Source organism: Neovison vison, chromosome 9 (genome assembly GCF_020171115.1).
Source record: "Neovison vison isolate M4711 chromosome 9, ASM_NN_V1, whole genome shotgun sequence".
NCBI classification, from domain to species: Eukaryota; Metazoa; Chordata; class Mammalia; order Carnivora; family Mustelidae; genus Neogale; species Neogale vison.
Window position 1 is genome coordinate 7,725,413 of NC_058099.1, and position 1,147,117 is coordinate 8,872,529.

Consider the following 1,147,117-nt stretch of genomic DNA (forward strand, 5'->3'; position numbering starts at 1 on the left):
TACGGACAGGTTGTTTGGTTCTAACTACTTACTAAACAAAGCCGATAGGTATTTCTTTTGGTCTGAGACGCTAGAGAAAAAATGACAGACACAGAGGCTGCCATGCTTGGCACCTCTGGCATAAGCCAAGTGTGGTGGTGGTCACCAATGCAGCAATATTTACTGAGCACCTACTACACACCAGACAGCATCCCAGACACTGGAGAGGCAGCAGTGAATAGGAAAAAGTATTCTCATTGGTTATGAAGCTGACATCCTAGAGGGAAAACCACAAGTTAAAAAATTACATAGTGCGTTAGAAGGTGGTAAGTGCTGTGACAAAAATGGTAGGGTCATCAGGAGTAGGCCTGGGGAAGGGCAGGATAGTTTGCACTTTATTTATTTTATTTTCTTATTATTTTCTAAGTGGGCTCCATGCCCAGAGTGGATCCCAAAACGGGGTCAAACTCACAACTGGGAGTGAGATCAAGGCCTGAGCCAGTGGACAGTTAACTAATTTAGCCTCCCAGGGGCGCCTCGTTTTGCATTTTAAAGGGGAGAGACAAGCAGGCTGGGCTCCAATGAGAAGCCCTTGGAGATGAGCTCAAAAGTCAGAAGCCAGGGATGACTGGGTGGCTCAGTTGGTTAAGCCTTTGCTTTTGGCTCAGGTCATTTAATGTCTAAAATTAAAAAAAAAAAAAAAAAAAAGCCAGATCCGGTGTCCTTGTCAGCACATATAGGCTACAGATGACACCAGCAATAGTGACTGCGATGACCCAGGTGCTTAGGATTGGTTGTGTGAAGGACATGGGGAAACACTCAATTTAAGGCTGAGCAAAAGGAGGGGACACCAGAAGGAGGCAGGAAGGAAATGACCAGAAAAGTACAGGGGAGCCAGGGGGTGCACGGAGATGGACTAGCAGGACAGCTAGGTGAACCGCAGGACAGCTAGGTGAACCGCAGATCAGAATCAAAGCACTTTTTTGGATAGGGGAGAACCTCTCTTTTTTAAAAACAAAACCTAAAAAAAAAATTAAAAAGTAAAAGAAATAAAAATAAAAACATTTTAAAAGCACATCAAATCAATAAAGCCAATTCCCATGTGCCCCCTCCCCCCCAAAAAAGATCAGTTAGTTTTGCTTCAGAATTGTGTTTGTTGATAGAAAAATAGATCTGGTTATATAACATGGAATCCTTCTCCACCTGAAACCCGGCTAAAGTAATAGCAGGGGGAATCATAAAAAGTTTAAATCTACAAGGACACGAAGAACAGGCCATCTGAATGGCTCAGTCAGTAGAACATGGGATTCTTGATCTCAAGGACATGAGTTTGAACCTTACGTTGGGCATGGAGCCTACTTAAAAAAAAAATAGCAAAAAAAATTAAATAAATAAAAAGGACACAACAGAGAAAAGAGGGAATGGGAGATGAGAGATGATGACAGGACTCTGGAAGATGAACAGCACGTGGCTGAAGGTTAATGATTGCATAGAGAAGAGGAGGTGGAAACATGATTCTTCACAAAAAGAGACCGGACGCAGCCACAGAACCTTGGAGGAAGCACAGGAGTCATTGGGATCAGGTACTTCGAAGGTGGGAGGGAAGGGTAGGGCAGAGTAAACAAAGGACTAGTAAGGAAAAGGAACAGTCCTGCTGCCAGGTCCCTGCCCTCTGTCTGCAGAGCCTGGTGACTGCCCCTCCCCCAGCAGAACAGCAATGAGAAGGAGCAGGAGAAGGAAGAAAACCTCAAGGTCAACAGAAGCATGTGTGGGACATGCTATGTGTCAATCACTATTCCAAGCTCTTTACATGTACTGATCCATTTAACCGTAATGGCCACCTATGAGTTATTTCCTATCATTCTCCCCATTTTATAGATGAGGAAGCCAAGCCGGTTGCCCAAGTGCTTACAGCCAACAAGAGAAAGGGCCAGGATCCGCACCTTGCCATGTGGGAGGCGAGGGTGGATATGGGAACGCAGTGCTCTGTGGTTTTCAAGTATGGAAGTGACATTTATTTATTTATCCATTTAACATTTAATACATATTCATCAGGTGTCTGCGGTGCGCTGGGCCCTCTGCCAGGGGCTGAGGACTCCAGGGTGAGTTTGTAGACAAACACCTCAGGGGTGAGGCAGGCCAGGAACAGGGGGCCAGCAAGGCCTGATGAGGGGCACCCAGTCCAGCCAGGGATCTGGAAGGAATTTTGGGCAAGGCAAAGTTGACATTGAGGCTCAGGAGTTTGCATGGGAAAAGGGGGTGAGGGTGTTGGGGCGTATCCTAAACAGAGCCAGCAGCATGGATGAAGAAGGCCCAGTAACCCATCTGTGGCCACATTGGCACAGCCCATTTAGCAGCCCAGAGGAGGGTGGAGCAGAGGGGAAGGCACCAAGGGAGGCTAGGGTCATAGTTCAGGTCAGAACTGAGGAGTCTTCTGGGGTGGGCGTGGGAGGGAATGGACATAATTGAGGTGAATCAAAATAGCACCTGCCCCTTCCTGGGTGCCCTTGTTTACCAAATGCTTCAAGCACAATATCTCATCTAATCCTTCTCAAGATACGGCCAAGTAGGTATGATGATTTACATGCTTTACAGATGCAGACTCTGGGGCTCAGCACATCCTGGGGCGCACAGCCAGTTCTTGGCTGAAGCAGGCACATCTGAGCCTGAAGCCCGAACTCTTATTCACACAGTTCTCTTGCACCTCCAGATTTTGGAGCTTCTTTGAGCCAGACACAGAAGGAGAACTGGTTCCATGCATGTAAAGCTTCAAGAACCATCCACTCCGTGATGATAGAGCTCAGGGTAATGACTATTGTATGGGGGTGGAGGGCAAGGACATTGACTGGGAAGAGAACAGAGAGGGCCCCTGGGGCTCTGGGAATGTTCTGGGTCTTATGTCTTGATCTGGGTGGTGGTCACGAGGGTGCATATTTGTGTAAGATTTCACCAGGCTATTCGCTTAATTGTGTATTTTGTTGGATGTATGTTATACTTCAGTTTTTATTTTTTTTAAGGATTTTTAAAGATTTACTTATTTGACAGAGAGAGAGATTGCAGGTAGGCAGAGAGAGAGGAGAGAAGCAGACTCCCCACTGAGCAGAGAGCCCGATGCGGGGCTCTATCCCAGGACCTTGAGATCATGACCTGAGCTGAAGGCAGAGGCTTAACCCACTGTGCCACCCCAGGCACCCCTATTTTTTTAAAGGATTTTTAGAAAAGTTTTATTTATTTATTTGAGAGAGAGCACGTACAAGCTAGGGGGAGGGAGAGGGACAAGCAGACTCCACATTGAGCATGGAGCCCAATGCAGTGTTCGAACCCACGACCCTGAGATCATGACCTGAGCAGAAATCAAAGAGTCGGACTCCAACCTGACTGAACCATCCAGGCGCCCCACTTCAATTTGTAAAGATTTTTTTTTTTAAAGTAACCTCCACTCTGTGTGGGACTTGAACTCACAACCCGAGATCAAGAGTCACACGCTCTTCCAACTGGAAGGCACCCCATGTTCTACTTCAATTTTTTTTAAAAAACAGGGCTTCCTGGAGCAAGTGCCATTTGAAGTGAAATGGAAGCATTTTGGTTGATTATTATAATCCAATATAAACCAATAAAAACCAATAAACAAATATAATCCAATGTAAACCAATTTCTTATGGCATTTCAGGCCTACTATTTACCGAGTGCTTGTCATATGTCAGGTGCTGTGCTAACTGCTCTGCAGGTTATTATTTTGTTTAATCCTTACAGTGCTCCTGAGGAGAGAAATATTATCTTGCCCATTTTACAGATGAGAAAATGGAGACTTTACGAATGAAGTGACTTGGGACGCCTGGGTGGCTCAGTTGGTTAAGCAGCTGCCTTCGGCTCAGGTCATGATCCCAGAGTCCTGGGATCAAGTCCCACATCGGGCTCCTTGCTCGGCAGGGAGCCTGCTTCTGCCTCTGCCTCTGCCTGCCTCTCTGTCTGCCTGTGCTTGCTCGCTCTCTCTCCGTCTCTGACAAATAAATAAATAAAATCTTTAAAAAAAAAAAAAAAAAAGAATGAAGTGACTTGGGGTGCCTGGGTGGCTCAGTCAGTTGAGCAGCTGCCTTTGGCTCACGATCCCAGGGTCTTGGGGATCTTGGGGTCTTAGAGCCTGCTCCTCCCTCTCCTTCTGCCATTCCCCCTGCTTGTACTCTCTCTCCCTCTGTCAAATAAATAAATAAAATCTTAAAAAAAAAAAAAAAAGAAAAGGAATGAAGTGACTTGTGTGGGTCACACAGGAAGTGACTTAGCTGAAATGGCAGCCCAGGTTTGTCTGACCTCCCCAAGTCCATGCTCTTGGCAACACCTGCTCCCACCTCCCCCGTGGGAAGGGGTGGGCCTTAGGTTACACAGGAGGAAGCAGGAGAAACCAGAGAAGGTTCTGAGCACACGGGAGGTTCTGTGAAGCTGGGCCCCTTTCAAGGCTCCATACCTCTTTTCGTTTTTGTAATTGTGTTTTGTCTTTCTTAAACAGAGCCCCCTCCCCCCATATTGTCGAAGCTTCAGGATTCTACCTGCAGATGGTAGAAGAGGTAGAGGGAGGATGGCTGCTCTACCCGGAAAAGCTAGAGTGTTACCTAGCAATACCTTAACCCCAGCTCCAGCTCACAACAGGGCACCCTGGGGCTCTCATCACATACCACCCCCCACACCAGTGTCTTGGAAAGCAGACCCTGAAAATCTCTCATAGCCTAAAAAAAGCAGGGATGCCCGCCCCTCCCCAACTCAGATTAAACACAGGCTGTCTTTCTGGCCCCTCCAGCTTCCTGCCTCCTCTCCACGCCCCTCCTCCCTCCCTCTCCCCTCTTTGTCTACTGTCTTTCCACCTCCGCTTCTCCCCACTCACCCCTCTCCCTGACAGCAGCCGCCTTCCCACCTTACCCCACAGAGAGTCAGGGCCCAGAGCCCTCCCCACTCTGCTTCCGACCCAGCACGACTCTCGACTCTGCCTTGTTGGATGGCCCAGGCCCTGAACTTTTTCCCTCTGGGTATCCGTTTCCTTCCCTCCCATTGATGCATAACCTGGGCCCTGGGCTCCTTGTCTGGAGTCACACTGGGTGCCGCCTGCTCTCTTGTGAGTCAGGAAGCAGGTAGCCAAGGGGGTCCCTCTGTGGGACCTGGCTCCCCTCCTTACTAGCTAGACACCCGGGAGGGGTTTTGGGGACCTGTCACTGGGCAAGCAGGTGAGGCAGGTTTTGGGGTCCTGGGTCTGATTGTCCACAAGCTCAGGGCTTACTGCCCAGATCTTTGGGGCATCCCCATGTGGGGTTCCTGGTAGGGTCTTCTTGACCCCCTACTCCCTCCCTCTCTTCCTTCCAGGCAGCGACCCTTCCCCTAGCTGTTGATAAGCCCCTCAAACACATCACAGCCACACCCTGTATACAGGAGGAGCTGTTTGAGCAGATGTTTAATATACAAAACAAAAATAGTCATTATTTTGTCGAATGGATTGCCAACAACCGAAGCCATCTGTTTTCTTCAACATCCCACCCTAACGCCTAAAAATGCCTGCCGCCTTCCATGCCAAAAACACGACCACCCAAGAGCTGTCTGAGCATATCTATAAGTAGTTCTCTGCCCGGATCCACTGCAAGGCTACAAATAGTCCCTGACACCCCCAACCTTCCCTCTGATGGGGCCTCATGAAGGAAGAGACAGAGCTTTACATTCTGCATTATGGGTTATGGCTTGCTTTCTCCCCCGCCCCCACCCTTGGTGTTTTCTTTGACTGCTTAAACAAACAAACAAACAAACCTATTTTACTCTGAAGATGAATCTCTTGCCACCTACAGATTTACTACCAGACCCATATCTAGCTTCCCACCCTCCTACTGCTGACCCAACTTCTGAAGCGCATGCTGAAAGAGCGCCCATCTCCACATCCTCTGCTACCCCTGTGCCCATCACCATTCCTGATCCCTGCGTTTTCCCCTCTGACTGCAGCAGAGAAATCCTGGAAAGATGTCGTTGGACTACGTGTATTTTTTTCCCTTCACTTTTTATTACACAAGTAAAAAATATCTATTTTTTATTATTAAAAATTATTATTAAAATTCTATTATTATTAAAATATCTATTTTAATAATAATATTATTAAAATATCTATTTATTTAAAATATCTATTATTAAAAATATCTCAAAAAGGAATTAAAAAGAATTCTTGGGGCACCTGGGTGGCTCAGTGGGTTAAAGCCTCTGCCTTCAACTCAGGTCATGATCCCAGGGTCCTGGGATTGAGACCCGTATCAGGCTCTCTGCTCAGTGGGGAGCCTGCTTCCTCCTCTCTCTCTCTCTCTCTCTCTCTCTCTGCCTGCCTCCCTGCCTACTTGTGATCTCTCTCTCTCTCTGTCAAATAAATAAATAAAATCTTTAAAAAAGAAAAAAAAAAGAAAGAAAAACAAGAATTCTTTATGCTAAACCCTGTGGGACACACTTAAAGTTGTACTCAGATGCACATTAGCAGTTTGAAAAGCTTTTATTGGGGCACCTGAGTGACTCAGTTGTTAAACATCTGCCTTCTGCCCAGGTCATGATCCCAGGGTCCTGGGATCAAGCCCCTGAATCAGGCTCTCACCCTCTCCCACCCTGCTTGTGTTCCCTCTCTCACTGTGTCTCTCTCTGTCAAATAAATAAATAAAATCTTAAATGCTCTTACTTATAAAAGACTCAAAGTAAAAGAATCAAGGACTCAACCTGAGAAATTAGAAAAAATGAGTAAAAGGAGAGAGAAAAATAAGATGAAAGTGAACATTAATGAGATGGGAAAAACATACTAAGAGAATAAATAAAATTTGTTTGAAAAGAAAAAAGATCGGTTGGAAGAGACAAATAAAATGAGAGAAATCTTAACTAAAGGTAAGTCTGAAGAAAGAAAGCGCAGCGGGGAGCCTCCTTCTCCCTCTCCCTCTACCTGCTGCTCCCCTGCTTGTGCTCTCTCTCTCTGTCTCTCTAGCAAATAAATAAAATCTTTTTAAAAAAATCAATGTCAGGCAAGAGAGGGAAAACTGTTCTAGATTCAAAAATTAAGGGGCACCTGGGTGGCTCAGTGGGTTAAGCCTCTGCCTTTGGCTCAGGTCATGATCTCAGGATCCTGGGATCAAGCCCCGCATCGGGCTCTCTGCTCAGCAGGGAGCCTGCTTCCTCCTCTCTCTCTGCCTGCCTCTCTGCCTACTTGTGATCGCTGTCTGTCAAGTAAATGAATAAAATCTTTAAAAAAAATAAAGAAATATTGGGGCACTGGGTGGCTTGGGTCATGATCTCAGGGGTGTGAGATCAAGCCCCAAAGTTGGGCTCCATGCTCAGCATGGAGTCTGCTTCAGATTCTCTCCTTCTCCCTATGCCCCTCCCCCTCTCTAAAATAAATGAATAAATCTTTTTAAAAATTTAAAGAAATATGACAACCAAATGCATTGGAAGCTTCTTGATTAGATTTTGGAGTTAAAAACAAAAAAAAAAGCAGCTATAAAGACGTTATCGGACCAAGAAATCTGAATACAGACCATGTGCAATTATTGTATCCAGTTCCTGCTGGATAGATAGTGGAATTTTCTTGCTGGGATAATGGGATTTTGTTTACCTAGAAGAAGAGTCTTAACTCTTAGGAGATACATTTTTTAAAAACATGCTAAGGCATAGTGTTTCATGTTCACAGTTGAGCAAAAATATTTAAATGTAGGGTGAGTGTGTGTGTGTGTGTAGGAGAGCAGGGCCACTCTGAGTGATGTGGAATAATGGATTTCGCACAGTGTGGGTGCTGGGGGGACAGACTGTGCAAGGCCTCTATACCTGTTGGTGGCTGGAGAGATGGCAGTGACGTGCGTGAGGGCAAGGACACAGTAGACCCCACATCTGTCTCTCACCCTCTTCAGCCTCAATGACGCAGGTGACCTGCAGGCGAGCTGGTGTCCTTTGCCATGCTGCACGCCTACCTGACCCCAGTACTCAGACTAGTCAAAGGAGAAGGCCTGGCAGGGACCAGGGAGGCTACAAGCCCAGGATACCCAGAATGGACAAGGTACATTAGCAGAGCAGCGACAGCCACGTGCCAGCTCCAGCAAGAGCCTGAGGCCTTCCGGCAAACCTCAGAGCATAAAAAATGGCGGCTCCTTCCAAATCTTGAGCAAATGGATTCTGTGGCCAACCCGACTTGGAACCACCCAGGGGAGAGAATTCTAGGAAACCTGGTCCAGCTAAGTTGACACAGAACAAAGTAGAGCACAAGTGTGTGTGTGTGTGTGTGTGTGTGTGTGTGTGAGAGAGAGAGAGAGAGAGCGCACAAATGTGACAAAATGTTAACAATTGGTGAATCTAGGTGAAGAGTGCCCAACTTCCATAGATTAAAAATTTTTTTAAAAAGATTTTTTTTTTAAGATTTTATTTATTTATTAGTCAGAGAGAGAGAGAGAGAGAGAGCACAGGCAGAGAGGCAGGCAGAGGCAGAGGGTGAAGCAGGCTCCCTGCTGAGCAAGGAGCCCAATGTGGGACTCGATTCCAGGACCCTGGGATCATGACCTGAGCTGAAGGCAGAGGCTTAACCCACTGAGCCACCCAGGCGTCCCTAAAAAAGATTTTATTTATTTGACAGAGCACAAGCAGGGGGACCTGCAGGCAGAGGGAGAAGTCGGCTCCCCGATAAGCAGGGAGCCCAGTGTGGGGCCAATCCCAGGATGATGGGATCATGACCTGAGCCAAAGGCAGATGGCTTCTTTTTTTTTTTTTTTTTTTTGCCCAAAGGTAGGTGCTTAACCAACTGAGCAACCCAGGAGTCCTGAGAGTTGAAATTTTTAATAAAAATTAGAGGTAGGAAAAGGCACCAGGCCCTGATGGTTTTGCAACAGTTTTATCTAGCCTTTAAAGATTAGATTATTCTTGGGTTCTGGGTGGCTCAGTTGGTTAGGCAACTGCTTTTGGCTCAGATCATGATCCTGGAGTCCCCGGATCAAGTCCCACATCAGGCTCCCAGCTCCATGGGGAGTGGGCTTCTCCCTCTGATCTTCTCCCCTCTCATGCTCTCTCTCACTATCTCTATATCAAATAAATAAGTAAAATATTTAAAGATCAGATTAGGGTGCCTGGGTGGCTCAGTGGGTTAAGCCGCTGCCTTCGGCTCGGGTCATGATCTCGGGGTCCTGGGATCGAGTCCTGCATCAGGCTCTCTGCTCAGCAGGGAGCCTGCTTCCTCCTCTCTCTCTCTGCCTGCCTCTCTGCCTACTTGTGATCTCTCTCTGTCAAATGAATAAAAATAAAATCTTTTAAAAAATAAATAAATAAAGATCAGATTATTCTTAGGTTATATAAACTATTCTAGACCTCAGGGAAAATATGGAGAGTTCATAACCCATTTTACTAACATTACCTTAGTACTAAAACACCATTAAAAAAAAAAAAAAGAGGAGTATCTGGGTGGCTCAGTCAGTTAAGCATCTGCCTTTGGCTCCGGTCTTGGTCTCAGGGTCCTGGGATTGAACCCTGTAACTGGCTCCCTGCTCAGCAGGGAGTCTCCTTCTCCCTCTCCGTCTTCCTCTGCCCCTCTCTCCTGCTCCTGCTCTCTCTCTCTCTTACTTTAAATAAATAAAATCTTAAGAAAAAAAAAAACAAAAAAAGAAGCAGAAGAAATGAAAATTGTAGATCATTTCCACTTTGGAGTCCCAACCCCCACTCTTGAGAATAAGAGGTCTCATCACCTGGAACATAGTCCATTTATTACATAAATAAAGAGGAGAAAACACAAATAACTTTCTAAGCAGAAAAACATGTTATTTAAACATTGCCTGAGCTCCTGTACTATGCTGTACACACTGGAAAGGCTATAATGGTCTGTACAGTGAAGCTTCCGCCCTTTGGGAAAATTGTGGGATTCCTGTAGTTGAGAGTTCAATCAACCAGAGAAAGATAAGAGAGAGACCACAACTGGGTTCTAAATTGAAAACAATGACATTCCAAATGGCAAGAAGAGTGAGGGTGAAGGAGAACCCAGGGCTGAGACGTAGGAGCTAGAAATTAAATTTGAGCGCCTAGCCCTTTACAGATAGGAAAACGAAGGTCCCCAGAAGTAAGTTCACAGAATGCGCATCCAACCAGGTCAGCATGGACTTCAAGCACTGGTTCCACAGATCCAGAAAGCAAAAGCCAAGCAAAGAGTATTTTTCCTTTTTTTAAAAAAAATATTTTATTTATTTATTTGACAGAGAGAAAGAGATCACAAGTAGACAGAGGCAGGCAGAGAGAGGGGGAGAAGCAGGCTCCCCACTGAGCAGAGAGCCCGATGTGGGGCTTGATCTGAGGATCCTGAGATCATGACCCCAGCTGAAGGCAGAGGCTTAACCCACTGAGCCACCCAGGCGCCCCAAAGAGTATTTTTCTAAAACTATGCTGACCCTACCACCTGCAGGTGGATGGGAGGAACAGCAGGGCCCAGAGGGCCAGGAGTAGGGTAGTGGAATTGGTACTTTTCCTCTTGCCTCAGGACCGGGTTTTATTTAAATGTTTGATATTTTGCTCATCATGGAATTTGGGGTATTAATTTTTAATTTAAAATACTTCATTAGGGACGCCTGGGTGGCTCAGTTGGTTAAGCGTCTGGCTCTTCGTTTTGGTTTAGGTCATGATCTCAAGGTCGTGAACTCAAGCCCCACATCAGGCCTCTGTGCTCAGCAGGGAGTCTGCTAGAGGACTCTCTCCCTCTCCCTCTCCCCTCCCCCCACTTACTTCTCTCTCTAAAATAAATAAATCTTTCTTTTTTAAAAAAAAGGTTTTATTTATTTATTTGACAGAGAGAGATCACAAGCAGGCAGAGAGAGAGGGGGAAGCAGGCTCCCCGCTGAGCAAGGAGCCCAATGTGGGGCTCAATCCCAGGACCCTGGGATCATGACCTGAGCCGAAGGCAGAGGCTTAACCCATTGAGCCACCCAGGTGCCCCCAAATCTTTCTTTTTTAAAAGACTTTATTTATTTGACAGAGAGAGAGACAGTGAGAGAGGGAACATAAGCAGTGGGAGAAGGAGAAGTAGGCTTCCTGCCAAGCAGAGAGCCCGACGTGGGGCTCAATCCCAGGACCCTGGGATCATGACCTGAACTGAAGGCAGCCACTTAATGACTGAGCCACCCAGGCACTCTAAAATAAATAAATCTTAAAATAATGAAATCTTAGGGAAACCTGGGTGGCTCATTGAATTGACTGCCTTCAGTTTACGTCATGACCCTGGGGTCCTGGGATCCTCCAGCTCCCTGCTCACCAGGGAGCCTGCTTCTCCCACTGCCTGCTCTGCCTGTCACTCCCCTGCTTGGGCTCGCTCTCTCTCTGTCTCTCTGACAAATAAATAAAATATTTTTAAAAAAATAAATAAATAGAAATAAAATCTTTAAAAAATACTTCATTAAACTATTATTTATGTTGATTACTGAGATTTTTGGCATCTCCCCCCACCCTTAAATTTTGCACCCTAGAATAATACCTCACTTGTTTCCCATTCCCATTACCTTATACTCTTAAAACCTGGAATCTTTATTCCTATTCTCATTCCTGCCCCCAACCCAGCACTGGCATCTCATCAGAGATTCTCATTTCTTTTGTAAGAACACAGGTAAAACCCCTCCCACTCTCCCTCTCTTCCTCCCTTTCTTCCTTTTTCTATCCTAGCTTCTCTAAGCCAAATGCTGTGTTAAGTAGACAGAGGGTCTCTGCCCTTAGGCAGTTATCAAGTAAAGAGGCATCCAGAAGGGGCACCTGGGTGGCTCAGTAGGTTAAGCCTCTGCCTTCGGCTCAGGTCATGATCCCAGGGTCCTGGATTCGAGCCCCGCATCAGGCTCTCTGCTCGGCGAGGAGCCTGCTTCCCCCTGCCTCTCTGCCTACTTGTGATATCTGTCTGTCAAATGGATAAATAAAATCTTTAAAAAAAAAAAAAAAGAGGCATCCAGAAAATGCAGTGAAGTGTTACAAGAGATTTAAATGGCCAAGAGAAGGATTGCATCTAGGATCACGGGAAGAAGAGTCTAGATGGGTTCCGTCCTATTTCTCATCCAAACCAGCTGCTTCACCTATGTCTGAAGCACAAATAACAAGTTATTAAGCACTTCTATGTGCCCAGCAATAGTCTACAAGCATTAGCTCATCAGATCAAGGGTACCTTATGATGAGAGGTACCACTTTTATCTTCATGTTCAAGTGAGGAAACGGAGGCTCAGAGATGAATAGTCTACTTGAGGTTCCACAACTGGTAAGTTGGCAGAACACTGATTCAGTCTGAGGTCTGCCTGACTTAGAGCTAATTCTTGTAATCATTATTTGTCATCCTTGTAATTCAGCAAAATTTGTGCATGCCTGCTATGTGATAGAACCTGTTTTAGGGGCGGGAGATCCAGTATTGAAGAAAACGGTTAAAAATTCCTGCCCCCGTGTGGTGTTCACTCTGATGAGGAGGACCGGCAATAACAGTGTAATAAATAGGATAATTTCAGATAATAAAAAGTGTCATGAAAAACCAAAGCAGGGTGGAGGGATAAAGAATCTGTGTTGCCAGGCAGCCTCTCTGAAGTTGGAGCATTTGAGATGAGACTTGAATCTAAGGAATCTACCATGTGGATATTGGGAGATGGAAACAGGAAGTGCAAAGGTCCTGGGGTCGGGTTAACTTAGGCACATTAATGAAACAGACCAATTGGTGTGGCTGGAACATAGCAAACAAGGAAGAGCAAGGGGGGGCTCTAAGGTGCGGGACCATGTCACACACTTGGCTGTGATAAAGAGCTTGGATTTTAGTTCCAAGAGCAATGGAAAGCCGTTGGAGGGATTTCAGCAGGAACGTGATGAGATGTAATTCATGTTTTTGTTTTCTTTCTTGTTTATTTGAGAGAGAGAGAGAGTATGAGAGGGGGGAGGGTCAGAGGGAAAAGCAGACTCCCTGCTGAGCAGGGAGCCCCATGCAGGACTCAATCCTGGGACTCCAGGATCATAACCTGAGCCAAAGGCAGTCGATTAACCAACTGAGCCACCTAGGTACCCCGTAATTCATGGTTTTTAAAGGATCAGTCGCCTGGGGGGCTCAATCATTAAGCATCTGCCTTTGGCTCAGATCATGATCCCAGGGTTCTGGGATCAAGGCCTGCACTGGGCCTCCCGCTCGGCAGGAAACCTGCTTCTCTGTCTCCCACTCCCCCTGCTCATGTTCCCTCTCTCTCTGTCAAATAAATAAAATTGTTAAAATTAATTAATTAATGTGTGTGTATGTATTGAATCAACATTAATTCCATGAAAGTTGCTAACTGTATTGTTATGTAGGAGAATATCCCTGAGCTTAGGAAATACACACTGGGGTGTTTAGGTATAAAGAACCGTGATGGGTAGAGTTTATGTTTAAATAATTCAGGACAAGTTATATACATACACATGCATGTGTGAATGTTATCACAAATAACACACATACATGTGTAATCCCCTGTTATGTGTTTATATCTATACGTTCTTACAATATGCATGCAAATGAGTGTGTATATATGGGTGTATATGAAACTATAGTTTTATCTGAGCAAAGGGTGTACAAGTGTGCCATTTCTACTCTTTTCATTCTTGCAAATTTTCTGAAAGCTTGAAATTATTTCCAAAAAAAAGTTAAAAAAAAAACCCTGCTCTAGTCTCCTATATGACGAGTGGACTGGGCATTGGGGTGAGGGGTGGTGGTGACTGAGACGGAAGGTCTGGGGGAGGAGTGGGACCCCTGAACCCCTCCCTGTCCTCCCTTTCCCCAGGCCCTGGAGAAGTGGGATTTCCCTCCACAACCGCGCCCCAGCTACCGCCAGGGGGCAGTAGCGTCCTTCCTGACCGACGAGGCCGCCTGAAACCTAGGCCGGAGCCTGTGTTTCTGGGGACCGCTGTGGAGCTGTTGTTGCCTGGGTGGCCTCCAAGTCACCGGGACACTGTGCTCCTTGCAGAACAATCTTGTAGGATGGGGATGGAAGGAAATTAAAACTAAAGCCCTGGAATTCGAAAGTCATGACCCAGCCCTTAACACTCAAGATGGGGGCCAGGCTCCTTAAGGTGGCCTCAAGGTCTCTCTGCTGGCATTCTCCACCTCACCTCAGGGAAGACAGGGGCTCCCTGGAGGTTACCCTCTGCACATGGGGTGTTTCTGCAGCCTGACCCTCTTGCCTGTGGGCATCTGACACACCCCTCAGGAGTCACTCCAGGACCCTTTTTTTTTTTTTTAATAATTTTTTTTTTCTTTTAAGATTTTATTTATTTACTTGACAGACAGAGATCACAAGTAGGCAGAGAGGCAGGCAGAGAGAGAGGGGGTTGCAGGCTCTCCGCTGAGCAGGGAGCCTGATGCAGGGCTCCATCCCAGGACCCTGAGATCATGACCTGAGCTGAAGGCAGAGGCTTAACCCACTGAGCCACCCCGGCGCCCCTCCAGGACCCTTTCTTGACCCAAAATGTAGGTCAGACCAGCCACCTCTACATCTCCCATCATACTCCTTTCTCCATAAATTACATTAGCCAATATGCCTGATTCTTCAGCTCATCTGTGACTCTGAGAGGCAAGGGAGTGCCGGGCATAAGCTCTAAGAATACTTGTTGGATGAATAAAAAGTCAAATGAGTGAGTGAATCTAATTTGGGAAAAGATAGTATCTCTGTTCATCCACCTGGGGTTTTGAAGTCAGAGACCTGGGTTCAAGTATAGACAATGCCACTTATGAGCTGTGTGACCTTGGCAACTGTCTTAACCTCTCTGAGCCTCCATCTCCTCTTCTTCTAATTATCATGGTTGCTATACAGTTTCAGTGATAGGATGCATGTCAGACCCTTAGCCTACAATCTGCACATAGTATATGTTCAATAAAAGGAGGTTTTGTGTGTGTGTGTGTGTGTGTGGTTTAAAAATGTAAGGGTGTGTGTATACAACTGTATCTGTTTGTGTAGGCTGTATAATACTGTTTGCTAATGACAGGGAGTGAAATTGGGAGAATAAGGTAAAATTTCTGTTTTGTGCCTTATACACTTCTGTAGTTGAATGTCTTACATTAAGTGTGTTTCATAATCACACAGCCTGTAAATGAAAAACGAAATCCAATATCACAGAAAAGAATGCCCAACATCATTAGTCATAAGGGAAATGCAAAAACCCAAAACCACCATGAGATACCACCACTCACCAGTTGAGAGGCTAAAATCAAAAGGCTTGGGGCACCTGGTGGCTCAGTCAGTTAAGTGTCTGCCTTCAGCTCAGGTCATGATCCCAGAGTCCGGGGAAGCAGCCCTGAGTCGGGGGTCCCTGCTCAGTGAAGAGTCTGCTTCTCCCTCTGCCCTCTGCCTCTCCCCCAACTCGTGTTCACTCATGCACATGCTTTTTCTCTCTCAATATATATAAAATCTTTAAAAAAATCAAATCAAAAGCTTTAACAATACCAAATGTTGGCAGGAAGTTCGAGCGACCGGAACTCTCTTACAGTGCTGGTGGGGGTATGAAATGGGACAACTATTCTGAAAAAAATGTTTGGCAGTTTCTAGTAATAAGCATACTTCCCCTATAACCAGAAATTCCACTCTTAGCTATGACTCAGGCACCAGGAAGAAAGAGAATGTGAGTCTGCGGAAAGACTATACATAAACGTTTCTAACATCTTTATTTATGATAGCCAAAACCTGGGTGTAGCCCAAATGTCCATCAACAGGAGCATGTGATAAACACTTTACGGCGTGTCCACACAGCGGAATACTACACAGCAGAAAACGGGGATGAACTATAGGGGACAATACGGGTTAATCTCAGAAACGTGATGTTAAGCCAAAGAAACCAGGCACAAAAGAAAATGTACTGCATTGCTGTTTAATTCCATTTCTATGAAACTCTAGGACAAACAAAATGGATTTATGGTGGAAGTCAGAACAGCGATCACCTTTGGGGGAGTATGGCCCGACATTAAGAGAGCTTCTGGGGTGCTGGAAATGTTTCATATCTTGATGTGGGTGATAGTTACACACACGCCTATGTAGATAAAACTCATCAAGCAAGGGCACTGGGATGGCTCAGTCGGTTAAACACCTGCCTCTTGATTTCGGCACTGGCCGGGACCTTGGGGTCCTGGGATCTAGCCCCGCTGTGGGCCCCACGCTCAGTGGGGAGCTTGCTTGAGAGTCTCTCCTTCTCCCTCTGCCCCTCCCCTCTGCTCACACACATTCTCTCTTTCTCTCTCTCCTTTCTCTCAAATAAATAAATGAATCTTAAAAAAAAAAAAAAAAACAACCAGCAAGCCATGCACACTTGCGCACAGCAGCTTTGCTTAAAGCTAAAACATCTCAGATGGTCACGATTAGCTTTTGCTTAAAGCTAAAACAACTCAGATGGTCACGAAGACAGATGTGACGAACGCGAATGGATGGAGACAATGTGGTACAATTGCACGGCATAGACTAAGGCAGCAATAAAAAGGAGGAAACTACTAATACAATCTCAAATTCATGATTCTGAGTTTTAAGGGGTGCTGGTGGAGCATGTGACTCTTGATCTCAAGGTTATGAGTTCGGGCCCCACGTTGGATGTGGAGATTCCTTAAAAAGAAAATCTTTTAGGGGTGCCTGGGTGGCTCAGTTTTTAAGCATCTGCCTTCCGCTCAGGTCATGATTCCAGGGTCCTGGGACCCAGCCCCACATCGGCCTCCCTGCTTGGCAGGAAGCCTGCTTCTCCCTCTCCCACTCCCCCTGCTTGTGTTTCCTCTCTCGCTGTGTCTCTCTCTGTCAAATAAATAAATAAGATCTTTAAAAAAATTTTTTAATAAAATCTTTAAAATTATGATATGGGTTAAAAAAAAGTCAGACAAAGGGTGCCTGGGTGGCTCAGTGGGTTAAAGCCTCCGCCTTCAGCTCAGGTCATGATCCCAGATCGAGCCCCGCATCAGGCTCTCTGCTCAGCAGGGAGCCTGCTTCCTCCTCTCTCTCTCTCTCTCTCTCTGCCTGCCTCTCTGCCTAATTGTGATCTCTGTCAAATAAATAAATAAAATCTTTTAAAAAAAAGTGAGACAGACAAAAAAGAATAGTGTATGATTCCATTTATATAAAATTCTAGAAAATGTAAACTCCTCTATAGCGATGGGAATCAAATCAGTGGCTGCCTCCAAATGAGGTGGGTGGGAGAAAGGAAGGAGAATTACAAAGGGCCAGGAGGAAACACTGGGAGATTATGGGTATGCTTCTTACCTTTATTGTGGTGCTGGTTCTACAGACTTACTCATATGCCCCAAATCATCAAATCTACACTGTATTTATTTTTATTTTTTATACCATTTTTTTAAAAAGATTTTATTCATTTGAGAGAGAGAGAACATGAGCAGAGGCAGAGGTAGAGGGGAGAAGCAGGCTCCTCTGCAGAGCAGGGAACCCAATGCAGGGCTTGATCCCAGGACCCTGAGATCATGATCTGATCCGAAGGCAGACGCTTAACCCACTGAGCCACCCAGGTGCCCCAAATCTACACTTTATTTATTTTTAAAAAGATTTTATTTATTTATTTGACAGAAATCACAAGTAGGCAGAAAGGCAGGCAGAGAGAGGGGGAGGGAGGCCCCCCCCCTACTGAGCAGAGAGCCCTATGCGGGGTTCGATCCCAGGACCCTGGGATCATGACCTGAGCCAAAGGCAGAGGCTTTAACCCACTGAGCTACCCAGGCACCTCCCAAATCTACACTTTAAATTTGTGCAGTTTACTATATGTCAATTATACTTCAATAAAGCAGCAAAAGCATTGTTTTGCAAAAGCATTTTTAAAAAAACTCATTGTGCATTTGATATATGTAAATTAGGCTTCAACAAATAAAAGAAAGAAACTGTTTTCTTGACCCTGTTACCCCGCTCAGTACTTCCAGCCTCTTCCCCTGTGCCCCACAGGGTCCTTTCTTCTCACCTGGGGCATCCCTAAGAGAATGTCTACCAATCAGCGCTCTGCAGCTCAGCAGGCACACCTGCGACCCATGGCTTCTTTACAACAACCCTATTCCAGCTCTCACAGCCCAGCTCAAGCACCTTTCCTCCTAGGAAGCCACCTTGCTTCCTGCCACACCTTCCCAGCTCTGGGCTCCCAGGATCCTTGGCTCAAACCTCTATTCCAGCATCTTCCACTGTCCATATAGACCCACCTGTCTTCCACACTCCATGCTGACAGTCGTCATGAGAACAGCTATTGTTTAATGGCCCGGGGCCAAGAGCTGTGCATGGTCAATTTCATTGCCTCTCTACGTCACCTAGGAGGATGGGGATTATTAGCTCCCTTTTGCAAAAGCCCAGACCCAGGATGGGGACTGCCAGTGGGACCTAGTCCCCAGGGCCATAGGAAGATTAAGGAACATTCAAATGCCACTCCTGCTCGCCTTGAGGGCAGCTGGGTCCTTTTCTGGTGGGCAGAGAGGTAGGATTTAGCAGCTTTGGAGCTCTTCAGAGTTGCAGGAAGATATCTTACAGGTAGAAAGGTAAAAGGAATTTTAGGTAAAAGGAATTGCCTTCAAGTTTCCAGGGCAGGAAGACGTGGAGAAAGCAGACAGCGTGGGTAGAGGACAGGCTGGAGAAAGGTCTCTGCTCCGGGTTTTTTATTCTTTTTAAACAGTTCCACATCTGCAGACGGGGCCCTTGGCACAGAGCTGGAGAGGGAAGATTCCTGATTAGGAGGTTCAGAGACCTTGGTTCTGGGTTTGCCAGCGACTAGTTGGGAAGCCATGAAAATGTCAGTGTGTCCATTTCCTGTCTGTCCTGTATGGGACAGCCCTAACCCTAAACCCTTAGGGCTTTGCAGTGAGGAAAACCCAGGGTTGAAAAACTGGCTTCCTGACTTCCCACACGTGTGACTGACCTCACCTCTCTGAGCTTGCGTTTCTTTATCTGCAAAATGGAATAATAATAGTGCGACCCTCTTGGGACCATCAGGAAGATAACACATCCAAGGGCCTGGCTGTGTGCCCAGCACGTGCCATGCCCATGTCCTTACCATCTTATTCCTAGATGATGGATAAGAACATTAGCTGCGTCCCTGCCCGGGCAAGGAGCAAGCCCAGGGACACAACGTATCTCAGAACCACTTCGAACATTAGAGGGACATCTGCAGTAGGCACAATCCTCTCCACAAGGGAACGGGGCAGCAGAGGGGTCTCAGCCCTGGGTTTCGGGGTGCAGGGAGGGTTCTGCTGGGTAGAACTGGCCAGCTTAGCAGAATGCATAGGATCCCTGACCTTCGGGCACCAGATGCCAGCAGCATCCACCCCCCACCCCACAGACAGCCGCATGGTGATAATTAAGAACAGCCCCCTATGCCCATTTCCAAATTCCCCCCTGGAAGGAGGTACCAGCCCTGCAACTGCCTCCTTGCTTGGGGCTCCCGGCCCACATGTGCAGGTCAAACCTTCTCTGAGGGCGTCTAGTGGGCTGGGTGACAGGAGTCGATCCAGACCCTGCTGCCCTTGCCAAGCCAGATGGGGCCCTGGGGTGAGACTGTCCCAGACTGTTGCCACTGACTTGGCCACTTTTCATGGAGGCACCATATAGGGGGTACTGTCCTTGCAAGTTCCCTGCTCCTGGGACCCTACCTGGTCCTCATGGTCCTCACACAGTGGCTTGTGCCCACCCTAATGCCCAGCTGTGGACTCTCCCCACGGCATCGAGCTCCTTCTCCACGCCCCCCCTTCCTCTTGGGGCTCTTCTTTGTTCCTTCCCATGCCATGGCTTCTGTCCTCCCGGCGGGATGCACCCCCAAGGGTGTGGGAACCAGGTCTCTGTCACCCTGGGACATGCAGGCACTCCGAATCCAGAATTGTTCTCATTCTGTTCAGAAGGACCGGAGGACAGAAAGCAGTAAGACTTAAGGGAGAGAGGAAGGAGGGCCGGCTGCGGTGGACGTGGCTCCTCCTCCAGAGGCCCGGGCCAGCCTTACCGCAGGCTTAGTCACACGGAGAGCTGGGTAGAGCCAGCCAGCGCTGCCCTCCCGGCCAGGGTCTGAGTCACCAGCTGGTGAGGGGCAGCTGCAGCCCAGCGGGAAACCACGCCTGGCATGGAAGTGGCACACGCGGGTTGGTGAGGCCCGAAACCCCTCCTGGCGGGCCCTGGAGGAACTAGGAGTGACTAGCAACACTGGCTGGGTGAAAACATCTCTTCGGGACTTGCCAGGAAGGCAGGAACCCAGGGAGGCTTGAGGTTTCTGCTTTTGCAGGGGGGCGGGGGCGGGGGTGGGGGTGGGCTCGCACTCTGGAGGGTGGGGTGAGGTGAGAGGGAAGGCTTGTGTGTAAATCACCACGATGCGCAGGGTTCTTGACAAGGGACCTACGTAGGACAGGCCCAAGGCCAGGCCCAGGGGAACGAGGGCCTGCTATAATCATTTCAACCGGGCGACTTGTCACCATGTGTCAAAACCTCCAAAGACGCTTTATACCAGCCATTCTACTTCTAGAAACGGATCCTTGTAAAATAATTGAGAATATAAGCGTCCGGTCCCAGGCAAAGAGTTTAACGGATCAATCACACAATGGACTATAATACAGCCGTGAAAAAAAAATCAGTAAAAGTAAAAGTTCATGGAAAGATGTTCATAGCCTATTGCTAAGTGAGAACTGAAAATGGGTGAGCAGACAGTGGGCATAGCGGAGAATTCCCTCTCGTGTTTGAAAACTAGATGAACACACGAGTTTGGGTCTGGGAGAATGGGGTGTGTGGCAGTAGGTTGCGAGGCTCTGTGGACGGCCCTTACCTTCACCTCTTCCTTGCCGTGTGACCTTGGATGGGTCACTGACCTCATTGAGCCTCAGTTTTCTCTCCTGTACTATGAATGTCCCTGAAAAGGGCCTCTTTCACAGGGCTCTGGTGAAGATGGATTAAGGCAGAGGATGTAAAGCCCATAGCTGAGAACAGCAACATCGTTTCTATTTTTTTCTCCCTGCCTGTTTGCTGGTACCCTGACACTCCCTCATCTGACTTTGGTGCTGTCGGACCAATGTGGACTCACGACCTGGGGGAGGTGGTGAGCACTCCTTTCCTGGAGGTATGCAAGCAGAGCCTCTGAAAGGCAGGGACCCTGTAGAATAGACTTTGCTGTCAGATGGGGAGTGAGGTAGGTGTGGCCACTACAGGCATGAGCATTGGCAGGTCTAGGAACAAGGCGGCCGAGTCCTGTCCCAGGGATCAGGTGGGTGTCCCGAGCACATTCCTCTCCGGTGCCCCGGGGGGAGCATTCTGCACATCACTCAAGCTCCCGAGATGTCGACGCTAGGGATGTCCTATTGAATGAAGACAATCCTGTCATCAGAGAGGAAGATCTATTTCAACAGATAACTGCAGGCAAAATACAGTAATAATGCACGTGCGGGTTGCGATGAAGGAGGGGTATAGGGCACTGGGAGAAGGGGCGGGCAGAAAAGGCCTCTGTGACAAAAGGTGACTTTAGCCGAGTTCTGGAGGATGGATGGTGCTGGGTGGGTCAAAATCGGGAAAGGGAACCAGCATGTGTAAGCTCGCACGTAGAGGGAGCGCGGCTAGTTTGAGGGTAGGAAAGGTCAGCGTGGCTAAAGGGGCCGGGGAAGAGGGACAGAGGGACAGAGAGGAGGCTGGCAGGAGCCTTCAATGCCATGTTTGGGATCTGGGTCTGACGTCGTCCTGAGGACAGTGAGAGCCACAGAAGGCTTGAAGCCGGAGAATGACACGGTTGTATTTGTGTTTTATTTTATTTTATTTTATTTTTAAAGATTTTATTTATTTATTTGACAGAGAGATATCACAAGCAGATGGAGAGGCAGCGGAGAGAGAGAGAGGAGGAAGCAGGCTCCCTGCTGAGCAGAGAGCCCGATGCGGGACTCGATCCCAGGACCCTGAGATCATGACCTGAGCCGAAGGCAGCGGCTTAACCCACTGAGCCACCCAGGCGCCCCCGTATTTGTGTTTTAGAACGACCCAGCTGGCTGTTCAGTGGAGAATAAATGGGAGGTAGGAGGTGGGGATGCCACTGAAGAACCCTTCCCCAAGGCCACCAAGGCGGGGGGGCGGTGCATGGGAAGGCAGTAAGGGGCCTGGAGTTGAGTGTGGTGGTGGAGCTGGAAGCAAGAGGAGCAACAGGGCGGCTGGGCAGCCCGAGCCCAGGTGACAGGTGAATGGCAGTGAGCGGTGTCTCCTTCCGCTACCCTACGGTTAATAAAGAGGGGAGGTCTAGGCTGGGTGCCAGGGTCCTTCCGCACCAGAGGCCAAGCCAACCAGGTAAACAGCTGGGGACACATGATGTTCCTTAAAAACAAAATCCTGATTCATTCACATTCCCCGTTGTTTACCCAAGGTGTTTGTTTTTTTTTTTTTCCCTCCTGGGCTATTTCAGGTCTGACAGGTTTGTGGGGAGAGCAGAGCGGGGGACCCAGAGCCAGCTGGGAGGGAGAAGGACCAGTGGGGCAAGGAAGGGCCCCTCCTCCTTCTCACAAAGCCAGGAAGGGTCCTGGCCTGGGCCTTTACTGGTTGTTCTGGGGCAAATTCCTTCCCTTCTTCTGGGCTACTGTCCAACCTCTGGACCCTTCTGGGTCCCCCTTTTCAAAGTAAAGTATTATTAGTCTTTACTTTTGGGTCTTAGTTTCTAAATGTGCTTTAGGGTGGGGTGGGGCAGGGCGGGGCACCCCTGCAGGGAGACAGTCTGGCAGAAGCCACTTCCTGACAAAGGATGGTGAATCAGGGGCCGTAGGTGGCATTCTCCGCCTGGGAGGGGGCAGGCCCAGCAAGTGGGCATGGGGAGACTTCCCTCTCTGCTCCAGATCTGGGCCATTCCTCTTCTTTGTCCACATGCCTGGTATCTTCCACTGGGCTGTAGGGCCTGGGCCAAGGGAAGGGTGTGGGGGAGCTGGTGAATAGATCCATATCTAGAGCCCTAGAAAAAGAGCAGAGACAACCTCCACCGCACCCCCCCTCCGGCCGCACACACGAACATTGCAGCGTTGAGTTCCTTTTTTATTTTTTTAAGATTTTATTTATTTCTTAGAGAAAGAGAGAAATTACGAGCAGGGCGGTGGCAGGGGGTGTGGGTGGGGTGTGGAGGGGCAAAGGGGCAGGAGAAGCAGACTCCCCACTGAGCAGGGTACCTGAATAGGGCTTGATTCCTGTTCTCATGACCTGAGCAGAAGGTAGACCCTTAACCAACTAAGCCACCCAGGCGCCCTGAGAAATTCTTCCTTATAGAAAGAGCTCTTAAAAACCAACAAGAAAAAAAAAATATTCTCACACAAAAGCAGGCAGAAGATATGAATAGTAAAAACCCACAAAGAGCCAAGAAATGTACGCAAACATGCTTTAATTTATTCAAAACTAAAAACTGAACAGTAAAACAGCCTCAAGTGTAGGGGTAGGGGTTCCCAGCTTTTCAGAGTTGAGAAATTCTCCTGATGTCTAATTTCCTGAAATTCTTTCCTCTTCCTCATGTAGTACTGATGACTATATTCATTTTTCTTTCCTTAAAAAAAATAAGTCATTCCTCCTCCACCCAAAGATCACAACTGGTCTGATTATTAACATAAAGTAGTGAAGAGCTGAGAACTTTTTTTTTTTAAGATTTACTTTTTTATGGGGCGCCTGGGTGGCTCAGTTCGTTGGGCCACTTTCTTCGGCTTGGGTCATGATCCCAGAGTCCTGGGATTGAGTCTTGCATCAGGCTCCTGGCTCCGAGGGGAGCCTGTTTCTCCCTCTGACCTTCTCCTCTCTCATGCTCTCTCTCACTCTCTCTCTCTCCAATAAATAAAAGCTCTAAAAAAAAAAAAAAAGAGATTTACTTTTTTATTTGAGAGAGAGCAAGAGTGCGGAGGGAAGAGCAGAGGGAGAGAGAGAATCTCAGGCATGTGGAGCTGGACATGGGGCTTGAACCCACGACCCTGAGATCATGATCTGAGCTGAAAGCAAGAGTCAAACGTTTAATGGACTGAGCCACTCAGGCGCCCCAAGAGCTGAGAACTTTTTTTTTTTTTTTTAAAGGATTTATTTATTGGAGAGTGTGTGAGTGCACAAGCAGGAGGAGGAGGGGAGGGGGGCGGGGAGCAGACTTCCCGCTGAGCAGGGAGCCCAACTTGGGGCTCCATCTAAGGACCCTGAGATCATGACCCAAGCTGAAACCTAGAGTTAGTTGCTTAACCGACTGAGCCACTCAGGCTCCCAGAGAGCTAAGAACTTATAAAGGAGTTTACAGTTGTCTCAGAATAAAGTAAAAACCCTGTGTTCCGGACACTCAAGGAGCCTCCCAACCCATCCCACCAGTCCATGGCAAGGACCCTTCTCTCCTCTTCCCTTGGAATAGCCTCCGGGCTGGTAAGGACCCACCTCCCTTGCTTTTGCTCATACTGACACCTTTACCTGGGGTGCCCTCTCTAGCCCTAACTATCCAGCATTTGCGCATCTGATGGAACATTATCTTTTGAAAATCCTTACAGTTAGGGGCGCCTGGGTGGCTCAGTGGGTTAAGCCGCTGCCTTCGGCTCAGGTCATGATCTCAGGGTCCTGGGATCGAGTCCCGCATCGGGCTCTCTGCTCGGCAGGGAGCCTGCTTCCTCCTCTCTCTCTCTGCCTGCCTCTCTGCCTACTTGTGATCTCTATCTGTCAAATAAATAAATAAAATCTTTAAAAAAAAAAAATCCTTACAGTTAGTAATTCTTCCAATAAAGAAGTCGTGAGGGCTGTCGGATGAGGTAGGAAATGCCACTGGCGTGATACCTGGCGGGGGGCACGAGATCTGTGAATGGTGGCTATCGGTGGATCGTCATTGAATAGGCTTCCTCTCACCCATCGGGTCTCCAACTGTCATCTCCCAGACTGTCTTCCTAGGTGGCACCCCTACTCCTGTCACTTTAATCCTTCATCCCATTTTATCTTTTTTTTTTTTTTTTAAGATTTTTATTTATTTATTTGACAGAGAGATCACAAGTAGGCAGAGAGGCAGGCAGAGAGAGAGGGGGAAGCATGCTGCTTTCTGAGCAGAAAGCCCGATTCAGGGCTTGATCCCAGGACCACGAGATTATGACCTGAGCCTAAGGCAGAGGCTTTAACCCACTGAGCCACCCAGGCGCCCTCATCCTGTTTTATCTTAATGCTTATCCTTTCTGAATCATTTTGTTTACGTACTGCCTTTCTCCCTCCAGCATGAGAACATAGCTCCTGCAAGGGCAGGAATCTTGACCACCAGGGACACTGATGTAGCCCCAACACCTACAATAGCACCTGACACACAGCCGGAGCTCCATGCATTCATTTATCGTTTTAAAATCAACTTTACTGGGGCGCCTGGGTGGCTCATTAGGTCCAGCGTCTGCCTTCAGCTTGGGTCATGATCCTGAGTCAGACTCCCTGCAGGGAGTCTGATTCTCCCTCTCCCTCTGCCCACCCCCTACTAAATAAATAAAATCTTAAAAAAAAAAAATCAACTTTACTGAAGTATAATTTACATGTAACAAAATGCATCCATTTAAAGTTTTATAGTTCAGTGAGTTTTTTGTTTTTGTTTTGTTCTGTGTTTAAGTTTATTGAATCCAGCTGATCTTTTAAAATAAGCTCTATGCCCATCGTGGGGCTTGAACTCCGGACCCCAAGATTAAAAGAGTTACACACGCTACCAACTGAGTCAGCCAGGCACCCCTAGTTTGGCGAGTTTTTACAAACAGGTACTCTTACATTGAAGGCATAGACCATTTCCAACCTCCCTCAAAGTTCCTGTCTGGCTTTTTTTTTTTGCCGCCAATTCCCCTCCACTCCACCCCTAGGTAAAATGTGTGTGTGTGTGTGTGTGAACTGAATGAATTTTTTTTTAAGATTTTATTTATTTATTTATTTAAAGATTTTATTTATTTATTTGACAGAGAAAGACACACAGAGAGAGGAAACACAAGCAGGGGGAGTGGGAGAGGGAGAAGCAGGCTTCCTGCTGAGCAGGGAGGCTGATGTGGGGCTCCATCCCAGGATCCCGGGATCATGACCTGAGCCAAAGGCAGACACTTTGCGACTGAGCCCCCCAGGTGCCCCTGAAGTGAATGAATTTTGAATTGCAACTGGCCCCAAGGTTTGGGGGAAGCTATTCACGTATGCACACAGCATTTTGTAGTTTAAATGCCTTTCTACTTTCATGGTCTCATTTGCTTTTCACATATGAGGCCGTGGATGCTCAGAGGCACTAGGTGACATATGATGGGGGGTCTCCAAAGCCAAGAAGTGGGGGAGGGGGCGGCTGCTGGGCTAGGGGCCTGGCATTCTGGGCAGTTTGTGGGTACTCCAGGCTGACAGGCCTGGGTGTGCCATAAAGGCTGGCAAAAGGCTGCTTGGGCCCCACCTCTGGCCCAGGCGTCCAGTCTGACTGGGGAGGTGTCCTGGGGTGTCCAGATGCCAGCTGGCTCCTGTTATCTCCCAGGGCAAGCAAGCCTTCCCCTATAGTTCGGGCTGTGGGGAGAATGAAGCAAGGCTAGTACCCTCTCTTGCTTCTGATTACTTCTGTCTGGTTGCTCAGAGAGAAGAGACAGACACTGGGTATCAGGAGACTTGGCTTCTGGCTGGGTTCTGCCTCTGCCTTGCTATGTGACATTGGCTAGTCACTTTCCTTCTCTGGGCTTCAGCCTTCAGCTTGACTTCAACTGCATCTGATGACTAGTGCCTGAATCCGTTCTGCCCTTCAAAGACGGGCCTCTGCCCGTGCTCTCTCCACTCCCTGGAATGCTGTTCTCCAATGTTTGTTGTCAAAATTCTGGTTTTTCTACTTGTAGTTCAGGTGCTAGTCCCTCTGTGATTGTCCTCAAAATGGAATGTTCTGCTCCTTCCTCAAGTTTCTATAAGCTCTCAAGGGCAGGGACTGTGATGAACAATAAGAGAATGGTGGGTTCTATTTACTGAGATGACCAATCCTGTGCCAGTCACTTTGTTATGTGCTTTAATCCTCACAACAAAGTGTCATTATTTTCACTTGACAGATAAGGAAACTGAGGTTCAGAATAATGCCACTTGTCCTGGGTCACAGAGCGGGTAGGACAGCTTGGGCAACTTCTCTTCCCCCAACCCTAGCATTTTTTTTTTTTTTTAAGTGCTGTACACCCCAGGTGGGGCTCAAACTCATAACCCAGAGATTCAGAGTCCTCTGCTCCTGGGACTGAGCCAGCCAGCAAGCCATCCCCCCTCCTCCCCTCCACGCCCGCCCCCCCCATCCCAACCCTGCATCTTGCAGAGGGCCTAACAAACAGGTATTTTTCACTTGTATGATGAATGACCGGTAAGCCACTGGCTGCATGAATGAGTGCCAATGTCACATTAATCAACTTCAGGCCTACATTTGGTGGTGTGGACTGGACTGAAGTATCTGTGCTCAGTAATGTCAACTTTTTTTTTTTTAATTATTTTAAGGATTTTATTTATTTATTTGACAGAGATCACAAGTACGCAGAGAGGCAGGCAGAGAGAGAGGAAGGGAAGCAGGCTCCCCGCTGAGCAGAGAGCCCGATGCGGGGATGCGGGGCTCGATCCCAGGACCCTGATCCCGAGCTGAAGGCAGAGGCTTTAACCCACTGAGCCACCCAGGCACCCCGTAATGTCAACTTTGATTACCACCATTCTTTGCCTTTGTCACACCTATAGTAAGAACTGCCCAATCACAGTGTGGGATAAATGGGTGGCGAGTACTCAGTCCCCAGGGTAAGCAAGCAGAAACTGCATGACCTTTGGGATGCAGGAAGGGGAAGTCTGAGCATCGGTGGCCAAGGAAGGCCTCTGCCACCCCAATTCACGATTTTGGGGATCCCTGATGTGAACCTGTTTCCCCTCCTGGCTTGGGTGGTGTCCAGGGTAGGAATGGAACACATTCCTGTGGTACCGTGGACCCACCCATGCCCAGCCCCGCAGGCCCGACTGATATCCATGCATGCAGGTCCGTGGGATTTGAATCTTTTACAAACTGGAAAGTTCTATTGTTTTTTCCATTCCTGACCTGCCCTGTCCCACAAGCCACCTCCCCAAGTAAAATACCCATATGCTGAGCCTGAGGAATGTCCGCCTGGCACTGGCACCGGGGGTGACTCCTGGGCCCCTCGCCCTCCCTGCCACCTCCCCTTTCCCTGCACTATTGCGCAAGACAGGCGGGCACACCTTCTGGGGCAGGTCGGATCAAGGCCAGGAACTTCCTGAGAGCCGGAGGCGGCGGGCGGGGGCGGGAGGAGTGGGGTGCGAACGCCAAGTTCCCGCACCTTGGCCTTGGAGTCCCCTACCCGTTCCCCACGACCTGCTCCGCGTGATTCTCTTCCCGCGCGGCTAGGGGTGGAGGTGACCCCAGGCTGGAGCCCCCCAGGGCGCTCCCCGTTCTCTGGATGCCCCCATCAGCCCCATCTCTTTCTTCGGCTCGGTCTGGGTCCGGCGCGCGCCTCAGGGCGTCCCTCCTCGCTCTCCCTCTCTCCGACTGGTCTTTGTCCGGGTCTGGCCCGCAGTCCCGGCCTCCCCCGGTCCCCCGCCCGCAGCCCTCCTGTCTGCGGCGGCGGCGGGGGCGGGGCTCAGCTCGGGGGGCGGGGCCGGGCGGGGCGGGGCGCGGCGCGGCGGGCTTGCTGCGCGGCGGGCTGGACGCTGGGCGGAGGCGGCGGTCCGGACCGACGCGGCGGGGCTGGAGCGCGGGCAGAGCAGAGGCCGCAGCGAGGGACAGCGGGAGCGGGCCGGGCCGGGCTGCATGGCGCCAGCGACGTCTTCCTGAGCGGCGCGGGCAGCGACGGGAGGCGGGCGGATCGGGCCGCGGCTCTTCCTCGCCATGGGGGACGTGCTGTCCACGCACCTGGACGACGCCCGGCGCCAGCACATCGCAGGTGAGTCCCGCGCGGTGTAGGGCGCTGGGGGGTCCCGCGGGGAGCCCCCGTGCCACGCCCCCAACCCGGTCGGCGGGCGGCGCAGGGGCCGGGACAATCAGGCCCCGGGCAAGGCGGGAGTGGCTGGGGACCAAGTCCTGCCTCCGAGCTCGTTCCCTCCACGTTTGGGCGCTCCTTCCTGCCCCCTTTGAACTCGCCCTTCCCCCTCCTGAGGGAAGTCGAACCTCCCCGTCCTCTACTGGAACCCCCTCCGAGCCCGTCCCTTCGAATCCCCAGCACACGACCCTGAGGGAGCTATGGCCCACTCGGTCAGTGGTCAGCGTGTCCTGATCTTCCCCACTGTCCGGGTCCCCACCTCGTCCTGGCCCCAGCCCTAGTACACGTGGCTGAGGCTTCTAGGGACAGGCCCATCCATGCCTGGCCTGAGCCTGTGGGGTGCACAGGAGGGGTCGGTCAGAACCCCTGCCCTTTGACTCAAGCAGGGTTCTCCTGCCCGGCAGGCGTGTCCAGGGCCAGAGCCCAGCCTCCTCAGCCCCCTCCTTCAGCCACCCCTGCTCCCAGCCTGTCACCGCACTGTGGCTACTTCTCAGAAGGGCAAGGGACCCCAGGCTTCCTGGGGAAGCCCCAGGGTAGCAGCAGGGTCTGGGGTTCCTCCTCCCCCTACCCTGGAGAATGGAGAGGTGGGGTGAGAATCTCAGACTGCCTGGGAAACTTCGGTTTTGTGGTTCACCTCTCCCGCCCTGGGTGAGGCTGCCTGGGTGGAATCCCAGCATCTGTTTCCCAGCCGTTAGGTCGTAGGGAAGTCTCTTAATGGCCTGGCACCTCAGTTTTCTCCTCTCTGAAATGGGGTGAATAATTTCTTATTAATACGTTGTTGAGAGACTATTTCATGTAGCTTGCTTAGCGCAGGGCCCTGCACGGAGGAGGCACCCATGCCCGGGGTGCTGGTCTGCGTGGGGTGTGGGGTGGGTGCAGCTGATGGAAGGAGTTATCTGTTCCCCGCGTTGAATTCACCACTCCCTGTCCAGTGAAGCCGGAGCACTATGTCTACCTCCATGTGTCTTGATGTGTCCTGCGGTCCTGTAGCGTTTCAGCAGCTGTGTTCTCCCTACTTGTACTCCTTGAGAAGAGGGACCAGGTGTCCCTTAACTCTGTGTCTCCAGGACCCCATGGTTGAGGACAAAGAGGGTTCTGGGAAAGGGTTGTCCAGTGACTGTGGCACTGGGCCTGGAGTTCCCCCTTTGGGCCAGGCCTAGGCCCCGGGCACAGGGGTGAGCATGAGGTAGAAATGAGTCAGACCCTCTCCAGCCCCAGAGCAGCAGGGGGTTAAGTCCCGGAATAGCCTCCTTATAGGACCGGCCTGGACTCTGGGAGGAGGAAAGCCAGGCGGAGTCTTCCTGTCCCCTCCCTGGCGGTGGCAGCCTCCTGGGGCTCTGTAACAGTCCATCCATTCACGACCTCCTGTTGGGGCCCCTCACTCGGCCTGGGTGGGGTGTGCTGCTCCTTCTTTGGTGGGGTTTTTCCTTCCCCCACACCCAGCTCCTGCTCTCCCCCTTCTTCCTACCTCCTGGGCTGCGAACTGCCAGCATCCCCCCCCCCCCATTTTACAGGGGTGGAGACTGAAGCCACAAAAGGTGAAGTGTCCTCTCCTGGACAGGGTTGGGTTTGTTCTGTGGATACTAGGCTGGGTGGACGAGGGCTGTGCCCACTCAGCCTGCTGGCCCCTCTTCTCAACACTTCAGGGCTATTAATAACCCTCTTCAGATGCCTCAAATTCCTGGTCCAGGCTCACCTGGGGGAGCGTCTCAAGTCGGGGTTGGGAGGTTGGAAGCCCGGCAAAGACTCTATCTAGCCCCCTCCCAGGGAAGCAGGCCACCTTAGAAATTTCTTCTGGAGGGAATGAAGGCTAGCCTTTGGCACCCCTGGCGATCTGTGCACCCTTCTCACCCCACCCAAGGAGCCGTGAGCCCTTTTGTGCCAGACAATTAAAATTCCAGAGCCCTCCCTACCTGGGGCCACCCCTTTGGAGACGTCAGCATTTGGGATGGCCCTTCCCACAGTGCTCTGGGCTCCGAGGCCTGTTGGGGTTCCGTGGCTTGATGGGCGGGCGGCTTCTGCAGCTTCGTGCCCACCCTGCGCAGGTGAGCAGGTGAATGCCAGCCGGCAAGTCCTGGCAGAGGTCAGGCTCACTCCTGCCCACGGTGGCATTTTGCTGCCACGGTGCCTTTCATCCTGGGATTTCAAAGCCCCTGGCAAGCAGGGGCTTGTTCTCAGAGTAGCAGCCTCGTGGGGCTGGTGGCAGGATTAGTCCCTCCTACTTTTCGGGAGGGAGTTTGATGGAGGAAAGAGCCCTGACCTGGGAGCCAGGAGGCCTGGGTAGCCTCAGGCAATCACTTACTCTCTCTGGGTCTCTGTTTCCCTAGCTGTGAACTGAAGGCTGTAGGCGACCTGATGGCTGAATGAAGTCCTTTCTGGTTCTAAGAGTCTCAGGGTCCCAAATTTTCACCTTGAATCTCCTCCAGATTTGGGCCAGCTCGGGCTTCTGATACTGACTCCACATTCTGTTAGCTGATGTGAACTTGGGCCAGCATCTTAATCTCAGTTTCTTAATCTGTAGAATGGCATTAATAGTAGTTTCCTGCTGGGCTCTGTTGCAAGGATTTAACGAGGTAATGCTGGTAAGACTAGTGCCCAGTGCTTTGGGGTACAGCAAGTGTTTAGCGAACAGTTGCCGTTTTTATTCAGAATGCTCATTTATTTTATTTTATTATTTTTAAAGATTTTATTTATTTATTTGAGAGAGAGAGAACAAGCAGGGGGAGTGGCAGGCAGAGGGAGAGGGAGAAGCAGGCTCCCCACTGAGCAGGGCTCCATCCCAGGACCCTGAGATCATGACCTGACCCGAAGGCAGACGCTTAACCTAGTGAGCCACCCAGCCCCTGACAATGGTCATTTACTGTGTCATTGATTCTCCAGTGGGTGAGGAGAGTGGCCAGGTGTTTGGAGTGTGAAGGGGGCAATTGTCGCTGTGGTGTAGGCCCTGTTTCTCTGAGATTGTCTGGTCCCTGCTGGTTCCTTGGATGCAAGAATCGGCCAGGGTTTTCAGAAACCTTGAAATCCACGTTCCTTGTGCGCTGAGAGATGTGTGACATGGATGTAGCCTATCTTGAGCGGGTGTGCGGGGCTATGATGGGGCCCGACTATGACTAGGAAGGAGCTAGGACGTGGGGAGGTGGGGGATTAGGTCCACCCCCACCTCCATCTGGCCCAGAGGACTGGGCTGGGATGAGAGAGCGGCAGTGTCTGGGTGGCCCCCGTTGGTGTTACAGGAGGGATTCTCTGCCCCCAAAGCTAAGATAGAATAAGTAAGGGAAGATCTATGGCCATACCACCCTGAATGTGCCCCATCTCGTCTGATCTCAGAAGCTAAGCAGGGTTGGGCCTGGTTAGTACTTGGATGAGAGACCACGTGAGGGAGCAAGCTCACTGTTGCTCCATAGGATCTGGGTGATGTGCCCTTGGCAGGAATCCTAGGATTGCCTGGGGTTGGGGGGGGCCTTCTACCTCTAGGATAGCCTTGAAGGACTCAGCCCTTCTGGAAATTCTGTTAGCCAGGATGAAACTGTGGGAGCCAAGGGAACCCCCCCCCACTCCCCACATACATAAACTGTCCATAAGATTTATTATCTGAAAGGACTGGTAAGGTAGTTTGCCAGAACCTGTGCTCTACCCTTCAGCCAGGCTCACCTTTCCCTTGCTAATTCTTTTTTAAATAGCAGCTTTATTGAAACATAATTTACCTGCCAGGCAATTCACCCACTTAAGTATACAGTTCATTGGGTCTTGTGTGTGTGTGTGTGTGTGTGTGTGCGCGCGCGTGTGCACGCGCGTGTGAATTTTAGAATGCTTTCATCGCCCCAGAGAGCAATGCTGTGCCCATTAGTGGTCACTCCCCTTCCCCCAGTCGCCCCCCACCGTGGGCGGCCACGGCTCGTGTTGGCTGGTCACCCAGGTAATGTGTGCACCCACCACGTAGGAATGTAAGGTGAGAAAGTGTCCTCCGCTTCGCTCCCACCCTTTGGGAGAAACCACTGGAGTCTGGTGCATCCCCGCGTCCAGACCCACGTCTCTGTGGACACACGTGTTTAGCTCTGGGTGTGTGGGCTCCGGTGGTATGTGTCTGTGGCCGGACTTTTCTTTCACTCTGTCTGTTGCAAACATCTTTCTGCGTCGCAGCCCGTGAGTTGGCCCTGTTCTTCTGCAGGTTTCCTTCTGTGCGTGGTGCCGTTTATGTGCCCTATTCCCCCCATTAACGGACACTGGGGTGGCTTCCAGTGTTCTGCGGGAATTCGTGGCACTGCCCAGACCTCGCATGCGTCTCAGGCCAGGTTCTGGGATCAGAGAGGCCTCAAAATGGAACCCCCGGGTCCCATCGTCATGTAGTGACACGGAGCCTCTGAAAAGGCTGTAAACGGTTGGAACTCCCTCCCCCTGGTACAGTGTAGCTCAGTACTAAGTGCGATCACCCTTTCTGACAGCTGGATACGAGAAAAAGGGAATCTCGTTTATTTATTGAGCAAAACGAATAACGCCTTTTTCCGAATTGATTTTGCAAACCTACCTCTCCACATTTGGGAAAGGGCTGTGGGTCCCCAGCGTAAAGGGAAGAAGGAAGGTGTCCCCTTTCGGCCACCCTGTCCCGCAGGTGCATGGCTTCCTAGTCCCCGCCCTGGGGCTTTGCAGGGAGACCAGACTGGCCGGAAACAGTGCCCAGCCCCAGCCCTGCCTGGGCCTCTGCCCCTAGCCAAGGTCTGGGTCAGCCCCTGGGGGCGAAGTGTCTGGGGATTCTGTTCTCTTGTTTCGATCTAATAGAACGCGCCTTTTGTTGGCGTTGACCCTGTCCTGCCCCTCCATCCAGCCTCCACTCTGTTCCTTTCCCGTCGCTGGGCCTGAGTTCTGGCCTCACCCCACCATCCGTCCCCCACACACAGCCAAAAAGACCTTTCGAAGCCCAAACTGGGTCATGGTCCCCGCTGCCTGAGAAATGAAGTTTAGAGACGGGGATGGGACTCACTTACCACTGCCCTGTGAGCACTGCTCCATTTTTTAGCAGTATTTCTTTCTTTCTTTCTTTTGTTAAGATTTTATTTATTTATTTTGACAGAGAGAGATTGCAAATAGAGAGGGAGGTGGGGGCGGGGGTGGGTGGAGAAGCAGGCCCCCTGCTGAGCAGAGAGCCCCGATGCAGGCTCAATCCCAGGACCCTGAGATCATGACCTGAGCCAAAGGCAGAGGCTTAACCCACTGAGCCACCCCGGCGCCCCCATTTTTAGCAGTATTTCTCCTCCGTGTTTATTGTTCCACATTGCTGAGACCATGACTCAATTTTTGCTTGCTCCTTTTCACCAAACGACTTATAATAAACATCTTTCCTGCAGGCATTCCCAAAGGCATTCCCCAAGGCCACATCCGAACAGACATTTTTGTAGCCTTACCCCTAATGCTGGTTTCTGCCATGTCTCACGGTGACTGGACATTTGGTTTTTCGAGGCAAACTGAGTCACTGTATTTGTTTCCTTTCCTGCTCAGGTCAGATGCCCTGCTGAGGACAGACTCATGCCCTTGACCTGCTCTCCCCCAGCCTTGCTTCCATCAATCTGGGCATTTTGAGGGAGGCTCCTTTCTGGGAACCTGCAACACCTCTGAGTGTCTTTCCGGCGGGAACAGGTTGCAAGGGGCTATCTGTGAGCAGGGGACAGGGGCTGATGACATTGGCCTTTGGGTGTGTATGACCACGTAAGTCTAGCTGCTTCTCCCGCCTGTGGCCTGCAGGGACTCCATGGATGGGTCTTCTGCGAGAGGGTGGTGGCCGCTAGAGCAGGGAGGGGCTGTATCAGGCTCTGAGCAGTACCTGTAAGATTAGCAATCCTTTAACTGAGCATTTACTCTGTGCCAGGACTTCCTTTGCCTGTATTATCTCTCTGAATCCCTACCCTCAGTGCCCTATCCCAACATTTAAAGGTAGGGCAGGGCAGTGGCAGGTCCAGACATGGGAGTCCAAGGCCTTAGCTGTTAGAACCATCCTCTGCTGTGATGAGATGGTTCCTGGTGTCTGGCTTGGGCCTGAGGACAATGTGGAAAAGGCCCCAAAGAGAGGCCAGCGGTGGGGGCAGAGGGCCTGGGAGGGGAGGGGAACAGGGTGGCGTGTGTCAGAGGCTCCCGTGGGCTGCACAAATAGATCCCTCCCGACATTACTCAGTCTGAGACTCAAGTCACTCTGGACCAGTCCCGTTGTGCGCGGCCCCCTCCTCCGCCGCAGGCTCAGCTCGTGACTCACAGCGGGTCTCCCTGCAGGCATCAGGCATCAGCTTGTGGTTGCAGACATTCCTGAGCCGCTTTTTCCTTTCCCCCTGCCCTGCCCCCATCCACTTCCCTGCCTGAGGACCAGAGGGTTTTTCTCTAGATAGTGCTGGGCAGAGTTTTAAAGAAAGAGGAAGGCAGATCCCTAGCTTTAAAACCCTGCCGGGTGGAACAGAACCACGCCCCTCTCTGGGTAGAAGCTTAGGGCCTGAGTCACAGAAGGGCTGTAATCTTCTGATCGCACAGATTTAAAACTGGAAGAGCAGGAAGTGCCCACCTTGGCAGGGCACCCGGATCCACCCGCTGGGAACTGTCCAGGTTTAGGGATGCACTCCCTGTGGCCTACAGAAGTGAAGGGACCTGCCTGGTGACAGAGTGGATGGTGAGTTCTAAGCGGGGAGTCGAGAGGTTTGAGGCAAGGCTCTGCAGTCAGACTGCTTGGGTTTGAGTGCCAGCTTTGCCCCTGGAGGGGCTGGTCATTGGGGCAAGTCAGTTACCATCTCTGACCCTCTGTGTCCTCCATACTAGAGAATGAGAGCACTGCCTGCTTAGGGCACAAGGTCAGGAGTGGCGAGCTCTGGACGGTACAGCATATAGGGCCAGTGGGGGGCGAGGACATGGTGCTCTTAGGAGTGTGGCCCTTGGGACCCGTGTCAGGTGGGTCCTGTGACCATAGATACCTTTACCCTGTGCCATGGACCCCAGGAAGGAAAGATAAAAGAGAAAGACACCCACCCCTTGCCCGGCCATGTGTGTCTAGAGCTAGGCCTGTGGGTCTCAAGCCTGGTCCCACTAACCATTTGCTGTGTGACTCTGGACCAATGGAGGGACCTCTCTGCCTTTTCTCCCCATCTGTGACCCAGTATTGACTCATGAGAATGCTCCACCGCTGAAAATCTAATCTTTTCTTTTCTTTTCTTTCTTTCTTTCTTTAAAGATTTATTTGTTTGGGACAGAGAGATACAGAGATAGAGAGCATGAGCAGGGGGTAAGGGGCAGAGGGAGAGGGAGAAGCAGGCTCCTCGCCGAGCAGGGAGCCCGAGGTGTGGCTCAGGACCCCAGGATCACGACCTGAGCCAAAGGCAGCTGCTTAACTGACAGAGCCACCCAGGCGCCCCTGAAAATCTTTTCTTAGGGGTCTCAAGGTGACTTCCAAAGGCAGGGCTAGGAGGGTTTTGATGTTAGGAGTCAAAGTGGAAGATCCCTATGGTGCCCGGGAAACCCCACAAAGGTGTGATGAGCTCTGCCCCTGGACGCACTTGGGCTTTCTTTCTTTTCTTCTTTCAGTCCGTAGCTACTGAGCTCCTCCTACTGTGTGCCAGGCACTGTACTGGGCACCGGGGACACGCTCATGCATGCTCTTCCGTGGCTCTTGCCCACGTGGAACTTTCTGGCTGGGTGAGCAAGGAGTGTTCTCAGAAGGGTAGATCTTCTGTGGGAAGGTGTGAGACGGGGTGGCTTAGTGGGGAGGGGAGGGTTGAGGTGACATGGGAGGAGCCAAGGGGCTGGCCTTGGAGGAGAGGGGACTGTGCCCCGAGGATCCTAGGGAGGCTTAGGAGGGAAGGTGAGAGGAAGAGAGCCCAGTGGTGAGGGATGGTCTTGACCAGCGTGATGGGTGTGGAGCACGTCAGGGGACAGTGTATATGGGGGACACAGAGCAAGCAGGCCTCTGTGACGGTGATGTGCGAGGCTGGGGAGATCTGGTGTCCCCCCTTGTCAGCCTTGTGTGGTTGGTAGATCCCGTAGATGGTTTCATTAAGGCAGCCAGTGGTCCTGCAGCCTCTGCTCCCATTCCTCCGATGACGGGAGACTCACGTCCTTCCTGCGGCTCTAAGTATGAGAACCTTCTTCCTTTCCAAGGACAGAGTGGGAAGAGGGCTGGGTCTGGATGCCAAGGACCTGGTTTTGAGACCCTCCCTCAACTACCCTGGCATTTGGCAGGTGTCTTCCCTTCTCTGGGTCTCAGGTTTCTTATCTGTGAAGTGAGCATAACGGTAGCCCAGACCTGCTAGGTTGTGAGGGATCGATGAGAGATGTGGGTAGAGCTCTTTGCGTTAAGAAAACCCGGCTTCTGTTGCCATTCGCCCTTGCTGTGTGTATGGTCCATGATAGGACATTCGCCCGGGCGTCCCTCCTCTCCGTGCGATCCAAAGTGCAGGGCGTGGGCTCCAGCGGGTAACTGGGCGCCCAGCTGGGGCAGAGGAAGAATGAATTGTGGTCTGCAAAGTGTGAAGCCCGCTCTCCCACCCACATATCTGTGGCCAAGCCAGTTGTAGCAGCTGTCCAGCCTCCTCACGCCTCATGCCGAACAGAGCTGTTTGTGTCCAGCCAAGTTTGTTAAGCCAGAATCTTCTGGAAGAAGTGTCCTTTGGGCAGAGGACTACATACTCTTGTGCTCCACCCACATTTAATCACCCTACCGGCCGGCAGCCGTTTGTGGCTGGTGCCAGGTGACCTTTGTCAGGTCCTTCTCCCTCTCTGGCCTTGCTTTGCCTATCTGTGTAATGGGTCACTAGGACAACTTTGTGCCCTTTTAGCTCTGACCGCTTGGAGCCTGTGGGCCGTGGGCTGTGTTGAAGGGGAGGGTGTGATATTTACTGCATGATGCCATCTTGCTGTGGAAGGAAGCGCTCTCTCTCTGAAAGCTGTCTTATGCCGGGCCTGGCTGTGGTGGTGGGCATGAGGCACGGGCATGAGGCGCTGACATGAGCCTTGATCTCACGGGACTCACGCCAGCCACAAAGTTTCCATCAAGCTGGATGTGATGTGGTTTCTGTTGCAAAGACAGAGGATCTTTATGTTTTCCAAAGTGCATATTGGTTTAAACCACTTGGTCAGCCCAGCTCAAGAGGCAGCATATCTGGCCTTGACTGAGAGCCCGCTGGCTTCTGACACCAAGAGCCCTGTGGCCCGGGGCAAGTTGCTCTCCCCTTAGAGCCCGAGCTGTCAGTAAAATGGGAAGGTGAGCCCTGCCTCTGGGGTGTGAAGCTTCTGGGAGGCAGTTGTCCCTGGCTCGTGGAAGGCGCTAGGCGAATGGCAGTTCCATTTTAGCGGAGTTTGCCGGTGGGGTGGGGAGCTGTCATTTGCCCTGGCCTACGGGGATTTCGGGGGTGACGTGGACATCCAGAGGGGGAGGGAGCTGACAATTGTCCTTCTGTTTCACTTTTTGTTTTTGCGTTTTTGTTTATTTTTTGGAAGGGTTCCCTGGTGGGAGGTGGGGCGGGGAGAAGAGAGAACAAGGCTTCGACTTTGGGAGGCTGGGCCGCACTGGGCTGGGAAGATTTGCCTGAGGTTTGCCGGTGGTCCCCTTGGGCCACCGCTCCCCCTTGCCCTGAACTTCGAGCTTGCTGATGGGCAGGGTCTGCTTTTCTTTTTCTGGCCCAGACCCTTCTTCCTCTTCGCTGGAAAGGGCCCTTTGCTCTCACCTACTTTTATTATGACTGAGTAAAACCGAAGTCCAGAAAGAGCAGAGGACATATCTAGCGTGTCCGAGGCTGCAGGCTGGGTGGGAACCCAGGCCCCTGTAGGCCCCAGCCTCCTGCGGAGTATTCTCCATCCCTGTCCCTATGGACGGCCCCAGACTGGTCAGGGAAGGAGTGGTTGGCCTGGGTGGGGCTGGAAAGGTTATAATTTGGAAAACCGAGTAAACAAACAAGCCCTCGGTGAGAGAGGCTGCCCTCTGCTAGCCTTACAGATAGGCCTGTGTCTGAGGAGACAGCCCGGGCCTGTCCCCATACAGACAGTGAGGTGTTGTGGTGGATTAAAAATGGCAAAGCTACCCTCCCCTCATGGCCCCACTCCCATATTTAAGGCTGCCGGGAAGCGGGGAGGGGGGGCCGCTGCCCAGCCTGGCCACAGGACAGCCCTCCCGGCTCAGCCCAGCAGTCACGGCTCCTGGGTGACTTTGGGCAAGGGGCTCCCTCCGGGGTCTTGAAAGTGCAGCGGTCCCTTCTCTTCAGGAGGCTGGCGAGGGTGGGGGAGGATTTGAGCTGGTGGTTGAGCCCCGGAGCCCGCTGTACACTTCATTTCTCTGTGGCTGGAGGCGGGGCCCGCGCTGGGAGCAGAAGGGTGACTTTCTCAGTGACCCGAGAGTCAGCCTGCTCCTGGGAGACAAACTGACAATCCGAGGCAGGCCACAGCGGGCCGCGCAGCTCAGCTCTCCTGTTTTCTCGTTGAGATAGGGGCAGAAGCCAAGAGGAGCTACTTCTGGGCCTTGCCCTGCCGTCTGGGGGCTGGGCTGCCTGTCCGGCCAGCAGCCCCCCAGGGTGGGGCCCAGCACACTTCCTGTGAGATTAGGGGCAGAGCCTCTTTGCTCTCCTTCCCTTTTCCTACGTCCCCGCTGTGGCCTCTAGACTCCCTAGCTCTGTGCCCGGGAGCTCAGGGTAGCCTCCATTCTGAGCCTCTGTTCTCCCCATGGTGCAAGGAAGGGGTTGGGTGAGGACCTCTGGGAGGCTCTCTGGGTCAAGTTCCAGACTCTGAAAGGCCTTGCAGGACCCGTAGACGACCCCCAACATCCCCCTCCCCACCCCTCAGCCAGGAACACCCTTCCCTGGGTCCCGCCCATGGCCAGGTGGCTTGGGGTCCCTCCTGCAAGCCTCTCCTCAAGCAGTTGTGGTAGATTCTTGTCTATGGTATGAGGACCGTGAGGGCTCAGTCACTGTGGGCTCCCTTGAGGTAGACGGTGTGGCCTCACAGGTCAGAGCGTGTCCCGCCAGCGGCTAGCCAAATATGCCCTTAGGACGGTTGTTGGCGTTCTTTGTGCCTTCGAATCATTAGCTGTAAATTGGGAGTAATAATAATAATACTTCTCCAGTTAAATTACATTACGTGTGTTTATAAATTGCATTTATGCACCCTTTAACACAGTGCTGGGCACAGTAAATGCTCCATAATCAATAGGTATAATGTACGTGTATTAATTTGTTTTCATTCCCAAGCAGTGACTGAATGGTAAATGTCATTATGAGGTTTACGGTCTTACAGCCGAGGGGCCCCGAAGCTGTTTGGGTGAAGGTTCCGGTGGGTGGAGAGGGTGCCTTGGGTTGGGGGGTCGAGGAGGTGGGGCAGATGCGGGCGGGTTCAGAGCCCCGGCTGGTGGTGACTTCCCCTCTGCCCATCTGGAAGGAGTGGTCCGGGTCCCACCGCCGCTGTGACCACAGGCCTGGAGTGCGTGCGGCGGTGCACGGGCTTCCTTCCTCCAGGCGTGTATCCCTCTCTGTCTGACTCATGCCTCCGTGTCTGCCTTTTGTTCTTGTCCTTGAGCCCCCGGGGGTGAGGCCAGGAGAAGCAAGGGCCCAGGGATTCCCTGGTGGACAGGCGGACCCTCTCTGCAACAACCCCTCCCCATTTCATGCAGTGGAGGGGACACTGGGTCCTGATCCTCGTGGTGCCCCTGCCGACTCACGGGGTGTCAGGCGCCAAGCGTGCGTTGCCCAGTGGCTTCCTCTGTGCTTGGCCCCCGAATCGAGTTTACCCAGGCCCTGCCTGTGTGGAGCTCAAGGCTCCGCAGGAGAGACGCATTCAACCAATGGTTACCAGTCACTCATTAATTAATTATCAGAGGGCAAATCGTGACCAAATGCCCATCCTCCTCGCCAGCTCGCTGGCGTGCCAGCCCCGTCGGCTCTGCGGTGCCTCCCATGTGCCCTCCGGCCACAGATGAGGAAGCAGGTTTGTGGTGATTGAGGGATCCTCCCAGTTCCCTTTCCTTCTTGGTGCCTCAGTTTCTTGTCAGGATAATGGGCCTGAATGGGAGAGGTGCTGCTGCTGGGTGCACACGGGGCCTGGGCTGTGCCCTCGGTTTGAGGATGATCAACACCAGCCTCAGGGATTGCAGAGCTGCTGTGCTGACCTGGCTTTGTGGCCCCTGGAATCCTTCCTCTGAGCATCCCGAGACAGAAATGGGGGTACGGAGGCCACCGTGATGGAGGGATTGTGTCCTCTAAAGGCTGTGTGGGCAAGGGCTGCCCCGGGGAGGGTGATCCTCCTCAGTTCCCACCACCAGTAGGAGCAATGGTATAAAGATGGCCCCAAGCCCCTGGTGAGCCCTGGCCGGCCATTCTGCACCAAGAATTTACCCGAGAGTAGCCAGAAGGTTAGATTACGTTACAGATTACGTAGATTACGTTAGATTACGTTGTAACCTTCGTTACAACGGGGTGGGGGGGGAAAGGGGGGGAGAATCAGTGTCTATCCACAGGTGATGTTCAGTGGACCAGTAAGAAGCCACTCACTGGCTGGACTTCAGAAAGAGGCTCCCCCTCTGCTCCCCCAGGTAGCAATAGCAGCACATGTTCGCTGGGCGCTGCTCTCTGCCTCCCTGGGGACCACCTGTGGCCGTGGATGGCGGAGCAGGTCGGGGTTCAAGCCAGAGGTGGTGGGTTGACGACACAAACGGGGTCCCTCTCTGTGCCAGGCAGGGAAGGTTGGTGTGGGTGGAGCCCGTGAAGTGGTGGGGAGTCAGTGGGTGCCTGTCCAACGGGGGCAGTCTGCCACCCACCCGGCCTCCAGCCCGCAGGTGTCCTCACTCAGCGTTTCACCAGAACGCTGCTCTAGGCCCACCAGGTGACGTGCGGGGCATGCCGGCTGCCCTGGCTGTGGGCTGCCGGGGGATGTGTGGGGCACGCGGGACCACTTTTGGCTACGTTTGGGGCTTTCCTCGGGCTGTCTTTCTCAAGACCTTAGCGCGCCGTGCCTCAGTTTCCCTAACTGTAAAGGCCATACGCAGCTACCATCCTGTGATGCCTATGCCCGGTGCCTGGCACATAGTACCCTCAGAAGAGATTTCTGCCCTCAGGGCCCAGTGCCCCCACCAAGGGAGTCTTCACTTTTCAACTCTGAGCTTTCTCAGATCTCCGGCTCTTGTTATATAAGCAATATCTATGATCAAAGAAAAATTAGAGGGGCGCCTGGGTGGCTCAGTGGGTTAAAGCCTCTGCCTTCGGCTCAGGTCATGATCTCAGGGTCTTGGGATCGAGCCCCGCATCGGGCTCTCTGCTCCGCAGGGAGCCTGCTTCCTCCTCTCCCTCTGCCTGCCTCTCTGCCTGCTTGTAATCTCTGCCTGTCAAATAAATAAATAAAAATCTTTTAAAAAAAAAAAAAAGAAAGAAAAATTAGAAAATAAATAGGAAGGAAGTGAAAATTGCCAATAACCCGAACCACCCAGAACTAATGATTTTCAGGTGTTTCCTGATGCACAATCAACAGTGGGTCCTGGGCATCTGCATACGTGCTGGCCCCCAGCAGTGAGTGGGATGCTCTCAGAATATTCCATTATGCCCCAACATAATATGCGATTAAAAAATTTTTTTATTAATTTTTTAGTTTTTTTATAATCATATAATGTATTTTTATTTCCAGGGGTACAGGTCTGTGAATCGCCAGGTTTACACACTTCACAGCACTCACCATAGCACATCCCCTCCCCAACGTCCATAACCCACCATCCTCCCTAACCCCCCTTCCCCCAGCAATCCTCAGCCTGTTTTGTGAGATTGAGTCTTTTATGGTTTGTCTTAAAATATATTTTTTAAAAGATTTTATTTATTTGTTTCACAGACAGATGCCACAAGTAGGCAGAGACGCAGGCAGAGAGAGAGGAGGAAGCAGGCTCTCTGCTCCAGAGAGCCCCATGCGGGGCTTGATCCCAGGACCCTGGGATCACAACCTGAGCCGAAGGCAGAGGCTTCAACCCACTGAGCCCCCCAGGCACCCCTAAAATATTTTTTAAAAATTAAAAATTTTAATTTTTTTTTATAACAGAGAAAGAGAGAGAGAGTGTGTGCACACACGAGTCGGGGGAGGAGCAGAGGGAGGGGGAGAGGGACAAGCAGACTCTGCGCTGAGCACAGAGCCCAACACTGAGCTCGATCTCAGGACCCTGGGATCATGACCTGACCTCAAACCGAGAGTCAGAGGCTCAACCGACTGAGCCCCCCAGCCGCCCCCCAGATAGTCTATGTTTTTATTTGCTCAGCCAAACTCCCATTCCTGGGCATTCCGGTCACTTCTGTTTTTCATTGGTGTAGACAGGGCCATGTTGGGGAGCCGTAATCACTTCTGTGGGATTAATCTGTCGATTGCACATTGTTTGAGGACCTGGTCCGAGCCAGGCCACGTGTGGGCTGTGGGTGCTGGATGGGGAGGCAGCCGTGGTCCTCACCCCCTCACCGGCCCCCTTCTGGGAGGACAGACCCGACGTGGGTTGGGTTCCTTAGCTGAGGTGGGGGCCAGGGTGTCTTTGGGAGCTGGGGAAGCAGCAGTAATCCAGACTTGGAGAGGCAGGGCAGGCTTGTTGGAGAAGGGGGAGTCTGCTTGGGGCTAGAAGGGTGCTGGAGGAGGAGAGGGTTTTAGGCAAAGCAGCAGGACGGCTAAGTCCCAAAGCGGAGAGGGAGATAGGTCTTTGAGGGAACCAGAATTTCCCAGAAATTGGCAGTTTTGCTCTGGTTCTTGCTCCCTTAGGAGCCACTGCACCAGGCACCCTACCTCGGTATTGTTATGCAAAGTGCTGCCAGGTCTGTATCTCCCTGGGGCTGGGATCTTCTAATGAGGGACACAGAGGCAGGGTCATGTGCCTGCCTCAGGTGAGACCCAGGCCTCCTATCTCTCTGCGTGGTGTCCCCACCAGCCTGGACCCGGCCCAGGCGGCTCAAGTGAGGGACCTCCTCAGCTCCGGTTTCCCAGGCCCTTCGCAGGTGCTGTATCATTTGACAGAATCTGCTGGAAGAGGAAACGGAGGATCCCAGCTTAGGTGACTGGGCTCGGTTTGTGTGACGGGGGTGGTGACCTGGTCTGCAGCTGATATGTGACCTTGAGCTGGCCTGGCCGGCTCCTGACCCAGCCCTGGCTGTATTGAAAGTTTCCCATGACGGTTGGAGGGCCCCTGGCTAACACTTCCCCTGGGGCCAGGAAGGATCTGTTCCTAGGCCTGAGCTGACCCTTCCAGAAAACCCTGTTCTCTGCCTGTGTCTTAAAACGTCTGGGAGACCCAAGTTAAGGTCCTCTGGTGTCATCTCACAGGCAGGGACAAATATTTATGTGCTGGGTGCTCTGTGTGGGGGTACATTGCGAATGGGACAAACAGGGTCCCTGCCCTGGTGGGGCGAAATGGACACTTGGCGGTTATTTATTAAGTGAAGTTGTGCTGATGGCTAACGGGGCTTCTGACCCGAATTGGGGAGTGACTGTGGGGGACAGTCCTTTCCAGTATTCCCGCTTGACAGGTGGAACTTGGATCAGTTTGATCAAGACCCCGCCTGTGCGGTCCTGTGTGGGGTGGGAACACTTTCTCAGGCCACAGCTGGAGGGTCTTGTGGGTCTAGTGCAGAGGAGTTCCGCCTCTTCACTGGACAGACAGGACAGCCAGGAAGGGTGAGGGACTTGCCTAAGGTCAGGTGGCAAGCAGGTGCCAGCCTCTGGGCCTGCCATGCTTATCCCTGCATCACTGGCTGGAGCCTGTGCCTGGAGCCTGTTCGTCACCACCTCCAGGAAAGACAGCAAGATTGTCCGCAGCTGACTTAAGGGATCCCAGGAAAAGCAGACATAGAACTTGGACCTGCTGGCTGAGAGCAGAGTTTCCCATGCAGCACGGATGGGGTCAGGCAGGCACCTGGAATGAGGAATGCGAGGCTGGCAGGGCATTTGTCCTCATACCTTCCCCTCTGGAGCCTGAGGAGACTTCCATCTGGTGACCCAAGGGTGCGGCAGGTCCTCCCTCCTGCTGGCTCAGAGGCAGGCCCACAGGAGTCTTGTGATTTGAATAAGCTTTTCATCTTCTATCTGCATAAAGCCTGTCCATGCTGAGGGACCCTGGCATTCCAGCCCAGGATTGGGTTTCCTTCTGACCCAGCAGCAAGCCCATCAGTGAATTTTCATATTGGCTCATCTTCCTCCTTCCCTTCTTCCACCCTTGTCTCCCTCCCTGGCTTTGAGAAGGCCAGTGCTGGTGCTCTCCCCTGGCCCCCACCTCCCTTGCTGTCGGGGACCTGGCTGGTGTGTGTGGGGGAGCCCGCAGTGTGTGCGTGTGCACTCATGTGTGGGGGACAGATGGCCGGGCAGGGGGTGTTCTGGGTCCCCAGGCAACTTGGGAAGAGCCTGACTTATATTTGGGGAGAAGCATGTTGGCATCCGATGGGCCCTGGGCTAATGCAGTGGGCGGGATTCGTGTCTCTGAGTTTTTTTAGTGCTTTTCCAGAAGGGCTGGGCCCCAGTCACTGGCATTAATGAGTGATTGATTCTCATTGGAACAGCTGCTGGGACTTATCGGACTCTTACCAACAGTCAGGCAGAGTGCCAGACACTTCTCATGCATCGTCTCATTTTGTTCCCACAGCTCCTCTTCGAGGTGTGTTATTTTTCTCCCCGTTATTGATAAAGAAACTGAGGCTTGGGAAGTGATAGGAACAGAGCCGGTCTGTCTGGTCCCAAAGTTTGTGTTTTTATGGCTCACCTTTCCCCTGTTGACAGTCTTCTCTACAGCCTCCTTATGGCCGTCCAGCCTCTGCTTGCATACCTCCATTGACAGGAAGCTCTCTAGCTCTTGGGATGACCTCTCCCACACGGGGCATCTGAGATAGAAAGCCCTCTCTGGAGTTCTGTCTTTGCTTGGTCGCTTGAGAACAGGTTCCAGTTGGGCTAGGTTGTGGCTATGGCTCAGTTTCCCCAGCATCTGTTTTCCCAGGGAATTTTCCAGCTTTTTTGGGGGGGAGAAGAGCTAAGTCCTCCCTCCATTCTCTTAGCAGCCCCTACCTGGTACTCGGCCCTTTACATGCCCTTCATCACATACTGAGCAAGCCCGAGCGAACTGGATGTTGAAACTCTAGAGGTATTTTCATTGCATTGATCAGGACCTCTCAGTCAATGCAATGACAAGAAAAAAAGAGAGAGAGAGAGAGAGAGGAGAGAGGTATAACTACAAGATATCAAGAGAAAACACACATGGTCTTGCCTTTGGGGAGGTCAAAGCACTTTTCCACCTAGCTTCTCCCTTAGCTTAAAAAAAAATTTTTTTTTTAATTTAAGTAATCTCTGCACCCAGTGTGAGCCTCAAACTCACGACCCTGTGATCAAGAGTCACATGATCTTCTGACTGAGCCTGCCAGACCCTTAGCTTTGTCCCCCCATGAGGCTTCCTATGGGAAGCGGAGGCTCAGACAAGGAATTCACCCACCTGCAGTGCCACGGAGTGGAGGGGCCGGGGTTGCCTGAGGTTTAGCGGTGTGTGGTTTGTCGGTATTTGCTTTCAGAATCTTCATTGATGTTAATGTCGCTGCTTCCCCTTTCTGATTAGTTAACCTCTGAGGGATGAGGGCCCAGAAGGATGGGACCCCAAGCATGTCGCCTTCCCATCCCCTGAGTGGCCCCCTGAGGGACCGAGTAGCTGTTGTTTTGCCTTTGCTGGTCCCCATTTCATGGCGTGGCACACATTACGGAACACTGCCATTTGTACAGGTGGACACACCATGGGACCCCTGAGCTTGTGAAAGGCCCTATCCACCTGAACACATTTCCTGGCCGTCCACACTCGGGCAGAGGGAACTTCTTTCCATTTGCTGTTATTGTTATTGATAATACAGGACCCTCTCTGTCAGGATCTATAGAGTACCTCATTTCTTTGAATCCGTAGGATAATCTGGCCAGGTGGGTACTGCTGGTCCTCCCATTTTACACCCGAGTAGAGTATTAGTCACCTGCCCGAGGTCCTACAGCTGGTGAGCAGTGGAGTCAGTATTTGAATCAAGATCTGATTCTGGGAGCTTGACGCCACAGAGTTCTGTGAAAGTACTCTTCTTGACACGGAAGGTATTCCTTAATATTTGTGGAATGGATTAATGCTTTCTCGAATACCCGAATTTATGCATTTCTTGAGTCTTCTGATTGGCACACCCTCACTGCCCAGCCCTCTCCCTTCACCTGGTTTCCCTGTCTTCATGGCTTCCGTGCACCATTCCTTCTGGAAGTCTTCCCTGACCCCACCGGCTGCATTAGCTGTCCTTCCTCTGGGTTCCTGTAACTTCCCATGCTGCTCCCAGTTGAGGTTTACTGTGCTCATTTTAGGTTTTGTGACTATCTGTCTCCCTCGTTAGATGGCAGGGGGTTTGTCCAGTTCCCTCTGCCCCATGGTTGATAAATGAGGGTGACAGGAAACGTTTCTTGGCTACCACAGTAGAGCCCCTGAGACCCTCACCTGACTTTGGCTCTGCCCCATTTCGGATGGCCCTGAGCCATCCAGCCATCAGGCTGAGTCCTGTCCTCAGCTCCTGCCCCTCGGAAGCCGATGGGGACGGGCCGGCTGGTGATGCTGACTCCTGGGGGGTCCTGGAGGAAGGACCCCATCAGGAAGGCCTGCCTGGCCATCTCAAGATGGTCCAGCTCCAGTCTGGGCACTGAGGGCAGAGTCGGTGGCGGGTTCTCAAACAGGTCAAGGACAGCGCGTGCCGTGGCGAGAGCGCCCGAGTCCTCAGTCCGGCCTCGGTGCTCCGCACGTTGGGCTACGAGCAGGTGTGCGGTGAGGAACATCTGGGCGGGGATGGTGTGTTGCCACCGCTGCCCTGCAGCCTGGGGGCAGTTTGGACAGGTGGCCAGGCCCCAGGTTCAAGGGCTCCAGTGGGTGTGGCGGGGATGAAAAGAAGGGAGTGGAGGCGGCGGAGGATGTTGCTGAGAAGGCCACAGGAATGGGTGAGTGGGGGTGAGGGGCCGGAGGTTAGAGCCCAGCCTGACGACGACAACTGTCAGAGAGAGAAGCCAAGTGTTCCAGCGCACAGAGAGGCGAGGCGGCTGGAGCACGGAGCTCTGCATCTGTCTGGTTCCCAAGCCAGGGCTGTCCTGGGGCAGGAGGCTGGGGGGGTGGGTTTGAACAGGGCTGGCACAGTGGGAGGCGCTGGCCTTCCTGGCCTTCTTGGAGCTCTGGGGGTCCTCCAGGCTGCCTCTGACCCTCCCTTTGATCCTTGTGTCCTGGTTCCCTTGACCTGGGGTGCGGCCTCAGCCGTGGGCAGTGCAGGAGCCTGAGGCTTGCTCCCCTGCGTGGAGGTGGTGGCCTCCGTGGCAGGCACAGCGCTGGGCCCCTGCCGTGGGCCCAGGGTAGCTGTGGGTAGGCCCCGTCCTGGCCTGACTGGGGCGGGGGCGAGGGCTTGGCCCCCTTCTCCAACCTCTGCAGCTTGGCGCGGTGTTCTTGGGTTTTGGGCTCCCAGAACAAGCCGCCAATGGCAGGCTGTGGGCACGGGCAGCGCTGGGCAGGGAGGGAGGGCCTGGAGGGGATCAGAGGGCTTTTGTTTCCCTGTTTGTGTCAAGATGGGAATCGACTTCCTCCCACGAGCTGCCCAAGGGATAAAGGAAAGGGCAGCCCCGGGTGGGCGGGCCTTCAGTCGGCCTTTTTTCCTTTCTGGCATTTCCCTGGGGCTCCCTCCAGCCACCTGCCTCCTCCTCGGGCCCTCCTGCTTCCCAGCACGCTATTCCTCCAGAACCGGGTCACCGAGCCTTGGTTAAATATTTGCCAACTTAGAAGAGCTATAAAGGCAGCTTGGCGAGAAATCCCACCGCCTTGCCCCAAAGTTGCCTTCACGATGGAGGGGGAGGCTCCCCAGCCAGTCTCTGCCCTCCTCAGCCTCTTTCCCGGGCCCACCACCTGACCCTGGATGGCCTTCCCTCGGGGGGCGCCTTGCCCACTCAGCACTTGTCGGTCAGGCGCGAGCGGGGGGCCGGGAGACGGCGGGGAGCGAGGTCTCCGTGTGGGGAGTGGGGCGGAAGGAGACTTTCACAGCAGTTGTGAGAGGTGGGGGGTGTGCGTGGTGGAGGCTGAGGGCCCCGGGCCTGTCTGGGGTTCTGAGGAGGTGACGTTCCAGTGTGGGGAGGAGGAGCAGGAGACGGCCAGGCCGAGGGGGAGCTCTAAGAGAGCTCTGAGGCCGGAGACCCCAAGACCTGAGCTCGTTTTCTCATCTAGGCCTTAAACTCCCCTGACTTCCTCCTCTTCACACTGCTCTCACGAGGAGCCGGGCAACAGACAGGACTGTGGGACCTCTCGTTGCTCCTTCCTCATGGCCCCAGCCTCAGTTTCCCCATTCGTCCGATGGAGAGCTTACATTTTATCTCAGCAGGCCCTCCCCAGGTGCCGTGGCCTGTTGTAAGCATACGTCACTGGCCATTAATAAGGGGACACTCTAGGGCAGAGGTTCTGTTGGTGCCAAAGGTTAAGATAAGAGCGGTTTACCTTTATACTGCTTACCCAGCCCTTTAACTATTAGCAACCAAAGCCAGCATCTCCCGAGGACCCCTTGTCACCAGTTGAGGGGTGTGTGTGTGAGGAAACATTATGCCCATTTTCCAGATGAAGAAACTGAGTCCCAGAGAGACTGTTCTGAGCTCAGGGTTTGCTTCTTGCTTCAGGCTTGGCCCTGAAACACATCTGCCTCCGTGAGAAACCCACACTTCTCTCCCAAAGCCAGTGCCACACAGAGCGCTGGGGACAAAGGAACAAGGTGCCACGTCTGGGCGTGGCAGCTGCCAGGTGGGTGGGGAACGTCCTGGCAGACAGACTCCACAGGTTTCTAAGCTCTTTCTCTGTTTCCGCACACTTCCAGCTGTCGGGACAGAGGAGCGGACATACTCTTTCTTACCTGTGTGACGTTGGACAAGTCATTTCCCCTCTCTGGGCTCATCTAGAAAATGGGTTTAAGACTAAATCTGAGTGGGCGCCTGGATGGCTCAGTGGGTTAAACGTCTGTGTTCGGCTCAGTTCATGATCCTAGGGTCCTGGGTTCAAGCCCTGCGGTGGGCTCCCCGCTCTGTGGGGAGTCTGGAGAATAAACCTGGGCCAGGGTTAAATGCAATAATGCGGACGGTGATCGTTAACATACATGGCAGCTGCCTCTGTGCCTGGCGGCGGGCTGGGGGCTACAGGCATTAGCTCAGGCCCCAGTTATTGTTATAATTATGCACAAATGGGCTGCACAGGAGACGCTTGAGTGGGGCCTGGAAGGCTGGCTAAGACTGGACTGTGGCAGCGAGGGGGAAGGGGCTCCCGTGGGGGCAGGTGCAGGTGAAAGCATGGAGGTGGGGGCCCGAGGTAGGTAGGAAATGGCCTGGGTGGGTCCTGGGGAAGGAAGTGGGGCTCAGAACCTCGTGGGTCCTGGATCTGATGCAGTGTAGCGTCTGCAGGCCGTGGTGTGCCGGGCCGCGTAGCAGGTGCCGAGAATGTGGTGATGGGTGAGCCGCCCCCCCCCCCGCCCCAGTCTCCCGGGGTGTCAGCAGCCAGTGCTGTGCCTTACCGTAGGCTGTGGGATGCTGGGTAGGCAGCTTCACTGCCCTGTGCTTTCTCCTCTCCTCCTCTATCCACTGGGGTAATGATAACACACCCCCTTCCCCCAGCCACCGGGCTGTTTCCATCTCCCACATGGAGTCCCTCACACAGAGCAGGCACGCCATCGGGTGATTGTCACGATTGGGCCTTGGCATGCTGTGGGCTGCTGTGTTTATAGGGACACGTTTTTCCTTCCTAATGACTGGCCCCAGGGAAAGGGTGGCCAGCAGAGGGTCCCTTTGGGGCACCTGAGGCTGGCGGGGAGGGAACCTTGTAGGTGGCACTCACCTTCCCAAGCAAGTAGGACAGCGTTGTGCATATCCTTATCCTCCCCTTCCTGGGACCTGCAGCCTCCCTTTCTGTGGTGAGGGCTCTCTGGGGTGTGTGGGGGTAGTTTTATTGCTCAACGAGGGTGGCTCTGGGCTGGGGGGGGCAGCGTGGCTCTGGATCGCTGCCTCTGGCTTTTCTCTCTGAGCTTCCTGCTGTGTGCCGGCCCCTGTCCCAGATGTGGTGGCTACTGTCCAGGGGAGTCTGATGGGGAACGGGCCTTTACCCACTTTGGGGTCAGTGGGGGGCTGTGGGAGTAAGTGGGGGCACCCACTGAGCAGGGGGCCTCTTAGGGGAAGGAGCGGTGCAGTGGAGGGGCTGAGAAGTGGGCTTAGAGGAGGAGCTGGGAGTGTTCCTGGCCTGGAGCACAGCCCACGCAGGACCCCGTGGCAAGGGAGAGCATGCAAGAGCCTCAGGGCCTTCCGAGGAGCTCAGTCTTTGTCCGGAAGGCAGTGGGAGCTGTGGAAGGTTGTTGGGCAGAGCGGGTTCAGGGAGAGAGTTGTAATGAAAAGACCCTGTGACTCCTGTACGCGAAGGGGCCGAAGGAGCCAGGCGTGGAAGTGGGTAGAAGTTTGGAGGCGGGGCCAGGCACAGGGTGGGCGCGGCTTGGCTGGGGGCCAGTGACTAGTGACAGGGTCAGGGCTCAGCTGTACCAGCCTCTTGACTGGCCCCAGGTCAGTTAGGAAGTCCACCTCCCCCTGATGGCCTTGCCCTGGGGAGTAGGGCATGGCCGGGCTGGGAATCCTCTCGGGCCCAGAGTGGGGTCCTTGGGACCTGCCGCTGCTGCATAGATGCCCTGAGCAAACTCTTTCTCTGACAGTTATCTGTGGGATGACCCTGGGTGGGTCCCTTGCCCTCTCTGGCTGCTGTCTCCCTTCTGAACAAGGACTGGCTGGTGGGGTGGGGAAGGGTTAGCTGACTTAACCCCCTCTTGGCTCTGGCTCTGCGGGGTTCCGGCTGCTAATTCAGGCTCTTCTCATGGGCGGTCTGCCAGTCCCCCTCCTCTGCCAGTCAGTGGAGCCTGTCATTACCCCCTCCTCCTGACTTCCCCCCTGATTACAGGTCCTGAGCGGGAGCCATGTCAGCCTTTCCGACTGCGGCCACCCACAGGGCCCGTGTGGCCTGGAACCCCTGCTCCCAGAGGCTGGCAGGTTGAGGGGAAGGTGGATTTGTGCATTTGTTTCTGTGGTGGAATCGGGCTGTTCTGGGTCCCTGTCATTGACAAGCTGTGTGTCTCCAGAGAAGTCACATAACCTCTCTGAGGCTCAGCATCTTCCTCTGTGAAGTGGGGACAACACATGAAATGACACTTGCAAACACGGAGCACCCTGCTGGGTGCAGAGATGTCGAATGTTCGGCTGCTGCGAGGATGTGTTTGTAGTGATAGCAGGGGGGCTGAGTAGAAGAGCCCTGGGCTAGGCCCGGGGACCCGGCGCCCTGACCCAGCTCTGTGGGGACATGCTGTGTGACTGTAGGAGAGTGTCGCCACCTCTCTGGACTGCAGACTGCCCCTGCTCTCCTAGGTGAATGATGGAGATGGTGGTACTTTGGATGACTGTGTGACCAAGGGAAACTTGAGTTCCTGGCTGGCTCCTCCTCCACCCCCACTGGGGCCTTCTCCCCAGAGCACTGGGAACCAGGTAGGCAGGTTCTGGGCCGGCCCCACCCTGTAGGGTGCTGCCTGCCTGGTTTCAGTCGGCAGATCTCTTTCAGCTCTGAAACCGGGCCGGGCCTCTGGGGGAGGTGTGTCCCCGGGGGCCCTGCTGGAGGGACCGGATAAGCCAGGAACAGGTCGGGCACGTTGCCCTCAGCTGGGGCCAATCCAGGGCCGGGCCCAGTCTGAAGCCCCCATGGTTGGCACGAGGCTGACATGTTCTCAGTTGGAGATCACCCTCTTTGTCCCGGGGCTCCATGGTTGGTGTGGAGGGGGTTCTGGGCCTGGGTTCAGATCCCGCATCTGCTGCTCCCTGGGCTGGAGGACTTGGCAGGGATCCTGGCTCTTCTTATCTGAAATGTTCCACCCGTCCAGACACCACCTGCCCCAGGGCCGAGTCATGGATGAAGGGGATGAAGGGGATGATCTTGGTGTGAAAGGTGCTGGGCTTTGGCAGGGCCTCCAGAAGGCATTTGAGGCTCTGGGGCAGCCCTGTGCGCCTTTCTGTCATCTTTAGCTCCATGAGCCCCCTTTCCTGTGTGAGCCTTAGTTTTGCCATCTGCACAGTGGGCCACATCTCCCAGACACCCCAGGATCTGCAGGAGACTGAAGGCTACCCTGGGGCCTCCCACAGTCTCGCCCAGCCCCCGCTTTCTGAGTGCAGGAAGCAGTGTGACCCTTAATGTTGTCGCTTTGCAAAATCAGAGATTAACGTCCTTCCGGTTGCCATGGCTACTCTTGGTGCCGGTCCTGAGGCCAGGCCGGGCCAGGGGTCGCTCAGCTGGGCCAGGGGGGTTCAAGGGCCCCTCCTTGAATTACAGGAACTCGGACAAGAGGTACTCTGTAGGAGCCCCTATTAGCAACGTGCTTCCTCTTCGCCAGGGTCAAGTGCTGTACGCCCGTTAGCTCATGGATCTTGATCTTCTTATAACCTGGTCAGGCCGATACTGTTGTGCCATTTTGCAGAGTGGGAAGCAGAGGCTCAGAGAGAGGAAGTGCCTTGGCCAAAGCCACACAACTAGTAGGTGGCAGAGCCAGCATTGGGACCCAGAGCCCACGTGCCCAGTAGAGATGGTGCCTTGTACCTAGGTAGCATTGATGCTGAGTCCTGCCCCTGCTCCCCGACTTCTCTCCCAGTCCCTCTGTCCAGCCTGAGAGGCCTGTGGTCAGCTCCCACTCAAAGCTGACTCACCAGCAGCTCAGAGGAGATGCTGAGGCCAGCATCCTGGTCAGCTCCTGGGGCCAGGGCAACACTGATTAGATCATCATTGAGATTTTGAATCAGCTGAGCCAACAGGGACCCACCCACCCATTTTACAGTACAATTAAGGCCCAGAGGAGATGGGACAGGTAAGGATCCAGTAGGTGTGAAGGCTCCCCACCAGCACTCACCAGATGGGGGCTGGAGACCCCTGGCTTCAGTCCTGGCTTTGGCAGTTGTCAACTGTGTGATCTTGGGAAAGTCACTTTGCCTCTCTGAATCTCAGTTTCTTCATCTGTAAAATGGGGATAGTAAAGTGTGCTTCGCCTGCCTCTTGGGAATAGGCAAAGACCCCAGAAGAAAGTTCAAGGCAGGGCTTTGGAAATTGTATTGTGGTGCTATGTGGGAGGCTGTTGGATGAGGAAGCTTTATGGGGTGGGGGCTTTGTACAGGCTTTGAAACCTACCTCTTTCCCGTTCTGGGCTGTGCATCTCTGAATAGGTCAACAGGTCTCTCTGAGCCTCAGTTTCCTTATCTGTAAAGTGGGGTAGCAGTATCTGTTAGGGTTCAGTGGGCTGTTGAATGTATGTAAGGTTTTAGTGATAGGCATACCCTGGTAGACTGGGGGCAGAGTTAGGAGGCCTCGATGGTAAGGGGTACCTACTGGGTCACTCTTGATGGTCCCAAAAGAGCAGCCCTTGGAGACAGGGTTCCAGTTATCTGGGGGCAGAGTCATGCTAAGATCCACAGAGATACAGATGCAAGATCCTATATTCCATTAGCTGGCTGCAAGGCTTCATCCCAAAACAAGCCCCATGAGAGTGTATGTGCATGCATGGCCCCCGAATCCTGAGCCAGGTGGAACCTGCTACCCTCATACCGCTGTCTTGATGGGGAGGTGGGGGCACCGGCCCCCTGAGGTCCCAGAGCCCAGCATTGTCTGGGTGCAGATTGGGACACTCAGGTCCACTCCCAGAATTCACGGGCGGCCTTCTTGGGCTAAAGAGGGAATCAGGACCCCACAGGTGGGTGCTTCCCATGGCGACCCCATGGCAATGCTCAGGTTTTTATTGACCCACAAGTGGAGTGACTTTTCTCGAGCTGTTCATTGTTCCAAGCACTGGCTTACACACCTGAGGAGGGTTTTATTCAGCTCTGGGGCCCATTTGAAGAATCCAAGCGTGTGCGCAGGGCCCTGAGTCTGAGTAGGGTGAGCTTACCGCCGAATTCTGCAGGATATGCTAGCAGAGGGGTGCGGGGAGAGGGGCAGTGATGCACCCTGGGCGGAAGCTGAGGCCGAGGGTTCTGCCAGGGGAGCCTGTCCAAGGTTGGGTGGGAAGCGGGGTTCCTGTGTGCATCTCGCACACGCCTGGCCTGGCTCTCCCACCCCCGTACCTTCACCTGAGCCCCTGCTTCCTCCTGGTGGGCTCTCCATTTGTCTGGCCTGTCAGCTGAAGATCTACCTATCATCGTCATTATTTTGTGATTCTTGTCCTGGTTCTTTAAAAAAAAAAAAAAAAAAAAGTCCTGGAGTTTTTTTCAAGTTATAAAAATTATATCTGCTAATAAAAATTTCAGTCTCTTTACCATTGTTGTGATAAGCCAAGCACTATTGTGGTTAATAGTAACATCCTAGTGACGTCTAGGGACGTCCTGAGCCCAGCTATCCCGTCACATTGCCCATCTCACAGCACCTGCTTGTGCCAGGCCCACCCTCCTGGGGTTTGTAGTTGATCCTCAGACGAAGCTTCCCTTCCCCACTTGAGGCTCTGAGAGGGCCAGGTGGCTCTGGGGCTGGGGGCCGACAGAGTGGGAACTCGTGTCCCATGCCAGCATCTCTGTAGCTCCCAGCCATCCCTGGGCCCTGGACCCCTGGGGTCGGCCCTGCCTCTGGGGATGGAGCCACAGCCAGCTTCCTGCCGGACCTCTGTGGGGCCCTGGGGACCGTGGTCAGAACCGGGAGAGGGCGGGAGTCAGCAGGCTGTGGATCGAACCCTGACCGCCTCAGTCTGGATGTGTGACCTCCAGTGAGCCCCTCCCACTCTGTGGCTCAGCGTGCCTTTTGGGGTGGTGAGCTTTGGTCTCAGTGGCCCTAAATCCATGGCACGTGGTGTCTTTAGAAGCCATGAAATGAGGCGGAAGAGGTGGTATGGGCAGGTGTGGAGGAGAGAGGGGCCCCCGGGGTCTGAGGGACCATCCATAGACACCCAGGCAGGGACACTGCAGTGGGGATTTGAACTGTAAAAATCCCTGGGCAGCTCCAGGGAGACAGCCGCCGTGGGGTGGCAAGAGGAAGAACTGGGGTGCTGAGCGATGCTGACGGGCAGGGGTCTTCCCGGGCCTCATCCCAGAACTCTGCAGGCGGGAGAAGCCAGGGCTGTGGTTCCCATCCAGGTTCTCCTCCAGCAGCGTGGGCCACACAGGCCGCTGGGGACGCGGTTCAGGGCTTCTCCCCGATGAGCCCTTTATTCCTGCACCCCCTCCCTCAGCGTGCCTCTCTGAGGTCTTTCCAGCCCCCAGTCCTAGGCCCCCTACGGGGCTGCAGGCCTCATTCTCTGTCTTCCTGTGGCACTTCCTTTGTACCAAGCACAAGGCAGTTCCTTCCAAGCTGTCTTAGGACATCCCTCAAGAATGTGCCCAGCACGACCCTTGCCAAGAAGCCATCCTGCAGCCCTGCTCCCTTCCGGCCACCACCCCCTGCCGCCACCCCCCAGTCTTCCCTCTCTAGCCCTCCTTCGGCCGAATTTGGGCCAAGTGTACCCAGTTTCCTGGCACTGCTTGGGACCCTCCTTGAGTCCTTACTCCCTTGAGGAATGATGTCCCCAACCCCTGGCCTGACGGCCTCCCCAGCCCTGTAGGGCCTGGCGCAGAGGGGACATTTAGTAACGGGCAAGTAGACATCCCCCTTGCTCAGCACCTGCCTGTGACAGGCCACAAGAGGGGGGCAGAGGGCATCTAGCGGTGAGCAGAAGGGTGCTGGGGCCACCTTCTGTGGTGTGCAGTCAGTCCTTAGACAGATACGAGCCTCCCGATCTGTTAGGCTCCCGAGTTGGGAGAGCAAGTTTGGGTAGAGACCCCGCTCTATGATCCATTTGGTTCTGTAATTTCAGGTAGCAAAGGGTTCATCAGAAAACAGATCCTGATCTATATCGTGCTCAAGTTTGGATAGTGAGGCATGCCTGTCATTGCAGTCGGGTGAAGCGGGGGTCAGGGCTGCTGTCGTCTCTTTGGGGGTACAGGGTGCCTTTTTTCCTGTTTTCTGTCCGTTTCAACCCGTGCCCTCTCACTTCTCCCCACTCTACCTGGGGACCCCCACCCCCACACCCCGCCCCCCCCAGTCCTTGTGCCCTCCATTCCTGGACCCTGGTTCCATAGTCTCACTTGGATAACTTACCTACACCCCATTGGGAGGGCTACAGGGGACTTTCTCCTTCCCCCCGACCCCACCTGGCCCTTCTCAGCCCAGACACTTGAAGCCTGTCAGCTCTATCTTTGCCTCCTCCCCAGCTTCCTCTCCAACCTAGCGCCCACTCCCTGCCCCGGGGGTCTTGGTGCACCTGATGCGATAATGGGATGTTACCTTGCCCTTCCCCTCCCTAGTCTAGCCCTGTGGCCACCTAGCCTAAACCTAGCCACCCCCTGCTGGGATCCAGTATCTGGGTTTTGCTGAGCTATGGCTTAGGCAGACCTGGGTTCGAGTTCTGACCCAGGACAGCAGCTTCCTCCTGGGCCTGGCTTCTCAAGGGTCAGGGCAGATTCTGGCGCTTCTGGAAATTGTGCTCTGAGGCTGGGCATACTAGGGGCTGGTCAGGCCTCCCAGAGCTGTGGCTGAAGGACCCTTGAGATCCTTCATGGCAGAAGAGTCTCCCGTTGGGTGTCTGGCTGCTTGTGGCAGAATCGGGACAGAGCCCTGGGCTGAGGCTGCCTGGCCTGGTGGCTGAGACCCTGGCTGTCCCGTCCTGGGTCTGCAAGCCGCGTCGGCACTAAAATGAGAAAATGATAATATGCCTTCTTTGGGATTTCATGAATATTCTTTGGGATCCTGCCTGCAGGACTTACCCCCTAACCCCACACCCGCTCAGGTTAACGCCCAGGAGGTGGTAGCCACAATGATGCGAATGATGACGGGGTTTATCAGTATTATTGTCCCCCGCCATCCCATCTTCTCTCTTGGGCTCCCCTCCGATTTCTTACCCCTTCTTGCCGGCTCCCCCCGCCCCTCCCAGTCCTGCCTCATCATTTTTCAAAACAATTCCCGTGGTCATTATGAGAGTTCTGCTTGTTTATGGTTTTTAAGAAATAGGCATTCAAAGCAAATTCCTCATTTGTTCCCCCCCTCCTCTCCGCATATTGGAATCTGGACAGCCATGACCTCATTCCGGGAAAGGGGACCGCAGGCAGGGTCTGTGGAGTGTGTGTGGGGGGTCCTTGGTGGGCTGAGCTCTTCCAGAGGGAGTAGAGGGATTGAGCCTGCCTGAGACCTTGGGTGGGGATGTGGCCGCAGGCTTTCAGCCCTCTTCCCTGGCCACCACCTCCTAGCGGGGCCCCTGGGCTACACCCCAGCTCCTCCACCCACTGTCTATGTGACCTTGAGCCTGTGACTTCTTAACCTCTCTGGGTCTCAGCGCTTCTTCTGGGTCTTCCCAAAAATGGGAATCACACCAGCCCCACCGCACAGGGAGGGCTCTTGAGAAGATCAGACGAGATGCTGTCTGCGCTGGGTCTCTTGGAAAGCAGAGACCAGCCGTAGGAGGGACGGTGTCCCATCAGCCCGTTCTTTGAGAAAGGACCAGGTCTTCCAACCTGGAATCCCAAGACTGGGGGTAGGGGGTTGTCCACCACAGAGTCTAGTCTTCTTCGTGTGCAGGGAACTGAGGGGAGGGGAGCCTTGGGGTGAGCCGGCACGACCCTGAAGCTGGGACTTGAGCAGCAGCTTCTCGGGACGAGGAAATCTCTCCAAGGAGAGGGTCTTCTTGTCATGGGTCATCGCTCTCCCTGGGCCTCAGTTTCTTCATCTGTAAATAGTGTTGCCCAGACAGTGCCAGCCCTGAGCGTCTGGTGTGTGCTGGGCAAGCCCTGGAGGCCACAGGAGTCGCCTTCTTTGTTCAGAAACTGCTTTGGCAGCAGAGAAGCAAATGGCCCGTGGAAGCCAAAAGGTGGTTAACTTGGGGGATGAGTTAATTTTAGAACGTTTATTTATTTTTTGAATCGTGGAAGGAACCACGGTTGTAAAATAATTCAAATGCTGTAAAAGTGAAGGAAGAAGAAAACACAATCCACTCGGCCCTCCCATTCCCACAGCCAGGGGTCCCACACAGAAGAGTTGGGGCGTGCTGCCTTCTGGGACCTTTTCCTCCATGTCCTGGCATAAATAACTTTGAGGCACAAACAGGAGTGATTTTAAAGGAGGTAACAGTCAGCACGTGGTTCCGTAACTTGCTTTTCTTGACGTGGCCAGGTGTGGGCACCTTCGCCCTGGTGTACCCATCGGTCCCCCCACCCGCTTCCTGTCCCAGGTGCACAGGTAATGGTGGGAACCGGTGTCCGTGCACGCGCACCTGGCTCGCATCTGCTGATGGCCTGGGTGAGTATATACACCTGCTCCCCGGCGAGGTGTTCGCGGGAAATTCCTCGAGGAGCACGTGTGGCATCTGGGGCCCCACGTGAGCCCTTAGAATTTGCACGTGCAGCCGCCGGTCGCCCTCCAGAAAGGGCTTCCCGATTTCCAGCATCCCGGCTCCACCCCGGCTCCGAGTTAAGGTGTCTGTTCCCCCACACCCTGACTGATCTCTGCCTGCGTCCGCCTGGTGGCTGAGAGCCTCAGGCTGACAGGCTCACTCTTCTGTTGGTTTCTCGTGTTTTCTCTGTCACTGTCATCGGCCGGTTTCCCGTGGGAAGGGCCACCCCCTGAGCGCAGGGGACGCAGCAGCGCTCTGGCCTGGAAGGCGAGGCAGGTGAAAGGAGAGAGCTTGGGCCAAGGGTTTCAGCAGCCGGCGGTACCGAGCTTGGCCGGTGCGCCTCCTTGGGGCCTGGCTGCCGCTCGCGGTGACTGTGCCGACCTCACGGGCCTCTTTGTTCTTCCCTTTCAGAGAGAACCGGGAAGATCCTGACGGAGTTCCTCCGCTTTTATGAGGACCAGTATGGCGTGGCCCTGTTCAACAGCATGCGCCACGAGATCGAGGGCACAGGGCTGCCACAGGCCCAGCTGCTCTGGCGCAAGGTGAGCGGTGCTGAGCTGGGGATGGGGCGGGCCCCCACAAGGCCTGGGCGGGTGGCTTCCTGATCCCCGGCCTCAGTTTACCATTGTTGCCTCCGTGGTCTCTAGGGGCCCCACCTAGCGTCTGTTTTGGTTCGTTTTTTTTTTTTTAAAGATTTTATTTATTTATTTGACAGAGAAAGATTACAAGTAGGCAGAGAGGCAGGCAGAGAGAGAGAGGAGGAAGCAGGCTCCCTGCTGAGCAGAGAGCCCGATGCGGGACTCTATCCCAGGACCCTGAGATCATGACCTGAGCCGAAGGCAGCGGCTTAACCCACTGAGCCACCCAGGCACCCTTGGTTCGTTTTTAAGATTTTATTTATTTATTTGAGTACCAGAGCGAGTATGAGCAGGGGCAGGAGGAGGGCAGAGCTAGAGGGCGAAGCAGACTCCCGGCTGGGCAGGGAGCCCCATGTGGGGCTCCATCCCAGGACCATGGAATCAGGACCTGAGCTGAAGGCAGATGCTTCACCAACTGAGCTGCCTCGGTGCCCCCCACCCAGCTTCTGAAGGGTCAGATAACCCAGTGGTCTCGCCAAGACCCCTTCATTTGGCATGGGGACTCCCTGCCAGCTCTGCCCCTCCATTGGTGGAGCTGGGGCTCTGGAATCCTCTTGACAGGCCTGGGTTCAAGCCCACTCCCCGCCCCCCACTTTTCTTTTTCTTTTAATATATTTTTAAATTTTATTTATTTATTTGATAGAGATCACAAGTAGGCAGAGAGGCAGGCAGAGAGAGGAAGGGAGGCAGGCTCCTGGCTGAGCAGAGAGCCTGAGGCGGGGCTCGATCCCAGGACCCCAGGATCATGACCTGAGCTGAAGGCAGAGGCTTTAATCCACTGAGCCACCCAGCCACCCCCCACTTTTTTTTTCAAAGATTTGTTCAAGAGAGAGATCGTGCACATGTGCCCATGAGAGCGGGAGGAGGGACAGAGGGAGAGAGAGAATCCTCAAGCAGACAGCAGAGCCTGCTGCGAGGCTCGATACAGGGACCCTAAGATCACGACCTGAGCCAAACTCAAGAGTTGGACGCTTAACCGTCTGAGCCACCCAGGCGCCACTGGCTGCTCCTCTTTAAGGCCTAATGCCCGTGAGCAAATGACCTGCCCTCGTGGACCTTAGTTTACTCATCTGTGAAATGGGGTGAGAACACCTGCGCAGGGAGTTGTAAGGGTGACAGAATCAGTCGGCGCCGGGAGCAGGGAAGGCGCTCGGCGAGCGCTGGCTCATCGTGTCAGCGTCACCGGCCGTGTCATTAGCCTGTCATTAGCAGGATTGTGTTTGCCCAGTAAATACTTGTTGTGGGACTGGAAGCTGTGTGACTGCGGCCCACGGGTCAGCACAGACTGAAGGAGGCACCCAACGCCTCCTGGGAAGGGGCCCGGCAGAGACTGGCCTCCGAGCGGGGTCCGGGGCGGGACTGGTGGAGAGGAGGTGCCCGGCTGGAAGCCAGCAGCCCCTGGCCTGAGCCTGTGGGGTGAGCCTCTGGGCCGTGGGACCTGGGGTCGGTGCTCCCCCAAACCCTTGCTCCTCTGGGGTGGTACGGGGGGCTCTGAGTCAGCCCAGGGACGATCCAGGGCATACCTGTTCAGTGACCTTCACCTTCTACCCCCCCAACCCCTGCCCGTACAGCCCAGGGGTGGCAGAGGGAAGGGTGACAAGGAGGAAGGGTGCCCGTCCCACCTCTTTTGCAGGTAGCCTGCCCTGGAGTGGCCCAGCAGCAGCCTGGAGGCTACTTGCTGGTGGCCCCGGGACAGAGTATCCGCCCACCAGCTTCCCTCTGGGGGATTGGACCGGCTGAGCCTGTCCCTTACCAGGGCTCCAAACTAGGTCAGCTAGGCCAGGCCAGTGCGGCCGCTCTGGTCCTTTGTGGCCGAATTCCGTGCTTGGTGGGCTCCAAAGCTGCCCTGGGCCACCTCATCGCACCTCCCCACCCTCCTGTGGGCTTCCTCCCAGCGGCCCGGGTCAGCCTGTTTTCGGGCTTCTGGGGCAGGGGAAGGACTGTGGGGGAAGGAAGGAGGCCCGAACGCTGTGGTCTGGGGGAGGAAAACTCAGGGGTCCGGGCCCAGAGCTTCTTGGTAGCTGCTGGCTTGGGCAGTTGAGTCAACCCTCAGGGCTCGTCCTCCTGACCTGACAGGTGGGCACCTCCTGCGGGGGGCTGTGGAGACGACTCCCGAGAGAATGAGGGGAGCAGGTGGGGTTAGTAAGACGCAAGTCCCGACTTGCCGGGTAAGCTCCAGCCCGCCACCTCGCCTTCCCGAGCCTCAGTTTCTCTGCATGTGAATGGACACCCAGAACCGCCTTCATGGGCCAGAGGTGGGAGAGCAGCTTAGGGACGGGATGGGGATGCCCTGGGGCCTCCGGGTGGGGTTCAGATTATGCGGAAAGGGACCAGTCTGGGGGTCGCGGAGGTGTTGCAGCAGAAGAGCCTCCAAAGGCCCCAGACTTGGGAGGGTTGGGGCTCTTTCCTTCTTGTCGCCACCCTCCCCCAAACCCAAGTGGTAGAAAATGTGTCCTGTTATCCTGAGACCAAAGGGGCTGGAGCTGGCTCTTGGCACGTGTTACCCTTTGGTGTCTTCTCAGTGGGAGGGACAGCTGGAGGCATCCCCCGAGGAGAGACAGGTGGGCCCATAGTCAGGACCACACACACGGAGCCAGGCAGGCGCAGAGGCCGCGCTGGTCCCACAGACACTCAGGGGATGGTAAACCGTCACTTACATCAACTGGTGCCTCAAAGGCGAGGACAGAGGGAACTCAGCCTGGGGCGGGGTGGCGGTCCCGCCAGGGCCTCTTGGGAGGTGGTCGTCTCGGCTCACCTGCCAGGAAGAGAGACCATCAGACTGCGAGAGCGGCGGGTAGAGCTGGGCCTTTCAGTGGGTCGCCCAGGGTGGTGGAGGCAAGATGCGAGCCAGGTTCGATTCCTGCGGCGGGTGGAGGGCAGGCTGGGGCTGCGCACCTGAGCCTCGGAGCATCACTGGACCCTTTATGTCTGGTCCCTTGGTGTCGTGGCCCCCTCCCCATCCTGTGGCCACAGCTGAAGTGGTGCCCAGAGGTGTGGCCCGCACTGGCTGTCTGGCACATGCCCTCTTGTGTGGTGTCCCAGACAGCCAGGGTCCCAGTGACCCGAGTGACTGGTGAGGTCTGATGGCGCGAGGCTGGAGAGTCACCATGGGAGGGACGTCTGTAGTAACGCTTTAGTGCCCATTGTAGGAAAGCCACAGGGACATGTCAGTAAGAGGAGTAAAAGGAAATCACCCCCAGTCCCCCAAAAGCAGGGATTTTTGGTCCTGTTTTGCCCCTTAGGAAAATGGCCATTGTGATAAATCAGGATAATATCATAATAGAAATAAGAATGTTAATTGTCATCATAATGTCAATTATTTGTATTAGAAATGATAATAGAGTAGCAATAGTAATAGTAAAAAACCAGAAATCCTGTTAAAAATAGCAGTGGGGCTGTGTGGGTACCGCTCATCTAGCAGGCGGGGCATCGCCCTGAGGGGTTCTACTTCGGTCCACACCCGCGATGTGAACGCGCGGAGGCTCAGAGAGGTGGAGCCGCTTGTCCAGACTCCCGCGGCGTGGGCGGTGGGGCTGGGGCTGGAATCCGGGCCGTGGGAACCGGGGTCGCCATTCGCCTCCCCCCGCCGCCCCGAAGATCCCCAGCGCGGCGCTGGAGAACTTGGCAGCGTCCAAGATATTTTGCCTGGACTGGCAGGTTCCGTTTCATTTCCTGCAGGCCTTCCAATGGAAACATGACTCCGCCATTTGAAGGTCTGAAAAATAAAACCTGAACCCGCCAGCAACCGCCCATTACGGGCTGCCCCTGGATCTGGGGGTGAACTGTGGTGGGGTGGGGGGGCTGGGCTGCCCCTGAGGCGGGGATCCTGCCCTGAACTGGGAGGAGGACCAAAGGGAGTGGTGGGGGGCCCCTGGGGGGGGTAGCGCGGGGTCTCACCAGGAAGTCAGGAGAGCTGTCTGCTCTTTCTTTCCAGAAAAGGTTGGGATTTGAGAGCTGGGTTTGAGAGGAGGCCCCTGTCTAAATATAGCCCACTGAGGAGAGCTTGGTGGCTGGGCAGAGCCCACTTGTATGCGGTGGGGTGGCGGTGTGGGGAGGGGTGGTGGGGGGACCATTTTCTTTTCCTGTAAATATTTTTATCCCTGGGGTAGGAAGCAGTCGCGGGGTACTATTGTTTGAGTACAATGGGCCCTCGTTTTTCCAAGAGTGTTTTGGCATTTCCCCTTGAAGAGTAGTGGGGAGGTTGCTGGGGAGAGGGGGGGCCCCTGTGAAGACACAGGCCTTGGGGGCGGGAGGCTTGGGACCAAGGCTCCCACCTGACTCCAGCTACAGGGGCAGAAGCAGAGCGGGGAAGCTGGGGAGGGTCAGGCACTGTTAATATTAGTACTTTCTGCCGTTATTAATAGGATGCATGTTTATTTTTGCAAGAGGCTCCGTATTTATTGGAGAACTGCTAGAACCTATTGAGACTCCGTCCATCCAGGAGTAAGCCTGCCCCCTGTGGCCTCTGTATCTCCCTTTCCTGAAACTTCCCGGTGAGGGTTTTCTCAGGAAACACGTTCTCAGCTCTCAGGCATGGCCACCCCTCCTCCTCCCCAAGGCAGCTTGTGGAGTCGGCAGACTGACACAGTCTCAGGGGTCCCAGCGCGGTCACGGGGGCTGGGACTGTCGTGAGCCGAGCACACGGCGTGTCCAGTGTGTGCGATCGTGCACACGGCATCTCACGGACTCCTCGAGACCCTGGGCTGAAGTCACTGCTGTCCCCGTCCTCATGATGAGGACACCGGGGCTCAGACAGCTGATGTGACAGGCCCGAAATCACACTGAGTCAGAGGGGGAGTCCAAGCTAGGGCTTTGCAAGGAAGGTCTGGGCATTTCTGCCGCCCACATTGGTCATCCGGTCTGCCAGGATGCTGGTCTGACATTGAACCCTCCAAACTCCGGTCCCCTCCACCCCCACCTGAATTCACGGACCTCATCTTAATAGCTGTCCGAGCCAGGGAGGCTCTCCACAGCCACCTTGGTCAAGTTTTTGTTACTGTGAGGGGAAACTGAGGCTGAGAGCAGGAAGGAGACTTTAGCAGGCACCAGCGCCTTCACTGTACTGGCCTGTGGGCATTTCCCATCGGGCTGGTGCCGCTGCACTGCTGCTGTGGTGGGTGGATGAGGAAGCAGCCTGCCATGGGCTCCAGAGACCCGTCCCAAGGTTCTAGGGCCAGGATAGAGTGGGAGACCTTGGTCCTGGCTGGGCCCTGAATGCTGGTGCCTGGCCCGGGTTCGTGTCCTGGCATCACTGTGGCTCTGGCTGGACCTTGGGGAAGGCCCTTTGCCCTGAGCCTCCCTCTGCTCGTCGGCCACGTGGCTAAGATGCAGCCCTGCCTCAGAGGAGGACTCGGGGAGATCGGGATGAGGGATGTGCTCAGCAGCGCCCCCCCTTCTTGGGGGAGCCCCACTGGACAACTGGGCTGTGGGGGAGCCGGGCCTCACTCCGCACCCCACCCCACCTGCAGGTGCCGTTGGATGAGCGCATCATCTTCTCGGGGAACCTCTTCCAGTACCAGGAGGACAACAAGAAGTGGAGGAACCGCTTCAGTCTCGTGCCTCACAACTACGGGCTGGTGCTGTACGAGAACAAAGTGGTGAGCCCTCCCCCTCCCCCACCAACCGCACCCCTGCTCTGCTCCTTCTCCACAGCCCACATGCCCAGCCTGCTTGTTCTGCTGGCTTCTTCTAGACAGCCCAGCGCTGGGGCTCCCCTTTCACTTTGCCTCCCCCTGGAAGCAACTCGCCACTAGTCCCTACCCACCTCAGATTCTTGTCCAGTCCCTCCAGTGCCAGGGCCGGAGCTTCTCCCCTCCACCCCCCACCCCTCCCAGCCTCCTTCCTGGCTGGGCTTCCTGCAGCTCTCCAGCCGCTCCCATCCTTGCTCCTCCATGGTCACAACCGACTGCTGACACAGGAGTCTGGCCATTCCCTTCCCCCTCTTCCCCTAGGGTGGTGATCCCATCTTTTTCCTTCCTGATTCCTCCGCCCTCCCCCCTGCCCCCCATGGCCCTCTGCTGCCTGATGGGGAAGTATCCTGCCCATTATTCCTTATCTTTGCCCTGAGCCTTTGGGGAAGCTCCTCTGGCTGAGCCACAGACCCAATTTCTTCTCCCAGACATTTCTCCAGAGTAGCAAAGGACAGGCCTAAGTGCCCTCTGTTCAAGGAAAATCAGGGTTAAAGAAACAGAAACAGGGTCGGGAGCAGACTGATGGCCCCTGGCAGGGGTCCTCAAGCTGGTGCCACCTGGAGGGTGTATGGTACACAGTTTGATGGAGGTCTGAGCAGGGCTGCTAGTTTGTATTTCTAACGAATTCTCAGGTGATTGCTGATGTTGCTTGGGATCTAGGTCCACACTTTGCAAATCAGTGCCCTGGAGGGCCTGAGCCGTTCTGAAAAAATGTGTTGGGTAGTGACACCTAGTGGCCAGAGGCAGCATGGCAGCCCTGCTGTACAAGCCACTATGACAGAGACCCTTTTTTGGCCACTTGGGTGTAAGAAAGCAATGTCCAGACCTAATTCTCATCCAAAGCAGATTTGTGGGGGGCTCAGAACCTAGGAATCTGCTGGACAATGCAGGGTAATAGTCAAAGACTCTGGAGCCAGCAGGCGCACAGACCAGGTCACGTCCTCAGTTGGTTGAGCACGGGCTGTTGTGAGCTTGTGGCTGACGATGTTACCCCACCACTGGATGGTGAGGATTTTGTGGAAGGAAGCAGTGCAGTGCCCTGAGCACGGTGCCTGGTGTGTAGTAAACACTCCGACTCTGCTGGTGGGGGCTGCTGCTAACAGGGGCGGGAGTGCTGGGAATGCTCACCGCCGCTGGCTGCGAGGCGGGGAGCCAGTCACGTTAACACTGATCATCTCACGCTGCCCTCCCTCGGCCCGTGGGGTGGGAGCTGTCATCGCCCTGGCTTAGTAGATGAGGAGACAAAAGCATAGGAGGCCAAGGAGCCTAGTGTCCATGTCACACAGGCGGTGTTCAGTGGAGCTGGGACGCAGGTCATTCATTACACCAGGTGGTCTCAGATCACCGGGTGGGTAGGCTTCTCCTCTTTCCTCTCTCCCCCTCCCCTGTCCCTTCCCCTCCTCCCCCCTGCATCAGGCAGATCACACTGAGAGGGCCCTGGAGCCTGAGTGGAACATGGGGGTTAGGTTTGGCCACTCTGTAAGTCCCAGCGGCCACCTCTCTTGTCCATTCCTCAGGCCTACGAGCGGCAGGTTCCACCCCGGGCTATCATCAACAGTGCCGGCTACAAAATCCTCACCTCCGTGGACCAGTACCTGGAGCTCGTTGGCAACTCCTTACCAGGTAAAGGAGTCCCCGCACCCTGTCTCAGGCTGAGATGCCCTGCTTGAGCCCAGGAGGTGGCCGGGGGAGAGGGCAGCCCTGATCACAGAGCTCCAGGCTCCACGTTTGCAGAGAGAGTGGCCAGGCCTTGAGGGATGGCATGTGCCCTCAGAGGGGAGGCCGAGAGGGGGTTTGCCTGAGGCCACCCAGTTCACGGGGCCTGGGCCGGTTTTGGCTCCCTGCTGTGTGCCTGTGCGGGCTTCCTGAGCCTTACAGTCACAGCTATGCCGTGGGGGTCTGCTCTCTGCCCTTCCCACCTCCCTGAGGCCTTGTGAGGTCCCTGGAGCAGATGACCCTGGTGACTCTCTACACTGTGGAGTCAGTACTGCATTGGTGAGGAGTTCTAGGTATTCTGTTTCCATTCCACCCTGTCGGGGCCTCCCAGAAGCCTTCCGGGAGCACATCTGCCTCCCAGGTGACCTCAGGGAAACCTGGGGGTGGGGGAGCCGCCGATCTGGGGGGCAGCCTGTGTCCCACCCTCCCGACAGGGCTTAGGGGTCCAGAGCCCTGTGCTGTCCAGGGCTCTGAGAAAGCCCAGCATTCCTGAATTCCAGCCCCAAGGCTGGCTTTGTTTTTGTTATGTCTTCTTGGGCAACTTGGCAGTGGGAGGACTGACCTTGGGGTGTTGTGTAGACCCTGCGAGGTGTTGTGTGCCCCCAGGCCCCACACAGGGATGCAGAGCCAGGCCTAGAAGAAGAGCTGCCATTGTGTTATCAACAGGGGCGAGGTCCTAGCCCCAGGACCGCTTATCTCTCTGGATCTCAAATATCCAGGAGGAAGAAATAGAGAAAAATCTCCTTTTATTTATTTTCTGTCCCCCGCCCCCCAACCCTCCCTCCCCCTGGGACATTTAAGCTACCCTTTGGCCTCCACAGCTGAAATTTGAAGGGGAAACCCAAGAAGGTAGTGCTCCGCCTCTGAGCCTGAGGCCTCTCTGACCCGGGCTACCTGTGCTGTAGGCAGGAGCTGGCGAGCCTTTCCCCAGGTGCAGTGCCAGCTCAGAGAAACGGGTCTGAACATGCCTGGGGACTCTGAGGTCCCTTTAGCTGGGCTGCAGTGGCAGAGAAGCATGCTGTTTCCCTACTGACTTGCTGCTCAGCCCAGAACAGGCCAGCCCTCTCCAGGCTTCAGCCAGCTCCTGGGAGCTGGGCCTGGGGATCCGTTGCCCTGTCGCCTGTCATCGCCCCCCTCCCCGCCCCATGCACCACCCCAGAAACTGCAGGGGCAGCGGCTCAGCAGCGGCTCAGCCGGCACTGTCTCGGCAGGGACCTCGTCAAAATCGGGCACGGCCCCCATCCTCAAGTGCCCCACGCAGTTCCCGCTCATCCTCTGGCACCCTTCTGCCCGGCACTACTACTTCTGCATGATGACGGAAGCAGAGCAGGACAAGTGGCAGGCGGTCCTGCAGGACTGCATCCGGCACTGCAACAATGGTGAGCACACCCCCCCCCCCCAGGCTCGGTGGCGGTGGTGGTGGCCTGGGGTATGCGCCGAGTGGCGACACCTAGTGACTGAGTACGGTGTGGCAACCCTGCTCTAGGAGCTGTTCTCCATTTCCTGCTGGTCATTAGGAAGCCTCTGCGATGTTGCCTTTTAACTCTCTTCCTTGAAGAAAACAGTTCTGTGCGGCTCGGAGATAATTTGAGAAATTGTTCTTAGAGGGGGTCTGGTTGTTGAGCCCTTGGGCCCTGGGGCCCAGAATCACAGTCCCGATGCTGCCGCTTCCTGGCAACATGACTTTAGGAGGAGACCAGCTTACCTCGGTGAGCCTGTATGGGATGGGATAAGAATCCCTTCCAGGTCTTAACGTGTTTGTACGGATTCATGGTGAGAGTCCAGTCCACTCGATGCTTGGTGTAATGACTTTTATTTATTCACTTGTTTAGTTTCTTTTTTTAAAAAAAGATTTTATTTATTTATTTGACAGACAGCAAGAGGGGGAACACAAGCAGGGGGAGTGGGAGAGGGAGAATCAGGCTTCCCGAAGATCAGGGAGCCTGATGTGGGGCTCGATCCCAGGACCCCAGGATCTTGACCTGTGCCAAAGGCAGATACTTAACCAACTGAGCCACCCAGCACCCTGTTTAATTTTTTTAAAAAATATTTTAGGCAATATCTACCCCCCAGTGTGGGTCTCAAACCCACAATGCCAAGATCAAGAGTTGCATGCCGCACTGACTGAGCCAGCCAGGCACCCTAAGACTTTTTTGATTGTATCATTTGTTGCCTCACCCTGACCTATAGGGTAGCCTGGGAGTTCATGGCCTTTCTTAGCGTTCTCTTCTGTAAAGTTATGGGGTCTCTTTCCGCTTGCTCATTCATTCAGTGGACATCTTTAGTGTCAGGCGGAGGCTGCACCCAGGGAGCCAGACCCGGGTCCTGCCAGACGTTAAGCAGGAGGAGCAGCTGTGCCCGGTGCTGGGTGGGCACCACCCCGGGAGCCTATAGGGTGTGTGTTGGGGGGTGGGTGTTGACCCTGTGTGTGCAGATAGTGGGCCAGCTGAGGAGCTGAGGGTTCCGCTGAGACCCGAAGGATGAATGGTCCTTGAGTCGGGGGAGGAGCTTTCTAGCCTTGAGTGTGGAGGGCAGCCTGGAGGGCAGCTGGGAGGCGGGGACAGTTTAGAGGAGGAGTTGCATGAAGCCCTGTTGAGGGTGACCCAACACTCTGGGGGGCTCTGGGGTCTGGTCCAGAGGGCCCTGTAGGGCCGTAAGGAGTTTGATCAAAAATGGGGACAGTGGGGCACTGAGGGTCTTTGTGCCCTCGGGGAAGGAATAGCCTATGCTGAAACCTGAACCTCCTTCCTGGTGACCCGGCCTGGGGCAGGCAGGAGAAGGAGGCCACCACCCCCACCCTCCCTGCGCAGCATGTCTCCCGTGCTGGGGGGGGACGCATGGGCACCCACACCTGGAGGCCGGGCTGCCGCGGGGACTCGGCTCGCCCGCCCATCCTCCCTGTTCTGCAGAGCTGCCTTCGGTCTGGAATCATGTGGGAGGAACCGGGTCTTCAGCTGGGCCAGCCCCTGTCACCTGGACCAAGCCCTGCCACCCACAAAAGGCCTCCTGTTCCCAGATCCCCTGGGGCTTTGGGGCCAGGGCTGGGCGGAGGCCATCTGGGTTCTGGCTGCCTGGTCTGGGCACCCGCCCCGCTCTTCCCTTCTTCCTCCCTCCCCGCCCCAGCCCTGTCCCAGGTTTCCCGGGCTCCTGGCTGAGCTGGCGGGCCTACCCCAGGTCGGGGGTGGGTTCCCCTTGCGCACAATGCAAGGATGACAGGCTTGAGCTCGGTGGGACTGAATGAGCTGGTTTGGGGAGAGCTCTTGGCCCCGTGCCTGGCACAGCCCGGAGCTCACCTGGGAGGCTGAGGGGAGCCCCGGGGGTGGGTGCGGGGGTGGGTGCGGGTGCTATGGCCAGGAGGGGCGGGGAAAGAAGGGGCGGCCTGCGGCTGGGTTTAGAGGAGTTTCCTTCTACCCTGAGGACTGTGGGAAAGTTCTCTGCTTCCTCTAGCTTGGAGGCTGGGCCTGGAATTGCTCACTCCGGGGGGGCTGCCAGGAAGTGGGAGGAGGTGTGGGGGGAGGAGGCCAAGCTGGGGGCACGCCAGCTCGTCCCAGGGCCCCCCTTACATCCTGCATTCCTGGAGCAGCTGGGGGTGGCAGGAGGCAGCTGGGGCACGGAGCTGAGCCCGCAGGGTGGGCCGGGGCCGCAGAGGTCGAGGCCTCTTCCTGTCTGACTGCCATCCCCCTTATTCTGCTGCTTGGGACTGAGGAATGCAGTTTCCTTGCTCAGTCTGACCCTGATCACCCCACGGGCAGGAAGTCCCCGGGTTTGGCTGGAGTCCGCCAGTCCTGTGTTGGAGCCCTCCCGCTGCCATTCCCTAGCCGCGTGTCCTCCGACCAGTAACGCGGCGTCTCTGAGCCAGTCTCCTCCGTCGGGAGAAGCGGGACGGAGAACAGCCGGCGAACAGGGCTGTTTGCGGCTGAGATGAGGGAATGTGTGTGAGGCCTCGGGCTGGGCCTGGCGCCTGGGTCTGCTTGGGCCGCCACAGCCCGGATGGCTTACACAACTGTGGAGGATAGAAGTCCAAGATCAAGGTGTCAGTAGGTTAGTTTGCTTCTGAGGCCCGTCTCCTTGACTTGCAGGTGGCTGTCTTCTCACGCAGCACCCTCCCCTTGTGCCCATTTTGCATCCAGATCCCCTTCTTCAAGGACATAGTCCTCTTGGATGGGGACCCATCCTAATGACCTCATTTTACCTCAATTACTTCGTTAAAGGCCCAACGTCCAAATATAGTCTCCTTCTGAAATACTAGGGCTTAGGTCTCTAACCTAGGAATCTGGGGGGACACCATGCAGGCCCTGACTACCAGGGGAAGAGCTCAGGAAGGGGACCTTCTCTCCTATGAGACTCGGCAGCCCAGCTGCGGAGTAGAGATGTCCTGAGGGTCTGAGAGCCCAGGCCTGGGATGTTGTAGCCTCCTTCCTAGTGCCCCCGCCCCCCAGCCCAACTCTGCTTGTTGTCTGTACACCGTAAATGCCCTGGGGTGAGCGAGGGCACATGTACAGCACAGCCCACATTTTCTAGGCAAAACCTGGCCTCTGGGAGGCCGTGCTCCTCCTTCCTCCCTGGCCCGATGGACAGCCCCGCTGGAGCACCCCTGCCCTGCTCCAGTCACTCTGCCTGATCTCAGTCCCTGAAAGGCAGGGGGAGACCCCTCCGCCCCCACCCCATCCAGGGAGCCCCGTTTCCCACCGCTGAGCCCCCTTCCAGCACTGACAGGCAGTGACTCCTGCGCTCAGCTGGAGGTGAGGGGGTTGTCCCCACGCCCAGAGGGGCTTTTTCTCTGCAGGGGTGACTCAGCCTGTAGTCAGTGCCATGATGGAGCTGGGGTTTTGGAGGCCCAGACTGCCGTTTCCCCTTCCTGGGCTCCAGGGACACAGCGGTTGGGGGCAGGGGGCCAGCGTGGCCGCCCCGCTGCCTGGCTCCGCGTGTTAACCATATTCTTCCCCAAGTCCGATTTTGCAACTTCCTGCTGCTTGCCTTCTCCAGCAGCTGTTTTGGGGGGCCCGTGCCTTGTTCCTTGACCCACCTCGCTGGCACGCGGAAGGAGGGCGAGCTCCTACGGGCCGCTGCCAATGCCACCAGTAGCACGAGTCTGGGACTGGTGTGTTGTAGTGGGACCGGGATGCCGTGGTGAATGAGGGTGACCCAGCCCGCCCACGGACAGCGACAGCACCCCGTCCCTACTAGGCGTAGTAAAGGGTGACACGGTGTGGAGGGGGGTTCCGCTCTGGGTCCCCCGCGTGACCGGTTCCCAGCCCGTCCCCATGGCTGGAGCCTCACTGTGGATGTGGGAGACCAGGCCGGGTCGTTGTTCCCACTGCTAGGAAGAGAAAACTGAGGCCCTTAGGGTTCAGGGATCTGGAGGAAGACTTAGCAAGCTACGCAGCGCACGGCCCAGAATTTGGCCCATTGCCTACTTTTGCAAATCAAGTTTTACCGGCTCGTTGGTTTCCAGATTGTCTGTGGCTGCTTTGATGCCGCCGTGGCAGAGTGGTTGCCACAGAGATCATCTGGTCTGCAAAGCTGAAAATATTTACTGGCTGGCCCTTTGCAGGGAAAGTTTGCAGGCCCCGATGTGGACAGTAAGGGGAGGGAGCGGGACTGGAATGAGGACCTCGGGGTTCCTCTGGCCCCCTCTCTGCTGTGCTGGCTGCATCTCCTGGCAGGGGTGGGGTGACCTTGGGACCCAGCTCTGCCACTCACTGCCCCGGGACCTCCAGCCAGCAGCCTGACCTTGCAGCCTGCATTGATCTGTCAAGTAAGGTTGAGGACAGTTTGGGGTAGCTGGGAAGATCTGAGAAGGGAAGTTGTGTACGGAGGAGAGTGCTGCTGTTGGGGGAAGGGCTGTTATCGCTGTCGCTGTCGCTGTCACTGCAGCCATGACCGCCACGGTCGCTGTGAAGGCAGTGGGGCTGCAGGAGGGATGTACCTGTGTCTGCACACTTGGGGGAGGGAGTGGGCGTTCAGGCCGTCGGCCAGTCGGTCTCGGTGAAGGCCACTGGGCCATCCCACCGACCTCCCCTCTCCCTCCCTGTCTGGAGCAGGGATCCCGGAGGACTCTAAGGTAGAGGGCCCCGCATTCACGGATGCCATCCGCATGTACCGCCAGTCGAAGGAGCTGTACGGCACCTGGGAGATGCTGTGTGGGAATGAGGTGCAGGTAAGACCGAGGGGGCTGCTGAGGGGACCGTGGGGGTCACCCCGGGCCGAAGCGTGGTGCCAGGCACAGAGACTTTGGACTCGGGTGCTCCTGGTTTGTAAGGAGACAATAAGATCATTTTGGACCAGTGGAGATTCTTTATTCAGTCATTTACTGTTATCTCTCCTGACCCAGGGGCTGGGGTGCTTCTGTGAATAAGAGGGACATGGCCTGCACCCTTATTCTCTCTCTAGCAGGAGAAACAGACATTTGACAAATAAACATACGTACTACTATGTGCAAGTGAAGGGGGGAGGAGGGGTCATGTTCCAGACAGGGAGGCAGCAGGTGCAAAGGCCCTGGGGTGGGATCCTGCAGAATCCTGCAGGTCCCTTGAGCAGATGAACTGGGATCTGGGGTAAATGATGCTCAGGAGAGAGGGCAGTGGAGACATGGAGCCAAGGCCAGGCCCAGGGGAGGTGGGGCTTGAGGAGAATGTGGAGAGGAACCTGCCAGCTGGACATGCTCTAAGCTCTGGCCTGGCCTGTGCCTCCTGGTCCTAGATCCTGAGCAACCTGGTGATGGAGGAGCTGGGCCCTGAGCTGAAGGCAGAGCTCGCCCCACGGCTGAAGGGGAAACCACAGGAGCGACAGCGCCAGTGGATCCAGGTGGGTGCGTGTGGGCTTGGAGGCGGGGGGCTGTGCCCGCCCAGCACCCTGGCTCTGGCTCTGACGCAGTGGCTCCGCCTACAGATCTCCGACGCTGTGTACCGCATGGTATACGAGCAGGCCAAGGCACGTTTCGAGGCGGTGCTGGCCAAGCTGCAGCTGGCCCGGCCAGCCATGGAGGCCACCATCCGCACGGACATGGACCAGATCATCACCTCCAAGGAGCACCTGGCCAGCAAGATCAGAGGTAGGGCAGGCTACCTGCTGCGCTCTGGGGCCCAGGGCGGCCCTCCCGTCTGTGCCGTGGACCCATGTACAAGTGACTTGATTCGTTTGGTCATTTTAAAAAATGAAAACCAACCCAAGGTTTTGTTCTTCCAACCTCTGGGTGTTGTTTTGTGGCTATTTTTGCAAATCCAGACTCTGAAGATATCTGTCTGTCTTGTTAAGGAAGTTCCAGTTTGTCGCTCAGCTTTAGTTGGTCACGGACTTGACCGTGGCTTCGTAGGCATCCGTTTAGCTGTGATGATGCACTCAGATCCGGGCTCGCTTTTCGGGGTCCGCACACATTCCCTTCTGTTCCCGGCCCCCTGTCCCCTGCCCCGCACGCTAACCGCGTGCAGTTTCCGGACATGTCAGTTGCCTGAGCCCCTTCTGTCCTCACTGTGCTGCGTAGACCTCGGAGAGCTCACGTCTTTCTGGTGCAACAAACATTAGCTGGGCAGAGGAGGGGGACGGACCTTACAGCACCCTGGGTGGGTCCAAGTGCCCTGGAGCTGGTCGTGCCCAGGGGCCCGCGGCCTTGTACGTGGCTGCACAGAGCAGGGGCTGGCTCAGCGTGTGCAAAACCCAGAGGCTCACGGAGTCTACCAGGGTGTGTTTTGTTGCGTTAAACAAAGCAACAACACCCCTAGAGATGCGCTGCTTTCCACTTCAAGTGAAGCGGAACAATGCTGACACCTTTGGGCGAGGCCACTTTCGTGGTTCCTTGCCCTCAGACTTTGAGAAATATCGGGGGCCGATCTCAGAACTCCTCGTTCTCTTTGACACGTGGATCTGTGAGTCATTCAGTTTGCTGGTGTCACAAGTGGCTTGCTTTCTTCTCTTTTTTTTTAAGATCTTATTTATTTGACACAGAGAGAACGCAAGCAAGGGGAGTGGGAGAGGGAGAAATGGGCTTCTCGCCAAGCAGGGACCCTGACACGGGGCTCGATCCCAGGACCCCGAGATCATGACCCGAGCGAAAGGCAGACGCTTAATGACTGAGCCAGCCGGGCGCCCCACAAGTGGTTTTCTTTAAAAGCTAATCCGATCGCGAGTCTCTGGGCTCCCGGAGCCGTCCGCTCACCTGGCTCCCTCTGGGCGCAGCCTTCATCCTCCCCAAGGCAGAGGTGTGCGTCCGGAACCACGTCCAGCCCTACATCCCGTCCATCCTGGAGGCCCTGATGGTGCCCACCAGCCAGGGCTTCACCGAAGTGCGGGACGTCTTCTTCAAGGAGGTCACCGACATGAACCTGAACGTCATCAACGAGGGCGGCGCCGACAAGCTGGGTGAGGTGAGGCCAGGCCCCCTGCCCCAGGACACGGCATGTGGGGCCTGGGTCTGCTCTGCCCCTGCCAGGCTGTGACTCGGGGTGTAACCCGTCACCAGAGGGTCTGCTGGAGACCAAGCAGCTGAGGGCGTGAGGCACTGGGGCGCAGCGGTCAGAGGAAAGGGGGATCGCGGACCCCCTCTACCCGGCTGGTTACTTTAGTCTCAAAGGACTTAGAAGAGGGAGGGAGAGAAGGAGGGGAGGAGGAATTGAGGGGAGGCCGAGGGGGAAGGGGAGAGGGTGGGAGGGAAGGAGAGGCAAGCCTCTGACAGGAAGCGGAATTACTTAGGTACCATTTCGCGTACCCCACCCGGGAGACGGCACCTCTCTCTCTTACCTCTCCGTTAGCCAGTTCTCAGGGTTCCACAGACCCCATTTTGGGTTACGTGGCTGCCTGACACCCCTTGTGGCTGTCCGGTGGGGACAGAACAGATCCCAGAATCTTTGGCCTCCTCTTCCATACCCCACACTGAGGAGTCCACAGACACTATCGGAATTGGAGAACCAGAAAGGACCTTAGAAATCATGAGAAACTGTCCCCTGAGTTTGAGGCTGCGGAGTCGGAGGCTCCGAGAGGGTGAGCGACTTGCCGAGGTCCCACAGTGCCCCAGAAGGCGCGAGAGCCTCTCGCCTGGCGCCGTGGCTGCCGGACCGTGCTCCGGCCTTCGCGCCCTCATCCCTCCCGGCCTGGGCCCCCACAGCTTGCCCGGCGGGCCCCGGGCAGGCTGTGGTCTGCCTGCACTCCGGAGGCCCCGGCTCAGGTCCCCGCTCCCCTGCAGTACATGGAGAAGCTGTCGCAGCTGGCGTACCACCCCCTCAAGATGCAGAGCTGCTACGAGAAGATGGAGCCGCTGCGGCTGGACGGGCTGCAGCAGCGCTTCGACGTGTCCAGCACAGCCGTGTTCAAGCAGCGGGCCCAGATCCACATGCGAGAGGTGGGCCCCAGCCCCCGCTGCCGTCCCCCTGCCACGGGCCCCGTCTCCTGGGCGGAGGCCCTTCCCTCCGTGGCCTTACGCCCTGGCCCTGCCTCCTCCTGGGCCCCCCAGCAGCCGTGCTCAGTCCTGCTCTGGCCTCTCGGGCGCTCGCAGCTGCTGGAACACCCGCCCCTCCATTTACCTGGATAGTCTGGACTCCTTTTTCCAGTCTCACTTTAGAGACCCCTTCCTCCAGGAAGCCCTCCTTGCTCCCCAAGCCCCTCCCTGCAGGCCCAGGACCTCTGTTCCCTCAAGGCAGGGACCTGCCAGTGCCCAGCACTGTGCCAGCACACAGTAGACACTGAGTGAAGATGGGGGTGAACACGTAGGTTCACCCACAGGCTGCCTGCGCACCTCCCTAGCGGACCTAGGGGCACGGAATGAGGAGCCCCTCCAAGGCGTGCAGGGAGGGGCTGGGGACACTCCAGGGCCCTCACGTGCCCCGCGGTGTGCCCTGCAGCAAATGGACAATGCCGTGTACACCTTTGAGACCCTCCTGCACCAGGAGCTGGGGAAGGGGCCCACCAAGGAGGAGCTGTGCAAGTCGATCCAGCGGATCCTGGAGCGGGTGCTGAAGGTAAGCGGCCTGGCCCTGAGCCCAAGCCCCGGGCTGGCACCAGGCTTGCTGCCCCTGCGGGAGGCACCACAGACCCCCCGACCTGGGCCAGGATTCCGAGGCTCAGGGTCCATCCCCCTGACCCCTCTTTCCTGGCAGAAATACGACTATGACAGCAGCTCGGTGCGGAAGCGGTTCTTTCGGGAGGCGCTACTGCAGATCACCATCCCGTTCCTGCTCAAGAAGCTGGCGCCCACGTGCAAGTCGGTGAGCGTGCCCCTCACCCCCCACCCCGCCACAGCCCCCTCCCGCCACCCAGCTGGCCTAACCGCCCGCCCCACCCCTGCAGGAGCTGCCCCGGTTCCAGGAGCTGATCTTCGAGGACTTCGCCAGGTTCATCCTGGTGGAGAACACGTACGAGGAGGTGGTGCTGCAGACGGTCATGAAGGACATCCTGCAGGGTAGGGTGGTGGGGGGTGGGGGCGGCTGCGGAACTGCTGTGGGGAGCCTCTTGCCACGGGAGGGGGCCGTGATCCGGATGGCTGCTGAGAGGTCGTCCTGGACCCAGCCCAAACCACGGGACTTAGGCCTGGGGGCTGGTTTAGGTCCGTGGCGCGGCCCGGGGCGGGTAGCATCATTTCTCTGTGCTGTCCCGCGTGTCAGCTCAGGGCTCTGGCATTACAGACCGTGTCAGAGAAGGGACAGGAGGACACAGTGGTGGCTTGGGCTGCTCGTTCCCAGCACCGAGGCCTGGGCTAATCGTGAGGCCAGAGGCGGCGATGGGGATCCTACTTGGCCACCGTGGTGGGGGTGGGTGGCGGCCGCGGCCCCCACACCAAACGTCCTGATGCCCCTTTTGGCTCCGCAGCCGTGAAGGAGGCCGCCGTGCAGAGGAAGCACAACCTCTACCGGGACAGCATGGTCATGCACAACAGCGACCCCAACTTGCACCTGCTGGCCGAGGGCGCGCCCATCGACTGGGGTGAGGAGTACGGTGGCAGCGTGGGGGACAGTGGCAGCCCCAGCGTCCCAGAAGCAGCCACTCATTCGGAAAAGCGACGGCGTGCCAAGCAGGTGGTGTCTGTGGTCCAGGACGAGGAGGCAGAGCTGCCGTTCGAGGCTGGCTCTGAGCCACTATCACCTGCGTCCCCGGACAGTGTCACCGAGCTCCGGGGCCTGCTGGCCCAGGATCTGCGGGCTGAGAGCCCCCCGCCGGCCGGCCCTCTGCTCAATGGGGCCCCATCTCAGGAGAGCCCCCAACCCACGGCAGCCCCTGAGGCCTCGTCGCCGCCTGCCTCACCCCTCCGGCAACCCCCTCCTGGAAAGGCTGTGGACCTTGAGCTTCCCAAACCCAGTGACCAGGAGACCGGGGAGCAGGTATCCAGCCCTGGTGGCCGCCCCCCCATCCACACCACCACCGAGGACAGCGCAGGGGTGCAGACGGAGTTCTAGGCTCCTCCCCTGAGCTCCTGCTGGACATGGGACATGGGCCACCCCCTCTGAGACACTGGCAGGCTTGGCTCCAGGTGGGGAGCCCCGGATCTAGGCCTCGGGGTGGAGGGAGGGAAGGGCTGTTGCCCTTGTGGGGCGGGGGTGGCCCACCTGAGTCACTTTACTGGGTTCAGTCACACTTTGCTCCCTGTTTTCTCTTCTGTGGGATGATCTCGGGCTTCCTGCTTGTGCTGGGAGGTGGGCACAGCTGAGGGGGCTGAGGTGGCCGCTGAGTCCCTGGGTCCTCCCTTCCTGCCTTCTGGGGCCACCACGGGTCTCACCCTCCTCCTCAGAAAGACGGATATCGAGTTCTTGTTCGCCGTGTTACTTGCCCACTGAATTCTCTCCCTTCTCGCCAGTGGAGGGCGGCTCATTGGAACCAGGAATAGGCAGCTTTGAGGCCCAGCTCTGGGTCCAGACCACCGTCATTCTCCATCCTGGCTGGGCCTCCAGAGGCCAGTTTTTGGAGTGACACTGGCCTCGCTTTCCCTGCCCTGGGTGAGGGGAGGTGCACGGAGGGGGCTTCAGGCTGGGGATGCTGGGTTGGGGGGATGCCTCGTGGAGAAGGGGCGAGGGGCCGGGATTGGAATGAGAAAGGCCCAGGATGTGCTGGTCTGTGGAGAGGAAGTGTTCCAGAGAGGAGAGGTGGGCTGCTGGGGAGGTGTTGCCGGGAGTGGCCCCAGCGCAGGCGGAGGCGGCCGCGGGAAGGGCTCTGGAAGCTGGAGCAGGCTTTGCCTCCCCCTGCCCCTCCAGTGGAGACACACTCCAGGCTGGGACGGAGGGGTGACAGGCCACTCAGAGGTGGGGTTTGGGGGGTGTGGGTTCTGTCTCCTGAGGGCCACCCCCAAGGTACGCACTGTCCACCAGGGGAGCTGGGTACGGCTCCCCAAGGCACCACTGGTGGCCCCTGAGGATGTGGGGTCAGGCTGTGGCTCGGCCTCTGCTGCCTTCGAGTCACCGAGTCATCTCACCCTGAAAGATTACCTTCTCAGATGGCCTCCTCCCTCAGCGCCTTATCTGGGGGCTAGTGGGTGAAGGTCGAGTGAGACAGCCCCAACCTGGCAGCCCCAACCCCAAGGCCCGGGACCCCCTGGCTTCCCCAGTCCCCTCCGACCCCTTGGTCTGCTTCCCGGGGCAGGGGCCTCAGGCCCCCAGGACGTGCGGCGGTGGCTGGTGCTCAGGGACCCCCCGGTCCCCCAGCCTTCATCTCAGATGCCTCACTAACCTTCTACCACCACAGTCCGTATTCTGAGCTCTCCTCTAGTGCCTTCTCTTGGGGGTTTTTTCACTCATCCTTCCCAGATATCATACTGAAAATATTATGCAAACTGTTTAAGCTTTACTAATCAATAAACGATTTAAAGCCAGTGGCCTGTGTGTGGCGCCGGCAGGGGGAGACCCGCGCCAGAGCCGGTCTAGGACCGCCGTGCACCAACTTTTTGGGCTTATCGTTTGACCCCCTCTCCATGCCTGGTCCGAGGGTACCGCCCCGGAGATGGGGTGCAGGGCGCACAGGGACAGGCCTGATGGCAGCTTGGCCTCAGCTGGGTCAGTGCAGGCTGTTCTCGGGAGCCCGGGAGGCCAGGAGCGGGTGGAGCAGCTTTAAGGACAAGTCGCCCTGGGGCGTCCGCAGCAGGGAGTGGCCTCGAGGCCCCAAGCCAGATCGGAACCCCGGTGTGGGGATTCTGGGGACTCCTGGTCACACAGCACTCACTGAGCCCTGGCCACGCGCTGAGCACTCCTGGAGGAGGGCACCCTCGTGACCGCCATCTCACCACGGTGTAAACTGAGGCCCAAGAAGGTGTGCATCCCTGGCTGGGGTTACAGGTCACACACACCCCACCACCACACACACAGCTGGTGCGGACGTGTTGTCCCATGCAGGGCTGAAAATAGGCCTACTGGGTGCGACGGCAGCCGGTCACCTTGGGGGATGTTGGCTTCCCTGGCGCCAGCCTGTCCGCAGTGGCCAGTGGCTGAGGGCTGGTCAACAAGGGCCAGGGTAAAGGATGGCGGGGGCCTTGGGGCTGGAGACCAGAACATTCAGCTGCAGTCGTGCTGTGGTCCTTGGCAAGTCCCTGCACCCAGCCTCGGGCTCCATCTATAAAAGTGGGGGTGGGGGGGTAGCCTCAAGTCTTTCTCCCTGGGCCTAGTGAGGAGCCTGCCCCGGTGATTTGCAAAACGCTGTGTCTGTGTGGCCCTGCCCGCCCCGGTCTCAGTCTCCCTTCAGCTGAGCCCAGATTTGGGGCAGAAGGAGGGAGCCACGAGAGCTCCCGGGGAGTGAGGGGTAGGGGGTGAGACTGTGGGAAGAGGCCCCAGCTCTTGCCTGGAAAGTAGGACTTACAAGAGGCCTTCATCCCATCCCATTTCAGCCTACAGGGCAGTCCCAATCAAGTAGGGAAACAGGCACAGGGGAGACGGGGCTCTCTGCCACTCCCGGGCCAGGCCCCTGCGTCCAGCTTCCCTGCATCCAGCTTCGCCTCTAGCACGAGCACTTAGTGCCCCCTGGTGGCCACCAGCCTGCATTGGGCCCCATCAGGTCCCTCACTGAATGCATGGGGAAAAGGAGTCTGGAAGGCGGGCCAGGGTCAGAGCTGGCTGAAGGCAAAGCCCAGGTGCCCCTAGAGACCCACCTCTAGCCCAAAGCAAGCTGCCCTTGGTTGTGCCCGAACTTACACAATAAATGTGCAGCTCTAAGCAAGTGAGGGGGCACGGCTCCTAGAATTGTGCAATGAACAACCCGCACAACTGCCCCCCTCTAGGAGCCGAGATAGGAGTCCCGGGCTCAGCGCCGCTGTGTCCGGCTCCCAGGCACTGGGCCCTCGACTCTTCTCTGGGATCGCGGTGAGGGAGTGCACCACCCATTCCGAACACACACACACACCCCCAACCTGCTCCGCAGACTCTCCACGCCCTGCTCGAAGCCCGGCCGGTCTGTCCCCCTGTAATGAGGGCAGATCTGGATAACTTGGCATTGGGGAAGGCCTCTCCCACCTCTCCCCACTCCCTCTGATTGAGCTAAAGCCCTCCCCCGCTCCCCCAGCCCTCACCCCCTCTTCTGCCCCTGCTCCTCCAGCCCTCACCCCCTCCTCTGCCCCGGCCTCACCAGGCCCCAGCGAGGACTCAGAAGGATCAGGCTGGAGGTGGGTTTATTGACATTCCTGCCTCGGGTCAGGAGAGGCAGATCTGGAGAGCAGAGTCAGGAGGGGCTGGCGTGGCCCATGGCACAAGGCCTGCACTCAGCATGCACGGGCAAGTCCATCTGAGGCCAGCCCATGGCAGTCTGGGGGGGACGCCCCACACCCGCTCCGCACTCGGCCAGGGCCCTCCCACACTTCCACCACCCGACAGAGGGGGACGGCACTGTCCTTGTTACCCTGATGAGGACACTTAGGCTCCAGGAGGGCTGCTGAGGGCTGTAACCTGCCACGGTGGAACTGCTGTGAAGTGCCCGAGGCCAGGACCATCCCCCTCCCCAGCCCAGGTGTGCTTGGACAGGAAGGGGGGCTGCTCCCAGGTCGTGAGGAAGGGCCCTGGGGCAGAGGGGGGTGGTCTCAAGCAGAGCAGGAGTCAGGGTTGGGTGGGCTGGAGCATGGGGCCCCGGGGGGTGGCTGGGACTCAGCTGTGGTAGAGCCGCAGGCACTGAGCGATCTCCTGGCGGCACAGCGGGCACGTGCGCAGGGGCTGGCAGCACTGGTGGCAGCAGCAGACGTGGCCGCAGTTGAGGAAGATCATCTGGGCCTGAGGAGAGACCGTGGGTGCGTCTGGGTCCCGCCCCTGCCTGTCCTCAGTGATGGAGGCCCCGGACCGCCTGCTGTCCTTTACCCTCAGAACCTGCTACCACGGTCCTCACGCCCCATCCCAGCGGCACACGAGTCTCTCGGCCACCTCTCTTGCACGCTCCGCGCCTAACAGCTGCCCAGGAGACCACGCTGGGTCTAACCCGCCCTGCTGCTGGACCTGGAGGCTGTCCTGGAGCACTTCCTCTTGGCAGGACTTCCCCTGAGCATTAATAACCGAGGATGCGCTCCCAGCCCGTTCAAGGCTGCTCGGTACAGCACCGCTCGGTAGAGCGAACGGGGCGGGGGTGGGGAGGGCCACTGCCCCAGACTTACCTCCCGCTCCAGGCACACGACGCATTCTGAGGTCGGCATCTCCAGCTCCGCGGGGGGAGCAGACGGGGTTGCAGGCTCGGGAAGCTCCTCAGGGGCAGTGGGCACCTCCAGGGCCTCAAGGGCCTCACCCTTGGGTGGGTTCGGCAGCTCTGTGGGGACCAGAGGAACAGGCTGAGCCAGGGTCATGTCCCCATGATCCCAACCCCCCAGGGGGTCCCCTGGCTCTGCCTGCTGAGTACAGTGCGCCAAGGTGGGATACTCAGATCCCACAGGAGGGCTAAGGGCCTCCTTATTGCTTCTGAGCCTCATTCTCCATCTGTAGGACAGGAGTGCGGACTGGCGGGCAGGGCAGGCCACAGTGTTGGTGACCTGGGGCCTCTAACCCCGGACCATTGCCCGGATCCTTCACAGCGACCCTGCAGGGAGGCCTTGTCGCTTTCACAGAAGAGCAGCCGTTTGCCGGAGACTACAGGACCCCCCACCCGCCAACCCCCTGCCACCAGAGCCATGGGGCAGGAGCCCTTGGTTAGGGGCTCTGTGGGGGGACAGGGGCTGTGCTCACAGCTTCTCCACCAGGTCTCCCAGGAGACCACCCGGGAGCCGGGAGAGGAATGAGAAGGCCCCAAGGCTGCCCCTCACCGCCCTAGAGCAGGCATCCCCTGCGCGGGGCCCAAGAGCAGCGCATCAGAATCGGCCCTTACAAACCGTCTCTCATGATCACACAATGTACACCACAGCCCTGAGTCCTCTCCATCCCCGACGCCAACCTGATCTCGGTTCAGCCTTTTCCATGAACCCTGTGGTTTGAATTATGAGTTTTCATAACTGGAAAAGCCTGAAGATTTTCTTTTTTAAAGGCTGTGACAACACTAGGCTCTCTGAAGGTACCATGGTGCCCCCAAGCCATCACTGTAAAGGGTTCTTCCATGTTTAACGTGACACCAAGCGAGTTCTGGGAGCAGGAAGAGGATGCCAGGAAAAGGACCGGAGGTCCCCTGCCCCTTCCGCAGCCGAGGAGGAGCTGGTCCACTCAGCCCTCCCTGCAGCTGGGCGGCACCAGGAAGAAGCTGTAAGCAGCCTCGATGGGGAAGGACCTGCTGGTCGCTTCTGGCTCCTGCTAGCCCTGGGGATTTTGGGGAGATGGTGGGAGGCAGCCATCATCTGAGAGGCTCAGAGTGAAGGACGTTTGTCTGCCAGGAGGGGGCCCCCAGCTCCTGATGCCAAACTCACCCGGACCTGCAGTGTGACAGGAGGAAGGTGGCAGTGCAGGGAAAACCGGCAGGGGAGGAAGGAGCCATTTCATGCATTACTTGCTATTACAGAACTATTAGTTAAATGCATTTTTTAGGTTGGGCCAATGTCCCTGGAATAAAATTTTCTGGAAAGCTGGAGCCTGTGGACCGGACGCAGGCACCGGCCCAGACACCTAGAGACCTCCTCCTCCCCAGCGGCAACCAGCTCTTGCCTCATCCCTGCAATCTGCTCTCTGTCCTGAGCAGCCCCAGCCTGAGATGGCGGTGTCGTGGGCTCGCCGGCCCCGCAGCCCAGGCATGCCCTCTCCTGTCCCTGTCCCAGACTCCCTCCCTTCTCAAGCCCCCTCGGCCTCTTCTCGGGGGAGGCATGAAGCTCAGCGGCCCAGCCATCGGCCAGCTGTGTGCCATTATGGGAAACACATGAACATCTCGGTTTCCTCCTCCGTCAAATGAGAACAGCAGCAGCCGCCTCTCGGGGCTGACACGGCGCCACGCCATGGGGCAGGTGCGGTGGTCGGCAAACGCCCAGCGCCTGGGGGGTGCTCGGCCCACGGGAGCCCCTGCCTCCCACATCCACTCCGATGTCAGGACAGCACCGAGGTTTCCCCAGGCATCCAGACACAGGTAGGAGTGCCTTTACGAGCCACCTTTACCCCTTCGCACGTCATCACAAACATCCTTCCACGTCCACATGGCAGGCCTGTTCCAGGCACAGTGTCAGGCACTGGTATGGCTGCTTTTTCCCTCTGTGCCAGGGCCCGGGGTATGTGGCTCCCAGTGTCCGTACGGTAGGTTTAGGGAAGGTTATAGGACAGGGCACCAGAAGGAACCTTCTCCCTCTTCCCCCCTCACCCCCAGAACACCCATTTTTATGGCCTGTTTTCTTCCCATTTGGAAAGCTATTCCTTTAGGAGGAAGCCTTAAGGACTGGTAGGGGCTAGAACCGGCCCTTACGTCTCGTTCCGAGACCCAGCCCCCAGCCCCTTGAGCACAGTCCACAGTGAGCCTGGGGCCTCTGCTCAGGAGATGCCCCGTACGGGTACCTGGCCGGATCCTGGCTGCGGCCAGCAGCTCCCGCACCCTCCGCAGGATCTCGTGCTGCAGGCCAGCTTCCGAGACGCCCACCTGCCGCAGTTCAAGGAAGAGCAAGTTAGGGCCTGGGAGGCGGGCTGGGAGCTCACTAGCCAGGGCAGAGCCACCAGGATCACCTCCTTCCTGGCTTCTGGCACCTTCACCTGGAAATGCGGAGGCCTGGGCCCCCGGGTCAGCATGTGGCAGTGCCGCACCCTAGCTGTGAAGGTGACCAGGGGGCAGGGAGGGACACTGAGGCCCCAAAGGGAACACCAGTAAGAGCCATGGTTTAGCATGGGCTTGCCCTGCGCTGGGGCAGGGACCCCGCTGATGGCTTCACTTGTGAGACCACACGTCCCCCCACGACAACAGGTGAGTCAGGACCCACAGTCAGAGTTCACAGGAAGGGGCAGGGAGTTCCCATTGAGACTGAGCTGCTAAGAAGCGGCAGTGTCACAGACCCTCGGGTGACACAGCCCCTGTATGTGACCCATTAGTTTCTGGGTCAAGGACAGGCCACATGGCACAGTGACTGACAGCATGGCCTCTGGGACCAGACCACCCATGCTCGAGGCCTGACTGCTGGGTGACATCGGGCAAGCTACCACCTGGCCGTGTCACCACTTCCTCCTCTGAGAAACGACAAAGAGGACACCCGCCTGACGGGCCTGTTGGGGGGTTAGCGTGGGAAAAGCTACGGGGCTGTGGGCTGTCCTCGTCATCCGGCTCTTTTGAAGAGTAAAAGAACTAACACAAGCCGGAGCTCAGCCTCCACCCAGGAGGACCCCAGGCTCAGGCAGCGCTGTCCTTACGAGGGCTGCGAAGCTGGGGGTGGGCCAGGGCCGGACCCGACAACCTCCAAAGACTCGTCCTGGGCCTACAACGTGAAGGTCCAGTGTGAGTGGGGGGAGTAGTCTGGGGTCAGGCAGCGGGTGTGCAGGTTACCCCCAGGGGGCCAGGGACCCACACGGTGGGTGTTCTGGCTTGTGAGGAAGCATGGGGGCCCCGGAACACTGGTTCATGGAAGGCGGCACCAAGAGCAGCAGGAGGGCAAGCGGACCCCCAGCGGCCCGGACAGCGGGCTCACTCAGCCCTCCACCTGCCCCGAGGGGCTGCCACCTCACCTTGGCCAGGTCGGCAGGGCTCATGCGGCTCAGCGTGTCCAGCGAGATGCGGTGGTGGGCGAACAGGGGCAGATAGTGTTCCGCCGAGAGATCCACCAGGAGGGCGGCCAGCTGGCGCTCCAGGCCCTCCTCCTGCAGGACAGACCCAGGGGAGAAGCTGACCACGCTACCAACATGGCCTCGTTATTTACAACAACAAATCGAGGCTCTGAACACATTTAATAGAATATACAAAACGCTTCCTTGCAACTTTTCCTACAAAAATGATGTGAGCACAGAGATAAAGATGCAAGGAAGTGCACTGCCCATCTGCCTGTTTAAATCAACAAGGGCAAATTCAGATACTAAATACTACGCACTTGTTTGGAAATGATAGGATGACCTACTACGTGTATGGCTGGAGAACTGCCCGTCGTTATCGTTAGGAGAAAAAAAAACAGTTTGCCACAATAGTGTGTACCAAAAAGGACTTCATTTGTATTAAAACCCAAAAACCCAGTGTGTGTTGGGGGGTGGAAGGACCCCATCCGTTCTGCCCACGGCGGGGCGGGGCGGGTTTGCAAGAGGCTCCTGTGCCTCCCCCCGCCACTGCGCACACAGGCTCTGCCCCACACCAGAAGGAAGGCACTGCTCTCTCTTTTCCGTCCCCGCCAGGGCCTAGCACAGGACCTGGCACGCTCGTCAGCGGAAACGTGAACAGAACGGAACCAGAAAGCTCGAGCAGCCGGGCACCCCGAGGCGTGGGAGGCTCTCCGAGACGGTGGAGGCCAGCATCCCTACCTGCAGCTTCAAGGACAAGGGTTTCTGGTTCAAAAGCCGTTGATACTGAATCAGCCAGTAGTTTTCCTGCTTGGTTTCGCTTTTGGCTTCTAACTCTGTCTGCCAAGGACAAAGTCGGCATCATTAGTTACGAGCCAGTAAGTAAAAACTGTAATGATCGGGACCGAGCCTCAGGCTGGCGGAGCGCACTTGCTCTTCGACAGAGAACTGTCGCAGCCACCGCGGTCTCCCCACTTAAACTGCTGATCTGGGAAAGGCAGGAAGTGCCTTGACCCCAGCTTCCTGCCGCGAACAATCTCAGCCGGGCACACCTGGGCTTGAGGCCCGACTCTGGGCTCCGGGCGCCTGCCACCAGGCTCTGCGGGCCGCTGCTCGGGCTCATGCTCCAGTGACAAGCAGGGAGAGACACAAGATTCTAAGGACAATATGAGCGTCTGGAGTGGGCTTCACCCTTCTGACAGAGCTGGAGAACAACGGACCTGCTACTGAAACGGATCCCTTCATTCCGCCGCACACAAGGAGTCAGCGACGGCTGCTCTGGCCTCACATGGCTCCAGGTGCTGAGGCCAGTGCCCCGAACAAATGACACAAACAGCATCAGCAGCCGCTACCATTTTCAGGACGCTACGGGCCAGAGCCCGCTCTGCACCCAGTTTCCTGAATTCACCAGCTCCGTGTGGGGGTCTGACTTCCAGGGTGAGCAAAGGGAGGTTCAGAGTGATTAGGAACCTGCCCAGGGTCAGGCCAGGACTTGGACCCAGGCCTGTGTTGCTTGGGAACTGTGCTCTGAGCAAGCCAGGACTGCGGCCACACCCTGGGGGCCAGAGGAGATGTGGGCAGTGAGATTTCTGCACAGGCCTTGGGGACCGACGGTCCTCTGGTCATCCCTCCCAGACCTTGCTGAGCTGTGGCCCTCCGCAAGTTGCGGACACAGCTCTCTTCTGGTGCCCATGACCCTGTCAAGACCTGCTGAGGTGGGGCTTCCTCCCCTGGGTGGTGAGTGCCCTGAGGGCCCTGGAGGGCGGGAGCACAGGGCCAGAGCACCGGCCACTGATGCGCCATGCTAACGCGTGTTGGCGTGTTAATACGGTTTGCAGGCGAACCACGAGCAGTGGGCAGCTGATCGGTCCACACACACCACAGGGGCTAGTGTGGGGCTCTGGAAGCTGGTATCACTCTTCCCTGCTCTCTGCACAGGGCTCCACCCACAACGGAGCTCAGAGACGACCTGGAGCACTAAAGACACCATAGGATCGACAAACCTCTGAGCTCTGGAATCTGTCCCCAGTGCTCCGATGCACACGGGGTCTGGAGGAATGATCCCCATCTGCTCCCTTTAAATGGGGCTCTGCCACCCTGACAATGTGCCAGAGTCAAACCCACTTGGGTACAGGGGACAGCTGGGCAACGCCTGTCAAACGCTTATGAAACAGGGGCACCTGGGTGGCTCAGTGGGTTAAAGCCTCTGCCTTCGGCTCAGGTCATGGTCCCAGGGTCCTGGGATCGAGTCCCACATTGGGCTCTCTGCTCGGTAGGGAGCCTGCTTCCCCTCCTTCTCTCTCTGGCTGCCTCTCTGCCTGCTTGTGATCTCTGTCAAATAAATAAGTAAAAATCTTAAAAAAAAAAAAAAGCTTATGAAACAGCCTGCCCTTGACACAAAGTTCTCTCCTGGGCATTGGTTTTGAATAAATACTCACGACTGCTCTCAATACTTAGCTACAAAAACAGAGAGCATTCCTTAGAAAAGTAAAGAGCTGGAAGTAGTCTGAATGTTTGGCAACGGGCTAGGATGGCCCACCCGAATGCAGCCAGGAAGCACGTGGAGGACATGTGAGGGACACAACGAGAACCGATGCAAGTGAGCGGGCTCGAAGCGTGTGCCATCTTACGTTTCCAGGGCACACGTGTGCGCAGCTGTAAATATGCATCGTGGTGCTCAGAAAACAATCAGAACGTCAGCATCAGAGAACTCCCAGAAGAGTCGTTCCTTCGTGTGTCCCATCTTTTCTTTGATGAGCAACTGTTACTCGAATAACAAAAGCACCTCTAAGAATGGCGAGAAGGTGTGGGGGGAAAGCGAACCCATGTGTGACATGGAACCCAGAAGCCAGGCGCACCAGAATTTCCCGGAGCTCTTCCTCTCGCCGCGTCTTCTCCTTGAGCAGCTGCTGGAGCAGGGAGCTCAGGGCCCAGCGCTGCTCGGCGATCACCTCCTGCAACATAAGAGCACGCCCAGTGCCGCTGGAAGCTCACCGCTCTGGAGCCAGTAGCCCCCCCCAGGGGGTGGCGGAATCCCCCCCTTCATTTCCCAGAAGGCAGCTGGGATCCCACAGTGGGTCCAACTCAACTAGGCAGAGGGTTGGGGGACAGAGCCGAGGGTCCCCATTGCCCGGGCATCCCCTCCTCATCTTCATCCCGTGGGGGTCAGGCCAGGTGTGGGATCTAGTGACCGATGACAATGGAATGGTAAGAAACAGCAAACAAAGGAAATGACAAGCCATAGGTGCATGACTGCAATCTCACGGACTACAGAGCACGTGGGCGGAAGCACAGGCAAGGAGGGTTGGCGTGTAACCCCACGTGGGTCTGGAAGATTCTACCCAGATGGAGGCACATGCAAACTGGAGTGTGGTCCTCACTTGTTTCTTACTCTTAGAAACCCATGGCGGCCCCCACATGGGAGCCCCACAAGCTCTGACAGGCAGGGGACATGGGCACCCGCCAAGCACGGGGCTGCATCTTCTCTGAGAGCTCCCCCTCCCCTCATCTCTAAGACCATGGCAAGGCTCACAAAGCGCTTTGCATTGGCTAGCTCGCCCCAGTGTGATGGCCCTAGGACACAGGCTGGGCCTGGAAGAGGAGTTCCTTTTGTGGAAGGGAAAAATGGAGGCCTCGGAGGGGAAGTGACCTGCCTTGGGTCACACAGCACATCTGTGGCAGACCTGAGACTAGGATCGTAGACCTCGGCACACTTTCACTGAGTTGAGAAGCCATGGGACAATCCAAGACTTCTCTGCTGAGGATAGACAGACACAGGGACAGACAGAAGGCTCTGCTCAGAAGCCTGATATGGGGCCCAGGTCCTCCCACACCATTGATCCATCTGCTTTCGAACATTTGGGTGGAGATCAAAGCAGGGCAAGGTCCAGCCCTCTTTCCCCACCTGCCCAGGACACACAGCTTGACTACAAAGAACAAAGCCCAGGTCCCAGACATGCAGTCCAGAATGCCGCCTGCTACGCCCTGCCACCCCCACGCTCTATAAACAGGACCCCCAGGCAGAGCTCCCAGAGAAGCCACCTGCAGGGAGTGACACAGTAACAGCTGGGCCCTCTCCTCCAGACATCCTTGGGACACCAAGAAAGCTCCTTCCCCAGAGAAGGTCAGCCCGTGAGTTGAACCTGCACCCCAGAAGCATGGCTTAAAGACACGGGGAGTTCAGCAGTGACCCTGCTTCAAAACAAAGAAAAGGCAGAGATGGAGATGGGCCTGGGTGAGCCTTGGCAATGAAACCCTCCTTCCTCTGACCCTCCTGCTGAGCAACAGGCTGCCCCGACCCTAACCTTGGCCTGCGCTGGGCTCGCCCCCCAGGCTGTGCTCCTGTCATAGCCACAGAGGAGCCTGCCTGCCTGCTGGGGAGCAGTGCAGGGAGGGAGGCAGGGAGGAGGGGCAGGCTGGGAGCCCTACATACCTGAAGTGCCTCTGTGTCCAGGGACTTCCTCTTTACCTCCAGCTGTGTCAGCTGCAATAACTCAGTTTCTATTAACTTAATCTAAACAGAAGACGAAACAGGGTTTTTATATTCATATTAAGCAAGGTTCAAATCTGTGCTGCTCTCTGAAGGCTAAGTGGAGTCTCAGAGACCTTTTGGGGGTGGGGGTTGGGAATGAAGGGGACTGGGGTGCCTTGGGAACCCCCTCAGCGGGGCTTTAAAAGAATTAGTTGTTTCAGGGCCCAAGTGCTTGGGCAGGGCATGGACAGGCCTGGCCTTGGAGGGCCCATTCCAGGGAGGCTCACGGCTTATGGAATGGAGATGGTCCTGCCTTTAAGGTTCAGACCAGAGTGCAGAAAGAACATGGGTCCTCACAGAGCCTGGCATTTGCTGGAGCCTCTCGCTTCCTCTAACTGCCATCACAGAGGAGAGCAGAGGGTAATGGACTGAGAATAGCGATGGCAGCAGCTGATGCTTCCAGAACATTCTGTGTGCAAGGCTTGTGCTGTGTACTTCATCTGTGTCATGTCATCAAGTCTCCCCTAGTTATTAGCAGGTATTATTGCCTCCATTTTGCAGATGAGGAAACGGAGGCTCAGAGTGGTTAAGTAACTTCAAGGACACAGAGCAGGTTGGTGAGGGAGCCCTTTCCCAGGCCTCTCCCAGCTCGGGGGCTGAAGGGGAACGGCTGGCCAGCTGCGTCAGAACCACCCACAGGGAGGATGTCTGGGGTCAGACCCCACAGCCAGTGACTTCTCCACCCTGAGCCTGTGACCCTCTGGCCCTTGCCCCTAAGTTCCTATGGCCCCACCAACCCCTGGTCAGAGGAATGAGCTTCATGTCCGGCAAGGTGGGATTGAAATTAAAGAGGGGAAGAAAAAGGTTAAGTTGGTTTGGGCCAAAAAAAAGAGAAAAGAATACAAAGAAAAAAAAAAAACATGCGAAAACGTAAAATTCAAAGTGTGCTGAAGAGGACGCGATGAGCATTCCCGCAGCCCGAAAGCTCCTCCGTTTCCAGCCCCCAGGAAAGCCCAGGGGGCCCAACACAGCCCAGACCAGAGCACAGCTCCCTCCGGGCAAGGCGGCCTCCCCTGCCCGCCAGGTGAGACGCCCCGGCTCCCCGGGTTCAGAGCTGATGGAGGCCGCCAGGGTGGAGCTGACTGCTTGCCCCGGCGAGGGGCTCCCGCCTGGGGCCCGGTGGACGCAGGGCTGCCCAAGCAGTGGCCGAGGGGCATCCTGAGAAAGAGCGGAACCGTACACTGCAGGGGTGGTGCGGGGTTGGGGGAGGGGGATGGCTGAGCTGGCGCGTGAGAAGGCCAGCTCTGCAGTCTGGGAAAGCTCGCAGGAGGGGGCCAGTGGCGTCCGCCCCCCAGCCCTCACCTGGTTCCTGATCTGCCGGTGCATCAGGTCTCTCTTCACCTGGAGGGCCTCAAACGCGGCCTTCTGCATGGCGCTCTGCAACGGAAACCCCGGTCGGCGGGTGCCCGGGGCCTCGCGTTCCCAGGGGCCCGGGCCGGGGACAAACACACAATGTGCTCAGAATCCTTCAGGGAAGACCTCTCTGTCTCAGAGGGAACGTAACTGCTCGGCTCACTTGTTCACATTCTAGAAATAACCCCTGTGCAAGGCTTACTAGCGCTGGACACTAGGTTCTCTGGCACAGAATTTCCGCACGGGGGGGTGTCGGTGCCTTCATTGCCCCGTTTCACGAGGAAGGGGAGGGGGCCCAGAGGGGCGCCATCTGGAAGCGAGAGAAGTCGAAAGGCCCCAGACGCTCTCCTGCGGGCTCCGTCTCCACGGAGTGATCACCAAGTCCTGCCCCGAAGTCCTCACAAGGGAGGCTTGTCTAAATCTCAGAGGCCAGAAAACCACCCTGCTCGCTCCCTCCTCTCCTGAGAGTCTACCAGTTCTAAACATACTAAGCCTCTTGGGTCTTCCAAGCTGAGGACAGACTCCATGCAGACTTTCCATGCTCTGCCTCTGGCTGCCTGTGCCCGTCTCGAGCCCCTGCCCTCAAGCCCTGGGCAAGGGCTCACCTCCTGCAGGATCTGGCTGATGGCTTTGTTCTGATCCATCTGCTGCCATGACAGAATCTGCTGGAACCGCTCATCCATTTCGGCCATGCTGCCGGAAAGACAGCAAATTAATTCACGCTCTGAACGTTTTCTGAGCATCTACCATGTGCCAGGAACCTTGGAGATCAAGATAAACCAGGTACTCACTCAATAATAATACTCAAGAAGCACCTGCTGGGGGCTACCTCCTGGGCCAGGCACAGACATAGAGTCTGTCTGAGAAGGAAGGAGACAGACTCGGTGCGTCTAGCTGCTCTCATCCACCACCCCCCCCCCCCCCGTCAGAATCCCCTCTACGGTGCCCTTTGAAGTGGCGGCCTGCCTTCGGCCCTCCCACCTCCACCAACAAGGAGCTCATGACCTCCCAGGTGGGCCACTTGGACTGTGAGAAAGCGCTCCCTCTGGGACAGCGCCATCCATGCCCCACCCGACACCCCCAGCATTTTCCACCTCAGCCACGGATCTGCTCTTAGATCCTGGAACAAGTCTAGTGATTTTGGCACAAAAATCCAAATCTTGAAGCCCCACGTAGGTCCATACTTTGGCATATTCTTGGTTTTGAGTTTGTTTCATAGTAATAGTTGTTATTTATTGGCCCCCTTTGTGGCAAACACCATGCTCGTTAAACCCTCTAACCACTCCGGGGGTAGGTACTGTGACTTATCCCCATTTTTCTGTAAGGAAATTGAGGCGCAGAAGGGAAATGGACTGACCCAACACTTCAGTTACAGCAGAAGGGGAAACCTGAGACCAGGTCTATCTGCCGCCAGGGCCCGCACTAAGCTTCATATTCTACCACCAGGAAAGAAGAAAGTCCCCACACGTGTGAGGACGCGGGGAGGCTGATGGCTGTGCCTATCACCTAGACAGGGGGAGAAACACCAGGGCTCCTGGCCTGTCTCTTAAGCACCAAGAGTTCTTCTCCTCTTCACCTGGCTGTGCCAACACGCGCGGCTTCTTCAACAGACTGACCCACAGTGATGCAGTGAACTTGGCCAGCCAGACCCAGCGCTGTCACCAGCGTGAAAGCAACCTCTCCCCATCCCCTCCAGGGCACGCCGCCCCCGACCTCTGCGGACCCTTGGAGGTCAAGGTGTGCACCACGGTCAAGAGCACACTTCCACTCTGCCTGGCTTTGAACCCCGGCTCAGCCACCTGCTGGCTGGGCTTCCGTGCGTGTGTCAGAGAGTCTCTCTGAGGCTGAGCTGTGGTGGCAAAACCAGGCTAATGACATGGTCCCTCAGAGTCAGCGGGCCAACACACAGCCCTTGGCCGAGTGCCTGGCTCACAGGAAGTGCAGAAAGTGGGAGTGACTGCTGTCCTGTTACCAGCTGCCTGACCCAATCGTGGGGTCCAGGTCCATGAGGAGACACGAAGAGCAGTCACCACTTGCCCGACGCACGACCAAGGTTGGGGGGTGGATCGCAATGCCCAGCGCTCACCCCACGGTCCTGGGCCCCGAGCTGGTGCCCCCAACCCAGGAAGCCTGTCCTTACCTTACCTGGAACAGGCCTGCTGGACCAAGCTCTGCCTCTGAGACTCGTAGGCCATCTGGACGAGCCGGCTCTTACAGCTCTCGGTCAGCATCCGCTGCATGGCGGCTGAGGAGACACCGGGGTGGGGTTGAGGGCCACGGCTCCTGGGGGCATCGGGGGGTTCACCTCATCACCCACCTCACAGTCACCCTTAAAAAACACTTTTTTAAAAACAGATTTGAGAGAGGGAGAGGGAGAGCGTGCACGCATGTGAGCAGGAGAGGGGCAGAGGGGGTGGCAGAGAGGACCCCCCAGCAGACTTTCTGCTGAGCACGGAGCCCAATGCGGGACTTGATCTCACAACCCAGAGATCATAACCTGAGCTAAAACCAAGAGTCAGATGCTTAACTGACTGAGCCACCCAGGCGTTGTCCCTCCGCCCCGCCGAAATTTTTAAACTGTGGAAGTAACTTAAGCTTAAAAAGGCTAATTGTAAAACACCAAGCAGCACACACACAAAATCTTCTATAATCTTATCACCCAGAGGTACTGTGATATATGTTCTCCTAGTCAATTTCTAACGCATATTTATGCATTTTTAAAAAATTGGGATGAAAAACTGAAAGCAGACAACTCAGCAGGTTTCTGTACACCCACGGTCAGAGCAGTGGGAGTCACAAACACCAGAAGGTGGAAACAACCCAAGTGTTCATGAACAGACGGATGAACAAGTTGGGGGGGAGGGAGGAGGCACACAGACGGAATATTACTCAGCCTTCAAAAAGGAAAATTCTGGCCCCTGCTCCAGCAGGGATGAAACCTGAGGACATTCTGCTGAGTCAAAGAAACCCGTCGTGAAATGACAGATACTGTAGTGTCCCGCTTACGAGGGTTACCTAGTGTTATCAGATTCGGCGAGACAGAAAGTAGAATGGGGGTCCTATGTAGGCTGGGGGAGGGGATGGAGCATCTGTTTATTGGGGACAGAACTGCAGTCGGGCAGAGGAGGCTCTGGGCCTGGACGGTGGCAGCCGCTCAGCAATGTGGGTGTGCTTTGGGCCTCAGAATCGCACGACTGCAAGTGGTTAAGGCAGCAGAGTTTAGGTCATGTATTTAACTATGACAAAAAAAAATCACGATGTGACCACACTGACCACACCACTTCTCACTTTTCAAGACTGCCTCCCCACGTGCACGTGGCCGTGTGAGGCGCTGGCTGCAGGTTCCTATCACCTAGATGTGTGAGGCGCTGGCTGCAGGTTCCTGCAGGTTCCTGCAGGACACGGATCACCAAGATTTAGAGAATGCTCTATTTGGGGCATTTGGTCTCTTGCAATTATTAAACAATAAACGTCCTTGCTCAAACATCCTTATGCAATTAGAATATTTCCAAAGATTAATTTTTGAAAGGGCACAGTTTTAAGGCCGTGAATGACAGGAGTTACCCTTTCTGCCCTCCAGAAAGATCCTGCTGATTCATATTCCCTTTGGCAGGGCCCAGGACAGCCCGATACCATATGTCCTCAACAAGGGTTATTACCTTCTCTTGACTTTATGTCGTTTTTATGGAAATTTATTTTAGTCATAAAAATAGTACATGATCACTTTTGAAAAGCTACACAATAAGGAAGCTTGAAAAGGTGAAAACAAAAGTTCTCGGTACTGACACTATTCCTAATCACTCGATTGATTAGTAAACATCTTTTGGAGATGCAGACACAGTTTTTCTTTCTAAATGGTGGATAACAGGAACCTTAAAATAAGGACATTGACAACACCTCATCAGGAGAGAGCGAGAGGAAGTGGCGTACGCACGGGGTTTGGCACAGGGCCTGGCGCACAGTATCCCGCCGCGCCCGGCTCCGGTATCCAGGCCCGGGAGGACAGGGGCCAGCCAAGAAGAATTATTCCTTATTTTAAAACAGGAGGAACAGACTCCTGGATTTCCTTGGCACGTGGCTTGATGCTCGCAGCGCTGAGGATCAGACAGGGAGCCCCTCCTGCCACCATCAACTGCGAACACAGTGTGCTGCCCCAGGACCACTTCTTGGGAATGGCAGGATAGGGAGCTCCCGGCAACACAGGAGGGGCCGACCACCTCTTTTTTTTTTTTAAGATTTTATTTATTTATCAGAGAGAGAGAGAGCGAGAGCGAGCACAGGCAGACAGAGAGGCAGGCAGAGGCAGAGGGAGAAGCAGGCTCCCTGCCGAGCAAGGAGCCCGATGCGGGACTCGATCCCAGGACGCTGGGATCATGACCTGAGCTGAAGGCAGCTGCTCAACCAACTGAGCCACCCAGGCATCCCAGACCACACCTCTTGATAACAGAAATCCTACAGCCTCTCCGAAGTGCCCACTCAGTGCCAGGCAGCACAGCATCTGACCCTCAAAATGACCCCAAATGAGAATTACTGTTCTCCCCATTTCACAGATAAAAACACAGAGGCTCGGAGGAGTTAGGGACCAATAATGGCCCTGAGGTCATATGGCTTGCTCTGGGTTGAGCCTGACCTCAGGGCCCTCCTGGACTTCACTGCCCCCTCTTGAGCCCATAGTACCTGACCTACAGGGAGAAGGCGGCCTCCCCCCGCCGCCCCCCAAGTCAGATAAGCTCTGTTCCCAGGACCCTACACCCCTCCCCACTCACAGGCAATCTCACGTCTCCGCAGGTTCTCTGTCTCCTCCTGGGTTATGGACATCAACTGTTCCATCCTTATTCTAGGAACAAAAAAATTAATAAAATCTATCCATTTACTCAGCAGATGTAACACTTCTGACAGGGAATCCCATCAGAGCAGCGCCGCCTTCCCGGGGAAGTCCTCCTGGCTGCGCCCACCCAGACAAGCTCCCGCCGCACCCCGCCGCACCCCGGCTCGCGGCAGCCCTGCATCAACACCTGAGCATTCCCTTCGGAAAACGGGCAAAGGACAGAAACGGCCACTTCACGGATGCTTAAATACAAGTGACCCGTAACCACCCAGAAAGAGGCGTCCATCACGGATACCGGGAGGACAATCTCGCCCGCAGGCTGGGGGGCGGGGAGCACTGAGCACCGGGCAGCCTGAGAGGAGCAAGAACCGGCAAAGTGTCTTCTGGAAGGCAGTGCGGAAAGACCCGTCAGAAGGTCGTCTGAACATTTCCTCCACAAATATTCATGTCAACACCTCCGGGTATGTTTAGGAGATAGTCACTAGAATAGTGCTGGTCGCTATGAAGCTCCGGGAACTCCCATGTCACAGACGACTGATTCAGGTACAATCACACAATAAATAGCCTACAGCTATTGGGAACAAGGCTGCTGGCGGGGAGATACATCCGTGATACAGAAAATGAATGTTAAGAAGCTACTGCGTGGCGGCTGTGTCCCCCCGGTAAGCTAGTCTTCGTGGCCCAGACGGAACGGCTCTCCAAAGGGGTATGTTTGGTTGAAAGCAGCATCTGAGCACCTCTGCCTCCAGCCCAGGCCCACGGGCTGCTCAAGGGAAGGTCACAATGACACGCCCCGCGGCCCCACTCCGCGCACCCAAACAAGGAGAGGGCACTTGGTCCGCGTGTGCCAGATAAACGGGCCACAGCCGGGCTGGGCCCTGACTGCTCTCGGCTCCCGCAGCACCATGGCTGAAGGGGCCAGGTCAGGGGACCATCCTGCCGTTCTTCCCAAACGGCCAGGGGCCTGGAAGACCGGCACAGGGACTGCAGCAGGGCCCACGCTGCTCTTCTGGGATTCCTGGGAACCAGGAGATTTCGGATTCTGGATAATCCCACAGGGGAGAGGGGAAAGCAGAAAGGGAGCTCTTCCTTCTCAGCTAGCCTCTTTCCTAAAGCGGTGTGTCTCGATAAACCTGGAAACACGGAAAACACAACTGAAAAAACCCAAAGATCACCGCCTCTAACTTCTGCCTCTGGGCAATGTTTGGTTTGCCACTCAGGGTGGCTCTTTGCGCTCTGAGCACAGATCCAGGCCGTGTCTTGAAGAAATCAGATGCTGCTTCAGTTTAATTCCGGCCTCTTTTATACTTTGCAACAGACTGTTTCCCTTAATGAGAAATGGATTTTTCTCTGATTTTTTTTAACACTAGCCATCCAGTGGACATTACACGTGTTTTTATTTACGTCTCAGTTTTTCTCAGTGTTAAACTTGCAGGTAGTGATTCTATTTAATTCAATATTCCCTAAGGAGGTGAATCCCCTTACAGCTTTAGGAAGACTTTGTGGCATAATCCTTGAGAATCCCAAGATCTTCTCTCCCGGAAACCTCTTCCCTGGCCCCAAGGCAGCACAGACATAGCGCTAGAGAGAAACACTAACCTTTCATTTTCCAGCGACTTCAAGATCTCAGAACTTTTCTTCTGCCTGTGGAGCAAACCCGAAGCGTGAAGGGCCACTACAGCTGTCACTGGTAGGCCTGTTCCCGACAGAAGGGCCCTCCCAGCGCTGCACTGGCTGCACAGAGGGGGCTTAGGAACCGGCTGGGGTTCTCAGTGCAGAACCTTGGGGCTCTGTGTCCTTGGGCAGGGACTCAGCCACACCAAGCCCCAACTCATCTGCAAAATGGGATCCTCACAGAAAAAGCCTCCCGGAGTACTTGTAAGGAGTGAGTGAGCGAGGGTACACAAAGGGCCCGGCCCGTAAGCAGCAGCTGACACAGGGCAGCTTTCCGGGACGCCCCGGTGGGGAGAGCACGCCGCTGGCACACGGCAGGCCTGCCGGCTCACCTGGGCCCCGTGGAACTGCTGCGTGACGGAGCGAGTGAGAAGCCAGGGAGGCCTGGAAGCAACAAGGTCGCGGCAAAAGCCCGTTCCGGAGGCTTTCCACAAAGGCCCCCAACTAGAGGTTCTGGAGACCTCTATCTGGCTTCCTTTCCCCCAAGCCCACTGAGGCCGGCTCCTAGCAGCACCTACCCTGAACAGGATTTGATAAGGCAAATTTCAGTACAGCTGACCTTAGCCCAACGGGTCACTGGAACCTAAAATACTGGAGCAGAGTATGATCTCAACTCTCTTGCTAAACCCACTCATTTCACAGACCAGGCCCCTGGGAGGCACGGGTCCGAGGACAAGCGACAGACCAGGTCAGACCCGGCGCAGACACTTTTCCCTTCGGGCTGGTGCAAAAAGTGGCACCAAGGCCGGACCCTACCAACAAAAGCCTCAGGCAGGAGTGGAGACTGGAGACTGTAAGGGAGAGAGGGACCCCTGGCCTGGGCTCTTCAAAGGGTACCAAGGTCAGGGAAGGTCCTGGGTCTGGGGAGTGGGGGCCTGACCTCTGGTTCTCCTGCAGGAGTTTCTGGATCCGGCTGGAGATGTTCTGCTCCGTCTGCTTCAGCTGCTCCTGCAGCCGCTGGCGCTCGGCGTCCAGGTAGCGTTGCCGCGCGCTCAGGCCCTGCTCCAGCCGGGACTGCTCCTGCAGCGGGACAGGCGGCCTGAGCGGGCAGCAAGGGGCCCCGTCCTGCCAGGCCTTTCTGTGTCATCTTGGCCCTGGTCTTCCCCTTGCTAGGCCCCGGGGAGGCCATTACGCATGAGGAGGCTGGGCTAGGTGTTCTTCCAGGCCAACCCCCCAGGCCCTGGAAGACCAAGGGAGAGCGCTTACTCCCACTGCCTCCCCGCAGCAGCGGGCCCCCGGCAGGAAGCGTGCAGACAAGCCCACCCCACTTGGCCGTTCACAGACCTCCTTGACCGTCTGAAGGATCTCGTCCTTCTGATTGTTGCTCTGCTGGAGGAGCTGGGCATGCTCTCGCTGCCCGAGTTCCAGACGCCGCTCAAACTCCAATTTCTCCAGCATCTTCTGTTCCTGCAAGAACATAGATTCTGGTGATGCCCGGCAAGGCTCTGTGGTGTCAGGACCTGGGAGCAGGGTGAATCCGTGCCTCAGCTCCCAGGAGTGCGGGCTATAGGTCTGAACACTGAGCAAAACCCTCCAAGCCCAGCGCCTCCCGTTACCCCCCGCCCCTGCTGCAGGGCCCAACTGTAATAAAACATTGTTTACTGTCAGAGGCTAGGGCTTTGGAGTCTGGGGTCCTTGAGCCTCAGACTGCTCATCCGTGGTGGAGAAACCCTGCCACCACTGAGGCTGCATAAGGATGTGGCGAGGCACGGTATCAAGAGAGAAACTTCAGTTTGCCCTCTAATTTGGAGACAGGAAGAACTCTTTCCCTCAAATCTTTTATCCTAGATCTTTGATAAAAACAAAAGTGGCCAAGGAGGATAGACATTTTCTTACCTTCCTCTTCTCATAGTCTGAGAACCTATTCTGCGGGGGAAAAAAAGACAGTGGTCAGGAGAAGGGGGCAGCAGTGGGATTCCCAGTCCGTGGCCAGAATCTTGGGGCAGCCAGACACAGGCTTCAGCCCCAAAGCACTGCATCGGAGTGGGGGGGGGCGGGTGGGGATGAGGGGGAAGGGTAGTCTGATAGAGGATCCCAGAGGGTTCCAGCGGACAGCAGGGAGGAGAACCACCAGGCTTGGCACACAGTAGCAAGCTCTTCAGGAGGGTTCTATGGGTGAAGCCCCAAGAAGGTGTGGTGCTCCACAAGGGGGATCAAGAAGTGGGAGGTGTGGTTCCCTATCCGTACAGTATATCCACAGTGCCCCTGAACTCCAGCCGTCCAAAACAAACGCACAAAGGGACACGTACAGGCTACTGCAGAACTGCTGTAAAGAGTGACAACCCTGGCAACAGCTCATCGACTTTAGTAAGTCACGGCGACTCCATGCAGCGGGTCACACAGCTATGCAGTAACAGGGCAAAGTGGGGGATGCTACAGAGAAAGGGGCCTGCCACCTGCCACTCTGTGTGCAGCGGGATCCTGTTCTTGTAAGAACAGCAACAAAACTCAACTCGGAGTTTCAGTTGAGACTGGACTCAGGAAGGAGATGCATTAACAGTTTGTGACGATTACCTCTGGGGGTGGGACGGGGGAGGGAGAGGAGGGGACATGCGCTTAGTTTACATATTTCTGTATTGCTCAGACTGGTAAGGAGGAGCATGAGTTCCTCTTGTAGTTAAACATCAACAAACACACACAGGTATCTTTAAGTATTTTTAAATACTTAAATAAGTGTTTTTAAAAAGATTTTATTTATTTATTTGACAGACAGAGATCACAAGTAGGCAGAGAGGCAGGCAGAGAGAAACAGGCTCCCCGCTGAGCAGAGAGCCCAATGCAGGGCTCGATCCCAGGACCCTGGAATCATGACCTGAGCCGAAGGCAGAGGCTTTAACCCACTGAGCCACCCTCAAATAAGTATTTTAAGTATCTTGTTATCCAGCTCGGAGACCAGGATCAATCTGTCTGAGCTGGAAAAGCAGCATATTATAAGGAAATTGGGTTTGTCCTATGCAGAGGTAGGAGTAAAATTTTAAAAATTAATTTTAATTATACAGATAATGTCGGCGTATATTCTCCTTATGAAAAAATTTAAAAACAGCCTATATGGTATCCATAGACCATTCCCTCAGCCTGATCCTGGTTCCCTCCAGCCCCCCTGCCATGTAACTACCATTATTAGACCCAAGTACACACATTTACATAAAATTTGTGCTTCTGGAAAATAGAGAAGATTTGTCTGTGTATGCTCACATGCAAATGTGTTACAATGAAAGCAAAATTCACATTCTGTAAAATTCCTTCTTTTTAGTATGCAGTTCTAGTCATGTAGCGGTCACGACAATCAAGGCAGAGAACCACTCCTTCACCTCCAAAATTCCCTTGTGCCCCTCCGTCATCAAACTGTCCTCCTACCCATCCTCCTGCTCCTTTCTCCCCCCCCAGTTAGTGGCTATTGCTGATCTGTTTCCCTATATATTTGAACCTTCTTTCTGAACATAGAAGGGTACTATACTATCTCCACCGTGGTCTGCAGCCTGCCCTTTTCACCTACCCATCTGTCCTGTGATCCAAGTTTGGATAGATCTAGGGCATAGTAGGGACAGGACACAGCTGTCTCAGCCTTTGCCCACTGACAAACATTAAGGGGCCTTCCAATATTTCCCTACTGCAAATAAGGCAGCAAGGAACATTCTCGCCAATGTCTCCCTGGACAAGTGTCTCTCTCTGGGTATGTGCCGAGAATTTGGAATCCTGAATCATGGGGCAATGGCCATGGCCATTTAAATTTCTGACCCCTATTACCAGGTTATCTTCCGCAGGGGGAACACCAGTTTCTATTTCCCAAGAGCAACTGATGAGGCCACAGTTTCCCCACACTCTGGCCAAGAAATTATCAAAGTGACATTTGTGCCAATCTGAAGGAGGTAACGTATTTTGTTGTTTTAGTTTACTGGGTCTCTGATTACTAGGGGAATTGGGCATTTTTTTTTTTTTTTTTGCGTTTACCGATTATCTGTATTGTTTTTTGTTTAAGTTGTTACAGCCAATGTAGGGCTTGAGTGCACGACCTGGGGATCAAGAGTTAGGTGCTTTATTGACTGACCAGCCAGGTGCCCCTCATCTGTACTGGTTTACTCTGTAAAGTACCTGTTGACAGATCTTTGTCTTTTTTTTTTTTTTTTTTACCCCCTCTCGGGATGGTTTGCTGTGTTTTACTGCTTTGAAAGAGCTCTTTATATATTCAGCCTGCTAATCCTGCATCAGAAATGTCTGCTGCATTCTCCTCAAGGATTTTGATGGATTCCTTTCTCATACTGAGGTCCTTGAGGAGAACACAGGCAGCAACCTCTTTGACCTCAGCCTCAGCAACTTCTTCCTAGGAACATCGCCAAAGGCAAGGGAAGCAAGGGCAAAAATGAACTATTGGGACTTCATCAAGATCAAAAGCTTTTGCACAGCAAAGGAAACAGTTAACAAAACCAAAAGACAACTGACAGAATGGGAGAAGATATTTGCAAACGACATATCAGATAAAGGGCTAGTACCCCAAATCTATAAAGGGCTCAGCAAACTCAACACCCAAAGAACAAATAATCTAATCAAGAAATGGGCAGAAGACATGAACAGATATTTCTGCAAAGAAGACATCCGGATGGCCAACACACACCTGAAAAAGTGCTCCACATCACTCGGCATCAGGGAAATCCAAATTAAAACCACAATGAGATACAACCTCACACCAGTCAGAATGGCTAAAATTAACAAGTCAGGAAATGACAGATGCTGGCGAGGATGAGGAGAAAGGGGAACCCTCCTACACTGTTGGTGGGAATGCAAGCTGGTGCAACCACTCTGGAAAATAGCATGGAGGCTCCTCAAAAAGTTGAAAATAGAGCTACCCTACAACCCGGCAATCACACTACCGGGTATTTACCCCAAAGATACAAATGTAGTGATCTGAAGGGGCACTTGCACCTGCCTATTTATAGCAGCAATGTCCACAATAGCCAAACTATGGAAAAAGCCTAGATGTCCATCAACAGATGAATGGATAAAGAAGATGTGGTTCACATATAAAATGGAATACTATGCAGCCATCAAAAATGAAATCTTGCCATTTGCGATGACATGGATGGAACTAGAGGGTATTATATTTAGCAAAATAAGTCAATCAGAGAAAGACAATTATCATATGATCTCCCTGATATGAGGAAGTTGAGAGGCAAAGTTTGGGGGGTTTGGGAGGTAGGAAAAGAATAAGTGAAACAAGATGGGATCAGGAGGGAGACAAACCATAAGAGACTCTTTATCTCACAAAACAAACTGAGAGTTGCAAAGGGGAGAGGGGTATGGAGAGGGTGGTGGGGTTATGGACATTGGGAAAGGTATGTGCTATGGTGAGTGCTGTGAAGTGTGTAAACCTGGCGATTCACAGACCTGTACCCCTGGGCTAATAATACATTATATGTTAATAAAAAATAAAAATTAAAAAAATTAAGTACAATAATGAGATAAAAAACATAATTAAGTTTAAAAAAAAAAGAAACGTTTGCTGCAAATAATTCCTCAGAGTATAAATTGCCACAATTTCCCTGGATAGAGATCTTCCTCCTCTCTAGTTCTCACTGAGCTGCCAGAAGAAAGATAAAACTCCAAAGGAATGCATGGTGGTATGTCCAACAGGAAGGGGGGGCACCAGGGAACCAGAGATTAATAAAAAGTCCTTGGAAGATAAGAAGCCAAACTTGGCAGTTGGTCCCCCTCGCCGCCACCCCCCCCATCCCACCATCAGGGCCCTGTGGGAGTGCGGGGGGGGAAGAGGTGGCTTCTCATTGGCTCCCATGTCAGGGGCTCCTGGCTGACGTGGCAAACTCTGACCAAGATTCCTCCTCGGTGCCCGTCCTAGGCTAGCTCACCCCTGGGACCAGGGAGGGCCGGCCCCTCGCTGTGTTGACACGTGTGCCTTCCTCACTTCTCCACAGAGAGCACGACAGGCGTTCTGTACAGCAAGGGGCACCGAGGCAGGAAGTACTTGCTGAGAGACAACAATGAACGACACAGACACGATCCCCACGCTCACAAAGCTTTATCTAGCAGGAGAGATAGACATAAATCATCTCCTGTGTAATTCTTCATTTATGGCCGTGATAAGTGTTCCCCAGGAAACGTGGGGGCACCCCGAGAACATATAGCAGGGAACGTGACCCGGGTTAATGTGACAGGGAGAATTCTCAGAGGACATGGGATTTGGACACAACTGAAGGAGAAGGTGGAGTTAGCGAGAGGTGAGCCAGGAGAACTCCAGATTGGGAAGGGGGAGAGGGAAACTGCAAGTTCAAAGGTCCTGAAGGGTTCAGGGAGCAGAGAGGAGCCTGGCGCACCTGCTGTTTGGGGAGGTGGCGCAGGCTTGGAGAGCATCTCAGCACACTGGTCTGGACTGAGGTGAATTCTAGTTTGGTGGAGGAATTCAGGGCCTGCAGCTCTGAACACCCCTCCCAATGACCAGGTTCCCGGCACACACACCCCCACTCCTGTCAGGAGCCAGGTACGCCTTACCTGCCACTCCACCTCCTCCCGGCAGAGTCTGTCCGAGGGCCCGTCTGGGCTGTCCCGGGGGGTGTCGCCTCCATCCTGCTCCAGGACTGGCAGCAGGTACTGAGAAGGGGGGTAGTATTCCAGCCCTGACTCTGCAAGAGAAGACACAAGCTGATCAGGAAGGAGGGGACAGAACCGTCAGCTCCTGCAGCCTCTGACTTCCTTCCCAGTGTCCTGCCCTAGCTGCCTGGTCCCCTGCTTCCCTGCTCCCCTGCCCCGGACTGAATGGAGCCCTCCGTCTTGCTCACCAGTCCTGATGCCAGGCCCCGGAACTTGGAAAGTGCTCAAGAAGTATCAGCTGAGCGAACAGACAGGCTGGCCAGCCGCCTCTTTATCATCCACGTGAGAATGAGGTGATGAGAAAAGCCTGGGGGAGATTAGTGGAGAAGCCTGATCCACCATCTCCTTGCCTAAACCTTGGGCAAGATGCTTGCCTTCTCTGGCCCTGGATATTCTTCTCCTGTATAACTTGACAGGGTTTGTACTCTTTAGTCATTTTTGAGTGGGTTGCTTGCCTTATTGTTGCTGATTTATAGGTACTCTTTATATACTGTAGCTAATAATCTCGGGCCCATAATATATAACTATCTTCTAGATGGTAACATTTTTTAACTTTAGTGATGGGATCTTTCTAGGTAAAGAACTTTAGACTTTAATATGGTCAAAGTTGTCTTTTAAAAATATAAACGGTGGGGGCGCCTCAGTGGCTCAGTTCGTTAAGTGACTGCCTTCAGCTGAGTCATGATCCTGGAGTGTCGGGATGGAGTTCCACACTGGGCTCCCTGCTAGGTGAGGCATCTGCTTCTCCCTCTGATCTCCTCCTTCTAATGCTCTCTCTCTCTCAAATAAATAAATAAATTCTTTAAAAAAATGAACATCATAAAAATATAAAAGGTAAAAGAAATACTAAAAATGGCCAGTAGGCATGTGAAAAAATATCCAAATAACTGAGAACACGACATTATGATAGCAGCAGACTGCTTTGTTCATCTGTCAGAATAAATAAACTTAGAAGATCTTTAACGGTGACACCAAATGTTATTTGTGGGAAGGAGAAAAGGGTCCTCTCAGAAGCTTCCTGCAGGAACCGAACTGGTGCAGTTTCGGTGCAGCGCACAGCGTTCAGCTCCTCTCGCCCGCCGGCCCCACGGCAGCCTGCCCTCGAGGAACGCGCCCTTCCCCACCCCCTGCCAGAGGGGGTGGGTTAACATGCTTGTGACAGTGGAAGACTGGAAATAAGCTCGTGTTCACCATATGGGAGAGGCCACATCAGCTGTGGGCCACCACTACATGACCTACTAGATGGAACTTTAAAAAAGGCAGATGCATCCATTGTGAACTAGGAAAAGGCCCAAGACCTATTCTTTTTTTTTTTTTTAAGATTTTATTTATTTTATTTGACAGATAGAGATCACAAGTAGGCAGAGAGGCAGGCAGAGAGAGAGGGAGGAGGAAGCAGGCTCCTTGCTGAGCAGAGAGCCTGATGCGGGGCTCGATCCCAGGACCCTGGGATCACGACCTGAGCCGAAGGCAGAGGCTTTAACCCACTGAGCCACCCAGGTGCCCCCCCAAGACCTATTCTTGAGTGAAAAAAGCAGCGCTCAGAATCACAATAGTATGCTATCTCTTGTGGATTTTATTTTTTTTTAAAGATTTTATTTATTTATTTGACAGAGATCACAAATAGGCAGAGAGGCAGGCAGACAGGAGGAAGCAGGCTCCCTGCTGAGCAGGGAGCCCGATGTGGGGCTCAATCCCAGGACCCTGGGATCATGACCCGAGCCGAAGGCAGAGGCTTTAACCCACTGAGCCACCCAGGTGCCCCTCTCTTGTGGGTTTTAAAAAAATGTTTTTAAAAAACATTTAAAAAATGTTTTAAAACCCCAAAACTTTACATAAGTATGTTTACCTACTATACTGTGTAAATAAATTGAAGAATTATTTCTCAAGCTGCGTAGTATGTATACACACGTTCACTGCTTTATTCTTTGTCTTCTGTATACCTAGAAATTGCACAGCTGAAAACTTTTTAAGGAAGATAAAGGGTTTGGGTGGGGGGATGGGTGGGAAAGGTGAAGGGGATTTAGAAGCTCCGTTACAGTCATCAGGATGGAATCATGTACAGAATTAAGTCCTCATGGGCACCTGGGTGGCTCAATGAGTTAAAGCCTCTGCCTTCGGCTCAGGTCTTGATCCCAGGTCCTGGGATTGAGCCCCGCATCGGGCTCTCTGCTCCACGGGGAGCCTGCTTCCTCCTCTCTCTCTCTGCCTACTTGTGATCTCTGTTAAATAAATAAAAGAATTAAGTCCTCATGTTGTACACCTGAAGCTAACACTATGTTAATTACACTTGGAAGAATTTGCCTTGTTTGACCATTGGCCAGGGTACACATTAGAATCACCTGCTACTCAAAGACCACTTTGGTAGGTATGTGGCCCAAGTATCTGTCATGGGATGTGTAACTTTTTAAACTGAAGTATCACCTTCATACAGAAAAGAGCAAAAAGTCTTCATGAATAGCGAGATGAATGCTTAAGAGGGAAATCACCCTTATAAACAGGACTGGGTTTGGGGTGAGTGCTCACGTGCTGATAAAAGCGTCCAGCTTGGGGCGCCTGGGTGGCTCAGTGGGGTAAGGCCTCTGCCTTCTGCTCGGGTCACGATCTCAGGGTCCTGGGATCGAGCCCTGCAGCGGGCTCTCTGCTTAGAGGGGAGCCTGCTTCCTCCTTTCTCTCTGCCTGCTTCTCTGCCTACTTGTGATTTCTGTCTGTCAAATAAATAAAAATCTAAAAAAAAAAACCGTCCGGCTTCTCTCACGGCCCATCATGTCTGTGAGGTTCACCGTGGCCGTGGCAGTTAACACTGCTTTTGTTCTTTTTTAAAATTTATTTGACAGAGAGAGAGAGACAGTGAGGGAGGAACACAAGCAGGGGGAGTAGGAGAGGGAAAGCTGGGTTCCTGCTGGGCAGGGAGCCTGACTCAGGGCTCGATCCCAGGACCCTGGGACCATGACCTGAGCAGAAGGCAGACCCTTAACAACTGAGCCACCCAGGCATCCCTGGGCTGCTCTTGCTGTGTTTGAAGGCGGTGTCATATTCACGTGCAAGTCTGAAACAGTGTGTTTACCGATCCCACCACCAATGAGCACTTAGGGCATGTCAGGTTTGGGCTGTTATGAACTTTGCTACCATCAGTATTTCTGTACTTGGCTTTCTGGCATATACTCAGACACACTTTCCCTGGACACTCACGTAGGTGCAAAGTTGATGGGCCACAGGGTGTCTGAATGTTCAGCTTGAGATGGTAACAACAATTTTTGGAAGCAGTCTGACTCCCCCCCCCCATGGTGGATGGGAGCCACTGTTCCACATGTTTGCTAGTTGTTGTACTGACATTAATTGAGCCATTTTAGGGGGCGTGGTAGGACGTGGTAGTGTCTCTGTGTAGTTTTAAAGTGCTTTTTCCTATTGACCAAAAAGATGTTGAGCATTCTTTTCAGACACTCTAGGCCATCTGGAGAGTCTCTCAAATTCCTATTCAAGACTTCTGACAGCGCCTTTTGCTTATACATCTTTTTATCTGCTAGAAACAGGTGCTTTGCTGGACATGCATGCATTGCAAATATCCTTTCCGACTTCATGGCTTGCCCTCTCTTTTCCCAAACGGTGTCTTTTTTTAAATTTTTTTTTTTTTTTAAGATTTTATTTTATTTATTTGAGAGAGAGAGACAGTGAGAGAGAGCATGAGCGAGGAGAAGGTCAGAGGGAGAAGCAGACTCCCCATGGAGCTGGGAGCCCGATGTGGGACTCGATCCCGGGACTCCAGGATCACGCCCTGAGCCGGAGGCAGTCGTTTAACCAACTGCGCCACCCAGGCGTCCCCCAAACGGTGTCTTTTTAATGTTAGGGAAATATAATTCATTAACTTTTTATGGCTGGTGTTGCCTGTCTCCTACTGACAGAAGAAATCAAGACTTTTTCCCCACGTGGATATTCAACTGATCTGAAATCACGTATTGAAAAAACTTCGCTTTCCTTTCTTGTTGCTTTGCAATGGCACCTCTGTCGCCCACAGATCACACGGACGAGTCTTGGCCGTGTTCTACCAGTTCCCCAGGTGACAGGATCCCCGAATTAAGACAATCCGCCAGACAGGAGGTGGCCAGGTATTCTGCTCTCCCCTCTGGGCACTTGGACCAATGGTGGCCCTGGGTTTTAGCTGCACTGTCACTCCTCCAAGTCCAGTCCTGGGTGACACCAGTGACCTCCTAACTGGTCCCTGTCCTCCACGCTTGCTTTCTCCAGGCCCTTCTCCCCGCAGGTGGAGTGAGCCCTCTCCCGTGTGACACCGGGCCCCGATGGCCTCTCCAGCCTCCAACCCACCTCTCCTCCCTCTTTGTGGGTGCCCAGCGCCCCCGGCCTCCTCGGCCGCACGCTTCCCACCGCTCTACCCTTCCAGGCCCTTGAACACGCTTCTGCTCTCACCAGCCACAGCCTCCTCTCCTTCCCAAGTCCCAAATTCCCTCAGGTTTCAACGAAGACACTTTCTCAGACCTTCCCTGACGCCCCAACCTAACCAGTAACTCGATTTCCTGTGACCATCTGCTTTGCCTGTGTCTCTTGCCAGACCCGGAGAGTGCCAAGCAGGCGGGGGCTGTGGCCTCCTTGGTCTCTGCCATGCCCCGAGTCTGGGCTGGCACAGGGCTGCTGCTGCAACCACGCGCACTCGCTGAGCACAGCAGGCAAGGTGTCTGGCTTTACCTTTGCAGAGGAACTGCTGAATGGCCTGGGTGCCAGCACTGCACACCTCCTGGGGCGGGTAGACCATGGACGCGGCGTCGAGGCTCAGAGTCTGCAGACACAGGGGAAACTCTTTATACGTATTGTCAACGCAATCCCAAAGCACCTGGTTTAGTTACGAGGCTGTGTTTACTGTCTCCTCTGTCTTGGTCCTGCCACGTTCCCAGCACTTAAATAGTGTCTGGTGTGTAGCCAGCACATGATTCGTGTTTTTGGAGAAAAACATAAAAAAGTGGGAAATAAGGAAATTATAGGACAACATACAGAGTAAGATTCCATGTTTGTTAAAAGAAACACTCCTACTCTCTCACATTAGTACACTTACAAAAAATTTTGAAGAAATACACATCAAACTCAAAATGGTTTCCTCCAAAGGGTAGATTCTAGAGTACTTTCTATGTGAAATTGGAATTTTTTTTAACAATATGATTTTTTAAGTAAGAAAAAACCCCTAATGTTTATATGGGCACACATGCACCTGCTTACGGGTTTATGAGGCCCAGGAAACAGGGACCTGGACACCCACAAAGCCGTCCACTGCCATGCTGTAAGGCTGTCTGTTGTTTTTGTTTGTCTGTTTGTTGAATCAAGCCCTCCTGCCATCTGCTCACTTCTTTCCAGAGGCCTCCTGGGAAGCTACCTAAGCCCCTTTCAGGAGCCCAAATCCTCTCTGCCTGGGACAGGTAGGCCTGCTTCAGGAGAAGGCCTGAGGCACTAGGCCGGAAGTGGCTGAGTGGGAAAAGCAGCTCAGACACCCGCCAGCCCTGGCCAGCGCAGCCCTTCTCCCTGGGGAGCCTGCCCTGGAGCACAGGATCCGACTGCCTGGGTCTGGGGAGCCCGAGAGCAGAAAACCCCATCCTGGGAGGCCTTACGTAAAGAATATTCACCCACACGGATCATGCTGGTCACCAACAGTAAAGTGTGCTGGCTGCTGGGGCTGCACCACCCCGTTTGGTGGCCACGAGCCACGCAGGGCCATATTAAGTTCACATTTTAACCGACTAAAATGAAAGTGAATTTAAAGCTCAGTCTCTCAGTGGCACCAGCCACATTTCACGTGCACAACAGCCACGTGGCCGGCGGCTACTGCACGGGACACACAGATTGCACGTGTCCCCACTGTCGGCAGGAGCAGCAGCTGGACAGCGATGCATGCGGTCATTCGGCCCTGGTGTCAGACCCTAGTCTGACCTGTCCTGGCCGTGTGTCCTTGAACAGGACAGCTGACTTCCCGGAAGCTCAGCTGCATCAGTGTTCAACAGGCATGCTATCACCCAGCGGCAGGGCTGTTTGATGCGTGATAGGAGAACACACGAGAGAAAGACCTTGACCTTAACCAAGAAAGGCCATTTATGGTCTCCTCCTGAACAAAGGTGCCACCAAGAAGCAAAGAGTGGATGGAAAGCACATCACTCTCAGAGCTCCTGCCAGCTGACTTACGAGGGCTTCGGACTCAGCTGTGCGCTCAGGCACGGCGGCCACTGAGCACGTGGGGCTTCGTTTATTTCAATATAAACAGGGGTGCCGGGGTGGCTCAGTCGGTTCAGCGTCTCACTCTTGGTTTCAGCTCAGGTCATGATCTCAGGATGTGAGCTCGAGCCCTGCATGGGGCTCTGTGCTCAGTGCGGAGTCTGCCTCCCTCCCTCGCCCTTCGTCCCTCCCCCTGCTCACGTGCACATGTGCATCTCTCTCTCTAAAATAAATAAATCTTTAAAAAGACTGTACAAGTAAACACGTACTTCCTTGGTCACACTAGTCACACTTCCAGTGCTTGAGGGCCACATGTGGCTAGTGGCTACCGACTTGGGACAGCATAGTCACTGGACATTTCCATCCCTGCAGAAAGTTCTGTTGGGCAGCACTGTCTCTGCCGCCTGCTCAGGGAGAGGAGCTGACCATCCTGTCCCTTCTCAGGCTGGCTGCCACAGCAGCAGGGATCAGACCCTTGGGGTCAGCCCCCTTCCTTTGCTGTCTCCATGTTCACCCATCCACTTCTGATACAGAAGCTGGCGCTCAGCATGCCTGAGAGGTAATTCACTGATGGCTCCGCAGAGGATTCTGGGATGCTGGCCAGACTGTGTCATCGTGGGTAGAGAAGTCCCTGTTCCAGAAGGCTGAGCTGCACAGAGGTGAAGAGCATAGGCCCTCATTCAGACTGCCTAGTTTTCAACCCCACTCCGCTGTCACTAGCTGCGCGGCCCCTGGGCAAGCTCCTTAAACTGTCCATGGCTCAGCCTCTTCACCTGCAAACGGGCCCAGCAGTGTCTGGCTTGCAGGGTTTTCCTGAGGATTCAGGGAACTGATGCAGGTTAAGCACCTTGCCTTGTAGGCACCAGAAAAGGATGGGCCATCTCATCCTCAACTGTTAAGTGCCCCTGCCTTCCCTGAGCAAGCAGCCTGTATCCGTGTCTGTTAAGGCCTGTAGACCCCCCAAAACACATACGTGAAGTTCTAATCCCCTGCACCTCAGATGCCACTGTATTTGGATCTAAGATCTTTAGAGAAGTAAACAAGTTCAAAATGAAATCACCAGGCTGGGCCCTTATCCAGCATGACTGGTGTTCTTGTAAGAAGAGGAATCTGGACACAGGCCCAGACAGAAGGAAGATGATGTGAGGACACATGGACACGACCGCCATCTACAAGCCAAGGAGAGAGGCCTCGGAAGCAACCAACCCTTGATCTCGGACTTCCAGCCTCCAGAGCCGTGAGAAAATCAATCTCTTTTTTAAGCCACTCGGTCTGTGGTACTTTGTTACAGCCACCCTGGCAAACTGATACAGTGACCCAGGAAAAGCTCGTCCTCCCCCCTGCTCTGATGAAACTCAATTTCTATACTTCCCAGTGAGGATGCTCTCCCCGTCATGGAGCTCTGGGCTCTTCCCAATCTGGACCCTCCAGACACAGCAAGCGCCCACCACATCAGATGCCCCATTTTTCCCTTAACACACCTTGTGCTGTCCACTCTGTGCTCTCCGTACTCTCCCCTGCACCCAAATGCCCCGCTACCCAGGTCTGCTACTCTAAAGCGAGTTCTTCTCTCCAGGCCCAGCTCCAACACCACATTTTTCAGAGACTGTCGATACCACCAGAACTCAGTGTCCTGTCCTCACTCCAGGAGCGTGTATTTCTGCCATCATCATGGCAGCAAGAGCCACATAATGACAGCCGCACGACATCGCTCTCTGTGACAGCCCAGCACCCATGACCAGGGCAGGCATTCAGGAACACGGGGGGACTGTGGCCCAGAGAGAACCCCAGGCAGGAACGGCTCTGACTTACTTCCAGGGTTCGAACGTGCGCCAGCAGCTGCGGCAACTTCTGAATGTCGTTCTCACTGATGTCAAGAGTACGTAAGCTTCGAAGTTCCCCCACGGTGTCTGGAAGCTCCTTCAGCTTGTTATCTGGAGAGATCCCAATGGCACAGCTCAACCCCAAAAGCCTCTCCACCAACTTCCTGCCCGATGCTGCCAGGACTCGGGGCATGTGGGTGCCTCCCTCTGACCCCGGGATGTGCGCAGGGCCTGAGACCTGAGGTTCCGGGAGGAAAAGCACAGGGGTCTGGTTTTGGTGACATGGGTTCAAGTTCTTACTCTACCACTTATAAGCTGGGTGCCCTCATGCTCGGTGGTTCCCAGGAAGAGGGCTCTATGGATGCTGGCCGAGACAGCCCAGCGCCAACTGAAAGTCACATGGACAGTGTGTTCCAGCCCCTACCTTTCACATTGAGGGTCTGGAGCTGGATCAGGTTCCCAATGGAACGTGGGAGATACGTTAGTTGATTCTTTTCCACGTTCAAGACCTAAGACAGAGGGGGAAAAAATGACATGAGAACCCAGATGCAGAGAACAATGTCTACCCCTGCTTCAGGCCAGGCAGCATCTGGGCACCACACACATCTTTAACTCCCCTTGACAGCCCTGTGAGGAGGGCACTGATTTTTGTAATCCCAGGTGGGAGATGGGAACACAGGCTCAGAGTGAAGTCACGTGCCCAAGAGAGCAGAGCCTGACCTTGAACTGGTTCTTGGGGAGGACCCATCGTTTATGCAGACAACAGAATGCCCCATGATGGCCCCACAGTCCAGCAAGGAGGCAGCAGGGGACAAGCAGGTTCAGGGACGTGGGGGAGGCAGCATGCAACAGGGCTCTAGGAATCCCAGTTTCGGGGGGAAGGAAGCTGAGCTGCATAAAGGCAGTGGGATCTGCCCAAGGTCTCAAGGCTGGCAGTTGCTGGTGTCCAGACGGGAAGGCAGGCTCAGCGGATTCCGCAGGCTTCGCTCCCTCCCAGATGCTGCACTGTGAGGGAAGCAAGGCCAAGAGGCCAGCACGCTAAGTACTCATTAAACATTGACGCAATGGAAAGCTAAGCGGTCATTAAAAATTATGCGGCAGATGAATATTTAATGAACCAAAAGATAGTTAGGAGTTATTGTCAGGTATCCAGAAGTTACAAAATGATGAATGCAACAATTCTATAAAAATATACATGTCCCCAAAGATCCTACACCTGGGCATTCACTGTGGCTTCCTAAGGGGTGACAATTCCTACTGTTCTGCCTCATGTTCTGTGTGCCCTGGGGCTAGCGACAGGCATCCCTCTGGACCTCAACTTTCTCATCTGTAAAATGCAACGATGTCACCCACATAGTAGGGTTGCCTGTTCCCCTCATTTCTTGGTCTCCTCCACATTGGAGGCAGCGTGCAATGTGGGGGTGCTGCCCTCCAAGGACTACATCTCAGTCAAATCAGTAAACCTTCCCGAGGAACTACGCATTGCCATCAGTGCTCCCAAGGCAACCAGCCAGGCCTGAGACAGGGGCCCAGAAGGTGAATGTACTTTGACAAGGAAGGATTCCGAGGGACATCGGGGCTGAGAGAGGATGAGCGGCTCGGGCAGAGGCGGGGTCTGCATGGAGAGGCCCGCCGCGCTGCGGCAGGAAGGCCAGAAGGAGTTTAGGAACTGACCACCGGGAGAGGAGGCTGGGAAGCAGGCCGGCCCATCATCCGGGGTCTGAGGGGCACAGTGACGAGAAGGTATTTTAATCTAAGTGTGAAGGAAAGCTGCTTCTTCCTCTGTGAAATGGGGCTAATGCTAGTACCTGCCTGACAGGGAGGCTGCAGGAAACCAACAGATAATGGGAGGGAAAAGCTTAGCTCCGCTCAGGCATGTGGGGGGCCACGACTGATCAGAATGGCAGGATGAGTCACAGTGCTGAATTCATCATTTCCTGCTTCCTCCCTTGTAGAAGCTCACGATGAAATCCCAAAAGCACATGCCGAAAATATGGTACCGAGATTCCCGCAGTTCAGACTGCCATGGCCAGGGCATCACGGAGCTTCCTGATGGGAAAGGGGCAGCGGGAGCTGGCACCAAGGGCGGCCCTGGCCAGAGCCCAGCCAGCACTCTCCAGGGCACTTTCTCACTTGCAGTCAGAGGCAGGTGTCCTGTGGCCTGTGGCCGTACCTGGAGGGCGGTCAGCTGCCCGATGTCGTCAGGAAGCGCTGACAGCTGATTATCGTGAAGATCTAGAACCTGCAGGAGGAAGGCGAGCGTAGGGTCACAACAGTCACCAAGGGAGAAAGCCCACACAGCTCAGACTCCAGGGCCTCTTCCTGCCTCTGGTGTTGAAGCAACAGCAGCCCCTCCTCTCCAACAGCGAGATCTTTCCATCTCAGCTCCTTTTTGAAAATGGGATACCATTGCTTTCTTTTCTTTATCAAATATTTGTTTTTAGCTGTTGAGTGGAAACAGTATGCTATGAAACAGTATGCATAAATATTCATGTCAAACAGGAAAACCCTCACAGTATAAGTACATACTTACGTGGAAAAAGACTATCAAATATGCAATAATATACTGACTGTGGTTCTCTGGAGTGTGAGATGACGGACATTTTTCTTCCTTTGCTTAACTGTATTTGCTAATTTTTTTGTAACAACACAAATGAGCAAAAAGACACATCATGTATGCAACTACATAAACATGTTTCGTGTACATACAAATAAAATAGAAATATACACAAATAAAAAATATGTATTTAAAATGTATAAGAGGGGCGCCTGGGTGGCTCAGAGGGTTAAAGCCTCTACCTTCGGCTCAGGTTATGATCTCAGGGCCCTGGGATCGAGCCCCGCATCGGGCTCTCTGCTCAGCGGGAAGCCTGCTTCCTCCTCTCTCTTTCTCTGCCTGCCTCTCTGCCTACTTGTGATCTCTGTCTGTCAAATAAATAAATAAAATCCTTATAAATAAATAAATAAATAAAATGTATAAGATATTGTTTTACTATAAAAATAACGAGTGTTGGACTAGAATAATAAAGACAAGTAAAAACTACCCTAACTCCTACAAACCAGACTTAACTAAAAAAACACTACGATGCCTGATGCTACCATTCTTTGCCTCTCATTGTGTGTACCCACTGTCACAGCTCATGTTCAGGTGGAATAATCCTGAGGTCATAGGCCACATGTACTGTGAATATGTCCCAGTCCTGGAGAGGCTAACAGGAGGAAGTCAGCCCAGATCACAGGGCTTTCACACACTGACCGAGTGATGCCTGGCATCCCTCTGGGGCCTCCTTGTTTTGGCCCATTGGTCTCCTTGCTCTCTGTGAGCTCACCAGCTCTGAGTTTATGCTTTGCCCTTCTACCTGTCGGGCAAGTTCCCATGAAGGCAAGGCCTATGGCTGTAACCCCACCCCATGCACGGCACTCAGGTGCCCCATCAACTGTGCTAATACCAGCCTATGGAGTTAGGCCCGCCTGGCATAAGCTTTAACAAAGGCAGCTTAGCTTGTCACATGCTACACCAGGCAGAGTCCCTAACCCCCGAGAGAAGGGCCCCAGTACCTTGATGGTTATGAGACTCAGGAGGCTGCAGGATTTAGGGAGCAGGGAAGTGAGGTGATTCGTGTGGACAATCAACACCTGTGTGGGGAAGATTTGGGGCGCATTAGCCGGAAGAGGAGTGGCCAGCAGGCCACCAGCTTGCTTCAGGGTACACGGCAGACCCCGCCTGCCCACTGTCCTCTGCTCGCCCGGACACTGCAATGGGGGATGTGGCTCAGAACCGCAGGATCACCAAATGTGGAATCACGTAACCTGAAAGCCTGTAATTTCAAGGGTGAAAGGGATCTTCGAGGCCTGATGCTACCTTCCATCCTGAGAAGGACCCTGTGCAGCTGTCCTGATCTTAACCTCCCTCAGGGTCAGCACCTTCGCGTGGGGAACAGAGAATAATAAAGTACTGGCCTGCAAGGGCTGCTGTACAATGACCCAACAGACAACGAGCACTGAGCCCAGGGCTGGCCTGGGGCTGAAAGCTCCATCTGTACCATCTGTTGCTATTTTTATAGGACTGACCCCTGCATACAAACTTCCAGTGTCAAGGAGCTCACCAGGCTGTCAGTATGGAACACTTTTTACCTCTCTTCCTTAGAGAATTCAGTTAGAATGCTCTCAGCTCTCTCCATGCAATGCTGCAATGTCTTTCTGAAAAATCATTCATTCCATTCTTAATCTCCGCTGGGTGACCAGCTTTCATTATTATGAACAGCGAGGTCACCCCGTGTTTACTGCGGCAGGCCTTGTACCTGGCGCATTCCCGTCTCCATCTACCTACCTCCTGCCTGTCACTCTATTAATCCCCATGACAGCTCTGTCAGAGTAGGACTAGCACTAGGAATGTCTTCATCTCACAGATGAAGAAATGGATGTAAGAGTTGGCGGAAGTTGCCCAACTCACGAGGGGCAAAGCCAGGATGGGACCCGGGACCGTTTGACATCCGACTCAACTCTTCCAACTCTCAAAGTCCCACCTGATTTCCAATAAGCAAACATGCAATAAACAAGCCTGTGAAAATGAAGATCCACGTTACCTTCTTCTGCAGAACTTTGCACGTTGCAAAAGCCCCATATGGAATCTGAGGTAAGAAACAGAAGAGTCAGCACCTCCCTTCCTGCCGGTGGCACACAAGTGAGGGAGCGACAGGGCAGGAGGTGATCAAGTGCAAAATTCTCACGTGCAGAGCAGCGCTGAGCCGGGAGTGTGGTGCGGGGGAGGCTGGGGAGGAATGAGGCTGGGAAGTGGCCAGCCCTCCCCTGCAATCAGCTGACAGGAGACTGCCCTGCCCAGCCCCAGCCCACACACCAGCCCCATCATGAGCTCTATCAGGGCAAAAGAAAAAGGCCGGAGAAACCCTGGTTCTTCCAGTTCCCTAGAACTCTGTGGGTGCATTTTCTAGACTCCCCAATTCTCATAGACTATGTTGAGGCCACCAACCATCTCAATTCTTTTGAATAAGAACAAAATCCAAAAACACTTCACTCGACCAATGCTTCCAGTGTTTTAAAAGCCCCAGTCCACATCTGTCTTTCTTAGGGACATGTGATCCAAGAAAAAAGGACCAATCAAATTCACAGCCAGAACACCAGCCCTGATTTACCTCTGAGAGCTCACACTTAGAGATGTCAAGAATGTCATCGGCCCCAGCTTCTTTTGCCTGCGAACAAAAAGAATAATAATAAAAAACGCGTTCAAACAAAACGCCCTTGAAGAGTAGACAAACCAGCCAAAGACACACAGGATCAAGGAGCTGTAAGAGACCAGCCACTGTCTGGTTCTACTAGTCCCTTCTGCAGGTGCACCAATGACCCCTGCCTCAGTGGGGCTTGAGGTCCAGCACGGAACAGCAAATGAACAAGTCACAACAACTGTCATCAGTTCCCTCAGGAGAGAAGTGGAAGGCACTCCTGAGTACCAGACAGGAGGCCTCACTGGTCTGCTTTGAGTCAGAGATCTCCTCTGGGGGTCAGGGAGACAGATGGGAGGGAGGGAGCACGCAGCTGCTTTGGGGGCAGTGTGGAGCCCAGTTCATGAGGGCAGGGGCCGAGATGGACTCAGAGGAAGCCCGGTTTCCCTCACCAGACACATCTGATACTCTAGGCGTTTCCGAGCCTCTTCACTGGGTTTCCGCTTCCGGAAGAAGAGCGGCATTCTTTCTTTCTCGCCCTGGAGTAATCTTCGGGACTCTAGGGCATAGGAGAGAAATCAGGGCCTGGGGACTCTGTCACACCCGGGGCAGGCAGCATGCTAACGCAGAACACGGAGCCCATCTGCTGGACCGCGTCATCCCTGATGGCAGCATCTGCATCCGTCTCAACCATCCATCTGGGCCACGAGCCCTGCACAGCAGGTCTTTCTAAGGATGTCCTTTGAGAATGCATTAACAGACGGGACTGATCCATCACTTCTAGTTCCCAAAACATTGTCAGAGTGGCATCAACAAGCCAAACATGGTATCAGCTACATCGTAAGCAAAGAGATCTCTTAGTTGAATAAAAACTCCAAGGCAATCCTCAGGCAGCTCACCACCTGCACAGTTACTGTTGCATCTGATTCTCACCACAGCCCAGTTTAAAGTGATATTGAAATGGACGCATGAGCTCAGTGATCTGGTTATTTGGCCTGGACTGTCGCAAAAACAGTCTGGAGCTCTATTCTTTCGAGACCTGACACCATGGGGTTTGCCCAACTCCTTCATGCTTGGATATTTTAGCACTTGCTAATTACAGTGTCCTGAACTCAGGAGTCAGGTGCTTACTGCTTACCCAGTATCTGCAGCTAGCAGCACAGGTTAAGGGTTATCAATGGGCCCAGGAAGCAATCATCCAGGCCCAGGCTTTGGAATGAAATGTAACCGGGTTTATGGAGGTTCCTCAAAAAATTAAAAATAGAAATACCCTACGACCCAGCGACTGCACTACTAAGTGCACTACTAATCTTTACCCGAAAGATACAAAGGTAGTATCAGAAGGGGCACCTGCATCCCAATGTTTATAGCAGCATTATCAATAATAGCCAAATTATGGAAAAAGCCCAACTGTCCACTGATCGATGAATGGATAAAGAAAATATTCTGTATTCACACCCACACCCACACCCACACACATGAATATTACTCAGTCATAAAAAGAACGAAATCTTCCCATTTGCAACGATATAGCTAGAATATATAAAGCTAAATGAAGTAAGTCAGAAAGAGACTAATACTGTATGACTTCACTTATATGTGGAAATTAAGAAACAAAACAGATGAACATATTGGAAGGCAAAAAGAGAAAGAAGTAGACAAACCATAAGAGACTCTTAATGATAAAGAACAAACAGGGTTGATGGAGGTGGGTGCGGAAGGGGTTAAATGGGTGATGGGTATTAAGCCCTGGCTATGGTGAGCACTGGGGTTATATATAATTAACGAATCCCTAAATTCTGTTCCTGAAACTGGTATTACATTATAAGTTAACTAACTAGAATTTAAGTTAAAAAATTGAAAGAAAAAAATGTAACTAACCATGTCCACCAACCACGTCACCTCTGTTCAATCTCTCTGAGCCTCAGTTTTCTCATCTGTATAATAATCTTATCAATATCTGGTTCTGGGAGGATCCAATAATTTCATATATGTAAAACTCATAGCACATTACCTGGCACATAATCATTGCTCAGTCAACTATCAGCCACACAGCACTATACATCTAACAAATGACTTACTCAGGGCCCACTACAGCTAGGGAGAAGATGCAGTTGAGGAAGATACATACTCAGTCCTCAGGGGGAGGGACAGAGATCACAGGTCTCCGCCCACAGGGGTGTGGGCAGTCTGGAGAGCCTGCCAAACTGCAAGCTGGCTCAGGCCCCTCTTGTCACCCCACCTGCCAGCAGGGATGGGGACTAGTCTAAGCACAGCCCTCCCCCATCCAACCCTGGTGACAACTTCTTACCCTTCTGCTTTCCAAGGACTACCCCCGCATTCCCTCCCCAAAGTCCAGCCCTCCCACCACGTTCCCCACAATGACCATCCCTTCTCCATCCCTCCCATAAGATCAGCTCCTCCCAACCTGCTCTCTGAGGTCCACCCTTCATCCATTCCTTCCACCGACTCCAGCCCAATGGGAAGAACCACACCCATTCTCCCCAGGCTGGAGTGGGGAGAGCCCCGCCTGACTTTATGGGTGGACAGGTCACCAATGCTCCTTCCCTCGTGAGGACCGGAAAGCAGGCAGATCACTTGGAGGGCTTGGTCATGAACACCGGCTCGCAGAGCACCGGACATGAGCCCGGGCGGAGCCGGAGTCTGGTTTCCTCCAAACGCAAGAGCTGGGGACCGAAACTCAGAATCTCAGAAAGTCATGCAGACAGGGATGACGAAGTCTGAGACTCTGAGAACAGTATAATTTGGAAATAGGAGTTGTATCAAATTTAGACCTGAATAAAATTGTTTCCATAACCAAAATGCACATATCCCGAGGGAGCTAAAAGGGGACGCGGGGGGACCCATGGCCCTAGGGTCTCGGAAAGGGGGTGCGGACCCCTTAGGGGAGGGGCGGGGCTTTCCGTTTAGGCTACAGGGACCAAAGGGTGACCCTCATAATAAGAGAGAATAGAGAACAGCGGGGCCCTGGAGCAGCCCTCTTTTGCTTGCCCCACCACCAGGCGAACCTCCCCCAACCTTCCCCTACCCCCAACCTTCCCCTACCCCCAACCCTTCCCAACCCCTAGTTACAACTCACCCGGAGCGGGGTTCTCCAGCCGTCAGCCTCAGGACCTGCCCACAAGCAACATGGCGGCAAGGGCGTCGCTGGGACGCTGGGACGCTGGGCGGAGCTAACAGGTCTCGCGAGAGTCGTGCTTTCCAGCTTATATCCGGCGCCGTCAGAAAGTCTTCCGGTCTTTTGGTTTTCGGCTAGGAGGAGGCAAAGGTGCAACTCTCTTCGGTCGTCCCGAATCCGGGTTCATCCGACACCAGCCACCTCCGCCATGCCGCCCAAGTTCGACCCCAACGAGATCAAAGTCGGTGCGTGCTTTAGATGTGGCTGGGGCTGCAAGATGGAGCATCCCTCCTCCCCGCAGCCCATCGGGCCTCGGGCCCAGCCGCCGTAGCCTTTCCCACGCCGGGCTTTTAAGTTGCTGCCCGCTAGAGGCTTTTCCAGGGCTCCGATCAGGGCGCTGTGAGGTCCTGGCCGAGTCTCTTGACTCGTTCTGGGTCTCAGCTTCCCCACGTGTAAATGGGGAGGGAGGACCGGACGACCTGTGGTGGCTTTGCAGCTCGCACGCCATAGGGTAAGGTTTGTGCCCGGGCGCTCCTCCCCGCCACTGGGTTGGCCGGCCCGGTGCGGATCTCGGTAGCCGTAGCAGAGCCGGAGGCCGCTGTCCCACGTGGCGCTTAGAGCGATCCACGCCAGGGAGGACGCGACTCGCCCGCTGCGGGTTGGGTGGCCCTTCCGCTCCCTGCTGAGGCTCTCGGTGGGGTGCTGTTTCGAGAACTGACAAGCGGTGAGGCCAGCCCCAGAAAGATTCTCGGAGAGAAGGCTGTGGCGCGGGAGCTCCTCTTGCAGCGACACTGATGTTTTCTTTCTCCCAGTGTACCTGAGGTGCACCGGTGGTGAAGTCGGCGCCACGTCTGCCCTGGCCCCGAAGATCGGCCCGCTGGGTCTGGTAAGTCATCCTCGTGGAGGCCGGTTGCTTAGGTTCCACGCTGCGGAATTGGCAATCCCTCCTAGACCTCCTCTGAAGTGGAAGTGCCCTGGTAGCAAGCTCATACACGAGATTGGAACGTGCTGCTTTGAAGCTGTAACTTCCACTCTCCCAGGGTCAAGATCCTAACTGCGGCCTTGAGCGTACCTGAGAGGTGGGCCAGAGGTCTTGCCTGAGGGTTTAGAAGGTAGCTCAGCGCCACTAGGCAGCCTGCTTAGCTAAATGTGTTCTAGTCAGGGCACTGGGCCTATCACTGATGCGGTTAAATTTATCAGTAGAGAGTGTTAACTGGGGTACGAACTTAACGTAGTAGTTTGTGTAAACTCCTTAATATGACCAGCTTCACTGATGACCCTATTTATCCACTTCTCCAGTTCATGCTTTTACTGAGCTTGCATTTCGCTGAATATCATTAGGCTTTTATTCCTTGGATATTGGTTTCCTGAACCAAACATTGTTCCCACGTGGTCTTGCTTAACTGTGTGGTTAAACACGTTTCCTTGGCTCTCCGTGTAGCTGGCACCAGCCGAGCATCTTTCTTGTTGAGGCTGGTAGTGGTTCGGAAGTCTTAAGTAGCTGATGCCCAGATCTCATCCTTGCAGAAACCTGGTGTCTGTAAAACTATCCAGGTGATTTGATGGATATAACAATCATTGGAAATTGCTGCATTATCACATGGGTCCTTACGGGAGGGTAGGTAGGTAGGTAAGGGACGTGGCCATTTTAAGACGTTGTCTCCTACAGTGATAGCCATGCCTTGATTTGGTAGGTGCAGCTCTGTGCTTCAGACAGTGCCCTGTGCTGGCTTGGGGTGTTGGCCAAATGAGCGGGATGGGTTTTCAGACTATACTTCGAACTTAAGAGACCAGTGTGATATACCTTTTTTCTCTCTAGTCTCCAAAAAAGGTTGGTGATGACATTGCCAAGGCGACTGGTGATTGGAAGGGTCTAAGGATCACTGTGAAGCTGACCATTCAGAACAGACAGGCCCAGGTACTTGGTTTGAAGGGAAGGGCAGAGGTAGCAACCCTCTGGGATTTCTGGGGGGAAGGTTTTTGCCACCTGCCCCCAATGGTGAGCTCAGGGCAATTTTAAATGGGGGTGGGGAGGCTTTTTTGAGAGTATAGATCAAGAAAGAGCAAAGATGTGGGCCTGATACTAACTCTTGTCACTTATGTGACACTGGGCAAAGTGCTTTGTGTCTCTGGGGCTAGGACATGTTTCAGGCTGTGAAAATAACTCAAGAACGTACAGCAAACGCAGTCTGGCCCATGTATTTGGAGAGCCTGGTCACATGGCTGTATCGACGGTCTTCATTGGAGCTTGGAGTGGGGCTTATTCACGTGGACAATCTCTTTTGCAGATTGAAGTGGTACCTTCTGCCTCTGCCCTGATTATCAAAGCCCTCAAGGAACCACCAAGAGACAGAAAGAAGCAGAAAAACAGTTGAGTGGCTTTCTCCTTGGTAATTTGTGAGTGGTAGGATCTACCTACCGTGATAACTTAGTGGCATGTTTTCCCTTTAATGAACCTGGGTGGGGGCGTAGAGGGAGTTGATAAGAGAGTTGATAGAGAGCCAGGCACCACCAGGAAGTGTCAGCGTGGCTCCCCAGTGCCTGGCATCGGGCTGGCCCTACTCAGGGCATACAGGTGGGAAAGAGGGTGAAGTGATAACAGTAACCAGTAATCAGACCACTTCTGAGCTAACTTAAACCTGTCCTTTTTTTCCCCCCCTTCATGTTTTCAACTGTCTCCTTTGTAGATTAGCAGAGACTTGATTTTGCCCCAGCCACCCGCCACTGCACCTGATCAGTTTCTGTTGGCTGGTGCGGTCCAGTGGTGAGCTAAGAGTAAACCCCAGCTTAGGAAACAGGGTTGTTCTTCATGTGGATGACTCTGTGCCGAAAGCATGGGAACAGCCTGGAAATAAAGACGAGGGAGCACGTGATGTGGTCTGCTCTGACCTTGGGTTGTGACCAAGCTTACAGTTTTTCTTTTCTGCAGTTAAGCACAGTGGAAATATCACTTTCGATGAGATTGTCAATATTGCCCGACAGATGCGGCATCGATCTTTAGCCAGAGAACTCTCTGGTAAGTGGACAACATTGTTATATGGGGTGTATGCACCGAGTGGTAGCATTTCCCAGTTTGAAGGGACAGTCACTGTAAGACCCACAGTTGGGGTGCAGAATGGCTTGACATCAGTGAACATTTGGGGCTGGATGTGTTTAAATCTGGGTGTCAAGGGAGCTGTGGAGACTGCATTAAGGGCTTACAAAACTAAGTGGAGCTCTGGATGTTGGATTAGAGAAGTAGGGATGTCATTCCATAAAATGGGGTTAATCCCTCATTGCCTGCTGTGATTTCCCTATGGGTATCTAAGGACTGTGAGGGACTGAAGCTCCTCTGATGCTACTTTTCTTACTTCCAGGAACCATTAAAGAGATCCTGGGGACCGCCCAGTCTGTGGGCTGCAATGTTGATGGCCGCCACCCTCATGACATCATAGATGACATTAACAGTGGTGCCGTGGAATGCCCAGCTGTAAGTGACCTCCTTTTCACTTGAGTAAAGCAGGGTGAGAGCTGGAGGAAGGCTGGAACAGTTCTAGAAATGGTCAGTAGCGTTTGGACCATGAGATTTTTTTGTTCTATTGACGTATTTCTTTTTTCTTTCCCACAGAGTTAACTACAAAAGAAAATTATTTCAATAAAGGATCATTTGACATCTCGTGGACCTTTTGATGTGGCCTCTTTCTTGCGGGAGCTGGCTCCTTTGTGGTCAGAAGAGGGGCCAGTGGGGCACAACCTGTGGCAGAAGTAGCAGTTTGGGTAACAAGCTTCTGGGTGACAGACGGCTGCCGTATGGAACTAGCTCAGAGGAGACCCCGAGAAGGGAGGTCTCAGTGCTTTTCTTGTAGGCCACAGATATGCATAGAACTCTTCCTAAGAATAAAATTCTTGGCCAAAAAGACGACTTGCACTTCAGCATGAATACATGGCAAGGAGTCTATGCCAGACCAGTTTAAATCCTGAGGGGGCTAGGGGCCCACGGCCCTCCACGCAGGCAAGTATTCACTGTCTGTTCTGGTGTACAGCCAGGCTTCAGAAGCACTGATGGAAAACAAAGGAATCTGACCTTTGTCTTAAGTCCTTAAGGGTCATTTTCTAGTGGCATGTTTTTGCCTTTCCCAAGTCTCTCATTAGCCTCTCATGATTCTTTTTTACTTTGAAGTGAGGTGAATGTGAAAGGATGAACCAAGGTATCTGTATACTGGGGTGAGCTATATCTGAGTAGCTCAGAGGAGCTTCTGGATACCAGCCTAAAGGGGGGAGGGCTTGGGATAACCCAAGAACTTAGCTTCCTTGGCATTAGTCATATTCTTGCTTTACATAATTTTGTCAATAGGCCTTTAAAGTAGGTGGGTACCCCCCACCCTGAGCAGGGTTGGAGAACTCAGGTCAGTAAGCCGCTTAGGACCTGTGCCAAGTGACCAAGAAACCAAAGCTAGAGGCCTAGGGTGGTGAAAGCTGAATCTGAAGTCAAAGGGTCACCTAACCCCACACCACAAGGGTTCACTGTGGAGATGAGGTCGTGTTGGCTTGGAGGGTGGTAATGCCAAAGGGGAGACCCAGCGGGGGAGAAAGAAACTCCCCCACAGTGAAAATCTTGCTCTAAAATTAAACTTCTTCAGGAAGAGAAGCGAATGACCCACTGGCCTATGAGGGAAGGACGGTGGACATCCGGTTGTCCTTCTGGCCCCTTAGGGGTGTACTCTGCTGAGGGATTTCACTGGCTTCCTCTGGACATGCTCAGCCTGTTCTTCCCTTTCGGATGTTTTCTTTTTAACAGCAGCAAACACTTGAACATATAATAGAGATTGGGCCTAGCAGTGTCTAGATTTTCCTATATAGAGCTTTAAAGAGTAGCTATCCTGCCCCCACTGTCGATGAGACTGTAGCATGTCCAATTTTTCCTCACTTGAATTACTCCCCCCCCCCCCCCACCCAAACCGCTGGCCCCATTATGGAAACTTCATTTCTATCTAGTGTTGGTTCTTTTAACAGCCCTCCTTCAAGAACTAACCATCACCCAAACACCTGGCCTTTAAGAAGAAACCAAGTCAGGGCACCTGGGTGGCTCAGTTGGTTAAGTGTCTACCTTCAGCTTTGGGGGATTCTGGAGTCCTGGGATCGAGCCCCACATCTGGCTCCCTGCTCAGTGGGGAGTCTGATTCTCCCTCTGCTCCTGTACTCGCTGTCTCTCAAATGTCTTTAAAGAAAACGGAATCAAGTCCTTCACTCACTGACACCTTAATCTTTATAAATCAAGATTCCTGCAGTGCTTGCTACACAAAAAGCAGCTTGGCTCACTGAATAAAGGTAAGTCTCCAGCATAATCTGATGGGTTGTTGATGCTTATGAAGAGTTGAGAAAGAAGAGTGCTCCAGAGACCTTCCACCTGCGACATGTAAAATTGGGGCTATTTATTAAAGGTGCTTTTGCATGTGGCTCTGAGCTACAGACTAAGGTCCCGGGTCTCCACAGGTTTTCAGACTACCTGCATTTCCTGCCAGGTCCCAACCCACTTTGGTCCTCTCTGTGGTTACTCCCCAGTGTGGAGTCTCTGGTGTCTAAGGAAGGCGGAGCTACACCGGAAGGCCTTGCCACACTCCCTACATTCATAGGGCTTCACACCAGTGTGAATCCTCTGATGCTGACTAAGGGACGAGCTCTGGTTAAACGCCTTCCCGCACTCATTGCACTCGTAGGGTTTTTCTCCCGTGTGAATTATATGATGTCGGATAAGGGCTGAGCTCTCACTGAAAAACTTCCCACACTCATTACATTTATATGGCTTCTCCCCAGTGTGGGTCTTCTGGTGGATGATGAGATTTGTGCTTTGGCTGAAAGCCTTCCCACACTCGCCGCACTTGTAGGGCTTCTCGCCTGTGTGAGTCCTTTGATGGTTTGTGAGGTTTGCGCTCTGGCTGAAGGCCTTCCCACATGCCCCACATTTATATGGTTTCTCCCCAGTGTGGATTCTCTGATGCTGAATAAAGGCGGCACAGTAACTGAAGGCCTTCCCACACTCCCGGCACTTGTACGGCTTCTCCCCCGTGTGGGTCCTCTGGTGGTTTGTGAGATTCGCACTGTGACGGAAGGCCTTCCCGCAGTCGCTGCACTCATAGGGCTTCTCCCCGGTGTGAATTCTCTGATGCTGAACAAGGGCTGAACAGTCACTAAAGGCTTTTTCACACTCACTACATTTGTAGGGCTTTTCTCCGGTATGAGTTCGCTGATGCTTCGTGAGGTTTGCGTTCTGGCTGAAGGCTCTCCCGCATTCGCTGCATTTGTAGGGTTTCTCTCCGGTGTGAATCCTCTGGTGCTGAATAAGAGATGAGCTCTGGCTGAAAGCCTTCCCACACTCGTTGCATTCATAGGGTTTCTCCCCAGTGTGGCTCTTCTGGTGCTGAGAAAGGGAGGAACAGTAACTGAAGGATTTGCCACATTCGCTACAAGTATACGGTTTTGCTCGGTGGGGCTTAATTACAGGGGAATTCTTCCTGAAGCTCTTTGGATGTGCTTCCCATTTCCGGGGTCTCACTTCTGTGGGAACTCTCTGTTGTGAAGAAAGGACTGGTCTCAGGTTGAAGCTCTTCCCCAGGTCACTGTTCCTGTGATCTGACTCCCCAGGAGGCAGCTCTATACTTGGGTCTTGGAATGAATCTTCAGAAATGTCACGCTTGGGTGGTGATTCAGACATAATCTTCCAGTCTGAAAAATAGAAAAGCATTTTGCCCCCCTTCGGTGGAAGGAAAGGTAATACCGAAAGACAAAAGGCTGATGGGGTTTAGTCGAACTTCTGTGCGCACAGGCCTGATGCTGCCTCCCTCTCACCCGCAATACTGACCACGATGGCTCTTCAGGTACGTCAGCGTGCCTGACTCCCTTTCCTGACCTGCCAGGGATGCAGAAGTTTACCCCAATCTCCCTCAGATGCAATGTTCCCTTCCACATTTCTGACCCTTTCCTCCACCTGGGCAACCACTGGACAGTCTCTACTTGTCTTCTTAGTCTCACATTCTTGGTCTGGACTTGGGCAATCTGCTTACCAGGTTTAAATAATTCACTTGAAAAAGCTGATGGCCAATGCCAGCAAGATGAATTCTTTCACCTATCAAGTCGGCTACATTCCAAAATTCTAGTGTCGGTAGGAATGCAGCATCATGAGATCTTACACACTGGTGTGACCACCTTTCTGCAGAGCCATCTGGTGGCATGTGTCAAAGAGTCTTTAAAAGGCTGACACAAGAACCGCACCTGTAAGAATCTGTCCTAAGGAAGCACTGAAAACTTAAACAAAGCTATGTTGACAGAAGTGCTCACAGCATTATTTGCCAAAGAAAAGCAAACACCCAAATAAATGTTTAATAAAGGAATGACCATAGTAGAGCCAATACAGGGACCCTATTTAGCAATCAGACAGAGGCCATGTTTGAAACAGGCACACTCTAGTTCCTTCTGCAGAAAGGTATTTACTGAGAAAACACTGCAAAGATACAGAGTATGAGAGTAAGCTCTGTTGTCTTTGGGTTTTGGCACCAGGGGCAATTTTTATTTTCTTCAATGCTTATCTGTATTTTCTAATGTTTTCCAATGTCAATATTATAATAAAAGTTATAAAAAAACCTTTCAGAGAACATTAAGTGATAAAAAAAAAAAAGAAAACTACCGTTACATGAAAAAAAGAAGCATGTAAACTTAGACACTGTTATTTCTACTTTAGAAGAATGTACAAGCTGTGGTCTGAGCCTCCCCATTAGGGGGCACCTGGCTGGCTCAGTCGCTAGAGCTTGTGACACTTCATCTCAGGGTCATGAGTTCGAGCCTCACATGGAGGGCAGGTAGAAATTACTTAAAAAAGAAAACTTTAGGGACGCCTGGGGGGCTTAGTGGGTTAAGCCGCTGCCTTCGGCTCAGGTCATGATCTCAGGGTCCTAGGATCGAGTCCCACATCGGGCTCTCTGCTCAGCAGGGAGCCTGCTTCCCTCTCTCTCTCTGCCTGCCTCTCTGTCTGCCTGTGCTCGCTCTCTCTCCCTCTCTCTCTGACAAATAAATAAAATCTTAAAAAAAAAAAATTTTAGAAAACAAAGAAAAAATTGTCACTGCAATTTGTTATATGAGGAAGATGGAAGGGATGACAGGGACCCTGATTTTTTTATCCTGTTCCAAATCTCAAAATAACCTATTTTACTAAAAAAAAAAAGTCATTTTAAATAGAATAAATAATATTGCTTTTATAATCAGATAATAGGTATTTTTTAAAGAAAGAGTTAATGATTTTTTTTTTAAAAGTCTAGTTTCTTTTTTTTTTTTTTTTAAAGATTTTATTTATTTATTTCAGAGAGAGACAGTGAGAGAGAGCATGAGCAAGGAGAAGGTCAGAGGGAGAAGCAGACTCCCCATGGAGCTGGGAGCCTGATGTGGGACTCGATCCCAGGACTCCAGGATCATGCCCTGAGCCGAAGGCAGTCGTTTAACCAACTGCGCCACCCAGGCGCCCCATGAAGAGTTAATGATTCTTAACCCTTTCTGGGATCTCCCTCATTTTAAGAGAAAACTTTAAAATGTGAGTGTAATGTAGGGTATTTGGAAACAGAAGCGTACGGCCCCCTGCACTGCTGTCTCTGGCCCTGGTACTTGCTCATAAGACGGTGGAGTTTCAGGGAGGGCTACGGAGTTTCTTTTCTCAAGGGTTAATTTTCCTGAAGATTCTTTCAGTTTCTACCTTATTTCTCAGAGGAAAGAATAACAAGGTTAGTTCTGGGTGACCTTTACTTGAATTTTATATGGAATCTTGACCCAGATAGCTTGGGTTTAAATCCTGACGCCACCTCTTACTAGCTATGTGATTGTGGGCAAATTATTAACCCATTTCTTGGAGGTATTATCTGTAAACGTAGCTCTCACAAAATTACTGTGAGAATTAAATGAATTAAAACACATAAGGGACCTGAGGGATAGTTAAATGTCATATGAGTGCCTGTTATTATCTTAGGCTTTCTCCTTGTAAGCCTTCTGAAACGGTTTCCCTCCAGAGTGCACGTGTGTACTAACGCCCAATCCACCATGAGCACAGCAGTCCCCATTTTGGGGTCAGGGCGTCTCCATGTAATTCAGTATCTGGATCATATATGGCTTTGACAGCTCTGAAAACTTGACATCTGAGAAAAGATGGAAGGAAGAAGAAAAGTGCCAAGAAAAGCAGCGGTGGGGGCAATTCAGGAAACTGCGTTTTGCTCACAAACTGTCCTACCTCAGCCCGCCTCACCTCTCCATCTGGCTCCTGCAGGAGACTAACAACGTCCACACCAAACGTGCCCAAAACAGAACCACTGGCTTTCCCTTCCCAGCCAGTGTCTCCTTTGGGTCTTCTTGCTCATGGTTTTGCTCAGGCCAGGGTTATCCTTAATGCCCCTACCCCACACTTCCAATTTACTGGCAAGTCCTGTTGGCTTCAACACCTACAATGTTCTGCACCACCCACCACCCTCTCTCCGTGGTGTGTCTGCCGAGACTCCTAGCTGATCTCCCTGCTCCTACTCTTGGACCCTGGAAGTCTTATTCTCCATATGCTATTTCTTTCTTTAAAGATTTTATTTATTTATTTGACAGACAGAAATCACAAGCAGACAGAGAGGCAAGCAGAGAGAGAGAGGGGGGAAGCAGTCTCGCCGCTGAGCAGAGAGCCCGATGCGGGTCTCGATCCCAGGACCCTGAGATCGCGACCTGAGCTGAAGGCAGCGGCTTTAATCCACTGAGCCACCCAGGCGCCCTCCATATGCTATTTTTAAACACAAATCAAGTATGGTTCCCTCCCTGCTCAAAACCCTCAAGGACTTTTATCTTACTATGTGAATAAAATCTGAACAAATTACACAGCCTCCAAAGCCCAGAATGATCTGTTCCCTGCCTACCACTCTCCCCAGCTTACGGAGTCCTTGGGTCTTCCGATCCTAATACAAGTCAAGCTCATTCCCAACGCAGCGCCTCAGCACCTGCCGTATCCCGGAATGTCCCTCTCCCAGACACTCACATGGCTCTTCCTTTAGACCTCAGGCCCAATGTCCCCTCCTCCAAGTGGTCTTTCCTAGCCACCGACAACTGCCCCCACCTCCATCTGTAGTCCCATTCGCGCCTTCGTACTCCCCATCCCTATGCCCTTATCCTGCTTTCTCCTTCAGAGCACACCTCACTGTCTGACGCTGTATCAGTAATTTTGTTTATTCATTTTGTTTACGTTCCGCACATCACAGGAGGTAGGCAGGGACTATGTCTTGTTCTCTGCTGTACCTCCAGTAGTTAAACCAATTCCAGGATTTACCAAATGCTTACTGCGGTATTTGTTGACCGAACGAGTAATAAATTCAATGTGAAAAAGGCAAACTGACCAGCTGGGCCTGGGCAAGTGTTAAGAGCCACAACAGAAGTTCCTAAAGCAACCAGTGAGGTGAAAAGTACTTTAAAGACCAGGGTCTGCCATCGGGGCGCGGGTGGGATGCGGCACCGGAGGGCTCTGAAAGCAGCCCACGGTGGCCGAGCGATGCCCAGGCGGCTCTGTGAATCTCAGAGCAGAGGTGCGACCCCACCGAAGCAGGGTATTAGTTACTCCAACAGCCAGACCGAAACTTTTCTCAAATCACTTCACGATCATACAGCTAATACGACTCTCCATAGCTGATAACTTTTTTTTCATGTATATTAGTTTGTAAAATAAGATTTTGTTACCTACATTTTTAAGACAGAGACAGAAGCGACCACATAACTTAGTGGTTTACTCTGAGTCTGTGCAATATAAGTAGCAAGCCAGGACCCGAAAGCCTCTTCCACAGGCCTCCATCCAAACCTGCGTCCACACCAACACTCGAATACCGCAGAGCAGGGACTGTTGGTGCTCACACCCCTTCCCAAGTTGTTCCTAATCATGTGCTGATCTGACCTTTTTAGGATCCTGAAACTCTCTGAGGCTGTGATGAAACCTTTTTCCGGAAAAATGCAGCCACTTTCTAGCCACATAACACCACGAGTTCTCCACAGCGCGTTCCGCCCAAGGTAAAAGGCCCCACACAGCAGAAATAGTGCTGGGCACCAGAGGGCCTTGAGGGGGAAGCAGTGGGACCACTGAGGCTCCTGCAAGAGGATTTCAGCAAGTCCAAGTGGTTCCTGGGTAACAAAAGGGCTGAGGTAACGTGTGACAGGCTGGTTAGAAAGTAGATAGTAAGATGGGAAGGAGAGAGTTCTGACCAACTGTGCAGAAAATCTGCCAGAGGCATTTTTCATGGCCTTGTAGTAATAATAATCAGAAATGAAGATATAAAGCATTAGGCTGTATTTTTCAACAAATTTAAAGCTTTGTCACCATAAGGTTTTTAAGTTCATTCATACCTCTGATGCTTTAAGTTTAAAAGTATCAGAGGCGGCTAGAGCCCCAGCGAGAAGCTCCTGAGGCCTGGCCAGAGGTCACACGTCCAGAGGGGCTGAAGCACGAGGGCGGGGGTGGGGTGAGCAGCCTGGGATGAGCAGCAGGAGAGAAACGCAGCAGCTACGGCTTCCCTGTTGTTTTTTCTGAGGTGCTCGCTATTAGCCCTTTAGGAAATTCTAGGAGGGTCTCACGTAGAGGACGAGAGGGCATCCAATTAAGGGCTAGGGAGGGGAGTAGCAGTAGGTGTCACGGCTGGATGGATGGGCAAAGGTGGGCACCCGAGAGCCTCAGTGAGGTGAACCCCAAGCAGAGAATGTGCTAGGCCAGCAAAGACGACTCTCATTCCCCCAGAGGCCAGCAACACCACCTCTGGTCCCAAACATCTCCCAGCCCAGGGGAGCTTTGCCAGGAAGAGGTATGGACTAGTATGCTTTGGAATCAGACAGAACTTGCTTCGAAGCCCAGCCATGCCACTCTCTAGCTGTGAGGCTCTGAACCAGCAAGTCAGCCTCTTTCAGCTTTAACTTCCTCATCTGTAAAGTGCGGGTACCAGTATCTACCTCACAGCACTGTTAAAATCATCAAATGCTCTAATGTGTACTTCAAGGGCTTCTGCTCTCGACACTCCCGGGCTCCAGTGGTGGCTCACTTACCGGGGCAGGGGCTCCTCAGGCCTCCTCCCTGCAGCGCCCATGGACTGTCTTCCCTCTGGTCCAACTGGGAGCTCACACTGGGCTGGGAAACTGGAAGTCCTGCTCCAGGGGAAAAACAGGCGTTAGAGATTTAGATTACATATAAATAGCGCCCCCCCCACCCTGGAACTCAGGGACGTGGAAACACACCAGTTAGGTCATTTATTTCATTCATTCAGCAAATATTTACCGAGCATTCCGCTTGGTTCTGGGCGCTGGGGGACACAACAGAAATTAAGACAGATGAGATGCCAAGAAGGGGTCCAAGTCAGGGAGTTAAGCCCCAAAAGCAAGTTACTTAGAAAAAACAGGGACTTACTGAATATGGAGGAACTGGCCTGAAGGTCACCCTACTCCTCCTGAGAAATAAGAAAACAGGGAGCTGCAGTCTCAGGGGTTTCTCAAGCCTGAACGCAGAGACCTTTCACTAGGGAGCCAGGAGGATAAACACAATCCCCACAATGTGTCCGAGCGACTCGGGATCTCAACACTGGCAAGTGCCACAGATATTCAGAACTGAGTAGGCTCTACATTTCAAATGGCTTCCTTACCCAGCAGGACCAGATTCCTGGCGTTTTCTGGTAACCCCTCCTTGAACCTTGGAGTCCCCCTCGGAGCAGGGACCAAGTGCCTCCACCCATCGTGGGTAAAAGCTACCCTCACGCTGCTGACGGCTGTGGAGCCCTGAAACGACACACACAGTCCTTCTCGCCCACTGGCTTCAGGATGGGAGAGAAAAGCATTTATTGATCACTTTGTATGAGCCTAACACTGTACTGAATACCGACACACAAAAATAAATCGAATACAGTCTCTTTCCGTGTTTATAACTGAAAGACTTTATATTAAAATGGATAGAGTACATACACAGCTGTATCTATAGAAAAGAAGGAAGGGGCGCCTGGGTGGCTCAGTGGGTTAAAGCCTCTGCCTTCAGCTCGGGTCATGATCTCAGGGTCCTGGGATCGAGACCCGCATTGGGCTCTCTGCTTGGCAGAGAGCCTGCTTCCCCCTCTCTGTCTCTGCCTGCCTCTCTGCCTACTTGTGATCTCTCTCTGTGTCACATAAATAAATAAAAAATCTTTGAAAAAAAAAAAAAAAAGGAAGGAACTAGGCAGAAACTAACGGATGCTCGGGAACGAAACAAGCTAGTGTAGACAAAACAAAATTAGTTTTGTTAAGTTTATGCAATGAGAAAGCAGGAAGAAATGTGAAAGCTCAACTTTTCAGAGTGTTTAATATATGTTCCCATGAACTTGGATATCGTACAAGAGAGCCCGACATGTTACCTGTAGTAACATGGCAGAAAGACAGGTAGACCAGATGCCAGGATAACAGAGAAGGACTCCTGCATGGAGGACAGAGGAAGACCATAGAGAGGAGGTGGTCTTGAAGGAGAAATGTTTTCAGGGGCACCTGGGTGGCTCAGTGGGTTAAGCCTCTGCCTTTGGCTCAGGTCATGATCTCAGGGTCCTGGGATCGAGCCCCACATCGGCTCTCTGCTCAGCAGGGAGCCTGCTTCCCCCCTCTCTCTGCCTGCCTCTCTGCCTACTTGTGATAGCTCTCTCTCTCTCTCTGTCTGTCAAATAAATAAATAAAATATTAAAAAAAAAAAAAAAAAGAAAGAGAAATGTTTTCAGACGAAGAAAGAGAAGGTTACCCAAGGCAGGGGAGATGCCACGAGCAAAGGCATGGAGGGGGAAAAGGCCTCATGTCTGTTTTCAGAGCAAGTGATGGTACCTCCACTTATCTCGTGGGCCACACCAAAAACCTGGGTGTGATGTTCCCCTTTCCTGCAGCTCCCCACAAATCACTGTGTCTTTGCCTTCCTCCACAGTGTCACTAGAGTTCACACATTTCTCTCCACGGCCCCCATCACTGCCTTATTTGAAGCCAGCATCAATTTCTAAATTATGACCTGTAATTTACCTGGTCTTACAGTCCAACCTTCATACCAAGAAATGCCATACAATAGGACAAAGAGCGTATTCTTTGAAAACCATCAAATATTTAAAACATTTGGGTCACTTTATAATAGTCAAGAAAGTAAAATCCATCCTAAGATTTAAGTGTCATGGACTATGTAACAACAGTATGTAACTAATAAAGAAAACACTGTAGGAAGTACAAAAAGAAATTTAAAATACTACAGCTACGAGATGTTAAAATAACTCAGTAGCAGGGTTAACACAAAATAAACAACAAAATAAAGGTATAGAAGAACTCAGCAATATAATTAGTAAGGTTGAGCTAACAGAGCCAGCAAACCCTGCATTCTGCAATTACCCTATACCTGGCTGTTCTGAGTTGACAAAAGACAATATCCCCATGGAGCACAAACCAGCTGAATGGGCAGACAGAGGAACCAAAGTGACGATTTGGAAATATATAAGAAAAAAAGATCCACAGCCAGACATTTTCAACATAAACAAGAAAGGAAGAATATATTAGAAATTCAACTCAAGAGGTTAAAGCATCAAACTTTGAAATGAATTTGACAAAGATGAAAGCAAAAAACGAAGAAAAAAATTTGTTACTAAGAGAATCGATGAGAAAAATCCAAGAGCAGACTTTCTATAAAGGAAAAGAAACAGACCAATACCTAGACTAGTCAGGAAAAAAAGGAGAGAAGCATTTCCTACCCTGGCAAAAGGACTACGAAAGGAATATACTAGAAATGGTTCCGTAGAATACTTTAAATGAGAGGAAGAAGGATTAATCACATTCTTCAAAGTGGAGATAAAAAGAAGGTTAAAAGCAGGACAAACCTGTTTTGGGAAAGCAAAAAAGGAAGAATATGGGGGCACCTGGCTGGCTCAGCCGGTGAAGCACGAGCCTCTTGATCTCAGGGCTGGGAGTTCAAGCCCTGCACTGGGTGTAGAGATGACTTAAAAATAAACTCTTAAAAAACAAAACAAAACAAACAAACAAACAAAAAAAAACAAAAAAGAAAAGAAAAGGTAGAAGGGGACTGAAAAGACAAATGAAAATATTAAGTGTTTCATCTCTGTGGGTTAATAAGGGCGAGTTTTTGGGTTATGCTTTCTATGTTCTTTCAAGTTTTCTACAATAAACATGAAGTCCTCTTATAATTAAAAAACAGGAACAAAAAACCCTTCAATTTAAAAAATAAGTAAATTTAAAAAAGAGGCTGCCTCTTCAGAGTCAATTTCCAACTTACCTGGGCCCCACCTGCGAGGAGAGCTGCGGCCATTCCTTTATCTCCTGTGCTGTGGTCTCCGGGAAGGGCAGAGTCTGGAGAAGGCAGCTCTGCAGGAAGGGAGAGAAATCAATGAGGCTTAAAAGTTACAGCCCAGCAAGCCAGAGTCTCACATTTCCACTCTGAAGAAGGGGACACTGCAGGCTGTAGGGGACTCGGGCTGCATCTGCAGACCGATTTCTCCATCACCCTTCCTACCACTGAATCCCATCAATGCACTCAGACACAGGGAGTCATTAAAGCAACAGACTCTCAAGTAGCGCAGGCCCCCCACTAACCAATGTGCAAATCATACAACCTTTCTAGGTCTCATTTTTCTCATCTGTAAATGGGAATGATAATCCCTTATAAAGTTGCTGGAAGATGAAAGAAAAATGCAGACAAGGCAGCTGGCACAATGCCTAGCACGTCAGTACACAGTAAGGACGCACAAATGCTACCACCTGCCGAGTTCGCGGGGAGACAGTGGCTCTGGAGATTTAAGATATTTGCCAAATCAACAGAGGTAATGACCAAGTGGGATTCATCGAAGGGACACAAGATCAGTTCATCAGATGAAAATCAATCTGCATAATATACCAAGATAATGAAAAGGAGAAGACTCCACATGGACCATTTCAATAAACACCAACAAGGCCATTCTGTAAAATTTGTTACCCTTTCCTGATAAGATACATTCAATAAACTAGGAAGAGAACACCCTCGACCTGATAAAAGACCACTACGGAAAAGCCAGATTTACATCATACTTAATAGTGGAAAACCGATACTTTCCCCTAAGATCAGGAACAAGACAAGGTTATCTCTCTCACCACTTCTATTCAGTATGATACTGAAGGTTCTAGCCAGGGAAATTAGGAAGTAGGGAAAAAGTCATCCAGATTGGAAAGGAGGAAGTACAATTATCAATATTTGTAAATATGATTTTGTATGTGGAAATTTTATTTTTGTATATGGAAAAATACAATTTTTTTTTTTTTGTATATGGAAAATCCTAATGAGGGGCACCTGGCTGGCTCAGTTGGCAGAGCATGTGACTCTTGATCTCAGGGTCATGAGTTCAGGCTTCACACTGGGTGTGGAACCTACTTAAAAAGTAAAATAGCCCTTCTATAAAAATATATATATATAGGGCGCCTGGGTGGCTCAGTGGGTTAAGCCGCTGCCTTCGGCTCAGGTCATGATCTCAGGGTCCTGGGATCGAGTCCCGCATAGGGCTCTCTGCTCGGCAGGGAGCCTGCTTCCTCCTCTCTCTCTCTCTCTCTGCCTGCCTCTGCCTACTTGTGATCGTTCTCTGTCAAATAAATAAATAAAATCTTAAAAAAAAAATATATATATAGTAGAAAAAAACCCTAAGGAATCCACACACAAAAAACAAAGCCGTATCACAGCTAAGTTCAGCAAAAATGTAAGATATAGGACAGATATATAATAAAAAGACAACCCAGTTAAAATTAGGCAAAGGATGTGAATAGACATTTTCTCCAACCAATTTCTATACACTAGGAATGAGCAATCCAAAAGTAGGATTTTAAAAAAATTCCATTTGCAAGAGCATTAAAAGAATAAAACACTTAGGAATAAATTTAACAAAGGAAATGCTAGACATGTACACTGAAAGCTACCAAACACTAGAAATTACAGAAGACATAAATAAACGGAAAGACATAGCATGGATTCATGGATTGGAGGATAATAATGTTGGGATGGCAAAACTCACCGAAGTAATCTACAATGTCAATGTAGTCAATGTGAGCCCTATCAAAATCTGTTTGAATTTTTAATGGAAATTAAGGAGATCCTAAAATTCATCTAGAAATGCAAGTGACCCAGAAGAGCCAAACAAACTGGGAAAAGAAAAAGAAGTTGGAGAATTCATTCACACTATCAAAACCTTGCACATGGGGCGCCTGGGTAACTCAGTTGGTTAACTGTCTTGGCTCAGGTAGTGAACTCAGGGTCCTGTGATGGAGCCTGGCACTGGGCTCCCTGCTCAGTGGGGGGCCTGCTTCTCCCTCTCCCTCTGCTCCTCACCCTGCTTGTGCTCTCTCTCTCCAATAAATAAATTTAAAAAAAATCTTAAAAAAAAAAAAAGATGGAAAACAACAAATGTTGATGAGGATGTGGAGACATGAGAACCCTCATCCATTGCTACTGGGACTGTGAAACGGTGCAGTCACCGGGGAAAACTGTGGCAGGTCCTCAGAAAGTTAAACAGAGGTACCTTGGGACCCAGCAGTTCTTCTCCTAGGAACATGAACAAGAGAAATGAAAACACATCCACACAAAAACTTGTGCATGACATGGCTGGGTGGCTCAGTCATTAAGCGACTGCCTTCAGCTCAGGTCTTGATCCCAGGGTCCTGGGATTGAGTCCTGCATCGGGCTCCCTGCTTGGTGGGAAGCCTGCTTCTCCCTCTCCCACTCCCACTCCCTGTGTTCCCTTTCTCACTGTCTCTCACTCTGTCAATTTAATAAATAAAATCTTAAAAAAAAAAACCACCCCAAACAATTGGGCACCCATGTTCACAGCAGCATTATTCACAATAGACAATACTGGAAGCCACGCAAATGTCCACAACTGAAGAACAAAATGTGGTATATCCATGTATCGAAATATTATCCAGCCACAAAAAAGAATGAAGTACATTCATTCATGTTACAACATGGATGAACTTTGAAACATTATTCTAAGTGAAATGAGCCAGACACATACGTTCTATAATTCTATTTTTTTTTTAAGATTTTATTTATTTATTTGTCAGAGAGAGAGGAGCGAGAGCGAGCACAGGCAGACAGAGAGGCAGGTAGAGGTAGAGGGAGAAGCAGGGTCCCTGCCAAGCAAGGAGCCCGATGTGGGATTCGATCTCAGGATGCTGGGATCATGACCTGAGCTGAAGGCAGCTGCTTCACCAACTGAGCCACCCAGGCGTCCCTATAATTCTATTTTTATGAAATGTCCAGAATAGGCAAATCCAGAAGAACAGAAAGTAGAAATCCATAGAATAGGGGAAGAGGAAATGATGAGTGATGGTTAATAGGTATGGGCTCTTTCTTTTTCTTTTTGGGAATGAGCAGGCAAGTGGGCAGGCAGGGCTGGGGTGGAGGGAGTGCGAGGGAGAGATTCCTAAGCAGGCTCCACACTCAGCACGGAGCCTCATTCCCAGTTTGATCTGAGGAAGTGGATACAGGCTTCATTTCAGGGTAATGAAAATGTTCTGGAATTAAATAGTAGGGATGGCCGCACAACTCTGTGTCTATACTAAAAGTCACTTTATTGCAGACTTTAAAAATGAAAGTTATAGCGTATGAATTATATCTCAGTACAGCCTTGAGAAAAAGATCTACAAGGGTCTGGATACTGGTCTTAGTACAGACCTGATGTTACCGAGTTGTACCTAACTCCACTGTACCTTCTTGTCATCTTTGGTGGTTAGTACCAGTAGGATGACAACCATCCTGCTTGCTGTCCCCACGTCTCTGGGGGAAGACAACACAAAATGCTGGATGCGAAATGGAAGAGTTATAGACCAATAAAGGGACCCCTTGATGTAAGGGAGGGCGGCACAGATCTTGGTGGTTAAGAGTACATATATATTTGTTCTGTTCTAAGGATTGTTCAAGATGCTTTCAAAGACATTATTTTATTTGATGCTTATGGTTCCTAGAGGCAAATGAGGTAGTTAACGCAATTTTACCCTTTCCTCCATGAAGAAACTGGTTAAAAGACCTAACTGGTATCCCATAGCTTAAACAGGAATCCTCGCCTTCTGATTCCAACCCCCCAATATCCTCTTCCACTTCACAGTCCAACTGCGTTGAACTGGCTCTCAATTTAATGTGGAGCCAAAAGGCTCCCTGTTCTGAGACTCACTGGCTGCTTCCAGAAAGGCTGGAACATCAGAAACAATAGGACACCCTGGGTCGTCCCATTTTTCCTTCCCAGGGCCCATTTCTCTAGACTCACAAAATGGCACGGGTCCATCAAGCAAGTCGGGGTAAGAGGCAGGATACTCAGATTATTCAGGCCTAAGCGCCTCGAACTTTCTTGACCCTAGAACTCTTTACTCAAAAAAGAGTAATAGGGGCACCTGGGTGGCTCAGTGGGGTAAGCCTCTGCCTCAGGTCGTGATCTCAGGGTCTTGGGATCGAGCCCTTCCTCAGCTCTCTGCTCAGCAGGAAGCCTAATTCCCACCCCCACCCCACCCCCGCCTACCTCTCTGCCTACCAAATAAATAAAATCTTAAAAAAAAAAAAAAAAGGATAATCCCCCACTACTTGTGGAAAGGATAACCGAGGAGTTCTGGTCCCGGTCACGCAGCTGTACTAGTGGGCAGGCTGGAACAAGGCGGATCTCCTGCAAACCGCTCTCTCACCTCCTTCCTCCAGCATTTGGGTCACACCTCGTGCCACCGCCTCTCAGCAGTTCTCTGAGCCCCAGCCGCGCTCTGCAGTCCTGCTCTGACTGCTCCTGGGCTGGACTCTTCTCTCCGGCCTCTGCCCTCAGAGGCGAGGTCTGAGCCCGCGATGTTGGGCTCTGGAAGCTGGGGTTGGGCCCGTCCAGGCGGGTCTTTCAGTTTTTCCAGCGGCAGCCAGGCTTCGCGGCTCGGGAGCCCGTGGCGCAACCACCGACTCGGTTTCAAGCAGAACGCCGCGTGGGAAAACCCGCTGCCGGCTACTCCAGAACGCTACGGGATAGCCGGGTGGCTCGGAAACCCCCGTCGCAGCCACTACCAAAACCCAGGCCCAGCTCCCGTGCCAAAGAGGACGCGCTCAAATAGCGCCACTTCCGGTCATGCGTACGGACCTCCCCGCCCCGCCGGACTTCATTTCCCAGAAGTCTCTGACATGCGCACCTGTCCAAAACCTGGTTCACTTTCTTTGCCGGATTTGTGGTCTATACACTCTATAGACCGTACTTCCCAGAGAGGCTCCGCCTGTACTTGTTCTCGAATCTTTCTTTTTTTTAATTTTTTATTTTTCGAATCTCTTATTTATCAAGCTTGTCCACATCCCATTCAGGTCTACCGGAATCCCACGGTGGGGGGGGGGGCTCTGAAGTGGGAAGCAACTTGGCCTCTAAGGATCACTTTTAGCGCAGGCGGAGCTGGAGGTTTAACTTCTTGTTTTTCCTCCGTAGTTGGAAATTCCCTGAACAGTGGGTTGCGGGGGTTCTCTCCTTCTATTGATTTTTTTTTTTTTTTTTTTTGACACAGAAAGCGAGCACAAGCAGGGGTAGCAGCAGGCAGAGGGAGGAGCTGGCTTTCCGCAGAGCAGGGAGTCCCATGTGGGGCTCCATCCGGGGATCTTGGGATCCTGGGATCATGATCTGAGCTGAAGGCATACCTAACGGACTGAGCCACCCAGGCAACCCCTGCGGGTCCTCTCTTAAACGCAACCTTCAGCTCAGGGTGTAATCCTAACCACCTTCAAGGGTCCTCCACCCTTTGGAAAGTTTGGGAAGAGTAGAGGAAAGGAGGGAGGGCCCCTCTGTGTGAACAGGCAGCCACAGGCTGGTGCCCTGGAACTCTCAGAATATAAAAATCTTATCAGCAGGAGGGAGCGTCTTCAGTAATTTCAGGGGCAGAAGCCCCGAATCGTGTTAATAGTGTTCCATCAGCACTGCTCCACAGGCGATTCCTAAGTATTCTGTCCCTTGGAGGCCTCTGTGCTGTGCCAGAGGATATTTCAATTTCAATGGGCTTCCTCAGAGCACCGATGACGTGTTCCCCCCCCTTGCCTGTTGAAAATTGCCCACTACTCCAGCAGTTTTCTGATCACTAATTCAGTTTTGAGGCATTTTGACATTAAAAGATGGGAATGTTTTACCTGGGAAACAGAAAAGAGTTTGGGGGTTCTAAGGCCTCTTTTCATTTTGTACTGCGGGGCCTTTTCAGCCACAGCTGGTAGTGTTTTTTTGCCAGTAGAATTATCTCGTGGGCCTTAAATGAATGTTGTTGGGATTCACTGCATTAGACAAGCCACACCCACAGATCTCTGAGATAAGCTTTTCTCTACCTTGGACTGCTGCAGTTTTGGGGTTACTACTTGGGAGGCCAGAAGTCCGAGATGGATCTCCTTGGGCTAAAATCAAGGTGCGGGGAAGGCTATGTTTCTTCTGGAGACTCTAGGGGAGGATTTTGTTTCTTACCTTTTACAGCTTCCAGAGACTGCCTGCCTTTCTTGGCTCCGAGCCCCCTACAGTTGGTGCTGTTCTGCTCATGGCCACAAGGCCTAACAGACACGAACGCTTTAATGGCCAGTAGGCAGTAGTGGTTTTCCTTGGTGTTTGGAATCCCACCCAGGGCCACTGGGGGGTAGCCGAGTGCTTCACTCTCCAATGGGTGCAATTCTGCCTAGGGCCACTGGGTGGCGTACTTCATTGCCTCAAGAATGCAGAAGCTAGGATTCTCCTGGAAGTTCTGGGGGCAGAGGGATGGGACATGGGGTGTTGCGGGGCGCGGTGCAGATTTCCACCTTGGGAGGGGTAAAGCACAGCTTCTGCAGCTGCACCTGTCCTTTGGGGATGTTCCATCTGCCTTCCGTGGTCCTGTGCCAGGCTTCTGGGGCAGATTGAAGATTGTTAGCTAGTACTGGCTCTGGTCCCTGTGGCATCTTCTGGTCTGATGAGGAGGCCCCCTCCCCCCACCCCCAGGAAGTCCTGAAGACTGTGTGTCCACACAGTTTTCTGTGTGGAATCTCTGTGTATCCACAGTCATCAGTACCTATAAGTGGATGCTGGTAGCAATCGGAGATGGTTGAGTAGGAGTTGCCGAGGACTCAGGATTGGAAATAGAATAGGAAGAGAAAAATGTGTAAAGATCTCCCATGTCCCTTTGAGGCACTCTGTGCCATCCTTAGTTCTGGGTGCTTTACAGCTCTCCGTTCATCTTCACAACAACCTCATGAGAGAGATAGTGTCATTATGCCCACTTGACAGGTGAATAAACTGAGGTTTTGAGAAGTTAAGTGACTTGTCCAGGTCATTCAGGCAGTGAGTAGTATAACCAGAATTTGAACTGCTCTTAACCACTATGCTGCACTGGCTCCTGGACCCTGGGGTATGGAGGAAAGAGCCCAAGGTAGAACTGAAGCCACAATGACGTCTTCCTTGCCCACAAGTTTAACCGTCTCTACTTCCATCATCAGCATCATCTCCATCTCTACCAGCTCACGTCTGTCTCTTCCACATCACCTCCGTCTCTATTTTCTGTCTCCGTCTCTGTCAGCATCATTCCGTCTCTATCATCTCATTCTCTCATCTGTCACCTCTATCTCTCATCTCTCCTCTGTTCCATCTCTCATCGCCCTCTCTAACTCTACTACTCTGTAGTAGCAGAATTATCAATAAGCAGAAAACCAGAAACAGTCTGAATATGGAACAATGTGAGGTTAAGTTCTGACATATTTATACAACAGAATCCTCTCTGTTGAATTTCACCAATATTTAACCACCCGCTCTTTGCCACACACTAGGACTCCTGTGGCAAACAAATTGTTAAAAGAATGCTCAGAGCTTCCATTTCAAGCTGGTGGACCGAACGTACACATTTCCCCTTTCTCTTCCTCTAGTTCCCACTGAAATGACAGTGAAGATGTGTAAAGGGAACAAAAACCGTAACAGAATTGAGAACAGGTTCAGAGGTAGGGGGCATATACCAGCCACTGTATATGAACTAGGGGGGATAATTAAAACCCCCTAGTTCTTCATTCCTAAATATGGACAACCAGAGTTCCCCAGATACGTGAGATAAACCAGCTGCATAGAAGGACCATAACCCGATTAATTGGTTCCAGAGGAAATCAGAGACTAGGAAACAACTTTCAAAAAATGAAAATGTACAAATGGTTTCATTCCTCACAGTGGCTACCAAGTGTTTTTCAGAATGTGGAGCCCCCAGAACTCTTGTGCACTGGCGATGGGAAAGCAGAATGGTTACAGCCATTTCAAAAACCATTTGGCAGGCTCTTACAGTGTAGTTAAGGGTAAACATACTACAGGACCTGGTAGTTCCACTCCACATATAGACTTGTAGCAGGTGTTTACAGCAGCTTTAGGGATGATAGCCCCGAACTGGAACTCACCCAAATGTCTAATGGAACGCTACTCAGCAATTAAAAGAAATGAACCACTGGGGCACGCAGCACAGATGCATCTTAAAAGCACTCCGCTAAGACACAAAATACTACAAATTATGTGATTCCATTTTGTCAAAGTCTAGAATATGCAAAGCTACAGAGACAAGACTGCCAACGGACATGAAGGAGCATTTTGGCGGGAGGAAAATGTCCTCTATCTTGACTGTGGTGCTGGATACAGAGCTGTGTACATTCAACCTAAGTTATCAAGTTTTTATGCCTGCCAGTGTTGAATTTTATGGCATGTAAATAATGCCCATAAGAAAGCTCATTTTTAAAAAAGCTCATTTTCACTTTTAAAAGTGAAAGTGTGTATCCTCAGGGAAAGCCCAAAGCCATTTCCATCACAAAGAAAAGTAGAGGATGCTTTGAAAAAAGGAATATATAGTAAGATATAATCAAAAATCATTGTCAAAGCACCAATCAAAAGAAGGCTGGGGTGGTGATACTGATATCAAAGGAGACCTCAGAACAAGACCTACTCCCCGGGACAAAGTAGGTCACTTCATAATGCTGAAGGACAAAAGCAATCAATATTAACAATCCCCCAAATGTGCACCCACCTGAGCGATGAGCTCCAAGGTGCAGGAAGCCAAACCCAGCAGAAGTGCAGGGAGAAACAATCCACATTCACAGGTGAAGACTTCCGCACTTCTCTCTTGATCATTGATGAAACAAGTGGACAGAAAGTCGGCAAGGATGTGGGAGACCTGAGCCACTCCATTTGTGGCACACCGTGAATTCTCAACCCCGTCAGGGGGCGTCTGGGCAGACGCTAAGAACGAGATTGTAGATACAGTTATTACCATGGAAGACGTGGCTGCATGTGGACATGACCTTGCTTCTGGAAGGCCCGAAGGAATTCGGACTTCGCTAAGGCTGAACGCTGTCCTGTATATTATGTAGCACATTTTATTGAAATCAGAGCAGCTGTTGCAGAATCTTCCAGAAACTCTCCCCACTGCGTTGCCCTGGACTCCACTGTACTTCCACTCCACTACTCCCCAGTCTCATTACAAGGCTTAACAGAAAAAGCCGAGGTGGGCACGTGGTGGCAGTGCACAACCCGGAAGTGAATAAAGCAGATCACAGAGCGGGAAGTGTGATGTCCTACTTGTGTGTAGTGATGCTAGAAAGGGTATGTGTCGGGAGGAAGCTCTTTCGGGATAGACCCGAATTCTCTTTTTTTTAAAATACTTTATTCATTTGACAGACAGAGATCACAAGTAGGCAGAGAGGCAGACAGGGAGAGAGAGGAAGAAGCAGGCTCCCTGCTGAGCAGAGAGCCAGATGCGGGGCTCGATCCCAGGACTCTGGGATCATGACCCTAGCCAAAAGCAGAGGCTTTAACCCACTGAGCCACCCAGGTGTCCCTAGACCCAAATTCTTAAAAGAAGTTAACTCTGGAAAGGTACACCTGTGAATAATTATTGTATCATTTATCCAAGTGAGTTAGTATTTGTAAAGCGCTTAGGGCAACACCTACCAGACAGTTAACTGCTATAAAAATAATTACACTAAATAAATCTAGGTTTTTCAATTTTCCTACCATAAACATGTATTACTTATTTAGTGGATAATAAAAGTAATCTGTAAAAGACTTCTGGCTCCATTAAAGTCAATAGAAAAAGAGATGCTTTTTTGTTGTTAATAAGATTTGGTGACTAATGATCCAGGGCACTGAGCCCAAGGAAGGAGTCAAAAATGACCTTCAAGTGCCAAAGGGAAGCCTGGCAGGCCATGAGAAAAAGGAAATCAATAGATGTTCTTGGCAAGGCCCAGTCTGTGGGAGGCCTACTTTAGGGAAGGGATAGGAAAATGCCCTTCTCAAACACACAAAGAGGTCATGCCCTGATTTTCTGAGTCAAATCTTTATTTGGCAAACAAAGCTCCTTCCTGACCATGAAGCCACATGAGGGGAGAAGTCAGGGACCGCCCCTCAGAAGCATATCCTTCAGAAAATGAGGAGTCAAGAGTCCCCCCTCCTCTGCTGTTGCTTTCGTGACAAGATGGATGCGGTCTATGGACAATGGACTGCAGGGCAACAAGGCCCTTCCAAGATGCTCCCTTCCCTGGAGACGCAGAGGGGTGGCGGGAATTGGACCCAGGGGCCGGGAAACCTCATGCCCATGGTCTGCTGGGCTGTGGAGAGCTGGGTAGGAAGGAAGCGCCCTGGAGGACAAGGCTCCAAGGGACTGCAGTCCTGGATTCCAGCTCCCTGGGGACAGACAGGGGCTCCAGGCTCTGGCTGAGGCCCAGCTTGGAGTCACAGGCAGGCTCCATCCCCCGCTGACGCCCAAAGCTGGCCCTGAGAGGAGAGGCAGCCACGCACAAGAAGGGGTTGTCATCGCCCCTCAAAATGGGCTGTGATTTCCTCCAAAGTCTTTCCTTTGGTTTCCGGGACACAGGACAAAGTGAAAAGGACACTGAGGATGCAGAAGGCGGAAGCAAGCCAGAAGGCACCGTAGGGCCTGAGCACCTCCTGGAAAGAGAGGGGAAGGCCTTGTGTGGACACGGCAGAAGGTTAGGGGCCCTCGTGTGATCCCAAGCTGAGGCCCCGGCCTGCCTTGCTCAGGCTCCGGGGAGTGAAGGAGGGTCTGGCCCAGCCATCTGGAAGCTGGGCCAAGCACCATATGGGGTGTGGATGTCGTCTGTCTGGGGAAGCTGATGCTCACTATCACACCCGCTACCAAGTGACAGTGGGGCTGCCCCCGCACTGGGGTCGGCTTCCAGGGCCCCCAGACCTGTGCCCCATGCTCTGCTTTGGCCCTGTGTTGAGTTCCCTGCTTCCAGAGGAGTGTCTTCTTGGTGCCAGCAGGAACGGGTGGGCTCTCAGCAGCTTGAGATGAGGCATGTGAGCTCACAGGGCACTTGGGGCTCCCCAGCAATGGGAGGAGAGCAGTTCCCTCCGGTCAGAGCCTGGCCACCCTCCCAGCGCAGGCGACCTCCCTTGTCAGCTCCTCCTCCTCTGGGACCTGCCACCCCCACGCCCCCCTTGGAAGTTCTTCCCTCGGCCTTTTGGACACTCTGCACTCCTGAGTCACTGTCAGGTCCTTTGCCATCTCCTCCCTCCTTTGTTGTTCGTCTCCCCACAGCTCCCAGCAAGCCATTTCCACCTCTACTTCTCTGCCCTGGTCTTCCCAACGTGTTCCCCAGGGCAGCCCATCTGAGCGGGCCCAGGCCAGCCCCAGGCATGCACGCCTCTCATGGCCTGCCCCTCCTCGCTCTAGCCCAGCCTCCTGGTGGTTCGTTCTCTCTCCGCCGTCCACTGCCATCCCAGTCCGGTGGGGAAGGCCACCCTGTCTACCTCACTGCTGCCCCTGGCTCCTTGAACAGGCCTGGACCTAGTATGTCCCAGGAGGCGTGAGGGGAATGAATGCCTGACCGGATGGCCTGTCTGCTCCAGAACCATCCTCCCCTATCAGCTGGGGAGCCCTTGGGGCAGGATCCGGGTCTGTGTCAGTTCACGTGTGTGGAAGTAGCAGGATGTTAAAATGAACAGATGCTCCCACAAGCTTAAGGGGAAGGTGCTGTCATCCTCTTCCTCCATTTTCCGCCAAGGAAGCTGGTTCAGAGAGGGTGGGCGGCACACCCAAGATTGCACAGTGGGAAGTGATCAAGGCGGGCTTAGAGCCCAGGCCTGACAACTCCAAAGCTAGGGTTCTTCCCACACAGCCCTATACCCTGGCCCACGTTCCAGCGTCCAGTGGCGGAGGCCAGTCCTGCTGGCCAGGAGAGCCTGAAGTCTCCCAGATGGTCATAGCCTGGGTTCCTCACCTTACCTGGCCTGTCAGGCTTCCCCTCAGCCCTGACCAGGATGGCTGGTGTCCCAGGAGGGTGGCTTCAGCCTTCATGCGAGGCCACTGACCCTGAGTCTTCCGCAGTTAAGAATAATTCTGAATAGTGCTCCCTACCAGCTGTGAGGGGGAGGCCCTCTAGGCCCGCACTCACCATCACACTGCTGAACTCTTTCGTCACCAGGAAGGCCATGAACCAGTTCGTGAGGACGCACACACCAGTGGCCACGCCTTTGACGTGCAGAGGAAAGATCTCCGACATGAGGAGCCAGGGGATGGGCCCCCAGCCCACAGCGAAGCCTATGGGAGCAAGAGAAGCATCAGAGCCCATGCGGACGGACCCTCGGGCTTGCCACAGCACGCTCGTGCCAAAGCCTCGTGGTTTCCAGTCCAGCCCCTCAGCTCTGCGCCTTCCTTCAGCAAGGTCTTGGGCCAGTCCCGCCACTGCTTACGCATCGGGCTTTTCTCTCTAGAATGGGGTCATGCTGGGGCCTGCTTGGAGGGCTGTTTTGGGGGGGCAGTAAGTGAAAGGGATGGAGAAGGGCTTCGTTCAGGGCCTGGGACAGGATCAGGGCCATAAATGCAAAGGTGGGGACCCATGTGCTAGAGAGGCAAGCTTGGCAGGCCTGGCTTGCTGGGAGCTTCAGGAAGCTGGCGGTGATGGGAGGTCCCCGTAGCACCCCCAACCTCCCCACGGACCCCCTTCTCACCGGCGATGAAGAGGCACACGCTGCCCACCGCCAGCCAGGCCAGGCCCACGCTGGCGCTGGCGGGCTCCACGGAGAGAGGCGAGAGGAGCTGCACGTGTGAGGAGTTGCCGGGGCCGCCCTGCATCAGTCTGAAGTAGGCACCGAAGGCGCTGGCGCTGAACACCAGGACCACACCTGCGAGCGGAGGGCGGCGGTGTGCGGGGCCCGGGGACACGGGCTGCAGCCTGGGCGTACGGCCGGCACCCGGGGCCGGGGGCTCGGCGTGCTGTGGCCACAGCAATGAGGTCTGGGTTTCTCTGGGAGGGTTGTGGGCACTGGTGCCCAGACTGGCGGCCCCCAGCCCCACCCCACCAGCCCTGGCTCAGACCTTGAACCACAGCAGACTCGGAGAACCTCCGAGGCAGAGCCTCCCTGGCCTGAGCAGCAGCAGGGATTTAACCCCCACGCGGTGGATGGTCTCTGGGTCCTCACCATGGCCCCCCTTGGCCCCCATTTCAAACCGGGGAAACTGAGGTTCAGAAAGGTGAAGTCACTTGCCCTAAAAGACCCCAAGCTTCCGAGTCACTTCTCCTCCCAGGTCCTCAGTTTCCGCGTCGTAAACGGGGCCCTGATGGCACCTGCCTGGAGGCTCAACGCGAGGGGTGAGGGAAGCTTCAGTGGCCCTGGAAGCGCGGGCCTGGTGTGGGGGGGGGGGGCGCCCACGTGAATCTCCGCCTTGTTCTCACGGGTGCTCGGCGGGCCTTTTCCTGCTGCCCTGCGGTGGCCTCAGAAAAGACCCTCTGGCCTGTGGTGGGGAACCCGGCCTATGCCACTCTGCTTTCACAGGGCCAAGTCCTGGACCTTGGGCCTCACCTGACAAGGTCAGGAGCAGTCTCCGCCCAGCTCTGTCCATGATGAGGGCTGCCAAGGCCGTGAACAGCACCTGGATGATGCCCACGATGACTGAGGCCAGGCTGCTGTCCTGGGGAGATGGGCCGAGGTGGGTCAGCCAGAGACCCCGGGACTCGGCATCCAGATGAGGCAGGCTGGGGCAGAGGCCTCTTTACCTTGAACTTGGCCTTCTCGAAGATGGTCTCTGCATAGAACATGACAGCATTGATCCCTGACAGCTGCTGGAAGGCCATCAGCGAAACGCCAATGATGAAGGGCTTGTAGATGCCAGGATGCCTCAACTGGGCCAGACGGAAGCCCTGCTCAGACAGAGGCCGGTGTCAGTGCTCCTCCCTCCCCGCTCCTGAGGGACTGCTGTCCTAAACCCTGAGCATCAGCTCCTTGTCACCCGGGCCTCGCATCAGGGACAGGTCCCCGCATCACTTTAGCCTTACCATTTGTAAGGTGACAAGATCCTCACGTCCCCATGCCCCTTTCTGATTCGTTGGGGGGTACCACAAAGAGATTACACGGACTCAAAGTCAGGGGTTCCAGAATCCCACCAGCCCCAGGCTAGGCCTGGGCTGAGTGCCTCTCTTGCAGCTGCTGAATCCCTGCCACCAGCAGGCACGTGCTGGGAGTCCCATCTTACAGATGCAGAAAGGCAGGTTTAGGGATGTGAGGGTCACACAGGAGGCAAGTGGCAGAGACAGAGTCTCCCGCCCTACAGCACCCCACCTAAAACTCCAATTCCTCAAGTTTGCACGCCTGTGTTTCCCCTTGACCCAGCCAGCCTTTTCTCTTCCTGGAGCGGTAAGGTCAAGGCTAGGGCCCAGGTAGTTAGTGGGGCTCCAGCAGGCCCCTGCTTGCTCACACAGAGGACAACGGCCCCACTTGTGCCTCCATTCCCCACGTGTGTGTGCGAAACCTTGGGGATGGGCTGTACGGGCCTCCCCTGGCTGCAGAAGGGCCGTACCTCCCCGTTTCCTACCCACCCCCCACCCTCTGTCCCATCCCACCCTGGCTCTGGCTCCGGTCTCTCACCTGGTGCTCAGCCCCAGCAGGGGCCTCCTCCTGGACCTGCTCAGAGCCCCACAGGAAGTGCATGGCGGCCATGGCTTCCTGGTGCCTCTGCCGGGTCAGCAGGAAGCGGGGGGTTTCGGGCATGTAGCACATGAGCAGCAGCATGAAGGACGCGGGCGCACAGCCCAGGACAGCCAGCCAGCGCCACTCTAGGACCCAGCCTGGTGGGGGGGCAGGGGGGCAGATGTCAGAGTGCGAGTGGGCCAGGCTGGATTTTATCAGGCCAAGGGCTCAGCTTCAAGGGTGGAGGGCCTCACTACCTCCGCATGGCTATGCTCGTGTTTGTCACCAATATTGTCACCAACTGGGGCTGATAAGTATTGTAGAAATGCTGGTGGGTACGTCATGATGCTACATCGGCTCAGTAAATATTTATGCGGCAATTAAAAACAGAATGAGGCATCTGCTCTTTGTCTAAAAGGTAGGGGAGGGAGAATGAATATGCACAGACTCTGGAAGGCCACCAAGCAGCAGGCGAGGCCGGTCCTCTGGACGGGAAGGGGGACAGCGTGGGAGAGATGCTTTATGGAACACCAGTGGATCAACCGTCACAGAAGCTGATCAAGGAACATGCTGGTTAGGATGAGCTGGAGGGAATTCTGCATTTGGCAGGGGGTTTGGTACCCCGAGGGGCCCCCCAAAGCAGCCAGACTGCTGGATGTAAGTGGGCAAAAATCAAAGAGCCCAACCAGGATGTCGCCCACTCCGAAGAACCAAATGGCACATACTCTGGTCCCTCTGGGTCTCAGGACATCCTTTGATAATTCTCATTGACAGCCTTGGACTAGGTGGGGTTCTCATCACTTAAAGACAGAGGAAGTAAGGCTCACTGGGGCAGTGTGACTGGCCCAAGGTCACACAGTCAGTAAGTGTCCCCTGACATTGTACTGTCTGATGTGAAGCCTCTCTCCACCCCAGTTCTGGTGAAAACATGTCTGCCTCTAGAAGCTTCCTCACGCTGACCCCAGCTCTGACCCTTGGGTCAAATTGCAAATTCAGTACTGGTATTTCTGAGAGACATGCTTGGGCCCTCCAAGCCCCTGGGCTGAAGAGTTTTAGGGGTGTCCCAGCCACCCCCTTGAGTCCTCAAGTTTGTCACTGCACAGTGAGGTACTGACCGAACCGGTCAGCCCCTACCCCCGTTGCAATGGGCTTCTGCCCTGGGAAGATGAGGACACCCCCTTCTCCAGCTCTCCCTGGAACATAGTCACAAGACCCACATGTCCCAGGGGCTCAGGGAGCTGGTCTGTATGACAGGCTGTGTGACCTTGGGCAAGTCTCTTGACCTCTCTGAACTTCAGTGTCTACATTTGTGAAAAGGCCACGCAGCCATGAATTGGGATCAAAAGAGAGGCTGTGAAATACCTGCCAGGTAGGCCAGGAGAATGCCTGTGACGACCATCAGTTGTACACAGGAGCCCAGCAGCCCCCTCACTGCAGGGTAGGAGATTTCAGAGATATACACCTGTGGGCAGTGAAGAAGAAACTTTACTCGGGCTGACAGTTCTTAAAACTGAAAAGCCTCAGCCCTTCAGAGTTGAGGAGAGCCTTGGCAGGGGGCTGCTGCAAGCCAGGTAAGCAAGCAGGTCCCAAGTCAGCAAAGCCTTCCCCATACCTCCCCAAGGATCAGCAGCAGATGTTTTAAAGGGGAGTAAGGATATAGATACATGGCTTGCTGTGTGTGTGTGTGTGTGTGTGAGAGAGAGAGAGAGAGAGAAAGAGAGAGAGAGAGAGAGAAGGCCACAAAGCCTTTCAAACTTCGATCACATTGTATGACTACCCTTGATAAAACACAGGTTCTGATGCAGTAGGTCTAGGGTGGGGCCCAAAATTCTGCCTTTCTTTTCTTATTTAATTCACTTATTTGAGAAAGAGCAGGGAGCAAGGGAGTGGAGGAAGGGGCATAGAGAGAGGGAGAAGCAGACTCCTTGCTGAGCAGGGAGCCCGAAGTGCGGCTCCATCCCAGGATCCTGAGATCACGACCTGAGCTGAAGGCAGATGCTTAACCACCTGAACCACCTGGAGCCCCCACAAGATTCTGCCTTTCTGACTACCTCCAGGTGACACCCGGGCTGCTGGTCCCAGAATCACACTCTCAGTGAGAGTGAGCGAAAGCCAACTCTTTGCCTCAGTTGCTACCAGTGACTGCCACTGCTTCCTCTGGGATCCGGGGCCAGAAAGGTCTTACCCATACTCCTAGGTGATTCTGTACCTTATGCCCACGAGTAAGATGGGCATGTTTTTGTCCAGTAACAAAACCCAAAACACAAAATCTGACTCAGCTGCTACCTGCTGCCCAGCAAATGCGGGTAAAATGAGTGGTGGGAGCAAAGGATGACCAGGGAGGACTCTGAACCACTACTTTTAATCTTGACCGGGTTGGCGTGTGGCTGGTGGACCATCCAAGCCTCGTGGCCAGCAGAACGGTTTACTGGTCACCCCGCAATTTCCGCTGCTAGGGTCCAAGCCCTCCACAAGCCACACCAGGGCTCTATATGCAGCTTTGCTTAATCCCTACAACCACTGCATGAGATAAGGCCTTTATTCCCATTTTACAGGGGAGGAAAGTGAGGCACAGAGAGGTATACTCTGCCCCAGCAAGTGAAGATCCCTGGATTTCACCTGGGTAGACCGCTCCCAAGTCAACCTGGACAGTGGTGCATTGGAAGATGGGAAGCAGCTGGAGGACTAGCTCCTGAGTAGTGAAGGGGAACAGCAGAGCCCAGAGGCCTTTGATGCCAGGTCAAACAAGAACAGGATTTTCCTGCTACACGTAGTCAGTGGCCCCAATGACAGCGGGAGAGCTAAGCCTTACTCTAGGCTTCTGTGACCATCCACAGGTGGTATCTTATTTGTAGAGCAAAAGAGAGGCCTGGTTAAGTGGCACAGTCCTGGGTTCGAGTAATAGCTTCGCCACTGCCTAGTTGTGACTCGACAAAGGGCTTCAGTTTCTGAAGCTCACTTCATCTGTCAACGAGGATAACGGCGGCTCCTTCCAAGGCCGGCTGCGGGGTGGGGTGTGGGGTGGGGAAGATAAAGCCGGCGAGGGGCGCGGTGCTAGGCACCCAGGACTCCACAGCCAGGGAGAACCACGCCCCCAGTCCTTCCCTGTCCCAGGGCGCGAGGCTGGGGGGCACTCACCGGGGCTACGAGCGAGGCAATACCGCAGGCCAGGCCGGTTAGGAGGCGGCCCCCGAGCAGCATCCACACGTTCTGGGCCGCGGTGATGACGGCAAAGCCGACCACGAAGGGCGCGGTGCAGAGCAGCAGGCTCAGCTTGCGCCCGGCGCGGTCCACGAGCCAGCCTCCCAGCACGCCCCCCGCCGCGGCTCCCAGGGTCACGATGGCCTGGGGGCGGGGCGACCGGACGATGAAGAGGGGGCGCCACCGCGCCGCAGCCCAACCTCGCCCTCAACTCCAGCCCCAGCAGCCTCCAGGAAGAGGGGATGGGGATCCCAGGCTGGCGGTCGGGGGTAGGAAGCGGGTGACCCCCGGCAGGAGAGCCGGGACGCACCGGGCAGAAGGTCTCAGTGCCCGCCCGAAGCCAGGGAAGCGCGGGAGACCCTCGCGCGTGGGGTGGAGGACGAGGGGCCCAGGCGGGCTGGAGGGTGAGCCCGAGGCCTCACCCCGAACCAGGAGGCGGCGGCGTCATCGAGGCGCAGGGCTGGGGACGCGGCGCGGCGCAGGCTCGGGATGGCCGGGGAGCTGTAGCCGAGCACGAAGCCGAAGCTGAGCGGGCCCAGGGCGGCGGCGAAGGCGGCAAGGAAGACCCGGCGGCTGAGGGGAGCGCTGCGGGGACAGGGCGGCCGGTGAACGGCGCCGGCTTGGGCGCAGCAGGAGGGGCGAGGCTGCGTCCCGGGCCCGGGTCCCCCCCACCCGCTCACCTGCCGTCGGGCGGCCGCAGGAGCGGCTGCGTCTCCTCCCGGTCCTCCGGCGTCATGTCCGCAGTCAACGCCTGCTTGGTCAGCTCTGTTGCCTGAACCGCCACGGGTCCCGCGAGTGCACGCGGCACCCGCCTCTCTGGGCAGAGCCGGCCAATAGGCGGGGAGGGGAGTCTTTGGGGTGGGATGGGGACGGCCAATGGGAACGCCAGGCGGTGGTAGCCTCGCCGCTAGGCACCACCCTCCAAATCAAAGCCGACCAATAGGAGAAAAGAGCCGGTTGGCGACGCCCACTGGAAACGCCCCTAGGACCCGCCTAGCCAGCGCTTAGGTGGGGCGGAGTTTGTATGTGGGCCTGGAGTGGAACCGTCCAATAAGAATGTGGTGCGAACCCAGAGGCGGGATCAGAAAGCGAAGCGGAGCCAGCCAATGAAGGTGTAAAGCGGGGATTGCATCTGCTCCTGGATCCGCCTCTCTGTCTAGCTTCAACCAATGAGGCTAGCAGCAGGGCGAAGGTGGAGCCGCTACACAGCGCACGGGACTTCCCGCACTGACTCAGGGCAGCGGCGGATGTGCTACCTGGTCGGCTGTGCGGTTCCTGCTCTGCGTTAACTGGTACCCTGGGGCCGGGGTTCAACGCGCCTGGCCAAGCTCAGCCCACTGACACCCGCAGGGAGGAATGTCCTGGGCCGCTCTCTTTCCTCTCGCAACCTGGGCTGCTGGGGGCAGAGGCATGGCCCTGCGCGCTGCAGCTGACCTGGGTGCGGGTCATGACTCGGAGTCCGCAGATTGTTGACGGCTACGAGCCGACAACCACCAGGACCTCGAGGTGCTGCGGAGCTGTGTTGGGCAGGGCCCTCATATGTGTGACTGATCGGGGCTTAAATGATGAACCCCGGGTTCCCTGTTAAGTTCCACTCACTTCATAGGCCATCCTGACTCTGGAATCTTCATCTTAACACCTGCCGTCTTGGAGTCTCCTGCGGCTATTAATAGCCAACTTCTTCACTTGAGCACCCAAGTGACTGCTGGAGGTAGGATGATGTTAGAGCTCTGATGTTAGGCCTCGGCCATTTGTACCCAACCCTTCTCTGGGTGAGGCAGCTGAGTTGGAGTACTGAGTAATTCTTGAAAGAACCAGAGCTATGAGAGTAAGAGGTTTGGCTTCTAATCCCTCTCTGGGCCTCTATTTCCTCATCTCTAAGTGGGGATGACAATATCTGCCTTCCGGGATGGTTTTAAGCAGAGCAATATCCACGAAAGACCAAGCACGTGAGGCCCTCAAATGCTAGCCCATTTGATTATGAAAGTCGTTTGACCTGGTGCAACCTCCTGATTGTACTATCTTTAAAGACAGGCAACTGCCCATCTATGCTTCCACAGAGCTTGTACTCGAGTTATAAATTTTTATCTCAGCACTTATCACTGCTGTGTGATGACTTGTTTACTTCCCACCCTCCATTAATGGATGTGACCTCTTCCTCCACACAGTGGGCCCCTGGTGTTTGCAGAGTGGACAAATGCCTCCAACTCCACGGGCATATTGTTGCCAGGGGTAGGCAGAAGGGCTTATGTGGACGGGATGTTCCAGTGAGCCCAGCTAGCACCAGCCCTCCGAGCCACAGGCCCTTACAAATCTGCTTCAGCCCTCTGGATGGTGGTCTCCCTTCCCAAGGATGCAGCATTCACCTCTTGGACCTTGTAAGCAGATCTTGCTGCCAGACCACCTCCGATCCCCCCTTTTATAACCTAATCACCATCGATCTGATTAGTAGTGCCCATTTCTTGCCCTTTCTACATTCACTCCTCAGATTTGTGACTCTTGTCAAATCATGGGGCCGTTCTGATGCTTCCAATCTCTTTGGAAGAATGTTCTAAATCACCCTTGGTTTTCTTCTATTCCAGGCTGAGAAGCAAGAAACTCCGGGGGTGGGGGGAGGACAGAAAGAACACACAGACAAACTCATAAAGCTTACAAATTAGTTTAACATGAAAAACACCAGTCAGATCCAACTGACACAAGGCACTCAGCCTGACTCTGTATGGTGGACAAGGGAGAGAGCAGAGCTCTGGGGTCAGAGAACTCACAGTTTCAAATCACTGTCCCTTTCTGAGCCCCAGTTTACTTATTTGAAAAGCAATAATAATAAAATCTAACTCCCAAAACTTTTCATGAGGTTGAGATACAGCATGCAATGGGTCTTGTGTTTTCCCCAGATATGAAAAGGGTAGAAGGAAACACAGGAGGAATGGCAATGCTGAGCACAGCGAGGGTCTACCCAGCTATACTTAGAAAGCGCTGTCTTCAGAGACAAAGAAGCTCTCCCCACAGTGTGCAAGGCCCACAAGGAGGTAGGACCCAAACTTCTGTAATATCTGCCAGATCAAGGTCATGTCAAACACAGCTCTCTGCATTCCCAGAGAAGGCTTACAGAAGAACCCTCAGGGATGCTTTCATGGGGGAATGGTTTAAAGTTTCTTTTGGTGGGTAATTTGGGCAAGAAGAGAGCTAATAAAATGGAATCCGTTAGAGTAAAGCTAAAGGTAAATTACCTTCTTCACACAGATTAACATTTTTACAGTGTCAGTGAAACTAGGTTTCTCCCTTTGATCTCCCGTGGCTAGAGGCTGATATTTCACGGTTTCATTTGCACTTGGTCAAGCCCACATTTTCTTCTCACTTTGACGGGGAGCAACAGAAGGCAGGTGATGAGAGGAGAAGCACAATCACTTGGTTCACATGAGAGAGCAAAGCAGACCTGAACATGGGAAGGGAGCTTGAGGATGGTGGTTTTGGTGGCAAGGAGCGACTATTGCTGGCCGTATGACTGCAGAGTAACAATGAAACCAAACAAAATAATCTTAAGACTCTTAACAGGCTCCTACCCCTTTCTTATTCTTTGTGAGACACAAGGAGGGAGCAGGAGCTTCTAAGAACGAACCATTCAGCTTTTCTCAAAAGTCAATAGGCAGGGACACAGCTGGTTTCAAACTCAGTGAACTGAAACAGCAACAGGGGCCAAAGGTGCAGAAAGCAAACTTATTTATAATAAATTTAAAAAGCAGTGGCTTTTCTTTATAAAAGAAACACATTATGTGACATAAATCAAAACCGGAATGAAAAAATAATTTTTCCATCTAAGTATATAAAATATAAGAGAAGGTTGCAGTAAATAAGAATGAACATTTTTGATTTATTCAAAGTTTCAATCTAAAACTGCAATGAAATCTACCACCTTTATTACAAGGGGACGGATGGTTCCTGAACAGAAAGAAACTAAGGTCAAGGAAGATGGCACCGGACTTTGGAGAGACCCAAACCGTCCAAGTGTGCAGAAGGTTTGGTCCAGTAGATCGCGGGTGGGCTAAAAGCCACATTTTGTTGAGAAATGCTGTCAGAATTGGTTAAAGAGTATAAACCTCCATAAGAAAAATTAAAGATGGCAAACTCAATCCGGACCCTGTTTATTTCAGGTCAATAATGTCTTCATCCGAGGAGGCTGTGAGCTGAAAGGGGCTGCTGCCCCACACAGGGCTGCCTTCTCTGTCCGCCACAGGGTCCTGCTCAGAGCCCGTTGAGTGGTAGCGCCCCTCGGGATTGGCTTCTGGAGCAGAAGGACTTTCCAAGGAGCCCATGGTGATCCTAGAAGAGAAAAGTCACGTAACTGATCCCTGGAGAGCACTAGCGACCTGGGCCCCTTCCGTCAGGCAGTTTCCTGCTCATTTGAGCTCATAAAGCCCGTCTCCCCCGCACAACCCACCCATCAGAGGAGAAAGGTAGGGACATGCAGGAGTCATCCCCGCAGGGTGTGGGGTCTGCAGTCAGCCAGCCCTACCTCATGGGCTACTGGGAGTTTTAAAGGCCAGAAGTGACACATAGGAGATGTCTGGGGTGTTTTTTGCCTTTCTAAAGGGCAAGTCGGGATAATGTCACTCTCTGCCTAAAACCCTCCTGGGCTGGGGCTCCCTGCGGCCTGAGGATAAGGCTGACACTCCAACCGGCAGGGCCACAGACCACAGATCTGCCCCTGCGGACCCTTCTGCCTCCTCCCAGCCTACCTCACCCCCTTGATTTTCTCTTGTACTCAGGACACTCTCTTGATAGCTGCAAAACCAATTTGACCAAGTTCAGGAGGTTCATTCATTCAACGAGTACTCATTTGGCCTGTGAAAGCCCCCCAGGCCCAGCCTTTGGCCGCTCAACAGGCCATGCCTTTCAGAGCCCCTGCTGTTCCCCTCATGCCTTCTAATTCAGTCAAAGCTTGGCTCAATGCCACTTCCTCCGAGAAGCCCTTTTGACATCCCTCTCCCAAAGTAGAATTCTACCCACTCCCCCATCGCTTTTTAAAAATTTCCTTACAGCACTTGTCACTATTGGAAATGACTTAATTTGCTTACTTGTTTATAGGTTTATGGTCTGTGTCTCTATACTAGAATGTAAAGTCCAGGAGGGCAGGACTTGCCACGAAATAGGGCTCAGTTTATGGGATTACAGCATCTGTGAATGCCAACTCCCTCTGGGCCAGATTAATGCTAACTGGATCTATGAGACCTGGCTCTGTCTCATAGAGACTGTCTCATGAGACCGTCCCTGCTCTAGGTGGGGGGTGGCCCGCACTCCTCATTCCTTGTGTCACCTGCCGTCCAGGAATGCTGAAATTCCTAGAGTGTTTTTGTTGGCCTTCCCCCTGGCCTGTGGACCCCCAAGAGTGATCTGCGTATCCCCAACACCCAGCTCAGGGCCTGGTGCTCTGAGAATGGGTGTTGAGTGAATTACTAGAGTCTGGACATGTTGCCCCCTTATTCTCCATTCAGGAGCTTGAGGGACGCGGAGGCTCTTAGAGGACAAATCAGTGGGATTTAACAAACGTTCATGGACATGGGATATTGACATGCCGTTCATTGACGTGAACATCCAAAAAGGCTATCCCTGTTTCTATTCCCACCAGAAGCATTAGAGAGGGCCTATTATCTGTCCTATTGAGCATTGTCACTTAAAAATATCTCTGTCGGGGAGCCTGGGTGGTATCGTCAGGTAAGCATCTGACTCTTGGTTTTGGCTCAGGTTATGAGATCGAGTCCCACACTGGGTTCCATTCTTAGCGTGGAGTCTGCTTGAGAGTCAATTTCCATCTCCCTCTGCCCCTCCCGCTCATGCTTGCTCTTTCTCTCTCTCTCAAATTAATAAATAAATCTTTTTTTTAAAAAGTGTCAATCTGGTGAGGGGAAAAAAAAGGAAAGAAGGAAAAAAAAATCTCTTAATGTATTTTTATGAGCTTCACTGAGTTGTAATTGAGGTTGCCCCCTTGCCTGGCGCGTCCCTTCCCCCCGGGGCCAGCCTTGGGGTCCTCAGAGAGGGGCTGGATGCTGACTTTCTGGCCATGGCATTATCAGTCAGCGAAAGGGCCTCATGGCAGTTCTGTGACCCAAAGGGCCACACCCTGAGCAGGGACAGCTGGGGATGGCCTGCTGTACCTGTCACTGCTAGTTGATCTCGCTGTCCCTGGCTTTGGGCCTCCTTGGCTTTCTTCTAATTGCTTCCGGGCTTTTGATTTGGGCTTTGGTGCTCCTTCTGACCTGGGTCCAGCTTCATCAGAGAGGCCTGGATTAGAGGGGAGAAGCGCAGGTCAGGGGGTTATTACCTAACACTGGGCTGCCTTGGAGATAGAAAACGTCCTTTTATTTTTTTCTTGGTTGGCTACTGGTGCATTATTGGGTTAGAGTCAGGAAGCGTTGATAAAGTACATATTTTAAATGTACTTTATTACATTTATAAATTATATTATATTAATTGGTTTTCTTGTAGGCAGAAGGGTTTTTTTTTTATCCCTGTTTTTTTTTTTTATCCCTATAAAGAATATATTCATAGGAAGGAATGGAGGGAGGAAGGAAACTCAGAACGGTCTAGAGGAGAAGAGAAAATCTATGATCCTACCACTGGAGACAATAATTCTCCAACTCCGAGGCTCAATTTCAGAAAAGCACAGTGGTTTGTGAAACAGCAGGCTGCAGATCATGCTTTCATAGGGAATAGTGGGTTAAAATAGCAACATGCATACTTTGAAAGCACAATGGAAGGCACTGACTTCTAAGACTGACCCACTTTGGTGGAGTCAAAGCCTGCCCATCAGGTGGCCGGCCTCCCTTCCCCAGGAGTCAGGAAACGTGACTGCAGGCCAGGGGTGCCCTAAGGTGATCTGTCCTTGCAGTTTAGGCCGTGCAGGTCCCAATTAGGTTTCAAACCAGTTCTTACTGGTTTAGCGCATCACTTCCTTTTTCTTCAGTTTATTTTCACCATTGGGAACAATAGTCTTTCTAGCGGTCTCGCCTCCGCACGACTATCCCGTGCTTCGTGCTTTTCTGGTCTGATCTCCCATCAGTGTTACGGAGAGAGAGAGTTCTACCAAATATCTCACGTCCGCACCGTGCCTACAGACCTGCCCCCACGTCTCTGGGCTCTGAGAAGTCGTAACTGAACTGCACCATGGATACCAAAAACATGGTGAATTTAAACTTTCAAATATCACACGTTATCTGAGAACTGCATGTTGTAAACCCTTCTAGACACTTTCGAGGAAATCCTACATATACAGATACTTACATTTTAAGAAATTGCATCAGACTAGATCTACTGTGTTGTAAACTGCCGTTTCCACTCTTAATCTGATATGGGCAGCCTTCCACACCAATAAATACAGACTGACACATCGTTGTTGGGGGTTGACTGTATACTATTCCTAGGTATAGCTGCACTATAACAGGTTTATAAATCCCTTGTTAAAGGGGAAGTTTCTTTTTTAACACATTGTTTTCGAGGATGATTAACGTCCAAAGATGAAACCAGCTGGCCTATTTATAAGCAATAAAAACACAAAAACGGCCCGCCATTACCCAGCAATTCCCTGCGTGTCCTGCTGGCTATTTCCTTAATCTCCATGCGGGATAGGGACAGGGAGTGAGTGACGGGAATGGCGGCGATGCCTAGGCCGATGGCCGTGGGAGGGGTGACGGCCTTGGAGACCAGAGGCGACTTCAGAGGTCGTTCGATGCTTCTGCCCACAAGGTTTCTGAGCGGAATCTTGTACAGATTTTTGGATGGAGTTTCACCTGAAATATGATCGAGAGAAGAACATGAGAACTCTAAGCCAGGTCTGTACTATTTACGAGGGTGACTTCTGGTTCCTCAACCCAGGGAGCAGGAAAGAATTATGCTGCATGCTGACCTCTCAGACCCCATTAGGGGCAACAGAGGGATGATGCCTGATGGCTTTGGTTTTAAGGGCACCACTTTCACAGGTACATAGTGAAAAATGCCCCTGCTACTGTCTCCATGTGCCCAGCTTCTAGGAGGACAGACAGCGGCAGCATGCTCAGAAGCACCCTTCCTGCTTGGGATTCCCGGTGCTTCCAGGGACAGGAGGAGAAATGGCTGATGTGAAGAGCGGCCAGGAAAAGCGCTCAGAGCTCAGCGGTAACCACAGCAAAGGTCTTTGGGATTTGTGAGCAGAGGCAGATGGAATGAAAGCTGAGTGCACTCCATAGGATTTAGGACTCTATCCTTTTGGCTATAAAAACCTACCAGATCATTGACATCCCTGAAGGAAAAACACCTTTGCTGGGGCAAGTTGGAATTTCTAGCCCTCAACTCCCTTCTCCCCATGGAAACAATTCTTTTCATAATGGGATTTTTGTTGTTGTTGTTATCATGAATTTCTTAAGAATGCAACCAATGCATTCAGAATGCAAGGCTTTATATATCTTTAAATAGTGACTTCGTTAGGCAGTAATCACATGTTGGTATTTGAGAATGAACTAGAGAAATCAGAATGGAGGGACTCCTGGGTGGCTCAGTCCATTCAGCATCTGCCTTTGGCCCAGGTCATGATTCCAGGGTCCTGGGATGGAGTCCCGCGGTGGGCTTCCTGCTGAGCAGTAAGTCTTTCTCCCTCTTCCTCTGACCTTCTGCCTGCTTGTGCATGTGCGCACACACTTTCTCTCTCTCAAATAAATAAAAATCTTAAAAAAAAAAAAGAAACCAGAATAGATTGGAAATATCTATTAATAAGACAGTAAAAATTGACTTCACCTTCCCCCAAGGAAGAAGGAAATACTGGAGTATCTCGGCCTGGGGGTGTCTGCGGAGAATTATGGGCACTGGCCCCCTTGGAGCTACCTCCGGATGAGACCTCATTCACAGCAGTGGTTGCTGTGAAGTAAATATCCGACTAGAATGAAAGAGAAAGCATTAGGGAGCTGCATGGCTTAGAGGCCCGCACCCATGGCCCTCCCGTCATCACCGCAAAGCCTGCAACCTTTCTTGGCTCAGCTGCTCTGTCCTTGGGGTATGCAGTGTGGTAACGCACCTGGGCACGGGGCTTCCAGAGCAAAAGTCCTGCACTGTCACCCCAGACCTTGCCTAGGTATCCAGTCCCCCACACTTTCCCTTATTTGCTTGTTGATTCACAACAGGAAAGAGTCCATTTCCCAAGCCAGTGCACACCGGCCTAACAGGAACGTCAGGCCCGCCGCAGTGTCAGACCTGGAAACTATCTGGGGTTCAGTCCGGTCCACTTACAGATGGGGGCACGGACCTTTCATTCACTGGTTTAGCAAACACTCATGCACACGGGCCCTGTGCTGGCTCTGGCCGAAACAGCAGGGGGCGGGGCTGGAGCCACCTTGTAGCTGACAAAAGTTACTGGAGCTGCCTTGTAACTGTAGAAGTCCATGAGTGCCAATTTTCAGGGATTTTGCAGGTGAAACACAGCCATTATTAAACTTAAATAAATAACAGTAAAAATAAAGGTACTAAATGTCAGAATTCGACCATTCCTCATTCTTTGACTATATTTACCATGATCCAGGCTCTTGATTTACATCACACTGGGAGCTGGATGTCCTAATGGAGAAACTATTTACACCATGGACATTGGCAGATGCTACAGCTATTTACACCATGGACATTGGCAGATGCTACAGACCAGAGCTTGGTTTGTTATTTTATTGAGCGTCTGAGCTTAATGGGATGGAGACAATTTCTAATAGTGAAGACTGAAAGCAGAAGTGTATTGAGGCTAGTGTCGAAATTGAAAGACATTTTGGTTTAATGATCGGTTGGTAGGAGAGTGAGAAATAGTTTAACAGTAGATCATGTATCAGATTTCATGAGAGCGAGCTTATTGGAAAGAGAATTAAGGTACTGAGCAATTCCCAGCTGTAAAATCTGGGTAGACCCTTATCCACAGTTAGCAAAAAAAAATTAATGAAAAGTATTTTGTGAGAACCAACTGGCCTAACGGATTTCGAGGTTAAAAAACACTGTATATTTTATTATTTGTAAATCATAAGCTATTTTAATTTTTCTATTAGCAAAATTTATAACCAACTGAGGTATACATATGTGTGTCTACACACACACACACACACACACACACACTCTGACTTCCAGGCCCCAGAGGCTGGTGGTTCAATCTCCACCAGCACACCACTGGCGCTGTGTTAGTCCTCAAGTCCCGGAACTGTCAGCATAGTAGGGGAGGCAGACAGATAGGCAGTCGCCCACCCCCGAAGAGGACGCATGTGAGGATGGAAGGAGAAGACACCACAGGGGCTGAGCAGGGGGGCCACCCGGGTCTGTCAGGGACAGGGCAGACTGTGTAGGGCTGACGTGGGAGGGGCTAGGACAAGACCTCCTGGCTTGTGTGCCAGTGACAAGGGCACTTTGGGAAGTCATCTCCGTTCCTATGTCCCTTGGTTTTGCTCAAACTCTTTTTCTAGACATGGATTCGTTGGTTAGCCCTATTTCACAGGCCACAAAACTCAAGCTGATCATGGAAAGTGGCAAAGGAAGAACTGTCCCTTTTCTGGACTCGGGCTGTCCCTCGGGGCAGTGAGGACCCCTGATCTAACCCAGGCTGCTGGCACATTCCTCTCTTCAGCCCAGAGCTTCGCAACTACTACCAGCACCGAGTGACACTCTAACGAAACCATTTGGAAGCCCGAGGGGGCCACACACGAAATCCCAGCAGGGGTCTGCTGTGGACATTCTCACTCCGGCACACAAGGGGACTGACCTGATGAGACCGTATCCGTGCCCTCCCGGAGCTTAGGGGCTCCAGGCTCCCAGAGGCCCTCGGATGTGCCACTCACCCTGGAGGCCACGAGCTGCAGCCGCGGCACGACGGCCGTGTGCACCAGGTTCCCGTTGACCACCAGGCGGATCTCCATGGACTCGCTGGTGAAGGCCAGGAGGTACGGGAAAGCACATACTGTAAGGTAACGGGGCGCGTCAGCTGCCGGCCCACTGGCTTGAGACCCTGGATGTGGCGCATAGTCGCCCTCACTGCTCTGGAAACTTCCATCTCCCCTCTTCCTCTGGCTGCTTCTCTCCTTCCTCCCCTGGCAGGTCCCCCGGATTCTAAGAAAGCCTCACTCCTGAGACTGCCTCTTCTTGGTTGCCAAGCTTCTGCTTCAAGTTGGTGAGTGCTGCCTCTGTTTCTCCTTGTCCCCTTTCCACTGGGGTCTCAAAACCTGGTCTCCTGGAGGCTCACCCGCCCAAGTCCCCAGAGACACTCCCCCTTCTTGTCCAGACTGTGGCTTGCCACACACGCTCCCCTCTGGCAGATGCCACCATGGCCCGACCCCCTGCCTTTCCTAGGCCTTCATGCCCTGTCTCTTGCTCCCTTCTCCCCTGTGCTCCTCCTGCCATGTATGCCTGGGCCGGGGCTGTGTCTCCTTCCTCGCTGTCCCCCACAGGAGGGCCTGGCGTCAATGGGTTTGTTATTTGTTAAAGGTCAGCCCCTCTTCTTGAAACTGTTTTTATGAGACTGACTTTCAGGCCTTACAACCGCCCTGGTTGCTCTGGGACGTCACCTGTGGCCTCTCCCCGGGCTACTCCATGCTCCTTCACACGAGCTTAATCTCTGCTTGCTCTCTCCTTGGGGAACTCTCCACTCCCTTGGCTTTACCCATGCTTCCAGCCTTGCTCTCTCAAGGGACCTCCAGCTCAAAACCTGAAGGCAATTTTCACCCCTTCCCTCTGTTTTTGTTTTTTTTTTTGGGGGGGGCACATCTTATCTGTCACTGAAGCCTGACTGACCTGGTCCCTCCATTATCTGGATTGGATCATCTGTTCTCATCTCAAGACTCTCGAAGGTTCACCTATCAGGACATACTTGTTCTTGGGGGAAAAGAGTACTAACTCGAACATTCCTGGTTCTGAGCTGACTCTCACCAGGCAGATGCCCAGCTGTGGATCCCGAACCCCAGAAGGGAAGCACCACCGCTCACTCCCTAATATTTCAGTGACAGGCAAAGTTCCTGTCTTTCTGTGATTCTAGAATTTCAAGCTTTAAAACACGTAAGAAGAGTGCAGAATGCATTGTACTTCTCCACTGAGTCAGCTGGTATTTTAGGGCTGGAGGTCTTGCTCTCGGATTGTAAAAAAAAGGGAAGCAAAGCCCAGGAATGAAATGATAATTGGAAGACCCCAAGTCCTAAAAACTGGGATTTCATGGCTCTCAAATGCTCACATGCTCACAACCGGGAGGCACAGGGGACAGCAACAGTCCCCACAAAGGGGAACAAATGGGCAAGGAATTAAAAAGGAAAAAGAACACTCTGAGCTTTCATCAGACTCGAGTTACTCATGGCAATCTAGCAGTAAGTCAGGGAATTCGCTTATACGGGACGAACAGGTCAGACGGGTCTAGGCAGGGGAAGCGCAAAACGATCAAGGTTTTTCTTACCAATCGCGTAAGGAGCCTGGTTCCAACAGAACTGGAAATCTGACGCAGAGGGTTGAACCAAAAAAGAGCCCCCATTAAATGGGCAAACCTTTTTATAGATGCAACTGTCTGCAACAAAACAATAGCGACTCATTTTTTGTGAGAGACAATGCAGAGCGCTGGTCATTAGCTAAACGAAGACACGGGCAACCCGTAGAGGGTCCCGTCTGCTAGGTCTGCACACGGAGCTGGTCCCAGCACTGCCTCGCGGCACGGCCAAGTTCACAGCCAGGTCCAGCACTGCCTCGCGGCACGACCAAGTTCACAGCCAGTGGGTGGGGCCCACGGCTGCCACCCTGGGAGGGTTTACCACGTGCCAGGCACTGAGCTTTCAACATGTCAGCCTCTTTCATCTGAACAACCTTCAGAAGGAGATGCCGTTAGGACGCTCAATTGACAGATGAGAAAACAGAGGCCGGGATAGGTGACACAGCCAGCGTGTGCCAAGTACCATAAGTACCACATGAGGGAGCAGGGTTTGGACACAGGTGTGCTTGATTGCAGAGAAGGGACCGTTGATAGAGCCCCCGCCGGATGGAGGAGGCCCTCCTGCGAGGCAGATCATGTTCTGAGCCTCACTCGACAGGATGAGTGTGGTGGGCAACTTTACTCCCTGCCACCTCCCCCCAGCCACATTTTTTTTTAGGAAAACTCCAAGCCATATGCCTGTGTCACGTTGGGCAACACAAGCCAGAATGAGATTAGGGCCAGGTTGAACAGCTGCTCTGTTCCTGGCCTGCTCTGAGCTCTCATCCTAAGCCCAGGTGGTTCAGATCCTCTCCGAGTGAGAAGGTCCGTCTAGAAGCAAAGTGTCCTGTTATTCCAGAAGCCCATCGTGTTTTAGCCATACGATTTTATTTTTAATTATTTTAAAAAACAGTTCTATGGAGCTATAACTCACATATAAAATTCACCCCCTTTAAGTGTACAATTCAATGTAGCTGAGTAAATTTGCAGAGTTGCACAATGTCACAATCTAATTTTATCATCTTTTCATGACCCTAAAAAGAAACCTCAGGCCAGTTAAGCACTCACTCCCTTCCCTGCTCAGAACAGAATGCTGCGCGGCGCGCTGCGGGAGGGCAGGGGCTGGAGCAGCCCGGCTGCAGGTCAGGGTCTGCCTGGGGCCAAGCAGGAGGCCCTCCCAGCAGCTGCCACGGCCCAGCTGAGGCGCCCGCCCTGTCCAATCTGTACGGAGAGTCCTGCCCCATCCGGCCTTAGGGACTCCTTTCAAGTGACCACTAGGCTTACAAAGCAATAGCCTTACATAGTTTAACGAAGAGAGTGAGTCCTTAAGAGAGGAGAAATGAGCCAAAGTCAGTGCTGTCTTGTTTTTGCTACAATGGCTCACTAGGGGAGAGAAAGGTACCTCCAGATTCAGCCGAAGCCCTTGCTCCCAGAGCGGACAGGGCGCAGGAAGGGCGGCCCCTCACGGCTGCGCCGAGGCTCTGGCCGCTCCGAGGTGCAGGTGTGGCTGGTCCCCCCCTTTCCCCTCCGGCCCATCTGCTCTTGCTCTCAGGGCTCCACCCTCGTTTGCCCTTCTCTGTTGGGTCTCTCCCCAAGGCCGCAAGCACGTTGCCTTCTTCCACCTTCTAGAAAGCAACTGTTCTTCCTCCTCTGTGACCTCTCTTCCTTCTTTCCTGTACCCTCCCTTCTCTTCCCCGCTAAGGGAAATTCTCTGGAAGGCTCTTCTGGACTCCTGTCTCTGCTTGCTTGTACAGTCCCTCTCATCCTATGCGGTGGGCTTTGCTCCATTGCTTCCCAGGCACACCTACTCCCTCATCAAGGTTTTCCAAGGACCTCCACCTCCCTCCCACCCCCATTCCCTACTTAACACTGCTGTCTTTCGGGAGATTTCCTTCCCTCAGACGGCTCCTCAGTCTGCTGGCTCCTCCCATCCCTCTCCGGACTTCCCAGCTTCCAGTGACTCTGTGTCACTCACGCTAATGGCTCCGGAATGCGGATCTCCCACGGGCACTCTCCCCTGGGCCCCCAGTCTCCATGGGGAGGCACTGACCTGTCCAGACCCAACTCTTGATCTTCCCTCCCCCAAACTTGCTTGTCCTGGTTTCCCACATCTCAGCAAGTGGTATTCCCCATGCGTCCCGTTGCTCAAGTCCCAAACCGCAGCCTCCCTTCTCTCCTCCTGGCATGTCATGCTGGATTCATGAACCGATGACCTTGGTCCTCAAATCTCACATACGTCTAGGTCTGACCCCGTCTCTGCACCTCCACTGCCGGTGCTGGTGCAAGTCACTGTCCTCTCTCATCACACGGGTGCAGTCCCCTGGTAAGTGAACGGCCTTACCCACTTCCGTGAAGTTCTCCACACCACCGCCCGACTGGCCCGTGGCCCCTCTCAAACGTAGGTCCCATCCTGTCGACCCTCTGCTCAAAAGCCTCCAGCAGCTCACCGGCTAAACGGTCCTTCACCTCCCAGGCCTGCCCTAAAATCCCACCCTCCTAAGAGACCATTTCCATCCACTCGCCCACACTTATGCTGCTGTGGCCACACAGGTCATCTTGGGGTCACCTTGAAATACTAGAATGTTCTCTCCTCAAGGTCTTTACATACCCCTTCTTGACTCCCTCGGTCTTCTCTCTGAGTGCCCCATCCAAGGAGGCCTTCCTTCTCCGCCTTCCCTAAATGGAGACCCGCACTCCCTACTCCTGCCTGCCTCTGCCCCCTCTCCCTGCTTTATGTCCACAGCACGTAGTGCCATTCAACATACTAGAAACTTTTCTTATTTATCCTGTTAACTGGCTATCTGCCCCCTTAAAAAATGTACACTCTGAGACGGAGGGATGTGTGTTATCTTCTAGTCACTGCGGAAACATGAGGTGCTCAGTAAATACTTGTAGAATGAGTGAACTACTCTTCCCTCTCTGTCCCCGCTCAGGAAGGACACAGCAGGGTTATGTTTCTCAAGGCCTGGGTTCCTTACACACATCTCCTCTCTATCCCCTTTTGGCACCCCAGCTCCTGCCAGGGGACAGCAGACTGCTGGTAGATTTGAGGGGGTCTGGGCAGGAGGAGACCTGAGCTCGTGGAGAACAGAGCACACTGGATAGCAGGGGACGCTGCGTACGTACCTTGGGAGCTCAGCCTGTCCCAGAAATGGAGCTGCCAATGAGAAACAGTCACCTGGGCATGGATGAGGTGACCCAGACCATACTTCAGAGGCCCCTCTGTTCCCCTTTCCAAGTGAATCAGCCCCAGGGACTCCGATAAGATCCCAGAGAAGTAGAGGGCTCTCCCTCCCAATAACTAATATTGGTGGTTTCTGCACCCAAGGACGGGGGCTCTATATCAGACTGAACTGGTTTAGAAAAGTAAGCAAAGCATGTTTCTCGGGCCTCAGAGCTGTAAAGCACATTCACCCCCAGAAGTGCTGGCGTCCATGCCTGGCCATCCCCTAAGCCGTGAGCTCATTGCAGTCCCTGGCAGTGCCTTGCACGGTTGTGTCTCCAGAATCTAGCATGTGCCGGACACAGAGAAGGTCGTCTGTTGGGGTTTGAAAAGGGCAGCCTGAATGGGGGACCTGGGGTGAGGGGCGGAGTCTAAAACGTTGGGGCATAGGAGGGAGCTAGGAGGCCATGACCTTGAGTCCTTGGACCTTCCCGATCCAGCAGGGTGACAGATACTACTTCTAATTTTAAAACAAAATTTAAAACAAATTTTACAAGAAAAGTCCCCTTTCTGCATGTAGAAACCTCTACGGAGGTTACGAATCAAACTGGCTGCTGCCTGATGCTCTGATGAATCTGGGATTAAAGGAGGAAATAACAGTCTCGCTGTGCCGGACAATGTGTCATGGGCTTTACATGTAGAATCCTGTCTAACCTTCACAGCAGAGGTGAGAGGTAGGTTCTGTTTTCTTCATATTATCCATCTGGAAGTTAAGACTTAGGTTAAATGTAGTCACACGGAGAATCAATGGTACTTAAAAATAAATACTTATACAATAAGTACCATTGATTCTCATGTGAGCATTTCTAGTTTCCTTGTGTAACTAACTTTAAAACCCCATCAGAAAACAGAGTTCACCTTAGTAATGAAGAACTATTTGCATTAAAGGTGAATCATTATTGCATGCTAAAATCACGGCCAAATTTTCTTTCTTTTTTTAAGTAAAGACTGACTCCGATATTCAAGATAGAGATGAATTACAAGGAAATAAAATTCTTGCTATATTGAACTACTAAGACTTTTCCCGCCTGAAATTGATCTTGCAAATACACTTTTCTCTAAGAACATATAACTGGAAGTTATAATTCCTATTATAAAATATTTTCATCTTTAACATGTCTGAGAGAAAAGTCTCTTTATATGAAACTCTGAGTGTATAAAAGTTGCATTTTTACTTTGTTTTTTAAATGAAAATGGAAAAGAAACTGATGAAAATCAGCTGCAAACCTTGGGGGGGAAGCGAGATCATTCTGTAGCACCTTCCTGACAATGGCCTTCAGAGCACAGGCGTGTGGACAGAAATGGGCAAGCCCAGCATGCACTGTGTCAGGGGGGATGGCTTACAGAAGTGGCCTGGGCGACTGGGGAAAACCAGCTGGTTCTCTGGCTTGTTCACCAGGGACCTGCCCACCTGCTGGGGGAAGGAGGGAGATGGAAAAGGAAAACCAGATTCCTGACCCAGAGAAACAGAAGCAAGCGGCACAGTTTGGGGAAGATGGAGGCAGGATTGGGAATCTCTGGGATTCCCAAGGTTTTGACCCAAGTAGCATCTAAACACACAGAGCTGGGACGCCTGGGTGGCTCAGCTGTTAAGTGTCTGCCTTCAGCTCAGGTCATGATCCCACGGTCCTGGGACCGAGCCCGTATCTCCTGCTTCTCCCTCTCCCACTCCCCCTGCTTGTGCTCCCTCTCTCACTGTCTCTCTCTGACAAATAAATAAAACTTAAAAAACAAAACACAGAGCTTACTACCTTCTGATGCATTGGTGAGTCTAGGAAAATAGACACACAGACACACAGACACACCCCAATCCCATCTGAGATGAAACCAGAGCCTGAAGCAGGAGACCGGCAAAGTCTGGGGAAGGGGAAGTCCCTGGGCAACTCGAGGCAGAAAGGTCTCTTGAACAACATCTGCCATGGCGCTGGGCCCCTGCCGCCCACGGGATCGCTGCCTGCTTGGGTCCGTGAGCTTCCAGTTTGGTACCGAGAGGATATCGTCCATGTTTGCTTCCGTGTTCCTTCCCTTTCTGGTTTCAGACTAATCATCCCATTGTGATGACCTGCTCTATCTTTCTGTTCTGATCTTCTCTTCCACCTAAAATCCCTCCCATCCTTTCAAGTGGTTAAAAGGAAAAAAATATCGACATCAATTTGTAGAGCATCCCACCCCAAGCTTTTCCTTCCGGAGTTTTCAATAAAATGGAAAGACAACATGTGAAAGAGATGAAAGAAAGAAATAATGAGATCTTACAGAAGTGACCTCCCTGCTTCACTGGACACTGTAACCTGGGAGCCGGGACAGCAGGAGCCATGGGGCCCGGGAACCCCACTGGAGTGTGGGCAGTGAGCTCTGTTCCTGGCGCTTTGCCCGTCGGCCTCCTCACCACTGGGCTATCAAATCTCAAATCTCAAAAGATGATTTTTAGGGGCGCCTAGGTGGCTCAGTGGGTTAAGCCTCTGCCTTTGGCTCAGGTCATGATCTCAGGGTCCTGGGATCGAGTCCCGCATCGGGCTCTCTGCTCGGCAGGGAGCCTGCTTCCCTTCCTCTCTCTCTGCCTGCCTCTCTGCCTACTTGTGATCTCTGTCTGTCAAATAAATAAATAAAATCTTTAAAAAAAAAATTGGGGTGCTGGGACCAAGATGGCCTCAAACATGAACCCTGGCTCTGCTGCTTTGTAGCCGCACAATCCCGAGAAAGGCAGTTCACCTCTCCAGGCCTCAGGGATCTTATCTCCGAAGCTCAGGTAGTAACAGGATGAGAATTCAGTGAAACGGTCAGCGCCTGGCACGGGGTAAGGGCTCCCATCGTGGAAGTGGCCGCCAGCACCCTGTAACCTGGGGATGGTACCACAGGCACGCCCATCTCACCAGGAGGGCCGGGCGATCCAGGCCATTTTTAGACGCTCCCTGGAGTGCAGTTAAGGTCACGGGAACAAGACTCCAGGTAAATCTAGGTCTGGCTTCCTTTAAATTACCCGGGGAAAGAGCAGATTTAGCAACTTACAGTTGTAGCACAAGAGCAGCCCGGCTTCTCCATCTTCGTACACATCAATAGCTGCCACGAAATTAACCTGAAATGATTAAGGCAGTGGTGGTGGGCGGGCTGGAGGACACTGTTGAAAGTCTTTCTCAAGTTCAAGGCTTTGGCAAGACAGGCCTTGGCTCTCAGATGCTGTGGGGTCACCCACCTCAGGTGGCCATGATTATAATGCACAAAACCATCTCCCCCGCTCTTCCCCACTGGGACTTTTTCACCATCTTTTCTACTCATTTAGGAGCTCTCGGGAGACGGGCTTCTCCACTTTCTCTGTTACAGGGACTCCCATTTGGGTAATGCGCTCCGGTTCCCAAAGCTTCCTTGCAGGGGGAGTTCGACCCTGGGGAGTGTGGGGCATTCCTCCCGCTTCACAGAGGAGGGAAGTGAGACTTGTGAGTCCGTGCCCCTGCTCAGACTCCAGTCAGGCCTCCGCCTCTTCACTGCCTGATCCGCTCTCACACCTCAGTGAGCGGGCAGGCGGTCGCACAACCTGAGTGCCGGAGCCACGTCTCCGCTTCTATTCTCCCGCTCTCCTGCACCTGGCTGGAGGCAGCAGGACATCCTAGAAAGGGCACCAGAAGACCTGTTCCATCTTCTGTTCCTAGTTCTGGGCAAACTTGCCTCCCTGGGCTGCGGTGAATGGTTTGAGAAGACAGTGCTCAGCCTGGGGGTGCTTAGGTCTCTGGAGTTTCAAACCCCCGGGTCTCTACACAGCCCCTGCTCCTTTCACTCCCTCGTGGGCCTCCACCCGTAGTCTGCCCCGCCCCCCATGACTGGGGGTCTGCCCTGCTTGGGCTCGAAGATTTCCTTCTGCCCCAAACTGGAGACCTCTGGCCAAGGCTCACCTCTGCCCAGCTCTCCGCGAGCCCTGACATGCGGCATCTCCTCCCTCCTGCCCGTCGCCCACTTCGGGTTATGCTTCCGCATCTTGGCTCGTCCCTCGTTCAGGAAAACACTCATCTTTCCAGCTCCACACTTGACTCTGAGCTCAAAATCCCTCCCTCTCCCTGCTCAGGCACACGCTCTCCTCAGAACTACTGCTCTCGTTTCCAGGTTCTCAACCCAACAGATTCTACACCCCAGTTCCTGAGAGGCAGGAGGCGGAACAGGGCAGCGGGCAGGAGCATGGACTCAGGGCAGGCAGACGTGCGTGAACAGCCTGTCTACACCACTGTCTGCCTCTGTAGCTCAAATGAGTACAACCTCTGGGCTCGGGTCTTTGCCTGTAAAACCGGTGTGAGGACAGTAACTTGGCCGGACTGTAATGGGAACTCCACAGATGAGGCCAAGGGTTTCGAGGAGGGCCTGACGCTGCCTGGTCAGCACTATGATCATCTTCCTCTCGCACGTGATTAATTTCCTCCTAATCCTCTTCCTTCTTGTGAGCAGGGCTAGTCCTGATGTCTGAGGGATCTTCAATCCACTCCCCCAAGTCCAGCAGTCTCCTCTTCAGGGGCTCTCGGGTGTCTTGTGGGGTCCTGCGGCCACCCCAGCCAAGGCCTGACCTCCCCAGGCAGGAGCATGGGCCTGTGCCCCTCAGCTCGCCTCTCTAGCCCTTTCCAGAGCCGATGCTGCCCAGGTCCGCCTGGGCCGGCCACCCTCCGCACGGGGCACTCCTCCCACTTCACTAGTACGGGGCCTCTGCCTTGGCTCCGGCTTCCCTCCGATGGAACCCCTGTCCCCTCCCTTCCCTCATCATCTGGCACTGTCCTAGGTGCCATTCAGCACACAGCAATGAATAAGGCAGGGTTCCGCCCCTCAAGAAAAAAACAGAAAAGCATATAAATACATAAAACAAGGTACATGCCACAAGCGAAAGCTGTGGGTGCTTTTGGGGGGTGCTGACAGACTGCGAGGCTCAGAGTTCAGTTGTCAACTCTGGGAACATAAACACTTGGGGATCAAATTCCAGATAACTCCTCCCCTGCTCTATATCGTACCCCTCTATTTTAATGACCTGCATAGTGTGTGTCGCTGTCTGATGTTCACTTACTTGTCTGTTTATCAGCGCCCCCTCCCCCCACCCCCCAGTAGAACACAAGCTTCGCGAATGGCGGCCTGGCCCATGCTGTTTGCCATCACCGGCCCAGCATCGGCCCTGGGCCTGGCACGTGGCGGGAGCAGAATGAGTCCTCAGTGAATGCATGACCGAATAGAGGAAATCCTAGCTTTGTCACTTTGGAGGTGTGTGCCCTTAGGCCACCTGTTCAGCCTCACAGAGCCTCCGTTTCTCCATTTGTAGGAGAGATAGGAAGGACATCCGCCCCTACGGCAGCTGAGGGTTCCATGAGGAACCCTCATGCTTTACGGAAGCGCCTAGCGCAGGGCCTGCTACTTGGAAAATGCTCAGTAAATGTCAGCTGACACCACGACCCGGCTGTGGGACCGGCAACAACGGAGTATGTGACATGTGGGAGCAGCCTTTGAACTCTCGGGTCCCAGAGGGAACCTTCCTGTCCCCACGCTTTGCCTTAGAATCAGTTCCTCCTCAGGTGTCCCAGTACTCGTCAGTTGGATGACACTTATTCCAGCCAGAGGGAGGACAGGAGGGGCTGAGAGCTCCCGGCTTTGTAGCCTGGCCCTTTGTGGCCTGTCCCCCATCATGCCTTGGGACATGGCTCTGGAGGCCACAGTATGCCTCCTGAGTTGGAGAGCCTGGGTTCAAGTCTTGCCTCTGCTCCTTATCAGCTGTGTGGTTTTGGGTAAATAAGCGACTGCTCCTTTCCGAGTCTCGGTTTCCTTTTCTGCAAAACCGGGAAGTGAACAGTGCGTGCCCCACAGTTGCTGGGCAGATGTCGTGAGATAGTGCTTATGAGGTGCCCTGGCATGGGGCCAGACATAGAAGTGATCTTTCAGCGGTGGCCATGTTTCTTCTCACTTTGGGAGGGTCACTGGAGTGGGAAAGCCGGAATGGGACGGCCTGTGCATTTAGAGGCAGAGCCTGTATAGGTGCTTGGGGTAGGGAAGGGAGAGACGCGTAGCCATCCCGAGAGTAGAGCAAGTTCAGGCAGAAGTGGACCAAAGTCTGCACACAGCGGCAGCAGACACCAGGGGAGTTGCTGGCATGCGGGGATCTATGAGGGGGTCCCAGGACCGTGCCGACTAGTGGACGAGCATGGCTGTGTGCAGAGATTCAGGCTGTGTTGCAGGCAATGGCAAAGCTCTGGTTTGTAACAAGCCAAGTCTGCACCCCACCTTCCCCAGCCCCTGCTGAGAGTGGGAGCCACTGCTAGGTCAGTGTCCGAGCTTGCCATGTGATTTTGGGGTGAGCTTCCCACTGAGACCCACTGGGTCCTGGGCAGATAGATGGTCAGAATGGGGACTTGGGCCCAGCGTCTACGCCGGAGATCTAGACCTCATCATCTGCAGTTCCTTCCAGAGGAGACCTTTGTTTTGGGAAGGAAGCCAATGCTGGCTGTTGGAGCTGGGGCAGCAGGTCACGATAGGCCTGTTGGCATAATGAACTTGATGTTAACTTTCAGTTTGCTGTTCTGACGCTTCTTAAGCAAGTCCACTCTTGACCTAGGGTTCTCTTAGACCCTCAAGTGGGGTTGAGGGCTGACACGGAAATTGAATGGGCTTGACTGAGAAGAGAGGAGGAATGGAGGTGAGAAACTAGGCCAGGAAATCCATACTGGTGCTGTGCATAGAGTAACTTGAACCATCCTGAAATGCCCAGTGACTTAGGGGGAGGTCGGCCTCTCTCTCTCCTGCCTCCATTGCACCGAGGCCTGGGCTGCAGGAACGCCTTGGTAAAAAGCTAGCCCTGGGGGGTGCCTGGGTGGCTCAGTCAGTTAAGAGTCTGCCTTCAGTTCGGGTCCTGATCCCGGAGTCCAGGTATCGAGCCTCCCATGGGGCTCCCTGCTCAGTGGGGAGTCTGCTTCTCCCTCTCCCTCTGCCCCTCTACTTGCTCCTTCTCTCTCTCTCACGGTCTTTCTCTTAAATAAATAAATAAAATCTTAGGAAAGAAAAAAAAACTAGTCCAGTTCCCGCAGGAACTGGCTATTAGAAAACACTTTGTTCATTACCTTTTTCATTTCTCTAGGGCTTATCTTTCCAGTTAGACAGTAAGTTCCTTGCAAAGATGAGCGGCTGTGTCCAAGCATCTATACCTGCCCAGCAAACACTCAGCGGATGCAGATGTACCAAGGTCAGAATACACACGCTCACCCGCTTAGATCTAGTGAAGGGCTTAAAACCACTTTTTTAAAGGTTTTCTTTTAGGGAAAGACTTAGTGACTTAATTTTAAAAAGCATATTGAAGAAAAGACAGAACATTTTCTAATTATTCCTGATCACCTTCAGAAAAACAAAACAAAGGAGTCACCCAAGAAAACCATCTTTCACCCGATTTTTCCTGGGCCTTCATGAAAAAAAAAACCTACGCTCTAGTAAATTATTAGGGTGTTAAATATAAGTATAAAATAACAATCAGCAGAAAAAGCATGTGAAGTCTTAGGAAACTAGTTGCCAGGGAAGGGACTGATGGAACAAAGAACTGCTTGCTGGGCCATGATTTTTCTACCTCTTTTGGCTGGTCACACGGTTTTGAAAAGTGAGAAGGGCAAGAACATTTTTTTTTAAAGATTCTTTTTTAAGTAATCTCTATACCCAACGTGGGGCTCGAACTTACAACCCCAAGATCAAGAGCAGTATGCTCTTCTGACTGAGCCAGCTAGGTGCCCCCGAGAAGGGCAAGAACTTTTAAAGCCAAATTGGGCCCTTACTCCTCAGAAGCTGGGAGCCTGGAAGAGGTTATAGGTTCCCTGTTGCTGGGATGGAGGGCTTTAAAACCTCCGGCTTTAAATTAGGAAGAGTTTCAGGGCAGACTCGTTCTACTAGGTCTGTATCTGCATCGCCTTGCAAGACACAAGCATATTGATTCCCACATACACCCAGAAATTCCAATGTAATTGACCTGGGGTGGGGCCAGTGCACTCATCTTTTTAAAGCCAGGGCTGAGAAGCAATGTACACAGGAGGTTCCCAGACTTGTCTGAACTTACGAATCACCTGAGGATCCTTTAAAAAATTCCAAAGCCCATATCCACTTATAAGACCAGCAAGATCTCTGGGGGTGGGACATGGGCAACGGTGGCTTTTAAAGCCACCCCAGTTGTAGGACCCCAGTTGCAGACAAGTTCGGACATCACCAAATATACATGCAATATATGAGAAGGAACTGATGATCTGTACTTGATAACTGTTGGAGGCAAAAAGGTCCCCTAATTATATCTAGATTTTTCTTTTTCTGATTTTTCTACTTCTTTTTTTTTTTTAAAGATTTTATTTATTTGACAGAGACAGATCAGAAGTAGGCAGAGAGGCAGGCAGAGAGAGAGAAGGTAGCAGGCTCCCCACTGAGCAGAGAGCCCGATGTGGGGCTCGATCCCAGGAGCCCGGGATCATGACCTGAGCCGAAGTCTGAGGCTTTAACCCACTGAGCCACTGAGGCACCCATGATTTTTCTACTTCTTAAAATCTTGTTCTCATTTGGTGTGAAGTCTTCTTAATACAGTAATGAGCAATTTTTTAATGACTATTTGGGTTGGCCGTGCCCTCATATAAGTTGTATTTTTTAGTATGTCTTGTAAAGCATAATCAGAAGGAATTCTGTAGTCTCTCGGACCTAGCTAGACAGGACTAGAGTACGTCTGTAGGTCTGGATGTCTTCACCAGGAACTATGTTCTCTGTGGAGGCAATGTCCCCATTCTGCGGTGTCCTCGGTACCCAAGCTCGGGGGCTGGGTCCGCACTAGGCAAACCTCAAGGGGCCCCAGTGTTACTGGGCTTTGCCCTACTCCCCAGTGATAAGGGGCCCGGGAACTCTTCCATCTGCTGTGTCAGCCGGAGCAGTTCCAGGGACAGACAGGTCAGCAGGTCTTAGGCTTGTGAGCGCTCCCTGTCTCCCCAGGGGCACGGACATTCAAACCCTACCTTGTCATCTTTGGCATCAAATACAGCTACAGGTGGGCCCCGGATCTCCTCCAAACCCCGGACAGCCTTGCGCTCTGTGTAGCCTAGGCTAGAAGGAGATACTCTTTCTCTCTCCCTTCCCTTCCTCCTTTCCTAGGGAGATTTTGGCCGTTGGACCCAGGGGCTGAGCCCGCCCCAACTACCCGAGCCCCAAGCTGAGAGTCTGCCTGGGCCTTGGAGAGGGGATAAGGCCCTTCCGGAGTGAATGACTGAACAAATGTTCTCATTTCTTTAGTTACTCAGGTTGAGCTTTTCGACCCTTCACTTCTCCTTTATGAGGAAGGACAGAAGGGCAGGGGGAGATCTAGAAAAGCTGAGCAGGGCAATGGGGTGATTCCATTAGACTGAACCGTTCTGAGCCACAAGAAGGTGATTTCCCAGGGTGCAGCCCGAACAGTGTATCACGGACTACCACTGTGTTCTGTTGTACGTGATTTTAAAGAAATCCTAATTACAGCCTCGGGAGGTTAGAAGACATGCTCCTAGTCTTCTCGGCTTCCCACTTGCCCTCCACCTGTCGACTCACCCTGTTGGCCTCCACGTGGTGCAGCCGGAAGGCCTCCCCCGTGCTCTCATTCACCACATCAAACTGGTGCCGGTAAGCCACACAGATGAGATTGTCACTCTCCTCAGTTGGCCCATCTACTAAGGTCATCACCGCGGGAGAGTCGGACAGACAGATCTCCTGTGTGGTTGATGATGATGTGGGGAGAAGGGGGTCAGGACATGGAGCAGCCATTTTCACAGCAGCCACCCTCCCCCCTACCTGCTACCCGCCCCCACCCCCCCATCTAGTAGTGGGCTCCCTCCCTAGGCTCCTGCTGAGCGCTTTACTGGCAGGGAAGGTGGGGACAGAGAAAGAGGGGCAGAGATTGTGCCAGAATCCCCTCTCCCACCACCTGTCCTCAAAATACCTGACAAAACCAAATCAACAGCATGACCCTCATTAGCCCCTAGAGAGTTCGGCCCTGTCCTGTGACTCAGTAATAATGGAATCATAATTGCTAACCTTGCTGAGCACTTAACACAGGGCCAGGTACGGTTCTCACTGGATCCTCAGAATGACCTTATGAAGTAGGCAAGGCTATTTATTATTCTATTTTACAGATAAGGAGACTGAGGCTCAGAGGTCACAAGGCTTGCCCACATTCGCATAGTTTACAGGAGTGCGGCAGCCAAGATTGGAGCTCAAGAAATCCGATTTCAGAGCTGATATGCCACAGAAATGCACGTGCTCTACAGAAATAGTCATTAAGATCGCTAATTATAATATTAAGAGGACTAACACCTAAATAGAGCAAAATTTTAACGTCACTGTGATGGCGGTTCTGTCTGCCTAAATTGACTATTAGCAGAAATGGATATGCATAATTCAGGAGGCTTTCACTCTGGCAAAAATAATTGCTCGGCTCACCTACAGGCAAAGTCAGCCCTGGGAGCAATATCTGACATGGTTCACACTTAATATACCCAAGTTTTTAAGAAAGTAAGAGATGGTAAGAGCAGGAAAGGGACCCTCAAGGAGGCTTCCCTCCAAGGTCCCACCCTTAGTGGATCTGCCAATCCTACCAGCTCAGGAAGGCAGAGCAGCTCCTTCCCCTTTTCTGGCCACCAAAGCCACCGTCATCTACTGCTAAGATCCTGCATTAACCTCTTAATGTCTCCTTCTTTCCGCTTGGCCCTCCCCCTCCATGCTCTTCTCTGTCGGGGCCAGAAAGGTATTTTTAAAACCTTCCACTGGCTGCCTTCTCTCACTCAGAGTCGAAGCCAAAATCTTAGCAATGGCCTTCAGGGCTCTCTGCCCTCCCTGCCTTGTTCCCTCAGCTCCAGCCACTGTGGCCTCCAGATCGTGCCTTGAACAGGGCCTTGGGTCCTTAATTGGTTGCTCCTTCTGCCCCAAAAGCGCCTTGGGTCCTTAAATGGCTGCTTCCTCCTTTCCCCAGATGTTCTCCTCATCTACCCCATATTTCCCTTGGATCTCTGCTCAAAGGCAACCTTTTCAGAGAGGGCTTCTGGAACACCCTTTCTAGAACAGATCCCCCCGTCCCCATTCCTTGTCTTCTCCCCCCTCAATCTGCTTTACAGTTATCCTTGGGACACAGAGAATTAGTTTCTCTTTTGTGTCATTCTACAACTAGAAAGTCATCTCCATGAGAAAGGAGACTGCTCACGGCTGTCCCCCTAGTGCCTAGAACAACACTGGTAGGTGGCCCCTGGCATGAATGAGCTGGATGGAGTAGGGAAAAGCCCAGAAGCCTCAGTCCTCTGGGGAAACCAAAGCAGCCGGCAGGGTTTCCTCCGCTGGGTACTGCCCGGAGAGACAACCCCCGTGGGTGACAGACCCTGGGCGGAACGAGAGGGTCGGCCTCCTAACACCTTGGCCAGGAGAGAAGGGATCTGAAGGGCGGACCTACCCGTATGTACTGGAATTCCTCCACAGGTGACTCCGACAGGGGCGACAGCAGGGAGATGCCGGGCAGCCCGCCCGGCTTGTTGTGTTTCCTTGTGATCAGGAGCAGTTTGTTCCGGATGGCGACGACTATCCTCAGCTCTCTGCTGTGGTGAGTGTTAATGGCGTAGAGGTGGCAGCCTGGGGAGAGAGAGAAAGGATGCTGAACACGTGACAGGACCCTGGCAGTGCCCAGGCCTTGATAATGTGGTGATGCCTAAGGACCCTGGACACTGAGCATGACCCAGGGGGTGCCTGACAACGCTCCGGCCACAGGCAAACAGAGACGGGAAATACAAGTTAGGCTGAGCTTCAGGAAAATGAAGGAAGTCATAGTCCCCGTATTCTAGAGTTTGTGGTCTTAGCGTCACACTCACGACACCCTATGACTTAAAGCGACAGGTGAGCAGAGCTCTGGGAACCGGAGGCTAAAAGTCTCTCTTCACAGATCTGTGAACAGAACTCAACTTACCTTCAAAGCTCGTCACGCCAGGCCTAGACTTTCCTCTGGCCCTCCACATGCTGGGCTACCTCTCGGGCTTCTCTTAAGGAAAGAGTCATGCTATCTTAGTGATGTTTCCGAGTAAAAACCAAACCAAGAAAACCAAATTCCAGTGAGATCTGATCAGTCTGAGGGAGAAAAAGAACTGACCGGAAACCACCAAGACAACGAAGACTGTGGTCACCTTTTGTCTTCTCCAGCTTGTTGTCCCTGCAGTCACACCTGCTCTTCACGGGCTGTTTGCCCTCGATGGCCTTGTGCACAGCGCTGAGCCTGAAGACAAAGAGGCGGGCGTCTTTCCCTGGGGAGATAAAGAAGGTGCAGGAGGAGATGGGCGGGAAGACCGGAAGAGCGGATTGCGCAGGAAAGCAACTGCTACAGAACCAGGAGCTGAGGTGTTCTAGAACTGAGAAGAAACCCCACACCGCCTCTACCCAACAGTGCATTGAACACTGTGCCCCCCCCACCCTTCTCCCGCCCTCCCTTCTGACTCTGCCACCCAAGAGAACAAAGACCCCTCCAGGGACCCTGAGCACCGGCCACCCACAAGGCAGTAGTTGGCGTGACCTAAGTGGTCCGACCACCGCGAGCCTCGTGGTGGCCACAGAAGGCTACCGGCTTCCCTGCTCCCAGAGGGCACCACGGGGCAGGGAAGTATCACCTTTGTCTGCTCTGAGGATCAGGAGGTCCAGAGTCTCGAGCACATGCATCTGCTTCACCGGCAGCGTTTTGTCAAACACGGGCACTGACGGGAGGTCATCTGGAAGAGGAGACATGGTTCCCAGAACTGGACCCAGCCCACACTTTCAGAACCTATAAGACGTGCCTGTCAGTGGTCCTGGACCCGAGTTCTTTCTAGGCAAGGAACATCAGCTTCTAGAACATTCGTAAGGTCAAACACTATTCTCTCAGCTCAGGGAGAAGGACTGACATTCCTTCCTCTCTACTGGAAACAGAGCAGCAGGGCCTAGAAACTATATTCTTCTCTTCAATATTCATCAAAGAAAACACATCATCTCTCCACCCCAGTTTTTACTTGGCATTGTACCAAACGACTGAACAGCAAATTACCAAAAAAAGGGAAAAAAAGCTCAGTCATTTCTCTTAAGTATTTTATTTTTATGTAATTTTGAAACCACATCACTTCTCAGGTTATTTTGTATATCTCTCCAGAAAGCAAAATAAAAATTTCCTGTTGAATTTAAAACAAATAGAAACCCACTCTATTTCATGTCTAGCTCTGTATCAACAAGAGTTTACCTACACATTTCCAGTATTTCTCTACAGAGAAATAGGAAATCTCCTTTTTAGACAGAAATAAGAGAGAAATGTTGACTAAGTTACCCAAGTAACAGGAAAAAAAACCCTAATTGTAATGGGAAAGATCAGGAAAAGTTCTGGTGAAGGGATGATCGAAGACACCGTAATGATATGTAGGATTTGTTGTTAAGTTTACTTACTGGGAACTTACATTGCTAGCAAACACCTTGTTCCTGGGGGTCCCCAGGACAGAGAGGGCCAAAAGAAATACTAAGGCTCTTTTGTAAGCAAAGGGTCTGTTCTGAGCAGGAGTTAGAACCAGTACAAGACAAAGAGGACATGGGATGGTGTAGACATTTCAGGCTGGGTAAATGGCTTTTTCTTTATCAGTGCTTTGTCTGACATTTAGGTCTTCAAGTACTCTGTTGTGAGTCTCGGTTTGGTTCTTTGGTTACCGTTTAGGTGCATGGGGCCCTGAGGGTCTTGGCTCTTCTAGAAATCAGCCTGGTTGGGAGTTTATTTCTCCCTGGATGGTTCCGGGGAGAGAGAAGAGCTTGTGTTGTTGGGACGGGGTTCCTAACTGCTTCCAAGGGGAAGATTCTCCCGCTCCTTGCCGGCCTGTGTGGGCTCTGGATTTGTCCAAGCACAGAGCCTGCCAAGCTTTTGTTAGACAGAGGGCCTTGCTCTGACTCCCCTACATTCTTTCTGCAAATGTAAATTCTATTCTATGCTCAGGCTTTGTGCTTCTGCTGGGGACAGACATGAATTTTCAAAACATGGGATGATCACTCCGATACCAATCATCATACCTGACTAAATAACTATGGTTATTTCATTTTAAAAAATATTTATTTATTTGAGAGAGAGAGAATGCAAGTGGGACGAGGGGCCCAGGAGAGGGAGGGGGATGCAGACTCCATCCTGAACAGGCAGCCCGATTCCAGGCTCGATCTCACCACCCTGAGATCATGACCTGAGCCGGAACCAAGAGTCAGATGCTTAACTGACTGAACCACCCAGGCACCTTGGTTATTTCATTTTGTGAGCAGCAGCTCACATACACAGAGGACATCCTGCGTGTCAGGTCTCAGGGCTGAGTGCTTTGCATGTTATTAACTGAAATGTCCCAAGAACCCGCTTAGGTAGGAACTACTAATACTCCCACCTAAAAGACAAGGACCTGAGGCTCAGACATGCTAATAACTCATCTAGAGTCACGTCTTGAACGTGTGGAGGGACCCAGGTCCAGGCGGGGACAAAGCCTATACTCTTAGCCTAAAGGCAGCACAGCCGCCCTGTGGATGGATGGGGCCACCGCAGGAGCAACAGTACTGGAAAGATTCATAAATGACAGAAGCGCTTCGTTTGACTTTGAAGACAGAGGGATACTGTGTAGCAGCACACCTGCGTACAGAATAAATCAGCACTTATTCTCCGTCAAATCTTTCTCAGGTGGCTGAACAAGTTTATACATAGCCAGGAAGGGAGAGGAAGCAAGGAGCTGAGAAAGTGACACGTGACTTTAATGACTCCTTCTGTAGCAACGTTTTCCTTCCTGTCATCTCTTTATGAAGCAGTGATCTTTTAGAGCCCATTTTTCTACTATTGTAAACCCCAAAACAAATGGTCATGGCATCTTCCATCGATGTGTAGTCTCCCTTCAAAGTAGCTTTTGCTACACTTAGACTACAAAGGACCTTGAATTTTAATGATGACCTTGACAGGAGTAGACTCTCAAGGGGGTAGGTCTAATGAAATTAGGCAGAGGCTAATGGGATAGAGTGGAACGTGGCCCAAAAGGAAATGGAGAGATTCACTCATGGAAAAAAGATTCATAATGTGATTAAGTATCGACAAGAAAAAGGTAAACAAAGAAGTAAGGAGAGCATTGGGGCTTCAAAGCGCAATGAGGAATACAAAGAAAGCCTGAAGGGCTGTTCTCTTCTTCCAAAAGCAAACGGGGTAGCAGAGCTGCACACCCAGAGAATGAAAACAATAATCTGAGAAATAAACCCAAGCTCGTAGGGGGTGTGTACGGCTACCACCTGTGTTCCACCACCTCCCCCAAGTGGGAAGAAAAGAGTTTCTTGGCACATCACGGGAATCCTTAAATTTAACACCTCCATTAAATTTTGGATTCAGAAAATGAAAATTTCAGAAGGGGATTTGGTAATCTTGGTTTGGATTTTACATTTAAAAACCAGGAGCTGGGGGCACCTGGATGGCTCAGTGGGTTAAAGCCTCTGCCTTCGGCTCAGGTCATGATCCCAGGGTCCTGGGATCGAGTCCCGCATCGGGTTCTCCGCTCGGCAGGGAGCCTGCTTCCTCCTCTCTCTCTGCCTGCCTCTCTGCCTACTTGTGAGCAATCTGTCAAATAAATAAATAAAATCTTTAAATAAATAAATAAATAAATAAATAAAAACCAGGAGCTGACTCAAAGAGAATTACGTTGTTTTTTAGACAAGCCTCATGAAGAGCCATTATAAAGCATATTTTCTCGATCCTAAAAACGACAAACAGTTAGACTATAACTCCCTTTCAATCAAAACATGTCTCATAATTATTTGCCCAGGACTGTATTTTTGGAAACCTGTGTTAAGGTAAAGACAGTAACATGGGTAGAGTTTAATTTGATTTTCATAAAATGTAGTTGGTTTAGTGGACACAGTGCTGGATAAAAATCACCTGTGGGTTCCAGTTCCAGATGTGCCACTAACCAGCCGTGTGATCTTGGGTAAGACACACGGTTTCTTTTGTTTCTTCATCCATAAAACGAAGAGATGAAGAAATGAGACTATACATCTAAAGTCTGGTTGTGTTTGTTTGTTTGTTTTTAAGATTTTATTTATTTTTTTGATAGAGAGATCACAAGTAGGCAGAGAGTCAGCCAGAGAGAGAGAGGGGGAAACAGGCTCCTTGCTGAGCAGAGAGCCCGATGCAGGGCTTGATCCCAGGACTCTGGGATCATGACCTGAGCCGAAGGCAGAAAGGCTTAACCCACTGAGCCACCCAGGCACCCCATGGTTGTTTTTTTTTTTAATAAATCATTTTATTTGGTTGCGCCTTTGGCAAATCTTTGGACTTTGTTCCCTTTTTAACACATCCACAGGGATATCATAAATACAGTAACTGTTGTTTACTAAGTTACTACTACGGCTGTGTGCTGGACACTGACCCAAGCACTTAGCAAAGGTATTCAGAATCTCCACAATCCCTTCTTGGAGTTACGATCATCAGTCCCAGTTTGTTTATTTTTTCTGTTTTCATTATCGTGAACCAGCTTGCGGCTGCTTAAAAAACCCTCCCCACCCTCAGAGGAACCTGAAGCTCACAGAGGCTCAGTTTTCTTTAAGATCACAAAGATGCTCTAATTGTTTTGTAATTTCTAAAATTAAATATTTAAATGCTCAGCTTATAAATTTTAGATTATCTGTCTTTCCGTAAATAAGTAATTATATATATAGTTATTTGTGTGTATATATGCATACACACATATATTTACATATATATGTATATACACATATATACATATACATGCATATATGTATACACACACACACACACACACACACACACATATATATAAAACAGATGAAGTAACAGAGGAAGTCAGAAATAAGTCCATTATAAAGCCTGGTCTGCTTGTCTTGTTTTCCCATAGAAGGCATCTACTTCCACTTCCCAAGGGCGCGGTGCATAGCAGGCACTCAGGAAACAGGCTGACAGGGTCAGAGGAGGGAGTAAAGGCGATGGCCAAGAATGGGAAGATGGAAGATGTTGCAGTTCTAGGCCATCATGTCCCTCTCAGTGGTGATTAGGAATCTCATAAAGCATCAGGATGGTAACCGAGACTGGGAAGCCTGCTGTGTACTGTGTAAGATATACCCTTGGAAGACACTGTCTCTAGGCCCAGGGCTCCCTCAGAAGCCCCAGGAGACGACTTGCTACTGTGTTTAGCCCCTTTAACCTTCATTGACAGTTTGGAAAGATCCAAAGGGGCCTCCTGCTGGAAGGGACCACACAGTCCTCAACTGAAATCCCCATCTGAAGTTGAACTCTTTCTCCAGCATCCTTGCCAAGGTCATGTCTTTTTTTTTTTTTTTTTAAAGATTTTATTTATTTATTTGACAGACAGAGATCACAAGTAGGCAGAGAGGCAGGCAGAGAGAGAGGAGGAAGCAGGCTCCCTGCTGAGCAAAGAGCCCAATGGCGGGGCTTGATCCCAGGACCCTAGGATCATGACCTGAGTGGAAGGCAGAGGCTTTAACCCACTGAGCCACCCAGGTGTCCTGGTCATGTCCTTTTGACGGCTGATCTGTGGTGACAGGGAAATGACCACCTCCCCAGGCACACTGATCCACTGATTGTCAAAAAGTTTGATTTTATATTAAGTTGGAATCTCTCTTCCTGTCAAATCTTTCTGTTTCTATATGCAACAAAACTGGGTTATCTAAGATTCTTCTTACTTGTTTTAGACACAAGATACTTTTTGAATCAGAAACATTAAAAAGAGAGAGAAAGAGAGAGAGAGAGAGGATGTCCCTGAGATAGGAGATGTTGATTTAAGGTAAAATGTTAGAATCATGATAGGTATTGGCCAAAAAGGAGATTCTTTCTGTGGGTCATTGGATGTCCACGGACTAATCAGATTCGGGGAAGGCATGAACCCGTCATGCACGACTCACCCTCTGGCTTGCTCGTTCAGAATATATCCCCTCTGCTTGTCCTGAAAAGAAGGGGTTAATTTTGTAAGGAAAGGGAAACTCCGCTAACCTCACTGCCAGTGACACACTTATCTACAGGGAGCTGACTGGCTGTTGCGCGTCTCAGAAGCCCTCCAAGTTACACAAATGAAGACATTTGAAGGAGCAGCTACTCACTAACCGTCCACTAGCAAGACACCAGCATCCGTGGAAACCAGCAGGGCCTGGCCCCAGGGATCCGCACACACGGCTTCATGAGGGAAATTACTGCAGAAACACTGGGGCTCCCAAGGCTGCAAGGCAACAAAAGCATCAGAAAGTAAGTGTACCAGAAAGGATATCCTGCGGTCCCTTGGAGAGAAACTTATGGTACGCTGCCTGAGACCACAGCTCGGGAAGCTAAGCAGGCCCTAACCTCAGTTACCTTTCTTTCTTTGCTTTCTTTTTTTTTTTTTCCTTATCTTTTTAAAAAGTATTTTATTTTCAAGTAATCTCTATACCCGAGATGGGGTTCAGACTCATGAATTGAAGATTGAGTCACACGCTCCACCGACTGAGACAGCGAGGTGCCCCTCGTGAACTTTCTTAAGAAGAAAAGTCTTTCAAATATATGTGCAGCAGGAAAAGAGGGAAGGCACAGGCTGTAGGCACGATGCCGTGTCTCCATACATGATAATCCTCCTAACGAGCCGCCAAACCATTGGTAACATCTTCCAAGCAAACATTTTTCCTTAATACCTGAAGTTGGACCAATTGCTGCCTATTTTTTTAAAACTTCAAAAAATAAAAAAAAAATAAAAAAATAAAACTTCACAGGAGCTCATCGCTAAAGGAACACTATGTAACTAAAAAAAAAAAAAATCAGATCTATGCTGCTGACTCAGTAAAATTACGAAGGCGTACACAAGACAGGAAGTTGATATTGCCTTAACACGAAAATGCTTACTGACCCACTTAAGGCTACAAAATCTTAAAGAAAAAAAAACTAACATGTTTGTTAGAATATGGGAGGGGCTTCCTGAAACGGGCTCATGCGCCCACGCGATGGAGTCCGATCGAGTGCGCTCTTGCCCTTCGTCTCATACCTGGTTCGGGCATCAGGGTTAGCCCTCCCTTAGGGCTGCCCCAGAGCTGCGTGGGGATGCCCGGAGCCAGGAGGCTTGGTCTCGAAGGACAGAGATGTTTTGGGAGCTTATCAGGGACAAGTCAAAGTTTCACATTTGCAGATTTACTCTCAGTCAGACATGCTCCCTGGGGGTGGTACAAGACCCTGTGTATGCACATGTGTGTATGCACATGGGTGTGTGTGTGTGTGCACATGCGGGTGTGTGCGTGCTCTGGGGGAGTCCATGTCTGCATACTGAAAGAAGAAGTGGTGGCAGTGAGATCACCTTCCCGGGTGTCATTTGGGATGAGGGTAAATACGTGTGCACTACCGCTGTCTTAGAAAAGTATGCTGTCGCTTTAAGAAACTCACAAGCCTCAAAAGAAATCTTCTAATTGCTAAGATAAGGCTCGGGCCATTCTGGAAAGATCACACAAAGAAAGTGGAGACATTTTGCAACCTGGAAAGGGCAACACAAGCGCAGGCCATTAATTGGAATGACATTTCCCTAAGAAGATGTCTGGAAATTCTGACTTTGTGACTTATAGCAGGTGGGCATGAAGAAGCAAAGCCACTGTAAAGGTAAAGGCCAATTGGGAGACAGACCCAGACGTCTGAGCATTAGGTAGCACCAAGACATAAAAACCAACTCTTAATAACAAAATGTTCTCTGAGCAGAGAACACAAATTTAGAACACTTTGGCAGACAGGGGTTCAAAGAGGGTCCTAGAGGATCTAGAAAGAGCTTGAGGAGGTGTGGGAAGCCCTGAAATTGTATTAAAAATGTTGTGTACATGCGTTATCCATACATTTTAATGGGCTAGTGTATGTGGTGTGGGGGGTGACCACTGCTTTCCTGGGTTCTCAAAGGGGCCAGGGACTCCAGGTTACCTGAGGACACCATGTATGAAGTATTAGTGACAGGAACCCAGAGCTGGTCTCACAGAGGCTCCACTCTGAGGACTGATGGCATTTGCCACTGCACCGGACTCCCTTCTGCCAAGTGAGGGGCTTGGTGTAGAGTCTGTAGGGCAAGGATGGGGCCTAAGTGCAGGGCTTTTTGCTGGACCCTCTAAGAACATTAATGCAGCACATGGACTGATGGGTGCCTAAGAGGTTGACAAAGCCTCTTCTTTGGAAATAAGACACTCTCGGGGGCAGCATGTGGGACTCTGGCCTGTTCGGAAGCAGCTGCACAGAAGTCCGTGAGGGCCTCTAGGTCAGTGTTTCTCCAAGGCAGGCCTGGGGCCCACTGGCAGGTTCTGAATGGATAGAAAAAATCAAAGTTCTTGCTTTGCTCTTTACCGGCGAACAAGTTACATTTCCACAGACTTTCATTTTTATGGATGTCTAAGAACTTCTTTTCAAGGTTACTAAATCCTGCTGGAATCTGGTATTTATAGAGCTCTTGGAAACACTGTGGTTTCTACCATTCACACAAAGAGCCGATAGTGGGAATTTATGCAACCTTTGGAAAAGATGCTTTGCCATCAGTCTGCTCTTAAATTGGTTGTGGTTTTCTAGCATCAGTTGTATTTTGGGCTCATGATTTCCCGGAAACCAGGCTTTAAAGAGAGTGTAAGTCAGATACAAAGCATTTCTACCTTTATCATTAAAGTAAAAGCAATCATAACTCTTTTGCTTTTATAACGGACACTTCTCTAGTCATGCACTGTCTGCGGGTTTGTTCCATGTCGCGAACTTTGACATACTTGGAATGCAGACATAACTAGGGACATAGAGATTTGTTTACAATACAAAATCATGTGCACGGTACGTTTCTGGGTGGCCAGTTTATTGTCTGCTCTTCTCCTCCTGATCACCACCTCGTTTTTTCCCCTAAGGAAAGTGAAGGTGAGAAGTAGATACACGGACCACATCACATCATTTCTGGGGTGACTGAATGAACGGTAGAGGAAGCAGTGGTTTCTCGGCTGTGGTCCTTTGACCAGTAACATCAGCATCGCCTGGGAGCTCGTTAGAAATGCAGAGTCTCAGGGCTCACCCCAGACCTACTGAATCAGACATTAAAAAGGGGATGATTGTAGTACCCACAAAACCTGGAGACACATGGCGCTAGAGCTTTGTGGAGTGTGTCCAGGCACCACAGGAGAGCTTGTGAGAAATGCACCATCTTGAGCCCTCTGCGGAGCTGCAGATTCAGAACACACATGTGGTCGAGATGTACGGGCGCTCTGTACCCACACAAGGCTTGAGCACCGCCCAGCCCTGTCCGCCTCACCAGGCCTGCTCCACAGCTCTGCTCCCGTTAAGCGAGCAAAGGCAACACATGCTATGGAAATGGGGGGGGGGCGGTTCTCCCTAAATGCTACTCGACTTTATCTGGGGCTTTCCCTGGGGACTCTGCAACAGACAAGCTCATCTCTCCCGCCCGTCCCACAAATCTCTAGAAGTGCAATAACTTCAGTCAGACAAAGGACCTTCACAGGTGAACTCGAGGGTACCATTGCCTCACCTCTTTTTTACAGATCCCCGAAGCCACCAGACTTGACGGAGCATCGCCTCTCACGATGGACTTCAGTTTCAGTGCCTTACAGAACAGAGATCTCTTTTAAAGTTTGTTACCGGGCAGTAAAAGAACCGCAGGCCCAACAAATGTGATTTGAAAAAAATTCTTTTAATAAAATAGGAGCCATTTTAGATTACCATTTCAGGCGCCCACACTGCCCTCTCACTGAAGCTAAGAAATGCAGCTTAATGACAATGTCCCAGCCCGAAGGACCCCATCCTGTCATTTCAACTCATGGGTATCTCAGGGCAGTGATTCCTACCCTGGGAGACTGAAAACACGCCCAGGTCCCTCCTAAACTTGATGACTCAGAATCTCAGAAAGCAGAGTCAGGGTGCCTTTAAACAAGGACCCGCGTCGGACGCCCCTGTCACAGTGCACCTGTTTGGGGCTAAGTTACTTTTGCCCCTAAGCTTTCCTGGGTCACCCTGCTTGGTTCTTCCCTTTGGGTCAGAACCCTAGCGCAGCTGGCAGTTCTCCTCCTCCATGCTGGGACAAGGGATTAAGACAGAAAGCTGGGTCACCTCCCAGAACGGAGACATCTGAACGTCATATGGGAGTGAGGCAAAGCGGGAGTGATTTCCTCCAGAATCTGGAATAAGATGCAACGTGGGAGCCACCTAACTCTGAGGATTGCTTCCAAGTAGCAGAGCGGGAGCTCGGGTGTGCCTACTCCCGCCAGGGGAGTTCAAGGTGCTTTCCCTACAAGGACTCCTCACTCTTCAGAAGTTCCTCAGGAGGGAGGCAAACAGTATACGCTCCCTTGACAAGAGGGAGCCCCATCTGGGCCTTCTGGCCTCCTGCCTGGAGGCAGCGGCACCCCCTCTTCAGCAGAAGGCTTTGCTCCCGCTCCCACCTGCAGAGAACCCCGCCTACGTGATTATAAAAAATCTCACTGTGGTTTCCACAGTTTTCCTGAGAGAGACTACAGAGCTCCCACGGGAGTACACAGATGGGAAACTCTTCACAGGCAGGCCATCTGGTGCGGGTGGGGCTCCCGGCTGCACATCTCGCCGAGGAGGCTCTGGAATAAAACCCACCTGCCCTATTCTGACAAACTCCGCCTGGCGGGCCTCCTCTTTCTTCCGTGCGGACTTGGGTGACTCCGGTAAGACATCACTAAAAGACCGTCTATTGAGCATGTTCTAGGAAAGAGAAACAAGTTACGAATTCCAGAAACGGTTGTCGAGTCTCATCCCCTGGCTTCCCTTAACGCACAGACCTGTCTGTCCAAATGCTGTTTCAACTCTCTGTGCCTGCACGGAGGGTCCCTCACGGGCCAGGGCTGGTGCTAGACGCCGGGGGTAGAAGGTGGAGAGCAAGGGTCGCACCTTGACGGAGAGCACTGGCTTTGGAGTCAAGCAGCTCTGGGGCTTGTTAGCTTCCGGGGTGTGAAGATGGAGTCACTGCCGGGCACAGCTCCAGGGACACTGTTCACATAGAGCCCACCCCCTGCCCTGGAACAAGGCGTCTGGAATTCAAGGTGAACGGTACCCCTGGGGCTGTGCAACGCTGTGGCCCTCGCAGTAACGTTGGGCAAGTGAGTTAATTTCGGAGTCGCAGCGTCTTTGCGCGGCCGATACCCGTCCCCCAGGCGTGTGATGAAGACCACGACGGCGGGTGCATGCAAGGGGCTGGGCACAGGGCTTGGGCACACACTCAGTAAACGACAGTTCTCTTCTGGGGTGTAGTCAGAGAATGGGCATGCTCCTTCATCAGCAAGCCCTGACTGGGTGCCTGCTCCTCTGGCACACGTTGGAGGTGGGGAACACAGGCCCTGTCCTTGTGCAGCACAGCGTAATGGCAGAGACAGAGCGAGGAGCTGATTACGTGGTTGGCACACGGGAGAACGTCTGTGAAGGGGACACACAGACGGTATCTGAGAGTATCTAACAGGGGGCTTGGATTCGACGGGGGGCTGGGGAAGGCCTGCGTCAGGCATCCATGCTTCAGCTCGGACCTCAGGGGCTCTGTGTTCTCATCTCAACACCCTCTCTGCACCCCTCCCTGACTTTAGGGGAAAAAAGGAATTGACAGGTGAGCGATTACGTCTGGCTCTTTAGCACCCTGGAGTTAGTCTGGCCTAATCCCTGAGAGCAGAAAGGGTGAACCAGCCATCCGGAGGTCAAGGGGTACCCTATAAAATGGTGATGCTCACGGTGCCCAAGGGAAAGGATCATATGAGCACCAGCTCATTAAAGATAATTTCATCTCCGCACCTAAGCACCTGAACCCCGCACGCTGTTTATTTACAAGCCTCACTGGCAGGGCCTTTTGCTGGAGGTTATGAATGCAAGGGGTCTAGGGAGTCTCCGTTTGTTCTGTGCTTCCCTGTGGCAGGTAGCAACCGCTTCCGAACAGCAATGCTATCACTCTGCATCAATGAGCCCAGGGAATCCAGTGATCTCTCACTGAGTCTGGAGGCCTCCAAGGAGCCCGGGTGCCCCTTCAGGTACTGAGGTGCGGAGATACCTCCAGCCTAGGCAGCGTCTGGCACAAAGCAAATCTGTAGTAAATGTAAAAGCTTGTTTCAGGTGCTTGAAAATGGGGCTAGCCAATAAAGCTCCAGAAACCCTCGAAAAGCTCCCAGTGTCTCTCCAAAATCCCCACTCGTGGTTATCCCTCAGCTCTATGGCATGGGTAGTGTTGAGTAGTGTCACCAAGGACAGCCACCCCAAAAAAGCACTTCCAGTGCTCTGGGGATGGTGGTTTGATACTCACGTCCCCCTGCACCTCCATTTCCACAGGCCTGTGATTTCTGGAAATCACTTTCCTGCATCTGGACATTCAGCCCTCTCTTGTGGCAACAATGAAAGAATGACCGTCGGTCCTGTGGCCACAGCCTCAGAGACCAAGGCGACTCTTCGGCTCTTCTAACCAGGATTCATCACTAGGACTTGTGTTCTCAGCTCCAACCCATGAGGAGGAAAGAAGACCACGGACCCAGGGTTACCTTGTGCAAATCTGGCATCAAATCCTGGTATAAAGATCGAATCAACATATCCAGAGTACGTCGACGTTTCTGGGCAAATGTTGGGGTTTCCAAAGTGGCTTTTTCACCATTAATTACTAAAATAAATCAAGTTATAAAGGGAGTTACAAAAATTGACTGGCTATCAAAGAATGTTCTTCTCGAGGAAACTCCTCATAGTGAACGCCACCCACTTCCCTAATACTGGTGTTACCATTGGCGCGATGGAAGAATCTTCATGGAAGAAGGCTTAAAAACTCTCTAAATTTCTCTGTACAAACCCATAGTCCATAGGTATGTCTGTCTTACTTTTCCTGTTGGACTGTAAGCTTCCTGAGCAGAGGGTATGTATCTAATTAGAAGATTGCATACACGTTGAACCCGCCCCCGGCCACCAATTCTTCCTCCCATCCATCCATCTACCCATTTACTCAACCATCTAAACACACTCCTCCAACACATGGGCGGAACCACCAGGATGCCATTCCACAGGACTGAATATATATTCGCTACATTTTGTTAAGAGAAGTAACAATTGCCTAACTGAGTACTGGGATTCTTACCCTAGTGGAAGTTTCTTCTGGGAAAGAAAGCTGGTGGTTAGTGGACTACAGACACTAAGAAGCAGTAAAGTGAAATGTCCAAGTCCACGTTCAAGGTTCAAGCACAGAACAGAAAGTGCACACGACGGGGTCTGGAGCTTGAAGTCAAGGCAGTTATGGGTTTGAATCCCAGCAGTGCTGCCACACTCTTAAGTAAATTGTTTGGCTTCTTGGGGTCTCATTTTTAACCCTGTAAAATGGATGTCACCTTGTTTCCTTATAAGGTCACTGTAAGAATTTAAGTGATATAATACATATAAGGAATTAGCACCAAACTGAATAAATATGAACTCTTATTTTTCTCATAGGAAGAGCCAAAGGAAGGACAGTGTTCACTGACTGATAAATGAACTTCTTGGGCTCAGACATTTCCTAGAAAGGATCTGAGAGGTGGGGGCAAGCTGGGCTTGTCTGTGGCAAGACATCTCTTCCGGAATGGAAACTGCATGCATGTAAGGCATGCCTACTCTTTTCTCTAATTCTCTGATTGTGAATTTTTTGTTTGAGGATATTTTCTCCTTAGTACCCTGGTGGGGGGAGGGGCATTTAAAATGACCCCTTGGGCCAAATAAAGGGGGGAAGTTCAAAAGTTTTGTTGAAAACCCATTTCCTGTTATATCTTGGAGTTTCCTGCCTGGCCCTCTTCCTCCCTCCTGCTGCCTCCACTTTGAATTCAAAGAGACCCGGCTTCTACCTTTTCTCTCAGTCCATCAAACCCTCCTGGTCCATCCTGGCCCCATGCTCCAACCCTTTAACACCCCTCTTCACAGCCCAGAGCCTGGGCTCTTCCACGTTATTGACCTGTGCAGGTTTTCGACTGTAGATCAAGCCTTCGCTTCACTCCACCCAAGTGTCCACGGAGCCCCGAGGGGGCTCGTCAAAGTCACTCTGTTGACTGACTCCGTTGAAATCAGCAGATAACACTCATAAGCTGGGTTCTTAGGTTGCTGAGTCATCTTTAACCAGGATTCAATGGCTCTAGGCCTGCAGCAGCCCCTTCCCTTGCTAGGGGCTCTCTGCAAAGACTGCTTATGTCCTGAGCCCACCCCCGCTTCCAAGACTCTCCCCATTTCTAGCTGCTAAAGCTCTCTGTTGTTGTTGCTGTTTCAGGTCTGTTCCTTGCTCTCCACCTGATCCATCCTTTGGACTTGGAACACATGGACCCCCATTTTAAGACACAGACAATTTCACATACAATTTTGGATCTCTGTCTTGTTTGGAAAACTTGGACTATCTGGCAGCACTGGGAACATGCCCCTGAATGGAGATTGCAAGCTGAACTTCCAGCTGTCATAACTAAGGGCTATTCTGGGGAGGGATGTAGCTGAGCTCTTGTGGTTCAAAGGATGGGGGGCATGGAGTCAGGTAGGGTATTATCGGTGGAGCTAAAATGTATGCTCACCAGCTAGTGAAGCCTGGATGGTCAGGTTCTGCACGATCCTATCCATATTCTCTCTGTCCGTCTGTCTTCTCCCTTCCCCATGCCCCCCCACCACTTGCTAACAACTCCCCTTTCCCTAAGTACACACCCACATAACCACCCTTTGCCCCACCTGCTTCCCGCTCTCCAACAAAACTCAGATACACAAGTAGCTAGGGATTCAGAAATGGCCATATCAGAAGCTTGGGCAGCAAAGCAAATTTGAGACCCCTGTATCGTGAGCAGGTGAGTGCAGATAAACTTCAAGGCGGTTGAGCAGCATGGTTGATACATGGTCAGACTAGGACACAGGAGAAGACCTACATAACACTACCAGAAAACCGAATGTTTCTCATGAAGAATTAACAGAACGTGGAAGGGGATCAACGTTTAAACAGTGAGATTTTTCTTAGACAGCATCCTTGGAGGATCTGAAGACATGTGTTCTGATATAGAACAAGTTGCAAAAAAATTTCAAAATAGAAACTTACGTTTCACTAGCAAAAAGTCCCTGAATTCCTGGTGGTCTGTAAACACCGGTGGGGATGGCAAGGGGGGGCCAAAGAGTGGTACACTTTCTTCCGAAAATATTTTCAGCCTATGTGGAGAACATTTCAGAATTATTTGGTTTTTCTTTAAAGATCAGCAATATTCAGACCTTATATTTGTCCAGTTGCCTATGTGATACGTCAAGAATATTCATTCCATAAGAGGAGTGCCGTCTCTGGGCTGTCAGAGGCTCAGCCACTGTCTGGCTCTCCGAGGAGGGAGGGGAGGGTAGAGGCCAAGTCTTCCTGCATCCTTCACAGTCCAACCTACCAAGCTGTGGGCAAGGTCAGGAACACAAGGGATAATAGCGAAGGCCACCATTGAGCACTCCTTGAACACCTGGCAGCATACTTGGTATTTTAATACATAGCATCAACCTGCCAAGGGAGTAGCATTACCTTTATCCTGTCCTATGGATGAGGCCTGTGACTCTGAGAAGATAAACACTTCTTTCAAAACCAGGAAGTTAATAAGTGACAGAGCCAGGATTCCAACCCAAATCTATTTGGCTCAAAGTTCACATTCTTTTCACATCATGATTCCCTTTTAACAGATTAATTTTTGAGAACAGAAGGATACATGGGCCAGGACGTGGCCTAGGAAAGGCGGTACTCTGGTCCAGATCAAACATGGCAAATTTGTGCCTGTTTTAGGGTACAATAAAATTCCAAACTGACCCTGACTCTTGGGTCTACTGCACAGGGCAATACTATATGGAGCAAGTTTTTCCCAAAGAGATGATGGCCTTGAAGAAAGTTCTGTTAGGTGAGGACACTCACATCAAATCAATCAACAAATACATTATATCAAGAGTCATTGAATGGATGCTAAATTAACAAGTAAACATGAGAATGAGACGAAGCAACCGAGAGAAAGTCATCACCTACCTGTAATTGTCATTTTGTTGATCATACCTCACTAAGGCAAAAATATCTGTAGTGATGGCTAAGGAAATTAATCAACAACGCCAAAACTCACTGTCGATGGCTTATGCCTTGAAATCCCTTGTGCAGAATCATCCTAGAACTGCACTTCTGTGCTCAAGGCATCTGTAGCTCTTTGGTGGAAATGGAGCCTTGACTTCTTTAAGAGACAGCTCAGGAAGACAGAAGTTCGACCTCTGTGTGCTCATCCTCTGGGGAAAGAGCTTAGTCTCCCAATCTGTCAGGAAAGCAATATATATACAGCTACTATTCGGCTAAGCAGGCAACCAGGCAAAAAGAGCAATTCCTTTGCTTGAAAATACAAAACATCCCACTATGAAATCAGACATAGATTTCCTCTTACCCATTTTAAAAATAAAAGCAATTTAAATATTTCCGCCGCACACCTTCCCTCTCCTTCTGGCTTTGACAGTGTAGCTGATGGCAGCCTCTCAGCTCAAACTACTTGTCTTGTGTCAGGTGCGTGGAGCCTAAAATACCTTGCCCAGCTTTCTTTCTCCTGTTCCTCCTCCTCCCGGGCCAGCTCCCACCCTCCGCTTTCCTTTGCCAGGGCTGAAAGGCCATCAGTCCCTCGAAATGTTTCCATTCCTGCACTCAGAGGAAAGAACCTGCAGGAACTCTCTGCCTGTCCCTTTCCAGAAACAAATGTGTCGAGCCCCAAATCTAAAAGTTACAACGCAAGGAAATTCTAAACATGATGACTGCCTCTCAGTCACTTAAAGGGCCACCTCCCTCACGCCCCCTGCATGGTACTTGGAGAAAACTTCTGTTTTACAAGAACTGCTGCAGGAAAGGGGAAACAGGGGCCCTAAATCCCAGGGAATGGAGGAAGATACCGCTCGATGAGCAGGGACAGGAGCAAAAACCATTATTATTGAAGTGTAGGTGCTTATACAGTTTTTTCCCCTGCTCTCCTGGAAGAAATTTGGCCATTCCCCACTTTTAAAGAACTTACGTGCTATATTGTTAGGGTACAATGAATAAGTCAAAGCAGGCAGAGCAATCCATTTCCAGACATGATGGGTCACAATGGTCCTGTCTCCCAACATTTTTACTGGAGCTTCCAGGGAACATGAATATCTAGACCAGAATTTATCCTTAAAATGCCTGATAGCTGTCTTTTATTCACTATGTATAACCTATGGGGACACCGGGATTGGGTCTCACTGTTGTGGCCTGTGACCCAAAGCAACAAGGCCATGATGGCCTCCATCAGGCTCACCAAGCTCATGTCCTGTGTCTGTCTGACTGAGCTGAGCCTGGACATTACAGAGAAGGTCAGCAGGACTCTGCCAGCGGGATGAGCCAGGCAGGGATTTAAGGAAGCAGAGGGAAAAGCGAGTGAAAATATGATTAATTCCATCATTCCTTAAACTTCAAGAGGTAATGCATTAGCTATCTCCAGGATTTAGAATCAACAAAGAAACGTTATTTTGGCTTTTTATTTTAACTTGCAAATTTTTACTTAACTAAATTGAGCTGAATTCTAATAACTTCAGTTCCATTCAAATTTTTATTTAAAGCAGATTTCTCCAGAGGGTTCACTACCTATGATTCTAGGTCATTTACTACTGATGGATGGTAGGTGGTTTCCCTTACTTCATAGACTACCTGAGGAAAGGAAAGAGCATCTAGAAGCCTAGAATTCTCTGAGAATGAATCCATCCATTATAGTGGACGGAGGAAGAGGTGGGCAGAATATAACCCCAAGGGAAAAATCCAGAATAGCGGCTCCAAAAATCTAGCGATGCAAAACAACCATGACAAGCAAGTCAACTGTCAGATTGGTTTTGAGGCCGACCAACCCCTCACTAAACTCATTCATACAGGTCCAGGATACGTGTAAAGTGGGAGCGGATCATGGAAGGCTTAAAGGCAGGAGAAGGCTCCTCTCCCTCCTGGAACACAATGGTGACGATGTCATTTCCAATGTGGCGCTTCCTCTCCACCTAGATGTAAGCATAAGTCACGTCATCAAGGAGGTCGCTCAAATGTGATAGATTCACAGGGTTAAAACACTAACGCACTATGGCAAACTGCAAAGATCACATAGCCCTACGCTTCCGCCATCTTTAACTTCTTGCCTCTCGTGTTTTACCAGCCCGGCATCCAGGGTCTCCTATCCATCTCCTCTGCTCCCTGCCCACTGCTGATCTGCATTTCCTCTTGTCTTCCCTTCTGTGGCAGCCTCCTGACTAGCTTCCTTGCCTCCGTTCTCTCCCATTTTGCTGCTCTGATTGTGTCCACCTTCGCTCCTGCTTCATCTCCTTAGCCTGATGTTCAAGGGCCCCAGACAAGAGGTACTGCATCGGAATTCCCTGGGGAGGGGGCTTTAACATGCATACGTTTATAAAGGCCTTAAGCTAGTTCTGAAACATGTGCTTGGTGAGGACAATGGGTTTACCTAATCTGACCTCAGTTGACCTTTCAAAAATGATCTCCTAGATTGTTGTCAGCCAATTTTTCTGTAAAGGGCCAGATAGTAAATATTTTCAGCTTTGCAGGTCATATCGTCAGTTTACAACCACGAGCTCTGCTATCGTAGTACAAAAGCAGCTGGGTAGGCGTGGCTGTGTTCCAGTAACTTTATTTAACAAAATAGGCAGTATGTGAGATTTAGCTCATGCTCTGTGGTTTGCCAACCCCTGTCCTAGACCTTTGCTTAATCGGCCAAGCGGAGTGATTCACTGTTCGTGGATTCCCAGCGTGTGCCCTATTAAACACAGGAAGCTCCTGGAGAATAGGATCCCCGTTGATTCGTATTCGACATTACTCTCTTTTTGCAAGTGAGAAATGAAGGTTTAGAGATGTTCTAATAATTTTGATTCAATTTAACTCAGAAAGTCATTATTTTGGGCACTGGCTTCTTGGCCTTGACACCACAAGCACACCCAACCAAAGGAAAAATGAGATAAACTGGACCACATCAAGACTGAAAGCTTTTGTGCATTTTCCACACCAACGGAGTGGAAAGGCAGCCCACAGAACAGGAGAAAATATTTACAAACCACGTATCTGATAAGGGGTTCTATCCAGAATACATAAAGAACTCCTGTAACTCAATAGCAAGTCAGATAACTTGATTAATAACTTGATTGATAACTTGATTTAAAAATGAGGAAAGGAGTTGAATAAATGTTTCTCGAAAGGTGACGTGATAAACCCAGGAAAAAATGTTCCATATTGCTGACCAAAACTGCAGCGACCCTCCATTTCACACCCATTAGGAGAGCTATTCCAAAATAAAACAAAACCAAAGAAAAAACAAAAAGCTTGGGAATAACAGGTGCTGTTGAGGATGTGGAAAAAGTTGAACTGTCACGCGCTGCTGGTGGGAATGCAGTATGGGGCGGCTGCTGGGGAGAATGGTATAGGCTGACTCCCAAACACAGGACTACCACATGACCCAGCAATTCCTCTGAGATAAGAAAGGCCACAGGAGAACAGAGTTCAGTATTGAACCCGTGAGGTTTAAGGCATCCAGCCCAGGGGGCCATTGAGAAGAAGGCTGTGCACCTGAGTCTGGACTTCTGGAGGGAGTTCTGGCTGGACATGTACATTTGGGTGTCATTAGCTAATAAAAGCTCTCTAAAGTCTGGAGACCAGGGGAGATCATGGGGCAGGGGTGAATGAGAGTTAGAAGGAGGAGACAAGAGGGCCAAGAACTGTGCCCTGAGCCAGGCAAGGCTCTCCATGCGCCCAAGTTCACAGAGCTAGCTCTGGCGGGCCTAGAACTGGGCCCAGATGGGCCCCTGAGCCCAGGCTTTCTTCTGGTACTAGATGCTGCCCGCAGGCCCTGGAGCTGGGAGACCAGGAGATGGGGGGGGGACATCAGGACACATTAGGAGGAAGGTGAGGTCCCAGAGAGGCACAAATCAACCTCTCCACTCCCCATTAAGGTTTGGTTCAGCACCAGAGAAGAGGGGTGGATGTCACAGGGATACCAGAGCTTACAAACTGTGAGAACTGGCTTCTTTATGTCAGATTTGGGATACGGCTCAGACTGTTCCACTTGTGTTCTAGATGTTAGGAGGTCAATAAGCACCAAGATTTTATGAACCAGGCTGCCCCTTGTCTTTTTGTCTATTGCATTGAGCCCCTGAGGTAGAGAGAGAGGCTCATGGTCAAGGGTTCTTTTCTGCTCTGTCCTGACGGGGCACGCTAGAGGTTCACTAGCATCCTGCACGTGTCTCTCTGCCCACCTGCACCATCTTCCCGGTGACAGAGACAAGTTTCAAAGTTTTCATTTTCCTCACGTCTACCGATGCTGGGAGGACCCAGACGCTACCCACGGAGACATGGTCCACATGGAGATGTTTCACGGCTGACCTTCACATACGGACAGCCCCTCAAAGAGATAAGGTTAAAGTCTTCAGAGTTGGGCAAAGGTTGAGCTGTCACATTCTTTCCTCCTGTCTCTCTGGCTAATGCCCCATCCGTCACGAGATGTGGGCAATTTTGGCGATTGCACAAGGCCGAAAAGGTCAGAATGGAAGGAGGAGGAAGAGGATTGTAAAACGCTTGTGTGGAAATTCTGGGATATCACTGTTGAACTGTAACAGGTCAATATAACTCATGATGATGGGGAAGGTCAGCTCAGCTCCTCTTAAGCACGTGATCCTAGGATCCTAAGAGATTCAGCTCCTGCAGGAACTTAGGTAGCCTCAACCACGCCAACGAGCCTTACAGGAAGTGACCTCAGCCGTGAAGCAGTCTTCCTGGGCTGGGGTACTTCCTGTTTCCACCTGACTTTTCCCAGAGGGAGCCCTCTAAAACCAGAACAAGCTTACAACCTCTAGTGGGTCTCCAGTGCCTGTGGGACAAATCCACCACAGGCCCCAGACCATCCAATAGGGCCAGCTCTCCCTACCCCTCCCTGCATGTCCCCAAAGCACCTTGATCTCTCATGACTGGAACACTGCATTTTAGTGCTCTGGTCTGTGCTGTGTCTTTCCCCCCTTGCTGAAGTCTTATTAAAATTAAGAATTACAGGTGCTCAGAAAAATAGGCCTTCTTGGCCCATCATAGCCCCTCTCTAGGTTCTTACTTCTCACAGGTCTTTGCTGGCCAGCTGTCCACTCATATTGGTGATATTTATTTGTACAGATGCCTTCAATGTTTAAAAAAGGAAGAAGAAGCTAATGAAAAGTTAAGTGGCATGGCAATCCACCCCCCACGATCCTTCAAAAACCAGTAGCATGTATCTTTGTTAGCTCTGAAGTCCCCCGCACATTGTAAAGTTTTCTCCTGGAAATGGCCCATCTCTGGAGTACATGAGGAGTGTCTCAGGTAGTTTTCCCCCCAACCTGGCCGAGCGCGTGTAGACACCTGGCGTTAAACTCCTGCGTCAACCTCCTGCGTTAACCTGAAATGTGCCTGCCAGCCATTGCTCGGGGTCCGCTTATTTTATGTCCTGGGGAGTCTCCGACGGAACACCAGGCACATGAGAAGTCACAGAGCGAAGGCAAAACTCTTTGAGTCTATAAAACCACACTCATGCAGGCAAATACACGCACACGTTCACACACGGACACGTGTGTGCAATTTTATCGCTGCTCCTTTAAGGGGACAATATCGGTGAGGACAGTTCTTCCTAAGGCTCACTGAGAGTCCAAATATACAGATTTTGTAAAGAATCTCCCTACATTGGTACCTGAGGTTCAGCTCATATACTAACACACACAGTTTTTAATGCTATGAAATCAGAGCGATGATGCTTTCTCCGCATTTTGGACGCTATTCGATGCTTTGCGTGTTCTCGAAGAGCCTGTGTTCACACGTACCTGCTGTTTGTTCTCTTTGGAATATGGCAACATGGTGGAGACGTGAAACATGATCTCGTGCCCGTGGTATACAGTATAAACTGAATGGGTCCCTGTGGTGTCATCTGTAAGACACAAACACGCGTTTAGTAGGCACAGAGAATTCTGAGACTCTGAGGAAATGGTCTTTATTAGGGAATACAGCATATAGTGAGGGCATTCGCTAAGATCATTCTGGATTATCCGCCTGAGCAGAAGCAACAGTATGGCTCACTCTCCAACTGATACAAGGATCCTGCCCACATGGAGAGCCCTCTTCCCTCCCGCTCTAAGCTCGGTTGCGATCTGATTCACGTACAAGGCTGGGCTAAAAAAGAACATGCTATAATTCCTCGCCGCCCAGTTATTCCCGGGGTACAGGGCCAGATTAACACAAGATGGTGTACAAATAATTATACTGTCCATAAAACAAAGCAAGTACGCTCACTAGCAGACAGTATGGTGGCTGAAAGCATGGGCTCTGGAGGGGGGCAGACCCGGGTTCAAGTTCTCAGCTATGTTCCTTTTGACACGTCACCTCACCTTCTTGCGGCCTCAGTTTCTTAATTTGAGAATGGGGATAAAATCAGTATCGAACGCTTAGGGATGTGTCCAAGATTCTACTTGTAAAGTGCTTGGCGTCATAGAGAGCGTCATAGATGGTAGTCGTGACCGTGACAGAGAGGTTGAGTACTGGCCCCAGAACTGGTGACCTCACGAGCCTTGCACGTGTTCACCACGTGCTCATGCACCTCGCTGGACCGTTGCCCACTCTTCGGCCAGCAAGTTCGGCTCCAAAGTACAACCTCATCCCACCACATGTCTACTTAAAATCTGTTCGTGCCATCCAATTCCATTTACCATAAAATCCAAAATTACACATGGGATCTCCAACACCTTGTGGGATTGCGCCCTCCTCTTCTCTAGTCATAAAGATGTCCTCTTAGTTTCTAGAACACATCAGTCTCTTTCCTGACTCAGGGACTTCACAAATGTTCTCTGGCTTAGAATTCCCTTCTCCCTTCAGGACTCAAATTACTCTTTCTCATCTTCTCTCCGGGAAGCCTTCTCTCATCCCCTAGATTAGACGAAATGATCCCGTGGCACTCTGTACTTTTTCTTCTCTGTTCCTCCAAGTACTCTGCTAAGGCATTGCATAATTATCTGTTCAATGTCTGTGCTATCCCCTGGACTATAAGATCTCAGAAAGGGAGGGACCATGGTGGTTTATCCATTGCTACGTCCCAGTGCCTTGCACAGCCCTGGCATGCAGAGGCACTCAACAGTAAGCATTCACAGGCAGACCATGGTCTGACACACCGAAGGAATGGGAGGGCTGACTTGGTTTTACAAAACTCAGTGGAGCCCCTAAATGTGTCCAGCAACCCTGTGTCAGACTGGGTGTGACGCTCTTCTTACCCTTCCCTGTCCATCCCTTCCCCCAGCTTGGGTATAAGTCCAAACACAGATCAGGCTGGCTGTTAGAAGTTACACAAATGACCACAGAAGAGGTCAGGAGATGAGCTTACTTTTGGTGTCCAGACCGCCGCGGTAGCCTGTCCAGCCCTTTAGGGTGATTTTGTCACCCAGAAGATTTAAAAATTTTTGAAAAGCATCACTTCCAATTTCTGTAGGGAGAGGTAAAGTGGGAAGAAAGTACAGAATCAGCACGTCTTCGTTTTCTAAACATGCACTGAAATCACTTGAACGCGGAGGCTCTAAAGATGTGGGCAGGAGACGAACAGAACAGAGAGGTCACACTTCCTTCCCAGAGACCACACAGGAGATGGCACAGTTCCCAGGATTCCATGGAAAGGACAACCACGAATCAGACTGACCCACCTTCCCCCACCACACGGGGATCACCAGGCGTTAGTACTGCAGAAGGAAAACACTAGAACTGCTTCTTTTAATAATGAATAAGTATCTAACATGAAAGGTTCTAAAGAAAAATGGAAAATGGCACCATTTTATCATTCTCCCAATCATAAAAATTGGAGACCTTCCTTTGCTACTGGAACTTTGACGTAGAACCAAATTCTTCACATTTTCCACTTAGACTCCCTCTCGGGTGCCAGTGCCCAGTACAAGTCTGGTGACCAAAAAATATTTGTCAAAGGAGTGAAACTGGGCAACACCTGCCTTATAAAGTTTACTTGGAAATTAGTCCTAAAATTTCACGAAACAACTGGCTTTTTCTTTGTATTAAGGACTCCAACTCAACAGATAAGTTCAGTCTGGATTGTCAAAATCACAACAAGGCAGAACAGGGGCTCAGACAAATTAGGGGACACTTACCATTGCTGAGCATCTCATCGTCCGTGAGCTGCCCGTCTTTGGCAAAGAGAACCCCAAACTTGAAATTCACAGAGCCCTTACAAGGAGACAACAAAAGGTGTTGGATGTAAGCTTTATCCTAAGAGCATACAGTTAGCTGACCGATATTAACAAGATCATTCCTTTATTTCTGTAGGTTTTGAGAGCTTACGGTTGAAACTCTCTGTTTTGATGTGAGTTAATTCATTGGTAACTTCATTTCTAATGGCTTCTGTAGGATGCTAGGCCCATTCTGGGGCAAACCACCACTCAGGGAGCCAGTAGGAGCTTCACAGGCCTGGTGCCATGTTCGGATCAGTTAACACAGGAGAGCTCGGTGTAATTCAAAACTGAACACAACGATCTTAGGCTGCCTGTGGGCTCTTGGGAATAGACATGGAAAATTTATTCTAAAAGCTTATTTTCCCTAGTTCTTAAAGAAGTCACAAAACAGATATGTGGGGGAGGGGGAAGGAAATCAAGAAACAGCTAGTACAAATGTCCAGTCTACTACCCTCGACTTTAAACACAAGATTAAAATCTGACCCCCTGGGGATAATAAATACCAAACGTAAGATGATAGGTTCTGTAGGAAGAGAGACAAAGGAGACAGGTAGCCCAACGGTACTTTTAGTATTTTTTTCCTTAAACTGAACTGGTTTACAGATCTTCATAATATTATTCTCTATTTCTTTTGTATATCTGAAGTATTTTATAATAAAATAATATCTGAGGTTGGAGAGAATCAACTTTTGCAAGGCCATTTGATGCAGCGCTAGATGGGGGAACTCCTGGTGGTCACTTAAGGGGTAGGCTAGGAACAAAGGTGTTTAAAGCGCTGGCCATTGCGTCATAGGTTGAGCAGGGGGAGTCAAGGCAGAATGCTGGGATTCAGGACAGCGGGGTCTGGGAGAATTAAGACTGAAAATCTTGGGGTCTAAGGCTGTGCTTCTCAGCATTTTTCTGTTCCCAACACAGCTGAGGGACAGACGCACACGCATCTAGAGTGCGGAAGAGGGAGGACAGGCCCAAGGGGAGTCCTCACCTGGACCCACTCCACAGCTGTTCTTTCCAATCACGCAGGCCTCAGCTCAAATGCCCATTTCCAGAGGGGTCTCCCCTGACTTCCCATAGAAAGTCCCCCTCCCCTACCCACTATCACTCTCTGCCACAGCACTTTTTAAATTTTCTTAGCACTATCCATACTCTGTAACTCTTTTTTTTTTTTTTAAAGATTTTATTTATTGATTCGAGAGTGTATGTGTGTGGGGGCTGGGGTGGTGGGAGGAAGGGCAGAGGGGGAGGGAAAGGGACAAGCAGATTCCTGCTGAGCCTGGAGCAGGTTGCTGGGCTTGATTCCAGGACCCTGAGTTCAAGACCTGAACTGAAGCCAAGAGTTAGATGCTTAACGGACTGTGCCACCCAGGTGCCCCCATACTCTGTAGTTCTTCTATTAAACGTGCAATGTGTCTGTCTTCTCTAGCACGAGAACATATATCTTGTGGGTGCCTGGGTAGCTCAGTGGGTTAAGCCGCTGCCTTCGGCTCAGGTCATGATCTCAGGGTCCTGGGATCGAGTCCCGCATCGGGCTCTCTGCTCAGCAGGGAGCCTGCTTCCTCCTCTCTCTCTCTCTGCCTGCCTCTCCGTCTGCTTGTGATTTCTCTCTGTCAAATAAATAAATAAAATCTTAAAAAAAAAAAAAAAAAAAAAAAAAAAAAAGAACATATATCTTGTGAAGGAGGGATCATATGCCTTTTACTTCCCACTGGATCTCCGGTGCCCACCACACAGTGCTGGGTGTACTGGACAGGATTCGTAAATATTCACGGAATGATTGTGTGCATGACACCCGAGAGAAGAAGCAGAACTGGTCAGATTCTACTTATTTTTCCCAAGCTGCCTCCAAATGACTACTTCCTTCCTCACAGACTTGTTTTTGGCAATTTCTTAGAATTTTGTCAGGGGTCTCTATCCACTTGAGGATCCTAAACTTGCCAGCTTTTCCTTCTCTGTTCTGGAAATGATGACAGCAATCACTTGCCTCCAAGTCTCCGGCGCATCTCTTAAATAGCACACAGTAGTGTGGGCTCTCATGGATGGTCCTCTTAGGATAGCAGTGCAGAGCCCAAGGTCGTGGGTCTCAAACTTGACCGGGTGTCAGAATCACCTGGTAGCCTTCTTAAAATAGATTGCTAAGCTCCACTTCCAGAGTTTCCAATTCAGCAGTTCCAGGGTAGGGTCCAAGAATTTCTATTTCTTTTTCTTTCTATTTATTTGGTTTTTTTTTTTTTAATTTTATTTATTTATTTGACAGAGAGAGATCACAAGCAGGCAGAGAGGCAGGCAGAGAGAGAGGAGGAAGCAGGCTCCCTGCTGAGCAGAGAGCTTGATGCGGGCCTCGATCCCAGGACCCTGAGATCATGACCTGAGCCGAAGGCAGCGGCTTAACCCACTGAGCCACCCAGGTGCCCTATTTATTTGGTTTTTTAAAAGTAGGCTCCACCCCCAGCATGGAGCCCATCAAGGGGGTTAGAGAGTAGGTCCTGGGATTAAGACCTGAGCCAAGATCAAGAGTTGGGACACTCAACCAACTGAGCCACCCAGGGAGCCCAAGAATTTGTACTTCTGACAAGTTCCCAGGTGAGGCTGATGCTGCTGGTCCAAGGAACCCGCGTGGAGAACCACTGGATTAGAGGAACCAACCAGCAGACTGTGAGGAGGCATGACATCGGGTCTAGCCAAGCTGAATGCTAGGAAACCAAGGGCATAAGGACTGGGTCAATAGCCACAGTCATGAGCCAGGGTCGAGCATCCTGTTTGAACCAGAAGGGGCCCCATGGCCCACTGAGTCCATAGTCATCTTACAGACAGGACACGTGAAAACCAGGAAGACTAGCCTGCCCGTGCCTGGCACTAAGTGGACGGTGCAGTGGGAGCCGTAAGTTAGGTCTCTGGACTTCTGACCCAGCACTCTTCCCAACCCCGCGGCCTGGTCTTCTCAGCATGGTATTGGTTTGAGGGAAGTGGAGAGCTATACCCAGAAATGGGGCCCATTGCCACCTGATCATGGGGGCCAAGCATTCGAGAATTTTTATGGCTCTGTCACTGGCACCCTGCGACCAGGACCCTGGCTGAGGACGCCTCCTGCTTCAGGTGGAGACTCCACAAACACCATCGCTGCAAGGCCTTGTTAGGGACCTGAAATCACCTACATGGTCTCCAGCTAATTTTGTTTCTAGGGCTTTCCAAGTTATGTCATTGGTGAACTTGGAGTGTTTGCCTATCTCCAGAAATCAAGGTGTTATGGAATGTAGTAGATTTTGTATTTTTGGCAGAGATAGTCTTTGGGAGGGAATAGTTTGGTTTGGGGCTACCCGACCACCACAGAGCTGATCTGAACAAACCGCTCAACTTAATTAGCTCCTCAAGAGGGGGGCTGCTCCTTCCAGCACTAGATCTTGGGGGTTGGGAGGGAGCTTTCAAGATCCCAAGCCCAGATCTGGGCCTGTGGAAGGAGGTGACTGGTAGGGGGGATCCATGCAAACTGGTTTTCTCAGGACTTAATATCCTGCCCAGACACTCACCATAGAGATAAGGTCATTTTGTAATTCCTGCTTGAGTGAGACTTTTGATTTTTAAGTTCTAAGTGGTCTGAGACAAAAAACAAACCAAAGTGCAGTCATATCTTTAGGAATTAATAGGAAACTAGGAATTACATTTCTTTGGAAGAAAGTGAAGTATGTGGGGACACTAAGTTCCAGTAATTCCAGAGGGACCGAGAAATGATGGCCTGATTCAAAAGTGGACACCCCAGGTTCCTTGTTACTCTTGTTCTGGCAATGCCTTGGTATTTTTCTTATTCGCATGTTCCTGCGCTTCTTTCACTAGTGCGACCTGGGGCACCATGATCTCTCCTGCGGGGCCTCTCTCTGCAGTGGGCACCCAAAACGTAGGTTTCAGGACACCGACGAAACTTGACCAAATCGCCGCCACTTCAGGGACATCCCTAGTGCTGCTTATTAATTTTTGTGTGTGTGCTCATCTTTGCAGTTTATTAGCATAATTGGATGGAATGAGGATGAATGCTCTGAGCTGAGAAGCCAGCAGAAGAGCCTCGGCCACATCCTCAGGCAAATGCCGAGAGATGACCACTGCTCTCACCTCCTTGAATGCACTATAACAAGGGCTCTTTAAAAAAAAAAATTTAAATTTAGAGAGAGAGAAAGTGAGCAGAGTTGGGGGTGGGCAGCAGAGGGAGAGAGAATCTCAAGCAGGTTCTGCATTCGGTGCGGAGTGCGACGCAGAGCTCGATCCCAGGACCCTGAGACCATGACCTGAGATGAAACCGAGTTGGACACTTAATCGACTGAGCCACCCACATGCCCCAGCGTGTTTCTGTATTTTTCAAATGTTTGCCAGAAATGTGTCTTACTTTCATTTTCTGCCTTCTATAAATCATACACGGAGTTCATGAATTCTGTCGTCACAAGTGTGATTCATATGTGGATAATATTTAGATAAAAGTGGGGACATCTTTTTGTTGGCGCTCGGCGGCAGCCCACACTACGCCCCCACTGCCTTGCACAAAGTAACCCCTGCCAACAACCTGGGGCACATTATTTTGGCTTCTTTGCACGTATACCGACACATTCAGGAATCAGCTGTGATATCACTGCCTCAGATAAACCTACTCTGTTCCACGTCAAAAACCTACTCCTTCCCCTGTATCGCCTACTTTGTTTTTTTTTTTTTTCTCCTCACAGCTCTTGGGGCCATCACGTTACTGTGTTCACATCTGCTCAGCTGTGTCATTGGTCTTACCTCACTGGACTGGAAGCTCCATGAAGGGACCTTGTTTCGCTCGTTAGTGTATTCCCAATGGCGCAAACAGCACATGGGACACACATGGTAGGAGCTCGGGAAATACTTGTTGAATCAATGAAGGAATGAGCAAATGACTGAATATACCTACATGTATGTTTATAAAAACAACTGGGAATATACTGTGGGTACGGCCCTGGGAATTGCTACCTGCCCACCGCCCCCGTAAGTATTGTGGGAAACTTTCTGTGCCAGTAAATAAAGGTTCACCTCATTCTTTACAATGGCATCATTATTTTTCACACTTTACTCAATCAATACATAATCCACTTATTCAACTACCGAATACTGACTGTGTCTTCTCTCTCCACTGCTCTAGGATCTAGGGATAACGCCAGGAGGAAACTTAATAAGCCCCCCCCCCTCTCATGCTACTCACATTCTTGGGGGCGGGCACCAGACACACAGCTAGTCAATGAAAACACGTGTCAAAAAGAAACACAAAACAGTGTGCAGGGCAGAGGGCAAGAGGCGGAGTGTGCTACCCTAGACAGAGTGGTCAAGGACAGCCTCTCCAAGCAGAGACCCTGATATCAAGGAAAAGGTACGACCTTGAGGAGGTCTGGGGAGGCACATCCTAAGGGGGTGGGAACAGGGGGCTCTTCCTGAGCAGGTGAAGGAATGAGCACGTCAACGTGGTTCGTGAGTAGAAGACAGGAGAGGCAGCACGGGGGTGTCATACAGGCCCCCGGGGGGGCCCCAGTCAGGACTTGGGGCTCTATTTGGAGTGCGTTGGGAAGCCATGACAGCCTGCAACATAGGGGTGACCTGACTTGACAGTTGAAAGGACCTTGGGCTGTTACATGAGGAACAGAACAGAGGGGAAGCAGAAAGCTGGAGATCATATGGTGTAGGCCAGAGACGATGGGGCAGTGTCAAGAGATGAGAGCAGTCGTCGTGGAAACCTCGAGAAACATTTGAATTAGGAATATATTTTGAAGAAGTCATCACAGGATGTGCCGAAGGATTAGGTGTGAGAGAAAGAGGTGTTAAGAATTTTTCCAAGTTTGGCCGGAGCAACTGGACGGATGGTATGACCATGTACCGAGGGGCATGATACGCAAAAACTGTAATTTGCTCAATTGCCTTTGATAGCATTTTTAAAAAATTATTTCCTTATGTTTGTTATGTCCTCAGAAAACCCAACAGTGGAGCAACAAGGGATGGAGACGTGTAAATAAATATGGTGTCCATAAATCGGACGCGCTAATAAAGCACAAATGCCCTCTCGATTTGACTTAATGAAAATGAAAACCCCATTACTTGCCCTGATCAGAGGCTAAACTCCGATTATTTCCAAGCAGATTTAAGTAGCTTGTTTTTATATCTTTATAGCTGGCTGCATAGGAGGTCCTGAAATATACCTTGAAAAAACATGTCGACAAAGACTTTGAGTGACAGTAAGCTCAGTGAGCAAATCCATGTAGAGATTTGACTGAAAGAAAAGATCACAGTCGGCGTGAAGGGAGAAGCACATTTACAAACACAAAGGCAGAAGGTAGCAGGAACGTAAAAATTGCTCATAAAATTTCTTACCTCTTGTTCTTCAAGGACCAGCAAGTCCTGTCAAACCAAATTTTAAAAGTTACATCCATGCTTAGCAGCGACGATTCTATTTTGACTTTCTGTGAAAGCCAAGCTCCCGTGGATACCGCTTCCCACCCCACCCCCCAGAGGTGCGTAAAATATTCCAGTTTAGTTGTACGTATTTTTGTCAACTATCTGGTCATCTGGGAGAGTCACATTAGAGCACAACTCTCGGAAAACAAGGATGAACTATAGCTACTGGAAGGAACCCACAGACACCCAGATATCCCAATCTATTTAAAGCTAGCTTCTCACAGGTTGCTTCTGGAAAGATTTTGGCCAGGAAAAATATAAGTATGGTATAGCAGCCAGAAGCAGACGAATAACATTTTTAAATAGCACCAGCCATCTTCCTGCTTGGTAGAAAGATGCCTTCTTTATAATGTGGTTTATTTTCTGTTTACTTTTTGGATCTGAGACCTTTTCCCTTCCTCTTCTCCCCAGCACCTGTGGCTCGGGGCTTCCTCGGGCACGGCGATAGAAAGCCAGCAGCAGCAGTGAAAACACTACTATGGCGGGGCACACACACGTGCACGCTCACACACCCGGGATGGTGGGAAAGCGTGTGGGCAGCCCCTCGTGAAGTGAAAGAGAGTCAAAACACAGATGTCGGGAAAGTGGAAGGTGTCTTTTGTTTGATGAAAAACAGGCAGAGTTATGATATAAAGAGGCAGAAGGTTGCCATATCCTGTTTCTTGTCCTCTTTGACTGCGTGCAAGAGGGAAAGCAGGGAGGCCCACACTCAGGAGGCAGAAAGAAGCATTCCACAGGGGCTCCGTAGGGTTTCGGGCCCATGTCTGGGGGACCCGCCAAGACTCCAAGAAGGGAAGGATTAAAAATACGAGAGCCTGTACAGATGAAGTAAAAAAGGCACATGGATAGAGGCATATTTATAATTCTAAGTCGTTTTAAAATTCAGTATCAAGAATTAGTTTTTAAGCATCGCACGGTTTCATGTTGCGTACAGTTGAACCGAACGCGCCTGTGTTGGTCTCCATTCCTTCCGGGGTTGAGTCAGGACACAAACACTATTTTAAACATTACATGAAAACAGAAGATACAGGGATTCACAACACTCTGTATTTGGGGGCAAGCCGAAAAGCGGTAACTGTATTTTAAAAGCTAACTAATTTAAAGGTATGCAAGCAAAGGCTGCTCACGCTCCCACCTATCTTCCTCGTACCCTCTGAGTTATTTCCTCGAAAAGCAGACTTAAGCACGATGCTCCTCCACTTCAAGACTCCAGAACTCCCTGCTGTCTCCTGGACGGAATTCCCACCTGCCTCTCCGGCCTCTTCCTGATCACCTGGCCTTGGCCTCCCCGAAGCTTAGCTCTGATACATGGCTGGCGCTAGGTGATGGCGGCGTGTGTAAGTTTCAAGGGGGGAATTTCAAAGCTATATCAATTGAAACAAGACAAATTTTGGCTGACGTTTTTCTGATGGCCCTTTACCTAGATTAAGACTCTAAATTTTTTCCTCCCAAGGCAGATTGCTTTTCCCTAGCAGTAGGGCTTGAGAAAACAGGATGGATTCTAGATACCTTCTATTCCTTATGGTATCCTGCACAGTGTTCTATGTGAGTCTGAACTCAATAAATAGTTTGTGCTTTAGTATTTAAAAAAAAAAAAACCCTCACCCTCCACACAATTCTACATCACTCCGTAAAAAAGACTGGTTTTTAAGCTAACAAGGTCTTTCTGAACATACACCGTTTCGGCTCCTGGATCAAGGACCACAGAGTTCTGTGGTTCTCAGATGCAGTTGTGCCTCAGAATCACTCATGAAACTCCTGAAAAATGCATATTCCCCCCCACCCCTCCGCTTGACAATTCAGAATCTCAACTGTAAGTTTCTTTATGATGATTGTTTTCAAAGCCCCACAGGTGGTTCTGATTAGGCTTAGATCCAAGGCTGAGAAATCACCAATGCTCTGTCCATTCCTATCTAACACTGTGATCCGATGTCTACCATTAGGAGACACAGAATTCTGTTACCTTTTGGATCTCGGGATGAAAAATTTCTCTGGGGCCTTTCTCAAATTTGTCCAGGTTCATGGCACTGAAATAGAAAGGGCAGAATGAGCCACAGGGTGGTGGAAACAACTCGGAGCGAGTCTCTGTGCTTCAGAGAAATGAAATAATATCTCCTAGAAAAATCACAGCTGGATTCCCTGCAGGGCTGGGCATTCAGGAGATCAGTGATCACCCAGGGTGCTCAATGAATGAATACATGAGAGTAACCAAACACCACACGTACTTTACTTATATAACTGGCCCTTGATGATGACATTCGTGTAATAGGAGAGGAAGGGACAATCAGGAGCAGGTTTCAGGCAGCCTGACTAGCCTCTAAGATTCTTACTTTTATTTACTGAGAAAGTGGTTCATTGATATTTACATAGCAATTAATGATCAAATGAAACGTAAATAACACTACCTGGCATTTCTTTCTTCCTTTGGCAATTCCTCTGCCACTTAGGACAAAAGGCCCTCCTTAACAAGATGGTCCTTTCACGTTAGAACGTCAACCTCCTTGAGCCCAAGTTCTTCTAGAGGTAAAATAGGGAGTTGAAACACACGCTCCCTGAGGCCCCTTTTATCTAGGAGTCCCGAATTTGTAAGGTAAACATAATAATAGCTAATACTTACAGAGTACTTATTATAATGTCAGGAAGCCTGCTCAATGCTTTCCATGGATGACCTCATTTAGTCGCCAGGAGGCAGTGCTCTTTTACCCCATTAAACTGTTTATTTAAAAAATTTTATTCCCATTCTAAAGGTGAGGACACTGAACTAGAATAACAAAGCTGGGAAGCAGTAGAGCCAAGATTTGAACCCAGACTTACCTGATTCCACAGTATCCATATTTTCATCTCTTTTTATGTTTTCAAGTTCAAGATTGTAACAAATAAAGATAAAATTTTTTCTATTGGCAGCAACTGCACAACTTTTGATCTTCTGCATCTTTAAAAATATGTTTTCAGGGGCACCCGGGTGGCTGTTGGTTGGGCAACTGCCTTCGGCTCAGGTCATGATTCTGGAGTCTCGGGATCCCGTCCCGCATCCAGCTCCCTGCTCAGCAGGGAGTCTGCTTCCCCCTCCGACCTCTCCCCTCTCATGTTCTCGCTCTCAAAGAAATAAATAAAATCTTAAAAAAAAAAGTTTTCTGGCTGAAACATGCTCTGCTCCATGAGTGGGGGACTGAGAAGCACAGGTCCTACTCACAAAACTAAACTGAAATCTTAACGAAATGAAATGTCTTCAAATATAAAGAAGAAAGGAACTGGAGAAACTTCTTTTTAGGAAAAAGAAAAACCACAGAAATCTTAAGCCAGTATAATTCTAAGTATTCCTCTCAAAGCCAGTTAGGATTTACAGCTCCTTAGAAGCAGCAAGATTTTTCTGTGCTCAATAAAGACGTTAACCTCTTCACTGATGCTTTCATAGCTCCAGTTTCGGACTGCCCAGGAGAAAAATCAGACGGCTGAGAGCAGAAAGGAGAAGGTCTGCAATTTGGAGACCACATCAAGCTTGAAGAGGAGATCTAAAAATTTTTCTTCCAAATTTCTGTGCCCCTTTCATCAGCCAGACGCGGCCCCTGGCAGATGGAGTCATGACTGTCACTTGAAGAGATGTTCCGGCAAGTGTGTATTGCAGCGGGGACACAGAAAACGCCATCCCTTCCCAACACCTACTTGCAGACGAATAGAGTAAGGCACCAGGGCCCTGGGATAAGCGTTCCTGCTCCCACGATGTGGGCCTTGGTGGCTAATGGCCCAAGCGCAGGGATGCTAGGGGCCTGGGTTCAAATCCCAGCTCTGTAGTATACCAGCTGTGAGATCTTTGTCAAATCCCTTCACTTCTTTGAGGCTCTGATTCCTCCTTGGTGGAGGGCACGTAATAATGGTTCTACTTTGCAGAGCTGGTTTAAGAATTTACTAAGAGAATGACCACAGGGCATTTAGCATGGTGCCCAACAAACAGAAGCTGCTGTCACTATGAAGCCACCTCTAGGCTGGACCGGACGCAGCAACAGGTGCCGCTTGAATGGCGGCATTCCCTGGGGAGGGGGGCGGGTCTGCCAGCCAGCACGGGAGAGCCAGGAGGGGGACGGAAAGGTGGGGGCAGGAGAGGCAGCTGAGCACAGAGCAGCTAGACTCTCCATTCATTTAACTCTCTTTGCAAAGAATAAGCACATTCTTCTCTAAGACACATTTGCTGACGTATACGTTTCTATTTCAAAACAGGAAAATGAGAGGAAAAATATTTCTTGATTTTCTTTAGGAAACCAAAGTATCTGCCGGCATGCAAGAAGAAAGGAGCGGGCTACGTCGGCAGCTGGGAGATGCGAGAGCAGAGGCGGCTGTGTGATCTTCCTCTCTCTGTGCTTCCCCCTCCGCCTCTCCATAGCAGGGTGACAGCACTGCCCGGTCCTGCAGAGCTGCTGGGAAGACGCAGGGGGCGGACTGCGTGTCCGAGGCTTAGCAAAATGCCTGGGATGCGGTCAGGGCTCCACAAAGTAGAAAAGTGACATCAGAATGATTGCAGGAGAAAAACACTAATAAGGCTCCTGGTGTTGGGTCCCTCTTCTTGAGTACTCACCTTAAGATGGACTTCACAGAGAGAGTTTTTGTGGGACTGTACGGAAGGCATATTTTCTGGGTACCCTGGAAAGTCAAAACACTGGATGAGTGAGAAGTTTGACAACTTCCATCTCTGAAAGAGCTTTCACTGGCCATGAATCTATATACGAAGACATACATTCTATGGTGGGAAAATCTTGCTCAGGCTCAACGGCATCTTTCCCTATCCCCTAAACCCAACATTATGGATTTAAGCATTACTCCTCAATATACAGACTTGTATGCGGGGGGCCCTTGGGGTCAGAGGCGCGGTGAGCAGATGAGCCATCTGGCTGAGATGAGAAGGGCTTTGGTCTCTGAGCCAAGAGTCAGATCAGCCTCAAAGACAACAAGAAGAAAGCAGTCTCTGCAAGTTCAACGGGACCTACATGTGGTATCTCCAAGTCGAAGGCTTTCTGAACTAGAACTCACTTGAATCTTTCAGAGAGGTTTTCATAACATGTACTTTTATATTTTTCTGTGTTTACTATATATATTTTTTCTTTTTATCTTTTTTTAAGTAGTCTCCATAACTAGCCAGGGGCTTGAAGTCATGACTCTGAGATCAAGGGCCACATGCTCTACAGAATGAGCCAGCCAGGTGCCCCTCTGTGTTTACTATTTAAACTCTGTTTCTTCCTCTTGAAATGAGCACTCACTGTGACTAACTCATGGAAAGCACTCAATGGATATTTGTTGTGTGAAAGGGAAAGAATGAAAGGTTGCCCAAACAGTTCAGGCCCACGCCCAAACACCCAGTGGAGATGAGTGCTACTTTCTTTATAATCTCTAAAAAAAATATAATACAGATCTGTTCTCCACAAAGAATTTACACTGCACGTTTAGCAAAAGGGATTACAATGTAGTACACATTTAAAACTTTCTAACTTTGACTAATAATAAAATTGACCGCACAAACAGCTAGAGAAAGACGCAGGGAATTTCTTACAGGAAATGGGCAAGGAAGGATATAGGACTTTCCTTGTATTTTCGGGATACACCTGCCAACTCATCTGTCCAAGCCCCGAACACTGGTGTCGGAGTAGAGTTCTTCAACCTTGTCAAGTCCGTGATCTGTGATCTCTTTTGGCAAATTAAACATTCACACCCATGCCCCTGGAGAACTGGTAACCTCACCCCCACTCCAGGCTGGGGAGCAGTACCAAGGTACCCAGCAAACCATCAGAAGTCCCTCTAGACAGAGACCTTCTCATGGGTTCTCTATTAGCCAATGTAGTTTACAGTGCACAGAGATTTCAGGAGATTTCTAATACAGAGGAATATTATGATGGGAATAGGCATTTTCAAGTTCCCCATAACCCACACATTGAAACCCGAGTTATTTCGGTGGCCTTGCTCTTTTTTTTTTTTTTTAATTATTTATTTGACAGGGAGAGATCACAAGTAGGCAGAGAGGCAGGCAGAGAGAGAGGGGGAAGCAGGCTCCCTGCTGAGCAGAGAGCCCGATGTGGGGCTTGATCCCAGAATCCTGAGATCAAGACCTGAGCTGAAGGCAAAGGCTTAACCCACTGAGCCACCCAGGCAACCCTGGCCTTGCTCATTTTATTGGTCCCTGGCCTACCTTCCACTGTGCTCAGCTGTATGGGATGCCAACCCTTCTAGAAGAAGGTCTTGAATCTGACCTTCCTGCTCAGCCCCTACCTTGGCTACTTTGTCTTCTCACCAAGCACAACAAATGCTGTTTCAAGAGAAGCCAAGGGCAGCCTGAGAGGGGAACGAATGGATCAGGAGAGGACCCAGCCCCTGCCTGGCTGATGGTGACATCTTTACGAGCTGCCTACACGGATGTGGGACCCCAGGCTCAGGGGACTATGATTTGTACTTTTCTTCCCAAGCTGGCAAAGCTCTTCCTCCCCATCTTCTCCCTTTCATAGCTTTGAAGAGTTGCTCTTCAACAAAAAACAACTTTCAGTTCTGTTTTCCAGTGGGATCAGCAGAGGCCTCGTCAGAGTCAAGCACGCATACCTATCAGGCAACACCAGGTGATCACTAGAGGGATATGGAAGTACATGTGGGACATCACCCCCTTAACATGGCGGGTGCGTGTGTCTGCGCACGCGCACATGTGAGCCGGTGTCTGTAAGGCTCCTGCAGTGATTATCCCTGAGCAGCTGGACTTTGAACCTCTTCTTTTTACTAGCTTCATTGTCTGGGTGGAATTTACAGAAGAATGGTTTTTTTTTTTTTAAGTCTTTTCTTTGTGTCTAGAAGAAACACTGCACAGAGAGACAAGACTGTTTAAATCAGGATTCGCACATTTAGCTATATGTCTGTTTTAGAACGAATTGTGAGCTCACGCTGGAGGCACATGGCTTCTTTGCATTTCCCGCAGCCTCCCGCACTAGTTTTGGACCCAAAGGGGCTTCACAATGGACCCCACCTGCCAAGCTCTGCTTTGATTTTTCAGTCCCTCCTACCCCTTCAGTACCACTACTTGTAGCTGGTGGCAGATGCTTGGCCTGCCCTGCTTTGAGATGTATGGTCTGGGTCCAAAGCTCTGGAGAAGGCCCCGCACTTCTTGGTAGAGAAGGACGGACTCATTAGGTCAGCCCCGCTGCCTTCACAGGGGACTGGCGGTCCAAGTCGCTCCTTATTGACTTCTCCAAGGGCCAGCAAGAGGAATTCCAGAGCTCCTCATTTGTCTTATCTTCCTTATTCCTTCTTTCTGGAATGTTACCTGCCTGCCCCCTGCCTTACATTTTTTTTTAAGATTTTGTTTATTATTGAAAGAGAGACAGTGAGCGAGAAAGCACAAACGGGGAGGGCAGAGGCAGAGGGAGAAGCAGGCTCCCCACTGAGCAGGGAGCCCAACATGGGGCTCGATCCCAGGACCCCACGATTACCACCTAAGCCGAAGGGAGACACTTAACCGACTGAGCCACCCAGGTGCCCTCCCTCAATCTTTATGTGGCTAGTTCCCTTTCCTCCTGCAGGTCTCTTTAAATGTCACCTCCTCAAAAACCTTTCCCTGTGCTATCTGATCTGAAGTCAGTCTCCCATATCATTCTGCCTCTGTTTCCTTCAGAGGGTTTATCACAATTTATCAGGTAACAGAGACAACATCTTCAGATAGTAAATAAGCAAAACTCCCCCCTGTATCTGCCCCAGCCCCCCTCCTCCAGTACCTAACAGCTTCCCCAGGTGAGGAGGTGGAGTGGCTGTTTCTGCCCGGAGAAGGCAGGGCATTGAGAAAATCCACTCTAGAAAGGTGGCAGAAGTATGAAACTGCCCTTTCTTGTTTTGGTGGAAGGAAGGAAGAAAGAAGGGAGGAAAGCTAAGGGGTTAGATGTCGGGGCCCTTGATTCTGCCGTTCAGAGGGCAGGCCTCAAAGAGGGTGAGGGACGCTGCCCATATACCAAGACAGGAGACATCTAAGAACATCTGGGCTAGGGGATCGCTTCCTAGGCATGGCCTTCTGCAGGAATCTTGAACTCCAGGTAGAACCTGTTTGAACCTGATGAGCGGTGGTTAACTCAGGAGCCTCAGGCATAGGCAGGCAGCAAGATTAGAAATGTGAGCCTAAAGCAAGGTTTCTGCTCCTCCCTACCTGCCTGGGGCCTTGCCGGGTAGGCGGGTGAGGACAGAGCTGAGAGGCTAAGTGACTAGTGGATGCCTGGAATTGGGTCACAGAGGTCACGGCGTGTGGCGATTTCACGGCAACGGTCAAGTGGCTGGGACCGTGGATTTCAGTGGCCGTAATTTTCAGTGAACCAAAAAGGCCAGAGGGAACTAGTTACCTCTCGATGGTTGCCAGTTCAGAGACCAGATCGACAACAGAACCCTGAAAGAACCCCAGGGGCCGCATGTGGACTCAAGGCTCTCTCTCCCTGCCACTATGAGATCCCATAAGCCCTCTCCCAGTGCACCCAAATAGCAACTTCGAGGGGAGCAAGCGAGGGGAAAGAAATCGGAAAGACTGTCCAAAAGGGGCAGGGTCATCCAAAGAGAGTATTTCAGCCAGACAGACTGGAATACCGTAATTAGCAAACATTAAATAAATTAAGTTAAAACAAAAACAGGCGGTGGGGGGTGGGCATGGGTGGCTCAGTCAGTTAAACGTCTGCCTTCAGCTCAGGTCATGATCCCAGGGTCCTGGGATCAAGTCCCATGTTGTCGGGCTCCCTGTTCAGTGTGGAGTCTGCTTCTCCCTCTGCCTCTGTTCATCTCCCCTCCCTGCTCTTTCTCTCTCTCAAATAAATAAATAAAATCTTTAAAAATCTAATCAGGCCAGAAAACAGTCTTCCTGGTGCAGAAGATAAGAGGCTTCAGACAAGGGCACAATCACTTCTCATTAGGTGAATAACGGGGAAAGCCTGTCATGGGGGAACTTGAGAACAACGGGCACGTAGCCCTGCAACACCAGTGTGTCACCTCTCCTCCAGGACAGCTCTGACAAGGGCAAGACTGACACCCCCCACTTCAGTGACCCGGGGAGAGAGCCAAGAACCAAAACCCCTCTCCAGGAAATCATTCACGAGTAAAAGCAAACTGGGGTTTACATTAGGTTTTTACCTTAAACCTGCTTAAAAAGAGAAATTTCTGCAATATAACATGGACATTTATATAAATAGAGGCAGCAGAGGACACGGGTCAGGCGGGACTTTGGTGTCATTCATTAATTCCTTCAGTAAATCCTTCCTGAGCTATTTCTACGTGCCACCAGGCACACGCAGAATTCATTATGTGCAGTGCCCACAGCTCGGCGTGCAGTCCAGAGTTCTGCCTGGCCTGCCAATTTCTGGCACGTGGCCTCAGCCACATCATTTAATCTCCCTAACTTGCAATAATACCTCTTGAGATAAGGCATTGGGAAAGCTCAGTATATAATATGTGGCATATAGTAACTGCTCAATAAATGTTCGATTTTACTGTTAGCGCAGTCACTAGTTTTAATCATCACAAAAAGTTTCTAACCACAGTCTACTCTGTAATGGTTCCTAGAAATTCTTTCTGGGCTTTCTGAAGTTGCTGTATCTGTTTGTGTGCATGCAAATGTGTTTATATACGTGTGTGTGTGTGTGTGTGTGTGTATATATAATATATATTGTATGTATAAAAATTACAATTTTTTCAAAGTGTGTATGTAAAAAAATTAGTTTTTTTGAGTGAGTGTATATACAAAAATTAGTTTCTTTAAGTTCCTGTATTCGTTCTTTCCCAAAAAGATAGACATAGCAATTTTTGAAATACTATGTTGCTGAGAGAAAAATTTGCATACAATGATTAGGTAATGGCTTTCTTTCTTTTTTTTTTTTTTTTTTAAGATTTTATTTATTTATTTGAGAGGGAGAGAGACCGTGCGCAACTGGGGGCTGGGGCAGAGAGACAAGCAGACTCCCCACGGAGCAGGGAGCCCCGAGATCATGACCTGAGCTGAAGTCAGATGCCCAACCAATGAAGCCACCCAGAACTCCTAGGTAATGACTTTCAACAAACACGTCCATAAAGCGAGACCACCACATAAGAGGACTAAGGTTTTCTGAGTGTGATTTATTTTATTGCTTCTTAATTATCCACTGTACTCACTGATTCACAAGTAAAATGTTCTGTCCTTCAGGTGTTTAAGCAGTTTAAGATTTGGGGATTTAGGACACCATGTAAATGTGGATTTTCAAATAAGACCTCACTTAATACAGTCCTCAGCACCCTGTGAGCCACAGCCAAGAGTTTTCGCCAGTTGACAAAGAAGAAAATGGAGAAGGTCAGCAATTTTTGCAAATTGACACGAATGAATTTGCTACTGATGTCATTTGACACTGGTTTGCTTAATTCCAAACCCTCTGTTCTTTCCAGTGTCCTTAATGCCTATTAATGCCTCTCAGAGAAGCGAAGGAAAAAAAAAAAAGCCCAAGGGAAGAAAATAATAAGAAAAGATATCAACTCGAAGAATTATTGAAGAAATCAGAAAAGAGAAGGGAAAGTCGTGAGAGTGAACATGAGAGAATTTTCCTGAGCTACCTAGAGGCCTGAATTGCTGAGTTGAAGGGCCTTGCCTTTATTCAGGTCACTGTCCCCAGAAGCCACCATGGACGGCGGTACTTGTCTTGTTAAGACTCAAGTCATTTTCCTACCTCAGGAAATTGATGAAGGGGGCTAAGCCTCAAAGAAATTCTAGAAGCACAGCATATTCAGGGCTGGACTGAAACGACCCAGGGAAACAGGAGCAGGCTATAGGATGTATCCCAGTAACAACATTATATTCCTCCAGTACATTTTGTTTCTTTTAGTTGAAGGTGAGCCGACTGGTCAGTTTCAGTGTTAGTAACAGCAAAGGTTAAGGTTAATACTCTGTACGATACACTTCTGTAGTCCACCCGCGAGACGGAGGGAATGGGCATGTCCAGGTAGTGGCTCGTATGGGGCAAGTTGTGGTTACACTCAGAGCTTGAAGACCCTACCTCTGAATCATATAATCCTGACTATCCAAACTCAAAGAACCATAGAAAAAGACTCCCCTGAACCACTGTGACAAAGACACTAATCAAATTCGGCGTGGTGGTTATGCTCAGGTGTAAGCCAGGTACTTACTGTTTTCCTCCAAAGAATTGCTCGGTATTGAGGGACACGCTGATTGTTTTGGTCAGAGAGGGTCACGGACAGGAAGAAGGGGCTCTTCTCGGCATCATTTCCAATATAATTCTGATGGACTGGAAAAGAGACAGGTTTAGAACAGTGAAGACCCTCTGGTTCTTCCAGGCCCTGATGGGAGTAGACAATTTTTCCTTCCCATGTAAGTATGGAACAAGAATCCCAAACCCAGCTCCGGAAAGAACCTGATCACATTGACATTCTCCTTGACAGTGACTGGTTCAGAAATGGACACGTGACCAATTCTGGCCAACAAGACAGGAGGAGAAATGGGTCAGGCAGTTTCTGGAAAGGTTTCCTTATTCTTGAAGATGGCCTGCTCCTTCCTCTGGACATGGGCGGTGTCTAGAAGTGATGCCTGGAAGTGCTGCAACCACCTTGTGACCCTGAGGAGGTCCAGCCTTGATGACAGCACTAAGCCCCTGAGTTCACCAATTCCAGAGCCTACCTTACCTCTGAGTTTCTCGGCATCTGAACTGATGGCACCAGTTTTCTCTAAAGTCACCGCTGCTCTGGACACTATGCTTTCAACCATTTGGGAGGATGACAACTTTCCCACTGATTTCTTTCTTTATAAAGAAATATGCCGGGCACCTGGGTGGCTCAGTGGGTTAAGCCACTGCCTTCGGCTCAGGTCATGATCTCAGGGTCCTGGGATCGAGGCCCGCATCGGGCTCTCTGCTCAGCAGGGAACCTGCTTCCTCCTTTCTCTCTCTGCCTGCCTCTCTGCCTGCTTGTGATCTCTCTCTGTCAAATAAATAAATAAAATCTAAAAAAAAAAAAAAAAAAAGAAATATGCCTTGTCCAGTAAGTGAACTTCTTAGAATAAAACAGTATCAGATTTTTAAAAAGACATCGTTTGGGTCTGATCACTCTCATGATACAGTCCCCGCATCACATCTTCTAGAAACACAGGCATTAGCCTGATAAGCAATTTATCTACCTCCTCTCGAATCCTAAAACAGTGATCATTCTTCCCTTCCCAGTCTCTCCTATTTAGCCACACTCCCATTTTCCGCCTTCCCACATGTGTTCACCCGAGCCCTTCACTTTAAATGTATACCGCTGTTAATGACTGAGCTGTCGCTTTGGGCCAGACATGGGGTTTGGCTCTTTCTCCAGCATGCCTCACTGAAACTCCTGTTCAAGCCTACTCAGTATGTAATAGAAACACCTCCATTTCACAGATAAGGAAATTGAGTCTCAGAGAAGTGGAGAGTGACCAGCATAAGAGTCTGTGGTTAAGCATGGCAGAACAGGATTCAGATCCATTTTAGAGTCTCCATGAAGGTTGGGAGAATGACTGCCTTTGTCAGTGGTATTGCCTGGCACATGGTAAGTGATAAATGCCCGTTACCAGAGCCCACGGGACAATGCCTCTCTAGTTCTATGGTGGTCCTGGAGCTCAGGGGTCCTTTTTATTTTCCCCCTCATTGTCTTGAACTAAGCGTTCAAAACTCACTATAGACAGGGCACTTGCCTTGTTAGGTCTGAAGATGTTTTTCACCCTGCAAATTCTTCTTAGGTCTCCAAAAACTATTTAGATGATCGGAGCTCCCTTTACTCCCAAGGGACAAAAATAACTGACCAAAAAACCCATATCTGTCTCTATCTCTATATCTACATGTAGCTTCTCTATATAACTATATATCTATAGTTTCATATATGAATATATATGAAAAATCCTAGGACTGACACTGAATTGAATCTTTCCATTGACAAAGCTATTAACCTGATATTAATGTCCCTAAACCGGGTAGTTTCAGACTTCTAGGGGCACCAGACACCAACATTTAATTTGCATTTTGAATATCCTTTCCTCCCAACCACCGTAATGGCATAGTTACCTTGTCCTAGAAAATACTTGAAATACCATCTGGTGTGGTATTCTGGGTTCTCTAAGTGCACGTCTGTTCTTCGCCACGTCCCGGGCAGAGCGGTTGCATTCTGTAATCAAACAAAGTCGTTCCATTAAGAGGCTTATTCAGAAAGTAAACAAGAAGCGGGCAGTGGGTGGCTCAGTGGGTTGAGCCGCTGCCTTCGGCTCGGGTCATGATCTCAGAGTCCTGGGATCGAGTCCCGCGTCGGGCTCTCTGCTCGGCGGGGAGCCTGCTTCCCTCTCTCTCTCTCTCTCTGCCTGCCTCTCTGCCTACTTGTGATTTCTCTCTGTCAAATAAATAAATAAAATCTTTAAAAAAAAAAAAAAAAGAAGCGGGCAGTGAACCTGGGGACTAAGAACCAGAGAAGTCATTGTCAAAAGCGTACGAACAGGGCTGTGAGCACATGTTCCCACGGCCACATCACAGCAGCATTTGGAAGGTCCTCTGGGTAGAGCAGAAAGAACCGAGGGAACTAGGAGACTCTGCTATTTCCAACTTGAGTGTAAAGTTGAACTTTCCTTTCTGGCCCAAATCTTCCAAATATTTGGGAGTTGGTGCCCCCTAGAGGCACGCCCTTCCGTTTGGTACCCCTGTGACAGGCCCATTTCACCTGGAATAAGATCTCTGCGGCCTCTCGAGTTCATATTATTGTAGAATTGTAAAAATGTGTCATGAGGTCACACAGTTAATGGGGGAAATTATGGGTAAACATAACGAATGATGTTAATCTTCTCTCCAAAGATATTCACCATAAATGATTTGATATGGCTTCCACTCCTTCTTTTCTTACATGGACAGACATTCTCATTTTTCTTACCAAATGCAATCATACTGAACCTCCATTGGCCTCTACTTTGCGCCATGTGTATACAGCAGACGACTGGAATGTACTTTTCTGATTCCAATATGCTTCTGGTGATTTCCTAGACTTTTGTGGTCACTTTATCATGTCAAAGGGGGTTTCCTTCCATTCCAAGCTTACAGAGAGGCCATTCTCAGGAATCAATACCAAATTGCACTGAAAGGTTTTTTTTGGCAACTCTTAAGAGAATAGGTTAAATGGCGGAAAAATCAGACTAATGTAATGAATTATACTACTGGCTCTTCCGATGCTGAATGTTTCTGAAATTTCTGGAATATATCCGACTAAGTCATGGTGTATGGTATACACTGCTGGAGTTTTAAAAAATATGAATTATGTAACATATTTGTTAGTGAGATGGAGCTTGTAGGTTTCTTTTCTGTACAAAGTGCTGTTATGCTTCCAGAATTATATAACTTAAAAAGTGAATTAGGATGCTTTCTGTCTTTTACATGCTCCGGAAATACTGACACTCATTGAGAGAGCTTTAAGGGTACTTTATATGCATTAGCTCCATAGCATCTCCACCAACTTTGTGACACAGATTTTATTTTATCCCCGACTTTCAGATGAAGAAAGTGTGGCTCGGACACTTCAGCGACGCTGCCTAAGGTTGCTGAGCTCCTATGCAGCGGAGCTCGAACTGAGTCAGGGCCAATCCTGGAGGGTTGTTTTTTTTCCTTTTTTAAAAATTTAATTTAAATAAAAATAAAATTTAAAAAACTCCACAAGGAGTAAAAAAGGTAGGTAACGTTTCTCAGTATTGTGCTTTTGTGGAATTTTCTTGAGTTTTAAAAAAATCAGCTACTGAGTCTATGTACATATATATATATTTTTTTAAATTTGGAAGTAATTTTGAACTTACATAAAAGTTGTGGGAATGGGACTGCACAGAGCATCTGTATACCCTTTAACAGATTTACCTACTGCGAACATTTTACCCCATTTATTCCTTTGCTCACACACACACAATTTTTTCTGAACCGTTTAAGACTACGATGCACAAATAACAACACTTTATCCCTAAGTGCCTCAGTGTGTATTTCCCAAGAATAGATCTTCTTCCATAACCACAATATAGCTTTACCAACTTTTACGACTTTAACATGGATATGGTACCTCTAATCTACCATCTGCATTCCAATCTTGTGAATTGACTTTAAAACGTCATTTAAAGTATTTTCCCTCTCGGGTGCAGGATGATGGGGTTGTCGGGTCTCTAAATTCCCTTCTTCTGCAAATTTCCACAGACTCTGCCTTTTACAACACTGATGTTTTTAAAGAATATGGCATGTTCCTCCCCTCTTCTTTTTTAAAATCGAGCATGACTTCTTCTAGGTTTGTCTGATGTTGCCCCACGATGAGGGGCAGGGCACGCGTGCCCGGTCAGAAGGCTACACAAGGTGGGGGCTTGTCCTTCTCAGCTTTCTGTACTTCAAGACCTCTATCTGCTCCTCACTGGGGATGTTAATGTTGATACCCTGTTCAAGATATTGCCTCTCGGTTTTGACCTTTTGGTGTGACTCAAGAAGAGCACATAACAATTGGATTTTGCTTCTGGTAGAATTTCTGGATGATTCATTGTCAACAGTATTCACTTTATAATCATAAACCACTGGCAACGTCCATCCACAGTCCCCTATGCCATGGGGCTGCGTGCAGCTGCGGCATGACCTTGGGGCCCACCAGCCAGCCTCAGGCATCAGCTGACCAGACACAGGGGGTGTCTGGCTCAGGCACCTGGCCTTCACCAGCCAGATGGCACTGCAGTTGGTGCCATTGTCCCAAGGCCTGAGACCCTAGACACCATCAGCAGAGCCTTGAGGAGACTCTGAAGGAACCAGGAACTTGGTCCTCTGGAGCTTCCCAGACTTGATGGCACAGCACCAGGTCTTGGCTCTGGGCTTCTAGATTTGTTAAAATATTACCCTGGGACCATTCCAGATTCCTCAGGATCTCTGTGGGCGTGGCCCAAGAATCTGTAGTTTCACAAGCATCCCTGGTGACTAGGAAGACTAAACTTTGAGAAGCAATGCTCTATGCCAGCCATTCTTTTTTTCTTTTTCTTTTCTTTTTTTTTTTTTAAAGATTTTATTTTTGGGGGCACCTGGGTGGCTTAGTGAGTTAAAGCCTCTGCCTTTGGCTCAGGTCATGATCCCAAGGTCCTGGGATTGAGTCCCGCATCGGGCTCTCTGCTCAGTGGGGAGCCTGCTTCCCCCTCTCTCTCTGCCTGCCTCTCTGCCTACTTGTGATCTCTGTCTGTCAAATAAATAGATAAAATCTTTTTATTTTTTCTTTATTGGTGGTGGTAGTGGTGGTGGTGGGTCGGGTGGTGGTGGTAAATAGATAAAATCTTAAAAAAAAAAGATTTTATTTATTTGACAGAGAGAGAGAGACACAGCAAGACAGAGACACAAGCAGGGGGAGTGGGAGAGGGAGAAGCAGGCTTCCCACTCAGCAGGGAGCCCGATGTGGGGCTCGATCCCAGGACCCTGTGATCAGGACCAGAGCCAAAGGCAGATGATTAATGACTGAGCCACCCAGGCACCTCTATGCCAGGGGTTCTAAAAGAAGGCAGGGAGGGCATGAATGTGGGTAAAGAAAAAAAAAAAACCAACTTGATTTCCCTAACTTCTAACAAAAATGTAGTGTTTCTTGGGTCACCTCTTGTCTCAGTCAGTAGAGCATGAGACTCCTGATCTCAGGTTTGTAAGTTTGAGCCCTATGCTGGTTGCAGAGAGGACTTAAAAATAAAATCTCGGGGGGCGCCTGGGTGGCTCAGTGGGTTACAGCCTCTGCCTTCAGCTTGGGTCATGATCTCAGGGTCCTGGGATCGAGCCCCACATCGGGTTCTCTGCTCAGTGGGAAGCCTGCTTCCTCCTCTCTCTCTGCCTGCCTCTCTGCCTACTTGGATCTCTGTCAAATAAATAAAATCTTTAAAAAAAAAATTCTCGGGCGCCTGGGTGGCTCAGTGGGTTAAGCCGCTGCCTTTGGCTCAGGTCATGATCTTAGGGTCCTGGGATAGAGTCCCACATTGGGCTCTCTGCTCAGCAGGGGGCTTGCTTCCCTTCCTTTCTCTCTGCCTGCCTCTCTGCCTACTTGTGATCTCTCTCTGTCAAATAAATAAATAAAATCTTTAAAAAAAAAAAAGTTCTCAGGGCGTCTGGTGACTCAGTCATTAAGCTCAGTCTGTCTTCGGCTCAGGTCATGATCCCAGGTTCCTGGGATTGAGCCCTGCACTGGGCTTCCTGTTCGTGGGGAGCCTGCTTCTCCCTCTCCCACTCCCCCTGCTTGTGGTCCCTCTCTCGCTGTGTCTCTGTCAAATAAATTAAAAAAATCTTAAAAAAAATAAAATCTTTTAAAAAATGTTTCTTTCAACCACAAATGTCGGTCAAAACAACAACAGCAACAAAAGAGAACTACAGTAGAACAAACAGCCCTGATAACAATGTCACACACACGTACACATGTGCACGCGCACGCGCACACACGCAGGCACACATGCACAAATCAGATATTTTCAGAACTCACTATAGTGGCTGCAGATATCTTGAACACCGTTTACAATCTTCTTGGTTCAAAACTGTAATAGTTCTAAGTCCTGCTGCTGGATTTGTTATTTAATGTACTGATAAAAAAGGATATATATTACTGTATCATAAATCAGGTTTTAAAAAATCCATCTGGGGCACCTGGGTGGCTCAATGGGTTAAGCCTCTGATAACTATTTCTTTTCTGTTTTTAGACAGAGTATGCAGGGGTCGGGGAGGGAGGGACATAATCTTAAGCAGGCTCTCAGCCAAGAGTGAGCCTGATGCAGGACTCGATCTCATGACCCTGAGATCATGACCTGAGCTGAAATCAAGAGTCGGATGCTTTAACTAGCTGAGCCACCCCTCTGATATATTTCAATTTACCATTTTCCTTTGTAATCCTGTGTATTGTTTTACGCATTCAAAAACATTCTGAGAAGGGGTCTACAGGCTTCAGAGATTGCCAAAGGGGTCAAAGGATGTAAAAACTGGCCCCCACACTCTAGATCTTCTGAAGCACTGGATCTGCTTTCTTCCCTCCCAGAGGTCTGGACACTAGCAACCGCAGGACGGAGTAACATAGGAGGAGCGTCTCAGAGTCACAGACGGGACTCTGGCCGGTGGCATGCCCCAAATCTCTATCAAGTACAAAGTGTCAATTATGAGGTGTTTGTGTTTTTTTTTAATGATCAAAAAGCTAACTACTTAATTTTTGTCTTCACTGAATCCTTAATTAAAATGGGGGGGGACCCCGACACCAAAAAAGTTGTTAGTCTCGCAGAGCGAGACACTTCATGTCCCTTGTTAAAATCACATACGATGAGGTGTAAAGACACAAACATACGCAGGAACTGACAAAGAAAGGAGACTAAAGCAAAGAAACAACAGAAGTACCCTCTGCCCAAGACTGCATGGGCCAGAGCGACTCCAAAGATGATCTCTGGTTTCTGATGGTAAGTACCAGAAGCGGACAGAAAAGGCCCCAAATCTTGAGTGAAGAGTAAATGATTTTTAAAATATGTAGACACCCGTGGAACCACTCCCTGGATCAAGACAAAAAATATCTTCAGTGCCCTGAAGGTACCCAGTCATACTGTGAAAAGTAACCATTGCCCTGACTTCTATCACCACAATTCATTTTACTTGCTCTTGAACTTCGAAGAAATGAAATCCTAGCGTGTGTATTTGTGGGGTCTGGTCTGCCCTTTGGCACCAGGTCTGTGACGTTCATCCATGTTGGGGATGTAACAAGCTCACTCTCTCCCACTGCCGTGTGGCTAGTCCCCAGTGTATGTATGCATCCTCTGGCTGCTGGACATATGGGCTGTCTCCAGTTTGGGGTCGTTAAGGATAAAGTCACATGAACAGTCTTGTAACTGTCTTTTGGTGGCCATAAGCACTCATTGCTACTGCCTGGGACCAGAGGAGGCAGACTTCAGTTCTAGTAGATACTGCTAAACTTCCAAAGAGGATGCACCAGCTTACACTATTAGCAAGATGTGCAGAGTTCTAGTGGTTTCCTGTCCTCTGACCAGCTCTTAGTGTTTCAGGCATTTTCCTTTTAGTGGTTCTGGAGTGGGCATAGTAGTGCCTAACTGTGGCATTAATTTTGGAATAAACCTTAAGTCTTTTTTTTTTTTTTTAAGATTTTATTTATTTATTTGACAGAGAGGGAGAGTACAAGCAGGGGAAGCAGAAGAGGGAGAGGGAGAAGCAGGCTCCCCTCTGAGCAGGGAGCCCGATGCAGGCCTCGATCCCAGGACCCTGGGATCATGACATGAGCCGAAGGCAGCGGCTTAACCCACTGAGCCACCCAGGCGCCCCCAACCTTAAGTCTTTTAAGTAAGATTTATTTTACAGAGGGTTTCAGGGATATAATAACTTTGTCTAGAACATTTAAGGTGACAATAACACCAGGAACACTTTATTTGACATCAACAAGCAAGTCTGGAGGAAATACCCTGATGGACACATCTGCCAAAGAACTAAACATTAAGGCTGCAAATGCTCATAGGTGTTTTATGCCCTTTTAGATAATCATTTGCTAAAAGATATTATGAAGAGTAATAAACTCAAATTTTTCCATGCTGCAGATATGCCTGAACATGCCACAGTGTTAAATGAGACCTGAGACCAAGAAATCCTGAATCATTCCGACATCAAATTCCAAAGCCCACAAAAGCTCCTTGTTGCCTTCATTGTATTTTTTTTTTTCTTTTTTAAGATTTTATTTATTTGAGGGGTGCCTGAGTGGTTTAGTCGGTTAAGCATCTGCCTTCAGGTCAGGTCAGGATCCCAGAGTCCTGGGATTGAGTCCCACATGGGGCTCCTTGCTCAGCAGGGAGCCTGCTTCTCCCACTGCCTGCTGCTCCCCCTGCTTGTGTACTTTCTTTCTCTCTGACAAATAAATGAATAAAATGTTATTTAAAAAAAGATTTATTTGAGAGGGAGAGTGAGCGTGGGGAGGAGCAGAGGGAGAAACAGACTTCCTGCTAAGCATGAAGCCTGAGATCATGACCTGAGCCCAAGCCAAGAGTGGGACGCTTAACTGACTGAGCCACTGTCTTTTTATTTTATTTTATCTTATTTTATTTTATTTTATCCTATCTTATCTGATCTTATTTTATCTCGTTACTCCATTTATACTCGTGGGATGTGAAGGGGAGGACTGAACGAATCTGGCCAGGATATTTTGAGGAGAATGTAATCAAAATCTACATATAACACCCTCATTTTATCTGAATGTTTGCTAGTGTTGGACTTGAAGCAGGGAATCTGCACCATGAACTTGAACTGCAGATGAGATCCCTAGTTTTATATAACACCTGGGAGTTCTCAGAGTCTGTTCCAGAGTGAGCCCAATTAATGAGAGAATGCATTTAAACAGACTTTACTTCAGTTTCTAGGTTTAAATTGCTGAGAGAATGCTGGCAATAAAGAAGATGGATTTAAAAACACACACACTAAAGACTTCTGAATTGCAAATGCAAATAAATATAAGCTGGTTGAAAAAGTGAAACCACAGACAAAGTAAAATCTGTCTCTTTCGGTCCTCCATGTCCCTGTCCACATCCTTTGCCTTTGATAACCATTCTACCAGGTTGGTGCGGTTAGTCTCAGACCTTTGTATGCATTTACAAAGGTGTGTTTGCTGTCTACATTTGTGCATACAACGTTAAGTTATCTGTAACTTAAACACACAGTTATCTGTGTGTTTGCTGTCTACATTTGTGCATACAACGTTAAATTTATCTGTATATGTGGACATGGTACAGATGTGGACATGGTACAGATGTCCACATATACAGATAAATTTGTAACAAACACATATGTGTATACACATAGAATTTATTTTCATAAATGGGAAGATAGTGGAGCTATTACACTGAAACCTGATTTTTTCCACTAAAGAAAATATCTTAGGGGGGCGCCTGGGTGGCTCAGTGGGTTAAGCCGCTGCCTTCGGCTCAGGTCATGATCTCAGGGTCCTGGGATCGAGGCCCGCATCGGGCTCTCTGCTCAGCAGGGAGCCTGCTTCCTCCTCTCTCTCTGCCTGCCTCTCTGCCTGCTTGTGATCTCTCTCTGTCAAATAAATAAATAAAACCTTTAAAAAAAAAAAAAAAGATTCTTAAAAAAAAAGAAAATATCTTAGGGGGTGCCTGGCTGGCTCATGCAGAAGAGCACACAACTCTTGATCTCAGGGTCGTGAGTTCGAACCCCATGGTGGATGTAGAGATTAAATAAATAAAATTTTTAAAAACAGAAATTATCTTGGAAATATTTCTATGTCCGTACATTTAGATTTACCTTGTTCTTTTTAGTGACTATGCAGGTTTTTAGAAAAATTAAATACTACAGTTGAGTAGAGATATGTAACATCTGTAAATGGCATAGAAGGACCTGCTGCGGCAAGTCAAAGTTCTCTGATGTCTTTCCTGACCTGCCATTTCCATTCTCTAGAAGCAATTACTGCTTAATTCTTATGTATTCTTTTGGAAACTTTCTTGCATACTGACAAACTTATTTACCTTTTTGTCTGTTAAGGAAGTGCATGATATATCCTAATCATTCTGGAACTTGCTTTTAGGTCTAACTGGACCCTAAACATTTCTCTGTGGTATTACATATACTACTGCCTCATTCTTTCTAAGAGCTACTAAGCATTTTATTGTATAAATGTATCATAATTTATGTAATTACTCCTTTACTGATAGAAATCGAAGTTGCTTCCAGGTGGGTTTTTTTTTTTCCTCCCTCTTTAAAATAACGTTACAATACACATTCTAGCAGTAGAACTACTGGCCAAATGGTGTGCGCATTTTTAATTATTGCTAATTGCCCTTCCAAAAGATTGTCCTCGTTTGCATATCCCCCAACAGTGTATAAGAGAATCCTCCCACACCAAGGAAGATTGATTTATAAAAAGCTGAAAGATTGTCCCTCTGCTCCACAATATACTAATTGGTACATACAAGTGAGCTGTAAGGGAGGTCTCCAGTGATCCACCCAGGGGTCACACTCATTTTAATTAATAATCTGAGTGAGCACACAGATGGCAGGGGAAGCACAGTGGAAGGTAATGTAAAGCTTCTCAGTGGGTTAGCTAATAGGACAGGTGACAGAATCAAGATGTCAAAAAAAAAAACAAACCTCTTGACAATTTGCAATCAGGGACACACTGATGAGATTAAATTTAGTATGGACAACAGAAAATCCTACATTTGGGGACGAATTCTAAGTGCATAAGTACAGGAAGGAGAAGGCCAGGTGCTACAAAGCAGGAATCCGCACCCATTTCACCTGTGTGGAGACTAAGGCTTCAAGAAGTTGAGTCATAAACTGGTAAGTGATAGAGTGAAGCCCGAACCCAAGTTTGCTTGACTCCAAAATTGTCTCCACTACATCGTGAAGAAGACTGGGGCAAGGGGCAGCGTTATCGAAGGTCCGTAATGAATCACTGGCTTTGTAAAAAGAGAGTGTGCCTGGCAAGGAAAGGGACGAGCCTACTCTCCCTTGTCCCTGTGTGGGATGTGCCTGGAGCCCCGACTTTAGTTCTGACCACTTCAGCTTAACATCAACAACCTCCCATGTGGCCCAGGAGCACAGTGAGGACGATGATGAGTGCAGCGGAGTCCGCATCTTAGGAGCAAAGCAGCACATGTCCTGGAACCCTGGAGGCCCACCATGGCGAGGAGGGCGAAGACTTACAGAAAATGCAAATAGCAACTCCGAGTGGAAAATAGAAACAGATGAATTCTGCCCAATAAAAAGAACCCTGGGGATGTCCTGAGTGATGAAGGTAACAGGAGTGCCTTTTCTTCTAACGAGGGGCCTTTGCTGGGTCTCTAAAGAGCTTCAGGAAGGAGCGGCTTGCTAGGAAGCCCAAGCCTTGATCAGAAGCTTGTACCTTTCAGCCCCGCGGTGAACCCTGTGGGAGAGGAGGGACTGCAGACCGATTCAGTCCCTAATGGCCAATGATTTGCTCCACTGGTGAACACAAGAAGGTGCCGGGTGGGTGGTCCTCCCAGCGGGGGCGTGGGAGCTCCATGCCTGCCCTCGCCCCCCAAAACCTTGCTCTGGGCATCTCTCCCGTCTGGCTGATCCTGAGTTGTATCCTTTGTAGTAAACGGGAGAGCAAGTGAAGGGCTTTCCTAAATTCTATGAGTCATTTTAGCCAATTATTAAACCTGGGGTGGGGGGTGCTGTGGGAACGCCTGACTTTACAACCAAGTGGAACAGAAGTGTGAGTGACCTGGCAACCTGATACTTGCAACTGGTGTCTGAAATAAGGGCCGTCTTACGGGGCTAACTCGGGCAGTTATGTCCTAACTGAATCGTAGGACACTTGGCCACTGTCTGGAAGAAAGCGACCTATCAAGGAGGGAGCAAGTTCCCCATTCCTGCAGAAACATTCGAGCTGACTGGGGCAAAGCTGGTGCAGGGGCACTTGCCTTGGGTGGGGGACTGGCCTAGATGACCTCCGAGGCAGTGAGAAGCGGACAGACGGGCGCTCATCTGCAGGCTTCTTCCCGCTCAGTGATGACGTGGACAACAACGGAGAAGCATTGAGGACGCTTTACAAGCATTTTGACATGACCGTGTGACCGAAGTCATGCTCAGGGGGTTCATTTCTTTAAACAGAGTCCAGACCTATCGGGGTGTTTCTCAGTTTGGGGGGGCGTTCCGTGAAGGGGATGCTGTGGGCAGGGGACGCACAGTAGGACCACACTGAGTTCTGCAACAGATCAGAAATTTAAAAGTGGGTCCTTTACCCCTGGTGGTCTGAGAAGCACAGCTGAGAGGCCTCGGGCTCACTGTGTCATTCCTGGGGAGGCCCTGTTTGACCATCTCAGCGAAGTGGGGCTCTCCCTCTCGCTTGGTGCCACACCCCAATCTGGTTTCCCCATAGTACTTGCCAACACTTGCTTTCTGCCTAGGGTATTGTGCACCTGTTCATTGACTCCTCCACCGGCCAGTCTGCGAGGGCACCGGGTGGGAAGCTCAGCAATCCTACCCACCCCCTACATCACCAGTGCACAGACTACTTGGCACTGAGGAAGGATCCGACCAATGAGAGCTGAATGAATGACATGACGCATTATGGGATAAGACACTCCTGATACAACTTTTGTGTTTGGTAATGGTGGGCTAGGTTATTCAACTAACCTTCCCGTGGCAAAAACTCAAACTGCTCAAAAAATATTCAAATCATCTCCTTAAAAGCCCTTGCTGTGCTCACAAGATAGTCCAGATATGGCAGCCCAAACAGAGCCAAGTGGGAACCCAGAGGGGTAAGGGGACCATGGCCACCTTTTTCAGCTTGAGGATATCTGTCAGTCTGGGTGAAACTAAACTTGAGTTTTGGTGGCTTCCTGGGGCCAGAGGGCAAAGCATCAAAGCCCCAGACCCGCTGAAGCAGGTCAGTGTAATAGGAGACGCCCCCCCCCCCCATTATGCCGGAGCTCCAAAAGGGCCCCACGTTCAAGGAAACACATTCAAGGAAAAGGGGAACCCGAAGAGACCCCCTGGACCTCAGAGGCTACAGGGAAGGTTGTCAGTGCCCAGGAGAGCTGAGCGGGAAGTGTCTCTGAGGTGGTGTGCCCGCAAGCCAGCCTTCACATAAACCCGCAGCTCTGTTCCGCAGCGCCAGGGCGGTTTGGAAAGTCTCACGCTGGGAATTTAGTTTACTGTGTCTGGCAAGAGAATGTGCAAGCCCTCCCTCCGATTCTGACATCAATTCCAATATGTGTTTTCTCCCCACATCAACAAGCACTTCTCTGACAGCAGCTGGGGGTTCTGAAATTCAAGTCCGTTCTGACACCATCTACCTGAAGACAGCCTCGAGTCCCACAGGTGAAGGGATCATCCCACCTGTGCTTCTGACCAACCAGCTATAGATCGGAGGATCCAATGACCCCCTTCTTGGGTTCAATTAATTCGCTAGAGTGTCTTATAGGACTCAAGAGGAACATTTTACTAACTAGATTACTGGATTAACTACTAACTAGATTCATTATAAAAGGATATAACTCAGGAAAGGAGGCACAAGGCAAAGCATGGGGAAGGGTGTGGAGCTCCCCAAATCTCCCCGTGTTCTCCAAACCAGAAGCTCTCTGATCCCCCATCCTGTGGGTTTTTATGGAGGTTTTAATTGATTAAATCATCGATGAAGTTGTGTTTTATTAACTCATTGGCCACTGACAACTGAACTCAATCTTCGGCCCTTCTCTTCTCCCCAGGGTTGGAGGTCAGGGGTGGAAAAGGAAGTTCAAACCCTATAACTGTATGGGAGGTTTCTCTGGTGACCAGCCGCCATCCTGAGGGGTTTCCCAAAAGCCACTTCATTAACATGACAAAAGACACACTGATCACTCTCTGCACTTGGGAAATTCACAGGTTTGGGCCGCTCTGTGTCAGGAACTGAGAAAAAGACCAAATAGGCATTTATTTTAACTCATGATCTAACACGCCCTACCAAAAGGAGACTCAACCTGGGCCTCCGAGTAATCCTAAAAATTCATTTTCAAGAACAATACCAGCAACTGTTCTGTGGCCATGCACAGAGGGACACAGAGTAGGTGAAATCACATGGCAGAGAGCCCCCGCAACGTCACAAAGGGAAATGATCTGCCACAGATGGTAACACCATTATCCTGACTGTATCGAAAGAAAGCAAGGCAAATCCGAAACTGTCTTCCATGGAACAGTAAGTGTAAGAAGTGACTGAGCCACCTTGAACTAGGCAATGCTTCTTAGAAATGACATGAAAAGCATGAGCAGAAAAAAGAAAAGCGAGGTAGATGAGACATCATTATATTTAAAAACGTCTGTGCTTCAAAGGACACAATCAAGGAAGTGAAAAAGCAATCTGCAGAATGGGGGAGAATTTTTGCAAATCATGGATCTGATGAGGGTCTAGGATCCGTACTGTATAAAGAACAGTTAAAATGCAATAACAAAAGGAGAAATAACCCAGTAATGAAATTACTTTGCAATCTGTCTCTTCATGCGCCTGAAAATTTTAAGCAGCTACAAATACGGTGCCTTCTAGTGCACGGATGGCTTTAACGGACTCCGAGCACGCTGGGTTGGTTTCCCTCTGAGTCTCACGCGCACTCGGGTCTTTTATCAGGGTGTACATTAACACTGGCCGCAGGCTTTTAGTGGAAGACCATTAATATAAAACACAGCCACCGTGCTCCAGCCAAGCATGCACGCTCGGTGGCTCTGGTAGAAACAAAATTGAAAACAGCGTTTGAGCCTTGGTATCATCTTTCGCAGAGAGGCAATCTGAGACAGGACTGGGTTTTGGACACAACAGACCACAGTGATTTGTGAAATCAATACCTCCACCGAATGGTTTCAGAGATGCTAAGTGAACTGCCCACGGTCACCGTGCTGGTGAGTTGTGGACTCACCATCTGAACCCAGGTGGTCTGACTCTAGAGCCACGCCTGCCCATGATCATCCAGAGGCGAGTTCTAATCCCTGACCGGGTCCAGAACACATCCTTTGGGATGGGGCAGGGCCAGGGGACACAGCTGGGTGAGGAGAGTTCGGGGATCCCAGGACCACATTTAGGTCTTTCTTAGGAAGGGTGGCTCTCCTCCTAACGCCGGTTCCAGCAGGGGGCAGAGCTTTGCTTACATGGCATTGGGGGAAGTCTAGCACACTTTGCTTGGTTCAGGCTGGGCTAAAGGTTTACAAAAATTGGGGGAGCACAAAGATGTCTGGAGGCAGGGCAACCTCTGGGGCCCCTGGCACTTAAGGTTCTCAAAGTAAAAACTCAGCACAGTGGCTACTAGCTTTCTGAGCACTGGAAAATGAGGCCTCAGTGTTTCTGCTCCTGGCTTAGCTCCTGGCACACAGCGGGCTGCCCGAGTCTGTGGTGCTAAGACCATCTCATTTCAGGAGCTGGGCCATTTGGGGAGGGCTGTTTCCAAGATTCAGAAGCAAATTCCCCAGGGACATCCTTCTTCTGTGTGGCTCAGTTGACATCACTGTGGATGAGAAGTACCCAGGCACCTCTTCAGGAGTCCAGCCTGAGATAGGACGGCCTCCTTGCACCTCACAGAGCAATGGCGAAGGTCCCGTGTCTCTGGTATGGGAAGTGAAGGCCAAAGCTGAAGATGAGAAATGACTTCCAAATGCTGTGGACTTTCAAGGTAAACCCATAGCCCTTCCAAGGGAATCTGAATAAGGAGGTGGTCGGGAAAGCAAGGCTGGCAATATGGCGGTGGTTAAGTTAACAAACCCACCATCGTCACTTCCTATTGTCACTTCCTGAGTGCTAACAATATGGCGGGCACAGTGCTGATCGCTTTACGAGCTTGGCTCACTGACTCCTTCTAATAATCCAGAGACACTGTCCGTCTTATAGATGAAGAAACCAAGGCTCAGAAAGGCTGGGCTACTTGCCCAGGATCATATAGCTAGGAGATGGGGGAGTGAAAACTTGAACCCAGGCCCATTTGATTCTCCAAAGCTGGGGCAGGGGTGCTAAAGAACTCTGACAGCCTATCTCTCAGGGAGGTAGGTAACAGAGATGGAAAACACCGGGGCTCACACCACACTCCGCAGTTTGGGGGGTAGACCTCAAGGGGCAGGATGGGCAGTGGAAGTCTGAAGAAGAAACACAAGCAAGTTGAGTCCCTGTGGCCGGCAGCAGGGAAGACCAGGAGACCCCTGAGAGAGGGCTTAGGCCCAAGGATGGTGGGCAGACACCTTTCCTGGTGTCTTCCCTGAATAAAGATGACATTTGGTAATTATAGTAACTTTTGCATCTCTCTCCTGGACCCTGTGTTGCTTGTAGGGCGATGCTGAGCCGAGCAGCTTGGCAGAGGGGGAGAGCTGGGCTTCTGGGACACCCCACAAAGGGTGCCCCAGCTGTGAATTCTTCTTTGGTCCCACGGCTGGCAGACCACCTTAATGTCCCGCGGTTTATTATAGATCTTTGAAAGGGTACGCCCCCTCGCCCTATTAATAGCACCTTCCACACAGAGAACAATGGCATTTTCCCTTCATGTCTGCTTCTGGTGAGGCTCTGAAGAGCTCCACTGAGCCCTTCCCAGGCTGCACTTAGGCAAGTCTTGTGCAGTTAGGAGCATCACCAACTGTTCAGTGCTGTAACCCAGGTGCTATAATCACATGCTTGGTGACAACAGACGGGGGTGGGGTAAAGGCTGGTGGGGGGCTCCCTTACCTCATCTGAAGAGCCATTTTCCACTCTGAATCTTCCAGCCCTTTGGATGGCACCATCAGCATCACTGGAAATAAGCTAGGGGAGAAGAGAGCAATCAGTTAGGGAGCTGGGCCTCCATGGGCAAAGCCTCTTCTGTCTGTCTGTATCTGTCCTACGTCAGCCAAAGCCAAGGAACGACAGCTGGAGGGCCCAGCCCAGAAGCTAATGGGTCTTTCTGAAGCTCGGTCTGCCAAGCCCTCACACGGTTGGTCTACACAGTCTTCAGGAAGCTGCAAAGTGACGGCCCCCTAACCCATGAGAGTAGGAAAACAAGAGCATCAAATCTGCATGTGAACGTTTTCAATAAAATCTAAATGTGAACCTATTCCGATCCCGAGAAATGACAAAGCGATGCTCCCTGGAAAAACAATACGTGTCACACGTGGACAAGGGCAGCTCACAGATGGCAAAACCAAAAGCCAAGTCTCAAGTTCGACCATCTTCACAGGAAAGCCTGCAAAACAATTAATGGCTGGCACGAGCTCAAGGCTCTGCTAACGTCACAGAAAGCTCTTGTGCTTCATTCAGTTTTAAATGGTCTCCAAAAGGCCAATTAGCCCCTTCCAAGGCAGGCAGGCTCTATCTGAGCTCTGGCAACACGATGCTTGCAAATAGACAGTCTTCAAGGAGCTCACTGGTAGCATGAGATGAGGGAGAGCGGGACTCGCGCATCAGTCCTAAAATTACTGACTCGAAATGTAACTTATTTTCTCCCAAATCTCCTAGATTTCTCAGTAGCAACTTGGGAAAATGACATGTCTTTTTTTAACCTTTAAATCTGCCCACAATTTGTAGCCAAGATCTGCCAAGCATTTCCATTTCCCAGACTCATTCGAATGCGCTTGCCCTGGGGGGAAGACCTTTCCTACCTTTCTAACTCAAGACTTACCTGGTAAAAAAGATAACACGATTTCTTAAGAAAGATGATTATCTCCTATTTTCACTCGTGATAAGAGATATGGAAGTGTGAAAATGGAAAAACCACGGGGCAACTCTACAAACCTTCCCAAGGAAAATTATTTGCAAAAGGCAGATAAATCTTTTTCACGATAAATATAGAAATAATAGTATGTAATATTTATTGAGTGCTTCTAGAAGCCTTGCACCATTCTGGTCTTCACAAACATTCTCTCATTTAACTCGCAAAATAGCAACACGGGTGGGTACCATCATTGTTCTCATCTACCAATAAGGAAACTGAGGCAGAGGACGGTAAAATAATCAGCCATGGTCATATCCTAGTTAGTACCTGGGAGGCCTGGGATGTGAACACAGGCAGCCAGACTTCAGAAACCCATCACCCTGACCTAACCACTGCCCCACCTAACGGTCCTCTGTGGAATGTCCATGAAAAGGCCCAGGTTTTCAACCTAAATTTTATCCTGCAAAATCGTTTCTAAAAACAAAGAAAAATATTGTTACACATATGTTTAGCTGTTTGTGGCATCAGATCATTACACAGTAAACCAAAGATGAGCAACAGAGGCTGTGTGGTAAAGAACTCAGCCCCGCCCCAGAGAGCTCTGGCCTTTGCCCTTGGCTCCTGAGAGGTCACCTCCAAGCCCTGGGAATGTCCTGCAGGAGTGTCTGTTTACCGGGGTCTTTGAGCCACACAGGAGAAACACCTGACCTGTGGGCGAGGGGTACTCTGGGTTACACGGTATCAGATCTGGATACGAAGACTCAGGTGAGCTGTCCCAGTCCATATACTGTCACACGTCACTGACAGGAGGGGTTAGTGCTGTCCCTGAGCCCACTGGGAGAGGACAACTGGGAGGCTCTGCATTTGGAACTCTCCTGGCCTCTGTTCTATGCATCCGTTCCCTTGGCTGATCTTAATCTGTATCCCTTTGCTGTAATAAAGCATAAGTGAGCCTAACAGCTTTCACTATAATCCGTGAGTCCCCTTCTAGCACATTATTGAACCTGAGAGCGGCCCTGGGGAACTCCGTACTCTACAGTCAATGTCAGAAGTGAGGTCTGGTGGACTGTTTCCTAGTTTAGAGAGACCAATTCTCAAGTACAAGAACAAGATGAATGAAGGTCTCCTGGGGTCAATGCCATTATCATGGGGGAAGCACAGAGGACTCAGTGTCAGTTTCCTCTTTGCTGGTGAGCTCCTACTCATTGTCTGTTAAAATATTAAAATACAGGTTATAGCAAATAGGTTTCAAGTCAAGTGTTCTTGGCGTAGGCTGCCTCCAGGGCTTTGGGAGAAGTGTTCTGAGATCCCATCTAGAGAGAAAAGAGACCTGCCATCAATTATACACCTGACACAGGTGTATAAAGAGACAGGGGGACACGTGCTTGCCTGAATTAGAGGTTGGTGGATTCATTCTAGCTCGTTTCAACCAGGACTCAAAGGCCTGGGAGGAGAGCTGACAGTCATCCACCGATTCACTCATTCATTCACCGAACAAAAAATAAAATCTCCACCACTACATTCCAGACAGCCAGGCAGAGACAATAAAGCCCTTTCCTGTGGTGAGATTAGATCAAGAAGTTAATTGCTTCTTTTGCTTCAAAGGTTCAAGAGCAGAAAGGAAGAACACGTTTAATGATCTGATGGCTGGAAGGAATTTGGCTCCCTCTGATCTTGGGCCCATAGGCACGGAACCTGGGCTTCAGGCTGACATGTTTGCCCCTCACACCTTTACCATCTCCGCCACCACCGTCTGCACCCATGTGACTGTCGTCTTTCACCCAGATGAACGCACCTGCCTCCTACACCAGGCTGAGCAAGCACCCATCCACCATCTCCGACCCAATCCGCACACTGCCGGGAAATTTCGGCAAACTACAAATCCGAGTGGCCCACAGTCCCACGTCTGTCCCAGCACCCTGCTCCTTCCCACCAGGGGCCCAGAGTGCAGGGGACTCCCTTGCTTGGAAGGCCCTCTCCCATCTTCCCCTAAAGAACTCCTCCTCCACGCTCACTGCCCTCTCTACTGCAGGGGACTTCGCGACCTCAGGGCTCCTGGGAGCTGTGATTTACGTTTCTTTGTGTGACTAAGGGACTCACGCCGCTTCTCCTTCTGTACTTTCCTGCGCCCCAATGATAAGCCCCACGGAGACCCTGATGGCTTGTTTTTCTCACCACCGCACCCCCAGAATGAAGGACCCTGTCCGACACGGTACAGATGTCCGTCCACTACATGCTTACCGAATAAGAAATCTGTGACTAAATCAAGGCCTAATTCCTACCGAAATGACCAAAGGAATATGAAACTGGGGGTAAGATCTACACAGCCCTGGAAACCAGAGGTTCATGACTCATGCAAGAAATTTCAAGGACATCCTGCCGGGTCTACCGCGCAGGAACGACCAGCGAATCACCACGTGCAAGGGCAAGTCGGGCTGCTGGTAACGAAATCAGACACAGCACATCCGGCTAATACCCTGGGCGACTGCCAACAGGGCCTGCCTGAGGTGAGCGTGGGGGTTGGGGCCGGAGCTGGGCAGGGGACTCGCCAGTCATGCTGGCAGAGTGACCTGGTGCCGGCTGGCTGAGTGGCAGTCCCGGGGCTCCCCTCACAGCCGGTTCGGGCAGCTGGCTACGTAAAGCACCAGGCACCATGCTGGCTGTGGCCTGCAGAGGACCAGCCACCAGCCAATGTGAGAGCAGACAGTGCTCCGGTGAACTTGGGGATGAGAAGAATAACAACACAGGAAAAAAATCCTTTTAATGCAGAAGAGAAGCTGTTTCTGTCGGTAATTTTCTATTATTCCTCATACCTGTGATCTGGCCAATTACAGCTACAGAAAAATCAAAACTCTCCCCTTTGTTGGAAGATTTGACTCAGGAATGAAATAATGTCCACTAGCACCTACCTGAATGTCCAATACCACATAATCTAGAAGCCCTGTACCCCAGCCCTGTCAGTGTGGTGTGGAGTTTCGGCTGCCATCTTCCATGGGGATGGAATGCCCTAGACACTTGGCCACACCCGTATCCCTTAAGGTGGCTGTTTGACTTAATTCTCTCCCCTTGAAGGTGGGTCCAAGTCCTGGGTGGCATGTGGCGAGTGAGGCCCTTTAGGTGGGGAAGGTGCCTCAACTTTTCCTCTGGGAGATACCAAAAATGCAGTGCACAACTCCCAAGGAAAGGAAGGACAAGGAATCAATAAAAGATCAGAGCAGAAATTATAGATTCAAAAAGACAGTACAATCAATAAACACTTCCAAGAAATCACCAGCAAGTCTGATTTTAAAAAGCAAAGGACAAACACAAACACAGAGTGATAATAAGGAAAACATACCTACGAAGAAGAAAGTGATTTTTTTAAAACATGACAATGCTTCTTGAGACGGCGCAAGTGTTATCAGAACCTTCCACAAAATGGACATTTTCCAGGAAAATACACATAATGAAAACTGGCTTCTGAAGAGAAAGAAACCTGAAGTACCAGTAACTGCTTCTAGAACTGGGGTGGTAATGAGAACGCGGCCACACAGAGGCGGCCCTGGCTGGGCTGGGGTGGGGGCGCTCCCGAGGAGGCAAGGGCCCCATCCCCACAGTCAGGCCGCTCACTCACAGGGAGGCAGCTGAGGAGCGATGCTTCCACGAAAAGAGCAGCAGAATCCTTTTGCATTTGTTTTGATACAGAGGTACACAGACAGAGTGTTCACATAAGCATCACATCAGTAATACTAAGAAAAGAGGGCAGGGTTTTTCTTTTCTTTTCCTTCCTCTTGTCTGACCTCTCTGATTCAGTCACACACCAAAGGAAGGGCGGTGCTGAGGAAGATGGTCGGAGAGAGAGAAAGAAGAGAGGACTCGAAACAAATGATCATTTGACTCGTGAGGGATTCCTTTAGGGTTCCCCCACTATTGGGGGCCGCGGCCATGAGGCCATTTAAATTTTACGTTACTGGGGCACCTGGGTGTCTCAGTGGGTTAAGGCTCAGGTCATGATCTCAGAGACCTGGGATCGAGCCCCGCATGGGGCTCTCTGCTCGGCAGGAAGGCTGCTCCCCAACCCCCCACGCCTGTCTCTCTGCCTGCTTGTGATCTCTATCTCTCTCTCTGTCAACAAATAAATAAATAAATAAATAAATTTGACGTTACTTACAATAAAATTTTAAAAACCCCACTCAGTTCCTCGGTAGCACTACTGACAAGCAGGTGCTCAACGCTCTCCTGTGGCTAGCCGGCAGGATGGTACAAATCCCAAATTTCCACAGTCACAGAAAGCGTAGTCGGGCGGGACTGAGAGAGGCTAGACGTGGAGGCGGTGCTGGGCGACCGCGATCAAACTGGTTTCTGCTGAGAGTTAGTTAAATACACTATAAACGGTGGAAATTCATGGTAATTTTGCATCTTGAGTAGAGGTGTTGGTCCAAACTCAGCCAAAGTGTAAATGGATTCATTTAACACTAAGCTGTGTTCAATGCATCAGATGTTTTATTTCTGGAAAAAGTACTATCCAAGCAATTATATCCAGTTGTATGATTTAACAAATTAATTTAACAGAAGAAACAGGAAGCATAAAATGTTATTCATTAACTACTGTAAATAAGAGTATTATTCATTTAATATTATCAGCAATTAAGTGAGAATATTTCCTAAGTTAATATGAATACACAATTTTTTTTAAAAAAAGGCTTTTTCTCTTTCTACTTAATTGCTTTGTTTCTTTGGGCTGGTGTCTGTTTCCTTTCTAAAGCAGTGCTAGGATTCCCTATGACCTCTGTTCCCAGGCACTCTACAGAGGTCACAGTCAGATACATAAATCACTGAAACAGTAGTTTAACCTGGATAAAAAAAATCTCAAAAAGTTAATATAAGGTACATATTAGAAAAATAATATTTCAAATTTCTACACCCTCCCTTCCCCATCTCCTTTCTTTACAATAAGTGGTTCTGAGTATGGATTTTGGCACCCAATTGTTTAGGTTCAAATTTCAGTTCTGTACTTAGTAGTCATGTAACCTTGGGCAAATCACTTAATTTTTCCTCCTAAATTTTGCCTTTTTTTGTCTCTAAAATAGGGACAATGATTGTAGCCACTTTCAGGCTCATGGAGAACATTCAATAATATAAAATATGTAATGAGCCTAGAACAGTGCCTGGACATAGGGAATACTCAATAAATGTCATGACAACATATACGAATACTACTAACAAAATGATGAATATAAAATGCTCTGATTATTAGACTTAGTATGATTGAACTTTTTTTAAAAAAGATTTTATTTATTTATTGATAGAGATTACAAGTAATCAAAGAGGCAGGCAGGGAGAGAGGAGGAAGTAAGCTCCCCGCTGAGCAGAGAGCCCAATGCAGGGCTCAATCCCAGGACCCTGAGACCATGACCTGAGTCGAAGGCAGAGGCTTTAACCCACTGAACCACCCAGGTGCCCTTGATTGAACCTTTTAATGCTGAATTTAAATGCTTGGAAGCTCTGCTTAAACACTGGTCTCTCTAGCAAACGTTCACGAGAACCTATTTTTCAGGGCCCATACTAACTGCTGGACTTAGAAAGACAAATGCAGCTTGATCGCTGCCCTGGAGGAGCCGGAGCCTGGTGGGAGAGAAACAAACATATAAACAGATAAATCACGCACAATCTGGTTAAACGTCGTAACAGTAGCAAAAACTGGGTGCTGGGGGAGGTCAGAGGCTGAAGAGACAAACTATGCCAGGGGCAGGGGGGGACGTGGAGAAGCTTCCATTGCTATAATGAAATTTATTCTGGAAGGTGTACAGGGCCTTTGAGAAATGATTTCCAACAGAAGATTTTTTTTTTTAAACCACAAATACAAGTCCAGAAGACCCATCTGAGACTGTCTATGCAAATCACGGACATGCATACACCCCCCCCCACACCTGACTTCAAAGGCACTGCTCAGATGGGATGAAAGAAAAGTATAAATGTTTCCATTCAAAACAATTGCTGAATTGGTATTCTGTACGCCTGAAATGAATATAACTCTGTGTGTTAACCATGTTTCAGTAAAGAGAAAGGAAAAAAAAATGGCGCAGAGCTGGGGTCGATCGGCCTAAAGCTGGGCAGAACAAGCCATCCTTTGACTGGAGATGTGGCACCTGGGCCAGTGTCCTGGTCCCTCTTGGCGCACTGCCGCTGCCTGCAGGAGAGGCAAGGAGCGGGGTGGGCGCTGGAGACGCTCTCTTCCTCCCTCTCTTCCCCTGATCCTGCTCTGCTTGTGCCAAGGGCCAGGGAAAAGCCTCGTGGGCTGGGGCACTGGAGCATCGGGGTTGGTCCAGCCGGGATGGCGGATGTTGACTGAAGGAAAACCACCGAGGCCTCAGATCCGGGCTCAGACGCTTTAGTGCCATCATCCTCCCTGGCGACCATCCTCGGTAAACACAGCGTCTGTCACAGTGATTCACCTGCTGTCTTGGGCTCACGCGCTCTGCTTTCTCAAATCCGATGACCTCACTTACTTCATGGCTTTGTTGCCCATGCGCCCCCCCCCCCCCCCGCACTGGCAGAGCTCGGATATCACAGAACTGGCTTGTGACCCACTTTGGCGTTTTAGGGCTTGGTTCGGGCTGGGGCCTGTGGTGGGTTACGTCAGTGCTGCATTCCCCAACACATGGGTCTCCTGTCCTGCCAACCTGTCCTCGTGCCCCCTGCCTCAAGCCCCAGCCTCAACCACCTGCTTGCTACCAAAGACACTCCCTCTCTTTTCCTTCTGTGTTCAAAGACGAGACTAGGCCGGCAGCAGACTCAGGCTACTTGACCCTGGCTAGACTGGGTCCTTTCTCCCGAATTCCTTTCTCACGTTCCATTAAGTCTCCCACCTTGGCCCTGGCTAGTCAGTCACACAGATACACCCTTTCTTCAGAGAGATGACAGCCTCCCCATTTGTTTTATCGAGAAGCGTGAGACCCGTCAGGATGAGTGCCGCCCTTTGACCCTCCACCTCAAAACCTATCTGTCTTGGTTTCCTCATTAAAATAATATCTCACTGTCAGTCCCTGATGCTCAGCTTCCCCATAAAATACCTGTGAGGATTCAGCACAAAAGAAGACAACTCATGAGTCCAAAGGAAGACTGTCCATCCTCTGGCCAAGATTTCAGGACATTTTCTACTTACTCTAGGGCCGATGGAGAAGAATGGAGAAACACATTGGGTCACTGACATTGTTGCCTGACACGGAACAATTCTGCGGTCAGCACAGGAAGCTGGAGGGCACTTTATCTGCCCCACCGTGGTCTCATCTTGGCTGAGAGACATTGGATCTATATGAAGAATGACAGTAAGACACCGGGAGTCATCCTTACACGGCACGGGTGCTGCATTTTGAGGTAGCTGCCGCCATATTGGCACTCCAGGAGGGAGAAAGACAAGAGGAGTCCTGGAACAGGACAGCACATACAGTTTTGCCATGATGCCCAAGGGCAACTGGGGCGGGGAAAAATTCAGTCTCATGATCATCTCCATTGTATTCTTTAATCCACACAGATACCATTTTCTCAAGCTTAGGTAAAGAGTTGAGCATACATTACTTCCATACTCCTCTTCCAACCAGACTGCTATCTGTCCCCCTCTCCCCACCCCAGCCCCTGCTGTACATATACATTCTGGAGCCACCACTGGTTCAGAGCAGCCAAAGCCAAGTGTGGAGAACATCCTATCTCCCTCCAGCAGAGCTTACAAGATAAACACCAGCCAGACACTCGACATTGATCAGGGAGCTCTGCACAACCGCTGGCCATTCAGCTCGTCAGCTCAGAGAAGCTACGGCACCCAAAAGGACAATGAGAGCTGATGGCCAGTCATATATTCTGTCTGTTGAAAAAATACAAGGTCCAAACAGCTCTTTGTTTTTATTTGAAGATTTTGTTAAAAACAAAACAAAGCAAAACAACTCAACATGGGAGCTATGAAAAAAAAAATTGCCACAGATGGTCTAGGAAACTAGAAAGGGAAGCACACCATGTTTTTACTCTGAAACCAAAATAAAATTTCAGAAAAGTAGTTGTTGTCCTCAGTAAGACAGAAGACATGAGCTTTGCATCAGGTGTATAAAGTTTTGGGAAAGGGTTAAAAAAGAGAGGACCAAAAAACGCAAATGCAGGATTAACGTCCCTGTTGATGGGAAGCAAAATGTTCATTGTAGAAAACAGCAATAGTAAATATACTCTTTATTTAAGAGGCTTCCCCACGATGAAAAGGAACTAAATGAAACGAAAACAATGAGAGAGAAAAGAGTTATAAAGGACAGAAAAAGACCTTTCTTACTGTTTGTGTGTGTAGGGGGAAATGAACAATAATCAAAGACACAGAAGAAGACAATATTCATCCCTGGCATAAGACAGAGACTAAGGGGTGCCTGGGTGGCTCAGTTGGTTAAGCAGCTGCCTTCAGCTCGGTCACGATCCCAGGATCCTGGGCTCCTTGCTTGGTGGAGAGCCTGCTTCTCCCTCTGTCTGCTTCTCCCCCTGCTTGTGCATGCTCTCTTACTCTCTCTCTCTGAAAAATAAATAAATAAAAATCTTTAAAAAAAAAAAAAAAAAAAAAAAGACCAGAGACTAAGAATCAAAGAAATGCAATGTTTTAGGCAAAATTAATGAAAAGAGAAACACACGGAGAAGTTACAGGAAACTTCAAAATAAAAGAGTGAAGAAGATCTGAGAGGGGGGCCTGGGTGGCTCAGTGGGTTAAAGCCTCTGCCTTCAGCTCAGGTCATGATCCCAGGGTCCTGGGATCAAGCCCTGCATCAGGCTCTCTGCTCAGCAGGCAGCCTGCTTCCCCCTCTCTCTCTGCCTGCCTCTCTGCCTACTTGTGATCTCTCTCTCTCTCTATGTCAAATAAATAAATAAAATTTAAAAAAGAAGAAGAAGAAGAAGATCATCTGAGAAAAATCCAGGCAGGAAAGGTCATCAAGAAAGAAAATAAACTCCCCAGGGCTTCAAACTAACCACACTGGGTTGAATGGCATCCCCACAAATTTACGTCCGTCTGGAATCTCAGAACGTGCCCTTATTTGCAAAGAGGGTAAGATACGATTTATGTCATATGATATGATTGAGTTGAGGTCATACTGGATTTGGGCGGGACTGAAATCCAATGGCTGGTGTCTTCACAAGAGACAAGAGGAGGTTGCAGACCCCAAGATGCAGGGAAGAAGGCCTTGGAATGAGCCCAGAATGAGCTGGCTACAAGCCTGAAGGATGGCCAAGATTGTAGGCAGCAGGAAGAAGCAAGGAATGATTTTTCCCTACAACCTTCTGAGAAGGAGCATGGCCTGCGGTCATGTTGATCTTGGACTTCCAGCCTCCAGAACTGAGAAAGAATCCATTTCTGTTGTTCTAAGCCATCCAGTTTGTGGCCATTTGTGACTGCAGGCCTATGAAATGAATATAGTATCGGATCAGAATTTGTACAGTTTTAAGAGAAAAAGGTGATCATTTGGAAGCTTTAAAACCAGCCAAGTTATTCTTGTGGAAGCCATTACTCTGGAGTCTCATATCTGTAATGATTGAGAACAGATACCTTCACTTGCTGCCTAAAAACTTCCCCGGAACTCCAGGACAAGGACCCTGGGGTATTGGTTCTGGAGGTCACAGCCAATGGCATCAGATACAAGGGAGAAAGGCATTTGGATGGGAGGAGGAAAAAGTTGTTTGTGGAAGAGCATCTACATCTTCAGAAAGATTAAACTTTGTTTTAAAGTAAAGACACCAATAAATTATACAAACCCACTTTGTATATAAATTTAATTTCTACAGGGACATAGAGTAAATCTTAAGTGATTACCTCTAGGTGGTAGGATTACAGATTAATTTAATTTTCCTGTGTTTTTCAGTTTATTTCAAATTTTCTATGATGAACATGCATTCCCTTTATAATCAGAGAAGTATATTTAGAAGTGTGCTGGCATGCACACTCAGGCGCACACACACACAAAGACTGGGAAGCAATATAAAAAAAATCTAAGAAGAAAAAAATTTATCAGACACTAGATTTTTAGCAAAATCCATCTTTAAGCTGGTACATGGACCTCTGGCCGTGAGCTAATGCCATTGGAGACACAACCACAATGAAAGAAGCATGAGCCCTGCTGTCTAGAAAAGGTGAAATGCCCACAACTAATCACAGTGTAAAATACAACAGGTACCACAGAGAAAGGCAAGGGAACTGGGGTTCTTTTTAAATTTTTTTTGAGAGAGCAAGTGAGAGACTGAGAGATGGAGATGGGGGGGGCAGGCGAAAGGCAGAGGCAGAGGGGAGATCGAGAGGGGAGAGGGAGAATCCTAGGCAGGCTTCACACAGGGCTCGATCTCATGACCCTGAGATCATGACCTGAGCCGAAATCAAGAGTCACTTAACTGACTGAACCACCCAGGTGCCCCAAGAAATGGAGAGCTCTAACAGGTAAAAGATGACTTTCCCATTGGGGGATCAGGTAAGGCTGCTTAGAAAAGAGACACCTATTTCAAGAAGGTATTTCAGAAGGAAAGAGAGCCATAAAGAGGCCCCAGGGGCCTGGGTAATGGTGGGTGAAGGCATGTTGGGATGGATCACGGACTATATAAGCAAAGGTTCCAAAGACAGGCTGGAGAGAGGCTGTGTGAAAGTCTTAAATGTCAGGCTAAACAGTTTCTTTCTTTATTCCATAAACAAGGGAGAGATGCTGAAGGTTGTTTGTTTGAAAGCATCAAGATGATGTTGACAGAGCTGAGTATTTGGGAAAGAACTCTTTATGGCCTTAAGGAAATCAAAGCCCCCAGACTCAGGTTAATTACAGCTGAGCATTCTGACAATCTGGATGTAATCTTATCAAAACTGGTGGAATGGAAGCTTCGAGATGTCAGGGAGACAAGACGAAGTGCCAGAAGCTCAGGGAAGGAGGAAATGACATAAATGTCACACTAAGAAGGGAGTACACAGAAGCAAACATTCCTGCTCTTTTCTTTTTCCTGTCTCCTTAACAGATCAAATGAAAACCATGTAAAGACCTTAAAGTCACTTCCATTATGGAAGCTTGTAAAAACTGTATACCATTCAGCCTACCCCAGACATAATGAATCAGGGCGTGGGGTTTAAACAAACTCCTCAAGTGACTTTTATGAACAATAAAGTTTGAAGGGCATTGGAAGAGGCCGTCACACAGGTAACAGAACTTCTTGGTAAACAGAACCTACTGGGATGAGCTTGGGGAACAAGTTACTGATCTCTTTGATCTTTGGTTATCTCTCTAGTAAAATGGGGGTACTAATACCTCATCAGGTGGGTGTGGAAATTGAGTTAGTATACACACATGTACACATATATATTACCATGCACATACATACACATATACACATATATATATACATGCGTACGTGGGTATCTATCTCCCCACCACTCAAAAGACTGTCTGGCATTGTCTGTGCCCATCCCTGTGAATAGAGAGCAATCTAGCCATGAAATCTGTCTAGGGCATAAATCCAACAGGGTTTGCTAGGAGACTGGATGTGGGGTACGGGAGATTTCCTGGTTTCTGGAATTCGCAACTGAAAAGAAGGTAGCGCCATTCCCTCAGTGGTTTGGGGTCAGGAAGAGGGACAAACTGAGTTCAATTTGGGGCACGCTTAGGTTCAGCCTCCCACAGGCTTTCCCAGGAGAGACATCCAGTGGGCACCCAGGCAGATGGTTCTAGAGATCTGGGAAGAATATAAGGACATGTGAGTCACTGTCTGAAGGCAGTAACTGAAGCCACAGGGTAGGAGAGATCACCAAGAAGGAGCATGTAGCATGAACAGAGTGCCTGAGACGGAACCCTGAGGAGCCTCAAAATGTGAGGACTGGGCGAAAGAGAGGGAATCCATGAAGAAGCTGAAGGGGCAGAGCAGGGAGCCGAGGCACAAATCCCAGAGAAGGCATTCACCGGGCCCATGCTGCACACTGGGCCTGGAAGGTGACAATTAGGAGCGGATTTGGTAGCGATGACGTCTTTGTGACCTTGGCAAGAGCAGACGCAGTGAAGAAGAAGAGGAAGGAAGCATCCAAAGGAGGAATTCAGAAGGGAAATTGTGGAACTATCCCAGGGATCAAACACAGACTTCAGACAGTGGCTGAAAGGTGCTCCCAGAGTAATTAAAAAGTCTTCACATCTCTCGAGCAAATGCGGTTTGGATTATATTTTGAAAGACTGTGCCACAGCGATAACTACAGTAGACTGATTAAAAAGCCGAGGCCAAAAAGCATACAATCCTTTTCTTACATATAAAGGAAACCAAAGGCACTGCTTTAATGAAATGGGTAAGATAGTTTCATATAAAAATGAGAATATTAGCCGGGGCTCACGCGTAACAGTGGGACGTGAAACCGGAAGGCCTCAGTGGTCAGTCAGCCATGGCGGCCATGCTGGACCTGGGGTGTGACTTGCCCTACCCTCACCTGGTGGGGAAAGCAGGGGAAGCCAGTTGTAGAACCCACCATGGATGCTCCAACCAGTGAGATGGGTATGTACCTGAAGAAAGCAGGGACTTGACCTGAGACAGGGGGGGCTGGAAGGCCAGGGCCTCAGCGGAGGGGCACTGGGAGGTGCCCTCGGTGACACCTCAAACACTCTCCCTCCTGCTGCCCTGGGGGAGGTCTCCCAACCCGCAGGGGGCAGTTAGTGAGTTAAAAGGGCTAGACTGGCTTCTGAGGGCCTAAAGAAGAGCTCTGAATGTTCAGAGCCCCTATGGTGAAATGCTGGAAAACAGACCAGATTCCTTTTCAGCATTAACAGCCCTGAGAGAAGTAAAAAGTGGTTTTCAATGAGAGAGAGAGAGAAAGAGAGTGTGTTTGTGGTTGTTACATCCCACAGTTCTGATGGTGGACCTGCCTAAATTCAGAAGTAAGCACAAGTTCTTAAAAAGCCTTTTCAAAACAATGAAAAGATTTTTCTCTTCAGGAGAACAGCATACAAAGGTATATAACGTGATATACCTTTTTTTTTTTTTAAGATTTTATTTATTTATTTGACAGACAGAGATCACAAGTAGGCAGAGAGTGAGAGGAAGAGAAGCAGGCTCCCCGCTGAGCAGAGAGCCCGATGCGGGGCTCCATCCCAGGGCCCTGAGATCATGACCTGAGCCAAAGGCAGAGGCTTTAACCCACGGAGCCACCCAGGCACCCCTAACGTGATATACTTTTGAGCAAGTTAAAGATGTACTTTTGCGACAATGGCTAGTACACAGTGCTGAGCCCAGTCTGACTGGAAGCTGAGGGGGTGGGTGCAGGGCAGGGGTCGCTCTGGCACAAGATGGGAGAGGCGAAGGACATTACCCAAGAGGCACCAAAAGAGTGTGTGTGTGAGACACATATGAGAAATGTCCCTCCTGGGCATATGAAAAGCCACAATCAAGGCAGAAAACTTGATTTCCTGTGAAGAATTTACCAAGTAAACAATCTGTTAACAATTTGTGTCTCTGGTTATATAAAAAATAAACAGTGACACACTGGCCAGAATTTGAAAGTATTTTTATAGTACACCAGAGGACTACTACACGCCACTACTTGAAGACCATTTGAGGCTGTGAGCAAAGACCCAAGAGACGGGTAGAAGGTGTAGGAGCCAGAGACGGGCAGCTGAGCTGGGGTCCCTGGGGCAGCAGGAGATCACGCATCCTGTGGGGAGGGACACGGCAGCACAGGGATGGGAGGCCACCAGGAAGAGCACGAGCAACCCTGGACCCGCAGAAGGTTGGGACTAGAGCCTCCAGGTCTAATTGTTACTGTTGTTGTTTTAAACTCCACACCCAATGCGGGGCTTGAACTCGTGACCCCAAGATCAAGAGTTGCACGCTCTACTGACTGAGCCAGCGGGGCGCCGCCTCTGTTCGAGTTTTGAAACTAGAGATCATGCTGGTGCTAAGGAAGTAGCTGTTCCCAAGACTCTTGTGTGGAAAAGTTTAGAGCATTTTTTGGTATTCTTATGACAGTTTATGTCTACCTTATTTTTAAGAAATGGTTAAAGCACCTTACCAAAATATCTTTTTTTTTTTTTTTTTGAGAGAGAGAGAGAGTGTGTATGTGTGTGTGTGCTCATGTGAGAGGGGGTGGGCAGAGGAGGAGGGAGAGAATCCCAAGCAGGCTCCAGAGTCCAGCATGGAGCCCGGGGGTTGGGGGTTGGGGGGGTGGGCTTGGTCCCATGACCCTGAGATCATGACTTGAGCAGAAATCAAGAGTTGGACACTTAACTGATTGAGCCACACAGGTGCCCCTTTCTGAAACAAATTTTATTCAAAGGAGAAAATTAGATATAGAGCAAGTTCAGAACAAGGGCAGATTAGGTGTGGGTAAATCAAGTGAAAATAAGAGAATCAGATAAGGATGTATGCTAGAAAGTCCCTTAAGGTAGTTAGAGGCAAGGCCAAAAAGAGGGCTTCGAGCTTCCTGGAGGACAACGCAAAGAGGAAAAAATCCAAGTCCTTTACAGGCTCCCTACTATCTGTAAGATTAACAACAAACCAGCTTCACAGGGGAAGCATCGTACTTTTTGGTCCTGAGCAAAACTTTCCTCATAGGTCCTCTTAAAAGTGAGTCTTTGTGGCACACTGAGAAAAGTCCTCAAGAGCATTCTGTAGGAGACACACCATCTCGCTCCGTATGGCCCTCTTCCACTCTGTCCATCAGGGCAAGTTGAAGGCATAAGATCAAGGCACAGACCAAGAGAAGCAAGTGTAAGAGAGGCCAAGGACTGCAGGCCAAGTGTTTGTAGCTATCTTATGGTTGAGATTAATCCAGGAATTAAATTTAGATCACTTATGGCATGGATGTCTCTTTGGATAATTTTTTATCAACATTTTTCTCAAAATCAAGCTTGTGAAGATGTGGCCAGAAGAGAGTTTGAAATTAGATGTTTGAGCTGAAACCCAAGGCAAAGCTTCTCTGTGCTGCTGATTAAGGGCAGAAGAGTTTTCTCTGACAATCAAGTTCATTTCTTTAGAAGCCCAGCCTTTCAGCAGCGGGGGCTGTAAGAGTTTGGGCTCAGAGACTGAGAGATGAGGCCCTGGGGCTCCTGGAGCCCACAGGAGACCTGGGTTGGAATGTCACTTTCACCCCTCCCTGGCTGTGGGACCTCTCTGAGATCATCAGTTAAATGGGGAGCCATTCAATCCCCACAAATGTCTCCTGAACCCCCACAACGTGCAGCATAATCAGATAATACCTGCTGCACAGGTGTTTGGGAAGGTTGGACAGGTAAATGCTCCTAAAACATTTAGCTCAGGGACCGGCACGTAGCCAACATTCGGTAAACATTAAAACTAGTGACAGCAGAAACAAAATAATGATCATGGTCAAAGATCGCTGGCTCCGTTATGATACATAAATAATTTCAGGAGGAAGGTCTCAGATTCTACATCATAGAAGATGGTGGCAAGAATTTTAGATTTTAGCCTGGGAAAGGTTCAAAGTCACCCACAAAGATACCAAAAATATCCACAAAAGCCCCCACACTTTTAAACTGCATTAACTTACTGGTAAATGCTCGGAGATAAACATGTCTGGAGGTACCTCGCTGAGTCAAGCTGCTATTTAAGACTTCGATACGAGCCAGGTCCATTTTGAAGAAACATCTGCCGAAATGATGATTTTAGCTGTAGAATGTCGCAGTCCTGATGTTCAGATGTTCCTGAGGGAAATCTGCTGGTACCTTCACTAATGTCTCAATTTGGAAATACTACATGGAATATAATTTTTCCCATAAAATGCCTATGAAAATAAAAAGCCTCCTCAACCCTGAATAGAGAACAAAGCTGCACTGTGTCAGGGACGTTGGACGGGCCCCTAAATCACTCATTAGCCAAGAATCATCTTTCTGTACAACAGTCTCACAGGCATCATTCAAATTCGTGCTGGAGCAAAAATACCAATCACTATGTATCAGGCGGCAGGAGTCCTCAACAGTCGAAACCTCACATGTGAAAATCTGCAGATGGCACCAAGTCCACCACAAACCGTTCTTTTGAGGGTAATTAGGCAGCACAGATAGCCTTTGAGGCCACCATGAGTTCATCACAGCAAAACCATGCCGTCCTTATAAGGAAGCATTTTTATGTTCCTTTCCTATACAGCAGGGGAGCATGCAAATCATCTAAATGCGGGCTTGAGGGATGAAGGTACAGGCTTAAAAAGGATTGGACAATGTTTATCTGGACTTGACACTGCCTTCCAGACTGTGGCAGCCCCCAGAAGTATCAAGATGGCAGGTTATAGGACAATCGGCAGCGGGGCTGGGAGGGAGAGAGCTGTGCCCACATTATTCATCATTCCTAACATACCAGTTTCGTATCCATTGAGTCAAAGGCCAAGAAAAGATCAATAAAAGCTACAAACAATCTTTGGTTTTCCTGACAGATTTCCATATGAAGTGATGAAGAATGGGCAATGGTGTAACGGCTATGTCTTGCTGAAAATCCTGCCGCGAGAGACCAGAATTCCATTTCTCAAGAAGAAACATGGCCTGTGTTTTGGATGGAATGCACTGCAAGCTAATGAGGCCAATTATACTGGGGGAGGGGGTCCAAGAGGCTCGTTATTCCTTTCTTGTATTTTTAGTCAATGGGTTAGGCTACTTTCTAATTTCAACCAAATCGAACCATTCATTCACTTGATCGATATTTACTAAGTAATGAACACTAAGCATTGTGCTTGGTGCTAGGGACACAGTGGTAACTAAAGAGCCATGACTCCTATTTTTAGGGGGTTTATAATCTGCACCCTTGTTTATGGGATTGAAAAAGTGTCCAGAACAATGGTCCATTGGCAGAAGAAATTTTCACCAGGCGCTTTTAGTTTGAGCTTTTAGTATCTACCATACAAGGCACTGTTAGAGAGGCATTTGGGGTGTCATATTATTTGAAAATGAATTTCGTCTATTACCTTTTGAGAGGAGCTGCCCCACCCCCAAACTGTGCTGAGGAGATGGGTCTAGGTTATACCACATGATCCCACTCCCTGAATACAACAGTGTGAATCAGGGATAAACACATGAACTAGAGGAAGCTATCCTTGACATTCTACTTGAAATTTGAAATTGGACCCAAGAGTGAACAGACTGTGGTGGGCAGTGGAGCTGTAAGACAAAGGGAACTGGGGGGGGAGGGAGACTGGAAATCATTTTAGTGATAAACAACATTTAATAAGAACTCAGAATGTGCCAGGCCCCATGCCAGGTCCTAGACATACAAATATGAACAAGACAGAAGTGGTTCCACCCTCATCTCTAATGGATGAGAGAATAGTTAGTAAACAAATACGTGAAATAAATAGAGCGTGCTAAATACTGTTAAGAAAAGAAATAGGAGGCTGAGTATAGAACAGCATGGAGAGAAGGACCTCTTCAGGTCGACGGGCTGGGGAGGCCTCTCTGAGAAGGCGACATTTAAGCTGAGACCAGCCATGAAAAGTGAGGGGAAGCCCGTTCCAGGCAGAAGAAGAGTAAGTAAGTGCAAAGGCTCTGGGACAGAACTCATGTTTTCGGGACCAAAACAAGGCCAAACGTGTGAAGCACAGTGAGAGAATGGCATGAGGGTGTGTGGAAAAGGCAGGCAGAACCGGGATCACTCGGGTTCTTATAGGGCTTTGTAAAGGGTCTGGACTTGGATGGGCAGCCAAAGAAGGGTTTTCAGAAAGAAGAGACATTATATTGCCAATATTTTGAAACATCACCCTGGTGTGAGGACATACATCTAGACAAATGGGACAGAAGAGAAAACCCAGAAACCAACCCTTGCATGTGTGATCAACTGATTTCAGACAAGGCCGCCAAGACCATTCAATGAGGAAAGGACAGTCTATTCAACAAATGGAACTGGGAAAACAGGATATTGACATGTAAAATAACGAAGCTGGACCCCTATGTCATTCCAAACACACACAAAATAGCTCCCAATAAATCATAAACCTATCGAATGAACTTGGACCCCTACCTTACGCCATAGACCACATACAACAACTCAATATGGATCAAGGAAAAACATAAAAGCTAAAAGTATCGAATTCTTAGGAGAAAACAAAGGGGCAGATCTTCCAGACACTGGCTTTGGTAATGACTCCCTGAATGTAACACCAGAAGCATAAATGGCAAAACAAACAAACAAAAGGATGAATCGCACTTCATGGAAACTACAGACTTTCAAGCGTCAAAGGATATTGTCAACAGAGTAAAAGGACAACCCACAAAACAAGAAAAAAGATTTGCATATCACATTTCTGATAAGGGAATTAATATTCAGAATATATTAGGAACTCTTGGAACAACAACAGTAACTCAGTAACAACAAAGTAAACAGCTTGATTAAAAAATGGGCAAAGGGGGCGCCTGGGTAGCTCAGTGGGTTAAGCCTCTGCCTTTGGCTCAGGTCATGATCTCAGGGTCCTGGGGTCGAGCCCCCACATGGGGCTCTCTGCTCAGCACGGACCCTGTTTCCCCCCTCTCTCTCTGCCTGCCTCTCTGCCTACTTGTGATCTCTCTCTGTCAAATAAATAAAATCTAAAAAAAAAAAAAATGGGCAAAGGGTGCCTGGGTGGCTCAGTGGGTTAAGCCGCTGCCTTGGGCTCAGGTCATGATCTCAGGGTCCTGGGATCGAGCCCCCGCATGGGGCTCTCTGCTCAGCAGGGAGCCTGTCCCCCCACCCGCCTGCCTCTCTGCCTACTTGTGATCTCTGTCAAATAAATATTTTTTTAAAAAATGGGCAAAGGGCGCCTGGGTGGCTCAGTGGGTTAAGCCTCTGCCTTTGGCTCAGGTCATGATCTCAGGGTCCTGGGATCGAGTCCCGCATCGGGCTTTCTGCTCAGCAGGGAGCCTGCTTCCCTCTCTCTCTCTGCCTGCCTCTCTGTCTACTGTGATCTCTGTCTGTCAAATAAACAAATAAAATCTTTAAAAAAAATAAAAAAGGGCAAAGAAGGCAAAAAACTTATATACCATTTTTCCAAAGGAGAAATACAAATGACTAATAAACACATGAAAAGATGCTCAATATCATTGGTTATGGGTGAAAGGTAAATCACAATGAGGCACCCCTTTACAATGCACTAGAATGGCTATTAAACAAAATGGAGGGGCGCCTGTGTGGCTCAGATCATGATCCCAGGGTCCTGGGATCGAGCCCTGCGTCGGGCTCCCTGTTCCGTGAGAAGCATGTTCTTCCTCTCCCACGCTCCCTCCCTGCTTGAGTTCCCTGTCTTGCTGTGTCTCTCTCTGTCAAAAAATAATAATGAAATCTTAAAAAATTTTTAAACAAAATGGAGCGAATATCGGTGAGATTGTGGAGAAACTAGAACCGTTGTGCATTGCTGGTGGAGACCTAAAACAGTGTGGCCACTATGGAAACATGCTTGGGAGTCCTTCGAAAGTGAAAATAATATGATCCAGTAATTCCACTCCCAGTTAACAGACCCAACAGAACTGAAGAAAGCAGGGACTCGAACCCAGACTGGCAGGCCAGCGCTTACAGCAACATTATTCACAATAGTGAAAAAGGACAAGCAAGCCAAGTGTCCACTGAGATAGATCAATGCATGAGCCAGATGTGGTGTGTCCAAAGACAGAATGCATCCACGAAAGGGAATGAAATTCTGATACGTGCTATAACGTGGATGAACATTCAAAATCTCACAGACCAGACAACGTTCAAAATCTCACAGACCAGACACGATGGACAAATATTGCAGAATTGTACTTACAGGAGGTCCCTACAGGAGACAAATTCATAGATTCAGAGGCAGAATAGAGGTTACCAGGGCCTGGGGCAGAAGGGCGAATGCAGACTTGTTGTCTAATGGGCATAGTCACTGTTTGGGCTGATGACAAACACTCTGATAGTGCACAATGGTGACGGTGGCATAACGTTGTGAATGTACTCCCTGCCCTCTGAAATGATCCTTTAAAAAATGGTAAGTTTGGGGCATCTGGGTGGCTCAGTTGTTAAGTGCCTGCCTTCAGCTGGGGTCATGATCCCGGGGTCCTGGGATCGAGCCCCACATCAGGCTGCCTGCTCAGCGGGGAGCCTGCTTTTCCCTCTCCCACTCCCCCTGCTTGTGTTCCCTCTCTCCCTGGGTATCTCTCTGTCAAATAAATAAATAAAATCTTTTTTTAAAAATGGCAAATTTCCTGATGTATATATTTGACCATAATGAAAAGAAGTGTTAAAACCCGCCGCCACCGCTGGGAGAGCAGCCGGGAGAGAGGCGACCATGCAGTCTGCAGGACTGGCCGGCGGAGGGGATGGCATCGGCGCTCAGAGACAGAGAGAACGGGCGAGATGAGTCAAAGTCTGATGGCTTCCGGGTCCCAGGAGGCCCAGGTGGGCTTTTCCCGCACTTCATCTCGGTGAGCCTCACCTACACACGCTCAGAGAACTGCTTTAGACTTGAGCTGGACTGAGTGGGTCTTTGTTCCTTGCAAGGAAACAATTCCTGATGGAGGCAGGGAACAGCCGGGATCGGGATGGTTCCTAATGCCGGACCACAGCTCCAGGAGGGCAGAGAACCTGATTTTCCCTCTGCTCAGTGCCTAGCACCGTGCCTGATGCAAGGGGTCAGGTGCTGCCTTCAATACATGGGTATTGGATGAGCGCTGAGAATCCCCCACCATGGGTCTATAAAGGTCTGAGCTTCCACATTCTCACTCACAAGTCATACCCAGTCCAAAAACAAGGCAACTGAGCCCCCAAATCTGTCCTCATTACTGATGTTAACAGCCAAGCTTGGTTCTTCACAAGGACTTCTACCTCATCTGTTCAAGGTCAAAAGAAGTCGATGCCAAAATTTCAAATTTTGCACCCTTCTACAAATGCGAGTTTCAGGATGCCCAAGATTTATTGGGTTTCTAACAATTTCATCAAACCAGGTATGTAAAAAAAGTTAAACTTATTTTCTCATGCACATAAAAAAACACAAAAACAAGCTGTTGTTGTTGTTTTTTAAAGATTTATTTATTTATTTGATAGAGACAGACAGTGAGAGAGAGAACACAAGCAGGGAGAGTGGGAGAAGGAGAAGCAGCCTCCAGGCCAAGCACTGGGCTCTATCCCAGAACCCTAGGATCATGACCCGAGCTGAAGACAGATGCTTAACAACTGAGCCACCCAGGCACCCCCATAGAAATGGTTTTTAATAATTTGCTGGTGGTCATAGAGGAGAGTAAATGTCTCCTTCCTTAAAACACAGGAGTCAGAATTTCAAGAGATCTTTAGATGGCAAAAATGGAACTTGGCTCATTTGATTTTTCTCAATCATTCCAATCACCAGGGCGTGCCATTACTAATAAGGGAAAAGTTGACACAGCCTAATTTTACAAAAGGAGGGGAACTGTTACCTAGAGAATTGTTTATAACGATGTTGGGCTATCACACAGTTAAAATGGTAACATGAGGACTAAATCATGAGAAGACATTCACAAAACACAGCTGAATGAAGAAAGAGGAAGACAAAATTATATGTGGAATTTGATTACAGCTAGGTGGAACCGAGGTTAGTCGTTATAAAGATTGGAAGGTACCAAAATGAGATGAAAAAAGTGGCAATGGGGCAGGGAACTTATACGTAGGGCTTTTAAATCTATTTTAAAAATTTAGTTTATACTATTTTAAAAGTCAGCTAGAAAGACACACAGACACACACACACACACACACACCGATGGCTCCAGAGCAAAAACCTGAACAAATGGAAGGAAGAATTCTGGTCACTGAGCTGCCTCATGGGGTTGAAGATGACCGAGGACAAGCCTGGGGTTCTTTCTCTAAGGCAGGGTTTCTTCAAGTGTGATCCTGGGACCAGTGACATCACCATCCCTGGGGAACTTGCCAGAAACGAAAATTCTGGGTCAACCCCAGACCTACCAGATTGGAAAGTCTGGGGATGGGAGCCCAGCAGTCTGTTCTGAGAAACGCTCGACCTGCTCAGATACGAGCTTAGGTTTGAGTACCATTGCTCTCAACTACCTCCCCTGTCTGACCCTCTGTGGTTTCCCCAAGTCTATAAAGGGTCCATCTTTCACACCTTTGAGCTCTCCCCAAACACCACTCTCACGGTTTACGAGAGCTTCATGGGACTTTCTGGATCAGGTCCAAAGTCCACCTGCAAGCCAGGTCCTCCCCTTTGGCCACCAAATTTCATCTTTACCACCACGGCTGGCTACCTACCGTGGCCTGTGTTTATGAGTGTCATCTCACTTAATCTCCTGACAACCCTATACAGTAGGTAATATTAATATCCCCGGTTATATAATATATAATAATGTATAATAATGTATTATCCCCACAGATGAGAGAAAGGAGGCCAAAAGAAGTCCAGGATCGGACAACTAGGAAATGATGGGAAAAAAATGACTTCATGGCACAACTTCTTCAGCACCACTGAGGTTCAGAGAAACGCACAGACGGTGGTGGGTGCTGGAGTTGGTAGGTGAAGCCAGGCCTGATTTCCAAGCCTGCTTGCTTTGTGGCCAGTCAGCTCTGCTGCCTCACACACTCTGCGAGGCAGGGCCATTTGCTCACTGGCCCTGGCATACATCACTGCCAAGAATCACATTGTTTGCAAATATCCACTGTCTGTCTTCTCTACCACCAACCCACGTCCGTCCGTCCTACCGCCTCTGCGAGGCCTTCCCGGCTGCTTCCCCAAGATCCCTGGCTAGGATGGGTCACTCCCTCCCCTCTCTTCACCCCCACCGGGCCCTATCTGTATCCCTCTCCGATATCTACCCATTCCCTGCCCTGAATTACGTAGTTCTACACTTGCTCCTTCGGGGGAGGTGGTGGTCTGAGCTGGCCCGGTGCCACCAGCGACACAGAACGTGCATTGGTGGAGTCAATCAATGTGTCTTTCATGTGATTCAACTCATTTTCTAGATATGTTATGTATCTTATCTGCCCAGCTCAAGATACTAAGCTCCTTAAGAACAAGGACCAAATCTTTTACTTATTTTATGTTTTCGAGAATACTCAGCCCTGGGCCAGATGCACAGCCAAGTCTCTAATACATGAGTGAATTCTAATCGAATGCTACTGTACACAACTCCCGTATAATTTTTCCTACTACTTAAACCCTGCAAGAATGCAGCATATATTAATGGAGGAAAATTGGGTACTACAGAAATGGATCCAAGCAACTCATTTTCTGTAAATAGATAGAAATAATAAATTCAATGTTTTTAATAGTGTTAAATAATAACAAGAGAATTCTATGAGCACATTTTCCTGAAAATTTGTTCAAATTTCCATGCAACTGGGGGGGGGGTATCACAGTTCTGTCCTTTAAAAGACTGAAGCTAAAATATGCCTTCATTATTCCTCTTTTAAAATGAAAGCATACTATTTTAAAAGATCATAACATAAACCCTAATGTCTCTCATAAGGAAAATGTGGACATTTTCATTCCAGGTATCAATCATCTATTACAGTATATTCTAGCCCAACAAATATACTTTTAACAGGAAGAAAAAAAAAATCTCATCAATATTCTTACTTCTACCACATACCCAGAAAGCAAAGGTACAGAAAATCAGAACATGTATTTCAATCATCTTTTAACCTCAAAAACTAGATTTATCAACTTTTAGGAATAAGATAATATAAAAACCAAATGCTGCCTCTCTTAATTCATAAATCATTTGATTATATACCCCAATGATATGCAACCAGAGAAAAATACCCAGCCACAACATATTTTTAACACACTGGAAGGCACAGATTAAGAGTACGTAACAATAAAAACAAATAAAGATGATCAAATTATTATGGCCTTTCAATAGGCATTTTTCTCCCATCCCAGCCTTACACGGTACCCACATGGTCTGACAGTAAATATACAACAAAAGATCTGATGAGTTTGGCGATGCTCTAATTCTAAATCAATGTACTACCACTGAACAGACAGTGTAAACTTACCAGCTCCACAGATCCATAATGTTTCCTACTGAAATCCCCACGTCTACAGCCTAGGTCTTCCGAGACAGAGCTGGAACAAAAATGCTTCATCAGTATTATACATAGCGATCTGGCCACAAACCTTCTGCAAAAATCGACTACCATTTGCAACAAGGGCTGCTATGGAACAGGCTTTGCCCCAGCTCCTCACTGCAGGGGAGCCTCCTTGCAACAGACACAGTCCCCAGCAGCCATTGCAGAGCCCGCGTTCACGGAGCCCTTGGTAAAAAGAAAAACACCCGAGTCATCCCTGGAAGTATAGGCAATGATTGAATTAAATATTTAGTCGTTTGCAATCGATTGAGATTTCCAAGGCTACTGGTGGTTTATAATTTCATTTCTGTATAACCAAAGGGGATGAGAAGCCTTGCAGTAAACTTGAGGCCAGGGACAAAGCTTGCAATTATCTTTCGTTTAAGAGAGCCTCTTTGTCCCAAATATTCTCCGTAAAAATAACCAGCATTATTTGATGCTATAGAGCAGAAATGAAACTTTAAATAGGAGGTAGAAACTTCCAAATCCTGGCAGGCCCCACCCCACCCCTTTTCATTTACGACAACATGACAATATGAAAGAAAAAAAAAAAAAGAGCAGTACTGACAGAAAACCTAAAGATCTAACTTCAAGGATCTTTAGTTTTTATGTAACAATAGCTAATACTTCCCCCAGCCCTGGGCCTCCCCCCACCCCCACCAAGGCTTAAGTCAGATAAGAAAAATCACACGCATTTTGAAGAGCAATTAAAACCAGGGCAAAACTCTCTTACTGCATTTACATCTTGAATGCAGAGTTCCATACTCAAAAGACACATCTTATCGAGGAGTTGGTCTGTGTAGGACCCGGAGAGGTGCCCCAAAGCCGGTGCTCCTGAAACCACCGGAGCTCCACAGAACAAGCAAGCAGCTTTAACAAGTTTTTTTTTTTTTTCTTGTAGATGTCATGCAAATAACTCTCCCCAACCCTAGGAAACCAAATTGCACCAGAGCTACATGTTCCATCGCTCCAAAATATTTGGGATCTAACATGCAAAGAAAGGCATTTTGTACCTTTTCATCCTCCCTTAAAAGGTAGCTACATTTTCTAAATTACAGCCTTCTTGGCAGGCTCAGAGAGAGACTGACTGCACTGGTTAGCAGCCACAGACCTGACTCTTTGCCAGGACACTCTTTGATAGGCTCCAAGCAAGACAGCACGAGAGAAACGAGGGTCTATTGGTATTCTGCTTCCACCATTTCACAGAGATGGCTGAATTAATCTTATACAAGAAATTTAACCTTTTGTAGTCCTCACTTCCCTAGCAGAAAATGTGCAACAAATTAACGAATGCAGCTTGGAAGGGTGCCCCAGATGCTTCCCAGGCTACCGGGCTTCCAGGGACTGGGTTTTTCTACCCCCCAGAAAAGTCTCTGAAAGAGATTTAAAACTTCTCTCCATGGCCTATTCCGGTCTGTATTAAATATGTCCTCTAGGCCCATTTTCTTAGCCTGTTCTGAAAACCCTCCTGGAGAATACCGCCAGTGCCCTACATAACAGTTTCCAGATCCTTTCCCGCGGCCCTGGGTTACCGTGGGGTCTAGTGATAGGAGCGTCTCTGCACCAGGTCAGAGATGGGGTGCAGAGTGAATGCCCAATGGCTGGTGACTGAAAGCTCTGTCTGCCCTGCTCAGCTCACTGCTTCAGTTTTTGGGGGGGGCACCGCCCCCCCACCAACAGCCGCAGCAGCTTCTAACACAAATGACCAACATCGTGAGAAGAGGAAAGGATGCCAGGCTCTGGGCCCCTCCCTGGACCGCCCTAAGCACCACCGAGGGTGTTCTCAGATACACTGCCAGCTCCCTAACTTTGCCAACAGCCAGAAACTAACACAAAAAGAGATGACAGCCCCGCATCCTGGGGCAACCACATCCTTCGAAGCTGCCTAGCGGGAAAGCAGTGTCCTATGAAAACAACCCAGAGAGACAGAAACAGAACATCTGCTATCAGTTGCCCTTTTCCCCCTCTAATTACATTTCCTGCACTTGGCTGCTGAGACAGTGCTTGCTAATGGTGAGAGCCAGGCTCAATGACACGGGGAGCCTTTCTGCGGCTGCAGGAGGCACTCGACCCCCATGTTACCAAACCCTCCAGCCTCCCCAGCTCCCTCCCCAGGTTCCCTGGCCCCTTGGCACCCAGCACAGAAGATACGATTAAAGGAGTTCCCCAGAGCTCCTAGAGAGTTTGGTTCTCCTGCAGGTTCCAGGGTCTGGCCTACTGCTCGGCACAGAGCGGACGCGCAGGAAATGTGTGTTGTATCGATGAAGGTATCCGCCGATCGTCTGGGTCTCACTCGCCAGTGTGAGGGCACCCCTGGTGAGCACCAAGGCAGGCTGCCTGTTGACAGTTTCCATCCTCAGCCAGTGGTCATTAGTCCGTCAGGCAGTCCTGGCCCAAGGAGCAGACACTGCGATGTGCCCGCCAAAAGCTAGTCTCTTTTCCTCTTGGGCTTGCCACTGGATGACATCTCCTAGCCCTTCTTGCGGGGTGACCCCATGACTGAGCTCTGGCCAAGAGAATTCGGGCGGAAGCGCTAACGCTGCATCCAGGAGCTTCCTTTCCTGCCCCTTGGCCGGCAGGGTGGAGGGGACCACAAGGACCTGCAGGAGGCCAGAGCTTCAAGAGGGAAAAGATCTGGGCTCCAGGAGACCAAGGCCACACCTCCGGGAACATCTGTACTAGAACACGCCGCGAGCAAGAAATCGACGCTGAGTTGTGTCAGTCCCGTAGCATTTCGGTTTACCTGTTAAAGCTGCCGTGTCACCCGAACTAATACGGAAGTGGGTACCCTGCAGTCGGGGTGCTACCATAGCAACGGCCTAAAATACATGGCACCAGCTTGGGAGGCAGGCAGCTGCCAGGGAGGAAATTGATCTCGGCGGCTGGGAGGATGGAGATCGAGGGGACACGGGCAGAATATGCGATAAAATGTAGCCCTACGGTTACGTGGGAGGGGGCCCCGTGCCTTCTGAGCCTGCAGCCCGAGGGAAAGTGGCCGGACACTGCAGTGGGGCTGCTGCTCCTCGGTGACCTCAGCAAAGTTGTTTTTTGGTTTTTTTTTTGTTTGTTTGATAGAGAGCCTTCGGCTCAGGTCATGATCTCAGGGTCCTGGGATCAAGCACTGCATCGGGCTCTCTGCTCAGTAGGGAGCCTGCTTCCCCCTCTCTCTCTGCCTGCCTCTCTCCCTACTTGTGATCTCTCTGTCAAACAAATAAATAAAATCTTAAAAAAAAAAAAAAAGAAGAAGAAGAAGAAGAAGAAGAGAGGAGCCCAGGAAAGAACCGGCTGGGTTTCACACAAAGGAAGAAGGTCTAGAGACTGAGGGCCCCACAGGCTTGAGAAATCACTGTTTCTGGACTGTTTCTGGACTCTAAACAGGAAGAGTTCTGTTGTGGGCAGAAATGAGGGGTACCTCTTCCAGACCCAGCCCGTGCAAATTTCCCATGCATAATCTTTGCTGTCTTTCCTCACCCACTGGCTGACTGGAGAGGGCTCTGAGGACCAACAGGGCAAGGCCCCAACAAGGAGCGGGTTTGGTTCCCGAGTGACCACAGAGAAGATCCCCAGGGACATGAGTGAAAAGTAACTTTTATTATTTTATGTCACTAAGATTCAGGGTTTATGACAATAGGTGATTTTATCTTAAAGGATACAGTTCTCTGTCGTTAACAGAGAGGAGAAGAGTAACTCCCACGGAAAGAGGTGGTCAGAGGGCTGATGGGCTGGAATGACTCTCGGGGGTCAGCAGATTGCGGGCCCCCCCAGATACCTGTTACAGCAAACAAAGTTTTATTGGCATACGGCCATATACTTTGGTTACAGGGAGTCTGTGAGGGCGTCTGTGAGGGTGTCTGTGAAGGCGTCTGCATCACGACGGGGCACAGCTCAGCAGCTGTGACAGAGACAGAGACGTTATGGCCCACAAAGCTGAAGCTATCAACTGTCTGGCCCTTTACAGAAAAAAAGTTTGCCTGACCGTTGTTGCATAACCTCACAAATCCCTATTGCTGGTTTCAGGCCTCCTGGTAGACTGGGGTTAATAAGGCAATGGAAATACTGGAGTCCCTCAGCATCCCTGGGGGAAGGTTTCTAAAAATGCAGATTCCCTGGCCCCATTCCCAGAGGCTATGACTCAGCATGGCTGTAACTTTAACAAACAGCCGGGACTCGGATGCAGGTGGTCCACAGACAGTGTTGTGAAAAATACTGCCCTTCCAGATGATTCTGGAATCCCTGGGAAAACCCATCAGCCGTGCTGCAGCACTTTCATCAGGAGGGGACAAGGCCGTGTTTGTTTTCAGGGGAGGACGTGTGATATGGCCCTAACGCGCGTGTGACTCAGTCACAGATGCATAAGTTCTTAACCTCTCTGGGCAGTGGTTCCCTCCTGTATGAAATGTGGCTCATAGTATCGCCTACTTAACAGGGTTAAAAAGGATAAATTAGAACAAATAAAAGTTTATTTTAAGCACAAGTTCTGTCCCATAAAAACTCCTCAATGCGTGTTAGCTGTTGTATTATGGCGCTTATTAGTGGGATGAGTTCTCAGGTTGTTAGAGCCCTGGGAAGGGACATTCGACATAAACAATTATCCGCTCTAGAGAGTTTTAAATAAGACATCACACCCCCACAGAAGAAGAGGAGGTTTGGGGCCAAGTGCAGCCTCACAGCTCAGCATCACTGTCTCCTCCCTCACAGGGCTGCCCTCGCACTGTGACCCCACGTAGAGAGTACTTGGGACCAAGAGCATGTCACCAGCACAAGGCAGGTGCAAAAAAGAACCGGAGAGTTCGAGTTCCTCACTCCCATGCAATGTGTTCTGGGCTTTAAATATAAACTGTGTTTTAGCAAATTAATGTGTGAGGACGCTGGGTCACACCTTGCAAGTAGGCACAGAGCTGAGGGCTTTCGTGTTACGTCTCCAAGCAAGGCCTGGGAGGAAAGCTAAGACTTTCAGCCCCGCAAAGAGGCTAGAAAAAAATTACCATTATATAAATCAGGTTCCCGGAAAGCAGGACAATCCCCTCCAGAGAGTCAAACTAAATAAGGAAAGAAAGGAAGCTGACACTCGGGGATACGGGTCCTTTACTCGACTGACCTGGAGATTAGTGATTCCTCCTGACGACCCGCCAGACCCCACTAATCCAGGCCCCTGTCACTTCCAGTCCTGCTGGAACAGTTAACGGCCACAGCGAGTGTGGGGACTCTTCCTGGGTCAGTTGATAGCATTTGTGAAAAGCAACAGGCAGATTTTCAGAAGCCCACTGACTAGCAGAGTTCAATGTCAAGAGGCCTCAGCCCTCTTGATCAGCAGAGTAAGAGACAGAAGGGAGAGATCTCCCGATCTGAGGAATAGAGAGGCTAAACAATGAACCAGACTACAGATTTCTGCCTAAACGGAGCCTGAGCCTCTGAACACCAGGAACCAGAACAGCTTGGACCAGTTGTCTCTTCCGAAGGTAAGGTGCACCTGAAAAGAAGAGATGTGATCATACAGTGATTTCCAAAGATGAAATGGAAGAATTCTGTCCTCTTCTGAAGAAAGTTCAGATACAAGGAAGGAAGAAGTCAGCAGGCAGATTTGTAGAGTGTAAGAAGCCCTGGAAATCAGAGCCCCTTGGTTCTTGCTTCGGACAGCTCTCTGTCCCCTATCCCGTTTCTGGGGCTGGGGTGTCACGTGTTCCTTGACCAGGATCTTTAGCATACCCTTAGCATGGCCCCCCCAGCCATCAGGCAGTCAGACAGGACTTGGAGCTCAGCTCTCTGGCACACCAGCTCTGTGACCTCAGGCAAGTTACTTCCCCTCTCTGAGCCTCCTTCCTCGCCTGTAACATGGGCTGAAATAATATCCATCTCCATGGGAAGATAGAAAGACACCATAACGTGCTTAGTACAGCACCAGACACATAGTAGCCACTAAATAAATGTTGGTTATTCCAACGTCCAGGGACCTTATCTGTCATGGTCATCACTATGCCTTGTGTGTCTTACAGAGTGGTTCATAGCCGACTGCTCAGTAAACGCTGGTTGGATAAATGAATCATTAAGTGACAACGTATGTTCACTTCTGCTCTGCTTATACTCAGGTGGGCTCCTGCCTCCTCCTCATTCCCCTTCCTCACCCCCCACATGCCATTAGATTTTCTGACAACCTCTGGATGCATCTGATGTTATTCACTAAGACACCCTTTTCACCTGAATCCTCTTTCTCCAACTTTCTGGAACATCTTCCTCCAACAGTATTTAGGTATATACTGAGTTTCCGACAAAGACGTGTCTTTGGAATTCACCTGTTTCTCTACTATAATTCAAGCCTTCTGGCAATTCCCTGCAAAGTTCCTATCGATAATGATTCCTACCAGCGCCTCTGAAATTCTCTCTCTACATAAAAAACAGCAACCCTACCAAACACTGGCAAGGATCAGAGTAGCCAGACCCTTCACACATCTCGGTGGGAATGGAAAATGAGAAGCTAAGCCTCTTTGGAAAACAGTTTGGCAGTGACTTAGAAAATTAAACATGCAGTTACCCATATGACCCAGTAATCACACTCTTGGGCATTTATCCCAGAGAAATGAAAATGGATAGTCACAAAATTCTGTACACAAATGCTTTGTAGCAGCTTTCTTCAGAATACCTCCAGGCTGGAAAAAAATCCTAGAAGTCCTTAAAAGGATAAATGGTTAGGGGGCACCCGAGTGGTTCAGTTGGTCAAGCATCTAATTCTTGATTTTGGTCATGATCTCAGAGTCACAAACTTAGGGTCGTATGGGATCGATCCCTGCATCAGGCTCTGCACTCAGGGGGAAATCTGCATCTCTCCTTTCCCTCTCCCTCTATCTCGGTTCACACTTTCTCTAAAATAAATAAAAAAATCTTTTTTAAAAGGGCAGGAGGCAAATGGTTAAACAAACCATGGCATATCTAGCTCATGGGGGTATTGCTCAGTAATTAAAAGAACAGCTGATAAACTAACGTTAATTTCCAGGGAATTACGGTGCGTGAAGAAGCCAATCCTAGAAGGTTACAGATTGTGCGACTCCATTTATCTCACATTCTTGAAATGACAGGACGGTAGGGAGGTGGGTGTGGCCATGAAGGGCTGCTCGGGGAGCCTGTGGTGAGGAAGTCATGCCCTGCCTGGCCTGTGGTGGTGGCTGAACAAACCCATAGGTGTGACGGGACTGAGTGTAAAACAGGAACCGAGGACCAGTAGGCTGTATCGACAACTTTCTGGCTGCAATACCACACACCACGGATGCAAGATGCTACTGTGGGGGAAGCTGGGTAGAGGGCACCGGGGATCTCTCTGTGTTCTTTCTTTCTGTAAAAGATTATTTATTTATTTATTTATTTGACAGACAGAGATCACAAGTAGGCAGAGAGGCAGGCAGAGAGAGACGGAGAAGCAGGCTCCCTGCTGAGCAGAGAGCCTGATGCAGGACTCGATCCCAGGACCCTGGGATCATGACCTGAGCTGAAGGCACAGGCTTTAATCCACTGAGCCACCCAGGCGCCCCTCTTTCTTTTTTTTAAAGTAAGCTCTACGTCCAACGTGGGGCTTGAACTCACGGCCCTGAGATTAAGAGTTGCATGTTCTTCTGACTGAGTCATCCAGGCGCCCCTCTCTCCATCTTCTTCCAACTTCATATGAATTTATGATTCTCTCAAAGTAAAAAGTTTCATTTAAAAAAATTCCATCTTTCCCTCATTGAATAAATCATTCCTGAGCACATGTGAGGTACCAGGTACTGGGCTCAGGTACTAAACCTGAGATGTGTGGTTCCTGCTCTCACGGTGTTTACAGTTTGGGGGAAAACATCAAGGACACAGGACTTCATGGGAACCAAAATATGGTGGAGCAAAGCACACCTGTGTAGGGCAAAGACGGTAAATCATAACAGCCTCTTTTATCCCCTCACGAGTAGCATATGCAATCTTCAGGTGTGGGTTCCCAGAGCAGAAGCCTGGGTGGGGGTGGGGGTCTGTCCTGCTTTTCACAGCTCAAGATCCATCATCCAGAAAGCGGAGAACCATGACCTATGAGAGGATTCCTGCCAATGTAAGGTCTATGCATCTGCTCTTCCCCTTCCCCTTCCCCCACTGTTCAATGACCTGAGCTTCCCTTTTCCTATGAGGTCAAGACTGGAGAACTTTTCAGCTCCGAGGATAATTTGCCCCCAGGAGGCCCTTACAGACATGATCATCAAGTGTTAACACAGAAAAATGTTCAAGGGGAAAAAAATCAACAGATAACACATGTTGCCGCATACCTCCCTTGATTACCTGCAGATTTTGCTGCTTTGGAGAAAGCCCTCCAAGGTCTGTCTCCCCAGGTCCTTAGAGTTTTTCCAGTCAGGTGTGCAAGATCTGCCTCTAGCTGTACCCAGGCCCTAAAGGGAGGCATGCTATCCAGAGCGGGCACTTTGGAACAGTCCCCTGCTGCCAAGAACCCTAGAGAACACCCAGGTCATTCTCATGCTTGTGACTCAGAATAGTGTCACGGTCCTTGGACCGGAGCCAGTGAGAAATGCAGACTCTCAGGCCCTACCCCAGACCTAATGCAACACATAGCATGAGCCCCTAAGGATTCACATGCACATTGAACTTGGGGAAGCACTGATTCTAGATCCTGGTTCTCAAACCTAGCTATAATCAGAATCATCTGGATTTTTTTCTCTAATCTATTTCATGATGAACTATCTCAAGACAGAGAGAAACAACAAGAGGAACATTATAGACAGACTTGAAACCCCTGGGTGCGTCGCTTTGATCCCACTGTCATTTCTCCCTCCCCTGAAATAATCACTAAAAAATTAGATTTATACTTCCTGCTCATATTTTTGTATTTGTGCTATGAGCTTATCCATAAACAATATGGGATATTATTTAGCATGTTTAAAGATTTTATACAAATATCATTACTACACATGTCTTCCGGCAGCTCATTTCTCTGGATGAACAATTTTTTGTTGGGATTTGCACACGTTGGTACCCGTTAGCTCTGACTCATTCACATATACTGCCGTTGAGTAGCCTTCTGGATTACTAAGCCACTGTTCTTCCAATCTCCTTCTGTTGGACATTTCGATTGTTTCCAGTTTTTATTATTTATTTATCTTAAAAGATTTTATTTATTTATTTATTTGTCAGAAAGAGAGAGAGAGAAAGCACACAAGCAGGCAGAGAGGCAAGCAGAGGCGGAGAGAGAGGCAGGCTCCCTGCCGAGCAAGGAGCCCGATGTGGGACTCGATCCCAGGACCCTGGAATCATGACCTGAGCTGAAGGCAGTGGCTTTAACCCACTAAGCCACCCAGGTGTCCCTGTTTCCAGTTTTTAAACAGCGCTGTAACCAACAGCCTTTTATATCTCTCCTCTGGTACAGTGGCAGTCATGTCCCTAGATGACACACCCAGGAGTGAAACTGCTGGGTCATAGGTGCATCTTTATTTTTTCTACGCACTGCAGATTTGTTTCCAAAGTGCGTGGAGCCATTCCCTCTCCCCGCTGCAACCCGGGAGTCATGGGGGCTCTGTTTCCTCGCTAACACTTGCTGTTGATGGAAGCTGGTTTTGGCCAGTCTGAAGGACAGGAAATAGTGTCTCACTGACATGTGGCTTCTGTCTGCACTCTCCTGATAACACAAGAGCTGGGACATCTCTCCTTTTGCTTATTGGACACAAGGGCTAGCTGTTCTGGGATTTACCTCTTCCTGCTTCTTCACCCACTCCCTTTCTGTAGGCTGCTGGTCTTTTCCTAATTGATTTATAAGAATTATTGGGATGTTCTGAATATCAACTCTTTCTGGTTAACAAATCACAGATGTCTTCTTCGAAAAAGTGGTTTTTCTTTTAAAAATCTGCTCCTGGTATCTTTGATCATGCGGGAATTTAAAAATTCGAATATAAACATTTTCAATCTTTTCCTTTCTGATCTTTGTTCTTCTGACTTAAGAAATCCTTCCCCAACACAACAGCTGTCTCCTGTTGTCCCCTGCAGAAGTTTGAGTTTGCTTAAAAAAATTGCATCTAAATATATGGATGCCCAGTCCCCACCCCAAACCTTCTCATCAGAATCTTCAGGAGTGGGATCTAAGCACCTGTAGTTCTTGTTGTTTCCTTTAAGATTATTTATTTATTTATTTATTTGACAGTGAGATAGAGCACAAGTAGGCAGAGCAGCAGGCAGAGGGAGAGGGAGAAGCAGGCTCAGGAGGGAGCCCGATGTGGGGCTCGATCCCAGGACCCTGAGATCATGACCTGAGCCGAAGGCAGAGGCTTAACCCACTGAGCCACCCAGGCGCCCCAGCACCTGTATTTTTAACCAAAATAAATTCCAAAGGTGACCTGAGAAATGCTGGCAGACCCATTTCCTATCCACTGGATGATGCCCAGGGAAGGCATCTCCTCTACAGAACCCCATAGAAACAGTCGCCTCTGCCTCTTTCATTGGCTCATTCTTTCTCTTTTTGTTCCCAAACGTGAAGCGCTCCCTGCAGTCCACCTTTTGAAGGACTTGTGCACCTTTATGGCATCAGTATTACTGACAAATCCCAAATTTACACTTTTGGGCTTGCCATATGCTCGGTTACCTTTCTTGCTCCTCCCAGAAGTGCCAGGAGGTGAGTGTGGTTTTTCCGAAACTGATCCAACAATGTGGTTTTCTAGCTTCTGCCAGCACTCAATTATTTTCAGTCTCCAGGCTATGGAATGAATCACCGTTGACTTCTCCCTCCCGAGCTCTATGGTCAGTCCCAGTCCATCGCCAGTGATCGGCCCCCATCCTCAGCCAGCCCGGTGTGTCCATCTGACAGGTCCTCATGGGCTGAATCCCAGACGCCAACAATGGCCTCATAAGTCTTCCTGTCTCCTTGTCATCCAGTCTCAGGGTGGAAGAGACTTCCAGCTCCACAGACTTCCAGACCACCTGGCGTCTAACCTGTTACCTGCGACTGTGTATTCTCTACCAGATACTTGAAAAAGAGCTACCCAGTCTGTCCTTACACACCATCAGAGATCACAGAGTAGGCCCCAAGGCCCTCCATTCAGGCTCCAGGAGTGAACTAAAGTCCATCACACCTGGATTTCCACCAGCTGGTCCTACATCTTTACCCTCTTCTTCTTCTTCAATTTCTTTAACATCCAATACCACCCCCAACCCCCATCACTGTGGGGTCGGGCATGCTCCCCTTCCCCGTGAGCACTTCAGCCACTCTGCCTTTCTTCCTTTGGCTCATGAGCAGCTTCTGGGCTTCTCATCTTAGGACCTGGATTGCGCTCTCCAAAGACTTTCTTCTTCCTGGCCCATCCCCTGCTCCAGACTAGAAATTCTAAAGAAGGCGTTGGATTAACACCTGCCTCTCCCACTAGAGTATAAACTTCACAGGGGCGGGCTCTCCCTTGGTCTTGCTCCATGCACCTAACATAATACCTGGCACAGAGTCAGCTCTTAGTGGGGTTGTGCAATAATAAATGAACGAATGAATGAAAACAAGCCAGCTCACTCTTTGGGGCCAAGTAAAACAAGTTACGTCCACTTCTATAGGAGAGCCCTTCAAAGATCTGACGAGAACCGTCATGTCCCCCAGGGATATTCTTCTTTACAAGGGGCTCAGTTACGCAGGAGGGTAGGGTGAGTGAGACCATGTAGGGGGAACACAGAGGCTGCTTCAGAACTTTCTCTAGGACCAGGCCCAAGAGCACCCCCGTGTGCTCTCAATTTCACTGTCAGCTGCTGTTGGAAGCGAGCTCCATGAGATGGCATATTCATGAAATTTATTTTGAGTCAGACATAAGAATATTGTAAATGTTTGCCTCAGGTTAATATCAGAAAACTCATTTCAGAGATTAATACGATGCCAGTAATAGGAGCAAACAAAGCAAATGCCCCACGAGCCAACACAATGGAAGAATTGTGACCTCATTCACTAGCCGCCAGTTCATCAAGTTCACATTTCCTGTGCCTGGCAGTTGGTGTCTTTCAATAAGCAGGTGATACGATTCAGTGCAAGTGACTGGCCCCATAACATTAAAAAGCGGATCAGGTGCAAAAAACAAGTGGATCAAGTGTAAGTGCCAAGTAAGATCCATAGAGTTCATTGCATGTAAATTACAGCACGACAAAATTCTTTAAAAATGTCATACAGAGAAAACACAGAACCCTGACCTTAAACTTACATAAATATCTGTATGAATAGAGAAATTACGCATGTGGAAGTGCTGCCTATATTTACTTAGCCCTGTGTAGCCCACCGTTAATTCACTGCTTGATAACTCCTTCGTGAATCCTCAGTTCTACAACTGTAAAATGGGGCTTGAATAAGGAATTAATTCAACAGATACTGATGACCATGGTACCTTCCTCATAGAGCTGTTGGGTTTAAGGAGGAAACACATATGAAGAAGCCCTTAGCACGATTTCTAGTTTGAACCCAGTAACTATTGGAATAAACGGAAGTTGGGCGCCTGGGTGGCTCAGTGGGTTAAGCCTCTGCCTTCAGCTCAGGGTCCTGGGATCAAGCCCCACATGGGGCTCTCTCCTCAGCAGGTGTCCTGCTTTCCCCCCCACTCTCTGCCTGCTTTTCTGCCTACTTGTGACTTCTGTCTGTCAAAAAAATAAATAAAGTCTTAAAAAAAAAAAAGGAATAAACTGAAGTTGTGTTCCACACCTCTCATTAAGAAGATGTGTATGTATGCTTGGTAAGAACATGGGAAGAACAACACAAAGTAAAAAAAGTCTCTTTGTGACAAGCTAGAACTTGTTGTAATCTAAAATTTCCATACTGGGTGCCTGGGTGGCTCAGTCGTTAAAAGTCTGCCTTTGGCTCAGGTGGTGACACCAGGGTCCTGGGATCGAGCCCCACAGTGGGGGGGGGGGTCCCTGCTGAGCAGGAGGCCTGCTTCTCCCTCTCCCTCTGCTGCTCCCCCTGCTTGTGCTCTCTCTCTCTCTCGCTGTGTCTCTCACTGTCGAATGAATGAATGAATAAATAAATAAATAAATAAATAAAATTTTCACACTTTAGGAGCATAGCTATCAGGGAGGAAAAATTTTTTCCCTCTGCTCTCTCAGGTTCTTCACCAGAGGCCTGTGAATTAACCAAACATCTAGCTTAACGAAGCTGATCAACAGAAGTCAAGGCATACAAGTTTAATTTTTAATTTTACATGCACAAGGGCACCACGGAGGAGAAAACCCCCCCCAAAAGCAATTAGACTCAGGGGTTTATATACCCTTTTAACAAAGGGCAACAAATTGGGAGAAGTGACTAAAGAAAAGAAGGATTTGAGGCTTCTAGGAGTGCAAATCGTGGTACGGTAATTACGTGAGCAAAACTAACGGTAGATACAAGTTCCTGAGTAAGGCTTATTTATGCAAACTCATCTTGGTTCCTCATCTGTCTCTGGGGATAAGGGTTGTTGTTCTCCACTAGGTACAGGAGAAGAGAGGGGGAACCTTTACAAAAGGAAATTTATGACCTGTTTTTAAGCAGATGGGGGCAGGCAGAGAGTCCTTCCTGTGTGTTTTTTCCGCATTGCCTTCAGCTCAAAATAATCTTTGTGCCAAAGTAGCATATTTTGGGGTGGCACATCTGGTCCCCTTCATAGTCCATGCCAATATGTGAAAAACTCTTAGTCTCAAGCATAGAAATAAATACTGGAACCAACTGAATTTTACCTTCAAATGAACTAGGAGAGGGAAGCAGGGAGGCCCAGGCTACATTTTAAATGATCTCTGTTTTCTCCTTCTAATTTTCTGGACGAATTTAGGTCTACTCCACGCTTATCTGTGTGCAGTTTTCCTGCAGGCACGTTCAGACCACATAGCGGAAGAAAAGCAGCTTACTTTGTGCTTTTAAGGTCAAACTATTTTTCTGAAAGGCTTTCGAAAATGTTGACTTCACTAAGCTGCTCTGATTCTGAGATAGTCTACGAAAATGAGACTGTGAAGCCAAGGGTAAGAAAGAGCTTTAAAGAAAGTGAAGAAACAGATAACCCAAACTTACAGAAATGTAGGAGGCAAAATATTTTAATAAGAACATTTATCACTATAGGAGATGACAAGAAAACGAGTCTGCTTCCAAGGCTAAAATGGGACTTTTAAAAATGAGTGTTAGCTAGGCGAATTTAGGGCAGGGCAGCCGAAACTATTTCTTTTGCTCCGTAAGAGCAACGATTAAAAAGAATAATACTATCGAGTCACTATTTATAGTGTGTCCTTATAGTGTTCTGTGCTGTACTTTGAGATGAGGTGAGCACCAAAAATGGGTTCCTGGCCCTTGAGGACTATAAAATTTGAAAGAATAGAAAACACGAATAGTCAGAGGAATACAATTTTTGGCAGTGGCATAACCTCCTTAGGAAACCTGATGGCTTTTAGCTGTTCTTCTCCGGGGGCTGTTGAGCCCCTGTGGCGACCAGCACACACCATGGGCAGGTTCAGCTCCTGGGAAAGGGCCAGGATGTCCTGGCAGAGTGAGACCATACTCCTCCTGGTTCTCAGATCACACGAAGCAGTGATACAATTTTCAACTTGATGCTTGATCTCCTTTTGATTCAGTCTACCACCCTCCCTAGGGACCGCCCTGCTCCTGTGGCTTCAAATACCACCTCTGAGCTAATAATACCCCCCCAAACCCAAGCTCCAATTTGGATCCTTCTCTCCAACTGCACACTTGGACTAAGGGTGGCCTCTAGTTCCACGGATAGCCACGTGGCCCCGGACCACACTCACACCGACTCCTGTGTGCGGCTCAGCCCACTGTCCTCTTTTCCTCGGTCAGTCCCTCCAGGCACAAGGTTCAAGGCGATCACCCAGGTCTGCCCTCATATCCAGCATCGGGAGGGTCGCCCGATGCCATTCCTGCTGCCTGTACAGTGTTGCTTCTCAAAGTTGTGGGTCTGTATCCGTGCACTCGCATTTTGTTCTTTGAAGAGAGAACACACTCCCTTGATTCAAAACCCACAGAGCCTAGAAAGTTGTACAGGGAAAGCCTCCCTTTTTTTTGCCCCCCTCAGTTCCCCGTTTCCTCTTATATTCTCTAAGAGACGCTGAGCCACTGACAAAGAAAAATGCAAGTTTCCTTTTCCCTTTTCCCCAAACAAACGGTAGCATGCAATACACAATTCTCCTCCTTGTTTTTGTTATTTTTTCATTTAGTGTATCTTGGAGATCTTTCCAGATCAGTACCCAAAAAGCTCCAGTATTCTTTCTTATGGCCACAAAGTACTCCGCTGAGTGGATGCATCATATTTTATTTAACTGACTCCCTTCAGGTAATGGTTTTCAATCTTCTGCTACTGCCAACACTGCCGCAGCACCCAGGCTCGTCGGCCAGTTTGCACCCGTGGGCGCGCGTACAATTCCAGGGCCAATCAGTCCCTCGAGGCTCCTCTCTTCTCCGCTTCCATGTTCTCTGAGTGCGTCGGACCCTCGTCACTGCAGACAGAAGCCTCCTAGCCGGCACCTCTGCTCTATCACCCTTCAACTTGACGCCCAACAAGTATTTCGTGAGCATTTTCTATGTGCCCGATGCTCTGTTAAGACCGGGAAGAATGAGCAAAGCAAACCAAACCAGACCCTCACTGATCCTTGCCTGTCTCACCATCGTGGGAGCTGTGGGAGCTTATCCGTAAACCAGAACGCTCTCTTCTCCGTGTTTGGAATCGGTTAAGACTTGCGGACAAGAGTCAGGCAAATGGAAATCAAGTATCAACTGCCTCCCTGTCAGAAGCTCCCTGGCAAATGTGGCTGAGCCTGACGGCCAAAGGGGCTTCGTGTCAGTCCCCCAGCCCTCCTGGTCAGAGCGTGGAAGAGGCCACTTAAGGGCTACTTGCCTGGATGGTTGTCAGGGGAGCTGCTGTCTCGGGACCATCGAGTTCCAACAGAGGAGACCAAAGCAGGCGGGCCTCTACGCCTACGTCTCCAGAGGACTCGGGTGTGTTCTTCCAGATGAAAACAAGAAGGGAGAAAACACCCAAGCTCTGTGTGCAACCACATCCCAAGGGTGAGAGGGGACAGGAGAGAGGGACAAGTCAGCGGTCCAACCCCTTTCCTCCATGCAAGCAGAGCAAGAGGACACGGGAACAGAATTTCCCCCCAGCTGGAGACCAAAAAGCTTACTTTCTAGCCCTGTGTTTTAAGTTTAAGTGGCCCTTCATTCAGGAACAAACTAGGTTTTTTCAAGGACTTTGGAAGCTGTTTTAAAAATGTCCAAGTACAAAACTGCCTGGTATTTGTATGATCCCTTGAAGACAAACTCTTCCAAATACATGCCAACTTTCCTCAAAAGATCAAAAAGTAAACCACTGCCAATTCAGCCTCGTGAGGGAAATGAAGTCTGAATTACCCATTGTAAGATATCCAACGTTTTGCTAATATATTGTCACGAATCAGAGTAAAAGAGAATTAGCAGATAATTCAGAGGGGATTAAAAACTTTTCAAACTTTCTTCCTTCCCCTTCCCCCTGAAGTCCATTTAAGGCAGAATGGCCCTGAAAACCATCTTCCTAAGAGTGTTTCTGAGTTTTCCCCTAATGTACTGAACACATCTCAGAAGAAATGTTACCACATTTCCGGTTGGTAATGGTCCCGAAACAAGGTTATGAGTCGGGAGAAGTGACTCTGGAAGAAGACTCTGCAGTCTTAAGCTCGGCCTCCCGCCTGCCCCCCGCCAAGGGAAATGGCCTTATTGTCACAGGTGCTCAACCCCTGTCTGATCCGCACATTCCGTTGTCGGACCGCAGCTCCCTCTGCAGAGCTCTGATGGCACCAGACCATGAGCCGCCTGCATCCCACCACAAGGGATTCCGAACAAATAGGTTCCATGAGCCCTATTTTTTTTAAAAAAAAAAACTTCCTAAGTTATTTTTGTGATCAGTTACAGAACACTCCACATCTTGAAATCTCTCCAGTGGCTTCCATGACCCACCTGAATCCTGTTCCCCTACCTCCCGACACCTTTTTTTCTCCAAGGCTGCTGTGCTCACCAGGGCAAACAAGAACCGGCACTTCTGCCCCTCGTAACATACTCGCCCACAAAACCAGGCGTGGACGCGTGGCCCAGACGTTGCCCATGGTTCTTCTAATGAATGGGAAAGATTTTTCCTCTCAAGTTTCGTGCTCCCTGAGATGTCACTTGTTACATGGTGACAACTCATGGACAGTAGGAGACAAGGAGGCCAGCAGAGAAGCAGGGCTAAGGATTCGGAGGACGTGGGAGTGAGAGAGAAATGGACTGGCCTAGCTGCCCTCGTGTCCTTGGATCCAGCCATCCCTGAGGCCAGATCGCTCCTTTCCTTAGTTTGGTTACGTGAACCCAGGCAGTCTCCTTTTTTTGGCCTGAACTACTTTGAGTTGGATTTATTTAACTTATAACCAAGAAGATGCAGCCTGGTCCATCTCTTATCTGGCTCCTAGCCTTGTTGCTGTATGCAGCTGTGAAGTTAACTTTGCCAAAGCACGGCTCAAACCAACACTTGGGCATCTCATACAACACTCAGAGGGTCCCCGTGGCCCAGGGATTAAGTACAACATCTTTTACAACATGCCCCTCAATCTGACTTCCAGACTTCCTGCTACTGCCCCACATGAGAGGCAAACCAAAATCTGGCCATCTAGAACATCCTCCTCCCCATCTCTGCCTGTTAAAAGGTAGTCCCGAAAATGAAAAGAAGAAAGGGAGGTACTCCTTTTTCAAGGTCCACTTCATGTTACCATCTCTGAAAAGAACTTTCTTAAGCATCTTTTGCCCCAGAATGTAACTGGACCCCTTTTTAGTACTGATGGCATTTATCTAATGATCTTTGTCTTATTCTATCTTGGACTTTGCACTGTCTCATCTCAGGACCTGCTCATTAATGGCAAGACCAACCACTCAGCTGCCCACGTCAAAACTCTGAGGGTCACTTACTCACCCCACCGCCCACACATGTTCCACTCTAATCTTCCTCGCTAATATCTCTTGAATCAATTCCCATGGTTCTTGCCACTCATTAGAATGCTTGTATGTCTTCGCTGGCCACCCTAATAGGGTCCCCTGCCACCAGCCTTATCCTGCGGCAACTCAGCTGCCCACTGATACCAGTTATTTTTCCAATTAGCAAATCTGATCATGCTATGGCCCAGCCTACAGACTCAAAAGCAAACTTCTTAGTGGGTGGTTAAGGCCTCCCACTCCCCAGTGGTTCAGTAGGCTCCTGTCCACCTTCCCAGGCTCACCACCCACCCCTCCTCAAGCGGCACCAGCCAAAGGAGACTGTTCACAGTTCTCTAAACAGAGTGCTTTGATGCTGCTGGCCTTTGCACATATGGTCACCTCTGTCTGGGAAGTCCTCTCCCACCGCTGCCTGCTAAAGCTCTATTCCTTGGGTAATCCCTCCACTGGGAAATCTCCTTGCACTGCCCTAGGGAACAGCACTTTCCTCAGCCCCCTTCATCTCGAAGGAGAGGCTTTCTCAGAGTCCCCAGTGCCTAGCAAGGGTTCAGCAGAGCACACAGATGCTCAGTGAATTGTCTGATATCAGAATCTGTCCAGACTGGTGTCCCGCAAGATACTGTTATTATATTCTTCACTTGAACATGTATGCATGCATATATATATATATATATATATATATATATATGCACACACACACACACACACACACACACACATACCAAGATGCCTTGTGGACGCCTACACTGCATAAACACTTTGCTCCTGATTGCATGGCTGAGCACCCTGAGGTTAGCAGATCTGCACTGGAGCTAGACAAATCTAGGTTCAAAATCCCTGCTCTGTCACTTACAGGCTGTCTTGGACGTGTCTCAACCCTTCTGGACTTCAGTTCCCTTATCTGTAAAATGGAGCTAACAGTAGCCACCTCATCGGGTTTTTCATGAAAACCAAATGAGAAAACGCATTTAGAATTTTTGCAAACATGCCTGGTACACGAGAGATCAATAAATATTGCTGAATGAATGAGTTAATGAATGAATGAGCGGCCTACAGAACGGCAGCGGTTCTTGCAGACACATCTTTCTAGCCCGTTTTCCAGAGGGAATCCAACATCAGACTCCTAGTAAAATCAGTTTCAAGTCTGGCCCCTGAGTCTGGCTGGGGTCCAGTCCTCCATCCGGACTCGGTTCACTAACCTTCTCCCTGCAGCCCAGCCAGCCGGGCGGCCGCCAATCACCACAGCCTGGGCCCACCCTTAACCAGACAATTTACCAATAGGGCCTTCCAGATGCCAATTTGGTTGCTTCCCCTGCATCTCATAGGCTCTCCCGCAGACTGCGCCATGCGCGCAGAGCACTGTGGGACTTGTAGTCTAGGAAAGAGGCGGCACCAGAAGTGCGGAGTGTGGACCAGCTCCCGTTGGAAGCTCGGGAGGACTGCAAAGGGTCATCCTCTCCCCTCGATGGATGGCGCCCCTGTCTTACTGCCCTTCTTGGCCAGCGACAGGATCATTCTGCCCAGATAACTCAGTATTTACTGAAATTTTAGGTTTCAGTTTCAGATTAAATCTCCTGTTCTCATTAAAGGGCCATTTATGGAAGGTGCGGTGGTCACTCCAAAAAGCCCTCTAAGAATCCACGACGGAACTGGCAATCATGAATTTTTCGAAACGATTTGAAACTTGTACATTTTTTTAAAAAGATTTTATTTATTTATTTGACACAGAGAGAGAGAGAGAGAGATCACAAGTAGACAGAGAGGCAGCCAGAGAGAGGGGGAAGCAGGCTCCCTGCTGATCAGAGAGCCCAATGCGGGGCTAGATCCCAGGACCCTGAGATCATGACCTGAGCTGAAGGCAGAGGCTTAACCCACTGAGCCACCCAGGTGCCCCTGAACCTTGTACTTTTTAAACTGCATCATCTCTTCATATCATAAAGGCTATCAAAGCCCTCCACTGCCTGAGTTGGAAAGTTTAGACCCCCTTGGCGAGGCGTAGGAGTTGCTTCTAACTTCTGTATTTATTTACCTCGGGTCGCCTTCGGGAAAGCAGCGTTTCTCAGCTTTGCGGCATGTGAGAATCACCTGGGGAGCTTTATAAGGGCCTGGTGTTTGTGTCTTACCCCAGAACCTGAAATCTTGGAGGAATGACGCAGCTCCCTTGTTCTTAAAGCTTCTGGGGTTGATTCTCACGTGCAGTCAGCGTTGAGAACCACTGGTTTACACATGTCGGCGCTGCTGAAACACACTTTTCATGGATCTTAGCCTTAGCTCTGCAGTTCCCTGTTTCAAGTGGTCTCTTCCCCTGCTCCTGTCCTGGCTACAGCTTATCCTACCAGGCTGATCTCAGCTGTTACCCCTTTCCTTCCCTGCGCTCCAGCAGAGAACTTACTGCTGAAGCACTTTATACTGGGTTCTTTTCAAGCAGGACTGGAGTTTTTTGGTGACCTGTCTGTCTCCCTGGATAGGCCATAAGTTCCGTGAAGGCAAATACACAAAAGAGTCCTTTTACCACCTTCAGAGCCACTGAATCGGAATGGGGGGGGCTGTCAGGTGATCCTGTCAGGTGATCATAGACTCCAGCTATGAACTAGTTTCACAGAAGCACTGGGTACAGCAATATTTGTCACACTGAATCGATGAGGCATCTCATTTGTTCATAAGTCCATCATATTTTTGCACCTACTTGCTTCCCTGGGGAACTAAGCTCCCTGTTTCATATTGTCTTCATTCATTTATTCATTCATCCAGCAGATATTTTTGTACATCATAACAAAGGCCCGAGCAGTCAGGAGTAAACAGGAAACGCGGTTACCACCTTATGGGACTTGAGTCCCTATTAATTATACTATCCTTATTATTATCACTTCCTCTAAATAATATTGGATTTTTTTTCCCCTTGTAGATAGGATTTGTTATTCGAGCGTAGGTACACTGCCTTGTTCTCTTATATCCCCAAGATGCTGCTGGCACACAGAAGGCATTCTCTCAATGTTTACTGAATCAAGGCAACACATTTCATAGCACTTGTCACGATTTGTTAGTATGCATTTGCGTGATTCTTTGATGAAGGGCTATCTGTCCCATGAGCTGCAAATGCCCTGAAGACAGGAAATGAATCTATTGTGCTCACCATGCCTGACACAGGGCCTGGCCAGAGTGGGCCTCCGTGACTACTGCCAAGCAAATAAAGAAATACACAAGGAAGGGATCATGGAGAACAGAAAGGAAATCTCTGAACCAAACATTCACTGCCCTCTCCCCTCCCCATTCTCCCCGAAAAGGTAAAAAGTATTTTCTTCCTGAGCATGAAGGGATTTCAGGATAGAGTGAACATGGGCCCCAAAAGATGATGTTTCTTCTACTTACTTACAGGTTGACCTGGGACTCTACTTCAGGGTCTTCTGTTGGCCATGACTGCAGAGGCTGGATGCCGAAGGACAGAGACGACTTGGCTTTCCACAGAAGGGTTTGTGCCATCTGACTCCGACAGGACCCCTTGCTCAGCGGCTCCATCGGTGGGCCTGGAGGCTGAGGCGCCGAGCTGCAGCAGAAGGAGGTGGGAGAGGCATTGAGAGCAGAGAAGACGGATGGCCGGCCAGTCACGGGCCGATGCTGGCACTCCTACTCGAGGCCAGCCCCATGAGGAAGTCGGGAGGAGCAAAGCCAAGGCCCTTCCAAGACCTGGATGCCCCCTCCCCCGAGACTGCGCAGAGCAGTACTTGTGCATGCTGTGGGGAAGGAAAGCGTGTGTCCCTGGGGCCCAAGCCATCCTGTCCCCTCCCTCAGTACTGAGCGACGTCATCCACAAAGTCAAGTGAGTGGGGTCCAAGGTAAAAAGAGGACCATTGAGCAATCAAGCCATCACAGACTCATTCAGGATGGCAACACTCATTCAGTAAGAGACAGTTCTCTCGGGAGTGCTTTTGGAGATGAGCTAGAGGGGGCACCTCCATTACTATGTGAGTCCAAGGGTACGTGCATTTCTCTCCTTATTTCCAATTAAAATATGCAAGAAAAGCCATCAAAAGGGCCTGCACTGGCAACAACACTGTAGACAGAAAGGACCAAACCGACCCTTCGAGACCAATGGCTCATACAGTGAGTGAGCAGCAAAGGCCTGGAGGATAAGTAAATGAGCTGCCTGTGAGAATAAACTGAGAAATGTGCTCCGGCAACCTGCCTGCTCCTTTCTCTGAGGACACAGTGAGGAAGGTGGCAGAGGTGGTTCTGGGATGGGGCTGCTTCGTTAGGAACATGCAGGCATCTCAGCTCTGGACTGGAATTATTTTCTGAGCCAATAAGCAGCCCCCCCTTCTTCCCTCACCGCCCCCCCACTCTGCCTCCAGTGCCAGACAAATGAACAAACTAAATCCAGTTCCTTGCAAATGCAAAAACAGAAATCAAAAGCCATCTTTGAAGGCACTTTGGTCAAAAGGGACTCCTTAGAATGCCTTCTTCGTTAGGACCAGCTCACGCGGTGTGATCCCCGAGGTGGAGGCACCTGCCGAGGGAACCACCATCCCGCCTCGGAGCTGGGTGCCAAGGGAAGGGAGTCTCCGCCCACTCCCCAGCTGCTCCTGTCTTCCCAGCTAGGCTGCGGGCATGTTCCAAATGAAAAAAGTTCTCTGTTGCCAGGCTCGTCTGCCCTTCCTCTTTGAGCCTGACCCAACTTCCCCCCCGGGGTCTGCGTGGGCCCGGGAAGCCCCGTGCTGCATACCTGAGCCAGACTTCCAGATCATTTCACCCTAGGATGGCTTGAGGCTACTGATCTCGGCAGCAACTGGATAGACAACAAAGGCTCAAGCTTTCCACACCTGACCCATGGCAAGAAGCCAGGTTCCTGGGGTGTTATCAGTTGTTCTGTACTTTGTGGGACACCCCGTCTGCCCCACCCCGCCAAGTGTTCTGAAATCCAGGCTCCCTAGAGTTTGCGGCTGCCCTGGCAATCAACAAACCAACCACAAAGCAGGGCTTCTGGGTTAGAGATAACTTTTTGTTTCCTTTTAACCTTCTAGATTTTTAAAAAATTACTACTACTCCTAACAACAACAACAACAATAATAATACATGCAAAAAAATTATTAAGAAAGTGCTCCTAAAAAAAAAAAAAGCCATAAGGGAGTGGAGGAATCACAGCGGGGATGTATGGTTTCTTTGCAGGCAGAGTCCCCTGGGGGGCAGCTCCGGTTTGGGTGAGCTGAGCTGTCCTGAGTGGCCACCTATGACAATAAGCAACGCATATGTGGGCAGAGAGAGGTGTGGAAACATGAAGATACACGCTGACTTCCAAGATTTAATACACGTGAAAAAATATTTAGAACATTTCATTCAGAATTTCTATATCGATTACATGTTGAAGATAAAAGTCTAAGGAAATTAGAATTAATTTTAATGTGGCTACTAGGAAATGTAAAATCACCTACATAGCTCGCTTTATATTTTGGACAGTGTCTCTCCAGACACACAGCCCGAGACAAGGCGTGGAGTACCATGGTGGGGTTGGGGGGTGAACCCCCAAGTACACATATACCCAGAGCAACTGCAGGGGAATGAGGGCTGACGTGGGTGCCTGAGCCAAAGCGCACCGAAGAGGGGAAGGGAGAGGCACCCAGAAACGGTGAGAGGACCTGGGGGGATCTGATGGTACCCACAGCATCCCTACCTCCGTTCCCTTCCCAGCTCCCGTTTACATAGCGGTGCACTCCCCAGCGCTCCGTTCCCTACCTATCGGTGACGCTCTGTGTGACCTACGTCTGGAGACAGCATGACGTTCCATGACCTGCTTTCCTACCTAAACATAGTCTTAGACCTCTCTGTACATCAGTCACTACAGGTACAACTTTTTTTTTTTTTTAAGTTTTATTTAAGTAATCTCTACACCCCACCTGGGCCTCGAGCCCGAGTCGCGTGCTCTTCTGACTGAGCCAGCTGGGCACCCCTACAGGTTCAACTCTAGAACGAGAGAACCTTGTGTATTGCTTATCTTTCACCTTTTCGCTTATTTTAATCTTTAAATACTTAGGTTATTTCATTGTCTAAGCACGTGATTCTCCAGTCCTTGAATCTTTAAAAGTTTGGTTAAACAGGGGCGCCTGGGTGGCTCAGTGTGTTAGGCTACTGCCTTAGGCTCAGGTCATGATCCCAGGGTCCTGGGATGGAGCCCTGCATCAGGCTCCTTGCTTGGTGGGGAGCCTGTTTCTCCTCCCGGCCCCCTCCTGCCTCTCTGCCTACTTGTGATCTCTCTCTCTCTGTGAAATAAATAAATAAAATCTTTAAAAAAAAAAAAAGTCTGTTTAAACATACCTAAATCTATCTTTTGCCATAACTTTACTCGTGAGTTTCATTCTTTTCCATCCTTTTGGCTAATTCTTGAACTTCGTTTTCTAGCTCTTCTGATTCTGTCCCATCACAGATTAAAACTCACAGATGAGTTTTAATCTTTTTATTCACTTGTTAGGTTTTCTTAGTCTTACCTTCCCAATTTTCAAAAATGTATGTGCCTCTTCATCTCCTGACATTTTAGCTTTGCGGTCTCACTGCTGGATATATCTAGCAGCTGAGAAACTTCTTGGAAGGATGGCAGAGCACGTGTTCATTGGCAAAACTCCTTGGAACCCGTGGAGATGAGCAAAAATGGCTTGGTACATAGAAGAAACTTGCTGAAAGAAGAGAATGGCTCAACTCCACGCTCTGAGGGTCTGCTGTGTACAATCCGTGTAGGACAAAATGAAAGTGACCTCCGAGTCCCAGGCACCCGGCACCCGGCGAGGGACATGGGCAGGAATGCTCGAACAGCCTGACAACACCTGATTTGGAGGAATGAAGGCTGGAAGCAGGAGCAAGACTAGGAAGAAGCTGTTTCTTCTTCTTCTCTCTCTCTCTTTTTTATTTCCGCTGCCCCAGTGTGCTAATAACAAGGGCTGGCCTAATCTGAGGAAAGGGTGAAGGCGAGAGGAAAAAGTGAACCCTAAGAATCATTTGACTCTCTTGAAAGATACTAGCCAAAGGGACATTTGAGTCCACCAGAAGAAGATGCTTGGGAAATCACTCTGACCCAGGCTGTTTTTGGAGGGGCCTGTTTGCTCTGAAGTGGAGGGTAGGAGCAGGGGTTGGAAATTCGATGTGAGTCCTGCCAAGGGCCCGCAAGCCCCATAGGCACAGGAGCCTGGCAGATGGGAGGGAAAGCCTGAGGAGAGAGGAAGAACAGATGGCACATTCCCACTTGTCTCTGGACCCTTCCTGCTTCCCGAGGAGCGTCCGGGCCAGACCTCTAGCTCCAGCTCCGAAAGAGAAGCTTCCCCATTGCTCAGATGACCAGGGATGGGGGGGTCAAGGTGAATCTGCCCATGTTGTTAATGGGGAAACCCAGACCTAGACAGAACTGCTTCAATTCCAGAAGGAACATGCGGGAATAAACTAGCACAGAACCTATGAAAAAAGGTTTGCAAAAGGCAGATGAAGAGGACAGACCAGAAGATTTTTGACACGTATCAGAGATGAAAGACTACAAGGTCTCAGGTCTGGCTCCTTCCAAGTGGCCAATAGGCCCCTGGTACAAGTGCCTTCTGCTGCAGAGCTTCTGCTGAAATTCCCTGAGGAACCCGGACACCTTCTGGGAGCCACATCCACTCCCCTGCATTCTTGACCTTGTGCGTTGGTCCGTGCTCTGACTGTTGGCTGAAAGCAACCTTAAACCAAGTGCAAATCATCATTCTCGCCTTTCTTCAAACCAGCTCCGCGGCCACGGGAACAGAGCTCGGGGCACCAGAAGGCAGATTCGCTCTGTCCCCAAATGTTATGCATTTGTTTGCGGATACCTTGTCTCCTCCCTCCACTAGAATGTTCACTCCAGGAGAGCAGGAACCCCACTTGTCCTAGTCACAGTGTATCCCCAGTGCCTGGCACACAGAAGTGCCCGATGGCTGCCGAATAAGTGACTGTGTGAGCGCCAAACCGGGAGGGAAATAGTCATTTGGAAAAGGGAGACGATGTCAGACTGTTTTGGCGGCTCTTGAATGAGGTCACTGGTGGCTTGAGTCAGACCGCGGCGGGACCTGCTCTATTTCTTTGCCCGTCACTGACAGGCAGCTACTTTGTAAGGACTGTGACAAGTGCGTGGAGCAAAGACAGTCCATCTGCAAAACATCAATCCAGGCTAAGCTACGGCCCTGACACTAGAAAATACTTACTGGCTAGCAGGCCTTCTAAAGACACTTTTCTTCCCCGTCATCAAAAATACGTATGTCCTAAGTCCCGTCTGTGCTCACTATAGACTCACTGATATGTACAGTGCGCTTCAAGCACCGAGCTGTGGCCTGATTTCTCGTTTTTACCTCTGTACGGGAACCTTCACCAGCATGCTACTGACTTTTGATCAATGTGTCTCATTTATTTTTCCCGTGATTGGGGAAAGATGCTGTCTGCGGCAGACACTGCGGAAGGCCTTTTCAGCCCCATTCCAGGGCACAAAATTTAGAAAGCTAAAACGTCAAGGCTCTACCCTTCTTTGCAGCTTAGGGTTCTGGAGATGAATTAAGATTCCGCACATCGGATGCGCCCACGAGAGCCTCTCACTCAGAACGAAGCCTGGCGGATTCACAAAGAGGATGCAGGGCGCCGTCTTTGTCCTGTAGGTCGTGACGGAGCTCTGGTGGTTCCGGAGTCAGTGACTTCTTGATTCCATGGCTTTCTGGAGCCCAGTGGCAGCTTTGGGATCAAGGCAGAGTTGGCAGCGTGGCTCTGCGGTCAACTCAGGGGCTGGCAGCTTCTTGCCCCATCAGCTTCTGGTAGAGAGGGCAGCCTTCTCGGTCCTGGCAGACCATGGTGGTTTCTGGGGCCTAGGAGTCATTCCTGGGGGGCTCAGACTAGAGTCTGCTTTATAAGCACTTAATTCCCTATGTCACTACTAAACTTCATTCCGCTTATACTAGGTAGAGTGGTTCTGTGGTAAGCAACCGATTCCTGACCGCTAGTCTTAGAGCGATATTTGCCAGACTGGATTTTCAGCTTAACAGCTCATGGGACCCTGTGCGGAGCACAGAGTGGGGCGGGATTTTGTTCTGGTGGGTATGCAACGGTGGGCACATCCTCCAGGGGCAAGAACCAGAGGCTACATACTTTTCTGGAATATGTGGAAATCTTGCCTTTTGAATACAAAAGCGAGCTTGCTTGTGGCACTAAGCATTTCTGCTCAAACAGCAAAGACGTGCCAAAGGACAACCCAAAGAACGGGCGCTAATTGGGGATGCTTCTCGGGTCACTGCAGGAGCGGGGGACCATTATGCTCCGGCCGGCACTGCCCAGCTTAGCGCGGCTTTGTACCTTTTCAAGTGTGCCGCCGAAAGCTCTTGTCTCCAGAAGTGTGCGCGAAACACAAAAGAGTGGAGAAGTACCAGTCTAACCTAGAGATGCTTTCACATCTCCGGTAATAGAAATGTTACTGCGTCTCGAAGGAAGCCATGCTGGCATGCGCTGCGCCGACTGCCGGAATGTACTTTCATGTGCGGAGCCCAATCTGTCTGATTATCCTTCATACCCACCGTGATTTCAGGTCGAGCCCAGGGCCATAGGCAGAGTGGAGTGGGCCGGGTTCCTTTTTCATCTGACACGCTTTCAAATATGGGCAGGCAGCTATTATAGCCTCTGTCATTTTTCTCTTTTTCAAGTATTACCTCTCCTTCCCCTGCTGAAATCTTTCCTCTTTACTCGATCATTCCCATTGGATATAAACATCTTTATAAAACAAAAGTGGAAAACCCCAAATCAAAACCAAATAAAACCAACAAGTTTTCGACTCACAGCCCCTCTGCTCCTAAGAAGAGCAGACTAGACGGTTTCCAGTCCCCTTTCCTTTATCTCCTGAAGTCCGGCCAGTGAGACTTTCCTCCTCACTGTTCCAATGAAACAGCTCTTGTCAAAAGGCCACCGAGGACCCCATGATGCTAAACCCAATGGTCAAGTTTAAGTTCTTCTTGTTTGACCTATCAGTAGAATTTGACACAGAAAACCAGGCCTCACTGTTTTTTTTTTTCCTTAAACTGTTCATTTATTTTGATTTCCCCAAAATAAAAAAAAAAATTAATTACATCATGTATCCATGACACAATGTTTTCACATTTAAGTCTCAAAGTCTAAATCTTTTTTTAAATTAATTAATTAATTAATTTTTTAAAGATTCTATTTATTTGACAGACAGAGATCACAAGTAGGCGGAGAGGCAGGCAGAGAGGGAGGGGGAAGCAGGCTCCCTGCTGAGCAGAGAGCCTGATGAGGAGCTTGATGCGGGCTCGATCCCCGGACCCCAGGGTCATGATCTGAGCCAAAGGCAGAGGCTTTAGCCCACTGAGCCACCCAGGCGCCCCTCAAAGTCTAAATCTTACTTGGGGTTTATGTGAACAGTTAATAAAAGTCCATCAAACCATCATCCTTCCCAATAAACCTAAGTGATTTCTTTTTCTTAAAGTCTCCTGGTATCTTTTCCTTCCCCACAATTTTTTCCTTTCCCTATTTCACTATGATCACAGTCACACTACGGGACAAACAAAAACTCTGACGCGCTCTTTCAAAAACTTCCTACCTGAAGTCCGCGTCTGCACTGTCCGCTGCGGGAGCCACAGCCACACATGGCTACTGAGGACGTAACACACGGCTAGTGTGAACTGAGGTGCTGCGAGTGCAAAATATGCGCCAGCCAGAATTCAAAGAAAGTACCGAAAGAAGAAGTAAATTATCTTCCTTATTTTTAATACTGATTACATGTTAAAATGGTCACATTTTAGATATACTGAGTTAAACAAAATAAACTATTAAAATTAATTTCACCGGTTTCTTTTTACTTTTTAAGTTACGGCTCATAGAGGGGGTACCTGGCTGGCTCAGTCAGTAGAACATGCGACTGGATCTCCAGGTCATGAGTTCAAGCCCCACATTGGGCGTGGAGCTCACTTAAAAAAAAAAAAAAAATGATACAGCTACTAGAAAAATTTAAAATTCTATTTGTAATTCTACACACTTGTTATCACCAGCAGCCACCTGGTCCTTCTCATTTAACACATAGGAGCATCCTAAATATCTTTTCAAGTCAGAGAACAGAGACTGCTATCTATCTTTTTAATCTTTTTGGTATCAAATTACTAGTATTGTATTGATATGCTCCCAATGGACTTTTTTTTTTTTTTTTTTAACTTTTACAAGCAATCCTACAGGAGCAGCCTTTAACCAAAACCTCCTTGGGCAGCGGCACCTGGTCGGGGCTCCCATTCGCTTCCTGTTCTCCAAGACTCTACTTCTAGAGACAAGCAGATGCGCGGCTCCTATTTTCCCACACCTCTATGCTTGCATGTGCTGCTTTAGAATTTTTTCCCCCCACAGGAAAACCAGCAGTGAGTCTCACTGTCCAGGCCAAATGTCTTATCATTTTCTAACAGCATTGCTTGTTGGCCTCCGTCTCTGTTCAGATCTTCAGCTCTGGAAACCCAGACAACCAGACATAATTTCTCATATTAACCTCCTAAAGCAAAACGAATTTGACTATTGTCTTCCTCTGAGAAGGGAAGCTGGTTTGTATTAACTTAAACTCTTGGTGAATAATAAAAGTTGTTTTTTCCCTTCTCTTAGGAGAACAGACATAATATGAAAATTAATTTTCTTCTGTTGGCCCTAAGAGCCCATTATGTCAGCCTAATACAAGACAGCTCTTAATAATCCTTCCCAGGAAGACTGCTGTTTTTCCAAAAGAAAACTGACAGCAGCAGATTTATTTGTGATTAAATACTTAAAGGCCCAGCACAGACAAGAAGAATAACTATGTAATATAAAGAAATGAAGAACATGAAAACAGCCCACATTAAAATAATTGTTTACAAAACTACCTGGGGGGGGGACAAGAGTCTCCTGGAGAAAAAGAAAAAAAAAAAAAATCCAAGAATCTGAAAGTCAGGACAAACATAAGGAAGAAGAAGGCAACGCAATGCATAATGGATAATTGTTCTTTTTGGATCCCATCTTGGCCTCAAAAGTCATGTTCAGGAACAAGCAAGCATTTGTCTTGGCACCAAATTTGTTCTCACAAGGTGTAGGTTATATGCATTACTAACAAGGAAGCCACTATGTAGGAAGCAGTATTTAAGAAAGCAGAAAATATGTTTTCTATTTGTGATTCAAAATCTCGTCTCTGTGGGGCTCTGCACCCACTGTGGCTAAACTTAGTAAGCATACTTTAAACGCTCAACTAAGGTAGCCTTTTACAATGAGAACTAAAAAAAAAAAAGAAAAAAAAAATATATATATACATACATACATTAAACCTAGTGTTGGAACTCTGGGGTGGCATCTGGTTATGTAGTTTGGAAAGCTTCCCAGATGTAATGGCACTTTTCTGGGGTGGGGGGTGCCTAGCCCAGTATCCACTCCACTTCTTCTGGTACTAGCACTGCGGTTTTTCCTTTGGGCTGTCACTGCCTCTTGGTGTGTACAGATGGAAGTGATCCAGTCTCCCCGTTCCCCATTGGGCACTTGACCCTACAGCTCAGCCAAGGGAGTATGTTTTACCCTCCTCTAGCCGAAAAGACTGGTTCAGGGATGAGCATACAACCCAAGAGAGCCAACGAACGTCAAGCGTGGGAAACGTGCTCTGGAAATATTGAGAGAGAGGCAGGGTCCTTCTGCTGGGATTGTACGCCGGAACAAAGGAAGCCTGAAACAGTTAACTTTCTTTGCCTCCAGGAGGAAAGACCTTGAAAACAAAGTCCACCCAGAAGATGAAGAAAGCCTCCGGATGATGTAATCGAACACCTGGATTTACCCCCTCCCAGAGCTCGCTTGGTCTACTCCACGATTTTGCAAATTCCATGAACCAATCCTTTTTCTCTGCTTGTCATTCACCGACCTTGATAATCTTAAAGGGTATTAACAACTGGTCAGGCACCAATCAGAAAAGATGTGAGGCTTACTCGTCCGGCTCACAGCTCAAGAACTGCTTGATGATCACAACTGGGTGCCAGGAATAAGAACCGCTTGACCACCGAGTCTGTGCCCCACGGTCTGAGCCCCCGCTTTTCACCTGGCATCACCACTCCAGGCACTGTTGCTGCAAGCAGCTGTCAAAGCAGAATCATGAATGATGGGTGGGCAGCATAACGAGGCAGACTTTGACTGGGCTGTTAGGGAAAGGCAACAGAGGTTGCCCAATAACAAAGAGGCTTACAGTATGGGCTCCTGGACCTTAGACGTAATAAGCGGAAGGTGACCAGCTGGGAAGGCTGTTATAGGAAAGATGCCTGCGTTGCCCTAGTGGGGTGGTTCTCAAAGTCTGTCCCTGGGCTGGCAGTACTGTAAGCTTGTTAGAAATGTAATTCATAGGGCGCCTGGGTGGCTCAGTTGGTTAAGCCGCTGCCTTCGGCTCAGGTCATGATCTCAGGGTCCTGGGATCGAGTCCCGCATCGGGCTCTCCGCTCAGCAGGGAGCCTGCTTCCTCCTCTCTCTCTGCCTGCTTGTGATCTCTCTCTGTCAAATAAGTAAATAAAATCTTTAAAAAAAAAAAAAAAAAAGAAATGTAATTCATAGACCCGCCGCCACCTAGTGAAGCAGAATCTGTGGGGGTGAGGTCCGAGGACCTTTTTCAAGAAGCCCTCCTGGTGATTCTCTATGTGAGGACTGAGGACCACCGTATGAGACGAGAGTGCCCTGGTTTCCAAACACAGTTTCTTGAGCCCTGTCCCCAGAGATTCTGATTCAGGACACTTGGGGCTGGGCTCGAGAATTTGCATCTCGAGCTAGTGGATGCTGCTGGTCCAGGGGCCACACCTGAAGCCCCGCGCTCTGGGAGGCAAACCTATGTGATGTCTATGGTTCCCTTCAACGTTGACCATCTTCGATCTTTAGAATTAGCCTTTCAAATTCAGTCCGACTGGGTAACCCTGCCAATACCGTAGCTCGTCTGTGGTTCGGCTCTATGAAAGGCTGCAGCCAAAATGACATAGCACAGCAATGGTGATTTAAAATAACTCAAGTTCATTAACTTTATTTCTTGATCACCACAGAGTCACAAAAGGTAACAGGTATATTTCTTAAAATATATCACTGAGCAACAAAAACAACAGGGATACCTGTTAGCCTCCCTCATCCAAAGTAGGTGTCTCTGTAAGCAGCCCCTTAAAATTTTTTATCGGCCAGTCCTAACCAGCGCCCCATGTACCTACTGTTCTCTTCAGTCTCTCTTTTCCTAAATCTGCAGCTCAAAAATGCAAAAAAGCAAGGCAGGACCTTGCTGGGAGGGGTAGTAGGGGAGGAGGAAAAATTGAATGGGTCAAGCTAGAATTTTAATGAGGTAAGACAAGGGAAAGGTTGAGAACTTGCGCATAAACGTGAATCACTTTTGCCTGGAGAAGTTGCCATTTGGTAAAGCTTTGTGCCAGAAGCTCTTTTTAGCACTTTGCATAAATTAGTTCCTTTAAAGCTGACATCAGTCCTGTGAGTTAGGTGTTATGTCATTCTACAAAGGAGTTTATCAAGGGTCAGAGGGTTAAGCAACTCGACCAAGGCCACACACACGTGACAAGTAAAAAGAAACCTGAACCTGGGTAGGGCTCCCTCCAAAGTCCTCTTTTGAACACTATCTGATATGGCTTCCTACAAAATGAGGACAAACACACCTAGGGCAAGTGATTTAACAACATCAGTGTCTTGCCCCCTGGCCCCCAGATTTCCCAGCTCGACTCTCACTGCCACCTGCCTGGAGGCCTAAAGCCTGGGCCACGCCCCACCTTGTTCCTTTGCACTCATCACGGGCTGTGTCCGCCTGCCAGCCGACCATAAAATGGACACAGGACATTTAGCAAAGACAGTTGCCATTCTGAAAGTCATGCCAGTTTTTCCTGCTGTCAACATGATTGAGTAAATATGGTTAAACCAGATTCTGAAAGGCCCCGCACACGAGGCAGTGGCATTTAAACTTGACACAACAGGAAATTTAAACTTGACACAAACACAAGTCAATAAACTTGACACAAAGTCACTGAGGACTTTGGAGTAGGGAGGCTGAGCTGGCAGCGTGCCCCCAGGTGAGGCGGAGGCTCTCGTCCCTGGTTAGAACCACCTGCAGAGCTTTCCTGAGCATCCACACATGCCCGATTCCCACCCTGAACCTTCTGGAACAAGAGATCAGCTGTGGGGACCCACACACTGTGTGGTTGAGATCGTTCACAGATGGTTTTTCTTCTCCTGGCCGTAATTGTCCATTATGCTGATCCAATACAAGAGAGCTGTTAATAGGTTCCCTTAAAAATGAGGTAATTCGGATTAATGGATTAAAGAGGAATTTTTTTTTGTTGTTGTTGTTGTTGTTTTTTTTTTAAAAGATTCTATTTATTTACTTGACAGAGATCACAAGTAGGCAGAGAGGCAGGCAGAGAGGGAGGAGGAAGCAGGCTCCCTGCCAAGCAGAGAGCCCGATGCAGGGCTTGATGCCAGGACCCCAGGATCACGACCTGAGCTGAAGGCAGAGGCTTTAACCCACTGAGCCACCCAGGTGCCCTGAAGAGAAATTGTTTTTAAAGCAACAAACATAAGAGAAATTGGAGATGAACACTGATCTGTTTCACATTAGGAAATTACTTTCTAATTAAGCATCAATAGCAGGAATAAATAGATTTAACTAACTTTTAAGAAATAACAATAAAAACTTTATCAAAAAACACCGTAAAGAAAGTTGAAAGGCAAAAAATGGACTGTAAGAAATACACTACAGATTTGGCCACAAAAAATTAATTTCCTTTTTTAAAACAATTTTATTTATTTACTTGACAGATAGAGATCACAAGTAGGCAGAGATGCAGGCAGAGGGAGAGAGAGGGGGAAGCAGGCTCCCTGCTGAGCAGAGAGCCCGACATCCCAGCACCTGGGATCATGACCTGAACTGAAGGCAGAGGCTTAACCCACTGAGGCACCCAGGCACCCCAAAATTAATTTCCTCAATAAATAAAAAGTGCTTCCATTCAATAAGGAAAAGATAAACATTCCAAAGGGAAAATGGATAAAGTGCATGCAAATAGATCTCATTTTCAAAGAAAAAGAAATTATAAATAAATATGCGAAAAAAGTTTCACCTCACTCCCAAAGAAATGGACCACTGTAGCACATATTGCATTGCACTGTGGCTGGGAAAAACAGGCACAAGTTACATGCTCTCAGGATGTTAACCGGTATGACCTTCTGGTGGGCAATTTGGCATTATGCTTCAGAAGTCTTTAAAATGTCCCTTTTCTTAGATCCAGTTATTTCCATCACTTCCATGAACTTATCTTAAGGAATTACCTCTTTATACACAGACTAATGCACACAGATTTGATGTGACTTAGTAAGAGTGAAAACTGGTCATACACAGCAGGTACGATAACAAAAAATGGGTTAATGGGGCACCTGCATGTCTCAGTCAGTTAAGTGTCTGCCTTCGGCTCAGGTCATGATCCCAGGGTCCTGGGGTCGAACCCCGTGTTGGGCTCCTTGCTCAGTGAGGAGCCTGCTTCTCCCTCTCCCTCTGCCTGCTGCTCCCCATGCTTGTGCACCCTCTGTCAAATAAATATATAAACTCTTTCTAAAAATGGGTTAAATAAATTATAAATTGTAAATAAAGAAGTTATTTTTATAACCAGAAAACTGGCAAGGATTATTTCTAAGGTTTATACGATATGTCCACGGACTTTTAAATAGAGAAGAAAACCTCTAGAAATCATTTTGTCTTTCAGGTGTGAGGTCATGGAGACCAAGGGTGGGGCGGTAAAAGTGAGAAGCTGGAGGAAGAGTAAAGTTTCCTAAACTGGCGCTATCCCAAATCATAAACATTGGTCACACGTGGCTATTTAACTTAAAGGCCAATAAAGTCTAGAATTCAATTCCTTAGTTGCACCAGCCACATTTCAACAGGGCTCGAGAGCCACAGGTGGCCGGTGGCTGCGGTATCCGACTGCACAAATAATAGAATGTTTCCGTCATTGTGGCAATTTCTGTTGGACAGCTCTGACCTAAATGTTCTACCTCAGGCCTGGATTCAGCTTTTGGCTCTATCTTTTCAGCCTCATCCCTTGGTACATTTTTTCCCATCCGCTGTGCGCCAGCAGCAAGCATAAGCAACAGAAGGACAGAGAACTTATTTGCCCTGTTCTCCCGGTCTAGTGGGGGAGACTATTATCCAGGTAGTTCCATGCAGTGGGACATGGAATAGCAGATACATACAGAGATTACTGACACAGCACAGAGTTCAGCCCAGGGTTCAGGGAAGACCTCCCAGAGGAAGAGGGGGCAGGTCTTAGCCAAAAACATTCGCCTAAGTAGAGCAAAGAGCATGACAGGAGTAAAGGCACAGGTGAGAAAAAGCACAGCACAGGGAAAGAATTACCAGCTGGTCAGGCATTTATTCATTCAATAGATAGTAAACGTCCCTGCTAGCCAGGCCTGAGGCAGGCTCTGGGGACAGAGTAGTGAACAGGACCGGATGGTCCCCGCGGGGATGAGGCTTACACTCTCATCAGTCCCGCTAGGAGCAGGTCACTAAGGGTGAGGGGAGCAGGGCAAGGGCCTGCCACCTCATACTAAGCATCCTGGTTTGTCAGCCTAGCTGTTGATTCCCTTTAAGCGGCCTCAGTGAGGGCCAGAGTCCCACCCCCTATCTTTCTCTTTGTCCCCACCCCAGTCCCCATCGCTGCCGTGGGACATGGAGAACTCCTGGAGAGGGGGGTCGTGCTAAGACCCCTCCAGCGGCCAGTGAGGTTGTGGTCTTGAGAGGTGGAAGAATAAAGACAGAAAGTCTGGTGGGGAGGCTCCTGGAGTCGTCTGGAAGGGGGGTGGAGGCTGGAAAAGGGCAGGGCCGGCTGGAGCCGGAGCAGGCACTCGGAGTTAAGAAAATGCCCGCTGAGAGAATGGGTCTGGCAGAGCGGGGCGGGTGGAAGGCGTGTCTGTGGAGCAAGGTTCCAGGGAGAAGGAACCCAACAGGACAGTTTCAGGAGAGTTCCCCAGGCCAAACGAGGGGGGCTGGGATAGGCAAGGGCTCCCCCCGGCAGAGGAAAGGCGTCGGCGGGTCGGAGGGGCCCCGGGGACCCGGCGTGTTGGGGGGCCACAAGGTGTCAGGATGGGCGGGGCTGCGAGGCAGCAGGTGTGCCCTTACCTGCGGAGCTAGGCTGGGGAGGCTGGCGCCGGCCTGGGTCCTGGGGGCAGCGCAGGGAGGCTCCCGCAGGAGGGAGACCTCCCTGGGACTTCAGGGGGCTATTTCCCGACCTTGTCCTTGAGCATTTATAAAAGGCGGCACGGCACATTCCCCAGAGTCCGAAACCCGCCTGGAGCCCGGCTCTGCTCCGGGCCTGCCTCAGCACCAACGCTTTGGGGGCGTCTCGTCGGGTCTGGGTTCCCGACACTCGCTGGTTCTTCTCTGGGGCGACCCCCTCCCGCACCTGACGCGCGGACGGCCCAGCCCTCCCTCGACCCCCGGCCGCTCGGCCCTGGCTCCTCGCCCGATCCCCTCAGACCCCGAAGAGACCCCTTACCGCGCCGCGGCCTCGCAGCCCTCGGTCCCCCCCTCAGAACGTCCCCCACCCACCACGTGGCCGGCTCCCCGCTTCCGCCCCTCCCGGCCGCACCCCTCCTCGGCCGCGGTACCTGGGGCTCTCGAAGCTGCACCCCCTGCGCCGCAGCGCCGCCCTCTTCTGCCGCAGAAGCGCAGCGGCCGCCCCGCCGGGCTCCGGCTCCATCGCCCCGGGCGGGGGCCGCTGGCTCGGGCGCACTCGGGTGGGCTCGGGCCTCGGCGGGGCTCGGCCGACCGCTCGGCTCGCACGCCGCAGCCCATGCCCCGCCCCGCGCGCCACCGCCGGCTCCAGGCCCCGCCCCCGCCCCACCCCGAACTTCAGTCCAGCCTGCTCTTTGCCCCGCAACTGGGTCCAGACCCCGCCCCTCCCCCGCCCCGAGCTTCAGCCCCGCCCACCCCGGGCTCCTCGGCCCGGCCTAGGCCCCGCCCTGCGCCCGCCCCGAACCTCAGCCCAGCCCTCCCCGCGCTCCTCAGCCGGGTCTAGGTCCCGCCCCAGCCCCTAGCTCCAGGTACGTCCTCCCCACGCCGGCCCCACTGGGTCCGGGGTGGGCTCTCCTCACCTCGGTTGGGCCCAGACACCCTAAACGCCCACCCTGTCCTCAGCGAGTCGGGCCTGAAGCCACGCCCCTCCCGCTCCTAGCCCCTCAGCACCAGCCCACGCCCCGCCCACCTACTCCTCCACTACTGAGCTTCCGCGCAGCCCCTGCCCTCACCCAAAGGGTCAGCTCCCGGGAGCGTCGTCCCTCCACACCTCAGTGCCTCCTGGCCGTTTCTCACGTCGCAGCGTCCCTCTGGGGGCCGCCCCTCCCCGTGTCCCGTCCGCGGGCACGGAGCCCCTTTTTCTCTAAAACCCCCGGTACAAGGGTTCGCTCACTCCTGCTGCCTTCAACCCAGCTTGGACAGGGCTCCGCCCACAGCCCGCTTTCCCCAAGCCCCGCCCACGACACGGCCCCGCCCACACCGTCTCACCTGCGCTGGCAGCAGGCCCCCGCGGGCGACGCGCGGGGTTAGGATACCTGCCCTCAAGGCTAAATAGTCGTGTTACGGCAGTCTGCGTTCGCTAGCGGATCTCTACACCCATTAAATGGAAGTACTGCTGTCTCCTGGTGGCCGTTCGTGGCGCCTGACGCAGTGAGAATAGAGGGGCTGGTGTTTTGCAGGTGACCAGTCGTGGGTTCGAGTCTCAACTGGATGCGATGTACTCTTTCCACCGGTGTGACAGCCACTGCACCTCACCGTCCTCACCTCCTCCCCAAGTCAGACGCATCCGTCTCAGAGCCCTTGAGCACTGCACTGGGGCTGAGGGCAGCGTCCCTACCTGGGTCAAGCCGAGTGGTCACTGTGCCATCCAAATCGTGAGGAGGAGGTCAGTTAGGGCGCCTCAGCAAGCAGGGCTTGTAGTGGCTTAGGCTGGGGAGCTGGAGGAGAGCCTGAGGAGTGTGTGTGGGAGCCTGTGCCGGAGAATCAGCCACTGTAGCTTTGGAAACTGAGGCAGGCAGGGCCAGAGCTCCCGTGATCAGTTTGGATCCGGTCACTGGCACACACCCCCTGATGACTTTCCCAACGCTTTCACTGTAACGCCTGGGCTCCTGGCTGCTGCACATTCCAGCAGAGAAGCCAATCTGGATAGAGAATGAAGGGGAGAGAGAAAGAGGTAGGAGGCTTCCCACTTCTCCTTCCAGCCCGGTGAGACTCCACCTTGGTCCTCCCAGACGTTTCTATGAGACAGCCTTGTAAGAAAGTCCCTTTTCTTAAGCAAACTAGAGTGGGTTTCTGGTTTTTGCCTTACATCTTGAACTCCCCCAACATATCTATTCAGACCTGGATCCCATTACTCCCCCAAATCCTCTATTCAGTGAGACTGGGTTGGCTGCTTTTCCTAACTTCATCCCGCTCCTTCTCTTTTCTGTCTTCCTGCCTCCCCCGTCCTCCATGTGTTCAGCAATCTCTGAAATGAATCTCCAAATGCCCCTGTCCCCTCCCCAGATCCTCCATCTCCCTCTCTGAGTGCCCAGAGCACTGACTCTGTCCCTTCCTGAGGGCACTGCTCCCATTTGTCATTTATGTTCTAGTAACATCTGAGCCGGGCTCTGAGTGCCCCAGACCTCCTTGATCTCTGTATCTGGCACAGTAATAGTTTACTAAGTAAATGCACGTGAATAATAAGTTGAGCAATGTTCATTGGAAAACACATTTAATTTCAAAGTAAACAAAGATGTTTGTACATTAAAGTATTTAATTAGTGAAACAATTATCAGTGTAACAAGCTGAAAAATACAGCAACTTGATACAAGACTGAGGTAACAAAATACTTCACCAAAAATCTAAAGAATCCCACAGAGGGCTGATGTTCAGTGGTTACTGCGGGTGAGACAATTCACAAGAATTAGAGAAAGTCCTTACACAACTGCATGCAGGGGGGTCTGCTGGAAAAAAAAAAAAAAAAAAGACAGCCCGGGAGAGTGCAACAGATTTAACAAGAAACGAATTAAAATGTAGAAACTGATTTTTCAACTTACTTTGAGGAATACATAAGAAATTGAAAACTACTCTCTATGCAACATTTTGAATGCTAAGTGAAAAACCATGCATTTTGGCACGAAATTTATTAAAGATTATACCATACTAATAAATTAATGACTAATATTTCATTACCGAATGGTCACAGTCGTTCAGAAATGGGTAAAGAGATGAACGATTATAGAACGGACAGATGATTCTTCACGCTGCTGCAAACAGGGATTTCGGGGCTGCCCCCAGTGTACCCACCCTTGTGCAGCTTGGGACTCCAAGGTGGTCCACAGTGCAAGTTCCCAACACCCAAGGAATTGCAGCTCTCGCTTACGCTGTATTTGCATTTAACACTGAAATTAAAACTGAAAAGCCTCTGGAGTAAATACTGTGAACGTTCTGACCCTGCTTTCTCCTTCCATCTCAGAGTCCTCCGCAGCGCGCCCGGCCATAGCTCTGTGCCTGGGTGTTCTGCAACAACCAGTCTCTAGGACAGTGACTCCATCTAGTTCTCCTTGCAGGTGAACTCACAGATCAAGAGGCCATTCAGTCTGATGAGTGTTTTGAACCCTTCCTGGAGGAATGTGCACAGGGTCTCTACCCAGTGTTAGGAGAGAGGCAGGGTCTTGCCGGAGGAGATGCCATGGTGAGGACTGTTTGCTTGTGGAGTGTGGTCAGCTCCACGAGGGCAAGGACCAGCTCTGCTTGTTCTCAGCCACTGATGGCATATCCCAGCCATAGCCTGGCACTCAGGAAGCACTCACTAGAGTCATGAATGAACGAATGAATGAATGCACAAACAGGTGGTTTTGTGCAGAGAATGTTATTTCCAAGAGACTCTTGTAATTTTTTTTTCTCTGTAAAAAATGACATCACACAACATGTCAGTATGATGTGAGGCTGGGTAAAGCCATTTATGAAGTCACGCAAAGTAAGTTAGGTTGTGTTTTTAGCAATGTTCACCTTGTTACAAGCATTAGCGATGGGGGTGCTGAGCTGTAGACCCCACCTGTGGAATGAAATCAGACCGCACTTGTGAAAGGTTTCCCATTTTCATGGATCGTTTTCCACTTGTAAAATGGCATCCTAAAAGATACACGTCTTGGGCTCAGGAGGTGGGAGAGGAAGATGATGAAAGGAAATCTTGGTAAGGAAAACCAAAAGCTTTATAAACTCAGTTGGCAAGAGAGTGGGTTCTTTCCTAAACAGAATGCCTTTGAGTATCTTCCTCTTTAGATTCCATGGCAAGACAGGGTGATGAATGGGCTTCTTCAGGAAGGAAAGAGAGGCCGCACTCTCTCACTGCGCACACTCAGAACACTATTTCTACTGCTCCCCACTGAATCAATCCTCCGTGAAGCATTTTAGTTGTCAGAATACACTTGGCTGACCTTGAGCTATAAAACATGTTCCAACTGAGAGGGCCAGAAATTATTCCCAGGGAGAGGTGCATGAGGTTCTTGGGGAATCATAATGATACCAACCACCTATTCTATGATTTCTAGATAGCATTCTATAGTTTTCACTTTGGGGCACCATGATCTGTTTGCTCAAAAACAAAACAAAACAAAGCAAAAAAACCAACAACCAGCATACGCATGCAAGACATTGATCACCTTTGATGGTTTCACAAACATTGATGCATTATGGACAGTCAAAGAACATAAACCAGAAATGCTTCCCTATGGGGTGAGAATAAAGCCATGGACTTTTCCCTTTTGGGATTTGTACCTGGCTTCCTCTGTGCCAGCCTGAGGGCCTCCTCACCCGCTGCCTGAGGGACAAACCAATGCTGGGAAGATAAATCAGCACTTACATGCTGGGCCCCATGTCCAGCCTGGGAGAACCCAGTATCTTTTGGCCTGTCTCTAGGACTCTTCCTGTACGTTTGAGATTCTTACCAGCTTTAAAGGCCTGTACCAACAAGGCCTAAGCAGAGTCTTCAAGAGTCCAAGCTAGAAATGTTTCTAGGAGGGGATGTAAGATCAGTCTCAATCAGTGAGAAGACTAAACATTTTGAAAAGAATTGCAATTGTGCTATTTCAAATTCAGCTCAGAAGAAAATTTTTGCAAAAGGTAAGAAAAATGTGTAAAGGGCAGAAAACGCACTGACTGAAGGGAGCCTGAAATTCTGAGGTTCTTGGTTTGGCATCTATAGAATTTCATATGAGAAGAGCCAGGAGAGTTGAGGAGTGGAGAAACCCAAGGAAAATAAGTGGCTGATTTTCCATTCTGGCGCTTTCCTCCGAACTTAAGACTTCAAAAGATATTAACAGGCAGAATCAGATCAGTGTAGGTTAAAGCGGCGTTAACACTGCATGGTTCTGGTGAGAGCTGCCAGAGTGTTTGGTGTTGTCTTTCGGCCTCCGGATGCCCATTTGAGTTAGTCACTGGCGTGAACTGGGGCGCGCGGCCGTCCCCCGGCTGTTTGCAGGTGCGCAGAGCACTCATGGCCAAGGTGGGATGGCACCAGCTTTACCAACTGGAGCTTCTCCTGGCACAAGAATATTCTAGACTTTGCTCCATAGGAGGGTTAGTTGCTGGGCACATAAGCCTCAACCATAAAATAAGATTCAATTCATTGGAATTTTCAGGAAAGTTGTCACCGTTTGATCAAAATACAGTGGTGGGTCCTTTGGTAGTTTTAAAATTCACCCATCACAGTTTACTGGTGAAGATGTTGTTTTGAAGCATCTTGCCCAGAAACTCTTAAGGGTGGTTGGATGTCTGATCGGTGTGAGCTCGGAAACCATGACAGCAACAAGGACCCAGGAATTCAGAAAACCATTTCAGGGTCTCCTTCTCAGAATTCGGGCACCCAGATTAGAGAGGGAGGGAGGGAGAGAAGCTATGGTGGTAAAGCTACCATAAATAAAGCTAAGTTTTCATTGTTTTGAATAAAGATGTATTTGTGCAAAATAAAAGTCACTTAAAAATAAGACAGACAGTGACAGATAAAGGACATTGTCCATGAGAAAAAGCGCTTAACTGAATGCAGAGCTGGGACCGTTCACTCCCCGGGGCTTTGCTCTCTTGTCACCTTGGTCATCAACAATTGTGCCCTTGGACGTGGATGTGGAGAACTTGCTGGTGACTGCGTTTGGGTGCAAGACTGGGGGAGCTTAAGGCCTCGGTGTCACTCAGCTCCCCAGTGGAACCAGGAATGCCGGGGGGCCCCGCCCTGGCAGTAGATGATGGGAGCAAACCTCAGCCTGTGGGACAGGCTGTGCCCAGCGCTTCTGTGCGTGAGCGCCGCAGCCTGCGCGGGCTTCCTAGGAAGCCGGGAGAAACTGTCACAACTTCCCACTCTGGCATGGTCTTGGGGAAGAAGACAAGGGCTTTCAGACCCTGCAGGAGAGGGGCGGGAGGGAGCAAGCAGACCAGCCCAGTCCACAGTGAAGCCGGGTCCTGTCTCAGAAGAGCCAACAGCAACAAGGCCTGGAAGGGACCCGGGGGGCCCAGAGAGCAGACCTTCCAGATGAATAGCACCCATTGGAACAGAAAACAAGACACAATTTAAGGCATTGTTTGTTTACAGTAAAAGAATGCAAGGAACCCTTAACACAGGAGGAATCCGGGCTCTCACTCTGACCTTCCTCGGTGGACAAGGCTGTCATGTCAGGTTAAAGCAGGGCCTCAAAGCGAATGGAGGGTGTGATGTCACAAGTCTTGTGCCAAAATGCATGTTTCTTGAAGAGTTCACACTCGCTCGCACGCACACGTATAGGGCACGCACACGCAGAGGACGCTTTGGGGGTTGTACAAAATCTGAGGCAGCCCTGTGGGCGAGCGACCCCGTGCACTTGGGGTATAAAAAGCCTGTTCCTCCATAGCCTGTTCCTTCTCTCTGGCCCCTCATGCAGGTTAACACTGTCCACTCTTGTGCAGGAGAAAGCATGGGGGACCCAACGTGGGCCGGATGCTCTCTAGTCGAAGCAGCAGCTGGTGGACGGACGAGGGCCCAGAGAGGGAGGGTGGGGTGCAGAGTCTGGGGCCCAACCGCGGCTTCGCGGGGTGGTGCTGAAGAATGAGTAGCGTGAGAGTCGCTGGGGATTGGCAGGTGGGCCCGGTGCTGACAGAGCCCTCAGGGCTGTGAGGCCGCCGGCCAAGGCCCCTCGAGTCCGGCCGTGAGTCACCCAGCACGCTGGCCAAGAGCCTGTGCCCAGGAGGTGCGCTTCGCCACCAGTCCCAAGCTGGGCTCCCAGGAGCCTCTGAAGTCACGCCAAGTCCTGCAGAGACTTATTCAAATGACATAAGGTTCGCAGGTACCTGGAAGAGAAAGCTCAGCCTCTGGTCAAAGTTCCAACCTTTGGGAATGGGACAAGGGGTGCCCCTAAGGGAAGGGATTGGGTCTTTCCCAGCGAGTCTCCGAATGAGCAGGGCGAGTGGGAAGACGGCCCGGCCAGAACCACGGCCGCTGTCTGTCAAGGGGCCACTGTGCCAGGCACCTGACATCATCGTTCCTCTAGTCTTCATGACACCCCAGGAGGCAGATTCTGGAGGAGTCCCCATGACAAAGATGAGGACCCTGAGGCTTAGAGAGGGGAGCCCACCTCAAGCAGATGGCAGGCCATGGCCCCAGAGCCCACGCTCTCGTTTACCAGCTGGTGGCAGAACAGAACTGCCCTTGGAGCGGAAAGGAGGCCTGTTCTGCAGGGATGGGCCCAAGCCTCTGGAAGGGAAACCAGCGGCAGGGGTAGGTGGTGAGAGGGTGGTGGGAACTGAAAGCAAGAGCACCAGGAGGAGAGATCGGGATACTGGGACCCCCAAGATCTTCCCATAGCTTTGTTCCCAGGACACAATCCCAGCTCCCTTTGCTGGAAGACCACCAGCCCAAGGTCAGTGTGCTTCCCTCTCCCTTCTAAGCTGCCCTCTGCCCCAGGCTCCCCTACCCGGCTCTGCTGTAGGGTTCTGGGAGATTTGATGAGAAGCAATTTCATCAAAAACAAATCCATCTTGGTTTCAATTTGGTCAAAGTGATGAATGGGGGAAAAAAAGTGCATCTCCTTGCACCAGGAGACAGCTATGAGAACGGCCACAGCAGCACTGTTCAAAATAGCGAAAAGCAGGAAATCATTCCTGGGAACACTGCCAGAAGAATTAATTAAAAAAAATCAGTACACATAAATGAATGACAGCTACACACATGGACACAGATGAATCTCAGGAACACGCTGTAGGAGAAAAGTAAGTCACAGAAGAAAATAACCCGTTATGGTTCTATTTTTAAAAAATGTTTTAAAAAATGTACTCCAGACAATACATGAAGGAATCAAATATGTGTGCTAACATTTTAAAAGAACAGTAAATCCATCAGGAGTGTGGTTAGGGGGTGCAGGCAGATGGGGGGGGCACACTGAGTTAGGAAGAGGTCTCTGGGGGAGGGAGGTCCTGCCCTTAGGCTGGGCGGGCAGCGAGCGGTGTGTGTTTTTCTAGCTGTGGTTTACACCTTACACAGGTTATAAATAAGGTTTAAGCATATTCAGTGTTAGTACAAACAATTTTAAGAAATGCAAGTCCACCAAAAAGAAAACTGGTCCCAGTCACTGAGATTTTCCATGGGTATAGACGAATTTCTGTGCTTTCTTTCCTCGCAGGCCTGCATGCCATCACAGGGTGGAAGCGTGAGCTGCTGCCAGCTTTTTATGATCACATGCAGCACAGGGCAGGAATATGGGGTGGGAAGTAAATTTGAAATAAAAAGGGGGAAAAGGTAGAAACAAATAAAAGGTCCCTCTTGGCTAGGTCAAAAATACTTAAAAGTTGCAGAACTTGGCCACAGCACACCACATTTGCCATGAAGAGGTTCAATCCATTTGTCTTTCTGACCAAACACCTGCTCTGCCAAGTGGTTTTTGACCCCGTTTCCTGCTCCCTGCTGCAGCCCCAGACACACCCAGTGTGACTAGTTTGGGAAAGGTCAGGGTACTCCTCCTCTCTTAATGTGACCTGGGGCCTTGTTTAGTTTGCATCACCTTGAGGTGACTGTCGGCCGAAACCCCTGGCCGACAGGTTCCTGTTGTGGAGACGAGTAGTTACATTTGTTAAATGTAAAAAAACATACATAAGCACTCTAGACACCACGAACGATAGCTTCCTGCACATCACTTTAGAAATCTTATATACAGAGACAACCGTATATATTATAAATAAGCTTATGTATTTTAATACAAATGAGATGGCCCTTACATATGTTTTACCTTTGCTTTTTAAATTTTTTTTTTAAGATTTTATTTATTATTTATTTGACAGACAGAGATCACAAATAGGCAGAGAGGCAGGCAGAGAGAGAGGAAGGGAAGCAGGCTCGCTGCCGAGCAGAGAGCTCGATGCCGGGCTCCATCCCGGGAGCCCGGGATCATGACCTGAGCCGAAGGCAGAGGCTTTAACCCACTGAGCCACCCAGGCGCCCCTGTTTAAGTTATTTTATTTTTTAAGTAATCAGACTCATGGCTCTACTGGCTGAGCCAGCCCGGTGCCCCTAGACTTTGCTTTTTACTTCTATCTTGGGGCCCCTTTCAGGATACCACACACAGATCTGCTTCTGTCTTTCTAATCGCTACCAGATGTCACACAATATGGATTTACTGACAGTCACAGAGGTTTCCAGTTTTTTTCTATCAAGGACAGTGCTGCAGTGAACATTTTTTTAAAGTAGCCTTCACGCCGAAGTGGGGCTTGAACTCATGACCCTGAGATCAAGACCTGAGCTGAAAGCAAGAGTTGGACGCCTCCATGACTGAACCAGCCAGGTGTCCCTGCAGTGAACATTCTTAGCCACAGACCTTTGTGGACGCGTGTGAGTCTACCACCGGGACAAATTCCGACAGACAGATAGGTGAGTAGGGGGACTCAAATGCAGTTTACCTCAAGCTGCTCTGTGCTGCCTTGCATTTTCCCTTTGTCAGTCTTTCCTACTGTTTTATTTTGTCAATAACTTTCTACTACTTCTGCTTTCTAGCTTCCCATCATCTGTAATCTGACCAGCTTTCACGTATGTTCTCATGTGACGTTACAGATGAAAATCCTGAGTAGGACCAAACTGAGACTTCCCTCTGATTTGCGAGAAGCACTCGGAGGGACCCAGAAGTCCGTGACTGTGCTGTCGCCAGCAGCCTCCCAGACCCAATGCCTGGCGTGAACCAGCCTTTGCTGAGGGCCCCCTAACATCTCAGAGCCGGTGCCTCCCAGCTGCCACCTGCCTGAAGCTGGCACAGCCTATTCTAAAGTTCTGGAGCTTGCCTTGTCCCCAGACTGAGAGGGACCCATTCCGCAGCGCCCTCTTCTGGCTGGTCCCTGGGGCACACGGACAGGGAAGGGGAGGGACAGGAACACCAGCGGCCAAACGCCCTGACTCCCAGGGGCAGAAACGTGCAGCCTGCCCCGCTGGGTGCTGAGGGCTGGAGCAGCCGAGCCTCTCAGAAGCCCGACAGCAACAGCGAGGCTGTGCTCCCGGGCCTTCAGCTCAACCTCGGGAGGCTGAGCTAGCTGGGGGCCCTCTGGGAAGTGCGAGGGTAGGGGGCTCGGGGCAGCAAGTCCAGACTTTGGTGGCCGGCAGACTGGGGTTAGATCTCATTCACCTTAGGACCTGGAACGAGTGTCTGCCACTCTCTGAACCTCAGTGTCCTCAGCACAGAATGGAGACGGGAAGAGAAACGTGCCTCACGGGGCGCTGGAAGGATTCCGCCGATTCCCGCAGGTAAAACGCTGCCCGCAGTGCCTGGGCCTGGGCGAGGCGCAGACCAGCGGTCCTGCTGCCGCAGAGACCCCGAGGAGCAGCCGTGGCTGGCTCCCAGCGTTAGCTGATAGTATTATTCCTAAGGGTTGTGGGCAGGGAGGCCCTTTTGTCACTGTGGAGTACGCCCACGAATCCGCTTTTGGGGGACATGGTCTAAATGGGTGCTGTATCCTCAGCCTTGGGGCCATATCGCATCTGTCACCCAACTGTGCCCGATGGATGTTTCGGTGCTGTTTCCCTTAGTGGGAAAGACACGGGACCAGGTTCACAGTTCTGGTCTGGAGCCGGACTTAGCTCTCAGCTGAGCAGAGGGTGCCCCGTCTCATGGGAAAAGGCTGCTCAAAAGACAGTGCCTAGGAACACAGCTGAGAGGCTCTGAGGGAAGGAAGGAGCCCTGTTTTCTACGGACCCTTAGTCCTAAGGGTGGGAGAGAGATTTCCAGAGACAAGCAGGGTTTCGGCGACTTTACCTGAGGCCTGTTGCTTTTACATGCATCGTCCAAATGCTTGTGCCACAGTATTGCATGAAACCGGGAACCAGTCTGGAACTTGTAAACATTGCCTGATGGGCAGAGGAAACATCGGTTAGGAAGAGGGAGGGTCTCATGGGAGGGTCTGCCTGCGACAGGAGCCTGAAGATAAATGTGAACTTAGGTTAACCAAACCAAGGGAGGTCAGGAGCAGCCCGGTGTAAGCTTGGGGCTTGCAGGGGCAGAACCTTGGGTGCCTCTGGCGTGTCTGTGGGGACCGGGGCTCTTAGCCACTGCTGGGCCACGGCGCATTGGACTCTGGTGAGGCCTTGGACCTTCCTCAGAATAACATTTCCAATGCATTAAAAAAAAAAAAAAAAAAAAAAAAGGAAAGAGATCAATACCACTGAAATGCAGTTATCAAACTACTAAAAAACACTTGAGTAATACAGTTCTAGATGTGCTCCTCTATTAATGCACAAGTACCGAGATCTAGGGGCAGGTCTGACACCGTTCTGTTAATTCCAGAGAGGTGAGCCACTCAGAAATCTACAGCTGCACGTGATAAGAAAATATCTGTGGTTTTTCTTGGACATAAAATCACGGGTGTTGTGAATATTCTAGTAGTTCTATACTCATAAATAAAGGCATGAGAGTCCATAGGAAAAGAAAGATGTAATTTTTTTTTCACCACTCGAGTTTACAAACCCCTTGAATTCTATCCACAGACCCTGGCCACCCTCTGTATTGCATTTTCCTCTGCTTGGGGACAGTGCTTTCCTGTGGGCCCAACAGTTACTTCCTCAAGAAAGATGACTTCTAACCCAAGCCTGGAAGCTTGAGGAAGAAATTCCAGGGGCGACCAGACTGGGACGCGCTATGACGTGTGTGTAGCTGCACGTGCATTCAACCATTCAGACGTGGAGCAGAGACCTTGGCTCCCCTCCTCTCCAGTCCCTGGGCCACTGGAGGTTTCCTGTTTTCTGACTTCCCAGCTCACAAGGCTGGAACCCTGCAGTCTCTCTCTGGCAGCATTACCAGCATTACCCGGGAGCTTGTTAGAAAAGCAGGACCTTGGGCCCAGATCCACTGAATCCAAACCTGAATTTTTACTAGCTCCGCAGGTGATTTGTATGTACGTGAACCTCGCACTAGAACATTCCTGAGAAGATGTAAAGATGGTTGGAGGCCTGACAGTCCCAGTGACTTTGCCTGGCTAAAACCCAAGACCCCGGTATTTTGGGGTTTTGTCATGTGACATGGGCTACCAAGAAGACAAGCGTGAGCTATTCTTTTTCTTTTTCTATTTTTTTTTTTTTTTTTAGTATAGTTGACACAAAATGTTACATTAGTTTCTGGTGTACGATGCAGTGACTCAATAAGTTTATACATTATGCTATGTTCACCACAAGTGCAGTTACTATGATCATCATACAAGTCTATTAAAATATCATTGACCATATTCCTATGACATACTCATTCCATAACTGGAAGCCTGTATCTCCTATTCCCCTTCACCCATTTTTCCATCTCCCCATCCCCTCCCCTCTAGAAATCATCAGTTTATCTTCTATATTTATATGTCTGATACTGCTTTTTGTTTATTCATTTGTTTTTTTGTTGTTGCTGTTTTTAGATACCACATGAAGGAAATCATATCATATTTGTCTTTCTCAGTCTGACTTAATTCACTTGGCATAACACCCTCTAGGTCCATCTGCATCATTACAAAGGGCATGATCTCATTCTTTTTTATGGCTATGTAATATTTTTATGGTGTGTGTGTGTGTGATGTGTATGTGTGTTATCACATCTTCCTTCTCCATTCAACTATCAAAGGACTCTTAGGTTGCTTCCATTATCAATAATACAATAAACATAAGGGTGCATATCTTTTTGGATTAGTGTTTTCATTTTCTTTAGGTAAGTACCCAGTAATGGAATTATTGGATCAGATGGTATTCCTATTTTTCATTTTCTGAAGGACCTCCGTATTCTTTTCCACAGGGGCTACACCAATTTAGATTCCCACAAACAATGCACAGGGTTCCTTTTTCTCTACATCCTCACCAACATTCGTTATTTCTTGTCTTTCTGATTTTAGCCATTCTGATAGGTGTGAGGTGATATCTCATTGTGGTTCTGACTGCCATTTCCTTGATAGCAAGGCCAATGCAAATAGGGCTTCCAGACAAGATGGCGCCGTGAACCTCTCCTTCCACGTAACATGGCCACGTGGGAGAGATGGAACCAGGAAGATATGGGAGATGACCAGACAAGTTGAAGTTGGGGCTTTTGTAAAAGGGCTCTTCTCTGATTTGGCCTTGGACCGGGGTACTGTGAGAGTCTCATGGCAGGGATGTGAGTCTAATGTCAGCGATGTCTCTTTAGTCTCCCAAGACCCAAGACCCTTCTAGCCACATGGTCCCTGCCTTATGCAGCATTATATTATTTATTCCAAGCCCCTAAGGCTATAGCTTCAAAGGTGATGAGCCCCAGTAGCCACAGGTGAGGCCACAAAAGGGTTCCTGCAGCCACGTGCCATGCCCACGGCTCAGTGGTTACACTGGTTTCACGGACTAGTGTGGCGCCCTCTGATCACAACCTAAAGCAAAGGGAAAGCAGCAGCCCCCAAAGTTCTTATGGTTTCAAAATGCACATTTAGCAGACGAGGGAAAGAGGGTGGAGGGAAGTCGTGTGCACCCAGCACCAGGGCTGCTGCCTACCTTTGTCGGGGTTATTCAGCTGGAAGATATCGGGGTGCTCGGGGTCGTCAGGCAGCTGCACCATCCAGCCCACCACGGAGACTTTTTTGCCGGGTGTGGATTTGTACTGGGGAAGAACAACAGCATAACTAGAAGGCCAATGCCCCTCACTCCCGGGGGAAGCCGAGCTGGGCCTGGAAAGGTTCCTTCCCGCCCCTCCCCCCTCCCCCCAGCTCATACCACCCGAAGTCCCAGTATGGAGAGTCCTCTTCTGGGACTTACGTGTTTTCTGTCTGTGCCCCGCAAGGACTTGGCTCCGTAGTACAGGAGGGTGGATCCCGAGAGTATGACCCAGTACCTGGTCCATGAGGACAGCTATGGAGCAAGGGAAGGCAGGATGGCAACGCTGCATGTTGGGGGGGGGGGGTGGAGCACCCCCTCCCTGCCGGATTCCCAGCCACAAAGGTGGAAGGGTGTCCCCTTCCTGCCAGTCAGTGCCAGCACGGGCCTCATCTCTTCCCCTGGCCCCACAGGCATCAGTGTCACCTCCGGCCAGGGCCTGGGGGAGGGAGAGCCTCTTCATTAGTGCCTCTGCGCTCTGAGCCCTGACTCCCCTCTCTGGCTCCTTTACTCCGAGAGCCTTGCATTTTTTTCACCTTGTTTAAGGCAGTGCCAAGGCTTAATTTCTGTGTGTTCAGGTGACTTGGGCCCAAGAAGGTCCTGGAGAAAAACATTTTCAAAACATGGACAAGCCAAACCATAGCCCAGTCGAACCATAGTATCTGCACTGGGGTGCTCGGGCTGGGACTGAATGGCAGCGCGTGGGAAGCTGCAGGATTCGAAGGGGGAAAAGCCAACAGGGCAGAGCTACAGGTATTCTTTCTGTTTCTCTAGGCAACAAGGCTGGGATTCCCTCTTCAGGGGGCTCTGCCCCTGGCTTTAGGGAAAATCACTCCAACAAGCCTTTTGATTTGCAAAGGTGAAGGAAGTATCAGCTCCTGCAAGGAACAAGGTTGAGCGGAGCGAGGCCGACCGTTCTGAACCACAGCCCACAAGAGCCCCTCCACGCTGGATGCAGCTCCGGGGCTGGCAACAGTGACAGCACAGGCTGTCAGACGTGTCTGACGACACCCACACGTGTGCATAACACACAAGCACATACGTGTCCAACTGAAAGAAGCTTCATGAAACGAACTTAGCTTTATTATACATATGGGATGCTGCTGTTTTCCATTCTACTCTATTCTGCTCACAAATACAGGCCATGACCCACTGGACTGGCTTCATCACTCACTAGTGGGCCAGCCAACATCTGGGAAAACTCTGCTAGCAGGACACTGTCTCGCCCTGACTCAGAATGACCGAGGCCTGAACTCTGTGGGAGAGAAGCAGGCAGGTCTGTACAACAGGCCAGATCTAGGGCCCCATGTCATAGAACGCTCTGTGAGAATCTGGGCCCAAGGACGAAGGGCAGCCTAGGGCCGGGGTTGAAGACTCCCCTTACCCATGAGCCACTGGCACCTGCAGACAGGGCAGCATCTGGAGGGGACGGCTGGGCTAGCACCCTGGCACCTTCACGGTGGGCACAGATAGGAGGGGGTGGTTTCAGGGGGTTCCACGGGCAAGGGCCAGAGCAGGAACAGGAAGGCAGAGCAGATGGTAGCGGATGCTGCCTGGAGACGCAACCCACGGTCTGTTGGTAGGAAACCCTTGCACGGATGCTCCGTGGTAACAGTTTGGGGGTCCCTGTATGTGGCTGAGGCCCTGCCGTGGGGGGAGGTAATGGAGCCAGTGACTTGGGGGTCTGGCACAGGTGACCCGGGAACAAATGGTAGAGCCTCAAAGGCCTCCTGATGCTGCTGCCATGGGGGAAGAGGGCACCTGCAGCTGGGGACCAGGCACAGGCTGTGCCAGCCCTCTCAGGGGTAGTTCCAACCCAAAGCCCGGGGGTCTGCGGGCTTCCACTCGCCCTCGTCACAGCTCTGGGTCACCACATGTTCGCTGTGTGCACAGCCGTATGTGACAGTCTTGCTGAGTCCTCAGAGACAGAGGCACTATTGTATCCCAGTTTACAGATGTGGGGAGTGAGGCCCTTGCCCACTCAGTGGCACAGCCAGAGCCAGAGCCCAGGGACCTCCCCAAGGGCCCTGCTGCCTCTGGACGGAGGTGGGTCTGCACTTACCGCGGGTCTCCGGCCTTCCTTGAGCAGAGTTTTCCTCCTCAGAGGACCCTCCATGGTGGGCACTGTGGCCGAGCTCCCCAGCGTACAGATGCATGGGCCCGTGGGGCTGGGGGGAGACCACTGGTCAGACATTGCCCTGGAGGAGCCGCGCTCAGGCACCTCTCCCCCCCAGCACTCCACTGCCAAGTCCATGATGCTGTGCCAGGCCAGAGGACTCAACATGATCAGGGCAGGTGGCCCTGCATTGGCCATAGCTGGACACTTTCACCTCCCTCGCCTTTCCAAGTGCCTCAGGCCCTAGGCTTGGTGCAGAGCTTCTTGTAACCCAGACCCCAGGAGCATGGCCTCCTGCTCCTGATCTCAGTGGTGGCTTCCTGCTGGCCCTCCCGAGCTTCTACCTTCCTCTCCACCTGGGGAGCCTGGGGCCCTGCAGCCCCTCCTTGTGTTGGCAGCAGCCTGGAGGAGCAGTGAGCAAGTGTGGGAAGTTGGCGCTGGAGTGAGAAGCAGGACCAGGGAGCGCCGCCAAGCCCAGTGCCTTTGCCTCAGGGCTTCGGGCGCCACCTACAGGCAAAAACAGCCAAGTGCAGCACCGGCCGGGACCTGCCCCGAGGCTCTGGATGGCTTCGGGTCACTGGGTAGGTTGTCTCCCACAGGCATCTCCCTCAACTGGGTGCCCTTCCTCAAGCTGCTCTTCCCATAGGTGGGTAAACGGTACCACCATCCACGTGGCTGCCTGAACCAGAGACCTGAGGGGTTTTTCCTCTCTCCTCTCCACCCCTGCAATCTACTCGATCCCAAGGATGTACCGACCCCAAGTCCGACGTATGCCTCACGCCCCGATCAGCCATCTCACTCCCCGCACCTTAGGCAGAACTTGCTCTCCCTTTGAGCAGCTGCCCAGTGCTCTTCCCTGGCCTCCCTCAGGCCAGCCTTGCCTTCTTCCTGCATGCTTTCCAGCTCTCCTTGCCACGGCCATGATGACCTGGTCATGCCACTGTTTGTCACCCCCCAACCCCTGCCCCCGGGCTGGGCCGCATCTCCGCAGCCTCATCTCCGCCCCTCCCCTCTCTCACTCCCCAAGCCACCCTGCTCTTCCTGCCTCCCTTTGACTTGGGGTGCACTCATCCCTGCACCTCCCCTCCCTGTACTTGGATCATTCCTATCACTCTTCCAGTCACTTCTCCACAGAGGCCTTCCCTGCTCTCCCCTTGCAGAACAGCCCACCTCCTCTCTGGGACATCAGGGATCTGGGATTATCGGTTCAGTCTCTGTCTCCCGTGGCAGCAGCCTCTTGGACTGTGGCTTATTCAGCAGCCGGGAGCACAGCGCTTGGCATCCACCGAGCAGCCTAGAGCTAGCTGTCAAGTAAACGAGCACACAACAAATGGATACCTGTAGACGCAGCTCCGGGTTCTGGGAGAATTCCGAACCGGAACCCGCCAGTTGGGCCCCAATGTGGCATACAGACGTCCCCTGCTTCAGAAGAAAAGGGGTGAGATTTAGCAACAGCTGCAAACAACCAGACACTCGGAGGAAGCAAGGGCATCTCGGACACTGTGAGCACTGGCTCAGGAGGGTCCGATCCCAGCTTTACCCACACCTCCTACATCAAGCTGCAGACACATCTGGGGCACATCTGGAGCTGCCAGGTCTGTGAACATGATGCCCCCGGAGCCTCCATCAGTGAGTGTCAGGGGGTGACTAAAATCAGGGCACATGCACTTACCCAAAGTGAAGCTGACATGTTTAACAAAAAATGCCGTCCAGCCCAAATAGTCCATGGTGAATCCAATTACAAGGGCACACAGAACTGTGGGCAGTCTTGCATGTTGGGCCTGGGGGGTGTTTGTGTGTGTGCGGGGGGCTTGTGCACCTTATTCACCAGGGCACAGCTGAATTCCTCTGTTTGCTGTGTCCTCTCCACCAGACAGCCTCCTCTGCTGCCCCCCGCCGGACCCCTGCATCTCCCTGTGGGCTGCTCCTCTGTCTTTTCTCCCACCTGGAGTCCCTTTGCAAAGGAGCCTTTGCAGGGGAAGGTACAGCTCCCAGAGAGAAGTTTAACCTATTTGGGGGGGAGGCTTCCATCTTTCTGTCTCTCCTTTTCACCCTTTCCTCTTTCAGCAGGATGATTTCCTGTGTCCACGTGGTCCTCAAACACCTGCTCACCCTCTGCAGCACGGCGTCTCTCTGGGTCATCACTTTCCTGGCCAGTTGGCCAAACAGGAATGTAACCCAGTTTATAAGGTCAGATAAGGTTCGGACTGCCTTTGCCGTTCCCTGCTGCCAGTCCTAGGTCGCTGCACACGGCCCCATGGCACCGGACACCTGGCGGGGGACAGGGACGCGCTCATTCACGGCAGCAGGTCCGTCCTAGCGTAAGCAAGCTCAGGTGCCTCCAAGGCAGGCTCTTGTGGCCCTGCCCCTCAGTCCTCCACTTGAGAAGGAACAGTTCTTGATGACCACCTTGTGTCTGTTGTACAGAGGCTCAAGTTCAGGGCAGGTGGGAGTCTGATGGCCGTCTACGCCAGCTGCCCGTCAGCCCCTCCTCTTAGGTGAAAAGCCACAGCATTTGCTTGGCCCCTCAAGTCCTCAGAGGTTACGGATCTCAGCCTTTCCCCAGCACACCTGGGTGACAGATGATGGTTCCAGGCTGACCCCAGCCCCACCATGAGCCGTGGCACAGATGAGGCCCCAGCTTGCCCAATTCCCAGCCCACGGGCCGGATCGCCTCCCCCCTCCCCCCACCAATTCAGAAAGAGGCTTGCAGTGCAGTGAGCGGGACATCACAGGTCATGACTAATCTGCTCTCATTTATGGAAAGCTCCAGGATTTTCACCGTTACCGGAACAGTGCCGAGTCCCTCACAACATGGCATAACCCCGTGCTGAATCAGGCTGCTCCGAGGTCTCTCGATGGGCTGCCTCCAGGTGCTTTCCTCCCCAGCCACTACCAGAGGTTTCCTAGGAGTCGGAGCAGGATCTGACAGCGAACCTTTCTGTGATGACATTCCTCATGCCCAGGGGACATCTCCCCCTTTGATCTGGATTCTTGCTCTGAGCTGGGACCTATCTGGAGTTGGAGATGGAGCCTCCCTTTTCCAGAGCTGGGTCCTCTGGCCTCTTCTCCACCTTTCTTCTTGTCTTCTTGCCCTGGTGCCCAAGGATAAGGTTCAGTGACAGTGGGCTGTCTACAATGTCCAGTGGTTCCCCATCAATGCGGGGACGTGGTTGGCGCTGCTACCTTCTCTCTGTCCTCTCCTTCCTGAGATAGTCCATGGCTGCACACTCAGCAGACGTCTGTCTGTCTGACACTTGTCATTGGGGAACCTTAACTCAGCATCTTCCAGCCTGTCTAGCCTTTTAAGCAGCCTTTCTCCATGTTCTTCCAAAAGGCGTAGGGTGCTCCCCAGCGCGCTGGGCTGGTGGGAGGAACGCAGGAGTGCAGAGCTCACCGGTGAGTGGGGGCTCGCATGTGCAAGGCCATGACACTCAACCATCTCACTGGAGCTTTATTTAAGCACACTGTCTTCCCCGGAATAGGGAAACTGAGGCTCAGTGATGGGAAGACACTTGACCGAGGCATGAGCCCAGTAAGCCAGGATCTGAACCCTGTTCGGACTCTACAGCCCAAGCTCCTCCCACGCCTTTCAGGGTTGCAGGGAGGCAGAGGTGTCACATGTGGTGGAGTCTATCACGGGGACTGGGTCCACCTGTGGGTGGCGTCGGGACATTTTCCTCCCAGAGGCACCACTCTTGTGGGTCTCTGCAGCAGCTCGCACTGATCGGGCTTTGTCCACGTCTGTGAGACTGGACGGGCCAGCAGCCGTGCGCCCCGGATCTCCGGCGGTGGGACCACAGCTCCCCCGGCCCTCCATCCCTGTGCTAGAATAATCTTCCAGGGGTTTTGGAGACTGGCGCTTAAGAGCCGCTGCCGTTTATCAACTGGGGACCACGAGACACGCCATTCCTCCAGCCTCCGCGAGGGGCACTGCTCCTGCCCTGTCCTAGATGAGGAGACAGAGGCTCAGGGAGGTGAAACCACTGAGCCCACTGCACCGGCCTGTCAGTAGGGTTGGAGACGCAAGTACTCACAAAGAGAGGCTGGCTTTCCTCTGTGAGCAGTGGGCCTGTGTCTGTCAAGCTGCTCCCAAGAAGGAAGTCAGAGCCTGCTTCCCTGGACCCTGGAGGATTGAGTGCCCCTGGCTGTGAAGGTCAGCATAATGGTGACTTTTCCCCAAGGCCCGCTTTCAGAACAGCAGGGTTGTGGTGGCAGCCTTCTCCCACAGGGGAGCCCTGCAGGCCTGGAGGAGGGCCGTGACAGTTGGGGTGACTCTGGCTGGGCCCAAGCAGGCTAGAATCAGCACAGAGGAGGCAGGATCTTCAGCCACTGGAAACAATCTGATCAGGGCCCTGCTTTGAGATTTGCTATTTGAATGTTCAGGGCCAGAAAAATGGAAAATGAATGGGCAGTCATATCTGGTAAACTCACAAGTCAGGGGATCTCTTGGACTGACATGGGGGTTCCCACTCCAGAATCATGGACACCTTTCCCAGCATGATGCCGGGGCAGAATGTGGCTGAACGTAATGTACCCCAGGGAGGCCATTCTACTGTTTCCTCTCAAGGATGAGCTTGGGCAGTGGTGGGCAACCCTACTCATGGGAAGTCTGGTCTGGAGAAGGTGGAGGCTGGCAACCAAGTAGAACACTTCAGTCCCAAATGATGTTTAAGATGATGATGGTGGTGGCAGTGACGATAATGATAAGGGTGGGCTGATGAGAATGACGGTGTGCTGATGATGAGGGGGTGATGGAGAGGATGGGGATGATCAGGACGGGATGATGGAGATGAGCGGGTGATGGGGACGTTGGGGATGGTAAGGACGGGATGACGGAGATGAGGGGGTGGTGGTGATGATGGTGATGATGAGGACGGGATGACGGAGATGAGGGGGTGAGAGGGATGGTGGGGATGATCAGGATGGGATGACGGAGATGATGGGGTTATGGGGCTGATGGGAATGAAGAAGCGACAGTGATGATGGGGATAGGAGGATGGAACGGTGGGGATGATGGGGTGGTGATGGGGATGACGGGTGCTAGGCAATGCGCTAAGCAGTACTTATTCTCTTGTCTAATCACACAGGGGTTTTCTATCCTGAAAATAAGGAATACTGTTAGGCAGGCACTATTTTTTTGTTTGTTTGTTTTAAGTAGGCTCCATGCCCAGCAGGGAACCCAAGGCGAGGCTTGAACTCACAACCCTGAGATCGAGAACTGAGCTGAGATCATGAGTTGGATGCTTAACTGGCTGAGACACCCAGGCGCCCCAGGCAGGCTCTACTCTGAACCCCAACTTATAGATATGGGATCTGAGGCTTGGAGAGGTGGAGTAACTTGCCCAAGGTCACAACCCTAGGAAGAGGAAGAGTAGATAGAGCTGTTGAGGCAGAAGCAGCCAGGGTTCTGCCTGGGCCAGCAGCATCAGGAGAAAGCAGACTAGCCAAGGCAGGTCTGGAAGGCATCTTCCCCTCAGCAGTTTTCTAGGTACACGCTAGGTAGCATCATGGAGATTAAATTGCAGAAAGCCCCACGTCCCTGTTGCTGGTTTAGGAAGCTACGCAATAGGGAGAAGTCTTGGGTAATAATTACACTGGGGTTTTAGTGATCTTGTCTTAGCAGAAGTAGGGTCCTCCACCCCATTCTTCTATGTCAAGTACATAGAGCCCCTTGAGGTAGGAGTGGGCCTATGGAAGGGCCCAGGAAATGCTGTTCATCAACCATGTGTCCACCTGTACCAGCAAACCTTAATGGGAAGCTGCTGTCCCATTAGGCCAGAGCTTGGTCCCAGCCACTTCGGAAGATTGACCTCATCTGTAGACAGGAAGCTGCCACCCTGAGTTCTGCTGGACCTTGGGACGTCCCTTCCAGCAGTACTTGCCACGGACTTTGACTGTTGTAAGTCACTCATTCGCTTCTCTCTGGGCAATGTCCCTGATCTGCTGAGTGGGTCTCTAGGAGCCACATTCGAACTGCATGTTTAGCTGAGTGGACAGAACAACACCTGATCCAAGCCAGGTCAATCAGATGTTCTCTCATGGCAATTAGGAACCAGATGTAAGAGAGAGAGAGAGAAGGAAAGTCAGGCTCTGTGGCTGGATGAAGCTGTAACATGTAAACGTGGGAGCTGCAAGGTCTTCCTCTTCCCCTCTGTGAGCTGAGAAGTCTAGAAATCTGGTCTGCAGAGAGCAAGAGGGGAGTGTGGCAGATATATGTGGAGAAGGACTGACTCAAGATGGAAAGAAATCCCGCCCGCTGTGCAGGACCCGACTCTGAGGGGATGTGGGTATTGGAGGAGAGGGCGGGCTGAGATTTCTCAGCTGCCTGTGAAGCCACAGAAGCCCAAGGACAAGGTCAAGCCAAAGGCCCAGGGACTGCTGCCCACTGTTTTCTCTCAGAGGAGACTGAGTTCCTTGGGTAGCCTCCTTGTCCAGACTTCAGTGTCTGTTGCTGAAAGCAAGGCAAGAGACAGCATCTTTGGGGCAAGCCCGCATCAGAAGCTTGGCACATCGTCCAACTAGGCTGATACAGGAGGCAGAGCAAGCCGGAGCTGAGGAGACCAGACCGATGGGTGGGTGGGGGCGGGACATGAACCTGGAGATTCCTGGGACTCGGCCACAGGGGTGGGAGGAAGGCAGCGAGACCCTCCGAGAAAGTCACCCTGAAAACAGCCACTCTCACATTGCACTTCGGTTAAAGGGACCCCTCACCACAGTACTGCCTCTAGACTGCCCCCCATCTCTTGAAATGCTGCATACGTTGGGGTTCAGAAGGTGGCTCTGTACCCTGGCAAACCTGGGCAATCTGCTGGAGTCCTCTGATTATCTCAAAGTAGGAAAAGGGTGCCTTTAAAGGCTCTGATTTGCAGGTAGCAGGCTGGGGAATCTGCCGCCAGGACTCTACTTCCCTGGGGTCTCCCTAAAGATGGAAGATTCCACTGGCTAAGAACAAGGAAACCCCACGCATGGAAACACTGCATCGCCCACCCTCCTTGGCACCCTGGGACGCTTGCGGGGCTGACTGTCTGCAGCAGCCTCTTAGACGGGTCCTTCCCACAGTTCCCTGTCACCCTGGAGGCCAGCCATGCCTGGCTCCTCTGTCCCATGATGACTGAACTGCCATTTGGGGACTTTCCTCTTCACCACCCACCCCCCAGACCCCTGCATCCCCTGCCTGCTGCCAAGAGTTACCACCGAGTGAAACTCTCAAAAAAGTCAAAGTTCCCAAGCACAAAGCTCCACCTGCGAGCTATGTGTATTCAGGGAGCCTCATCACATAGAGCTGCCGCTCCTGCGAGGCTGAGACACAGGCCCAAGGTCACAGAGCTGGCTGTCCTGACCCCAGGCCTCTCCCAGCGCTGCCGGCAGCATCGGGAAGCCAGACCGCAATTTTTCGATGGAGAGGCTCACTAAGAGCTTCGCAGACCGGGGCACATCACCAAGTCCGCCTCTCCTGCCGTGACTCGGAAGAGCCAGACCGAGCATCCCTGGGCCACCTCCCATCCCGGCACATGATTAGGGCCTCGCAGCCTCCTCAGACCCCGAGACCCCTCTTGAGGGCCCGAGGTGGTCCTCTTCACCAATGTCCCTGGGCTGCTGCTTAACCATAGCCTCTACCGGAAGCCACCGCTGACCCCGCAGTCTGACTCGGGGGCCGTGCTGGACACTCCCATGGAGAGCGGCACGGCTTCAGGACCCTCTGCGGACCCGGCATCATCGACTTGTCCCGTCTCCCAACCCGACCAGGGGCTGCGGCGGCTCCCCGGTGCCCCGCACCCCCGCTGGAAGGGGAAACGGCTCTGCTTTGGGGGGGGCCGTCGCTCGGGCCTCTCCCGTCCCCAAGGATCCCTCTGCCTCCTCCTCGCCTTTGCGCCGCCTGTGTTTCCAGCCTGTCCCCCCTCGTGTGAGAGCAGCGCTTCCTCACACACGGCTGACGTCGGGCTAGACAAGACGGAGGGCCGAGGGCTTCGGGATGAGCTCTGTGACATGCCTTCATATGTTACCTCTTAAAAACCAATTAGTAAATGTTTCTGATGAATTCTTTTTTTAAAAAGAAATGTTAATTTTTTTCTGGGTGTAAAAGACACAGGTACCTATTGTGGCAGATGTGGAGCATATAGAAAAATAATGAAGGAAGGACATTCATTCAGTGGCCCTGGAACTCCGAGAGAACCGGGATGAGCGACATGACGTACTTTTGTACATACATATGTGTTCACCTCTTATCATCCGTTTTCTTCCTATTTTTAAATATTTCATTTAAAATGAACTCTTAGGCTAATATTTTTGTTCTCATGTCAGTGCCAAATCAGGCATAAAAAGAAGCACCTGTTAGCTCTTGCTGATGGGCCTAAAATATTCTCTTCCCTCTTGAGTGTCTGGGAAGCCTGAGGTTTGCTCGAGGCTAGCCCGGGGCAGTGTCCACAGTCCCTACTTTCCAGCTCATCAAGCACAGCCTGAAAATGCCTTTTCATGGCCGCCTGCCTTCTCTCCTTGGGAAATCACGGTTCGATCCGGGGTCCTCCTTCCACTTTTGTCCTCAACCCAGGACACTGAGGCGAGAAAGGTGCAGGTTGAGACATGAGGTAGAGTCTTAAGAGAGGAGGGGGCCGGCCCCAGGGACTCTGGCCTCGGGTTGTTGAGGGCGCTGACCCGGGACCACCACTCTGTCCAAAGACAGGGGAGGGTCTTTACAGCGGCCAAACCAACCCCTCCCTGATCTGGCCGCCTCATGGCTGGTCTGTTCCCACAGGTCCTGTGGCCTTGCTGGGGCTGAGACAGATGACGCGACAGCAGGATGACAGCGGCAGCAGGAGGCCCCCTTCGCCCCATGAGCCCTCGAGCACGGTCCTAACAAGAATAGGATTGGGGGGCTGCCATCCCTCCCTAAGCCCACTCTGAGGGACAGCAGCGCAAAGTGTCCCCAGGGCCTTGTGGGCTCCATCACAGGAACTCCTTAAGGTCGCCACTCGAGGGAAGTACTGGGTACAGCCTGGGTTCTGGCTGTCACTCAAGCCTTCAGGCCCCAGGGTGACAAGGCCGTGGGTATGATCTCAGAGAAGGCAAACTTGCAAGACGAGACCAAATGACCCTGCACTCGGTCATACAACTGGAACCCTCCTACCCGCCCAGTCACAGTGGCATACAGGGCGACTGAGCTGGGCCTGCCGACCAGTGGAGGGTCATGTGCTGGTGGCACACGTCACCGGCCTGGGAGCTCCCTGTCCCTCAGGCTGGTATTTGGCTCCATTTCTCTTCCTGGTCAAGAGTATCAGCAGGGCCGGGGGCCTGGTGGACAAGTCAGTTGCGGGTTGTGACCCCTAAGCTTCGGGGCTGTGGGGCTGCCCCTGCCCTAGCTGGGCCTCTGGGAACTAGAGAAGCCAGGACCTCTTCATCACACCTCATTCCTCTGTGCCACTGGCTGTGGTCCTGAGGGCACTGTCTGCCCATGCACACGTAAAGGGGTAGAGAAGGCTGTGTTCCCACAGGCTCACTCGGGACCAGCTGATGGCGTCTCTGAGAAGGGAAGCTGTGCTTTGTTGAAGAGTGTTTTGGAGGCTCTGTCAGGGCAGACACTGGCCTGTGGGCTCAGGCACAGTGGCCCTGGCTTCCAAGAAGAGAGAATCTGCTCCCCTTTGTAGAGCAAGTGCAAAGTGGCCCAGGCGTGAAGGGAGGCCTAGGGGGGCTGAGCACTGTGTGGGTGAAGGTGAAGCAGAGAAGCCCTATGAACTGTGGTCCCTGAGTTGGGGGGAAAGAGAGGCATTTAACAAAGGTTTCCAAAGGCCAAGAGGCAAACCCTCCCCTCCAGCTCTCCCACGGGCTCTTCAGGAAAGTCTCAAACGCTCACATGCATTTGAGGGAGTGGATTCTTTCTGGTGGACATAGAAAGAGGCTAGTGCAAGATGGAAATGCAGCCTGGAGGCCTGGCCAAAGGAGTTAGAGGCCAAAGGGGGCAGCTTGGGTCTTGGACTAGAGGGCTCATCCTAGCCTCACGGGCATCTTCCAAAGCAGGTGGTCTGCTCCCCTCATCGGGCTAGGATCCCAGAGCCGGCTGCCGGAGACAAGGCTGGGCACCTGCATGGGCGAGCCAGCTGGGAGACCAGTTCCTGTGGGAGGTCCCACCCGAAAAGCACATACTAGAACATTTCAATGGATAGTAAATCGAATGCCAAATTCTAAGTGAAAGAGAGAAAAGAGAAACGCTGTATGTCACAGGGCTCGCTACTGGTTGAGCAGAGCACCCTCTGTGTGCCAGAAAGCCCCTCACTGTCTCCCTTCCTAGTGGCTCTGCTCTGGTCACGGGAGCGCGTCAGGAGCTACTTGCTGCCCTCAGCGACTAGCATGGTGTCTGGCAGGACGCAGTGGCTTCCTACATAGCCACGGACTGAAATGAATGAGGGAACGAACGAACCAGTGAGTAAGTTCTGGTCTGGATCCTGGCAGCATGCAGAAGTTTCCCACTCAGTGTCCCCTCACTGGCCTGGGGCCGGGGGACACTGGCTTGCCTATACGCCCCGTTTGTCACGGTCTCCCTAGGAGCCCCCTGACGGATGCTGACACAAGTCAGACTTTTACTCATCAGATCTGGAGTCCACCCTAGAGCCTGTCTGGGGTTCTCATTGCCACAGCTGGGCTGGCCCCAGGGTGCAGGCAGCGGGGCCCACTGGCCTGTGCAAGCTAGGCAAGAACAGAGCAAACATCCCTCCGGGAGTCCTGCAGCAGGGACAGGGAGCAGGTTCCAAGGGCTCACGTTGTTGTTCCTCCCCCTTTCCAGCCCTCCATCTAGGCTCTCACAGACAGACTGACCAACGGACATGGGACCAGTCCCTGTAGCTGCCACCATGGCCTCTGGATGGAGCCAGGAGCACAAAGAGGGGGGCTCAGTGGTCAGGAGGATGTGGATTTGGGTCAGCCCTGCCCTATCAGAGGAGAACGAAGCAGGACAAGTCACCTCACCTCTCAGAGCCCGCGGACACTGTGAGTAACCGCTGTATAGGGTTCTTGAGGATTTGGTGAGGCCAAGACAGGGTCTGGCGCACAGGGGATGCTCGACAAAGATCACTTATGACCTATCGTTTACGTCCCTCTGCCCTGGGAGGATGTCCTGGGTGGGTTCATCTCCTCTCTGGACATTTTTTGATTATGGGGACTGATGAGACAGGAGGCTTCAGCACTAGAGGAGAAGTGGGGAGTGTGGAGAGAAAGTATGCGTGCGGGTGAGTGTGAGCACGCACGCACGTGTGTGTGGGTGTGTATATGTGTGAACTGTGTGTGAATGTACGTGCGAGACTGTATACCCACATACGTGTGAGTACACGAGCGCACGTGTGTATGAATGTGTACACACACGGGGCATTTCTTAGGAAACGTGTGCACACTCACGTGGGAGACTGTGTGTGTAAGTCAGTGTGTGTGTGTGTAGAGTGTATGTAACTGTGGGAGTGTGCACAGATGCCCCTGCACGCCGCTGCAGGGGCTACTTCGAAGGACGGTGCAAATCCGCCTCTGAAGCTTTCCCAGTCAGTGGATTTCTCCCCGCGTCCCTCACACCCTGAGTCGTCACGACGCCCCTTCACCTTTGGGGGCGCCGTAGCTATGGGTGCTCCCCGTTCAGAGCCCATGAGCACGTGGGGGACGCGCAGTGGGTGGATTCCTGGGCAGGAGGCCCCACTCCGGGGGCAGAAGTGCTCACCACGGGAAGTCAAACCCTGGGCTGGGACCCACTTCACGGTCACGGTGCCCAAGGCCTGAGGCCACACGGGTGTAACACTCTCAGACCCCAGCAGGCGGAGCCACGTGCCCATCTCCACACCAGGCCCATCCCGGGCTTCTGGTTTTGAGAAGCCACATTTCAGACCAAATCTGCTCACAGGTCTCCTCGGCAGCTCGGCCTGAGGAAGAGGTGCCGGCCTCAGGCTCCTGGGCCAGCTCTGGGCCGGACGATGAGTGGGGCTGCTCAGAGCGTGGGGCTGGGACCCCCACCCCGCGCCCATCCTGCTCTTCCGCCCCCGACTCCGAGCGGGCCCTGCCCCTGGGCCGAGCTGACCTGAGGAGCCACAGAGCAGCCTCCCCAGGCTGGGCCAGTGAGGGGCAGTGGGGGTGGGGCTGGTCCCTGCCCGGAGCCCTGAGTGCCACCCTGGGAGAGAGGCTGAGCTGAGGCCACACTCACCTTTCCAGCCCTGAAGACATCTCTTCACTAAACTCTGAGCTCTCACTACTGCCTGGAAAAGGAACACAGATCAATGAGCGTGGCAGCAGCCTCACAGAAGAGGGGCCAACCCCACAGGAGTCCGTTCTCCTGGGTCAGCAGGCCCAGGGCCCTGAGCTCCTGAGACACGGGAGACACGGCTTTCTGACCCCGGGGACATCCGTGTGACTGGGGGTTTTGCTGCTGCCACTTCTCACTCGCTCTCCTGGGACAGTCAAAAGAAGTCTCCCCTACTGTTCCCGGAAGGTCCTCCACCCTTCCCACTGCCTCCTGCCCACCCCTGACCCCGCAAGGCCGCTCCTGGCTATGCCTCAGCCTCCATGTTGGCCTGGCCGGGCCCTACCACAGCCTCCCTGGACCAAGTGAAACCAGTGCTAGAACAAGCCTCACCGAGTGAGGACACGGGCCAAATGAGCACTTCTCTTCCCAAGGGCCAGGACTGTCACAGTAGCTGCCTGGCATGAGACAGAAGCCTTGGGGAAGTGGCCCCTTGCCTCCTGGCCGGCATACACAGGAGAGAGGGTCCATCTCCCCCAGCTGGCCCTCTGGGGTGGACTAGGACACCTGCTCGCCAAGGCCCAGCTCTGGCCACAAGGACACCTCCCACTGCACACTGCCGAGTCCTCTGTGCTCTCCCTCAGGCCTTGGCACTGCCTCGCTTTGGCCCGCTGTGGGCCACCTGCTGGCACCGACTCTGGGCAGGGGGAGAGGGGGAGGGAGGAGGTCTCAGGTCCCTCGGGAGTCACCGGGTGGCGGGGGCTCCAAATAGGGCACATGCACGCATGGTTTTCGGCCCCATACAGAAAAGCGTCTGAGTTTTCCACGAAGAGGAGTGGAGAACCAAAGCGTCTGCTGATTCCTGTCTGGATACTGGAGAGTGTTGTGTCTGACTCAGTTTTCTGAGTCACGGCCAGGGGCTCAGGCACAGCTCAGAAAGTTTCCTGGGATATAAAACAGCTGCCCTGCTGCCCCGCTGAAGGCTTTGGGGCTGGCGTTTCCCAGACTGGTTCCTCGGAACCTCCTCCCCATCCCTACCTCATTCCAGAACACCCCAAGGAAAAGGGTCCCATGACAGACTGGGAGAACCTGCAGACTCTACCGCCTTTTTGGTGACCCATGATGCCCATCGCACATTCAAGGCCCTGAGAAGAGACCTGCTTACTTGGTTCAACCCAGCCTTTCCCCACCACACTGACCCCGGAATTCTTCTCTCCAGCATACTGACACCGAGGAACTATGAGCTACACTGTCCTGAGCTGTCATAAACCCCTGACTTGGTCCAGTGAGGATGGTTTCCTCCCAGGCCAGAAGGGAGACATAGGCCTTGCTTATCCCAGTCTTTCTGGCAGTGGGAGAGAGCTGTCCCCTCCCCTCCAGTGATCGTGACTCAGAGACCTGCCTCATTTCACAGGTATGCAGGACCTGGGATCCCTGCCCTCCCCCCAACTTCCTCCCGGGGCTCATGGGCCCCCAACCAGACCTCACGGGATCAAACCCCTACCTTGGCGACTCCCTAAGCTGCCACCACCCATGGGAGGGCTCCCTGTGAAGGGAAGCAGACAGACACACAGACACACAGACTACGGAAACACAGGCAAACTGAAAGGGCATGGCCAGTGGACAGTTTACTTGTCTGATGGTTGTAATGACAGGTGACCTGGGCACTACAGGGAGACAGGCCTGTGACCAGAGCACAACAGTGTCCTAGCTCTGACTCAGCCTCTCTCCATCCTGGCCTCAGCGATTTAGTTTGTGATACTTCCATGGACACAAGTACCATTTCTGGTACTTCAAACACGCAATTTCATCCCTGAGGATCAATTTTTCATCCTCCAAAACTCTGGCTTCTCAGTGTGAAGACAACTATACAAGAAGAACCTGGTGGCCCGCCCCGCTGCTGTCTCCAGGCAGCTTCCCCTACTTGGCTTTGCACACAGGGGCTCATGGTGCCCCCAGGACAGAAGGACCCCTGGGGCACAGCCAGGCTTTAGCAGCTGCCAACCAGTGACAGCGGGTCTCAGGTGTGCCTCCGGCGGCTCCTTCCACCTGCCTGCCACGCTCGGAGCACTCAGTGGAACCCTAGAGACCAGGAAGCAGAGGCCTCCCTGGCTTGGGCGACTGCGTAGGGAGCCCTTTCTGCAGGGGGTGGGGGGCCACCGGGCGCTGCACAGTGACAGAGACAGACACGGAGCACACACCGGACTGTGGCCCGCCCGCTGTCGTGTGCAGGCCGGAGACGCTTACCTAGGGAGAGTCCATTGGTGACGGCAGAGGAGGAGGTGAGGGCGAGGGCCCTGCGGGGGCTGCGGGACTCTAGGACGCTGTCGTCCAGCAGGTGCCTCGCTTTCTCCGATGGGAATGTCGCACTTTTACTCTCAACTACACTCAACTGACACATCATACTGGAAAATGGAAAGGAAGAAAGAAGGCAAAGCTCCTTATCTGTGGCATAACAGCGAGCACACCTGCACCTGCGCGGGGGTCCTGAGCAGACGGCGCAGCTGGAGGAAAACGACTTCCGCCCAGAACCATGGTGCAAGTCCAGGCTCTGCCCTAGCTCATGGCGTGACCTTAGGCAAGTCGCCTCCTTTCTCTGAGCCTCAGTTTCTCCATCTGTCAAATAGGGACTAATGATACTTGCCCTGCATCTCTCGGGAGGACGACAAGGCTCGAGTGAGTGGACAGTGCTTGCGAACGATGCAGGGGCGGCGTGACCTGCAGCCAACACACCTGGCTATAGAGCCACACGTCTGGTCCAGATCCTTGTGTCAACCTTGCTCACAGCTGCAAAGTACTCCACTTGACTGAGCCTCAGAGGACGCCTTCTCACAAGGTATGAAGATGGCACCCACCTTGCATGCCTGCAGGGGCTCAAGGACGTAAGGCACGGCAGGCACGTGGCGGAGCATCTAACCAGGGCAAAGCCCGAAACACTGAGAGATGACCCTCCCCCACCAGCCTGTGAGGGACCCCAGGGCCAGCTTGAGCTGCCTGAGGCTTGTGTATTAGTGGAGGAAGAAAGGAAGGGAGAGAGGGAACGGAGGGAAGGAGAGGAGGGAAGAACAGAGGGAGGAGGAACCCAGCTGTTCCAGAGTCTGTGCCCAACACACTGGGGACACAGACCCGGCCATGATGAGGCCACAAGGGAGCTGGGTGCCCCCCTGGCTTGCAGTCCCACAGGGCCAGATGAACCAGTGGCAGGCTCACTGCCCTGCGGGCTTTCTGAAACAACAGATGAGCAGAGACCCTGAGCCCCGCCACTGGCAGGTGCCCGTGCCTCGAGACACTTGGTGATGTCCTGGATGACAATCATGATGTCCAGCGGACTCTGGAGTTTTCCATAAGGGAGGCACTAACTGAGCTTGTGTAAAACTTCTGGAATCCCACCATCGTTTCCCTGCACTTCCCCGAATGCTTCCTCCATCAACTCCCGAACCAGTGATGCTCGCCATCGGTACACAGGCTGTGCTGCCGCAGCCGCCCTCCCAACTCCTCTGAGCCCGTGTCAGCCTGGGGAGAGGGTATCTGCCAGGAATACCGAGAGCGCTCAGCAGACGGATAAGGGAGCCCCCCAGTGGGCAAGCCCATGTCCCACACTCAGCCCGGTCTGGAGCCCACGGCAGGTGTTGGGGGGCGTGGGGAGATGCTCAGTCACCCACTTGTTTCCCAGGCTGTGGCTCTTCCTGTGTCTTGGGACAGGGGGTGTGGGGAGGCTGCCAGCAACAGATGCATCAGGACAGGTGGGCCGCCGGCTGAACCTCGCAGAGCTGGAGCCGGCGGAGGGGCCTGTGAACAGAACAGAGAGAGAGAGAGTAATGGTTGGAGTAGGCTGGGGAGGCTCAGAGGTGGTGGCCCCAGTAGGATAAGGCTCTAGGCCGGGCTGACATAAGCAGGACAAGGTTCACAGAAGCCTCGAGGCTTTCTACTCATGAGACACGGACCCCTCGCTGGCAGGATAACTAGCTTCTGAACTGTCAAGACCGCTGGTGTCCTGCTGTGCACGGTGCCCCCCGACCGGGGGCCAGTGCCACTGGCTAATACAGTGAATGTGCGGATGGAGGTGGGGGCTGCAGGTGGGAGGCAGACGTGGGGACTGGCAGCCTAGCTTGGTCTCCCCATGGCAACATTTCTCCAGGGGACCCAGCTGGGTGGCAGAACTGAGAGCTCACAGTGTATCTTCTGACTCGAAGTCCAGCATCCATGCCCTGTGCCCCTGTGGCCACTTTCTGTTCTTGGCTGATTCAGCCAAAGGGGATGGGGGGCTTCTCGGGGAGGCAGTGGCTTTCCTGCGGTAGGCCATGGCTAGGGAGGCAGGGGCTGAGACGCCAGGCCTATCCGTTGCTGGCAGGTGACCTTGGACAGGTTATTTCACTTGATCCCTGAGCCTCGGGTTCCTCATCTGAAAAGCAGGAGTAACTCAGCTGACTGACCTTGCAGGTGGTTGGGAGGTCATGAGGTCACGTATGTGGAGTCTCACAGACAGTGCTCCTACTTGTTTGATTCTGGTAATTACTACCATGTCCTCCTCAGCCTTAGCCATGGAGTCAGTCAGTCATGAGAGCGGGGTGGGGGGTGCTGGGGCCACAAACTGCACTGGGTGCCGAGTGTGGAGACCGAGGCAGAACCCTTTATGTGGCCACGTCCTGGGCTATGCAGTTGGAGGGGCATGGTCCTGACCACTATTGTACCCTTTTATTTCTGCGGCTTGGGAAGGAAAGTCTTGAAGGGAGGGGACCCCAGATGCTAGTCTAGCCTTAGCTACCCAGGACAGATGCTGGAAGTTAAGAGCCCGCGCTTCCACAAAGGAGTTGGCCGCTCCCTGCACAGCACATCGACACACAGCGAGCCAACAGGCTGCTGCCCAGCCACGCGGGCGAGCTTCCCTGCAGGGCCTGTGAGGTCCACCAGACCCTCCACCACAAGACGCCGCAGATCCACACGGGGCCTAAGGGCCCCCTGTCCTCCAGCACGCCTGGCTCATCCTCATTTTCATGTCCTAAATACTGAGCCCTGTTCCCAGCCTGTCACTGAAGAAAGCCTAGCTCCCTCCTGGTACTCTGGAAGGTTCAGGAGGCAGGTGAACACCCCGTCCGGGGCGCGGACTTCCCGCTCCCCGCCGTTGGCTCACCTCTGCCTCCCGTCCACAACCCACAGTGCACACACACCTGATCCCCCAGACCCCCGCGCCCCACCACCAACCCCTCTGTCCTCGAGCCCCTTGCGCAGCTTGTGGACCTCTCCCTTGCAAGCAATGCTGCTCTCTACTTCCATGAGGAACCCGTGGCTGTCTGGTGCTGCTTGCGACTGTCACCGGTGGCCACACCCACACGCGGCTCCCTGCTGGGCCCGGGGCTTGTTCTCCCTGCTCCCTCGGAGAACTCACGCCATCACCTGCCATGCTGTCCCTGGCCCCTTCCCCCGCCCTCTAAACACACCCTTGTCTCTCCTTCTCTGGGAAATAAGGTCCCTTGGCCCCGTCTTCCTCCCAGCCAGTCGTGCCCCGTCAGGGGGCCGTGCTCCTCCAGCTCTGCTTCTGTCCTCCACACCCAGCCTTCAAGTCACTGAAATCTGGTTTCCACACCGGTGACATTGCCATTGACCTCCTTTTTGCGAAACTAATGAACACCGTTGTCCTTCTCACCAGCGCCTGTGGCATCTGGTGCCAGTGAGCGGTCCTTCTCGAAGCACCGTATGTCCTGGGTGTCCACGTGTCTCACTCTCCTGCCTCTCTCCGTCCATCTTCACCACTGTCGCTCTGGCTCCTCCGTGGGCTGCTTATCCTCCAACAAGCTCTCATGCTTGTGTTCTCTACACACGCTTCCCTCTTTGGCTCCTGATTTTGATTTAATCTATCTCACCAGATATGCTGATGAGTCTGAAATGGACACTTTTCTGAGCCTGAAACCAATAGACCCAGGACATTTCCATCTGAACTTCGGTAAGGTGTCCCAACTTCAGCTCAGTGAAGGCTGAACCTGGAGCCTCCTCCTCTATTTTCAACTCTGGACACTCCGCCACCTGGCCTAGAAGGTGGGGTCATTTCGGCTTCTCCTAGACTGTGACTTGCCTCTTCTCTTCTTATCTCCTCTTTGCTTGCCATACACAATCGCAAAGGCCCCCAGATTTTGCACATTTCCTCGCACCCATCACTCATGTCACTGCCTGGTCTGAGTCCCTACACTTTGTCTTCTGCCTCTGAAGTCCAACCCCCATATGGCTTCAGGAGTGTCTGAAAAAAGGAGAAGCCGGACACACCATCTTCTTGCTTGCAACTGCTGAGGGCATGGGGTGTTCACACACTGCCTGACCTGGCCATTTAAGCTAATCTTAAAATCTTGTTGGAAAAATAAAGACGAAGTAGCCAAAACAGTTCTTAAGAATAGTAAAGGCCTCGCCCTACCAGATAGCAGAACAAAACACAAACAGTAATTCACAGAGTTTGGTCTTGGGGCAGGGATAGAGAAACAGTTCAGTAAATCAGAAGGGAGAGCCCAGATTTGCTTCTTCATGGTGGGGGAATTACACATCAGTGGGGAAGGGAGGGTCTGTTCAGTATAAGGCACTACAACTGCTGGGCCCCATTTGGAGGAAGATGAAATTAGAGTCCGCCCACCTTATATTACACAAGCGGATTCATGTCATGAATGTGAAAAGCAAAAATGTGAGACTACTGGGAAAAAAATACAAGGCAATCTTTATGACCTTGGGGGAAGAAACGAAAAGCATAAACCCTAAAGGACAAAAAAAATTGAATACAGGGGCGCCTGGCTGGCTCAGTCAGTTAAGCATCAGCCTTCAGCTCAGGTCATGATCCCAGGGTCCTGGGATCAAGCCCCACATCGGGCTCCCTGCTGAGCAGAAAGCCTGCTTATCCCTCTCCCTCTGCCTGCTGCTCTGCCCACTGTGCTCTCTGTCTGTCAAATAAATAAATAAAATTTTGAAATGAGATGAAATGAAATGAAACATTTCTTCTCCAAAACAAACAAACAAATAAAAGACCGCAAAAACGATGTTAAAAGGCAAGTTGTAGTCTGGGAGAAGAGCTCGATCACCACATCACTAGCAAAGGATCCGTGTTGAGATACATGAAGAATTTCAAGTGTCAGTGAAGAGAGACAAACCATACAGAGAAAATGGGTAAAGGATACAAATGGGAAATTCACAAAAGAGGAACCCATGTGACCAATCACTACAAGGAGACGTGCTTAACCTCACTGGGGATAACAGGAATGCAAATTATATAGCAAAAGTGAGAAAAAAAACTCTCTTACCTTATTATATTGTAAAAATTAATTAGCCTAACGATGTCAAATGCTGGCTAGGATGTGAGAGGAGGGGGATGCTAGTTTGGGGCTCACAGGAGTGCCCAATACTTGGAAAGCGGCAATGCCGAGTGAAGGTGAAGGTGCCGTGGCTCTGCGTGCAGGTGGTTCCAACTTGAGGAATCCGCCCTCAGCAAATACCTGCAGATGTGCACAAGGAGATGCATGCACAAGGATGTGCTACGTAGCACTGTGTCTAATAGCAGAAGAGGGGCAACAGTCCACACGGCCCTCAGGGGGGAAATGGATGAATGAGCTGTGGTCTATTCATCCAGCAAATTCTACAGAGCAGGAAAACCGCGAAGAAACCGGGTTTATAGGTATTAAATCCTAGAAGCACCTAGAAGTGGAAAGTGTAAGGTGCAAAAGGGTGTTTACATTGAGGCGTGATGCCATCTGTGTAAACATTTTAGAACATGCAAACCATGTTCCAGTTCCAGGCTGCTTGAGGTATCTCAGAAGCGGGCTCTGACAGATGGATCCATGACAGGGACACCCGAGAGGCGGGGCCTGGACTTTACCAACCAGACACGGTCCGTGGAAGGCCTTGGAGGAGCATGTGCAGGTACTGAAACGTACTTCAGCTGAGTGCGGGCATCTTTTCCCACAAGGCGGTCCACGCCATCATCAGCCCAGTTCACCGGGGGATGGAGCAGAGGCATCTGGAGAGAAATGGGGTTTCTTGGGGCCCATCCCAAAGGTTCTGATTTCATTGGCTTCAAGGGTGTCTGGCCATTGCTCTCCAGGTGGCCCGCACGCGCACCCCAGTGAAGACATTCTGTGCAAAAGCTGGGACAAAAGCAAGCTCAGGCCTGGAGGAAACATCTCATGTGGCTGCCCCAGAGAGGAAAGGGAAGAATGGAGGCCGTCCTGGTTTGTTTTTGTTTTGCACTTATTGCTCAATAAGTGAATCCATGCGGAGGGCGGAATTCGCCTTGTTTATCAGTGGCATGGCCGCGGGATTACACTGACTGAGTCACCCTGGCTCCCACCATGGGTTTAGAAAGTGTTTTGTAAAGGTCAGCTTGCACTGCTCCAGCCCCTGTGGTTTGAACTAGAACTCGACTCCCTGTGCTGTCACAGTAATAATGACGGTGATAATCACGGTCAAGTGTTCCGTGCCCGGGGCCGGGGACCGAGGTGTGGGGTGTGCTGCCCTCCACGTCGGGGCTTCTCCCAGCAGCCCTGGCTCATAGGTGGGAAAGGTAGGGCGCATGCAGCAGCCTGTGACGGACTTGAGCCCAGGGGTACACGGCTCTCCCAGTGGGGGCGGGACAGGGAGGGAGGGCGCAGGTCTAGCAGTTCGAAGGTCGGGTGTTACTGAAAACCTGAGGCAGAAAAAACAGTGTCACATTTGAGGTGATCCAATAGAAGCAGGTGGCACTTCCTCCAGGAAGCGTGTGTTGCAAAAGGTCCAACTGCTACACTTGCAGGTTAAGGTGGAGAGGACAAACATCTATTATGCGCCAGCTGCATGGCAGGCTTGTCCCAGCACTTCAACATCCTACTTCATCAACTCATAGGCACCTGGCAATTTTACAGTCGCCATTTTAAAGAGACATCTGAGGCACATGAGGTCACGCGCTGGAGGGGTGCTGGCCTTGTTCCCTCAGCTGGCTGAGCGTGCTGGGCTGAGCCTAGAGAGCTGGACCCCCAAAGCTCTTCTGGTAACGTCGGTGGCTGTTCCACTCACTCCTGCTCACTCCTTTCTCCCCTGCCTCCAGGTGCTCCCCACATCCTGGCTCTGACTCGCGTGTGCTGCTCCCCAGGCCTGTGGATATGCCCTTGGTTTCTTCCGCTGGGCTTCTGATTCTCCCACCAGGACAAGGCCCAGATCCGCCTCCCTCTTCCTGCTGCTTTGCACGGCCTTGGGAGGCCTGACTGGCCTCAGATGGCCCTCAGCCCAGCCGAGGGGAAGGGTAGGAGGCCCAGGCAGAAGAGGCTGGATCTGCCCGGGTCCAGCGTCCAAGCTGATGCTGCTCTGGGTGCCCCGGGTCTCGGCCACTCCCACCCCCTGCATTGTTGACCAATAGCCTGGTCTGACGCTGAAGCAGAAGAATTTCCATTCAGTTGGGACTTCGGGACGGGGGTGGCTTCTCTGCCAGTAAGTGACGCTCTCGGCTACCGAAAGGCCTCACGTTCCGGCCCCACTAAGCCTGGGGTGGCCACCACGTGACAGCACCAGAGACACGTGTCTTCTGGGGCCGTTTCTGAGCTGGGCGGTTGGCAAGTTTGTTTCTCCATGTCCCCTGGGGCAAGGGCAGGGGTAAGGGCGGTGATAATGAGCTGGGGTTCTGGCCTTGCTTTGCGGAGTGTGGTCCCTGCTGCCCGGCCCGATATGGCACGAACAGCTGGAAAAATTGACCATGTGGCTTGACTATGTCAGAGGATTGCTCTCTTTTTCCTCAGCATAATTTTTCCATGAATAATCTTTAAAGCTCTTTAAGTGGCTGTTTCTTTAGCAGTTTTATTGGAACATATGAGAACTGACAGTCTCTGTGGGGAACGAGATATCGTGTTGAAAAAAAAAAATCTGGTTTTCATTACGTTTCTCTCAAGAAACCAACAGGCTGCCCAACAGACCACTCATTGATTGGAAGAGAAAAGAGCACAGGGCCTTCTAACAACGGCTTTGCAGTGGGCGGGAGTCGGGGTGATGAATGGTCCTAAGAACCCAGGATCCAGAGGCAGATGGACTTGGGCTCCGGTGTTATTGGCCACTTGCAGGCTGAGTGACCTTGGGCAAGTCACCTGGCACCTCTGAGCCTCATGCTACGTCTGCAAAACAGGAAGAGTGGCCCGACCTGGCAGGCTCCCTGTGAAGGGGAAATGATACAGCATCCCTCCCTCCTTGCTGCAGCAAGTGTTTTCTGACCCGGAGCCAGCCCTGAGCCACATGCTGATCAGCCACATTGGATTAGGGAACTCGTGTTCTGCTTTCATGGGGTTTACAGTCAAGTGGGCAAGAAAGACAAGTATGTAGGTCATTACACCCAGGAGGGACACAGGCTTTGACAGGAGGAAAGAAGAAAACAGATATGATAATAGCAGTGACTACACCAATAGGACACACGCCTGGATCGAAAGAAAGATAACAGGTCCGTTCACAGCAGTCACTACACCAGTGGCATGACGACCATGTCAGTGGCGATGGTGGTGATGGTAGCAGCTGACCTTTGCACATCTGTGGGGGCCAGAAACTGTGCTAAAGGCTTCACATGGGTGCAATAACACGGCCTCCCAGGCCTGGTTGTAATCTCGACGCCACCATGTGGGACCTGAGGTTAGAAGGATTAAGGAGCTTGCCTGGGCCAGCAGCTGGTGAGCAGCAGAGCTGTGAGCTGCGCATCTGAGAACACCGGAAGGTCGGAGAGGAGCTGGCGGGTCTGACATCCAGGCTGGCCCAAGCCGCCGCCGTGGCGTATGCAGACGCAGCAGCAAAAGAGCAAAGACCCCGAGATGACAGAAAACAGAAGCTACTAGAGAAACTGCAGGGAGCCAGCCTGGCAGAAGAGCTGAGGGCGGGGACTGTGCTTGGGGTGGGGGTGGGGGTGGGGGTGGGGGGCGGTGGCCAGAGTGGGAGGGCCACGGGAGGAGGCTGGAGTTTACTGGGAGGAGGCTGGAGTTTACTGAGCGGAAGGTGGAGAGATTTTTAGGAGGGGTGGTGATGTGCTCAGATTTGTACCCTACAAAGCACACTCTGGCTAAAAAAGCACATGGATGGGGCCAGAATGACAGTCCGGGAAGGAGAGATGAGGATGGCAGGTGGGTAGGAGGTGGACCAGCAGGGGTGAGGCGGGAGAGGGGCTCAGGACAGCCTCGGTGGAGGCTGCTGCTGTTCACTTAGGAAGCAGGCCTGTGGGGCTGATGGGAAGTTCAGACTGGGACTGATGTCTGGAGGCCGCTGGGTGTGGTGTTCAGGAGACAGATGGCACCGGGGACGGATGCAGGCAGATAGGGGTGTGTGGAGCCCCAGGAGTGGGCAAAATTAGCCAGAGTTGGAAACTCAGCTAGAACTGGGACAGAACAGTGTCTGTGGGATGAGAAGAAGGGACAGGCTAAAAAGGAACCTGTGTAGATCCAGGGTCAACAGAACAAATATCTGAGACAAATGTCATTTTAGATGCAAGAAGAGAATGACTTGGGCTTCACTTGTAAGTCTAATGGAAGGCGTTAGAAGCAATGCACTGATTTCCGGGGCAGCAGCCCCATCCTTGGCTGTCACCGCTTCTCCCCCAGAGGCACCTTGTGCAGGCAGCACCCATCTTCAGGGCTGCAACACGCTCTCCTTCCCTTGGGTCTGGGTCTCTAGGGGGAGCAAGCTGGAGGGGCCTAGCCTAAACCTGAGTCGGCTGGCCCGCACCAGGAGCCAGCGTCCTCCTCTGCCCACCCATGTGGACCACAGCAGGCAAGACTGAAACGCTCCAGAAACAACCTTCCACTCAACCAGACGGTTCTCTCAGGAGAAGGGAGAAACGGAGGCAAGAACTGTTGACCTGCCCCCTTTGCCAGTGGTTCGATTAGCGATGGAAGGGCTTCCGTTGAGAGGCAGGCCCCGTGCTGCTGGCGCACGTGTCCTGAGTTCTCCTGAGTTCTCCGAGAGCGCGGTGACCCTCATCCTCGGGGCCAGGCCCTCCAGTCCCTCACTCTCCGGCAGCCTGCACTTGCGCTCACGACACCCACGCACTTGTAAGTAAGGAACGAGATGCAGTTTCCTGTTGGCCAGAGTCTCCTACCAGCAGCACCAGCTCAGGGAGGTGGGGGCTGTCCCGGCCCGAGTGCGCCAGGCGCGGGGTTCTGGCTACAGAGGGGCGGGCTCTGCAGAGGAGGACAGGGAGCCTCGTTCCCACGGGTTTCCAGCAGCATCCGCGTCCCTGCCCTGGGTCGGCACTGCCCGATTGAAGCAGTCTGGCAGACGGCGGCCGCTCACAGGCTACTTTCCAAGTCTTGCACGCTGGACATTAACAGGAGGCAGCTGTGGCAGAGGGGACTCGGAGTCACAAGAGTCGAGCTCCAGTCCAGCCTCTGCCTGGGCTGCCGGGAGCTCGGTGCTCTCGGCGTCTCCTCTCTGCATTGGAGAAGGGGAGTGGCCATGGCCGGATCCGAGGCTCCCGATGGAGTCATGGTGAAGGGAGTTGTGGGACTCCTGGCTTCTTTACGGAGTGTGCTGCGCGCCCCGTGCCCAGAGCGGGGCCCTCCCTGGGGCTGCCCTCCAACGCTCGGGGACATGGGGCCCTGCGCACAGAAAGCTCTCTCAGGCCAGGCTTCATGGGCGAGCCTGGAAGCCGGTCACTGTTACATTCACACATATTCTTTGTTTCTCACACACGCAGCTCTCACGGGTCCTTGTCGTGAGCCAGGATCTGGCTCACACATCATTCAGAATGCCCCGCTTCATTTCTTCCTGAAAAACGGCATCCAACCCCCTTCAACCAGAGGCTTTCTCCCTGGAGCCAGAGCGAGCAGCCCCGGGAAGCCACTAGTGCCAAGTGTGGGGCTGGGCCACAGAGGGGCAGAGGAGTGGGACCAAAGTGGGCTGGTGTCTCTGTTCCTCTGCTTGACCCTGACATAGCAGGCTACTAAGACGAGAGACGAGGAACAGAGCAGATGTGAGCTCCCAGAGTGGAGAGGCAGACACGGGCTTCTCGGCTCTTGGGCGCCTCCCCCAAGCCCCTTTACCCATTCTGAGAATCGAAAAAAGCTATGGGGGGGGGCTATGCAAGGGGGAGTCCCCACCCCCGCCCATGCAGTGCTATCTTCTGCTCACTACTCTCCAGTGGAGGGGGAGGACTCCACTGGGGAGCTAGACATATGTCCCTGGCAGCCAGGAGAGCCAGGCGACTCCGAGTGCCTTCCTCAGGCATGGGAGCCCACACGGCCCCAGCCAGAGGACAGCGGTGGCCACACCAGGGTTAGCTGCACTTGCAGGTCTGTCAGGACAAGGCGAGGTGTGGCCTCCCACCGCCCTGTGAGAAGAGCTGGCCTGGAGGTAAGGGCTTGCAGGAAATCAAGCTGCAAGGAGCCGGCCGGGTGCACAGACTCTGTGAAGGGACTGCCGTGGTCCCAGAACAGACGGGCGCACGCCCCAGCCAAGGGCCCCGTGGGACCTCTGAAAAACCCGTGAAAGTGCTCATGTGAGGACATCCGTACAGCACCTGTCAACCGAAGGGTCCAAGACAGCAGTGCCCACTGCTAAGACTGTGTTCTTTGCCCCACGCCCCGAGGTTAGCAAGCCAACGGAGACAGAGACAGTCCCGGCGGGGAGAAGGGCCAAGCACCCCCAACCCTGACCACGAGAGATCAGGCCCCAGCCAGGGGCAGTGAAGAAGATTTAATGCCAAATCAGGTTTGGAGTTGTGGTTCTTACACAGAACCGGCCTTCTAAGAGCCACGCAGGGACAGTATGTGACTCAAAAGTCTCTCTAGGAAAGGCCTGGATATGCCAGGTTTGGCATCCAAGGCAGCAATGACGGCACAGACACTGCACCTTCTCTGACTGTACCACACAGGCACAAAGGGCAATGGGGGCAGAGCCCAAGGTGCTTGGGACCCTCAAGGGCATCCTGCTTGTTCCATGCAGGGGATACAGGTGACCAGTCCAGACCCCTAGGCTCCGCAGCTGGTTCTGCTCCCTCTTCCATCCGCGAGATGAGGGGGTGAGTGCCCCAGGACCTCCTCCTACAGAACAAGGCTCTCGGCCCTCACCGCACAGGGTAGGTGTGAGGATCCTGAGTCAACACACAGGGAATGCTTCCAACAGTGCCTGGCAGCGAGTACGAGCTCAAAGGGTCCCAGCCACGGCCACGGCCGCTGCCACCACCATCTCCATCACCTCTGAGCCTCTGTTTCCCTAGCATGAACCAGCATGAACCAGCTGGTGTGGTGGTTTAACACACGCCTGCAAATTCTCCACACTGCCCATGTTGAGTGGTCAGGTCTGCGTCCCCTCTCCTTGGACCTGGGTGAGCCTGTGTGACTGCCCTGACCAACAGAGCATGGCAAAAGCAAGGCCACGTGACTTCTCGGGTCGGGGGGGGCGTCACACAGATGCTGACGCAGCTTCGACCCTGCTCTTGGGACACTTGCTCTGGGGGAACACTGCCACGTAGGAGCTGGGGACTCAGGCTGTCACACGGTAAGGAAGCCCAGGCCATGTGGGAGCCACACGTATGTGCGATCTACTCCAGCTATGGTCCTGCCAACGGCCAGCACCACACGCATCCAGAGGATTCCAGCCCCTAGCCACTGAGACCCTCTCAATCTTCAAGTCCTTCTGACTGAGGCCCCAGATACTGTGAAGCAGAGACAAGCCATCCTGGCTGTGTCCTGTTCTATTTGCTGAGCCACAGAGCCTGTGCCTGTAATGAAAACTGGTTCTGGGCCACTAGGTTCTGAAGTGTCTGGCCATCAGCGGTGGTACTCAGCTCAGCTGGTGAGTGCTGAGTCGGACTTGAGGGCAGGGCCCTCCGGCACCCTGTCCCCTGCTCTGTTGGCTGTGTCATGCTGTCCCTCCATGAGGGTAGCACCAGAGTCTGCCCCATGCGGGCCATGAGCCAGCAGTCCCAGGAGGTAAGACCATGTGAAGTATTTAGTCCTACGGCCGTGTCACCGACAAGAAAACCGAGGCTCGGAGGGAGTAAGCTGATGGCCCCAGGCCCCACCTAAGAAGTGCCGGAGCCATGCCATGAAGTCAGGTCTGCCTGACTCCGAAGCAGGGCTTTCCCCCAAAAGGCAGTAAGACCAGAAACGCACAGAAGCATGTGGAGCGCAGGTCCGAAGGTAGGAGCGCAGAAACCCGAGGCCCGTGCTGAGATTTTCCATGGCCTTGCTCTGCTGCCAAGGACTTTTGAGAGAAAACCTGTCAGCTGGTTCAGCCACGCAGAGGCGGGCTAACAGAATCTGGAAATGTCTTCATTGGTTCCAAGGCACACACAAACATGACTTGCCCTCTCTGGGGGTCAACGTTCTTTATGATTTTTGCTCTCCAGGAAAATATTAGTTCATTTATATAAACGAAACATTACATATGGGGGGGGGTTGAAAACGTGGCATTCCTGGCCCTCTTGCCTCCATAGCCCAGAAACTGAGAAGGTCTCTCCATATCTGTTCTCACAGACTGTTTGCTGGTGCAGAGCTGCCGGCGCGGTCACTCCCTAGGGTGGAGGGTGGGCAGCTCTCTGTGGGGCACAGGGGCCCTCACAGACACGAAGGGCACAGACTCAGCCTGGGACCACACTGACATTAACCAAGGCCTCTGAGAGACTCAAGCCCCAGCTGCTCTCAGGGCTGGGTCAGCAGGTCTCAGCGCCTGAGGCAGGCGAGCTGGTGAGAGAAGTGGGCACAGCCGCATGGAAGGGTCAAGGAGCCCACCGACCATCTTGGTCATGCTCACACTGGCCTCCTCTGGCTCCTTCCTGTGCCATGCCTCCCGGCCCCCTCATGGCTTTTGCTGCCTGTCTCCCTGCTGAAGCCTAAGCTCCGTGTGGGCAGGTCTCTGCCTTGTTCCCTGGGTAGCTGGCTCATGGCAAGGGCCTGTCACAGCAGGCCCCGGATGTCCTGAGTGCATGAACCCATGAAGGCATCTCGGGTCCTCTCCTTGGCAGGTGTGGGGGCGGGTGTCTGACTGCTGGAAAGGAGCCTGGAGCTGTAGCTTAACCCCCCCCATCCTGAGGAGCAGAGGGAGGCTGCGTTCCTCCCATTCCTGGGACTGCAAGAGGCACATTCCTGTCCCTGGGCCCGGCCGGGCTCCTGCCACGCAGCCCGGTCTGATTGCCAGATGGGGGAAGGCCTCCCGGGAGCTGCCCCTCTGGTCCCGCCCTCCGCAGGACCCCTCGGCTGCCCCAGGCTGCAGCAGCGCCTGAGACGCTTCGAGGCTGCGGGTGGGAAGCCAGGACCACTGAGCACTTCGGAAGCCTTCCAGACACTCCCGGGCCCTCTGGTGATCAATGAAAACCTTAACATCCTGCTTCCAGGGCGGGAGCCAGGGCTTTGGAAAGCTGGTGGAAAACACTCCTGTGAGCTGGGCTCGCACCACGGTGTGAAAAGTGCCGCCTCAGCACTTCCGCGGGAGTGTGGAGTCAGCAGTCAGCGGTCCGCAGCCCCGGAGCTGCCTCCCAGAGCCCAGTGCCTGAAGGCTCGGGCCAGGGGCTCAGAGGCCGGGCCGGTGCGGCTACTTCCCCAGGGCCCCTATGTGCCAGGCCCTGGGGACGCCCGACAGGGTCCTTACGCTGGGGGAAAGGCAGATGGGGGACAAATGTGCACAGGTAACACTCTGATCCCCACGGGGAAGTGCTGCCGAGAAAGACCAGCTTCACAAGAGTATACAACGCTGGGTTGGCAGAGTTTCTGCAAAAAGCCAGATGGTGAATATTTTAGGCTTTGGAGGCCATAGGGTCTTTGTCCCAACCACTCAACTGTGCCACTGTCACGGAAAGCAGACACAGACAATATGTCAACGGATGGGTGTGGCGTGCTCCAACATGAAAACAGGGGTGGGCTGGGTGTGGGCCAGAGTTTGCCAACCCTGGTGTAGCGGGGGCCTGACCCGGGCGGGGACGAGGCAGGGGGGTCTGGCGGCAGGAAAAGCACCCGAGGTGGTGACGTTTCACGAACAGCTGAAGGCTGATTCAGTGACGGAGGCACAGTCAACACTGACGACAATGACAGCATCCTAGCAAAGACACACTCGGTGAGAGGCTGTGTGTGTCCGCACTTGGGCTGTCTCACACACGGGGTCTGAACAAATTCCCACAACAACCGTGGGAGGGAAGCATTATGAGGCGCACTTTACAGATGGAGAAACTGAGGCCTGGCGGGTACATCGACTGTTCTGTTTGCTCCCTCGATCGCTGAGTCCCCCTCAGCTCAGCAATCACAGAGTTGGTGACACTTTCTCTCTTCCAGGTCCCTCAGCTGAGGGGGCCGGCGCCTCACTGTGCTTTACCCATTTCAGCTTCATTAAAGTCTCTTCGTGTGAGCTGGGGCAAGTGTGGGGCAGGAATTCTCTTCGCTGCCTGGATTCTGACCGAAGCTGGCAGGACTTGCTGGGTTCTGACCTCCCACAGCTAATAAATGGCAGAGCCGATGGAGCGGACAGTGGCTAAAACAGGAAAGTCTGGCAGACCCTGAGGAGGCTGGGCCAGGGGCGGGGTCCTGGCTCCCAGGCCCCGTTTCCATCCTAGGCAGGGGTCAAAAGTCATACAGCTCCTCCTTTCCTGCCCAGGCCTCAGTGAGGGGGTCAGTTCCTGAGGCCCCCAACGAGCAGAGTTAGTATTCCGAGCCTGGCTGCTGGTCCACAGGCTCCGGCCTAGCAGGAGGAGCAGGTGGTGCTCAGTGCAGAGCTGGCCTGGGGGCAGCGGGGTCCCTGGTCCCTTCCTCAGGAAGGAGGGAATGAGGCAGGTGCTGGTCAAGTGAAGGGACCTTCGGGGTCAGACAGATGCCTAGAGGAAAGGGGAGGCCTCTGGTGCCATCTGGCCTGGTAACAAGCGGCCCACAGGCTTGCCAAATGGCTGAGACTCGGGAGGCAAGGCCGGCAGAGGAGCGGGCCCGGGCTGCAGGCGGTGTGCAGGGCAGCGGGGAGGAGGAGGCTCTCTGGGGTGCCACCATGAGGCTCCAGCAATCAGACCCCACTTGCGCTCCAGGCCAGTGCGCGCCAAAGGCTCACCCGGAGCCTCAGCCCGGTCCTTCCTTCCTTTCACCCATTCGCCCGTGAACCCTGGGAGGCCCAAGCGTCCATTGAGCACAAGCCTCCAGCACGGATGCTGGAGGCTCATCCGCTGGGATGGGTCTTTGGGAACTAAGTAAGGCCCAGTGACGAGAAAAAGAGAATAATTACAAATGGGGGTGTCATAATGAAACAAAGAGCTGAAATAAAGTCTCTCTGAGTTTAGAACGATGAGTAAGAGCCAACCATGGAAACAGGAAGGAAAGGCATTCAAGGCATGTGCAAGGGGCCTGGCTGAGGAACTTTCCAGAGGTCCTGCTTCTCTCAGGCAGAGAAGAGGCTCAAGTTTGGCCTGTGGATGGAGAGAGTCGCTAGAGAGAGGAGAGCTGGCCCCGTAAGCGAAGGCTAAGCCCTTCCCTCTGCCATCTCTCTTCTTGCGCTGTGCTGGCCCCTCAGGGCCTTGCTGCCTATCTCCCTGCTAAAGCCTAAGCTCCCCATGGGCAGGTCTCTGCCTTGTTTCCCTGGGTCCCTGGCTCACTGTAAGTGCCTGGCTCATAGCAGCCTCCCCCCCCCTACATCCCTCCCTGCTCAGCGGCTCCTGCGTGCGGGGAGAGGGAAGTGGGAACGGCCCGGCCATGGCAGGGGCAGAGGTAATAGAAGCCCACAGCAGGAAGGGGCACTAGGAGATGCATCCTCTGGCACCGTCCAGAAGGTAGAAAGAAAGTGTGACTGTGGGGACTTCTTGGCACGTGGGGAAGGCCAGAGACTTGGCTTATCCCACTAAGGCACATTAGCCAGGTAAGGCAGCAGAGGCCTCTTACTCAAACTAATTTGAAGGAGACTCAAGGGCAGAAAGCTTTTGATCGGAGCCTACTCTGCTCCAGAATTTTGGCATCATCTGCTGAAGAAAGTCCTGAATGGTTAGTGTTTGCTACCATTCCTTCTCTGACCCTCAGCAGCTACTTTAGAATCCTGCTGCTATTACCTACGTCCGTCTGATGGGTACCCTGTCCCCAGCCCCCTTAATCACTAGGGACACTCTGTGTGTCCCAAATGTGTGAGTAAAGCTGAAGCTCCAGGTGGGTGAGCCGCCCGTGTCCGGAGGCACCACGTCCCCAGGCATCCCGTGCCGCCGCTCCCCTCCAGGTCGCATCAACCCGAGCCCAGACAGCAGGACCAATGCTAAGGGCCCAAGGGACTCGGAGAAGTTTTCTCTGCTCTGTGCATGTTCCCAGCCTGGGGTTCTGACCTGGCCTCTCCTGGGGCTGTTGGGTCCCAGGCTCTTTGAGGGAACCCCAGCCCAGAGGTGACCTAGAGGGGCCCCGTGGATTAGGAGCCTGGAAGGTTGGTGCGCAAGGGCTGCTAGGTCCATGGAGTCTGGCAACTTGCCACTCCACTGTGCCCTTGATGCCACGGTCAGGGCCAGCCCCGGCCTGGGCCATGAGTGGGTGTGTCCCCACTCGACGTGGCTACAGTACCTGCGAGATCTTCCTTGGAAGAGACCAGTCTCGGAGAGCTGCTTCCAGGTTCAATTCGGAGTGACAGTCTGGAAACAAAGATATTCATGCAATCAGAGGGGCTCCGGTGTATCAGAGGGGACTGATCACATGTGTGTCTGGAGTCAGGAGACAGGACTGCTGCTAAGAGCTAGAGCCTCGGAGCCCAGGAGCGCTTTGGGGTCTGTTCTAGATCTCAAGACAAGCCTGGGGACTCGGTACATTTATTGTCCCCACCTACCAGATGAGGAAACAGTAGCAAGGTTAAGTAGCTCCCCAAATTCATGGGCTAGCAAGTAGCAGGGCACATAATCCAACCCAGGACTGTCTGACCTGAAATCAGGGTTTTCAATCATTACAGTGCCCCCCCCCTTCTCAGATGCCACAGAGAGACAAGACCATGGACTCGTTAGGAGGACTGGCACCTCAGTATTATTAATAATAATAATAATATTATTATTATTTTAAGCACTGATTAAGAACTTCTGGATGAAAATGGTGGAGTGAAGTCAGATGGCAGACTCCCCTTCTCCCAAGAAATTATAAAGCCTTAGGAGTAGAACTTACCAGCTGCAACTCAATAAGAAAAGGGGCTGAACTGAAGCCATGTACTTCAGAAACTTGCAGCCAAGGAGAGAAAAAGAGGATTGTGGAGTCTGACCAAGAGGTGCGACAGCAAGGCTCCAGTATCCTGCCCTCTGCGGTGTCTTGGTACGTCTGAGCAGGCGTCCCTACTTCTCCCTCTTCAGACTGGCACCAGATGTTGGCAAGAAACGTATGAAAGGAACGGACAACATGGTGGATACTCTGGCAGAAATGAAGGTTCCACTGAGGGGGTGATTTGAAACCCAAAGGTGCCCCTTTCTGGAATGGGATACAGCCTCCAACGAGGTCGGGGAGACCCTGATACAGGCCTTTTAATAGAGCCCCCATATCTAAAACACACCGCCTGCTCCCTGCCTCCTTGGAGCCTGAGCCCTGCGTTCCCCCAGGCTAGAGAAGAACGGAGAGACAAAGCACCCTAACCTCACAGCATGGCAGGAGGAAAAGCCAGCCCACCTCACACATATGGAAGCAGGGTCAGATGTCACCTCCCTGCATTGGAGCCATGGAATATCCAGATGGAGCTTCTCAAATGGGAGCAAGACAAAAAGAAATGGTACGGCAACTTAGCAAACATCCTCTCACACAAAGAAGGAAAGAGAAAGGAATTGAGCAGTGCCTAGGTTACTCAGCCCAGGAGGCAGCCCCAAGGGACACAAGGAAATCTCCCCAAGTGTGACCCCCCAAGGGTTGAAAAAGCAAGCCCTGAAAAATGAGATGATGACACAAAGGAGTAAGATGGAAAGGGAGACTGGGGTCCTAGGGGACCAATCAAGGATCAGATGAGTATCTAAGTAAAGACAGATGGTCCCAGTGTCTGTGAGGAAAAGACAGAGATTACAGCCACTAGGAAGAAGCTAGGGGACATGGAAGGTAGACAGCCCCCAACATATGGCTGCCTGGAATCTGTGAAAGAGGAAAGCCAAGAAATGGTACAGAGGAAGTCAAAGATCACCCAAAGAATTCCTCCAAAATGAACAAAAGGCATGCCAGGTTCCAGGGAAATCTGGTACAGAACACTCCACTCTGAACCATTCCTCTTGTTGTGCCTTTGAACTTCAAGGCATCCTTTACCCACCAGGCAGATAAAGCAAGTCACAGACAAGAGGAGAGGATCAGACTGGCTCAGACTTCCTTACACCGGCAGCCAGTGTCGGAAGGCGACGGGAGCCGGGCCTCCAAGTGCCAGTGCTGGGGGAGAGGCACAGAGGCGTGCGGGCCTGTGAGGCGAGGCCCCGTCACATGTGGATGTTTTCACGAGGGACATCAGAGCATGCAGGACTTGTGAAAACCTGCCTCACGGGGAAATCCAGCTAAGTAAGGGAGTCGTTAAAATAAAGACTCCAGGAATGGAAAAGCTGTGGAGGAACACAGGTGGTAAGAATTGAATCTGTTTAAAAACACTAAATCGGTAGGAATTATGGTTCCCGAACATAATGTGTATGTTATGACTTGGACTGTGCAGTAATGATAACATGACTGACAGAAGACTGGAAGATGGTGAAGGGGCGCTGAACGTGAGGGAGACGGCTGACGTTCTCATCTTCCACAACCGGCCAACTGACCCTGTGCATGGTGGGGACCCAGTTAAAACAGGACTCACCGGCTCAGACCTCTTCGTGTTTGTCCCGACCGCTCTTAGTAATCTTAGAAGACTCCTTTAGGAAACTATATCTCTTGTGCTGAAGAAATATTTATTTGAGGAGCAGCTAGTTCTTTATATTTTATTTCCCTTTCTTTTTCTGGTTAAATTAAAATACTTTCAATTAAAAATAGCAAGTGTTGCATGATCCAATTTTAATTAGTTCTATCATTCCATCCGACCATCTGTCCATCCTTCTCTATGTCTCTATGCACTTCCTATGCATTAAAAATGTCCCTTGGGACGCCTGGGTGGCTCAGTTGGTTAAGCAGCTGCCTTCGGCTCAGGTCATGATCCCAGCACCCTGGGATCGAGTCCCACATCGGGCTCCTTGCTCGGCAGGGAGCCTGCTTCTCCCTCTGCCTCTGCCTGCCTCTCTGTCTGCCTGTGCTCGCTCTCTCTCCCTCTCTCTCTGACAAATAAATAAATAAAATCTTTAAAAAAAAAAAAGTCCCAAATTATGTTCACTTAATGCTAAAGGTCATGCTTTCTAAGTGGTAGGAATTTGGGTAATTTTTCTTGACTAAGATAAAATGGACAAAGAGTAGAGAAAAAGAAGCACTGTTTGGGCCCCGCGTGGCACAGGGTCTCCCAAGCTGATGGGGGCAGGTGTCAGAAATGCTCCATCATCAGGGGATGACGAAGTCACCTCGTCCTTCTGGGAGGGGAACAAGGCTAAGGACATGAGCTGGGCCATGGAGCATGGGTTCCTCAAGCAGAATCACAAGCCCTGCATGTCCTGTGTCGCTCAGAGCTGGGCCTCCCTGGGGAGGGACCCCGTCCATGGTCCGGCCCCTGCCAGGGGAGAGTGTGGGCTTCTTCCCTTGGTTTGCCCACTTGGACCACAACAAAGGGCCCTTGTGAAATCCAGGCTGACTGGTTAGGAGTAAGCACAGGGGGTTTCAATGCCCTTCAGGATGGAGGGAGTAATTATTCACGACCTGCAGCTTGTCCAAGGATTATCTCATGGTCAGAAGTATTTATAGACTATTTTTCTCCTTAAAGGATATTAGTGTTAATGAAAAACCGCTGTCTCTTTAATTGTACTACAGGCATATGAATGGAAAATATGATCCCAGAACCTAAGAGGGAATAATTTCACACTCTGGGGCACTCTTTTCAGGAACAGCAAATGCTTTGTAAGTAAAATGAGCTTAATTTGTGGCAAACATGATTTCAGTGGTAATCTCTGGCCTTTGTCTGTTATTGTTATTGTTATGCAATAGATCACAATTTCATATGATACTCTGCTCTAACTAACTATTATACAATAACAACTAAAGACATTATGTCTATGCTCCCAGAGATAGCTAATTATTACCACCCAGGGAACTTTGAAAAAATACAAATGCCCAGGCTCCACCATGAAGATACAGATGGTTATAAAGCTTCGCAGGTGACTCTGATTCACCCCGAGGGCAGAGAACTACGGCCGCAGACATGGCCAGATGTGCAGCACATCAGGAGTGACTGGGGGCGTCACTAGTGGCCACAGTTCCCTACAATTTTCAGTGTTTTGATGAAGACCAAGTAATCAAACTGATCAAATTTTCGATACAAAGCTGGAAGAGATAAAAAATATATATATTGGATAATGGGACTCAAAGAAACATGGCCCCCAGAAGCAGCCAGTAAGACGAGATTTGAAAGAATATACATAAAGTTGACATTTAGGGGGAAATGCTCAGTTAAAAGATGGCTGAGATCCGCCTCGATAGCAGGTCGCACGAAAAGTACTGAGACTCTTAGCTGGCCTCAAGCTCAAAATGAGCCAAGAGGATGTCCGAGCAATGTGGCAGACAGAGTTGATCTGAAAAATCTTCCTTTTCCCTCTAAACACATGGAAATACTGGGTAAATTCCCGGCTGCCACAAATGAAGAACCAGCTGAAAGCCAGAGCGGGGTCAGGGGAAGATGAGGACAAAGGGCCCATAGGGGTCTTCGTGGGAACAGAGTCAACTCCAAAGGGCCGCGTGGGATGCAGACGAGGCCCCAGCCAGGGCCGGACGGCGACAGTCTTGCAGAACGCCGGGGCCACAGGGAGCGGCCTCGCCCCCAAAATAGGCTCCCGGAGAGCTGGCAGCCTGCAGCGTGGCTAGAGAGCTGCCCTTCCCTCCGCTCAGCGCTATGAGCAGTGGTGGAGGGGGAGTCAGGCCCCGGGCACAAAGCCTGCGTCACACGCAGCCGCGGAGTCTACGTTCGTGCGACCCACGCAAGTGGGAAAGCCAGGCCGAGAAGCAGACAGAGCAACTTCCTCAGATCTACGGGGCCTAGCGGCTGGGGCCGCAGTGCTCGTGCATGCTGGGTCACCTGCCCTGCAGGCAGCCGCTCACGGGTCCCAAGGGGCCACGCAAGGACGGCCACTCACTTGTAGTTGTCGTCTTCCACAAACTTCTGGAGCTCCTCGATGTAGCGCACGGACTTCAGGTACTTCTGCACGTGGGGCAGGGTGGTGAGGTGATCTGCAGGACATGACAGAACCCACACGTCAGTCTCTCCCCAGCCCGCAGGGCAAGTGTAGGAATCGCTAGTGCACGCTGCCCCCTCCCCGACCCCACATTCCCCGAAGTCACCACTGGTCCTTGGCTGGGAGAGAAAGGCCTCTAGCACAGACCGGAGCCGGGTGTCTGTCCCCTAACACAGGTGTGCCCTGGGGCAGCTGGGAAGCCTCCCAACCCCCTGCACGACAAGAACACGAGATGAACCGACAAATCCCAACAGCCCGGGGCAGAGGTCCGACCCCGGTCCCAGCACAGCTTGCGAGTCTGGCCCACGGGCTGGAGCTGCTCCCTCCTGGGGCCTAGACGCCTGGGCACCTGTTCTGTGCCAAGCTAGGTACCAGGTGGTTTCCAGAAGGCGTCTGCTTTAACTGTCACATCTGCCTCATTTGGGGGAAATCCTGTGCCCGTTGCACAGAGAAAGAAACTATGGCAACCGCGGCAACTGGCAAAGATCAGATCATCGAGATGTGGCCGAGCCAGGTTTTGACCCTATCACCTGACACCTCTGCCATGTCACAATCCCCCCTTTTCCCAGGTGCCCTCCACAGTCCATCACGGTCACCACACTCCAAGGGGTTCGAACATCCTCCAGGGTCCTCTCTACCATTCCTCCAGGGGTGGGACAGAACAGGTTGAGGGAAGAGGTGGAGGCAGTAAAGGAGGCTGTGAAGGAGGAGAAAGGGGGTGGGGAGGGCCCCCCACTCTTGGGGATGGGCGTCCAGCCGCTGTGAGGAGCCCCTGATGGCTCTGCCCGTTGGCTGCAAGGTTTGGAACAGGTCGTTCTGCTTCTCTAGAGCCTCAGTGCTCTTGTCCTGGGGCTGATGACACCTGCTTCACAAAGTTGATGACGTCTGAGAAGGTGCAGGTCAATGAGGGTGACAGTCGTACAAGGAGTCCCTGAGCTCTAGCGAAATGTGGGAATGTGCCGAGGGCTCTGCACGCCTTATGTCCCCGCTCTGCCGATGAGAAAACCTCACACTTAGAGAGAAGGGAGTGACTTTTCAGGAGGCAGAGCTGAGATTTGGGCCCGAGTCTGTGACCCCAAAGCTGTGTGTGTAACCGGCCTGCAGGCCGGCGGGACAGCCAGTGCTGATGCACTTGCGAATGGAGAGAGCCTGCGCAGGGGAGGACTGTACGGGGATCTGGACCCCTCGCTGCTCCTCCAGCCAGGACAGCTGATCTGGAAGTGCCTGTGGAGGGGTTTGGACGGGAGCTTTTCTTTAGCAAGCCCGCCCCGCAGAACCCCACCCTGGCTTCCCTGTGGCCTTCCCAAACCGAGGCTGTTAGTTTTCTCCTGCTAGGTGGGGTTGGTTTCCTTCCTGTCCCCCTTGGCTGCTTCCAAACTTTTATCCCTCCACCCGCTTACGAAAACCCTGCCCCGCTAAGGCACAATCCTGCAGCTCTACCACCCAATACCCCTCTTCACGGCTGACTCCTCCTGACTGGCACCCTGGTCATTCTTGCCCCTTCCTGGGGGACCTGGACACCTGACTCACAGGTGCATTCCACACCCCAGAGTCCACCGTCATCCTGGGTGTAATCGACATCCGCATGGATGGCCCATCTAGCGTCTGGCTTCTCTGTTCCTCTACTTCATCTCTGACAACTGGTCACACTTTGGATCCGGTCATGTGTAGCAGAGCCTGGCCACTTTGTACCAAGTCGTCTCCCTTTTCTGCTAGGCCCACAGCTGGATTATATTTCCTAGCCCTGCCCCGCCCCAGCAGAACTGATGAGCACCATGTACAAATCTGGTCCATAAACCCTACTCTTGTGTGATTCTTTCTCCTGCATCTGCCAGTCGGATGCAGAGTCCCCTGAGGACCCAGAGGCCACGGGACGTGGTGGAACCACAACACAGAGGGACCCAGGTCTCTGAATCCTCTCGGAGGAGAGATGCCCAGAGGCTACCCACAAAGCTCTTCATGGATGAATGACCTGGGAGCCAGAAAGACCTGGGCCCCACCACTACCCAGATGATCTCAGACAAGCAACTAAACTATTTTGAGCCTCAGTCTCTTTGTCTGTAACAGAGAGATGGGAACAACTAGTTTTTACAGTCTTTGAGGATTAAGCCTGTGGGAAAAAGGTCCAGCACATGTTAGATACTCAAGATACTAAGATGAAGAGCTTTGTAGAGTTTTCTAGAGCTTTCTCACTGATCAGGTGCTGAATCCAAATTTCAGTGACGTAAGATTTTACAATTCCAGCAAGCAGGGTACTAACCGTAGCTGCAGGAAACTTGTAAATCAGCGATTATTCGGAGAATATTGTTCATCTGATTGGATCTTTGTTCGTTTTCCATGATGCTGCCTGAGGCAGGATATGCAGAATCAATGTAGATTAAATCCAGAAGATAGATCCCTGAAATTAAAGAAGGTATTTAGTAATGGTGGGCATTCATCCTGAATCAGAACAAGATAGCACAAAACAGCACTACTGTACTAGAAGGTATAAAGTGTGACTTATGCAAAACTGAGATACTATTCTGACTTCACTTCCAATCCCGACTACTAATTTCTCATACAGACTACTCCACTGCAATCAGGCATCTGTGTGACAACCAAAATGCATGCTGACAAGACTTTAGCATTTCTAGTTCATACACTGTCCAGCTACAAGGGTTTTTACCTGTAATCCAACTGGAAAATAACAGGACATGAAAGGGACAGATACGTGTATTTTTCACCAACAGATGGCATTGGATAGATCTAAGATGTCATATTCAGGACAATGCCCCTTTGGACTGAATTCACTTTTCTACTTATTCACTTAACTATGTGTCTATTTTTCTATCTACACACACACACACACACACACACACCCCAAAATAATAAATTAACTAAGAGACAAAAAAATTTTTTAAAAAGCAACAGTCCTTGGTACAAAGAATTAAGGCTAGATAGAGAATTTTCTTGAGGGAGCTTAGAAAAGAAAGTGATGCATGATAGGAAAACATGGTTACGACCTGCCAGTGCTGAGCCTCAGCCCAGCCTCCTGGCATCAGCCCAACTGGGATTCAGCCAGCAATGGAAGAGGAGGACTGCGTGTGCAGCACGATCCACACCCCCGGCTCTCCACAGGTGTGCGTGGACAACGGATGGGATGCTGTCCCCGTAGCCCTCCATGAGGACTGCCATTACATCTACAATACTGGTGAGCTGAGCAGGAGGAACAATATTAAGCAGAACTCAAGGCAGAAAACACTGCACAAGGCAGAGAGGAGGACTGATACTAATGAAAAGCACAGCTGATTAAGAGGATCAAATTTCTACGTGCAAAGCAACACTGCATCAAAATACACAAAGCAAAAAACTGCCGGAAATGAAGTGAGTTCAATGAAACCACAATCATAGAAGGAGCCTTTGGCATGTCTCTTCCAGAATGTGTGTGTGCGCCCGCGCACGTACTTCTGCATGCTCACATGTATGCAGCTGTGTGCATGCGTGTCTACCTACAAAAAAATACACGCATATACAGATATATGTACATACCTGTGCATATATGAATACTGAGTAATGAAACTAACAAGCCTGGTGTTATATAAATGAAAGTATCTTTTCAAATATCCATTGAATACTTACAAAAATTGGTTATATATTAGACCATAAAGAAATGCTCAGTAAGCTCCAAAAAGTAAATGCTGGATTACCCACATTCTTTGACCTTACTATATTACACCTAGGATTTAGCAATAAATATAGAAAGAATTCTAACTGATTAGAAAACACACATACACAACCAGAGAAAGACAATTATCACATGATCTCCCTGATATAAGGAATTTGAGAGGCAAAATGGGGGGTTTGGGAGGTAGGGAATGAAAAAATAAAACAAGATCAGGAGGGAGACAAACCATAAGAGACTCTTAATCTCACAAAACAAACTGAGGGTTGCTGGGAGGAGAGGGGGTAGGGACGGGGTGGCTGGGTTATGGACACTGGGGAGGGTATGTGCTATGGTGAGTGCTGTGAAGTGTATAAGCCTGACGATTCACAAAGCCTGGTGATTTGTACCCCTGGTACAAATAATACATTATATGTTAATTTAGAAATTTAAAAAAAAAAGAAAAAAAAACAAAACACACATACACTCACAAGCATCTCTTAGGTCAAAGAAAAAGCAAAAAATGTAAAACAAAGAACTATTTGAAGATAACATCGGTGAGAACACTATGTATCAAAATGTATGAGATTTGGGGCGCCTGGGTGGCTCAGTGGGTTAAAGCCTCTGCCTTCGGCTCAGGTCATGATCCCAGGGTCCTGGGATGGAGCCCCGCATCGGGCTCTCTGCTCAGCAGGGAGCCTGCTTCCTCCTCTCTCTCTATCTGCCTCTCTGCCTACTTGTGATCTCTGTCTGTCAAATAAATAAATAAAATATTTAAAAAAAAAATGTATGAGATTTGACCAAAGTAGTACTCAGAGGAAAATTGATAGCCTTAAAAGTTTATTAAACTACTAAGAAGTATGACAAATACTGTTAAGCAGGTATTTAACATAAAAGTTGTGGGATTTTTTGCATGGATGGACTATCACTGCACTGACTCATACATGCATTATCTTATTAATCCTTACAACAATTCATTTTATACAGGAGGAAGAGGAAATGCAGAGGGGATGCATAATATGTTCCAGGCCACACAGCTGGTAAATGATGGAGGTGGGAGTCGAACTCAAGCCTGCCTCCCCAGAGCACAAACTTCCTGCCATCACAGGGGACCGCTGGTGCTGGATACCATGAGTCATTCGTCTGCTTTAAAAATAACTACACATTGTTACGGGAAACCATTAAATCACAGAAACATATGCTAGAACTTCTAATTGGAGCCATTTCTACTTCCTCTCTTTCTAGTGGCACCATGTTTCCAAACTTTTAATAATTAGAAATAATTTCCCTTGTGGAAGCTCCAAGTTTGGTGGGTTGAAATCCACAGATGGATTCTCTCCTTGGATCTTGTTTTTCCTCTCCCTTCTTAAAAATGTAATTCAGTTACCTCTCCAAGGATTTAGCAGAGGCAACCCTGAAAATCCCATTACTGCTTCAACCACAACAAAAAGGAGTCTCAGGGGCTGAGCATGAGGTGACCGGGACAGGGGACACGTGGCACCTCTGTTCCAGCTGCAAACCCCGTGCAGACTGGAACCGAGCCGACTGAGCAGCAGAACGAAGGCTCAGCCAGAAGCAGAGATGTGGGGAGCAGGATAAGGGAAGGGGGCTGGAGAATGGGGGCTACTGGAAGCTCCACAAGCTGGGAACTTCCCTCTTTACCCATGCGACCCTGCCATCAACCCCTGAGTGTGGAGGAGAAAACGAAAGCTCAGAGAGATGAAGAAACCTATGTAGGCCTCACAGTGGGTGCGTGGGAGTGGAGCCCAGGTCTGTCTGGCTCCAGCGCCTGTGTTCCGACCCACTCACTGGCTCTCAGAAACACATGGGGAGTTGGCTTTTCTCAAATAACACCCTCAGCCTGGAAGGCTTGCTCTGTGCTGCCCCAGGAGGACTGAAGCTGGCCCCTTTGCTCCTTCTCAGGTCCCTGGTTATGCAACGGGAGGCCAGGAAAGGCTCTCCTTCGAACGGGTGGCACACCATTTCCAGCCCCCCGGTGCCCTCTTGCACCCCAGGGAGCACAGGGAGCTCACTACTGCAGCAGAACTAATTCCACTGTCAGAGTGTTCTGACCCTCCACAAAATACGCAGACTCCAACACCTGTCTACTCCCCAGGGCCCAAGAGTACATTGTGACAGACTGAGTATGGGAAGGGGGCTCCCCAAAAAGGCCTGTTCCCAGCAACCTGGGCCTTGGTAATGCCTGGACAGAAACTCCATCTAAACATCCCTTCAGCCCCACAACAAAAACCGCCCCAAAGGGAGCAAATCTTTTACAGTTAATACTGTGCAAATCCAGGGAAATTTTTTCAGCACAGTTATTAGCCCATAACTGGAAATATTTAAAAGCCTAAACTGTAATGAAATCATAAGCAGAGTCACCTCCCGCTCGTCCCGTGCCGGCGCCGTTCTCAAGCCCCACGTACAGCTAGCGCTCACCACAAGGGCAACACGATACTTCTTTGTATCATTCCTGTATTTAACGTCTGATTCCCTCATCGGACTTAAGACTCATCCGAGCAGGAAGTGGGTCGTGCTCCAGAGCTCAGTGCCGGCAGCTGGAAGAGAGCACGCAGGAGCTGCCTGGTCAACATTAGCTGAATGAAGGACGCATGGAAAAGGCAGATTTTACGTGAGCCGCACAACTTCTTGTAAGTACTTCACAAGTGCATTACTACCCTCGTTTTGTAGCTGAAGACAGAGACACTGAGAGTCAAGTGATATTAACAGTAAAAGAACTAATATTTCCATAAAGGTATACAGAATTTAGTATTTATTTTTTTTAATCACTTTTTTAACGTGAAGTGTAGCGGACACACAACGTTACATTAGTTTCGGGGGTACAACACGGCGATTCCCAGGTTTCTACGTCCTGCCCTGCTCACCGCAAGTGTAGCCGCCATCGACACCAACGACGCTAGCACAGCCTCATCGACTAGATCCCTCGTGCTGGGCCTTTTATTCCCGTGACTTATTCATTCCATAACTGGGCGCTTGTATCTCCCACCCCCATCCCCCTAAAATTTAATTTGTAGTAAAATTAATTTAGTATTTAAGTAAATAATAACAGCAAAACCAAGCACTTACTATGTACCAGGTCCTAAACTAAGAGCTCTGCCCAGATTATGGGATCGTAACAGTAATAACAGGAACATAGCTGCCAGTGAGGTTTTACCTCTATTTTTACAGAAGAAGAAACTGAAGCCAAGAGAGTTGCTTCAACCTGACTGAGGCCACGCGGTGGGAGAAGTGGCTGAGGCAGGATTCGAACACAGGTCTGTCCTGCTGTGTTGTCAGGCCTTCGTCTACCCCAGTCAGATCTTCTGGGGCCCGGCAGCCAGTGCGGCAAGAAGGGGGCACCGCTGGACCCGGAGGTGCCCAGGCTGTGGCTCTCCCTGCGGGACCAGCACTCCCCGCAAAGGCTCACTACCACACCGTGGTCGCCCCTCCTGGCCACATCTTCCATCTCCTCCCCTCTGCCTCCCAGGCACTCGGTGTGGCCTGTCCATCCCTGGTCCCGGCGTCACAGGGCCCACCCAGGCCTGAAGGCCCTGCCAGCTCTGACACGTGACAGGCAGCGGCGGTGTCAGTGGGAGAGTGTGGGGCTTGGCGCTGGCAGACTTGGACCCCTGGCCTTGCCACTCACCAGCTGCGTGGCCTCAGGCAAGTCCTTTTCACCTCCCAGGGCCCCAGTCTCTTGACTGGGACTGGGGGTAATGAAGGAGGTCCTGAGCAGTCTCCTGGCCCGGGGCCTTGGACCCCTGAGGTGCCCAAGAAGCAGAGCCTGAAACTGCCTCCATGGCCAGGCCCCACTCGGAAGAACGTCGGGCCGCCCATGGGAGGGATGCACCCGTCTGGGTTTGCCATAACCGTGGATGGCGCCCAGATGCCGACCACGTGGTGGCCACCCACCTCAGGAGGCCAGTGCTGGGAGAGTCTGTCTGGACGGGGACAGCACAGCTGGGATGCCTTAGCTCCTGTCCTACTAATACAGTTCCTGCAGCAGACGAGGCTGTGTTAATGGCCTCGTTAAGATGGACAGTAATTGGACCAGCCACCGGCCCTGGCTGCCACAGGGCTGAGCCGTGCCAGAATCCAGGGCTAGGCTGAGAGGTGCAGATGCGTGGCGGGAAACAGCTGTACGGGTATCAGCCATGCTCTGTGGCAGGAAAGGCCGGCCTTGCCCGTACCACCGCACCCTCACGGCGACCGGCACTGAAGGTACTCACCTTCCCAGATGAGGAAATGAAAGCTCAGAAAGGAAAAGTGACTTGTCTAAGATCATACAGCTTGCAAGCAGGGGCATCAGGATTTAAATTCAGGCCTGTTTAACTCCAAAAACTGGGGGCAGAGACCCATGCTCAGGGCTGGGGACCGGGAGTCCTTGGCCAGCACAGGGATGAGGGTCCCAGCCGCTCACGCTGTGGCCTTCCCCCATTCCCAGAGGAGGCTTCTGGCAGCTGCTATCTGCCCCCGGGGCTTGCCCACCTGCAGACTGGACCTCCTCTGAGATGGACAGCTCCCCAGAACGTATTTCTGCTCTGCCCCCTCCTTCTGCACCCCACACAGGGCTTGGTGACGCCCTGTGGCTGTGACACAAGGGCCAACCAGACTGCCAAGGAGGGGCAGACAGCCCCGGGGCCGGGCGCGGCCAGTCCTCAGCTGGCGCTCGGCTCTGGATGCCCTCAGGGGCATATGGCCAAACCTTCTTCCTGCCGGTGAATGTGGGCCCCCACCAGGGGTGTCCACAAGGCGCCCCAGCCCCCAGGAGGGAGCGCCAGGCTGACGAAGGAGGTGCTCTCCTGAACAGACCCCTTCTCTTAAACTGAGGGACACCCATGGTCCATGGCGTGGAGCCCGCCCGAAGCTGGGCACCCTCCACCTCCGGGAGCCAGGGGCGCGGCCAGCACCCGGCTCCGCCGCAGCCCAGAAACTCACTGCTCTCTTGTTCCTCCCATCGCCGCCTGCCTCACTTCCATCCCGAGGCTGGTTTTGGGTTTTCTCACACAGCTATCTATTTAATAAGGAAAATTCTGCTGCGTTGAGGGGAAAAAACCCTCCACAGCATAAAAATATGCCACTGTTCCATCTGACACTTTCCTTTTTCTCTCTCCCTTGCCTTTAAAACTTGAGATGAAAGCTTTTTTTCCTTGTTCTCCTGCTCTGCCTTGAAACGATCACTTTCGAACTTCAGAAATGAGGAGTGCTGGCATCCAGAACTATACTTGTGCGGTTTGATCACATAAACTGTCTTGATAAATTCCAAATGAAACAACAAAGCAGCAGCTCATTAGGGTTTTGTTGGTTTTTTTTTTTTTTTTTTTTTTAAAGAGAGCACAAAGCACTTTCACGTCCTGCAGGAGGAGATGTCAGCAGCAGCTCAGGGTCCCCAGAGGCGGGAGACTGTGACTTTCACTGTGACTTAGTGCCCGCTGATTCGTATCAATCACACAAAGCGCAGCCTTCGTAGCAAACCCTCCCTTAAAGAAGAGTCCTTATGTGAGATGCGCTAGAAGCTCCCGGATGCTGAGAGCACGGTCTCCCGGGTCTGCAGAAAGGGGGCAGACCCAGGCAGTCACACGGCAGGTGGTCAGAGACCATGTTTCTTAGACGAGCACATGGCCTCATTTATTTCTTGGTGCTGAGGCTAATGAATCACAGGGGCACATGGGCAGGGCTCTGCAGCCTGCACAGAATCCTGGGGTCTGGGGGAGACAATTCTCCTCCTGGCTCCCTGAGGTGAAATGAGGACACAATCACAGATCCTCCCATGCCACGGGGATTACCTGGTAATCCACACAGATGCAGTGGGGTAACCTACTGTTTGCTCAAGCTCTCTAGGGAGCTATGGGACCGGAAAGCAAATGCCAGTGTTCTGATGAGCAGTTAAGAAGGGGTGTGAGGAGAAGGTATTAATCTGGTTAATATTATTATTGTTTTGTACTGGACACGGTGCAAAGTAAATCACACGTACTATCTCATGGAATCCTTCAACAATTCTATTGGCAGTGGAGAAGAAACTGGCATCTGTGGCTGCCTAATATCTATCCCAATTCTTTTGGAAACAGCCCTGACTTCTCCTTTGGGGGAAACTGTACCTCCCATACTCATAATCCATGTGGTTCTGGTAAGTTTGGAGCAATTCCATTCCTTCCTCTGCCCCGGGAGGTAAAAACAATTTTAAAAATGAATCATTGGGGTAAGAAAAAAAAAACCTACAAATAATTCAGAGATGAAAGAAGAGATCGAAGCTAAAATCACAAACTGTCTACACACAGGATACAAAGCTACAAAATTCTATTCAGAGAAAAATCCAGAGCTACAAATGCTTATATGAATAATGATGAAAGTTTAAAAAAAAAGAAATGAACTTAGTGTTTATTACAGAGAACTAGGAAAAGAACAAAACAAAGCAAAAGGAAGTGGGAGAAGACAAAAATACAAAAGCAAAAATAATGATTTAGAAAAGTAAGGCCTGTAGGGTGATAAATAAAGCTCAAAGTTGGTTCTCTGAAAAAGTCGAAGTTGACAATCCTTTGGTATGTATGATGGACAAAAAACAAAAGACAGAAAGAAAACACAGATGTATAATGTTAGGGATGAGAAAGAGAGAGAATATCATTCCAAATATAGAGGAGATGTTAAAATAGGAATATGTGTCATTTTTATTGCAACATATTTGAAAATCTAGATGAAATGGGTGCTTCCCAGGAAAATCTACCTTCCCAAAACTGTTTTGGGGAGAGGCAAACACTTTCAACTATCAATAAAGAAAAAATATTAATAATATTGAAAAAATACCCTAATTAAATATATTAAATATCCAAATACTTTGTGGAGCCCATCTATAAAAACTTAAAAGAACAACTGATGTTATTTAAACTGTTCCAGAGCATAAAGAAAATCGGAAATATTTGGAGTTCTTATGACTCTAGCATAACCATTATACCAGAGCCTGACAGAAATGGCATTAAAGAGACCAGGGGCACCTGGGTGGCACAGTTGGTTAAGCATCTGACTTTTGGTTTCAGCTCAGGTTATGAGCTCAGGGTCATGAAATCAAGCCCTGAGTTGGGCCCCATGCTGGGTGTGGAGTCTGCTTGAGATTCTCTCTTCCTCTCTTTCTGGCCCTCCCCCCACATACTCTACCTAAATAAATAAACCTTTAAAAAGATTTTAAAAAAGAGAGAGACCATGGGACGCCTGGGTGGCTCAGTTGGTTAAGCGGCTGCCTTTGGCTCAGGTCATGATCCCAGCGTCCTGGGATCAAGTCCCGCATCGGGCTCCTTGCTCCGGAGGAAGCCTGCTTCTCCCTCTGCCACTCTGCCTGTGCTCACTCTCTCTCTCTCTCTGACAAATAAGTAAAATCTTAAAAAAGAGAGAGAGAGAGAGACCAATCTCATTAATAAATAAAGATCCACAGATTCCAAACAAAGCTCTAGCAAATAAATAAAAAATAAAATAAAAATATTTTTATAAAATATTTTATAAAATAAAAAAACAATATTAGCAATTAGTAGTATATTAAAGAATAATACAGCAAATAGGTTTATTACAAGAGCGCAATGATACTTAACAGAGGATCTGGAGAGATGCTAAAAGCCATTGATAACTTTAATATCCATCCCTGGTAAAGCACTGAGCTAGGAACAGACTTCCTTAATGTGATAAAGAATGCATGTTAGAAAAACTAAAATAATGTTCTTATATGAAAATATTAAATATTAAATAATGTTCTTAATATGAAATGCTGTTAATAGGAATGAGTTGTCCTGTTATCATTTACCACTATTCTGGATATAAGAGTCAATGAGGTAAGACAAGACAAAGAAATGTATTATAAGTACATATTTTTAAAGATTTTATTTATTCATTTGAGAGAGAGAGGGACAGAGAGAGCACATGTGAGTTAGAGGAGGAGCAGAGGGACAAGCAGACACTGTGCCAAGCGTAGAGCCTAACAGGGGCTTAATCCCAGGACCCCAATACCACAACCTGAGCTGAAATCAAGAGTCGGATGCTCAACCAACTAAGGCACCCAGGAGCCCCAGAAATGTGTTATAAACATTAAAGACACCAATAATATTGCCATTATTTTCAGGTGATGTAGTTATATTAGTTACATAATTAAACAATCTAGGATATTCAACTGAAAAACTATTAGTACTAAATAATATAACTAAGTTCAAAGAAATTATACAGAAGTCAATGGCATTCTTATATACTAGAAATCATCAGTTCGGAGCACCTTGGTGGCTCAGTGGGTTAAGCATCTGCTTTCGACTCAGGTCATGATCTCAGCGTGCTGTGATGGAGCTCCCTGCTCACTAGGGAGTCTGCTTCTTCCTCTCCCTCTGCCCCTCCCTGTGGTGTTCATTTGCATATGCATGCTCTCTCCCTCTCTCTCAAATAAAGTCTTTTAAAAAACCCATCAGCTAGAAAACAGGAAAAAAAAAAAAAGAGAGAGCGAGCCTGAATAGTAAAAACAGAAGTATAAAACCCCTGGAAGTTAATGTAAACAGAAATGTGTAAGATCTATACAAAGAAAACTAATTTCGTAGAAAAATTACATAACATGAATTAAAATAAATACATTTCTCAGCACATTTAATTAATTAATTAAATTAATAAGCACATTTCTCAGGCTTATTAATCCTTTGAAAAATCTACTTCACTGAAATAAAAGCACAATTCATACCAATATGAACTTAGTCTCTATCCTCTGTATTGTACTTGTCACAATAAGAATGTAACACTTTGGTAACTAGCATAAAAACTAATGAAATAAAATCTCTTAAGGAAACGAAAGAAGATGCAAATAATGAGGACATATATAATATTCTTAGATGGGAAGAATCAATATCATAAGAATGTTGATTATTGCCTAATTAATACATTAACTTCATGTGATCCCAGAATTGATTCCAAAGTTTACCTGGAGGAGTAAATACATGAAAACAGAATATTTTTGAAAAGAAGAATGGGAAAAGAAGCTTGTTATAAAACGTGCTATGAACCTACAGTCACCGTGCAGTGTAGCACCGTCCCAGAATCAGACAAACGGAAGGTGGGGAGTAGGGAGACCAGCAATGGATGCACACAGACACAGAAAGCTAGTGAAGGATAAAGGTACAGTTTAAATCAATAGCGCCCGTCAATAAATGGTATTGGGACAAATGATTATCTATTTAAGAAAATAGAAAGCTGGATGTTCATTCCTTAACACAGAATAAATTCCAGGTGATTTAGGGATCAAGATATAAATAGGAAGAAGAGTAGAATAAAACACAAGAGAATCTTCTTATAACCTTGGGGCATACGAGGGCTCAGGTGTGACCCAAAACTCGAGCCACGACAGGAATGCCTGCTCTTCTGGACTCCATCTGAACAGAAACACTGACGCATGATCAGAGAAAGTGCCATGCTGGAAGCTGAAAGACAAATGTGCGATGGGAAAGATACTTGCATTTATAAGACAATCACTAGTTCTGATCCACAAAGACCTCCTACAATAAAAGCAAATAATATTACAGAAGATGGTCAATAAAGGTGCCAAAGATGCTGAGGTTCGGTACTGATCAAGGAAACAACAAATTAAAATGAGACTTTCTTTTTCTGGCTATTTATACCAGCAAAGGTCAAAAAGGTTGATGATATTTTGTGCTGACAAGAGTGCATGGAAATAGTCACTTGTACAAGGCTGACTGTGGTATAAAGTGATAGAAACTTCTAGAGGAATCTGGTAGCACCTATCAAAAATTTCAAAGATGTGTTTTCCAGGATCCAGCAGCTCCACTTCTAGTCATGTATCCTATAGCAATATTCCTCCAAATTACCAAAATAAGCAGGGATACTCATTACACCATTGTTTGTCATTTATAATTGTGAAAAAACTGCACGGTTTCCGGATTTTTTTTTTTAATCCATGCAGTGGAATACACTGCAGCTAATTAAAAGAATAAAATATATTTCTAAGAGCCGACAGGGAAAGATATCCATAATGTGTTTTTAAGTGAAAAAAATCAGGTATGATTTTGTAGACTGTACTGATTCACACATGCAGGTACAAGCAAACGGGGGTAGGGACAGGGAGAGAGAATTATTGCCCCGGCTATTAGTGGTAGCCATCTTTAGGGATGGAATTGTAGGGTTGTTTCCTGCTTTATGTTTTACATTTTTAAGATGTTGCCTATAAATATATTTTATATTTTGTAAATATATAAATTTTATAAATATATAAATATATTTTATATATAAATATATTTTATATTTTTTAAGACTAGCTATAAATATGCACTACTTTTGGAAATATGAAAGAGCAAGGTCTATCTTCTTTCTGTTCTTCCTTTCAATCCTCAGAAAAGCAAACACTTTGGGGGCAGGGAGGAGGGAGGTAATATCTTACACAATGATTTTCTGAGCATTTTTAGCTACTGGGGAAGACTTGGTCTTTAGGTTTTGATTTAAAGGCCACTGACCTTTACAGGCTGCCTCTCACCTTGTGTCTGGGCCACTGTTAACCCTCCGCCGTCTCCCGACTCCTCTCTCTGCTTTTGGTCTCCACCCCCAAGCTACCCTGCACCTGAGGATCTTTCTAAAACCTAATCAGACCAGGCCCTTCCCCAACTTTAAAATTACCCAGAGACTTTCCATCCCCGGGGGGAAGTCAAGTGTTTGTGGCCTTGTGGGTTCTGCGCACCCCTGCACCTCTGGTCTCTTTTCCCATCCCCTCCTCATGTGATGCTCCAGCTGCGTGGGCCTCTGTGGTTCCCCGGACAAGCTCTCTGCTCAAGCCTCTGAGTTTGGCAGAGCCAAGTTGTCCCCTTGACCGCGAGGCCTTCTCCTCTGGCGGTTAGGGGACTCTTCCTGGAGCGCGCTGCCCTTCCTCCCGTTACAGCATTTATCACACCCTCCTTGTCTTATCCAGCTCTGCAAGCTCAAGGGGCCAGCACTGAGCCCAGCACAGAGTAGGGGCTCAGAAGATGTCTGGGGGACAACTGGACCGGATATTGGGTCTTTATGTAAAACTACTTTACACTCTGGTCTGGCACTGAAATTCCACTGCTCAGTAGAGGTGGCCTCGGCCACCGGGCACCCCACTCCATAGCCACCCCGAGAGGGTCGGCCCTGTGTTCCAGTAGCTCCAGGCTAAATACCCGCGTTTCTCTGAGTGTTACAATGGGCTTCCAGAGCAGCTGATGTCACCAAAAGGAAACGCAAGATGATTCCCCCAATGAAAGCCTCCGAAACCTGCCTCATATTGGGTAGAATCGAGGCTGCCCATGTGCCAAGGAAAACACTCCCGAGCTTGTCTTTCCAGCCCTGGCTCAGAGATTCGCTACTGTGCACAGAAAGGCTTCCTGGACATCCGAGGCCACCAGGATCCCAGCCAGAGAGTGAGCTCACAGACTCACAGACGATGGCTGCCTCATCCCCAGAAGTATTTTCCATTTCCTCTAATGTGCTCAGGGATCTGTGACCACACTTCACCTAGTCTTTAAGTGTAACAAAAAATAACTGAGGCAAAGGTAAAACTGTCAGATTTAGTCTTTACTCAATGGAAACTGTGTAACAAAACACAACATTCTAAACCTCAGTTAGCAATCTCTGCATTCTCTGGAAAACAAGCAACAGATTTGCAGAGGGTCAGCTAGATCCAAACTGGTTTTCACTTTTGCAAAGCAAATTCTTTTCTGATTTTGCTGAAATCAGATACTGAGAGGCTCCTTGGCCTCTTTGGAAGAAGGAAGACATCTGACTACTAATTTATCTGTGGTTTTCAAGCCCAGCTGTTTTGATCGCTCTCTTTCTTGACAGAGATGAGAGGCTGTGGGTCTGCATAGGGCTGTCCTAGAAAACCCATTTTCAGGGAGCAGGGGCTTCTGCTCCACGATGGGGGCCATCGCTCTGCGTTCTGTCCTTTTCCATGTCACACTGTGTATCTGAGGCTCCCAGCCCAGTCATATTCCTTTGGCTTGGGGACAGCCTGGATTTCTCCAGCCCTGTGCAGGGTCCGAGTCTGCATTCTGGGCTACTCCCACCAAACCCAAGCTGGGGATGTCACCAGGGCACGAGACGGGCCCCACCAGCAGAGGGCACTGGTAGTACTCATGCCCCGGACTGGTCTGAGATGGTGTGCTCCTGGTGGGATGGGAGGGTAAGGCTGAGGTCCTGTGGCAGACTGGAAGGCCCACCCACACTCACTCTCCCTGTGCTGCCTTCTCCTGCCCACCAGATGCCATTCTCTCAGGAAATGATTCAAGAAACCTGATCCCCTTGACTCTGGGCTCCCGGTCACCTCCTTGAGACTCTGACTTCTACTCCGGTTGCTTCTACCCACCTCACTCAGTCCTGGCCCCTCCTCTTCTCCACAGCTCACTGCCATTCCTACAGGCTTTGGGCCAATGTCCCATTAGAACACTCTTGGCCCAGCCATCAGAGGATCTTTTGCAGGGAAAAGAGAGGCCAAGCAGCAGGGAGGCTGAAGCAGGAGGGGGCAGGAGGGAAGGTGGTGGGTGGCTCTGGGGACAGGAGGCTCCACGGGCACAGGGTGCTATATGCTTAGGGATAAGCCCACGCAGTGAGGTCCACCTCCTTGTGAAAGGGCATTAGTATTCCAAATATTTGCTCAGTGCCTCCCCCATTCTAGACACAGGTGAATAGGGGAGAGCCACACAGGTGTGGTCCCCAACCCTATGAAGTATACAGGCCAGCAGAGGCATTCAACCGAGGCATTCATTACACAAATAATTAAGGGTGGGAATAGCTAAATAATAATAATAATAATAATAATAATACTCTAGGATAGGCTTACTTTGGGGAATTAGCCTCAGATGTCAATGAGAGGCCTGGAAGGAACCAGTGGCATAAGAGAGAGAAATGGGTTGATTATGTCTTTAATACTCAAGGAGTTCATTCTGTTTTCCCTGGCCTTAGCCGTCCTCCTCAACTCCAGAGATACTAAGTAAACTGTCTGAGGTCACTCAGCACATACGTGGCAGAAGCGGGATCCGGGCCCAGGTCGGTGGGCTCTAGGACCCACACCCTTACCTACACATCACTGTAGCTCAATGCATACACTAGACAAATGTATTAAAAACTCAAAACATCTGGGGTGTTTGGGTGACACGGGTAAGTGTCTGACTCTTGGTTGCAGCTCAGGTCGTGATCTCAGGGTCGTGAGATCAAGCCCCACATCAGGTTCCAGGCTCAGCTCAGAGTCAGCTTGAGAGTCTCTCCCTCTCCCCCGGCCCTCCCCCCAGCCCATGAGAGCACACTCTCCCTCTCAAATAAATAGAATCTTAAAAAGAAACAACTCAGACATCAGCGTCCAAATCCTGACACTGCCTCTAATTTGTCCAGTGAGATCCTGGGTGGGTTCTTGGGCTTCCTTCTTCATCTGGGAAATGGAGACGGTATCTGTAACCTCCTCACAGGGCTATGGTAAAGTCTACAGGAGTTCACACACTTGAAAGGGGCCAGCACAGTAGCTCAAGTTACTTGTAAAAAAAACCCCAACAAATTTAAGGGTGGATGAGGGACCCTACCTGTTTCTGGAAACCTTCCAGATGAGATTAGACAGCTCCTCACAGAGCCTCCCCTGACTTAACACTAAAAGTTTTGAGGGGAAAAAAAAAAAAGAAAAAAGATGGGGGCACTTGTCTGGCTCAGTCAGTGGAGTGTGTGACTCTTGAACTCAGGGTCGTGAGTTCAAGCCCCATGTTGGGTGTAGAGATTACTTAAAATAAAAGCTTAAAAAAAGAAAAAGAGAAAAGGGGCCTCTGGGTGGCTCAGTCAGTTAAGCATCTGCCTTTGGCTCAGGTCATGATCTCGGGTGCCTGGGACTGAGCCCTGCATCGGGCTCCCCACTCAGTGGGGAGTTTGCTTCTCCCTCTCCCTCTGCCCTTCCCCCTGCTCATGCTCTCTCTCAAATTAATAAAAAATAAAATAAAACAAAATAAAGAAAGAAAAAAAAAAGATGAAAACCACCACCTCACCAAGCCTGGCAGAAAGCCTTATTGCTAGGACCCAGGAAGAAACTAAACATACTATAGGCAGATGAGGAGGACAGAAATTAAGCAAGTGTAGACCTTGTCAATTTATTCCTCTTAGGACCTACCCCCAGACTCATAGACCCATGGATCTAAAAACTAGAAAAGTCAGGTCGATGACCAGTATGCTGCCCAGCAGAAGCTGATTTGGGGGCTCCGCAATATGCCAGCTGGCTCTCTGCCCTTCCTCTACTCACCTCCACTTACAGATTGTGACCCCCAGAAAAGAGCTGGAGTGTATCCAGAGGGAACCCCAAATGCCTGTTGATAAACGCTGAAGATGAATAGATGTCACTTTATTCCAGGATGTGGTCAGAGGAAAGAAAATCCAACAAGAGAACACCTGGAAAAATACTGCCAAACCCTGGAGTCTGGAATGCACAAAGAACGGGCTGAACCATGAGAACATCCGTCTCAAATGGTCTACTCCAGGATCCAAAAGAAGGTTCAAGACACTACTTCTTTTCAACATAGTATAAGAAGACAAGGCTTTGGTGACAGGCGAGAACTGTCAGAGGTGAAACTACATGTGAATGAGCTAGACAGAGAGATGCCCGAGATAAGAAAAGTAGAAATGGAAACTAAGAAACACAACAAAAGAATAAAAAAAAATAAATGAACACCAGAGGCAGCAAGGAACGAAATGGACACTTGGGAAGCTTGCATCACTAATGTGGAGGGCCAATTTGGCAAGGTCAAATGCCAAGGGAAAGGACACGGGAAGAAAGGATATAAGGGCATGTGGGGGCCTGAGACCCCTGACCCAGGGCAGGGGTCTTCCCAAGGAGTGTGTGCCAGGACCTGGAAAGGAGACCCAACCCTAGACACATCCAGGATGAATGTTTGAATTAGAAAAGAAAAGAAAAGAAAAAAAAAAAAAAAAAAAAAAGCCTTGCAAAGATCCAGGGAAAAAGCAAAAGCAGCAATCCAGAAAAACCCCTTTCGCTCTGCTCTCCTGCAACCTGACGATCCCCCAAATGACTCCGATGACGGCAGCTTCCCTGCCCAGCTGCGTCCCTGTGGGAGGGGGAGCTTCTCAAAGGCAGAAGGACTGTTTATTTGAGAAATGTTAGTGGACATCTGGTGATTTGTCAATTGCTTTGATTTTTTTTTTTTTTAAGAAGAAAAATATTTCCCCCTAGTAATTATGGTACTTAAGTGTAAAGACCCAAAGAGACGACATATGATTTTGGATGCCATAAAAGTTGGTCAACGCACATTTTTTCCACAAATTTATGAGCACATTTCAGCATCGCAGACTGAGGGCAGCAGCAGACGTCAACTTCTGGGCGCACTGTGAGCAGAATCCACGTGCTCTAGCCACGCTCCCTTGTCAGCAGCATGCAAAGCCCAGAACCGTCCCCTGCAGATGCCGCCCCCGTGGACGGGTCAGCTCGGGGTGCTGCAGGTGAGCTCTGAGGAGGAATGCCTCTCTGGGGGCCCAGTGGAGAAGCCCTAAGTCATCAGCCACAAAGACAGGGGCATTTCTGTCACGTCCAATGAGGGGTGTGGGGAGGGTGCTTCCTGCCAGCTCCCTAAGCGCTGAGCACCAAACCCCCAGAAGTAGGAGCTTGCACTTGGCCGTGGACAGCAGGCTGCCCTGAGGGGAGCTGACAATGGTGTGGGTGGGCTGGAAGGTGAGGTATCTCCGGGGACACAGTAAAAAGGTCTGCTCGGAGGCTGAAAAACTTTGTCTCTGCTACAGAGGAAGAGCGTCCCCTCAGGGCAAAGGTGAAGGAAAATAACTTGCAAATGTTGGATTTCCTGGGCTGCAGTGGGCACCGCTCTGGGCGAAGGCCTGCTCTTCCCTCAGACTGGAGTACAGGTCCTTTGCACAGTGTAACAACCTCTATGGATAAGTTTATTCCTAGGTATTTTATCAACCTGACAGTGACCTGGCCTGGATCTTGCTCTAGGCAAGACTAGTGACCAGTCTGGTGACACAGAGTCCATCCACCAGGACGCCAGGGGAGAAGGGGCTCCGAGAGGCTCCCGGGACAAGACAGCTGCCTCAGAGCGGGGGTGGGGGATGGGGGTGGCGGGAGCCTCAGGCAGGCCAGTGCAGGCACAACGACCACGGTCATTGAGTTCCTACTGTGCGCCAGGCTCTGGGCTGAGAGCCGCATATGCATGATCACTTGGGGTCCTCAACTTACAGAAGAGGAAGTGAGGCTCAGAGAGGCTAAGCTGTGCGTCTGAAGTCAAACAGCAAGTGTGTGGCAGAGCTGAGATTGCACCTCAGGTCACCTGAGGTCTGGGCTCTGGCCTGCAACGTGGCCTGGCCTTGCCCCTCCTTCCACTGGCCCCACAGGACGTCGCAGGAATGCACGAGGCCTGCAGAGCAGGGGACAGGGGGTGCCACCACTTCATGCTGAGTCCGAGCCAGGCCTTGTGCTCTGGGCCTTAGACCCTCCCCTCAGCTCACCTACCCACTAGGCCCCAAGGAGAGCTTCGCTACCCCCGTCATCCAAATGGGGAGACTGAGACTCAGAATGGTCGGGTGACTTTCCAGAGGTCTCCTGGCCAGTGGCTGGAGAAGCCAACATTTGAATCCACGTCTGGCTGGCTCCAATCCATGCTCAGTTCAAAACGAGGACCATAGCGACTGCCTTTCAGTCGCTCCATTTTGTTTCAGGCCAGGAGCTGAGTCCTGTCTCCTTGCCTGGAAGTCTGAGTCATAGACCCTGACCTCGGAGGGGACAGATGTCCTTCTGGGGAGTGGAAACATGTCTGGGCCAGAACAGGACGTAGTTCCAAGTGGATTACCAAGAGCTCAGAGAGAAGATCTGATTTATGGCCCACCACACCTCACTCCAACTGGATCTTGGGCGCCAGCTCAGCCATGTCACTGGGCTGAGGCCCCCAAAACCAACTTCTTGAGTAAGAGGTGCCCACTCTGGTGTTGGCACCGCCCCTGCCAGGGGCCCCAGGACACAGCCCCTGAGATTTCTCGGCTTTGACACTTGAAGACGACAATAAGACACCAGTGTGAACCGGCAGTTGGGCTGGGCCTGGGAGGGAAGGAGCAGCTGCTGCAGGGATTAAGCAGCCCTCTGGAGGCCAGCCTGAGAAGCAGGTCCCATTGGTGCCAATGGGGGGGGAGCTCTGGAGCCAGCCAGTCTCCGGGGACGGCCAACTCTGCCACCAACCTGCTCCCAGTGGCCTCAGAACGTTCCTCTGTCATCTGATTCTCAGTCTCAGCCTCTGCAGCAGGGGCGAGTAGAGGTGTGCCTCCCTCATGCAGAGGGGAGATGGAAGGAGTGGAGGTGTGCACAGCCCTCCGCATCAGGTCACTCAGGAAAGGTCAGGGAGATGGTAATGGCATTAGTAGAGAAAACCGGGTCTTGGCAGGCCCAGTCCTGTGAGAAATGACGATCCAGCTGGCACCTTCCCCTCCACCCCATGGCCCCTCCCTCTTCCAGCCCCCCACATCCTCTTCCACCCACAGCAAGGGCTGAACATGCATAGGAACGCCTCTAGAGCAACTCATGTCCTGCTCCTGCCTGCTCCTCCTCTGGCCTCCGCCACAGCCGGAGCTAAGGGTAAGGGGGTTCCAGTGGCCACCAGAAGGCTCTCAACTCTTCAGAGCAGCATACAGGGCTGGGGGGCTTGGCGTGAACACCCACTCCACCAGGTGACCCTGGAGAAGCAGCCTCACCTCCTGGGGCCTCATTTCCGCATCTGTTCCCACCTCCTACGTCCATCCTGAGCAACTAAACGAGGTGTTACAAGTGAGCCAGCGCCACGCCTCGAGGACAACAGGTTTGTTCATTCAGTCCCTCAGTCACTCGCTCAGGCCCGCATGCACTTGTTCATTCAGCGAAGAGCGGCTGAGCCTGGCCTTGGCCAAGGTCTGTGCTGGGCTCTGAAATTAGAGCCATGAGAAAAACCGGATGCGCCCCCCCACCTGCCCTCACGGGCCTGACGATCAAGCCGGGGCCCCCTCTCTTCCATGTCCCCCCTCTCTCTACCCCTTTACTACTTGGGTGGGCCTGGACAGCCCCAGGTTGGCAGGTCACAGCTGGGGAGTCCCAGCTGCTGCTTATCTCTGGGGTAACCATAACTTCTCACACACCCAGCCTGTGAGTACGGTACCACGTCTCACAAAATGTGCTTTATTTCTACGACACTGGTGCTCAAAAAGATACAATATTTTATACCACGTTCCCTGTCCCCCACTGCATGAAGAGACTCGGGGTTTTATAGCTACTGATGAGGAATTAAGGGCAGTGGCAGGTTGTGAGCTTTGCTGTCAGCAATTCTATGAGCCTAGGGCAAATTATTTCATTTATCTCAGCCTCAGTTTCCATTTTTGTGAGGTGAGCGTAATTGCCACCTTGTGAGGCTGTTCTGAGAATCAGCGCTATAGCGTGAAAAGGCTGTAACACATGATCTGGAACGGTAACAACGATCACTGTCACACAAACAGCAGCAGCTCATGTCCCCTGGCATCTATCATGTGCCAGGCATTGTGCTAAGGGCTTTTCAGGAGCTAATCTACTCTTCCGGCCAACAATCTCGCATTTATCGAGATACCAGACGCCAGGGATACTGCAAGGAACAGGACCAATGCAGCCTCTGCTTCCGCGCAGCTTCTGCCTAGGGGAGGGGTCAGGCAGTGAGTGAGTGACCGCACAATTAGAGAATTGAAATTATAATGGTACCAACACTCCGGCTGAGTAAATGCCATTACATACGTGTTCTAAAGGAGGAAACGAAGAGTCAGAGAGGTTAGGCAAGTTGCCTGAGGTTGCAAACACGGTAAGAGGCAGAGCCGGGCCCCAGATCTCATTAAATGGGGCTCATTTTGACTATAATAGCACTGACAGTTCCAAATCATGCACAGAGGGCCCCAAATGCTCAGGGCTCCTCCTCTCGTCCAAGAGCAGCCGCTCCGAGCAAAGGCGAGACCAGAAATAGGCCTGACAGCAAAGCAGATTACTGACCCTCCAAGAACCACCGAGACCTGCAGCCCAGCCAGCCTGGCCCTGCCACCGACCAGTTCCATGGTAAAATGGTCACAATGACATACTCCCTGCAAGGCTGCCTTGAGATCCTGCAGGCACAGTAGCTGTCCTTATGTAGACACTGAAGGTCACGCTGGTCTGCCCTCCAGCAAAGCAGATTTCAGGAATGAGACGGGACCTCCCTGGAGCAAGCTCGCTTGCTCTCTCTCTCTACCTTCCCTCCTTTTTAAACTGAGATATAATTGACATATCCATAGTTCTATTTCTTAGCTTGCTTTACTTATAATGTTATTTTAACTTCACTCCTTTACATATTACCTTCATGATTTTAGCCAACATAGCACCTTTATCTTTTTTTTTACATAACATAAAGTTTACCGTTAGTGACCTTTGGAACATTCACGATTGTGTGCAACCATCACTGCTATCTTCTCACCAACCCAAAAGGCATCCTGCGTCCATATTCCCCATCTGCCCCTCCCTCCAGCCTAGGTGGCAACTAATCTAGTTTCCCTCTCTATGGATTTACTGACTTGGGACATTTTTTTCATACAGCCTGTGGCCTTCTGTGGCTGGTAAGCACAGTGTTTCCAAGGGTCTTCTGTGCTGTAGCATGTGTCATTACGCCAAATCCTTTTTATGGAGGAGTAACAGCCTATTGTATGCATGTACCACTTTTCGCTTTATCTGTCCGTCAGCCGGTAGACCTTTGGGTCGTTTCCATCCTTTGGCTGTGGCAATGGTGCTGCTGTGAACATTCACGGACATGCTCTTCCTTGTACACCATTTTCAATTCTTTGGGCATATCCCCAGGAGAAGAACTGCTGGCTCACTGTATTATTTTTTACTTAATTTTTTAAATGAAATCATGGATTTAATGTGCTAATAACATTAAGATAAATACTTAGCTATTACAGTAAGAGAGGTTCTCTGCGTGCCATTGAAAATCACGAGGACCACGAGTAGTGCACGTCCACACTCTAGGAAACTTGGGGTTTGTGTACTCTGGTGTTGGCTGTCTGTGAGGCTGCCAGCACCGGGCCGCTGTGGGGCAGGGTCCTAGGAGCTTAGGCCGGGTTAGATCCTAGGGCTGCTGCTGGGTTGAAAGCAGTGTTGGAGGGGGCCCGTTAAGGCTCAGAGTCAGAGAAGCAGTGTCTGTCGTCGGGGTAAGCTCTCAGCCCACGTCATCATGGGAACGTGGGCCAGAGGAGAGAGAGCCGGCATGGAAAGAATGAGGTTAAGGGATCGGGGCTTTGGCCACCAACAATAATGACTTAAGAATAGAGGCCCCTAGAGGGGTCTGGGTCTAGTCCCAGGCTGTCCTGCCCTTCTTCGCCCTCAAGGCCGACTCTCCAGGTACCAGGAGGGAGGGCAAGGCAAGAACAAAGGGGCTGGCCTTAAGGCTTCCCTCAGACATTCTCCAACTGCTCCTACTTGGAGACCTCTCTGCCTTGGTAATTATGGGACGCCTGGAAAGAAGGGGTTGTTTTTGATGGAGACTCTTTCATCTCTGACTTAAATTATACATCAGGCACTAACGTTGTAACTCTGATGTCTTCTAGAATCCAAATGAGACATAAACATACTCCCAGAAGCACAGAGTCTGCATTCATTACTGGGACCACCTTGACCAAGTAAGAGGTGTCACCACATCTATTTATAGTTTAAACATCTCTCCACTGTCTTTCCCTGAAAAGCTCCTGAGGCAGCTCCCACACAAACAAGGAAGAACCCGACCCCAACAATCATTCATTCATTCGGGTTAACGTCTGGGGATGGACCGCAGTCAGGTCACAGCCGGCACAGGGACACAGACAGAAAGGACACGGGCTCGGAGCACAGAAATGGAGCGGACAGACAGAGACACATAAATTCATTAAAAAAGCCGCCATTAGAACGAATTACATCAATAAGTTTAAAATGAGGCCAGTGCGGAAAGCCAGCAAGGCTGCTCGGAGACGGGAGGGTTCGCACGCGGCTGGCGGCAGGGAGTTGGTACCACGCTTTTGGAAAGCATTAGCGATTTCAAAGCCAGAAAAATACTGGTGTCCTTTGACTCAGTAATCCCACTCTTAGGAACTTATTCTGAGAAAATAATTGTAAAAGGAGAGAAACACTTTGTACACACAAAGGTATTCATGGGAAATCTAGTGGCTAAACACACACACAAAAAAACCAACAAAAACTGGAAACATTATAATGTCAAACGATAGAGACATAGCTAAGAAAGTGAAAATGACAAAAATATGGAAATGTTAAGTGCTGGAGTGGGGGGGGGTTTCAATGCTTTAAAAAAGCCTTACAGCACTGTTACACAGTTGGTCCTTAGGTGAGATGAAACTTTCTTCTAATCATTGGTATTTACCGTCAGATTTAAGTCTGAATCTCACCAAAGTAGCAACAAATAGAATTCAATCACATACATAAATATAAAGATTCAGCAAGCTCCCAAAGAGGAGTGGTTTCCTCTCCAAATACCAGGAAACCTCATGATCCCCCTCTTTCCCCGTTATTTAATCCGTTAATCATCGTGTGCAGCGCACGAAATGTCAGCGGCCCTGCCCTTGGAGAGGGTCCCACGTGCCCGCTGACCTTACCTGACCCACCAGGATGGTTCCCTGGTGCTCCTGGTACTGCCCAGCTCCTGCTTCCTTCTGGACAGGCCTACCCCTCCCACAGCCTCCGGGGTCCCCCCACCAACGGACTCCCTCCCCTCTACCGCCCCCGCACAGTCAGGGGCAACCACTCAGCCTGGCATTGCAGGCCCTCCGTGGCGTGGCACGTCTCATATGCCCCTCCAGTGTGGGGGGACACCGGTCGGTGAATGTGCCACTGATAAGACACTCCATTTATCCTCTGGGAGTCCGAGACCAGGGTTTCCCATAGTCTGCACATGAGCTGGGTGTGAGGACAGAGGACTCACTGGCCCCCAGGAGCCTCAGATGCAGCCCCTGCTCCCCGCGAGGTGACCAGGCAGGCCTCCAACACTCTGGGCGCTGTCCTGGGCATCTGTGGACACCAGCCTTTGCTAGCCTGAAACCTGGTCTGCTCCCCTGACTGACTTCCCAGCACCTGGGAAGAAAGAAGGCAGTTTGAGGAAAGGCAAGAGGCCTGTGTTTTCCCAGAATGTTCCAAGCAGAGCAGCTAGCATGTACAGTGTTGCTCCCATTTTCATCATCAGACCCACGGGAGGCTGGATTTTCACAAGCAAGTGTGGAAGACACTAAGTGTTGGAATGGGCTGTTGAACCCATACTCCAAAATGACAGATTCATACCAAAGATGCGTTTACATATAAGGCAAAAGCACACAATAAAATTTTATGTTGTCATTTTCTATATTCAAAACACTTAAAATACAGAATACTTTTTTTTTTTCAGAATACATATTTTAAAACAACAACAACAACAAAAACTGTTAGCAAAAGTCTGGTAATTGTCCTTACTTAGGAAAAAATATCCTTTATTCCGAGATTATACCCTGCTTACATTGTTGGTGTTAAAATGTCCCTTTCCCTAGGAAACAAAGATGGTAGTTTATATTTTCTTTACTTGCCATTAAAAAAGACAAAAGAAAAAAAAAGGGCAGCAGCCTTTTAAGAGTCTCCAAACTTTCTCTCTGAAGTTTCCCTTGATCCTGACATCCAGGGCCAGGCCCCACAAGCCTGAGGTCACATGCAGCTCTCTGGCAGCGGTCAGGCTGCAGGCCGGCCCCGTGCATGCCAGGGCTGGAACCCTCGAGGGTGGCTTCCGAGCAAGGCAAGTGACATGGCAGGACAGCGGCCCTGTGCGGCTACAGGCTGGAGGATCTTATCTAAAACTAAAAGAATAGCTGAAGGTTGAGTAAGCAGGAATTTCAGTTTGGCAGAAAACTCAAACTTGAGTTCATCTCTTTCCCCTTTCTTTCTGAGCTTACTGTAGGGTCACTCACCTGAACCCCCATCTCACTCAAACCCGAACCCCCGGGCACCTCTGCTTGGCTGGGTGCCGGCTGGTGAAGCCCCAACTCAGGAGGCCTCTGCCCAGGGCCGCTGGAGAAATCACCCAGCGCTGCAGGATGGCCATCCCTCCAAGGGCGCAGTTCCCAGCCTCAGCCGGGCCGTCGGCCCACGCCACAGGCTTGCCCCCCCGCCCCTTGGTCCTTCTCCCATTCTCTTCGGTGGCTGGTTTTCCCCAACAGCTGCCTTGCACTCCCGCCCCCAGCTGTCCATCCCTGCAGGAACCTTGCCTCCCAAGTGAATGACCTCAGCTTCCTGCTTTGCCTCTCATCTCTCTGCACCCATCTTCCAGCCTGCTCCCCTCCGGGGCACTGCCCTCACCCCCATCTCCTCCAGCAATGCAGCCCCTGGCTCACATGCTCAGCTGGCCATCTTCAAGGTCTCCCTATCTGCACTACCTTATTTTTTTTTTAAGATCTAAAAGGACATTTCTTTTCTGCTAAAAAGGATATTTATGTTCATCTTAGAAAACACAGAAAAGCCTGAGGGAAGTAACGGCCTGTGGGATTCCGAGTGTAGGTGTTTCCTTCACATAAACATACTCATCCACGTACGCCAACTGCGTGTTGCCGCGTGTTTCTGGGGGACTGCTCTGCTGGTGGAAGACCCCAGAGGGCTCATCCTTCGGTGGAAGTGGAAAGGTCCCAACCTGGATCGGCACTAAAGTCTCATCATAAGTCCTGGACACCCCAGATGCCTTCTGTGAAACCCCAGAGGTAGGCAGAGGCCGCCGCAAAAGCTGCTGCCCACGGGGACAGGTGGGTCCGGTCCGGGCCCTTCTCGATGGCACAGAATCGGTTACCACTTTATGCAGGTGCCAGATGGCTCGAGGATCTGGGACCAGAAAGCAGCCCACACACTTGACCCTGTCAGTCAGGCACCCCCATACCTCTCCACCTTCTGGGGTTCCCCAAAGACAACTCTCAAGGTGGAAGGAAAAGCAGAGAAAGAGAAGGATGGGCCTTGTGGAGTGGAGAAGAGGGGCTAGCAGTGATGAAGCCGCCGCAGCTCCCAGCTCCTCTTCTCCTACGGGCTGGCTGCCACAACAGCAGCTGTAAGAACAATACTAATCGTAACTGCATAAGAGCTCCCCGTGTGCCAAGCCGTGAGACAAATGATCAACAAATGTCATCGCTGTTCCCCTAAGTGGGGGCACACTCCACTGAGAGGATCATGGTGGTTAGGGATGGACACTGGTATCCATTTTACCATGTATTAGAAAAACCATTGCACAGGGGCGCCTGGGTGGCTCAGTCAGTCTCAAGTCTGACTCTTGGTTTCAGCTCAGATCGTGATCTCATGGTTGTGAGATCGAGCCTCATGTCAGGCTCTGTGGTCAGGAGGGAGAGTCTGCTTGAAGATTCTTTCTCCCTTCGTCCTTCCCCCAACTCACACATGTGCACTTTCTCTCTCATATAAATATTTTTTTAAAAAACCTTATTGCAGAGACAAACCCTTAATAGCACAGATACAAATAAAATAGATTTAAAGAGAAAAACTGAGTACAAAAGTTAAGGAATGGTGGCGATGGTCACAAATGCCCAAAGTCTGGGGAAGCACCACCTTACTGGACCCTGACCGCAGCTATTACACACCCAACATGGCACGGGGAGCTTATGTGGCACCCCGGGGAGTGGGGACTGGGGTTAGGACCTGTGCCCGTCTGACCCACAGGCCCTGGGCCCTGCTGAGGCAGGCTCTGCTTTTCCTCCCCTTGGCCTTCACTCCGCGGACCTGCCGGGTGCAGGGCGGGCTCTGTGCTCTGGCCTCCAGATGGACCAGGCCCCTGGCTATTTGGCGTCCGTCTCCCTCCAGGTCTCCACGACTGGCCCAGTCCACACGGGCACCTGTGGTGGCAGGGCCGGGCACACAGCAGGCTGGGTTCAGAAGCATTTGTGCAGCTGCTGATCGAGCTGCCTCTTTGCTGAGAAGAAGAGCGGGTGCTGTGGGCGGGGGTGGTCGGCTGCAGCCCTGGCAGTCACAGTTCCCTGGGGCCTCCCTAGTCAGAGTGACCCAAGAATGGCAGGGTCTAGAAACTTCTCCCAGCCAAAGCCCATGGCAGCCTCCTGGGAACATGGGCATGGGATGGCCTATGGACCCTCACGTTGCCAGACCTGTCACATGTCAGCACAGGACAGCGTGACCCACCTTCTGGCCAAACCTTCGTCTGAGGCAGGAAAAGCCTGGACAACATGCTGTTGGCAGAAGGTCTGGACACGTCTCTCCAAGAAGGATCATCTTCCATCCCTTGTAAGGACAGGCAGCTGAGGTTCAGGGGCGAAGCCAAGGGAGCAGATTCAAGGGAGAGACAGAGATCTTGTGGGGTCCTGGGGGAATTCTCATTTCTTAGGACCAGAACAGAATGTGAAGAACACAGAGTAGAATCAGGCTGAAACTTAGAGTCAGTGAAAGTGCCGCCTTCCCACCAGTGCCCACGACCCCAGCACGTCAGCAACAAATCCGAGGGAGTGCCGTCCGCGGCGCACCTAGCAGGCGTCGGGCCCTGGGCTTTAGCTGCACCAGTGAGCTCCGTGCTGCGCTCACGTAACCTCTGAGGCCACGGATGTCAGTAACACACACTTTACACACTGGCACCCCGAGGCGTTGATGTGCCTGAGTCATACAGTTAGGGAGGGGTGCGTGCTGATGTGGACCTCCGCGGGATGGCATGAAAGGCTCTTTCTGGGGGCTTCTTTGACAACACACTACAGGCAGCAATCTGTGAGTCTGTCGGACACCCACGCCCTGTGCCCGTGACAGCTCTGGTTTCTGCCCCTCGCTCTGGCATCGTGGTAACCAGCGCCCATCCATCCTCTCTCTTCTGGACTCCTCGCTCCCTGGGCAGTGCATGAGCGCTGAGTGGGACTCGGGCCCTGGGCTCTTGTTCCGGCTCTGCCCCTTACTAGCAGCACGACCATCGACAAATCCCTGCTCCTCTCTGTGGCTGTTTCCTCGCCGGTGAGGGGTTGGGTCGGTGGAACTTATGGCTCTAACGGTTCAAGAACGCGCTGACTCTTGGGATAAGTAGATAATCACGTGGACATCTGCGGATATAAGCACGCGCGGACTGTGCGTGAGTCCTGTCTCCACCGGCTGGGCGAGGTCTGCTCACCCAGCAGGCGGGGGCTTTCCCTCATGGCCCTGCCTGCTTGCCCCGGGCTCCTCCTCTGTGACTCCTCAGTCAAAGGAATCTAGTTTTAAGGATACAAGTGGCTGCCATTCTCTGAGCCCTCTGAGGGCTGTGTTCTAGCTCCACGTCCTCTCTCCCCAAGCACTTTGGGGGCCCCATTTACAGATGAGGGCTCTGGGCCCCGAGGAAGCAAACAACCTGTGCAAGGTCAACTGGCCAGCATGCCGGGGGATAGAGCTCCACGCCACGGGGATATCCGCCCCCACCCCCGCTCCGCAGGATCAGGGACCATTTCTGCTCTCCTTACAGCTGTCTCCTCAGTGGTAGGCACAGTATTTGCTACAACACAAGTCCGCCCATCATATTTCTTTTTTTTTTTCTAAAGATTTTATTTATTTATTTGACAGACAGAGATCACAAGTAGGCAGAGAGGCAGGCAGAAGGAGAGGAAGGGAAGCAGGCTCCCTGCTAAGCAGAGAGCCCGATGTGGGTCTTGATCCCAGGATCCTGAGATCATGACCTGAGCTGAAGGCAGAGGCTTTAACCTACTGAGCCACCCAGGCGCCCCCCCCATCATATTTCTTAAATAAAAGAAAGGGGAAAGAAAGTTTAAGTCAGAATCCTTTTGGCTCCCAGTGACAGAAACCAGCTTCCAATGGGTGAAAGACTCTAAGAATCCTAGAATGGCTCCCGAGACCAGAGGCTGCACCACAGGATCTGGAGAACGCCAGGACACCCCCAGGGACACAGGGGCTGGGGTGGGACCTGGAGCTGGCGGCCAGCTGCCTGCACAGCTCGCGCTCTCCACCCTTTTTTTACCCTTGGCCTCTCGGGGCTCCCTGCCATGCCTCATTCCCTCATGCTCTCTCCAGTGGCAGCTGTGGGCTCAGGATACGACAGCTCTGCGACCAAGGAAGAGAGATGCTCTCCTTCCCCGACCTCCGAAAAACAGAACAAAACAAAATAGGCAAAGGCTCCAACTGGCCTGGTGTGAGCCTCCAGCCTGGCTGGAGATGAGGTACTGAGAAGGGACCAGCGGGTCAGGTGACCCTCCGTGGTCAGGTGGCAGATGGGCGTCAGCGCTGGGCACAGAGGGAACGGCCTTATCAAACAGGAAGTTATCTCTGTTATCCAGCTCGCGCTTTACGCTTTTTGTCAAACTCAACTACCACTAATTACAGGACAGTGAAAAACACAACCCGGCTGTGAACTAAATGTTCGTGTCCCCCTAGAATTCACGAGTTGAAATCTCACCCCCCAGGCAATATTAGGAGCAGGGGGTGACCGTGAGGGTCATGACGTCAGGAGGATGGAGTCCTCACGAATGGGATTTGTGCTGCTGTGAGGGAGACCCCAGAGATCTCTCACCCCCGTCCCCGTGTTTGGACACAGCGAGGAGACGGTCAGCTGTGAACCAGAAAGTGGGCCCTCAGCAGACAGGGAATCTGCCCATGCCTTGATCTTGGACTTCCCAGCCTCCAGAGCTTTGAGAGAGAACTTGACTGTTTACAAGCCACCCACTTTATGGCATTTTATTACAGCAGCAGCCAGTTCTAAGACAAACTGCCTCCCCAGGCTGAGAGAGAAACCCCCAGGCCATGGGTCATTCCTGTGACCATCTGTTTCCTCCACACCGTGGGGTCCACGCACATCAGTTGCCAAAGTCCCTGCTGCTTGCCTTCCAGGAGGCAGGCAAGAGGGACAGAAGGTCCGTGAGCTGAAAGGCCAGTGGCAGTGTTGACGTCCACTGACTCTATCCGGCAAAGTATAGAGAAGAGCATGGGTGTGGAGTAAAGCAACCTGGTCCTCGCCCTTGACCACAAGGATGAAGGCGCCTCACCTCTGACCCTGGGGATGAGCACACCTTCCCACAAAGATGCCAAAGGTGGAAATGGGGACAGCTCACAGGCATGCACGCTTGTGGGGGTCACGGGTGAAAGCAGCATTTCATTTCATCTGCTTCCTCCCCACCATGTCTCGATGACCACCCTACCGTGGGAGCCCTGTTTGGTCCCCGTCCCACCGGGAGAGCAGTGAGGCTCAGAGAGGCACATATGTTGTATGCAGCCAGCTGGGACATGGACTCCAAATCCTTCTGGACACTTGGGTCAGGCGTCAACCCCACTGCCGTTTGCATCACATGGTGAGGAGGCCCACGGAGAGGGCGGGGCTCAGTGATGGTCCAGAGGATTTCCTCATCCTGCCCTCCTCTTTCTCCTTCTTCTGCTTCACTAAATCCCCTCTACCCACCACCAGGGCTTCCCTGGCTGCCAGTGCCAACAGGCCCTGTTTTTTTGGATGCCCCACTCTGGACCACGGCCAGTATGGCTAAGGGCGTGCCTCTGCCCCACCTGCCCCACCCGGGGAGTGGGGCCTTCGGGCATCTGCGGGAAGTGCAGGTGGCCAGACCAGGGACCTCCAAGCCAGGGCCTCTAGACGATTCAGATCACTACTACTGACTGAGCAATTTGAGTCCACTTGGGGCACAGACGTGAAATGCCGTATTTTCACCAACACGCACTCCCTAACGTACTGCACTGACTCCCCTTTTCCATTATGAGCATCAGGTCCCCTAATGAAATCTGGGCCAGATTCTATAACTTTGCAGTCATTTTCCATTTTTAGCATGGTTACATTAGAAGATTTCAGACTTGGTTCTGTTTATGTGAAGACTCTATCCAAACGGAATTCAAAGCTCATGGTGGTTCCCTTTTTCTCCCTCACCTCTCCCTGGGGCTTGGGGGAGATGGGAGTAAGAGTTCTGCTCTCTTCCAAGCCCCTTTCTTTATATGAAGTTCCTCCACTAACCCTTCCAGACTCTAGCAGTCTACACCGTCCGCTCTCTCCAGGAAAGCAAGATCTGCTTATGCTGGGGTCACCTGTAGGGGGTAGCAAACCTGGTCTGTTCTGGTTCCCTCTGACGCAGGTGGCCCTGGCCAGCTGGTAGTCTCCATGCAGGTGGAGATCTGGGTCCCCCAGGGGTGTGTTCAGCTTTGTCCCAGCCCCTCCATCACTGAAGAACAGCCCAGCCTCCTGTCCCTGCCACCAGGGACACATGCCCTGACCCCTTCTCTGGAAGGGTGTGTGTGTGTCCCACCATGTGGTGTGGTGGCCACCTGTGCAGCACAGCTCCTGCCCTGCCACCAGCCTCAGTCCCCTGCACGTGTAGACCCAGAAACATCTGGGGGAGTTTTTGACATTTCAGGAGGGCCACCGAGAACTGGAATGAAGGGCGAGACCTTCTCTGTACCAAGGCCTGATGACTCTTCAGATTAACCCCTTTACACATCTCTGCATGGAAACAGGCACCAATTTCAACGTTCAACGTGACCCAAACTTTGGGGGCTCCATGTCAATCGTCTTCTTCCTCTTCTTCAGCAGAGGTAGAGGAGACCGGAAAGGGGCGGCCCCTTGTGCTCCCAGCTCTGGGGGGCTCTCCCATGCTCTCAGTGTGTCTGAGCATCCTGCAGCTTGTCCCATGCCCAGCCCTCCTCCCCTAGAGGCAGAGGCACCCCAGTCTTTGCAAAGGATTCCCCCAGAGCCTCCTAACTTGGCTTTGCGGAGAAGCACCTGTCCCACCTCAAAACAACACCTGCTGTGTGTCTAGGACATCTCTCTTGCTCAAAGCACTCAAAGCATCAATCCAGGATTCACAGAAGTGCGTTAGGGGAAGAAGCCCAGGCGCTGGCACTGGGGGGGGGGGTAGGAAGCCATCACCTGGGTTTTGTTACAGCAATCATTATATAGTTACTCTCAGCTGTTCAGGAGCTCTGGGCAGCTAGACATTTGTTAACAATAAATATAAGTAGCATGTTTCATAGAGTTCATATTGCAATGGACAGAAACAAAGATCTGAGTCAATTCTGGGGGCAAGACTGCTCTGAGTGACCATGGACAGGACTCTCCACTCTCCCAGGACCCAGTCTCCTCTTCTACACAAAGGAGACTGGGATCATCTACTCTAGCACCCCCAGCAAGGATACAATACCCTGAGTAATAAAGACCTTGGACTGCCCCCGGCACACAGCAGCCATCAACTTCACGGTAGACATGGCAGCTATTATCACCGATAGGTGTTTTCAGACCCGGAGAACACAAGAGACACAAAAGAGGTCTCAGGCGGGGCAAGGATCACAAGCCACTAAGCCAGGGTGCCCAGGGTGTCCCCAGCATCAGCAGAGCAGCCTCACACCGCACCAGGCCCACCGAGGCCTCTAACACACTTTGTTGAACGGGTGGTGTTCTCTGAATTCCAGGAGACTATTAATCTGCTACTTATTAATGAGCTATGCTGAACACAGATTTAAACTGCATCTGGTCTAGCAACCAAAAGAGACTGTGGGTCTTAACAAAAAAAAAAAAAAAGAGAGACCCCCGAGACCCCCTGTGTGCGGGGAGGGTGCACGGCCCTCCCGGTGCAGCCGGGCAGGAACTGGCAGCTATCTCCCGGCGCCTGCCCGAGCTGGATGGCGGCCCTGAATACTTTCTTTCTTAAGTGAAGCTCCCCTCTGTGCGCTGAATCATAGCATTCACGGGGGGAGTGGGGACAAGAGCACGGACCAAGTGGATACCAGGCATCAGTGAGCGGAGCCAGGGGGCAGGGGGCGGGCCGTCTGGCAGGGCTGGACGGGGACACGAAACCGGCCTCCCCGGCCCTTCAACCCCCATGGTGGGTGCTGAGGGATGGTGGGGGCAGATGAGCCTGACCACAGACCTCGGCAGGGGAGAGACCAGGCCCAAAATAGGCTGAGCGTCTGGGACGTCAGCTGGGCTTCGCCCCTTCCAGCAAGTCAGGGCTCAAGCATTCTGTTTACCAAACGCTCCGCACACATAGAAACCAGGATCGTCTGGGTTCCACGTTAAAGGGGACGGGGAGGACCCCCCCTCCCCCGGGTGGATTTCGAGGTGTTGGAAGCTTCTCTGACAATGCCCGGGAGGAGGGCCAAGGCCCAGGAATGCCCAGAGTGAGCCTGGCAGAGGAAGAAAGGCAACGGCGGGCCTGCAGGCGGGCGGGCGGGGGCTCGCCCTGCCGGGGGGAGGGGGGCACCCCACCCCACGCAGCCCCAAACTGGCAGGTAGCAGAGAGGGGGTGACGTCTGCAGGCGAAGGCAGCTCTGCGGAGGGGGACGCCACCGCAGCACGCTCTCGAGCTCGCGAGAGTAATCAGAACCAGCTGAAGACGGAGCTGCCTGTCCCAGGGCTGCCAGGGAGAGGGACTTTCCAGCGCAGAAGCTGGGGATGGCTCTTCTCAGGGGAAGCTCCCCCATCATGCTGCTCCCCTCTCTCTCGGGGTGGCGGGGCTGGGGGTGGGCATCATGAGAAGGGCAGCTCCCCGGGCCTCCTCCTCCAGTGCCCCCACATGTGGCCAGGCTCTGCTCCTCTGCACGTGTGGAGAGGGATCAAGTCCGTGTGGGCTGCGGACGGGCCCGCAGCTGAGCCCAACCCACACATGTCTTTACTGGTCACCAAACGGTGCTGTGCTCACCTTTTAGCCCTGCCTCACTGATGAGGACGTTAAAGCAGACGGGGGACAGGAGTTGCTGTCCAAGGCCACACAGGGAGCAAGGGGTGGAGCTGGGAATTGAACTTGAAACTGTGCTTCCAGAGCCTACGCTCTCTACCCGCGCACCGGCCTGCCTGGCAGGGTGAGGACTGGGGGAAACTAAGCACTATGTGGCAGGCACCGTAGGTCCCATTAGGAAAGGAGCACAAACACAGGCACTGTAGGGACCATATGCTATCGAATTCTCATGCCAGCCCTGACGTGCAGGTATCACTTTTACCATCTCCTGTTCAGAAAGGGGGAAACAAAGGCCCACATAAGTTACTTGTCCAAGGCCATTCAACTAGGAAGGGTAGGCCTCAGGCTCAAACCAGGTTCTCTTACTCTAGTACCTGCCACTGTGCCACAAGGTTCTCCAACAACCTCAACAGAGTAGCCCTTGCTGTGTGCCACGTAATGTGCTGGGCTCTAGGGAGCCGGAGATGTTCCACCCAACCCTTACAGCTGCTGGGGAGGGGGGAGAACCAATCATACCACCATAGAGATAAACCTAAAATTCCAGTTTTGAAGGAAAGTGTGCCTGGCCTCATCAAAGGAAGCTTCAGAAGGTTTTGGGGGTTCAGACTGGGGGAGAAAGCTCAAGGAAGTAATTTCTGCAAGATGATTATTATCTTTTTCATGTGCCTTTTACCCCCTCTTCAGTACCAGGAGAGCAAGTGGGAATCATGTTAATGAGACTGGTCGAAGGAACCTTGTTTCAGAGTCCAGACCCCACAGGCTGCTGAAATGCTCTATATCCCAGGTCAGTGACGTGCAGGCACCTGGTGTAGGGGAGGGAAAGGGTGAGGCCAACATCGAGCCGGCTCCCAGGAAATGGTTGTGAAAGCCAAACCACACTTTCCATGCTCCATACATACCCAGCATCTGTTCACACGAAAACAGCCATCAAAAGTAGGGGATGGGCACTGCTGGGCCACTCCAGACTCACCTTCTTGGAAAACTCATCTACCATCTATCTTGAGCAACGGCTCCCACAATGTGATCTTCACAGTCACTTATTAGAAATGCAAATTCTCAGACCCCACTGCAGACCTACAGAATCGGAAAGTGTGAGATGGGGCCTGGCAAACTGATTCTGAGGCCCGTAAAGCTCGAGGACCACCAGTGTGAGCAGCGCTAAAATCACGAGTACAGGCACACAACCCTACTATGAGACAAGCACTCAACATTTGTCTCCATTAAGCTTCCTAATAATTCTGGGAATGAACAGCATTATCCCCATATGAAGGTGTGAGCCTCCCTGACCAGCCCAACCTCACAGTGCTGGGAAGCTGGAGAGCTCAGCGCCTAGGACTCTTAGAACTTTGGATTCAGAAAGGCCCAGATGCAGACCCTGGCTTTGCCCCTCACTGCTGTGTGGCTGTGGGTAGACTCCCTAGCCTCTCTGAGCCTGAACTACCTCATCACTTATAACGGAAGACAGCACCAATCTCTCTTGGAAGTTCTGTTTTTGAGGATTCAATGAAATGACCCATGTAAAAGGCCTCTCATCATGCCAGGCACACACTGAGTACGTACTGGACGGCAGTATTTTGGAAGAGCATAGCTCTCATCGGCCCCAAAGGTCTTTGAGCTCCGCAGTTGATGTGATCAAGTTCAGGCATTGAGTCTGTGGTACGTTACGCACAGGAAAGCCCTTTAGACAAGTGTAGTGCCTGGCTCCTTTTGTTTAGAAATAGTTCTATCGGATTCCTGGGACTTGGGGCCAGTGAGAAGCAATAAACCAGGAGAGGGCTGGGGAGGCCAGGAAGGGAGGGTGATTGCTGCCATGGAAGGAAGTGCTAGGAAAGGAACACAAACACAGCTGCCTGGGGCTCACGGGGCTTCCAGGGCACCGCCAACAGTGCCCTCCGCCCTGCAGCCTGCAGTCAGGCTCGTCTGTTAGAGACGACTGAGTCACCAAGGAGAGGCCAGTATCGGGATTCGCCAGGATTTACAGAAGTTAGCACACATGTGTGTGTCTGTGCGAGTCGGCATGAAAAACTTAATAAGAATGGATAAGAAATTTAAAACACTGGTTGACTAAGGAAACTGCCTCGTCGCTTTCCAGGCAACCGGATGATCTACAGTGACTTGGGCCCTGGGGCCCAGAGAGCTGTGGTTTCCCTGTGACAGAGGCAGGTAATCCAGGGGCTGAGAGGGCAGGGGCCTGGTGCCAGACTAGCTCAGGTGGGGCCAGGGGCAGGTCAGGCAACTTCCTAGGCCTTGGTTTCTGTGTCTGAAAATGGCAAAATAATTAAAGGACCTGCCTCCCAGGACTGTGGGGAAGATCAGGACATGCTCAATAAACATTCCGAGTTATTGCTGAGTGTGTACATGTGTGCGTCCCATAAGCCCGCTTGCCACCATGTCGAAGGCATGATTTTCTCTGGTCGAGCTGACTTCGTGTGCAGGCTGCGCGCAAAGGCAGGAGCAAGGAAGCATTTCTTTGGCTAAAAGATGGTCAGTGAGGTTCTGTGGGGGTGGTTCCAGGGACAATGACAGATATACAAACCAAAAAGGGAAACTAAAGGACACTCTCTGGAAAGATACAAAATAACTAAAAATCTTTAGAAGACCCAAATGTGTTGGAAATCCAAGATAATGGGGCTCCAGCCTACTAAAGAGGAGCGCCAGCATCTAACCAGCACCTACTGTATACCATGTATTGTGCTAAGGTATTTGCACTCGGGATGATTCACTAATTTCTCCCAGCTGACCTGGGAAGGTGGTACTGGTGTCCTGGCTTTTAGATAAGGGAACAGACGCTGAGAGGACAGGCAAGTTTCAGAAGTCACATGATTAGTAAGAGGTAAGGCGGAACTCAAACCCAGGCCTGGCAGACTCCCACTGCACCGAGACAGCCATGGTCTTGCACGGAGGGAGCTGGCAGTACACCTGTCCTTGCTTTCTTCCTACCCCTTCCTTTCCTGACGGCACCTGCCATGGGCCAAACCCAACTCAAAGCCAGAAGGCAAGAGAGCCCATTGGGGGAATCCATCCAGGTCAGCCTCTGGACACAAGGGGGTAACAAAGACCAGATGTAGGGCAGAAACCAGAAAATACCCAGTGGAGGGGAAACCTCACCCCTGCCCTCCAGGGTTTCAGCCTGGGAGCAGGAATCTATCTGTCCTAGGCCAGGGAGGATAAGAGGGAGGCCAGGGGATGATCTGGAGGCTGGAGGGACTAAAGGAAGCCTCCTGTACCAGTGCCTTTACTCCCTGCAGGGCCTGTGTGGGTGTCTCTGAGATGGCCTTCCCCGGACCTACTAGTTGGAGAATCAGGGCAGATTTGGGCATCTGAAACCAGAGAAGATGCAGGAATAGTCGCTTCCGATTTTCCAGGATCATAGTTATGAATTCCTTGCGTCTTCCTGTCAGTGCCCACTGCAAAGGTCCCCCTTCCAGGTTTGGGACAACACATCTATGGATCTCTGCTGAAAGCAATTCCTGCAAACCCAAGAGACCCTGGGCTCCCTGCATCCCTCTGGATACTGACATCTACCTCAAGAGCTACCTCAAGGATGAGAACAAACTAGTTCAAGGAGTAGGGTACGGAACTGGACTTTTCTAGTCCACTCCAGCCGGTGGGAACATTAACAGCAATTCAAGCATGTTCTATAGATCCTTCCAGCACAACTGCCTCACTTCAACCTCTTTCCCAACCTCCCCAGTTACTTCTGGCAGTGTCAGGGGTGGTGGCTCCTGGCTACAGCTGGGTAGGGTATGTACTGCCCAACACTACATGCAAATCCCAACTGTGGGTCACTACTTTGCTCCCAGAGTGTTATTTTTAGGGTTCTCAAGTGGCAAATCTTTAAAATACTAAACAGCATAGCTTCATACTCCCCATATTAAAGTCATGCTGGATTCCTGTCAACTCTTCTTCCAAAGTCCTGAATCCAGCCACTGGTCACTGTCTCCTTGACACTACCCTGGTGCCCATCCCCTAGTTTCTCATCTGGATAGCCCCTCAAGTTTCCTAACGGTCTTCCCAGTTCCATTCTTTCCCCCTTGGACCATTCTCCACCCAGTACCAAGAGGGACACTGAGAAAATGCAAATCGAAGCATAACATTTTCCAGCTTGCAACCCTCCAGAGGCCTGCGCTGCATTCTGAATAAAACCCCGTGGCCTCGCCTGGCATGGAGGGCCTTAGAGGACCTGCCCAGCCTGCCTCTCTCACCGCCCCTCACTCCCCTCTCCTGCTGGTCTCTGCTGCTTGGTCACAGTGGCTTTTCCATTCCTCAGCTAGGCCAATTGCACAGATTTCCCATGCCCTGTTCCCTTTGCATGGCTGCCTCCTTCCTGTCACCAGGGCCTCGGCTCACATGAGCCTCCCTCTCAGAAACTCTCCTGAGCGCCCTGTTGAAAGCAGCCTCCTTCCTGCCCCCGTCGGCCCCATCGTTACCTAGTTCAGGGCAACCCTGGTGGCACCAGGGGCGACCACAGCCTGAGGTCCGCATGCCTGGGGCTACACCTGCGCGCCATCCCTCCCTCACTGCGCACCCTTGCGCAGCCTCCTCTGGCTCTCTAACCTTGACTTCCTTGGCCCAAAAAGGAGGAGAGTGATGGTTCTTACCACACAGAGCTGTTGCGGGGGATACATAATCGATGCTAACAGCACAGAGCCTGCGACCCATGAGCCGTCAACCAGCATGATCTCTGTTATTCCTTCCCCTGAACTTGTCTCCTGTTCCTCCAAGGATCCCAGCACACGTCCCCCTCATATCTGCTCCCAGGGAGCAGCTCCAGAGACCGGCCAGGGACTGGCTCATCGTGATCACTCTCTCGTGTGGATTTGGGCCCAGCTATAAGTCTGTGAGCGGCAGCTCCAGGTGGGTTCTTTAAGAAAAGGGGAATGAGGGGCGCCTGGGTGGCTCAGTGGGTTAAGCCTCTGCCTTCTGCTCAGGTCATATTCCCAGGGTCCTGGGATCGAGCCCCACATCGGGCTCTCTGCTCAGCAGGGAGCCTGCTTCCTCCTCTCTCTCTCTGCCTCCCTCTCTGCCTATTGTGATCTCTGTCAAATACATAAAGAAAATCTTAAAAAAAAAAAAAAGAAAGAAAGAAAAGAAAAGGGGAATGATGGATTTATGGAGAAATGATTCCCATCCACACTCCCGAGATGAACGTGACATGCTCTCGTCCTCGAGAAGCTCACGACCCAGAAGAGGAGAACAGGGAGCAGGCAGAAGGGTCACCGGGTGGGGGACAGGAGGGCAGGTAGTGTCAGCATGGGCTGCAGCGCCCAGGCCGCATGTCCTCCAGCCCTCTCAAAGAGTCGGGGCAGCTCCCTAAACAGGGGGTGGGGACGTTAAGCAGTTCAAAGACTGTACTGAACCTCCTGCCAATTCAAGTCGGATTTTGCCACCAAATGAATTTGAAACAACCTTTTGAAAAAAGGCTTGCTATTTTTCTAGAGCTTTTGGATTCTGAATTTGTGGGTGAGGGCGTGTGGACTTGCAGTTGGGGCTAAGTCACCCATTAGGCACAGCGGGAACAGCACTTAGGACTCACGGTACTTTGGGGGGCTCACAAAAATGTTCTAACTTCTTTTAAAATGAGAATAAAAAGTGAAATTTTAGGTCAGGAAATGTCTTAATATTCAATATTCATGTATTTGTCTTCAGACCAATGCAGTCATAGAAGATGATTTTGAATATTTCTTAGGGGAGGAAAGAGCTCGCAAAGGCAGAGTGCCTCAGGCAGACAGAAGCCATCCTGGAGCCGTGCCTGGACACCTGCCCTCTGCAGATGCTGGAAGCTTCGGCCAAGATAAGGCAATGACACCAGCACGGCGCCTGGTACACAGTAAACATTTACCACATGATGACAGTAACAGTGACCATAATATCGTCACGGTCTCGTTCTCCTTATCCACAAAAGGGAATGATCGCTGCCCTCCCCGCACTCCCAGACCTGCTGTGAGGCCAAGGGAGGTGACAAATGCCAAAGTGCTCTGGGATGTGGCCCTGCCGTGTGGAGGAGGGGCTAATACTGTGACCATCACCCGCATCCACCCGCATGTGGACTACGAGCAAATGCCCCTCTGCTGTCCTGCCCTCACCTGGCAGGATGGCCCCGAGTGCCTGGCACAGGTGCCACCTTCCTTCCTGCAGCTGCCTGGCAGATGGGAAGGGGAGAAGGAAAGGCTGAGGCGGGGGCACCCGGGAGCCAGATCAGCAGAGGAGCAGTTAAGGGGACCCCCAGAATCAGCTTGGGGTGGGTCTAGGGTAGCCCTGAGAAGTCTGGGAGCAGCCTCGCGTTGTCAGGGAGGCCGTCTCTCTTAGTTTGGGTCTCCTCTCCCTTCTCCTTCCAGCCAGACTCCTAAAGTGCACTCTTGCTGCCCTCAGCGCCAAGACGCTGAGTCAGAAGCCCTGGACGTGAGGCTAGCGCTCCCACAGAGCCATTCAACAGACATTTGCCATGTGCTGCTTCGTGCTGGTCCTCCAGTAAGATCCTCCAGGGTCCAGGACAAGACCATCCCAGGCGTGCCCTCGTGGCTCTCTCACGACACTGCCCCCACTGCGGCACCAGCACCCCTGCCTCGTCCCCCCACCCTGGCCTCCGGTCTGGGAAGCTCACCCCCTCAGTCTCTTTCCAGAAGCCCTCAGTTATCTGCTCAGCTGCCTTCTCGGGCCCCAGGAGAGATAAGCAAGGTCAGCAATAGCTCGGCTGCTCCTAGGGAGGAGAATTCCAGCAGGTGTCTAGAAGGGGATTGTGGTCTTCCCCGCCTGGCCATAAAATTGCCCGCAGTCTGACACTGTCTGACACAGACAATGTTCCAAGAAGCAATTTTTAAAATGTTTTATAGAGGTGGGGTGTCTGGGTGGCTCAGCCAGTTAAGCAACTGCCTTCAGCTCAGGTCATGATCTCAGGGTCCTGCGATGGAGCCCCGCATCCCGCTCCCTGGCTCAACGGGGAGCCTGCTTCTCCCTCTGCTCCTCCCCCTGCTCGTGCTCTTGCTCTCTCACTCTCTCAAATAAATAAATCTTTTTAAAAATGTTTATATAGCATGAAATGATTTTAAACAGCTTTGGAAAATTTCTGTGAAGTTTTTGTTATGACAATACGAAGAAAACCAGCAAACAAAACCTCTCTTCCCTCTGCTTTTTCGTCTCCCCTCTTGGGGACAGGCCTCTGCCTCAGCTGCAGTAAGAAGAGGGCAGATGAGGCCAATCGAACATTCCTTAAAATGCTGTTAGAACGACAAAATGAAAACCAGTCAACTGAACATCCTAGCAAATTGGCTTTGGGCACATTGACCTGGAGCCCAAACTCTGGTGCTCAGATGGAGTTCAGTGAGTGTCTGTTGACTGAAGAGCAAATGTGTTTGCCTGCTAGGTGACTTGACATCCACACTCGAGGAGACGGGCTACCCTGACTCTGTTCCTGGCAGGTGGGTGGAGAAGGGGGAAGGAAAAGGGTCGTACATGAGCTAACAACAGGCTCTCAAAGTGACTTCGTAACTGAACATACAAACTTATTTGGCCAGCACATAACAGCATGATGTCCTCAAAGGGCTTTCCGTGCGCTGGGACATCCTCTGTGACACCAGGCGGTACAGGATAACCAGTAGCACTGCCTTAGAATCTCCCCATAAACGTGAGTCTCCAAACTTCTTACCAGGGCCAGGGAACACATGGTGTCCCTGACAGACATGGGGCGGCAAGTCATAGGACCTGACGACAGCACCTCCCGATAGGAGGGGCCAGCTGGCTGAGTCTTAGCTTAGAGGCAGCTGTTGCATTAAATCTGGAGGGAGGGCGGCTTCTGGCAGCCTCACAGGCTTCCTGATGCTGGACACTCCCCTGGACCTTTCCAAGACCGGCTGACCAGGAGAGGAGGGGAGTGCTTCCTTGTCCCTTAACCATGGGTTAACCTCACTGGATGGAGCCCCAGCACTAACACTGCCATAATTCCTTGACCTTGAATCTGAGAAGTCATAAACTATTAAATGTGTCACATTCTAGTAAAAAAAGAAAAAGTATGGCCAATTAGCCCTGACAGGCTGTTAACTTTAAGAAGCCTCCTGATTTCAGAGATCTTAAAATAAGAAAAAAATGTCTTAGAATTAAAGAGATGTTATTTGTTTTCAGGACAACTGTGTTTCTGATTGCTTTGATGTGGGTCTTAATCCCAGTCCCATTACTTCCCAGCTGTGTAGCCTGGTGCAAGGAACTTTACTTCGATAAGCCTCAGTCTTCTTGTTAGTAGAACAGAATGGTAATGCTTCCTTCATAGGTTATGAGAGGAGGAAACAATGATGCCTACAGAATGTTGAGCTTGATGCCTAGCATATCATAATTAGTTACATAAGATTCTCTAACAAGGCTTGTGGGGACAACACATTTCTTCCAGTGCCCAGGTGGGTATACTGAGCTGAATCAATCTTTGACTTCTTGGGGCTGGTATTTCCCAACAGACTATGACCAAGAGCAGGAAGGGCAGAGAACTGAATAAAGAACCTGCTATCTAGGTTTATCAAGGGCACTGAAAGCAGGGGGAATACAGAAGGTTTGAGGGAGAAGACAGATTCAGTTGTAATGCAGGGAGTTCCAGTTACCAAAATGGAAAAGTAGATTGTACTGAACTAACTCTCTGGCTGGTAACAATGCTAAGCTCCGGACAATACACACTGCTTGAAAGCACCTGAGAACAGCCCAAAGCAACAGAAGCTGGAGGAGACATGGTTTTTGAAACCATACCCTAGTGCACACTTCCCAGTAAGCCCAGGACTAAGAGTTATACCCTAGGACTATGGACAAAACCAAAATAAACCTACCTGAACAAAACCTAGATACCAAACCTCCACAAGACCAAGGGGGTAAGCCAGTAAATTAACCACCTGCCAGAGCAAAACACAACATTCTTTAGAGGAAGGCAATAAAATACAAAGTCACTCAATGTATCATACAAGAAGTCCAGTTATACAATTTTAAAATGATAGACAAGTGAAGCAGGAAAATGTGGCCCATGCTCAAGAAAAATAATAGCCCATAAAACCAGACCCACTGATGAGCTAGATGTTGGACTTAGTTAAAAAAAGAACTTTAAAATGGCTATTATATATATGTACAGGATTTTCAGGAAACGAAGGATAGAATGAACGAGCAGATAGAGAATCTCAGAAGATAAATTGGTCCTATAAAGATAAACCAGTGGAGGGACGCCTGGGTGGCTCAGTTGGTTGGATGACTGCCTTCCGCTTAGGTCATGATCCTGGAGTCCTGGGATCGAGTCCCGCATTGGGCTCTCGGCTCCACGGAGAGTCTGCTTCTCTCTCTGACCTTCTCCTCGCTCATGCTCTGTCTCGCTTTCTCTCTCTCAAATAAATAAATAAATATTTAAAAAAAAAAAACAGTGGAAATTTTAGACCCAATAAATACAGTACCTGACATAAAACATACTTTGGATAAAATTAACAAAGACTAGATTCTGTAGACAGAAAGGTCAGTAAACGTGGAGACAAGTAATAGAAATGATCCAACTGAAGCACAGGAAGGAAAAGGAAAAGGAAGAGGAAGGAAGGAAGGAAGGAAAGAAGGAAGAGAGGGAGGAAGGGCGAGAAAGAGGAGGGGAGCTTCAGTGACCTGTGGGACAACACCAAGTGTGTAAATGCAGTTTCAAAAGGGTAGGAAAGAGATCATTGTACTGAAGAAATATTAGAAGAAATAATGGCCCTGAATCGCCTTACACACATCCAAATTTAGTGAGACTTGTCAACTCAAAGATCCAAGAAGCTCAGTGAACTCCACACAGAATCAATGCAAAGAAACCCACACCTATGCACACCACAAACTGCTAAAAACCAAGATAAAGAGAACTCTTAAAAGACATGAGAGGGGAAGAGACTCACTATACCCAGGAGCAGTAATAAGGAAGAGATCTGACTGCTCATCAGAAACAATGTAGGCCAGAAGACAATGGATAGGCACTTAAAAACTACCGAAGGGAAGGGAAAAACCGGCAATTAGGGATCTGTGAGGCTTGAAATGCTGGTTAGACACTGCAACCCCTCGTAAGCACCCCCTTTTACAACACACACTGCCCACGCACTTCCGCCATATACAGTATCTCAGTAGAAGAACCCAACATTTCCAACAGAGAAAAAAACTGTAACTGTCAGAAAGGTGATAAGACATGAAGACACATGAAATTGTTTAAACAAATTGGGGGACATAATTAAGAGTCTTTGTGTTCTGCCACCGTGTAAACCTCACATAGGATGAAAAACATCCTGATCAAAAAAAGTGTAAAAAAAGAAAGGGAGATTCCCTTCTCCTCATGTGCTTTGGTCACATGATACTTTGGTCCAACAGTCAGCTGGAAATGTGGGAAGGGTGTTTCTCAAGGAGGTCATGGGGATTCTGAGCTGAAGTTAGGCGCCTGGCAAGCAAGAGCGGAGAGGTGTTTGGACGCAGGAAGAGCAACAGCCCCATTTCCTAGGCAACCACTGAATGCTTAATGCCACGCCTTGTGCTTTAGGTGCATCATATCACTCAGTCCTCTCACACCCTAAGGAATGAGTAGCATCATTTAAAAAAGTTTTTTTTTTCTTAATGATAAAACAAAGTTTGCGAGAGAAAGAGGACATTGCCCAGGTTAGTGACAGAGTGGGGATCTGAGCCCAGGTCTGTTAGATGCTGAGCCACAGCTCCTCATCCTCCCCAGCCAGGCACTCAATTATTCACTCCTCTGTACCAGGCTGCACAGAAGGAGAGCTCTGTGTGGCCCACACCCACACGTGCTCCGGTGCTCCAGGACTCATAGCCCAGGAAAGGAGGCGATGGGGATTACTGCAGCCAACAGTGAGTAAGTACCATGTACTAGCCGGTACACATCACACTTAGTGTGTTGCCATCTTGTTCATTTTTCTCAACAGCCCCATCAGGTAAGTCCTTGTAACATCTCGATTTTATATTTGAGGACAGTGAGGCTTATAGCTGAGTGGTAGAAGCTATAGTGGTAGAAGTGGTAGAATTTGCCTGCACAGCTCAAGCTCCCCAGCAGCATCCTCGACTACCCAAGGCCACCTCAAAGGTGAGGGATATGCAAACATGGATAGGGCAAGGCCATCCTGGCGCTCCTCTCCCACATGATGGGATCCTAGGAACTGTGAATTGTGAAAGCAAATTTGCTCTAGTAATCCAGGAACTGGGCTGCACCTGTTCCGCAGGGAGAGTGGGTCCTGGAAATTCCCTCTGACCCAGCGAGTCCCATTGCTTCCACTTGCCTCTCTCGCCAGGATGGCTGCAACCATCGCCCACCAGCTCCAGGTGACTTGTCTATGGTTCCTGCCAACTCAGTCTCTACTCAACAACTAATGGGGCCTTTCAGAAATAAAAGCAAGTTGCTGGAAAGTTTTCCGTGGCTTCCCACTGTCCTTGGATCAAGTCCCACCTCCACAAAGGCCTCATCTTCCGCCATGCTCCCTGTCTCTCCTCAGACAAATGCAGTGCTGGGAAGAACTCCCTATAATTGTTCCAGTTATTACTGCTGCCTAACAAATTACCATCAAAACTCAACAGCCTAAACCACCATTTTCCTAACCTATCCTCATGGATTCTGCGGGTCAAGGACTCAGCTGCAGAACGGTACAGTGGCTCATGCCTGAGGCCTCGGCAGGAAGATTCCAGCAGGAGCTGACTCATGGCTGGAGGCTTGAATCACTGAGAGGCATCTTTCTTGCTGGCTGTGAGCTGGGACCCATGTCACCCCGGGCCTCTGCACGGCAGCTTGCAGGTAGCTGGACTTCCCAGGGTCTAGCCTGGCTCGGGGCTCCAAAAGAGAGTTTCCCAGTGAACAAGGCAGAAGCTGCACCGCCTCGTCTCACCCAGGCTTGGATAGCAGGAAGTGTCATTTCCAGTGCATTCCACTGGTAGTAAGGAGGTCACAAACCCACCTGGATTCAAAGGGAGGGGACAGAGACCCTACGTCTCACTGGGACGAGTGTCAAGTTCTTGTGTTGGACTAGGAGATTATTGGGGCCATCTTCGAGAAAGCCATCTGCCACGTGGTTTTTCAGCTTCAGCTGAAAGACCACACGCTTGGGGAGCCTGCCCCGACTGCCCGGCTTGAGCCAGCCTCCTGCTGAGAGACCTGCTTAGCACCTAGCACTTCTCGTGGGTCTGTCTGTCTGTCTCCCCTCCTGACTGCAAGCTCTGTGAGGAGAGCAACTTTGACTTCCTGGTGTCAGCTCAGAGCAGGTTCCCCATAAACACATCCTGGAGAAGACACACGTGAGACAGAGGAGGAAGGAGAGGAGAAGGAAGCATGCCAGCCTCCGGGCTGATGAGGGGGACGCGCAGGAAGGATCGACTCCAGCCTATGTGCCTCTGCTGCGCCTTGAGTCCCCCGCCTCCCGCGGCTTCTGTGCAGCCCTCGCACAGGGACCCTCCCGAGTGGGCGGGTGCCTTCAGCCCCACGGTGGTCGTGGGCGGCACACTGTCCAACCCGACCGTCCGGCTAATGTCACCTGTAAGCTACTGCGGTCTTCTGGCGAAGACTCGCCTTCTAAAAAGGAACAGGACCGGCACATCACAAAGGGATCGCGTCGGAGCAGGCTGGGCGGGGCCGAGGCGAGAAGCCGAGTTTGCTCCCTGCCGACACAGGAGGGGCAGTCCTGGGAAGCAGAGGACCACAGTGGACGCGCTTGCCCGGGGCCCAGCAACACAGTGCGCTATGTCTGACGGTGAGGAGAATCCCACCGAAGCTTCTCTCCCGATCTGCACCTGAGCATCATCACCGCCATCATCACTAAACTTCTCTAAAGAGGAAGGAAAAGTCACCACCAGTATTTCACAGAGCGGCTGCCCGGGCAAAGACACAAACGTGCACCCCGTGCACCACAAACGGTACCCGCTGGCCTCCCCCGTCTGCCGGCAGTGCGGACACGTGTGTCCGCAGGATCGCTCACTTCATGGGGCTCCGGCGCGGTCTTCTCCCTTCTGCTCTGACTCTGCGAACGCTCGTGCGCTCCAGTGGTGCGCTCCAGCTCACTGACAGACCGTGCCGGGGCCTCTCATCATGGGTCCTCGAAGGTCTGGAGGTCACCGCAGAGGTTCTGGGAGTGCGGTCCCGGCCTGCCCGCCTCCCGAGGGCTGAGTCCAGCCCGCTGGGGCGCTCCTGTCCTGGGCCAAGCCCTCCCCCGCGTGATACCGTGGAATCCATGAAGCTAGATCACTGGTCCTCGCTTTTTTACTGATGCATGAAAGGGATGACAGAACCGTGAAGTGACGTAATCAAGGCCTCTAGGTATTAAGTGACAGGCGGTTCTCCCATGCACAGCCCCCACCCCCGCCAGCCTGCGGTGTTTCCCGTGTCTCAGGCCACTGCCTCCTGCTAGCTTCAGCACAGATCCTGCTGTCTTCTGTGCACAGTCTTGGGCTCCCTCCCCAGGGTTTAGAGGTGAGAGAGAGGCCTCTAGGAAGGGTGCCCACAGGGAGAAGCCATCTGTATGGAGCTGTCCCCCCTGCTCACCTGGGGCTCTGTGGGGCAGTGCAGGGATGAGGGAACCATCCAGTGGGGGGACCTGCTGCCTGTGCAGCTAGAGCAGATCTAGACCCATCACCTGAATCAGAGGGGAAGCCGTCTGCCTCGGCAGAGCGCGCTAGCGGCGGGCAGGCCAGGGAGGAGAGCCGGCCCAGCTGCTCGTGCCAGGGAAGGAGGGGGCCGGCGAGGAGGGCCGCCTAAGCGGGCTGGGGCGGGAGGGGCCGGGCCAGCTGGGGCCGGAGTTAGTGTGACATCACCGGGCGGCCCGCCTCTGTCTGGGGCTGAGGGGAGGCCCGGAGCCTTTCTGGGGCCTGGGGGATCCTCTTGCACTGGTGGGTGGAGAGAAGTGCCTGCAGCCAACCAGGGTCAGGCTGTGCTCACAGTTTCCTCCGGCGGCATGTAAAGGCTCCACAAAGGAGTGGGGAGTTCAAATGAGGCTGCTGCCGACGGCCTGAGGATGGACCCGGAGCCCTGAGCAGTGCTGCCTGAGTCCCCGACCTGCAGAGCATGGCACCGAGGCAGCCGCCGGCCCCTGCTGGGAGAGGAGGCAGGTTGTAAGCAGCCCCAGCAGGACCCCTGGCCAGCCCCCGCCCCACCCCCGGCGCAAGACCAGCTGTGGAGCACTGCGGAGCAAGCAGAGGCCAGTGAGGCAGGGCTGCTCGGCGGCCAGTCCAGCCTGCGACTCGGGGACCCCTCCTGGAGGCCATGGACAGGCTGCCCTGCTGACGGCTGGGGTAGAGCACGTGAGGAGCTGCCCCGGGGAGTCTAGCAGGAGTGACGAGGTAAGGGGCCAGATCCGTGGCACCAAGGGACAAGGGGGCAAGATGCAGCAGCTGGCTCCATGTCTGGGGGTCCAAGAACCATGACCCCTCCAGCTGGGGGCGTGTGCAGCTGCACCCCAGAGGGGGTCACTCTTGCTTTCCTCTGGAGCCAAAAAGTCACTGCTGGGGCAGACTGCAGACACCTGGGCCAAGGGTAGTGTTCTGGGGGCATGAGACCACGGGCTGGGGCTTTGAGAGGTTCCTCTGTAAGCCCTACTGTGCCACAGACAAAGAGCCTTTGGGGTGAAGGAAGGCGGCTCCAGGGCATGGCCCGGCAGCTGGGGTGTGTGCGTGAGCGCGTTCCTGCGTGTAGGTGTGTGCTTAGGGGGACAGGAGTAGCCCAAGGACATGGGAAGACGTTTTGAAGTTTTGGGTTCCTATGCACTCTGCCTAGACCCTATGCCGAGGCAAAAGCAAAAGCAAACACTGTCCGGCCAGAGCTGGGAGCCCTTGTTCAGAAAGTTCCCTGGAGCCCAGCAGCCTCTGCCCACCCCTCGGCTGGAGAGGAGAGGACCGAAGGGGTCCGGAGCTGGGAGGGACACACCGGCTAGAGAGTTCCGTCACCGTGGCTCAGGGCAAAGCGTTGCCCCAGCTTTCCCTGCATGTCCACAGACGCCTGATCCCGCCCAGCACCGGACGGGAGCCCCGGTCTCCAGCGGGCTGACTGTGGCACTGAAAGGGGAGGACCAGTCTTCCCTGGCACCCGGCAGGGGGTACAGCGCCGGCTCCACATTCCGAGTCCCTTGAAAGCACTCAGCATTAGATAACATTTCCAAACAGAAATTCTTCACTGATCCCTCCCTTCTCCTTCTGTGATATGTGTGTCACGGGTCAGCTCTTGCTTCTGCTGTGGGATTAGGAGAGCTCCCAGAGGCCAGTCTGATTACTCAGAAAAGGATCTCCTTTCACCAGGGCTCTGAGGAAAGCCGAGAATGCCACTTCCGAAGCTGGCCCAATGCTCCCCACATGCGTTCTCCCACGGTGAGGCAGAGTAAGGTAGGGCTTGTGAGCTAGCCTCAGATTCTAGCTCCTCTACTCAGCAGTCCCGGGACCTCGGCAGGGCACTCAGTCTCTTGAAACCTGTTTCCTTTTCTGCGAAATGGAAGAATGACACCAGCTGTCTCTTAGCAACGGCTAACACACTGCACTCACCCTGGGCCAGACGATTACCGGCTCGCGGGACCCTCACAGCCATCCTGCAACAGGGTACTGTTGTTCAACCCCTTGTCCCCACCTTTACGGGAGGAAACTGAGGTATGGAGGTTCGGGGATGTGCCCAAGGCCATAGGGTTAGTAAGTGCCAGCACCAGGACCTGAACCCAGCACTCTGAGCCACACTCCACTGCTTTCTAGGAGGAGCACATGGGATCATGCCCGGGAATGCCTTCGCACGGCATCTGCTGTGAGGCAAACCCTCAGAAAAAGTTAGGCACAGAGCATCAAACTCGTAACAATCAAAGTTGCAGGGACCCAGATTCTCTCTGTGCTGGACAACCTAGGAGGGCTGTCAGAAAATCCCACCAGGCAAGCCAGCTTGGTGGCCACTACTGGCGCCCATGTGGTGGGGGTGTGGGGGGGTCTTCCCAGGAACGGAGGGGGCCTTTATGTCTGGAGGGAACTGCAACACATCCAGGTCCTTGAAGTCCACACTAACAGAGGGTGCAGACACCCTCCACCCAAGGGGACCGTGGGTGTATCCTCAGCACCCACACGGGCACTCCTCGTCTGCCCGTCGGGCTCCTGCCAGAACCGCAGTAGTGAGGAAAGTGAACTAGCTCCATGCTGCAGGAAGACGAGCACCGGGCCTGTCCGAGGGCTGTAGAGGGGGACGCAAGGACTCCGCCCCCAAACCCACCTCCATCACCACTTCTGACCATATGGAGGCCAACGCTGGTGCGTCTTAGCTTAGGACAGTAGCTTCTCCCCTGTGGGCCCACAGGTCACAATGGATTCCCTGAACTCCGGAGAGCATTTCGTTAGATATGTGCGTCTCTGGCACAGGACTCTGGGGCCGCAGAAGCTGCAGGTTTCCCAGCTCCAGGCGGGAACTACAGTGGCTCACTGTGCTCTCCAGGTAGCCCTGTCTGACTGACGTCACAGGCCTGCCTAACAAAAATTAGATCAATTACTACTCAATAAAGGCATCCATGGTAAAACAGGCAAAATGTGTAAAACACATGGCCCAGGAGAGGACTGCACTGTATTGCTTTAAGTTCACGGGCAGAGCGACTAAGTCATTTCTCCATCCCACAGTGATTTACTAAGTACAAGCTGAGCTAAAGAAGCACATGCATTGTCTCATTTCATCCTCAACACAAGCCTAGGAGGCAGATGCCAGTTTTAGCATCCCAGTTTTCAGATGAGATAACTAAGGCTCAGAGAGGTTAAGTAACTTGCCCAAGGTCACACAGTTGGTGATGATGCGGTTCTATTTTTTTTTTTTAATTTTAAAGATTTTATTTATTTATTTGAGAGAGAGCATGAGCAAGGAGAAGTCAGAGGGAGAAGCAGACTCCCCATGGAGCTGGGAGCCCGATGTGGGACTCGATCCTGGGACTCCGGGATCATGACCTGAGCTGAAGGCAGTTGTCCAACCAACTGAGTCACCCAGGCGTCCCGATGATGCGGTTCTTGAACCCTGGTCAGCCTGGCTCCAAAGTCTATACTCTTCCCCTCCTCACTCCACTGCCCTGGTCAAGGTATCCTGACTTCTCTTTTCCTGACCCCGTCACTGGGTCCCCCAGCAGCCAAGTCCGTTCTGGCTGCTGTCCTACCGAATGCTCACACCACGCCATCTACAAACCACGTGTACCTGCCTTCGATGCATCACTTGCTTGTGAAAGAGGCCTCTCTCTGACACAGAACAGGCTTTATCCACCTCTTCTTACAGATGAGCCTCCGCACAGCTACATAGCACCATGGGACCCTGGCACCGGCTCAGCAGGGCGGAGCCTCGGGCAAATTTCACCCATGTGTCTGAGATACCATTCATATGTTTCCTACGTCCCTACTTGGAGAGTCTGCGGGCTGCAGGACCAGCGTGCAGGTCTTCACGGTCTGCACTGCCACACTTGAGCAATTCTGACCACATCAGGGAGGCAGCAACCACTGCCTTAGAATGAACAGCAGCAGCCCGCCCAAGGCAGGCAGGCAGGGACATTCAGCTTCAGGCCTCTCTGAATCATAGCCCATTTCACCCGAAGTGGTCTCAACAGAGCAGTCAAAGGTGGAGAGGCTCTGCTGGTGGGGCTCAGGGCCCACTGGAAGGAGGCAGAAGGTGGATCTAGCAATCACACAGACGTATAACAGTAAGAGACCTGCAACGAGGGGGCACAGGGCACCAAATGAGTGGTGCTGTCCCCATTTTACAGAGGAGGAAACTGAGGCTCGGAGGTTGTAGCACCTCTGCCAACGTTCCTCCACCAGTGGGCCAAAAAGCGAGGATTCAAACCCAGATCTGGACTCCTCCTACCCCAGCCCACTGCCATCCTGGATAGACACACTGGGGAAATCTTAAGAATGAATCAATTCATTGAATAGCATTCTTCTCTGTGAATTTATATAAAATACCCCAAATAGAAGGGTTATTCAGCCACTGGCAACTGGGAGTTTGTGGTGATAGATAGGTCACATCAGAAACTCATGCCAAGAGTAGTTTCTGTAAAAAACCGTATTCCCTAATATCGACTGTAAACCATATGACGGATTTAACGACAGCCTGGAGTGGGGGGGGGCAGCAGTTAAAACGTTACAATGTTCTGTTACACATGTCCATCAATTGTAAGACACATCCTGATCACAGAAATGTTCACATGTTGGGTGGGGGGAGTCAGGCCTCTCACAATCGAGCTATTGTGTTCGGTCTGTTCTCCGGCGAAACCAACCGGCCTGTCTTGGGGCCAGCAGCCCCAGAGTCTCAGCCTCCTTCTGCTGCTTAGTCCTCCAGAAAGGCAGGCACAAGATCCCTAAAAAGAGCCCAGAAAGGGAGAGCCTGGGTGGCTAAATTGGGCGTGCGACTCTTAGTTTCAGCTCAGGTCATGATCTCAGGGTCATGGGATCAAGCCCAGAGTAGGCTCTGCACTGGGCGTAGTAACTGCTTGGAATTCTATCTCCCTCTGCCTCTCTCTTTCTCTCTGTAAAGGGTGGGGGGATCCCAGAAGGAAGTATGTCCTTCTCTCTCAGAAGCACCTGAGGTACAGTTCAGTTCCAGGAAAGACCGAAATCCTGCCTGAGGCGGCCCCAGTCCAACCTCCACAAGGGAAAGCTGGTATCTCTTAGTCACTGCGGGACCTCCACGACTCGGGGCTGGGCAGAAAATGGATGTGCGGAATGAATGAATGAATGAATGAAGCAAGCAAGCCAGCCTCAGACCCTGACAAGCCTCTCGGTCCCATGGTGCCACACAGTTCCCCTCTGTGTTGTCGAGCCAAGGCCCCTTTGGGGTGCCTCTACTCCCACCTTGTGCCCACCCCAATCCTCACCCCAGCTGGAGCTGCCCTGCCAAGATACTGATCACCATCCCCTCTGCTCTCTGTCCCGCCAACCACCCTTGGCCCCTTGAGAGCAGGGACCTACTCTGTTCCTGCTCTGCCTCCAGCCCCAGAATGTGGTTGGGACGGGGGAAATGCTCAGGAAATATATGCAATGAATGGAATCCTTGAAGTCCTATCTGGGAATCTAAGTGCCATCCTGGCTGTTGGGTATTTGGAGGGGAAACAACCCTGATTCCACTTTAAGCAGCTCACATCTGAGGTGCACAACCAGGTGGGGTGCTGTGATGGGTGCGGGAAGCAGCCACGGCTGCTCCTGGGGGCAGAGGAGGAAGGGGGCCTCACTGTGGTCGGTGGCTTCACAAGGAAGTGGATCTGGGAGGTCAAGTGAGAGAGGGAGACAGACGTGTGCCTCAGGCAAGACACGGGGGAAGGTGCTGGGGCAAAAAGAAGAGCATATGCAGAGCGGCAGGGAGCCTGAGCGTGAGCACAGAGGCCCTGTTCCTAAAGCAGGACACCAACACAACCAGTTGGAGCCTTAGACGGACGGGCCTGGAGCCGCCTGCACCCTGGAGGGCAGGGGAGCGAGGGCCCAAAGGCAGAGGGGCCAGTTAGGACTGTGTGAATAAGAAACCTGGCTCTAGGGTAGACAAACTTGGTTCCAGGCCTGGCCTCACCACTTGGTGGCCCTGCGGCCCTGGGCAAGTGACTTCATCCTTTCCCTCTGTCTCCTCTTCTGTGAGATGAAAATAATCATAGGCCCAACCTCACAGAGTTACTGGGATCTGAGAGGTAGGCACAGAATGTGCTTGTCCCGGTGCTCAAGGGATGAGCCCATGCCAACAGGCTGAGGTGGCCTTAGGTGCCAACCGCTTGGCCTGGCCTAGAAAAGCAGTTCCAGGCCAGGCCCACAATCCCCAGGAAGCCACCGTGGGGCAGCACTGTCTGCCCCGTCCCCAGCTTCTCCCTCTCATCTGAGGCTCACCCAGTTCCCAGGCTCCAGAGCACACTAGGCATGGCCGGAAACGTAGCAGCCAACTCAGAAGCCAGGCTCTGACATGGCTTCTGCAGACTTTCCCCTCCTCGGCTCTGTTGGCTGGGGCTCCTGGCACAGAGGGCTCAGTGCGCAGGCTTTGGGGGAATCTCAAAATGGTTCCCAAATAGCACACCGTGAAAAAGTAACAGCAGCATCCTTGTCCCCCTGGCAAAGGCAACCAGCTCCCCACTGCCTAACCACATCCCGCCTTGCCCTATGATCTCACAGTATGACCACAATCCACCTCCACCAAGAACTCAGTCAGCCCTCCCTGGAGCCATCTGCTCCCCAGAGGCAGAAGCACGAGAGCCCAGGGCATCAGGCAGATTCAACCCCTACACTGCTACTCTCCCAGTCAAATGGGTCAGATCCGACACCGCCTGCCTATCTGGCTCCTGCCTCTGTTCCCACCACCCGTGACGGGGCCGGACGGGGGCTGTCGCAGCCCACGATCACTGGCTGGAGGGGAAGGCTAGGGGACGGGAGGCTGGGTAGACGAACAAATGGCTCATTTGAAGGTCTTATGAGAGCTGAGCTGGCAGGGTCTGGGAACTGGCTCCAGACTCCTTGGGTGCCCACACGGCCTTCTGGTGGGGAATGAATCACAGGATCCTAGGCTGGAAAGGGATGGCAGTTGGAGATGCGGCTGTTCCCTCCCTGGCCCCCAGGCTAGCGGTGAATCACCTAGGACAAGCAAGGCACAGTTCCTTCGGGTTTTCTAAGGTGAGGACGCCACTGCTCATCCTAGATGCCCATTTTGGGGTCTTGCCACTTGGATATTCAAGAAGCTGTTTCTAACATCCAACAAAACCCCCCCTTGTACTGACCTGAAAGCCATTTCTACTGATTCAGTCAACAGCAACTAAGAAGCAATCTGCATCCTTGCCGTGAAGCCCACAGACAAGCACCTTTTGTTTGTTCGTGCTGGCCGGAGAGACAATCTCAGAGGAAGTGAGGGCATGGGCATTGCAGTTGACAGCAGAATCCCGTCCTGATATTTATTTCAAGGGACCTCAGACAAGGGACCTGACCTCTCTGGACCTGGGTTTACTCTCCCGCAAAATGCAGATAACATTACTCTTCTCCTTGGTGTAAAGGGACCATACAATTTGGTACCCAGTTGGGAAGGACGAGGGGGTGCTACTCATAACTACATAAGATAACGGGCCTCAGCAGGGGGCAACCTTATGCATGGGGCTGGAAGTGCTGGTGAGAAAGGGCACACCAGGCACACGGTGAGTTGACCACAAACAAACGAGGACTGTTGTTATCTATGCTTTTGGTTATATGGTCAGCTGGGCTCTCTGGGGCCCCTTCTGGGATTTTCCTTGATCTGGATCCCTCCCACATCCTGGATCACCAGTTGGTTTGGGTACCACCCCACTGGTACACTATACATCCCCAACAGCCTTAGTAGGAAAAGCTGTCAACTTTGAAGTTTTGATTTTTTTCTTCTTGGTCCTGATGTTGCCTTAACAATCATGATTTGTGCTCAGGTCCAACAGACTTATTCAAGGAGAGGTCGAGTTGCTAGCTTCCCCAAAGCCAGACGCCAGGGGCCGGCCAGGCACACTCAGGGGCAGATGGCAGCTCCAGAGGCCTGCACTGCCTTGGTGGGGGCCCACTTCCCAGGCCTCCTGCACTGCCTCTGGTCTGGGCTCCTCCTCAGCCTTCTATGATAATAGGACGATGGGGAAGGGTTGGCAACAGAGGCAGGGGCGGGTTCTGAGAGCCCCTCACATGGGACTCTAGACTAGGTGACACTGTGAGAGCTGGCTTAAATCCAGAGGTTTTCCTGGGGTCAGCTCTCCTGAGGATCCCAGGAGCTCTTCTGTTCTCCCCTGGCCTGCGGGGGTCAGGGAGCAATCTCTTTTGAGTGTCCTGTCACTCCAGCACTTTTCTTTCCATATATTCAGCACGGTATATTTTAGGGTTCTGTTACTGGCTCCACTACTTAGTAATTTGGTGACTGTGGGCAAAATGACTCATGGTCTTAGAATCGCAATAGTTTCCTCACCTGCAAATGGGGGAGTTGTCAGCCCTGCTGTTAGTCTTAAAAGCATCTTTGTGGGTATTAGAAAAATGGCTGTAGTATAAATATTCCAAACTACAAAGATTGTTGAATGTTGAGTTGTGCTCCCTAGAGTTGCATACTGCACAACTTGGGCCACCATGCATGGCAGCCCTGAAATAACAGGGCTTCCCTCCTGAAGTTGTTGGAATAAGTAAGATCATGTTTATAAAGTGTTTGAGTCACAATGACAACTGACTGTAGTTATCCTCCTGAGTGTTTGAATTTCTGTCATTCCTAACCCCTGGCGGTACCAGCTTCTGCTGCGGGTCATGATACAAAGCTCCATCTTATAAAAACAATTCTTCCCACAAAGTGGCCCCATACCTGGGTTGTGGTGCCGTGAGTGGGACGTGGACACACGGTGTGTGGCCTCACTGCACCAGGCCAAGCAGGGACGCTCAAGGCTGCACACCAGAGGCTGCGTGGGACCCAAGCCCAGGGGAGGCCGCCTCCCCGTATGCAGGCGCCGTCACGTGGCTTGGTCACACCAGCTCCACTTGTGGGGAGGGAAACCCGCACATAACGGAAACTCCTCACAATACAATGTGGAAAAGCAATTTCAAGAATCGTTTTATTTTCATTTTGAAGCCAAGGAAAACAGTTGGAGTTGCTTTTCTTTGTTGGTCAGAGGAAGAAATTGAGGAGCACTGCTTTGATTGCCATGGAGTTCTTCTCCAGGCCTAAGATGGCTGGAATGCTGGGGAGGGTTATTTCTCTTGGGGTGTAATTAGTTGAATAAATATCGAAAAAGCAAAAGTAAACAAACTCATTACTGCCCATTAAGAACTGCCAAAGTAGCAGAAAACTGAAGAGGGGGGTTAGAATCTTTAAGGAAAACAAATGACTCTAAAGCCAAGGCCAGTGCAACGAGTACAGCCCTTGGCGGGAGGCTGACCGGAGCTCTCGGCTCTTATCTGCCCCACGCTCCTGGCAAGTCACTTAGCCTGTCTGGGATTCAGTGACCCCATTCACAAAGTAGAAGTGGGGGACAACCACCTGGCGAGACCACCTGTGACAGTATGTGTCAGGCACCCAGCACGGGATCCTGTTCCTTTCCTTCCTTCCGTAACCCACCTGGCCCCAAGTCACTCCTGCCAAGCCCAGACCCCGTGGAGAAGTAGCAGGAAGACCCAGAATCGCGCGCCTCACAACTGGTGGCACCACGAGCAGCGCCATCTTGAGCGAGACACCAGACACCCTCCGGAGAGGCAATTTCCTCACCCTCAAAACAGCCCAGCGCGGCTAACTAGCTCTGACTGTTGGGATGACTGAATGAGATGATGCGCATGCAGGGCCTTGGGAACCCGAAAACCTGTATGAGTGTTAATGATCAAGGTTGGTGCTCTTTTCAATCGAACAATCACGAGAAATGCTCTTTCAAGACCGCACAGCCCTGCGCTGCGTCTGCCTGCCTCCTGCTTCCCTGCTCTTGCCCGGCACCGTGTAAAATACAGGGAGAGCAGGACAGGGAGAGCAGGACAGCCAGACCCAGGCTGACCAGAGGGCAGCTTTAGGCCAGACACACCTCCTGCTCATGGCTCAGCTGCCGAGCTGCACAGGCCAAGTCCCGCCTCTGAGAAATGGGAGGAGCCTTGACTGTGGTCTCTCCCCCCCAGGGGGCGTGGTCAGTGCTCCTCCCTGAACCTGACTTTGTAGTCTGCCATCAGGCCGCTATCGTGTTATTACCAGCTCTAGTCTGGGAAGCATTTCTCTGTCCCTAAGTAGTGTGTGAGGTGGGTTGGGTCGCCCCGTTTCACAGAAGAGGCTCAGCCTTCAGGATCACAAGTCCAAGGGCAGAGGCTTTGCTGGGGAAGTGTGGGAGGGGACAGGACTCAATGATAAAGAGTGCTACCCTGCCAGGTCTTGAGGCCTGGGAAGCTCTGGAAGCCAACCGTTTTCTGGAGCCAGGTTGCCTCCCTGGGCCTCTGGCAGTTTCTCGGCCGAGGCAGAAGCCCGCACCAGCATCAGCACTGGCACCCAGCGCCCGGAGCACAGTGAGGTGTTTGTCACGACCACTCTCAGGTGAGCGGTGGCGGGGAAGGCACAGGCCTGCCCGCCCTAGCCTGCGGCGCTGCTCCTCCCCATTGTTCTGGGCCAGGCGTGGCCGGGGGCTGGCGCGGGAACAGCCAGAGCACTTTGGAAACCAGGCAAACACTCACAAACTCAAGCCTGGTTTCCACTAACGTCACTGCAGCCCTACCTCGGAGCCCAGCCCCCACCAAAGGCTGCCGAACACCTTTCTCTGCGCAGCCCCGAAGGCTGAGGGGCCACGGAACCTTCCAGCAGAAAACAATTGCGAGTGGCTCCGGGAGCCCCGGGGCTGTTGCAGGACCCCGGGCCAGCGAACCTGTAGGCTGCTCACCAGAGAAGCCCCACGGGTGCCTGGGTAAATTAACATATAGTCAGAAGGCGATCATGCTAATCCTTTTTTTGGACTGAGGACCAGATTAAGTACGTTTCTGTGTAGTCAGTAAGAGTTCAAAGGCTGGAATATGTGAGATCAGACAAGGGAATTCCTGACCCCTCCCATTATCCCTAGTTCTGCTACCTCCCAGCTGTGTGATCTCAGGCAATTCACTTAGCCTCTTTGGGTCTCAGTTCCCTCATCTGTAAAATGGAAATGACAAGCGAATCTTAACAGTATCTACCTTGTGAGGATAAATCAAAGTAGAAAATGCTTGCAAATGTTTTGGGAAGGGGCAGGTACACAGCAGGGACTTGGTAAATAGATTCTATGGATGTTACCGAAAAGCCTAAGGAATGGCCTCCGGGGCGCCTGGGTGGCTCAGTCGGTTAAGCGTCTGCCTTTGGCTCAGGTCATGATCTCAGGTCCTGGCATTGAGCCCTGTATCAGGCTCCCTGCCTGGAGGGGAGTCTCCTTCTCCCTCTGCCCTCCCCCTGCTCATGCTCTGTTTCTGTCTCTGCCTCTCAAATAAATAAATAAAATCTTTGAAAGAAAGAAAGGAAAGAAGGAAGGAAGGAAGGAAGGAAAGAAATGACCTCCTCCTGTACCTCTGGACCCCTCCGGCAATCACCTGCACAGGGGTCCCCTGGCCCTGACACTCCGCAGCCCTCTCATCTGCGCGGCAGCAGTGGGCAGGCGTGCCTTTTCACTCAGGCCAGAAACACTGACTGAGTGCCTGCCTGCCCAGTCCAGGCCACGTGCTTGGCACTGCAGATAGCGCGGACCACCCCCTGCCCTCGCAGGGGTTCCAGGTTCCATTCACGGGGTGGGGAAACGGTCTACATGCCGACCATGTGGGAAGGTCACAATTTTAGATAATCAGGGTGGGCCTCACTGGGTAGGTGGTATCTCAGGAGAGACCTTAAAGAGGTGAGGGAGTGGGCGGCGAGGCAGGGGGTAGGAGTGCTCCGGACAGCGGAGAGCGAACAAAGGCCCGGAGTCAGAAGCGTGTGCGGTGAGCAAAAGGACCGCCGGGGAGGCTGCGGTGGCTGCGGGCGCAGGAGCAGGGGGCCGAGGGGGATCAGAGAGGAGGCGGGGGGGGGGGGGGGGGGGGCGCAGATCCGGGAGAGCCAGAAATGCCTTCTAAGCTTCTTCTCCGCAATGAGGGGCTCCCAGGGGATTCCAGGTAGAGGATCAGACTTTTTTAAAAGGGTCACTCTGGCTGCTGGGCTGAGGACCGAGGGCAGGAACAGGTCCAACAGCAGACGGCCAGGTCCAGGTGAGAGGAGAACGTGGATTGTACCAGGGAGCAGCAGCAGGATTCTGAGAATATGCCCAGGATATTGCTATTACAATTTGGTGGTGAACTAGATGCAGGATATGAAAAAAAGAGGAATCAAGGAGGACTTCAAAGTTGCTGGCCTGAGCAACTGGAAGAGCCAAGTTGCCATTTACTAATGTAGGAGAAACCAGGCTGAGCATGTTTGGACGGAGGTGTGGGGACACCAGTTTGCTTCCAGACAGGTTAAGTAGGTTAAGTCTGAGATGCCTAGTGGATGGTCCAGTGGAAATGTCAAAGGGGCAGTTGGATGTATGCGTCTGGAGTCAAAGGGGGAGGTCTGGGCTGGAGAAATAGATGTGGGAGTTAGCAGAGCCTGAAAGTCACAAGACCGGATGAGATCACCGACATAAACAAGAGGTCTGAGGACTGAGCTCTGGGTCCCCCAGGACAGGAACAGGAGGAAGAACCAGCAAAGGAGACAGAAAGGGCAGCCAATGAGAAAGGAGGAAAGGGTGATCTTCAGGAAAGGAAGTCTAAGAAGGGAGTGATTGACCACATCACCCCGTGTGGAGAGGCAAGTACTAATGAAGACCAAGAACAAGCCATTTGGCCTGGCAAGTGAGGCCACCGGTGACCCTGTCCAGAGTACTTGGAGGAGGGGAGGGGCCCGGCCTGATGGGAGTACGCTCAAGAGAGAACAGGAAGAGAGGCGCTTTCTGGAAACTGAGTACAGACAACCCTTCCAGGGGGTTTTGCTAAAATGGGAAGCAGAAAAATGGAACAGTAGCTGGAGAGGGGGATGTGAGATCAAGAGAGGATTGATTTTCTTTGAAAGAAGTAACAGCATGATTATAGGAAAAATGTGATCATGCAGGAGAGATGGGGGAGAAATGCCCGAGCAGTGTCCTTGAGTAGGCGAGAGGAGGGATCTGTGCACGTCCGTCCCCTCCCTCTTGGCCCGGCCAACTCCTGCTCATCCCTCAAGGGGTCACTGTAAAGGTCACTTTCTCAGGGAAGCTTTCTCGAATCGTCCGATTAGGTCAGTTCTTTGCTCTACCCTTTCACACCACATGTTACTGCTGCTCTGTGGCTCTTCAGGGCTGTGGAGTGTGAGGCCCGTGAGGGCAGGGCTGGCTCTGGGCTGTTTGCAGCCGTTTGTCCAGCAGCCGGCATGCTGCCTGGCACACCACGGATGCTGGATGGCTATCTGGTGAAGGAACAAATGGTCCAAGAGCAGAACTGAAACAACTCCAGAGACACGTGTCTGTTTTCCGCTTCCGCCGGCTGTAATCACGCTGTGACGGCAGGGCCTTGCAGTCACTGGCTCCTGCAGATGTTTGGATTTACAAGAGCTCGGTTGTTTGTTCCTGTCTGGGCTCTTTAGCTTGTCTCTAACACACAGACCAAAGCCATGTAGCTGGACGCATCCTCCCACTGACACTGTCCGCTACCAACTGAACACATTCCATGCCGTACCCTGTGATTCGAGCATTTAACAAATATTTGTTAGTGCAGCATCCTGGGGACACAGGATGGAATCAGCCACAGCGCCTGCCCTCATAGAGTGCAGAGTCCAGTAGCGAAGATCACACAGAACCCCTATGCACAACTGTGACCGGTGCCACACCGGCAAAGCCCAGGGGGTTACGAACGTGTCGAACGGGGTGGGAGGGAGGGCAGAGAAAGGAGGCGGAGAAAGGAGACCAGACAAGCCTTCCTCTGCCTCCCTGCCCCAGCTTTGAGCTGCCCTCCCGTGGCTCTCAGGCTTGGGCCAGGAGATCGCGAGGGGGCTGGGCTTCGGGGCTGGCTCCGGGAGTGCCAGGGCTGTGGCCTCCTGCCTTCCGATGCCCCGGTCCCCTCCCGTTTCCTCTCTACCTCTGCTGAGGCCTGCCTGTCTCCTCCTGCAGCTTCCGGAAGGGCTCCCTCCTGAAGCTGCGTCTTTGGAGAGATCTGCCTGGCAAGAAGGCTGAGCTCATTCGTGGCACAGGCCACTGGCAGTGACAACAGTGTTACTGAATCTCCCTCCTGTTTACTTTCAGGCTTTCCTAGGCTCTGTTCGCCAAGAGGAACCACCATTTCGCAAGGACCATGAGGCCGCCGTGCGTGACGTACTGGTGGCTGGGGTGGCTGGGGTGGCTGGCTGCCGTGGGCGCTGCTGCGGGCCGGAAGGAAGGCTTCGAGGGCGCCGCTGCGGGCGGGAAGGAAGGCTTCGAGGGCGCCGAGGAGGGCTCGCCCGGCGAGTTCATTTACCTGAACAGGTACAAGCGGGCCGGCGAGTCTTCGGACAAGTGCACCTACACCTTCATCGTGCCCCAGCAGCGGGTCACGGGCGCCATCTGCGTCAACTCCAAGGAGCCCGAGGTGCTCCTGGAGAACCGGGTGCACAAGCAGGAGCTGGAGCTGCTCAACAGCGAGCTGCTCAAGCAGAAGCGGCAGATCGAGACGCTGCAGCAGCTGGTGGAGGTGGACGGCGGCATCGTCAGCGAGGTGAAGCTGCTGCGCAAGGAGAGCCGCAACATGAACTCGCGGGTCACGCAGCTCTACATGCAGCTGCTGCACGAGATCATCCGCAAGCGGGACAACGCGCTGGAGCTCTCCCAGCTGGAGAACCGGATCCTCAACCAGACGGCCGACATGCTGCAGCTGGCCAGCAAGTACAAGGACCTGGAGCACAAGTACCAGCACCTGGCCACGCTGGCCCACAACCAGTCCGAGATCATTGCGCAGCTGGAGGAGCACTGCCAGCGGGTGCCGGCGGCCAGGCCCGTGCCCCAGCCACCCCCGGCCACCCCGCCCCGGGTCTACCAGCCGCCCCCCTACAACCGCATCATCAATCAGATCTCCACCAACGAGATTCAGAGTGATCAGAACCTGAAGGTGCTGCCTCCCCCGCTGCCCACGATGCCCACCCTCACCAGCCTCCCGTCTTCCACAGACAAGCCATCCGGTAAGTCCCCCTGGGAGGGAGCCTGCTCCATCGGGGGCCTCAGAGCCAGGCGCCAGGCTTCCCTCGGCTGAGAACACAAGTGGGGGAAAAGCCACGGTGAGCTGAAGCCGGGCCAACAGACTTGCACAATCCCCGCAGCGATCCTTTGGGCCCAGGCCCGGTAGCCGCTAGGGTGAGGGGTGCCCATGTTCCTTAGATGGGTGCTCCAAAGTAGAACCAGGAAACGGGGAGAGTCTCAGAAGAGAACAAATGTTCTCTGGCTTCGGATGGGAACAAGCCCCAGGCCTGTAGTTTTCTGGGCTCTGCTGAGATGCCCTGTGCTGGCAAACAGGATGTCTCTCCTGCAAGGTGCGGCTCTCGTACCGCGCCTGGCACAGATCTGGCAATCGGTAAATACTCACCAAAGAAACAAGAAGCCAAAGGAAAGGAAAGTGTTATCATGGCACAAGTAGGATAAACACATTGTAGGCGCCGGGGGTGGGAAGGAGTACCTTCCGAAGCCCATGCATTTGCTAGAGTCTGCCGCTGTCTCGACTTTTCAGTGACAATTCCATAAACTCCTAAATACACGCTTCATCTTTAAATGTGGTAATTCTCACGTATCATTATGCGGGAGGAAAGGGGTTGCTGGCATGTTCTGAAGCTTGACCAGAGTACCAGCACTGGGCACTCCTTGTGGAAGGTTTACGGAAAAGAAGAGCAACTTGCTCACAGGCTCAGGATCCTCAGGCCTTCTAGGGCTGGATTTGAATTCAGGCCTTCTAGGGCTGACTCCTCTGTGCTCTGGGGCTCTGCGGGGAGCATGAGCCCAGCCTCTTGAAGCTCAGCCTCTCCTTCATCCAGGCCCCTGTGAGCCTTCCATATGGGCTGTCAGGCGAGAACTGGACTGATCTTTGCAAGAACTAACCACATATTTGCTCCAAGTCAGTGATTTGGGTACCACTTTGTTGTGTAAGTGGGGAGATATTTTTACTGAAAACACCCTGATTTACACTTATTTCACACTTCTGAAAATAACCACAGTACTGGGAAGAGCAGCTTCTTGCTAATTCCAGAAAGGGGGTGACCCATGCAAAGACGAGGGCAACACTGTTGGCAGGTCTGCGGCGGGGAGCACCCGCCTCCAGCACCTCACAGCCCATAGGAAGGCCCTCTGCTGCGTCGCGGGTTGAGAACACATGTTTTGAACGGACTGACCTGGATTCAAATTCTGATTCCCCTACCGATTAGCTCTGGGATATCAGGCAAGTCACCTTGCAGAGCCTCTGTTTCCTGTTTCAATCTGACAACTGGGGATAGATTAAAATAATGCCCACCCAAAGATGAGAGGAAATGCTGCAAAAAAGAAGAAAAAGAAAAAGAAAAGTGTCTGGAGTGGCGCTGGGCCCATGAAAAGTCTCAGTACATGGTAGCTCTCAGTTTCCTTCCGTTTTGGTTTATCTTAAGGCAAGGAGATTGAAGTAAATAAACAGTCCCTTTTTAGTGCTGGCATTCTACAGCAGATGACTGGCTCATGTGTGCATATGTCTGTTTTAAATCAGAAGCTCCAAAAGACAGGGCAGAGTACGCTAATATGTCTTGACAGAACGCCCAGAGGGTAAGACGTGCCCTTGGGGACCAAATGAAGACTCCACTGAAAGTCATACTCCTAGTGTCTGGCAGACCTCAGTGGCTACCCAACAGACCTCCTCTCGCTTTAGCATCTCTGGATTCTGAGTCAATGATTTCAGGACATCCCTGAGCTTGAACTGAGCTGAAAGGGTAATAATAGTGTAAGAAGACCTAGCTTGGGGCGCCTGGGTGATTCAGTCGGTTGAGCGTCTGCCTTCGGCTCAGGTCATGATCCCAGGGTCCTGGGATCAAGCCCCACATCAGGCTCCATGCTCAGTGGGAACCCTGCTTCTCCCTCTCCTTCTGCCTGCCGCTCCCCATGCTTGTTCTCTTTCTGTCATATAAATAAAATCTTCAAAAGAACGAAAGACCGAGGTTTGCACCCACCTCTTAGTAGTGGTTTGCTTGTGAGGAAGTTACTTTGCTCCCCTGAGCCACCATTTTTCCCTCTGTAAAATGGGGACAGGAGTTACAATACCGCAGGGTTGTTGTGGAAACGCAGTGCAGTCAGGCATGTGATATTACGTCATGTGGGGCAGCGCACCTGCTCTGTGCCCGTCATGGAGCCAGGCTGGGGGGAGCCTGTGAAAGCTCTGATCCTGACCTCAGGAACTCGGTCTGGGGGAGGTAGCAGATGCGTGAATGCACAAGGGCCTACACAGTGCCTATGGGTTCTATCCCCCCAAATCGGCACATCAGATGTAACGAAGGATTTCCTTGACGGAGCAGCCATCAAGGCCAGAATTTCCAGAATGTTGTAAGAACTGATGGGACCTGCATAACAGAGTACCTGAAAGCAGGACTGCAGTGGAAATCATGAGCTGTGCAGTCACTGTGGTGACATCCCAGTGTGCTGAGGACCCTGCAGAGCAGCGAATGATGGGCTGTGGGACACGGAGGTGGCACACATGACTGAGTCTGCCTGGAAGAGAAGGGAGAAGCTGGACAGAGATGGGACTCCTGTATTGCATCTTGAACGATTTGTAAGAGTTTACCGGGCAGACCAAGCAGTTGGGAAACAGGGTTACTAGCGCATCCCCGAAGGAGAAGAGTCTGTGCAAAGTCCCCAGGTCACGGCCCTAGTCCTGGCACCACCAATGGTTTGATGCCGCTTCCTCACGGTCATAGTCCAGTGTGGGCTGTGTGCATCCCAGGGGCCTGCATGCACCCAACCCACTTTCTGTCCCGCTTCAGGAAGCACCTGACATGGGAGGCAGTGGCAGTGACCTTCCTTCTATAGAAATGACAAATGCACTATAATTTATCCTTTTCTTTTTTTTAAGCAAAGTTCTTCCAAATGTTGGTAGTGATTGTTGATTTCCCATGACCCATGTCCCCACTGAGCCCCTACCCAAGGTGTTACCAGCCAGACCTGGCCTTGCAAGCTGAATGGGCAGGGAGGGCCCGGTCCTTTCCTGGGCTTGGGACTATACTGTGAGGAAAAGGCAAACAGCCCCTCTCAGCCAATAGGCAGGGAGCCTTATCAGGCCTGTACTGAGAGCTCGCAGGCAGGTTCTGGGCCTGGAAGACAAAACCTTCTTCTGTGCACTTACCCACAAGATCCTTTGTTCCCAAGGACATCACTCAGCCAGAAACACCTTTGTGTGCATGAGTTGGCAGTTTCTAAATCTTTCATCCCAGAACCTCTTTCCCTCTTCGTCTGGGCCACTCAGCCCACAGCACACCCTTCTCCACGGGACTGAGGGAGCCATGGCTGCTTATCTGGAGCTGCACTCACTAGCTTGTTCCCAGCCAGACAGTAACAGGCTGGCCCCAGGCCAAGCCGCCGAGAGCCTGAGGGAGGGAGGTCCAGGCAGCTCCTGGCTTCCCTGGTGTCTGACTTGGGTTCCGTCCCACCTCTCTTGGGTCTGGCCAGACCTGGGGCATTTCAGTTAGGATGATGCTTTGATGAGGCCAAGGCCAAAGGGTCCAGGCTGTGGCCCATTCTCCCAGAGATACAGCTGCTGCCACCTGCCCTTCCTCTTTTCCTCTCCACTTATTCACACATCCCTGACCTCCTTCTCCACACACACGCACGCACACGCACACGTACATGTGCATCAATCAGGTTTGCTAAAGAGAAAGGCTGAAGGAGTCACGAAAAGGCCCAGGAATGGACAGGGTGGGCCTCAGTGCTGGCCTTCCCCCAAGATGGTCTGGGAGGTCAGGGACACCGTCCCCCGGCTCTCAGCCATGCACAGGCCAGCCCTCCTCATGGCACCCACCCTCGAGAGTGATCAGAGGAGGAAAGGCAGTATTAGGACCAGCTGCCACAGCAAGGCCCTGCCTGAAACAAATCCTTAAAAACCAAAAAGAGTAGGCAATTCTAGCTGTTTTCTCTCCTGAGAACATAATCAGCTTAGTTTGTTTCTCAGTGGATAAAGAACGGACCATAAAATCATAAAAGAGCTTGTTAGGGGCCTTATCACCCCAGAGCCTGTCAGTAGCAGAGCCAGAATCAGTCCCTGAAATGTAACTTCCAGGATGTCGAGGTTCAGAGAGGTTAAGTAACTCAGCCAAGACTACACAGCTAGTGAGTGGCTCAGCCAGGGCTCAAACCCAAGTCTGTCTTAACCATTCCCAGACACTGCACGTTTCCAGGGAAAGGCTGGAGGGGAATTGGTGTGAAAATCACTCTATAAATGCCTGACTTGGCCTCAGGTGCCAGCTGTCTGGACGTGACCCTCCATCACTATTTCATGTACTAGGTTCCAAGCAGCTCCTTGTAAAAGAGCTCTGGGAACAGAGCTGGTAGATTTGTCGTTAGAACTCTCACAGTGCTAACAGTGCAAGACACTGTCACTGCAAACCCATCCCTATCATGCCTGGGAGGAGCCAACCGAACCAACCAGCTGCCCTGGCTCCCCAGTCACACAAATGGGCTGTTGTGGTGAATTACATAGTAGACTGCATCACAACCCTGAGATCTCACACACACACACACACACACACACACAAAGATGGGGCACCTAGGTGGCTCAGTTGTTAGACGTCGGCCTTTGGCTCAGGTCATGATCCCAGCGTCCTGGGATCGAGCCCCACATCAGGCTCCCTGCTCAGCAGGAAGCCTGCTTCTCCCTCTCCCACTCCCACTGCTTGTGTTTCCTCTCTCGCTATCTCTGTCTCATAAATAAATAAGATCTTTAAAAAGAGAGAGAGATACAGCAGAACGGAGTCAGCATCATACCCCAGAGTACCTAAAACAATTGAGCTCTCCCACAGAAAACACAATAAGCACCCAACTTCCAGTAAATGGACCCAACTAAGGCTGCAGATATATCTGATTTTTAATTTGTCTCAAATGTCAACAACTTCTCTGGGTGTGTTTGTATTCAGCATTTCAATGTCCAGCAATCTAAAGTTCTGTAAATAGACGCTAACTCTAAATGTATAAAATTCTGCAGATGCATTCCGTCCTTGGGGCCACACCAGGTGGCGACCACATTGTTTCACTGCGAACACAGAGACCTCCCTTACTCCCCGACGGATGCCCTATGGCCAAGGAGGTGCAGACACCTTGGACAAGAGTGTTTTCCTAGATGGTTTTTCCCTCCTATATTTTATCTCCCCCTGTGAGGTAAGAAATATGTATGTTAGACTGTGGTTTTAAAGCCGACCACAAGATATGTTACACTGTGGCTTCCACTCCTTCTGGAGGTCAAGCACTGATGATCCAGGTAGAAAACAGGTGGTCTGATGTGGGGACCAGCTCTGGCAACTGGGTTTCTGAACCTGAAGCTCTGGGAGGGGGCGGCTGGAGGAGCATCTGGGATTGGTGAGGATGTGAATTGAGGGCGGCTGGAGCCCCGTCGGGCTCTGCCTTTCAGTTCCCGGAAGCTGACAGAAAACCCAACCCAGCTCCCTTGCCTCCAGAGCCTGTGCTGTGTTCCACTGCACTGTGCTGTCCTGTGTCTGAAATGTTACTGTGGAACAAAATAAGATGCTCAAATTCATTACAAACTACGCAATCCAGTGACATTTCAAAGAGCATTCTTTGCTAGCATTCTTCATAAACAAAAGCCGCTGGAGTTCAAGGTGGGACATCTTCCCTCTAGCTTTGCTTTCTCTTTTCTCCTTGGATACCTCAGGCAATGGATCACGGAGAGCTTTTTCAGTGTGATGGCAAGCCTTACTCTATTCCTCGGGCATTTTCCAGGGAAGACATTCAGCTAAATGCTCAGGCTCTTCACAGTCCCAAGGGATAAACGATCAACTTGTTCCTATTTAAAGCGGCGATCTGGCAACTGTGGCCTGGAAATCCCAACAGTTTGGCACTTGGCAAACTGAAAGTAATCTGGAAAATCCTGGAGCTTAGGCCTCTGCAGCCGGCTCCCTAGCCGCACAGATGGATTGTTGTGGTGAATTTATGCAGACCGTATCAGAACCCTGAGGTGCTCCCCCAGAAAAGGACGATCGATAAAGCAGAATGACGGTAGCATCAGACACCCGGTATCTGAGACGAAGGTGGTTAAGTCTGTTGAGTGCAACGGGCAGTGCACTTGCTCCTTCCAGAAGTCACGTCTCGACGTTAGCGACCCCTGTGAGAACTGGGGAAGGGCACATTCAAAAGAAGCCTAACGATCCTGGCTTTGTGCCTCAGGAGGAGCCCGTGCAGCCGCAGGAGCTGGACTGGTCTCACAATCCTTTTTTCAAAAGAATAAGTGATTTTCCTTGAACAGATTTTTAATACAAGAATTTAAGTTAGAATTACTGTGTATACAGAGAAATTGTGTTAAGCAAAAGATTTTCATTTGAATGACAAATGCAATGCTTTTAAAAACAAAAAACACCCCCTGATTGTTGAAATGAAGGTATCTTTGGTGGTCTGTCTGGAGCAACGTTCAAAAAGAACAGAACCTTCAAAAGAAAACAACGTGCCGATTTTCTATGAGACCATCCAGACTCCCCCGGGTTTGGGTTTGGATCCCAATAATCCCCTGCTTCCAGATGGGCTCATCACTGTTCTCGAACTGGGAAGAACAGAATGAAGATGACGAAGGGCACACAGCTCCCGGCGGTGAGGAGACGGAGATGTGGGAAGGCACGTGGGACACAAAGTGACTCATTCTAGAGCAGAGACTGGCAGGACGGACACACGATCTCGCCCCTGAGGCTTCCTGCCCAGAAGGATCCCAGAGACCGACGAGACAGAACCTTGAGCAGTGCTGGCACGGTGAAACAGACTCAGACGGCGCCGCAGGGAACAGCAGGCCTGGAAGGCAGATGGGGGCTCGAAGCGCACAGTCTCCCCTGTCCAGCCGTGCAGTCTCTCTGGGACTTAGTCCGCTCAGTGCTGCGGGGCCTCGTGAGGATGGAATGAAAGCGCACGTAAGGCATCTGACAGGCCAAAGGCTCTAGATACGTGGCAGTCATCATTCTTACTACGCTCCAGTAGAGATAACTATATCGAGCAGTATGGGAACCCCGAGGAGAGTTAAGTAACTTTTCTGGGGTTGGGGAGGGCTTCCTGGAGGAGGAGATGAGCAGGCTGAGGGCATGGCAGAGAAGCTCTCAGAACCTCTACCCACAATCATCCAGAAGTCAATGAGACCAGGCTTGGTGCTGGGCAAATGCTCTCTTTTCAGAAAAAGGAAGGACGAGATCCTAGAAATTATGTATCAATTGGCTTAAGCCCCAGTAAAATTATAGGAAAGACTATGAAGAGGGCTTCGTGAGCATTTGAAAAATTAAAGGGTGATCAGTGAAGGCCAGCGTAGGATCTGTAAGCACAAGCCGGCTGCAGTTCTTAGAAAGGTTCATAGGCTGGCAGACCCCAGGCCGGCCACCTGGCCAGTACCTGCGGACGGAAATCGTGGGTCTGATGAGCTCTTCCATGATGTGCTTGCGGAACCATCAGTCTCTGGCCGAGAGAGCCTTGTCCATTCTCACTGCTACGCCCGCGCTGCCCACCGCCAGGTCCGGGGACCTCCCTCCCGCAGGCAGCCTCGGGCGCCACTGACCACTGAACCCAGGGAGCCCCGGGGCTTCCCCCCCACCAGTCCCGGGAGCCACAGGGAGCCGTCCCATCTCCGCGTACAGTGAGTCTACCACAGCCCCTGCAGAGCCAACCTATTTCTCTTTTAAATTGCTTTAAAGCCTGTATTTCCCTCCTCCCCAGAGTTACTGGTGGAAACCCAGGAGTGGGCACGGTGCTTTTGAAAGCGTCTGTGGGAAGCAGGGCTGCAGTATCTGCTTATCTTAAGGTCAAACCGGGAGAAACAGGGCCCTTGAAGCTCTCGAGGGCTCTGGGCCCTCTCACTCAGGAGTTCTCAGACTGTATCACAGTATCACGGCCACTGAAATACACACATCTAATCCAACTTTTACTGTAAAACATTTGAAAGGATTTCTTTAAATTTTGCTTTTGAAATTATGTGGCCAAGAGTAACACAATTAATTTACAGCTGGCTCTGATTTCTCAGCAAACATTAGGCATGTTCAGGAATTCTTGGGAAGTGAGAAAAATCTAACCTACAAATTGTTTTCAAAAGTAATAACATTTTTATGAAGACTTAATTTAACAATTAATGAAGTTGACAAGATGTTCCACTTTGTAGAAATTTCATTACATCCTTATAAATTTTGATTATGCAGTTTTCTTTTCATATTTTAGAGCCAATAAATTTTTTTAGGCCCCAAGCACTTTCATAAACTCCTGAAAAGCCCGCTGGCCCCAGGCACTGTGCCCATCATCTGCAGACTAAAACGGTCTCAACAGCAGGCATGAGTGTTTGGACCCTTTCCCCAGAAGGATCAGAAACGAGAACCATGACGTCAGCTCTCGGGCTCTGTGGGAACTGAGATGTCTTTGGGAACACATCAGCTGTTCCTGCGTTTAGGTTATTGTTTTGTAGTCTGCTTCACTGCAAAGTGGTGATTGACTTAGAATAAGTCTGTTCACAACCAAAGTATTATTTCCCCAAGCCTTCTGGATAAACGAGGCTCAAGCAGCACACGTAATCCTTCCTCGCCAAGCCCCCTCCCCAAGCATCTGCTCTCCTGCCCTCACACAGGACACCCAGCGAGTCCCGATGCTGGCCAGGACAGGGCTCACACCTAAGCAATCCACGTGCCCTGGCTCTTGGATGGATTAATTTGAATAGGAAATTCCAGATCCAGTTTCAACAACTAGTCATTTCTCCTGTTAGAAAAACGTTTAAGGGAGTGGCAAAAAGACTTTCTGGAGACAGATCATCAGCGAGAGTAATTGAAAACAGCACACCGTTCTCACGAAAAAGCCGTGTGTCTATCACAGAAGCCTCTCCCCAATGCCCACGTCCGAGCTAAAATATCCCTAGAACATTTCCCATGGGCCACAGGGCCGCTGCACAGCCTCAGGTGGTCAAGCTCCAAGACGTGGCCTTATGAGTCAAAGAGGCCAGTCAGACTACTGGCCTGCCACATGGTCTGGTCCCAGCTGATGGCCAGGAAGGATCCTGCTCCCTCTGCATGCCTTGGGAGCAGCCGGGGAGAAGAGCCATCACTGTCTAACTCACCCCTTAGCTCCCGGCCTCCAGGGTGCAGCTTGCCAGCTGGGTCAGATATTCACGGGGCCACGTTTCCCTGGCAGGGAGTGAGGGCTACACGGACAGCGGATGTAGTTGATAAACCCATTTCTCCACAGGACGTGAGTGGGCAGGTCAGGCTGAGCTGGTCTGTCCCCGACCCAGAGAGGAAACTGGGACGAGGCAGTTACACATTGGTCTGGCCTGGCTGCAGGCTCCGACCCAGAAAGGCACTTCACTGGGAATACTGAGCGCAGGATCAGTCATCTGGTTTCCTAGCAGTCTACATCCCTTGTGTGCAAGAGCCCCAGAGAGGAGGAAGGAAGCAGGGAAGGACTCAGGCACCCAAAGCCGATCACTCCAACACTCACCAGGTTTGACCTTGGGGTTTGGGGACCCAAGACCTGCATACTTTGTGTTTCCATTGCCCATACCCCTTCTTCTTGAGGCCTCATGACTTAGTCCTTTGTGCTCTCTGTACCCCGTGTTCTAAGGAACCACGCAGACTCAGCTCAGCCATAGCGATTGCATTTCCCCTCACGTGGAACGTTCTAGCTACAGCTCTGCCCAGAATGTAAATATGGTCTTTATAGCAATGAGGTCGGGTGCTGCTCCACTAGGAGCCTTGGTGCTGCTGAGTTAGTGTTGGCCTGGTGCTCCGGGCCACGCTGCCCTTTCAGAAGAGGAGCCAAGCGAAATACTGCCTGGGCACTTTGCACCGTTCCGAAGGGCGAGCCCTGCCCACTGAACACCGAAAATGCAGTTTCATTGACAAAAAAGATTTCCATTCTTCATTTCAGTTTATTTGGGGGGGGGTGTCTCTCTACTAGAGCAGTAACTTTTTAAATGTGCTTTGTGGAAAATATCTACCACTAAGTAAATCATCGTATATTTAGTCTTGCAAATTCAAAAGCAAATACGGTAACTTGCTTGTGTGTGCGTGGCTGCGGGTAGGTGGGGAGTGGACAATGTCAAAACCAGCAGCTTCCATGCGGCACAGGAAAGAACGAGAGAACCCGTGCTGGCAGCTGCTGCAGCTGACCTCACCCTGGGTGCTCTTGGGCTCCTGTGGTCCCCAGAACAGGCGGGCTCATCCCGCCTGGGTACAAGAGGAGAAAATGAGGTTCAAGGAGCTTCCCAGGGACACATGGTGAGGCAACGAGGCCACCAAGATTTGAGCCAAGGGCTCCTGACTCCTGTATTTACCTCGGTTGCAGGTTTCTCATCAAAGCAGGACATTCCGAGTCAGACCTGGGACAGTCTTGCTGCTTCACTTTCTGCTCCTTGGTCATTCTCCCACTGCCAGCTTTTCCAGGCTAAGGATTCTGTCTGAGGCATGTTCGTCCATCATTTAGTTTTCTGACCTTCGCCACTGCTGCCTTCAGTGTAAGAACAGGGCGTGCTTCAGCGCAGAGAGGCTTGCTAGCGTCCTGCTCTGCAAAGGTTTCCAAGGGAAAACTGTCTGGACTGTGGCTGCCGTGGATAAAAGCTGATGGGTCCTGAGTATCACACCAAGTGCAGAGCGCAAGGGACACAGAGCATTTTTTTTTTTTTGTAACGAGAGAAAATACTAAATACCTCCCTACTAGTTTATTCCTACTCCATGATTCTACAGAGGATGCTATCCCTAAAAGCCTTAAAGAACTGCCTGATTTGCCCTAAAGGTTAAAAAAAGCCCAAACAAACAAAAAAAATTCTACATTATAAAAGATAGAGAAATAGTTGAAAATGGGCAAAGGACACCAAAAGGTAAGCAAAGGAGAAAAACAAATCACCAATAAAGATTTTGGAAAGGTATTCGTACCTTGACAAAGAAGTATAAATTTTTATTTTTTAAACCTGGCTGACGGGCAAAGATTAAAGATGGTCCTAGGGACACAGATTAAGTCAGCCTGGTCCCCCACCTTGGAGTTCACTCTGGTTGAGGAAAAAGAACAGAGCTTTAGACTATGGGCTCTGGACCCCCCAAACCCAGACCACCTGGGTTCTGACACTGGATCTGTCCCCTATAAGCTAAATGACCTCAGGGCTGTCACCTAATGTCCCCATACTTTCTCTTTTTCATCTGTCAAATGGGTGATTACAAGCTACCTCACATTTTAAAACACTTGCTTTTTTTTTTTTTAAAAAGATTATTTATTAGCGAGAACGAGAGCGTGCGCGAGCAGGAAGAGGGCCAGAGGGGGAGGGAGAGGGAGGGGGACAGAATCTCTAGCAGATTCCACACTAAGTGTGGAGCATGACACAGGGCTCAGTCTCATGCCCTAAGATCCTGACCTGAGCCGAAACCAAGAGTTGGACACTTAAACCACTGAGCCGCCCAGGGGCCCCTAAAACACCTGCTTTTAAAAAGACCCCTTGGGACACCTAAATGGCTCAGCTGGTTAAGCGTCTGCCTTCGGCTCAGGTCATGATCGCAGGGACTGAGCCCTGATTAGGCTCTCAGCTCAGTGGGGAGCCTGCCTGTCCCTCGCCCTCTGCCCCTCCACCCCCAGCTCACGCTGTTTATCTCTGAAATAAATAAATATTATCTTTAAAAAAGCTCTTTGTAGACATGTCAACAGTAAAGCTGAAACAACTGATGGCATCCCCAAAAGCAGCTCAGGCTGGGCGTCTGAGATGGACCCCCCACTTTCCCAGTGGCCTCCAAAACCTGTCCCAACACGGCGCCTCCTTCCAAGCCACGCTGTCCCTCTGAGAGCCCCACCAGAGCCCCGCAGCAGCCCTGCAGTAGGAGGGCTCGCTGCTCATTTTGGGGGGCGGGGGATGTTTGACAGGCCTCTGCCGGACTTTCTGTCACCAGCATATTCCCATCAAACGGCCTTTCCTGCACTTTGGACTTGGGAAAGAGCCGGGTCCCTCCCGCGCCCGCTGCGTGCTCTGCTCCAGCTGTCGGGGACAGACTCCTATTCTCCATCTTGGTCCCTGGGGCTGGGGGCTGAACACAAGAACAAGTTTTTTCTCTTTCCTGAATGCTGTTTCTGGAGGTCCGGCTCCCCTTCCCCAGGACAGAAGAAGCACAAGGCAAAGAGGGATGCCGCCGCTTGCACCACCATTTCCCAGGCTAGTGCTGGGGGCCCTGCCTCATCCCTTGAGGGTGAAGAGGGCTAGTGAACAGGTAAATGGGTGAGAAGCTCTCCCTGGAGAAGGAAGGAGTACCTTGGGTCAACTGTCCGTGGCAAACACCTACGCAGACCTTTCCTCGGGGTGCTTCATTAGGTACTGGGAGCAGAGAGGAGTGATCAAGACCACTCCTGCCCTTCCACGAGGTTCCTGGCAGCGATGCTCACACACAGTGCAAGGGTCCAGGAGAAGCCCACCTGAGCTGTCTAGCAAAACCCCCAAATCCCAAACTTCTCATTTAACCATCATACATGGACTAAAACAAGCCCAACTACAACCAGGAAGGAATCTGAGAAGTTTGATCTACATGGGAAAAGCTGAGTACATCTGCCACTGAGGCCCCTCCCTAACACGCAGAAGAGAAAGGACAGGAATGCACAGGAATTCAAGTTGAAATAAGGCTGGCGAGAAGGTCGGTGCGCCCTTGCTGGACATCAGAGCAGCCCCCACCTGCCCTAGGCTTCCACCACGGAGCGCAGCACCTGCCAGGGCTGGCGCTCAGTAAATAGGAGATACATATATCTTCATAGAACAAGATGGAACTTTCTTAGCACTTTTGGTCTTAAACATGCTTGGTTTGAGGACTATTTTGGAGAGGCTGAGGCAAATTGTGGCAATTTTATTATTTTTTTTTTCAAAAAAATATGTAGTTCTGAAAAACTTCTGAAGGTTCCTGAGATCAACAAGGAAGAACCTAGCTTCTTTGGACCTTGGAGACTCCCGTTTCAACCTTCTTGCTGGTGAGACCGACATCCAGGAAAGCACTAAGGAGAAGGGGGGTGGGGGTGGGGAGAGGCTTACAGTGGCTCTCAGATTCCCAGCCGCACCCGTGCCTTCTGACCCGGCTGCCAAGCTCAGTGAAGTCCCACAAAATCACAGAACCCATCTGTTCTCAGTGTCAGAAGACAGCCAGGGACCAGGAGGCCGTGGACCTGCATATATGACAGTGACCTCAGAATGTATGAGCTCTGAGCCTGTGGCCCTAAATGAGCTTCCTTTGGAAAATATATGGATGGGCTGAATAGGGCTGGTCCCCTTCAGAAAAGCTGTTTGTGGAGGCCAGTGTCTCAATCTCAAAACATCCTGAAATCTCTGGCTACGTGGCCGGATTCTGGACCCTGCTTGGGCACTGTGACTCCGTGAGAGTTCATCAGTAGAGACCACAACGGTCCCTAGCACTGTCGCTGGAAAGGCAAGCGTGGAGTCAGAGCAGCGGTGGTGTGGGCCAGCCTCAGCCGTCGGGACCCAGGAGAGCAGTGACTCCTCGCCCGGCCTGGGGCGGAGCTGATCCACACTGGGATCCCTCTCCTGCATGCTGGAAGGCACACTCTTGGCACAAAAGGACCAGCTTCAAAGATAAACCACTCCAGGAATGCCACTCAACTGAACTCAGCCACCCCGATGGCCCAGAGCGAGGTAAATATGATGTGCCTTCTACAAGCCAGGAAAACGGAGGAAACGGAGAGTCTGGAGAGGTAAGAATGCTTGCCCAGATCACGCTCTGATGCAGTCAGAGCTAAAATCCAGGCACCCTGGGAATCCAGGCACCCTGACCGCTAGCCCTGGACTCTTGCCTCTCTATCACATTATTTCTCAAACTTACAAAACTAAAGTCGGCCCCCTCTCACGGCGGGCCTGCGGCTCGCAGCCGGAGCCCTGCTGGAGGCTGTGCCTGCCCAGGGGTACAGCCGGCGGGGAAGGGCAGGCAAGAGTGGGACTCCATGGCCAGGGGAGATCTGTGATGTGCTCCCATCTGTGTCCCCAGGCCCGTGGAGAGACTGCCTGCAGGCCCTGGAGGACGGCCATGACACCAGCTCCATCTACCTGGTGAAGCCGGAGAACACCAACCGCCTCATGCAGGTGTGGTGCGACCAGAGACACGACCCTGGGGGCTGGACCGTCATCCAGAGGCGCCTGGACGGCTCTGTCAACTTCTTCAGGAACTGGGAGACCTACAAGGTGAGGACCCCGGGCCTGTCTGTGCTGCCCACTCGGTGACCAGGCCACCCCCAGAGCCTGACACCCAGTGAGAGAGCCACGTGGAGGGCAGGGGCACGCTGACCGTCGGGGCCTTGGTGGCCCCACGCAAGAAACACCTGAGGTGAGAAAGACGCTGACAGGGTCATTTTTGCAAAGCCACCAGGGATGGTGGGGAGCTGCAGCCCCTTCCCTGCTTGCCGCTGGCCACTGCTACCAGATAGGACTAGGTGTGCAGACCCCACCAGGCCCGTGGACAAGGTGGGAAAATACTGGTGTGGGGCAGCCCCTCACCCCAGCCTGGGTACGAGGATCATCCGACTCCCAGCTGGGGCTTCCAAGGGAAGACCTGTTCTCACAGCCCAAAAGGCGCAGGTCCCAAGGGCCTGTTGTAGGGAACTGCAGGAATACTCGGGCCCTAATTCCCAGGACGTTGAGCGCTTGTCCTGGCGGTAGGAAAGGCTGCGGGGCTCAGCCATAATCTGCCCCCCTCCTCCACACCGAGGCGGTACTCAGGACGGCAAGAGCTTAGTTCACCAAATGCTACCATGCACAGTGACAAGTGCCCCATCCGTTACCTGCTTTAGTCTCACACCAAGCCCAGCACAGAGACACGAGTACGGACCCAGGTTATAGGTGAAAAGGGGAAATAACTCGCTCGGGGCCGCACAGCTACAAGGTGGCAGAGCCGTAAGCCAAGGCCTCTGACACGAAAGCTTACAAACTACCCTGGCCATGACGTCCACATGTGGCTTTGCGTGGCCCCTTCCTGTCCTGGCTGCTCCCAACCTACCTCCTTCCCCACATGTGTCTTCGCTTTCTTCTCTCTCTCCTCTGCTTCCTGAGAGGTTCCCGAAGACCCACTCCTTCAGCCCTTTCTCCTCCTGCCCGTATCGTTTTTCTCTGAGGCAGCAGAGCACAGTTGTTAAGACTAGGTTCCTGGTTCAAATCCTGGCTCAGCCACGGGCTCCCCATGACCCTGGGCCTCTGTGGACCCCAGTTCACCCCTTCTAGGGAGGATAGTAGTAGTACCCAGCTATGTCGCATGAGGACTAATAGAGTGACCTATGTAAACCTACGTAAGGTCCGAGAACAGGGCCAACACACTGTCCTTGCTCACTCCACACTGGCTACTATTAGCATTCATGCACCCATCTATTTTAAAGACTTTGAGAGCCACCACCTGGCCGATGACTCCTTAGCTACACGTAAAAACAGCAACAAAACCACCAATTTTCGACCTAGAAAGGGGCCTGGGTGGATGTAGCACACACTTGCACGGCCCGTTCCCGTCCGGGGCATGAGAGCTTCCACGAGACCCTCACACACCGCACACTCCCAGAGAGGGACGCTGTCGCTCAGAGAAGGTAAGGATGGTCCAGGGAACTCTTCTCGCTTGCCTACTGTGCGCTGGGCTCTCGGCTTAGCACGCTACGTGCGTTCCTGCAACAGCCCCGTAGGGACGGGGACACAGAGTCCCGCGTTCACACAACGGCTGGCACACAGGAGGCACTCTTCCAACAGTCTCGAACGATGCGTGTGTGAGGCTCAGACAGGCAAAGCGACTCATCAAGGCACAGCCAAGTACAGAAGCGGGGTTTGAACCCAGGCTCTGGTTCTTACGCTCTGCCCACCGCTGGCCCCCTCTGTCCCGCGCTGAGCACCCAGCAGCGGGGCTCTGCTGGCTGAGGGCACCACAGGCTCCCCACGAACGCTTTCCTCCGTCTTGCAGCAAGGGTTTGGCAACATTGACGGCGAGTACTGGCTGGGCCTGGAGAACATCTACTGGCTGACGAACCAAGGCAACTACAAACTGCTGGTGACCATGGAGGACTGGTCTGGCCGCAAAGTCTTTGCGGAATACGCCAGCTTCCGCCTGGAGCCCGAGAGCGAGTATTACAAGCTGCGGCTGGGGCGCTACCACGGCAACGCTGGCGACTCCTTCACTTGGCACAACGGCAAGCAGTTCACCACCCTGGACAGAGACCACGATGTCTACACAGGTAGGACCCAGCACAGGGCAGGGCAGAGAGGTCGGCCAAAGCCAGAGCTTCTGACTCGGGGCCTGAGAACAAGGAGGTCCCAGGGCCCAGCGGCCCGACCCCGTTCCTGCTCCCTAAAGGTGCACGCCTCTGCCCGCTGCCCACAGGCCCCCTTCAAGAAAAGTCGGGTCAAAGTGGCCTTCCCAGAAAGGAAAAGGGAAAAAGGTAGACATTTGCACAGATGACATGTCTGTGTACAGACGACACATCTGTGGGCCTCTCCGAGCCAAGCGCTCGCCTCACTTCTCTGCCTGAGGCACCCGGGGTCCCGACAACACACACCCGGGAGCTAACGCGGGCCCGGCCTCCTACCAGCCCCGCGTCCTCAGACAACGCTGCTCAGTCTCTCTGAGCCTCAGTTCTGCAGCTGGAAACCAGGGTGACACATACCGTGCAGGGTGGTGAGAAGGTCAGAGAGAAAGTACCCCGAGACCTTTGTCTGGGACTTGGCAAATAGGGCTCAACCCAAGTGGGCAGTAGGGAGCTTTTAAGAGAAAACCAGGTAGGAGACCCGAAGTAATTTATCCAAGGTCACAGGTCTCAGAGTCACATCTTTACTAAGAAGCTTTTATTAATTAAAAACCAAAAAATTGTGAGAGGCACAGAGAGAGTCCAACCCTGAGTCCAGATGTCAGCCGCCCCCACCGTGAAGCCTCTCGAGGCCCCACACCCAGTTTCCTGACGTGAGGGCCTCTGGGCTGCCTGGCAAAGCCAGCGAGGCGCTGCCCCTCTCCAAAGAGCCAACCCTACCTCTAGGCCAAGGCTGTCTGTTCTCACGGGCAAACCTACCCCCTCCATTGAGTCCTGGTCTGCAGGCCACTCCCTCCTCTTTAAGGACTGTCCTAGGAACTACCTGCTCTTGAGGCAAGCTCTGCTACCTACGTGTGGGGGAGAGCAAGGGCCTCACTCCAAGTGCCTCGGCAGCCATGTCCCAGCAGGCTGTTCTTGCCACACGGGGGACATCCAGACAGCTCTCTTCTGACTGGCACTGCAGGGGCCCCTGAGGAAGCAGTATGTCTTCTCTGGCCAGGGCTGCCAAGGCTCCCAGGAAGAGCAGGGCAGGAAGATGACCCTCAGAGCTGGCCAGATTCTGGGGGCACAAGGGCTGGTACAGCACTTCTTGAGGGCCATCATGGGTCACAGAGCAGGGAGAAGACTGCTCTGTGACCCCAACTGTCAGGCCTGTCCGGCGGCACTGTCAGCGGATGGTAAGGAAGTGAGCTCCTTGTCCCTGGGGTCATGCAGGGCGAGCTCAGGCTTCCACTCACACGGGAGGCTGGCCATGGTTCACCAAGGGCTCTCTCTGGTCTGCAAATCCAGCACCGCCATTTGGTCCTTGTGGCCTCCACTGATGGCCTAGAGGTGCCTGAGGAAAACTCTGGGAACACCTGGGCTGCAGAGGCTCTGGGTGCCCGAGGTGCATCTCTCCTGAGCTTCTGCCTCTGTCAGCCTGCTGCTGCCTCACGTCTCCCCAAGGCCTCAGCTGGAGTGGGGCCACCAGCTCCGTTAGGCCCCAACCCCCAAGCCTGCTTGGGGCAGCCTTTCCCTGAGTGGGGGATCCCCTTCCCAGGCCTGCTCAGGACACCGGGGAACTCCTCGTTTGACCAAGGGCGGCCCAAGCAGCCCGTGGCTCCTCTTCCTCTTCCTTCCGGAGAAGGCCGATGCCCCTGCACGCCCGCCTGTACCCTGCCCACACTTTTATTGTTGTTCCGAACTGCTTGTCCTTGGCAGCAAAATCCAGCTTGATGTGATAGTGCCAGAACTTTTATGAAAATACCTTTCTTTTGTGAAATCCTAAAAAAACATCTGGCCGGACTACAGGCTGGGAGGTTGAGGAGCGTTTCAGCTTAAACACTTCCTTTGTCGTTCTATAAAAACTCTTGATCCAACGGTTGCAACTCTTAAATTCCTAAGAACCCGGTGGCCTCTCCCCTGGCCCCCCCAGATCATTCTGCTTCCTATTCAACCCCCCACCCCAGGTGCTTCCCACACACAAGCCCTGGGCTAACCGAGTGACATCCCCATGCGGTCCTGTGCGGGAGGCACCATGCTTAGGACAGTTCAGTGGCTCTGTGAGTCACTGGTCACATGGCCGAGCCTCGGAGGTCAGAGCAAACCCGAAGCCCAGGCCACCTCTCAAGCATTCCTGTTCCAATCGCTCCCCCTACCAGAGCGGGCACCGCGAAAGTCCCCAAGCAAACGGTGGACTCGGGTAAAACTGCCTCCTCCCTGTGACCTCCTCCCTTGTCTCCTGCAGGAAACTGTGCCCACTACCAGAAGGGAGGCTGGTGGTATAACGCCTGTGCCCACTCCAACCTCAATGGGGTCTGGTACCGCGGGGGCCATTACCGGAGCCGCTACCAGGACGGAGTCTACTGGGCTGAGTTCCGAGGAGGCTCCTACTCGCTCAAGAAAGTGGTGATGATGATCCGGCCTAACCCCAACACCTTCCACTAAGCCAGCTCCCCTCCTGACCTCTCGTGGCCATCCAGGAGCCTGCCCCGGCCGTGCCGGCCCCAGCACCAGGAGCAACTCCCCACCAGTTCACCAGGGGGCCGGGAAAATGGGGCCCTGGATTCTGTTTCCCCAAGTCGCTGCGGCAGATGATGGAATGGAATCGACACAGTATTCTCTGTCCCTACTGCTTTTCTTCCTACCAGAGATCCACTCAGGTTTCCACACAGCACAGGACTACAGACGAATCCTTCTTTAAGGAAATCAAATCCCAGTAACAAAAGCACAACTGCACGATACCTTCATAACACACACGTGTGAGCCGACCTTAGGAACGTGTGTGTGCACCACATATACATGCACCTGGACATCTGCCACGTGTACTATGCCTAGACACACACACAGCTTTGGTTATGAACCTAAACACACATACGTTCAAGTCTCAGATGTTGAAGTTGTTACAACAGCTTTGCTCTTAGGAGGAAAGCGTTACATTCACATCGTGCTCTGTGAGTCTAAGAGCCAATCACAGATGGTGCAGCTCCAATTCAAAGAACAATCCTTGGTGTCCAAGTGCTGTGGTTCTTCCAGGAGTGTCCACCTGCTTATTTGCTCACCTGGGGGCTCCCTCCTTCCTCACTGAAGAACCCCTTTGGGCACCTGATCAAATTTCAAAACCCCCTTCCCTCTCCATTTCTAGACTTCCTCATGTTCTCAGGACTTTTCCACCATCCATCCATCCATCCATCCATCCATCCACCTTCTCCTTCATCCAACACCATTCAGGAAGTACCTTCCGTGTGTCAGTCCTTGGCCACTCAGTGCGGTTCCAGCCACCCTCTCTGCTCTTCTGTACCCCTTCCTACCCACTCCTTACCTTTTTTGTCATATCATCCTTTCTTTCCAGGCAAGATTCCTTAGCCTCTGAGTAATAAACAGTTTTGGGCTCCAGGTTTCTGGTCAGGAAAGGGAAGGTCAGGCCCAAAAGCTAACTCCCGGCCACGTAGATGATGTATTCACAGTTTTATATGTTCCATTCACACTTTAGCCTCCATGTCATTTTAACCGTCACAGAAATAATAACCTACCTTGCCCAGGAGATATTCAACTGAAGAGAAGTCATCACCCGATCGTTGGGGCCCCCGAATGGCTACAGACCAAAGGTCCCGTGCTCTCAGGCTGACTAGAGTCTGCATCTCGTCCCCAAACGACACTTCTCTGGAGAACAGGTGCCACAAAAATGACAACTGGCCACTTCTCACAAGCTCCTGAACCACCAGGAGCCCCCGGAGCCCGTGGCTGGTGCATTGCAGCATGGTGGCTCTCAGAGTCCTGTTGGCCACGAAGCGTCAGACTCAGTACTGCCGGGACTCTGGCCAAGCAGGGAGCAAGAGATGAGTCCAGAAGGTGAGACTGTCCCGGTGGGCGCGTGAATGGGGGTGTGCGAGATGTCGGAACATTTGGTACTGTCATGTCTGGGTGTGTGCCTATTACCTCAGCGCTCTCACGAAGTGTACCATGTAGCATGTTTTGTGTATATAAAAGGGAGGGTTTTTTTTTTTAATATATTCCCAGATTATCCTTGTAATGACACAAATCTGCAATAAAAGCCATCAGTGCTATTTGGACGTATTTACACTGTGTGTTACTGTCCTAGGACCCCCTATATCAGAGCTAGATTCAGCATCAGGGACATCTACCAAAATCATTTAAATCACACTCTCCCTACCTTTGGTTTCTACCTACACCGTCAGGGGTCCCAAAACAGCATCCTGAGGTTCTCTGGGGCTCCACCTCCTCACATGCAGCCATGCCCTAGATGTCGTCACTGAACATCCTCGAAGCACCTCCTTGACAGTGAACCAACCCCTGAAACATCTTCCCCAGGTCTGGTCTTCTTTTACCAAAAGCAATTTTGGTAAAAATTTTACCGTTTAGCAATTGCCCAGGTCAAAAACAAGGACTTCTCTCCCTGCCTTGCCAAGGCAACCACGGAAGCCCTCTTCTCTGCCTTTGTGCCTCTTCTCCCCTCAACTACTACAACAGGCTGCCCACTGGCCCAGGAGCCCTGTGCCTCTGTCTCCCTCATTCCAATCCGGCTTCCACACCAGCTACCAGAAAAACAAATCCGTGGGCTGGGAAGTCATCTCTAGGCATAGCAGGAAAACCCCACAACCAAAAAGGAAAAGACTAAGACATATGACTAAAGAAAACCCCAAATTTTCTGCCCTCTAAAAAATAAAACACGACTGAAACTGAAGGCAAATCCGAAGGGGCACGTGCACCCGAATGTTTATAGCAGCGATGTCCACAGTATCCAAACTATGGAACGAGCCTAGACGTCCATCAACAGATGAATGGAATATAATGGAATATGACGCAGCCATCAAAGACCCCAAAATCTTGCCATTTGCAACAATGTGGATGGAACTAGAGGGTATTATGGTAAGCAAAATAAGTCAATCAGAGAAAGACAATTATCGCATGATCTCACTGATAAGAGGAATTTGAGAAAGAAGACAGAGGATCATAGGGAAAGGGAGGGAAAAATGAAACACGATGAAACCAGAGAGGGAGACAAACCATAAAAGACTCTTAATCTCAGGAAATAAACTGAGGGTTGCTGGAGGGTGGGCCAGGGGCAGGGACAGGGTGGCTGGGTGATGGACATTGGGGAGGGCACGTGCTATGGTGAGCGCTGTGAATGTGTAAGACTGACGATTCACAGACCTGCACCCCTGAAGTAAATAATACATTACATGTTAAGAAAAAAAGAAAAATACAGGATTAATATTCATGCCATACCAAGTACTCTCTCAAATTAGGAAAAAAGATATAAACGCTGTGATAGAAAACTTTGTACAGTATACAAACACATTAGAGTATAAAAGGCCAGTAAACAAGACGCCAATCTCAGTAATAAAGAGAGAGGGACATTAAATCAAGCACAAACCATCATGCGGTGCCTATCAGATTGTAAAGATGAAAGAACCTCCGTGTTGACAAGCGAATGGAGAAATACGTTCTCTGCGTGCGCAAGTACAAGTTGATTCAGTCTATTTAAAGAGCAACTTGGCAATGTGGGCACCAAATATGGACATTTGTGTGCAGCAAAATTTAAAAAATCTTATACCTTTGGACCCAGAAATCCCTTTTTTCAGTGGTCAAGAAATACTGCCACACGAGAGCTGTTTTCAGGAGAGATGCAGCTGGGGAGAGATGGATGTTTACTACAGCCTACTATGTGCTTGGACTTGGACTTCGTGTTTTCTTATGTAACCCACAGGCAGCCCTGTGAAGAAGAGACTGTTCTCACTTCACAGGAGAGGACAAAAGGAGGCTCACAGTCAGACTGCTGGTAAGAACGCTCTAGTACTGGGGGGCCCGTGTGGCTCGGTTGTTAAGCATCTGCCTTCACCTTGGGTCATGATCCCAGGGTCCTGGGATCGAGCCCAGCCCTGTGTTGGGCTCCCTGCACGGTGGGAAGCCTGCTTCTTCCTCTCCCACTCCCCCTGCTTATGTTCTCTCTCTCACTTCCTCTCTGTCAAATAAATAAATAAAAATCTTTAAAAAATAATAAATCCGAATGCTCTAGCAGCAGTTAATCAGGAAGGTGCTAGGTATCAGCATTAAGAGTTTGTAAGTGCCTTCTCCCAAACCTCTAGCCAGTTGTTGTTGGGGTCATCTGCTGTTGTACGCTCTTTGGTGAGACTATCTTGACCTGGGCCCACATCACAGCCAGGCCTCCTCACACACCTCAGGTGCAATGTCCAGGACACAAGGATTGATGGTAAAGGAAAACAGGATATATCCAGCCTTACTGGTCACAGTCTTAGATCCAAAACCCAAAGCAGAGTTCTGGAAAGCCATGTTGGACAATGCAGAGCAACCCCTTTTCTAAACTAGTTGGGACCCAAACAAAAGCAGGCCATGCTACCAGCTGTTTCTCCCAATCCCCACCCCAAATCCCAACCCTGTTAAACCACACACCGGCTATATGGAAGGAGAGAAAAAAATAAACCCATCAGACACGCAAACTAGTTCTCCTTGGTGTGAAATGGGGGTATGACCAGCAGCATCAAAGAAAAGAATGGTGGGGGGCTCAAGTGCCAGGCGCCTTAGTGCCTGGTGTGTGGCTCCACCAGCCAACAAACACAGAAGTCTACCCAGCTCAGACCAACACGCCTCCCTTCTCTCCCATTCCAGCCAGTGGCCCTTTAAGGCCTGCAGTCGCAGGAGCCCTACTGTCGCTAAGGCCTCCATGGTGAATGTACCCACAGACCACAAGGAAGTCGGCAAAACCCAGACTTTCTCCTACCCCAGCCAAGCCCCCACATTCCAGTTTGGGCCAGTACCTGGGTCACTGGGGGCCACTGACCTGGGCTTATGAAGAGAACATACCCTTGTGGGGCAGGCAAGGGTATGGTCTCCTGGGAAGCGGAGGGCAGCAGGGAGGATGACAGGGTAGCGGCGGTGCGGGAGGCCCAGGCGCCCAGAAAGGAGCTGTAAGCGGTGTGTGGATGTGAAGTATCCCCCCATCACGGCAGCTGAGTCCGAGGTGCCCAGAAGGGAAACTGTCCCCCTGCCGCTGCCGCCACCGCCACCACTGCCACCAAGCATGGGTGCCTGAGCACCTGACACACCTACCATACCGGCCACGTGGGATGGGCCTTGACCCCTCCCTCTTCCTTCTCCCCTGGTCCAACCCCAAGACTCACAAACCTCGGCGGGCAAGCGGGAGGCAGGAGGGGTGCGGGATCTGGTGACAGCACTGAATGGAAGCCCGCCCCCACCCCAGGTCTCTGAGCCCGGTCGGGCCCTCCAAGCCCAGACCTCTGATGGCTACACTGGACTGTCTGCGGTGGCCGCGCGGTTAGAACAGACGTGGCTTTTTCATGCCTGACAGCAGAAAGATGAAGGGGCTTGCTAGGTTTTCAGCGCCGTCTGGGAAAAGAGCTAGTGCACAGGGTAGGCTGGAAAGGACACTGGGGAGAAAAGTAAGTTGGTTTCTTCTTCCACCTGACTGAGTCCAGCTCATTTAATAAGCTGGTTACATAAGGACACGGGGTATCTCCCAGAGTCCATGAGCAGGGACGCAGCTGGGCCTCACGAGGGCCAGAAACCAGAAACTGCCTGGAAAGCCTTCAGGAGGCAAGGCAGCAGCTTTCCCATCTTCTCCCCCTTCTTTTCCTTTCCCTTGCTTGCAGGTCTCTCTGTTTCTCATTGTGCATCCATCTGCTTTTCCCAGCAAGGAATTCCTGAGCTCACATGTCCTCCTGGTCTGAGTGCCAGCAAAGACTTACAAGCACCCTCCCTTCCAGTGCTCACTCCGGGCCAGAGGCCGGCTGCCCACCTCAACCCCATCCGCTCCGGCTCGATGAGTGCTGCTGGAGCTCAGGGCTGCGGGAGGCAGGCGCGGGTGGTTCCCAGGCTCCTGGAGAGGGCAGGGTCTCAGCCTAGATCTAAATCCAAGAAGGCATCTGCTTTAGCTGCTGTCCACCCCCTTCCTCTCTGGGGACTGCACTTTGCTGGCTGGGTGGAGTCTGTCCACTACCCATGAGACGGTGTCTGCTCTTCAGCACCTCCCCCTGATCCAACCCTGCCAGGCCCTGCTGGGTCACTCACTGGGACGCCCAGATGGGCTCTTCCTGTCCTTCCTGGATTCGCTAAGTTTCTCAATAGTCTCCGTGGATACAGGAGGCCACGAGGTCCCCACTGCTGGAGTACTCCCGGCAGTATTTTGCTCTAGATTAGACTCAAGCCATCTACCATCCACAGGGGGCTCTGTGTGCCAGGAACCATGCGTGTCTCTTTAAATCTCATAACGACCTATGAGGTGGGTGTCCTAATTATACTTCCTGTGACAGAACAGAAATCAAGGCTCGGAGATGTAAGTGACTTGCCCAAGAACACACAGCCTGAGCCGCTCGGGATTTGCACTCCTGCTTCTGCAGCATTAAATCACTGCTTGTGAGCAGTGGGCATAATGAAACAACTAAGGGCCCTCTCTCACCCTGTGACCACCCCCTACACATCTGAGAAGCGTGGTGGCGGCCTGCCCAGAGCAGCAGTTTGGTGAGCGAGTCCAGCACCCCGTGTGTGCAGAAGGAGCTGGAGGGACAGTAGGTCCCCAAATGTCAGAAAGCCAGTCCAGGGCTATCTACCAGGGTTTTGCCAGGGCTAAAGGCTGGGCCTGGCCCATCTTACTTCCACTTATCCTCCAACTGACTGACTCAGCCCCATACTTTGGCCATCCCAGTGCCCCCTTGTGTGCCAGTTCTGGCTGGCCCGAGCCCTGGGCCACATCATCCAGTAGCTGGCTCCCTGTCTGCCATCTCCATGCCTTCAGGCCTGGGGCTTCCTCACCTTGTCTCAGGTCCAGAGGCAAGCCTGACCCAGCCCGCATCTGGAATTCTGTCACTTGAGAACAAAATGCCGTGGTACCAGCCATCACCGAGACTTTTGAGTATCCCCATCCTGCCTGACATGGGGAAGCCTGGGGCAGCCCCGCCACACATGGCAACCCAGACACAGATAATCCCCGTCCTCTGTGCGGCCATTCCGAAGCACTTCCACATGTGGCAATTACTTTCCTCGTCCTCAGTGTTCCAGAAATTCTCTGCAGGCGAGGAAAGACACACCAGTGAAGATGTTCTCCACCGCACTTCCCGTCGCAGGGAGAGCACAGAAGGCACCCGCCCGCTCGTCCGTCGGCACACGGATGCACAAGCCAGCACGCACACAGGCCCAGCTCAGCCAACCACCCACGCGCCTGCCACAGGTGCCACGGAGCCACTGGACAGAAGGAAGAAGTTCTGTATGTGCAGCCACCAAACAACATTTGTGACTCTTTACATGGAACAAAATGTAAGGTGCAAAACAAAAATGATTAAAATGTCCCCATTTTGCTTAAAAAGTGAAATATTATTTGCGTCCTTCCCCTGCCCCGCACACACACACATGCACGTATGTTAGTGTATGGGGATTAAAATGTCTGGAAGGATACACTCCGATCATTAATTGTGGTTGCTTTGGGGAAGTAGGTGAGGAAGAAGGGGTTTCTGCTTCTTACTTCACAGACTTCTTTTTAGTGCGAGTTTCACAACAAACGTGTTACTTTTATCATCTCAGAAGTTTCTAAGGGGATGAGTGGCACTGAAGGCCCTCCCCAGCGCAGCTCTCTGGGTGGCCACACAGAATGGCCATCTTCCAGTTTCCTGAGCAGGCATTCCTGGACCTCTGAAGGTCTGCACACATTACCCTCTAAAGCCCAACATACACCTGAGTAGGGAACTAAAGCCTTTCGTGGGGTAACTTTCCAGGCCCTTCTCAGGCACCCTTCTTCCTTACAGAACTGCAAGAATTCATTACCTCTCAAGTGGCAACCACCCCCGGTCCTATAGAATTTCCTCCCCTCAACATTAGCTTCTGAGACAGACCTAGAACTTCCTGCTGCCCTAAAGATCACTCTTATGGTCTTTGGTGTGCTCAGTTTTACAGCTGGGGTAACAAAATAATAAATGTGGGGTAGTGATCAAGGTTGTGAGGTATATTAGTTACCCATTGCTACGTGACAGATTACCCCCAAACTTAGTAGCTTCCTCATGTCTTACTTTACAGGTTCCCTGGGTAGGGGAGTTGGGGACATCTCAGCTGGGCGCCTCGCTCAAGGAGTCTCAGTTCTCAGTGAAGCCATGGGCTGAGGCTGTGGTCTCATCCGAAGGCTCCACTGAGGGGGACTCTGTTGCCAGACTCACTCACGTGGTGGCTGGCAGGGCTCAAACCCTTGACGGGGGCACTGACAAGCACAAGGCAGCTGGATTCCCCCAGAATCCAAGGGATAGGAAGAGATCCAAGAGACAGACAGCAAGAGCAAGCCCCTCACACTGAAGGCATGGTCTTTTAGTCATCTGATCTCAGATATCCCTGAGGACATAATGGATGTCCCATTATTTCTGTCACATTCTGTTTGTTAGGAACAAGTCAGTATGTTCTGGCCATGTTCAAGGGGAAGGGATTACGCAAGGACAGGAATACCGGGGGTCAGGGAGAACTGGGGCCATCTTACAAGCTATCGACCACTCAGAATCTTTCAGGTCCTCCGTGTCAGTTGTCTTAATTCTCCCTTCAAACCAGCAAGGAGATGCACAAGGCACCAGGCTATTCCTGAGGACAGAGAACCTCACTAGCCCTTCCTCCACCACCAACATCTGTCTTGCTTAGGACTTGCTGACCTGGGGGAGGTGACCCTCAGTCCCCCATCTCAAGCCTCCACTCCACACAGGAAGGTCTCCAGAGCCGTTCCTTCTCAGTCCACTGTCTAGGTTTCCCCAGAGCTTGAAGGTTTTTTACAGGGATATGCGGCATATTCTTGAGGTTTCTGGATGGGCACTGGGTCAGAATGGGCTGGGCACTGGTCTCACCACTAGGAAGTGGCACCGCAAAGTGGTGAGACCTTTAACATGAGTCCCATTTGGCCTCTGCAGCTGTGAAATGAGTGCAAAACAGTGCCTCCCTCAGAGCATCGGGAGGATTACACGAGATTAACTCTCATAAAGTGCTCAGTGCAGTGCCAGTCACATGGGAGAGAATAACCAAGGAGTTGTCATAATTACTATCATGAGCTTCTGGTTGGAAATCCGGAGACGAAAGGTCAAAGCAAAGCAGTCATCCTGATGAGGACATGGATTCCTGCTGTGAAAACACTTTCTCTTGCACAAAGTGGGCTATGCTCTCACCTCCTTTTGGGGACCAGATACAACTTCTTGATGCAGAGAAATACAGATTACAATTCCCCCCTGTGCCCCAGAAGGGGCACAGGTGACAAGGTGACAAGGTGCTCTGGGCATCAGAGCAAACGTCTCCCCAATATGCTTTCCTCCTACACTATTTCTCTCCATGGAGACAGAGGCACTAGATGGACGATGTGTGAGTTAAGGCTGGGCGGAGCCCCAGCCAGAGCACGAGACGCTGAGTTGCACTTGCTATCCGCCTGGCATATGACACTGGCTAAGTCATAAGTCAAGTTGTGGCTTTTCTCACTCACAAAATAGGGGTTTTAATAAGATCCACTGGCTTTTTGTAAAACTGGAACTGACTGTGAAGTCCCAGGGAAATATGAATTTTAAGGTAACATTCAGACTGCAAAAGTAAAGGCAAAATTCTCTTCTAGAAAGGAGAGGTTTAAGACAACATGCAGCTGTCCAACTTTACAAAATAATGGAAAAGGTTTCCTTCATTTGGGATGCTAGCTGTCTTTGCGATTCTTCTATTGACTTGGAAGCGTGTCTGATACGAGTCAGAGGCCAGCTCTTCCCTGCCTGCTGGGCCTCAGAGGATGGATGTCTCAATACAAGGAAACGGAAGCTTGATCGAGGGCTCTCCTTGGCTAGAAAAGGGAGGGCAACAGGTTGGCACTGAAACGTGTGGCCACCAAGCAAAGAGGAGAAAGGGCATGGCCCAGGAGCTCTAGGAGCAGGCGTTCTAGAAAGCAAGCTTAAGCTTTTCTCTGTGGCACTGACAACCCCTGACCCATCCCAAACTGTGCTTTCGTTGCGGGGTGGGGGGGGGGATGCGGAGGAGCCTGGCTCCACATAGGTCCAGCTGCAAGGACAGGGTAGGAAAGGCAGAGATGCTGGAGGGAGGGATCAGAGGTTTGGATCCAGGCAGCCCGCTGAGGCACCATGCAACCACCAGGATGATCTGTGGAACAAATGAGTATTCCTTGGGGATCCTTAGAAACACTTGGAGGGGAGAACTGAAAACAAAAAAGTCTGGATTTCCTGCATGTGGAATGGAAAGTTTTCAGTTGGGCATTAAAGGAAAGGATTACCCTTAATGCTGGCAAACCTGGGGACAGCTGGATAATGATGTAGTCACCCCCAAACTGGGAGCCCGTGGCCTTGGTCCTGGGGTGCTGGTGGCCACACTGATCCATGTTGTGGGAAGCAGAGGTGTTGCTGGCATCAGCACCCCCCGCCCCAGCCCCGCCTGTCTTCTGTGGGTACCTGGAGAGAGCACCGTGCCGTGCTGTAAGGAGGCCACAGCTCAGTGGATTTTTTGAGCTCATGTGGATTCTCAAAGTCAACGCACAGGGAAATGCCATTTGCCTCCATCGGGTGTAAGGGATGTGCTCACTGACAACTGTTTCATGTCTTTCCAAGGCTCTGCTCTAAAATGAACTGTTTCTGGGGGCGCCTGGGCAGCTCAGTCAGTGAAGCGTCCAGTTTTTAATTCTGGCTCAAGTCACAGTCTCAGGGTCCTGGGATCGAGCCTCACGTCAGGCTCCATGCTCAGCAAAGAGTCTGCTTAAGATCCTCTCCCTCTGCCCCTCCTCCCCCTCCTCGCACACGTACACGCTCTCTCTCTCTCTCAAAAATAAAATAATAAAATGAAACGAAATGAAATAATCTGAACTGTGTTTCAAAGGCTTTCTTTCCCTCTCCCTCTAGCCATTCTGAAGTACAGTGATGAAGCATGGGCTCCTGCACGGTCCCCTACCGGGGCTTCCCTCCTCCAGCCTGACCTCCTCAAAGGTACTCACATGCTGCAGGCCAGGCGGCATGTGTTAAATGCAAGTCCTCTCTTGGCCATGCCCCTGCTTTGAGCCCTCCATGGCTTCCCACTGCTCTTAGGGGGATTCGGGGCCTAAACTCCCCACTCACAGTGTCTGGGCCCCAGGCGATCTCACCCCCTCCCTTCCACTCCCGCGGCTTCTCACAATACCCTCCCCCTTGTTCCCTACTCTCCAGCCAGTTTTTCCAACAAACATGTTTTTCCCCACTCGGGGCTCTTGCACAAGCTGTTGTCTCTGTCTGGCTGCTCACCTCCCACCTCCTCACCCGGCTTATTCATCCTTCAGGGCTTTGCTCCAGAAAACCCTCCCTGGTCCCCCAGACTGGGTCAGGGCCCCTTTATCTGCTCCTTTGCCTTTCCCTTCATAATGCTCAGCTTACTTTCAGTTTCTTGTTCACTGCCAGTGACCAGACCTGGGCTGTGAGCAACCCCAGAGCAGAAAGTGTGTCGGTCTGGTCCACTCCCTAATAAGAGTGCTCACCCGTCATTCGGCGGCGGGCTCCGAGAACACCCCATCTCGCTGCGGGCTGGCACATGCTGTCCTCAGACTCCGAGTGTGAACCCCTCACTCACCCTGCTGTTCTGGGGGCTTTGGGGCCTCAGCGCAAACACTTCTTTTTGAAAGTCCCTTTAGGCCCGTTTGTTCTCTACTCAGAAACAACTTACCTTTTCTTTAAACCGCATAGTTGAAAATAAAGGCTTCCTTTATCTATGGCAGTGTTTGCTTGTCTGAAGGAATGCCTTAGGTTCTAGAAATTTCCTTCATATATCAAAAGTCTGGGTACATTTACCAAGAATGTCTAAATGTTTTCTTATAATTCAGAACTGTCAGAATGCCTAATTTTTGTTCTTTGAGAGATCAGGATTTTCCACACTGCCTAGGGTTACTTTTAGAATCAGCTCTAAACCTTCTAAAAGCCATTACATTCTTCATTTTACATAGCTGTTTCCTGGAGGGGATTATAGGTAGTAAAAACCAAACACCCTCTCAGTCAACAAAGCTGTTTAGAAATAAACAGCGAGCCGCTCTCCACAGCTCTCGCCTGCTCGTATTATCCCCGCAGTCTCAACTGGGTACAAACAAGGAGTTACCATCGGATCAATTTAAGCTGCAAGTAAGTGACCTACTTCCCACCGCTATTTTTACGCTTTGAAGTAACTGGGAAGAAACCTTTTCAGACAGCCTTATTTTTAAAATGTAGTAAGTTTTTCCCTCACTGTTTTAAAAATTATGTTTCACAAGAAACAGTGCAAGCAAGTGTAGCCAACTGGCCCTAAAATGTGCATGCGAAGGGGCTGGACGACACACGCACACGGTTACTAACACTGGCCAGTGCTACGCGAGGGCACCTCTACCGGGAGTGAGGGGCACACGAGCGAACAGAACTGAACAGTCCCAGGAAACCAGACAGCATAGAACGCTCCACAGACGTTTAAGAGAACCGTTACAAAAATAAACCCCGCGTCTGCCATGAGAGGCAAGTCTCCGCCGGGGAGCGACCATCCGTCCGAGGTCTCTAGCAGCGGCGGCAGCAAAGCAGGAAATATCAGGAACCGACCTGAAGTCTCTCCCAGAGAGTAACTCCCTCTCCCCGAGGGAAAGACCTACAGGGAGGACTCTGCCAAGGGAAAAAGAAATGGTTTCAGACATTTTTTCCCATATTGTACTTTCCAGGAATTATGTAAGTATTCCTCCTTCGATAAACGAATCCAGCCCTGGGACAGGATGGGTTTCCAGGAGGAAGCAGTACTGCAACCACAGTGGACGTGGGCAGGGTCTGCCCACGGTGCTCAGACGGGCAGGCAGGGCCCCAACTGCTCCCAGGACGATGGGCCCACGAAGCCTCAGAATGGCATCTTGCCTCCTTCTTTTTAATGAAATTGTGGCACCCCCCCATGGAAAACCCTCACATACAATCCTGAGAACAGAAAGCATGTTGGCAACACCTCCTGTTCTCTCCCTCTTGCTGGTGTGTGTCAGGAACCGTTTTCTGTGTGAGCGTGAGAAACGCAGCCCGACTGTCTGCGGGGGAGGGAAATTGCCGTCAGGCTGGAAGCACAGAGCAGAGCAGCTAAGCTGGGCTCTCAGAGGTAGAGGCAGGAGCACTAAGCCACACCGAGGCCTACACAGCGCCTCTGCTACCTAATTCCAGGGAGAGGCCACCGAGATGAGGCCATCAAGGACAAGCCGTGGCTCCAGAAACTCCGGGCTGGCACAGGCCACATGCCCACTGCAAGTACAGACCTGTCCTGTGGCCTCACGAGAACCATCGGGTGATGCACGAGGGGCCTCTGGCCAGTGGCCTGAGGAGGTGACTAGGACACTTGGTCTGATTACAAGGGACAGAGCTCAGAAGGGGGAGGCAGTGTTAGTCCACTTTGCCCTCAGAAGCCCAACACACACCGCCCTACGGTCCAAGAACAGAGAGCGTCACAAGAAAAAGTTAAGACAATTCATCCCACTTCACATAGTGTCTGATGGAGGCCACCTGCAATTTATAAATGGCAGAGGGCAGACAGGTGGTAACTGCAAGGAAGGAATAGGAAAATAATGACCTGCACAGCGGAGGTGGGGCATCAGGAGAGGGCAGTGTCAAGAGCTTAGGGCTTATGGCCAGACCATGTGGGCCAAGTCCACTCTCTAGTTATGTGACCCTAGGCAACCTCTCAGCACCTGCGTATTCACGCGGCCATTGTCAGTATTCGTTGAGACAGTGCTTAAAAAGCCTAGCAGAGTAGCAGAGTGCCAGGCCCAGAGAAAGCAGAGAATAAATGGCAGCTCTCATGACCACTCTTAGGAACAGAGAAGAGGCCGTCCCTAACAACCTGGGAGCACCTCTGCTAGTTGAGCCACTGGGCCCCCAGTAGGCAACCCTCACCCTAACACTGCCTCATTGCATCCCTCAGCTGATCAGCCTCGCGCAAAGCGGGAATGTATGAGCTGAGAGCATCAACATGCCCTCCCTCCACGATGTGAGGCAGTGATTTGCATGTCACATAGAAAGACACTGTAATAAGCCTTAAGAGAAGAATAAGGAAAGAATAAGAAAGCACAAAAAAGAAAGCACAAAATGACATTCGATTCAAAATATGGCATAAGGCTAAAAGTATGTGGAAAGAACTCCTTTACTAAAAGGCAGGATCTCTCATATTGGACCCAACTAAGTGCAGTTTTCAAGAATCATGCTTAAAGCAACTAAAATATTCAAACCCAAAATATAGTCAACAGTTTATAAAAGGAATGCAAGTGAGAAATAAAACAGAGTTCACAGAACTAAAAACAAAGAGGTAAATGAAATTAACAAACAGAACCAAGATCATTTTGTATGGGACACTTCACCATAAACTTACAATTGTTACAAACGTCTATACACTGAGTAATTAAGGCAGAAGCTATCAGAACTGCAAGGGGAGTCTAACACATATTTCTGTCCTTGACAGACTAAGTTGTCACAAGTTGATCATTTAAACATTCCAATAACATTATAAGGGTAATTTGAGAGGTTTCACCTTCTTTTCCAACACGCATGAAACATTTGCAAAAAAATGATCTTATATTAAACCACAAGACAAATGTCAAACATTTTTTAAACATAGAAAGAATATATGCCACATGGCCTAAACCCATGTAAAAAGATTACAGAGAAGACTATGTTTTTAAAAACCAAATAGCACTGTGACACACGATAGCCAAAAAGTGAAACAATTCAAATGTCCATCCAATAAATAAATAAAATGCGGTGTTTCCACACAATGGAATGTTATCTGACAATGCAAAGGAATGAAGTAATAATTCTGCTCCAACATGTATAAACCTTGGACACAAGATAGTAAAGGGAAAAAGCCAGTCATAAAAGACCACATACTGTGCAATTAAATTTCTATCAAATGTCCAGAATAAGCAAATCTATGGAGACAGAAAGTAGACTGGTGGTTGCCAAGGGCTGGGGTGAGGGCAGAGAGAGCTGGCCAGAAGGACAATGGAGGGACTGCTAACGGGTGTGGGGTTTGTCTTAGGGATGATAAAAATGTTGCAAAATTGTGTTGATGGCTGCACAGCTCTGTGAATGGACTGAAAATCACTGAACTGGACAATCTAAATGGGTAGGACATAAATTCTATCCCCATAAAACCATTTGAAAACAAGAAGAAAATTCAAGACCTTAAAAATTAAAAAAAAAAACAAAACCCAACCCCCTACCTTAACTATTAAGTGGATAAAAGAAAAACTGAAACCATAAGCACAGAACATTTAAAGAATACCACTGAGAACACTGTATCACAAAACATGTAACAGCAATCAGAGCAAAATATATGCCCTTAACTGTTTTCCAAATTAAAGTGGAGAGAGAAATATTTATACACATGAGTCAATTAACAGAAATAACAAAACAATGTAAGGAAAACAGGAGAGATGAACTATAAAGGACAAAAGCAGAATTCCATATTTCATCAAATATAAGACATCATTATAAAACACACTGTTGTCTTATGTATAACTCAGAAAAAATGCTGCCAATTAAACAACGTCACAATGCTTTGTTTGCCATCAATTAAAAGATGCATCTCAACTTCAGAGGTGCTGACATGTGGAGACAAAAAGCAGATCTTAGGATGACAGAATATAGTAAACTAGAAGGTAGAAGGACACCATGACCGATAAATACAAAGTCTAATTCTCTGGAAAGACCAAAAGACACAGCTCTGACAAGCAAATGAAAAAAAGAAAGAGAAAACAAAAATGCAAACTATGAGCAATGCAAAGCAAATACAAGCATCCATACACCGGAGGCTAAAATATATAAGAGAATACTATGTAAAACTATGGTCAAAGAAAACTAAATGAGGAAAAGAACTCTGTGCAAATAATTTCATAAACTTGGGTTAAGAGGACAATTTTCTATGAAAACTAAATTTCCCAAACTGACTTTAGAAGAATTTGAAAATAGGGGCGGCTTAGTCAGTTAAGCAACCGACTCTTGATTTCGGCTCAGGTCATGATCTCAGGGTCGTGGGACTGAGCCCCATGTTGGGTTCCACGCACAGGGCATGGAACCTCCTTAAGATTCTCCCTCTCCCTCTGCCCTTCCCCCTGCTTTTGCTTTCTCTCTTTCTCTCAAAAACACCAAAAAAAAAAAAAAAAAGGGTATTAGAAAACAATGTTCAGGGGCACCTGGGTGGCTCATTGGGTTAAAGCCTCTGCCTTTGGCTCAGGTCATGATCCTGGGGTCCTGGGATCAAGCCCCACACTGGGCTCTCTGCTCAGCAGGGAGCCTGCTTCCCTCTCTCTCTCTGCCTGTCTCTCCGCCTACTTGTGATCTGTCTGTCAAATAAACAAAATCTTAAAAAAAAAAAGAAAACAATGTTCATGGAAGACATCTGTAAGCTATAAAAATATACCTCCAAAAAATTAACACTAGATCTCTGAATATATTAGGGAGCCACTTCTATTAAACCTTAATTTTCCTTATTATTAGTATTATTTTTAGGTCATAAAAAGACATAAATTTTTTTCATGAAATTAGCATTAGCATGAAACCCAAACTACAAGAAGTATTTTTCACCTCTCAAATTGGCAAAGAAAAAAAAAAATGAGAGAGAAAGGAAAAGAAAAAAAACCGCACACAGACAAAAATACACAGTATTTGTTTACCTAGGAAAAACAGATCATTTTATCCCCTTGCAATAAAAATGTAAGTTGCTACAGCCTCTACGGAGAGCATTTTGAAAACATACCAAAAAAGGCAAAATTCTGCATATGTTTTGACCCAATAATCACACTTCTAAGAATTTACTGTAAGGTAATAATCTTAACTATATGCAAGATGTTTTTGCAGTAAGGATGCTTGCTGCGACATTTTGATAACAAAAATGAAGAATCAACCTAAATGTTAATGTTAGCAAATGCAAGTTTGGCAAATCCATGCAATGGGATTGAGACATAGTACTGAAATACAAGTAATGACATTAAATGTTCACTATAAGTATGGATTTTTATATGCACCCAAACAAATGAGAGGATATGATGCAAAACACTGAAAATATCTACAGGGGGTGACAAATGATACTAATTTTCTTCCCCTAACCCCTTACAAGGAAAATGTATTATTTTCTAATCTGAAAAATCAATAATCATTATAATTTTGTTGGTACAAATCTTATAAAATATGTTAATAATGTCCGGAGAACCAGAACAGAGGAAATTTGTCCCTGAGTTCCACTAGCTTACAAGGATGTGGATGAACCAGTAAGTCTTATGACCCTTCTGAGCTGGGGAGGCTGGGGAGGCTGGTGACGACTCATTCACAAGTTACTTATATAAAAGCACCATATCCCTTGTTTCCAGATGCTCAGCAAGGTTCCCATCCTTGGAAAATATCAAAGGCCTGCTCTGATCCGAGGACCTCACCAATTACCTTTTTTATCCATGGTCCATGCTGCTTCTGGAAATTTCTCAACTAGAAACTGTAAAAACATCTAATTTGGCACTAAGCAGGTTTCTTAATAAATCATAAGCCAATTCAGACTCCTACCTAGATAGGGAATACTGGGAACCATCTTCAGGCTTCGGATATACTCCCGGGTCCGCTTGTAATTATCTTCTTTAGACATCAGGTAGTCCAATTTCTCAAAAGTGGTCTTGTCTTTTCGATTCAAAAGCTGAAGTGAGAAGAAAATATATAGAGTATGAGAGAGAAGAGAAATAAACCAGGGGGAAAAAAAAAAAGGCGAGTTGTGCCCAAAGACCGAGGGAAACATCCTAAATGACATGTCTGCGGTGTACCAAGTCCTGGATACAACTGAAGATTTTAAGGGGCTGTTACATGCACAGATGAAAAGTTTCATGGCCTCGATTTTGTCACTTGTCACGGAATCTCACATTTGGAAGATACCTTCCAAAGCCATCTAGTCCACAGTTCTAAATGACGCCACGACACCCTGAATGGTAGTTGCCTCCATGGATGCACAGATCCTACAATACCAAGGGGCTCAGAGAGTGACGCCCATTCCACACAAACGGCTCCCCAGAGTTTCTGCACCACTACATCAGGTCTCTCCCTGCACCCACAGCTTCTAGCTCTTTCTTCAAAAGCTTCACCACTGCCGAAGGCCCAGGAGATCTGACAGGGTCCCCTCGTGCGTGTTGTGCCCAGAGGCAGGCCGCCTCTCCCACCCAGGCTCTCCCACATGCCCTGCAGTTGATGGCTGTGTCATGTTTACACTGGTACAGTGTTTTACTCCAGACAAGACAAGCTTCTTCTGCACAGGCAGTCATCTGTGGGGGGACAATCCTTTATGACTGAGATAACCACCCAGGGAGGAATGGTCCTTGTAACTGAGGAGCCTTCTTAGAAGGAAGGAATAGAAATCTGAACTCCTGGTTTTCTAGACTGGATGCTAAGGACTCATGTTGTGGTTGTCCTGCAAGTCCCAGGTTAAGACCCAGTACCAGGAAATGGCAAGAAGGCCCCTTAAATAAAACAGCTTTGAGGAAAGGCGTCTAGGCTGGGAAATTTGGTTTCGCAAGAGGATTTGGGGGAGGGTCACTCGGAGAGGGCTGGCTTTGGCACAGCATGTGGCTGACGTTGGGAGCTCCCTTAGCTTTAGCTTCCAGAGCCCAGGGCCCCCGGATTTGAGATCAGCGGCTGACAGGCAGGATACCTGGGGCACTGCCGGTCAGGCCTGGTCTCGGGGCCCTGATGGTCCGTGCAAGGATGTGAGCCTGCAGCCCTGCCACAGCCGTCAGACTAAGCAGGCCGGCGTTCAACGGCCCGTCAGGCAGCAGGGAGAAGTGGCACAGTCACTGTCCAGCGCAGGGGAAGCAGGCCTTTTGCACCCAAGTAATGCATTTGGGTTTAGTACAAACACAGTGCAGTTCCTAGGAACTGGGTCTGCAAAGCCCAGACTCAGGCCACGTCTGGTGCATCCGAGAACCCAAACTGTTCCGGGCAGGCCCTGCCCACATCCTTGACCCTCAGCCTCCAGAGTCACAGAAGATGCACCCGTACGACGGCCCAGCTAAGCAGTGACAGCGTAAGGGCTTCAGGGAAGAGTGGCAAAAGATTTAGCTGAGAAAAAAAGTCCCAGTGCTGAAGAAGTTGGAGAGTGAACATAAAACTTTTCCCCCCACTGAGAAATTCAGGACATAGGAAAGCAGAAATGCTGCACAGATGCGAGGGGCAACAGCTGCTTAACCGGCTTGCGAATCTGAAGCCGCTACCCGGACTCACGTGAACAAATGCACAGGAAATAACAAGACCTCAATTACCAAATTTACCAAAAAAAAAAAAAAAAAAAAACCACAATTTGTTTTTGGTATGCCGTGACGTAAGCCTCATCCAGTCTCCACAAAGCCCAGCGACAAAGACGGAGCCAGAAGCAGCAGGTCCAACAGCACAGAGATGAAGGGACCTGTCTGAGAATCCTGGAGGAATGCGACTCAACAGAGACAAGGGACGTATATTATAGCAACACGGTAAGCAAATGGAGACCAAAAATCCAGACAAATTAGAAATAAATTATGGGCAAGGGAAGCATCAAGGAAAGCTGCATGGAGAGGAGCATTTGAAATTAACATTTAGGGATGAGAAATTCACTACAGAACAACACACACCCAGATCAGAGCCAGACACTCTGGCGGTGACCTGCCCCACCGTAAGGCTGAGCAGACTCCTCCCTCTGTTGGCCGGGAGGTCATTTCTTTACTAAATGCAACCTAGAACCCCACAGAATTCTTTGGCAATCAGCCATGTTCATGCAACAGTCAATCCCTGTTACCTTCACACCCTGCAGCTGAGCCCCCCAATGTCTCCACCACTGGTTCTCTGGACTCGGCTGGAGGACTGCCCATGTCCCCCACCAGGCCCAGCCTAACTGCCTAGCCCGTCGAGTGCCTCTAAATGTGGTACCGCGTTGGTGATCAGCCTGCCATCTGTGTCCTAGATATGGACAGATGGACAGGACCAGACCAGTATGAGGTTAGAGAGGCCTGTGGGATGTTCCTGAAAATCACCCTAGACATTGACTTCAAACCAACAATTGAGGTTCTTTAGCAGAGTGAGACAACCAAAGACAGCCCCATTTGAATGCTTCCTAAAATTAAAACCAGGCTCCTCCAGGTCACATCTCCCTCTGTTAACCTTGCCTCTGTAGGACAGAGGACATATGTCCTACCAATCCCCTTACCATGTCCCCCCACCCCCGCCAACTACACACATTCATACACACATCCAGAAGGGCTAGATCCGGTTAACGTCACTCGTCTGCTCCATTCTGTGCCCACAAATGAAATTCGGGATGGCATCAGATTTCTGAGTAGTAGTGCTCAGGATGCTGGAAGACTCAGAACATCTATTTCCCATGCATGTATTTGAAAACTACTTAAGAACTTCCTCTAGCAAAATAAGGGAATAAACCAAATACAGGAAGAGATGGGATACAGGAAACGGTGGATCCAATCAATCCAGGAGTAGTAAATGGAGGCTCTGGGATGACAACAACAGGCCTTCAGAGTGACTGGTTCACACACTGTCAGCCCTGGAAGAGAAGTCTCCAGAGAAGGAGAAGGCTCAGTAGAAAACCTGCTAGGACGACATGTTTGTTTGGGGAGGAAACAGATCTGGTTTTTTTTTTTAAGATTTTATTTATTTATTTGACAGACTGAGATCGCAAGTAGGCAGAGAGGCAGGCAGGGAGAGAGGAGGAAGCAGGCTCCCCCCCACAGAGCAGAGAGCCCAACGCGGGGCTTGATCCCAGGACCCCGGGATCATGACCTGAGCTGAAGGCAGAGACTTTAACCCACTGAACCACCCAGGTGCCCCAAGATCTATTTATTATACATAATAAAAAATTAAAATAAAATACTTTAAAGATTTTATATATTATGTAAAAGTCTCATACTATAAAATATGATTCTATATAATAAAATAATCTAAAAACTACATATTTATAATATATAATATATATGTCGTTGAACCTTGAACAACGCAGGGGTTAGGTAGCTGACCACCTACACAGTCAAAAATCCTCATGGAACTTTTGACTCCCCCAAACCTTAACTATGAACACTATTGTTGACCAGAAGCCTTACTGACAATATAGTCAATTAATACATATTTTGTGTGTTATATGTATCAGACACTGTTTTCCTCCGGTAAAGAAAGCTAGAGAAAAGAAAATATTAAGAAAATTGTGAGGAAGGGAAAATACATAAACAGCACCGGACCGTATTTATTGAAAAAATTCTGTATGTAAGTGGATACATGCAGTTCAAACCCATGATGTTCAAGGGTCAAATGTATTTTATAAAAATCTGATAAAATATACATAATAGTTTATATATGTATATATGTGCATATGAATCTACCAGATATACCACCCATTATACATCTATCATGTAACATTATATAGTCATTATTATATATTATATATACCATAACACTATAATAGATACACTATACTATAATATTCTAATTATGTAACACTGTAATACTGTATTATGTAACATTACATATTTTATCTGGTAGACAGACGGTAGTTAAAGTAAGAATTTTTTTTTAAGGGAATTAGAAATTCCAGGGAATCAAAATGGTGTTCCAGGAAGGACACATTACTCATAGTTTACTAGTTGACTCTATAGAAAAGCGTATTTACACACTCCTACTAACTAAAACACTGAATACTCCTTTAACAAGAGTGATTTAACTATAGTAACGTGTTTTGTTTTGTTGTTTTAATTAGGTTCCATGTTCAGTGTGGAGCCCAACCCAGGGCCTGAAATCACATCCTGAGATGGACCTGAACTGCCATCAAGAGTCAGAAGCTTGGAGCGCCTGGGTGGCTCAGTGGGTTAAGCCTCTGCCTTTGACTCAGGTCATGATCTCGGGGTCCTGGGATTGAGCCCCGCATTGGGCTCTCTGCTCAGGGGGGAGCCTGCTTCCCCCTCTCTCTCTGCCTGCCTGTCTGTCTGCTTGTGATCTCTGTCAAATAAATAAATAAAATCTTTAAAAAAAAAAAAAAAAAAAGTCAGATGCTTAACCGGTGGAGCCACACAAGTGCCCCAGTAACGTGAGTGTTTTTGAAGAAAGAAAGAAGGTAGTTCTAGAAAACTAAACCAACATCCATCATACAAAGAAGTCACCAATTATTACCTAAAGTGAATGGATCAGGAAATTGTAGCAAAAACACATCGGTGGAAATGTGACAGAAACTACCAGAAAAAAATCACTAAATAACTCTAAGTGGTTGCCTCTGGGGAATGGGATATGGGGGACGGATCAATGAGTCTTAGTTGTTTCACTAACACTTTCTGTACTTGTGATTTTTAAAATTAATATGCATGTAGTATGCTGAAAACATTCTTCTAAGACTTAATTTTTTAAAAGATTTTACTTATTTATTTGACACAGAGAGAGCGCAAGAGAACAGCAGCAGCAGCAGCAGAGGGAGAAAAAGAAGTAGGCTCCCCACTGATTAGGGAGCCCAACGTGGGATTCGATCCCAGGACCCTGGGAACATGACCTGAACCAAAGGCAGATGCTTAACCGACTGAACCACCCAGGCGTCCCAAGACTTAATTTTTCAAATGTAGAGTTTGTTTATTCAAAAAATAACCAGGATTTATTCCTGCATGTTTGAAACTTTTATTACAACTAGAGCCATAAACTGGAAACCTCATACTAATTGAGGGTCCTTGAGATTTCAGACCTTAAGGGAAGCCTCAAGAAGGAGGCACCAAAACATACAAGAAAATAAATTACTTGCCTGCCACAGTCAAACGGATACTGAAAGTACTCATGCATAGGAAAAGAGGTAACAAAATAAGATCAAGAGGTGCCTGGGTGGCTCAGGGGGTTAAGCGTCTGCCTTTGGCTCAGGTCATGATCCCAGGGTCCTGGGATGGAGTCCCACATCGGGCTGCCTGCTCAGCAGATAGCCTGTTTCTCCCTCTCCCTCTGCTGCGCCCCCTGCTTGTGCATGCTTGCTCTCTCTCACATCAATAACTAAAATCTTAATGAAGGGAAAAGAAGGGGCACCTGGGTGGCTCAGTGGGCTAAGCCTCTGCCTTCGGCTCAGGTCATGAGCTCAGGGTCCTGAGATCGAGTCCTGTATCGGGCTCTCTGCTCAGCAGGAAGCCTGCTTCCCCCTCTGCCTGCCTCTCTGCCTACTTGTGATCTCTCTCTGTGTCAAATAAATAAATTAAATATTTAAAAAAAAAAAAGGAAGCGAAAAGAAAAGAAGATAGGATCAAGAAAAAGTTTACTAAATACAATAGGCAACTTCACTTCTGGCAAAGCTGAAGCCATGAGGCACCCTGAATTTCTTCCACAATAATTCATAATGACTGGGGTTAACTGTGCAATTAACATGTGTCTCCCTCAGCAAACGACGAATCCCATGAAGCAAACAGCAGCCATGCTGGCTGTGTTCATACCACCACTTCCTGAATCTGGTACAGTTCCCAACACAGAGAGTACACTGCCTAAGTATTTGTTGAATAAAAGAATGGAAAAACTAACAATGATAACTTAAAAATCCAAATACTTGGAAAATTTTGAAAACTCCAATAACTCTTGGGTAAAAGAAAAAAATAAAAGCCAGAATTATGGACTATTTACAAACCACAAACAACGAGAAACCATATGTTAAGTTATACGATTGAGGCCAAAACTGTACTGAGAGGAAAATGCATGGTTTTAAACTCTTTTCAAGTTAAAACAAGTGAGATTATAAATAAACTAAACATTCAACTCAAGAAGGTAGGAAAATAGGTAGGGAATAAGTAAGGGAAATCGATTAGTAGATAAAATTATAAACTGGTATGTTCCCAAACTAAACTAAATGCCAAGCCTATAGAAATGATAATTAGACCCAAGAGCTACTTTTTATACCAACAAAACAGGTAAACCCTCTTTAAAATAGGGCAAAAAGCAAAAATATACAAAATTAGGATTGAGAAAGGGTCTGTGACCATAGAGGCAAAGCATACTAAAATTACAAAATAAAAATCAAGCCCCAGGATAGTGATATTACACAATTTTCATGATGTCAAGTGTCAGCTGCATGGGATAAATGGGAATCATAAACCTCAGGGTCAAACACCAGGAAGGTCACAAATCTTGGTCAAATAGGTTGCTTCCGGAAATTTCCCTTATCACACATGCTCTGAGAATCTGCATGTGGCACTTGCATCTGACTAATGACGAAAACTTCCCTCATCTGGGAAATAGCTCAAATCTGGAAAATGTTTCCGTGGAGGGAAAAAGAAAAAAGTCCCTCCAAATCCTCTTTATGAGGACATTGGTATCTTGTTCCCTCATCTTGAGAGAAGAAGAACTTTTCTTGATACGTGGAAATGCTTTCCAATAGAATAACAATACTTGATATGTGGAAATGCTTTTCAACAAAAAGTCTGTGGCTCCAAATACGTTAAAACTGGCTCAAAATTCTATTTCAATTCCAGTGTCTACTGTTGGTATGGAAAGAATTTTTAGTGCTGTGGGCACTCTATGGACCAATGGATCGAGCAGACTGAGTACGGAGTGAATAAGGAGTAAAAGGAGGGCACTTAGAAGTCATTTTTACTTTTTTGGATACAAACTATCAGTTTCTGAAAAATAACTAAGCTACAAAGTCCTGTATCTAATGTAAACTATTTGCAATGGAGCCTGTCATAAGTAAGATAAGGGAACCTTGTGACTTGGAAACTTCGGAGGTTTCTGGGCTGCCTATCCCCATTTGTCTGTGACGAAGGCCTTCTGAAACTCTTTATATACAGAAGTTAACTTGTGGAAAATGTAGTCATGTCCACAGAAAGGCAAATTATGTATCAAGAAATGCCACTGATTATCACCCTGGGAATGCTAGTTTTGTAGCCATTGAAAAAATTATTTTGGCATTCTGGGATGCCTGGGTGGCTCAGTGGGTTAAGCTTCTGCCTTCAGCTCAGGTCATGATCTCAGGGGCCTGGGATCGAATCCCACACTGGGCTCTCTGCTCACCGGGGAGCCTGCCTCTCCCTCTTCCTCTGCTTTCCGCTCTCCCTGCCTGTGCTCTCTCCCTCTCTCTCAAATAAATAAATAAAACCTTTTTAAAAACTATTTTGGCATTCCTTGTGTAACTATGTAAGTCTAGTACTCTGGATTCTCTTTTGATAATATCTCACTGGTTGTAATATTTTACTGGTTCTCTCACTAATTAACGACTTAAAATCTTTGCAAGTTTTCATTTTATATCTATAGGAGTCATGAGTTCACCTTTTTTTTTTTAAAGATTTTATTTATTTATTTGACAGAGAGACACAGTGAGAGAGGGAACACAAACAGGAGGAGTGGGAGAAGGAGAAGCAGGCTTCTCACTGAGCAGGGAAGCCCATGCAGGGCTCGATCCCAGGACCTGAGCTCATGGGATCATGACCTGAGCTGAAGGCAGACTGCCTCGGGGCAGACCTCAGTCTGCCTTCAGACTCACCCTTTAAAAACATAATCCTTGAACAGTTTACATGTACACACACATATATACATACATTCACATGCATACATACATAATGTATAATCTTAAAGGATAGCTTTTGCCATGTGTTTCCAATAATTTTACTAAATTTTTAAAAATTTTGCTCCTAGTAACCCAGGGAGACATTCTCACAAAGCCCCCAAAGTAGAGCAAGAAGGTTGAGACTCATCCCCAAATGGAAGCTTGCGAAGGGCCCATCCTGGCTCCAGACTTGGTCTGGGTAGGTAAGGAGTCGGGTATCCAATGTGTGTCTCCCTTTGTCCAACCTGCTTGAACAATGAAAAAGGCTAGCTGAGACAGGAAGGGTCAGAAACAATATAAGAGGGCTCTGGAGAGAACGAACTCTATTATGGGAAAGAGGACCTTCAGAGAGAGGTAGTCATAGAAACAAGTGTCTAAGGATTTCAACCAGCAGAGACAGAGCTGGGGAGGCCCTCAAGGCCAAAAGAAAAAAAAAAAAAGGCATGAGCAGTGGTCTGGAGGTAGGAATGCACAAGGATGCTCAAGGGAGCTCCAGTTTGGCAGAAATGTTGCTTTGGACAAGACTGGAAAGGTAGATGTCCTCCTATGTCTACTGTGCAGCATTATTCACAACAGCCAAGATATGGAGGCAACCTGAAAGTCCATCAGCAGACAAACAGGTAAGGACAATAAGGTATTAATATACAATGGACTATTACGCAGCAGTAAAAAGGACAGGGTCATGCCATATGCAACAACATGGGAGGGCCCCCAGTGTACTGTGCCAGGTGAAACAAGTCAGACTGAGAAAGACAACTGCCATATGATTTGACTCAGAAACCAAATGAAGAAACATTTAAGAAACAAAAAGCAGAATCGAACCTATCAATACAGAGAACAAATTAATGGTTGCCAGAGATGACGAGGATGGGGGGTAAGCAACATGGGTGAAGGGGAGTGGGAGATACAGGCTTCTGGTAATGGAATAAGAAAGTCACAGGAATAAAAGGCCCAGCATGAGGAAGACAGTTAATGACACTGGGATGGGGTTCTGTGGTGACAGATGGCAGCCACACAGTGATGAGCGCAGCATAATGTATAAACTCGTTGAATCGCTACAGTGTACTCCTGAAACTAATGTAACACTGTGTGTCTGCTACACTCAAATAAAAAAGAATTAATAATTTTAAAAATACTGGAAAGGGCATAGAGAGATAGAAACTTGCCACTTGGCAAAGTATGTTGTCAGTCTTGCCATCTGGCAATCACGGACATACCATGACCGTTTTGGCTACTTGTTCTACTCTTCTGACACTTCCACTCAACTCGCTACCAGGGCACCAGTCACAAGTAGCTAAGCCTGAACAGCAACTACTAATCAAAGGGGGACAGAATGAGCTGACTGTGGCTGTGGATGAACAGAAAATTCCTCCAGCCAACTCTTGCATCTCTTCCGCATGTGACTCAGGCCTATGTTGCTGGTGGAGGCAGAGAATCTACTGGCCACGGTGGAAAGGTTTATGATTTGTTTTTTGAGGTCAGGAAGTAGGTGTGAGGTAGGTATGAAACCTTTCGGTACTTGCTGCCATTGCCAAAATGTCTCTGCTGTGTCCTCTACACTCTGCTGTAGGCTCTCTACCTGTGCCCACTCTTTAAGCACCACACTCTCCAACACAAGTTTCCCCCCAAAACACCAAGACATACCAATCCTCTTATCCCAGCTCTGCGTCTCCCCTGACTCTCAGGGATCACTGGAGTCCAGGGTTAGGAATCCAAATGATGGCTAAAAACCGGCTGACGATATATGCACTATTATAAAACGGGGGGTGGTGAGTGAAATGTTCAAATGGCAGGTTAAAGAATAGTGTTCACAGGGTTAGATCCGAACTTCCCACTTTGGAGGAGCGGGGGGCACAGAGCCCCCAACCAAGCAAGAGGTGGCAGAGTCTGAAAAGCAGTCTTTGAGCAGGAAAGCGAAGACGCTGGAGCTCTTCTGGGTCGATCACTCCAGCGGTGGTGTGAGGGAGGGTCAGAGAGACCAGGAGCACTGAGAGCAGCCCAAAGATGGTGACGATCTCAGGTCAGAGATAACTGGGCCTGGCTCACTCGAGAACAGTCAAGAAGAGTCGAAAATCATGCTAACAGCAGCAGCCATGGCTAATACTCACCCAACACACTTTTGATGTGCCAGACACATTTCTCAACATTTTTTCATATATTTACTCATTTAATCCTTATCACAGAGGCGGGTCCGAGGCTGAGCCCAGGTATCTGATTCAAGAGCCTATGCTCTTACTCTCCATGGGACACTCCCCCTCACTGCTTGGCCCAGGGTCCCCACACAATCTCAGGTCTTGTGTCCTCAGACTCCACAGCTGCCTGAGTACAGGCTGGGTGAGTTTCCCATAGGTGACATTTTGTACTCGTGCTTTCAGGGGGCTCCCCCAAGCTGGACAGAGACATTCTGATGGGTGACACTTGAGGGGTTCCAGGTTCCTGGGTAGCTGAGTTCTAGCCCCCCGTGTGCATGGGGCCTGCAACCTAGACAGTCTTCCCACACATGAGAACCCTGGAGCCAGCCGCCAAGCCGAGACACAGCGGTTTCCTTTCAGCTGTGCTCACGGTGCTGCCTCTGAGAGCATGCTCTACTTGTAGCGCATGGTGACTCCCCTCTCTTGGCTGCTGGTTCAGCTTTGCGTCTTGGGTTTTTGATTTGGTTGTATCTTATCCGGCATTTATTTGTGTTTGTGTGATTGGAGCAGGCAGGGGCTTATTCCCCATCAGCTCCGTCTACCATATTGCCTCAGAGTCCAAAACACAATCTGCTAGGAGAGTCTTCTGGCACTCGTGATCACTTCCTGGAAACCAAAGCTTGATTTCAGACATGCCAAGCGTGAGCTGTCAAAGGAACATGCAAGCAGAGGGCTGTGCGGAGCAGGCGTGGGAACGTGGGTCCAGGGCTGCAGAAAGAGACTGAGCGTGAGCGGAGCAGGCTGCCTCCGCTGGGCACGGACGTGCTGGTGAAGCTCTCCATGCCGTGCCGACGGGGCCCCCAGGGATGAGAAGCGGATGAGGGCGGGATTTGGGGTCAGAGCCTCACAGAACACTTACATCCAGTGGGCGGGAGCAACGAAAGCAGTCAGGGAGGAGCCCGCTGTCCGAACAGCAAGAAGAGGACTAGGCCAAGGGCAGGAGAGCTTTTGAGAAGGGGGTGATGAAGTGTCCACTGTTGCGGCAATGAAAGCAAGAGGAGCGTGACAATGTCAGCAGAGTTCATGACTGGGACTTTCTGAGAAGCAATGCAGGCACAGCTATGAGGAACGACAGGGGAGCGATTCACACAAACGTTGGTTTCCTCTGCCCTCCATCTCCTCACCCCCCTCAGCCATCTTGCCTCCCACCTGAGCCAACGCTCAGGAAAGCCTGAAAGAGGCGGCCCATGCCTATCACCACCTTCTCAGCAGCATCAGAGGGGGTTCCCTGGGGCACGACATCAGACACGGGGAACAGAGGCACTTCCTGAATAAAAGACTCGACAGTCCGAAATAGGTGCATGCCACGTATCTGCCTTCTCAGGACTTTTGCAAAGTGGCTGTCCAAACTGCAGAGCTTGAGAACCCCGTTCCCCCAGGTGTCTGCCGTGAGAGCTCCCCTCCCAAGAGGCTCCTTTTCCAAGTCCCCACGCTGCAGACCAGGCCTCCTGACCCACTGGCCATGATTTCCCCTTGCTGCCGCAGATAAGGCAAACTGCCTGAATCGATTCAGTAGGAAAGAGCAAATCAGGACAGGAACGTGCAGAGCCAGCAGAGTGTGTGTGTGTGTGTGTGTGTGTGTGTGTGTGTAGCACATGACTATAATTACTGTAAAGAGTGACTCACCCAGACTCCAGGAATTCTATACCCCCAGGTGACTCGTGAGTAAGTCAGCCTCCTCCTGGGACCACTCTGACCAGAGAAAAGGTTTCACCATTGTCCTAGCTGCTCGGGCCCCAAACCTAGAAATCCTCTCCATTCCTTTCTTTTCCCCCTCTCCAACACCCCACCACACAAACCCACCAGGTCTGCCTTCAGAATGCCTCCCCCGTCCGTTTCCTCCTCTCCCGTGTCCTGCCCCTCGCCAGCCCATGCCACACAGGCTCGCTCCTGGATGCTGCCCGACCTCCTGACCAGGCCCCGTTTCCCATCTTGGCCCCTGCACTCCCCGCCCAGTTTGTTTTCCACACAGCAGCAACCGTAATTTAAAAGACAAAAAATGAAAAGCAGCTGTAAGCCAGATCATGTCTGGCTCTGGGCACTCAAAACAGAACCTAACTCCTGTCCTGAGCTGCAAGCCCTTTGCGATGGGCCAGAGCCCGCCCGCGGCATCTTGCATCAATCTCCCGGGCCACAGTGCCCCTGCCACACCAGCTCTGAGCTTCCTGATGGCACCCCGTGTCTTCCCGCCGTGGGTCTTCACACTGGCTGCAACCCCACCCTGGCATGGCCGGCTCCGTGTCATTCAGGCCCAACTTAGCACGGCCTTACTTCTCGGAAAGGCCTTCCCTGATGCCCCAGGCTCCAGCACACCCCAGTCGCTCTTTCTCACACCCGCCTGTCCTATTCCCATTGGACAGCTCTTTGCTCACTGCCTCACACACTCAACAAATGTTTATCCGTCACTTCTTACACCAGCAAGACGGGACACGTGTTTATCTTCCCTCAATAATGTGTCTGTCTCCTCTGAACAACTCAAAAGTCCATAAAGACGGGGCCCTTAACCATAGCCTTGAGGCCTGGCATGGAGGAAGCATTCGGTAAATATTTGATCTGCAAAATGAGTAAGAGCCGCACGGTAGCACGTACTCAGGAAACCAGAACTGACCGTTTCTGTCTTGCTCACGTTGCGTGGCCTTGAGGCAGGCAGTACTCCGGAGAGGCCCCAGTGCTGGGATGAATCAGACCCTAACTGTGTTTCTCTGGGCCAGCAGAAGGTGACTCCCTCCCTGTTTGCACACGAGCCAGCACTTACTAGGGCCTACCGTGTGGGAGCCTGTGCTCTGTGTCAGTCTCCGACCCATCCCCAGTCCCTCAGCTGCGGGCACCCTGCAGCCAGCCACGGACAGGTCAATGGGCTGCCCTGCCTACAGCTAAGGACCAACTGGCCCTCTCTCAGGTCGTCCATGGCGCAACCAGGGGGCGGGTGTCTGCCCACACCCGGAACTCCCTTCTGTCCAGGTTTTCCAGATTTCCAGGTCTTCAACCACCCCAGGGACAGCACTCGGGGCGTTAGTCACACGCTGCCCCCGAGGACTGGAATGCCAGCCCCATTTCCCAACGTGTGTGCCTCTTTCTCCCTGCTCTGGGCCCCGCCTGATTCCAAGATCAGGCTCTACCACCGACAAGCCATCCAGCGCACTGGCCAACAGCACGGACTCTGCACACCGGCAAGGCACGGTGCCATCACACCGGCTCTGGCACTCACCAGTCCTGGGACCTCTGTCAGGCCACCACATCTCCTAGAGCCTCAGCTTCCCTCTCTAAAAAATGAAGACTCGAGGGGTACCAGGATGGCACCATCAGTTAAAACGTCTGACTCTTGCGGTTTCGGGCTCAGGTTGATCTCAGGGTCACGAGACCACGCCCCACCTCAGGCTCTGCACTCAGCGCGGAGTCTGCTTGGGTTTCTCTCTCCTTCTCCCGCCACCCTGCCCACCTCCTCCTCTCTCTCTCTAAAACAAATAAATAAATTTTTTTAAATGAAGACTGTAAGAGCACTAACGCTCTGGGCTGCGATGGCCGTGTCTCCTGTGTTTCTGCTCCTCCCTGCTCTGTGGGCCCCTGAGGTCTCCCCAATACCAGGTGAAGGGAAAAGTGAGGAGAGGGGAAACAGCTCTTTTCTGGCAATACTTCAATGGCCGATCTCAAAACCAGAAATAATGGCAAATGAAGGAAAAGATTCAGCGCCCCAGACGTAGACAACGCAAACAACAAGCAAATACTCAGCTGGGCACCAGGGATACAAAGGAAGATCAGAACTCACCACGAAAGAAGGCATTCGCAGCAAGAGGAAGACAGGGGGACAGAAGCACAGAGTAGAAGTGCTGGGGGCTCGTAACAACAGGCACGGGGAGAGTGTCGGGAAGAGATGCAGCCGCCTCTGTCCCCTGAGCTGCAGTGATCAGGATGAAGGCAATAAAGGGTGAACGGGCCCCTCCATTTCCCACTGCTCTGTGCCAACCACTGTCCTCGGGCCAACAGGACAGGCTGGGCGAGAGGTGGCCTGCAAGACTCCCTTTCTGCCCTCACCAACTATACAGCTTCTGTGGGTCACGGAGGGTCACCACGTTGCTGACGGCGAGGTTTATGCACGCTGGGATTCATAATTCACCTGAGTCCACACACAGCTCCCAGCAGCTCAAGAAACAAGAAGAGCATCTAAATAATGGAAAATTCATTTGAAAAAGACTCTCTAGGCAACTTTTGAAAAAAAGCCTCACGGCTCAGATGGACGCAGGGACTCACAGGCCTGGCAACAAGAGGAGAGACCGGCGGCTTCCAAATTTGCTTTCAACCTCACAAGCCACTGATGAACTGAAATCCACCCGGGAGTCCAGCCCATCAAACCGAGGCACACAGAGCTGCTCTGGTGGAACCAGCCTCCTCTTCCCCAGCCCCTGGGGTTCCACAGAACCCTAGGGGCTCCACAAAGCACTGACGTAAAACCACTCCTCCAGGCCAACCTCTGAGTGTGCAGAGGGAAACAAGTCCCACAGAATTCACGCTCTGAACAGCAGCTGAGCGCACCCCCGTGTCTAACTCCAGGCTAAGACGTCTCACTCCACTTTGCTAGAGCTAAGTCTATGGAAAATAGCAATTTAAAAAAACAAGCTCATTTCTGATCACCTACAACATAATCCCTAAGTGTTTTAAAGGCCCCTGAATTAGCCAAGTATGAAACTGAGCCCAGCCCCGCAGACTGGCAGAAAGAAGTTCAGAAATGAGTTGCAGAAGCACAGCTGACAATTCCATATAGTTCCCTTCAGTTCTGTGGGACATAAACAGGTCTTGAAAGGCTTGGGCTGTGTGGCTGTGGGAGACCCTGGGCCAGGCAGGCCAGGAGGTGAATGCTAATGAGCTATGGAAACAGCAATTACTTCCCCCATGTCAGGCACTGTGCCAAGCTAAGGAGGATAAAGAGGGCTGAGATATTTTTAAAGTATTTTTACAGCAGAAAAACTTTCCTACAGACTCAATTATATAACTATCAGACTCCACCTCTAAGTTGAAATTATCCACGGCCTTCAGGAATAAAAACAAATCAAAACCCCACTTTTTTCTACAGGAGGGCCACAGGTTTCTCCAGAGAGCCTCGTAGCTCTATGGCCAGCAACCCAGGGCAGCTGCGAACCATCAGCCCAGAGACCTTCCCAAGGGCAGTTTGGGGCCTGTCAGAGAAGAATGCCAGCCAAGTGGAGGGCAGAAGTCATGTCATTGACCCAGCCACTACATGTGACGTTATATGTCCAGGAAGGTCCATTCGAGGGGGCTCTGGTCCCAGCCATGTTGGTACCCTCCTAACTTCCTCATCCCAAAATGGGGCTGAGGTCCCTGAAGGAGACAGGAGGCCCAGGGATCCCACGGTAATCCTCTGTGAGCAGCAAAGGGTAGACAGTCAGAGAAACCCTTCAGGGGCTTGAGGAATAAAGAATTTCACCAGAGAAATGAGAGTTAAAATCAAAGGCATTAACTTACAGCCCAGGTTTTTGTCAGCCTGAAGATGGGTGCACTTTGTAATGCTGATACCACAGACATGAGAGAATGAAGGTTGTTGAGTTCTAGAAGTTTCTGAAAAAAAAAAAAAAAAAAAAGATATGGAATAGATTATTTTGCTGCTATAAACAACAGAACAAAAACATGCTCAAGTGTTACCAAATGTTGTCATATTTATGAAATTCGATTATACTTAAAAATATCTCATGTAGAAAATATAGTTCTATGGAGTTCATAGAAACCATATGCTTTTTTTCTCAAGTTGTCAAAAGGTGAGTTTGTATCTAAAACACTTGCAAAATTTTATAAGCTGACTAGTCTGGCTGCTGGACAGAAACGTGGCTCGGGATAAGGTTTGATAATGTCCTTAATGTTCTTTTTTTAGATGAATCGGAACTGTCCCAAAAGGCTTTTATAAACTGAAGCCTCGGCTGTGCCAGCAATATCCACGTGGGTCTTCTATGACTACCTTACACCCAGAACAAGAGGGCCCGAGGAAAAATGTCACCAATCTGCATGGCCCCCACCCCCTCCATTAGGAAGACAGAGCTCTGGCTTCTTAGTCACTTGACTGTGCTCCTTTGAGCCAGACCCCACGCTGGTGAGAACATTTGGATTCAATTCAGTCTCACGTGAGCTCCTGACCAAGGAAGAGAAGAGCAGGGGACACGGCCGAGAGGAAGTACAGAAAGACATTCTAGTTTGGCACTGAGGGAAACCTGGTAACGGGACTGGGGTCCCCTTCTCATTCTTGGGAGCCAGTGAAGTTTGGGCCAGAGAGCAGGCTCCACGGAGCCAGGAGACCTGGTTCCAATCCCTGCTCCCAATCCCCGTGTGTCGCGGCGAGCTGCCGAGCCTTGGCATGCCGGCGCCTACAAGGAAGGTAACCAAGGCACGTATGCTACCTGGGATGGTGTGTGCCAAGTGCCAGAGCAGCACCTGGCTCCGGGGGAGTGCTCTGTGCCTGTGGGTAAGACTCCCCCTGCCTGCCCCCTCACTTGTCTTGGGTACTACCAAGCACAGATGCCTTTCCTCTAGTATGACTCTCCTGACCCTGTTCCCAAATCTAGGGAGCTTAGGGCCCCTGCCTACGTGTTCCCACAGCAGTCTGTGCATCTCCTTAGCACACTGGCCTGTAGTCACTTTGACCTTCTTCTCTCTCACCCTGGACCAGGTGTTCCCCGAGAGCAGGGGTGAAGCTGTACCTGCTGTCATATCTCTAGTGCCGCATATGGCGCACAGTAGGGCCGAGTGAACGAACGAATAATAAAAAGCCCTTGTGTCTAGTCCTTGCGGCTCTGTTCCTCCTCAGATCTCTCCTTTACCACACAAGTTAATATTTCCTTTCATACATCTTGTAACAATCTCTAATTGTTTCCTGTGTGTAATAACAGATTCTCTGAGAGGACTGAATTTCATCCTATGTATCTGAAAGGCTATGCCTGTCACACAATTTCTTTCTGAGCTGAAGGTCCTCTGGGAGCTGGAAGGTCCCTCTAATCCAGCCGTCTCATTTTGCAGAGGGGAAACCAAGGCCCCGAGGAAGGAGGGGTCTGCACAAGAACAGCCTCAGGGCACAGTGCCAGCGTGATGAGCCAGCACTGGAAGATGGCAGAGGTTAAGGTGGGACCCGCTTGGATTCCTTGGACAGGCACCGCAAACTCCATTCCAGAAAGCACCAGTGGCCCGGAACTTCACCCCGCTTTCTCTCCTGGCCCAGCATGAACGCACTGACAGTAACAAGCGTCATTGAGCCCAGTGCCAGCACGGTCCCAAGCGCTTCCGAATGCACACGGCATGAAAGTTATCTGCTGCCCCTGACATACTTCTGGATGGATGCCCTTAACCTTTCCCAGGAGGGCAGCACAGCAGCTCCCCTGAAGGCAAAGAGACATGCTGCAGCTCGCTTGTTACAAGGCCCTGGGCATGGCCGCTCACCTCTCTAAACCCCTCTTCCTCCTCGAGAAGTGGGAGAATAACAATGTGAACATGGAACACAATCAGTTCAGTAGAGCGGCTGCTGTGATGCCTGGCTCATGAGGACTTCAGTACAGGTCAGCAGGCCCAGGGTCTGGGTGGGAACACAGCACGTGCACACAGCACACGGGGAACCAGTGAGAAGGGCAGTGTGCCGCCCGGCTGCAGGCACGCCCTGTGGTCGGCAGCAGTGTAAGGGGAGGGGCTGGCAGAGTGATGAGAGTGGCCAGCATCAGGGAAGAGGAGGGAAAGGCAGGATACAGACCTAAGCCTGGGGCTCAACAGCTGGCAAGGACAGAACCTATCAGGGCAGGGGGTGGGAGTGGGGAGTGGGGGCCTAGGCCTTAAGCTCAGAATGGCAGTGGGGTGAGCTCTGCGGATCATGGACAAGACTGCAGGAGGTGATGGTACCACAGAGCCCGGCAGGGCCCAGGACCAGCTGAGTGTGAAACAGGAGAAGGCATGGACCCCAGAGGGAGCTCCCAGGGTCTCATAGAGAGTCTGAAGAGCCAGCTAAGGAGAACGGTTGACTGCCATCGTAACGGGTAGAGGGCCACACCACCATGCGTGCAGGGGGGAGGGGATGCCGAGCAGGCATGTAGGCGGGCCTTACAGCCTAGAGAAGTCAGGTCACAGCTTCTGTTTGAACCCAGTCCAGTACACCCAGAGCAAGGCAGCTCTCAAAGTACTGAGGAAACACATTCTGCAAGAAGGATGGAAGGAAGGGAGGGAGGGAGAGAGGAAAACATAATAACAAAAGAGCTTACCTTGGCTATTTTCACAAAATGGCTCAGGATTTCTGCCCTTATTTTTAAAGTCTGTGCTGTTAGAATTTCTCGAACAACCCAAAAACTGACCTGTAGAGTCAAATACACACACACACACACACACCAGAGAAATGGTTAAGCCCTGGACCACCCTCGTCGCCCTCGCCCACCGTGGGGGTCAGGAAGCTGGAGGAGCGCAGCCCGGGGTTGCCGGCGGCGGAGGGGTCCTTTACGACACCCAGCCCTGCAGGTGCGTCCCTCCTTCAGCACCCCCTCTCGAACACACACAGCGATGCCGAGAGACAAGTACTTCCTCATCACCCGGGGGAATTACTGGGCCTCCACAACATATGAATCTCTCTGAAGCTGTGGCAGGAAATTGTGAGATGCTTCGGACTGATCCCTGCTCAGAAGGCTGTCAGTCGTGGGGAAACCATGGCCGGGGTGTCGGATGGATGGATCGACAAATGGCCAGACAAACACATATGTTCACTGGCTGTACCACTGTGAGATCTATATCCCCAGCCAGACCTCAACTGAGTAGGATTCACCAAAATTTGCACAATCATAACAAATTTAATTTTCTAGGAGAGGTTCACCCAATAATTTAAATGATATGCAAGTGTCTTTCAAAGTCCCATAAAGCAAGGCAGGTGAAGGGACATGTTTTTCTGGAGACCACCGATGCCAAAAGGACATGACAGTACTTTGGGTTCAGAACATTATTCATGCTTCAAAAAAAGAAAAAAGAAAAGAACATTATTCATGCTTGACCTCTCACAGAAATCAACATCCCCAAGCCCCTGAATCCTTTTGGGAACAAGCAAGTTGTCTCCCAGGGTATAGCGGACTCACATGACACCTCAGTACAACACAGAAGGGGCTCCGTGCCAAGAAAGTCTGGGAAGTGGTTACTTTCTTGTTTATGTCTCGCTACTGTAACAACAGTGCTGGGTGACCCACGGATGCCCAAAGGCGGGATGACAGCACAGCCAAGAGAGAGAGAGAGAGCTAAGCTGAGTACAGGGAGGTGTGGAGTTGAAAGGAAGGCAAGAGCATCTAAAACCTCTGAATTTTACAAATCAAAATAAAGATAGTCCAGAGTTAACAAAGCACCTTTACTGTGGCAACTAGATTTTTTTCTCTTCCCTGAAATAGTCACTTTTCAACGAGAAAACAAGAATAGCCAAGAACCAAAAACTTGCTTTTTATGTTAAGCAGGAATATTATAGAAAAGTTTTTTCCGCGTAATTATCTGTGGTTGCCTCCAGGACATGCCTGGGTTTCCATAGAATCATTTTTTCCAAGGAATTGCCTAAAATTAAGTTCAGACTCAAACGTTTACTAGCCAGTTACGGAAGAAAAGATTTTTCTGGACATCAAATGATATGCCCATAAACGTTATATTTTAATACATGCACATTTTTATGCCACATAAACTCAAGTGTGATAGTTTATATGTATAATTTAATAGATTCCTGCACGCCAAAAAATCACACACATTTAAGGCATAATTATGGCACACGGCAGGGTCGACACTGATCTGCAGGACACGGGTGCGGAGGCAACTCCAGGTCAATTCAACAGACTTTTGTGAAGCCTGTTCTGTGTGCAGGCTCTAGGCACCATGAGCCGACACTTGGCCCTTGCCTGATACAGGGGTGACCAGAGGAAGCAAGATCCTCCCGAAATCCCATGGCAATCCTGGACGCAGAAGTTGTTCAACCGAAGCGGACTGGAACACAGGAGAGTTAATGGTAGAGGAAGGTCTGCTGGAAGAGGCAGGCCTTTAAAGATGGGTGGACTTCGAGCAGGTAAAGATAGGATTGGTGTACGGCTATATACACCACGACCAGGGAGGGCTGAGTGGACCAACTGGTCTGGTGTTGCAGGTGCTCTGGGGGGTCAGGGTAGAGGGCGAAATCAAAGCTAGGAAGGGCACTGAAGGCCAGATGATGTAACACCAAAAACTCAATCCATGAAAAAAAAACCTGATAAGTTGGGCTTCATTACAATTAGACATTTCTATAGGGCAAACGATACTGGTAAGGAAATTAAAAGATGAAGCACAGTCTGGGGAAATACTTGCAAAACACATATCTGATGTACATATTATATTCAAAATAGACACTTAAAACTCAACAGCAAGAAAACAACCCAACTGAAGAATGGGCCAAAGATCTGGACACCTGACCAAGGAAGTACAAATAGTGATAAAGATGAAAAGATGCTCAACATCATTTGTCACTGGGGAAATGCAGAACTCTGTGTATGTGTTAGAACGGCTAACATGAAACAGTCAGTGAAGGTGCCAGCTGCTGGCCAGTACCTGGAGCAACACACACTCTTGTTCCATTACCGGCAGGAGTACAAAATGGCACAGTCCAGCACTTGCACTCCCAGATATATACCCCGCTTCTTTGAAATCATATGTCTACACACACATGCGTGCACACACACATGCACGTGTTTCTAGCAACTTCGTTCATCATTGCCAAATACTGTCCTTCTCTCTTTGCACAGGCAAATACCAGTTAATTTTTAGGAAAGATCTATTGTCTATGTCTAGGTAAGTTCCAATTGTTCCAGTACCATTTTGTAAAATGTCCCCATTGGGACAAGTTCAAATATATATATATACATATATATATATGTATATATATAGTCAAATTCTCAAAAGAAGACATAATCCAAAAAAGGCTGAGCATTTCTGAGCTCTACGGTGAACTCTTTGGTGTTGAGCTACAAGCCTGGCCCATAACACATGCTCAGTGAACTTGTCTGGGTCCTTCCATCCCTCTATGAGCAAGATGAACAAATCCCAGGGGACTCAGATCCCACAGAGAGGCAGGCAAGCCCACAGAGTCTGACCAGGACCCTGGCTACTGGGTTTCTGGTTTGGCCACAAGAAGCCTCAAATCTGCGGGCAACCTCCTTCCAATCAGTTGATCTTCACGTTCCCTCTTATTTTCCCCCAAAACGTTGAATGTTTACTCCATGCCAGACACTGCACTAAGAGTTCTTCATATACCATTTCACTTAATCTCCACACCAACTCTGCAAGTTGAGTCCTATTATTATTCTCACTTACAGATAAGGAAACTGAGGCTCGCGAAAGGTAAGTGACCTGTTCTCCTTATCTACAGGCTGATGGGGAGCCTTGTTCTCACAGAGAAAAGTCTGCCAGGAAGGGATGCCGATCAGTTCACCTCCGAGAAAGCAGCCCCAGTGGCCGGCCCGTTCCCAAAGGAGCGCTACAAGGCTGTGTCCAGGAGCTGGTCACTCGGAGTGGCTGACAGGCTGGCAGCAAGACCACTTCTCAAAGCATTCTGTTTGGGAAAACACGACTGCACTTCTGGCTCACTTCACCCACTTGGTCTGATCTGGACACAAGGCAGTCATGCGCAGAACGAGCTGCCCCGCCCCTGCCAAGCTGACCTGGCCTCCGCGCGCAAGGCAGATTACATCAGAGCCCCCAGCAGCCCTCCTCCGGGAGCTCTGCGGCTGGTCAGAGGTGGGACTGAGCTGGCTCCCAGTCAAATAGTTTTGTGAAGGAAACTCTGAATCCTCTGATAGCGTGTGCACATCTGTTTTATTTTTTAAAGCCTAAGCTTGGTTGAAAAGGGAGATTTTGAACAGAAAGAAAAAAGAAACAAAAGGCTTCAAAACTTCTCTTTTCAAAACAAACAGGTACATACAGCCCCTACTCCCAATGCATCTAGACCCTTCCCAGCTCCTGTTACAGCAACAATAATGCTAACTCCAGTGTCAATCTTCAGATGAAAAGCTGTTGCCTCTTTGAGGCTCCCTTGTCCTTGGGTGGCAGCCGAGGCTGGGGAAGCCTGGAGAGGACTGGGCAGTGGTGATGCACAGGGCCCGGCATTTCTGAGCAGGGAGGCCCAGCTGCAGGGAGGGACCAAAGGGAACCTAGGCCCATCACCCCAAGGTCCAGTCACGCACACTACACAATCTTGAATCCACTGCCCTCATTTGAAACCAGAAAAAAACAAGAAAGATGAAAAGCTGTCAATAGCACCATTTGGGGGTTGGCCCACCCAAAAGGGGTCTTACAGGGTAGCTTACTAGCAAAGATCACATTCTGGCAGATTGGCTAAGAAGCCAGAAGTCCACTACCCTTAGTTGGTCCAAGCCCCCATCATCCTTCCCTTAAGAGGGGGTGTGGATCTTCATACCTAGAGCAAAGGCTCTGGTTGGAACAAGTCAGTTTGCAGCGGGATGTGTGAGGCCAGGGGCCTGGCTGTGAGGCACTCAAAGAAATTCAACTCAACAAGTGTTTTCTGAGCATCTCATTGATTCATTTCACAAGCATTTACTGAGGGTCTCTCTTACCCTGGACATTAGGCAAGGGGGCGGGAGGCACAGTGGTGAACAAGACAGAGCCCAGAGACTGGCATAGAAGGGGGAGAAGGAAGAGCTCCACAGAGTGAGCAGAGATGAGCAAAGGGCCACACGGAGACAGAAGCACAGGGTTCAGTGAGAGAACGTGTGACAGCGAAGACCTCACACAGGCTGGGGATTCACAGAAAGCTCCCTGCAGAAGTGACATTCAAGCTGATCAGACTGGGAGCTGAACGGGGAGGAAGAATTCTGAGCTGAGAAGACGGCACATCTGGGGGCCTGAGGGGACAGAGATACGGTGCATCAGGGAAGAGAAGGAAGGCCGGCCAGGATGGGATAGGGGGAAGGGACAAGGGATGCGGCGAGAGGGGTGGATGAAAACCTGACCCACTGTGCAGGACCCTGCAGGGCAGGTGCTGGAGCCTCAGCTTGGGTGGAACTGGAAGCCAATGAAGAGATTCAAACCCTCGAAAGATGGTTTCAGTTCCACCTGCTGTGAGAAAGGACTGTGTAGGCAAAAAGGACTGATGGGCAGAGTGGTTTGGGAAGAAGGGTTTGGACCTGTGCCAGGTGCCTGTGACTGAACCCTAGCAGGGTGCCTAGTTCACAGGGGACACCTGTGCTACCTGCTCAGGCACATGCAAGGGGTACTGCTCACCTGATTAAACCTCCGGGTAAAGGCCACGACGTTGGGGGCGAGACTATGTTTCTCCTTCTTACTCCATCCACAGCTGGCAAGTTCCTAGGAAGCACAGAGTCAATTTCAGCAGTGATTCTTTCTAATCGGGATGCAAAACACAGCAGGACATCTAATTGGAATGTGGACACGGACATGGTGAAGGGCCGAAGCTCTGGCCATCCTTTTCTTCACCGGGATGGGTGAGGTTCTCCTCTGGAGAGAAGGGCTGGATCTGGAGATGGAGGTACAGCCTGGGAACCCCGCTCCCCAGGTGAGGATGGGAAGTGGGATAGTCTTCTCCATAACCCCAGCCACATTTCTCAGGATTTCTGTGCCAAAATACCCTTAATGGCAAACTGCCTCTCTGCCAGCTCCCCTGGGACCAGAAGTCCCTTCTGAAAGCAAACTGTCTGAGAGAGGGCATAATGTGTTAGCTAGCAGGATCCTCCCGGTGAACTTAGAACTTAAAATTGAAATATGGCTAAAGGATCTCAGAGCTCATTGGCCATGTGACAGCCGCCATTCCTAGAATCAGAAAATGTCCTAGCCCAAGCCCACTGCAGTCAGAGAAGCTTCTGGAACTACCTCACACCCCTTCCCAAAGTCAGCCCCTCCCCTATCTTATACAACCAACATGGGACCAGAAGGAGAGGCTGCCTTTGACATCTTCTTCAGGGGCTTGTCTCTTCTTTCTAGCAGGTTTAACATTACAATCTGAATCACCAAATTACCTAAGTTTTACCTATCAGTGAGGCTGGTTCCTAGCCAAGGGAGCTAACGGGAGCACTTCACCAGGACGACTTGGGGTGCATAAGGGAACCAGGGAAAACCCATTACCCAATGCCCAGTATGTTCAGCTTGTGGCATGGGGGCCCTGGCAAAGAATGGAAAAAAGGAGGGGATTAAAGCTCTCCACCTCTGAGTTATAAGCCCTCCTTTTTAATTCATATCAGGCCTTGCTGTTATTAACAGCACTTTTTTGCCACACACCTGGAACTTTAATAAGGTCGTTAGTGAGAGCCAACTGCCCACCAGCTGGAACGGGGGTCTACTAGCAAGTCTGGGAGGGTAGTGGGAATGGCCAGAGACAAAACCTGCGGGCTAAGAAGCTGTGCCCAAAGCGCGGTGCCCTTCGAATGCTTCTCGGGACCCAACTATAAGCCTCAGACAGGCGGGTGCTGTGCGAAGGCTGGCTGGAGGCAGTGGGCAGCTCCCGACACAAGACCCCGTGGCTTGCACCTGGGAGCTCTTGGACCTGGGAGCTCTCGGCCAGGAGGCCAAGGCTGTGCCCGCAGCTTCTCCCGAGACCGCCCCCTTTCTGCAAATGCACCATCCTCCTCCGGGCCACCCACATGGAAGACACAGCCATCCCGGACCCTGCCAAGTCCTTCGCACCTTCAGTGTAGACCCTAAGTAACGGCAATGACAAGGACGCCCGCTAGGGCTGCCATTCAGCAAGAGCCCCGATGGGGCAGGCAGGCGCCGGCCTCATCTCACGCCCCTCTCACCGTCTCCGGTTAGCAAAGAGGAAGGGCTCGGGACTTTTGGGCTACAGTAAGATCGAAAAGAGAATTCATTAACCTGGCAATCAAGGACGGGGGCATGGTTATTGCCCAGTTACTGGCTGATAGTTGCTCCTTTTGTTTTTTCCCCCAAATTCTTTAATGCCCAGCAAAAGTTATACACGTATGTGTGTATACACATGCACACATTTTAATTACAAGTACACAGTTAATTAAGAGTCTGTAATCTTACGTAGAATTAGACAGACTCTGCCTCCACACACCAGCTGCGTGATCTTCTCAGGCACTGTCTTCTCAGAATCCCAATTTTCACATCTTAGAATAGGTATGACACTGTAATAACTAGGAAGCTCAACACGACGATTAAATGAGATTACGACATTCACAGCACACAGTAGAGAACAAGTCCTCAGTAAGGGTCACCTCCCACCCCTCCCGAGGGTCCCACTGCTGCCAGACTCCACGCAAGCTCCAAACAGCCCTTCCTTCCCTCACACAATGCTCTTGTTGGGATCATAAATTATTAATAAAATCTATTACTGTTTCTCTCTCACTTTGCTGATGTCATGCACACAGGAACCAAAGCAAGAACTTAATACATCTGCCCTACATTTATTTGATTAGAACATTTCCAAGACCCCGATTCATAAATTGCTTGTACACTTCTTGGGTTTTGACAATTCCCTAAAGAACCTTTTGCAGTGAGAGACACGTAACATTTAAAATTAAAGCCTCAACAGAGTAAAACATTATGTTTGAGGGGTTCTTTGATGAAATGGATGGAGCAAAGGCCTTAAGAGCCAGAAGACCCTGGTCTGAATCCCAGCCCGGCCACATAATTCCCAGGTGACTCCAGGCAAGTTAACCTCTGGGGCTGCTGGTTTCGTTGCTCATCAAACAGGGACACTGAAATCAACTCCACAGACTGGTGCCAGAGACTGGAAGAAGGAAAGCCTGGCAGAGGAGGTGACCCACAGGGCACAGGTCTGGCCCCCAGCGGACGGCAGGCAGCATTTGTTGAATGAATGGCGTAGGAGCGTTCCTCATACTCCCAAATTCAGGGCAGAAAGATTTATCAGGATGTCAAAAGAAATAAGACCATTCTATCTGCACTAAAACAAGTCCTGGGCCCAACCTCCTTGGCCCTGTTCCTCTTCTGTGTTTGGCCTTATAGGATTATAAGAGATTCCATCTGTGTGAAGTGGGTTTGGAAAATGTGAAGTAATAGAATAAAACTCTTCCAGTCACTAATGCCTAAAAAAAGTCTATGCTATGGAACTGATCTGAGTGTAATTAAGTTCAAATTGACCAGAGGAGACAGGGCTGGTTCTAGAAGGAGCCAAGGGGCTGGGCTGATGCTGGTGGCCCCACAGCCCTGGTGAGCCCCTCAGCGGCCCCTGGGCTGCCACACGCCCCCTCCCCCGGGCGCCAGGGCCCTGATCTCGCCCAGTGTGTCCTCAGCTCTGGGTTCTCTGCCGAGGTCAACGGGATGTGAAAGCAGAGGAGTATGAGCCTGTGTGTCCTTTGCCAGCTTCCTCTGGGGCCTCCCTTCTTTCATGCGGATGCTCCCTGGCTTCATCAGGGACAAAACAGAAGCTGTGAGAAGAAAACTCTCTGCTACCAAATGTGCAAATTCACCTGTGCCCTCTCCCTTCCTCAGCTTCAGCTGGAAGACAGACCCTTTCCTCTAGGGGACCTCCTCTCCTCCTGGGCACTGGATCCCATCCCATCCCCTGCTCAGAAGCCTGCCCTCCAGCCCTCTCTCCCCCCTTCACCCCCTTCCTCTCCATGAAGAACAGTAACAGGAGGATGATAACAGCAAGGACAGTTACGATGAAAGACGTCTTTTCCAGGCCTCCGGGCTCCTCTGGCTCCTACTCTTTCTTCTCCTTCCCAGTGAATTTCCTGAAAGGACAATCCATACCGCTTCCTTCTCCACCTCCTTCCCACCCCCTTCTCCACTGACACTGCTCGGTCCTCCACGGGTGACAGCCTCCTGGCTGGGCAGCCGCCCGCCCCTTCCCACTCCCTGGCCCTGCCCTTCAGCACCGTATTCTCTGGCCGCCTTCTCACTGTCTCACGATCGCCGTGCCCGGTCTCATTTTCTGGTTGCTTTCTTCTGTTTCGGCACTATCCCCCACTTCCACCTAAATCTGTCCACGGTCTTCTTCTGCCCTGTTCTATGTCCATACTCCTCCCCGGGAGCCCACCTTTACTGCCATGGCTCCCACCGCACGTCTGTGCCCAGCCTGGGGTTCTCTCCTGAGCCCCAGACCAGGATATTTAGCCGCCTCCCGGCCACACACTCGTTGGTACCCCACAGGAACCTCAGCGTCAGTAGGCCCAGAGTGCAAAGGAGTCTGACCAGCTGCCTTAAATTTAAAAATGTAACACGTGAGATTCATTTAGACACTCATTCTGAGAGTTGAAGAAGAATGTTTATTACAAAGAAACTGGAAACAATTTCTAACTGATACAAAAAGAACTTTTTCTTAATGCAAGCATTCCTAGGTGACAGCAGGAGTCACCACTGCTTTAGGCTCTCCCTGCAAGCTTCTTGGGGCCACGCTGCCAGGAACGCCCCCAAGAGCTGCCAGTTTTGTGTGTAGGAGTTTGGCGGTCAGATCGTGTCTGGGGTCCGTGAGGTAAAGCCCTGGAAGAGGAGACGGGGGAGTGGGCCAAGTCCTCCCTGAGGACACTACAGGACCCAGGCCACAGGAAATTGGTGCTTCCACACAGGTGCTTGATCCTGACTGCACTGTTTTCCAAATCACGTTCCTAAAACACGTCCCCGTGGAACATGTACCACTTCAAGAAGAGGTCCCTACATGTGACCTTACAGAGTATGACCGGGCTGCCGCCCGCCAAGGGCCCCACATCACCATTTTTAGTCCCTCTTCCACCCTCCATGTTTCTCCCCATTCCTCCTGTTCTGATATCTAGAACAATCTTCAGAAGAACTGGTGGGACAATCACACGTAGCCAAAGGAGCTCTAAAAACATCCCAGGGAGTAGATGACCCACTGAGGCAGTCAGCGGGGACAGTGCCAGTTCCGGGGTTGGGGGTGGGGTCTAAGGAGTAAGGCATCTTAGGGCCTAGACTCTGGTGACATGATTAAGAACAGGCAAATAACAGAGTGGCTGCCATGTCCTTCAGGGCCTGCCAGGCCTTGTCACCCTGAAGGAAGCCACAGTAGCCAAAGTGTGTGACATCCACAGGCTCCTGACACGGAAGTGGGGGTTCTGGGGCTGGAGGCAGGGATGACAGATCCTCCATGGGGGCTTCTGACCTGGAGCCCAGCAGTGGGGCTGGCGCTGGTCTTAGGAGTGAGCCGGCAGGGCACAGTTGTACAGAGAGAGACCGCGGAGCCCAGCAGTTGAGGAGGCAGACGGACCACGGCTGAACTACAGTCACTGGCTCTGGGACCCTGAGCAGGTCACTTCCACTCCCAGAGCCTGACCTTGCTCTTCTGAAAACTGGCAGGATATCACCTCTCCCAGAGTAATTTTAAGGGGTAAGTGAGAAGATATTTGTGAACTGCTTAGCATGATGTCTGATACACTGTAAGCACTTCCAATGTGCTTCTTAAATAAATAAAATAATGCTCAGGGGGAAAGGCAGCACAGAGCAGATGGGAGCAGGGACAGGTGATCCAGGCCAGGGGAGACCCTGCAGTCTGGTGGGGTAACACCCAGGAGAGCAGTCCCTGGGCAGCAGGACTCCCAACTAGGCCAGGGATGGGGGTCAAGGCCCAGCCAGATAAGCAAAAACAAGATTTACTGAATACCAACTTTGTGCCAGGAACCGTGTCACATTTGACATGCGCCATCTCACGTCATCCTCACAGGACCCTCAGAGCAGGTGCGGCTGCTACCACCTTCAGCTTCTAAACAAAAAGCAACATCGCAAGTAGGTGTATTAATGTGCCCAGGCCACACACACAGTTGGTGACAGTGGCAGCATGAGCCTGTCCTCGCCAAAGCCAGGCCAGAGCTATGGGCCTCACGGGGGACTCCAGCAGGCTCCCGGCCTCGAGCAGAAGTGCGCGGTGTGCAGGAGCAGACAAAGCAGAGGCTGGGCTGAGAACAGCAAGGCGGCCCGGGCGGCTGGAGCGAAGCAGCGGGAGGAGAGGTGGTAACAAAGGAAGCAGGGGGGGGGGTCCTCGCCCAGCCTGGAGGGCAAGAAACGACTGGAGTTTATCTTACCGAGTGGGGTGGGAAGGCAATGGAGGGACTGGGTATAGGCAGCTCCCAAAGCCTCACGCACATGTTAGGTTTTATTGCCCTGAGAACATGAAGGAGAGAGCGGCAGAGTGGACGTAAACTCGCTCTTCCGCTAGGCTAGAGTCTAGTCCGCACTATCATCTCATACGCGGGGGATGGTTTTCTCACAGGAGGGCAAGTCACTTCAGTAATTTGAAATAAACACCAGCAGGGGAAGATGTGTGTATGGAGAAGGGAGGGAGGTAGGGCCCCAGGAGAAATGAACATGGGGCCCTCCAGAAGGCCTCAGAATCCTGGCTGGCCAAACCACAAGAGCAGGAAGGAACCACTGGGGACGAACGGGCACCTTCTTTGGCATCAGAGTGAGTGTCTCATGGGCAGAGATCACTGAACAAGTACCAGCAGGTTCATCTTCCTCAGCTTGCAGTCCTACTAACGTCTACGGAATAACAACTCCCAACCACCGCTGTTTCATCAACTCCTCAAACTACTGTCTGTTCCGGACACATGTAGATTAAGGGTCATGAAGATGATGCAAATTTCCAAAAACATCCCCCCGCCAAGGCTAGTACTGGGCGGCCTCTGCACAATGAGAACCAGCTGTCAACGCAGGGCAGCAGCCAACTGCAACCCTGCGAACAGCTCCCCGTCCCGGTGACAGAGAAAGGGACCCAGGGAACAGAATGGGAAGCAGCCACCCGCAGCTCCGCTCATCCGGATTCCCAAGCCCGACAGAAGGCCCACGGGGCCAGCCGTTCCTTTTCCTCTCTTACGCTGGGGACTATGCTCAATTCCCTTTCTCCATATTCTCGGGAAATGCTTTTCCCAAGTAACAGCATTCAGATGTTCGCTTTTAAAAAAACAGTACACTTTGGCTTTTTTGATTAGGGACCGAGTAGATGTTCATGACAGAAAACCTAGACAACACAGAAAGCTTAGAAGAAAATGTAAACCATCCACTAGCCTAAAAAACCCAGAGAGCACCGGAATTTAGACTTGGACAATAAGAACAACAACTAATATTTACTGAGTGCTTTACTAAGCACCACATACGCCACACCGTCCATCTGCTTGTCCACTGTGAATCCTCACAAGCCCGGGAGGTAAGTACCCGGGAGGTAAGTACCATTACGGCCCCATTTTGCAGATGAAGAAAGGGAAGCCTAGTTGGAAGCGTTAGGCAATTTGCTCCAATCCTCACATACGGTCAGCGTGAGAGGCAAGACTCAAAGCCAGGTGTGTCAGTCTCCCAAGCCTGGCCTCTGAGCCACAGAAGGTCCCTGTCTAGAGGGCGGCAGCCATGACGCAGGGGCACACACACGTGCACACACGCCACTTGCTGTCCCGAAAATCGATCTTCTGCCACGTCTGTGACTCCAGAGCCTGCCGCTGTCCTCACTGCCCGTCCTCACATGTTCCCGTCCCTCCTTTTGCAGAGTTCCCGCGACACGCATGACACCTCCTAGAAACAAGTCATCCTCATTGTCCCCTGTAGGTTTCCCTCTGAGTTCTAGATGGAAATTTTAGCTTGTCCTTTCACTCTGCTTTGGTTTTCCATCTCCTCTGCTGCTCACCGTTCCCACAGCAGTCTGAGTTCGGGAATCACGTTTTTCGGGACAAACAGATCCTTCCTGATCTTGATCCTCAGGTGCCACGGGGTCACCCTGAACACTGCTGGGAAAGCGAAATGAAATTTCTGGAAGTACCTGCTTCACGGGAAGACAAAGGCTCGGACCTAGACTTCACACTGCCTTCCATCTACTGGCCAACTAAAACTTTTCTGTGTCTGGTGAGTATGTTAAATACCACGTCGGAAACTGGAAAAGTTAACTCAGACGGTCCAGGGCCACATGATTTTACCAGTGAGTCCTCTCAGACTTTAAAAGAACACCAAATTCTCATGCTAAATAATTTATTTAAGGGCACAAAAAGTAACAGGAAGCAGCCCCAAACCCTGACACCCAACAAATACAGAACAAGGGGGGATAGAATGAGCCCCACGTGACCTAGAAGGTGTGTCTAAGAAATACAAGAACAAGCTAATATTTTGAAGACTATTAACATAATAACAGCACATCAATAAATCAAAGAAAAAAATATGAAATAATCCTCTCAGATACTGAAAGGTAATTAGTAAAATGCAACATTCCATTTGAGATTTTATTTTTTTTTAAGATTTTATTTATTTATTTGACAGAGAGAGATCACAAGTAGGCAGAGAGACAGGCAGAGAGAGAGGAGGAAGCAAGGCTCCCTGCTGAGCAGAGAACCCAATGCGGGGCTGGATCCCAGGACCCTGGGATCATGACCCGAGCTGAAGGCAGAGGCTTTAACCCACCGAGCCACCCAGGCGCCCCTCATTTGAGATTTTAAAAAGAAAAAAACCAGTCAGCTGGTTAAGCCGCTGACTCTTGACTTCAGCTCAGGTCATGATCTCAGGGTTGTGAGATGGAGCTCTGTGTCAGGCTCCGTGCGGGGTGCAAAGTCTGCTTGAGATGTTCTGTCTCTCCCTCGGCCCCTCTCCTCCATTCACAGGAACTCCCTCTCTCTTTCTCTCTCAAATAAATAAATAAATCTTTAAAAAGAAAAAAAAGAGTCTTAGAAGCTCAGTAATGTGTATCTCAAGCCAACAGCCATCATTATAGCAAAGAGAAGAGAAAGCCTGCAGGAATTTGAATTACAATGAGAAAGAGGTGATGCGGGAGGTTCCTTGTCTGAACCACAGAACACAGAAGATGATCTGAGCAGCTTTCTTCTTTCTCAGCAGGTTGGTACCTTCATCACCTACAATGGACCTTCAGGCATTAAGCTTGACTTCCTCGTGATTTCTGGTTGAGGAAGGCCTACAAGCTACAGCCCAGCACTGGTCAACAGAAATGTCACACAAACCACGTATTTTAAACGTTCTAATGCCACATTAAAGAGGACAGTGTGGGGGGAGGTGGAGGAAAACAGGTGAAAATAACAATTTATTTTGTTTAACTCAGTATGTCCAAAATACTTTCTGACCTGTAATCAATATAAAATATGACAAATCATGATGAGATAGCTTGACCCTTTCTTTGAAATCTGGTCTGGTTTTTACACGTATGGCACACTTCAGTTCGGACTAGCCAGATTTCAAGTGCCCAGGAGATGCATGCAGCCACCATTTTGGACAAGAGAGTTCTCACCAATGTACAAAGGCACTAAATATATACAATACAATGTACAAAGACACTAAAATATAAGGTTTACTGGGATGCCTGGGTGACTCATTCCGTTAGGTACTTCAACTCAGCTCATAACCTCAGAGTTGTGACATCAAGATCCATGTCAGGCTCTACACTGAGCGTGCAGCCTGCTTGAAAGTCTCTCTCTCTCCCTCTGTCCTTCCGCCCCCCCACCATGTTTGCTTGTGCTCTCTCTCACTTTCTCTCTCAAAAAATAAAATATAAGGTATACTCATCGAGAAGGAGGAGTCAGGGCAGGAGAATGGAAGACAAGCCGAGAAGCCCCATCAGTGGGGCCAGGGTGAGATGGGGAGCCAAGACAGACAGCTGAGAACCACAGAACAAGGTCACCCCAGGACACGCAGGGAGACTGAAGGAGGTGACGACCCGCACATGACTGCCCCAGATTCTTTATGCCCCCCCTTACATAAGGTCTGTCCCCACCTACACTCTCCATCCCCCCAAAGGGAGCTGGGGCTTGTCACTAAGCAGCTAGATAGGTCTGGCCACAGCTGTTAGAAGGACTCGGGTTACAGACGGAACGATATAAATTCAAAAAAGGCAGAGAAAGACACATGCAGTTCGCGCAGGCCATGTCGTGCGTTCATGGGGACTCTCGAAGTCAGGAGTGCTGGGTTCTAATCTCAGCTGTGCTTGAAACCCCTTTGAGACTCCGGGCCAGTCCTATCCTCTGTGGAGGCTTGGTGTCCTGTCTGTAAAATGCAGTGGCACCGGATGGTCTGTAAGTTCCTCCCAGTTCTCCCATTCTGTGAGCAAAGAGAAGCAGAGGCCCCATGTCTGGCTTGATATAAAAACACTATTAAGTAAGACCTGCCTCTGGAGACTGCGTGACTACAGCGGTTTTCCTTCTCCAAGTGTTCAGAGGGGGTGTGAAGAGGCTGAGGCTGAGAGGCAGTTATGAAGGGGTAGGACGCTCTTGGCCCCACAGGAACGGAGTGGATATGACAATGTGGTGAGGCAGGAGACAGCTGTGGGGGAGGCGGGCCGGGGGCAGATGGGGGCTCACGCGCAGAAAAAACACAAATGACCAGTGCAAACGCAGGTTCCAGAAAGACAGAAGGGGAGGGAGCAAGAGAAAGGGGAGAGGGAAAAGGGAGGGGAGGAAGGAGAGGAAGAAGGAAAGAAAAGAGAGGGAAAAGACAGAAAAAGGCATTCCAAAGCAGAAGGGTTCAGCTGCAGGCCTTCTCTGGAAGTGGGGTGGGGCCGGCGAGAGGTGCGCACAGACGGAGCAGGGGAGGTAGAGCCGGCCAGCGAGCTGTGCAGGCAGGAGAGAACTCAGGAGAGGGAGAAACGAACGGGTAGCACACGTGAAGCATCCCACATGTTTTCCACGCCCCTGACAAAAAGCATTCTCGGGGCACCTGGGTGGCTCAGTGGGTTAAAGCCTCTGCCTTCGGCTCAGGTCATGATCCCGGGGTCCTGGGATCGAGCCCTGCATCGGGCTCTCTGCTCAGCGGGGAGCCTGCTTCCTCCTCTCTCTCTCTGCCTGCCTCTCTGCCTGCTTGTGATCTCTCTCTCTCTGTCAAATAAATAAAAAAATCTTAAAAAAAAAAAAGTCTCTGAGGCTACACATCAGGAGCACTCACGACTGGCTGGTCGGACACCGAGGGGCCAACCCTGGCCACCTAACACCTGGAACCCATCTGGGGAGGCTGGGACCTGCATCGTGTAGCCCCGGCTCTCACCAGACAGGAAGAAAACACGGCGGGAACAGACTGAGCTAAGCGACCAGGGGCCTCGCAGCTCCTCCTCACTTTACAAGGCAATCAGGGTCCTTCCAGACAAGCTCAGTAACATCCCCAGCCGGAGAATAATAGTAATAAAACAACAATAATAATAGTAGTGAACAGCCTGCTGACTGTGTGCCAGGCACTAGGCTAAAAATACTTTCCTTACAGCATGTCTGTACTCTTGAACGATGGCACCCATTAGGAAGGGCTATCATTTTTTATTTCAATGAGCCCCACCCAGTGTGGGGCTCAAATTCATGACCCCAAGATCAAGAGTCACGTGTTCCACCGACTCAGCCAGCCAGAGGCCCCGGAAAGGGCTTTTATTGTCCCCAGTTTACAGGTAAGCAAAACTGAGATTCAGAGAGGGTAATTAACTCATCCAAGGACACATAGTAAATAAATGACAAGACTGGGATTCAGATCGGATCTGCATGACTCCAAGACCCGGACTCTTAGCCACTGTGCTCTCAGCCTGGCCAAGCACTGTTACCACGATCTTCTGTCAACATTTTGAATAATCCTGACTGAGGATCTACAAAGTGGCCAGCACTACAGTGGTTGCGACATAAAAAAGACGGGAAGAGAACCCACTACCAGGTACTGCTGTTTCCTAACTGCTAGGTAGTGTACAATGTACTTTCACTTACTTTATTTTGTTTAAGCTTTAAAACCATTTTTTAGTGTTCTCCAGGCAGTGTTTAATCAGGTATACTCGAATGTAAGACAAATTTCTTCATAAAACAAAATTTTTTATTTATTTGACAGAGAGAGATACCACAAGTAGGCAGAGAGGCAGGCAGAGAGAGAGGAAAGCAGGCTCCCTGCTGAGCAAAGAGCCCAAGGCGGGGCTCGATCCCAGGACCCTGAGATCATGACCTGAGTGGAAGGCAGAGGCTTAACCCACTGAGCCACCCAGGTCCCCCCAAAACAAAACATTTTTATATGCTTAGAGGTTTCTAAGCCCCCTTGTTCCAGACAGCAACAGAAGCAGCTCCTTCTTAGCACTCTGTCAAGAAGATAATATTTTAAGCTCTGCAGAATTGTGATTTCTTTTGTCATTACTAAAATTAATTTCATGTCTGTTTTTATTTTCTTATCACTATAGTTGACATATAATGTCATACTAGTTTCAGGTGTCTAGCACAGGGATAGACAATTCGACACATTCTACCCATCACTCAAATATACATCACCACGGTGGGCTAGTCACCATACAATCTTGTTACAATGTTACTGACGATATCTCCTCTGCCAAACTTATAGTTTTCACTTCTCCATTTTATAGATAAACCCTCTGAGGTTCACAGAGATGAAATAATTTATGCACGTTCATCTAGATAGCAAACGACAGACACCAGAGCCTGAGCTTTTAACACAAAAAGGTCCCAGAGGGAAACTGAGGAATGAGCTAAGACAACCGGACAGGGACAGGGGCTGGACAGGCTTCATTCAAAAAAGGCTGATGGGGGTGGGAGCAGCTACTGTAGAAAATGATGAGTCTGGAGGTGGCACAGGAGCCCAAGGCTGTCCTGGGCCTCAAGACATCCCCCCCAGCTCCCTGCGGCGCCAGGCTGACTGCAAAAGGGGCCATGGGTAAGCGTTCACTCACTTGCGACTTTTTTTTTCCAAGCCATCACACTGAAACAGTCTTCTCCCCCACCCACAGTCACTTGCTTTTTGATCACAAGCAGCTTGAAGCTCCTGGACAGAGCAGGATTTGGGGAAACAAACCAAGACTTTGATAAATTCCAGCAAGGCGACACAGCGCGATGTATTACAGCGGTGCTGGGCTGTGCTGACATTCCAGCCGTCTGATGATGACCACAGACGGCTGCTGCACAAGGAGACCGGGAGGAACCAGGAGGAACGGCTCTTTCAGAAAGCTGTTTCCTCTCCTGAAAGGCTAAAGGGAAAAACCAACCTTTCAAATGTTTGATCTATACAGGGATACTTATTTAAATTAAGTGTGAGGAAACCTTTCAGACACTAAAGCCACAAGCAAGCCTCTGACGGCATGAAACCACCTTTTATAAGACTGGAGTGAGACCGTGGCTTTGGTCCCACCCTCAGGCCTGGCCAGCCTCTCGAAGCTGTCCCCAGCCCCCATCTAATCAGTAATACGCAGCCAGTCTCACCCAGTGCCTTCTCCGTGCCACGCACTGTGAAAGGCTTGGGGACCGGGTGTTGAACAGGCATGTGCCTTCCAGTAGAGAAGACAGACAGTGATTATGGACATGTTATGAGGCACCTAAGGACAGACCGGAGTGCGACAACCGTGTACTGGGAGCTGGCTTAGCTGAGGAGCAGGGACTCGCACTGAGTCAGTGACAGAGAGGACTGTCATGGAGGGCAGCATACCCAGCAGAGAAAAGCAGGCGCACAGGCCTGGGGGTAAATCCAAGGACCAGGGCAGAAGCCAAAGCTGGTGTGAAGCAGAGGAGTGAGTGGGGAGGGCTGGGAGAAGGGCCGGGAAGGGACGAACCGGGCCTCACTCGGCCTGTACTCCCATCTTACAGACGTGGCACTGAGCCTAAGAGGAGAGCAGTGGAAGTTCTGAAGAAGCTCAGTGACGTCTGAAGAGGTTTGAAGAGGGAGAGGTTTGAAACCTGCAGGGTGGCCAGTAGAGTAGGATGGGGCAGACGTGGGTACAGAGCTGTCCTCGGGGGCATGAGCACGTACAGGGAGGATGCGCGGCAAGAGGCAGCCCGAAGCTGGGAGGCAGCACTGGGGAGAGAGACGGGAGGCTGGGAGATGGGAGCAGAGAATGTGAGAGACAGAGGTTGCCCACGACAGACACCACGGTTTTGGCCCGACGGGTCAGGCCCCAGCAGGGTTTCAGGAAAAGAAACAAAGGTCTGGTTTGGGGTACGCCATGGCCAGACTTTGGCTGCTGCTTCTTCAGTTTCTTGAAGGAAGCACAGCTCTTCCGGCCTACTGACCAAGTCCCAAGACTGGGCATGGCATTCACGGCTTCCATACTTCGGCCCCCTACCGCCAGTCTAACTTTCCACACACCCTTCCCTCTCCTTCGTTCTAGCCAAACTAACCTGCTACTGGTCCATGCACGTGGCCACTTTCTTCCCAATGGCCTTACCTGTGTTCAAGCTGCTCCATCTCCCTTGAATGCCCTTTCTCCTGATCTTGTGTCCAAATCCTACCAATCCCTGCGGCCACAAACAAAGAGGACCCCCTCCAGGATGCTTTGCCCACTGCCCCAGCTAGAAGTACTGGCTCCCCTCCCACATACCACTTAGTCTATCCCCTTTAATGTGACCCTTAAAATTATTTATAGAAATTTCCCACCTTTCCCATTAGACTAGGGACTCCTCATTCATCTCGAAGTCCCTGAGAACACCAGGAAGGGAGCATCACGTGTGGTAAGCGCTGGACAAGTAAATAGCTAGCCCCAGCAGGCCCCAGGATGCCTCAGCCAGCACAGCAAGGCTGTTTGGAAGAACATCTCTTTTTTTTTTTTTTTTGGAAGAACATCTCTTTTGACCACATTCAAACCTACAGCTCCATTCAGAGACCTGAGCTATGTGGCTCCCTCCAGCCACCACACAGATTCAGCAAGGCAGCTGGGACCGCCCAGTCCCACTCTGGCCACCCCCACATCAGAGGGCAGCGGCTTGGCACCTCCCACAGCCTCACCGTCACCTTCAGGGGTCACCTGGGGTCTGAAATGGACTGTGGGGACGCTGCAGGCAAGGGCTGGCCAAGAGGAGGAAAGGGAGGCCGAGGAGCAGGGCTCTGCCCCACAAACTGGGGCAGGGCTGGGGAGAGACGGTGCGAATCCGCCACACAGGGAAGGGCCCGGGGAATAACATTTTGAGAGCTTGCTCTCTCCAAAAAGTTTATCCACAATGCAGAGGGGAGGAATAGGAAAAAAAGCAAGAGATCGCTTCTCATTTTATGAGTAGGTTTTATCCAAGAACCTCATATTTTCCACTGAAGGAAAAGCCGATCTACATCTAAACTTTCAAAACTTACACTCAAGAGCAAGAAACAATCTTCAGCCATAAATTAAAAGCTTGCTTTAAACTCTCATTTCTCAAGAGAGTCAGGGCTTCACAGCCCTCCATGCCCCAGAAGTTGGGCCCTGCCTGTCCGCCCGTCTAGTCAGAAAGCAAACAACATAGGCTATTTGTAATGACAGACAAACACTAATGAATTTCGGAGCATGTCTGGTGCTTGCATTTATGGATCATAAAATCATCTGGCTTCTTCTCCCCCCATGCTGACATGCCAATGAGGCAACCCTGAGTATTTACAGGCAGGAAGGGGACTGCCAGGACCACTCTGTGAGAGGGAGGCTGGGGGTTGAGGGGGATGGCATGTTAACCTTCCCATTCCATACAAACCCATTTTTATGCTCTTACAGTCACAGCCTAAACCTTGGCATGCAAAATCCCATTAAATGCTATTTATTTTTTTTAAACATCTTGAGGTGGGAAAGATAGTCAACCTAACTGTCTCAATTGCCTAAGGTATAAACCCAGTCAGAAGTTACCAAAATGGCTTTTTAAATACCAGCTAGATATAAAGAAAGGATCTGAAATGCAGTTAGATTTTTCCAGTTAAACATATAATTTGTCTAATACACCCTACTAAATTCTAAGTGTCTAGAAAAAAGGTACTTCCATAAAACACAGGCTTTCAGTCTAGGAACACCACACACAGGCTCAGCCACCAGGGTAGAGCCCCTCATTGCCCAGCCAAGGCGGAGTCCCGTTCCGGCCACATTGCCATGACCACCTGGGAGGAAGGGACCGTGGTGGCTTGGGACTCTTTCCATTGACAGGAGGTCTGGGGGAGCCTCTACGGAACCCAGGTAGCCCAGACAGGCCACAGTTTATCTGGGGCCCTCCAGAGGCTGACGCTCATTTCTCGAGGAGGCGCACATCAGAGACCACAGGAGGAGTTCTAAAATGCAGAATGAGCCCCTGTATAAGGGGAATCTTTCTTGACTCCAAAGGGTTGTGTGAAGTTCACTTCCTAACGGCCAAGTGTCCCCACATCTGACTTAAGCTGTGACCAAGCAAAGACTGTCCAAACATGGACAATTCAGAGCCACTAACGGGCAGGAGCCATCACTCACTCAACCAACTCCCCTTCCCCCGGCCCCACCCCCCTTCTCGGGTTCAGAAAGCAGCACAATATGAATGTGAGAGGCACCTACCAGAGCACATAGGTCAGAACCAGAAGGTCCCCAAGAAACAAATGACATACTAGGACAAGGGGACACTGAAAGACACTGGCTCCCCATGACTCGCATTTTGGGGGTGTCTGCCCAGCTCTTGACCATTCGGGGAACTGCAACTTGTCCTCAACCCCATCACAGGCATATCACTTCCAGTGACAGAAACCCGACCCCCCACTGGGCCATTAGTAATTCCTTGTATATGGATCCGGAATCTAGAAGGAGGGAAAGAGAAAAACGTCAGCATCTAGGGCTCTGGAGTCCTGGGCAGCCACGTTGTGCCCTCCTTGCTGGTAGGGAAGGGTCAGAGAAAGCCAGAGGAAGCCCGAGAAAAAGAGAGGAGAAAGGGGAAGGGATGAAAGACTAGAGCCTGCCCAGGCTTCCAGGCCCAGAGTCCAGCTTCTCTTTACTTCCAGGTTCCATCAGATACCCCCGGAGGCTTACAGCAAATTCCCCTTTTGTCAAGCTGGCTTGAGTTGTTTTCTGCTATTTAAAACTAAAAACATCCTGAATGATGTTGTCTCCCACCTCTTTGTTCTCAGCCCATCAGCCCGGATGGTCTCAGTGAAGAAAAAGGCAAGGAAGGGATGGGAAGGCCTGATGGAGGCCCCTCTCTCAGAGACACCAATCAAACAGGAGTCCAGGGACCTCCTTCCCAGAGGCAGGAGTCAGGAACCATAGACCAGGGACATGGCTTCTGAGGGATTCTAGAATCTGCTGACACTCCGGATGTACAGTTGCTTTCCTGCCTCCCTCCAGAGGGGTTAGCAGTTAAATTTCAACAAAATCAGGGCTGTGGGCAAATCCTTTAGAGAAATGGGAAGGGTGGAGGTTAAGTGAGTATCTTGTCCTACAGGCGCCCTGGAGGACTTTTGCTCTAGGGTATGAACGTTCCAAGAAGGGAAATCTGGACTGAACCCTGAGGCTCAGGGACTCAGAGAAGAGAAGTGAACTGCACGAGGCTGCCCAGCAGCACCTGGAAAGGCCGAGATTACAACCTGAGTAGGCCACACACCAAAGTCCATGCTCCCAACCCAACTCCTTTAGAAAATTTCACCTGCCAACTCTTCTTTGCCTGGGGCCTTGGGCAAAGAATTTAAGACCACCAAGAAAATAAGAACAATGAAGTTAGACCTCTTCCCCCAACCTCCCACCAGAGAGGCTATATTGGTCAATGAATATCGACACAGTCATCAATGAAGGGTGGTCCTGCTGAGCACCTTGGTGGATTTGAGAATGACACTGGGCTACAGGTGCTGGGGCATCTGAACTGCTCTGCACAGGGAAGGGAAATGGATGGTCCAGAGAGAGGAACGCAGAGCTGGGAAAGCCAGGAGAGGCTGGGATCAGCAAAGGGGCCCACAATGATGGCATAACCAGTGGGTGCTTTAGAAATAATGGTGCCTACAAGGCTTGCCAAAGCCTTGGGAGCCAAGGTTCCCTTCCCATGGGTCTCCATGGCTCCCTAGCACTTGGGCAGCAGATCAGTCGGGAGGGCTTGCGGGAGTGGCTGCATCACTGTGGTCCAGCGTAGAAATGGTGTATGTGACAGAAGTAAGCCTCTGGGAACTTGTATGGAAAGAAAAGCTCTGGCCTTCCTAAATCCGTAGAACTGGGATTCAAGATTGAAGACCAGTTTATGTCCCTGTCAGAGAGACATCTGTGTGATGATGATGGCAATAACAACTGAGGGGAGAAGAAAAAGAGGAAGAGAAGGAACCCCAGCAGCAACCCTATACTGAGCATTGACTACATCTGTCCCAGCCAGAGTGCTAAGTAAGGATTTAAATGCATTATCAAACAAACCCTCCCAGTAACCCTATGGAGTAGCTACTGTTGTCCTCGCTATTTCACAGATGAGATCATGAAGGCTTAGAGATGTTAAGGAACCTGCCCAAATTCACACAGCTGGTTTGCGGTGGAGGCGGGATCTCGAACTCAGCTGTCCGAACCGCAACTCATGCTGCTAACCAATATGCCACGGAGTCTCCCCTGAGGTACTCTGCTTGAGCCCTGACCCCTCCCTTTCCCTTCTGGAGGGTTCCTATCCAAGGGATCCTATCCAAAATGCTCCTCTCCACACAGCGTCTCCCCATCCAGCTGCTCTGGTGATCACGAGAGCCATTTCTCTCAAGACATCCTCTTCAGCGGCTTTGCTTTCCCAACTTCAGGAACACTTTGGCCTCTAATGAGTCTCCAGTGGCATGACAGCCCCTCAGACCCATCTATGAGCTTACGGGTCCTCCTATAGAGCTGGGTCAGCAGCCCCTAGGAACCTAGAATTCTGCCGGAGGGCCTGCAGATTAGGTCCACAGAACAGCCCCAACCTGTACCTTCGGGCACTGGGCACCTCAAATTCTCAAATTCAATACGCACAAAACCACATCCTCTGAGTGCCCCCCAACATCTGCTTGACTCCTGGCTATTCAGTTGCTCGGGGGTCTCTGCACGTGACCCAGCCAGCACGGCGCTCCTGTCAGGCCTCTGTCCTCCCTGCCCCACTCTCTCACCTAAGGCCTTGGTACCTGCTGCACCCTCCGCTGGAAAGATTCCTTCTCCTCCCCCTCACTTGACCAACTCACGTCATTCCTCAGGTCTTGGCTCCTAGATCATTTGTCCCGACGCGCTTTCCTAAAGCCCCTCCGCCACCCTGAACCAAGTCAGATGCTCCCATAGCACACGTGTCTCCCCGACAGTAGCCCTCGCTGTTCCTCCTGACGTGCATCTTTTTTTTTTTCTTTTTTAAAATTTGACAGACAGAGATCACAAGTAGGCAGAGAGGCAGGCAGAGAGAGAGGAAGGGAAGCAGGCTCCCTGCCGAGCAGAAAGCCCGATGCGGGGCTCGATCCCAGAACCCTGGGATCATGACCAGAGCCGAAAGCAGGGGCTTTAACCCACTGAGCCACCCAGGCGCCCCTGACATGCATCTTGAATAGGCTGTCTTCCCTTCCTAGACTACACGCAATGTGCAGGGGAATCACCTCAAGATCGAACATGCTCACCTCTGTGTGTCCGGCTCCCAAGTCAGGACCTGGCCACAGCAGGCACTGAGGAACTAACTGCTGACTGAACAAGAGTACCCTCTATCAACCTCCAGGAAGTCAAGTGATTTGAAAAACTGAGTTTTCCAGACAGCGGAGGTTGAACTCTTCCAGCACAGCATAAATATTCAGTGAGTACGTGAAAACTGACCAGATGAACACTGTGTCCAGCACTGGGCCCACCATCCGAGAGACAAAGACACCAGACGTGGTCCTGCCCTTGAGCTGCAGAGTCTTTGGAACCTAAGGAAAGCTATGGGCTCCCTCCCCAGTAAAATGGGAATAACACAACTGTGAAACTTTGTACATAATTTATCTTAACATTAAATCTAAATGGAAAAATCTTTTCATAGATTATTTCTCTCTGATTTTTTTAAGATTTTATTTATTTATTTGAGAGAGAGAGAGGGAAAGCACAGAAGGAGAGTAAGAGGGAAAAGCAGAATCCCTACCGAGCAGAGAGCCCAATGCGGGGCTCCATCCCAGGACCCTGAGATCATGACCTGAGCCGAAGGCAGAGGCTGAACCTACCGATTCACTCAGGTACCCCTCTCTCTGATTTTTTCGAAGATAAAATAAAAATAAATAAAAAAGTAATACCAATATCCTGAAAATAATCAAAAGAAATTCAAACTGTGCTAAAAGGGCAAACATGAGCCACAATGTGGTTCTCGCCCGCAGCCTGGCACGAGAAAGGCAGGTTCCGGGGGCTGACATGTGGACCCTTGAACCCACCACTGGCTCTACCCCTGACCAGCCCTCTGATGCTGGGCACATCGATTAATCTCTCTGGCCTCAGTCTTCCCATTTGAAAATGCAGATAATAAAGGTGCCTACCTTATAAAACCATTGTGAATACTCAATGGTTCAGTTTATGTTAAATTATTAGAATAGTGACTGACACATAGTAAGCATCCAAAAAATATGGGTATACTATTACTGAACATAAAATTATATTGTGAAGCATTCTTTCACATCCAACACACATGATCTCCTTGACACAAAACACACTGACATCTGGTCAAGTTGACTTTTTTGTTTACCAACAGCTGCTAAGAACCCTGACTCCCAAAGGAAAGCAGCGGCCCACTGACCATCACTCCCAAAGCCCGCTGATGAGAGTCTGCGATGTCAGGACTAGCACGATTCTCCACGAGTGTTTCAGCTGAACCAATGCCCCAGCATCTTCTCTTCTCTCGAGCCGCTGGGGACAGCAGTGTTATAAAGGTCTCCTTCACTGATGGGCTGTCCCCAAGGAAGGGCTATGAATCCATACTCCCTCTGCATGTTTGGCTGAGCAGCTGAAGCCTTCCAAAGAGAAGGGAAAGGCTTCCAGGTTTCTCCAGATTTCTGCTGCTGAGGGCTTAGCATGCTTCTGCCACGCCTAGGCTGCACAGACATTTCTTCCAGCAAGAGAAAGTTTACAGACTTGCCCAGCCCGGTCTCCTCTTCTAGAGGGCAGCATGGTCAAAACCACCCATTTTTCAGAAACAACTATAGTGGTGAATTGATTTACCTCATACACAGGGCCAAAAATATCTAGTAAGGAAGCCAAGTCATAAATGAATTCCTCTTTCTCTGTTTTGTGTGTTTTCCTTTACTTTCAAAGAAAAAAAAAATAGAACTTCAGTTTGAAGTTCAGTCCAGTACTTCAAGACCTGTCCTTTGCAGAGCCAGCGAACTCCTGCATGGCGGGAGCAGCTTTCTGTTCTGCTCCATTTCACAGCAAAACGTCCCGAGAAGGCTGGAGCTCAAGGCCCCAGCACCAACAGAACTGCAGGCTTTCAAAGCAGGCTTTCAGGACCACTGCAGTCTTTGACATCGATGCTGGCACGGGAGGTCGCGGTAGCGGTGGCAGGTGGGCCTCTGCGCATCATCAAAGCTGCAATGCTGGACGTGAGGCCAGACGAAGCAGATGCTTCATTCAGGCAAGATAGCCTTGACATTCCTTTCAGTCAAAACTGAGCTTGGCAAAGAAACGAACTGCCATTTCGAAGACTTGGAAGTTTCCCAAAGGAGCTCACAATCTAAGAATTATTTCTGGATGTTGGCAACATACAGGTCACAGAAACCAACAGGAGCTGGAGGCACCAAGATTGCCATGAACAGTCTGTGCACCGAATTTCAAAAGAAATGGCACAGCTGCTCATTCTTTCCATGACCTACTTCAAAATATTGGAAGACAGGTCAGCTCTTCTAGAAATCATATCAGTTGACACAAGAACTGCTTTAATCTCCTTCCTCTGCTCTGAGTCATAGCTCAGCTCAGTCAGATACAGGTTACGTGGCTTCACCAAGTTCTCTCCTGTCGGGAGTGACTTCTTTGGCAATTTTGAAGGCTGTTTCAAAACAAGGCTTTTAGACAAGGATCCCATCAAAAGAGAGAGCTATAGACCAATATCCTGTGTTCAATATGCTGAACACAGATGTGAAAATTCTCACCAAAATACTAGCCAATAGGATTCAACAGTACATTAAAAGGATTATTCACCACGACCAAGTGGGATTTATTCCAGGGCTGCAAGGTTGGTTCAACATCTGCAAATCAATCAGTGTGATACAACACATCAATAAAAGAAAGAACAAGAACTATATGATACTCTCAATAGATGCTGAAAAAGCATTTGACAAAGTACAGCATCCCTTCCTGATCAAAACTCTTCAAAGTGTAGGGATAGAGGGCACATACCTCAATATTATCAAAGCCATCTATGAAAAACCCAACGCAAATATCATTCTCAATGGAGAAAAACTGAAAGCTTTTCCGCTAAGGTCAGGAACACGGTAGGATGTCCATTATCACCACTGCTATTCAACATAGTACTAGAAGTCCTAGCCTCAGCAATCAGACAACAAAAGGAAATTAAAGGCCTCCAAATCGGCAAAGAAGTCAAACGATCACTCTTTGCAGATGATATGATACTATATGTGGAAAACCCAAAAGACTCCACTCCAAAACTGCTAGAACTTGTACAGGAATTCAGTAAAGTGTCAAAATATAAAATCAATGCACAGAAATCAGTTGCATTTCTCTGCACCAACAACAAGACAGAAGAAAGAGAAATTAAGGAGTCAATCCCATTTACAATTGCACCCAGAACCATAAGATACCTAGGAATAAACCTAACTAAAGAGGCAAAGAATCTATACTCAGAAAACTATAAAGTACTCATGAAAGAAATCGAGGAAGACACAAAGAAATGGAAAAATGTTCCATGCTCCTGGATTGGAAGAATAAATATTGTGAAAATGTCTATGCTACCTAAAGCAATCTACACATTTAATGCAACTCCTATCAAAGTACCATCCATCTTCTGGGATGCCTGGGTGGCTCAGTTGGTTAAGCAGCTGCCTTCGGCTCGGGTCATAATCCCAGGGTCCTGGGATCGAGTCCCACATCGGGCTCCTTGCTCGGCGGGGAGCCTGCTTCTCCCTCTGCCTCTGCCTGCCTCTCTGTCTGCCTGTGCTCGCTCTCTCTCCCTCTCTCTCTGACAAATAAATAAATAAAATCTTTAAAAAAAAAAAAAGTACCATCCATCTTTTTCAAAGAAATGGAACAAATAATCCAAAAATTTATATGGAACCAGAAAATACCTCGAATAGCCAAAGGAATATTGAAAAAGAAAGCCAAAGTTGGTGGCATCACAATTCCGGACTTCAAGCTCTATTACAAAGCTGTCATCATCAAGACAGCATGATACTGTCGATCAATGGAACATAATAGAAAGCCCAGAAATAGACCCTCAACTCTATGGTCAACTAATCTTCGACAAAGCAGGAAAGAATGTCCGATAGAAAAAAGACAGCCTCTTTAAAAAATGGTGTTGGGAATATTGGACAGCCACATGCAGAAAAATGAAATTGGACCATTTCCTTACACCACACACAAAAATAGACTCAAAATGGATGAAGGACCTCAATGTGAGAAAGGAATCCATCAAAATCCTTGAGGAGAACACAGGCAGCAACCTCTTCGACCTCAGCCGCAGCAACATCTTCCTAGGAACATCGCCAAAGGCAAGGGAAGCAAGGGCAAAAATGAACTATTGGGATTTTATCAAGATCAAAAGCTTTTGCACAGCAAAGGAAACAGTTAACAAAACCAAAAGACAACTGACAGAATGGGAGAAGATATTTGCAAACGACATATCAGATAAAGGACTAGTGTCCAAAATCTATAAAGAACTTAGCAAACTCAACACCCAAAGAACAAATAATCCAATCAAGAAATAGGCAGAGGACATGAACAGACACTTCTGCAAAGAAGACATCCAGATGGCCAACAGACACATGAAAAAGTGCTCCATATCACTTGGCATCAGGGAAATACAAATCAAAACCACAATGGGATATCACCTCACACCAGTCAGAAAGGCTAAAATTAACAAATCAGGAAATGACAGATGCTGGCGAGGATGCGGAGAAAGGGGAACCCTCCTACACTGTTGGTGGGAATGTAAGCTGGTGCAACCACTCTGGAAAACAGCATGGAGGTTCCTCAAAATGTTGAAAATAGAACTACCCTATGACCCAGCAACTGCACTACTGGGTATTTACCCTAAGATACAAACATAGTGATCCGAAGGGGCACATGCACCCGAATGTTTATAGCAGCAATGTCCACATTAGCCAAACTATGGAAAGAACCTAGATGTCCATCAACAGAAGAATGGATAAAGAAGATGTGGTATATATATACAATGGAATACTATGCAGCCATCAAAAGAAATGAAATCTTGCCATTTGCGACGACATGGATAGAACTAGAGGGGATCATGCTTAGCAAAATAAGTCAAGCAGAGAAAGACGACTATCATATGATCTCCCTGATATGAGGAAGTGGAGATGCAACATGGGGGGTTAAGGGGGTAGGAGAAGAATAAATGAAACAAGATGGGATTGGGAGGGAGACAAACCATAAGTGACTCTTAATTTCACAAAACAAACTGAGGGTTTGCTGGGGGGAGGGGGGTTGGGAGAAGGGGGGTGGGGTTATGGACTTTGGGGAGGGTATGTGCTATGGTGAGTGCTGTGAAGTGTGTAAACCTGGCGATTCACAGACCTGTACCCCTGGGGATTAAAAATATATTATATGTTTATAAAAAATAAAAAAATTAATTAAGAAAAAGAAAGAAAAAAAAAAAAACAAGGCTTTTGTGTTTGGGTAAGTCCAACTTTTGGATAATGGCAGGCCTTTCCAAGTCAAGCCTCCTTCTCCCCAGTAAGATTTCTTCCCCTGTCTCCCCGCCCCACCATGCATCTTTGGGAAGTGGGTGCTCCATCCCCCTTCCAGGAGTCACATGATCACTGCAAAGCATCCTATCCCTACGGACTGAATTTCTGGTTATGAAAGTAAGACCAAAGATTATGTAAGCTTCACTGTACTCTTTCATTTGACATTTTCCAACTTAAGCTAGGATTGATGTAAATGCAAACAGATGCACATAGTCATAAAGGTAAGGTACAATTTTATAAATTCTTTTCCCAGGGAAAATGTTATACAGCAGATCACAGTGACAGTAAAAACTGTCATTGTCCAGATGTATGTGGTGCAATTTTATGCCATCCTACACGCTTTCAGAGTAGAATGACACCTTAATATAATTTAAGAAAAATAACTCTTTTCTCCCACAGAAGATGGTTTTCAAAATAAAAAAAGTTTTCAAAATAAAGAAGGAGGCTTTTGCTTCTATTTATGACAAAATAACTAGTATCAGATTAACTATAAAAATTGCATAAACTGGGGCACCTGGGTGGCTCCATTGGTAAAGTGTCTGATTCTTGTTACAGATCCCATAGATATTAAAAGGATAAGGGAATATTATGAAAACTCCATGTGAATAAATTTAATTTAGGTAAAATGGACAAACTCATTCAAGTAACACAACCAAAGCTTACTAAAAACAGAAGCAGCTTACCTGAGTAACTCCATATCTATTAGAGAAATTGAATTCATTTTTTTTTTAAGAGGGGGAGAGAGAAAGACAGACAGTTGAGGGGAGGGGCAGAGGGAGAGGGAGAGAGAGAATCTTGAGCAGGCTCCACACCCAGCTCAGAGCCCAATGTAACAAATGTACCACTCTGATGGGATGCTGATAGGGAGACTGTGCATATGGGGGCAGGGAATATGTGGGAACTTTGTGCATTTTCTGCTCAGTTTTCTGTGAACCTAAAACTGCTCTATAAAATAGTCTATTTAAGAGGAAAAAAACAAAACTCTTTCCACAAAGAAAACCCCAGGTCTTCACAGCTCTGCTGGCCAAATCTACCAAATATTTAAGAAAAATCATACCAATTCTACATAAACTCTTCTGGAAAACTGAAAAGAGAGTGCTTCCCAACTTAGTTTAAGAGGTCAGCATGGGGCACCTGGGTGGCTCAGTTGGCTGAATTTCCAACTCTTGATTTTAGCTTAAACTGGATCTCAGGGTCATGAGATCGAGACCTGAGTCAGGCCCCACACTCAGCATGGAGTCCGCTGGTGCCTCTCCCTCCCTCTCTCCCCTACCCACCACTGCATGGGCATGTATCTGTGCACACACGCTATCTTAGTTAGACAGATAGAAAGACAGACAGGTAGGTGGGTCGGTCAGTCGAGCAGCGTTACACTGATACTAAAACCAGAAAAAGATACTTTACATGAAAAGAAAAATATAAACCAATATTCCTCATGAACACTGATACAAAAATTCTTAACCGAATTTTAGCAAATCGAATCCAACAATATACAAAAAGGATTCTATGTCATGACCAAATGGGGTTTATAACAGGAACGCAAGGTTGGTTTAACATTCAAAAATCAATCATGAGTCGCACAGAGGGAAGCCTGCTTCTCTCTCTCACTCTCCCTGCTTGTGCTCCTTCTCTTGCTGTTTCTCTGTCAAATAAATAAAATCTTTTTTTTTTAAAGATTTGACAGAGAGAGACATAGCAAGAGAGGAAACATAAGCAGTGGGAGAGGGAGAAGCAGGCCTCTTGCTGAGCAGGGAGCCTGATACTGGGCTCCATTCCAGGACCCTGGGATCATGACCTGAGCCAAAGGCAGATGCCCAACGACTGAGCCACCCAGCTGCCCCTAAATAAATGAAAATTAAAAAAAAAAAAAAATCAATCATGCAATTCTCCACAGTAACAGACCAAAAAAGAAAAATCATGGTTATCTCAACAGACGCAGGAAAAACATTTGATAAAACCCTATATCCACTCAGAAAATTCTTAGCAAATTAGGGTCAGAGGGGAATAACCTCAACCTGATAAAGCAAATGAAAAGGCAAGGCAAATGAAAGACATATAAGGCAAATGAAAAACATACAGCTGATAGCTAACATCATCCTTAACCACGAAAGACTTTTCCTTCAAGACCAGAAACAAGCCAAAGATACCTGCTCCCACCACTTCTAACCAACACTATGGCCAGCAAATGAGGCAAGTCAGTGAAATAAAAATCACCTAGTTTAGAAACAAAGAAATAAGACTGTGTGGTTCACAGAAAAATCATCTGTGTAGAAAATTCTACAGAACCTACAAAAGAGCTAGTAGAATAAGTGAGTTTAGCAAATTTGTAAGATATAAGGCCAATTAAAACATTTCTCTATTTCCATAAACTAGGAATGAGCAGTTGGAATTTAATTTAAATAAAATAACATTAACAGCAGCATAGAAAATGCAGCACTTAGGAATCAATCTGACAAAAGATGTGTAAGATCTGCACACTGAAAACTACAAGATTACTAAAACAAATTAAAGAAGATCTAAATGTGTGGATACACACACTGTGTTCATGGTTCAGGGGACTCAGTATTGTTAAGATGTCAACTGTCCCCAGACTGATCTACAGATTCAATGTGATCATATTCAACAGCAGGCTTTTTTTTTTTTTTTTTTAAGATTTCATTTACTTATTTGTCAGAGAGAGAGAGAAAAAGAGAACGTACAGGCAGGGGGAGCCCCAGGTAGAGAGAGAAGCTCCCTGTTGAGCAAGGAGCCTGATTCGGGACTCGATCCCAGGACCCTGAGATCATGACCTCAGCTGAGGGCAGAGGCTTAACTGACTGAGCCACCCAGGCGCCCGAACACCAAGCATTTTTGTAAAGCTAACAAGCTGATTTTTAAATTCATATGGAAATGGGAAGAACTAGAATAACCAAGACAATTTTGAAATAGAAGAATACATTTTAAGAACTGATTCTACTTGATTCCAAGAAGACCGTGGAGGGAGTGGGAAGGGAGAGAGGGATTGCCAGGCGTGTGAGAAAACTTTCTGGGGGACAGGTATGTTTACTGTTTCCGTTTGGTTGGTTTCACAGATATATACATACAAACTCAACGAATTCTTGGCTTTATTCATATATATCAATTACACCTCAGTGAAGCTGGAAAAAAATCTCATTCAGTTCTCATGTCCAATTTTTGAGGTAGTTACAGTATCATCTCCATTTTAGAGAAATGAAACTGAGACTAAGAGACAGTAGGTGACAAGTGTGGCCACACAGAAACACACCTAATCCTTCTCACTCCAGACCCCAAGCTCTTAAGCTTTGGGCCATACAGGAGTACTTTTCTATCTTCCTCTCACTCATTCAACAAGTATTGACAATATTGATCCTATAATGTGGCACCATGCCGGAGCACCTACGTGGCTCAGTGAGTTAAGCATCTGCCTTTGCCTCCGTTCATGATCTTGGGGTTCTGGGATCGAAACCCGTGTTCGTTCCATGCTAAGCGGGAAGTCTGCTTCTCCCTCTCCCTGTGCTTACTCCCTGCCACCGCAACTCATGCTCTCTCTTGCTCTCTCCCAAACAAATAAATAAAATTTTAAAAAAAAATGTGCCTGGAGTAAAGGACCACAGCAGTGACACAGAGCATCCTTCCCTCGGAGAGCCTGACACATTGCTGGCCCATGGTCCCTCTAAGCTTGACTTATTAGCACTGTTGTTCCTTTTCTCCTTGCCACGTCCCTGACTTCTCTCAAAAGAGAAGAAATACCTTGTGAGTTTCTGCCACGTGCTGGGCCGTCTGCCTGGGACAGGCATCATTTCTACTTTACTGATACGGAAACGTGCAGGAACCTGGAACCGTCGCACAGCTAGAGTGTAGCAGAGCGGGGCTGCAAATGCAGACCTTCCTGCCCCTGAAGCTCAGGGACCTCCAGTCACATCAAACTGCCTGGAACTAGACAGCTGCTCTTAACACACAGTCCACATGAACCTTGTTCTCCTTGCAGACAAAATCACAACCAGGCGCCAAGTCCCCAAGGATAAAAACAGCTGTTCACCAAAGGTTCTGTTTTATGTTATTAATTCATTTAAAAGGAAATTTGGTTTCTAACCAGCACTATTGTCCTATCCACACCCAAGAAGAGGGGAAAAATGAGTCTGAAGGTACAAAGTGTGCGTTTCATTGGATCAAATATGCTGCTGGCCTATGTCTGCAGCCAGACCTGAGTCCTGTCCCGGTGGCTCTCCCCACCCTTCAGACAAGTGTTTTTCTGGGGCTCAGGGAGGGACTCCAACCCTTCCCTCCATCATGAGTGGAGGTGGGGAGAAGCCTTTTCTACTTGTTTCCACTGTGACAAGAAGTCACTACAATGGGGAGAGCAGCTATCAGGAAATGAAAAGCAAGTAACAAATGCCAACTCGGAGCGGTCACTGAGAGAGGCAGCTGCTCAGGCTTCCGGTGCGAACTTCAGCGCCATTAAGCCTCGTGGGAGCCTCATGAGCACATCTTGGCCCCAACAGGAAGCACCTGGACCACCCCCTAGGCAGCAGGTAGGTCCTACCTACTACCTAATTCAGTGCCAAGGGAGGCACTGGAGCACAGAAGTGATGAGGATTCGATGAGATCTTATCATTATTATCACTGCCACATCCCAAATGTATTTATTAAGTAACAACAGCATCAGGCACCGTGCTGGGTCACAGGATATGCAGGGAACAGTACTGGCAAGGTCCCCGTATCCATGGAGTTTATAACTGAGGAGGCAGCCAGACTGGAAATAACTAATTATTCCAACTTTTGAAAGTCATGGCATTGCAGTACAACAGTGAAAAGTGCTACGCACGGCAAGCAGGAGACACTACGGCGAGCGTGAGGGGAACGCGTGCAGCCCCCAGTCTAGTGCTCCCGGCTGCTCCCTCCACCTCTGCGGATGGATGGCAAGACGGTGGGGGGCACAGGCGGGACCGGGGAGGCTGGGCCAGGGAGGCTGTGGGCGGCACGGAGCAGCAGGCTTGGGCTGGCTGAGGCTGGGAGGTCTGCTGCGGGCCCCTCACGCCGCCTGGCCGGCAGAGTAAAGGAGCTGTTGTCCGAGGAGCAGTGCGGAGCCTCCGAGGGGTCTAGGCAGGACAGGGTCAGACTGCGGCTTTAGAGAGATGTCCCTGGTTGCGGAAAGGAGGTAGGGAAGCAAGATGAAGTGCGGGGACATGTGATCGGAGGAGTGGTGGCAGAGACCCAGGCCAGGCTGGGGTAGTGGAGGGAGATAAATGGTCTGAGAAAACTGCCCAGCATGTGACCTGAGAGAGGGGTTTTCATGATGTCATCGAAACCGATCTCCTCTTTACAAATAACTGCCTGCTGGCAATGAACTTCCCTGCTCCTAGGGCCAAACACTGTGATTCCAAGGAGCAGCAAAGACACAGGGTTTGTCTGACAGCCAACACTGACCTCGGCTTTCTGGAATGCCCGCTTCTTCAGAGCAGGCGACCCAGCATCCAGACAAAAGGCCAGAGGGTCAGGTTCCTGAACCCACAGGCAGTGTTTTCCCGCACTGCGACGTGTCATGCGGCCCGGAGGAAATGGCGAACTTCAGCAGGGAGCCTGCCATTCCTACAGGCCAGCCCCTCCGCAAAGCAGCACAGGCTGGTGGCGTCTCGCTCAGAGGCCTCAAGCCCTGAGGCAGAAAGGTTCACTGAAGCCAAACCTCTCTAGAGTAAGTGCCCTTCAGGGAGGCAAGCTCTCTCCGGAGAAAGCCTCTTCGTCCCCAGACATTCGTTAATGCTACTCCCTTCCTCATTCGAAGCCACTGGCCTTTCTCAGCCTCAGCTTCCCCGCCGGGGCCACAGTGAGGACAGCAGAGGACTGCAAGCCCACCCCTGCCAGCCCTCCCCTAACTATGAGCTCCCGGTCCGTACCCTGAAACCTGGGGGCAGGTGCTGGTGACACGCTGGTCCCCTACCTCATGTGGCTAGTCTAGGCCCTCAGCTGTCTTCTGGAGGAGCCCAGGCTACCTCCTGGCACCTCCATCTCCCCGCCTCGTTGCTGTCAGCACCCGTGCCTTTGGCTCAGGCCCACAGTCATCAGAGCCAGGGGCATCCCTCAACTGGGTGGTGTGCCTTTTCACCCCTGGGTCACACCATACCCCCGCCTCCCCCAGGAGAGACCTTCATCGTGCTCGCACTGCAGCTCCCCAAAGGCAGAGCCTCCTCCCGTCAAGTCTCCGGAGCCTCCCCACCTCCCAGACCCTACACTCTGCCATCATTCTCCCTCGATCACCTCCTGGCCTCCGGCTCGTTCTCTGACTCCAAACCAAATCTGTTGCTTTGCCTCCTGCTTGACCTCTGGTCCCTCACTCCTTCTTGAGTCTTCCAGGCCATCAGCCCTCTCCAGCCCTTCCGGCCTCCCTCCCCCAGGGTAAACATTCCTGACGCCCCTGCTCTGCTTCCAGGCTCCCTGTGCCTCCTCCTGCCTCTGAAGCCACTTCCTCCGTCTCCCTCTCTCCCCACTGCCCTTCCTTCTATGCCCTGAACGCACAGTCCACTCCCTTTTCTCCTGTTTCTTCTTGTCTCGGGCCTCACAGCTGCCTTCATAACCAGCCTAAAGCCAGGCTCTCTCTTCTCCGGGGCTGCCCCCCCAGCCCCCCACACACTATTACAAAGCACCTAATCGGTCTCGAGTCCAGTTGGTTCTGTCTCCAGCACTGAGAATGAACTTCCTAAAATACAACCTGCCCATGTTACTCCCTTTTTTAAATCCTTCAGTGGATCCCGGAATCCAACAACGTAGAGCTCTGCTTCCTGCCCATCCCTACCACCCACTCTTCTTGACATCTCTACGTCCCCAGATACCTCCCGTCTACTGTTTGTTCACATCGCTGTTCCTCCCTCGCTGGATTGTGTCCCTGTGTCCCCCTCATCTGTGTCTCCCAGCACGCAGCCCAGCAGACTGATGAGTGAACGAGAGTGAGCGAGTGAAGGTCAGTCACTACAGGGGCCTCGGCAGTGGGGAAGGCAGCAAAAACTGGGAAAAACACAGGCACACAGAGAAGCTTTATTTGGTACCACTAAGGCTCATTTCCTTCATACTCAGGCCCACTGGACACCCATCCACGTGCCTCTGTGACCCTGCATGCCCCCGGCTGCCAGTGGGCAAGAGAATGACACAGTGACTTCTGGTAAGCCCTTACTATGCCAACAGCCCTGGCAATGGGACCCCTGAGGAGCACAGAACTGAGAGAGCAGCAGGCTCGCCTTTCTTCTCTCCAGCCACCCGGCACCTAAAGTAGTATTAAATCTCACTAAATATATTATCCGCCTTTTCAATGAGTTACTCACTCTGCCTGAAATGCTCTTCCTAATTCCCATCCCCTTCCCCAAACCACCCATAAAATACAGTCCATTTCAGCCTTCAAGGCTCAGTGCCAATGTGCCAACTCCAAGGCAGAGAGACTCCAGCAATGTCCGCAGGGTCCTGGGGCACCGTGGTGTGAGTCTTCACCTAGACCACAGCTTCCCGAAGGCCCTCCAGGGACCAGGATGGGAGCTCAGACCTCAGGGATTCCAGGAAGAGGGCTCTTACCCACTCCGCTATTGAAAGCCCCACCTCCTCGGGGCCAGCTGCCCCACACGGGCACTACTGCGTGTTCTGCTGAGCACGACCGCCCGGCCGTAACAGTCACAGCCTCTTCGAACTGGGCACCAGTGAGGGCAAACAGCCACAAGCCATCAGGAACTGACTGCCTGCTACTGAGCTTTCTCACACCCACTGTAAGGTAAAAACTGTGATTTCCCCCACTTTACACAAGAAAATGGAAGCATAAAGAGAATGAACAACTTGTCCGAAGTCCGAGCTCTTCAGGGTGGGGCCAGGCCCCACCCCTGGCTTTGTCAGACGAGCCCCTGCTCCTGAGCACCGATCTGGTGAGCAGACCCGCTGGCCCAGTGTGGACAGAGCCCTAGGTGGAGGGACGCGCAGCCCATGCTCATTTTCAGCACCTTCTAAGAACGGTAGGTCCCCCTTGACACTGCTCCCGGTTGACATCGAAACCAATGACAAAACCAGTTCTGAGACTTCCAATGCCTCTGAGAAACAGCTGGGCCTTTAGTTCCATGGGCTGAGAGTTTGGGCATAACGACAGATGTGGGAGGGAATACTGGTGGGGACAACAATGCCACCCCACAAATGTACCACATAAGGTTGCCACCACCTCAGGTGGGGACCCCTCAGGAAGACCTCCTTCAGCCCGAGACCCGGCAGCCAGGAATCTACTACGGTGGTGATGGTTCTGGGCCACCGCATAGAAGCTAAACCCAGCTGTGAGCCATTATGCTGTGAGGCTGTATCTGCATTAACTTGCCAGTGCTTGATAAAACTGGTCACTTGTCAGAGTCACCGGGGAACGGGGCAGTTATGGTTCTCTACTTGCTAACTTCCATTTTCCTTGTTCTCTGCCAATCCTTAACTCACCGTCTGCCAAGCTTCCTCTAAGCCCTGCGACGACGCTCTTGCGGTCTCCCTCGCAGAAATAAGCAGAAGCCACAGTTCTACCCTCAGTTATCAACAGCATTTGGAAACTGGAATCTTCAAAGGCTGAGCTCACCAGGCAAAACCCCTGTTTTGGGGGAAGCGGTTCCACCACAAAACCGGCACCCTGGTAATAATGTTCCCTCAACTGGCCCACCCACCCCCACCCTTGGCAATGAGCCTAAACACAGCCAGATAACATTCTGCTCCTGTGCGTCTCCCATTCATTCCTTCTCCACTCATTCAACAAATATTGAGTATCCACTGCGTTCCAGGCACTGGGATCCAACAGGGTCTCTCGGGAGGCAGACTCCAGAGCCGAGGGAGCATAGCCCTCCTTTTCTCTCCTGGTGCTTCCAAAAGCCTTTTAAGGAAGTCAAGAAGGGGGGCCCATGTGGGTGTGAAAGTGGTACGGGGGAGGTAGATGAGAAGAAAAGGTACTGAAGACAAACAGAACTGCAAAGAAATGCTAAACTGCAATCTGTAGTCTGCTGGCTAATATTAATACCAATATTATCATTTTTAAACTACTGTGTGTGTGTATGTGTCTATACATACACACACATACACACACACATATATATGATGAGATAGTACAAAAATGCAATTATTTAATGTTGTTAGAAACCAAAACTGTCACTGTAAAAGAAATCATACAAAAATCAAAGGAGTTAAGCTCCCAACACTGTAATGTTAGATTTGAGTTGGAAAGATCAACATTGTGTCAGTCACATGCCAACAAGATAATGTGATATAACAAACAACCCTCAAATCTCAGAGGCTTACAACAGCAATATTTATTTCACACTCAGGGGTCGGTAGAAGGGCTGCAGTTCAGTCAATCTCTGCTGGGCTCACCGGGGCGGGGACAGGTTAGGCTGGAATTCAGGCTCTGGGTTCGGTTCAGGTCATCTATGACATCCGCATTTGCGGACTCAGGCTAAACAAGCAACAGCGACCCACATATCACGGAGAGTGGGAGTCCCAGGAGGGCCGGTCATGTCTCTCACTCACCACGTGCCACGCGGTCACTTATGCCCAAGGCACAGGGCCAAGCCCAGAGTCAACAGGATGAGAAACAAACACCACCCACAGGGAAGTCATGACTAGGATGAAGAGGGAAGGAAGAATGCGGAGAAAGAACACCATCTACCCTCATTATGAACTCCTGATTTTTCCTTTTATTTTTTATTACTTTTTGAGAGAGAGAGAGAGAACACAAGCAGGCAGAGGGAGAGGGAAAGAGAGAATCCCAAGCAGGCTCCACGCTGAGCACACAGCCCAACACGGGGCTCAATCCCATGACCCCAAGATCATGACCTGAGCAGAAACTACATCAGACACTCAACCAACTGAGCCACCCAGGTACGCCAGGACTTCTCCTTTGAAAAAACAGGCATTTCTTCACCCTGGCCACCAAAAGGGCCTAAAAGCAACTGCAACCTCCTCTCCGGAGCGTCCTTTCACCCAGACTATGGTTTCTGAATATTCATCTCCAGCAAAAGAAACCAGGACCCTGAAGGCACACCCGATTCCAGGTCTACAGCAGGAGTCGTATGACGTAATGTTGATACAGCTCGTGGTGCCAAAGAGCAAGGAAGCCATCCATACCAGGAGACCTCGCTAAGAGGATACAGGTGGTGACATGACAGGGCTCCCACTGGCTAAATACAGGACAATTTACATATCAAAAAGAAAAGTGGCTACAACTCACTGAAACAGAGATGCCCGGTCCCTCTCTAACCCTATGGGATCCACATCTCCAAGGATGGAGCCAGGCATCTGCATTTCTTTACAGAGCTCCCCAGCTGAGTCTGATGCACAGGTGGCACTGAAAGGCACAGTCCACAGACTTCCTGATCTTCTGGGAGCACAGGTGACACATGGTGTCTACCTTGCTCTCAGATGCTGGCTTCTTCTTCCTAGGTAATCTTGTTGAACTTGTAACTGTCCTTTATTCATATCCCTCCAACTCTGGGGTGGTCCAGCCACAACATGGCAGGCATCATCAAGAAGAAAAACTCCAAGTCTCAGTCTGCTACCAACAATAACAACAGCAAAAAAGCTGAGGCAGCTCCCAGGATCCTCCTTTTAACCACAGTTTTGACAATGACAATGAGGAGCAAACTCTTCTATTTTTAGCTAATATAGATCCAAGACATTCAAGTTTGGGGATTCTCCAGATACCTCAAAGGAATCAGTTTTTAATCCTCATTCTCTATCAGAATCACCTGGTAACTTTCTACAAAACTTTCTACAAATGGTAACTTTGTCTGGGCTCCAGGCCCTGACCCAGAGATCCAGATTCAACGGTTGAGGGTGGAACCTGGGCACCCCGCGTTTCAAAGGCTGCCAGGTGATTCTGATATGCAGCCACAACTGACAACCACAGATCCAAGCAAAAATCGTGAAAGCAAAACATTTCCACCTTAATGTCTTATCATAATTTGAAACAAGATATGTCTTGGTTGAGACACCTTCCAAACCTCAGTGTCCTGGGGGAAAGCCTTGGTCTGCCCCTAGCTGTGCCTCTAAAGAGCTCCCCACCATCTTCCCTCCTACAATGAGCCTGAGCAGCCAGGCCAGAGTCCCTGGGCACACGCAGGTTCAGGATTCAGGGCTCATGGCGAGCAGGGCTCCTCTCTCAGATGCTCAGGACAAAGAATAAAGATCCACATGTCTAAAGAGCTCCAGAGCAAAGTTCAGCATAGAACATGATCACAAATAAGTTCAAGCGGAAAACTAAAGCAACCATCACACAATTACACCCCTAAATGTCTCCAAGAGGTAGAGTTGTTTTATTTATTTATTTATTTTTAATTAGAAAGACTGGGTAATCTCACGTTAGAAGATAATAGCAAAAGATTAGAAGTCAGCCAATTCAAAACAGCAAACATAGCTCTGCTCCCCAAACCCGATGAGCACAGCACACGTGCGCGCGCGCACACAGTCCTGCAAATCACTGCCACGTCTTCGCATAAATGCTGAGCGCAGCTAGAAGTACTAGCTTCCTCTTAATTTGCAGTAGGTTAGATGCCAGCTCTCAGAAGGCCTGGGTCCTTTGTCTGGCTTTGTATTAAAATATGCTGCTTTTCTCAAAGCCTTAACAGCTACCATACTATGAGAGGAAGGGCTGCATGTCAGAGAGCTCTGGAATTCCCACCATGGTTACAGCAGACACTTTCTGGCTTATCACCCCACGAACACCCCTCTTCTCTAACACGTGCACCCCATCCGCCAGACTGGATCCCCTCGGCTGTGCTTGCTCGTCTTGACCACATACTCCTGGCCGGGGTCGTGAGCCAGCACGAGTCACGTGGCTCCACCAGGCTGGATTGAAAGCTGCTGGTCTCAAGTCTGGAAGGGGGCCTAGAGAAGGATCAGGTAAATGCAAGCCCCTCGGAGCACCAGGTTGGACCACGTGAACAGACAGGAAAGAAGGCAGGAAAGCAAAGAGAAGACAAAGCAGAGACCAGAGGCCGAGACAGCTTACGTCTCAGTGGCTCTCCAGCTGCCTGAACTCCATGCTCAGGGATTCCATAAAGTGTCCCTTTATCCCCACAATAAACTCCTCTTCCGCCTATTCAGCTACTTTGAAATGGATTTCTATTACTTGCCAACAACAACAAAAAGAACCCTAACTAAAACAACTCTAAAGCCTTGTTATCAACTACTAAACATTTCCAGGATATTTTTAAAGACCAAAACCAACTTTTTTCTCTCTATTGAACATGCTGTTTCTAAAAATGTACATATGCTCTTAATGTAAATATGTGTATGTTTTGCTGTGGCAACTGGTTTCAAAATCAGAAACAAGGCAACCACCAGAATTTGGGATCAACAAAAAGAAAGCTCTCCAGAAAAACATTCCCTCACATCCCGTTCTCAACAGCGACCATTCTCGATGGGAGGAGCCTGGGAAACGGAATCAGTGCGGGAAAGCCTGGCCCAGGCTTGGAGGCCTTGGGCACCACCTGCCTCCAGCCCTGCCAGAATGGACCAGACCCACTGACATTCTCTGCAGAACCCAAACACCGGGCTCAAAGAATGAGCACCTTCAAGAATGAGAAGCTCCTGGATGCACTCTTTAATACGGGCTTAAATCAACAATGTGTTTATAGAGACTTCAAGAGAGAAACCAAGAGTCGTTCAAACTTGGCTGACTAAATTTCCCCTTCCCAGCCACAGTGTTTAGAACAATTTGAAGGACAAAGTACAGACCTCCGGCTGGATGGCTTTAAACACAGGTATGTCCATTAACGTGATCTGGCTCTGCAACAAAAGAGAATCAGCGTTAGAATATGCTGGAAATCAAAGATAAATTTGAATCCACACGGAGTAATAACACATTCTCCCTTGAAATAAAAATCAAGAAAGAATAGAATAAAAAGTTTCTAAAATGCCTCTCCCATCCCTCCCCCCTCATAAACCCTCACCCCACACCCCTCTTTCTTTAATGTGAGACAAACTCCCAATTTGAAAATTGATGACAGTCATTTGGAGAGTGGGACGGAGATCAAGGGGAACGTTTTTAGTTTGGATATTTTTGTCCTATTTGAGTTTCTGTTTCAAGCATGAATTACTTTTGTGATTTAAAAAAATTGTAGACGCAATATTAAATAGAATGCTAAACAGAGACACTATCTATTACTCTAAATTTAAATTTTAAAGAAACTGTGGCTTATAGAAATTGTACATTTCTTCTGAAGTCTAAGCCTCCTCTAAATTATACAGTAGAGTGCTACTCGAGATGCACCCTGGGACCAGTGCTCGACCGCAAACTATTTATTCCGCCAGCCAGCCCACAATGAGATAACTACAGAATTTGAGAACAAGCATTTGGGAACTTTAATAACAAATTGCCACAACGTTTTTATTTTTTTTTTTTAATTTAACTTTTTTTTTTTAAATATCAGTCCTCAACAGATGGGAAATGAAAAAAAACTGGCCCTTTACCGCAGCTAGCTTGCGAAGCACTAATGTTGTAAATACAGAAAATACACATCTAGTTAAAGGCTGTTCCCACTGTTAGCTGCTCATCATGCAATAGTAAGAGAAAGCACCATTGCTGACAATCTTTTCCGGGCAAGGCGTGCACCGAGCTGACGGCTCATGATCTGCCCATCTCCATATGTCACCTGGAATGCCCGGTGTCAGTTAATAGACATGTCTGTGATAGGCCAGGCAAAGGAGAACCAAGGGCATTTGGATGCCTCCTAACTCAATCAGACACCCTGCTCATGGCCCACAGGTCAAAGGAGTTGCTGTGATGCAGTGGAACGAACAGGGGCTCTGAAATCACCAGGGCTTGAGTGCGTGTCTGGATATCACTGCTTAACATGAGTAGTATGTTCTTTGACACGCGGTTTAACCTCTCCTAGACTCAGGTGCCACATCTAGGAAATGATGACCGTAATCCCTGTCTTATAGGATCCCTGGGAAAATTCAAGAGCAGAAGTGCAGAATGCCTGGCATCTGAGAGGTGCTCTCTAGATATGCATGTGTGTGTATATACACACATATATACACGCATAAGAGCATGTGCATCTGTGCACATACATATATGCAGAGAGAGAGACAGAAAGACAGATTACCTGTCAGGTGCCAGGCATTCTGCACCTCCTATCTTGAGTTTTCACAAAGATTATCTATATACTGTGGACCCTTGAACAACATGGGGATTAGGGATGCCAACCCTCCATGGTCTAAAATCTGCTTCTCAGGATGCCTGAGTGGCTCAGACAGTTAAGCAACTGATTCTTGATTTAGGATCAGGTCATGATCTCAGGGTTGTGAGATCAAGCTCTATGTCAGGCTCTGTGCTCAGCAAAGAGTCTGCTTCTCTCTCTCTACTCCTCTCCCTCTGACCCTCCATACTCACATACTCTGTCTCTGTAACATAAATAAATCTTTAAAAAAATAAAATAAAGTCTGAATATAACTTTTGACTTCCCAAAAACTTAACTACTAACAGCCTACTGTTAATCAGAGGCCTTACTGCTAACATCAACAGTTGAGTGACACATTTTGTATGTTAGATGAATTATAAACTGTAATCTTACAAAAACATAAGCTAGAGAAAGGCAAATATTATTAAGAAAATCATAAGGAAGGGAAAATGCATTTACAGTACTGTATTTATAAAAAAAAATCTGTATATAAGTGGACCCACACAGTCCAAACCTGTGCTCAGGGGTCAACTGTGTGCACGTGTGTGTTTCTGTATTCATACTTCTACACCATATATATGTGAAGTCACACAGATGGGCTCACGTATTGGCATGTGAACTTACGGTTCCTGACCAATATATGAAATAAGGGAACTGTTAATTTGTTTGAATATTCAAGCATCAAAGTTGCTCTTAAAGGAGGCTCTTACTTAAGTCAACAAATAGTCATGAAAAAAGCCTCATTTCAAGACAACATTAGGAAAATGGCAACACACACAGTACATCAAGTGTAACCACAATCCAGGGCTCAGGTGCAGAATTGTGGTCGTCTCTTGGCTAATTTAGAGGTGGTCCAAGACCACTGGATTCCCGAGCAGCACAGGATGCAGGCCAAAGCATACTATCGTCAGGGCTGAGCAGGAGAGGGAAACAAGCAGGTGCTTCTGCGGATGGCCTCTTCGTCCCCTCCAAGGGGCCAGCGCTGCCACTAACAGAAGCTCAGCAGAGAGACAGCAGAGGCAGCAGGAATAAAGAAGCACTTGGAAACTGAGCCCTTCTACCTCTGGGTCTAACCCTCAGTGGCAAAGGAAGCAGTGGACATCATCACAAGGTGGATCTGGTGGGCATCAAGGGACAACTAAGGCCAGGAGGCCTGCAGGTCTGGTGTCTGGCCCAGAGCTATGCCCCAGGCAGTGTAAACACACTGGCATTTCTCCTGCCAGACCCATGGAGATTGCTAGCCAAGCCCCCTCACATTTGGATTAATTCTGCCATCCTGGGGAACAGAAAGGCCTTGTGAAAACAGGAGATTCACGCTGAAAGCTCAGAAGGCCTTGGAAATCGCTGCCATGGTTCAAGTTTACTCCCTATCTGGGAGAACTAGCAGGATGTTTGCAATGTCATTTACGACAAGAACCAAAAGTCTGCTAATGTGAAAATGAGAAAACTTCCTCTCCATCCTGCCGTCACTTCTAGGGTTAGCTACTGAAGTTCCAAATGGTTTATTAAAATAGTGGCTTTACATTTCACATTTTTTTGCGATGGTCCAAGTTTTGAGTATCCTAAATCCCTGCTCAGCCCCTAAGTCAGAATATGTATTCAGGTGTTTTATTCAAAATAAATGGAGTGCCTGTGTGGCTCAGTGGGTTAAAGCCTCTGCCTTCAGCTCAGATCATGGTCTCAGGGTCCTGGGATGGAGCCCTGCATCGGGCTCTCTGGTCGGCAGGGAGCCTGCTTCCTCCCTCTCTCTCTGCCTGCCTCTCTGCCTACTTGTGATCTCTCTCTGTCAAATAAAGAAATAAAACCTTTAAAAAATAAAATAAAATAAAATAAACAACAAGAGAGGTCTCCAAACTTAAAATAGACTGGCTGGTTCCAAACCCACAATCTGAGGGTTTTCAGAAGACTCTCCCACTTCTATCCTTTCAATTCTGACCAAAAAGATGCAGAGTCCAGAACAAGAATATGTCGATACATAGGTAAAATCACCGGATTATAAATTTCATGACATTTTACTACAAAGCCAAACACACATGGAGAGGTTGCTGACGAGCAGTCCTTCCCAGGAAGTGTAGGCACTCCAAAGTAGGCAGTTTTACCAGAAAGGGAGGGTGTGGGTAGGAGTCGGAGCTTGAGGGAAGTTAGGTCCCATCTCCCTTCATAGCAGCTCTCGGCCTCAGGAGATGACCATGACTGCAGGGGAGAGGCCCCGGCTCCCTGGAGAGAAAGGGCATTTCCGAGGGGTGTGGTGCAGCCCCCACAGAAATGCGGCCATCTTGTCTACCAGCAGCACTTGTCACGATGAGTTGTATGGAAGTGTTAAATCTCTACATCGTACACCTGACACTAACACTCCACTGTATGGTAACTAACTGGAATTTAAACAAAAACAACAAGTGAGTGAAGGAATGAATGACCGAAACCCACCACAGCGAGGCACCCGTCCTCGGGCTGAGGAGCGCACTCACAAGCACGTCTCTCAATGGTTTCTCCTTCCACTGGGAAATAAAGCTTGACTACAGGACGCCCAGTGAAGCTAGTCATGCTGGAGATGCCTTCCTTAATCCTAACTTCTTCGCCCACCTCCTTCTTTCTTATCCGGGGCCCCCTAAAAATTCAGGCTTTTTAGGGAAATGGCTAATCTCCACATACTACAAAACACTTCTGCTGAGGTGAAGACTTCAGAAGGGAGAGACCTACTGAAGCACTTCACAACGTGGCCCTAAAGAAAGACGTAGTTCTGTGTAGGTAAATGAAAGCTACACAACCAAAAAGGAAACAAAAAAATGTTTCCTGCATATGTTGAGAATAGTGTTTCTCTAACACTGGTGACTAAATCCCTTTTTCCCAGCCACAACCTTATATAAAGGCTCTCAAACCCCCAAAATAAACAAGGGAAGCTGTTGGCAAATTAGTGGTATATTTTATAACAGAAAATATTTTTAAATTTGCATTTAGAGATCACTCCACCAATGCCTGACCAGGAGGGCTCACGGAACAAAAGGCAATCAGCTCCAGAGATATATATTCCTACTTCTACTAGAGCCACAGGAACCATGTGTCTGGCAAATTTAGAATCGTAGTCAAGGAAATGCAAATTAAACAGGAAGATGCCATTTGTCGTCCATCGGCGCCGTCAGGAGCGACAGGACTAGGGACTGCTCTGTTCTTTTTGGAAAGCAATCTGGCAGTAAACCATTCAAAAAGTTTTTTTTTGAAAAGCCAAACTTATAAAAAGTTGCAGGAATAGAATGATGGATTCTATAACCTTCCACCTAGCTTCACTAATTAACATCTTGCCTCACTGGCTTTATCTCCATGTATGTAATTATACATACACATTTTTTTCAGAACCACTCAAGAAGAAAATGCAGATACCATGACTCTTCACTCCTAAACCTTTCAGCATATTATTTCCCAAGAACAAGAACATGCTCTTACATAATGATAAAATTATTACATTCAGGAAACTTACATTGCTAAAACAGTAACATCTAACATCTACTAGTAACATAACTAATGTTACTATTAGTAACATCTAATAGTAACATCTAATAGTACACTCCACATTCAAAATTCGCTAAATATCCCAAAACTTTTTTATAACAATTTTTTCTTGATCCAAAATCAAGCATTGCATTTAGATATTATCTCCTAAAAAGTGAAATGAGCATACTATTGACACAATAATCCCTACATCTACAGAAAGCAGAGCACTGGAACACAAGGAGACTTTATATATAGATCTACATTTAGATGCAGATAGAAAATTAGATATTCACTGCCATTATCTGCAGTAGTAAAAATCTGGAAACAATATAAGAGACCATGAGAAAAATAATATAAGAGAATAAACAATATAAGAGACCATGAAAAAAATACATATGGAATATATATGAAAATATATCCAGATTCTGGAGTATTATGCAGCTATTAAAAATAGTGGATTAAAGGTGCTCCTGAGGGGCTCAGTCGGTTAATTGTCCCTCTCTTTTTTTTTTAAGATTTTATTTATTTATCTGACAAAGAGAGACAGTGTATAAGCAGGGGGAACAGCAGAGAGAGGGAGAAGCAGGAGCCTAACATGGGGCTCGATCCTAGGACCCTGGGATCATGACCTGAGATGAAGGCAGATGCTTAATGAACTGAACCACCCAGGCACCCCAGAGCATCTGACTCTTGATTTCAGCTCAGGTCAAGATCTCAGGGTCATGAGATCAAGCCATGAGTTGGGCTCCATGCTCAGTGGGGAGTCTGTTTGGGATTTTCTCTCCCTCTCCCTCTGCCCCTCCCCTGCTTGTGCCCCTCCCCTTATTTGTGCATAAAATAAAAAAATCTTTAAAAATAGAAAATAAATAAATCTTTTAAAAATAAAAAAAAAACTTTAAAAATATAAAATAAATAAATCTTTAAAAAATAAAAAATCTTTAAAAATAGAAAATTAAATCTACACATGTTGACCTAGAAAGCTGTCCACGATCTACTGATAAAGTTCCAGCATTGTTTTTGACTTTAGTTTCAGACTACTGGGAAGAAGGATGGCAATGTAGCTGTAGATCTCTGACATCAGCCACAGCAACATTTTCCTAGGTAAGTCTTATGAGGCAAGGGGAAAACAAAAACAAAAATAAACTATTGGGACTACAACAAAATAAAAAGCTTCTAAGAGCAAAAAAAAAAAAAATTTAAATTAAAAAAATAAAACAAAACAAAAAATCAAAACTAAAAGACAACCTACTGACTGGGTGAAGATATTTGCAAATGACATATCCCATAAAGGGTTATATCCAAAATACAGAAAAAAACTGATATAACTCAACACCAAAACCCCAGATAATCCAATTTAAAAATAGGCAGAAGACAGGAGCAGACATTTCTCCCCCCAAAAAAATCCAGATGGCCAACAGACATATGAAAAGATGCTCAACTTCACTCATCATCAGGGAAACACAAATCCAAACCACAAGGAGATAGCAGCTCACACCTGTCAGAATGGCTAAAATCAAAAACACAAGGAACGACAAGTGTTGGTGAGGATATGGAGTAAAAGGAACTCTCTTGCTCTGTTGGTGGGAAGCAAACTCCATGCAGCCACTGTGGAAGACAATGGAGGGTCCTCAAAAAATTAAAAATAGAACTACCCTACAATCCAGTAATCGCACCACTGGACATTTACCCAAAGAATACGAAAATAGTAATTGGAAAGAATATGTACACCCCTATGTTTATAGAGGCATTATTTACAATAGCCAAATTAAAGAAAAAGCCCAAGTGTTCATTAACAGATGAATGGATAAAGAACATGTGGTACAGGGACGCCTGGGTGGCGCAGTTGGTTTAAACGACTGCCTCCGGCTCAGGGCGTGATCCTGGAGTCCCGGGATCGAGTCCCACATCAGGCTCCCAGCTCCATGGGGAGTCTGCTTCTCCCTCTGACCTTCTCCTCGCTCATGCTCTCTCTCACTGTCTCTCTCTCTCAAATAAATAAAAAAATAAAATCTTAAAAAAAAAATAATGTATAAAAAGAACATGTGGTACAAATATACAAGGAATACTATATAGCCATAAAAAAGAATAAAATCTTGCCATTTGCAACAACATCGATGGATCTAGAGGGTATAATGCTAAGCAAAATAAGTCAGTCAGAGGAAGACAAATACCATATGTTTTCATTCATATGTGGAATTTAAAAAGCAAAACAAATGAACAAAGGAAAAAAGAGACAAAGCAAAAAATAGACTCTTGGGCACCTGGGTGGCTCAGTTGGCTGGGTGACTGTCTTCTGCTCAGGTCATGATCCTGGAGTCTCAGGATCAAGTCCCACATCAGGCTCCTTGCTCAGTGGGGAGCCTGCTTCTCCCTCTGACCCTCCCCCCACCCCATGCTCTCTCTCTCACTCACTCTCTCTCTCTCAGATAAATAAAATCTTTTAAAAAATAAAAAATAAAACAGACTCTTAACTATAGAGAACAAACTGATAGTTACCAGAGGCGAGGTAGCTGGGGGCATGGGAGGAACAGGTGAAAGGGATTAAAGAGCATACTTATCACGACGACCTCAGTGAGTAATATATGGAACTGTTGAATAACCATGTTATACACTTGAAACTAATATAACACTATATGTTTACCATACTGGAATTTTAACATTTGTATTAATTAATTAATTAATTAAAGTTGCACATGTGATTCAGATTGTATTCCTGTCGGATGGTACTGGTCTAGAGTGCCAGCCCTGGTTTTAAATCCCAGATAGAGAGTGCCACTTACTCTCTGTATGAAGAAGTGATTTACCTCTTTAAGCACTGACCTGCTCATCAATGTATTGGGAATAATAAATACACCTAATTTATCAGGCTGATGTGAGAAGTAGATTATATAATGCATGTAAAGCACTTAAGCATAAGACCTAGACATGGGGGATGCCTGAGTGGCTCAGTCACTTAAGCATCTGCCTTCAGCTCAGGTTGTGATCTCAGGGTCCTGGGACTGAGTCCCACATTGGGCTCCTGCTTAACAGGGAGCCTGCTTCTCCCTCTGCCAGCTGCTCCCCCTGTTTGCACGTGCCCCCCCCCGACAAATAAAGTCTTAAAAAAAAAACACACAACTCTCTTTTAAAAAAAAAAAACTAGACATGGCAGGTGTTCAAAAATGGGAGCTGCCCTTAATATTACCATCCAGCATTAGGTGAATAATCAGGAGGTGAAGGTTTTAGACCTGGCTCTGCCCATACCTGGCTATATGTTCCAGGCAAAAAAAATTTAAAAATAAATAAATTAATAATAATAATAATAATAATCTCTAAGATTCTTCACTTCTTTATTAGAAAATCAGGAGCTAATAATCTGCTTCATCTGGTCATTCTGAAGACCGAGTTCTTTCCGTCTACATGTATTCACGGAGTACCAACTAAGAGCTAGGCACCATTTGGGGCACTGGGAAAAAGCAATGAACAAGTCAGATAAAGCTCCTGTCCTTAAAGAGTTTCTATTCCAGAGAAGATATATCACCAAAAAAAGTATTATATAATGTTATGTTGGGTAGGAATAAGAAATCTGAAGAAACTGGAGCAGGATAAGGGAAAGGAGTGATGGAGAGATGCCACTTTAGGCCAAGCCAGAGACAGAGACACGTGGAGGAGAGCCAGTAGGAGTGATGGACGAGAAGCGCAGGGCCCTGTGGCAGGCGGACGCTGGGTGAGTCTGGGTTAGACGTGTAGCTGGGGAGCACAAAGCACAGAGATGGGGGCAGGAGAGGAGACTTGGCCAGACCACAGGGGGCCCTGGAGGCCTTGGGAGGAACACAGGGTCTCATTCTCACAGGAGGCAGTTGCTAGAGAGCTTCACATGGGTTTTTAGATGATCCCTTGGCTATGCTGAAGGAGGTGATGCCAGGTTCAGCACGGCACAAAATAAACGTGGGGGCCGGCAACAGCAGAGGGCTGAGACGCGGCCCCGTAGCTCCCCCAGTATCCTGGAGGGCACTAAACCTGTTACAGCAAAGGGGACAGGGAGGAAGCAGGCACGGCAGAGAATTACAGCCCCAAGACAGTGCTTGCAGTCAGGCTCCAGGTCACCCCACAGGCAATACTCCTCTACCTTCACAGCACAAAAGGAAGAAACCAAGTCACTGCAAAACGAGAAGCCAACTTGGCGTCTCCACCACAAGGAACACCCCTCAGACAGACGGGCAGAAACACACTGGCTGAAGAAAAACCAGTTTTTAAAAAAATGTATTATTACAAAATACTATTTTTTATCATAGAAAAGTCATCGTGAAAATGCAGAAAGCAAGGTGCCTGGGTGGTTCAGTGGGTTAAAGCCTCTGTCTTCGGCTCAGGTCATGATGTCAGAGTCCTGGGACCGAGTCCTGTATCGGGCTCTCTGCTCAGCAAGGAGCCTGCTTCCTCCTCTCTCTCTGCCTGCCTCTCTGCCTACTTGTGACCTTTCTCTGTGTGTCAAATAAATACATAAAATCTTTAAAAAAAAATGCAGAAGGCCAACAAAAAGAAACAAACAGAAGTAAAATTAAATTCCAACTAATTGGAATCCTACAACAACCAGAAGTTACAGTAAATAATGTTTGGCTGTTTATATCCAGATAGCTATGAATACAAAAACACCAAATCTAGACCTCTTCTTCTGCAAATATAAATATGTGTGCATTGCATGTGCTTTTTTTTTTTTTTAAAGATCTTATTTATTTATTTGACAGACAGAGATCACAAGTAGGCAGAGAGGCAGGCAGAGAGAGAGGAGGAAGCAGGCTCCCTGCTGAGCAGAGAGCCCGATGCGGGGCTCAATCCCAGGACCCCAAGATGCATGTGCTTTTTAAAAACGGCACTGTTCTCTGTTAATGGTGCTGTAACTTGCCCCTTTCACTGACTATTCGTATATACCACACATGACTTCCAAGGTGGTTAATTCGAGATTGATGGCATCCTTTTTAATGCTGCCTAGTATTTCATAAAGAATATTATATCCCACAGACCCTATGGTTGGGCATATGGGTCGTTTCCAACCGGTTTAAACTAGCCCCTGTCGCACCCTGTTTTGGTGCCCAGACACTCACATCAGTTCTGTTACTTACAGCAAACTCCTCGGGACTCACTTTCAAGACATCGAAGACAACGGCATCGTAGCTCTTGCTGGCATAGTCGCAGCTCTGGCCCTCCAGAGAGTCTGAGCTGCTGCTGCCCTGCGGAGGACAGGGAGAGAGGGTGCCGCCTGAGCAGTCGGCCTCACTGCAGGCTCGCTACCTCCCACGCCCAGACCGAGGATGCACACACGGAGGAAAAGCTCCTGTTGCCCACTGCTGTACCCCATTCCAGGCACGGCGCTGGGCACTTCATACGCACACTCCTGTTTAATTCTTGAAGGAATGGAGTACATGCTATTTTTACTCCCACTTTACAGATACGGAAGCAGAGGCAATGCCATGTCCCCAAGGTATCACAGCCAGGAAACCGGAGAGCCAGGAGGTGAACCTACTTTCGCCTCCTCTCGATCATGGCCCCCAACTGCTTCCAGCCTGCTGTGTAGCTGGTGGGGTAAAAAGACAGAGCCCACTCTTCCTTTAGAGAGAATGGGACTTCACAGCGCAATCATCGGTCTTGTTCTGTCTCTCAAACGTTACCTAGTTTCACCTTTGTTTTTTTGTTGTTGTTGTTGTTATTGTTTTCTGGAAGTCACTGCAGAAAATTCTTATACAAAATGTTAAACTGGCTCTCAAGGCTTATTTCATATATGGGCCATTTGGAATTTAAAAACCAGATTGCTGATGAGGTGAGAGGTAACCAACTGGCTTTGGAGACGGGCGTGAAAGTTATATTTAGTAGGGTCCCTTATTAAGGTGAACCCCGTGAGCCCTGCATGGACAGAAGGGGTCTCCCATAAAAGAGCACATTAAAACTCCCCAAATGTGGCCAGTTTTATGAAGCCCAACCCTGTGGGGATCCCAGAATGTTGAACATACCTTCTCCTCAATTTTATTTAATTTCATCCAACTCTACTTCGGGGAACCATTCAAACTTACCACCCAAAACTTGTGCCCTGTTCATAAACAGTTTTATTCGTCTCAGCCCGTGAAGAGGGATTTTGTGGTTTCCATTAACCTCAATATCTTGGACTGGGATTTAGAGAACATGCTTTTATTAATTCTTCTTTATTTCACTCTTTCCAAAAAAGCTATATCTGGAAAAACTTTGCAATCTTACTGGAAACTAGAGTGTTTTTAGGCCAGTGAGGGAAACCAACAGTCAACAACAAAGAATGTGAGGTTAAAAGGAAGAGCGGAAACACAGACCTGTAGATTTCAGTAGGCCTGTGTCACTGAAAGGTTTTACGAAGGAGGCTGCTATACCCAAAAGTTGAAGGTGATCTGAAGAAGCAGCACACCATGGTGGCTGAGCGCTCTGAAGTCATGCCTGGTGGGAACGCCAGCTCCACGCCAGCAGCTGCCCGACCTCGCACAAGCTATTCACCTGACCGTCTTAGAGCTCTCTGGAAAATGGCACCACAGGCAGCCCCCCCGACCCGCCCCCCGACAGTGCTGTGGTACAGGTTATATACAGTGAAGCTAACAAAGCAGAGGGCAGAATCCCCCTCCCCAGGAGATGCTGATTCAAGGGGCCTGGGCAGGCTTGGCCGTGGCTATTTCAGAAGTTCCCTGAATAATGGGACATTCTCCCCTGAGGAGAATCTGTGCTAAACTTCTGAGAAGTAACAAAGACGAATCTTGAATGCATCTGAAACTGGCAGTCTGTTCTGCCCCTCGGTCTTGTGCACAGGCTCCAAGCAGGCGATCACCTGGAAGTCCCTGCATTGCCACACCCACCTTCCAAAAAGTAACCAGGTCAGGTGACAGGGTGGTTTTCCTCCATGTAGTGTCATCACGGTTAGGAGCACTGACTTGAGTGTCACAGGGGCCTGACTGTGAATCTCCCCTACTGCTGGCCAGCTGTGCGATTTAAGCCAGTTTATTCACCTCTTCCTGCCTTAGTTTCCCCAGTTTGCCTTCAGTTTCTGAAGCAACAGTACAGACCTGATCGGGCTACTGTAAGGACTGGTGGGATGACACCTGTGAACACGCAGGACACAGGCCTGGCAGACAGGACAGCTGAGTTGCGGGGGTGGATGTGCGTGTGGTGTCAGTCGGTCACCAGAATTTACTGGGCGCTTCCATTATACACGTTCTCTCACTCGACAACGCTGTGAGCACTTACCACGTTCCAGATACACACACATCTGCACCCACACACAATACACACGTGTCTACGTGTACGCACACGCACATACACACAGAGAGATCAGAAAAGACAGACGTTTTCCTCTAGACGAAGTGTAAATTGTAAATGAAAACAGAAGTCTGATTTCCTCCAGTTACCAAACAGTCCATTCCCGGGATTTCAGGTTTTATAACTTTCCTGTAACACCCATTGCATCTGACCCAGACACACACGCTCATACAAGAGGCCTTATTTAATCCAGTGTTGCCCCAAATACACTAGTGGTGGTGGTGACGATGAGGCAGTAACTTCATTTAAATCTGTATTGGCACCATTGGGGAATTTTAAAAGGACTCACAAGTCTGTTTTCAGAAGCAGAGATCAAAATAAGGAATTTTTTAAAGGTTTGTAAGATATGAATAGGTTCCTGTGAATTTCTAGCTGGTCACACAGGATCATTTCAAAAGCCCAGCTCCGCTGTGAGGGACTGCACGTTCCCTTACCAGTGGTCATGGGGGCCAGGCATACACATTCAGCCAGGTGGCATCCCTGAGCCTGAGGACAGCCGCCCCTCTTGCATGTCTCTGTTCCATCACTGCACTTGGAAAACAAACCCCTACGCCCCCTCAAAGCCCAGGCCAGGCCACTCTCAGACCACCAGTCCTTACAGCCATCCCCTAAGGAGCAAGGTAAACAAGAACATGGGGCCAGTTGGAATCACTTCTGTCTGACTTCATTCTGGAATGTGTGACTTATTTATAATCAGCAGCAGCTTTTCTTGGGAAAGGTCTGAGCCCATCTTGCCACCAAAATGGAATGTGGCACTTGCCACAGCTGGACTGGGCAGGTGTTTGTTTTTCTTTGAAGAGAACGACTGCAGAAAACGTACTGATGCTCAGGGCTGACCGCCTCCCAAAGCTCACGCCTGGTGTGGCCAAGGGCCTCCGGAGTGCTAAGAATGGTGGTATTCATGGAGCCTTGCTTCCTTGCTGTCTACAACTGAGCTGGGGCCTGGGTCCACTGAAAGGAGTCCCCCTCCTCTCACCCATGGTCCCGGTTCTCACAGCCCCTGTACCTGCGGAGTGGCGGAGGTGACCAACACGCTAGCCATCAGACCATTCCTCTTGTACATAGTCTCTGGGCCGCAGGGAGCTTCAGGGCAGCCTCTGTCGGTGACATAACCTGTCTGGAGAAGTCCTGCAAGGCAAGGGTGTGCATGAAAACCAGTTTCAAACTCAACTTAATCCTACTGGGGGCAGGGAGGGTGGCAGGGAACATTGTGCTAGGCTTGAACAGAAGACCATAAAGAAGACCTTTACCTTTTCTTGAAGATTTTATTCATTTATTTGGCAAAGACAGAGAGCGCGAGCAGGGGGCAGCAGGCAGCAGGAGAAACAGGCCCCCCCACTGGGCAGGAAGCCCAACGCACGGCTTAGTCCCAGGACCCTGGGATCATCCTGAGCCAAAGGCAGAGGCTTAACCAACTGAGCCCCCCAGGTACCCCACAGTCTTTTATTTATTTATTTATTTTAAAGATTTTATTTATTTATTTGATAGAGAAAGAACACAGACAAGCAGGGGGAGGCAGAGGGAGAAGCAGGCGCCTCACTGAGGGGAGACGATGAGGGACTCAGTCCCAGGACTCCAGGATCCAGAGCCGAAGGCAGACTCTTAATCGTCTGAGCCACCAGGCGCCCTGACCTTTGTTTTAAATGAAAGCTGGTAAAGAAGACAAATGGATTTTACTGCATCTCCCCATGCACTCGACCGCTTCATCAGGAGCAAGGTGATACTTGTGCAGTGCTCACCACGTGCCACGCACTTGGCGTACATTAACTCAACTGATCCTCACAACAGCCTTGGGCAGGTCCTCTTCTGCCCATATTACATGTGAGGAACCTGAGCCGCAGAGAGCTTTAGTGCCTTCACTCATGCTGTCTCCTGATCCCATCATCATTCAAAGCCCTGCTCAAACGTCGTTTCTTCTGAGTATCGTGCCTAGAACACTCAAACCAGATCCAGATGCTCTCATGCCAGTGTGTACACACCCCTAACAGAGCATTCATCATAGCACTGAACATTCCAGAACTGCCACCTGCTTTTCAGCAGGAAAATGACCAGGAAAGCAGGGAGAATGTAACAGGGGAAGGAAAGGAGAAGGTGGAAGGCCCAGCTGGAAGCCAACTGCAATCATCCAGGCCAGAGTTGAAGGTCGTCTGTGCTAAGTGACGTTGTCACAGTGAAGTCAGAGAGAAGGAGACAGACTGGGAGACAGCGGGAGCAGAAACTGATGGGGAAGAAGGACAGAAGAGAACAAGCTAAGGATGAATGGTGTCTGGCCTGAGGCGCCAGAAGGATGGGGCGTCCGTCCTCAAGGAAAGAGACAGGGGCGGCACAGCAGATCTGTAGAAGGTGAAGAGCTTCATCTGAAATATATGCCGGAAACACGGTGTCAGAGAAGATCCGCCCTGGAGGGAAGGTCTCGCCTGAAGCCCCCCGGGGAAGATGGTCTGGAGCTAGACAGAGAAGATCTCCACCCTGCCTGTGACGCTGCCAGAGCCTCAGCCACGAGGGCCCGTGGCGAGCAGCATCGAACACCCGAGAAGGACAGCGTCAAACACCCGAGAAGGAACGCCAGAGCGCCACGGGCTCCGGCAGCGCCCGGCTCCAAAGCCATGATGGCCATCCCCTCACAACCACTCTGCCGGCTTCCAAGAGCCCCATTCTCCTCGGCGACAGCCTGTGAGCCGTCCACGCTCCCTCCTTTCTTCCCCCAGACACTGAGAGGAACCAGTCTGAGCTATAAATGACATTTGGGGGCCAACTGGGGACCGCTGGATATGGACATTTCAGAGGATACTGAATTACCATTCATTTTCTGGGGCAGGAGAGCAACAGTGGGAAGATTAAGTAGGAGCGAGTCTATCTGGGGAACACGTCCGGCCGAATTCGGAGCTGAAGTGAGCTTGCGACTTCATTTCAGATCAATCCCCAAAACGCGCCGCAGTCGAGATAAGGCGACCACGTCACCACGCCGACAACGGACATCCACGGACAGAAGTTCCCTGCCCTGCTCTCTCAGCCTTTCTGAATGCTCCATCCTTTCCGCACTAAGAAAGCAAAGGGGGAAAAAAAGCACAGGTCGGCTAAGTTTTTCCTCCGAGTCCAAACTCCCCGCCCATGAGGGAAAGGGGACGGACTGGAAACACTCATTTGTTAATCATTCGTGTCCTCGGAGAAGCAGTGCCCGCTGTTACCCGGGACCCTGCGCCGGCGGCCGGGCGGGTCTGGAAGGCAGCTGCACGAAAACAGGAAGAGACCTTTCGTGAAAGAAGGTCTCGGTAGGACGAAGGGAAACGCCGCGGGTAAAGGCAAATCCAACCCACGGTGAGCTGCCACCTCACACCCGCCAGGACGGCGACCACGGACGAGGCAGCACCGCGTACACTGCTGCTGGGGGCGGCGAGAGGTCCAGCTCCTTTGGAAAGCAGTTTGGCACTTTCTTAAAACTTAAAGTACACTTACCAAATGACCAGCAATTCTACTCCTAGGTAGCTACCTTGAAAGAAATGAAAGCCTATGTCCACACAAAGACACGCACCTGAATGATTCATCAGAGCCAAAAGCTGGAAACATCTGAACGCTCTGCTGAGCGGGTCAGCAACGTGACAGAGGCACACGGGGCAAGAGGACCCAGCAATAAAGAAATGAAGTCCTGAGAGAAACCGTAACATGCATAAACCTCAAAAACATTATGCTAAGTGAAAGAGGCCAGACCCAAAACACTGTACTATAGGGGGCCATTTTTATGAAATGTCCAAAAAAGGCAAATTCATAGAGACAAGAGCATATCAGTGGTTGGCCGGGGGTGGAGGCAGCCGACCGGTCTGCAAACGGGCACAAGGGATTTTTCTGAGGTGACGGAAAAGATCTAAAACTGGGTCATCGTGACAGTCCCACAGCTCTGTAAATTCACCAGAAGTTACAGAATTAAACACTTGGAATGGGTGAATTTTACGGCATGTAAACTCCACTACGGTGAAAGCAGCAGCCACCAGCTCAGTTTCATGGCGGAGACCTGAACTCCCATGTTTAACGGCCCCCCTTCCACATCCCTTTGAAATAATCCAAGATATATTAAAATAGCAAAAACAAACTACATTAGCACATGACAAGAGAGAAGGGTTATTAATAAGCAAAAATCTTTGAGGAGGGGCGCCTGGGTGGCTCAGTGGGTTAAAGCCTCTGCCTTCGGCTCAGGTCATGATGGATCGAGCCCCACGTCCGGCTCTCTGCTCAGCAGGGAGTCTGCTTCCTCTTCTCTCTCTGCCTGCCTCTCTGCCTACTTGTGATCTCTGTCTGTCAAATAAATAAATAAATAAAAATTTTAAAAAAACAAAAAATCTTTGAGGAATTTCCAGTGCAGAAGAGACAGGACTGCGAGGAGGGGAACCAGCCCCTGGCACAAAGGGAAGGCCTCCCGGGAGTCTGGTGGATGAGAACCTGCAACAGACACTCCAGGAGAAACTCGGAGACTTCAAAGTGGGGAATCCAGAAACTGAGGCTGAAAGCAAGGCCAGCTCAAGAGCCCAAGGGGCAGCATGAGACCGGCTCAAGCTGCAGGCTTCAAACCAGATGACCCGGCTCATTTCTTCATTTAAACGGAAAAACATATTTCTTTAATATTGCACTAAATAAAAAGATCTGTTGGTGAGTTTAATAACTACCATAATTTGAAAGTAGTTATGAGCATAGGTATTCTAAGAGGCCAATAATCATTGTGTGATATGAAAATACCATGAATTTTATTGGCAACAAAGTTGCAAGTATGATTATTATTACTGGGATTCACTGTCTTTATTAGTAACTGAGAGAAATGCTAAATTTCATTTAGAGTATAGTGAAAATAAAGATGTCATATTTTTCTCATCAAAATTCAGTGATGCCTGGTCCAGAAGCCCTGCTCCAGGCACTGGAGACATGAAGTGAGGAGGCCCTGCTCCTGCAGAACTTACATTCCAGTGAGAAGTCAGAAAATACACACATGGATACAAAGAAGATAACTTTAGATACTGAGAAATATCTCAAAAAACTAAAATAGGGGGGCACCTGGGTGGCTCAGTTGGTTAAGCCTCTGCCTTCAGCTCAGGTCATGATCTCAGGGTCCTGGGATCGATCCCTGCATCTGGCTCTCTGCTCGGCAGGGAACCTGCTTCCCCCTCTCTCTCTGCCTGCCTCTCTGCCTACTTGTGATCTCTCTGTCAAATAAACAAATAAAATCTAAAAAAAAAAAAAAAAAACCCTAAAATAGGGTGGAGGATAGTGTTTGTCGGGTCACCAAGGAAGGACACTCCAAGGACGTTTGAACTATACTGTGAACTGGAAGCTTAGGAAGGAGTCAGCCCATAAAAACCACCGTGTGTGCTCTGTAGTGGGCACCGCAAGGGCAAAGACCCTGAGATGCACGCAAGCTCAGCAGGCCTGTGATGGAGGCAGATGGACCCAAGTGGGCAGAAGGGAGTGGACAGACAGGCTGGGGCCAGAGCATGAAGGGCCTTGCATGCCATGGTGGGTGTGTGGGTTGCGTCTGGAGTGCAGTGGGAACCCTCTGGTGTATTGGAGGGTTTTGAACAGGGGAGAGACAGGATCTGATCTTACGGTTTTTGAGATCACTTAGGCTGCTGGGCAGAGAACTGGATGAAGAGAGACAAAGTCGGAGCCGCGGAGGAAGCAGGGACAAGAGAGGATGGTGGCATGGACTGCTGGCTACAGGGATGAGGGATGGATCTGGGAGGGGTTCTGGAAAGAAACAGACAAGACCTGGTGATGGACCACAGGTGAAGCGAGAGGAAACGAAGGGAACCCAGGATGACCCCTAGCCTTGGGCTGTCACGAGTGGATGACAGCCCAGTGTTGCTCAGCTGTCCATTCCTTCACACATCACCCACCCACCCACTGAGCCCACTGGGAGACCAGTTCTGGGCATCTAGAGTCAGAAACAACACAACCCTGCCCTCGAGGGTCCTGCAGAGCAGTAGGGAGAACACCAGCAAGTAGATGCTCAAGTGACACGTGCTCTAACAGATCCCGGGTTCACTCTGGGGGTTAAAGAAGACATCACTGAGAAGAACCCTTGAGCTGGCTCTCAAAGGACCAGAGGGAGTGTCTCAAGGGAAGGGCAGAGGAGGGTACCCTGAGTTAGAGTGGAAGCCCAGGGCAGAAAGGACTCCTGACGTGCCTTGCACCAGGAGCACAAGGGAGCAGTCTCCCCTCCTTACCAGACCACAGCCATGCTCATCCTAACACACAGCGGCCAATAAGCTAGGCAGGGATCCCCAGAGAGTTTAACAGACGGTCCTGACGCTGCAGCCACAGCCACGGCGTTCTGTCTCCTGGTCACTCCCCCATCTGTTGGGCAGACTTGGTGAAACCTCCCAAGCCCTGCTCTGCGCAGAGAATTCAGACCAGTCCTTGGCCTCAAGGAGTTCACACCATTATCTGCTCACCCGTCATCAGGACAATTTATTAAATATCTGTTCCAGCCTCTGGCTGGGGATTTCCATGCATTAAAAAACATTTTTTTGTTAAACAGATGAAGAAATGGAGGTACAAAGAGATTAATGACACCATAACTTGGGGACACACTGACCGCAGCACGGCCGCTGCTTGACGGGGCCGTCTGGCAGGTAGGCAAGAGCCCCAGCTCTGAGCTTGCCATTTGATTCTGAATCACACCAAAATCCCGTCTTTCCATCCTTCTCCAGCTCTCTCACCTCTCTCTCTCTCTCTCTCTCTCTCTCTCTCTCACACACACACACACACACACACACACACGCTGCTAATGCCTCCTTGGAAACCGAAACACTGCCGCAGAGCAAGCAATTCTCATGATGTAACTTCACAAGAACGTGGCAATTGTATCAGGACCACAGAAGAATCCCTCATCTTGTTTCTGTACGACAGACTCTGCTCTCGTGTGTGGGCTCCCGGAGAGGGGAGGAAAATCCCATATGCCATGTTGGTTTCCTTCCAAACTTGCAGAATTCTCCTTCGACACTGCAGGTTCAGGAAACCAAGAAAATAACATGAGACAGTCTGGTGCAGACCACTGTTGAGAAGGCAGAATAACCACTTTTTCCTACGCGTATGGAGGTTGTTTCAAAGAAAATACACACATTCAGGAATGTTCAATTACAAGAGAGTGATCTCTTCCAAATGTTTTAGACGAGCATGGAAACGGATCCCGAGCACAGCAGCAGAGCCCGTTTCCCCAGTGTGGAGTGGGCTGCTCTCCGCAGATGCGGTGGGAGCTGGCTCCACCTTTGTGCATCTTGAACAGAAGCTGTGACAAGACGAATAAGAAGGAAACAAAGAGGGTTGTGGGCAGAACAACCCCTCCATCGCTCCAGGAGCGGTAAGTGTGTGTATGTTTGTGCGCGCATGCGCACGCGGGCGCACACACGCACACACACACACACACACACACAGAGCGTGCAGAGTTCCAACTGTAACCATCACTCTGGAGCGGGACCACTGGCCAGCAGCTCTAGAAAATCCCCCTTGTGGGCGCTGGCAGGGATGTTATCTCTGCCTCCTCCTGACCCTCTCCAAACTGGCCAAACCTCTTTTCCTGGCAAGCAGCAGCGTCTGGCGGCTTTCAAAGAGAGGCCTGGCCACGTCAGCACATGTCAGACTTGAATGCCATCACTCACTGCAGCGCTCCCCGCCGCCCCCCTCCCCGCACCCTGTCCCTTCCAAACCACCCACCAGATGTTCAACCTCCAACATCCCACCTTCTCACTGAGGGAAGGAGAGTGGGCTGGGGAGGCGCCACCACGGCTGTGCCTCTATGGAGGAGAGAAAGCAGCAGGGTATGGGAAAGGGGGCTGGCTCTAGGGGTGGAGGGCTGCAGATCTCACCAAAGAGGGACAAAACCTGTGAACCTGAGCGAACCCAGAGAGAAGCAGGAGGACTGCATCTTCTTGGGGAAGGGAAGAACCTACATTTATGGCGCTAAGGTAGGCACCCGCAAACAGGCAGCAATCTACCAATCCAGGAGATGGGCGTGGACTGAGTGCCCCACGTCCCCCCACAGCCAGAAACCTTAGTCCAGCCCAGAGGCACCTAACCTTTTCAAGGAGGAGGACTTCCCGAATTTCTCACATAAAGTAATACAGATACATGCTGAAATTGTATATGCTTAATAAAAAGGCATCAAATAAAAAAAAGAAAGTCTCCTCTCCCCACCACCCTTGGTCCCCGTCCCCCAAATCACACAGCTCACATGGTGTAGGGCAGCATTTCTGCACACATCCATGCATATGGAGATAGAAGTAAACGCACAGATACATACGTAAACGTATTTCAGAGACTATCCTTTTCAACATACACACACAAAATTTAGTTCTATTTTTGGCATCTGTTGACTAAGAAAAAAACCCTTGGCAACAAAAAGCTGTTATAGATCACCAACACACTTAAATTCATCTGTGGTCTAATCATCACAGCAGTATCGCATCCACGTGGAACACGGCAAGGTGTAGTCCCAGCACGCATGCCGCAGGCTGCCAGAGCCCGCAGCACCCGTGGATCTGGGGAGGTGATCGATGCCCTCCACCCGCGCCGGATCACAGCGGCAGGTGAAGGCCTGGTGGAAGCTGAGAACAAGACAGCTGCAGAGCAGTGTCTGGGGCAGGAGAACAGATCGATCAGGAGCTGAATTCTCACCTGCCACTTACTCTGTGCCCCGGGCAAGCTGCTTCACCTACCCAAGCTCTACCTTCCTCGCCTGGTAAACAGGGAGACTCGTGATGCCCGCCTCGCAGATGGTCAAAGGGGTCCCTAGGACGCTGTAGGGTAGGAGCAGCTGGGAAGTGATGGCTGTGCCTGTGCCAGCGCCCCTCACCGCCAGGCTCACCCGCTGGGGCAGGGTAGGCACAGGCAGGGCTCCGTTAGCATAAGACCACAAGATATCGCACCAAAGTTGAGGCACCAAGAGAAGTGTGAGTGAAGAACACGAGTCTCATAAAACTAGGGAAGATTCACGAAAGAAAACCAGTGCTGTGGCTGGATGGACAGTTTTTAAGGTCTCTATGAAAAGGCCACCAGAGCTTTGCCATCCCTCACGCGTACACATACAATTCTCTTGAAACCAAAGGCTCCTCCTCCATTCTGAAACAAGGCTGCAGAACACAGGCGGAGGGGAGAGGTCCCCACGGGCAGCCACTAGCTGGCAGGCAAGGCCTGATTTCTCCATAGTGGGGGAGGCCGACTTGGGAGAAACAAGAGGCCTAAGGATCCCTAGGGGTGAGGCTTACAGGGAGCGCCGGGAAGTAGGAGTGAAGGGGAGAGCAAGAACGAGGGTAGTCTACCTGGAGCACGCCAGACCCCCTCAACAGTGCTGGGAACACCCCGGAAAGCTGGAGAGTGACATTTCCCTTTCTGCATATTTGGGATGATGGTATCCTGGTCAGGGACCGGTGCCTGCTCCCTCTCCCCAACTCTGCACAGTCCCCGTCAGTCACCTACTTCCTCTTAATTAAGGTCCCAGGAGCACATGCTCTGGGGAAGGCAGGCAGTGTCGCCTGGACATGGGCGGACGGGGTCCACCTGGGCAGCCATCAGCGGAAACAACCCTCCCTGTGGAACACGCCTGGATTCTCCAGCACCCCCAAGTCCAGCCCACCCAGCCTCTGCTCGAGGGCAGTGTCGTCTCACACTCTCCCTGCTGCAGCCCTGCCTCCTCACGGTTGTTTCTTAACACAAACAGAGGGATCCTTCCAAAACATCAACGAAAAACTCACAGAACATAACTAAGAGGGGTGACCGCTCCTGTATGTAGAGCGCACCCAGCCGGAGAGAAACAGTCCACATCCCAGACCTTTCCCTGGAAGGAAGCCAGAGAAACGCCCTCAACGATAAGAGAAGGCGCTCCATGTCCCAGGCAGCGGCTCCTGCAGAAGCAGGCAGTGGGAAGAGGAGAAGGAAGTCAGCCAGGGCATCAGCTAGCGCAGCACCATTCAGGACGGAGCTGAGGACAGCCCGGGGCTCTGACGCACGGAAAGCCGGCCTCGCAAAGGGACAAGCGCCTGAGTCTCCCAGAGTCTCCTGGGGTGGAAGAGGGAAGGCGGGAGATGGAGACTGGTGATTGCTGGGAACTTGAGGTGCCTCCTGAGCATGTTCTCAGGCTTAAAATGAACAGTGGAGAGCAAAATGTTTAAAATGCAAGAGAAAGAGGGGACCCCTGGGGTGCCTGGGTGGCTCAGTTGTTAAGCATCTGCCTTCGCCTCAGGTCATGATCTCGGGGTCCTGGGATCGAGCCCCGTATCGGGCTCCCCGCTCGGCAGGAAGGCTGCTTCTCCCTCTCCCACCCCCACTGCTTGTGCTCCCTCTCTCGCTGTGTGTCTCTCTGTCAAATAAGTAAAATCTGAAAGAGAGAGAGAGAGGGAAGGAAGGAAGGGAGGGAGAGAGGGAGGGGGGAAATTAAGAAAATTTAAAAACAAGAAGTGGGGATGCCTGACAGAGCACATCTCGGAAAAGACAGTAAAGTGGGACTGTGGTAGCTGCTTCCCTGCCCCTGGAGGATGGGGCGGGACGGTGGCCACTACTCAGACCTTCGCTAGAGGAGGGAGGCCCTGGGGCGACAGGAGAGCCTGGCTGGCACGGGGCACCCACGCCAGGATGCAGGGGCTCAGTGATGTCTCTCAGATAAGGACACTTTCGCCCTACGGGGATGTGACGCAAAAGCACAAGACCCAGACCATTAATTTCCTCCACTGAGGACCTGATACGACCCTCAGGGCAGGGCGCTGTCCCAGGCAGGAGGACACTAATGAGACCCCACAACTAGCTGCAAGGAGGGATCGTGGACAGAGACAGGAAGAGGAGAACAACAGTGGGAGGGAAACCGGAGGTACGTGAGAAAAGCCGACAGCCCAGTTCACAGCATCACACCTGGATCAACTTCCCTAAGCGAATCTGAAATGCGGATTGAGCCCGTAAGCTCCTCACACGTAAGCTGCATGAAGGGCACAAGTACATGCTGTGCACTACCGTGCAACTCTTCTGAAAGTCTAAACTTACCTCAAAACAAAAAGTTAAATTTAAAAAGCAATTCTATACCCTCACATCCCACCCCCCTTGCACCCCTCCCACACAAACACAAACACACACACAATCTCCACAAACAGGCCTGACACGGGGCTCCCCGCCTCCTGCACCATGGGTTACCTGAGCGGCACAGCTCCGGGGACTTGAGGTCAGACATCTTATGCCCATGACCTGTGGGCCGCATACGTTACTACCGGAGACCGAGGATGGGGCTGGAAGACAGTTTACCACGTAGAGCAGGGGGTCCCTCCCTAGTCCCTGCCAAGGGCAGAGGAATTACTGGTCTGACTGGTGCCAGCCCAGGTCACTGACAGTCATATCTGTCTGGCGCATCACTAAGGGACTAAGGGACTAAAAGTCCCACCCCTGCTCGAGGCCCCCCTTCTTCCCACTGCAGCCACGAGACCGGTGAGACTCGCACACACCCCGACGTGTGCCCGCCTGGCCTGTTCCGGTGTGCTGCTGGCCAGAAGAACGTAACAACCCCAGGCGTAGGTCAAGTTCAGGGGGCATGGGAAGTGCCACTGGGCAGGGAGCTCCTCATTTGCCTCCAGCAGTTTCGAGCAGAGAGCCCTGCGCTGGATCCCGGCTGGCTCGTAAGGAGGGCAGTTCAACTCTTTGCTGTTCTTCCCCGTCGGCAGGTTGAACTTTGGAAATATCAAGGTGAAGAACAGGTTGGCAGAACAGAACCCCCACATTCTTGGGCCTTCCTCACAAATGTCACTGAGTCCCGACTCATCGCACGCAGCCTGGCACTTCCCACCTAAACGGGAAGGAAGCTGCCTGCGAGCAAGGTGGGGTGGGCGAGGTCTGGCGGGAGGACAGGGAAAGCCACCTGGGCAGCGGCACGACAAAGCCCAGTCAGAAGAAAGGGTGCGCCCCATGAGGTGGAAGCAGGCAGGTGAGGAACGGCATCCTTGGGTCTTGAGGCTGACTTCATTCCATATTGCACGAACAACTCTGCAGGGGCTAGAGCGCGGGCGGGGACCAAAGCGCACAGAGGAAGTGACATTTTCCCACCAAACCCTATAAGCAGATCTAAGTTCCAAGACAGTGAACCGGATCCACACAGCTGCCTTCCCCCTCTAAATCTTGTTGGGATGAAAAAACAAGAAGAATAAGAAATCTGTTGCAGTGTTGAAATACAGGGAAGGATGACATCACCAAACCAGAAATTCAGAATTCCTAGAAGATTTGAGGCAAATAGAATTGGACTGGGGAGAAGCTACGAGAGTTAGACATCTGGCCACAAAACTAACGGTCTCTTCTGTCCAAACAACACCCGGCTAGAAGACGCAGCAGACTGAGAGCCTACTAACCAAACGTTACCTAGAGATAAACGTGAAAAGAAATGTACAGAAACCATTTGAAGCAAATTTTGATATTTTCTTAACAAAAAAAGAAGACAAATCAAAGGAGAGACATTTTGCTCTTCTGAATAAAGAGACAATATTGTAAAGACATCGATGCTCCCCAAATGATCTATAAATAAAATGCAAGGTCACTCTAAATCTGAAGGGGATTCGTTTTGGAATACAACAAATTGATTTAAAATTTCATCTGGAAAAATAATTTTTAGAAGCTAAGAAGTTTTGAAAAAAAGCAGTAGGATGAGAAGTGACCTGTCCTGCCAAGAAGCCACGGAGAGATGAACGGATTAGCAGGACAGAACACAGTGCGGATCGCAGGGTTACGTACACATGAGACTTAACCTCTAGTCAAGATAGCATTGCAAATAGTGGGGAAGGATGGATCCCGTAATAAATGTTGATGAAACAATTTACTATTCACTTGGGGGTGGAGGGGTTTGTTTAAAATCTTACCAAGTATCTTAAGAAAAACAAATTGAGCATAGAGAAAAAGAGAGAGAGAGAGACAGAGAGGAACCAAAAAACAGACTCTTTTTTTTTTTTTAAAGATTTTATTTATTTATTTGAGAGAGAGACAGTGAGAGAGAGCATGAACGAGGAGAAGGTCAGAGAGAGAAGCAGACTCCCCGTGGAGCTGGGAGCCCGATGCGGGACTCGATCCCGGGACTCCAGGATCATGACCTGAGCCGAAGGCAGTCGTCCAACCAACTGAGCCACCCAGGCGTCCCCAAAAAACAGACTCTTAACTAGAGAGAATGCACTGAAGGTTACCAGAGGGGAGGTGGCTGGGGGTGAACTAGGTGATGGGGATGAGGAACGGGTTTTGTATGTGTTGAATCATTAAACTGCACACCTCAAACTAGTATTAGACTGTTTGTTAACTAACTGAAATTTAAATAGAAACTTAAAAAAAATAAACAAAAATGAAATCTTACTCAGTATCAAATATAAGAATAATATTTAACCAAACATAAAATCCCCATAAAAATCCCAGAGGAAACACTAATCATTATTTTTAAAGTAACTTTGGAGTGAAGAAGTCCTCTCTCGGGTGATACAAAAGCCAGAAAAACAAAGGAAACCACTGGCAGCTTTAACTACATTAAAAATGAAAACTCTGTATAAGAAAAGACATCATGAAAAAGATGTAAGACAATAAAAACACCAGGGATGGGGTGTTTGAAATGTCCCATGAGAAAGGATGAAGTCAGATCCTTAGTATGCAAAGAACTCCCCCAAGAGTCCAGCTCAACGCTGGGCAGGTGTGCTGCCTGGGCCGGGAGGGGCCTGTCCTCTCTGCCCTGGCTTGTCACCTGCAAAGAGAGGCGCTACCAGCAGCACCTTTCCTGTGCGTGTGGCAACTACGTGCGATGCTGTGTGTGAAGCACTTGGCCCCGAGTCTGAGCAAGGCAAGGAAATCATCGGACAGGCAAGGCGAAAGCATGTTCCAGCAAGGTCACAGGCTGCACTACCACCTGCAAAGAAGGGAAGAAGACACTGTAAAGCCTCTTTGGCGTGTTTCTGTATGGGCAGCTGGGCCACATTCACTCAAGGCACATTCTTTCGAACCACCCTAAGCAGTTGCTTAAGACGAGATAGATCAGTATCTACGGACAGAGAAAGATGTCCACCAATTCAGAACACAGCCACCCCTATTAACTCACGCAGCCCAGATGGACTGAAAGTCTAGTATGTGTCGGGTACTGCTCTAGGGGCAGGGCACAGAGCAGCGAAGGAAAAGCTGGAAGTCGCCGCTACATTCTAGCGGAGGCGGCGGACAATACATAAGGCACACAGCGAAACGTACGGAGTGTTGGCGGAAGGTGAGAGAGGGAAAAAGTAAAGCAGGGCTTGGGGCCAGGCAGCGGGGGACGAGGGTTACGATTTTAAATGGGGAGGTCTGAGAAGTGCTGGACATGTTTTCAAACACTTGCGCACTAACGTGGACAAACTCCACTGTTAGTATCATTGCCTCTGAAAAGTGTACGGCACTTCCGGGACGCCTGGGTGGCTCAGTCAGTTAAGCATCTGCTCTCAGCTCGGGTCATGATCTAAAGGTCCTGGCATCGAATCCTGAGCTGGACTCCTTGCTCAGTGGGGAGCCTGCTTCGGCCTGCTGCTCCCTGCTTGTGTTTTCCTTCTCTCTGACAAATACCTTTTTTTAAAAAAAGTGTCCAGCACTTTCATTTTCCACTTTTTGTACACATCAGTATTGTTTTTTTCAAAGTAGGTGATAAAATAGTGCTGTGAGCTGCACAGCATTCAGGGAGAAAACTGAACTTCACAGACCAGCTCTCCGGGATGGCTGACGGCCAGGTAGTCCAGCCCCAGGGTGGAGTCGCTGCCCGGTGCTTTGGCACCACCTGGTGGCCATTTCCCGCCATGTCAAGGAAAAAAGGCAAGGTGCACAATTGTACAAACCACCACCTACCTGCCCTGTAGATGGGGACTAGAAGGAAAAGGGGCAGCACAAATGCAATTTCACCTGTTGGGGTGACAGGGTCGTGGCAAGATCTATTTAGCTTGGATTTTCTATCCTAATTTTACAATGTTTCATTCATTTATGTGTAACTGCAATGGAGCCGTCCTATGTACAGCCAAATGTGCTCGAGGGGCAGAAAGGGGGAGGTGGGTCAGGGGGCACAGACCCATAAAACCAGGCCATCTGCACACATGCCCCCAAGAAGGTTGGGAATTCAGAGTGACAACTTCAGGTCACTCAGTCTGTGGAAGAGGAGGCTCTTCCCCAGTAGGAGTTCCTAAGGAACAAGGTCCCAAGAGTGGCTGGGACGAGCAGTTCCATACCTGCCCTCAAGGATCAGTCACTAACTGAGCATGCGCACAGACCACTGAGCCCGTGCCTCTTCACCAGAGCCCAGAGGAGATGGAGGGATAACCCCCGGGTGACGGGGAGGGGACACTGACCACACCGAGGGCTCTGCCTGGGACACTTGTCCCTTCTCTGTCCTTCTGGTCCTCAGTCTATGGAGGGCTGCTCCACTGTGTGCCTCCATTTAGCCCGCCACAGCACCTGTCACCCTGACAGGGAATCTCCCCGGGCATCTCCCCGCTCAGCCACGAGCTCTGCGAGGTGAGTCACGGCTCTCTCATCCGCCCCCAGAGACGGCACCTGCAAGTCCAGCGTTCCGGGTTTGAATGCAGCTCTGCCACCTACCACCTACATGACGGCGGGCAAGCGTCTCTCTAAGCCTCAGTTGTCCCTCCGTGCCCCCCTCGTGCAGCTGCTGTGAGGACTAGCAGCACCAGCCACCGGCACTCGGGAGTGCTGGGGTGCCAGGCGCTCATCGCAGGGCTCCGCAGGCATTAAGTCCCTGAGCTGAGGCGTCCCTGTGGGTAAGTGTTGTTACAGTGTCTGGCACTGGAAGTTCTCAGTATTTGAGCCGCAGCTCCCAGCACGGTACCCAGCAGTCGGCTGTGTTCTCAATAAAGATGGAGGAACTACTCCCCAAACCTACTGTGACAGGGGCAAGGTCAGAACAAGACTGCGAAGCTTAAGCCACTCCAACAGCACCCCCAGTCACCTGGTTCTGCTGCCCCCCAAAAAGGTGCAAGGACTGCACAAAAGGACTTCAAGCAGAGAAGGCCCTCCGGCGGGTACAAGCACCCCTACAGCACTGGGGAGGGTGGGGGAAGGAAGAAGTGATGTGAGTACTTGGGGCTCATGTGAGAAGGAGTCACAGTGGGGGGACAGCACACTCTGGGCTCAGGGTCAGCGCGGGCAGGTCCCGGTGGAAGCTACCTCCCAGGAGCAGCCTCAGCTAAAAGCAGGTGAGACTCACCTTAATGATCCCTCCCGCCGGGATCGCTCCCAGGCTCCCTATGGACACCTTCAACACACCCAACCAGTAATGGCTTCATCCAAACATCATGTCCTATCCTTGCTTTCCAGGTGCTTCCTTAACCTGATTCCTTACACTCCAACCCACTCCCAAGTGGGCAGGGCTGTGGTCCCCACCGGGGAAGTAAACAAGGGGCTGAGAGGTACCAAACCCACCTGTGGGGGAGCACATTCTGTGGGGGAGTGTGCGGTCCCCCTGCCGGCCGCATGGATGTGGCATCCAGCCACTGAAGGACAGATGTGCAGACAAGAACAGATGCCAAACTGTTTCTAGAGCTCACCGGTGGCCATGCCTATCCTGCTGTCTCTCACAGCCAGGTGTCCACAGGGGCTGTGAAAGCATCCTTCTCCCCCTCTTCTCCTGGCTCCTTCCTGCTCTCCTTTCCAGTCTCATTTCAGACATTACTTCCTCTAGGAACCCTTCTGTGACCCCCTCTATTATGTCTTCCTCCTCCTCCGTGGCACTCATCACGGTTGTCCTGAATCACATGTTCGTCTTTCTTCCCCGACCACACATCTCTGGCAACGCTCAGCTGCCTCTCCAAGATCTCCAGTAGAGGGTCATGCAAGCTGGTCAGGAGCTGGTCCACGGGCTCCAGGACTCATGAACTCTTTCCCGAGCACTGTCCACCTCTTTACTTTTTCATGAGATGAGAACATATAAAACCTTATTGTTCATGTCATTGTTATACAGGACCTATCTACTATATGCAACCAAATCTCATCCTAATATACCCTCTGATCCCCAAAAGTCAAAACTGAACATTTTTCCTTCCAGAACACAAGGAAACAACTACACCTCTATGTTTCATCTGCTCTGTTTAATTAGTGTCCTAAGAGTGGACCGCTTCCTTCCCCACTCTCAGCCCTTCTCCCAAGCCTGAGGTTTTGCAAACGTGGTTTAGAACTTTTATTTTCAGCTTATCATGAACTGAACACAACAAAAACCACCTCGCAGCAGCGCCAGCCCCCGAGATGAAAGCGTACGCGGGACAGGCACAGCGCTCCCCGCTGCGTCCTGTGCTCTCGCCTGGTCTCACCGTCTCTGCCCTGCTTTCACTGTCCTTTCACTGCAGAAACTGACCGGGCATTTTCTCAGCTGCACTGAACAGACACTGTATGTTTTACGCCGTCATGTGTCCGAAACGCCTTTCTGGGTGGCTTCTGGGCTAGGTGTATGGAGGCCCGCGGCCCCTCTCCTTGACAGTCTGCAGACACCGGTCCACGGTCTTCCCACCTCCAGGGTCACATGTGGGAAACCCAATGAGAATCTAATTCTCTTTCCTTTGAAAAGCTGCTTTCTCTGTACAAAATTTTAAGATTTTTCTCTTTCTTCTTGGAGTTTAGGAATTTTACTAGAAAACAGGTTAAGTGTTGGCTTCCGTGTGAGCCAGATGAATCCAGCGTCTGAAGAATCACGTCTTTCTTCGGTTCACTGAAATTTCCCTCTACTGTTTTTCTATTACGTATCTATCTGTTCCTTTTTCTCCTTCCAGAATTTTCTATTCTACTGGCCTCCAGCCGGACTCCTGGCTAAGGCCTCTAAGTGTCTCACCTGTTAATGCATTATTTCCATTTCTTTGTATCATTGTTCTGGGTTGTGAGGCATTTCTTCTCTTTGGCCTCCCAAATCACTACTTTCAACTTCTTCTACTGATCTCTGAGTTTAAAAGCCACATTTTTTCGTCCCAGAAGAGCCTCTGGCACACTCCCGTCTCACCCCTTTGGGAGTGAATTAAAGTTCTTGTGAATTAAAGTTCTGAAGGCGTCCGTCCCATTCATCCCGCCTCAAAGAAGCTACTGTTCCAAGTGTGAAGTTTGGCTTCCCTGCTGTCTACGACCAAGTCCCCGAACGCGTGCGGTCATTTGTCTCCACCTGCGGAAGGACGCGGGTTGCTGCAGCCTCCGCTCATGACAGACGGCCTGGGCTCCTGCAGCGCAGCAAGCCTCAGGCCCGGACAGCCTGGGAGCCTCTGTTCAAGAGAGCTCAAGGGAAATACCCTGGTGAATGGCATCTTCTCTCTGAGTAGCAGGGAGGGATCCTCGGCCCTTTGGTCCCCACCCAGGTGAGGACAGGAAAGAGGAGTCCTCTCCCACCGGCAGAGGCCGGGCGCAATCCTGCCCGGATTGCCCATGAACCACAAGTGGGCAGTCACAGCCTTTCCCCTGAAATCCAGTTCCGCTTTTTTTGGTCTTTCTTCTTCTAATCTTTTTTAAGTTCATTTTTTAGAATTTATTTTTAAGTAATTTCTACACCCAGCCTGAGGCTCAAACTCCAACAATTCCAAGATCAAGAGTCACCCAGCAGGGCACCTCATCCCGGAATCCAGTTCTAACCAGACCCAAGAGCACACACAAGGAGTCCAGTCCCAGCTCTGCCACTAACCTGCTGTGTAACTTCAAGGAAATCACTTTTCTCTGAATCTCTCTGCTGTGTGCTCCCAGCTCTAAACCAGCAGCTGTCTCCAGCATCCTCCTTAAGGGAACCAATTCCCACCAGTAGGTAAGTTTCGGGAAAAGTAATTCTACTAAGCACTACATACATGAATTCCTTGTGTTGTATTTAATCATGCAACATTAAGGAAGACTGAATCCCTCGCAGGAAAGCATCAGAAACTTCACCTTCTGCCTCTTTCGTGATAATGATTTGACAGAGGGGTAAGGTTACTAGAAGAATCTGAAAAAGATGTTTTTTCAAAGATTGTATTTATTTATTTGAGAGAGAGAGAGAGAGAGAGCCTTTGGCTCAGGTCATGATATCAGGGTCCTGGGAGGGAGCCCCACATCAGGCTCCATGCTCCGTGGGGAGTCTGCTTCTCCCTCTCCTTCTGCCTGCCACTCCCCTGCTCATGCAGACACTTGCGCTCTCTCTGAAATAAATAAAGTCTTCACAAAATAAAATAGGGGCACCTGTGTGGCTCCGTTGGTTGAGCCTCTGCCTTCAGCTCGGGTCATGATCTCAAGGTTCTGGGATCAAGTTCCACATCAGGCTCCGTGCTCAGCCAGGAGTCTATTTCTCCCTCCCTCTGCCTCTTCACTGGCTTGTGCACACTTTCTCTCTCTCTCTCTCTCTCTCTCTCTCATTCTATCTCTCAAATAAATAAAATCTTTCAATAAAATAAAAAAATAAATAAAAACAATGAAATGAAATGGGATGAGAGGAGAGGAGATGAAATGAAATGAAAAGAAGAGAAAAGGAGCTCCCCAGCAGCTGGGTGACGCAGAAAAACATTCTTGGAAGAGGTGCCAGAGAGGATGCAAAGACTCTGGGGGAGCAAGAAAGGGGACGGGTAGGACAAGAGGTTGACCTGTAGAGTGAAGTCTCTTGAAGACAACGGCCACATCTTATCCGGCCTTCCGCCCTCCTCCCATGGCCAAGCCCCTCACCCGAGAGCTGGCCTTTCTCGGGAAGGAAGGTCTGAGGCAAGGAGAGTGAAAGCTGCGCGGGCAGCTGAACTGGAAAGAGGACGGGCGTGTGCAGGGAGGGACGGGGACCTGACGGAGGTTGAGAGGAAGGCGGTCACCCCAGCTACTGGGGAGTGAGACACAGAACGTCTGCCTTCTGACCCCCAGAAGCAAAGGGGCGGCAACACGACAGGGTAGCAACAAGAGGTTCTGTACAAGTAGGAGGTGGAGGAAGAAAGGGAAAGCCCTTGATGCAAGAACCAGCAGAGAAAACCTCAGCATTTAATCTGCAAAGGAATCCTGAAACACGTCTGCACACCTGGCTGAGGACGCCCGGCCCCGGAAAGCCAGGCTGCAGCTCCTCAGCCCCGCCGACACCACCGGGCATGAGCTTTCTCTGGCTGCGCCGCCCCCGATCGCCGGTCCCGCCGCGCCCCTTCCGGCGCCTGTCCAAGAAAGCGCATCTCACGGAGGTCCATAAACCAACTTACCAGGAATACATGATGGGCTTCATAATTCCAGGCCAAGAGGATATACCATCCCAGCACGTCGCTTTCCAAACAGTAGCCACTGTAAAAGTAGGAGGAATAACTCCGTTGACTTCGATGTTTCCGTACGGTAAGACTTGTTTTTCAAAGCTCAGCAAGGTCAGACCAACGTTAGCACTCTAAGATCGGATTTCAACCTGTTCTTTGAAATGTCAAATACTTTTCCCATAGATCAATATTTGATACCACCACTAGCCTACCAGGTCGCAGAGCCTGTCCTAAATGTATCAAAATCAACTCAGCTTCTTTGGTGGGAAAATGCCTTCTGGCAGGCCTGAAGTCCCCGCCCTGGCCTCGGGCACCACCCAGCAGGAAAGGGACTGCGCAGTGCCCAGAAACAAACACCCCTGCCCTCAGAGCACACGGCTGTTGAAACAAGAGTGCGCGTGACAAGGGAGTGCCTGACAGGCCCCAAAGCAGAGGCAGCCTCTCGGCGACCCACTGACACAGAGGAGCATCCTACACGGAGAGAGGGTCACTGAAAAGGCCCCCCCGTCGCTGGTTTCTGTCCTCCAAAGCAGCCCTCTCTCCACACCTCCACCTCCCACTCCTCACCCAGGTGAGTGGCTGCACCACCTCCTTCACAGACGAAGGTTGACTTCAGCTCTCCTGGGCCCCTCTTTTAACCTAAATGTTTCTGTATCTTCTCCAGGTCCTCCGCTCCCACCTCTGAGAGAGGCAGCTGGCCGCCTGCGACCCAGAGCCAACCCCTGGCCTGGGCCTGGGGCTCAGCAACCCCCTTCCTAGTAACCCCAAACTCTTCGACTCTCTTGGTCCTACCCTCTACCTGAGAACACCTGCCGTCCTCCTCAGTCTTCAAAAGAGCTCTGACCCTTGAACTCCAGGCTGCTTCCCATCAGACACCCTAACCTCCTCAGTACCACACCCCCTCACTACCAGCCACTGGGTAACACTCTACCTAAGCAGTGGAGCTGCTCCTTCCCAGGCCACCAAGACCTCCCAATTTGCTGAGGCTACTGGCCTCAGGCTCTCCCACCTCTTGGTGGCTTTTAACATAGTTCACTAGGCCCTACTTCTGGAAACTCCTCCTATCCCCTTAGTCTCTCTGGCCTCCTCCACTGCTTTTGTCCTCTCTCCTTTCAGAGCTTCCCGGCAGCCCTTGCCCCTGGAGGCCTGGCCCCAGCTTCACTGCTACCTCCTGTGTCTCACACTTTATGCTGCAGCAACAAGAAAACCAACCCAAACACAGAATAGCCACTGAACTGCTTGAGGCTCACCCACTCACCCACCTGTTTCCCACTTGCTTCCCGCAGCCAGGCTCTGCTCAGGCTGTCCCCCTGTTATGACCCCGAGCCTCGGCTCACCAAACTTCCAGATCCTTCACTACCAACAGCTGAGAATTATTAAGCCAACACCTCTAAAATACATATGTTTATTTGTAAGTTAAACATACATTCTAATGTACCAAAGTGCTCCATACATTATAAAAGAAATGATTACAGCAATAAAGATGAAATAAATAAGGTAAAATGATTATTTTACATTATTCACCAACGGTACAACAGTACACCTTCATTCTCATTAATTCAGTTTTAATAGGAGCATGTGACTCATACGCTTCCTTTTTCCAGTGTTTTTTTTTTTTTAAGATTTTATTTATTTGAGAAAGAGAGACAGAAAGAGAGAAAGAGAGCATTAGCTGGGGAAGGGGCAGAGGAAGAGGGAGAAGCAGGTTTGCCAATGAGCAGGGAGCCCTACACAAGGCTTGATCCCAGGACCCTGAGATCATGACCTGAGCCAAAGGCAGATACTTAACTGCCTGAGCCACACAGGCGCCCCTTTGTCAGTGTTTTAAATACACTTTCTACAGGGGCACCTGGCTGGCTCAGTTAGTAGCACATGTGACTTGATCTCAGGCTCCACACTAGGCATGGAGCCCACTTAAACACACTTTCTACAGATGTGCAATATACATACAGAAAAGTGCACACAGCGTAAGTGCACACATCCAAGAATTCTCAGAGTGAATACATGCACCCAACAGCCAGACAGAGAGAAAGAACATCACCAGCCACCCCCGTCCAGAAACCACTGCATCCCCTTCTACCACATCCCACCCCCCAAGGAGAGCCACTATTCTCATTTCTAACAGCGTAGATGAGTTCTGTTCAAACCTTAAATGAATGCGATCAGAGTTTATAATCTTTGTGTCCGAACGAATACTGTACCTGGGACATTCATCCTGATCTTTCATTGAATTGTTATTCATTAACTCTTACTGACTACAGCTGTCCACTGTGGGAGTTTACCACATGTCCATTCTACTGCTGATGGACACCGGGATTTTCCAGCCTGGCCTATGATAGGTGATGCTGCTCCAAACATTCTTGAGAAAGACATTGGGTACACATTCGTATGCCTTTCTACAGGGTTGACACCCTGGAGCGGAACTGCTAGGTCGCAAGTAAGTGTATGTTCAGCTTTAGGAGAGGATCGTCTACCCACGTGGCTGACACAGTTTACACTCCCGCCAGCAGGGCCTGGGAGTTCTGGCTGTTCCACATCCTCTCCAGCATGTGATATGGTTTCGGTTTTGTTTTCATTATAACCACCGTGGTGGATAAGATATCACAAAGTAAGTATTACAGTTCCTTGTAAAGATGGGGAGAGTGAAATTAAGTGCCTCTCTCAAGATCACAAGGGGAGTCAGAGCAGAATCTCAGGTCTTTGGACTTCAAAACAGGTACTGTTTCCATTTGCAGAGAAATACTGTTTCCAACGTAACAAGAGGCTATAGCACTAATAAAAGAACATGCTTCTGGACTACACCCACGGACTATGCCCATCCAAACACCCAGCTCATGATAGGAAAAGCAGCATAAAATGGTCTACCAATCCAACTTTGAGACAGACACATAGAAAAAGTCAAGACATATATACCCCAAGCATTAATAAGAAGATGATGGCTGATAAAAAAGAAAAAAATCTTGCCATTTGCAACAACACGGATGGACACAGAGGGTACTATCATGCTAAGTGAAATAAGCCAGACAGAGAAAGATAAATACCATATGATTCCACTTATATGCAGAATCTTAAAACAAAACAAAACACCCAAACTCTTAAATACAAAGAACAAACTGGTGGTTGCCAGACCAGAGGTGAGGATAGGATCATGGGTAAAGAGGTGAAAGGTATTAAGAGGTTCAAACTTTCAGTTATAAAATAAGTAAGTCAACACCAAAATAAAAAGCATTTGTACAGCAAAGGAATCCATCAACAAAACAAAAGGCCAGCCTAGTGAATGGGAAAAGATAGTTGTAAACGACATATCCAATAAAGTGTAATACCCAAAGTATATAAAGAACTTATATACCACAACACCAAAAACACCCCAAACAATCAGATTTTAAAATGCCCAAGGGATCTGAATAGGTATCTTTCTAAAGAAAATATACAAATAGCCAGGGGCGCCTGGGTGGCTCAGTGGGTTAAGCCTCTGCCTTCGGCTCAGGTCATTATCTCAGGGTCCTGGGACTGAGCCCACATTGGGCTCTCTGCTTGGCAGGGAGCCTGCTTCCTTCTCTCTCTCTGCCTGCCTCTCTGCCTACTGGTGATCTCTCTGTCAAATAAATAAATAAAATCTTAAAAAAAAAAAGAAAAAGAAAAAGAAAATATACAAATGGTCAACAGACACATGATATTACTCTTTTTTTTTTTTTAAGATTTTATTTATTTATTTGACAGAGAACACAAGTAGCAGAGAGGCAGGCAAAGAGAGAGAGAGAGAGAGAAAGAGAAGCAGGCTCTGCACTGAGCAGAGAGCCCGATGCGGGGCTCGATCCGAGGGTCCTGGGATCATGACCTGGGCCGAAGTCAGAGGCTTTAACCCACTGAGCCACCCAGGCGCCCCTTCAACAGACACATGAAAAGATGCTCAGTATCACTCATCATCAAGGAAATACAAATCCAAACCACAGTGAGATATCACCTCACACCCGTCAGAATAGCTAGTATCAAATAAGACAGGAAATAACAAGTGTTGGCAAGGATATGGAGAAAAGCAAGCCCTTGTTCACTGCTGATAGGAATGTAAATTGTTGCAGTCACTGTGGAAAAGAAAACACTTATGGAGGTTCCTCAAACAATTAAAAATAGAAATACCATATGATCCAGTAATTCTACTACTGGGTATTTACCCAAAGAAAACAAAAACACTAATTAAAAAAGATACATACACCCATATGTTTGTTACAGCATAATTTATAATAGCCAAGACATGGAAGCAGCTCAACTGTCCACTGATAGAAGAATGGATAAAGAAAATAGAGCATACATATATACACAATGGAATATTATTCATCCATAAAAGAGAATGTGATCTTGCCATCTGTGACAACATGGATGGACCTAGATGATATCATGCTAAGTGAAATTAGAGAAAGACTAATACAATACGATTTTGCTTACAAGGAGAACCTAAAAAACAAAATAAAACAAAACAAATCAGACTCTTAAATACAGAAAACTGATGGTTGCCAGAGGGGAAGTGGGTGGGTGACAAGCAAAATAGGTAAGGGGGATTAAGAGGTACAAAATACTGTACCAGTATTAAATAAGTATTAAGTAAAATAAGTTACAAGGCTACCTGGGTGGCTCAGCTGTTAAGCGGCTGTTTTGGCTCAGGTTATGATCCCAGGGTCCTGGGATCGAGCCCCATGTAGGGCTCCCTGCTCAACTGGAAGCCGGCTTCTCCCTCTCCCATGCCCCCTACTTATGCTCCCTCTCCCACTGTGTCTCTCTCTGTCAAATAAATAAATAAGATCCTTAAAAAAAAAAAAGTTACAGAGACAAAAAGTAAAGCACAGGGAATACATTCAATAATAACTGCAATCATAATGTATCATGACAGATGGTAATTACATTTATCATGATGAGCACTGAGTAATGTATGGACTTGTCAAATCACTAACCACTAAAAAAAAAACAAAAAAAACAAAACAAAAAAAACACACTAACCACTATGTTATACACCCGAAACTAATACAACATTGTATGTCAACTATATTTCAACAATAAAAAAAAAAAAGAAAAAACAGATAATGGCTGCTTTTTAATTTTTTTGGTCATCTTTTTTTTTTTTTTTACTTTTCTAAATTAATATTTAATAATAAAGAAAAGAGGAAGAGAAGTCCAAAATAGTGGAGTAGGAGACCTTAGTTTCCTCTGGTCCCAGGAATTCAGCTAAATAGCTATCAAATAACTCTGAACACGCGTGAACTCAACCAGAGGTCAAAGAAAAGAATAGCTGCAACTCTACAAATAGAAAAATGACAACTTTCTGCAAAAACAACAAGACGGGAAAACACACCTCAAAAAAGAGAAGAGGCAATACTGACTGCCAGGAACAGTCAGTATGGACGTAGGTAAGAAGTCATAATAAGAGTTCGAATAACAATTATAAAGATACTAGATGGGCTTGAAAAAAGCAGAAGACACTAGAAAATTCCTTTCTGGAGAAACAAAGGAACTAAAATCTAACCAAGTTGAAATAAAAAAGGCTACTAATGAGATGCAATTTTAAAAAAATGGAGGCTCTGACTGCTAGGATAAATGAGGCAGAAGAGAAAAATAGTAATATATTAGACAAAATGATGGAGCATAAAGAAGCTGAGAAAAAAAGATAAACAACTACTGGATCATGAGGGAAGAATTCGAGAGATAAGAGACACCATAAAGCAAAACAATATGAGAATAATTGGAATCCTAGAAGAAGAGGAAAGAGAGAGGGGCAGAAGGTACAGTGGAGCAAATTACAGTGGAGAACTTCCCTAATCTGGGGAAGGCATCCAAGTCCAGGAGGCACAGAGAACTCCCCTCAAAATCAATAAAAATAAGCCAACACCCTGACCTATAATAGTGAGACCTGCAAATCTCAGACAAAGAGAAAATCCTGAAAGCAGCTTAGGACAACAGATCTGTAAACTACAAGGGTAGAAACATTAGATTTGGCAGCAGACCTATCCACAAAGACCTGGTAGGCCTGAAAAGACTGGCATGATATATTCAAGGTGCTAAATGAGAAAAGTATGCAGCCAAGAATACTTTATCCAGCTAGGATGTCATTCAAAATAGAAAGAGTGGGGCACCTGGGTGGCTCAGTGGGTTAAGCCTCTGCCTTCGGCTCAGGTCATGGTCTCAGGGTCCTGGGATCAAGCCCCGCATTAGGCTCTCTGCTCAGCAGGGAGCCTGCTTCCCTCCCTCTCTCCCTCTGCCTACTTGTGATCTCTGTCTGTCAAATAAATAAATAAAATCTTTAAAAAAAAAATAGAAAGAGTGATAAAAAGCTTCCATGATAAACAGAAACTAAAAGAACCTGTGCCCACCAAACCAGCCCTACGAGAAATATTAAAAGGGATCCTTTAAGCAAAAAGAGAGCCCAAAAGTACCACAGACCAGAAAGGAACACAGACAATATACAGTAATACAATGGCACTAAATTTTACAAGTAATACAATGGCACTAAATTCATATCTTTCAATAGTTACTTGGAATGAAATGGACTAAATGCCCCAATCAAAAGACACAGTGTACCAGTTTAGATTAAAAAAAAAAAAAAAAAAAAGCAAGATCCATTGATATGCTGTCTGAAAGACACTCATTTTAGACCCAAGGAAACCTCCAGACTTAAGGTGAGGGGGTGGAAAACCATTTATCATGCTAATGGACATCAAAAGAAAGCTGGGGTGGCAATCCTTATATCAAACAAATTAGATTTTAAACCAAAGACTGTAATAAGAGACAAGAAAGGACACTATATCATAATTAAGGGGTCTATCCAACCAGAAGATCTAACAATTATAAATATTTATTCCCCTAACATGGGAGCAGCCTATTATATATGCCCATTAATAACAAAATTAAAGAAACACATCAATAATAGTAGTAATAATAGGTGACTTTAACACTCCACTCATTGCAATGGACAAATCATCTAAGCAGAAGATGAACAAGGAAACAAGGGCTTTGAATGACACACTGGACCAGATGGACTTCACAGATATATTCAGAACATTCCATCCTAAAGCAACAGAATACATATCCTTCTTGAGTGCACTTGGAACATTCTCCAGAATAGATCACGTACTGGGTCACAAATCAGGTCTCAACTGGTACCAAAAGATCTGCGTCATTCCCTGCCTATTTTTGTACTACAGTGCTTTGAAACTAGAGCTCAATTACAAGAAGAAATTTGGAAAGAACACTAAAAAATGGAGACTAAAGAGCATCTTATTAAAGAATGAATGGATCAACTAGGAAATTAAAGAAGGATTTTAAAAATTCATAGAAATAAATGAAAATGAAAACACAACTGTTCAAAACCTTTGGGATGTAGCAAAGGCAGTCCTAAGAGGGAAGCACTACAGACTTTTTCTTTGTTTTTCAAGAAACAAGAAAGGTCTCAAATACATAACCTAAACTTAACATCTAAAGGAGCTAGAGAAAGAATAGCAATAAAACCTAGCTGGAGAAGAGAAATAATAAGAGCAGAAATCAATGAAATGAAACCAAAAGAACAACAGAACAGATCAATGAAACTAGGAGCTGGTTCTCTGAAAGAATTATGAAGATTGATAAACCCCTGGTCAGACTTATCAAAAAGAAAAAAGGAAGGACCCAAATTAATAAAATCCTGAATGAAAGAGGAGACATGACAACCAACACCAAAGAAATACAAACAATTTTAAGAACATATTATGAGCAACAATATGAAAAAAAAATAGGCAATCTGAAAGAAATGGGTCCATTCTTAGAGAGTATAAACTACCAAAACTGAAACAGGAAGAAATAGAAAACATGAATAGACCCATAACCAGCAAGGAAACTGAAGCACTATTAAAAAAAAATCTCCCGGGGCGCCTGGGTGGCTCAGTGGGTTAAAGCCTCTGCCTTCGGCTTGGGTCATGATCTCAGGGACCTGGGATCGAGCCCCGCATAGGGCTCTCTGCTCAGCAGGGAGCCTGCTTCCTCCTCTCTCTCTCTGTCTACTTGAGATCTCTGCCTATGAAATAAATAAATAAAATTTAAAAAAAAAAAATCTCCCAACAGGGGCGCCTGGGTGTCTCAGTGGGTTGAGCCTCTGCCTTCAGCTCAGGTCATCATCTCAGGGTTCTGGGATCGAGACCTGAATCAGGCTCTCTGCTCAGCAGAGAGTCTGCTTCTCCCTCCCTCTCTGCCTACTTGTGATCTCTCTCTCTCTCTCTCTCTGTGTCAAATAAATAAATAAATAATCTTCAAAAAAAAAAAATCTCCCAACAAACAGGAGTCCAGGGCCAGATGGCTTCCCAGGGGAATTCTACCAAACATTTAAAGAAGAATTAATGCCTATTCTTCTGAAGCTGTTTCAAAAAATTGAAATGGAAGGAAAACTTCCAAACTCTTTTTATGAGGCCAGCATTACCTCCTCAATCCCAAAACCAAAGACCCCACCAAAAAGGAGAATTACAAACCAATATCTCTGATGAACATGGATGCCAAAATTCTCAACAAAATACCAACCAATAGGATCCAACAGTATATTAAAAGGATTAGGCACCATGACCAAGTGGTACTCCTGGACTGCAAGGGTGATTCAACATCCATGAATCAATCAATGTGATACACTATATAAATAAAGGACAAGAGCCATATGATCCTCTCAAAAGATACAGAAAAGGTATTCGACAAAGTACAGCATCCTTTCTCAATTAAAACTCTTCAAAATGTAGTGACAGAGGGAACATACCTCCTTATCATAAAAGCCATATATTAAAAGCCCACAGTGAATATAATTCTCAATGGGGAAAAACTGAGCTTTTCCCCAAAGGTCAGAACATGGCAGAGATGTCCACTATCACTACTGCTGCTCAACATAGTACTAGAAATCCTAGCCCCGGCAATTAGACAACAAAAAGAAATAAAAGGCATCTGGTATGTGGAAAATCCACAAGACTCCACCCCAAAATTGCTAGACTCATATGGGAATTCAGAAACATGGCAGGATATAAAATTACTGCACAAAAATCAGTTGCATTTCTATAAACTAAAAATGAGACAGAAGAAAGAGAAATTAAGGAGTTGATCCCATTTACAATTGCATCCAAAACCATAAGATAACCTAGGAATAAACCTAACCAAAAAGGCAAAGGATCTATACTCAGAAAAGTATAGAACACTAATGAAAGAAATTGAGAGAGACACAAAGAAATGGAAAACGGGGGAGCCTGGCTGGCTCAATTGGTTAAGCAGCTGCCCTGGGCTCAGGTCATGATCCTGAGCCCTACATCAGGCTCCCTGCTCAGTGGGAGCCCTACATCAGGCTCCCTACATCAGGCTCCCTGCTCAGTGGGAAGTCTGCTTCTCCTTCACCCTCTGTCCCTCCTCCTGCTCATTCTCTCTCTCAAATAAAGAAAATCTTTAAAAAAAGGAAAGAAAGAAATGGAAAAACGTTCCATGCTCATGGACTGAAAAAAACAAATATTGTTAAAATGTCTATGCTAGGGGCGCCTGGGTGGCTCAGTGGGTTAAAGCCTCTGCCTTCAGCTCAGGTCATGATGCCAGGGTCCTGGGGTCGAACCCCGCATCAGGTTCTCTGCTCAGCAGGGAGCCTGCTTCCTCCTCTCTCTCTCTCTGTCTGCCTCTCTGTCTACTTGTGATCTCTGTCTATCAAATAAATAAAAATAAAATCTTTTAAAAAAAAATGTCTATGCTACCTAGAGCAATCTACACAGTCAAAGCAATTACTACCAAAATATCATTAGCTTTTTTCACAGAGTTGAAACATATAACCATAAAATTTGTATGGAAGCAGAAAAAAAACCTGAATAGCCAAAGGGATGTTGAAAAAGCAAAGCAAAGCTGGTGGCATCACAATTCCAGACTTCAGGTTCTATTATGAAGCTGTAATCATCAATACAGTATGGTACTGGTATAAAAACAGACACACCAATCAATGGAGCAGAATAGGGAACCCAGAAATGGACCCTCAACTCTGGTCAACTAATCTTCGACAAAGCAGGAAAGAATGACTATCCAATGGAAAAAGGACAGTCTCTTCAATAAATGGTGTTGGGAAAACTGGACAACCACATGCAGAAGAATGAAACTGGACCATTTCCTTAAACCATTCACAAAAAATAGACTCAAAATGGATGAAAGACCTAAATCTGAGACAGGAATCCATCAAGATCCTAGAGAACACAGGCAGCAACATCTGTGATCTCGCCCACAGCAACTTCTTGCTAGACACATCTCCAAAAGTAAGGGAAACAAAGGCAAAAATGAACTATTGTGACTTCAAGATAAAAAGCTTTTGCACAGTAAAGGAAAGAGTCGACAAAACCTAAAGATAGCCAACAGAATAGAAGAAGTATTTGCCAATGACACATTAGATAAAGGGCGAGTATCCAAAATCTATAAAGAACTTATCAAATTCAACACCCAAAGAACAAATAATCCAATCAATAAATGGGCAGGAGACATGAAAAGACAATTCTCCAAAGAAGGTACAGACACACACAAAAAATGTTCAACATCACTCAGCACTATGGAAATACAAATCAAAACTACAATGATATATCACCTCACACGGGTCAGAATGGCTGAAATTAACAATACAGGAAACAAAAGATGTTGCTGAGGATGTGGATAAAGGGGAACCCTCCTACACTGTGGGTGGGAATGCAAGCTGGTGCAGCCACTTTGGAAACAGCATGGAGGTTCCTCAAAAAGTTGAAAATAGAGCTACCCTATGACCTAGCAATCACACTACTGGGTATTTACCCCAAAGATACAAATGTAGTGATCTGAAGGGGCACATGCATCCCAATGTTTACAGCAGCAATGTCCACCATAGCCAAACTATGGGAAGAACCCAAATGTCCATCAACAGATGAGTAGATAAAGAAGATGTGGGAGATACATACGCGTGTGTGTGCGCGCGCACACACACACACACACACACACACATTGGAATATTACTCAGCCATCAAAAAATGAAATCTTGCCATCTGCAATGATGTGGATGGAACTAGAGGGTATCATGCTAAGCGAAATAAGTCAACCAGAGAAAGATAATTATCATATGATCTCACTCATAAGTGGAATTTAGAAAACAAAACAGAGGATCATAGGGGAAGAAAGGAAAAAATAAAACAAAATGAAAGCAGAGAGGGAGACAAATCATAAGAGACTCTTAATCACAAGAAACAAACAGGGTTGATGGAGGGGAAGGAGGTGGGGGTGGGGTAAGCGGGTGACAGATATTAAGGAAGGCACGTGATGTAATGAGCACTGGGTATTATGTAAGATGGATGAAACACTGATCTCTACCTCTGAAACCAATAATACATTTTATGTTAATTAACTGAATTTAAATACTACAAATGGGGAAAACAATAAAATTAAAAATAAAAAAATAAGGAAAAGAACTATTTTTCTTAAAGATTTAATGTATTTATTTGAGAGAAAGAGAATGAGAGATAGCAAGCATGAGAGGGGAAAGGTTGGAGGGAGAAGTTCCCCGCCGAGCAGGGAGCCCGATGCCCGACTCGATCCCAGCACTTCAGGATCATGATCGGAGTCGAAGGCAGCCAGTCCACCAACTGAGCCACCCAAGCGCCCCGGAAAAGAACTATTTTTTTAATTGAGACATAATTACACACCATAAAATGGGCCCTTTTAAACTGTAGAACTCAGCAGGTTTTAGCATATTCGCTAAGTTGTATGGTCATCCTCTCTACCTAATTCCAGAATATTTTCACCAGCCCCAAAAGAAACCCTGTACCCGTTAGCACTCAATCCTATTCCATCATCTCCCTGGCAGCCACTAACCTACTGTCTCCACGGATTTGCTTCTTCGAGACATTTCATAAAAACAGAATCATGCAGTATGGGCCTTTCGTGTCCGGTTTCTCTAGAACGCATCCAGGTTCATCCACGTTGCAGCATGAATCAGTACTTTGCTATTTTGTAGCTAAATAATACTGCACCCTGCGGATGTGCCCAGCTCTGTGTAGTACGAATAACACTGCTACTGCTATGAACATGCCCGTACAAATTTTCGCATAAGCGTCTGTTTTCAGTTCTCGTGGGTACATACTTAGCAATGGAATTACTCGGTCACAAGGTAACTTGATGTTTAATTTTTTAAGAAACTGCCAAATTGTTTTCCAAAGAATCTACACCATTTTACATTTCCATCAGCAATACGCCCTCCTACAGAATGACGGTGCAGGGGGTGCCTGGGTGGCTCGGTCAATTAAGTGGCTGCCTTTGGTTCAGGTCATGCTCCTGGGGTTCCGGGATTGAGCCCCGCATTGGGATCCTTGCTCAGTGGGGAGTCTGTTTCTCCTTCTCCCTTTGCCACTCCCCACCACTTGTGTGCTCGCCCTCTCTCTCTCAAATAAATAAATAAAATCTTAAAAAAAAAATTAAGGTGCCAAGCAAACCTCTCAGGACAGTTAAAAAAGATGAGGCCCAGAGGAGTCACCACCAAAGTGGCCCCAGGCATACTGGACACCTGCACAGCACTTTATTGGCTAGAAAACACACGCCCAGGCAGACTGGCGGGCAGGGAGCTTGCTTTCAAATCTTTTATTCCCCCATGTCTGTAGAGTTCTGTATAGGGCAGAGTTCTGTATGCTCATGTGCACAGGAAAAAGCAGGATTTCCTGCTTTTTCTGTTAATTATGGCTTCATGTTGTATCTTCTCACCATGATTTCATGTGTATTATATTTCACACTCATCATCACAACTACTACTTTGAAATCATTTTATACTTCAATGGTTCCACTCTCACTGCCGATCCTTTCCTTCTTTGACTTGCCCATGGACAGTCTTTTATATTAATTCATCTCTCAGTGACACAAGCATGCTTTCCAGTATTTTCCCCCCAAATGGTGCAAGGGTGTAGCAAAAGCTACACATAAGGTATGTGTACAACTTGCACAACTGAAAAGAATTTCTGTTACCATCCAATAGGAACTAAAACGGGACAGAGAATAAAATTCTTTGGTCACTGCCTCCCTGCTCCCCGGCTCCTTTGCTGTAGGTAAGTCTGAGCCTAGCTAAATTTTTTTTCTTTGATTTCTTCATCCTCCTGCCCGGATGCTAGTGGTATCCTCTCCTTATTCTTGAAGTGAAAAAATTATTTCAGCTGGCTATTTAAGGTGATAGCTAATTTTTGCTAATTTTGCCTAGTTCTCAATGAGCCATTATAATCTACAGATTCGGGTCCTTCTTCCGTTCAGAAAGCCTGTGCCTTCCTTCTATGCCATGTGTTCCCGTCTCCAGTCAGGTCCATCATCCATATCTGGGGCCTCCTCTGCTACTTTCTCGTCCCTTCTGAGAGCATCAGTGTCCTCCTCCTGACGCCCTTTCTCGGCAGTGCCACAGTTCCATATGCGGGCACCATGTGCTTTATCTCCTTATGTGCTCTGAGTCCACAAGCCCCTTCCTCGTCTCTGTCTGCTGATTCATCATCGTCTCACCTTTCACAGCATCGAGAACTTCTTGAGAGGACAAAGAAGATGATGTTTGAAGCTGGGAAACTGTTTACCCAAAGCTTGCTCTTCCTCTTTTTCCCACATGCCTTTGCTCATTTCCCTTGATCCTGAGTGCCTCCTCTCTAGTGCTCCTTTTCGTTTTTGTTCATTTTCAGTTGAGGACAGGTGAGGTCTGGCCCGATATCTACCCAAAAATTGTAGACAGATTCTCTTTGGTCCCCTCTCTATTCACCCTAATGCACTCAAGGCTTCTCAGACAGGGCTGTGGGTGAAGGCCCGGCACAGCATCTGTCACTCAGCACCTGGGACCACGCTTCAGTGACTGCCTTCCTATCTCTTGCCTCAGTTTCCTCTTCTATAACACTGGAAAGCTGAGCTCACCTTTAAACATCACCAGACTCTACATTTTTTTATAGTACTCTTATAAGTCATACAGATTTAAGCTTTCATTTTAGTTTGAAGTCAATTATCCAGGATTTTATTAAATACGTGTATAAGCAAGTAATAACCTATTTCTTAAGAAAACTTGCTATACTTTTTTTAAAGTTAAGCAAACCACAAATGTTAAGCTCAAGAAATAGACTTCATTTGATTACACATAAGAAAAAAGAGAATTATAAATAATTTACCAAAAGCTAGCAGAGTACATGCCCTAGGGAAGTATTGGGTATAAAACGTATACGAGAAAAGAAAATTTAAAAAAGAAAGAAAGAAAGAAAAGAAAAGCAGACAAGAAGCTATACACAAGCAACGGAGAGTTAGTCTTTCCCTGTCAGTCTGCCCAGCATCCCATCCATTCTAGAACCTTCTGTCTTGTCTAAACACTGAAGACCAGGTAGAAAGCACTGTGATAACTAGGTCATTGCTGGGCCTGTCTTTTCAGAGCCTACAGACATTATAAGGGTTAATACTGGTCAAGAGTTTTTAATTTTTTTTAAAAAGATTTTATTTGTTTGTTTGACAGACAGAGATCACAAGTAGGCAGAGAGGCAGGCAAAGAGGCAGGCAGAGAGGGAGGGGAAAGCAGGATCCCCGCTGAGCAGGGAGCCTGATGTGGGGCTTGATCCCATGACCCCAAGTTCATGACCCGAGCAGAAGGCAGAGGCTTTAACCCACTGAGCCACCCAGGTGCCCCAAGAGTTTTTAATTTTTATTATTAAATTTTATAAATTTTATTTATATAAATTTTATTAAGAGTTTTAATTTTTATTTTATTTTATTTTATTTATTTATTTATTTGACACAAAGAGAGATCACATGTAGGCAGAGAGGCAGGCAAAGAGAGGGCACAAGCATGGGGCGCCTGGGTGGCTCAGTGGATTAAGCCGCTGCCTTCAGCTCAGGTCATGATCTCAGGGTCCTGGGATCAAGTCCCGCGTCGGGCTCTCTGCTCAGTGGGGAGCCTGCTTCCCTCTCTCTCTATCTGCCTCTCTGCCTACTTGTGATCTCTATCTGTCAAATAAATAAATAAAATCTTAAAAAAAAAAAAAAGAGAGAGAGAGAGGGCAGAAGCAGGCTCCCTGCCGAGCAGAGAGCCCGACACAGGGCTTGATCCCAGGACCTGAGATCATGACCCAAGCTGAAGGCAGAGGCTCAACCCACTGAGCCACCCAGGCACCCCGGTCAAGCAGTGTTTTTACTGGTACATGCTCTGCACAATTATCCCATTTAATCCCAGCAACCACCTGTTAGGGGCTCTCCTCCAGGGTCTCTGGCACTCCCACATGTCCCGCTGGGCATACCAAGAATGCAAGGTCCTGACCACCTTTAACCAGTCCATTTTTCAGGGTTGTGCCTGGGGGGATGAGACACTGTCTGAAAAGCAGGCCTACTTACTGCCTGCTATAAAGCCACAAGTCTCCCAGATCAGTGTTTCCCAGCTGTGACAGCGCACAGCAACCATCCCAACCCATGGCATCACCCCCATGGGAAGTGAGGGTAAGGGAAATGGACATACACACTGATGCTAGTACTAAAGTCCTTTGTCTGTGACTCAGGCATTACATAAAGATAGAAAGTAGACAGGGGAAGTTCTGCCTCCTAACTCCTCCCAACCCGAGTCGTGCAGCCCACCTCTTCTAGATCCCACGAAAGAGCTCAGCATACATCTTCCTGTCTTTAACTCCAGGTTTCTCCTTTCACTAACACTCAGCTGGAGTTTCCACTGCAACAGGAGGTCAAGCAGTTCTTTCCAGCCTTGAAAGCCAAATGGCCCAACAATGTAATAATCGTTCCCTCCCTTGCTATTGTGTAACTTCTGATGGCTCATGAATTAAGCTACCGGACAAGTTGGGGGGGGGGACCCACTTCTTTTCCAGTCTAGTTTCCTGCTCTTACCCAAGCACCATATAGAATTAATAAATTATTGGGGCACCTGGATGGCTCAGTGGGTTGAGGCCTCTGCCCTCAGCTCAGGTCATGATCCCAGGGTCCTGGGATCAAGCCCCGAATCGGGGGTCTCTGCTCAGTGGGGAGCCTGCTTCCTCCTCTCTCTCTCTCTCTCTCTCTGCCTGCCTCTCTGCCTACTTGTGATCTCTGTCTGTCAAATAAATAGATAAAATCTTAATAAAAACAAGAATAAATTATTGCTTTATTGTAAGTTGTGAAGGTTCAACCATTTATAGGCCATATATACCTGGTTAACCTCTACTCTGAGACTCCACATCTGTTAAACAGGGCCAGTAATGGTGAAGCTGGCCCCCAATAGCCATCTTCTTCTCCTTCTTTAGTAACAGAAATTCTGGTTTTTAGATGGACATATGGTTACCTTGAATAGAGATTACATTTCCCAACCACCTTTATTGTTCGGTGTAGCCATATGGTAAAGATCCGGCCAATGGGCTGCAAGAACTATCATGCACAAATTCTGGAAAATGGCCCCTAAAGGCTGGAATGCAGATGCAAAAAGCTAGAGATCCAGCAGCCATTTCAGGACTTGAAGTGACCTCAGACTTGGAAGCCATTCCCAAGATCATGGAACAAGACAGAAAGAACCTGAGTCTCTGACCACGTAGGCTCTATAACTCCCCAACCTGATTACCTCTTGACTTCTCACACATAAGAGAGAAATTTCTATCTTATTTATGTCTTTGTTATTTTAGTTTTCTGTCACTTGTACCCCGAACTACAGAGATGGCTCCCTCCTAAGGAGAGAGAGAAGGGTTATGAGAATATGTACCGTAAAATATACCCAACCGATATCTATTTTTATATTCCCCCAACAAAGGGTCCAGCACTGTTTTCCTACACAGTAGACAAACTCAAATATTTGTTGAAATGAACAGGAATCTGGGATAATGAAGGCCATTTCATTGCCCTAAAAATTTGTCAATGTTTCTACCAACTTCTTTTTCCAGATGAATATCACTATTTTATCAAGTTTTATAGATTATCTCACTGGAATTGCCAACATTTGGAGACATGGTATTGTCACTATTACTATGTTTAGACTTCCCTGGAAAGAGCCAGAAATTAAATGATAGCTTATCAACCGACTGATTTTCATCCTATCCATTCAAAAAGCATTTAATAGGAGGCTACTCAGTAACAAGCCTAGTCATAAAAATGAGACGTTGGAAAAAAAAAAATGAGACTTTGGCATTAACAAACAAACATCAGGTAAAAATAATCTCTAAGGCCACCTCCCCCAATGTTCAGCAAAATACTCAGGGAGAGAGAGGAGGTGATACAAATCCACACCATCACTAAAGACAAAGGCTAATGCGCTGCTTTGTCCTTATCACCTCCAGCTGTTGATCCAGGAGCCTCTTGCCTCTCTGCTTTACAGCCAACAAAACTCCTTTGATCGAAGTTCCTGGCCTAGTGCTGTTTCATTTCCTATCACATAATGTTTCTGGGATTCCCCATGGTCACACTTATCCTCTCAGTGTTTGAATCTTCGCCAGCGGATCCAGTCTTCCCTCCCATATGGTGATGTTCACACAGCTGAACTGATTCTTACTGAAGTTCCTCTTTACGTCATACACGTGCTACACCGGTGGGGTTCCTTCCAGTGCAGGTATCCAAGCTGTACTCACACGAGGACCGTATCATCATCGTCGTCGTTGTTGTCACCATTATTACTGTCGGTTATTGAGCCATTATTCTGTGCCAGATACTTTGTTAAGCACCTTCCCCATGCTAATATACCACTGAGTCCTTACTATAGTTCCCTAAGGTGGGCAATGTTATACCACCCACTTAGAGTGAGAAAACTAACCCTAGTGAGTGAGGCCCTAGGAGCTTAGGTCACATTCCCAGGAACACACCATCCATGAGAGCATCTTCACTGGCTAGGATAGTGCGTCCTTGAGCAAAAGCAGAATCTGAACCCAGCTCAGTCGGCCCCAAATTCTGAACCATTTCTCTATGTTCCTCCCACAAGAGCTGAACGGCGTTTTATGCTCTGCTGGTACACATACTCCCACCCCCTCATCTCCTCCCTTCTCTTTGCTAAGCACTGTAGGTTTTCAGCTCAATTAACATTAATCCTTCTTCTTTTTCCTTTCCTGAGGGGCAAATGGCTTCATACTAGGGTGGTGGACCCTGATATTAAGGCTAGCTACTCCTCTTGAATTTTCTTTGATCCTTTCTCACCACCACTCAGTGGTGGTTTTCAGCACCAGGCCCAGTGCCAACCAGGTCTCTGCCCATCCCATGCTTCCAGGTCTTTGGGTTCAGGGTAATAAAGACATATAGGATCAGATACCAGATTCTTGTTGACTGTTTCATATTAAAGGCTCTTCCCTGGGTTCTAAAAGCTGATCTCAGTCAGGCATTCAGGCTGACCAGTGGGATGGACTTCCACTTTTCCTAATTCAGGATCCTCCTCCATGAACAATCTGAGTAAACCTCACGTGCTCTAACTCTGAGACCCATCTATAGTTTCTGGAGATTGTACAACAGGCTCTGAGCTGCTACCCAAGCTCAGGATACACAGGGGGCCAAGGATGCACGTCCCAGTCACAGGGCTCCCACACCACCTTAGTCCAGTCTACATGGTTTTATCATCTTCCCAGGACTTCCATAGTTCTGATATCTCCCTTTCCTAGGGTCTAGACACACACCCTCCCCACCAAGGTTCCTGACTCAGACCCAGATGGGGCCCCAACTTTCCTGCTTCAGGAGCCAGAGATTTCAGGAGCCAGAGACCAAAAGACCACCAGTATAAGGCATGAGGAGACTGCTTGAGAAGGTTCTAAGAGAAGCTGAAGGGTTCAGACACTGGCTGCAGCTAAGAGCCTCCCTTAGTCTTTTGCACACAGAAGCAAAATAACTAAAATAACCTTCCTCGTGTGAGATTGGCTTCAGCATTAGTGAAATTAAGAGTGTCAGTGGGAGGCCCCAGAGCACCCAGCTTCGGGAGGCAGGGGCAGAGGCCCTGCAGAGAGAGCTGGAGGGGATGGCCCAACCACCAATTTCCATACCATCATCTTCCTGGGTTACTCCTTCCTCACTGACCCTTCTCTTACTCCTTCTCTGGCCCTTCCACTGTGCTCTCTACCCCTCACGCTGGTGCTCCCCAGCACTCAAGATCCTCTGCTCATGATATAGAACATTCCTGGGTAATCTGTCCATCTCCTACCACTTCCAGGGCCAGCTATACAAGGAGGACCCCAAGTCTCTCTCTCTAGACCAGTAGGGCATCAGAACCACCTGTGAAAACTGCAACATACAGATGACCAAACTCTGCCCCGCAGACACCACAGAGGATTCTGATGCCCCAAAGACTGAGAACCACGGCTCTGGCCCAGACCTCTCCTTGAGCCCAAGACTAGTAGACCAACTGCCAAATGCTATCCCACAAGCACCCCAAATTCAGTTGGGCTATTGCCAAACCTGAATTCACTACCCGTCCTCTACTCATTACCCCTTTCCCATTCCTTATCTCTGTGACTGGTCCAGCCCCTCACATCACTAAAGTGACAAACCCTGACCATGCCTCCCATCTGCTAAATCTGTGAAGGAGGCCTCTGCCTCAGTTTCACTTGAACCTGCCTCCTCCTCTCCAACCCCACAGCCAGTTCAGGGATGACATCCCCTCGCTTCATCTCCCACACACCAGTCTCCTCCCACACCAACCATTCTCTACACCAGGATCATAACTAGCAGTGTTTCCCTCCTCCTGTAATTCCAGGATGACTCTCTGCTGGCCACAGGATAACATCTGAACTCCCAAGCGTTATCTCTGAGTCCCTCTGAGTACTGACCCAAAACCACCTCTCCAACTTCGTCTCCCGCAACCTCCTCCTCTCTGTCTTCAAGAGCCTCACACTCCAGCAACACCACACCGGCTCATCATTCCCGAGACGCAGCCTGCTCTCTCCTGCTTCTCTTACTCCTCATAATCTGTTTCTTCTGCTCATGTCCCTCTTCACCTGAGAAACTGAAAATCTCTCCTTAAGATCCAGGAAGTCGGATTTCACCCCACCAGCTTCCATTTCCACTACTCTCCACCCCGGACACAGCACCACCATCATTTACTTACGCCTCTCTGTCAAGTCTGCGAACCCCTGAGGGCAAAGCCAGCAGTGTCAAGCCCAGTAACATGCTCAGTAGATGTTTACTTCATGAGTGAAAACCACTAATGAGATCAAGAAGCAAAGGAAGCAACCAATCTTTAAAGCAATAAAAATAAAGCCACCTGCTATCCTGGAAACCACGGCAGGTACTGCTTCAATAGCAGACCCTTTGGGTGATAGATGGACGTTCTGAAAAAGAGTCAGCAAGTAGAGGATGTGTCAGGCAACACCTGCACAGGTCAAGAAAACAGCACCGTGACCACCAACCCACTGGGGTGTGAACACTATGGCGTCTCCCTCACACTCAGTGCTCCAAACACACTGGCTTCCTGTTACATCTTGAATTCATCACCATGCCCTTGTGGGGATGTGACGGTGCAGTGGGGACCGTGACGGTGCAGCTGCCACCTCTTCACCTGGTCAAGTCTAACCAGTCTTTCCTCTGGGAAGCCACTCTGGGCCTCCCAGCCAATACTGCCCTGTTTACAGCCTCTACATACCCTGTAATCCTTTTCTGTAGCCATCGTCAATGCTGTAATTAATATTTTCTATACTTGTTTGTTATTGTTTTTGTACTTATTTTTATACTTCTTTAACTTTGCTACTAGATTATGAGCTAAAAGATAGCAAGGACCAGACTCATCTTTTTCCTGTACTGTGGCCTCACACAGACTCAGCAGACCCTGAACAGAACTGGATGGATGATGGATGGATGGACAGATGGATGGACAGAGAGACGAACTGGAAGACAGGCAGGAACAGGGAATATGACTGCCTTTCATTATTGCGACAGCACTTCCATATCATCCGACTCTCTTTACACTGACTCTACCCATGAAAAGCAATCTCAGATTTTAAAACTGAGGCTTTCCATGGGGCTGCCTCTGTCTGTAGAGCATCCAACTCTTAGTCTTGGGGTTGCAAGTTGGAGCCCCACATTGAGCAGAGAAATTACTTAATAAAAAAAGAAAGAAGAAGAGGATAAAACTATGGTTTTCCTACCGAAGAAAGGATGCATACACACCAGGGATATTCCTGTTTACTTGGAAAAAAGGTGTCACAGCAAACTGACACACTTGGCATTCTGACTTCCTATCTGGTGATTTTTCTATAATACCACGCTGTTCTCCCTGTTCCACAAGGATACTGGCTATACCGATAAAACTAGGTTCTAAGTATCTCTTGGCCCTTAAGAAGCCCCCTAAGATCATGAGGAAACTCCCTAAGATCAATACACGTATTGCCAACAGACCAGAAAGGCACTGCCTTTTCTCAGCCAGCCAGCACCACTGGATCCCAGAGCTATCCACTAAGTCAGGCCTCAGTCCCTCTTCCCACACACTCACACTGTTGATTCAACAAAGGACTCTGACACAGGTTTTCATCAGAGATAAATGCTTCTCCATGGTCATGGTCTATGTGCAAAGGTATATGACCCGCAGCCAGTTGTTTAAAAAGAAAGTGCAAGGTGCACATGGATGGGCTAAAGTCCACAGGTTTTCTGGGTGGGGAATCAGGACACCTGAGTATGAAGCCCTGGCAAAGTCCCCACCCTCAGCTGCAAGGTGGGAAGAGTGGCCTCAACGCCCTCTAACTTTCAGGTCGGACAAGACACTACATCTAACAAGTGCAAAGGCCACAGCAGTGCTCATTGCGAAAGAGCCCTGTAGCGGGGACAGCAGAGATCAAGAAATAAGCTAACTGCGGCCAGCCGGCCAGCCACATCTTTTGAAAGAAGGAAAGAACGCTATAGATCAGTCATCAAGTAACTTCCAATCTTATCAAAAAGCTTCCCAACAAGAACAAATTCTAATCTTAGTTGTCAACCAATCAGCACATGGTCAGTAACTACTGCCATGTACTGCCAGTACTTCAGCCACCTACAAGTAAGAGATCAGGGTTTCCTCCTCTCTAGAATGGAAACCACACTTTAAACCCATCATTTCAAACTGAACTCCTTAAGTTCAGTTATCAGGAAATTAAAATAACTAAAACCAAGACAAACTATGACGAGTACCTCTTCCAAACAATCCCTATCCTTATTTCCTTATATCCTCTACGGCTCTTCCACTGTCAGAAACCCCACCCTGAAGCAGACCCTAGGGGGCCTCTGCTTCTCCCACTGCTACGTCCTGGGCGTCTGTTTACTCTCCCTGAGCTTCCATCTTCTCTGCACTTCAGAGACTGCCCTGCGAGAATCAATATGAAGCAGAAAAAAACAGGTGTCAAGAGACTTTGTTAAGTGTTGAGATATTTTATAATGAAGGGACCTCAGATGCAACAACCTTCCCATTTTCTAGACTCAAATCAGTTACTGGACACTCACCATTTACTTCCTCTGTTCATTCAACAGGCATTTATGAGGGACCCACTACATTCCAGGTGCTATTCCAGGCACTAAGGCCCGGATGGTGAGCAAAGCAGCCCCAGCCCACGATCTGACAGGACTGCATTACACTTCACCACAAGAGACACACATCAGCGAGCATATCCTCTTAGACCCTGCTGGCCATGTGGGTGATCTGGTCTTTTTTCTAAGAGAAATCAGAAGCCACTGAAGGGTTTTAAGCAGAAGGAATGACATGCTCAGAGCATTCTGGCTGCCTTGTACTAGCCCTGGGTTAGGCCTGGGATATGGCAAGAACAAATATAGGCTCTTCCTCTAAAAAATTGAGGGGGGTAGGGCGAGGGTCACCAGGAAGCCATCATTTGTCACACAGTGTTATTATAATGCTACAGCAGGGTGCCGTGGGAGCCTGTGGGGGCACAATCTACAAATGCTAGTGGACCGAAAGTGCCTAGAGGAAAGACAAAACACAGTCACAGAAGGGACACAAAATAAAAAATATCTCAAAAGAGTGAAAGTCACTAATTCCACATAACAAACTTTAGTGCCACAAAGAGACAGCATATTCTCCTGAATTTATTAACTTGTTTTCCGTAAATATTTCATTACTCAGAAATGTATCAAAAGCACAGATTTCTCTTGACCTAGTTACCAAGCTTATACAAGAGTGAGTGAGAATCACTGCATTCAACAAACATGAATTTAATTACACTCATTAATCTTCCTTTCATCTCTAATAAGATGATTTTCAAACAAAACTCTGACTGAGGCCAAACATACAAATTTCTTCTGATTATTCAAGTAATTGTCTTAACCTTCAAATAAAATCTTATAATAGAAATATTTAAATCCTAAAGAGGAAAAGTATAATGTTGTATTAGTTCACATTACAGACCTTCTGTTTACATGGAATCACAGAACAAGGAACAGAAAGAACTTGGGAAAGCAGCCTTCATTTCCCAGACCAGCCGGAGTCAGGGCCCACCCTCAGGGTTACTCCATCCTCTCCCTCACCAATAGCCAGCTGCTTTTGTGGGAGTCAAGCTTGCATCTGTAGTCCCAACAAAGGCTGAGTTCTAAATAATCCAATCAAGAAATGGGTAGAGAACATGAACAGACATTTCTGCAAAGAAGATAACCAGATGGCCAATAGACACATGAAAAAGTGCTCCACATCACTCGGCATCATGGAAACACAAGTCAAAACCACAATGTGATACCACCTCACACCAGTCAGAATGGCTAAAATTAACAAGTCAGGAAATGACAGATGCTGGAGAGGATGTGGAGAAAGGGGAATGAATCCTCCTACACTGTGGGTGGGAATGCAAGCTGGTGCAACCACTCTGGAAAACAGCATGGAGGTTCCTCAAATAGAGCTACCCTACGACCCAGCAATCACACTACTGGGTATTTACCTTAAAGATACAAATGTAGTGATCTGAAGGGGCACGTGCACCGAAATGTTTATAGCAGCAATGTCCACAATAGCCAAACTATGGAAAGAACCTAGATGTCCATCAACAGATGAATGGATAAAGAAGATGTGAGATATATATATATAATGGAATACTATGCAGCCATCAAAAGAAATGAAATCCTGCCATCTGCAATGATGTAGATGGAACTAGAGGGTATTATGCTTAGCGAAATAAGTCAATCAGAGAAAGACAATGACCATATGATCTCCCTGATATGAGAAAGATGAGAGGCAATATGGGAGGTTTGGGGGACAGGAAAAAAATAAATGAAACAAGATGGAATCGGGAGGGAGAAAAACCATAAGAAACTCTTAATCTCACAAAATAAACTGAGGGTTGTGGGGGAGGTGGTTATGGACACTGGGGAAGGTGTATGCTATGGTGAGTGCTGTGAAGTGTGTAAACCTGGCGATTCACAGATCTGTACCCCTGGGGCTAATAATACCTTATATGTTAATAAAAAATTTTTTTAAAAAAAGGCTGAGTTCTGCCTGCCACCTGGGGGTTCCTACTAGCCACTGCCACCAAGGACATCTGAGTTTTAATATACTCCTTGTGCAATAACTCACATAAACTTTCATGGACAACTGACAGCCCCCCAAACATCAATAGGCCCTCTAACAATGGCTGAAGAGAACATTATTCCAGCTCACAATTACTGGGTTTTCATGTATAAACCCTATGCTAAGACCTATTCTGTATCAACTCCTTGAAGCCTTTCAGGAAGCATGGAGGTAAGTACCATCACACTTCCTGTAACAATAAGGAAACAGAGGAGTGGTCACTTGCCCAAAGGCATGAGAGGTGAGTGGTAGAGTCAGGACCCAGACCTGCACTGGCGTGACTCCAGTCTTTAAGCTCTGCGCTATCACTCTGATGTCAGGAGATAAATCTCCTGTAAAGAATATAAAGAACTAAAACTCTGTAGAAATACCGTGGGATGATTTGCCATTCTGGGTCTTCATGGCCTCGGCTCTCCTCCATAAATGCACATGAAATAAGCCTGGCTTGTGCCTCCTCTTGGGGAAAAGTCATGGAATTGATCAGCAGGCGACCCAAAGAATAAAAGGTGCTCACAATGGTGCAGGGTGGGAAACCACATTTGAGAAGAGCTCATGTGCAAAAGGAGGAGGAAACACGTGTGGACAAACCCATAGCTTGCGGCCAACAGGGCTTATGAGGGGTGTCCTTAGGACTCCTTGAGCATTTTGTGATTTCAGAGCTGGTTTCTCGGGTACCGTGACCATCACCTTCACCACCCCACTAGCACCATTACCATCACACTAGAACCCAGAGAAAACAGACGGAGAGGTGCTTCTCAGTGCTCCCTAAGAAACGCGGCTCAGAGCCATGAGCAGTCTGTAAGCATCGACTCTCTGTCGGGCCCCACGCTAAACATCCCACTGCATTGTTTCACTGCATCTTCAGTAAACCAGTACACCAAGATTCACAGAAAGGCAGACACTTGCCCAAGGCCTTGTGTATGGAAGAACTGGAATCTGAGCCCAGGTCTGCCTGGCTCCAGAGCATGAATCTGCTTGGCCACTTCATTCAAGGTCTTCTGTCATAGTCAGTCGCCTTCTGGTCACCTTCCGATTGCATGTGGTTCTTCCCCCAACCATGAGCTCCTCAAAGGCAGGGACAGAACTCCTTCATCTCCATATGCCCAGCATCCAGCAAAGGGTTTAGTGCAAAGCAGAAACTCAGCAAGGCTGGTGAGTGATTACCCACATAAAGGAAGTAAAACCCCCTCTCCTTTTAAGAAAGTGGCCCTAAAAATGCCCCAGGATGCCCCTCACAGAACCCAACCCAACCAACTGCCCACCACCCCTGGTCAAAATCCACAGAGCACCTACTCAGCTCCCGTGAGCCTGTTCCTCAACAGCCCCGCTGCGAGGGAAGGATGAGAAGCCATTCTTCTGAGGAAAGGCAAGGTGGGCTTCAGCAAGTGTGAGCAGTTCATTTTTAGAGTCACGCTTTTTTCTGCTTCCCCCTCTCGTCCTGGAGCCTCTGGAGAAATATTTCTTTTCTCTCCCATCTCCTAAGACTTTTTGGACAAGTATCACCAGCCACACCAAAGCCTATAGCTAGTGTATGGCACAAAACACACCTGTCTCCGAGTCAGCACTCAAATACTTGGAAAGTGAAGGAACAGAGCCCAGAGACTGGGTTTCACCAGAGACCTGACAGCTTATCAGTAAGAGCTTGCCAACATTCGGCAGCCGTGATGGAGACGAGGTCCATCACAATGGCCAAAAAGAACATACCCTGAAGTCTCAGAGGCAAAGAAAGTAGGAGAGTTTCCCTGTGCAGGGAGCAGCCACAGACATAAAACAATTCGTGCCATAACACAATGCACACTCCGATCAAGGCAGGCACACAATGAAAGTCAAGGGAACACAAACGGGAGTGGTCACTTGTGCCAAAAAGAACAGAGCAGATTTCACAAAGGAGGGGATATTTGAGCTGGGAAGCCATTCCCAAATCACCTGAGGAGAAGTCATTGCTTCCAGCCTGAGTGACCCCCATACTGCTCACCACCTCAACATCGGGCCCACCATACTGTGCTACAATCAGTGGCTTGTGTGCCTGTCTCCCTGCACAGTATGCAGGCATCTCAAGGGCAAGGACTTTGGGCATTGTCCACGGCTCATCCTCAACTGCCCAGTAAATACCTCCTGACAAAGAACAGAAGAGTTTCCCTCCGGTTTTTAACAACACACCAGCTACCCCTTCCTGAGCATCTACTACAAGCTGCTATAGCTTCGAGTACTTGGTATGCATGACCTCATCTCCTCCACACAAAAACCCCAAAAGGCAGACTTTATCAACATCAGCCATTTTGCAGATAAGGAAAGTAAAATTCAGAGAGATTAGAGACACTGTCCCAAGTCATGCAACCAGTAAGTAACAGCTGAACTTTGAGTCAAGGGCTGAATGGAAAATCAGTTTTCAATTTCTAGTAAACAAATCCCTTTTCCTTTCTCTTTCTGTCATCTGCCTTGCATCCAGATACGTGGATTGCCTGTAATCTATTGTTCAATGGGACCAAAGCCATTTGTTTCCCAGAAAAGAAAAAGGGATGTCCCTTATTACTCTTCTCAACAATGACTGCTCACCAGTACTGAGTAAACATCACGGTGGGGAGGAGAGGGGGTGGTAAGGAAAGAACTGCTTACAACATCAATCAAAAACATTTATTAAGAAGGAACTGTACGTACCAATTGGAACATTTTCCAATGTTGAAACAATTTCCAAAACAGATCAAGTGACTAGACTAAGGAAAAAGAGTATGTACAGACACTATTCTTTGTGTAAGAGAAAGAATATATAACAAACAAGAAAATGGTAATAGTGGTTCCCCTGGGGAAAAGGACTGGCAGCTTGAGGCAAGAAAGACCCTTTTTACAATTTGCTCCCCTCTGGACTACTTGCCTTTCAAAAGAGAATCCATGTGTGGGTTTTTTATTTATTTATTTATTTTTTTACTTCTTAAAAAAAATTAAATTAAAAACACCATTTAAAGACAGGACTTTTCGCCAAGCCTCTCTCATATGCTCACATACATATAACAGCAACCATGAAAGTATGTATGCTTATGAACGAAAACTGGATGAACTTAATCTGTGGTAAGATAGGACTGTGAAACAGCTTTTGTCTTCCATGCTGAGGTTCACCAGTTTCAATAAAATGCTGCAATATGTTTTGGCAAATAAATCAATAGAATTTTGAAGACAGAGATACAACATACATAGAAGCATCAGGGACAATTTGCCACACCTTCTTCCTAAACTCCTTTATCTGTTCCTTCAACAACTATTTAATGAGCACCTACTGTGTACTAGGCAAAGTGCTAGACAGATTTTTTTTTTTTAAGAAAACTAAACAGGTCATTAATTTCTTCCCTCCTGCCTTTCAGGAAAATATGGACAGCATACTAATGAGAAGAATGTCAGAGCAAGGACCACCCTTGATGTTCGTAGTCTAACACCGTCCTCATTCAACCTAGAAAATGGAGGATTGGGGAAGGGATTTGTTCAAGGTTACATAAGAAGTGAAGGCCTCAGAATTACCAGTCCTGCTCTCCCTACATGCTTCATGCTGTTCAGTGGTGTTGAAAGATAAGCACACAGGGAGAGGAGAAATGTACCCTAACACTCAGTGCCTGATAACAGGTGCTTTCACATAACCTGGGTCATTTATTCTTCATAACCTCTCAAGGTGGGCATGATTATCCTTGCTTCACAAATAAGGAAAAAAACTTCGAGAAGCTGAGAAACTGGTGTGTAAGGCTTCCAACACAGACCTGTCTGATTTGCAAGCCAGAGCCTTCGCCCTCCTTACTGAATAGGAAAATCAATTTTATTTTATTATTTTTTAAAGATTTTATTTATTTATTTGACAGAGAGCACAAGTAGGCAGAGAGGCAGGCAGAGAGAGAGTGAGAGAGGGAAGCAGGCTCCCCGCTGAGCAGAGAGCCCGATGCAGGACTCGATCCCAGGACCCTGAGATCATGACCTGAGCCGAAGGCAGTGGCTTAACCCACTGAGCCACCCAGATTTTATTTATTTATTTGACAGACAGAGATCACAAGTAGGCAGAGAGGCAGGCAGAGAGAGAGAGGGAAGGAAGCAGGCTCCCCGCTGAGCAGAGAGCCCGATGTGGGACTCGATCCCGGGACCCCGAGATCATGACCTGAGCCGAAGGCAGCGGCTTAACCCACTGAGCCACCCAGGCGCCCGGAAAATCAATTTTAAAAGGTAGCCTGGGGGATTTGGGGTGGGGGGGATGGCCTGCCTAGGTGGCTCAGTCAGTTGAGTGTCCAACTCTCGATTTCAGCTGAGGTCATGATCTCAGGGTCCTGAGCTTTAGCCCCACCTCAGGCTCAGCATGGAGTCTGCTTGAGAATCTCTCTCTCCCTCTGCCCCTCCCTGCCCTCATACTCTCTCTCTCTCTCTCTCAAATAAATAAATAAATAAATCTTTAAAAAATTAAAAAATAAAAGGTAAACTGGGGCCGGATCACAGAAAGCCTTGGTTTTAATATTTTCCATTAATGAAGTTTCTCTCTCAACCCTGGATGTTGTCACTCCAATAATAACAATCAAAAAGCTGACCCCCTCATTATTCAATGCATGTTCTAACTTCTGTGTGCCACCAAGTTTGGATTTTCCTTTGAACCCACAGATGGTTATCCAGAGGGCAGCAATCTCTGAGAACCGTTTACACAGTTTCTGCTAGGACAGAAAGGGACATCCCAATATTGCTTCTAGACCCTCTGGGTGCCTGCCGTATAAACACATCCCTGATGATCCCATCCCATGATGATCCCATCCCATGATGCCACTGGGTCACCGCCACACCAGCTGAGTGGCAGTGACAGAGGTCAGCCCCATGGTGGTTGGCCTCTAAAAGTTTCATAGCTTCTAAAGTAAAGAAAAATGCAAGCCGGTGGTAGGAGAAGCCTCCTCCTGCCTTGTCTCAGTCCATGCAATGCAGGTAGGAGAAATGACAGTTTGGAATGGTCAAACTGCCAGTCAACAGAGGTACAGTGTGCCAAAAGGTCACACACATGGGTACAGGACATCTTCAGGATAGGAGAGAGCCCTCTCAGCTTGATTTCTTCTCTCTGCCCCTGTAGGAAGCTAGTGAAATTCTCACATTCCCTTCTTTTTCATGTCTTCTTTCTGGAATGTGGTAAAATCAGAGTTCCTACTTGGATGGGGAGGGGAAATTCCATAAGGCTCAAGCCTAAGTGTTATGATCCAGTTCAGAGTCCTCAATGGGGTTGGGGTCTAAAGGTCAGCAAACAAATGTTCCTCACTTTCCACCTGCCATTGCACCCTGCCACAGCTCCCTCAGAGGTCTTGATCCAAGTCAGATCCGAGACTGTCTCTTGGGGACATTCTGCCACAAACCTCATCCCAAACTCAAATAAGAAAATGGTCTGCTAATTAGAAATACCCCAAATCCAACCTCCCCTTTAAAACCTCAGTTCCGGGTGCCTGGGTGGCTCAGTGGGTTAAAGCCTCTGCCTTCGGCTCAGGTCATGATCCCAGGGTCCTGGGATCGAGCCCCACATCAGGCTCTCTATTCTGCAGGGAGCCTGCTTTCTCCTCTCTCTCTGCCTGCCTCTCTGCCTACTTGTGATCTCTGTCAAATAAATAAATTAAAATCTTTAAAAAAATAAAAAAATAAAAACCCTCAGTCCCTGAATCCAACATCCCCATTGGCAAAGAGGAAGGAGGCTCATAACTTTACCCCAGCACTTGCTGGGTAAGCATTTTTCCATCCTATCCTCACAGGGCCCCTGGGAGGCACACAAGGCAGGTAGCACGATGGTCCATGCTCAGATACTCGTTTTGCAAAGGAAAACACAAAGCTTGGAGAGTTGAAAGACTCTCTGGGGGTTACACAGAGGCAAAAGCTTCTGAGCCCTCATTTCTGTTCTTCCCCCTCAGCAAGCTGCCATGTCAGTCTTTTGGAAACTGCCATTACTAAGATCTGCAGCAGCATCTGGTACCAGGACCCTTCAAGCTTCGCACTAACTACTCTTCCAGCAAGCAACATTTCTCAACCACATTTCTAATCATCCAAAGAATGCCAGCCGCCGACCCCAATCAAGTCATGCCCCCAGCAACAGCAACAGGGAAAGCCCCAGAGACATGAAAAACGACGCGCCCCACTTAAGGCACAGCGAGGCAGAGAAGCCACCAGCCTAATAACCGGGGCGGCAGAGACCCAAGTTAGCCTCAGGAGAGGCACAGGCAGGCCTGGCCGGCCCCTCTGGCCCAGCAGCAACCCTCGAAGCCTCCAGAATCTTCAGAGAGCCCAAAGCTCCTGCGCCCACCCCAAAAACCCCTAGACAAGGGAGAGGGCTACATTCCCTTCTCCAGGGACCACTCACCCTCCGTCCGATCCACACCTGGGGCACCGCTTCCGGACCTGCAACCACTCGGGGCCCCGCCCCCCGCCCCTGCAGGTCTCCCTGGCCCCGCCCTTTGCACCTGTGGTTTCCTCAGGCCGGGGCTCTCCAGAAGCTCTGGCCTCACCTGGCAGCCCCCTCCCACTGCCAAATCCGTGGTCCCACCTGGCCCCGCCCCCACACCTGCAGCCCCCTCTGCCCCGCCCAACTGCCTCCACCAGTCCCGCCCCCCCACACCTGCGGCCTGTCTCCACCTCCACCCCCACACTCGCTGCCCTTCCTACCCACCCCTCACCGGACCAGCCCACCTAAGGCCCCTCGGCCCGGCCCCCCGCGACCCTGAACCCGCCCGACACCACCCCTGCCCCTCTGGCCCCGCCTCCCTCCCCGAGGCCCCTCCCCGGCCCAGCGGTCCCTCCGGGTCCCGCCCCCCGCACCTGCAGCTCCCTGCGGCCCGGCCCTCAGGGCCCCGCCCCGCCCCGCCCCGCGGGCCGCTCCTCTCACCGCCCGCTCTCGCCGCCGCCGCCGCAGTCCCGGCCGGTCACCTTGACGCGGGCCGCAGTGGCTGCCGCCGCCTCCTCATGGCCCTGGGAGCGGCCCAGGCGGCAGCGGCGCCTTCGCTCGGAGGCCGAGGCCGGGCCGAGCCGGGCCGGGGCCGGGCCGGGCGCAGCTGGAGCGCGGGCCGACGCGGGAGCGGAGCCGGTGCCCAGCCGCAGTAGGAACCGTCCGCTCCTGGGCCTGAGCGGCAGGCCGCGCAGCCAATGCGCGTGCGGCGCCGGACCAGTCCACCCAACCAGCTCGTCGCAGAGGCGGAGACACGCAAATCGGCCGGCTGGGCGCGCCAGTGCGCAGCCGCTGCAGCTTCGGTCCTCGCTGGTCCGGGCCTCCTCTCTAGCCTGCGGACGCCCTCTCAGCCTGTAAGGATGCTCCGCGGACCGCACACCCCTCTCAGCGCCCCGCCACGCCCATCTCCTTCCTAGAAATACCAGTGCATCTTATTCCCCGTACATCCAGGCCTCTTGCAATTTCTCCTTGAACCCTACCTAGGATTCACCGTTTTGAACAAAAAATGGTTTTGTGAAAGACATCACCTTAATGTTCATTCTTTCAAACTCAGAGGCAGGCACAGAACAGAGAACGTCAGAGCCAGAAGACACCTCAGAGAGCTTGGGGTCCTACCCATTTACTTTACAGCTGGGCAAAATCAGGCCCCACGAGGTGAAGGGACTTGCCCAAGGCCACACAAGTGCAAAGCGGGGGAAATGAGTCTGCCTCTAGTCCCCCTGCTCCCACATCCCTTACTCCGCCAGGCACAACGAGGTAGGCAGGGAGGTGAAGTTATTTGCTTCCGGTCGCAGAGTTGCAAAGACAATCTGTGAAACCATGGAAGTCCAGAAGCACAGTGGGGACCCCCTCCGTCCTCCCTTACTCTGATTGATTCTTGAGCACGCAGACATGGAGAAGGTCATCTTGGCAATTTTCACATTCATTTGGAATCACCATCAGAGTATGGAAAGACTTGGTTCCTGTTTCCCAAAGCTTATGGAGGAAAAAGGAGAAACAATCAAAAAGAAAGAAAAGTCAGTGGAAATTAAACCATTTCTAAGTCTTCAGGGGTCTCTGAGGGAAATTTCTGCCATTTTGCACAAAGAAAATGATAATCATCAAAGAAGATACTTTATTTTACTTCAGGAGAGCAAAAAGACAGTGCGCAGTGCAATGGTTCTGCTCAAAGCCTCTAGATTCAGAAAGGCACAGGGTTGTGGTTGAATGCAAAAGCTGGGGGCGCCTGGATGGTTCAGGCATTAAGCGGCTGACTTTGGCTCAGGACCTGATCCCAGGGTCCTGGGATTGAGCCCCTGCATCAGGCTCTCTGCTCAGCGGGAAGTCCACTTCTCCCTCTCCCACTCCCCCCCCATTGTGTTCCCTCTCTTGCTTTGTCTCTCTCTGTCAAATAAATAAAATAAAATATTTTTTAAAAAATAAATTAAAAAAAAAAAAAAGAAAGAAACCTGGAGAGACAGAGTTACCTGAGTCCAAACTCTGGTTCTGCCACCAGCTAGCTGTGTGCAGGCAAGCAAGTTACTTAATGTCTCTGTGACTCAGTTTCTTTGTTGAAAACTGAGTATGGTGAAAATCAGAAAAACCATTAGGAGGATTAAATGAGATGCTATGTGGAAGAACGCCTGGTACCTAAGAGGAGCTCAGTAAACATTAGTTATTGTTCTTTCTACCTCTGTGGTATAGAGCAAGCACAGAAGGCATTTAGGACAGTGTTTGCAATACACTTGCTAAATGGCATTTATTATTTTTATTATGCTTGCGCATAGATTCTAAGTTTTCTTCGGTGAACATAATCTTTGCAATACACCAAAAAGTTATTGTAAACCCAATTGTGAAATGAGAAGACGATCTGAAGAGATAGTTCCCCAAGAAGATATACAAATGGCTAATGCGCATGTGGAAAAGTTCCACACTATCATCTGCCATCAGGGAAATGCAAATCAAAACTCCAGTGAGGGGTGCCTGGTGGCTCAGTTGGTTAAGCAACTGCCTTCGGCTCGGGTCGTGGTCCCAGAGTCCCGGGATTGAGTCCCACATGCAGCTCCCGGCTCCACGGGGAGTCTGCTTCTCCCTCTGACCTTTTCCCCTCTCATGCTCTCTCTCACCGTCTCTCTCTCAAATAAATAAAAATAAAATCTTTTTTAAAATTCCAATGAGATACCACTTCAAACCCATTAGGATGGCTAAAACAAATAAGATGGACAATAATAAAGGCTGGTGAGGAGTGGAGAAATTGGAACTCTCATACCCTGCTCGTAAGAATGCAAAATGGTGCAGCCACTTTGGAAAACAGCCTGGCCGTAGCTTAAAGGGTTAAACTTGGAGTTACCATATGACCCAGCAATTCCACTCTCAGATATATATACCCAAAAGAAAACATACGTCCATACTCTTGTCCATAAATATTCATAACGGCATTATTCATAATATCTAAGAAGTGGAAATAACATAATGTCCACCAACAGATGAATGGATAACTAAAATGGGGCATATCCATATAAGGGAATATAAAAAGAAATGAAGTTATGATACATGCTACAACAAGGATGAACCATGACAATATGCTGAATGAAAGAAGTCAGATCACATCTGATTCCACTTATGTGAAATGTCCAGAGTAGGCAAATCTATAGAGACAGAGAGTAGATTAGTGGTTTCTAGGGCTGGGGGGAAGGAAGAATAGGGGATGATGGCTAATGGCTAAGGCACAAGGAGCTTCTTTTTAAGATAACGAAAATGTTCTAAAATTGATTGTGGGGATGGTTGTACAACTCCATGAATATACCAAAAGCCATTGCATTGTACACTTTTCATGGATGAGATATATAGTATATGGATTAAATATTTTTTTAATTTATTATTATTTTTATTATGTTATGTTAGTCAACATACAGTATGTCATTAGTTTTTGATGTAGTGTTCCATGATTCATTGTTTACGTATAACACCCAGTGGTCCATGCCGTATGTGCTCTCCTTAACATCCCTCACTGGGCTAACCCATCCCTCGACCCCCATCCCCTCTCAAACCCTCAGTTTGTTTCTCGGAGTCCACAGTCTCTCATGGTTTGTCTTCCCCTCTGATTCCCTGCCTTCATTTTTTCCTTTCCTTCTCCTAATGTCCTCCTTGCTATTCCTTATGTTCCACAAGTAAGTGAAACCATATATCTTAATAAAGCTGTTTTTAAAAAAGTTATGATGGGGTGCCTGGATGGCTTAATCACTTGAGCATCCAACTCTTGATTTCAGCTCAGGTCATGATATCAGGGTCATGAGATCGAGGCACACATCAGGCTCCAAGATCAGCAGGGAGTCTGTTTGAGATTCTCTCTCTCTCCTTTTCCCTCTGCACCCCCCCGACAAATAAATAAATAAAATCTTAAAAATAAATAAATAAATCTTTAAAAAATAAAAATTTAAAAATTCAGTTATCATAAAGTCTGATCAATCATGTCCCTCCCATGCTCAAACAGAATGTAACAGAATAGGAGAGGATCTAAGCTACAGCCAGTAGATTTGGATTGCCTACCATCAACGTGTGATACACTGGTGGGGTGCTCTCATCATCCATCTCATGTGTTTGAGTCACTCTCATCCTCCCCAGCTGCCAGGCTGATAACTAAGGCTCAAACCCAGCAGAACCTGGCTGGGGAATGCACCAAGCCTGATAAGGTAAAAAATAAATGATATACCTGAAAAATGCAAGAATTAGCTAGCCAGCATGTGCTGAGAGAAGCCAGGGGAGTACCTCTGGTATAGGTTCAGGTATAGGTTTCAGGATCATGTCATGATGTCACAGGTCGAGTTGTGAGTTTGAGTCCTGCATCTGACTTTGTGCTCAGCGGGGAGTCTACCTGAAGATTCTCTCCCTCTGCTCCTCCCCCAACTCCCTCTCGCATGAGCTCTCTCTCTCCCTCTCTCTCTCTCTAAACAAATAAATTAATTTTTAAAATGTTTCATTGAGTTGGGAACATGTTCTTAAGACACTTTCTTTAACATGCTAGCAAGGATCCCAGCTACTGGAGTGGCCCAGAGAAGCCTGGAAAAAATAATGGTCCATTCTCAGTGGCATGGAAACACCTGAATTGCCCTAGTCGTTGGTAGAAGTGGGCATGCTGAAACAAACATACAGTGATCCTCACTATTAATGGTTTCCATCTTTGCGAATTAGCCTACTGCTAACATTTATTGGTAAAGGTCACTTACATTGAGTTGCTTGATGTGCCCGTTCCGGATAGAAGTGGAACAGGTGACATGCTACCTTCATGTGCAGCCCTCACATGGTACACCTGTGTCCTTTTGGCAGCACCATGTTTTTCATTTTTGTGCTTCTTTGGGTGATTTCACTGTTTAAAATGATCTCTGGGTATAGTGATGGAGAGCTGGAGAGCATCCCCAAGCACAGGAAGGCTGTCCTGGGCCTGAAGAGAAAGTGCATGTATTAGGTAAACAGTTCCCGCACGAGTCCGAGTGCTGTTGTTCATGAGTTCAATGTGAACAAACCAACAATACCATTGATCTTCGCACAACATGCTTTTGCGCTGCACAAGTCACTTACGCATGGATTTTTAAAATGATACAGTCCCATACTGCACATGTATTTTCTTTATGATTTCCTTTCTTTCTTTTTTTTTTTAAGATTATTTATTTATTTATTTATTTAATGGAGATCACAGAGAAGCAGGCAGAGAGAGAGGAGGAAGCAGGCTCCCTGCTGAGCAGAGAGCCCGATGCTGGGCTCCGTCCCAGGACCCTGGAATCATGACCTGAGCCAAAGGCAGAGGCTTTAAACCACTGAGCCACCCATGCACCCTTCTTTATGATTTTCTAGATAACATTTTCTTTTCTCTAGCTTCCTCTATTGTAAAAATACAGTTTATAATATATATAACCTACAAAATATGTGTTAATCGACTGTTTATGTTGTTGGTAAGGTCAACAGTAGACTATTAGTAGTTAAGTTTTTGGAGAACCAAAAGTTTCATGTGGATTTTCCACCGCACAGGGAACAACAGCCCTAAGTCCTGTGTTGTTAGGGACAACTGTATATATCAAGTAAGGTGTCTGTAAACAGAAATACACATAAAATAAGGTTAAAGGTGGATTGGCTGACAAAACATGACCAGTGACTTACAGGAACCTAACTCTATATTTCCCCCTAGGAAAGATGGTTTAGTATTCACTAACCTAGTGTTCACAGTGACGCTATAGGGCATCGTTCCTGCAAATAACCAGAGTTAGCTCTACTTCTCATTGATAGAATGAATATCTAGCTAGTAACCCTTCTAGCAGGGAATGCTGGGGGTTGTAGTTCCCCTAAATGTGCAGACCCTTCATACGTGGAAGAGCACAGAAGGGGAATGGTATTAAGTTGCTGACAGAGAATCTAGCACAGTATGTTCAATTATTTAAGTGCTTCAGAAAAATATTAACAGTTGCCCTAAGTTTTACAACATACATCTTTCGTTAATTAGTCTCTTCTCAAAGAATATCATTTCACATATGGCTTAAAGACCTTAGTATCATGAGGAAATATGTGATGATGGAATGAAGGAGCTCCTGTTCCTCGGGCTGAAGAGACAGGGAAGCAGAGGTTCTGATCACCAGTGACGGTGTGCGGGTGGGAGGGGAGGGTCCCCACACCAGCAAGACATTCTATGACACTGGCTGGGTGTCCTACAACTCAACTCCATCCTGATACCAGCTACCCAGAGATCCCATCAGATCCCACAGGCTAAGGGCTCAGTCCCACAAGACTGCTCCCTACTTCAGCCGCCCATCACGGTCCAGGCTGTCACCTGTGCTTCAGACCCACTGGCCGTAAATCAAGGGTTCCCACGACCCCCTCCTTGAGTTCAGTTAATTTGTGAGAGTGGCTCACAGGACTCAGGAAACCAGTTTACTCACTAGATTGCTGGTTTATTACAAAGGATAGTAAAGAATACAAGCCAAGGGGCATCTGGGTGGCTCCACAGGTTAAGCCTCTGCCTTTGGCTCAGGTCATGATGTTGGGGTCCTGGGATAGAGCCCTGCATCGGGTTCCCTTCTCAGCGGGGAGTCTGCTTCTCTCTCTTCCTCCTGCTCATGCTCATTTTCTCAAATAAATAAAATCTTTTAAAAACAAACAAGCAAACATAAAGGATACACAGAAGTAGTTAGATGAAGAGACACCTAAGTCAAGGTCCTAAATGAACAAATAAATCTCTGTCCTTGTGAAGTTTAGGGGCCAATGCAGGGTCATGTGGAAGTGTTCTGATCCTTCTTTTTTTGTCTTTTTGTGTGTTTTCCCCCCATTTTTGTTGTTGTTGTTTGTTTTTTATGGAGGTTTCATTACATAAGTATAATTGATTAAATCACTGGCCACTAGTGATTGATTCAATCTCTAGTCTCTCTCCTTCTTAAAATAGAAAGTGGGACTGAACATTCTCATCTCTAAAGGGGTTTCCCAAAGTCATTTAATGACTATAAACTCAGTTGTGGTTGAAAGAGACTTGTTAGGAATAACAAAACATACATTTCACCCTATGGCTCTGAAGCATTGTTTTTTTTTTTTTAGGAACTAAAGATAAGAGACCAAATGCTCCCATTGTTCTTCCAGCTTGGGAAATTCCAAATCTTTTGGGAGCTGTGGGGCTGGAACCATGGATGAAGAACAAATATATGTGAAAAATATATTTTGGTTATCTGAAGGACCAAATATGTATTTCTTATGAGTCACAATATCATGGAAAGATTCTAGGTTATCAGAACCTAAAAGTTCAGCAAAGAAGCCCGATGAAGCTGATCCAGAGAACTCTGAGAAAATCAACAGGTTATTGTTTCAAGGCACTAAGTTTTGGGATGGTTTGTTATATGGCAATAGAGAGCCAATATAAGTATCTTCATGCTTTGTGCACATTACATGACTCTTCCCAAAGCCCTCTGTGAGCATCTTCCCGTCCTTTTCTTTCCAGATGACTGACCATCTAGCCAAACCATTAGCTACTGCCCATGAATCTGTATGTAGCCCAGCTGCACTTCCGGTCATCTCTCACCTACACGAAATGGACAGCTAAGTATCGGGCACTGGGAAGTTTTCCCGTTACAGCATCTTTTCAAAGACGCTCTTGAACTTGGCTGTGATTTTCAGCAGTCTGTTTCCAGCAGGTGCTGGCATGAGTGTAGATTGAGCTTCCAAGTCTGGATTGAAGTAGAGGAGGCAATATGGTAGGAATGAGTGTTATGATTATTTGAGTCACCTGCTCATAGAACTTACTTCTGGACATTCCCAAGTCCAACCTCATATCCCATTTCTACTTAATGATGGATTGCTGCTGCCCAAGCCCAAACTTATGGTTTTGTAGATCAGATAAGATTCAGTTTATCTGGGCAGCTCAGTCATTTGGTGACTGAGTGTTCTAGTATTAAGAAATAGAGATTAAAACATTTCTTTAAAAAGATTTACTTATTTCAGGGGCACCTGGGTGCCTTAGTGGTTTAAAGCCTCTGCCTTTGGCTCAGGTGATGATCCCAGGGTCCTGAGATCGAGCCCCGTATCGGGCTCTCTGCTTAGTAGGAAGCCTGTTTCCTCCTCTCTCTTCTCTGCCTGTCTCTCAGCCTACTTGTGATCTCTGTCAAATAAATAAATAAAATCTTAAAAATAAAATAAAATATACAAATTAAAAAAAAATATTTATTTATTTCAGACAGAGAGTATGCATGTGCAAATGCAGGGAGGGGCAGAGGAAGAAAATCTTCAAGCGTGTGCCTGCTGAGTGTGAAATCAGATGTGGGCCTCTATCTCACAACCCCTGAGATCACGACCTGAGCCAAAACCAAGAGTCCGAGGCTCAACAAACAGAGTCACCCAGGTTCTCCAGAACTTTTTTTTTTTTTAAGATTTTATTTATTTATTTGACAGACAGAGATCACAAGTAGGCAGAGAGGCAGGCAGAGACAGAGAGAGGAGGAAGCAGGTTCCCTGCAGAGCAGAGAGCCAATGCGGGGCTTTGGGATCATGACCTGAGCCCAAGGCAGAGGCTTTAACCCTCCGAGCCACCCAGGCGCCCCTCACCAAAACGTTTTTTATTTTATTTTATTTTTAAGATCTATTTATTTGAGAGAGAGAGAGCGCGAGAGCACAAGTGTGGGGGGAGGGGCAGAAGGAGAGGGAAAAGCTGACTTTCCACTGAGCAGGAAGCCCACCAGAAAGGCTTGATCCCAGGACCCTGAGATCACAACCTGAGCCAAGGGCAGATGCTTAACTAACTGAACCCACCCAGGCGCCCCCCAAAACATTTTTTTTTTAAATGGAGGTAGTAGGGGCATCTGGGTGGCTCAGTGGGTTAAAGCCTCTGTCAGCCCAGGTCATGATCCCAGGGTCCTGGGATGGAGCCTTGCAATGGGCTCTCTGCTCGGCAGGGAGCCTGCTTCCCTTCCTCTCTCTCTGCTGCCTCCCTGCCTACTTGTGATCTCTGTCTGTCAAATAAATAAATAAAATCTTTAATAAAATAAAATGGTGGTAATAAATAATAGTATCAACCTCACAGAGTTTTTCTGAGGATTCAAGGAAATAATGCATGAATAGTACTAAACATATTGTCACCTGGTGAATGTTTTATAAATGACAGCTGTAAGTGACGGGTGCTGCCGGTAGTAGTAGCAGCTTCCCATGCGGGTCTGCTGAAAACTAATGTGTGAACATGTCACATTTTAGCGTGTCACTTGTATCCCACCAAAATTTAACATGGCAGCATTCTAATTCTATATCTCAGTCTTTACCCTTAGCAACTGTGAGTCAATAGTAGATTCAGATCCGCTTTCCCTGTGTTTCCCAGGTTTCTAGTGGGACAAAGCTGAGGGCCGGCCCCAGGCCATGGAGAAGTCCCCAAGGCAATCTATCCTTAGAGCCAATCGGTTGACCTTTCCCTGATACAAACCTTCCTCTCCGTTGCAATATTCTCTATGAAAACGCCTTTTCACCTTTGGCATTTCTATAGTAGACACTCCTGTAAGTACTCACTGCGCTGAGTTCTACTGCCTCCCCGTGGACACAGGCTAAAATCTGAATTTCTAAATATGAAATAAAATACATCTCTACATGTCGCCCTATCCACCCTCATCTCCTAATTGTTAGCATTGACAAAGCATTTAGTATGTTTCTTCTCATGAAATACACAGTTTCATTCAATAAATATAGATATCCACAGGTGTCATAGAGGCCATTAGGTATAAATTATTATATGACATATCATATGTTGTATATACATGCATTTACTTTTTAAAAAAATTTATTTGACACCCAGAGATCACAAATAGGCAGAGAAGCAGGCAGAGAGAGAGAGAAGGAAGCAGGCTCCCTGCTGAGCAGAGAGCCCGATGCGGGGCTCCATCCCAGGATCCTGGGATCATGACCTGAGCCAAAGGCAGAGGCTTTAACCCACTGAGCCACCCAGGCACCCCATACATGCATATACTTTAACCTAAACATCTCATACAACATATGCTCTCCTTTTTCCACACTCAACAATATGTTGTTGGTAGTGGTTTTTTTAAGATTTTATTTATTTATTTGACACAGAGAGACACAGTGAGAGAGGGAACACAAGCAGGGGGAGTGGGAGAGGGAGAAGCAGGGTCCCCGCTCAGCAGGGAGCCCAACATAGGGCTTGATCTCAGGTGGGATCATGACCTGAGCCGAAGGCAGACACTTAATGACTGAGCCACTCAGGCACTCCAGACATAAAGGTTTATTTACACATTTATATCACCATTTTCAATGATTTCCTACTATAGCATTGTAAGAATGCTACTCATAAACATTATGGTGGTTTCCAACTTATCAATATTATAGCCAGCACCAAAATGAATAAATAGATGCATCTTTTGGGATTGTTATTTGTTAGGCTGTCTTCTTATATTAAATTCTTTAAAGAAGTACTGCTGGGAACTCTTGATTTCAGCTCAGGTCATGATCTCAGGGTCCTGAGATCGAGCCCTGCATTGGGCTTGGTGCTAGACGTGGAACCTGCTTAGGATTCTCTTTCTCCCTCTCCTCCTGCCCCTCCCTCTCACTCTCTTAAAGAAAAGTAGTATCGTTGTATCAAAAGGAGCACAGAGGGGTACCTGGGTGGCTGTCAGTTAAGCATCTGCCTTCAGATCGGGTCATGATCCCAGGGTCCTGGGATGGAGCTTGGTGTCGGGTTCCCTGCTCAGTGGGGAGCCTGCTTCTTCCTCTCCTTCTCACTTGTCACTATTTCTGTGTTGCTCTCAAATAAAGAAATTTAAAAAATAAATAAATAAATAAATAAATAAAATCTTTATAAAAAGGAACATACATTTAAAAATTTGAAACATGGTAACCACCTACCTTCCAGAGATGTTACATCGACTTTTATTTCCAACCTCAGGGTATGAATGTCTCCTTTTGCCCCCACCTTCATCAATGCTGAGTATTGCCTCTGAATAAGTAGGAAAATGGTCTCTCATTAGTGTTTCCATTGCTTTCTATAGAGGTAAAGCAGCTTTCCTGTGAACTTATTAGCCTTGAGTACACATTCTTCTGTGGTTTGCTTCTTTAGGTCCTTTCCCTTTTTAAAATTGGACCCTTCATCCTTTTAAAGTTAATTTTAAAACTCTTGCTCTGTATATTGCAAAGGTTTTCTTCTAAACTTGTAGTGGTTTTTTTTTGTTTTGTTTTTAGTCAGCATGTTTTACATTGTATATAGTCAAATCTATTTTTGTCCTGAGGATTACTTCTTTTTGGTCTTACCCTTAAAAAGATCTTCCCCACTGCAAAAGCAAGTAAGTCATCCCCTCCCCCCTTTTTAAAAGTAGGCTCAAGCCCAGCATGGAGCCCAGTGTGGGGCTTGAACTCACCACCCTGAGATGGAGACCTGAGCTGAGATCAAGAGTTGGATGCATCACCAACTGAGCCACCCAGCTGACCCTCACCCCCTTTAAAAAAACTAGTTTCTTCAGGATTTCATTTTTCTATAAATAACTATTTAATTCTCCTGAATCTTTTTTTTTTTTTTAGGATTTTATTTCTTTATTTGACAGACAGAGATCACAAGGAGGCAGAGAGGCAGGCAGAGAGAGAGGAGGAAGCAGGCTCCCCGCTGAGCAGAGAGCCTGATGCAGGGCTCGATCCCAGGACCCTGAGATCATGACCTGAGCCGAAGGCAGAGGCTTAACCCACGGAGCCACTCAGGCGCCCCAATTCTCCTGAATCTTGTTTCTCGGTCTTGTCCCCTCTTCACTCTGCTGGACCTCCTCCCTCAGGCTGGGTCTCTCCCAGTCCCTTCTCCCTCTAGCAGGATATAGATTCTTAAGGGACCTTAAAACTAGTGTCAGGCAATTTTACTCCAAAGACTGAGGTCTCCATCTGCAGGATGTGTCCACTGGTTCCAGCCAAATGAATGCAATGGATAGCCACTGGAGGACTTGTATCATTTCAGTGCTTTCCCACAGTGCACCAGGCCCGGCAAAGGCTCATTACAATGCAATTCTTTCCAGAGACGGCAGGAGGGAGTGGTGTCCTGGAATCCTCTCGGTCAGGCCATCTGAGTTCTGCCATTCAGAACCTGACAGGCTGGCCATCTTAGTGCCCAAGACCACCCCCATGTGCAGAATCCTCTGTCCCTGGGTCCTCTGCCCTCAGAGAATGCTCAGGATTACCAGGCCCTGTCACTGGCTTTCTCGGGGGGGAGGGGGAGGCGAAGAAGAAGAAGGAGAAGCAGAGGGCGCCTGCCTGGCTCAGTTGGTGAAGCCTCTGCCTTCGGCTCAGGTCAGGATCCCAGGGTCCTGGGATCAAGCCCTGTATCGGCCTCCCTGCTCTGCGGGGGGCCTGTTTCTCCCTCTCCCTCTGCTGGTCCCCCTGCCTGTGCTCTCCTGCTCTCTCTCTGTCAAATAAATAGATAAAATCTTAAAAAAGGAAGGCTTGGAGAAGTGGAAAGAGGGAAGCTTTGGAGTGGGAAAATAACGACAAAACCCACGGAAACAACTGAAACCAGCTCCCGCGACCCAGACTGGCAATGGGTAGAATGACTGGCAGACACTGGCCGTTAGAGTAAGTCCCATCGAAGTAAGGCATTGGCCCAAGAAGCGTTCTTGCAACTTAAGAGCTTCTGCTACCTTCGTTCCAGCAAAATGCTGTGGGAAACAGATCTCATAATAGTATTTGTCAAAGCCCTGAAGAGGAGGGAAGTGGGTAGACAGAAAGCGCTAGAATGTCCCTGTGGCCTAGATTCTAGAGAAAGTAGCCCGGAGACACATTTAGCCTAGAGAAGCCCAGAGAGGGCTGGAAGGAGACCAGTCATGCTCTCAATGAGTATTTAAAGCATGTGTGGTCCTGGGGCGTGGAAGGAGGGCCAAGGGTCCAGCTCGAGAGAGGCCGATGTTAGGCTCAGGAAAAGGACATTAGCAGGGAAAGCTGTCGAAGATGCAGAGCCTGTGGGGAAGTAGCCGGTTTCCACAAGCAAGTAGACATTGGACACTGCTTAGAGGACTACTTACCGCGGGAATCCCGGCATGGGGGAGGCGAGAGCAGATAGCCTGGGAGGTGCCTTCCTACTCAGAGTGTCACGGTCTTCCCCTTCCAAGCTGAGCACTCTGGGGAAGGGGGCGGAATTCCAAAGGAGTCACACTCTGATTTGCACATTTCAAAGAACACAGACACACGCATGGCCCCTGAAGGCGATGGTTCCCTTCTAGCTCAAAGGCTTGGGCCAGGCACAGCTCCTGGTGGGACCCCAGGGAGCCCAGGGGGCATGGGCGGGGGGTGGCGGGGAGGACACAGGGAAGAGGGCTCAAGGGCTGATCAGGGGCCAAGGCCGGGGTGAAAAGGGATGAAGAAATGTTTTGAGCGCCAAGACCTCATTGCCTTTGCAGCAAAAACACGAGGGGAGCTTGTTACAGAGCTGGGGGGGGGTGTGAGAGTGGAAGGGGAGCGCACCACAACCACAGGCAACACTTAGTTCGCCACCCCAAATGGGAATGTTGCCATCGCCATCCCGATAGAGGCTCAGCCAGACTGATCAGATCTAAGCTCCATTAGGCCAGGAGCGGGAACGAGAGAAGCAACCTCTCTCAAAGATGAGGGGCAGGGGACCTAGCTGTTGTCGCAGAGTCAGACAGGAAAGGGATGCAGCTCTGTCCCTGCAGACCCAGGCACGTTGCTCTGTGGGTGACTGCATTATAATCCAGTGTTAATGGGGACAAATCTCCCCTCCATTCCCTTTTGAGGAATGGTACGTTCTTGACCGCAGACAGCGAGGCCAGCAGGCTTTGGTATAAACCTGTCAAGCAGGGCACAGCAGTCACGTGAGGGCTCCATGGCAGGACCCGAAGCTGATGAGATTCTGCATGTTTCCTTCAAGTCCTTCCAGGTGGCCTCTTTCTGCTCTTTGCATTCTGGAAAGTTTTGAGCCCTATTTGCTGACAAAAGGTGCACAAGTCAGGTCTGTTGTGTAAAACAAGGAAAACATCACAGGATGTTAAACGTAAAAGTCACTCAGCCGTGAGGGGCTTTCAAGGAAATGGCCCAGGGAAGAGGGATGAAAACCAGCAAGCAATTAGGGATTGGTGGCTATCCTTTGACATTATAAAGGACATCATAAACATCCCTGAGACCGGGAGGGCTTAGCCGGTTGTTTGAATTGTAATGGGAAGAAGCCAGAGCGTGCCTTCAGGGCAGATGAAAAGTGAAGTACAGCCGGAGGCCTTTGTCGGCAAAGCGGCTCAGTGAGATCTATCCGACCCGGGCCCCATCAGACCCTGGGCCCCACCAGTGTATCTGCTTCCGGTGGTGCTCCCATTTCCAGGACCTCACCCCCTCGGGATGTTCCTCTACCCCTGCCGGACAGGCACAGCCCTGATTCTTGACCTTCGGCTGCCTTTCCAGCCTTAAGGCGAAAGCCTATCAGAAGCCATTGCCTCACAAATTATCTGAGCCTTCGGAGTCCAACTCCATCATTTTATAGATAAGCTGGGACTAAAAAGAGGCACGTGCTTAAGGTCACGGTCAGGCACAGGCATGGCTAGAAGCCAGACCTCCAGACTTGGAAGTTGATGTATGTTCCCCAATGCGCCCTTGAGTGGCTCAGGCATCCCAACCACCCCCAGCTAGACCTGAAGCTGGTCCCTACCTGGAGCTTTTACACAGGGGTGGGAGGCATCTCACTGCCCACCGGACTGAAGAGGAGCTCGGCTGAGGGGAGACCCTGTTTCACAGTAAGGAGCGAGGAGCCAGGCAGCTCCAGCGGTGTAGGAGCCAAGTCGAATCCACGTTTCCCAGCCACACTGCCCTGCTCGAACCGCCCAGAATACATGCATTTGCTCATTCGTTCAATCCCTGCCGGTGCGGTGCCAGGTCCTGTGCTAAGGCCATGTGGGCCACGGAGACAGTCCTGGGTCCCTGCGGTCACGAAGCTTACAGGCTGGAGGGAGAAGCATGCGCTGAACCATCTTACTCGTCAATACACAATCGCCGCTGGAAGGGCGGCAGGCACGCCGCTGGATGGCTGCCCTCGAAAGGGACCCGAAGCCGGGTGGAGGCAGCGGAAACAACGCGTGCAGCTCCGGGCTCCGCTGCGGGAGCGAACGGGGCAAGCTCAAGGGAGCCGAGGGGGAGCTTCTGCAGGCGAGTGGGGACGGGGGTCACCGACGATTCTTTCTAGGGGAGACTGGGCGCACACGGGGGCCCCTGACAATCGTTCTTCACCACACAAGCGGGAGGTATACAGAAATACACCTGCTTCTTTCTCGTCTTCCCAGCACCACGGTGGCCCAAGAGCTTCTTATGAAATCCTCACCTCTCAGAACAGCGGTTACAGAAATGATGACATGGCGGACGTCTGCAGAGCCCGTGGGGCTCAAGGAAGCCCTGAGGGGCAGACACAGAGGGAGGCCACCGCACATTTGCTCTAGCAGCATTTTTATTTACAAACAGCAATTTCCATTGACTTTATACCATAAAAAAGCCATTTACAAGCAAGAAACAAGAATTCAGAACAAAATTAAGCAGCACTGAAATATTCATGTCACAAATCTAAAACAAAATGAATACAAGAGTAAAATATCATTTGAATAAATAGTCTTAAATTCATGCTATAAAATAATCCTTAATGGCAAGTTACTAGTAGATACAGCATCCGCTTAGCTAGCTTCATTTACTTCATATGGTGATGAAGTGTGGGCTTGTGAGGTTACCAGTTTATATTGCAAGATAATGACACTGTGTTAAGTCATTCAAATTGCTCAACCATTTATAACGGAAAAAAGTGTTAGCCCTACTAATAAAAGTGGTGAGAGAGATGGTTTTCACATTAGGAAAATGGTCATTCTCAAAGAAACCAGGTACGTTTACCTCTTACTATAGTCAGGGCAGCAACCAAAGGCTTGGGCAGCAAGTCCAAAGGTTGAATTCACAGCATACTTGTCACTGAGGGGCAGCAAGAGGTCTGGTTACTGCGTCTGCAGCAGGGCTCACTCCGGGATTGACCAAGAACTACGGGAGCCCTGTGTGTGCCAGGCCCAGAGGGGAACCGGGGAAAACAAGGTCCTCTTCCGGGCCGAGAGGTCGAGCACCGGGCAGAAACAGTGGAGACACTCTGGCACTTACTGAAGAAGACATATGTGGCGTGTGACAACCATTACAAATTTGGAACAATGTGAATGACTCTCCTGAACGTTCAGTTCAGTTGCACTGAGTAATATGAAATCTATGATTTATGAACTAGATAGTTTCATATAAAGAATTTACATAATTCCCCAATACTTTCATATATAAAATTTAATAAATAACCCTGACCAGTCTAGAAGCACCATTCAAGGGGCATGTGCCCTTGGAAAATAGTTTAGGTGTTGCATATTTGAGTCCCTTTCAGTGGAGGCTTCACAGGAAACCATTACAGAATTTAACAATAACAAGGACAACAACAAAAATCACAGTAACTAATAGAAAAAGTTGTTAAAATAAAATACATTGATTTCTTTAAAGTAAAGCTCATTCACGTGGATGATTCCCACCCTCCCCCCACCCCCCCCACCCCACCCCAGCCCTTGTTTTGTGTTCCTGCAAGTTCTTCCTAGAGTCTAGGCTGGAAAAACAAAAATAAAAACAAAACCACACACAAAGATATGCAGGCCTATGGTCTGGGCTAAGGGAAAAACAAAGACTTGGTTATAACTGCTATCATGAGAAAAGACATCTACTCATGCTCTGGAAGCTGGAAAATCATCAATTTAGTTCTACAGTATATTCTGCTTAACAGTGAACCGACAGTATCCTTTCTGTTGTTAAACACCAGGCACGCGCACACGCACCCACGCACGCATGGGCCTGCGCGTACACACACACACACACACACACAGAGGCAGGCACGCGCACACACACACAAACAAAAAAACAAAACTGCCAAGGCAGAGCCAACTGGGAGGCTTTCCACTGACCAAAAAAATTAACTTGTCTTCATATGCTGTATTTACAAATATAATTTCTAAATGTATTTACAGCTTTAGTAGAAATTAGAGGGGAGAGAACCGATTAGAATGAAAAGAACTGTTTAAAACCACAAACGTTAGTAAAAGTATAAAATTCTTTGTTTTCACAGTTTGTAGTAACAGGTGAAACACCTAGAGGAAAGGACGCCGTCACTGTCTTCACATTGTCTACGTATCGGAAAAGGTAGCTCAAGAAGAGACTCAATTATGAACAGACCTTATATGAATTCAGGATATGTTTTGCTGTAAAGGATTTCTTCACATATCACTTCTATCTTAGTTGACTTTTGCACTTGTTATAAATGAAACATCTAACCTCAAACTGTACAGAAATAGGGACTCTGCTTTCCAAAAAGAGTTGCTCTAAGGAGTTACACAGCGAACTTCGTCTGCGAAGACGTGAAGGGACCTTCGGGGAGAGAATGTTTCTGTTCTGTGGCCATGGTCATCCTCCTGGCACAATCCTCATGTGACAAGGCACAATTCATTGCTGCTGCCCGATCTGAATGGAGTTAACCTTTCACCCGCCGCGCACACTGAGGAGCACGACGGCGTGCTTGCCCAGAGAGGCCGCCCGGCTCTGCGCTGGCCTACGCGCTGCCTCCTCGAAGCCCTGTGGAACCTTACAGTACTGGGTTATGGCTTGAGAATTCATTCTTAACACTGCTAGCAGTGGAAAGGGTAAAGTGTTAGCAACATGAATGGGAGGCAAGTGGAACTTGCAAAATGTGGACTCATGGTTATTAGAGAGAAACTCAATCAATTTTTCTGCCCCTCAACAGTCCCATTACAATGTTTGAACCTGAACTGTACAATCAAAGCAATGTATAGTTTTGTCAAAGACAATTTTGGATAAGTCACTCTTTGGTAAACTCAAACCAGTTAAACAAATTGACAAATACAAAGAACTCCATTTAAACAAAGGTTAAGACGGACACAGTGACAAGAACCAGGCTAATCGAGGTACCTGCCCCAAGTGCTCTCCCCTCCTGACTTGTCTCATCTATCACGGAATGCTCTGGAGACCTCTCAGAAGGCCCCAAGCCTGAGTGAAAAGGAGGTTCCTTCCCTGAGCCTGACCTCTCACGTCCTTGATTTGGGCATTTCTTGTCACGAACTTAATTTGTATCACCACACAAATTTTTTGCATTTAATTCTTAAAAAAGAAAAATCAAAAGCAAACTTACTCAGGTAAGGGGAAAAAAAAATCACAGACATTTACCTGAAACCCCAGAACATATTTAAGTGGGTAAACACTTGGGGTCCAGCCTCCCCTTGAGGCACGCGGCTTTGACAGGAGTTGAGCAAGTGCTTCAGGGAGAGAACGCACCCCTTACTTAGGCAGTTTGACAGGAAAAGGCATACACTATATACCCGATTTAGCAAGAGCTGCTCGTCGGGAGCAGCAGGATTAGAGTGTAATCTGTCCGTAGTAACACTGATGTGGAGCGCAGCAGTTCACACGCGAACACACGGCTCCCGTGTGCTACAGAGATGCTACCGCACGGCTACCACCCCCCGGGGGTTGTCACACACAAGGGCCTCAACGATTTTCTTGTCTCAAAATAACAGAACGTCAAGCAAAACGAAAACCTCCCCCAAACACCCCGTGGCCCTCCCAGCACCACCCCCCACCCCTTCTTGGTATTGTAAGAGCCAAAAAAGCACGGAAAACCAGCAAACGTCTATTTTTGTATTCCTTTTAACTCCTAGACTCTGAGGTTGGTCTTTTTTCACGTCTGTGTTTCTTTTAGGTGGTTGGTGCTGTTCTCCTGTGGAGACACACTGGCTGCGAGTCTCAGAGCCAAGGTCCTCCAGCAGAGTCTGGGGCGCCGACACCCCACGGGCAGCCCGCGGCCCAAACACCCCATCCACCTGCCGACGGAATTCCTCTGTCGGAGTACACAGTACCGAAGCCATCTGGTAAAGCCCGTTTTGTTCACTACAAGCACACGGGTAAACAAAATATAGAACCCAAGACACTTCCTAAAGCTTCAAGAAAACAAGTATTCAAATAGGACTCAGGTATGTTTTCATACAGTAATGTGTTTGCCAGCACATGCTTTTGAGGTCTCTTTTCAAGCTATAAACTCGAGAGAGAAAAAAAACCAAAACCAAAACAAAACCTGTAATTCACTATTACCATTAGATTTCACATTTTCTACAACTATACTGACCTAAAAGATACAGAACATAAAAATAGCACCACGTGACCAAAAAAATGGTGACACACACAGATTTGGTGACACACAGAGTATCTTAGAGGGCTTTTTGACTGTTGGTTTCTTTAAGCAGGAAACACTGAGAGTGGGGGAGCCACTGAGGCTCTCGTTAGCACACATGATACTAAGATAGATATATTGCTTGCAATTCCCATAGAGTATATCTTTACAAAAAGTACAAATTCCAAGTTCTGCAGTTTCCCTGGGAACTGCATGTAGAAAAAGTTGCTGTGCACCTGAACTAGCTGTTTGAAAAAAGAGAGAGAAAGAGGAAAAAAAAAAAAAAAAAAAAAGGAAAGAAAGAAACAACCCACAACACTGCTTGGAGAATTTTGTAGACAGAACTACAAATCCCTTTCCTTTAGTGCGAGTAGTAACTCATGGTAGAGTGATTCGATTTAGTTACCTGGTATGTATGTTTCTACAGTACGGAATGAAGGTAGATTCGTAGGCCAGTAAAAACATTGAAAACCACTGCTCCTTTGGGGTTGGCTAATATAACACTACAATATGTAAAAAGGTCAGCACCACGGGTCATCCAGCTTACCTACTGGACAACGAACAAAAATTCCAAAACGGTTTCCAACTAGAGTTGAATACATTTTATGGCATTTGGTTTATGTACTTGTTATGAAGCAGAGCTATGAACACTGTGATTTGCTTTGCTTGCTTTTGGACATGATGATTAATATATATGAAAACCTATTAACATTCTTTTGTAAGGGAAATAAAGGGGCAAAACCCTAACATTGGGTAGGGAACGAGACAGGGTCAAAAGCCCTGTTCACATTGTATTAAATTATATATTCCTCTTACATTCACCTCAACCAGAATAAAATCAAATTTGAGAATGTATATATACTATATATATAATAATAGCTTTATTATATATATATATAAATTGTCTAACTACCCCCTAAAAGTAATTTTAAATTAGAAAAGGTTACCCATTTTTATCAGCTGACGGCATCCTGGTCTCTCCCCGTGGAAATGCACCGGTGCCAGTGCACACAACGAGAGAGCATGCCTCTTGGCAGAGAATGTAGGGTCAACCAGTTGGCATAGCTAAATCACTGGCAGATTTTGGATTAAGAGTTCAGCCAAAGAGGAATACTGTCAGCCTGTGTTTTCCCTGGATACGTTGCCCTTCATGCTTTGAGCTCCTTGGGAGAGGGAGGGCGGGGGAAAGGATAAACACAATGAAGTGTTCCTTCCAGAAACCTTAGAAAAACTGCCAAGAGACCGAGAGATTTCCAGATGGTTGGGAAAACCAAAGGTTACAACAAAGCAAATCACAAATATGCATTGATTAATGTGCTTTGTTTGGGCACACTTCGTTACCATCTTAATCAGGAGCATCAGACACTGTGTGAATTTCCATCCGAGAATCTAGGGCCATCTCGGAGGCCGATGCGTCATTTTCTAGTTTCTGTTCCACATACACATCTGTTCTCTCAGGGGACTCAATGCGACTCCTGACTTCGGCGACACCGGGGTGGTTTTTCCGCAGGTGCTGGTTGAGGGTACCTTGGAATGGAAAGCACTTGCCGCAGATCTCACAGCGGAATGGTTTGTCGTCGGTGTGGCCCCGGATGTGGTACTCCAGTTGGTCCTTGCGTGTGTACTTCTTCCCGCAGAACTTGCACACAAAGGGGGTGATCCCCATGTGGAGCCGCATGTGCCTGTCCAGGCTTCCTTTCTGGTTGAAGGACTTCCCGCAGTAAATACAGATCAGCCTCTCATTGTACGGGTACCAGTGCCCTCTTGCACTCCTCTCCCGGGGGCTGCTCTCATACCCGGGGTTACTCATCATCGCTTCGCTATCAGAACCCTGCACCAAGCCCTGCAGATCGCTGTGCAGGTGGACGGACAAAGCTCGCTTTTGGCGAGCGCGCCCTCCTCGAAAACAGCTCAGCATGGATCTGGACGGGCTGGAATTACTCAAACTTCCAAAAGCTTCGGAGACGCTGGGGGGCTGCGAGGTGGCTTGGGAATAGGAATAGGCGTGCTGGAGCACGGAGCCGTAGGACCCCACGTTCACGGCCACAACCTGCTCCCCGTCCACCATCTCCGTGTGGTACCCGTCGTCCCCCAGGGAGGAGCTGTCGGAACAGCTGGGCCGGTCGGACTTCTCCATCTTCACCTTCACCTCAGTGATCTGGCTCTCCCTCACCAGCAGGTCCCCCTGCTCATGGTCCCCCTCTATCTGGATCTCGTACTCGGAAACGCTCCCACTGCTCCCTCGGTCTGAGTGCCCTTCCTCCTGTAAGCGGCTGCGCAAAGCTTTGCTGGGCGTCGTCTCCATCCGAAGATCACTGCTCGTGGTGGGCTGCCGAACCTGAGAGCAATACGGAGGGGAGATCTCGACGGGGTTGGCAAAGAAGCTACTATCCTTAACTCCATTCCGACTCTCTGTTGTCTCCTCGGTGCCGACAGTCACGGAGTCGACGTCTCCAACGCTGATCTTTGAATGGATGCTCTCCAGGATCTGCGTGCACTTGTCAATGACACACTGCATCTGAAGAAAGCTGGCTGCCGTCAGAAAGCTGACAACATCCTTCAGCTGCAAGGACATTCTTCCAGTGTAACAAAATGAAAGCAACTGTTCAAACACATTGGGATTTTTAATCACGGATATTGACAAGCCACTCATGGTACTTAATGCTGAATGGTCCCGGAAATAGGGGGAGCTGGCAGCGAGGACTGCTTTGTGGGCTCGGAATGGCTGACCCTGAATGTGGACAATGATGTCACATAGTTTCCCTTGCAGGCGGAGTTCGTTTAGCTGGCTCAGAACAGTGCTGCTGTACTCGGGCACATCGAACTGAATAAAACTGCTGCTGTCCATTTCTACTGACATGAAGCGTAATCTGCAGAAAGAGAGAGTTTCATAATTCACCAGTGACTCCTCACTAAGCACAAGCGGCATCAACACAAGCTTGCGAAAATCACACCACCACCATCACCACCAAAACTGCGGCCACTGTGCCTCGGAGGGTCGACCTGGGCATTCTTCCTCTTACTTACTTTCAGTCTCTCACGTCTTGGTCAATTCACCGAAAGTCAGATAACCCAAAGATCAATCAGCCTACTGCCCCAAATGCCTAACATTCATCTTCATCGAAATTATAACATGTTATAGACAGTAGGGCCTTTGCAGATGATTGAGAATTTGGTATCCTTTTAGGAAAATATTTCCCTGTTTCACCTACTTCTGAGGATTTGGAATACTTCGTAAAAAAAAAAAAAAAATATGCACACTCATCTGAAAACTGTTCTGCCTTATTTGTATGTTTCCAATTGGTGTTTTCCAGGCAGACAGCACAGGGGATACACTGAAGAGAGCTAAACGCTTTTAAGTTTAGAATCGGAGTGGTCCTCATGTGCACTTTCCCCCCCTTCAGTTCTGCACACCTTATTATCCTTTTGGGTTGGTAACTGACCCTTTCAGTGAAGAGCTTTAGACAGGGCAGGCACCAAGAGCGATGGACATATCACAAGCACATCAATGCCCACCAGTGCTCAAAGCATATGCATACCTTGGACAGGCTGGCTGCCCCTGCCAAGAACCCAATACACTGAATCGCTCACAACCACAAAAGTGGATACAGTCCGGCTGCGCTCTCTGACCAAAACCAATGCAATCAGATCTAACAATTATATTTCAGTGGTTAAAATCCAACCAATTGAAATTTAAGCACCTTCTGAATAAGCACTGAATCAAGAAGAAAATCAAAAAGGAATAAAACTATTCAGAAAAAAGAAAACTCACATCAAATCTGCAGCAAGAGGGCTTTAGTAAAGTTTAAGTTTACTTATGTCTTCAACTTACTTGAGAATGCATCCAAAAATAGAGATGGCTAGAGAGGTGATAAAGCAAACACAGGAATGTGTTAACAAGCATAGAGTGTAGATGGTGGGTATATACAGGTGTTTTCTGTAAATCCACCTTTTTTGTATATTTGAAATTTTTCAAAATGAAATGTTGAGGATTTTGAAACAACAAATTTTAAAAGTCAGTGCCTTAAAAGTTTTTATCATTAAACAACAAAGAAGAAAAATAAGTGGACTCACCAAAGAGGTCAGAAAAGAAACAACCAACTAAACCCAAAGAAAGCAAAAAAAGTAATGAATACAGAACAGCATATAACTGCAGAGAAAATTTTTTAAAATTATAAGATACAACAATGTGCAATTAAATCTGACACCTGCAGAAAAGGACAGACCAGTTAGTGTGCCTAGATCACACCAGAATTTTTTTATTATGTCAGAATCCGAATTAAAACATTTTAGTTAAGGAGGAACACTGTGCTCTTATTTATCCTAGATTTATGATTGAAATCAATTTGAAATCTGTACGGAACAGACATATTTTTAGAGTAACATAAATTGGCAGAATTAAATAAAAAGAAACAGAAGTGCCAAAGCATAAATGATCTTCAGGCCGTTCACACTGTTTTAGATGCATGTTGAAACATTTAAGGCATCTCAAAAAAAAAAAAAAAAATTAAAGCATCTCAATTTATATGGCATACATCTGATACCAGAAGATGGCAAACAGCATAAAGAAAGACGACTGTCAACTTTACCTAGTAAACAGATTGTAAAGTCCTCAAGGAAATACTTAGAAATATAACCTATTAAAATAATAATATATTGTGACCAAATGTAAGGATGGATGCATGTTGGGAAATGTATAAATGTAATCTGCCACATCAGTAAGTCAAAGGAGAAAAACCATATGGCCAAATCAAAACTATGCTAGCCGTGGATTTTAGAAAGTTAAATGCCTTTTCAAATTAAGGGGAAAAACAGGAAGAGGGTATTTTCTTAATGTAATAAACGGTACCTACTGCAAAGCCGATGGCAATACCATCCTTAGCAGGAAAACATCCTATCTGTGGTTCCCAAAATGTTTTAGTAGCACACAAGCCCATGTGTAGACTGAATATCCCCACCTCTTAGGGGTTGAACAATATATTAGCATATTAACCCGTCGTAAAAGTCCTCTAGACAAGAATTCTATTTAACTCAGCCGTTTGCACACTCATTTAAGCGTGTTAACTCTTCTCTCACGGTAGATACATGTATCTGCCCAAGAATTAGTGTTCCAAAAAAAAAAAAAAAAAAGAAGGAATTAGTGTTCCCTGGTACACACTCTGGTAAACACTTTCGTAGAAGCATTCCCATTAGTCCCTGGGAGGATACAAGGTTGTCTGCCCATCACTTCTCTTACTTAACACTGCTCTGGAAGTTTCAGCCAAAGCCACAGACAAGAGAAAAATTAAGGCACACAGCCATTAGAAAAGAAGAGGTAAAATTACTATTCAAGGCAGACAGGTCTATTTACACAGAAAACACAAGGGAATCACTGGAACAAATCTGTTTAGAAGCAGGAACTAGCAAATGAAGCATTTCAAAAATTATTGTACATAAAAAAACCAGTTAGGTAAGATAATGACAAGTCACAGCCATCAACAGTAACAGAAACTATGAACTACCTGGGGGATAAACAAAAAATAGGCTCTGCAAGAAGAAACTGAAACACTTTAATAAGGACAAAAACATATAAATGAAGACACACATGACGCTTCTAAAAGAGTCCACACTATAGACACTTTCACCCAAGATTGATTTATGACTATAATGTAGCCCAATGAAGTACTTCCTTAGTAACTTCACAAACACTTGTGTTTCCTAGCGGTTCCATTAACAATAAAAATTGTTAAAATTTTATACATTTTTACTTAACCCAGTTAAAGCATCAACATATAATCAATGTTAGAAAGTTATTAGTGAGACCTTTCACATTCTTTTTTTCATACTAACTCTCTGAAATCTGATGTGTATTTTCACTTACAGCACATCTCAATTTGGAATAACCACATTTTAAGTGTCCTATAGCCCTATGTGGCCAGTGGCTACCACATTGTGGACAGCGTAGATCTAGAAGAATAAATACTAAGGCATTTCAGGAAAACAAAACAACCACAAAAAAACCCAGCTGAAGATACAGATGTCAAAATGTACGATCACGCTAGAACTCATTCACTCTATGTACTGTCTTCTCCACGCCAGGCACGAGAGGTCCAGGAAAGCTTGAAATCTCTTGTTACAAACTATGATAAGGGCTAGAAGATCTTTTGTAAAGGGAGCAGGGAGGTGCTACAGACAGAAGGAATGACACACATAAAGAGATGAGAGCCTTAGCAGGAAGGAAAGAGGCGTTAGCGAATTGTGGTACAGTTAGGGGAAGGAGCAAGGGGAAGGACAAAGGTCTCACATGGCTGTCAAGGTAATAAGTGAGAGTCAGTCCAGATGGGCCCTACGGGCCATTTCCAATCAGTGAAAAAGGAAGAATTTTGAAATAGATGCCTCTTGGATAATGTGAAATTATAATAATAAAGTTAGATCTCTTCTTCACCACATATCCCCCCATAAGAACTTCTAGAGGTCTTACTATGCACAAAAAGACAGATACCGTGAAAAAACAGAGATTTAACCACAGAAGAACTTCTATACATCTAAAAAATGGCTTCTGACCAAAAGCAAATGACAAGAGACAAATTATGAAAAATATGACATATATGGTGAAGAAGTAGAAAACTCTTACAAATAAAAGCAAATTTAACAATTGAAAAATGGGTAAAGACTATGAACAGATGCTTCAAAAAAAAAAAAGAAATTAAAATAGTCTTGAAACACAGATAAAGTGCTTAACAACATCAATAAACAAATAAAACTTAACACAAGACACAATTCTTTCTCCAGTCGGCAAGATTTAAACCCCCCTGACAGGGCTATCGGGACTGCAGCTATCTTGTATGCTCCTGGTGGGCAAATGTAACAGAGCCTTGCGGTGGGCACTTCTCTTGACTTAGCACTCTCTATCCCAGCTGTAGGCACAAGAATTTATCCATTGGTATATCCAATTACAATAGCAAAACAATGAGAACAATCAAAATGTCCACCTTCTAGGAAATTATTAAAGGACAGCACACCTATATACTGAATACTATGTCATTATTTAAACTGATGTTAAGGAAGCATACAAAGTAAGCGCTACAAAATCCAAGGCCCCGAAGGCAAGGATTTTCATCTGTTTTATTAACTAGCATGCAGCTTACCACCTGGCACATAGTAGACACTCAATTAATATTTGCTGAATGAGGGGCGCCCGGGTGGCTCAGTGGATTAAAGCCTCTGCCTTCGGCTCAGGTCATGTTCCCAGGGTCCTGGGATCGGGCCCCACATCAGGCTCTCTGCTCAGCAGGCTCCCTTCCTCTCTCTCTCTCTGCTTCCCTTCCTGCTTCCCTTCCTCTCTCTCTCTCTGCCTGCCTCTCTGCCTGCTTGTGATCTCTGTCTGTCAAATAAATAAATAAAATTAAAAAAAAAATTTGCTGAATGAATATTCAATAACATGGCAACAAATCAACTGCAAATGAGCACAAGGGATCTTTATGGGTGATGGAAATGGTCTTTAGTAACCCATGGTGGGTTACTGTAAGAGCTGTATAACATCATAAATTTACTAAAAATCACTGAATTGTACATTTAAAATGACCAAATTCTATAATATGTAAGCTACACCTCAGTAAAGCTGTTAAAAAAAAATCAAGTGGGCAGCAGGGTGGCTCAGTTGGTTAAGCAACTGCCTTTGGCTCAGGTCACGATTCTGGAGCCCCGGGATCAAGTCCCACATTGAGAGCAGGGAGTCTGCTTCTCCTGCTGAACTCTCTCCTCGCATGCTCTCTCTCTCAAATAAATAAATAAAATATTCAAAAAAAAATCAAGTAACAACAAAAGTAGAATATTTCTAAAATTATGTATGTATAAACAGATATTAAATATACATAGAAATAATACTGAGAGATATACATAGAATGGTTACATTAATCTAAGTTTAAAAACGTTTTTATTTTCTTCTTCACACTTTCCTGTATTTTCCAATCTTCTAACAGTGAACATTTATTAGGTGGTGACAAAAAAAGGCCAAATAAAAAATATCTTAAAATCCCTGATGATGATAATCTGACAGTCGTTACTGGTGGGTTGTAAAATAAGCAAATACTTTGGAGGGCATTTTAGTGATTGTCCATTGAAATTACAAATGCACGTTCCCCATGACCAAGGAACTTCAGCCCTAGGAATTTACCTTCACTGGACAAAACAACAAAAGATTCGGAACAGACTATATGCCCATGAAGAGGAGCGTGGTTAATAACTTATGGGACATCCATATTTAAGACTACTATACAACCAGGGGCTGTATATGTATGTATATAAGATCTGGGGGTCTCAGTCATTAAGTGTCTGCCTTCAGCTCAGGTCACAATCCCAGCTCATGCCCCACATTGGGCTCCCTGCTTGGCAGGAAGCCTGCTTCTCCCTCTCCCTCAGCTACTCCCCTGCTTGTGTTCCCTCTCTCCTTGTGTCTCTGTCAAGTAAATAAATAAAATCTTAAAAAAAAGAAAAAAGATTACTATACAACCAGAAATAACAAACAAGGAAGCTCTTTTCATACTGACGTGAAAAACTCACCATGGTGTATCACTAAAGGAAAAGGGTGAGATGCCGAACAGTGTAGGTATTGTTGGTACAAGGCACCGTCAACACATACACACACACACATGCACGCACGCACGCACACACACTGCTGTGTCAGCATATACACATCATGGTTATGCACAGGGGGACAGGGTAGTTAGAAACCCTATTAGCTTTCAATGAATCTTTTTAGACACATTTCTAAACTATCTGAACATACTAAAATTCAGTAACATTTAAAAAGAAATTTAGGATCCCTCACCCAGTTTTTATTTTACCTTTTTAAAAGATTTTATTTATTTGAGAGAGACAGCATGAAAAGGAGAGGGAGAAGCAGATTCCTCAATGAGCGGGGAGCCCATCGAAAGACTTGATCCCAGGACCCTAAGATCATGACCTGATCTGAAGTCAGCTGCTTTACCAGCTGAGACACCCAGGTGGGGACACCCAGGTGTCCCCCTTAGCCTGTTTTAAAAACTTAGCCAGTTTTTAAAAGACAGGAAAATATCATAATCAAACTGTCTGAGGCATGAATTTGGAGCCAGATCTGGGTTCAAATGATACCTACTTTCCACCTGTCAAACTTGTGTGAGGTACTTCATAAACTTTCCAAGTCTCAGTTTTCTTATCTTGAAAATGGGAATAGAGGAGTCCTTACCTTGTGGCTTGTTATGAGGAATACAAGTCTGCAAAAGTAGGAAGCACGAGGGGCACCTGGGGGATGCAGTCAGTTAAGCATCCAAGTTTTGGTTTCTGGTTGTGAGATCACAGCCCCACCTCAGGCTCAACATGGAGTCTACTTGGGACTCTCTCCCTCTGCCTTTCCCCCTGTGGGCACACACGCACGTACGCACTCCCTCCATCTCTCTCTCTCTCTCTCAAGTAAATAAATAAACAAATCTTAAAAAAACAAAAAACAGTTAGTAAACACTCAGCATAGTGGCTGCTTGGCCCATAGTCAAGATTAGCTATAAAAGACTTTTTTTTAGGGGGCAAAGAGAAATGGCTTTGAAGGTAGACTTGGCTATGAATCCTAGCTCTGCCACTTTCTGATAAAAATAATAACAACGAATATTTAAACAGCCACATGGTCTTGGACAAGTCCGTTAACTTTGATTTCCTACCTAGAGAACGTCTCAGAAGAACTACTGCCCAATGAAACTACGGTCATGATTAAATGAGGGAAATTCATGCACTGAATGTGTATAAAAGCTGACATATAATAAGCACTTATCTTGTGCTAAACACCTTATACATATTAATTTTATCAACTCTGTGAAGGAAATACTATGATTGTACTTTGTAGATGAGGAAACTGAGGAAAAGCAGTTCAGACACTGCCAAAGGTCCCAGAGTTAAAAGATGAACTTAGTCTGACTCGGGAGGTTGTGGTCCTAACTACACCTGACTGCCTTCTAGAAACACAGATACTGCCTGGCATGACACAAGGCTGTGTAAATACTGACTTTGGGAAGTAAGGGCCAAAAGGAAGGCGGGCTTAGGCTTTTGAAAGATGCAAAGTCCTGGGCAAAAACCAGCAGAAAAGAGCAAACAATGAAGCATTTCTGAAATAGTCCACAAGCGAAACTAGCTTCCAGGGTGAGACTTCCTCCTCCTCCTCTGTGTGTCTTTTTATCTTCTCAGAAGAAAAGCAGAGAACTACACTTGAAAGAAAATCACTGGAGAGAAAAACCAAAGACCATGATTAACACCTAAGAGAGGGATTCCAGTTTTCTGCAAATGAGAAAGGAAGCGCTTCACTCTCCTCTCCTTTACATTAACACCTCCTTCTGGCCCTGACAATGAGATTCAAAGCCCTCTGCCTAGAGCTGCTGACAAGCAACACTCCAGAGGAGGAGGCTTCTGAAGTCTGCCGCACAGGGCATCTGCAGGAAACTTCAGCCCACCGAGCTGAAAGGAGCAAAAGGCATAATGAATCGCAAGTTCCACACCCAACGACCTGATGTGTCAGGCCTAGTGGTCCAGGGGTAGAGCAAGTCAGAACCCCTTTAGAGACAATCAAGTTCAAATATGATCCCCAACTCCTCCAGATCGGCGATTTCCCAACATGGGCTCCTCACTGGTTTCTTGTAGGTCTTAATTCCTCCCCCGCGCAGTGTCAGCCCACACCTAACCTAGATCAATGTTTCATTAGTTTTATCTTTAAAATAAAATCTACCTTTAAAATAAAATACATGCACACAAACTTCAAATCCTAGTACAGAAAACAGAAGTGAACAGCAAAGCTCTTCCCCAGTTCCCCTTCCCAAAGATCTGGTCAGGGCTTTTGGCATTCTTAAAGTTACAGCATTAAATTGTTCTATACCCTGTTTTGTTTTTTAAAAAGATTTTATTCATTTATTTGACAGAGAGAAATCACAAGTAGGCAGAGAGGCAGGCAGAGAGAGAGGGGGAAGCAGGCTCCCTACTGAGCAGAGAGCCTGATGTGCGGCTCGATTCCAGGACCCTAAGATCATGACCCAAGCCGAAGGCAGAGGCTCAACCCACTGAGCTACCCAGCTCCCCCGTTTTTTTTTTTAATGTATTTAATACACCTTCAAATCTTCCCACAGCAGCACAAACTCCTCTCCCTCATTATCTTTTCCCATTTCAGAGTACTCCGTGGAAGGCTGTGTCACAATGTACTTAACCAGGCCCCAACTGATACTCTAAACAGGAAAAAAAGGTAAATAGCCACGGTATTTCCTCTAAGCAGAAGATCTCGCTAGGATCATGGTTCCCAAAGGCAGTAGCAGCTGCCCTCACCAACAGCACATGAGGTCCCTGTTCCCCCCGTGACTACCAATAACAAGCATTACCCCTTCTCACTTTTGCCAGACTCATCAGTGTGAATGGCATCTCATGGCTCTGAAATGCCTTTATTTAATTATAAGTGAGGCTGATCATCTTTTCTCATGTTTAATGGCAATTTGTCTAAATTTGTCTTCGAACTGTCTGTTCATATCCTTTGTCTATACTTGCATTTTTTATTTAATTGTCAGAGCTCTTTGCAAATTAGGGAAATTAGCCTTTTGTCTTATATGCTGCAAATATGACATTTAATTGCAATCACTAAACGGCATACTGACTGGGAATTTAGATTATTTTTCTACATGTACAGGAAACAGTCATTCAATTTCAGTCTTCTACATGCACAAACCAAAGGGGATTCAGAGATGAGGAGAGTAAGACTCCCAGTCTGGCCGTCTGATACAGGCTTAATGCAGATTCCTTCCGACTCAGAGAGATGAGGGAATGAAAGTCATTTTTGATAATGTAGAGAAGTGATTTATATATTAGTTTTTCATCTACACTAGGTTTGCTGCTGCTTCAGAAGACAATAATGAATTTGATCATTCTTCTCACTAAATACAACAGCATCAAGGGTGCCTGGGTGGCTCAGTGGGTTAAATACAATAGCATCAGTATTCTTTAGCTCGGCAGATTACTCACAGGTCTGTCACACTATACTAAACAAGAAACCATCCTCCACCTGGGTATTTCTACTATTATTTTCAAATTTAAAAAACAAGCATATATGAGCTGGACATTTTTCTTCAATACCATTAAGACTTTTTTCTTTCATTAATACTTACCTTATTTTAACAATACCTTTGCCATTAGTTTGTAAAGACTACACTCTGGATAAGAACGTGAAACGCGCCTTTAAAAAGCACCCGTGGTGGGACGCCTGGGTGGCGCAGTTGGTTAAACGACTGCCTCCGGCTCAGGGCGTGATCCTGGAGTCCTGGGATCGAGTCCCACATCGGGCTCCCAGCTCCATGGGGAGTCTGCTTCTCCCTCTGACCTTCTCCTCGCTCATGCTCTCTCTCACTGTCTCTCTCTCTCAAATAAATAAAATAAAATCTTAAAAAAAAAAAAATTTTAATAAAAAAAGCACCCGTGGTAAGGACTCAGCTGCAGGGAGCTGCTGGAAAGTTCAGGTTGTCGGCCCAACCTGTTCAGTCTTCCTCTGCTCATTCAACCCATGGACACACATACTTCCTGCTCTGCCAGTTTTTATTTATTTATTTTTTAAGATTTTACTTATTTCTTTGACACAGAGGGAGAGATCACAAGTAGGCAGAGCAGCACACAGAGAGAGTGAGCGTGGAGGAAGCAGGCTCCCAGCCCAGCAGACAGCCTGACCCGAGGCTGAGGCTCACCAGGACCCTGGGATCGTGACCTGAGCTGAAGGCAGAGGCTTAACCCGCTGAGCCACCCAGGCGCCCCTCTGCCCGTTTCTTTAGGGGAGAATACTTCCAAAGCTGGAGGCGGCTTTCACCCCACACACAGCCTCTGCCGAGGTCAGCAGATGACACTCCGCTGACCCTGGTCTCAGCGGGTTCTGGGAAGGACCACCTCTGAGATGGGCAGTCCTGACACTGGTCCCCCCCATCCCCTTCCCTGTGGCCAGCCACTCCCACCCCACGCTAGCCTCAGCAACGGTAAAAGGGGATCACTGCCACCTCCCACCCCCTCAGCCTTCTCCGTCACCAGGGAAAGCCCCCCAATTAGCATCATCGATAACCAGCACTGACTGAATGCCTGATACAAGCCGGGCGTGTCGTAAAGGATTTATATGCACGATTTTCCTGAATCCTCGTGCCTGCTCTCCAAGGGAGGTACTTTTACCCCTATTTTAGAAATGAGGAAACTGACACTCCCAGAGGCTAACTTTCCCAGGACTGTTGCAAAGTCTGCCCATGTGGACTCCCATGCTGTTGTGAGGAGGAAGGGGATGAAGATGGGAAGGGGATGAAGATGGGTGAGTGGGGGCTAGTTTATTAATATCCATCCAAATTACAAATGTGTGTCCCCTGTGACTGAATAATTTCAGCTCTAGGAATTCACTACAGCACAAATCACACAAAGGTGATTTTACCACCTTTATTTATTTATTTACTTTTAAAGATTTTATTTATTTGACAGACAGAGATCACAAGTAGGCGGGGTGGGGGGAGTAGGCTCCCCAATGAGCAGAGAGCCCGATGAGGAAGGCAGAGGCTTTAACCCACTGAGCCACCCAGGCGCCCCTACCACCTTTATATATATATTTTTAGATTTCACTTATTTATTTGACAGAGAGAGAATGCATGTGCTCATGCAAAAGCAGGGGGTGTCATAGGCAGAGGGAAAGGGAGAAGCAGACTCCCCAAGGCACAGGGAGGAGCTCATGCAGGGCTCGACCCCAGGGAGCCCATGCGGGGCTCGAACCAAAGGCAGACACTTAACCCACTGAGCCACTCAGGTACCCTTACGTCCTTTAAATAAACAGCTATCTTCATGCTACCGCCTCAATTAATTAGAAACCACCAGACTGAGGCTCAAGTAACTGGTCTTTTTGGTATTTAAAGGTGGAAATCACAGAGTAGATTCTGCCAAGACACAGGTTCAGCCCAAGTTCAACAGAATTCTGAGCAGCGCTGAGACTGGTGTTCAAAAAGCCAGAGCAGACTGTGAGGACCATCCAGGGCTGACCAAGCACCGAGGACAGCAGCAAGGCCAGCACAGGCCAGGGGGAGGTCAGGACCATGACGAGTGGAGAAGGACCAGGTTTGGGAGGAAAACAGACCCACGCTGGGGAGTGAAGCCCACCTCCCAGAGAAGGGAAGACGTTTCCACAGCGAGGCACTGTGGGCACAAGCCACAGGGGAGAGCCACAATGGATGGCCTCTGTACAGGTCGGCCGGGGATGCTCCCCCCACAGACCTGAAGTCGGGACAGGGGTCCGAAAGATAAACACGCATGCGTGCTCTGGGAAGAAAACTAAGATCCGATGAGAGACCACATGATAAGGGGGCTTCGTAAAGCTGCTTGCAACCTCGGCAAGACCCCACCCAAAAGCTGCTGAACATCTTACCACGCCCATGTGTCACGACAAGACCCTGTTCTGAAATCCAGCTCGGGAATCTTACCCCTAATGTGGGTTCCAAAGTTCACTAAGAACAAATGCATTTTACCTGAAGGAGCTTTAGAATAAAAAAGCTACTTTGCAAAGATGGCGAAGCCACAGTCTAGCAGACAGGACTGATCCTGACGTGGGCAAACAGGTGTATCAGGTATGGATACTCTGTTCTTCTTTCGCCCTGTTCCTCCCACTGAGTTTGAGCAAAAAGTTGAACGGGCAATGACTTCCCTCCCTCATAACAACAGTAGGAAAGGAAAGAAAACATGGTTAAGGAAAGAAAGGAAAGGAAAGAAAGGAAATCTTTCAAAGGAAAGAAAACATGGTTAAGGGAAGCAACATGAGTTTTCAAAGGTGTTGCCTGTTTATCAATTTCTTAGCACCAGGGAATGGAAAGAGAATCCTATTACTTTCCATTTAATGCCGGTATGTTCTTATGACAATATTTTTTAAGACTTGATTATCATCAAAAATTAACTGAAAAAAGCAGGGATGAATTTATTTATAATAATGACATAAAAGTCTTTCTGAGCATGACAGAAATCCCTGTCCCAGAAGCCACATAGGCAAAGACCAATACATCTGACAAAAAGGACAAAGAAACATCATCTGCAAAACACGAGAAGTGAATGACATATTGAGGAAAAATACATGCGTATTTGACAATGGGCTACTTTCCAAATTCCTTAACTTATATCATAAATCAATGAGATCAGGATGATACAGAAAATCCTATGGAAGAAGGCGCAAAGGAATTAACATTTCACAGAAAAAGAAAAGGCAAATAACCAAAAACACATGAAAAGATGTTTAGTTTTCTTCATGACTACACACATGAATTAGAGAAAGAGAAAATGAGATACCTGTTGTGACCCATCACATTTGTACACATTTAAAAAGAATTGGCAAGAGTAATCCTGAGGGATAGCCTGGTCAGCTCCATCAAAATGCAGAAGGCATTCCCCATTTGGTCCACCACTAACGGCTAAGAAGTGATCCCACAAATATACAGTCCTTAAAAAAGTATGTTAGGATCTATGTAACAAGGATGCTCACTAAGCATTTTTATTTGCTATATCCAAAAAAAGAGAGAGAGAGAGAGAGAGAAGGAGAACTTCAAAATCTATCAAGAGGAGACTGGCTCAAAATGACAACAATAAAAATCAATAATGAGACACTACACAGCCCTTAAAAAGGATAGACAGATCAGTATGGTTCAATATACAAAGAATTCCATTACTTAGCCCAAACCTGCAGGATAAGGAACAATTATGTATGCATATGTGGGATTCTTTTCAAGTACTTTTCTTTTTTTTTTTTTTTTTTAAGATTTTTATTTATTTATTTGAGAGAGAAAGAATGAGAGAGAGAGCATGAGAAGGGGAGGGTCAGAGGGAGAAGGAGACTCCCTGCTGAGCAGAAAGCCTGATGTGGACTCGATCCTGGGATTCCAGGATCATGACCTGAGCCAAAGGAAGTCTCTTAATCAACTTGAGGCACCCATGCACCCCTCATATACTTTTCTTAAAAGAATAGCTGTATCCACTCTAGAAAGAATCACATGAAACTATTAATGTCAGTGACTTTGGGAATGAGGACTAAGGTCTGGGGAGAGGGAAAGGAAACAGGCTTCATTTTGAATCTTTTATCACATAGCTCTATTATTCTCACCAAAAGTTTTTTTTAAGACATGTGTAAAATTCTACCTAAAAATATATAATTTTGTAAACCAAAGAATCTAGAGAAAGATAAGCAGCAAGCGGATAATTAGTGTATCAAGCAGACAATTATAGAGGCAGAAACAAAGAACTATGAGGAGCAATGACAAGACTGATTACTTTTGACCAAAAAGATTTTTTTAAAAATCAAAATAGAACAAAGGGAAGCTCCCTGGTGTTAGTAATATGTGAACAGGGCTTTGTTTTCAAATGGAACAGAAAGAACAGCTCAAACAGAAGGGATGGCAGGAGCAGGGAATAAAGGAGTGAAATGTGTGGTGTCTGGAGTAGAGGCTCGGGCCCAGGTTCCAGGGGTGACAGGGCAAAGAGGAAAACGACCATTGGGACGTGGAGGGCCTTAAATACGAGATTAGAAAATCTAAGCTCAATTCTGGCAGCTGCCAACTTGAACTTGAGGCCAAAGAAGGACTCAACAGGACTTGAGACTGCAGGGCGCTGTCCATTCTGGGAGGCAAGCAAGTTCAGCCCCAACAAGAGGAGTCCGCACTGCCCACTGGGCATCGGTGTAGAGCTGACAGGCAGCGGGAAGGGGGTGAGGGGTGGGTGGGTAACTGTATGGAAACATTAGATGCTGATTTGGGAGTGACCAAAAATTGTACTAAGGACTGACATGGTAAGACAAGAGAGGAAACAGTAAAAAGTTTAGCTGAGAGCAGAAAAGTTCTGCTGTTTGCTCCTAAGAGAGGTACTCGAACATCACAAGAACACCCACACTTAGCCCTCTCCTCAACACATTTCATTAATAAATTTCTGCACTGGGCCTTCTTTTAAAGCTGTAAGGAAACTTAACAATGAAAACGAGGATGTAGACTAGTGATACCTTCCCGCGCTGCTAACCCGTTCTGCAGAGCCTGAAGATGAGAGAGGGGACACTGAAATGCCATCTGGGCAACCACCCACATGGGCCTTGCAATCCCCTCTACAACGTTCTTGGGGAAAGCCCTGGAAGTGTTTCCTCGTAATGACAAGTGGAACAAAAGCACAAGCATAAAATCCAAGCAACCGGCAACGTGCTGCTGGGCACACACCCTTGGCCGTGAGCTGAGGGCAGGGACCATGCGCCCAGAGCCCAGCACTGTGCCTGGCAGAGAGAGAGAGAGGCTCTCAGCACATGTCACCTGACTCAACCTGAACCAAGCTGGTGGCTCAAAATCCCCAGATGCCACCATCACTACACCCTCAGCTCTCAATTCCTCCTGCTGAAGACCCAAGATCACCCCTTCCAGCGGGCAAAATCTAGCAAGGTGGCTCATTCCCATCCAGCCCAGAAACACTTTAATTTGCACCGCTTCCTTTAAAAATAGGGGGGACACCTCTACGAAAAGAAAGCAAGGTTACAAAATCAGGGAGTTGTTTGGGGCATCAGGAGGTACCCATTATTCCCAGTCAAGATGCTCACGATTCCAAAACCCAGGTCTGCACCCACCCGATTCAGTCACTTGCGGACACCAGAGCCACAACTCACTCTCGGCTTCCTCTCTCAGGCACTGAAGACCTAAGATCTCTCATTTCCATTCCATACAAAAAGTCATGAGAAAGACCACAGATGGAAGCACGAGGGACAGCAGGCATGGTAACAGCAGTAACAACTATATAAAAATAACTTTTCTAGGTATTTCTGCCTGGGTCTAGATCAAAACTAAACTTGAGCTGTCATGAATTACAATCTAATCCTTTAGAAAGCAGCAGCCGAATAACACCAGGGCTGCATAAAACATTCTGGTGCTGCTGAAACCCAATGCACGAAAAAAATAAATAAAATGGCATTCCGTGATGGATATTCATGAAGCACTCATCCTAATTTAAAAGAAAACAAGTCTAGAGTTCTTACTGCATTAATTCATGTGAGCCTGAAAGAACATTTTTATCCAAACTGTTAAGATTTCCTACCAAGGCGTTAACATTCTCCAAGTCTGCTCAGTTACACTAATTCTGAGAGTACGATTTGGTTTGACAGTGGGGTTTGTCTTTCAGTCAATGCAGAACATCAGAAGCTTCTCCTGAGCTGTCCTGGTGGGGAAGGGATGACCTCTTTAACCTCACCTGCCACGTAAGGGACTAACTGTTATACCCCTACTGTGTACCATACGCTAAATAAGCTCTTTACCTATTCACCGAACCTTCATGACAACACTGACACAGACCGTGCAACTATCCCCATTCTGCAGATGAGGAGGCAAACTCAGGTGAGACACAAAGAACCTTTCTCAAGGTTACTACTGACTGTCAGAGCCAGGATGTGAACCTGGATTTGTCAGTACCCTAAATGGGAATTCTTATCTCCGATAAGACTTGGATTCAGGCACGCTGGTGAGATGCAGTTTTTTTACTGTTGCTGGACTCTTGGTGGCCAACTTTGAGTGGAAAGAAAATTCTCATTCAAGGATGTATCATTACATCGACACAATGATGAGGAAGGGTTTACACTGTGTTGTACTTTGAGTAGTTGGCAGCCATTTCTTGGCATGATGTCCATTCTGTCCAAAAACCTCTCCTGACCTCTGTCTATGAAGTGGGCAAGTAGATGCTTCAGGAATTCATCCTCTCGGAGAAAGGTACGTTTCAGGTAAAGGAATGAGTAAGCATTAAGCCAAACTCAAAAACTGTCAAGAAGTGGCATCTCACCTGCTGACGGCTGGCATTTCCAGGAACACTGGGCCTGGGAAACACAAGTCCCACCTCTTAGGACAGAAGGATTAGAAAAGCTCACCTTGAATCGCTTTCTTCCGTGAGGTTTTCCATGCCATCAATATCAACCAGAAAATTACCATTAGATATTAAACTGCATTCAGTTGATGACCTTCACTAAGCTAAATTCAGCAGTCAGCTATAAAACATTAAATGGACACAATTAAGAGATCTGAAAAACATGAAGCAGAATTTCAACTACAGTAACATGAAAATGAATTTCCCATTCTAGATTCTAGATTCAGGATACTGACATTTTCAACAAGTGCTTCAACTGAAAGGATCCAGAGACATGCAGAAATCAGCAACTCACTTCTCCACCTTGATAAATTTACACCCGATGAGGACGAAAATGTGTTGAGCAGCTAACAGGAGCTGCAAAGTCTGCTACCTCCTTCATCTATGTATTTTTCATTTTAAAACTCAGATCAATCCTATGAGATGGTTTTATTATCCCCACACTATAGATGAGAAGACAGGCTCAGAGACGTTACACAAATTGCCCAAGTTTACAAAGGTAATAAGGAGCCTTGCTGGGATTCAAACCCAGGCCCGATTCCAAAGTGGAGGTTCTTTTCCCACAGTCTCCAACTGAAGAATTACATGACTTTTTTCTTTCCCATAATCAAAAGTCAACTTTCTAATCTTTCAAAGATTCCTTTTACGCTCTGGGTACTCTAAGAATGAAAAAGGAAAACATCCACTTTGAATGGCAGCATTAGACATTAAGTGACATATTACAGAGAAAGCTGACAACTAATAACAGAGTCCCCTTTAGAAAAGGAGAATCAAATAATTTTTTTCAAAGTTGTTTACCAACAAGAATCAGGAAGTATTTGAGTATCTCCTATAACAGTCCGGCTATTAGACACCAGCAGGGCTCCGCAAGAAACGTTAAAACACACTGCCCTCAAAAAAACTCCCACTCCAGTTGGGACAAGAACAAGTTCAATACCCAAGGAACAAATGCTGAATCCCGAGCTTTAGATTGTGAGTGCCACAAAGGCATGGGGGTAGGGCAGCCAGGGAACACCCTTTGGAGGAAGTGTATCTTCAGCAGGGGCTTGAAGGAAGTGAAATGGAGAATTTATACAGAGAAGAAAAAGGAGGCCAGCACTTCAGAAGGGGGAACAACAGGGGGAACAACAAAGCCCTGAGGCAGTCATAAACTCTCTTCTGCAGAGGACAGACAGGAGAAGGAGAAACCGGGAACAGGTTCGGGTAGGCGGGGAGGGGCCAAACCAAGGAGAGTCTTGAAAAGATAGGGTGGGCAACGGCTGGACACAATGGGGCAGACGAGACAACACTACTCGGTGCCATGGCCTCTTAGCTGATCTCTTGGCCCCAAGCCTCTCCTTTCCCCTTCTGCAAATTAGGACAAATCACCCTTAGTCTCCTGCCGCTCACCACTGCCTTTAGAATAGCTTCAACTTTGGCCTAGTGTTCAAGTTCTTTTAGGAACAAGCCGCAGCCAATCTTTCCTCCTATTCCCTTTCCTATATGAACACTTCTCTAAAAGGTGGCTGGTTTATTCACCAACTCCGCTGGATCACTGGGCCTGACTCCCCTTTTCCTATCTGAATCCTACTCCTCCTTTAACAGCCAGCTCAAATCCTGCCTCCTCGCTAAGCCTCCCCTGACCATTCAGCCTCCAATGACCCAATGACCTCCATCTCTCCTTCTTAATTCTATAGCACACAGCCCTGTCTAATCAATCAATTACCTTTTCACAGGTAAAGCCTCAGCAGCCAGTGTAAAGCTGCTTGGAGGCGGTGTGTCTTCCAATACTTTCCCCCACCACATGGAACAGCATCTTGACATTTAATAATCAAGCAAGCACTCAACTCTTTTTTTGACTTCCTATATTAAGTTTGGCATTAGCATAAAGGAAGGAGGGGGGAGGCGGGGGACTTCTGAAGTCACAGACCAACTAAGAAGCTGTTGCAATAATCCAGATGTGAAGCAAAGAGGGCCTGGACTAAGGAACAAAGAGAAAATGGGCAAATATAAACAACAAAAAAATCTGCAGGCAAAAACTCCGCGGGATGTGACTGACTACTACTAAGGACAAAAGCAAGGGATGAAATATGATTAAGGTAAGGTTTAGAAACTCGTCTGGGAATCATTTTAAAGCCTGTCTGAAACCAAGTGTATTAAGTGGCTAAAAAGTCCACATTTGTAAAAAGTCTTCAGTGAAACTGCCCAAGATCTTGAACCAAGGGACAGCCCTTCCAATTTCAGACACATACAGACTGGCAGACCCATAGGGTCTTCAGAGAGCGAATCTAAAACCCTCACTGATCAGATAGGGAAACTGAGGCCCATCGTGTAAGAGGCTTGCTGAAAGCTTCAAGACAACTCCCCGACTACTGCCGCCCTAAAGCACAGCCGCCCAGCCTAGAAAGGCAGTGTTCACACCCCGAGGCTAACCCCAGCTCGGCCCTTCGTAATGGCAGGACCGACTGAGGGCGAGAGTGACCATGGAGACGTCCAGGGCCAAGCAGGACGCGCTGCCGCCTGTTTACCTGGAGAAAGGCGGCGGCGTGGGCCAGGGGGTCTGTTGCAGCCACCAGTAGGGCCGACCCCGCGGCCCCGCCAGGCTCTCCAGGGCACTCAAGCATCCGGCCCTCCCGTACAAAAGGGGTGCGCCCCTGGGGGCGAGGAGCCCGGAAGCATGGGAGCCCGAGACACCCGAGGCGGAGGCTGGGGAGCCCGGGGCAGCTGGCCGAGCGCGACCCTCGGCCCCGCCGGCGGCGCCCGGACGCCGGGGCCGAGCACTGTTGGCCCCTCCGGGGCGAGCGCCTGGCCAGAGCAGGTGCCCGGGCCTCCCGACCCCGCCCGGCCTCGGCTCCAGCCTGCGCCGCCCGCCCACCCGTCGGCCCGCCGGACTGACCAGGCGCGGAGGCGCCCGCCCCGCCTCGCCCAGAGGGAGCCGGACAGCGGTCGAGGGCTGTCCCCCGCCCCGCCCGCTCTGCCGGCTCCTCGCCCGCCGCCCGCCGCCCCCGGCCGGCGCGCCTCACCTGCCGAGAGCGCAGCGCTCACATCGCCCGCCCGCGGCGCCCCCTCCGCCGCCGCCGGCGCCAGGCCCGTCCCCGCCGCTCCGGCTGCCGCCCCAGCCCGCGCCCCCCGCCCCCGGAAGCGCTTCCCGGCCCCGCCCCCTCGGCGCCAGCGCTTCCGGGCAGGCGCGAACGGGGGCGGTGGCGCTGCGGGACGAGCCTCTCGCCGAGCGTCCGGGGCTCGGATCCCGCCTCGGCAGCGTCTAGGAGCCTCGCGGCGGACGCGTGGGCGAGCGGCGGCCTTGGTCTGGACTCCGGGAGGGAGCGGTGGCGGGTTCGCGCCCCGCGGCCTCCCGCCCGCCTTCTCCTCGGCGCCCCCTGGTGGCGGGAGGGGGGCGCCGCAGCGGGTCGCGCCCCGGGTCTCCCGGAGAGGACCGGGTAGGCCAGGACCCTCGACTCCGCCACCCCCGGGGGGCCTGCCACCGTCCCTGGCCCAGCTGTCTCCTTCCGATACCGGAGACCCCGTAGCCTTTGGGCGCCTACCCCTCACCCGAGCCGCGCCGGGCGGGACAGCTGAAGGCAGTGAGGTGCAGTGGTTATGAGCACGGGTCTGGGGACCTGTCATATCGGGCCACTTAACGTATGACCTTGGGAAGATTCCCTCCTCTCTGAAGCGAGAGATAAAAATTCCGGACTTGTGGTTGTAAAACTCCCGTCGCAGAGCAGGCCTCAAAAAATGTGCATTTCCAAATACTTGGAGACACCCCAATGTTGACAGTCGGCTGCGAGTGCGAGCTTGGCCAGCATTTTCCTCTCTGCTTAGGCGAATTTAACCCCTTTCGAAGAGGTTTACCCCCTTTGCATTTTGGTGGATTCCTCCGTAGTAGTGGCAGAGGTTCATTTTCCCTTTTCTGACTTTGTAACAAAAATAAACCCGAATCAAGATACCAGCTCTTCTTCAAGACACAAAGCTGATTCTTCCTGATGCTACTTCATCCTTTGCAAGCGGGAACTCTTTCTCTGGGATCTATCAAATAGTCATCTTCCAATAACAGCTGCCCTTTGTTAAACAGTCTGTGCAGGGCGCTGTGCAGACACTAGAGACATGACTCCGTTTAATACGCACCCCCCCCCACGGCGTGGCCATCAATTACTATCTCCATTTTATCCAGATGGGAACTGAGGCTCAGAGAGGTTAAGTGACCTATCTAAAGTCACACAGCTAAATGGCAGACTTGGGGTAAGCTCCCTATCTCTCTGACTCCAGACAGGAACTTCTTAGGGCAACAGAATATTCCAAACACAGAATTTTAGGTAACCAGTTTCTAACTGCAGGCACCTGGGCCGACAGTGTCACTCTCTAATTACTATTCCTCTTGAGCTATTTCCTTGAGATCTGTCCCCAAGAGTGAGATCAGTGGACCCAAGGGCACAGGAATGCATCTTCTTGTCACGCCAGATTTCCTCAGGACCACTGGGCTGACTCATAAGCGCACACGAGTGAGTTCCTGTTTCCCTTCAGAGCAGCTGTGGGCCTCATCATTTTAACTGATTGTTACTAAATTTGTTGGCAAGAGTTGGGGTCTTCTTGGCTGTTATTACAGTTTTGCATGTCTTTAAGGACTATAAAGACTAACATGTTCCTCGGTGTTTCACCTTTTTGTCATGTGTCTCAAAGTTACTGGCCATCTGTCCATTGGACACGGGGTATTTCCATCACAGATGTATTTTTATTCCCCCACCTACTTGGGCCACTGAACTCATGTATTTTTCCAGTCCCTTACTTTTATATTTGTCATTTGGCTGATTATGGGTCATAATCTTTACTAATTTATTTTAGTTAGAAAATCGTCACTTCTCCACAATTGTTTTCCCATAATCTTGGTATAATTTTCAAAATGATTTTCTAGCCCATTTGAAATCAAAAAGAGGCTAGAGGGTGATGTATGGGCCTCATTTTTTAATTCATTCCACCGTTATCCAGCCTTGCCAGCAGTGTTTATGAAATGATCAAAGCACATCTCATCAAAGTCTGGGCTTAACCTTCAATCTAGTCAAGGACTGGTTTTGCCATTCGAGGGGGTCAGCATTTGTGACCGTGACAGCTGGTTTTGGCTAGTATCTGTATTCCTCTGCTCGTCTGACGCACGTGGCTAAAACACCTCCCAGGCTGCCCTCCCTGTCATGTGTCAGCAGAGATAGTGTGTGAAGTGCTTGTAAGTGAATTCCATTCCCTCTCTTTCTCCCTCTCCTTTCCTAGGACAGATACCAGCGAATCTCTAGTTCTCACCTATTTCAGATTCCTGAGCACTGATAGCCAGGTTATCTGATCCCAGCCTCTCCCTCTTCTGGTTGCCACAAGGAGACCCTTTCTGCCAGAAGTCGGGCTATGCTGTGTGGCTCTGGCCCACTTAAAAATCCCCAGAGGGGCGTCTGAGTGGCTCAGTGGGTTAAAGCCTCTGCCTTCGGCTCAGGTCCTGATCCCGGGGTCCTGGGATCGAGCTCCGTATGGGCTCTCTGCTCTGCGGGGGGCCTGCTTCCTCATCTCTCTCTGCCTGCCTCTCTACCTACTTGTGATCTCTGTCAAATAAATAAATAAAATCTTAAAAAAAAAATCCCCAGAGTTTGGGGGTGCCTGGCTCAGTCAGTGGAGCTTCCAACTCTTGATTTTTGGGTTGTGAGTTTGAGCCCCACGCTGGGTGTAGAGATTACTTAAAAATAAAATCTTTAAAAACAAAATTAATAAATACAACATAAAATCCCCAGAGTTTGGCAAAATATGTCTGTGTTGGCACCTGTTCGAGTCCTCACAGGACACACAAGAGTCTGAGTATCCCTCAAACAAAAAAGTTGTATGAACTGTTAGGGGTTTCCTCATTTTCGCTCCCCTCACCAGGCATGGGTATGCCTCTTCCACCTGCCTCACTATCCAAGTGGTTCTCAGCCAGCAGGGGGCGTCTGTCTCTCCAAATAGTTCCAAGATGCCCACTGACTTCTGGAACACCCCAGAGGGTCAGGGTTCCTCCCACCTAGCCACCTCTGCAGGGTAGTGTCAGTTTCCACGGGGCCAGGAAGAGCCCTGCTCCTTGGAGACCCCTCTCGTCCCCCCTGCCTGTGTGGCAGGGGCCAGGTAGTTGGTTCACGCCTCCGAGCCTCTCTTCTTCATCTGTTCGTTGGTGGTTGGACCATGGGATGTGAATCATAGTCGCCCTTCCCACTGCCAAGACTGGGCAGCAGAGTGCTGTGGCTAAGCAGGGAGGCAGATCCGGGTCTCCGTTCCCCCTCAGCCACAGAGCACCATGATCTGATCCAGGGCAAGGCACTCACCCCACTGAGCGCTGGCCTCTGCATCGGCGTGCAGGGTGATGGTACCTACCTCCACGGGTAAATAAGAGAATGAATGATACAGTGTTTTCAGCATGGCACGCCCAAGAATTATTCTCGGTCAGCAAGAAAGCAAAGGACAAAGTCTGGCTGGGAGAGTCCTTGCCCATTTCCATGAGACTTTTCTCACTTCCTGGAGAGAGGATTGCTGTCTCCTCTCCTCCTATCTCACCAGATGGGCCTGCCTTCCTGTGGACCTGAGCCCTGCTGACACCCACTGGGCCTAGGTGCTGCCACTGGAGTCCTTCCTTGCTGTCCTTTTCTTCCTGCTCTCACGGTTTCCTGCTGAGTCTCCAATCCTGCCCCTTTAATTGCCTCTGCTGGCACTCTGTACTTCTCCTTTGTAGTAACCACAATGGTAATTAATTAATGACCTGTACAATTATGAGTTTAATATCTGTTTCTCCCACCGCTAGCCTATAAACTCCACGATGGTGAGACCTTGTCTGACTTCTTTCCTGCTGTTTCTTCAGTTCTTGGTACTCCGTAAGTATCTGTTGCATTAATAGGTAATGATTGATTATCTGTTTTTGTTTCTAAGTCTGTGTTCCTTGAGGCCAGGGGCTTTTTCACTGATCCATTTCCTCTGCATCCTGCGGAGAACCTGGTGCTGAATGAGCAGTAGCAAAATATTTGCTGAGACAAAGAATGAACGAATGAATGAATGAAGAGTGAACCCCCCATTCTCCTCCCCTTTTACCTGCAACACACCTTACAACCAATTCTCCCCATCTGTGTAAATAGTCCTGACCAGCCCCTCGTTTGCAGCTCCCCTGGACCCATGAGGAGGACAGTGAGAAAGACCTTCCACATTTGTAGGGAATTCTCATTTGAAAAATAAAGTTTTTGGGAAATCTGCTTGGGTCCTCTCTGCCCTGCTTCCTGCGGGGGACACACCTATATGGTCCAAAGAGAGGGTACTCAAGAGAGGGTAATAAACACATACAGGACCACCTTTGGCCCAGAGCATTTGCCTCCCACTTACCACCAAAGCCATTAACTGCCAAATTTCATACCCACATTCATATATACTGTGGTGGGCAGTGTTGGGAGTCTGGTTAAGAAATGGGGGAGTCGCCTGGGTGGCTCAGTGGGTTAAGCCGCTGCCTTCGGCTCAGGTCATGATCTCAGGGTCCTGGGATCGAGTCCCGCATCGGGCTCTCTGCTCAGCAGGGAGCCTGCTTCCTCCTCTCTCTCTGCCTGTCTCTCTGCCTACTTGTGATCTGCAGATCTCTCTCTGTCAAATAAATAAATAAAATCTTAAAAAAAAAAAAATTTAAGAAATGGGGGAGTCTTTTTTTTAAGTAAGTTCTAGAGCCACGGTGGGGCTTGAACGCATGACCTGAGCTCAGGAGTCACGTGCTCTCCTGACTGAGCCAGCCAAGCACCCCAAGAATGGGGGAGTCTTTTAGAGTCGCTTTGGGTGAATCGCTTAATCTTTTTGACTTTTTGCTTTTTCTCTCTTCTCTGAAAATGGTGCCTACTATTACTGAATTTCCTCTTTTAATCAAGGATGCGTTCTCGTTCACGTTTAGACATTCTTGGAATCAGGAGACATCTTACAGTCAATGGGTGTATTTAATGGGGTTGCGTTGTTTTGTTTTCGTTCCAAACACAGATCAATAAATCCAGAGTATATCTCAGAATCAGTGGTGTTCTGGAGAGCTATGTCTCTCAAGACACAGCCCTGTTGTAACTCACAGGCACATGTCTGACTGAAGTCAGTAAAGTGGAGACACCTGATCTAGCCCGGTTTAAAAGGTGACTTTGTGCTCTTGGTATTATAAACCAGGCACAAACCCGCTGGGCACGCCTTGGATTTCAGTGAACGGAGCAAAGCACACGTGAGCGTTCACGCTGCCACCTGTGTTTCATGTAAAGCCGACATCCTGTCCATCAAACACGAGACTAGAGACATTGCTCGCCGTCGCTCAGAAGTCAGAGGGCTTTGCGGGATGACTTTGATGACCAAGACTCTTTAAAAAGATACCTGGGGAGGCGGAACCTTTCCTGCCTAAGTAAATTTCCCTAGAGCAAATAGTTCCATTGACCTTAGACATGACTTCAGTGCTTTCCTGAGTCGAGAGCTATTTAAAAATAAAAGTCGTGGCATCTGATTGTTTGAAGGCCTCACTAACGATTTCAAATATGAGGATCTGGAGAGGGGCTGTGTCTTTCATCTCTTGCTCTCTTTTTTTCCTTCTGCTAGTCCTTTAGTCCTTTCCTCCTTACAATAGAATCAGAATGAAGGAGAGCCCTTTGGGAACAGAGTCCCCAGACTGTGGGTCTGTGGGATGGTCCCAGGCATTGTGGGGGGCGGACAGTCCATCTTTCTTTTTCTTTTAATCAGCTTTAATGAGGAATGATGAGGCTTGGCCAATGTAGACATTCGTTAACTGTCAGTCCGACCTTTGCTTTTTTGGCTTTTACTGAGCATGAGCAAAAGGTGTTCAGCATCTGGTTTTTGATCCCGTCTCCTAGAGCCCCCGTGAATCCTGGCCTTGCTTGTCCAACTGCAGAAATCAGTGGCTGAGGGAGTCCCAACAGGGGAGGTGAGATCACCATGCCCGAAGCAGAGCAGCTGGACAGTCAAGGCATACAATGCCTGCGAGACCCTGGCATGATATCGCTGTAACGTGTTTATTCATTCAACACATATTTATTGAGCGCTGAGTGCCAAACATGGCTCTAGGTGCTGGCGGTGTAGCAGTGGAGAGGGGGAAGAAATCCCCACCTCTCAGGAATGGCCAGGGAGAGAGAGGCATAAACTAACGAAATGTATGAAGTGTTAGATGGGGAGAAGGGCGATGGAAGAAACAGAGAGGGAAGGGAAAAGCGGAGAAGACCATACATCACTCCGTGAGAGAGTCTGGTACTAGTTTGAAGTTCTCAGCCCCGTATGTCAAACAAGAGGATTCTCCCCACTCCAGGGTGAGCAGGGGCCCATGGCACCATCACCTGCCTTCCTGAACTTGATCTTCTTCCTCCCTGCTGACATTGACCTGGGGGCTTGCCTGAACCCTGTGCACCTGCCCTGCTTTGATCAGTCCTCTTCCGCTGGGCCCCTCCAGGATCACCAGCTCCTATGCACCCTCTGTCCCCTAGTCTCAGCTCTGTCCATCCTTGTCCATCCCCCAAACTGGGCTGACTTTGTCTTCACAATCAGTGCTTCTTTCATCATGTTTCCCAAATTGGGTCCCATGGTAAAAAACAAAAACCAAAAACAAAAACAAAAACAAAAAAGCCCCCCAAAACAAAAAAACTCCATAAGCCCTGGGCAAGGATAATCAGACTCTCCGAACCTCGGTTTTCTCATGGTGATAGTACCTGCTCCGGATGGTGAGGAGAACCCCATGAAATGAGGAAAAGTGGTTCTCAGAGCCTCATCCTTGGTGGGTGCTGAGTCAGTAGGAGCTGTAACATAGGAGGGACTGAACCAATGGCAGCAATGCAAGGGGGGAACCCAGCACGGAGATGCATCCTGGCTTTGTCTCCCCCACACCTCCTCCTCATCTCCCCTCCCTTCCCCCCCACTGGACACTGTCATTCTTGGCTCCCCTTTCATCAGGTAGCTTAGCTGCTTGGAATCTTTGCCTCTGGCCACTTAAAGAGAAAAACTCTTCAACTCATCTGCTCCCTCCCTCCCTCCCACTCTCATGCCCCCAAGAACAGTCTGTGTTCAAAGGGGATGATGCCTTTCTTGTCAGTCAAAACTCCAGAAGTTGGTGCTATCCTGGCCCTTTCTTTCTTTCTTTTTTTTTTTTTTTAAAGATTTTATTTACTTATTTGACAGAGATCAGAAGTAGGCAGAGAGAGAGGAAGCAGGCTCCCCGCTGAGCAGAGAACCTGATGTAGGGCTCGATTCCAGGACCCTGAGACCATGACCTGAGCTGAAGGCAGAGGCTTAACCCACTGAGCCACCCAGGCGCCCCCCCCCTTTCTTTATTTCTGATGACCTGGTTTGTAAGAAGTCTTTCTTTCTCCTCTCTGAAAATAAGTAGCCTTTCAGAACACCCAGCAACCTTGGCGTTCATAGCCGGACTAGTCAGTGCGTTAAATTTGTCCAGGGTACTCCCTTACCCACAGAGATTCTCAACATTTCTGCCCTGATCCTTCTCCTGGCTGGAACCAAGGCACCTGTGCTGTTTCCCAATGTGGAAGCTGGACTTAGCTGACAATTTATACCGCAACACTTCCTATTTTTTTTTTTTTTTAACCTGTTCTCGGTACTCACATGACACTCAAATAAGTGAGTAACCTCTGCCCATTCTCTTCTTCCTTTAAGGTTCTCGTTTTTTCCCCTTGGAATCCCAGAGTTTCGACAAAGTTGGGATGCGCTCCTCTGCTTTGGATTCTTAGGCAGGCCTTCTAGGCCTGACGTCTTGTTAGGTAGGGGTGGCTCCACTTCTGGTCAAGCAATAAATTAAGGACACAGTGCCTATGGTTAAAACTCACTGAACAAGGGGGAAGAGGGCAAGCTCTCTGAACTTGTCTCCTCCCCTCTATAAGGGAGAGAATGAGTGTTCTGGCCCCACAGGCTTGTTGGCAGCAGTACAATGAGCTCACGATCGAGACGCTTGTACAAAGTACCCTGTGTGTGATAAACACCCAAAACCCAGCATCTCATGTGTCCATGTTGAGGTTTGTTGGGATGCGTCTTATTTTCCTGCTGAGGCTTTGCGACTCCATCTGGCTACCTGGGTGGTATCACACTGAGCCCCGAGCATCCACTGGCTCCTCTGCTGGGCATAAGCAGGTTCACGACAGAGACTTGTCTTGCTCTCTTGCAATTCTTAGAAGTCCCCAGCATTTCCTGTTGTCGGGGGCTTCCTGTGACTCAAGTGCAGGAACCCTGTCTTGTTTCTCACTGTAGTTCCTGCACCTAGCACCGAGCTGGGCCCGAGGCAAGTGCTCAATAAATGTTTTAAAACAAGGAACCAAGTTAGGACAAAAAGAGGTTGGGTTTTAGCTGGCTCCCGCTAGGGTGAGATGGCTCCGAACCAGAAAGCACAGATTCTTAGAGCCCTCCTGAGTGGGCAGCAGTCCAGCCGCCCTGCCTGGAGGCAGACCGCCCCCTGCTATGCGGGCCCTCCAGAGTCCTCATTCCAGCCTCCTCTTGGAACAGCTGCTCACCCTGCCTTTCTGCAGAAAGCTGAAAAAGAGGCAGTTTACCTCTGAGAAGTGAGCAGTAGCCATACCCCAGGTGCTAAGGGTGGTGGGTAGCTGGTGCCACGCCCTCTCCCCTTTGAAAGGAGTGTCCCTGGTCCCCTACAACAACCGATGATGTGTTCTAGAAACCCATCCAAGGGACAGCCAGCCACTTCAATAAATTGCGTGGAGCTGTTCTTTAAGTTTTGCTACTGCCTCAACCTCTACGTCCCTCTCCCGGTTTAGGAGAAAGGTCCTCTTGAATTCTCAGCCACACTCCAAAGCCAGCCTGACCATGGCCCCCCTAAACTGGGAGACCCAGAAACTCAGGAGGAAGAGTTGGAGGTAAAAGGGCAAGTAGGGCCCCTTCTTTGCCCAACAGAGTTCAAGCCATATTGTTGACCCGGGAATCTCTCCAAAGACCCATCATCTCCCTTGTCTGTGTCACATTCCTCTAGCTGGGAACGCGGTTTCTAGCAGATGAAGGTCATGTGTGACACACACATAGCTGAAACAGTCTGCTGCAGACTATGGGACTCTGATGGAGTCTGAGCTGCAATTTTCAGAGGAAATGAATGGAGTATGGAGAACTATAATCACACACAACCACATTGACAAAGCTCAGAAACACAACACCGGACTAAAGAAACCACTAGCGTACGTACTAGATGACCCCATTTATATAAAGCTCAAAAACAGGCCAAAAAAATGGGGCCACTGCTAGGTCAGGATAGGTTACTCCGGAAAAGAGGGATGAAGGGAATTTTGAGCCCGGGGTGTTTTGATTGGGTTACTGGCAACATGGGGACATTCATTTGGTGAAAATTCACTGAGCCATCCATTATGATTTGTGCTCCTTTATGCTTGCTCATACTTCAGTTGCACAAAAAAAGTGCATGTGGCCAGCAGGAAATCCTGAGGTCCAGGACGGAATCACACAATGATAATGCAAATAATTTGTGTACATTTTTGAAGTTTAAACTAGTCACAGAACCATGAAAAGACTAGCACGCCTAGCCCAGCTTGCTTATGTCCACAGGGGAAACTGAAATCCACCAGGAGGAGGTGCTCCTTTCCTGGCGCAGGAGAGGAACTCATCCGGAGTCTTCCTTGATCACTGTCTGCACGCATTCTGTATCATGACCCCTAATGGGGGCCAGGGGTCAGGGGCTGCTAGAAGGCACAGCTATTGTCTGGAGAAAACACGTTAACAGTTTCGCCTGGAGCTGACAGGGTCTGTCTGGGGACGGGCTCCCACGCAGACCGAGACCGCCCATGCGCCGCGCAGAATCCCCCCAGTGCCACTCTGATCACAGGACAAGGTACCTCCCAGGCATTCTATGGAAGAGCAAGTTGACTTTCATCCTGCTCAAGGCCGTGCGGTGGGGGGGTGTCTTTGCTGCTGAAAGCGGCAGTTTGTGACTCTGATAAAATTACTCAAAGGACAAGGAAGAAACTGTGTTTTTTAAAATGAGCCAAGCTAGTCATTTTTCTAAGTTCAAAAAGCAAATACAGCTGAATTATCGTCAGCCTCCATTTGCAGAGGATGGAGGGATCGGGAGGCGCAGAAGCAGCTCGGCTGTGGGTGTGGCTGTTGTACTTGACCTGGTTTGAGACCCACGCTTGGCTCCTGATTCCAGGCACCAGGCTGTGACAGCGGCTCAGGGGCTGGTGGAGATGCAGCAGGGTCCCGTCAGTGAGTCAGTACACTTCAGTCCGGAAGAGGGGAGTAACTGGACTGTGATAAAGCCGACCTTCAACACCCAGTCGTTTCTGCAGCGGTTCTGGGCTTGCGGGTGGCTGGTTATAGAAAAAGTTGCCTTTGCTAGGTGACTGAGGGTTACAAGAGGGAAACAATCAGTGATGGTACCGTGTCATACGTTTTCAGCTCTCACCAGAACAGGAACTGATGTCTTTTTTCCTGAGTATTTGGTCTCCCCAGTCTCTTACCTTGCTACTGTCCCCTACTCAAGCCTTCCTAAAGACACAGGAGACCGTTCTGACGTCACCTGCACAAGCTCTTTGGGAGCCAGGCCCTATGCTGTAAGGAACACAGAAACGGCATAGACACAGGTACAAGGTGTATATACCTTGGTCCTCGCAGAGCTTAGCAAGGTGTGTACAAATGATGCCTGCATGAGTGACACAACTGGGCACAGACTGAACTGGGTAGGATAGTGAAAACTTCTTAAGAGGAGGTGGCCTTCGAAATGGGCTCTGTTCTGGCCAGGAGGAAAGGGAACATTAATAATGCTCGTGGTTACAGGGAAGTTGAGGGCAAGTTCAAGGAAAATGGGATTTGGCTGGAGAGTAGAAGACGTAGGTTGGAGGGACAGTGGAAACAAACCAGAAAGGAAGTCTGGGCCTACGGTCTGGAGAGTTGGGGCCTACTTTGGCGGGAGTTGGGGGTTTTAGAACAGCTTGGGGACAAGACGGGAGACTGAGGCTGACCGTGTGTGTAGGTTGAGGTGGAGTGAGGAGCCCAGGCTGGTCCAACAACCTAGGTGAGAGATAAATAGGACAAGGGTGGTGATGGCTACCTTCCAGGCATTAAAGAACTGGATGTAACTGAGTGTGTGTGGGGATAGATTGAGATTCCCCTCACGACCTCTGCGGAGAGGAGCCTGAGTGCTGCCCATTCTTAAGGACATTTCTCAATTACATTAAGGGAATTTGGCTGGCCATGCACGACTGGAGGGTACATGATCAGTGCGGAGGCAAAAATCCTGTGGAAGAAAGCCACGTTCAGAAGGAACCTCCATAGTTCTTGTTCTGATAGCCCCATCTAGGTTAACAATAGCTCCCCATTAGGCTACAAGTACAGCTTGCCCCATTCCATCCCTGACACTGAACTTGGCCTACCTGAGCTTGTGGTGGCTCCTCCCTCCAGGCACTTGTTCCACACCCAGGAGACCACATTGGCAAGCCTATTATCTATCACTCAGCCCACATAGGGAATGCAGCACAAAACACCATGTTCTAGGTCATGTCTCATTCCATTGGGTTAATGTTCCTGTTAGCTCTGATCATTGCCTATGAAATCAAATTCACACTCCTTAGTCTGGGATCTACGGCCTTCATGACCTTGGGCACCAACATGGTAAAACTGCCACGATCTTGGGCTCCAGAGTCTGATGACCTAGTCTAGAATTGCTGGGCTATAGTAAAGATCTAAGGAGATAGTACATGTAGAGAACATAGCACAGAGCCTGGCATACAGTCAGTGAGCTGTAGTTGACACCCATTACCATAGGAACAACTTGGCTGCCCAAGCTACCTTTCACACTTCTTCACCTCCATGCCCTTCTTCATACTTTCCCCTCTGGGTGGGTTGGCCTCTTCCTCACTCGCATTCACAGCTCAGTAGATCAGAATCCCACCCATAGAGATGGGGCTGCTCAGGGGCTGCTGGCACTAGGAAGGCTTCCCGCATGCCCCTGGTCGTTCTGTCCCGGTATGAGTCTGTTAGTGACACCAGTCTTATCTGCCTCTAGAATGGGAACTCTAGAACAGGGATTTTTTAATGTTTTATTTATTGCTATATGTCCAGCACCTAGTAGTATCTTTTTTTATTTAAAGTATGACTCTGTCTACTAGACAGTGTACTCTTGAAAGACTTGTTACTGGTTTATTCCATAGCTTCCATATTGTCCTTGTGAATTCAGTTGTCATGACCTATGGTGGGCAAATTATGAGATAAGGATTCTGCTCAAAAAGGCGGAATGGGAAAATCCTGGGAGGCAGAAATCAGAGTCAATTGGGGAAGTTTTACTCCCTTTTGCCCTTGAGATGACAGTGAGGAATTAACTGGAAACCCAGAAAAGCAGGTGAAATTGAGGGTAGCTATACAGCTATTATAGGAAATGGTTGGAACTTGGGTTTTGGCCCGTACATAAATTAAGTTCAGTGGCTCACCCCATATCCACAGCAAAGAATGACCCTAGGTTAGCATCCACAGTTAGGTTTCTTTGACAAGTGTTCTCTTGAAGTTGATGGTTAAATCTTACGTACATGTCTGGATACATAAGGTTTAGTCGATTATGTGACATAGACTACAAAGGACCTATTCTGATACGTCCATTTCTTTGTCTCCTGGAGTGCTTTTCACAACGTCTGAAGACAAGAAAATCAGCTTCTGAAGGCCCAGGCCAGGGCCAAAGATGGTGGTCCATAAATATTTGGTAAATAAATGAGTGAGTGAACCAAAGGATAGACCCTGGAAGGATATAAATATTAAAGGTCCTTTTGAGATCTCCCACATATTCGTACTGATGCCATTCAACTATGCTTTTTAAAGTTTAAATATAAGGGCACCTGCGTGGCTCAGCTGGTTTAGTATCCGATCCTTGATTTCAGGTCATGATCTCAGGGTCCTGAGGTCAAACCCCACGCACGTCAGGCTCCACACTCAGTGTGCAGTCTGCTTGTCCTCTCCCTCTGCTCCCCCCTACTGCTCTCTTGAGCTCTAAAATAAAATCTTTTAAAAAAGATTCTCTCTCCCTCTCCCTCTGCTGCTCCCTGCCCCTCCCCACTCCCACTCTAAAAAGAATGAAAGAAAAAATATAAATGCATTTAAGTATTACTGAAGTCAGAGTAGTGTTCAAATTTTGAATTTTTCTTGATCAACTGTTAACTTGTGTATGTTGGGGGGGGTTCTGCAAAATTTTCTAATATTCAGAAACGATCCTTCTACTTGAAAAGATTAGAGGCATTTGGCCCAAGATGCTTTTGAAAACACTTCCAGCAGAACTCTTCGACACCTTCTTGGCAGAGCTTCTGGCGAGAGTCACAAGCTCACTGCTGCCCTTTCTACTTTCAGATGGCCAGAAAAGTCTCACGCCATGCTCCCTTGGAGCCAATTCACCCGAAACAAACTGTCTTTATTGCATATAATCCCCTCGGTTGCCTAGCCCAGATTCTGTTTCCTGACTGTTACATTCTACTGTTCCTTAAAGCTCACATCAGCACAATCAGAATTTGAATATTGTCCAAAAGCAACTTTTGGTCCTTAATCAATTGCCACAAATTTTAGTATTAGATGAAGCACCAAATAAGATGTAACCATCTGTTTCAGATTGTGCCAAAATTTCACTGAAAATATGCCCTCTTCTAGAACAAGCTTCTCAGCAGAAATTAACAACAACAACAAAAATTAGTCACTTTTTCTTCACTCTGGGGCTGGTATATTTAACAAGGAGTGTGATGATTCAGTTTATTCTGCTTCCAAAGCAAGTTGTCAACTCTAAGTTCCTGACATTCTGGTTTGAGCCAGACACGGACTGTTCTCTACCAGAAATCATTGTTTGGTAAGTCCCAGTGTCCTCTTCTGCCCGACTCTACTGAAATAAACCCATGTCCGGTATTATAGTTCAGTGGCCGCTCAGATATAAAATCTTTCCCTTGGGTTAGAAAAGAGGATCTGTACTTATCTCAGAATTCTCAGCTAACAGGCAATTTGGGGGACACTAAGGTGGCATTTATTGGAAGAGGGCACTGCAGGATTGCTGGGTGCCCATGCTTCCTAAGAAAGGTCTCTGATGAAGCACAAAGTCCGTGGCTGTAACTGGTGGATAAAGACTGACCAATGACTTTGCATTGATAATTATCTTTTAAATTCAGCAGTATCTCTCGACCGTGCCAGGAACAGGACTGTGCCAGGAACAGCCACTCCGAGACAATTAAGACATAGTTCCTGTTTCTGAGGAGCTCATTGTTTAGCAGGGGACACGAGTGCGTGTAAAGGATGGACAGCACATAAGAAACCACAATACAGTGACAAACGCTGCAGCAGAACCAAGTTCAAAGGGACACGGAATCGCTGAGTGGTGTGAACAATTTGCAGGGGTGCTCAGGAAAGGCACCACAGAGATGAGTTTTGCGGAACCTGGAAAAATCAAGTTTTCTGGGAGGACAAAGGTTAGGGAGTTGGGGATGGAAAAAAGAAGGATGAGTATTCAAGGCAGGGAAAATCATCCATGCAAGGATGAAGAGAAGCCCGGGGAGAGCAGCCAGAGCCCAAATGGGGCTTGGCAGATAAGAATGGACAAGAAGGCTACTGTTAGACCGGGGCCTTGGGTGCCAAGCTGAGTGAAGATGCCAGCAGTGGATCATGGGAGGCGACAGGAATAGGGCTGCGTAGGAAGGAGTGTTTGGGGGCAGTCAAATGGCAGGAGACTATGTTATGAGTGAAGACTGTCGTGAAGGAGTGGCTGTCCTGGAGGCTGATAAGAACAGGGTGGGGCAATGAGAGATAAGTAGGTGCTACCGGCTGCGAGAAACCCCAAATCTCCTGGAGATTAACACCAGAGCAGTGGTCGGGGGCCCAGAGAAGCCCTTAGCCTTCAGAACCCTTCTCCAGATTATTTCTGTTCAAAATTAACACCTGGGACACTAGCCAGCAGAGTGGATTTCCTCTGGATGATCGGAAATGAACCGTTGGGCAGGCAGTTACCAGATATAAGCTCTGAGGAGCACAGGGCTCTAGGGCGGCCTGGGTTTGAATCCTGGCTCTGCTGTCAGCACCCTGATAGATGGGCATGCCAACAGCACCTACCTTGCAGGGTTGGTGTCAGAGTGAGGAGCGGATCCATGGAAAGTGCTTAGAACAGTGTGGAACGCAGTGGGCTCTGAGCAAATGAGAGCTCTATGGAGCGTGGAGTTGGTCAGCTTGACCACGTGAAATGAAAGCTGCTCTGGTCAGAGGGGAGTGGGGATGGGGTCATGCTCCTTTTCCCTGCCCATTCCGTGGACTGAGCCTTGACAGAACTTTTCTACCAGCTCAGAAAGAACTGGACTCTCCCCATTCCTGGGGTTAATTTCTACCTGTACTTGCCGAGCCCAAGATACTCAGGTAGGGTTAGCTGCTGCTGCCAGACCGGGCACTCTCTCTGCATAGAGTGTCTGTTTCTCCAAAGACAGCAAAGTGAGAAAGCCTGGGGAGTACTGGGAGAGTGACCCCCCCCCGCCCCACCTAAGGGCACTGGAAGGATAATCTAGCCCAGGTGCATGCTCCCCAGCATCAGAAGCCGTGCCCAGTGTCCTGCCGGTGGAGAGGGACAACTCACTGAGACTTTCTGAATCTCACCCTCAAATACAGACAGCCTGCTGTCCCGGAAGCGGGGTTTAGAAAGAGGTTTCCTTCAGGGGAAAAACCCACCTGTCCGACAGAATAGGAAGTGGTCATTCTTTCCTGCTACCTGGAGTGGCCTGGAATAAAATTCTACCCCAACGGGACTGTTAGGAGGGATAAATGAGTTCACACAAGTTAAATACTTAGCACATATGAAGTGTGCAATGAATCTTCGCTTAGAACTATTATTTTTAGGCTGTAATCCCAATTCTTCTCACACCCGTTAAAGTAGGTATGGTGTTCAGTGGCTTGAGTGGACGTTCAGTGCCCAATAAATACACAGAACTGCAACAACAACAAATATATATATATATATATCTCCAAGAAGATTCTCTGTATCTTCATAGTTTGAGAAGATAAACCATACTTCCCACATTATGAGACACTAAATAAAGTAAAAAGGTATTCTTTTTAGTTTGGTTCAAGGTCACTTCTGTCATTTTAAAGCCTACAGTTCTGACACAGCCAGACCCTGCAGGAATCCGAGCAGCATTTGCTGATTTGGCATCTGCCCATCACGGGGTAGAGGGTCACGCAAATGAGGGTCTTTTCAGAGAACCCTAACCAGTGAGATTTTATCACAGCACTGCTGACCCCCAAATTAAAAAGACAGGAGCAGTTCTAGAAGCACTCCTTGGGTTCCATTAATAAAGGTTAGCTGTTACATTAGGCAGACCAGTATACTCTGGGGAGTAACTAGTATCTTATTAAGTTATAAATACATTTAATGGCTTTAGTACTGGTTTCTTATTTTGGAATGAGGAAGAAAAAAACAGAACTCATAGTCATTAGAGTCTAAGTATAATGCCACTATTTTTTATAATGTATATTTACCTACAATACTGTTTATGAACTACCTTGTTTTTCTAGTGTCCACATACTCTCTCAAAGGACACTGTACTCCTCTGTAACTGTAGCAGGCCACAAGAAAGTGGTAGATTATAAAAGCACATTACTTGGTTTTGATTCAAACCAGTCAGACCAGTTCAGAGTTAAGACTGAAACTTCCTTCCCCACTGACAGTCCCCTTCTGGTTTCTCATTAAGGGGAGGGGGAAAAAAAAGCCGTTCTTGCCCATCTCCATTCACTGATCTCTGAACAGAGTGCTGACCGAGCTTTCTTACAAAGAACACAAGATCGAGATGGAAGGGCACAGTGAGACTTTCTGCACGGAGAAAGATCATATTTAGAATCATTTACCCAATCATATATGACTGTTACATCAAGCCGAAGCTTACCTCATCTCCTGTGGCTGACCTGCTAGCGGGTCCATTGACTGTGGGCAAGTTCTAGAGCTGCGTACCCTCCAAGATGCCCAGGCATGGAGACTGTCTCAGGGAACACTCCGGTGGTTTGGTGGGAAGCGGTCCCTGAATTGACTCTGAGGAAATCTAAATAAACTGCACAGGTGTTACATGCTCCATCTGGGTTATACCCCTCACATCCCACCCCCCTTCTGTTCCCAAATACAAACGAGCCACTTCCATCTTTTGCTTTCTCCTGATAAGGAACACAGTGCTTCTCATCTTCACACCCCAGAGGTCTCCGCCCCTGCGGGAGCCGTGAGGAAGCCTGCTCCCCAGGTGGGCTGGGGCTGCCGGTAAAGGGGGCCCCAGCGGGGGTCAGGGGGGTCACCATGCTGCAGGGCCTGAGCTGTCTGCCCTTGGTCAGCCCCGACAGGCCCCACCGCAGAAAGGGCTAGAAATGGTTCTTCTGGACTTCTTCCCACACAGAGAATGGCTGAGCTAGCTGAGGCAATCTGCAGTTGGCTTTAAAATCAGCAATGGGGAGGGGAAAAGAAACCTCACAACAAACAGTGGTAACAGAAGGTTTGTGTGGGAAGACGGTTAAGTTTGGTCTAAAACAAGCAGTGTCTCTGGTAATGAGCTGTTGTTAGGAAATACGTGGGCCCCCTCAGTGCCTGCAGCACTTTTAAAGAGCACGGTTGCTGTTTCTTTAGGGTTTTTTCGGCGGGGGGGAGGGCGAGTGCGGGAAGGCACAGTGAGGTGAGGGAGAGACCCCACTAGAGCATGGGCATTACAGAGCAGTGAAAAGAAGCATCTCCAAGGGTCACAGCCGTGAACCCAGCTCCGCTGTGCAGCCATGTTCCGCCGTAACAGGTGCACCTCCTGTCAGGCACAACAGGCTCCTGCGCGGAGCGAGGGCACCTGCAGAGTCGGCAGGGGTCCTGGTGTGAAACCGAGCACACTCCGCTGCGGTGCCCGAGCTGCTTATAAAGGGCGTGGGCAGGGTTAGGGAACGTCTGTGAGGACAGTGCAGCTCTCGAGGGCTGGCCAAGGAGAGGGTGTGGTCACCCAACCGTCCAGCGGTCTGACAGGAGCTGTGGCCTCAGGCAGAGCCCGGCCACCTGTCAACCCACACCTGGCAGGAAGGAGCCAGGGGAGGGAATTCGCCAACCTCTCCTCTAATCCACCAGGTTCCTTCCAGATGATCTCTGGGGTACCCTGACCAGAAGGCAGGGCAGGTCTGCCGATGCCAGCATCCAGAGCGAAGCACAGCGTGAGGGGATCTGAGGAGCCACCAGAATACCTAGCACGCCTAGAGCCTGGATGGAGCTGGCGGGGGGTGAAAATGGGATAATCATAAATTCCTGACAGGCAAACGCTTACTCACTACTCACTTGGTCAGACTATCCATCTGGCATTTACTTATCAAAAGGCTACAACCTTCATTTTCAGGGGGCAAAAGCCAGGATGAAAACAAAGACATGCGGTCATATAACCAGAGTGAAAAACAAAACTTTTTACAAAGTTGACGGATAACATTTATTAAAACATGTCATACAAAAGGGCATGGTCTCTTCTATAAGAAGAAAATATTAAACAGTAACATTCAATTAAGTAAAACCATGCTGTACACTGAAGACAGCAATATATAAAGACAAAACTATTCAACTTTTGCAACACAGGCATAACATTTCACAAAATATCAATAAGATATGCACCTAATGATAATCTGTTTATCATCAAATGGTTTTGTGGCCTAAGAGTCACCTGACTTGCATAAATAAAGTAATTTTCTGGAAGAAACATTGGGAACCTCATAAAAGGAAAGAAGGCAGCAGCAACTGACATTATGACACAGGCTTCAAGCAACACTTAAAAAAAAAAAAAAAAAGGTCACATTTGCAAAATGTGTTCCAGCATCTTCCCATTGGGCACTATCAGTAGAGATCAGAAATAAGAAACATGTACCTTTAAATATATAAGTAGCAAAGAAAAAACCCAAACAAACAGACCCTGGTTTTACTCAACAAAGTTAGTGACCCATGAAAGCAATTAAATCACAACATTAGTGTGGCAGACGGGGGTTGGGGAAGGGGGCAAATACGCTGCATGGTTTCCAGCGTCCCTAAATGAGACCTTCACAAAGACAAACACCTGTGGAGCCCCCCCACCCTCACCCAGCGGGTTGTGGCAAATTCTCCTCCCCAGGACAAACCGGGCCACTTCTGCTCTGCCCCTGTGTCACTTCGGCAGCAGTATGGGGATGCATCTGCCTCGTGCCTCCACAGGAAGAGGTCACTGAGACCAAGCAGCTCTCCCAAACAGCCAGAAGCCAGCGCCAGGTCAGTTTAGCTCAGCAAATGGCCACTAGAATGGAGAGGACCCTTTTGGGCAGACTCTTTGAAAGTCGTGGCCTGCAGAAGGGATTAGAGGAAGGTGAGATCTAGAAATCAGAATCAACAGGCTGGGGCCCGGGAGAGCCTGAGGGTAACCCTCAACACACGCGAGGAAAGGCTATACCAGTCCTTCCTTAGACAGTGATCCCTACTTGACCAAGTGGATTGCTGTAATGTGTAGATCTAAAATTAAAGGCATGGTATAAATACTCATATTAAATACCACTGGTGGTGCCTTGAAGCCCTTTCCCACTGGGATTGGAGAAGAACCACAGTTAAGACCCAAAGTAGGGGACAAGTACTTGGTTGTAGGCCATTAACACGATCCCTGAAAGACTGTTTGGAAAATGTTACCCACAACTATCCAAACTCATTTGGAAGGATAAAGATTTTCTAAAGCTGTACTGAGGCTACGGAGAGAGACTATCCAACCCAGAGTGGGTAGGAGAAAAAAGGTAGTAATCCAGTACGATCTCCTAATCCTATAAAGCAAAGTTTATAAAAATTCACTTTCACTATCCAAACTAAGGCAATCTCTTTCCCCCACCTCTCTGAACATGGCCAGCACTTCAGATGCCAACCACTTTGCAGGGTCTGGCTGACCCAACTAGCAACCCGAATTTTAAAGGAAACCCCAACTACCATAAACAACTTAAAACAGCAGATGTGAGGAACTTACACTTTAAATTCTATACTTAGCTGATGTACATCTAAGGATTTCAATAAAAGACACCTTTCTTCACAACACATGAGATAAGTCCCAGCACAAGTGACTACTTCCCAAATTGTCACCCAAGGGCTGCCCACCACTCCTGGCTGAAGGAGCATTCTTTAACATTACTCGTAACAAAGGTGCTGTGCTAATTTCAGCATAACTGAAGAACCATGATTTTTCTGGAATATTTTTATTTTACCTCTCAGACTCTTCTCCCAAAATGTCCCAATGCTCATTTGAATACAATCGTTAATGGGAAACAGCACACCAAACCTTCCAAATTATTAGAAAATGATTTGCTAAGACCACGGGAGAGGGTGATCAGCTTTTGGCAGAACAAAATGGCTTCACTGCCTTGGTACTAAAATCAGTAGGAATAAAAAACCAATTTCTTCTCACACATAATGGCTAGGATCATCCCTAAAACCCACTGGCTTCTAACATGAAAAAAAAAAAAAAGAGAAGGAGCAATTGAACTCTGCTTGCACAGTCACCTCTACACATATCTGTCAGGTGTGCAGAGAAAGGACTGTAACCGTGAAGTTTTGACACAAAGAGAATATTAATGTGGCAAACAACCAAGAGGTAATATCTAGTTTCTACGTTAAAAAAATCAATATATATATATTTATAATAAAGTTTTAAATACAAAGTGCTTTTTATATATCGAGAATGATACAGTGTTAATGAACAGATCCCTGTTTTGTAATGTTGATTACAAGAGTTTACGGGTAAATAAGTACTTTCTTTCCCCTTTCCAGACAACATTCAACAAGCCAATGCCTTTGTGGTTGGCGCTTGAGGATGGGAGGCCATTGCCAGCAATGTGTATCACATTAGAGCAAAGCCAAACTTTTAAAACAAAATTTTACCTCAAATCCAGGAAAAGTTATTTTTATTTTACGGAAAAAAGTTTCCACTTAGAAGTAAAAGACCAGTAATTTGTGGAAAAGCTGACATAATAGTAGCACCCTGTCCTACCCTGGTGAGGCCTTCAGGTATCTGACACAGCCTGAAAGCATTCTGAATGGAGGCTTCCTTTTTAACCTAAAACATCTGCCCGAGCTGCAGAAAAGGTCCAAGAACAGCAGCTTTTCTTGCTGGCTTCTGGTGCGTACAGCTACGTGGACTTGTAAATTTATGCAGCTTTACCTAGAATTTGGGAACATGAATCTGGAGGCTACCTTCTAAAATTAGGATTCCTTCTTTCCCCCTTTGAAAACCCCTTCCAGCACTCCTAAAGAACGGCAGCATTAGCTCGGTGTGCCCCTCTAAGACTCCCTCCCCCACCAGTGTATTTTCAAGACTCTGTTTGCTTGGTCTTCTCTGCCGCTCAAAAGTCTGCTCCTCTGCGACTCTGGCTGGTCGCTGGGAGTGTCACTGCAGCCTCCATAAGCTTCCACACACAGGGAACTCTCAGCCATGACTTCTGGCTCATTCCCACTAACTGTGGTCACTAACTGACCTCCTCAGGAAGCATCATAATCTGAGAGAGAAATGGCTCAGCAGCCAATGGTACCACGGTCAGAGTCAAAGCAGGCTAGACGCCTACTAGCCGCAGAGCAGATCCCACTGTGTGGATGCTATAATTATAAAGGATTTGGGACAGCAAACCAATTAGAAATACCTATCTCTGGCACCCTAGAGAATTACAATTAGATACAATTGTCCAAACTAAATGTTAGTACTAAAATACAAAACTTTGCCTTATCAAGAGTCTGAAACACATTGAGAGTGGCATCTTAACAGAAATTGAAGCTTGTACCGTACGTTGTTTCATACTTAGAACGTCACCCTCTTAGCATCTCCATAGTTAAAATACCCTTTTAAAGAGAATAAAACCAGAGAAGAGGGCTCTGTTAATCACTTTTGCATCCTAGGAATCACATTTTCTGTAGCTTTTACATTAAGTAGCATTTCATTCAGTGAGGCAGCTACCAAAACAAATCCACATTACCTAAGTTATCTATGGTGAGAGCTAAATAAAATTCCAACATGACCTTGTAATAAGTGATCAAAATCGGCTGCCCCCTGAACAGAACTGGTAGGCTGGGGTCCAGTTCCAAGCGCAGGTGTCTCTATCACCAAGTCCACCTGCCTCAATCACAACAACGGGCCTGAAGTTTTACCTCGCCAGCTGGGAGGTGGGTTAACTTCTCCCCGTTACCCACTCCAGGCCTGGACAGGAACATACAAATTTGAGGAATTAGATTTTTAAATTGGCCTACTTAGAGCTGGTCTTTCAGAAATATCTTCCATTTTTTTTTAAGCTTCTCTCATAATAGCAAGTAGCACGCATCATCTGTGCCCAGATTTGCATAATTACCATAGTTTATTTTTGTGCCTGCCACTCAAGGGCCAGATCCTATTTTTAGTTAGCCTCAGTCGTATTCTGCTCAGCCTTTGCAGCTTCGTAGGACTTGGTACAAGAAGTCACATGCCTGTGGAAACTGTCCCTCCACATAAATCTCTTTGCACAGATATTACACTCATACGGCTTGATGCCTGTATGAATTTTCATGTGGCCCACGAGATGATGCTTCATTTTGAATTTCTTACCACAGACACCACAGCCATAAGGCCGAAGACCGAGGTGCATGCTCATGTGTCGATCTCTCTGACTCTTGTGAGTGAAACTTTTCCCACACTGACAAGGATACAGCTTGTCGGTGGCTGAGAATCCTAAATGGGAAGCTTCTTCTTTAATCCCTGTTACCATTTCGATATTCTCACTGTAGCCTGACGCTAGGGCAGCCTCCTGTCTGTGCCCAATGAGATTCCCATCTGACCTCTCTCCGGAAAACTCTTCCATGGAGGAGCCATAGAAATCCACCTGCTCGTCATAATTGCTTTCATCAGCCTGTTCGTCAAACTCCGCTTCCACTTTTTTCTCCCCGATGTGAAAGTCCTCCTCTACTCCCGAAGGCTGGACCGAGTGCTCCGTCTGCATGGTATTGATGGACTCGGTGACCTGGTGCTCGTCGTAGGTTGCGTGCACATCCATGCCCTCGCATGCCTGTTCAAAGCGCTCAGGCTTCACGTGGATCCAGCGTTTGTGAGCCATTATGCTGGGCTTGCTGTACATGGGCCGGGTGTAGTGGAACTCGGCACTGTCGCTGGCCCCCTCCTCCCCATCCTGGCTCGCCATTTCTGTGCTCAGCCGGTCATGCTCTGTGGACGAATTGCTGGGAAGGTATTCCTGCTCAGTGAGCTGAGATGACAGCTCGTCTTTGGTGCTCTCCTCTTCATTCTCTCCATCCCTCAGTTCCTGGGCTTTGGGGAAATCAGCATGGCCCCCAGAGCCCAGCTCAAAGCTCTCTACCAGGCCATTATAACTACTACTACTTGGAGACTGGTGGTCACTGCCATGATTCAGCTTCTGACAAAGGACTGTAGGGTTTCCCTCTAAAACCTCAGTGCATTTGTCTACCACATGCCACATTTGGAGGAAGCTTGCTGCTGTTAAGTAACTAACAATTTCTGGAGCAGGCATGACTAGACGTCCCGTATAACTAGATAAGAGAATGTTCTCAAATACTCTTGGGTTCATCACATCAGGTAAAACAATTCTCCTGCTGTTTTTCAGGAGTACCTGGTCACAAAAGTAGGGTGAACTGGCAGCAAGAACAGCTTTATGTGCCCGGAAAATGTGGCCTTGGACAACAATGGAAACATCACATAATTGTCCTTGCTGGCGCTGCTGGTTCAGTTTCTGCAGAATTGTGCTGGAAAAATCAGGAAATTCTACTCGAAAAGAGTTTGTTCCAGGCTCCATTTCATCACAAATCTTGTTCAGTGCTACAAGAGAAAGAAAAATTAGTACTAATTCTAGCCCAAAGAGGAAGTTACTGATCACTAAGAAAACTAAGACAAGTTCCATCCAGTCCCCTTGCCTGTGGGCACCAGTGGGAGGAGCATTCATCCCCCAGAGCAAGGCTTGCAGGTGTGAGTATGCTGAAAACAGGAACCACCCACCACCATCACGGTAATAACTCTCAATTTTGCCTATGTCTGTGAATGAGAGAAGAGAATCCACAGAGATGTGATCTGTAAGCTATACAAATCTCCTAAATAAAACAGAGTAAATACTTCTACTCCAAACGAATATGGTACCTATCCCAAGGACAGAGTTTTTAAGAGACCTCAGATTCTATCCACATTTGCCAAGTTGGGGTAAGGAAGTAAGGATGGAATTGTGAGAAGGAAAAACTATGTAACTTCTGAGACAAGAATGAACACAGCAACTGTAAGGAACAGCAAGACCGTTAGGCTATACGCCAGCATGGGAGTGAGGGGAAAAGGGGGTCAAGTGGCCAGAAGAATCTTGCCTTTGGTCCTTCAGCACCACAGGGGCAAACTCACCGAAGCCCCAAACAGTGTTTCTCTGGTGGCCATCAGAATTTGAGCCCTTTAGGAGCTTCTGATGTGAAGCAGAATGAAGTGGGAAGGCAAGGTATTCCTTCTGTCTGGTGGTCTCCAAGTTGTTTATAGACCAAAAAGCATAGTAAATATTGTCCCTGTTACCGAATGAACTCAATCCGAAGATAAAACTAAAACAAAGAATAAAGGATAGCCTGTGCTGTTACTGTAAATATATTTTGTGGGGTAGTCAAGCATTAGAGAAAATTTCAAATAGCAACAATCAATAAGATAAACTTTGTTTGAGATCCTGTTCACACACCGTAATTCCATAGTAAATTAAAATAAACCAGTAAACCCGAGATTTATTGGCGCTGTCACCTGGTTCCAATACTATATCCAAACACTGTTAAATGCCAGATTTTCTAAGTATGAGATTAAAAACAAAGCAAACAAACAAAACTCCCCCCAAAGATTGAAAGTCATCTTCGAGAGATAGGGAGAAAGACCAAGAAAAGAAACCAATGTTTCTTGAGTAATTACTATATAGCAGGGGCTATACACCTTTTTTTTTTTTTTTTTTTTCACTTAATCTTTATGACTCTGCAAATGTGGAGACTGATATTCTCAAGTTCAGCTATTTCAGGTAACTTTCCCAAGGTTAAAATAAGAGCTAGTTTTTATGAAATTGGAATTTGATTGACTGTAGGTCTCTATGACTTCAAAGCCTATGCTATTTTCCCTATAACATCATTCTGCCTCTTCTAGGAAGATGCCAAAATACCATGTTACTCATTATTAATTTTTAGAGGTAACATAGTGTTTTTAGAAAGAAATATTAATTTATGGCTACACCTCTTAAAACATTTCATAATTTAAAGCAAAAATAGACCAGGAAATAAACTATCCAGGTATCTGTAATTTCAAAAGGAAAAGTTAAGTAGTATGTAAACGTAAGACTTAGAAAGTATGGAAATTCTGAGAACCATATCTGGGTATACAGATTCTCTGCTAGATCACATCACTGTAGAATTTGGATTTTAGCTATTTAAAAAAAAGGGGGGGATAATATACACATGTAAAGGCATTTACAGAAACTTGTTAAAAAAAAAAAAAACAAAATTCTTCACCATTTGTTCCTATTCCTCCTCCCAAAGAAAATCACCATTAATAAATTCATATACTTCTAGAAATTTTTATATGCATATATCAGAATAGATCATATATATCCTTTAAAAATCCTTACCCAAATGGGTTCATTACCTACATTTTATTCTGCATTTAGCTTTTGTCACTTAATAGATTTTGGGAGAACTTCTGACATGGTATAGACTGTGTCTCCCCAAATTCATGTTGACACCTATTCCCTCAATGCGATTACATTTGGAGGAGGGTTTTTAGGTGGTGATGAGGTCACAAGGGCAGAGTCCTCATGAATGGAATTACTGCTCTTATAACAGAGACACAGGGGCACCTGTCTGGCTCATTTGGTAGGAGCATGTGACTCAATCTCAGGGTAGAATTGAGTTTAAGCCCCACACTGACTGCAGAGTTTAATAAAAACGTTAAAAAATTACAAGAGACACGGAGACTATTCAGCCCTTTTGCCCATGTGAAGACACATAGAAAAGACGAGTTAGCTATGAACCAGGGAGTGGGTCTTCTCAACACACAGAATCTGCAAGCGCTTTGACCCTGGACTTCTTAGCCTCCAGAATTATGAGAAATAAATTTCTGTTGTTTATAAGCCAACCAGTCTATGGTATTTTGTTACAGTAGCTCAAATGAACTAATGTACTATATTAGTACAGAAAGAACTCATTCAGTTCTGTTTAATGACGATATAGCTCCTGCTATATGGACATATCCTAATTTAAGCAGCTCTCTTCTTACAGAATTTCAATTGTCTGGGCTTTTGAAATTAAGAGCAATGCTATCATAATATATACAATATAATTATACATCTGTGCATAACTATCTTAGCATATCCTTGGAAACATCTATAAGGTAATCTCTACCAATGGAATTGCTGGGTCAAAGGGCTGCAGATTTGACATTCTGGTATATATTACGAAGCCACTTTTCGGAAAGGTTGTACCAAGACACACTCCTACCAACAAGGACACACTCCAACAAGGAACAATAAGGTCTACTCCTCCACACTCTTAACAACACTAGATATTATCAAACCAGGGGGAAAAAAGTTTCCACATCTCCTAAGTGAATAACCCATAATTCATTGTTGTTTTAATCAACATTTCTTTAATTATGAATGAGAATGATATTCTTGGTTCATGTTTACTGGTCATTTGTTTTTCCTATAAATTATCAGTCATATTGTTTGCTCAAATAAATTGGGCAATTAATCTTACTGATTTGTAGTTTTTTGTAAATGAAATTTATAACTTTGAAATGTATACAAATTACCCAATCTTTGCTTTTATGGCTCCAGGGTTTTGTATTAGACACAGAAAGGCATTCCCAACTCCAAGATTATTTTTAAAAAGTAAAAAGCATTTGTTTTTTCCCGTGGTGCCATTTTTTAAAAAAGCACTTAAATGTTTAATACACGAAGAGTTTGTTTCGGCATAAGGAGTAAGGTTAGGATTCTAGCCCCTTTCCCTCAAAATGTCTGGCCTATTTTCCCAACACTACTACTGAACACTAATCTTTTCCTCAAGATTTCAAGTATCTTTTGTGGAATCTTAAGTGACTGAGAACAAGACTTTTAAAAACAATTCTACAAAAATAAAGGTTGTAAGTGATATTAAAGGAAGTGGTGAAATAGGGAGCTCTAGGGATCAGTCCCTCCACCAAAACAACCAGTAAGCTGCTGAATAATCAGAAGCAACTATTTCAGAAATCTGGAATCTGATCAGACACTTGTAGCAACCAAGACAATGCTGGCTGAAGGGAGAGGCGTTGAACCTCACCAAGAGAGCTGTATGCACAAACCAACTATAAACCCCATTCCTCACCCCTGTGCCAGTCTGTGGGACAGTGGCCCACATTCCTGAAGTGGCTGGCTCATACCAGGGAGGACGAGGATTACATCTTTCAAAAGCTGAGGGTTTGCATTCTGGCCAGTATGGTGGATCCACATAGCTTTGTTTTGGCCCGCTCAAGCAGCAGTGTCTTCCTCAGCAGCATCGATCATAAACTTTTTTCCGACCACAAGATTTTTTTTAAAAAAAGATTTTTATTTATTTATTTGACAGACAGAGATCACAAATAGGCAGAGAGGCAGGCAGAGAGAGGGGAAGGGAAGCAGGCTCCCCGCTGAGCAGAGGGTCCGATGCCGGGCTCAATCCCAGGACCCTGGGATCATGACTTGAGCTAAAGGCAGAAGCTTTAACCCAATGAGCCACCCAGGTGCCCCTTGACCGTAGATTTTTGAAAAGACAAACACACTCCCCTGCTATCCACCCCCAGGGCCCGAGTCCAAGTATTTAAGGAAGTCTGTCAGGTCACAGGCTGACCATATAATAAAGCAATAGAAACTTCAGTGACTACATGGAATAAGGGATGTAGACTTTGCTAAATCATTTGGAAAAACTGTCATGCAAACAAACTACTTCAGCCCTCAAAAAGTAACAAAAGAAATCCCATAGGATAGGAAGAATCTGATTTCAAGAGTTAACCATATTAGAATACATAAAACGTTCCAGCTCTCAACCAAAAACTACAAAGTAAAAGGAAAACAGGTGCATTCACAAGAAAAAGAATAGGAGAAACTACCCCTGAGGAATTTCAGACATTGGAATTACTAGTGTAAGTTGTTAAATCATCTCCCTTGTATGTGCTCAAATTGCTTAAAAAAAAAAAAAAAAAAAAAAAAAAAAAGACAAACCCCCAAAACCCCACTATGGACAAAAAAACTAAAGGAAATCAGGAGAAAAATGTCAGTAAGGAGACAGAAATGGTAAAAACGAACTAAAAAAATTCTGGAGTCAAGAATAATAGCTGTGTTGTGGGCTGCATTATATCCCTTCAAAATTCATGTTGAAGCCCTGACTCCTCAAGCACCCTAGAACGTGATTGCTATGAGATGTTGAGTTGTTGTTAGGGTGGACCCTAATCCACTCTGACTAGTATTATTTTAAGGAATGAAATTTGGACACACAGAGAAACATGTGAGGCACGCACAATGTGAAGATACAGTGAAAAGATGGCCATCTGCAAGCCGAGAATAAAGGCCTCAGGAGAAACCAAATCTACCAACACCATGATCTTGGTCTTTTAGCCTCTGGAATTGTGAAATAACAAATTCCCGTTATTTAAGCCATCTAGTTTGTGATGTTTTTGAAAGACATAGGAAACAAATACAGGTTGAAATAAAAAATTTACAAGAGGAGTTCGATGGCAAATTTAAATAGGCAAAAGGAAAAAAAAAATCCGCAAACTCAAGGACAAAGCAATTCCAACTATCCAGCCAGAGGGATAGGAAGAAAAATGAAGAGAAATGAGCACATTGAGGTACCTGTGGGACACCATTAAATGTACCAACATGCACACCATGGGGGTCTCCAAAGAAAGAAAAGACATAAACAGTATTAAAAGAAATATTGGTAGAAAACTTCCCCTTATAAAAGACCAACCCATACATCCAAGAAGCTCAAAAAACTCCCAAGTAGAGTAAAATTAAAGAGATCCACATTAGACACACTAGAAGTTAAATAGCAGGAAGTCAAAGACAAGGGACTTGAGAACAGCAAGAAAGAAGTGCCTGATCACATAAAAAAGGATCTTTAGTTAGATTTACAGCTAATTTTTCATCAAAGACCATCAGGGCCAGAAGGCAGTGGTATGACATTAAAAGTGGTAGAAGAAAAAACTGTCAACTTGTAATTTTCTATCTGGCAAAACTATCTTTTCTTGAATAAAGGAGAAATTAAGACAGTCCCAGATAAACAAAAGCTAAGGGCATTCATTACCAGTAGACCTCCTCTACCAGAAATGATAAAAAGAGATCCATCAGGCTGCTATAAAAGAATACTAGGTAGTAATTCCAAGTCACATGAAGGAATAAAGACCACTGATAAAGATTAGCAACTTAAACATAAAAGCTGTTATTATTCTTTTGACTTGTAACTCCTTTTTTCCTGTATGCTTTAAAAGATAAATGCATAAAATAGCTATAAATCTATGTCGATAGACAACATCTGAAAATGTAATCCATGACAATAACAGAAGGGGGAGGGATAGATATCTAAGTAACAGAGTGTGTACTACTGAAACTAAGTTTGGGGGTGCCTGGATGGCTCAGTTGGTTAAGCATCCAACTTGATTTCGGCTCAGGTCATGATCTTAGGGTGCTGGGCGCGCTTAAGATTCTCTCTCCCCCTCTCCACATCTTCCCGCCTGCAACTCAAGTGGACTTGTGTGCTCTCTCTTAAAAAAAAAAAAAAGGAACTAAGATTGAATTAGTCAAACTAAGTTGCTGCTAAGTTTAAGAGGTTAACTGTAAACCTCAATGTAATTACTAAGACTATACATGGAAAGGAAAGAAAAGAATCAAAACAGCATACCAAAGGAGAGTAAATAAATGTTTTTATTTTATTTTTTAACACACACACACACACACACTTGAGATTTACTTGACAGAGAAAGTCATAGTGAGGGAGGGAACACAAGCAGGGGGAGTCGGAGAGAGAGAAGCAGGCTTCCCACAAAGCAGGGAGCCCGATGTGGGGCTTGCTCCCAGGACCCTGGGATCATGACCTGAGCCAAAGGGAGACGCTTAATGACTGAGCCACCCAGGCGCCCCTTAACGGTTTTTAAAAGGTAGTAAGGGAGGAATTGTGGAACAAAAAACATACAAGATATATAGAAAACAGCTAAACGGTAGAAGTAAATCCTTCCTTATCAGTATTTAAATGTAAATGGATTACACTCCCCCATTAAAAGTTGGAGACTGGCAGAATGGATTAAAAAACATGATTTATTTATATCTTATCTATAAAAGACATGTAAAATGAGAGAAAAGATATTCCATGCAAAAAGTAACCAAAAAAGAGTTGGAGCGACTATATTATTATCAGACAAAATAGAATTTAAGTCAAAAAGGTTATAAGAACAAAGGACATTATATATGGATAAAAGGTTCAATCTATCAAGATGATATAACAACCATAAACATATATGTACCCAACAAGAGAAATATATATGAGACAAAATATATGAAGCAAAAAAAGGACAAAACTGAATAGAGAAACAGACCAATCTACAACAACAGGTGGTGACTCCAATTTCTTTCAGTAATAGAAAAAACCAAATTTAGGATCTAAAAGGAAATAGAGGACTTAACATTACTACAAATCAATGACACCTAAAAGAATACAGAATATAAAAAGTAATAAATCTCTGATACATGCTACAATATAAACATGGAAAACATGCCAAATCATGCTAAACATTAACTTAAAGAAGCCAGACACAAAAGGACACAACTGTGTAATTCCACTTATGAGAAATATCTAGAATGGGCAGATTCAGAGACAAAAAAGTAGATTAGAGGTTGGCTCAGGGGAATTAGAAATGGGAGTTATTACTTAATGGTTTCTGTTTGGTGTGATGAAAAAATTGTGTGAAAAAAATTGGGGAATTAGAAAGTGGTGCTGTAATTATTGCCACTTGAAAATGGTTAAAATGGTAAACTGAGTGATCTATGTATTTTTTTTTTAAGATTTTATTTATTTATTTGACAGAGATCACAAGAAGGCAGAGAGGGGGTATAGCTCAGGGGTAGAGCATTTGACTGCACAAGAAGGCAGAGAAAGATGCAGAGAGAGAGGAGGGAGCAGGGTTCCGGCTGAGCAGAGAGCCGGATGTGGGGCTCGATCCCAGGACCCTGGGATCACAACCTGAGCCAAAGGCAGAGGCTTTAACTCACTGAGCCACCCAGGCGCCCCCGATATATGTATTTTTTAACCACACATTAAAAAAACCCAAAAACCTAGGAGAAAAAAAATCATATAACTTTATTTTCAACTATGTCAAGGTGGTAATGGTCCTTAAAATTTAAAAGTATCTGACTTTTGGGGTGCCTGGCTGGCTCAGCTGGTGGAGCATGTGAATCTGACTCCTGATCTTGGAGTTGTGAGTTCGAGACTCATGCTGGGCGTAGAGGTTAAAAATAAAATACTTAAAAAAAATATAAATAAAATACAAGCATCTGACCTCTACCCCTTACCTTTGGGTGAGTGTGGTATTTCTACACATTCCCTGATCTTACTAACCTGCAAAGTCTGAACCTCTCCTTTGGGTTTTCCTGCTATATAAGCCTATTTATAAGCTCACAGGCAGTTGTTACCTATATTAATAGTATAGCTGTTGTTTTAATTAAAAAAAAAAACTTTGACAGAAGTAATTAACTCACAATAAACACTTAAATAAGTACACCACCATGAACTACCATATGCAAAGTACTGTGGGAGAATTTCTAAAATGATCAAGGAATCTCACTGTACAGAGTTTATAATCTGGTAGGGGAGATTAAGAAAAATGCATACAACTGTGTTATATTAGGAAAAGCCTGATAAAAGCACCACAAGAGAATCATAAACTCAAGAGAAATTCAGAGGAGGGGACCTGGTATACCCTACAGTCATATGTCCTTTCACAATAAATTTCAGTATCACAGATAAGATGGAAGACTTGAAAGCAATATATAATTCTTCCCATCTACCATATCCTAACCAAAATAATCTAGGAAAAATGAAAAAATTGGCCTTAGTCCTGGAAACTAGCGACCAGAGTTATCTGGTTAAACTTGAATTAAGGACAGGGCTGAGATGGGGCCAGACTGAAAAGACGCATTACCCCCGCAACTCCACCTACTACGTCAGACGATCCTGGTACAGTAGCAGCAATGAAGAACGCTAATGCCTGTTCATTCGAAGGTCCATCCAGGGCTAAAACTCCAGAGCGAACTATGGGACAGGTCCTGCCGATTAGCAACATTCATAGCTGTCTATACTGGAATACCGAAGGTTGCACAGTGCCTCAATAGAAATTTTTTAAAAAACTTGACATGAGAGGGTGGGGCTCAGGAGTAGCCCCAGGAAGGAGGTAGAGACATTTGTCGGCTGGGCCAAGACCCGTTGAGTGTCTTGTCTTCAGCTTGGGTTGTGATCTTGGGGTCCTGGGATCCAGCCCCGTGTCTGGCTCTCGGCTCGGTGAGGAGGTCTGCTTCTCCTCCTCACTTTCTCTCTGTGCGTGTGCTCTCTCAAACAAATAAAATCTTAAACAAACAATTTCCCTAACACAGAATAAAGTGCACAGAGCTCAAGCTCTCCTAAGAGTACCTAAGACCTAGCCTCTGGCCCAGCCATTCAAGTTAACCCCTGGTGTCAGGATGATTCAGCCTGTCTTCCAACTAAAGAGCTAAGAGATGATTCTAACAGCATTCGTGTATATGGTAAAACAAACAAATAAACAAACAAAACAAAAACAACCCACCCACAAAGGTGGAAAGTTTTCAGACCCAAGCAGAATGTTTCCCATTAAAGAATTAAAAACCTGACTGGTCAGGATGCCTGGGTGGCTCAGTGGGTTAAGCCTCTACCTTCAGCTCAGGTCATGATCTCAGGGTCCTGGGATCCAGGCCAGCATCAGGCTCCCTGGGAAGCCTGCTTCCCTCTCTCTCTCTGCCTGCCTCTTTGCCTACTTGTGATCTCTCTCTCTGTCAAATAAATAAATAAAATATTTTTAAAAAACCCAACCAACCAAACAAAAAAAAATACCTGATTCGTTTCATTCTGTAAGTACATGAGGTCTATAAATACATTCTACAATAACAAAAAAGAAAACAGTAATGAGTTAACAAAGAGCACAGTTTTGTTGCTGTTTTTTAAAGCAAGCTCTGTTTTTTAAAGCAAGCCCAATGTGGGCTTGAATTTAAGACTCCAAGATCAGAAGTCACTAGCCATACTGACTGACCCAGACAGGCACCCCTAAAGAGCACAGCTTAGACAGCATTTTTATTTTTATTCATTTAGTTTTTATTTTTAGTAGGCTCCATGCCCAGTGCGGAACCCAATGTGGAGCCTGAATTTACAACCCTGAGATCAAGACCTGAGCTGAGACCAAGAATCAGACGCTTAACCAACTGAGCCACTGAGGTGCCCCTCTAGATAGCATTTTAATTTTTATTTTTTAAAAATATTTTATTTATTTATTTGACAGATAAAGAGCAAGAGAGCACATGGGCGCGCACGCACACACACGCACAGGGGGATAGGCAGAGGGAGAATCAGACTTCCTGCTGATCCTGGAATCATGACCTGAGCGGAAGCAGACACTTAACCGACTGAACCACCCAGACGCCCCTAGACAGCATTTTCAAAATGATGACTCAGGGGCGCCTTCGTGGCTCGGTGGGTTAAAGCCTCTGCCTTCGGCTCAAGTCATGATCCCAGGGTCCTGGGATCGAGCCCCACATCGGGCTCTCTGCTTGGTGGGAAGCCTGCTCCCCACCCCCCGGCCTACCCCTCTGCCTACTTGTGATCTCTGTCTGTGAAATAAATAAATAAAATCTTAAAAAAAAAAAAAAGTTTCCACAAACTTATGAAAACATGGTATATACAAAAAAAAAAGGGGCTGATGACTTGAAGATGCAGAGAAACTAGTAACAAAGCAGAAATGTAAACAGGCGATTAGGTGCAGAACCACAACAATAGAAAATGGAATCAGTGATGTGGAAGGCACTCTAGGGGAACTTTTACCAGAATGCAGGAGGAGAATAAAATTATGAAAACAGCAAGAAAGAAGAGAATAGAACAGGAGAAAAGGGAATAGAGATCCAATGTATGGCTAGTTAGTGTCCTTCAGACAAAGAATTGAATAGAGTAGAAGGAGCAATCAAATAAAATATTTAACAAAAGAAAATTTCTGAGTGAAAAATCTTGAGTATTCAGAAGTCTTGCTTCAGTAGTGGGGGCAAATTAGCCCCAAACATAATGTAGCTCTGGTCCTGTTAAACATATCTTGAAAATAAGTCTCAAAGGGATCAAACTACATAGTGCAGAAATATCCAGAGCCCAAGAAAGTAAAACTCATGCCTACTGTCTAATGAAAAATCACTAGACATGCAAAGCAGCAGGAACATATAAACCATAATAAAGAAAGAAAAAAATGTGATCAATAGAAATAGACCCAGAAATGACAAATTTATATAACTGGTAGAAAATTCTGTATTCCATATGTTTAAGAAAATATAGCTTTCCTGTATTTAAACAGGGAAGCTATTAAAAAAAAAAACCAACCAAAAAAACACACACCCAAATCGAATTTCTATGGATTAAACACAAATAAGCAGGGGTGCTTGGGTGTCTCAGTCGTTAAGTGTCTGCCTTTGGCTCAGGTGATGATCCCAGGGTTCTGGGACTGAACCCCACATCAGGCTCCCTGCTTGGCGGGAAGCCTGCTTCTCCCTCTCCCCCTGCTTGTGTTCCCTCTCTCGCTGTCTCTGTCAAATAAATAAATAAATTCTTTAAAAAACAAAACACAGATAAACCAACACTGAAGAATAGCAACACTGCAGAAAAAAGATCAGTGAACCTGAAAACACAGCAAGAGAAACAACCTAAAATAAAATGGGGCGGGGGTTGGGGAGGACCAAAAAAAGAAAAAAAAAGGAGAGGGGAAGGGGAAACGAAATATCAGTAAACCCTGAGAAACTTTAAGGCACCTAATTGGAGTCCCTGAAGGAGAAGAGGTGGAGGTAAATTTACTTGAAGAAATAATAGTCAAAATCTTTCCAAATTTCATAAATACAACAAATCCACACATCTAAGAACCTCAACAAATTCTAAGCACAAGCATAAAGAAAATTTCCCCAAGCTATACCATAATCAAATCACTTCAAACCAGTAAAAAGAAACTCTTAAAAGCAGCCAGAGGGGAAAAAGACCCATTCTGTACAGAGAACCAAGGATAAGAAAGGCTGCAAACTTCCTATCAGAAACAATGTCAGTCAGGAGACTGTAGACAATGCAAGGCATCTTCAAAGTACTAAAAGTAAAAACCTGTCAACCTATATTCTATACCCAATCAAAATAGCTTTCAAAATAAAGGCAAAATACTTGTTCAGATACAGAAAAGATAGTGGAATTCATCATCAAAAAGGTCAAAAGTCAAAAGAATGGGTTTATGAAAATAGCAGTAAGCCAGGCAACATTATTAATATCAAAGTAAGAGTCAATGTAAAAAGTATCAAATGGGACAAGAGCTTATTGTTCTTATTTTTTTTTTGCAAGTTTATTGTTAGTTGATGAATTCCATAATTCATAATGAGGATTACCTTGCAAACTGTGTGTAAATGTAATATAGTCTCTGGAAACAAGAGTGACAGAAACATAACTGTAGTAAGAAATATAATTTTCCCTCTTTTAATTCTTTAATCAGGTAGGCAAAGGATAAATGGAATGTAGAAACTTAGACAGGTAATGCTAATTTAAATGAAACATACAACCTCTACAGTCTACAAATAACACATCTTCTTTTTTAATTTTTTTAGGACATTTACCAAAAAATAAGAGAGAAAAAAGTGGGCACACACACCAGAGCACATCTGATTACATGTGATTATACACTGTAATAAATCAAGAAATATTAAAGAAAAAAATCTTAAACCCCCCAATAAATTAAACAAAATTCTTAATTCTAAAACAATGAAGAAACTAAAACTGCAGTGTCAAATTCACAAAATTAGAAATAAAGAATGGACTATAAAAACATTATAGAAACTTTAAGACAGAAGACAATTCCACACTAAGAAATTTCAAAATTTCATGGATAAAAAGTTTTACAGAGAAGTATAAATTATCAGAACTGACCTGAGAAGCAAAAAAAGTCTGAACAGATTACTGTGCAGAAATTCTGAAAGAGTTCAAATGATTTCCAAAAGCACACCAGGCCTAGAATAATTTATGGGAAAAAATTTTAAAGCAAATTAATTCCTATACTGTATAAACTGTTTCAGAGGGGAAAGAGGAGCAAGGGAATAACGGTGGGAGAAAACTTATTACTTTTATTTAAACTCTGGTATCTAAATTAGATATGAAAAAACTATAAGCCCGCCTCACTTACTAAGAAAAATTATAAATCATATGGCATTCTGGTTTGTTTTCTTTAATCTCTTGTGGGTCAAGTGCACTGTGAGTATGGCACATTGAAGAAACTGAAATCTTGCTCCCATCCCACTGAGGGCAAGGCCCTCACCCATGCTAAAACTACCACCAGAAAGCCAGCTTGCAAGCTCTCGCTGAGCTCTTCATTCAAGATCACTCCTATGCTTCACGTGGGAAGGACTGCTGGGATTACCCTGCTAAAGGCACTGACTGAACTTTAAATGTGGGCACTGGGGGCAGCACTGAAAACTTCTCAGTGATATGCAGATTGAAAGACAATCTGCTGATGCACTTAAAAGCAGGAGTAAGTCAAAGAAGTACAGGCTTAATTATAAGATTTCAGCAAGGGCGCCTGGGTGGCTTAGCATCTTAAGCATCTGCCTTTGGCTCCATTTATAATCCTGGAGTTCAGGGATGGAGCCCCGTACAGGGCTCCCTGCTCCACGGGGAGTCTGCTTCTCCCTCTGCCCCTCACCCAGCTCCTTGCTCACTCTCTCTTTCTCTCTCAAATAAATGATTAAAATCTTAAAAGAAAAGATTTCAGTAAATGTAATCAAGGTTTGAGGCCATGAAAGTAACAGTGACTATGGAGAACAGAGAGGTAGAACTGGTAGGAGTGACTGAATTGCTCAGCAGAAAGATGCAAGGGGTAGTGCAAGACACAATCCATCCCATCCAGGGACTGGAAAGGTAACCTCCAACATGGGAGAAAATATATGCAGATCACATAACTGTTAAGTGCTCTGTATTCAGAATATATGAAGAAGTATTGAAACTTAATAGCAGACAACTGAAAAATGGGCAAAGGATTTGAACAGACATAAGATATACAAATGAGCACACAAAAAATGCTCAGTATCATTATTCACTAGGGAAAGGCAAATTCAAACCACAAGGAGAGATAACCATTCAGATGGCTATGATAAATAAAACAGACAAAAACAATTATTGACATAGATGTGGAAGGATCAGAACCATTATATATTGCTCATGTGAATATAAAGTGGTACAGCCATTTTGGAAAACAGTTTGGCAACCCCTCAGTGAGTTAAACACAGAGCTACCATGTAACTCAACAATTCTACTTGGTCTATACCAAGTATATGTATATATGTATATAAGTATATATAATATATATATAATTATATATATAATAAGTATATATAATTCCTTATATATGTATATAAGTATATGTAAGGTCTATACCCAAGAGGACCGAAAACATATGATATGATATCCACACAAATATCCACAATAGCAATATCCATCATGGCCAAAAAGTGGAAATAACCCAAAGGTCCTCATCTGCTGACTGAATAAAGAAAAGGTGGTATATCCACACAATGAAACAGTATTCCTTTTTATTATGTATTATGTAAGTTTTCTTTTTTAAAAGATTTTATTTATTTATTTGACAGAGATCACAAGTAGGCAGAGAGGCAGGCAGAGAGAGAGGGGGAAGTAGCCTCCCTGCTGAGCAGAGAGTCCGATGCAGGGCTCAATCCCAGGACCCTGGAATCATGACCTGAGCCAAAGGCAGAGGCTTTAACCCACTGAGCCACCCAGGCGCCCCTATATAAGTATTCTTATATTATGCCATTCCTTTGGCAATAAAAAAGAACGAAGCGCTGACAGATGTGATAACATGGCTGAACCTTGAAAACATGATGCTAAGTGAAAGAAGGTAGATACAAAAGGCCACATCTTGTATGATTCCATTTATAAGAAATGTCCAGAACAGAAAGATTTATAGACAAAAAGTGAATCAGTGGCTGCCAGAAACTATGGGGAAAGGAAACGGTAGTGACTGACTGCCAATTGGGGTTTTCGGGCGGGGGTGGGGTGGGGGGAGGATGAAAATCCTCAAATTAGATTGTGGTGATGGCTATCTGAATATACTAACCCACTAAATATACTAAGAAACTTTTAATTGCACATGAATTATATCTTAATTGAGCAGTTTGAAAAATAAAGTAATGCAAGGTAAACTAGTTACTGACTACAAATTTTCCAAACTGGGTAACAAGGAAAAATCTAATTATAGAGATAACAACAGCATCTACTATTCATTAAATGTGTGCATTGTACCAAAATCTGTACAAAAGCACTGTATATATTTTATCTTAGTCCTCAAAATAACCCACTGGATAGGTATTTTTTTTTTTTTAAGATTTTTGTTTATTTATTTGACAGAGAGAGATCACAAGTAGGCAGAGAGGCAGGCAGAGAGAGAGGGGGAAGCAGGCTCCCTGCAGAGCAGAGAGCCCGATACAGGGCTTGATCCCAGAACCCTGGGGTCATGACCCGAGCCAAAGGCAGAGGCTTAACCCACTGAGCCACCCAGGCGCCCCTGGATAGGTATTTTTTATTCCTATTGTATAGAATATAGAACACGAAACAGACAAAGAGGTACACGACCTGCTTAAGGTCATATAACTAGTGGGTGGTGAAGTTGGGTTCACAACACTTGCTCAGGCCCAATATAGCCTGATGATAGTATGAAAGGTAAAAGTGAATACTATTTTCACAAATAAATGGAAATAATCTATAATATACAACACATTCCTAAACTCCAGAGCAAATTATTTACAATCCTCAGACTTAATGATGTACTAGCAATTTTATTTATCTTGCACATAGTTCAGTTTTAAAACGACGACAACAATAACCCAATAGTAACCCACCCTATTCCCACTCACTCCCTCCATAGTTCACGGAGGCTCTCTGGCTTTTTTTAAAAGCAGGGAAAAACTGGGAAATATTGAAGAATCACCGAGCTCTAGATGATCTTCAAGGTATCTTCCAACTTTGATGAGTTTAATAGCCTGTATTAATTATACAGCTAAAGAATAGTATGTCAAGTTTTAGACATTATTTAAACACAACTACAAGTCTGTAAGACACAGACAGCAATATAATAGGGAAGCAGACCCATCAGTCCTGAAGCCCTCCAGAGATTTCATAATCAGATCAGAGGGTAACTTGCATGCTTACTGTAGGGAGCACATTTAAATACAGTAAATACCACTTCAGTAAATCTAAAGACTGGTGCAAATGTACAAAATACCAATACCCCATGCCTACCAAAATTCTTTGTATTTAGCCAAATGCTTTACAGTTCACAAAACAGACTAGGGAAACCTGGGCTCTTGTAATATCCCTGAATCCTCATACTAATTTTAAAAATGAGTAAACTGAAGCTCAGGAAGGTTAAAAGACCTGTCCCACAGCATATATCTCAGAAGGGGTAGGTCAGGATTCAAAACAGTTTAATTTAAATCTATTATTTTTCTAAGTTAAAACAAGTCACTCAGCAGAGAAGTTTCTGTGAAGTTAAATAATGTAAAGCAGTGACTGGTCTTAAAATACACAAGAGCTCCTCCCCAGAATAGAAGTATAAGAAACTCTGGTCTAGAGCAATTAAATACAACTACATCATTATTTTTGCTGAAAAGAAACTATTTTAGTAAAAAATTTAAAAAACCTGTCTTTTTAGTAAGTTCATAGCTTACCTAATGCAAAGCTGTATTCCTAGGAAAAAGCCCTTTATGCCATGGCCATCAGAAAGCAGTAAGGATGAATGAGGAAGAGAAACCCATTTCTCTGTTTTGCTTCAAATTAAAATCGCACTGACTTCTGAAAGAAAAAAATCATGTTGAAAATGTAAAAGAGATGCTGGTGACATTTATCGTGTCTGTGTACCTTCCTAATAAATACTACAGGTGTGTGAGCAGCAGAAAGAAAACTAATCAACACTGGTATTTTTGGTTATATTAACTTCAATTCTGTACATTCTTTGCTTCTGTGTTGTATTTTTTAGCTTATTTATTCTTCTAAAAGATTTTTATTTATTTATTTGACACAGAGAAAGAGCACAAGCAGGTGGAGCAGCACCTAGGCTGAGGGAGAGGGAGAAGCAGGCTCCCTGCTGAGCAAGGAGCCCAGTGTAGGACTTGATCCCAGGACAGGACCATGGCCAGGCCTGAGGCAGATGCCTAACCTACTGAGCCACCTAGGCACACCCATTTTTTTTTTTAATTAAAAGATTTTATTTATTTGACAGAGATCACAAGTAGACAGAGGCAGGCGGGGGTGGGGGCGCCGCGACAGAAGCAGGCTCCCCGATTAGCAGAGAGCCCGATGTGGGGCTCAATCCCAAGACCCTGAGATCATGACCTGAGCTGAAGACAGAAGCTTAACCCACTGAGCCATCCAGGCGCACCCGTTTTGTATTTTTAATTTAAATTTGAAAAAAATGTTAGATTCACACACCAAAAAATGCCAAAGGTTCTGTACACCCCTCAACCCCTCACCCAGTTTTAATAACATCTTACACCACCATGGCACATTGGTTAAAAACAGAAAACCAACACTGATCAATGTCTATGTAACTTTACAGAATTAAACTATCCTTTGGAAAGGATAGAGACTGATCCTCTGGTCAGTCTCCACACCATGTCAATCAGCATCCCTGCAAGTTCTACTTGGAAGACTTCGGGTAAAGAACTTAGTAAAACCTGTTTTAGCATTAAAAAAAAATTAGCTACCTACTTGATGAGGTTTGATTCTTCCTTTAATTTTAAGCCACTGCTGAATGTTTTACTTAAAACTCAGGGCAAACATTCCATTGTGGTAAACTCTGAGATTCAAAAGCAAAGGTATTGTTCTAACCACTAACTCCCCACTTATCAGTCATCCTGCCATTACAGTACAATATAGCTAAGGAAATGGTTTTAAATGCCCTCTCATATTCATTAGCATTTGGGGTAAGAAGCTCAACTCAAGGAAGGCAGAAGGCAGAAACAGTATTCAGTTTCAGGAAAATGATTAGCTACAGAAGGCCAAGAAAATAAAGGCAAATTTTTGTTCTCAACATGTTACAAATAAGACAAAAATCCTTCTATTGCAACTGTACATATAAATAAGGTAAAAAGGAAAAGTTCATGACAATGATACAGAGTATATTTAACTGATTTTAAGGGGCATATTTCAAAATTTCTGCAATCAGGATGTGATGGCCAAGTGAAGATTTTAATGTTTGTCACTGCCGGAGACAAAGATAGAGCATTCCTGAGAGCCTCATTAGTATTTTTGAAGACACAAAGGAGGACACTGTAGGAAAGGAAGGACCGAACTCTGAACTGAAAAGTATTTAAGGGTAGGAATGTTAAAAGTTTGTAACAAACACTTTAACCAATTAATTTCACTTCTTTTTCTTTTTTATTTAGGCTGTAGAATGATGTCATTCAAAAATATCTAAATAAGTCTAAAAATGTTTTCTCAATAAGAATTTTATAAGCCTAGGGTGCCTGAGTGGCTCAGTCAGTTAAGCAGCTGCTTTCAGCACAAGGTTATCATCTCAGGATGGTGGGATAGAGCCTAGAATTGGAGTCCCTGCTCAGCGGGGAACCTGCTTCTCCCTCTTCCTCTGGCCCTTCCCCTGCTTGTGCTCTCTCTCTCTCTCTCTCTCAAATAAATAAAATCTTTAAAAAATAATTTTTTTAGAAGCCTAAATGATTAAAAAGCACATGTCATAGCTTAATTGGCAGTGTTTTCTCCTTCTTTGGTGGCAGAGAAAACAATCTATGGTATCTAGGATTCAATACAGCAGTAATTCAGCTTGATAAACTACAACACCCGCAACCCGAGAGCTTAAGAGAACAGAACACAAAGGCCTCCCCCAACAGAAAACACACAGGAATTGACACGTAATTTTGCATTATCATAATAACAGGGTTATTTTTCCAACCCTAAGAGCTTTCTTCATGTAAAAAGTAAAACCTTCCTCAAATTTCCCATGGGTATGCAGCAGATTTCTGCATTATATCCAAGGAACATGGAGGGAGAAGAGCTAGGGCAGGAATCTGCCCCAAGTAGAAAACTTGAGGGAAGATTTTAACCAACTTTTTTTTTTTTTTAACCAAACTCCTTTCTAAGAACATTAGCTGTGATGAGAGCAGGTATCAACAAACAGTAGGTTCGACTAAATGTTCTAACATCCAAAAATAAATTTTTAAAATCACATTTTCAAAGAGCTGATTAATTCCAAGCTTCTCCAATGAGCAGTTTTTTTCCTGTACTGTGGTACAATATACTTAACATAAAATTTACCATTTTATTTAAAGTGTACAATTAGTGGCATTAAGCACATTCACAATGTTGTGCAACCATCACCACTATCCATTTCCAGAACTTTTTCATCATCCCGAACTAAACCTCGGTATCGGTTAAACAGTAACGCTCCATCCCCTACTCTGCCGGCCCCTGGTAATCTATATTCTACTTTCTGTCTCTGAATTTTCCTATTTTAGATACCTCACATAAATGGACCCATAAGATAACTGTTCTTTTGTGTCTGGCTTACTTCTTCAGTGAGTACTTTAGTAAAGCAAAGAATGAAATCCCAAATTATGAGGTTTCTTAATAATTTAACTGCACAGTGACACAATCTCTTAACTAAGCAAACAGCCTTCCCAGAAATCCTCCTGTTCCATGAGCCCCAAGGGGCAGAGAATCTTAGACTGACCCTTCCTTTGCCTGTAGACAGGCCTAGTTAAGCAGCTGGAACTCAAGAAGGTGGCTCCTGAGAGCCCTGGAGGCTATCCTGGGGTAAGTGGATGGAGCAAAGCGAAGAAAGGAGCTGTGCAGGCTTAAAAACCATGGGTAGGAAGAGGCGTGATTTATCAAGCTACTTTGGCTTTGAGATGGTCTCCGGTTTGCCTGCCAGAAGGAGCTCCTACGCCCGGACACTTAGGTTGGGCGACACCTGTCAGAGTTGAGGCCAGACTGCAGTCTACTGGCTGAGAATGTCACCAGTTCAGGAAGCTTCACGGGGTCATGAGTCACTGCATGGCTCAGAGGTCCGGGCAAGCCTGCCCTGCCCCGCCCAAACCCGGTTAGGAGACCACAAACAAGACACAAAACTGGCAGAAACACAGATGGCCAAAGCGCAGGGCTGACAGGCAGGCCGTGAATGAGAGTAAAGACTGAGAGGGAAACAAAGGGTCAAGAAACACTAGCAAAGTAGAAAGAGAAACAAACACAAGGTCCAGAGGGAGATGCGCTCAAGAGAGAGAAACCGGAGAGAAATGCAAAGTTGATAGGGACAGAGCTGAGGGGCAGAAAGGGCAGGTGACAACAGGTGACAGAGACCGCCAACAGACGTGAGACACGACTTAGAAGTAAACAGAGGCAGATACCAGCAAAGTCCGGGTGCAGCCCTTCTCCGGGCCTTGGCTCGAACCCGAGGCCGCCACGCCGCACCCACACGGCGCCCCCGAAAGGCCGGCGGACGTACCGGGGCGGGATCTCTAAGCGCTCTGGCCCGCCGAGGTCCGCCGCCACGGGGTGACCTTGGGCGAGACGCTGCCTCGGGGGCCCTGGGGTCGCGGTCCGCGTACTGGGCTGGCTGGAAACCACAGGAGTCGGACCGGGCTGCCGGGACTCCAACCGCCAGAGCGCGGCTGAAGCATCCCGGTCTGCGGAACGGGCCTGCCGGGCCAGCGGCGCGCGCGCGCCGGGACCTGCAGAGAAGCCCTTAAACCTCTCCGGCTTCCCTCCCTGCCCTCTCGCTACCTGTTGTCCCGACTCCGCAGTACCTGCTAACGGCTCCGCGCTCACATAACCCGGCCGCCGGACACTTTCCGCCACCGGCTCCAGGCCCCTTCAAGCCGTCGCCGCCGCGACCGCCTCAGCCTGTGCCTCCCGCCCCCGGAAACGCTTCCCGGTTCCGCCCCCCGAAACGCCAGTGCTTCCGGGGGTGCGTCAGAGAGAAAGAGGTGTGCGCATGCGACACTGGCTTTCGGGGCGGGGCGTCCAGAGAGCGCGCCGTTGCAGCCGGCTACTGCGCAGTGTAACCTGGCGCAGGTCAGTTAGCTTTAAGGGCTGTTAGTGAGGCCGCTGCTGGGAATTAGGGAGCTGATACGAAGTGCTAACCCCATTTCAAACTTTATCTCTTTCTTGCTGCCTAGCAAAGATCGTGTCAAATCCTTTTTTGCCTCCGTAGTGCCTTTGGCATCTAGCGGATACTCAAATCAATGTACAACGAAAGGAACAGTTCCCTCTGTGTGGCAGGCGCTGTGCTGGGTTCCCATTTTGTTCAGGTACTAGTGGGGATTTTTTGATCTCAGGGGAGGTAGATCTTCACTGCTGCTAGAAGGAATGACTCATAATTAGTCCAGGCTATTCATGGTAGTCTCATTGGCCAGTGGTTAGACAAGGCAGTCAGGTGACCAACGTGTGGGTGTGGGTTTAGCAAAATCCACTAGGACTTTAGTTGAGTATCCTCAAGTGCTTTGTCATTTTTATTTGATTCCTGCCTCTAAGCAGACCTGAAGGTTGGAAGTTCAGTCCCAATCATGTGCTTATGATGTGACAAGCAAATGCTAAAGCTGGCAAAATGGAAAGACTGAAAGAGCCTAGGTCTCATATGACATTAAGCTACAGTGCTTAGCTTGCCTCTGGATGTTTTGTTGCATGAGCCTAATACATTTCTACTTGGACTTTATTTCTAGCAATATTGTAGACTCTTCAAATATAACAGCAACAAAATATGTTAAAATGCTAGGAGAAATATTGAAAGCACCCTTTTCGATACATAGATATGCTTGTGAGAAAGTCAGGAAAATCATCCGAGACCAGGAAGAAAGCAGAAACACAAGCCTAGGGAGTTAGATAGTGTTGATGTTCAGAAGTTATGCAGAGATACAGTCTGCATTGTTCTGATAGGTTAGCATGTGTGTTATACTGATAAATATATTTTTTAAAGATTTTATTTATTTATTTGAGGGAGAATGAGAGAGAGAGAGCATGAGAGAGAAGTTCAGAGGGAGAAGCAGACTCCCCAAGGAGCTGGGAGCCTGATGCGGGACTCGATCCTGGAAGTCTGGGATCATGACCTGAGCCGAAGGCAGTTGCTCAACCAACTGAGCCACCCAGGTCCCCTATACTGATAAATATTTTGAAAGTCATCTCTAGAGGTAGGTAAACAATGATGATACTGCTAGCTGTAGGGGCACTTACCGAGGTCCAGGCAAGATGAGAGCCAAACTGGAAGATCAGGTTGAGACCCCAAAAGGGAATATATCCTTAGGGGAAGGATAAACTAGAAGAAAAAAAAAAATCTGCCCAGCAGAGCTAGGCAGCAAGGAAAGTTGTCTCTCTCTGTCTTGGCTCTAGGTAGAGAGGCAGTGAATTTTGCCTCTAATGGAGGCATGGTTGAAGTCTGACCATCACATGGCCACAATGTTTGCATGGTCCAAAAGCCCGCAAGCAGAACATTTCAATTTAAAATGGGTCTGAGTTGATAGTACCTCTGGTACTTGGCTGAAACACACACATGTCCTATCTGGAAGAACTCACTGTCAACCCAGGTGTCAAAGAATTCCCACAGATAGGCTTCCAAATCAATATGATCTCACAATCAAGAACCACAAAACCCATAAGGAAATAAGCAGGGAAATCAAGTAGCAGAAGCAGATCTGTTTTCTTCTTTAGAAAGATTTTATTTATTTATTTTAGAGTGAGAGAGCAAGCACAAATAGGGTAGGAGCAGAAGGAGAGGGGTGGGAAATAACCCAGCAGATTCTGCTCTGAGCACACAGCCTAGTGTGGGGATTGATTCCCACCACCCTGAGATCATGACCTGAGCCAAGACTAACTGACTTAACTGACTAACTGACTTAACTGACTGAGCTACCCAGGTGCTCCAAGATCTGCCTTAAACGAGTAGCTCATGGGAAGGTTTAAGCACCAAATTAGATCTAGCTGAAGAGAAATTAGTGCATTAAAAGATAGATTTGAGGAAAATAATTTAAACACCATCCCAGAGAGACAAAGAAATGGAAAAGAGTGAACAGGTTCATCGTAGGCTTGTCAATTATGTTAGGAGATTATAAAGTGAGTGTGAGCAAGGCAATTGTCAAATAATGATTGAGAATTTTCCAGAATTGATGAAAGCTAAGAATCCTTGAGAAACGCACTGAATTACCAGGTATGATAAGGAAATAGAAAACCTAGATCTATTCTGGTGAAACTGCAGAACACCAAAGCACAAGAGAGAAATTTTTTTTAAAGATTCGTTTATTTTGAGAGAGAAAGAGAGAGAGGGAGAGAGAACACATGATCGTGGGGGGAGAGGCAGAGAGAGGTAATTTCCAGCAGATCACAGTCTGAGCGAGGAGCCCAACAAGGGATTTAATCTCACGACCCTGAGATCATGACCTGAACGGAAACCAAGAGTTGGACACTCAACTGACTGAGCCACCCAGGCTCCCCACAAGATTATTTTAAAAGCAGAGAGGAAAGTCAGACAATCTATAACGGAATAATGTGATACCAGCTCCTGATTGCTCAATGGCACTAATGGGAGCGGTGATAATAATAGTAGTATGAAATAATATCATTAATGAAATAATCACCTTAACTTAATGAGAGAAAATAATTGTCTACCTAGAATTGTGTACTCAGTCTTTCAAGAATGAAAACACAGTACTATTCAGATGAAAAAAACGAAGAGTTTCAGGGTGCCTCAGTGTCCCAGTTGGTTAAGCGTCTGACTTCCAACTCAGAGGTCATGATCCCAGGCTCCTGAGATCAATTCCTGCATCAGGTTCCCTGCTTAGCAGGGAGCCTGCTTCTCCCTCTGTCCCGCCCCCTGCTTGTGCTCATTCTCTCTCTCAAAAATAAATAAATAAAAATTTTTAAAAAGTTAAAAAAAAAAACAGCAACCTAAGAGTTTCTACGAACAGAACTTAACTGAGGGAACTTCTAGAAGCTAGATTTCAAGAAGAAATAAAATCCCAGGAGGAAGATTTGAGTCACAATAAAGGTTGGTGAGCAAATAAAATAGCAAACATGAGTAAAAATGAACAAATAACAGGACAAGAAACAAGAGCAATTTATAATTTGTGGGATTCAGAAAGGCAAAACAGAAATAATGGAGTGATTGTATGTGAAGTATAAGAGGATCCTGGAAGGTAATGGGTGTATAGTAAGCTCGTCCTTGAACATGTATGAGTTATCTGTTGCATAACAAACAGCCACAAAACCTCAGAGGGATACAGCTATATTTGTTTATTACTCACACGTCTGGTGTCAGCTGGGCGTGGATTAGGAAGCTCTGCTGAGCTTGGCTGGACTTGCTTATGTGTCCGGGCTCAGCTAATCTAGAATGGTCTTGGCTAGGGGCCTTTACTCTGCTCCATGTGTCTCACTCACCAGCCAGGCTGTCAGGGTGAGTTCTCATGGCAATGGCAGGGACACAAAAGAGAGCAAAGGAAATGTACAAGCACATTTTCAAGACTCTTCTTACACCTAATTAGCCAAAGCAAATCACATGACTCAGTCCAACGTTATAGCAGGAGGAAGCTATGAAGGATCATGGCAGAGGGTTTGCATACAGGGAAAGCAAAGAGTTGGAGCCATTGGTTCAATTAATCCAAGGTCTTTGTACTGTCCATAAAAATATTGATTAACATTAGACTTTAATTAGATACGAACATTAGAATTGGGGGGTTACCACGGAAAGAATAAAAATAGAGCTACTGACCAAACCAGAGGAAGAAAAATAACATTTTAAGAAAGACTTTATTTATTTATTTGAGAGAGAGAGTGCACATGAGTTGGGAGGAGGGGCAGAAGGAGACGCCAACTCTCCACTGAGCAGGGGGCCTGACTTGGGGCTTAGTTCCAGGACCCTGGAATCATGACCTGAGCCAAAGGAAGATGCTTAACCAACTGAGCCACCATGGCACCCTGAAAACCAATATTTAAAAAAAAAAGGCAAGGAAGAAAAGGGGGGAAGGCAGAAATAAAAACATAAAACATGGAAAAAATACAAAGCACAAAATAAAGTGGAAAAAGAAATTAAAATGTATCAGCAGGGGCTCCTGGGTGGCTCAGAGGGGAGCCTGTTTCCCTTCCTCTCTCTGCCCACATCTCTGCCTACTTGTGATCTTTGCCTGTCAAATAAATAAATAAATAAAATCTTAAAAAAAAATTATCCAGTTTCCGGGCACCTGGGTGGCTCAGTGGGTTAAGTCTCTGCTTTCCGCTCAGGTCATGATCTCAGGGTCCTGAGATCGAGCCCCATATCCGGCTCTTTGTTCCACAGGGAGCCTGTTTACCTCCCCCTTCTCTGCCTGCCTCTCTGCCTACTTGTGATCTCTCTCTCTCTCTGTCAAATAAATAAATAAAATCTTTAAAAAAATTATCCAGTTTTATTGTAGGTGAGGCATCTGTAAATGAATGAGGAAAAGGTCTGCAAATGTGTGGAAGGATTCTGCTCACAGATTGGTCCATAAATGTTTTTAGTTCTGTGTTTCATTAAAACTTGAGATGGGAAATCATGGGGGAAAAACCATCAAGGTATATACTGTTTGAAACAAAAAGATGGAAAATTTGAATTAAAAGAGTGGTAGAAGAGATTTCATGCTGTTCACTATTTTAACTTTGGACAAAATAGACTTTAAGGCAAAGTCAATGCCAAAAATAGTGTGATGGATTGTAGTATTGTTTTTGATAATTTACAGGCCGTCCCTGTAAGAGGCCTGCATTTCCCACTCCATGGACTTTAGGCTGAGTCATTGAAACCTGAATGGAGGGACGCCTGGGTGGCGCAGTTGGTTGGACGACTGCCTTCGGCTCAGGGCGTGATCCTGGAGTCCCGGGATCGAGTCCCACATCGGGCTCCCAGCTCCATGGGGAGTCTGCTTCGCTCTCTGACCTTCTCCTCGCTCATGCTCTCTCTCACTGTCTCTCTCTCTCAAATAAATAAATAAAGTTAAAAAAAAAAATCTTTAAAAAAAAAAATCAAAAAAAATAAAAAAAAGAAACCTGAATGGAAGTGAAACGGAATTAACCCTTATTGTCGTAAGGCACTGACACTTTGCAGTCAGGTGTGGGCATGTAACTTTCTTTGACTCATGTCAAATGAAAAGTCTCATATCTAGGTGGATAACTTTAAGAGCAAGTGTGTGATTCATGCCGTCATGATATCTTTCAGGCTAACTTTGCAAAAGATGACTAATAAAATGAAGCTACTTGATAATGAAAAGACATCAGCTTACCAGAAGTACATAATCATTCTAAATTGTATCCACACAGCATTATAGCTCCAAATGAGAGTCTAGAGTAAAAACTGGTGGTAGTACAAAAAGGAACTGACACATTCACCATCATAGTGGAGACTGTGGAATTCATTAGTGCTGTCTACCAAATATTTGCCATCTTTCTCCTGGGTGTATGGTAAGCCCGCCCTTGAACATAGATAGGACCATGCAACTTTCTTTGACCAGCAAGGAAAGGGAATCACTTCCTTTTTCCATCCAAGTGCCTTGGATCACTTCCAGGTGGGAGCTTTAAGAGCTAGGGCATGATTTTCCTCTTTCCTCTTTCTCTCTGCCACAGAGACCAGCAAAGCTCCAGAAGGTGGCTGCCCCATCAAAATTAGTCCTAGAGTCCTTCAGTGCAACATGAAGCAGAGCCCTATGCTGACCAGAGATAAAAACAGAGAATAATGAAGAGATAATGCCTTGAAAGCTGTAAGCTTCTGAGACTTCGAAGTTGGGTGTTTATTATTTTAGCAGAACCTTTCCATGACTAGTGCAGGTATATCTTCCCATTTTTATTGTTTTATTTCTTAAAGATTTCACATATTTATTTATTTGTCAGAGAGAAAGAGAGAGGGGGAGAATACCTCAGGGGGAGAGCAGGAAGCAGAGCAGGCAGAGGGAGAAGCAGGCTCCCTCTGGAGCAAGGAGTCTGATTTGGGACTTGATCCCAGCTCTGTGGGATCATGACCTGAGCTGAAGGCAGCCGCTTAAGCGACGGAACCACCCAGATGTTCCTACCTTTGCATTTTTAAATGAAGGTACACTTTATGGTTAAATTTACTCTTTTTGGAATATGGCTTAATGATTTAAAAAGAATTTTTTTTTAATTTTAAGTAGGCTCCATGCCCAGCATAGGGGTCAAACTCACCACCCTAAGATCAAGAGGTGCCCACTCCACAGACTGAGCCAGGCAGGTGCCCCTCACTTTATGAGTTTTGACAAATGCATACAGTAATAGAACTACCACCAGGATCAAGATGTGGAACAGTTCCAGCAGCTGGAGAAATTCCTTGGTGCCCCTTCATAGCTGGCCCTCACCACTAGCAAACACCATTCTGTTTTCTTTCCCTACAGTTTTACCTGTTCCAGAATGGACTCGTATAGGATAGCATATGCAGCCTTTTGGGTCTGGCCTCCTTCACTCAGGGTAATGCATTCGAGATTAACCTTCAGGAGCGCCTGCTGGGCCTTTAGCAGTGTACTCCTTTTTGTTGCTAAGTGGTATTCCCCATAAGGGTGCAGTTTGCTGAGCATCTCTCTTCCGTGTAGTAGTACCTTTTCACATTTATCTAGTAGCAAGAAAGTCATATTTTCAACATTTTGCCCCTAGAAGTCCTCCTCCAACTCTTAAAAGTTCGTTAGACAAATTTGCCGCTACTTGCATCGTCATGCACAAACTTTTTTTTTTTTAAGATTTTGTTTATTTATTTGACAGAGATCACAAGTAGGCAGAGAGAGGCAGGCAGAGAGAGAGGGGGAAGCAGGCTCCCCGCAGAGCAGAGAGCCCAGTGAGGGACTCGATTCCAGGACCCTGAGATCATGACCTGAGCTGAAAGCAGAGGCTTAACCCACTGAGCCACCCAGGTGCCCCATGCACAACTGTTTTATGGGCTGTTTCTGTCTACTTAACACAGAGAAGCTGGTGCCTTCTCTTGCCCCGCTACAGTGGTTTCCCCATCACTTCCCAGCCCCTGTAAATCTTTCCCTACTGCTTATTCCTGCTCCCAAACCCAATGCCTCCGGGTTGAGGTTTATGTGATGGCAACCTCCTTGCCCCCAATCTCTAGCACCAATGACTGTATTGGTCTGCTATTATTGCAAAATCAATTTTCCCCAAAACTCAGGGGCTTAAAACAACGACTATTTATTCTCACTCCTGTGTCGGCAGGTAAGCAGTGGGGTGGCTGATTTAAGCTGGGCTCCAGTGGACAAGACTGCTTCAAGCTGTGGGTCCCTTGACAGGTTGGGCTCAGGTCTGCCCATGTTTTCATTCTGTGCCCAGCCAAAGGGACAGGAGTGACCCAGGGCAAACTCTTCTCAGGAAATCAAGTTGCACTGTGAAAGCGCATTTCTTGTTTTTGCTTGTATCCTCTCCGTTCACATCCCACGGGCCACAGCGAGGCATGTGGCTGAGTCCACAATCAAGGAGAAGAAAAGTCCACTCCCTTTCCAGTGAGGGGAACTGCAGAGTCACCTAGTGAGAAGGTGAGGGAGGGGTGAAGAATTAGGGCCAAGCACTCAATGTATCGCCATTACTCTGTGTCCCAGGATGAGAAGAATTCGGGGCGGGGGGGGGTGCATTCAGGAGAGGGTGAAGAACGAGAATGAAAGTCCGGAGAACCCAGCAGGATGGGGAGAACCCTGGAGAGTCCACATTGTGGCCAGAAGTCTCAGATGCAGGAAGCATGAAAATTCACTTAAAATAAAGGATATTTGAGGGGCGGCTGGGTGGCTCAGTCATTAAGCATCTGCCTTCACTTCAGGTCATGATCTCAGGGTCCTGGGATCGAGCCCCACTCCTTCTGCTTGTGCTCCCTCTCTCACTGTGTGTGTGTGTCTCTCTCTCTGTCAAATAAATAAATAAATAAATAAAATCTTAAAAAAAAAAACCCATAAAGGATATTTGATATGTGCATTTAAGGAGTTTTGGGCTTGGATGCTCAATGATGTTCGCTCCCGTCCTCTGGCATCCTGATCTTTCAGTAAAGGCTGTGTGTATGTGTGTGTATGTGTGTGTACATCAAAGGAAGGGTCAAGTTCTTCTGGAAACAATGAGGTCCTGGGACAGAAATAGAATAAAATTCAGCGTAAGCGGGCATTTCGGTCCAGGGGTTACTAATAAGAGGTCTGCTCTGGCTACTTGGAGCCATCTTGGGGGCACACCGAGCTCCCCATAGGAGAAGAGGTGTTCCTTTCCCTCCGATCATATTTGTATTGAAAGGGTCAGGAGGCTAGCTTAACTCTGGTTTATAACTACGAAGATCAATTTCTATTCCAAGGGAGTTTAAAACCACACCCCTGCCCTTCTGCCTGGGATTTTAACTCTTCCCTGCCCAGTATCCTCACTGGCCCCAGAGCATTCTACTCTAATCCTTCCCTTGATGGAGAAAAGTCTTCCTTTCCAGCTCTCTCCTGCCTCCGTAGGTCCCCACCCTCCCTGTGGACCACGAACTTAGCTTCTCTGCCTTCCTGGCCTCCTTGGCAGGCACACCTCTCCAGCTGTGGGTGGCCTGCCCTCGCCCATGCTTGTTTCTCCATCCAGCTGATTTTTCAATACCTTCATCAGTGTAGTAGGCAGAATAACAGCTCCCTAAAGATGTCTTTGTCCAAATCCTCAGAACCCGTGAATATGTTACCTTACATGGAAAAAAAGGACTTTGCCAGTGTGATTGAAGGTTGAAGACCCAGAGGTGGGAAGATTACCCTGAATTACCTTGGGTGGACCTGATTGAATCCCATGAGTCCTTAAAAGTGAAAAGCCTCTCCTACCTGGGTCTGAGATGAGATGGAAGAAGAAAAAGGAGAGATATGCAGCATTAGGAGGGGGGTCAACCTGCTTTTGCTAGTTTTGAAGATGGGGGAAGGCAGCCACTAGCCAAGGAATGTGGGTGGCTTCCAGAAGCTGGAAATGGTCTTTGGCTGACAGCCAGCAAGGAAACTGTCTGTCCTCTAACCTGTAAGTAATTGAATCCTACCAACAACCCAAGTGAGCAAGGAAACGGATTTTTGCCTTGAACTTCTCTAGGAAGGGCAAGATCCATGTCAGACTTTTGACCTATATCCTCTCTCTACAAAATGGCCCTACAGGGGTCCCTGGGTGGCTCAGAGGGTTAAAGCCTCTGCCTTCAGCTCAGGTCATGATCCCAGGGTCCCAGGATGGAGCCCCACGTCGGGTTCTCTCCTTGGCGGGGAGCCTGCTTCCTCCTCTCTCTCTCTCTGCCTGCCTCTCTGCCCACTTGTGATCTCTCTCTGTCGAAAAAGTAAATAAAATATTAAAAAAAAAAGAAAAAAAATGGCCCTACAAAACTGTGAAATAATAAATTTGTGCTGTTTAAGTGGTTAAATGTATAGTAATTTGTGGTGGCAGTAATAGGAAACCAATATAATTAGTAAATGTTTTTTGAAGGCCGTGATATTCCGGGCCCTGAGCCAGCCTACAGGATTTAGGGTGAATGAAGTAGTGATAATACCTGGTCTCAGAGAGTTTGCTGTGCAGCAGGAAAAGAGAGGTGAAACGGCAGTTTCAGTCCAGCAAAGGAACCAAGATCTGTGGGAGCAAAGAGGAGGCCCTCACTAGTGCTTGGGGGCGGGGGAGACAGTAGGGAATGGCAGGGATTGTGATAAACTGGAAAGCGTGTGACCTCTCAAAGGCCTGCCTTTTGTTGCCATGACAACAGTCCAGTATTGCTAGTTCCTCCCATATTTCAAAAGTAGCAAAACAGGGGCATGTGGGTGGCTCAGTGGGTTAAAGCCTCTGTCTTCGGCTCAGGTCATGATCTCAGGGTCCTGGGATCGAGCCCCGCATCGGGCTCTCTGCTCAGAAGGGAGCCTGCTTCCCCCCCTCTCTCTGCCTGCCTCTCTGCCTGCTTGTGATCTCTGTCTGTCAAATAAATAAAAATTATAAAAAAAAAAAAGTAGCAAAACAACCAGATTTTTAGGGGAGATCTCCTGATTTGTAAATGGCTTTTTTTTTTTCTTTTTTAAAGAAATCATGATGACATGAACCAGGTTAAGGATCAGTTGGCTGAACTTGGTCCTCGGAACACCAGTTTTCAATCTCTGTTCTCAGCACGCGATGTTCTGCCAAGCCCCAAGTTTTCCATGGCGAAACCACGGTGTGCAGACTCTGGGAGACCCTCATGGCCCTGGGGGTGGGGAGGAGGCCGGGCTAGGCCACCTCTTCCAAAAAAATGCTCAGCGGTGGAGCCTACAAGCTCATGTCCCCACGCCTCCGCTCGGGAGCCTGCAGCCTTGCGGAGCCTGCCGGGTCCATCACATCTAATATGGGTGTCAGCAGAAAGTAAATTAAATCTGCTAGGCTATAATTTGTGAACGAAACATTTTGTGGCAGTAAGTAAACAGAGCATTATGTTTTAATCAGCTTTTTAAAATGTTGTTTTAAAAATCATTTTATTGTGCAGAAGCTGGTACCCTAAGAGCTATAATTCCTTAACTAACAGTATGCTAATGCCCTCCCCTCTAGTCTAGACAGTGTTACCAGTGCAGGCATTTGTCTCCGTGCTCTTAAATCTGTATATTTTTACAGTAGGAGTGCCACACTGCCTTCCAGATGCTCACACGGGGAACCCCAATGGTGGGTTCTCTAGAGGGATTGCCTTTCACCCTGGCTTTGGAAGACAAACAGAATGCTTGGTCTTTCTTTCATTGTACCTACTGATCTGTCTATCTATCTGTCTGTCTAACAACAAGCACTTGTATACGCTAAGCATTTTGCAAATAATTAGCCCGATGAATTCTTTTACTAATCCCTCGAAGGAGGTGCTATTGTTACCTCTTTTTTATTTTTTAATTAGTTAAAAAAGATTTTATTTATTTGGCAGAGAGAGAGAGAGCGAGAGAGAGCGAGAGAGAGCACAAATGGGGGGAGCAGCAGAGGGAGAGGGAGAAGCAGGCTTCCCGCTGAGCAGGGAGCCTAACGCGGGGCTCAGTCTCATGACCTCTGGGATCATGACCTGATCCAATGGCAGACACTTACCTGATGGCCCCACCCAGGCTCCCTTCCTTATCTCTTTTAAAAATATGAACAAATTGAGGCCCAGAGGGGTAAAGTTACTTGTTGGAGACCACACAGCTGCTAAGCGATGGAGAGGGGAGCCTGGCTCTTGAAACTGGGTTCTGAACCATTCTGCTGAGCTACCTCTGAAGCCCACAGCTCATTCCTCTTTCCGCTACTCCTGTCTCATCTCTTAGGTATTTATTTGTTCCTTTGTTTTATAAACATTAAATGTCTGTTGTATGCTAGGCCCTATTTTAGATGCCGGGGACCCCACATTGAGTTGTCCTGATGTGGTCCCTGCCAACGGGGACCACTGTCCGGAAAGGAACACCGCTGAGCAGTCAAGCGTGCACCTTCCCTTGAGAAAAAGGAAGGGCAGCCAGCCCTGAGACAGGCTACGGACACCTTTGCTAGAACAGGAAGGCGCCCATTGCTCCAGCCATTTTAGTGCTGTCCGTGGGAGCACGGTCACGTAAGGATGCCTATCCATGACGGAATGGCAGTCAGAGGACGGGTCTGCCCAACTCTGAGGAAGGGCCCCGGAGACACCACGTGCTGGTGGGTGAGATCTGAAGGCTGAGGACGGGTGAGTGGCAGTGAAGAGCACTGGGGGGCTCCGTGTCCGCTGGTGTAGCTAAGCTGGAACTGCATTTCTCAGAATGTCCTTCCCTGGGGGCTCTGGGACAAGGCTGGCTCCACGAGAACTTTCTGGGAACTTCGGACGGAGGAGATGAAGCAGCAGCCCGGTTACCCTGGCACTTCTGTGGCTCCCACAAGGATGTCGGCCACAGACTCAGAAAACCTGCTCGACCACACCTGCAGTCCAAGGTCAAATCCCAGAGTGAAATCCTTTCTAGAAAAAAAATCACCCCTAGGGGAGCCTGGGTGGCTCAGTTGGTCAAGCATCTGCCTTGGGCTCAGGTTGTGTGCTTCTCCCTCTCCCTCTCTCCCTCCCCCACTCTCCCCCACTCAAGCTCTCTCTCTCTCTCAAGTAAATAAATAAAATCTTTAAAAAACATCACTCCCAGAGTCTCTGCCTCTTTGAGCAAAGGGATCAATGGAAGGACTAGCAAGAGGTTAGAGAGGGAAGGATAAGCAAGTATTAAATGGTGAAAAGTCATGGGGGGCCATCGGAGGTTTTTTTTTTAGGTTTTTTTTTAATTGAGATATAATTTGTATACTATAAGCTTCATCCTTTTTTTTAGCTTCATCCTTTTATTTTTTTATTTTTTTTCCAATTTATTTATTTTCAGAAAAACAGTATTTATTATTTTTTCACCACACCCAGTGCTCCATGCAAGCCGTGCCCTCTATAATACCCACCACCTGGTACCCCAACCTCCCACCCCCCACTGCTTCAAACCCCTCAGATTGTTTTTCAGAGTCCATAGTCTCTCATGGTTCACCTCCCCTTCCAAATTACCCAAAAGCACATACCCTTCCCAATGTCCATAACCCTACCCCCCTTCTCCCAACCCCCCTCCCCCTAGCTTCATCCTTTTAAAATGTACAATTCAGTTGTTTTCAGCACATTCATAGAGTTGTGCAACTACTACCACTATTTCATTCCAGCACATTTTCATCAGCCCAAAAAGAAACCCCAGATTATTAGCAATCACTCGCCATCCTTTCCTTCCTTGAGCCTCTGGAAACCACGAACCTACTTTCTGTCTCTTTGAATGTGCCTGTTCTAGACGTTTCCTACAAATGGACTCATACCGGACCCTTCGTGTCAGATTTCTTTCACTTAACATCAGGCTTTCAAGCTTCATCCAAATTGTCACATACATTGGTACTTTTACTTGCATGTCATCCATGCCAAGGGGCCATGCTAATCTTCTCTGTATTTTTCCAATACTAGTATACGTGCATTGAAGCAAGCATTATTAGTATTTTTTAAAAATCGCTGCATATTATCTCACTGTATGGACATACCACATTTTGTTGATCCATTCATCTGTTAGTGGACACTTGGCTACCTCTTGGCTACTATGAAAAACGCTGCTGTGAACCCTGGCATGTACAAGTTTTGTGCGGACACCATATGTTTTCAGATCTCTCAACGATGCACCTAGAAGCGAAATTGCTCGGTCATACAGTAACTCTATGTTTAATTTTTTGATGAATTGCCAAATGTTTCTGCAACGGCTGCACCATTTCACTTCTCCAGCAGTGAAACAAAAGAGTTCCAATCTCTCACATCCTTGCCAACACTTGTTTTTGTCTTTTTTATTGTAGCCAGCCTAGTGGGTGTAATCTGTGGTTTTGATTTACATTTCCTGAGTGACTAATGATTTTGAATATCTTGTCATGGGCGTATTGTGCCTTTGTATAAGTCTCTGGAGAAATGTCTATTCGGATCCTTGGGCCATTTTTATTTAATTTTTTATTATTTTTTTAAAAATACTTTTTTCTTTTCTTATTTTTTATTTTGACAGACAGAGATCACGGGTAGGCAGAGAGGCAGGCAGAGAGAGAGAGAGGAGGAAGCAGGCTCCCTGCTGAGCAGAGAGCCCGATGTGGGGCTCGATCCCAGGACCCTGAGATCATGACCTGAGCTGAAGGCAGAGGCTTTAACCCACTGAGCCATCCAGGCACCCCCCTTTGGCCATTTTAAAATAGATTTATTTGCATTTCGTTGTTGATTTGTAATAATTCTAATATTCTGGATACTATATCCTTATCATTTACTTGATTTATAAATATTTTCACTTTCCTGATGGTGTCCTCTGGGGCACAGAAGCTTTAATTTTGATGAAGTTTAATTTATGTTCTTCTTTTGGTTGCTTGGCTGAGGAACCATTGTCTAATCCAAAGCCATGAAGATTTATACCTACATTTTCTCCAAAAGTTTTTGTTCTTTTGAGGTCTTAGATCAATTTTCAGTTAGTTTTTGTATCTGGTGTGAGGTTGGGGTACAAATTAATGCTTTTGCACGGGGAATATCCAGTTGTCCCATCACCATTTATTGAAGAGACTAAACCTTCCCCTGTTGAATTGTTCTCACACCATTATTGGAAATCAGTAGACCATAAATATATAAGTTTATGTCTGGACTCTCAATTCTAATTCACTGAACTATTTGTATATCTGTACGCCAGTGGCTTAAAGGCTTAAGACAGAGGAGGGGTGTAGAGAGACGAGGAGGAACCACTCATTTTCCGGTTCATCTCTCGTTCCTGACTTCAGATCCTCTAGCCTCCGGTGACATTTCACTTTTTAAAAATATTATCTGTATTTATTTAGATAGTACAAGTGGGAGGAGGGGCAGGGGGAGAGGGAGAGCAAGAATCTCAAGCAGACTCTGCACTGAGCTTAGAGCCTGATGTGGGCTCCAAGACACTCTCAAGACACTGAGATCATGACCTGAGCCAAAATCAAGAGTTGAATGCTTAACCGACTGAGCCACCCAGGCACCCTGAGCCATCAAAGTGTCTGACAAGGGACTCACGTGATCCAATTCATGTCCTAAGATCATACTGGCTATTTGTGAAGAGTCGATTGTAGAAGGTAAGAGGAGAGGCACCGAAATCCTAGTGGGAAGATCCTGGAAGGAAGCTTTTGCAGTGGCCCAGGGAAAGCTGAGAGGTGCTTGAAGCAGCAATGAATATGGGATGAAGGAGAGCGTTTTTGAAATGTTTGGAGGTAGAAAGGAGGGGCCTTGATGAATGACTCTGGGGGTGAGGGCAGGAGGGTAATCTCGCTTTGATGTCCTCCCTCAGCCTGCACATCTGTAGAGTGGGCACGCAGCAGTGAGATAACCAGTGTAGACCGTGGAGCCGGTGCTCAGCTCGGTGAACACACAAAGGACAGTCTGCCAAAAGTACCACATACATCCCCATTATCACGCTTGGATTAGGTCCCCAGAGCTCAAGACCCAAGTCTGGGTCTTGTCTATCCCTTGACTCCGGAGAGTGATGGCACGGACAATTCACAAGTCTAAATTTTGTTTTAGAAGTGTTCGCTGAGGCAGCAGATTTTCTTTGATCCCTCTTTCCCCTCCCCTTGTGTAAAGCACGAACTTGGTTTCCCCCGGCCTCTGGGAGAGCTGCAGTTCAGCCTAAGGTCAGCAGATGGCGCCAGAAGCTAAGGGAAGGCTCCCCTCCTTTTGGCCTTCCCTCCAGTGCCCCCTCGGATCTTCTCTCTCTCCCCTTCTCCAGAGCCCTTTCCAGCTCCCAGGCTGCCTTTGCAGCAGGGGTGAGGGTCCTGAGGCCGAGCCCTCTGCAGGCTCCCAGGCACACAGACCCATTTTGAAGTAGAAAGACCTTGCTGAGAGCCCTGAATGGTTCCTATACCCTGGAGACCTCCCCCACCCCTCCACTCCTACCCTCTCAGGAAATCACTTTATAAATAGGACAGCATGGGTCCCAAGTGAGAGGGAGGTTTTCCTCAGAAGAGTCACTTCATCTGTGAACAAGGGAGCCATGAAACCTCTTAGAGCAGCCCGATGACCTCCCCGTCCATCCTGTGTAAAATATGAAATAAGAGTTTTAATTACCAAGTTTGGAAGCCAGCCGACATGTTTAATATTTAATGTCTCCAGTGCTGGTGCCCCAGGCGTACAGGCACTGACAGAATTGGGGTTTCCCTTGGGTTGGCTCCGAATGTGTTTGGAGAACAGCCAGGCTGCCTCCTTCCCCTACACCTGGGAGCCTCCTATAGCTCAGCCTGGGCCCAGACCTGCCCTGGGCCTCCCACTCCCTGAGGGACGTGTGCCAAGGCAGCTGGGGGTGGGGGAGGAGGGCCGTTCCCCACCCTGAGGAGGACTCCAGAAGGCATCTAGTGCTGGCCCCAGCCCCAGGTCCTGCTAGAGAACCAGAGTCAGTGAATTCAGGCAGCTGAGAAGATGGTAACAAGGAGAGACAGACAGACCCGAGTTTGAATTCTGCTTTCCTGCAAGTGGCTCAGCCTTTATGAGACTTACTTTCTCTGTACGATTCTTAAAGTGGAGAGTGTATTTCCTATGCTATGAATTGTTATTAATAACAGATGGTCACTTTAGAGACTTCTCATGTGACTGGAACCTGCTGGAACCCTAACATGTACCATGCCTTTGTCACTCACCATGGCCCTGTGAAGTGGCTGGGTTGGGACTTGAGCCCAAGACATTCTGACTCCCGAGGCCATGACTCTCAAAGCTTATATGAAAAAGCACTTCAGGGACGCCTGGGTGGCTCAGTTGGTTAAGCAGCTGCCTTCGGCTCAGGTCATGATCCCAGTGTCCTGGGATCGAGTCCCACATCGGGCTCCTTGCTCAGCAGGGAGCCTGCTTCTCCCTCTGCCTCTGCCTGCCATTCTGTCTGCCTGTGCTCGCTCTCTTCCCCTCTCTCTCTCTGATAATAAATAAATTAATTAAAAAAAAAAAGAAAAAGCACTTCAGAAATTTGAAGAAACGTGGGCTTGAAGGGGACACTGCCAGCCAGTCATTTGTGGGTTGATATGACAGTCTCAGTATAGGTTGAGTTTGTGGGACTATCTTGTCCCTGGCTCCTCACCTCGGTATGGCTTTGGGTTCACGCACCATCCCTTATTCAGCTGGTGTCTAGTGCATGGAAGATAGCCAGCGACGGGCTGTGGGCACATCCAGTAGTTGGAGCCACTTGCCTTAAAGGTAGCAAAGTCGGTGGCAGAGAGGACTCCTCCCTTCCTTCTGTAGCACACCTGGGAGGAACAGGCAGGGTGGGAGTGCCATCAGATTGGCACATGAGGATGCAGGAACCCTTGCCCTAGCAGGTGTGTGAACTGGTGGGGTCACTGTGGAGAGCATATACCCCACCTCCCCCCAGCAATTCCACTTCTAGGGATGCCTGGGTGGCTCAGCCGTTGGACGTCTGCCTTCGGCTCAGGTCATGGTCCCGGGGTCCTGGGATCGAGCCCCACATGGGGCTCCCTGCTCAGCGGGAAGCCTGCTTTTCCCTCTCACACTTCCCTTGCTTGTGTTCCCTCTCTCGCTGTGTCTCTGTCAAATAAATAAATAAAAATCTTTTTAAAAAATTCCACTTCTGAGCATTTACTCCTAAGCATCCCTCATACAGGTAGACAAAGAGACTTGCCCAGGGATGTTCCTCAAAGCATCTGCTGGTAATAGTCAAGGGATAGAAGCAACTGAAATGTCTACTCATAAAGGGACAGATAAATCACAGGTGGCATATGCAAATGATGACCATCAGGCTGCAGTTCCATAGAATGAATTAGAATGACGTGTATTAACGCCGGCAGATCGTAAAAATGTAATGCCAAAAAAGATGTCTGGCAAATACTACTTGTATATGTTGCAATATATATTTTCATGCTACACACACCCACACTTTGACAACATGAGAATGTCTGTGGGGAGATGGGGAAGGGAGGGGCGGCAGTTGGAGAAGGGAGATGAAAAAGACAAAAACAAAGCAAATAAATACACAAGAAGACCCATGTGTGGCCAATAATGACGGAGCTGAACTGACTACATGAGCAATAGAATTCTGTGCCTCTGAGAGCCAAAGCAAAAACAAAACAACAACAACAACAAAAACCCAAAGAATGACAGAAAAGGGGGCCAAGGAATTCTATAAGTTCTTTTTACAAGACCCTGAAATAGTTGGGTCGTTTGGTGATTTTCAAAACCCAGCCAATAAGCATGTCATCCAACCTGAGAACTGGTCACTGGGCTCTGGCTGGGTGCCAGGTGCCTTCTAGGTGTGATATGTGACTACCTCACTTTATCCTCAAAGCCACTCCTTGAGCTATTGCCATGCCCTACTTACAATAGGGCTCAGAGTAGTGCCGAGTACCATCAGTTTGCAACGTAAACCCTATGCCCCCACCCCGCCCCGCTATCCTGTCTCCCCTCCTAAAGGATTGTAATCCAGGATCCCTGTGGGCTTCAGAAAATACACTTCTCCAGGATGGCCTGAAGGTGGCGCTGTTGCAGTTGGTCCGGGCAGGTGAGCGGTTTGCGCCTGTGAGGCAGGGGTGGGAGGACATTGGAAGGATGACGGAGGGCCTTTCTGGGCTTTAGTGAGGCCCTGATCACCAGCAACCACGGCAATACAGAGCAGGGAAGAAGGCAGGGGCATGGATCGCCTGCTAGGAGAGCATTGTCCCAGCCTGGAAACCCACCTTCCATTCTTCACCCCACCCAGTGCGGGGAGCGAGACCATACCCCCTCCAGGTTCTGTAAAGACCTGGGCTCTGTGGAGAGTGTTCAGGGTTAGGCTTCCTGGACTTTGCAGATAAACCTCGATCAGCCTGCTGAAGGAAGGGTCCTCTTGTCCTCCACCTTCTTTTTATGATTGACGCTCTGACATCGCATGTGCCTCAAATTTAAAGAAGCCCAAACTGAATCATGACCTTTAGGTCAAACCAGTTTCCCTTCCTAAATGTCCCAACCCAGCATCCATCCAAGTGGACAACCTAAGACTCACCCTTGGCTTCTTTGTGGCTGCCACTCTCCATGTCTCACTGGTCACCAAATCTTGTGGCTTCCATCCACCTGCTCCCCACTTGCTCCCAACCCTCCCTCCCTCCCTTCCTTCTTCCTCCCCCACTTCCTTCCTACCCTATCAAACTAGCACAGACTAAAAGAACAAGACTGAAGACTGTCCATTTGGAGGGCAGCGTGGTCTCATACTTTGGCGACAATAAGGCCTATTGATACCCTTTTTGCAAGACAGTGTCACATCAGTAGTCACAAATGTTCTTATCTTTTAATCTCCCTTCCTTTATTCTAAGACTCTGTCCTGAGAAAATAGTCCTATATGCAGAAAAAAACTTTCTGCACAAAGATATTCATGACAGTATTGTTTATACCAGCGAAAACCAAAAGCAACCAACAACGATGAGGAAAAACTAGACAAGACCTAAGCGTTAATGCTAGAGTGATGTTGAACTGCACTCTGTGTCCCTCTCCAGCTGGGGTACCCTTCAGCATTGCTGCTCTCCGGGTGTCTGCCCTGTGCCATCTTCTCTTCTCATGCTACACACTCTGGGTGGCCTGGTCACCATCTACACTGCCCATTCCCACACCTTTCCTTCTTGCCCAGACAGCTCTCTTGAACTTCTCATCTGTATGTCCAACAGCCAATTAGACATTGCACTTGAATAACCGAAAGCCACTTTGACCACAAGAGGCCATAACTAAATTTCACGTTGCCTAAGCCCCCTGCAACCAGGCATCTGAACTCCGGGGACAGCACCACCATTTTCCTGGATTTGCGGGCTAGACATATGGATGTCCACCCTTCTTCCCCTTTTCTACAACTAACTCATCATCAGGTTCTGTTGATTCTGCTTTCTATGTTATTCTCAAGAACATGCATTTTTGTCTCCATCCCACTGCCATTAGCGGAGTTCAAACCACTGTCCTTTCTTGCCATCCCTAACAGCCTCTTTTTTTTTTTTAAAGATTTTTTTACTTATTTATTTGAGAGAGAGAGACAGTGAGAGAGAGCACGAGCGAGGAGAAGGTCAGAGAGCGAAGCAGACTCCCCATGGAGCTGGGAGCCTGATGTGGGACTCGATCCCGGGACTCCAGGATCACGCCCTGAGCCGAAGGCAGTCGTCCAACCAACTGAGCCACCCAGGCATCCCTACCATCCCTAACAGCCTCTTATCTGCTCTCCCCACTTCCATCTTGCTGCCTCTCATCCCTCTCCTGTTGTGGAGCTAGAGTGGACTTTCAGAACCACAAATCTGATTATGTCCTGAGTACACGGCTGCTGGGCCTCACTTCTGAAGCCACTAACATGGGATTTTGCAGTTACTGGTGGGGTTTTCAAGAGCAGCAGGGGGGTTGTTTCAAGAGCGGAAGGGGAGTAACTAGGACAGTTATTTGTCGCGGCTGGCGGACCAGGAAACGTGAGGGTAGGAGGACGGTGAAAAGAAATTAAGAGACAAAGAGATGGGGGCAGGAGGGACACTGACGAGGATGTCCAACGGTGCCGATTTTATTCCACATCTTACAAGCATTTATAAGGCAGACCACAACAGAAGGAGTAATACATCAGTACCTACTCAGAGGACCGCAAGTTTCTGTAACAAGTACAAGCAAACCTCGTGATGCCAGGTAGTCTTAACTAAAGCCATTAGCAAGATAATCAACCAGGGAGTGGGTTATGGGACGTACAGGAACAACAAGGACCAACTAAGAACTCATGACCCTGACCACATTGTTCCCTTCTGTAGGGAGAGGGTGTGGGAAGTCACGTAGGCGAGAGCGCTCGACTCAGAGCACAGACCCTTTCTCAGTGTTACGCAACTTTCCCGTCCTTAACCTTGTCAAGGTGTCCAGATCTTAAAGGAGACGCAAGTCAGGGCCTGGTTTGGTCCTCGACTCCAACCGGGCCATGGCCTCCAACAGTTATTCCTAGTTCTGCTTCAAAACAGCAGAGTCCAGTGGGGTGAACTAACTCTACTGGGAGGCACTAGCCCATGGTGATGTCTGCAAAAGGCCTCTCTCATTCATTCACAGACATTTCTTGAGCACCTACTATGTGTTAGGTCATGCATGCGCAATGGCTCAGTGGGGGTGCATCACCCCCTCTCAGGGGTGAAAATTCTATTCTTAGAGGATGCAAGCTATTACAATGTTTTGTGGCCCTCTAAAACTCCAGCCTACTCAACAATATCTTCTCCTCTAGTATTTAATTCCTCTCATCGGGGAGAATTTAAATTAAATTAAATTTTTCTTCTTAGAGGAGAAACAGTGGGGGAAAAAAAGGTTGAGAAACACCATGGTGGGCTTTGGGGATGCAATAGCTACGGAGTCAGACATGGTCCCTCACTGTGCAGAGCTTTACACACTAGCGGGGAAGACACACATTAAATTATAATACAATAACTAAGTGAAGAAAGCCAGACTTAAAAGGCTGCATACACTATAGATTCCATTTACTTGGCATTTTATAAAAAGCAAAACTGTAGTTGCAGAAATGAGATCCATGGTTCTAGGAACTTGGGTATGGGGGGCTCACCCTAAGAAGCAAGAGAGAACTTTCTGGGGTGCTAGAAATATTCTACATCCTGACAGAGGTTCTGGTTCCACAACTGGAGGTTTATGGAAATTCATAGATCGGTACACCAGAAAGGGGTAAATTTTACAAATATACAAGTTATAGCTCCATAAAGTGACCTAAAAATTATTATATAGTAAAATGTACGTAGCCCTGTGGTGAGCTGGCACAGAATTAGCAATGACAGAAGCGAGCAGCAGGCCCCCGACCGGGTTGGATCATGAGGGACTTCCTGGAGGAGGCACTGTTGAGCTGAGTTCTGAAGGGTCAGTGACCATGTATGGGGAGAAGGCAGGGTGGCAAGAGCAGGTCCATGGCACACCTCTAGGGGGTGTCATTACCACAGGATCATTGTGCTCCTGGGTCTTGTAATGCAGTAGCCTGGCAGAGCAGCCTGGGGAGAGGGAACAGGGTGCATGGACACTGGGGTAGGACGGCACGTGATGTCCTCGGGGGGGGTGGTCGAAAGCCAGTGGGCCAGGAGGCCAGAGGATAAGGAAAGGAGTAGCTGGTGGTGGGCTGCTGGTGTGGGCAGTGGTCAGATCATGCAGAGCCTTGTCGGTCCTGCGAGAGATTCTGGAAAGGGAGTAACTTGATGAGTGTCACCTTTGCTAAAGGTCACTGCTGCAAGGTGGTGAATGTTGGCAGGTAGCAAAGTGCCTGCAAAGAGGTGACAGATGACAATTCTTTCAACCTGGGTGGTGGTGATGGAGGTGGACAGAAGTGGACAGATTCTTGATATATTTAGGAGATAAAATAAGCTGGACTTGGTGGTCATTTGGATGTGTGGGATGGGAGAGAGGAGAGGGGTGGGGGATTCCTAGCTTCTGACTTATCCAACTGGGAATATACTGGCATTTTCCTGAACTAGAGAACCCTCGGAGAGCGACCAGGTTAGTGCGGGGAGATCCCGGGTCCAGTTTTTTCAGGTTGGAGTTGGGAGTGTCTGTGAAGATCACTAGTGATGTCAGAGCAGAGGAATCTTCCAGGCACTTACATGCTACTTGTCTGCAAGCTGTTCTTTCTCCAGCCAGGGGTGAGTTCCTGAACCCCAGCCATGTCTAGTAGGATCAGGGATGAGCACTGGTCTGGGAGAGCTGAATCAGCAACTTGAGATTTGAAATGGAAGAGATGGAGGGAGAGGAGACGGATGGGGGACTGTGCCGGTGGAGGGGCTCCTGGGGAGTGCCACCTGTCACTGCTGACGTTCCTTGCACAGCCCTGCTTCGTGCCCAGTCTGAGGTCTGCTTGTCTACCTTTGACCTGGATTCCATCAGATAACCTAACTTTGCAACTCCTAAAACCTTGACAAAACCACCACAGATACCTGGGCATTTTACTGCTGTCTCCCTCCCTCCCTCCCTCCTTCCTTCCTTCCTCTCTCTCTCTCTCTCTCTTTTCCTTCCTTCCTTCCCTCTTTTTCTTTCTCTTTCTTTCCTTCCCTTATTCCTTCCTCCTCTCTCTCTCTCTCTCTCTCTCTCTCTCTAAGATTTTATTTATTTATTTATTTGAGAGAGAGAGTGAGAGAGTGAGCAGGGGGAGGAGCAGAGGGATAGAGACAAGCAGACTCTGTGCTGAGCGGGGAGCCCAATGAGGGGCTCCATCTCATGAACCTAAGATCATGACATGAGCCAAGATCAAGAGTCCAATGTTTAACTGACCGAGCCACCCAGGCACCCCTTTTTTCTTTCTCTCTCTTTCTCTTTTTTAGCTCTGTTGGCATTTGCCAAAATTTTTATCAATATTTAATTTTATTTAATTTTAAAAGATTTTATTCATCCATTTGTGATACACAAAGAGAGAGAGAGAGAGAGAGCACAAGCTGGAAAGAGAATCAGAGGGAGAGGGAGAAGCAGGCTCCCCACTGAGCAGGGAGCCCAACTGGGGGCTCCATCTCAGGACCCTGAGATCATGACCCAAGCTGAAGGCAGATGCTCAACCGACTGAGTCATCCAGGCACCCCTCTATCAGATTTTATTTATTTATTTATTTATTTGTTTGTTCTAAAGATTTCATTTATTTGACAAAGAGAGAGACAGCAAGAGAGAGAACACAGGCAGGGCGAGTAGAAGAGGGAGAAGCAGACTTCCCACGGATCAGGGAGCCTGATGTGAGGCTCGATCCCAGGACCCTGGGATCACAAGGTCAAAGGCAGACAGTTAATGACTGAGCTAGAGGTGCCCCTCTATCATTATTTTAAATTAGTTTATTTTTATAGTATTTAAATTAACTTTGTAAGGCATGCCTCCCCCATTATACCCTTTTACTTCCCAAATTTCCTGATCATTCTGTGCAGTTACTCTGTTAGACGAACTACAGAATCAATTTAAGATGAAAATGCCCTGTGGAGATTTTATTGAAATCACATCAAATTTATAGATTACTTGAGGGAAGATTGACAATTTTGCAATACAACCCAAGACCAGGATCCTTTTCTCCATTGATTCAAGTTTTTTTTTTTTAATGCCCTTCATTCTACTTCAGCATATATCTTTGCACATGTTTTGCTAAGTATATTCTTTTTTTCCCTGGTGTTTTCTAACTTGTTATTGCTGGTGTAGGGGACAGACATCGATCCTAGTATATTTATCACCTGCTGTTATCCTCTTTATTCAATGGTCTAATTAGTTCCTGTGGTTTTCCTGCTTATTCTATTACCTTCTCAGGGTGGATGAACACATCTTCTACAAATAATAATTTTGCCTCAGCTTGCCAAGATGTATACCCTTCCTTTCTTTTTGTTATCTTGTTCTCTTTGCTGGAAACTCCCAAACAAAGGTAAGAATCAGCTATGACAGCAGGTACCCTTGACATCTTACCGTGGTGTTTCCAAAACTGACATCAGCAAGATGCTGATAGTTTTATTTATTTTTAAAAAATATTTTATTTATTTATTCGACAGACAGAGATCACAAGCAGGCAGAGAGGCAGGCAGAGAGAGGGAGAAGCAGGCTCCCCGTTGAGCAGAGAACTGGATGCGGGGCTCGATCCCAGGACCCTCAGATCATGACTGGGTTGAAGGCAGAGGCTTAACCCACTGAGCCACCCAGGTACCCCAGTGTTAATAGTTTTATTGAGAAAAGAAGTGTTCCAGGCCCAAATTGATTTCAGTATATGCTGAGTTAAACAGAGATAAATTCTTTTCTTTAATTCTGCAATAATCAGAATATGTGATGCTAAAATGCCAGGTGGATGTCCAAGACCAAGTAACATATCTTCCACTGCCTTGACCATCGACCTTTTCTTCCTCCTGCCTTCTGTTTAACATCTGGAACAGTGTTCTAAAGGCTTAGTGTTGGAGCAGCTGCTCTAAGATTTCACCAGTAAGTACGATGGGATTGCTGTGATTTCTGGGAAAGGAATTCTGGGGGACTGAACAAATAGTTTTTATCACGGTAAGACAATTGTCTTCAATTTCTGGTTTACTCAGTTTTCTTTCAAAAATAGAAGTGGAAGTTGAATTTGATCAAATGATTTTCAGTTATCCATGAAGGTGGTCATATATTTTCTGCTTCTAAATTTGTATAGTGAAAGTTCACCACAATGCATTAAGTGTGTTTCAAGGTATCCCATGGGTGGGGGGGGGTGCCTGGGTGGCTCAGTCGTTAAGCGTCTGCTTTTGGCTCAGGTCATGATCCTGGGGGGGTCCTGGAATTAAGCCCCACATTGGGCTCCCTGCTCAGCAGGAAGCCTGCTTCTCCCTCTCTCCCGCTCCCTCTGCTTGTGTTTCCTCTCTCCCTGTCAAATAAATAAATAAAGTCTTAAAAACAACAACAAAAAGATATCCAGTGGGGGTAACAATGGCAGGATCGCATGACGGCGGGATGAGCAGGATGGAATGGAGCAGCCAGCAGGCTGGGGCTGAAGCATCAGACATGTTCCTGCTCTAGCTTAGCTTACTATCCCCTGGTATTTGTTCCTGCTGTGACTTAAATATCCATGGGGATAGTTCTGAGTTCTGTGGCTGGTGAAGGCTTTGAGGTTAACCTCAACAATTCTAGGAATCCCCTGATTATTTGATACTAACTTTGTAAAACCAAATACTGGAAGAATATTGGGAACACAGGGAAGGACCCTCTGCCTCCCTCTTCCTTGTGTTTCTTGCCTTGCCCCCCTTTTCTCCGTTCCTCCTCCCACTCAGAAATGAAGACATTTAGTTGACCCCTGATTGAGAAGCCGGTCTGACTGGAGCACTCAAGCCCATTGCTGGCTGCATCATCAAGGGGTTTTAAAAGTATTAAAGATTTATCTGTCTATCTATTTATTTATTTATTTAAGAGAGGGAGCAGAGGAAGCAGCAGAGAGACGAGCAGACTCCCGCTGAGCAAACCCCAATGTGGGGTTTGATCCCAGGGCCCTGATATCATACCCTGATGCTTAACTTGAGTGAGCCCCTCAGTTGCCTTAAATATTATTTTTAAAATTATTGGGGCACCTGGGTGGCTCAGCGGGTTAAGCCGCTGCCTTCAGCTCAGGTCATGAACTCTGAGTCCTGGGATCGAGCCCCGCATCAGGCTCTCTGCTCAGCCGGGAGCCTGCTTCCTCCTCTCTCTCTCTCTCTCTCTCTCTCTGCCTGCTTGTGATCTCTCTCAAATAAATAAATAAAATCTTTAAAATTATTACTAGTAAGGGTGCCTGGGTGCCTCAGTAGGTTAAGCCTCTGCTTTTGGCTCAGTTCATGATCCCAGGGTCCTGGGATCGAGCCCCACATCAGGCTCTCTGCTCAGTGGGGAGCCTGCTTCCACCCCTCTCTCTGCCTGCATCTCTGCCTGCTTGTGATCTCTGTCTGTCAAATAAATAAATAAAATCTTTAAAAAAATTAATACTAGTATTTAGCCATTGTTGAGTGCTTACTATGTATTCAATACTTGGCTAAGTTCATCAAATGAATTACTTTAATTTAATCCTCCCATCCCTCTGAACAAGATATTATTATTTGTGTTTTACAAACTGGAGAACAACCACAGAGAGGGCACATCCCTCGCTTGGGTTCCCAACCAGTTCCTGGTAGGTGGTGAATCCAGATCCAGAACCCAACAATTTGCCTCTGAAACCCATACTCCTGAGTTAAACTAAACTTGCTTCCAAGAATAAACCTGGTAATGATGGGTTACTCTTTTTACTTGGTTCTCTTTGCTAATATATTATTTAAAAGTTTTGCATCTAGGTAGGCTTTTTCAACAATCTTTTCCCTTTTTGTGCTTTAATTGCTTTTTGTATCAGTCTTTGTACAAGACTCATAAAGTGAACCAGAAATTTTCCGTATATTTTAGTGCAATTGAGCTTTGGAAGTTTTGGAAAGAATTTTGGCCGTTGCTATTTCTAAAGTGTTTGCTAAATCATCTGTAAAACCGTGCGTTCCTAGAGCCTTTGACAGTTGCCTTAAACTTATTTGCCACATCATTAGTCTTCTCTGACTCTTCCTGATTGAGTTAAGTCATTTTTATTTTTCTGAAATAATTTATTTTTATCTAGAAAAGTTCAGATTTGTTAGCATAAAGTGGTATATAGTGTAAGATAAAATCAAATTTTTTCTCTGTATTTCTCTTTTAAAATCCATGTTAGTTATGATGTGTTTTATTTCTTTTATTTTCCTCATCAGACTTGTCAGAAATTTAATAGTAATAGCAGTACTTGAGAAATAGAATAGCAAACATGGATGGAGTGTTTACTGTATGCTGAGCACTTTTCCAAGCTTATACTGTTTCAATCTTCATAACATCCTTATGTTAGGGACTATGATTATCTCATTTTACAGGTGCAGAAACTGAATCACAGAACTAGTAAGTGCCTTGCCTAAGGACACACAACTAACACATGGTAAAGCTGGGATATAAACGAGGCAGCTGCTGATTCTATATTTACAAATTCTTTCCTTCCATTTATTTTATTTTCCTTCTTCCAACTCTTTGAGTTGATATTGGTTCATTTATTTGTAATCTTTCTTATTTGTTTCAAAAACAAGCATTTAAGGGGACACTTGGGTGGGTCAGTCAGTTAAATGTCTGCCTTTGGCTCAGGGCATGATCTCAGAGTCCTGGGATGGAGCCCCACATTGGACTCCTTGCTCAGCAGGGAGTCTGTTTCCTCCCTCTGCCTGCTGCTCCCCCTGCTTGTGCTTTCTCTTTCTTGATCTATCAGACAAATAAATAAATAGAATCTTTTAAAAAAGAATTTAAGGTCATAGAGTGAACATAGCTTTGGCAATAACCCATAGGCTCTGATATTAATGATCTTTTCAAAGAACCGGCCTTTGATTTTGTTGATTATTATTTTTCTGTTCTCAATTTCATTGATTTATGCTTTTTATTATTTCTTTTCCTCTGCTTGTTTTGGGTTTAATTTGGTCCTTTTCTGGTTTCTCAAGATGGGAGCTTATATACCTCATCTGACACCTTTCTCTCTCTCTCTTTTTTTTTTCTAATATAAACATTGTGATAGTATGAACTTCCCTCTTGGCATGCAATGTTTTAGCTGAATCTCACAAAATTTTTTTTATTGTGTCAAAAAGCACACAACATGAAATTGACCCTATTAACAAGTTTTAAGTGTACAGTATTGGTAACTATTGTACATTTGCACATTGTCAAATGGCAGATTTCTAGAACTTTTTCATGTTCCGTAACTGGAACTTTATACCCATTTCCCCAATTCCCCATTTCCCATCCCCCACTAGCCCCTGGCAGTCATCACTCACCAACAAAATTTTATATACTGTATTTTCATTTTCATTAAATTCAAACTATTTTATAAATTTTCCTGAGACTTCCTCTTTGAGCTACAGGTTATTTAGGAGTGTGCTATTTAGTTTCAAAATATTGGGGGATTTTAAAGGATATTTGTTATTTTTAGTTTATGTTATGGTTAAAGAACATTTTTAGGTTTTTTTTTTTAAAGAGTTATTTATTTATTTGTCAGAAAGATAGAGTACAGGCAGGCGGAGTGGCAGGCAGAGGCAGAGGGAGAAGCAGGCTCCCTGTGGAGCAAGGAGCTTGATGTGGGACTCGATCCCAGGACGCTGAGATCATGATCTGAGCTGAAGGCAGACGCTTAACCAACTGAGCCACCCAGGCATCCCAACCCAAGATAGGTTTATCTTGGTGGATGTTCCATGTGCACTTGGAGCAATGTATATCCTGCTCTTTTTGCATGGAGCATTCTATCAATGTCAGTTAGGCTACATCGATTGATAGTGATACTCAAATTTTCTATATCCTTGCTAATTTTTGTTTGACTTTTCTGTTTGCTGATAGAGGAGTGTTTAACTCACCAGTTATAATAGTGGATTTCTGTATTTCTCCTTTTAGTTCTTTCAGCTTTTGCATTATAGATCTTGAAACTTTGTTACTATGTGCATACACATTTAGGATTTTTATATCCTTCTGGTGAATTAGTCTTTTATTATGATTTAATAGCCCTCTTAATCCTAGTCTACTTGATCTGCTATTAATAAACTTACTCCAACTGTCTTTTTTTTTTTTTCAGGTAGAGAGAGCATGAGTGGAGTGGGGGGTGGAGAGACAGAGAGAGAGGGAAAGAGAATCTTAAGTGGGTCCCATAGAGCCAGACCCTGGGGCTTGATCTCACGACCCAAGATCATGATCTGAGCTGAAATCAGGTCAGGCACTTAACCAATGAGCCACCCAGGTGCCCCACTCCAGCTGTCTTTTTATCAGTGTTTACGTGGTATAATTTTTTCTATCCTCTTATGTGTAACCTGTATGTATGTAATTAAAGTGGTGTCTTGTAGACAACATGTAGCTGTACCTTGCATGTGTGTATTCAATCCAATCTGACAACTTTGTCTTTTAATTGATATGTTTAGATCAGTCTCCTGGTTACTGATCTGGAGTATTTCATAGAATTTCAGCCAGCTGTGCTGCTGCACAGGTCTATATGACCTGGACTACTCTCCAAGCAACGCAGAGGCAGATTGAGAGAGAAGCAAAAGGCAATCACTCCCTCGACTCTTGAACTCATAAGGGCCCCTCCTTCCCTGGATCATTGGGTTTTCTCTTGGGGTTTTTGATGTCTATTTCCACCACCTCTGCCAGCACAGTGGAATTTTGCAACTGGTTTACCCTTGGGACAGGTCAAGAGAGAGAAAAGAGGAAAAGATACTCCCTACTCTCTGACTCACAGAAACCTCTTTTTACAATTCTCGGTCCAGGTAAGTGGGTTTCTCTGGGACTTTTTGCTGCCTCCTTCTGCTGCCCTGTTTTGCACTGGGGACACCCCAGGGTGAAAGGAGAATGAAAAAAGAGGAACAAAACCCTGAAAACTTACCCCATAAGAGTCGTCTTGCAAGCTTTGGGCCCCTTGCCAATTTCAGTGTCCTCAGACAGTTGCCTCTTGTCTTTTGTCCAGACCTTTCCTTTGTAATGAGACAAAGAGATCATCCAAAGTGGCTCACTTTACCTTGGCCAATACCACAAGAAGCCCAGTGTAGATTTTGCAAATTGAGTCGGTGTGTAACGTAGTCGCTTATGTTTAATTGATGCTTCCCAATTGCTCTTTATTTATTTATTGGGAAGTTTTGTTTGTTTGTTTTAAAGATTATTATTTTTTTAATTTGACAGAGATCCAAGTAGGCAGAGAGGCAGGCAGAGAGAGAGGAGGAAGCAGGCTCCCCACTGAGCAGAGAACCCGATGTGGGGCTCGATCCCAGGACCCTGAGATCATGACCTGAGCCGAAGGCAGAGGCATTAACTCACTGAGCCACCCAGGCGCCCCCACAATTGCTCTTTAAAATGGCCTTATTAGTTTACATTGACGAGCACCGTACAAAAGCCTTCCCTCTTACCAACAACTGATATTCAGTTTTTTAAAGTTTTTCCCAATCTGTTGGGTGAAAAAAAATTGTGTCTTGTTGAATTTATTTCAAGTTCTGTATTGGCTAGCAAGTTTTGAGCATCTTTTTATATATTCTTGGTCATTTATAAATCCTCATTTGTAAGTTGCTCCTTCTTATCCTTTGCCCATTTTTCTGTTTGGTCATTTGTCTTTTTATTATTGATTTGTAGAAATTGTAGTTTCTACTGTTTGGAATTTATTGAGGTTTACTTTGAGACTCATTACTTAATCAATTTGTTTTTATGTTCTGTGAGCATTTGGGGAAAAAGGTATTCCCTGTTCAAGTTCCATCTAGATATATTAAAACAATCTTGTTAATTTTGTTATTTAGGTTGTCAATATGATTTTTAAAAATTTGATCTGTTAAGTTCAGAGACAGATGTTTTAAAATCTCCTAATCTTGTTGTGGTTTTGTAAAACCCTCTTCATATTTCAGTTTTTGTTTTATATATTATTTTCAGCATCTTTGTCCATATGTCTGATTCTTATTTATAATTAACTAATTACTCAGTGATTAAGGGCAGGAATTATGGTGTTAAGTTGTTTGCATTTGAATCTCACTTCTTCTTCTTATGAAACATGCATGTATAGATGGCTTACTTAATATTTATAGCCTTAGGGGCGCCTGGGTGGCTCAGTGGGTTAAAGCCTCTGCCTTCAGCTCAGATCATGGTCCCAGGGTCCTGGGGTCAAGCACCACATCGGGCTCTCTGCTTAGCAGGGAGCCTGCTTCCTCCTCTCTCTCTGCCTGCCTCTCTGCCTACTTGTAATCTCTGTCAAATAAATAAAGAAACAAATAAATCTATCTATCTTTAAAAAAATTTCTAGCCTTACTTTCCTTATGTAAATGGGGGCAAAGAATAGCATTGACCTCCCAGAATTGTGAGATTAAATAGAATTACCCATGTGAGTGTTCAATAAGTGGCCATTATTACATTTTCTTGATGATTGTATGTTTTGTCAGTTAAAAAATATCCCCAGTTTGTGAAGATATTTGCAAATTACATATCAGATATTTGGCTAGTACCCAAAATCTATAAAGAATTTATCAATCTCAACACCCAAAGAACAAATAATCCAATAAAGAAATGGGCAAAAGTCTTGAACAGACATTTCTCCAAAGAAGACAAACAAATGGCCAACAGATACATAGGAAAATGCTCAACATGACTCAGCATCAGGGAAATACAAACCAAAACCACAGTGAGACACCACCTCACACCAGTCAGAACGGCTAAAATTAGCAAGTCAGGAAATGACAGATGCTGGCGAGGACATGGAGAAAGGGGAATCTTCCTCCACTGTTGGTGGGAATGCAAGCTGGTGCAACCACTCTGGAAAACAGCACGGAGGTTCCTCAAAAAGCTGAAAATAGAGCTACCCTATGACCCAGCAATTGCACTACTGGGTATTTATCCCAAAGATACAAATATAGTGATCCGAAGGGGCACCTGCACCCCAGTGTTTATAGCAGCAATGTCCACAGTAGCCAAACTATGGAAAGAGCCCAGAGGCCCATCAACAGAGGAATGGATAAAGAAGATGTGGTATATATATATATACAAGGAAATATTACTCAGCCCTCAAAAATTTAAAATCTTGCTATTTGCAACTATGTGGATGGAACTAGAGGGTATTATGCTAAGCGAAATAAGTCAATCAGAGAAAGAGATTATCAAATGATCTCACTCATAGGTGGAATTTAATAAACAAAACAGAGGATCATAGAGGAAGAGAGGAAAAAAAATAAAAAATTAAACCAGAGAGGGAGACAAAACATAGGAAACACTTAATCTTAGGAAACAAACTGAAGGTTGCTGGAGGGGAGAGGGGTAAAAGGGTAGGGTAACTGGGTGATGGAAATTAAGGAGGGCATGTGAGGTAATGAGCCCTGGGTATTATATAAGACTGATGAAACACAGACCTGTACTTCTGAAACCAGTAATACATTATATGTTAAATATATATATATATATATATATCCCTCAGTTTCATTTAATGCTTTTCCCCTTAAATTATGCCTTTAAAAATATGAACATTACTACTCTCTCTTTATTCTACTTGAATTTTCTCAAAATATATTTACCTAATTAATTAATTTGTTTTTTATTTTTTTAATATATTTTTTAAAGGAAGTGTTTTTGGGTTTTTTTAAGATTTTATTTATTTATTTGACAGACAGAGATCATAAGTAGGCAGAGAGGCAGGCAGAGAGAGTGGGGGAAGCAGGCTCCCTGCCGAGCAGAGAGCCCGATGCAGGGCTTGATCCCATGTACCAGAGATCATGACCTGAGCTGAAGGCAGGGACTTCACCCACTGAGCCACCCAGGCACCCCTAATTTGTTTTTTATTAAGTAAACTCTACACCCAACATGGGGCTTAAACTCATGACCCTGGTCAAGAGTCACATGCTCTCCTGACTGAGCCAGCCAGCTGACCCTATATTTTTCCATTTTAAATCTTTAATAATTATTTAACTTTCAATGGCTCTCTAAGTTTTTATTTATTTATTTAAGGGAGAAAGAGAGCAAGCACGAGCAGGGGGAGTGGCAAAGGGAGAGGGAGAAGTGGGCTTCCCCGCCGAGCAGGGAGCCCAATGCAGGACTTGATCCCAGGACCTTGAGAGCATGACCTGAGCTGAAGGCAGACGCTTAGCAGACTGAACCACCCAGATGCCCCTCTCCTAGTATTTTTTAATATTAAAAATTTAATAAACATATTTGAAATTATATTTACTTTTTAAAGATTTTATTTATTTATTTGACAGAGATCACAAGTAGGCAGGAAGGCAGGCAGAGAGAGAGAGAGGGAAGCAGGCTCCCTGCTGAGCAGAGAACCTGATGTGGGGCTCGATCCCAGGACCCTTAGATCATATCTTGGGCCAAAGGCAGAGGCTTAACCCACTGAGCCACCCAGGCACCCCTGGAATTATATTTCTGATAACAACATCCCAAAATTTTATCTATAATCTCCAAATAAGATTTGACCTTTGGAATGTTTTATGTCCCTTACCATCCACACTAAAAAAGCATTAAGTCATTAAGGAATATTTTGCATTATTATTAATTTTTTACTGTCTGTATCCTATATTTCAAGAATCCGTTTTAAAAGATTGCACAATTTCACAACCACTTTGTCAGCCTCTAGTTAGAATTAACTGCAAGCCAAACAGCTCCAAAAGAAAACCAATAAAACGCACCTAAACCATTAAAAAAAAAAATCTTACCGGGTATGATTTCTTACGGACCACTTTTAAAGAAAGTCTTTGTCTTTATGAGCTCCTTCCGTGAACAACTTTTTCAGAAAGGACATATTGATATATTGGTAATACAGGCCTGGAATGTTCTTTTTCCTTCTCAATATTCTGCGGGGGATGGCGTTCCAGCATCACTGTTCTCTCTCCTCAGAATCCTCAATGTTTTCTCCCTCACGCTCAGTGTTGTAAATGAGATGTCCACTGACAAGCTGTTATTCTTTCCTCTGTCGGTATTTTTTTTTCTCTTTCTGGAAAATTTTAAACTGTTTTCCCTGTAGTTCTGGGTCTCGTACAGCTAGGCCAACAGCTGCGGTCCAGGACGTCAAAATGGAGGTTTGGGACGTGCCCTAAGCAGTAGACGTCAGGTTCTGATGGGAATTAGGAGACCAGTTCCCTTGCGGAAGCCGGAGAGAGTCCATGGCAAGGAACTGGTCAGCCTAGTAAGAGATGGTTCATGAGAACCATCTGGAGAGCTTGATATGTAGTCCTTGAAGAGAGCGCCACAGCAGACTTGTGTCCGAGGCCCAGCTGAGAAGTGTAAAGGGCAAAGGTGGGCTGGTTGGCTGCTGGAACCAAAGGAGAAGTGTCTAGATGCTTCTCATGAACCGAAGGCAGAGATGTCTTCCCCCTCACAACAGGGCTGCGTGGCAGGCTGGACATTCCACCGTCGAGCACAGTGGAAGGTGTTGCCGGTTCCTCAGAGTTGAGGAAGGCGTAAAGCTAGCAACCAGAGTAGAAGTGCATCTGCCTGGGCCAAGAGAACTCAGGGGAGCAATCCTATGACTAAAGGTCTTTGAAGAACCCATGGAAAGAGCCAAGAAAGTCAGCTTGAACTCCTGCCAGGCCTAGAGAGCGTGGTGGCAGCTCCCCACAGTCCAATCAGGTTCCAGCTTTCCTGCTCCCCTTGCCGCTTTCTCCCTACCTCCAGCCCTGGGCCCGGAGGAGCCAAAGTCAGACTAATGAGGATGGGTGAGAGGCGGAAATGGAGAACACATGGGTCAGGCACTCATCTGTGGCTGTACCAAGGCATCTCTGTGTCATTCCCCTGCACCGAGGGAAGACGTGACTTATACACCTGCTCAGTGTCTGAAGAGAGAATCTGGGCTTGTCTGCCTCCAGCAGGGAAGCTTCCCCTCACTTCTTCGAGTGCATCTAGTCTTAATGTTGCCCATAATCTCCCGACCCCATTCTGATCTCCACTGCCACTAAAAACCTACGTAGGTTTAGTAAAATTCTAAGAGTTACAGTCTGGTGTTAGCTGTGCTTTGGAAGAATGTTGGGGGTGTCACAATTTGGGACAAAGTAACATGGGGAGAGAGCCACAGTATTCTAGAGAAGAGGTGACGGGGGTCAGCGATGACGAGCAGAGATCCCCAAGGCCACAGCCCGTTCACAAGGATCTGGATCTGCAGAGTCCATAAGCATCCCTCCAAATCCTTGCTCTGCTAGGGAGGAAGTGGGATGAGGATTCACGCTGCTGGTTTTCGGATGTTACGGGGAAGGATGGCTCTGGAAGCTAGGGAATTTGGGGGGCAAGTGATTTCACATGAAAGTTAGAAGGCATGATTCCACTACTAGGCATGTATCGAAGACAAACGAAGAATGTGTCCACACAAAAACTGGTAGGAGTTTTCATAGCAGTATGATTCATAATATCCAGAAAGGGATACAGCCAACATGTCTGTGAATCGAGAGCACATAAACAAGATGATAGGGGCGCCTGGGGGCCTCTGGCATTTAAGCATCTGCCTTCCGCTCGGGTCATGATCTCAGAGTCCTGGAATCAAGTCCCGCATCGGGCTCTCTGCTCCGTGGGGAGTCTGCTTCTCCCTCTCCTTCTGCGGTCTCTCTCACTTTCACTGTCTCTCAAATAAATAAAATCTATTAAAAAAATCCAAAATGATATGTGCATACAGGACATATTACTCAGCAATAAAAACAGTGAGGCTTGATACATGCCCACAACATGGACGAACTCTGAAAACAAAGACTGCGTGTTATGATTCCATTTATATGAAATGTCTGCAATAGGGCAAATTCGTAGAGGCAGAGGAACAGTGGCTGGGGGTTAGGGGAAAGTGGGGAGTGACAGTTAATGTGTATGGAATATCTTCAGGAATGATGAAAATGCCTTAAGATTAGGGGCGCCTGGGTGGCTCAGTGGGTTAAAGCCTCTGCCTTTGGTTCAGGTCACGATCTCAGGGTCCTGGGATAGAGCCCCGCATCAGGCTCTCTGCTCAGCAGGGAGCCTACTTGTGAACTCCATCTGTCAAATAAATGGAATCTTAAAAAAAAAAAAAAGTCCTAAGATTAGATATCATTAATGGTGGTACAACTCCGTGGCTATTTTTTTTTTTTTAAATAATTTTAAAATGAGCCCTGGCCTGCCTGGAGGTCAAGGGCACTGAGGTGCTGAAGGATGGCGATGAGTTTTAAAGCTGGTGGCGGCAGCAGCTCAGCCCGCATGAAGCTGGTTTCCCAGTGGTCAGCCAGGCTGCAGCAGGGGCAAAATTTGAAGTTCCAAAGACCAATGGCCACCATCATTTTGGACCAAAAACCTAGGCTTCACCAGTTGCTGTGGAAAGAAGGCTGACCTTGTGCCGACCATCCAGAAAGGCCTGTTCTTACCTGCAATAGAGTCAACCAATGTGTCTGGCAACCTTTTTCTAGGACAGGCACTACTGATGTCATTAATTCATGAGTTTTCTAGTATTATCGCTTGCCCAAAGGGAGCTTCTATACTTTTTTTTTTTAAGATTTTATTTATTTTAGAGAAAGAGGGCGGGGGAGGAGCAGAGGGAGAGAGACAAGCGGATGCAGGACAGAGCATGGAGCCTGATGTGGGGCTGGATCTCAGGACCCTGAGATCACGACCTGAGCCGAAGCCAGGAGTCAGACGCTCAACTGACTGAGCCACCCAGGAGTTCCTACACTTTTAAAATACTGTATAAATTTGTTCTGTGGGTTGAGGCTCTGAGTTCTTTAAGCTGGAAACTCAATGTTTCCATGCAATTACCATAAACCAATACTGAAAAAAAGGATAGTCTTTAGTAAAAATGCATATAATTAATGAATATATAATGAATGTAATCAGTACTTAAGAGAATTTGATTACATTTCCAAGTTTTGATTGAATAGCTGCATAAGGATGTTTGTGGAACTTTTGGTTATGAAATTTACAAGTTTAATGTGTTGATCACTAAATGTATAAAGAGCCAAAGGGCGTTTGTGGGCTGCTTACTCTATGCCAGGCATCTTAAACATACAAATTCATTTATGCCTCACCGAAAATGTATGAGGTGGGAGCTATTATTATCCCCATATTATGGATGATAAAACTGAGGCACACAGAGGTTGAGACGTTCGGCCAAGGACCTGTGGCTATGCAAGCGGCTGTAGCAGATACAAACCAGTCAGGTTCTGGTTCAGTCTCACACTTCACCATGAAGCTCTGGAAACTGTCAGGTAGTAAAGACCACACGATACCGTCAGCTCCCTCTCCCCCTAAACTGGTTGGAAGTGGCTTCTCTTATTTTTTTTTAAGATTTTATTTATTTATTTGACAGACAGAGATCACAAGGAGGCAGAGAGGCAGGCAGAGGGAGAGGAGGAAGAAGGCTCCCTGCTGAGCAGAGAGCCCAATGCGGGGCTCAATCCCAGGACCCTTGGATCATGACCTGTGCCCAAGGCAGAGGCTTTAACCCACTGAGCCACCCAGGTGCCCCCTTTCTTTTTTTTCTTTCTTTCTCTCTCTCTCTCTTTTTAAAGAGTACAAATTCTTTATTAACTTGTAATATATTGTGGGCATTTTCCCAAATGTGTATTCACTTCTTCCTCACTCTTTTAAGGGCTGCATAGTTTTTCCATCTCTATTTAAAACAGCACAGTCCAGTAGAAATATGACGCAAGCCATATACGTGATTTTAAAGATTTTATTTATTTGAGAGACAAAGCACACACGTGCATGAGTGATGGAGAGGGGGAGAGGGGGAGAGAGAGAATCTCGAGCAGACTCCGTCCTGAGCACGGAGCCTCACTCAGGGTGTGAAGCCCAGCCTGAGGCTCGATCTCAAGACCCCGAGATCATGACCTGAGCCAAAACCAAAAGTTGGATGCTTAACCGACTGAGTCACCGGGGATCCCCCTCAATTTTCTAGTAGTCACATTGAAATAAAGGAAGTGGAACAAGTGGAATTCATTTTGATAATATATTTTACTTAACCCAATGGGTCCAAAATATTATCATTTCAACATGTCAACAATATATTACTATTGAGATTTTTTTACACTATTTAAAAACATTCGTGGTGGCATCTGGGTGGCTCAGCCAGTTAAGCGTCTGCCTTCGGCTCAGGTCATGTTCCCAGGGTCCTGGGATCAAGCCCCCCACATCAGGCTCTCTGCTCAGTGGGAAGCCTGCTTCTCCCTCTCCCTCTGCCTGCTGCTCCCCCTGCTTGTGTTCTCTCCCTCTCTCTGTCAAATAAATAAATAAAATCTCTTTAAAATATTCTCTGAGGGGTGCCTGAGTAGCTCAGTGGGTTAAAGCCTCGGCCTTCGGCCCAGGTCATGATCCCAGGGTCCTGGGATGGAGCCCCCCACATCAGGCTCTCTGCTCAGCGGGGAGCCTGCTTCCTCCTCTCTCTCTGCCTGTCTCTTATGATCGCTGTCAAATAAATAAATAAATAAAATCTTAAAAAAAAAAGAATAATTATACTCTCTTTAAAGGAAAAAATATTCTCTGAAATCCAGCCTGTATTTTTACACGAATGGACCTGTGAACTAGTCACATTTCAAGTGCCAGGGAAACACATGTGACCCGTGGCTATCATACAGGATGGCACAGACTTAAACCATCATTTATTTAACTGTGTGCCTGCTGATGGAGATAGAGAGTGCTTCCAATGTTCACTATTTTAGAAGCAATGCTACACTGAGCATTCTTATGCTTATCACGTTACACACGCATGTGATTATTTCTGTAGGATAGATTTATAGAAGTGAGGCTTCTAGGTCAGAGAGTTTATGCATTTTATGGTATAATAGATATAGCTAAATTACTCTCTAATAAGGCTAAACCAGTTTATACTTCCACCAACAGTACATAAGAACCATCATTTCCCCACACTCCTGCCAAACTGGATAGCATTCCTTTTTAAAAGAATTTTCATTTCTCTCTGCCCTTTTGCATCTGTACGTCAACAGCTGCATCACATCCTGCAGGAGAGACCCATTTCAAAGCTGGATTTTTTTTTCTATTGGCTACCACTATCAGCCGCATGGAGGATGCATTCGGCTACGTAGGTAAAAGAGAACCTGATAGTTTTAGGGCGCCTGGGTGACTCAGTAGGTTAAGCCTCTTCCTTTGGCTCAGGTCATAGTTTCGGGGTCCTGGGATTGAACCCCACATCGGGCTCTCTGCTCAGCGGGGAGCCTGCTTCCCCCCCCCTCTGCCTACTTGTGATCTCTGTCTGTCAAATAAACAAAAAAAAATCTTAAAAAAAAAAAAAGAGAACCCAGTGAACATTGGCTCAAGTAAATCACTTTTTTTTCTCGTAAAAAGAAGTCTGGAACAAGCTGGCTGCTTGTGGTGGTTGACCCCATGATCAATGAAAACTTCAAAATTCTTTCTGTCTTTCTAATTTAATATTCTCAGCTGGTGGGCTTTTCTTTCCTTATGGTTGTCATCTTATGGTCACAAAGTGGCTGCCACCACTCCAGACAGAATGTCTATGTCCCAGGAAGGAAGGAGGTAGTTGTAGGTGACACTAGCTACTCCTCACCCACCCACAATTTGTAGGATTCCAGACCTTCAAGAAGTTATGAGATAACAAACGTTCTTGTTTCAAACCCCTAAGTTTTGGGGTGTTTTGTTATGCAGCAACCGATAACTGATGGGGTGCTGCTGGAAGTCCATCTCTTTGGTAGCAACCAACTCCCACCTCTGTATCATTTTCTCGCCCTTCAAAAACTCACCCCTTCTCACTCATGTGTAGGGCGAAGGCAACCGTGGTTGGGAAAAGGTAGTTTACAAGCATTCAGACACCAGAGAAGCCCTGGGCAAACCTTTCCCATGTTTTCACACTTTCTGAGAGTCTCTTGGGACTTCATCTCAGAAGAGCAGCCAGGGATGGAGACCCTGTCATTGCTTTGTGGATGCAGGTTTCCATGAGGAACACTCCCGGCTTCTCTGCACCCCTCCCTGATTCTGCTCCAAGGGAGGTGACACTTGATGGGTGCCTTGGGGGACAGGAATGAGCACACCTCACCCAGCTTCTTCTGGGCTTTCTTGGCTCTGTAGGCCTGCCTGCAGGGAGAGTGCAGGGGGTGGTGTCACTTCCTGCGGGGACAGCCCGCAGATGGAAAGGGCAGTTCGGATCAGAGGGAGCATATGAGAGAGCCCAGTGGGTGGCTCATCTCCGCCACGCCCTCTATCGACTTGACAATATATGCATACATATATCCAAAAGAACTTGCACTTTTTATGAAGATTAAAAAAAAAAAACAAGGTTTATACAAGGGATGGATCCGACAGCTGGGTCATTGTGGGTAGCGGTGCGCGAGGCAGGGTGGGACAGAGGTTGGAGCGTGTCTTGCTTGTACCTGTGTCCCTGATATGGGGGTGACTGAGTAAGTGTGTCTACATCCATCTGTCCTTCTTATGTATCAAAGACAGTGAATCCTGGGTCCCCTCTTCCAGCTCTTGCTTCCCTTCTTTGGGACGGTCTCCTGTGGGCCTAGGCGGCTTTGGACCCCACCTCCTTTTCCTGCAGAGGGCAAGGACCCGATGAGGCCCTGACCCCACAGGGAGGGTCTGGTTCCTCCAAAGCACCTGCTGGTCAGGCTCCACTTGTGACCACACGTGGTGGGTGTGGAGCAGCACGCCCGGCCCCCCCACGAAGCTGCACCAGCCCCTGCTGCTTCCCGGCATCCCCGATCTCTGTTCAATGCGTGATTTTTTACGATCGATCTTATATCCGGCACAATCAGATTTATGGCTCCTGCATCTTATGAAATTACACAGATGTTGCTGCTCTGCTTCTCTCCAGGACAGTAAAAGGCAATAACATTCTTGCAGATTTCGACAGCAGGCAATTCAATAAAGGGCCATGTATATTTTATAAGTACAATAAAGACAAGGCTCTCTGCCCGCACTGCGGCCCGCCAGGCCCCAGCGCTGCACCGGGCGGCCACCCGCACCCCCCTTCCTGTCTGTTTGTCGATCAGGTCTCTCCCACTGCTACACAGGGGACTAGGGAGATTTATCCCCTTTCTGATCCATTATTTAAGTTTGGCTCCAGGGACCCTGCAATGGGGGCTGTTTAAAATTTAAAGGTGTTTGTGGAACTTAATACTTTCCTCCTCCTGATTTGCACTATAAAATTTTATCTATATTTTTGTTGCCCCATAAAACGTTTCTATCTTATCAGGATGGCTTGTCCTTTTACGGGCAAAACCATAAATACCTGATGAGGTGAGGGTTGGTAGAAGGTCTCACAGAGGAGTTCTAGGGGGAGACTGAAGAAGAGAACTGTCTCCCGGTCTGCCCCAGACACCGTGGGTGGCCTGAGATGGAGGTGGGGGGTTGGGGGGGCACCATTCCTCTCTGAGACTCAGCTTCTTCACCTGTACAGTTGGGAGAACTATAGCACCCACGGGATAGGGCTGTTGTGATGATCCAGGGGCAGGGGGCACCAGGAGGACTAGCTGGGTGCTGGCCACAGCATGTGCCAAGGCCCAGTGGTAGGAACAGCAGAGGAAAGGGGCTCCCTCTCCAGGGCAGGACGGCGAGGTGCCAGGCCAAGCTGGGAGAAAATGCCTGAGCCGGCTCTGCATTCAGTCACCTTTCTGTGCCTTGGTGTCCTCATTTATGCCACGGAGACACTGAGGTTCGTGTCTCAGAGCTGAGTTGTGCAGATTAATGACTTCATGCCTGCAAAATGACGAGCTCTGTACCCCGCACATCCTAACTTCACAAGGGTCAAGTGTGGCTCTTGTTGTCATGGTTACAGGCAAGGCAGTGAAGGGGGCAAGGCGGGCAGGTGCCCAAGGAGCAAAATGCAAGGAGGCCTCGCTCTCAGAGGGCTACAGGTGTGGGCTTGGCACCTATAAGCGAGGCCTCCTTGCATTTTGTGCCCTGTGCGCCTCCCTTGCCTCCCCTAACCCTGGCCCTGCTGCCAGACTCTCTTTTTTTCTGTTGGCAGGTGTGCAGACGGCTGAACAAAAGCGAGCCCAGGATGTGGGCAGTGGGAGCCGTGTTCACTGTCGGAGGAAGCAATGCCTCCTAGAGGTCTAGCCATTGCTGGGAGGGAGTTCAACGAATTTTGGTGTTTCCAGGGTCAAGCGTGGCTGGGGCTTTCAGCTGTTTCCCACCGATGCCTGATCTGTGCCAGGTACTTGCTAGGCAAGTGAGACCTGAGCTCGACCCTCCCGGCATGCCCCGTGACTCCGGACACAGGCAGGTGTGGGTGGGAATCAGGGGCTGCGGCGGGCACACAAAAGAGGAGGGGCTTCTCCTGGTGAGGATGTGAGATGAGTCAGGAGAGGCTTCTGGAAGGGGGTCTCCTGAGTTGGATCAAGAAGGATGCTAGGAGGAGGAGTTTGCCACAGTGGGAAGGGCATTCCTCCCAGAGAGGCAGCATGAGCCAATCGTGGAGTGACGTGCATGATTCCCGGGCACCAAGACTGGAGGTCAGCGTCTGGGTGAGGAAGCCTGTTCCGTGAAGCTTTTGGTGGTCGAGGTAGAGGTGCGGGTCCTCAGGAAACTGAAGGGTAGACAGGAGTCGGTCAGGGCCTCGCAGAGCCTGGGGACATGATGGGACAAGTGTCCACTGAGGTGGGGCCACTTTTAACACAGAGCCTACAGCCCAGAGGTGTGAGGCTGGGCAGCTTGGACACCGCTGCGGGCTGATCTCACCCCTGGCTCGAGCCTCGACCATCTGACTGGCACCACCTCGGCGTCTAGTGCCGCGGCTCTCAAACTTGGTTTCCTAGCGAGTTGATATAGGCCTTTCCCTGGTCCTCTCGGGCGCCAGGAGGTGGAGTAAGGGAGACAAGATCGGGCAGAGGTGGTACTGAATGGCCATCGGGTTACAAGCGAGACTTCAGCTGAATTTAGCAGGAGCTCTGGAGCTGGGATGGCCCTTCCAGAGTCCCACTGGGTCGAGGCAAGGAGGCCAGGCCTTGATCCTCTGCACTAAGAAGTCACTGGACGTCGGCCGTCCTGAAGGAGGTCCCAGCGGCTAAGGGTGATTGCTGGCCGTGAGGCTGATTGTGAGCCGTCGGCAGGCAACACTCCTGGTCCTGGCGGGGATCTTGGCAGCTTAGCACAGGCTCGAGGACCCCCGGCTCTCAGCCTGTGGTGGGGGGACGGTGGGAATGGCTGGGACAGTGGGAATTCCCCTCCCGACGGAAATACAAACCTGCCACTTTGTATACATTAGGGTTTCTGCCACACACAGAACCAGAAAACTAGCATGTGTTGCTGGGGATGTGGAGGAATCATGGCAAAAATACACATAACATAAGCTTTATCGTCTTAATAATTTGTAAAGCACAGCAGTGTCGTTATATCTGCTGCGTGAAAAGGTGGCAGTTGGTGGAAACGTGAAATGGTGCAGCTGTTAAGGGAAGCAGTCTGGCGGTTCCTCCAAGAATTACGATAGAATCTCCATACGATCTACCCATTTAGCAATTCGACTTCTAGGTGTTTACCCAAACGGACTGGAAGCGGGGGCTCCAAAGATACTCACGCACCCATGCTCTTAGAGGCCTTAGTCGCAGCAGCCGGGCCGCGGAAACAATGCTTGTGTTCGCTGACGGATGAGTGGACAGCAGGTGGGTCACAGGACATTACTCAATCTTAAAAAGGAAAAGAAGTGACAACGGGGAGGTACCCGGAGGCCACTGCATGAAGTGAAAGAAGCCCCCCGCAAAAGGACAGGTACTGCAGGATTCTGCTTACAGGAGGTCCCTAGAGGCATCAAGTTCGGAGTCAGAAAGTAGGACGGCGGCGTTCAGAGGCCGGCAGGGGGGTGGGGGGTGGTACGTGGGATGGGACGTTAGTGTTTAATAGGGACAGAGTTTCGTTTTTGCAAGATGAAAGCGCTCTGCGGGGGGGACGGTGGTGAGGGTTACACAGCGGGGCTGTGGTTAGTACCCCCGAACGGCACACTTCGAAAGAGGTAAGATGGTACCTTTTATGCGAGGTGCCTTTTATCAGAATTTAACATTAATTAATTAATTTTTAAAAATCGAGAACTAGAGATCAGGGGACAAGGAGTGTCCTGGGCATGTGCTCTTCTGGGCAATCTGGCCTCCCCGGCGGGTGGTCTCCGTGAGGGCAGCTCCGCGGGGTGCTCGGGGAATGCCAGTGGTGGGTGCTGTGTCACTTGGGTCTTCAGGGAGGCAGGAACTGAGAGGGTTAGGAACGCAGAGAGTCCTTTGAGGGGTAAGCTCCAGGAAGGGAGATAGGAGGAGGGAGAAGGTGTGGGTGGGGGGCCCACAGAGTGTGACTGTGGCCTGATAAAGGCTGTGCTGACCCCGCCCAAAGCTCCAGGACCAAGGCTCAATACGAGGAGTCCCATGCCGGATCCTTCTACCACAACCTTGCAGGGCCACCGTCATTGGCTGGCGCCACCTCCAGAACATGACCTTGGCGCAAAAACTGAGACAGACCCGAAAGAATTAATAGCTGGAGGCCGGCAGCTAAGTTCCCTCTCTGCAGGGGGGCAACAAGTTCTTCCTTGGAGGGGGCTCTGATGGGGACGTGTCCCAGTGTCCGCAGCTGTCCGCCCACGCTCAGCGGGTGACTCCCAGCCACACGCAGGATCTCGGATCTAGACCCGAGTCAGTCTCTGGACAACGAGAGCTGTGACGTGGCCCACTCTGGAGCCCTTGGTGACCGTGTTCTGTCGCATGGACGTATGGGCTGAGGGACAGGGGCGGCAGGTGTGTGGCGGGAGAGGAGGGTGAAGCAGGGGTACAGAGACAAGCAGCGGTGAGATGGAGAGAAGCCCACGGCGGCTCCGTTCCTGGTGCCGGTTGTTAAGGGTTAGCTTCCCCCCTGCCCTTCCCAGCCTGGCGGTTCACCAGCTTCTTCGCCAAGATTCTGCCAATAAATCTCCCCTTTGGTTTAAACTAGTCATTTACAAAAATCACTGTAACTCGGACTTTCAACCAACATGGGGAGGATTTGCAACAAGGGCTGGAGGAAGAGGAAGCGGCAGCGCAGGAGAGACAAGAGGGTCAGAAGGAGGAGAATGTGGGACGAGCTGTGGCTGAAGGCAGCCCTTCTCCACTACGGACATCTCTTGGGAAGCCCCACTACCCCCACCCTGTGGTACCAAGAAACCAAAGACAGGAGGTTTTTGGGTGCAAGCATTCCTCATTCTGAACAGAACCATTAATGTATTCTAAAAAGCTTTTTAGCTGCGGCCTGCTCTGCATGTTATTAATTTCTTTATTACAGATCTTGTTATTTTCAGAGGTCCCTGGGGACCCATTAACAACGGGTTTTTATGGGAAAGAAGTCGGCTAAAGTGGTGGGAATAACGGCTCCTCAGCCCCGAGTCTGTAATCGGAGTTGCACCGAGGATAATGTAGGCTGTTTTAATTTCCAAAATAGCAACAGTTCAGACATTTAATTGCAGTTTTATGCCCTTTTTTCATGCTGCCGAGTGTAAAATATGTGACCAGTAATATATAACGGCTAACCACTGAGCCACAGCCCGCCCAGCTTCCTCATCTCTCCTGGACAGGGACGCAGGGAGGAAGGAAAGCGGGAAGGGAGTCGGAAGGGAAGGAGGGACGCATGACCCAGGCTGGGTTTGCCTGAGTTCGAACCACTGTAGGGATTCAGGTCTGCCTCCCGTCCTCCCGCAGCCTCCCCAGCCCTCTCTGACTCCTCATCCTCAACTTGAAGCCTCATATTCCACCACCCCTTCCCCGTTCCCCACCCCCCAGTGCAGCTTCTATATCCCCTACAGGTTGTAAGGAAGCACTTGGCTCAGGTGACCACAGGTGTGGTCCCAGGGGACCAAGTGTAATAAGGTTGTCTGGATCACAAGTTCCCCTTTGCCCTCCCCCAAACCCTGAGCTTCAAATGCACCAAAGAAATGCCCTTGACAATGAAAATGCACGTTTGGACTGTACCAGCGACATCCCCTTGTCCCTTTTCCTTTGGACCCACCCTGACTCCCAACAAAGGCACTGCTGGTCCTTGCTGTCTTGACTCCCCACGTGCTCGGCTGAGCCTGGTCCCCTGGGCTTTATCTCTCTAGGACCCATGCGTATCTTACCCTTTGTTTTCCTAAGCCTCTCCTGGGCACACTCTTGCTGTCCCTGAATGACGATCACCTGGAAGAATACAGAGCAATCTCTTCATGGGGCAACAGACAGGAAATCTTTTCTGAGTGAACCGAGAAAGTCTGTGGGGTAACGGTGTAGGGTGCCCAGGAGGCTGGCTCAGCGACGAGCACCCTGCTGGTGACCGTTAGGTCTGGTGAGCCGAAAAGCTACTTGTCTTGTGGGTACCAGTAGCCTGCATTTCTTTTCTGATCCCTTCTTCCTTTGGGGACCATTAAAACCTTCTAATGTGCAAGCTCCCGGAAAGCGGACTTCAAGCTAGTGCTGAAGCCAAAAGCAGTGAGTGGCACATGGTGAAAATCTACAGAGCGGGTGACAAGGATTTCCATTTTCCACTTTAGTTCCTGCCATCCTGGCACCCAAGAGTGGAGCAGCCACGCTCCTTCTGTGGAAGGGACTTAACTCTCTCTGTGAACAAGGTGCTTCTAACTAGCAGAGAACAGCTCTCCAAGGTGCCCGACTGGCACAAAACCAGCTGAGGGAGTTTTGTGCCTGATGCTTTGCATGAACTCCCTTCTCCGACGAATGCCCCTGGATTTCCAGGGGAGGGCACCCAGCTGTTTTACCAGGAGGTCTTGTGCCCCTTGACCCAAGCTGGGATTTTTCACAGAGCAAAGGAGTCTTAATCAATGGCTGAAATGATAACTTGTAAAGTCAATCAGAGAAAGACAGTATATGGTTTCACTCGTATGTGGAATATAAGAAACAGGGCAGAGGGGGCACCTGGGTGGCTCAGTGGGTTAAGCCTCTGCCTTCGGCTCGGATCATGGTCTCAGGGTCCTGGGATCAAGCCCCAAATCAGGCTCTCTGCTCAACGGGGAGCCTGCTTCCCCCTCTCCTTCCTCCCTCTCTGCCTACTTGTGATCTCTCTCTCTCTCTGTGTCAAATAAATAAATAAACAAACAAAACAAACAAATAAATAAAATCCTTAAAAAAAAAAAAGAAAAAAGAAACAGGGCAGAGGACCACAGGGGGAAAAAAGGGAAAACAGAAAGGGAAGTCATTAGAGATGGAGAAAAACCACGAGAGACTCTTAACTCCAGGCAGCAAACTGAGGTTGCTGGAGGGGAGGTGGGTAGTGCCATGGGGTCCCTGGGTGACGGGCACGAAGGAGGGCACATGATGTGATGGGCACTGGGTGTTATACACAACTGATAGATTACTGAACGCTACATCTGAAACTAAGGGTGTATTATGTCTTGGCTAATTGAATTTAAATTAAAAAGTAAAAGAAATTATAACTTGTAAACTTAGAAGCTGCAGAGCCCGTGCATTCCCTGTGCTGAAACGTTCTGTTGTTAACTTGGTTAAGTTAAGAACTACCTATTGTAGAATCTCTTCCCTGAGTCGAGTTGTCTAAAAGAGGAATGTGGAGGTGGGGATGTGTTAGCTGCACTTATTCTGTGATGGTCTTCGTGGTCAAATATGGTGATGACAGAGGCCAAGATGTCCAGAGGATCTTGTGGCTTTTGTCCTTAATTCCATTAACATGGACTGTAACACTGGTTTTCATATGTTGAACCTGACTGTATTCCTACAACAAATCCTATTTGGTCATGGCATACATAATTTTCAAGTTGATGAATTTGGTCTCCTAGCATTTTATTAAGGATTTTTATATGTATATGCATAAGGGATATTTGTCTATAGCTTTTCTTTTCATGTGGTGTTTTTATTTGGTTTTGATACCATGTTAACACTAGCTTCACAGAATGAGCAAGAAACATTTTCTCTCTCTCTCTCTCTTTTTTTTTTTTGAAAAGTTTGTGAAGGATTTATGATAACTTTTCTTTAAAAATTGGTTGAGGGGTGCCTGGGTGGCTCAGTCGTTAAGCGTCTGCCTTCAGCTCAGGTCATGGTCCCAGAGTCCTGAGATCGAGCCCCGCATTGGGTTCCTTGCTTGGCGGGAAGCCTGCTTCTCCCTCTCCCTCTGCTGTTCCCCTGCTTGTGTTCCCTCTCTCGCTGTGTCTCTCTCTGTCAAATAAATAAAATCTTTTAAAAAATAAAAATAAAAATAAATAAAAATTTGGTTTAAGGGTGCCTGGGTGGCTCAGTGGGTTAAGCCTCTGCCTTCAGCTCAAATCATGATCCTAGGACCCTGGGATCAAGCCCTGCATCGGGCTCTCTGCTCAGAAGGGAGCCTGCTTCCTCCTCTCTCCGCCTGCTTCTCTGTCTACCTGTGATCTCTGTCAAATAAATAAATAAATATTTTAAAATTTTTTGGTTGGAATTCACTGGTAACACCATCTGCTCCTAAGCTTTTCTTTGTGGAAAGTTTCTGATTACTAATTCAGCCTGTTTACTTGTTACAGGTCTATTCAGTTATTCAACTTAAAAAACAAACAAATGAAAAAGCCTGTGGCACAGGGGTGGTTCAGCCAGTTAAATGTCTGACTCTGGATTTTGGCTCCGGTCATGATCTCAGGGTTGTGAAATGGAGGTTTGCGTTGGGTTCTGTGCTGGGCTTGGAGCCTGCTTAAGATTCCCTCTCTCCCTCACTAAAGAAACAAAAACAAAAAGCCAGTTTCAATAGTTTATATGTTTCTAGAAATGTGCCCATTTCTTCTAGATTATTTAATTTGTAGCATTCCTTTATAATCTTTTTTATTTCTGCAAGGTCAGTAGAGCTCGCTCTAATTTCCGAGTGTAGTAATTTGAGTCTTCTCTGGGAATGGGACTTTGAAGGGGCATTTACCAAAGTCAGAGGGAAAGGGCTAGCTAGAGCAGAGCCAGGGAGAGGAGAGTAGCGAAAGTTAAAATGCCATAAAGCTTGCTGTTCTTACTGAGATGCAGCCATTGGCTTAAGAAAATAATAATAAATGTTTCCCAGATTGCTGCAAGTCTTTGGTTAATTTTCCAAGTTCTGAAAAAAGTTGTTTCTGACAATTTTTGCCAGTGTTTTCATTACTTTTATGGAGGAGGGAATTTTCAGAGGTCCTTAAAATTGCCATTTTTGCTGATGTCATTCCTCCTTTTTCTTAGAGGTACATAAAATAATAGTGTTTCTTAGAATTGATGACATCTTAGATTTGATAAAATATAGTAAGCCTTAGCTGTAAAACACAGCTAACTAACTAATGGGAGAGTTAAGAATAAGGTGACATTAAATGCTAGACAATAAAAAAAATAGACGATGGGGTTGATATATAAATTAAATATCTTAGTCCTTACATTGTTATGAACAATGGTAGAAATATTGATTATTAACTCCTGACTTTGTTACATCAATTACTTATGTTAAGATGTAGGGATAGGGGCGCCTGGGTGGTTCAGTGGGTTGAGTCTCTGCCCTCAGCTCAGGTCATGATCTCAGGGTCCTGGATCGAGCCCTGCATTGGGCTCTCTGCTCAGCAGGGAGCCTGCTTCCCACCCCCCCTCTGCCTGCTGCTCTGCCTACTTGTGATCGCTCTCTGTCTGTCAAATAAATAAATAAAAATCTTTTAAAAAAAGATATAAGGATAACTACTCAGGTAAGAGAAAGAGAATATAATAACTTATGAGCTAGTTAAAAGGAAAACAGAAAATGATTAATTCAATGGAAGGCAGGAAGAAAGGAAAGAACAAAGAAAAAAACTCAGTGAAGAGAAACATACAGACACAAAATAGATGTTTTAGTGTATGTGCTGCTGAAGCGAGCATACAAAATAGATGTTAGAAATAATTATAAATAAAATGATAATCACAATAAATGTAAATACATTAAATTCATCCATTAAAAGATACAGTTTTTCAGATTTGTTTGAAAATTCAGCTATATATCTGGAACACCTGGGTGGCTCAGTTGGTTAAGTGTCTGACTTTTGATTTCTGTTCAGGTCATGATCTCAGGGGAGTGAGATCAAGCCCCCTTGCAGGCTCAGCACCAAGCTCAGAGTCCGCTTGGGATTCTCTCTCCTTCTGCCCCTCTCCCCACTCACATGTGTTTTCTCTAAAATGAAAAAAAAAATCTTTAAACAAATTCAGCTACATATCCTATTTATACCTTAAAAAATGAAATAGGTAATAGTAAATGCATAGACAGAAATATACAGTAATAAGTAGATACCAACCAAAAAGCAGCTGGTATAACAATGTTCATAGTAAATGAAGTAAGCTTTAAAGAAAAGAGGATTAAGAAAAGTGGGTGAACTTCCCAGGAGAAGATAACACTGAACTTGATATAGCCTAGAATGCATTAAGCAGAAATTGACAAACCCCCAGTTATACTAGATTTTAACATGTTTGAGATGGAATAAGAAAAAAAAAACTAGTAAGGATAAAGAAGACATCAGAGACTACAGTATTAACTATTAGTTATATAAAGAACCCCTGTAGAATTCTGTATGTAGCAAATGGAGAATATATATTCTCCTCATGTATATATGGAATGCTTATAAATATCAACCTATTCTTTTTTTAAAAGATTTTATTTATTTATTTGACAGATGGAGATCACAAGTAGGCAGAGAAGCAGGCTCCCTGCTGAGCAGAGAGCCCAATGTGGGGCTTGATTCCAGGACCCTGGGATCATGACCTGAGCCGAAGGCAGAGGCTTTAACCCACTGAGCCACCCAGGTGCCCTCAACCTATTCTATCACATAAAAGAAGACTCAAAAAAGAATAAAGAAATACTATTCCACAGAACTCATGAAATTAGTATTTAATAATAAAGGAGAGCTGGAGTGGGAAAACATCTCTAAATAATTAATGGATTAAAGAAGAGTTTATAACATCAACTTTACATATTTATAACTGAAAAAAAAACCCCAAATATTTATAAAGGAACAACTAAAACTCTACATGCCAAAACTTGTAGATAGTGTCAAAGTGGATATTGGAGAGAAAATTACAGCCTCAAAATTTGAACCAAATTTTCAACTCAAGTAGACTTAAAAAAATTAACTAGAACAAAAAAACAGAAGTTCACAACAAAATCAAAAGTTAACTCTTTGAAAAGACTAATAGATAATGTTAAGGTTTATGAAGGGAAAAAAGAAAATTTTAAAGAGAGACATAAGTACAGACACAATGGAGAGGAAAAGGATCATAAAGGAATGCTTTGAATGACTCTATGCTAATACATTTTAAACTTGTATGGAATAGACAACTGCTTTATAAACCTAAAACTGATCAATAATAGCTTCAGAAAAAAAACAGAAAACACAAATAGACCTATAACCACTTAAGAATTTGACCTAAAATAAAAACATCAGAACTTGGATATTTTCCAGATGAGTTTTACCCAAATTTCAAGAAGCAGGTAATGCCTGTCTTGAACTGTTTCATGCATAGAAAGAGAATAAAGCTTCACCTCTCTCTCCTTTTCTATGGCCAAGATAACTTTGATACTAGAATTAGAAAAAAGAGTATGAGAAGGAAAAGTGATAAGCCAGCTTCACTTAAGAACATAGATGCAAAAATCCTTTATAAAATGTAGCAAGGGGCACCTAGGTGGCTCAGTTGGTTGAGCACCTGCCTTTGGTGGGTCATGATCTCAGTGGTCCTGCAGTGGAGTCCTGAATCAGGCTCTTTGCTCAGTGGGGAGCCTGCTTCTCCCTCTGCGCGCCACTGCCCCTGCCTGTATGCATGCGCGCTCTCTCCCTCCCTGACAAATAAATTAAAAAAAAACAAACCTGTAAATAAATAAAATCTTCAAAAAAACAAAAACAAAAACAAAAAAACAAAGATACATCCAGACAATGGAACAATATCCAGCGCTAAAAAGAAATGAATGATCAAACCATGAAACGTCATGGGGAAAGTGTAAATGCATATTGTTAAGTAAAAGAAGCCAATCTGAGAAGGTTACATACTCTTTGATTCCAATTATGTGAAATTCTGGAAAGAGAAAACTATGTAGACAATTAAAAAAAATAGTGGATTTCAGGGGTGGGGTGGAGAGATTTTTAGGGCAGTGAAAATACTCTGTACACTATTATAATAATGGCCATAGGTCATTCTACATTGGTCCAAACCCACAGAATGTCCAACACCAACAGTGAGCCCTAAGGTAATCTACAGACTTTGGATGACTATAATGTGTCAAAGTAGTTTCACCTGCCAGGTCTTTTTAAACCTTTGGTTTAAAAAAAGGTACCATTCTCGTGAATAAATATTAAAAAAGGGAGGCTTTCTATGTGTGGGGGGAAGGAGCATAAGGAAAATCTCTGTACCTTACTCCTAATTTTGTTGTGAACACAAAACCACTCTAAAGAATTTGCCTTTTGGGGTGCCTGGGTGGCTCAGTGGGTTAAGCTTCTCCCTTCAGCTCAGGTCATGATCTCAGGTCAGGGTCCTGGGATGGAGCCCTGCATTGGGCCTCCTGCTCTGCGGGAAGCCTGCTTCTCCCTCTCCCAATCCCCCTACTTGTGTTCCCTCTCTCACTGTGTCTCTATCAAATAAATAAATAAAATCTTTAAAAAAATAAAATAAAATAGACAAAATTGCAATAAAAAAAAGAATTTGCCTTTTAAAAAATATTGGCTTTAAAAAAAAAAGAAGGGGTGGCTAGGTGGCTCAGTTGGTTAAGCCTCTGCCTTTGGCTCAGGTCATGAACTCAGGGTTTTGGGATTGAGCCCCACATTGGGCTCCCTGCTCAGTGGGGAGCTTGCTTCTCTCTCTCCTTCAGCCTCTCCCCTGGCTTGTGCTCACTCTCCCTCTCACTCTCTTTATAAAAAAAAATAAATAAATAAAATCTTTAAAAAATTAAAAAAAAAATGAAAAGAAAAAAATACATGGAAGAATGATAACAAAGGTAAGAATAGATTTGACACTATTTATTTTTTACAAAATATATCTATTAAGGAGGACCTGGCTGGCTCAGTCAGTAGCACATATGACTCTCAGTCTTAGGGTTGTAGGTTCGAGCCCCACGTCGGGTGTAGATCTTACTTAAAAAAATAAAAATCTAGGGGCTCCTGGGTGGCTCAGTGGGTTAAGCCTCTGCCTTCAGCTCAGGCCATGGTCTCAGGGTCCTGGAAGGCAGCTGTGCTAACCACTACACCACCAAAGCTCCGGGTGTCTCAGCGTCCTGGGATCAAGCCCCGCATCAGGCTCTCTGCTCGGCAGGGAGCCTGCTTCCCTCTATCTCTCTGTCTGTCTCTCTGCTTACTTGTGATTTCTTTCTCTCTGTCAAATAAATAAATAAAATCTTAAAAAAAATAAAATCTAGGGGCACCTGGGTGACTCAGTAAGTTAAGGGTCCAACTCTTGGGTTCAGCTCAGGTCATCAACCCAACGTAGTAAGGTCGAGCCCCATGTCAGGCTCTACTTGTCCTTCTCCCTCTGCTCCTCCCTCTACTCGCTTGCTCTCTTTCTCTCAAATAAATAAATAAATAAAACATCAAAAAAAACCACCTCTCCCTCTTCTGCTCACTTGTGCTCTCTCTCAAGTAAATAAAAAAAAATTAAATAAATAAATAAACTCTTCTAAAAATAAATACAATTTTTAAAAAAGATTTTATTTATTTATTTGACAGAGATCACAAGTAGGCAGAGAGGCAGGCGGGGGCGGGGGAGGGAAGCAGGCTCCCCGCTGAGCAGAGAGCCCAATGCGGGGGCTCGATCCCAGGACCCTGAGATCATGACCTGAGCCAAAGGCAGATGCTTTAACCCACTGAGCCACCCAGGCACCCCTAAAAATAAATACAATCTTAAAACCTTTCTCTAATTTTTTTGAATAATAAAAATAAAAATGTATCTATTTAGCTAAGCACTGGATGATACAGAAGCAAGCAAAACAAAGTTCCTGCTCTTATGGGGCTTATATTATAGTCAAAGAGGCAGACACAAACGAACCAATAATTTATAATATGTCTGTCCTAAAAACAAATAAATAATGTAGGGGATGTGGGGTAAAGAAAGCTGTGTGTATGTGTATGCGTGTTATTTTATACAGGTTAGGGAAGGTCTCACTGATTCAATGATATTTGAAAAGGGCCTGAAGGTCATGAAGGAGTGAACCAGGTGGGATAAAGTAGTTCTAGGCAGTGGGAATAGCAAGTAAAAACATCTTTTATATGATTTTTTATGTGGAAAATCCATTTAGCAATAATCAAACCTCAGATAAACCTCATTGGCTTCAATACTGCCACTGCGCAAAGCTTATGCAGAAAATCCAAAAAATAGACAACATTAGAACTAAAAGAGAATTTATCAAGGTTGCCAGATACAAGATAAATATTCAAAAACCACTGGGGCTTCTGTGTAACAGCAGCAACAAATTAGGACACAGAGTATGAAAAAGAAAAAGATTTCATTTACAACGCCAACAAAATCAACATAACTGTGATTAAATGTAACAGATGATTCACAGGACCTATGTAAAAATGAATTCTGTATCTTTATTGATCTAATAAAATTGAATCAAATAAGATCTAATACCATCTAAAATAATATGTAAATAAATCAGTTATGTTTATCAATTGAAAGGCTCAGTGTTGTAGAGAGAGTGAGCCTCCAGGGCGCCTGGGTGGCTCAGTGGGTTAAAGCTTCTGCCTTTGGCTCAGGTCATGATCTCAGGGTCCTGGGATCGAACCCCGCACCGGGCTCTCTGCTCAGAGGGGAGCCTGCTTCCTCCTCTCTCTCTGCCTACTTGTGATCGCTGTCTGTCAAATAAATAAATAAATAAATAAAATAAAAAGTTACAGCTGTTTAAAAAAAAAGAGAGAGTGAGCCTCCACATATTAATATAGAAATTAAATGGAGGGCACCTGGTGGCTCCATCGGTTAAGTGTCTGCCTTTGGCTCGGGTCGTGATCCCAGGGTCCTGGGATTGAGTTCCATGTTGGGCTCCTTGTTCAGCAGAAGCCTGCTTCTCTCTCTCTCTCTCTCAACTGGCTGCTCCCCCTGCTTGTGCTTTCTTGCTCTGTCAAATAAATTAAAAAATCTTTAAAAAAAGAAAAAAGAAGAAGAAGAAATTAAATGGAATTCCAACCAAAGGCACAGCGAAGTTTTCTGAAGAAACTTGGTAAGCTAATCCTTAAAATTCCTATGATGATAAGGGTCAAGAATATCTGAGACTATTTTGGAGAGGAACAAGAGGATAGGGAGATACTTAGCCCTACGGTATTAGGGTGATCAGTAGCTGAAACAAAGAAACCTCAACATCTTTATGACTCAAACACGATAAAAGTTTATTTCTGGCCTCTATAAATCCAAAATGGGAGTTCTGACCAGTGGGCATCTCTCCTTCAAGCGGCAAGGTGTAGACCCCGTCTTCTTCCATTTTTGGTTCCCACCTTTCAAGGCACCATGCATGTTTGCATCAAGCTGATGGGAAAGGAAAGAGAGTGAAGAATCATGCGTGGAAGTTTTTGTAGGCAATGCTTAGACATGGTATACATTGTTTCCATTCACATCACTGGCCAGAACTCACTCATGGGGCCATGCCTACTGCCAGGGAGGCTGGGAGACAGAGCCCAGCTGTGGTCCCAAGAACAAGAGGAAGCAGATATTGTGAAAAGCTAGCCAGTCTCAGTCGTATCTGCCATATGGCAAGATTTCTTATATAGACATGATCACCTGAACTGTGTGGAGTGGCACAGGGATAAACGAATAGGTCACCAGAACGAGAAACATAGCCCAGACACAGAAATATACAAATATTGGAAGTCCCTATAAGACAAGGATAGCTTCACAAGTCAGTGAGGGGAGTGGGGAACTATGTAGCATATGGCGCTGGGACAACTGGCCATCTCTATGAGAGCCAATATAAAATAATATATATGGGGCTCCTGGGTGGCTCAGTGGGTTAAAGCCTGTGCCTTCAGCTCAGGTCATGATCCCAGGGTCCCGGGATTGAGCCCCACGTCAGGGGAGCTCTCTGCTCCCTGGGGATTGAGCCCCACGTCAGGGAGCTCTCTGCTCCCTGGGGAGCCTGCTTTGCCTTCTCTCTCTGTCTGCCTCTCTGCCTACCTGTGATCTTTGTCTGTCAAATAAATAAATAATCTTTAAAAAAATAACATATATGGAAGGCCATATATAAAAACCTAGGTGACTTGAGGTCCTAAATGTAAAAGAGCAAACACTTTAAAATAATTAGAAGAATTATTATAGGGCGCCTGGGTGGCTCAGTGGGTTAAGCCTCTGCCTTCGGCTCGGGTCATGATCTCAGAGTCCTGGGATCCAGTCTCGCATCGGGCTCTCTGCTCAGCCTGCTTCCTCCTCTATCTCTCTCTGCCTGCCTCTCTGCCTACTTGTGATCTCTCTCTGTCGAATAAATAAATAAAATCTTAAAAAAAAGAATTATTATAGAGAATATCTTATGTTTTTTGTTTAGGGAAATATTTCTTGAACATGGGAAAGACAGAGAGAAAGAAGGGAGGAAACACCAACCATGAAGGAAAAGACTGATACATTTGACTCTCCTTTCTGCTTCATTGTTTTGTCTATTACTGTGCCAAAAGCACAGTAAAGAAAGACGTCCTCAATGTAAAAATTCTAAAACCACAAATAAGAGAAAACATTCTCAAAGTAAAAAGCTGTAAAGGATTAATATTCAGATTATGTAATGAACTTCAATAAGTTAAAGGCAAACAACCAGCAGAAGAGTGAACAAAGGACATGAACAACAAATACGCAAGAGAGGAAATGGAATTTCCTATGCAAAATTAAAAAGATGCCCAACTTCACTCATAATTGTGGAAACACACACACACACACACACACACACAGGTCAACAATAAAATACCAGATCACACCAACCAAATGGGCAAAAATTTAAAAGTCTGGCAGTACCAACTATTATTAGCAAGAATGTGGAGAAATGAAGACTCTTGCACATTGCTGGTGGGAGGGCAAATTAGTGCAAATACTTTGGAGACCAATTTGGAAATACAGCTTGACAATATACACATCCCGGGACCCAGCAATTCCTCCCCTTGGTATTATGCCCCAGAAACATTTTGCTTCTAGACATAAGGAGACAAGCTGGAAGCAGCTCACTGGAGGCTTATCTACAGTTGCAACAAAATTCAGCAACAATCTGTTTGTCTACCAATAGCAGAGGAAATTAAGACAGTGTGGTGTTTTTGTGCAATGGGCTACTCCTCCTCAGGTAAAAGGAATGAACCTGGGCTACATGTAGCAACATGAACATTTAAAAATTAAACATATACAAAATAATTCTATATTTTTATGGATAGCTACATAGTGAACATATCAAAATGTGGATGGGCAGGACACACACCAGCTTAGAGTTACCTGTGAGTTAGTGCCAGTGAAGAGAGTAATGAAAAGGAATCAGGATGAGAGCAAAATCAGACAGAAGTAATATGGCAAAATGTTCACAGTTGCTAAATAAGGGTGATGAGCAGAAGGATTTTATTATATTATCCCCTATTCTTCCATACGTGTGAAATATTTTATGTTTAAAATTTTAATAAACTAATTTCTAAACATCTTACGGAAGGATTTCAGTTGGCATATCCTGGGTGAGTTGCTCATTTACGAAGCCCTCAGTTGGAAGAAAATGGCAGTTCTGGCCATAGCTATACATATGCAGAATTCTGGGGATGCAGTGTCCTTGAGAAGGAAGAGAAGTAGCACAGACAGTACCAAAGGTGTCTACTCCGTGGTGGTCCCCAGGACATACGCAGCCCGGGTATCTGGGAAATTAACCAGGGAGCCCATTAGAATCCCCAAGGAGCTTCCTTCAGGAATCAAACCCAAACCTGCTGAGTCAGAATTTTCCAGCCATTCACATTTCAAAAAAGCCTGCCAGTTGGTTCTGATGGGAAACCCTAGTTAAAACATAATCATCTAAGGCCTTGGGTTCAAACCACTTGTGTTGAATCCCTAGCTCAGGTGAGCAGGACCCAAGCTTATACCCACTTGCCATGTGCCTGGGTAGGGACTCCTTCCCTTTGAGAGACAGCCTGTGGACAAAGGAAAGGACACACATAGTGGGACTAGTTTCTAGGAACGCCCCATTTCCAGACTTCATCCTCCAATAATACCCTTGGCCTTAACCAGCCACCCTGGTTCTTCTGGAATTTAGCATTAGGAGGCACATCAGGGAGAGAGGAGCTTGAGCTCCCCCTAGAGGCCAAAAGTGTTAATGCTGATGACTCTCCAAGGCTCTTGCGGGGTTAAAAATAACAATAAAAAAACAACTGCTGGGGCACCTGGGTGGCTCAGTAGGTTAAAGCCTCTGCCTTCAGCTCAGGTCATGATCTCAGGGTCCTAGGATCGAGCCCTGCATCCGGCTCTCTGCTCAGTGGGGAGCCTGCTTCCTCCTCTCTCTCTGCCTACCTCTCTGCCTACTTGTGATCTGTCAAATAAATAAATAAAATCTTTAATTAAAAAAAAACAACTGCTTCCCCGGCACTTACTAAATGCCAGACACTGTGCAGAAGTGGTGTGCTTAAAGTACCTAAACGAGGGGGTGGCAAATTCAGGATTCGAACCCAGGTCTGTCAGACTCCCAGAGCTGTAGCATGGGAAATCTTGGGTCATTAAAGATCCTCAGTAATGTGGCAGCAACCAGCCCTTACACCTGCCTTAGTGACACCCTAGCGTCTACTCTTATCCAAGCACATGGAGCACCACGGGGGGACGGTGATGCTGTTGGTGCCCTCGTGGTTTGGTTGTTTTCTTAAACATATAATGTATTATTTGTCCCAGGGGTACAGGTCTGTGAATTGTCAGGCTTACACACTTCACAGCACTCACCGTAGCACATACCCTCCCCAATGTCCATCACCCTGCCACCCCATCCCTATCCCTCATCCCCCAGCAACCCTCAATTTGTTTCGAGAGATTAAGAGTCTCTTATGGTTTGTCTCCCTCCCGATTGCATCTTGTTTCATTTTTCCCTTCCTTACCCTCCACAACCCTGGACCCTGCCTCTCAAATTCCTCATATCAAAGAGATCATGTGGTAATTGTCTTTCTCTGATTGACTTATTTCACTCCGCATAATACCCTCTAGTTCCATCCACATCGTTGCAAATGGCAGGATTTCATTTATTTTGATGGCTGCATAGTATTCCATTGTGTGTATACACATCTCCCTTATCCATTCATCTTTTGATGGACATCTGGGCTCTTTCCATCGTTTGGCTATTGTGGACATTGCTGCTATAAACATTGGGGTGCACGTGCCCCTTCAGATCACATTCGTATCTTTAGGGTAAATACCCAGTAGTGCGATTGCTGGGTTGTAAGATAGCTCTATTTTCAACTTTTTGAGGAACCTCCATGCTGTTTTCCAGAGTGGCTGCACCAGCTTGCATTCCCACCAGTACAGGAGGGTTCCCCTTTCTCCACATCCTCGCCAACATCTGCCCTCATGTTCTTATTGTTGCCTTCCTGCCTGGTGTCCCCCGAGTATCCCTTCCACCAAAACATCTATGAGGCAAGTCGTAATTGTTCTTCAGGGCTCTGCCGAATGTACAACGCCAATGGTTGCTTACCTGTGTCCCCGACTCGCTGTGCACCCCCCAAAGCAGGTTTCGACTCGCTCATCTCTGAACCCCCAGCTGATGAGCAAAGCCAGGGGATGAGTGAATACACGAATGACTGAACGAATAAAAGGTAATGGGGACGACAAGCAAATGGCACTTGGTGGAGGGGGATGCGTGCCTGTAACCATGGTAACGATGTTGCTGTGTGATAGTGCTAGAGGTTGGTAACCATGGCAACACAGACAGGCCTATTTGGACCGTACTAGCGCTGCCCACTGCCTGTCCATGCTGAGCCTGACCTGATCAGTGGCCAAACAAGATGATGGACGCAAGCAGCAACTGCGGTCCTGACCCCGAGACTCCCCCCACACCCCAGGGCTGAGTCTCACAGTCCTATCTTTTTTCTGAGTGGTCCAGGAGACTCCTGGAAAAAGGTGTTGGGGACCCGTGGGTACAGTCTGCCTGCATGTGTGTGTATATGAGCGCAGGCAAGAGGCAGCTGGATGGGCAGATGTGTAAGGTGTAGTTCGCGCTCAAGCTAGTCTTGTTCTTGCGAGTGCAGGGGAAGGGTCGCTCCAAGTGTATTAGGGGAAGAGGGACAGCCCCTGTATGAGTGTGGGGCAGAGCCAGAGACGTGGGCGTGGTGTGTAGGGAGGGAAGGGATCGGTCCGTCTGGAGTGTGGCCACAGTGCGGTGTTTTTGGGAGGGGCGACGCGGGGTGGTGGTGGTGGTGGTAGTGTGTGTGTGTGTGTGTGTGTGTGTGTCCGCGCGCGCCGGAGCTCGGTCGTGGGGGGCGGGGTTGCGGGGCGGGGACCCTTGGCCGCACAGCCCGCGCGGCTGGGGGTGGGGTGCTCCGCCCCATCCATCACCCCGAGAGCAGCGAGCAAGGCGGATATCACGGTGTCACGGGCGACTTGGCTCGCAGATCTTATCCTCTTCATTTCCGCCTGAGCCCAGCCCGCCCGCGCCGGCTCCCCGAAGGCTCCATCCATCATGGGGGGACGCGGGGGGTTGCACGGGCTTGGGGGGGACTCAGACGGGGTGGTGAGGGAGGGGCAGCGGGAACCAGAAGCACCGCCCGACACCTGAGGAAGGACAAGTGGGGGTGTGGGGGGGTACTTCGGAGTCCGCTCTTTCACGTGGGGGAGGGGACGCTCTCTGCCCCGGGGCGGACTAAGGGCAGGAGCCAGCCGGGGCCCTAACCTGGGACCCTCGGCAGGTTGTTGGGATCCGGATCCCTGGGTGCCTGGCCTCTCTCTCCCACGCTGGGTGGGGGGAGGGCAACGTGGGGAGCTTGTCTGTACCCCAGGCCCGAGGAGGGGCTGCTGGGTGCGGGGCGACCCGGGGCCCCGGCTGCGCGGGCGGGGGCGGGCTCCCCGAAGGGAGGCCTTATTTCATTTCCCCGCGTCGCTGAGGTTTCTGCGCAGTGTCTCTCTCACCTCTTTAAATTTTACGGCGCTTGGCTTGCGGCCGCCGGGCTCCGCCCCGGGGAGGAAGCGGGTGCTGGGGTCTGGGAGCCTGCCCCGGCCGAGGGGTGGCCCCAGCAGGCAGGGCGCGGGTCAGGCCCGGGGCGCCCAGACTCTGCAAGGGCGTCCGGCCTGCGAGCCCCGCGACCCGTGGTTCCGCGGGACCTTGCGGGAAGGGGGTCTGGGCTGTCCCGACCCAAAGGGCGGGGTTTGCTTCGGAGCGCCCGGCCCCGCCCCTTTCCCAGATTCCTGGGCGCGCCGCACCTCCCTCCTCCTGCTCCCGGAGTGTTGCGGGGCGGTGTGGTGGGGGGCGCTGCTGGAAGAGGGAATAAGAGCAGCAGAGTCAGATACCAGTCTTGGGGCCCCAGTCGCGTTGCCAAATCTACCCCCCTCGCCTCGGTCAGCTTCCCCTGGAGGCGGGGTGGTGCCCTCAAGTCCAGAGGCAGGGTCAAGTACAGAAACCTCTGGTCGCTGATGGCCAGGCCTGGCACCTGCTTGGAGATCAAACTGGGGGCTGGAGATGAAGGGAGAAGAGGGAAGAGGCCACTGGCCCCCAAAGGATTCCCTCAGGAGCCTGAGATGACTCCCTACCGAGGTCATTCGGAGGGAGGGGGAGGGAGGGTGGCCTTGCCCTGAAAGGGGTGAGGGAGGAGAGGGGAGCATGAACAGCGGATGACTGTGAACCTGTGAGGGGGTGCGAGGGAGAGAGAAGTGTGAGCAGGATGTGTGAGGACGTGGAGTATCTGTGGATCCCATTAAGTGGGGGAGACACTGCCCACAGAAACAGTCAATTCGGGTAAAGCCAGGATTTGCCCGTAGTTCTGTCTGACTCCAGAGTCGCCTTTCTCAGACCTGCAGTCATCACCTTGACTTCTCCACAACTCACTCCTTATTAACAGATCCCCTGTCTGCACCACCAAGCCGCCACCCACACAACTGTGACAAGTACATAACCAGAAGGAAACAAGGCACAAAACAGAAATTTGGCTTCACCAGCCTGGGAGATGCGCCCTTTGGCGCAGCAGTGGGAGACGCCAGCTCCCCAGAAAGCCCCTTGCCAGGGCTGGGGGACACCAGGACTGCTGCAGTTCAGAGCAGGGGTGTGTGGGGAAGACAGTGGAGGCAGAACAGCAGCTGAGCTCCCCACCTTGTGGCTAAAGTCTGCTGGAAGCCTCCAGGCTGAGGAAGGCCCTGAAACATTTTTTTTTCTCCATTGACCTGGAGAGGAAATGTCCTGAATATCACACTCTAGGGAGCTCAACCACCGGCATCTTTATGAGGAAAATTGGTCACCTCCACATGACCCAGCCAAGGCCCGCTATGGCCGCCCCTCCCCTGTTCCCACCCCTGCTCCTGCGTTCCCTTCGTCTCCTGGTTAATGCTCCCATCTTTTCACGCTCCTCACGTACAATCTCTCCCTGTATCCTGTTGATTTACCCTTCTAAACATCTCTCAGATCTGTCCCCTTCCCCCTCATCCCTGTATTCTGGTCCCCAGCTCCTATCCATCCTCCATACTGTGAGGACAGTTGGGCCCTGTCATAGCCTCATAAAACTCTTTAAGGGCCGCCGGCTGCTCCCAGGATAAAACCAGAGTCCACAGCATCTCGCTTAAGGTCTTCGGGCTCTGGCCTGTCCCCCCTCTCCGGCCGCCTTCCCTGCTTTCCTCGCCTGGATTCCCCAAAGTCACTTTGCTCTTGCGTGCTTCTGAAACCATTGCACATGATTTCCTCTGCCCGCCATGTGTCGTTCCCTCCTTTCTCTCCAGGGCTGGCTTCTCATCACCGTTTGAGGCCCGGCTCAAATGCATCCTTCTGCTCAGGGACGCGTTCCTAGAAAGAAGCCCTTTCCTGTACTCTTGTGACCGCTGTGCTCCCTTGTCCCCTGGTTATGATGCTCTGTTAAGGCTTGTCTGGCCCTTGCATTAGACCACTAGACAGATGGCTCACTGAGGGCAGGAGTCCTCGTTTATCCCAGGGGCCCGAGGGGTCTGGCTAAGGGGTATGAGAGGCTGTTGAATGAGAAAGGGGAACCTGATATTGTTTGGGACCCAGCCTGTTTCTAGACTTGCTTGGGCTTGGGGCTCTGCGGCCCCCATAACGGGGGTGTGGGCTGGTGAGTGGCTTGTTTGAACATTACTGTTCCACACAAATTATTTTTCCTCTGAGCCCCCCTCACACTGCCCCTCAAGGCTGCAGAGGATCTACCTGTAATGAGGTCTCAAGATTCAGAAACCGTTCACTTGCTGCCTGTGGCTTTCGCATCTCCTAGGATGACCGGTTGTCATGGCAACCTAAGTGCAGGAAGTGCCTGCTGGCTCCCTTCCCAGGATGGGAGCAGCAGGCTGAGTGCCCCATTACAAAGGCCCTGGGTGAGCCAGGCTCACCTGGTGCTGGATAGTGCTGGATGGCTGGGGCCCACCCACTCTGAGCCAGACTGGGTCTCTTCATTCTTTCCCCAGCAGAGGCTTGGGAGCTCATCCCAGAGTGTTGGCCTGGCCTGCACCTCCTGCTCCAAGGTGACAACCCTGTAAATACATTTCTTTTCCTTTGGGGAACCAGCAACCCTCTGGTCAAATACTGACGCTTGGGGTCTGGAGTCAGAGAGGATGGCTTCTAGTCTTGACTCTGCCACTGGATGGCTGTGTAGTCTTGAGCAAGACGTTCAATGTTCTGAGCCTCAGTTTCCTCATTTATAAAATGGGGTAATAGTAGCATCCTGGGATTTCCACTTTTGGCGAGATGGTGAACTAGTGTTCTGAAAGGCCCTCCCATTAAAATTCAACAAGACTCTGCATGAATTATTAAAACAAAATGAATAAACTAGCCTTTTTAATGCATTGCTGGGTTTGTTAGGAAGTAAGGAAAATCTCCACTCAACATCTTCTGCCAGGAAAAACACAAGGTGGAACTGAAACTAAACTAAACTGAAACTAAAGCATTAGAGTGGTGAATAACAGGTTAATGGGGAAATTATGCTGAATGTTGAAATAAGTGCCATGATAGGCAAATTAAGCCAGAGGCGAGGTGAGAAAACTCAGCATGAGACTTGTACACTGAGCCAGGGTCCCTTACAGGTGGCTGAAGTAGCTCCAGGTTAATAACAACCCAAGGCTCCCGGCAGAAATAAGTGCATCTCAGGAGGAAGGCACCTTCAACTTAGGCCCCCAGGATTCTCTCAGATTCAGATCAACAGAACATGGGGCACCTGGGAGGCTCAGTCAGTTAAGCATCTGACTCGTGGTTTCTGCTTGGGTTATGATCTCAGGGTCTTGAGATCAAGCCCCACCTCTGGCTCTGTGCTGACCACAGAGCCTGCTTAAGATTCTCTCTTTGCCTCCCTCTACCACTCCCCACTGTTGTCACATCCCTCCCTGCTTGCATGCGTGCTCTCTCTCTCTCTCAAATAAATTAATTAACAAGCATGAGCTCACAATCAGCGATTATCAAACTACAAGGAAACAAGCCACTATGAGTGAGAGTCAGCAATATTATAAACCCTATACTTAGATACCTTTCCTAAATACTTTGGCTATTATTTATTTGTTTTTAAAGCTCACAACTTCCTGAATATAAACAGGGCAGAATTTTAAGCTATGTCTTTTAATTTTTATTTTTATTACTTATTTATTTGGCAGAGAGAGAGAGAGAGCACAAGCAGGGGGAGTGGCAGAGAGAGAGGGAGAAGCAGGCTCCCCGCTGATCAAGGAGCCCCATGCGGGACTCAGTCCCAGGACTCTGGGATCATGATCTGAGCCGAAGGCAGACACTTAACCAGCTGAGCCATCGAGGAGCCCCTACTTTGGCTATTAGAATTACTAAATATAGAATATAAAACAATCGTGTATAAAATGTTCAAGGAAATTCAAGATGGAATGCAGAACAATTATTGACCTAAGATTCGAGTACTCATATCTTTTGAAAACGAGAACAAAACAAAACCTGAGGAAATTCACCACTGTTAGACTTTCAGTAAAGGAAAGTAAAAGAAAATGGTCTCAAAAGAGAGAAGGAAAGGGGAGCCCCTGGCTGGCTCAGTCAGAAGACCTTGTAACTCTTGATCTCAGGGTCATGAGTTCAAACCCCACACTGGGTGTAGAGATTACTTAAATAAATAAATAATAATAATAAAAGAAATTGTGAGTAAAGAAGTAGTAAACATGTGGGTGAATCTAAATAAAAAATGAATAAAATCATATCAGCAGTAATAATGTCTCCTTTGTGGACAGAAAAAGGGCAAATCTCAAATACTGAACATCAGTTGTATACAGTTCGGAGAAGTAATTGGAATTAATGTGGTTGAAGGTCCTTGAATTATTTGGGGGGTGGTGGAATAAAATAATTATTAACTGTAGACTTTTTTAAGTTTGAAAGATATAATTTTAAGGGCAATTATTGAAAGAATAGAAAAGGAGAATGCATTTACCAACTGTAGAGGAAAGGAAATGGAAAAAAGGGGGAAAATCCTCAATTTTTAAAAAATTAAGAAAGGAGAAATGAGAACCATGGAAAAGATGGTGAGTCAAAAAAAGCACAAAATTAGATGGCAGATACAAGTCCAAATTTATCACTAATCTTTAAAAAATGCAAATGTGCTACATTCTCTAGTTAAAAGACTAGAAATTATCAGAAATATTCTTTATTTTTTAAAGTTTATGTATGTATTTATTTTAAAGTAATCTCTACACTCAACATGGAGCTCAGACTCATGACCCACAGATCAACCACATGCTCTTCTCACAGAGCCAGCCAGGAGCCCCCACATTGAATTTTTTTTTTAATTTTTTTTAAGATTTTATTTATTTTATTTGACAGAGAGAGAGAGATCACAAGTAGGCAGAGAGGCAGGCAGAGAGAGAGAGGGAAGCAGGCTCCCTGCTGAGCTGAGAGCCCGATGCGGGGCTCAATCCCAGGACACTGAGATCATGACCTGAGCCAAGGCAGCGGCTTAATCCACTGAGCCACCCAGGCGCCCCCCACATTGAATATTTAAACCAGCCATGTGTGGTCTACAAGACCCACTCCTAAAACATAAGGACACTGAAAGGCTGAAAGTAAAAGTACTCATAATGATACAGCAGAAAAATACCAACCAAAGGAAAGTTGGGGTGGCTTTATTAGTATAAAAAATAGAGATTAAATTAAATATTATTGTAAGAGATAAAGGTAATAAAGGTTTTAGTGCATCTGGATGATAAAACAATTGAATGAATAAAACAGCCTCAAAATATACAAAGCCAGAATGGAAGAACTACAGAGAAAAATTGATAAATTTGTGATTATTATGAAAGATTTCAACAAATCTCTTGCAATTATTGGTATGTCAAGTAATGAAAAACAGTAAGATATACAGGATTTTAAAATAATTATTAATTAGTATTTTTTAAAAGACTTTATTTATTAATTTGACAGACAGAGACCACAAGTAGGCAGAGAGGCAGGCAGAGAGAGGGGGAAGCAGGCTCCCTGCTGAGCAGAGAGCCCGATAAGGAGCTTGATCCCAGGACTCGGAGATCATGACCTGAGCCAAAGGCAGAGGCTTTAACCCACTGAGCCACCCAGGCACCCCAATACAGAGGATTTAAACAATTAACAAACCTGAGCAAGTTTGACTCACCATCTTTTCCATGGTTCTCATTTCTCCTTTCTTACGTTTTAAAAAATTGAGGGTTTTCTCCCTTTCTTCCATTTCCTTTCCTCTACAACTGGTAAATGTATACTCCTTTTTCTATTCTTTTAGTAACTGCCCTTAAAATTATATGTTTCAAACTTAAAGTACAAAAGTTAATAATTATCTTATTCCATCACCCCCCAAATAATTCAAGTGTCTGTAGATAAAGTCCTAAATCCAACAATTAGAGAATACATATGTTTTCATGCACACATAGAAAATTTATAAAAAGTGATCATCTTAGAATATAATGTAATTCTCAACAAATTATAATAACTGTATCCTACAAATCATGTTTCCATAACCTACAATGCAAGTAGGTTAAAAGTCAATGATAAAATGATGAATGAAAAAAATTTCCATATGTTGGTAAATCAGAAAAAAAATCACACTGGATATATATATTTTTTAGATTTTATTTATTAATTTGATGGGCAGAGATTACAAGTAGGCAGAGAGGCAGGCACAGAGAGAGAGGGGAAGCAGGCTCCCTGCTGAGCAGAGAGTCCGATGTGGGACTTGATCCCAGGACCCTGAGACCAGGACCTGAGCCAAAGGCAGAAGCTTAATCCACTGAGCCACCTAGGTGCCCCAAGTATCTTTTTTTAAAATGATTTTATTTATTTGACAGGGAGAAACACAGGGAGAGAGGGAACACAAGCAGGGGGAGTGGGAGAGGGAGAAGCAGGCTTCCCATTGAGCAGGGAGCCTACTTGGATGTGGGGCTTGATCCCAGGATCCTGGGATCATGACCTGAGCCGAAGGCAGATGCTTAACGACTGAGCCACCCAGGTGCCCCCACATTGGAAATTTTTAAAGTACTTAGAACTGAATGAAAAAATTACATATCCTACATGTCGAATGCAGCAAAAGTGCTAGTTTGAGGGAAATGTAGAGTCCAAAATACTTATGTTAGAATAAAAAGAGCTGACATTGAGTTAAGCATCCATCTCACAAAGTTAGGAAAACAAGAACAGAATTTGGTGAAAGTGAAGAATACCATAAATTAATAAATTGGAAAAATAAAGATACATAGAAGCAACAAGGACCAAATTGGTTCTTTGAAAGACTAATAACACAGATAAATATTGGCAAAATGTAAGAAGTAAAAAGACACGGGCATAAATCAATCATATTAAGACTGAGAAAGGAAATATTGCTACAGAATTTAGCAATAAGCAGAAATTAAAAAGATAAAAACGAGGAGCACCTGGTTGGCTCAGTCAGAAGAGCATGTGATTCTTGATCTTAGGGTCATGAGTTTGAGTCCCAGGTGGGGTATGGAGATTGCATAAATGAAAGTTTAAAAAAAAGGATAAAAAAGAATGTTCTATTAATAATAAATTACTATTTGTCCTTTAGTAATAAATTTTAAAACAGGCAAAGTGTGCAAATTCCTTGAAACACAGGACTAATAAAAAATGACTCAAGAAGAAATAAAAACCTTGAATAATCCCGTAACTACCATACATAATTGAATATACAGCTGAAATAGTTCCACATAGAAAATATCAAGCCCAAATGATTCCAAACATCCAAAGAACAGATATTATAATTTTATACAAACTCACCCAGAGGACAGAAAAGAGGAAGCCCTCCTCATCTCACTTTGAGAATCCCGTCTAACTTTAATACCCAAATCAGGACAATTTGATGTGCCTACATTCAAAAATCAAGAAAGAATAGGAGAAGCCTGGGGGCCCCCAGGTGGCTCAGTTGGTTAAACAGCTGCCTTCAGCTCAGGTCATGATCTCAGGGTCCTGGGATCAAGCCCCACATCAGGCTCCCTCCCCAGTGGGGAGTCTGCTTCTGCCTGTCGCTCCTCCTGCTTGTGCTCTCTCTCTCTGTGTCAAATAATAAATAAAATCTTAACAACAACAAAAAAGAATAGGAGAAAACAGAACTCAACAAAATATTTAAAATCATGACCAAACAGGCTTTATACCATGAATGCAAGGATGGTTTAACATGAATATATATATGAATATAATACTGGTATCATTAATAAATTTTATAATACCATATATAATAATTATATATCTATATCTTATATTACCTATCAGAGTATCATATATTGTTATTAGGAAGAGATGAAACATCATTTCCAGATACATTTATTTACATTAAAAAAACAAAATAAGGGGCTCCTGGGTGGCTCAGTTAGGCATCTGCCTTCAGGTCAGGTCATGATCTCAGGGTCCTGGGATCGAGCCCAGCTGCCAGCTGGACACTCATTGCAGTTCCCTGCTCTGAGGGGAGTCTGCTTCTCCCCCTCCTTTTTTTTTTTTTTTAAAGATTTTTATTTATTTATTTGACAGACAGAAATCACAAGTAGGCAGAGAGAGAGATTGGAGGAAGCAGGCTCCCCGATGTGGGGCTCCATCCCGACCCTGAGATCACGACCTGAGCCAAAGGCAGAGGCTTTAACCCACTGAACCACCCAGGAGCCCCCTCCCCCTCCTTCTGATTGCTGTTCCCCCTGCTTGTGCGCTCTCTCCCTTTTTCTCTCTGTCAAATAAATAAAATCTTTGAAAACACAAAACAGAACAAAAACCAAAATAATATACTGAGAGATTATTAGAATTAATAAGAGCTTATCAAGATGGCAAGATATAGGATAATATTTAAAACTAAATTGCCTTCTCTATGCTTGCTTATAAAACGATTCAGAAAAAGACAACATTTAGGTAACTGACAAAAAGAAAGGACTCTAAAACTAAAGCTAATAAAAGGTGTCTACAACCTGATACGCAGAAAGTCCTACAACTGTGCTGAAAGATATTAAAGAAGACCTAAATAAATAAGGAGGTTGGTCCTGTTCAAGGAGGGAAAGACACATTATCCATATTTTATCAATTCTCCCTATATTAATCTATAGGATTATAATTCTAGTAAAAATCCCAACGAGACTTTGAAAGCTGATTCTAAAATCTACGTGCAATAACAAAAGGCCAAGAAAAACTCATACAATCCCGAAGAGGAAATGGTGGTAAAACATGTCCTAAATGCAATGCAGACTAACACAAAGTATTCGTCCTTAAGATAGTGCAGTCCTGATAAGATTAGCCCAACAGAACAAAGTGACAGTAATAAACGCTCACACGCACGAAAACCTGACATACAATAGACCCAGCTCTTCAGACCACTGGGAAAGGATTAACTATTCAAGGCAAGTGCCTGAATAATTGGTTACCCATATGAGAAAGTATGAAATTGGACCTTTATCCCACCTGTACCCAAAATAGATTTTTTAAAGATTTTTCATTTTTAAAAATTTTTTCTTAAAGCTTTTATTTATGTATTTGAGAGAGATTGAGAGTGAGCGAGAGAAAGAAGGAGCAGGGACAGGGAGAAGCAGACCCACCACTGAGCAGGGAGCGGGATGCGGGGCTCGATCCCAGGACTCTGGGCATGACCTGAGCCAAAGGCAGCTGCTTAACGGCTGAGCCACCCAGGAACCCTCTCCAAAATAAATTCTTAATGGATTAAAAATTCTAAATGTGAAAGTGAGAAGTTCAAAAAAAATTTTTTTTAGATTTTATTTATTTATTTGACAGACAAGAGATCACAAGTAGGCAGAGCAGCAGGCAGAGAGAGAGGAGGAAGCAGGCTCCCCGCTGAGCAGAGTGATCCCAGGACCCTGAGACCATGACCCGAACCGAAGGCAGAGGCTTTAACCTACTGAGGCACCCAGGTGCCCCGAGAAGTTCAAAAGTTAAGACAAAATACATAAGAGAATATTTTTATGACTTGGGTAGGGAAGGATTTTATAAATAAGACCAAAAAAAAGTCAAACCATAAAATATATAATAAATTAGTCTACATTAAAAAGAAGAACTTGTATTTCACAAACTAGAAGAAATTACTTATAACACATATAATTAACAAAGGATTTGTATCCAGAACATATAAAAAAAATCCAACTTAACAATCCTAAAAGTAAATGAGAAAAAGACAAAAAAAACCCCAAAGAAACATGAGCAAAGGACACAATAAATAAGCATTTCCCAAAAGAGGATTCACCATTGGAGAATATACATATGGAAAGATGGTCCATCTCATTAACAGTAAGGGAGTAAGTTGCAAATTCAAGTCCTTTGGGGCAGGTCAAAATTGGCAAGTGCTGTCAAGAGTAGAGAATAACAGGAACTCGAGTTCACGGCTGGTAGGAATGTGAATAGTAAATTCTCTTTGGAAAACACCGGCTTCTTCGTCTTGTGAAGCTGACTCTGCATATCCCACCAACCCAGCCGCGCCCCTAGCAGCTTAGGTTCTGGAAAGATTCTGCCTGGCATGTGAGTATTAGCAGCCCTGTGGCTGGACACTCACTGCAGCGTCGTTCATTCTGGTGAAAAGCTGACAAAACCCAATTATCCGCAATAAGAGAATTAATACGTAAATGGACTGTTATATTGCATCCAGCAGTGGTTCTGTGCAACACCATGGATGAAGGCTGGCAATGATAACGATTTTTATAAAGAAACTAGTAGAAGGCTATGCATGGTATGATAGCTCTTGTAAAAAGCTCAAAAACAAGCAAAATGGAAGGATACATAATTTGGGGAATTAGGATTTTTAAAAAATATATTTATTTATTTATTTATTTATTTATTTGAGAGAGACAGGGATTGAGCGAGAATGGGGTGGGGCAGGGAGGGGAGAGGCTGAGAGATTCCTCAAGCTGACCCCCTGCTGAGTGCACGGTAGGGAGACGCCACCCCCCTGGGGGGCTGGATCCCAGGACCCCAAGATCGTGATCTGAGCTGAAATCAAAAGTCCGATGTTCAACCAACTGAGCCTCCTGGGCACACCTAAGATTTTTTTTTTTTTTAAAGTAAAGCAGTAATAAACACAAAATACAGGATAGTGGTTATCTTCAGGAGTGAGGTAGGGGAGGGGCATGGGGTAGAATACAGAGGAAGATTCAGGGGTTTTGGTAATGTTCTTATCTTGGGTCACATTCATAGGCGTTCATCTTGTGCTGCGTAAGTTTGATCAGTCATACATTGGCCGGGTGTATGTATCAAATGGAACATAATGAAAATAAGAACGAGTCCCACTTACATGCTTTTTTAAAAAACAAGAAATGGGGCACCTGGGTAGCTCGGTGGGTTAAGCGTATGTCTTCGGCTCAAGTCATGATCCCGGGATCCTGGGATTGAGCCCCACATGGGGCTCCCTGCTCGGCGGAGAGCCTGCTTCTCCCTCTCCCTCTTCCGCTCTCTCTGCTTGTGCTCTCTCGCTGTCTCTGTCAAATAAATAAATAAAATCTTTAAAATAAATAAAAATAAAATAAAATTAAAACAAACAAACAAACAAACAAGAAATAACCAAAAAGGAAAGACAGGAAAATAAAAATAAAGGGCTGGACAAAGATCAAGATAATAGGGCAAAGGCAAATGAAACAGGATATGGGAGTAGCAACCTTGCCATCCAAGTAGAATTCAAGTCTAAAAGCATGACACGGGACAAGAGGAACCTTATTTAATGAAGGAAGGCACGTTCCCCGAGGAGGCTAGAATAATCATAAACCCTCCGTACCCAACAGCACAGCAGCCACCTGTAATAAAGCAAAATCTCCAGGAGAAACACAATCACTTGCCCAACTCCTCCCCAGCGGTGCTCTGACAGTCCTCCCCCACGAGGGTGCTGCTTGCCGGGCCGCCTCCTGAGCACTGCCCTGGCTTTAGGAGGTCACCACTGGGACCCACCTTGTCCGGTGACTTGGAAAGGGCTCAGAGGGTGTGGCCAGGCTCCAGGGCGTCCCAGTCTGGCCTTGTCGGGTCTCCAAGCCGCAGCTTCCGCACCTGCTCCTAGATCAGCCTCCTGAGCTCATCCTTTCCTGGGCGCTCTTTCTCAACGTTCTGGGTTCCTAATCTACTGATTTCTTCTAGGTGGGGGGGTGGGGGAGGGGATGTGGTGGAGGTGAGGGGGGGCTTTAATGTGGGAAAATGAACCCATTCTCCTCCGCCCTGTTTCCCATGTTTTCATCGGGGCCGACTGGCTATGTGAACTTGGCAAGCCGCTAACCACTCTGAACTCTGCCTTCCCCTCCAGACAGCGCCAGGCAATGATGGGAGGGGCGCAGGTGGTGCCTGCCAGAGGGCTGGGCTGGCTCGGGGGAGGGAGGGTGGCTTTCTGGCCCTCAGTCTCCCTTTCTCTCTGCTTCTCTTGTTCTGAGAAGCTGACCTGCTGGTCCATGCCTGGAAGGCAGCTTAGGATAGACCGCACCCCTCCGCCTTGCCTTTGAAGCCTGGCTCCTCCCCAAGGGAAGAGGCCAGCCTCAGTCCCTTGGGCCATTCCAACTCCCTCCTTGGCCTGGAGCCTAGTCTGGTGAAGCCGGCTCCACCCCTCAGAAGGGCAGAGTTGCAAAAAATTGGGAGATATTCCTGTCTGTCCCAACCTTCCTTCTGGGCAGAGCCGCTTGTTTATACTGGTAACCGGCTCCCTCAGGATCTGCCACTCACTGAACAAGCTCCTTTACCCCTCAGAGCCTCAGTGTTCTCACCTGTAGAATGGGGATGATAATAACAACACTTCGAGTGACAAGGAAATGAGGTCATGCCTACAGGCGCTGGCCCGGCGTAAGGCCCCGGGAGGAGCAGCTATTTTTTATAACTGTCCTGGTCTATTTGTTGGCCAGGCATTTTACAAACCAAAAGATCCTCTGCAGGGAGCTGACCCCTTCTGGAGCTGCTGTTTCCCTTTGTTTCACAGAGCATGACTGTGGTTTTCTGCTGTTGTCACTAGCGTTCTGTTGCTGGACGTTTTGGGGGTGGATCTACCCTGATGAGTCTAACCTCATTAGCAGCTCAGCACCAGTCATTTGGTTTTCCAGGTGAGCTCTGTGGCTTCCAGTGTGCCCCACCACCCTGCCCAAGTTCCATGTGTGGAGGAGCCCAAGGGGACCCACACCCGGCAGGTGCTCACGGCCACAAGATCCCCGATGGCAGTAACGGCTCTCACTGCCACCATCTGTGTATTTTCGGTTTCGTTTGTTCTCAGGAACCTCGGACAATGTCCAGTTGAACAGAATCTGCGGGAAAAAAAAAATGCCCCCAAAACAATGTCTCCTCTTAAATGTCACAATCAGTGCACATGTTAGGGAGAGTTCTCATGAACTATATTTGTATAAACCAAGTGGGACGACGTGCAAAACTGGGCGTGGAGGAGGTCCAGGGGTCCTTCTTGTGTCCTGTTGCGAATCATCTTAGCTCTTTTTTTTCGAGCACTGACTTTCATGCCAGAAACTTGGAAAACTTGGAAACGTGACCTCCTTGATTTGCCCAAGGACCCTGTGAGATGGTATGGGTTTTAGTTGGGACTCTTTGGTGGAAGGTTGCAGAGATGTCACTCTAACTAGTTTGAGCACTAAAGGGCTCTATTAACCATTTATTTGTTAACCCCTTAATGCCTCCGTAACTGAAGCCTTGGTCGGTCTTGCTCTGTCCAGCTTCCCTTTTACCTTGTCTGTGAACTGGCCACAGTCTCTAGGGCTCCCCCCAGTGGTATGAAGCAGAGCTGCCAGCGTCCCTGTAACTTGGGATCCAAGAAGGTGCCCCAAGATCATGGCTGGTCCAGGCACAGGTAATGGAGTACCCTGGCCTGGAGGCCTAGGCCACAAGACTGGGGCTGACCAGCAGGGACAAGCTCCCACTGCCCATGCTACGATGCCTCCTCTGACACGGCCCCTGAGGTCATGGGAAGGCCAGGAGCCTGTCAATCTCAGAGCAAGGGGAAAGCAAGCTGGTGTCTCAGGGAACACAGCTCCCAGAAGCTTCCCTGGCCTGAAAGAGTTGTCATTGCCAGTGCCAAGGACAGCTCCGAACACTCCCTCCAGGGCTCTTGGGCTCCTCCTGGCTCAATGTTCTCGGCTGAGAGTCAGCTTCCTGGGTAGGCAGAAATGAGGGGCACCCACAAATAATCTTAGCCCCATTATTTGAATGCCTGGGTTTGGCTGAACCCTGTGACTGGCTCACTTGCTCGTGTGGCCCTCATGATGGCCCTGGGCTCACCCCTCAGTTTATAAAGAAACCAAGGCTTGGGATGGTTAAGTGACTTGCCCAAGGTCACATGGCCTGTGAAGAGCAGAGTTGGGATTGGAGTTTGATACCACGGTGCTGTTTACCCCCGAAGCTGGAAGAGGGCAGAGCACCTCCACACCCCAGAGCCCTAGTGACTGAAATGATCAAAATGAACCACTAGCTCCTAATCAGGGCCTTCCAACTAGGATTCGAATCCCCTGTTTTGGAAACACCCATAGGGACCGGAGCTCTGTGGGAGTAGACCTGGATCTTGCCCAGTGAGGGAGTATCCCTCATGTCCCTGAAGAAGCTGAGGCTGCCCTGGGTCCTGGGAGGGCCTGAGCCCCCTCTGCTTCTGTGAGGAGGAGAGGAAGAGAAGGGACGGGCTGTGCATGTGGGGGGCGGGGAGGGGAGCTCCAAAGCTCTGCACTCACCCCTGTGATTCTCCTGCAGGGTTCAGGGAGGGCTGATTCCCTGGGACCTAGGGCACTGACAGAAAGTAGTCCTTCTCTGACTTTTAGCCTCCCTGAGCCTTTGTTTCTTTATCCATAAAATGGGGGTAGGAGTCGGTGAGGTGGGCACAGCACGGCTGGGAGCGGCTAAAGCACTCAGGAAGACGTTGATATTTTTACGCCTTTCCACCTTTCCTTGTTTTCCTCCTCCTGTGTCTTTGTCGCTGCCCCAGCTCTAGTTCAAATCCCAGATCTGCTATTTCCTAGCTGTGTGGCCTCAGGCAGGTTACTTGACATCTCTGAGCTCCTGTTGCTGTTCTGCAAGATGGGAACGCTCCCACCTGCTTCTTAGGCTTGTGATGAGGAATCCATGGCGTCATCCCTGTAAAGCTCCCACACAAGGCCTGGCACATAGGAGCCTCCGAGGTGGAGGATTTCTTCCTTCCTTCTTTATTTTCTGGCCTTCATCTGAAGCCATCCCCACATCACTACCCAGCCCAGCCGCTGCCTCGGCTCTCACCTGCCTGACTCCCGACCGCCACCTCGTGGCCTGACAGGTGACTGCACGTTCAGAAGTGAAATTCAAACTAGCTTCTGGTTTCCCAGATTTAAAAGCAAAAGACCCCCAGCTTTCTTCTCTTGCAGAAAGGTCCTAGGTGTTCTGTCCCCGAGGAAAGATGCACGAGGGGATGCCTACCACTGCGCCCATTCCAACTAGAGTCTGTGCTAAGAACTTTCTGTGCATCACGTTGTTACTGATTGGGCTCTGGTTTGGAACAGAGTTTTCCAAAGGAACAAATAAAGGTTCCTGGAGTCACCGTGGTCACATCAAGGGTTCCAAGGCATCAACATGTGCTTTGACATTGACATGGCTTTATCTGCAGGGTGGGTACAGGGGTTTTTGTTTATTACTTCTCTTTAGGCCACAAATTGATACGTTGCATATACTCTTCTGTGTTATTCAAAATCTCATCGTGTGTTGACTTTAATCTCAGCTAAAGCAGAGAACAGTTTGTGTAGGGTGTTCTTCCAAAGCCAAGGGCCCAAGTGACAGCCCTCAGCATGTCCAGCACCAGGATCTCGGCTCCTACCATCTCAGGCTTCTGGATCCTGAATTCAACCCGAGTGTGCCCCACCTCCCTGGTGCCCTGCCACTCCCGCCTCTGAGCGCTTGCTCTGGCTGTTCCCTCCCCTGGGAGGTTTTCCCTAAATTTTCAGACAGCTCTCAAGCACCCCCCACCACCACCCTTCCTGCGCCCGCCCATCCCCACTTGATGCCTCTCCACGTAGCTCCTGCTTTCGGTCTGCCCAGACGGACATGCGTCCCGGGAGACCTACCAGGTGAGAGATGAAGATCAAAAGGAAGGAGCAATCAGGGGGCTAGCCCCCTTCTCCTGTCAAGCCCCAGGGGTTGCTCTGAAGTCAAAGGCATAAATAGAATCCCCGTGTCTGTCTGACAGTGCCCAGGATCAAGATCTGCCTGGTATGGGGGTCCCAGGACACTAGAGGCAAAGAGGGCATCTGAGGCACCCTCTTAATGCCTGCTGGACCACCCACCTAACTGCCCGTCTGTGCTGGAGGTTGCTCGTTCCGTGTAGCAGCGCTCATCCCTCACCTTCTCCAGTCCGGGGCTCATAGCCTGGCAGGAATTTCGAGGAAATGGGGGCCGGGGAGCCGTGGGGAATTCCGGAGGCAGGACTGCACAGGGACTCAGACACCTTGAGGACAAGGTTTTTAGGATGGGTTCACAATCACGTTCTTCTCCCAAGACCACCCCCTTCTCAAGGACCCCTCCCACCCCAGGTTCCTGGGAGAAATCACCCCGGAGCTCATTGCTTCTCTCTAAGCCTTGGTTTTCTCATCTGTGCAGTGGGATGAGAGAGGTTCTGGGTTGTGAAGATCAGTGGGCTGAAGTCTGTGACCGGCAGTGGTGGCAATGGCTGGTGTTTATGCTGTTTGAATCTGTCCCCAGAAAGGGGGGCCTAGAGGGAGACCTCCTTCCATGCCGTCTTTCTCCCCAGGAACCCAGCCTGTGTTTCCCCCACCTCCAGTGCCTTCACCTTCTGGGCAGGGGGGAGAAGACAGGAGACAGGGGAGTCCTGGATGAGCACAGCCTCTCCTTTCCACCTCCCACACATTTTTTAGTGACAGGATTTTAAATGGTTGCTGTAGGCAAGAGAGTTGGCAGCCCACTGCTGGAGGTGGGGGGGTGGAGCTTGGAGGCCCCTCTTTCAGGATCCTGGGCCTGGGGCTTGGACGTGAAGACCCGGTTGAGTCCTGTCTCTGTGCTGTGCAGCTGGGGTGAGTGACTTAATTTCTCTGGGCCTCCGTGAGGCTACTCTGAAGGTAGGAGAGTGTCCTTGATCCCTAGGTCCCTGAGCTTGACCTTGGAGGACCAGATCATAGGGCCAAAGAGGATGGGCTAGAGGGGACAGCTGGGGTGCTGGCGAGACCATGGATTTGCGGCCAAAGCTGATTTTGAACCTTGGTTCTGCCGCCCCTCGTTACCTTTATCATATCAAGCCGGTCACTACCTCCTTCTGAGCCTTGGGTTCTCTTCTGAAAAATGAGACCTTAGTACTTGCTGCTCGGGGTGTTGTGGGGTGCAGAGGAAGAAATGAGCAGGAGTGCCTCAACTTGTCTAGACTTCAGGAAACCTCCAGGGTGAGAATCATCCAGAGGCTGCAGAAGAGGGTGCAGGGTGGCGCATGCCCCCTAGGGGGCGCTGGTGCCTGGGAGAGTGGCTGGAGGTGGCTTCCAGGTAACCCCCGCCACAGGAGTGGGGACAGGAGGCTGAGAAGGAGCAACCAGAGAGGCTGGGAAAGGCGGGGGGGAACATTAGAACATCCGATCTGTGGACATGAGGCCCTGCCCCCAGTCTCATTGCTCCTCCCCCATCCCCAAACTGAGCTCTTCTAGTTTAGGAGTGTAGCAGGATTTTGCCTGCCTCTGAGATTTTGCACAAGACTGAAGCACGGGCAGACACTCCTCCCCACCTAGTCTTCTCCGTGCTAGCAGACTTCTGATCTCGGCTTAATATGTAGCCTCTTCCAGGAAGCCTTCCATGCTGCTTCACCCCTCCAGGTGAGGTTGGGTACGCCACAAGGTCTCTTTGAACCTCAGCTGAGCTTATACCACAGTCTACGTCCTTGAGGCACAGACCACTGAGGCCTGGTTCTCAGCCTGGTAGCTGCCACTTAAAGGTCCCCTCATGCTGGTTGGTTGAATGAAAGAATGTGTTGGGAAACAGGAGAGAGTGGGATGGGATGGATGCATCTGTCTTAAGCATGGAGGTGGTTCGGGGTTGGGATGGACCAAGGAATGGGCTGGGATGAGAACGGGGACCCCAAGCCCTCTCTCCTCCTTGACCTGCTGTCCCTGGTGCCCATGGAGAAGCCCCCCACTCCACGCCTCACGCAGGACTGGCTCTGGCCCGGTCCCTCCCGCCCCCCCACAAGGAGAGGCAGCACAGGCGTGTTACAGGTTGATTTATTTACAAATATACTGATGTCTCATCTTTTGTTGGTGTTTCCATTTTCTGCTTTTGTGGGAAGAGGCAGAAGGTGAGCGTGGAGGGCAGGGTGGGGGGAGTGATGTGGTAGACGCTAATAAATAATTTAACAATGACAAGTTATTAAATAAAATGTGTCTGGGGATGGCGGGTGGGCAGTGAGAGTCTGTACAAGGAAAACAGAGGAATGGCCGATGGCCGGTCCCCACGCCCAGCTGGGCTGGGCTCCCGTGGGGCCCTTGGTCGGAGTGGGGGTTGGGCACCGGCAGACAGGCTCGTGGCAAACCGCACCTTCCAAGGGCCAAATGGTGGAGGGTCCTTCCTGCTCCCCCAGCCCTCAGGCCTCGTGTGCCCGGGAGTGTGAGTAGGTACGTGAGCCTCCGTGTGCATCCGGGGTGAGTGTGTGTCTGTGCGTGTGCAGAGTGAGCCCCAGAGCTGCAGGTTCTCCCAGACCTCAGGCGGTGCCCAGAGCTCAGACCAAGCAGGGGTCAGCCGGTTTGCCCTCCCCGGGAGTGGAGAGAGAGAGGGATGCAGGTGCCACAGGGGTGGGTGAGGCAGTCTCACTGCTGGGGGGCAGCTGAGCCCTGCGACAGGGGCCTGACCTCGCTTGCGCCCTGCTCGCCCGGAGACAGTGGACTCCGTCCTGGGAATCCTCCCCACATGCCCAGCCCACTTGCCCTGACCTCTTTCCCGACAGGCTCTGCCTGCCCTACAGTGGGACCTTTGGGACCATAGGGTCCCTTTGTCTGTGCGGCCCCCCAGGAGGCTCTGTGGAGCAGGCAGATGAGGCTCTGGCTGGGGGCAGGACCCCACATTCTTGTCCCTCCTCTGCCCTCTTTGCCGTGTCACTGGGGCAGAATCCTTCCTCCCTCTGAGCCTCGCCCTCCGCAGCAGGGAAACAGAACTCGGTTTTCTCTAACCCTCCCCCTGCCCACCTCACATGTTCTGCCTCTTCCTCTGGACCAGAACTTGACCTCCCTCCTCCCTTGGGCTTCCCATCCCAGCCACCATGGGTGATGACGGTCAGGGTGGGGAGTGCTCCTGGCTGCTCACTGCGCCCCCTGCCCCGGTCAAGGCTGCACTTCCCACCCCCCACACCGGAAGAGCCTGCTTACCCCACCTCACCCCAGACTCCAGCGAGCCTCCGCACGCTTCTGCGGGGCGACCCTGACCGCTGGCCACCTCTCTCTGAGCCTCGGGTTCCTCATCTGAGAAATGGGTCCCCATTTGGACAGAGCTGGGTCAGAGTGTGAATGTCTCTCCTTCTAGAAGAAAGCCCCTCCAGGGTGAGCCCTCCATCTTGTTCATCTGTGTCCCCACGGCCCATCCGGGGCTGGGCAGGGTGGACAGCGGATGTTTGGGGGAGCCTGAGGGAACAGAGGACAGTGAGCCGCAGCACACGGCCGTCACCTGACCATGGCTGATGGGGCGTCTCTGGCTGACTGGACACTCCGCAGTCTCTCCGGCTTTGACCATCCGTGGGACGTGAGTGTGGGCGTCTATGAACCAGCGCCCCGCAAGGAGCAGTGCACAGTGAGGGCAGAGCCTGGGCTGGGCTTGGGAGGTTGTGAGGCCCCAGGTGGGCTGGCAAGACAGATGATGCCCCCCGACCTCGAGGCCATTCACCAGACCAAGAAGGTGAGGGGGTGGCGTGGTGTCCCTGCTCTCTCTCCTCCCCAGGCCGGGCTTTCCAGGCTGGGATAAAGGGAGTGGACCAGATGTCCATTTCTGAGCTTCCTTCTGACTGAAAGAGTCTGGTAGAGAAGGACCAGGGCCCCTGGGGGCTGGGAGGGGTGCTGCCCCAGGCCCGCCCCAAGCACCCCCAGCATGATTTGGACCATGTGAGCACAAGAGGAGGAAGGGGAGCATCTCTCAAGACACCAGCGTGGCTGCCTAAGGGACCACTGGTGGCCCAGGACAAGAGATGGTACAGCGCCCAGGTGGGCTAAGGTTGCAGAAAACCGAGAACAGCGGCCGAGATCCCTATGGGACTTCGTGTGGTACAAGGAGGCAGGGCCAGGCTGAGCCGCGTCGCCCTGCTGACAGCCCTGGGGAAGAGCACAGGACACTTTGGAGCAGCCTTGGGCTCTCCACTGGACAGAGAAGCCAACGCACGGAGCAGGCTGGCGAGCATGGAGAAACTCAGAGGGGGCCAGGCGGAGGGGACAAAGGCGGAGAGAGACGCCCACTGTCCTATTCTCTCAGAGACTGGGCCAGGCAGATCTCAGGGTGGCGGCCTAGGGCTTGGTGTCAGAGTTACAGGCAGGGTTCTGAGCACCTGGCGGAGGACACAGCGGCCACCAGAGGCCAGAGAGGGGTCATCGAGAACAGGACCCACCAGCCCGACCTCACTCCCTCTTTTGGCAGGGTCGTTGCTGAGTGGATCCGGGCTGGGGGCTGAGGCAGCCCGTCTGGCTTCCCGCCGGGCATCTGACAAAACGGGGCTGGTTGTGCCCTAGGACGCGGCCTGCAAGGAGGACTGGTTCACGGGCCCACACCGGACGGGAGAGGTGCAGGCAGTTCATGTGCCTTGGGTGCGAAGCGCAGGGCTGACTCCTGACAGGACAGGGACAGCAAGCCAGGGTCACAGAGCTGGGGGTGCAGAGAAACTCCACAGGCCAGACCGAATTAAGGAAGAAGAAATAGGGCAAGTGAAAGAGCCAAGGTCCTTTGCGGGATCTAAACCAGAAATGCCGCTCCCCCACATACACACCGGAGGGCCCTGTGGCCCTTCAGTCGTGTGTGTGAGGGTCAGGCATCCAGTTACAGTGAGTTTCCAGGTAATGTGGTCTCATTTTGGGCCACATTAACGGAGGCAGGGCACCTAAAGTGGGGGAGGTAGCTGGCTGATACCGTGGGGAGACTGGGTTACATCTGTTCCACCTTTAGACTGGAAGCTGGAGCCCAGCTGAGGGTACAGTTTTAGGAGAGAGAGCCGGAGAGACTGGGAGAGCCTGGCTTTGAGAAGTGAAGACTTGGGGCTCAAAGAGGCAGAGGCCAAATCAGCAGAGAAGGGCAGCTGGCCTGGGGCGGGATGAAGCAGCGGGCTCTCTGCCCCAGGAGGTATGTGAGAGGCAGAGGGAGCCAAGCTTCGGATAGATGATGGGCCAAGTGGGTGACTCGGGAGGTCCCTTTCCGCCTGGAGGTTCTGCCATTTGTCCCACGTGCTTCTGGGGGCCCCGTCTCTGCCCTGCCTGCCCAGGCAGCCCCCGTGTAGGCTGAGGCTAGGATACACCTGTGTCCACGTGTTTCAAGCCCCAAACTCCCCCCTCCCTCCCATCCCCTCCTGCCTTCTCCCCTATTGCTGTAAGAAGATGGGGTCCCTGCCCCGGTCTGGCCTCTTTCCCCTTCCTGACATGGCAGGGCGGGCCCCCAGAGCGCCTCTGTGTCTCTTCAGCTCGTCTGTGTACCTGCGCGCGCGGGTCCGCACGGCCGTTGAAGCTGTGTGCGTCTGCAAGTGAGGCTCGGCTACCCTCCCCGGGGACTCCCCCTCAGGGCGGAGCCGAGGTGGGCTGGGCACACCTGCCAGGCTCTTCCCCACTCCTGTTCCAGATTCGGACTGGGACGGGTGAACCCAGGCTGGCGGGCTGGCTCTCGGAGGTGGGGGAGCTGGGCACGACCCCCCCACACCCCCCCGCACAGGGACGCGCCCTCGCAGGTGACCCGCGCCGCACACAACATGGTCGCCTTGGGGCATGCTGGGGCGGTGGCAGGGGGGTGGGGGGGGGCTTGCCTGGACCTAGGCCCGGCCCCTGGAAGTTGGCTGGACACAGAGAGGACATTTAAAAAAATAGAGAGAATTTAAGCTTCCCAAAAAAGAGATGGGTAGGGAGAAGGAGGCGATGGAGGCCGAGGTGGGGCTGGGAGGCGAGCGGCTTTCCGAGACTCTGGGTCCCTGGGGTGACACGGTCTCTGCCGGCAGGACGCGGCCCTGCCCAGGCTGCGCCCGTCTGCCTGCCCGGCTGGCCCGGGGTAGGGCACCGTATGGCTGTGTGTAGAGTCTGTGCGGGCGGTGGGGCTGGCCCTGGCGGCCGCAGGCCCCCCGCTCCCAGGACCCTGGCCCAAGCGTCCAAGCGGCCGGCTGGCTCTCAGGAGGCGAAGTAGGAACTCTGCATGGAGTAGAGCCGGTCGATGGGGTTCCCCACGCGGGCCTGCAGGGAGCCCACGTCCGAGGAGCCGAGGAAGCAGTCGCTGAGGCTGGTTAAGGAGGTATCGCTGTCGATGTCGTGGAAGATGGAGTCGTTCCCTGGGGGCAGAGGGGGCGTCAGGAGCCGGGCGGGCGGGAGCTCCCGGGGGCCCTTTCGGCCCTGCAGCCTGTGCAGCCAGAGGGGAGGAGGGACAGGGTGACCTGTGGCGGCGGCGGGGGGCCAGAAGCGCTGAGGGCCGCAGGTGGGGCCTCGCGGTCACCCCCTTCCGATGGGAGGCGGCAGGCAGGCAGGCTGTGTCTGTGTCAGCGGGGCCTGCCGGCCCGGGGGTGGTGGGTGGGGGCGGTGCTGGGGTGGGCAGGGGGCGGGGCGGCTTACCATAGGGGTTCATGTGGTCACCTGGCATTTGGGGCGGCGTGAGGCCCTGCTGGAAGGGGTCGCTGCTGCCGTAGGGACTCTGCTCCATGGCCACAATCTGCTGCTGGGGTGGGGCCAATGGCGTGTAGGAGGCCATCATGCCCTCCATGCGACTGGACAGGACCTCTGGGGAGAGAGCACACCTTCACCCACCCGCCCTGTCCACCTCATCCCAGAGCCCACGCGGCGCCAGGGGAGCTCTTCCAGATATACCTCAGGCCTTCCCACTGACCTCCCACATGACTCCCCAAGGCCACGGGGCCCACTGCAGTCCCCCTGACTCTGACCTCTTCTGCACTTCCCCAGGTTGCCCTGGTGACCCAGGGCCACTGAACCCAGGTGTCTGACCCCTGAGCCCTTTTCCCCAGACACATAGGAATAAACACATAGATAAACACAGGAATCGGTTTATCAAAAGCCAGGCATCTCCCCTCCCCACCTCCTCCCTTCCTCCAGTGGCCCTGCCCTCCAGAAGCAGCTCACAGCTTGGGGGACACAGACACTATGCAGGCAGTCATGACTCAACATGTGGGTGCGTGAGCTCCCTGCATCTGGGAGCATCAAGGTGGGGCCCAGGCCAAAGGAGCTCAGGGAAGGCTTCCTGGAAGAAGGGACCCCCTAACTCCACCTCACTTAAAGAATCAGCAGGGGTTCAACCAGGCCAGGGGCAGGCAGCAAAGGCAGGGAGGGGAGAAACTGGCCAGTGGGAGCAGAGAGCCCTGTGCATGGGGCTATAGTGAGGTGGAGTTAGGGGGAGGAAGATGGTCTTCGGGGTGCCCCCGGCCCCATCAACCCCAGAGCTCAGTGTGGTTCCCCCTGAGGCTGTAGGAAGTCTGCTGTGGGAGGGGCTGTGGAGAAAGGCTGGCAGGGTGGAGGCTGGAGGCAGGGACCACTGAGGAAATTGAGGGAGGGCCTGGGTTCCTATTAAGGTGGGCATGGAAATGACAACTCCCAGGAGGGGGCGTGAGGGACACAGGAGCAGCCTCCATGGCCCTGCCTGGCAACCGAGCGGATGTGGGGCGTGGAGGACAGGAGGGTCAGGGGCGACTCCCAGGTTCCTGCTGGTGTGGGCACTGGGTGGAGGGTGGTGCTGTTTGCTGAGGTGGGGTAGGGAGGGGCAGAGGGTCCTGCAAATGTGGCAGCAGGGGCTGCTGTGTGCAGTACAGGAGGGGCCCTGATGAGCTCAAGCGGGACCATGGAACAATCTGGGGGAAGCTGCCTCTCAGAGGCAGCTGGGAACACAGGAGGTGGTGGCTGGGAGACCGGAGACAATGGCCACAGCCCCAAGGAGGCCAGGCTGTCTTGGGGGAGGGGGAAGGCAGGGGCAGAGAGAAAGAGCTGGGTTCCAAGGCTCCAGTGCAGCTGGGGACCAGGGCCTGGCCCTGAGCCCTGATAGCAGGGGCCGTCCATCAGTGCCCTGGCATCTGCCCCAAAGCCCCCGTCTCACCTGGGAGCAGGAAGCCCTGGGGCCCCCACTTCTCTTGGGCGGTCCCTACAAGGTTCAATGTCTCCATGGGGCTGGGGAGGCCACCGCCCCCCCAGCTGGCTCCTTACCACCCAGCAGGAACCCACACTAAACTCAACACCCCGCAGAGTCTCTCTCGAGATTTCTGCTGAATTCTGTCGTGGGCAGTGGGGTGTATGGTCACATGAAAACCACAGCTTTGGGATGCCACATGTGGGGCCAAGGCCAGCTTTGCCCCTCACTCGCTGAGCGATCCCAGGAGGTCCTCTGGTCTGCGTCTCCGCCTCCTCGGCTGTGACATGGGCTGTGACAGTGCCCTTCCCCTCCGGGATCCGGGGGTGGGGGGCATTCCGAGAGGCTGAGCATGGCCAGTGGTGACAGCTGTGCCTAGCACACAATGAGGGTGGGAGATGGTTGCAGGTATTTGGGGGTTTTTGTTCGTTTTTAAGTAAGCTCTAGGCCAGACACAGGCTTGAACTCATGATGCTGAGATCGAGAGTCACACCTTCCACGGACTGAGGCAGCCGGCGTCCCAGGGGCGAAAATTCTGCCACCCCACGGCGCAGCCCATGCTGCCATCTCTCCTGGGGGCCCCTGTGGTCCCCACCGGCTCTCTCGATCCCAGCAGGTTCCGGGCCGCCAGCTCCCACAGCCCTCTCGGCCCTGGTGGAAGGGGTCCGGGGTCCAGGGTCCAGGGGGTGAGGGAAGAGTGCTGTTACCAGAGGCTGAGCCTGGGCCCTGTCGCCCTGGTCCCGGCTCACCTTGGCCCAGCCGCTGCGAGTTCTGCTGCTCCTGCTGCTGCTGGTGCCGCCGCGCCAACTTCTTCATCTGCAGGGGACACAGGTCGTGCCAGTCCCCACCTCCCCGTCCCCGTTCAGTCCCGGCCCCTCCCAGCAGGACCGTGTCTTCTGCCTGCACCCCCACTCCGGCCCTGCCCAGCGGGGGCAACAGGTGGCCTCTCACCTTGGCTCTTTGGTTCTGAAACCACACCTGGACCACTCGCACGCTGAGGCCTGTCTCTGCCGCCAGCGTCTCTCGGACCTGCCCGGGGGGGAGGGACAAGGATCAGGCCTGGGGGCAGGGGCCGGGGCAGCAGGCCAGGGAGGCGGTGGTTTGGGGGACCTGAGGGACGGGCGGGGGAGGTGGAGGGACGTCCCCATCCCCGGCAAGAGCGGTAGGCCACTGTCTGGGAAGGCGGCGGGTGTGGGGTGTCGGCCCCGCCCCACCCCAGCGGCCCCTCACCTTTCGGCAGGGCTTGGAGGACACCTCGAAGGAGGCCTTGAAGGCTCTTCGCTGCTGCGTGGTGAGGATGGTCCGGGGTCGCTTGGGCCTCCGGGGGTCTTTCCCGTCGTCCCCACTGCCTTTACTCTGGCTGCCCTGCCCCTTGGCTGGCTTCATGTCCCCGTCCTCGTCCTCGCTCTTCACTGTGGGGGACACACCCAGCCCATCAGTCTTGTACGAGGGTCTCAGATTGGTACCCGGAGGCCATCTGTCGCCTGGCGGGATCCCCACACCTCCCGCCAACACCAGCCCCCTGCGCTCTGGAGACCCCAGGGCAGCTGGTCAGCCTCTGAAAAACTGGTTCCCGCTGTCCCAGCCCAGGGCCAGTGGGTCCCACAACCCAGCGAGGAGACTCCGGGGAGCCGTCTTTCTCGGAAGCTTCCAGAGACTAAGAACTGTCAGGCAAAGCCATACCCCAGACATAGGTCACATGTCATGACGACAGCACGCACGCCACACACACAGTTACACACTCAACCACTGACGTGTGCACACGCACACTGGCACGTGGGTCCACAGAGCACGGGGCACACACAGCTCACGGACACACACACACACACACGGGCCCGTGCTCACAGGCGGGGACATACAGGCAAGCACACACCTGAACACACACGCACGCACACAGAAGCATGTGTGTTCACCCAGAGACACACCCATGCCCACCATGCACACACGGCCACTTCCATGTCCCAGAATTGTGGGTCTCAGAGATGCCAGCCCCAGGCGGACACCATGCGCCTCCCACTGTCCCCAAGTCTAAGCTGGTCTCCTATTCCCAGGCCCACCTTCCTCAGACCATGAGACCCGGGGCTGGGTCACCTCCCTCCAAGACCCCCAACCCAGGCCTGATAGGAATGGGCCAATGGCACCTGGCTAGTGTCTGCTCTGCTCTGCTCTAAGAGCCCAGGAAGCCACCACGGTGCCCTGCCCATGGGTGGACAGAGGGACAGATGGATGGGGAGCTCACTACTTCCTCCAAGGACACCGACAGGACAAAGCTCTTCCGGAAGGCCCTGTGACTGAGGGCTCTAAGTTACCCCCAAGGGCTCCGAAGACCAGGCCATCTCCTCGCCAAGCCCTCTGCTGCCATCCTTCCCCACTCCCTGGGAATGACAGGGCCCCAGCCTTCTCCCTGGCTCTTCCCTTCCAAGACTCACTCCTGGTTGTACCCGCCCTTCTGGCAGGAGGGATCTAAGCTGGCACAGCCCTTCCGGGGGCTGGAACAGAATAAAGAGGTGCCTTCATCCTGGGAAAGGGGGTCTTTGCCTCCACCACAGAATGCCCCTGTCCCCCCACCTAGCCAGGAAACTGAAGAGCTCAGGCTGCTGTCCCCCGCTGCTGAAGGCTGTGTCAGAGCCCTGCTTCGTGGCCACCAGCAGCCTGCAGACCTGGGCAGGCAGGGACACCTGTGGTGCCATGCCACGGTGGGGGCCACAGCAAGGCAAAGGGAGGAACAAGGAAGGGGGTTCAGAGAGCAGGGTATGTGTGCGTGTGCTTGTGTCTAAGCCGCAGTCCGGGTAAGCGGATGGACAAATGTGTGTGCAGCCGTACACATCACTGCTCCGTGCCCGTGTGACGTGTGAGCTGGGTCATGTGTGCACGTGGGTGTGTTTAAGTGGACGCGTAGTGCGTGTTCCTGGGTGCGGGTTCGCACCTGCTTGGGCATCTCAGCGCACATCTACAGATGTTCCTGTGTCCGTGCTTACGTGCTCCCGGGCATCGAACGCACGTGTGTGGACACGTGTGGTCCCATGCATGGGTACTGGTGCAGGAGCACATGTGCCCCAGCGGTAGTGACCGCACATGCGTTTGTGGGCCTGGGGGCACGCACACCGGTGTCCACGGGCGTCTGATGGGGCGCACTGTCTGCACGTAGCTCGGGTCCTGGGGTCAGGATTGGGCTTCTCCGGCAGCGCCCCGCCTCCGGCCCCCCAGCTGCCCCCCCACCAGCTCCAGCCACGGCTCACCAGAGTCGGACTCGTCGGGACTCACGGAGCTGAGCAGGTCCTTCTCCTTCTCGTAGTCCCCCTTGCACAGCAGCTGGCCCTCCTTGAGCACAAACTCGTCGCCCTTGCGCAGCTGCCGCTCACACACACAGCAGCAGAAGCAGCCCAGGTGGTACACGCATTCCAGCGCCCGCATCACAAACTCCGTGGGGGCGATCTTCTCCATGCAGCCGCTGCACTTGGCTGCGAAGAGCCTGCAGGTGCACAGGGCGGGCTCGTTGGTTTGGCTCGGGGCGGGGGGGCCCTCCCCGAGGCTGCTGTCCACCAGGGGCCTCTCCCTCCTGCCACCCTGACTCCCCCCACCCCAGATAGGAGAGGCCCCACCCGGGCACAGAGCCAGACAGTGGGAGGGCCCCGTGGCCCCACTCTTCTGGCTCCCCAGGGCCCTGGGTGGCCTAAGGGTGGGTTCTGGGCATCCTGCCCTGAGGTGCCCTCTCCTGGGCATATCAGCTCAGGGCCCTGCTTGCTCCGAGACACCACGGCCACAAGAGGGCAGAGCACATGGTCAGCCTCAACCTTCCTCAAGAGCCAGGCGGGTTCTTCGCCTGAGAAGGGCGGGCGGCCTCCTGGTCCCTTGTCCCCTCACTCGGGGACCTGCTCTGCCTCCTCTCTGTTTTCCCCCCTCTCTCCCACATCCAGGAGATCCTGAGCCCTGTCCGGCCCACCACCCAGGCTGGGTGCCTGCCCGAGTGCCTGCCTCAGTCCCCTTCCTGGGCTCTAGGCTCCTCCAACCCTTCGATACACCCTCCAGGATGAGAGCCAGAGGAAGCTGTCTAAAACCCACATCTGCTCCTGCTGCTTCCTGCTCCAGACTCTTCCGGGACTCCCTGGGGCCTCAAGGCCCTTCACACCCTGCCTCTTTCTGCGGCCCCGATGGAAAAGCCTGCGGCTTCTCCAGGGCACCTTCCCACTGGCCTGTCAGCATGTTCTTTCTCGGTCCTCGGCTGGGCTAACCCCTACCTATCCCTCATTTCGGCTTGAGCATCTTTACCACGTGCAGATGTCTACTGAGCCCAGTGTGGCGGCTGCTGCTGTAAGCGCTCTGCACACAGAAATGCATGCAATCTGCAGTGACCCGATGAGGCAGGAATGCACGTTAGCCCCATCTCAGAGATAAGGAAACTGAGGTGCCCAGATGGGAGTCGCTGGCTCGGGGTCACATGGTCAAAAGGGACGAGGCCCACCGGCAGCCTGGGCCTGCCCCAGCCCCTCCATGACAAACCAGATCCATCTCCCATCTCTGGAGACAAAGCCAGGCGGGGGTGTCCCCCGCCTCCCGCGTGCGTTTGCAGGAGGGTCTGCGCTGCGTGGCCGCTCCTCTGCCCTCACCCACTGACCGCTCCTCCCGGCTCCCCCCTCCCAGTCACGTGGCCTGCTCTGTGGGAACTCAGCCTCAACAACACTTTGATGGAAAAATTTATGAAGAATCAAATTATTGCTGCTGGGAGGGAATTAAAACCATTTTTCATTCCCCACGTCCCTGGGCCACGTCTGCGGGCGCCACCTTGGGAGCGCTGTGCGCATCCCATCCCTCTTTATGGCCCGCCATCACAGGCGCAGATTACAGCAGCAATTCTCTACTAATCGGTTCCGGAACAGAAATGGCCATAAATGCGAGGCACTCGGCCTGCCTCCCTTCCCGGGGCTGCCGTCAGCGCCGCCCACGACGAGCTAGTGAGGTGCGGTGGACGGGGCCGATCTGGGCTCTGCCGGCTGCCCTGGCATGGGCCGGGGCACTCGAACGGGTGGGGGCATCCCCAGCAACCCCTGCCATCCGCAGCTATTCGACTGAACAGGCTCCTACTCATCCTGCAGTGCCCCACTCCAATGCCACCTCCTCTGGGGAGCCTTCTTTGATGCCCCTGTCGGGGAAGTGGCCTCCCGTATGCTCACCTGAGCTTCCCTCGGCCCTCCTTCTACTGTGAAATGGGGATGTCAACAGGACCTTCCTTGAAGGGCTGTTGTGGGGATTTGATGATACTGAGCTTGTAACTTGGTATGTAAGAATCACATCAGGGACAGCACATGCCTCTGTCAGCTTCCCTCTGTCAGCAGGGGTTCCACAAGGTGGGCCTGGCTCTACCCCATCCTCAAAAAGGCCTCGATGAGTGTTTGTAAAGTGGGTGAGTGAAGGCTTGGAGTGGGCTGAGGTTCAGGCATATAGGACCCTGCTAACCCACAGACTGCGTGGCTTTGCGAGGGGAACATGGGCTAGATTTCAGCTCCGATTTGGCCCTTGGGCTGGATAATTTTGTTCAAGGCACAACCTACCCAACTGTCCATGGTCATCTTTGGCAGAGGCCCCTAGGTATCTGGCTGGCTGTCCGGCTCTTCCAAGGGGCTAGGGAAGGAACCAGGCTGCCAGAACTTGATGCTCTGACGTGGGGGCTGATTCTGCCCTGTCCCCCAACCCCACCCTCCGCCCATCACCCCTCTGTCTCCTTCCCACACTTATACCTCCTGATCTAGGCACCACGCTAAGGTCTGCAGCCAGGCCTCAGCGGCCCATGAGCAGACAGGCACTGGCTGCATCTCTGGGCTGGCCTGGTGGGGCCGGGGGCCCAGGCTGGGGTCGGCCTGGGGGCTTCGGCTCCTGGAGAGGAGGCCCTCTTAGGTAGGGGAGGGTGGCAGCAGGAGGGGTGACCCGCATTTGCAGGCGCCCGCCACCATGCAGGCTGCATTCAGAACAGCCGTGCTAATGCCTTGGCAGCAGGGGGTCGATTGCTACTTTCTCCAAACTCATCAACACAATCTATTATTAATACTTCTCCAAAGGCTCCGTGCCGCCATTACCGAGGCAGCGCCAGCCACTCGGGGCGTCATCTGTTATCTAGATTGCAAAAACTCGGGATATAAAACAAACTGCGCACACTTTATAAACGGAATGTGCCATCCGCTTGGTCTCCAAGCATCTCTCCACCCAATAAAACATCGGGGGGGAATGCATGAAATACTCACTCCCAATTATGGGGCTGCCTTTGTCTACGGAGCCAGGGTGAGCACGACTAACGCACGTGCGGGAGGGGCTGGGGTGCCAGCAGGGTCCCCTCCTTTTCCTGAACCCCCTCCCTTCCTCAACCCCTCCCATCGTGAAGGGGTGGTGGAACCGGCTGCTGAGAAGCAAGCAGGCAGGCGAGTGGCCCCGGGACTGGATGGACGTGCATTCAATGCCTGGTTCCACCACTTCCTGGCCAGTGACTGGACAAGTGATTTCCTCTTTCTGAGCCTCAGCTTACTGATCTGTATAATGGGCTCAACAACACTGCCAGCTTCTTCATGTGAAGGTGCAGTGAGTTGTCAGTGTCAAGCAGTGAGCACAGAGGGAGAGGTCAGGGGGCTGGGCAGGCCTTTTGAGGCCTGGAATGAGCCTCTCCAGGAACAGTGCGCAGAAGCCGCACATACTGACCAGAGACAAAGTTGCTCAGGCTGGAACTCCGAGCCTTCCCCCCCCCGCCCCGTGGGGGCCCTGGAACCTGAGGGCAAAAGGCCCTGCCAGCATCTGAGGCACTGGATTTGGCGCCCAGGTCATGATCTCAATCTTGGCTCGGCCACTCACTGGCTATGTAACCTTGGGCAAGTCTGAGTCTGGGTCCTCATCTGTAAGATGGGGACAAGAGTCCCGACTCTCCAGAATTGTGCTGGGGGTTCCAGATGTGTGTGTTTCTGCTTCCCACACTTGGGGTGGAGGGATGGTGGGGTGGGAGGCCACCCGTGGCACCTGCCTCTCGGTGCCAATTCCCTGGCCCAGGCTCCTCCCCAAGCCAGAGGGCAGCTTCATGACCACAGCGCAGGCACCCAGACTTGCAGCAACCCACAGAACCCACCCCCATTCTCCATGTAAACCGCCAAGCCTTTCCTCCTGCTATCTCTAACGTCCAGAACACCGCTTCTCCCACCCTTGACCTTTGACAGCCAAACACCTGCTTATTCTGAAGGATTCAGCTTGGATATCCCTTCTTCCAGGAAGCCCCCCTTCTCCTCTCCAGTCGTAGATGTCTTCCTTGCTGAGTTTCCCATCCTCACATCTCCTCCCCACTATGGTATTTACTAGAAGGAATCCACTTTCCCTACTTCCGGGTCCACTTTTCCCGGGGTCACCCCTCTCTTTGGAGCTGAGTACAAGGCCCCAGACACAGGAAGGTGAAGGGCAAATATTTATGCAATGAATGCTGAATGAACCAATACAGTCCCATTCTGCCTGTGAGGTAGGGTGGGTGGGTCCGACCCCGAGCCTGGTCTGGTGCGAGCACCCACCACCTGCCCTGAGAAGATGAGCTGCCTGCAGGAGAGCAGTGTGGGGGTGGGGGGAACGATGGAACCGGCAGCCCAGGGTTCCAACCTGACTCTAACTTTGTCCCTGGGTGACTTTGCTCAAGACATTTAACCTCTCCGAAGCTCAGTTTCTTCGTCTATGAAATGGGACTGGTGGTACCTTCCTACAGGGCTGTTGGAAGGGGCTACAGCATGCAAAGCCCTTGGCATAGTACCAGGCAGGCAGAAGGCACCCCACAGAGGTGCCTTTCTTTTGTTCTCTTGTTGTCCTTCTTGGTCACCCTCAATGGGGTCTCCATCACTCCGGGGAGTGGCCTTCCTGACTTCAGGTTTACAAGTCCCAACCAAGCTTCCCCCTCATGACCACCCTGGGTTCTGGGTCCTTCTAGCTTCGGTCTGGCTTGAGCTAGACAAAGCACTCCTGGCTCAGTTCTCTGTCTATTTGTCTGTCTGTCTAACTAAAGTTACTGAGCTCAATTATCATCCCTTGTGTCACCTCATTAAGTCCTCTAAGAACCCTTAAGAAAAGATACTGTTTCCATCCCCTTTTTACAGATGAGGACACCAAAGCTCAGAAGGCTGGGTCAAGGTCATCTGGCAGCACTACCCTATACTCCCTCCCTGCTCTGTGCCTCCAAATACTTCTCTGCCCACCAGTCACCCTTGTCCTTTGCTGGGGGTACCATGCCCAGTTCTGCCGTCCAGGCTCTGAACACCCAAGTTCTGATCACTCAGCATCAGCCCAGCACCCAGCAGGTGTAGCTGAGCTATTTTTCTTAAACAAAACTGAATACGTCCCTGTCACAAACATATCCATCCTCCCCCAGGATCATCTGTGATTTCAGAGTAAGAAATTCCCTTTTTTTAGGGACGTCCCTCCCGTGAAGAGTTCCTGTCTATGAGAACACATCTCTGTCTCCTCTGAGTTTTTACTGGTTTATTTGTTAAACGCTCAATTTATTAAACTCATAAAGCTAATAAACAAAACTCTGAAAACCAATTTTTTTCTGGAGCATTTGAACATGGATTACAAATCTGATTAATTAATTTCTCTTAAGCCACTGACAGCTGCGGAGAGGCAATGCTGTAGATCTGATTCTTTTACCTCCAATAAAATTAGCTTCGTAACATCCTGGGGACCCTCCAGCCTCTCCCTGTGGGATTTCACCCCAGGTCTTCGAGACCATAAGCATGCACTAGGCTTGGAATCTTGGCTCTGTCCCTTCCTGGCACAGGAGCCATACACAGGCCCCTTCTTTCTGGGCCTCAGTGGCCCCATCTGTTCAGTGGGGATAATGGCTGGGCACCAGGAGGCAGGCTCAGTAAGGAGGCACTGTGATTGCTGTCACCATCTCTTTAAGATTTCTGGCACCTGTTCCCCATCCTCGCTGAGTGGAAGCTCCGGTGTCTCCTCCTCACTGTACTGCGATTCCCATACCCCACGGCAGCATCTTACAGTTCATGTAGCCACTCAGCGGGGCCTCAGTCCAAGGGTGCCCACCAATTTCAGGATAAGCCCAAAGACCTCATCATGTCACTTACACCAGCGCCGACACACCCAGCCTCAGATCCCCCAGCGCCAGCCGCCAGGCTCCTCACTGCTCCCTGAAAACAGCCAGCCCTTCCTGCCTTCTTCCTTAAAATTCCACCTGCCGGGGCACCTGGGTGGCTCAGTGGGTTAAAGCCTCTGCCTTTGGCTCAGGTCATGATCCCAGATCATGGGATCTGGGATCAAGCGCCGCATCGGGCTCTCTGCTCAGCAAGGAGCCTGCTTCCTCCTCTCTCTCTGCCTGCCGCTCTGCCTGCTTGTGATCTCTCACCTGTCCTGAAAGCCTGTCCTCTCGTCCCCTTTCTTTTGCTTCTTGTTGGACTTCTCTTCATCCTTCCAGACCCAATTCAAGTGGAACCTCCTCCACGAAGCCTTCCGTGAGACCCAGATGTTTGTGTATCTGAAGCCCTCACTGACCTAGAAATCAGAAACTGGGTCTGATTCACACACACCCCTCCCACGCGGGGTTCTGGCATTGAGGAGGCGGCCAGTGAGTGTCCGATGAATGAGTGAATAACCTTGTGAGAAATGAAATAGGCGACCGGGTAGGACAAAAGAACATTGGCCACTCTGCTTCTGGGAGTTTGAGAATGCCACCAGGTAGCAAGGTAAGTGAACTCATGGCTCTCGGCCTTCACGGCGATACAACCTGGAGGCCGATTCCTAATTTCTTACATCACCTACGGTCTTTACACCCCTCCTGTTGGGCTGGGCTCCAATTGTACCCTCATCTCTAGTACCCGGGGAAAGCCCCTGGGGTAAGAGGGCCTCGCTGGTATTCAGTGACTCCCTGGGCACATGTGGTTGGGTCAGGCCTGGACACCTGCCTCAAGGTGGACCAGTCCATCCTCTGTCCTTTCTCCTGCTCATTGAGAGCTTTATGTCAGCCCCTGTGCTTAGAGGGGCACTTTCCACATCTCCAACACCCGCTATGTGGTCCTGGGTCATTCACATCCCCCCGCTTTTAAAGATTTATTTGTGAGTGAGCGGGCAGAGGGAGAAGAAGAGAGAGAATCTCAAGCAGATTCCCCGATGAGCCCAGAGCCTGACGTGGGGCTCGATCCCAGGACCCTGAGATCATGACCTGAGCTGAAATCAAGAGTTGGCTGCTCAAGCAACTGAGCCACCCAGGCGCCCCCACATCCTTTTTTTGAGCCTCGGTTTCCTCTTCCATAAAAAGGGGGTGTTGACCCTCCCTCACCTGGTGATGGAGAATCTGCCGAGTTTTAACCTGGGTGAGAGGGTCTAGCCCACTGCCTGGCGCAGAGGGCACCCTGGCGGGTGTGCATCCCAGTCTCTCTGCAGTCTGAGTCTCACCATGGTGCTGGGACACAGGCTCTGGAACCTTCTCTCCTCACCTCCAGTTTCAGTATGAAGCCTCCAGTCAACATCACGGGGTCTGGCTGTGCCTCAGAGGCACAGGTTTCCGGGCCTCACTGGGGACGAGGCAGATTTGGGTCTCTCTAGGCCCAAGTCTCTCAGTTCCTAGAAACACTCCCTCCATGGGGAGGGAACCGATGCCCTCTGTCCCACTGGCTACACCTTCCCCCGTTCACACAGCCAACACCCAGAGAGGCAGACTGGAACAGGCTCGTGCAAGGTGCCCGAGGGACAGAGTGGTCACATCTGGCCCCACGAGGGCTGGAAACGCATGACATGTGCTTTGAGAGGCTACACCTGGGGGACACGGAAAACCATGGCAGTCAGTCTGGAAGAGAGCTGGGGACTTGCTGGGGAAGCTGACGGGACACGTAATTCCGAAGCTGGTTCTGGAGCCAGAAAGAACAGTGTGAAGAGCCATCCTGGCTCCGCGGCTCACTAACCGACCTCGGGGGTAGGACCTCGGTCCCCCCCCCCCACCGTACAGGTATTCACTGGGATGTGCTGAGCCTCTCGGGCCCCAGCTTTCCTAGGCTGGTGGCCAGGAGCCCAGGAGCCCAGAAGGGCATGGCCGCAGAGCACTTGGGGCGGGCTCCCCCGCAGCCGACACTATTACTGTCTAGGGGGCCCAGCTGTCTGTGACGAAGCCGGTGAGAGATGAGCTGGGGTTCACCGGGGCCCAGGGGACAGGACCCTGGACACTCTTGGGGGTCCAGCTGCTGCTGTGAGAGTTTGCCTGTCACTTGGAGGAGCCGATGGGGTGAGGGCAGGCAGAGGGAGCTGCCCGGCCTCCGCCCTCCCCGAGACTCGCTGACATCTCCCCCACGTGCCTGCCGCGTCCTTATCATTCCGGGCGTAGCTGTTTTTTATTTTGAGACAAAAAGGGGCCTGTTGATGGGGATCCAACTCAAACCAGCTGCAAACATCTGCTTTGATGCGGCGGCGGCGGCGGCGGGCCAGGCGGGCGGCGGGAGCCGCAGGCGGGGGCCCCGGTGCGCGCGTCAATCACGCGGCTGGAATGCGCGGCGTGGCCGGGCGCTCGAACCGCGGCAGCCAGAGCGCGGGCCTCGCAGGGCCTCTCCGCCGCCTCGCCGTGCCGGGGCCGGGCCTGCAGCGAGGGCTGCCCCGGAGCTTCCTGCGGGCGCACAGACCCAGCTGTGCGGGGCCGCCGGCTCCGAGGCCCTTTGATCCCGGCCCGGGGGCGCTGTCGGGAGCCGGTGGCCGGGGCTGGAGGTCACGCGCCAGGGGCAGGGAGGGACAGGCACAGCCGGGAGCCCCGGGTACCATCCAGGGGCCAGCCTGGCTTGGCAGGCGCACTTTCGGTGACTCTACACATTTAGCAAGTGCCTACTATGTGCCAGGCCCTGTCTGGAGGCTGGGGATAGAGCAGTGAGGCAAATGGACAGTCCCGCCCACCCCCACCCCCCAGCTTCCATTCTGATGCGTGAGAGGACAGGCAAATTAAATCCCTAGCACACAGAGGGTAAAAACTGATGACATGTGATAAAGAAAAATGGAGGGGAAGCACGATGTGGGTGGCCAAGGGTTTTATAAAGAACAGTCAGAGGCCTTACTGAAATCTCTGATGGGGAGGAGGTTCTCCACTGAGGGAACAGCAAGTGCAAAGGGCCTGAGGCCAAGTGGATCTGGGGTGTTGCAGCCCCTTGTTGCTAAAGCAGGTGAGCAGCACGGACCAGGTAGAGGGGTGTAGGGTGTGCAAACAGAACCAGGGGGCAGGTCTTGTGGGGCTTCAGCTTTGTGGAAGGTTTCTGAGCAGAGGGGGTATCTGATCTGACATCTTTTTTTTTTTTTAAGATTTTATTTATTTATTTGACAGACAGAGATCACAAGTATACAGAGAGGCAGGCAGATAGAGAGGGGGAAGCAGGCTCCCCACTGAGCAGAGGGCCCGATAGGGGGCTCGATCCCAGGACCCTGAGATCATGACCTGAGCCGAAGGCAGAGGCTTTAACCCACTAAGCCACCTGGGTGCCCCTGATCTGACATCTTAACGGGGCTCCTCAGGCATCTGGGTAGCAGTGAGGGTGGGAGCAGGGAGGTGGGTTGGGAGATTATCTCAATAATCCAGGCAAAAGATAATGTCTGCTCGACCCAGGGAGGTGCTGAGAAGAGGTCCGAGCAGGGATGCGTTCTGCAGGTGGACAGGGAAACCAGGAGATGACAGACAAAGGCTAGACATGTGATTTGGGGGCCTGGACAGTGGGCAGGATAGAGCTGCCATTCAATGAAATGGAGAGCAAGGCCCGGTGGAGGAGGGGAGAGAATGGGGTGCGGTGGTGCACATGATGTGTGAGCTGCCTTCGGCTAGCCATGGGGATGTGTCCAGGGGCAGCTGCATATGGGAGTCTGCAGCTGAGAGAGAGACCCAGGCTGGAGACACTAAGAGCTGCCAGGACATACACACACACACACACACAAACATACTCCTAAGAGCAAGCTGCTGTGTGCACACAGCTTGGCACCTGATTACTAGCCTCTCCTCTTTGGGGCTATGACCCCTGCAGTGGGTGTAGGCAAGGCCCAGCCTCTGCCTCAGGAAGCTCTTTTGGTGGGGGAGGATACTGGGGTTTCTCTGGGGATCAGACCTTGCCCAGTGACATCAGGGAGAGACAACCGGGCAGGTGGAGGGCGGGGCATCACCTCCAAGCATGCTCCCACATGCTCCTTCCTGCCCTCTAGCCTGGGCAGCAATCAGAGGGACTGTGGGTTCCAGGCCAGGCCCCAAGCTAAGGGCTCTACCTGTATTACTTTATTAACCCTTGGGGTGAAGTTCTTCCCTCTTTTTTCTGCCCTTCATTGATGAATTCATTTGAGGATGCTTTTAATCGTTCATCCACCTAGCATTCATTGAGCACCTACTATGTGCCAGGTCCTATGCTGAGCTCACAGTAGGAGCCTTCTCCTCCCACTGGCTCATCAGACTGCTCTGAGCTGATCCCAGGTTCCTGTCCCCCATTCTCACTGAGTCACCAGCTCCTGGTGGCCAAGTCCAGCAGCCACTGTTCCTGTTATTATTACTTACTAAAATGTACTGTCTCTTACATAGCAGGCCCTGTGCCTTATTTGCACACAGACCCTTCTACCATAAGACCCCTCACAGGTAGGCACTGCCACTCTCTTCTCAGAAAGGAGGAAAGTGGTGCTCAGAGAGGGTGACACAACCACTCAGCATCAGAGCTGGTGTCACAGCTGGGATGTTGGGCTCCAGAGTTCCTGCATGTTCTCGCTGCCTTGCCACACCGTTTCCTGGACCTCCCTGTGCTTGAAGCCCTTTCCTGCCTCAGCCTCCTCCTCCCCTGCCCACCACTTGGAATGCATTTGCTGTCAGCTCAGAGCTGTTGGGCCCATGACCTGGGCTGGGAGGTTACAAAGTAGTGAGGGGCTGACCTGCAGGTGCAGGAGGAGAAACTCTTATGCCACAGGAAGCAGAGGCCTCTGGTTTTCTCTCCAGGGTCCTGACTGGTCAGAATGGGCCAGACCCACACCTGTGTGTCCAGGAAGGGCTGCCAGATCCAGGGCAGGGCCTGCTGAGGTACAAAGTGCCCTGGGGTGGGGAGGGGTGGGGAGGAGTCTTGGAAGACTTCCTGGAGGAAGGGGCCGTAAAGAGGGCAAAGGATTGAAAGGGGGTAGTGGTAGGGCTGGGGCAGGAACTGAGTGGTGGTGGTGATGGGGGTCGTCTGATTCCGGAGTCTGGGCTCTGTGGAGGGCCAGAGAAGCAGAGAGGCCATTTTCAGGCATAGGGAGACAGTGGGTCATCATGTTGGAAGTGAGAAAGGGGAAGGGTCAGGCTGGAAGCCTTGAATGTTGGGCTAAAGAAGACAAATCCAGTTTCTTTTGTTTCTACTTGTCCATCCACCCACACACCCACTCGGCCTGCTGCCCCCTGTCTATCCGCCTATCCAGCCAGCCAGCCGCTGCCCCACTATCCAGCCAGCCAGCCGCTGCCCACTATCCACCCACCGTCCGCCAGACACCCTCAGCCAGCCGCCCGTCCACCCGCTGCACTCACACTCGGGCACTCGGGCACTCGCTCAGTGCCAAACCCTGTGCCAGGACTCCTCTTAAAAGCAGAAACTGCCTGGGGCGCCTGGGTGGCTCAGTGGATTAAGCCTCTGCCTTCGGCTCAGGGCATCATCCCAGGGTCCTGGGATCGAGCCCCACATTGGGCCCTCCGTTCAGTGAGGAGTCTGCTTCCCCCTCTCTCTGCCCGCCTCTCTGCCTACTTGTGAGCTCTCTCTCTCTCTGTCAAATAAATAAACAAAATCTTAAAAAAAAAAAAAAAAAAAAAGCAGAAACCGCCGTTTAAGGCTTTGGCTATAAGACTTGTTGATTCTGTAAGCATAGACCGACCAGACACCCGCCATGACCACGCACTGTGCTAGGTGATGAAGAATCCGTGGGGGACAAGACACTGGGTCACTTCCCCTTCGTGAGCTCCTCGTATGACTGGGAAGAAGGTTTTCCAGGAGAAACGAGGTCTCAGAAGGAGAACCCCAAGGCAGCGCTAGAGAGCCTAATGTTGACCAGCTGACAGTTTGGCCTCATCATTCTGACCCCAAGGATCTAAACTCCCTGGACAGACCACAGCATTTTAATTAGGGTTATAGCGACAGTGATACACTTCCTTTGAGTAAGTGTTTTCTGGAACAACCTCCATTAAGGCAATTTAATTTTTTGATCAATTTTCTTTCTAGTGCAGTTAAATAATTTACAACTTTTTTCCATTTCCATTTTTATTTTACTGAAATTATTTTCATTGAGATAAATTATTTTCTATGAAAAATTTTCAATAAAGTTTTGCTCTACCATCACGTCTGTGTTTGAATTGCATCTTACCAATTACAGAGATCTGACTCTAGAGTTAATTTGCACAGGCTTTACCATGGGTAGTTTCCCTGTTGTCAACTGTATTTAGTACTGGTTAGTTTACCAAGTTAAACTATCCCCCAGGTAGGGTGGGTGGATTTCCCGTGTTACCAACGAAGTCACCAAGGTTCATGATCACACATTTTATCAGGCAGTCGATGAAAACATGCTCAGGGTCAGAACCATGGGGTCAAGACAGCCTTTGGGTGTCCTAGGTTGGGTGCAAATGTCCAGCCTCAGCTGGGATGCTGTACAGTAAGTGTACTCTTCTTGCCCTTCAGAGGCAAGACAGTGACCCCTCCACTGACATCTCCCTCTCATGGTTACCTCTGCCCCTCCCCCAGGTTCTGGTGCTGGTTTTCCACACTCCAGTTACAAGCCTGGGTTTGTCCAAACAGTCCTGACAGCCTGGCACCCAGCAGCTTGGGCCTCCAGGGGCAAGAAGAGCCATCTCCTCCCTTATTCCCCACCCTATACTCCTCTTAATGTAACCAGAGAGAACATTAACTTTGTCAGCCCAACAGTGAGGACCTCACAGCCCAGTCTTCTAGTGAGATCTGGACTAAGTACCCCTCCCCAAACCACCCCCACAACTGTGCTCTTGTTGTCAAGTTTTTGAGCCCCACCCTGGCAGATTTTGATACTAAATGTCAAACTCACAGGAACCAGACTAGCCCTCTACTCAGGGCTTCTCATGTAGCCCCTCCCCACCTGTAGGGGCCTCACAGGTAGGTGGATTTCATGACCAACCTAGCAGGTAGGAGTCCCTTCCTTACACAGGTCCCCCAGCAGGTCAGGCAGAGCCAGGCCTCACCCCAGGTGAGCCTGGCTGGTGACCACCACGTCTCCTGCCTTCCTGGAGGTTGTGAAGGTGGTTGGGGACAGGGGAGCAAATGCTCCAGGGGTGTGGGAGCCTGAGACTCAGACTGTGGGTGCCAGGACTCAGACTGCATGGGCAGAACACGTTTCCCAGCTGAGGGGTCTGGGACAGTAAGCCGACAAGTGGGGGCATCAGAGCCAACAGGACTCAGTGCCGGTGGAGGCAGGAGGGAATTTCTGGAGGAAGCCCCTTGAGGTGTGGCTGGCATGATTTCCTACCCACAGCCTGACCCTTTGCTCGGGAGGAAGAAGAGGCTCTGGGAGACCGCCTCCCGGGGTCTCTGCCCTGGGCTGCGCCAGCGGAGGGCGGGAAAGGGACGAGCCGGGCAGGTTGGGGCCCGGCGTCCAGGCTGGGCACTGCCGCGCACCGCCGCTCTCGGGGCCCCCGCCGCCCGCCCGCCCGGCCGTTTAGTGGGTAACTGATCGCCCCGCGCCCCGCCCCAGCCACCCGCCGCCCGCCGGAGCCGCTTAATCACCGCCCGCCCGGCTGCATTAGCATAGTAATGGCCTTTAAATTGAGCCTCTTTGTTTTTTAATTAAGCTCCCAGCAGGTACAGAGAAGAGCGATTATTGAGGAAGCTGCCAGCGCTAATCGCCCGCAGTCATTTGACAATTAAAAAGCGACCGGCTTTAACCCTTTCCGGCGCCCGCAGCAGTTGCCCCAGCATTTATGCAGCTCCGACTGTGTGCGTGCCTGCCCTGTGGGCTTTGCAGACCCCGCCTCTGGCAACCCGGAGAGGTCTCTGCTCACGCCTCCACTTTGCCGAGGAGCAAACTGAGGCACAGAGAGGGGAGGTAACTTGCCCGAGACGCACGGCTTGAGCATGGGGAGCAGGGGTTGGCAGACACATTGCTAGAGAAATCCAGCTGCTTGAACTCTGCCTGGAGCACTGTCCACCCTGTGAGGTGGGCAAAATCCTCCTTGCGCTTCAGGACCCAGGTGGGTACCTCCCTGCCCAAGGCAACAACCCCTTGGGCATTCTCAGGGCATTTCCTCTCCTCCCTGTGGATGCACCCATGCCCCAAATACTCTATGTCAGGCTCAGGGCTGGGCCCTGGGGAAGCGGTACCCAAGTCAGAAAACAGGCTCCGCACACAGGGACTTACTTAGGTGCGCGGAAGGCAGACATGTGAAGGTGAAGATAGGTCAGGCTGCAGGGCACATCTGGGAAGACTTTCCTGAAGACAGGTTTGGGCATAGACAGAAGAGGGATAATCAGCCAGGCTGGGCTGGGAAGCGGGGGACAGACCACAGGCAGCAGGGGAGCCAGTGAAGGCAAAGGCCCAGAGATGGGACCAGAATTAATCAGAAATAAAAGATGCAGAGGGTGTGTGTGTGGGTGGAGCAAGAGGCTGAAGAATGGCACGAACCAGCTTGACAGCACAGGGTCTCCTTCCAGACCACCTACTTTAAAAAGGTGTTATTTTAAAGAAAATAATTGAATTATTTTTGAATAGGTAATGCACTGCATGGTTTAATATTCAAATGTACCCAAAGGTGTTGGCTTCGGTCTCCCCAATCCCATCCCTAGCCGTTCAGGCCCCCTACCCAGGACAACCAGAGTCTTCCATGGGAGCCCCCCATAGGCACGCGATACCTACGTAACACATACGGGAACCCATGACCCGTGTGTATATCGGAATCCCCTCCCCCCGACTTTTCTTTTAAATAAGAACTAGTTGGGGTTTTGTCCTTTTTTTTTTTTTTTTTTTTTTGCAGAAACACAAATTTACTCTAAAACTGTTCTGCACGCACCCCCTTCCCACCGCATAACTGGGGAGAGGGTTCCACATCTTGGCCTGGATCACCTCCTTTTCCAGCAGCCCGACATTCTATTGTACGGGTGAACCCTAATTTATTTAACCCGTGCCCTGTTGATAGTCTTGTGGGCCGTTTAAAGGATTTTTGTCTTAATCTCAAGAGCCATGGAAAGCCATTGAAACGTTTTAAGTGGGGAGTAGCTTGAGCGATTTACATTTTTAAAAGATCACTTTGGCTGCAGAGCCGGGACCGGGGGTGGGGGAAGCACCGAGCGGAATCTGGAAGACCAGCTAAGCGGATCGCGGGTGGTGCCCTGCAGGGGAGAGGCGGGGAGGGGGGCAGAGGGGCTGGGAGGGGCTGCAGGAGTGGGAGAAGGGGTGGGTTATCTGAGAGCGGAGTAGCGATGGTCGGAGCACTGGGGTGGGTGGGGGGAGTCCTGGGTGGGTGCCGGATGGGCGAGCAATGACGGAGATGAGGACACACCGTAGCAGCTGGGGGGCTGGGGGCCACGTGGAGACTCCAGGTCCGCGGGAAGCCCCATCCCACTGCACTTCAGCCTGCACGGCCATCTAGCTCATCACTGGGTCTGGGATCTCCCCCCAAGTCAGGCTCTCCGGATCTGAGCCTTGCTCTGCCCCAGCTGGCCCCAAGCCCCATCTCCGCCTGGTCACTCTTCAGAGGGGCCTACGGCCAGTGGCCCCGAACCTCCCTTCCTTCTCTCCAGGCTGAGCTGGTGTTTGTGAAGAGGGGCAACCCTGAGAAACGCTGGCAGCTGGTTCTTTAATAAATATAGAGGAGGCTCCTGGGGGCATGGATGTGGGGGTGAGGAGGATGGCTCTGGACAGAGGGACAGATTTTGCCCCTGGTCACCACCGAAATGGATGCCCTTCGCTGCTCTTGGCTCCCCAGTTCCTTGGTGGGGGTGGGGAGCGGACTGTCCATGCCCTGGAACTCCCCTCACCTTGTCACTTAGCCACCTCCCCTGGCTCAGAGCTAGAGGTGTCATCCCAGAGAGGAGCACCCTGACTCTGTTGCCCGAGGCAGTGTGCACGCAGCGCCGCGGGCAGGGAGGGGTTAACAGCCCGCCCACCCCCATCTATCAGCCGGCATCTCCCAAACAGACGGACAGACAAGGCAGCTGTCCAAACAGGCCTGTGTACCTGGCCACAGGCGCAGAGAGGACAGGGCAGTGGCTGTTTACTCTGCTCCCCTCCCCCACTGTCACACGCTGGCAGGCTGGCAAGCCCCCCCCACCCAGGGCAGGGCACTTCCCTGCAATCTTGCCTTGGGGATGCGCCCTCCACTCCTGAGTCAGAAGGTTCCTAAATGCTCCTCTGGGAGACTAGGAAACGTAGGAAACGTCCTTGCTCAGGGCTCTGGGCTTGGGTGGTCTCTAAGGGTTGGGGGCTGAGATGGTGGCAGGCCAGCGGGCAGTGCTTCCCCAAGCCACTCCCTGCGAAGAGCAAAAACTGAGCACCTTGGAGCCGGGGGACCTGCTGAAATTGGGGCAGCTGGAGCATCACCACCTCAAAATCACATCCCAGGAAGGTCTGTTCAGGGAGGACATGGCTCCCGGTGGGGGACTATCAGGGCTTCAAGGCCCTGTGCCAGACCCCCCGGGGACAGCTCCATGGCCGCATGCCCACACTCCTGCCTCAAGAGAAGCTGACCTCGACTGGCCTCCAGACAGGTGTCTCCTCCTCTGTCTCCATCTGCCTGAGGCCACCAATAAAGCACCCCCCCCTCTGCCTGAGTGACGTTGCGGTCCCCCCTCCCTTGACACCTGTCCTCACATTTGACCCATCATCAGGCTCCTAAGCAGCTCTCAGATCTGACTGTCCCCACTGGTGGAGATGCCTGGGGGCTGGGGTGAGTGAGGTGCCCATGGTGCCCAGCCACCAGCATGCCACGCCCTTCCCCTTTATCAGTGTCCCTACTCACTTCCCCAGGTGCCTTCAGATGCCCCTTCCCTTGGGAGAACCCCCCTCCCCAAGTCAGGGTCTCCACCAGCTCTGGTACTGTGCAGTGAGCGCCGGCTGTGTGCCTGGCTCTGGGCAGAGCTCACGCATTGTCTACCTCTTTTCCCCTCAGCCCTGTAAAGCAGGGGAAATGATGAGCCATTTCACAGATGAGAAAACTGAGGCTCTGAGAGGCCCCATGTCTTGTGCCATGCCTCACAGCTACAAAGTGTCAGAACCCCAAATAAGAGAGAAGGGCCTTGTGTGATTTGGTCAAGGAACAGAGCCTCTTGCTTGGTACGTGAGCGGAGTTCCCAGTGTGGTGCCTGACACAGGTGGGCAGTGGGAGAGGCACAAGTTTGATCGAGTCCCTGTGGCAAAGTGTCCCACGGATCTGTGGACCTCACCATGACCAGGCCATCACCTGCTTCAGGGAGGGGCTGGCATTACTGGGGAGGAGGCAACAGAAACAACCGCTCCCCATTCCCTGGGGCTTTCTGTGTCCTGCTTTATGTAGGGGTACTGGGGCTCAGAGAGGGCAGCTCTTGTCCACACTCACCCGGAGGGACACAGCGCAGCCAGGATTCTGTCCTGGGCTGTGTACTCCCACCCCCAGCCCTGGAGGCCAGGTCTTGGACCTCTCCTCAGCAACCCCCACCCAATGTGACATCTTTACGGCACATGCTGGGTCTGTGAAGGCCTGGATGGGGTGAGGGGGAGGCAGGACACCTCTCAAGTAACGGATTGTAAATTCCTGGGCCCCCGGCTTTCCATCCCTAACAACCTCCTCTCGGGGCTCACAGCGCCTGTCCCTTCGCAGTCAATTTAAATGAGGGGTCCCAGACCCTGGGCGTAAAGCATTCCAGACTTGGGAGAGGGGGCAACTATTGTTTCTCTGGGAAAAAAAATAAAATAAAATAAAATAAACCGGGTCTCTGCAACTTCTAATCACTCTCACATGTGCGGTGTGGTTCCCCCAAGGACAGCCCTCTACAGTGTAGGAGCCCCTCCTGGGCACAGGCCCTGCTTCTCCCCAGAGCCTGTGAAGGAGGCCCCGGATCCCCATTATACAGAGAAAGATACTGAGGCTGGGGGGAGGGAATGGAGAGCTACATGCCTTGGTCCCCCACCCATTTCATGCCGGACATCGGGTCTCATTTAATTCCCCCATCACCGCACACGGACTGATGATCCCTTTTCACAGAGGGGACAAGTCAGTGCCTTGCTCAGGGTCACCAGTCAGGATCTCCTGGGGCAGATAGGCCCTGTGGGATTTGAACCCCAGCCCTTCTAACTCCACAGCTGGAGGCCTTTGCGCTAGGCAGTGTGGCCTCCCCACTAGAGGACCATCCACCGCTCCTTGCAAAGGGCCTGGTCCCAGCAGCCGCGCCCTGGGCAGGTCCCCCCACCAGCACAGCTGGGCCCTGAGAGCACCAAGTCTGGTTTTTAATAAGGAAGACGAGTTTTCTTGGAAGCCCCTGGTTCGGCAGGGGGTGTGTGTGTGAGGGGGCTGCAGAGGCTGCCTGACAGGCTCTCTCTGCCCCTCTGTTGGGAGCGGAGCAGAGGCCTGGCCCAGTGGCCTCTCCGCTGGCTGCTGGGGGCCTGGGCTGTGGGGGGCCACCGCCCCAGGCCTGGAGGGAGCTGGCTCTGCACGGCCTGCGCTCTCTCCCCACGTAAGCCCACAGGATATTACACTGCCTTTGTGTGCCTGGTGACCCAGCTGCTGGTTATTGAAAAATTCCACCGCTCGGTGCAGGGCAGGCCCGCTGACCCCTCATCCCGGGACGCGCCTATCTTTCAAAAGATACGGGATTAGAGAGCCAGACCCGACCTGGAGCAAAGCCCCGTCTGGGGTGTCTGTGTTTTCCTGGCCTCTCGGGATACTGGCTGGAGTGGGCTCTTGGCGCAGGATTTAATTAGTTGGAATCAGCCTGCGATTACCGCGACGACTATTTACCCAACCACTCTGCAGTCTGAGCCCTGCTCGGAACAAAGATGGGCCCCTCGGCCCCACTGGCCAGGCCAGGGGCCCCAGCTGAGCCCGGGCCCAGCTGCTGGAAGGGGAGGGCTGCGGGCCTGGCCAGGCCTTCTGCTGGCGCACCTCATTTAGCCAATATTTGTGGGTTTTTGCAATGCAAAGCATCTACGTGGGGCTTTTAAAAAATTAAAGCATCTCTAAGAAATTTATGGCCGATTTCCGAGCAAGGCCCCTCCCCCCAGCTCAGGGCAGGCAGCCGTGGCGTGGCAGAGCGGGGCTGGGTTCACTGGGTGTGGGACTGGATCCTGGGGATGGTATGGGTGAGTTAGGACAGCTGAGCAGGTCCCCTCACCTCATGCTTCCCTGGCCCCCCACTCTGCCACCTCCCATGCCTTCTGGCTGGCTGTCCCGCACACACCCTTTGGCGCAACCGGAATGGGAGCAGCCAGCGGTTAGGGAGAAGAGGTCAGTGTGTACCAGCCTCCTGATTGTCTTGCCTACTCACTCCGCATGTGAGTTCGCCTGTGCTCACAAGCGTGACTTCCACCACGGTACACAGGACACCGCCCATCAACACCTCTCTACACATGCCTGCGTGTACCCCTGGACTGCACATGCCAACAGTCTCCAGGCCCCCCACAGTCACCCACGCGTGCCTGCCAATACTTAACGAGCATGTTGGCCCTGTATGGGGACACCCCCCCCACACACACACGGGTAGCCCCTCACACCTACCTGAACGCCTGTTTCTGCTGTACCCACTGTTGACACAAACATACAAATGTGAGGGTCTGCATCCGTGCGCGTACACGCTGTTCACATTCTCTCACGTGCACACTAACACATGCCATCGACTGCACATGGGTACAACCTTACCTACAGGCTCATTCGCAGCAAGTTCCCACATTTATACCCACATATGACAGCTGACCTACCCATGAGCACACACACAGTCACAAACGTTTCCACCTGGGGAGGACACCCACTGCCCCTACTCACGTAGGCATGTATCTGGGCTTGGGAGGCTGCTGGGGCAGGGTCAGGGCCTGCCCCTTAGAGGGATGTCACCCAGATCCAGGGGGCAGGTGACTGTTTGGGGAACCCAGTCCTGGTGGCCTACATCTTGGGAGGCTAAGCTCCCGCAGCCAGAGATACTCTTGGGAACTCAGATTTGGGAGACCTCTCAGAGCCGAGTTTCTAGAAAAGCTGCCAGGCTGAGGTCCAGGGCATGGCTGGGGGCTTGGCCCCTCCGCCCCCAGGTTTCCTCAATCCCTGGCCCAGGAGCTCAGCCTTTAGCTTCCTCTGAAGGAATCCTCACTCTCCTATGTGCCCCCCCCACACAACCTGCTCCATGGTCACTGTGGTTCCCATCCGGCCTCATGGCCTAGGATGCCTGGGGAGTCATCCTGGGACAGGGGCAGGGAGTGGGATCCCTAGATTTGAAGGGAATTTGGGCTCCAATGACTTTCCTTTCCACCCTGCCTGAAATACAACTGACCTCTAGCCCCAGAGCCACATGACCTCACAAGCACACAGACACAGGGATGTGCCTGTAACACGTGTCTACCTGTGGACACACATGTGACACATATATAAGGTGACCGCAATGCCATCTACTCACCCAGGAAAACAAAGGCATGGACACTGTCCCTCTTTACTCCTGCAGGTCTGCCCTCTGGAATGCCCTCCCATCTTCACTGCCAGTGCAAACCAGATTCTTCCTCCCTACCCGCCCCCCCACACACCACCGCCCACCTGCCCTTCCTCTCCACCTCTGGTTGCCGGGACCAGGGCTGCTCAGAGCTCTGGTGTCCAGAGAGCCCCTTGACTGGGCTGGACCCAGGCCTCACAGTCTCCATAACCCATTCTAAGTGGCGGCACAAGTCGGACCACATCTCCGTGTCCTGACCTAGTGAAGCATCAGTGGCGGTTGAACAGAGAAGGAAGTAAGGAAACGCTTTCCCCACACTGAGCAAAAGGAACCAGCCACCTGCAAGCTTCTGGCCACCTGTTTGAGGCTCCCCCCTTGCTAAGTACCCAGAGTGGTGGGGCTTCTTAGGTGTCTGACAGATGTGGATTCATCTCAGGGTTGTGACGGCAGGCTCTTGACTTCACTTCCTGAGCCTCAGTTTTGTCATCTGTAAAATGAGAGGGGGTGCCTGCGTGGCTCAGTGGGTTAAGGCCTCTGCTTTTGGCTCAGGTCATGATCCCAGGGTCCTGGGATCAAGCCCTGCGTTGGGCTCTCTGCTCAGTGGGGAGCCTGCTTCCTCTTCTCTCTCTCTCTCTCTCTCTGCCTGCCTCTCCGCCTGTTTGTGATCTCTCTCTCTCTCTGTCAAATAAATAAATGAAATCTTTTTTAAAAAAATGGGAGGTTACCATCTGCGTCTGCAGGGCTCTGGTGGAGATACTATGAGAAGGTGAATGCGGTGACCGCAGAGGGCCTGGGACAGTACGCAGGAAGTGATTCCCATCCCCCCTCAAAAGCCTGAGCATCCCCCAATACTGAGGTCCCTGCAGGCTCTTGGCCCATGAAGTCCTGTCCCTGAACCCCAAACTCCAAAGTACTCCCTCAGGATCCCTTCCTTGAAGGAATTCCCATCCCCCCTCCGTCCCCTAACCTGCTAGCACACTGAGCTCCCCTTCACCTCCTCAACTTGCCCACCCCTGGCCTTCTGGCCAGCCATGCTCTGAGGAGACTCTGTCCTTACCCACTGCTACCACATGTTCATCTGTGTTTCCTTTACTTCCTCAAACCACCATTCAGCTGAAAGTATCCAGCACCTTCCAGATGCAAGGGTACCTCCCACCCACCCATCCATCCATCCATTCAACCATCCCAGGTTTTCTGAGCAGCTACTACATGCCAGGACTGTGGAAGGGGCTGGACGTTTAAGCTCAGACCCTCCTTGGCCATTCGCCACATTCAGCCATCCCTCCCTTCTGGAAACTGTGAAGGGATGTGGTCTTGGCCTCTGCCCTGGCATATTCACACGTTCCAGGTTCTCTACCTCTTAAACGCCAGGACCCCCCAGGGCTCTGTCCTCTCATGCCACCTCCTTCCCATTCTGTTGCACTGACCCATCCTTCAAGCCCCCGTCTTCCTCTCCTGGGCTCCAGACCCCCTCACCCACCTGCTTCCTGGGCTGTTCTGAGTGGGCGCCGCCTGGGCAGCGCAGCCCAGCGTGCTCACGGCCCTGTTCCCGTCCCACAGCACATGTACACAGAGATAGATGTGTTGGGACATTTGCTGAGGTGTTGTGTGCATGTGACAGTGAGGCCCTAGCTCCCACTCAAAGGACTGCCAGTGGGGGGTAGTGTGGAGGGGTCAATAAAACACAGCTCGCCCATTTCCTGGACTGCTACACCGCGGCTGCAGACACAGAGCGAGATCCACGGGTGTGGCCATGGGCAGATGTCCCCAGCGTGTGGCTCAGAGGGGCAAGCATGTGCAGGGAGGAGCCGAGCAAACACAGATCCCATAAAAACGAAAATCGTGGGGCACCTGGGTGGCTCAGTGGGTTAAGACGCTGCCTTCGGCTCAGGTCATGATCTTGGGGTCCTGGGATCAAGTCCCGCATCGGGTTCTCTGCTCAGTGGGGAGCCTGCTTCCCTCTCTCTCTGCCTGCCTCTCCATCTACTTGTGATTTCTGTCAAATAAATACATAAAATCTTAAAAAAAAAAAAAACGAAAATCGAATGCATGTACGCAGAACACATTCACATACATGTAAGAAAGTTCTGGAAGGTTATTCCTCCGCCCACGGACTGCCTCTAGGAAGGAGTTAGGGGAAGGGGTGAGGACTGTCCCATTTTGCATGTCTTACTTCTGCTGTGTCTGAATTTATCTCACCACGAGCAAGAGTGACTTCTATAATAAAAAGAGAGAGAGAGAGAAAGTCCCAAGCTCGCGTTGTCACTTCCCTGCAGCTGAGCTCCTTGTGACCAGCTTTTCTGGACGTGACAACCCCTGTGCTGTGCCCCCAGGCTGAGATGCAGGCCTGCTCACCACCGGCTTCCTCTCCTGCTCTCCCCACGTGGCACCCCCTTCCCTGGGGGCCCTTCCTCTGGCCTCCTGGCCCCTCCGCCTGCTTCCCGGCTCTCTGGGAATGACGGAGAATGTCCTCTCGGCCGTGTTCTATGCGGGCTCACAGTCCTCTAGCCAGAGCCTCCCGTTCACAGTTGTGTCTGCAGAAAGCCCCGAGAGGGTGCCGGCCGGGGGAGGGACCCAGACGCGTCTGCTGTCATTAGGCCTGGTACCTTGACAGCTCCCTACCAGCTCCCTTCTTGCTCTCCCCTCAATACCCCCTTTCTCTCTTGCCGCCTCCCCTCCCTCTTTCCAGAGGTGGATTTGAGTCTCCAGCCACACAAAGGCAGGCTCCCCCTGATCTGGCCCCACGGCTGATCGGCCTCACGCAAGGGCTCAGCTACTCTGCGCCTCTGTTCCCACCCATGCCTCCTTCCTCCCAGCCCAAAGGGCTGTCTGTGAACGCTTTCTATCCTTCGGGGGCTAGATTCAACCATGTGCTTCCTCCACGGAGCTTGCCTATGCCCGCTATCTCCCTGTGGGCTGCCATTCCTGGGCCCCGGAACGTAGGGAGCCGAGCAGCCAGACCTGGGGTTCAGATCAAGTTTGTCAAACCTCAGTTTTCCCATCTGTAAAATAGGGCAAATACAATGGCTGCCTCATAGGTGGGTCCAGGATTACTGAGCTCCAGGGCACGGCACGCAGCACAGGGGCACAGGTACCCCTGAAAACAATTCCTCTTCCCATCTTTGTTTCAGGGGCACGAGGCAGCCTCTCAAGGCAAGTTCTCTCTGGGTTTTGGTCAGCTTTTGCATTAACCCTGGAGACAATGGTGCAGCCCTCAGGGAGGGCCTATGCTCCCCTCCTTAGGGAGGGGGGTGTCTGTGCAGGGGGACACAGCTGAGATGCCCCAGGCTGGCATCCCTGGGGGCGGGTGAGGGGCAGCTGGTGCCTGCTCTGTTCAAAGGCCAGCAATTCTCCACGGCTGGCGAAGGGCGGGTAGGGGGTCAGAAAGGCTCCCTCCTCCCAAACACTCACCACCCAGGGGAGGGAGGTGGTCCGATCAGAGACACTGGGACCCCCCCCACCCCCACCCTGTGGCCCAGCACTGGAAGTGCTGGAGGGGCCTTTGTTTCTCTGGAAAAGAGGGGCTGCCTCCCTTCCCTGGAGGAGCCGTCCTGCAGAGCCCTGCTGGCCGGCGGCCACTGCAAGCCCCACGCTGGACGAGCCTCTTTGCCAACACTCAGTAAATACTCAATACTGCATTAAAGCAATAAATAGTCATTTTAAGGAAACCGAGACTCAATTTAGCCACCAGAGTCAGGAGCAGCGGTTAGCAGGGCTGCGGAATGTCACCGCACAGCTGGCAGCCCCGCCCCCGTGGCCCCAGCCCCAGCTCGAAGGGGGAGGCTGAACAAAGGGCCATGCCAGGCTGCACCACCCCTCCCCCCAAATCAGGTTACTGGTGGGGGTTGGGGGGGCTGGACTCAGCCCACAGCTCCCTGGAGCCAGAGAAAGCCAGAGAGACAGGCGGGCATGGTGGGAACAGCCCACCCCCACGTGGGGACAACAACAAGGACAACAGCTATAACAACAGTGACACTAGCCGGAAGGAGAAAGCAGTCCCCGCTGAATGGGCACGTGCTTGGTGCCAAGCACGGGGCTAAGTACTGCGCGCCCGACATCTTATTTAACGTTTCCTCCTCTCTCAGGTAGAGACCTTGATCCCCATTTTGCAGGCAGAGGACCTGAGGAGCAGGGAGGGGCACTGCTTTCGTCAAGGACAGGAGGGATTTTGCACAACTTGGGCATTTATTAAGTGCCTCATACAAGGCTGGATCAGGGTTCTATCCCTGGGCCGGGGCCAGAGAAGGGGGAGGGTGCCATTCCCTGCCCCAAGCCTGTCCATCTGATCAGGTTGGGCAGTGTGCTGGGCTGCTCAGGGGGACTTGGGGGGCCAGGGCCTGTGACTTGGTCTCCGGAGTTATGCGGGCAAAACAAACAAGGCTCCTCTGTGAAGGGCTGGGGGATTTGTGCTCATTGCCATGGAAACCACACAGAGCGTGGGGGGGAGGGGAGCCTGGTGCTAGGCTCCCCTTTACAGATGTAAGACCCCCGGGGGCTCAGACCTGGGGCAGGCTGTGGGTGGCCTGGAGGCCACTGGAGGCGAATGAAGGGTGGCTGGACAGGCGTCCCTTCCACCTGGTGTCTCTCTGGGTTGGGGTAGGAGGCAAGACCCTGGCACAAAGCTCCGGCCGGGCTCTGTGCACACTGTTGGCACAGGAGAGCAGGGGAGCCCTGTCGGTCAGGACACGCCAAAAATACCAGGCAGAGAGATAAGAGCGGCAGCTCCTACCCACCGTGCTAAAAATAGCCCCGTGCTGGGAGGGGTGGGGATTCCCCACAGAAAGCCTGGCCCGCTGCCCCTGCTGCCCCTGCGCCATGGGTGGCCCTCTCGGGGATGAGCCCATCTCATGGGCAGGGCAACCGAGGCCAAGGACAGGGCAAGGGCACTCACACGCTGTGTCAGAAAAGGCACTCTAAAGCGCGCGGGCCGGCTCCAAGCCAGGTACCGCTTGGCGCATGAAAAGCAGCTTTAGTTTCTTCCAAAACGGATGGGGATGATGACGATGGTAGTAACAATAGCTACAGTTGTGAATGCTTACTGCACACTCGTCCTCTGCCAGGTACCATTCTAAACATCTCACGCGTTCCATCTCGTTTCAGAAATGGGGAAGAAATGATAATCATCCCCACTTCCCAGATGAGGAAACTGAGGCTCACAGAGGTCCCTTGGCAAAGTCACACAGCTCTGGGAAGTGGCTGAGCTGGGATTTGAAGTCAAGTCTCTCTGACTCCAGAGTTATTTTTAAACCTTAGGCTGTTTAGCTGAGGCTGGCAAGGCTCAGAGAGGGATATTCACCTGCCCCAGGTCACACAGCAATGAAGCAAGGACTGGAACCCAGGGTTTTCTGACTTCCAGGTCCCAGGCCCCTCTCCAGGTCCCTAGTGAGTCACCACAGCGGATGCCATCCTCCCCGCCAAAAGTGTCTGGACTGTGCCCTTTTGTTCTTTCCACTTGGCAGCCCTGCCCCCACTCCAGCCTCCTCTGTCTGTCTGTCTGAACTGAGGGTACCAGCCTCCCTGCCTGTCCCCTGTGGCAGAGCCCCGCCCAGAGGAAGGCCAGGCCAGGGCCTGGGGCTGCCCTGTCTAGACACTTCTCGAAACTCGGCCGCTCTCAAGGGCCCGGCTTGGCTGGGCCTGGCAACAATGGGCCCTCTGTGCCCAGCTCGGGGCCTGCTTCAACAGGCCGCCCACCGGTTCCCAGGCCAGCCCCAGCCCCAGCCAGCCCCACACATTTCCGCCATACCTCCCCAGGCTCCTGTGCCCACCCTGGGAGCAGGCATCCTTCCCCGCCCCCTCGAGGGCAGGGCGTGGGAGTCACACGCAGCTAGACCAGGGAACTGGTTCTGCAGAGTTCCCTGGGCTGTGCTCCCAGGCCGGGAGCCAGGAGGTCTCCAGGGGCAGGAACCAGGCCGGATGCCATGCACAGGCTGTGACATTTCAGTCTCTGCCATCGCCCTCAAGCAAAGAGGCTCCTGGCCCCATTTTACAGCAAGGGCAACTGAGGCTGGAAGGGAACTCCCGGCTTCCAGGTACTGAGCGGTCACATGTGCCAGGCCCACGCAAAGCACGGCACCTGGGCCATCTCTCAGGCAGGGCAATCTCTGAGGACAGGTGCCATATTCACCCATTTATTCAGATGAGAAAAACACCAGCCAGGGGAGGAAAAGTGACTTTTGTAAGGCCACACAGCTGGCAAGTGCCAAAGCAGGGGCTGGCAGTCACCCAGGTCTTTGGACTGCAGGTTTCTTTAACCCTCAGGGTGCTGGGGGTATGAGCCTGTGGGAGGAGGAGGCGAGCAGGGGGCTCTGCTGCCCCACAGGTGCCCTCTGTGCCCAGTGGGCCGGGCGCTGGGAGAAAAGCCCGCCCCGCAGCCATTCCGCCTCCACAACCCTCGCATTGTTGATTCATTAGGTAATTTCCCTGGAAGCACCAGCTGTTCGGAGGGTGGGGAGATGACTGATTGAGGCGGCGAGGGGGGCTGTGGGGGCCACTGGGTGGGGGGCGCTGCAGCCTGCCCCGGCTGGGCCAAAGGTCGTGCCTGGCCAGGTGTCCTCCCTCCCTGCCATGGTGGCCGCACCTTGCAGGGACCCCCGGGGGCTCCGAGGACAGTGAGGGGCAGGCCCAGACCCTCTGCGGCAGGGAGTGGGGGGGGGGCTGGCATTTCCAGGTGTCTGGCAGACAAGGCTGGGGCCACAGCTCCCCGGCGGGCTGGTGGGGGGGGAGGGGCAGGCCGGGACCCCACCCGGCCCCAAAGAGCCCCAGGCTTCTGGCCTGCCCAGCTGAGCAGCGCAGTTGGGAGGGGAGGGGAGGGGTCTCCCTGGTCTAGGGCTCCTCTGAGGGCTGCCTCTCCATGGCCTCGGGGCTGGCCCATTAAGCCTGCCCCACTGCCCAATAAATAGACAGCAACCATGTGCTTCGGCTCAGCTTCAGTGCCCCCCACACGCCAGCCCTCCGCCCACCACCACCAGGAGCAGCTGCCGGGGCTGTCTCTCCTATGTTGTTCACAAGCTCCCGCTGAGAGGCCAAAGGGGCCTGGATGCACGGCTGCATCGGTGTCTACACCAGCCTCAGGTCGCCCTCCATTGGTGTGTCCACACTGTCCTCCTAGGTTGCCCTGTGTGGGCTCTCCACCCCGTGGCCTCGGAGGGTCTGCGTGGACAAGTTCTTCCACGCTTCTCCCCCAGGCTACCTCTTTCTCGTCCTGGATCTTACATCCTGGTTTTCTGGGGACACCTTCTGCGGGTTAAACGCCCTGGCTCTGCCTCTCCACCAGCTGCCCGTGGGTCCCTCATCGTGATGAAGGACCTACCGAAGGCCCCAACGGCGACCGTTTTGTTGTTCGAGTTCTCAGTCCTCCCAAAGAGCCACAGCAGGCATGGACTGGGGCTGACTGGGGTACAGGTGCTTTGGGGACACCAGCGTCCGAAGAAGGAAGGAACAGACAGATAAGGCTGAGTGAGTGTCCCCCGGTCTCACAGCAGCCCTGCGATCGACCTGACCTACTGTGTTCGAAGTTACACTAGTTGCCCAAAGTCTCAGTGGGCGAGCTTGGGTTTGACCCAGGCCACCTGTCTCCTATGTCCACACTAACTGCTGCACTATTACTATCAGAAATTATTATCACTATTATTATCAGAAATTAACTTCTTGGGCAGTGCCAAGAGGGTCTACACTGGCCCCAAAGCTTATATTGCCTTGGCCATACCAGGACAACCTCTAAGGTTAGTGGAGACACACATGGAACAGCCTCTGAAGCTAGTGTAGACCACCCCCCATAGGACAACAGGTGCAGCCAATGTCAATAGCCCCTTCCTTCTAGGACAACCTCTAAGGTCAGTGTAGACATACAGGACAATCTCTGAGAGCAGGCCAGTGTCCACAGCTAGAAGATGGAGCAGAGACCCTATCCTGACCTGGATGTGGAGGGGGTTGGATGGGTCAGGGCCAGTCCTGCTGGAGAAGGGGGGTAAGCGCCTGCAGGGCTGCCCCATCCCTGGCCCAGCTGGAGCAGAGGAGGGCCTCCTGGGGGAGGCGTGAAATTGCCATTCTCTACTGAGGGGCTGCTGCTGGAGGGAGGCTTCCGGGGCCCAGCTGGGAGGGGGCTCAGTGGGCGCCCCTGGACATGTTCCGCCCAGGCCCAGGACCCTCCTCACCACCTGCCCAGCACTGGTGGCCAGGACAGGAACCAGACCAGCCTGAGGCATGAGTTGCCTAAAACTGTCATGCTCTGTGGGGCAGGGGGTCCATTCAGGCCTGTGACAGGGCCCTTCTGGGGCCAGACAAAAGGCACCAGCTCCCAGCAACAGAGAGTAAGGAGTGTGCCTCTGTGAGTGAGTGAGTGTGTGTGTGTATGTGTATCTTGCATGAATCTCTGTGTGTCTGTCTGTGTGCATAGGAGGAAGAAGAGGCCCCAGCAGACCCTCCCTCAAACATGCCGCTCCCAGCCCCAGGAAGGCACAGCCTCTTAGCCTCTGGAAAGGTCCTCCCCATCCTGCCTCCCAGCCCCAGGTCTGGCCTGGCTCGTCCCATGGTGAGGCTTCGAATGCCTCTGGCCCCCAGGACAGACCTCCCACCTCTGCCAGGAAGTCCTCTCTCCCCACCCACCAAACTAAGGCCTGAGGTGGGCACGGGGCTCTTTGGACGGGAATGCCTGGCCTCTCCTGCTGCAATTAATGCAAATGATTTTCCAAGGTTTTGGCTTGATAATTTGATTATTTGTTCGGCATTTATCTTAAGCAAAGTAGATGACAAATAACCGCAAACTAATGTGATAAAAACCATTTATAAAGCTGCCTCGTTCGGGGGCCTTCTCCTAACTATTTATGACAAGGTAATAATGCTGCCGTGCGCGTCCGCCTGACTTTAAATTGGTTACTTAGAGGCATGATGGATGAGGGGCGAGGCCACCTTCTTCTGAGGAGAGCTCCTGATTTCTGATCTCATTTTTGAGGATAATGAATTATATCTAATTAGACCTTCCCAAATCTAATCAGGAGGTGGGAATTTGGACCAGAGGGAGGGGCTGGCAGGCAGCACGGAGGGCAGAGAGTCTGCAGGCGGGGTGCCCCCAGGCCCCTGGAGGCCAGGCTGCCTGGGTGAGGAGGCAGCCCAAACTGGGAGACCGGCTGGCTTCTGGCCCACTTCCCGTGCCCTAGCCAGAGAGATCTAGAGCTGACAAGTCCCTCCCTGGCTGTAGGTTTTTCCTCACTCTCGTCTCCCAAACTCCAAACCTGGCAGTTGGTACCCTTTGCAGGCTCAATCCCTCCTGCCTCACTGGTCTTATCTCTTATCTCTCTCCCAAATCCTACATCTCAGGCACTACTTCTTCCAAAAACGGCATCCTTTTCCATGCCTCCCTGAGAATTCTCTCTGCCCTCCATAACTAGGAATCTCCAACTTAGCCCCTCTTTTGAGAAGACATCTCCCATCTTACTGCTACTTCCCCCAAGTGAGGCCCCAAGGCCCCTTGTTCATCCCTTTGCCGCCGGATTGCTAGCCCATGCTGGACCTTGATGCTAAATGAAGGCAGCATCCCTTCTAACCCAGACATAACTTGCACCAGGTGAACAAAATACAAGCTAGATTTCAGCCTCCTACTCACTCCCTTGGCTGGGTGCCCTTGTGCAGTGAACAACCTGAACAACAGTACACAAACAGTCGTAGGTGCCCTCACAAAACCGGGAGCTCCCTGGGGTTCCCTTACTTATCTTTGTATGTTCCCTGCCTGATAAGGTGGCTGGTCCACAGTAGATCCTCACTGTTTGCTTGCTGAATGCTTGCCTGATTGAATGGACAAAAGCATCAAGATCGCCCCACTTCAAAAACTCTGTCCTGGGAATGGCAGGACTAGGGCATTCATGTCACTGTAGCAGTGTCAAGGGCTCTGTGGTAAGGATGCCCTGCCATCCTTTCTCCGGGGGCTTCTGGGATCCAAAGCCCATAGGCCTTTCCCTCCCCCTGCCCCCAGTGCAGGCGGGCTAAGCCTTGCTTCCATGCATAAGGCAAACCTGGAAATAAGTCACTTTGGGGTAGCAACTTACACATTATAAGCAGAGTTCTGTTTGCAGAGAACTAAAAGTATGATCATATTCCCAAAAACGCTTTGACTGTTCTGTGTATTTTGTGTGTCATAGAAAACACCCATCCTGTCTCTAAAAATGACCCCCCCAAGTGTTTTTTGCACACTACTGTGCTCATGCTTTCCCATTTCCTCATCTTCCTTCCCAGAGACAGTCTTATATCCACCTCGTCAGGCTGGTGATGCTTTCCTCAGCGGGAAGAGTCTTTTGTTCCAGTGCTTTTGCTTACTGATTTCCCACTTAATTTACTTTATTTATTTTTATTTTTTTAAGATTTAAAGAAAATTATTTATTTGTTAGAGAGAGAGAGAGCGAGCACAGGCAGACAGAGAGGCAGGCAGAGGCAGAGGGAGAAGCAGGCTCCCTGCGGAGCAAGGAGCCCGATGTGGGACTCGATCCCAGGATGCTGGGATCATGACCTGAGCCGAAGGCAGCTGCTTAACCAACTGAGCCACCCAGGCGTCCCTATTTTACTTTTTTAAAAGCTCAGAAGAAAATGTAATCAAAACACTCAAATACATGCATTCATGTCGCTTCAAAAGTAAGAGCGGGGCCAGGTGAGGGGCTGGCAAGTGCTAGTGTCTCTTCAGAAAGGGGGTGAGTCCTCCTTTCATCAGATGATGGGCAAATGCCGACTCCAGGATGGAGGACAGTCTGGGGGGGATGGGGGCATAACATCTCCAAACGCAGCCACACTCAAGTGTAAGGTCAGAAGAGGCCTGGCGTCCCCCCCCTCCACCAACTCAGTGGTTCTCACCCAGGGACACTCCTACACCCCAGCCCTGGAGAACGCCAGTAGCAGAGGAAGGCATTTCTGGGTGTCCTGAGTGTGGGTGGGGTGCCAGTGGTATCTCGTGGGTAGACGCTGAGATGCCCCCCACAGAACAGGATGACTCAGGCCAGGTCAATGACTCAGGCCATCTCCCGTGATGACTCTGGCCAGAGCTCAGCTCTAAGCAGCAGAAGGCACATGGAGCATGGACAGGAGCAACCTGCCACCTCCCTCCTGCTGGGCTCCTAAGTCCTACCTGCCCCCATGTCCCTTTAGGTCCCTGGAGCATCACATCCCTTCCTTCCTCGGTATATTACCCCAGATATGCCTTCCCCAAGCAGCTCCTGGGCCCTGCATCCTTGTCTGTTTGAAACCAGGAGCTGGGGGACACACACAGCAAAGACCTCTGGCTCTGTGCTTCTTCTTTTGTGGAGAGCTTCTCAGCTGGTAGGAGACAGAGCCAGGACTCCGCCGGAGGACACCAGTCATCTTGAGGCCCCCTCCTCCTGGCTGCCTGCCTGTCTTCCCTCTTAGGACAGAGCAACTCTGCGTTGGGCAGGGCCCCCAACTTCTAGCACTCTGGTGAGCTCCCTCGGCCTCACCCACCAGCGGCCCCTCTGGCTTGTCCCCTCAGGAGAACCAGCATGTCCCCACTATCCTGCACAGCGAAGACACTTAGATATTCTCATCCAAGGGCACTGCCACAGGAGGGCCGAAAGACAGAGCTAGAGGGCCCTTCTGGCTTCAGCTCCAGACCAGGGCGCCTTGGAAGGCCTCCCCAAAAGGTACTTCCCTCACCACAGCACCACGGCTCTCCCGCTTTCACACCTACTGCTTCCCTGTCTCCTCCCAGGAGCTGCATGTGGAAAATGCCATCCTCACATCCCCATTCCGAGGGTAAAGGGACTTGTCCAAGGTCACACATCTGGCAAAAAACAGACCCACGACTGCGCCACATCTGTCCCTACTCTTCCCCCTGGCCCACCCTGTTCCCTATGGCACGCTCTGGGCCTGGCCTTCAGAAGCCACTCAACGGTCGTTCCTTTATTTCCCTCTCTAGAGTCACCGGCTCAGGCCTTGGCACTCAGGTCATGGGGGAGAAGGCAGAGGTCACAGGGGGAAGGCTCTAAAACTGGGACACGTGGTTGTGGTTTGGCAAGAGCGAAGCCGTCTCTTCCTCCACCAGCCCCAGTCCCCAGCCGTCTGTCAAGTACCCCAAGTGGGTACGTCAGGCCAACCTGCGTACCCAGCACCCATGCACCCGTGTGGTCGTCATTCATGCAAACTAGATTTGGGCGCCTGCTCCCTGCCATGTAGACACAAGGCTCGCAGTGCTGAACCAGACGCAGCCCCTGCCTTCGAGTTATTTGCCGTCTCTGGGGAAGACTAGTGAGTAAACAGACCGTGACAGTACATGAGATGGGGCTGGGAAGGGGGGAAGCACAGCAGGCTGCGGGAGCCTAGCCAAGGGGCAGCGAACGCAGACAGAGGGTTGGTGAAGGCCCCCCAGATACTGTAGTCCAGCTGAAACCTGCAGGACAGGGGCAGGAGTTACCCTAGAGGAAGAAGCAGGAGTGGGTGCTGGACCCCAGTGATGGAGATGCATCCCAGAGCCAGCATGTAGCCTGGAATGGCTGGAGTGCAGAGGGAAAGGAAGTGGGGGCCGAGGAGGTGGGCAAGGCAGAGCTAGCAGTATGCTTTGTGTTCTTGTCCTAACGGTAGAGCTGGGGTCTGCGGTGATGTGGCCAAGGCTGCATTTGAGAAGGTTCCAGCACAGTGGGTGGGTTGGCACGGCCAAGCCTGGATGGGGAGAACCCAGGTAAAATGGAGATAGGAGCCAGGGCAGTGATGGGAGGAGGGAGAGGAGAGAGTTCCAGAAATGATTAGGATTAGGGGAGGGGTGCCTGGGTGACTCAGTTGGTTAGGTGTCTGACTCTTGATTTTGGCTCAGGTCATGATGTCAGGGCCTGTACTGAGGTCAGTACAGGCATCCGGCTCCAGGCTCAGCAGGGAGTCTGCTTGAGATTCTCTCTCTCCCTCTCCCCCTCCCTACTCCCTTCCCTCTTTCTCTTTCAATCTGTCTCTCAAAAGAAAAAAAAAAATGAATTAGGTGATGATTGAATGCTTGGGAGTTAGGAATAGAGAGGAGAGGTACCAGGACCTTGTCCTGACTTTCAGCTTGGGATCCTGGTAGAGAAAGGTGTCATTCAGTAACATTAAACAAAAGAAAACAAAACCCCAAGCAGTTAGGAATGTGGGTCGTGGAGGGAGGGGGCAGAGGGGCGTGGCTATAAAAGGGCCCCAGGAGGCATATCTGAGAGTACTGTTCCTTGTCTGTGGTGGCGGATACAGGAGCCTGTGCGAGACCTACAGGTACGCGTGCGCACGCATGTAATGCAGGAGAACGTGAATACGACGGGGACACTGGATGGAAGCCGACGTCCTGGTTGTGATGTACTTTAGTTATAGGACACGTTTCCATTGGGAGAAACCGGGTCAGTGGTACAGGGATCTTTCTGTATCCTGCCTTCCAACTGCACAAAAATCTACAGTTCTCTCAAAATAAAAAGTTGAATGAAAAAAAAAAAAAAACAGCTACTTGGGGCACTTGGGTGGCTCAGTTGGTTAAGCGACTGCCTTCGGCTCAGGTCATGATTCCTGAGTCCCAGAATCGAATCCCGCATCTGGCTTCCTGCTTCATGCGGAGTCGGCTTCTCCCTCTGAACTTCTCCCTCTCATTCTCATATTCTCTCTCTCTCTCTCTCTCTCTCTCACAAATAAATAAATAAATAAATATTTAAAACAACAACAGCTACTTGGGGGGAAAAAGCCCCTGGCGGGGGCATGGGTTTGGGGTAGGGGAAGGGTCTTAAACTAAGTCCACTCCCAGCACAAAAAGAGTCAGGCCCCGTGGCACTCTGCGGCCCACTGCCGGGGCCCACTGCCTGGTCCCTGCCTTTGGGCACCCTAGCCCTCTAGCTGGTGTCCCTCTTCTGTGCTGCCCAGCCCTGGACTGGACTAGCCTTGCTCACGTGATTTGGCCTCTCCCACAGTTTCTTTCTTCTCTATAAACATCACCAGGGTCATACCTCAACGTCCTGCCCCATCTTCCTCCCCCTGTCCCTGCTGTACCCACGAGTGACCTGTGACCTCACTTAACCATCCCCATCCCCTTGTTCCCACAGGCCGGTGCGGTCTTCAGACCTGAGCCCTTTCCTCCTGTCCCTCCCCCTACTCCACAGCCGCACACAGCAGCTCTGTTCTGAGCCCACCCAAACGGACCAAGTCACGCACGGGTGGGAGCTGTGCGTGGACTGGCACGGTGATACAGTGACCTGCACACGTGGACAGACACAGGCGCAGAGACCCGCGCGCACCGAGGCGGAGACCGTGGCTGTGCGCAGAGATGCGCGCGCAGGAACAGATCCGGAGCCCCGCCCCCCACCTGCGGGAAGGCTTCCCTGCCAGGTGCAGCTATCACGCCCCAAACAAATCCCAGCTGATAAGGACACTGCCTTTGAACCGGAGCCCTTCCCTCTGCTGTGATCAGATAAGCAGGCAAGGAAGAAAGAGAAAATCCCCGCTTTTTCTCCTCCTCAGACTCCTGCTGTGTTGCCGCTCCAGGCTGAGGGGCTGCCTGGGGGCCTGCGCCCCGCCCCGCCCTGCCGCGCCCCCTCTCAATCACACCGGGGATCACAGGCACAGTGACAGGTCGCTCCTCCGGTTTGGGTTTCAACCCAGGGGAGCTGCAGCCGCAGGCAGCCAAGCTGGAGCCCTTACACCTGGGTCTGATGGGCCAACTGTTGTGGTGACCCTGCCTTAAAGGTCCTGGCTTGTGGGGACCCCCGAGCCTCATGGGGTATTCACCTAACCTACCTCAGGCAGTAAGTCTCAATAGTCCCAGCATTTGGGGTCCTCTACCCCCAAGAACCCTGGTTTATAGGCTTCCCCTATTTTGTGGGATCACCTGAGCCCAAATCTTGGTTGTGGGGCTCCATTTCAAACCAGTATGTGGAACTTCCATCTAAGATCCTGGCTTGGAGGTCCCCACCACCCTCAAAGGCACTGGTTTAGAGGATGAATCTGTGAGTGCACGCCCCTGCTTGTTGAACCCCCAGCTGAGGACCTGGCTTCTGGGGAACCCTATAGATCCTGGCTCTGGAGTTCAGAATCCAGGACTTCAGGATCCCTTTTCTCCCCAAAGAGCCAGGCGCTGAGACCCAGGCGCTGAGACCCAGGAGGCTTCAGAAGAGGGACCTGGGACCTGGGGGAGAGGGGTCAGGCGGGTAGGTTAAAGGGGCAGGGTTCCCACGGCCTTGCCTGGGGCTGAGGCATAATTAGAGGTCTCAGGTGTGTGTGTGTTGTGGAGAGGGGGTGGGTTCTGAGGGCCTTCGTATTGTTTATCCTTCACAAAGACCCCCAACAGGGGGCCACCGTCCCCCCCTTGAGACTGCTCTGCCTCTCAGCTCTGGGCTGCCCCAGTTCCCGGCACCCCACCCCCCCCTTGCACCTGCCGGCAGCCTGTCAGGACAGCAGCCCTCAGGGGTCTAGGGACCTGCATGGGGTCTGCCGCCCGAGAGGCCAGGCTGCCCTGGAGCCCAGTGCCAGTCAGAATCCCCTCCAGCTCCTCCCAGCCCTCCTTCCAGGTGCCTCCCCGCCACTCAGCTGACTCAACAGAAAACCCCATGATTTATTTATGCCCAGGAGCAGCCTCTGCCCAGGATGCAGATGGAGGAGGATCCATTCAGTCCCAGGGAAGAGAGGGAGACGGGGGAGAGGGAAGAGAGACAAACACACAGTGAGAAGGCCGCAAGCCTGACTCCACCCTGGAGCCCCATCCAGGCCCCTGTCCCCACGTCCCCACATCCAAGGGCATCTTTCCCCATCACTGCCTCATCTGGGCCTTAGCAGACCCAATTACTTATAATAAACAATTCCGTTTATCTTTATCAGAATCATTACCTAAATTGGCTACATGACACATACTGTTCTCTAAGTGCGCCCCGGGGAGGAGGGGCCATAAAAGCCGGGTTCTGCACTCCGTAATTATCCCTCTATGGGCCATAAACCATTACACTGGTGTTTAAAATAGGTATGGCGAGCAGTTTCCCGGCCCACCGAGGGCCGCCCAGGGCACCCACGGAAAGCATGCGCTCGAAGTTTTGCTGCGGCCAACAACTTCCAGCTGCTGGGAGGCTCCTAACGGGGCTCCTGCGAGGCCCTGGGCACAGGGTCCTCAGGCAGGGCAGGGCAGTGCGGGGCGGGCCCGGCAGCCAGGGAGGGGCCGCAGGAGCTATCACGGGGCTCTCTGCTGGCACAAGGCAGGTCCTCTTCTCCAGACCGCTGGCCCCCCTCCCCCGTGGCTGCTGACTGGGGCTTTCCTCACTGTTTGCAGAAATGCCTCCACGGCCCCATGGGGGCTGGTCTCCCCCTCGTCATCCCCAGGGAGGCCCACGTCAGCATCTCACTCGTGATTAAAACAAAACACCCGGCTGCCCCCTCGGAGCCCCGCCTGTCTTTCAGCTGACCCGTCAGAGCTGCTCTGTTGTGTCTTCCCAGAGGCCTCTGCTCCCTCTGGCCTCCATCGGTGCTGCCCGGGTCTGCATCCCTACAAAGGGCCCATGCCCCGGGCAGCCAGGCCCGTGCTTGACTGCCGAAAGCCCTCTTTCCGACACCTGCGTTTGGTGTCTGGGCGAGGAGAGGCAGAGGCGGTCAGACAGCAGCTCCCGGCTGTGCAGGACCCACAGGGACAAAGGCGCCTTGTAACAGAGGGCTCCTGGTGGGCCTCTGCCTGGGGACGTGGGGAGACGCTGAATAGGAGGTCCCCAGGTGGAGAAAAGGAAGGGAGAAAGTTCTTATCCGCAGGTAGGGCAGGGTGCAAAGCTTTGGAAATAGGGGTAAAACGGATGTATGAGAATAATAAAACCATTCTGTGCGCTTAGAACAGTGGTTCTCAAAGTGAGGTTCCCTGGAATAGTGACCTCAGCATCAACGAGAATCTTTTTAGAAATGCAAGTCCTCGGGCCCTACCTCAGGTTTACAAAACCAGGAACCCGGGGGAAGTGGAGGAAGCAATCTATAGTTTAACAAGCCCTCTGGGGTTTCCCATGGCTGCTTGGCTTTGAGGACTCTGGGGCTAGTGCATCCATGATGTGGGGGGGGGAAGGCCTTGAGGATGCAGGACAGTCGGCACGGGAGCTGCCTCTGGGAATCTCCTAGAAGGTCTTGAATCCCTTGAAGGGTGCTGAAGAACTTGGGAGGCTTTTAAGCAAGAAAGTGACGTGGTCAGATTGACATTTTCCGAAGTGCACTCTGACTTTCGTGGGGAGAGGCTGCTGGCAGGCAGGCTGGCCCTCCAGGGTATGAGCAGGTCCGTGCAGTCATTCAGGGCAAGGACGGAGAGATCTGGACTGGGGGGTGGCTGAGGGTTCGGAGAGGAGGGGACAGATCTGAGTGACCGTCAAGGGGTCAAACAGGCAGGATGTAGGAGGGGAGGGACAAAGAGGCATCGAGGAATCTGACCTAAACACTCTGGAGGATGATGCGTGCCTCTCCCCAAAGAAGAAGTACGGTTCTGGATGGGTGCGGACCAAGGCTTCCAGGCAGCAGAGCCCGAAGGGCCTGCTGAGCCCCTGCACGAGCCAGTCAGGGCAGACAGTAGTTGATGCCCCACCCAGGGGAACTCTGAGTCTGGAAGGTGTCCGAGTGTAGACACGCTGGAATCATTGCCTCCCTCTACCCAGTTACTTGGTCCCAATCTAGGGTCCCTACTATTGCAGCCTCCTAGGTCCTGGTGACCCGGCAGCCTGTTACTCTGTCCTAATGCCTCCCACCGGCAGCCCAGCATCAATCAGCCGGGTTCCATCCACCACTATCTTTGGCTGGAGAGACAACCAGCCACACGTCCGTTTGGGCACCGATCCCTCTGGCTCGCTGAGCACCACTGTGCCCACCCCTGTGCTCCATACTTGATACCCCTTGTTTCCCCCAGTATTCCCAAACTCCCCTGGGCGGGGGATGTTCAGTAAGCACGTGAGAGGGTTGAGATCTGAACCCAAGTCCTGTCCCCACCACTCTGCTGGGATGGCACCTGTGTTCTCCAGCTGCACGGCTGTAGCCCTACCCGGTTCTCCCCGGGCAGGAAAGGGCTGGTGCCCGCGGCAGGCAGACCCAAGGGGCTGGGGCCTGCCTGGAGGCCTCCTTAATGTGCCCATAACTCATTCCCTGGGTTCACTAATGTTCCCTGCTATTAGTGCCGAGCACAGCTAAGCAAACTACAAAATATTCCTCGGACTCAACAATCAATTTCCATATTGTTACAAATGGAGTCCACGCCCGCCACGGTTCATTTTTCTTCAAGGGCCTTTTTTTTTTTTTTTTCCCCTTTCCTTCTCTTTACCCGGTACAGTGAGGAAGTCATTACCGAGTGTTATGAATTTCACAACGTGCTGAAAAAATATAAATGCATACTGCATAGAGTCAGGGCCACATGCTGGAGAGCTGCTTTACCCTCCTCCGCCAGCTCTGAGCGCCCCCCGCCCCCCGCAAGGCTTCCCAGAGGGTCCTCCGGGCACACAATGCTTCAGCTCCCCCCGGGGCCACTGACCGCTCCCCACACCAGGCAGAAGGGGCTCCGCATTTCTGGGTGTTTGTGTCTGCTGTCTACCACCAGTGCCTTGCTCCCCGTCCTGTGGGCTTCCTCCCGATCCACATCCTAACTCAGTTCTGGTGCATCTGTGCAAAGCTGTTGTGCAAGGCTGTTCACCGTGCAAGTGGGTGTCATAGTGAAAATCTGATGAAAACCCCCTGTCCATCAAGGGGGGCCGGGGCCAGTGGACAGTGAGGCGGCGCTGATACCCTGACATGAAGAGCACTGTCCCGGAACTGCAAGTTGCCAAACAGCACGTGCGGGATAATCCCATTCTGTCCAAAAGTTGTGCATGGAGAAATGAAAGTGAATGTGCAGGACAATGTCTGGAGGAATTTATCCCATCCCCTGCAGAAGCCTAGCTCCAGGGACTGGTCCTGGCTGGGAGATGGGGAGGGAAGGGATGTTTCCCATTTTAGTTTATACATTTTATATTGTTCATCATCTGAAATCTTCCTAGCATGCATTGCTCAGTGGGTTAAAGCCTCTGCCTTTGGCTCAGGTCATGATCCCAGGTTTCTGAGATCAAGCCCCGCATTGCATGGGGCTCTCTGCCCAGCAGGGAGCCTGCTTCCTCCTCTCTGTCTGCTTCTCTGCCTACTTGTGATCTCTGTCTGTCAAATAAATAAATAAAATCTTTTTATTTTTTTTTTAAAGAGGGCTTCATATGTTGCCTCTTACCTAAGTAAGACCTTCCCTGACCCACCAAAGCAAAATATGTTAGTCCTTCCTTTCCGCATACCCCTGAACCTTGACTCTAGAGCTTTTAGGGCATGTACCATGCTCTGTGTGTATCCCCCTACTCCCTCTCCCACCCCCCACCCTACCCTTTCGGCCATGACTTTGCTTAGTTCACCTCAGCAACTCTAAAGCCAGCACACTGTGTGAGCAGGCACCCTGCCTCCCAGGGCAAGGACCTGGGAACTGTCTCTAAGAGCTAGACTCTGTTCATCCCCCAAAAATGGAACCCAGGAGCTAAGAGGCTTATCTTACAAATGTGCAAACCGGCCCTGGTGCCGTTGGAGCGGACTGCACCGGACCTAGTTACCCGACTACTTGTCCGTCTCCTGTGCCAGGCTGTGAGCCCACGAGGGTGGTCTATATACATTTCACTATTATGTCTCCATTTGTCCAACGTGGGGTCTGGTACAGAGGAGACCCTCAGTGAGTACCAGCTGGCTGGCTGGATGAGTGGGTGGATGGATGGACAGACAGATACACAGGTGGATGGGTAGATGGACAGGGAGATAGGAGGACAGGTGGTAGCTGAACAGATGGATGCGCGGATAGGTGGACGGATGGGTGGACAAATAAAGGGTAGATAAGTCGCAGGTGGTAGAGAGACGGATGGAAGAGAAGAGGAACAGACGGACGGGTAGGTAAGTGGACGCACGGACAGATGGATGGCTAGATGAATGGGCGGGTGGATGGGGGGGATGGAAAGGGCACTGTGGGTAGATAAGTGGGTAAGAGGGGTCAGCACCCCTTTCTGCCTTTCTAGGCACTCAGACATTCCTTGTGTCATTCACATTCTACTCCGGGGCATCACCCCATGTCACATGGAAGCAAACTGAGGGTCTCTTTCTCTTCTCAAAAGGAAGAAACGAGGTGAGCCCAACGTTTTGCCCCCTGGGTAAGAAGCCAGGGGTCTCAGGTCTCCAAGAAGGAGAACTGAGCCAAGATTCTAAGCCTCTGCGCCCTGGGTCAATAATCCACTCACAAAGTATTTAACTGAGTGACGACTGGACACCAGGTACTGTCCTAAGCGTGCTGAGTGAGCCAGGGCAGGCCCGACCTCCCCTGCTCTTCCATCCCAGAGAACAGCAGGACTGTTTCCCAAACATCCTCCCTCATCAGCTTCTTCCCACGAACCCACCCTCCAAGAAGCAGTTGGGGTGCCACTGCTCCCTTGCTTAAAACCTTGCTGTGGCTCCCTTTGGACTCTAGTGTCACTCGAAACTCTTAAACACGGAATTTAAGAATTAAGGATAAGCCCCACTTCCTTTCCAACTGTACTTGGAGCCACTCTCCAGTGACATTGTCCCCCGCCCTCTCCTTGTGTGCTCAAGGGCCCTGCAGGGCAGATCTTCTGCCTCCAGCCTTGTGAGTACCATCTCTGACTCAAACGATCCACAGGATTGTCCTCACCATGGATCATGCTTCCTTCCAGGCTGCCCCATATGGTTGTATAGGTTTTTCACTGAACAAGATGCTCCTCAGCAGGGTAAATAGGTTGAAATTCAGTCCATGCTCAGCTTGCCAAGCCATGTACCCTGTGGGAAGGGCTGAGGTAAAGTGGTTCTACTCCCCACTTGGCCCTAGGACTTCCCTCAAGCACAGTAGGGATCTCCCTGGGTTTGTATCCCTGGTATCCCTATCTGTCTCTCTTATGAGATTGAGTGCTCCCTAAGGACAGGGTCCACGTATGAATCCTCCCCGTGCCCTTCCACAGGGCTGGCAGGCCCAGAGGAGGTGCCAGTGAAGGGTCTGCCAAGGGCCAAGGGCAGAGTTCTGGGGAAAGGTGCCCACATGATGTGGAGGGGTGTCTATTTGAGAGGTGGGCTCCTTGCTCTAAGGAAGGCTCCTCACCGGGGACCTCTGGCAGGGTACAGGGGACCCAGCCAGATGAACGAGCGAGCTGGAAGAACGCAGTAAGGTAGGATGCTTGCTGCTGCTGTGGCAAGGTGGGAGAGGGGAGCAGAGGGCCTCTCTGGGGTAAGACTGACAGCAGGTGGGCTGGGAGGGCAGGAGAAGCCCCCAGGCCCCAGGGGAGCCTGACAGCTCTTGGCAGGGATTCTGAGGAACTCAGCATAATCACTGAGGGGGCCTGTCTTGCTCCAGAGAATCCCAAGTGAAACATGCCCGTCCCCACGGGCACCTGACTCAGATGCACCCAGAACCTCCCTCAGTGTCAAGGCCAGCCAAGGGGAAATCTGAGTCTCTTCCAACCCTGCAAGGGGGTGAGTAGTCCCATTTTACAGAGGAAGCGGAAGCTCAGGGAGGGGCAGTCGCGTGCCCAGGCTCCTATGGCTAGGAAGGGGCAGGAGAGGAGCCTCACTCTGTTCAACTGGGGGGCAAAGCCACTCCCCCCCCGCCCCCCCGCCATGCTTCATCAAGGGCATGACTCTGTGCATTTCACACCACCATCTCGCCATGAGGAGGTGGAAACCCGAAGTTCCAGATTTAGGGAACAGCTGATTAGCAAAGTACAGGGGAAGGGGACTGCCACGGGAGGCCCAAGCCAAGTTATTCTGGGAATTCTGGGAGGGCAGTAGGCAGGAGGTGGTGGCGGGGGTGGGGTGGTGGGGGGAGACACACATCTTCCCGCTCCCTTTTCCGTGCCTGACCTCACCATCCTCTGTCTGCCATTAAGCTTAAATGGTAACTTGGGAGGAGCCTTCAATCAATAGCTCACCCAACAAACAGGTTTTTTGAAACCCGCAGTTTATGGATTTCTCTCCCCATCTCATTCTTTAATCCTGACAGCTGCTGAGACTTTCCAGCCTGGGAGACTGATTGAGTGCGATGCCCTGCCCATGGGATGCAGGACACGGCAGGTGTGGGGGATCCCCCAAGAGCCGGCAGCCCTGCGACCTGGCAAGGTGAGCGGGTCCTCTCTGTGCGGTGGGGACCGCAGGCCTGGCCTGCCCTGGTGGGAAGTGGGCAGAGTGCGTCAGCGGTCACTGCTTTGCAGTCCAGCAGACCTGCCTCCGAGTCCCACTTCTGCCCTTTCCTGGCTGTGAGACGTTGGCGAGTCACTTGTCCCCTCTGAGCGTATTTCCTCAACCGTGAAGTGATGTCTACGTCACAGAACTATTGTTGATGACTCCAAGAGGAAACACAGTAACTGGTATGAAGTAAATGCTCCATAATTGTTACACCGTATTATTTCTAGCCAATCCCTTTTTTAAAAGATTTTTTTTTAAAAATTCATTTGAGACCAAGAGAGAGACAGAGAGCATGAGGGAAGAGGGGGGGAGAGGCAGAGGGAGCAGCAAACTCCTCGCTGAGGTGGGAGCCTGATGTGGGGCTCGATCCCAGGCCCCACAGATCATGACCTGAGCCAAATGCAGCCACGTAACCATCGGAGCCACCCAGGCGCCCCTAGCTAATCCCTTTTTTAAGTCCCCAGGAGCCCTTGCCTACCAACAAGCACTGGTGAAGGATAAGGGAGCACCCACGAAACACTTTGTCATATTGTCCCTGATCTGCACACAGGTGACTTAAGATCCCAGGATGCCTGGGACAATCCTGGTTTATACCTGTGGCCCCAGCATGATTAAGAATAACATTCCCTTTTACCCTGAAAACATCCCTGGTTTGGAGAGTGAATGACACGGTCCCCTAACTTGTTGAGATGCTTATGGACGAATGGGATGTCACTAAATCTTGTCAACAGTCCAGGAGTAGGGCTTGTGTTCCCTAGTTTCAAAGTAGGCAACTGAGGTTCAGAGAGGGTGTGTGATTTGCCTAAGGGTACACAGCCAGGAAGTGTCTGAGCTAGGCTCAGGCTGATCCCAGGTCTGTGCGGCCCCGCTCTACTGCCCATATTTATCCGTTCTCCTCGGCTCTGTTGGGACATACAGGGAAAGGCTCAAGGATGGAAAGTTGGTGCCCCTGGGGGCAGCCAGAAGCCTTGGGACCAAAGTCCCTCCTGCATCTGTCTCCACACACCCCTCTGCACAGGCAGGTTCCAGAGAGCAGACCCCGCTACCTGGAGAGCTCCCCCACAGCCCGGCACACAAGCCAGCCTTCCCCAGGATAACAAGCTGTGAAGATCTTATCAGGCCCCCGGTGGCTGACACTGATACTAGCAGGCTGTCCCCCTGCCCGCCTCATCCTCAGCCTCCTCCCAGGCTGGGGAATTCTGTTTTCTTTCCTAAGTGGAACATCAGATTACTCAGGTCTGATTTCACTGCGGATTGCAAGGGGGGTGTGAGGCGAGCACTTCATACTCTGACAGCTCTCAGGACAGGGTGAGGCCACCCAAGGGGGCCACTTATCCATCACCTGCTGACAGTGTCCCGTCCGCACTTGGGCTGAACGTTTCACTGCATTGTCCCTACCACCCCAGGGTCGGAGTTTCTGAATCAGCCAGAGGCCAGTTTGTCTCAAACCCCCAGGATGGACAGGGCAATTCCTTGAGAGGACCAAGCGGCGTGTTCCTTCTCCTTGTTTCCTTCCTTCACTCACTCGCTCCTTCATTCATCCAACAGATCCTCCCCAGTGTCCGTCTGTCACAGCATAGCTCATCTCCAGGTACTGCCGGGCTCAGTGGGGGGGGACGGTGGTGAGGCAGTGTGAGGAGGCCTGGGGTGGCTGGGACACCCAGGGGAGGCAGGACCAGTCCCGCAGAGTGATGGCAGAGGCTGCCAGGGGATGGACCCCAGGGCTGGTTTCTACAAGGGTGAGCGGAGTTTGCCTAGCGAAGGGAAGGGAAAGCTATTCTTGGTGGAGCGGACGGTGTGGACAGGGACAGGGAGGCAGGAAAGACAGTTGAGTGTCCAGGGAAAGTGAGAATCAGGGGAACTGGGCGTCTGGCGATGGGACGTGAGGGGTATGCGGGAAGAAAGCCGTGAAGAGCCTGTGCAGCTGGCATCCAGCCCGGGATCTCTCCTGAAGGGGCCAGAAGATCTCAGAATGGCGGTAAGGAGCGGCCCAAGCATGGTCTTTGGGGCTTCACTTACTCACTCAGTCATTTGATCAACAGTCTTTCTGGGATCCGGACTGTGCCAGGCCCTGTTGGCAGCAGGAGATGGGCTATAGCAGGACAGTCCTAGCCCCTGCCCCGCTGGGCGCCCTGCGCTGGCCGGGGACACACATAGGAACGTACACTGCCATGGAGACAGGCGGCACGAGGGATGCTAGAACTGCTCGAGTCGGAGGGCGCGCGGGGGATGTCAAGGGGAAGCTCTAGAGTCTCACTGTGAGCGGAGCAGGAATGTGTGCTCTCTGAGCCTCAGCTTCCTCATCTGTAAAATGGGGATAGTGGCTGTGTGCCCTACCTCGTAGAGTAGGGAGAGCATGTGCAGTGCTCGCCCAGGGCCTGGCCTGGGAGTGTGAGCGGCCACCACAACTGCTGACATTTCAGGGGGCAAGGAGCTGGTGGCACTTGTACTGAAAACAGAAGCCCGGTGGAAAACGGCCTGGACACACTAGGAAACACGGCGGGGTGAAAATCCCCCAGGAGGCGGAAAGGACAGCCATTCCTGCCCAAGAGCAGCAAAATTCCCTCCAAAACTGAAGCCACCCATTGCGACTAAGCCGGCAGCCTGGGAGCTATGCGTTGGACTGGACGGGCCCAGGGACAGAAACTAGGGCCAGTGATACTGAGGAGGGGGAGGGGAGGGGAAGGAGGGGGTGTCCCAGCTAAGGGGTGACCATCTCTCCCTGAGCAGGCACGCCCAGCCCAGCCCAGCTCCAGGAAGACCATACTATTAGGCACCAAGATTAAGAGCAGGGTCTCAGAAACGACACATACTTGGGCTCATGTCTTGGCCCTGCCATTAGCTATGACCTAAGGCAAGTGCTGTCAATCTCTCAGAGCCTCAACCTGTGCAATGGGAACAAAAATGCACCCGTGCTTCCTGAGAATACAAGATAGTGTGTTCAAAGCATGTGGTATGCCGCTGAGCACATAGTGAGGGTCCAGGAAAGAGCAGTCAGAATTATTTCTGCATCCCCAGAGTCCCGGACTCCAGGCTCCCTCGTGTTCCGGAGAGGTGAACTTGCAAACCAGAACCCAGGGTCTGCAGGCCGTGGGGAGCCTGGATAGACCCACCCTGGAAGGCCTGAGGATGACCTCCCTTTTGTACCTCATGTCAGACTGCCTGCCCAGTTGGAACCCTGGGACCTAGGACCATTTTCCCTAATCATTTCCAGGAAGGGCACTTGGAAGAGTTTCCTGAGCTCTTCTTTTTCTTTCGTTCTTTCTTTTTTTTTTTTTTTAAAAGATTTTATTTATTTACTTGACAGAGATCACAAGTAGGCAGAGAGGCAGGCAGAGAGAGAGAGAGAGGAGGAGGAAGCAGGCTCCCTGCAGAGCAGAGAGCCTGATGTGGGGCTCGATCCCAGAACCCTGGAATCATGACCTGAGCTGAAGGCAGAGGCTTTAACCCGCTGAGCCACCCAGGTGCCCCTTTCCTGAGCTTTTCTGGACCCTTTTTCCCCAGAAGATGTTTTAGAAAATCCTGAACAAGTGCTGGTAGTCAGGCCCAGGTTGTCTTGCCATAGGCAGGGATGTCCTGGGAACAGGCTCTCCCAGTGTCCTCTGTGGCCCCACCCTGCTAACCAAGGGCAGAGGGCCACTCCTGGCTGGCTGCCTGGCCCATGCGCTCGCTGTCAGAGAAGGAGGTGGCTCAGCTCAGGGCAGCTGCCCAAGCAGGTGGGGGACCCTGTGGACTTCGCGTCACTCTGCGTTCTCTAGTCAGGCCTAGAAAAGCACCAGCACAGCCTCCAGGAACCCAGGTCTGGGATATGGAACAGCCAAGGCCTGCCCTGGCCATGTCTCCAAGCTAAGCCTTTCCAAGTAGGACAGAAGGGGAAGGAGAGGTACAGGCAGGGGAGTGGTGGGGACATCCCTGACCTGGAGCTTGGAAGTGGATACATTTGGTGCATGTGGCCGAGGGCCCCGCAAAGACTTGTCACCCCGATGACAGACATGTCAGAGACATCCCTAGTCTCAAAGGCCCACATCTGATGTTGCCCGTGCCCTCAGCTGCAGGCCACAAAAACGAGAGGGCGGTGGGAGGGCTGGCCGCCCCGATTCCGCAGCTGCTCAGACAGGACATGGCAGTAACCTAAATGCCACTTGGAGAGGTCCTGTGACTTGGATTACAGGCCACAGAGCTTAAGATAGTGGGAGCAACAGACCGGACCGTCTGCTGGCCCCTCTGCCTTGCCCTGGGTGCCGCCGTCAGCTTCCCCACACCTTGGCAACAGCTCCAACACCAGCCTTCCGAGATCCCTGACCCGGAGGCAGGCAGATAGGCACCTGGGCCCCACAGCACAGAGGGAGAGCTTCAATGGACACATCCTTCAATGGACCCATCCCTAAATATATACAAGGGTGCGTTCTCTTTTCCCCCCTCTTCTTTCTATACATTGGGCTCTGAAATCTGGGCCATCCTGCCACCCACATTAACTGCGTTAAGGAGGAATTATAAAAAGAAATCAAATTTCCCATAGCATTTGAACGCCATTAAAATGCCAAACAATAAACTACCAGGCTGCAAATTAGATCAGTGGAAATATCAAACACATTGAGGTATAAAATCCATAATTGCATTTAGTGGCAGCCGTCCCTGGAGAGGCCCTGCTAAAGATCATCACAGCCCCACATATGAGAAGCTATTGACAGAGGAATAAAAATCGACAGGCCAACCAAATAAACCGCGCAGGCTTCATTAAATATTCAGCAACGGAAATTTGACTATCCCAGGCCTCTCCCCTTGGTCCCATCCTGAGCCCTTCTTGGCCCAGCTGGGGGCTCAGACCCTGGCCTGCCCCAGCCCCCAGCAGCTTGCAGCAGGCAGGACCGGAGGAGGGGGTCAGGGGAGGGTGGTGGGAAGGGGGGGCTGCTATAATAACAGGGGGGCTCCAGCGGGTTATTATTGTTGGGCGGCTGTTATTAGCATTCACCCTGGAGTAGGTGGCCCTGAAGTCTTTAATTAGGTCATTACGGGGGTAATTTCCAGAGAGGTTTTAACTCCTTAGCAGCTGAAGAGCCTCAAGCCAGAGCCCAGATGCCCTGTGGGGCTGGGGACTGGCACCCACCCTCCCTCCCCCTGCCCACCGTGGGTAAAGGGGCGGAGAGGGCGGGGCAAGGCTTTGTTGGAACCCCCACCCCCATCCCAAGGATCAAGCATCAGGCTCACCTGCCCCAGGACGACAGACAAGGATGGAGGGGCAAGCTGGCCCCAATTCTGTGGGACCCCAGCCCAGGGGTAGCCCACCCTCTCTCTGTAGGGTGGCTGCTGGCTCTGGCCCCCTGCCCCAGCCAGCGGGTCCCGTGCTCGCCCCTTAGCTCCTCTCCTTTTCCCCTCACTACTTCCCTCTCCGATTCCCCTTCCCACCTCTTCCCCTCCCCTCCCTCCTGCCTCCTCCCCTCCCTCCCCTCCCTCCTCACCTAGGAGCCCCGCGCCATGTATAATGCATGCCGTGGAAGCACCCAATAGGATTAGGCACCTCCACCCGTCTTCGCAAGAGAAAGTTTATGTAAATGACTGATGACAGCGCTATTGTGTGAGGAATATCAATGGAGTAATTACAGTTACATCGGGCGCCCGCGCCGCCGGCCCGTGTTAATTTTTCACCGGCTCCCCCGGGAGAGATCGGAGCGCGCTCCGAAGAGCACAGCTAATAATGGGAGCTCGGAGCCGCCGCTGCGCCACGCGCCCCGAGGTCTTTCTGAGCAGACTGCTAAGCACTGGCTGTCTCCCCGGAGAGCCGAGAACAGAGATAAAATGATTAAAAACTGCCAAGCGGGCCTGGCAATCACTCGCTCCGCTGTCAGCCCGAGACAAGACAAATCTCTGCGATTTTTCTCTTCCCTCCTCTCCCTTTGTGAGCCCCCAAGCGGGGATGTGGGGGGCCGGGTGGGGTCGAGGTCAGCTCCCTCGGGTAGCAGGGCCCCGGGTAGGGCAGGGCTGGTGGCGACTGGGCACTGGCCTCCAGGGGGTCAGGGGTGCGTGCAGCCGGCAGGGAGCCCGCGGGGACCCTGGAGTCCCGGCACTCACCCCCTGTTGGGCCCAGTGAGCCAGCTCCACTCATCCCTCCCAGGAAAACTGGCACACCTGTTGGGGGCTGTGGGTTGGGGCGCACCTGTGAGGACACCCCAGGCAGGGCACACCCACTGGAACTGCACCTGTCCTGACCCACCTGCCAGGGATACCAGCGGGGGCTCACCTGGGCTGGGGGCTCCTCGGGCTTTTGGGAACCTGCCCCCTGACCCAGCACGGAGCCAGCTTGGCCCCTCTCCATGAGCTTCCAGGCCCTGAGACCCCTGAGACCCCAGCTAGGGCACACTGATGAGGCTCCTTGACTGCAGGCCCAAAGTAGACCCCCTGTAGGGGCCACAGAAGATGAGAATGTCTGTCTCTTCCTAGGGTCTGGGTTCTGGGGGGGCGTCCTAAGTACCCAAGTGTCCACACCCTTGACTGTAAAACTAAACCTGGGCCCAGCACCTGGAAAGACAGAGGCAGAAGAGGAGGTGGCAGAGGAGGGGAAGGGGGACAGAGAGATGGGGGAGGGACTGTCACCTGCTCCCACCTCTGAGAGGGAGTGGGGAGGGGGCTCCCAAGAGCAGTCTTCAACGGTCCCAGCCTGCCCTCCACCCCCCATTCTCCAGTAAAGGTGAGAGGCAATTCCTGCTGGAACCTGGGCTGGGCTCTTGGAGCTGTGGCCACACACGTCACAGTCCAGGAGGAGCCATCTGAGGCTCCGCTCGTCATACCCAACCCCTGGGTCCCTGCCCGCACACACCCACACACACACACGTGCACCCTCCCCACCCAGCCATATCAGCGCACAATGGCCGCCACGGGCACACGCGGCGACCCTACCATGGACACAGGCACACACCACAAACCACACAATTACCCATGTCCACACACACACACAGCACTCCCCCCACAGACACAGACACAGGCAGAGGGTACAAACATGCGTGTGCACCAAGATGTGACCTCTGGGACGGACAGACAGGCGCCCTGTCTTAGGTAAAGGGTGACAGGCAGACACGCGGACACACCCACAGTGCAGCACGCACATGGTGACGTCCGCCGGGACCCACACACCGACCCGCACAGGCGTCCCTCCCACCAGCAGCCCTCCAGCGGCTGCACCAGCATCCAGATGCCGCTCAGATGCCGCAGGAGAAGCCACAGTCCCACAGGAGGCACAGAACCTGCCTCTCCAGATGCCTCCTGTTCCCAGTGCAGCGCCCACCTCCCAACCGCCATCAGCTCCAACGCAGTGAGCAGGGCAGGCACCACAGCGACTGAACTACTGGGGACGATTTAGAGCAGGGACACCCCCCCCCACCCCGGTCCCTGCCAGCACGGCCCATGCTAGGCAGAGGTGGGGACTAGGCAGACGGGATGGCCAGACCAGGCGGTAACCAGGCCTGATTGGGCTGGTCCCACTGAGGCCAGTAGCTCCCTGCACTCTGGCCCAGGGCTGTCAGGGCTTCTCCTGGGCAGCACGGCTGGACAGAGAGGGGCTGCCTCACAACGTGCCATGGACGCGTGCACACACACACACACCCTTGATAATAGAGACACACGGGCAAACACAGCACCATCGCTGACAGACCCATGCAGATGCGTGCCCACGTGCACCCAACAGAGACACAGACGCCCAGTGTGCACTGACCTAAGTCCCATACACACTCACCGAGTCTCCACCGTGGGCCACCCACACACACACCCACGCACACCTGCACTAAGAGCCATCTGCGCTCGGGTACACATGCCTCAACCCGGCCTTGCAGGGCCCCTTCCCCTCTGGTCCTGCCCTGCTCCTCTTGTAATTCACACAGCAGAGTGAATTTCAGGCTCAAATCTGACCTTGACACTCTCCTGCTTAGAATTCTTCCTTGGCTTCCAGTGGCCCCCCAGAGTAAAGGCCAGACTCCCCAGCGCAGTGTTCAAGACCTTGCGTGATCTGATCTCTCTCTGCACACCCACTACGGCCCACTTCCAGGCCTTGCACATGCTGGTCCGTGTGCCCTAAAAGCTGCTCCACTCCCCCTCTTTACCAGGAAAATGCCCCTGCCCTCAGCGTGGATAGCTATTCCTCCAGAAAGCCCTCCTCCACACCCTTGGGTCTGGGCGAGGAGCCCCGTTCCTGCGATCTACAATGCTCTGCCGGGTTTTCTCCATTAGTACCGCCGGAGACATGCCTGTCTCCCACTGGACAGTGAGTTCTCTGGGAACAGGACTGTGTCTGACTTGTGTCCTCAGTACCTCAGTACCTCAGGACACTTGCACGAAACACCAGAAAGGAGGGAGGAAGGCCCGAGGGTGGTCCTAAATCTTGTGTGTGACTGAGGCCTGAGAAGGGCTGGGGCTGAAAGGGGCTGGCATCAAGGACACCCAGAGAACCCTCAGGCCATCACGAGGCTGCCCTTCTGCAGGCAGTGGCTGTCACTCCATCACTCACCATCCCCAGTATCCGTCCCTGGGCCGTGGAGTGGGGTGTCTCCCTGCTACCCGGCACTGAAGGGCTGGCAGCCCACAGGGCAGGCTCAGCCTCTCTCCTTTCCCGCAGGAGCAGCAGCCCACAGCACCAAGCAGTGCAGCACTGCAAGCTTCCAGCAGGCAGGCCCGAGTCTAACCCACCCACTTCCCAGCTGGGTGACCTCCCAGCAGCCTCTCTGGGCTCCAGTTTCCTCAGATGCACTCTCATGAGGCTTGAATACCAGTAAGAGCAATCAGGACAAATGCTAGCTTCCATTTCTTCATTTGCTAGTGATCTTGGTTGGGGTTTCTCGACGGCCCAATTTATAGGGGAAGAAATTGAGGTTAAGTGGCAGAAAGTGATAGAAACAAGACTGGCACCACCAGTCTCTGAAACAGACTTACTCCTCTGAGCCTCCAAGGTCCTGGGTGTGACTGTGTTGTGTTCAGAGTTACAAGTCACGTGTAGAGAATGTCTAGGACCCTCTGGGCGAGTCTGCCTCTAAGCCTGGAGTGTGCCGGCCAGGGCACCTCCTCCCATTACCCAGGGTTCCCAAAATCTTCTCGTGCCCACCTTCTCCTTGTACCTTTGCCCAGTCTCCCCAGGACTCAGCGATCCACCCCCTCCCTTGCCTTTTGTGTGAGCCCTAGGATGCTCTGCCGGCTCCCCATGGGAGCGACCAGCGGTGGGAAGATGACAAGCAAGTGCCTGGAAGAGGAGTTGGGGCAGGGGGGCCGGGGGACACAGGCTCGAGTCAGACCTGGCTGCCAGCTGGCTGCGTGGCCTTGGGCAGCACCCAATTCTGAGCCCCAGTCTCCCTATCTGTAAAATGGGAATGATGATCACTTCTACATCTTAGGCCTATCAGGGGGCTTCACAGGGTGCAGTGCCCTTGACAAGCTTGGCCAGGGCTTGGCACGTAGCAGGTGCTTGGACTTTGAGCAAATCTGCTGAGCTGTGGTGGCCTGCGGAGAGCATGGGCAGGGACCGAGCTGGGAGGGAAGGGGATGGAGGAACACTGTTTCTCCTCGCAGGCCACTGTCTTCCATGACTTTGGGCTTGCCACACCCTCCTCCTCCCTTCTCTGACTGCCTAAACAATCCCTGCCTGATACAAGCCTTTCAACCTTCCCAGGTCGCCTTCATTACCCCTTTCTCTAGGCATCCCCTCCCTAAGCACCCTTCCCTCCATCACAACCCTTTACCCCCCCAGGATTATCCTCACCACCCTGGCCTTTCCCTGCTTCTGTCCTCTGAGGCTGAAGTTCCAGCAAGATCCGACCAGCTGAGTCACCTCTGCTCCTCGCTCCCTGTGGGTAAAGGAGGGTCGAGGTGGGGGCTGGCCCCAAGGAGGTGGGTGAGAGGGAAAAAAAGGGGCAAGTTGGGCTCTGGAGGCCTGGGGGTGATGTCAATGGGACTTCCTAGGGTTTATTCTGTCAGAATTCTTTTTATAGGGCACCTGGGTGGCTCAGTGGGGTAAAGCCTCTGCTTTCGGCTCAGGTCATGATCCCAGAGTCCTGGGATCAAGCCCCACATCGGGCTTTCTGCTCAGCAGGGAGTCTGCTTCCTCCTCTGTCTCTGCCTACTTGTGATCTCCGTCTGTCAAATAAATAAATAAAATCTTTAAAAAAAAAAGAATTCTTTTTGTAACAAAAATACTAATGACCACACTATAGTAATGATAGCTGTTATGGGACACATTTCTTTCTGTTGTTGTTTGAATAATGAGCTTTGTGCTAAATTCTTCATGTCCTTCTACTGTTAACCCTTCCAATGACCTGGAGAGAAGGAACAGTTGTACCCATTTTACAGATGAGAAAACTGAGAATCAGAGAGATCAAGGGACTCTTCTTCTAAGACAGCAGCTCACAGACAACATTAGGCTGTGCTCAGAGCCTGGCACTCTGGAGTGCTAATAGGGGCGGGCTGCTGCAGTGGGTGGGCAACTAAAGCCCATGATGGGGACAGTCCCTGAGCCCCTAATATGTGCCAGGCCTGCTCCTGGCATCTGTCTTCCCTTGACTAGACACCACTCGGTTCAGCGCCCCAGGGCCCACCTGGCTGGGTTTCCTCCAGGCTGCTGTTATCATGAGCTCCCCAAGGGCAAGGCCTGTATTCCCTGTATTCCGTCTTGTTCCCCAGGCCTCCCTACTGCCCACGCAGAGCCTGACAGAGGGCGCTCCCCAAGTAACTCTGGAATGTCACCTTTGGAGACTGGCCCCTTCAGGATTCTCAGACAGCTCCATCACTGCAGGCGTTCCGGTCTCCACCATGGAGCTTTCCAGACGCCCCTCCCCAGCCTATTCTGCAAGGGTCAGCAGCTTCTCCTCTGAGGTCCTCGGCCTGCTCTTCATCCCCAGCCATAGAGGGCCGGGACAGTCCTGCTCATCTTGGCCTGTCGGTGTCAGGCCAGCACTGCCTGAAGCAGGGGTCCTTCTGGTCGCAGGGCTGGGCTGGGCTTCCTCATTCCCTCCCTCCCTGCCTTCAGAGCACATTGACACTCACCTGGGGCCTTATAAGCAGGGGCCACGGGAGGATGAGCATCTCAGGGGCCACCTGGTGGAGTGGTTGAGCTAAGCTATGTGACCTTGGACAGCTGACTTCCCCTTCCTGCACCTTGGTTTCCATATCTCTGAAATGGGGATAATACCAGACCCTGCCTTGCAGACTTCTATGGGCTTAATGAGATAACTCCTTGACTCAGTGCCTACACAGTCTAAGAAATAAAATGTAACACCCTTGGCTTCCCCTGTGCTGTTACAACTGTGTTCACGGAAAACCCCATTCGGAGCAGGCAGCCCCTCAGGAGCAAAGAGAGGGAGAAAGCAGGATAGAGGGTGTGCTGGTGGACCCCCATGACTTTGGCCACTTCCTGCCTCCTAGAGGGTACTAATTTTGCCCCCTATCCCCCATTCTGGCCCCCATTGTAGGCAGCCTGGCCCTTACATCCTGGGGTTTCAGGGAGAGAAGAACGCTGACCCCGCCCAAGTCCTCATGCACCGAGATCCTGCCATCCATCCGGTCACCCACCCAATGATGCCACGCCATGCCAGGCTCTGGGCCCCCTGTAGGGAGGCTGCGTGCACCCAGACAGACAGTCAACCACGGTTCACGCTTTCACTCAGTTCAAGCCAGCTGAGCACCAGCCCAGTACAAGGCCCTGTGCCAGTCCGGGGTATACGCCGGGCAGAAGTTCTCAGACCTCAGGGTACGCAGCTCTCCCAGGAGCGGAGGAATGAGGATTCACACCTTCTGCAAAGCTAGGAACCTGCGTGTTTGATAAGCATCGCGAGACAGACCCAAGCTCAGGGGGCAGGCAGGAGGGAATATGGAGCCAGAGAGATTTGATGAAGCTGATGATTTTTATGCCAAACTTCAAAGGAAGACGACTTTACACGAAGGAGGGATGCTGGAGGCCAGTGAGCATGTCCTGCACGACTGTCACAGCCTGAGCCAGACATGGACAAACGTCTGAGTGTGGGGGTAACAGCAGGTGCGCTGGTGGCTGAGCACACAGGAGGAGGGGGCAGGGCCTGACCAAGGAATCTGGGAGCCAGGAGCAAGAAGCTTCTGAGGACAAGCCTCAGGTCAACAGTAGAGCAGGATGATCTCCTTAATCCCAGCAGACCTGGTTCTAGCTCGAGCCGCCCAGGCCTCCATTCCAAGGCCAGGCCCCAGTCAAGAGACTCAGGGACTGGGCTGGCCACAAGGTTTGAAGCGCCCGGGACAAAATGAAAATGCAGGGTGCTTGTTCAGACCATCTTAGGGATTTCAAGAGGGCGAGAGCTGGGCATCAAACCAAGCACAGGGCCCTTCTGAGTGTGAGATCCTGTGGAACTGCCCAGGTCACATGCCCATGAAACCAGGCCTGTGAATGACACAGACAAGCGGTCACTCTTGCTGGGACCAGCCCAGAGAGCTCAGGACTCCAAGGCTTTTAGCCAGGCAACCCAGGACTGGGGCTTCTAAAATTTTTTTTTTTTAAGATTTTTTTATTTTATTTATTTGAGAGAGAGAGACAGTGAGAGAGAGCATGAGCGAGGAGAAGGTCAGAGGGAGAAGCAGACTCCCCATGGAGCTGGGAGCCCGATGTGGGACTCGATCCCGGGACTCTAGGATCACTCCCTGAGCCGGAGGCAGTCGTTTAACCAACTGCGCCACCCAGGCATCCCAGGACTGGGGCTTCTAGTCCTCCCAGCTCTAAGCCCCAGGTCTCTCAGACTCTCCATCTGTCCCATCCCCTCCCCTTAACCCTCAGAACTGCCTCCTAACTTTGCCTTGACCCTGTCCCTTCTCTAGCCCCTCCACTGTCCCCACCTCTGAGGAGGCAGCTGCCCCCTCCTGCCAGTCTCCAGTCCCCAATCCCACGCATTGGCTGCCAGTGTCAGCTCCATAAAGTGCCTCTCCTGCCCTGTCACCCACCTGTACAATAATCTTCGATAGCTCCCTTCTGCCCACAGAATAAAAGCCAAACCCCGTTGCATAGCTACGGCCCCCGCCCCCCTCTACAGCCCTGCATCCCAGCAGCCCCTAGGCAGCCTCTCCAGCCAGACTCACTGTCCCAGCCCACTTTCTCAGCCCACCAATTTAACCCCTAATATCCCTGCTTCCTGTGCCCCTACTAGGAACGCCCTCCCCAGATCCTCTTAGCTCCCACCTCCCACCTCTCAGGTACCTGCCCTGGGAACCCAGCACAGACTCCTGCTGTCATGTCATTAACCAGACCCCTGCCCGCTGCCCTTCCCACGAACAAAAAAGCTCCCACAAACTGGTACAGCTCCTGGAGTGCGCTATTTCATTTAGTTCTCAGGACAACCCTAGAAGCCAGGTTTTTCGAGTACCTCCATTTTACCAATGAGGGAACAGAGGCTCAGAGGCTCAGAGAGGCTAAGGAACTTTCCAAGGGATGCCCAGCTAGAAAGAGGCTGAACCTGATGTCCAGCCCAGCCAGTCTGGCTCCTGAGCTACTTCTCTATACTTTTCTTCTCAATACTAACTGAGCAACTACTATGTATCATGCCCTACTCGCCAAGGCGTGGTGCACACAGAGAACCATAATGAAAATACTGCCTGACGCGTGTAACCAAAGCCAGACACCTGCTCAGACCCAACACAAAGGACGGTGGGAGCACCGGCACCAGTACTGGCAAGAGCCACATAACCATCAGAAGACGTTGCATCTGCTTTCTCTTTCCAGTCTCCTCACTGCTCTCAGGCAGGTGCTGGTCCTTAACAGACTGTAAGAGAGCTGTACCACAGAGAGGTAAAGCATCAAACCCAAGGTCACACAGCCAGGAAGTGACAGAGCTAGATTATACTCTGAACCCCCAGGTTCCAAAGCACTGGCGTCTTTTCTCTGCCCACCTGGCAAAGAACCTGGTTAAGTTCTTGGCCTCCCAAGGAACCAGTTCTGGGGTCAAAAAATCAGGGAAGAGGTCAACATGCCCAGGTATGGGGACAGAGCGGACATGATTTCTGCTTAACTCTGCCACGTCACCCCACTCACTTTGCCCATGGGCTACCGGTCCTAGGCCGGCTTAGCCAGGACTTGGCTGAACAACTGAAAGTCCCCCAGCTGGGCTCCTGGTAATTAGCTGCACAGACGCCCCCGTCTCTTACCGAACCCCCCTGTGACCTCGTGCCAGGAGCATGCACCAAGTGGAGCACATGCTTGGTGCCATGATACTCCCTGTGCCCCAGGGCGAGATATTTCCTTTTACAAGTTCTTGTTATTACGATCATTACTGCTATTTTAATTTAAACCTCTGACATTCAGGGAGATGTTTCTCTGCAGCCACAAGGGCATGTCTGGGGGAGGTTGGCACTTCGGTGACTGGCCTGAACTCTTGCCACGTGGGATGGCCGGACCAGTGGGCGGCCAGCTCCGTCCTCCTTCAGGGCTCCACGGCTGCTCACTTATCAGGCTGACATCCCGCAGGGGGGCCGCCGCCCTGCCCGCCCCTCCGGCTCCAGGCCTGCCGACTGGAACCAGACCTGGAGGGGTGGGCAGGCGGGGGCCTGTGGGAGGGGGCCAAGCCCTCACCACAGGCCCCTTTGCAGTTCAAAGTGACACACTCGGGCGCTGTCCCCTTCAAAGGGCGGACAGCGCCTGCCCTGAGCTGCTGTACCCGCAGGGCAGGGGTAAAGGTGGCCCTCTCAGGGCCGGTCAACTCCCAGCCGTGGGCTGGGCCTGCTTCCCAGGGCCCTGTCATGAACAGGCCCCACACCAGCGGCTAGAACTTGCAATGCGATCCTGGGAAAACTGCCTTCCCTCTCTGAACATCCCTGCCGCCGTCACTGCGTATTTGCAGAGCACTCAGAATTCTGGCACTCAGGCCCGGTCATACATGATGCTGACAATAAAGATGATGACTCAGGCTCTCAGAGAAACAATGCCCCAAAGCCAGAACACCTGAGCGTGAGTCCCATCAGCGGTTTCTAGTTATGTGACCCTGGGCAAGTCACTTAAACTCTCTGTGCTTTAGTTTCCACATCCATGCCACATAGCCACAGACACACCCATCTCCTCCATGCCAGACTATGTCCACCTACTGCCATGATGGTCCTTCAGGCCAAGTGAGACCCACTGAGAAAGTGCCATTCAGGGACTTCTCCCAACCCCCAACACAGCCAGGCTGAGAAGTGGTCAAGAGGACAAGTCTTCACACCTGCAGAGCAAGGAAGCATTCTGGTGTAGCTCCCCACAAGCTGTGTGATCCTGGGTGTGTGGCTTTACCTCTCTGAGCCCCAGTTCTGTCACCTGGAAGCCTGGGTAAACAAACGATGGTCCTTTTAGGAACTTTCACCGAGGTCTGGGGTGCCGAGGGCTTAGCCCTGAGCCAAGACCTAACATGTGCCCAGTATATGGTAGCTTATCATTGCTACCTTACGCTGTGTGACCTTAGGGAAATCACGGCACCTCTCAGGTCAAGCTTCATTGTTGCAGAATGCGAAACAGTAATAAGAATGCCTGCCCCCAGGCAGTGAGAAGATTCAATGAGCTAATTCCCATCAAACCCACAGGCAGTGTGCAATAAACACTGGTCATTAATTATGAGGCATTCATTCAACAAGTAACATTGAGCTCTGGTGCCTGGCCACTGACACTGAACCCAGCAGAGGGCCAGATTCTGCCCTCGCAAAGGATCCCTGGAAGTTTCTCCTGACCAAACGCCTGGGGTCCAAACCCAGTTCCACTTAACTAGCTGTGTGACCTTGGGCAAGTTACTCAACCTCTCTGTCCCGGTCGTCTGCTCCGTAAATGATCACAACACCCACATCATAGCCACAGCACCTTCAAAAACTGTGAAGGGCTTCACAAACCATGTGCACTCACTCAGCAAGCATCAGCTGTGTGATTCTTGGTGGGGCTGGGGGTGTTATACTCTCTCGGGGGCCAGACCTGCCCATCACCAAGCCCCCTGCAGCCAGCCTGGCCCCCTTCTGCAGCCCAGAAACTCAGGACGTGTTAGCTCCTGTGAGTACCCTGCAGAACGGAGGCTTCTGTGGGCTTCCTCTCGGGTCTGTTTCCCCAGCAGCTGGAACACTTAGAAAAAAGCTCCCAGCCTGCTGGGCTTGTCAAAGCCGGGCTAGCTTTACTAGAACCAGCTTTGGACGATAATTCTGCGGTCATAACAACTATTTTCTTTACATACTGCTATGGAAAGGGGAACCCCTTGCTTTTTTTTTTTTTATTTTTTTAACTTAATTGAAGACACCATCAAGCGTAAATATGCCGGAGTTTTTAATAAAAACATGATGGAGGAAAACATTCAAAGCTCAATAATCAGAAGCAATTTGCATCGTGAGCGGGGATGTCGCTCCCATTCCCCACCCCCTTGGCTGTGCTCTGCGCGGGGCTGGTTTTGGGGCTGGCAACTTTAGACCTACGGCAAAAATAATGAACAGCAGTGAGGCTTGGAGATAGTCTGAAAAATATCCTGGAAAAGAAAAACATATGCCAAAGAGTGTGGTGTAAAAGTCATATTTCATGCCTGACTTTAGAGAATGTTAATAAGGATTAGAACCATACTCCAACAGAACAACTATCAGTCAAGGCGAGGTAATTAATTTTGCTTCAGATCTCTGCTTGGGAAAATGAAAGCAGTCAGTGTTGTTTCACGGCATAGAGACTCCATCACACTCGAACAACCCTAAGAACTTCCAAAGTCGCATCCTGATCCCAGCTGGAAGAAAGCTGGCTGCTGCCGGCGGCCTCCGCTGATCTGTCACCGTGTAGATCTGGGGATCCTTCCCCAATGCTAACAATATCAAACTCTTTTTTTTTTTAAATTTTAGGATTGACTAATAAATATGATTAAGATAACACATCCCAAACCACATGTCCTCTGCTCAGCCTCTAACATGTGGAGTACAGATGTGTCTTCCGTATACAGATGCCCCAGCCGGCTGCTCCCCTGAGGCAGGGATCCTGGGAGACGAAACCCCGAGACGTCCTTGCAGTCCCCTGGCCCTCTGTGGCCCTGGCCAGGCCACTGGCCTCCCCGTGACCCACTGTCGAGAAGAAGGGCCAAGCCCAGGGTGTTTGGGAGTCAGACCCAAGAAGGACAGAGGGATGTGGTCACCTGGCTCTTGTCTTTCAATGTCCCAGTTTAGAAGACAAAATTGCCAAATGTACACGGCTCCGTGCTATCCAGAAAGTTCTCAAACTCATTCCATCATGGAGACAAGCCTGTTACACCCCTCAGGAACCAGGACTGAAGGGCCTTCCCCTCCAGTGACCTCAGCCTCCGGAGAAAAGTGGAGGCCAGGGCTAAAGTCAGAGTCTGGGAGCAGGTTTTAGAAAGAATTGTGGAGTTGCCACATAGGCCCTTAACTTGGCCATGGGTAAACTGGGGGTTCTGTCTCCGTTCTGCCACAACTGAGTGAGCTTTAGGGCCAATACTAGCCACACCTGAGCCTCGGTTTTCCTGTTTCTACAAGGATCTCTTCAGCTGAGACCCTGCTAAAGCAGCCCAAGGTCTGGGTGGTGGGTGTCATCCCAGTGCACCCTCTCTGTGATCACTGAAGAGGGTTCTTGGAGGCCGCAGGGAAAACCAGGCCCTGGAAATAGGGCAGGGAAGCCTGGGCCTGTTGGTGTTGACAAACAGCCAACCTCCAGCTCTAGGGAGAGGGGGCAGCCCCTGGGAGACAAGAGCCCCTCCCAGCCTGACCAAGCAGGACTCTCCCCACCTCCCCCCACCCCGCAGAAGCAAAGCTCCGGGTTAAGGTATGAATGAGCCTACCTCTCGGCTTTCCCCTGGGGTTAGGAGGGAGAAAGGAGGAGTCCCTCAGAGTTAGCTGAGGCCAGGCAGAAGGGCTGAAGCCGGCAGAAAGGGGAAGGGTATTCTACCACAGCGGTAGAATGAAGGAAGGAAGGAAGGAAGGAAGGATTGCACGAACAAACGAACGGAAGCATGAATGTATGTCCAAGGGAGGTGAGGGCCTCCCAAGCCCACTGCAGCAGGCAAGCTGAGGGCAGGGCACCTTCCCAGAAGAAAAAGTCCACTAGGGGTCCCTGGGGAAGGGGTACTAGGACCTGGATGAGCCCCAGCTGCCTGTGGGGTAAGCTCTGGCCACTTGGCAGAGGCGGGAGGGTCTGCCTTCTGGACCAGAGGCTACTATGGGGAGACGAGGAGGGTCAGGTACCCCCTGAACTGGATGGGGTCAGGACCACCTGGAGGAGGAACTCTGTCATAGCCCTCCTTGCCCCCTTTCACCTGGGACCCACTGGGCATCTACAGCCGCATTCTGGGCTCCTCTTAGTGCTCAGGCCCCGTCTCCCCGGAATACCCCCAGACCTCTTCCCTGCTGAGCAGCCCAGGCCGGCGGGCCTAGGGCTTGGCCCGGCCGGGCTGATATGAACCATCTGCGTTGTCTTAGGCCGCCCCTCTGCCCACTGTCCCTCTGAACTCGGCCGGTTCCCGCGGGCCGTTTGATGCCTCGTAGGGTCACAGACCCCCGCACACAAATCACCGCCGCGGGGCTGGGGGTGGGGCGGAGGCGCTGAAACCTAATCCGCAAAGTTTGCTCTGCCGCCAGCTCACTCCTTCCCTTGCTCACTCGACCACCCCCCCCCTTTCCAAACAAGGCTTATTTTTCTTGCCAAAAAACCGAAGTTGGTATCAAGTGTTTCGAGGGAGAAAGTCTCTCCCCCGCCCCAACTTGGGAGGAAGGGCCGGAGCTGTTGGCTGAGCGGGGGACTGCAGAGGGGGCTCTGGGAGGGAACCCGTGGGAGGTGAGCTCCCGGCTCCCAGCTCTGTAGGTCCGCGTCCCGTGGTTAATGTCGCAGACCCAGCTGTCTCTGACCCAGCCCTGTTCCCCTGTCCCTGGTTCCCTGCCCAGACAGTGCTCTTTCCATCGTGGCTCTCCATCCCTGTGGGGCCAGAGATGGAAGCATCACTTCCTGCCCCTTTTCCCTCCCCATAAAACAGCCCCTGCCTGTCGCTTTTACGAGGTGACACCCTGCTCTCGGCCGATCCTCCCCGCACCGGAGCCCGGACTCTGGAGGGAGGAGACCGAGCAGTCAGGCGTCTCCAGAGAGTTCCCAGGACGCACTGGGGTGCCTGGGAGACTGCCCCAGAGCACAGACTAAGAGCTTTAAAAGGAGGCTAAGGAGCCAGGTACATTAGAGACAAATTCCTCCAAAGTCTCCCCTCCTGCTCTATTGACTCTGCGGCCTCCGGCCTGAGAGCCTAGAAACTGGCCGAGAGGTAGCCGGCCTGGTCCTCTGCAGCGGTGCAGAGTGGAGCCCTGGGGGCACGCAGGTTTCATTTGCTAGGTGTTGGTTTTGCTTTTGGTTTTTTCAGCCGGTGCAGCGACCCGGAACCGCGCCTGGCCGTTTCTCCGACGCCCGCGGCTTCCGACTGTGCCCGGAGGTGAACGCCGGCGGCTAAAGTCCGCGCCCGCGGCGCCCGCTGTGCGGGCTGGAGGTCTAGTGGTCGGAGCGGCGGCCGGGGCCGGGGCAGGGGCAAGGCGGCGTCGGCGGCGACGTCGAGGGGCCGGTCGGCAGACCCAGCTGGGTCTGCGCGGCCGGGACGGGGGCGGGGTGGGGGGAGTGAGGGGGGCGGGGGCCGGCCGCACGACAGATCTGCACACGGTGGGACAGAGGTGGCGGCAGCAGCGGTGGCGAGAATAAAGGCGCCACGGGCCCGGCGGAGAAGCTGGTTTCCGCGGGGGTCGAACAAAGGAATTCGCCCTCAGAAGAAAGGGGCCGAACGAGCAGCCGGGAATGGTCAACCCCGGAGACTCGCAGGAGTAGGAGCGTCGCGACATCAGTCCCAGGGATCCAACGAAATCCGCCCCGCGCAGGACCCCAGCCTGGCATCTCCGTTCGGCCTCTCCCTTCTTGTCAATCCCGCTTTCAGGGGGATGGTGGGTGTGCACCCCCCAGCGCCACCTTTCCTGGGAAGAGGGGACAGAGCGGCCCGTGCTTTCCGTCAGTGGAGGCGAAAAGTCCCCTACCCCTCCCAATCGGCATCCTCTGGTCGTGGGGCCGTTGCCCCCATTTTCCAGAAGCTGACAATTGAGGCTCCCCAAAAGCAACCCCTTCCCCCACCCCTGCTGCAACACGCATGGCGGGCTCAGGAGACCCAAGCGCCCTCCGAAACGAAAGTCGCCCCGGGGGCGACAGGGCCGGAGCTCCCCTCCTCCCACCGCCCTCGGAAGGGGTGGAGGGGACACGGTTGTAAGGTGCTTGGCTTCTTTTCTCTGCTTGACATGAATAAGGGGATTAGGACGGCAAGTTTCCGTCGTTCACTCGGACGGACAAAGGGCCCCGCGGTCAGAGCGGCACAGTCTCTGATTAAACGACAGAGCCCTGTCACTCAGCACCGTCCTAGGTACTTGTGTTCGTGACATAATCTTATTAGAAGATAAAACCAGCGAAATCCTTTCCATAATGAAAAGTTACATTTAATGGCTGGACTCGCCCCCCAGCCCCTCCCGACCCTGCCCGCCTCCTCCCGTTGCTGTTGGATATGGCTCGCCTGTAATTGGCATTTAAAGCACCAAGTCCGAGAGAAAAACGGGGTTTAGGGTTTTTGTAATCCCCCTAAACTGTCTTTGTTCGAAATCTCCACAGATACAAGTCTGTTAAGAGTAAATATTTGTGGATTGATACAACCACATTTCCCCCCTACAAACCAAATCTGAAAAAAAATCTGCCCTCCGGCCGCGCTTCGGCCCCGCGCAGGAGGGAGGGGGCTGGGGTCAGCCCCAGCGTCTGCACCGGGAACCCTGCATTGGGGTCGCCTCTTTCCCTCCAGGAGCCAAGGGACTGTGCACATTTCTCAGGCGGGAGAAAGGTCTTAGACTCTTTTTTTCAATTTTCTGTGCTCTCGATAAACAAACCTCCCGAACGCGCCTCTTTTGGGCCTGCCCGAGGGGGTCGGCAGGAGGGCTTGGGGAGGGGCGAGGGCTTTGCTCAATTCCAAAAGAAAATTCCCTCTCTCCGCTTGGCTCCCTTTCCAGCAGGTTTAAGTGGCTCCGAGAGGACTCACTCCTCCTGGGTCGCAGGAGATGCGACCCAGCAGGATGCCCCGAGTCCGGCCCAGGATTGCACCGGGAGCCGCCAAGGGCCCCCGCAACGCAGAGGAGTCCGAAGGCTGCGGCGGGGCCCCGGTTCCCGGCTCCAGCCCAGCCCGTCCGGGGATCGGATTCCTTCATAAATCAGTGGCTGGGTGAAAGGGCTGCGCTTTAGAAGGGGCAGGACCGTGTGTGCGTATTAGAGCGCGCGGTTCCCAAATCCGGGCTAAACCCCTGGTGACACCGAAATTCATCAACCGCGGCCGGCGCCCGTGGCGCGGCCGAGGAGCCCCAGAGCCGAGGAGCCTGTGCAGCACGCTGCCCCACTGAGGGGAAAGGAACGAGGAGCAGGAACCACGGGAGAGGTGGGCCTGGAGGAGGGCACGGGGGGGGGGGGGGGAGACCTCCAAGAGCCGCCCCGCCCGCGCGCCTCGAGCCCTGAAGGAAGCTCACCGCTGGGGGGAAAGGCAGTTATTCTAACCTTTTTTTCCTTCTCTGGCAAGGGCTGGCCCTCCACGAACATTCTGGTGCGGAGAGGGCAGTGACCCCCACCCCCACCCCTTCCAACCCTGGGTAGTAACCCCCACCACACACGCCCCTTTCAGGCTGGGCACTCGGGTGAATCACAGCTGCCCGGGAGCAGACTCTGGGGCTTTGGGAAGAGCAGGAATCGAGCACTGAGGGATCCCGTCTGCTTCGGGAGTTAGACCCACCTACGGAGAAATCCGCGGGAGTCATTCTGGGCCTGAGAGGGGTGACTTAACTCCCTCCACCTCCGTTTTCTCACCTGTACAGGGACCTAAAGCAATAAAGACCAAGACACAGGGCAGCACTCCAGAAATGTCAATTCCTTTGCTTTCTAGAAGGACGACTACTGCGCCCGCCCCTCTGGGTCAGTAAGACTCTGTTCCTATGAGTTCCTGTCTGCACTGGCCACGCTCAAGAGTAGGTTGGATAACAGCAGGACCTATGTCCCTCAGTAGTCATGGGGGGGGGGGCGGGCATCTATAGGCTGCTGCCTGCCTGCCTCCGAGGACCGGATTCTGACAGCCAGACCTGCCCCATTCCCCTTCCAAGGGGAAAATTCAGAACACAGGCCCCAGCTCAGGGCACAGAGCAGGGGGGGTGGGCTAGGGCACTCGGGGAGGCCCGTTTGGGAGGCTCCCGGTTCCGGGCCTGTGCGAAAGGCCGACAATGCATCCCTGCCAGGCAGCGCGTCTCCAGCTCACTTCCCAGGCAGGCAGGCAGGAAGGAAACATCCATTGACGAAATGCCCAATGCAGGCTGGCACCTCTGGGTTTGTTTCACTTTATCCTTAGAGATCGAGTCATTTTATCCTGCGAGATTGTAACCAGCACCCCTGTTTCACAGAGGAGGAAACCGAGACCCAAGAAGAGCAACAAGCCCTTCCCTAAAGGCCTGTGGCTTGTGCCACAAGAGCCAGAGACATTCTTGATCCCTAGTCTGTACTTGGGAGTTTTGTTCTTTGTCCTTTGAGAGAACGTGCCCCGCCCAGGAGGCCATCCGTCTGCAGGAGGTGGTTTCCATCCAGAGCACCTTGGTCCTCTCTATCTCCACAGGCTCTGGGCAGCTCCAGGCCTGGGCAGGCGCCCATACCCTGACAGCCCTGTAACTATGGCAATTCAGGAATCACATGACAACAGTCCCGGAGTCCCGGAGGAAAGCAGGAGGTGGGAGAAGGGGGGACAGGCAGTCACACCCAGCTCATCCTGACCCAGGGCTGCTGTCCTCTCCTGTCACTGCTGCTGCAGCACTCAACAGAGCCGCCTGGGGGTCGGGGGAGCCCCTGGCTGTCCTGTGTTCCAGCACGCTCACTTAGCTTTCTGCGTCCAGCCAGCAGCTCGGTGGGCTCCTCACTCCTGCCAGCCCCGGTGGGCACCTCTGTTGCTCAGGGCAGCCCTCAGAACCCTCCCCACCTGGCAACCACCTCCCAGTTCCCAGGGAAGCCTCTTAAGCAGGGGCCTGCCAGGAAGCAAACATCTTTGTTTCTTCTGGAACCAAACTCCAGGAACTAGGTTTTTCCTTCAGCAATACTTCCCCCAGTTCCCCAAGTGCCGGGGCAAGCCTGGTGCTCTGCCATCAGACCGGGCCAGTCTGAGCCAGGCTCCCGACGGAGACAAAGCACCACCCCCCCTCAACGTACTCACATATCCCTGGGACCCCTACACTCCCCAACCCCCCTTCGGGGGCCCCAGGGTCGACAAGGCAGGTCCAGGGGCCGTCAGTCAAGAAGCTGAACAGAAATGGATACAATATTGCCCCGGGAATAACAAAGGAAGGGCCCACGCAGAAATTTATTTGTTCTGATCAGGCGAAGCAAAGGTAAAGGGCAGCGAGGAAGTGCTGTCAGCCAGGCCTGAAACCCAAGAAAGTTGCCATTCGGAGCACAGTGGCCCCTTATACCCCACCACTCCACAACACAGCGGTAGTTAAAGCAAACACAGACCCTTCACTGCCCCGTCAGTTACACCTTCCCCCCAAAATTACACAAACTTTGAAAGATTTTTCTGAGAGAAGATGGATGCTTCGGGAGACTTGAGGTCAAAGCTAGGCTGTTTAAAGTATATTATTAACAAATAAACATTTACTGCAAAAAAAAGAGAAAAACCCTATAGGCCACCGGGGAACCAAATCATGTTGCTTTTGGCTTCAAATGACAGGAGACATTTATGACATGAATGGAGAACACCAGCCGGTCGATGAAATGGCAAACGTCTGCCACTTTGCTTCCTCTGCTTTCGTGAATCAACTTTTTCAAATATGGTTTTCAGCCTTACCCTCCCTTCACTACCACCGCCTCCCCACTTCTGACTGCAGTAGCAATAAATATATATAATTTTGGTTTTGCTCTCTGCTGCCATCAGCACAGACTCTGAGAGCTGGAGAGGGCTGGGTCAGCTAGAAAGCCAAGGGCTTTGGGTCCTCCTGCACCCCAGGGTTGACTGACAGCTCATACGGGCTCCTGGGATGAGTGGACCATCCCTTTCTTCCTCCCTCCCTTGAAGCTGAGGCCTGATGGTGGTGTCCAACAAATTGGAAGTTATAACTCATGTCGTTGAATGTATCCTCCATTCCTCAGCTAACTAATGCTAAAGTAGGGCAGTAGGGCTGGGATTTTTTTTTTTTTCTTTTTCTGTTTTAAAAACCTCATAGCCACAGGACAGAGGAAATTCCCTGGGGGACACGCAGGCAGCCCATCCTGGACAGGACAAACCTCTGTGGGCTTTCATCTGTCCACCTGAGCCTGTGTTTCTCCACCTTTTAAACCCCAAATTTTGGAGAAACAAACAGATCCCTGGATCTCTCTACCTTATCACCCCCCACCCCAATCTCTCCCTCATCCTTGAACCTTAGAGATGCTGGGTTGAGATTTCTTCCCCCTTGTCATCTGAATCACAAAAACAGCAAGCACCAAGTGTTTTCCAAATATGAAATTATATTATCGAGTAGGATTTTCCAAGCTATTCTCAGACCCTGAAGAGTCTAATTGCTCCCCAATGTTAAGATCTTTGCTTTGGACCCATTCAACTCCCTCTCACGGCCCCCAAGGAGAAAAAGGCCAGCACACCAGGCCCATCCTGCTACCTGCCCTTCCTGGTAATGCACAGTTGGCAACTGTTCTTATCTATATAATCAGAAGTTTTTCTGCTTCTCTGAAGGTAGTGAAGAGGATACTGGATCCCACGGAGTATGGAACATGGACTGAAACCCCACCAGATACCTTGTGTCATTCTTACAACCACCCTGGGAAATTGTATCATCACCTCTAATTTGCTGTTGGAGAACCTGGGGCTCTGAAACGGGTCGTCAGTTGGCTAAGATCCTACGGCTGCTGAATGGGGCTGGGAGGCGAACCCAGCTCTCAGGGTCCACAGCTCTCCTCACTGAAGGAGGAATGGCCCATACAGTGCCCCACTCAGGCAAAGGGAATGATTTTCCCAGGGGTGCCCCTCATTTTCCCTGCACAGAGAGGCTCATGGCAAGCCTACCATGCCAGCTGTCCCTTTCTCTGGCACGGAACCCATGGGCAGTTTGGTGTCTCCTTGGGGACAGGACATTCCTTGCCACACCGCTGATGATAATGGTAACAACAATAATTTCCAAAGTATTAACAACATGCCAGGTGAGATGCCAGGTCCTTGGGGGCATGTTATCTTGAATCCTTATTAGAATCCTTTCCCCTAGGGGGCTATGTCCCCATTTTACAGAGGAGGCTCAGGTAGATGCCAGGGCCTAAGGCTGGCTCCAGTGCGCAGGGCAGGAGGTTGCTGAGGGCGCACAATCACCTACTCCAGAGGAAATCCTCACAGCCGCCTTCTCCAACTCAAGAAAAATCCGGCAAACAAATTAGGCTGCACTAGCCCAGAGCCTGGGGAATACAGGGTGAGCCAGGAGTCAGCTGTGAATAATGCCTCCCTTCAGCAGCTGATGACTGCAGCTTTAGGAAGGCCTTTGCTTACCTTCTACCTGCAGTCGAGGTGCTGGGGTTAAAAGGAGGGTGCCGTTGCAAGAGCCAGAGGGTCCCAGACTTGGGCTGGCAAAGCAGAGCCCTTCAGCCCTCAAACCCCCAGGGAGAGCACTACCGAGGCCTTTCTATAAGACCAAGCTCGGGCTTTTCCTTCCAAGCGGATCCAGTTCCAGAACAAACCCTCTACCTCAGGCTGTGGGCAGGGATGTCTGCAGTTCTGAATGAGACAGATGCGGGCCGTGCTAGCTGGGATACTTCACTGGTAGGGGAGGCACTGCTGGTAACTGGCACCCCACAGGAAGGCCTTATGCGAGGAGGCCTTCCAAGCTGGGAGAAAGGGCAGGCAGAAGAGGCTGGAGCCGGGCTTTGCTCTCCGCGCACCACACCCCTACTCTGCCAGAGCTGGTGCTCCGAGGAGAGGTGAGCCTCCTTGGTAGGCCTTTCCCGGTGTAAACACTTCCAAGGAAAGAAGGAAAGGAATGTGCTGGGAAGAGCCAGGTTGGGCCACTGGAGCTGGAACCAGCTGGGGTAGATTTACCCTTCCCCCCCCCAAAAAAAGAAAGAAAAGAAAAAAGGAGAAAAAAAAAGAAAGAAAAGAAAAGAAAAGAAAAAAAATATCACCCCAGGACTCAGACAGTGTTTTTTCCTGAAATTCAATCAAAGTCTCCCTGCTCCCCCCCTTCTGCGGGTAGGCGCATCCTACCTGGGCAGGCGAGCCCAAGGGGACCCTCGCAGGCTCAGCAGAGCCCTGTAACTCTGCTCGAGAAGGGGCGAGGCCGCCCGGGCAGGCCCTGCGGGCGGAAGGGCTCCGCCCGCCCGGGATGCCGAGGTGGGAGCCCGGCCCGAGCTGGAGCGCCGGGTCCTTCGGCGCACGCAGGCTCCCGCTTGTGCACCAACGGATCTCGGGTCGCCAGGCCTGGGAGCTGTCTTACAAGCGATTAGACTCCATTTTGTGACAGATTTTTGGACTCTCCCACCGACCCTCCCCCCTTCCGGAGCCTCCTCCAGGAATTCGCCACCTCCTCAGGATAGAAACGCTTTCCAGACGAGCGACAGACGGCAAGAAAAAAGACTTACATAATTCTATTTGGCCAAGCCACCAAGAAAAAAAAAAAATGGGGCGGGGGTGGGGGGAATTATGTTGTCATTTTCTTTTTTTTATGTGTTCTCCGGTGGAGGAAGGAGAGAAAGGTGTTCGCGATTTTGCGTTTGGAGGAAACCCCGTTTCCTCCCGGTTTCTAACCAGGTTGAGAGTCCGAGAAGGAGCTCCGGCAGCAGAGGGGCCAGAGCCTTGGGCGCAGAACAATCCGACCGCTTTTTTTTTTTTTTGAAGGAGCCCCCAAAAGCATGTAAGGAGAAAAAGTAAACTTCTCGAGTTGTGCGTGAAAATACCCAAATGCTGCAGCCCCGCGCTCCGCTTCGTCCGTCCAGGACGTGGTGGATTTTATCAAATGCTATTAAATGTGCCCGATCGTCAATTAATATCCCCCATGGTGCGTAAAATAACGCTGCGCTTCTGGGTGTCCCAGATCTTTAAAACAAATCGAAAGGAAGAAGAGACGCTTAATAAAAACAGCAACCTCTTTCTAAGGACCAAGCCCCGCAAGCTCCTCGGTGGGGTGAGGCCACATTTTTCACAAGTTATTGCGGGGGTGGTGGTGGTGGTTAATTTCCCCGTACCGCGGACACAAAGGTTCGACCAAATTGAGAAGGCACGTCTCTGCGCCCACTAGCCTGGATTCTCGTCTGAAAAGCATTTAAGCACAGATGCAATAAATATGCATCTGCGATCCTCAAAGAAAAAAATAAATCGTGAAATAAACTTTTATTGTGAAAAAGAACATCGCTTCTTCCGTGAGCCCCTGCCTGCCTCGCTGTGCCTGCTCTCCCTGGGAAACGCTGAGGCGAGACCCGCCAGGGTATTTGTCCACAGGATTGTCTTGAGAACAACCTCTCCTCAGCCCCCAACCGGCCGGCCTAGTGCAGATACCTAATTGGCCTTATTAGAAGAAAGAGGGGGCGAGGGAGGAGGAGGGCACCGTGAGGGGCGTGAATAATGCCCGCCTGAAGCCTGCCGCCTTGCGGGACCCACTCGGAACTAGGGACCCGAGATTCTTCTGGAGCCCGAATTCACCCGCAGACACATCCCAACTACACTGAAGCATCAAGCTCTCTGAGAGGCGCCTTTTTTCTCTTTTTAAAAAACAAATAGGCTTTCAACAAAGGCAACACAAACATTTAATGTTTAATTGTTTTGTAAAATTAGGGAGCTAGCCGCTCCGCGTGGTAACATCTGCTCAAATTTTGACTTTATACTTTTGTGTTCTGAAGAACCAGGGAGTATCCTCTCCTTGTTTCAAACAGAAGCTCCAGAGAGGACTGAAGGGTAGGGGGAGAGAACTGGCAGATGCACTCAAGAGGCTGGAAAGGGTCCTTCCAACATGTAAAAAAAATTTTTTTCCCCTAAAAATCTGCTCCAGTGACTTGGAGGCCCATTTCCAGTTTCCTGGGCCTCCCGCCCCCACATGTTGAGTCACCCAGGCCGGTGGCTGAGTTAAGTTGGAAGTGGCAGTGCCAGAGCTGAGCTAAGGGTCAGGCAGGCAGAGGTGCAGGCCGGCAGGACAAGGGTGGACTGGAAGTTGGTGAACCCTGCCCTTTGGCCAGACCAAAGCCCCCAACCACATCTATCCCGACTACTTTCCCCATTTTATTTGTCCTGCTCTATGCCTGGTTGTGGCCGAACTGACTGGCGGCCACGCTTTCTCCTGGAACTAGAATCCTGTCAGTCCAGGGCATAGCCCAAATACTACCAACGGCAAGGTGCCTAATTTGGGGTGCTCCAGACAGAGGGAGAGGTCTCAGCAAGACTCTGGGATCAGCAAAAGAGCTGACTCTCTGAAATGGACCCCAATTCCTGCCCGCAGAGCCCCCAGTGGGCAGGAAGAGCCAGGTGCAGAGAGCAGGTCCTATTGGACTTTCCAGACCAGGGGAGCACAGTCAGATAAGGTGCTGTTGTGGGGCTCAGCCAGAACCCTTCAGAGCAGAACCTAATACCCTCTCCAGGGCTTTAGCCTCCAGTCCCACCATTTCCAGGCCTCAGTCAAGCAGCTAGAGAGAGGGAGATGGGGCACCCCAGATGCTCCACTTCCCACCAGGGCCTGGATCTAGGAACAGTCCCTGGGCAGACAGGTAGGCTGCAGTCAGCACCAGGCATTGGCGGCCCACACTTTTCCTGGAGGCTTGGGCACACACAGCTCCCCCTGAGCCCCCAAACACCTGAGAGCCTCCTCATCCTGCAGCCTCATCTAAAAGGGTCGTTTGGACCTCACTAGAAAGTTCTGTCCTCCCTGGGGGTGCCGACACCTTTCTTTTGGCTATTGCTCCTCTCTGCCTCCCTCCCCCCCCAATCACACTGCCAGGCACAAAACGAAGAGGACGAAAAGAAAAAGCCCGAATCTGCTCTTAACTGTCCCAGAACCTTGCCAGACAAATCTATAGTCTCATTTAAAAAACAAAAGTTTGCAGGTAGGGCTCAACTCATAGTCTCCAGACTCAACCTTGAGGTTTAGGCTACACCAGGGCAAAGCAAGCCACCCCGACTCCAACACAAACACTGTGCAAGAAAGAGGGCCTGCTGGGGAAGGCTGACTTGGGCAGCTCTTCATCCCCACCCCCAGGAGCCCCAGACTGTGGTTTGCCACCTCTTGAGGTCCTCTTCCTAGACAGTTCCTCCCGCCAGCAAAAACTGTTAAGTGCAAAATTCCCGCATGGAACGGTTTGGAGAGCATGGACACTCTATCAGGGACTGATAAGACAACAGAGAGCATGGCAGGAAGGAGGCATCCTGAGCTGCCCGGGCAACTCAGCAGCCCCCCAAACTCCACTTCTTTGCTCCAGGAATCCCAGACCTCCATAAAACTCTACTTTCGGGAAGCACACCACCAGGGCCTGGCTCCCTAAAGCACTGTTTTCATTTGGAAATCAATCACTGGTCCCCAGTTGAGGTCTCAGTGAGGTCAGGCCCTGTCCCTGGACAGAGGGATGGTATCTCCTAACTGGCCAAGGGCCTTGTCCTGTACCCCAACCAGTGCAGGTTTCCGGACAAAAGATGGCAACTAGGGACCGCCAGAGGCTCCCGGCCACCTCACCAGTGGCAGCCTGGCTGGGATGGTTAGCCCCTGTCAGGAGTCGCACAGCCCACACAGCCCTCAGAACCGATGGGCCCAGCGGTGCACCGAGCCGGCGGTTGGGCAGACGCGGGCCTGGCAGTGGGGGGTGGCGGGGCTCGAGTGCCCCGGCGGCGGCAGGGAAGGAGGAGAACGAGAGAGGCGCTTACTGTTGGTAGTCTTGTTTGCAGTACAGTTTCCGATCCCGGAAGTAGCAGCTGGTGGTGAGGGCTTGCTGACACGCCGCGCACTGCAAACACTCCTCGTGCCAGGACGACTCATTGACTCGCATCAGGAAGCGGTCGGAGATGGGCCGCTGGCAGCCCTCGCAGACGGCGGGATGCGGGCAGTCGGAGCCTGCAGCGCACAGGGCGAGAGCCGGGCGGTCAGCCCCGACCAGCTTGGCCCCAGCGTCCCGGCCGCGCGCTGCCCGCAGACCGGGCCCCAAGGGCGAGGGCAAGCCGGGAGCGCCGCCCGCCGCCTGCGCTCCCCTGGCCGCTGCACCAGGGCCCGGGCAGCCTCAGCTGGTTGGTCCCAGTCCACGGACTCCCGCGCGGAGAGGCCGCGGGTCTCGAGAGCCCTGGCTCGGCGCTGCACTCTCCCCTTCTCCGGAGATCCGGCGCTTGGTGTTACTACGTATGAGAACCGGCACAGCGCGGGGTAGCCGGCTGGAACCAAGACGGGCGAGGTGAGGCTGGGGCGCTCGCTGGCTGACACGCCCCACGGCGGCGTTCGTGGTCTTCTGTCCCCTGTCTCCCCAAAACCTGTAGTTTGGGTGGCCCAGGGGACATTTTTCTCTTAAAAGCTCCCCCCACCAAGTGACCTGGCACTGCTCCTTGCTAAGGTGACTACTTGGGTCTCCATCACTCCGGCCTCCCACCTCCTATCCCCTCGGGAGTGGCAGCTCTAGCACCAAGGCCCAGTGAGGATGGTGGGTGGCAGCTGGAGCGGTCCGGGCCTCCCTCCTCCTAGGTGGTGTCTCTGCAAAGCTCTGTCTCCTCACGATGCCTGTTTAGGGGTGCCTGTTGACCCTCCAGTGATCACTGCAAGAGACTAGTCTATGTCCTCCCGCACCCCTACGTCCTGCAAACCATTTCCTATTCCGTTGGTCTGGCCGCCTGAGTCCATCTCGGAAGGATGCCCCTGTCCCCTGCCCATGACCACTTGGGCGTCTGACGCCGCACTCACCCAGCAGCACCCCCAGAGTGGCGGGCCCGGGGCGCAGGGCGTGCTCCTCCATCTTGATGCCGTCCAGCATCTTGGCGCAGTCCGTCTGCCCGCGGGGGAAGCACCTCTCCAGCGACTCGGGACCTGTTGCTATATCCATGGGACGCGGGGCGCGCCTTGGGCCCCGCCGGCCAGGGTGCTCGCCCGCCCGCCCGCCTGCCCGCTCGCCGCCGCCGCGGCCCCGGAGCCGGGGAGGCGCGGCCCCCGCGGAGTTGGGGCTGCGGCAGGGGCCGCGGGCCGCCCCCGGCGAGCGTGGAGCGCCGACGCGCTAGCCCCGGGCCCCGGCGTCGTGCGGGCGGGCGGGCCGGGGCGCTGCAGTCCGCGCCGCGTTCTCCCCGGCACTCGCAGCCACGCGCGCCGGCTCCTCTGTCACCTGCTTGTCAGCCCCGGAGCCGGGCTGCGGCGGCGGCAGCAGACGGAGCCGCGGGGAGGAGGCGGCGGCGGCGGCAGCGGCGGCGGAGGCGGCGGCGGGCGGGGGAGGGGGCGGGGGTGCAGGGGCGGCCCCGCGGCCTGGGGGGGCGCGGGCGGCGCAGCGGGGTCCCGGGCGGGGCGCAGCGGGCCGCAGGGCTCCAGGCGCGCTCCCCGCACTACTCCAGTGCCATGGTGCGCCCGAGGAGCCGCTGGGTTTAGAGCTGGGGCTGGCGGCGGAGGGATACTCCGGCCGGGAGCCGCCTCACCCCTCCTCAAACTTCCTGACATTTGAACTCATTGGTGCGCCTCGTATCCGTGCGCCGGGATGAGCCGGCGGCTCCACGTCAAATAGTGCCGTCGCCTCCCCCCCATCCCCCGCGGGAGGGTTCCCCGCGCCCCCGGCTTGCGCCCCGCTCCGCGCCTGGCCCGGAGCTCAGGCCCCGGCGTCCCGGCCAGACAGAGCGCCGGCTGGCCCCTTGTAGAAGTTTGGGTCACCTTCGAAACAAATCCTTCTGCCCCACCCCTTTGAAAAATTGATTTGGGAGTTGGGGATTGAAGGCTTTCTTTTTTCTTGCTTGCTTTCTTTATTATTAATATTTTGTAAAGCTTCGGCGCTAGGAGGAGTGGCCCCATGCGAGGCCAGACTGAGCGGATGGCGGGGAGCGCAGCGGATCCACCAGGGGAAGGCGCCGGCCGAGAGTGGCCGACCGGGGACCCCATCTGTTGGTCAAGGTAGGTCGCTCCGGGCCGAGTTGACGTCCCCTGGGCTGCGGCGCCTTCCCGGGGCCCTTCTGGTCCGCGGAGAGGCTGGCTGCTGGATTGAGGGACGGGGCCCGTCAGACGGGAAGGGCTGTTGGCCCAGGATTGGCCAAACGGGGTCCTGGCCCTGGGAGAGGGGATTGGGCTCCGGATTTGGGGTGAGGGGTCCGGAAAAGCAGGCGTGACAGAGATTGGGTCGAGGGGTGAGCGAAGATCCTGGAAGGGCCCTGGGATCAAGGATGGGGGACATTGGGCAGAGGAGGAGGGTCAGGCCCAGCATAGGCACGGAGAGTTTAGAGGGCGATTCAGTCTGAGAACGGGGCCGGCCAGAGGTGGGGGCAGTGGATGAGAACCTGGCCTCGCAGGATTTGTAAATGCACGGGAAGGGGGTGGTGGCTCTGGGGTCGGTAACTGAAGGCCCAGGACGATGTGTGTTCGGTTGCTCGATGGAAGCGGGATTGGTGGCTGGGATAGGCTCCTTTTGGTAGCGGAGGGGCCCGGCTAGGGGTCTGTAGGCCGCACCTGGCAGGGACAGCGCCCTGGTCAGACTGGGCAAGGTGGGCTTTGACGCTGGGGAGTGAAATGTCGGCAAGACAGAACCCCAGACTCTCGCGCCCGCTGGGCCAGGCACCCACCCGCCCTGGCACCCGCACCCGTGCTCGGTGCGCAGGCCGCTGTGTCCGGCTGCGGTACACCGCGCATAGGCCGCCTGTGTCTTCGGGTCCCGGGTCTCCACAGAGGCGCGGCTTGCCCAGGAGCGGGGGGTGGGTGGTGGTGGCGGTGGTGCGGACCCGGGGCAGGAGCTGGCTGACCCCTCGAGCCGCTGCGGGGCGGCCCGGCCCCTCCCGGACCTGAGCAGCGGCGCGGAGCGGGGCGGGGGCGGAGGGCACGGGAGGCGGGTCCCCTGACCCCGCTGGAGGCGAGAGGGCGGATCGGATTTGGAGCCTGCCGGAGGCTTGGTCAGAAGTGGCCCCCTGTGCCGCGGAGCCCCGCGGAGGGGCCTGGCTTTGTGGAGGATTAGAAGGCTCCCGCCCCATCCCAGTACCTGCTTGTGTGTCGGTGGGTATCTGTGTGTGCGTGTGCGCCTGGGTGCTCCTGCTTCGGAGTCTGTTGCATGCCTGTGCACCCGTGTCTGTGCACATACAGTATTTCTGTGTGCCTATCTGTGTACCTGGGTGTGTTTCCCGTGCCCATGTGCGTGTGCATCTGCAGGTCTTAACATGCCTCTGTATCTTCTGTGTGTTTGTAGGTCTTTGTGTGTGTCCTTGTGTCCCTGTCGTTATATGTGGGTGCCAACGTCTTTGTGCGTCTCTCAACCTCTTTATTGTGTTTGGGATACTTTTCTGTTTATGTGTTTTCGTGTCATCTTTGTGTCTGAGTGTATCTTCGAGTTTCTGAATGATTCTGTGCGCTTGCTTCTCTCTCAGAGTTTTTTGGGGTTCTGTGTGTGTGCGCGAGTGCGCGCGTGGTTTTGTGACTCCGTGTATTTCTCTACGTCTTTGTGTGTCTGTATCCAGGACAGTGGATGAGAGGATATGTAGCTTCTCTCATACGCCATTGGTCGCTTGTCCTTGCACAGCCTGGAAGGCCTTGAGCTCCTAAGGCTGCGCCTGGGCCTGGGCCTCCATCCCCCCGCATCTGGGGCGGGGGCGCCGCGGCTGCGGGAGAAGCCCGGCAGGCAAAATTCGGGCGCGCACAGCCCGGCACCGTACGGGCAAACCGACCGGGCGCATTCTGCCCTCTGCTGGCAGCGTTGCGTCCCTGCACGTTGCCTGTGGGCTCGAGGGTCCTGATTCCAGGCCCAGACCCTCGCCTTCTTCAGAGCGCGCTTGGGAATCCTCTCCCGTCTCAGGCCCCGCACACTCACCTCAGACCCCACACTCCGGGTGCAGCCTTCCAGCCTCCTCCTCCCGTCTCCCCACCTTCCCTGTGACCGGCTTCTTCCTCTTGGCATTTCTCCCCTTCAACCAAAATGGGGGCCCTGGTGGCCTAGCCTCTGGGCCTTCTGTGACCCTCAGGCTGGCGTCTAAGAGCTGAGTGGGGGCCGCAGACTGCCCAGGGTCGTGTTCCCGGGGCTACCCAAAAGTAAGGTCCCAGCGCAAGAGGATGTGCCCGCAACCCGGCTCTAGTGTTCCGGTTTGGTCTGTGCTGGGGCACACAGAATCTTGGTCCCTCACCCCCCACCCCTGACCAAGTCACAGCCCGCACCACTAGGGCCGACATTCGGAGGGCCACGGATGGCGCTCAGAGTCACCGGAGGCTGCCGGGTACGTGCCCGACCCAGGCACCGGCTGCTCTTTCTGGTCTGGGAGCGGGGCAGCTCAGTCCACAAACCTGCGGTCCCCCTCCACATCTTCCCCGCTCCATGTCCGTTCGTCCCCCTCGCCACACCCCCACACTCCGGATCACCAAATAAGTCCTTTTCCTTGCCCTTTGTCCCGGCTCCCGGGCCTTCTTCCCGCGGCTGAGTCCGTGGTCCCGGGTCCTTCGCACACAGGAGCACAGAACACCCAGGTCTCTAGCACAGTCGTGGCTCCAGCCCTCCCCACCACTTCCCCTGCTGAAGAAGTAGCCAGCTGGACGGTAGAATGGGGGGCCTAGGCCCCCGGAGTCAGGTACCGTCCGTAGGCGCCTAGCGGCAATTGGCTGTGCGCAATGGAGCCCGCCTGATCTGGCACCCGCCGGCACCCCCAGCGGCCCTCGGTGGTCCTGGACCCACGACGCCCCCAGAGGCTCGAACCCGGGCGATCCCGCCTATCTGGGATTCTCTGTGGCTTGGATTTCAGCCACAGAAACAGCTTCAGATTTTCTCCACCTAAGGAAAGACCCAGCCGGCTGTTTGGAATCGCTTGGAAGGAAGCAAGAACTGAGAGGGAAGCTCAGCGGCAGTCCGGGCTCTCCCAATCCTGCGGATGCCTCCTCTCCGAGGAGCCCTTCCCTGTAACCCTCTTGCTCCACTCTTTAGGGACCCTGCACTCCCTGTGCCTGCCTGTGCTACTGTTCTTCCCAAACGTAGCCCTGGGACCACCCCTCCCCACAGTGGAGCCCTGTCCATCCTCCCCTGGGCTGCGCTTCTGAGCGGAGCCGAACCCAGGTCCCCTCGCAGTTTACAACCCCGGCTAGAAGCAAGGATCTCGGGCAGGGATGGAGTACTGGGCAATGCGCAGCAGAGTGCCGCGGAGCATAAAGGCGCGGAGGAGGGGCTGCGTGGATGCCGGATTCCACCCTGCCCGGAGAGTCCCGGCTGTCTGTCGGAGTGCTCAGACCCGTCCCACGCTGCCCTCCCGCCATTGGCCCTCATGGTGCTCAGATCTACGGGAAGCAGACTGGACCAGAGCCACCCCAAGACACGGCCTGGGTTGGGGGCCACCATTCCCTGGTGGCAGCTGGGATCCAGAAATCCAGGAGCTCCGGTACTGGGGTAGGACAGCAGCGCCAGAGGTGGAGTGTCCTGGCTTTCCGAGGCAGTGGTGACCACGCTCTCTTCTGAGAACCCCAGCGTGCTTGACCCCAGGACACGTGGGGCAAAGGCTTGGGCCCCTTCTCAGCTGGCAGGGAGAAGAATGCGTATGCTAAGTAACCCACAGCTCAGAGAAAAGTTTCTGTGGTCTTCCTGTGCCAGCTCGAAGGGCCCCAGAGTCAGGTGGACGTCCAAAAAGAGGAAGGACTGGAGAAAGGCCCCAGCTGGGGTGCCTCAGTCTCTGGGCTGAGAGTGGGTTCTTTCTTTCTTTCCCTTCTGGGGTTTTCTAGGCTGGTGGGAGGGGGGTGGCAGAGTTTGTTGGTGAGACAGTGTGTGGCTCTGAGGCAGTGTGCTGGTGCATGTCTGTCTGCAATGCGGATGGTGGTCCCAGCCAGGTCCTTCTGTCCTCACGCAGCCCAGCCCTACTTCGTCTAGCTGGGCGGGGCGGGGGGGGGAGACTCTGGCCACAGGCCCATGGCTTTTCGGTGCAAAGTTTGGCTCAAGCGTCATGGAATTCCTCCCTGGTGGGTTAGGAGCTCAGGCTCAGATTTGAAGCCTTCTATCAGTCCTCAAGACAGGAGAGGGACAGGGCCCTGGCCAGGTCTGGTTCAGGATGTGGCTGTGGGACTCTGGAAAGTGCTGTCCTCTGCACCTCAGCGTCCTCATCTGGAAGGGGGGTATAGTAATAACATCTATCCCACAGGATGGCTGAGAGAATGAAATGTAAGTGCCTACTACCGTGTCTGGCGCAGAGTAGGCCTCTGTAAATACTCAGTGAATAATTGGATACAAGCCATCCCTGGGACATGGGGAAACCATAGCTGCCTCCTCCCCTCCCAACCAGGACCTGACCGGAGAAACAGAGACATGCTGAGCTCCAGCATTTATCTTCCTTTAGGACAAGCAAAACTCAGATCCAGGCAGCTATGGGCTGGGTGCAGGAGAGTTCCCGGACAGTGCCCAGATGTCCTGCCCAGAGAACGTCAGCCTTCTCCACTTGTCCTGGCTGTGGAGCCTGGGTCTGGAAGTAGCTTTGGAAGACAACAGAATTAGGGGCCTCAGCCTAGTGCATCAAAACTGACGATGAGGGACTCTCAAGGTGCCATTTATATTTATTTTTTTTAAAGGCACTTTCTTCAAGAATCTTTGCATTTCTTGCCAAATGGATGGGCTGGGTTGTTTCAGCAACCCATCTAGAACCAGGGGCTTCCCCTACCAAAGACCTGAGCCAGAACAAAGAAAAAGCCAGGGACTGTATTTGGAGCCTAAAAGCCCCATTAAGACACTAAGAATAACTTGCAGGAAAACATTTTATATGAATTGGACACAAATTCACAAAAGCAAGAAAGTTCATGCGTCTCCACCCTGAGGGTGCGTGGCTGGGGAAGGGGCTGGATGTGATGCTGAGGCCAGCGCCCATCCTACTTGATCCTTATCTTCAATCCACTTCAAAACGCTGGGGATCGGTGGAGTTGGAGGTTTGCCCCTTCCTGTAATTATTTGGTGTCTAGTAAAGTTTTTATGAGTGTCTGTGCAAACAAATGCATTTGATGTGCATTGGTTTTGGCGAGTGCCTCTTTATATAGGAGGCGTGTGCATCTTCTGTTGGCTCTCAGAAAAGAAAAGAACAAGAGTGAAAATAAAAATAAAAATAAGATATCCGGACTAGGCAGACGGACGAAGCGGGGGCAGTCCTGCTGCCAACCACCAGCCCTCTCCCTCCACCACCGCAGGGGCTCCTGGGCTCCAGGGATGCTGCCAGAAGAGTTTGCTGCCACTCAGTGGGGAGCTGCTCAGGGTTGGGGGGCAGGCTTTGTGACATCCAGCTTCTAGAAAGGCTTTTTTTGGAAACGGAACTCTGCCTAAAGTAAGATGGATAAAAAATAAAGGTGTTTTGGGGGGTGTCGCTTTATCATGCAAGTGGCAGATGATGCTGTTTTCTCTAGACTTGGAGCTCAGCAGAATCTGGCCAAAGGGGCAGGTTGAAAGGACATGGGGCTTCCCATCCTCTCTCCTCCTGGCTGGCTAGGAAAGCAGGGGTGCTCCAGAAGGGTGAGGAGCCAGTTTGGGGTGTCAGGGGCCAAGAGCACCTGTGCCCATGTCTCAGCTGGGGTGCAGGATACCGCCTGCAGGTGCACTCGGTTTGGCCCTCCTGACTGTCTCTCTTCCCAGACCTGCAGCCTTGATAGCTTTGTTCTAAAATTATTTTAGCATTTTGATTGAAGTATAACATCCACCTAGAGAAGTGCACAAAGCATGCAGTTACAAAGGGGGCGCGGCGCACGCATGTCCCCAACACCCAGATCAAGAGACTATTTCCAGCTCTCTGGAATCTTTCCATATACTCCCTCCCGGGGCACTGCCCAACTCTCATCCAAGGAAGCTACCACCATCCTGGTTTCCATCACTGTACCTGAGTTTTGCCTTATTTCTGAAATGTGTGTAAGTGGAATCATATAGTATACGCTCCTTACCCCATCTTGATCATGAGATTTTGGATGAAAATACAGATTTTTCTCCTGAAAAACCAGAGGTGTGATCACCTCGGACCCTCATTCCAAGAGGGCGATGATAATCCAGAGCTAAATTGTGTCTTTCCCCTTCCCCCCAATATATCCTTCTTCCTGCCACAGGACACCCACCCTCTTCTGTTTGCCATGGGGCATTTCTGTGGGTAACTCTCCACGTAAGCCTGTAGCTCCTTCCCCACCTTCAACACCTCCTCAAAAGGAATCATTGTACATACACTGGGCAAATACCTCCAGAATCTTCTCTCATCTGAGTCCCTCCATCCGCATCCAATTCTCGCTGAGGTAGAAATCCTGAGACCTATTAACAGGTGAGGAAATCAGCACTACAGAGAGGTGAAGTCACTCGTCCGGGGTCACACAGCATTTAAGTGTCAGATTCTGGATTCAAACCTGAACTGGCTGGACTCCAAACCCCAGGCTCTTGTCACCTCCCCACACAGCTCCCCTGGGCATCCAGGCCCAGGCGTGAACAATCCCCTCCTGCCTCCTTCCAGCAGGGAGGAAGCTGGACTGTTTCCAAAGGAAACGCTGGGAAACACAAAACCCAAAACAGAAAACAGGGCAGGGATGGTTCCCAGGCCCCGGCAGCCTAACCTCGGGTGATGCAAGTCTCGTCTGGGATGGGCTGGTCTGGACTGGTCCTGCCTCCCCAGATGCATCCAGGGAGGGAGGCGGTCATGCCCTCCATTGGGAATCTACCACATGCTGGGCACTTCCCATGTGTGGCTCCTGAACATTCCCAGTGCGCCCCACTTTACAGATGAGAAAACTGAGCTTCGGAGAGGTCAGATGTCTCTCCTTAAACCACAGGAGTATGAGGGGCCATGTGGGGTTTTGAATGCCTTGTGACTTCAGTGTCTTTGCTCTGTGCCGCATTGGTCCCGTTCTGCTCCTTGGCTCGGGCTTCTTACCTGAACCACCTTCACTCCCCTGTTAGGATGGAGGGGTAACCAGGTGCTTCCTCTTAGGTGAGCAAAGATTCTGGAGTCTGGATGGCATGGTTTGGGGCTTAGTTTCAGGAGCCACCTGGTGGTTCCCACAGCCTCCGTTTCTTCAGCTGGAAAGTGGGGATGATATTACTACTTCACATTACTATCTGGAGGTTCAGCAAGGTCCGTGGGCTTTTGAATCTGGAAGGATTGGTAGTAGGCTGTTAGAGAGGGCAAGAGGGTCGTTGGTGTGCAAAGATCCTGAGGCAGGAAAGAACTCGATCCATTGGAAGCATGTATGGCTGGGTCGGAACAAGGATGTGGCTGCAGGCGTGGGCAGGAGCCTGACTACATGGCATTGTTGGTCATGATGAGGAGTGTAAACTTGAACCTGAGGGCGGCGGGGAGCCATGGGAGGGTTCAAACAGCACGATGCCATGGCCAAGTTTAATTTCTTTTAGTAAGATCTCTCTGGCTGTGGTGAGAGGTGAGACCATAGGCAGAAGGCTGAGTGACCAGGCCCTTGGGTCTCAATATCCCTTTTGTATGGAATGAGGTTGGGCGGTCCGCAGAGCAGACCTTATCCTCTAATTTCCCATAGAGGTTGTGTTTCCAGATTCAGGGTTTCATGTTACACAGTTATTCTTTCTGGAATGTGTCCCCCGAGCAACCCCGCTGGACCCTCTGCGGAAGGAGGGGCTCTCCTCGGTGCAACACGCACATTTGTGCAAAGAAGCAGAGCATCGCGTGCAGACCCAGGGCTGATCCCGAGACAGTCCAGGAAACAACAGACAGAACAGCGCTCAGGAATTGGGACAGGCTGTGAGCATCAGTAATGACACTAATATTAGTGACGATAATAATTCACCTTTACCGGTGACTCACTATACCCTTTGTGAAGCCTGCAACATCTGTGAGCTCATGAAATCCTAAAACAGGCCTGTGAGGTAGCTGGCATTGATGCCCATTATGCAGATGGGGAAGGCGTGGCTCGGGGGGGCGGGGAAATGCCTTGCTCAAGGTCATGGAGTGGCAGAACTGGGCCAGTAGCTACTGCCCTTACGCTCCCACCTGTGGGTGCTGGGCAGCCTCTGAAGGGTAGTGGGCTGGGCCTAGTGTTGAGCTCTGTGGGATCTGGACAGCCCTGCAACTCTTCCCGGTGCACAGAGAAGCCAGAAAATTCCAACCCCCCCATCCTGGCTTCCACCTCCCCTTCGGCGTACACAATCTGCCTGGCAGAGTGACTCTCCCTGGAAGAGCTTTTTCAACCCAGGAAAAGCTTCCAAGTCTAGAATCCTCCCAGTGGCCCCTAAGGCCTCCTGGCCCGTGTCCACCTCCTTCCCCCTTACTGTCTGTGTCACTCACCAACCGCACTGTGCTTATTTTAGCTTCTCAAGCAGTGCACATTCTCTCCTGCCTGTAGGGTCTGAACGGGCTGTTCCCTTTGCCTGGAAGGTTCTCTCTGCTGCCTTTTCCTAGCTTCCTCCTATTCATCCTTCCTACCTAGGTGTAAACATCACCACCTCCCAGAAGCCTTCTTTCACCTCCTGGACCGGCTTAGGTTTCCCTTAACGTTTTCAGCAACACGTGTTTCTCCTTCACAGTGAGATGGAATTATCTGGCCCCCACCCCTACCCACCCTGCAGTCTCAGGGAGAAACCCAGGAGGGGTCAGGAAGGAGTGGTGGGGAGGGCACCACTCAGTGGCAAAGCAATGGAAGGGGTTTTACCCGACGCAGAGAGGACAAGTGCCCTTGAAATGTAACATGGTCCGTATTGTGTGTGCTCCCTTGGTGGTTGGGGATCTGCCTCTCCCGTGTACAGCTGAGGACTCGGGAGGCACGATACCGATTCTCATGGCAGAAGATGAGTCTGATTATTTTCCCTGAATGATCATCTCATTACCTTTGTTCCCCTCACGGCCTTCCCCTCTACCCCGGAGCACTAAGGACAGGGTTGAAGGTGCTTGGATCCACAGCCCATGCTAGAGAAGATGCAAAGGAAGATTTGCGCCTGCTAGGTTCTAGAGGAGGGTGGAACAGTCTGGAGAAACTGAGGCAGCCAGGATTTGGGGCTTGGGAGGAACAAAGAAGCCTGGAGGTGGGGATGAGAGAGGGTGAGGAAAGGAGAGGCTGGTCTCTGGAGATTCTTGATGACAACCATAACAGCAGCTCCTAGGGCCTTTGTGATGGTCTCTCAGTGCAAGGGAAGACAAGTCGATGTGGCCAGGGGCCCGGTCCTGTTCATAAGCTCCCAGGGCCTGCTGGTGACAGAATTCCTCCCTCATGGCCCCCTTGTCTGCCACTGGTAAGGAGAGGCCCTTCAGGCCAGCTTCCCATGGTGGAAGCTCATCGTGGGGCCAAGTGGAAGGTGACGGCCCCAAGGGGACCCTGTGAAAGGAAAACCGTTTACAGGGTATTGGGGTGCAGGAACAATTTAAACAATCTGTTTCCTGGGGTACCCGGCTGGCTCAATTGGGAGAGCATGTGACTCTTGACCTCAAGGTCATGAATTTGAGCCCCATGTTGGGTATAGAGATTATTAAAAATAAACTTAAAAAAATTAAAAATCTGTTTCCAGCCATTTTTTGAAGTAGCTCCTTCCTTCTAATAAAAGAACACTGAAAGGGGCACACAAACACCAGCCTTTTAGATGCTAAATGCCGTCTGATTTGGAAGGATCCCACGGGGGAGTAGGGCAGGCTGCTTTGTGGGCGTTGTGAGGCCCAGAGTGCTGGGTTCTAGGCTGTGGGGGAGCCTGGAACAGTCCAGGGGCTGGAGAGGGCTGGGGCTGTCCAAAGAGAGCCTGACTGGGAGAAACAGTGCTGTTGCCAGATGATTCCATATGTTCCCTGAACACGTGAGAAGGGATGGGAAGCATCCTTGGACTTTTCTAGTGAAAAGATGTCCTCCAAATGTTTTTGGTCAATTTGAGTACATAAACTCAAGATGCTGAAACTGTCACACGCCTACTTAAAATACTACATTTATGAGTTGGGTATTACCTGCAAAATTATAATCTCAATTTTTATTCTAATTTTGGATGTTTAGAACAGTAACCCCACAGATGGGTTAAAAAGAAGTAATAAACAGGGGGCACCTTGGTGGCCATTTAAGCATCTGACTCTGGATTTCAGCTCAGGTCATGATCTCAGGGTCTCGAGACAGCTCCATACTGGGCATGAAGCTTGCTTAAGATTCTCTCTCTTTCTTTCTCTCCCTCTCCCTCTGCCTGCCCCCCTAAAAAAGAGAGAGAGAGAGAGAGATAATAAATATAAATAAATTATCTTTCTTGCAATTTCTGGGACAGTTTAATTTCAAGGTTTTTATTTGTATTTCTTCCTTTTTATTATTTTTAATTGTGACAAGATACACATGACATAATACTTACTATCTTAACCTTTTTAAAAAATGAATACTTAATGTATTATTTGCTGCAGGGGTGCAGGACTGTGATTCATCAGTCTTACACAGTTCACAGCGCTCACCATAGCACGTACCCTCCCCAATGTCCATCACCCAGCCACCCCATCCCTGCCCCTGCCCCACCCTCCAGCAACCCTCAGTTTATTTCCTGAGATTAAGAGTCTCTCGTGATTTGTCTCCCTCTCTGGTTTCATCTTGTTTCATTTTCCCCTCCCTTTCCCCATGATCTTGTGTCTTCTTTCCCAAATTCTTTGTATCAGTGAGATCGTATGTTAATTGTCTTTCTCTGATTGACTTATTTCACTTAGCGTAATACCCTCTAGTTCCATCCATGTCATTCTAAATGGCAAGATTTCTTTCTTTCTTTCTTTCTTTCTCTTTCTTTCTTTCTTTCTTTCTTTTGATGGCTGCCTAATATTAACCTTTCTTTTTAAGTAGGCTCCACATGCAGCGCAGAGCCAAAGTGGGGCTTGAACTCAGGACCCTGAGATCAAGACCTGAGCTGAGATCAAGACCTGAGCTGAGATCAAGAGTCCAGCACTCAACTGGCTGAGACACCAGGCGCTCCCCCTGCCCTTAACCAAAGCGTACAGTTCAGTGGCATCAGGTAGAGTCACATTTTTGGAGCAGCCGTCAGCACCACCCATCTTGAGAGCTCTTTGCATCTTGCAAAGCTGAGACCCTGTTCCCATTAAACACTCACTCCCCACCCTCTCCTCCTCCCAGCCCCTGGCAACCACCATCCTACTTCTGTCTCTATTGGTATCTCATATAGGTGGAGTTGTACATATGTATTCACTGGTGGCTGGCTTATTTCACCTAACATCATGTCCTTAAGTTTCATCTGTGTCACAACATCTGTTAGAAATTCTGTATTTTTAAAGACTGAGTCGTATCCCATTGTACATCTGGACCATGTTCTGTTTTTCCATTCACCTGCGGGTGGACACTTGAGTTGCTTGCATCCCTGGGCCGTGGTGAAGAAGGCTACCATGAGCACGAGCGTACAAACATTTCTTCAAATCCCTGCTTTCCATTCTTTTGAATATATACCCAGAAGTGGGATCACTGGATCGTATGGTAGTCCTAGCTCAATTTTCCGAGGACTCACCCTGGTGTGTTTCATAGTGGCTGCACCATTTCGCATTCCCATTGGCAGGGCACAGGAGTTCCGATTTCTCCGTGTTCTCTTATTTTTTTGCCAGTAGCGTCCTAATGAGCAGGAGGAGGTAGTGCTTTGCAGTTTTGATTTGCATTTCCCTAATGAACGGTGACACTGTGCATCTTTTCACGTGCTCACTGGCCATTTGTGTATCTTCTTTGAAGAAGTGTCTAATCAAGTCTTTTTTTTTTTTTAAAGATTTTATTTATTTATTTGAGAGAAACAGATCACGAGTAGGCAGAGAGGCAGGCAGAGAGAGAGGGGAAAGTAGGCTCCCCGCTGAGCAGAGAGCCCGATGTGGGGCTTGATCCCAGGATCCTGAGATCATGACCCGAGTCGAAGGCAGAGGCTCAACCCACTGAGCCGTTCAGGTGCCCCTCTAGTCAAGTCTTTTGCCCATGCATTGTTCTTTGTGTTGTTGAGTTGTAGGAATTCTTTAATATTCTGGATATTAACCTCTTATCAGGTATATTATTGGCAAATGTTTTCTCCCAAGCAGTTCGGTTGCTTTTTCACTCTGTTGATTGTGCCCTTTGATGAACAGAAGTGTTTTTTTTTTTTTTTAAGATTTTATTTACTTGACAGAGAGAGAGAGAGAGGGAACACAAGCAGGGGGGAGCTGGAAAGGGAGAAGCAGGCTCCCTGATGTGAGGCTCGATGATTGCAGGATTCTGGGATCCTGACCTGAGCCAAAGGCAGACAGACGCCCAATGACTGAGCCACCCAGGCACCCCAGATGAACAGAAGTTTTTAATCTTCAAATCCAATTTGTCTATTTTTGCTTGTGCTTCTACTTTATTTTATTTTTGCCTGTGCTTTGCCTGCAGTTTTGAATCTATGTCCTTTGTCTTGACTAACTCCCTTTTCAAGATGTCCCGCATCACTTCCCAAAGCACTTTTCTCCACTTCTAAGTTGCTTGACATACAAGTTCATGTATGATGTTGTACTTGTCCCACACCACAAATACCTATTTGCCAAATGTTATGCCACGAGGTTATATGCTTACTCTTCTTGTCGGCAGAGATTCGTATTCTGTACAGCTTCCGTAACGCATGATAAACTGGACTGTAAAAGGCTTGTTTGTAATGACATCCAGCCCTGTGTGTCCAAGGCCACATTCCCAGGAGAAATTCTAAAGCAAAATTACTTTATTTCCTTTAGCCCATTTGTCAGGTTACTGTGATTAACATCCAAAATGAGCATGAATCGGGGTCATTTCAGGATAATGCATCTTTCCCAAACAGCATTGCATTGGTCAAAATGAAATAATTGAGAAAGTGCCCCATAATACAACATACTCTGTAAGGAAGTGAATATAAGGAACAATTTGCAGGGAAAGATCCTACTTTATGTTCTGGCTATCTAATAATTAATATAAAATAACACCAGGAAGAGCAGCAGCAATAACCCCCGTGCGCTGAGTACCACGCCAGCTTGGCACCGAGCTTAGGGCCTCAGACACATTCCCATGCTGAACCCCACGGGGCTCATACTGTTCTCAATCTACAGGTGTGGAAATGGACACACATCCAGGTAAAGGCCCATGCTAGGGGAGCAGGGATTTGAACCTGTGTCTTTCAGAGCCCAGAATCTTAATCATTACATGACCCTGCTTGTATCCCCCTGATCTGGTTCATACCTGGCTGGGAACATATGACTCAGAGAGGAGCCCACCCTGAAAGGTTGGGTTTCTAATGTTCCTACCTCGCTCATGCAAAGTTGGCTGCAGTGCCGGAGCCCAAACCCAGCTTGGCTCCCTCTTCCTTGGGACTGGTCCTTATTCCCGGGGTGCACACTGATGTGGGGAGGAGGCATCGCCCACGGCCCCTCCTCACCTCTGTGTAGGCAGGTTTAGAACCAACTCACCAACAGGCACTTAGAAGGAAGCAGGAGTGTTGCAAAGAAAGTAGCCCCTCAAGCCCCATTTTCACAGAGGTGACCACACAAAAATATCAGTGACACAGATCCTGCCTCTGCCTCTGTTAAGAGGCGCTTTTATTTCGTATTTTCGGTAAAGTTTTTTTTTTTTCTGGAAAATTTCAAACATATATAAAAGTAAAGAGAATAATGTGCCAATGGATTGCTTGGCAAATTTCAGACTCTATAATATTCCCCCCCCCTTTTAAAAAAGATTTTATTTATTTATTTGACAGAGATCACAAGTAGACAGAGAGGCAGGCAGAGAGCAGGGAAACCAACTCCCCACTGAGCAGAGAGTCCGATGTGGGGCTCGATCCCAGGACCCTGGGATCATGACCTGAGCAGAAGGCAGAGGCTTTAACCCACTGAGCCACCAGGAGCCCCTATAATATTTCAATCATATCTACTTTGCTGTATCTTTCCAAATGATAAGGATATCTTTAAAAAAAAAAAGATTATAGCCATAATGCCATTATCACACCCGGAGAAATTATCATCTCACATTCCTAGCCAATGTTTACATTTCCCTAATTGTCTCATAAATGTTTTCACCCCTTATAGAAAAGACCATAGGTGTCTCTTAAGTCTCTTTCAATCTGTAGCCTCCCTCCCTCCTTCCCTCTCCCTCCCCCCCCCCAACCCTTGCCATCTATTTGTTAAAGGGACCTGGCTGTTTGTCCTGTGGAATATATCCCCCCCAGTGTGGGTTGTGCTGCTTGTATCCCTGTGGAGTCCTTCAACGTGTTCCTCTGTCCTCTGTGTTTCCTGTAATTAGATCCAAGGGCTTGATCAGATTCAGGTTCAAATTTTTTTTTTTTAAGATTTTATTTATTTATTTATTTGACAGAGATCACAAGCAGGCAGAGAGGCAGGAAGAGAGAGAGGAGGAAGCAGGCTTCCTGCTGAGCAGAGAGCCCAACTTGGGGCTCGATCCCAGAACCCTGGGATCATGACCTGAGCTGAAGGCAGAGGCCTTAACCCACTGAGCCACCCAGGGGTCCCTCAGGTTCAAATCTGGATCATAATCCTTTACGGGAGGTGTTGTGTCCCTCTGTCAGGAGGTCCATAAATGACTGCGATCTCTCTCTTTATGATGTCACCAGGTGTTGACAGTCTTTGCCTAGATTCACTATTTCATTAGGGATGGCAAAATGATGACCTTCTAATTCTATCTTCGTTCTTCGTTTGTTAGCTGGAACGCTTATAAAAAGGAACTTCTTCTCACCGGTCTTTAACTTGAGATACACGATACCCTGACTGTCACTCCGTACTCCATCTTTGGAGTTACTGAGTTTTGAAGGTATCATGATGAACATACGGATTTAAAGTTATTTGCTGTTTTTTTAAATCCTCTGCAATTATTCTCGTTAATGCTCACATCAGCTCCTGTGGCCAGAGAGACCCTCTTAGTTGGCTCCTGAGGCCTTCGGACCCCAGAAGACTTTGATAACCTCCTTGTTTTTGGAATAGCGAGATGCCCCAGACTCACCTTGTCTATTTTCTGCCTGGAATCAGCTATTTCTCCAAGAAGCCCTGGTTTTTAGAGACCACACTTGAGGTTTAAGTGATGCTCATTGCTATTGGGTTGGTCACTGTTTCTGAGTATTTTTAGGGGACAGAGCTAGGAAATACATTTTATTTTTTTTAAAGATAGAATGTTTTGTGAGTCATGATTGTCAAAATACAAAAGCAACCAAGATGTCCTTCAGTAGGCGAATAGACAAACTATGATGCAACCATACAGTGGAATGGTATTTGGCGCTAAAAAGAAATGGACTCTCAAGCCATGAGAAGACAGAGAAAACTTACATTCATATTGCTAGGTCAAAGAAGCCAATCTGAAAAGGCCAAATGCTGTATCATTCTAGCTATAAGACATTCTGGAAAAGGCAAAACTGTGAAGACAGTAAAAAGATCAGTGGCTGCCAGCGGGTGGGAAAGGGAAGAGATGAAGAGGAAAAGTACAGAGGATTTTTAGGGCATTGAAACGATTTTGTACCATGCTACAGATGCAGATACATGTCCTTGATGCATTTGTGCAAACCCAAGGAGGTACAACGCAAAGAGTGAAGCCTGATGTAAACTATGGACTTTAGTTAATAATAATGTGTCAGTACTGACTCATCAGTTGTAACAAGTGTGCCCCACTAATGCAAGATGTTAATAAAAGAGGAAACTGGGGGAGAGAGGGGAGATGAAGGGGGATATGGGAACTCTGTACTTCCTGTAATCCTAAAACTGCTAAAAAAATAAAGAATATTACTTAATTAAAAATATGTCATGTGGTCATCTTGATACTTCTTTTAAAAAGATTTTATTTATTGGCAAGAGAGTGAGTGTATGGGGGAGCAGGGGGAAAGGGAGAAGCAGGCTCTCCGCAGAGCAGGGAGTCTGATGCGGGGGCTCAATCCCAGGACCCAGGTATCATAGGACCCAGGGATCATGACCTGAGCAGAAAGCAGATGCTTAACCAACTGAGCCACCCAGGCGCCCCTCATATTGATACTTCTATTTCAAATTCAAGACTACAATGTTTCTACTTAACCACATCCATTTTACAATTGTATATCCTTTCTCCCATGCTGGGTGTCCTTTTTTTCCAGTTCCCAATGAAAGATATACTTGCTTGCTGAGTCCCGCTTCCTCTTAACATTCTCAGAGAAGAACACCAATACCACCACCAATATAATTACGGATTTTTTTTTTCTTTTGCAGTTCGTTTATTTATTTTTGCTTTGCCCTTAGGGACTATCTTATTAGGGATGGACAGTCAAAATTACTGGGCTTTAGTCATGCAGTAATTCCTCTGCATGTGCTTATCACAACTTACTATAAGTTAGCTTTTTGTTTGTTTGCTTTGCTTTTGAAATTTGTAATTCTTTTTGAAACAGTTGGCATTGTTTTATGATCCTGTGAAACATTCGCCTGGTTTCAAAGTCAGGTCTACAAAACATGGACTATTACGAGCAGCCTAGCTTCTATCTCTCCCTGTCTACCCTGTTTCCTTCCTCTACTTTTCCAGAACTTTTGCTTCTTCAACTTTTTGGTTTTTCCTTTCATTTTAAAATTTAATACCTCTTCTTTTCTTAGATAAGTGGAAGTCTAGTCTGCACACTCTTCTCCAAATTTTAAAAATTTTTTTATTTAAAAATTAAGGTGAACCATGAGAGACTATGGACTCTGAAAAACAGTCTGAGGGGTTTGAAGTGGCGGGGGGGTGGGTGGTTGGGGTACCAGGTGGTGGGTATTATAGAGGGCACGGCTTGCATGGAGCACTGGGTGTGGTGAAAAAATAATGAATAATGTTTTTCTGAAAATAAATAAATTGGAAAAAAAATTAAAATTTTTTTTAAATTTTTTAAGATTTTACTTATTTATTTGACAGACCAAGATCACAACCAGGCAGAGAGGCAGGCAGAAAGAGAGGAGGAAGCAGGCTCCCTACTGAGCAGAGAGCCTGATGTGGGGCTCGATCCCAGGACTCTGGGATCCTGACCTGAGCTGAAGGCAGAGGCTTTAATCCACTGAGCCACCCAGGCCCCTCTTCTCCAAATTTTAAACCAAAATTCTTTCTAGGCAAGCTCCAAATAGTTGCAGAGGAATTGCCTGACTCCAGACTTGGTACACCATCATAATCTACCCAATCTGAAATAAATTATTTCTTTTCTTTGTTGAGGGCCTAGTACTACTTCTTGGCATTGTGTGGAAGACTTTTCACATGCTAACTGAGCCTTCAGACAACCCTATGAGGTAGGTATTATCCCCCCATTTTGTAGAAGCAGAAACAGGAACTTAGGTGAGCTAGGATTTGAACTCATGTCTTCCGGATTCCACCCCTTCATTAGCAAGTACTTCTGGAGCACCTAACTCTATTTCGGACCCCACCTTGAGACTGGGATGCAGAGATGAACCACAATTATGGCATGGGACTGTCTGTCTTTCCATCTGTAGGTCCACCTGCTGCACTGGGAGCTCTTCAAGGGAATCTGTCTGATCAACTCTGAGCATGAGCCCACACAGCAAAACCAGTGGGTATTTGTTGAATGAACAAATAAATGAAGAAAGGAAGTTAAAAGAAAATCAAAGCTTGAGGTTGTTACAGCAGTCTAATGTCTCTTACACTTGGAAACCTTTGTAAAAAAATTCAATAATTTCTAAATTATGGATATAATCTACTTCATTATAGAAAATTTAGAACATATAGAAAAGCACAAATGAGAAAAAAAAATTAATCCTTAGGACTAGCACCCAGAGTTAACTTTTGTTTATTCCTTTGGTCTTTTTAAAAATGTTTGGATATCTTTTTTTAAGAAACAACATTTGGATCATGCTATACGTATATATGTGTTGTGTATATATATACATATATATTTATATATAAAACTGTAGTTTGCTTTAAAAAAATCACTAACAATGTATCATGAACATTCTCCTAATTGAACATGTTTTTTAAAAAATTTATTTGACAGAGAGAGACAGCAGGAGAGGGAACACAAGCAGGGGGAGAGAGAGGGAGAAGCTGGCTTCCTGGCCAAGCAGGGAGCCTGATGTGGGACTTGATCCCAGGACCCCGAGATCATGACCTGAGCCAAAGGCAGAGGCTTAATGACTGAGCCACACAGGAACCCCTTGAACATCCTTTTATTTTATTTTTTTAAAAAAGATTTTATTTATTTATTTGACAGAGAGAGAGAGAGATCACAAGTAGGCAGAGCAGCAGGCAGAGAGAGAGGGAGAAGCAGACTCTCTGCTGAGCAGAGAGACAGATGCAGGTCTGGATCCCAGGATCCTGAGATCATGACCTGAGCCAAAGGTAGGGGCTTAACCCACTGAACCACCCAGGTGCTCCTTGAACATCCTTTTAAACCTAAGTGTCTACTTTGAGGTTGGATTTATTTTTACTGGTGATGACCTTCTTTACCATATACAATAATTCTGAACTCAAGATTAAGGCTGAAGTCATGACAACAAGAATATTTAGCAAGTTTTTGGCTGTGTGCTTACTGTGCCTCAGCCCTGACTACACAGTCTTTCTCTGGCAAATGCCCAGGGAAATACCCTGAGGTTGTTAGCCACAAGCATCTACCTTACCTGGCTCCTTCAGTACTTGGGATTAAATGATCGTTTGCCTTTTACAGTTCTGATCTCTGCAGGTGCCACTAAAATTCCCTCTTGGCCACAGAGGAACTATGACAGGCATCAGAACGTGTGATTAAGGGCTGGCTTTGGAGTCAGACTCAACCTCAGCCTGGCTCCACCTGAGATGGTGTGTGACCTTAGGAGGGAACTGTCCTTCTCTATGCTTCCGTCCCTCAGTTTTTAAAAAAAGTTTTATTTATCTATTTGTTTATGTATTATTTAGAGAGCATGGGCAAGTGGGAGGGGGAGAGGGAGAGAGAATCTCAAGCAGACTTGGACTTACCGTGGAGCCCAAAGCTGGGCTTGATTTCACAACGGGAGATCACCACCTGAGTCGAAACCAAGAGTGGGGTGCTTAATGACTGTGCCACCCAGGCACCCCTCAGTTCCCTCATTTTTAACACAAGATAGCCACTGTTTCCACCTCCACTAGGTTGTCATGAGGACTCAAGAGTACAACGCCTGTCGCATAATAAGCCACCAATAAATATCAGATATTGTTATTATAACTTGTGTTCGGAGCATCTTCTCTTTTTTCTGAATTGCGCTTGCCATTTGCTGGTTTCAGGGCTGGTCTGGGCCACTTGCGATGAAAAGATACAAAGCTGGACGGTGACCATCTCGGAAGGACGCATTGGTCCCAGGGTTTCAGGCATGCTCTGACCCTATCTGCATTTTATGCAGCCAGATACCCTAAAACCACAGACAGGGGCTTATGATTTTATTTTGTTTCTGAATTAATCGAAATAACGTACAAGCAGTCAAGGGAAGCAATAACACGCAGTGAATTAAGTTCCTGGTCTTTCAAGCTAGACAATGAGGGTGCAAATCCCCCCTCCGCCCTTACCATCTATACGACTCCTAACCATCTATTTCCCTTCTCTGAACTCCAGCTGCTTCATCAGCAAGTTGGAGATGGTAATTGCAGTGGACGGTTGTTTCGTTTGTTTCTTGATCCCCAGCCGGCATCCATTACTCCGCTTTTGATTTTGCTTTAGAGGAACCGAGTCCCGCCCATGTCTGAACCACGACGTCACTCCCGGGCTACGTGCGTCGGGGGGGGGGGGGCACGTGACCTGGGCTTCAGCCAATCAATCGGTGCCTCCATCACCCGACCAGCGATTGGTTGGCGGGTGGTCACGTGACCCAAGCCAGTCCAATGGCGTGCCCTTAGGGCTTGTGTGAACCACCTGGTTTCCCACAGCCTCGCGGCTGTGAGGGTGGGGGCGTCCCTGCGCGAAGCCTTTTCTGCTCGCCTGCTCCAGAGGAGTAGAGCCAAGGGAAACCGGTTGTGGTGGACCGCTTTAGAGCCCTTCCTGATGCCAGTCATGATTTTCCACCGGCACACGGTAATTCATCCTCTTTCTTGGCTTACACCGGCTAGAGTTGGGTATTCCGCCCCTTTCCACCGACAGAATTCTGCCCACGAAGCTGCAGAGCCAGGGTCCCGGAGCCGCTTTGAACACGAGGTGAGGAAACCTATAGAAAGACCTCGATTCGGTGCTTGGCGGGAAGGCCCTGCCTAATAAATGGTAGTTGTCTGTATTGTTGTTGCAAGAAAAGGCAGATGAAGCCGAAAGGAAGATCAAGGAGAAACGTGCCCATTGGTCTTTATTCCACCCCTTAGGGGTAATCAGGTAAATATTTTGAAATCATTTCTCTCCAGACATTTTCCTCTGTGTATGGATGTGTAAAATCCACCACGAGAGTCTCCTCTAGCACGGTGCTGTACTTGATGTCACTCAGATACAAATCAAACGCCTCGCAACGACGTCTCTGCGCAGGGCTGTCGTTCGTGGTGGCCGCACAGCGTTTTAGGGTTTTGCTGAGTACTCGGACGATCCCCGAGTTATTTCTGCATACACGGTGTTGCGGGGGCATTCTCCGTGATCTGTCAATCAACTGATCTGTATCTGTGTGCGTGTCGTACTTTTCTAACGACCGGTTTCAAAGACCAGGATCGAGAGTCGGTTTTACAGGCTGAAAAACGTGCGTTTGTAAGTTTTCTTGAAATGCTTGTTTTGGATGTCTCGCTTAGTCCTCCTAGGCAGCCTAAACGGCATACCAGAGACCGAGTGGCTTACAAACAATAGAAATTTATTTCCCACAGTTCTGGAGGCTGAAAAGTCCAAGATCAAGGCACCAGCAGAGTTGGTGTCTGGTGAGGACATGCTTCCTGGTTCATCATCACCTGTGTCCTCGAAAGGGGGAGGGGTAGGAAGCTCTCCAGGGTCTCTCTTATAAGGACACTAATCCATACATGAGGGCTCCCCCTCATGGCCTGATCGCCTCCCATAAGCCCCACCTTCAAACACCATCACACTGGGGATTGGCCTTTAACATATGAATATTGGGAGGGGGCATATTTGGCCAACAGCAGTACATCATCAAACATTTCAATGCCTACTCAAGACAACAGGGAGCACAGTTCTGTGGGCTCCAAATCCTGTTCTGCATCAGAGGGGGTACAGTTCTGATGTCATGAGTTATGATCCTCCTGTAGGGGAGGGACGGTAGGGGAGGGACTCCACGGCTGACTTCATCAGCCTGCGATGACAGCTGCATCTTGCTAGCTCTGAGGACCGGCCTCTTCATTCAGGAGACCAAGCACCTTGCAGAACCACGTTTTTACAGGTGTTTCAGGGAGACCCAACGGGTGTGTAACGTGCATCCACAGGTAAGTCCTGGTTGTCATTTTATTTCAAAAGGGAAAACTGGAATTGCAGTTGTTTGCAGATGACATAATCATCCGTGCAGAAAATCCAATGTAATCTACAAAAAAAAGCTGCTAAAACTAGTCAGTGAGTTTGGTAAGATTCAAGATATAAGATCAAAGGACAGAAATCCATTGTATTTCCACAAACTAGCAATGAATAGTCACAAGTTAAGTTTTTTAAACAGTTACTGGGGTTTAATTCACATAAGTCCTGGTCATCATTTGACAATGCCTCTGTCCTCCCTCACTTGTGCCACTGTCCTGTTGAACAAAGTTCATTACCATGGGCCCTGGCCATGTCAGAACTCCACTGGCACCTGCTGTCCATTCTCCTTGTGGCCTTCCTATGCTCTGATGACCCTGGAGGGGAAAGAGTTCACTTCTCTGGCTTTTGTTGGGTTAGGGGCTCCACTGCAGGGCTGCTTGGGCACAGGAAAGATTAGAGCTTAGTAAAGAGGGGCTTTCTTCCACAGTCCCCCTTAGGGAACAGTCACATCGCGCCTTGGCAGGAGAGCTGTGTCCATACCCGTGGACTGCCACACTGCCCTCCGGAGCCAGCCGCATCCTGACCAGGCTCCCTTCTGCTCCTCGAGCCCTGGCCTGAGTCTGGCTCTTTCTTTCTCAGGTGTCACCTTCAGGTGTCACTGCTTCTCCCTGACCCCATGCTCCCATTGCCCAGCTCCCTTGTTCCCTCAGGTTGTCACAGGTTTGAACTGGCCATGGGTGCCCCTCGCATCCACCCCAGGACGCTGCCTGGTCCTCAGTGGGCACAAGGAGCCACGGAACTGAGGTGTGTTGCTGAACTTGTCTGTGGCTCTGTCTCAGCCACAGTGAGGTGGTCCACTCCGTGACACGGAGGCAAAGCTGGAGGTTCAGAGAAGACCTAACCTGTCCAGGGTCTCGTGGCAATTTAAGATGGAGCCGAACCTGGTGCCATTTCCCTCTGACACTGAATTCTGTGCTGGTTCTGCTGTATCTTCCAGAACCAACCATTTCCCGCCAGTTTCTGAAACCCAGGGTCTAAGAGGCTCTGAACGGGGAGGCTGGTGGGCGGGTGGGCGGTGAAGGGGTGTTTGGTAGGTCAGTGGCAAGGCACTGTGTAAGAAAGACAGCAGCTTCCCCCATCCACATGTCGGGGCTCCAGTCCCTGCACACTCTGTCCCCAGGGCCATCGGGGGAAGCATCTCTCCCTTAAAGCCTACTCTCAGACCCAGCTTTCTACCCTGGGGCTCCTGAGTTTGGACGCCCTTCACCTGCCTCCGCCCTGGGTGGTGTTGGGATGGGGTTGGGTGGGAGGGAGGCTGGCTTTTGATAGGCAGCTGGGCTCACTGGGCTGCAGGCCCGGCCCCCTCCCCGCCCACCCCCCCATCCCAGCTGGCTCCAGAAGGGAAGCGGGGGTGGGGGCAACTTCACAGGGAAACTTTTGTTCTTGCCCAGAACAGACACAGGCTGGGGACCTAGCTTCCCCTTGGCTGCCACGGAGACTGGGGCCACTTGAGTTCATGTTTATTTTCACAGCGTGGATTCCATGGAGATAATCGGGCCTGACAGGGAAGCCCTGGTAGAGGGCTCCGGCCTCTGTGGAGTGCCTACTATGCGCTGGGGCCAGTAGGCAGGGGCCAGTGAAATCCATAAAGCTGCCCCAGTCAAGTGAACCACACTTGACAGAGGAGGGGGCGGCCACAGTGCAGAGAGGGAAGTCACTTGGGCTAAGGTCACACAGCAGGTCAGCAGAGAACTGGAAGGGGAGGCCACTGCTCCCCTGGGCTCTTTCTACCTTATGCCTGAGTTACAGGTGGAGAGCTCAGTTTCCCTGGGGCCTTCCTGGAGGAAGTACTGCCTGGTGCTCCACACAGGCCAGGGTCTGGGAGACAGGGAGAAGAAGAGTGGGGTGTCTCTTCGAGGGGTGCTCTGAGCCTCAGTCTTCTCCTCTGTGTAGTGGGGTTGAGAACAGTGTGTGTCTCATCAGAGGGCTGTGCGTATCGATTAGGAGTAAGAACCCACTCATAAGCATTGTTAATATTAGGATTACTGCTACCCTTCTATCCCTCCCAGTCCTAAAGCCTTGGGCTTGCCATGGGCTCCAGGAGTTCCCTAAAAGACCTGCCAATGCTGTTCCTGGATGGAAGCTTTTTCTGCCCTGGCTGCAGGGGATGTGAGAGGAGGCCTGAGCCATGTCTGAAATCCTGCTGCTGGTCTTCCCTGAGGAACAGCCTGATTTCACAGGGACTCACCCCCACCCCCTCCCTGGCTGGGCACCACCCCTCACCACACTGCATTTTCCTCATGGGGCTGCAGGGCCAACAGCAGACCAGCCATCCTCCCACTAGCCCCGGCCCAGGCCTTCCCCCAATTCCTCCCTCCACGTTAATTTATTTATTTTTCTGTATTTACTTTCCCTCTTAGTTTATTTCATTTCTGAAATACATCTTGAAGCCACAAATAGACCCAATTCACCAGGCCAGTTACGAGCACACCAGTAAGACCAGCATCTGACGCGTGAGGACCTGAGGAAACAGCCGAATCAAAAACCAAACATGGAACCAATAAAATCTTTAACCTGACACTACAAACTTCCCACAGACTTCAGAGAAATACCTCCAGAAGTGCACGACCTTTCAGTTTCTCCCCAAGGCTACCTCCTCCTCCAGCGGGGTCTTTCTAAAATACAGATTTGACCTTGTCACTTCCCGGCTTCAAAACCCTTCGATAGCTCCTCATTATTTATTATTCTTATGCGCTAACATTTCTCGCAGTCCTGTGCTGCGGGGTCCCGTGCTGAATGCCTTTCGTGCATTTGTTCCCGCGGGGCAGGGACTGCTGCTCTCCTGGTCTCAGGGATGAGGGAACAGCCACGTGGGGGATGGCAGGGTCACACAGCTGGCGAGTCGTGGGGCCAGGATGCAAACCCAGGTCAGTCGGAATCCAGCGCCCGGCCTCCCCACCTCCGTGCCACACCGCGGGATTCCTCAGCCTGCCCTGGCACTGACATCCCCCATCTCTGCGTGCGCCCGTGCTGCTTCTCCCTCTGCCTCGCTGGCTTGACCCTCCCCACTCATCACTTCTGTCCCTGTCTCAGCGCAGGAGCCCCTCCACCCCATGGGCCCAGCCCTCCACCTGGCGCCATTCTGCGGGACCTCCTTGCCTCCAGGGACCTGCTCCTATGACGTGAACTTCTGAGTTCAGAGCAGTTCTGGAAGTGGCCCGTTTTGAGATAAAAACCCTCCTTGACCTTGAGCCTCCTGCTAGCTACCATCTTCTATCTCTTTTCCCATTCCCTGCCAAGCTTTTAAAAAGACCAGCGTGTGGCCCCCGTCTGTGCCCACCTCCTCACCCACACCCACCCCACAGCTCTTGGCACTCTGCCCCCTGTCCTCGCCCCTCCCCTGCACTCTGGGTCACCACCTCTGGCAGTTCCTTCTCTAGCTACTTCTTGGTGCCTCTTCCTTTGCTCCGTGTCTTAAATTCTGGCATGCCCTAGTGTTCCAAAGCAGGCCCACAGGGTTCCCTGCACTGCCCCATCCTCCCTGGGAAATGTCAGCCACTGTGACCTTGGTGGGGGGGTGTCCAAACCTGCACCCCAGCCCTGGCTTCCCTCCAGAATCTCACAGCCAGCTGCCTGCTGGTGTCCTGGTGTCCTCACCGGGACACCCCATTTGTCCCTCAGACTGAGTGCATCCCCAGTGGAGCTCCTCCTGGGCCCTCCTCTCAGGCTGCCGCTTACCAGAAGGAGAAATTGCTGCATCTTCTAGACTTCTCCCTCTTCCTCTTCATTCTCTACTCATTCTCTACTCCTCCGGCTCCACACTGGCCACCCAGTCCTATTGGTTCTACCTTACGCACGTCCTGGGTGGCCTCTTTCCTTGGCATCCCCCGACCCCTGCCATCGTTCAGGTGCCAGGTTCTCTTGCCTCCTCCCATCTCCAGCCTTCCCCTCCAAACCCTTCTCCCCACTGTACACAGAGGGACCTTACCCAGATGCGAATGTGATTCGGTTATGTCCCTTCAAGGGCTCCCAGTTGCTCTCACAGTCAGACTCATCTCAGTACAACCCATTACAACGTGGCCCGTGCCAGCTTCTTCCTCCTACTTTCTCCCTGGGGAATCTTAGATCAGCTCACTACCCTCTCTCACCAGTGCCCTACACTTGATATTCATGTGAACTACCTGTGGACCCCCCATCACTGGAGGCTTTCCTGCCTTCATGCCCTCGTAAGAGCTTTTCCTTCTGACTCAGACACCCTTCCTTTCTGGTCCTGCAGGCAAACTACTGTTCATATCCAGGTCTTCGCTCAAGTGCCGCCTCCCTTTGATTCCCCTGGAGGACGCAGGTGCCCCCTCTCTCAGTCCTCTTGGAGCCTATACGGGCACCAATGAAAGTAAATATTATATCATAATAGTCTTGTTCTATCTGTTTATCTCCCCCCACCCACACTTCCACCAGGATCGGAATTACTTGAGGGCTGGATTCAGGGAGGATTGAACTCTGGGTCTCTAGTGCTTAGCCCATGGTATGGCACAGAGAGAGTGACAATATTTGTTGGGTTTCCTTCAATTCAGAAAAGAGAAAAAGAAAACTGGGCCGGAAGTTTGGAGGACCTCTTCTGGAATGGGGGTGGGAGGGCCAGGACTGGGGACTTCAAGCGGGAACCAAACTCAAACCAGGTCTCTTGGGTGGTATAGTCTAACTTGCGTCCGCATCTTGGGGTACAGAGCATCCCACAGAGTCTTGGACTGGAAATGGAGTTCCGGCTTTGTGGATGAGTTCAGGAGTCATCCCTCTTGGAGCCAGGCAGGTCTGGTTTTAAATTTCAGTCCTTCTTCCCAGCCTTATGACCTTGTGCGAGTCCCTTCACCTCTCTAAAGCTATTTCCCCTCTTGCAGTTGGAGGATGGTTATCGCCCCAGGACTGCATGGACTTCAGTAAGGCTGACACTAGTGGCTGCTCAGGAGATGTTCTTTCACACATTCCTGCAGTCTTGGGTCCTCTCTTGCTCCCCCAGGGAGACCTGGCCTGGCTGATCAGTGATCAGTAATGGTAGCTACTTTTATTTTCCATTTGTGCTAGGCACTGTGCTTAGCGCCCTACCTGAATTCTCCCATACCGTCCTCCCCATTTGCCAGTGAGGAAGCTCAGGTTCAGAGAGGTCAGTCTATTTGCCCAAGGTCACATAGACAGTGACGGATGCTGGGATTTCAAAGCAGGCCAAGCTCTTAACAGCTGGTCTGGTCTGTGTGTCCTTCCGGGCCAGGCTCGCCCAGACGGCTCCTGGTCCCGGTAAGGTTCAGCTTCCCTCCTAGTTCTCCCAGCCAGGCAGCCTTTGCCTGCTCCCCCCACCTCCCCTCTGCCCACTGCTAGATCTGTTTAAACTAGCCGAGCAGGGAGAGGTGGGGAGGCCGTGGAGAAGGTACGGAGATGTTTGTTTTCCTTGGGGGTTTATATCAACATTGGTCTTGACATTTCGCCTGTTATTATGTGTGGTTCTTTAGAGGGTGAAATAATATTTTCTTTTGCTTGAGAAAAGGACAAAGTTCAGACAGCGCTCTTGGCCCCAAATGGATTTTCCTCCTTCTCTGCTTTCCATGTGCCATAGCGGCTCCGAGTCCTTGGAGCCACCTCTGCGGGGAGGCATGGTCCCCGGGCTGCGGATATCCCCTGCTTGCTGGGGATGCACCGGGGAGTTGTAGATTTGCTTCAGGCCGCAGACTCCATCCAGGGGATGCCGTTGGTGGGTCGCACCTGCTGGTCTCTCCACACATGTCTGTGGTGGAGGCTTCTGTGTGCTGCGGCTCGGTCCTTCCACATGTTTGCCTTGCTCAGACGCACGTGGGCGGCTGGGTCAGGACACTCACCGCGCCCCCACGCCGGACACACCTGGGGGCGGTACACAGGGGTCGTGCCGACAGTGCGGGTGGCGTACTGGAGCTAAAGCGCCAAAGCTCCAGAGGCCCTCCCCAGGTTTCACAGACCATGTGCTTTAACTGGGCGCCTGGAGACCTAGACATTCTCCCTGATGCCTGGAGAGAATCCCTGAGCTCCAGGCACATCCTGGTTCTTCGAGTTCTGTGCAGCCTGCTGGAGGGCAGACGCGCGCGGGCTGTCGGCGTCCCAAAGACCTTGTTCTTTGGGTACATCCCTCGGTGTGCCACAGCCACAGGATGGCCACCGCCCCGGGTTAGCCTGCCAGGGCTGCCGGGAGATACTGCCACCAACGAAGTGGCTTAAAATAACAGAAATTTATTCTCTCACAGTATCTGGAGACCAAATGTGTTGCAAAAGAAACCAAGGTGTTGCCAAGACTGGTTTCTTCTCTCTCCCTCCCCTCCTTTCTTCCTTTCTTCCCTCCTTCATCCCTCCTTCTCTCCTTCCTTTCTTTCTCCTTCCTTCCTTCCTTCCTTTAAAAAATGATTTATTTATGTATTTTTAAGTCATCTCTATACCTATCACGGGGCTGGAACTCACTGCCCTGAGATTAAGAGTCGCGCACTCCTCTGACTGAGCCAGCCAGGCGCTCCAGGATGGGTTTCTTCTAAGGCCCCCAGGGATCGGTTTGCTGCCCTTCTCGTTGGGTCTGCCAGAAGTTCTGAGTGCTCCTGGGCTTGTAGCTGCACCACTCGGACCTCTGCCCCTGTCTGCACGTGGCCTTCTCCCTCTGCGTGTCTCGAGTGGCCCTGTGTCCCTCTTCCTTCTTACAGAGTCACTGGTCCTCGGACTCAGGGCCCACCATCATCCAGTGTGTCTTTATCTTAACATTAACTAACCACATCTGCAAAGCCCCTATTTCCAAATAAAGTCACAGGCTGAGATTCCTGCTGGATGTGAATTCAGGGGTACCGTCCAACCCAGGACAGCCCCCATTCCTTGAGCTCTCTCTGTGAAGAATGTACTACATTGCCTCATTTAGTCCCCCTGAAAGCTGAAGTGGTTGGTGTTGTCCTCTCCATTTTAGAGATGGGACAGCTGAGGCTCAGAGGGGAAGCTTTGTTTGCCCAGGGATGCACAGCCACTCGAAGGGGGTCTGGGCTTCAACCCCAGGACTGCTGGGGTCCTGTCGCCATGCTGCCCTGTGCAGCAGGAGGCTGAGGACACATTGCATACACACTCCACATCCTCTAGCTCAGGGCTATTCGACCATGGCTTCACTGACATTTAGGACAGATTAATTCCTTTTTTTTTTTTAATTTTAAAAATTAATTTAATTAATTTATTTGTAAAGATTTTATATTTATTTATTTGAGAGAGAGAAACAGCACCTGAGCAGGGACAGAGGGAGAGGAAGAGAGAGAAGTGAACCTCCCTGCTAAGCAGGAGGCCTGAGGGGGGGCTCGATCTCAGGACCCTGGGATCATGATCTGAGCCGAAGGCAGATGCTTAACTGACTGAGCCACCCAGGTACCCTTATAATTAATTTATTTTTAAAATTTAAATTCAGTTAACCTATACCATATGACTAGTTTCAGTGATTCATCAGTTGTCTGTAACACCCAGTGCTCATCACATCACGTGCCCTCCTTGCTGCCTGTCACTCGGTTACCCCACTCCCACCCCCTCCCCTCCAGCAACCCTCAGTTTGTTTCCTATGATTAAGAGTCTCCTATGGTTTGTCTCCGTCTCTGATTTCATCTTGTTTTATTTTGCCTTTCCTTCTCCTAGGTTCTTCTGTTTTGTTTCTTAAATTCCACATATGAGTGAAATTATATGATAATTTTATTTCTCTGATTGACTTATTCTGCTTAGCATAATACTGTTTAGATCCATCCATGTTGTTGCAAATGGCAAGATTTCATTTTTGTTGGCTACATAATATTCCACTGTGTGTGTATATGTGTGTGTGTGTGTATCACCTCCTCTTTATCCACTCATCTGGGACTAGACTGATTAAGTCTTTATTGTGAGGAGCTGTCCTGTGCATGGAAGGATGCCCATAGAATCTCCCTCCAGTTGTGGCCACCGCAGATGCCTCGGGATGGTGCCACCTGGGCCCTGATGTTGCCCTCAGGAGAGAACCACCACTGTGGGGCAGAGATGGTCTGTGCGAGGGGACCGGGGCTTGCCTCTCAGGTGTGACGGTGAAGGTTCGCGGTCATAACGGGGTGACAGTGAAGATGATGGTGATGACAAAGCATGTGACAGGTGCCCCAGCCTATGGCACTCCAAACCCTGAGGAACCCAGGCTGCGAGGCTGGTGAATGTGATCATAGCAACACAGCATCTGCGGACCCAGCAGCTCACCTTTGCCGCTTTGCAAAAGAGAAAGTCCGTGTTGTCAACTTCCCCAGGATGCTCCTAATATCCCAGGGGTTTAGAAGCTCCAGGCCATCCAGGCTCCCGGGGATGGTGGTGGGGCGGTCAACTGCACTCAGAATGGCTGAAAATGCCCACGGCCACCAGTTTCATAGTCCTTCTTTGGTGACCTTTATCACCTTCAAGGGCCAGCACCTATCTGGGTGGATCCAAAAGGTAAAATCTTATTTTAAAGAAGAGCAGCATCGTTTCTCCCCAGCATAAAGGCCTATGAGCTTACTAGATGGTCTGTGCTAAAAGTGTCTGGTCCCAGCCATCAGACGGAGCATCAGGGTTTCCCAGGCTCCCGCTCTGAGAGCAGCCGTCATCAGTGGGTTTAAAGCCTCTGCCTTCGGCTCAGGTCATGATCCCAGGGTCCTGGGATCGAGTTCTGCATCGGGCTCTCTGCTCAGCAGGGGGACTGCTTCCTCCTCTCTCTCTCTCTGCCTGCCTCTCACCTACTTGTGATCTCTGTCTGTCAAATAAATAAATAAAATCTTAAAAAACATTTACTGAGCCCCAAATACCTACTAGGCCCAGTTTCAGATGCTGGGGATGGGACGCACATGGACTTGAGCATGATCATAGAAGCACAGAAGATGCTGTGAAAAGAGGATGCCAGCGCTGACCTGGGGGGACTTGAGGGCTGGGAGGACCCCTCTGGAACGGGCAGGCAGAGGGGGGTCTTTGTCCTCGCCTGGTTCCCCAGGAAGTAGGGCCTGAGACAGAGCTTCAGTGAAAGTACTTTATGGGAACAAGGGACGCAAGGGAACAAGGATGTGTCAAGGTGACCCCTGCTATCAAGGGACACTATGTCTCAGTCCCATAGGACAGGGGTGGGTGTCGTGTTTCTTCACCCCATCAGCCCTCATGGGTCAGAGGCGTGTCCCATTCATGGCTCAGTGCTTCCCCCCGCCCCCCAGCGTCATCTCCAGGAAGAGATGACCACACTTGGGTCGCCGATGCGGGAGTTCTGAGTGGGTTTCACTGTGCAGCGTGTGGGGAGAAGACTTAATGCCGAAGTGAGGCGGACAGTGCGGTCCTGCCCATGGGAGCCTTTGTCCCATCGTCCCTGTGCGGCTGCAGTCGAGGCCGCAGAGCACGCTGGCTCCTGAGTGCTACAGAGTATCCAAATGGCTTTTCTGAGAAGGTGGCATCTGGGCTGGAACCAAGGAGAGAATGAATTAGCAGGTGCCTGACCCTCGGGGCCGCCTCTGAGGATGCCTAGAGAGAGCATATGGTTACAGGGTTTTTTTCTTTTAGTACAGAAAGAAATGAAAGTGTTAAAATTTTTTTTATTCCCCATGAGTTTCAGAAAGGTAGAGTATTTTTTAATCTTTTCGTTATTGGGGGACAGTTGACATACAATATTATTTTCAGGCATACCACAGTGATTCTGTGCATGACACAGTGGCGGCCACGAGAAGTGTTACCACAGAAAGAACAGGTAGAGTGGTTTTTACTGGTCACATCTTGACCTTTGCAGGGGCTTTGGGCCAAGCCTTGTGAGCCTCACTGGTTTCTGAGACCACACAGAACCAACTCTGCGTCCTGCCGAGATACAGCTGATGGGAAGTGCCTGTTGGGAAGTGAGAAAAGACACAGTGAGTAAGCCGGGGTGTGAGTCCCCGCTGGAAACTTCATGATATGATGTAACCTGTAGATACGTAGATATGCTGGTTGCTCTCCGGCAGTGCTGTCCCACCAAAATGCATGATATATATGCACTTTTAAAAGAAATATTTAATTTATTGATTTGACAGAGAGAGAGAACGGCAGGGGGAGCAGGAGAGGGAGAAGCAGGCTCCCCACCAAGCAGGGACCTCCATGCTGGGCTGAAGCCCCGTGTGGGGCTTGATCCCAGGACTCTGGGATCATGACCCAAGCCGAAGCCAGACATCTAACCAACTGAGCCACCCGGGCACCCACTGCACCCCAGTATATGCACTTTAAAGTTTTCTAGGAGGCATTTAAAAAAGAAAGATGAAAGTCATTTTAATAAAATGTATTACTTAATGTATAAAAATGTCATTTCAACACATAGTCAATACAAAAAATGAATGAGACAGTTTATATTCTTTCAGTTATATCGTGTGCGTGAAACCTGGTGTGTAATCTGGAGTGTCTAGCAGGACACGTCGGGAGACACTGGCCGTGTTTCAGGGGCTCAGTAGCTCCGTGTGGCTCGTGGCTCCTGTTGGACAGCCTAGCTCTAGACATAAGAAATAGCAAAGCCATCTCTCTGTGCCCTTTCCCCAGCTTTGCTCCAGCGGGAACATAGCCGCACCAGGAAACTGACATTGATGTCATCCACAGGGTTCATTCAGGTCCCCTTATTTTACATGTGGTCATGCATGTGTGTGTGTGTATCTAGTTTTGTGCCATTTTATCACAAGTGTAGACACGTGTAACCACCACTGCAGTCAATGTACAGACCAGTTCCCCTGCCACAGGACCCTCCTGTGTCCTCTTTCAACCATGCCCCTTCCTGCACCTCCCATTTTCACCTCTGGCAACCGCCGATCTGTTTTTCATTTCTGAAGTGTTGTCAATTTCAAAACCATAAATGGAATCATATGATACATGACTTTGTGGGACTGGCTTTTTTCGCTCAGCGCAGTTTCCCAGAGACACGTCCAAGTTATTGTCCGTATCCACAGCTCCTCACTTTTGCCGAGTAGTATTCTACACCCTGTGACTTAGCTACTGACCTCCTGCAGCCGGGAGCTGTTTGCGTGTCCGCAGTGGGCCCTTCATAGCTGTTCTCCCTTGGACAGTTGAATAGAAGTCCCATGGCTCATAGCCAGACGGGCTCTGAGCACTTTATAGTGATTAGTATTTAAATGACAGAGGGTAAAGGTTAAGATTAGGATAAAGATTAAACAAGATAATTCATATAGTGTTTAGCAGAATGGCGAGTAATATGTACCTGGTGAACATTAACCAAGATAAAGTTATTTACAAAAGTGAATGGGGGGGGCACCTGGGTGGCTCAGTGGGTTAAGTGTCTGCCTTCAGCTCAAGTCATGATCTCAGGGTCCTGGGATTGAGTCCCGCATCGGGCTTTCTGCTTGGTAGGGAGACTGCTTCCTCCTCTCTCTCTCTGCCTGCCTCTCTGCCTACTAGTGATCTCTCTCTCTGTCAAATAAATAAATAAAATCTTTTAAAATAAAGTGAATTGGGGTTTGCTTTAATGCACAGAAAGCAGAGGCTTACGAACTCCCAGTGCAGGATTGCTGAGCACAATCTTTTCTCCTGTAGATGTCCCAGATCGGGTTGTCCAGTGTTGTCTGCTGGGAAGCAGAGAACGTGGGTTCAAATTTGGCCTGACTCTAGGTTCTGCACGTTGCTCCATTTGCCCTGAATTCAGAGGCTGGGGAAGACCATCTTTGCTGGCTTGATGGGTCCCAGGACCCTCAAAGGAGCCCGCTGAGGCCATCTTCTCCATCCTCACACCTACCCTGCTGCCTCTACCCACCCTCCCAGCCTCTGCTCTGCGCTGCTCTCTCCTGCCCCTCGGGGTGGTCACGTCCTAACACCTGCTATGCCAGGCATTGCTCTCCATCTGCCTGTGCTCAAAGGTCCAGCCCCTCTGCTGTGAGGCTCCGCCCAAGCCACCTGCACACAGACAGTGGCATTTGTGCAACCGCTGTAAATTGTCGCCCACCTACACCTGTCCTCTGTGCACGAAGTTCAAGATCAGCACGGGTCCCCCATCCCTCCCCGGCAGCCTCCCCGTCTCTATCAAGGTGAGTCCTTCCTGCTGCTTGCTCAAGCCAGAGGCCTTGCTTTTTGCTCTCACTTCACACTCCACCCCACTGGGAAACCTTCTCAGCAGCCCCTCCCCAATCCCACCCCAGGTCTATCCCAACTCAGCACATCGCCCACGCCCTGACTGCTTCACTTGTGTCCGGTCCAAGGCACTGTCACCTTCTGCTCGAAGGACAGCAGTGGCCTCCTAACTGGCCTCCATGCTTGTAACCGCCTTGTAACGCACCCCTGTCCCCGCCCAGCCCTCCTCATCTCCTTCCCTGCTCCGTTTTTCCTGGAGCGCCCAGCACCAGCTAACCTACGATATTCATTGCTTATTAATCTTGTCTAGTGCCTGTCCCCGCCTTATTAGAACACGAATGCCACGAGGACAGGTATACGGGTCTCTGCTATGTCCCTAGAACAGCGCCTGCTGAGTGGCAGGCCTGGGTAAACGCTTCCTGAAGGCCTTCCCTCGGCACGCACAGTTTAGGTCGCCTTTGCCTGGGCACAGCGGCCTTGTTCCACAAGTGAAAACTCCCGACGCACCCTGGAATCACTGGCTGAGATTCAGGTTGTCCCCTGCTCCAGGCACTGGGCTCATGCCCTGTGACGTTGTCATGGTTACCAGAAGCCCTGAGTGGCCCTGGATGTGGGTCTCTCCTCACCCGGGGCCCATTCACCAGGGACTCGGCACTGGTCGGCTGCAAAATTGGCACCGGCAGGACAGTGACACTTGCCAGTCAGCCCAGGCCATATGTCAGCAACCACGCTGGTTTCCAACTGCCGGATGCCACTGGATGCCCTGGGGGCTTCCCCTTGAGTTGGGTTCCTTGCACCTGTTACTTCCAGGAGGGCCACCAGAGCCTGCAGAGATGCAGGGAGGCGATCAGACAACAATTCAACAAAGCGCTGCTGTGTGCTGTGCCTTAGGTGGCTCCTTCTATCCACCGTGGGAGGCAGGTACGGGCATCAGTGTCCCCTCACTTGAGCTCCTGTGAACCGGACCAACTGTTCAGGGGCTCCCACCAAGTGCAAGGTGAGCCAGCTGCGTGTTGCCAGCACCTGCGGGGCAGGGGGTGGAGGGGGAAGCGGGGGCTTTGGGCTAATGTCTGCAGGTCACGGGCTCCTGCAGGATCTGCACGCCCCCGCGTCCCCAGAGCCACTCACACCCACCCAGGATGAGATGGGAACAAGAGGCTGGGGTGGGGGTAAATGTACATTCGGGTCCTTCCAGACGCTCCCAGGGACTCAGCTTTGCATGGGTATTTCCACTGCCGTCCCTTATGGTTCCATCTGCTTCTGAAATGTGGGGGCTGCAGGAGGAAGAGTAAGCCCCCCACTGCGTGGCCTGCCCAGTGCGGTTTGGGTTCCCAAAGAGGGCTTGGCTTCCCCTCTCGCCTCGTCAGGATGCCGACTGCTCAGAGAGCGTGAGCGCCATCCCTGGGCAAGGGCAGACCAAGGCTGTGCTGCAGATGGCATGACAAGCGCCATGGGGACAGAGACAGGGGGAGGCTGAGATCACACGGGGGCTGGGGAGTGCAGGGGACGCTACCAGGTCTGATTCTCCGTGGGACAGAGTCACGGATACAGTAGAGTATGGCTGGGCACTGCGAGACAGGACTCTCTAGTGGGGACACAGTGCCTAGCTTAGAGCTGTTCCCAGGGCTCCCCTCCCCTCCCCATCTCAGGTCTCTCCCCCATCCTCTCCCCCCACCCCTGCCTTACCCAGTCCAGGGGCGCTGCTCCCCACGCTCTGTCTGTCGCTGCCACTGTCTGACGCGCCTTTGAAATCTTATCTCTCATCTTGTTCTCTGTTTCCTCCCTGTCCAGGCCTCATCTGTCTCCTGCCTCCCACCCACCCCCCACCTGCTTCCCATCTGTGGCCCCTCCCCCTCTCCCTGCCCGCTGGCCACTGTCTCTGTCCTGGCCTGTCCTGTCAGCCTGGCTCCAGCTCCAGCCCTTCCCTATGTCTCCAGGGGAGATCTCAGGGTTGTGGGTGAGACCCTGCCTGTGCCTGCTGCCTTCTGCATGTCCCCTGCCCCTGCCCCCAGCCCCCTTCCTTAGGCTTCCTTCCCTCCACTGGCCCTGACCCAGCCCTCAACCCCTCAGGCTCTGTGGTCAGCTGCCGGAGCTCCCTGAGGGCTGGATCCCAGGGCCCCTCTGCAGGCCTTCTGACCTTTTCAGCAAAGGCCACTCCTCCCTCCTTGAACTTGCCCAGCCCAGCCTTTGCCTGTATCACATGAGTCACAGATGCCTGGGGTTCTGTCTCCAATCTGTGGCCTCCTCTGGGGCAGGGACAACTCCCCCTGTATTCTTTACAGGTGGGGAAACTGAGGATTGGTGAGCAGGGGCACTATCCCTGGTTCTTCCTAGGTCTGACTCCATTGCAATCTTTAGGCCTCAGTGTGTGGGCCGCCCCTCAGTGAGGTCGTCCTGACTGCTTGCCAGAAGATGGCTTCCCACCACCGGTGCCCACATACTGTCCACCCCAGAACCCTGGTTTCTTTTCTCTTGGGGGCACCACCTTCCACTTTACAGGAAAAACAGGGGATGTCCTCACCCTCCCAGGGACCAAGGGCACCTGACATTGGGCCAACCTCGGTGTCCACAATGCCCTGGGGGCCCCGACAGAGGCCTCCAGCTTCCTGCCCCTGTTTTGGGGGACCAGCTGCCTCCAGAAACTTCTGTTCTGTGGAATCAAACCCGGAGTGTAGAGCCACACAGCTGCTTGCATTCAGGTCCCAGCCCTACTGCTTAGCAGCTGAGTGCAGGCAGGCAAGTAAGCCCTCCTCTTTGGGGTGCACAGCGCCTGCACCTGTAAAATGCCAAAGAGGGTGATGAGGGTGCCTGTCTTGGTGTGTTCTGAGAATTACATGAGTTACTGTATACGAGACCCAGCACATAGTAAGTGCTCAGTAAACAGCCCTCCTTGCTACCAAGTGCCACAACAGCAGCAAAAATGTAGTAGCAGATCATGTCCTTGAACTTGAAGATAATGGTGCCGGGATGTCAGTGGTGCCTTCGCCATGACCCCATCCCTCCTGAGTGCTTTACAGTCTCAGTCTCTTTGAGGGTCCTCTCAACAGCCACTTGGATGTGGGCTCTTGCTCCCATCTTCCAGACGAGCAACCCGGACATGGAGGGCAGAGACCCACCTGGTCACAGCTCAAGAAGTCAAGAGGTAGGATAGGGAGGCCAAGAGTGGGGCTTTCAGGCTGTAGGATGCCGGCTCAGGGGGACCTGGGACCAGTCACGTGGTCTCTCAGCCTTAGCTTACCTGTCTTAAAATGGGGATAATTGGTCTTACCTCACCAAGGCACCACGAGAATCTGGTGATGTCTGTGGGCTTACTCAGTGATCACTCAGTGAATGGTGTCTGACAGCAGAAGCTCAGGGCTGGGGGTTGCCCCTGGTCTGTTGACCCTGAGTCTGAGCCTTCCCTTCCGACTCCATGGCCCGGACTTCTAGGAGCACATGCGGCCCCATCGTGCTCTGCTAGGGATGCTCAGGCCTCTGGGACCACGTGTACGTCAAACGCGGCTTCTGGGGAGGTGAGGGCTACTGCCCCATTTGGAAGCAATTGGGGCCTGAGTCTCTTGGGCCTCGAGTCCATGTTGAACTTATTTGAGGCATTTGTGTCTTCAAAGTCGAAACCTAAACAAGGAAGGGAGTGTAACAGAGTGTTTTGCTGTTCGTTCAGCTTGTCCTCCTCTGAAGGGTATCCCTGGCGGGCTCCTCAATGGCTGCACAGTGCTGGTCTGCCTGGGTGGGCGCTGAGCTCCTGGGCATGAGCCTTCCACTGCCCGGGACCTTCCCTGGCTCCTGCCGCCCGCAGGGAACAGCCACGTTCCTTAGCCGGAGCACAGCTCCGAAGCGCACAGACCGGGACCCCTTCTTGGTTGTGGGATGTCGAGCAAGCACGTATCTACTCGGAGCCTCCGTTTTCTCACCTGGAACACACAGCAAATATTCTCTGCCTTATGGGTTTGTCTGGAACTGAGGGGTTTCCTGAGATGCAGGACTTCCAGCGCTAAAACATGGAAAGTTCCAGACACAGCGGGATGCGTTGGTTACTTACAGGGTTGTGGTGAGGACGAAAAGGGCCTCGAGAGCAGGGATGGCTGTGTCTTGTGTGCACCGCACCTCACAGTTTCGTCCCCTTTCAACTCTTGCCACTTCACAAGCTGGCCAGGGACCCTACTGATGCCCCCTCCTTTACAGAGGCGAAAACCGAGGCCGGAGAGAGCAAGCAGCAGCATATCCAGGGTGGGACGGGGTGGCTTAGAGTGACTAAATAGCACAGGTACAGAAGTCACCCCTGCATCTGGAGGGTGGCACTGTGTGGGAGTGTCGTGCCATGAGGCAGTGGAGATGGGAGATGGGAGCCTCAGGGCTGCCGGCTAGAAGGGAGGTCCTACCTTCTGCTCTTGCCGTCTCCCCATCAAGGTGGTGAGGACCAAAGGGCCGTGCAGGCGACGCTCTGGAGACAGCCAGACACTCGGCCTCCTGCACATAGGCCTTGTCCCCAAACTCTCACCTGCCCAAGCCCTCAACGCTGGGCGTTGATTTCCTCTGCTGTATGGGGTGAGTGATCACAGTACCTACCTAGCAGCGGCTTTTTAAAAGAAGATTGTAATGGATAAGAACGGTATAATTCACACATCGTTTTCCCCTCCAGCATCCCACTGAATCCTCACAATAACACTAGCTTGAGAAGTGGCTGTGATTCTCCCCATTTTCCTGATGAGGAAACTAAGTCTTGGGTCAGGGAGGAAGTCACCCAGAGCCATGCAGGAAGCAGGGGCAGGACTGAGGAGCCAGGCTGATGGGACCAGCCACGCCCTAGAGCCTACCCCATGTCCCCATGCCTGACTGCCTTTCAGCCTGTCACCCTCCTGACGCTGCCCCAGGACGGACTTTGTCCTTCGGGACTCCACTGAGAGCCCACTGGCTCTATGCCCCACCTTTTTTGCCTGCCTCCCCTCCTCCCTTTCCATTGTGCTCATCACCAGCAGAAATCAAAATAATTGATTTTCTGACTTGTCCATTTCTCCCACAAAAATGTCAGTTCCAAGAGGTCAGGGACATTGTCTTTTGTTCACAGCAAAGTCCCCATGCCTGGCACAGAGCAGGCCTCTGTCAAATGATTTGATTACCTTCTAATCATTAGAAGAACAAATGAAACTTGGTGTCCAGCAGTTTTGGTTGTGATGTGATGCAGTGCCTGATTCGTGCCAGCAGATGGCAGCAGAGAACAAGGTACCTGATGGGTGGAGCCCAGGTGAAGTTCACAGGTTTGACTTTAGAGCGTGGGTACTTGTGTGTGTGTGTGCGTGCGTGTGCATGTGAGTGTGCACACATGCGTGTGTGTTGCATGTACTGTCTTCTGCCTCCTTCCCCTAACCACTCTTCAGGCCTGCAGATCCCAACCCGATAGGAGGTCTTTTCCAATAACATATAATAACAGCTATCACTGATGAAGTACAGAATTGCTATGCGCCAGGCATCATATATGCCTCATCTCACCGGACCCTCCCATTAGCCCTGTTATTAACCTCATTCTGCAGGCAAGGAAACTGAGACTCTCCAGGTCGCACAGCCAGCGAGGAGCCAGGAGTGTTAGAATGGGATCGTTCCCCCCAACCATTGCGAGATAAGATCTCTGAGCTTCAGTTGCCTGTTAGCAGACTTGGGGGCCACCCCAGGAGGACAAGGGCCACCTTGTCTCTGGAGGTGTGTAAGCTGAGCCAGATAAACGTCCACCAGCAAGTGCCCAAAGCTATCCTGGCCAGGTATCGCTGGATACATAATTTTCAGAACCCAGCACAAAATGAAATGTGGGACCCACTGCTCAAAAGTTATAGATTTCAGGGCAGCAACAGCACAGCATGAAGCCAAGCCTGGGGCCCTTCTAAGTAGCAGGCCCTGTGTGACTGTACAGGCTGCATGTCTTTTGGGTCTGAGGCAGGTGTGTGAGGACCAGGTTTCAGGAGCCCCTGGGACATCACCAGCCCGGCTCTGCAGGAGCTCAGGGAAGAAGTCCCCCTCAGCATATTGCTTCTCATAAGACGGACCTGCATCCCGGCACCTTTTATCTTCCTTCCCTGGAGGTGATTTATGTCCATGTGAAGGACTAGGGCAGCCTCAGAGGCACAAGTCCCATTTGATGGTCCATGAATCTTTCTTTTGCGGATCCTCTGGCCACTCTCTGCGTGGCCCGGCAGACCCACCACTTCCTTTCTGCCAAGTAAGGATTAGAAAGCCATAAAACAAGGAACCCAAACCTCTGGTCAGAGGAGCACACACATGGGCGTCAGATGCGCTGGCTGACTGGCAGGGGATGGACGGAGGCTGCAGGACTCCAGCTCCAGAGGGGGACCTCTCTCCTTGGGGCCACCATTTCCAGTCTCCTGTCCCATGTAGAGGGGACTTTCTAGCCACACTGGGGGCAGATCCATTCAGGGTCACCCCCAGAGGGAAAGGTCTTGGCTGAGGCCAGGGCTGGAGGTGGTTCCAGTGTGCTCCAGAAGTGAGGATGCTGAGGCTGAGCTGAGTGTGAGGGCTCTGGTCAAGTTCAGGTGGGAAGAGCTGAACACCTATGACATGCTGGGCAGTTGATGCATATTCTTCTCATTTCTCACAGAGTTGTTCCCATCTGCATAGGGTAGATGAAGAACCTGGGGCTCAGAGTGGGTGAAGCCACTTGCTAAGGTCACACAGCCAGAAGTGATGGCTTTTAGGATTTCAATCCAGATGAGCAGATAGCAAAGATTTGTCCCAAGGAGAAACTTGTAAATCAAAATATCTGAAAAAAACATTCCTTATTTCTTGGTTGTGATCTATTTTTTTAAAAATTCAAAGTTGTAAAAGGCATGTGGAACACAATTGAAAAGTGGTACAAAATAATATTAAAGTTTATATCTTCTTCTTCTTCTTCTCTTATTGTACTCCCTGTTTTTTTTTTTAAAGCCTCCCTGCTTTTAATTCTTTTGAGTATATTCTCAGAGGTGGAATCACTGGATCGTATGGTCCAACTTCATTCTTTTGCCTGCAGATACCCAGTTTTCTCTACGTCATCTGTTGAAAAGACTGTCTTTTCCCCATTGACTAGTCTTAGCATTTTTGCTGAAAATCATTTGACCATACACATGAAGACTTATTTCTGGATCCTCTATTCTATCCCATTCCCTTATATGTCTGTCTTCATGCCAGTACTACACTGTTTTGATTAATGTAGCTTTATAGTAAATTTTGAAATCAGGAAGCGTGAATCCAACTTTGTTCTTCTTTTTCAGGGTTGTTCTGGCTATTTGAGGTCCCTGGAGATTCTATATAAACTTTAGTTTTAGGGATAAGTTTTTCTATGTCTGAAAAAAAGTTGTTGAGATTACATTAAGTATGTAGATTGTCTTGGGTAGTATTGATATCTTACTTTTTTAAGATTTTATTTATTTGACAGAGAGAGACACAGGGAGAGAGGGAACACAAGCAGGGGAAGTGGGAGAGGGAGAAGCAGGCTTCCTGCTAAGCAGGAAGCATGATATGGGACTCAATCCCAGGACCCTAGGATCATGACCTGAGGTGAAGGCAGATGCTTAATGACTGAGCCACCCAGGCTCCCTATTGATATCTTAAAAATATTAATTATCCTATCCATGAACATGGGATATCTTTCCATTTATTGTCATCTTTAATTATTTTTTAGGAATGTTTTTATCATACAAATCTTTTACCTTCTCAGTTCTCAAGTATTTTATTCTTTTATTAATGCTTTTATAAATGGAATTGTTTTCTTAATTTCCTTTTGGGACTGTCCATTGTTGGTATACAGAAATGCAACTGATTTTTGTGTGTTGACTTTGTTTCCTCCTTTGCTGAATTTATTAATTCTAACTATGTTTTGCCTGTACACATGTGTAATTTCAGGGTTTTCAACATATAAGATCATATCACCTGTGAGCACAGATAATTTTACTTATTCCCGGGGCCCCTGGGTGGCTCAGTGGGTTAAGCCGCTGCCTTCGGCTCAGGTCACAATCTCAGGGTCCTGAGATCGAGCCCCGCATCAGGCTCTCTGCTCAGCAGGGAGCCTGCTTCCCTCTCTCTCTCTCTCTCTGCCTGCCTCTCTGTCTACTTGTGATTTCTCTCTGTAAAATAAATAAATAAATCTTAAAAAAAAAGTTTAAAAAAATTTTACTTATTCCCTTCTAGTTTGGATGTCTGTTAGTCCTTTTTCTTGTCCAATTGCTCTGGCTAGCATGCCCAGTACTATCTTGAATGGAAATGGCAAAAGCAAGCCTCCTTGCCCCTTGTTTTTGCTCTTAGGGAAAAGCTTTCAGTTTTTCACCATTGGGTATGATGTTTGCTGTGGGTTTTTCATATATGGCTTCTATTATATTGAGGTAGTTTCCTTCTATTCCTAGCTTTTTGAGTGTTTTTTTTTTTTTTTAAATTATGAAGGTGTGTTGAATTTTGTTGAATGCTGTTTCTGCATCAACTGAGATGATCATGTGTGTTTTTCCCCCTTCATTATGTTAATGGGGCACATTACATTGATCAGTTTTCAATCAAACCACCCTTGCATTCCAGGAATAAATTCCATTTGGCTACGGTGTAAGGTCCTTTAAATATGTGGTGCAGCACATTTTACACTTGAGATTCAATGTTATAGATGTGCTTGTCTGTTTAATATCCATCTCTTCCCATTGTGTTGGGCTCATTGAGGGTAGGGACCAGGTCAGTCTTATTTACCACTTTTTCCCCAGCACCATGCACAAGGCTTGGCACAGAGTAGGCTTCACTGAAGAATGAATGAATGAGCAAATAGTAAAATGACAGACAGAAGTTAACCCAAGTAGATAACAATATGGGATTTCATGTGATTTAAGTTTTCTTTTTATACTTTTCTTTTATACATATTTATCCTGATTTTATTCTATAATCAAGTAAAGCTAAGCTATACATTATTTTGATGGTAGAAAGAGAGACAGCTCTGGGTGCCCAGAGGAGACAGGATTGAAAGTCATGAGATCAGGATAGGAAACCCAACAAGGAGGCTGCTGGGATGCCCAGGTGTGGGGTGATCTCAGGGGAGTGAGTACAAGGGACTATGGGGACCAGAGCCTCAATTTCCTGCTTGGGAAATGGGGCCAATAGCCAACTCATATACTTAAATTATAAAGGTCAAATGAAAACGGCCATCATTTATTGAAACTTATTCCATGTCCTTGACTGTCCTACTTAATGCCCCCATTCCCAGTTGAGGATTATTATCTTTATCTTCCATGTGAGGAAACTGAGGCATGGTCCATTCAAATCCTAGCTCAGCCATAATGTAATATAATATAATTAAATATAATATAATACTGTGGCCCACAATAGTTAGATTTTGAGCTTCAGTTTCCCTGTTATGTATAATGGGATAACAACAGTCCCTACTTCTTGGGGTGTTGTGTGAAGTCACTAGCACTGTGCACGAAAAGCTTGCAGATCACCTACCAGGATGGTTCAGGAAACACAAGCTGCCCATCATTACCATCACCCAAAGTGGGAAACTATCATCCCAGAGTCACACGGCAAACAAGTGGCCACACCAGGATTCAGCCTAGGTTTCTCTGACCCCAGAGCCCAGCTCCTTCTAGTTCCTGGTGTGAGGGGCTCCCTGGTCCAGTAAGAGCTCTGGGTGGCAGGTGCCTACGAGGAGCTTACTAGGGCTGCGTGTGAGAGGGCTCCATCCAGAGCTTCTCCCTGGTGATTCAGTGTGGACAGGGGAGCGGTCAGCAGTTGTGGCCCCCTGGGGGATTTTGCGGGGACTGTGTTCAATGCAGCAAGCGGTTTCCCAGCAACCCACGCGCCACTAATGGGCCTCCCTTCATCCAACAATACACTGAGATAACAGACAGATTTAATTAAAAAGAACACGCGTCCTCCTCTGCAGGGCGGCTACGGCCAGGGTGTGGGGCCCGCAATTACAACTTAGCTCTATAAAGTCAACGCACAGGCGTGGGTGCCAGGAGCTGGTGCGTTTTCTAAAAAGAACACCCCCACCCTCCACACGCCCACATTATTTATCGAGTTAATTTTGTTCTCTGGCCACAGGGTGAACTGACTCTGAGCCCTGACCCCTACTCTCCTCCCGTTCCCTGGCTGTGCCAGGCCAGCACTTGCCTCCTCTGGGGAAGAGCCAGGCTGGGATGGACAGCTTTCACGAGGAAGCCCCCGGAGGGACTCTCCCTGGCTTTGTGGTCCCAGGCGAAGGACGCACTCTTCCATCAAGAAATGGGGCAGAACCTGAATCTGCCCCCTGAGGCTGGGTGAGTCCTGAATGAGGCACACAGTGGGCACTCAGGAAGTGTCAGCTCTTAGTACTGTTGGTGGCCTGACCGCTGGTGGGGAGAGCTTCTGGAAGGATCCCAGGAGGCCTTGGCGAAAGGGAGGCTGGGATGACTAGGGAGGCCCAGGCTGGCCATTCAAAGCTGTAGATGCAGCCACTGAGTGGAGACCCCAGAGTCCGAAGGATCCAAGTTCGAATCCTGATTCTGCCACTTCCTAGCTGTGGGGACCCTGATGAGACACTTCCTCTTCTGGGCTCTGCTTTCTCTTCTATAAAATGCAAATGATAACAGAACCTTCCTTTTGGGTTGCAGCCCGAGGAATCCACAAGCTGGGAACCATACCTAGCACGGAGTGAAAGCCCAGGAGGTGTGGGCTGGGGTACTGCAGCCCCAGGGAGATGGCTTTGAAGGCTGCGTGGGTGGAGGGCTCAGAGAGGCCTGGTGTCTTGCCTGGCTCTGGGCAGTTTCTCTGGAGGCTAGGCGTTGGCAGGCAGAGGGGGCCTTTCATGCGTTTCCTCTCCAGGTGCCCACCGCCATCAGGCTGGGGACGGGGCGCCTGCCTTGCCACCAGATAGCTGGCTTGATAGCAGGGTCTGCGACACAAAGCTATCAGAGACGTCAACAGGATACTGAATGGGCTTCTCTGAGCGGCGGGTACAGGATTGCATTTGGCTCAGATTTAATTAAAAAGCCTCAAATCTTTCTGATAATCCTCCCAGCAACGGCTGGAGCAGGGCCTGAGGCAGGCTCCCTGGCAACGGCGCATCCTGCTGATAAAGAACGTTGGGGGGAGGACGAAGCGAGCCCCCTCAGCTGGCCCAACGTCGCCAGTCGCTATCGGCCCTGCCCATCGCCCAGCCGGAGAGGGACAGCAGCTGCCGCCACCCTCCACCCCCACTCATGCCCTCCCCGCTCTGTGCCCCTCCCTCCTGCAGGGCACATGGGTGGGTTGCTCTGTTCAGGGGTCTGAGCTCTAGGCCCTGCCTTCACACCTACCCACCCCCCAATCTAGTCCCCCAGGTCTGCCTTTCTTCAGCTGCTCGCCTAGTGCACCAGCACTGAGCCTGGGGTGTCCAGATTTGGGTGCTCATGGAACAGGCAGGTCCCTGGCTCTGCTTGGGGACTGAATCAAGATGGGAAGGGGTGAGGCCAGGCACTAAGACCTGCATCCTAGAGGTCCTGCTCCCCTCCTACCTCCCGGGCTTCCCTTGTACTCCTTGCTCTCTCCTGTCTCCATGGATCCCAACTAGTCCTTCAAATCCCAGCCCTAGCCGTCTCTCCTGGCCCTCCTCCCATTTACATACAAGTCCCCAGAGTCCAGCGCAGAGCCTGGCAAAGAGCAGGGGCGGAAGGGTTATCTGATGACTGTCGGACTCACTGAATGAGTGAAGCAGATGAACGAGCCTGAGCTTGGTGCAGGAGTTCTTTTTATTTTTTTATTTTTAAGATTTTATTTGGTAGAGGGAGAGAGAGAGCACAAGCAGGCAGAGCGGCAGGCAGAGGGAGAAGCGGGCTCCCCACCGAGCAGAGAGCCTGATGCGGGGCTTAATCCCGAGATCATAACCTGAGCTGAAGGCAGATGCTTAACTGACTGAGCCACCCAGGCAACCCGAGGGCAGGAGTTCCTGTACCCGTTTTACCTTACTACTAGGCCAGTAACCTGGCAGGCAAATGACTTGCCTCCTCTGCGCCTCAGTTTCTTCCTCTGCACATCAGGGAAACCTGTCAGGAATGTAGGCTACCCAGTGGCAGGAAGATGTGTGACCCCTCCCAGTTCTTCACCCCTGCCCCCACCCCAATCACCCCTCAGTAGGGACCTGAGGGGTGACTTCTCGGCCCCAGTTTTGGCTCCCCAAGGCCAGATGGCAGGACTGAGTCGGGTCTTTCTCTTCACCTTCTTCTCCCTGGCCCCTGCCTCACCCTGGAACCCATTATGAAATATTTTAAATTTAATTATTTTGATATGCAACAATCCATGCAGCTCAAAGTTATTTGTGGACAGAAGGGTGAAGCCCAGGGGCGCCTGGGTGGCTCAGTGGATTAAGCCTCTGCCTGCAGCTCAGGTCATGATCCCAGGGTCCTGGGATCGAGCCCCGCATCTGGTTCTCTGCTCAGCAGGGGGTCTGCTCTCTCTGTCTGCCTCTGCCTGCTTGTGATCTCTGTCTGTCAAATAAATAAATAAATTTTTTTTTAAAACAAGGGTGAAGCCCCCTTTTCCGCCTCCCCCTGCCACAGAGAGCCACTACTGCCAGCTTCTGGGTGCTTTCCTCCAGCTTCTTTTTTTTTTTTTTTAAATTTTTTTTTTTTAAGATTTTATTTATTTATTAGAGAGAGGGGGAGAGAGAGCAAGCACAGGCAGACAGAATGGCAGGCAAAGGCAGAGGGAGAAGCAGGCTCCCTGCCAAGCAAGGAGCCCGATGTGGGACTCGATCCCAGGACGCTGGGATCATGACCTGAGCCGAAGGCAGCTGCTTAACCAACTGAGCCACCCAGGCGTCCCTCCTCCAGCTTCTTTATGCACACAGACGTTTGCTAAGATCACAAGATGTGAACATAACCAAACTGCGTTGTGGTCTCCACCCTGCTCTTCCCACTTACTGGGTGCGGGAGATCTTTCCAAGTCGCTGTGGAAGGGTGTGCTTTTTATAGCTGCATAGTAGTCCACTGGGCAGATGGCCTGCTGTGATGGACATTTTGATTGTGCTCTATCTTTTGTTTTTATTAACCAGGCTGCTTAGAAGAACCTTGTACACACATCATTGGGTCGTTTGTCTCTAGAGCAGTTTCCAGAATAGAACTGTCGTGGTGCAGGTGTTGTCCATTTTAATGCGGTAACTCAGGCATTCTGTCATTCATTCATCCACCAATTGTGCGCCTACGTGTGCCAGGCACTAAGCCAGGTGCAGAGACCTGAGTGGTTGACTGAGCCAGCCCTGATCCTTGTCCTCTTAGAGTATCAACTGCGGCTCCATGGTCTTCCACCCACCCTGTCTACTGCTGTTGGAGGGCTCCCCTCACTCAAGATCCTGCTCTGGCTCCCTATTGCCATTGGCTTACATTCAGATCCCCAGACTAAAGGCTGAGGTTCTCTGTCCTTTCTCCTCTGGTCTCTTATGTCCTTACTTTCCAGCTAAAGCCTTCACCAAATCTTCCTACTGACTTCCCCTCTGGGCAACCCCAGAGAATAAACCCCACCTGGGTGGGTACCTTTGCTACTGGAGCACCTGTGATGTGCTGGGCTGCTGGGCTATGTTTGAGAGCACTGGCTCTGCGGTCAGACCATTTGGATTCAAATCCCATCCCATCACCCTCGAATCCTGTCCCTGGGCAAACCACCTAAGCTCTCTGGCCTCGCTTCCTCATCTGAAAAATGGGGGCAGTAATCTGACCTGCTTCTAGGCTTGTGGTGAGAAGAAGATGATCTCAGGTAGCTAAAGTGAGAACCAGACAGCGGGCTGGCATCGTATGCTTGCTTAATTCCCCCAGATACCTTCTGAGGGGGAGTTATGGGCCCCACTTTACAGATGAGGAACTAGAGACAGGGTCAGGATTGGAATCCAGCATGCTGGGCTCCGTGGTCCTTACCTTCAGTGACCAGCCTCTCCAGCTGCCTGCGGGTCCCTATCTGCACAGTGATGCCCACTCTGCCCACCATAATGGCCTTTGCTGCAGCCCTTCTGCTGGGCTCTGGCTTCTCTCTGTTTATTCACTCAGTTGTGGCTAAGGCACTGTTCTAGGAGCTCAGGATTCAGCAAGAAACAAAATGGATGTCATACGTGATGATCAGAGTTGATGGGGGGGGCGCAGGGCATGGAGAGAGAGAAACCAAGAGAAGGAATTGTCTCAAAGGAAGCCTGGGTCAGGAAGCTGGGACAGGACAGGGATGCACCTGGAAGGGGGAGTGGCTTTGGTAGGTGAGGGGAGGTGGGCAGAGCCTGAATGGAGGTGAGGAACAGGGGTGCTGAGGACCCTCCCAGGAGTTTGCCTGTGTAGGGGTGAGCAATGAGAGGGCCCACATGCTGGTGCAGGGAGTCCAAGGACTTTTCCTTCAAGCATGGAAACCAGAGCAGGGTTAGGGCCACAGAGAGAGAGATGAGAGACCTCTGATAAAGGGGATGGAGGCAGAGCCCTGCGGGAGGGGTTGGCCACAGGCTAGGCAGGCCCTGTGGTCAAGGACTTACGTTTGAGCCCTAAGAAGTCAAGGGCACTTGTTGCCTAAAGCCCCAACTGTCCTGGGAAGAGGAGCCTGTTGGAGGCCAGCCAGCTGGTAAGGGCCTGGGGCGGGGGGTCGAAGGAGAGGACCAGATGGCCCTGGCGAGGTCTCCCCATCACCAGGTGAGTGCCCACCCAGAGCGCTTGCTGGGCTGAGAGCTTTTACAGGGACCTTCTCCTTTCATCCACACAGCACCTCAGTGATGACGCATGAGCACTGCGTCCATTTACCGGATGAGGAATCTGAGATTGGAGAGAATGGGAGTTGGCTTGAAGCAGCCAGCCAAGGGCAGTGGTGGAATTTGACGTCTAGAGGCCAGGCCTTTACCCGGGACAGAATCCTGGACGACACCCCCCTGCACGGGCCTTGGCACCTGCTCTCCAATCCTCGCTCTCTCCTAGCCTGTCTTCAGCGGGGATGGGCACTGGGGGCACAGAGGGAATCGGGTCCAGGCTCACCCCAGGGGCTCACTGCACCCTTCTGCTGTGGGGGTGCATCACAGGGGCTCTCAGCCGTGCTCCCGTGCCCACTCTGGCCCCGCCCATTGCTGAGGTCTGGCCTCTGTCATGCTGAGAGCTCCAGGACACCCTTTACCTCCTGGGGCCACCAGCCTCCCTGAGATCCAGACCAGAGGGCTGGGGAGAGGAGCCGAGGCTCCAGGAACAGGATCTGTGTCACCCGGTTTATCTCTCCGCATCCCCAGTGTCCAGAGGCCTGTTGTGGTGTGGGAGCGCGGAGCTCAGGAAAGACATGGAATGAAGGGCCCTGTGACAGATGGGGTGTGCAAACCAGTGTGCCCAGAATGAGCCCACGCAGGCTCCAGGGACCTTCAGTGTCCCCTCCCAACCAATGTCAGACTTTCCTCCAGTCCTCCTGCACGAGGACATCCAGGGCTCGGCCCTTTCCTGCTGGGAGTGCGGTGCAGGGAAGGGGACACAAGGACTCTTGGGAGGTTATGAGACCCTGCGTGCAGGGGTGTCAGGTGCCGAGCCCAGCTGGAGAAGCTTGGGGAAGTGTTGGGTTGGGTGAGGGGCGAGGGAGGAGGACCAGAAGCCCCCCCCCCCAATTCCAAGATGAGATTCCTGAGCAATTGGTGATTCTGTGCCAATTGGGAAGGCCCCCCCACTCTACCTGTAGTGTGCCAATGGGAAGATAAGCATTTTTAATGGGGCGTTTGTTGCTTATTAATGTGTAAGAGTTGTTAATGGATCAGTAGTTGTGAGGGCAGAGGAGGTGGTCAGGATAGCGCTGGCCTGCCTGGCCTTTGGGAGGAGCGGAAGGTTCTAGAAGGCTCTTCTTGAGCGTCCTGTCTCGGGATGGACGTGGCATGCCAGCTTCAGGGCTGCAGGCCATCTGCCCAGAATGGGGTTGGGAGGGGTGATCGGAGTCCAGGAAAGGTGAGCTGCTCTGGAGGCCCCAGGACTCTGGGTACAGGGTGGCTGTGGGCTATTTCCGGTGGGCGTGTTTCTGAGTGTGCATGCTGGATTCGCTTGCTTGGGGAGCGGCACGCCAGGAGGTAGAGTGGGGGCCACATCCCAGGTCAGGAATTTGTACATGTGAAGGTGTGAGGGGCCTATTTCAGGAAGAGTGACAGGTTTAGTGGGTGTGTAGGGGATTGGGGTTCAAGGGAGACCGGGTGCTGTATGACTCTGGAGTAGTAGACTGAGGCCACCGCACCAGACGCCTTGAATGTTGGGATGTCAGCAAAGGGGTAGCAAAGGTCCAGCCCTCATCTATGGGCTATGGGTCCTCCAACACCTCCAGGTCACAGGACCTCGGCCACTTCCAGAGAGCCCGCTGGGCTGGGCCAGGGCATGGTAGCTTGAGTGTTCTTTGTTTTTTTTTTTTTTTAAGATTTTATTTATTTGGGGCACCTGGGTGGCTCAGTGGGTTAAAGCCTCTGCTTTCAGCTCAGGTCATGGTCCCAGGGTCCTGGGATCGAGCCCCACACTGGGCTCTCTGCTCTGCAGGGAGCCTGCTTCCCTCTCTCTTCTGCCTGCCTCTCTGCCTGCTTGTGATCTCTGTCTGTCAAATAAATAAAATCTTAAAAAAAAAAAGATTTTATTTATTTATTTGGCAGAGAGAGAGAGTGCACAAGCAGGGGGAGCAGCAGAAGGAGAGGGAGAAGCAGACTCCCCTCTGAGCAGGGGGCCTGACATGGGGCTCCATCCCAGGACCTGGGGTCATGACCTGAGCCAAAATCAGGAGTCAGGTGCTTAACCAACTGAGCCACCCAGGTGCCCCTCAGCAAATGTTCATTAAGCCCCAATTTTGTGTCCCAATAGTGAGATGAAGTAATGAATAAACCAGATATACACACACACACACACACACACACAGAGGATCCTTTTTTCCCCTTTTTTTTAAAAGATGGGATCATGCTGTTTGCGCTGATCATTTTTGACAGCTTTCCCATGTGGAAATCCACACATATTTGACTTAATGTTCTTGTTTTATTTATTTATTTATTTATTTTAAAAGATTTTATTTATTTATTTGACAGACAGAGGTCACAGGCAGGCAGAGAAGCAGGTAGAGAGAGAGGGAGAAGCAGGCTCCCCATGGAGCAGAGAGCCCAACATGGGGCTCAATCCCAGGACCCTGGGATCATGACCCACTGAGCCACCCAGGCACACCTCTTGTTTTATTTTTTATTTTAAAAAATCACAAGGTAAAAAGTTCAGAAGTACCAAGGCTTATATCCGATCCCCCTTCACCATCCACTGTTAACAATTTAAGGGGAGGGCATCTTTTTAGGATTTCTGTGCCTATATATGTGAATACACATATTTTCCCACAACTATAAACCCCCTATACATGCCTACTGCTTAACATTAGCCTTTGGTGTTCAACTGTGGTCTTGTGTGTGGTCCCATATCAGCACACACAGATCCCCTTCATTCTTTTTAATGCTTCTTAGGATGGGTGTCTAATTATTTATTTAGCCTTTTCTCTAAACTTTCCATTTGTATCCAATTTTTCACATCTTCACTGAAGACTCTTGTGCATGGAATGTATCAGGAAAGAAAGTACTAGAGGACTATTAACAGCTGTGTTGCCCTCTCCAGAAGGCTGCATCCGTTGGCTTTCCCACCCGCCGTTCATGGCTGCCTCTTTCCCTGCACCCTCATCAGCACTGGGTATTATCACTCTTTCGAATCTTGAATGGTCCAATAAGCAAAATGTGCCATCTTGATGTTATTGTGACTTGCCTTTTTGGAGCATGGTTGGGGTTGGCACTTTTTCTTACATCTACAGGCCATTTTAATTTCTTTTTTTGTGAATTGTTTCTACGGTATTTCTAGATTTGCCAGAGATCCTTATATGTGAGTTATTCACTTCTTTCTGTCATCTATCTAGCAAATGTCCCTCCTCCCTCCAATAAGAGTGTTTCTTTTATATTTTGCTCATTTGGAATACTTTATGTAGTTAAATATAACAATTAAAAATTTTTTGGTCTTTGGAGTCATATTAAAAAGATCTTCTGCACACTCAAGATTATAAAAATACCAACATTTTCTTCTAAATTCCCTTCTAAAGGCTTAAATCCTTAATAAATCTGGAATTTATTTCATGTAAGGTACGAATTGAACTTAATTTTTCCCTAGTGGTTCCCCTCATGTTTCTACTTATTTATTAAAAATTCCACTATTTCCTTATGGATTTGAATCCTGTATTTTGCCGTATTTAATTCCCATTGCCTTTGGATCTGTCTTGTTGGCATGCGTGTCACTTCTTCTGCCAGTGTCTCTTTGATCTACTGACTATAGTTTTACAATATGTTTTGCTATCATATAAGCAAACTCTCCCCATTAATCTTTCTTTTCAAAAAATTTTTGGTAATCCTAAAACACCTGCATTTCTAGATGAACTTTAGCGTTATTTAATTAAAAAATAAAAATCCCGCTCCTTTTTGTTTGTATATGGGTTAAATTTGTAGATTACTTCGGAGAGAATAAGCACTTTATAGATTTTTATAGTAATCAGTCTTCCCATCCAGTTAATGAAGAGTGTGATGTCCCTCAGTAAAGTTTTTTAGTTTTATTTGTGTAGGTCCTATACATTTCTGGTTAAGATCATTTATAAGCATTTGGTACTTTTTATGGCTTTTATAAATGGGATTTTTTTTCATTATATTTCCTAACTGCTTGTCACTGAAATATAGAAAGCTATTCCTACTTATCTAACCCCTGGCTATCTCATCAAATTTTCTTCTTAGTTCTAATAATTTTTTTAATCTAAGTGTGGATTTTTATTTAAATTCAATTTAATTCATTTAATTAATACATTAAATTGTATTTATTGCTTTTTACTTAAGCATCGCGTTTATAAGCAAACAGCATCTTCATTTGAAAAATGGTGATACTTTCTCTCCCAGTGTTTCTACTTCCTAGGCTCCCTGGGATGTCACGATTATTTGGAGGGCGTGGTTTATGTCCTCGGACTGGGAATCGCAAATAACCTCTGGGGTGTGGCTTAGTGAGCTGAGCACCGCTTTCAACCCCAGGGGGTGGCCAAGAAGAGAAGGGTGTGTGAGTGGATGTCTGTGTTCTGAGGACAGGAGGAGGAGGACTCCTGAGCCTGCCGAGCCAGGACGACGGGGCAGCATAGTGGCTGCCGCAGCTGTCCCTGTCAGCAGCCTGGGCTGCTTCATTTGTGTACCGCTGGTGTTTCATTCTTAGGCGCAAAGTGTGCACAGTCTTTAAAGGGAGAATGGGCACTGAATGCGGTGGGCAATGTAAGTAGCTTTCCCTCATGTTGACTATGCATTCTTGGACCCGCATTCCTGGAATAAATGCTATCTAATGGTGTATTATGCTTTCAATGTCCCCCTAGATTCTCTTCGATAGGGTTTGACTTCCTATAGCCCATCGGTATTTCAGAAGAGAGGGATCCACAGAGTTTACAGCTCTGACTTTGTGGGATTATGGCAGTAAACTTGTACTAGCTCCATGGGATTGTAAGATAAACTGTCCATCTTTTCCTATTCTCTGGAATGTATTAACTGCATGCGACTGATCTCCTCTTTGGGAGTGCTCATAAGGCCATCTGGACCTGGTGCCATTTTAGGGTCCTCTTTCCCAAACTGGAATTAGGCTAGGCCACACACTTCCAACAGCTTTTCCCTGATCACAGGATAGAGTGCAAATTCTTCAGCCTGACATTCCAGACGCAGTGTGATTTAACTCTGCGTCGGCTCTCACCATTTCCCTCCCTCTCTTATACTCTGGCCACACCTGACTTCTGGAAGTTCCCCAGACCCTAGAGGGGGAGATTCAAAGGTAGGAAGATGTTTGTTTTGTTCAGGGCAAGATGTCCGGCACTCTGTAGAAGCTTCCCTTTCAAAGGTGTTCTTTGAGTTCTTACTGAATGGCATTCACTGTTAATATTGCCGTATCTTTTAGCTTATGTCATCACATGTTCACTAAGCATCTCCTTTGTGCCTGGTCATATGCTGGCCCTGGGGAGAAGGACCCAGGACCTATACTCAAGTTGCTGTTTGGCTGTTGGGGAAGTAGGTGAGCAGAAAGAACTTACACAGGGGTAACTATAGTGAGGGGGATATGAATGGACATCAGGGGACACTGGGAAGGGCTAACTGACCCAACCTGGGGAGAGAAATCAGAGAGGCTTCCTGGAGGAGGTAGCCGTGGATTTAGACTTACGTGATAAGGAAAACTGGGGACAGGCCGTTCTAGGCCAACAGGATACTGTGAGCCAAGGTCCAGAAGGAGGAGCCAGCACACCCCCCTATCATCTCCTCGGGACAGCTTCTCTTTCCTGGTGGTGCATCCTGTCCTTGCCCCTGTTGAAAATCTGCTAATGGCTTCTGAGCTTACTCCAGATGGATTCCAAGTCCGTGGCACAAACAAGCCCCCGTGTTTCTCTGAATTGGCCAGATTACTCTACTCCAATCACTGCTGTTCCTTGAACAGCCCCAGCTGTCCTAACCAGGGCCTTTGCATGGCTGTTCCCTCTACCTAGGACTCATACCTTCACTTTCTCCACGTCTCTGCCCAGATGTCACCAGTTGGTGAGGCTGTCCTCTACCCCTATAGGAAACAACCTCCTCAATTACTCTCTGTCCTTATCCTGCTTCGTTTTCCTCCCTGGTAACAAAGCCACCTGATACTATATATGCACATGCATATGTTTATCTATACCTATACATACACACACATATATATGTATGTGTATGTGTATATCATAACCCATGATATGTATATGATTTTTAACCTTTTTTTGCCTGCTAGAATGAGAGCTTCAGTAGAACTGGGGTTTTCTTTGTTCAGTCTTGTAGCTGCAGTCCCCAGAGCACCATCTAGAGGAATGTGCTCAATAAATACAAGCAGTTTGGCATTGCTGGGAGCAGGATGCGGCCAAAGGAGGTGGTGGGAGATGAGGACCAGTAGTTAGCAGCAGGAGGCTGGGGTGAGCCACCGATGACAGCGAGGACCTTGATCTTCTCCTGGAGGTGATCGGGAGCCAGGGAAGGGTACTAGGATGAGGCTTATGGCCACTGGAAGGGTGTGGACTGGAGGGGGTGAGAGAGCGAGATTGGCAAACACTGAGGGCTAGTTACCGCCGTGCAGGCGAGAGGTAGTAGTGGCTGGCGGCGGGGGATGGCAGACAGGGAGGAGGCCAGATGGATGGTCTGGCTGCTGGAGGGCGAAGATGCCCCTTGCTGGGCGGGGGACTCCCAGGAGTGTGGAGGCAGTGATTCCATTTGGACGTGTCCCATCCACGGGGCTCCTGGCCATGCTAGTGGGGGAGGTCCAGGAAACTGGGCTTAGGTGGGTCTGGAGCTCAGGAGAGAAGTCCGGGCTGGAGAGAGGTTTGGGGGTCGGAGCACAAGGAGGATGACCTCACGGGCATTGCCGCCATCACCGCCACTCATAGTCTTCAAAGCAACTTTTAATTGGATGCCAAGTGTGTACCAGGCCCTGTGCGCAGAGCTCTAGGTAGATTTTTTTTTTTTTTAAATGATTTTATTATTGGGCGCCTGGGTGGCTCAGTGGGTTAAGCCTCTGCCTTCGACTCAGGTCATGATCTCAGGGTCCTGGGATGGAGTCCCGCATCGGGCTCTCTGCTCAGCAGGGAGCCTGCTTCCCTCTACCTCTCTCTCTGCCTGCCTCTCTGTCTACTTGTGATCTCTCTCTGTCAAATAAATAAAAAAAATCTTTTAAAAAATGATTTTAGGAGATGAACCATGAGAGACTATGGACTCTGAAAAACAATCTGAGGGGTTTGAAGTGGCGGGGGGGTGGGAGGTTGGGGTACCAGGTGGTGGGTATTATAGAGGGCACGGCTTGCATGGAGCACTGGGTGTGGTGAAAAAATAATGAATACTGTTTTTCTGAAAATAAATAAATTGGAAAAAATAAAAAAAATATATAAAAAAAAATAAAAAATAAAAATGTACAACCAAAAAAAAAATGATTTTATTTATTTATTTGACAGACAGAGATCACATGTAGGCAGAGGGGCAGGCAGAGAGAGAGTGAGGGGGAAGCAGGCTCCCCACTGAGCAGAGAGCCCCAAGTGGGGCTCAATCCCAGGACCCTGGGATCATGACTTGAGCCGAAGGCAGAGGCTTTAACCCACTGAGCCACCCAGGCGCCCCTCTAGGTAGACTCTTTATTGACTCTCCTCTAGAGTCTGGGGGTATGCTGGTACAGGTCTTACGACCAGCGCTCTGGAGAACCAACCAGCCAACCCCAATGTGTAGAGTTTGACAATTTCCATGGTATAAATATTCCGACTGCGACTGATTTCAAGTTACCAACATGATGTCACCAGACGTGGGGCTGGAAAGGGATGTGCAGTGGCTCACCATCATACAACATTTTTATAACACAGAGGCAGTAGGCAGAGACAACCTCAAGAGCATCGGTAAGAGTAAAATGAAGTAAATTTATAGGAATCGATGACTTGGGAGTACTTATTACCTTTGATGTTCATATCACTTATTTAATAGTAAGTTTATAGAATTTAATTTCTAACAGTGGCTGATTTTAACAACCAGCTCCCAAAACGAATTTCTGAAAATTAGCAAGTGTTTTCAGGCTAGTATCAATCAATTCCAGCCCATTGCTGCTGCAGTCCCACGATGTATCAGGGAGGTGAAGTGAGGTCTGGTAAATGGGAGAGCTGGGTATCCTTGGGCAAGTAACTTCTTGTCTTTGAGCTCCAGTTTTTTCATCTGTAAAATGGGGGCAATTAGTCTGTCTTCCAGGAAATTGTGGAGACTGAATGAACACATGCTTGTGAAAGCGCCAGGCCTATAGTACGTGCTGCAAAAGTGGGAGCCCTAGTGTATGATAGTTATTTTTTTTTTAATTTTTTAAATTTATTTTCAGCATAACAGTATTAATTGTTTTTGTATCACACCCTGTGCTCCATGCAATCCGTGCCTTTAGTTATTTTGAGAATAATAATCGACATGGATCCTGCCGTGCCAGTGATAAGACATATACACGTTCATAGGATTCTGATTCAGGCAGAACAGGAAGGCTTCCTGGAGGAGGCAGCATTTGAACTGGTTCTGGCAGGTGTGAGAGAAGGGGGGGCCCTGGTGGTAAGGAGGAGGCATTCCTGGCTGATGGTGCCAGGGTGCAGGCAGATGAGGCTGCGGGCCATCTGATGAAAGGGACCTCGATGCCAAGACAGAGTCTGAACTTTTCTCTGAGGGCTGTGGGGAGCCCCAGTGGCTGTTCAGCAGGGGGATCTGATTGGGCTTTTGGAACATCAGCGCGACTGCAGTGGGGAGGAAGGCCAGGAGGGGGCAGGAGGGGAGGTGGCATTGGCCATGGGTGGGGTGTGGGGGTGGGAATGGAGGCTTACCCATCTGGGGTCCTTCTCTGTGCCTGGGTGGAGCTGGGGGGTGTCTGAAGACATGGACTCCTTTGACCCCTCCTCTGCCATGGCTCCTGGAGGGGTGCGACAGGTCTCCCTCCCTCAACCACTATCGTCCCCAGACCTGTCCAGGCCCGGGTCCAGCTCCAGCAGCTAATCCTGGTCATACTGGGTCCCAAGGCCGGGGCGGGGCAGCTGGGCAGCTGGCCTCAATTAGCCGGGGAGCCGGGTCTGGACAGTGTCATTAGGAGAAAACCAGAGCCCGGCCATAAACTCTAATGAATGCATTAATGGAAGACTTGTGCGCCTCAAAGGGAAAAAAAAAAGCGGGTCTAAATAAAGTTATTAACACAGCCCACCTGTGTTCGGCTCTTGGCCTATATTGTTCAAATAGCCCATTAACTCCTGAAGCATCCAGTCTTGAAAGTGAGCCCTGCCTCTCTGAAGCAGACGTTTAACTGCGTTCATATAATTCAATTAGATTCCACAGTCATGGTCCAAAGGCATTCTCTGGGCTTTCATCTCGGTAATGGCCTGCAGGCCGGCGTGGGGAACAGGGGGTTAAAAAGAGGGGCTTGGAACCTGCCTTTTGGCCTGACTCACCCCATCACCTGGAGGGGCCTCCAGATGAGTTTCCTGGGGCAGAATGCATTCCTTCTCCACCCACGCTCAGATGGCCTTTGGTGCTTGGAACTTGAACCCAGACCCTTCTCGCGCCTTCTCCGTCCAGCCTCCAGGCCTGCCCCACCTCCTGCTTTGGCTCCATCCCCCCTCGTCCGGCTGTCCAGCAGTCCAAGGACCCCGACTCCACTCAGCTGACCCTATTAATAAAGAGTTAAGAAAATTCATTAGGAAGTGGGCCTTTTATAGATTCCATTAAAGCCTTCTTCCTACTTCTGTCACCGAGAAAGGATAAAAATCCTTTTATCACTGTACAACTTGTTAATGTTCCACCCCGGGAGCACTTCGTCTGTAATAAACATCTTCACAAAATATGCATCCCCAGGGAGGAGCCGTTAATTTCCTCAAGGCCTCACACATGTAAGGGGTTTTACTGCCTGCAGGTGCTTCGTGATACTGCGTGGGCTTCTAATAAACGTCCAGTAAACCGCAGGTAGCGCCTCGGAGAGGGATGGGCCCGTGCACCTGTCCACAAAGGCCTCCGCACGCCGCACCTCCACCTTCTGTCGCCCAGCCCTGGCACGGCCAGCTTCGGAGACGAGCCTGCCCCTCGGGACGCCTGCAGGTAAGTTCCTACAGCTCTAAACTCCATCCCAGAGCCTGGGGGGCGTTGGGGGGCATTGGGGGGCGGAGTGGGGAAGCCAGCGCCTCGCTGCCATTTGACGCCAGGAAAATTTCGCCCTGGAACAGCCACACCTTGGCAGGAAGGGCGAACACACAAAGCCCGTGAAGGCGTGTTCTGTGGTTTATTTCTCGGTTTCCTTTCCTTGGTTGCTGGGGGTGGGGGTGTGGGCTGTCGCCCCCGTTAGGATCCGCTGCGGAAATGTGATTGTCGACAGATTTGACTCCCCGTTTTCTTAATAACTGAGATGGAGGGAAGAGAGAGCTTGTCTCTCTTAAGTGCGGTTCGTACAAAATGTGTTTTTGCATATCTTCAGGGCAATTTTGGGGATGTTAAAAATAATTGCTAGAAAAATACGTTGCAGCTCAGTCACTAGAAAAAAAAAATTAAGGAGCATTCCAAGAAGTAATTAGAAGTTTGCATTTAATAAATATCACTCTAGTCTCTGGGAGTCTTTCCAAGTTGTGATCACCAAATTAATCGTGGGGCATGTGCCGGGTAGAGAGATGTGCCTGCAGATGTGACGACATGTGGCAAAGGGAGCTGGGGACGCTCCCAGGGGCTTTTTCCTAACCTCGACGTGAGCTGGAGAGCAAGCCCGGGGCTGCTGGGGGTTCGCCGAGGCCCACGGGGGTCGTGGTGGGGGAGACGGTGGGGTAGGGCGTGGTTCGAAATCCGACAGTTTATGCTGCTTCTGGCTCTGAACAGCAGGCATCTCTGGGACCCTTACATGGGGGCGGGTTTCTGAGGGACATGACCCGAGGTCCCGTACGGTGGCCCAAAACTTCTGGGAGCTTGATTTTGGTTCAGATCTGGAAATGCTGAGTGTTGGCGGTCACCTGCACAGACTTGCTGGCTCGGTGCCCGTGCTGGCTCGGGGCACACACCCTTTGCCCTGGGGAAGCTGCCCACGAAAGGGAGGGAAGGGAGAGGATGACCAGATCCAGCCCTCCTGGGACCCCCCGCCCCGATCCAGCCCTCCTGGGACCCCCACCCCCACCCCCCAGATCCAGCCCTCCTGGGACCCCCCCAGATCCAGCCCTCCTGGGACCCCCCACCCCCCCAGGCCTGTAGAGGCACCACACTGGGGGCCCAGAGGCTTTTGGAAAGGGGAGATTCCTCAAATCTTTCTGGAAGCACCGAGGCGGAAAAGCGAACTCCACTGTGTTTGCAGACCCCCTCCTTCCCAGCCGGGGGGCGACCGCAGACTCTCACAGCCCCAGAATCCAGGCCTGTGAGGGGAGGCGGAGCTGGGCCTTCGGGATGTGCCCATTCCTGGTCTGGGGTGACAAATACTAATGATCCTGTCGTTGCCGACAGCACCTACCGACGATGCCCGTCCTAACACTCCGGAGCTCTTGAGGTGGGTCAGGGCCTAGCGCCTTCTTGGGGATCTTCCTAACTACTCCTTTGTAAGTGAAAAAGCTCAGGTTTAAGAGGCTCATGGCCCAAAGTCACCCAGCAGAGGGAGAGGAGCAGACGGCCCTACCCATGTCCCCTCCTGGAGTCCTCCCACCAGACCTTCGAGAGCGGTCATGGAGTCCCCCGTCTCTAGATGACAAACTTTGGCTCACCTGGCAGTGGGGGGAGCCTGGCATGGCTCTGACCTTTGCCTCCTTCCCCTAGACGTGGCTGCCCCTACCCCCCACTTCTCTGGGCCGGGAGGAGAGTGGGGTCATTCACCCCCTGACCCAGCCCTTGCCGGTCAGCCTGGCCCGGCCCAGCAGAAGCCATAGGAGGGCCAGGGAGCCTGGAGGGGCATCAGAGGCCACACTGGACATGATGAAAGCCCCGGAGCTCGGGACCCAGCCGAAAGGTTAGAGGAAGCAGGATTATTCCGCCCGGGGAGCGGAAGGCCCAGGGGGCAGGGGCCCTGGCTAATGGAGAGCACCAGATGCTGACCAGCTGTGCCCTGTCTCCTTCGGAGGCCCAGCAGGACCAGAAGGGCTTCTGCAGCAGGAGGGAATTAGGGGGGATAGGAGAAAGAACCGGCTGAGGGAACAGTTGGGCAGAAGGCGGCGGGCAGTCCTCTGTGGAGCTGTAAGAAGAAACAGGATGGCAGCTCCCAACTGGGCCTGGGGCCTTGGGCCAGAGAGCGAGAGGATTTGGAAGGTCAGCCTCGAGGGACTGCAGATGTGATTTGAATGAATCACCCTGGCAGTTCTGGCATTCTGACATCCCGAGCCTCCCGACAGGAGCCTCTGAGGCCATTTCTCCAAGCTCACTGAGCAGTCAGGTGTCAGGGGAACCCTCCCCCCCCCCCCATCTTGGGAGTATGGACCCACGCCGGCCAGAGACAGCCTGACCCAGAAGTCAAGACCCTCAGCTGTCGAAGCCCCTAGACCAGCATGATGCCCCTCCCCCCACAGCTTCTCCAAAGAAATGGCACGAACCTGGAAAGGGTTAGGAAGGCCTACAGAGCCTCGATTCTCCCCGCAGTGAACACATGGGTGCTTTGAAGCCAGTCAGCTAAAATTTCTAGGTGTCCACATTCCACTAGTGCCCTGGACAGTGGCTCCGTCTGCTCACTGGGTAACCCAGCTTGGTGCTACCTCCTTCTGATCGGGGACAGGGTCACTGGCCTGGGGGTCTGGTGTAGGGACTGGGTGAGACCCAGAAAGCCTGCTGAGGGCTGGCATAGAGCTGATTGCTTCCTTCCCGCAGACCCCAGACCTCATTCCAACCCCCAGCTCATGAATGGGAAAACCAGGGTACTGGGGGGGGGGGACGGACATGTGCCTGATGGTGGCAGCCGGATGGTGGCAGCCAGGCTTTGTTCCCGGTGCAACCCAAAGGGGTGTTTCCATGATGGACTTGGTGCTGCTTCTGGACGGGAAAACTCGCGTGTCCTGGATCCGCTTCCTCCACCCAGTTGGGACCCAGGGCTAGGGCTGTCTGATAAAATACAGGGTGTTCCTTTCAAATGGAATTTCAGAGAACAAGGAGTAACTTTTCAGTAGAAGCATGTCCAAAGCAATATTCGGGACATATTTCTATGTAAACAATTATTCCTTACTTGAAATTCCAGTTGAATGGTACCTCTCATTTTTGTTTGTTCTTTTTATTGTCAGATTTAGCAAGATGCAAATACCCAGAGCTCCTTCTCCAGCTGCCGGTGCCTGTTTTCCCTCCTAGGTGAGGACCGTCCAGGGCCTTCTCCGGCAGCAGGAACCCGGGTTGGAAGTGCTTGCTCTTAGCATTTGGAAACACCAGAGACTGCAATCACCCCTTTACTATTGCAAAGGGTAGAGAATATACTTCCCTGTGCTATTTTTCTTTCAATATGTATATTTTTGAAAGGGAGCTGGGGGGGTGGTGTTCCTGCACCATGAGAATTATTTATCCCTGAAATGAGGCATTTTTTGAGTTCGTTGTTTGTAGAGAACGTGGCAGTGCCGGCCGGCGGCCTCTGTGCTGTCTGGTTTCTCTTCGAGAATACGGGAAACAGCCGCTATCCGGGAAACTTCTCCCCCGATTGCTCTGGGAGCTCATCACCTTGATTTAAAACTTGCTAGGACACAGGTGGACTTTTAAGGGATAAGAAGGAAAGAGAAAGGCCAAGTACTAGCACAAGTTCTTGGGGCAGCTCTTGGAATGTGAGTCGCTAGATCAGTGGTATTTCATTTTTCAAATAATGGAGGGATTTAAAAAAAAAATTATTTCCAAAGGGCCATTGTATTTGCCTATGAATAGATTGAGGTCTTTTTCTTTCTCCCTTTCTCTTAAGCTAAGACAAAAATGTTCAATTATTTGGACTGAGCAATCAGGAAAAAAAAAATATTTGCAGAGTCAAGAAAGGCTGACAGATGTGGAAAAGAGGAAACAAAAACATGCTAGGAAAAGCTGCGATATTAGATTTTCTTTAAAAATTTTTAACATCCGATTTTATACCTCGGCACAATATCCTAATCCTATTGTTTCAAACAAATTGCCCTAATTTAAATGTCAAATATTGATGGCTTTTTCTCACGTTTTCAAAATATTTGATGGCTTTTTTTTTTTTTAACCTTTTCTGGGACCAGAAGAAATATCCCTGTGTGGGAAAAGAACGCATTCAGTGTATTTCCTTTCTAGAATGGTATTCGGAGGCAGGCAATCCGGCTCTCGTCTTGAGATGTCCGAATTCTGCAAAGACAAAATCCTAGCTCCAGTTCACGCCAGAATGAGAGCAGGGGGTTATTGGCCAGTGTTCACTCCAGCCTGAATAAATGGGGAGAGTCCCTCCTCACTGAGTGAAGGGTACAGCCGGCTCCCAAACCTGTCTTCATCCCCTTTCTATTTCCCATCCATCCCCTTCCCTCTAGCAGCGTAGAATCCAGATCAGAACCTTGGCCCCCAGCCTGGAGCCCGGAGGTGCAGCTTGATGTCAATTACGGCCCAATTCCAGAGGTGCCATCGAAGAGTTAACTAGGATGTCCCAGTGCGCAAATGTGGGATAATTGGGAAACAAATTCTACAAACATCCTGAAAGGGGCAAAAGACCTTTGATCTTTCTATAGAAAGGCAGACATTACAGACGTTACTGCCTTTTGGGGTCTGCACACATCTCCTACCAGGTTAGAGGATGGCATCTTTCTGAGAAATCAGCCGACACCTAATTCCATCGTACCTTAATTATCCTAACTGGTTTCGTATGTCTCAGGACATTTTCCCCAAAGATTAGAGGAGAAAGAAGGACGGACAAAATAATTAAATATGCAATTTGCCAAGCGTGGGCAATATGGCTTTGAAATCACCTTTTCAGGAAGTTTTACCGCTTGTTCGTGGACACGTATATTACAGGCTTCAGACTTCTCTTTAAGCTCTTTTGATTGCCTTAATGGATTAATACCTGCGTACCATCAGCGAGGGGCTGAGGCCTGAGGCTGTTTCTAATTTTGCAAATATTGCGCCTGCTTCCTCTGGTGTTATGACAAAAACAAGCATCTAGAATTTGCCTTCTCACTTAAAGCAACACGCCGATCCCCTCCAATAATTGCCTGGTGTCAGAATCTGAGTCTTGCAAGTGGTGTCGTCGGCTACAGGAAACTTCCGTGGTGCCAGGGGCCTGGGCTGTGGGCGGCTGCAACATTGGCAGGGCTGGGCAGGCCCGTGTTGCATGTGGGGGCCTGGATCGGTTTTGGGGGGGCATTCCCGAAAAGAGCTCCCATCTCTGGACTGCATGATGCCTCTCAAGCTAGGGCCCCAGCAGCATCCAGGGGTGCGGAGGAATGAGTTCCTGTCCCTGCTTAGGACTCCTGACGTGGGTAAGGAACATTCCATAGGGAAGGGGCGGGGGAGGTGCTCCTCGGGATTTGGAGAAGAATCTCGGCTTAGGCTGCCGTATCCGGAAACCAGAGCCCCAGAGTTTGCTCTGGGGGAATAGTTTGCATTCTGTACTCATGATGGGGGAGCTGGAGTTCAGGAGGAGGAACTGGCCAGAGTGACGGCACTGTTCTCCTCTTTTGGCTGAGCTGGCTGCCTCGGGGCTGGCGTCCTGGGGCCTGTTCCAAGGACAGGCAGGCACAGCCTCCCCGAGGACGTTTCATCTGGTCTGGGACATCTGGGGGTGCCCCGGGGGCCGAAGATGGAACTTTAGGGACACGCACAGCCGCTGTTGCCGAGAAGGGAGGAAACAGAAGAGAAAACAGCCAAAAAAGATAAAAGGACAAAAGGAAGAAGACACCCTATCCCGGCTTTCCCGCGCTCTGCGCACACACGCTCCGCACACACTGAGATTGCCTTTGAAGGCCGAGGGCCCAGCCTAATTGTCCAAGGGACACGCGGCTGGCTGGGCGGTTTTCATGGTTCCCAGATCTTTCTAATGAGGCTGTGGCCTCTCTCGGTGGGGACGCTGCTCCCTGGAATCAGCTTTGATAAAGTGGACGGACCCGTCTGGGACGAGTTACCAGGTTTTCCTCTTCCTTTTGAAACCTGCGGTGGTTTTGCACTTTCACGGCAACAGAGCAGGGCCAAAGTCTCTGGCATCTGTCCTCAGCGGACGCAGGCCAACCCACCTCTAGGCTCGGGGCTCAGGGAGATGGCAGTCCCTGCATGGGGGACGCTGGCCCAGGCCACAGGCAGTGGGTAAGGAAGGGACTGGAGACTCCGTATTCAGACCCACTTGCCATCGTGGGGCCCGGGGGGGCGGCGGCCCGGGGTAAGCTTTGCCTAAACTGCGTCTCAGCAAATCCCAGTAGCCATGGGCTCACCCCCACTGGCGTGGGGTGCGCACACAGGCCGACTGTAACACTCGCCGCTCACCGAGCCCTCCGTCTGTGCCAGGCCGCTGTGCCAGGTGGTTGGGAGTCCTTTAGTGGCCTAGCACAGTTGTGCCCCTTTCACTAAAGAGCAAAGGGAGGCTCCGGAAGTTAGGGGGCTTGCTGTCAGAGACAGCAAGGTACCAAATCTGTCATTCCAGAGTCCCGGCTTTTAACGACTAGCCTTGGCGAAGGGGAGGGAGCCTCAGTTGGCCCTCAGGCCCCCTCAACAGACCCCTTTACTGTCTGCACGGTTCCTCCCTCATTTCTTCTTACCCGTGGGGGGCTTTCTGAGGCCACAGCCATACAGTCCACAAGGCCCCAGTTCTGAGGTCCCTGCCTCCTCCAGGTGTCCAGAAGTCTCTGAACCCTGACTGCCCTGGGCAGCCTCTCTGGCAGTGAGGGGACATTGAACCAGGCATCCCAGGTGGGAGGAGAAGAAAGGGCTACTCCAGGCCCCTCTTGGCTATCTGCTGGCCCCCCAGGACCCCAGGAAGACCCTCTCCACCCCCCAGCCCAGTGGGACTTGTCTCTGATCTCTAATAGTTGTATCCGTATACCTTCCTAGGTGGTTTCTCCTCATCCAAGAGGGAATCCCCCTGTCCCTTGCTGGCTTGCAGACGCTGAGCAGCCCGAGAAAGGCTGTCCCATCCCAGAGGCTTCACATGGGAGAGGGCCTGCTTTCGAAGGCCGCTCTGGGAAAGCTCACCTGGAAACCTGGTTCTGGCCAGGTCAGATTTGTGTCTGGTCTAGCAGTCTCCTTGCCACACTCCCGTCTCTGGCCCCCCCTGCCTTCATCCTGCCCTGATGCCAGCGGCCCGCGTGTCAGGCCTTTCCATGCCGACTCCTCAGGCCTGCCACCTGCTTACCCTGGAGGACAGGTAGCAGGCTTGCCTGGTCCCCACACACCGCCAGCCCCTCACCCCGATCTGTGGTCAGCTGGCATGTGAGGAAAGACCTGAAATTTATTCTAACTTGTAAAGCGAGAACCTAGACCGCAAGCTTGAGTTCATTCCATCAAGCACCCGGTTTGTGCCGGGCTCTGGGCCGGCGCCGGGAGCCAGCAGCGGCGATGTGTTCCTGTGGATGTGGTTCCTGAGCTCCTGGGGGGCGGGGCTCTGATTCTGACGTGCACCCGACTGTGCCACACACTTCACGGGTGAGTGGGACACCCCAGAGTGGGACTCTGCCGTGAGGAGAGAAAATTGTGGACATGATCTCGTACTTGGTGTCTGATGACCGTCCCGGCCATGGCCCTTTCGGGGCCCTGGGGATGGTGGCTGATGGGACCGTCACACTTCTGCCGCTCTGTGCTCCCAGCGGAACCAGCTCTTTCCAGAGCTCGTGACGGAGCCCTGTGACGCCTCCATTATGAGAGAGCAGGTTGAGCGCGCCTGCCCTCGTACCTGGCAGAATGTTCTCTCGTGTCTCCTTGTGGATGTGTTCCCTTGTACCTCTGGGTCCCAACTGTGGTGAGAGCGTGCAGAGGGACACAGGAGTGAAGCCTCCCTTCAAGGATTTCCCCCAGATGTTCTTATTATGAAAATATTGGAACACCTAGAAACGTTGAGAGACGAGTGCACAGATGCCCACGTACCCACCTCCTAGACGCAACCCCTGTAAACATTTTACCGTCTTTGCTTTATCTACGTAGACCTATATCTGCAAGTATTTTTTTGCTATGTTGGGAAGTAAGTTTCGTATGTCCTCCCTAAACACTTCGAGTGTGCGTTTTCTGAGGGCAAGAAGAGTTTCATCCATAATCCTAACACCATTACCATTGGAAGAGGATTAGGGGTCCTTTGAGAAGGTGGAATTTTGATAGACATAAGGGCTGGTACCCCAGAAAAATGAAAGACTCAGCAGAACAGGATTATTTGAAAAGCTTCCGTGGGTTTCGGTCTCCATACAGGGCAGCTAGGAGGAGGACTGAGTGGCACTCGGTGGCAGTGTGTGTGAATTTGGGGTGTGGGGGGAGAGCAGCGTGCTGGCAGCTCGTAGGCACTCAGGGAGCAAGGAGCGAGGCCAGAGCCCACCCCTCCTTTCTCCCTCCTAGGCCCTAGTTCCACCCCTGATCAGAGGACAGAGGCCTATGGGGAGAGCCGGGGCTTGTCAGGCAGCCTAGAGCTGGATTTCAGTCTCTGGGATGCCTGGGCCAATCCAGGTACCCCTCAGGGCCATCGAAGCTGGGCCGAGGTGGTGCTGTGGTGTCTCCCTGGGGTGCTGTGCGGCCCCTTCTTTGACCTTGCTGCTGGGGGGGGCGGGGAGGGAGCATTTTAAGGTGCATCTGCAGCCGTGACTGTGTACTTGTGTATATGACTGTGCTGGTGTGGGAGGTTGGATGAAGAGCTCGGCTACAGTGAAACCGCACTCAGCTTGGTTAAGGGAGGCCCCTCTGATGCGTGCTCTCACACCACGTCCCAAGGGCAGCGGGTGAAATAAGCCAGTCGCAAAAAGACAGGTGGGGTGTGACGTCACCCACAGGAAGTAGCTCGAGGATTCAGATTCACAGACGCAAGTGGACTCTGGACTCGTGGCTGCCGGGGGTGGGGGTGGGTGGCAGGGGTGGCGGGGAGTTGTTGAATGGGCACGGAAGCTTAGTTTGGGGCGATGGAAAGTGTTCTGGAGCAGGATGGTGGCACCACAGTGCGAATCTGATTTATGCCAGCGAAATGAACACTTAAAAATGGGGAAGACGGGGAATTTTACTTTCTGTGTATTTTACTGCAAGAAAGAAAAGTGAGGTTCAGGGGCTGTGTGCATGTGACTGGCTGCATCGTGGGGTTCTGTTTGGGAACGATGGTGCTCCCCGCCTAGCCGTCCCTTCCCCGGGGGAAGCGATGGCTCGCTGTTGCTCACCCAGAAAGCCGGACGGCTGTCAGTCAGGGCAAGTCTAACGGAGCCAAAGATCCTTGGGAGTATCAGGCCCAAGACCTGTTTCTGGAAATGGTGCCTCATTTGAAGCGAATCTCACCAGCCAGGAATGAAACAGAGGCATTTTGTCAAAGGAAAGAACTTGATGAAAAATTGTTTTATGAAACCCGAATTTTGGCATGTTTTCACATTTCAGTTTGTCAGAAGGCAGACCAATAAATGTTAAATATATTGTTTATTATTGTGCACGGTTGATTTCTTTATGATGACAATTTTATTTCAAGGTTCGTCATAGTGGAGTTGCAGGACGGGTGGGGACATCCAGAAGAGAGGGGCCGAGGGACAGTTTACAGAGTATTTCTGCAGGACTAGGGGGCGAGCACTTTTTATTCAAACAGCATAAAAGGAGGTGGCCCAGGCCCTCCAGCTCCCGTGGTGCACTCGGGGGTTGGTGCGGCATGCTGGTGGCTGGGCTCCGGGTGCCTGACTGTGGTCCCCGCCAGCTTGTGCAGGCCCCCCAGACTCCCTGCTTTTCCCGCGGTCTTCAATCCTTTGGCGACATCCCCTGTTGTAAGCGGAGGCTGCTGGGACCCGGAGCATTCATGCCACAGGCTCTCTCCCCGCGGGGTGTGGACACCCCGGCAAACCAGCCACAGCCACAGCAGCCGTCCCGAGGGGGACAGGTTCCACTTGCGTGAGGTCCCTTCCCTTTGACCTGGTCTTTACTGGAGTAGGGCTCAGGTTCCAGCCCCTCATGAGCTGAGGGCAGAGGGACCCAAGAAGACGCTGAGGTCGCACAGCTGGCCCTTCTCGCCACCTTTCCTCCAAAGCTGTGCAATGGGGTCTTCGTCCCCACCCCTTGGGGCTCTGAGCTCCCGTTTTGTAGGTGTGTACCCTGGACTGGGTGCTCTGGCGACAGGTTCCACCCAAACCCCGGGACAACCCTGTGTCCAGTTGCAATCCGCATTTTCAGATGAGGAATCTGGGATCGGAGAGGGAGCCACAGTACTGAAGGTGGGGCCGGGCCGGGGTTCTGAGTCTGTCTGCTCAAACCTGTGGGGACCATAGGGTGACTGCTCTGCCCTGGCTGGCTCAGGGTGGGCACTTGGTATCCATGAGGTGACCCAGTCCCCGGTCTCAGGCCAAGGAGGAAGGACAGCCTTCCTTTGAAGCCCAAGGGTCCTGGCAAACATGGGCCACTGTAAGCCCTTGAGGGTCGCTCCTTGGCTAGGGTTGGGTTCCCGTGTCTGTGCTCTTGGCCCAAGTCTGGTCCCCTGGGACCCACACCATGGAGGAGTCCCCACGTCTGCTTGGGTGGCGGGGTGTCCTTCGGTGGGTTCTGGGCTGGGAAGGCAAAGTAGGGGAGGCACTGAGGCTCCAGCCAGTTAACCCTCCCACTGTGGGCCTCCACATCCTCTCTTTCCTTTGACACGTTTTGTTTGGGGAGAGGGGTTGGAGGGAGAAAGTGTGCCCCCCATGGTCCTCCCCACCAAGACCTTGTCAACATTCTGTTTTCACACCCAGACCTGGACCAGGTCTTTGAACACCGACGTGGGTCAGGACAAGCTGAGGGGGCCAGCCAGGGGCCAGTTTGGCTAGTTTGGGGTCCTTTCCCTAGATTTGGCCCAGAAACATATCCAGCCACCCTCTAGGGCCCTTGGTCACTACCCCTGCTGTAGAAAACACTTTTGAGAAAGTGGAGGTCGGGGGGATCAGCGCTAGGCGGGGAGTGAGCGTCTTGGCCCTGGCCGCTGGTTGTTGGGGGGTGGGGGGGCAGCTCCTGCCCCTTCTGACCCGAAGCCGCTTCAGCCGCTGGCTGGCGGGGCCTCCAGCAAGGCTGCCTGATCCTCCATAAAAGGATAAGGATCTCATTCTTCACTTTTTAAGCCGCACAAAAGCTGTATGCATAATTAATGTGCAATAAACGTGAGCGGCTGGAAATTAACTAAATGAAAAAAAATATATACTTAATTGTAAAAATTTAATTTTGCTTTTATTCTTTTCTTTCTTTCTCCCCCCACCCCACCCCTGTTCCCTCCGCCCTTTTACAACTTGTTATATGCTTGGAGCCCCTCAGATCTCGCCGGAGATCATATTCTGAAAGCGTCGCCTCCTGACCTCTGGCCAGGGCGCCGTGGACAAGATTAGTTTTAAGCTGCAGTCCAGCTAGTTACTTTCAACAGAGGGTCTTAACGTGCCCACGAGCGGGGTGTTACTGTGTCACACAAAGGAATGTTGTAATCAACCCCTAAGACCTTCCTTGGGGGACCCCTGTGCCTGATTTTAAGGGCTTTGGTAGATGTAATTTTGAGAGTCGGCTTTTGAAACTCAGAGAACGCCCATCACGGTATTTAAAAATTCCTAAACATGAATTTAGCAGTTAAAAAGCCAAAAAGGACTAAATACATTTACATATAATCAAAGTATTTGAAGCAATACCATCTAAGGCTTCTATTATTTTAAATTTTTTAAAGGACAAGACCTTTTCTAGATGATAAGATCAAGTGGCAAAATTTCCCAGAGGAAAAATTTATTGACCTCCTCTTATTATCATATCTCTTAATAAAACCCAAGGATTCAGCCTCAAGAAACAACCCATCCACTTGAAAGATTTTTTTTAATTATTTTTTTTTTTAGGAAAACACTCTATTAACAGATACTTTAAAATATGATTTATTGCACACACAGAACAACAATAACTTAAAATATCAGATCCTTGGAAATAAATCACTGCCGATCCCATCTCCCTTACATGCCAGCTGTTTTCCTGTTTCTGCCGTCTCTGTCTGCCTGGTCTGTATCAGCAGATAATTTTAAAAGAGGAAGAAAAATCAAGAGACCCAACCCAGAGGCTTTTGGGCTGTTTTGTGCAAAAATCGTATTTTCAGAGCATCCTATTTTCCAGACATTTCATCACTGGCCCTTCTCGGGGGATCCCTGAGTCACTCTGTTAGCAGGTTAATTTATAACAAGGAGTCCGTACACGTCCTCATGCTTGCCCTGCCATCTTTGCCCAGGTACCTGGTCTTGTCTCGGACAAACTGCCATCGTCCCAGAGATGCCCAGTGGTCGGGGACCACCGGCAATCGGTAAATAACCCGGTCTGTGGCGGCAGATCAGCTCTGCGCAGCCGGCCTCGCTAGGTCCACCCCAGCCCAGCTGGCAAACACGGCTGCCTTTGTAAACAGGTGGTCCAGGGGGCCGAGGCCCCGCAATGAGCCGGGGCTGCAGCCTGGATTCTGCTGCAACCTTTAAGAACTGGTCCGTTGGGAGCCTGAGACCCCCACCAGCGTCCGGCCGGGCCCCCGCCACAGACCTCTGCGTGAAACAGGTTCTGACACTAAAAATCAAGGTCTGTCGGCTGTTGTCATAGGAATGCAATATCCTCTGGAGGTCCCTTATTAAAAAAAGTCAGTCTTGCTGCTGCTGCCTGGGATAGATTTCTATTCCATTTGTATTGATCACGGGGAAATGTCTCATTCCCTGGCTGACAAGTACCGTCAGCAGGGAGGGAGTTCGTGTGTGCGGGAAAACATTTGTTTCCACGGTGATCTGGGGGACCCTGAGCGGAAGCCGCGGTTGTGCTCCACGAGGTGGCGGCCGGTACCGGCTGTAACGCGGCGTTACAAACGTGGGGGTGACGGTCCTGCAGAACAATGGAGCCTGCCACGGCTTCTGAGACTACCCAGTGTGGCCGCTGCGTTTCGAAGACTTCAGGCCAAGAGAGGGGACTTGCCGTACCCACATCCCAGGGTGGGGCATTTCTAGGAATCTGTTCTACAGATCAGATGCTCACTCCCCTAATAAAGAATCTGTTCTACAGAGGACACCTCTGTGTGTGAAAGGATATTTAGCACGGAGCCGTTTGTAGGTGCAAAAGGCAGGAAGCCACATAAATGTGCATCACAGGAATCTGGGTTTATATGTATTTATTTAAGCAGAACCATATTAAGATGCCCGTCTTGCTGGTCAAAACTGGCTGGATATTGACCGTCTCACGGTTGAATCTATTACACCTATTGAATGGAATGACAGGCTGTCTTAGGAATGAGATGAACTCTCTGAGATACATGATTAAATGAAAAAAGCGAGCTGCAGAGTCATGTACCTGTTCTCCATATCCATCTTTTAAAAAGGCAATAGACCTGTATTTGCTGGAATAAGGCTTGACTCTGGAGGGAGACCCAGGGAATTGTCCCTGGCAGGGCTGCCTTGTGGAGGGGACCCAGGGGGCTTGGGAAGGGAGAGAGCGAGACTGACTTTGCCCTTCACGGCCTCTGTACCTTTTGCGTTGTATCCTCCTCTGTGTGTGTATGGCGGATGGAAGCTAAATTAATTAAAATGTGAAACACAAAGCCCAAAATGTCCGTGAAGCCCTCCTTACTGGGGGCGGGAGAGGGGGTGGTCGTTAAGAACGCAGACTCTGTGGTCTGAGAATTCTGGGCTTCAAGTCCCTTCATCTCAAGGAGCCTCAGTTTTCTTGTCTGCCCAGTGGGGGTAATAGTGGTGTTCACTTCGTAGACTGGAAATGGAGATTTCCTTGAGACCTGAATGGGGAAGGCTCGGCACGGGGGCACAGAGAATTCAGTAAATGTTACGTGTTGTTCTAACACACACGGAAGTCGATACGGTGACTTGCTCACGTTTTCGTTTTCTTGGAAGAGAGATTAAAACTAGCTGTGTGTGTGTTTGGAGTCAGGAGTGGAGACCCGGGGAGTGCTGTGTGGACCTCCGTTTGCGGGACCGTTCCGTGATGCAGGCACAGCCGATGCTGCCTTTGCACGGTGGGTCTGAAAATTTCTTTTCTGAACCCGTAAATGGTCTTCTGCATCTCTGTGTACACAGGCAGGTGAACTAATAGAATTAAGCTTATTGGTTTAATTCCTCTGGGCCCCCTTTGTGAGGGGAGAGCAGCTGGGTGAATATTTTAATTAAGGTCTGACACCCAGAAGTCAAAGTCCCCGAGTGGTCCATCGGGTAAGGTCTCGCAGTTTGGGGTTTAATCAAGTTCGGTCTCAGAGTTCAGATTTCTTCCTGGACAGAAATATGTCATTAGGCGTCCAAGATTTCCACTGGAAAAAAAAAATACAACTTGACTGTATTTTCTCTAGAGAATGACACCATGATTCGATTAGCCCCTTTTCCTTGACATTTTGCCCACTTTATTAACTTCTGCTTTGCTTTTAAGCAGGCAACTACTGTTTTACTTCCCTGAAGAAGCTCATAATATTATAATTCAAGTGTCAGGACAGATTAGGTTAAACGAAGTGTGTAATTCCCGAAGGAAAACAAACTTCAAAACGGACGCGGTTTGCCTTGTAACATGTCATGGATCGCATTAGCCTTGAACGGGCGGTTCTGTCACCTCATGTGCTAAAGTTGGCTCGAATGTTCCCCACTCCGCAAGGTGAGAAATTACTTAGCTAACAAAACATTTCGTTTTCCTCTCTTTGCATTCTTTCTTTATGAGATCCTGAATGTGACATTTTCACCAAAAAATCCCTGTGCTTATTTGTGAAAAATGTATATTAAAACCAAAACCCATCAAATGGAAAGAAATCACAGATGGTTTTATTCACAAGCAGTAGAATTAATGGCCACTCTTCTCTTTATAAATATTAGAAGCAGATGAGTTCATTACGATTTCACCCTAATAAAGAAAACCTGCTTGATTTTGACAAGACACCGACTTATCTGATACGTCTCTTAAATAACAAAGCTACTTCCCGCCCGTAAAACACGGCTCGCAAACACCAGCTTTACCTGGACCGCTCCTAAATTAATGAAAAACACTCGAATCCAAAGAGAGCAAAAGAAGTGGGGAGTACGGGGCAGGGGGGCTGGTGGTGGGGAGCGGTGCGGGGTGAGCTGGAATTCAAGGGATTTTTGAAAATGTGACTGATTTTGAAAAGAGCTAGTTTTGAAATGTTTACTTTGTGGTGGTTTGAAATTTTTACATCTTTCAACAAAGCGCGCGGAGAAGTGAAACCATCTGAAAGGGCTTTTGAAAAGAGCAAATCAGCACAAGTTGGATGAAGCTGTGGTTCCTTTATCTCGGGCAATCTGTGCCCATCGTGCAGGAGGGAGGCGCGGGGCCCTCGCCCCCCTCGGCTCCTGGAGCGCAGGGGCTCAGCCAAGCCGGCCTGGGCTTCAAAGGGCTGTTGGCGGGAGCGTCCTGGGAGGGAACCGGACACCTCACTCCAGGGCCAAGCGGCCGGCCAGCTCGTTCTTCTCCCCCCGCAAGGCTGCCTGATGCAGTCATCTTGTTAGTCATGGAAAGCCGGGGCCCTCTCTGTTTGCGCTGCTTTCACCACTTATTAAGTGAGAAGTGGGAGGCTTTACTCGAAACTGCAAAAGATGTTTTTTCTCCCCAGGGCCACAGCAGTTGGGGCCGTGGCTTATCCATCACGACAGAGATCGGCTCTCTGAGAGCCAGAACGAGCCAGCCCTGCCCTGGGGGCGGGGGGGGGGGAGAAAAACGAGCGGCACTTGGGGCCCCGCTGTCCCAGGACCTTCTTGGCTTGGCTCCCGTGGAAGGGCGTCGGCTCCTTCATCTGAAAAATGCTGAGGGAACGCCTTGGGGGAGGCAAGCCGCACAGCTTAAGGAAAACGGCCCAGTGTCCGTGGCTTTGGTGCCCCGTTCTACCGATCGGGATGCTTCGATTCCTTCCCCAACTTCCCCCAGCTCCAAGACCACCAGGGACTTACACCGCAGAGATCCAGACACCTGTACAAACGTGGCCTTGCTGGGGTAGGGGGTGGTGGTGAAGGTGGAATTATTTCGGAGCAGCTCCTTAGAAGGGGACGAATTCTGGCACCTCTGCATTGTCTCGGGAGCCTGCGTCTTGCCGTTCTGTTCTCCCTTCCTCCAAGTCAGGGGCTGTGGGGTCTCTGACCGGCCCAGGTGGAATTCTGAGATCATCGGAGTCCCTCCTTCAAGCCTTGGTTCCACAAGCATCAGACTCCTGTGGGGAGATTTTGGGGGAAGCAACATGTTCGAGCCAAGAACCCCTGATTGAAATTCTCCAATAAATCCCTCCCAGCTGAGCCCGTAGGGTCTGTAGTTGGTTCAGCCAAGCTGGGATGGCAGGAAGGGGGGGTGGCGGGCAGGGTTGCAAACTTCAAACAGGACCTGGCTTGGGGGAGAGACTGCGGAGGGGGGAGGCCACCGACAGAGGGCTGAGAGTTAATTAAAGAGGCTGCGTTCCTATAAACGCAGCCCTCTCCATATTAAAGCGCCAGCGACTGGAGTTCTGTGCAGGGATGCCCTCTCGCCCCAGGCCGAGCCTGGAAGGGGGAGGAGGCTAGAGCTCCACCTAGGGTGAACGTTTGCAGCCCCCTGGAAGGACCCAGCCAGGAGCACTTTGCCCTTCCACCTAGGAGTTCCAGGGGGTCCAAGCCTGTGCTCAATAGCCTCCTTCAGCATCGAGGGTACTGGCTGTCTTCCAGTCGCTGGGTTGGGCACGCGACCTGGAAGACAGGGGCCATCATCCCACCCATTTTACAGGGAGGGAAAGTAAGGTTGAGAGAGGCCAAGCCACTAGCTCAGTATATATGGCTGGTAAGGGGGACAGGCAGGGTTGAAGCTGGCGATGGGGCAGGGACCAGCACAAGACAGGTTGTCCCCGATGCTCACATCCCGCCCTCACCTCAGCTCAGCCCCGCCCCACCCCGCCCCCTCGCACTGTCCTTGACATTCAATCAGGTGCCAGTGATGTCTGGCCCAGCCGTTGGGGCTGGGCCTCCCCAGCTTCCCGGCGACAAATGGTTCTCATTTGAAAGAGAGGTTATAAAAACATATGCCCAAAGACACTGTCAGAGAACTGAGGATTAATCTCATTTCAGTCAAAGACCATTCCAAATATTTTTTTGGGGGGATGTGGGGGCAGGCAGCAGCCCTGGTTGGGAAGGAAGTCCGGGTTCTTGACGTGCCCTCCGGGTTGTGGCGGGTTTGGAACCATGTTGTCGTGTGGGCTGGTGGCGGTGGGGGGGGGGTCACCCCATACCTGGTTTAGCTAGTCTGCCCCAGGTGTTGCTTGGTTCCCCAAGTCCCCAGGCCGGCTTTACAGGGCCACAACTTCAGGGTGGACCCCCGTGCTGCATTCAGTACCCTGGTTTCAGTTCAGGGCAGTTTCAGTTGCCAAAAGGAAGAGAAGGATCAGACGCCTGGGACATTTTCATTTTTCTGGCCAGTGTCAAAAAGCTGAGTGCTTTTTGCCTCATGACTCAACCAGAAGGGGCCCCAAGACCAGCATGGACGGGTGTGGGCACTGCCTCGCAGTCGCCTGTGAGCCGCACAGGAGCGCCCCCTTTGAGGCAGGGGTGAGCGGGAGCTCCAGCTGTGCTCTGAGCCGGCAGCTCCCAAACCTGGGTGGCCTGGTCTCTGAGGGGCTGGCTGTGGGCTTCTGGAGCACAGGCGAGGGGCCAGACTCTGGGGGCAACGCTGAGCTCTCATGACCACCCCAGTAGCTGCTTTTCCAGCCGCAGGCGGCTGCTGCTATTTCCTCTGTCCAGGGGCCTTGTAAGGACTTCCTTATCCCCATTTTATAGCTAGGGAAACTGAGGCTCAGGGAGGTAGGTTGCAGATGGCTTGCCTAAGGCCAGGAGGCAGGAGGACGCTGATACAATTCCTCTACCCTTCTCAGCAACTTTCTGAAGCGGGGGCTGTTGATTCCCCATATTAGAAATGTGGCAGTTGAGGCTCCGAGTGGAGCATCTGTGATGTGACTTGTCCAAGCCCTCCATCCGCAAGGGAGGGTGGAGCTGGGGGCTCCGGCCCTCAGCTCCTCGGGATTCCTGGGTAGGGCAAGTGCTCCGGCCTGGCCAGGTGCGGCTTCCATCCCTCCATCCGGGCGGTTTGGGGTCCACGCGGGCCGCTCACCATGGGCCGGGCGGGACCGCAGAGGGACGCCGAAGGGGGCTGGCGCCGCGGGCTGGCGTCCACCCAACGAAACGTCCACGTCCGCGGCGGGGAGCCGATGGATTGATTTTCCAGCGGTCAGGCGAACTCGCAGACCTGGCACTTTCTGGAAGGGTGGGAGAAGGACCAGGTCGGCGGACGGGTCCGGACCGGGCTCAGCAAAGCGCCCCCGCGCGGCCGGACTTAGGAGTGTGTGCCCTGGTGGCCGGGCACGTCCTGGCCGCTTGTCACCCAGACGTCCAAGGGTGGAGGGGCCTTGTTGGCTCGGTGTTTACGTGACACCCTGCCCAGCAGCCTTGAGAGGGAGCTGCCAGGACGGCCCTAAATTTGCAGAGGAGACAATAGGCATAAGAAAAGTGCAAGAGGACTTCCCGGGTTCCCCCAGCTGGGGTTTGCCTCCCTGGGAGCTGCTGCAGAAGTCCACCCTGGGGCTCGTCGCCGGGTGGGGGTGCCGGGAGCCCAGCTCCGCAGCCTTTGCCTTGCCAGCAGTGGCTCGGTACCCCAGCATGAAGCTCAGACCCATACAGCGAGGCCAGCGCTGAGTTTGGAAGCAAATGTACTGGGCTGGGGGTCCCCACTCCAGGTGGACAGGTTTGCAGTGAGCCATGGTCGCTGTAGACACTCAGTCCCCTTTCTTGCTTTCTGGGCCCTCCGCATGGCCAAATGCCTTTGGGTCTGCCACTGTCGCCAACACTGTGCCCTGCCCTGGGTCCAGCAAATTATGGGTCTTTAATTCAGGTGCCCAGGAAAGCCTTGGGTGCCTACTTGCTTTTATCCCAGAGCCCCGGGGTCACATTCAGGTGAAGTTGCAGAGCTGGGCATTAAGTGGGGCCAGTCTGACCTCTAGGCCTGAGAGGTCAGATGTCACCATTGTGCGACAGGATGCTTCCATCCGGGCCATGTTCAGGTGGGGCGCTGGAGTTGGGCATTCTCGATCGGGCACCCCGCGCTGGCTCTGGGTGCTTCCCAGCACTTTCTAGAGCTTCCGTTTTCATCCCTGCCGGTTGGGGGGAATCGCTGCATGCTGGACTCTGGTGGCGACCGTGAAGGGTGCCACTCTGGCTGTGTTTGCGGATGCTGCGTGGTCGGGTGTGATGGTCCCCACTGCTTCCTTGTTTACCTCTCACTGGGAATGTCCTCCATCCCAACCCTGTGTAGACTCCGTGCACACCTTACGTCCCCCGGGGGCTCCCCACCCCCCAACTTCCAGGGCTCCTCTCCGGGGGAAGGTCCTGGCAGGAAAGAAAGGGCATTTTTGAACCTCTTGGGAGGACAGGCAGATTCTTAAAGCAAGACATGGAAAGCTCTAACCATAGAGGAAAAAGTTAATAATCAGACTGTGTTAATTAATAATGTCACAAATTTCTAAGTTATTTTTAAAATTGAGGTATAACATTTGTTATTTTCAGATGTACAACATAGGGCTTCTGCGTTTACACATATTGTGAAACGATCACCAAAACAAGACTAGTGAACATCGGTCACTATACACCGTCACAACACTTTTTTTCTTGTGATGAAAACTTTTAAGATTTATTCTCTTAGCAACTTTCAAATATGCAGTCGGGATTATTAACTGTAATCACTATGTTGTACATTCTGTCCCCGTGACTTATTTATTTCACAACTGGAGATTTGTACCTTTTGGCCCACCCCCACTGCCTCTGGTAACGGCCGCTTTTTTGTATTATGAGTTGAGTTTTTGTGTGTTTTTTAAGAATCCACATATAAATGATATCATATGGTGCTTGTCTTTATCTGACTTATTTCACTTAGCATAATATCCTTTTTAATAAAAGATTTTATTTATTTCACAGAAAGAGACAGCGAGAGAGGGAACACAAGCACGGGGAATGGGAGAGGGAGAAGCAGGCTTCCCACCAGGCAGGAAGCCCGATGTGGGGCTCGATCCCAGGATCCTGGGATCATGGCCTGTTAGCCTAATATCCTTAAGATCCATCCAGGCTGTCACAAATGGCAACATTTCATCCCTTTTTATGGCCAAATGGTATTCCATTATATATATATATATATAAAATATAATAATATATATTATATATATCCATCCATATACATATCCATATATATATCCATATATATATATATATCTCCAACCATCCATGTTTTCCAACATGAAAACAACCCAAGCATTCACTGATGGATGAACGGGTAAAGGAGATGTGATATATATATATAATATATATTATATATATTATTATATATAATTATTATATTATAATATTATATATAATTATATACAATTATTATATTATAATATTATATACTATTATATATTTATAAATATATTAAATATAATATAATATTATATATTTAATATATATTAAATATAATATAATAATATAAATATAAATATAAATATATATTATATATATCTATCACATCTCCCTTACCTGTTCATCCATCAGTGAATGCTTGGGTTGTTTTCATGTTATATTATAAATAATGTTTCAGTGAACATGAGAGTGCAGCTATCTTTTCAAGTTAGTATATTTGTTTTCTTCAGATAAATACCCCGAAGTGGGATTGATGGGTCTTGGTAGTTCTATTTTTAATTTCTTGAGGGACCTCCATATGTACTATTTTCCGTGGTGGCAGCCCCAGTTTTCATCCCCAACTACAGTGCTCTGTATTCTTGCTAACACTTGTTATTTCTTGTCTTTTTGATAATAGTGATTGTAACAGGTGTAAGGTGATCTCTCTTCATGGTTTTGATTTACATTTTCCTGTGGAGTGATGTGGAGCACCCTTTCATGTACGTTACGTGTTGGCCATCGGACTGTCCGTCTTTGGAAAAATGTCTGTTCAGGTCCTCTGCTGATTTTTAAATCAGATGTTTGGGTTTTTTGCTCTTAGAGCGCTGGGAGTCTAACTTTGGTTCATCAAAAGACTCCATTAAAAGGGAGGATAGAGAAGCCATAGAGTGAGAAGAGATATTCGCACAAATATATGTTAAAGAACTCTCTTTGAGAATGTTTACAGAATTTAAGAAATAAACTAAGGAAAAGGTAGACCGTACAATAGAAAAATGGGCAAGAGACTTACCAGGTTTTCACAAAAGATGATATGCAAACCAAACATTCAGTAAAGGTACAAACGTGTTCTCAACCTCATTAGTCAACAGGGAAATGCAAATTTCAAATGTAATCAGATACTACCTCGTATGTACTAAAATGGCTAATTTTTCAGTCTTAAATCTTGTTAAGGGTGTAGAGCAACTGGAACTTTTTTGCCTTGCTGGTGTGAGTGTAAATTCCTACAGCCATTTTATTTTTTAAAAAAGATTTATTTATTTATTTTAGTGGGAGCACACAAGTGGGGGGAGGGACAGAGGGAGAGGGAGAGGGAATCTCCAGCAGACTCCGCGCGCGGGATCTCATAACCCTGAGATCATGACCTGAGCTGAAATCAGGATCGGATGCTTGACTGAGCCGTGCCGGCACCCTGATCAGAGAGGATTTTAGGTGCGATGTCAATACTTTGGAATTTATTGAGACTTCTTCAGCGGCTTAGTACACAGTACATTTTGAAAGGAGATGAGATCTATGTTGGATCAAAAGTGCTGTGCTGCTTTTTTTTTTTTTTTTAAAGATTTTATTTATTAATTTGACAGAAATCACAAGTAGATGAGAGGCAGCCAGAGAGAGAGAGATAGGGAAGCAGGCTCCCTGCTGAGCAGAGAGCCGGATGTGGGACTCGATCCCAGGACCCTGAGATCATGACCTGAGCTGAAGGCAGAGGCTTAACCCACTGAGCCACCCAGGCCCCCCGCTGTGCTTCTTAATTAGGCAAATTACTCAAATCTTTTATCTGTCTGCTCATGTATGTTTTTAATTGAGGTACAATTGCCATATAAGATATTCGTTTCAGGTGTACAATATGATGATTCAGTATCTGTGTACTTGCCGGGGGCGGGTCACTACAACAAATCTAGCGGACGCCGGTCACCCTTACACAGTAACAAAAATAGTTTTTCTCGTGATGAGGACTTTTAAGCTCTATCTTCTCAGTAGTTTTCAAATATGCAGTACAGTATCCTCAGCTCTAGTCACCGTGCTGTATGTTATATCCAGAGGACCTGATTATCTCACAACTGCAAGTTTGTACTTTCTGACCCCCTTCACCCCTTTCCTCCTCCTCCCCCCACTGCCTCTAGCAACTGCCGACTTTTCCCTCTATCCCTGAGCTTGTTTTTTTTTTTTTTTTTTCTAGGATTCTACATACACATGAGATCATACAGTATGTGTCTGACTTCACTTAGCACAGTGCTCTGAGTTCCAACCATGTTGTCACAAATGGCAAGATTTTATTCTTTTTTATGGCGGAGTAATATTAAGTGGTGTAATATACACCCCGTCACACACCTCCATTCATCCGCGGATGGACACTTAGGTTGTTTCTGTGTCTTGCCTGTTGTAAATAATGCTGCAATTAACACGGGGCGGGGGAGGGGTGCAGATACATTTTTGTGTCAGCGTTTTGTTTTTTTTTTTTTAAAGATTTTATTTATTTATTTGACAGGCAGAGATCATAGGTAGGCAGAGAGGCAGGCAGAGAGAGAGGAGGAAGCAGGCTCCCTGCTGAGCAGAGAGATGCGGGGCTCGATCCCAGGACGTTGGGATCATGATCTGAGCCGAAGGCAGAGGCTTTAACCCACTGAGCCACCCAGGCGCCCCATGCATTAGTGTTTTTGTCTCTTCAGATAAATACTTGGAGTTGGACTTGATGGGTCATACCGTTGTTCTATTTTTTATTTTTTGAAGAACCTCCAATACGTTTTCCACAGTGGGCATGGCAGTTTACGTTCTCACCAACAGTGTACAAGAGGTTTTCTACGTCCCCTCTAATTCTTTCATTCATTTTGAATTAATTTTTGTGCATGGTGTAAGGAAATGTAAGCAAAAATTTTGCGTATGGTGTGAAGAAAGTTCAGGTTCATTCTTTTGCATTTGGCTGTCCAGTTTTCCCATCATTGTTTACAGAAGAGGCTGTACGTTCCCCATTGTATATTATTGGTCCTTTGGCTTAAGTTAGTGGGCCATATAGGCACAAGTTTATTTCTGGGCTCTTTATTCAGTTCTGTTGATCTGTGTGTCTGTTTTATGCCAATACCGCACTGTTTTGTTTACTCTAACAACTTTAGTAATACAGTTTGAAACCAGGGAGAGTGATGCCTCCAGCTTTGTTCTTTTTTTTTTTTCCCCCAAGATTGCTTTTCCTTGGGTCTTTTGTGGTCTCACACAAATTTTAGGATCCTTGGTTCTGGTTCTAGTTCTGTGAAAAATGCCATTGGAATTTTGATAGGGGTTGCACTGAATCTGGAGATTGCTTTGAGAAGTACAGACATTTTAACAATATCAGTTCTTGGTGTGCCTGGGTGGCTCAGTGGGTTAAGCCTCTGCCTTCAGCTCGGGTCATGATCTCAGGGTCCTGGGATCGAGCCCCGTGTCAGGCTCTCTGCTTGGTGGGGAGCCTGCTTCCCCACCCCCTCTCTCTGCCTGCCTCTCTGCTTACTTGTGATCTCTGTCAAATAAGTAAATAAACTATTTTTAAAAATATCAGTTCTTCCTCTGTGAATAGGGAACATCATTCCAGTTATTAGTGTCTTCAATTTCTTTCATCAGTGTCTTATAATGTTCAGTGCACAGGTCTTTCACCTCTTTAGTTAAATTTATTCCTATGTATTTTATCCTTTTTGATGCTATTTGCAAATGGGATTGCTTTCTTAAATTCTCTTTGTGATGGCACATGATTCGTGTATAGAAATGCAGCTGATTTTTTATATATTGATTTTATATTCTCCAACTTTACTGAATTCATTTATTCTAACAGCTTTTTGGTGAAGTCTTTAGGGTTTTCTCTCTATCGTCTCCTGTTGTTTACAAATAATGACAACTTCTTTCTTCCCAATTTGGGTGTATATTATTTCTCTTTCTTGACAAATTGCTCTGGCTAGGACCTCTAGTACTATGTTGGATAAAAGTGGCGAGAAGGAGCATCCTTGTTTGGCTCCATCCCTCAAAACTCTTCCCCACTGAGTGTGTCAACCATGGGCTTGTCCTATAAAGCCATTATTATGTTCTAGAGAATGTATGGGAATAAGAACGGATAGGTACATTCCATTTATACCCACTTTGTTAAAGAGTTTTTATCATAAATGGATGTTGCATTTTATCAAATGCTTTCTCTGCATCTATTTTATCCTTTGTTTTGTTAATGTGGTGTAGCATTGATTGATTTGTGGATATTGATCTATTTTTGCATTCCTAGAAAAAATCACACTTGCTCATTGTAGTTGGTTCTTGTAGTGCATTATTGAAATCGGTTTGCTAAAGTTTTGTTAAGGATTTTTGCATCTGTGTCAACCAGGGATGTTGGTCTGTGATTTTCTCGTAGTGTCTTTGTCTGGTTTTGGTATCGGAGTCACGTATTTGCTCGTATTTTGCACGCATGACCTCGTATTTGCTCATGTTTTATAAATTTGGCTAGTTTCTGGGAGAGATATAGTGAAATCTTTAAGTGTGATTGCTGATTTTTTCAGTTTCTTTTCCTCTCTGGCCTGTTAGAGTTTCTAGGCAGAGGGGTGGGAGCAGGTTGTTTTGAATAAGACCCTAATGTTTCCAGGGTTGTTCTCTCTCTCGGGGAAGCTAATTTTTGTTTATATTAAATTCCTTTTCTGTCTGGACTATTAGTTCTTCTTCTGATGTTGGTTGGTGTCTTGTCTTCCTTTTGGTGGACCTGCTCTTCTGGAGTCTGTTCTCTTGTGAATTTGTTCCCGGGGACTCTAAGCTTCATTGCTGGTACCATGTAACCGAGGGATGTGCTAGAAGCCCCCAGCTTGGTGGTTCTTAATCTCAGCTGAATGTTGGCATCACCCGAGGAGGCTGGAGAAGACTGACTCATGGGCCCTCCTCCAGAGACTCTGATTTCATGGATTTAGGTGTGGTCTGGGCACAGGAGGTTTTAAAAAACTCTCTAGGTGTTTCTGTCATGCGGTTAAGGTTGTGAAACCATGTGCCCCCTCCCGAGAAGGACAAGGAGGATGGGGGTAATGAATGTGCCTTGGGTACGCAACTGCGCCGACATCTGCCCATGTACTCTCCCCCTTTAGGAGATCCAGACCCTCAGGGAAATGGCCAAGACCTCTCTCCAGCACCATTTTCCCTAGGACTCACGTCTCTGGTTGCACTTACCTGGCCCAAGGTGTGGGGAGAGGGGAGGAGGGAGCTCAGGGGTCAGCAGAGCTGCTGTTCTGGTGGTGAAGGGATGACATGACCCACCCCGGGGCAACGGGTCTGTGTGTGTGATGAATGAGCCCAGCCAGCAAACTGGTCCCCCCATGTCTTCCCTGATCTGTGGCATTAGCCGACTTTGCCTCTCGTCTGCTTTTCTCCAAAGCCAAACCCCTCCTAGCTTTAGTGTTAGCTCCTGTGATCCATAGATTTTCTTTTTTTTTTTTTTTTTTTTTGTGGCAGCCCCAGAAGTTGGGCTCGAAGGGGAGAACCGGCAGCCCATGGCTGTTCATCTTCCTGCCACACACCCGTTGTGGATCTTGATGGATGCCACGGCTTCAGATGGGCCAGGTGTGGGCTCAGTCTCCCTCTGGTCTCTGGCCTCTTTGGGGCCAGCATTAGGACTTGTCCAGGGAGGGCTGCTGCTGGTCATCACAGTCCCTGAGGTGGTCACAGGCCTCACAGCATGTGTCCCTGGGAGCCCATTCTTCCTGGGCTGCTTAGCGGTGGAATCCAGCCCACCTGTCTCCTTCCCCACTTCGAGGAATTCATTCAAAGAACGTTTGCTCATACCTGTTTTGTATTCTAGGCTTGTGCTGGGTGCTTGATTTGCATATGTGTGTGTGGCTAGGGAGGAACGTGTCCTAAATGAGACCTGCACCCCTTCCTTCGGGAGCAGATCACCTCATGGAAGGACCAAAGAGCTGTGGTGTCCCATCGGGTCAGTGGTTCCGGGGTACAAGGTGTGGCGTAGCTTGAAGGGGAGGAACATTAGTTTTGCCTCCAAGGGCTCAGGTAGGACATCACACAGGAGGTGTATGAGCAGAGTTTAGAGGATGAGCAGGACTTGACCAGGCAGAAAAATGAGGGAAAAGCATTCTAGGTAGAGGGAATAGCCTATGCCAAGATGAGGAAGTACAATGTTTAGAATATGTGAAATCACAAATAACCCGACAAAGAGATTTGCAGGCAGTGATGCTGGCACAGGAGGCGGACTCAGACGGAGAAAAGAGGTGCTGGGAAAGCTGAGGGAATTCGATCTCGTTCTTAGGGTGAGGGGTGAAGCCGTGTAAGCGGAGGAGTCCTGCTAGGTGGCGCCGAGGCCGAGGCCGATGGTGGGGAGAGGAAGACCCTGGAGGTGGCGGAGTGGTTAAGGGGCCCATGCTGTAATCCAGGTGAAAAGTGTCAAGGGGCAGAACTGAGAAAGGAGAGGCAAGAAGAGAGAATAGTAGTGGCTGAGTTTGGGTGCACATTTAGACGGGAGAACTGTCTAGCTGGAAATGGGGTGACCACAGATGGCTCCAGGTGGTGGCAGAGGCAGCTCTGCAGGAGAGGCGGGGGGGGGGGGAGGTGGTGGGTGGGGGATGGTGGTGGTGGTGGGCTGGGGTCAAGGGTGGGGGGGCGCTGTTCCAGGACGGGGGGGGGGGGTCAGGAGAAGGGGAGCCGTTTGGGTCTTGAGCGGGGGAGATGGTACATTCCGCTTGGGATGGGCTGAGGTCAAGGTGTAACACGGAGGTGGCGCCCCCAGGTGGCGCCCCCAGGTGGCTGCCAGAGCTCAGGGAGATGGGCCTGTGACCAAGCTGAGCACAGCTGAAGACCCAGGCTGCCCTGGGCGGCAGTGGAGAGGACACAGAACCGGAGGGAAAGGTCAGGGTGGGACTCAGGGAGCCCAGAGCTATAGCCATGAGCCAGGGCGGCTGGGAACACCCAGGCAGAAGCCCGGGGAGAAGTGGAAGAGACATGGTGGGCGGGGCGTGGGGGTGGAGTGGGACGGGCTAGACCGTCAGCTCCACGAGGACAGGGAGGACCGCGGCGTGGGGTCCCTGCCGTGTAGGACTCAGGTCCTACACGCGGAAGGTGCTCCCCCCACCTGGTGGGAGGGGACGGACAGACGGACGGATGGGAAGCTGAAGGATGCTCTGCCCACCTCGGGGGCTTCTCGCCATGGCACAGAGCTGGAGGAGTTCTCCATCTCCCCGGGAAGGGCTGCCCCGCTCCTGCTGCCCCCAAGGCTTGTGCTCCCCTGTCAGTGGGGAGATGCCTGTCAAGGGTCTGAATAAATCTAGACCTGCTCTAGATATGTTTTGATCACACACTCCCCTGCCCCCCATCCCCTCAGCCTGAGCTGCCCAGGCCGGAGGGGTCACCTGACCCAGGCTGGCCAATCAGAGTCTGTCCTGGGACTCTCGCCTTTGGATCTTTTGAACGGAGATCCACGATCTGGAGTGGCTGTGTGGACACACGAGTGTGTGCGCCCCGCGTGCTGGCACAGAGAGCACACGGGAGGGAAGACCAGAGTGTGCGAGGCTGGAAGCAGCTGCCCAGGTGGAGGCAGGTGAGGCAGCGCGGGCAAGAACAGGAGACACGGGCATCGTGGTCTGGCCACGAATCCTGCCCGGGCCTAGGCTGCTCTGAGTAGGTTCTGGTTTCTCGCTGCCCAAAGGCTGGCCAGGTGCCTCCCCCTGGGCCCTGGGGATCCACTCGTCTGCCTTCCCGAGCAGACCCCGAGGCCTCCTGCAACTAGACTTGGGGTCCTGGATGCCGGAGGCCATCGCCCGCCCTCCCCTGGTGACCAGCTCTAGCAGGGACTCCGCGGTGTGGATGGCAACACCAAAGCCGGGCCCGCGGTCTCTGCCTGTGCTCGGTGCCCCGCGGGCATCCTCGTCCCCTCTTCCCGGGCGAGCCACGGAGGGAGGCAGGGTCCCCTTTCTGTGGGTGGTAGGTGACCAGCTGAAGGCCACAGGGTCAGGCAGGGCAGAGCCAGAATCCGGCTCCAGCTCCTCCAGCCCCACGTGGAGTGTGCTGCGTGGGTGTCTCTGAATCCCCTGGGCTGCGTTTCCTTTCTTCCCAGCGAGGCTAGAGGTGGGGGTCCAGGGCTGGAGGCGCGGACACTTCCGGGGCTCTCACCGTCCTCATGAGGGAAGGTGGCCCCTTTCGGAGTCTGACATAAACAGGGCCCGAGGCAGAGACAGCCCCGACCGTGATGTCCCGCCCGGACACGCAGAGGTCACTTCGGGAGGAGGCGAAGAGCTTTGATCCTGAAACCTGAACTGACGGGGCCTGCGAGGAGCCCCGGGCCGTGTCCTGCGGCCCTTCGGTCCCCTCCCCGGTGGCGGGAGTGGCGTCTCTCAAGCAGGTGAGCAGTCAGGACAGGACTGAAGCCGCGGGGGCCGCGCGTCTTCCTGAGCAGCCCCCCCGGTCCTGCACGCGGCACGGACAAGGCCCCGGGCCCGCCGCACCTCTGCATTCCTGGCGGGCGACCTGCTTCACGTGCTTTTGTGGTGTTTTCGCCTGCAAGGGGCATTCCGGAGGGCTAGTCCCAGAGAACGGCAGGGCTTGCTTTGCCCTCCTGAACTCCCGGGGCTCGTACCCAGGCCTCTCAACTCAGCGGGGTGCAGAGAAGTCCGCCAGGCCTTTCTAGAGGGCTGGGAGGCGCAGTGGTGGCCCTGTGTCCCCGGCCCCTTGGCCGGCCGCGGCAGCGTCTGGGGTGATGCTGACCCCGCTCAGGAGGCGTCACAGCAGCAAGCCGGGAAAAGGTTAAAACAAACATTTATTTAACAAATTATATTAAGACAGACAATCACACAGTGAAACTTCCCTTTGCCAAATACGGGAGTCCCCTCAAAGAAATACAGTAAGGGTGTCGTTCCTCTGCGGGTACACAGCAGCCTGTCCCAGGACAGCTCCCGGGCCTTCTGCTGGGAGAACGGAAGCCCTGCTGCAGGGTGGGGACAGCCACTCCCGGGCCGCATTCGGAACGGGTGAAGACAGAGGGGCCAACCCAGGGGTGCCGGGCTGGGGGGTGGGCACGCGCCGGCCGCCTCCAGGCCCAGAGGCCCCGGGGTCCCGGTGGATCGTGGCCTGAGTCAAATGCGCTCGGCTTCTGCCCCCCTGAGCAGGCACGTGGCTGCCGTGTCAAGGCCCTGCTTGGCCCTCAGGCTCCCCGGGGGGCCGGGGGGCCGTCGTCGTCAGGGTGGAGCGACCGGGCAGGCTGAGCACCATGGCGCCCTGGAGGGGCGGCCAATCATGCTAGAACCGGGGAGGCTGGTGGTGCCGGGAAGTCTTCACGGGGCAGGAGACAGAAGGGTCAGAGCGAGGCATGTGCTTGGGACGGGCCCCCTGGCGGGGTGGCTCCGAGAGGAGACTCGGCTCCGGATCCCATCTCTGCCACTGACCCCTTGTGCTCGCAGACCAGCCTCCGCTTCTTCCTTTGTAACAAGGAGTGACGAACATCCACTTCTGGGGGTTTGTTTTTTAAGGGGAATAACAGGAGAAAATGTGCTTACGGTGCCGGCCCAGTGGCTGGCGAGGAGCAGGGGTTCTGGCGCGGGTGAGTCCTTGCTGGCCCCTGCTCCCGCCGCCTTTCCGCAGGACACGGGGCCGGGGAGGCAACTGTCGGGGTCTTCCTGCCGCCAGCTGGACCCCAGTCGGGACTCCCAGCGAGGGAGGCGCCGGCAGCTGCCCTCCTCTGGCTGGGGGGACAGGTGTGGAGGCTGTACCCTTTCCTCCGCCACCCACCGGCTGTCCAGCTCTCCAACCGGGAGACGGTTGAGGCCCAGATTAGTTCCCGGACTCGGGGTGGGAAAAAAGCCTTGATACGACTTTGACTTCGCGAGTGAACGTGCAGCCAACAACTCACTCCTTACTACCTTTGTGCCATTTCCAAGGGCTTTGGAGGGAGACTGTGCATTTTCAGGGGGAAAAGGAAAGACAACAGGAAAACTGTGCTCTAGTTAGTCTTTTTGAGGAGGGACGGAAGCAGGGAGTGCTGGGCCGGGGTGGGGGGCCGAGGGCCAGGCCGCTGCCCTTCAGGCTTCCGAGGACCCCCCCCCACGTGGCCCCAGGGTTGGTGAAGAAATGCTCCCTCCCAGGCACGAGCCAGGGGTCCGGCTGTCCTGCGGTCCTCATGAGCCCCCACGCGCACCCCCAGCCTACCGTCACGTGCTCGCTTGGCCCCCACCTCTCAGAAGGCAAGGAAAGGGGCTAGCAGCAGCGTACAGTCTACCACTGACAGCAGCCTTTCCCTACCACGGTCCTTGCATAGCTTGTTTAAGCTGTGGTTCAGGGGTACAAACAGTCACTGTCACACGAAGCTTCCATCTACGGTGCTGTCAAGGTGGCCGCAGCCTGGCCGAGCCCAGCAGGACTGCCCTCTTCCCGGTGCAGGCCGGCCTTGCCCTCCATCGGTCCCCTGGCTGCAGGACAGCCCCAGGGGCTCGGGAGGGCGAGCACCCCCCTCCTCCTGGACAGCCCCCCGCTCCCTGCCCGGCTCTGCCTTCGCGCACCTGGACTCCGGCTCCCGCATGCTTGTCTCTGGGACTCTCCGCTACAATGCCTGCTTGTCAGTCAAGGGACAAGGGCCGCCAGGTGCTACCTGTCGGATGACAACCTCACAATGAGGCCACGAGCAAAGTGCACGAACCAAGGGAAGAGGAGTAATGGGAGTCGCCCGTCTCTGTTGGGCTTTGGGTCACACGGGTCACTTGCTTTTGGACGAGCCACCCAGGCAAAACGCAGTAGACCTGGGGTTCCAACTCCCCAGAAACACGACCAGCTTATTTCAGTGGGTGCATCTGAGACCAGTTCAACAGCTCTGTCCTCTCCTGGTTAAGCACCAGTCCCAGAAGGCCCTCAGACGGACTGCTGGCTCCAGCCCGTGGCCCCTGGGGGTTCCACCCACTCTGCTGTGGGGGCCCAGGAAGGCCGGCCTCACCGGGGACATCCTCAGCTCCGGGCAGAGGCAGGCAGAGGCGAGCACTTCTCTAATGCACAGAGATCAGGAGGTTTTGGATGAAAATCAACGGGCGACGGGGGCGAGTGGAGCTGCTCGAGGCGGCGGCGCCGGTGAAGGTACATGAGGTATTTTGGCCCGTCCCCACTGCGTAGCCGGCGGCCACCCTCCTCGCGGTGCTGGCCCGTTCAGATGCGTCCCGGGCGCCCTGGGGAGGCAGGCTCCGTCCCCGGCCGTGGCCGTGGCTCTCCCGTGCTCTCTTTGTGTTGGGGGACCCTCCCCACTCTCCGTGCCCCCTCCCCAGCCTCCAGACACATGGCAAGCCTCACGTCCAAAGCTCCAGCCATCAGGGACCCCCCCCCCCCGCCCCGCCTCAGAGGGGAGATACCAACATTCTGTGGGATTGATTCAGGACAAATCCCGAGAGCTAGACCAGGCAGGCCACCGGGGGGAGGGCCTGAGCCCCCAGGGACGGGGGCAGCCCCGTTCTCACGGCAAACACACGTGGAGCTGAGCTCGGCGGGCGGCGCGGTGAGAAGAGCCTGCGCCTCTGCTAGCCGTCGTGGCAGACGTGTCTACACTGGTCCAGCCCGGTGCCTGGCTCACACGGACTTTCTAAAACAAACGTTGCTGTTTGCGGAGCGCGTCGCGATGCCTCCTGGCTCTGAGGACCAGGCTGACAAGTGTCCCCGTGTGCCTCTGGGGCAGGCCACTGGCTGAGCGTCTCCTCACTTGTGTGCGGGCCTGTCCCTGGGGCAGGGCATGGGGCCGAGGCAGCTGGCGTGGCAGTTGGCACATGGGCGTGGCAGAGATGAGCCCTTTGGGAGGAAAGGGGGCGTGTGGCGGGGGAGCACAGTGTCCTGGGCAGCAACTGCCCTCCGAGCAAGCACCAGGTCCCTCCGCCTTCTCACCCCGAAGGCAAGTCCTCTGTGCGGGCCACCGGGCGTCCTCTCCCCGACCTTGGTGTGTCCAGTGTGTGACTTGGGGGTGGCGTCTGAGGTGTGGCTGCCAGTGGGCAGGAACCTGGGCTCGGGGTCACTCGGGGACCACAGGATTCTTCCTCCCCAGTGTCGTCCACGTCGCCGTGAGATGCTCAGGGCGCTCGCTGCCCTTGGCCTGAGGGACTTGTACCACGGCAGCCCCGAGTCTGGGGCCCTCGGGGAGGCCTAGGGGGTTGTGCACAGTTGCCACCCACCTCTGGGCCTTCCAGAAGGATGCGGATAGCTCTGTGGCAGGCAACAGTCAGGAGGAAAGGGAGCCGGCGGCGTCACTGGGCAGCTCCAGCACGCGTGCGGGGCCCTCGGGGTGACTCCCGGGGTGGGTAGGGTCATTTGTAGGAGGGCCGGTCGTCACACAGACACGTTAAGAGCTGTTGGTCACTACAGCAAACACAGATTAGTGGCGATTATGAACAGTGTCCCCAGGGAGGCGGGGGTGTCCCGTTAGGCAAGCTGAGGGCCAAGGAGGTCAGAGCCCAGCTGCCCAGAGTCTCCCGGGTGAGCCCCACGGTGGGCCGGCAGGGAAGGGTGGGCAGGAAGGCCTGGGCGAGGGAGGGGCGCTCAGTAGTCTGGGCAGCTGCGTCTTCTCCTCACGGGGACAGGGTGGTGGCCGGCCCCTCAGGACTGGGGGATCTGCTGACACCGGGTGGGGCTGGGCGGGAGCCGGGCGGCCGCGCTCTGCTCCGTGCGGAAGCTGTATTCATACTGAGGAGGGAGAGGACAGAGAAGCAGGGTCAGTGCAGGAGAAGAGCAGAGCAGCCCCTCCTCGGCCCCAGGCCCGGCCCGCAGGGACCCAGGGCCACCTTGCCCAGCGTGTGCCCTCGGTGCAGTGTGTGGGTGGGGGTGCGTGCGGGGACGCACCTCTGCGGCTGTAGGTGGCCCCCAGTTCCCGATGACGGAGTCTATTCCCCGTCCCTGCTCTGCTCTCCGCAAGGAGGGACCGTGGGGCCGGAAGCCACGAGCTGGCCGTGGGCCGGGCTGCCTGCCAGGAGAGGGGTCGCAGGCGGGGTAAGGGACCGCTCTGGAGCGCCATCCCCCACCTGACCTGAGGCCAGCCACAGCCACCAGGCCCGGGGGACCCCTGGTCCCAGTGCTTCCTTGCTTGCCTGCTGACAGGCTAGGTGACCCCGGGGAGGGGCAGGCGGCACCCCGCACGTGTGTGCCCTCTCCTGAGTCCCCAGCGCCGGTCCCGGAAGGTTGTGTGACTGTCCTCCGTACCTGACAAGGGCCCCAGGCTCCAGGAGGGCAGCACCCCACAGTGGCCACCCGGCCTGGGCCAGAATGGTCCTTGGAGGGGCACACCCGTCCCCTGCCCCACCTCATGCTGAAGACCGAAGCTTACCTGGCTCTCGGTCACGGTGTAAAGGAAGGTTCCAAGTGTGACGGAAATTCAGAGGTACTTACAGAGGGAAAGGGGGGAGGCCTGCGGCTCACCCCGAGGGCCAGGAGGGATGGCACCTTTCAAATGTGGGGCTGCTGGGCCGGGCCGCAGAGTGGGCCTGGGGCGGGGCGGGGGGGTTGCAGCAGAGGCCACAGCAGCCATGTGGGCCCATGGCTTTGGGACCAAGGAGCTTAGAGGAGGTCAGGCAGGTTCAACATTTTGAATCCCATGTCAAGACTCTTTAGCAGTAGAATTGCCCTAACAAGGGCTCCTCCCTGTACCCAGAGCAAAGCGGGGCTGCCTGGGCTGAAACAGCTGTTGCCTCCGGGACACTGAGGGCAGGATGAGAGGAAGCCCCAGGCGAGCGAGCGGCCTCCGCAGGAGAACAGCTCAGTGCTGAGGGCTTCAGCAGTTGGTCAAGGAGGAGGGGCAACCACAGACCTTTGAAGGTTTTTCCCCTCAAGTAGAAATGGTGAGGAGGCACCCAGCGCACTGTGTCCTCGACCGCCCCTGCCGGAGGGACCCACGGGGTTGACCCTACACAGGGAGAAGCAGACCCGGGCTCAGCCCATCCGGTCCCTGTACGAACCACAGGAGGGAACAGCCTCAGGCGGCCCCTGAGCCCGGATCAAAGGGCCCCGCAACGCAGATAGGACGGTGGACCCTACAGACATTGTCCGTCACCAGAAGGGGCGGGTAGGAAGGACTTGACTTTGGAGGGTGACCTCTGGCAGGTCTTTGCCCCTCTCTGAACTGGGCCATGGTAAGAATTGACAAGCGTTAGCGAGGACATGGAGAAGAGGGAACCCTTGGGTCCTACTGGGAACACAAAAGGGCGCGGCCGCCATGAAACACGGTATGGGGGAGACTCACAAAATTGGAACTAGGACTCCCCTAGGACTCAGCAATTCCTCTTCTGGGAATTTATCCAAAGAAAACAAAACACTAACTCAGAAAGACACCTGCACCCCCCCATTCACTGCAGCATTCTCTCCAAGAGCCAAGACACGGGAACACCCTAGTGTCCCGTGACGGGTGAAGGGATAAAGAAGATGTGGCATAGAGACATGATGGGCTCTTACTCAGCCATAAAAAACGAAATCTTTCCATTTGCAAAGCACGGATGGACCTCAAAGGCATTACATGAGGTACAGTGAGTCTGAGAAAGACAAAGGCCAGGGGACCCCACTTATATGCAGAATCTAACCAGCCAGGGGCTTGCCCGGGGAGGGCGTCTGGATGGGCAAAGGGGGTCGAAAGGTACAGATTCCAGCTATAAAACTTGTCCTAGGGGTATCATGGATGGCAGGGCAACGACCATTATTACTGCATTCCATTTTGGAAGTTGCTAAGAGCAAATCTTTTGTAATCATGGAGACAGATGTTAACTAGATGTGCTATGATCATTCTGCATATATACAAATATGGACTCATCATGTGGTGCACCTGACACTAATGTCCTATGTCAATTACACCTCAATAAAAAAGTGGGGTCACAGTCTATCTCCAGGGCTGGCTGTGGGGATGGGGTGAGCTATGCAGGTTAAGGGCTCATGCGCCACGGTCACCAGGCAAGCACTTGCTGCACATTTGCTGGCTTGGGAAAAATCTATTAGAGCAGCTCCCAACGGGCTCCCTTTCCTGCTCCCTGATGACCAGGGCATGGGCCCTGGCTGGAGTCCAGCTCTAGGAAGCTGGCCCCGGGGCAAAGTCTGGGACAATACCGCCACCTGGTGGCTGCTCAGGTGCATCATGGCAGGAAAGGTTCCCTGGGTTCCATCAGCGCCCACCGGGTTCTTCACCCCTGGCTGGGCTCCCTGGGGCCAGGCGAGAGCCCCATGAGGGCAGCAGAGCAGGGGCAGGCCAGCACCATTAATTCGAATGGGCAACACAGGAGGAAAGGGCGGTTGGGGGAGAGCATGAGTGCATTTCTAGCCGGGGCTCAGGAGCAGCTGCCTGGCTGGGGAACCAGGGATCAAAGGTTGGGAACGGGAAGCACTGCCGGAGGAGGGGGGTTCGGGGGCGGCGGGTATCTGGAGTGCCAGTGGAGAGAGGTTTCGGAAGAAGCACACAGGCTCAGAGGGTGAGGACAGGCCTTGTACTTGGGTGGGGGACCTGGAGGGGAGCAGAGGGAGGACACCGGCTGGGACAGTGGCTTCCGCGGGAGCAGTTCTGGGTGGGTGAAGCTTGGAGAGCTGTCAGTGTGGCGGGTGCGGTTGCCCCTCAGGGGTGGGGAGGGGGGCACCCAGGGAAAGAGCTGAAGTGGGCTGATCCCACTTTACTGCACAAAAGTCCCTGGAAGTCTTGGTAAAAGGCAGATTCTGACTCAGAAGGTCTGGGGTACAGCCCAAGATTCTGCGTTTTCAACCAACTTCCAGGTGATCAGGGGACCAGTTAATTCTGTGACCCAACCAAGGGGACGAAGGCGTGGATGTGGGTGGGAGTGAGCAGAAAGCAGAGGGCTAGAGACATTAGGGCTGGGCTGTGGGGAGCTGTGGAGGGAGGGAGGCTGGGGGTGCTTTACTCTGGCTGCGCAGAGGCCAAGCCCCGGAGATGCCTGCCTGGGGCAGCGGACAGAAGGCACCTCTCAGAAGCAGCCAGAAGTCCCAAGTGTACACGCTGCCTTTTCCGGATTCACAGCCTGCGCACACCCCTCCCCCCCGCCCCCCTCCAGAGGGCCGGGACTTGGTGCCCTGCACAGATTGCTGTCCCCGCACTCCTACCCTTGGGAGCTTTTCCCTTTTTAGGTTATCTTGGCTGGAGAAAAGCATTATTCCCCCCCCCCCCCCACCCCCACCTCTTGTTTTCTCTAACTCCCCAAATGAAATTTCAACATATGTCCCCAGACATAATCCCCCTTAGGCTGCGGATAACCCTTCCCACAGACACTGTCTTCTGCCCGGGATTGCTGGCCCCAAAGTGTTTGCCCAAGAGACTAGGGCCGCTTCTGGAAGGCCTTTCACTCCCTTGGGCAAACAGTGAGTACCTTTGAAGGTGGATTTGAGCCCGGATCTGTTTACTCAAGACATTAGTCTCCTGCATAAGGAAAACCTGCACTCGCGTACAAACAGCAAATCCTTTTTGAATTAAAAAAATTTTCAATTAAAAAGCATTTGGGTTCACAGAGCCGAGCCCAGCTGAGCGGCGCCAGGCCATGGCGCCCTCTGGTGGACACCGGCCATCACAGCAGCCAGGCCTGGCGGTGTCTCCAGGAAAGAGATGTCACTGTCAGGGGCTGTTTCCAGCTTTCCTGGGGCCCAGGGGCCGCAGTGTCCCTCCGCCTCAGCCTGGGAGACCCTGCAACTGATGCATCGTGCCTTTCTAGCTGCGGGGCATGAGGCCCAGCGAGGCCATCGTCCTGGTCTGTGGGACATGCGGACCCTGGCTTCCAGCTGGATGGTGGAGGCTGTCACTTAGACCCAGCCTCACTGGCACAAAGGAGGCCAGCAAACCCTTGTTCACTCACAAAGGCGTGAGAATCACCCAAGACACTTCGCCTGAAAAACCCAGTCCTCCTGCTGCATCAGAATCCAAGTTTCTCACCAAGCCACCGGTGCCCGGGCCCCTTCCGGCGTGGGGTGGTTCTGGTTCACCTGGTGTGGCAGGCGGCATCTTCCAAAACACCCAGGACACCTGACAGATTAGGCACGTGAGAACCACTGCCTGAAAACTACCAAATATAGCTCAGACGGTCTCTGAGTTATGATGTTTGGACTTTACGACACAGCGAAAGCAACAAACGTTCAGTAGAAACCAGACCTTGGATTTTGAGTTGGACCCTGTCTTGTGCCACTCAGCAGCCGCCGTCCCCGGACCCCCACGCGACCACGAAGGTCCATGACAGACACGCTGACGGCCGGGCTGTCCCCATACGACCGTCCTGATTTCCACCTTCAGCACTGTTCAGTGAAGTACACGACACAGCCAGCACTTCATTATAAAACAGGCTTTGTGTGGGATGCGCCGCCCAGCTGCGGGCTCCCGGTCGGGTTCCGGGAGTTGAGGGCAGCTAGGCTAAGCGGTGCTGTTCGGTAAGTTAGGGGTAATAAATGCATTTTCAGTTTACAGTGCTTTCAACTCATGACGGATTTAATGGGGAGGGGCGGTCACCCCATTGTAAGCTGAGGAAGCTCTGCAGAGGGCAGAAAGGGCGAGCAGATACCTTCCCTTCCTGGGTCTGGCAACAAGCAAATCAGAGACTCAAATCAGAGAAAGGACAGAAAGGGATTATTTCCAGCACCTGAGTGTTGTAGAAAAGGAGGCCAGAGACCTGGGGCAGGCTCAGACTTCCCCTGATCCAGAAAGGTCCAGAAAAGTCCAGAAAGAGCCAGGGCAAAGCTGGACTAGGCCCACAGGGGCCCCAGGGGTGGCGAGCGTGTGCACCCCCTTCCCTGCAGCTCGGAGGTGGGGGCAGACTGACAGATGGGAGCCGATGAGTCAGCGTAAGCTGGCACTGGGGTGGATCATGGAAGAGCCTGGAAGGGTGTGTCGAGAGCAGGTCCAGAGCAACCAGGCTGGGCCTCAGAGGCCTGGCCAGGGGAGAACAGATAGAGGGGAAGTAAGGGGGCCAAGATTTAGGTCAACAAAGAGTCTGGATCGGGGTGAACGCACAGTGAAGGGTGGGCTTTGGTAATCACGGAGGGTCCCTGGGCAGGCAGATGGACCTGGCCCCGTACAGTCAGGAAGGTGGACGAGGTTCTTAGTGGCTCTGCTTCCCCAGAGCCTGCCCTCCCAAGCCGGTCCTGCACCTGCTCGGTGCCCCACAGCCCCAGCCGTGACATGGGATCTGCTCGTCACCCGCAGCTCAACCTCTCCAGGGATTTCAGCTACAGGAAATCTCACTCCTCACTCGAGGCCTCCACGTCCTCCCCTCTGTCTGCACGTCTGGCTGCTGGAACTCAGCCCCAGGGGAGCAAAAAGCTGGTGTCCCTGTGAGGAGTGGGCGCAGAAGGGCCTCGAAACCCCACAGGGCAGCCTCGTCTGTGTACCAGGGTGTGGGATCCAGCTGATTTGAATACATCTCCCCCTTCAAGCTCCTGAAGGGGAGACCGAGGACCAACACCTCATTGGACAAGCCCGGGAGTCCTTGTTCCATGCCTGGACTATGGTGCCGCATGGAGATCGGAACCACGAATGGGGGACGCGCTGGGGTCCCGACAAGCAGGAACGATGGCTTTACCTGGACGAGGTCTCTCCACGTGCACACTGGGGGCCCAGAGGAACGCAGGGGATTCCAAGACTGCCCTCCCCATTCTACAGGGAGGTTCTAGAACACTCCGGAGCTGGGGAGAGAACACTCTAGAGCTCAGGGCTACAGCCCATGCACCCTGTGACTGATGTGACAGGAGATTCCATGTCCCGAGTCCGGGAGCTGGGACCAAATCCGTACACGCCCCATGAAGCTGGTATTGCTGTCTTTCCATCCCAGGTGGACAAACTGGGGCTCTCAGCGGCCGAGAAGCCTTTCGATGCCATGAGGAATAGGGGGACAGCAGGGAGGCGTCTTCAATGCCACAGTCCCACGGGGATGCGTGGGTCCCCGCAGCTGCACAGAGGGGCCGGCACGGCTCCTGGAGGCCCTCGGGGAAGCCGCCTCGGTTTCCGTTCCGGCTTTCCCATTGGGTTCCTGGGCTCTAATCCGAGAGGAGTAACCCGAGCCAGGGCCTGAGCCCTACCCAGGCCCACTGCTGGGTCCCTCCCTAAATGATGATCCAAACCAGAGCCCTTCCAAGACTCACCTGCTCTGGCAGGAACCATGGCTGTCTGGGCACCGGACCGGGTGGCACCAGCCCAGAAAAGGGCTCCGACAGCGGCCGCTCCGTTCATCAAATTCACAGCCTTCTGCTGATCCAGCCCCCGCGTCTTTCCACTCTGGGGCATCCAGGTCCCTTTCAGGGTCCTCAGCAACCATTCCTCCCCACTTTCCTGCTCGAAGCCTGGGACTCCCAGGACGGGCGTGGTGACACCCTACACAGCCTGCCTCCTGGGCTCAGTGCCGGGACAGCCCCCCACCCCCAAGGCAGCCTTCACTCACGAAGCTCACAAAGCAGCTTCCTGCTGGGACCCAGAGAGGAGCGTTGTTGGAGAGATCCCAGGAGTGGGGCAGGGACTCCCCCATCCCCGCTCGGGCCCCAGCACAGCGCCAGGCCCGCCCCTCCTCCAGGGGGAGGTTTGAGTGGGTTCTGCAGAGACCTCTTCTTCCTTAGTCCCCAGCACCGAGTCCTACATGGGCCGGGCCCAGCCACACCTTTGTGCCTTTCTGAACGCAGTTGTCCCTCGGACACTTTTTCTCTTCAATGGCTAAACTCTGTCTTTTAAGGCCCAGCTGAAGGGGTACTTGTTCTGGACATGTTCCTTCCTTCCCTGGGGAGAATTCATTCCAACTCCCCGAGCCTCCCCAACACGTCACATTTCCTCCTAAGTGCACGGTCAGGATGGGCCACAGTCGTCTCTGCAGCTCCAGAGCCTGGTGGAGGCTATGGCCATGGATGGACGGATGGATGGATGGACAGATGGACAGGTGGATGGACGGGTGGATGGATAGACGGGTGGATGGGTGGATGGATGGATGGACGGATGGACATATGGACAGATGGATGGATGGACGGATGGACAGATGGACGGGTGGATGGATAGACGGGTGGATGGACAGATGGACAGGTGAAGGGACAGATGGATGGATGAAGGGAAAGACGGATGGAAGGAAGGATGGGTGGACGGGTGGTGCAGGACGGGTGAATGAAGGGACAGATCAGTCTTTGGGCCCAGCTCAATGCAAAGGAGAGAAGGCAGCTAGTGTAGGGGCTACGTTCTGAGGCAGAAGGCAGGTTATTCTGATTTTTAGTCTTTTGTGGAAGCAGCAGTTGGTCCAGCCCTGGGTTTTCTGACTTCTCCCAGCCCTCTGAGCATGATGGTGGGATCAGTCCTATCGTGTGTTATTTAACTCAGGCATATAAATTCCAAAGCTCAGTTCTTGGCCACATCATCCCGTGAATGCAAGAGTATGAGTTTGAGTGTTTTTATCTCCACACAAACACCATGTGCAAGCTGGAGGTTCACACGCTACTGGTCTGTGGGATGTTTAAAAATAAACACTGAAAAGTTGAGACACTGCATAAAATGCCAACATTTTCCAGCTTGTTCTAGAAAAAAATAAGAGGCTGTAGCAATTCTGGATGTTCATTCTTGCAACTAGAGGCTGCTTCCTTTAGAGAGGCATGTCCTTTTCAATTTGCCACACTCCCCACCACCCCCTATAAACTGCCCAACTGATGTTATCACTGTGATTGTACTTTGTATGTGTGTAGGGTTGTGGGGACAAAGTAAGCAAGAAAGTGAAATATTTCTTGTACCCATGTCTACCAAAAGTAGGAGAAGGAAAGAGAGACTGAGAAGGTCATGTAATTTTAAGGAAAAAGGGGCAAAGGCACATTCCGTGGTCGTGCTGAAGACTGCAGTATGGTCAGTGAGGACACGGAGGTGTCCTGCTTGTCCCCAGCCCCTCCCCCACTTCAGGACCAGCAGCCTGGCAGGGGCCTACGTGTCCAACCTGCCCCCTCTACTGTGGGCCTGGCCATGGATGGGGACTTTGTGGCTGAAAATGCCATTTCTATGTCTGTAAGCAACCATGGGGCCTTCCCCTCATTGGGTCAGCATTTCAAGAACTCACCTGAGTATGAACTTTAAAAAAACGGATCTGTGAACTTTCCCTGCTCTAGGCTCTTTGTAGGAAATATTTAAAACACCACCACTTGCCACCCCTGGAAGGTGAGGGACGTGGTCACTCTGGGAAATTGCCCTCCTTATTCTTTCCGTCATCTTTATGCTTTTTACCTGCGTGACAGGCAACCTTCTCGGAGTTTAGTCTGGGGGGCAGATATTACTTTAAAACATGGGGGATGAGAGTTCCCAAAACATGAGGAGAGAAAGATCCTTCCGTGAAGGGCTGGTGGGAGACCTCGTATTCATCTGGGCTTTGGGTGGCAAGAGCGAGGGCGCAGGTCGCGATGGTGACCGGGACAGGTGAGGCTGCCGGACCTCACCTCTGCTGTGGCTTCCTTGTCACTGGTTCAGCCTGCAGCTCTCAGCTCTGTGATGCACGCCCGGGGCCCGGGCTGGGTGGGAGCTGCCGCCGGGGACACTGGGGACACCACCGCCCGCAAACCCAAGGGGTGGTGTGTGGGGGGGGTGGGGGGCTCAGAGACTCTCAGAATTAGGGACTCTATTAATATAATCTAGCATATTAATATGCCCACGGAGAAAATATATGATCATCTCAATAGATGATTAAAAGACATTTATCAAAAGCCACCATCCATTCCTGATAAAAAACCGTTAGAAAAATAGAAATGGACGGCTAATTCTTTAGCAGGATAATAAAAAAAAAAAAAAAAAGGGAGCGAGAGACGTGTCTATATATAACAAGCCCAAACGCAGCATTATGGGTTAACACTGATACTAGAAGCTTCTACTAAGGCACAGGTCAGACGCGGCGGCGCAGTGGACAGAAGGCGGCAGGTGAGGTGCGGGCAGGTGTGGCGGGAGGAGGCCCCACTGGGGTCTGCAGGGGACACAGCTGCCTGCCAGCGACCCCGGAGGAAAGCAACTGAAAACCCATCAGGAACAATAAAAGAAGTCAGTCAGAAGCCTGCAGGTTCTTGATCTATAAATGTCGGGAAATACGACGTCGGAAAAGAGCCGTTCCCAAGAGCCGTGAGAACATTCAACACCCAGAAGAACCCGAGAAGCAGCCTGTGGGGTCGGCATTTCTGCTGTGCGTGGCAGCAGAGACCAGCCTTGGGGTCGGGACATTTCATCTAAAGTGACAGTCGCTGCTGCTCTGCTAATCTATGCAGTCAGTGCGGTCACAATAAACACCTAGAACAGAGTTTCTGGAAACCCCTGCCCCCAGAAGGTTCTCTAGTGAGCTGGGAGAATAATCATGTGATTAGAAAAGTTGGGGGGCTATGAAGGGAGAACTCTGGCACATGTTGAAGCTCATCATAAAACTGTTAAGATTCAAGGGCGCCTGGGTGGCTCAGTGGGTTAAGCCTCTGCCTTCAGCTCAGGTCATGATCTCAGGGTCCTGGGATTGCGCCCCACATCGAGCTCTCTGCTCAGCAGGGAGTCTGCTTCCTCCTCTCTCTCTCTCTGCCTGCCTCTCTGCCTGCTTGTGACCTCTGTCTGTCAAATAAATAAATAAAATCTTAAAAAAAAAACCTGTAAGATTCAAAACAGGGTGGCAATAATATAAAAAGCACAGAGAAGGACGGAGTCTAGAGCAATGTCCCCTGGTCCGCTTACATTATAGGACAGTGTGATAAAGACAGCATTTAAAATGCACTGAAGAAAGCAGTCAGTGTTAAGAAAACTGGCTAATGCCATGGGACAAAATAAGGCTGGTCTTAATTCTAGTAGATTTCAGATGGATTAAGTAGTTGAAAAGAATTTCATATTTTAATATATTTAAATATGAAAGAGTAGAAGAAAACAGACTGATTATTTTTATCATCTTCTAACTTTGGCACAAAGCCCCAGATAAATAAGATGCTGAAACATAAAGAAAAAAAGAGTCTGTGAAAAAATTAAAACTATTGTACAGCCTAACGCATCATTAACAAGAAGAGCCACTGGTTAAAGGTGTGTTTGAGCAAGGGACAAGGAGAAAGTTGTTATAAAGAGCATAAAGAAGGGGCACCTGGGTGGCTCAGTGGGTTAAGCCTTTGCCTTCGGCTCAGGTCATGATCTCAGGGTTCTGGGATTGAGTCCAGCATCGGGGCTCTCTGCTCAGCAGGGAGCCTGCTTCTCTCTCTCCCTTTCCCTCTGCCCCTCCCCACTGCTTGTTCTCCCTCTCAAATAAATAAATAAAATCTTATTAGGAATTCTTAAAAATAAATGGAACCAAATGAAGCCAACAGAAAAAATAAGGCAAAGGGGCACAGAGAGATTTGCAAAATGCATACAAATGGCCAATAGCCATGTGAAAGAACGTTCACCTTCAGATGCCAGTGGTCAGCCCTAGTGGGAATGTGGGAAACGGGCGCCTGGGTGGCTCAGTGGGTTAAAGCCTCTGCCTTCGGTAGGGTCCTGGGATCGAGCCCTGCATCAGGGAGCCTGCTTCCTCCTCTCTACCTGCCTCTCTGCCTCCTTGTGATCTCTGTCTGTCAAATAAAATCTTAAAAAAAAAAAATGTGGGAAAAAGGCATCCCCCTCATACACTACGGGGTGGGGAGGTCACAATGTGCATGGCCTTTTTGGAAGGCAAAGTGGCAATATATATTCTCCTAAAGAAAGACCCAGGGGAGCAAAGACACATGTACAAGAAAATATACTGCAGCCGTATAATAGCAAATAATTGGAAACAACTCAAAACTCAATCAATAGTGGATTGCTGAAATAAATTATGGCGTAATCATAAAAGGGAACCACATGTAGTCATTAAAAAGAATGAGGTAGGTCTGTGCGAAGTGATAGGGAAGGTTGTGGAAGTGAAAAGCAAGGTGAAGCTTATGTACAGTGTGAGCCCACAGTAATGCCTGTGCATGTGTGTGTGTGTGTGTGTGTGTGTCCACATTTTACTTCCCATGTTTTTGTGATGTTTACAGTTTTATAAACACCTACAACCTTTGAACTCAAGGGGAAAACACTAAATATTAAACAACTGATTCTGATCGGCAGGGGAGCTGTTTCAGATGATAAAGTGCCCACAAGATCCACTACAATTTACGGGGAGGGAACTCATCTCTGGCATGAAGCTGGTCCCTAAGCCAGGGTCACGCCCCTGAAGTCTATGCAGGGGTGGTCCCCAAGCTGCTTCCCATATTTCAGAAGCCAACACCTCCTGTGTGCCTTCAGAAAGGCAGTCCGTTAAACTAAATCATGAGGTTTCTTTGTTTTGGGCTGGAATGGTCTAACCGGGTATAAGGGTTTGGGTGGCAGCTTGGTGCCTTTGAGCAATATAAAAAAGGGGAGAACAGGTTAACGTCTATTTATTTAACTGACTTTTATATAATAAATGAATTAGGCAGGTTTCTTTCCCCAAACGTATCAATTACTGAAAAATCAAGAAAAAGGATTCTGGGGGAGAACAAGGCTGCCGAGTTCCCGTTGCAGTTTAAGACCTGACCACTAGATGGTGCAAAGGGACCGCAAATTTTGCGCCCTCTTCCTCCACAAAATTTCTTTCAACGTTAATAAGCACAATGAAAGCTTTCCAAAAGTAGAAGGAATGAACGATTGTGCTGGGACACGAACATTTTGCTTTTATAAAATTGGGACTCTGCCATTTCATTACTGATACAAAAATCTTCTGCCTCACTTTCTTCCCGCATATGCAGGTCCCAAATCTACTCTCATCTCATCTGTTTGAAGGGGCCTGTAGCAGCCCACGCAAACTGGATGTCCAAAAGTTGAATTCGAAAAATTTTCTTTTTTTCACTTTGCAGTGCCAAAGGGGTTTCCATTAATTTCACCTCAATGTCGTGACGTAAATGCTAGCGGAATCGGCCCCAAGCTAAATAAGCAATAAGCCCCATTTTTCAACACACAAACACATAAAGATGTCAGCTCAAACTGTTTACTAATTAACACTTAAAAAGACACAAATTAGATATGCGTGGCTAAGAGCAATTATAATCAAGACGAATTTCTCTAGTCATTTGGGAACTGAGAAAAATGCCTAATTGCTGGAACCAATGTTTTAAAAACTGAAATCACGCCAGTTAGCAAATATGTTCATTTAAAGAACATTCCACGTGACTACACTCTTGAGGATTGACTACAAACATGAGAACAAGGAAAATATTTAGGTATAAAATTAAAATTTTAAGCTCCCTTAGATTTATAACTTCTTCATTAAAGAGTCTGCAAACAGCAGCCCATAAAAACCTGTAGCAATTAAGTGGTTAAATGAACTGCCTCCCTTGTCAATTTTCAGGGAGTGATTAATATTAGATCGTCCCTTTACTAATTAGACTCTCCCGTGTCTTACAGCTTTAAAGTGGACTGAAAATGGAGGCTGTGTGTCCTACCAGGAAGCAGGGTGGGGTAATGACGCTTCCCTCGCCAGGCTGAGTTTTCAGCATGGCACCCACGGAAGGGAGGGTGAGCGTCATGGTTTTCTGTGGGAGGTCGGCGGTAGGTGGGGAGATGGCTTTGCACGGGGCTGGAGGGCACTGCGGATGCCGGGTGCCGCTTCGTTACAGGCATTGTCGGCTCCTAGTTTTAAAAGGCTTGTAGGCTGTTCCGCGTGCGGCGTGAAATCTACAATCAAGGCCGCCGTTTCTTGGCCATTATTCCTGGAGTCCAGGGATGGAGGGTCTGCAGGGCAGGCGGGGCTGTGGGCGGGGAGGCAGGATAAACAGGCACGGTAAAGGGAACGGAGACACGGGCGGGATTTTAGAAGCTGCAGCCTGGGCTCCCACCCTGGCTGTGACGGGGAATCCATCAGATGGAGAAATGGAGCAACTGCTTACAAGGGAAATAAAGAGCGGCAGAGACGGAGAATATTTATATGCCCATCTTCTCACTCCGAGAGGAGATGCTTCATCACAGAGGTCGGCTGCGAAATCACACTTGTCCTGACTCCTGAACAGAGAGCAGCTTTTGTTGGGGCCGCGGGGAGGACAATAAGGGTCTCACGGGGACACCGTCCCCCGGGGCCACCACCACCCTCCTGCTGCCCAGCCCCATGGGGGGAGGGTTCCATGCCTCGGACTAATGTACCCGGGCCGGGGACGGACGCGGATGGCAGGCAGTACGGCTGGGGGAGGACAGGCTGGGCAGGAAGGAGGCTGCCGGCCCCATCGGCGCCAGGAGAGTGACCGCATTCACGTGGGAATTTCTTTATCAGCCACAGCTTTGTTCACTTCGACCCCCATACCTCAGAGTATCCTAGTTGTGAGAGGTTTCATGTTTGTCAAGAATTTTTTCGGCCCATGTCTGCTTGATAGCAGGTAGAGCGATTTTAATCACAACCTTAAAACATGACCTTCCTTGGGGGTGTCTTTCGAGAAACTTAAGCCAGTGCCACAAGCCACCACTTCTGGGGAATCACGACGCAGGCGGAAACAGAAGCTGCGGGGACGAGCGCTACACCCAGGCTGGGGCCATCAGACCCACGGCCGGGGCGGAGTCGGGGGGCAGCCAGGGGACCTGTTTAGGGCCGAACCTACACGGCAGATTTGGCGTGCTACCCCATGCATTCAGACGCAGACTGTGTCCTCTCCAGCCTATGCGGTTTCCTCTACAGTCTACATGGTCCATGAATGTTCCAGCAAACACCTGGGGTGTACCCACCAACGTGGCAGGGGCCTCTGGTCCACACAGCCAGTGAGCCTTGTCCTGTCCTCCTGCTGGCAGGGCCCTGCGTCTTATGCTCCCTGAAGCTCGGCTGATCCGGGGGGGCTGGAGGTGCACTGCCCAACCACACCTGGGGTGACACCTCGTCTCGCTCCATCCTTACTTGGGCGATTCTTGGCTGTGGTAGGCTGGGGGGCACTGCGGGTCCCTGCCGTGGGGGGTGGTCCCTGCTTGCGCCGGCAGCTGGCTAACCACCAAAGTCAGGGCTGGCAGGGTCACGGGGTTCGTTCACGGAATGAACAGTCCCTGCTGCTGAATGGCGGTGATGGGGCACGGGCTTAAATTCAGAATCGTACCCCGGGCAGAGCATGGTAAGTAAAGGTAAAGTTGGCAGGAAAGCGACCCCAGCCCAGTTCCGGCAGACAGAACACCGTGCTGTCATCAGGCCTTGCTTCAGCGGCCTTCTCACCGGAGACCGTGTGAGCCCAGGTCTCTGGGGGAACCTCACGCAACACCACATGTCCACACGGGGGGCGGCGGTGGCGGGAGTAAAGGACAGAAGCCCCTCCCAGCACAAAGCAGCCTCCGTGGACACTGGCCTCGCCCTGCTGTTCAGGAAGCCGAGAGCTCGAGGCGGCGTCAGGATGGGCAGAGAGACGTGGGACGTGGTTCTGGTGGTGGGTCGGCCCCGGAAGCCAGAGGCAGTCTCCTGCCTTTTTGGGGGAAGGGGTTTGGCTCAATCATGTAAAATATGACAAAATAATACACAGCGAGCCAAGCAAAGTCCTCCACCAAGACCCCCCCCCCCATCCCCTCCAGGGGCAGCTAGACTTGCTGGGGACGGAAAGGAGCAAAATCATTCCGACCAAAGGGACACCCAGCTACTCAGGAGCCAGGAGCCGAGAGCCAGGGCCGGGGGGCGGTGGGCCCGGCTTCTGCTCGCCCTCAGACTCCATGAGCAACGTGGAGTTTAGCGGCGCAAAGGGGGGAAGTTCATGTTTATTTATGGAGAGAATTCTCTGCCATTGTTGCCGAAGCTGCAGCCCGTTCACCAGAGCGTGACATCAACATACTAATCACCATGAAATGCACGCGGCCGGCCAGGGCCAGTAACTTCTAAACCCTCAGATTAAATGAAAAAACCGCAGCATTCTTGCCTGCGAGGGCGTCTGTGATGGTTTTACCCCCCATGTAAGGTTCCTTCCCTTCCCCATGTCCCCGCTTTGTAACTCCACGTTAATGTCCTTCAGCAAAGACCACAGGCGTGGGTTTTCAGCCCATGACGGGGACAAGAAATAGAGCTATGTGTGGGCAGCCGGGCCAGATATGCGCCCACTCACCCCCCCCCCCCGTCCTGAGGACAGCAGTAACAGCGGGCACGACTGTGGCCGCGGCCAGACCCCGTCCTGGGCCCTTCACACGACTCAGACCCCGTAAGTGCTGGGTGGGCAGCGTTTTGTTACTCTCCCGATTTACAGAAGAGAAGACAGAGGTTCAGAGCAGTGAAGCGGTGCTGCTGAGACCCGAGCCTGGGCCGGCCGAGCCCAGACGCCCTCTGCACCCCTCCGTGCTCTGCTCAGAGGGTCGGACATCAAGACAACACATTCGAAAGAAACGTGTGTATGGGTGGCATTTTCGAATTCGGGTTTCTGGTGGCTTCTGCAGGCTGCTCCGAGCCCTACAGGCCCCCCAGAGTCTGCCCCATCCCGGTGACCCGAAGGCCCAGCCCACGTCGGGTGGACCAAGCTCCCTACCCCGGTTGTCCCCTGCAGCCCATGGAGCCACAGGCTTCAAGTCTTAAGGGGCAGGGTTTGGAGTGTGAGCACTGGGTCTCAGTCTTGTCTTGGGCAAGACCTTTCACCTCTAGTGTCTCACTTTCTGCCCCGCGAGATGGGGAGGAATGACACCCCCTTGGTCAGCGGTGGGGGCGGGGGGCGGCGGGAGCCAGTGAAAATGCAGGGAGAGCCCAGCGGAAGGTGAGCACAGAGCAGCTGCTAAAATAAAGCAGGGCCGACGCCGGGCAAGGGAAAGTGGGGCATCCAGGCGGTCGCCTCCCTGGTTCAGCACGCGCCACCTCACAGCTTCCAACCTATGGGGCCGGGCCCCCGTGCTTACACACATTCGCGTGGTGTTCCTGAAAACCCTAGGGGGTACCTTCTCCCGTTTTCCCAGCTTTAAACAGAGAGGGGGTGACCTGTCCCCTGTTGGCGTGGAGCTGGGTTGGACGTCTGTTTGTATGACCTTGTCCATCCTACAGTGGTCACAGGCCATGCCCCCGCTTTCCCCCAGCAGCCAGAGGAAGCCACCCTCAGACGCCTTCTGCATACACTCCCCGGGGCCGCCCCACGTGGGAACCCCACACAAAGGCAGTTTGCAGAACCAGCTATGGCTGCCTTGCTTTCGAGAAGGGCTGACACGAGCTCCATGGGCACAGGGATCTCTAAAGTAGTCGCCCTTCCTTCCCCCAAGTTTACAGCTCCCCCCACACCCCCCACCAACCTATAAATGACAATCACGTTGGTCTTTATGATCTGCTGAAAATCAAAGACAAAGGGGGACTTTTTTTGGTCTTGTTTTTGCTATGACAGGTTTAGAAATTTGTTGTACTACGTTGATTCAATTTTCCTTGATTTCAGCCATCTTTCAATAACGCAACCTGCTTCTGCTAGCTGGGTCTACAGGAGAAAACCCAGAGGAACTGAGAATATTGAAATGCTTCTACCATTTCCATCTTTGAGACAAATGTTCCTCTCAGAGGAGAGCTGGTTGCAAGCATAGGACTGCTTAACGGCCGTCTACACATGGAACACGACACGCACACACTCTAACGCTGTCTTAGGAAAACGGGGATGACACGGGCGGGTCAGACCTCTGGGTTCATCCCAGTATCTCAGCTCTCCTTCCTCAAGAGTTGTCACAGGACCGCAGGCCTGGATTTCTTTCTCTTTGGTTACGCAAACATCCAAACGACGTGGAACCCGGCGGCGGAACGGGGTCTGGCTTCTCGGGCACAACGGAACGGATCCTGATCCTCGCTCTAAATCATCAAGAGGCTCCTTGGACATGTTCCCAAACCTCTATTGGCGGCAAAGAGTAGAACCCAAGAAGGAGAGAGAGGCGATTGCGTGCCCATCCCCTTCCTCCCACCTTTTAAAACTGGGGGCATTTGAAAACCTGGGTTTCAGAGAACACAAAGAAGTGTCGGTCCTAACGGACTTGAAGCAGTGAACACAATCAACGTGAGATTCCTTTTCTAGGGAATAAATCTGAGGCACATGGAAGTGTTTTCCTCCGAGGAGCACCGCACACCTACATCCTCCCCGCTCCTGGGACAGACTCCTACAGGGGACCGGAGACCCCGTGGGGAGCAAACAGGCCCAGGCCCCACCTGCCCGCTCGCTAGGCGCCATGCTCACCTCCTTTTCAATTTCTGCCAGAGATTTGATGGTGATTCCCAAGAGATCAAAGGGCTGCATCTGCAAATACAGATCAAATTCTTTTAAACGGTTGGAAAACGCTGTTTCACATTTGCTTTTATGCATAACGATTGTGACCCCTCAAGCCACCCTATGTGATCTAGCATTTTCCCTTCCCTCTTTCGAAGGGAAGCCCACCACCGTGACTCTAGTGATTACAAGCAACGTGGGCAAACGTTCCAGAAAACCCGGCTGACAGCAGGGCCCGTCCCTTCTGGTGGGGACCCTTGTTGAGTCCTCTGTGGGCAGCCCCGGGGAGGGTCCCAGCCCTCCTGAGAGACAGTGCCAGGCACTGGTAACTTCTGTCTCTCCTTTCTCCCTGCCCGGGTCAAAAGCCGGTTTTCTCCTTCTGCAGCTGGGGGGACGGAGGGGGAGGAGGGGAGGCCACAGCTGCCCTGACTGTGGCATCTCGCAGTGGGCTGGGTTAAGGAACTGCGGGCGGGAATTCTGGGTCTTCGAAGATGGCAGGTAAGTGAAAGAACCGCCCGTCGATGGTCATCTGAGAACCCAATGGTGGTGAAAAATGTTATCACTGCATTTTAATGGGTGTTTCTATAATTTCCTGATGATGGGAGCCTTCTCTGAAAATGCTGGCTTTCCCCCAGCTAGCCGGAAAAGCCAAGTTCACGAGGCAACAAGTCAGCTGGCGGCACAGAGAGCCCGGGGCTGGATGCGTGGTGAGAGGTAAGAGGTCAGTGGGCAGCCCGTCCCTGAGGCCCCCGCTCGGAGCCCCTCAGCGTTCTGTAATCCTGACAGGAGCCAGCAGCTGGCAGCTGGGGACGAGCAGGTGAAGCCGGGGTCCCCGACAAAACCCCAGGCCCTCCTGGTTCTGAACCCCAGCCCAGAGCCCAAGCGGAGCCGAGCCCGCGGGGATGTCCTGCCAGGTGCGCGAGAAAGGCCGGCTCCCCGGTCCACGGACCTGGATGCAGAACGGGGCAGCTGTGGGTTAAATCACTGCCTCATTTCCTCTCCCGCTCAGAGCAGCGTGGCTGGGTTCTTGGGGCTGTGCCGCCGGGAGGGGGACCTCGAGAAGCGCATGGAGGTGCACGGCACTGGGCTTGGCCCGAGCTGCCCGCCCTGAGCGCCTGCTGAGAGGGCAGTGCCATGTGTGCCAGGGCGACCTTGGGACGCGGCCACCGCATGAGCCACTCGGCTCCCGGGACTGCTCTGCCAGCGGCCACAAAGCAGCGTGGCTCTCTCCGGCTGCCAGCCCGAGTGGCGAGAACGGGGCTGCTTGCCCGCCGTCCAGCAGAGGCCCAGCTGTTGCATCATTAGGCTCTAACCGCCCCACTAAACTTTCCCGACTGGAGCTGGTGCGCAGGACAGAGCAGCCTCTCCCAGGGAGCGGGCGGGAGAGGCGCCAGCGTCGTCATGGCAACGCGGCCAAGTGGCGTCGGCTGAAGTTACTCATGCTCCGCGTGTCACGTCACGAGCATTTTTCAAGATTAAGCTGCTTACCAGAAGGGTTCAGAGGAGGCCTATTATATTTCATGAAAATGGAAACTACAGAGCAGGTCAAATCGCAAGCCGGGTGGTTTTAAGCTGGATCCAAGAAATACACTAGAGGATTCTTTAGCTGGTGCCCAAACTGGGGCCCTCACGGTTATTAGCTGCTCATGAAAAACTTCTGCAAAAAGGATAAAAAAGACCCAGAAACAAGCCTATTGAGCCAGCATGGCCCAGGCCTGAATAGCTGGGTGGGGAGGGTGGGGTCGGGCGGGGGACTCCCCCCCGGGGGGCAGGGCCGTCTGAGAGAGGGTCCCCGGAGCGCACAGCCTGTGGTGGGCGCCCCCCTCAGTCCGGGTTCTGGCCCGCAGGCCCGGCCAGCTCATGCCGCCCCTGCGTCGTCATAGGTGGCTCAGGGGCCCCGGCTGGCTAGTGCGTGTCGTGGGGTCCCTGGAGGTCTGCAGTGAGCGGGCGACCACAGCTCTGGGCGCACACACTTGCCAGCCAGCCCTGCCGCTCGGAGGCCTCCCTCCGACGGAGAGCAGAGCGTGGTTATCTCAGAATCCAGCCAATTACAATGAAAAAAAGGAGGCAGGCTTCTTTCAGCAAGATGTTATCACGGTTAAATAAAAAAGAACAAAAATTAATTACGTGGAACTTGGAAACCAAGAACATTCACCACTAGTGAAGTTCAGCTCCATTGACTGTCACATTTGAAACAAAAAGGCCCTGTTGTGGCCGAATCGGGGTCTGTCTGCTTGTCCATCTCACTGCCTCCCCGCGCCTCATCCCTGCCCTGTCACTCCTTGAGCACCCACTGTGTGCAGCTGTTAGCTGGAGGGGCCGGGACAGGAAGCCCTGTGGTCGAGGCAGCGGGAGGGTGGAGGCGTGTGTGCCGCGCGGGGGTGTGTGGGCTGGGGCGGCCATCACGCGGGGCCATCGTGCAAAACACTTACACTTTCTGGAACGCAGGAAAACTTCTCTGAGATCATGAAAGGCACACCGTCCATTGCTGTAAAAGAACAGAAACAGAGAAAACGGCATTGCGGATGCTGGCGGTGCTCGGAGGCCGGAGATATTGGCAGGACAGGTCTATGTGGGCCCCAGTGAGTGGGGACCCCAGGGGCTCCAGCCCTCACCCAGGACACACACCTGAGCGCCTCACCAAAGTGCAGATTGAGCTGTGGGGGCAGAGAGGGCTCCAGAGCCCGGTGTCTGCTCTCTGACCTGTGTGGTGGCTCCCGAGGGGCTGGCAGCAGGACAGAGGGGCGTGTGGCTCGGGGGAGGGGGAACCAAGCTGTGCTCTGGGTGGTGGGCAGGGAGTGTGCTTGGGAGACGTTCTCTCCACTGAGAAGGACGCCATGCCCCAGGCTGCCGGGCCCATAGGGAAGGTCTAGGTTGGAGGAGAGAGTGACTTTGGAGTCAGAAAGACGGGGTTTGAAACTTCCAGTAAGGTTACATTATGTTTAGAAGGAGAATGGCGGGAGGCACCTGGGTGGCTTAGTCAGTACCAGGGGCCCGGGACAGAGCCCTGTGTTGGGCTCCCTGCTAGTCCTCCCTGTCCTGAGCTCTGGTGCTCTATCTTTCAAATAAACAGAATTTTTTTTTTTTTTTTTTTTTAAGGAGGATGGCAGGGCCCGTGAACAGGGGTGTGTGCGAGCTGGAGATACATGTGAGCAGGGGTGCGTGTAAGCAGGGGTGTGTGTGAGCTGGGGTACGTGTGAGTAGGGGTGCGTGTGAGCTGGAGGAGTGTGCAGCGTCAGGCACAGCCAGCATGGTTCCCTCTCTGTCTCCTAGTCCTGGGCTTCACAGTGGCCTCGAGGCACCAGGCTGCTCAAATGGGGACATCAGAGAAAGACGGGAATGGGTCCCTAGCAAGTGAAAACACAGGGTCGGGGGAGCATTCCCCTTCCCACAGCCCGCAGGGAGATGGTCTTCCTGCCCATTCTGCTTTGGGAGGACACGGGGAAGGCCTGGTGAGGGGTTCCCTGGGAAGTCCTGTTCCCTGCTTCCCCCAACATCTAAGATGGGGGTTTCTCTGGTACACGAGCGGCAATTTCTTCCAGTCCTAAGAAAGAAGAGTTGCAGAAGCAAAAAATGAAGAGAGACAGGAGAAAAATAAGAGACGGAGAAGTCTGGGACTAATCGTCTCCAATCAGCAAGCTGAGCCCAGTAGCTCATTTTAAGCAATGATCATAATGTGTTTCGGGAAAGGAAAAATGAAGCCTCCTCCGGTAAGTCTGAAGAAAAGGAAACAGCACAGCTGGCCCCAGCTGTTGCCCTGGAAGCCTCCTTTCTTTGGAAGGCTGCTGCCTAAGGTCTGGGCCTGGGCCTGGGCACAGACATCCACAGTTGGGGGCCTTTTCCCATCTTGGGCCCCTGCGAGCTACCGGGACTGCCTGGGGGAATGCTGGCTAAGGGCTAGGAAGTGCGACACTTCTCCACAGGAGGTGGGGAGGAAGCCCACGGTAATTTTCAGCCCGTCACACGTGTAGACACACGAGTGACATCGGGGGACACATGCGTGCTTGTTCATGCATGGCTGGGAAAACCCATCCCTAAACAGACAACCCTTGAAAGGCCACATGCTTTCTAGAGAGGGACGGGACAGGGTCCCACCCAAGGTCCAAGAAGAGGCCACACTCCCTTCGCAGCAATTGCCACCATCTGCCCAACTCCGGGTGTGGGCCAAGGCCTATCCCGCATGGCACGCTGACGCCTGACCCCCGACCCCTTCCCGGTGCCACGGAGATGCCCGGGCAGGTGCCACTCAGCACCTGCCATCATTTCACAGACTGGGGCCAGCTGAGGGCACTCAGGTAGCAAGCAGGGACGCCAAAAATCTCTGACCCTTCCACTGGGTATAAATGGAATTTCTGAGAACAAATCTGCCTTTTCCAGACCAGGACCTTTCAGGTTTTGATGGCCATTACCACGTCCTCCCGAAATCTCCAGGCATCCCTTCCACCGGCTCCTTCTGATCGGACCCCTGGGCCAGGAAGTGGGCATGTGCGGAAACAGCCCAGTCAGACTGGCCACCACCTTCTCCCCAAACCCGCTCCTCCCTGCACCTCCCGGCTCACTGGTCACACGCCAGCCTGCTCCTGCCCATCCCAAGTCCAGGGCTGGAAGCCACAGCCTACTCTGCCTCTCCTTTAAATCTCACAAGCCGGGGCGCCTGGGTGGCTCTGTGGGTTAAGCCTCTGCCTTCGGCTCAGGTCATGATCTCGGGGTCCTGGGATCAAGTCCCACATCGGGCTCTCCGCTCAGCAGGGAGCCTGCTTCCTCCTCTTTCTCTCTGCCTGCCTCTCTGCCTACTTGTGATCTCTATCAAATAAATAAATAAAATCTTAAAAAAAAAAAAAATCTCACAAGCCCATGGCTCTCACCTGCCAGGGCCACGGTGCTCTCCGTACGCACCTCTGCACAGACACACTCTCTTTCCCGCTTCTTCCCGCCAGCCAGACAGACGGCGGGGCCCACGGCTGAGCTCCCGCCGCTCGCCCCACAGGCTGCGCGCGGGGCCCACGGCTGAGCTCCCCCCGCTCACCCCACGGGCTGCGCGCAGGGCCCACGGCTGAGCTCCCCCCGCTCGCCCCACGGGCTGCGCGCAGGAAGCCCACAGATCTCATGCCTGGCGAGGAGTGCTCGGGGAGCACATCTGCACACATCCCGGCCCTGCGCACCCCTGACCAGTCACTCACTAGGCTTGCTGTTTTAAAGACCGTATTAGTGTCTGCGGGTTCCTGAGAAGAGAGGTCAAGAACTCCCCATCGCTGCTGACGGTGCTCCGTCTGAACGTCCGTGTGTGTTTAGAGAACTCGTATCCTGAAGGGGAAGTGGGGTGACTTTCCACGGCCTGATCATCCCCCGCTCCGGAAATGAGAGGCCCGGGGAGCACGGAGAGCAGGAGGGAGGCAGAGAGGTGGCTCCATCCGGTTCGAGGCTGGCAGCCACACCACTGCCCCACACAGCAGGATTCCCAAGGGGCGTCCTCAGTGGCACATAAGGGTCTGCAACCCCTTCACGGAAGGCCCTTCCTCTCACTCTCCTTATGTTGACACCTGGCTGTCCTCCTGGGGGCCGCTCCGAGTGCCTCTCCTGCAGCGAGCTTCCCAGAGGCGCCCCCGCCCCCCACTGGGTCCCCGGCCACATCTCCTCTCCGGCAGGGGGCTTCCCGGCAGTCCACGTGTGAGTCGCCGCTGCATTTCCATGTCCCTGGCCAGGGCCAGGTCTGGAGGGGCTCAGGAGAGCAGGGGCAGGAGGGTGGCCGCTCCCCCAGAATAGCCCTGAGCAGGGGGGCTCAGCCTGGGGCGTGCACCTAACCCCCTGAGGCTTTGGTGAGCCGCTGCCAAAACCCAAGGGTTTCTGGAAGGAGTCTGGGAACTGGGGAGATTTCAGCAGGGAGGAGGGATATTTTGATACTTAAAAAAAATTTTTTTAGCACATCAGTAACAGTTTAGTACATTTTGTTGAGCTAAAATTCGCACAATACAAAATTCATTTGCGAGTGAACGTTTCAGCGGCATCTGGTCTGTTCATAATGTTGAGCGAGCACCACCGTTCCCCAGTCCCACAGCATGTCCCCTGCTCCAGAGCAACACCCCGCCACTCAGTACTTTCCCTCTGTCCCCCTGGGAGTGTGTGTTCCTATCTCCTTCCAACCGATGGTCAAATCTTTGAGAAAGAAAGATCTAGAAAGAGAAGACTGGCTTTCTGTACCGTGGTGGCCCGCTTGCATTTCAGTCTCGTGGGCTATGATGGGGGAGGGGCTTGACCCTTGGCACCTGAAGGGCTGTAAAAAAAAACTGAGGAGAAAAAGACCCAGAAAAAGGGACTTGTAAAATCTGGATACTAACAATAGAATTTTTGGTGTGTGTGTGTGTAATAAAAATACACCTTTACATCATGCATGTTTATAGAATATATAAATGTTTTGACGTTATATATGTGTATGTATGTGTGTACATATGTATATACACGGACACACACAGCATTTCCCAAAGGCCCCCTCTTAGCTTCTAAGACAGACTAGAGGAAGGGAGTGGAAGACACAGCCACATCCCATAGAATTTCTGAGTGGCGGGAAGTCGGTCTCATTCAGAGGTGCCTCCTGTTCACCTACGGCCCCTTCCCCACCACCTCATTCCTCTAGTGAAATCCTCACTCCCAGACCTGGAGAATGGTGGGGATTTGTTGGGATCAAGGGCCAGTCTCCCACGCGAACAATGAAGGAGTTTGGTGAAGGCTCGCCTTCTGGTCCCTGCTGGGTAGGCTCAAAGGCAATTTCTTCACAGACCAACTTCTTGAGGGGGCTGAAGGCAGAAGACCAGAAGCAACATCCTTATGGGATCATACAAAAGGCAGCCCTTTTGGAGAGAAGAAAGGGAGGAGGCACCCCCGAGACGGTGTTGGAGAGGCAGCAGTGGCCTTCAGGGTGTCCTCCTGATGGGCTTGGTGGCAGAAGAGATGATGGGGAGGATCACTCGGACCCAGCCTGACCCCCAAGGGGAACTGCCTGGTGATGGGAAAGAGATGGGAACTTTGGGATAAATTTCACTTTATCTTAAAGTTCATGATAGAAAGATAAGCACAGTCAGTTCCTTCTCATATTCTTTTAGAAAACAGACTTTAATAGTCTTGGATGAAAAGAAAGTGAGTTGATAGGATCCTGTGGGTAGATTTGCTAGACAGATAGTCTGCTGGCCAAATTTCGTTTATTTAAAAAAATTTAGCACAACAAAGATTATGGCAGGCTGAAAGAATGTGAATTTTAGCAAAACATTTGACAAAACTTCTCACATTACCCATGTGGACAAGATGGATAAATATGGTTAAATAATGTTAACAGGAGGAGAATCCATAACTGGTTGGAATAGATGCTCAAAAAGCTGATTAATAGATAGATGTTGACCTCAACTGACCTCTCTGGAGGGTACCAGGGCGTTATCAGTTCAGTGGAGATACACATAGCCCATCTCAGATGTGGCCAGCGGGGTGGCTGGGAGGACAGTCTATACGCTGGATAACTGAGAGAAATCCAATGAAGATCCCCCCAAATTGGGATCATGGTCTAAGTTTAAGGATGGGACTTACCCCAGGTCAATGCTAATAAGTCCTGTGCTTGAGGTCTTAAAAACCAAATGTATTTGATGGAATGAAAGACATGTGGAGGAACAGCAGAAGGTATGAAAACAGACTTGTCTGCAGTCAAATGAGTCAGTAGTGTGGTTCAACTAACAAGATGCCGGAGGGGTGCCACGGGAAGAGACCGCGCTACAGTCCCAGTGCGACGTGAGGGAGCCGCCATCTTGGTCTGCTCTGGCCTTGAGAGTGAGCTCAGTGTGGGGACCAGTTGTCAGAGAGTCTTCCCCTGTCAGAGGGCCTGCAAGGAGTCCCAGGATGGTGGGGGACCCAGAGTCCGACCACACAAGGAGAGGGAAGAAAGCCGTCAGGCCTGATGCTCCAGGAAGGCATCGCCCTGTCCATTTTGGTTCACCATCAGCCCCTGCCTGGCACCCTAGAACCCAGCGCCGTGCCAGCACGGGGGGAAGTGCAGTGAGATCCCGTCCAGGTAAGACTCGAAGGGGAGCGTAATCAGAGGTCCGCCCATATTCTCAGCGCCGCCCCAGGGGGAGGCCTAGAGGGATGGTCCCTTCCTCTGGACGAGAAAGGGAGGATGAGCAGAGCTGGCTGAGAGGTCCCGGCAGCGGCCACGTGCTGGGGAGCTCGGGGGAGATTTTGTGTGTTGGGTGGAAAGCCGATCCGTGGGACTGCTGAATCCCCTTCTAATTCCATAACATCCATTTCTACTCTCTTTATCTGGGCAGCCATTCCATATTTTAAAATATCTAGAGATTTGCCAAACATAATTCTTAAAATCAATGGCACACATTTTTCATGTGTTCCGAAAGCGTGTTCATAAATCATCTCCATCCTGGCTTCTCGTGGGGGCGCCACGCTTCCTTCCTTCCTTTCTTTCTCCCCTCACTGAATCCACTATTTTGTCTTCACTATTCTTCCGCGCTCAGAGACTGTGACACTCACTCTAGCCTTCAGTCTATCACTGAGTCTACTCAGAGGGACATGTGCGGGGCAGCTGGAGGGAGAGCCGGCAGCGAGCATCCTTGCTTTCGGAGAGAATGTTTTCGTCTCCCAGCCTGCCCTCCCAGTCAGCCTGGGGTTCGCATGGGGATCCCAGACGGACACCGCCTGACCCATCCGAGGTCACAACCCAGAGGCAGAGACGGCGCCTGTCCTTTCTTTGCTGGCACCAAAGCCGGCCTTCCTGGAACATGCATCGAGTAACGTTAGCCTCAAAGCAACTGCTTGCAAGTTAGCCTCATGGAAGCCAAGGCTCAGAGCAGTGGGGTGGCTTGCCGGGGCCAGGAGTCCAGCAGAGTCTGGCCGGTGGTGGCGGGGGCACTGCAGGGGTGTGATGGAAAGGCGGCCCGGGAGGTCAATAGCCTGGGCCTTTCTGCCAACTCTGTGGGCGTGGGCATGTGGCCCAGCCGGCCACCCCACCTCCCTGAGCCTCAGCTACCCTGTCTGTGAAATGGGGAGAAGACACAGCTCTCAGAAGGCAGCATGAGGGTGACAGGGACCACAGTCACACGAGAGGGGAGGCCCCCTGGGGCCATAGATGGTAGCGTCTGCTTGGACCTAATGCCACGTCCGGGCAGCCTTCCTTTAAGCACCAGGACACTGTTTTCTTCTGGTGCTCCATTTTTTTTTTTTTTTTTTTTTAATTTTGTTTTTGGTGGCAGTTTTAACAAAACGCTGATCCCCGGCACGGAGCGGCGTACGGCAGATGAGAGCAAGGATGGGCCGCGGGCTCCGTGGTGCAATTAGCATTCTCCTAAACAAACGAGCTTCAACAGAGCTGTAATTAAGCAGGCCTGTAATTAAGTATATGCCCTTTATCATAACGATCATGCTTAAAAATGGCATGATGCATGGAGCTCTGTTATTAATGCTGTAATCCCAAACTGAAGTACGAGTACATAGAAATCAGCGTGTCAGGCCTGTCACCGGAGTGTTTGTAAAATACATTAAAGAAAAAAACCAGGAAACAATGAGCTCATTCAACTGTTCTTTTTACAATCGGCACTACGAGTCAAGAGGATGGCGAGTGCTTACAGAATCTGCAAGGTTTAAACAAATAAAGCTCCAATCTGCTGCTGTAGTACCACCACCCTTGATTTTTAAAGGAGGAGAAGGCAGAGGGAGGATTCCTTTTTTTCCCCAACTGACCTGATTACCTGACTTTGCTGTTCCTGGGGAAGGAGCCCAGTTTGCGGTGCTGGATTTGTGTGGGCGGGAGCTGGACTCCTGCTTGCGTGGACAGCCTGCTAGCTCCTGTGTCTTTCCTTCGTGTGGGAACCGCAGCTGTCCTTGCCAAGGCAGCCCCTCAGAGCCATCCCTTGATGCTCCCCGCAAAACACACACTTTCGGATTTCCCCAGGCTCGACTCGGACTCATCCTCATAATTCCTGAGGGCTCCGGACCCAGGCCCACCAGCTGCCTTGGGGGGCCCCACAGTCGCTCAGAGCTGCCCACCCCGGCCCTCACCGACATCTCAACGAGGAAATGCTCTAATCAACACGGGTGTTAATGTCAACATGTCTGATAACGAGTCTTAAAGTCATGTGGCAAAACAAACAAAAAAGTAGTATTAAGAGAAAAAGACTGCATTCCCAGCATCTCAACTGTCCCCTGCTTATAGCCGTCAGGTGGTGTCCCGTGAACCGGGGTCCCCGCATCTCAGAAGGACTCATTCAAGATGGCGGAGAACGAAGTGGCTTGATCGGCGGGTAGTCACTTGCAGGATAAAGTCCAAAGCAGCCAGAATGGGGTGGGGGGCAGGGGGCGGCCTTTCACCCTGGCTACTCGCTTGTAGAGAACCAGCAACCTGCCTCTTTCTTCTCTCCTTCCCTGTGACGTCAGCGGTCCTTTACAATCTGTGACGGGAAAGACGCCAACGCCTCAAGATCTCACGGCCGGTTCTCGAAACTCCTTTGCACACCGAAGCACCACGCCTGTTTTGCTTTCTTGCTGGTTTCACTTCAGGGGTGTTCCTAGGAAGATATGTGTAGATGCCTCCAAGACGGTCGGCTCGGGGACATTCCCACTGAGTCCACACTAGGCCAACTAAATCCCCCAGGTAGCGTGTTTTGCCGGTTATTCAAGAGCCAAAAGAACTGACTTATCAGCCACAGTGACGTCCTGAGGCCGATGGCACCATAGGGAGGAGGGAGTGGGCGCCAGAGTCAGACCCCGGGGAGCCCTGAGCCGGGCTCAGCCACTTGCTGGCCATGGGGCTTCAGGCAGGTCCCTCAGCCTGAGTCAGACTTGCACCTGTCAGAGGAGAACCACGGGCACTTGGCAGCATGGCCAAGGGCCTGAGCCTGCAGAGAACAGAGGTCCGAGCGTGGACCGGCCCATAGCGGGCACACAGCGTGTGGTGGATACCGGCGATTTGCAGACGCCAACCAAGGGGGCCTGCTTTTCAGAGGCGTGATTCAGGCCGGGTCCACCTCAGACTTAGGACAAGTGTTGAATCTCTGTGCTTCTCCTTCCTCCATTGGAGAAGGAAGGAGATAATCCTACCTGAGCTGCTGTGACATTTAAAGGAGAAAAACCATAAAGCCCCCAGGAACTACCTGCTCATTCTCACCGTCATCACAAGTTGGGGAGAAAGTCCTTCCAAGGAAGTAGACCTTTTTGGTTTCTGACCTGCTTTTAGTCATCGAAATGGAAGTGCAGCCACATTAAATTCTGTAACCCGTGGGCTAGGAGTCCCCATGCAGAGGCTTCTGGAGGTATGGAAGCAACACCTGCCCAGGACTCCCTCTGGGGGTGCCCCTGACCATGGCTCTCCCTGGCACCTGCCACCGCTGGGTCACAGGTCAAGCTCAACTGCAGGAGCAAGACCCATGCTGGGCCCAAGCCGGCTTAACGTCCCCTGGACAAGAGCCCCCGAAGCAAAGTAAGTGAAGAAAACTGCCCTTGGGTGCCAGGAGGTTCATTTGTCAGGTCAGTTGGAAAGGCCGTACTCTCCAAAATGAAGTGGCTACACCCCACAAATGAATGTTCTCTGAGGCTCTATGAAGTGGGGGAGGCTCTCGGTCCCCCACACAGAAGAGGTGCCAGGAAGTGCCACTTCAGCCGTGTGGCCCAGTTCAGGTCTCTGCGTCCCCAGTATCCTGGGAGGAAACTGAGGGCTCTGCACTTGCCCGTCGGCGGCCTGATGGCTGGTGTCTGAGCCACGGGAGCTGGGAAGGCAGAGTGCAGAGGGGCAGGGCCACACTCTGCAGCCACGAGAAACTCTGGGTACACGAACAAAAACACTCCCCACTGCTGCAGAAACGCTTTCTAAAACTTCATGAATATTTGGTCACTTGGGGCCGAGACCTGTTGCATTTTGCTCAAGATAAAGAGAAAATCCAACCAAGCGCCACTTTTCCACGTGAGTGAAAAGGCACCTCGATTGTGGGGCATCGCAGGGAAATCCCGCGGGTCCAGACCTGCCGTCCCACAGAGCAATACGCACAGAGACCCCTAAGCGAGCCGCAGACAACAACAGGGGCTCTCACAAAGCTGGACGAGAAGCAGAGACGCAGCCCGAGGGCCAGTGGAGCTTTGCTGCTCTTAGGAGCGACCACACTCCTCCAGAACACAGGTGTGGTCTGAACAAGCAGTTTCATCCACAGCCAGTTGTGGACGGAGGCCAAGCCTTGACCTAGGACAGGTCTGGCCTCTAGCTGTGACGGGTCCGAGTGGCAAATATCACCGCCTGCCGGGGGGTGGCCCGGCCGCGTGGGCAGGAAGGTGCGCCTCCCCTCACAGCCCCTTCTTCATCGTCTCAGAACCATCTCGCACACAGGCAGTTCCGATTCGGGACAGCCCCACTCACGAGTTTTCGATGGTGCAGAAGTGATACGCCTTCAGTAGAAGCCGTACTTCAGGTTCTGAACGTTGACCCTTCCCTGAGCTAGCAACGAGCGGTTCCATCCTTTCCCACGGTGCAGGGTGGCGACAGCTCCCAGACAGCCAGGGGACCACGAGGGTCAACGACACATACACGGACGGTCATTCTATCCCTGTACAGCCGTCCTGGTTTTCACTTTCGGTATTCAAAAGACTACAAGAGATATTCAACGCTTTAGCACAAAATAGGCTTTTGTTAGATGATTTTCCCCAACTGGAAGGGTCTAAAAGTAGGCTGGGCTGAGCTGTGATGCTGGGTAGGGTAGGGGTAGTAAATGTATTTTCAACCGATGATGGGTTTAGTGGGATGTCACCCCACCGTGAGACTACGAAGACCTGTATGTTTTTAAGTTGAACTTTTTACCCCCTCAATAAAGGAATACTTTCCTAAACAAACGATTCCAATAAGACAGCTAAGGTAAAGTGCCCTTCAATGCAGAGCCCTGACCCTGGAGCCTCCTTGGGGCTAGCCCTGGATGTGATCTGCGCACAGTCCTCGGGTTCTCCCAACCACTGCTGTTGTTTGCATACACAGAAGAAATACAGAATTTTGTTTTGTAGGTGTCTTTGCTTTTCATAAAAATAGTATCGTAGCATAACCGTTCTACGATTTTCTTTTTTTCAGTAACTGTCAGAGAGTTCCCCTGTCGGACCTATAGATGTATCTTGGTCCTTTCAACAGCTGGCAGAAGTATGAGTGGAGAGACGGCCGATGACCAGCTGGTCAGGAGCCCTGGCTGCCTGTTTAAGAGGCCTACAGGTCACCATGAGGTCCCTGGGGAGACGCTGAAGGGTTTTTGAGCTGGAGAGAGACATTTATATTTCAGGAATGGCTTCCTGGCTCTAGAGAGAAGCATGGATTAGAGGGAGGGAGGCGGGGGTGTGGGGGCAGGACCACCAAGGGGGAGGTTCTGGCAGTAAATTAGGTGAGGGATGCTGGGAGCAGTGTCCAGGACTGTGATTGAAAGAATGGAGAAGAGGGGACAGATCGAGGGGAATTCTGATGCAGAATCACGGGACTTGGCAACTGGCTGCGGCAGTTTCACGGCTTTCTAGGAGAACGGGCGCCTGGGGACCTGGGAGATGTGAGGGGTAAGCTGGCAGGGTCTCTTTTGGCCATGCTGGGTTTGACGGGCTTGTGAAACATCTCAGAGGAGACAGAGTCAACGTGGTTGGGACATGATGAGCAAGATTCAAGACTGGTTGGTAAGGACTGCCCGGATGGAAATACAGAAGTAAGGCGGCCAGGGGAGGATCTGGAGCATCCAGCCTGCCGGTGACTGGAGCACAAGAGAAGATGAGAGGTTCTGGGAAGAGCACGCGGTGAGAAGAGGGCAGGGCCAGCTTGGGGTTCTGAGCAATGCAACATCGGATGCAAGTGCCAAAGAAAAGAAGTCCGCCAAACAACGGGAGGAAAATTCAAATGTGCTCCATGATACTGGATCACAACCAGAGGTGTGGAATTTTTTTTTTAAGATTTTATTTATTTCTTAGACAGACAGAGATCACAAGCAGGCAGAGAGAGAGAAAGGGAAGCAGGTTCCCCGCTGAGCAAAGAGCCCGATGAGGGGCTCGATCCCAGGACCCTGGGATCATGACCTGAGCCGAAGGCAAAGGCTTAACCCACTGAGCCACCCAGGCACCCCAGGAGGTGTGGTTTTAATAAGCAGACAGACATATGTCAACACACAGAGGCATGTGTTTATATGCACATGGTTTTATATGCATGCACAGGTTCTCTCTCTCTCTCTCTCTCACACACACATACACACACACACACAAAGGCATCTATTTCTACCTGCTGACAGCCCAGAAGCCATGAGCACACCTAGTGCCCAGAGTTTTGGATTCTAGTTTTCTCCTCTGAGAGACACAGGGGCTCTTTAGAGAAATGGCTGACGGAGGGGGAGGCAGTGAAGGAACAAGCCTAGGACATCTTGTTGTACCAGATGTCTTCAAAGAATCACAGGAACTCAGCAGAAGGACCCAGGAGCCAGCTCAAAGGGGCTCCTCCTGGCTAAAATGGAACAATTTGAGGGTCCAAATAAATAAGGACAATAATGACTTAGAACCCTCCAGTCCACACTAATGTGCACAAACAACGATAAGGGGAACTCATCCTTACAATAGAATGCCAACTCACATCGAAGGAATGAAGGAGTTATAAAAATCAATGGATAATCTGATTAGGAATGAACTATGCACATAGTCCCAAAGTATTTCCCACTGATGACATGTTAATTACAAGAGGAAAAACAGTAACTTTATGGGAAGGAAATTTAGCAAGCAGCACCGTGAGTGGGTGATCCCAGCTGGGATCCTCAGATGAGAGTGCGTGGCTGGGCTAGATCACCAAGCTGGTGCTGATCTGTGGCTTTTTTTTTTTTTTTTTTTAAGATTTATTTATTTTAGAGCGAGCATGCACAAGCAAGGGGAGCAGATGACGGGGAGAGAGACTCTCAAGCAGACCTCCTGCTGAGTGTGTAGGCCAATGTGGGGCTCGATCCCAGGACACTGAGGTCGTGACCCGAGCCGAAATCAGGAGTCGGATGTTTAACTGACAGAGCCACCCAGGCGTCCCTGACCTGTGACTTTCAAAAACCACCTGCCGTTCCTCCTCTAGGAACTTCTGATTTACTTGGTATGAGCCGCGGCCCTGGGAGTCGGTAGCTTTTCAAGGCTCCAGCTGATTCCCAGGTGCGACTAGGCTACAGCAGCGCTGGGCTAGGTGAGATCTAAAATCCCCCCCACTGGACATTCTTTCATCTCAGAATCACTGTATTAAATATGCACCTGTGATCTGAGGTCCATCCCAGAGGGTGCAATTTCCAAACGCACTGTAGGTAACAGCTGGTTTCTAGCTGACTTCTCCAGCCCTCTTCCAGATTCTACTCACAAAACCTTTGGAAAAGCAACGATCTCGAAGGGTAAAGCAGCTTCTGGTCAGATGCCTCCCTGTCCTGGAACCAGAGGGCAGGGAGAGATGGTGTCTCAGGTTTCTGTATGTCCAAAGCCAGGACTGACTGGCCACTACTCTCTGGGGGCAAGGACAGCACGTCAGGAAGTTCACACACAGTCCCGGTTAAACCTCGCCTTACCCCCTGCCAGAGGGACCTGAAGCACAGAAGGGAAGGGACTTGTTGGGGCCACAAAGCTGGTAAATGGCACAGCTGGTGCAGAAAGGGAGACCTTCCAAGTCCACTGCCTTCCCACCATATGAAGGAGGAGGTGGGGATGCCTTCCTCCAGGAGATGAAACGTCCCCTACAGACGGCAGAGCCCAAGAGTCCAACCAACAAGGACGAGAAAGCGGATGGAAGTTGTACGGATGTAGAAGGTTCCCGGGAGCCACCCCTGCAGCGTCCCTGGGCACTCTCCCCGGGGACACCCTCATGGCCAAGACAAATACCCCTGCTTCAGGGATCTCAGCCTTTCGTCACCAGTAAGTCAGCTTTTAATTGTCTAACTGCCCAAGTACTTTCTCAAAAGGATGGTGGCATCACCCAAGCGGGAAAAGCAGAACCTCATTATACATTTTATTTAGGATTTGAGAAGAGATAGCCTACCGGGTAAAGAAAGATAGTCTGAAATGTAACAGCACAGAGTTCTTCTGACCTTGGTTAGTGGGATCGAATTTCCCAGGGCCCAGGCATCCCCCAGTGAAGGAGAAAACCGTGGACCAGAGTCCTGCAGCTAAGGGGGAGGGGGGCAGCCACTGGGGGAGAGGCTGCCTGCACGGGCCCCAGGCGTCAGCCTCCCTGAGCTGCCGAGTGCCTCCAAGAGACCAGGCACGGTGACGGACACAGGTACAGGCCAAATAAAAGGGGACCTCCAGGCAAAGTCTGACAGCCCTCTAAACGCCAATTTATGCTTACTTAAGATTGGGCTGCTTGTGTACATTCGAACCAGGTCATGACTTAATAAAAGTTCATTGGAAGAGGGGAAAAAAGGGCATTTTTACTACTCTTCTCTTTTTACTCTTCTCTTTTACAGAAAGCTCAAATACTGAACTTCCCAGTTCAAAAGCAAAGGCCTGGCCGTCGTCCCCCTCACGTAGCTAGACCTGTAACAACAGGTTGAGGCGGGCAGGCTCTGCCGGTCCCCAGGGCCAGACGTGGAATGACAGGAGACCACAGAGTCATGTCTGTGGTTGGGATGGGTCCCAAGAGCACACACACCAGACCTCCACAGCCCTGCGTTTCCAAACTGCATCATTTTCCAGAAACGTTGCCCAGGGGAATGGCTTCTCTTGCAAGCAACGTATCACCTTCCCCAAGACTCAGCTCTGGTGGACAAGCTCTCGGACCACGCCGACATGGAGATAAAGTTCCAAGACAGAACCGATGCCTGAATGGACACCCACCTTGATCGGGGAAAACCGGGGAGGGCGCTCCCTCTGTCTCACTTGACGCGTCTGCGAAGTACAATGCCATAAATTACCCAGATCTCAGATTTAATATTAACCTTTAAAGGGCATGTCACAAAAATGTATTCTCTAAATATTGGTTGTTAGCTCACTTTGTAAGTCTGTCGTGGGGAACAGGTGTGAGGCTGCCCCCCCACCCCCGTCTCTGACGGCCCCTGTCATGGGCGTCTCCCGCCACCTGACAGTAATTCCCACCAAACGCACGGCCCCACGAAGGAGCAAGTCAGCCATCGACTCGAACCGTGGCCTAAGCTGAGCCTTAGGACTTAATAATAGAGCCTGCGAATATGACTCTAATTTCTAGAGCTGACGAATTTTCAGAGGCAATGCGAGTTGAAATAACGGAGCGCAGGCACACGACAAAGAACTTGAATCCGAGGTTCTCTGAACGATCCGGTATAATGAGCACTTGTTCCTTCCCCACAATGGGCATGTACCAGAGAAATCTAAGTAATAATTGCTGTAATTATCGTGAAAAATATGCAGAGATTAATGGTGATTATGAAAATCTGTATAATTGTTCTCTGACAACGTCGCCGATCCAGGGGTATCTTGAAATGGCCTCTGCCAGAGAACTTTCAACACCGAACATGTGGGCACAGAAATGTGACATTTTGGCTCTCTCCCTGTAAAATATTCCCCTGGGTGTGCAAAGTTGGTTCTCATCATCCCCAACACCCCGGCCTGCATTTTAACTCTTCATACCAGTGCCCTGCAAAGGTTCCAAGACGCCCTTAATGGGATGCGTATGTCATTGTGGTTCAAAGCCCCACGTTCAACTTGTTATTTATTCAAATAATTAATTACTCTTGTATCCATCGAGCAGTTTGTCATGACACATTAATGACTTGATAGACTTCTATGAACTGGTGAACACAGAACAGCAGAGCGTTTTTATCGCCATTTAATTTTAAAACGATCCTGTGTGAAATTATCTAGTCGTGAGTGATGGGAGCATAAAGAACAGACTCAGCAAAGCCCCTTTTGGATCATTGCTTTATTAATGGTAACGTCAGGGAAATGAAAAATGCTAACATTGTCATATTCCGCTGCTGGGCGGAGACGGATGGCCGGGGGACCAGGCGGGGGCTCCCAGCGCTCACTGCCGAGAGCGCCGAGCCCCTCCTGGCGCCGGGCCGGCGGGACCCCAGCCTCGCACACCCACAGGCTCTGTGAAGCCACCTCCGTGCCCCGTCTCCCTTTCCTTGATGGCACTCGGCGCCTATTACTTTGTGTGTGTGGTCGTTGTCTTCTTCTTTTTTTTCCCACTTGAATTTTCCACTAGTGATATAAAGCACCCTCACGAAAACATTTCACTTTATGGCTTTGAACATTAAACGTTATTAATCCAATAGAAAAACGTTAAAGATATTGCTGTCACCTTTAAATGTGAAATGATATTAGGCGCTAAAAAAATGCTGGGTTAGTAGAAAAGATGTTCCCTTAGTTTTCCTTTCAAGTCTTGAGATAACCGTTTTGGGTTGATGATAAAATAATATTTCTACATGGCTCACAGCACAACATCTGCTTTAAAAGACACTTCCTGTTCAGCTATTATTTTTTTTTATACTGAAAATTGTTTCTCAGTTGTTTTAATTACAAACTTGGGAATCCATGCAAACTACTTCCCAGCAGTGTGATTCAAAGACAATAGCCGCCCAGCCCTGAAGGGCCGCGGAGCCGGCCAGCGGGCGGGATCGCGGGGCTCTCTGATGGCCACGTGCGCGGCCCGCTGGGGACCCGGCAGGAGAGGCGGCCAGACGTTGTCCCCGCCCTCTGCCAACAGAGAAGCAAGGGCAGCTCGCGTTTCCCTTACGAGCTTCCTGCTCTGTATCCCGTCCCAGGGAAGAGCTCCACTGCCCACCCGGATGTCTAATCCTGGGGCCTGGGACAACAGGGACTTGTCCTCGTCCCTCACACCTGTCATCAGTCCTTTCAGCCCCCGAGAAGGTCGTGATGGTGGCGGTGGCTCGCAGTGAACAGAGCTCCGACTCCGTGCCAGGCTGCGGTCTCTGTGCTTTCTGCGAACTTACGGGTTTCTCGGGACCATCCTGAGTTGTGTATGTGGTTACTCTTTATGGTCATCACACCCCCACTTCCCAGTTTCGCAGAGGACACTCTGGCCGAGGGCAGATGGGGAACCCACCCAGGAGCTCACGGCAGGCAAGACACGGCGGCGGGGCTGAACCCGGGCAACTGCCCACAGCCTTCCGCATACCACCACGGGGCTTCTGATTCCCTCTGGAGATCTCTCTCCACAGCCCCGGACTTGGGGGATGCCCCCCTCTATGGTACTGACATCACTCTACCCTCCCCCAAAAGGGGATCTGGAAAGGAATGAGGCAAAGCAGCTCATTCACAGTGGATGGAAAGTGCAAGAAAAGCAGAGCATTTGGGGCACATCCGGGGGCGAGCTGAGACGGGGTGGGGTGTCAGCGTTCTGAGGTTAAACACTTCAAAGGACCTGAGAAGGTCGAAACCAGAAGCTGACTTTTGCATCCTGCTCTGTGCAATGTTTTCCTTTTCCGGATGGAGACACGGGGGGTGGGGGGAGCACTGACGACTTCCACGCGGACGTTGCCAGCAACCGGGCAGCGAAGTGGGAGCTTAAGCCCTGGGGGCCCGAGACTCCAGGTGGCCTCCCCCCAGGACCTGCTCCTTGTGCAGGAAGCGCTGGTCCCCACGGGGGAGCACGGCCTCAGGGAGGTCGGAGCAGAGCCGCACACGCAGCTGGGGGGGGGGGTTGCCAACTTTAGGGACCGTGGGGTGGCAGATTCATTTGGGAGCCTGCTAGGGGGCCTGTCAAAGAGATGGGCAGGCGTCCTCCAGAGCAACTGAGGCCAGTAGAGCCGACTGTAGATGCCCCAGGCAGGAAGAATAGTGGTTTCAAAGAAGGGCCCCAAATGGAAAGTCCAAGCAGATGACCCGAACCGCAGGAGCCACTGCTTCGCAAACCAGGGCAAGTCCTCTGTGAAGCCAGCCCAGGGAAAAGCAGCTCCGAGCACAGGAACCCTCTGCCTCTCGAGCAGCCACATCCCTGGAGAGGACCGGGGTAACCCACAGGGGAGGGAACAGTCCAGACAAGTGCAGAAGTCAAGGGGGCCTTGCTGAGCTGGGCCTCTGGTACCACCTTAGACATATGTCTCCAGAGCCATGCCCTCTCCCCTCATTTCCAGAAGACCTGCCCTTCTCTCCAAACTATAGGCCCCAGAGTGGTCTGGGATGCTCATTGCCAACTCAGATCCCTGGCCTTAAACCTCCAGACTTTGGCTCAGGAGCTCCGGGACAAGGGCACCATGAGAAGCTCCAGTCTGTGCCTGGAGCCTCAGAGTGCGGTTCTGTGAGCCTCTGACCCACATATAAGCCACCCTGGGACCCATAAGGACTAAGCAGGGCAGCAGCACACAGAACCGCAGCACTGGTCACAGTCATCACTTGGCAAAATCTTGGACTTAGTGCTAGACACGGTCACAGCCCAGAGAGGCCAATGCGCTCACCCTGTCCCATGGCTGGAGAGGCAGGTGGTTCTGCTTCCAGTTCAAAGGGAGGCCAGGAGTGCCAACCTTAGAAGGTCAGGCTCTTGACGCTCCTACATAATTTAAGACACGATCTCAAGAAAATGTCAGGGCCACAGCATAACCAGGTGCTCTACTAGTGATCATTTATCACTTACGATGAGACCCAACCATGGGGTTTCTCTTTGTTTGGATCTTTCCTGGACTGAGCCTCCAAAATTCACAAGATTTTAGGAGCCCAGAAAGGTCCTTGGTCTGTCTTTCTCTCAATCTACAGTGAATTTCCTGAGCACTCGGGGTTTCTGTGGCCTTTACCTTCAATAGTAGGAATAAAAGGTAACATTCAGGTAGCCTATGACCATCTTTCCTGGGATCCAGACAGAAGGCTTTCTCCTTCCCTCTCTCTAATGCCTAATTCCAATTGAGCTCTACATATCATGAAGCTGGGGAATGTATTTCTAACTTGTGTTGGATCCTTGAGTTTCCTTCTCCAACCCTTCTGTGCTTTCCTGAGTAATGACTTCCAGCACTTGAAAATCTGCCCTGAATTTTTCAAAGGGAACCTTTGGTCAGAACAAAGTATGAAAGGATACATTTCAATGGAAACTAACAACTTAAAAAGACACACAAAAGTGATTTCTGCACCAGGAAGCTTTCAGACCTGCTGTAGCCCCTAGACAGGACGGTGGGTAGGGATTGGGGGGGCACCATCACAAAACACAAGCCCCGACAGGAAAGCAGAGGCCTGTTCTTAAAATACTTTCTTTAAAGCCCCAGGAAAGGGGAAAATGTTACGGGAATTTAAAACCCCCAAACCATCAACAAAACAAAGAGGCAACCCACAGAACGGGAGAAGATATTTGCAAATGACACTGCAGACAAAGGGTGCTGATATCCAAGATCCATAAAGAACTCCTCAAACTCAACACTCAAAAAACAGATAATCATGTCAAAAAAATGGGCAGAAGACATGAACAGACACTTCTCCAAAGAAGATATACAAACAGCTGACAGACACATGAAAAAATGTTCATCATCATTAACCATCAGGGAGATTCAAATCAAAACCGCACTGAGATACCACCTTACACCAGTTAGAATGGCTAGAATCAACAAGTCAGGAAACAACAAGTGTTGGAGAGGATGTGGAGAAAGGGGAACCCTCTTATACTGTTGATGGGAATGTAAGTTGGTGCAGCCACTTTGGGAAACAGTGTGGAGATTTCTTAAGAAATTAAATATAGAACTTCCCTATGACCCTGCAATTGTACTACTGGGTATTTACCCCAAAGATATAGATGTAGTGAAAAGAAGGGCCATATGAACCCCAACGTTCATAGCAGCAATGGCCACGGTCGCCAAACTGTAAAAAGAGCCGAGATGCCCTTCAACAGATGAATGGATAAAGAAGATGTGGTCCATATATACAATGGAATATTACGCCTCCATTAGAAAAGATGAATACCCAACTTTTGTATCAACATGGACTGGACTGGAGATTATGCTGAGTGAAATAAATCAAGCAGAGAGAGAGTCAATTATCGTATGGTTTCACTTACTTGTGGAGCATAAGGAATAACACAGAGGACATTAGGTGAAGGAAAGGAAAAGTGAATTGGGGGAAATCTGAGGGGGAGGTGAGCCACAAGAGACTGTGGACTCTGAGAAACAAACTGAGGGTTTTGGAGGGGTGTGGAGTGTGGGGTTGGTTGAGCCTGATGGTATTAAGGAGGGCACGTATTGTATGGAGCACTGGGTGTGGTGCATAAGCAATGAATCTTGGAACACTGAAGAAATAAAATTAAATTAAAAAAATAAAACCCCCAAACCAGATGGGAAAAACCAGATGAGAAACCCCGCAGGTCGGCAAAGCTATAGGCGGAGTGGAGTGGGGGGTAGTCAGCCTGGGCATGGAGAAGCATAGAAATGAAGGAACGGCGCCCCCCAGCGTTGTACGACTCACATGGTGAATACCCGCGGAGCTTCCTTTTGGGGCTGCACACCCATTAACTGCTTTCTCCTACTTTCTACCCTGTCCCCGTGAGGCTGACCCTGGGCCAGTGTCGCCATGACAACGCCCGAGCTCAGAGAGTTTATGGGCTCGTTCAATGCGGCCCAGTGGGCCCGTAACAGAACCGGGTGTTGAATATGGCCCTCCTGACTGTGGTGTAATCGTTTATGGGGTCAGTGGAAAAACCATTTCAGCAGAGGCCTAGAAGGGACCCCAGATCCCAAAGTCAAAGGCCGCCTCTTCGTGAGAGAATGTTCAGGGCTGCTGGTCTGGGAGCACTGGGAGCTCAGAGGACAAGCGTTAAGAGTTTGCTCAGTCTTTACTAGGAAAGAATTTGCAAATGGTCTTCGACAGGCACATCTTGAAAGCACACCTCTTTTTGGCTTTTTTTTAATGGTTTCGTTTTTGGCGGAGAGGGGGCCGGTCTGCGGATCGGTGGTGCTCTAGGCTTGATTCCGTCCAGGCTGTTGGACAAAACCCAGACCGTGACTTCATTTCCACCTGAGGCTGAGAACACATGAGGCGGCTTTTCAGTCCTGTGCCTGTGAAGTCCCACAGGCCCGGGAGTGGGGTGCCGTGCCAGCACACTCTGGAGAAGGAGATGCCACACTCCTTTAACTCCACAAAGTCCTCACCCCAGGGCAGTCTGAGGTCTGATATGTCATGGAGAAGGCAGAAGGACAGGGACCTGTGTCCTCACCCCTGAAACAGCCTCTCCCCCAGTACTCGAGAATACAGCATTGGTGGTGTCTACTGCTGGTGGAAATCCTGACAGTCACAACATGAGATGATTCGTCATTTTGCTAACATATAAAGCAGTTCCACGCGTGGGGTGTCTGGCCGGCGAGCCAGTCCGACACATGCCCGGCCCCTGGATTTCAGCCCAGCTGTGCTAGCTCTCCACCTTTCTCCTGCAAAAGCAGAGACTTTCTTGAAGTGACTGTTCCTTATTTTTTTAAAACACACCCCACCGAGGAAGGGAAGATTGGAAAAGGTGGAAGAAAATGAAGGCGTGTGAGTGGCATGTGGACGGCTGACCCCGAGCCCCACATGCTGGGGGAGGGGACCTGGGAGGGTGCGGCCCGTGGGGATGCTGTGGGGGAAGCGACCGCTAACACGGCTTCAGGACCTGGTAGCCAGACGGTCCTGACGTCAGCGCTGGTGAACTTGGCCTCTGCTGGAAACATCAGCCTCCTCAGATGGAGGCCAGGTGGCCTAAACAGAACGGATCCCCTTCCCCCCTAGTTCTGAAGCTGTTTCCACATTCAGCCAGGTTCCTGCCAACGTTCTGAACATCCTAGCGGGTGGGGCAGGGGTGTGGGGTGGGGATGGACAGGGGCAAACGTGGGAACCTCGGCCAAGCACACTGACAGCCTGATTAGAAAAACCTTGGGTTTTGTCCCAATTCTTTTCTACATAAACAGAACTCACAGTTGAAATGATTATTAACAGGGAGGTAATATGTGGAGGAATTCATTTTAGTGACAAAATTTATTTAAATAATTTTCTAAATGACATCGGTCTTTATTTACAGAATTGTTAGTTCTACAGGTTCACCCAAATGTTTCACTTTTATGTTCCTACATTTTGCGGAGAGAATTATGTGCTAAAGAGCTGTTTCTAAATTTCGGCACTTGGGAGTATCTTGGGGAATTATCCTACAAAAACATTTATGGTCTAATTATCGTATTAGGAAGAGATGTTCAAGATGACCTATCAAAGTTTATTGTTCTAGAATCATCCAGGACAGAAAAACCATAATAACATAGTGCATTAGAGGCTCAAAATTGCCCCCCCCACCCCATTATTCAGTTGGGTTTGAGGCTAACAGCACGCAGAGGTTAAAAACTGACCACAGCCACACGGCCAAGCACTGCAAACCTGTCCTTACTCGTGACTGGGAAACTCCTCTGGCTGTGACCAGGGCCACCTTCTCCTCAGCCAAGCCTGGGCCACTGTGGCGACCAGTTACAGAGACTGGGATTCACGGGGGCAGCTGAATTGCTGAGAACAGGAAGGCTTTCCTCCAGATACAAAGGCCGATTTCGCCCCACCAGGCTCTCCTGAACGAGACTCGGGCTGGGTCCTTGTGCTTCGTGGTGGGGAAGCGAGCTGGGGGGCGGTTCTGGAGGACAAAGGGGAGGTGGCTGTGCAGCGTCTGTGGTTAAGGGGACCGAGGGGCAGAGCGAACACATTTTCACAGCCAGACTGCTCCTTTCACACATGTGTCAAACCTTTGGAATTTCACTGGAAAACTTTATTTCAGAAGTAATCTTTGAAGTTTGAAAATGAAAGCAGAAAGGCTATTTTTCAGTAGAGAGAGATGGTTTCGGACTCGAAAGGACCAAAGGAAGGTGCTAATGGGCGGTAAGTCGGAGCCGCTCCAGGGGACGCGCTCTGCCCTGGTCTCTGGAAGCTCTCCTCTGCGCTACTGTGGGTCTTCCTCAGATTTTCCCCGGCGGGACCTGAGGTGTGTGTTTTCTCTCTCTCATGCTGTCCTGAAGGGCCTGGTGGGCCTTCACCCCAGGCCTGGGTGGTACCCACCCCCGATGACGATGATCTGGAGAGAAGGGGAGGCTGTGTGTGTGTGTGTGTGTGTGTGTGTGTGTGTGTGTGTATGTGTTGAAAGAAACCACATGAGCCTCATAGCTGAGGCGACACCAAGTCTGTGTGACTGACTACCTCTTCCATGAAGCACCAGGGGACACAGAGGGCCAGCGCGGTTGGAAATAGGGTTCCCTCAGAGTCCTTGTGAGCAGAGAGGGAAGAGTCCCTGAAATGCCCAACCTTTGAGTTAAAAATAAAACTCCAAACTTGAGAATGTCACATGGGCGAACGGTGACTCTGCCATCCTCCCTCTGAGCCCTGAGTCCCTGCCCTCGCTGGGCCCCTGGCCCACCCCCACTCAGCTGGCTTCCCTTGTTCACCAGGGACGAGCCAGCTCACGGGCAGGGCCGCCGAGGACCCGCTGTTAGGGGACACCAGCCCCTGCAAAACAGATGCTCAAGAGAAACTTCTCGTGTTGAAGAAACTGGGATCTTACCCTCATGTATCTCACAGCTGATAAGAAAAGACACAGTGGAAGTGCCGTAACTGGTCTTTCCTATCATCTCTGCTTACCAGAGACTGAGCTGGAGCTCAAAGGCAGTGAGGGGCTTGTCCTAAGGGTAGAGCTGCTACCTGGGTCCAGGGCTTTAAAATGAAGCCATGTGGTCCCACAGTCACCATCCCACACCCCACGACAGGCCACTTGTCCCAGAGAAAGAGCTGGAAGTTGTGACACATTCTACAGCTCTTTTATTTTTGTTATAGGTCACCAATTGCCCTTAAACATCGCCTCCTGTTCTCCCTAAGAGATTCTAATTATTCCTCCCACCATTTCAGCCCAAACCCTCACCCAAACCCAAATCACACCCTCTCCCAAACGCACAAGTCAGAGAGCAGAGGCACAGGCAAACGGGCTTGTCTTCCCTTCCTCTGCCGGCTGGAACACTTTCTACCTATTTACCCAGCACAGAGAGGCTCAACGGCTGCCCTGTCATTTCCAGCAATATTCAGAACAGGACCAGCATCCTGTACAAACAAGCTGGAGGTCCTGTGGGGTCTGTTATGGTGGCTGGCCCCAAGTCACCAGACGGACTGTGCCCCACTGGGGCACAATTCCCTGACTCGAGGCCAACACCAAGGGCGCTAGGCCTACAGGCACCTGAAGCTGAGTGTGGGCCCTGTAGACCGAGGGAGAGTGCCCGAGGCCGAAGGCGGGGCCTGTCTTCTGTGGCTTTTACGGCCCAAAATAAAGCAGAGTGACCGGCCGAAGGCAGGGCCTCAGGGTTTCATAAACGGCTGAAGGGCCCACACACAACACTGGGTTTTTCACGTTGCAAATTCTACTTGGAAGCCCTGGTTGTGTCTGTGCACATACATGTGTATGCGTGGCCAGAGGGGTGTGCATATGTCTGTGTGTGTGCACGTGGGCACACACACTCTGCATGTGTGCACACACGTGGGCACACGAGATCCTCCAGGACAGCAATGACGTCCCTTTCTCATCTGCCAGAGCAAAAGAAGGTGCGTCTGTGCTCACCGACACCGCAGAAGTCTGAACGGGGCCTGCACAAGCGGACCCCTTGACCCCTGCCACGCACACGGCGCTGCTGGGAAAGGAGTTTCCCAGAACCGGTAAGCGGGACTGAGGACCGAACCAGCGCGACTTCCGCCCGGCTCTGGACACGGCAGGTGTCCTCGATCGCCGGCACAAGTGGAATTTACACAGACGCTGCCAGCCCTGCAGGGGTCAGTCACTAGGATCGCCCAATCCACGCTTCCTATTCTGCCTGCTTCCACTGCTTACCTGTTCCTGGAGGCTGGGAGTTCTGGGGCGTTGCTAAAGCTAAATCAGAAAGATAAATAAATGTTTTCAGGGGCGCCTGGGTGGCTCAGTGGGTTAAGCCGCTGCCTTCGGCTCAGGTCATGATCTCAGGGTCTTGGGATCGAGTCCCGCATCGGGCTCTCTGCTCGGCAGGGAGCCTGCTTCTCTCTCTCTCTCTCTGCCTGCCTCTCCATCTACTTGTGATTTCTCTCTGTCAAATAAATAAATAAATAAATCTTTACAAATAAATAAATAAATAAATAAATGCGTTTCAAAGGATAAGTGTCCTGGACACCCAGCCCAGGCCCTTGAGCATTTTCTCTTCCGACCTCGGGAAGGCAGGGGACCAGGGCAGCCCCACCGCGGAGCTCCCTGCGGCCCCCTCCCCCGGACTCCTGCTGCTGTGCGGCCTGACTCAGTCCACTCCTCTCTGTGGAGCCCTGCTATGGCCTGGTCCCCTCTGAGCACAGAGGGCCGCTTGGGGGTGGCTCTCAGGACCCTCCTGTCAGCCAGTGCCCATGGCCTGTCCTGACTGCTCCTCTACCCACAAGTGCCCCGAAGGGCAGAGCCCTTCACCCAGTCCCTCTCCCTGCTTCCCTGGCCCACACGGCAGCAAGAACACCTGCTACGGGCCGGGCGTCTTACAAGCTCTAGTTCACAGAACCTTCCCTGTGCTCTCGGAGGAAGCTTTGCACGCCTCCATCTCTGTTTCTACGACGGACGAAACGGAGTGTGGAGGTTAAGAGTGGGTGCAGGCCAAGCTGCCCCAGTGGTGGCTGTGGTAGGTGAACTAGGTCGTCTGGCCTTTGTTTCTGGGGTTGGAAGCTGGGACGCAGGACGCCTCCCGCTTAGGGTTGTCAGGGTGGAAGAGATAGTCCGGGTAAGGCGCTCGGAGCAGGGCAGACACTGGATGCTGGGTAAGTGCTATTATCATTCGCCTCCTAAATGCGAACGAAAATGACCAATGTCCCCTCCCTCACTGTGCCCCCCCCAATAAAAATCAGTTTCCTGCAAATAATCCTCCCATGGGGGAGGAAGCCGGGCAGGCTGGGAGGGTGCCCCCGAGTCCATGCCCCCCGCCGTGACATGACAAATAAGCTGCGGGCTGACAGTGTCTCCAAGACGTATTGGAGTTTACTTTGTCGTGTGGGCTCGCCATCTGCGCCGCCCCAGAGGGGGCTGGCTTCCCAGGCTGCTCTGGGAGCAAGCGGGAGCGTCCACCTGTCCCTGGACAGATCTGCGAGCTCAGGCGACCATCGCTTAGGCTGCCTAATGAGAGGAGATGGAATTTGCCCGCTGCCCTCCTGGGCGCCAGGCCTTCCTTCCCAGGGAGGGCCCAGGTTCGTGCCCCACGAGGCACGGGTAATCAGTGGCACCCGGGCCTAATGAGCCTTCCCGCCTGTGTGGCCCTCCCTGCAGCGGCCGCTGCTACCGCCCGGGCCCAGGCTGGTGCCCTCTGTCAACTCTGAGGTGGTACATCAGGAGGCTGGGGGGCGCAGGGAGGGACGGATGGGGCCGAGCACCTCCCTCGTGGAACACGCTGCTGAGGAAATAAGGAGACGTAAAGCCAAGAGCAGAGTGTGAAAGGCTAGGACGGAGTTCTGTGGAAACCACAGGAAAGGCACTGTTGAGATTTACTGTGTGACCTTGGGGAACTCGCTTACCTCTCTGAGCCACTTATCAAATGGGGATGACAGTGATACCGCCTGCTTCCCAGGGTGGCTGTACGGATGTAGTAAGTTCACACATGAAGGCGATTTAGCGCAATAAAGACTATTATTCCCGAAACCAGACAGGCACTCCTCTCACTAGCTCCTCCAAGGCGAGGCTGGTCAGGAGAGGACAGAAGCCAGGCCGTGTCACTGCAGGGAATGACTCCACACAGCCATCCCCTGGGACTCGGGGCCTTCTGGGCCTAGGCTAGCCCTTCCAGATTCAGCTATACTCTTTAGTCTCTGGGCAGGAAAGGTAGGAAGTGGCTAAATTTGCCCAAATTAGAGGCTGTCCTTACTTTTAACCATGAAGAATGACTCTCTGTCTTCCTCTGGAAATGAGCCTTAGCAAGGCGGTGGTGTGGGTGTATTCACTCCCATCTGAAACCACACTGAAGACAGGAAACTGCGGAGGCCGTGCTATCAGGCAGCCAGCCCGAGAGAGGTGGGCCTGCGGGTCTCTGGGGCCCAGGATCCTCCCGGGGCCCCTGGGCCTCCTCCAATGACCCACCTCAACACGCCAAAGAGCAACCTGATCTCTACAATTTGTACTGCACATTTCTGGTGGCAGGTCACAGCAAACCGGAGTTGGGGGGGGGGCCCAAGCACTATCCTCAGGCTCTCTGCTGGCCCTGGGCATGCTACCAACCAGGCTTGGCCCTAAGCTGGTCCATGGGAGGTGCTCGGTCCCTGCTGACCAAAGGTGCTGCTGAACCTCACAGCCCCGTGTGCAGGAGGGGCGGGGAGCCACGCCATGGAGGGGAGGACAGCCAGCCTGGGTGAGGGTGCCTGCAAGTGACAGGGCTGGTGCCCAGTCGGGAAGGCAGGTGTCTCCAACACCCCTGCTGCCTCTTCTACACCTGCTGCTCAGTGTTCTGTCTGCGTCCCTGGAGAATCACAAGGGAATGTGGGAAAGCTTTCAAATAGTGTTTCTCATGATCTACATTTTGGAGTAAGGCTCTTGAAGACATTAAAAAAAAACAAAAACAGAACAGTCTAGGAGCAACGATCAATCTGTTTATAACGTGGTGACCAGGTGGCCAAGAAAGACTGAGCAGGCCTGGACTTGGCCCCACTCTGAAAGCAGAGCTCCCGCCCACCAGCTGTGGATGCGAGGTGGCTGGCTGTGTACAGAGGGCACCTGAGAGGTATGGGCTCACGTGTGGGTACAGAGACGGGCTGCAGCCATCCATGGAAGGCACCAGGAATACAGGAGTCACCAGGGATGGCTTCCAAGAAGAGTGGGACTACGGGGTAGGCTGCAGACTGGTGAGGATGTGGGAGGGAGGAAAATCAAACAAAGGCCTATGTTGGCAGCACCCATGGAAGGAGTCTCAGCTGGCCAGAATAGAGAGACGAGTGACAGAGGTCACGGCCGAGCACCTGACAGCCAAGCAGGGCAAGAACCTTCTAGAACTTAAGGCCCCAAACACGAAAAGGTAGCCTTCTTGGCTAAGCAAGATGGATGGAGATATGGATATGGATCTATCCATCCATCCTACCTGATTAAAGAATGGTTATGTGTGTATCTCAAACACGGTGCCTTACAGAAAGAAGACATATTTCCAAGAATCAACCTAACTCTTACTGAAACAAGAGGTAATACATTAGGTGACGAACTCTGAAGATCCGAAAAAAATGGAACATTAGAGACCACATTCTCTGCCCAGTGTGCAATAAAGTTAGAAACAAGTTAAAAATCTCAGTCCCTCAGAGATGGTCCTTGAGTCAGCGAGGCAACCAAAACAGAAACTGCTGTATGTTTATAAATGTAATGACTATGTATCAGACTTCCTTCCACGTGATACATAGACATACCTCTACAGCTCTGAATACTTTTGTTAAAAATCCTAAAACAGGAGCGCCCGGGTGCTCAGTTGGTTAAGCGTCTGACTCTTGGTTTTGGCTCAGATCATGACTTCAGGGTCATGCATGAGCCAGGTGTTGGGCTCTGCATGGAGTCCGCTCCAGATTCTTTCACTCTCCCTCTCTCTCTGCCCCTCCCCCAGCTTACATGCTCTCTCTCTCAAACAAATAGAATCTTAAAAAAAAAAGCACAAACAAAAGAAATGAGGTAACCATCCAACTCAAGCAGTTATATATATTTTAAAAAAATAGAAGCCAAAAGAAAGTAGAAAAAAAGAACTAATGAAGATAAAAAATGAAACAGACACCCTAATGCCTTTATTTATAGATCAAAAGCTAGTTACGTGAAAAAATAAATCGTTAGCAAGACCAAAGGAAAAAGAAACTAGGAATATATATGACTGCAGATATATTAATTTCAAAATCAAGATTAAACTCTTAGGCACAGCTTTATACCTTTAACAATATACCTTTAATAAACTTTATTATTTTTTTTTTTTACTTCATCTTTTTTTGGGCGGGGAGAGCAGCAAAGGGGGAGAGAGAGAATCTTAAGCAGACTCCATGCCCAGCATGGAACCCAATGTGGGGCTTGATTTCATGGCCCTGAAATAAACCAAAAGCAAGAATCAGACCCCTAACCGACTGAGCTACCCAGGCACCCCTATACTACTAAATTCTAAAATTTAGGTCAAAGGGCTGGGTTTTCTTTCAAAGAAAATATAAATGACAAAACTGATTCAAGCAAAACAGAAGCCTGAAAAAAGTGAAATTGTCCCTCCTCCCAAAGTACCTGCTGGTTCCCCAGGTCCACTTAGTTTTCAGAGGGGAAAAAAAAATTTTTTTTTCATTTTCCTTCCCCCTGCCCCAAGGAATAGAAATTAAAATATCTTAAGAATATTCTCATATTGAGGGGCACCTGGGTGGCTCAGTGGGTTAGGCCGCTGCCTTCGGCTCGGGTCGTGATCTCAGGGTCCTGGGATCGAGTCCCGCATCGGGCTCTCTGCTCGGCAGGGAGCCTGCTTCCCTCTCTCTCTCTGCCTGCCTCTCTGTCTACTTGTGATTTCTCTCTGTCAAATAAACAAATAAAATCTTTAAAAAAAAAAGAATATTCTCATATTTGAAAGAAAAAATTTCTGATTCTTAGATCATTTGAAATTAATATTTGAATAAGCATTAAGCCCGATCTCCTCTAAATACCAAAATCCTAACTTAAATAACAGCAGCTGAGATCTAGTACTACCAATAATGCACCATAATAAAAAAGGATTTCAAAAATATAGCAATTATCTCAATGTTAAATCATCAAAATATAATGATTCATATTAATAAGTCTAGTGAGAAAAAATACAATATCATATGGATAGATTTTGAAGTGATTTTTACTTGAAATTGAAATTGTGCCTGAATTAAAAAAAAAACAACAACACACAAACTCCCAGGAAAATGGGAATAGAAGAACTGTTCCTTTAACATGATCAAACTCTCTCCTAAGTTAACACCCTACCTTGGGCTTGATTACGAAATGCTAGAAACATTCATCCCCACTGAAGTCCAGAACTGGGTAAGAATGCAAGCTATTGCTACTTTCATTTGCTGCTTTGGATGTTCTAGCCAACAATATAAAGCAAGAAAAAGAAATGCAGTATAAATCTTATCAAAGAGACAAAACAGTATTTGCAAATGATATTGTTGTCTACTGAGAAAACCCAAGTAAATCAGCTGGAAGCTACTAGAAATAACATGCACAGAAGAGAGGAAGCCAGTTATAAAATAAAGATTCAGGAACCAACAGTATTTAAAAATATATGTATAAGCAACTCCTGGATAAAACAAAGTATGCCAAACGATGACAACAAAAATTTGAAACCTAGAAATTAGATAAACAGAAAGTAAATGATAATATTTTACTGAATGATATAAAAAAATTTGAATAAATGGATAGTCATGTTACATTTCTAGAAGGAAAGTTCAAGTATTTTAAAGATGACTATTCTCCCTAAATTAATTTACAGCTTTAACAGTTTCTCAAACAAAGTCTTGAAAGTATTTTCCTTGTTACTTAAAGTGATTCTAAATTTCAACTGGGTAAAAGTCTGAGCTAGAATTACCAGGGATATTTTGAAAACAAAGAACAGTAAGACAGGCTACCAAAACATATACATTTATTATAGTTAAAAATATGATTCTCCCATCAGAATATGCATTCAAATCAATAGGACACAAGCTACAAAATATATCATAATATATAATAAATTTATATAAGATTGTTTTCAAATAAGTTAGTTTAAAAAAGCATTATTTAATAAATGGTATTAGGACAAAGAGGATTTGGAAAAACATAGACCCTTAACCTCAGGTTATACATCAAAATAAATCACAGATGGATTTTAGATTAAAAAAAAAAGTAACAAAACGGGCTAGAGAAGACTTTTCTAAAATGTGATGGCAAAGGAGCAAAACATAAAGGGGGGAAAAAAAACAAATGAAAGGAGAACCACAAACTGGAAAAAAAGTAGTAGTAATACAGCAGCAAAAAAAAAACTTCACTCCCTAAGGAGCTGCTACATTTCGAACAAGAAAAGCCAGAGGACTCCACGAGAAAAGCAGCAAGGGCACAAACAGGAAAGGACTAGGGGGTACCAACGGCTGCCATTCAGCACAGGACAACATGCCCTCACGGTGAGGTGCCGTGTCCTCTTTCAAAGTGATCAGGATCTTGGAAAGGAAGGCTAACCCCTTTCATGTATGTGTAAGTGTAAATGGATTCAACCATTTTGGTGGACAATTTGTCACTACATATTGAGATGCCTAAAAATGCACACTTACCCTAAGGAACAAAGGTTTATCTGAAGGGAAGCTTACCAAAGTATTTCAGAAGGGAAGAGAATGTAAATATCCAGCCTTAGAGGACCCGTTAGATAAAGTGCACCGCATCCATGAGGAAGGTCACGTAACCATGACATCTGCCCCGGGGAAGACGACGGAAAGGCAAGGAGCAAGCCTGCGACCCGGTCACAGAGTGGAATGGACACTCTCGGCAATGAAAAGGAGCAAGCTCCTGGGGTGCCTGGCTGGCTCAGTCCATAGGAGCACACGGCTCCTGATCTCAGGATTGTGGGTTCGAGCCCCATGCTGGGTGTAAAGATGACTTAAATAAATAAATATTTTTTAAAAAGGAGCAATCTACTGATGGATCTAGGCAGCACGAATGAATCTCAAAAACCTGATGGTGAGCAACACACAAAGCTGCATCCTGTAGGACTCCATTATGACACGGAAACACACGGGTGATCGTCATGCTCAGCACGGGGCAGGAAATGACCAGCAGCAGGAACTGGAGAACTTTTTGGCATGATGGAAAAATTCTGTATCTTTCTTCTGGTGGCAGTTGCATGACATTTATTGTGCCAGTTTGACATTTAACGTTTGTTAAGACTCACCGAACTGTATACATCAAGAGGGTGAATTTTATTGTATGTAAATTAAACCTCAATAAATCTGACCAAAAAACCCAGAATGGACACTTAATTAGGTAAGAATATACTTTTATATAAAGATATATATATGTAGGTATACATATACATATTAGTATTATATTATTAATATGTATATGTATATACATATTAGAAAAAAGGAATAAGGATCTACACTAAAATACTGTCTGAATTTATAAATCAGAAAAGTTTGTGTCCTTTTTTTTTTAATTTTAAAAAATATTTTACTTGTTTATTTGACAGAGAGAGGGAGAGAGATCACAGGTAGGCAGAGAGGCAGGCAGAGAGAGAGAAGGGGAAGCAGGTTCCCTGCTGAGCAGAGAGCCCGATGCGGGACTCGATCCAAGGACCCTGAGATCATGACCTGAGCCGAAGGCAGAGGCTTAACCCACTGAGCCACCCGGGCGCCCTTGTCGGTTTTTGATAAAAGAAATTTATCAACAAATTGTTCTGTCTGGCAACAAACTTTTTAAGGTTCTTACAGGAACTGCTGAGTCCCACAAGTCCTGAGGCAGAATTGTCCGGAACACCCCTGTTCCAGCCCCTGCAAAGTGCCTGGCTCTCAACGGGAGCTCAGCGCAGAGCAACTAGAAGGACTACCACCTAGTCCCACAGCTTCATTTGCAGCTGAGAAAACTGAATCCCGGAGAAAATGAGTGACTTTCTCAAGTTTGGAAGAGATCAAAATGAGCCTTAGCCGCCAGGGGGCACCACTATTTCCACCACACTGGAACCCCTGTGAAAATCCTGGTGCTAAACCTAACTGTGCCAGGAGAATCAAGTGCCTGATGAGTTGACATAAGCTACAGAAACCAGAGATATTACAGGACAATGGTTCTCAAACTTTAGGAAGCAACGTCTCATGCCCCAGCTTCACTTACTTTTTTCAGTATAATTATTTTTATATTTTTCTCTACATCTGAAGGCTCACTTAAAATTTTTTTTAAATTAACATTTTATTTCATATTATTTTTAATTTATTTTTTCTGAAACCCACTTTTTTTCTGGTTGAAACTCACTTTTTTAAAAAAATTGAAGCACAAATGACATACAGTATCTTATTAGTGTCAGGTGTACATGATAGTGACTCAGAATTTTTATACACTATAGAAATGATCCCCATAAGTCTAGTTACCATCTGTCCCCATACAAAGCTTTTACAATATTATTGACTATATTCCCTATGCTGTACATTCCATCCCCGTGACTTATTTTACAACTGCAAGTTTGTACTTCTTAATCCCCTCTATTTCACCTACCAACCCCCACCCAACCACTGTGCCCTCTAGTACCCAGCAGTTTGTCTCCTGTATTGATGAGTCTTTTTCTGCTTCATTTGCTCATTTTTAGATTCCACATGTAAGTACAATCATATAATGTTTGTCCTTCTCTGTCTTGTTTCATTTAACATGACACCATCAAGGTCTACCCATGTTGTTGAAAATGGCAAGATTTTAGTCTTTTCTTATGGCTGAATAATACTCTGCTGTATGTATATACCACATGTTCTTTATCCATTCATCCATCAGTGGACACTTGGGCTGCATCCATATCTTGGTTATTGTAAATAATGCTGCAATAAATGCTGGGATGCATATTATCTCTTCATTTTCTGTTTCTGTTTTCATTTTCTTCAGATAAATACCCAGAAGTGGACTTGCAGAACCCTATGGTAGTTCTATTTTTAATTTTAATTTTTTCAAAAAAGATTTTACTTATTTATTTGACAGAGAAAGAGAGATCAATCGATCACAAGCAGATAGAGAGACAGGCAGAGAGAGAGGGGGAAGCAGGCTCCCTGCTGAGCAGAGAGCCTGATGTGGGACTCAATCCCAGGACCCTGAGATCATGACCTGAGCCGAAGGCAGGGGCTTAATCCACTGAGCCAACCAGGTGCCCCAGTTCTATTTTTAATTTTTTAAAGGACTTATACATTTTTCATAGCAGCTGCCCCAAGTTACACTCCCACTAACAGCATACAAGAGTTCCCCTTTCTCCACATCCTTGCCAACACTTGTTATTTTGTGTCTTTTTGATAATAGGCAATTTCACAGGTGTGAGGTGATACCACATTGTAGTTTTGATTTGCTTTCCCTGAAGATTAGTTGAACATCCTTTCATGTGCTAGTCAGCCACGTGTAAATCTTCTGTGAAAAATGTCTATCGAGTTCTCCGCCCATTTTTTAAACTGTTGTGTTTTTGATATTAAGTTGTATACCTTCTTTATATACTTTGGATATTAATCCCTTATCAGATGTATGATTTGTGTATATCTTCTCCCATTTGTAAGTTGTCTTTTCATTTTGTTGATGGCTTTCTTTCTGTCTAAAAGTTTTTTGGGTTGGTGTTTTTAGTTTTTGTTGCCCTTGCCTGAGAAGACCGGCTCACCAAAATACTGCTAAACCAATGTCAAAGAGCTTACCAATGGCTAATGTCTTCTTCTAGGAGTTCTGTGGGTTCAGGGCTTGAATTCAAAGTTTTAATCCATTTTAATTGTGTTTTTGTATATGATGTAAGATGGTGGTCCAGTTTTCTCAACACCATTTCTTAATCTTTTCCCCACTGTAAATTCTTGCCTCCTTCACAGATTAATTGACCTTATATGTGTGGTTTTACTACCAGGCTTTCTCTTTTATTCCACTCATAGGTTTGTCTGTTTTCATGCTAGTACCATACTGTTTTGATTACTATAGCCTTGCAGTGTAGTTTAAAATCAGGAAGCAGGGACGCCTGGGTGGCTCAGTTGGTTGGACGACTGCCTTCGGCTCAGGGCGTGATCCTGGAGTCCCGGGATCGAGTCCCGCATCAGGCTCCCAGCTCTATGGGGAGTCTGCTTCTCCCTCTGACCTTCTCCTCGTCCATGCTCTTTCTCACTGTCTCTCTCTCAAATAAATAAATAAAATCTTTAAAAAAAAAAAAAAAGCCAGAACGCAAGAGTTTTCATGGCCACATTTAAAAAAAAAAATAAAAAAAATAAAAAAAATAAAATAAAATCAGGAAGCAGGATACTTTGAAGTTTGTTGTTCTTTCTCAGTATTGCTTTGGTGATTAGGAGTCTTTTCTGACTACATATGAATTTCAGGATTCTTTGTTCTATTTCTGTGAAAAATGCCATTGGAATTTTGATAGAGATTGCACTGAATCTGTAGATTGCTTTGGATAGAATGGATATATATATATTTTTTAAGATTTTATTTATTTATTTGACAGACAGAGATCACAAGCAGGCAGAGAAGCAGGTAGAAAGAGAGGAGCAAGCAGGCTCCCTGCTGAGCAGAGAGCCCGATGCAGGGCTCGATCCCAGGACCCTGGGATCATGACCTGAGCCGAAGGCAGAGGCTTTAACCCACTGAGCCACCCAGGCGCCCCTAGAATGGATATTTTAACAGTATTCATTTATTCTAGCCCATGAGCATGAAATATCTTTCCATTTGTGTCTTCAATGTCCTTCATCAGTGTCTTATATGGTTCTCAGTGTACAGGTCTTTCACTTTGTTTAAATTTATTCCTAGGTATTTTATTCTTTTTTTTTTTAAGATTTATTTATTTGATATAGAGAGATCACAAGTAGGCGGGGGGGAGCAGGCTCCCCACTGAGCAGAAAGCCTGACATGGAGCTCGATCCCAGGACCCCGAGATCACGACCTGAGCCAAAGGCAGAGGCTTAACCCACTGAGCCACCCAGGTGCCCCGGTATTTTATTCTTTTTGATGGAATTGCAAATGGGACTGTCTTAATTTCTCTTATAGTTCATTATCAGTGTGTAGAAACACAATCAAGTTTTATATGTTAATTTGGTATCCTGTGATTTTACTGAATTCATTTACTAGCTCTAATTTTTTTTGTGTGTGGAGCCTAGGGTTTTCTGAATATAGTATCATGTCATCTGCAAATAGTAACAGTTTTACTTCTTCCTTTCCAATTTGGGTTCTTTTATTTCTTTCTATTGCCCAGTTGATGTGGCTAGGATTTTCAATATTATGTTGAATAAAAGTGGTGAGAGTGGGCAACCTTGTCTTGTTCCTGATTTTAGAGGAAAAGCTTTCATCTTTTCACTACTGGGTAGGATGTCAGCTGTGTGTTTGTGATATATGGCCTTTTTTATGTTGAGATAATTTCCTTCTATATCTACTATCTAGAGTGTTTTTCCATAAGTGGATATTGCATTTTGTCAAATGTTTTTTCTGCATCTACTGACAAGATCATATGACTTTTATCCCTCATTTTGTTAATGTGGTGAATCACATTGATTTATGGATGTTGAGCCATCCTTGTAGTCCTAGAATTCATTTGGGAAGCCATCTGGTCCTGGACTTCGGCTTTTTGGGAGTTTAAAAATTACTGACTCAATTCATTACTTATAATCGGTCTATTCACATTTTCCAGATCTTCCATTTCTTCATGATTTGGTGTTGGAAGGTTGGGTATTCCTAGGAATTTATCCACTTTTTTCCCTAGGATTTCTAATTCATTGGTATATAATTGTTTGTAATAGTCTCTTATGATCGCTTGTGTTTCTGTGGTGTCAGTTATAACAGCTCTTTCATTTCTGATTTTATTTGGGCCTCTCTTTTTCCTGATGAGTCTGGCTAGAAGCTTATTAACTTTGCTTTTCAAAGAATCAACTTTTAGTTTAATTGGTACTTTTTTGGTCTCCATTTATTTCTATTCTGATCTTTATTCTTTCCTTCCTTCTATTAACTTTGGCCTTTGTTTATTCTCCCTTTTCTAATTCCTTTAGGTGTAAAGTTGGATTGTTTACTTGTGATTTTCTTTTTTTCTCCAGGTAAGCCCTGTATCACGATGAACTTCACTCTTAGAAATGCTTTTGCTGTATACCACAGATTTTGGAAAGTTGTATTTCCATTTTCTTTTGTCTCAGGATATATTTTGATTTCCTCTTTTATTTCTATGTTGACCCACTCGTTGCTTAGTTTTCACATGTTTGTGTTTTTCCCAGTGTTTTTACAATTATTTCTAGTTTCATATCACTGTGGTCAGAAAATATGCTTGATATAATTTCATAAACTTGAATTTACTGAGACTTGTTTTGGAGCACCTAACATGTTATTTATCCTGAAGAATGTTCCATGTGCACTTGAAAAGAATGTGTATTCTGCATTTTTTGGATGGAATACTCTGTGTACACCTATTTCATCCATCTGATCTAACTTGTTGTTTAAGTCCAATGTTTCCATATTGATTTTCTGTCTGGATTATCTGACCATTGAAGTAAATGGGGTATTAAAGTCCTTTACTATTTCTACTACTGTCAATTTTTCCCTTTATGCCTATTAATATTTGCTTTACATATTTAGGTGTTCCTACATCAGGAATATAAATATTTATGAATGCTATATCCTCTTCTTGGATTGACGCCTCTATCATTATGTAATGCCCTTCTTTGTCTTTTGTTCAGTCTTTGTTTTAAAGTCTATTTCATCTGATATGAGTATCATACTCCAGCTTTTTTCATTTCCATTTGTGTGGCATATCTTTTTCCACCCCTTCACTTCAGCATGTGTGGGTCTTTAGATCTGAAATGCGCTTCTTGTAGGCATCATATAGATGGGTCTTGTTCTTTTTGTTATCTTTTCAGTCTCTCCATGTCTTTTGATTAAGTGTAAATGGACTGAATGCTCCAGAGTACTTATTGACAGGTATGTACTTACTGCCAGCTTGTTAATTGTTTTCTGGTTGTTTCTGCTGAAACTCACTTTGTAAAACTCAAAACCACCATTCCTGTATAAGTGTTCTCACTTCCCTGTGTGAGTCTGACCATTCCCCCCACTGCCATGGGAAGGTCAGGGCCTCCTGGGGAAAAGAACACACCCCTGTGCACCAATGTTGGCTGGGCTGGATACCTTGCCGTGTCTGACCAGAAGGTTTTAGAGCCACTGGGTGTTACTTCTGGAGCTCTTGCTCTTTCCCTCTATTCTAAGAACAGCATGTTGCAATCGGGGCTTCCTTCAGTCCGGGTCCCAGAACAAGAAGACCCACAAAGCAGGAGCCCACCAACCTGTAGTCACCAACTGTGAACTTAAGTAACATATAAAATGGTGGTCATGTATGCCATTGCGATTGGGGGGCCTGTTTGTTACTGCAGCATAACCCTAAGACTAATTAACATACCTACTTTATCCTTTTCCTAAACAATGCTATCCACTGTGTATGATTATGGGTGAGAAACAAAAGTCAAAAAGGCCATTCCCATCTCACGGGTGCATGCCCCATCTTTTGGGAAGCACTGCTACAGCCTGGAGGAGGTATGCCAAAGGGTACCGGAGGAGATGTAGATAGAGCAGCAGCTCTAACTCCAGGGCCACACAGATAACATTCAGAGTCTCTGAATTTCCCCCCAAGAACTGTAGGCTGCACCATCAATTTCATAATTTGCTGTGCTCATATGTGTGCATAACTGCTTTAAACATACACCCCAACTGTAAGACAGATCCAATAGTCAGAAATGTTAAAATATGTGGGGAAAGTATGAGGCACATTGAGAAGCATGGGGAAATCAAAGCCAAGGAGAAGACCGTGGCCAGCTCTTTCCCGAACCAGTTAGCTTCACTAGTTAACCCTCCAGCTACTAATTCTTCTTAAAACAAAATCCACTCTGACCACCTACATATTAAAAAGGTCCATACCTGCTCCACCACTTAATAATTTAGATACTTGGCATAATGGAGACCATTCAGCTCTCTAGAACTTTCCGTCAGCTCTATCACACTCCAATCATTAATGGTCCACTCGCTTAGTTCAGGTAAATTACATTTGCATATGCAAATTATGCCTAAATACTCTGTACTATTAATGTTATCACTAATTACATAATAATAGTTACCAATTTCCACACGGATCAAACTTAGAGTTTTGTAGCTATTAGGGAAATTGTGCTTTGTAATTAAGATAATCCTCATTTCCAGATGCTAATTAACTATATAATAATTAGTCTCATTCACTAATGCAAATTAAGGATTTTCATCTTTATTGATAAAGGAATTGCTTCTTATCGGTTAAGGAAAGATAGCCCCAGAAATCTTGCAGAGAAATACTTTTCCCCCTCGAAAGGTTAAAAGGTAAATCCATTTTTATCAGTCTCATTTGAGAATGCAAATTAGGCCTGATTAATCAAGTCAAAGATAAATGTGCTAGTCTTATTTCAGGACAGAATGTATAGCTTCCTGAGTTCCTCTCTTCTCCCCTTATAAATACTCAGATAAACAGGGTCCACAAAGCACAAGTCCTCCTAACGGGAGGGATCCATCCATGGTCAGAGGACAGCCTCGTGATAGGAGTGTCAATTACACTACCTTTTGTTTCCCCTTCAAGTATCAGGGAAGCATCTTGAAACCGCTGTGTCTTCGGGGTGCAGCCACAACAGGGACAAGCGAGCAGAGATTTTTGTGAGTAAATAGAGGAAAAAGGGAACACTGCATTTGCTTGGATTATTAAGTTTTCTGTGCTCCAAACAGAATACAAACTGGCACCTCCCATCGTGACTAATGAGGGCTGCCTCGGCGAGAACAGAAGGGCTGACAGCCAGCGAGGCCTAGTTGGCAGGCCCCAGCCCGGGCCTTGCCGCATTCATCATCCGCTAAACCAATCCACCAATTCCGTACCACCATTTGTCATTAATTATGCTAATCAGCACACCATTACTCTCTGATGACACTGTAGCTGTTATTAGCTAGTTATGGCTTTTCAAAAGCACAACTTATTGTGCATGCACGGGCTGCGCAAGCATTAGCCTACAGGGAAGAAATGTCCAATTATGAAAAGAAGAAATTTGCTATTATCTTTTTATAACAAACCAATTTAGTAATTAGAAAAGTCTCTGAACTCGTAGGTTCTTTTTTTCCCCCTCTCCCTTAAAATAACTCAAACAAACAAACAAAAAATTGTGCTTTTCAGTATTTCTCTGAAAGGTAAGGAAATACCAATGCAGATTTTTTTGGTGACATGTTTGAAAAGCGGGGCCTGGGGGATGACCCTGCGCGAGCATGGGGCACACGGAGATTCTGGTCAGGCTGGGTTTTTACTTCCCAATTTTGAATTAGCAGGACCACTTCGTTACTTACATCCGAGTCCCTACGAATGCCTGGAAGACGAAAGCACCCCCGTGTGACCTTTTATGGTTTGCTTATGGTAGTTCGAAGCTGTTCACATAACGATGCCAGACTGCGCTCACCTTACCTGCCAGATGCTCACACGGGAAGCACGGCGACAGACTCCTTTAACCCTCCCGCGCCCCGGTGACACCGCCAAGGGCGCCCATGCCGCTCAGTGACCTTGGAGACGCAGAGGTTGGCCAAGTGAGCACATGTCTTGTGCCTGGTTTTGGGGGAGAGAAAGGACTGCGTGCAGAAAAATGTGAGTTTTTTGGCGGCCCATGGCCGGACCGAAGCAGGAAGGGGAGGCCCTTTTCTAAAGTTCAGGGCTCATTAGAGGGGCTTGCACTGGCCCCCCGGGATGTTGGCAGGTCACCCGGGGCCTCTTGTCCAAACTAGGCACAGATACTGAGTTGTTGTGTTCAGGCTGAAGTCTTTACCACTAGTTTTAGAAGCTTAGTCTGTATTAAGAGCTCATTAATATCATCAGAGTAAATGGGCCTATTAAAACATCTTTAAGCAATATCTGAACATAAATCTCCCTAAACTATATTTAATGACTGTACTTAAGATACATTATATGCAAGTCTTAATGAGACATTAGATAGCATTTTGAAGATTAAAATTAGAGAATCCATATAAAGTCTGTCCACTTAATATAGCCTTAAGCTGTACTGATGAAAGCATTACTACCAAATTATTACTGCATTAGAACAAATATTTTTAATCATGTCTGATTTATGCATTCTCAGAAAGCTTTCATTTTCACAAAAATATTTTTGAGTTTACAGAACAGGGCATGTGAAAGGTTTCAAGTTTTGGAAGTACTCTAGAGGTAGAAAGGGCACACAATTTCCCTGGTACTGCCTTTTGAAACTGCTCTGGGCTCCAACCAAAACACATTTCCTCACGTTTGGCTTAACCAGTCATTCTAGTCCTAAGGTAGTCAAAGATATTTACCTTCCTATAAACCTCCTGCAAGACTGGACTAGATACAGCAGAGAGTCTAACCAAAGATACCCCAAAGGCCAGAAAACAGCCGAGCATGCACAATACCATGTCTGTAACTCTGCCGGTGGTTAACATCTGGACGTCTAACTGAATTGGTTTTTCTGGACTCTGTGGAGACCCCACACCCCCGAGAGCAACTGTTGCCCTGTGCCCTGGGCCCCGAACCCCAGCTGACACAGGTGGACAGACAGCCATCCTCTGAGTTCCAAGGTCCGTGACCTTCTGTCTGTTTCCATAAGAGCACGCCACGGGGCTGTCAATGAAGTCCTGTCTCCACTCCAAGGACCCCTCCGTGAAAGCAGGCAGTGTTGCTGGTGGGAGAATATTTAAAAAAAAAAAGAAAGAAAGGAAGGAAGAAAGAAAAGTTGGACTCCCCTGGGGGCCAAGGGAATTGAACCCTTTAAACAGATCCAGATCCAAATCCACCTCAAGTTTGCTCAGGCGAGGAAGAGTTCTCAGGGTCTGTGGACGACGCATAAAGGTGGGAGAGGCTGATGTGCAGAACTAGATTTATCTGGAGCGAGCCCTCGGCCCGCCACGTGAAGATCTATGTGAGTGGCTCTGCATATGGGATCGGACTCAAATAGAAATATGTATCTTGAGTCTATGAAAGTCTTGATAAGACTTAATACACAAGTCTTTTTTGAAACAAGACAAACTTCAGATTATAGACATAGAAGTATTTTCCTTTACCTGCTGTATTTAAAATATTGTATCCTCCCCAGACAGGAATTGTGATGCAACAGAAAAATCTTCCTCCTCTCACCCCCTTGGGAAGTGCGTCCACCCCCGTACCACGATAACAGCTCCACGATTCTGGGGTCAGTCTGCTGAGTCCTTCCTATCCCACTGAACTGCAGGGAGAATGCAATCTCTGGGCCTGGACAGGGAAGCCTAGATTCATGTCACCTTGGAGCACACACAACCTGGGCTTCGATCTGACACGGGCGTGGGACACTTTACAAAAATCAACTCTTTGGGAAACATTAGAGACGAATTATCATTGAGGCTTTCTAGACATTTTTTTTTTTTTTGATACTTTACACCGAAGTGTAACTACCTTTTATAAATGCTATTCAATTATGAAAGGCTTCTGGGATTATGTAAATCAAGACAAGTCAACTGATGACACCTCTCTTAATAGAATGAGATTATCTGGCCTTCCCCCCACTCTCCGCCCCCTTCAAAGAAGAAGAAAGTAGCACAATTTACACAGTCTGCTCATTAAAGACGACCCCTCCTTCAGCATGGAAAATCAGAAGCAATGTGACTATTGCCATTTGTTCCTCTCAGATACTCTCTCCCCAAAAGGAACTACTTCATGGTACAATTTTGCATTTTTAACTCTATGAATTAGGCATTCTTCATAAATAACAGCTATGTTCTATACACAGGAGCTCCTTTTTATTAGGGACACAGTAATGAACAATGAGCAATGTGTTCTATTATTCTTTGTCAAATCACAAAATGCTACATTAGAATAACTGTGCTGGTCAATGTAATATAGTAGATTAAATTCAACTTCTGTGGAAAAACCACTGTAAAACAGCATGATAAGAAGGCTATAAAAAATTTAATTTTACTCCAAACTCCATCACAAAAAAAATGGTGTGAAAAGTAATTTTGCATAATCAGTACACGCCATCTGGAACAATTAACCGATTTCTATAGAACTATGAGGATCAGTCATATCTGCTTATTAAAGATCAGAAATTATACAAGTAATAAATCCTTGAAAAAACTAAGCGTACTCCCGCCTGTCAACGCTATTTTAACTTCAAATACTGAAGAACGCCTGATAAGGCTGAAAAGAAGAGATTAATATATGCAAATTACATCCAGCATTTAAAATCCCCACAACTGTCTCCGGTTTTCTGTCCCTTATTGCTGCCTTTATGTTTTATTCATACACCAACTCACCTGTCACTTCATAAGCTATAATATTATGGGGGTATTATTAAACAGCATAAAGCCGTGCTTTAATTGGAAAGCTTCATTGCATTTTCCAATTATTTGGAGTAAATTAAAAGCAGATGCACATAGTTTAATAAGGAGTCTAATATCAGTTCCGGGAAATCAAAATTCATTGTCATTACTATGCCGTGATAGTTTTGCAAACTGTACTCAATTTCAGAGGTTTTCAAAAGAAAATCTGTCTATGCAATCTGTTAATTGTCATTCGGTTAATAACTGTTTAAATATCCAAACTACACAGCAGCTTCCTATTAAAAAAAATTAAACTATGGGGTTTATGCAAGCAAACAAATGTGGCGTGCCACTCCTGGGCTGGACTTTTCAGACCTGCCTGTTCACCTTAAAACAATGGGAGGCCATGAGAAACCCACCCACAAGGCAGCTTTGCCCAGAGGGGCGGACAAAGGATGGCGGATCTGTCCTTCCGTGAGCGCCAGAGGCCGCAGCGCTCGGACAAATCTCGGCTCTCGCTGGAAAAGGGCAGAAGCCACGTTATAAATTGTGTTTTCAGAGCTCTGTGCTGCTCAGCAAAAAATGAGCTTCCAAAGTTTTAATTGGTCCACCTAAAATAAATCCTTTTAATGAGCGAATTCACTGATTCAGGACACAAACATGGGAAAATCAAAGAAAGCAAATGTCATGAGCAATGTGTTTTGAAAAAATTGACCCGTGAAGGGCCATTCCCTTATTGGTTTGTGACCCAGGAGCAGAGTGTTCCCGAGGCTGTGTGGGGGCCAGCCACAGTGCCTACAAGTGGGTTACACTGCAAGACAAAGGACTATATTCTAAGCTGTTAGAGATTTTAAGAAACTGAATCTGAAAGGTTACACCTCATAAGGAAGCGGCTCACAGATGTAGTTACATTATAGCTCAGCGGCTACAAGTTGCATACATACAAATACATTGTAGCTAGAGCATTTACAAATGAAAAGTCATAGGTATACTCAAACTAGTAACATAACCTTTTCATTTTCATACTAAGTGACAGACTTTTTCAAATCTTTGGTGTGTAAATTAGAATAGGACAAGCAGTAATTGACTTTTAAACTCCACCCACTGTGAGGGCTACAATTAATCTGTTTTCAGCCCAAGAACTCCTGCTCTGCAAAGTTCATAACTTGTAGGCTCTTTTCCCTACTCCAATTAAAACCTACGCGTCTTTCTAGAAGGTAACAGCACAGAATGGGCTCTTCATCTCCTGTTTCAAAGGGCGTAGTGGCTAACATCCCAGTCATCCAAGGGCGAGCCCCCCCTCCAGCCCAGAGAGGACACCAAATGCTTGAACACGAGAGCCTTCTGGCAAAGCAATGAGAAACTATGCTCAAAGATGAAGATAAAAGCAATTCTTGTGCAGTGATCCAAAAAATAGCATCTTTTTTTTTCAAAATTACCTGTTTTAATAAAGTAGAAACACTGTGCCAACTGAACCATTTAATTATCTGCAAAAATGATGAATCAAAACAATAGTTTGCAAAAATAAATGACTAACCTCTGATTAAAATGTCTGTCCTCATTAAAGCCAAATAAAAGGTACAATATCTTTTTTAAAAAAAATGTAGCCTGGAGAAAGGAACAATTCCTCACCATCGACAGTCTGGTGTCCTCCCATGAGATGGGGACATCTAAGAAAGTTGTTCCGTCCACTTTCAAATGCAGAGAAAGGATGCTTTGGTTATGGCTGTGTCTTCAATACAGGCCTCAGAGCTTGGGGGCCCTTGGCCTGGCAGTGAGCTTTGTAACAGGAGACTTGACGATGTGCTCAGTGGGTGGTAGGAATCTGATGGACCCTTAAGCCAAGCCCTGGCTCACAGATATGTAAGGATTCTGGGGTAAGGAAAGGGTTGTTGCTGTTTTGGGTTGTTCTTTTTTTTTTTTTTTCTCCCTCTTTTTTTTCCCCTCCTGCTAAGGTGTCCTGGGATAGGAGGGGAAGGAAAAAAAGAGCCACAAACCAAAAGGCAAAGAGAAAGTCAAACCATTTCAAGAGTGGAATGAACACAGCTACGATCCTTTTTTAATCAGAGCTAATCTGATGGGGAGGAATAAATCAGAAGCCAATTTAAATGTTGAGGAGTTTGTTTTAAAATTATTTGGCCCAGTGGCAAACTCTATCCCAAGCAAGTACTGATTTCTGACCTGGGGTGGAGGATTTGCCTTATGTTATGTCCAAAAGTCCCCTATACAGGGCAGGGTCTCTGCAGGTGTGAATTCCCTTCTGGTTTTTCCTTAGTGAAGCAGCTGCTCCTTCCCCATTCCATTTTTGGGGGTGGGGTGGGGTGGTGGAGTCCAACTGTAGCGTGAGTAGAACTGGGGCTTCCAAAATAATAAGCAGCACCGCACTGGAATAACAGTATTTGTGACAGTCATTCCCGCTACAATTTCTGGGGTGCTCGCTCAGTATTAGGTACTTCACGAACATTATCTCTGATCCTCAAAGTTATAGAAGGGAAAATGAACTGAAATGTCACACGAACTATCCAAGGTCACGCAGCTGGAAAGCGTGGATCTCGAGAACCAATCAGATGGCACAGATCCTTGAGTGCCTCCTGCCACACAGACCCCAGGCGGGGTATCAGGCACATACTAGTACCCGAGAGGCATTGCTGGGCCAGCAGCCAGAAGGGATCCTGCACTCCAGCAGAGAACCCGGCTAGGAACAAACGGTCCCACCAAAGATGGATCCACTTCCTTAGAACTGGGAAACCCATCAGATGGCCAAAGCTTCACAGGATGGCATCGATAGCCAAGAAGCCAAAGAGGCCGCCCATTTGGGTCTATGCAAGGCACAACCGTCTTTGGCAGAATGAGGGTAAAGGAAGACTCTGGAACTCATGAGCCCCAGGACCTTCTGGCAGGAGTGACAACGGAGTTTTGTTAGCACAGGGCGTAGGTAACGTAAACACACAGGGCAATGGAACATAAAGATGGGTGTGCTTATTGCCTGTAGGTAGCAAGTGCTTAAGTACCTCTAAGTGCCACCAGAAGCGAAGCTTAGGGCCAATGAGGCAAGCTTTACTCTCTCATTCAAAATTATGGATGTTGTCTTGCTGGTGGATCATGAGATCGTTCATGCTATAAAACAAGTCAGGCGTGAGAAACCGCTCTCTGACAAAAGATCTCAGCCTTAGATGAGAGTTCTGCATCGCTCATTGTCTTGGAGACAACTGAAAGACAAATCTGGGGAAAAGAAGCCTCCTTTTCTAGGATAAGTGATAAATATATTCGTCCAAATTCTAGGCTGGAGCACTGAGGGTTTTGTTTGTTTGTTTGCTTGTTTTTTAAACAGAAACAGGTAAAGACCATCAGTGCCATTAGTAAAAAGAGGGGGAAATGCACTGGGCATTCAGGACCCAAACACATCAATGGGTGGATTCAGGTAAGGTTTCATTTTTCTAAAACAGATCAGAATTTCTTTAGTCCTAATGTTAGCAACTGAATGCATTTCTTCTACCACAAACGTGAGGAGGCTCATATTGTGTGACGAAGGGTAATTTTCGATCTCATCCCCGAAGCCTATGTGGCTATCCAACTCCTCCCCAGGTTCTGCCAATGCCCCCGTCTTCACTCATCAAGCCATCAGGAGTTTAAATGCCTCCAACACTCATGTGGAAAGTGACCCCACGCCTACCATTGTAAGTCAGCAAGGCGGGAGCTGGGGTGCTCGGTGCTGGTGGCAACAGCAGAAGTTGGGGAGCCACAACCAGGTAGGAGGGGAATGTGAGCTGGGTATGGACAGGGAACACACAGGGTCTGCAATGGCCCCGTAACCTTGGGCTTGGATGCATCCTAGGATGCCCAATCCAGACAATGATGCTTCAAAGCAGGAGAGGCCATAAGGTGACTGTCATTCAAACAAATGTCCCATCATGGGCACAGCCCAGAACAGCTGGGCAGGAGGAAGACAACAGCTAAGGTTCAGTTCCAGCAGGTGAAGTGGTGGGTTTGGGTCGCCCACTATTACCACAGGGCTAAGAGAAGACCATGGGTAAGGAGATATCCAGATGTCCAGAGCTCCCCAGACAGAGGTCTCCAACAACAAGAACCATGGTAGTCCCATCTACTGATGGCGAGAAAGTTCCCTGAGGTTCCTAGAATATTCCCTCTCCTGGTCAGGAAAGCTCTGAGAAATGGTGGGAGGAAGGGACTATGGAACAATTACAATCGCAGCAACACATCTCTGGCACCTCCCATGTACCAGGCTTGATTCCAAGCCTCACCAACAAACCCACTCTCATTCCCATTCAACAGATAAGGAAACTAAGGCACAGGTTAAGCCCCTCACCTGGGGCCACTCAGCTTAAGTGCGGGGTCCGCCTGCTCATCTGATCACTGTTCTGCCCAGCAACCCGCCCACGGGAGCCACAACCCTGTTCCAGATGTTCGGTGGACTCAGGGGTTGTCCTTAGGCCAGTGTCCAGGGCCTCATGCTAATGGGGTGCCACAGAGGACGGGCCAGGGAACTTCCCGAGATTTAAACAACCCTGAGACCTAATCTCCCAAGTTAGTCCCAGCATATCTCACTTGGGGTATGAGTGCCATTTCCGACTTCAAGTCGAAGAGGGGAAGGAAATGGTCACATGCAACCTGGAGCCACATATGTAACTTGGGGATTTGGAGCTTGGCGGCTCGATCGGAGAGACCCAGGTTCGAATCTCAGCTCTTCTCCTTACTAGCAACAGAACTGTGAAGAGACTCAAATCTTTCAAAACCTCATTTTTTTTCTTTCTGTAAAATAAAAATATTTATAAAGGTATAATAAAGATTTATATAAGACAGATTTGTTTTACAAGGCTTGAGCAGCTGTGCTACACCTATAGAGATAATAGTAGTGATGGTACAAACCCTGAAGTTTTTTTTTTTTAAAGATTTTACTTATTTGACAGGGAGAGGGAGAAAGAGAGAGAGAGAGAGAGAGAGAGCAAGCACAAGCAGAGGGAGTGGCAGGCAGAGAGAGAAGCAGGCTCCCTGGTTAGCAGGGAGCCTAATGCAGGGCTCGATCCCAGGACCCTGAGATCATGACCTGAGCCGAAGGCAGACGCTTAACGGACTGAACCACCGAGGCGCCCCCAAACCCTAAAGGTTTTGTTGTAAGGTTTTCCTGGTAAGGCTTTATCTCAATTAAATGACAAAATACATGCAGAGTGCTTACTGCAGACTTTCACACATGCTAAGTGCTGGAGGAAGGTTAGGTATTATTAAAATAAATTAATATAATCCATTTTAATAAAAGCAAAAACAACTTCAGCTCCCTAAATGTGTTTAAATTAAAGAAGTTGCCTTAATTATAGCATTTCCCCCCTCTTGGCCGACAGTCTATTAGCGGGACAGAGACAGAGCTAGAAAAAGAAACGGAAGGCTGATCTGACGTCAGCTGCCCCGAGGCAGGACTGCGTGCTCGAGCCGGGCTCCTTCACTCAGCCCAGAGGAAGCTTCTGAAGAGATGCTAAGAGCAGATGAAGGGTGGGGATTCAGTGTCCTCCCCCTGTTAGCAGCGCCTCTCTGCCCAGGCCTCCGGAAGGGACTCTGCTGTGGGCCCCCAGGCAGGCAGCCCGCCGGGAAGGGAAGCAGGAGGGGCAAACACATGCATGTTTCTGCTTGACAACTAGACAAGGACGATAAACACAAAGGGAGAAAGGTGTCAGAAAGCTGGTTTTCCTCTCGTTGTTGCTGCAGTCTGGGTCTTTGCGGTCAAGACGGTGTGTGGATGGGATGCCTGTGAGTTTGGGGCCACAGCTGCACATGTGCTGGTGACACCCTCGGCACCCAACCTGCACACCCCACGAGGGTTCCTTCCCACGACACCCTCAACCCGGGAGAGAGTATGATCGCTGCCGTCTTAGATACTAGACCACGCCTGGTGCACAGGAAGCTTCTGGAAAACACTGTTCTGTTTAAATTACAGATGCTTTTATTGCTGTAGACTCAGACATACAGATCCTGGAAGGCATTATGGGACTAGTTGGTTCAAGAATGGGGCCTGGTGCTCGCAGCTCCTCCCCTGGGTCCTCCTGCTGCCCCCACCAGCTGCCTCCCTCTTGGGTCTGAACAGGGGACATGGGTCATTAAACCGACGTTGCCTAAACTCGGCCTTGAGAAGAGGAAGCGAAACAGGGGTGGGACATGTGGCCACTGCTTCAAGAGCACCGAAGTAGCTGTCACCTAATAATTTTTTAAAATATTTTTTTCACAGTGATGAAACTGGAAAAAGTCTTAACTTTCTGCTACCGGTGGAGCCCAAGATGAGGCAGAAACGAAGGCCAGAGCAGAAAGCAGCCTGTCGCCCCCCACCCTAGTCCTTTTCCTCCCCAAAAGCCAAAGGCACATTGGAGAATTTTACAGATGCTGCTGGCTCAGTATACCAAGCTCTCCTCTCCTTCCTGCCCCAAGCCATCATTCTGTCACCCTGCTGAGGGCCAGTGGGCTGCCTAACCCACTTCTTTTTTTTTGTTTAAAGATTTACTTATTTATTTATTTGACAGACAGAGATCACAAGTAGGCAGAGAGGCAGGCAGAGAGAGAAGGAGGAGAAGCAGGCTCCCTGCTGAGCAGAGAGCCCGATGCAGGGCTCGATCCCAGGACTCTGGGATCATGACCTGAGCTGAAGGCAGAGGCTTTAACCCACTGAGCCACCCAGGCACCCCTGCCTAGCCCACTTCTAAGTGACAATGGTGACAAAGTGTCTTGGTTAGCAGGGGGTGCCAAGCTGAGCCAGGCCAGAGAGCCTTGCCTGCAAGTTTGTTTGGACCGAGGCAGATTTTCTCCAAGTGCGATGAAGACAGAGAAGTAATCTCATTTATAAAACTACAGAAGAGAGGGCTGAGAAGGGGAAGGCCACATGGGTCAGGAGCCAGGGTGTCCTGAGTGATAATTCTCCACAAATCTTTGGGCTCTGCTCTGATCACAGCCCCACAGGGGAGGTACGTGTGGAGAGAAGGGGGGACATTCCTGCGCTGCATCCCGACTTACAAAATGTTCTCATACGCTCCGTATCCTCACGCCAATGCTGGGAAGGTGGTGGTCGTTAGCGAATCATTTCCCAGCTACGGACAGCTAGTGTGGAGTGACTTGCCCAAGGCAACATCACACAGGACTGTGGCCTGGCTCTGGCTGGGGGCCGTTCACGTACGTTGCATGGTGTGCAACCCCTGTGGTCATTCACAGAGGCTCTGGTGTGATGGCCACACGTGCTTCGGGCTCCAGATGCCCCATCAGCCACGCGCGGACCCTTCTTCCACCTGCTTCCTGTTGTCCTCAGGAGGGAACTTGGGGCTAGGCTCATGGAAGCCCTCAGAGTCTGCTAAATGAATGGAGGAGTCAACTATCCTTCACCTTTAATGACGTCCTCCATGATTCAGGAAGGACTGAAGACACCCTCCTTCTTCACTGCACATAAGCATCTCAAGGTGCTCATGGGGGAAAGGTCTGCAGATGAAGCAGTGTGGGAGCACACCAGGAAGGGAGCAGCCCCAGATGGAACGGACTCGGTAAAGCTTACTGGAAGAGCAGTTTGAGGACCAGCCCTCAAAGATGGATCCACAGGGAAGCTGGGTGAATCTGGGCCATATGATCGGCAGGGGCACAGGCACAAAGAGACAAAGTGAGGGCCCAGGAGTGACACAGGTGAAGAGAAATGGAGAGAAGACCCTGGAAAAGTAGAGACTGGCCACCAGACAGCCTCAATGCTGGACAAGTGAGGTGTGGATCACCGCAGCAGGCCATGGACTGGGGCAGGCTGATGAAGGTGTGCGCTCTAGAGTTCTGCTTCAGGGAGATGAATCTGCTACCTGAACAACTGGACTGAGCATCGAGGAACGTGTCAAGAAAGATGGACAAGTCAAGTGTGAGGCACCAGTGCCTGGTACCGCCAGGCCTGAGCCAAGCCAGCCCCATAAGGAGGGATGCAGGAAAGTCAAGAGAAGACCGCCTTTGACTCTCGGCTCCAGGAGACTCGCTGGGGCCACTGGGCATGGCTGTGCCTCCATACCTAAGTAAGATGGTCCAGAGCCCAGTGGAGGGCTTTCGGGGTCTCACTCTCTCTGTGAACTCCTAGTAGAGGTCCTTGCAGGGCAGGACACCTCCAGGAGGCGAGAGTTCCCCAAGCGCCCTGTGTGTCTGCCCGCACGCGCTGTTCATTAACTTCAGCGACACGGCCGTCACGGCGGGTGTATAAAAGCACATCCAATTAGCCAGGCCTCCGTGAATATTTGCACTCTTAAATCTTTTGCATTTCGAAAGGGTTAAAGCTTATTATTAGCATATAATTTATAGTCCTTTCTCCCAGGAAAGGAATAATGCACAGTAAATGCCACATTCATTTTAATAATACATGTTACAGTCTGTGCCCAACATCTGCACAAAGGTAAAGGAGGCAGATTTTTTTGACATGTCCCACTCTGCCATCTAAACACAGGCTTTTTGTTTCTTAAGTGACGGAAGGTTTAATCAAGAAAGCAGGCAATTCATCAATCGAAACAAGGCAGCGTGCGTGCGTCTGACAGCACACACATGGTTGTGTACAGAGCGAAGCCGGCCACCTGTCAACTGTACCTTTTACATCAGGATCTACAAATACACGAGGCGATCAATTCCCCATCCGTTCCCATTCATTTCTTCTTTTTCTTATTATATTTTTCTTTGCCCTCGATTTTGTTGTCAGTCAGGGCGAGAATAGATGGATAGACAAGGGACGCGTGGCTGTTGGAGGTGATGATAAAAATTTATATGCCTCTAAAATGACTTATTTCCTCCCTGATTTGCGCACCATTATTATAAATATTTTTTCGCTTCATTCAGGAATTTCCCCCATCTGCTATTATCTGTGGCTGCGTCAAATGGATGCTTCCCTCTCTCCCGGATCCTTGCCACCCTCCCCGCTAAGTCTCCAACCAGTTCTTGGCGGCTTGGAAAATCCTCGGCGGAGGGGAAAGGGAGGCAGGGGTCTGGACGCGAGGCCACGGAAGTCACACGAGCATGTCCATGAAGGACAGAGGCCACGGTGGGGGAAGGGGGTGCGCCTGCGAACGCAAAGGTTGCCTCTCATATGGGGCTTCCACTGGAAGACACTGGGGTTCCCTCGTTTGTGATTATCAGTAACATCGTCACTCAACCCATGCACGGCTGACACCCAAATTCAGGGGAAAAGAAGAAGCACGGGCATGCGCACAGAAAACGCGGACACAAATTCTACGAGGATACCGTCCACGCTGCGCTTGGAACAGCTGTTGGTCAGAACACCTTATGCGGAAAAAAGCCAGCCTTTCTCAAGTACCCTATTGTTTTGGTCTTTTAGCCTTCATTTTCCAACCCGGCCATGCTTTACGATCATGAAAGTATTAAGTTCACGTTCCATTTTCCAGGTGAGATGTTTTTTTCCTAATTAAAGGATAGAAATAATGTAATCACTACAAAGGAAAATATGTTTGTAATTGTTTGGTGTGCTTCAGAAGACTTTTTAAATGCTCACACTGTAAAACATACAGATTTTTTTTTTCTTTTTGTAAGAAGATGAAGAGCTGGTGGCAGAAATTTTATCCAATTGGATGAAATATATAAATCATGAATTTCATAATACTGATAATTAAATGTCCATCTTCCAATTTAAATGAGGACTAGATTAAAACTGCATGGAGAAGGCTGATATTCAGTAATCATTAATTATTTTTAATTGCTTTGTGCTTTCCCGGTCTGATGTCAGAGTTACACACTGCTCGTACGCAGTTCTGTTTCAGAGGAAACCCTCCTCCTCTCTGTCCAAGTTGCTGTGAGCCAAGGCGAGGAGCCCATGGACTCAGGCTTGTCCATGCTCACAGGCTTCCTGGCCCAACATCTTGAAAGGAGATGGATTTTTAAGAAGGAACAGCTGTGGAGAGCAATAAAAGGTTTTTTCCAGCCATCAGAAAGAACACTGGAAAAAATGAAAAGATCGAGAAAGCTAAAAGCAGGGTGACCACACCCCTCTCCACCCCATCTGCTGGGGCAGATCCAGGTTACCGCTTTGTCCGGGTACAAGTGGGAGCCCCTTTGACTCTCAAAAGGGATAGTGTGGGCAATCAATTCTACGGTCAGCCCAATGCTCCTGGATAAATGAAGGTATTAGCAAGGCAATCTGCCGACAGAGGAAAGGGAAGGGAAGCTGGACCCCTCGGATCCCTGCACTGTGTTTCTGCCTTATGGCTCAACCTGCATTCATGGACTGTTCGAGATTTTCGGCTTCGTTACGTGCCAGTTCCAATGTGATTTGCTGAATTTTACTATTTTATATTACTATGCCAGTTTTTTCAAAAGGGAGAAAAATAGGTTCTTTGGAAAAAAATACTTCACTTAGAGATATGAATCAGTGGATAACAACAACAAAACAAAAGAATGGCACAGCGTGGCTTCCCAGACCTATCGTATCCTGTTCATTAAGTGAAACCGCCCTAAGACAGACAGACATTCGTGCTTAGAAAAAGTGATCCTGGGCACCTTGTGGTTGAGCTTCTCCGTGTGGGGAAACTCTGGCCCGGGTGCATCTTCCAGGTGGGACAGGAGGCCAGGGGACCTGCATTCCTGACACCCCCACATCTCCAGTCCCTAAGACACGTGACACCCAAGACCATTTAAGAAACATCTCACTCAACAGCCAAGCATGTTAGGGGTTCAAACATGAGCAGATCTCCTGATATAGGGGCACCTGGGCTGTCCTCCTCAAACTCACTGAAAAGTGGCTGTTTTGTTGTCCACAGCCTTGTACTTGGCCCTCTTTATGGGCCTTAAATTCCATTTAAGGAAAAGCTAGGTTCATCCTAGTCAACCAGCTTTGTTTTAATCTTATCCATACAGAGATTGTCCTGATTCGGAACCAAATCCAGAATCCCCTTTGTGCAAAACCTCGCCCACAGCTGCACCCTCCCTTCCCATCCTGTATTTTTGCTCACTGTTACTTTTTCACTTCCATTTTCATTTGGTTACATGTATTTTTGGAGCTGCCTTGTATCTTTCTGGACTGGCTGGCCTAGAAATAAATGATCAGACATCTAGACATCTAAAATAATTCTAGGGGGAACAGAAAGTTTAGAAGGCTATCATTCAGGACTAAATCAGAAGACTTTCCAGGACAGAAAAAATAAATATATTTAAGATTTATTTTATTTATTTGAGAGAGAGTGAGAGAGACAGAGAGACAGGGAGAGAGAGTGTGTGGGGGGAGGGGCAGAGGGAGAGATTCTCAAACAGAATCTGCACGGAGTGCAGAGCCCGACATGGGGCTCGATCTCATGACCCTGAGATCATGACCTGAGCCGAAATCAAGAGTTGGCTGCTTTACCAACTGAGCCACCCAGGCTTCCCCAGAACAGAGAAGATATTCTTATTTAAAAAAAAATTTTTTTTATTAACATGTAATGTATTATGTACCCCAGGGGTACAGATCTGTGAATCATCAGGTTACACATTTCACAGCACTCACCGTAGCACATACCCTCCCCAACGGGACATTCTTAGGAAGAAAATGAACAGCTCCCAAGAAGCCTGATAAGGGCTCGCAGGAGTGGGGCTTTGGGGTAGAATCTAGAAAATCAACATGGCCCAAGGAGGCACCTCCCAGGAGGTAAGGTCTTAAGGGGGACAAGCCAGTTCGAATGTTGACAGGAAAGCGTGAACCCATGAGCTCCCATTTATCAGACACAAGGATTTAAAAAAAAAAAAAAGTGGTTTGCCGACTCTAACACACATGGATCACAGTGAGCCAACCCAGGCCAAACCTACCACTCGATTTCTACCTCCTCTTTCAAGGAAAACCATCCTCAAGCCTAAGGAAAAGAACGAGGTGATGATGCGGGGTGTGAGGAGCAAGGCAGGCGAGGGGGCGGCCCCAGCAGCCGGGCTCCCACACCCCATCGGCGTCTGTACCACCAGCGGTGTTAGACTGGTGGTCAGTGGTCCTTGGGGGACAGCAGTGGACAGGAGGACAAGCAACTGGACAAGAGGGGGACTAAAACCCCCAGATTTTCAAAAAGGACCATAAGAAAATTATCGATCTGTGGCCTGGAGGTGATTTCCACCAGAATTCAGAAGAGGAGTCAGGAGGCTTGGCAGCACTGAGAAAAGGCGAGGTGATCGCGGGGACCAGCATGGCTTACTAAGAGCACGCCAAAGGAACTTCTTTTCTTTTCTTTTCTTTCTTTCTAAGACTTATGTATTTGTTTGAGGGAGAGCAGGGGGAGGGTGGGAGAGAATCCTTGGAGCAGACTCTATGCTGAGTGTGGAGCCTGATGCAGGGCTCGATCCCAGGACCCCAAGGATCGTGACCTCAGCCAAAACCAAGAGTTGGGCACGTAACTGACTGAGTTACCCAGGCACGCCCAAACTTTCTATTATAAAAGTAACACCTGCCAGCATAGAGAAATGAGACACTGCACGGAAGGGGAAAGAAAAGAGCAGGAAAGACTGGTGAAAACCACTGTAAACACCTTCGGGGGTACCTTTCCAGACATTCTGATTTCTTCTTTAGGGGTGGGGGGGGCGGAGAGAGAGCATGTGTGCAAGCACGGGAAGAGCAGAGGGAGAGAGAAAATCTTAAGCAGACTCCATGCGGAGCACAGAACCTGATGTGGGGCTCGATCCCATGATCCTGAGATCATGACCTAAGCAGAAATCAAGAGTTGGATGCTTCCCTGAGCCGCTCAGGTGTTCCTGGATATTTTTAAAAATGTGATCACATTGCTCATTCTGGTTGTCACTTAACAACATTCACCCGCACCTTTTTATCCAAATCATTTTTGATGCCTTAAGAGTTAAGGCATCAAATCTTTTAAGAATGTTCCACAATTTAACCCTTCGCTTTTTGTCTGGGACATTTAAGAGCCCCACCCCAAGCCCTTTCCCTGAGTATTATTTTTAAGAAGCAGCAGCGCTCATCCCTGTGGATAAACCTTCCTGTACACCCGTGAGTATTTTCCAGAAAAAATTCTTATTGGTGGATGCATGAGGAGCAAAGGCAGGCCCTGTGGCCATGTGATGAGGGTACGAAGTGGCAAGGCAAGGGACATGCGCTTCTCAGGATTTCGGCACTGCGTTAGCGGAAGCCCCTCACCCCACTTCTGTGGGCGAGAGAGACCTACTGGCTGAGCAGCTGGCAGCTGGCACACCTTGGCCAGTGGAACACATCTGCAGCCCGAATGGCTGGCTGGGTATGAACACGAGCTCAGCTGAGCAGGGGAGGACCCTGCAGAGGTGGAACAGGCTGGGCGGAGGTGGAGGCCCACATGCCGGGTTGCATTCGAGAAGCAGGTCAGATCGCCTGCCGCAGAGGTCACAGGGGGCGTTCCTGGGCTAAAGGCTCTCCTTCCCATGAACAGCTCATGTGCACCTCTGCGCACCGGGGCCACAGTTCCATAGTGTCCCCTCCCCTTACTCCAGCAACTCTGAGCGCTGTCCCTCCCTCTACACCCCTGACAGTCACCAGCAGCCTCTGTGCGGGGGACAGGAGAGGGGCTGGATAACGGGCATGCCTTTGAGAAGACACTGAAAAGTTAATATGACTTTAACAACCACACACACAAGTTAAGCATGGGCTACTCGCTTTTCAATTTACTTCACCTAGAAATCTACTCATTTTTGGGAGGGCCCGCGCGTGAAGGGAGCCCTCACTACACATTTTCAGGAACGCACCAGAACGCACCAGAACGCACCAGCAGTCTGCATGGAAGGCGGACCCCCGAAGCCTGTGGCAGCCAGGCACCAGGGCCGGTTCGGAACAGTCTGAGGCTTCGTTTCCTTATTGGCTGAGCTCCAGCCACCGTACGTCGGGCACGGAGCAAGGGCGAGGGCCTGGGGCACACTTTTGCCTCCACTGCTTTTGGAATCAACCCCTGAAACCTTAACTCTGCAATCCCAAACTGAGACGTGCCATTCTGTGCCAAACGCTATTTATGGCAGGGATGGGGTCGGGGGTGGGGTAGGTGGTCTCTGTTCCCTTCCACCAGCACGGCTCGCAGGCAGGCAGCCGGTGGGGGGCGGGCAGGCTTCCCGGCTGCACCATGGTTGCCCAGTGCTGAGCTTGCAGGCCTTATGGAGCTGGTGGGTCCTGCGGGCTCTTTCTGGCAGCCTTCCCACAAAGCAGCCTCGGACCCCGGTGGAGCAATTTGGTGCCGGCAGCCACGGAGGTGCTGGGGGCTGCCTGCGCTGGGGTGGGGGTGGGGGGAGACACAGGAGGGGGCAGCCTCTACTACCACTCTTTGGAAGATAAAATCCCACCGACTGCCACTTACATAAATGTAACAGGAAGTTTCTGAATGGCTTCCCCTGTGTCTTGAGGCTGTTACCTTGGTGTTGCTAAACTCACGGCTGAAATGAGCCCAGACAACACCTCATCAAAGCCGAGGGGCGAGGGAGCAGCGGTCCAGAGGCAGACAGGAACATTCCTGCCAAACCAGAGGAGGTTTCGCTCTGTGGGTCCTTTTCTGTAGAAATGTCAACAGCTGGGAAAGGCATCAGAGAACCCAGGTAAGGGGGGGCGCGAGCCGAACACCGTGGCTGGAAAAAGGTTTGCAAGCGTGAGGAAAGAAGCATCGGCTTTGACTGAGGTTTCCTCCTGCGCATTCGGAACGGGGCTGCCCTGCTGGTTTTCACAGACCTGTTTTGCACCACTCTGCCACGAAGCATCTGGGGAAATAGCTTTTCTACAAAATAGGTCATCTTTCCACACTTGTTATGCTCCTTGTCGACTTCACTGAAATAGCCACAGCACAAAAGAAACTCTCTCTGGAGGTGCTTTTCTGAGACGACGCACGCTCCCTCTACCCCTTCAGGAGCTGGGCTCCTGGAGGTCAGCCAGGCCCCCGGGCTTTAAGGACATCCCGGGTCTTCCTCTTCCCCCCACCCAGAAATGGAACAACTGGCTTTTGCTTCTACTTCCAAACCTATTAGGGAGTGATCATAACAAGAGAAACTGATACTGACATGAATTATACCATTGTTCTATTTCATCTATTTAGTAACCCCAAGTTGCAATTTTTAGAGAAAAGATTACCTTTTAAATAACGGATTCATTATGGTACATGAATGAGTGCCATGTTCCCGTGTTCAAAACGTCACTCACCATTAAGGCCATGCGCTGGTAAGTGGCACCGATTTGCCACTTCCCCCTTAAATACAAACGCCCCTGACTGGAGGCCTAGGATCATCGGAGGTGAACTTACGGGTTTCCTGGGCTCTTAGCGCATCACCTGTGCTGCCAGGCACCCCATGAATCTCCACTCTGCCATCAGGCCTGCAAGTGTTCCCCTCCGTGGTGAAGGTGGAAAGGCAAACGCGCACTGCTGAGGTTCCGGCCAATGTACCACCATCTACTTCAAGGCCGAGTTCAGAAATCACAGACCCTTATGACGAGGGTGGGAAAGGAGACAGCCAGCGTCCCTTCTGGCTGCAAACCTAGCTTTGGGAAATGAGAGGAGAGAACAGACTGGACACAGGCTGGTGAGTGCACTGGGCCTCAGCTCTGTGCCACTCCCGAGACGCCATGGGAAACCCGCCCTGGCTCTGGCAGGTGAACAATGCACAGAGTATTCTCTGGAAACCTCCCTTCAAGCTCGTGAAATCCACACATTGTTTTTCATCATTAGTTTCCAAATGCACAGAGTGTCTGGCCCTTCTCTAAGTGCTGAGGTGACACAAAGGAAGGAAAGGGCTGATCTCTGCAGGGGACAGGCTCCTCGCAGGGTGAAAAGACAGGTAAGACAGATGCCATTCGAAGCCAGGAGACACGCAGAGGGGGGCGGTGCCCGGGACACAGACACCATAGCTGGCCATGAGCAGAGGCCCCACGTACCTGATATGGCATACAGATTGGAGTGCTGGTACTCATAGTCAGCCCGAGTGCTGTTCCTGCCTCGGAAGGTAGCAGGGAGCGTTAGTGAGATGTGCCTAAGAAAGAGACGGAGGAGAGAGGAGGTTACAGGGCGCACAGAGCACTCCCCAAGGCTCAGAAAGCACCCGCGCCACCACCAGCCCGTAGCAGCACAGAGCAGGAGGAGGGGGTGTCCCTGGAGCAGGCCCCCCAACAGCTCAAAGCCCCCTCAAGGAATTCAGAAGTTTCCAGACATCAGCAACCACCTTCTTTTCAATTCCAAGAATATCCAAGTGGAGGAAAATGTTTCCCAAGCCTTATGGCATGTGTGAGCAACTTTGTCTCGATCTCTGCTCACTGGGCAAAATACACCCGCAGAAACAGAACACTTGACCCTGACCAGGAGCCCGGGCGTGTTCTGCCATCCGGCTTCTATTGTCCACCCAATGGCTTTCATTCCTGTCCCATAGGCCACCGAGAGTAGGGCAAGGAGTACTTTGTGAATGAAGGTCTAGAGTATTATTACTACCACGTGAGTCCAGGAAAACATACAACCACTGAGAATCAGAATGGCCTGCTCTCCTGAACTGCTGGGCCTGTGTGTTCGCCCTCTGGCAGGAGTACATAGTAGGTGCTCAGGAAATCATCTCAATTGGTCCAGCATTGGCTTTTTATGACAAAGGTGTTGGCCATTAAAGCTCAAGGTGCCCACAGAGCCCAAGTGAGTATTCAAGCAAAGTAAATCATCCATTTGGTGTGGTCGTCAGCTGCCTTTAGCAAATGCAAAAAAAGATGAAGATGATAAGAAATATATTTCAAACCCAACAGGTCTGGGAGAAAAAACAACAATAAGGCATCTTACTGGTAGGCATAGGGATTGGCTTGAATGAGTTCAGTAGCCCGAGTTTTGGCCACACTCAGTCAAAAGGGAAAAGATTGAGGAAGGGAGCATTTATGACAAAGTTTTATGTCGTACACGTTGCCTTTTTCACACAACAAATGCATGACCTTCTAGGAATGACTCCTGAACGTACAGGCTCCTGGGAGGGAAGGTTCTCTAGGCAAGACCTGTTCCCACAGGGTCTCTTGGTGACAAGACGAGCACCAACGGTTGTAAAGGCATTTGGTTTGCTTGCTGTCGCATGAACACTGAGGCGAACATCTGTGCCATGGAACGGTCTGGCTCAACCCAGCGGGTAGAGGGCTTTGCTGAGCACTGGCTAGACCCAGGGCTGGCAGAAGAGGGGGTGGGAACCAGCAGACCTAAGTGCAGGGGGACTCTGACACGTGTGGAGCGGATCTGAGTGTCTGCTCTTACTGATGCTAACGAAGGATGCAGGGGTGCGCTCGCTGAGGAGCGCCCGGGGTTACAGGGGATTGAGGTGTAGAAATAAAGCACCAGATGCAACGGGGCAGGGGCCTGGGTGCGAGGGAGCACAAGAGCTCTGAGCAAGAGGCTGGGGTTCTAGTGACCCTTGTCAGAAGAGGACACGGGCACTGATGGAGTAAAAGGAACTCACTGGGTGGTCAGGGAAAGCCAAGCCTCTGGCACAGGGTCAGGGTATGTGTGGAAGCGAGGCTGGAAAGGTTGGGGCCAGGTTGGAAGGGACCCTCCCCCACCCCGCCCCGGCCGCTGCCATGCTCCAAGACTTCATCCCCTTGGACGAGAGTTCCTAACTCTGTTCTGCCCATCACAGCACAAACGAAGGCATCAGGACTGCAGGGCACTCGCTAACAATACAGTCACAGCCGCGAGCCCGGGGAGCCTGGACCGGGGGGCCTGGGGTGCGGCCAGGAATCTGTCTTTAATAGCTCCAGGAGTGACGTTGAAGACCGGCCAGGTTTGCGACCCTGAGAGGTAAGGAGCAGCCGCAGGAGGGCTTTACACAGTTGATCAACGCCTCTGACCACAGCACTGAGTCAGTGAAGCTGAGCACACAGAAGAATGAATCATGGACTGTGGCTGTGGTTGAGCGGAGCTAAAATGATGACAGGTGACCCCGCCGAGGGTGCCGCCGTGTGCCAGGCCTCGGGGGATGCTGAGCTCAGGCAGTCTCTTCTGGTTCCTCGCGCTCCTACAAGGCGAGCGTAGGGCCCAGCACACACTGAGGCCGGGAGGCTGTGGTTCGAACGGTCGGCACGGGAGATGGCACCAGCACAGCCCTGGGCCTGTCATGGGCCTTCTGAGCCCGCGGCCTGTGGCACGGAGCTGGCCGCACATCCACGAAGCTGGCTGGGGCGGCTGCTGTTTTGGCACCCACCACACCATGGGGGACGGGGTTTCCCGAAGCCAGGGAAGAACTACAAGGCAGGGCTGCCATGCCTGAAGATTTCTAAGCCTTAAAAGCATTTTCGAAAGGTGCAGCCATCCAAACTAAGAGCATCACACATCTGTGCGGTGCAGTCCCCCTGCCCCCCCAGGGGCTGGAGGCATTCAGGAAGGCTTGAGGAGGAGGTGGGTGTTAGTGGAACTTCAGAAGACAGGCAGGCCTGGATGGCAAAGAGCCAAGCAGAAGCTGGAAGAGAAAAGAGGGTCAGCCCAGCCATTCAGTGGTTAAAGAGAGGCTGAGAGTCTGACAGGAGAATATGCAGATGGGGTGAGGGGGCGGGTAGTGCAGAACAGGCAGGACCCCTCTGTGCACAGAGCTCACACTGCAGCGGGATGGGGGAGGGCAGGAAAATACCCACAAAGTTAAGGGAACACCTGCTTACAAAGGGAATCACGCATGCAGAGCAGGAGTGCTGTGTCTGGGGAGAACGGAGGACTCCCGGCAGGGAGGAAGGGGAGCAGGGCTCCAGGCTCAGCAGTGAGTCTGGTGAAGGGAGGACCTGGCAGGGGGCTAGGGTAGGCGGAGCCTGCAGGCCAGGAGAGGGTGTGGCACCAGGCACAAAAGGGCTGCCAGGCCACAGCCCCGGGTGGGGGTGGGAGGGCCTACATGAGCTCCACTTGATCTAGGAGGATTTTAAAGCAGAGATGTGGAAAGATCCTATTTGCAGTTTTAAAAGATCGCCTGCCTATGGGAAGGTGAGGAAATAAAACGGCGATGCTGTGTAGACGGGAACAGAGCAGCAAATTACAGTGGGGATTCTCGTGAAACTGCAATTATTGAGCACTTACTGTGTGTAGACCCTTCCCAGTTCCTGCCAAAGTGTCCTACTGCAGCCCTCTGAACAGTGTGGGGGAAACTGTGTGGTATACAGGACTTAAAAACAAAGGCTATACCAGAGAAACTAAGGTGCCTGGCTCCTTAGCAGCCCCGCCTGATGTGGACTCCCTGGTCTCAACTTTTCCTGCTTCTCTGGGCCACCTGATCGTGCCTGGCTGACATGCTCTGCAACCCTCCCTACCCTGGCCAGCCGCTCTTCCTTGCAGATGTCCTTTCTGGTCCCTCCTCCAACTTTTAAAGTTACTCTTTGTCAGGGTTCTGCTTGAGCTCTGTCCTCATTCCATATGCTACCCTGAGGCAACCTCATCCTCAGCCATTCCCTGACTTTAGCTGTGCTCACACACTAGCCCACCTTTGCCAACTGTCTCTCGCCCTGCTTACTTCTCCCTCTACCCAGAAGAGGGGGAAGTTCTGTAAATCTCTGACTATGTGATGTGATGTTCATGTCTTAGCCTGACTCTTTATCCAGGCTGTTTCCCTTTGTAGAATCTCCATTTCTTCCTTACCTATACTCCAAACTCCTATTCATCCCTCAAGACCCCACCCAAGCATGCCTTCTCTGGTAGAACCTTCCCTGGGCTTGTTCTGGGCTCACCGGAGGCCTGCATGTCCCTTCTCTCTCCAGTTTGCACAAAATATTTGAAGCATCTGATACGAGCCTGTCTTCCTAACACGACTGTGACTGCCTCAAAATCAGGGCTGAAGCTCATCAATTTGTGCCCATTTTGTAGGACGATTTTTTGACCTGGAGTAGATAGTAGTTGAGCACGTGTTGACCAAATCAAGCGCTGAATCTACTCCAGTAAAACCTCTGGATCTTTTTGGTATAAACTGCAGAGCGTCTGTGACTCCATTTCTACCCGTGTGTGTGTTTGCCAATCAGACTCAAGTGGTCTCTATTAGACCAGGCATCCCACTCGTCTCTGCCCTGGAAGAAAACAGGTATGATATAAGAAGGGATCGGTGGTGATTGGGAATTTATGGGAGGTGGGGGGGGGTGGGAGAGAGAGAAAGGATTTCTGATCTCCTACAGACAATGTGTGGTTCATAGAGTACATGTGACGTCAACAGCACGTTCGAGTCGCACACCCGACTGTATCTTCGACAGTCATAGCTCAACAGGAACGCGGTGAACGGAAATGAAGGCATCCCAGACTCTGGCTCCTCAGCTGCTACAGGACGGTATGATGCAGCACCCAGAGAGAAGAGAGGCTCCCGACCAGGGACAGCTTTAAAGAGAAGGGTTCCCTACATTGTAAAGAGCTGCTTTTCACTTCTGTTGTCCGGACTCAGGAAGGAGGAAATGTGGGGGTGGGAGGAGGAAAAGCCACAGCAAAGCCTCCTGTAATGAGAATGGGCAGTTGGGGCCGAGGGGACAGATAACCTGTGGTTAAAGGGAAAGAGCAAGTCACCTGCAGAAGGAGAAGCGGCCCAGGGGCACTGCAGCGTCAGATTAGCCTGAAAGTGACAGATGACAGGAACCAGCGAGGCTCTGGTGATTGCAGAGTGAAAGGAGATTCTAGTTCCCCAGCAGGGGCCGGGTGGAGCGGGGAGACCTCAAGCCAGGCACTGGGCTGGGTGCCTTCACGTACACGCCTCGCCTCATCCTCCAGGCAACCTTTTCCGATTGGAATAGTTAACTCCGTCCGATAGATCAGTGAACGGGGCCGGGGGCTTCAGAGGGAAAGTAGGGAAAACGTTCATCCACGTATCCTCCGGGGGTAAACACTATTATCTGGAAGTTGCCCTACTGTATCATCTTGGCTTTCAGGTATATAGAGTGGGGACTGCACGGTCCATCCCCAGACCCTTTTGCAAGCGATGAGGCCAAGGACTCAGCATCTCAGCCACTGACTGGCTTGATGATCCTGGCAGGACACAGTCCCTCTGATACCATGTCACCAAGGGAGAAGCAACAGAATGGGACACCCCACGGCCCTACCACATGCCCAGGGAGGGAGAGCAGTGGTGGCAGTTAGCAGCACCAACCCTAGAGTCGGCCTGATATAGGTTCAAGTCCCAGCACCACCCCCGGGAGCTGGGTGCCCCTCAGGGACGGCGTGTTGCCCCCTCCTGCGTACCTTGTGACCAAGCCGGCGTGTAGAAGCAGAATGTCCCTTATAATTTCCCACACAGCTCCTATTCTGATTCTTCCCACTCCGGTCATTGTTTTAGCGTCCCACTGATGAAGGGCATAGTCCAGGACCACGACAGAACCCGCCAGTGCCCTCCCTCTGTATTAGAATGAAATCCAAATGCCCCGTGGTTGGGAGGCCCTGCCAGCCCGTCGCTCCTCTCTGAGCTTGTCTTGTTCATGGTCCCCGCACTCACATCCTCACACCTTACCAGCTCCCGGCACTCTCGTTCCTGCCTCACAGCCTTTGTGCTTGCTGTTCCCTCTGCCTTAAACACTCTTCCTCCAGTTCTCCAGACGCTGGCTCCTCCCCCAGGCAGGCCACCCCCCTAGATGCCTGCTGGGGCACCTTGCCTCCAGTCGCTCTTACAACACCCCACTTTCCTCTCTGCAGACCCTTCCCACTCTACAGGACTGTCTGATTTGTTCACAGGTCACCAGAATGTGATCTACACTATACTTTCCACCGTATCGCCAGTGCCTAGAACAGTGTCCTCCACACAGAGGAGACTTAAAATATGAGAGCCTCTAAGATCACTTGATAGGTGATCTTACAGAATATTGAACGAATGAGTGAATCTTACACTGACTTGTACTTTGACTTACATGAAAACTTCCCACTTGTCTCTTTCTCATCCCCAGGACAGGGCTGGTTAACTGGAAAATGCAGTTATTTCTGATTTCTGAGTATTTTTACATAAACAGTAAATACATTCATCATGGCATTGTTTATAAAGCCAAAAACTGGAATCAGATCTTAAACAATAGGGGACTGCTTAAAAAATTCTGGTACAACTGTCTGATGAAATATTTTACAGTCATTCAAAACACTTCAGAAGACCAAAAGCCAGAGCCCATGCCTCTCACTGCAGCATCTAGCGAGAAGAGATATCAAATCCTCATTTTCACACTTGAAGTTGTGATTGGTTAACCCAACACCTGGGCTTCTTTCCCACAGCCTTATTGTCTAAAGAGATGAAAGGAACATGCCTTTCATGACTCTGGGTGTTGCTGGCAGAGGAAAGAAGGAGCTGGGTACTTCAGCAGACCATGGACCCGAGATGCCCAGCTCTTCTGAAGTACCCAGTCCCAAGGGTTCTAAGAACAAGTAGGTATTCCATGGCTTCTAGCTAAATTGAGCAGTCTAAGAACGTGACAGCTGTTGGGGTCCCCTGGACAGCATGTTTGGCAAGGTTGTATCAATGGGTTCCAAAGTCGCTGATTACTCCATAAGCAGAGCCCTTGCTTTAGATTTTAGGAGAGTTCATAAAGATCACTAGCAGGCTAAGAGATAGACCTAAGGACTCAGGAAACCATCTCTAGCTAGGTAGGCACCTAGAGAGGAAGACTTTCTAGAACCATCCCCAGTAGGCCTTGAACCACTGGAACAAACTGACTGTCACAGGCCAACAATTTCTGCCCCCTGACTTGAATGATGGCTTCTTCTTCCAAAATCTATCTGGTCACTGGAGAATTCCAACTAGAAGAGGGTGCACTGTACCAAGCTCTCCTCCCCATTCCCTATGCAGGGGACAGCCCAGAGCACGGGGGCCTCGAGGCTGAGCAACCACCACTTTCTACAGGAGGGACTGGCTGTTGTGGAACAAATAGGTCAGTGTCACACGGGCTGCTGACAATGGCTCTGGCCGAATAGATGCTGAGGGAAATTTCATTTCTCCCCCAAGTCAGTTTTAGGCACCTTATTCAATTAACATGGCCACTAGCTGCAGACAGCTCCATAGGAAAGCCCTTCAGTTATGGAACACATTTTATTAGGTGACAATAGTTGCCAGCACGATTTATTTCCTTTGATGGGATTCTGCTTTTTCCTTGTTAATTTAAATCTGTATTTTCTAGTGCTGATTCCAGGTCTGTGTGAATTTTTAAAATGTTACCATTAATCTTCTGGACCCAGTGGCCACCTAGAATGGAGCTGGCTCTGCCCAGGTAGTGGGGATGCCTTATGTCCTCTCAGACTGTCAGGGGGCAGCGTGGACGAAGTGGTGGCCGGTAAGGCAGAGGCAGACTCACAGTTAGAGACAGATGTCACTTTCAGGTCTCACCTTCTTTAAAAAAAAAAAAATTTTATTTAAATTTTTTTTTTTTTTTTTTTTTTTTAGGATTTATTGATTTGAGAGTGAGTGAGCACAGGAGTAGGGGACAGGGGAGGGAGGGACCCAGAGAGAGGGAGAAACAGGCCCCCCGCTGAGCAGGGAGCCCAAAGCAGGATCTCCCTAAACCCTGAGATCTCCCCAAACCCTGAGATCGTGACCTGAGCCGAAACCAAGAGTCAGACGCCTAACCGACTGAGCCACCCACGTGCCCCAGAGTTTTTCAGAAGCTGCAAGACTGTGGGGTCATCACTCTGAGGTCTCCTTGCATACGTGTATGCTCCACATTGTTCTCAGTTTTAACTTCCAGTAAGGTAATTATAGGCTAACACAAGCCACGTGAACACAAGCTCTTTAGAATCCTCCATTTTTAAAGATTAAGAAGTCCTAGACTCAAAGTTTTCAAACCATTGCTGTAGGGCAGCCTGTTGAAACGGACTCTACAAAAGCCCAAGGTCTGAAGTTGGTGGGGTTGGGCTCAGAAGAGTAAGAACAAGAACAAAGGCTTGGTCTCCATGGGATGCTTCATCAAAGAAAACGGTGCTCACGGAAAAAAGTCAATCAATTTTCACAAGTGGAAAAAAGACAGAAGGACAAGACTTACTGGTTATGGCCAGGCAAGTAACTATTCTCAAGAATTTAGTTCGATGGCACCTGGTGGCTCAGTTGGTATGCGCCTGCCTTTGGCTACAGTCCCGATCCCGTGGTCCTGAGCTCTCCGCTCAGTGGGGAGGCTGCTTCTCCCTCTGGCCCTCCCCCCACTCATTTTCTTTTTCTTTCTCTCTAACAAATAAAAGCTTAAAAAAAAAAAAAAGAAGAAGAATTTAGTTTGAGAATAAAGTAGTCTAAGATAATTGAAGGTTTTGCTTTTCCCCCGTATCCATGTGCCTGAGCCCTGCAAGGGCACATGGCTGAACTATCAACTGTGTGTCGATACATATAAAGGAAAAAAAAGGGCAGAGCAGGAATAAAAATACGAAGGACCCATGAGATTCACAGAACTATCCTAGACAAGATGAAAGGAAGAGACAAAATTATTAAGTCCGGAAGGCCTAGGGTTTGATAATCTCCACTTAAATGCATCTTGGTTTAACAGACACAGCATGGCGGGAAGGCAACAGTGCCTGGACAGCCAGCCAGGAAGGAGGAGTCCAGTGTCTGGCTGTTTGAACTGGAACATGATGTTCCTCACACGAAAGCCACCTCACAGCTCCCCGACAAGCCTGGGAGTCCCTCTTCTGACTAGCAGCGACCAAATCCTTTGAGAATGTAAACTTGTGTTTGGGGGACAGAGCAGGCGTGAGCGGCAGGCTGCTCCAAGACAGAAACATTATCCCCCAAATAATGAGGAACGACATTTGTTTATTCACTCTCACTGGTACGAAGAACCAATAGTTGAAAAAAAATCAAACCAGGTGGAGGAAATGATACATGTCCTTGAAAAACCAAGACTGGATGATTTTTTGGGCCAGTGACGGCTCCGGCCAGCCTCCTGTCACTGAGGCCCTACAAAAACTAAGGTGAACAGAGAAAGGTGATGAAGAATTAGAAAATAATCTACCCAATAATGACCACCTAAGTGAGATGGGGGGATACTTCACACACCCTGCCTTTTGGCCAACAGTCTAAATACATTCTTTTGCTGGTCTACAAAAAATGTCATACAACAAGATAAGAACATTAGCTTTAAAAAAAAGAATTTACTATAGCATATAGAGAAGTTTATCTGCATTAGAAATAACAGAGAAATAAAATTCCAAAAGAACTAAATCAATAGTATCATGGAAAAGCCCCCCAAGATTTTCTAGAACATAGAGAAAGAAAGAACCAAGCGATGAGGAGGAAAATTATAAACACAGAGAACCAATCTGAATATTCTAGGTGTTAGAAAGAAACCACAATAATTAACAGAGAAGTAACAATCAGAAAAAGTTTACGGTCTGTCTACGTAAAAAACAACAATAACGACTCCATATTACAGAGTCAATAGGGCTTTCAACATTCCAATACAATCAATAAAGAGACTCATGGCTAAATAAATACGGATCTCCAGACTCCCAATTTCAACACTTAGTGTAAAACTACAATAATCAATATGGGGTGGTATTAGGGCATAAAGACAGATAAAGATCAATGCTACAGAAGGGACAGTCCAGAAATAAATCTACGCATATATGATCAATCGATTTTCAACAAAAGGTGCCAAGACAATTCAAGGGAAAAAGGAGAATCTTTCCAACAAATGGCGTTAGAACACCTGGATACCCACATGTAAATAAATGAACCTTGACGCTTACCTCACACCATATATAAAATGACCCAAGAGGTTCACAGAACTGTTTTTTATAAAAGAGAAAAGAGAAAGGATAAATTATTAAGTCTGGAAGTCCTAGTATTTCACTTTTTATTTCAATGCATCTTAACTTCACAGGCAGAGCATGGCCTCTTCTAGAAGAAAACAAAGGGGAAGATCTTTGTGACCGTAGGCTTGGCGAAAATTTCTTAAATAAGACACAAAAAAGGGGCGCCTGGGTGGCTCAGTGGATTAAGCCGCTGCCTTCAGCTCAGGTCATGATCTCAGTGTCCTGGGATCGAGCCCCGCATTGGGCTCTTTGCTTGGCGGGAGCCTGCTTCTCTCTCTCTCTCTCTGCCTGACTCTCAGCCTGCTTGTGATCTCTCTCTCTGTCAAATAAATAAATAAAATCTTAAAAAAAAAAAAAGACACAAAAAACCATAAACCATACAAGGAAAAAGAAGATCAATCAACTGGACTTCACCAACACTTAAAACTCTTGTTCTTTAGAAGGTCTATTACATGAATGAAAAGATAACCCACAAACCTGAAGAAGTTATCTGTAAAAACATACTCAATTTATAGCCAGCATTTATACAGAACTCTTAAAAATTAATAAAAAAAAAGTCCAATTTAAAGAAATGGCTAAAAGATCAGAATAGACCCTTCACTAAAGAAAATGTATGAATGGTCAATCAGCACATGAAAAGATGTTCAACATCACTGGTCATTAGGGAGGTGACATTGAAGCCATGGTCTGATGCCAACATGTGTCTTCTAGAATGGCAAAAACTGCCCAAAATATCAATTGTGGGCAAGGTTGAGGAATAGACGGAACTCTTCTGCATTGCTGGTGGGAAGGTAAAATGGTACAACCACTGCAGGAAACTGCTTAAAAAACAAGCCAAATGTCCAGTAATAGGTGACTTGGTAAGTATATTGAAGAACATCTCACAATGGATACTACTCAACAATAAAATGGAAACAGGGGTGCCTGGGTGGCTCAGTAGATTAAAGTCTCTGCCTTCGACTCAGGTCATGATTTCAGGGTCCTGAGATCGAGTCCGGTATTGGGCTCTCTGCTCAGCAGGGAGCCTGCTTCCCTCTCTCTCTGCCTGACTCTCTGCCTACTTGTGATCTCTGTCAAATAAATAAAATCTTTAAAAATAAAATAAAATGGAAACAAACTACTGATACACTTGATGTGGATAAATCTCAAGATAATAATGCCGAGTAAAATAGGCAAGGTAAAAAATACGCATGGTATTGTTCCATTATATTATGGAACATTCTAGGAAATATGAACTAACCCATAGAGAGAGAAAGCAGATCAGTGGTTGGCCTGAGGAGGGAGGGTGGACTATGAAGGAGCACAAGGAAGTTCTGGAGGTGGCACAACCTTGAATTCGGTGACGGTATTGTAAGTGTAAATATACAAGCTCATCAAATTCTATTTAAATATGTGCAGTTTATTGTATACTGAGAATACTGTAGTAAAGCTGAAAATATTTCCTGGTCTAAAAAACTTTAGAAAAAGGGGGGGCGGCTAAAGAATGAAACCAATGGGGCTGACAGGACTAGGGAACGCAATGAAGAGAGACCCACCCCTAGATGAATCCCGGCAGACACTGGCAGGGATTTCAGACATTTCCTCTATCACACTATGTGCCTGAAGACAATGGAGCCACAGAAGTTTAAGGAGAGAGAGCGGCTTTTCAGAAACTACTTATTCCTTCAAGTTGTCTCTTCTAGGTAAAGACACCGACCCAAAAAAAAAAAAAAAAAATCATTCACGTCCCTTTCTCTGAAAGAAATACATTCAAATGTGCTTCAGAGGATGTGAAATTAAGACTTAAGAACGGGAAAGGAAGCAGACAAAAGGACTGACATTTTCGCTTTCCCTCTAGAAACGTGGCCTGAGGAAATAACCGGAAACATGGGAAAGGAATTATTTAAGATAAAAACAAGCAAACAACGTCAGCTGCCGTTTTCACAGGGCTTACCCTGCATCACGCATCACGCAACCCCCACCCGCACCCCACGACTAGGCGCTGGGATCCTCTCTGGTTGACAGATGGCCTCAGAAAGGCTCAGCCGCTTGCCTGAGGGGATACAGCTTGGGTCTGAACCCTGATGGGGAAAATCACAAAACGCAGCTCGGAATCATGATGCTTGACTCAAAAACCGGAACGTTATAGAATGGTATAAACGTAATATAATTTATAGGACATTATAAAGCATCTGATTCAGAATACCGTCCGGACATAAAATGATGTTTCCAGGTTTTCTGGATGGGACCCTGTGGTGCTGGGAGAGGGAACCCAGGGGCAGGAGAGGCAGGAGCCGGGTCCTTTCAGGCGGCCTTTGTAAGAGCGGTGAACTGGGGAAATGTTCATAGGACACTAAATGAGGACAGAACAAGAAGGAATGAGCCAGACATAGTTTTGTTCTTTTGTTTTTTTTTAAATATCTCCACAGCCAAATCTCCAAGACTCAGCTGTTCGGTAAAAACAAAATGAAACGAAACAAAACCTGCATACAGAAACTCCCCTGCACGCAGTGTACTTTTGAGGTTATGCATATGCGGATGCATGGAAGGATCAAAGGGGCCTGGGAGAAAACACCAGCTCCCAGCAGAGATGGCCCGGGACTGGCGGCAGGACTGGGATCGGCCAGCGGCCTGCGTGGATACAGATTCCCTTCCTCCTCCCCTTTCACATATTTTACGTGTTAGTTTTTTCCAATGAGAAGTTTTCTTTTTATCAGTAAGAAGATGGCAGAAAACAGAAGTTCCTGGGAATGTTAGTCTAGCTTCCAAACATACATGAAAGCAGACAGCACAGCGTTTGGTGCTAAAGGAACATCTTGTTTTCTAGAGGACCCGTCTGCTGGTGGACAAGGACCAGAGGTGACATACAGAAGGAAAGTACAGAAATGGGGGTGCGTGGCAGCAGAGGAATAGAATATGCAAAAGCCACGATAATTGAGTGAGGGTGGTCAGGTGGGGGAAGAACACAGCAAACGGCTACATGAAATTCCACTTTATTCCTGCAAAACACCATCGGGAAGAAGTCATCTGTGACACACAGCTTCTGTGCCAGGTGTAAGGACGTGCTTAATGAATGCCATTTAATGAAGAAAAAGGCTCTTATAAAACACCTGGCACAAGCAGGGTGAGGGAGTCACAGGGAAGGGGACCCTCGCTGCACCTGCTGGCATTTTAATAAGCACCTTCTAGAGCGTCCGCTCTCCAAGGCTGGTCAACGGTGTCAGAATGAGGTCCCTGACCATTGCCCACGCTCGCTGACAGTTTAGGCAAGCTTATTTCTTAAGGACCATATGCTCAGGTATCAGATTGCCCTGGACGGTAATTAAAATGAATCATTTTCAGCTGGAAGGCCCGACCGGCACCAGCACCGCCCTCAAAGACTTCACAGAAAGGATTCCAGCTCCGGGTCCCCTGTGCTTCCAAACTGAGCCCTGAGTTAGGATTCAGATCTGTGAAGACCCAGAGATAACGTGAGACAATGTTGCACATTTTTCTTGCCACTTCATTCTACTAAAATCAAGAGTCAGTTATTTTAATGTCTCTAGGCCCTAAAATAATTCCTGGTATGGGTTTTTTTCTTTTTTCATTGATTTTGGAGCCAACCTCAGAAAGAAATCACCACGTGCCAACTTTACTACCATTTTTCACGGACCGATGAGACAGCTTTGTTTTGTTTTGTAATGGACAGACACCAGCGAAGTCTGGTTTTGTAAAACCTAAAGACCCATTTCCTTTACAGTGATACCCACTATCTCATAAACTTGCTATGCCCAGACTTGAAACTTAATTCCAAATAAACTGAATGAATTCATGCCATCCCAGGGCGGACGGATTGTTGTATCAGCAGGCACACAAGGCTGCTATAATCTTGTGTTGGGACTGATTCAGTCCACCAGTTTTTAACTGAGCTCCTACTATAGTCCAAGAACAGGATTTGGCACTGAGATCATTAAAAAAAAACCCCAAACAATCAATGCATATCACTAAGTGAAAGATGCCAATCTGAAAAGGCTCTCTACTATAGGATTCCAATTCTAGGGCATTCTGGAAAAGGCAAAACTGTGGAGAGAGTAAAAAGACCAGTAGTTGCCAGGGGCTGGGGGAGACGTGAACGGGGAGGACACAGAGGACTTTTAGGGCATGATGATTTTATAACGATGGACATATGTCATCATATCTTTGTCCAAACCCACAAAATGTACAACACCAAGAGTGAACCTGGAGGTAAACTGTGGACTTGGGGTGATTACGATGTGTCAGTGTAGTTTTATCCCTGGTGGGGGGAAAAAAAAAAAAGAGTACCACTCTAGTGAGTATATTGAACAGGGAGGCTGTGCATATGTGAGGACAGGGGATATATGGAAAATCTCCATACTTTCCTCTCAATTTTATAGTGAACTTAAAACTGCTCTAAGAGAATAAAATTTTTTAAAAAAAATGAAAAAAACAAAAAAAGAGCCAAATGAGATTTCTATCTTTCCTCTTTAGGAATATATCTACAAGTAAATTGAAACACATAAATCGGCTAGATCATAAAGTAAAAAGCTCTAAAGATATGCAAATAAGGTTATACGTTTCCATTTTAAAGCAATGGCCAAAAAAAAAAAAAGAAAAATTAAAAGAAAAAGAAAACAAACAGAGGCGCCTGGGTGGCTCAGTGGGTTAAGCCTCTGCCTTCAGCTCAGGTCATGATCTCAGGGTCCTGGGATTGAGCCCTGCATTGGGCTCTCTGCTCAGCGGAGAGCCTGCTTCCCCCCCACCCCCTCTGCCTGCCTCTCTGCCTACTTGTGATCTCTCTGTGTCAAATAAATAAATAAAATCTTAAAAAAGAAAAAGAAAAAAGAACACAACAAGTATCTGTTGAGTGTCTCTACCATGGACCAGGCGCTCCACCAAACCCCAGGAAGTGCCCAGTCCAGGGCTGTCGAAGCTGTGGTCCCATCATTCAAGAGAAAAGACTGCAAGTGGGGAAGGGTAGAAAAGCCTCAAACAATGAAGCAGAAATTCAAGAGTGGAGGCAATGAGCTGGGAGATGTCGCAGAGGAAGAGACAGCAATGGAGACTCCTGGAGTCCGAGAAATGGGAGGCCGTTTTGGAGTCGGATGTCAGGAGGTGGGAGGCAGGGGGAACAACACTGAAGGCCCTGTCCCCACAATCATCTGTTACTATGACAGTTACCACTCACTGAGCACCTGAACTACTCTTCGAGATTCACGCTCATCTCTAAGCGGCCCAACCCAACAAGGTAAGTATTATTCTACTCTTCAGGTGAAAGGAGGTTCAGAGAGGTTAGGAGACTTGCCCAAGGACACACAGCAAAAGAAACTGGCTGGGCTAGTATTTGAGTGGATGCTTTTTCCACTAGAAACATGTTGCTTTGCCGAGACAATGCAAAGCAGAAGCCAAATGTAAATGCAGACTTTCTATTTTCCATTCAAGCAACCCACTTGCTGTGATCAATACAACTTCAGCCTACCAACTTGACTATATAATGAGTTTTCCTCCGGGGCAGCACACCCCACCCCCTCCCAACCAAAGCACTCTGCACTGGACAAGAAAACTGCCACTGGAAGACTAAGGAAATCAAAATTCCAAACTCCCCGAGTTCCTAAACGCACAGCTTTAAAGTATGTGCAGCTCGACGGCATATGGCAAATCAATTACTAGTTTAAATCTTAAAACAAAAACATGGCAAGTGTGGTGCAGAAAATAATCAAGAACAACGGTTCAGTTTAGATTACAGTGGGCCACTAGAGTTTTGAATACAATTAATCATCATTCCAGGCAATGGGAAGCCATATTGACACTTATTCCTAATTTGAATATTTAATTAGGGTGAAGTTCTTCATCAAATTATCGCAGAACTGGGAGAAAGCCTGGAAGACTCACACAATTACTATCTTAACCCCTCGCCAGCTGCTTACCTGTGAGCACAGCGATCCCGCCCCAGATCCCCGCCCCAGTTTTGCGGGGCCCCTGTGCCCGCAGTCTGGCTCTCCGAGAACTGGCGGCGGGTGGGGGGCGCGGGGGTGTGATTGAAGCTACAGCTGGGGCAGAAAGGAGCCAAATGGGGGCAACAGAGAGGTCTCGGGCTCAGACTGGACCCTGAACTAAAGCCTGGACAAAGACAGAAAGCCACATGCACGCGGGCCCACTGTGGGCCTGGCGTGGCACTTTCATGTGCCCCCGGTTTATTTCTCAGAACAATCTGCAAGGGTGATATTCTTATCCCCACTTTCCAGAAGAGGAAATTGAGACTTGGAGTATTGATAGAATGCATTCAAGAGAACACTGGTTGTGAGTGGTTATAAAGAAGGTCAAGTTATGGGACACCTGGGTGGCTCAGTTGGTTAAGCAGCTGCCTTCGGCTCAGGTCATGATCCCAGCGTCCTGGGATCGAGTCCCACATCGGGCTCCTTGCTCGGCGGGGAGCCTGCTTCTCCCTCTGCCTCTGCCTGCCTCTCTGTCTGCCTGTGCTCGCGCTCTCTCTCCCTCTCTCTCTGACAAATAAATAAATAAAATCTTTAAAAAAAAAAAAAAAAAAGGAAGGTCAAGTTATATATCCCCCAGTACGCACCAGAAATAAGGACAAAGAGAATAATCAAAGGTCAAGAAAACATATTCAAATCTGTATTTTGGATATCCTGCATTGTGTATGTAAATGGGGGGGGGTGAGGAGTTGCACCCAAATTCCAGGTGGACTCAACAAGCATTCTAAAATTTAACTCTTGGATTCAAATTGTACCATGGAGTTCCTCCAACTGGGGAGTCACAAGGACGCGTGGCCAGCTGCTCAGGGGAATGGGGCATGGAGAGGGGCAGCACAGCTCAAGGAAACGGCCTTGTCAAGTGGACCTGAGACCTGGTATAGCTGTCTACACCCTGTACATTGGAGCTTTGCAGAGGTGGGCACTGCAGAGCATTACTGGTGTTCGAGGGGAGGGGAGTCAGTAACAGCATAAGAAAAATGTGGATTTTTTTTCTTTCAAAATGGCAACAGCTCAACAAAGCAGTTTTTAAAAGGATTTTAATTTATTTTCGAGAGTGTGCAAGAGTGCACATGAATGGGGTGGGGGGAGACAGGGGAGGGGTAGAAAAAAGAACCTCAAGTAGGCTCCATGCCCAGAGCAGAGCCCACTGGTGGCTCCATCTCACAACCCCGAGATCATGACCTGAGCCAAAACTAAGAGTTGGGGGGTGCCTGGGTGGCTCAGTAGGTTAAGCCTCTGCCTTCGGCTCAGGTCATGATCTCAGGGTCCTGGGATCGAGCCCCACATCGGGCTCTCCGCTCAGCAGGGAGCCTGCTTCCCCCCACCCCCTGCCTACTTGTGATCTCTGTCAAATAAATAAATAAAATCTTTTAAGAAAAACTTTTAAAAAACAAAAACAAAAACAAAAAACGAAGAGTTGGAGGTTTAAGGGACCGGACCACCCAGGCATGCCCCGCCCCCCAACAGCAGCAACCGTACCTACCCAGCAGCTTAGACAAGCGATAACATTTCCTTAAAATACTCTTTCACTCCATGACAAGACGTTTGACATTTCACAGAGGTGGTGTGATCCTGCAGGACCCCAAATAAATTTTCCCATGAAATCTCCTGCAAGGCCCCAGGACAGGACCAAAGGCTGGCTTCCCACATGGCACGTGGCATTGGAGGTTGTGAGCACTTTTGGCTTCCAGACGCCACAGGTGCTATGAATGAGGGACACCCCCACAGTTCCGGATCAGCAGCTTAAAGGCCTGAGATGGGTTCATTTACCCTCTTGTGGCAGTCGTCAAAACTGTTTGCAATGGCCACTTTAGCAGGCGGCCGATTACCAGACAGAGGGATGAGCTGCTCTGTGCGGTGGCAGCACAGGCCCCTCTGGCCACAGCCCCTGGTTTGGCCCCCACCCCCTCATCCTGGCTCCGTCGCCTGCCTCCGCCAGGCCTGGCCAGGGTGGGGGCTGGGGGGTACCAGCAGACCCAGGATCCCTCAGCCCTGCTTTGAGCCTGCTCGTTGCCGGAGCAAACGGCGTCGGGAACTTTGAAACTTTCCTTTGTATATTACATTAATCCATATAAGAAAATCTCTTTTAATGAGGAGTGATGTAGTTACAAACTCTCCAGAGCCATAATTAGAGCAAACTAATTGAAGTTGTGTTTTGACACACTTTCCAAATTCACGGGTGCCGGATGACATATTCACAACACTGCTGCCGCACAACCATGGCGACGGCAAAATCATTAGGCTAATAACACTTATTTGCATTCTTATCACGCCGGCAGCTCTCCCTTAAATACTGTTTCTACTATTGCTCCTTTACTGTAAGTTTCCACTGAAAGATATTAACAGTAATTATTACTGCTTTAGAGGAATTTTAATGTTAAAGAATAACAATGTGCATTAACATACGTGGAATGCCAATTCTTTTTAACCACGGTTGGCAGGTTTGGGGAGTTCTTGCTGGGGGCCCCCACCCCACAGCCTGAGGGTGGCTGAGACTCTGTTTCAGTTTTTAGGACAAATCCTCAGCCCACACCCGGTGAGATCTGAAGTCGAGGTTTCTGAACTATTTTCGTTTCAAATATTTGATGAGAAAAATCTTTCTTCCTTTTTTTTCTTTTCTTTGAAAGCACGTTAAAATGAAATAGTTAAGGAGAAATTTTTTCCAAGCAGTTAAAAAAAAAAAATCAACAATTTACAACACGGTCTTTGGTAATAATACTAATGAATTCCAGGAGGACGGGCTTCAACCACTCGGCCGCCACCCTCTCGGTGATTAAACACAGACTTGGAATAACCAGAACGTGAGAAAGGCCGGTGCGGGTGGGGCAGCCTCGGATCTGTCACCATGGAGGCCCTGTTTGCCACCAACAAGGCCAATTTTTTGGATGCTTAACTCAGACACTCACACACAGAGAGGAAGGCTCGACAGTTCTAAATAATGGTTATTAATGACTCCCTCCTCTAAAGTGACAAATTACTCCTGAAATTTAGAATCGAAGAGGTATGGAGAGTGAATGAACATGACAGGACACGCGGGCGAGCACAGATCTCCCGCTTACTCTCGGCGGGGAAGGGCGGACCCCCAGAAAACCATGACGGTCCAGGTCCCTCCCATCTGGGCGTCCTGGTGGCCACAGCCTCCCTCACGCAGGTGTCTCCCAGGTTGCGTGGGGCAACCAAAGGCAGTAGAAGGCTGTCTGTCCTGCCTCGCGGCAGGAAGTGTGGAGTGCTGGGTGCACCGTAACTGAAGGCGAGACCTGGTCCCAAACCCGCCTTTCTCTACGTGCGCGGCATCGAGTCCCCTCCGTGAGCCCCTCGTCAGGAACTTGGGATTGGGCTAGGCAGATGCTCCGAACCCTGGCTTCTGCGGTTCTCTTGGGATTGAGACAATCCAGCAGCGTGACATATTTGCCAACCCTACTCCAAGAGAGAACGAAGGCAGAGGCTGGAGTGGTTTTAACGAAATGCACAATTGGGTGCAATTTCAAAGGACTCAGACACTTCAGGATGGATGCTTGATGTCGACCCACGAAGATTTAACCGGGTGAAGAAAACGCTTCCGTAGAAAAATGCCAAAAACTATACTCCTTTAAAGCTTCAGAGTTTTCAGTGAAGTTACACCATCCTCGTACCAATCAGCTATTTTTCAAGTCCCTGATTACTTAAAGAAAAAAAAAAAAAAAGGAAACAAAGAAAAAGAAAGGAAACTAACTTCATAGCTGCAGCAACACTCCAAATCGTGGTATTTATTCACTGCATTTAAGTTTTATTACACTTGAACCCTGCCATGCCCAAACACCTACCTCCCATATAAAAGAAATGAAGAAAAAAGCGAAGTCTGGGACCCAGGGCACCGCACTTCCATTCCAGATGATCTAGTCTAATCTTATAAACTGAAATATTTAAAGAGTCTCTAAACCTCACTGACCCTACTTTTAAAAACAAGGAACATATGGGCACTTCTAGCTTTTCATCTTCTTCCAGCCTACTAAAATATCCGCTTTTCCAAAATTCAAGAGCAGGGAGACTGCTAAACTCAGATCCATAAAAGGCTACGTGCGTGAGAGCACAGGGTGGGCAGGGAACAGTCCGAGCAGAAAACAACAAACCCTAACAAAGAATCAAAGGCACATTCTTCTCCTTCTTGCTCAATCAATCTCAGAAGCCGTGGAAAACAATTTATTTAGCAAAATAAAGCAATGACGAATAAGGAGGTGCAATGGGAACCATGGTCCGGAATGGCTCCTGGCTAACGTTTGGTCCCCCGTGAGGCCGTAGGAGACACGGAGGTGAAGTCCCAATACTCAGGCAGGGATGGTGGGACCAGGCTCCAGTCCTGACCCCTCTGAGTCCCGAAGCTCTGCCCTTGGGCCAGCCACCACCTCTCCCCACTGCAGCTTGCTTATTTCTTAAAGGCTTCGCTCATTCCCATTATGCACCTCACTGCATGGTTATAAAGATTTAAACGATAACTATGAAGTGTTTGCACAATGCCTGGCACACGATGCTCAAAAAATTGCAGCTGAAATAATGACCACAATAATTTTATTTATTCTAATAATTGTGAACATTATCATTCAACTGGAAACAAAACATCTGCTTAAGAAAAGATACTCAAGTTGAACACTACCCTACCCATGGGCAGAAACCCGACCCGAAGAAAATTCAAGGGGTCTTTTTAAAAGTTACTGCAAGCACAGGATTTTATTAAATATCCAAATTAATAATTGAAAGCCTGCCTCGAAACAGAACAGCATTGGGGTGGGGGTTTGGGGGGTGGGTAAAATAGTGGGAAATTTCACTTAATGCCCATTTTTACTTTGTTCGGCAGCTAGATTTACACTGAGAGACCCAGGTGAAATATTCCATAGCGATTCCTGCAAATAGACTGTCAGCTTCCACTCGGATAAAAGGTAAAATATCCTCCCCTAAATGGTCTGGTTCACAAAACCGACCCTAAAGTGAACTGATAAATCTGTTCTGACACACGGAAAACTATTTTCATAATCCTGAAAAAGGCCTTTCTCCAAACCCTGGAGCTTAAACCAAGTGCACAAAGAGCCCGCGTGCACCCTCGAAGCAGGCACGGGAGGAAATCACTCCACATTTACGGCCCTGCTTCCGGGACAACGCCAAGCAGCGCGCATAACCGTCATAACCACCAAGAAAAATTAGACACTCACAGAGTCACAAAAACTACAAAGATAACCGCATTTACGAGCAGCAACTACCTTGTCAAAATCTGGTGTACGAGTGAAAGCAAAGAAGGGATGGAAGCTGTATTGACTAATAGTCAATTCTTCATTAAGTAGAAGCTCTGACTTCCCAAGAAGCCGTATTAAAAATTAATACCAAAAAGTGTATTGCTCAGCCTAAACTCATCACTCATATCCAACACTACCAAACCGCATTCTGATGAAACCCCCCTTCAGCCTCGCTCGGACACCGCCGCGGAGCTGGGTACTGCTGCGAAAGCGGTCGCAGTGCGGGGACATGAGCGTTTTGAACGCTCCCCGCCAGGTCTTTCACGCCGCTCTCCCGGCGGCCAGGATACATCACACCGCTTGGAACCCCGCTTCATCGCGGGCTCAAAGACCGCCGCCAGGACCCCCTTGGGTACCTGTTCTCAGCTGCCCTCTCTGGCTTGGGCAGACGGGGCCGGGGCCAGCATTCACGGGTCTCCTACAAGGGTGTGAACGCAGACCTCGTGGAACCTAGGGAAGACAGTGGGCTCCCCCGCGCCCACACAGGCACACTCTGGCCAGTCCGTGGCTCCCGGCTGCCGGCCAAGAGCCTGCAGAGGCCGCACGTGGAGACGGCTGAGACACCTGGGTGGCTGCTTCCCAGCCGGTGACTCTGTGGCCGGCAGCCTCGGGGTGGAGTATGTAAGCCCCAGGCCGCTCACCTGCTTAAGTTCAAATCCTAGCTCTGACTCTCAGTAGCTGCATGAACTTGGGAAAGGGATTTCACCCCCTTGGTCTAAAGTGGATGTGAGGACAGTACCCACTCACAGGGCTATTATGAGGATTAAAGGAGTTCTTATTTGTAAAGCGCTCGGAAAGTGCAGGACACTTAACAGATACAATGTAAGTCTCTGTCGGCTGGCTGGCTGGCAGAATCAATGGAAGGAGGGACAGATCAATAGATTAATACCTGGTCGTATGTATCTAAACCAGCTCACTTTATACATTCAAGAGATATGCCAGGAACCCGGTGTTCAAAGGTCCCTGCCATTCTGGGACCAGGCACTTTCCACTGAACACACACCGACTTGAGAGGACAGGGTTCAAAGTACTCGCTGAGCTGCCATGCCCGGGAATACAATGTTATCATCTGTATTTCTGTGTGGCTAGCCTTTTCTAAAGCATTAAAGGACAGAAAGGAAACAGGAGAATCCCTGTCATCAATAAGCCAGCAAATCTGGTCAGAGGACCAAGCATAAATATATGTAGCAATGACAGGAAAATGTGAAATGCCGAGTTGTCTGGTGCAAGCAACTGGAAGAGGGAAAGAAGGGAAACAGTCTGGGCCAGGCTTTCTAGAAGGGGCGAAAGCTATCCCAGGCTGGAAGGTGGACAGGACCAAGCCTCTGCATTCTGGAGTCTGGTCTGCCCCTTCCTGGAGGGCAGCAGCAGGACAGGCCAAGATATACAGCAATGGCCGGAGCAGAGACGGTTCTGGAAGGAGGGTGAGGTGCTCAGGAGTCAAGAAGAGAATCATCTGATTAATACAATGTGATGTGAGAGGTATGTCGGATAATAGGAAGCCAGTGAAGGTTCCAGAAAGTAAAGAGAACATGTGGAAATCTGGAAATCCCAACAGGATGGCAGGCAACCCAGGGCTTTAAAGTTCTAGGCAAAGAACGTCAAGGTGAGCTACTTAAATAGTCAGACCCTGGAAGCACAACCTGGAACCTACATTTGATTTAAATCTGTATTCAGGTCCCACCCTGCGGACGGCCCTTCTCTGAGGCACCCCTGGCTGTTGGTACTTTGGAAAGCAGTGGGTGGAAGATACCAGGGGCAGAGTGAGGGGAACTCAAGTCTACAGCAGACGTCTGTGTGAAAACATCTGCAGGAAGTCTTCATCTTCAAAGGGGTAATGCAGCCAGGAAGGCTATGAAAATGTGTATCCCATCTTCAAAGTTAAATAAGCAAAAATCTGTGTGGTTTTTGTGTGAAGGAAAAGGAAGTCTAATTATCCCAAGTGAAGCCAGACCCACAGTCCTGCCTGGACACGCCCTGTGGGGGTGGGTGGCTCTGAAGGCCCCCGCTGGGACGGCCAGCCCCAAGCCCTCCTTTGGAAGGACCAAGGCAGAGTGCTCCCCAGGGACTCACGGACGCGCCACCCCCCCCCCAACCTGTCTCTTGTTCCTACATGTGTGAACTCGGAATCCAGGACACACCGTGCTTACCGTTATGTGGGAGGAAAAGGATCAAAGATCACTGGACTGGGCCCTTGGCTTCTAATCTCACCTTGAGACAGGGCACAGATGACCCTGAGGGACCTTAAAGAAGAGCCTTTCAGTTCTGGAATTCCCTCCGCTCCCCTGGGCTGAGCCTTCTCCATTAAACCTAGACAATAGGGAATCCGCTCCGCCTCCTGACAGGCGGCATCTCCAGTGCCAAGCCTTCCGCCCCTCGGGACAGGCGGCAAACACCTTGATGGGAAGCCGGCCTGCCTGACGGGTGCCATTCAATCCTGCCACAACAGGACAGGTGACACAAGTCCTCTGCAGCATAAAGATCGTCTCGTAACTGAGTGCTGACGGAGGCTTAGACAACCGGCCGCCAGCCGGGGTGCCGAGGCCGCCTCCACTTGCTGGCTTACTCCGGGGTTGACCCAGTAGAGAGGTGATCTCACGTCCCCAGGAAGGTGGGGTCCGGGCGGCCGGGGTGGGGGGCATCGTGCAGCGGCTTCCGGGCCTCTGACGCCGGCTGTGATGGGGGGCGCGCCTGGGCGGGCACGGCCTGAATTCTAGATCCTTGCGGTGTGATTGTCTCTCTCCTTGAGGAAGAGCCATTAACCTTTCAGATGACAGCCCTGGGATCGGAGTGACGGAGCAATTTTTGAGGTCAGCAAGGATCTGTGTTCTCAAAACCTGACATCGACATGCAAAAGTTGTGACTGAATCCTAGTGTCCCTGGGAGAAAGACTAAATGCCTGTGACAGATCTTCTGCAATCAAAATGCCCCATTTCCCAGAGTATCTGTCACAGATTGATAACATCCACGCAAAAAGTTAAGTACAATTATGTCTGTCACTAAGAAACAGACTTTGGAACCTGTGACTGACAACTCGCTAGGAGCTGACAAATCACCAGGAGATTCCTGCAACAACTCGGGGCAGCACGAGGAGCCTCGAAGGGAAGCTCAGCCCCACCTGGCACTTGGGAGAGGCTCCCCAGAGGCTGAACCTTGCAGGCGGAGGCCGGGGGGCAGGCCTCAACTGCTGGCAAAGGACCGTGTGCTCTGGGGCTCTGGGTGGGGGTGGGGATGACATTTTCTCCCGGGGCGGGGGTGGTGGTGGTGGGCAATGTCAGGGCAGGATCACATATGCCCGCAGCCTGAGGGGGCTGCTCCTCCTTCAGAAGCACAATGTGCAAGACTCAGGCCAAGGGGAAGGGCACAGCGGAGCTCCTAGAACCATACGTCCCACCTCTCCTTGGCCGGCCCGAGCCCGGAGTCCACGTAAGCTAGAAATGCCGGCACTCTGGAGTCTGGACTACCTAGTTCGGGTGGACCTAGGAAGGGGCACAATACACATCCATGGCAGGACACAGACTCAGGGTCAGCACCGCTGGGGGCCCCCTGTGCCCTCCATCCCAGGGAGGGGGCCCCACTGCCCTCCACAGCTCAGAGACACACCCACACAGCAGCACTGGTGAACAGAAGGGGACCGCGGCCGCAAGTCAGAGGACGAGGAAGCATGGAAAGCCACACGCGCAGGCCCCGGTGACGAGCTCCCCGTGCTGCACCCCCTCCCACTGCAGCTGCCCGGAGGCACCCTCGGTAAGGTGTCGCCAGGACCTCCCGTGCAGGTCTGTGGAGTCTTTTTTTTAAAGTAGGCTCCACACCCAATGTGGAGTCCGCTGCGGGGCTTGAACTCACGACCCTGAGATCCAGACCTGAGTTGAGATCAAGCATTGGATGCTTAACTGACTGAACCACCCAGATGCCGAGGGAGCCTGCTGTTTTGAGGTTGGGGACAAGATACACTTCTTAAATAAGGCAGCTCTGAAAAAGCCAAACGCTGTTTGGATGCTGCCTGCGGCAGGGGCGGGGGGGGGGGGCACCATCTCTGAGTGGGGCATCTTCAACGCCATGGGATTTTTGCCTTTGGGGAGTTCTTTCTCCATTTTTTGGGAACACGTTAAGCCTAAATCTACCACTTTAAAGCTTCAGTTCACTTGATCTAATTTTTTGTCTTCTTGGGGCTGCCAACGACCCACTCCCACCTGGAAACCCTTCTCTCGGGTACCTCTTGACCATTGGAACACCTGGGGCCGGCAGCCCTGCAAGCAATTCCTCGTCCCCAAAGTCAGTGCTCAGTTTGGTTAACTTTTATGGGGTGGTGTGTAGCAGTGGACGCGCCTCTCCCGACGAACCTGATAGGAGTAGGACACTACCTCTCGCGATGTGCCCCACTGGGCACACCAGGCCGCATTCCACACAATCCCAGTTCGGGCCCACCTGGTCACTGAGCACAAATCACTGCTAAGCCAGGGTCCTCGGTTTCATTCCTGTGCAACTGATTTTTTTTTCTAAACCTGGGGGTGGGGGTGGGGGATGAGGCTTTCTCCCATCATCTTTCATCCCCTGCTTCCAGCGGGGTGTTCTAGCTGTAAAGGAGAATGCTGAGTATTGATTCTGTCATTCGGCACATCAGCTCTCCCTAATGACTCTGTGTCATCTGCAAATTTGATAAGCGTGCCTCTGATGTCTTTATCAAGCCACTGCTTCCACTGCTCAGCAAGCCAGGGGGCAGCGGTCCACCAGAGGCCCCCTCCCGGGATGACATGGAACCATTCACGTATCCACACTCTGTGGCAACCGGTGAACTCCAGTTGTGAGTTCACTTGCCTCCCGGAGCTCTTCTAAACCTCAGAACCAGCAGCAGCAGAACCGTATGTGAGACCCGGTGCGAGAGGGAGGAGCGGGACCCGCTCTGGTTGAAGCGGGAAGCTGCTTCCGCTCCCTGCCCTCTGTCCCAAGGCAGTGGCATGGAAGAGCATCAGAAAAGCCCGCATCCGCACGCCAATTGTCTGCTTGTGTGTACCAGGCTGACTTGCAAAGCTGAGGCCAGGCCTCAAACAGATGGGCAGAGGGGACCACGCCTCAGGCCCAAGGCCAGTCTATGCCGCGCAGGGTGTGTGGAGCAGACAGGCAGAGGGTGGAGCAGCACGGAGGCCCAGAGAGAAAACAGGGGCTCCCCACTCCTGGGGGAGGTGGCAAGCCCGTCTTGCTTGGAAATGGTCAGGAAATGTGTGCAGAGACGTACGCATGTGAGACGAAGCGTCACTGGCCAAGGAAGAAGAGCTCTGCTGAGACACGTCATCCTGTCTTTTGCCGTGAACTTGACCGAACACTGCATCTGATTCACTGGATACAGCCAAGGGGCTCCCTCACCTCTCCAGCGGCCCAACCATTCTGAAAGGACAAGCCCAGATCTGGCTTCCCAACTAGCATTCTCTGCAACAACAGGAAGGAAACGGGCAGGAGGCACTTGTTCCTGGGGCCAGCACCTGCCTCTGGAGAGGACTGGGGGTCCTCAGTGATGACTCATTAACTCTGGAAAAGTCCACTAAACCAACCATTCCTTTTGCCTGACATAAGCTGGGGATAACAGCTCTCCAAAAAACGTCCCGGAATTCTTTGAAAGATGAGTAACAACATAAGCAATGGAGGTAGAGCACAGGTTTTTAGCTTCTGAGACAAAAGCCCGAGCTCAAGCAGGCCACAAGGTCTGCTACTGTCCCCTCCTTTGGTGCCTTGTAGTCCCCCCACCCAGGGATTTGCTGGGCAAAGGGCCTGCTGTCCCTTGCTGGGAACCAACATGTTAGTCTTCCCGGCCACCTCCAAATCTGGTCAGTAGAGGGCGCTGCATCACCGCACACGCTCTCTCTAGCCCCGCTGTGCCACTGGATCCGCGGCCACACAAAAGACCACACTTGAAGTATTTCTTATGCTTATGCTCTAGTCAGAAAAGGACCCAAGGAGTGCTCAGAGATTCAGTAGTCGGGGCAGGGGGCGGACCTGCAGCACAGGGTCCCAGGCTGCTGGAGAAGCATTTGCTGCAAAACTGAACACGTGTCTGGATCTGGGCGGAGCGCTAGGAGGTAACAGGCACTGGACAGGGTTCCTGCCCTCAAGGAGTTCACAACGTGTCCACAACCCATGGTGAAGGCATGATGGCTGAGAAGAAGCGTTGGAAGAGGAAAGCCCAGCCCAGATCCAACCCCAGGGTGTTCAGGGAAGGCTTCCTGGGAGAGGAGGCTTTTTGAGCCACCATCTAAGGCACGGGATTTGAGACACACCATCGTATGGCTGTCCACACGAGCAAAGACACTGCAACATGAAAAAGCAAGGGAAGAAGAAACTACCAGTTTAAAGTCTGAAGCTTAGAGGTGAGGAAGAGAAGGAGGTCACGGGAGCTGGGTTTGGAAGCCTTCAGCCGATGGGCCCACTGCAGACCGCCACACAGGAAAACAAGCGTCACCCACAGCTCCCCACCACCGGAGGGAAAGCTCTCTGATTCCTCTGCTGGGAGAGGACAGACCCAAAGCCTCAAGGAAATAAGATGCTCATCGTTTCATAAATCTGCAGTGGAAATTTTGAGTGAAGCATCAGCATTTCATTTTTTTTTTTTTTTTTAAGTCAAAGGTACTGGATAGGAAAATACAAAAGGCAAAGACAACACTCCCTTCCCTCCATACATTAGGAGGCTCACAGAGACGTGCATGCCACCTAGAAAGGACTGACTGGCGAGAGAGGAAAGCTGGGGACAGAAGGTGGCGTTTAGCCGGAAGCATTAACATAACATTTAATTATCCTTCCGCATACCGGTGGACTTAACCCAGTGACACGGGAATACATTTTATTTGTTTTTAAAGATTTCTTATTAGAGAGAGAGACAGAGATAGCGACAGAGAGCCCCAGCAGGGAGGAGAGGGAGAAGCAGACTCCCTGCTCAGCAGGAAGCCCAACTCGGGGCTCTATCTCAGGACCCTGAGATCATGACCTGAGACAAAGGCAGACATTTAAGCAACTGAGCCACCTAGGTGCCCCGGGAATACACTTTATATGGGCTATTTTGACATCTGTTTCATTTGGCAAGTAAAACAAAACTGATCCAACTTCCTTGTAGCCCTTGCAAACCACGAACTGTACAGCAAGCGTTTTGTATAAAATATATAAACCTTATAAACCTTTTGTTCGGACACACTACCTTCAGTTTCGCCCTGCTTCCCGTGGCCTGTGTTCTCGGGCCCTCTCGCTTCAGCTGCTGGTGACTGTGCTCTCTTTTGGCCTGGCAAACTTCTCGAGAGGTTGCGCTTCCTACTTTAACTGGGAGAAGCGGTGCTCTTGATTCCATAGAAAGTTCCAGCCTGCTCGGAGGTGGGGCCCAAGCTTAGGCCCTTCCAGACCATGTAATGTCAACAGGCAGCAGCTGTAACCACTCCGGGGCTATGGGCCTCAGCCGACCCTGGGCACGGGCCATGGGCTTGGGCTGACCCCCTGCACAGGCGACAGTGACCGCAGCTGTGCTGATGCTCTGGGTATTGAAAAAGGACCATGAAAATGCTGACCTGAGCTGTGTTAGTCCTGTGCCCCTAAACTGGAGACACGCCACGGTCACCCTGAGACTCTGAGCAGCTCACCAGCTCTTGCAGGCTCTTCATGCCAAAGCGGGACTAGAAACTACTTGTCAAGTTCCAGGCGATTCTGAGGAGTCAAGCTCAAGTATCAGTGGGTTTGCGGAACTATCAAGAGAAAGACCAGACTGTCTTTGGGGGTGGGGTCCCAAAGGACGGCGTCCCCTGGGCTCCTGGCTCCTGGCGGTGGCCTCTTCTGAGGGGGGCCGATGCTCAGCGCGGGGCACAGCGCGCAGAGACCCAGCGGCCACACCGCCGGCTCCTCGGTACCTCCTGGTGTGTGGTGGGGTTTGTGGGGCCCCGGACGAGTCCAGCAGTCTGCTCCTGACAGACACTGTTCATCTCTGTTCACCCACGTGGGAGCTTTTAGACGCATTCTCGGTTATGCTACATCCCGCCCCAAACAGCACGGCCGCGCCAATTCTTGTTTGACTGACTTTTGTAATGTCGTTCTCAAACGTAATCCCTCATTGCTGTTTCTGGCCCTCAAATAATTCACTATAGCAAGGCCCGGGTTTTTGTTATTATCATTATTGAACTATAGTGGACACACATGTTATATTAGTTTCAGGTGCACAACACAGGAAATCGACAATTCTCGACTTTATGCAGTGCTCACCACGAGAAGTCAGTGCTGAGAGGTAAGTGTTTTCTTCATTTGATAGGATGCTTTTTAACCACCTGCTTTTCACAGAGACCACGACTACCTCTATTACAGCTGAAATCAGGTGACCAGTTTGCTCACCCACGTTTCTCTGTGGAATCATTGAAACCAGCACCTCCTGAAAGCCTCCTCACTCTTCTCCCACACCCAAACTACCCATTTCTTAGTCTGTAGCTCAGTGAGAAAAGAAATGATATGAACATGAACAAAATGACTTACCAGCCCTCAAAGGAGTTGTTGGCCAAGGCAGAGGAGGAATTCTCCCTTCTTATGGCCAGTGTTACCAACCACGTGGCTACAAGTCACATGTCTGCGTGTAGCTACGAGCTCTTTAGAAGAGCAAAGCCAACGGAACGTCCCAGATTCTGCTATCTTAGGAGCAGAATATGTACAAGATAGAATACGGGTACAAGACAGCATTCTAACTGGATCTTTAAAAAATCTTTAAAATTTAAAAAAAAATCTTCTCTAGCAGTATATTGCTTCCGCAGTTTTTAGTAGATGCTAAGGGGAAGCGTTCAAAACGTTACTCTGTGAGACCCAAGACCACATCACTGTAACACGCCTAACAGCACCAGACACCACCGTCGAGGCCTCACCTGGGGAGGTTGGGGGCCGGGGTGGAAGCAGCTGATGACTGGGAAGGCGTTGTGGGTTGAGATGAGTCATGGTTCCTCGGTACTTTGCCCATTCGGTACCAGATCCCCATGCTGTTCAGTTCCCTTTGGGAGAAGAGAGAAACTGTCACAGCGTGGTCCAGCACAAAGCATTTACCTGAGCAACAGAGCAAACCAGCTCAGTTAGAAGAATCACAGCCTCAAACGCCCGGGAGACTGCTCTTGCCTGCGAAGATCCATTCTATCACCGCTCTTTGTGGTCGGGGTGTTAGAGTTCAGAGCCTACTGTGAAGTCGACTGTCCCAACAAGGCAGGCTCTCTGACTTGCCATCTTCTTTACCTGCCCTTGGAGCCAGCAGACTTCCTAGTACACGACTGACATTTTCCTTCGTTCTCAGTCTTCAAAATTCTTTTGATTTTGCCACTACATTATGCATAATTCTGTAATAATTCACTTCAAGTCTTTTCTGTGGTTACGGTGAGACAGATGGGGGCAACGATGGGCAAATGGATGCATGCATGTGCCTTTTTTTTTTTTTAAAGATTTTATTTATTTGAAAGAGAAAGAGAGAATGCATGAGCAGGAGTAAGGGGCGTAGGCTCCTCTCTGAGCAGGGAGCCCTTTGTGGGCTCCATCTCAGGAGCCCAGGATCATGACCTGAGCTGAAGACAGATCCTTAAGGACTGAGCCACCCAGGTGCCCCCCGTGCCAGGTTTTTTCCCTATGACGGGAATTAGCGCCACCCTGCTCAAGGACACGTCCCAACTTCTGGATAAACTCCTACGGCCTGGATGTCACCTGCATTTGCCTCATTCCCAGGGGCAGCTGGTGAGACCTCTTCAAGCCACAAAGCCTGAGGCATGTGCCCCACGAACCACTATACACAAGAGCGGCCACAAAAGGACTCAACAGATACCACATCGGGTCTCCTGTTCCCTGATGTGCCACTCCACCCGGTTAGGAGTGTTTATGAGACAGGTTTGGTCTTAGGAACTGGAACGGGATTATCTTAGCCACATCCAACTTAAAACTTCTCAGCTGCCCCCATAGAACTGCATTTCGTCAAACGATGAGGGCAGATTTATTCAGTGGAGACGTCTGGTAACTTCTCAGTACACTACAGGAACTATTCTAAACCACGATCCTGGCTCATCAGATGGCTGATTCCATCACACCTCAGCGATGGCCCCGTGGTCCCAGCCTCGGAGGGGCTATCCTCAGCCAGAGGTTTGTCTCCCCCAGCCGACAACCCTGAACTCGTGCAGAGTAATGTATATGCTCATTTTCAAGAAAAAGGTGACTCAGAGTTCTGGACATTGTCCTTTTTCCTTCCTTAAAAATAATACTGGAATTGTCTTCTTCTGAAAAGGAATTTTTGCCCCGAGAGGATACAAAATGTGCTTTATTATCTTTTCAAAATGATATAAGAGAAAGAAGGTTCTAGTTTTGATTATCAAGACATACGGTAACAATCTATTCTTTAGAATTGTTTAAACTGATTAAAAATTGAGTCTTTTGAAGGACTATAGCTTGTAATTAAAAATACACATAGTGACAAAATTAGACTTTAAAAATTCATTATTAAATTGTTGGTTTCTACTATTTATATGTAAATGGCTGCTTCTAGGTACCTGAAGTACAGTCATTCTCTTAACTGTTTCCTCCTCCTGTAATGCTCTTTATATAATTAGTTTAAACCACGTTGCAAAACAGGACTTTGGAGTGTGGAGGGAGGGATCACAGAATCCGGAGACGGAGCACTTAGATTCCACAGCCGAATGGTCTCCAGGAACTATCGTGCCCCAGGATGAAAACCGTCTGTTCCCGTGACACCTGCTCCCAGGACCTCCACGCAAACACCACACCTCCAGGCCGTCACCCACGGCAAAAGGCCCACGGAGAAAGGCCCAGTTTGTAGAGTGAAAATCTGGGTTCAAGTGAACAAGAAGCAAAACAGAGCACAACCCAGATCCAGAGGCCACTGCGAAAGCCAAAGAGGGGAGCACACCCATGGGGACAAGGGGTGGGGGGTACCTGCAGAGCTGGCCAGGGAGAGAGGAATGCCGAAAACCATCTAGGGGACTGATTAGTTTGAGAGATCTGAGTTTCAGTTCCAGTTGAGAGACTCAACATCCAGTTGACTGAATGTAATGAGTATCTCTAATCTTCTGGACATTCAGCATCCACTCACCCCTCTTTCTGACTCTGCCTTCTTCCTTCCATATTTTGGGGGGCAGTCAACCCCTCAGTCCTAGCCTCTGGGTTCCAATGGAGCCAATCCCATTTCTAGCTCAGTTCTGGTTTCTCAGACAATGCACAGGACTTCAGTGAGATCAATCAAGATCAGTTAGACTGAATTCTAGAACCTGTTTGAATTGCAAGAACATAGACTTGCTCTTTGCCTCAGAAACTGAACCTGAAGGAAAAGTAGGCAGAACTCCCACACCACCACTAGTCCACTCATCAAGGGAGAACATGTAGAAGAATGGGATCCATCCTATGGAATCAGAGCAAGGAGGTAAACAGGGGGAAACTAGATCTTAGTGATGTCCTCTGAGCACCTAGCTCAAGCCACACCTGAAGCCATCCTGCCCCTGAACTATATTAGGCCAGCCAACGAATGCTTCCTTTTGCTTTAGCCAGCCTGAGTTGGGTTTCTGGTCACTTACAAGAGTCCAAAGTGAAATCCTGAGATTCCTTGTACTTCTTATTTACAAAACAGCTACAGAGCTGGGCCCGTGCCTAGTACTGGGGCTACTGGGTAAACAAGACACAGTGGGCCTAGCCCTCAGTTGCCCTCTGCTTCTCAGGGAAGATGAACATCAGACTGAAGGTGCACAAGGAATTATCATGTAGTCATATGAGACTCATGTTTCTTCCTGACTCAGACCCTCCAGCGACTCTCCAGTGTGCCTGGGATAAAATCCAAACTGCCTCTGTGCTGTATGAGGTCCTGCTAACCGCTCACCCCAACGCCCGACTCAGCCTTGCTTGCCCACGTCAGCCACACCGCGCTGCTTTCTGCTCCTGAACAAGCCACACCCATTCCCATCTTTACACTTTTTCTTCTCCTGAGCCTAAAAGGCTCTGCCTTCAGATCTCTGCATGGCTGGCTTCTTCTCGGCATTTGCATCTCTGCCCCATGTCACCACCTCCCACCTCCCCGGCACCTCTCTGAAGCAGCCTCCATTCACTGCTGTGTCTTATTTTTGCCACTAACTGAAATGGTCTCACTCATTTATTTCTTGTTTGTTGCTTGTCTCCCCTCTTAGAATACCAATTCCAAGAGAGCTGGTCTCTGCTGGCTCCTTGACCATCATATCCGGGGTCTTTGGCCCAGGGGTACAAACAGGTGTTCCTCAAACCCTAGCGGGGATAAAGAAGCCATGCAGAGACTGCAGGCCGAGCGGGCAAAAAGGAGAGGACACCTGGACTTTCAGGTGTGCGGCAAGGCCCCGAGGAGCCTGAAGGACGAACACACAGAAGGACGAGGGAAGGAAAGGCTCTTCGCAGGAGCGAGCTTCATGCGCAAAGGCACAGAGGTCAAGAATTCGGTGTCTGGACTGGCAGCAGCATTAGCGGGAAGGGCAGCGATGAGAGCTCAGGCCGGAGAGGCAGGTGGCCCAGAGCCCCGTGGGTCACACAGTCTCACCCCAGGGAGTGACCTGAGTTCTCTCGTCGGAGAGAAGAGATGACATCTGTGTGACTAAGACTTACCCGATAAATGTGTACTGAGGAGGGGCCTGCTTGGTCCGGCCCATGATCCGAATGTCACAGATTGCGGCTTCAGTTGAATCCCGTGGGATAAATTTAATGCACAGCCTCTTTTTTCTAAAAGCCAATTCCTCTGAAGAAAAGGACAACAAGAAAAGGTGTGAGTCGTCCAGAGATGCCAGCATCTCTATCCTGAATGTCTCCCGTCACGTCCCCTTCCTGGCGGCAGGAGCGACTAGCCACCCAAGTCGCTGGGCTGTGCCCCTCCTGCCCTCCATAGGGTGCCCAGGCCATGACACAGAGTGGGCGCCAGTCGCCCTGCTCCTGCATTCGGGACCTGACCCCAGTCCCCGCTGCTGGGAAGGGCTCCCAGGGGCATGCAGAGCCAGGAAAAACCCACGAGGCTGGCTTCCGAAGCCCATACCCACGGTCTGTTCACTGCTCACGCCATCAGGGACAGACACACAGACACCCTGAGTATTAACACTTTATGTCACGTGGACTTTTCTTTTTTACTTTTTATTACAGAGATTTTCACACATTCCCCAAAGTGGGGAGAACAACAGAGTGAACCCATTTGTTCCCCGCATCTAGTTTCAACATTGTGGACAGCAGACAAGCTGCTCCCTGGCAAGTCTTGCTGGAGGATTTCAATGAATCCCCACACCAGGTGATGTCACCCACCAATGTCTTAGGAAGCACGCACGGCTGACAGTCTGTCCGAACGCGACCAGCAGGCTGCGATCACACCCAACTGAATGAACAATGACTCCTTAGCATGACCCCGCAGACAGTCTACATTCAAGTTTCCTCCATTGTCTCCAAAATACCATTTAACTATGGCTTGGCCTCGATCAAGATCGAAATGACGTCTATGCCCCGGATCTGGTTGGTAGGCCTGTTGGGTCCTTCTTCCTCTGTAACAACCTCTCTCCCTCCCCTTTCCTTCAGGCCACCGGAATGTTGCTGAAATTGGGTCATTATCCTGTGTTTCCTGTGAACTGGCAGTTGGAGCAAAAGACTTGATGAGACGCAGGTTAGATTATTTCTTTTAGGTAGGAAGGCTTCACAGGCGGTGCACAGATGTCCAGCGGCGTCCTGTCATGAGGCACGGCACCCAGCTCTGCCGCCCTGTGGGGGTTCCGGTGGGGTCGGCCTGGTAACATGGGCTGTGAAGCCCCCCATGACCACTTTTTGGGCAGTGTTTTCATCTCCTGATGACCACTGCCTAGATCTATACTCTCATTAAAATTTTCAAAATGGATGGGGTGCCTGGGTGGCTCAGTGGGTTAAAGCCTCTGCCTCCAGCTCAGGTCATGATCCCAGGGTCCTGGGATCGAGCCCCACATCAGGCTCTCTGCTCAGCAGGGAGCCTGCTTCCCCTTCTCTCTCTGCCCATCTCTCTGCCTACTTGTGATTTCTCTCTCTGTCAAATAAATAAATAAAATCTTTTAATATAAAAAAAATTTTCAAAATGGTGATTAAAAAACATTTATTTATTTATTTATTTTTAAAAATTTTTTTTTAGTGTTTCAGAATTCATTGTTTATGCACCACACCCAGTGCTCCATGCAATCCGTGCCCTCCATAATACCCACCACCGGGCTCACCCAACATCCCACCCCCTGCCCCTTCAAAACCCTCAGATTGTTTTTCAGAGTCCACAGTCTCTCATGGTTCACCTCCCCTTCCAATTTCCCTCAACTCCCTTCTCCTCTCCATCTCCCCTTGTCCTCCATGCTATTTGTTATGCTTCACAAATAAGCGAAACCATATGATAATTGACTCTCTCTGCTTGACTTATTTCACTCAGCATAATCTCTTCCAGTCCCGTCCATGTTGCTACAAAAGTTGGGTATTAATCCTTTCTGATGGAGGCATAATACTCCATAGTGTATATGGACCACATCTTCCTTATCCATTCGTCCGTTGAAGGGCATCTTGGTTCTTTCCACAGTTTGGCGACCGTGGCCATTGCTGCTATGAACATTGGGGTTCACATGGCCCTTCTTTTCACTACATCTGTATCTTTGGGGTAGATACCCAGTAGTGCAATTGCAGGGTCATAAGGAAGCTCTATTTTTAATTTCTTAAGGAATCTCCACACTGTTTTCCTAAGTGGCTGCACCAACTTGCATTCCCACCAAAAGTGTAAGAGGGTTCCCCTTTCTCCACATCCTCTCCAACACACAATTTTCTAATTCTGTGATTCCTTCTGGGATTTATTAGCTGGAATTCTTCTACATAAATAGTAACTTTTCTTCTTCAACTACTTGGTCTCCCTGAAAAAGCTTCGGTACCAGAAAGGAAAGATAGATACGTGATCCTTTGCTCTTTCTTAGTAAGTCTTAAAGCAATGAGCTGGTGATTTAGCGAACTCCAATGCTGACCAATTAGGTATTTTTGTTGTTGTTGTTGTTCATTTGTGGTTTTTAAATATGAGTTCCAATCAATTCCAATCCACAGGATGCATGAGTCAGGTGTACCTGCGTTGAAGTCCCAACTCCGCCATCAATTCTACGACCTTAGGCAAGTGACTTAATTTCTATGATAGGTTTCATTATCTGTAAAAGGGACTTACTAAAACCCTACCCCAAAGGGACATCAGGTGGATGAAATGTGATAACACATCATATGCTTCTCCTAGCCCAGCGCCTGGCACATAGTAAGTGCTCAATAGAGCATAGCTATGAATGCTCTTATCATCAGAATTACCAGTAAACCTCCTGTGCACAATTTATGTCAGTGTTTGGCATTGACTTTCAAGACCTTTCACATCCGGTGCAGGAAGTAAGCACACTCAAATCAGACACCGAGCGGGGAGGGAAGGACAGTCACGCCACTGGTCTTGGCTTGACCAAAGGGAGATTACGGTCAGTGGTGGTGTCTTATCGCTGACTGAGGGAGGGTGTTTTTTAAAGAGCCAGGAAGAATCTCAGAAACTTGGTGGGTTCTTTTCCCAGGCAAGGAAACTGAGGGCTGGATCAGATCTATGAGCTATGACTAATAATGTCCTGAATCCAGACCCCAGACATTGTGCCCTATGAGCCAGGGACGGTATCCTGGGGGAAAACATCTGTACCAGCAGTGCACCTTCAAAAATATGAGCTGGTAAGATCAGACTTGGGAAAGTGTGAAGAAGGTGAGACCTTCCCTCACAGCAATGGAAACAGGTCTCTTACTTGCTTTTGCCATGCTGCTCTTTGCTCTTTTCCTCCATCTACAGCGACTCGGGGTAGAAGGAGCCACTAATTACACATGCTTAAACAGGCCTAATTTTAAGTAAACCTATTATACAGAGTCAATAGAAATGTGTTCAGTCATGCTAATGAACACACAGAAAGGATACAGCACTTTACTAAAACAAACAGTCTTTCAGTTTTTAAGTACTGTGTGGATAGCAACAAACTATTTTATATTCATTATAAGAGTCTCATCTTCTTGGCTGACTTTATAAAATGGGGGCCTTAAGGCACTGAGGCTGCACAGAGCTGACCACGGGTTTATCCGGTCAGCCTGGCTTACCCTCCCCACTGGGGACGGGCTCCAGGAAAAGGCCATACAACCCGAAATGAACAGGCGGCCCAAAGCCCACACTCCTTGTGTGATAAGATACTTAGGGGCGATGCCAGGACCTGCTCTCAGAATGTCCACAGGGAACAACGATCATGGGGAAGAGTTTTCCCACCCAGGATCACTGGGGCCCCAACACAACTAGACCACAGGCCCGGGCAGGAGGCCTTGGGCCTCCTCCCTAAACTGGTTCAACAAATTAAGAGGAAAATGCAGAATGGGGAATCCCCTGTGGCTCTAGAGTCTATCAATATGAAGACATTATAAGTCAATTAGTTGTCAAAAATGAACACCGATGCAAATTTTGAAACTAAGAAAAGCACGAGGGAGAAGTAAGAAATTAATACAAGTCTACGAGGCAATTTTGGTTCCCAGGCAGACAAGTCCTATAAGAGTAAGCAAAGGCAGCAAGCAAACATTTGCGAAAATGTTCAGTCTTGCTAATAAATGATGACAGGAAAATTAAATAAAATTAGAAGAGTAAAACTGAATAAAAATTTAAAACCTATGCTGGCAGGCCTGTGGAAAACAGGCACAAGCCTGTATCATTAGTGGCATCGTGAACTGGTATTTCTGGAAGTTAATTTGGCAAGAGAGGATAATAAAGCTTATCTTTATGGAGCCCATCCTCTGAGCAAGGCACCGTGTGTGGTAGGTGTCTCTGGTGATTCACAAATGAGTTAAACACAGATCTTGTCCTCAAAGAGAAAGGTAAGTAGTGAGGATATCCAGAAAACACGGAAGTGGCTAAAACGCAAGCTGAAAGCAACATTGGGAGGCTGATACCAATCCCCCCATCTTACAGATAGGGAAACTGAGGTCCCAGAAGGTGAAGTCATTCACTTGGGGCCTTAAAGCTGTGAGTGGCAAAGCCAGACTCAATCTTAGGTGAGTCTGACTGCGAAGTCCAAGTGCTTCTCCCCTGCACCCCCCCAGGCCAAGCTGCCATGCGTCCCGTCAGAGTTGGAATGGGAAGTAAGAGACAGAATCTATTACTTCCTTTGGCTTCTGGCCACTTTGACCTTTGGTGCTTCCCTCTCTCCCTCCTTCCCCTGAATGTGTGCTGTGCTGCGTGTGAGGGAAAGCATCAAAGAAGGCAGACAGTCCCTGATCTCTGACTGATGAGAGAGAGCTCTGATTACGTTGTGAGGCAACTCCTTGTTTGCAGGGCTGAGTCACCCACCAGACTAAGCCCCTGGAAGGAAAGGCTGGCATCTCAGTCAGCCGCCTTCTCTCGCAAAGCCTGAGGTGCCTGCACGAGGCATTCATCAATCCCCACTGACCGTTGAAGAGAGAGAGGGCTTGCTAGAAACTGGTATCTGAGGGTCAGAGGCGGTTTCATGCAGAGGGCAGAATTAAAGCTCACCCTTGAAAGATATGAAGTGTGGACACTCAGAGTTGAGGGAAAGGGAGGGCTTTTCAGACAGGGGAAAAAACAACAAAGCAAACAAGTAGAGTCAGGAAAGAAACAAGGGCGAAGAGTGCACAGTGAGTGCCTCAGTTTGGGTAAAGTAGGGGGTACCTGAAGATGAGGAAGACATTTGTAGAGGAAGGCTGGAGCCGACTGGAGAGGACCTAAGACCCAGCAGCCTCCAGTACTTAGAAACTCATCACAAGAAAATCCTTCAAGATCGATACACACCTAAACTGGTTTTAGATTCGACACTAAATCCTATCTAAATCCCAGCTTACTGCTTTGCCGAAATGGACTAAGCCTAAGGTTCAGATGGAAATTTGACGGACCCAGACTAGCCAAAATAATCTTGAAAAAGAAGAATGAGGGTGGAAGACTCATGCTTCGTGGTGTGAAAACCTGCCACAAAGCTAGTCATCAAGACTGTGTGCTACTGGCATGAGGAAAGACACGCAGATCAATGGAAGAGAAGTCAGAGTCCAGAAACAAACCCGCATCTATGGTCAGCTGACTTCCAACAAGGATGCGAAGACAATTCCACGGGGGACAGAACAGTCTTTTTAACACATGGCGCTGGAACGACATGACCGTCACATGCGAAAGAAGAAAGGTGGATCCCTACCTCACACCACACACAGAAGTTAACTCAAAATGGAGCAAAGATGGAAGTGTAAGAGTGAACACTATAAAGCTCTCAGGAGGGACGCCTGGGTGGTTCAGTGGGTTAAGCCACTGCCTTTGGCTCAGGTCATGATCTCAGGGTCCTGGGATCGAGTCCCGTGTCAGGCTCTCTGCTCAGCGGGGAGCCTGCTTCCCTCTTTCTCTCTCTGCCTGCCTCTGTCTACTGTGATCTCTCTCTGTCAAATAAGTAAAATCTTAAAAAAAAAAGCCCTCAGGAAATAAAACCATGGGCATAAATCTTGGTGACCTTGAATTAAGCAATGCTTTCTTAGGTATGACACCAAAAACACATGCAACAAAGGAAAAGCGTAAATGAGCGGAACTCCATCAAAATAAAAAGTTTGCGTATTTCGAAGGACATCAAATGAAAAGAAAACCCACGGAAAGGAAGAAAATTTTGTGAACCATATAATTGAGAAAGGGCTTATATCTAGAATATGTTCAAATATTTATAACTCAATAATAAAAAAGACAACCCAATTTGAAATGCCAGAGGATCAGAACAGACATTTCTCTGCAGAAGATATACAAACGGCCAGCAAGTACACAAAACTCTGCTCAACACCATTAACCATCAGGAAATGCAAGTCAAAATCACGAGGGGCCACTTTGTGCCCAGTAAAACAGACAGAATAGTAACAAGTGTCAGCGGAGACACAGACTCACCGGTGCCCTCACACACTGTGGGTGGGTATGTAAAATGGTGCAGCTCCTTTGAAAAACAGTCTGGCAGCTCCTCTAGAAGGTAAATAATTACCATAAGACTCTGGCAGTTCCACTCCTAGGTCTGGCCCCACGAGCAATGAAAACACATGTCCCCACAAAAGCCTGAAAGTGAACCTTCACAGTAGCACTAGTCACAACGGCCCGAAGTGGAAGCAACCCAAATATCCTCCAGCTGAGTGCACAAGCAAGACGCAGGAGTCCGTACAACAGACTCTGACTTGGCAATAGCGAGGCATGAAGTACTGACCCACACCACAACATGGACCTGCCTTGAAAACTTTATGCCTTGTGAAAGGACGAGAGACTACATGCTGTAGGAGTCCATTTACATAGAATGTCCAGAATAGGCAAGTCCGTAGGGAAAGGAGTTCAGTGGTTGTCCAGGGCTGGGAAGGGGTTGATAGGGGAGGGTTAGAGAGAAATGGGGAGTGACGGCCAATGGGTGTAGGGCTCTTGAGGGGTGGGTGTGTGATGAAATGTTCTAAAATATCAATTGTGGTAATAGTCACACAACTCTGTGAATACCTTAAAAACCACTGAATTGTATACCTCGAATGGGTAAATTAATGGTATGTGAATTATATCTCAATAGAACTGTTACCAACCACACCTGATGCATAAATACATCAAGTCTATCTGTGAAAGGCACTTAACCACATGCCGTGACGGGGCTGCATGGTGGTTAATGCTAGGGCTAGAGTCAACTCCCCTGTGTCCTCTCGCGATGCCCCCGCTTCCAGATAAGTGACTGTGGACAAGTTCTTCAAACCCTCAGCAGTTACTGCGTCCCACTCTCCTCACATGGGATGGGCATAACAACACCCATCTCCAAACGGGGGTCCCCTGGAGAGCCAGCGACATCAGGTACGTAAAGCGTTTACCACAGGCTTAGCGTCTGGTACGTCACCTACCACGTATCAGCACGAGTTGTAGCTGATACGTGGGATAACAAGGAAAAGCACAATGTCCAAAAGTGAGAGGACTACGAAGAAAATAAAAACATGCAATACAGGGCGCCTGGGTGGCTCAGTGGGTTGGGCCGCTGCCTTCGGCTCGGGTCATGATCTCAGGGTCCTGGGATCGAGACCCATATCGGGCTTTCTGCTCAGCAGGGAGCCTGCTTCCTCCTCTCTCTCTCTGCTTGCCTCTCTGCCTGCTTGTGATCTCTCTCTGTCAAATAAATAAATAAGTAAAATCTTTAAAAAAAAAAAAACATGCAATACAACGGACTCAGCTTGTCTCGTGAAAATAACGGCTGCACGGCTTCTGTGCAGTTACACCCAGTCTGGTCTGTATGAAATGCTAGCGAGAAAACAGCGGATTATGGATCCAAAATGGGGCCAACCATGGAAACACAAGGTATGCGTGACAGAGAATGAGGTACAGGATTTCATAAATGAATCGTGTGTAATAAAGGAAGGGTTCCTTGTCTTTGTTTTTCACGTACTGCTTCACTGCTGGTGCCATCCTAAAATTGGTGACAGTAATTAAAAATAAAACAAGTTAAGTTAAATCAGAATGAGGAGGCTCAAATATCCAGAGGTTTTCTGGCATGATTTCAGAACCGACAGGTATGACAAGATCCCTCCAGAATCCTGAAGAAGCTTCGGCTGGTCAGTGATTTTGCTTCTGCTTGCCATGGTTCAGGGTCAGAGCCGTCACTCAAATTCGAGCCTGTGTCCTCTAAGGCACAGTCGTCCTGGTTCTGGCTTTTCTTGTGTGCTCCATGAGCCAAAAATAAGGACATTATTGCACTTATATTCCTTGGACGTCTTTGATTTTTTTTTTTCCTTTTGTTTGTGGGTCTTGTGCTAAGCTTGGCTTCCGTGACACCAGAGGATGGACCGAGTGGGGATGGCAACCAGTCTCCCCGGTCTGTTCCTGAGCGAGCCGAGTCAGCAGGGAGCCCGTTCTAAGAGAAAAGGACATTCTGCTCATTTACATGCTGCTTCCCAGAGCGCCGCAAACTCCTCAGCGAACCAAGTCAGGCACACCACACGAGCAGGAAGGTTTAGTCACGGGCGTGCAGCAAGGCCCCTAAAATGTTCCCGAAGAAAAATGCACATACAAACCATCTAAAAATAAACCTGGAGGAAGAAAAGTCCCATTGTGACGAGTGGTACTAAAGGGAGACTCACGTGTGTCCATCGTCTCCTGAATTGGGATGAAGCCTACAGGCAGAGTGTCCTTGATGTCAATGAGCTTCATATCCACTAACACGTTCCCTAAATGACTCTTGGGAAGAAAGAAAAGAGATACAGACTATTAATCTGAACAGCCCTGTGGTGGGTTTGCCATTTTGGCTTCGAGATGCATATTTAACACAATGACTCATGCAGCTTTACGACAGCAGGTTAATTAGAGTAGGTGCCACTTAATGTTCCCCAGCGGCTACGCAGGGACTCAGGGGGCCCCCAGGAAGGAGCTTCATCTGCCGCACCTCCACACCACTCACTCAGACACGGTGGTTAGCTAGACGGCGACCTGGGAGACGCTCGAGACAGAACCCAGCAGAGGGCAGCTGCGCGTGCATCCTGGGACCAGGCTGCCACTCGGCCTGCAGCATGGGCTGCACATTCCTGGGGCAGTCACCGCGGCCGGAGAGAGCGCGCAAAGCCTCCCCGAGAACCAGTCACGCTCCTAGGTGATTGCCCATCTGCGTACTGACACACCTTTCAGTTGCTAGATACGATTCTGTAAAATCCTAGGAATCGTCAACTCATACAGGCTAGAAAGCCCTGCTGCCTCCGTATCACACATCTACTAAAATGACATGCACGAGGGCCTCTTAAAGTCTCTGCTTAGTGGTAGCATAGGGGTCCACAGCGCGTGCTTTCTGTAACCAGTGCAAAAGTATCTTCTGAAGACAGCACGCACCATGGTGTAACTGCACAACAGCACCCTCTGCAAACACACCGGCATTAGCAGCCCACGGTTCTGGTTGAAATGCTCTGTGCCAACACTAGCCTGGATGGCCGGTCAGGAACTTCTTACCCTCTGAACTCTGCGCTATTGTCTCTCTTGGCTGCTCTCTCTTTTCTTCCCTACCGATTGGTAAGTGGCCCATGTGTGAGGTTCTATCTTCACTATCTGTCTCCCCATGACTGTTCAAGGGCCACAAGGACCAAAACTGTCTGTTGTTACTAGATCCCCAAGCTTAGCACACTTCTCGGCATACATGCTCAATTATTACCTACCTCATAATTACCTACTAAAATATACCTACTGAATAGCGTAACATTTTGAGGGTACATTTTCAACTGGGTGGGCCAGAGCTGGAAATCAAATTGGATTTGCTTAGATGACAAACCTCAACTATAACAATAAAAACGGAAGGATGCTTCATAAATACATTATAAACCTGAAAGCGCACAAATGAAATAAATTCTTCAAACTTCACTACGAAGGTCACAGTGTCAAATGTCAACTGTGACCGGGCTTTTATGGCCCTGTTGTCACAAACCTGTTTCCTTCTCTTATACCTCTCATGTTTGACGACTATTTTCTATTATGGCATTTCAGGTAGCTTGGTCTCGGGGAAACAATGCACACGGCTCAGCGCCGCACGTGGAAAGCGGAACCTTACTAATGCAGAATAAATCTCTGACCGTGTAGAAGAGGTTTGAACCGTTAACCTAACTTGAAAACATCAGCTGCTTTCAGAATTGCCTGATCTAATCTATCATAATTTTTTTCTTTCCTGGCAGTTGCTTTTCCGTGTCATCGCTGCTTTCTGCATTGAGAAATTAACAACTGGGTATGTTTTCCTGCCCCGGAGATGGATGGGTATTCATCAATATCCTTCTCAAATGTCTTCTACTTGACAAGTTGGGTTTTACACAAGTCAACTGCAAACCACTTAGCGACCTCACCCTCCACACTCTACAAATGTCCCTGATCATAAAACCAGAACATCAGTGGTGTGGCCATTAAAAAAAAAAAAACATCGAGAACCCTCCCACGCATACAAAACGGGACGCTGCACTGTCCAAGCTTCCCGCAGCCCAAGTGCGGTCCCTCTGCACACGGGGCTGCTGCTCTACTGGGTTTAATACGGTGGGTCTGCGACATCATTAATTTTGCTTGTTCCTCTCCCCTCCCCCATCCCGTGCTCTCTTTCATTTCCTCCTCATAAATATGAAGAACGTATTCCCAATCCTTGTTGAGCAAATGATTCATGCCAAAAGCCCAATATGCACTGACTCAGGGTATTTATACTGTCTCTGGTAGCCAGTATTTGCTAGTATACTGTAATTATTTCTGACAACCTTGCATTTAAGGTAGCCACAGATAACCAACTTAATATTCAAATGTTCATAAATCCTTCTGTTTAATATCCTCCCTACCTAATCTATGTACATTATTATTACAGGTAATGCAGAAAGTACAGGGCATGAAAAGTGCAATTAATCTCGATCCTTCCCCAGGAAGCAATGTCACTCCAAAGCCAGGTTTCTGTATTAATAGCATTACTGGGGGAAAGGAATTTAGGTTCCAAAGGAGTGTCCCCAAACTCCTACACGGGGAGTCTCGAGCTGCCTAATTAAGAATCTGTCCAGTCTTGAGATCCCACATCCCTCCTCTACAGTTGTAAAAATATGCGCTATGCAAAGTCCTGGTTGTGACAGCACGGCCGGGGCAGACCGGCTGTAGTGGATTAAAATATGCCTGTTCCTACTGTGCTCTTGGGCTGGCAAGTAGGTCCCTGCCACCCCCCTGAATGGATCCCTCTGGGTCTCACTAAAGGACTAGGTCGTTCTTCTTCAGAAAACAGAATGCACTGACTTTCCGTCCTCCTTCAGAGGGGAGCCAGAGACCTCCCCCACCGCCCTCATCCTCCCTGCACAGGGTAAGGCTTACAAATGAGCATTCCACATCATCTCTTTCTGTTCAACAAATGCCAATGAACTCGATACACTTTCTATAATATGTTTATGCAGGACCCCCAAATTAGTAAGTACTGGTGACATCTGTCATTTTTAGACTTGTCACTGTCCCCAACTCCAAGGGATCAGGACTCTCTTGGCCTAGACTACCAATACCCCACAGCTTTTAGGGGAAGTGCAAAACAAATCTCCCAAACACAAGACAAAAAACCCCAAAAAACCCAGAAATCAAAAACAATCAAAGAGATCATGGCTGTCCTGTGAGGCCACAGTCGGGAACTGCAGCTTCAGGCAGGAGAGGTGGGGCTGAGCAGAGATCACCGAATGCCAATGCCGTGAGACCACTGGGCACAGTGAGTTGTTCAAATCCTCGGGACTTTGTCCTGGCTTCCCTGAGCGGCAGTGAAGGCACTGACCTGTGCAGAGGGGCAGCCAGCAGACAGAACAGAGGTGACAAAAGCTAAAAATATCAGTAGTTTCAAAAACAGGTTTGGGTCAACTCCAGGGACAAAGGGGCATGAGAGTGCCCTGCGTGTGGGTATGGGTGCAGGGGCGGAGGTACGGAGCAAGGAGGGGGGCGGGGCGGGAACTACCCTAACTGCTCAAGCCCCCAGCTGGAAAGGCAACCCGGCTTCCAGACTGTTCCTCAGCGTCTCCTCGGGCTGCACGATGAGCCCCAGGGACCTGCTCAGGCTCATTACAGGCCCAGCAGCCACCTTCTCGCCTCTATGAGAAGGATTTCTAGTGTTTAGTGCGAGGACTGTCCCTGCCCCATTAGAAACTCTGTACTTTACAGCAAGCATATATTACTCTCATAATTAGGGGGAAAAATTAAAGCAATGACTTTCCCCCCAGTCCTGAATACATTAGGAATCATTTTCCTAACAAAGACTTATCAGTAAACAACAGGAACGGCTGGCGGAAGAGAGGGCAAGCCAGAGGACCATGTGACCGTCTGCATCCAGACAACAATGACGGGCCACACAAGGGCCCTGGGATAGGACCACGGGCTGTGTCACATGTGATGGGGACAAAAGCTTACTGTTCCCCTTTCACACTTCTGAATGAGGATGTCTGAAAATTTTTTTTCTTTTTAAACCATGAGGATATATCACTGGCATAATAAAATCTGTAAAAATAAATTAACAAAAACATTCTTCCTGCCATGTTTTGTTTTTGTTTTTGTTTTTCTTGCATTAGAAAGAGCCAATAGCATTCAGGCCAAAAATAATATGTCACCCCTGAAAATGAAAAGCTGACTGCTCCGTGTTTGGGGCTAGGGAAGACAGGTGACCTTGGACAAGCCCCCAAACTCTCTGATCTCAGGAAAGGAGCTAATAGGTCCAAGAGACTGTCTGAGGATGAGAGAAGCTTATTCACAGAGTGCCTAGGACAGGCCTCCTTCCCAGTCGATCTGTGCAAATCCTCATGAAAGCTACTTCTCTTTCTTTCTAAGCCGCTCGTGAAAACATTCTGTTGGAAAAGCCTTAATAGATAGCTTTAGAATGTCCTAATTTATGGGCCCAAGAGTTCAGAACAGCCTACTGAAAGAAACCTGCACACGTGGCAGATACCTACCTGCGGAAACAATGAAATGTCAAACGTCACAGAGACTCAGGGAGAAAGTCAGTCATTTTGGAAACAAGGCGGTGTCTGGGGAAGGAAGGGATCGTGGAGCATCCTTCCAGCCCTGCTTCTGCGTGCTGGCCAGCTTTAAATCCAGCCACGCCGGCAATGCTGACGTCCACACCATCCTGTGATTTGTGACTTACAGGAAAGCTATAGGCAAATGAGGGCCGGGGGAGAAATTTCCTGGTTCCCTTTTGAGAACACATTTTAATGGAATTCACTGTACACTGGAGTACGAGGTTAATAATACTGTTAATAAATGAAGCACAGTGCGAGCTGCTGATTCTACCCAGTTCGCTAAAACCACAGGTTAATATGGCAAGGAAAATAAACCACAACAACAACAACAACAAAAAAAAGAAAAAAAGAAAAAAGAAAAAAAAAGAAAGAAAGAAAGAGAGAAAAAGAAAAAGAAAGAGGAAATTTCAACCAGGCAAGTAAATGCCTTGTGCTTACGCAGCACATGGACGCCACCGCTAGACTTACATTTTCTTTGGAAAATGATCTCGTGAAACACAGGTATCTGGTAACCTTGGATTTAAATAAGCCGTCTTTCCAGAGGTCAGCATCCACACCATCTGCTGTCTGTGCGACCTGCGCCGGAGAGACAGAAGAAGAGCGCAGGTAAGGCAGGCCGGGACTGAAGGTGGACGTACCTGCGCCAATTAACATGGGCCCAACTCTCCTGGCATCTCATTAGTTCATTTCACCAGACACTGGGAAGAGGCTTTCCGAAAGGGGAAAAGGGAGAGTGTGAAAAATACAACTTCTAAAAATATTGTCCCCAGGGAAGCCATTGATTAAAGACACCCTGACAAAAACGGTTCTAATGAGAAAAGAGCAACTTTTGTTGCAATGGACCAAGGAGGGATTGGAGAAGTCAGCACATAGAGCTGCTCAGTACCACTCACTCGGGGGACAGGAGGGGGCAGGAAAAGGTCCAAGGGGGTGTGAAATGCCACCTGAGAGGGGCATCGCCTGCGGGGAGCTGCCTGCTCCAGGGCCCTGGGGCCAGCCGGGGTGCTTGTTCCATGGGACCCTGGTGGGGACCCGGGGCAGGGTGCCAGGGAAACTCGCTCCTCGCTGTGTCTTCTCCCTACAAGCTCTGTGAGGGGTACTCAAGGTCGGAAACTGTCTCATGATAGAAAAATAAAAAAGATTCAGCTCCTTGTTTATAGTGTCACTAAGAAACCATTTTCCTGTGCGCGGCTAGAGACTTGCTCCTCTCAGGAGCACCCAAGCATGAAGCCAGCCTTGATTTGAGTCTTAAAGGACCTGTGTACTGGGCTGGGGGCGGGGGGCCTGGCACGAAGACCCCTGCTTTGGGGCTAAGAGTGGGCAAGGAGACCGGGGAGCGGGGGCGAAATGGCTGGGCGAGGGCAGCGCTGCCCCCACCTCCTCCCGGTCGGCTCTCTCCCCGGCTGTCAGGCACGCTCGTCTTTCTCACCCAGCAGCCCAACGGGATGGCACTACCGGGCCAGGGGCTGTGGCTGGCACCCCCAGGGGGCACAGCCAGGAAGATGGAGGGAGCAGCACCCCGTTTCTGCTCTCTGCCATCTCCCCGGTTGTCCTGTTGAGGTTTAGAATTTGGGATGCAATCCCTGATCTGACAAACTGCTGAAAGCACCTCCATGCTTTGCACGAAAACTGCTTCCATCGAGCCCCAGCCCATATACACACGCCACGGCACGCCAGTGGCCTCGGGCTGTCACGTGTGCAAGGGGATGGGGGCGCGCTGGGCTGCCACGCTGCCTGGACATCCCCGGGGCCCCCATAGTCATGTTCTCTGAGGCTGCCTCAGAGAGGCCCAAAGGCCAGCTGGCAAAAGAAAAATGCTTTTTCCCCCCCCACTCCAAACTGAACAATTGTAAATTAGCAAATGCAGCACGAGAAAAAGAAAGGTCCTTATGCTACATCTGCAAATATGTTTGACCTGAAACCTGGAGGAGGAATGGTATGGGAATAATCTCGGGGACCACTGGCTCCAAGTACGTCACCCCCACGGAAAGACATGACACAGAATGGCATCAGGCCTTATCAGCACTTTCCCCCACGAATGTCCTCCATCGAGTTTCTTGGGAAACATGAGATTTCAGGCAGTGGCACTAACTCTCTGCCACTAAGGATCCCCTTTGTCGATTTTCTCCTGTGGATTCCAAGTTTTGAAAGATTTTTTGTTTCCCCAAGTGTCCTTTTCCTGTACTTCCTCAATTCTAGGCCGCAGTCATCTGGGAATCACCCATGGATTTCAAGAATAACGCTTCAGGAAAAAAGAATAAAATGTCAAAAGGTACAGATCTATTTCAAGATGCATTCCAATTTCAGAACCATTAAGATGTGAAAATAAAAGATGCCACAGGAATAAAGAAATAAGGGAGCTTATATGGTTTCTATAATAATAAATATTTTATTTTTGATAAATTAAAAAAAAAAAAAAGTCTGCAGAACACTGGAAGGCTGTGGAATCCCATGCTGGGACCTCAGAAGACAGAGCTGTCTTTAACCTCCCACCAGAAAAGGAATGGAGTTCAGAAGGGCTCTCCGGGATATCTGGGAATTCCACGGGGGGGGGGGGGGGGGGGGTAGGTGTGCCCTAGGTCAAGACTATTGTTTCCAGAGCTTGAGAATGGTGGTTCCCTCCGCCTTCCCCACTGCCTGAATTTTCTTTTTTCTGGGTGAGAAGACACCTCACTGTGATAAAGAGGCCAGGGCAAGCGTGTAAAGAGAAAAAGCTCGCAGCGGGCCTGCTCCTTCCTCAGAGGCCTAGGCTGTGGCAGTCCTCCAGCTTGCACTGGCAGAGCATTGAAAAGGGACCACCAAGGGCCTGGCTTTGCCCTGAGGCCACAACTCATTTGCAAGGAAGTAGAAATGTGTAATCCCCTCCAAGCTCACCTCCAAGGGGAGGTGAGGAGGGTGGTGAGAAAGAGTGTGAGCAAGCAGAACCTCGTGCCCACACGTGCGTGCATGCATGCGTGTGTGTGTGTGTGTGTGTGTGTGTATGTGTGTAAAATGCAGAGCTGCCCAAAGCCTGGACCCACACAGGGGATGGACTGGAGCGAGGAGAGAGAAGGCCCGGGATCCCAGATCAACAGGAGCACTAGAGAAGTGGGCCTGGTGTAACAAAGCCGGGCATTCCCAGCCTTGCCTTTCCCAGAACACCCAGAAACTTCTTTCCCACCCAGTCACAGAAAGGTGCTTACTAATCTTATTTCTTCCTGTCCCAAACTAGAAGAGCTAATGATCTCCAAGTTAAGCGATGTATGAGGTGCCTGCATGGGCCTCCATGCAGAAATTCACATCTCCACTCTGACCATGAGACCCCAGAGGCCAGCTTCTGAATCTGGGATGGGAGAAGCCGTGGGGAGGTGGGCCAAGGGCTGCAGGAAGTGGTGCTGTAAGTGTAGCACAGCCCATAAAATTAAGAGGTAGACTTGAACTTGACACCTGGTGGCTGAAGCAAGCCCCTCCTCCTGGGGGCACTTTGGTTAGGGATGATGTACGCACAAAGCGTCTACCTTAGTGGACTCCAGGGAGCACCCACAAAGCCCGGCTCACATGTCTGAACTAGAAATAAAGACATCTAGTCAAATCAAACCTTCAAAATGATGTCATGCTACATCAAGATTCAAAAAGTCCTAAACTGTCACACTGGGGTTCAGCTGGTCCTCTGGGAGTCCTTCTCCAACTCTGAGATTGTATCTGGTTTTCAAACACAAATTATATGCATGTGCAACAAATGTTTTCCTGCCCCCTGCTATCCTGTTCCTGGACTAGAAGCTTCACAAGGAAAACGGCGATCCTTATCTCTTCCCTTCAGTAAGCACAGTGCCTGATATGTATGGGCTCAATCAAAACTTGTTGAAGGAATGAAAGATTCAGCCATTAAATCAGGAGCAAACTGTGAAAAGCTATACACCTTGATAGCGCCCCAAGTAAGGTAATCTAAAAAATTTTTTTTCAAGATTTTATTTTTTTATTTATTTGAGAGAGAGGGGCAGGGAGGGAAGGAGCAGAAACTAAGGGACAAGCAGACGCCACACTGAGCACAGAGCCCAACACGGGGCTTGATCTGACGACCCTGAGATCAGGACCTGAGCCAAAATCAAGAGTCAGATGCTTAACTGACTGAGCCATCCAGGCACCCTGGTAATCAAACATTTTAAATGGAAGTTTTCAGAATCTAATCCCTTGAGCTGAGTGTTTCCCCTTCAGAATCCCCGCTCTGTGAGGCCACACACCTATTTCGACCAGAAGGTCCCTCAGTCTTCTGGTCATCTTGCTGGTACCCTGCCCTATTCCCCAAATCACTGGAGCGTGTCCAGTGCTGCCACGGTGCCTCCAGAGGATCTGTTACGGGGCATCACATGCGCACATGCGCACACAAGCACACACCCCACAGCTTCAAGCACACTCTTATTACACACTCACATGTGCACACACTCACGCTTCTCTCTTACACGCACGCACTCTTGCATGCCCACCCTGTCTTCCCAGATCTCCCTGGGGCCTCGAGCTGCTTCTGGGGAGGAGTAGGTGGGCAGTGACAGACTGGACGCATGGGTTTGTCTCCCTTCTCTGCCAATATGCATCTCAAATGACAGCCGTGTGCGGGAGGTACGAGCCCCCAAAATAAAGAGCAAGAGAAGAGTGTGATCCAGAGAGATGCCAACAACTGCCTGGAGACGTGGACAGTGAAAGGCGGGGCTTTAGTGAGTGGAGGGGGTGACATCTCAGGCCTGGGAGGGGCTAATGATCTGCCCCCCAATCCCTGGGCCCCAGAGCCACCAGATTCCATTGGGGTGAGGGTGGGGGTTGTGGGGGGTGGGTGGGTGTGAGTTTCCAGCTGAAACAGGAAGATCTGAACAAGGTCTAGAAGCACAGCAGTTACACCCCCAGATCCCCACCCCCCACTTCAGGTGCGTTTTCTCCAGAAATGGAACCAGTAAGGCTCAGGGCACCAGAACACCAGGAAGAAGTAAATTCCAGATTGAAAACAGGGGGGTAACCCCGCACACTGAATGGTGGGCCCTCCCCCTCCCCTACCCCAACCTGCTACCACCTCCTTCCTGCTGCCGGCACCTCAGCAGCCAGGGGTACACTGGATATGGAAGGATTTGTCTCTGGAGACACTAAAGACTGCCAGAGAGCAGATCAGCACACCCAGGCTCCGGGGTCTCCTGCTACAAAAGCTGCTTCCCAGCTCCCTCACCCTGGGAGCCACCCACCAGCCCCCGGCCCCCAGCCCCACTCCCGGCTCTCCAACCTCACCAACTAGTGTCTCCCTCTTAAATATAAACGGACACAAAGGATCACCAGGTGCTGGGGTAAGTCTCCAATACGAAAGACAGGGTCCACACCAGAACGGGCATTTGAAGGTAGCACAGAGAGCATGAGGAAACAGTTAAAGTTAAGGCACAAATGACCAAGCCCATAATGCATGTAACTGCAACCACCAAACAAGAATGGAACATTGTGAAAAAATTAAAAGGATCAATTTAAAGATTTTTTTTTTAATTTATTTTTTGACAGAGAGAAATCACAAGTAGACCGAGAGGCAGACAGAGAGAGAGAGAGAAGCAGGCTCCCCGCTGAGCAGAGAGCCCGATGCGGGACTCGACCCCAGGACCCTGAGATCACGACCCGAGCCGAAGGCAGCGGCTTTACCCACTGAGCCACCCAGGCGCCCCAAGGATCAATTTAAGAATAATATAAAGAGTCTAGAAGTAAAAATGTTGTAGATAAAATGAAAAATTTTTTAAAATACTGGAGGGGAAAATTGAGGAGCTCTTTTAGAAAGTAAAATACAAAGATGAGATGAGCTATATAGGAAAGAAAAAACTATCAGGACAACATCCAACTAATGCAATCTCCAGAAAAAGAAATAAAAAAACAGAGGAGGTGAGTGTACCTATTAAAGAGGCCTTGGAGGTCCTAGCACAGGGAATGAAAAAGTCTCAAAGCAAATCAAGAGAGAATCCCACCAAATTTCAGAGAAATAAAGCATTTTTAAAACTTCCAGAGAGAAGTGACAGGTCACATACAAAGGACTGCAAATCGGAAGGCATCAGACTTCTCTGACACTGAACGTTAAATAAGAAGAAAAACATCTGTAAAATTCTGGGGGAGGGGTGCCTGGGGGGGGTCTCAGCTGATGGAGCCTCTGCCTTCTCTTCTGGTCCTAATCCTGGAGTCCAGGGATGGAGCCCCGCACTCAGCTTCCTGCTGAGGGTGGGGTCTGCTTCTGCCCCTCCCCCAGCTTCCTAGTGATCGGTCTCTATTTCTCCCAGGAATCAATAAAATCTTAAAAAAAAAATTCTGGGGAACTCTGGAATTCTCTACCTCAACCAATTAATCGTGAGGGCAGAATAAAGACCTTTGCGGATGTGCAAGGAGTTAAGAAATTAATCGCCCATCGGGCCTTTCTTGGGAACCTACTGGAAAATGCATCAGCAAAACTGGGGATGAAATCAATGACGAGGAAACTACGAACCCCAGGAAGAAGATCCTGCACAGGATGGTGAAGAGAGGGCAGCAGTGTGCCAGGGCCTAGACACGACACGAGGAAAAGAAGAGAAGGCCATGGCTGCGGGAGGAAGGGACAGGACAGTTTTTGGAATTGTACTTAAGCCCTGGGAAGAAATACAGATGGGTGTGTGACAGAGGTACTGGAGCATTTAGAAAACTAAAAGCACAGATGTAAAGCTGTTTGAAAACATAACTTATTAATTAACTTAAAGTTTAAAAAAAAATTTAACATGTAAATGTAAAAACCAATAGGCACTTAGTATGGAGGTTCCTCAAAAAGTTAGAAATAGAACTACCCTATGACCCAGTAATCCCACTACTGAGTATTTACCCACCAAATACAAAAACACTAACTTGAAATGGATATATTTTGATATAGATGTTTGATATATATCAAAAACTTGATATACATCAAATATCTATATCAAAATTTGATATATATACCAAATATCTATATATCTATATAGAGATATATATGTATATATATCTATATCTATTTTTGATATGTATCATTTATCATATAAATATTATATCATTTATCATATAAATATTATATCATAATAATCAAAATATCAAATAAATAAAATAAATAAATATATTGATATAAAGTATTGATATAGATATGATAAATATTGATATAAATATAGTGATATAAAATATCAAAATAAATATTATATCATATATATTTATTTGATATAGATATCAAATATCTATATCAAATATTTGATATAAAAATAATGAATACTGTTTTTCTGAAAATAAATAAATTGAAAAAAATTACATTTTAAGGTTAAAAAAATATTTGATATAGATACAGAGATAGAGATATTTGACATCTATATCAAATATTTGATATAGTTATTTGACATACAGATATCAAATATATCAAATATTTGATATAGATGTCAAATATCTATATCAAATATATCAAAATCAATCAAATATATATCAAATATCTATATCTATATCCATTTCTATCCAAATATATATATCTATATATATCCATTTCAAATCAGTGTATATATATCAAATTTTTGATATATATATCAAATATCTGTATCTCTATACATTATTCAGCCATAAAAAAGAATGAAATCTTGCCAATTGCAATGACATGGATGGAGCTAGAGAGTATTATGCTGAGCATAATATGTCAGAGAAAGACTAATACCATATAATTTCACTCATATGTGGAATTTAAAAAACAAAACAAATGAGCAAAGCAAATGTTTTGTTAAGAAACAAAACAAATGAAAAAAAAAGAGAGAGAGGCAAATCAAGAAACAGACTCTTAAGTATAGAGAACAAACTGATGGTTCCCAGAGGGCAGGTTGGCGGAGGGAATGGGTGAAACAGGTGATGGGGATTAAGGAGGGCACTTGTGGTGGGCACCTGGTGATGCGTGGAAGTGCTGAGTCACATACATGTTATATAACATCTGAAACTGATGTAACACTGTATGTGAGCTATACTGGAAATACAATACAACACAACACAATATAACACAATACAACACAACACAATACAATATAACTGGGAAAAATTTTAAAAAGAAAATTTAAAAATTCGAATATAACATCAACAGACACATAGACAATTAAGCAAATGAAAGAAACAAGTCAATGACTGATTCCAAGAAAGTGGAAAGGTTGTATGAGAAAGAAAATGTCCTCCCTGTTGGTGTTCTCATATGTAAACACTGACAACACATTTACCAAAAATTGTGATGCTGCCTGATGGGGGAGAGGGAGATTATAAGAAAACTGAATCTGTAGGATAGGTAAATCAAGAAGTAAGCAGTATACTCAAATTATTCCGAAACAAGGAGATAAAGAGCCAGAAGCGAGGAAATCGAAGAGTTGAAAGTGACAACCTCTGGGGAGTGGAAAAGGAAGAGATGGTCTTATAAGCCTTTTTGATGATCTTTGATTTTTTTTTTTTTAAAGTAGATTCCATACGCAGTGTGGGGTCCAACATGGGGCTTGAACTTGCCACCCCGAGGTTAAGACCTGAGCTGAGATCAAGAATCAGACGTTTAATGGAGGACAAGGGGCGTTAGAGAGGAGAAGGGAATTTGGGTAAATTGGAAGGGGAGGTGAACCATGAGAGACTATGGACTCTGAAAAACAATCTGAGGGGTTGAAGTGGCGGGGGGGGGGTGGGAGGTTGGGGGGTACCAGGTGGTGGGTATTATAGAGGGCACAGCTTGCATGGAGCACTGGGTGTGGTGAAAAAATAATGAATAATGTTTTGCTGAAAATAAATAAATTGGAAAAATAAATAAATAAATAGGAAGTAAAAAAAAAAAAATCAGACGTTTAACCACCTGAGCCACCCAGGTGGCCTAGTACTCTTTGATTTTTTTTTTTAACTGTAAATGTATCACTTCGTTAAAAGAAAAGTGAATTTTAAAAAAAATTGGAGAGCTGGGAAAATATATCATGGAAGACCATATGGGAATATATTATTCCTTTTAGGGAAAGCCCCATGATCAGGGACATTCCTACAGGTGCAACAGAACCACAATGCGGTGCGTTCCCCAGAGTGTGACAGTGTCCACAGCTGTGTGCACGGTGGATTCTGCCTTCTCTACTGCTAGAGTCCATGAAGAGTTACTTCCGGGACAGGTTGGGGAGGGTCCTGTGAGTGGTAATCCCCAGGCCTGCAGAACCAACCACAGGACTTCTACCACTTTATACTCCTCTGCATTCAGGCAAGGCCTTGTGTTTTCACCACATTCCTTTGCCTGCGAGACACAGAGGTCCTGGAGCTCACCCGCCTGAGACGGAGGGTGGGGAAATGGAGGAGGAACCAGGACAGGAGTCCACAGAAACCAAGAAGAGTCAGAGCAAGCACACCTCAGCGAGAGACAGGGCTTCTGGTTCACTGGAGGGCCAACACGTGACTCAGCCTCCTGGGGGGCTGTGGGGAGAGCTGGAGCCCGATGCCACAGCACCCTCGCAGACAACCTCTTGTGCAGTCTGCCCCAGTGCGGCACGTACTGCAGGGACTAGTAGCTAACACCCGCTGTGTACACTCTAAGCGCCAGGAGCCTAAGTCAGAGTGTAAGTAACACATTGACACAACAATACTAGGAGCCACGACAAACCATCATCAGTTACTCTTGATTTTATAGGTGAGGAAACTGAGAAACAAAAGGGTCTTGGCTCAATCGATTGTGCTACGTCTATTCAAAAGAACAGTTATTAAGTTCTTTAAAAAGATGAAGTATATTTATAATTATGTCCATGATATATTAAGTGTGGGAGGGGGATCTTCCTACCAAGAAGCATATGAAAGAACATAAACACGCAGTTCTCATAAAGCAGCAGGGACAGAGGAACGGTCCAGTCAAGGAACGGACTGTGGCCGTGAACCAGCAGTTCACAGAAGCAAGACGAACGGCCAGCGAACATGAAAATATGTTGCACGTGGGTAATGATTAAATTAAAGTGCCAATAGCCAAGATGCCACTTTCTCTGTCAAACTAACAAAGACACACTTTAAAGGGGAAAGACACAATCGTCCAGACAGGCTCTGGGGGAGTCAGGTGCCCCGACCGCTGCTGGAGTGTTAAGGGGTATAACTTCAGATGAGATTCATTTGGTGCTGCATATCACGGGCCTTAAAAACAGACGTGTCGGGGCGCCTGGGTGGCTCAGTGGGTTAAACCACTGCCTTCGGCTCAGGTCATGATCTCAAGGTCCTGGGATCGAGTCCCGCATCGGGCTCTTTGCACAGCAGGGAGCCTGCTTCCTCCTCTCTCTCTGCCTGCCTCTCTGCCTACTTGTAATCTCTCTCTCTGTCAAATAAATAAATAAAATCTTAAAAAAAAAAAAAAAAAAAACAGACGTGCCGGCGCGCCTGAGTGGCTCAGTGGGTTAAGCCGCTGCCTTTGGCTCGGGTCATGATCTCGGGGTCCCGGGATCGAGTCCCGCATCGGGCTCTCTGCTCAGCGGGGAGCCTGCTTCCTCCTCTCTCTCTCTCTGCCTCTCTGCCTGCTTGTGATCTCTGTCTGTCAAATAAAAAAATAAAATCTTTGAAAAAAAAACAAAAAACAAAAAACAGACGTGCCTGGGATGTGTGCTGGCTCAGCCGGTTAAGTGCCCAGCTCTCGGTTCCAGCTCCGGTCAGGATCTCAGGGTCATGGGATGGAACCCTGGTTGGGCTCTCGCTCATCAGCGAGTTTGCTTTGGATTCTCTCTCTCTCCTCTATGTGTTCCCCACCCCGCGCTCACTCTCTCTCTCTCAAATAAATAAATAAATCTTTTTAAAAAACACAATCATGCCTGTGACCCAGGAATTCCACTCCTGGGCCGAGAGCCCACGCAGTGACGGGATGGGGACACGAGAGGACGGCCGCCATCTGTTCATTCATATTGAACTTCTAGACGCCCGGCTCTGATCACAGGGCAGACAACAGACAGTCGAACAAGACAGACACAGTCACCAGCCCCACAGGATCGCAGTCTCGTCGATGGGGGAAGACACACAGTAAACACGTGAACAAATATGTAAGATAATTTTAGAGAGGAATCAGTGGCTTGTATAAAATAAAATAACGTAACAGGAACAGAGAGCGAAGGAAGAGGCTGCTTCGGGTGGGGTGACCAGGGAGGTCCTCTCGGACGAAATGCCTCAGTGCTGACACCTGGGGGACAAGAAGAAACCATCTCGTGAGATCTGGAGATACAGCCTTGCAGGGCGAGGGAACAGCTAACGTGATGATAGGTGGAAACCAGGCTGATGGGTTAAGGGGACAAAAAGCGGGGCTCCGTCACCGGAGTTACATGGGAGGAATATTATCTATACGTCCCTTGGGGCACAGCGTTTAAAGGCAAAAGTGGGGAATGATGAATTTTCTAATGATGAGAGAACATCCTTACAGTGGCAGACTCGGCAGCAGGAAACAATGTGGAGGACACGTATCTAGGAACATGGAAAGTTCAGGGGGAAGACTAAGTCACAAAATGGTTTAGATAGTACAATCTCATATTTCGTTTCTTAAAAATAATCTACATTATAGTCGAATGATCTAGACAAATGTAAAGCCAAGCGTTAACCACTGTTTGGCTCTGAGCAGTTGAGATCGTGGGTATTTTTTGGCGTTCCCTTTCTTAATTGAAGTATAATCAACACACAATGTTGTATTAAGCTTCAGGTGTATAACACAGTGATTCAACTTTTGTTGATACTGTGAAATGATCCCCGAGGTAAGTGTAGTTCATGTTTGTCATCACACAGACATTTTGTTTAAGGTTTAGACTCTCAAATATGCAACACAGTATTATTAACTCTAGTCACTCCTCCCCGTGACTGCTGTGTGTGTGTGTGTTTTAAGATTCTATTTATTTATTTGACAGACAGAGATCACAGGTAGGCAGAGAGACAGGCAGAGAGAGAGAGAGAGAGAGAGGAGGAAGCAGGTTCTCCACTGAGCAGAGAGCCTGATGCGGGGCTCAATCCCAGGACCCTGGGATCATGACCTGAGCCACCAGGCACCCCACAACTACTGTGCTTTATAACTGCAAGTTTGTTCCTTTTGACTCTCTGTAGCTTTTATACTAAGAAAAACAACCATCTACAAGACTTCATTTGATGGGGTGAGAAATAATGATCTATGGGATTTCAACTTGAGAAACACTTTGTGAGATTAGCTCCTCCTTGGAGCTGCCCGGAGAGGGGCTGCATGGTAAGTCCTTAAAATGGTCAGCCATTCTTCCTTGTCAGCACTGTGTACTCCCTGCCCAAGGAGACGTTCTCAAAAGACGCCACAGCTGACCACCAGGCTAACTACCAGACTGGTCACCCCATGCACGCCCTGGTGTTCTAAGGGAGCCCACCCACAATGCAAAGATGTATCTGGCAGACATAAAGTGATCAAAAGGGCCAGGAAACTCTGCAGACATTCCAAAGGAAATATCTGGCTAGTGCTGTGAATAATGAAGTTCAAAGGGCTCTTGATGTGTGAGATCACCCACTGTGGAAACACAGACACTCGGCCCAGGTCAGACAGTGGCCAACCGTGAAGCCATTTCAACTCTTAATCAGAGCAGTTGGGGCACCGTGTGGAGACAGGGAGCTGGTCACCTTTCTTCCAAATCCCTAACAGGAGGTGTGCCCAAAACGCTTTCTAAAACCCTAACATGAAAAGAGTCATCCAACTGATGACAAGGCCAGAAATCCTTTGGTTGTTGTTTGGTTCTGATTTCATTTGCATTATTTTATCATTCTGTATCCTGAACTGACAGCTCAAGTCATCATAGATTTTCAGCTGAAATGTCTGTTTCTTAGCAAAAGAAATGGGTACACGCCCCTGTCCCTGAGACTGTTCCATCTCCCTGGGTCTCTGCGATTCCCTGCCTCCCTGGCTTTGCTCTTTGGGTTCCCTCTGGATCCTCTCTGTGTGGAACGCTCTCATCACTTCGAGCCTGGCTAGAGGAACCCTCCCCCTGCCAAGCCTCCCTGATGACGCCAGCCCGAAGCACACGCTCTTCTTCCAGGATCTTCCATGTCCTTTGGCTTCTTGCATGAAACCTCTAGGATGGAGAAAACCAGAGACAAAGGGAAGAACTCAGATTTTTAAAGTCAGGTAGATGGGAGTTCAAGACCTGGCTTTGCCACTTACCTACCATGGTTTCCCAGAAGTCATATTCTTCCTTTCTGAACCTCATCGAAAAATGAAAGTCATAATAATGCCTAACTCACGGGATTCCTTGTGATGGTTAAAGGACAGAAAGCACGCAGAAAGTACGCAGTCGTGATGCGATACCACTTCCTACCTGCTGTGATGACTGTTCTCGAGAAGACAGACAACAGCGCGTGCAGACAACGATGTGGAATCAGAAGCCTGTGTCTGCCGCTGGCGGGATGGTAATGGGGAGCAGCAGTTTCAGAAACGGTCTGGCAATTTCTCCAAATGTTTAACACAGAGTTATCAGTGGATCCAACAATTCCAATCTCAGGCGTAAGCAGCATTCTTCATAATTGCCCCAAAGAGGCAACAACCCAAATGTCCCCCACCTGATGAATAGACGGAAGGTGGTACATCCATATGGTGGGATCTCTTCCAGCTGTGCCAAGGGGCTGATGCACAAACACCTGCTATACCACAGGGATCCCTGACAGCATTGCGTTAAGTGAAAGAAGACGGTCACCAAAAGGCACATCTGTATCACACCCTTTACGCGAAATGTCCAGAAAAGGCAAATCCGCAGTCTGAAAGCACACTGGTGGTGGCCAGGGGTTTAAGGATTCTTTTTGGGGTGATGAAAATATTCCAGAACTAGGTAGTGGGGAAGGCTGCACAGCTCTGTGAACACACTGAAAACCATGGAATTGTTCACATGCAAAGCATGAATTTCATGGTATGGGAGTGATATTTCCATAAAGCTATTCTCTTTTAAGCTCTTGGCATAAGACCCGGCACGTGGTGTACACTCAAACAAAATATATTAGCCCCTTATTATTATTATTATTTCTGCTCCTTGAAGTTAGGATCCTAGTCATTCAGTAGGGTCTTTTCCAGAGTACCCAGCCCCAGACCCTGCTGATAGGACACCATCAGTGGCTGAATGAATAAGGAAAGGAGTTTATGGTAAGAAACTGCACAAAGATTGAAGCTGGCCCACAAAGGGCTCCACAGACCCACTTCTTCATTCTACCTGCTGCACAGCTGCTGTGACTCCAGCAGGCATGGAGAGGGCTGGTGCCTGAGGCTGGGCAGGGCGGAAGAAAGCAAAGGTCCCTGGTGATACCCCCAGAAATCAGGAGGCCTGCTTCTGCACCTGCTGCTGGGGAAAGGCAGACACAAAGGGAAATTGGTTCCTGGAGACCCGTGAGGTCAGGAGCTGGGAAATGGGATGTAAGTGTGGGCAGGACACTTGGCTACATCAAATCAGGAATGTTCTATCCTTTCCTGGTCATCATGAAGGATGGCTTGAGGACATGGCCCTGGATCTCTGCAGACCCCAGGGAGAAGAGCAGCAGGTTTCGTGGGGCTGGCTGGCACCCATACCCAGGAGGGCTCCTCTCCGCCACAGACAGTCTGGGACAGAGCTGCTGATGGCACAGCAGTGGTCAAGTAGGAACTGTTCAATCAATACCACTCAGACATCTGCGCGTCACTGTGAAACAAAAAACTGAATTAGAGCTCTAGCTCCCATAAAAACAAATTCTGGGTAGATTAAAGACTAAAAGTGAAAAGTAAAACTTGAAAACGTTTCAGAAAAAAAAGGAAAAAAATCTTTATGATGTTAATGGAGGAAATTATTAAAGAAATAGATACACGTGTAGAAAAAAGTCCATAAAAGAGAAGATGGACGAATTTTACTACTCTAAAATATAAAACTTCGGTTCTACAAAGGACACTAAAGACAGTAATAAGACAAGCCTCAGACTCTGAGCAATGCATTCACAGGCAGTGGGTTAATTTCCAAAATAAATAAAAAACTCCTACAAATCAATGAGAAAAAGAAATAATCCAAAAGAAAAAATGACATACAATATGTAAAAGCCATGGGAGAAAACTGCGCTAAATTCAACCTTCTAGGAAATGCAAATTAAAAATGACGTTCTATCGTTAAGTCAAATCACTGACCAAACTGCAAATATTCACCAAAAGTTGGGGCACAAAGTGGCACAGCCACTTTGGAGAACACATTCACGGCATTTAGTAAGGTGAAAATGAATTTAGTAAGGTGAAAATGACCCAGCAATTCCACTCCGAAATGGTTCTCTAGAGAAATTCTTAGCATAAAGATGTGAAGGTATTGTTTGTAACAGTGTTTATAAAAGTAAATGATTAGAAATGACCCAAATCTTTATCAGCAGAAGGATGAATAAATACTTCATAGTCTATTCATGCAACAGATTTTGATAACAACCTTGGAAATACGAAATACATGAACTGGAGCTCTTGTGTCAGCAGGGATAAATCTCAAAAATTATGCTTAGCAAAAAGCAAGTTGAAAAATATGTACAGTGTGATGACGGACTCCATATGAATATCATCTGTACAAAGTTCAAAAACAGAAGAATGTGCCAGAGTGATAAACACCGAAGTCGGTAGTTACTCTGGGTAAAGGAGGAAGCATGGCCTGGAGGGGGCACAGGCACCAATAATGTTTTCTCTCTCTTCTTGAAAAAAAATTTCATATAAACTTAGTGAAATATTAATATCTGAAAAAGCTGCATGGTGGTTACATGGGTATTTGTTACATTATTCTCTACGTTTTCCTTATATACACTTGAACCTTCAACAACACGGGAGTCCACTTCCTTGCCAATTTTTTTGTGATAAATACGATACGGTACTGTAAATGTTATTTTCTTTTTCTTATGTTTCCCTAATAACATTTTCTTTTCTCTAGCTTATTTTATTGCAAGAATACAGGATGTAATACATTAAATAAAAAGAGGTGTTAATTGACTGTGTTATCTGTAAAGCTCCTGGTCAAAGTAGGCTATTAGTAGTTAAGTTTGGGGGGAACCTGGGTGGTTCAGTGGGTTAAATCCTCTTCCTTCAGCTCAGGTCATGATCCTGGGGTCCTGGGATCAAGCTCCGCATCAGGCGCTCTGCTCAGCAGGGAGACTGCCTCCCCCCTCTCTCTGCCTGCCTCTCTGCCTACTTGTGATCTCTGTCTATCAAATAAATAAATAAAATCTTTTAAAAAAAGTAGTTAAGTTTTTATGGAGTTGACATTTATATAGGGATTTTTTTTTTAAGATTTTTATTTATTTAATAGAGATACACAGCGAGAGAGGGAACACAAGCAGGGGGAATGGGAAAGGGAGAAGCAGGCTTCCCGATGTGGGGCTTGATCCCAGAACCCTGGGATCATGACCTGAGCTGAAGGCAGATGCCCAACGACCGAGCCACCCACGCGCCCCTCTATAGGGATTTTCAATTGTGCAAGTGGGGGAGCGGTTGGCACCCTTACCCCCATGTTTAAGGACAACTGTATATGAAATACTTGATAACACAATTTTTATTTATTTGATTTTTTTCAAGGTTTTATTTATTTAGTGAGAGAGAGAGCAGGGGGAGGGGCAGAGGGAGAAGGGGAGAGAGAATCTTAAGCAGACTCTGTGCTGAGTGTGGAGCCCGATGCGGGGGTTGATCTCATGATTCTGAGAACACGACCTGTGCCAAAATCAAGAGTCAGGACACTTAACCTACTAAGCCCTTACCAAGATGCCCTTGGTAATACAATTTTTAATTTTTAAAGAAAATTAAGAAACAAATGAGTGGGGACTTCAAATACTTGCAAACATTCACAAGGAGGAAACTTGCCAGAGAAAACACAGGCACCCAGTGAAATTTGAATTTTAGATGAACAATGAGTAATATTTTTCAAATTTCAAAAAATGTTCAAGATTTCAGATTTAGTTGGGCATCCTATTATTTCTATTTGTTAAGTTTGGCAACCCAAACAAGGTCAGGGTGTGCTCTGTGGTTCTGTCCAGTGAAAAATGGGAAGAAAACCACATGCCAAGCACCAGGAGAATGCTGGTGTAAGCCCATGTGGTCTGCATGGACTACCACACACCAGGGAGCAAGAATGTGTTCGTCCCATACACAGGAGTCTAGAAAGATCTAACTGGCATGTGCATCATTTGGGAAAAAGAAAGCAAGTGCTTATTGAATGATCTACTTTATATTGAAAAGTCGAGTTACAATGACATAGTTCTGTAAGTCGTTCAAACCCAGAAATGCTGAGGGAAAAGGAAGAAAAAGAGCAAACTGAGGACAGTGGCTAATAGATATTAGGGGCATGATAATAACTTGAGCCTTGGCTCTATTATTTGTTTTTTTAAAATAGGAAGATTTTTGTATCCCTTATTTAATTAAAAATAAATACAATTTTTTTGCAAAAAGAAAAAAACAAGTCTAGAAGGATATTGTTAATAATATGCATAAGACTAGAAGAAAGGAAAGGTAGTAATATTTTCACTCTTCAGTTGATATAATTCTATATGATTTGGATTTTCTGAAATGAGCTTTTATAATTTTTAAAATGTCATGAAGATATTTTTAATTAAAAAAAAAAGGGCAGGGTTCATTAATCCTCTCTCTGCCAGGATCTAGAGATTAAGAGAGAATTATTATGGAGGCAGCTGCTGAATGAAGGTTAGTAGAGAGAAGAAAAGAGGAACTGCTCACAAGGCTCTTCCTGAAGACCACCCTCTCTGTCTCTGCTAACTGTGGCACAGTATCTCCAAGTCCTTTTCTCTTGGGACTCTGGGTAACCGCCTATGCCTCACACCACCCAATCCCTACTCTCCTGGGAGAGGAAAGCAGAAGGCAGCAGTCAAGAACACGGGCTTGGGTACAGGACAGAGGGATGTGAGCTCAAATCGTGGCTTCACTACTTGGTGGCTGTGTGACCTTGGCTGAGTTCCTCAACCTCTCTGAGCCTCAGCTGGTGTCTCTGTAAATGGAAACAGTAAACTCAATCTCATACAGTTGTGGTAAAACAAAAGAGTACAAAGTGCTCTGCCCATCACCTGGAACACAGTAATCCCTTAATCAGTGGTAAATATTGGTGCTGATGTAGCAGAAACAGGCTGACCTGGCCTGAAACGGAGGCCTCTACCTGTACACGCAACTCATCTCTTTGGGCCGCAGGTCTTTACTCTTTTGTAGCAGGTATCTACCAAGCACTTAGATCCACAAGGCACTGCGGCACGCTCCTCAGCATATACTAACGTGACGAAGACACAGTCACTTCCCTGGAGGGAGGGCCAGCAGACAAGCTGAATCAGCGGTGAGGGGCCCATGTGTGCACACAGGAGACCCGGGTTAATCTCTGCTCATCCGCACCTGTTGTGTGATCTCAAGAAGGGCGCTGGAGCTCCCTGAGGCTTTGTTTTCTTTTTGTAAAGTAATATTATAACAGGAGCTTCCCGGTCTATGGAAACAGCTAGCACAGAGACAGACCTAGCAGGGGTGTTCGGAGTTACTGGAAGGGAAGGAGAGTGACCTTAGTAGTATAATGGAGGTAAGTGTTCAGAAGAACAAGGAAGCACATCAGGGTACAGGGAGGGGGTGGGGTAGAAAAAGAAAGAAGTAAGGCCAAGGCAGCTTCAGGTGGGATGACCCAAGGAGCCATGGTAGGAGGAGCCAGAACCTGGGGGAGCAGAGCAGGTGCAGGAGGTAGGATCCTGCCTGATGGTTCAAGAAGGAACTCTGGAGAGTGGGACCAGAGTGGGTCCCACTCTGGTGGGACCAGAGTCCCTTTGGAAGAGGCCAGCCAGGACATGTAGAGTGAGGGCTGGCCTTGGCAGACAGAAAAGGATGGCGTGAAAGAAGACGTGGGGGTCGAATTCCAAGAACCTGCTTGCGGAGGCGGGGACTGCCCAGGAAGAGTCTGGCCTCTCCCTGGTAGAACGGTTGGGAGCAGGGGCGGTCACGAGCTGGGGGCTGGGTTGGCAGTGTAAGGGACCAGAAGACCGTTCAGTTTGGGAGTAAGCAGGCGGAGCGTCCCGGCTGTCATACGTGGACTAGTGTGGCAGGCAGATGGAAACGTGGGTCTGGCTAAGGACAATGGCTTGACCACAGGGTGTCCGCGTGGGGATGCGGCTCAGCTCTTGGTGGCTGGACCTGGGCCTGAAGAGGACACACCGTGAAGGAGGCTGGGACACAAGCTGGGGATGTCACAGGGCCGCAGAGGCTATACAGGAAGGGGAAATGGAAGAACAAGGTAAAAAGCAGGTGAAATCACATTTCACAGATAAGAGTGCTTCAAGAAAAAGGGCTCTGGAAGAATATTTAATGACCTAAGAAAATACTGAAATAATAAAAAACTAAAATGCAATAATAAGAATATTATATAGTAGAGACGGCAGAAAAAGAATATACAACAGGATCCCATTATTGCTTAAATACCCACCCACCCACACAGAAAAAGTTAAAGGATACAGCTCAAAATGTTATGAGCATTGTTCCTCTGAGCGGTAGAATTACGAGCCACTTTTTTTCTCCCTTGCATTTTTTCTCTTCTGAATTGTCTACAGGGAGCATGCGTTAGTTCTACATTCAGAAAATGGATATGTTCAGGAAGGAAGGAACTGGCCAACAGTGTCCAAAGCTGAGATGAGATCAAGAAGAGTAAGAATTAGGAAAAAGCCATCAAGTTAGATGATTTGGAAGTAAGTGGTGAGCGGAGATAATGAAGAAGAGGAGAGGCAGGTTGAGGGGGATGGGAAAGGATTGTTCAGGAAGCAGCTGGAGGGGCTGGCTGGTAAGGCAAAGGAGGCAATGCTGGCGGGGGCTGCATCTGTTTCTGGGATATGAGAATTCCCCCAGGAGGATCACTCTCAGGAAGGAAGGCGGCTCCCCCAAGGATGCGCACCTCCTCCCTTGGGCTCACGTCTGTAATCGCCTGCAGGCGGGGACCACATCTGACATTGACGATTCCCAGCACCCAGCACAGGACGTACAGTGTGTGGGGGCTCACTAAATATCTACCAGTCAATGACCGCTTCCCCTTCTCTTCTGCTCCATCTCTGAAGTTTCAGGAAACCTCCTCTGAATCTGGGAGGGGGGCTTATCTTATCAGTCGATTTGGGGAGACCACAAAAATGCTCATTAACAAGCAACTGCACTGGTCTGAAAGATTCTGCAGACCCCCACCTTGAGACTGCAAGATATCTAAGTGTCTTCTTATGGATAAGAACGAAGTTTTTCTCTCCACTCAATTGAAATGACCTCAAGGGAGGTCCAATGACAAGATGCAATTTCTGAGTACGATTTAATAAAGCCACAAAAATGGGTCTAAGATAAGAAGGCCATGTCTTTGATAAACAGCACTGTTTTTCCCTTAGCTGGGGCTCTAGCAGGATAGGGTCGAGAAAACAGCAAAACCTAGCAATCCTGGGATCTGCAGAAAACCCAGGGACTCTGCATGGCTTCCCCAGATCTTGAGGAAGGAGGCTGGGCCTGCACGCTGGCCCAGGCTGCCTGGCGCCTCCTCTGCCCCAGCTCTCGGCAGAGACCACCAGTCGTGGATAGGACAGCCTCCTGCTGGAGCCAGACACCTTGGACTCCAATGCCTGGCCCCAAGCTTCTGGCCAGTGTTCACAAAGGGGCCCTTGGAAGAGACCCAACAAGACCAGGAGAATGGGAAGAGTTAAAGCAATGGGGCAAAAGGGAGGACACTTGAACACGTGCTGCTCATGCATCACACCCAGTGACCGGAGAAAGGAAGGCAGAGGAGATGAACTGGCACTTGCGACTAAGTCACCCTTCTTATTTACTCTGTGACTCGGCTCTCAAACCACACTGCCGGCTGTAATTGCATTTCAGTTCATGTTTAACACAAACATAACTTAGCTGGATGGTGGCATCCAATATCCCAGGCACAGAAAGGCAGAACAAAGGAGCCAACTAATTCGATTCTGTACATGTTCTTTGCATGCCTGGTGGGGTCCGTACACACCCAGGCACTCTACTGGGGTCCTGGAGGTACAGCCCCATGAAAGATACTGTTCCACAGCCTCCAGGGGCCTCAGGACCCAGGGAGAGGGCACACAGGTGGCCCCTGCAATTAGAGGGGTAGGAGCTGCAAGAGAGGACAGTAAAGATGTTACCAAAACACAGCGAGCTGGAAGATAATTCTCCAGGGAGCGGCACAGCGTGCAGGCACAAGGGCAACAGGCAAAAACAGGGACAGCCCATACACAGAGCTGACGGGCAGGATGGGGGCTGGGAAGGTAGTGACTGGGCAAATGAAAAAGAAAAAAGGTTCTTAGATTCCAGGGAAGTCCATCCATAGGATGAACACTAACTCAGCATTAGTTGCTGGGTATTTAAGTAAAACAATGGATTGGCCTCTGAATCTAATGGACGGGGCACCAATGGATGGAGGTGCCCCGTCCATTGGTGGGGCGCCTGGGTGGCTCAGTGGGTTAAAGCCTCTGCCTTCAGCTTGGGTCATGGTCCCGCGGTACTGGGATCGAGCCCCGCATCGAGCTCTCTGCTCAGTGGGGAGCCTGCCCTCTCCTCTTTCTCTGCCTGCCTCTCTGCCTACTTGTGATCTCTGTCTGTCAAATAAATAAATAAAATCTTTAAAAAAAAATAAAGTTTCCATTGGCGATCACAGACAGAAGTCTGGAGGTCAGAATCAAGCTAGGGAGACCTGTGGGAGACAAGCCAGCAGACCTTAACAAAGGAGAGCAGAGATGCACTTAACAGATAGCTGCTCAGTCAGCGGACCAACCCCCTTCTTAAACTCAGCCCCTCTCACCTGCCCCTCTCCATAAACACAGTGGAATCCGCAATCATGTAACTTTTTACTATAAAAACCTTACAAACTTGTCATCCATTTGAACCACGGTCCAAAGGCTCATGGAATGGCCAAGGGACAGAAGGGGAAATCAGAAACCATAAAAGAATTCAATGAGATTTGTAAGATAAATGTATTTTTTAAAAGTTAGTTTTCCTTTATACAAAATATGCAAACCAAAACTAATAATCATTTAAATAAAGCAATGGGGAAAACAGTACGATGCACAATAGCAATATTATCAATTAAATTCGCTCTATAAAACAAATTGAAAAGCTTCCCCTCCTTTCTTAAAGCTTTAAGATAGTTTTCAGGATGTGGGAATTACTTTTTCCTTGATAATTTTAGGGAATGCTACCTTAAAATAATTTGGGCCTAGGGCTTTTGTTAGAAATAAATCTCTAATGATTTTTCCTATTTCTTCCTTCAACACACGTTGGTTATAGGATTTCTTCTTAAATAGCAGTGGAAATTATCTAACTCCTCAAGATTTTCCATTTTAGTCACATAAGGCTACACATAACAGCTATGCATCATATTGTTAAAATTTTCAAATCTATACTCTTACTTTCCTTTTCTCAATCTAAATTCTGCTTATCTTTATTTCTGTTTACTACTATATTTGCTAGAAGTTTATCTATTAAACTTTTCACAAAGAATCGATTCATAATTAACAATTCTCTCCCTCCTTTTACTTTTAATTTCTGATCTTATTTTTATTATTTCCTTCCATGTGTTTATCCAGTTACTTGATCTCTGGGACAATATCAAGTAGTCTAACATACATGTAACTAGAGCTTCCAGAAGAGGAAGAGGTGAAGAAGATCTATTTTAATAATTACCCTAAAATTTCCAACTGCAACAACAGCAGATTATATGTTCTTTTCAGGTATACATGGAACATTTACTAAGACAGATTGTAGTCTAGGCCAGGGTTGATGAACTACAGCCCACAGGCCAAATCTAGCTGGTAGCCTGTTTATGTACAGTCTGTGAATTACAAATGGTTCTACATTTTTTTTAAGGGTTAAAAAGCTAATGTACATACAGACCATATTTGGTCCATGAAGCTTAAAATATTTACTATCTAGACTTTTACAGAAAAAGTTTGCTCACTCCTGTTCTAGACCAAAGCACTGAGTTTCTTCTCTGATGACCTAGCAATAAGTAAGAGGTCAATAACAGAAATATATCCAGACAATTCACGAATATGTGGAAGTGAGACAACACATATCTAACTAACCCATGATTCAAAAAAGAAACCAAAAGGTAAATTAAGGCAGTATCATGAATGGAATTAAAATTTAAAACAACATATCAAAATTTGAGGGATGCAGCTAATGCAGAGTTTAGAGGGAAATTCATAGCACTAAAAATGTCTGTACTAGAAATGATGAAAGGTCTCAAATCAATGACTATAACTTTCACCTTAAAAAAAGGAACAATAAATCCAGAGTAAGCAGAAGAAAGTAATAAAGAGGAAACAATAAAATAGAAAAGAAAAAAATAGAGAAAATCAATAAAACCAAAAGCTGGATCTTTAAGATTAATAACAATGATAAAATTCTAGACAGCCTGAGCAACAAAAAAGAGAGATGAGACAACTGCCATTATAGGGAATGAAAGAGAAGACATCTTATGGATCCTAAAGATACAAAAAAAAGACAATAAGGAAATATTATGAGCAACTTTATGCCCAGACATTGGAAAATTTAAGTTAAATGGAAAAATTCCTTCATACAAATTACCAAAGCGTAAATAGCAGTGTATTTCTTTAAAAACTTGAGCTCATAAAACCTTTCCATGACCAAACCAGATAACTTCACTGGTAAATTCCACAAACATTTAAAGGAGAAATAATGCCAATCCTACATTAAATATTCCAGAAAATATATGAGGAAGGAATATTTCCCAACTCATTAAATGAAACCAGCATCATCCTCATACCAAAACCACACAAAGACATAAGAAAAGAAAATGGCAGACCAATCAATATTTCTCATGCATATATATATATAAAATGTTCTAACACAATTCAGGAAATCGAATCAAACAATATATTAAAAGGACAATGTATTATGTCCATTTGGGGTTTATCACCAAAAATGTAAGTTTGGTTTGACATCCGAAAATTAATCAGTATATTTCATCATATTAAAAGATTAAAAAGGAAAAACCACATGAACATCTTAATGATGTAGATAAAGCATTTGACAAAATTCAACAGCCATGTATGATAAAAAAAAAACTTTCTGGAGGGCTATTTCCTAAGCCTATGAAACACTATCTACAAAAAGTCTACAGCTAACACTATATTTAAGTGGTGAAACACTGAATGCTGGTCCCCTGAGATCTGGAAGGAGGCAAGTGTTGTCTGCCTTCACCATGTCATCTCATTTTATACTGGAAGTTCTAGACAGTTCAGTAAGGCAGAAATAAACAAAAGGGCATACAGATTGATAGGAGGAAGTAAAATTGTTTTTCTTCACAGACAACAGGACTATTTATGTAGAAAGATTTTGAGGACTAATCAAAGTTGCAGAATACCAGGTCAATATACAAAAATCTATTATATTTCTATAAACTAAAATGAAATTAAAATGAAAATAAATGCCATTTACATTAGCATCCAAGTATGAAATTCTAAAGGACAGATTTTTCAAAAGACCTGCATGATTTCTACACTGAAAACTAAAAATAACTGATGAGAGAAAATAAAAAGGACTTAAATAAAGGAAGGGATATGTCATATTAATAAATCTGAAGGTTCAATATTGTTAAGATATTCATTCTATCCAAATGGGTCCATACATTTAATATAACCCCAAACAAAAATCCCACCAGGCTTTCTCTACAGAAACTGACATGCTGATTCTAAAAATTTATATTAAAATTCAAAGGAGTCAGAATTCTGACTAAAATAGCTGGAAAAGAATAAAGTTAGAGGACTGGCTGATTTTTAAAATTATTATAAAGCTATGATGATCAAAGGGAGCAGCTTTAGCACATAGACAGATATATACCAATGGAATAGAATACAGAGTCATGCAAAATACCTATACATACATGATCACTTGCTATTTGACAAAGGTGCCAAAGCAATTCAACAAAGAAAGGACAATCTTTTAAAGAAAGGATGTTAGAATAATTTGACAGCTGTATGTAAAGATGACCCTTGATCCCTGCATCATACCATAAATAAAAATTCACTTCATATAAGCTTGACCTATATGTAAGAGCTAAAAATAAAAAATTTCTAGAAGGGATTATAGAGAAAATCTTGACCTTTAGTTTGACAAAGATCTCTTTAATATTCTACAAAATGCCCTAGCTATAAAGGAAAAAAATTAAGAAGCTTGACTTCATCAGACATTAGCTTCTCAAATATACTGTTAAGATAATGAAAATCAAGCTACAAACTGGGAGAAGATATTTGTAAAACATATATCTAACAAAGGACTTGTATTTAAAATATACAAAGAACTCTTCGGGGGCACCTGGGTGGCACAGTCTGTTAAACACCTGACTCTTGGTTTCAGGTCGTGATCTCAAGGTCATGAGATCAAGCCCCAAGTTGGGCTCTGGGTTCAGTGCAGAGTCTGCTTCAGACTCTCTCACTCTTTCTCTGACTGTCCCCCACTCCCGCACCACTGTCTCTCTCTCTCACCTTCTAAAATAAATAAATAAAACTTTAAAAAAAAACAAGGTGCTCTTTAAACTGAGTAGTAAGAAAACAACCCAATAAAAATGGGCAAAAAACTTGGATGCTTCACCAATGAAGATATATACCAATGGAATAGAATACAAATCCATATAATAGAATACATATACTAGTGGCAAAAACAAACAAACAAACAAAAACCAAAAAACCCACAAGATACTTGAAATCATTAGTTACCAGACAAATGCAAGCTAAAACCATTATCAAATGCCATTACATACCCACTAGACTGGCTAAAATTCAAAAAAGTGAGCAAATCAAGTGTTGACAAGGATATGGAACAACTAGAACTCTAAGGTCCTAGTAGGAATGTACAATGACATAGCACCTAAAATGTTAAATGTACATCTACCATTCAATCCAGCATCCATGTCTACATTTTTACCCAGGAGAAATGAAAGCATATGTCCACACAAAGACTTGTATCTGAATGTTCATAGCAGCTTTATTATTATTATTTTTTAAGATTCTATTTATTTATTTGAGAGAGTGAGTGAGAGATAAGAGCACAAGCAAGAGAGGGAGAGGGAGAGGGCGAAGAGACTCCCCACTGCGCAGGGAGCCTGATGCGGGGCTCAGTCCCAGGACTCTGGGATCATGATCCGAGCTGAAGGCAGAGGCTTAACCAACTAAGCCACCCAGATGCCCATTTTATTAATACCCCAAATTGGCAACAACCCAAATAATCATCAAGTAAACATCATATATGTATTCAACAAGGCTGAATATATTACTACTCATTAAAAAAAACACACAAGGGGTGCCTGGGTGGCTCAGTGGGTTAAAGCCTCTGCCTTTGGCTCAGGTCGTGATCCCGGGGTCCTGGGATCAAGCCCTGCATCCAGCTCTCTGCTCAGCGGGGAGCCTGCTTCACCCTCTCTCTCTGCCTGTCTCTCTGCCTGCTTGTGATCTCTGTCTGTCAAATAAATAAATAAAAATCTTTAAAACACACACACACACAAAAACTCCTGATACAGACAACAGTATGAATGAATCTTGAAATAATTATTCTGAGAGGAGAAAGCCAGACAAAAAATTCTGAGAGAAAAAAGCCAGACCAAAAAAATAATTTATGTAAAATTCCAAAAAATGGAACCTAGTCTACAGTGACATAAAGTAGACCAGTGGCGGGGCACCAGGGTGGCTCAGCCTGTTATATATCCAGCTCTTGGTTTGGGCTCAGGTCATGATCTTAGGGTCTGGGGATCGAGCCCCACATCAGGCTCTGCACTCAGCATGGAGTGTTTGAGATTCTTTCCCCTCCCTCCCCCCCTGCTCATTCTTGTGCTCTCTCTCTCTCAAATAAATAAATGAATAAAATCTTTTAAAAATTTTAAAAAAAGAAAAGAGAGACCAGTGGTCTTCTAGGGATGGGGCTGGGATAGTGGGGGATGTGTTACCAAAGGACATGAGCAAACTACTGTGGTGGTTTCACAGGTGTAAACACTTACAGGCCAAGACTCAGCAGATGGAATACTTTACATATATGCCGTACATTGTAGGTCAAGGATGCTTCAATAAAGCTACGTAAAAAAGTAACCATGCACAACCAATGAAAAAACACACATGGAAATAACAAGACATCTGAAAAACACTCTAAAACTTCACTGAAGGACATAAAATAAGACCTAAATACATAGAAATGCATATCATGTTCCTCGATGGGAAAACTCAATATTGTAAAATGTAGATTCCCCTCAAAGCAACTTACTAACTCAGTGCAATTGTACTGAGAATCAAAACACAGTATTTTGCGCAATTTAACAAGGTGATTCTCAAGTTCTTTTAGAAAAGATAAGATGTCGTAATAAGCAAAACTTCTTCGAAAGAAAGAACACAAAGGAAGGAAAGGCTCTATCAGATATCAAAGCATGCTGTGAAAATCTTGAAAACATCACACCGAGTGAAAGAAGCCAAACCAAAAAGGTCAATCTGAGGGGTTTGAAGTGGCGGGGGGGTGTGAGTTTGGGGTACCAGGTGGTGGGTATTATAGAGGGCACGGCTTGCATGGAGCACTGGGTGTGGTGAAAAAATAATGAATACTGTTTTTCTGAAAATAAATAAATTGGAAAAAAAAAAAAAGGTCGTAGAGGGGAGGATTCTATTTATACAAAATATCCAGAACAGACAAATCCCATGGAAACAGAACCCAGACCGGTCGTTGCCAGGGACTGGGGCTGGGGAGAGCAGCTGGCCACTTCTTGATGAGTGCTGGGTCTCCTTTTGGGGTGATGGAATGTCCTGGAACTAGAGAGAGGTGATGGCTGCCCAGGTTTTGTGAGTGTACTAAATGCCACTTAATTGTTCACGTTAAACTGGGTGATTCTAGGTTGTGGCAACTTTACCCCAATTTTCAGAAAATGGAAGAAGTACTGACTTCAAAAAAACCCACATACTATAAAGTTACAAAAACAGAAACAGCGTGTTGTTGTGGAAGACTAGGCTGATTAGATAAACAGTAAGGAACAGAACCTAGAAACAGCCTGAAAAATCCCTGCCTTTGGGGTTCAAACAAATGCCAACTTGCAACAAGACTCCCCCTGTGGTCACCAGACCGCTTCCTACACCAGCGGATGCCTGCAGGCCTAAAGTTAACAGTAAGACCCTGCAACATGGTCACCACACGGTAGGTTGAGATCAACTCACAGAAGCTCAGGTTGAATGTTAAGGGCATGATTTGCTGTTAGTGGTATAATCTGACCTAACTGAAGGATTTTTAATACCCCTGGGCCTGCTGTAGCTGCTGGTGTGTTTCTACTGGAAACACATGGGGCCTTGCATCCCAGCCCTGAAGGCCAGGCCTACCCAGCATTCCTTGCAGACCCCAAGGATCAGCTCTACACCCCTCCCCCTCCCCCACGCCTCCAGTCCCAGGAGGCTGGCTGGGGGTCCGCAGGAGTTAGAAGACCGCTGCAACATGGCTTATGTTTGCTTCATGTCCTGCTCTTCCTGCAACAGGACCCTAACCCTAAGGGACAAGAAGCTGCTGAATTCCATCTTTGGGACAGGAAATGAGCTTTCAACCAGTCTAAAGCACAAACCTGTACCTGGGTATAATCCAAAACAAAAATCTGGATGTTTGAAAAGCCCAATGAACAAAACAACATGAAGTATTGGCTAATAATATAGGACAATATTTCTATAATCCTGGGGTAGGCAGGCTTCTTTGTGGCTCTTTAATTTTTTTTTTATTTTTGTTTGGAAATAACTTAAGATTTAGGGATATTACAAAAACAACAGAAATAATTTCTGTACACTCTTCACCCACATTACCAAAATGTTAACATTTCAAATTTGCTTTTTCTCTCTCTTCCTCTCTCTCTTATATGTATGTATGGAATATACATATAGTCATGTATTTATTTACATGCCTTGTCCTTCAAAGTGTATCATAACAAGAGACCCATGAGATCTGTTTGTCTCACTATAGGTGATGTTAACTTGGATCACCTGCTTGAGATGAAATCTGCTTGGTTTCCCCACTTTTGTTCTTCTGTAATTAAAAAATATTTTGTGAGCCATACTTTGAAACTATTTAAATGTACTCTCATAAAACTTCTAGCCATAAGTTTTAGCATCTTTTTAAGTCTTTTTAAGCACTAAGACCAGAAAACCTGACATGGGTTTGCTACATAAAAACCAAAAATGGAGCACATGAATGAACAACAAAGTTTTATACTGTGAAAAACCTGAAAGACAATGACAGCATGAGAGAAAACCATCTGTAATATAAGTAATAGGCAAAGAACTGATAAGTAGAACCTATGAGAGAACCCTACAGAGCTAGAAGAAAAAGGCAACCACATAAGCCCACTATAAAAACAGGAAATTAATAGAAAAAATAGAAATGGCCAATCAATAGGAAAGATGTTCAACCTAAATATAAATAAGATCACTACAGATTCACAGGGTGAGCTCCTCGTTTTGGAAAATAAAAGAAAGAAGACCTACAGAATGATGGAAACGATCAGGACAAATAGAAACTTTTGCATGTCACTCACTGGGAGTGTTCAGAAATTGGTATAGCATTTTTGAAAAGCTACTGGTGGTTAACTACTAAAATTTAAAATGTATATATCCGGGGCACCTGGGTGGCTCAGTCAGTTAAGTGTCTGCCTTGGGCTCAGGCCATAATCCCAGGGTCCTGGGATGGAGTCCTGCGTCGGGTTCCCTGCTCCATGGGGAGTCTGCTTCTGCTCCTCCCTCCGCTCATGTGCTCACAGGCACGCTCTCTCTCTCACTCAAATAAATAAATTAAAAATAATAAAATGGGGGCACCTGTGTAGCTCAGTGGGTTAAAGCCTCTGCCTTCAGCTCAGGTCATGATTCCAGGTCCTGGGATCGAGTCCCGCATCGGGCTTTCTGCTCAGCAGGGAGCCTGCTTCCCCCTCTCTCGGAGCAGAGGGAGGAGCAGAAGCAGACTCCCCATGGAGCAGGGAACCCGATGCAGGACTCCATCCCAGGACTCTGGGATCATGACCTAAGCTGAAGGCAGACATTTAACCAACTGAGCCAGCCAGGTGCCCCCAGAACCAAGATTTGAACCCAGGGACAAGGGTTCCAGAATTTATGCTTTTGAAAACTCTCTCTTTGTATACAGTTGACCATTGAGCAATGCGGGGGGTAGGGGCACTAACATACCACTCTGTGAAATGGAGAATCCATGTATAACTTTCAATTCCCCAAAAAACTTAACTATCAATAGTCTACTATTGACTGGAAGCCTTACTGTTTCTAGCATCACCAGCTGATTAATAAATATGTCTGTAGGTTACATATATCATATACTATATTCTTACAATAAAGGAAGCCAGAGAAAAGAAAATGTACGTAAGAAAATCACAAGCAAGAGAAAATATATTTATAGTATTGCACTGTATTTGTTGAAAAAATCCACATATATGTGGACCTGCACAGTTTAAAGTCATGTTGTTCAAAGATCAACTGTATTTGCAAATTCACAGAAAAGGGATTGGAAAGATAGAGACCAAACTATTAACAATTTACCTGCTATTAAAACAAAGCAACACCTTACAAACAACTAACTAATTAATTAATAGAACTGGTTTCTAGAATCCCTGGATATCTGCCCATCTCAAGAATCATAACAGATACTGCCTTCTACTCTCATCTCCCCTATTTGGAGACATTTCATGGGCCCTTCCTCCTCTCCAGTGATCCTCAATCTTTCAATAACATAGCTCACCACCCACAATTCTCAACTCCACCTTCATATTCTCTTCCAAATATGCACCATCCCTCAAGCAAACAGTCTCTTAATACTATAAGTGGGGACCATAAAAATCGAGAAAGGTAGCCCTGAATCATTTTAAGTCTTGAAGATATTAGGAGTAACTGACAAGTATTTTACAAGCATGTAGTAGCATATTTCTTGCCTATAAATATCATAAGGCTGAAACATAAACATTTTAGAAAGATTTCTGACAGACATAGAAACAAACAGATTCTCTGGTTAAGCTGAATTAACATAAAATTAAAACAAGCCAGGACTTCCACTTCTGGGAATATGGGAGGATATACTTTTCCCTACTCCTCCTGTGAAGTACAACTAAAAACCCTAGACATATGAAACAAACATTAAGTGAACCCTGAAAGGTGACAGAAGAAGGCAGAGAGCTATGGACCTCAGGACCCAAGGAATGACATGGTGGTGATGAGTTCTGTGGATTTCTTTTAGTTTTAGAGCTAAAGAAGCCAGCAACCCAGAAATAGCAACAGACACAGACCAAAAAAAGCCCCAACAAAAGACTGCTTTTTCCATCATTGGGGCATCCTAGGAAGACAGAAATTTCTAGACATTAACAGATCTACTCCAGACAAACACCATATAAAAAACTGTGCTCCCTCTTACCCATGTGAGCAAAGCCAAAGTAGAGAGCTGAGACTTCCATCCTCACCAGGCTGTAATGGGGCATCCTAATACTTCCGCCAAGATGGTGTCAGGGAAAGTTAAGTAGGGAGCCAGGGCTTTCATCCCCCCCAGGTTGTAATGACGCACACCTCCCCACACCCCTCCCTCTTCCCAGTGGGGTGACATTGATGGAGGAACTGATGGATAGGCAGGACTTTCATCATGATGTCTAACAAGGACAAAACGTATGATGTCAGTAGAAGCCACAAGGGGAGTTTTAATGAGACACTCCTATCAGGGAGGTTTAAGTAGGGGCCAGTAGGGGGTCTGAACTCCCACCTCTGTCCAGCAATCACAAGAAGCCCTACCTCCTTGGATGTCAACAGATGCCAAGCGGGAAAATTGGACTTCTACTTCTCTCTGCCAGTAAAGAGGTAGTTCTCCCTTATTTGCCTATCAGAACAGTGTCAAGAGAAGCCAGCTAAAACAGAAGATTTAAATAAGATCCAGAATCTCACAACATAAACCCCAAATTCCCAAGTTTAAATCGAAACTCACTCATCAAAGAAAATCACCAAGAAACAGAAAGATCTCAAACTAAATAAAAAGGAATAATCAACAGATGCCAAAATCGGGAAATGGATATATCAGAATTATCTTAAAAAGGAAAAAGAACAGTTTTAAAATAGCCATGATGAAAATGCATCACTGAGCAATCACAAACATGCTTAAAGTAAATTTTAAAATAGAAAGGCTCAGCAAAGAAACAGAAAGTCTCAGCAAAGAAATAGAAAACACAAAGAGCCAACTTGAAATTTTAGAACTGAAAAATACAGTAACTGAGATAAACTTAATGGATGGGCTCAATAGCAGCATGGAAGAGAGAGAAGAAAGAACCAGTGAACTGGGAGACGGACCAGAAATTACCCAAAATGAACCACAGAGAGAAAACAGACTGCATAAAACAGGAACAGAGTCTCAGGGACCGGTGGGACTATAACAAAAGATCTAACATTTCTGTCATCAGAGTTCTAGGATAAGAGAAAGAGGGTGAAGTTAAAAAAGTACCTGAAGAAATAATGGCTAAAAAACTTTCTAAATTTAGCAACAGGCACAAAGCTACAGAGTCAAGAAGGTAAGGAAGGTCCAAACAGGATATAACCAAAAAAATCCCCCCCAAGACACATCATAGTCAAACTTCTGAAAAATGAGGATAAAGAACATTTTTTGAAGAAGTGAGAAAGAAACTATTCTTTACTTATAAGGGAAGAACAATCCAAATGATGGCAGATCTCTCATTAGAAATCACAGGAGCCAGGAGGAAATGGCATGCCATTTTTCAAGTGCTAAAAGAACTGTCAACCCAGAATCCTATATCCAGTGAAATATCCTTCAGGAATGAACAAGAAATAAAGACATTCTCAGATAAAGGAAAACTAAGAGAATTTGTCACAAGCAGACATACTCTAAAAGAATGGCTAAAGGAAGTTCTATAAACAGAAAAGAAATGATAAAAGCAGGAACTCTGAAACATCAGGAAGGGAGAAAAACACATGGTAAGCAAAAATACAGGTTAATTGACTTTACTTCTCCTCTTGAACTTTCTAGTTATGTTTGATAGTAGAAGCAAAAATCATAATATTGATAAGATTGTAAATGTATGCAGAGGAGATATTTAAGGCAATTATATTATAAATGTGGGAGAGTAAAGGAACATAAAAGAGAGTGAGGGTTCTACACTTCACTTGAACTAGTAAAATGAGGTTACCATTAGATTGTTATAAGACACACACATACACAATGCAATGCCTAGAGATACCACTAAAAAGTCATTAAAATTGCACTCAAAAACACTTACATAAACCAAAATGAAATTCTAACAAATGTTCAAGTAACCCACAGGAAGGTGGGAGAAAAATCACAGAAACAAACAAAAGCCATAAAATAAATAAAATGGCACATTTAAGCTCTAATATATCAATAATTACATTAAATATAAGTAGTCTAAGTACATCAATTGAAAGACAGAGAATGGCAGAGTAGATTTAAAGTCATGATCTAACTATATCTGCCTACGAGAAACTTCTTTCAAATATAATGCTACAGGCAGATGCAAAGTAAAAGTATAGAAAAAGTTGTATCATAAAAACAGTAATTAAAAGGAACCAGGAGCAGCTATATTAATATCAGATAAAATAGACTTCAGAGCTAAGAAAATTGTCAGACAGAAAGGGATATTATATAATGATGATAGGTCAGTATACAGAAAAGATAGTAATCCTAAATGTGTATGCACCAGACAACAGTGCTATAAAGTATATGTGAAAATAAAACTGATAGAACTGAAAGGAAAAAAAGACAATTCTAATATAGTTGGAGACTTCATCACCCTTATCTCAAAAATTTACAGAATAACTACACAGAAAATCAGCAAGCATACAGAAGAACACAACAACACTATCAGCCAAGAGGATCTAATGATACTTAAAGAGAATTCCTATCAGTAACAGCAGAATCAGTTTTTTTCAAGTAACCATGGAATATATGCCCAAATAGACCATTTCACAGGCTACAAAACAAACCTCAACATAGCTAAACTAATTGAAATCATACAGATTATATTCTCCAATATAGTCAAATCAAACTAGAAATCAATAACAGAAAAATTACAGGAAAAAAATCACTAAATGCTTGTAAACTAAATAACACAATTCTAAATAATCCATGGGTAAAAGAAGTTCAAAGGGAAATTGCAAAATACATTGAACAGAATGAAAATTTTTAAAAATATAAATTTGTGGGACATAGCTAAAGCATCGAGGGGAGAAATTCATACCATTAAATGCATACATCAGAAATGAAGAAAAGTCTCAAATCAGTAATCTAAGCTCCTTCCTCCAGAATCTAGAAAAAGAGCTAAATAAACCCAAAGTAAGCCAAGGAAGGAAATAATGAAGACAAAACCAGAAATCCGTGAAATTAAAAACAGAAAAATCAAGAAAAATCAATGAAACAAAGAGCTGGGTTTTTGAAAGATTCATAAAATTGGGAAATTTCTAGGAAGACTAACAAAGGCAAAAAGAGAGAAGACACAAATTACCAATATCAGAAATGGAGAATATTATTACAGACTCTGCAGACATCAAAAGGATAATAATGGAATCCTATGAACAATTCTACATATGCAAATTTGACAACTTAGGTGAAATGGATCAATTCCTCAAAAAAATCCTACACAATCCCTTCCAGAAAACAGATGAAGAACAAACACTTTCCGATTCATTTTATGAATCCAGCATTACCAAACCACGTAAAAATGGTATCAAAAAGGGGCACCTGGGTGGCTCAGTGGGTTAAAAGCCTCTGCCTTCGGCTTAGGTCATGATCCCAGGTCCTGGGATTGAGTCCCATACCGGGCTCTCTGCTCGGCAGGGAGCCTGCTTCCTCCTCTCTCTCTGCCTGCCTCTCTGCCTACTTGTGATCTCTTGTCTGTCAAATAAATAAATTTTTAAAAATCTTTTAAAAAATGTTATCAAAAAGAAAACTACAGATCAGTATCTCTCATGGATACAGATATAAAAATTCTTAACAAAATATTAACAAAGAGAGTTGAACAATAAATAAAAAGAATTATACACCACAACCAACTGGAATCTATTCATGGTTTGTAAGACTGATTCATTACTCAAAAAATCAATCAATGTAGTGTACACATTAAGAGGCTAAAGAAAAAAACCACATGATCATGTCAATCAATGCAAAAAAGGCATTTGACAATATTTGACACCCATTCACTATAAAAGTTCTCGGAAGAAACAGGAATAGAATGCAACTTCTTCAACTTGAATAAAGAGCTTCTACAAAAAAACTACAGCTGATACTATACTTTATGGTAAAAGATTGAATACTTTCCCCCTGTGGTCAGGAATAAGGCAAGATGTCCATTCTCACCACTTCTATGCTACATAGCACTAGAAGCTCCAGCCATTGCAATAAGGCAAGAAAAGGAAATAAACGGCATACAGGTCAGAAAGGAGATGTGATAGTCTACACAGAAAACCCCAAGGAACATACACTAAGTGAGTTCAGCAAGGTCTCAAAGTTCAGCAAAGATAAACATACAAAAATCAATTGTATTTCTATATAGTAGCAATGGACATGTGGACATCAAAACTAAAAAATACAATTCCACTTACAATTACTCAAAAAAAAAATGAAGCACTTAGGCTTAATTATACCTAAACATGTATAGAGCTTATCTGCTGAAACCTACAAAAGGCTGGTGAAAGTAGTCAAAATACTAAATAAATGGAGAGAATATTATGCTCATGAATTGGGAAACTCAACATAGTAAAGATGTGAATTCTCAAACCGATATACAGATTTAATGTTATGATATTATGATTTATAATAAGAAATATGTATTTGGTCTTCACTCATAGCTCTTCGCTCATAGCTTCCAAAATCCTTGGAATTTCCTCAGCAATAAGGGCAATGGAAACATCTTTTGTTCTAATATTTGGTCTCTTGCCCTCAGTTCCTGAAACTGTTTCAGAGCCATAAAGGTCAAAGAGCTGTCCTATTGTCCATAACAAACCTCTTTCCACCACAACTGGGTTTGTGTAGTGAGGTGATTTTTGCAAAGCTCCCAAGGATGGGGGCTGCCAGGGGAACCAACCATGAATAAAGGGTTGGAACTTTCAGTCCCACCCCTTAATTTCTGGGAAGGGGAGAGGAGGTGGAAGTTGAACCAATCAATAATGGCCAGTGATTTAATCAATCATGCCTCTGTAATAAAGCCTCCATGAAACCCCAAAAGGATGGAGAGGATGCGGTTTGGAGAGCTTACAAGTTGGCAAGCACATGGAGATGTGGGGAGAATGCTATACTGGCAGAAAGAGCATAAAAGCTCCATGCCCTTCCCTCACATCCCAGCCTATGCATCTCTTCCAACTGGGTGTTCCTGGGTTATATCCTTTTATAATAAACCAGTGATCTAGGAAGTAAAATGTTTCTCTGAGCTCTATGAGTGACTCTAGCAAATTAATGGAACCCAAGGAACGGGTAGTTGGAACCTCTGATCCATAACTGGTAGGTCAGAAGCACAGGTGACAGCTCGGCCCGGTGACCGTCATCTGAAGTGGGGAGGGGGTAGTCTTGTGGGACTGAGCCTTTAGCCTGTAGAATCTGATGCTGTCTCCAGGTAGTCAGGGTCAGAATTGGTGAACTCTAGGAACCCTAGAGCTGCTGTCTGAGAATTGCTGGTTGTCGGCATAAGGAACCACCCCCCACAGTGGAGCTGGGTCAGAAACCCTTTGAAATGTTAGTTCCCATCCAAAATCCATCATGATATTTTTTAGAGATCTGGACAAGATTATTCTAAGATTTCTGTGGAAAGACAAAGGACTTGAATAGCTGAAACAATTTTTAGAAAGAATAAAGTGGATGGAATCATTCTAGTCAATTGTGAGACTTACTACAGAGCGGCAGTAATCAGTATTGTGTAGTATTGGCAGAAGGCTAAACACACAGAATGGAACCTAAGAGAGTCACACAGATATGCCCAGCTGATTTTTCTCTAAAGGTTCAAAAGCAATTAAAAAAAAAAAAGGTTGCCTTTCCAACAAATGGTACTGGAGCAGTTATTTATTCATAGCAGAAAAGAGAGAGAGAACTCAGACCTACGTCCATACTTATGCGAAAGTCAAAATTTATCTATCACAGACTTAAATGTTGAATGTAAACTTATAAATCTTGTAGAAAAAAAATAGGAGAAAATCTTCAGGATTTAGGGCTAAGAGTTCTTAGACCTGACACCGAAAAATGGAAAAACTGGTAAGTTTTGTCAAAATTTAAATTTGTCAAAGTTTAAAACTTTGGCTCATATGAGACCCTGTTACAATAAAAGGACAAGTACAGACCAGAAGAAAATATTTCCAAACCATAACTAATAAAAGATGCACACACACAGTATACAAGGACACTTAAGACAGTAAAAAAACAAACAATCCAATTAGAAACTGAGTAAGGGGGCGCCTGGGTGGCTCAGTGGGTTAAGCCTCTGTCTTTGGCTCAGGTCATGATCTCAGGGTCCTGGGATCGAGCCCCACATTGGGCTTTCTGCTCGGCGGGGAGTGCTTCTTCCTCTCCCTCTGCCTGCCTCTTTACCTACTTGTGATCTCTCTGTCAAATAAATAAGTAATCTTTAGAAACTGAGTAAGAGGTGAAGCGACATTTCAGTGAAGACACAGAGATGGCAAATACATGCAGGAAAGGGTGTTCAATGTCATTAGCCGCTAGAGTAATACGAATTAAAAACCAAATGACTTGTCACTACATAACTATCAGAATGACTTAAAAAAAAAAACCAAAAAACTAGGGACAATAATAAATGCTGTAAAGAATGTAGAGAAACTGGATCATTTCTGCATTACCAATGGGAATATAAAACGTTACAGCCACAGTGGAAAAGAATTTGGCATTTTCTTAAAAAATGAAACGTGCAGCTACCATCGAACCGACAGCCTCACTCCTGGACATTCATTCCAGAGGGATGAAAACATGGTCACACAAAAACGTGTACACAAGTATTTACAGCAGCTTTACTCATAATAGCTCCAAACTGGGAACAACCAGGGTGTCCTTCAATAGGCAAAGAGTTAAGCTAACTGTGGCACGGCCACACCAATTAATACTATTCAGCAATAAAGACAGCAACAGATGAATCTCCAGGAAATTATGCTGAGTTTTTGAAAAAAGAGCAGCAAAAAAGCCAATCCCAAAAGGCGACATGCTGTATGGTTCCTGTATATAGCATTTCCGAAATAAGAGAGTTACAGAAATGGAGAACAAAGTAGTGCTCGTCCGCGGTTAAGGAGGAGGTCAGTTAACTCCTAGAGAGCAGACAGGCTGCCTGTGAGCACATGTTTATACGCAAACCAACCAGTCCTGAGTCTGTATCCATCCCCGTCTACCTCCTTTTATCAGGCTCCTTCCATGGTCCCCCATCCTATAGTCCCCAAGGGCCAGGTTGTCAGACTAGAAACCATCCCTGACAGCCCAGCGCCTGCTGGAGTTATTTCAACTAGTCTGTCCTAAGTCTGCTGACCTGACCTGCCTGGCCTCTCCCGCAGAAACCACAAGAAAGTCTCCAGCTCATGCTTCCCCTCATTCCCTCTGCCTCGTGCCCAATGCTGGTGTCTCCCCATCTCCCTGGATGCTGCGGCAGTGTGTCCCCTCCTCCTGGAGCTGGGAGTAAAAAACTCCCTTTTTGATGGCACTTGTCTCCTGATCTGCAGGCCTCAACAGACCTTAATAAAAGTAAAATCCCAGGTATGATTTAAAAGCAAAATGTTCTGTATCTTGACTATATCAGTGTCAATATCCTGATTGTTGACGTTTTCCTAGAATTTGCAAGATGTTACTATCGGGAGAACATGAGTACACGCGAGATCTTTCCATATTACGCCTTACAACTGCGTGGGCATCTACAGTCATCTCCAAATAAAAAGTTGAACTGAAAAAAAGAAAAGAAAAATTTCAGCAGTCCCTCCCTCCTCTTTTCCACTAACCCAGCTCACTGAGGCTTGTCAGAAGCCTTTCGAAGCGGTGAAGAGGAAGTCTGGCAAACAGAAGGAAGCTCCAGAACACTGCACTGTTTCTCAAATCCTCCCCACCTTCTAGACGAACCAACTAGGGAGCAAGTCATTACTAAGAAGGAAGTCTTTGGGTCAGAACCGAAGGGCAGAGGTGGGGAGACCGAAGCCTGGAAGGAGCGATGGAGGCCGTTCTCCCTGAGAGATGTACCCTAATAGCAGGCCAGGCCTGCCTCTCACACACCCCCTGGGGCAGAGGCTGGGGCTGTGCGGGGCACAGGCAAACGTGCAGGGAGAGGCCAGCGTGACCCCAAGTCTGCTAATCCAGGCCACGGGAAACAACAGCCCAAAAGCTGGTCACAAGACCGCTGTCTGTGTTTTCAGTAATTCGCAGTTTAATGTATTTTCTAACAAAACAAAAGGGAGGAACACCTGGTGCTTTTTCTCAAAACAAGCTCTGGTTCTGAAAATAAACCAGCATGGGGTGGGTCTCTGCCTGTGCTGGTTTCCGCTCTGGACAGTGGAGCGGCGAGGGGGGGACCGGAGGCAGCAGGGGGACGCCGCTGCCCCTTGCTTCTGCTTTTGCTCCATGGAGCCAGAGCTCCGGGGAGGCCATGGGCTCTGGCTGTCCTCCGGCCACGAGGACCCTGGAGCTATCCGGGAGGCCACGTGACAGCTGGGATCAGACTGGACATAGGATTCCGTCCCACGTTTGCCACTTGAGGCCCACCATATGTTTTTAATAAGATACTTTTACCATCTTCTCGGGCTTTGTGTGTGACTTTTCAAGAATTTCTTGAGCGCTATATAGAAACATCAGCTTGCTGGAAGCTGTTTCAGCATTTAGCAGATTACTATTTTCTTTCATCAGTTTGCTAAGGAAGGCCTTATTTGCAGACTTAGGACTTTAAACTCACCCTTCCATGAGCCCCCTGGACACAGCCCACTGGCCCGGAGGGGAGCTGGTTTCCCCGAGTTCCCCCGGTGTACCTCATGTTTGACAGTTTAAGTATCTGAAACTTCTAATTATTTAGAAAATCCCGAATACATTTAGGGCATATATAAATTATTCACATCCAAGAGTTTTTAAGAAAGGTTTTGTTGTCTAATTAGTCTCAGAGAAAAGCAGCAGAGTCGAGAGAAAGGAGACAAGGAAGTGCAGACTTGAAGGCATGACTGGCCAGTGTCTGCCCACGAGGCCTGCTCGCTGGTCACAGCCCGTGACCGAGGCCGCCTCCCCAGCGCCAGCAGCGAGCAGGAGCCACGCAAGCCTCACTTCCTGGCTCTTCTCTGGCAGGATCTAGATGCCAAGTCCTCGGCCCCTCATGGGCCTGCCTTCCCCACATGGCCCTCCGTCACTCCGCGTCCTTCCCATCGGCAGCTACGCGTGCTCCACACTCTCCTGTCCTTACACAGAGGAAGAAAGACTTCTGACCCCGCGTCGCCCTCCAGCTGCCACCTCCCTCTCCCTCCCTTCCTTTGAGGTCCTCTCCCACTTCAGGTGGGCTCTTCCCGTCCACTCCTGTCTTGCTTCTGAGGCCGCTGCCGAGTCCATAACTACCTCCTTGGTATTAACTCAGCAGAAACCTTTCCGCTTCATTTTACTTAAACTTTAGGCAACTGTGAACATTAACAAAGACTCATTTTCCTTCAGTTTCTTACTAATTTTCACCTACTTCTCTGGACAGTCAGCCCCGGTCCCCTCTTTGGGGCTCCCTTCACACCCAGTGTGACACTCCAGGGACCACCTCCCAGGAGCACCTCAGTTACACCTTGGTCTCTCCCGACCTTCAGCCCTGGGGCCCCTCAGCATCGCCACCTGGACATCACACAAACACCTCAGTGTGCCCCAAACTGAGCCAATCGCCCTTCTCTACCCACAACCCACCTGGCTGTCCATGCTCCCCTTTCAGCGAAAGGGCATCAGCACCCACTGGCTGCCCAGGAAGATGCCTCGTATCATCGGGGCTCTTCCTTTCCCCACCTCTGTGCCCACCTCCCAACACTCAATCCGTCTCTTCCTGTGAAAGAGGATGTATTTGGATGCCCATGGCCTTCAGATCCACGTACGTCCTGTCTCCACGGTGACTGGTCAGGCCACTACCCTCACACCCGGCACTAGCATGAAGCCTCCAAATCCAGGCCTCACCACCCTCCCCCCCGGCCCCAGTACCCATGTCTTCCAGTTATTCCCCTCATTGCACACACCAAGTGAACTTCTGGAAACACACATCTAAGAATCTCTTCTTCTTGAAGTCCTCTGACCACCCCCATCGCCCTCAGAATAACAGGCAATACCTTTGTGCTGGGATCCGGCCTCATCCGCCCTCCCAGCCTCACCTCTGCCCTCGCCTCCGACCTTCCACCTGGTGGAACCCAACCTCCCCAGACCTCTGATTCCCAGGGCCTCACACAATAGCAGCTGCTTGACAAATATTCGTGAAACCATGCGTGAATAAAGACATGAATGAGTGATGTCAGGACCAATTTCACTAAGGAGCTACTCAAATGGGGTTTGGAAGGAGAGGTGAAATTTTACTCCAAAAGTGGGGAGGGAGGTCCAGGAATTCTGGAATTCTGGAAAAAGTAGACTCAGAGGCATGATGGTACAAAGTTTCTGCTTATTCTGAACACGAGAAAGTGAGAAGTTCAGTGAGGCCCGAGAAGAAGCTAGTAGAAGGAAGTGAGACAGGAAGATAGACGGAAACCATGTGTACCAAATGAAGGAGTCTGGTATTTGTCCTACACGGTCTCGGCTTCTCAGGGATGACAGACCTCTTGTTGGCCAGCACCACAACAAGTGTGCATGCTATCATTGGGCCCTCGCTCCCGGAAGTGTCCCTTACTGGGAGAAGTCCCAGGACGACAGGAAGTTGGGCACAAAGCCTGGGGGAGGGGGAGACTCTTGTCAATTCATCTGCTGCTCCCCACCCCATTCCTTTCATTCACTTTCACTTTAGTGAGAATAGAAACTGACAGAATGTCACCTTTCTTGAAGGTAATCAGTAATGTTTATCAAATTAAAATGTGAATACCCTGACCCAGTAATTCCAACCGATAGAATTATTCTTTGGACCTAGTAGGACATGCCAGGATACATGTGCAAGGACCTTGTTTATCGTATTAAAAACAAAAGCTGGAAACAAACTAAGTGTCCTTCAGGTGGGATTATTGGCCAAATTTTGGCACAGCCAGATAATATACTCTTTGTTCTTAAAAGGATGAGATAGATCTGTATGGATTAATATAGAGCTCCCTATGCTCACAATAGATTTTAAAAGCTAGGAGAGTATGAATAGTACCATTCCATATATATATATATATACACACACACACACACACACACACACACACACACACACATCCAGAGACTTCTGGAAATTTAAATCAGGGGAGGCCGAAAACAACAGAAAAAGCTAGCACAACCCTCCCTGAGGTAGACCTAGAGATTATTTAAGAATGACTTGATTTAGACCAGTGGTTCTCAAAGTGTGGCCCCTGGACCAGCAGCACCAACACCACCTGGGAACTGCTCAGAATGAAATTCTCAGACCCTACCCAAGACCTACTGCAGCAGTAATTCAGCATTTGGGGTTCTCCAGGAGACTGAGATGCACAAAAGCTTGAGAATACCCCCACTTGGACATCTGAAAGTAGTCACTGAGCTAACGGATCATCTGACACTTTGGGGTGACTGTGCCATAAAGACTCCAGTGTATAGGGGAAGGTTTCTCTGGAAGAGAATGGAGGAGGTCTGAGATTGGAAAGAGGAAAAAGAAAATATCTCCTCCTCTCTCCGAGACTGGGATTCAACTCTAGACATCGTTCTGGAGTAGGCAGAATGAAGGCACAGTCTGGGCAAGTAGGGGGTCAAAGGACAATGGGCCTCAGTAGCACATTCTCATAGTTGCTGAGTTTTACTTTCTCATTCCCCCCATCCTTAGAGCTCCAGAAAAGTCTCCTGGAAAGTGACTCTGGTCTCAGCTGTTCTGTGGGATACCACGGCAGGTCCCAGAAGAAGGGAGTAGAAGGGAAAGCAGTGTCCATCCTCACTCAGGCCAGAAAGGTGGAAGCAGTCACTGCAGGGTTAGCAGGGAGCTATACTCAGAGCCAAGGACAGCCTCACAGATGTCACCAATAAAAATGGCGCAGTGTGGTGGCCAGGGAGAGAGCCAGAGTCGAAGAACTCTGAACACGCTTGAGCCGGTGCCCTGGGAGAGGCTCAGAAAACGCTGGAGGACAGACACTTGGCAGGTGTCAGGGTAGAGAAGAAAGGGAGGGAATTCCAGAACTAAGTAGGAGTAAGTCTATGTTGTCGTAACCTGGAATTTAGCAAGAAAGGTGGACAAGTCTAGAAAGCGGGATCTGACAGAAACAATGTCTGTTAGGACTACCCTTCCCAGCCAGCACTTACCACAATTTTGTTTTACATTTATTTGTGTGACCATTTAATTCTCTTCCTCTCCCTCTGGACTGTCAGCCTCGTGAAGGCTGAACACTGGATGTTTTCACTCACCACTGTGTCCCCAGTTCCACGTAGTATTTACTCACAAAACAGGTTGGATAAATAAACAATTTAAGTTAAAATGCTCTTAAACATTCGATTATTCTTTCTTTGTGTTGTTGACTTTTTCTTTTGTTAGTTTTTGTCCAAATAACATATTGTCATAGGAAAGCATATGACCAAAAAGCATATTATCAAAGGAGGCTATTTCTGTTATAGAGAGAGTTGCATCATGAATTCGGTGTGGAGGCTTTAGTCTCTCAGTTGTAAGCACTTGTTTAGAGAGCAAAAGGCTATAAAAGTTAGGATGTATTAAGATGTATTTCACCAAAAATACATAAAAATACACCCACACTGGCCGTCAGTAATGGCCGGCCTGATGCTGCTGTATCCCAGAGTGATGTGAAAGTCAAAGATTAATTCTGCCCCGAAGAGTTTTAGCATGAAGTGCTTCCAGGGCATTATGATTCGCTGAAAACTGACCGTCCGCATATGACAGAGCAGCAGGTACTACCTTCAGCAACTGCCAGGTGCCCACCACACAGAGTCAGTGCACGGGTGCGGTGATGTCACAAGGACACACGTGACCATCAGCCTTCTGATGACAAGGAGGATCATCACCAGTCACTCTGAGATCTGAGAGTGTGGCAGTGGAACAGAAAAGGCAAGCTATTTCACAGAGGACTGCAGAAATACGGACAATAGTTTGAGAAGTTTAGCAAATAATGCCCAGCCCCTTACCCTAAGAAGCTTCCCCTGACCTAGAGAGAAAAGTTACTAAATTAAATTTTATAAACACACATCTGGCATCTTTGGCTTCAAACAAGCCACAAGGCATGCGGCCGTGCCACTCAGGGTCAGCAGTCCATCTGTGCCAAGCTCTCGGGGCTGTGTGGTCACAGTACGGACCATACTCTACGCACAGGAGGGATTAATCCTGCCGCAGATGTGACAGGCGGAGGGGGGTCTCACCACAATCCCCGGCAGGCTCCCTCGGGCACTGCAGTTCAGTCTAAGCATCTCGGAAGCCCGCCACCATAAAATGCCTTACATTTCGGTTTGGAGGTTGACGTTCTATGAAACTCTCGATAAAAGGAATAGGAAGTGACTCTCTTCCCCCCGCCCCTTGCCCATTCCCCTTGAACTCAGGGTCAGACCTCTAGGGATCCTATGTAAGAACAACCCAACGGTCAGTACGAAGAGACGTTTCCCAGCCCTCTCCCTGAAAGGGCTTTCAGAGGGAGCTCGGACACTCTCCATCTCTGCGGGAGGGGGCTGGGTAATTGCCGGGCTGACCCTCGGGAGCCTCTTGCCCTGCTCACCTTTCACTATAATGCGTGGTACAGCATAATCATGAAATGTGCTTATTAATTTTACTCATTTGACACTGCGCTCTTCTGCCCTGAGCTAGATGTTAGGAGAAAATGATAGGGATAGATTCTGCTCCTGTCAGACTTACCAAGACTTTCAGAAAACCAGACTATCAAAGGCCATCTGCCACCCACTAGCCAAGCTTTCAGGATGACCTCAAAGGTACAAGCGGGATGTTAAAGACACAGATCAACAAAGGGGAACAGCAAGAAGACGTGGAGAGCCGTGCCCTGGGCGTGAGCCCCCCGCACGAACCCTCCCGGGAGAGCAACCCCTGAGCCGGTCCTCCCGGAGATCGTGGGCGCTGGGCCCCTGCCCTGATTCATGACTGGCTGCTTCATATCTAATTCATCAAAAGACACTTTGGCTTCTCAAATCAGGAACATTTTTATTAGCTTCCCCAAGAGTTTTATGGCACAAAGCCATATCTAATGATTCTATTTTATGGTAAGTTATACATTCAAACAGTGCTTTGAAGTCAGACAGCAGGTAAGACTCAAATCTTTGTCAAAAAAGATTCCCTTGTCCTTTCACTTTTAAAATGTTTATAAGCTTTCAAACAGTTGGGAAAGTGATGTGGAGCATTTTAACGGGCTTCTCCTTCCCTGCACAGGACCCGGCGCAGGCTGAGCTAATGGGTACCAAAGAGTTCTCAATGGGGCTTGCTTTTGCCCCTCTGTCCTCTCCACCTTGGGACATCTGGCAAAGTCTGCCCACATTTTGGGTTGCCATGGTTGGGGGAGGGGAGGTTAATGCTACTAGGGTCTAGTAGGTAGAGGCCAGGGATGTTGCTAAGCATCCTACATGTGAGGCACAGTCCCAACACAGGATTATCTTATTATCTGGCCCAAAACGTCACGAGTGTTCAGGTTGAGGAACCAGGCCTGAGGGCTTCTTCTGGACCAGGCACTGGATCCCTCCCACCCCTGGGACATCAGATGCTAATCTAGTCATGGTGGCAGGTTTTCAGTGCTGGCTAATGAGCCTTGTATTCTTTTAATTCTTACACATTCTTGATGCACATTTCCAACAAACAATAATAAAATGCTGTCTCAAACAAAATGAGGAAAGTGAAAATAAGACCAGCTCAGAATCTCAGGACATGGGACCACAGTCACTGCTAATACAACCCTCCTAATGTCACTCTGCACCTCTGACCCAAATCCCAGTTTATCTATTGAAACAACAAAATAACAATTCCAGCCATCAGTGCTACGGAACAGGAGCACAGACGCCTGCTGAAGAGCAAAGCCAGTGCTCTGCTAACCTGCGCAGGTGTGATCGGTCAGAGCGGTGGACCTGGAAGGGGCCCGGGTCCCGATTCGCCACTCCCAAGGACTAGGCTTCTGTCACTCCGCCTGTCAGAACTTGGGTTCTCTTAATCAGCAAAGGAGAGATAAAGCTACTTGTCCTCCTACCCTTCCAGGGAACCGTGAGAGCCAAATGAGTTCGCAGGTAGGAAACTGCTCTGCAAACTGTAAAGAGCTATAGAAATGTATGCGACACACCAGTGACACACACGCAGGAAAACCTATGCCAAGGATCTTTCAGACTCTGGCAAAGTCTGATCCTGTTCTGGATCCTGTTCACGAAATCTCACAACAGAAGTGATTTTAGAAATCAACAGAGCCAACGGTTTAGATTTACAGAAGGTGAAAACGGCCATCACAGAGATCAAGGCCAGGTAACAGCCCAGGTGGACCCAGGTCCTCTGACTCCCAACACAGGACACTCCCCACACCTTCCCACTGGTGACGCTTTCACTCCCTGTTCAAGTTCCCGGAGGGAAGGATCACATTTACACATAAGGCTCGGGGGCTCCTGAGCACAGGGAATAAACATTGGTTGAATCAGTGGATCTGGACTTACTACATCATAGCCTGTTGGGGCTCGGTTCCGAGAAGCCACCACCCCCACTCCTGTGATGGGATCCATCGATGTCTCTGGCAAAGCTTCTGAAAGGTCTTTGACTTCAGGCATGGTGGATTGGTCCTGGTTCCGAAAAGAATAAAGACAGCACAAAATTCAAACTGACCATTTAAAGTGAACGATACAAAGTCTCAAACACATAAAACCAGAATCTTGGGGCAAATATCCTGAGCTTAGTTCCATGTACCTGAACTGGCTAACGGAGCCCTGAGCTTTCCTGACCCTTTCCTCAGATCAAGAGCTCAAGTCATCTCTGACCCCTGCTCTGTCATGTTGGCTCTGAACACTGGGCTAACGTAGTTAATGGGGGCCTGTCCCTACTTAGAGAGGTAACTTGGACTCAACCCCCAAAGCAAACCATTCTTAACTCTCTCAACAAGCTGCCTGACTTCTGAACAGATACCCGTAGCTTCTCTGGGGAGAAAGCAGACACAGCTGAACTAACACAACTGTCCACTTATCTTCCTTACAAGATCTCGTTTGGAGGTGCAGACTTCCAAATCTATACCCTCTCACACAACTAAGCATGGACTGTTCAGTAGGCAGAGCTTTGTAAACACGTGGAAGAAAGTGATCTGGGAATGGAGGCAAAGGAATGGCATTCAAGTCCAGGCTCCATGGCTTACTGGCTGGTGACTTTGAGCAAGCAAGAGGTCATGATTCTGACAGTCACAGAGTTGCCGTGAGATCTAAGGGAGTCACATGAACGAAGGGCCTGGAGGAGTCCCTGGCACAGAGTAGGCACTCAACAAAAAGCAGATGAGACTGGCAGGTCTGGGGCACACAGGTTCAGAGCAAGTGGCCAGAAATGTGGTAGATGCCATTCCTGGGAGGCCTGGCGTGCCTTTGTTGCGTTTAATCCCACAGGTCATGTGGGTACTTACTCAAAGCTAAACACTAACAATGACCATAATTCTTGCTGGGCACTTTGGGAGAAAGGGAGGGGAAATGGAATTATTATTCTGCTGCTGACTGCCTCTTGATGTGACCAGAGGAGACAAGGAGAATATAGAGAACACTGGGTCTGGGCAGCTGGAGTGGCAGTGCACCAGAAAGCAAATAAAAGAGGTAACACCTTATGTAAATGACTTTTAGTACTTTTAAAAGGACAAGGAGTGAAAAAGAGCAAGTTAAATTCCACCTCCTTCTGCAGCAATTAAATTCCACCAGCTGTAGGTCTACCAGATCTCTCGAAGCTGGTTACTGCTTCTCAAACAAACCAGACACCCTGCCTAACTAGGCAGGGAGAGGAAATAATCTTAGTTCTCAGCCTAGAATCAGAAAAGGCAGAGGCTCTTAAAAATGACTGCAGCCTTCTAAATGGGAACAATCAGAATGCTATATGCAAGTCACCCTTGTAATCAGTGTCCCCTGAAGCCCACAAAAGGTTCCGGAAACAGACTCATCAATGAAATTGAGCCAAGTTTCCAATCAAGCCCAGGAAGCCCCTGGCAGCAGCCACACTCTCAACTTCTGTTCATGACCAAAGCCAAACTAAGTTGTGGTTTACTTAATCCTACTGAAAACGAGCTTCTGGAAGCCCAGGGCATGCCACACCATGGCATCATTTTCTGTTTTTTCAAATTTCATTTACCAGGCAGGTTTATATAAAGCACCAGGATCGGTGATTCCTGCACAAAGTAGGCAGGAAGTAAGTATTTATTCAATCAATAGGCATGCATGCCCCCCAATAAAGAAGGTTTAGCATTAAATATCTCCATCGGCCCAGTCCAAAGCAAACACTAATCAAAAAGTATCGTCACTTGGAAAATCCCATAGTATTGGTAGCATGAAAACAAGACTGCTGCAATTTGAAAAATGGGTACTTGCTGCTATTGGTTACCAAAACGCTTTGCAATTAACAACTCATTAACAGAATGTACAAATTCTGCCAGTGCTAAAATACCATGCTGTGACTTTAACAAAGAACATCCGAGGTTTTTTTAATTATTTTTAAAAATTTTTTATTTTTTTATTAACATATAACATATTATTAGCCCCAGGGGTACAGGTCTGTGAATCGCCAGGTTTACATACTTCACAGCACTCACAATAGCACGTACCTTCCCCAGTGTCCATAACCCCACCACCCTATTATTATTATTATTATTATTATTAAGATAGTACCGCCTCTACTATGTGAGAGAAAGACAGAAGGCAAGCATGGGAACAAATAAGAACTATTTTATTTGCTGACAGATTCCCGTCCCCAGACCACGGCGTCCTCGTGAGGCGCGGGTGACAGCGGCTCTCCCCTCCCGAAGCCGGTGGTCAAGGGCAGTGGGGGCCCCAGCTTCCAGGAACCCCGCCGCTCCCAGGAACCCCGCCGCTCCCACAATGCACCGGGGAGGCAGCCCAGGCGCAGGTTCCAAGATGGCGGCGGGCTGCCTCCGGCTGAGGCAGACAAAGGAGCCGGCGGCCTGTGCCGATTCGTGCACGGTCGCAGCCCAGCCTGCAGTCGGGAGGATGCGACAGCGGAGCATGAGCACAGAGCATCTCGCATGCACGCCTCCTTCTTCCCTTTCCCCCCCAGCTGCTGTACCCTGGGGATCAAGGCAGCCTTTGTGAAATACAGACAAATGACTCCTCGCGGCGCGGGGCCGGGGCCGGCTCGGCGGTGGAGGAAGCCCCACCACCAGCAAAGGAAGCTTTTAATGAGAAACGCCCAAGATATCCATGGCAGAGGCAATCACTCAAAGCAGCTTGCCCTGAATTACATATTTTCTGACTGCAAATTACTTTTAACAGCGTCTCTACCGTCACTTCAATTGACCTTCCTAACAAAAGGCCATTTATTAACTAGCACTCCACGTTTCCCGGGCTGTGTGGAGCCTCGAGCCAGAAGGGATGGCACCGCCGAGTACTCAGCTGCCCAGGGTCACAGGCCAGGCCTCTGAGAGGGGAGAAGAGGCCATTAATGCAAGCCTGCAGAGCAGATCTGCCGGGGAGGGGAGCTGGGGGAGCGGGCTGTTTAAGACCAACATTAACCTGTCTGGCAAGAGGCAATGCTGGTCTAATACATAAAACACCAAGGCCTACTTGCAGCAAGCCCTGGCTGCATCCTCAGCAGCTCTGCAGCCGAGTGAGGGAGAGACCCACCTCTATCTCAAAATCCTAACCGCACGCAGACACACTAACACACCTGTGCTGCGTCTGCAGAGTGCTTTGCAATTCTCAAAAAGCTTTCTCAGTCACCCTTCTTGACTGATGATCACACCAAACCTGGAAGGTAGCTGGGTCTTATTGCCCCGATTTTGGAGGAAAAAAGAAAACTGAGGCCCAGAGTTGTCAGCCGCTGCGCAACTGGCCACCGGACCTTTCGTCCTCCTTCCCAGGTCTAATCCGCTTTCCATGACTCTGTGCCTGGAGACCAACATCCCATCTGATACCCAACTGAGAAAGCAGTTTCAACACTAATTATATTTAAAAATGCCAAAGCTCTTCTTTCTCTAGCTATAGCCCAATAAGTGAAGCAAGGGGGAGAAAAGTACAGAAAGATAAAAGTAACATGGGATTAATTTTCCTCACACCTCAGTTTCAAGATTCAACATTTCCCTCATAAATAATTTACAACAATAAAAATGAGCTAAGGCCATGTTTGTGTAGGACGGAGGTAAATTTAGGCCTAATGAGGGAGATCCGAGCGCCGCACAGGAGGGAATAGGTTGATGTATAGCACTGTATACGCACAATCGACAGCACACAGGGGCTCCATTACCAAGTGGAAGTCGTGAGGCCCGCCAGGAGGAGGGGGGGCCAATTTAAGGAAACTTCTACCATCCCAGCTGCGGCTGCAAGGGAGTCTGCAAGAGTCTCCACAGAGAGACCCAAAAGTTGACCAGGATTTTAGATGACAAGACAATGGGGGCTGAGATTTCTCAGAACTATAAAATTGAACCAACCTGAAATTAAGCCAGTTCTCAGGAAATGCCAGGTGAGGAATCAAGGTGGTGTGGCGCCTGGGAGGCATGTCTGCTCGTGGGCACATGGAGAGTGCAGTGGCAACAATGATCTTGAGCTGGTCCTCCTCATTTAACCTTGTAGGTTATCCGGCCCCAGTTGCCATCCCAGTCTCTATCCTGGGTGCATGGCCAGGCTCCACTATATCATTTCTGAGGCTGGGGGTTGCTATTCCTATGTCTGCCCCGAGAGAATTTCTCTGCCAGGCAGGAGAGTATGTACGAATGTGCTGTGGGGGGTGTGAGTATGTGTGTGTATGTGTATGTGTGTGTGTGTGTGTTGCATGTACATACTGGGGCAACAAAGATTCAGATAGAGTGAGGTATGTTTCCAGGCCAGGAGGATTTTTCCCATGTCATGCTCGATGAATACTATGCAACAAGGCTGGGGAGGAGAAAAACCGCCTCCTGCTTCTGCAACAGGGCCTGGGGAAGGCCCCAGCGCCCAGCCCTGCAGCACCTTGGCAATGCTGTCATCCCAGGTTCACAGAGAAATGAACTTTAACTATAAAGCCTCTCATACAGACAGCACACTACTCCCTTGTAGCTGATCAAAGAATTACTACAACAGTGTGCTTAATCCCTAAAAGTCAGCAGTGCTGGGCTTAACTGATGCTGAATATTGTTTCAGAATCAAAGGCGTGCCTCCCGGCCCCAGTCTGGGAGAAAACTAAGCTACTGTATCACAGTTGAAAACTCAGGGGAACTTTGATATCATCTCTGTTTAATTTCCCCGGCCCTGTGAGCCTGGGGTTTATCTCGTTTTATCAACTCCTGTACTGAAATCAAAACCCAACTAACAGAGCTCAGACCTCTCTCCACCGAGGCCCTTCCAGCAGCAGGGTGGATCGGGGGGCAACAACTGCAGGGGGGCAGGGGGCGTGCCATCAAAGGAGGCGCAGCAGGAACCCAGACTCGGCCTCCCCACTGCGGTGAGGAAGGCCGGCTCAGAAGCAGCGCCAGGGCTGCCCACCAAGGGCTGAAGGCGTGACTCGCACACAACTTTTGAGAAGAGTAATTTCAAAGTATGGGGGGGTAGGTTAAATTGGGCTACTGTAATTGAAATGACAAAACCAGTGGATTAATTAAGTCCCTACAGAAGGATGAACTTGCAATCCGTTTGCTTGAAAGCCAAAGTCAAGGGCACAAAAGACATAAACTGTCTGCCCACATCCACCAACTTGTGGGGCTGGGGGAAGAGCCGTGGGTAAATATTTCACTTGCCGTAGAAACCTGACCAATAGCCGGGGGTGGAGGCTGAGAACTGGCTGTGTCCGCCATGAGAGCTGCTGCTGTACCCATCGTGGGGCAGCTCTTTGCCTGTCTCCCAGCAGCAGCGGTGGTCTGCAAGAATCCATGCCCCCTTTGGCCCCATGATTACTGTCACCTTTTTGCCTACAAATCTTTAGCAGGTATGGAAGGACACGGCCCCGTTCCCACTAGAGGGAGGCCATGGCCAGGCTTCACCAATGCACACCACCACACACACAAACACACAGACCGGGCTGCCTGTGTGCAGGTAAGGTGCAGAGACCTACCTCCTCGGGAGATGGCAGGCCATGGCTTGAGGCCATGTAGCACCCGAGTGAGTGGCCAGCAGGCTCCTGGAGCTACTCACGGAGGACAGTGCCCAGGCGGAGAGGCGTCCGCTGTGGAACCTCAGAATGGCATCCTGGGGCCTCCTGCACTTGGTCTGGACCACTCTCCCCGTCAGAAGCCAAATAACTCTGACAAACACTGTTGAGTATGGTCAGGTGGCCACAGACCAGAGGCTGCTGGGAAGGCTGCTAAGATATTAGGAAACTAAAGCAAATATTTTTCTAAGCTCTCCTAGATCACAAAGAATTTTCCAGCTAGGGAACTAACAATGGCGAGCACTTCCTTTTCTCCAGTAAAGGCCTGTTACTTCTAATAAAAGAATCTGGTGTATAAACGCACCCATTCTATCTGACCGATGCAGAGATTTCTATTAACCATTTGTATACCAAGCAGATTTTCCACAAATCATGTGATACAGGCCTAGAGTTCATGTTGCTGCCGCGCATATGGTGCAAGGCTAGATCCCAGAGTTCATTCTCCAAAAATAAATCCAGGATCAAGTTTTATGGCCCTGCGGTAGCCAAAGTCCTGCCCCTTACAGGCCAGACTCTCCACAGCCAGGGAACCTAGTGCTGGGGAGTGGGGCGGGGGTGGGGGGCGATCTCCAGAACACTGTGCCCACTGTTCCCCCACCTGCCCCCAAACACTGTAAAAGGGGGTCAGCCCTGCCCCTTCCCATCAAGTCTCGGTGCCATATGTCCCTGGCAGAGAAGGAAGTAGGAGAACCCCACAGAAGGCAGGTGCTCTAAAAATGGACCCAAAAGGACCCAGGAGACGTGCTCTCTTGATGTTCAGTGACATAAGGTAAGTCACACCCTTACCCCGGTTTACAGAGTAAAAATGCCAATATGGTGCCTCAGCACCAAGCAAATGGGCCGTCGGGTGGGAAATCATCAGAACACCTGGTTCAGGTCAGCCAGGCATCTCATCCCTACCACCGTCCTCTCCAGCTTTCATAGGGGTCTTGAGAATTTCTTTTCATATATTTTTGGCATCTAATTTTTCTACCTGTATGCTGATGACTTCCAAAATACCCCGACTGCCCTGACTTTTCTCCTGAGACTCAGAGGTGTGCATATAGTGTCCTGCTGGCTACTGCCAGCCTGTGTCCTGGCTGAACATGTCCTCCTTCCCCTGAAGCATCTCCCACATTTCCAGTACCTTGCGGGACCTGGCACATAGCAATAAGCCCACAAATATTTACAGGGAGCCTTTGTGTAAGCAGCGAGGGAGACTTCGCAATGACAATGATGGACAATGCAACACTGGGGAGCAGGGACTCAAACAGGAGCAAGTGTGAGGCATCTGCAGAGTGTGTTAAAAGAGACTCTTGAACCCACTCCCAGAGACACAGATTCAGTAAGTGTAGGATGGGGCCCGAGAAGCTGCATTTCTAACAAGCTCCAGGTGACGGCCAAACAGCTGGTCCACAGTCTGAACTCGGAGTACAAGACAGCAGGTGCTCGTTAGATGTTTGATGAATGAATGAACAGAAACAAAAACCTGAGTGTAATTATCCATGGGGACTAGCCTCCGAATGAATCCTTCAGTCTCTCCCTCCCCAAACAGGTCAGCCCAGAGCACCCAGCTCCTCCCCTACGACACCCACCCCACCATTCAAAATCCAGGTCACATTCTCCCCAAACCTTCCCCGACTGCCTAGCCACACAGCTGCTGTCACGGAGAAGCCCTGCGTGTCACCAAGGACGTGGTCTTAGCATACGTATGCACACACAGAAACACACAGCCTTGCCTCTCAGAAGGTTAAAGCGCCCTTGCCCCAGGAGAACAGTGGTTGTTCAAAGGTGTTATGTCCACCCAGTGCCTGGCCCACAGTGGGTGCTCAATAAATGGATATGGGGGGGGTAGATGGAAGGAAGGAAGGAGCAAGTTCCCATCATCCTTTCAAAACTGCCCCTCTTTCACTGGATTAGGAAGGGCACACAAAGCATCAAAGGCAACAGCAAGAACAGCCCTGTGGAACCCTTACAATGATAGCACCAGGCTGGGCATCCAGGAGCCCAGGGCAAACACTACAATTCTGGGGACAGGCAGGCTGCAGAGGAGGGGAGGCGGGATGGCAGCACTGCAGCAGCTCCAGAAGTGATTATGACTTAGTCCAAGCAGCTGGGTGACAGCCTGGCAGAGGCCAGGGGGTCTCCAAGCTAGCTGCACAGAAGACTCCACTAAGGAGTTGGTAAAAACCACCGCTGCCCATTCCAATCCCCCAGGCTGTGATTTAACTGGTCTGGGCCTGGGCCGAGACCAGATAATGCATGGCCTAGGCCAAGTGCTACTGTGAGACAATGAAAAAGACATGGCCACCCCCTGTGGCGTTCCTAGGCAGGGAAACATCCTAAAGAAAGGGGCTGCCCGAGAGGGTACACTTCCTTCTGCCCGGTGAGTCATGGAGATGGGAGGGAAGAGCAGGCGGTCGGTCAGGCTGGCCTCCTGGAAAGACAGAGGGTGCGGAGTAGGGAAGGTACTGTAGGCAGGAGAGGCCAGGTCAGCAGTGGTGTGAATGAACGCAGACCACTGGGGGAACTGTGGCAAGCAGATGGGCTCTGAAACGAGCTTATGAAATGCTTAAACAAACAAACAAATAAAACAGTTAAAAACCTGTCTGCATTTCTCTGCTATTTCTAAGTTCTACGCAATGACACAGAGCTTCAGGAAGGAAGGAAGATTCGCAAGTCTTTCATTTGTATTTCCTCTCCTGTAACTGAATGCTTCTCGAACCCATGCCACTTCCTGCAGAAAGCCATGGGCCTTGGCATTTGCTTGGTGGGGGACTGGGAAGTGAAGCAGAGGAACGGACAGGGCGACGTTCTGCAGACGGACCAGAGCCCGAATCCCAGCTCTTGCACTATGTACAGCGGTATGACTGGGCTCAAGTTTTCATCCCCCTAAAACTGGAATAATAATAATATTTCCTCTACAGGGTGATATAGTGTAAAGAACTTGTAGAACTTCCATCAAAAGAAACAACTGACAGAACAAAATGGACCACCTATGAAATAGAAGAAAATATTTCCAAATCACATATCCGCTCAGGGGTTAAAATCCAAATCTATAAAGAACTCCTACAACTTAACAACAATAACAAAAAACAAACACTTGATTTAAAAACAAATGGGCAAAGGACTTGAGTAGACACTTCTCCAAAGATGATATACAAATGGCTAATAAGCATATGAAAAGATGTGCAGTCACTAGGGAAATGCAAACCAAAATCACAATGAGCTGTCATCTCCTACCCTTGGGATGGCCACTATCAAAAGTCAAAAAATTAGTGTTGGCGAGGATTAGAAAACTGGAACTCTGGTGCACTGTTTTTGGAAATGGAAAAGCAGCCACTGTGGAAAACAGTATAGGGATTTCTCAAAATATTAAAAATAGAATTACTATAGGGTCTGGCAATTCCACTTCTGGGTATGTACCCAAAGAGTTGAAAACGGGGTCTTGAAAAGACATTTGTATCTCCGTGTTCACAATGGCATTATTCACAAGAGCCAAAAGGTGGAAGTAACCCAACTGTCCAGAGATACGGGTAAGCAAAATGGGTATATATATGCAGTGAATATTATTTGGCTTAAAAAGGAAATTCTGGCACATACTATAACGTGAGTGAACCCTGAAGACATTATGTGGAGTGAAATAAGCCAGTCATAGAAAGACAGATACTATATAATTCCACATATGTGAGGCCCCTAGATCAGTCAAATTCATAGAAACAGAAAGTAGCATGGTGGCTGCCAGAGCTGGGGGAGGGGAAATGGAAGCTGTTTAATAAGTAGAGTGTTTTGCAAGATGGGAAAGTTCCAGAGATTAGCTGCATGACAATGTGAATGTCCTTAATGCCACTGATTTGTACACTTGAAAACGATTAGGGTGGTACATTTTATGTGCTGTACGTTTTGCAATTTAAAAATGGCATCTACAAGTGTGGTTTTCAAGTTTCAGTCAGTAGAAGTACAACCCAAGATCCTTATTAAACACAGAGACTCCGGGGCCCCTTCCCCCAGATATTCTGATTGAAGGTCTGGGTGGGAGGTCCTGGAATCTGCATTTTCATAAACATCTCAGGGCTATTTAGCACACTAAGAATTCGTGTATTTTGCTCTGGTTCTAAAAGGTCAAGGAATATTCTTCTGAATATTTTGCTTTGCTGATCAGTATCTGTTTAAAACATACACACACGCTATGCCTGTGTGTGTGTGTGTGTGTGTGTGTGTCTAGAAAGCTCTCCTGTTGATTCTAGCCACAGCCCAACAAGATGGTCCTCTGATTCTCAGGGAAGTAGCAGCTACAAAGCTTGAGTATGTGACCCCACAGCTCCAGGCCCATGGGCCTCTCACATTTCAGCCTGCACAAGCTCCACATCTCACCAGAAGTGTGTCAGGTAAACCAAACACACGCCCACAGGATGTCCCCAACAAGGGAGGGAATGTCAAGTACAGCCTGCAGGGGCCCTGCCTCCCACGGAGCAGAGCCGAGGAGTGCTAACCCAGGCGACCCCACCACAAACAGCGCGGACGATGCAGGGAAACCACAATTCTCAAGGGCAGCGGCAAGCAGAAGGCCAAGGAGAGCCAGTGGGGCCAGTAAAACGCTGGCCAGGGAGGGGCTCAGAGAGAGCAACAACAGCTTGTGACAGAGGCAGCCCATTCAAGGACCCCAGGCCTCCCCTCCCACAACCCAACCAGCAAAGGAAACTCTGCTCATTCAACCGCAACCAACTAAATACAGTGTTCTCGGCCCACCACACCAGCCATGTAGTCATTTGTTATCTTCATCATCATAATAGCACCTTTGACATTTCCCATGCTTGGCTCCAACTCCATCATGACTTTCCTGTGGGGCAAAGGACGTCGCTCTTTGAGTGTGAAGCAGGGAGCACTTCTGACCTGCTAAAGCAGAGGGGCCCATGACTTTTGGATTCAGACTCCCCCAGAAGCAGATGTGCCATGAAACTAATAGCAAGGAACCTTTGGTCACTCTCCACCCCTCACCCCTTCCAAGGTCCCGAGAGGGAGGACCCAGCAATGTGTTCACAGGGTTGAGTGGTTTTGTAAAGTGTACAAAAGCAAGACATTCTTGTTTTCTTTTTCTTCTAACCCCTCCGCACTCCAAACTGTCTAACCCAGATAACCAAGGTCTGCCTCTGGCTTCCACCTAAATTTGGTACGGACTCCCCCACACCCTCTGCAGAGCCACATGCACTCACATACAGCTCACGCAGCCTTATGGGCTAGGTTATATTCTTAAGCCACTTCTACATAGAAGGAAGTCGGGATGCAGAAAGGTTCCCCAAGGGGCGCCTGGGTGGCTCAGATGGGTAAGCATCTGCCTTCGGCTCAGATCATGATCTCCAGGTCCTGGGATCGAGCCTTGTTTCGGGCTCCCAGCTCAGTGAGTCTGCTTCTCCCTCTGCCTACCCCCCTGTTTGTGTTCTCTCTCTCTCTCAAATGAATAAATAAAATATTTTTTTAAAAAGGAAGAAAGAAAGTTTCCATGAAGTTCCATGACCTGCCTGGGGTCACTGCGATTGCAGGAAGTAGAATGAGATTCAAATCCAAACCCCTATATCCGATATCCGAGCCTTATGTTCTTCTTACTGTATCATCCCCTCCTGGTTATCCTCAGGAGAGCTAAATAATAACCCAAAACAGAAACACACTCTAAAGAAAAGGTAAAAATGAAGTTACTCTTCTGATTAATGTTAACAAACACTTAATGATAAGCACTAACTTCTACTGACCACTTGCCCTATGGCAGATGCAGAGCTAAATGCTTCTCTTGCAATATTTCATTCACTGCTCACCATAATCCTATAAAATAGATATTAGCCTCACTCTACAGATGAGGAAACTGAGGCTCAGAAAATTTCATTCATTTACACAAGAACACACAGTATAAGTAGGAAAGCCAAAGATTCAGCTGAGGTCTAATTCTAAAAAGTCCTTGCATTTAACCATGGTGCACTGTTCCTGGAAGTTGGAAAGCCCGCCAGTGGGATGGAGGCAGGCAGGGAAATGTCTTCAGCATAAATCAGGAGTGTGGCCTAAAAGCTAGGAGGAAGGAACGAAAACTGTTGATCAGAAAAGATGATTCTGGGGTCAAATGAACCAATCAACTGCTTTACATGGGTCTTGATGCCCAGATCCCAGCAGAGGTCCCATCCGTCGGAGGCCCCATTTAAATAGTCTCTGCACAGTCCAATATCTCAAAGTGCCACAATAATTTCCAGTGAGCAAGAAAGGTGTCTCCTGTGTCCTGTAACTAAACTTGAGTACCCTGAGCTTCTTGGTTTGTCTGCGTTTCTGCAGAGCTTACCCCTAACTTTTCTAAGGCTTCTCTGGTATGGCTGATAAGACTTTTTGCATGCCCTCCCCCCGCCCAATTAAAATGAGATGGGATCCAGCCAGCTGTCGAGAATGGTACAATGAGATTACACTGAGAAGGAACCACCAGAGACAAAAGCCCTTAAAGAGTCACTGGCCTGTTGTGGCTTTTGTGGCAGAAATCTGAGTGGGCGCTGGTTCTTGGGTGGGGGCAGGGAACAGAGAAGGGGCAACAGACGTTTGCCTTTTGCCTTCCTGGGGCCTTCCTCTGTTCCCTGCTGAAGAGGCTGCTGGGAGGGGACAGAAGAGTCACATCTTTAGTAGTCAGAAAGGCTGATAATTTCGGAAGAGTTGTCTGTTGGTAACAAAGAGGACAAAGATGCTCACGGGTCTGCCCTCTTCACCTGGGCCTGTTGCTGGGGATCTGCTGTCCCCTGGTGCTCAGCCATAGCTCTTATCCCAGCCCCTGCCCCTGGGCCTCACTTAGGCTGCAGTCCTTATGGGGTGCTCACCAACACACCCACCTCACTTCCAGGATGTGTGCTCTGGGTCTTGAGTGTCCACGCTGGGCACCTCACCTTTAGACAGGTGCCCTGGCATTTGGGTGTCCTCTCTACTGTGCCCAGGTCACAGATGAGGCAGCACCTCAGATGATGCTCAAGGCTCAGGTGCAAGCTGGTCTGCACCCACGTGATCACAGAGAGCTGGACCCCAGGCTGGGCCAGTGAAACGACTGTCCCCAGTCTGGCAGGTGGCCGCAGCGGCCTGGGCACAGGTGGGCTGCCCCACCGCCTACCCGGGAGGGGGTGGTTCTCGGGGACCCTCACCTGTCCGGCCCGGGGTGGGGTCGGGGGGGGGTGCACTGCTGGCGTTCGGGTCCCTGAGCTCCCACCCGCCTGCCCACCGCAAGGCCAAGCCGGTGTTGGAGAAGCCGCGGCGCACGCGGGCTCTGGTAGAGGCCGCCGGGCCTGTCCCCGCGGCGGGCCGGGCACCGAGCCCGCAGGCCTCGGCGCGGCCCGGCTCCGCCCGCCCGCCCGCCCCTCGGCCCGGGGCCCGCGCCCGCCCGCCCGCCCGCCTGCCTGCCTGCGCCGCGGCTGCAGGGCCGGCTCGACCGAGCCTCCGCGGCGCCCGGCCCGCCCGGCCTCACTTAACTGTTCCCCGCTGGGGCGGCGGCGGCTGCGGCGGCGGCGGGTCCCGGCTCCGTCTCACGCAGAAGCAGCTTCTCATCGCCCGGGCGGCGCGGGAGGGGCCGGGCCCGGGGCCCAGGCGGCGGGGCCGGCGCCGCAGCTCGAGCGCGAGCCTCACCGGGGAGCGGCGGCGGCGGCGGCGGCAGGGGCGGGGCGCGGCCTGGCGGCGGCGGCGGCGGCGGCGGCAACGACGGCGGCGGCTCCCTCGGCGGGCCGCGCTCCGGGCCTCCCGGCTCTGGCGCTGGCTCCGGGGGAGGCGCCGGGCGCCCGAGGCTGGCTCCGGCGGGAGGAGGGAGCGGGAGCCCTCGCGTCCGGAGCCCGCGCCGCCGCCCCGGCCGGCACCCCGCCTCCCCTCCGCGGCCTCCCTCAAGGCTCAGCCCGCTAGCCCCCCGGCCCGACCTCCCCGAGCCCGCGGGCGGCCCCCAGCCCGGCCTCCGAGCCCCGGGAGCCGCCGGCCTCTTAGAGTCTGGGCACTAGTTATCCCCTCCGCCAAGTTGGTCTCTTGCAGGGCCCTGCAGCCCACTCGGCTCTCTTAGGCCGCACTGAATCAGCCCTTCCGCACAGCCTAAGAACCCTGGACGCCCCCGGCCTCAACACACACACACACACACACACACACACACACACACACACACACGCCCCCGGGGCCTCAACACACACACACACACAAACACACACACGCCCCCGGGCCTCAACACACACACACCCCCAGGCCTCAACACACACACACACAGGCCTACACACACACACACACACACACACACACACGTTGGCCTCTTGCAGGGACACCCGACCCTCCCTAGTCTTGAGGGAACATCAGGCCATTCGTTCAACTCAGCTCACTCCAGTTCGGGAGACCCGTTGACCCAACAGACCCAACACAAGCTTAGCCAGGTCCCAGTCCCCACTAATAATAACAGACCCCTCAAAGTGATCCCAATCTCCCAGCAATTCTCTGCCTCCCCTTTATGCCAGGCAAATGATCTACCCACCGAGGCCCAGAACCAGGGTTATGGGACTGCCCTGGAGGGAAGCATCCAGAGGGACCATGGGTTTACAGAAGTGATGCCCTACAGTACTTGGGAAAAGGTATGGGCCAGAGGATAAGATGAAGCTGGATGAGGGCTAGGGTCCAGAACTTGACCCTCAGCTAGAATGGTTGGTACCAAAGACAGGAGCAGCCTGTCTCTTCACCATTAACCAAAAAAAATGTCCTACATAGCCCCAGCAAGGCATTCCCAGAGAGGGGCTGGTCTGCTATTTGAAAGAATTGTGGTCAGAAGGCTGGCGCCTTTTCGAGCTGAGGACCATGCAAGAGTGATTGGCATCAATTTGCTAATACATCAAGTCTAATTGTCACGCATTCTAGGCTTTTCTAAGCAGAACTGGCTGTTGGGGAAAATGTCCTGTGGGGAAGCCAGGCAACTGTGTGCATTCCAAGTGTCTGTCTTGCTCTGAAATGCCAGTTTCAGATGGTTTTGCAGGCAAGTTTTTTCAAACCATTAGGGGACAGACAATCCTTATGTTATTTAAACTGTTACACAGAAAAAAAAAAAAACAAAGAAAGAAAAACGTTTTGTTTCACTTTCCAAATTTAGCATAACTCTAATGCCAAAAAGGAGAATTGCAGGTCAATAATAGAACACTGGTGCCCAGATAATTTAAAATGAGTTATTTGAAAAAGAGGCTCTATAGTCAAACAACTTGAGAAAGTACTGACATGTATAGACTACCTTTTGGAGAATCACAATAACTATTTATATATTAAAGTCTCTATGAAGTCCAGGGGTAAAGAAACTGTATAACCTGGCATTTCTCAAACTCATCTGAGCCAGGAGCACCTTTTAAAAGTTCATCAATTATCTCTAATATGTGAATCACAACTATAAACCAACCCACATAAGTATATAATGGTTGTAAATCTACTAAACAAAATTTTAGCAATTTGAATCCAACTTGATGTAAAACAAGTCAAAATCCACTATGATCAAACAAGATTTATTCAAAAAGTGAAAGAATAATTGACCATCAGGGAGTCTATAAATTGTTAAAGAAAAATAAATCACAGAGTATTTCAACAAGACAGATGCTTTAAAAGTATTTGATAAACTTCAACACCAATTACTTACAAATTTTTAAAAAATCTCAGTAAACTAGGAAGAAAATTTAAACTTCATAACATGATAAAGTTTATCAGAAGCCATCAATAAACATATTTAATGGGGAAACACTGAAGGTATTCTCATTTAAGTCAGCAACAAAACAAGGATGTCTGTCATAGCTGCTAGAAACTAATGCCAATGTGATAAGATAAGAAAAATAAATAAACAAATACTGGAAAGGAAGAGACATATTGTCATTACTTGTTCATGACTTAAGTGTGTACCTAAAAAAAAAAATTGAAGAGAATCAGCCAAAAATCTTCAAGATTTTGGTAAAATGGCTAGTAATGAGATAAACACCAAAATCCATGGCTTTTCTAAATGTGAAGAGAAAAGACTTCCTTTCCATAAAGAGAAACTTCTGTTTTGTTTTTGGCTTTGGCTGACTGCAGAGAGCAAATATTTTTATGTGGTCTCCTGCCGTGTGGCAAATGGACCTCTTTCTTCTGCAGAGAGATACTACTGTCCAGCTACTATAGCGGTAAATCTCTCCAGTTCAGGGGGAGATGTTATAGCAAGTCAACTTGTCCACAGATCAAAAGCTACAGTTTCCTATCAATTTCAAGGACTTTTCTCTCCTATGTCTCTTTTCTATATCTATGCCTCAGTTTCTTCCAAATTCAGAAGAGGGAGAGAGTTATTACTTATAGGATCCCCTAAATACAGCACTAAATACCAATGATTTCTATTTAGAAAGTATGATGTTTTTTAAGAAAATTACATCCACATTAGCAATGAATACTATAAAATACCTGGGCTTAATCTTAACAAGAAATGGCAAGGCCCATAGAAAGAAAACTATAAAACCTTACTGAAAAACATAAAAGAAGTCCTCAAAGGAAAAGCATAATAAATCCCCAAGGAAGAAGTCTCAATATTGCAAAGATGTCATATCTCCCCTAACTCAATTTATATATTTAGAGGAATCTAAATCAGAGAACCAATATGATTTGGGGGATATGGTGCAATGGAATTTAACAAAATTATTTTAAAACTGATTTTGATAAATAAATATGTAAAATATGAAGAAAAAATTTTAAATTGAATAGTAGTATTATATTAAATTTATTATAAGAATATTAATAATAATGAATATCAAATATAACATAAAACGTATATTGTAACTTATATTGTAACTTATATATTTTATATCATATAAATATAGTAACTTATATTTTAATATCTGTTAGAGCAGTAATACTACTGGTTATCTAACATATTAAAATATAACATGGGGGCACCTGGGTGGCTCAGTCAGTTGAGGGTCTGACTCTTGATTTTGGCTCATGATCTCAGGGTCCTGGGATCAAGTTCTTTGTTGGGCTCTGAGCTCAGTGGTCTCAGAATCTTGAGATTCTCTCTCTCCTCTACCCCCTCTAAACCAAATCAATCTTTTAAAAAATAATAAAATGTAACATAAAACTTCAGTAAATAAAATTGTGGGCCATCAGTGTAGGAATACCCACTTTATCATATATTGAGTTCCCTGTTTATAAATACCACATACTGTTTCTATCCACTGATCCATTTGTATATTCCTAATATTCCACTCCAAACTATATTATCTTGCCCAGATCACTTCAGTAACATCCTTACTATTCTCCTGGCTTTGACTCCCTTCAAACAATGGAAAACAGCAACCAGAGTGATCATTAAAAATAATAATAATAATAATAATAAGATAGAAAATCATCCCCTTTCTTAAGACCCCTCCAGTGACTTTCCAAAAAATAAAATAAACGCTCCAACACAATGCAACCGACCAATCTCTTGCTCTGTGGACCTTGCCTGCCCGGCCATATTCTCATCTGTTCTAGCCATGCTGGTTTCCTTTTAGATATTTAAATACAAAAGTTCTTTTTTCCCTGGTGGTTTTCACCTAGAGCATTCCTCCTCACCACCTTTACAGGGCCTGGGCCCTTTTCATTCTTAAACTCTCAGCTAAATGTCATGTCCTTGGAGGCCTTCGCTGGTCATCCAAGTAGTTTCATATTGTATTCATACCACATCTGCTCATTTCCCACTTATCACTCCATCACAATATGTAACTATTTACTATTTGTTTACCTGTTCAATTCTCAGTCTCTCCACAAGACTAAAAGCTCCACCATGGTATCAGCTCATCAAACATAAATGTGCCCCATGTTCTAGCCCCTCAATAAACATTTGTTTAATACATAGATGTGTCAACATTTAATATGTGCATACCCTCTGTCCATGTCTAATAATTATCCAGAGCAAACAATCAGGCAAGTGCACACAGATGTATGTTCAAGGATAATTATTTCAGCATTGCTTATAATGAGAAAATATTGGATATATCCTAAATGTCTAGCAATAGAAGATTGAGTCATTAAAAAAAGAAAGCTGTGCTGACATAGAAATATACCATGGTATTTTGTGCAGTAAGAAAATAAACCAAAACAGGGTACAGAACAGAAGGCATTCATTCTATGAGCCCATTAATTTTATATGTATTCATGATATTTATATGTATTAAAATGCATTAGATGGGGATGCCTGATTCCTGGGTGGCTCAGTTGGTTAAGCATCTGCCTGTAGCTCAGCTTATGATCCCAAGTTCCTGGGATCAAGCCTCATGTCGGACTCCCTGCTCAGAGGAGAGCCTGCTTCTCCCTCTCCCTCTGCTCCTCCCCGGCTTGTGCTCTCTGTGTGTCTATCTGTCTGTCTCTCTGTCAAACACATAAAAATTTTAAAAATAAATAATAAAACAAAATGCTTTAGATACTTGGAAAACACATACCAAACATTAATAGTTTAAAAGTGGCTATCTGTAGGGGGAGGATAGAGATTTTCGTTTCCCATTTTAGCATATCTATATCTATATTTTAGCATCTTTTTTTTAAAGATTTATTTATTTATTTATTTATTTGACAGAGAGAGATCACAAGAAGACAGAGAGGCAGGCAGAGAGAGAGAGGAAGGGAAGCAGGCTCCCTGCTGAGCAGAGAGCCCGACGTGGGACTCGATCCCAGGACCCTGAGATCATGACCTGAGCCGAAGGCAGGGGCTTAACCCACTGAGCCACCCAGGCACCCTATATTTTAGCATCTTAAAGATGGAGACACAAATAATAGGCCACCCAACCAAGAGGAGCTTGAACAATAGGCACTTGTTTTGCCGGCCAGAAGTCATCTACCTTCAGTCTCCCTGTTAGAGGGGAATGAAGACACTGAGAACTCCTGTCCTATCCTCTGCTTACATCCTCAGGTGGTTGTCTTTTATGTTTGTACTGGTTACCTCATGGGCACAGAATAGCTCCTCAGATGTCACAGTCTCCTTTCACAGCCTGAAAGCAGGTGGGGAGCACAATCGTTCCCAGGAATTCCCCAGCAGATCTGGTAAGATCCCAAGGGCCAGAAGTGGGGCACATGGCCATCCCAACTGTAAGGGAGGCTAGGAAAATGGCTTTGTCAATCATGAAAATCCCGAAGCTGGTCATGTTGACATGCCATTTAAAATCATGGACAACAGCATGGAAGTGCCTTAGAAAATTAAAAACAGAACTACCATGTGATCCAGCAATCCCAATTCTAGGTATATACCCAAAGGAGATGAAAATAAGATCTCAAAGAGACACCTGCACTCCCACGTTCACTGCAGCATTCTCTGTAATAGCCAGGAGAGGGAAACAACACACGTGTCTTTTGGCAGATGAATGGATAAAGAAAGTTTGAGATACACAGACACGCACACACACACGCGTGCGCGCGTACACACACTAAGGAATATTATTCGGCCATTAAAAAGAAGGAAAACCTGCCTTTATGACAACATGGGTGAACCATGAGAACAATAGGCTAAGTGAAATAAACCAGAGAGAAAGACAAATACTGGCTAAGGTCATCTATGTGAGGAATCTAAAAACAGAACTGATAGAAACAGGGTAGATGGGCGGTTGCCAGAGGCAAAGGGGAGTGGGAGATGGTGAAGGTGGTCAGAAGGTACAAACTTCTAGTTATGAGATGAACAAGTTCTGGGGATATAACACACAGCACGATGATTATAGTTAACTACACCGTACTGTATACTGAAAAGTGGCTAAGAGAGTAGATCTTAAAAGTTATCACTAAACACACAAATGCTAACTATGCGAGGTGATGGGTGTGTCAACCAACCTTCCAATGGTGATCATTTCGCAATACATATGTGTATCTAATTGTACTGGGTACCTTAAACTTACACAATGTACATGTCAATTCTGTTTCAACATGTCTGGAAAAAGATGAAAAATAAAACACAATCAGTTTCCTTATCAGGGAGGAAGGCAATTAATATTTTTCACACTTTAATAATAAGTATAAATAATGTATGGGTATGTCAGACATGATGAGATGCCAAAGGGTGTTCAGTAAAGTGTGGCCAGCAGTTTGGAGAGCAGGTCCTTGCTGCTTAGAAGGCCCTGACCACGCAGGTCAAACACTGCCTTGGCCAACCTCCTGAACCCCAGATTGCCCCCACTCACTTTTGTCCTCTCCACCCCCCCCAACTTCAAGATCTCCCTATTCATAAATACATCATTACCCCTCAGGCTACTTTCTGGTATTGATCTGTGGAAACTAAAATGGATTGATTCTGCCTTAAGAGAGTGAGGTTGAAATCTCCTCAGTTATCATTCTTGCTGGCGAAAAGAGAACTTTGTCCTGATTTGCATCATTGTTGATCTGGTCTGTGCTCCCAGACGGAACACAGAGGCTCACAGGAGCAGAAGGTAGGCAGCTGGAATGAACGTATCTGTGGGACAGGTGTGTGTGAATGTGGTTGGCTCTTTGTCACAGAGTTTGACTGGAAGGATATGAAAAAGAAACACAGAGCAACCACAAACAGTGCGGTTGAAACTCAGAAATCATAACCACATGCAGAACAGCTCTTATTACATGGAGGTACCACGTAACGACAGACCCAAGTTGTGATTCTTTCAACACCCTTCCTAGTCAAGAGGAGTTTGCTCCAGAGAGTCAGCACAAAGAAGGCAGCTTCCCTTTCTTTAGATTGTGGGCTTCAGGAGGGCAGGTTCCTTAGGAGCTTTGTCTCTCTTTTTGCCACTCCAGGACACAGCAGGTACTCAACAAATATTTCTTGAATGAACAGTGTTATTCTCAAGGGCAGTGAGATATCATGATAATTTCCATTCACAGACATTCCATTTCCCCTGTGCCAGGTGCCGGGCTCAGCCCTTCTGCATAAATCATTTCCCTCAGCACTGCCACGGAGCCCACGACACAAGGATTATGATCCACGTATGACAACTGTGGAAAGTGGGGCTTCCTAACCCGCACTGCAGTAAGTGGGGGTCAGAGGCATCAAATTCCAAATTGAATGTGTATAACTTCACTACACAGACCTCTTAAACAGGATTCCCAGAGTCCTGGAGAACATTCTGCTGGATGGAATCCTACCCTTCCATGGACAGTGGTTGTTCCATCAATCCCTGAGAGTCCTGGCCAGGCTTCTGGATTTGGAGAGTTGGTTTTGCCCTCAAGATGTGTCTGTGTGGCTCAGTGGGTTAAGCATCTGCCTTCAGCTCAGGTTATGGTCCCAGAGTCCTGGACTCCAGCCCCGGGTCGGGCTCCCTGCTCAGCGGGAAGTCTGCTTCTCCCTCTGTCCCTTCACCCTGCTCATGCTCTCTCCTTCTCTCAAATAATTAAATAAAATCTTTAAAAAAGGGTGACCTAGGGGTCTCAGTCAGTTAAGCATCTGCTTTTGGCTCAGGTTATCATCCTGGGGGACCTTGGGATTGAGCTGCGCATCAGGCTCCCTGCTCAGTGGGAAAACTGCTTCTCCCTCTGCCTGCCGCTCCCCCTGCTTGTGCTCTCTCTCAGTCCAATAAATAAACAAAATCTTTAAAAAAAAAAAAAGATGTGCACAGTCTGGAGGAGATTCAGCTCTTGTGGGTAACAATCATCTGGTTGTCAGAATAGAAAAGCACTCTAGCTTAGGCAAAAAAGAGAATTCATAGAACAAATGGGATTCTCTTGGAAACAGTCACAAGGCAGGAACATTCTGGGGCTTTTCCAGGGTCACATGTCCTTCTGTTACTCCTTCTCCCTGTGTATCTGCCTCTGCTCTTCACCCTCTCTAACAGACCTCTTTTCTCTCTGTTCACAGTCTAACGTGGCTGCCATAATGGTACCGCCTAGTCCACCACATACCACTTAGGGTCATGTTCCGGGGATCTGAGACACAGATAAGTGTCTCTAAGCTCTAATTCTAGACTTAGAGGGAGAGAATCTGAAAGGCCCACTAATGTTCAGGTCTAGCCTAGACCAAATAAACCAGACACAGGGGAGAGTCATGTCTATTTACCCAGGTGCTAGGCACTGTCGTCTGCCAATATTTCTCCCCATCTGTAGCTTGTCTTCTTATTCTCTTGATGCCATGGATTTTTTTTTTTAAGATTTTATTTATTTACTTGACAGAGATCACAAGCAGGCAGAGAGGCAGGCAGAGAGAGAGGAGGAAGCAGGCTCCCTGCGGAGCAGAGAGCCCGATGTGGGGCTCGATCCCAGTACCCTGAGATCATAACCTGAGCCAAAGGCAGAGGCTTTAACCCACTGAGCCACCCAGGTGCCCCAATGCTGTGGATTTTTAATAGTGAAACTGGAGAATTCAAAGCCAAGAAGTTACCTTTTGTTTCTGTTGTTTGTTTGGTTTTACCTTGTATCATTTCTTCCCTTGAACTAAGCCTTGAGAAAGAGGTTTTTAACTAAGCCTTGAGAAAGAGGCTCAGGTTGACATGCTAGCAGGAATTCCAAGGAGAAAACACATCAGGTAATCTTCTAAAATATTTATCAGCAACACAGGTATTACATCCTAGTGTGAAGCAATCTGCCCAAGGGTATCAATACGAGCGGTCCGAGTCCTGTTCTAACAGTGAGAAGAGAAATACACATTCTTCCAGGAAGAGGCTACAGAGAAAAAGGATGTCCACTGGTCCTTGAAGAATGAGGAGCTATCACCAAGCAGCAGAGGAGGAAGGCTTTGGGGATACACAGAATAGGGAGGAAGGTGAGGGGTGACCAGAGCTGCAGTGAAGGGAAGGTGGCCAGAAGGGCGAGGGTGAGGTTAAGGGGTTGTCCAGGGCCCGCTGGAAGGACCAGGTGTCCCAGGCTTGAAGGACATCAGTTGAAAGACATATCCCACAGAATCTCATATTGAAAAAACAGTTTCACGTATCAGCTTATACTGAGGACTCCTTGTCTCTAGTCTGATCCTTCTCCCTGAACCACAGACTTTTTTTTTTTTTAATCCCACAGCCTACTTGATACCCTCTTTGAATGTCTAGTGGGCATCTCCAACATAACACTACTTCTAGAACTTCTAGAACCCAGCTACCGACTGCCCCTTCCAAACCCGCTCTTCCCTCCGTCTGCCCCATCTCTCCTGTCAGAAACTACATCTTTCTAGGCTCTCTGCCAAAAATCTGGAAGCCATCTTTGCCTCCTTGCTTTCTTCTATACCTCACCTCCAACATTTCAGCCTCAAGGCTCAGGACAGTAAGGGAGGTGTGTCCGCTGAGCACCAAGTTTCTTTTTCTCTGTATGGAAGGAGACAGAGCAAGTTCCATTGGAAATATGCATACGAGTTGGCCAGGCAGGAAAAGGGGGTCACAGGAAAGAGGTGCTCTGGGAAGAACAGAGAATAAATACTTGCAAAGGGCACAAAAGTAGGAGAAGGGACTAACCATGTGGAGAGGGGGTGCCCAGTGGGGGTGACTGATTTGACTAGAGGAGGTGGGGGTTGGGGAGTAAGACTGGAGAAGCAGGTGGGACCCAGCCAGCTCCTGGAAGTCCTGACAAGGGGTCTCTAGCTCCACAGCCCACCCTGCAGGTCCCTCCCCGGCCCGTCCCCAGTCACCAGGGCGGATGCTTGCTCCCTGCGCATTCGCCCAGATTTCTGCCCTTTGTCTGTGTGGCCACTCTTGGCCCTTGGCATCCTGGTTCCTAAACCTCTGTGTTTGGCTCCCGATCTTGGTCGCTGCTGTTCACCGAGCCCTGGAGCCTCCAAGTATCGTTCATGGACCAGTGCTTGTCAATGAGGCAGGAAATGCAAGTAGGGAAAAGCAAAGAATAAAGACAAGGTGGCATTACAGACGCAGAACTGCACCGCTGTCTGCAAGTTACAGACAGACATCGGCCGGACACACCGAATGTGAGCGTAACATGGAGAATGTTCCGGCGTAAAATTTAGGCCGCCGGGTAAGCACAAAATTCATCTTAGGGGCCCTGAAGAAAAAGACTCTCAAACAGGTAAATGAGTTATTATAATAAGAGGCCTGTACGACTACCAATTGAGGGGGGCATGGTGTAAATATTGAGATATCACAGTAAAAGAAGACAGTGACTTCAAATGTGACTCCCAAATTGAAAGTGTGGAGGGTCCATCTTGGAATGAAAAGTGGTGATTTGCCTCCAGCAGCTTCTCACATAGGCAACTCAGAACCATTCCACAGTCGGTGGTGGCGCTGATATACTTATTGAATGAGAAGAAAAGGTTCTCAAGGGCGATTCCAGGAAGCCGACTAACGTTGGTTCTCTGTGCATACTGAGCTCGTGCGACTCCGCACATGCGTGGTCCGCGCGTATGTTCTGTGTAAAGCTGTCAACGGCCTTTTCTAGGAAAGGGATGTTCTTTATTGGGCTATTATTTCCTTCTGACTTATAAATATTAAGATGCCCTTTATTTCATGAAATAAAGTGGCAGTATGTACTTATGAGACAAAATAACTGTCGTTGCTTTCCAAATTAGTTTCTGGAATTTACGAATCCATGATCCCACAGTCTGGGAATCAGGGTCTCCGTGATTAAACAACATTCGTTTTTGAAATTTTGCCTCCACCTTTGACCTGAGCATCCTTTCAGGATAGAAGTTTCAGGTGTTTTTTGGTTTTTTTGCTGTTGGTTTTTTTGGTTTTTGTTTGTTTGTTTGTTTGTTTGGTTTTTGGTCCCAGGAGGTAAAATTTGCTCAGCATTAAGGACCATGAGTAACAAATTCAAAAGGGAAAGAAGTAAACTCTGATTTTGGAATCTAACCACAGCTGGGGCTCCCGCTGCTCATGGTTCACATTTGTCTTGCAGGCATAGAAGTGCCACCTTGAAATCAAAGACAAACCAAAGTCTACTGGTCCCTGTGGGAGCAACTGTCAGGAGCTCTCGGGTGTATCTGTGAGCTCGTCTGTGTCCCCAGCCGTGGCCCCATGACTAGTTCTGGCCAATGGGCTGTGAGCAAAGTGGTCTGCATTACCTCTGGTAAAGGTGGATAACATCTGGTATGCCTTTTCCTCTCTCTCCCCTCCTTCTACCTGTCCCTAGGTAGAGGACATATGGTGACTTGGAAGATACAAGTTGAGGGAGCTACAAAAGGGAGGCAGTCTGAGCTCTTGAGTTGACAGTGAGAGGAAATCCTCTAAACACACAGTTGACTGCAACTCAAGAGAAAAGTAAACTCTGCTGGTGGAAAGCCACTGAGATCTTGGGGTTTATTTGTTACTGCGGTATAGCCTGTCCTACTCTGACTGACATACCGCCTTGCTAAAAATACCCGCCAGTGCCTTCTCCTTGCATTTGGACAACCCCCCAACCCAACCTTTCCTTGGTCTATAAAGCCCCACACATGTTCTCTCCTGGCCCTTCTCCCACACTCACTGGCCACACCAGCCTCCAAAGGATGTCTGAACACACCAAGCTCATTCCCACCATAGGGCATTTCCACCAGCAATTCTTTGGCTTGGACTAGGCTGCCGCCAGCTCTCACTCTTGACATTCACTTCACCCTCAAGGTAGCAGAGAAGACTTCCTTGGTCACCTGAGTTCAAAAGGCTCCATTCACCACTCTGTCTTGTGTTTTATTTTCACTGTGGCATTTATCACTACCTGGTATTTTCTTTTTTATTTACTTGTTCATCTGTTTCCTATCTTGCTTGTCTTGTTTAAGGCTGATTCTCTGGTGCCTAGCAAAGAGCCCTAGGCAGAATTGGGGCTCAGCGTGTTATTTGCTGAGTAGATGGATAAAGAAACAAATGACAGTGCTGTTGCCTTACGTCTTCCCAGGGAGTTCACGGTGCCTAGGAAGTTCCTGAACCATGGTCCTGTTGTCCAATGCCATGCCCCAAACCTTCCCCAAACAGTGGCTTATGCAAAGTATCTGGGGTTGGCTAGGTTCTGCTAGGTGTTCCCACTTGGGGGTCTCTCATGGGGGGATATGGTGACTGGGCCCCAGCTCATTCTGAAGACCTCTTTATTCATGTGTCTGGCTCCTAGACTAGGAAGACTCAAACATCTGACATGCTGTGTGGCTTTACAAAGGCCACTTAATCTCTTTGAGCCTGTTATCTTTATTTGTAAAACAGCAGCAGAAGTAATACCTACTATTTATCTGACATCTACTATTTCCAAGCATCATATGTGCTAAACTCTTTGCATGCTTATCTCCCCAAATCCTTAGAACAACGTATTTGTAGATATTCCTATTATAAAACCTCCTCATTGGGGCGCCTGGATGGCTCAGTGGGTTAAAGCCTCTGCCTTCGGCTCAGGTCGTGATCCCAGGGTCCTGGGATCGAGCCCTGCCTCAGGCTCTCTGCTCAGGGGGGAGCCTGCTTCCCTCTCTCTCTCTGCCTGCCTCTCTGCCTACTTATGATCTCTTTCTCTCTGTCAAATGAATAAATAAATAAAAATCTTAAAAAAAATAAAAATAAAAACTCCTTATTTTAAAGATGAAAGAGTTGAAGTTAGAGATTTTAAATGTCTTGCCCAAAGGTATCTAGCTAATTGTGCCAGAAACTTTTGGTTAATGTAGTGCATGGGGTCAGTATGGGAATTCCCCACTCCTACTCCACATACATGAAAATGCAAGATAAAATAGAACCAAAAAAAATGCAAATGCACAGCTGAATTCAAAGCAAAGGAAGAGGGAGCCCCAGGAACCACACAAAGTGGGAACTTGGAGTCAGGACAGTGAGCAGGATCTGAGGTTGAGGGGCTCTCTGGGAAGGGGGCGGGTGGGAGCCAGGAGTCCCAGGGAGGTTGCCTGCTAAGAGAAAGAGGCACTGAGACAATCTGCCCAGAGCTCTCCTGTGAGCAAACATGAGACCTCTAGTGGAACTGGAGCTCCAATTGGCATGGCTGAGTCCAGCCTGGGGCAGGGGTTCCGCCTGGCCCCCCGATTCCCCGCCTGTGCGCCAACCAGCAGGCACCGTCCATTTATTTAAACACTGTACTTAATAAACCATCTCCAGACACCTCTCTAGTTGTCCTTTCTAGTTAGCATCCACTCTAAAAGTCTGTTCGAATGGATGAAAGATAAAGAGGAAAAAAGAAACCTTGGGAAGGAAACAAAGCACTTGAAAATCCAAGAAAAAAAAAATCAAAGACGAAATTGCAATTGCTGTTAGGAGGCATTAGTCGGGAAATGCTCCTTATCAGAAGTTGGAAATTAATAGAGCCAAGGCCACAGGTACAAGGGGCTTTTTGACCTCCAAGAAATCTGTGGTAGAGGATCCAGGCGGCAAATGTAGCCACAGAGCACCACGATTAGCTAAAACGAGACAGTGTGAACACGGAGCCAGGAGAGTGAAAAGCAGCTGGTCATAAAGACAAACCCGGGTTATGATGGGTCCAAGAAGAAACCATCACGGAAATGAGAAGGTGCCATACTCCCACACCAGGACAGAAACTCGACTTCTCAAAACTTACAGGGGAAAATTTCTGCCTGCTGGTCCGTGAAAGAGACAAAAGACTTGCCATCAACACTGGCAGGGGTGAAAAAGAAAACAGGAGATCCGGGGCTGGGCCACACTCCAGCATCAAGCCTGGAGCCTGGAGACTTAGCCCAGGAAGTTAATAAGCAACCTCATCTGAGACCAGACAAAAACCCCAATCTCCAGTGGAGGCCAGCTTCAAACGGCTCTATCGATGCAACCCAGGGCATATGGGCCCCCTGGGGAAACAGAGCATACAGACAATTCTAAAGCACACAAGGAAACAAGCCACCAAGAGAAAGGCCCAGTGGGGACATCCAAGGGGAACATTCATACGCCAGGACCTGGAGATGAAAGAATGACCTGAAAGTGCTGTGCATTTAAGCCTGTTCAGTGAGACCGAGGGAGGGCTGGACCCGACAGCAAGAACAGCGGAGGAAGGGAAATGAACAGGCTAGCGTGCAACAGAGCTGATCTTCAAACCCGGGTCCGCAGCTGAGCTACCCTGATGCCTCCACTTAGGGTTTGGGTGTTGGGGGAAGGTGGAGGGGAGCATGGGGGCCGTTGGGGGTGGGGGCAAAGAATCGCTGTGCTGACCCTCTCCTTCCCATTTGTTTCCCGAGACAAAGTTTGCTCCCTGGGTTAGAAGCCAACAGCGCCCACCGTCTCTGGACTGTCACTGATCTTCCAAAAAGAACAGGGGAAAGGGCTTGATCCCATTATCACAGGGCTGACGGGGGTAGTGGAAAAAGTAAGGGTTGGGTACTGACTTACTGCTCCGGGGCTCAGGGTGCAGACTGTGGTTGGCTGTGGGGGAAGGGCTGGCTGTGTGCCCACGGGAGTCTTCCTGATGACCCTCCTGTGCCCCCAGACACCGCTGCTTCCTCCTTCCCCACCCCCACTGGATTCTGCTCAGTCCCATTGTTTTGCTTCCATATCTGGTTTGGTGACAGATTAAAAGACACCAACACACCACAGCACCCTCCCTGCAGCCAGCCCGAGCCTCCGCTGCCATCCGCTCACCGTCGTCGCCAACATATGTTTAACCCGCTGTTCTTTCGCTTTCGTAAACATACTGTCTTCTTTCAAATTTCAAATTAATATGATCCTTCCCCTCTCCTTTCAAATCCTGCCTTGCAGCCACATGCCTGATCAGATTTCATGCTTACAGACACATGGGAGTCGGGACTCACGTGCACAGGACCTGGGGCGGGCAGATACCGCCCCTCCCAGGTCCCCAGACCCCCAGATCCCGGCGTTCCGGGGGACGTACTGCACTGTGGACACATTCACAGCACAGTCAGGCTGACTCCAAATGTTGCAGAGGCTTCATCAACACCAGTACACTGAGACCTGAGGGTCTTGAAGGTCAGACATAAGGATGGACAGACATACACACAGACACGGACACAGACACACGGGTATGCAATCCGGCAGTCACAGGAACCCACAGAGCAGCCATGCATTAAAAGACATTGTGAGGGACTCGAGTGTGTCTCCCCAAATTCACAGGTTGAAGTTCTAACCCCTAGTACCTCAGAATGGGACTGAATTTGGAGGCAGGGACTTTAAAAGAGTAATTAAGGTGCTGAGGTCATCATGTGGGCCCTACTTCAAAATGACTGTTGACCTTTTAAGAAGAGAAGACAGACGCACACACGGGGAGGGAAGAGCCTGTGAAGATCCAGGAAGAAGACGGCCATTTGCAAACCACGGAGAGGCCTCAGAAGAAACCAACCCTGTCAACACCTTGATCCTAGACTTCTAGCCTCCAGACTGTGACAAAATAAATTTCTTTTCTTTAAACTATCCTGTCTGTGGTACTTTGTTTGGAAGCCTTAGAAAATTAATACAGACATGGAGGCCAAGAGATCTCGAATATCCCCCCAACATAACCCCAGACCCACAGCTGCCTCCACAGCCTCACACAGGACCCCCAGGCCAGCACACCCCACATGCACAGACCTGAAGCCCAGGTCCCGCACGGGAGCACCACTCCCCCCAGCCCCTTCCTCAGCACAGGGACTGAGTTTGGCCCCCACTTTCACCATCACAAAGACGCAAGAGGGAAACTGAGCCAGGGACTTCCTCCACCAGATAGCGAAACTGTAGAAAATGCTAGAATAATAAGAGCTCACCCATACTGGGTAGGTTCCAAGGGCTGTTCCACATACTCTGTGGGTATTATCTCATCTAACCTTCTCAACGACTCTTTGAGGTAGGTACTATCATCAAAATCCTCATTCTAGAGATGGCACAAGTGGGACGCAGAGAGGTTAGGTAATACCTGAGACCACACAGCCAGCAAGAGCAGAACTGGGGCTTGAGCTGGAGCAGCCAGGCTCAAGCTTGGCTCCAAACCATAGGGCTATCTGTCACCAGATCAGAGGCAGAGCCAAGTTACAGAGGAAGTCAAACACTGGGTCAAGAAACAAGTGAGCCAAAACATTTCCCCAGGACTGATGCTCCTTAGGTCTTCAGGTTCTATGCAAAACCCTACACTTAGAGCTGGCAATGTAATCGGCAGGGCCCGGTGGAAAATGAACACCTCAGCTCCTGTTCAAAAAGCAGGGGGAAAGTACAATGAAAAATGCTCAAATACAAAGTTTTTCTTTTGTTTAGTGGTCTCTCTCTTAACGAATCATAACATTTTTTGAGATTTCCTGCCACTCTAAGAAATCATTTTAAATTATTAGCATGAATTTTACTTAATATTAGGCAATATTGGTGTTGAATGCAAACATAAGAGCATTTAACTCATACACAGAAGCACCAAGACCATATCCCATTTTGTAGCTCACACAGGGATACATACATTCCTTCTCACCGGAATAGCAGGAATGCCGCACAAAACGAACTCAGCTGTTTTTAGTTCACTTCTGACACATGCGCAAGCTACTGATGCTGCCTGTCTTCAGCTTACTGATGAGTAGGGAAGGCTTGAGAGGTTGTGGTTTGCAACGTAAATGGTTGGCTAATCTAGGGAAGCCGCACGAATCGGAAAGGATAGGAAAGGTTTGCTTGGTATGTCACGTTGCCTTCTTTCTACTGTTCCAAGCAAATCCTTCATTGAAGGGAAAGTGTGGCCACCTGAGGCTGTGGGCACCCCGCTCAGTAGAAGGAACATGTTTATGTTTACCTTCCAATTGCTCTGAGTTTCACTGGGATCCCACGCATGATGAGTCCAAATTCTGCACTTGTGAGGTACAACACATGCCACACACCAACACAGAGGCCAGGAGCGGGGTGTGTTGTCTCCTCTGCTCCCGTGCATGCTTCATTGTCCCATTGGACTTCACTTACAAAACACAAGTTCAAAGCTACAGTTGTTCAGAATGTCAAAATGATGACAGCACAGCATTAAACAAACAAAGCCCGACAGCAGAGCATTAAACAAAGCCCGGGGTTCTCCAGAGTGTAGGTATGACTGCGTCCAGTCCTGCCTACCCCGGCCATGTTCTTGGCCTCAGAACAGCCTCAGTTCACAGCTTCTCCCTCCTCAGGTCCAGCCGCCCCCTCTCAGAAAGACAGTGGCCCACACAGAGCTCCCTCCACTGCCAAGTGCTTCCCTAACCAGGTTCTGCTCCTCTGCCTTGTGTCGGAAGTCACTTGGTGTCTGGAAGTCCATCCGTTCAGCTGACCCAGTTTCAGGAGGCTGGAACTACAAGGACATGCTCTTTACCTGTTCTGAGAGGAAATGCGTGTTTCTTGTTCTTATGATGCAGACTCACTATGATCTGGTCACTTCAAGTACCATCTTTACCCCCAGATCTTCACCAGGAGCCCACGCCTTGCTGTTGTGCTAGCCCAGCTGCCGACAGGATGCTTCCATCTGAATGTCTACAGACATCTCAGGTCTGGAGTTACTTACCCAGCTCCCCCTGACCCAAACCTGTCTCCCATCTCAGTATTTGGGGGTCACTGTTCTTCTGAAACAGGGAGTCCCCTGAGTCCCCTCCATACAGTACCCCCCATGTCCTACAGAGTATACCTCTCTAAGACCTGTCATTTCTGCTCCACGTCCCACCCCTGCTGTTGCCTTGGCAGAGAACTCATTCCCCATCACTGGGACCATAGAAGGAACCTCCTCATCCAGTGTACCCTCCTCACCTTTCTCAAGCATCTGTTTTATGACACCAGTGCCTTACTCAGAAACTTCTCAGAGATTCTGAGTGAACTCTGCACCCCTTAGCTCTGGGTAACAAAGTGAACATTTTCCCAGGGGAAATAATGCCCCAGGAACTAAAAACAGAACAGGCAATTGGACATGGTGGCTGGAGAGGGGTTTATTCTTCTCTCTACAGACAAGACCTTGGGGTGGGGGAAGATGGCGGGTTTAGGCTCAGAGGATGGTTAAAGTTGGAAACCTGTCTAAAGCTGACAGGGTCAGGTTACTTTGGGGAACATGGCACAGTGCAGGGAGGTACAGAAAGGTCCTCCAAGAAGGTGGGCCAGGGTGTGTCCTCAAAAAGCTGTATGGACCTGGAGCACCACAGCTGAGGGAAGCAGAGATTGCCATGTGATCACCAAGCCCATTTTCTCTTCCTGAGCCCATGCTAGACTACATTTCCCAGCCCCCCTTGCGGTTAAGTGGGGCCATGTGACTGAGTCTTGGCCAATGGAACATGAGGATCGGTCACTTCCAGGCCAGATGACTAGAAGTCTTCTGAGCAATCCTCCATGCTATCTCTTGTGCCCTACTTAGCAGCCAGATGCATAGAAAGAGACAAGACATCACGAGATGACGGATCATAACATGGAAGGGGCCCCCATCCCTGAGCGACTGCATGGAACTGAGCATCCCCTCCCCCACCATGCACCCTGAATGGCAACATGAATGAGAAACAAACTTTGGTTGCATTAAGGCACTGAGATGTTGAGGGTGTCAGTGCTAGCAGTTTCCTTACCCTGACTAATCTAGTTTCTACACACACACACACACACACACACACACACACACACCCCTGAAGAATGACTGAGCAGCTGTGGTGCTCCTGGCTCCCCACCATCTTTCTGTCAGTGAGGAGGGGGTTCGCAAGCCAGATAGCCTGTTTCTCTTCACAGACAATTCATTTTTAATTACACAAATAGTTCATGAATACCGTCTCCTCTTTCTCCTTCTCCTTTTCTCTCTTCCGTGAGACAATATGGGAACACAACAATGAAGTTCAATCCCCTTTGACTCCTTCCCACTAGCCCTCCTTACCTACCACCTTCCCACCGGTGCCACCCCGCGAGCTCCTCTCCCTCAGTCTCAGAGGTCATGATTGCTGTTCTCCTTTGAGTCACCATTTCAAATATTTTTAATACCTTTATATCTATAAAAAATTTAAAAATTGTGTATGCTTCTGCTTCTCTGACTCTACAAAACAGATGTCTTGCTTTATGTATTTTCTGCCACTTTCTTTATTCACCTAATGCTCTCTCCTGAGGTTATGTCATAGATTTTTTTTTCTCATTCTTTTTTAAAAGATTTTTATTTATTTGAGAGAGACAGAACAAGGTGGAGGGGGGAGAGGGAGAGGGAGAAGCAGACTCCTCACTGAGCAGGTAGCCTGACGCGGGGCTCAAGGCCAGGACTCTGAGATGACCTGAGCCAAATGCAGATGCTCTACTGACCAAGCCACCCAGATGTCCCAGATTTATCTCTTTCTTGTGAACAGTTACATAGTACTTCCTAGCATGTCATGCTAGGGTTTATCTGGCTAGTCCCCTGCTGATGGACATGTAGGTTTTTCTCTAAATTTTTACTCTTTTGAACAATCCTGTGGTAACCGCCCCCTCCACCCCCAAACAGGCCTCCTTACACACCTGCCCAAACATTTTCTCTAGGGGAGATACCAGTGAGTGGACTCGTCTTTCAAAGCAGCTGTGCCAATCTGCACTGTCACAAAATGCAGGAGTCCCTATTTCCGCACACCCTCACTAACATTTAATATCAAATTTAATTTTTCTCACCAATCTGATGAGTGAAATATAGTTCACGGTACTTTAATGTTTTATTTCCTTGATTACTAGTGAAATTGAACATTCTTCAAGTTTATTGGCCATTTGAATTTCCTTTTCCATAAATCGACTGTTTTTTATCATTTGCTGAGTGCTCTATTGGGCCATTTGTCTTTTTCTTATTGATTTGTTAGAATTCTTTATATATTCTGGATGCTAATCCCTTATCTGTTATATAAATTGCAAATATTTTCTCCCCGGCTATAGCTTGTTTCTAGCTTGTTTATGGTGTCTCTTGTCACTTAGAAGTTTTAAATTTTAGTAGAGTGAGATCTATCAATTGTTCCTTTTATGCCTGCTTGCTTTGGGCCATTCTGTTTTCAGCAGTGACACCATGAGGCAGGGAAAGCAGCGGCCAGGAACACAGGCCCTCCCTCTGGCGGACAGACGAGGTTTTCTGATCTTCTCTGTGAGCAGTAACTTCAACACGCTCTTGCTAACGGATCTCAGACTTAGCTCAGCGGGAAGGGAGAAGGCAGAGGGGAGGGGAACGTGCTGCGGGAAGAGAAGAAAGACCCCGTCTCCTCTACAGGAAGACTGGATCGGAGAGTCACAGGAATATTAAAAGGTGACTGCATTTTGTACCCCCTAGGCTGGTTCAGCCAGACATGCGGCTTCTATTCCAAGTTCTCCATGATACAGTCCCCCTTTTGACTTTTATTGTTAACTACACCCCTTCAAATAGACTTTACTCCAGTTACAAGTTCTTTACTAAACTGCAACTCTAATTTGTCTCCTGGCCTCTGAGGAGACAGGAGACAAACACCAATGGCACTTACTCCAAATCAGGCTCTGTGCTAAGCTATCTGCATACCATGCTGGCGGTCAGGATAAGCCGGCCGTGTTGCGGTAAGAAAAAACTTCAATCTTCCAAGTCTGCATCCTGCTCACACTACTGGTCCAGGGCACACTGGCTGAAACCTGGCCACGTATTTCCTTTCTTCCAAGATGGAAGCTTCTGGAGCATCTTCTGTCTAGAACCTCGCTTGTTGTGGTTATTTCAGCGGGAAAGAGTGTGGAAAAGCACAAACGAGCTCTTAAGAGCTTCTGCCTAGAGCACCATGTCCCTTCCACACTCATCTCATTGGCCAAAGGAAGTTGCATGGACAAGACTGACTTCTAGGGGCTGGGGTGTGGGGGACCAATAAAATAATCTACCACAGTGGGCCCTTCTGACTGCCACATATTCAATACCCTCCATCCCTTACAGGGAAAACCTGCTCACCTCTAGGCAAGCAATCCTAAGTCCCCTCCAAATACTGGTACAAGCTCAAAGCCCAAGATTTCTGCGTGATACCTAGAATACCCCTCATCAGAGAGGAGGAAAGTGGCTCATTTTGGTTCAGGGATCTATGAGCCAAAAAATGCCAGCTACCATCCACCCACAGACCCATACCCTGTGGTGATATGGAACAGGGCAATCACAGTTAAATACCCCCATTCTAAGGAGACAAGAACCAGGGACATAGGGCCTTGACAGATCTGTCGATTCTGGAATCATTCTGGGCACGCATTTAAGGGGTCTGTTCCCTAGGTGTAGGAAATGTTCCCTGATTAGGCCCCAATTCGATCTCCTGGGGGGGGGTGTGTCCCAGTCTAGTGTGCTCTGGGGCTCTGGGGGATCCCTCCTTTGGATGATCCAACCATATGCAAGTCTACTTTTATGGATCAAAACATCCACAGAACATCGATTTGAATATTGACATTTTCAAATGGTCCAACCTATCCTCTTCCATATATGATGACAGCATTGGAGAATATGCCCAGTGTGGGGGTTGAACAGATTTCTCGGTCTTTTTTCTTTCCACAAAAGATGGGAGGCCCGAAGAGTGAGATTAAGGCTTTAGCAGTCAAATCTTTTAGATGAGGTTGGTTTTTCTTAATGAGGAAGGTATCAGTAAGTAGTAATACAACCTACTATCTTATCGCATTCAATGTGCATAACAGCTGTCTGAGACAAATGCTTTAATGATCTCTATTCTGCAGACAAGAAAAGTGAAGCTCAGAGAGGTGAAGTCATCTGTCTGAGGCCACACAGCTAACATTTAAAAAAAAAAATTGTATTGCTATACTGCCTCCCCCAAAAGAAACAAAACAAAACAAAAACAAAACAAAAAAACTAAAGCTTCTATCACAAGGTTACAGATGGGCCAGGAGCAGAGGCATCCGAAGCCTTTCTCTGATTCCTTGTGCTAGGTTATAATTTCCACGTCATTATGCAATATTTTCATCATGGTTCTTTCAGCTTTGGTTCCCCAGCCAATTCTTCCCAAGTCTCTTCAATCAAACACCCCAGAGGGGTAATGTGATTGGCCCAGGCATCAGCCACAGGTCACTGGCCAGCCTCTGATGGGCTCTTACTGGGTCAGACACTCTCCCCTGGTCAAGTAGGTCAGGCCAAGTTCAGGAGATACAAAACATGGCTTCCAAGGCAGCAGGGAATCAAGTGGAATTTTTATCCCCCATAAACACCTTCACACATGCGGCTCCCTTTGCCTGGAATTACCAAATCCGGGCTACATTCAGCAGTCGTGCAAGCTTAAGCAACTCTGATTAAATGTGCTATGCTAAATGCATTAAACCTTTATAAAAACCACCTAAGGTAAGCACCATCTGAGTCCCATTTTAAAGACAGGGAAGCTGAGGCCCCATGAAGCTAAGGGCCTAGAGCTCTGACTCACATCTTCACCTTCAAGGCTGGGCCTTCTGAATTAAAGCACTTCGCTGTACCGGGAGGTCCCATAGCACCTCTTCCTGGAAACCTTCCCTGTTGCCCCCTTGTCGAACACCCACAGACCTTTCTCTGGCTCTTACAATCTGAGCAGTTTGCCTCGTGCCATGTCTCAGGGCTGCATGGGATTCATTTCTGCATCTTCATTTGTTCTTTCATTCGTTCCTTTACTGAATATTTATGGCGTGCCAGGCTCTGTGCAAGGCACTAGGGATACATTCAAAAAGAGTCCCTGCTTTCACAGAGTTTATTGTCCAGTGGGGAAGACAGACATTAAACAGATAATGACACCAATAATTATGTAATTACAATTGTTATAAATGTTATGAAGAAGGCCAGGGAGGATGTGAGCATTTATAACTGGGGACCCCTGACTCTAGAGGGGTGGGGGTGGGGGGCGATGCCTCTAAGAAATCAGCATTTCAGCTGAGTTTCTGGAAGGACAGGTATGAACTGGCCAGGAAGAGAGAAGGTGTGTGTGGGGGGGGGGGGCGGAGGGAGAGTTTCAAGACAGAGAAAACAGCAGAGCCAGGCCCAGAGGCATAGCAAGCCAGGAGGGCAGGGAGGAGGAGGAGGCAGCCAGCACATGCCTGGCACCACTGTTTGGATGAGTCTCCCAGCAACCATGCTGCCAGCACAGCCAGAGGCTCCTGGCCTGGGTGGCAGGGGCCAGAGCCAGGGGTTGTGGGCATTTTGTCTCTGGCGAGCCGGCAACCCCATGCTCCTGGGTCAGGAGGAGGGAGGTAGCAGAGGACGTGCACAACACACTTTTTATATATGTCGGGCCATAATATTTAAGTGTCTTGGCTGTAAGCCTGCGACTAGGTCCCCCGACAGCCCAGCCTTGCTCCGCACGCTCTAACAGCTGTCTGTAAAACCCGTTTATGGAGCCTCCATAAATTTCCCAGCTGCTGCAAACACAGGGCTGGGGACAAAGAGTCGGTGGGAGGGAGGCGTGGGAGAGCTGCGGCTTCAGCGTCTCTGCTGGCTCATCCTCTGGGCCCCAGCTTGCCCCCTGCCCACCCGGGGCTGCCTTACCCTAAATTCTTTTATTGAAGCTGATCTTAACATCGACCCCGTGGGGCCTGGCTGGGCAATCCGGCTCGGCACGGATGCAGGCACTTTCAAGATTGCAGCAAAAGGTACAGTAAATCAGAATTAAGTGTCATGATAGTGATTTGAACTGACACTGTTTTCACCTTGTCCATTTACTGGGAAATATATAACAGGAATAGATTGAGCCTGTCATATTGTACCTGAAAAATACAGCTGTTAGGGTAGGAAGGCAGCTGGCACCAAGGCAGGGTCCCAGGGGACAGTGGGGTGTATGGACGGGTGGAGGGGACTTGCTGTCAGCATCCTGCTGGGGTGAATGTTTGTTCTGGGAACACTGGGAGCCCAAGCGTGCTTTTCCAAAGGCCCGTTTCAGGCAGGACCAGCCTGACCAGCTCCCAGACTGTGTCTCAGCTGCTACAGGGACCCCTGGCCGTCTTCGTTTCCCCGAGGGGCCCAAACCGCTCACACTACAGGGCATTTTTTTAGAACTTTCTATTGAAATATAACATAGACACAGAAAGGTGCACAAATTGTAAGTCTATTGCTTGATTTATCTTCCCCAATGGAATACACCTGTGCACCCAACACCCTTATCAAGAAACAGTCCAGAAACCTCCAGATGGGCGCCTTTGCCTTCCGTCCATTCTCTGACACCACCCACCCCCCGCCAAAGGAGGACCACTATTCTGATGTCTCAAGCTGTGGACTGATGTTGTAAATGGCATTTTAACGAGGGCATTTTGAAATTCCACCTGTTTTTTTGGGCCCTCAAAGAAAACAGGAATCTCTCAGTTTTAAAATAACTTATAAGGAATATGAGTAACACATCTTGAGCCCAATCCAGAGGCAGGGTAGGGGTGGGGGTGAACAGTGGGGGAAGGATCTGGGATGGATGTGATGGCAGGGGTGCAGCAAGAATCGGGGTGGGGTGCGTGAACAGGGAGGGGTGAGGCTCAGGACTGGGGTGGGATGAGCTTGGGGATGGAGGGTCCAGGAGGGGCCGAGGCTCAGAGATGGAAAACATTTCAGAATTGGGGTAAATAGGTTCAGGAATGGGGCTTAGGGACAGAGTAAGGGTCAAAGATGAATTGAGGGCCAGGTTCAGGGGAAGTTCAGGAAACGGAGTGGAGCCATGAGCAGGAAGAACCCAGGAAGGACAAGCTCTTTGCAGCCAGAAAAAGGGGCTGATTCCCTCTCCATAAGGCCAGCCCCTGGTAGCCCCAGGAATGGGGGTGACTCTGCCTCTTTGCCCCTCCCAACTGAAGCCCTCCTTTCCCAATTCTGACTGGGTGAAGAGCTGATTGGTGGCTATAGCACCTCCAGCAGGTGGCCTCGGGTATTACTCCTGCTGCCCCGCCGCCTGGCTCTCGGTCTGCTCTAATTTGGCTACCACCCTAGGCCTCCTTTTTCCTGCTGAACTTTGAACTCTGCCCCCTGAACCCAGTCTGCTTGGCTGGGACTTGAACCTCCTGCATAATCCATGCCAGGTCCCATTCACAAAAGTCACAGCTGCTCTGGAAGATTCTGGCTGCTGGCCGGAGACCTCCTATAAACCTATTGTCCTGGTGCTACTGCCGACCTGTTGTCGAAAGACACCTTTTTGACCTTCACCTTCCAGCCGGTCCAACACGCCACGCAGTCAGGGACCACAAAGCTCAGAGCACGACAGCTGCCTCCTTCACACCGGAGACCCCTTGCTTCCTTCTGGCCATTTCCTTTCCGCCTACATTCACCTCCTGACCCCGTCTTCTGCTAATGGCTCCTCAGGAGGGCCACTCTCTTAGCCTCAGCTTTGGCCTTCGATGCTTTGACCCTTAGCCCTAGAGTCTTTCCACCTTTGGCCACTTCAAGGGTCCTCGGGACCCACACTGGGGAGTTGGACTGGCTTCTCCCTGTGTTAGGGAAAGACAAGATGTCCCCCCTTTCTCTTGACAAAACATCCCTTGAACACCTGTCCCCACCCACACTCTCACTGAAGCGCCGGAGTCATCTTGTTTGATGCTGTTTCCCCGCGATACTGCAAGCTCCGTGAGCGCAGGATGGCGCCCGGCTCGTGTACTCCCAGCGCCCTCCTCCGTGCCCTGCGTAAGGCACTGCTTGACAAGTATCAGTGGAAGGGTCGTTGGACGCACAGGTTTGAAGGTAGAAATCTCTAGAGTTGAATCCTGACACCGCTACTTAGAGTATCATTTAACTGCTCTTGGCCTCACTTTTCCCATCTGTAAGATGGGATAATGCCGCCTTGTTCCCTAGGACTCTCCGAGGACTGAGAGTAACAATGCATTATCAATGTTTGGCACCATGCCGGGCACCTGGAGAGCATTCAATAAGTGGTACCGGTTATTAGTTGTTTCTGTTACTATGGCAATGACCATTGCTGTTTCTATTCCTAGAATCACTTGGTTCCAGCATCCTCCACAGAGCCTTTGAGGTCCTATGTTGCCTTCAACAGGCAGCTGCTCCCAGCCTTGGGCTATACAGGCCTCCGCCCTCCTTGAGCTCACTGGACCAAAATCTTAGCAGACCGGCCCCTTCCTTCTGGTCCCCAGGGCCCTGGTGTCTGGGGCAGGGCTGGGGAAGGCCTGGCCCCACCTTCCCAAGGCGCTCCCTCCCCATGTGCTGGGCATTGGCCTGGCCGCCCCATCTGTGGTGAACAGTCCAGGGCCTGCTGGGGAGCAGCACGGTGAGGGGGACCAGGGCCAGCCGGGAGAGGCTACAGTTCTGCTGATGAAGAGCCTTTATCGACCCCCGTCTGCAGACACGGGCCGCATCACTCACAGACCCTGGGACGGGAGCCCATTCATCTGGGGGCACAGAATGCGAGGGGGCTGGGATTTCTCATTCTAGGGCAACCCGGAGTTCACATCAGGAAATATTAGTCTGATGAGTTCCCCGTGAGTAGGACTGTCAGGCATTAATCACGGGCTGAGGGGGAGGCAGCGCTGGGCCGCTGGGCCAATCCCCCGGGGTCTCATCCTTTCTGGGAACTTCAGAACCTCACAGGGCCTGAAGACAAGGGCAGAAATGACCCTTGAAGAGCCTCCGGATGCTCTCTGTCACTCTCTAGGCCCTTTCTGCCTGGGCCCAGAGTCCTCTGTGAGGACTTCGGCAGATGGCTTCCCTCGCTGAGTCTCAGTTTTCTTGTCTATAAAATGGGATGGGAAGGAGCTCCCTTCCCATCCCATAGGTGACTATGAAGACAAAAGATCTTGCTTGTCAGCTGCCTGTCTAGGTGTCCTGCATACAATAGGTGCTCCATAAATGCTGACCCCAGGTGCTTCCTCTTCCTTTTCCTCCTTCTCTACTGAACACCGCTGGATGGCAGGACCTGGTTTATTTCTCATCTCCATGAGGCCTACATGCTGATGGATACAGGAATGCATGCATGAATACGAGGATGGATGGATGGACGATGGACGGACAGATGGACGCAAGAAATCCAGCCTCTTGGTTGAACACTGGTTCTAAGCAGTGTTCCTTTGGCAAAAAACAGGGCTGGTGCACAGCCCCTAACACTCTACAAAACGTCTTCCGTCCCTTTTCCTGTCCTGGACCACTTCCGCACTCCTATAATGAAATGATGTGCTTCATCAGTTGGCACGGGACACTGTCAAATCAGATCACATCACTCCTCTGCTCTAGACCATCTGTGGCTCCCCAGTGCCTTTAGGTTCAAGCCCCAAATCCTCATCCTGAGCTACAGGGTTTGGGCACCACCTGCCTGTGGTCGCCAACCTACCATTCACCCCCTCACCATCCCTTCAAGCCGGACTGGCCTTCTCTCCTGTCTTGAGCGTGCCATGTCCTCCCCACCTCGGCCCTCCATTATGCTGGGCCTTGTTCATAGCTGCGTCTCCCGAACAAACTGTGTTCTGTCCAGCTTCTAGGCTTCAGAACATATCTTCAGGACCCCTTGGGAACCTGCCCCTCCACTTCCTGAGCCTATCTAGCACAGGATGTCACCCAAAGGCTCCACAGGGACAGGAGTCTGCAAGAGCTGGCCACGAAGGTCTCCTCAGGGCCTCCCACCTGGGCATCTGGGGTTACAGAGACATCCAGCCCGAGACTTCATGGGTTCAGAATGGAGTCCTTGGTGGGCCAGGCAGGTAGCGGTGGACAGTCTGGCCTGCACCAGCTACTGGGTCCTAGGGCTAGTCTGCTCTCCGGGCCTGGCATCGAGTGGGCCTTAGGAGGTCCAGGCACCAGCCAAGCCCACCTGGGGGGCCAGGTGCCCTCTCAGCCCCTGTCCTGGTAAACCAGAGCCTGCTCCAAACTCAGCCGCTGCCTGTGCTAGCTGTATGTGGGCACAGCACACACCAGTTTACCTCAAATTTCTGAGTATCACTACCCTCTGCCTGCCCCCCCGCAGTAGGGTCACACTCAGCCCCGTCCTGTAGGTAGGCACCTGGGGAGCCCTGAGGACTTTCCCTGTGGCCCTTGTCTTCTTACCATGTAGCCCTGAGAGGTCACTGCTTTTGGAACCGAGGGGCTGCCCTGGGGAGGTTGGGGGACTACAGAAGTGAGTGTGACCAGAGCAGAGAGGGCCGAGCCCAGTGTGTTTTACAGCTCGGCCCAGACAACTAATGGCCTCTGTGACATTACTGCTCCACGTAATGGCTTTGGAGCAGCTGTAAATCAAGGGCCACCTGCCCAGTGGCCCCAGCCCCGTTCCAGATCATCTGTCCTGGGAGAGGAGCATTACCAGGAGGTTTGGGGCCCTCCCGGCCCAGGGCTGCTGAGCAGCCCAGCAGTGTCCACGAAACCAGGCTTAGCAAGGATGTAAGAGCCTAGACCAGGCAAAGGCAAAGTGTGTGCAGGCAACCACGTGCAAGAGTATGGGAGGTATTCATTTACGCCCTGAGCATCTCTTTGTGTGTGTGTGTGTGTGTGTGTGTGTGTGAGAGAGAGAGAGAGAGAGAGAGAGACTATGTAAGCCCATCTGTGTCTATGTTGATGTTTGAAATCTACGGACTATTGGATATATGTTTAAGCATTATTGTGTGGGTGTATCTGTCTTTGTATGCACTGTATAAGTGAGCGCAGGAAAGACAGAAGCAGTACGTTTGTTCATGGATGTTTCCATACAACTCCACTTCTCTACAGGTACCTTGTGGGCTCTTGGCCTGCTCCTCTGTGTGGGTGTGCTTTTGCTTCACAAGCACATCTAGGGATGCATCTACATCATTTTATTCAGTGAGTATTTACTGTTCACCTACTATGCGTGAGGCTGTGTCCTTCGTGCTAAGGTCACAGTGTTGAATAGACAAGGTTTCTGCTCTGGGGTGTGTTACATTCCAACAAATGAGCACTAAGGAGAAAATTAAGTTGGGTGAAGGTCAGAGTCTGAATAGGTGGGGAGCTAAGTTAAAGTGGGCAGAGAGGGCTTCTTGGTGGAGGTGGCATTGAGTAGAAGTGTGAATGATGAGAAAAAGCCATGTGAAAATCTGGGGCAAAAGTGTTCAGATGGTGGGAAAAGCCTGCGTAAAGGCACCGAGGCTGGGCAAAGCGAATGGACAAGGGCAGGACAGGAGGCGAGGATGGAAGGCAGGGAGAGGCCAGACCACGGAAGGCTAGAGACCTAGGTAAGAAATTCACTTCTATTCAGGAGGCAAGGACAGCTTCAGGCAAGGCAATGTCTGGTTCTGATTTAAGTCTTAAAACACTTTGTTTGGCAGCTCTTTGAGAATGGAGTGCAGGGGGAAGGGAGAAGGGGGGACCAGGAAGGAGGTGTGCAGACAGCACAACAGTGGTGACAATCAACATGGCGGCCGTGGAGGGCAGGTCTAGTGGCTCCTGGTTTTTCTGTAACTTTTATTTTGAAAAGATTCAACTACTCTACAAAGAAGCTGAAAGAAAGGCATAGTTTTAATCTATGCCAGCTTCACCAATTGTTGAAATTTTGTGCCATTTGTTCCTTCTTCTCTCCCCTTTTGAGAGTTAGTGGCAGACATCACAACATTGCATCCCATGAGACCTCAGAACATCTTCTAAGAGCAAGGACATTCTCCAACACAACCACACTACCATGATCACGCCCGTGTTTAATCCAATATAAAGTTATATTTCAATGTTCCCAATTATCCCAGTTCTGTTGTGCCAGAAAGCAAGGGTGTCTTGCGAGACTGATGAGGACATGTCAAAAGACAGCTTGACAGAGACAGCCAACTTTTGAAAATTTGAGCATAAAAAGATGACAAAATGGATTATAGCACATTGAATTAAAAAATAATCCACAAATCCACATCAATACTCAAAGACAGGACAGGAAGAAAAGTTCTTCACAGAACAATACAGAATAAAAACACAAGAAACGAGAAAATGAGAAAAACTACCATTTTGTAATCACCAACATAATAATCGATTCAAATAAGGCTTCCTCATGGGTGTTGAGATCATTGGATAAAATGCTGGGGACACAGAACATTCCCACAATGTCAAAGCGTCATTCGACAGATCACTTTTCAATTTTTTTTTTTAAAGATTTTATTTATTTGTCAGAGAGAGAGAGAGAGCGAGCACAGGCAGAGTGGCAGGCAGAGTCAGAGGGAGAGGCAGGTTCCCTGCGAGGCAAGGAGGCCAATGTGGGACTCGATCCCAGGACGCTGGGATCATGCCCTGAGCTGAAGGCAGCTGCTCAACCAACTGAGCCACCCAGGCGTCCCCACCTTTCAATTTTTGAATAGAAGTTTCCTTTACAAAGGCACAATATGGCAGACACCACCTTAACTAAACTTAGCGCAGACATAGCGGCATGGAGAGCCCATTTTGTACACGGACCTGAGAGGGGCTGCCCTAGGCTTGAGTATGGAATCGGAGAGACGAGAAGAATCAGGACTAACTTCCAACATCTGATCTAGAAGGGCCTGATCAATTGCTTAAACCGAGGTGGGATGGGAAAGATGAGCAAAAGCCCGCCGAAGGGGACAGCATCGTGCCACACTGACTCTGTCGCCTTTCAGATGCCCCGAAGGTACAGCTGTTGAACAGACAGCTTAGTCATGAACCTGTAACTCCTGACCATGGTTAAGAGAAGAGATAAAAATTCAAGAAACATCAGCATACAGGGAGCCATGGACAAGATGAAATCATCTAGGGAGAAAGTCAACTTCTGTAGTTTTAAAATCTTCTTTCCTTTCCCTCCCTCCCTTACTTTTTCTCTTTCCTTTCCTTCCTTCCTTCCTTCCTCTCTCTTTATTTCTTCCTTTCTTCCCTTTCCTTTCCCTCCCTCCCTTCCTCACTCCCTCCCTTTCTTCCATTTTATTTTTAACATAATCTCTACACCCAATGTGGGGCTCGAACTCACAACCCTGAGAGCAAGAGTTGCATGCTCCACCAACGGAGCCAACCAGGTGCCCCTAAAATCTTTTTCATGACAAAAAAATAGCTGTAAGTTTTCCATTATGTGATTTATACTTAATTAAAAGACTTTTTGTAAAAATAGAAGTGTTTAAGAGTAATCCCCTGAACCTAACCATTTACGTTTGATGTCATGCCTCAAGCACCTTTCTGTTACTCTGCTTCCACACACATCCATATACAAATGTATCATATCATACAGGGGTCTCCCCCCACCAGACACTTCAGACACTTAAAAAAAAAGAAAGACTTTACCCCCTTTTCCATCTCCCTGGTCCTCTCCTAATATTCCAGAAACTGATGTTAAAATGTTAGAATCCTTTCATATCCTTACGTGCCCATGCAGTCATATACATAAAGGGCTTGTAGATCACTGTCTGATAAAATGATACTATTACACATATTTCCTTAATTAGTAATATTGTAGGAACCCTTGTGAAGTGAATCTGTTCTTCTTACTGGCTACATCTTCTTTCATAGCATAAATGTGTCATGGTTTAAACGTTGTCCTATTCAGACACTGTCTGGTTCTATGGGACCAATTTTATTTTTTTTTGGAAGGGGGGGACAAATTTTTATGAGTGAGATGGTTGGGTTAAAAGGTGGGTTTTAAATTTTGTTTAAGTTTTTAAATAGATTTTTTTTTCTATATGGCTTTCCAAAAAGGCAGGATCAATGCTCCTTCTCACCAGTTAAGTATGAAAATATACTTTCCCTCCCACCCCCATCCGTAGTAGGTGATAACATTCTTTTGAATTTTTGCCAATCTGATGGGCAAGGAGTTAGTTTAATTTGCATTTCCCTGAGTACTAGGAAGTTGCTCCATATGTTTATTGGTCATTTGGGTTTATTCTTCTCTGAGCCTATTCACATCCTGGGAACATTTTTCTATTGGATACTTCATCTTTTTCTTAACAATTTGTAAGAGCTAGAAATTAACTCTTTATCTTGCCATGAGTCCTGGCAAATCTGTTCTCCCAACTTACTGTTCATCTTTTCATTCTGTTTATGGGAACCTTTAGCCATCTAAAAAAAAAGCTTAAATTTTATGTAGTCAGAGAGTGCCACCTCCAATAAGGACAGAATGCCTGGTAGAAGATGATCTCCCTGACAGCTAACAACTATGAATTCTGGACAAAATACTTTTAAAAAGGCTACAGAAAGAAAGTGATGGGATCACAACGAGGCAGAAATTAGAGAGACTAACACTTGGAAAGGAACACCATTAACTGAGTTTCTCATGTTTACATCTTTGTGCCTCAGGCCAGGCCCCAGGCAGTGCCATGTGAGTCAGCTAAACCTTGGATAGAAATCTGAATTCTTACTTGTTGAAGAATCAGAGGATGAAATGTGGGGCTTCCACAGTGGTTGGAAAGTGATACCAGAAAGTAGAAAGCCATGGAGGGGCGAGTCTGCTTCTAAACCTCACCCAAACATGAGAGTGTTTTCTGAGCAAGGACTTCAGTGGAAAAACTCTGAGAAGCCTAAAGGGGCTTCTGAACTGAGATTTCAGCTGCTGCCTACCAAGGAGCAGCATGAGTTTGGAGTCTGAGCTCAGCCAAGTTAACTTCCTGATGAAATAAAAAAAATCAATAGCCTTCCAGAGGACCATAATAGAATCCAGAGTCTCTACAACTTACCATTGATAGTATCCAGGATACAATCCAAAATTACTAGACATATGAAGAAATAGGAAAATGTAACCCATATTCAAGAGGAAAGGCAACTGTGAGACCAATCTCAAGGTGACTCAGATCTTGGAATTGAGAAATAAGACCTTTTAAAGCAGTGTTATAACTGTGTTCAAGGACATGAAGAAAAATATGCTAATCATGAATGATCAAAAAGAAAAAAACCCTCAGCACAAAAAAGATGATAAAAATAAGCAAAGGGGGATTTGAGGACCAAGATATAAACAATATCAAAAAATTAACTGGATGAGATAAAATTTTATGTTAAAAATGCCTTATAGATATTAAAATATAAAGCCACCAGAATCTTTCAGACTCTAGGTTTCCTGTCATAATCCTTTTAAAATCCTATAAAAATGTCCTTTCTAATTCTGGATTATACATCTATTCACCTAAAATTTCTCCTATGGTTTTTATATTTTATTTTTATATTTAAGTCTTATTAATCTATTGGGATTCAATTTTTTTATATGGTGTGAGGTGAGGATCCAACTTCACTTTCTTACAAATAGCTAAGGTGATTTTTCCAATATTATTTATTAACCTTTTCTTTTGTTCTTACTGAGGCAAAACATTTATTATATATTGAGTTCCCATATATACTCAGGTGTGTTTATGGGCTTTTTATTCTGTTCCACAGTTTCTGCCAATACAATAATCCTACGTCAATGCAATATTATTGGATTCTGGTGGCTTTATATTTTAGTATCTATAAGGCAAGACCTCCCCGCTTAAATATTGTTTGGCCACTGTCAGACATTAATTCTCCCACATGGACTTTATGAGCATGATATCCATCCAGTTAAAAATGGCACACCTGGGTGGCTGAGTTGGTTAAATGTCCACCTTTGGCTCAAGTCATGATCCCAGAGTCCTGAGACTGAGTCCCATACTGGACTTCCTCAGCGGGGAGCCTGCTTCTCTCTTTCTGCTGCTCCCCCTGTTTGTGCTCTCTGTTAAATAAATAAATAAAAATCTTTTAAAAAATAAATAAAAACAAAAATGGTAATATAATGGGAATTATCTTAAATTTATACATCAGTGTTGGGAGAATGGACATTTTTACATTAAGATTCTCCATTGAATAGTTTATTAAAAAAATTTAAAAAAAAAGATTTTCCATTGAAAAGTATTGGCCATTTTTCTCATACTATTTCAAATTTTTAATAAACTTTCATAATTCAGTGGTTAGGGGGATTGACAAGAGATTTTCTATATTTCTGTATTGTCTGAGTAATAGTGAGCACATATTTTTGAAATAAATTCAAATAATTCTTTTTAATAAAAGTAGTATATGTTTGAAGCTGATTGGTGGTTTCATGATATTTCATTACATTATCCATCCTGCTAGTCTGTCTAAAAAAGGTATTTAAAAACATGAAAAAAGGCTAGTCCACATGCAGTGAAAATTTCTTCCAGACAATGCACAAAACTATAGAGAAGGAAATAAATGGCATCTAAAATTCCACTAACCATTGATAACCACTTCCACTGTTAATTTTTGGGTCTACTTAGTTTCAGACTATTCTCCTAATTTTTTTGTATATACATAAAACCATATACAAATATGAACACACATATAAGCATACGTGATTTTTATAGTTATGTATATGTATGTGCACCTATGATATGTGCAAATATCCAAGATACGTATGTATATGCTCCTATGGTGTGTGTATGCATCTAATACACACACACACACTCACATGCCTAAATGGGCTTCTATGCTCATAATTTCTAATAATGGCTTTTTTACATGATACATCATGAACATCTTTCCATTTCCAAACATACACATTATCATCATTGCTAGAACATGCTCAGATTTCTTTATATGGATGCATACTATTTTCCTTAAATCCATTTTGGTTTTTCAAAAATACCATTACTGTTAGACTTGGAGATGTAGATTTTCAATTTTCTACCATTATAAATACCACTATGAACTTTTGCTTTCTTGTCCTTCAGCATCTGTAGGAAAATTCTCAAAAGTAATTTCTAGGATCCCTACCCGTTCTCAAGAAACTCTACCAATAGGACAGTGGAGTGGGAGAATTGGCCAGGGGCGCTGGAAGTCTGATTAGGAAAGGTACATTTTCTTGAATACTTAATATATTTCAGGAAGTTTATATTCATTATTTCACTTAGTCCTTATAACAGAACTTTGAGTTTGATACTATGACGAGAACCATTTCACAGAGAAAGAAATAGAGGACCAGAGAAATCAAGACATTTGCCCAAGGTCATTTCTTAGGATTATACTGAATGTTGTGCTGCCATAGATGGTCCAGTAGAACCCTCGCCTGGAATTATGAACACAAAGTCAAGAGAGCTATTCAGGATCTCATCCAGGTGCATGAGTAACTTAGATTGAGGTACTCTGGAATCTTCCAACCCAGAGGCCCCAAAACATAGCTGGGTCCCTGCATGGGCCCCAGAGCACCCTTTCCCAGAGCTGTCCCAGGTAGGTCTGGGGCTCCTGTCCCTTGCTGCCCCCTACACACGCTCATTGGCACTTGCAGAACCGCTGGCCCTACCATGGGGTCCAGAAATAGGCCAAAGACAGACCTGCACCTGAGGAGCTCCCAGTCTGGTAAACTAACACTAGTCAGAATTCACTGGTCTCTCTCTGGGGCCAGTGATTTGGCATGAATTGGTCAAAGAACCTGAAGTCCCTTTCAAAGTCCTGTGGGATGGCAGTGTCTGCCCCTTCCCCAGCCCCACAGAGTCTCGGGCAGCCATTCCTAGGAGACTCAGTGTCTGCAAGTTTTCTTCCAGGAAAGGGGACTCTGGGGGAGGGGCTGCTCAGTGATGAACCCCAACTCCTTCCCTAGTCTTCCAACCTTCTCCTGCTGCCACACCATCCAGTCCCAGGGAGGTGGCTGTCCTTTTAATCCCTGAAGCCCTCTGCCTTAGGACTGCTCCCCAGGCCCCGGCACACAATTTTCCCTTAGTCTTGGTTGAGTCCCTCAGATAACCACAGGGAGGTGAGGAAGGCCTGGCCTTGAGTCCCTCTAGAGGGCCCTCCCCTCTGGGTGTCATCTTAGTGTTCCCTCCCTACCAGCCGTACTTCCTCCAAGAACTGGCAACATCGCAGAGCCCCCATGTTAGTTTCCTAATGTTGCTATGACCAATGACCACAAGTTTGGTGGCTTAAACAACACAAACTTCCTATCTCAAAGTTAGGGACATAAGAGTCTGGAATGGATTTCACTGGGCAAAAATCAGAATGTGGATAGGACTGCATTCTTCCTGGAAGCTCACAGGGAGAAGTCTTTCCTTGCCTTTCCCAGCATCTACAAGTTGTCTGCATGTCTTGGCTCGAGGCTCCTTCCATCTTCAAAGCCAGCCTCACATCACTGCCCTCTGCTTCTGTTGTCCTATCTCCTTCTTGACTCTCCCGGTTCCCTGTTTCCCTATGATGATCATGGTCACAGGGGCCCCACTCTGTTCGTCTCAAGATCTCTGGCCGATCACATGTGCAATGGTCCTTTGGCATTACCAGAAGGTAACATACCCGTGGGTTTCAGGGATTGGGACCCGCACATCTCAGAGGGACCACTATTCTGACTACCATAGCCCACAATTCCTGGCTCGTTTGCTCAGGGTAGGACTGCTTTGGTGACACTGTGACAGATCACATTTCTGGGGGCACAGCCATGGCCCATAATCTCAGGATCACAGCTCAGTTCGTTTCTGGGCTGAAACTAAATGGATGCCTCTTCCCCAGGGGACAGGCACCAGTTCAAGAACAGAACACTCCTGTGGGGCCCCACCGGCTGTCAGTAGAACATGTGACTCTTGATTTCGGGGATGTGAATATGAGCCCCATGTTGGGCATGGAGATTATTTAAAAAAAAAAAAAAAAAAAAAAGGAAAAGGACACTCCCTTAGGACAGAACAGCTCAGTGGCCGGAGCAGCAGAGAACGGGCCCACACCCAGATACTAGCACATGCAGACATGTGGACAGTGTACATGCAGTTGGGTGTGTGCACACCCACACGTGAGTGTGTTTATTTGAATGTCAAGGTGAGGGTGCACGTCTGCAAAGAGTGTATGTGCGTAAGAGCTTTTTAAAGAATGAACAGAAGGCAGCCAGTTTGCCGCCATAGAGGACAAACGTAATTCATCTCAAGGGAGATGGTTCTTTGTTTCGAAAAGTACATTGCTGGCCCCCATGAGTGTTGTAAGTGGCCTGGCAAGGCCTGGAAGGCAAAGGATGGAACAAAGGGAGAGCTGGATTTCTCAGCAGAATTTCTGAGGACAGCCCAGGAGGCAGGGGATGAGGAGCACAGAAACAGGACAAAAGGAGGTGGGAGGAAAAGCCAGTTCGCAGCAAGAGGACCCAGCGGGGGACAAGGCAGGGATTCCATGGAAAGTCACGGCCAAGGCAATACACTTCTAGGAATGGTGATGTCTGACACTGAGTTTTAACCAGCTTCCTGTTGTGTTCTGTCACTGTCTCCTAGAGCTCCAAGTCTTCAGGAGAGTCTGTTCACACGAAGTTGGAGGTCAGAGCCATAGGCAGGGGCTGGGAATAGCGGTGAGGTCGGCTACAGACCATCGCGACCTGGGAGTCTGTCTGGGCACCCAGATAGTGGGGGACACCTTCCAGGGCACTTGGGATGTGAGCTTAAATGATCTACAATGTAAAGTATGGGGTAATCTGTGGGCGTCTGGGCTATAAAGTGCTTGTAAGGACGCTGTGACCGTGTGAATGGGTTCACATCTGTGCCATCTGGAACCATGTGAGACTTCGCGTCAATCTTACCCCATCGGGTGCTTCCCTCTCTTGTTCACTCAGTCCCTCCAGGGCACCTGGATTGGTCTGTCTTCTGTGGGGATCTCATCTGCACTTGCAATGTTAGTCACTGTCTGTCCCTGGATATTTGATCTGAGTTCAGAGATGTGTTTACAACTGTCTACCTAGCGTAGACAGTTCTCGATTCAGCATGTGTCCGACTGAAGTCTACTTTCTCCTCATGACCTAGTTCTTAGCCAGGATTCTCAGTAGATGCCTCCACTGTCCACTCAAAACACACAAGCAAGACACAAGGTCTCCGTCTTTCTCGGCATCCCTTTACCCTGCCCACTGCAGGTCCCACGCTTGTGTCCTCCTAAGCAAGTGTGTACCCATCCTCTCCCCATCTCTGCTGCCACCAGCCTAGTCCGACAAACTTGTTTCTTGCCTGCACTGCTGCAGCTTTCTCCTAACCCGTCTCCCTGTGGCCTTGACCTCCTCCAATCAGGTTTCCACTCTGCAGCCAGACTGAAATCACAATTTAAAAAATTACATCCAAGTGTTAAATGCAGTAGTTAAGGACAACAGATCTCCACCCCATATCTACCCCAGTCCCCTTAGCCCTCACCCCAGAGGAAACTTCCAGCCTCTTTAGCTTCCATTTACAGGACCTCTGATACTTTCTGATAACACGCTTCCACTTCTGTCTCTTGACATACAGATCTTAAACGTTATTCATTGCTGGGATAGGTAAGGGCTTAGCTCACAGAAAACACTATTTAAATATTGTTCACTGAAGAGCCAAGTAGTGTATTAGGGTTATATCTTCTTCTTGGATATCACATTCCCCTGCCCTTTGCCCTGCGCTACTTGCCATTTTCCTATTTGTATTGTCCCCAGCCACCACCACTCCCCCTTTGTGTTTTGTATTCTGTGACACTGTCCCTTCCCAGGAGACACCACCTCCAATGTGGACTGTTCCTCCTTCGATCTACTGCATTGACTCCTTCCTAGAGTTTCTCTGCTGCTCTTCTGGTCCATTGTTTCTGGGACATCACGTATTCCTTTCCCTTGGTTTATTCTGTTATTTTGCTGGAGCGCAGTTGTAAGCAATTTCTTTTAAAACAGATGCACTGTAGGTAAATTTTCAGAAATGATCCTTCTTCTTACATTGATCAAGTTGGGTCGGGCATATAAACTCTCACTGAAAATCATCTTCAAAATTTTGAGGACATTGAAAACATTGCATCTGCTCTTGTCAGAAGACAATTGATGCCATTTTGGCACGCAATCCTTCCCAGGTAACATGTATTTCTCTTCCTCGAAGATTTTAACAGCTTCTGTTTCTGGGGTTCTGACATTTCATGTCAACGTGACTACATATGGGTTCTTAGGCATTCAATTTCTCGAGCATTCAGTGGATCTACTCTGGAGACACATGTCCTTCCACTCTGGGAAATTTTCTTGCATTATTTCTTTGTTAATTTCTTCCTCCCACACCTCCCCCCTTTAAATTAATATTTTCTGGAATGACCATGAGTCAGGTATTGAAATCCTTAAATAAATCCTTTATTCCTATTTTCTTCTTGTATTTCCTGCCTCTTTTACCTGGCTCTTATATTCTGGGAGATCTCCTTAAATTCACCTTTGCATTCTATTAAACTTTTTTTATTTGAGCAATTCCTTGTTTAATTTCTCAGAGTTCCTTCCTTTTTTTTTAAAATTTTATTTATTTGACAGACAGAGATCACAGGTAGGCAGAGATGCAGGCAGAGAGAGAGAGGAGGAAGCAGGCTCCCTGCCGAGCAGGAAGCCCAATGCGGGGCTCGATTCCAGGACCCCGGGACCACGACCCAAGCCAAAGGCAGAGGCCTTAACCCACTGAGCCACCCGGGTACCCCTCAGAGTCCCTTCTTATTATTTGATTGTTCTTTGCATTCTGTGTGTAGGCGTAGTGTGGGAGGGACAGAAGTCAGTGGCTTTCCTGCCAGCTTGGTTTAGGGCCCACCGGTCCCTCCCACTTTCTTTGCAAACGGTGGCATCTCTGAGATGAAGGCTCTCGTGGGTTCTGTGCGAGCGAACCGTTTCGTCAAGAGAGCCCTCAGATGCGCAGAAGCCGAGGGTCCCCTGAGCGGCTCCATCAACACCTCTCTCCCATCCACTTTTTAGCTTCCAGAAATTCGCTGAAAGGTCTAGCCCGTGAGATCTCCCCTCCTGGTTCTTTTCATCACTGAAAGTGTATATCCTTTTTATTTTTTTTCACGGCTTTTTGGAAGCTTGAGGAGAAAAAGGAGATAAACACACACGGATCAGTCAGTCAGTCATCTGTACACAAAGGTCTGGGCTGATCTGTATGAAATGCAGAACAGATCACATCACCCCCACTTCCCACCCCCCACTCCCACCCCAACTTTCATTTAAAACCCTTTAATGGTTTCACTGTTCCATGACAGGGCCCTGTGGGCACTGCTTGGTTTCCCCCCACTTACCTCTTCAGGCTCCCCCGCTGCAGCCACACTGGCCTCTTGCTCCTTCTGCCTTCATACTTCTTATTGAAGCGTAACACACACAGCGAAAAACACATGTGTCCGAGGTATACAGCTGCAAGAACCTGAACAGGCCACCCATGTGACCAGTCCCCAGAGCACAAAACAGAGAACCACAAACTCCAGAAGCCAACTTTGTGTCCTGTTTCAGCCTCTCCTTCCCCAGGGAGAACCATTCTCTGACTTCCAACACCATGGGCTAGTTTTGCCTGTTTTTGTACTTGATATAGATGGAAATGGTGTCTATGCTTTTACTCTGTCTGCTTTCACTCATAAATGGATCTATGAGATTCATGCGGGATGTAACAAGCATCATTTATTTGCATTTCTGGGTAGCATCCCAATGTATGAACATACGGCAATTGCTCGATTTTGATAAATTCATCCATGTTACTAACAAGCACGTAGGCAGTTTTGAGTTCTTGGCTATTATAGGTGGTACAACGAGGAGTATTTTAGTTCATGTCTTTGGTAAACATTTAAAATACGTTTAGGGGTAGGTCACTGGCTATCCGTATTTTCAGCTTTAGCAGGCAAGGACAAACAGTGCGTCAAAAAGTTCCCAAGGTACATTCTCACCTGTAGTTCACAAGGGTTCCCACTCTTCCCATCCTCTTCAGTGTTTGATATTTTATCTTCTTAATTTTAGCTACTCTGATAGGGGGCAGTGGTGGTATCTCATTATAACTTTTGTTTGCATGACTCTGATGACTCATAAAGTCTAGCATCTCATTATATGTTTACCGGCCTTTGGAAAAATCTTCTTTTGTAAGGTGCCTTTTTTAGAAAAAAATTGAATTGTCCAGTTTTTTTCCCTACTGATTTGTAGCCATTTAAAAAATCATATTCCGAGTCCAAGTTCTTTGTAAAATATTTGAGTCGGTGAAGATCTTCTCCCACTCCATTAGTTAGATCTTCACTATCTTGCTGGTATTTTTTAGGAACAGAGTTTTCTTAATTCTAGTACATTCAATTGATGATTTTTTTTCCTCATTTAAAATGTTAGCCTTTTTGTGTCCTGTTAATGCAGATTTGCCTTACGCCCAGGTCACACGACTGGTCTCCTATGTTTTCCTCTAAAAGCTTTACTGTTTTCCCTTTCACATTTAGCTCTACAAATTGTCTGGAATTGATTTTTGTGTCTAATGGGAGGCAGGAGTTTACAGACACTTTTTTTCACGTGGATATCCAATTACCCCAGCACTATTTATTGAAAAAGCCACCTCTTTCCCACTGGACTATGGTGTCACCTTTGTCATAAATGTGGTAATCATCTATGTGTGGGTCTTTTTCCAGATTCTCTCCTCTGTTCCACTGGTCAGTTTGTTTATTCTTGTGCCAACAACCCAATGTCTGAACAACTATAGCTTTATTAGAAATCCTGGGGGTGCTTGGGTGGCTCAGTGGGTTAGAGCCTCTGCCTTTGGCTCAGGTCATAATCTCAGGGTCCTGGGATCGAGCCCCACATCGGGCTCTCTGCTCAGCAGGGAGCCTGCTTCCCTCTTTCTCTCTCTGCCTGCCTCTCTGCCTACTTGTTATCTCTCTCTGTCAAATAAATAAATAAATAATCTAAGAACTCTTGGCCTCAGTTTTGTTTCTTTTCAATACAGTGCCCTAGGCAACCTTGGCTATTCTTGGCACTGTATTGGCCATGCCACCCCCTTTCCAACCCCAGGGCCTTTGCTTGTGTCCCTTCGGCTGAAACACCTTTCCCTCCTCTCATCTCTCGGTGAGATCCCATCTCAGTTGTTACTTCCTCACAGAAGCTTTCTCTGAACTCCCTGACCAAGTTAAGTACACGGTGAAAACCCTCATAACACCATCCACCTCACATCTGTAACACTGATCACAATTCAATTTTACACTTATTCCTGTGGTTAGTCGATCAATGCTTATTTCTTCTCTAGTCTGTCGAACTCCGTAAGGAACGGGATCTTGTATGCTTTATTTATCAATACGGTTTCCGGTCTGAGGACAACGAGCTGCAAAAGCAAGCTGAACTAGTCATTTAATACTTTGGAGTAAATGAAGGAAAAAGTCCCTTACGGCAGTTGGAGCATGTGTGTCGTGGGTGCCTGTGTGTGTGCTCTGCGTGTGTGAGTGTGGGGGAGTGCGGGAGCAGGAACAGAGAGGTCACAGCTTAGGAGCTGCAGGTCAGGGGAGACGGACCCACCCTCTCCAGCTGTCCTTACCCCTCTCTGTCCACCCCGTCCCCCACCCTGCCCCGTCCAGCGCTCCCAGCAGCCTCTCTCCTTCCTGAGTGGCTGGAGGAAGACGCTGGTCTCCAGCTGCCTCCGCTCGGCTGCCCTTGTGCAGTTGTCTGCCAGTTGTGCGCGCCGATTACCATGAATGCCACCATCTGGTACGCCACGTGGACATCATAATCTTTTCTTAATTACATTAGCAGCGCAATCAGTTACTGCATTACAAGGCCGGCGATGAGCTTTTAAATCTTGGTGGAAATCATAAATAATTGCACTAAGTACCAGGCGCCAGATGTGTGTGCCAACTTCGGTTGCACTAGATAAATAGTAACCTTACAAGAGTGTTAGACAGAAGGCGGTCCGGCCGGCCACCGGGCCACACCACACCTGGGGCCCCACCGCAGGAAGGCCCCCACCGACCGTGCACCTGAGCGGAGGCCGGGGAAGGGCTCAGAGGTGCTGTGTGTGTGTGTGTCTGTGTGTGCTGGGGGTGGGGGGTGCCAGGCAGAGAGAGGCGTTCTCAGAGCCAGTGAGGGTGCAGGAGGAACGTGGAGAAAGACAAAGGGAAAACGAGGTGGGTGGAGAAGGGCGAATGGGAGACGAGAAGGAGGGAGGGGCGGAGCGGGAGAGATGAGTGCGGAGAGAACAGGGGCCCAGGGAGAGACATTCCGATCGGGACAAAAAGAGACACACAGAGAGACATGGAGGAAGGGCTGAGACCCACAGAGTGTGACCGTGACAGGGACCAACAGAGTGTGAGTAAAAAGTCCCAGATGAGCAAGGAGGCTGAGAGGACAAAGGGCAGGCCTTCTTTCTGCTGACCTTTCACTCCTGGCCTGCTGCTGGGAGGAAGCTCAGGCCCCAGCTCGGCTCTTAAGGCTGCTGACATATGGCCAGAAGGTAGGTGAGGCAACAGCCAGGCCTGGGGGCTTCCAGCAGGGTCCTCAAGGCTCTGAGAGGAAACTCCCTTTCTTTCCTTCTCTCCCTCTTTCTGGAAACCTCCAGCACCTATGAAGGAGGAAACGGGCCACAGACGGTCCAGAGCAAGCAATTCTGGCCTGTGCAGAGACAGCTACTAGAGTTGCTTTCGATGAGAGAAGTCTCAGGATTGGGGGTGGGGGAGTGTCTCTCCGAGGAGGTGACTTCTAAGTTGAGATATGTATGATAAGCCACAGCCAAGTGAAGAGCAAGTGAAAGAAGGAGAGAATGTTCCAGAAGAGGGGGAAGAGCATGTGCAAAGGCCCAGTGGCAGGAAGGAACTTAACATGTTCAAGAATCAGACAGAGGGAAGCCTGGGTGGCTCAATCACTTAAATGTCTGACTCTTGGTTTTGGCTCAGGTCATGATCTCAGGGTCCTGGGATCAAGTACTGCATTGGCTCCATACTTAGCAGGAAGTCGGCTTGAGGATTCTCTCTTTCTCCCTCTGCCCCTGCCTCCATCTGCTCATGCATGCTTTCACTCTCACTTGTTCTCTCTAAAATACATAAATCTTAAAAAAAAAAAAAAAGAATCAGAGAGAGAATAGATATGGCTCAAGCAAAGAAAACAATGGAGAAAGGAAACTTTAGATAAAATGGATGGTCGAAGATGTGCTTGTTTCTACTCACTCCTGAAATCCTACCAAAATGGGCTTTAATGGAATTTCAAGATGTATAAACCCACAGGGTACAGAGAACAGGAGAGGAAACAAAAGCAGATGGAGTTATTAACTAAATTTTGAAACCTAGGAAAACGGATGATGGCCACTGACTTGCAGAGCCGGGAAAGCTGAAATCTGAGCCTGCAGGAAGGGAAGCCAACTAGGAGCAAAGCAACTGGCCCCAGAGACCTGAAAAAGGCTCAGGGATGGAGGCCAGGTACTTCCGAAGGGGGCTGGGAGGGAGTAACAAGAGAAGCAAGGTTCAAGCCTCAGTCGGCCAGGGGACCAACCACACTTCCCACCACAGCTAGAGACATGAAATTTACCCTCTGAGAGATTGGCTGGAGGCTCCTGACTTGCAACGTTAGCTAAGCACAGGGTGAGGCCCACACTCAAACTAGCATCCCTGTCCTCTCCTGGTGCTCACAGGATGCTGGCAGACGGCTAAGCGCTGTCTCCGTGCCTCCTTCTCCCTCCAGGTTTCAGGCAACTGGAAAATTTCTTTTCTGGGAAAACTGCCTGGGACAAGGGAAGAGGTCTACAGAGACCACCAGAGGCCCTCCAGTGAAACCGCCAGTGGGTCTCCGATCACCCTGGGATGAGCCCCAGCCACGTACACAGAGCTTCCAGTCAGGTCCGTACACAATACTTTGAAATATGAATGACAGCCAATTATCTCCATACTTGTAGAAGTCTCTAGAATGAAAGACAGAGACCAGAGATTTAGGTACATAGGAAAAGGCAGGTAGGAGGAAAGAGAGACACTATAGGGAGTTGGGAAACATTTGACTAAACCTCTATAAATAATATCCTCTGAAAGATAAGACCCTGCAGCCATAAAATGAGATTAGAATGCGATCTATGTATTTTTTAAGGGAATACTGAGAGAATACAGAAAGGCTGGAAGGTAAAGTTTAGAGAATCCAGGAGTTAGAATAAAAAGATAGAGATAATTTTTTAAAATAGAAAGCAAAATATGAGAAAATTTAGGGATATTATTTAGAAATCTTAGAACACCAAGAATAAAGAGAGATCTTAGAAATTTTCAGAAATGAACAAAGTTGTACACAAGGAACTGGGAACCAGAATGGTATAGAATTTCCAAAAATTAGAAAATGTGGGGCAAAGATTTACAAATGATAAGGGGAAATTATTTCCAGGCAAGAATTCTGAGTCTCACCTAGTTATCAATTAACTGTGAAAGAAGAATAAATACATTTTTAGACATGCAAGATTTAAAAATATGTATCAGCGCCGTTGCATTCCTTTTCAGGGTGCTAAGATGATATGCTATGGCTAAATGAGAGAGAAAATCAAGAAAGAGAAAAGCATGTCATATGGGACGTGAGATCCAACAGAAAGGCAGAGGGAATGATGGGAAGGAAATGTACCAAGATGACAGGGAGGCCTGGAGAAAAATCACCCTGGACCCTCACAGGAATATGGAAGGCCACAGGAAAGCTGTGTCCAGTGGAGAAAAAAAAAATATGATAGATTATCTGGTGAGTTTGATCATCATATCTGGAGGGGTATTTTAGTTCATTGGCAAGTCTGAAGCAGAAGTGGTCAAGAGTCAGAAAACCAGGTAAATATAAAAAAACAAATGAATTGTTAATGCTGGGAAAAACAAAAGTTGTACAGGAAAAGAAATGTATTAATAGTATACTACATGGCTCAGCTGTGACCAATCTTTGCATAGGAGTAATTATATAAATATTGAGTATTTGATTAACAAAAGTTGTGATGTAATCATGTTGGAAGGATGAGAAGAAGGGAAGTGTATGATGTGATGTGAAAGAACTAAATCTTTGGGGTGCCTGGGTGGCTCACTCACTTGGCATCTGCCTTCGGCTCGGGTCATAATCCCAGGGTCCTGGGATCGAGCCCCATGTCGGGCTCCCTGCTTGGCAGGAAGCCTGCTTTCCCTTTCCCACTCCACCTGCTTCTGCTCCTGCTCTCACTGTCTCCCTCTCTCTGTCAAATAAATAAATAAAATCTTAAAAAAAAAAAAAAAAGAATTAAATCTTCATCTGATTCTCACTAGAAAGTCAAGAGATACTTCCAGAATGTGGAACTAGCAGCATAAACCGCTGCCTTGAAGTACAAAGGCAAATAGCAGAAGAGATCACTAAAAGCTGAAAGTTGCTGTCTCATGGGAGGGGAAAATGAAGATGCAGCAGAACACTTTGCACTCCTGGGCTCATGACCCCTCCTCCATCTTTAAAGCCAGCCGCCTATAGCATCTTCCAACCTCTCATTCTCTCTCCCTCTGCTTCTGTTGTTTTATCAACTTTTCCTCACCTTGAACTTCCTGCCTGCTTCTTACAGGGACTCTAGAGATTACAATTAGACCTCACCGGGA

The 1,147,117-nt window shown here is 49.8% G+C and overlaps 12 protein-coding genes, 1 non-coding gene and 2 pseudogenes across 37 annotated transcripts; 4 read left to right on the forward strand and 11 right to left on the reverse strand.

Annotated features, from left to right (window-relative positions):
* Window positions 1–28,598: 28,598 nt before the first annotated feature.
* Window positions 28,599–80,144, forward strand: NIBAN2 (niban apoptosis regulator 2). Of its 2 annotated transcripts, none has more exons than XM_044264855.1 (14): window positions 28,599–28,801; window positions 59,725–59,855; window positions 65,420–65,548; window positions 67,159–67,264; window positions 68,569–68,736; window positions 73,402–73,517; window positions 74,060–74,164; window positions 74,249–74,411; window positions 75,533–75,720; window positions 76,536–76,691; window positions 77,191–77,307; window positions 77,446–77,553; window positions 77,636–77,747; window positions 78,155–80,144. In XM_044264855.1, exons 1-14 carry the CDS (start codon window positions 28,747–28,749, stop codon window positions 78,736–78,738), a joined length of 2,238 nt encoding a protein of 745 aa, XP_044120790.1. In that variant the 5' UTR covers window positions 28,599–28,746; the 3' UTR covers window positions 78,739–80,144. The 2 variants fall into 2 exon arrangements, with proteins under 2 accessions (XP_044120790.1, XP_044120791.1); XM_044264856.1 differs by lacking the exon at window positions 28,599–28,801 and adding an exon at window positions 35,471–35,543.
* A 1,765-nt stretch (window positions 80,145–81,909) lies between these two features.
* LRSAM1 (leucine rich repeat and sterile alpha motif containing 1) lies at window positions 81,910–121,884 on the reverse strand. 2 transcript variants are annotated; one of them, XM_044264857.1, is made up of 25 exons: window positions 121,679–121,848; window positions 119,031–119,137; window positions 118,552–118,608; window positions 117,985–118,029; window positions 116,957–117,034; window positions 115,572–115,640; window positions 113,823–113,907; window positions 113,388–113,509; window positions 110,067–110,157; window positions 105,267–105,397; window positions 100,602–100,631; window positions 100,050–100,172; window positions 99,646–99,785; window positions 98,691–98,735; window positions 97,030–97,100; window positions 94,409–94,508; window positions 92,869–92,956; window positions 92,213–92,287; window positions 90,812–90,892; window positions 89,238–89,333; window positions 87,121–87,219; window positions 86,341–86,472; window positions 85,189–85,270; window positions 82,893–83,041; window positions 81,910–82,518 (listed from the first exon to the last, which is right to left on the reverse strand). In XM_044264857.1, exons 2-25 carry the CDS (start codon window positions 119,100–119,102, stop codon window positions 82,396–82,398), a joined length of 2,184 nt encoding a protein of 727 aa, XP_044120792.1. In that variant the 5' UTR covers window positions 119,103–119,137; window positions 121,679–121,848; the 3' UTR covers window positions 81,910–82,395. The 2 variants fall into 2 exon arrangements, with proteins under 2 accessions (XP_044120792.1, XP_044120793.1); XM_044264858.1 differs by lacking the exon at window positions 119,031–119,137 and having other exon boundaries at window positions 121,679–121,884.
* On the forward strand, window positions 121,877–125,378 carry RPL12 (ribosomal protein L12). Its single transcript, XM_044264860.1, has 7 exons — window positions 121,877–121,962; window positions 122,530–122,603; window positions 123,537–123,635; window positions 124,006–124,087; window positions 124,647–124,733; window positions 125,074–125,186; window positions 125,325–125,378. Exons 1-7 carry the CDS (start codon window positions 121,926–121,928, stop codon window positions 125,328–125,330), a joined length of 498 nt encoding a protein of 165 aa, XP_044120795.1. The 5' UTR covers window positions 121,877–121,925; the 3' UTR covers window positions 125,331–125,378.
* On the forward strand, window positions 124,435–124,563 carry LOC122917915. Its single transcript, XR_006386528.1, has one exon. It is a non-coding gene; the product is annotated as a small nucleolar RNA SNORA65 (small nucleolar RNA).
* Window positions 125,379–127,104: 1,726 nt separating the features above from the next.
* Window positions 127,105–145,889, reverse strand: ZNF79 (zinc finger protein 79). Of its 4 annotated transcripts, XM_044264861.1 has the most exons (7): window positions 141,416–142,250; window positions 137,012–137,089; window positions 134,371–134,503; window positions 134,139–134,178; window positions 134,010–134,034; window positions 133,781–133,879; window positions 127,105–128,419 (listed from the first exon to the last, which is right to left on the reverse strand). In XM_044264861.1, exons 1-7 carry the CDS (start codon window positions 141,429–141,431, stop codon window positions 127,248–127,250), a joined length of 1,563 nt encoding a protein of 520 aa, XP_044120796.1. In that variant the 5' UTR covers window positions 141,432–142,250; the 3' UTR covers window positions 127,105–127,247. The 4 variants fall into 4 exon arrangements, with proteins under 4 accessions (XP_044120796.1, XP_044120797.1, XP_044120798.1 ...); XM_044264862.1 differs by lacking the exons at window positions 134,010–134,034; window positions 134,139–134,178; window positions 141,416–142,250 and adding an exon at window positions 145,742–145,889 and having other exon boundaries at window positions 137,001–137,089; XM_044264863.1 differs by lacking the exons at window positions 134,010–134,034; window positions 134,139–134,178 and having other exon boundaries at window positions 137,001–137,089; window positions 141,416–142,249.
* A 1,144-nt stretch (window positions 145,890–147,033) lies between these two features.
* SLC2A8 (solute carrier family 2 member 8) lies at window positions 147,034–155,590 on the reverse strand. Of its 2 annotated transcripts, XM_044264865.1 has the most exons (10): window positions 155,523–155,590; window positions 155,265–155,427; window positions 154,780–154,986; window positions 153,004–153,103; window positions 151,600–151,799; window positions 150,732–150,875; window positions 150,538–150,646; window positions 149,686–149,859; window positions 149,130–149,275; window positions 147,034–147,660 (listed from the first exon to the last, which is right to left on the reverse strand). In XM_044264865.1, exons 1-10 carry the CDS (start codon window positions 155,576–155,578, stop codon window positions 147,523–147,525), a joined length of 1,437 nt encoding a protein of 478 aa, XP_044120800.1. In that variant the 5' UTR covers window positions 155,579–155,590; the 3' UTR covers window positions 147,034–147,522. The 2 variants fall into 2 exon arrangements, with proteins under 2 accessions (XP_044120800.1, XP_044120801.1); XM_044264866.1 differs by lacking the exon at window positions 155,265–155,427 and having other exon boundaries at window positions 155,523–155,555.
* A 3,103-nt stretch (window positions 155,591–158,693) lies between these two features.
* On the reverse strand, window positions 158,694–302,972 carry GARNL3 (GTPase activating Rap/RanGAP domain like 3). Of its 6 annotated transcripts, none has more exons than XM_044264869.1 (30): window positions 302,875–302,972; window positions 287,600–287,770; window positions 266,223–266,292; window positions 241,339–241,413; window positions 226,209–226,308; window positions 224,302–224,420; window positions 217,733–217,797; window positions 215,126–215,189; window positions 213,079–213,105; window positions 206,644–206,719; window positions 205,875–205,973; window positions 204,328–204,431; window positions 200,385–200,493; window positions 198,488–198,533; window positions 197,543–197,649; window positions 195,012–195,127; window positions 193,099–193,203; window positions 192,005–192,079; window positions 188,605–188,716; window positions 183,122–183,220; window positions 182,645–182,761; window positions 181,924–182,099; window positions 180,036–180,194; window positions 173,502–173,568; window positions 167,267–167,305; window positions 165,669–165,787; window positions 163,606–163,744; window positions 162,411–162,626; window positions 160,995–161,121; window positions 158,694–159,162 (listed from the first exon to the last, which is right to left on the reverse strand). In XM_044264869.1, exons 1-30 carry the CDS (start codon window positions 302,964–302,966, stop codon window positions 158,985–158,987), a joined length of 3,168 nt encoding a protein of 1,055 aa, XP_044120804.1. In that variant the 5' UTR covers window positions 302,967–302,972; the 3' UTR covers window positions 158,694–158,984. The 6 variants fall into 6 exon arrangements, with proteins under 6 accessions (XP_044120804.1, XP_044120802.1, XP_044120808.1 ...); XM_044264867.1 differs by having other exon boundaries at window positions 167,267–167,374; XM_044264873.1 differs by lacking the exons at window positions 287,600–287,770; window positions 302,875–302,972 and adding an exon at window positions 268,430–268,446 and having other exon boundaries at window positions 167,267–167,374.
* A 2,005-nt stretch (window positions 302,973–304,977) lies between these two features.
* Window positions 304,978–578,195, reverse strand: RALGPS1 (Ral GEF with PH domain and SH3 binding motif 1). 7 transcript variants are annotated; one of them, XM_044264877.1, is made up of 21 exons: window positions 578,162–578,195; window positions 547,344–547,422; window positions 528,185–528,306; window positions 524,973–525,080; window positions 514,937–514,987; window positions 478,004–478,087; window positions 472,987–473,076; window positions 470,225–470,317; window positions 454,556–454,682; window positions 357,124–357,261; window positions 354,765–354,858; window positions 350,134–350,201; window positions 334,330–334,456; window positions 332,915–333,072; window positions 330,632–330,683; window positions 319,798–319,878; window positions 318,406–318,511; window positions 316,506–316,598; window positions 316,245–316,350; window positions 313,519–313,610; window positions 304,978–309,580 (listed from the first exon to the last, which is right to left on the reverse strand). In XM_044264877.1, exons 3-21 carry the CDS (start codon window positions 528,239–528,241, stop codon window positions 309,551–309,553), a joined length of 1,755 nt encoding a protein of 584 aa, XP_044120812.1. In that variant the 5' UTR covers window positions 528,242–528,306; window positions 547,344–547,422; window positions 578,162–578,195; the 3' UTR covers window positions 304,978–309,550. The 7 variants fall into 7 exon arrangements, with proteins under 7 accessions (XP_044120812.1, XP_044120811.1, XP_044120815.1 ...); XM_044264876.1 differs by having other exon boundaries at window positions 319,798–319,881; XM_044264875.1 differs by lacking the exon at window positions 304,978–309,580 and adding an exon at window positions 310,143–310,357.
* On the forward strand, window positions 404,004–439,079 carry ANGPTL2 (angiopoietin like 2). 2 transcript variants are annotated; one of them, XM_044264882.1, is made up of 5 exons: window positions 404,004–404,463; window positions 417,828–418,735; window positions 432,740–432,933; window positions 434,684–434,954; window positions 437,251–439,079. In XM_044264882.1, the coding sequence occupies exons 2-5, from the start codon at window positions 417,877–417,879 to the stop codon at window positions 437,448–437,450; spliced, it is 1,524 nt and encodes a 507-aa protein (XP_044120817.1). In that variant the 5' UTR covers window positions 404,004–404,463; window positions 417,828–417,876; the 3' UTR covers window positions 437,451–439,079. The 2 variants fall into 2 exon arrangements, with proteins under 2 accessions (XP_044120817.1, XP_044120818.1); XM_044264883.1 differs by lacking the exon at window positions 404,004–404,463 and adding an exon at window positions 415,487–415,521.
* A 16,586-nt stretch (window positions 578,196–594,781) lies between the features above and the next one.
* Window positions 594,782–616,371, reverse strand: ZBTB34 (zinc finger and BTB domain containing 34). Its single transcript, XM_044264884.1, has 2 exons — window positions 616,351–616,371; window positions 594,782–600,316 (listed from the first exon to the last, which is right to left on the reverse strand). Exon 2 carries the CDS (start codon window positions 600,304–600,306, stop codon window positions 598,792–598,794), a length of 1,515 nt encoding a protein of 504 aa, XP_044120819.1. The 5' UTR covers window positions 600,307–600,316; window positions 616,351–616,371; the 3' UTR covers window positions 594,782–598,791.
* A 21,375-nt stretch (window positions 616,372–637,746) lies between these two features.
* Window positions 637,747–663,510, reverse strand: ZBTB43 (zinc finger and BTB domain containing 43). Of its 5 annotated transcripts, none has more exons than XM_044264886.1 (3): window positions 663,432–663,510; window positions 659,346–659,466; window positions 637,747–643,141 (listed from the first exon to the last, which is right to left on the reverse strand). In XM_044264886.1, exon 3 carries the CDS (start codon window positions 643,116–643,118, stop codon window positions 641,715–641,717), a length of 1,404 nt encoding a protein of 467 aa, XP_044120821.1. In that variant the 5' UTR covers window positions 643,119–643,141; window positions 659,346–659,466; window positions 663,432–663,510; the 3' UTR covers window positions 637,747–641,714. The 5 variants fall into 5 exon arrangements, with proteins under 5 accessions (XP_044120821.1, XP_044120820.1, XP_044120822.1 ...); XM_044264885.1 differs by having other exon boundaries at window positions 659,346–659,469; XM_044264887.1 differs by lacking the exon at window positions 663,432–663,510 and adding an exon at window positions 663,131–663,147 and having other exon boundaries at window positions 659,346–659,469.
* A 12,956-nt stretch (window positions 663,511–676,466) lies between these two features.
* Window positions 676,467–676,566, reverse strand: LOC122917891 (annotated as a pseudogene).
* Window positions 676,567–717,107: 40,541 nt separating this feature from the next.
* Window positions 717,108–717,232, reverse strand: LOC122917848 (annotated as a pseudogene).
* Window positions 717,233–744,969: 27,737 nt separating this feature from the next.
* On the reverse strand, window positions 744,970–824,529 carry LMX1B (LIM homeobox transcription factor 1 beta). 2 transcript variants are annotated; one of them, XM_044264892.1, is made up of 8 exons: window positions 824,335–824,529; window positions 823,317–823,503; window positions 750,934–751,166; window positions 748,925–749,106; window positions 748,646–748,723; window positions 748,444–748,510; window positions 746,200–746,343; window positions 744,970–745,901 (listed from the first exon to the last, which is right to left on the reverse strand). In XM_044264892.1, exons 1-8 carry the CDS (start codon window positions 824,471–824,473, stop codon window positions 745,744–745,746), a joined length of 1,188 nt encoding a protein of 395 aa, XP_044120827.1. In that variant the 5' UTR covers window positions 824,474–824,529; the 3' UTR covers window positions 744,970–745,743. The 2 variants fall into 2 exon arrangements, with proteins under 2 accessions (XP_044120827.1, XP_044120826.1); XM_044264891.1 differs by having other exon boundaries at window positions 746,179–746,343.
* A 91,277-nt stretch (window positions 824,530–915,806) lies between these two features.
* Window positions 915,807–1,100,956, reverse strand: MVB12B (multivesicular body subunit 12B). 2 transcript variants are annotated; one of them, XM_044264893.1, is made up of 10 exons: window positions 1,100,867–1,100,956; window positions 1,087,753–1,087,875; window positions 1,041,495–1,041,602; window positions 1,036,632–1,036,728; window positions 1,028,103–1,028,232; window positions 1,024,367–1,024,489; window positions 994,468–994,562; window positions 936,139–936,194; window positions 933,677–933,736; window positions 915,807–916,285 (listed from the first exon to the last, which is right to left on the reverse strand). In XM_044264893.1, exons 1-10 carry the CDS (start codon window positions 1,100,939–1,100,941, stop codon window positions 916,199–916,201), a joined length of 954 nt encoding a protein of 317 aa, XP_044120828.1. In that variant the 5' UTR covers window positions 1,100,942–1,100,956; the 3' UTR covers window positions 915,807–916,198. The 2 variants fall into 2 exon arrangements, with proteins under 2 accessions (XP_044120828.1, XP_044120829.1); XM_044264894.1 differs by lacking the exon at window positions 1,100,867–1,100,956 and adding an exon at window positions 1,093,310–1,093,486.
* Window positions 1,100,957–1,147,117: the final 46,161 nt, after the last annotated feature.

What these genes read in the sequence shown, in the direction of transcription:
- SLC2A8 (XM_044264865.1), bottom strand. Translation starts at nt 155,578, where the DNA reads ATGACGCCGGAGGACCGGGAGGAGACGCAGCCGCTCCTGCGGCCGCCC. An exon ending in CTGCTGGGGCTGAGCACCAG is followed by an intron (nt 150,876 to 151,599) that starts GTGAGAGACCGG and finishes CTGTCTGAGCAG; the next exon opens with GGCTTCCGTCTGGCCCAGTT. An exon ending in CGTGTGCCTCTTCATCGCCG is followed by an intron (nt 149,276 to 149,685) that starts GTGAGAAGGGGG and finishes TTGCTCCCATAG; the next exon opens with GCTTCGCTGTGGGCTGGGGG.
- LMX1B (XM_044264891.1), bottom strand. Translation starts at nt 824,473, where the DNA reads ATGGATATAGCAACAGGTCCCGAGTCGCTGGAGAGGTGCTTCCCCCGC. An exon ending in TGCAAACAAGACTACCAACA is followed by an intron (nt 751,167 to 823,316) that starts GTAAGCGCCTCT and finishes GTGCACCTGCAG; the next exon opens with GCTCTTCGCAGCCAAGTGCA. An exon ending in TGACCACATGAACCCCTATG is followed by an intron (nt 745,902 to 746,178) that starts GTAAGCCGCCCC and finishes CTCTGCCCCCAG; the next exon opens with GGAACGACTCCATCTTCCAC.
- ANGPTL2 (XM_044264882.1), top strand. Translation starts at nt 417,877, where the DNA reads ATGAGGCCGCCGTGCGTGACGTACTGGTGGCTGGGGTGGCTGGGGTGG. An exon ending in TTCCACAGACAAGCCATCCG is followed by an intron (nt 418,736 to 432,739) that starts GTAAGTCCCCCT and finishes CTGTGTCCCCAG; the next exon opens with GCCCGTGGAGAGACTGCCTG. An exon ending in AGACCACGATGTCTACACAG is followed by an intron (nt 434,955 to 437,250) that starts GTAGGACCCAGC and finishes TGTCTCCTGCAG; the next exon opens with GAAACTGTGCCCACTACCAG.
- RALGPS1 (XM_044264874.1), bottom strand. Translation starts at nt 528,241, where the DNA reads ATGTACAAGAGGAATGGTCTGATGGCTAGCGTGTTGGTCACCTCCGCC. An exon ending in ATTTTGTGAAAATAGCCAAG is followed by an intron (nt 470,318 to 472,986) that starts GTAAGCTCTTTT and finishes TTTTTTTTTCAG; the next exon opens with AAACTTCTAGAACTCAACAA. An exon ending in GGGGCACAGACAGAAAACAC is followed by an intron (nt 316,351 to 316,505) that starts GTAAGTCCCAGA and finishes GTTCTTCCCCAG; the next exon opens with TACAAATCCACACCCGGCAA.
- ZBTB43 (XM_044264889.1), bottom strand. Translation starts at nt 643,118, where the DNA reads ATGGAGCCTGGAACAAACTCTTTTCGAGTAGAATTTCCTGATTTTTCC.
- ZBTB34 (XM_044264884.1), bottom strand. Translation starts at nt 600,306, where the DNA reads ATGTCAGTAGAAATGGACAGCAGCAGTTTTATTCAGTTCGATGTGCCC.
- LRSAM1 (XM_044264857.1), bottom strand. Translation starts at nt 119,102, where the DNA reads ATGCCGCTCTTCTTCCGGAAGCGGAAACCCAGTGAAGAGGCTCGGAAA. An exon ending in CCAGACCCTCAATGTGAAAG is followed by an intron (nt 113,510 to 113,822) that starts GTAGGGGCTGGA and finishes GGATCTCTCCAG; the next exon opens with ATAACAAGCTGAAGGAGCTT. An exon ending in TCCTTCAGACGGTCAAGGAG is followed by an intron (nt 99,786 to 100,049) that starts GTCTGTGAACGG and finishes GTCCCGCTGCAG; the next exon opens with GAGCAGTCCCGGCTGGAGCA.
- GARNL3 (XM_044264867.1), bottom strand. Translation starts at nt 302,966, where the DNA reads ATGGAGCCGGAGCCCGGCGGGGCGGCCGCTGCGCTTCTGCGGCAGAAG. An exon ending in TGCAGCTTCGAGAGCCCCAG is followed by an intron (nt 287,771 to 302,874) that starts GTACCGCGGCCG and finishes CTTCTGCTGCAG; the next exon opens with CTCGGCGCCTCAGCCTCCAG. An exon ending in CCAGGCTCCTTACGCGATTG is followed by an intron (nt 165,788 to 167,266) that starts GTAAGAAAAACC and finishes GTTACCTTACAG; the next exon opens with TATGTGCTTTCCCGTACCTC.
- ZNF79 (XM_044264861.1), bottom strand. An exon ending in GGCCGCAGCTCTCCTCGCAG is followed by an intron (nt 134,504 to 137,011) that starts GTGGGGCCCAGG and finishes GTGTCGTTTCAG; the next exon opens with GGCTCCACAGCCGTCAGCAG. An exon ending in CAGGAATCTGGTCCTGCTGG is followed by an intron (nt 134,179 to 134,370) that starts GTAAGGAAGCCA and finishes CTTATTTCTCAG; the next exon opens with GAGGAGTAGGGTGACCTTCA.
- MVB12B (XM_044264893.1), bottom strand. Translation starts at nt 1,100,941, where the DNA reads ATGAGAAGCTGCTTCTGCGTGAGACGGAGCCGGGACCCGCCGCCGCCG. An exon ending in CCCCAACAGGCTATGATGTA is followed by an intron (nt 1,041,603 to 1,087,752) that starts GTAAGTCCAGAT and finishes TCTCCGGCGCAG; the next exon opens with GTCGCACAGACAGCAGATGG. An exon ending in CCTCAGTACACATTTATCGG is followed by an intron (nt 1,024,490 to 1,028,102) that starts GTAAGTCTTAGT and finishes CTTCTCCCAAAG; the next exon opens with GGAACTGAACAGCATGGGGA.
- NIBAN2 (XM_044264855.1), top strand. Translation starts at nt 28,747, where the DNA reads ATGGGGGACGTGCTGTCCACGCACCTGGACGACGCCCGGCGCCAGCAC. An exon ending in CATCCGGCACTGCAACAATG is followed by an intron (nt 68,737 to 73,401) that starts GTGAGCACACCC and finishes TGTCTGGAGCAG; the next exon opens with GGATCCCGGAGGACTCTAAG. An exon ending in CCTGGCCAGCAAGATCAGAG is followed by an intron (nt 74,412 to 75,532) that starts GTAGGGCAGGCT and finishes CTCTGGGCGCAG; the next exon opens with CCTTCATCCTCCCCAAGGCA.
- RPL12 (XM_044264860.1), top strand. Translation starts at nt 121,926, where the DNA reads ATGCCGCCCAAGTTCGACCCCAACGAGATCAAAGTCG. An exon ending in CCCCAACGAGATCAAAGTCG is followed by an intron (nt 121,963 to 122,529) that starts GTGCGTGCTTTA and finishes TCTTTCTCCCAG; the next exon opens with TGTACCTGAGGTGCACCGGT. An exon ending in AGATCGGCCCGCTGGGTCTG is followed by an intron (nt 122,604 to 123,536) that starts GTAAGTCATCCT and finishes TTTTCTCTCTAG; the next exon opens with TCTCCAAAAAAGGTTGGTGA.